The following is a 983,725-nucleotide window of genomic DNA, read 5'->3' as shown; positions in this document are numbered from 1 at the left end:
CTGGCTCTGTCGGGAGCCTGCTGATGGGTGATGTGTGCCAATTTCCATCCATGGTGTAAATATTTTCTACCATTAATTCTGCCTACCTGCCTGATGTCCCTGAAGTCAGCTCTCAGATGGCTGTGCCTAGTTTTGGCTTACCACAAAGTAGGGCCCAGGATAACGTCTTAGGGGGCTCATGGTCCTTAAGTCCTGGGAGATATGTGAAGAGAGAAGAGAAGAGTTAAGAGGAAGGTTGGAACAACCGGGCGTGGTGGTGTACCCCTGTAATCCCAGCACTCTAGAGGCTGAGGCAGGAGGATTGTGAGTTGAAGGCCAGCCTGGGCTGCATAATGAGGTCTTGTCTCAAACTAATAAGGAGCAGGTGTGTACAAAGGTTTTCCAGATGACCCGTAGCTAGGGGGCCCAGTCCTAAGGAAGAAAGGAATTCCAGGACAGAAGGGGACAGAAGCCCTAACCACCCAGCTTTTCTGTCTTTCTCTGGCCCTAAATCTTTTCCTTTTCTTTGTCAAAGGAGGCCAAGGAAGGACCTGATTTTGCTGATACACAAATCTGGTGACTGAGAACCTCACTTAAAAAAGAGAAGCGAAAGGATTTTCTTCCTGAAGGACCCACACGGCTGGACTTCCTCCCCCAAGACAGAAAAATCTAAGGCTGGAGCCTTATCTGCGGAGGCTGGGCCCCTTTGCTGAGTGGCCCGTGACCCTGAGGGTCTGCACCATTTGCTTGACTCCCAAATTCATGCACTCAGTTGGAATCGCTGGCAAAGTTACACCTCACGGTTCCAAAAGACCATGTGTGGCAGAGAACCGGGAGCCAATGGGGGGCTGGAACCAACATCCCAGGGGTCTTCGTTTCCCAAGAGTGTTAATTTGAAGTGTGGTTTCTCTTTTATGCATTGGACCAATGGCATCGCTTACTCCACCTTAATGAGCTACTGGGAGGCTCCAGTGAGAGAGGGTGTCACAAAAACACTGTGAACGGCAACGCATTGTGTAGCTGTTAGCAATGACCCCATTTGCCTGTGACCCCTGGGAGCCAGGGACTGGGAAGCAACTCAGCAGCTCTGGCCATAAATGATGCCATTGGTCACTTCGTTGTTTGGGAACCTGGGAGAGGTGGAGTCCTAAGGGAGTCCCCAGGGGAAGTGGAGGCACCAGGATAGACAACAGCAAAGAGAGAAGTATCAAAATGTGTACCATAGCCATGGACACCTCTGCCCCCAGAGGCTCCTCGTTTTACCAGAGAGAAAGGGACATTGAAAGTCCATGTTGTTCATCGTTTCTCCAGAATATCAAGGAGATGTTGAGTGACTCCTGTCTTCCCCGTCCTAGTCCTTCTCCTTGATCCCTGTCCCACTGTGGACAACCATCCTCAAGAATGGCTTGCTGTGAACTGGGCATGGTGCTTCACACCTGTAATCCCAGCTACTCAGGAGGCGGAGGCAGAAGAATCATGAGTTCAAGGCCAGCCTGGGCTACATAGAAAGACCCTGTCTCAGAAAACAAAACAAAAGCTGGACATGGTGGCTTATGCATGTAATCCTAACTATTCAAGAAGTAGTGATTAGGAGGCTCCAGGTTTGAAACCAGCCTAGGCAAAAAAACTCACAAGATCTGATCTCAACTAATAAAAACCTGGACATGATGCTTTGGGGAAAGTCATTTTTACTCTCCCTGGGCCTCAACTTGCCCACCTGTGAGATGGACATAGTGATCACCAGCTTGTGGACGAGCCTGAAAGAGAGAATGTAGCTGAGTCAGTCAGTGAACAGGAACTCCCATCCAGAGATGAAGGCTGGTGAGTGCTGTTTGGTGGGGCTGTCGATGGGGATCTTCAAGAAGGAATGACAGACATGATAAATGGTAACCACGTAAGTAAATAGGAGAGACCATCTTTTTTCTCTTGATTTATACATACATACATATATATATATGATGGTTTAAAGCAAAAATTAAAACATTGTGCTAATGGAGCTTAATACTTGTGTGGATGTCATACATCAACCTATATTGATACTAATTTATTCCAAGTAGGTGTGAAGAGTTAAAATGATGTACATTGGCCTGGGCGTGGTGGCTCATGCCTGTAATCCCAGCTGCTCAGGAGGCACAGGTAGGAGGATCTCAGTTTGAGGCTAGCCCAGGCAAAGGTTAGCAAGATGTCATCTCAATCAATAAACTGGGTGTGGTGGTGCACCCCTGTCATCTCAGCTACATGGAGCCACGCATAGGAGGACTGTGGTCCAGGCTGGTCTGGGTAAAAATGCAAGACCCCTATTCAGAAAAATAACGAAACTGAAAAGGGCCAGAGTGTGACTCGAGTGGTAGAGCACCTGCCTAGTAAGCACAAGGCCATGGGTTCAAACTCCAGCACTGCCAAAAAAAAATGTGTATTACATTCCATAGAGTGATCACTAAAAAAGGAATTCAGAGACATAGAAAAGGGGAGTTCTAAAATAAATATGCAACTAACCCAAAAATAGGTTGGTAGCACTTACTCAATCAGACTGGTAATGACATAAAATGTAAATGGACTTGTATCAGGGCCCCAAGACTACATCTATGCTTTGAGACTACCCTGGGGACCCAGCATTCACAGGGAAGGCTTGTCACATTGCTGTATTGCGGATGCACGGCTGGATCAGAAAGGAAAGGCCCCAGGTGATAGGTGGAATCTATGTGTGGGCTTCCTCAGGATGACACAGCTGTGAAACGCAGCACCATGAGCGACACCCAGTGGAGGGACGTCCTGCAGAGACTCGGTGTCCAAGACTGTCACTGGGGCTGGGCAGGTAGACACCCTCTGCCTAGCACATCCTCGAACTCCAGGCTCCCACACAGAACTCTAGGTGTTCCTTGACCCTGTGAGTTTTGCCAATGGGCCGTGTGTCTGTCCTTAGATGCTTGAGATCCTTGGGCAGTCCAGCACGAACCTCATTGTGAAGAAATTCTACTCACAGCTGGTTGTCCTCATCTTTATCAGTCAGCTGTGGGCACAGGCCTTTCAGTCAGGCCTGTCTAGGAATGGAGTCTCAGGGCTTCTCTACTCTGCACTGGACTAAATACTCCAGTGAAAAGGCACAGATTGTCTACTGGATAAAAACAAGACCCCACTGTAAGCTGTCTTCACAAGATGTATTTTAATATTAAATATAAAAACACAGCTGGGAGTGGTGGTTCATGCCTGTAATCCCAGCACTCAGAGGCTAAGGCAGGAGGATTTCGAGTTTGAGGCCAGCCTAGGCTACATTGTGAGACCTTGGCTCAAAAGAAATAAAGATACAGATCTGCTGAGAATGAGTGGACAGGAAAAGACACACTGCGTAAACGTGAGGAGGGACATGTACACCAAACAATGGATCTTAAGGATACGTGAAGCAAAAACTGCCAGAATTAGAGTGAGAAACAGACAAATCACATCTAGTGGAGATTGCACTGTGGTTCTCCCAGCAACCGATAGAACACAGATGAAAATTTGACTGGGCACCGGTGGCTCACACCTGTAATCCCAGCTACTCAGGAGGCAGAGATCAGGAGGATCAAGGTTTGAAGTCAGCCAGGACAAATAGATCAAGAGACCCCCATCTTAATAAAACCCATCACAAAACAGGGCTGGTGGAGTGGCTCAAGGTGAAGGCCCTGAGTTCAAACCCCAATACCGGTTTAAAAAATCATGCATAAGGCTGGGTACAGTGGCTCAACTCTATAATCCTGGCTACACTGGAGACCGAGCCAAGGAATCACAGTTCCAGGCCAGCCCAGGCAAACAGTTCTTGAGACCCCATCTCAACTACTGAACACAGTGGTGTATACCTGCTGTCTTGGCTCCCCCGGAAGTGTAAATAGGACCCCAGTGCAGACTGACCCTGGCTTAAATGATGCTATGTGAAGAAACAGCTAAGGCAAAAACTGCTGATGGTGGGGCTCAATGGTAGAGCTCCTGCCTAGCAAGACCAAGACCAAGTACCCCAGAAAAAAATCACAAACATCGTAGGTCACACAGCTGAGCAGTATGTCATTTTGCCACGAGTGTGGCTGTAGGTGACAGCTCTGACTGAAGCCACCTAGTGGATGGAAGCTGTCACCTTTCACACTCTCCCACGAAGATGCTTTTCATCCTAAAATGCAAGAGGTCAGCTCTTCCCAGGAAAGGAGCAGAGAGGACAGGAACTTTCTCTAGATTTCAGAGCCTGTGACACGCAGTGACCTCTAGATACCATGGCAACATGCAGGAAACTCAGGGCTCCACAATCCTGTTTTTAACTAAAAGCAGAGACACGGCCAACATGTAACTTGTGGAAAGAGATTGTTTTCATTATGGAGGCCGCCTGGCAGACAAAGGTCACTACTGTCACAGGATGTGCCAGCAGAGAAGAGAGAGATAAAGGGCTGAGGTCGTGACTCAGTGGTTCAGGGATTGCCTAGCATAATTGAGGCCCGGTGTGATCCCCAGCATTAGAAAGAGAGAGACAGACAGACAGACAGACATACAGAGACAGAGACACAGAGAGAGAGAAGACCGACAGAGACAGAGAAACAGAGACAGAGAGAGACAGACAGACAGAGAGACCTGGAGAAGGCTCGGGAACCTGGTAAGAACCCAGGTTTGCATATTAGGCCTGCCTTTGGGAGGCAGAAGGGGAGTCTGATCACCCCCCAGAAACCCCTGAGTAACCCAGTCTGGGGTGAAACCGTGTCTCTCAGGTTTAGGGAGTGGGGGAAAGTGTGTGAGACACCTCCAGCATTTAGGGAGGTTAAACACCTACCAGGTTTTCTCACCAGCAAGACAGACCAGCATGGGGAACAACACAAGTAAAAAGAAAGCACTTTGGGTAAAATGCAAGAAACCACCAGTACTGCAGGGGGTGGTGTTGGGGGGGGTGTTGAGCTTTTCTCAGGAAATAAGCCACAACTGAGGTTAAGTGATAGGTGCCAAAAATTCAGTTCCAAAGAGGGAGACTCACAAGAGAACTGATGCATCATCCACCATTCCACCAGATAGCCCTCTGGCTATAATTTAAAAGGTTTTTTGTTTGTTTGTTTTGAGAGTGTACTCTAATTTTGTGTGTGTGTCAATTTTTTTAAAACACTGGGAAAAATTTAATTTGCTCCTGAAATTCCAGCTCATCGTATGGGCATTTAAGGTGACTTTTTTTCTGGCATGCTTAATTATAAAACATGAGAGAGAAAGAGAGAGAGAGAGTGTGTGTGTGTGTGTGTGTGTGTGTGTGTGTGTGTAAGCATCTTCAAAACCATTCTTAAACTGCTGTCATAGGGTTAATGTGATAGTCAAAGTAACAAAAAAAAACCAGGGTGTTTGTTTTAAAGATCTCTCTTATAAAACTGCTTAAGTTTTTTACATATGAATATGCAAACATCTTGAGGATGGTTCTTATTACAGAGTCAATGTAAAAATTGTTACTTTTACTCTGTTCTGCTACTTTTTTTTTTTCTACTGCTACTTTTAAGAAAAACAGTTTCTAAATTATTTCAAGTCAGGTCTCATAGGACGCAGGTATTAACGGGCCATCGCCTGCAGCAGAAATCTTGAAATTTGGGTAGTTAAAAAATGACCTTAGCCTGCTTCATTCTGTCATAAACAAAATCTGGGATTTAATGCTCTCTCATAACACATGGGTTTATTAACAAATGGGCTCTCTATAAATTGTTTTTATACAAAAAATAATTTTAAGGTTGCTTTTTTTCTGGTTTTTTTTTCATACAAATGTAAGGCTCTAAGTCAAAAGGTTTTATGAGTTATTTTTGACAAGTAACCAAAAATATATATAAGGTATAAAAGATATAGTTTTTAAAAATAAGAGCTTAAAAAATACTTTTAAATTTAAAAAGAAAAAGATATAAAGACAAGCTCCCCCAGGGGATACAAAATAAGTTGTCATAAAGGTACAGAGAAAGTTGGCATAAAAAGATGGAGCTTCTAAATGCTTATGTAAGTGATTGAGTTGACTAAAATCTAAGAGTTACATTAAAGGTTTTGTAAGGTCAAAATTTAAAGTACTGATGTTAAACTGAAACTTAATTCTCTGAGCTCATAACAACAAGGCTATCTTTAAAATATTATATTGTTCTTGATAACATTTACAAAAAACTGTCTTAAAAAAGGTTTTTGTTTTATCAGGAGTTTTTGGTGCTACAGTTAATCCACAAATTTATCAGGACAACAAGAATTTATTAAAACACAGAAAGGTGAGAGACAGCTGAGCACAGGGAGTGCTGCAGCACTGATATGAGGGTTGAGACAGATTTACTGATGTAAAACAAAGTAAAAACAAAAAACTCAAAAAGGAACACTACACTAAAAGTCAAGACCTCCAGTTTTTACTGGAGTCAACAGAGGGGGGATGTCAGTCCTACTCCTTCCATATGTCAGGCAAAGGGAATTTTTGCCCTGGGATGGCCAGATCGGGCCTGTTATTTTAGGGGGCTCCATTGTCTCCAGGTTGGTGGGATCCTGCTGTATGTCCTAAGCCATGTGTTAATGTCAACAATCTGGGCTGTGAGCCCTTATCAACCTCTGAGCCATGGTTCTCGGCCATTAGGCTTCCTACCTCCACACTTAGTCCCCATAAATATTCCCTGTGATCTCTGGTGATTCTTGTCAGGGTTTTGACTACTGAGGTAACTGAGTCATAACTAAATATAAGTTCATTTAAGAGCTGGTTTATGTAAAATTTTCAAGATGACCTCATGGGTAAACAACTGTCGTCATGTGTGAGTCTAATACAGTTGTACCCTGTATGTGTCTGTGACTGGGCTATTTGGGGTCACTGACACTGTTCTCCTACCCCAACTGATGAGAAAAATCTAAGGTTTTACTTCAAGAGCAACAAGTAATTAATATGTACATATAACCTCTATAGAGCTGTGATGCTGTTGCTGGTTCCTTATACTAAATATATTTATGTTTTTCAAGTATATCAAGACTTCTAAAATACAAAATTTAGATAAACACAGTAACAAAAGGTTAATGGTACCGATATACTATACTGTTAGTTGCTAAATTGTCCATCAGAATTTTAACCATGGCTCTTTTTAAGTTTTTGTCATTATACTTCTGTTCCTTCTGGGACATTTATAATCAAGTCCATAGAAAATGACTCTAATAAGTGCTTATGTGTCAACCAGGTTAGCTTTTAGGATGTCTCCTTTTGTTGGATTTTGTTTTATATTGTCCTTTTCTAGAAGCCCGCTGCCTAAGAGCCACTCCTTCTAAGCCTCTTTGTTGCTTAGATTTGGCCGAAAGGGTCTAGCTGGTACTGACTCCCACCTGATCTGCTCATTATACACACACACACACACACACACACACACACACACACACACACACGGGAACCAAAACCAACCAAACAAAAGCCAGGAAAGAGCAAATCCTCACAATGAGAAAAAAATAACCAATCAAGGAAGATCTTCCTATTACCCTGAACAAGCTAAGCAGGGTCGGGCCTGGTTAGGCCATGGATGGGAGGCAGCTCTTCAGAGGAGACTGCTCAGAGACAAGCAGTTTGGAGACAATCGGGAATGCCATCAAAGTTCAAATGGAGTCACTTGTGCCAGACCTCTCAAAAATAACCAAGGCCGAGAGGATTGAGGAAATGGTTCTTATACATGTGTGGCTATCTGGCATTAAAGCCCTTCCAGACACAAACTCTTATTTTTAGACAGGGTCTTCTACTTAAATAGAGACAAAATGACTGTTTTTACTGGCTCTAGACATGTGCTTTAATGCGTAAAAATGTTTTTTTCACTTTTTTAGACAATACATTTTCTTGGACATATATACTGGTAATACATTGCTCCATGGTAATTTTACTCAGTTAAAAAACAAAACAAAACGAAAACAAAACAAAAAGATGTTGTCTGGGTAAAAAGAATGAAATGTCCAACCATTAAAACCCCATTGGAGGGGCCCTTTCATGTTGTCTTGTCTATCCTTACTACAGTTAAAGTAAAAAAATTGCCCCCTGGATCCACCACAGCCAAGTAAAGCCAGCCTCTCCCGAGCAGGAGTGCATCCCTGACTCAGCCTCACCATCCAAGATCACCCTTCAGAACACCTGCACTCTTCCTCGGCAGGTCCCCACTTCCCAGGAGACAACAGGGGACCACAAACAACAGGAGGACACCCCACTCTAGTCACTTTGAATGCTGACTAGTCTACACACGGAGGAATCTCGAACATGGGACTCACCCCTTCTCTCCTCTACACACTTGGACTCCTACCTCTTGGGTTGGCCCTTGTAAGGTTTCCCCATGTAGTAAATGTTATAAGAGCGCCGTTGTTGGGACCTCCGCACAGCCATGCTTTGTATCATGTACACATCAACAGGTCAGATGTCACATCGGCTCATATACTCCCAGGTTTGCGAGGTTGCTGGTAATTGATACTAAAAGTCCCAGAGTAAGAGGAACAATGCAGGCTACGTTTGTCATGAAAAGCAGGGCGATGGGGCTTGTCTTGGGACCCTGTTTGGTGTCACTCTGCCTGGCTCCCTTGGTACCGCGGTCCATCAGGGCCATTATAGAGGTCACTATAGAGAGAAAAACAGCCGTCCACATAATGGTGTTATGAAAATACAACCCCCTAAATCAAAATGATGCTCTTTGGTCCTAGTGGGGCCGAGCATCAAAGTGGAGGAGGAGGGGATGTAGCAGGGAGGAGGGCCAGGAAAGAAGCGAGCAGGTCTGTGTGCTGATAATGTAGCAGGGGGGAGGGGATGGCATAGCAGGGAGATAAAACTTAAAGAATCTGAACGTGAAGAAGGTCACTTAGCACTGAGGAAAAGCTAGCCAGTGAACCGTATGAAATCATATATGGGATAGGGGTTGTTTCTTGCTTCTGTAACCTGCTTACAAGAATATAGAAGGCAAGACCCCTTTGTTCTTGGGGCTCAGCCTTCGGATGTGAATGCACTGAGTCTCTGCTGGCATGCTAATAAGCATTGCTTCCTGAAAAGCCTTGGGGTCCTGTTTCCCTGCTTGAATATCCCATAACAAGACAGAGAGAGAAACCGAGACAGAGAGACAGAGACAGAGACAGAGACAGAGAGAGAGAGACAGACGTTCAAAATCCTCTCCAAGGACCACCCCTAATGACCTACTTCCTCCCCTTCCTACATTTTCCTCCACCTCCCAGTAGTGCCGCAGGTTGGGACCAAGCCTTCCACCCAGGAGCCTTTGGGGACATTCCAGGTCCAACTTGAACACTGGCCATTGGAAGTTGTTCAATCCCAGACTGGAGGTGCACCTCATGTGGTGAAACACCTGCTTTGCAAGCAGGAAGCCCTGGGTTCAAATCCCACTCCCACAAAAAATAAACAAACAAATAAATAAATAAGTGAAACCAACCCAATCTCTGTGTTTCTGAACATACTGGGCTGCAAGGGGATTTGGTCCACAGACCAAAGTTGGCTGAGCCCTATTCCCAATGCTACTGTTCAGTCTTGGAAGGGGCTACAGTCAGAGGCCACAGGGGCCTACACACCCACCAATCTCTTCCAGAATTCTTCCTGCTCAACTCCCAGCCTTTGTCCTCTCGGGTGGCCCATTTTTGTATTACTCAGGGGTCTCAGAAAAACAGAAAGAATAAAACACAGAGAAAGAAATATTTTTTGGTAAGGCTGGGATAGAACCTCGTGTCTCACACATGCTAGGCAAGCGCTCTACCACTGAGCTACATCCCAGCCCAGAAATAATTCTGGATTCTAAAGAAGTGACCATGACATTGTAGGGGCCAAGTCCAAAGTCTGGAGGGCAAGCCAGTAGGGTGGAGACCCAGGAAGAGTTGATGTCACAGCTTTGAGGCCCAATTCCTCCTCGTTCCAGAAACTTCAGGCTTTGATCTTAAACCCTTCACCAGATTAGATGAGACCACCACTTTACTCAACGTCTACTGATTTAAATATTAATCGTGTCTAAAATATACTTCCACCACAACATGCAGGCTGGTGTTTAGGCAAGCAACGGACACCTTAGCCAAGTTGTCACATAAAATCAATCAGAATCAGGCATGGTGGTACACACCTGTAATCCCAGCACTCAGGAGGCTGAGGTTGGAGGATCAGGAGTTTGAGGCCAGCCTGGAATACAAAGTGAGACCCTATAGCAAGATAAAAAACAAGCAGAAAATCAATCATAGCATCACTACTAGGGTCGGGGTGTAGCTCAGTGGCAGAGCACTTTGCCCCAAAGGTGAGGCCCAGGGTTTGACCCCCAGCACCACAAACGAACCAAACCAAACAAACAAAACACTGCTCATCCATCTGTGCCTAAAAAATCCAGGGTCTGTGGCTCTAATACCTATGTTACTAGATGAGGGGTGAGGGGCGCCCTGGGTTTCCATGCAAACCACACAGGAACCTGAAAGCCACAATGAAAAGAATTTCAAGGTGTGCCAAAAAAAAAAAAAAAGACAGTCTCTCAAGGTAGAAGATTTAGCAAGGATTTACTTAAGTAGAACAGGATAAAGCAGAAAGAAGTAGGAGGAAAAAACATTTTCTGCCCCCTCCCCACCCCAGGTAATAGGAGTGAAAGCTCAGAATGGCGGAGTCTTTGTACACCGAGCCGAGCCAGGGGATACCTACCCCTAACCGCTAAGGGACAATGGTCTGGGTGGCCAAGGTGGGTGCTGTTGGTTTTCTAAAACATAGAAATGTGATCTAGGCCCACTCCAAATCCTGTTCTCAAGATATCTGTTCTCAAGTCCTCCTGCCCCATCCTGTTACCCTCCACAAACTTCCTCCACGCAACCACAGAGTCACCCAGGGAGCTTTCACAAACACGGATGCCTGAGAAAGTTTGGGAAGAAACAGGAGACTTGCGTGGTCTCCATGTTCCTCCTCCAAGGGTTCATTAAATATGAAGTTAAGTTCAAGTGTCTTGGCCGGGTGTGGTGGTGTGTGCCTGTAATTCTAGCTCTCAGGAGACTGAGACAAGAGAATCGAGAGTTTGATACCAGCTTGGGCTACCTAGAGAGACTGCCTCAAAAAAAAATAAAATTACAGGAAGTCATTTTATGGACAAGGCTTCTGCACCGAGCTCCAACAAACCAGATTAAAAATAAAAACAGTTGTTCATGCTAAAATTCCACATTGCCAAATGGAAACTAGGCTGTTATCTGACCTTCCTTCCTAGAAAGCTGGAGAGAAGTAACAGCCAAGTTCCCCAAACAGGCCAATTAATTCGATTTAACTAGCATGAAATGAAGTTCTGTCTACTTTGATGATATTTTCCTATTGCTCTATCTCCTGCTCTTACCTTTCAAGAAATGACCAATTCTATTTTTATTCTTTTTTTCGGCAGTACTGAGGTTTGAACCGAGGGCCTCATATTTGTTAGGCAGGTTCCTGAGCCACTCTGCCAGCCCCTTCTTATGATGGGTTTTTTTGAGATAGGGTCTCGATAACTATCTGCCTAGGGTGGCTTTGAACCGTGATCCTCCTGATCTCTGCCTCCTGAGTAGCTGGGATTACAGGTGTGAGCCACCAGTGCCCAGCTTAAACTTTTTTTTTTTTTTTTTTGGCAATATTGGGGTTTGAACTTTGAGCCTCATGCTTGAGCCACTCTGCCAGCCCTAAAAATATTTTTTTAAAAGGAAAATGTCATTAATTGAACTTCAATGTAATTTAAAATGTTTATTGTTGAAAGATAACATTAAGAGGGTAAAAAAATAATCCACAGGCTGAGAGGCTAAATTTTCTTTTCCTTTTTTAAAAACAATTTTTTTTGGCAATACTGGGGTTTGAACTTGGGGCTTTGCACTTGCTAAGCAGGACTCTACCACTTGAGCCACTCCTCCAGCCTGACTTTGTATCTTCAAACCACATCCAAATCCAGAACAAAGAACTTTAAAGACTCAGCTAAGCCAACAAGCAACTCAGTTCAAATTTGACCCAAAGATCTGGACACACAGCTCATCAAAGAAAGTATTCAGAGCGTGAACAGAAGCTGAAAAGCAGCCCGTGCGTGGAAACCGTCCTGGACTTTCAGATTAAAGTGACTCAGTTGTAAACTAAAAGCATTCTTCTCTCTCTCTCTCTCTCTCTCTCTCTCTCTCTCTCTCTCTCTCTCTCTTCGGTGGGACTGTGGTTTGAACTCAGGGCTTTGCAGACAGGCTACCACTTGAGCCTCACCCCCAGTCCATTTTGCTCTGGTTATTTTGGGAATGGGTTCTCAGGAACTTTTTGCCTGGGCTGGCCTCAAACCTTGATCCTCCTGATCTCAGCCTCCCACATAGTGGGATGACAGATGTGAGCCACCGGCTCCCCTTAGAACTTCTGAGTGATCTTTTATTATTCATAATAAACCCCTCTCAACCACACCCGAGTTTCTGTCACTGAAGTGACCCTTGGAGGATAGGAACCAAGCACGTGATGAGAGGTCTGGAACTTTCGACTCCACCCCGACTTCCAGAGAGGGGAGGGAAGCTAGAGACTGAGTTTAGTCACCAATAGCTAATGGTTTAATCACGGTGCTTACATCATGTAACATCCATAAAATCACATGGAAGCCGAGCGTGGTGGCGTGCGCCTGTAATCTAAGCACTTGGGAGGCTAAGGCAGAAGGATCGTGAGTTCAAGGCCAGCGTGGGCTGCACAGTGAGTTCAAGCCTGGCTCCTGGGCTATATAGTGAGACTCTGTCTCAAAAAATAAGTAAATTTTTTTAAATGGGGGTTTGAGAGCTACAGGCTAGGAAACACCTGGACATGCTGGGAGGGTGGCACTACCAGGGAGGGCGTGGAAGCCATGACCAAACCCACCACCTGGGATGCCAAGCCTTGAAGTGATGAGTCCTGCAGAAGCAAGTTCATTCGTGGGGCAGCCAAACGTGGGGAGGGCGAGCCCCCAGGTCCAGGTGGTGGGGGAGGTCACTGGAGGTCAGGACAGCTGGAGTGAGGGTGGTCTGCACACGCATAGGCAGTGTCTTCCCAGGAGGTGGGTTCAGAAGCTGGGGGTGTCATCATGACCTAAAGGTGCAGTGTGTGCCCTCTGACATCAAAAGGTCATGCCTCACCCCTGTGATCCCAGCTACTCAGAGATCAGGAGGATCATGGTTAGAGGCCAGCCCAGGCAAATAGTTCAAAAGATCCTCTCTCGAAAATACCCAACACAAAGGGGTGAATTTAACTAAGATATATTGTAAGAACTTTTGTAAATGTCACAATGTACCCCTAGTACAACAATTATATAATAAGAAAAAAATAAAATACTCAACGCAAAACAGGGCTGGTGGCGTGGCTCAAGGTGTAGGCCCTGAATTAAAATACCACAAAAAAGAAGAAGAAAAAGAAGAATTTGTGGTCAAGCAGCCTTGGTCAAACTGTGGTCTGGTTGTGGTCTGAGATTACTTTCTCAGGTCTGGTTCTGGGAGATCTTGATGGTGCCAGGGAGAGGGTTGCCTGCAAAACTCACTGTTCCTGAAACTTGAGTCAGAAAGAAAAAATGACTGAGAGAGGGGACAGGTTAGAGGGACAAGATGGAGTTAGTTGAGGCAATGATTGGATCCTCCTTCAGGGTTAGGGAAATGACTGCGTAACAGGTACTTAAGTTGCTCCTGCCAAAAAGCACTGACTCCTTATTTGGACCCAGGAATTAACCAAAAGCAGGAGAAAAGTTTGACCTCCCTGCCTCCATTTTTGCCTCTGTCTTTGCTCTGAGCCTTTCACCTTGCAGCCACCTTGGCATCCAAGAAGGGCAAGACTGACTGAGTGGTAACATCTTTAGGAGGAAGAATGGAGGAAACCGTCTCCCCTCCAAGAAGTGAACAGCAGAGACACACAGGGCAGATCACCCGCCAGGCGGCGACGACTTGCTTATCCTGACCAGAGGGCTTCCCTCAAGTGATGACAGCCACAGCAACTTCCCCGAGCCCCTCACAGAACCAGAACTGAGATGGTGACCAGCCAGGCCTCACTGTGACCAGGACTGCATAATTCTGCAGCCTCCCTCCCCTGCCCCAATTCTCCCTCTGTTGAAACCATAGCTCTTGTCGACACTCCAAAGATGGCTGGAGCTACCTGTGCCAAGTCATAAACCAGCTGCCTCTGGTCACCATCACTCTTCTCTGCATTTGGCATGTTGGGGTGAGAGGCTGGACCCGACATATGGAACCTCTTGAGTTGGGGCCTGGGTTCTAGAGCTCTGGTTTCAACTGGAGATGTCTCGATGGCATGCTGTTGATCTGTTGTTAGGATGTTCCTGTAAATCTTGAAAGGATCTTGGTCATTCTCATCTTTGTGCTTCAGCCTTGAAATAGAAGCAAACAGATTAATTTAGGGTTAATCAACCTTTTATTACCAGGTTTTAGGCGAGCACTCCACAGATAACATGTCTATGTGCTGAGTTGAACAAGAATCTGACCCAAATTTTAAAGTTGCAAAGGACACAGATGTGACAGGAAGGCTGGGGCGCCCTCTGTAGTGACCTGTCAGGTCAGGCCTCTGTGGGCCTGAACAAAGAACAGCATTTTTAGCAAAAAAAAAAAAAATGTTCCCTGTTGCAGGAAGAGACAGAAGAAGTAGGGTGAAATGTGTAGAAGTTGTAAGTGGGGCTGGTGGCGTGGCTCGAGAAGTAGAACGCCTGCCTAGCAAGCGTGAGGCCCTGAGTTCAAAACCCGGTTTTGTGTTGCTTACTTTTAAGATAGGGTCTCTCAAAGTATTTGTTCTGGACTGGCTTGGAACTGTGATCCTCCTGATCTCTGCCTCCTGAGTTTGGGATTACAGGGGTGAGCCACTGTTGCTTCCATTTCCATTAGCTCCAATGTTGCTAATGTTTGCCTAAACAAGGTGATTTTTTTATTAAATTATCATTTATTTTAGCAAGTAACTATTAAACATAGACAATGTCTCACAAGTACAAAAATGATTCAGATCTAAGATGTGCTCTCAAGAAATGTTGCTGGGCACAGTGACTCATGCCTGTAATCCCAGTACTCAGGAGGATCACAATTCAGTTTGAGGCCAGTCTGGGCAAAAAGTTAGCAAGACTCTCCCCACCATCTCAATGAGTAAGCTGGGAGTGGTGGTGCGTACCTGTGATCCCAGCTACACAGAAAGCATAAAGAGGAGGATCCAGGCTGGGCCCTGAGCAAAAATCTGAGATCCTATCCAAAAAATAACTAAAACAAAAAGATCTGGCAGAATGGCTCAGTGCTGGAGCACCTACCTAGCAAGCGTGAGGCCCTGAGTTCAAACCTCAGTACCACCAAAACAAAAGAAGACAAAAAAGCCAGAATCCTGAAATTTCTTCATATGGTGCTCAAGATGAAGGAGTACCTCAGCAACATGGTGAGAGATGGGGTTGAAATGCCTCTTAATATTTGTAATGACATATAATCCATCACAATCCACCTTCTTGGTCATCACCCCCCCACACACACACACACAAGAAAAACACCTCATATTCCACTCATCCACTGCCTCAGGTTCAAAGTCAGGATCCCAGGATGGTCTCCATTTCGAATCTTGAGCTAATGAACTAAACTAATAAGTGATCTGTCATCCTCCCAGGAGCCACCAACACACCGCACTGCTACTTGTCTTGGAGGACACCTTCCCCGACCTCGAGTGGACACCTGAAACCTCTGACAGCATCAAATCCTATATACTGTTTTATATATCTGTATTTATATATCTAGAATAAAGGTTTTGGGTTTTTTTTTTAATGGGACTGGAGTTTGAACTCAGGGCTTTGTGCTTGCAAAGCAGGTGCTCTACCACTTGAGCCACACCTCCAAAAATTTCATTTTTGAAATGAGGTCTCATGAAGTATTTGTTGAGGCTGGCCTCAAACCTCCATCCTCTCGGTCTCACCCTCCAAAGTAGTTAGAATTACAGCCACCTGCACCTGGCTATCTATCTATCAATCAATCAATCTATCTATCTATCTATCTATCCATCCATCTATCCATCTATCTATCCATCTATCTGGCTATCTATCTATCTATCTATCTATCCATCCATCCATCTATCCATCAATCCATCCATCCATCCATCCATCCATCCACCCATCCATCCATCCATCTATCCATCCATCTATCCATCCATCCATCTATCTATCCATCTGTCCATCTAATCCATCTATCTATCCATCCATCCATCCATTTATCTATCTATCTATCCATCCATCTAGCTATCTATGTATTAATCTATTTAAATCTACTTCTTTTTGCATTGCTAGGGATTGAGCCCAGATTCTCTCCCAGCTTGGCAAATGCTCTATCACTTGAGCCACTTTTGTCATTATTTTATTTTTTAAGGCAGATCTTGTTAACCTTGCCCAGGCTGGCCTTGAACCTTGCATCCTCCTGCCTCCACCTCCTAAGTAGCTGGGACTACAGGCATGCACCACCATGCCTGGCTCTATACTACATTTAAATTCTATTGGCAAACTGGCCAATTCTTTCTTATCACATCTCGTCAAAAGCAACCAATGGAAATCAAGTCATGCTACCAAAATCCCTCTTGTCATATATTTATACAAAGCCAAAAAAGTCATTTGCTAAATTACCTTCCTTCCAAGTTAGCACAAGTGATAATCTGGCCATTTTTCTAACTCCCAGTGACAGAATCATCGTGGCTCACCTCCTGATACCAAAGTCAGTGTTGCTTACATTAGATATTTATATTTCTGGATACCAGTTTTTCTTTTTTTTTTTTTTTTTTTTTGTTGGTGGCATTGGGTTTTGAACTCAGGGCCTCTTGCTTGCTAGGCAGGTGCTCTACTCCTTGAGCCACTCCACCAGCCCCGGTTACCAGTTTTTGTATAGGTCAGAATTCACTGTTAAGCTACAATAACCAGCCCCCAAATTCCAGTAGCTTGCAAAAGCAAAGGTTTGTTTCTTGCTCACATGACCTGTTTCTCTAGGGTCAGATTCAGCTATGTTCTGTGTCCCAGGCTGATGAATCAGCACCTGTCTGGAACCAACCAGGGTCACAGCACAGAAAAAAAAGATTAAAAAAAAGTGGTAAAAGTGAGACTTGACTCTGGGCTTCTTCCAGGAAGTGGAGGGTGTCACTTCCTCTCTCATGGTTCATTAACTGTGTAACCAGAGGCCTAGGCCAGAGGCTCAACTCTGGGTTTGCACTTGTCAGCTCTGGCCATTCACCCCAATACACCAAGTAAAGTGACAGGCAGTGGTGAAGGGCAGAGAAAGGAGGTGCATCATGGTGTCCATGGGAAGAGGCAAAGAAAGCCTTCAGCCAACTTCTGGGTGCAGACAGAACTTTTAGGTTTCTTTTTTTTTTTTTTTTTTCTTTTATTATTCATATGTGCATACAAGGCTTGGTTCATTTCTCCCCCCTGCCCCCGCCCCCTCCCTCTCCCCCCCCCAATACCCAGCAGAAACTATTTTGCCCTTATCTCTAATTTTGTTGAAGAGAGAGTATAAGCAATAATAGGAAGGACCAAGGGTTTTTGCTGGTTGAACTTTTAGGTTTCAACAGAGGGAGAACTGGGGCAGGAGAGGGAGGCTGCAGAATTACAGTGACCTGACTGACCACCGTCTCAGCTGTGGTTTTGTGAGGGGTTCGGGGAAGTTTTATAGCTGTCATCACTTGAGGGGAGCCATCTGGTCAAAATAGGCTCCTAGTAGGTGGTCTCCCCCCGAGACACTGCTGACCCTTTCCTTGGGGGTAGTTTCAGTTCCCTTGTCATAAAGATGTTATCCATCAGTCCTGTCCTTTCTGGAACCCAAGGAGACTGCAGGGGAGAGAGACACAGAGCAAAGGACTCAGATACAAAATGACGGCAGGGACATCAAGCCTTTCTCCTGCTTTCAGTTAACTGAGGGTCCAAGTGAGGAGTCAGTGGTTTTCAGCCAAAAATGTTTCTGGAAAACTGTTGTAGCTATAATAAGTAAATGTTATAACTATAATACGTACACTATAACTGCATCAGAACTACAGGAAGTAGCCAAGCCTGACCTTCACAAAGGAGGGGCAGATAACCTTCTCACAGGGAAGAAAGTGAAAATTTGGGATAACTCCATCTGCCACAGAACCCAGAAAACAGGTCCCTCTCTGTCACCTGAGGTGTGTGAACTGAGACATTTGTGGACCAGCATGCGGAGAGTCAAGATGGCCTCTGTCAGGCAATGACATCCAAATGGGACAGCTCCCATGGAAACCCAGACGGTAAAGCCTCACTGCCCTTCGAGATTGTTCTAGAAGCTTCTCCTGAAGGACAGGAAAGGTCTTCCACAAGAGCAAGCCAGCTCCAAAACAAAGAGGAAGCAGGTTCTCCCTTGGAAAACGTCCAGGCTAATATAAGTGATTTGCAATGTCGCTGGCACAGAGGCCTACAACAGCTGCTGGAGGGCCAGAGCTGCCAGCATGTCCCCTGCCTGGAAGACACACAAGGAAGGAGGGTGAAACGAAGGACAGCCCAGTTGCTGACCTGGCTAACTCTAACTACATTTTGCTTCTAACTCTGTCCTGTTCCTTCTCCTTCCTTCTGAGCCTTCTGAGTGTCCCCCGCTCAGGTTACCCTGCACCCCAGGAAGACAGGCCTGATGGGCGAACGTCTTAACACAAAGGACCAAAATTACCCCCTAAATAGCAGAGGCCTTGGTTCCCACAAAGCCCTGCCTCGAGGATCCTGAAACACTGACCTCAGGTAATAATGACCACGGTCAGACCCAAGATGACCCTGGATTACCGCCTTGGAGACCCCAATCTTGCTTTTGTTTCCCTCTTTCCTATACAGTAAGCCCAGCTTTTGGTGTGTGTGGTACTGGGGTTCAAAGTCAGGGTTTTGCACTTGCTAGCAAGCGCTCTACACTTGAGCCACACCTTCCAGGCTTTTAGCTATTTTTCAGATAGGGTCTCACACTTTTGCCCGGGGCCTGGCCTCAGACCTCAGTCCTCTTACCTCTGCCTCCCAAGTAGCTGTGATTGTAAGCATGCGCCACCATGCCTGGTATAATCTCTCTCTCTCTCTGACCTTCTTAGGACCCCACACCACAGTGACAATTAGACTTCTGACCTTCCCAGAAACTTCCCAAAGTTCCTTTGTAGATTACCAAAAACAAAAAAACAAAAACAAAGTTCCTTTCTTGCCTTTACCACTGTTGGGCTCTCTCTCTCTCTGTCTTTTTATTTACTTAATCATTTATTTATTTATTTATTTACTTATTTTTATTGCAGTGCTGGGATTTGAATTCAGGGCCTTCACCTTTTTTTTTTAATTATTCATATGTGCATACAAGGCTTGGGTCATTTCTCCCCCCTGCCCCCACCCCCTCCCTTACCCCCCACTCCGCCCCCTCCCTCTCCCCCCCACCCCCTCAATACCCAGCAGAAACTATTTTGCCCTTATTTCTAATTTTGTTGTAGAGAGAGTATAAGCAATAATAGGAAGGAACAAGGGGTTTTGCTGGTTGAGATAAGGATAGCTATACAGGGCATTGACTCACATTGATTTCCTTGAGCCGCTCCACCAGCCCTATTTTTTTGTGATGGGTTTTTCTTTGAGACAGGGTCTTGTGAACTGTTTGCCCAGGCTGGCTTCAAACCACGATCCCCTTGATCTCTGCCTGGGATTACAGGCATGAGCACCAGCACCTGGCTAATCAACTTTCGGATATGAATGGGTGAGCCCAGTCCCTTGGGACTGACTTCCTTTGGCCCTGACTCCGGTATCAGAGACACTTGTGACATCTCTGCTTTTCAAATGAGGAAGCTGAAGCCACTTAAAACCAATGCCAGCACTCTATGGCTCCAGGGGATTGTTTTCCAGCTGGAAATGATCAGTGTGGGCTTTGTGAACGGAAAGGAATTACGACACTGGTGCAAAGATTCTTTTAGGCTTTTAGTTTTTGGCAGTTACTAGGGTTTTGAACTCAGGGCCTCTACCACTGAAGCCATGCCCCCAGACCAGGGCTCAGATCTGAGGAGCATTTTCTGTGTGTCTTTGTGTGTATTTAGTATACGCTGAGAGTCTTTTGTCTTTAATAGCCTGAGTGGTTGGGGTCCGTTCCCATCCATCCACAATCCCCCCCAGGAGGCCACTCAAGCAACTATAGAATCAGGAGCAACCTACAGAAGGGAAGTAATAGGCCTATTTTACCAGCCCAGAGGGGCCAAATCAGGACCAGATTTGTGGAAGTTGCGGGTGACTCCGACCACAGTGGCAGGGCCAGGATGTCAGCCTTGGTCTTCTGATTTCCAGGTCAAGTTCCTTCCGCCAAAGAAGGGAATAAAATATCTCAATGCACCTGTCCTACTCCTTAACCTCCCAGGAAGGGGAAGGCTTCCTGGGGTGACAGTGAGGCCAGGATCCCAGGCCAACCCACGCAGGGCCACCAAAGAAGGGCCTTTGCCTTTCCCAGGCAACACCTAGAGGCAACACCTGGACCTGGAATTCTGGGACTTGTCAACTATAGAATAGAGACAATAGGGCAGGCTGCCTCAGCTCACGCCTGTAATCCAGCTACTCAGAGATTTATTACCAGGAGCAGCAGTGTGGGAGAGGTGTTCCCCAAAACCCTTCGAACAGTCTCCCCAGGTGACACCCCAACACACCCTTTCCCCATCAGCTCAGATGCTCTTGGCCATGGATGGGGGGTGGGGTCTGTTGCCCCGGCAACCCCGGAGGCTTGCAGGTTCCTGGGCTCTGGGTCCCTAGAATTCCCGTGTTCTTGGCTTTTCACCCTTTTCTTGCCAAGAAATGCAAACTGTGCTGTCCTTCTTTCTTCCTTTTCTCTCCTTGTTTTCCTTCTGCTCCAGATCTGAGTCTCTTGCTGCAAGATCAGGTCGACCTCACCATGTGACCCAGAGCTGGCTCACCATGTCTCCTCATTCTGGGGCCAATGTTTTTATTTTATTTTATTTTTTGTGGGACTGGGGTTTGAACTCAGGGCTTCCCATTTACAAAGCAGCTGCTCTACTGCTTGGGCCACACCTCCAGTCCATTTTGCTCTGGTTATTTTGGAGATGGGGTCTTGAGAATTATTTGCCCAGCTGACCTCAAACTGGGATCCTCCAGATTCTCAGCCTCCCAAGTAGCTAGGATTACAGGCATTAGCCACTATGCCCGGCTCCCACAATCAGTTTTGATACCTCTACCAGTCCTAGAATGGGACAGATTTATTTTTCTGATCCAACAGTGAGGACTTCATGCTTCACTTCCAGCCCTTGAGGCAACACAGGTGGGTTTTGAGCCCAAATCTCTTCTTTGGGGAAATTGGTCTGGTGTCACTGGAAGTGGGGTGGGGCTGATAATAAGATTACCTATAAACCTATTGATCACTTGGTTCGTCAGAAGTCTTGCACACATTACTTCTAACGTTTTGGGGAGTTTTGTTCGGTTGGTTTTAAGATGGCATCTCCCCTATGTAGCCCAGGCTGGCCTTGAACTCATGATCCTCCTGCCTCAGCCTCCTGAGTGCTAGCATTACAGGTGTGCACCACCATGCCAGACACAACATTCAGAGGATAGTTTTATTGTCCCCATTATTTATTTATTTGCACTGGGGTTTGAACTCAGGGACTTACACTTGCTAAGCAACTGCTGCACTTCTTCAGCCATTTGAGACAGGGTCTTAGTTTCTTTGCCCAGCCAACTTTGAACTTGAGATCCTCCTGCCTCTGCCTCTCAAGTAGCTGGGATTACAGATGTGTGCTACCACACCCAGCCTGTTTGTGTGTGTGTGTTTTGAGACAGGGTCTCACTGTGTAGCCCAAGCTAGCCTTGAACTCATGATTCTCCTCCCTCTACTGCTCAAGTGCTGGGATTACAGCCCTGAACCACCACACCCGGCCATGTGTAGAGGCAGAGGAAGTGGATAAAACAGTGTAGGAGAAGTTGTGGGCAGAGGACAATCTATCTATCTAGTGAGCTTGAGGTTTCTCTAAAAGGCATGGGATACACCAACCTACGCTGGCAGCTGACATTTCAGAAACTGACTGGCTAGGGCACTGCGTTCCCATGGGAACAAAATAGTTGCCAATCACTGAGAAACAGGAACCTGTACTGGCACTGGACTGTGGGAATGAAGAAGTAATGGCCCTAAAAGTGTTTGGTTTGAATTATTTACATTAATAAGCACCTAAGAAACACAGCACAGTGTAGTAACCTCTGAGAGGCACGGAGACCATGTGTATTTCAGTTTCACCCTCAAGAAACTTGAAATAAGCCGGGCACCATGGTTCAGGTCTGTAATCTCAGCTACTTGGGAGGCTGAGATCAGGAGGATCTCGGCTCAGGGCCAGCCTGAGCAAATAGTTCATGAGACCCTATCTTTAAAATAACCAGAGCAAAATGGAATAAATTCTCTTTAGTGCACACTTCTACCGAGTTTGTATTTCTTGGTGTGCATTGTAACATGGGAAATTATTATATCATAAAGTTAGAAAAGAATAAGGTAGTATAATTTGTTTTTGATCAAGTAAAATTGTTTCCATATATAGGATGATACTATGAATTAAATATTCAAGGAATATTAAATATTAAGGAATCCATTGGACAGATAATTTTTTTTTTGGCACTGGGGTTTGAACTCAGGGTCTACACCTTGAGCCACTCCACCAGTCCTTTTTTTGTGATGGTTTTTTTGAGATAGGGTCTTGTGAACTATTTGCCTGGGCTGGCTTTGAACCACGATCTTCCTGATCTCTACCTCCCACGTCGCTGGGATTACAGGCGTGAGCACCGGAACCTGGCCTCTATGGGTTTTGTTTGTTTTATTAGCATATATTAAATGTACAAAGGGATTTCATTGTGATATTTCCATCAGGCATATAATGTACTTGGATCAAATTCACCCTTTCTAGTACTTTTTCTTGCCCTCATTTTTTTCTTTATAATTTTTAATGGGAGTTTTAAACCGGCCTGGGTAACAGAGTGAATTCAAGGCCAGCCAGGGAGAGGAACAAGGTGTGAACTAAGAGGAGAGGAGGAAAGTCAGGCACTGGTGGCTCAGGCCTGTAATCCCAGCTATTCAGAAAGCAGAGATCAGGAGGATTGCAGTTCGAAGCCAGCCGGGGCAAATAGTTCCAGAGACCCTATCTTGAAAATATCCATCACAAAAAAAGGGCTGGTGGAGTGGCTCCAGGTGCAGGCCCTGAGTTCAAAAAGAATAAGAAAGGAGAGAAGGAGACTTACCAGATGCTAGAAAATCTCCCTGTCTTGACCTTGGTGGTGGTGACAGGAGCAATGCATTTTACTGTACATGAATTAGAAATGCCTGCATTAAAAAAAAAAAAAACAGTAAAAACAGCCAGGCATGGTAGCATGTGCCTGTAATCCCAAAACTTGGAAGACTGAGGCAGGAGGAACCAGATTTCCAGGTCAGCCTGAGCTAATTAGCAAGACACCATCTCACAAGACAAACATAGACTAAAAACACTTTGTTAATTGTATTTCCTCTTGGCAGTAATGGGGTTTGAACTCAGAGCCTTGTGCTAGCAAAAGCTCTACCACTTGAGCCTCACCCACAGTCCTTTTTGCGTCACGTTATTTTTCAGATAGGGTCTCACACTTTTGGCTCAGGCTGGAGTTCTACCTGCGCCTGCTGTGTACCTGGGTTGGCTTCAAATGACAGTACCTCCCACAGAGCTGGGATTACAGGCGTGAGCTACTGCATAGGCTTGTACTTACTTTTTTGGATGATATCTCTTGTGCATGGTTCCAAATTCACAATGCACTAAAGGATTCACAAAACCGTGTATCCTCCCAGGGTCAGTCTCCAGCCTGTCTTCCTCTGCCTGGAACATTCAGAATTATTCTGTGCAGAGTAAGGTACTTTCAGCTGTCTTACTTTAAAAATCCTTTTATTATTTATGGCTTTTTACTTGCTACCTTTTTTGTTTGTTTCTTTGAGATGGCATCTCCCTATATAGCTCAGAGCTGGCTTTGAGTTTTCCATCCTCCTCTGCCTCTGAGTGCTGGGATTACAGGCATGAGCCACCATGCTCCTACCATTAATTTCCTACCGTTAGTTTCCTGACTGCAGAAAGATCTTTGAAGGAATTCACCATAATTAGTAGTTTCCACTCCAGTGGACATCTGGGCTGTTTCCAGTCAATGCGGCAGTGACTCATTTTTACATCAAACATTCGGGGAGATCTGTACGTTAGAATCTTAGTGTGGGAACACAGGGTGAAAATACAAGTATTTATTATTTTGATAGAAATTGCCAAATGTCCTTCTGTAGAAGTTGTACCAATCTCCAATCCGTCAGCAATGTTGGAACAGTGCCTGTTACCCCCTCACTTTTTAAAGCACAAAGGGTCCCAGTGCTCCCAGCTTATCTCCAGACCCTTCCATTGCCTTTAAATGATCTCCACAGGGCTGGCTGTGGCCTGCAGGGCTTTTGCTGTGGGCTTCCTCCCTCCATACTTTCCCCTGCTGTCCAAAGCCAAGTACTGGGGCAGATCCAAGAGGGTCCCAGCAGCCTGGGGTGCTAGATGGGAGGGATGCTGGCGCCAGGGGGAATGCTGACCAGGAGGGAAGCTGGCTAGGGTAGGAGATGCTGGCCGGGGGGATGGTGGCCCTGGAGGGATGCTGGCTGGGAGGGATGCAGATCTGGACCATTTCTCCACCAGGCCACACTGAGCTGGCCACTAGGGGGTGGTGTACACCCAGCGCCGGGGCTGCAGAGCTGGGAATGAACCTGAGTCCGGAGCTGGTAGCCAACAGTGTTCTGAGGGACAGCGTCTCCTGCAGACCCATAAAGAGGAGCGAGGACCCTGACCACCTGGAGGAGGCTGCAGGGACCCGACGTGCTGAGTGACTGGGACAACCCTGGCCCCACTCTACCCACAACCTGGGGTGTGCACACGTGCACTGGGGGTGGGGACCCGCCCAGTGGGGTGTCTGGCAGGGTTCCCAGAGCTGTTGCAACTATGCAAGGTGTGCGTTCACTGATAACATACTCCAAGCTTTTCTTCCCCAGCCCCAAAGACACCAGCTCTGTAGAGGAGAGATATTTCTGAGCACCTACTGTATACAGACTCTATTCTAGGCACTGCAGGGGGAGGTGGAGTACAGCAGTTCTCTGTCCTTAGGGTTTTAAGGTACAGTACTGAGTAACAGAAAACCAGACAAGTAATACCGGACAGGTGAGATGTACTGAGATGAGAGCATGGAGAGAAGGAACCCCGAAAGTTGATTAGCAGATGTGAGAGCCCTCCTGACCATAGCTGGGATTACAGACACTCCCACCATGTCTGGCTTCTTTGTTGACACTGGATCTCAGTAACTTTTTTGCCTGAACTGGAGTCAAACATAATTCTTCAGCTCTCCACCTCCTGAATAGCTGAGATTACAGGCATGTACCATCATGCCCACCTACTACTCTTGTTTTTATATTCTAAGTTACTCTTTATTTGGCTTCATCATGATTTATTTAGTCGGTGGTAGACAGCTTATTCTACTCAAAAGTGTAGCGTGAGGCCTGTTTACTTCAAATGTGGTTTCAGGCCAGGTACCAGTGGCTCACACCTATAATCCTAACTACTTGGGAGGCTGACAGGGAGGATCTCTATTTGAGGTCAGCCTGGGCAAATAGTTCATGAGACCCTATCTTCAAGATAACCAGAGCAAACTGGACTGGAGGTGTGGCTCAACTAATAGAGCACCTGCTTTGCAAGTGCAAAGCCCTGAGTTCAAAGCCCAGTCCCAACAAAAAAAACAAAACAAAAAATAGTGGTTTTGGTCTGTAACTTTCCAGGAAGTAAACTTAGAAATGTTTCGCAATTCAACTATGAACTGTCCATATTGCTATTATTACAGCACACATAACCGTCTCTACCCTCTTATCCATTTCTTTCCTTATTCTGTGACTCAGTTCTCAGTGCCAAGTTCCCCTCTGATACCCCAAGTTGGGAAGTGGCAACACGCAGTGTAGGCAAAGCTCAAGGGGTCCAAAGTTCACTGGCTCCCAGCAGGGTAGGAAGAACCATGGGCTGACTGTCAGGTGAATGGGCCTGGATTCTGCTTTCGCTATTCAGTGGCTGTGTGACCTTACCAAATCACCTGAACCTCTCTGAGCCTTGAGTTTCCCTTAAAAGAGGAGCTAATGGCCGGGCTCACATTTGTAATCCTAGCTACTCAGGAGGTGTAGATCAGGAGGATCACAGTTTAGCCAGTCGAGGCAAATAGTTCTGAGAGACCCTATCTTGAAAAAAACCCTTCACAAAAAAGGACTGGTGGAGTGGTTCAATGTGTAGGCCCTGAGTTCAAACCCCAGAGACACACACACACACACACACACACACACACACACACACAAAGAGTTGATGACTTTAAACTTCCAGATTTGTAAGAATTAAATGTGGTACAGAGAGATGGTAAGTGCCTGCAATGGTAGATCACGATTACCTTTGTCTGAAGATCGTCACACATTGTACGTGTGGGCTGGGGCTGGGGCTCAGTGGTGAACACTTGCCTAGCAGGTGCAAGGTCCTGGGTTCCATCTCCAGTACTGCAAGAAAGTGAAATGTCACATTGAACACCATAAATGTATACAATTACTATGAGTGAAATAAAAATAAGATTTGTTTTGAGACAGGGTCTTGCTAAGTAGCCCAGGCTGGCCTTAAACTCGTGATTCATAGGCATACACAGAATATATATTTAAAATGGAAAATTTTACTAAACAGAATGAAGTGTGGTATGTGGTACTTTGAGAAACTGCTTTCTAAACTAGAGAAGGCTTGATCTTGTCCTCTTCCTGTGACCCCAAAGTGCTCAGCCAGTGCAAGGCCCAGGGCACAGGAGGGGCTGACTTACGTTTAGCAGGTGGGTTCACCCATAGCTCCCCTGCTTTCGGCAGGTGTGCTGCCATTAGACTGCATAGCCTCTGGCTGTGGGATATATGAAGCCACCCCACTTCTCATTCTGCCAAGAGACCCAGTACAATTATCCCCAAGCCCCTGGTAAACTGTGAGCTTGTCAACCCTTGACAGTGTCTTAGCACTAAGGATCAGAAAAGTTTCCAAAGACATCCAGTTTAGCCTCCAACCTGCTGTCTGACCATCTCTTTGGCCTTCTTTTTCATTGTATTTCCAGCAACCTTGGCTTACACAACTCTAGTAAACCAGGAGCTCACTACCACCAACGCAGCCCATCTCATGGGAGGAAAACCCACACTGGCAGAAAGTTCTTTCTTGGGCCAGGCATGGTGGCTCATGCCTGTAATCCCAACTACATGGAAGGCAGACATAGGAAAATCACCGTTTGAGGTCAGCCCAGAGAAGAATAAGTTATTGAGACTCCATCTCAATGAACAAGCCAGACGTGGTGGTACATGTCTGAAATTCTAGCTATATGGGAGGCAGAGGAAGGAAGGTTGAGGGTTGAGTCTATCCCAAGCAAAAGCAAGACATTATCTAAAAATAACTAGAGCAAAAAGGGTTGGGGGGCCATGACTCAAGTGGTAGAGAGCCTGCCTAGCAAGCTTGAGGCCCTGAGTTCAAACCCCAGTGCCACAAAAATAATGAAAGAAAAGGAAGAAAGGAAGGAAGGAGAGGAGAGGAGAGGAGAGGAGAGGGAGAGTGAGACAGAAAAGACAGAAGAGAAAAAGATAGGAGAAAGGAAGAGAGAGAGAAGAGAGAAAGGAGAGAAGAGGAGAGGAGAGGGGAGAAGAGGGGGAAAAAAGGGAGAGGGAGGGAGAGAGAGAAAAAGAGAAGACAGAGAAGAGAGGAGGAGAGGAGGGAAAAAAAAGAAAGTTCTTCTTAAGCCAAGTGTGTCCCCCAGACCATTTCTCTTTCTGCCTTAGCTCGGGAGGAACACAAAATCCATCCACTCTGTCTCCAGGAAGTCCTTCAGATAGTGGCAGTCAGTGACCAGGATTCTGGAAGCTTCTCTAGGAAGTCTCTCAGGTCCCTGTAATTGTTCCTCATCAGACATGCTTGGACGTTCCTCCTCTGTCCCCAATCCCGGTCACATGTTGGACAAGTTCTGTTTGCCTACATCCTTATTTTTGGTGGGACTGGGGTTTGAACTCAGGGCTTCACACGCACAAAGCAGGGCTCTACCACTTGAGCCACACCTCCAGTCCATTTTGCTCTGGTTATTCTGGAGGTGGGGGGGTCTCAAGAACTATTTGCCCAGGCTGGCCTTGAACCTCGATCCTCCCGATCTCAGCCTCCAAAGTAGCTAGGATTACAGGAGTGAGATAGACGCCCAGTTGTGCCTACATCCATCTATCTTTCTTTCTTTCTTTCTTTCTCTCTCTCTCTTTCTCTCATTAGGACATATTCATTATACGAGGGATTCATTGTGACAATTCCGATTAGGCTTCTGTTGTGCACTGGTTAGATCGCCCCCATCCTCTCTCCCCCGACCTCCTCCCCACCCCACTTGCCCCACCTGCAAGAGTTGTCTTTGTTCTGCTTCATGTAAGAATGTGAGGTCATCCACCTGTTCCCTCCCCTTCACCTCCTCCATTCACCTCCCCCACTAGTGCCCCGCACTGTACCTGTGTCACAGCCCTGTCTTTCATCAGGAATATCTAAGTCAGTGTTCAAAGGGGTTTCCCAGTGTGTCCCCGCTGTGAGCCTACTTTACTTTGGTCCATTCAGCCCCTCCCATTGCTCTCCCTCACCCCTTCACCTCCCACCCCCATTTCACCAGCTTTCAGTGCACAGCCTTACGTCCTCCACCTCATCTTACGTTATGCGACATCACTGAGGCTTTGTCATTCTCTGTCCTTCCCCCCTCCCGAGTTCCATGGAGCAGAGCCACTGTTACACACATGTTCTGCATCTGGCTTTGAATCCGATCATGCTTTTTTTAATATATATGTTTATCTTTTGGACATCCTTTTTTAGATTGTATCTAGAAATACACCCAGCACTCTGGTGTAGCCCCCTCCTGGGGGCTACCAACCCCTCCTTCCTTCCCAGCCCCAGTCTCCAGTGACAGCAGCACAGGTTCCCATGGCTATTTTGAGCTGCTCTTTCAGCGGGAACTGCCAAGCTCTGAGGCAGCAGTGAGGGCTGAGTCAAAGGCGTCACCATGGCCAGGAATAGAGCTGATAACTTAGGGAAGATGCGTGGAGAAGAAGCCAAACGCCCCTGCAATGTGACAGATGGGTGTATCAGGCAGGGTCACCAGAGAAAAGGGTGTCATGCTGAAAAGTTCCCATGGAACAGAATGAAGGGTGTTACAGATGAAAAAGGAAAAAGAAAAGATGCCTAAAGACTGAGGGACTGGCACCGGCAGGGAGCCACTACTGCCCCTGGCCTGGAGGGGACAGGGAGGGAAAGGTGGGGCAGAACAAGCAGGGTGGGAGCTGTAGAAGGGGGATGGCTGTCTGGAGTCCAGTCTGAAGAGGAACCCAGACACTATGAGGACTGGATAAAAGGGCCAAGGTGGATCTGAGGGCCAGGCGGAGTCCATCCAGCACGGAGAACCATGTGCGTTACTGGAGTAAGAAGTAAATAGGTCCCTTGCCTAGCATACTGAGGTCCTGGGTTCAATCCCCAACCCCCTCCCCACACACACACAAACACCCAAACCCCTGAATAAAACCCAGGGCAAGCGTCACTTGCTCTCAGTGATGTAAAAGTCACTGATTTTGCAGGTCACACAGCTGGACAATTCATGATCAATCTCCCACTAGCAGTGTGGTAGACAACACCCCTGCTGTGGGTTAGGATAACAGTTGCCTAGGTTACACTTCGGGACATGAAAGCCACTTGTGCTGAAAACACTGGCTCTTCACTCAGGACTGCAGATGTCCAGGGTGACTGGAGTGGGATAAAAAGTCCTGGTACCTCTGTTTTCACATTCTGTCTTGTCACCTTTGTGGTCTCAACCTTTGGGTCAGATCCTACTCAGTTCTGCAGTGAGATGTGTTGATCATTCAAGACCAAAAATACCAGAGCACGAAAGGAATGAAAAGAGGGGAACCCCCAAATTCCTGGAAGATCTGATCTCTGCCTATTCCCAGAAAACACATGAATTCCTCCTGTTATTAGACTCTCTCTCTCTCTCTCTTTCATTATTTCTGTCTAACTCTGTAACTCCTCAACTCCTTTGAGAAGTAGATTGGTGAGCACAGTTCTCACTTCTCCCTTCTTTGGCCACTGAATTCACTGAATTTCTTCTTTCTTCTCCCATCACTCCATCTCTGCGTCATTGGTCTTATCAAGTGACAGAAGCATTGGACCTTTTGTCCCATTGCATTTATTTTCCAGAAGTCTATGTGGGTTCCAGTCAAATGTAGCTACAAGGATTGGGTAGGGTATTTGGGGGAAATACTGAAAAGGGTAGAACCCTGGGACCCAGCACACCTGGATTTAAATCCCAGCCCTCTCGCTTCCCACTGGTGACCTTGGCCAAGTCCTTACCTGCTTGAGTGTCTGTCATTGGATACTTTAGATGCCCACCTGGAAGAGCTGTTCTCTGTCAAAAGCACTTTTCAAACTCAAAGTGCTGGATTAGATCTTATTAAGGGGTTATAGTGTATTCCTAACTCTTCCATCAAGTCCCTCTCCTTCTTCCGCCCTTTTTTCTCCCATCTATACACGGAAGGTGTCCTCTGCTAGTCTCTTGACCAATTCCAGGCGCTACAGCGGGAGGACCCGAGTTTTAATCCTACCTTTGCCATTTAGTTGTAGGGACTCTCCCAGACCTTTGGCATAATGGGGATAAATAGATAAGCGGGGTGTGGTGTGAAGGGGCTCTGTGGGCCGTTACAGCGAATATAAGGAAATCAAAGCCGCAGCTGCGTGAGAAAAAATCGACACATTGAATTTACAGCGGTCCCAGCCGAAATGAGAGGACCACAACTCCCGGCATCCCCCGCGCCGGAAGGGATAGCTCGCGCCACCGGATTGGACGCTCAGAGTAGGGGCGGGGCCTCTGGAGACGAGACTTCCTGCCGGCACCTCTGTTGTTGCCCTGGGAGACCGCCGCGGAAAGGCGGAAGGAGCCGAGGACTGGCGAGCGCGGGAATGCCAGCGGCCATGGCAGCCTCGGGACCCAGGTGTCGCAGCTGGTGCTTGCGTCCCGAGGTGCCATCCGCCACCTTCTTCACGGCGCTGCTGTCGCTGCTGGTGTCTGGACCCCGCCTGTTCCTGCTGCAGCCGCCCCTGGCGCCCTCGGGGCTCTCGCTGCGGTCCGAGGCCCTGCGCAACTGGCAAGGTGAGCAGGGGCGGAACCAGGATGGCGCCCTGAGCTGCTGCTTCTTGCGACTCCCGGGGTTCTAGGCTCCCCGGCCAGCCTCGCCCCCCCACCTCCGTGCATCTTCCCCACCTGAGATCCAGACCCCCCATATTCCACGTCGCCCCAGAACCTCGTCCTCTCTGTAATCCCTTTCCTAACCCGAATCTGCTCCCTCCCCTGTCCTAGCTCATATCCACACCCACGTCTGCGCAAGGCCTAAGCCCCACGCAGAGCAGATCTGTCTCTCACGTTCCTCGTGAAACAGAACTCTGGTGCCACCCCTTGTCAGTGTCCTGTCCTTCTGAGGTTTGGAATTTCTTCTGCTTTTGTATCATAATCCTGACTGCAGTTCCAGCTCATAGAAGGGGAGAGGAAGGGGTAATGGCCTCTGGTGCCTTTGGACACGTGTTTGTTCTCTCAGGGGGAAAAGAAATTTTGCAAATCAATTAAGTATAAACATCCATTTATAAAAGACATTGCTGCTTCTTCCTCGTCCTTTGCAAGGGAGGAATGTGGAAAGTGTGTATTGCTCTTGCTGTTTTGCAAAGCATGCTCCCATGCATTAATTTTCACTTAATTCTCACAGCGATCCCATGACACAGCCTGTATTAAATTGCCCAGTATTTACACGAGATTGAGGCTAAATGCAGAGAGTCGCAGAGCTATTAAATCATACAATTGAGATGGGAACCCAGCTTTTTGTTTTTATTGGGTGATATTTTGGAATTAGAGCCATGGGTTATTATAATCACCCCCAAATCTCAGAAACATCCCTCTAGAATCTTTTCACCTTTATACTTGGAATTTCAGTCTTGGAAGTACTCAACAAATAATGACGTACTCTTCAGATAATGAAGCCTTCTGGACACAGCCTGGCTGAGGTATATGGTTCTTATATAGCCGGTTTCCTTGCTAAATCTAAAAGTTCCCCCACGCTGTAGAAACACAGCACTCCTCCCCCAAATAGAGCAAAGTGGCAGCCTACACTGAACCTCCTTTTTGTCTTCAGTTCACAGTGTCCCTGGGTGTGGGGTTCAGGGACATGGGAACATTTATTATATTAGAGACCTTTGAAGGCTTCAAATTTAACCCTGTTAGGAAACTGAAGCCGAGAGGATTTGAACTTGACTGAGTTCAGCCAGCTTGGTTGTGATAGAGCCAAGATTCTGTCCCAAGTCTTAGACTTCAAAGTCCAGTATGACTGCCACTTCCTCTATCTCCCTCCTTCAGTTTAGTATTTAGTGCTTCTGGTCTGCAGAGATATAAAGAACATTAGAAATAACCACATTTAGAAAAATAGCAGTGCATGCCAGGCATGGTGACTCACACTTATAATCCTGTCTACTCAGGAGGCAGAGATTGGGAGGATGGAGGTTCTAGGCCAGCCCAAGCTTGAAAGTTCAGTTAAGACCACATTTTCAACCAGTAAAAAGCTGGGTGTGATAGCACACACTCTAAGTGTATATAGGAGGATCGAGGTCCAGGCTGGCCCAAGCATAAACAATTCCCAGTTCAAAAAATAACTAAAAACAACTAGGTGCTGGTGCTCACGCCTGTAATCCTAGCAACTCAGGAGGCTGAGATCAGGAGTACCGTGGTTTGAAGCCAGCCTGGGTAAATAGTTTACGTGATCTTATCTCCAAAAAAATCCATCACAAGAAAGGGCTAGTAGAAGGCTGGAGGTTTGGCTCAATCAGGAGAGCACCTGCCTTGTAAACATGAAGCCCTGGGTTCAAACCCCAGTACAGGAAAAAGAAAAAGATGGGGTGGGGGGTCTAGTAGAGTGGCTCAAGGGGGAGGCCCTGAATTCAAACCCCAGTATCACAAAAACAAGTAAATAAATAAAGCAAAAAGGGCTGGAAGCATGACTCAAGCTCGAGGCCCTGAGTTCAAACCCAAGTACCACCAAAAAAATAAATAAATAAAATAACTAAATCAAAAAGGGCTGGAAGCGTGGCTTTAGGGGTAGAGCACCCACCTGCCAGGCACAAGGCCCTGAGTTCAAACCCCAGTACTGCAAAAAGAAAAAAAAGTACAAATCTTTGCTGTGTTATTACACATTAAGCTCGGCCCTACCTGTAAGTCTGGATAAGCACGTTAAAGGAAAACTTCTGATTTCTATATTATTAATGATAGCTTTCTAATCCTGATAGCTGCAAAGTAATTTATGGTCCCTTTTTCTTCCCCTGCACAGCCTCTGTGGAAGGTCAGGATTACAGCTGAGGCGGCCGCACACAGTACTAAGGGACACCCACTCAATCCACCCTGAAGCTGTTACAATTAATTAACCCTCAAACTGCCAGGTGAGGTAGGTCAGCATTAAAAACCTAAAAAAAAGGATGATAAAATACTTCAGTGAATCAGAGACTACTCCATGCTAGAAAGCATCTCGTTCACATGGAAATGGGTCACTGATAAGACTTGGGAAAAAGCAGGCACTAGCTGTTCTTTCACGCCTGTCTCCTGAGTGTTAGGTTCTCCATCGTTGCCCCTCTGCTGATTTCCTGAGTTTTGGTGGCTGTCAGTTCTCTGTCATGGGCTGCTTTCCCTTTCTTAGGTGGCTTATAACCTGGCTTTCCCTGCTCAGAGCAAGCCACCCTCAGGCCGCTAATCCATATCCGTGTTTAGTTTACAGGCTGGTGACCTACATCTTTGTCTACGAGAACCCGGTGTCCCTGCTCTGTGGCGCACTCATTATCTGGCATTTTGCGGGCAACTTCGAGCGAACTGTGGGCACTGTCCGCCACTGTTTCTTCACCTTGATCTTCGCTGTCTTCTCCGCCATCATCTTCCTGTCGTTGGAGGCCGTGTCATCACTGTCAAAGCTGGGGGAAGTGGAGGATGCCAGAGGTTTCACACCGGTGGCCTTCGCCATGCTGGGAGTCACCTCGGTCCGCTCTCGGATGAGACGGGCCCTGGTGTTTGGCGTGGTCGTGCCCTCAGTACTGGTGCCGTGGCTCCTGCTGGGTGCCTCTTGGCTCATTCCTCAGACCTCCTTCCTGAGTAACGTCTGTGGGCTTTTGATTGGACTAGCATGTATCCTTCCTGCAGGAGAACTAGCAGTGCCAGGGCAGAGGGACAACCCAGTTGGAGGGGAGGGTCTAGGTTGTCCACAATCTAGGCTCTAGTTTCAGCTTTGGCCAGCTCACCGCCCCTCTCTGGGCCAGAGGAAAACATCAACACAGTTGTCTTTCTGTGCCAGCCTAGCATGGCCAGTTAGCTAAATATGCCTGCTTGATTTTTTCGTCTTGTAAACTGACATTTAAACCTATACTTCAAGAGGACAAGTCTGAGATATCCATAAGCTCGTGATGTCCATGAAAGGGATAGGAAACAATTTGTTTTGTTTTTGATTGTTTATGGGGCTACAGATCAAATCCAAGGCCTCACATGGGCTAGACACACACTCCACCACAGGAGCTACACTTCTGCCCCCATATATGTGTATTACCATTTTTGTAACAGTAGAAAAAAGAAAGAAAGGCTAGGCTCTTACTACGTGGGTAGTTAAGAATTTAGGCTAAACTTCATAGCCTTTATAGTCTGGCAAAAATTGGGAAAAATTCTGAAGTGCAAAGTGAGGTTACTTTTTTAAACATCAGAACTCATGAGGTGGGTGTAGGACAGGATATGCTCCTCAAACCACTTAAATGTGTAGTGTGCAGGCTGGGTGCTGGTGCTCACACCTGTAATCCCAGCTACTGAGGAGGCAGAGATCAGGAGGATCGAGGTTTGAAGTCAGCCTAGGCAAATAGTTCATGAGACCCTATCTCAAGAAACCCTTTACAAAAAAGGGCTGGAGGAGTGGCTCAAGGTGTAGGCTCTGAGTTCAAGCCCTGGTACCACAAAAAAAAAAAATTGTGATATGCTATTAGGAGAATTGTGTATAAATACAGGTAACTGATAGTACAGGTCTTAATGCATAGTTGGATTTTGTTGGTTTTAAACCTTTATTTATTTTTATTTTTTCCCTGTGTTGCTGGGGGTAAAATCAGGGCCTCATATGTGCTAGGCAAACACTCAACCACTGAGCTGCACCCCAGCCCTTTTATCTTCTAATATAAAAATGTTAAATCTACAAACACTCCTATATTGCTCCTTTAGCTGCAGCACACAATCACGGATCATATTCCTGTCACCACTCAGTTAAAAATACCTCCTGGGCTGGGGATGTAAGCTCAGTGGTAAAGTGCTTTCCTAGCATATGGAAGAAATTCTTTTTTTTCTCTAGTTTCCCTTGGAATTTCTTCATTGATTCTGGGGTTATTTATAAGAACACTGTTTAGTTTTAAGTACTTGGTGATTTTTCCAGAAATCTTTCTCTTTTTTTTTTTTTTTTTTTTAACAGTTCTGGGGTTTGAACTCAGAGCCTCATACTTGCTAGGCAAGCCCTCTGCCACTTGAGCCACACCCCAGCCTTTTTGCTTTTGTTATTTTTTCTGATAGGGTCTCACATTTTTTGTCTGGGACCAGCCTCAGACTGTGATCCTCCTACCTATGCCTCCTGCATAGCTGGGGTGATAGACATGTACCACCACACCTGGGTTGTTTGTTGAAATGGGGTCTCACTAACTTTTTGCCCAGGCTGACCTTGCATTGTGGGCCTCCCAGTTTCTACCTCCTGAGTATCTGGAATTACATGTGTGAGCCACCAAGCCCAGCCCAGATTTCTTTTTATTATTGATTGCTAGTTTCATGTGGGCAGAGAACATTCTTTTAAATTGCTTCTGGCCCAACATTTGGTATATCTTGGTGATTGTTAACTCTGTTCTTAAAAAGAGTGTGGATTCTGAAGCTATTCTATATCTCAGGTTAAGATATTTGTGTCAGTGCTAGTGCAGTGGCTCAAGTTGTAGAGTACCTGCCAAGCAAGTGAGAGGCCCTAAATTCAATCCCCAATACTGCCAAAAGAAAGGAAAGGGAAGGAAAGAAAAGAAAAAGATATTTGTATTAAAGCTGGGCACTGGTGGCTCACAGCCATAATCCTAGCTACTTGGGAAGTGGGGATCAGGAGGATCAAAGTTTGAGTACAGCCCCATCAAAAAGTTCGAAAGACCCCATCTCAACCAGTAGCTGGGTGTGGAGGTGTGCATCTGTCATCCCAGCTATGTGGAAGGCTAAGAGTGAGAGGATTGCAGTTCAAGCCAGCCCAGGCAAAAAGTTTTGAGAGTTGTCTCAACAGAAAATGTTGGGCATTGTGGCACAAACTTGTCACCCAGGCTATGTAGGAAGATCGCAGTCCAAGCTGCCCTAGGCAAAAGGTGAGACCCTATCTCAAAAATAACCAGATCAAAAAGAACCGGGGCATGATTCAAGTGGTAGAGCACCTGCCTGGCAAGCACAAAGCCCTGAGTTCAAACTCCAGTGCCACCCCCCAAAGGAAAAAAAAAAAAATGTGTCATTCAGGCTCTTCTGTATCCTTTGGCTTGTTCTTTCATTTACTGGAAGAGCACTGTTAAAATTCCCATCTATAATTATCTGGTTTTTGCCTTTTAATTCTTCAGTTTTTGTTTCACACTTCAAGTACTGTTGTTGAATATATAAACATTTAGGATTATATGTCATCTCAAACTAAAGTTTGCGTTGTCTTCTATCAATATAGTTACTCCAGCTTTCTCCTTCCTTGCAGTTAGGCTCACATGGTATATATCTTCTCAGCCTTATTTTAAAAATCTGTCTGTGTTTTGATGTTGAAGTCCTGTTTCCTTTGGGTAGCATACAGTTAAGTTTCCAATCTGACAGTCTCTGTCTTTTAAATGGCATGTTTAGCCTATTTACATTTAGCATAATTTTTGCTGTGTATGGGCTTAAGTTTACAAGTAGACATTCACCCACTATTTGCCATTTTTAGTTCTGTTTCACATTTGTGTAGATCTAAGTTTTCACTTGGTATTAATTTCCTTTACCCTGAAGAAATTCTTTTAACATCTCTTGCACGGCAGGTGCACTGGTAACAGATTCTCTCAGCTTCTGATTGTCTGAAACTGCTTTCATTTCACTAAGTGTAGAATTCTGGCCTTCTCCAATCTCCCTGGACACTCCTCCCTCTTATAATTTTAAAGATGTCATTGCTCTATCATCTGGCCTGTATTGTTTCTGATGAGAAGTAAGTAATCATTTTGATTGTTCCTTTTGGTGTGACAGGTTGTCTTTTTCTATCTTTCATGATTTTTTTCCCTTATTGATTTTCAGCTGCTTCATTTTTTAAGCACACATTAATTGCACATAGTAATGGGGTTCAGTGTGATATTTCTGTACATGAATGTAGCGTGTGATGGTCAAATCCAGTCTCCCTTTTTCTGTCCTTCCCTCCTCGCCCCTCAGCTGTTTAATTCTGATATCCCTTCAGGTAGCTTTCTTTGTGTTTATCCTGCTTGGAGTTCATGGATTTTTAGATCTTTGAGTAGAATTTTCATCAAATCTGAAAAAAAATTATGGTCATTATTTATCTTCACATTTTTTCTTTTCCATCTTCTGTTCTAATTAAGCCTTCTAAATTAAGACGGCTTGGTATTGCTTGTGGGTCACTCAGGCTCTGTTCCTTTCTCCTTTTTGCCAGCCTTTTCTTCTTTTGCACTTGAGTTTGGATAGTTTCTATGGCCTGGCCTTCAAGTTCAATGATCTTCTGTAGTGTCTAGCCTGCTGATAACTGTTTCACATGTATATGTGTTTTCATTTAACATTTGTATTTCAACTCAAAAAGTCCATTTGATTTTTTTGGAGAAAGGGTTACACTGTGTAGCCCTCATTGGCTTTGAACTCTCAATCCTCTTCCCTCAGCCTCCCAAGTGCTGGGATTACAGGTGTATGCCACTATGCCCAGCTCCATCTGGTTTTGTTTTTACAGTTTTCTTTATTGAGGTTCTTTATTCCTTTATTGTGTTTATATTTTTATTTAAATGCTTACATATTTATAATAATTATGTTGAAATCCTTGTCTATTAATACGATCACCTCTGCCATGTGTGGATCTGATTTTCTCTTGATTTTCCTCCTCAATATCAGCTTCATTTTTGTGCTGCCTTATAGGTCTGGCAATTTTTGAATTTATGCTGGTCACAGTGAATGCTGTATAGTTGAATGCTGATTTTTGTTCTGATGGGCAGTGAACTTACTTGAATATCACTTAAAACTTGAGGGCTTCTGTAAGTCTTTTAGGCAGAATTAGAGCAGCCTTTATTCCGTGACGAGTTTAGCCTTACTTTTTTGGCAGTACTGGGGTTTGAACTCAGGGCCTCATGCTTGCTAGGCAGGCTCTGTACCACTTGACCCACTCCACCAGCTCTTAGCCTTACTTTTAAGCATTGTCTTTTCAGTGGCCTCTAGCGACCTGGGTGTTGGGTGAGATTGTGTCACTCTGGTTGGAACCCTACAGTGGATGAGCTCCAGGAGCTGGGATGCTCTCACTCCCCAGTGTGATTGCCACCCTTAGCTATCCCTGCTTGGCTGAGGAGACTTGTCCTGCACACCACACCTGAGCATTCAGCAGCAAACCCAGGGAGAGCCCTTCTCAGATCACCCCTCGTGACTCTGGGCATATCCAGCTCCCTCACCTTCCCCAACTCTTACCTGTCTCTGGCCCGGCTGCAATGCTGTGCTTGTGCTGTCTCATGCCTCCAGAAGAAAGCCAGCATGTTGTTGGGACTCACTTCCACAGCCTAGCAAGGCTTACTGGCCAGTCTGAAGACCGTTGCTTAACGTGCTGGTTCCTAGATACTTCCAATGCAAGGTCTAGTGTAGCCGTGTTACTTCAGCAGAGCCCAGAGCAGAAGAGGTTCTTGACATTCTTCCTAAACCAGCAGCCACAACAACTTTTGACTCCTTCATAGCTTTGCTTATTGCTTGGAATCCTTCCTAGGAACATGCAAGGGCAGTTTTAGTCACCACAATAACTAGGGACAACTGCCATTAGTGGCCAGAAGCAAGGTTCTAAGCATCCTGAGTGGGATGGTGCAGCCTAGCAATGAATCATCTTATTTAAATGCCAGTTGCAGACCAGGCATGGTGGTGTGCTCCTGTAATCCCAGCCATTAGAAGGCAGGGATAGGAAGATTGAGGTTTGAGGCCAGACCAGGCAAAAAATTAGTGAGACCCTATCTCAAGAGCTGCATGTGGTGATGTGTACCTTTAATCTTAGCTGTCAAGAGGCTGACATAAGAGAATTGTGGTCCAAGGCCAGTCTGGGCAAAAGTGTATGACCCTGTGTGATAAATAAAATAAAGCAAGAGGACTTGGGGCAGGGCTCAGGCCCTGGGTTTGGTTCCCAGTACTTGACCCCCGGAGAAAAGAGCCCCACCTCAAGGAGCACATTCCTCAGGGGCACTTCCCTGAGGCCTGTCTTCAGCATTCCCCTTTCTCCTGTGTGTTGCTTCTCACGATGTGGGGTTCAGCCTTCATGTCACTTCTTAGGGAGAGCCTTATCCACTCTAGTGAGGTCAGTCCCCACCGTACTCTTAGCAGCACCTACTACCCCAGTTACTTAATCCTTGTCTGGTGTCCCTAACCCAAAAATCTGAAATCCAAAATTCAAAACTTTTTAAGCACCAACATGGCAAGTGACTTGGCTGTGTTCTCATGCCTGTAATCCTAGCTACTTGGGAGGCTGAGATAGGAAGGATCACATTTCGATACCAGCCCAGGCAAATAGTCCATGAGACCCCATCTCTAAAATAACCAGAGCAAAATGGACTGGAGGTGTGGCTCAAGTGGTAGAGCACTTGCTTTGCAAGTGAGAATCCCTGAGTTCAAATCCCAGTCCACACCTGACCTCATTTGATGGGTTGCAGGCAAACAGATGCAATAAAAATGTCTTTGAACATTTTTCTGAAACAGAAATGAATTTTGTGTTTAGCCTTAGGTCCCATCTGCCAGATACCTCATTATATATGTGCAGATATTCCAAAGTCCAGACGAACCCCACTTTGCCCCAACTCTTTCAGATGAGGGATACTCAGCCCCTACTGATAGCTCTTTTTGCCCAGGCATACAATAGATTGTTACTAGGTGTTCACTGGCAGGTGTGAGTAAGCGATGCTGAGTCTTTGTGGCTATGAAGGCTGAGCAGGCTAGGTGACCAGGATGCTGATGAGTGACTGAGGGTGGTAACATGGGCAAAATGCCTTTTGGGGGATATCAGGACAGCCTTGTACCATCACACAGTACAAGGTCAGGTGCATGCTGGCTTGCCACCTGGTTGGAAGGCTGGGGGTGAGGGAGTGTTAACACCCATCTGCCTGGCCCTGTTGAGGCCTTGTCCCCTTGAGGTGTACGAATGGGGAGTTTCCCCTCTGGGTCCCCTGTGCTGGGCACCATCGGCTCTCCTCCCTTGGGTGCCTCCCACTTTTCTTAACACGCCCACCCAGATGGCCTCACATACTGCTACTCCCTTGACCTCTCGGAGCGGGTGGCACTGAAGCTCGACCAGAAGTTCCCCTTCAGCCTCATGAGGAGGATACCCTTGTTCAAGTACATCTCTGGGTCCGCGGCGGAGAGGAGAGCAGCCCAGAGCCGGAAGTAAGTGGCTGAGCTACTCTGCGCCAGGGCCTCTGGAGGGTGTGAAGGAGCTGCAGGGGCACAGACTTAAAAATCTATGAGAGTTGGCTCAGGGGTTGTTTGGGAGAATGCTTGCCTAGCTGTGAGGCCTTGGCCTCCATCCCCTGGACCACAAAGAAAGACGTGTGTAGCTTGGTGCCAGTGGCTCACACTTGTAATCCCAGCTACTTGGTAGGCAGAGATCAGGAGGATCACATCACAGTTTGAAGCCAGCCCCAAGCAAATAGTTCACGAGATCCTATCTTGAAAAACCCTTCACAAAAGAAGGGCTGGTGGAGTGGCTCAAGTGGTAGAGCACCTGCCTGGCAAGCATGAGGCCTTGAGTTCAAACCCCAGTGCCACGATGAAAAAGAAAGACATGTGCATGCATGTTCTGCGAGCACTGGCTGCTGTCCTCCTGGGAAGAAGGGCTGAGCAGGAACAGCAAGGGGAAGGCCATGCGGAGGCTTGTGTAGAATCCTGAGTGATCGGGGTCACACTGGGCTGTGGCTTGTAACTGATGAAGGGTCAGACAGTCCACACGTAGAGTGGACACCAGCCAGGTGATATCCATATAGGTACAAGCCAGGACCTGAGCCACTCAGCAGGAGCCCAGGCTCCTTCACTCTCAGTTGGAAAGTGCTAGGCAAGCCACCAGGGCTCCTTGGGCCTTGCGCCTTCTGTACAGGGTGCCAAAGAGGACATGTGAGTATCCAGGCAACGGAGTGCGTCTCGCACTGCTAGTCCTCAGCCCCGTCCTATGTTCACGTCCCCCTGGCTTGGTGCCTGCGGAGACTGCACAGTGTAGGGCTTGCCTTTCCTCACGTTCCCTCCAGAAGGACCTGGCAGCAAGTCGGGGTGCTATCAGTGTTCTCTCTGCCCCCGTGCACACAGGTGCTGAACCAGAAGCTTCTGGGAGCCATTCCAGGAGGCCGATGCACCCAGCCTTTCGGGAGCTTTTGCGGGAGCTTTTGCGCATGTTTAAAGGCAGGGCGGAGGGCTGGGAACAGTACACACCTTTCCCCTGTGCTTTGGCCGAGAAGCCCTGGGGCCTGAAAGCCAGAGACTCTGGCATTTGGGGCGAGGTGTCCTATGGTCTCAGCTGGTGTTCTAGAATCCGGACAAGGCCTGGGGCCCAGCGTGCAGACTCCACCCTCGGCTGGTCACCAACCCCACCTCACATCCCCAGTGAATGGAGCCCGCCAGGGCCCCAGGAGAAAGTTCTCCCTTGCTGACTTACAAGGTCTTTCTGGAGCTGGGTCACCTAGTGCCAGGTCTGACCCGGCTACCCAGTGACAGGTACATGGGCCCTTTTGTTCCTTCGCCTGGGCTGCTACGGACTCCAGAACAGAACAGTACGTACTCAGGTGGCATGACAGTGGCTGTGGGTGTTACGACATGTGTTTATTTTGGTGGTGGGATGGTCATCTAGACTGTTTTGTCTCCTTGGTGCCTCTTGTTGAGAAATTGTTTTGATTTTTGTTTTTTTTTGCAGTCCTGGTGCACAAACCCAGGGCCTCACGTGGGTTAGGCACTGAGGCATGAGCCAGGCCCCCAACCCTTTGTTTGTATTTTGTTTTTGAGATAGGGTCTCATTACCTTTACCCAGACTAACTAAGAACTTGTATACCCGCTGCCCCCTGCCTCCCGAGTACCTGGATTACAGGTGGGCACCCCCACCCCCAGCCCAAGAAACTTATTTTTTTAATGCCATGGGAAGTGCACATGAAGTGCCCAGTACCTGGGGTTAAGCTCCCAAACTGAAAGGTCAGGTTTGCATTGAAATGTGTGCTGACCCAGTCACCCACCAAGGCATCTGTAGTATTGACATTGACTTGACGCACTTGGACCTTGACAAAACAGAGGACAAAACAGTGTGCATGTCATCTGTGCTGGACTTGTCGTTGTTGTTTAGCGGTTTTATTTGTTTGGTGGGACTGGGACTCTGTTCTACCACTTGAGCCATACCTCCAGTTCATTTTGCTTTGGTTATTTTGTGTATTTTATTTTATTTATTTATTTTTTTTTTTTTTTTGCAGTACTGGGGTTTGAACTCAGGCCCTACCTAAACCTTGAGCCACTCTACTAGCCCTATTTTTGTGAAGGTTTTTTTTTTTTTTCAAGATAGGGTCTCTCAAACTATGTGGCAGGCTGGCTTCGATCCTCAGTCCTCCTGATCTCTGCCTCCTGAGTAGCTAGGATTATAGGTGTGAACCACTGGTGCCTGGCATTCCAGTTATTTTGGAGATGGGGGTCTTCTTGAACTATTTGTCCAGGCTGGCCTTGAACCACAATCCTCCAGAGCTCAGCCTTCCAAGTAGCTAGGATTATAGACATGAGTCACTGGTCTCTGGCTTTTTGTTGTTTGAGACAGGGTCTTGCCATGTGACCCAGGCTGGCCTGGAAGTGATGATCCTCCTACCTTAGTCTCCTTGGTGCTAGGATTACAGATGTACATCACCATGCCTGGCCATGATGGGGTCTTTAACTTCAGCACAGGAGGTTCCCCATCTGTCACACTAGCTCCTACCAGCCAGGGGATGTTCACGCCTGAGCCACAGGTAGAAAGTTTCAGCAGTTGCTGTGGCACAAACCTTGCTTTGCTCCAAGCCATTCTCTTTGGGTGCAATGGCTGAGCCAGTCACAGTGCGTGTGCTGCCTGTCATGACCTGGTCCCAAGCCTTTACCTCCTTGGTGAGTTGTGAGAAGGCCACACAACTGCTCGTGCTCACACTGGTGAGTGTCCCTTGGTGCCAGTGGCTTGTCCTCTGGGCGTCTGTTTTCTGATCAGTTTGGGCCATCTTTCTTCTCACAGGGAAGCCAGAGCTGTGACTGGAAGTGTCCAAAGCAACCGCAGTAAGAGCTGGGCCACAGCCCCACCACGCTCCGCTGAGGAGTGACAGGGTGTACCTTGTCACTTCTAGCGGACTGACTGTTTTCTCTCTTGTTCCATTCCAGGCTGAACCCTGCACCTGGCTCCTACCCCACCCAGAGCTGCCACCCTCACCTGTCCCCAAGCTACCCTGTCACCCAGATGCAGCATGCCAGCGGCCAGAAGCTAGCCTCCTGGCCAGCCTGCGCTCCTGGCCACACGCCAAGCCTGCCTCCATACCAGCCTGCCTCCGGCCTCTGTTACGTGCAGAACCATTTCGGTCCGAACCCTAACTCCTCCAGTGTGTACCCAGCTTCCGCAGGTACTTCCCAGGGGGTGCAGACCCCGGCCCCCGTCAGCTACCCTGGCACAGTACATTCCGGGGTGTCTGGCACCCCAGGGGCTTCAAGCTCCAAGGAGTCCTCCAGGGTCCCCATGCCCTGAGGGAGTCTCTGGGGAAGGCGTCGCACACCTTGGTCTCCCAAGGAACGTCCTGTCTGAGCAAGGATTCTGTTGACAAGATTTATTTATTTAACACCTGTGTGCCAGGCTCTGTTGAGATTTGGATTACTGTCCCTGTTGCCACCTTATTTTTGCTCACATACAGTTTATTGGCCCAGTTTTCAGATATGAAAAGTGAGACACTCAGATGACATGCCGTATCGAGGCTGTGACAGCACAGCTGGGCTCATTAGCTCCAAGCCTGGATCCTCCCAGGACATGGGAGGGAAGGGCAGGGTTGTCGGTGGCTGCTGATGGCTCTTGCTGGGCCCACCCTTCCTTCCTGTCTTGGTTTTGTAGTGTCCGTGTGTCCCTGTGCAGTGAGTCTCGCTGCAGCTGTCCCCATGTCAACTCTCCTGTCTGGCTGTGGTGACCTGCAGCTGTATCTGGTGGGCCACTGTGTCAGTTACCTTGTATAAAGAACCAGCCTCCAACCTGCCCACAGCGTATGACTTTTTTGTGATCTGCCTGGGGAAGACAGCATGGAGATTTGAATATTGGCAACGAATGGTGTGCTGGCAAAGAGGTGAGAGGGACCAGGATCGCATCAGGCCAACAGCCCATGCCTGGTGAATCAAGAGTGAGGTCCTAGCTGGGCATCAGTGGCTCACACCTGTAATCCCAGCTACTCAGGAGGCAGAGATCAGGAGGATCATGGTTTGAAGCCAGCCCAGATGAACAGTTCAAGAGGTCCTATCTTGAAAAAAGCCATCACAAAAAAGGACTGGTGGAATGGCTCAAGGTGTATGACCTGAGTTCAAACCCCAGTGCTGCAGAAAAAAAAAAAAAAGTGGGGACATGACGTGGGGAGAAAGTCGGGCAATCCAGGGATTGGCACAGCAGGAGGAGGAGTGGCCTGAGCTTGGGAGCTGGCACTGCCACAAGGGTTGTCAGCAGAACCATAGACCAGGAAGTGAAGTGGTGTCACTGGCAGTGAGAAGGAGGGAACAGAGCCCTGATTTCTCCACATGTTGACTGATCTGTCAGCCAGGTTGACCAGGAACTAATTAGCCGTGAGCCCAGGGGTGTTTTGGGTGGGAAAAGCCCCTTAGAAGCGGAGCAGGGCCCGGACTGAGGATACCTGACTGAGCTGACAGCTGTCATCTGGGCTCTGCCAGCAGGCCATCACAAAGGCATGCCAGCTGCATGGGGGTTCGTGATGCAACTCATGGCCTCCACTTCCAGGAGCCGTGAGGCTTTCTGAGACTCTAGATGTGTCAAGGTTGATGATACCTTACCCAACATATCCCTCCTGATGACAGGTATACCCAGGCAGCCTCTGAGGCCTGACCAGAAGCTGCTTAATGGGGTTAGGAGGCAGGGAATGATCAGGACACCTGACTTGGATTGGGCTCAAAGCCAAAGGAGCTGGGCGCCCAGGTGACAGCTGGGATTCATCTGAGGCACAGAGCGAGGCTGGCAGACCTGGGGCCTTTGACTCTGGCTGGCCGTACCCAGCACTTTCTCCGTAGTGACGCTTCCTGAGTACAGGCACATTCTTGAGACATTTTTCTTCCACACAGTCCTGGCCTGAATGGAAACAGATACAAAGGCACCTGCTCCTGATGTGGCAGGGTCATATTCCTGGTTTCTCTGGCCTTCCCACAGGGACCGTGACTGGAATGGTAGAAGCCATGGCCTTGAGGCTGTCCTCACAGATTCCCAGTAACAACTCTAGAGTCCTTGGGTCACTTGGCCCAGCTATGCTACCCACTCCTGGGCTTTACTGATGGGCTCAAGAAACGCAGATGAGTCGATCACTGCCAACAGCTGAGCTGGGCTCTGGCCCCGGCTACTCAGAGACTGGCTCCCCTCTGTCTCTGTCCCTTGGACTTTTCCTTGGGCAGCCTGGAGCCAGGTCAGAGTGGGACCATCTCTTGCCTCCACATGCATTCTAGAGGTCCTGGAGGGACTCCAACCCCCTCCCCCATTTGCCTGTCAGTGGTCCGTCCTGTGCCTGCAAACTGTCTCTGAATCTGTGTCCAGCCCCAGGCTGTGGCCATAAAGTTAAACTGTACATATACAGGAAGCCCCAGAATGGGACCTGCCACGCAATAAATGTTTGTCAAGCACACAAATGAATAGGTGACTCCTACCCTGAGCAGCTCAGTCTAGAGGGTCAGGCATGGTGATGCACATCTATAATCCGAGCCACACAGGAGGTAGAGGCAGAAGGATCACAGTCCAAGACTGGCCCAGTGCAAAGGAGTGATACCCTTTCTGAAAAATAACTACAGCCAAGAGGGCTGGGGGTGTGGCTCAAGTGATAGAGCACCTGCCTAGCAAGCTGAAAGTCTTGATTTCAATCCCCAGTACTGCTTTAAAAAAAAAAAAAATTGTCATACCATGTGCTGAGAAGCTCTGGTGGACCCTCGGGAACTGAGAGGAGCCAGGGTCAGTTGGGTGCTGAGGAGGACTTTACTGCTGTTTCGACATGAAAGAGATTCACACCTGCGTGCATGCCAGCACCCCAAAGCCTTCCAGCCATCTCCAGGAAAGGCAGGATTGCCTGGCCATGGAAGCCAGTTGTCCGTTTCTCCACTTCACCAGCTGGGGGCAGCAGAAAGGCAGAATAGCCCGATGCAGACTTCAGCTCTTCCCTGGGGCAGGCTGGGGCTACAGGGGAGAGAAGTAAAAGAAGTCGCTTGTGTAATCCAAGGACCTCAGGGCGGGAGGAAAGCAAATTTGCAGATACAGAGCCCCATATGGTCCACCCTGAGGTATCAGCCTTCATTCATGGGGTTTTTTTACTGGTTTTTTTTTGGTGGGACTGGGGTTTGAACTCATGGCTTTGCGCTTGCAAAGTGGGTGTTCTACCACTTGAGCCATACCTCCAGTCCATTTTACTCAGGTTATTTTGAAGATGAGGTCTCATGAATTATTTGCCCAAGCTGGCCTCCAACAATGATCCTCCCAATCTCAGCCTCCCAAGTAACTAGGATTAGAGGCAGGAGTCACTAGCACCTGGCTTCATTCATTCTTTCATTTAACAAATGCTTTTGGAGTTCCAGGACTAAGCTAAAAAAGTTCAGAAAGAGCATGACCCTGCCTGTGACACCCTCACAGGACAGGGGGAGCCACACAGGAGGGTCAGAGAGAGCTGGCCCAGGACTGTGTGAATGCAGCCAGCAGGGAAGCCATTCAGCAGGGAGGGACTTGGAACAGTGGCCCTGGGAGGGTGGGCAGGCAAGAGATGGCTGCAGTGGTCCAGACCACTGAGGGTGACCAGGCAGAAATGGAAACCTAAGGTATAAAGTGACAGCAGTCACAGGCTGTCCTCCATGCGCACTCAGGAGAGTGGGGTAGAGTTGGAGGCAGAGGCTCTGTAAGCATGAGGGTAGCTGTAAAGCTGGGTGCTGGGCGCTGGCTGGGGTTTCTGAGACCCACAGGGACACCTGAGTTCTAATAGGTCACTCTGCCTGGACATGCTGAACTGAAGCCTGGCTCCTGGGGGTACCTCACGCCTGCCACTCCAGGATGCAATTGGCCACCTGGGTTGTTTCTCCACTGTTTGTTTTTAAACTCAAGCTCCCTGCTCCTTTGGCCAAGAACCTCAAGAAAGGTCTCCAAAGCTCCAGCCCTGTGCCACAGCCAAGTCTCATTGCATGCCGTCTGCCGTCTCCCTGATAGCGCTTGTGCTCCTCCTGGGGGGGCTCAGCTGCAGCCTCCAGGGGCAAAGGGGCAGAGGGGCCTCCTGGGATGGGAAATCAGCTTCTTGTCCATAGAGGTCACAGACCGGCCCTGGCTCCCCCAGGGCCCCGGGCAGTCAGAAACAGGACCCACAGTGCATGCATGCCGTGCACACATTCTGACCTCACAAACTGGCCCCACCTGCATACAGCATTCCAACAGGTAACTACCCACTCACAGAAATGCATGTGTCTGGTTAAAGCACACACACAGGTGTTCTTTACACACAGAGGGCGTGGACATACCCACCCTGCATACATACGCGTGTGTACAGATGTGCGTTCACAGGGAACAGAGTACTCAGGCAGGACCCTCTAACTTCCCCCTTCCTCCTCCTCCCATTCTCCTCACCTGACCCTGGCCACCTTCCCCAGTCTGGTCTCCCACCACTCTCTTCCCATGACACTAACTGCTCTAGAGTGAGCATGGCATCTTTGATAAGCAAGATAGCCTATCTTGATGACCAGAGTGTCATCATAGGAGTTTTTCATCATAAAATAGCAATGTTTTAAGGAAACGAGAAGACAACCAGGTGCGATGACACACGCCTGTAATTCTAGCACTGGAGAGGCTGAGACAGGAGACCAGCCTGGGATACAAAGGGAGACCCTGTCTCAAAAAGAGCAAAAAAGCTATTTATATTGACCCAAATATGAGTGGCCATGGTCTTGAACCCTGATTTAAGTTACCACGATGATAAATGTTCCCCTGTGAAAGAGATTACATAAACTTAATAGCTACAGAACAAAGGTCACAAATTAATACATTTATCAATTAATGGGAGCATCAGGGAGACCATTCTCATCACGGTGGGGAAATTTTTATAGGTCTCAGGGGTTGTCTTATAAAGAAGTTTTAGTTTTAGGGGTGGAGGCTAGAGGTCTGCTAAGCTAAGCAATACATTCCCAGGAAGCTGGGCATGGTGGTGCATGCCTGTAATTGCAGCACATAGGAGGCTAAGGCGGGAGGATCACAAGTTCGTGTCCAGCAGAGTGAGATCCTATCTCGAAAAGTAAAACAGCAACAACAACGAATTCCCAGAGTTTTACCTAATAGTCACAACGATGTTAAGGTCAGACACAGAGGGTGAAAAACAGTTCTTAAACTGTTCTCTGGCACTAAGTCGTCCCAGAGAATTTGGTCTCTTGCCCAGCAGTATTCTCTCTCTCCATGATCATGAGCTGTGTTCCACTCAGCCAGGCTGCAGGCTCTCCAACAACCTCAGCCCAGAGGTGACACTTCTCAAATGTGGACCCCTCAGACCAACCTCATACTGCACATGAGAACCCGAGGCCAGAGATGGGAAGCTACTTGACTAAGGTCACACCGTGAGCCTGTGACAGCCAGCACAGAACCCAGGTCTCCTGGTTCTGGTCCTGGTTGGTTGAGAGTCAGCTGGTTGACATCTGAAATTGAAGCCATATCCTAAGTTAAAAGATTTCTTGGGGGGTTGGGGTGGGCAGGGATGGTGATACACATATGTAATCCCAGCTACTCAGGAGGCAGAGGTAGGACCATCCCAGTTCTACACCAGGTGGAGCAAAAATTCGAGACCCTATCTGAAAAATATCTTAAAGTAAAAAGGGCTGGGAGTGTGGCTTAAGTGGTAGAGCGCCTGCCTGGCAAGCACAAGGCTCTAAGTTCAAACCCCATTGCCACCAAAACCTAAACAAAAAAACCCTCTATTTTCTTCCTGCACCCTGCTCTGTATTTGAACTCAGGGGCTACACCTTGAGCCACTCCACAAGCCCTATTTTATGATGGCTTTTTTTTTTCAAGAGAGGGTCTTATGTAACTATTTGCTCGGGCTGGCTTTGAACTGGTGTCCTCCTGATCTCTGCCTCCTGAGTAGCTGGGATTACAGGCGTGAGGCTGCTCCATATCTTAATGACTAAGAGTAGAATTAGTTAAAGTGCAGTGAGCCTTTCCCTATGTACTTCCTGTTCCCAGGCTGGAAGGAAAGGCAATGATTAAGAGGTAGGTGTCAGGAAGCATAAAGGTGATGCTAGCCAGACACACAGCCCTCAAAGGACAAGCCTGTGGATGCTTTTTCTCAGATTCCCATCCAGGACAATCGGTGGCCTCCAGACAGAAATAAGATGCACACACTCCAGGGTCCAGAGCGTGGCCATTTCTCAGAACTAACGGACCACCATGGCGCCTACCTGCCTGAGGCTGAGAAAACGTTCCCATAAAAGATGCTATGTGACCTTCTGGTGGCACCAGGCAAGATGGACATGGGCACGAACCATTCATCTCCCAGCATGCTGGCTCCTTGCTGATAAAACCTTGGCTTCTCCCATCACTCTGTCTCTTGAGTTATTACTGGCTGGCTTGGGTGACAGCAAAACTGATGGTTACATGGAGAGTGTCCCCTCCTGAGCCTGGATGGGCCCAAACCCTCCACCTGGTCAGCTACCCATCCCAGATTTTAGCTTCCATGGTGAGGACACAGTGTCCTGCACCTCACCTGCCTCTTCCCCATGGCTTCTACCCCTTGCCATTGGCAGTGTGTCATCCTGTTCTTATTGCTGCCCTGTCACCCTCACCTCCCTCCCTCTCTCCCTCTTCCTCCCTTTCTCCCTGTCCTTCCCTCTCTCTCTCTCCCACTCCCCTCCCTCCCTCCCTCCCTCTCTCTCCCCCTTCCCTCCCATCCTTTCTATCTCTCTTCCCCCTCTCTCTCCCTCCTTCCCTTCCTCTCTCCTCTCTCCCTCTCTCTTTCTCTCTCCCTCTGTCCTGTCCTCTCCTTCTCTCTCCCTCTCCCTCCCTCCACTTCTTCCTCTCTCCTCCTCTCCCTCTCTCCATCCACCCTTCCTCTCTCTATTCTCTCTTCCCCCTCCCTCCCTTCCTTTCTGTTTTTCTCCCCCTCTTTGTCTTTCCCTCCCTCCCTCCCTCTCCCCCCTCCTTCCCTTCCTTCCCCTCTCCCTCTCTTTCCCTCCTTCCACCTCTCCCTCTTTCCTCCCACCCTCCATCCCTTTCTCTCTCTCTGCCTCTGTCTGTCTGTCTCTCTCTCTCTCTCTCTCTCACACACACACACACACACACACACACACACACACACACAGCTTCACAGCTTTAAGGCCCAACTATACCTCTGCTCTTTGCATGAAACAATTCCCTGAAATCTCCCAGTTCTGGAGCAGGTGACTTGACACTCAGAAAGGGATCCTGGTTGCCAGCAGGAAGGAAGTGAGGCACATTTCCAAAGAGCAACAGGATGGAGTGCAAAGGGAGGAAAAGGAGGAACAGAGAGCCAGGCATAGCCGAGCACTACTGTAATCCCAGCACTCAGATGGAGGTCCAAACCTGGAGGAGCAAGTCCTGCTGAGGGGCCTCCGAGAAGAGCCTTGGATTGTTGGCCTCCTGGGGCAGTCTTTGTCCATTGCACTGCAAATCTTTGAGGACAGAGATCGTCCCTTGCTTGGGTGTTCAGTCCTGGAGCCTGGCAGGTTATTTACTGAATATCCTCGAAGCACTTACGGCCTTGTCACCATTCTGGGTGAGCAAGATGGCCAACTGCCTAGCTTGAAAGTAGAGAGCACACACAAGAGACAAGACAGACAGACGGGGGAGGCAAGTAGCCAAACCAGGAAAACATGAGGTTCGAGCTATGAGGCAAAATACCTACCTGGTGTGGTAAAATGAGCAGTCAGCCCAGTGCAGGCTGTCAAAACAAGGCAGTAGTGACACAGAGGGTGGCAACTGTCAATCCCCTGGTAGAGCAAGGCTTCCCTGACCTGTGGGGATCTGAAACAGCCATGAAAGAGGCAAGGCAAAGGGCATTGCAGGTGGCCGGGAGAACGGGAGCCTGAGCCATGCGGGAATGAGCTGAGCATGTTCTCGAACGAACACACACACGGAGTGGCTGGGGGAGAAAGACATGGGGGGAGGGTACATGCAGCAGGTGTTCTATAAATGCTCGTCCTGGACATTTCACAAGGGCAGCCTGGCTCTGGGAAGACAAACCCTTGCTCTGGACGTAGTGCTCTGTGCCTGGATGACCTGTCCATATGACCCACAAGGGACTCAGGGTCAAGGGTCAGAGTCCCGGCTGTGCCCTCTTTTACCCTCTCACTCATTCATTCACTCATCAAAACCCTGCTTTGTGCTGGCCTTATCCCAGGGGCTGTGGGCACAGACGACCAACACTTGGGCCCAGGACAAGATGACAGGAACCCAAGGTAATCCCAGAAGGCCCAGGTGCAGGAGAGACCTCTGCTCACAGCCTGTGACACACAGCAGAGAACACCCCACCCAACCCCTCACCCCGCAACCCCCAGGCAAGGGCTCAGGGGAGGTGACCATGAACTTGACCTGGAAAGCCAACCAGACCACCCTGAAATGGAATATGGAGAGGGTAGGCCAGGAGAGAGAATGTATGCTGGCAGCAGTTTGAACTGGACCCTGTGGGTGGCAGAGGGTGAGAAGACTTCTCTGTTTGTTCTACTGGACCCAAGACCTGAGCTGTGACTGTCCCTGAGTCTCCGTGACACATACAGCAGGTGTAACTGGCCCCTTGTAGCACTTAACCACTTTACCAAGGGGTGAGCCAGGCCTCTCTGTGTCTCCTGGCCAGCCATGTGACAGGCCACTCCTCCAACTGTGCCTGGCCAGGGGCATTCCTGTAGTTGGCGAGGCCTTTGTGGCTTCTGTTTATTCTTCCCTGTCCTCTCCACCCAAGTGTGGCCCAAAATCTGCTACCTCCCAAGGCTCCACGTGCACAGAAAGTTCCCTGCCGTCCTGCAGGGCAGGATGGAGCCCAGACAAAGAGAAAGAGGTCCTGCTCCAACTTCTCTAGGACCCCTCCAGGGGAGGATAGCTCTTTGCTGTCTTGGCCATAGGTGTCCCAAGCTTGAGTCTTTCCTGTCCTGGAAGGGAAGATGGCAGATGTGAGGAGGGAGGAGAGGGGGGCCTTTGGCAGGGGGTGAGGGGTGGGTAAAGGCCTAGTAACGAGAGCACACAGGAGCACAGCCAAGAGGGAATGAGTGTGTGCAAGGGTGTTTGCAGGCGGTGCATCACTGTGTGTGAATCAGTGTGAGGTGTTGGTGACAGTACAAGGGGCCTGACAAGTAGAACTACTTCCTGCAGAGAAGAAGGCGGTGGCCTGGGCCAGGGGTGCTCAGGGGAGGCCACAGGGACCCTGGTGCGGCCCTGAGAGGAAAGAAGGCCCTCCCAAGGCTGTTGTAGTCTGCAGGCCTTGTGCTGTGAAGACAGCCCTGGTCCCTGCCCAGGCTTCTCCAGGCAAGGGAGCCATGCCCCTCCTGGGGTCCAAAATCCCTCCTGGATGCTGGGAGTGGAACTATCTGCTCACGAGTCCAGCCTCCATCTCTGCGGTGCAGCCCCTGTCCTGAGGAAGAAACAGGACCTCCCTGCTGGTCAGGGTCCCCACCCTTCCTAAGAGTACCTTGGTGGCCATGCACCTGGGAGAGGCTCAGCTTTCCTGAGAACCAAGGGCTAGAGGCTCAGGTTGCAGTGGTGACAACTGGAAAGGGCCAGAGCTCAGGTTGCTGCTTGCCTTGGAAGCTCCAGGCCTCCTGGCTTAGGTGACAACTCAGCCCTTGCCAGCCTGGAAGCCTGCCCACCCCCTTCCCAGGCCTAGAAGGGGAAGTCCAAGAAGCTTCATTCTCCAGGGGTGGCCCTGCAGGGGTCCCTGCCCCCCACTTTACAGCTTATATAATGAGACTCAGGGAAGGAAGGGACTTAGGGTTTTTGGTGGTGTTTTGACGTAGGATCTCACTAGGTAACCCAAGCTGACCTCGAATTGAAGAACTTCCTGCCTCAGCCTCCTGAATACAGGGACTGCAGAAGGGTATCACCATGCCCGGCTCAGGGAAGAGCCTTGATCTAGGTCTGCAGCGCAGTGGTCCTGAAGCACACAGGGCACACCTGCACACAGGCACGCAGACATGTGCCTTCCTGATCCGAGCAGCCCCGGAGACCGGGAAGGGGTTTGGAGAAGCTGGGGGTGCTATATGTGGCTCACGCAACCTGGGTCTTCCCAGAGTTCTGTGTGTGCCTGCATCTGCGTGTGTGTGCGTGTGTGTGTGTGTGTGTGTGTGTGTGTGTGTGTGTCTTGTGTTGGCTGCTCATGTGCGTGCGAGCGCACATGCATGTGCAAGCATGCATCTCTGTGTACACACGTGTGTGCATGGTAGCGATGCACAGTGTGCATGTGTGCATAGCACGTGTGTGTGTGGTGTGTGTGCGTGACGTGTGTGCATGACGTGTGTAGGAGCCCTGGATTTCTGGGTCCAAGTATCGAGTGCCTTCATCTTTGCCCTCCTTCTCCATGAGCACGCCCTGCAGGGAGCCCCCTCTCCTCCCGGCCAGGAGCTTCCCTCCCTTCCACCCCCTTGGGGACTCCTCCCTTATCAAGGATCCTCCCGTCTTACCAGCCACCCTGCCATAAGTAAAGCTGCATTTGAGTCTGGAGTGTCACTGGTCTGTTTTTTGGCAGTACTAGGGTTTGAATTCAGGTGCTCTGCCCCTTTTGCTTTTTCCTTTAGTTAGGGTCTCAGTCCCTCCCCCACCCAGCGCCAGCCTCAGACTGAGATCCTTCTACTTCAGTAGAAGTAGCTGGGATTACAGGCATGCACTACTATGCCTGCCCTTGAAGTGTCACTTTAAGGTCTCTGGTCCTAGTCTTCTCTGCTACTCACCAATATCCCTGCTGTCCTGGCCCTGGAGCTGGACGATAGCCTCCACCCTCACCACCACTCTAAAGGCCAGAGAATAGTCCCCCAGTGCTGTGAACGTTTAGGACCTGAGAGGAGACATCTGGCCTCTGATCCAGGAGAGAGGAAGACGCAGAGATCTGCACTGAGGAATAAGGACGCTAAGTTACTGTCCCCTGGTGGGGTGGTGGGAAAGTGGGCAACCCTGGTGGCCTCTTATGAGACTTTGCCATGTCCTAATCCCCCCTGTATCTTCTTCATTTTCTAGTTTTATCTTTGGGGACCATTCTGACTGCCCACTAAGGGCCAGAGAAGACCTCTGGCCATTTTACATAGTCATAGGGAATCTTCAGCCAAGGCCATTCACAGGAGCCCAGAGGGAGGCTGAGCTGCCTATGGACAGGTAAGGTCAAGGTGAAGTCTGGACCTTTTCTCCATGCTTTTGCTGACTTTCAGTACCAGCAGTGTTCATCTGCTGGGGAGGCAAAGACAGGGACATGGTCACTTGCTGCAGAGAGAATGGTTCTTCTCTGCTGAGCCTGTGAGTCCAGGTCCCAGAGGAAGAGCTGAGAGGAGTAAGCTTCTGCCTCAGTGCCTTTGCACATGCTGTCCTTGTCTGGAGGCTCCTCCCCCAGACGTCAGCAGGGCTCCTCAGGTCTCAGCACAATTGTGTCCTCCTCAGAGATGCCCATCCGAGCCACCCTATTCCAACTGGCACCCTGAGATCCCTCCTCCATTCACCTGCTTCTATTCTCCATAGCAACTCCTCCCCCCACAAACCTTCTGCATTGACTCCTCCCACCCAAGAATGGCAAAGCCAGCAGACCCGAGCCTCAGTTTCACTCACACCTTTGTCCTTAGGCTCTCCACAGATACCTGTTGGAGAACCCTAACTCTTGAATGAATGCAGCAGTCCCAGGAATTATATGGTGCCCGTTTTCATACAGCAGATAGTCTAAGATCAGGTACTTAAGAAGTGAGGTTGGAATCCATATGGTTCCAGGTCACCCTGCCTGCCTGCTGGGACACAACTAGGGTTCATTTCACAGCACCATGGGGCCCAGGGAGATGGGAACACAGTTCCCTTTGTGGGGGTGTACTGGTCCTCCAGGCCTGGCTCTCCTCTGTGGTGAGAGCCCAGCAGTGGTGTCCCCTTAAGGGGACAGGGACTGGGTAGATGATCCTGCGGAAGGATCCTCAGGGCCTCAGGGCCTCAGGGACCAACACAGGGAGAGCTGCAAGGTGAGCCCAGGAGCTCGGGGGAGAGACCTCGCCTCCCTGGACCAACCTGGCGCATGCGCACGTGTACCGGTGCGCGTTTGTGGCTTTGTATTGGACAGACTTGGCTCTGAGCCAAAGGGGCCTCTGCTGTGGTCCCTGAGCATCTCAAGGCCAAGGGGGGGCGGGAAATGCCAGCTTGGAGTCCAAGTTCTTCCCCGTTAGACAATGTCCTGGTCCCTGGAATTCCTGGTCTAAAGGACACCCAGCCTGGCTGAAGAGAGCTGTTCAGACCCTTTCCCAGTCCACCGCCTTGAGAAGGGACCCGGTGCTAGGTGCCCACTTGTGGGGTGTGGGGATGGTTGCGAATCTGGGACATCCACATGAGGGGGCAGGAGGACCGAGGACCCCCATGGTGCAGGCTGAGCCTGGTTTAGAAACAAGAGTGGTTGCCGGTGGCTCCCACCTGTAATCCCAGCTACTCAGAAGGCAGAGATCAGGAGGATCACAGTTCGAAGCCAGCTTAGGGAAATAGTTCGTGAGACCCTATCTTGAAAAACAACCTTCATATGAAAAAAAGGGCTGATGGAGTGGCTCAAGGTGTAGGACCTGAGTTCAAACCCCAGTACCACAGAAGGAAGAGGAGGGGAGGAAGGAAAGAAGGAAGAAAGGAGGGAAGGAGAGAGAGAGAGAAGAAAGAGAGAGAGAGAGAAAGAAAGAAAAAGAAAGAAAGAGAAAGAAAAAAAGAAAGAAAGAAAGAAAAAGAAAAAGGGCTGAAGGACTCCTGGAATGGCAGAGTAGGAGCCTGGAAAATCCTATTTCAAAAAAATAATAAAAATGGCAAAATGTTAAAAAAGAAAGGAAGAGGGCTGGGGACATAGCTTAGTGTTTTAGTGTTTGCCTCGCACTCATGAACCCTGAATTCAATCCCTGGTACCACAAAAAAAAAAAAGAGAGAGAGAGAAAGAAAGAAGAAGCAGGAAGAGAACAAGTGGCCCATGGGTTTGCGGAATGGGGATTGGCGACACCACACCCTCAGGCATGGAACTCTGAGATCGCTAGACATGAACTTGACCTTCCAGTTAGTCATGAAATCACATTGGGAAATTTAATAATTTACTATCATGTGCTGGCCCCATTTACACCTTTTAAATGTTAAGTCATATGGTGTGAAGGCCCATTTGAACTCTCGCTCTAAGGATGCCGACGTCAGGACTTGGCCTGCCTCTTTGTGTCTGCACAAATGTGTGTGTCTTCTGCTGGGAGGGGGAGGCAGACCCAGGGATTACTGAGCAGGGAGAGGGAGTGTATTAATCAAGTTTTTGTGGCTATAACAAAATACTCAAGGCAGGCTACTTGACAGAGAAAAGAGGTTTATTCAGCTCACAGTTTCAATGGCTCGAGATCCAAACACATGGCACAGGTTCCATCCAGGGTTCCCTGGACTATATCACATCATGGTGGGAGTGCAGACGCACCTCTATGTTCTCTGTCTGTCTCTCTCTCTCTCTCTCTCTCAATCTGTCTCCCTATGTATCTCTCTCCCTCTGTTTCTCTGTGTCTGTCTCTCGCTATCTGTATCTATCTCTCTGTCTGCTTCTCTCTGTCTCTGTCTCTTAAGGTTTCTGGGGATTATTTTACCCAGGCCCTTTGAACCACGCTGGTCCTCTTGCTTGAAACATCTTCCTGGCCTGGCAGAGTGAGTCAAGTTGTGGAGCGCCTGCCTAGCAAGTGTGAGGCCCTGAGTTCAAACCCCAGGGCCACCAAAAAAAAAAAAAAAAAGGCAGAAAACTTCTTCCTGTGAGAGTCTGGCTGTCCATCAGAGGGAGGTCTGCCCATACGTTTGGGGGTGCCCCATGACCAGTGACCCACAGTCTCGGCTGCCCCCAGGTCTGGGCTCTGGGTAATGCTGGCTGAGCCCAGGAGTGCTCAGTCTCGTGAGCACTGAAATATCGCTGTCTGCTCCTCAGAACCTGGTCTTCTTCTTGGGGGTGAGTGGGCCCCACACAACCAAGTGCTCTTGGGTGTCAGTGAGGCATAGAGAGATGCCAGGGAGCAGGTCAGAAGGGATACCACGCCCTCTAGCATGGTTTTGACCCATATCTCTGAAATCATACCTGTCACCAGGTGCCCTTATTACCTTTCATATGTCTGCACAAAATCTGAAATGCTGTTGACTATTTTTTTTTGTCAATAAAGATATGAAGAAACCAGATGGAGTGGCTCACGTCTGTAATCCCAGCTTCTTAGTAGGCAAAGATCAGGAGGATCATGGTTCAAAGCCAGCCCAGGCAAATAGTTCACAAGGCTCCCTATCAACCAATTTAAAAAAATCTCTCTGAGTTCAAACCCCAGTGCACCTAAATGAATAAATAAATGAACTGAAAGGGGCTGGGGGTGTGGCTCACGTGGTAGAGCGCCTGCCTGTTGAATGCAAGATCCAATATAAAAACAAGAAATAAGTAGATTAGGTACAGTGAGAAATTAACAATAAATAATAGATTTACTGTAACAATATTGCCATACAAGTTATTTAAACTTTCTGAGTTATTTCTGGAATTTTTCCTTTTTTCTTTTTTTGGTGGGACTGGGGTTTGAACTCAGGGCTTCATACTTGCAAAGCAGGTGCTCTACCGCTTGAGCCACACTGCCAGTCCATTTTTCTTCTGATTATTTTGGAGATGGGGGTCTCTTGAACTATTTCTCTGGGCTGGCCTCAAACTGTGATCCTCCTAATTTCAGCCTCCCAAGTAGCTGGGATTATAGGCCTGAGCCACTAGCACCTGGCTATTTCTGGAATTTTTTATTTAATTTTTCATACCACAGTTAACTTTGGGTGACTAAAAAACATGGAAGTGAAATTGCGGATTGCAGGGGCCGTAGTTATCAAGCATCTGCTGAATGCTAGGTCCTATGTGGATCCTATAAACTGAGTAGCAGTGGTATTTTTACTGTGGATGTAACGAACTGAAGCTCAGAGGGAGCAGAACGTGTTAGAAACCCCAGTGTAGGGGGGACTGTGAGGTCAGCCTTGCATTAGAAGTCTCTGTTTCAAGGGCTGGTGCAGTGGCTCAAGTGGTAGAGTGTCTGCCTAGCAAGCGTGAGGCCCTGAGTTCAAGCCCCAGTACCAACAGCAAAACAAAACAACAACAAAAAACAACCAGAAGCCCCTGCTTCTGATGCCGGGGTCTGAGACCCCAAGAGAGGACTACAGGTCATTTGTCTCCAGTGGGCCTCACTCCCCTGGGCCCTGTCTGCCTGATCCCATAGGAAACCTGAGGCTGGCTACATGGGACCTCTGTGTTTTGGTTTTTTTTCCTTTGGTGGTACTGGGATTTGAACTCAGGGCTTTGCACTTGCTAGGCAGGTGCTCTACCCCTTGAGCCACTTCACCAGCCCTTTTTTGTGATGGGTATTTTCAAGATAGTGTCTCTTGAACTATTTTCCCAGGCTAGCCTCGAACCTCAATCCTCCTGATCTCTGCCTCCTGAATAGCTGGGATTACAGGTGTTTGCCACCGGCGCCTGGCAACCTCTGTGCCTTTTTGCAGGAGGACTGGCCTCAGCCATCGTAGAGGCTGCCCCAACACCAGGTCCAGCTTCAGCAGCTGCCTTTGGTGCATGGCAGAACACTCAGGGTGGGGGCATTTGTCAGGCGCAGATACCACGGGCTACACCTCCCTCACCAGGCCTTCCTCGCCCATAAAGGGCTGCGTGGGGCTTAAGCCCTATAAAGCCAGGTCAGTCCTCAGCACAAGACCTGGCCCGTCTGGTCGGCCCTGCCTCAGACACCCACACCTTCAGCTGCTCAGGTAGGTGCCTCCTCCGCACGGGGACAGGGTGGGACAGGGGGATAGAGGCCAAAAGCTGAACCCTAGGACCTCTCATGGACCTGCCTTTCCCTGCCCCCTCCAAGAAAAGCCTGGTTCAGGGGAGAAATGCCAAGAACTGCCACTCGTCCCTGATGGGCCACAAGAACTGAGAGCTGAGATGTGGCTGGGGACAGGACTGTGGTGAGGAGACCCAGTGGCTGGTGGAACTCTGCCCTGCTCCTGCCATAGTTTGGGACGGGCAGGAGCTGGTATAGATCTCATCCCCTACCTGTGCCCAGGCCTGGGTGGTGAACTGAAAGCTCTAATCCTAGCCCTGTCATTGATTTTCTGTGTGACCCTGGGCAGACGTTTTACTCTCTCTGGGCTGTTTTCTCATATGTAGAATGAGAAGGTAAGGTGACAGTCTCTGTGTTAAGTTTGGGGTTGGTTTGCCTCTTCTACCTTCATCTCATATTACAGCCATTCTGATTTTCATCCCTGAGTTTCTAAATCAAGGGCTGGTGACTTTGGGTCATTTTTTCAGGGTCTTGTGAGCCACAGATGTTGTGAGCCAGGTGGGCCTTATCAGCTGAAGGAAATGGATGAGTATACAGCCAGCCTGGCAAGGCCAGAGCTTACTACCCCATCCCGGCAGATCTTGGGGTGGTAGGGGCCTTGGGAGTGTAGCCCAGCTGCAGGGAGTAGAGCTGAGACCTTGGAGAACTCCTTTTGTTTGGAGTCTGTGCTTCCAGGACCATGTGCAGGGTGAAAATGCATGCAGAAGCTGGGCCTGGTAGTACACACCTGTAATCCCAGGACTCAGGGGTCAGAGGTGGGAGGATTGTGAGGTATAGGCCAGCTTGGGCCACATAGTAAGACCCTGTCTTTAAAACACACACTCTGGAGAAATGACCCAAACAATGTATGTACATGTGAATAAATTAATTTTAAAAACACACACACTCACACACACACACACACACACGCGCACACAAAGTGTGTGAGGGGCTCCCTCTGCATGATGAAGCTCAGAAGCTTCTGCCCTGGACAACCTGGGAAGGGTCTGGTCTCCTCCATGTGCTGTTCTACAGAAGGAATGGGAATGTCACCTGCAGCCTGGGTGACCCAGATCCCAGACTATCCTGGGGTAGGCACTAGCAGCTACCCAGAACTGGAGACCCCAAGGAACCCCTTTCAGGCCAGTAGCTGGAGTGTTCTTTGGAGACTAATTTTTTGGTGTTACTGGAGTTTGAACTCAGGCCTTCGAGGCAGGCATCCTACCGTGGAAACCCTTTAAAAAGGAAAGGAATGGGAGTAGTAGTGCACTTCTGTAATCCAGGCTACTCAAAGAACTTCAAGGCCAGCCTGGGCTACATAAGGAGACCCTGTTTTTGAATTTAAAAAAGTTTTTAAAAGGGCGGAGATAGCCGGGTATGGTGGTGCGTCCCTGTAATCTCAGCTACTCAGGAGGCTGAGACAGGGGGATGGTGAGTTGAAGGCCAGCCCCCACGAAAATTAGCAAGACCCTGTCTCAAAAGCAAAAAAAATCAAAACAAAAGAGCTGGGGGCATAGCTTAGGCAGTAGAGCATTTGCCTAGCAAGCAGGAGGCCCTGGGTTCAATCCCCATATCCGGGAGAAGATGACCTAAGAAAGGAGACTCTCTTCAAACCAAGAGCATGGACAGCCACATGCACCCTGCTTCCCATGGGAGTTTATAGGGCTCCTTCCTCCTGGTGCAAAAACACTAATCCCCCTTGAAAAACACGTTCCAGGGTTGTTTTTCTTCCATGAGCTGTAGCACTCTTTTTTCTGCTGGCAGATCCCACATTGTCAAAACCATGAAAATAATCCTGTAATCATTCCCTGCAGGTGGACAGGAGGGGCCTGATCAGGTTTCCTTCCTTCTGAGACAATGACCCCACCTCCACCTCAGAAGCAAGTACCCCAAGAGTTGCCTCTGGGGTGAAAAGTCTCTCTGAACCCAAATGCAAGCAAAGCCCCTCTCCCCAAAATGTACTTAAGTCTCATGAGAATTAAAAAACTCCAAAGTAGTGATTGGTGACAAGGACATGTTTTATTGCATTTTCTTTTGTTTTTTGTTTGAGACAGGGTCTCCCTATTTGCCCAGGCTAGCCTGCAACTCAAGATCCTCCTGCCTCATCCTCCCACATGCTGGGATTATAGGCTAGTACCACCATGCCCTATTTTCATATTCTTTTTCTTGCAGGGGACCTCAATCTGCATCAAACCCCACAAAGCCTGCTCTAGTCTGCCCAGGATCTCTGGGGGTGGGGTGAGAAAGAGACCTTCTGGCAGTCCCACTCCCCACCCTAGCTGGTTGCTCCTACTGTCCCAGAAGTAATGGGTCAGTAATTAACTAGTAATGCTAATCCACAAAGGTGGGTGGTAGATTCAGAGGAAGGGGATGGTTTGGGTAGTCTTAGTTCTTATCACATTCTAAAAATAATCCTGTAATTGCTGGTAAGGGGTATTAGGTGCTCGAATTATAAAAGGTACACATTACACGGATGTGGTTTAACTTATTCAAAGGAAAACTGAAAACCATCACAGATCTCACAGAAGGCTGGGCTGCCTGCAAAGGTGGTGAGTTCCCCATCATGGGGTGTATGCAAAGCCGACGCCTGTTGTTGAAGACAACATTCCAAACTGGGGTGGAGTTCAGATGGATGTTGTGTAAAATGGGACTCTGAGAGTCTGTGAGGCAGCAGCTTGGAAAGAGACCAACCTAGTGTGTAGGTTAGAAATTCTCAAGACTGGAGTTTGGGTGGATTTGGGACAGGAGGTTGTCACTGGGAGAGGCTTTTTCTGACTCCACACCCACCATACTGGGGATAAACTCAGGGCCTTGGGCTTGCTAGGCGAGTGCTCTACACGTGAGCTTTAAAGTTTGCTTTTCAAATAGGGTCCTGTGCTTCTGCCCTGCACAGCCTCCACCCATGATTCTTCTACCTCTGCCTCCCGATTAGCTGGAATTATAGGTGTGAGCCACCTTGCCCAGCCCCATCCTGCTCTGCTTCGAGGCTTCTGTTTCTGCGTGATTGTGTTTCTGTCCTCTGAGGTGCAAAGTGAGCCCGGATGCCTGGGTCAGCTCAGCCCTTGACCTTCTGAATACAGTGCAGGATACAACCAGTAGCCTCAGTTTCTCAAGCTGGGATCCAGCAAGCATCTTAGCTCATCACAGATGATATGAAGATACAGTGTGACATTATATAATGCCCCAAGTCCAACCCCATAGAACTTGTCATTCAGTCCCCACACCAGAGCAGGACAAGCCTCAATTTACTCATCTATAATAAGGGAAGCTTAGCCATCTTTGAGGATTGTGTGAGGGATTTTGGTATTGTTTTTGGTGGGGCTGGCATTTGAATTCAGGGCTTTCACACTTGCAAAGCAAGGGCTTCACCACTTGAGCCACACCTCCAGTCCATTTTGCTCTGGTTATTTTGGAGAGAGGTCTCATGAACTGTTTGTCAGGACTGGCCTCAAACCTCGATCCTCCTGATCTCAGCCTCCCAAGTAGCTAAGAGTACTGGTGTGAGCCATCGAGGTTTTAATTCTAGCTGTGGTCCTCTATCTTCAGCCTGTATCCATGTCACTTAGAGGACTTGTGATAACAAGGCTGGGCCCTATCCCCCCACGGTTTCTGAGTAGGTAGATTTGCCTGAAATTTGGCATTTCTAACAAGTTCCCAGATTGTGAGGACGCTCTTGGCTTGGAGATTATGCTTTGAGAATCTAGAACAAATAGGTGTTTGGATGTGTGTCTGTGGGAAGACACCAGCTCCAGAAGGCCAGGGACAACTCCCATCGACTTCCATATCTTGCTGAGTGTCTGCCCAGAGACACAGAGCCAGTGCCAGGAGCCAGGGGACCAGTTTCGGTGGGAGAGCCAACTAGGCCTCTCCTCACTGGCCCTTTCACAGGAGTGCTGGTTACCATAGCAACAGCCAGCAGTAGCCAAGAGATGTGGGGAAAACAGAAACGTGGGGTTCTTGGCCACATTGGGAAGAGAGGGCAAAGGGACTGTCCTAACAACACATGGCTAAAAAACGTGCCCAGGGAGAGACTGCCCAAAGGGTGTGGCTTTCAAAGTCCCCCCTGTGTCGTGGTGGCTGGCCACCCTCCCACTTCCTCAGAAGCAAATCCAGGCAAGCCTTGCATAACAGAGACAGCATCAAAGGGAAGAGGGCATGGTCAGGGAGGGTGGGGGAGAAGGAAAGAGAAAAGAAAGGATCCCAGGCCCTAAAACTGCTACTCATGAGGTCAAGTGACACACTTCAACCCATCAGTATCCTCAACCAAACCACCAGGGTTTAGGGTCCAAGGACCCCCAAGATCTACCAAAAGTTGCATAGAGAGCTGGGCCTTGGCCCAGCCCAGACTGGAAACTCGATCAACTGGCTAAAGGCCATGTTTGCTCTTTCATCCCAGGGCCACCTCTTTGTTGAACTTCGGTCACCCTTAGGAAGACCCAGGCACGTGGAGAAGTTCTGAGATATGATTTCAAAACCTTACAGAGAGCCAGGCTGGTTCCATCATTAGGGGTTTTGCATTTCCCCTCAGCGACTCCATCATCTCAGGTTTCGATCTACCTACCCACACTTCAGACACCCACCCATGAACTCCAGTTCTGACCTCAGGCAATGATGTTCAAATTTGATTGTGCTTAGCAGTCAAAGTGGAATTTGGCTTCTGAGCTGAGAACTTTGGTGACCACCTTGTCCTGACCCTGTAGGGTCATCCCAGGTCTGTGCAGACCTTCACAAGTTCACTTACCTCACACTCCCACACTTTCTGGGAAAACTCTCAAGGGAAATGGCCAGGAAAAAGCTCAGTTCACCAGCATTCAGGTGCACTGTGAGAGAGCTAGTGTAACAATTGTACTTTGCTTTCTTTTTTTTTTTCTTTTTTGGTGGCACTGGGGTTTGAACTGAGGGTCTCATGCTTGCTGGGCAGGCTCTCTGCCACTTGAGCCACTCCACCAGCCCTTTTTTTGTGATGGGTTTTTCAAGATAGGGTCTTGTGAACTATTTGCCCAGGCTGGCTTCGAACCATGATTCTCTGATTGCTGCTCCTGAATGGCTAGGGTTACAGGCGTGAGCCACCAGGGCCCGACTGTAGTTCGACTTTTATTTTATTTTTTTATTTTTTTCAGTGTTAGGGATGGAACCCAGGGCCTTGTGTATGTTATGCAGTTGCTTTACCTTGGAGCCACACCTCCAGCCCCAAATTTATATTTTTTAAAAATTTTTTGCAGTACTGGGGTTTGAATTCAGAGACTAGTGCTGGCTAGGTAGATGCTTTACCATTTGAGTCACACCTTCAGTTCTCCAAATTGTAGTTCTCAAGAAGTACCCACACCCTTGTGGCATCTGAGGGGGGTGTCACCCCAACCTCTGTGAGCACCATACTGATCTGGGGTGCTTTTTTCATTTTACACGAGGGCAGATCACTGACTCTTGGCCACACTGGGAGTGAGTTCCTACCCACGGCAGAGGGTCGTGCAGCACGACCTTGGAATTCCTTAAGCGTCTGCCTGTCCATGAAGGGAAGGAGGCCGGAGTCTGAAGGGAACAGAAAAGAGTCAGGTGGCTGCAATGGCGCTCCTGTTTCCTGCGACTCTCAGTCAGGAGGGGCATGTGGGTGGCACAGCAAATAGTGCTACTTGAAAATTGCCCAGGGGCTGAGATGGCGCTCTGGGGAGTCAGATCCCAGACCCAGTCACTGGGGAAGGGAGGCTGTCCGAGAACAGAGTGAAGCTGGAAAGAGTTGAACATTCTTGGCAAGTCCACTGATAACAATCAGGCCAGGTCACAAATAAATCCCTTCTGTTGGAGAACTTGGGACAAATTCCTTTACCTCTCTGAGCCTCTGTGTACCCATCTGCCTAATGGGGATGCTTGTCTATACTTTTGAGAGATTTGCAGTAACATGAGGAGTATATTAACATGGTACTTGTGATCTGGTTGATGTTCAGTGAATGGTAGACAGCCTCCCCCTGCCCACAGCAAGTGGGAGCCCACTGCTACAACTCATAAAAGACTGTAAAGGGATCACAAGCGTTAAAAGGTACTGTAGTGCGTGCCTGTAATGCCAGCACTCGGGAGGCTGAGGCAGGAGGATTGCCAGTTTGAGGCCAACCTGGGCTACAAGGTGATACCCTGTCTTTAAATAAATAAATAAATAAAGGTACAATACAGACAGGGTACACTGGATTCAGAGGATGCTACGTGTTTAAAAGGTCAGCTCCTTTTAAACGTGTAGGGGGTGTAGCTCAGTGGGAGAGCACTTGCTTAGTGCCTATCATCCTGGTGGCCCTTTATGGTCTCTTAAGGTCACCCCGTCCTGAGTGGCTCTTGAGGCAGCTGCACCTGCACCCACACTGGGACGAACCTCTCCTTCCCTTGGGTTTAGTGCAGACAGTTCCCTAAAACACAAACATGCAGAGCCCTGGACAAGCCACAAAGTCCTTGTTTTGCAGTGACCCCAGTCCACTGCCCTGGCTAGGCTCTAACCCAAACACCAGGCTGCAATTGCAGCCCATCCTGCCTGGGGTTCCTGCCCTTTTGACCCCTATTTATTTTTACTTTTTTGGCTTTTGAGGCAGGGTCTCACTATGTCACCTAGGCTGGCCTCAAACTTGCAGTTCTCCTGCCTCTGCCTCCTCAATGCTGGGATTACAGGCACGTATCACCACACCCAGCAAGACTCCTACTTATTTTCACCCAAGCCCAAGCTCCTTAGATCCAGGCATTTTCCCCAAAGCCTCCATGGCTTCACCCAGCACCTGCCTCCTGCTGCCTGCATTGGGCAGGACTTTTCATGGGGAGGCAGAGGGAATTGATGGTTGGCATAGAACTGGTCTACTGGGATTCCAGTACTCTGGGGACACTTTTTTTGTGGTACCGGGACTTGAACTCAGGGCCTATACCTTGAGCCACTCCACCAGTGCTTTTTGTGTTAGGTTTTTTCAAGATAGGTCTCGGGAACTATTTGCCTGGGCTGGCTTCAAATTGCAATCCTGATCTCTGCCTCCTGAGTAGCTAGGATTATAGGCGTGAGCTGCCAGTGGCCAGTTCTGGGGACACATTTAAACTAGGAAACATTCAGGGTTTAGAGGGCTGGACATTCCTGTAGGAGCCATCACTTCCAGCAGAGGGATATTTTGCAGAGGTGGCAGCTTGGGTACCACCAATATGGACAGAGGAACATGGGAAAGAATCACGTTTCTAGCTGGGCATGGTGGTTCATGCCTGTAATCCCAGATGCTCAGGAGGCAAAACCAGAAAGATCTTCATCCAGGCTGGCCTGAGCAAAGTTAGCATAAGACTTTATCTGAAAAGCAAACTAAAAGCAAAAAAGGACTGGTGGGGGGGGGGCATGGTTCAAGTGCTAGAGCTCTTGCCTAGCATGCAAAAGGCCCTGAGTTCAAACTCCAGTATGAGAATAAAAACCAAAAACCAAACAAAACTAACACATTTCAAATATTTGCTATTGCTGCTAGAAAAAATAACTCTAAGCATATAAGATATACCTATGAAGCTGATGAAAAGGATTGCAATACCATGCCAGGCTTGTTTGCCCAGGCTGGGCAGACTGAGATCCTCCCAATCTCCCAAGTAGCTGGGATTACAGACATGAAGCACTGCACTCTGTTCATTCCACAATCTTTGATGATGCACCTGCTGTAAGAACTGAAACATGAATTCAGCCTCCCTCTTTGGCATGAGTCAGTCTGGGTGGGGACAGAGTTGTCTGGAAGCCCTTGGAAATCTCAGGAAAAAGCTGGATAGCGCTGGATCTTTGGGGAACTGAAGGTCTGTTTCTTTTAAATGGTGCCAGAAACAAAACAGAATAAGCAGCGAGGCTCCAGGAAGAGGAGGGTTTCACAGGAAGGACCCTGTAGTTCTGGGGATGGATGCCACTGCTGTACACACCTGGTACAGTGTGACAGTGTTGACTTTACTTTTAGTCTCTGGCTACCGACCAGGCAAGGAAAGCATATTTAGAATGCAAATGTTGTTTGTAATTCTAACTATTTGCAAGGCAGAGATCAGGAGGATCAAGGTTTGAGGCCAGCTGGGGCAAAAAGTGAGTAAGACCCCCGTTTCAATCAATCATCTGAGTGTTGTGGCACTCACCTCTCACCTCACCTATGCAGGAGGCAGGGGTAGCAGGATGGTGGTCTGAGGCTGATCCCAGTGCCAAAAAAGAAAAAAAAAAAACGAAGGGAGGGAAGGAGGAAGGAAGAAAGGAAGGAAGGAAGGAAAGAGAGGAAGGGAGTGATGGAGGGAGGGAGGAAGGAAGGAAGGAGGGAGGGAAGAAAGGAAGGAGTTAAGGAAGGAAGGAGAGGGGAGAAGGAGGGGGGGAGGAAGAAAGGAAAAAGAGAAAGAGAGACAGAGAGAGAAAGAGAAAGAGACACAGAGAGAAGAACTCTAAAAAAAAATACCTCACAAGACTGTCTGAAAAATAAGTAAGTAAAAAGGACTAAGGGTGTAGCTCAAGAGGTAGAGCACTGCCTAGCAAGTGCAAAGCCCTGAGTTCAAACCCCAGGACCGCCAAAAAAAAAAAAAAAAAGGAGAAAGAATGCCAATGTTCAGGCTGAATGATTCCACTGTAGAGGTTCAGATGGGTGAAGCTGGAGGCAGAGGTGGGACAGGTTCAAGGCAAGGACATGGCAGGAGTGCTACGTTACACAATATTAGGAGATACTGCCTACAGTCATGGATCAAAAACTAAAGGTCCAAGGTTACTGCTTAAGTTATCAGGATGACTAACAGAGCAACTAAGTTCAGTGTATGAATAATTACGTTAGGAAGGTGTGAGGGAGGGAGGGGAACTTGCTTAAATGACCTACCTCATCATTAGCAGGGCCCAAGAGGTAGTATCTAAAATAGACAAAGGGCAAAGCCAGCCACAAAAAAGACCTGAAGGAAGTATGAAACAGGGCTGGTGGAGAGATCTCATGCCTGCCTAGCAAGCATGAAGCCCTGGGTTCAAATCCCAGTACCACTAAATAAATAAAAAGAAAGTATGAAACAGAGGGTGAGGAAAAGGAAAAATGGGATGGGATGAGGGGGAGGGGGAAATGGCAGAGAACTGTTGTCTATAACACTCTCCCCCCAGGTGTAATTTTGATTCATGAAACATGGAATTTATAGTCACTATTCTTCAGGTATTGATTGGCTCTTTGGCCAATGACAAAGTTGTTCGGGTACTAAAAGTATTTAATGGGACTGGGGTTGTAGCTTAGTGGTTCAGAGTTTGCCCAGCAAGCCTGAGATCCTGGGTTTGATCCCTAGCATTGTAAAAACAACAAGAAGAGAAAGTATTTATTTATGTATCTGGCTTAAATAAGTAAAACATTCACAAGGCACAGAACTGGAAAAATATAAAGTACTGAGTAAAGTTTCTGCCCTGTGTCTCCATTCTTCTGGTTCTCTGTAGATAATAATTGTTTTTTTTTTTTTTTTTTTTTTGTGGTACTGGGCTTTGAACGCAGGGCCTACACCTTAAGCCACTCCACCAGCCCATTTTTAGTGATGGGTTTTTTGAGATAGGGTCTTCAGAACTATTTGGCTGGCCTGGCTTCGAACTGTGATCCTCCTGATCTCTGCCTCCTGAGTAGCTGGGACTGTAGGTGTGAGCGAGCTACCAGCACCCAACTTCCCTTATTTTTCTTTTCAGAGGCACTTCATGCATATAGATGCAAATATGTATATAATTCCTCCCCTGCATCCCACCACAATGATTTGAAAAACCTCAAACAGTGGCTTTCTTTTTTTTTTTGCTACACTGGGATTTGAACTCAGGGCCTCATACTTGCTTGGTAGGCACTGTACCACTTGAGCCACTCCACCAGCCCTGTTTAATGTTGAGTATTTTCGAGATAGGGTCTCACAAACTATTTGCTGGGGCTGGCTTCAAACAGTACTCCTGATCTCTGCCTCCTGAGTAGATGGGATTACACGCATGAGCCACTGGTGCCAGGCTGTGTTGGGTATTTTCAGGACAGGGTCTTGAGAACTATTTGCCCCAGGCTGGCTTTGAACCTCAATCCTCATGATCTCTGCCTCCTGAGTAGCTAGAATTACAGGTGTGAGTCACCAACTAACAGTGGTGTTCTATCCCTACTGCTCAGCACCTAGTCTTTTTTACTTTATCAATTTATGTCAGCAGTTGCTCTATACCACCAGTGAGCTTCCTTGTCTTTTTTTTATTATTATTTTCTTTTCTTTTTTTTTATTATTCATATGTGCATACAAGGCTTGGGTCATTTCTCCCCCCTGCCCCCACCCCCTCCCTTACCACCCACTCCGCCTCCTCCCTCTCCCCCCCACCCCCTCAATACCCAGCAGAAACTATTTTGCCCTTATTTCTAATGTTGTTGAAGAGAGAGTATAAGCAATAATAGGAAGGAACAAGGGTTTTTGCTGGTTGAGATAAGGCTATACAGGGAGCTGAATCACATTAATTTCCTGTGCATGTGTGTTACCTTCTAGGTTAATTCTTTTTGATCTCACCTTTTCTCTAGTTCCTGGTCCCCTTTTCCTATTGGACTTGGTCATGATCATAGTCATAACTGAAAAATGGCATCTCTGCCAAGATATTTTGTGTGTGTGTGGTAGTGGGGTTTGAACTCAAGGCCTCCCATTCTTTAGGCAAGCCCTCTAGCTAGAGAGTGTTCCCCCCCCCCGCCCCCCCGCCCCCCCGCCCCCCGGGGGTGCGGAGGGAGGGCAGTGACAGGACAGCAAATGAAGGGATTATAGGACAAATTGAAGGTAACACAGTCAGGAAGCTGCTGGAATCAGCTAGGTGAGCCCAGGTGGGCCCCCAGGGCAGGGGCAGGAAGGAGGAGAAGCAGAGATCCTGAAGGCAGAATCTATAGGACTGAGTTTTCGGTTCATGGGGAAAAACAAAAGAAGATTCCTGTTTCCTGAACAAAAGAAGATTCCTGTTTTCTGATGTTATGTTATCAATGCAGAAAACTGCAGAGAGACCAGAGCTGTGTCCTTAGGCTTTCTGGCCTCAGAAGAGGCCCCATGAGGAGTCAAAGGCAAAATTTGAAAAATCAGAGGAACACCTGGAGGAGATATCCAACTGGGTGTTGAAAGGTGGGAGAGTACAGTTATTTAGGGGATGAATTCCTTCCCCCCCTCCAAGTTCTCTCCAGGGCCTAGTGTAGGAGTCCCTCTTTCAGTCCTCTAGTTAGACATGTTGTGCCCTACCCTGAGGGCTTTCCCAAGCACCACACCTGTTGGAGGGCAGGTTCAATACAGATGGATCAGATTGGTTTCTGGACCTAGAAAGCATAACACTGGGGCCATGGTAATAACGCCCTCTTTTATGTAGGACTTCAGTATGTTCACATTTGGTGGTTGGTTGGTTGGTCCCATTTTTAAAGATGGAGTATAGGATCTGAGAGAAGTGAGTTGCTCACTGTTCCAAAAGGAATTCACAGCTGAGTCTCTAACGATAATAATATTATTGTTATAATAGTGATAGTCAAAATGGCAATGGCTTACATTTCTACAGCTGTCAGTATTACTGCATGACACTAAATCCTTTAGGAACAAAGGTTCTATTACAAAATCCTCCTATCTCTGTTACCTAGAAACCAGAAGGGGATAGAGGTGAGATTCTTAACCCCCAACCCAGACAGCCAGACTTTTCAAACCCTCTGAGCCCTCACCCCTCTGCCTGGCCACTCCCCTACCCAAAAAAAAAAAAAAAAGGTCAGCCCTCCGCATGGTCAGGCGGTGGCACCTCAGATCTGCTCTGCTTGCAGCCTCGCCATTTTCAAGGTGAGGAAACCAAGGGTCGTGGAGGACGATCATACACGAGCGACAGCTGACAGCAAGAGGCTCCACGAGGTGACGCAAAGCCACGACCCCGGGGTGACCCATAACAGTGGACAGCGCGCTCGGGGGGAACAACAAGGTCGAACGCGGAAACTGCCGGGACCGCCCGCCCCGGAACTGAGTGCCTGGCTCGGGGGCGTGGCTGTGCCGAGACCCGAGGGGGCGTGGCCGAGACGGGCCGTACCAAACAGCACGAAATCATAGGGGAGGAATAAAGGAGAGGCCCGCTCGCCCTGGCAGCGCGCGTTGTTCTAGTGGGCGGGGCGGCAGCTGCAGAGGCCACGCCTCCACCCCCGCGGCCGCGCGGGCGGTGGTAGCGCCTCAGTGGTGCGGCCCTGCGTCCTGCCCAGGTGCTGCAGAGAGCTGCGGGGCTGTCGGCGGTGAGTGTGCGGATTGTAGGCGCCTCCTGGGTGAGGTCGGGATTTTGGGGGATGGGGAGGGCTTCGTAGTGTCGAACCCCTTTGGCCCTCCCGGCCATCGGCGTTGGCACAGGCTCTCGTTCCGGTGTCGCTGCGCGTCACACCCGACGATCGCGCGAAAGGCGCGGCTCCCACCTCGGCCCTTCTTCCCCTCGAGTTAATCTCGCGTCGCGGCGTGAGGGTCGCGGTTTCCACAGCCCACGACGGAGCGTGCTGGGTAGGGTCCGAATCTTAGCGTCTGAGGGGCTCCAATCTTCCCCTCTTTCCCGGGCTAAACTGCTTAACTTCTCCAAGCCTCAGTTTCCCCATCTGTGCGACGAGGCTGGGGAGGCAGCAGAACAAGGGGTCGCTCGAAGGTGGTGCCCGATGATTGTAACATGAACTAGACCGTGCAGCAACAGGTAGCTTCGGTTGAGGCTCCTGGGAATCTCCCGGTGTGCATCCCAGGACCGGTGACTCTGCCAGGCAGGTTCCCCAGTGGCTTCTGCGACACACTTTTTCCAGCCTCTCCTGGACAGCGGTGACACCCTCACCTGTGGGAGCAACTGGGTAAGAGGTTCTGGTGTGCTGGGCGGCTGGAGGGGAGCATCAGGGCGCCTGACCTCCGCTTTTTTCCTTTTTATTTCTCAAGGCGAGTCACCATTACTGAGGACTTTGGGGTTCAGCAAGCTGCATGCTGCAGTCTTTGCTTTGAGTCAGGGCCGAGCTGGGGAATAATGCAAGCTTAAAGAGAGACTCCACTGGTGTAGGAGGTCCTGGGTTTGAATCTTGTCATTGTGACAGTATGCATGACTTCTTTGATCCTGTTTGGGTTTCAGTGGCCCAAATGCCACCTTACTCTGACGTTTTGAGGTTCAAGATAAGGTCTGGAGAGTGGTGTTGAGAACTGACATCTTTGTAGGCCAAGCAGTTATCTAACCTTCTGGGATCTGCTGTCTCCTCAGTGCTGCAATTCCTCGGTTCCCGTTTGTGGGGAAGGCATTGCTTCATTAGCCATACACAAACTACATCTACGCACGTCCCTTTTGAGTGGTGCTGAGGTTGGCTTGCTTGAAAAAACACAAAGGGACCACTTAGGGAACCCAGACAGTCCACTTAAAGAGTTCTTGTTTCCCTTTTGACCGAGTGATTCTTTTTGTTTTATTTTGAGACAGGGTCCAAATGTAGGCCAGGCTACATTTGAACTCGTGATCCTCCTGTCTCAGCCTCCTGAGTGCTGGGATCACAGGTGTGTGCCAGCCCGTCCAGCTTAAGAGAGTGATGTGGGTGGGTACCTGTTTCATTGAGCAGATAGTTTAATCACGTTCACAAGTGGCAGGAAATAGGCCTGCCTTTGAGAAAATGGAATATTAGCTTCTAATTGTGTTCAGTGGTCTCACCTCTCCAAAGGTCTTCTCTCTGACCCTTGACCCAAGGGTCAAGTTGTGTTTAGAATAGAACATATCCCAGGGATGTACTTTGGCACCTGGAAGTCACAGAGTTAACTGTAGCCAGGGTAAAGTCAGGTGAATAGTAAGCTGGGTGGATCGCCTGGGTAGTAGGAGTGTCTAACCAGCCACTGGGGATGTCTGGGGCCTTACAAACCTGAAATTTCAGGACCTGCCATTGATTCTGAGTTGATGCTCCCATAACCCCTTGAAAATCAGGCTTTGCCACAGGTAAGTCCACATATACTAAGGAGATAAGACTCTTTGAAATCAGAACTGCTTGGCAGTTCAGATTTGCCTGTTAAGTCCATGGAACATTTTAAGCAAAAGACAATCTAGCTCTTAAGAAACTTGGAAGCCGGGTGCCAGTGGCTCACGCCTGTAATCCTAGCTACTCTGGAGGCAGAGATCAGGAGGATTGCAGTTCGAAGCCAGCCTGGGCAAATAATTCGCAAGACCCTGTCCTGAAAAACCCTATTACAAAAAAAGGACTGTTGAAGTGGCTCAAGGTAAAGGTCCTGTGTTCAAGCCCCAGTACTGAAAAACAAAGAAGAAAAGAAACTTGGAAGGGGGGTGGTGCTGAGGGCTGGGGGTGTGGCTCAAGTGGTAGAGCTCCTGCTCAGCCAGTACAAGGCCCTTAGTTCAAATCCCAGTACTGGCAAGTGGAAGCTTGTGTAGTGACAGAACCTTTTGTGGTTCCAAGTGGCCTCCCATCCCCACAACAGCTTGGCTTCCTTGTCCTCAGGGAGCCATGCCCAGGATTGGGAAACAGACAAACTGAGGGCAGGTGCTGGTGGTGGCACTGCGTGTTGTTTGGCACATCATGCCAAAGGTGCTTTGTCAAGTTCATTTTTAAAGTAGAGGGGGTGTGGCTCAGTGGTAGAGCGCTTGCCTAGCTTGTTCAAGGCCCTGGGTTCCATCCCTAGTGCTGCAATTAAGGCGAGGAAAAAAGTGAAACGGAGAAGGGACTCGTCACATAAACATTTATTTTTATTTATAAAAATTTAAGTGCTCATTATTTAAAGAAAATTTTTACAGAAATATGTAATACAGATAGTGTCCTTCATAGCCTTATACTGAGATTAAAAAAGTCACTACTAATGGTATATTTTTCTTCACATACAAAAACATTTATTTTTTTAAAAACTCTTATTTTTTTATTTTCTGAAATTTAAAAAATTTTAATTTTGTTTGGTGGTACTAGGGCTTGAACTCAGGGCCTCACACTGGCTAGGCAGGTGTTCTACCACCTGAGCCACGCCCCCAGCCCTTAACCTCATTCTTTTAAAGACCAATAGTCTAGTGTCTAGTATCAAAAAAGTGACTCCAGTCGTGACTGTTGTTGAAGAAGCTTTGTGTCCTATCAACTTTCTGCTGTTAGGAACAATGCTGGGGTGAGTTGCCTGTTCTTCTGTTTGTGTACTTGAGCAAATATTTTTGTGTAATGAATTCTTAGCAGCAGAAGAGCTGGAAGGGTGTGTGCAAACTTTGCATTGTATTTATTTATCTAACAGATTCTGGTCGCCTGCTATGCACCTGGCTCAACCTGAGGTGTGTGTGGAGGGGCAGTATAGAAGTGAATAAGGGATGAATTCTTCCTGGATCTGACTTTCTCGTGGGGTAGAGAACCCGTGTTAGAGAGGAAACTAGCACAGAAGAATGTGTGCATGTGTGTGTGGGGGGGGTGTTATGGCTTTAAAGTTGCTAGGTAGTACCAAAAGGTGCTATTTTGTTACATTCTCACTAAAAAAAAAAAAGCACTCAACTTTTTTTTTTTTTTTTTTTGGCAGTACTGGGGTTTGAACTCAGGGCCTCATGCTTGCTAGACAGGTGCTCTGTCACTTGAGCCACTCCACCAACCCAGCACTCGGCTTTTTTTTTTTGGTGGTGACTGAGGTTTGAACTCAGGGCCTACACCTTGAGCCAATCCACCAGCTGTTTTTTGTGATGGGTGTTTTCGAAATATGGTCTCATGAACTATTTGCTCCGGTTGGCTTCAAACTGTAATCCTCCTGATATCTGCTCCTCAGTAGCTGGGATTATAGGCGTAAGCCACTGGTGCCTGGTAGCACTCAACATTTTTAAATTCAGAATTCCAAGCCCAATTGTGAAGGCTAACTGCTACTGGCAGAGATGTTTGTGTTTCAGGGAAAATTGAGCCAGACTACTGTTTTGTAGTATTTATATACACAGTCCTCCTGCTCCCACAATATCAGAACTTCAGGTTCTTCTGATGAACCCCCAATGTTCATGTTCCAGTGTCCCCTTCATGCTGGGGCAGCCATGTCAGAGATGGGCTCACTTGCTAGAGGGTATGAGGGCAAAACCAAGGCCTCACTCCAGGCAGGCTGCTTCCAGACCCCTTGTTCCTTTTGTGCTGTTTTCTCATCTTTTGGCTGTACAGCAGTAGTTACTTAATGGAGGGGAAAATCCTAATACACGTAACCACTGAAAAATGTGTCAACTCTTCACTCTCAGTACCACAAAGCAGCCAGGTGGGGTAGCATATGCCTGCAGCTCCAGCACACGGGAGGCTGAGGGAGGAAGATGGAGAATTCGAGGCCAGGCCTGGGCTACATAGCAAGAGCCTGTCTTAAAAGAAAACAAAAATAGAACCACTGCCATGATGCACAAGTAAGTGTGGGCCACCTTACACATCTCTTGGCATGTTTCTTACAGGATAAGAAACATGAACATCTTCCAGAGCTATTCCAGAGAGACAGAGAATTTCGGTTGCTCTGTTTTTATGTTCTACACAGGCTGCAGAGGAGAGCTTTTTCCTGTGCAATTCTTTTAGCTGGGATAGATAGACTTACAGTGGATGAAGCTGTGGGCTAGAGGCAGCTTACCTGCCCACGCCAGCCTTGATTTCATCAGTTCAATTAGGGAAAGAGTCCCTGCTCTACCTGCTCTGCTTCCTGGTATTACTCAGAAGGTTGCTTCTTTTTTTTTTTGTGGTACTGGGGTTTGAACTCAGAGCCTTGCATTTGCTAGGCAGGCGCCCTGCTGCTTGAGCCAACCCCCAACCTGTCTTTTTTTTTTTTTTTTTTTTCTTTTTTTGAGAGAGGGTCAAACCCTATAGATAGCCCTGGCTGATCTGGAACTCAGTCTGTAGCCCTGGCTGCCTTTGAATTTGCCATCCTCCTGCCTCCTCCTCCCTAGTGTTGGGATTACAGGCACACCCCATTGCACCCCACTAGAAGGTTGCTTTTATAGCAACCTGATTCTTCCTGTTCTTGGCAGAGCTAGGTCCCTGTGGAATGACACTTAAAATACTGTTTAGTCCTCGGGCTGTGTCAGAGTGTGGGCTTTGGTTCAGGCCCTTGAGACTCCGTTGGGGAGGGAAGCAAACACTGAGCAAGCGTGGCAGAGTGTGCTGAATTCACTGGTGATGGGTGTGAAGCGCTTCTGAGCTGGGCCTGGTGTGCGTTACAGGAGCAGAGCGTTGGCAGCAGAGTGGATGGGAGCTGCCTTTGGGATTGTACAAGGCTCCCCTGGACAAGTGCCATTTGAGTTGGGTCTCGGCAGGCCACTAGGAATCCTAAGTTTCATGTTGACCCCCGCTCCGGGGGGCCTGGGGTATGGATTGCATGAGACTGAGGTTGTGTGGTGGGCTTGCCTTCAGGGGTCTTATGAACCATGCAAACTGCCAGGAAGGCTTTTTATCTTATTTTTTAAATTTTCATTTATTTTGTCTTTTGGAAACAGGGTCTTCCTATGTAGCCCAGGCTGGCCTTGCACTCACATCTTGCCTCCTGAATGCTGGGATTACAGCTTTATGCCACTATGCCTGGCTAACTTCTTTTTAAAATTTAAATTACATTCACTCTTTATTGATACGTAAAGACATAAAAGTTACACATATTAATAGGTAACATGGTATTTTAATGCATGTGTCACTGTGCCATGTTTAAATCAGGCTGAAGACCTCTGTGTCTTCAAACATTCATCATATCCTTACAGTGAAAATTTTCAAACTTCTTTTTTTTTTTTTTTTTTGGTGGGACTGGGGTTTGAACTGAGGCCCTTATGCCTGCAAGGCAAGCTCACTGCCACTTCAGCCAGTTTGGTTTTCAGATGAAGTCTCACAATTTTGCCTGTGGCTCGCCTTGGATCTTGTTCCTCCTCAGTAGCTGGGATTAGAGTCATGAATCACCATGCCTGGCCCTTATTTCACTTTTGAAGAGGCGTCTTGGGAGGTGGCAGATGTGAGCATTGTCATTTCACTGGAAGGCTGGAGGCTGAGGCCTTTCTGATTTCCTTTGTATGGCATTGGTACATAGCTAATGCTTTCCAGAAATTCATCAGTTTCAAGAATAAGCTAGAATGTTATGATGCCCTGAACTGTGGTGCCACGGGCAATGGTCTGAGATTTGAGTTCTTCAAGTGACAGCCCTGGTATAAAAATAGAATGAAGAGGCTGGCTTTTGTTCACATGGCTGTAGTACAGGGAGGATGGTGGACTCATTGAGTCCCCCTGTGGCACTGACATCATTGAAGATCATAGTCCCTTTTACTTTATCTCCCCATCTGTCTTCAGTGTCTTTCCTTTGCCCTTCCCTCCCTGCCCCATGCCCAGAGTTCAGCGTTCGCATCATCACTCCCTCTGGTGTTTATGTCCACATCTGAGAACACAGTGACCTGTCATCCTTAAGTCACGTTGAAGTCATTGCACTAGGTTAACTGGGTGCAGAGAAAAGTTGGCAGGGCCACGTAGGAACATGTGAACCTGTGGTTACCGTCTCAGCACACATGTGCAATGATTCGGTCACCTGGGGCTAGTTTTCAACACTGCAAACAGTGATGGTGGCTCTTGAACACACAGGAGCCTGGATTGGCCAATTGTGCGGGCTCTTTCAGGGTCAAGTTTAGGTTGGTACATATTCCAGGTTTACAGAGTTTTCTATCTTGGACTTGTGGTCTGTGAGCAACAGCAAGGCTATTTATTGGTCAGAACCTTTGATGGTTTATGAAACCACACAGTATCATGTGCACACGCTGGCCCCGGGCCCTTATGTAACAGTATTTGAGGGCTGGGGTGGAGCTCAGTGGGGGAACATGTGCTGGGTGTGGGTTTCGCTCCCAGCATTGTTAATAGTGTTCTTATTATGTGATTTGCAACTTTGAAAGGTCAGTTCTGGGCACCAGTGGCTCACGTATGTAATCCCAGCTACTCAGGAAACAGACATCAGGAGGATCGAGGATTGAAGCCAGCCAGGGCAAATAGTCTGTGAGACCCTATCTCGAAAAAATCCATCACAAAAAAAGGCTGGTGGAGTGGCTCAAGATGCAGACCCTGAGTTCAAACCCCAGTACCACAAAAAGAAGAAAGCAAAAGTCAATTAGTGCCTCCACAGCAGTGAAAGTCCCCATCCAGTCTACCCCCCTGACAGTGGCCTCACCATCTTCCTAGTCCCCAAGGCTCTATGGATGAAAGATACCTTTCCCTTTCCCTGGCACCATTAAGTCCTCTCAGTCTTTGATCTCTGAATCTGCAGTCTTAGGGTACCCCCCTTTTTTTTTGTTTCTTAAAACAAGAAAGAAAAGGAAAGAGAACAGAGCAGTGGTACTGTTGCGGGGCGGGGGGGCTACCTAGATCCATCAGGCCAGATTCTGGGGCTTCAGGCTCAGTCATAACACACTATAGGGGCATGGGAGCAAGAGGACAGTCACAGTCATGTCCTGTAGCAGGCAGGGGTAGAGCTTGGGACCTGGTACAATGAGTGGGAAAAAGTGCTTTGCCCCAGTGGAAGGCAGTCAGTCCTAGTGGAGTGCTATGTGCTTGGTACCTCCCACGTGCTGTCCTGCCATCTTGATAGGAAAGTACAAAAGTCTACCTTGCCTTTTTGCCACTTAGTGGGCACTGCGCTGTGCAGTGGAGTGTGACCTGGCACCTCTGGTCCAGGACATCTTGTTCCTTTAGTATTTATTTAGCACATCAATATTGGGTTGACCTCCATCTGTGATCATCCTGATCTCATCTTTGGGAGTAGCTAGGATTACAGGTGTAAGTTATGGTGTGTGACTGGTCTTAGTTTTTAAAAATCAGGTTGATAGGTCACGAGTTCTTGGGCAAGTAGTCTCTGGCCAGTTTTGCCATCAGCTCCCCTTCCATGGCCTTGAGCAAATTTGGCACACCTTCTGTCCTCCAGGTGTTTCTGTGTTCCCTGCATCTCTGACTGAGCCTTCTGAGAGTTCACGCAGGGAATCATCTTGAGAGGAAGAGGTGTGGTCAGTTCTGGACAGAATCATTGAGACTGGGGCTCTTGACAGCTTCTCCCCAGCATCCCCACCCTGGAAGTTACATGTGAGATGATGGGTGACCAGCAGAAAGCTACTTGAAGTGCTCTAGCTGGCCTGTGATAAAGTCAACCAAGAGGCCAGTGAATGTGGGCTGTGCTCAGGAGGAATTTATCTTGTTCTGTGTTGCTGTGGTCTGGATTTGGTTTAGGTGTGTCCTTTCAGAGGCTCATGTGGTAGAAGCTTAGTCCCCAGTGTGGCCATGTCAGGAGGTGGTGGGACCTTGAAGAGGGGGAGCTTGGTGGGAGGTCCTTGGGTTAACTGGGAGCATGCCCTGGGGGAGTACCTCTCATTGCCTACCAAGAGATAATGTGATTTCTTCCTACCACACACACTCTTGCTATCCACCACCACCAGAGCTGAGCTGATGTAGGCACCATCCCCTTGACTCTGCAGACTCTGAGCTAGTGAACCTGTCTTCTTTTTTTTTTTTTTTTTTTTTTATTTATTTTTTTTTCATTTTTCTTTTATTATTCATATGTGCATACAAGGCTTGGTTCATTTCTCCCCCCTGCCCCCACCCCCTCCCTTACCACCCACTCCACCCCCTCCCGCTCCCCCCCTCAATACCCAGCAGAAACTATTTTGCCCTTATTTCTAATTTTGTTGTAGAGAGAGTATAAGCAATAATAGGAAGGAACAAGGGGTTTTGCTGGTTGAGATAAGGATAGCTATACAGGGCATTGACTCACATTGATTTCCTGTGTGTGGGTGTTACCTTCTAGGTTAATTCTTTTTGATCTAACCTTTTCTCTAGTTCCTGGTCCCCTTTTCCTATTGGCCTCAGTTGCTTTAAGGTATCTGCTTTAGTTTCTCTGCGTTAAGGGCAACAAATGCTAGCTAGTTTTTTAGGTGTCTTACCTATCCTCACCCCTCCCTTGTGTGCTCTCGCTTTTATCATGTGCTCATAGTCCAATCCCCTTGTTGTGTTTGCCCTTGATCTAATGTCCACATATGAGGGAGAACATACGATTTTTGGTCTTTTGAGCCAGGCTAACCTCACTCAGAATGATGTTCTCCAATTCCATCCATTTACCAGCGAATGATAACATTTTGTTCTTCTTCATGGCTGCATAGAATTCCATTGTGTATAGATACCACATTTTCTTAATCCATTCGTCAGTGCTGGGACATCTTGGCTGTTTCCATAACTTGGCTATTGTGAATAGTGCCGCAATAAACATGGATGTGCAGGTGCCTCTGGAGTAACAGTCTTTTGGGTATATCCCCAAGAGTGGTATTGCTGGATCAAATGGTAGATCGATGTCCATCTTTTTAAGTAGTCTCCAAATTTTTTTCCAGAGTGGTTGTACTAGTCTACATTCCCACCAACAGTGTAAAAGGGTTCCTTTTTCCCCACATCCTCGCCAACACCTGTTGTTGGTGGTGTTGCTGATGATGGCTATTCTAACAGGGGTGAGGTGGAATCTTAGTGTGGTTTTAATTTGCATTTCCTTTATTGCTAGAGATGGTGAGCATTTTTTCATGTGTTTTTTGGCCATTTGAATTTCTTCTTTTGAGAAAGTTCTGTTTAGTTCACATGCCCATTTCTTTATTGGTTCATTAGTTTTGGGAGAATTTAGTTTTTTAAGTTCCCTGTATATTCTGGTTATCAGTCCTTTGTCTGATGTATAATTGGCAAATATTTTCTCCCACTCTGTGGGTGTTCTCTTCAGTTTAGAGACCATTTCTTTTGATGAACAGAAGCTTTTTAGTTTTATGAGGTCCCATTTATCTATGCTATCTCTTAGTTGCTGTGCTGCTGGGGTTTCATTGAGAAAGTTTTTACCTATACCTACTAACTCCAGAGTATTTCCTACTCTTTCTTGTATCAACTTAAGAGTTTGGGGTCTGATATTAAGATCCTTGATCCATTTTGAGTTAATCTTGGTATAGGGTGATATACATGGATCTAGTTTCAGTTTTTTGCAGACTGCTAACCAGTTTTCCCAGCAGTTTTTGTTGAAGAGGCTGCTATTTCTCCATCGTATATTTTTAGCTCCTTTGTCAAAGATAAGTTGCTCATAGTTGTGTGGCTTCATATCTGGATCCTCTATTCTGTTCCACTGGTCTTCATGTCTGTTTTTGTGCCAGTACCATGCTGTTTTTATTGTTATTGCTTTGTAATATAGTTTGAAGTCAGGTATTGTGATACCTCCTGCATTGTTCTTTTGACTGAGTATTGCCTTGGCTATTCGTGGCCTCTTGTGTTTCCATATAAATTTCACAGTAGATTTTTCAATCTCTTTAATGAATGTCATTGGAATTTTGATGGGAATTGCATTAAACATGTAGATTACTTTGGGGAGTATCGACATTTTTACTATGTTGATTCTACCAATCCATGAGCATGGGAGATCTCTCCACTTTCTATAGTCTTCCTCAATCTCTTTCTTCAGAAGTGTATAGTTTTCCTTGTAGAGGTCTTTCACATCTTTTGTTAGGTTTACACCTAGGTATTTGATTTTTTTTGAGGCTATTGTGAATGGAATTGTTTTCATACATTCTTTTTCCGTTTGCTCATTGTTAGTGTATAGAAATGCTAATGATTTTTCTATGTTGATTTTATATCCTGCTACTTTGCTATAGCTATTGATGATGTCTAGAAGCTTCTGAGTAGAGTTTTTTGGGTCTTTAAGGTATAGGATCATGTCGTCTGCAAATAGGGATATTTTGACAGTTTCTTTACCTATTTGTATTCCTTTTATTCCTTCTTCTTGCCTAATTGCCTAATGTGATTTCTTCCTACCACACACACTCTTGCTATCCACCACCACCAGAGCTGAGCTGATGTAGGCACCATCCCCTTGACTCTGCAGACTCTGAGCTAGTGAACCTGTCTTCTTTATAAAATTACCCTGCCTCTGGTGTTTAATTACAGCTACAAAAATGTACCGATACATGGCCCTGGAGAAATTTCCTCTTCATACAGGTATGACATGTGATGGAGTTGGGTATCTTTTGTAACTAGAAGGCTGCACTACAGAGCAGTAATTCTCATGACCCAAGCTTGTCAGTACAGCCAGGTACACAGCTGTCTTGGTGTCTGTCAGTAGGGAATTAAGCCATCAGCCTGAAGGAGAGTCCTATGGCCTTGTGTACCTGTCCTGGGCCGGCAGCACCAAAGGGTTTTGTCTCCTTAACTCACGGGACATCACAGTCAAGGCAGTAAAAAGTCACTTGGTTAATGGTTTAGTAAACTGTGGCTGCTTTTATGGACACACGACAGTCCTGTGTCCCATAGTGCTGGGATCTCACTATTACTGACTTGCTCATGTCATAGAACTGAAAATCACAACAGCCTTTAATGCGTCACAGTGGCCTGATGTCAAGGTGAAGTGCTAGCAGGGTGTATGTGTGTGAGAGAGAGAGAAAGCAAGAGAGCGAGAGCGAGAGAGTGCTGTCTGAGCCTCTGAGGCCTCAACTTGGTGGCAGCATTAATTCCCGCCAGCTGTGGCAGAGGTGGCCCAAGTCACTTGTTGGGCAGAAGCAAGGTACTCACACACAGCCTGCTGCTGGCTGAGTCTGGGTGGCTGAGCTGTACTGGAGGACTGGGACCGTTGTGAGCCAGGAGCCAGGCTACACCTTCCTTGTCTTTTGTGCCATTTGGGTAGCAGATAATAGCTTGGCTTGCAGCAGAAGTGGCAGTCAGGGTCCCACAGGGTCCCTGAATCACACTTTGGACGTTGCTGGCTTCGGGAACTTCAGTAGTTTGCGTGGTCTCTACATCTTTGAATCTGTGTCTGTCAAGTGGTGAGATAAGGCTTCTCTCAACAGACTCATCACTGGAGAGAAGAAAGGGCCGATCAGGTTCCTAGTGTGCTGCGTGGCCCCTCCCACCTCCTCTCGGCTCCTGCATAGGGAACTGGCAGGAAACCCGTCGCCGCTAGCTGTTCAAGGCAGAGGTTTCCTTCTCCCGACTGCACTGCTGAGGGCTTTTCTATTTTTGAGACCCAAGGATACCCACTCTTGTTCTCAGAGATGATAAATCCGGGTCACCAGCTACTTACACAATGCTTGCCTGGGTAAATGCTCACTTGAACGATACAGGAAGAGCTGGAGGCCTGACTCAAGCAGCCTAGGCCTGCCTAGTGAGCGCCAGGCCCTGAGGTCAAATGCTGGGTGCTAGGGCTCATGTCTGTAATCGTAGCCTCTCAGGAAGCTGAGATCAGGAGGACCGCAGTTCAAAGCCAGTCAGGGCAAATAGTTCACGAGACCCTATCTTGAAAACAACCCATCACATAAAAGGGCTGGTGGAGTGGCTCAAGGTGAAGGCCCTGAGTTCAAACCCAAGTACTGCCAAAAAAAAAAAAAAAAAAAGAAAAAAAAAAACCAGTAAAGGAACAAGGTAGATATGTGCCCAGAGATCCAGGGATGCTGTAAGGAAGGCCTGGTGGCAAGGATGCTCTTTTTTAATTTTTTACTTTGTTAATTAGTTAATTTTGTGGTGTTGGAGAGAAACCATAGACTCAAACTTGTTATGCAAGCAGTCTGCCACTGAGTTACACCCAGCCCCTAGCTTTTTTCTTTGGTGGTGCTGGGGTTTGAACTCAGAGTCTTGCACTTGCTAGGCAGGTGCTCTACCACTTGAGCTGTGCCTTCAGCCTCCCCCCACCCTTTTTTTTTTTTTTTTTTTTTTGCTTTAATTATTTTTCAAATAGGGTCTTGAGTTTTTTGCACTGGGGTCGGCCTCTGTCCACAATCCTCCTACCTATCTTCCCAATAACTGGGATTACAGGTGTGCCCATTCATGCCCAGATATATATCTTTTACAGCAGAAGAAAAATCTTTTTTTCCAGTTAAAGATTTTATCACAGTTGACTGTAACCAATCTCTCTTTTGATCTGGAACAGTTCCTTATTCTTTGTCTTTTATGACCTTGACATTTTCCAAAAAATCAGGCCATTTCTTTGTAGAATGTCCCTTAGTTTGGGCTCCTATGATGTGCTCTTGTGATAAGAATCAGGGTGTGTATTTTGTATGGCCAGTCACAGAAATTGTACTGTCTCCATTCACACCACAGCAAGTGACTCTGATGTCGTTGTGTCCCAGTATTAGACCACTGACCTTTACTGCTTGGTCATGGCAGGGATGGCCAAATTCTCCACTGTAAAATCCTGTTTTCCCTTTGTAATCAGAGGCTACTTATCAGACTTTCCCAAGTCCTACTGCTCATGATTGTCTGAGACAATGGTTGCTGCTTGCAGTTTGAATTTGGTTTCCCCAAGACTTGGTGTTTTGGAAACTGGGTCTCCAGTGTGAAGGTGATGAGGCCTTTAAGAGATGGGGCTTAGAAGAAGTACCTGGGTCATGGAGGTGCTGCCTGCAGAAGGAGTAGTTGGTGTACATCCTGTGGGATCCTGGTCAGTTCCTGCAACAGAGCTGTTACAAAAACTTAACCTGGCACCCGAATTGCTCTCTGGCTTCCTGTCCTGCTGTGTGATCTCTCTCTCCTGCACACACTGCTGCTGTGATGCCATGGTGTGTGACGCAGCCCAAGTTGCCCTCACTAGCGTAGCAGGGATGACAGGCATACACCACCACACCAAGCTTTTTATTGCTTGAGATAGGGTACTTTTTGCCCAGGCTGGCCTTAAACGACAATCCTCCGGATCTCTGCCTCCTGAGTAGCTGGGATTATAGATGTGAGCCACCATGCCAGCTCACCTTGTTAATAGTTTAGAAGATTTTTACCCCTCTGTCCCTGAGACATGTTGGTCTCCAGTTTTCTATTTGTCTGGTTTTAGTGTCAGAGCAATCCACGCCTCATAAAATGAGCTGGGAAGTCTTCTATCTTCTGAAAGAGTTCTCATAGATTTGGCATTTATTTCTCTCTTAAATGTTCAATCAAGATTTGCCAATTAACCATCTGGTTCTGGAGTTCTTTTTTTTTTTTTTTAATTTTTTTGGTGATATTGGGGTTTGAACTCAGGGCCTCACACTGGCCAGGTAGGCATTCTACCACTAGAGTCACTCCATGTGCCCTTTTTTGTGTTGGGTTCTTTCAAGATAGGGTCTGTCAAACTCATTGCCCAGGCTGGCCTCGAACCACCACCCTCCTGATCTCTGCTTCCTGAGTAGCTGGGATTACAAGCATGAGTCACTGCATCCTACTGGAGTTCATTTTTGCTGAAGATTTTTTTCCTACCAGTGATAACTCTTTGGTAGATTCAAGTTGTCTTATTTTTCATGGCTGAGCTTTGCTGGTTAATTTAAGAAATACATGCATTTCATGTAAGTTATCAAGTGTTGACAGAAAGATGTTAATAATTTCCAGGTTACCCTTTTAATGGCTGTAGAGTCTAATGGCACCCCTGCTTCAATGACTGAAGACTGTAAGGACACCCCCATTCATTCCGTGCAGTGGTGACTTGTGCCTCAGTCCAGCTAGAGGCTAATCCTCTTTGAAAGCAACTTTGATACTGACAATTAGGAAAATTCAGATCGAGGGATATGGCTCAAGTGCTAGAGAACTTGCTTAGAGCACACACGAGGCCCTGTGTTTAATCTGTAATACTACACACACTCAAAGGAACTATAAAGATTTAAGTCTAGTTGAAAATGTAAAGATTTTTATAAAAAACAAAGCTATTTGTCTAAAGGTGCCTTTCCTAATGTTATTTAGGGAAGTCAGAGGTCAGAGACGACTTGAGAATCAGATCCACATTTAATTTAATCTCTACCTCTAAACAGTGGTGTGACCTTAAGCAAACCACTTCAGCCCTCAGAGCCGTGGGCTGGATGTGGTAGTGTGCACACCTGTGATCACAACTACTTGGGAGAATCAGTGAGACACCACCTCAGCCAAGAAGCTGGGCAGGGTGGTATATATCTATAATCCCAGCTACTGTGAAGCATAGCTACAAGGATTGCTGGCCCTAAGCAAAACTGTGAGATCCTATCCAGAAAAATAACTAAAGCAAAAAAAATAGCTGAGGGCATGGTCGAAACCCCTGTATTACCAAAAAACAAAACAAACCCTCTGGGCTCTGATTTCAGCATTTAGAAGGAGATAATAGCCCAGCTGGGGAGATTTCTCCACTTCCTTGGGGTGGATTCCTCTCTTTCCTCTCCAGCCCACAGGGCTTGGTGAATTCTTTTATAGCATTTCCCCATTTGTCTGCAGTGTAGACTGTTTCCTTGGGCAGACTGAAGGTCTGTACAGCAGACCATGTTCTTTTCATACCTTTTCCTCTGCCTTAGCCCCTGGCCTGGCCTACGTTTAGGTGCTCGGGGAAGGATTGGCAAACAACAGCAAGCAGTGGCCCATCAGGTCAGTGGACTGACTACTCACATAGCCAGGAAAGATACCATGTAAAGAAGCAGCAGGAAGAAATGGCTCAAAAAGTAGAATAGTAGTCAGGCATGGGTACATCTGTAGTCTTAGCTACTCGGGAGGCAGACAAGAGGAGGGTCATGGTCAAGGCTGGCTCAGGCAAAAGCTTGAGGCTCCATCTGCAAAGGAAGCAAAAGGACTGAGGTGTGCTGGGTGCTGACAGCTCACGCCTGTAATCCCAGCTACCCAGGAGACAGAAATCAGGAGGACTGCGGTTCAAAGCCAGCCCCTGCAAATAGTTTGAGAGCCCCTATCTCAAAACCCATCACACAAAAGGGCTGGTGGAGTGACTTAAGTGGTAGAGTGTGAGACCCTTAGTTCAGATCCCAGTACTACAAAAAAAAAAAAAAAAAGTATTGTGGTTGTTGAATGCCTGCCTAGCAAGTGCACTCACTCTCCTGAGGGAGGGCCAGAGGGGTGGAGAGATGGAGAGAGGAAGGAAGGGAGAGAGCAGGGAGGGGGGGAGGTTTTTTTTATCAGCGTATGTATGTGTAGCACATTATGTTTGTGTGAAGGTGAATTCTAGAGAGAAAGTAGCTTTGTTTGGGGTGGGGGAAGGTCACAGTCATTCTTTGCTCTGTAACCCTGAAGCACAGTGATACTTGGATGGGATTGATGAGCTCCTTGGAGGCCAGAAAGTCCCTCAACCCAAGAGGTGGGTGAGTGACTGGACAGAGGCCTGCGATTCCTTTCCTCCTCCAGCTGGAAGGAGCAGGAGGACGCTATCGTGAGCAGTGCCTCATCTGGGGATGTCATGGGTCTGGAAAGCCCCTGTGTAGACACGGCACTGGCTTTGGGAGTGGCAGGCTGTGAGAGTCCACCTGGGAGATAGGCATAGGCTTTTCTCAAGACCTGCTGCCTTTGTGGGGCTCCCTGTCTCCACAGCTCTTTCCCGAGTCCTTCGGACCCGCACAGGATTGTGCACCTCAGTATCTCATCTTTCCTAGGCTCTTAGGGGTGTGTGTGTTTCACAAGGGTTGAAGGAAAGATCCAGGAACCTGTATTTAAATCTTAACTCAAAAACTTGAATTTTATTTATTTTTTGGCAGCACTGGAGTTTGAACTCAGGGCCTCACGCTTGCTAGGCTGGCACTCTTACCACTTGAGCCATGCCACCAGCCAGGTCAGAAACTCAGAGTTCAGCTCTATCAACGTTCTTGGCTGGTCTGTGGCCCAGTCCCTCGGGGCACGGACACTTATGTCACTGAGCCATGTCACACAGCCCTCTGTGGACATAGCTCACCATGACTCATTCTGTTTTAAGGCTTGCATGGCCAGCCTGGAGATGCCCTGAATTCTGCCCAGAGCAGGGTCCACTGGTCCTCGGTCTTCTCTGGCGGGGAGTGGCTCCACTTCCTGTACTGCCATCCTTCCCAGGCCCTCTTTCCCATGGTAGTCAAGTTTGTTTCTCTGGGGCTGTAACTGTCAGTCAGTCTTTACTGTGCTTCCATTTTGGGAGGGGCACCTTGGCACTGGCCTGCCGCATTGTCCTTTCTGTAAAAGGTAGAGGGCCTGGCGTCACCCGGGGTGCGGCTTGCTGCTGCTGTGTGTGTGTGTGTGGCGTGTTCGCGCATGGGGTTCTGATCACTCTCAGCAGATTGTTTTTCTGTTGATGTGCTAAGAGGTAGAAGCAGACATCAGAACTGGTCTTCCCAGAAATTGGCTGATACCGAGGCACACCTCCCAGCACTCTGTGTTTCTCTTTCCACATTCTTATACAAAATAAATTGAAGCACCAGGGGACAGTGAGGACACGAACCACCCTGAAGGCATGCAAAGCGTTTTGTGCCCACAGGTCACCTTGAGCCACCTCTGAATCATGCTACTGAATTGTACCCATGAAATGCCCTGCAGCGGGCTGCCAAAGGCTTTGAAGAGCCCTGGGTTGGGCCACTTGGAATTCAGGCCTGGCAGCCCAAGCCCCAGAGATGCTAGAAGTTGCAGCCATCAGCCCTTAGGGCTTGGTCAGCCAGACTTGTACAGAGCGATACCCACCCTGCAGAGTCATGCTGGGACAGACCTAGTGCTGGTAGCTGGTCACCTTCCCCTTTCACAGTGCTGCGTCAGACTCGTGGCGGTCATGTGTATCCAAATTAAGCTCTGTTATGTGGGGGAAAAGCCGGCGGCTGGAGGCATTAGATGTCTGGTGGAGCTCTCTAGGACACCACAGTCAAGGCCATGGCTGTGTTTTTTTGTTTTTTTTTTTTTAATGTTATTTTATTTTTTATTATTTTATTCATGGCAGCACTGGGGTTTTGGACTCAGGGCCTCACACTTACTAGGCAGGCATTCTTAACACTTGAGCCATGCCACCAGCCCCATGGCTGTGTTGTTGATGCAGCGTGGGCACCATCTCCAAAGTGACCTTCCTGCGGCAGCCTTCCTGCGGCCACCCCTCGCCCAGCTGTCCCTTTACAAAGCTCAACTCTTACCTTGTCACCACACCCCTGCTTGCAAATGCACTTCAGGCCCTGGTGGCCCTGCTTCCTGTTAGAAATGTTGTCATCCCCCTGGCCTGACCCGTGGACCCTGCTCATTCTTCATGAGCAGTTCAGATGCTGGACCCTGGGCACGTCTTGCCTGCCTCTTCCTCACTATCTTGCCCTCATCTTCCTTGTAGCTGTGAATGACATGGGTGGTGACTGCCCTTCCTAATAGGTGACAAACTCCCAGGCCAGATTGGAGGCTCGTTCCCCTCTTGGTTCCTGGCGTGAGACGGGCTCCCCTGCTATGGGCTGGATGCATGTCCATGTGACTTTGGTACTTGAACTTTCTCGAGAGCCCACTCCACATTGCTGTGCCTGCTCTGCACTTCCCAATATCTCCAGTGCTTTGGGACACACGGGTAGGTGACAAAATGGCCAGTAGGAGAGCGCTGGCACAGGCTGCAGGGCTGTTTGGGCAGGAGTGCTTGGTAGCCATGGGCACAGGGCAGTAGCTTGCAAGGCTACCAGGCACCAGCTTAGGCCTCCAGGGTCAGAATGTAAAGGTGGGTAGGCCCTGCTCGAGACCCTTGCACTCCTGTCTCAGATACAGTTCTAACAAGCGGGAGCGGGTTTCCCAGTCAGCACATCAGAGCAGCTGATGAGTGCAGGACCCACGTCAGGACTGTGGGCCCTCCTGTGGGGGCTTCAGCCCGCCTTCACCAGAGGACCAACCATGGCACCTGCAGAGATGGAGGAGCACGAAGGCACACAGCTGGACAATCTCCGAGCACCCAGGAGCCTCCTCTGCATGCATCAGTGGGTCCTGAGTAGATCACACAGTGACGGGTGGCTCCATAGAAATGTGGCAAAGGTGCTTCCCGTCGGACTCCAGGAAGACACAGGGAAGTCTTGATTTGTCAGGGCTGAGTGTGGTCCTCATGTTACGGAGAAGACACCAGAGGTCCAGGGAGGCTGAGTGAGCAGCGCACCGCTAGCAGCCAGCAGGACCACTTTGAGCTTTTACTTTTTTGTCACTTTTTTGTTACTTTTTTCCTCAGTGCATAGCTGTTTTTAACTAGGTGCACTGTTAGCGCGTGAACTTTCCCTCCAGGGGGCCTGGTAGTAAGTCTTTAGGCCTCGTAGGCCAAAGGCCAGGGTAAAATTGAGAATACTGTGCAAGTACTTATGGAACAGCATGGAAAACAACTTCCCAGGACATTTGTTGATAAAATTCAAACAATAATGAGGCGGGTGGGGCAGAACGGAATTAGAGCTCAGGACTGTCACTTTAGCCACTCCCAGCTCCTTCAGCTGTTAGTTGTAGGAGCTGGATTAATTTTGCCCTCGGGCTGGCTTTAAAGGGCAATCTCCCTACCTCTGCCTCCCACATAGCTGGGATTACAGGCACGCACCAGCATGCCTAGACTCTGAGTATAACTTTTTTTCCAGTACTGGGGTTTGAACTCAGGGCCTATATACCTCGAGCCACTCCACCAGCCCCTTCTTTTTGGTGGTTTTTTTCAAGATAGGGTCTTTAGAAGTGTTCACCTGGGCTGGCTTTGAATCTCGAACCTCCTGATCTCTGCCTCCTGAGTAGGTAGGATTGCAGGCGTGAGCCACTGACAACTTTCAATGTAGGTTTTCTAATAGAAGAATGGAATTACTTTAGTCAGGATAACATTTTTCTTTCATCAAAGTTTTTTCCTTCATCAAAATCATTTGCAAATATTCACCTGTTAATGAGGATCTGTAATGAGATTTTACATTTCGTCTTTGAAAATGACTTTTCACACTAATGGCCACTGTCAAATACTGATGGCCATCCATCCATGAGCAGTGATTTAATGGGGCATGTTAACCATTGGAAGGGAGCACTTACTCTGTTAGATTAGCCTGGTTTGTTTTGTTTTGTTTTGTTTTGTTTGCAGCTACTGGGATTTGAACTCAGGACCTTGTGGTTTCTAGGCAGGTGCTCTACCACTGCCATGCTCCAGCCTCTTTGCCTTTGCTTTGCTTTAGCTCTAGTTATTCTTTTGAAGAGGGTTTCATGCTATGCCTGAGCTGGCCTGGACCTTGATCCTCTTATTCATGCTTCCTGTGTAGCTGGGCTGACAGGCGTGTGCCACCACATCCAGCTTTTCATTGGTCTGAGATAGGGTCTGTGAGCTTTATTGCCTCTGCAGGCCTTAAACCAAGATGATGATGTCTGCCTCCTGAGTAGCTAGGATTGCAGGCGTGAGCCACTGCACCTGGCTCCACATATATATTTTTTCCCACCATCAGTTATAACACAGCCTAGCTCTCACTTCAGGTTGTATTAAGCCAGTGCTGTCTGTCCTTTGAGAATGCTGGTGTCGGTTCCTTGAATAAACATCACAGCAGCATTGGTAACATCTTCATAAAAGCCAAGGGAGTCTTGACTCCCCAAGGAAGCAGTGAAACCTGCTGTCCCCAGGTGTGATGTCACAGCCAGCAAGCACTTCACTACCCCTTCTCACGGTGTCAGGAAGCCAGGAGGGGAGCAGTAACCTCTGAGCTAGGGTTTGGTAGAGGTGTGGTGGGGAGGCTGAAGTCCCATCTGAAAGCATGGGGGTGGCACCCTCCCCTCCTTTCCCACCAGCAGGGGGCAGAGATGGCCAGCCAAAATTTAAATAAGATTCAGGGTCATATAATATTCAAAATGCCTAAGATATAATAAAAGAAAATGACTCATCATTCAAGGAATCAAGAAGATCTCAAGTTGAGTGAGATAGACGGTCAACAGTGTCAGCATCAAAATGACACAGCAGTTGGAATTACACAAGACACGAAGAGGAACCAGACAGACAGCTTAGAACTGGTGAAAAGCACAGTAGCCAAAGTAAGAAAGTAAAAAAAGTCTCACCACTGGGTGAATGGAGAAGGTAGAGGAAAAGACAGGGGTGAACTCAATGGAGCACTTGCCTAGCGTGCACAAGACCCTGGGTTTTATCCCCAGCATTACCAAAAAAAAAAAAAAAAAAAAGATTTAATCTTCACATCATTGTAGTCCCAAAAGGAGAGGAAAAAGAAGGTGAGGCTAAAAAGTTTTCAAGAAATAAAGGTGAGGACTGGACCGGAGGTGTGGCTTAAGTGGTAGAGCACCTGCTTTGCAAGTTTGAAGCCCTGAGTTCGAATCCCAGAACTCAGAAAAAGAAAGAAAAAGAGAAAGGGAGGGAGGGAGGGAGGAAGAAAAGAGAGAGAGAGGAAAGAAAGAAAGGGAGAGAGGGAGGGAGAGAAGGAAGGAAAGAATGGTTGAGAAATCTCCCCATTTAGAGATAGATGTAAATCTACAGTTTCAAAAAGCTAAGTGACCCCCTCCAACAGAAAAAAGATGAAGAAGTCCATACGAATGTCTTGCTTGAATGCCGCACTTCCTGGACAGCCAGTTAGGGAAGATTGTGTCACCCTTTCTCATGTCACCTTGGAGAGAGGAGTTACCGAACATCTCTGGTGGCTCAGCCTTGTTTGCTGATGGGAAGTTGCGTACACACTTCCTGCGGAATGACTTTGTGCTCCAGGGTTGAGCTCGGGCTGAAGGGGGCCCTTCTGTTCTCACCACATTTGTCTTCTCATAGACTGGTAGCAAGTGCTCCACCAGCGCTCTCTGGCCCAAGTGTCCACCTTGCTTTGTCCAGTCTGGTACGACTGGAGCTCCTGTCCTTCCCCCTGCTCTAAGGCTAGCAGAAACTGTCTGCTGTTGAAATCAGGAGGAACAGAGGTCAAGGCTGTCCATGTAGGGTCAGCTCTCCCAACGTGCAGGTTTTGCACCTGTGATTCAGCCACCTACAGATGGAAAGATATCAATAAACAGTACAAATAAAATGTAGTAACTATTCATGCAGCATTTCACTGCATCAGGTGTTACAGTCACTCCAGAGATGACTGAAGGTACAGGGGGCTGTGTGTAGGTCATATGCAAACGATAGGTCATTTTATAAAAGGAACTTGAGAATCGAAGGATTTGGGTATTCACGGGGTCCTGGAACCATTGCCTCTTAAATCTTAAAGGACACCTGTATAGTTTTTGCCCTCTGTGTGTATGTTATATTTTATTAAACTTTTGTAGAGACCTGATTTATTATAAGTGATCAGTTCAGTTCTGCTGGTGTTTTGAGTTGGGTAGACCTATGTGGCTAGTCTTTTGACATGTCTTTTTCTGTGCCTCATTTTATAGATGAGAACATTGAAACCAGCTGTAGGGAAGAGATTTGACCAGGGTCTCAGCCAGCTGGTGCCAGGGCTGTAGCAAGAGCCTGGTCCATAGCTGGGCATGGTGGTACACTTCTGTAATCCCAGCTACTTGGGAAGCAGAGGCAGGAGGATTGCAAGTTCAAGGCCAGCCTGGGCAAAGTTACCAAAACCCTATCTCCAACAAAGAATTCAAACAAAAGGGCTAGGGGTGTTGCTGAAGTGGCAGAGCGCTTCAGGGTTCGACTGCCAGTGCAGGAGAAAAAACGAAAGAGCCTGGTCCAGCGAGGAAGTTACTCTTCTTGTTTTTTCCTGTCCTCTTCTCCTCTCTCCTCCTCTCCTCTTTGCTTTTTCTTCCTGCTATTTCTGGCATACATGTTAGGCCTGTAGCCCTGCCTTGCCCTATGTTCCTTTGTCATGGGGGAGAAGAAGAAAGTCACAGACTAAACATCCTCCCAGAACAGAGTCACCCAGGCCTCTAGTGCAACCATCTTGTGGTCACCCTTACCACCACCCCCTGACATAAGGACAGTCAGAGGCCAGAATGACCAGAATTTCCCCATCAAAGAGTTTCACATTGTAGAGGTGGTTCCCACACTGTGTGAGGCCGGGTACCGCAGGGCACTGTGGCATAGAGGTGCCTAGTTTCCACATGCAGCAGAGTCCACACCATGGCCTTCCCTGCGAAGCAGCAGTGTGGATCCACGGTTTTAGCATTGGTTCATGCTGAAACATCAGTGCAAAGCTGGGTTTGCAGTGTTTGGACCTAACCACTTCCTTCTTAAGTACTTCTTGGTGGTGCTGGGGCAGTACTGGGGATTGAACTCAGGGCCTCGCAGGCACTCCACCACTGGAGCCACATTCCCAACCCTTCTACTTCTAGTTTGTTTTTCAGATAGGGTCTCGCGCTTTTGCTTGGGCCAACCTTGAACTGCATTCCTCCTACCACCACCTCCCGAGTAGCTGGGATTACAGGTGTGCACCACCACACCCAGCTTTGTTAACTACTTCTTTGGGTTTAGGGAATACCATGAATAATTTGCTGGGATATTAGGGGCTTCACCAACTGAAGAAGTTTGGGAATCCCTGTCCTGGGGGTTGCCAGGGAAACGCCGTTCAAGCCCAGCATTGTTCTTACATCTTCACCCTCATGTTAGCCACTCGTGCAAATTTTACCTTCCATGTGTCTTAGTATATTAATTTATTTTGCTCATTTGGAGAGGGGCTGGGCAGATGTGGGTATTTGTGCACTTCCATGGGAAGTGCTGCTTAAGTGGCTTACTGTGGGCTGTTCATGGCTTCAGCTCCCAGGTATGCTGGGTGTCCTGTGGGACCATGCTTTTTTTTTTTTTTGGCGGTACTGGGGTTTGAACCCAGGACCTCGCATTTGCAAGGCAGGCGCTGTATAGCTTGAGCCATGCCCACAGCCCTTCTTGCTTTCATTATTTTTTTGACTGGGATTACAGACATGTACCATTACAGTTTGTTGGCTGAGATGGGATCTCACTAAGCTTTTCCCCAGGCTGGCCTTGAGCCATGATCTTCTGAATCTTCACCTCCTGAGTAGCCTGAATTACAGGTGTGAGTCACTGCACCCAGTCCCCTCCTTGCTCGATTGCCTTCTTGCCAGCCTACTAGTGCTTCTTTACCCCAAGGTGCTAAAGATGCTGTTCTTCCCTATGGGGCTCATGCCACAAGACCGAGAGACACGGTATACAGCTAGATCTTCCTGGGTACACAGGGTGAACACAGCTCTCTCGGAAAGCTGGGGCTCCTTTTAGTTTTGTCACTTAGGCCCTCTATAGATTGAGGCCTTGGATAAAGTGATCACATGGGCTTTCTACCTCCCCTGTGTGGCTCCTGTGTGTCTGAGGATGATGCTTCAGAGTCCAGGCTGCTGGGAACATTATCTGTTTGTGTCTGATGTGCCAATGAGGAAGTTGGTCTCATTCGAGGCAGGCAGCACCTGTCCGTTTTCCTCAGTGGGACATGAATCTGCAATCTTGACTGAGCTCAAGGAAAAGGTGTCAGAGACAGCAAAGGAGGCTGGGTGCAGTGGTTCATGCCTGTAATCCCAACTACTCAGGGGACAGAGACCTAGAGGATTGCAGTTTAAGGCCAGCCAGGCAAAAAGTTAGCATGACCCATCTCAACCAATAGCTGGCATGGTGGTGTGTGTGACTGTGACCCCAACTACTTGGGGTATCAGTAGGAGGATCGTGGTCCAGGGCAGTCCAGGCAAAAATGCAAGACCCTGTTTGAAAAAATAAGCCAGCCAGGTGTCGGTGGCTCATGCCTGTAATCCCAGCTACTCAGGAGGCAGAGATCAGGAGGGTCAAGGTTCAATGCCAGCCCAGGCAAATACTTTTTGAGACCCTCTCTTGAAAATACTCAACACGCACACAAAAAAAAAAGTTTGGTGGAGTGGCTCAAGCAATAGAGCACCTGCCTAGCAAGCGTGAGGCCCTGAGTTCAAATCCCAATAACCACCACAAAAAGAAACAGCAAAGGGAGGAGGCACAAGACATGCTGATGGGCTGGAGTCTTCTGTTCAGATTGTAAAACCATTGCCGGTTCCTAGGATCCAAGAGGTTCCTGCATTTTGTTGAAGGTTTATTTGTTCAATACATTGTCATTAGGATGCCAGTCTGTGAACGAGGCAGAGTCCCCATGCTAGTGGCATTGAACCTCCAGTCAGGGACATGGCCAGCCTGAAGTGCTAAGAGCCATGAGGGGAAGGGGAGGAGTGATGGGAGCTATTTAGGTACTGAAGTCGGTCAAAGTCTCCCCGAGATGGTCATCGGAGCAGAGACCTGAGTGAAGTCAGGGAGAAAAACTTGCAGACAGTGATCTTGGGCAAAGGTCCTGAGGTAGGAGGAGGCCTTTGAGGAAGGGGGCGGGGAGTGGTAAGAAGTATGGGGGTGGGCTAGGGGTGTGGCTTAAGTGGCAGAGCATTTACTGCAAACAAACAAACAAAAAGGATGGGCACCCTGATATCCTGGAGTGGACTTCAGATTTTGTAGTGAGCAGAATGTAAAGCCATTTGGGAATTTTGATCGGGGAGGTGGTGCAACCTGACTTCCTCTTCAAGGCCCCCTTCGGCTGCTGTGTGGGGAGTGACCTGTCCATCAGAAGTCTCTTACAGTAGGTGGCAAAGATGTGATTATGTGGGTACAGATGCACTACTGTGCCTGCTCCTCAGCACCCCATCAACTTGAAATCCACCCACATGCTCTCTTTTCTGAGGTGCACTGTCAGCCACAGGTGGAGACTTCATGGGCATTTGTCTTTCCTTCTGGAAAGTAAGGGGCCTGGGCTACCTAGTGAGGCAGAGGTAGGAGGGCGGTGGGGCAGGGAGCCTTTTGGTGCCAGAGACTGGGGGCTTCTCTGTGCCAGCACATCTAGCACATCGGTCCTCAGTAGACAACTGGCTGGCTCTAATCTGTTACATCACGATTCTGCAGGACAGGTCCTTCCAGAATCCACCAAAGCTGGTTCTAACGCCCCAGTCTGGTTTGTAGAAAGTTGGCAGAAGGTGCGTGGGCTTGCCATAGGCTGTGGGTTGGGAGAGACAGACATGACTAGCACTGAATGAGCAGCACTTAAATAGAAGCAGTGCTGTTTGGGGACACCAGAGTCAAATGTGTCCTTGAATGTCAGGGAGCTGTAGCTCAGTGGTAGCACTCGTAAGGCCCTGGGTTCCATCACTGGCAGCCCCCAAAAGGTGGAGGGCTAGATGTGGTGGAGCACACCTGTAATACTAGCCAGGTAGAGCTCAAGATTTGAAGGTAGCCTGGGCAAAACTTAGCAAGACACCTGTCTCAACCAACAAGTCAGGAATCATAGTGCACATCTGTAATTCCAGCTATGCAGGAGGTGGAGGTAGAAGGATCACAGACAGAGGCCAGCCCAGGCAAAAACATGAGGCCCTATCCAAAAAAACCAAAAAACTAAAGCAGTAAAGGGCTGGGGGTGTGCTTGAGTGATAGAGCCTTGTCTGCCAAGCTTGAGGTCCTAAGTTCAAACTCCAGTACCTCCCCGCAAAAGGGGGTGAGTTGAGATTCAAGTCAGCTGTTGGAAAAGAAGCTCTGGTTAATGAGAAAGCAAAGAACCAGCTGCTTCTGAGTGGGGTGTAGAATGGCAGGACTGACGCCCGGAACTCTGGAGACCCTATAGTTTCCAGAAGGCAGTGACAGCAAATGGAAGTCAGACACAGAGCTAGCCCCTTTGGCCGGAGTTGCTGAGCTGACTCAGGCATTCTGATTGAGTTGTGGTAAAAGCCACCTATTTGGTCAGAGCCCCATTGCAAGGCAGAATGATGCAACTTCAGAGGTGAGCTCAGCCTGGCTGAAAGGGACCCAAGTGGCCTGCTTAGGGTTCAGGGACTTCTAACACAGGCATGGGTTGATTCATGTCAGACCTGCCAGGTTTCAGTGATGAATGAGCCAGTTGATCCTCTTTCTAGGAAGCAGGTTGGTAAGTTGAAGGTCCCTAAGGCCACCATGGGTTCAGTGACTCAACCAGGATTCACAGAGGTCAGGAAAGGTTTTTACTTAGGCTTAGGGTTTAAAACAGCAAGAGGATGCAGACTAAAGGGCCCAGAACCAAGGACATGGAGGACTGAGTGTGGTGGTTCATACCTGTAATCCCAGTACTTGGGAGGCAGAGGAAGGAGGATCACAGTCCAAGATCGCATGAGACCCTATCTGAAAAACAACTAAAGCAAAAAGGGCTGGGGGCATGGCTTAAGTGGTAGAACACCTGCCTAGAAAGCATGAGTCCCTGAGTTCAAACCCCAGTACCATCAAAAAAAAAAAACAAAAACAAAAAGCAGGGTCCAGGAGAAGGCAGGTGGGAGCATCTACACCTGGAAGCTCCGACTCTGGCTCCAGCTGCCCTGGCTGTCAGTCTGCTGCAGAAGTTCACCATAAATCACTGTCAGCATCCCTGTGTGCGTGCAAGGCCAAGCTCTCGGGTAGATACGGACAGTCTTCTCAAGCAGGGTGCCCGGGCTCAGAGGTTGTTTCCCAGGAGCCGTTTGGGAACTCCTGGACTTTGAGCACTCCAGGACTTGGGACAACCCAGGGGGACAGGCGCGTGCAGGAAGTGTCTGCCTCTCCCTGGGCCGTTCTTTGTGGGATTGGATGCTTATGGCACTGGGAGCCCCTGGCTGGTGCCCGGACTGTGTGCAGAGGACCCAGCTTGTAGCCAGGACGCACCCTTGCTGGAGTGTAGCCTGTGGGGTCATCGGCTGTGTGAGTCTGTCCAAGGTCCCTGTGCAAGGTCGCAGCTTCTGGGCAGTGAGCACCTCCTGGGCATGAAGACCCCCAAGCATTCCACGGGCAGCCCCCACCCTCAGGCGCATCCTCACTCACGCCTGCTGTCTCTCTCCTGACAGTTCTGTCGTCGATATGGGGGACTCCCACGCAGACACCAGTGCCACTGTGCCTGAGGCGGTAGCGGAAGAAGTGTCCCTGTTCAGCATCACGGACATGATTCTGTTTTCCCTCATCGTGGGTCTGCTCACCTACTGGTTCCTCTTCAGAAAGAAAAAAGAAGAGGTACCTGAGTTCACAAAACTGCAGCCAATGTAAGTGATGCTGCTCAGAGTCCCCGTTGTCACTTCTCTTTCTAGGTATTCTTGGCACCTCTCACCCTTCCAAGCAGCACCCTGCACTTGGGCCCCAGACTGGCAGAAGCCAGGTGTCTTGAGCATTTTAGGTCGAGCTTTGGGTTTGGCCCCTCTGATAAACTGAGTTAAATCTGCCTTATAATCCTGATGAGTCGCAGCACATTAGAGTCTGGGGTGTCCTTTTATATCTTTGTCATATTGGAATGTCACAGGACCCACTCCGAGCAGAACACGCTGTGGTTGATGGTATTAAGGGAACCCCCTGAAGTCATCCTGGTGCCAGCAAGTGGCAGGGCTGGGGTAGGAACCCAGTTTTGGTTTTCTTCCAAGCCCAGAATCCTTGTGTTTTATGAGTGGCTGGTAGAGGTGCCTTTTGTGACACAGTCGTTCCTGGTTGGTTTTCTTTCTGTTCTTCCCAGAGGCTGTGATGGGCCCAGGGCTCAGCAAGTGGGAGTAGTAGTGCCAGGCTGGGAACTGTGTCCTATAGCCAGGTGTTAGGCAGGTCTTTAAGGCAGAGCCGCACCCCAAAGCTGAGAGAAAGGCAAATGAGCTGGAATGCAGCTTCTCCCAGGGTGTGGTGGCAGAGACCTGGTACCAAGTGCATTCCAAGTGTTTGTGGCGACAGGTGAGGTGCATGGGAGGAGGGGCCAGGTGTCAGGTCCCAGCTTCCAAGCTGGCCCTTGTTGGGTCATCTGTAAAGTGGTGGCGCTGCCCAGCCCAGAGGAGGACATGGGCGTGTGGGGAGCCGCCTGTGCATGGTTCTCAGCACTGCTGCTCTGGCCTTGCAGGATGGACTTGATGTTGCACTTCTTGACCCAGGGAACCCTCAGGTTCTGACACACTTGTGTTTTGTTGGTTATAGTTGCTTCTCTTTGCCAGAATGCTGAGACTATTCCTGCTCATAACCGTAAATTCTGTCCTTACCTGGGTGTGCTGTCCTGCACTATACACGTCCCTGCCATGACTGGGGACTTCCTGAATGTCCTTCAGAGAGCAGTGGGGAAAAGAGATCAAGGTTGTTGGAAGGAAGCCTGTGAAATCAAATTTAAAAAATAAATAAAGTTAAGCTGGGCTCTGTAAACAAAGGCCTGCAATCCCGAAGGATCATGAGTTTCTGCTGGCCTGACTTACAGTAGTGAGATTCTGTCTCAAAAAAAAAAAAAAAAAAAAAAGTAAAGAAAATGTGAAGACAGACAGCTGAATCAGGTGGCCTCTACTCCGTCTCCAGCAGGAGACCAGGGCAGGCCCAGGAGAAATTGGTACCAGCCAGGCCTCCATAGTCTGTTTGTGTGGACTTCTCACCAAAGGACAGGACATGTGCCCAAGGCATGCCGGTCATAACAACAGCACCCCACAGAAACCCTAGCATCCCCCATCCCCACCAGCACATGACACCCTCTGAGATCACTGCTGGCCTCCCAGAGCCGCTGAGTTTAGTGTGGGCTGTGATTTGTGTATTCTTCACCTGTAGGTAAACCACAAGTCACACTGTTCTTCTGGGGATGGCCTGGGGCTGTCACCCACAGCTTCCCACCTGCATGTATTTCTCTCGGGTGCCCCTCAGTGTGAAATTGGCTCTTTTTTTTCGGTGGCACTGGGGTTTGGTCTCAGGGCCTCATGCTTATTAGGCAGGTGCTCTACCACTTGAGCCACATCCTAACCCCCACCCTTTTCAGTTTTTTGGTTTTTGTTTTTTTAGATAGGATCTCACCTGTTTTGCCCAGGGCTGGCCTTGGACCAGTACCTTCTTCCAAATTGCTAGGATTTCAGGCATGAAACACCATGCCTGGCTTGTTTGCTGAGATGGAGTCTTACTAACTTTTTTCCCTGGGCTAGCCTCAAACTGTGATCCTCCCACTCTCAGCCTCCTGAGTAGCTGGGATTACAGGTGTGTGCCACTGTGCCCAGCCCGAAGATGTTCTTTTGTTTTCTTCTGGATTAATTTTCTGTTTAGCTGTGCAATCCATTCGATACTGACGTGGCTTTCTGTGTGAGCCATTGTATCACACTGCGCGTTTCCTGTGATTTCATGACTGTCATCTTGGTACCTGGTGGCTTTGTTCTTTTAAAATGAAAGTGAAACCAAACACCTGCCGAGACTTGTTGCACTGGATTGAATTCTCTGCAGTACTTTGGGGAGGGCTGTCATCCTATCATTACTGTGACCTTTATTTCACAGCTGTAGTTTTGTGTCCCCAGGGCGGTCCTTTTGAGCTGTTTGCAGTAGTAATAAAGACTGTAAACGAAGAGCATTCGGAAGCATCAGGCCATCTTTGGTGACAAGTTTGTGCCCACTCGGCCTGGCCTCTTCTGTGCTCCCTGAGCGCCCTCCTTGGTGGGTGGGGGGTTGATTTGCAGAGATGTCTGCCTCTGGGACAAACCGAGGCTCAGTGGCTGGGTTTGGTTTGCAGTTTTGGTTTGGTTTGGTTTGGTTTTTGGTGGTACTGGGTTTTAAACCAGGGCCTCGGGCCGTACCCCAAGCACCACAGGAACGTTTTCACTATTAGGGCATTAAAAACCTGACAGTGCCACTTAAACCGCAGACATACAACTTCTTTTTCTCATTACTGGGGATTGAACTCAGGACCTTGTGCTTGCCAGGTAAGAGCTCTACCATTTGAGACCCCCCCACCCCACTCCCATGCCTTCAGCATGTTCGTTGAAATTTTATCCCAGTTCTTGTGTCAGGCAGGAGAAGAACTCAAACAAGACTTGAGTTCTTAAAGATTCAGTGAAAGTAACAGTAAAGCTTATTGGGAAAGGAATAGGCTTTCAACAGACTGAAAGCTGGTTGTCTCTACAGCGAGAACAAAGAAAGGGGTCAGGTTGGGGTGGGGAGGTGTGAGAGAGAGAGAGAGAGAGAGAGAGAGAGAGAGAGAGAGAGAGAGAGAGAGCGCCATTTCCTGTTCCTCACACAGGAAATGGGAGCAAAGACTCAAGATGATGGTCTGCTAGTCTTACGCCTGACAGCTGGGGGAATACAAGCGGGCAAAGGTCATGCGTCCCGGTGGCTGGGATGGCTGTTAGAACAGGGAGGGTCATTCTGGCTCCTAGGGTGACTTCTTGGATTTGGGTTATTGTTTTGTTAAGAAAGAACTAGACAATTCTTAAGCAGGAACTAGACAATTACCTGCTCTAACTGATGGAGAATTTGTTTGAAATTCTTAACCTTTGCTTTATCTAACTCTTAGGTTTTGATGGCTAGGGTGTGGGTTTCTCTTGGGTAGAGAGTGAATTAAGCTTTATGGGGAACTTCAAACCAACTGTGATAGCCCCTGGCTATCTGATCTTAAATAGAGATTAGTGGATTTGGGAAGGTGAATTACAGTGATTTTTTCCCCCCATTTTCCTTTTGTGGCCACCGCTTATGTCTACCTGCTTACCTAGCAAGTGGACCTGGCCACACCTGGCCCCAGGTGATCCCTGCTCCGCATCTGGATGGATGGGCTGGGATGTAGCTCAGTGGCAGGACACTTGCCTAGTGTGCCCAGAGACCTGAGTTCGATCCCTAGCACCAAAGAAAGACAGAATTCCCCATCTGAATGGGGCTTGCCCTCTCTGGTCACCCCCCCACCAGATGACTCAGGCTGCTGTGCCTATGGCTGTGGCCCTGGCCCTGAAAGGCTCCCTAGCTGCCCCCTCCCACCCCTGGCACGAGAGGGTGATCCAAAGAAAAACAAAGCTTTTTATTTTGGAACATTTCAGACAAACACCAAAGTATAACACAGATAGAGCAGGAACCCTTAGCCCCATCGCCCAGTTTAACAAAAACCAGCTCTGGACTGTCCTGTGTCTCACCCCTACCCCACCGTGCCGCTCCTGGGTTATTTCAAAGCAGTCCCCAGAAATACTATTTTATCTGAAAATATGTGTCTTCTGAAGGTAAAGGACTCTGGAAACATCCCACACACGCTGTCACAGTCCTGGGGGTCAGGGGTCAGCAGCTCTTCTCAACATTCCTTCCTGGCTCCCTGTCTGTCTGGTCAGTGTTTTGTTTGAGATTGTTAACGGCTTTTGTTTGTTTGCTTTTAAATCAGGGTCTTAAGAAAAATACAGGCTCTAAATAAGACCCATGTACTACAATTGATGAATAAACCTCTCTCTTTTGGGGTTATATTTTGGGGTATTCTCCCATATGGTAAGGTATAAGTTGCATACAGTAGAGTCCCCCACCTTTTTTTGGGGGGTGGTCAGGGTGGAACCTCACACATTCACACATGCCAGCGCTCTTCCAGTCACATCCCCAGCCCTAAAATCCCCCCTCTTCAACGGTACAGTTGAGTCACAACGGATGTGTTCAGTTTCATAGTCAGTATCCCAGGGAAGACGTACAACATTCCATCATCCCTGTCCCCCTACACCGTGTCCCTTTGCGGTCTGTCTCATCTCCCCTCCCCCCGCCCCAACCACTGATGTTATTTCTGCCACTGTAGAAATAGTGTCACATGGGTGGAGGGGCTCTGGAGCCGCGACCTTCTGTGCCTCAGCTTTTCCTTGTGGATTACTCGACGTCCCTTTGGTCCCTTGTCCCTCCCTCATGGTGTTCTTTTGGAAGACACCCATCTGTCATCCCACAGTGCCCCACAAACTGGGGTTTGCTGCTTTGGTCCTCCTGGGGCTTGTTTTGAAACCCACGAAAGATCCCTTTTCCCCAAGTGACCTTTATTTTGGGACTTGCTTTTGTCAGAACACCCAGCAAAGCCGGGAGTCAAGGCTTCTGGTATCGCACTGTTTATGGCCACCATTATCTTTTGTGTCCGTCAGGGTCACTTTCTGTAGAGATGTCCTTGTGCTACCAAACATGAGAATAAAAACATAGATGAGCCTCACAGAGAGAAAAACCTGTGGACATGCAGGGTGGGCCGGCCCAGTGCCTGGCACTTCTGCCCTCTTTGGAAATGAGCAGGAAGTGGCTCCTCTGCAAACACAGGCCTAGGGCTTCTGACTGCTGAGGGGCCGTCACCTGCCCTTCTAGGTCCTGATGGGAACCAGTGGGTTTTGCCATTCCAGCTAGCACCCAGAATGCCAGGTGACGTGGCATGTGGAGCAAGCAGCCGCCACCCACCTGATCTCATCCTCCTGACCTCAGCGGGCATTGCTGGGGTGGGGAAGCGCTTGCTATCAGGGCTCTCTGTGTGCCAGGCATGAGGGGCACAGGGTTAAAGCAGGGTCAAGTTCAGGTCAGGGAGAAAGGTGGTACAGAGTGGTAGCTGGGGCAGTGGCAATGCTGGGGCCAAGCCCCACGGGGTTGTCAGGGATGAGAGGGAAGCCACAGAGGAGGCTGGGAGACGGGGCTGCTCAGGCAGGGCTGTGTGTGCAAGGACAAGCAGGACCTACCCTGGGTGTAGGTCGCCAAGGAAGATGGGTCACCATGGGTCAGGTCACAGAGGAAGCTGAGACAGGAGAGTGGAGGCCTTCTGTGGGGCTTTCCACCTTCACTAAGTCATAATCAACTGGTCGGGATTTAAAGTGAGACAAGGCCTGGTGGCTGAAGCCTGTAATCCTAGTGGAAGGAGGGCAGGAGGGAGATGGAGGTGGACAAATGTGTGGTTCAAGGCCATCCTGGGCAAATAGTTCATAAGACCGAATCTCAACCAAAGGCACACACCTTGTTGTCCCAGCAAGTAGGGAACACAAATAGGAGAATCGTTTTATGGCCCAGGCATAAAGTGAAGCCCTTTCTCAAAAAATAACCCACACAAAAGGGCTGGCGGAGTGACTCAGGTGGTAGAGCCCCTGCCTAGCAAGCATGAGGCTCCGAGTTCAACCCCCCAGTACTGCTTAAAAAACTGTACAGCACGCTTTAGTCCATGCACCTGACACTGACAGGAGCTGGGGACCTGAGCGAGGAGCCCTTTGGAGTTGGGTGGGGGGGTCTGGCCCAGAGCAAGAAGATGGGTCAGAGGCTGGCAATGCTGCGGGGCACCTGAGTCCAGCTGGAGGGCAAGGCACAAACAGCAGAAGACATCTGCAGACTGGAGAAAGAGCCCTGTGTGGGCCTTCTGTGGTGAGTCCCCGTCCTCCCAGCCTCCAAAGTGGACGATGCTCACCCAACCATCGCCAGCCCTCCACGTGGGGGGAGCATCTGGACATCTGCTCCCCTTTGGGACTCATGGGCAGCAGTGCTTGCTGTCATGCTTTAAACATGTGGCCAAGCCAGTTCGGGGACATAGTAAACTTGTCAGGCCTCCAGCTCAGGAGTTCCTTTCCCTCCCCTTTGTGCTCATTCCTGCCACCCCCCTCCCCTGGGCTCTTGTCATGGCCACCTCACCTCTCCTTCCCTCCCCCTTTGGTTGCTCCTGGTGGCAGGGCCACTTTGTGATACTGTCATGTCATCTTAGTGTCTGAGGTGCCCTTTCCCTGACATTGCCTGGGCAAATAGCCTTGAGCAGGTCCTCTGTCCTGGGAAGGGTGGTGGCTATTTCCATCTGGCACCTGCCAAGTGGGTCCAGTCCCAGGACAGTCTTGGGACTGTCCTACCAGCAGTACAGAACACTGGGCTGATTGTAGCTTTTTTGGGCTGTGTGGATTTGCTTGTGGAGTTCTGCTTGGTGTGCTTGTGACCACATGCCCAAGGGACAAGGGTAGGGGACCATGAGGGATTGACAGCCCCCTGAAGCCTTAGAGCACCTGGAGTGACAGGCCGAGGATTCTGGGGGCCTGTGAGCTATGCCTGGGTCCACTCAGGTTGTGGCGGGGAGAGATCTCCCTGAGCCTGGCACTGGCTGCTGTGGCTTTGCACTGAGCCCTGCTACCCTGGCTGTAAAACAGGGCAGGTGCTTTCCCCTGTGTCATGGGCGGGAGGGGGGGGGGTGCGTAAATGAAGTAAAACCTCTGTCAATGCTAGCTGACATACAGCAGGCGCTCACTAAGTAGCAGCTCCCAGTCCCTTTTTGTCTCTGAACTGAGACCTTGCACACCTGTTTCAGCTTCCACCTGTGAGGCCAGCTCCCTCCTCACACAGCTGCCACTGGCCCTGTCCCTATTTTTTTTTTCTTGTGGTACTGGAATTTGAACTCAGGGCCTCACATTTACTAGGTAGCCCTTTTTTTGTGATGGGTGTTTTTTGAGGTAAGGTCTCAGGAACTATTTGCCCTGAGATCGAATGGTGGTCCTCCTGATCTCTGACTCCTGAGTAGCTGGGTTTATAGGTGTAAGTTGACACTCGGCTCCTAGTTTTTATTTAAGCTCAGCAAAGCACTTCCCATTGTCACCAAGGCAGGTCTGAAGTTACCCAGGACCCTAGGGAAGCCATCTTCCTGCCATAGTGGAGGTCACTGCCCCTCCTGCCATGGTCAGTCTGCTGTACTTCCGCTGCCATTGTGTCTGGGGCCTGGCCTCCGACATGAGACTGCCAGGAGCGTTCAAAAGCAGCCTCCCATGCACGGAAGGTGAACTCAGCCGCAGTTCTCAGGAGTGATTCACTGCCTTGCCTGGGGCAGGAACCAAGCTGGGTGTCCTGGTTCACCCTGTCATTCCTCCTTCCCCTTCTCTCCCTGTCCTCTGGCCACTCTGTAGGCAGAACTACTGCTCCCCATGACGGCTGGGGAGGCCTAATTGGAACCTTTCACAATCTGCTCTGGACCCACTTGGTGTCTGAGCTTGGGGCTGGGTCAGCTGCTTACTCGCATGATGGCCTGCCCGTGCTGGGTGCCTCAAAGGGGCTCCCTTACAAACATGGAGCTGGCTGTCCCCTGTGCATGTGGCAGGAGGATAAGGTGCGTTTGTCCCACAGCCCACAGGATGCTCCAGCTGACACAAAACGAGTGTCACAGGCTCCCCAGCTCTTTCCTGGGGGGAAGACAGGACCCCAAGACACCCTGGCTGGGCTCAGCTGGCTTCCTTCATGGGATGACAGTCCCGCCATAGCAACCTGCACACACTCGTCGTCTTGGGCTGGAAGAGCTTTGTTCCCCAGATGCGGCTTCCTTTTTTTTCTTTTTTCATTAGGAAAGGGGAGGGTGTGGGAGAATGGCTCAGATATAAACAGTTACCACGGAGACCGAGTCAGCCTGGAAAGGTTTCTCCTTCCCTCGGTCCATACAGAAGGGGGGGTGCCCCAGCCGCAGGGGATCACGGGAGGCTGTAGTCCCAGTGCCGATTCCTCCTAGCTTGGAGCTGCCAGATGTTAAGAGTTTTCCGGCTCGTGGGGCAGAGACAGGCAGGGGCACCCAGAGTTTCCAAGAGGACTTGGGGGTGTCCGGCAACACTTTCAGAGTCCCTGGGCCCAGACAGCCTGCCCCATCACTCCGACAATGGACACAGCTGAACTTCCTGCCTGCTGCCTCCCTGCGGTCTGCAGCAGAGCGCCGTGACCTTCTGTTTTCCTTAAGTGCCCAAGTCGGGCAAGAAGCAATGGGGTGTGCATACTCATCTCCGAGGGAGGAGCCCGCCCCAGGAAGGTCAGTTCAGCCCAAGTGCATCCAGACTGAGTGGGGGACCCCACGGGGGCCTGAGCAGAGCTGTGAGCACTCTCGGGGCTGTTTCTCCAGTCCTGGGGCCTAAGCCAGGAGATGGGTTCACAGGCCACATTTCCCTGCTTTCTGGAGAGGGGACCTGGCCTGGAAGCTAGGAATGCCCTGTTCACCTCACCTGCAGAGGACTAGGGGCCTGTGCAAGTCGGGTCAGAAACTGTAGGCAGGGAAAAGCCAGGGCAGAGCTCTCTGTGGCAGAGACCTTCGGGCTGAGCAGGTGACTTCAGCTCCCCTGAGACCCGCCAAGCAGGCCTTGGGGTGGAGGGGTCTCAGCTGCTCCACAGGCAGGCCCCTTACCCAGCGGGGGCTTAGCAGGACTGCGCCAACACAGTGCCTCCTTCACCTGCTCTGGCTCCCCCTGAGGCGGCTGCCCCCCGCCAAAGTCCCGGAAGGTAGCCAGAGTCAGGCAGGGGAGAAGGTGGAGAGCTCTTCCTGTCCCCGGATGGAAGCTGAGGAAGAGACAGGCTTTGAGCCTCAGAAATGTTAGGTCTTCCATGAGAACCTTACTCTTGGGTGGCGAGGGCTCACACTCCTTGGCCACCCTGTGACATCTTCAGCCAGAGCCACCCCCAGGCTGCTGGAAAAGGACTTGAGCTCAGCCGCAGCGGTATGGTCCTCGGCAGGCCCTTGGCAGCCTGCTCCCTGTGGCATTCTCTCTTGGGAGCCATTTCCTGCCCCTGAGAGAGGGGCTGAGCTCTTCCAAGAGGCCTTTGCTATCCTCTGGCAGTGACTGCCTGTGGTCCCCACTCCTTTCTGTTCCTGCCACGTGCCCAGTCCATCCACAGTCTCAGCCTGTGCCACCTTGTGGCCTGGGTATCTTCACAGCCACAGACTAACCGACAGCTGTCTGCTTCCCCTGGGTGTTAACCAGGTCCCCGGTGCTGTGCAGGGCATGGGAAGGGCTGTGAGAGGAGCCTGGGGTCTCCAGAGAGCGGGGCTTGTCCCTCAAGCCTGCCCCTGATGTGTGGCTCTTTCCCTCCTGCTGTGATTCCCCTGGGACCCTGTCTTCCTCAGAAGACACAGGTGAGGTGGCATGGTGCCCGTCCTTGGGCCACCCGGGTAGGTTCATGCTGCCCATAGAAAAAGGATAGCCTGGCACTCCCGGGGTCCCTGGGGTTGTCTTATGTCCCTCTCCCCTGCAAACCTTGGAGATGTGGCTCCTCTAGAAACACTTGTCCTTTGAGCAGACACAGGAGTTGGCTTTTCAGCTGATGTCAGACCTTTCAAAGAGGGTAGTGACTGAGGTGGATGCCTGGAGGCCTCCATCCAGATGCTGGACAGGGGGTCAGGACTGACCACCCAGGAAGGCCACGCCTCACTATGTATTTAGTGCCAGGCCTGTGCTGGTCAGCAAAAATGCACAAATGTGTCACCCCTCCCACCACCACACCACCATGGAAGTTCTTAAAGCCAGGCCTTAAGTGTTGAAGACGGTGACACCCTTATGTTGAGGGACAGATGGGGATGCCCTGAAGAGGAAGTTCCAGTTCTGTGGTGGAGGACCGCAGGAGCTGATTGGGCCCAGGGATCAGGAGTCTGTGCGTGTGTCCGCTCGCACATGTGGGGAGGAGGCTCAGCCAGAGCATGGGGCAGCCAGTGGGGTGCTGCACGATCCATCGGCCTCTTGTTAAACAGCCCTGACCCTGCCTACCTGGTCCTGCTAGTGCCCTTGTCCTCACTGCTGTAGCCTCTAGGCCAACCGTGAGTCTAGGCCTACGGGCAGCACTGCCTCAGATAAAAAGGCAGAGTTGTTGGGAACAGAAATTAGCCCCCAGCACAAGAGACCCCAAATCCCTCACCGCTGGGAAAAAGCCACTTTTAGCATCTTACCATGGGTCGTGTGGACTTTTGAACACACTGGCATTCTGTTATCAGATTACTTTTTTGGTATAAAGTTTTAAGTTTTTATTTATTTATTTGCAGTGTTGTGGGTCAAATCCAGGGCCTTGCACGTGCTAGGCAGGCATTCTGTGTCTCATTGTCTTGCTGTGTAGCCCAGGCTGGCATGGAACTCATGGTCTTCCTGCCTCAGCCTCCCAATTGTTGGGATTATAGGTGAGCACTACCACGCCTGGCTAGAATGTTTGTTGAAACACAGTATCTACAGAAAGGGGTATGTGTGCATCCTCAGCGTACAGATGGATGAATGGGTGCTAACTGTCGCCACCCAGGCCAGCAAGCCCCAGGAGTTCCCTCCTTATCCTGGCTCTTATCCTTCATCCTGGCTTTGTCCCCACAGGTTGGTCATTTCCCTGGCTTCCCACAGTCAACATGGTGTCTGTGAGATCCGTCCACCTTAGCATCTCATAAGGGCTCGTGGATGACTTGTTCCTTTGCACTGCTGCTGGGGGAATGGCCCATCCTGTCCTCAGATGTAGCCTAGTGGGTTTATTTGCTGCAGGAGCCCATGGTCATTTCCCACAGCAACACAGACTTGACACCCTGTGAGTGTGACGATGCGCAGGTGTGAACGCGCTCTCTCAGCTGTGCGCCCAGGAGAGCTGATGACTGAGGGCAGACGGAGCACTGTGGCAGATGCTGGCACAAGAGGACATGCCACACCAGCAGGGCACAGGAAGTCCACTTGCTCCACTTCATCCCTACCTTCAGTGTTGCCAGTGTTAGTAGTTTTTGCCATTCCAGCAGGTAGAACATGGATCTCATGCAGCTCTGTTTTCCTTTCTCTGGAAACAAAAGTGCCTGTTTAAGCAGGGTGTGGTGGTTCATGCCTGTAATCCCAGGCCTTGGAAGGCAGAGGCAGAATGATCTCGAGTTCCAGGCCAGTTTAGGCTACATAGCCAGACCCTGCCTCAAAAAAAATGAAGGAGGGGGAGAAGGAGGAGCAGGTGCCTGTTGAAGTCTTGACAGTTTTACTGTTGACTTGCTTGTTTTTTTTTCCTTTTTTTTTTGGCAACATTGCGGCTTGAACGCAGGGCCTCACCCTTGCTAGGTAGGAGCTCTACCACTTGAGCCACTCCACCAGCCCTTTTTTGGGATGGGATTTTTCAAGATGGTGTCTTGCAAATTATTTGCCTGGGCTGACCTCAAACCTCAATCGTCCTGATCTCTGCCTCCTGAGTAGCTGGGATTATAGGCATGAGCCTCCGGCAGTCTTTTTCTGATTGATTGACTCCTCGAATCTCCATCCATGTCCTTGGTCAGGTTTGCGTATGCTGCAAGGGTCCCTGCCTGGGCCTGGCTTGTGTTTCATTCCCTTATCAGGTCATCTTAAACAGGTGCAGCTGTACTGGAGCCTTCAGACTTGTTGCCGCATTCAAACAGCTACGTTTCAAGCAGCCTGAAGTTCACCAGCAGAGCAGGGTGTTTCTGCCTCGCTGTCTCTGGCCAGGCTTGGGCTTTGGCGAGGGTCCTTGGTGAAGCCCTGTGGCTCATTATGACACCCCTGCAGGCCTGGGGCAAGAGCAAAGGGAAGAGAAGGGACAGAAAATGGAGAGGCTGAGGCAGGGGCCAGACCCTGGGGCAGTGGAGGTAGCAAGTACATGGGTCAGGCCCATACCTATCCCAAGGGGGCTGTGCCAGGCTGTGGCAGGTAGGAACATGGAGCAGAGACAGTGAGCCTCGGCCCCAGCTCAGGACAGGGAGGGTATTTGAGGAAGCTGATACACGAGCACGGTGCGCAGGGAGGAGCTGAGGTCTGCAAGTGCGTGAGCGTTCGGTCCCGGTGACTGTCACATAGAGAGGCGTGTTAAGTCAGCACACTGGGCATGGCTGATGGAGTGACAGGCAAGGCAAAGGACAGATTCTGAGGGGATGTGTGTAGCCCACCCTGAGGGCTGTGGGAGCCATTGAAGGATTTAGGGGGAGCAGGGTGGGAGCACAGTCGAAGTCTCTTCTACCAGGAGCTGCGTGAGGTAGCGATTGGGGAGGAGGAGGTTGGAAGTGGACATGAGGTGAGGCCAGGGGGACCTTTGGCCATGGGCGGGGAGGAAGAGAGACAGGAAAACTTTGACCTCTTCTGTGTTAGAGGGAAGCAGGTTCCCATCTCTGGGGATGGAAGGTTTTTGCAAGATATTGGTATCACAAGAGTTTTAAGGTTAAACTATAGGGGAAGGAGGCTACTTTACCAGCCAGAACCCCCAGCCTGCTCCTCTAGCCCCAGGCTAGACAGACATCAACTGCTGGCTTAGTCATGGGGAGTGGCACAGGGGACCTGCCTCCCAGGACCCCATCCCATTACAACTGAGTCTCTCATCTGTCGGGCTCTTGTTTTTCAGGACCCCCTCTGTCAAAGAGAGTAGCTTCGTGGAGAAGATGAAGAAAACGGTGAGTTTTCTCTCTGTGTCTGCTCTCTGTGGTGAGGCGTAGCCCGCACCAGCGGGAGCTGGGTGGGCAGCACTTACAGGCCTGCTTGCCCATGGGTGTCTTCCCAACGGAGCTCCTGGCCGCTCCGCTCTTGCTGGGATGCTTTGCTTTGCTTTGCTTTTGAAGGGTAAGACCAGGCCCTCGTCCCTCTTGTTATCAGAGTTTGGAGTTTGACAGTTTTCTAGGTTAAAAAATGTATCTCACTGAGTATGGTCGTGCCATCTGTAATCCCAGCACTGAGGCAGGAGGATGGCGCGTTCAAGGCCAGCCTGGGAGATATGTGGATCACCCTTTCTCGCACAGCTGACTGAACAACCCTGTCCTAGCGTCCATCTTCTCCCGCTGGCTTGAGATGGACCATGCTCACGCGCGTAGTTCCCATTTGTGGTCGGTCTGTTCCCTGTCCTGGTGTTTACCTCTCTGTCTGTTCACAGCTGGTGTCTTGTGATTTAAATTGAGGTTTTGTGATCTGTTGACCATCTTGTCGTGGTACACCCTAGCCCCTTCCCCATTGCTCTTCTCTTTCATGGTTTTGCCGGGTATTATTTTACATTCATTGGTTTGCGGCACTGGGGTTTGGACTCAGGCTTCATACTTGCTAGACAGGCGTGCTTCTGCTTGAGCCACGCCTCCAGTCCTCTGTCGTGCAAGCAAGAGCTTCATCGCTGGGATCTGTACTCCATACGAGCGGCCATTGTAAAGTAGCGCAGAGTTTTGGAACATCATCCCAGTCTTTTATTTTTGTGGTGCTGGGACGGAACCCAGGGCCTTGCCTGTGTGAGGCAAGCGCCCACCACTGAGCCACACCCCCAAAACAAACAAAAGCCTTGTACAGACTTTTCTTCTTATTCCTAAACAACAAGGTGTAACAGTTACCTAACACCTACACTGGACCAGACATTGCAAGTTTTGGAGGTGCCCTCACACATAGAGGATTGTCATGTGGTGGAACCAATGCCCAGGCTAACACTCTCCCCGCCATTCTCCGTGGTCACCTTCTTATCAGCGTGTTGCACTTTTCCCCGTATCCTCCCAACTGAGCATTGAGTGTTGCTTCCTTGCCAGCTCCAGCTGGGGTCCTTTGAGTGACATTTGTCCTTGTCATAGTAAGATGCCAGCCCCAGAATGGTGCAGGGAACCCCCCCACACCGCAACCCCCGGCCCCTGGACTCCTGGGCCCCTCCCTGACACTGCCTGGCGTCCCCTAGGGAAGGAACATTGTTGTGTTCTACGGCTCCCAGACGGGCACTGCCGAGGAGTTCGCCAACCGCCTGTCCAAAGACGCCCACCGCTACGGGATGCGGGGCATGGCCGCGGACCCCGAGGAGTATGACCTGGTAAGCCCCGCACTGGCCCCGACTTCCGCACAGGGACAGAATGACACGCGCAGCTCTGCCACTTGTGCTGCCAGGCTTCCGTGCCCAGGCACCGCTCCCAGTGCTGCTCGCGCTCAGCCCCGATGGCTGCAGCCCACGGGGCTTCACAGACGCTGGGCAGGTGCATGCAGAAGGGCAGTGGCCAGGGGATGGGGTGTGGCTTGGAAAGTTAGAGGCTCAACAGTGCAGGAGAGGGACTCTTGTCCCCCACCCGAGAGGCAGGAGAGGCAGGTGGAGTGTTACAGGATCCGGGCACCAGCCCTGCCCCGGCTGCCTGGCTGCTTCCTTCCCTGTCCAGGGAGGAGTGTGGCGGACATCTCGAGGACCCTTCAGCTGGTCTTGCACTGATGCTATTAGTAATTTGTGTGTCAAAGCTAGAGCGAGAGTGGGGCCATGGGGCAGGACCAGGAGAGGCTGAGGTTCTGGGGTAGGCTGCAGGCTTCAGGCTTCCTCCTCTTGTCAGGTCCTCCGTGTGCTGCTCCCATTGGGCCACAGAAGCAGACAAGTTCGGGCCTCAGCTGTTGCTGAGGGCTGGGGATGCAGGTTGCCCATCACTGCCCCCAGGTTCATCCGCTCATTCTCTTGGCATTGACTGTCCCCACCCCCTGGTACAGGATGGCTGTGCACAGCTGTCCACTTGCTTGTTTCTGGGTTGGGAGAGCTAGTGACAGGCCACCAGCCCCAGATGAAGCAGTGGGCAGCTCATCCCTAGGAAGGGAGAGGCTGCCAGGGAGGAAGTGGTTCTGGAAGAAACCCCTAGGAGTCACCTCTGCATCCCCACCCGGCTGGCAGAAGGGACACACCTGCCACTCTTGCACCTTGCAGGGTAGGACAGACTTTTGCTCAGAGCTGCAGGCTCCTGAGCCGAGTTCCTTCCCTCCAGCTCCCTCTCCACCCCAACCTGTCATCTCACTTGTGCCAATGTCTTCCACCCATCTCTAGGCAATGTCCCTGGGGGGCCCTGTGGGATGGTGAATTTCTGCCAGGGTGCTCCAGGGCCTGATGTACAAGGGACCACGTTCTGTGAGCCCTCAAGCATCCAGATGCCAGCTGTCCCCTGCTTCTGCCCTCACCCAGGCTCCTCGTGCCTGCTGTCACCTTCTTCAAAAACCACCCTGACCTCACCTTCTCATCCTGTTCACCTGGCTCCAGCATCAGCCCCACTGGAGCCAGGCATTCCCTCTCTGCTCCCACCACCTCATAGCCCTGGGAACTGCCCCATGGACAGCTGTTTTGGGCTGACCCCAGCAGACCTGGTCAGGGTGGCAGGTGGCCCTCCTGTCTCTCCAGGCCGACCTGAGCAGCCTGCCAGAGATCAACAATTCCCTGGTGGTCTTCTGCATGGCCACCTATGGCGAGGGTGACCCCACCGACAATGCCCAGGATTTCTATGACTGGCTGCAGGAGACAGACGTGGACCTTAGTGGAGTCAAGTACGCGGTGAGTCTCCCATCAACTCCTGTGTGCGTGTGGGATCCTGTGTCCAAAGAAAACCGTCAGGCCTTCACCTTATTCTGCCCTGGGGAGGAAAGGCCAGAGAAGTGTGGCAAGATGTCTGAGATTTGACTGGGCAAGGCAGGCAGGGTGTAGTGCCCCTTGCAAGTCTTGAGGTGGAGGCTTCTGGGTTGGGCAGACAAGGCCTCGTAGGGCCCCCAGTGCCAGGCACCTGGCAGGTCAGAGGCCCACTGGGCCTGAGCATCCACCCACTCCAGGCGCCACCCGCCCTGTAGGTGTTCGGCCTTGGGAACAAGACATACGAGCACTTCAACTCCATGGGCAAATACGTGGACCAGCGGCTGGAGCAGCTTGGTGCCCAGCGCATCTTTGAGCTGGGCCTGGGCGACGACGACGGGAAGTGAGTGCCCTCCCCTTGCCCGCCAGCTGTGTGGGACCCCAGCCTTTCCAGGTACCCCTGCTGTCACGGGTCAGGAGCCACAGGGCAAGGGGTGCAAAGCCCATGTAGCTGAAGTTGAGGATGTGCATCAGTGGCCTTGGCCAACCAGCTCAGCACAGCTGCACTCAGTTGGCCTAGATGCTTCCTTGGGGCCTTCCTGGGTGTTGGGTCGCCTTGCTGGGTGGCCCAGAGAAGTAAGCGGAAGGGAGGTGAAGGTCCTGCCAGCGGGAGGGCCCAAGCTGGCCTGGTGCTGTCTGTGCGAGGTTTTCAGTGCTGACTTGTCCCTTCCCCTGCCCAGCTTGGAGGAGGACTTCATTACCTGGCGAGAGCAGTTCTGGCCAGCCGTGTGCGAGTTCTTTGGGGTGGAAGCCACCGGAGAGGAGTCCAGGTGAGTGGGAGACCTCAAGTGGGGGTGGCCTGGGTGGCCCTGGGGACGCAATGAGAAGGGGTGGCAGAAGCTCGGTCAGAGGGGTGGGTCTTCCTTACCTTCTCTTGGAAGCTGGCTTCTCCCAGGCCTCAGAGAGCGCTGACGTGAGCAGGGCCTGCCACAGGGTCCCCATGCCTCCTGGGTTGCGTCTGGGCCCTTCCCTTCTTCAGTCCCACCCCCTCCTCTCTGGACGGAGCCCTGTAGTCCTAGCCCCGACCCCGGCGTCGGTCTCTTGTTCCAGCATTCGACAGTATGAACTCATGGTCCACGCGGACATCGACACAGCCAAAGTCTACGTGGGCGAGATGGGCCGTCTGAAGAGCTACGAGAGCCAGAAGCCGTGAGTAGCCAAGCGGCATGGGGCTGAGACCCAGAATTGAGGGAACTGACCACAGGATGGCCACTGCTCCCCACTGGGGCAACGCCATCATGGAGAGAGAGGCTCTTGACCAGTCCGTCCTCCCTCTGCTTCTACATCTCTCTCCATAAACACCCTGGTGCCCACCAGTTCTTGGGCAAGGACACGGCAAGGTCAGAGCAGGGTCTAGGTTAGGTTGAACTTGGCAGGAGTGCTGACCGGTGCATAGGCCTCGGCATCCGTGGGCACGAGGTTCCCGGGGTCTGCTGTGGAGGAAGACGTGCACACGTTCAGGCTGTAGGGTTCAGCACTGACCGGATGCTTGATTCTTTTCCCCATAGCACCGCCCCACTTCCACCTTTCACAAATCTGCAATCTCCACTCGAGGTTTTCAGTTGAGCACATTCACGTTTACCCTGGTTTTTGGGGGCACCCTTTGCTTTGGGGAAGGCATTTGCAGAAAATGAAGGTCAGAGCACACAACAGTTTCAACACAACTGACAACAGCACGGGACTGACTGAAAGCTCCACGTCCACTGAGCCATGGAATGCACGAGTGGGAATTTAAAGTTTCTGTTCTAGAAATTTTTTCTGATTAAGCCAGGCGCCAGCCTGTAATCTAACTACCAGGAGGATCATGGTTTGAAGCCAGCCTGAGCAAATGGTTCAACCCTGTCTCAAAAATGCCCATCACAAAAAAGGGCTGGCAGAACTTCTTTTGATTGAAAATAAATTTTTCAAAACCACAACTATGAGGCAGGCTTACTGTCTGTATTTGGACTTTTGATTAAAAAATCCATCAAGCTCCTCATTGGGCCCCAAGTACCCCTGCGGGCTGCTCAAGATTGGCACAGGAGCTGCCCAGGGGTCCTGCTGGGACCCCTGACGCAGGCAGGCCTGCAGCCCTGCCAGACACAGCCCTACTACTGGGCCAAAACCCTCGTCCCAGACATGTGGGTGAGGGACCTGTCAGTGGGGCTCCGTCCCACACTCAGCCCCTCACGGGCACAGAAGGCCACAGGTTTCTTAGGGGCCAGCCTCAGTTTACCTGTCGGTGGATAGGGACATGGATCACCTGGCTCTGCCCACTTTACTGCACCACATGGCCTGAGAGAGCTCTTGACATAACTGCTGAGGTCTCCTTGTAGCCTTTGGCGGCCCAGAGACCCCCAGGAACAGGGAGAGTCCCTCACAGCTTCTCCTCTCCCCACCCAGCCCCTTCGACGCCAAGAACCCATTCTTGGCTGCAGTCACCACCAACCGGAAGCTGAACCAGGGGACTGAGCGGCACCTCATGCACCTGGAACTGGACATCTCAGACTCCAAAATCAGGTACACCTGCCTCCCGTCCCGGCCTCTTCCGGGCTGCGGGGGCGGGGCTGGGGCCTCCCGCCGGCCTCAGCTTGCCGGCCTCAGCTTGCCCTCTCTAGGTATGAGTCCGGGGACCACGTGGCCGTTTACCCAGCCAACGACCCTGTCCTCGTCAACCAGATTGGGGAGATCCTAGGTGCTGACCTGGATGTCGTCATGTCCCTGAACAATCTTGACGGTCAGTCTGAACTGGAGCCCCCTTGGCCAGGCTCCCCAGGGCCCTTTCTCCAAGACAAAAATACTTAACAGCCTCGGCCCTGTCCCTTAAGCCCCATCCCTGTCACAGTGAGGGAGTGGACCTGAGGGAGGCAGAGCTGGTCTTGCACTTGAGGCGGCTGGGGAGGCCACCATGTCCTGCTGCAGAGGGGACTGTGAGGCAAAGCCCTGGTCTCAGTCCTGGCACCACTGGGCCTGGGCCACCTCTCCTTGCTGCAATGCAGGGACTGCAGTCAGGAGCCCCATTGCCCACCAGGTCCCTTCAAGGGTGCCAGGAAGCCCTAGCCGGGTGCTGTCTCCCACGCTGCTCCTTGTGACGCCCAGCACCTGTGTGACACCTATGGGGCCAGCCCTGCCCCCTCATGTCCTCAGTGGCACACCAGGACCGACCCTTCTCCTCAGCTTCAGGATCCACCTGCCTTGAGAGCAGCAGGAGCAGGGTTGGCACCCAGCCTCGTTCCACTGAGGCTCGACCTCACCAGGTCCAGTGGGCACTTCAGCTGCCTCTGCCTGGCCACGGAGGGTGACCAGTCACCCCAAATCCTTTCTTCCTCCCTCTACAGAGGAGTCCAACAAGAGGCACCCGTTTCCCTGCCCCACGTCCTACCGCACGGCGCTCACCCACTACCTGGACATCACCAACCCCCCGCGCACCAACGTGCTGTACGAGCTGGCGCAGTACGCCTCCGAGCCGGCCGAGCAGGAGCTCCTGCGCAAGATGGCGTCGTCCTCCGGCGAGGGCAAGGTGAGGCTGCTCCCCGGCCCAGCCTGGCCCCGCGGCCTCCCGGCCCCGCGGCTTCCCCGCCCCGCCCCGGTGACCCCGCACCTCTGCGTCTCCCCAGGAGCTGTACCTGACCTGGGTGGTGGAGGCCCGGCGGCACATCCTGGCCGTCCTGCAGGACTACCCGTCCCTGCGGCCCCCCATCGACCACCTGTGTGAGCTGCTGCCGCGGCTCCAGGCCCGGTACTACTCCATCGCCTCGTGCCCCAAGGTGAGGGGCCCGGGGGGAAGCGGCGGACAGGCCAGGCAGGGCCTGCGTGAGAACCATGGGCCTTCTGCCTGGAAAGGGGCCTTCCAGGGTCACTGGAAGGGTGGGCGAGGCTCAGTGACAGGGCTGGGACACTTAAGATGGGGCCCTTGTCCCGGCTGCCACTCACGCTAGCCCACTTCCAGGTCCACCCCAACTCCGTGCACATCTGTGCTGTGGCTGTGGAGTACGAAGCCAAGTCCGGCCGCACTAACAAGGGGGTGGCCACCAGCTGGCTGCGGGCCAAGGACCCCGCGGGGGAGAACGGCCGCCGGGCCCTGGTACCCATGTTCGTGCGCAAGTCCCAGTTCCGCCTGCCCTTCAAGTCCACCACGCCCGTCATCATGGTGGGCCCCGGCACGGGCGTGGCCCCCTTCATGGGCTTCATCCAGGAGCGGGCCTGGCTGCGGGAGCAGGGTGAGCTCACGGGCCTCTGGGCGCAGGGTCGTGGTGGTGGGCAGAGGCCCGAGCTCACCCTGACCTTGACCTGGCCACTGCGCAGGCAAGGAGGTGGGGGAGACGGTGCTGTACTATGGCTGCCGCCGCGCGGATGAGGACTACCTGTACCGCGAGGAGCTGGCCCAGTTCCACAAGGACGGCGCCCTCACGCGGCTCAACGTCGCCTTCTCCCGGGAGCAGGCCCAGAAGGTGAGGGCGGCAGCCATGCTGGCAGGACAGGGTTTGGGCAAGGCGGAGGCGGCACCCTGACGGCCACCCTCCTGCCCCCCAGGTCTACGTCCAGCACTTGATGAAGAGAGACAGGGAGCACCTGTGGAAACTGATCCACGAGGGCGGCGCCCACATCTACGTCTGCGGGTGAGTGAGGGAGGAGGCCGGGCAGGGAGGCCCCGTCTCCTCCTGGGGTGGCCCCTGCCCAGCCCCCACTGCCACCTCCTCGCCTCCAGGGATGCGCGGAACATGGCCAGGGATGTGCAGAACACCTTCTGTGACATTGTGGCTGAGTTTGGGGCCATGGAACGTGCCCAGGCTGTGGACTATGTCAAGAAGCTGATGACCAAGGGCCGCTACTCCCTGGACGTGTGGAGCTAGGGGCCCTCGCCCCCTGTGGTCACTCCTCACTCCCTCTGCCCTCTGCCGGGCTGGCCATGGGACAGAGGCCCTGCCCCAGACAGACTCCTCGGCAGCGCACTAAGCAGCGCCTCCTTTGCCCAGCCCCAGGGCACAACAGGGGGACTGGGCCACCTCCGGTGATGTTCTCCTCAGTGTGCAGAAGGGGCTCTTCTTAGCCATGCTGGGGCCAGGTCCTGCCCTGTCATTTTGAATGAGTGTAAATAATTTTAGATAATCTCTGGCCCTTGGAATAAAGTTGTTTTCTGTATCTGCCTGTTTGTTAGTGCTTTCATACATCAGTGGCCTGACCCCAGAGATCAGGAACCCCAAGAACTTGTGCCATAGTGGGAACACCGAGCCCTGCTTTCCTTAGAACACAGCCGTCAGGTGCCTTGGTTACTTTCTTTATTGAGGCCTAGCACCCGGCTCCCACAAGAACTTGTGCCATAGTGGGAACACCGAGCCCTGCTTTCCTTAGAACACAGCCGTCAGGTGCCTTGGTTACTTTCTTTATTGAGGCCTAGCACCCGGCTCCCACAAGGCTGGGGCCAGACCCAGGTCCTCCTCAGGGCCCACGGAGCCCACAGACCCAGGGGGAGCAGGGGGACCCCAGTACACACACACACACACACACACACACACACACACACACGAGGTGCCCCACCCCCCTGCCACACAGGTCAGAGTCCCTTTGGGGTCGGGGAGATCTGGCTCATTCCTTCTTGCTCCCATGCCGCTGGCTGTGGAATTTCTGGTGCACCACCCTCAGGGTAGTGAAGAAGTTGCCGAGGAAGAGGAGGAGGAAGGGGAGGCCACACATGAGCACCTGTGGGGAGGCTGCAGTCAGGACGGGGTCAAGATGGACCACAGTGCCCTTCCAGGCCCCGGCTCACCTGCCACTCCTTGCACTGAGGGTCTCGGGCCAGGCCGAACAACGTCAGAGCGTTGAAAAGCTGCCAGAACTGAGCAGAAAGGAGTTTTCTCAGTGAAGCCACTTGCCTGGTCAAGCCCGGAGCTAGGGCCGGGTGTGACACACAGACGGACGGGGACACCCAGGTCTAGCTTACGTGTCCAAAGAAAAGGAAGGGAAGCAGGAAGGTGAGGCCCCGCCACATCCAGGACTGGAAGCCCTCTGTGGGGAGAAGGCCAGGCAGAGTGACCAACAGATAGCGACCAGCATCTGCGCTGGCCCCAAGGAAGGGAGGCCCCTGCCCCCCAGCACCGGGGGCTCAGAGCGAGCGGGACTCACCCACAGTGAGGTCCATGGTGTGCCGCTCGCCCAGGGCGCGCAGGCGGTATAGACAGCCGCTCTGGTAGTAATACTGCAGGAACTGCACGAAGCCTGCAGGCCAGGCAGGGGCCTCAGAACCGCCGGGCCACACCTTCTCCCAGCGCCCCCCGCCCCCGAAACCCGAGACGCTCACTCTGGTACATGGAGAAGGACAGGAACTGGTTCCTGAACTTCTGGTACATGAGGCCATCCGGCCTGAGGGGAGAGCGGAGGGACAGGTGTGGGGAGCCTGGGACACGGCTCTCGCCCTGTCCCAGCTCCCGCCAGCTGAGGTCGGCTGCTCACCACGTTAGCATGACTCCCGACAGAAACGTGGACACGTAATGGTGGAAAACCCACCAGCCTTTGATCCTGCAGAAGGGAGTCACTGTCACGCCTGTCCCCTCAGCGAGACCGGCTTAGGGAGGGGGACCGGGTCAGGGAGGGAAGCCCCGCCCCGCCCCGGCGCACCGGGAGCCGTTGTTGATGAGGATGCTCTCCCGGATGGTGAGCGTGCAGTAATACCAGACCAGCAGGAAGTTGAAGGCTGCGTCCGTCACCCTGGGGAGGGCACAGAGGTTGCCACCAGAGCCTCGGAGGGCGCAGGGCCGGCCCAGCCCCAGGACACCCACCTGGAGTTGAGCAGGAAGCGGCAGGTGAAGGAGACGAGGATGAGGATGATGGTGAGGTAGAGCTTAAACTTCTCATACTCGTCCTTGTAGGCGAACCTGGGGGCCGTGGGGCTGGGCTGGATGGCGGGCCGCCCTCCCCACCACCTCTGACGGGCGCGGGGGGGGGGGGGGCAGACGTGGACAGCAACAGCGGTCCCCAGGCCCCAAGGCTGAGCCCCGGGGTCAAGGCAGAACGGTGGGGAGCCCGGTGACACCCAGCCAAGACAACACCTACTTAGCCTGCTTGCTCAGGAGGGTCACGTTGACGTTCCCCAGAACCAGGCTCAGGTACAACCTGGAGGACAGATGGGCTGAGAGGTCCAGGTGACAGAGAAGCCAACAGTCCCATCCCAAGCGTGCTGGGCCTCACAGCTGCCTTCTGCGGGTCAGGACCTTGGGGTGCTATGGACCGAGCCCCCAAAGTGCCCAGCCCCTCGGCCTGCCACGGCCACCCACCCTGGGGCCCCGGGAAGCTCCCGCCCATCAGAAGCGCCCCACATCCCGGGTCACTCCTCAGATGGTCCCATGGCTCCTTGCTACCTCAGTTCCAGCAACCTCAGCCCTAAGTCCACTTCAGGGACCCCCAGCCACAGCCTGGACCTCCCCCAGCGGCCTTTCTTTAAACTCGGGCTCCAGGTGTGAGCCCCCAGCCAACGAAGCCCTTTTGTCCTCTGCCAGAGCAACTCCACGGTGCCACAGCAGTCAGTCATTTGCCAGGCAACAGCCCCAACACACAGGCTCCTGCTCAGTCAGCGCCTCTGCACACCGGAGGCCGCAAAGAGGTGAGGTAAGGACTCCAATCCAGCTGGGTGACAGACAAAGCCTCCCCCAGCATGGCACCCACGCAGGTCCTGCTGCTACCCCAGGCTCGCCACACGGCCCTGTGCTGTTCCCAGCAATGGCCACTAAATCTTCTCCCCACCCTCCAAATTGTTCTTCCACCACCAGCCTCAGCCTGGCAGCTGACGTCGCCCTCCTCCTGCCCCTCGCCTGGCTCTGGGCCTCCGCACGATGCGCTGGAAGGGCCCACGCCCTGCTCTTCCATCCCCCCTCCCGCTGGTCCCTCCGCTCGGCACGGGGACGCGCCTGCAAAGTAACACCTAAGCAAAAGCTGCCCTTGACTGTCTCAGCGACCTCTAGTTACTGTATCTAGTGACTTCTCCCCTTCCTTACATGGCAGAGCTTGTCAAGCTGCCCACGCTTGTCCACCAGCCCCAGGTCCAAGTCCCTCCCTTCTGCCAAATGCTTCTGCAAGGCGCCCTGGCTTCAGGGAAGCACTTCATCCCTAAGGCGGTACCCTTCCACACACACCCCCTGATCTCAGGCTGGGACCCCCACTTTCTCACCTTCTGGAAACTCTCCCTCTTGTGTCTTGCAGTCTGCACCTCCTACCCTAAGCTGTCCTCACTTTTTTTTTTTTCTTTTTGGCAGTACTGGGGATTGAACTCAGGGCCTTGCAGTTGCGAGACAGCTGCTTTTTCAGACAGGGACTTGTGTTTTTGTGCCTGGGCAGGCCTTGAACCTCAATCCTGCAGTGTACATCTCCCAAACAGCTGGGATTACAGAAATGCACCATCATGCCTGCCTCTTCTTTGAGATGGGGTCTTGCTAACTTTTTTGCCCAAGCTGGCTTCGAACCATGATCCTCCCATCTCAGCCTCCCAAGTGGCTGGGATTATAGATGTGCACAAGCATAACCAGCCTGCTTACCCATTCTTCTTGGGCAAATAGGCTTCCATATCGAAGAAGAGGCCTTGACGCTCCTTTATCTGGTTCTCCAGCTCCTGGGCAGCCTCGGAGGCCTCTGATGGGAGGGAGGGTCTGCATCTGTGGGTGGGGTCAGGGTCAGAGCAGTCCTGCTGGACCCCATGGGGCAGAAGAGCAAACAAGGCCCAGAGAGTGGAGAAGCCAGCCCAGGGTCACCCCATGAGACAGCACCAGTGCTCTCTCCCCACCAGGTCAGGCACCCCGCTCCCAACCCCTCACTTCTTCAGGATGACGGCCAGCTCCTGCAGCCGCTTCTTCTGCCGAGTGATGGAGCTGGTACAGTTGCCCTGCAGCTTGGTCAGCTCCTCCAGCTTCAGGCGGTACAGCCGGTGTGTCTCCTAGGGCGAGGGAGAAGGCATGGTGCGGGCTGGCTGGGCTGGGGAACCATGCCAGAGCCTGCCGGGCAGGGCACCGGCCCACCAGGGGGCAGAACTTGCTGTGCCTGCCAGGGCTGTCCCTGAGGTTGCTCTGCCCTGAGGTGGGCGAGGAGCTGGGCGTCCTGAGAGCCCAGAGACCCCACCAGCACTCCTCCCTGTGCTCCTCAGTGTGGCTTACAGTCCATCTTGTGGGTCACACCTGAAGCCATCCCTTCTTAGCTCCTCCCGCCTGCCCAGCCTACAAGACCGGAGTGGGGGGAGCTCCAGTTATCCCTGATGCCTTCTGCTTGGGCATTGCTGATGAGTCCTCCCAGGTTAAAGGTCACTGCCCTGGCACCTCCTGCTCCAAGGCCAGTCTCCCCCGCTCCGCGGCACCTTTGGCCCAAAGCTGCCCCGAGCACTTTGCCCTGGTGGGTGAACCTCAAGAAGGCACAGCCTAGAAACGGGGCAAGGGGCAGAGTGGGGAAGGCAAGGCAGGGGCCAGCCAGCTCAGGGGCAGCCAGGCAGCTGAGGCCTCCAGGGAGACACGTTAGTGGCAGCAGCTGGGCAGCAGCAGGGGCCAGTGGACAAGGAAGGGCTGGAAGCAGCCCAGCAGAGACAAATGTCTAACCAGTCTCCAGATGACTCAGGGTCCTCACGCCCAGGAGGCCACCGCACCAGGACCCCAGCCACAGCCACCACTGCCAGCCATAGCCACCACCCTCTCCTTCCTACATGAGGCCCGAGGCTTCTTGGCATGGGGACAGGACTGCCCACATACAAGCCGGGTCCAGACAATTCTTCCCTCACTTCCAGTGACCTCAGGAGACTCCAATCCCAGAAGGTCCCCGCAGGGGCTGCCCCGCCCACTCCTCCGTCCCTCCGGACAGCAGCCACATGGACCCACCAAGCCCTGTGTTCCCTTCCCTGGGTGGACGCTGTCCCTCCGCCCGAGACGGCCTCGTCCCCATCCAGACCCGGACTTCACCTAAAGGCCGCTTCCCGCAGCAGTCGGCCAGGAGCTGCCCGCCCGTGTTTGCTGAGTGACCCACGGCGCCGGGCCGGGCTGGGCCGGCAGTGATTGAGGACGGCTGTCCTCCCAGAGGGGACGGGGTCCCGGGAGGGGACGGGATACAGGGGGCGGGAGGAGGGGTCCCGGTTTCTTGCCCGGACCATCGCGGGCGACCAAGGTCGCCCAGCCCGGTGGGGTCCCACGCGGGCGAAGGAGACTGCCGCCGGCCACTCGGGAGGGGTCGCTGGGACCCGGGTCCTCGCAGCCCTCCGGAGCGATGTCGGACCCCCGACCTCTGACCTCCAGCTCCCCTCTGCCAGGCCCGCGGCTCCCCGACCCTTGACCTCGAGCCGAGCCGAGCCGACCGGACAGCCGTGGCTCGGGATCCCATGCGCGGCGCTCACCTGGATGCTCTGGAAGTCCTGCTGCAGATCCTCCCAGTCCTGCAGGCAGCTGCCCAGCGGGTCCGGGGGCTGCATGGCGACCACGCCACGGGCCGCGGGATTCCCGAGTGGAGCTCGGCGCAGCAACCCCGCCGGCCAGGCGCCTCCGCCACCGCCCCCGCCCGCTTCCGGGCTCGCGCCGCCGCCAACGGGAAAAGGCCAGGCGCAAGCCGCGCGCTGGCCCCGCCCCCCAGCGCAGCCAATCAGGGCCGGAGGCGGGGCCGAGGCGGGGCCACGTGCGCGGAGGGCCTCTCCCGCCGCCTGAGCCCCTTGCAGCCCTTGGCCAGGCTCCCCGCGGGGGTCCAACGTGACCCAGGCCCAGGGGAGTGACTCCTGTCTAGACCACTTTCGTCCTTGGGGAAGCTACGCCTCGGCGAAAATTCCGAGATTGTTTTACAGCCCAGGCCGACCTGGAACCTGGAACCTCCTGCCTGCTGTAACTACAGGCATGCATTACCACGCCCAGCTAAGATTTTTGCAGCTGCCTCCTTAGTTGTTCTCCCTGCCTACATGCTCACCTCCACTGCCCTTCCTAAAACACAAGGCTAGTAATTCCCCACCACATCCCTGCTTAAAGCTTCCCAAGGGCACTGTCCAGCCTGGCAGGAAGCCCCCTCCCAGCCACAGCCTTCTCTCTGCAGCATCCCAGGCTCTGTCCAGCCCAGACTGACCAGCGCCAGTGTGGCCTGGAAGGCCCTTTCCTTGGCAAATCCCACTCCTCCTGGAAGGCAAGATGGAGTTCAGCTCCTGTCCTAGCCTCACCCAGGTGCTGAAAAGAAATGTTCACTGACTGATGTGCACTCTCCTACCCATCCCCCAGGGTGTTCTGTGGGAGCTGCCCACTCTGGGGAAGTACATTTGGACAACTCCCTTTAAGACCCGAGGAATTTCTAGAAACCTCATGGGGGTGCTGGCAGTGAGAACCTCTCCTTGGTGAACACAGCCAGGCAGCACGGGGTCGGGGACAGGGAAGATCTGTACCAACTGACCAAGAGGCAGCAGCCAGAGCACTGGACCTGGGGGCTAAGGCAAGTAGTCTTATTCCAGGGAACTCCAGAAGCTCCAGAACCTAGGCCAAGGCTGGGCCTGGCATCTTTAGGGCTGGGGGGGTCTTCACCCTTGGATGGACACTTGAAGTCCCCTGGAGCATCCTCTGGGGCACCCCAAGCAAGCATCCTCCAAAGGGTCCAAGTCACAAATGTGTGACTTAGGTAGCTGCTTCAGCAGTCGGAGGCTCCCCAGAAGGAGTCGGGGTGGTCCAGTGTGCTCAGAGCAGAGCACATCTGGTAAGTGAGGTGGACGAGGGCCTAGGAAGAACCAATGCAGGAGGCTGACAGTGAGCTTCAGGCAGCAGAGGCTTTCTCCTTCAGACCAAGCCTGATATACACTCTGGCCCTCCACCCAAGAAGCCCAGAGGAGCTCTTCGGCACCCATCTCTGGGCTGTACCCATCAGGAGAGCAGATCCAAGACATTTGAGACACTGACTCCAAGGACAATTTTCTCCCAGTCCAACAGCTGGGTCACCAAGCCCCGATTTGGACGGACGTCGTTTTTGCACATTTTGACATGGGTCCAGGACTTCTGTGAACATAAAGAAAAAAGGAAGACTTCAGGATTGCTGGTGGACCCCTTTCCAACTGGATCAGAGCTAGCTTGGGAGGGACAGGAGGTGCCTTCCTGGGGCCCTCAGCATGGCTTGAGAGCTGGGTACAGAAGGACTAGCAGCCAGCGGTGGATTCACGAGGGCAGGAGCTATGGGTGGGCCCCACTGCACCTCTGCTTCTGAACAGGAGGACAGAAACCAGTTCGACTTCACGTGGCTCCTGAGAAGACTGAGCCATTACACACGGAGCCAGCTGGGGTGGGCAAACACTACGCAAGCCTGGTGCACAGAGCTGCTGCAACAAAGGCTGGCACTGAGACTGTCAAATTACTGGACAAAGACAAGAAGCGTGGGCAAATTCTCTGAAGAAGGAAAGGCAAAGCGGCTTCCTTTAGGCATCCAAGCTGAAGTGGAGATGGGTTCCAATCACATGAAAGAAGGCATATGGCTGGTCTCCAGCGGGACTGAGGGCAGAGGAAAAAGGAAGGGAGGAAACCACCTCAGCCTAATGAAGACCGTGTATGAAAAACCCACAGTTTACCCCATACTCCATGAAGAATGACCGAAAGGTTTTCCTCTCAAATCAGGAAAAAGACAAGGATGCCTGCTCTCACCACTTCTATTTGACATAGTTCTGGAAGTCCGAGCCAGAACAATTGGGCAAGAAAGAAATAACAAGCATCCAGCCAGGCGCCAGTGGCTCACACCTGTAATCCCAGCTACTCAGGAGGAGAGATCAGGAGGATCACAGTTCGAAGCCAGCCCCTGGCAAATAGTTCATGAGACCCTATCTTGAAAAAACCCATCACAAAAAACGGGTTGGTGGAGTCGGTCAAAGTGTAGACCCTGAGTTCAAACCCCAGTATGGCAAAAACCAAACCAAACCAAACCAAACAAAAAACCCAGCATTCTAATATCATATGTAGAAATCCTAAAGATTCCACACATGTGTCAAAACTATTAAACGAATCAGGAAAGTTGCAAGATAACAAAATTAATGCATGAAACTCAGCTGCTTTTCTATATACAATGAACAGTCCAAAAAAGGAAATTAAAAAAAGTAAACAATTTCACTAAAGTAGCATTGAAAAGAAAATATTTAACCAAGGAGACAAAAGACTTACACACGGAAAACTAGCCAGGTGTGGTGGTACACACCTGTAATTCCAGCACTTAGGAGACTGAGACAAAATGATTGCCAAGTTTGAGGTCAGCCTGGGCTACATAGGGGGTTCACAGGCCAGCCTGGGCTATACAGCAAGACCCTGTCTTGAAAAATAAAAGTAATGAATAATATCTGAGGGCTTCCGTGCACTGGGAACTGACCAAAGGGCTCTACAATTCGGTACTCGCTTCACTTTTCACAACCTTGTGAGGCACATGCTATTGACATTCACAATCTACACAGAGGCAATGTGGAGAGTGTCACGTGCATAACACATGGCATAGTCAGGATTTGAGTCTAGTCACCCAACTAAGGGCCCAGAACTATCACCATGGCGCACAGGCCATGTGTAATCCCAGCACATGTCTGTAATCCCAGCACTCAGAGGGCTGACGCGGGAGGATTTCAAGTTCAAGGCCAGCCTGTGATACACAGTGAGACCCCGTCTCAAGACGCAACAACAAAACAAACAAAAACGTGCAAAGTTGAAAGAAACTAAAGGAGAAACAAATAAATGGAAAGCCATCCCCTGTTTAGGACTGGAAGACTGGACATTGTTAAAATGTCAATCCTACCCAAATGATCTATAGATGTGAGGCAACTCCTATCAAAACACCAATGGCATTTTTTGCAGAAATAGAAAAATCAATATGAAAATTCACTTGGAATCTCAAGGGACCCCAAATAGGAAAAAACAAGCCCCACCTTATGAAAAGAAGAAAGGTTGGAAGTATATTTCTTACTCCCCGATTCTAACATTACAGCTACCGTAACCAAAACTGTGGTGCTGACATGAAGAGAAAGAGACCAATGGAACAGAAGAGACGGCCCAGAAATAAATCCTCACAGATATGGTCAAATGGTTGGCGGCACTGGGGTTTGAACTTGGGGCCTCACACTTGCTAGGCAGGCACTCTACCACTTGAGCCACTCCACCAACCCTGTCTTGTGTTGGGTTTTATCCAGATAGGGTCTCGTGAACTATTTGACCAGGGCTGGCTTTGAACCTCAATCCTCCTGATCTCTGTATCCAGTGCAGCTAGGATTATAGCGATTATAGCCATGAGCCACCTGTGCCCAGCCGTGAGGAGTTTTTTGAGATAGGGTCTCTCAAACTATTTGACCAGGTTGGCTTCCAACCAGATCCTCCTGATCTCTGCTTCCTGTGCAGCTGGGATTATAGGCGTGAGCCTGGCTTCATCAAATGTTTTTTGACAAGGGTGCCAAGACCATCCAATAGGGAAAAGGACAGTTTTTTTCAACAAACAATGGCAGGAAAACTAGATATCCACATGCAAAAGAGTGAAACCAACAATAGGAAAGAGAATTCAGCAAAACCAAAGGCTGTTTCTTTGAAAAGATCAATAGAATTAATAAGCCTTTAGCCAGGCTAAGAAATAAAAAAGAGAAGACACAAATTATCACTATCAGAAGGGAAAGAGAAGTCATCACTACAGATCCAACTGGCTTTGGATTCCAGCTCTACCACGCACGGCTATGTGGCCTTTGGCAAGTCACCCAGCCTCGTTATGCCTCCCACAAAATGGGGACAATAATGTTACCTAAGTCACAGGATTAGTTGTGAGTGTGTTATTAATACACCAAGGACTAAAAGAGCCAGGTATGGTGGTTCATGCCTGTAATCCCAGCACTCCTGCTGAGGCAGGAGGATGATGGCTTCAAGGCCAGCCTGGGCTTCATGGCAAGACCCTGTTTTGAAACAGCAGCAGCAGAAAGAACTAAAAGTTCTTGGCGTATAGAAAGCGCTCCACCCGCATTGCCCTGGGGTCCACCACCAACAGCCATCTTAATGCTTTGGCCTGGGTTGTTTTTCTCTGTTCTCTGGAAGTCTTTAAGAGTCAGGGCGCCTCCCAGCACCTTGAAGAGCTGAATTTGATTTCTTGAGGGCTTGGTGGCTCTGAGACTCGGCACAACCTTGCACCAAAGCTTTGAACACCCAGGTCACAGGTGGCCACCCCGAGTGCCAGGTTCTTTTCCACCTCAGTCCCTGTCCTCACGTCTTGGCCTGAGCACCCAAGAAGCTGAGCTGAAGCCCAGGAGGCAGTAATTTGGGCCCAAAAGCAACCCACACCCTTCTTTGCCAGTCCTGAGGGCTCTGGCTAACACAGCTTAGCTGATGGCCATCAGAGGACACAGCATCCCTGCTGCACAGTCAAGGAGCTCACTCCCCCCAGCCCCCAGCATCACACAATGAGAGGCAGGAATGTGTCTGAGAGTCAAGCCCAGACCAACCTATGCTTGTGATCCTGGGTAAAAATCTAACCTGTGGCAGCCCTTCCTGACCCCTGCGCTGTGGGCTACACAGCTCTTTGGCAAGAATGATCTAGATGGTGTCTCTAGGAAGAGTGTCAGGGCTTCCTGAAGATGAGACAAGATGGCTGCTCCAGAAAGGGAAAGCAAGGGTTTCTCCTGAGAGCAGGATAACCTGGAGCTCAGGGCCCCTGGCACGTATCCACCTACTGACCACTGCTGGGGACAGTGAAGCCCAGACAACATGGGCTGTGAACCCCTGCAGGGACCAGTGAAGGCCTAAGGCTGGGTCTGTGTGAACCCCATCATCCCGGGGGAGCTGCCTCATTGCTGAGAACTTAGAGGAGCCCAGCGGGAGAAGGGTTCTCTTCACTTTGCCCTCGCGCCAGCCAGCCCTGGCAAGCAGCCCGTGACATCTCTTTGAGTCTGGAGAAGATTGTGGTTTGCTTGTCGACATTAAGGTCAGGATGGAGGGCTCAGGAGACTTTTGGGTGCCCAACCCTCTCACTGGAAACCAGCAGCCACAGCAGGGCAGGGCATGAGAAAGGACCTCCCCTCCCTAGTGGGCCCCTTGCAAACTCCAGGGGGAGTTCAAGTCTCAGAATTCTCCAAGTCAACTCAGCTAAGGGACAGAACCAGTGCAACCTTCCCCTCCCAGATCACAAAGCAGCCAAGAGGCCCCTCCAGAAAAGAATCCTGGGAAGGGGGCCAGAGATGCACCTCCTCCCCTCGCCTTTTACCAATGACCTCGCAGTCCTCCCTGGGACACACCCACCAGAACACTCCTTAAACAGGTAGTACGCTCCAGCATGGGGGGGGTCCCCAAAACTCCTCTTGGCAGGAGAGAACAGGGGTCTTCACATCTCTGATCCTACTCTCTCTGATTACACAGCTGGACTCTTTCCTTTTATACTGCAGTAAAATGCACAGAACATGAAATTTGCCCTTTCACCTACTTTTAGGTATTCAGTTTAGAGGCATACATCCATTGACACTGCACCACCGTCACCTCAGGAGCGCTTACCTTCCCACCCTGTAGCTCTGCATTAGACACTCACAGACCCCCACTCCCAGCGCCCACTAGTCACCTTTGGGTCTCTATGGTTTTGACACTCTAGCTGTCTCATAATATATGTACCTTTTTTTTTTTTTCCTTAAAGGCAATAATGAGGAATTGAACTCAGGGCCTCAGGCTTGCCTAGCAAGCTCTCTACTAGAGCCACACGACCAGTCCTTTGGCTTTTTAGTTTGTTTTTCAGAGAGGGCCTCATACTTTTGCCCCAGCTGGCTTCAGGCCATGTCCTACCTCTGCCTCCCAAGTAGCTAGGATTACAGATGTGAACCACCACTCCTGGTCGTACAATGCGTCTTTTTATAACTGATTTGTTTCAGTGAGCATAGCATCCTCAAGGGTCATCCATTTTGTAGCATGGATCTCCTTCCTTTCTGAACACTGAATAGTATTCATTTGCAGGGATCTACCACGTTTTGCATAGCCATTTATTTGTCCACAGACACATGGGTGTGTCCACTTCTTGACAACTGTGAATACCACTGCCATGAACATGGGTGTGCAGACATGTTTCAGCATCTGTTTTCACTTCTTTGGTATTTATGCTCAGAGTAGAATTTCCAAATATCCAAGACTCCATCTACAAACACAAACACACCTGGGGGGACAGACAAACAACCTAGGTCCATTCTACCAGCCACAGCCTGGTGACCCAGGCCAGCCCCACATGCCCAGCCTCAGTTCTCTGGCCTGCAGCACTGGGACCTCACTATTGGGTCCCAGGGGCTGAATAACACCCTAAGTTTGGAGTCTCCCTCCCGTGCTACTGCCTAACTAGGGCTCCAAGGAAGTACGGGGGCCTGTTTCACCCAGGACCAGCTCTAACTCCACGTCCTGGGGTGGTTGTGGTCTAAGCCAGGCCCAGGGAACACATACCTTCGCAGTTTCCTCGTTCCTATGCATGAGGAAGGCCACGACAGCTGCACAGCTTCGACTGATGCCCCGAGTGGAAAAGACCAGAACTACAGAGCCCAGCTCAAGGTGAATGTCTGCAGAAAGAAGGAAGGGGTGGGATTGTCCTAGCTCTCTTTTCCTGAGTGGCCATCAGAGATTACTCGGGGACACTGGGCTGGGTGTGGTGGCATGTGCCTGTAATCCTGGCATTTAGAAGGCTGAAGCAGGAGGATTGCAATTCAAGGTCCATCCAGACTACAAACTGACCCTGTCTCAAAAACCATGGTTGGGGATGTAGCTCAGTGGCAAAGCACCTGCCTATATGTGCCAAGTCCTGGGTTCCATTCCCAGCACTGGAAAGACAGAAAGAGAGGGGTGGAGAGGGAGGAAAGAAGGAAAAAAAGAAAGGGGGGGAAGGGAGGGAGGGAGGGAGGAGGAGGGAAGGAAGGGAGGAGGAAGGGAAGGGGTTGATAACCAGCACACCAGGTCCTGTGCAAGTCACCTCCTCTAGGACACTGCTTGCCTGACAAAGACGGTCCTCAGAAACTGAGCATAGTGGGTCACTCCTGAAATCTTAGCTACTCAGGAGGCATAGATTGGGAGGATCACAGATTGAGGCCAGCCAGGGCAAGAAATTAGTGAGAAACCATGTCAATCAATAAGCTGGGTGGGGTGGCACGTAACTGTAATCCCAGATACTTGGGAGACAGAAGTAGGAGAATTGTGATCAGAAGCTAGCCAGGGTGAACAGTGCAAGATCCTATCTCAAAAATAAACTAAAGCCAGGCTTGGTGGTGCACGCCTGTAATCCCAACTGTGTGGGAGGCTGTAGGTAGGAGGATCAAGGTCCAGGCTGGTGGCAAAACCTCAAGATTCTAAAAAAATAACAAAACCAAAAGGGCTGGGGGCATGGGCGTGAGGTAGGAGAGAAAAGGGAAATGAAAGGAAAAGGCCCGAAGGCGAGTCTCGTCCAGTGAGGAGGAGGGAGTCATCCCAGGTAGCCTGATGACCCCAAGAACTGCAGCTGAACACCAGGCGCAAAGCCATGGGCAGCCAGAGCTGGAGAACTCAGGGAAGCTGCCTCACTGTACAGATAAGGAAGCTGAGGCACACATCAGTGAAGGACTGGTCCCAAGCTGCCCAGTGAAACAGGGCTGGGGAGGGACGCCATTGTACCTCAAGGCTCTGTCACCACAGGACAGGACACACAAGAAGTCTCAGCCTCAGATCCTAGTCAGGTAACGGGTGATCTGCTGGGCAAATGAGGGGTGTCTGGGCTACAATGCCACTCACACAGCGGTTCAGGCTGAGGGGCCAGCACTATGTGGGGCTGACCTAGCCTCTGCCTTCTCTCCCCAGAGAGCAGGCTCTTCTCAGGCAGCTCTGAGCTCTGGGGCTGACTGAAACTTCACGCTTGAGTTCAGCAGATGCAGAATCAGGGAAACAGGGCTGGAAGGGCTCAGGGTCTTCTTGGCCCCCACCACACCCCACCCTACTGACCAGGGCTCAGGGAAGAAACAGAGGCAGATGCACCTCTGGTGCCTCTGTGACACGTGCACCCTGCTAGGCCAACACCCTCGTTTGAAGACAGGCTCAAGAGGGCATAGCAGTCTAACTGGGGCCAGAACACAGGGTGCTCAATCCATAGTCTGGTGCTCTCATTGGGTCCCACTGCTTCCAAGATAAACACCATGGCTGCGAACTGCTGAGGGTTCAGGAAAAGCCCTCATTCAAGAGCTCATCCACTCACAAGGCCAGGCCTGCGCCTGACCCGCTCTTTCAGTCAGGGATAGGCGTGTGAGGGAGGCACCCATGGCCCCTCTTGGGCACAGGCAAGGTGTTATCTGGTCAGTGAATTCTTACCCATGAAGTGACAGATACGGCGGAAAAAGGGAGTAAGATTGGCTTCCACGGAATCTTCTATCTGGATGTGCAGAAGCTTGTCAGCGTTACCTATGAAACTAAACAGAAGAACAGGATGCGTAATGGGGCCCTCCTGCACAGGGCCCCATTGTGGCATCCCTCGACCATAGCAGCAGGACCACAGGACCTGGGCTGGCATCAGGGAACGTGGGTAAGGAAGCACAGCACCTACCCCTAAGGGGGTTGTTTAGATTGCAAGGCATTTGGCACTCTGCTTGGCACCTTAGGTGCCCGACCAATGTGACGTTATTAACAAAAACATGACACTTGCCAAAGTATGGTGCCCGTAATCGGGCAAGGATGGAAAGGTATTTAATGGGCCCACAGCTCGGAGGTTAGAGCATTGGTCTTGTAAAAGTATTTAATGGCACTGGAGAACGAGCCTGCTATGCCCAAGGTTGAGATCAAGGCAAGCCGCACGAAGGTGGTAGGATGGCTATTGGGGGTAGCTGGGTTGGGGAAGCTTTTACTGAGGAGGTGATGTTTCAGAGCGGGGTACTGGAGGTGAGGTATCTGAGGACAAGGAGTTCATGGCAGAGGAGAGTGCAAGCAGACAAGCCCTGAGAACCAGTGTTCAGCATGTGGGAGAAACAGCAGGGAGAGCAGAGCATTCCAGCTTTATTACCCAGGGGGCAGAGGACAGGGCGACAAAGTGTGAGAGGACACCTGAAAGGAGCCTGCCCAAGGACCAGCATGCAGTAAGTGCTTGACAAAGTTTATACAGGAAGACTATAATTGACTGGTGACATTTGGGAACAAGCAGACCACTAGGGCATGCAGTTGGTTCGATTTCTATATAAATGTTTGCTGAGATAAACAGAAACACAATTCCCCATCTGTCCATCCATCCATCTATCCAATTATTCATTAATCCATCCATCCAACCAGTTACCTAGTTATCCACCCACCCACCCTTTCAGTTATCCAGCCACCCACCCATCCAATTATCCATTTATCCACCCATCATCCATCACTCAAGTGGTATAGTGCTTGACTAGTATACATAAGATCTGGGTTCAATCCCCAGCAAGAAAACAATGTACATTTCTTTTAGGTGGCCTTACCTTTTAATTGGGAGTGTTTAGGCCACTTGCGTTTAAAGTGATGGTTGACATCGGTTTAAGTTTGCCACCTTGTTTCCCATTGGTCTAATCTCTGCTTTGTTCCCATTTCCATTTCTGCCATCTGGGTTACTTTTTGTGATTTCATTTTCTATCACTTGTTGTTTCGTTCATTATAACTTTGTTTTGGTTTGGTTTGGTTTGGGGTGGTTGCTTTAGAATTTACAGGACACACACTTACTAAATATAGTCTACCTCCAAGTAATATAAACAACTTAATTTGAATAATGGGGGCCCTTATCAGTGCATACTTCTAGTTTCCTTCCTACCGGCCTCAAGTGGCTCATGCTTGTAATCCTAGCTACTCAAGAGGCAGAGACCAGGAAGACTGCAGTTTGAGGTCAGCCCAAGCAAATAGTTCAAGAGACCCTATCTCAAAAAAGGGCGGTGTATCTTGGGGATATACCCAAAAGACTGTTACTCCAGAGGCACCTGCACATCCATGTTTATTGCGGCACTATTCACAATAGCCAAGTTATGGAAACAGCCAAGATGCCCCACCACTGACGAATGGATTAAGAAAATGTGGTGTCTATACACAATGGAATTTTATGCAGCCATGAAGAAGAACAAAATGTTATCATTTGCTGGTAAATGGATGGAATTGGAGAACATCATTCTGAGTGAGGTTAGCCTGGCCCAAAAGACCAAAAATCATATGTTCTCCCTCATATGTGGACATTAGATCAAGGGCAAACACAACAAGGGGATTGGACTATAAGCACATGATAAAAGTGAGAGCACACAAGGGAGGGGTGAGGATAGGTAAGAAACCTAAAAAACTAGCTAGCATTTGTTGCCCTTAACGCAGAGAAACTAAAGCAGATACCTTAAAGCAACTGAGGCCAATAGGAAAAGGGGAACAGGTACTAGAGAAAAGGTTAGATCAAAAAGAATTAACCTAGAAGGTAACACCCACGCACAGGAAATCAATGTGAGTCAATGCCCTGTATAGCTATCCTTATCTCAACCAGCAAAACCCCTTGTTCTTTCCTATTATTGCTTATACTCTCTCTACAACAAAATTAGAAATAAGGGCAAAATAGTTTCTGCTGGGTATTGAGGGGGTGGGGGGGGAGAGGGAGGGGGCGGAGTGGGTGGTAAGGGAGGGGGTGGGGGCAGGGGGGAGAAATGAACCAAGCCTTGTATGCACATATGAATAATAAAAGAAAAATGAAAAAAATAAAATAAAATGTTAGAATCACATTATAAAAAAAAAAAAAAAGGGCAGTGTAGTGGCTTAAGTGGCAGAGTGTCTCCTATCAAGTGCAAGACCCTGAGTTCAAGCCCCAGTTGCAAAAAATAAAAAATATATATATGTATGCATGCGCACATATATATATGCATACCTACATATATACATCCTTTGAGGAGATTTTAAAACAAGGGGGAAAGCATTTTACACTTATCTACATAATTCTCACTCCCAGTGGTCACTGTTTATTTTATATAGATGCAGATTACTATCAGACAATCATTTTGTTTTTGCCTGAAGGACTTACTTTAACATTTTTAGTAGCGCAAACCTGTTGATGATTAATTCGTTCAGCTTTTATATGTCTGAAAAAAAAAAAACATGTTTTGCTTTCATTTTCACTGGTGATAGATTTTAGACTGGTAGGTTTTTTTGGTTTTTTGGTTTTTTGGTGGTACTGGGGTTTGAATTCAGGGCTTACACCTTGAGCCACTCCACCAGCCCTCTTTTGTGTTGTTTTTTTTCAAGATAGGGTCTCGCAAACTATTTGCACAAGCTGGCTTCAAACTGAGATCTACCTGATCTCTGCCTCCTGAGTAGCTGGGATTACAGGCATGAGCCACCGGCACCTGTCAAGGCTTCAGTTTTCAGTACTTCACAGTCCTCAAATTCACTGTTGCCACTGTGAAGTCTACTACCACCCTTATCTTTGTTCCCTGGTATGTATTCCCTGGTATGTAATATATCTTTTGTCTCTGTCTGCTTTTAGGATTTGCTCTCATTCCCTGCCCCCAATGTCAATATTTCCCCTCTTCCTCCCTTGCCTTCTACCTCTTTCTCCATGTCCTCTCTCTCTCCCTCTCCCTCCCTCCCTTTTTCTCTCTCTCTCCTCAGTAAGTAGCTAAGACCAGCCTTGAACTCATGATCCTCCCTCTACCTCCTGAGTGCTGGAATTACAGGCATGTACAACCACACCAGGCTGAGATTCTTTTCTTTACACTGGTTTTAAGGATTTAAGATAATGTGCCTTGCTGTGGTTTTCTTTGTTTCTGTGCTTGGGCTCTGTTGAAATTGAATTTTTCAGCTATTAGATCTGTAAATATTTTTTCTGTCTTCTCAATTTCCTCTCATTTGGAAAAATCTAATTACATATAGTTTGGGTCACTTGGTGCTATCTCAAGCTCCCTTAAGTTATGTGCATTTTTTTCTTTTTGTTTTTTTTTTTTTTTTTTTTGGCAGCACTGGGGTTTGAACTCAGGGCCTTGTGCTTGCTAGATAGGCACTCTACCACTTGAGCCACTCTGCCAGCCCTATTCCATCTTTTTCATCCCGATGTTTTATTCGGGATATTTTCTATTGCTGTGTCTTCGAATTCAGCAGTCCTTTCTTCCACAGTGTTCAACCTTCTGTAAATCCTTCCAGTGCACTTTTCATGTCAGTGTTGTGTTGTCAGCCCCAGTCTAGGGCTAATGTTCCCCCTTGACTGAGGCAATGCTGTTCTGAGTACTCCGCTTGATTTCCTATCCATGAGGAGCTTTGTCCACTGTAACCTCAAACACAAACTACTCCTGCCCCCATGTAGTTTTGGGATTGTACTTCCTGCCATTTCCAACTGGTTCCCCCAGCCTTGACGAGTTTCCTCACATGCATGTCCTTGCAAGCACTCAGCTGAAGACACAGGTGGAACCTGCTGGGATGACCACAGATGTTTCTTTGTGCACAGCTCTGTTCTCCATGCTGGTCTCTCCTATAAATTCTAGCCTACTTGACCTCTCTGCACTCTCAACTTTGTATACTTAACTCAGGAGTTGACAGATTTTGTACAGAATCTTCTCTGTTCTGCAGCCTGCAAATAATCCCCAGGCAATAAGCTGTACTTATTTGGGGTTCACCTTGTTTTGTTTTGTCTTCTCTCAGGAATCACTGTCCTGTGCTGCTGGTAGCCACTGTCTGAAAACCCCTTCTAGATTTTATTTGGGTTACTTTAGTTGTTCTAAAACAACTAACAACTGGTTCCTATTGCTCCATCATGGCCGGAAGTGGAAATTCTTCTCACCTATATTCTCAAAGGAAATATTCTCTGGGCATAAACTTGTGGGTTTGCAGTTATTCTCTTTCAGTGCCTTAAGGTTGTATCAGTTATTAATTGTTCTTTAACAAAATACCCTAAAATTAGATGACTGAAAAGGAATCAGAAGTGGCTTGGCTGGGTAAGAGCTCTTATACAATTGTGGTTAAGCTGCTGACCAGGTCTCGTCTGAAGGCTCAACTGGAGGAAGGAGCTGCTTCCACACTAACTCATGGGGGCCACTGGCAGGATTCAGTTCCTTGAAGCTTTTTAAAAATTTTTTTTTGGTACTGGGGCTTGAACTCAGGGCCTGCAACTTGAGCACTCCACCACCCCCTTTTCATGATGGGTTTTTTTTTTTTTTTTTTCCCTTTGGGTTTGAACTCAGGGCCTCACACTTGCTAGGCAGGCGCTCTACCACTTGAGCCACTCTGCCAGCTTTGATGGGTTTTTTTTGAGATAGGGTCTCAAGAACTATTTGCCCAGGCTGGCTTCAAACCACGATCCTCCTGCCTCCTGAGCAGCTGGGATTACAAGCGTGAGCCACCAGTGCCCAGCTCATTGAAGCTTTTTTGCCTGAGGGCCTCGTTTCCTTCCTAACTGTTGTATGGAAGTCTTCCTCAATTTCTTGCCACATGAGCCTCTCCCTGGGGCAGTTCAAACATACAAGCTTGGAAGTGACAGCCCATCACTTCCACTTTTCATTAGAATCCTATCCATAAGTCCAGCCCATACTCAATGGTGTGCATATCAGCAGGCCACCACCACAAAGATATATTCCATTTTCATCTAGTTTCAGTGATGTCTGTTGAAAAGTCAGTCATTAGGCTAATCAGGCTCTTTTGAATGTAATCCTTTGTTCTGCTGCTTCTCATATGTTCTCCCTTTGTTTAACATTTATCAGTCTTACCATAAGCCTAGATGTGATTTCCTTTAAGTTATGCTGTTTAGAGTTCATAAGGTTTCTTGAATCAATGGCTTGATGCACTTCAGTTTTGGAAAATGCTCAGTCGTTATCTTTTCAAATATTACTTGTGTCCCATGCTCTCTGATAACTGTTTAATTTTCATTAAAAAGTAGTGGCAAGCTCTGGCCTTATCTCTGTTTTTTTTCTGAGATAGTCTCACTGTACAGTACAGGCTGTCTTCAAACTTGTAATCCTCCTGCCTCTTCCTGCCAAGTGCTGGGATTACAGGCATATGCTACCATGCCTGGATATTCTCCCAGATTTTTAACCACTAATTCTTCACTGTTTTGTCCATCTCTGATACATAAAGCAGAAAAAAACATTTTATCCAGCTCTTCCAGGTGTTCTTGCTAGAAGGCTGGCCTCATTCATCACAAACAATTTCATTCTCTATGTGAACTTTTAGTAGCAGATATGTTTTTAAATTTTATAGATGATTTTATAGAGAACTGACATTACCACATTAGGTTTCCTATCCAAAAAAGTCTCCCCATCATTCATACCTTATCTTCTTCCTTAAAAGTTTGTTTTCTTTCTTTCTTTTGTGTTTTTTTACCAGTACTGGGGTTTGAACTCAAGGTCTCACACTGGCTAGGCAAGTGCTCTACCACTTGAGCCACTCTATCAGCTGTTTCTGCTTTAGTTATGTTTTAGGTAGGATCTTGAGTTTTTGCCCAGGGCCAGTCTCAGACCTCAGGTATGACCTTCCAGGTAGCTGGGATCACAGGTGCACACAACCACACCCAGCTTACTAATTGAGATGGAGTCTCACTAATTTATTTACCCAGGGTGGCCTCAAACTGAGATTCTCCCAATCTCTGCCTCCCAAGCATCTGAGATTACAGGCATAAACCACATCACCTGGCCTAAACTTTTGTTTTCTTTACATAAGCTCTACACATTTCTTAAGTTTATTCCTAAGAATCTAACCATTTTTTTCCTAGTGGGAATTCAATCTTTTCTCTTTTACTGATTGTTGTTTCTCGAGCCACAAAGTAAATGAATTGCTTGTATGGTATTTTTTGTTACCATATGTCTTGCTGAATTTTTGTGTTACTTCCATAAATTCTCCCTCAGGTGATTTTTTTTTAGTTTTGATCGGGAGCTAGAAAGGGAGGGGTATTATAGTGCTGGGTCTTTGTGACCAGAATGGACACAGCAAGGAGACAGAGACTGACAAGCAGAACTGTGTAGGGTTTCCTACACATCGGACAGTGACACGAATATGAGAGTGTGTGTGTCCCTGTATAAGGACAATTTCAAGGCACAGAGGACATTTTTGAGAGCCTGAGATAGGCGAAGCATAAAAGAACAAGATACTTTGTACAGTGATGCTAAATGCCAGGAAAGCATTATTTTTTGGTGAGGTCTATAGGACAAGTGTGAAGTACTGGGGGCAAAGGAGACCAAGGCCAGGCCAGGCACAGGTGAAGACCAGTGCTGACCCTCCTCCAGTGTGTGCTGACTGCTAAGAGTCCTTCTAACTGTGTGGCACCTGGAAACAAACATCTGTGGGTAAGTGACACTTACGCTAAGATGGAAATCAATGGTGCCTCCTTACTTACAAGGGCGTCGAGGCCATGGAGATGTTAACATGTGCTTTGATTTTCAAATCCTTGTGGATTGTAGGGTTGCAGGCTTGACTGAGGTTGCCCAGGAACACCTTACCTGGTATTATCTCAATAGGGTATGGCTGAAAGGCATCCAGCTCCTGGCGTGGGGAAGAAGACAAGCTGCTGTGAGTAGATGCCCCAGGGAGGAGGGCTTTTCACCTCTTGAAATGTGAATCCAGGGGCTGACAGAGTGGCTTAAGTGGTAGAGCGCCTGCCCAGCAAGCATGAGGCCCTGAGTTCAAGCCCCAGTACTGAGTACCAAAAACAGCAAAAAAAAGTTACTCCAGTTTCCAGTGAATCTTCAGAAGAGTCAGCTGGCATACTGCCAAAAAATTAAAAAAAAAAAAGAAATGTGAATCCATAAACCAGATTAAAAGAGCAATCCCAAAACAGTGAGTGACACAGAGCTGGATTTTCCAAGAGATTGGCAAAGAATAACTCGCACAAGCTGAGGATTCACAGGGCTGGCTCCACAGCATCACAAGCAGTGCTGGCTCTCAATGCTGACATCCTCCTCCTGCCATGGCACCTGTTTGTACCTGGCCATGTGCTCGAAGACTGGAGTCCAGGGCCTTGTGGCCCAGAACTTATCCAGTTGAGGGTGGGAGGGGTTGGGGAGCGTTAGCCCTTTTATTACAATTCAGGGCATGAGAATTCAAAAACTTTGAAACCACACACAGAGCAGATCTGCCATTAGAAAATGAATTCTGACGAAGGGACCGAATGTGTGGAGAGTCAGAGAGAAGAGGAGAGGTGCTTAAACAGAGTGAATTCTGGGTCCAACCACAGTGACACAGATGGAACTGGAAGACATGTCAAGTGAAATAAGCCAGACACAGAAAGACAAATGGCAGCCCCAGCATGGCGGTATAGTACAGAAGGAAAGAGATGAGGGAAGGAAGGCATGGTGGCACAAGTCTGTGATCTTAGCTACTTAGAAGGGACAAGCAGGAGGATCGAGTTCAAGGTCAATCTAGGACAAAAGTTAGTGAAACACTGTGTTTAAAAAAAAAAAAAAAGGTTTGGGGACATACTTCAAATGGTAGAGGGCTTGCCCACCAAGCATGAGGCCCTAGGTTTAATCCCCAATATAGGAAAAAATAGTTAGTGAGACCCTACTTAAAATAACAAGCTGGGCATGGTGGTACACACCTGTCATCCCAGCTACTCAGGAGGCAGAGGTAGGAAGATCACAGTCTGAGGCCAGCCTGGACAAAAGTGGAACAATAAAGCAAAAGCAAAAAGGTGTGCGGTGTGGCTCAATCACAAGGCCCTGTGTTCAAAACCCCAGTACTGCCAATGTACAGACAGACAGACAGACAGATGTAGATACACCTGCACCCTGTTATATGTCCACCACGGCTTCCCAGAGCTTTGAATAAGGCGGGGGTGAGTTACCAGCATGTAATGTTTGCAGAGGAGAAGTCAATTTCTCTACCCTGCAAAGCCAGGAGGGGCGCCTGGTAGACACCCGCTGAGCTTAGTGCTGTTAGCTCAGTCTTAAGAGAGCCTGGCACAGGTACTCTGGCTTTGGGAACAGATATGACCTCAGGCACGGCCCTGCCTCATCACCCAAGCCAGCTAGGGCAGCAAAGCAGCAAGACAAGGAGGAGCCACTGGAGGGCTACTGGACCCTTCCCCACAGGACACTTCCGGGATTCAGGGAAGGACTGTGGATGAGGTGGAGTCAGAGCTGCCCAGTGGTGGGGAGGGAGTTGGGGGGACTCATGGCAGGGATGAATGGAGTTGGGGCTGGCTCTCTCTGGGAAATCCACAGCAAGGGAAGGGGCAAGGGTGAGACCCAGCAGCAGATGCCACAAGCAGCACCCAGAATCAGACTGGGTCAGAGCAGGGACAGCCCCTCCACCACTCACCAGCAGCCAGTCACACAAGACAGGCCCCACGCTGGAGCCCGACCCCAAAGGGGCTAGATGCCCCTCCCCACTCCACGTCCCCCAGCTAACCCAAGGGATGGGAAGAGGTGAGATTTTATTCTGATTTAAGGCTAGAATGTTAAACTATCCTGGCTTACACTGGACTGTTTTTATTCATTTTAAGTTATTTAAAATATTTAAAAAGCATGGGACTGGCTGTACATGCATCACTGCAGCCAGTGCTTGCTTGTATGTCGTGCATCCAAATCACCGCCTTGGAACTCCTCACCCTTAGGGACTTGGTGTGTCCCTCAGCCCCCACCCTTGTTACAGCCACTGTCTTCCCCATAGATCAAGAGCTCCCTGTGGGTGGGGATGGTGAGCTCACTCCTTTCTGTATCCTGTGGATCCTGCTAGGGTTTGGTGAACTCGTCAAGCATGGAGGGAGCCTCGAGCCACCATGCCTGTGTGACTTGGAGTCCCATCATTGACAGCTACAAATTCACCACTGAACTGGACTCCCTGGCTGCCCCCAGTTCATCTCTCCAGGCCTCCATCTCCATGTCCTGTGTCTCCTTCTCCTCTTCTGTGTCCCAGACAAGCCAGCCTATGCTCTGCTCCTTGCTCACCTGGGGCATCCAAATGATCTTCTGGGTGCGGAAGAAGTGGTACAGGGCTGTGAAGCGCTCATAGCCCCCTCGGAGGATATGGACAGGGTCGCGGGTGAGGTGGGTCAGGAGCCTACCACACACCACAGCGGGTCCGGGCACCAGGTCTGAGGAGCAGAGACCAAAGTGGTAAGTGGATGGGCTCGACACTGTCTAGAAAGCTGGCATGGATGGCCATGTCCTTCTCAAAAGCAATTACGTAGGAAGCTGGAGCAAGGACAAATAGAGAGGAATGTTACAACTAAAACTCAAAAACAGGCTGGGGGAGTGGCTCAAGTGGTAGAGCACATGGCGGAGGCCCTGAGTTCAAACCCCAGTGCTTCCAAAAAATCCATCCATACATACATGAAATCAAAAAGCAACTACCACCAAGCAGATTTTTTAACCTGTAAACTGTGGTACATACGTATACATGGAAGCATACACATTATATATGTACACTATGTATACCAAATCATACCGTGTGTTGTATACCAAATAATTCACTCATACAACTCGGGCTGGCGGAGAGGCTTAAGTGGTAGAGCCCCTGCCTAGCAAGCATGAGGCCCTGAGTTCAAACCCCAGTACTGCAAAAAACAAACAAACAAACAAACAAAAAAGCAAATTAAGCATACAATTCAGTGGGTTTTGGTATATTCACAGAGTTAGGTAACCATCACTATAGTCAATTTGAAAACATTTTCATCACCCCAAACAGAGCCCTGTGCAGTTGGCATTCACTTTCCTGAAAACCCTGAACAGCCAGCTTCAGTTTCCAAGCTCTAGTTAAATGCTAGTCCAATCTCTCCATGGACTTGCTTCTTCACACACTCAAATCATGAACATGTGACACTTTGTGCCTCTCTTACATCACTTACCATAATCTCTTCAGTGTTCATCTATGTTTTAGGTGTATTAATATGTTGTTCCTTTTTATGGCTGAATAATACTCCACTGTATGGATTTACCACTTTGGTTTCATCCAGTCATCTGGTGTTGGACAGTTGTGCTGCCTCGACACTGGGCTGTTAAGGAATAATGCTGCTATGGACATTCACACACACATTTCTTTGTGGGTGTGTTTTCATCCCTTTGGGGTACGCATCTGAACCCTGTGAGCAAACACCAAACTATTTTCTACAACGGCTACACCATTTTACATTCTGGCCAGCAGTGCAAGAGGTTCCAATGTCTCTACATTCTCACCAATAACCGTCAGCGTCTGTCTTTTTATCAGGCCCATCCTGGTGCGTGGGAAGTGGTATCTCACTGTGGTTTGGTTTTCTTTTGTTTTGGAATCAGTCTGGGCTTGAACTATTGATCCTCCTGGCTCCAAGTGCTGGGATTATAGCTGTGTGCCAACACACCCAGGCTCTCATTGTGGTTTAGACATCAATTTAACCTTAACCACCTTCGCTGACCTGCAGAATCTCAGTTAGACCATATGCAAATGGCACACCTATGATAGCCTGCAGAATTAAGATAAACCAAGATAGCCTGGATCCTGGGTATGTCCCAGAAAGAGGAATGCTGGGTAGCAAACTCAGGAGAAGGGCATGGACTCTGACTTCTATAAGTAGACTTTTGTTCAAGGAGACACGGATACTTCCGGGAGGGACTGCTCAGTGGCCTGGGACCTGTCTAGAGGGACGGTGTTTAGAGGACGAGTCAAGTCTATGCCCAGGCTGGGAGAGAAGCAGGAGCTCAAGCCCTTCCCACAAGGCCTGGCTCAAAAGTCAGGGAGTCCAGCCAGGGGGTCATCCCGCCTCACATGTCCCTCTTGAGCAAGAGATTGGCAAGTCAGAGGTCCCTGGGGAACTGGGGCAGGAGGCCTAGGCCAGATGGTGCTTGTCTTTAGGCCAGGCAGCTGCTTCCCCACTGTGGGAGGCTTACTCACAGTCAAGGTCAACAGGGACAGTGATGAAGGAAGGCCAGCTTCCCAGGGATAGTCAGAGGCTCCAGAAGAGCCCAGGCTAGCCTGCCAAACAGCTGTAGGTGAAAGCAGGCTCTGCTTTCTCAGAAGGGGAGGTAGCTCTCCAGTAACCACCGTCTCTGGGAAGTAATGGAGTCCACACTTCTGAAGCACTGAATCCACTCGTGTTTACCCCCATCAGTCCCCACAGTGAGATTTGCCACACTCAGTTGGGGTGCTCACTGCTTCAACAGGAGGGGAACACCCCTAGACCAACAGGGCCTGCTTATATGGGCGTTTTAGATTCCCGAAGCCAGACAAGTGTCAGCAAAGTCAGGCTCTGCTGAAAGAAGGGAAAGGACTCCCCAAAGCTGTCCTTCCTAGGTCCAGAGCCCGACTTGGGAAAGACGATTGAACATGAGACTAGGGGTTGCCTTCTGGGTGCTGTGTGGAGAGAAAGCTCCAGAAACCAAGACCAAAGGAAGCTACTTTCTGGCTCCTAAGAAGATAGAGCTGAGGTGGAGGAAATACAGGGGCTCTGTGCACACTTGTGGTAAGAACAGCTGTGGCCCACTTCCCACTAGGAACTCTGCAGCTCCCACAGTAGAGGAAGTAGGCAACCAAACTCATTCCACGGCTGAGGCAAGGTATAGGAGGCTCCAGGGGATGGGCAGTCCAGGTGGGGAACCCGGGAAGGAGGGCACAGGGCAGGGTTTGCCATGAGCAACTGCTCTGCACCACTAGGTACAGAGAACCACTCACAACTTGTATCAGCTGTGGGCATTTCAGCCTTGGACACAGAAAGGACAGTGCCCTGTGGCTAGAGGCCCACCCAGGCTGCTATGTCTCACTCAGAGGTCCTCAGGAAAGAACCACACCCACACACATCTCACATCCTCAAACCTGTTCCTAGGTTGGGATGAAGCCTTCTACCCGCTTACCCAGATATCCTCGGGGACCCAGGAAGTGGGTTTTTAACAATATAAAGGAGGGGATGGTGAGAGGGACCTCAAGATGGTTTTATACACAAACGACCGCTTTTACCCAAAATATGGCATTTTTTTAAGTGAAGAAAGTGCCTGAGTTGTATGTGGAGTTGTGGCTTCCTACAGAGTGGGAATGGGGGCCCCATAGCACAATAAGGCCAGTTATAGAATGGAAAGGGGTTTTTTTATTCACTACCTAGGGCTTCAGGGTCCAGCCTATAATCCTAGGACTGCAAACCAGAGCCCAAAGACTCCTGGGAGGAAAATCTCAAAAGCTGGTTCTGTTAAAGGTGAGAGCTTAGCACCACCCAGTGGCAGGAAATCTGAGTGCCCAGCCTCTGCAACTGCACCCAAGTAAGTTACAGGAAGCAGAGTCCCACCACCTTGACAATGGCAAAGGGTGGTCACCTCAAACTAGGGGCTAAAAAAAGATCAGTGGAGCTTCATCCTCAGAATTTTGGTTGCGCATTTAGGGCCTGACCATGTGTTTTAACACTCCAACTCCAAATGGCTCTCCCCTCCAGCTTATCATTGTTCTTGCCCAGAGAAACAGGCCAGAGTCAAACTGCCTGCACTTAAATCCTTACCCCACCACTTTTCACATGTAGTGGTTTGAAATATATGCACAGCCAGGCATGGGGGTTCATGCCTGTAATCTCAGCTACTCGAGAGATGGAGGCAGAAGTATCATATTCCTAGGACAGCTCAAGTAGTAGAGAGCTTCCTTAGTATCCTGGGTTCCATTTCCAATACCACGAAAAAAGGAAAGGGGAGGGAAGGGAAGGAAGAAAGAAAATATGTCCACAGATTCTTTCAAACACCTTCTTTTAAAGGGTCAAGTCTGTCAGCCTTCCCCTTGAGGGTGGGCTGGCCTTTGGGACCTACATCTAATGACTGGAATGTAGCAGAGGTAAATGTAAGTCCTGAGGACATGTAATAGAAAGCATACAGCTTCCCTTCATCTCTGAGACTGCTCACCCTGGGGAAAACCAGCTGCATATGAGCTAGCCTATCCATCCCATAGAACAGTCTGGTCCAAGTCTGGTACTGAGACCCAAGCCTCCTGGCTATAGCCAGGAAGTGAGTCACTTTGGATGGCTAGTTGTCCTGGCCCAAACCTCTTGGTGGCAGCAGCTCTCACTTTTTTTTTTTTCTTTTCAAGGCAGCATCTTGCTCTGTGGCCCAGGCTGGCCTTGATCTCATGATTCTCCTGCCTCAAGCTTCCAAATGCTGAGGTTACGGGTGTGCACCACCACACCTGGCCGAGGCTGATATTTTGATTGCAAACTCAAGAGGAGATGCCCTGTGCCTCCCAGCTGAGTAGAATTCTGGACCCACAGATCCCATAAGGTAATTAACGTTTGTCATTTTCACTTGCTAAGTTTGGGATCATTTGTTCCACAGCAACAGATAACTAATCCTATGTAGCCCAGGCTGGCCTGAAACTGTCCATCCTCCTATCTCTACCTCTCCAGTGCTGGGATTAAAGGCATGAACCACCATGCCCAGCTGTTAACTATTATTCTTGTCACTGTTGTAAAAACCCACCTGGGCCATAATCTTGAGTGTTATCATCACCATCGTCACCGCCTTCCTCATCCTCGTGACTGTGGTTGCCTCTCATGCCCATCTCTAGTGAGCTGGTGTTGTTATCATACACCACGCAGTATTTCACACACTCCATATCCACGGACTCTGGGATGAGGTACTGGTCCCCCTTCTAAGAAAGCCACAGAGAGCTATGTTGGTGACAGTTGGGCTGAGCACACACTCCCCACACAGCAGCACCACAGAAGCATGGGTTGAACGCTGTCCTCCTTCCCCTAAGGAGTGCAGTCTGGAAGAGTCTGCTGAATTTCAAAGGCCTTCCCCACCCACATCCGCTTCTCAGCAGGGCTGGCTGCAGCTGACTGAATCACAGATAAATGCCTGACCAAAAAAAAGCCTGTTCCATTGATAGGCTAGCAGCCTACTGGGTGCCCTGGCATCAAAGTAACTGTGGCCAACTAAATTAGTAATGTCCTGTCATGGGGACAAGCGAATGTCCTGTCATGGGGACAAGCGGTGGAGAGTCAGCCTGAACTGAAAACCCCTCCTGAAGAGGGTGGTTAAGCCAGGTGTAGTGGTGCACACCTGTAACTCCAGCACTCAGGAGGCTGAGGTAGGAGGATGAAGAGTTTGAAACCAGCTTGGGCTACATAGTTAGTTCAAGGCCAGTCTAACTTGTATAGTGAGACACTGTCTCAAAAAGCCAAGGGTATTTGCCTAACATGCAAGACCCTGGGTTCAACCTCTGCACTTCTAAAAACAAAAAAAAAGTGGTAACAGTATTGTGGAGGTGACAGGTAACAATAAGAGCATGCCAGACAAAGAAGGGGCCTGGCGAGGACATGGAATGAGATCCAAGGAGGCCGTGAATACCGAATTGTGAGACTTGGTGTCCTTCTGAAGTGGGGGAGTCCCTGAAGACCTCAATCTGCTACCTAGAAAGTTGGGGGAGAGAGGTGAGAGGGATCAGTCTGAGGGGCTCTGAAGAGCTGAGGTGGAGGGAATGTCTGTCTTCTGGACTTGGAGGTACTGCCAGAATCCCAGGAGCACCCAGATCTGAGCATTGGGCAGGGAACTGGGGCTCATACATGATGGTGGCGTCACAGTGAATCTTGATTGTCAACTTGATTGGATTGAGAGACATCTGGGAAATTAGTAAGGCACACCTCTGGGGGGGCTGTGAGGGCATTTCCAGAGAGGACTGACTAAGGGAGACAGGGGATCTGTCCTGAATTTGAACACTACCATCCCAAAGGCTGGGAATTGGGAGGGAGGGGGGCAAATGGAGTAAAAGGGGAAAAGAAGAAAGCCAGTGAGAGCAGGCATTATTTCTCTCTACTTCCTGGCTGCTATAAGGTGGGCTGCTCAGCTCCACCATGCTCTCCCTGCTATGATGGACTGAAATCAAGAACCAAAATAAATCCTTTGTCCCTTAAGTTGTTTATATCAGGTTACTGGTCACAGCAAGGAAAGTCTAATGGTTGGGAGGAGGGGCTGGGGGGAACTGAGAATGGGTTGAGAAAAGCAGAGAATGGCTTGAAATGGAGGTAAAGAGCTAGAGGACAGAGCCAGAGAACTGAAAATCCATGGAGAAAGCAAGCAAAAAATGATGGATTTGGATGGGAAGGAGAGTGGGATTTGGCAAGCAAGTCTACTCTGGAAAAACACTTGAACCAGAGCCCACATTCCCTGGTGAGCTAGGTGTAGCAAAAGGGCCAGAGATGAAATGCCTATATCCAGTAGAAAGGAGGGGAAGGGAGGAGGAGGAATTGAGCAAGACAAAATCTGACAGGACTCCTTGCTGCATGGGGTTGGTTGGCACAGAGAGCTTTAGTGAAATCTCTGACAAGAAAATGACCTGACAGACAGGAAAGAGACCAAGGACAGAATGGCAGGCTTCTTTGGGCAGCAGAAGAAGAAAATAAAGTTGAACCCAAGAGGCAGAGAAGAAAGCAAGCACCTCAAAGTCAAGTGCAGAGCCTGCAGTCAGGACTACAGAGGTTAGAGACGAATCCTGAATGAAGGCAGGCAGGCTTAGCAACAAGTTGAGGTGGGGGGGAACCCTGAAGACGTAGAGAACTGGTTAGGAGAAGGACAGGGCAGTGCAGGGAAAGGGAAAGGAGGGTAGGAAGGGAAGGGAGAGGAAGAAAAGGAGGGGCTTCCATCTTTGGCTTATGGTAAATAACTCTATGACTTTATCATCTGCTCTGTGAGGCAGGAACACTGCACTAAGGGTACCTTGTGTCCTGCAGCATCCCCACAGTTTGGAACAGTGCCTGACATAGCAAGAAACTGCATCAGTATTTTCTGCCTGCAACTGTTGACCATCATGGGGCAGGGCGGGGGGTGAGGAAGAGGGGCATGGCACCTTTAGGAATGTGAGAAGAATGTGGAAGACTGCCACAGTGTTTTTTTGTTTCTTAGGGTTTTTTTTTTGTTTTTCTGGCAGCACTGGGATTTGAACTCAGGGTCTCATGCTTGCTAGTTAGGTGCTCTTACCACTTCAGCCACTCCATCAGCCCTTTATTGTGATGGGTATTTTCAAGATAGGGTCTCGAGAACTATTTGCCAAGGGCTGGTTTCGAACTGCGATCCTCCTGATCTCTGCTTCTTGAGTATCTGGGATTGCAGGCATAAGCCACTATACCCGGCCCCTGCCAAGGTGTTTGCACAGGCAACAGTCCTGCCCCTGCTACCCAGTGAGGTACTGCCTCCTGGACTGCCAAAAAAACGTCCTGCTCTTTCCCACCCTCCTGCAAGGCCTCTAGCCTGGCCCAGACTCTGACTGCCAGAGACCTTCTTCACTCTGATGGCTGTAATCACATGACTCTCATCATACTCCCATTTGGAACGGACATCTGGAAAGAAAAAGGATTGAACTCAGAAGTGGATTTGCAAAGGAACACATGGTCAAACTATTTAGAATGCTTATGTCACAGTTGACATATATTTTGCTTGGCAGGTAGATGGGTTCCTGTCTGTTTACAAGCTGAAGTGTGCAGTTTCCTTACTCTGGGATGTCCACCCCATGACCCACCCTGCCCAATCATATCCACACATTACCTTAAGGGGCCTTGTATCTCCAATTTAGGAGTTTTCTCTGAGTTCCAAAAAGGGAGAAGAAGGGAGAAATCAAAGTCAGAGTGAGTTTATTGTAGACTGCAGCCCAGACTCTAGAATCCATGAGGTGAGATCCTAACAATGCCTATGCGAGGACAGAAGGTGAGGTGCTGATGCTTCTTCTTTTTTTTTTTTTTCTTTTTCGTTTTGCTGTATTGGGGCTTGAACTCAGGGCCTACACCTTGAGCCACTCCACAGCCCTTGATGTGTTAGGTGTTTTCGAGATAGGGTCTCATGAACTATTTGCTCAGGCAGGCTTCAAACTGTGAGCCTCCTGATCTCTGCCTCCTGAGTAGCTAGGATTATAGGCTTGCGCCACTGGCACCCGGCCTGATGCTTCTTAAAGTTGGGAGAAATGGGGAACAGGCATTGTGCATTTTGCTTAAGTCCTAAAACTGGACAATCTCAGCTTTATTTGTGAAAAAAAGAACTAAAGAAATTATAGGTCTGGTGGAGTGGCTCAAGTGATAGACTGCTTGCCTAGCAAGCATGAGGCCCTGAGTTCAAGTCCCAGTACCACAAAAACAAAATTCTACTCACCAGTCTGAGGTAGGGGTCTAAAAAGACTACCCATAAGAAACTGAAACCAGGCATGCTTTGTGCAGGTTCAGGACCACTGAAACTGTGAGAGCCTGGTCAGAACAATCACCCGGCCTGGCTGTAGGGACACCTTCACCACTGCTACGGAAAGATGAATTCACAAACAAAAATGAAAAGTCACCAGGGCATAGGGAGTAAAGAAGGACCCAGAACAGCCAACTCAACACTGAAGAAGAAGGTTCCACTGACGCAAGCCAACCTCAACGCTTATTCCAAGCAACACTAACCAAGACAGCATGGTACTGGTGCTGGCAAGAAAGAGACACCTAGATTGGTGGGTCACAATAGAGTCCAGAAATAGACAAAAGCAGTCAACTCATCTTTGATAAAGGACCAAAAGCAAAGCACATGGAAAAGTCTTTTCAACACATAGAACTGGCACAACGAGACGTCCACATGCAAAACTATTAATCAGAGACAGGCCTCACACCATCACAAAATTAACTCAAAAGGAATCAGACTTAAATGTAAAATGCAAAACAATAAAGTTCCTAAAAATTTTAAATACAAATTTAAGTTTTAAAATAGAAAAAAGCTGGGCACCAGTGGGGCTCATGCCTGTAATCCTAGCTAATCAGGAAGCAGAGATCAGGAGGACTGCAGTTCAAAGTCAGTCCAGATAAACAGTTTGCGAGACCCTGTTTTGATAATATCCAACACAAAAAGGGTTGGCAGAGTAGCTCAGATGGTAGAGTGCCTGCCTAGCAAGTGTGAGGCCCTGAGTTCAAATCCTAATACTGCAAACACACACACTCACACACACTCACACTGAGCTATCATGCATACCTGTTAAAACGGCTCTTATCTGAAAGATAAGTGCTGGTGAGGATGAAGAGAAAATGGAACCCTCTATACTGTTGGTGTACACCTGTAATTTAGTACTGCTATCGTGGAAACAGTATGGAGATTTCGCAAAAGATGGAACTACCAGCAACCCCACTTCTGAGTATAAAGCCAAAGGAAATTAAGTCAGTCTTGAAGAGAAATCTGCCCTTCCATGTTCATTGAAGCTTTCTTCACAATAGCCAAGGTATGCAAACCACCTCAACAGCCATCAGCAGGTGAGTGGAAGATAAGATTACCCAGCCTTAAAAAAGAAGGAAAAGGAGCTGTGAGCATGGCTCAAGTGGCTCACTGCTTTGTAAACCTCAGGTCCTGAGTTCAGTGTCACACACACACACACACACACACACACACACAAATAACTAAGAAGAAAAAGGGAAATCTTACATTTGCACCAATATGGATAGACTGGAAGGACATTACATTACTGTAAGTGAAATATGCCAGACACAGAAAGATAAACGGTCTCATTTATATGTCAACTTTAAAAAGTCAAACTCAAAAAAGCAGAGTAGAATGGTGGCTGCCAGAGGCTGGAGGGGCAGGAGAAGTACAGAGATATTGGTCAAATGGTACAGTTGGTTATTTTAGTTATGAAGAAGAATAAACTCTAGGTCTCTCGTCATAGCATGGTGACTATCATTAACAGTAGTGTCTTACATGCGTGAACACTGAACTTGAACATTGCTAACCTTAAATTGTCTCACATGCATGCACATAGATGCACACACACAAATTTGGTAACTATGTGGAGATACATAGCTCAATATTATAATCATTTACAATGCATACAAAATATCAAAACACCACACTGTATCACCTTAAGAATATACAATTTCCCCACCACCACCACAACTAGAGTTGTGGCTCAAGTAGTAAAAGTGCAAAGCAGGCACTACTTCAGCCACAACTCTAGTCCTTACAATGTCTTTTTCAAGCATATCCCAATAAAGCTGAAAAATAAAAACATCTTTAATAAGTAAATAAGCCAAAATCTCTCATTTCTCTTCAGATCATAGAAATCTTTCACCTTTTAACAAATAAGCCAAATAAGCCAAAGACAGTATCTGCTAACATTAAGATACATTCCCCTTTGACCTAGCATTTCCACACTGAGATATGTGCACATAAACCAAAGACATTCAAAGATGTTCATAGAATTATTACTTGTAATTACTAAAAGCAGAAATAGCCCAAACATCCACCAAAACTAGAGCAGATGGACTGTGTTATATTCATACAATAGAATGCCATGAAGCAGTAAAGGTGATGACCAGCTGAACACAACAACATGGATGAACGTCACAAACATAACCAGGAGCATAAAAACTCATGGCGGGAGAAATGAACCAAGCCTTGTATGCACATATGAATAATAAAAGAAAAATGAAAAAAAAAAAAAAAGAACTCATGGCCAGGTGTGGTGGTGCACGTCTGTAATCCCAGCTACTCTGAGAACAGCAATAGGAGGAACATGGTCCAATGCTGGACCTGGAAAAAAGTACAAGACCAGCAAACTAAAAGAAAAAGAAACGGAGCTGTGGCTCAAGTGGTAGAGTGTCTGCCTAGCAAGGAGGCTCTGAGTTCAATCTCCAATACTACCAAAAATGGTGCGAGGGAGGAGGAATAAGCCTTTATGCTTAGCTGAGAAGATCATAAAAACAACAAGGAATTCTGGACAAAGATCACCTCTGGAGGGGGAAACGGAGACCAGTTGGGAGTGGGTGCAGTGGGCCTTCCGGTTAATTCTATAGTCCTTGATCTCGATGGTGGTTACAGGGTGTTTTCTTTGTGATAAATCACTAAATTCAAATTTTCTATGTTAGTATTGTTGTATTTCACAAGAAAAAGGTCCAAGAAACACTAACAAGTGGGAGAAAATGTTTGTAATGTGTGTAAACAACAAGGGGATTTAGTAGCCAGAGTATGTAAGAAACTCCTACAAATCAATATGAAAAGAAGCAAAGGACCAATATTAAAGTGGAAAACTATGAGCTGGTGTTTCACAGAAGAGGAAAACAGGATGGACAATCAACATACAAAACATGCTCAATCCTCAATGCTGGAGGTGTCACAAAACCTGACTTCAAATCACACTACTGAGTCATACTACCAAAAACAGACACATAGATCAGTGGAACGGAAGGCCCAGAAATAAACCCACACAGCTACAGCCATGTGATTTTTGACATGTTGGAGAAAAAGTCTTTTCAATAAATGGTGTTGGAAAAACTAGATATCTACCTGTAGAAGAGTGAAACTGGATCCTACCAAAAATCAATTCAAAATGGATCAAAGATCTGAAGTACTAGGAACTTTGAAACTAGTACAGGAAAACAAAGACACAGGCACAGGCAACAACTTTCTAAATAGGACTCTAATTTCTCAAGATATAAAAGAATTGGCAAATGGGATTGCATCAAATTAAAAAGCTTCTGCATTGGGCTAGCAGAGTGGCTTAAGTGGCAGCGTGCCTGCCTAGGAAGTGTAAGGACCTGAGTTCAAACTCCAGTACTGAAAAAAAAAAAACCTTCTACACACCAAAGAAAACCATTTCTAGAATCAAGAGACAACCCACAGAATGGGAGAAAATCTTTGCCAGCTATTCATTGGACAAAGGATTAATATCCAGCATATAAAGAACTCTAAATATCAAACACCAAAAGAATAATCCAATTAACAAATGGGCAAACTAATTGAGCAGACAGTTCTCAAAATAAGAAGTACATGAGGAATAAACGCATGAAGACGTGCTCAACATCCTTACCCATAAAGGAAATGCAAATCAAAACCACATCGAGACTCCACCTCGCCCCAGTCAGAATGGCCACGATCAAGAAAACAAACAACAAATGCTGGCAAGGATGCAGGGGAGAAAAGAACACATACACTGTTGGTGGGAATGTAAATTAGGCCAGCCATGATGGAAATCAGTATGGAAGTTTCTCAAAAAAATAAAAATAGGACTGCCGTATGACTCTGCTCTACCCCTCTTGGACACAGAGCCGAAGGAATGTAAATCAACATATTAGAGACACCACACCTGTGTTTACAGCAGTCAAGCTATACAGTAGCCAAGCTAACCAGCCTGGGTGCCCAATAACACAATCGGATAAAGAAAATGTGGTACAAATGTACAATGGAGTATTACTCAGCCATAAAGAAGAATGAAATTGTGACATTTGCAAGAAAATGGAGTTCATCATGTTAAGCAAGATAAGCCAGGCTCAGAAAGGCAATTATCACAGTTTCACTCATATGGAGAATCTAGGCCGAAAAAATAACATGACATGAATATAAAAGAGGAGCTGTTTGGTGGGGAGGAACCAGTGGTGGGGGAGGGGGAAGGAGAAGGTGATGGGGCGATTATTACAGAGGCACATTATGTATGAAAACAGCTCAATGAAACTCACCAAAACCTGTAACAGGAGAGGGAGGAGGGAAAGGATTAACAACGAGTAATACAGATGGGGTGAACTTGATCACCATACAGTACATGCATGTTGTAAATGTCACAATTAATTTATGCTAATAAAAATTCAATTACAAATATGCCTAATCTTAGCAACAATTAGGGAAAATTAAAATATCAATACAGTTACGTACTCAAGCGTATAAAAACTATTAAAGACTAGCAAACAGGTATTAGAAAGTATGTCTTACACTATTGATAGAGGTATAAATTGATACAATCCATTTGGAGGACAATGTAACAATAATGTAGTGAAGCTGAATTTGCAAACTGGCGATTGCATTTCTAGGTACATTTCCTGAAGAAACTCCTAGGGCCAGGTGTGGTGGTTGATCTCTATAATCTCAGCTACTTGGCAGGCAGATAGAGGGAGGATCATAGTCAGCCTGGGCAAAAAGTTAGGAGACCCCATCTTAACCAATAGCTGGGTGTGGTGGCACACACTGTGATCCCAGCTCTATGGGGAAGCACAAATAGGAGGACTGTGGTCCAGGCTGGCCCCAGTATAAATAAGAGACCCTATCCCAAAATTAACTAAAGCAAGAAGGGCTGGGGGAGTGGCTCAAGTGGTAGAGCACCTGCTTACCAACAGCAAGGTCCTGAGTTCAAACCCCAGTACCACTAAAAAAAGAAACGAAACTTGCACGCATGAGTAAGGTTGTTCATTCCAACACTGTTTATAACAGCAGCACAATTCACACAGCTATTGCAATCCACCGGGAGTGGATATTAATTCTGATTACACATTAATTAGAATAATTATATATTAGTTAATTCGGTTAAAATTAACTAAATGGTTACTCAAAAACATGGGGAAAAACTCCCCCAAAATATACTTTTAGTAATAAGGCAAGCTGCAGAATGATTGTACATAACACTACAAGTGACTTTGGTTTGTGGGGGTTTTGTTTTGAGACAGGTCTTGCTATGTAGCACAGGCTAACCTTGAACTTGGGATCCTCTTGCCTCAGCCCCAGAAGTGCTGGGATTCATTACAGTTGTGCACCACCACTCATGGTTTGTATAAATGTTTAAACCACACGTTATTTGGGGCTGCCTACATGTGTAGCCAAAGTGTGAAAATACAAAGGCTGTCATCTTTGGGGAGGGAAAGGAACATGATCAGGATGAGGTATAATAGAGGGTACATCAGTGTCTGTAACATCTGATGTTAGATCTGAGTGGTAGGTGCATGAGTTTCAGTATTATGTTTGTTATACATTTAAAATATTTCTCTGAAATGATGACAAGAGGACTAGACCATTCTTCTAGAACCTTTCTAAATCTACTCTGGGATAATTTCCAAGTCATATAATACTCGACTTTGAGCCAACCAGCCTAACAGCTTTCTAAAGCCATTCATTCTCTCTCCCCCAAAAGTTTATTAACCTAATAAAAATAGGTTCTCGACACTTCTCTTGTTTGTTTGTTTGCCTTTGTACTTACCCAATAAACAGAGATAGTTGGGTTCTGTTAATCTGGACAGTTTTGTGACCTGATTCAAGATGTTGTAAAGCTTTGTTGGTTCACAGAAAACTAAATCAGCCATCCTACTGGGAAAAATCAGTAATGGACAAGTTTAACACACTTAAGATGAATGATCACAAAATAGGATACTGAATTAAATTCTTTCCTCTAACATACCCCCAAACTTCATAACATAAGTGATTGGGAAGTCTTCAAAAGTTTGAAGCGTGGCCAGGTGCAGTGGCTCATGTCTGTAATACTAATGACCCTGCTGGGCGTGGAAGCCCACACGTTATCCCAGCTACAAAGAAGCATAAATAGTAATATCGCGGTCCAGGCCAGCCTAGGTGTAAAAGCAAGACCCTATCTGAAAAATAATTAAAGCAAAAGGGGTTGGGGGAGCTGGGTGCTGAGGCTCACACCTGTAATCCTAGCTACTCAGAAGGCAGAGATCAGGAGAATAGCAGTTCGAAGCCAGCCTGGGCAAATAGCTCATGAGATCCTATCTTGAAAAAAAAACCCATCACAAAAAATAGGGCTGGTGGGGTGACTTAAGGTGTAGAGCTGAGTTCAAACACTAGTACCTCAAAAAAAAAAAAAAGGCTGGGGGAGTGGCTCAAGTAGGACCTAGCAAGTGGCAAGTGGGAGGCCCTGAGTTCAAACCTCAGTACCACCCAAAAAAATGGAAATGCAATGTGTGCAGAGGATAAAATATTGAATCCAACATGTGGAGCCATAATACGACCAGGTAGGCTATAAAAGAGTCATCAATTCATTTGTTTATTTATCAAAAATTACTTAAGCACCCATCATATGCCAAGCACTGGAAATAACCAAGATAAGCGAGACCTACCCTTATTTTATGGAGGTCATGGTCTAGCATGGATGGGGACATTGAACTGTAAAATAAAGCAAGTAGGAAGTGCACCGTAAAAGTGGAAAAGAGGCAGCCCACCTAACATAGCAGTGGCCGATAAGAGGGTCTTATCCACGTGGGAACCAGACTTGAAGGATAGGACTTCAAAACTGAGACAAGAAGCTGGGCAAGATGGAGGAGGGAGAGAAAGAGGGTGAAGAAGAAAACATTCCATTAGGAGGAGCGTGCTCAGCACCTGAGAGCTAAAAGGAGCTTGACTTGAGGGGAGGGGTCTGTGACACTGAGGAGCCATGTAAGCTATGTTAAGAATCCCATGTAAGCTATGTTAAGACAGTTGACGTCAATGAGGAATCACCGATGTGCACAGAGCTGGTGCTAGCTCCTGGGGACAGGCTACTCTTCGAACCCTGACTTCTAGGCACAACTGTTTCTGGAAGGGTTTGACCTACATGGCAGATCCATACAGGGAAAATGCCTTCTAGAAGAGGGGCTAAAAGGGGAGCAGAGCATGGGTTATGGAGGCTAGCAGATTGGGGAGATGTTGAGTTTTGGGGTAACCATGCTCAAAACAGGTTCCGCTTCAGAGTAACCAGAACAATGCTGCTGGGAAAGGATTCTAGGTCCCACTTCCCCCAAGATCAATTTCAGCCTCTCCATGGGTCCTTCCCATCTGCACACAGACCTCATCTGTTCTTTCCAGCAAGTCTGTGATGTCTCTTTGTTGCCTCTACTTCCTCACCTCCAGTAATGCCAAGCTCTCTTAGGTCTGAACTTGGCATCTGCCACTGCCTGTCAGCTGCCTGGCAGGAATTAGCCTCTCTGTGCCTCAGTTTCCACCTCTGTGAGACAGGAGCAGTAGTAGTATTGCCTCTGCTGTAAAACAAGGCATAATACCTGCCTGCTAGGTGTGGATGAATGGTTTTACTCACAGAAGGGCTTGTGAGCAAAGAAGAAATGCTTAGGAAGCATTGTCTAACTTAGCACAGCCTCTCCCTGGAGCTTCTAACCCTACCAAGCCACAGAAGCTGATCTGATCAAGATCACCAAGTGTCCTTCTGTCCTAGCTCATCAAGACACTCTGTGCTGCAATGACTCAGACGTCTTTCTCAGCATGGCACACAGCTGAGCATTCTTCCTTCTCTCAGGACACTCAGGTTCTCGCTTCTCACCTCCCTCAGGACGTTCCTCAGCTGGTGGGCCACCTCTGCATGGGAAGATGTGCCCAGTAGGTGCCAGTACCAGCCTCTTGTAGCTGTAATAAGGAAAAATATCCCAGAAGGGAGCAGTATTGCCTGTAGTTGAGAAGCACCACTGTAAAATGTAGAGTCTAGTGGTCCAGGGTGTCTTGAATTCCATTTACCTGGCCGTGACCTTTCTGCTCCAGACTCTACTTGGATGCCTGGGGGCGCATCTCAAATATAACATGGCCAAAACTCTTTTGTTTTTTAATTCTTTTGAGACAGGGCCTTTTAACATTTTTTCTTTTCTTTTTTTTTGGTGGTGGTACCGGGGTTTGAACTCAGAGCCTTGCGCTCACTAGGCAGGTGCTCTACCACTTGAGCCCCTCTGCCAGCTAGAGACAGGGCCATTCTATGTAGTCCAGGCTGTCCTTGAACTCACAATCCTCCTGCCTCAGCCTCCCAAGAGCTGGGATTATAGGCAGGTACCATCATGCCCAGCAAGGCAAAACTTTACACACACACACACACACACACACACACGACCACACCTGATCACCTATTAGCACGGTTATCTACACAATCCTGCAGCCTAACTAAAAGCTTCTATTCCCTTCCCCCCTCCCACCCATCCTATCAGCTCCACCTCCTCACTGGATTCCAAACCCACCAGCTTCTGTCCATCTCCAGAACTACCGCTCTAGTCCAAGACACTCCATCTTGGTCCTGATGACGCTATACTGTCCAGAGGGACTTCTTGTTTCCTGTCTTTTCCCTACACTGTAGTCCTCACATGGTGGTCAGGCCTGTCTTTTCAATCTACGAGTGTCCTTGTCTTCACCTCACTTGTCCACATCTGTAATTTCAGTGCTTATTTGATTATTTGTTGGCCTCCTCCCATGAACAGGCAGAGACCTGCTTGCTTTGTCCTCTGTCTCCTCACCCAGGACTCAGCATTTACTGCTGTGAAGCAGGGTTCAATAATCACACATGGAATGAATACCTAGTTAGTTCACCAATGGGATGGTATCACCCACATGTGGATTCCTCAGTAGGACACCTCACTTCCACACCCAGTCACACCCCAGGCCATGTCGGGGGTGGTGAATATAGGAGGGAGAGGATGGGCTTTGTGTCTAGTCCCAAAACCTCATTAAGTCAACCTAAGAAGTTAGCACCTAACTCATCTTGTCTATGGCTCTGTGTCCATCCTCAGCTCCCCCTTCTTGTCTCCCGCTGGCAACCTCCACCTTCTGAGTAGAAAGGAATTATCTGAGGATCCAGGTAAAAACTTAGCCCTTGGGATCTCTTCTTTCACATTCCTCACCTTTTCTGAGTGGGGCTGCCCTGGTCAAGCAACAACTGTCCTTTACGGGCAGGCAAAGCTGAACAGATGGAATCAGTCCCCAAACCTAAAGGCATGATTCTGGGAAAGGATTCACTGAGACTGGGGCACTGCCAGCCTCGGTGGGTAGAGAATTGAGCACCTGTAACCATCCCTTTCGGCGCTCCTCAAACTAAAGAGTCAAGATGACAAGCATGGTGGTGGCCATCTATAATCCCAGCACTCAGGAAGCTGAGGTAGGAGCATCTCGAGTTTTGAGGGCACATGAGAAAACCCTAACTCAAAAACACAAGGGCTGGGGATGTGGCTCAGTGGCAGAGCGCTTTTCTAGCAAGCGCAAGAAATGTGGTTTGATACCCAGCACTGAAAAAAATTAAAATTTTTTTAAAAAGCTTAGATATTCTTGGCATCCACCATTTGAGTCTTGGTATTCTGATATCATGCCTTTACTTTGCACATTAAATACACGGGACTTTTTGACAAAAACATTTTTTCTTAGTGGATTTGATTTAGTCAATTTAATGCCTTCATTCATGATTCATATTTCACAATTCCCCAGTTCCATTTCTTCCCCACTTTCAATATCAATGAACCAATCTTATTTTTCTCAAGATCACGATTTGGTTCCTTACTCAAATTTTATGGTATCAAATTTGCTGAGATGTTTGCTGCTGTGAGTTTCACTGACATTTTCTACTTAAGTCTCATTTTTCTGGTGACCCATCCAAAACAATGGAGTCAAACTAACAAGTTTAAGACGTCCCCTTTGTGCTGGCCTCTTCCTCCACAGTGTAGTTGTCCTCAGGAGACTTTCAGGGCACCGAGTGCAATTGTTCTTAAGGGAGGACAGTCAGCGGGAACAACTTTGGGGGACCCAGCTTGATAGGAGTGAGAAAGAGATGGATCTTCCCACGAACTGACCCCTGTAGGAAAGCCACACATGCAAAGCCTCCCACTGTCAGAGAACTATAGGGTGCTAGTCCCTGCACACTGGGCCTTGTCCCTGCACACTGGACACACTCCAGTGAGAAGGTTCTTCATCTTACACTGTGACCCTTGCCTGACTTTCAAACCAAGGACTTATGTGTGGCCCTTGTTCAGCCAGTCCAGAGGCACTGGGCAACAAGCTCACCTCTAGCAAGAGCACATGGCTGTATTTGGGAAAAAACAGCCAATTGGGAAGGCATGTTTCATTAGGGGTTACTGGAGAGACTCACAGAGGAGCCAACCAGATGCATCTTTTCTCCCTGCCTCTCTGGGTCTGCCATTCTGGCTGTCAGAGGTTGGGCCTGACCACAGCTTCTCATAAAAGTTCCAGGACATAGAGTGCTTGGGCCAGTGCTCAACTGCCAAGCCATCAAGTCCCCAGACAGTCCTGTGGACACAACTGATAGGCATTTACCTCAGGTAGACGGCATCACTTGATGCTCCTGGAAAAGCCAGACCACAAAGCTTCACTTTGGAAGAACAGGGACTGGCAGAAGAGTCAAGTTCACAGCCAATGCCACTAGTGCCCTGATCTCTGTGGGAAACTCAGACTGTGCCAAGATGGTCCAGGCTTAACCATGGTGGTTGCATCAGTAGCCTCACCTATAAACTGCCGGAAAGGCTGTAGGAATGCTCTGGGTCTGACATATAACAGGAGCCGAGGAGAGAGAAGTTCCTTTATCCTGCCCTCTCCTCTCTCTTCAGCTGTATCTAGGGCCTTCTGAGAACTACAGGTCCAACAGGCAGAGAACACCATTTGCAGAATCCCAGGCCAGAGACCAGAGCAGGAGTTGGTCAAGTCTATAAGTCAGAGATCCTGTAGTGCTCCTAGGGTCAAGATCTTGAGAGACTGTGGAAGTATGACACCTTCCATGTGGCCTGAACCATCACAACAATGGCTGGATAGCATATCCCAGGCCATAGCACCCTTAGAGCAGCAGAGGCTAAAGTGGTCCTCAAACCTATCTCTCAGTTCAGAGGTACATCAGGTCCCACTGGCATACATGAAAAAAGAGAGAAGCTGGGCATGGTGGCTCATGCCTATAATCCCAGCATTTGGGAGGTTAAGGCAGGATATGAGTTCCAGGCCAGCATGGGCTACATAAGGAGATAAGGAGAGAAGGAATGAGAGGGAGATGAGGCCTGGGGTCTTAGGCACTGCCTGTTATGGAAGGAACAGGTGCAGAGTAGAGACCAAAGGTCAGCTGCCTACATCCCTGCTCCTTCTCTTACATCCTGCTTTTACTTCCACATCCCCAAACCTAGGCCCACTATACCTGAGAGGTGTCCTGGTGGTCCTGTGGAGGCAATACACCTCCCTTTGAGGCAGCTCATGAAGGATGGAGGTAGGGGCTGGTGAAGTCCCCAGTGCCTCCCAAGGACCACATCTGGATGCACCTCTTCCAACAGTCTGGAGCCTGCTTCTCCATTGGTTTTAGGCTCCATCTTCCACTCCCTCACCCTCCACCCCCCCCCCTTTTTTTTTAATGTTCTAAAGGCCAGTGGAAGTACACTTTATTATTTTTTTTTGGTGTTACTGGGGTTTGAACTCAGGGCCTCCCACTTGGAAAGCAGGCACTTACCACTTGAGCCACTTTTTTTTAAGGCAGGGTCTCACTATGTATCCAAGGTGGCCTGGAATTTGCTATGTAGCCCTGGCTGGCCTTGAGTGCTGGGCTGGCAGGCTACCACGCCCAGCCCTACCTTTTACTTCTTGGATACAGGTCCTTGGCCCTGCCCAGTCTTTGAACTTGGCTCTGTTCTCACATCCTGGTTTTAGACCCAGATCCACCACCACTGGCAACTGTCAGCTCTTGGGAGCTCCTTGCTGGCAGCTTCTTGCTGCCTCTGCTGTCGCCAGTCCACCACCACCTACTTGCTCTGCTGGAATCGATCTTGGAGAGCCAAACCCTGTCTCCCTGAGTCACAAGTGAAAAATTAAATCAATTTATCTAAATACTTCTGAGTCAGGGTGGGCGTGGTGGTATATGCCTGTAATCACAGCTACTCAGGAAGCAGAGAAAGGAGGACTGACAATTTGAGGCCAGCCCAGGCAAAGGTAGCAAGACCTTATCTCAAAAACAAAATACTGGAGGCATAGGTACCAAGTGAGAAGCCTTGAGTTCAAATCCTACACCTCCAAAAAGAATGAAATGGCTAGGCGGATGGCTAAATTGGTAGAGAACTTGTAAACATAAGGCTCTGGGTTCAGTTTCCAGCTCCATAAAACAATATGATTCTATTTAAAAATATACGTCCACAATTTCCAATATCCTAGAGCCTAGAGAAAAAAAATCAAACTCCTGTGCAAGGCAGAATAAGGGTTTTTTGTTTTGGTGGTACTGGGGTTTGAATTCAGGGCCTACATGCTTGCTAGGTAGGTGCACTATCTTTTTTGTTTGTTTTGCAGTTTGGGGTTGGAACCCAGGGCCTTGTGCATACTAAGCAAGTGTTCTACCACTGAGCTACATCCCCAGTCCTTGTTATTTTGAGATAGGATCTCACTAAGTAGCCCAGGCTGACCTGGAACTCACGATTGTCCTGCCTCAGCCTCCCCAGTGCTGGGATTACAGGTGTGAAGCACCATACCTGACACAATGACCATCTTTCTAACTGCCCACTTTAGTTCTAGGGATCTAAATGACTGCACTTGAGGTAGACTTTTCAGGGGTTGAAAAGAAGGAAAGTTAGCATATGTACATGTAACTAATCCAAATTTTTAGCCCAGGACTGTATTTTAGCCCACTGTAAGGTACAAGACCATCAGTACATGTGGATGTGTGGGACAGGGTGAGGAAGATGTCCATGTATTTCTGTATTTTTATATACAATGAAGAACAGACAAAACAAATCTCTGGTAATACAAATCAAGAAATAGCTGTCTTGAAAGCATGCTGGAAAGGACCCTGAGGGAACTTTCTAGAATAATGTTTTATGGTTCATGTAGAGTGGGGGTGGCCAGGCATGGTGGTGCACACCTGTAATCTCGACTACTCAGGAGGTGGAGGTAGGAGGATGTGGTCCAAGGCTGGCCTAGGCAAAAGCATGGGATCTTATCTGAAAAACTGAAAGCAAAAGGGCTAGGGGTATGGCTTAAGTGGCTTAAGTTTGCCTAGTAAGCGTGGACCCTGGAGAGTTCAATCTCTGAAAACAACAAAGTGGGAACAAAGATGCAATGCTACTTGATGGCTGCATTCTGCCTCATGATTGCCCATGGCCTAATCATTCAGTGAGTTACACATGCGAAGCACAAAGCCTACCTTTGATACAGCAGCTGTTAAGGGAGTGAATAACTGAGTTTTACAATGAGGCAGGTAGCAGATGAATGTGAAGCTTTTTCGACATCAAGTTGTTTGGATGGCCCAGGTAGAGGAGCCGCGAGCTAGTGAGCTCCTCTGCGGAGTTGCTGATGACGAGAGGGACACCAAGGGAACTGAATGCAGGTGTGGCAACGAGCCTGAGCACCTATGATTCCAGGCTCTCTCTCATGGCCTGAACTCTCCCTTCTGTAGGGTCTCTTGAGTTTCAATCCCACATTTCTTCATGCAGTAACTCTCCCATCTGCCCACTGGTATTTCTCTCTGGACAACTCACCACCCCTCCCAGCTCAGCCCATTTAAAATGGAGCTCCAGCCAGATCTCCTTCCACATAACTCGATTTTCTGTTCTGTGTACATATACTTCTCCCAGACCAATTCTCCATGTCCCTTTCATTCACTCTTCAAACCCAGATAAGCGCAAACTCTTATCCATTCTACCCTGAGACCTGCCCCAGAATGGCCCACCTTGTCCATTTCTATGGCCACCACCATCACTCAGATCTTCACCTTCTCACTGTACAATCTCTCCTAAACAACGTCCCTGCCCTGTTTAATCCTTAACATGTGAAGTCAGTCTAATTTCCCTGAACACAATCTGATGGCCTCATAAAAGCCTTTGCTAGACGCTTTTTTCCCAAGGAATATAATACAAGCTTCTCAGCTAACATTCAAACCTGAGTTTTCCAACCTTATCTAAAAGCACTCAACTCTCCCAATCACTAAGGCCCCTCTTAGACCAGTCACAAGTAGGTCAATAAAGACAGCAAAAGACATAGCTCTGACCCCAAGGTAATCTTGTTGTAGTGGAAGATAAAAAGTTAAATTACCAGAGAACACAATTAGTGCTAAGATTCAGGACACTGTTTGTCCTAATGTTCCCTGAATATAGGCCAATGCTTTCCTACCTCCAGCTTTCCCCCAGGACCCTTCCATCCTCTGGTCTGCACACTTCCCACCGTTAAAGGTCCAGCTCCTTCAGCTCTACTTTGAGAGCTCCAATTTCCTGGCAAAGGCTCTCTCCTTCCTCTGGGTTCAATGTTCCCACTGAGTACCACCCACTCTTCTCAGCTTAGATGGCTCATCTTCCAAAGGGTCCCTCACACTTCTTCCACCTCCTGTGTCCCCACAGCACACCATCAGTTCTCCAACTGCCACCCCCTACGGATGCCTGAGATTTACCTGTCCCTCCCACGAGACTGTGAGCTCCTTGAATGCAGAACATATGTGGATCTCTTTCACAGAACACCCAACTCCAAAACTGCAACAATACATCTTAGTGGCTCATCAAATTAGTGGAGGAGAAGGAAGAAAGAGTAAGACAGCCATCATGAACTCCCTTGTGATGCTCTGTTCTTTAGCACATGTGCTCGTTCCACTCCTGCTTCCCCCACCACTGTCCCCAGGCAGACTGTCATTGGTCCATCTGGGCTTTCCATTTCTCCATCTAGGCAGCAACCTATAGCACATTTATCTGCCCCCACTTTTTTATTTTTTCATCTCCTGCAGTATTTATTTATTTATTTTTGGTGGTACTGAGGGTTGAACTCAGTGCTTCCCACTTGCTAAACAGGTGCTCCATCACTTGAGTCACTCTGCCAGTCCTTTTCTTGAGACAAGGTCTTGCTGGCCAGGCTGGCCTTGAACTCATGATCATCCTACCCCGGTGAGACCACAGGCCACCACACCCTAAACTCTGAACTCCACACTGGGGATTAAACTCAGGGCCACAGCTGTACACTTGAGCTACGCCCCCAGTCTTTTTAGTATTAGTTTTTCAGATAGGGTCTCCAAACGTGATCCCTCCTCCTACCTCCGTCTCCTGTGTGCACCACCAACCTCTGGCTAACTCTGAACTTTTAAGGGAAAGGACGGTATCTGAGAAATCTCTATATGCCCAAAATATAGTGGGGAGGAGGTGAACCTTATAATTAAGAACTTTAAATGACAGGGCTGGTGGAGTGGCTCAAGGGGTAGAACGCCTGCCCACCAAGTATGAGGCCCTGAGTTCAAATCCCAGTACCACCAAAAAACAAAACAAAGAAACCTCGAAAATTTTAAATAAAGGGCTAGGAACCCTAGCTCTACTTTGAGCTGACTCTTGAGCAAATCTACGTAAGTTCTGCCACGCGCCTTCCCTGTAAGTCAGAAAAGTGGGACCGTGTTCACAGCACTACTTGGCGGAGCGGGCAGGGCTGGACGGTCGGGCGGCGAGTCAAGGTCTTCAAACCCATGTCCTCCTCCGTAACACTAGACTGTTGTAATCGTGCATGCTAGTAAGACTTAAGTCTTGTACTTGCTATTAGCGGTAGGGTGTCTGAAAAGCTTTGTAAATTGTAACGTAAGGGTCTGTGCAACTTAAAGGACAATGGCACTGGCGGGTGCACGCTCGCAACTGATGACGCCCCGCCCCAGGACTCAGCTTCCCCTCCCCCACTTTCCCATCCTTTCTGAAGTTCAGACCCCCTCCCGCGGTTGGTTGAGGACGTGGGCTTGGGTCTGGGATCCACTGCGCCTGACCTACTGCGCGACCTCAGCGAGGCTCCCTGTAAGGACCTCTGTCTAGAGCCCCACCTGGAAAATGGCTACCGTAAGGAGCTTTCAGCCTAAAGCCAGTTCTTTCCGCCTTTGGGGCGCAGATTCTTCCTCCCACTCAGACCGCGGCTTCCCCACCCGCCAGCACCAACCCGGACGAAAGACTGGAGCCAGCCAGACAGGCGCCGGGTTACCAGCAGACTCTCAGCACCTTACTACCCCAGAGCCCGGAAGTGACCATCCTATCGCGAGATCAGAGAGGTGGGCGTGACCGGAAGGCGGGTCGCTCTCGCGAGACCAGGCGAAGAGGAGCCGGGCTGCACTGCGCAGTGTGGAGGTCGTTGGAGTCACTTGTGCATTGCCAGCTTCTTCTCCTGCAGGTCCGCGCCCCGCCCGCCCCAGCCATGTTCTTCGCCTTCGCCCGGCCTGCTGGCGCCGCTCTCCGCCGTAGTTTCAGCACCTCGACCCAGGTAGGCCCGACTAAGGGCATCCTGCAGGCGAGAATCCCCCGGCCCGGGCCATGTGCGTCCCGAACTTGACCGCGTCCCCCATGGCCAGCCTGGACAGCAGGGCCGGCTGGCTCTGGCTGGAGGTTATGGCGCACTTTGGCAGCTCTAACGCCATGCAAGAAGTGCAGGGAAAGCCAGGGAGAGGAGCGAGGTGGCCTCGCTTCAGGGAGGGAGCGCTTTACCGAGTCCCGTCTCCCCGCCCCACCCAGCTCGTGGTCCAGAGGGTCTGCTCTCGTCCCTCCAGGATGAGGAGCCAAGTCCTTCGGTCCGGAAGTTACTTACATGTTTATGCAACTTTATTGCTTTGACAGCCCTGCTTTCCTTGCAGCATCCGTGAGAGCTGTGCGTGAGTAGGAGAAATGTGTAATACTAACTTCGTTAGTACAGGCAGGCTGAGGCTTCCAAGCAGTACAGCTGGGCCAAGGTTAAGGTACTTTGGCCAGCGCTTCTGACCACTGACTGCCAGTGTGGCCTTCCCTCTAAGAGCCTCACGATCCTTTGTCCTCTTTTTAAGAACCTTTCTGAGGATCCTCCCTGCCTTGAGTGGATTGGGCCTGACCCCGGACGTTTTGACAGTGCATGACTTGGCCTAAGAGCACTTAAGCCTAAGCTATTTTTAGCCATCTTCTAGTTTTCAAACTTTGGGTGTCAGAACCACCTGAGACCAATAAAGAACAGCCCAGGTTCATTACAGGAGGCTAGGACAGGGCCTCTGTAGTCTTATTACATGTCCCCAGTGACTCTAATGACCTAGGTTTGAGAACTCACTAGGTGCTTTCATTGCCTCTTAAGTACCATGTCCAAATGGGAAGTGATTATTAAAGGAGACTCCACATTGCTAATCAATTTAGCTTATGACCTTCAGTTTCCTGTACAGTCTGATCAGTTGAAAAATAAGATATGAGTAAGTATATTGAGTATCTTTGCTTGCCCTCAACTGTGCTGTCTGCAGCAAGGAATGCCACGGTGAGTGAGAAGCAGCACTGGACCAGAAGCCAGTTAACTTAAGACAGGTGGAGGTGATGAGGAATAATGGTAGGGCAGATGAGCAAAGGTAAGATTGGGGGGTGAGGAGGTGTTGTCACTTTTCTTTTGCAATGCTGAGGGCTGCAAGCATGAGCTGCAAGCCCAGTCTCAAGTGGTTGAATTCTGGTGGCATTGCACCTAGGCCCTTAAAATACAAACACAAACTATATTTTATTGTCTCTTTTCTCCATTATAAAGTATCTTAGCGAGGAGCACAGAAGTAGGGGGAAGAGAGTTTCAATTTAACATCCGTCAGGGAATGTGACATTACAGTCTAGAAGAAAGCAGAGCTTACGTCATAGAGAAAGAGAATTTCAGGGGCTAGGGTGTAGCTCAGTGGTGCTTGTCTAGCATGTACAAGGTCCTGGGTTCTATCCCCAGCACCAAAAAAGACAAAAAAAAAAAAAAAGTATTTCAGGCAGAGAGTGGGAGTGGGGCAGGCATACCTGGAGTGTTTGAGAATATGAAGAGAGGGTGGTGGAGGGAATGAAGCAGGACTTGGTAAACCTTGGGCATTTTCCCAGAAATGGAGCAGCCAGTCTGACATGGTGGTACACACCTGTAATCCTAGCACTCGGTACACTGAGGCAGGAATATTGTGAGTTTGAGGCCAGCCAAAGCAACACAGACCCTGTTAAAAAGGAAAAAAAGAAAGAAAGAAATTGGGACTTGAGTATAATGACTTGGCCTTACTCCCATTTTAACAAAATGGTCTTAGGTCAGGAAGAAAGATAGGTGGGGTCTGTTGTGGCGATCTGAGTGACAGCTGTGGAGGTGATAAAAAGTATTGGATTCTGGGTATTTTTGCCTGGAGAGCCAGCAGGAGTTGCTGATAATGATCAGATGAGGGGTAAGAGAAGAGAAGTCATGGCTGACGGCAAGGTTTGAGACCTTAGAGTTGGTATTTGCTGAGATGGGCAGCACTTCTGGAAGACAGCAGATTTGGGCAGGGGAAGAGCCAGCAGCTTATGTAGGGTTGTTTGCTTGTTTGTTGGTGGTACTGGGGTTTGAACTTGGGGCATCATGTTTGCTAGGCAGGCGCTCTACTGCTTAAGCAACTCAGTTTAGACTTTAAAATGCCACTTGAAAAAAAAAAACTAAAATGTAGGTGGTCATCCAAGTGGAGATATTGAGAAGACAGTTAAATAAGTCAGAAAGGTGGTCTTTGGATCCTCTGTTCCCAAGAAAAAAATGTATGAAGCTGCAATCCTCCTGCTTCTGCCTCCCAAATAGCTGAGATTACAGATGTGTACCACCATACCCCCCAACCTATGTTTCTTATTTGTTAGGTGCTTTACCACTTGAGCCGCTCTGCCAGCCCCTTTTTTGGTGATTTTTGAGATAGGGTCTCACTTTATGCCTGGACTTCAATCCCATTTGTGCTTCCCCTTGTAGCTGTAATGACAGATGTGCTCCACCACGCCCAGCCATTAGTTGAGAAGGGGGCTGGCAAACTTTTTGCCCAGCTGGCCTGGAACTGCTGTCTTTGCCTCCCAGGTAGCTAGGATTTAGGCTTGAGCCACTGTGTCTGGCAAAAAAAACCTCACAAATATTGATCTTTTCATCCTTTATCCCCCTTGCAATGGCTTGGGCCACTGTCCATCAGCCTCAGAAGCCAGACTGAGTAAGCAAGCCATGAGAAGTGCTTCTAAGGATCTTTGAGCAAGGCAGTGAAATGGTGAAGGTTTGGTTGTTAGGAGGGACGATCTGGAGATATGGTGGCTCTGAAGGTTGGTTCTAGAAGTTTGATTGGCAGAACACAAGTGCCACTTGAGAATAGGGAGGAATAAGCAGGGTAAATAGACAGTGGGGCCAGTGAAGTACTGAACAAACCACAGAGTTGGGACCCACGTAAGGTGTTCAACACCTGTAGTCCCAGCTACTCTGGAAGCTTGAACCCAGGAGTTTGAGGCCAACCTCCCTCAGAACTGCAGAGTTGGGATGTGGGAAGCAAGATGCGATTGTGATAGAGGAAGATCCCAAAGTGAGATTTCCAGACCTCTGGTTCTATGTTGGTTGGGACTAGTTTCATTAGGTCAAGGATCAACCTTTAAAACATCATTGAAAAACAAAACAACAGACAAAACCTGTTTGAGTTCAAATCATGGTTGTAGGATATGCTTAGGGAGTTGACTTCCCAAGCAGAAATAGGCTGGGTAAGTTGTTTCGGTTCAGTTTTGGTCTTGGTTTGATAACAAGCCTGTTATTAAACAGTATCAGTTACTGTAAAACATATAGTCTCTGCAGATCCAGCCAATCTCAAATCGAAAATACTCAAAAAGGAAAAATACTACTTCACTGAACACATACCAGCATTTTCTTGTCATTCCCTGAACAGTACTGATAGCTATTTGCATAGCATTTGCATTGAATTAGATATTACAGGTAATGTAGACATGATATGTGGGAGGGTTATGTGAGTTAGATAAACAGTCCTGGCGAATTTGGTGTCCTGGTACCAGTTCCTCACAGACACAGAGAGATGACTATACTTCTAGCTCTTTCCCCCTCCGTCATAACATATCTGGTTAACTTGTCCCCACAGAGCCAGCAAGGGTCTTCATTCCTGCACCCCACGTGCAATGGCAGGTCTATTGCTAGAAGCTGTGTAAATGTTGGTTTTCAGTTTTAAAGCTGCAGATTGAAGGGAGGGCTGCTGTTATCAGTCCAGCTGCCCAGCTGGACAAAGCTGCTATTTTATGTTCCAGGAGGGTGTTTGGAGTTTGACCCGAATATCACAACCTCACTCCACCTAAGTTCTCCCCACTGAAAGCAGACCTTTGGAATGAAGGTCCAGAACTCCAGCATAGTAAAGCTGGTGGCAGTGTGACAGTATCTTGCTTTGACACTTCTTAAGCCCACGGCCATGTTTTGTGGGATGCCACATAGGTCATTTCTGTCCTGAGAGTTTTCTCTGTGCCTCTTTTTAGAACAGTGCTAAAGTAGCCGTGCTTGGGGCTTCAGGAGGAATCGGACAGCCCCTTTCACTCCTTCTAAAGAACAGCCCCTTAGTGAGCCGCTTGACCCTCTACGATATCGCCCACACACCTGGGGTTGCTGCAGACCTGAGCCACATCGAGACCAGAGCGAAAGTGAAAGGTACTGGGTATGCCCACCCTGAAGACTGCTGTCTGCCCAGCAGAACAGGATCTGAGTTCTGCATCTTAGATGACGCTAGATCTTCAGAGCCTCAGAGGGGTAGTCGTGTTCATTTTAGAAGTAAATTTTACAGAAAACTATACTGTTTTGAACTTGGGTCTGCAAATATTTAAGCAGCAGTGTCTTAGAAAGACAAGGTGGCCCAATGTTGATCTTTCCCTTTGTCTAATTTGAACAGTAGCACAAGGAAGAAAGATAAGTGTCAGGATAATAAGAGGTGCAGCTGCCTAGCACACTGTGGTTCTGTCCCTCCCGTGGCCAGTGTCCCCAAACCATGGCCACCTGGGGGAGATCTGCCCTTCCTCAGAAGGCAATGCCTAGAACATAGGCAACTCATCTGCAAGTCCACGTAACACAGCATGCTTATTTGACCTTCATGATCAAATAGCAACAGTATTTCATATCACCAAATTCTTGGTGATGTCATTTTTAAGACTGTTCTGTAATTTGTCATTTAGTTACTGTGCCCACACTCTTGGCATTGGGCTGTTGTAAGTCAAGGTAAATATGTCTTTGCATCGTGTTTCTTAGCGGAAAGTGGAGTCTGTGGGTATAAGCGTGTCAAAGCTTGTACTGTGAAAGGCCACATTGTTGTCCAGGCTGGTGAATGGCTAGGTTTGGCTTTGTGGAAATCGGGAGGGCTCCTCCCTCCCGATCTGGGCAGTCCTGCCCAGATTTTGTCCTCCAGAGGCCTTCTGTGGGTCAGAAAGGGTGACATGGCTCTGTGGGGTGCTTATTCTAGGCTACCTGGGACCTGAACAGCTTCCAGACTGCCTGAAGGGATGTGACGTTGTGGTGATTCCAGCTGGAGTCCCCAGAAAGCCAGGTGCGTGTTGGAAAGCTTTGCCTGGGTCTCCTTACACGTGAACCGAGAAAGGAGTTGTCTGCTGAGCACGGATTTCACCCCATCTCTCCCTCCACTAGGTTCCCATTGTATCTGCTGGCCTGGTGTTTAATGCCCAGAAGTGTCACTATGTCTCTCCCTTGCTCCATGTCCCACTGGTCCCCCATCATACCTGGAATGTCCTTTCCTCACCCCACTCCACCATGGGATGATCCTTCTCAGCCACCTCCACCTCCTCTAGCCTCCCACAGACCTCTCTCTGGCACTTGCCACGCCGCATCATTTTCCCTGCAAGACAGATTTACTTGACTGGGCCTGTCTTGCTTGTGTTGAATTTTCTGTATTAACACCAGCCCTGGGACCTATTTGGTGCCCTGACCACGTTCCTTGTGAAGGAGCATTTTTCTGGGTCATTGCAGGCATGACACGGGATGACCTGTTCAACACCAACGCCACAATTGTGGCTACCCTGACCACCGCCTGCGCCCAGCATTGCCCTGAAGCCATGATCTGTATCATTTCCAACCCGGTGAGTGCAAGTGGGCCCAGCAGACAAGTGTGTCACTGTAGATCGTGTGTGATGGACACAGTGAATACTCTTAAGAGGTCCTGGCGTTTATTTCCTTCTAGCCCAAACTTCTTCCACCAGCTCACTGCATTTGAGCAGGTCACCTCCTGTGTCTTAGCTCCCCCACCTGGAAAATAGTTCATTTTTCTTTTTTGAAGACATGGTCCCACCAAAGAACCCAGGGTGGCCTTGAACTTGAGGTCCTGCCCCAGCCTCCCAAGTGCTGAGATTGCAGGCAGGCACCACACACTTAACTAAAATGACCTTTTTTCACCTGTGATTGTTGTGTTCTACTTAGGGTTTGTACCTCCAGAGTCTCTACTCACCCCATCTCTCCACCATTAGACACGTAATCTCTGGTGCCCGGCCCTGCACAGAACACCCGGGGGAGACGGGTGGTCCCCGGGCCTGACCTGGCAGAGCTTCAGGTTGTACTTAACAGCAGTCCTCTGCATCCTTCCCTTCTGGCTGCCTCTGGGTCCTGGTGTGATAAGGGTCTGTGGGACAGTGCAGCCACAGGGACTGAGGGACAGCTCCTAATACACACCCCGAGCTTGTGCTCCTGGCCTCAGAAGAGCAGGTCCTGCCATCCCCCACTCGCTCACCTTACTTGGCGGATGGCGGCAATTTCTTTTGCTGGAAGATAACGTGTCTAATACAGGCCTTGCTCTTTTATTCTCTTCTTTCTCTATGTACTGGGTTATGTGTTAAGTACTTACTATGTTGTCATTTTGCCTTCACAATACCTCATGAAGTACTTGTCATTTTCACCAATTTATAGTTGAAAAACTGAGTTCTAGGGAGTTTAGGTGACTTGCCCAGGGTCACAACATGGGACAGAGCTGGGGTTTGACTCTAGCTCATCTGCTTTTAATAAGCTCCAGCCAACAGGGGGAGCAGGATTGGCAAGCCCCACACTGTCCTGTGCAAGGTGACAGGCTCAGGCAGGTCTGTGCTGGTGGCCTCATCCCCACCCATAGAGGCACTGGCATGGTCCCAGCTCATGTACCCAAGAAGCTCTACTGATGGCCACTATCAATGCCTGCTCTACGTCAGCCAGGTAGTGAGACAGCCTCTGGTGGGGGGGTGCTCATCTCAAGTCAGGACACCAACCTTCCCCTGACTTCTCCAGCCAAAGCCACCTTTGATGCCATCTCTAAGATCTGTAGCTACCTGACCTCCGACCTCTGGAAAGATATGGTCTCTATCAAGTGTCCTTATAAGGAGTTCACCAACTACCTTATAAAAACCTATGCCACAGTCTGCACTCAGATGACCCAGGCTAGAGCATAGGGGTTTTTTTATATAAGAGAAATAAAGTGATTTAAAAACCTGTTCCACATCACATGTCTACGCTGAAGTCTTCCATGGTGTGGTCCTGCCTGCCTTACAGATGGCTTACCTATAAGCAGAGTTGTCAGCACGGTTGGATCGGCGCCTTCAGACCTGCTGGCAGTCTAACAAAAAGACCTTTTCCTTATGTTGCTCAGCTCAGCTCTGCTCAAGTGATGCCTGTGTCTCGGGTTTCCTAGGTCAACTCCACCATCCCCATCACAGCAGAAGTGTTCAAGAAGCATGGCGTCTACAACCCCAACAAGATCTTCGGTGTGACCACCCTGGACATTGTCAGAGCCAACACTTTTGTAGCAGAGCTGAAGGTGAGGATTTCATGAGTGTCGTTAGCGTTACCTGTCTAGACTTACTCAGTGACCCTTTCCATTTACAGCACAGATGACAGGACCCTTGGACTTGGGGCATTGAATGTTTTTATAGCTTGCCCTCAGTGGGTCCTGCCTTTTCTTGGGGAATCCATGCGGCAGGTCTCTGGCCAGCTGCTGTCTTCTCAGCTCCCTCCGCCCTGGGATCCTTAGTGGCCAAACTTGGATTGCACTCCCTTGCTTCCCTGTTCCCCCATTAGCATTGTCCCTGGGAACAAGCACTGCCGTGATTCACCTGCTAGTCTTTAGACAAAAGGTAATAAAATCAGCAAACATGAAGGATTTAGGAAAGTTCCAGAACTGTCATTGCAGGCCTCTGGTTCTGACTCCCTTTCTTGGTCACCTATGGTAGCTTGTCTTGAGGTAGATTTGGCTGGCATCAGCATTTAGTCTGGAGTCCCTGGTACCTTTCACAGTCTGCTCTTGAATCATTTTGGTGGTAGATCTAAGGGAGCCACTTCCTCTGGACCCAAAAGGTGTCATTTTGTTCTGACTTTGAGGAGAACCTCTCAGAAGCAGGGAGCATGTTGCCCTGCACAAACGTGGTGGCAGGTGCCCACACAGGATGAACCCTTGTCTCTTGTGCACTAGACAGACCTAATCCTGAACTACCAGGCAGAGCCACACTTGACTCACTCTCCAGCTCTCAAGTGAGGCCTGTTCTAGGTGTTGGGCTCTTGGAGATCATTCAGACATGGCCCCAGGCCTCAGAAGCTCCAGGCAGTGCAGGGGCAAGAGATGACTTAATTCAAACAGCCAGTTCTGTGCAGGTGTCTGGAGAGTAGTGGAACCCACAGGGAAGGATAGGACAGTGAAAGCTCAGAGACCAGCATCCAAGCATCTTCATAGGCTTTTGTGGTACCTGCAGCTCTCCAGAGCTGACAGCCATTTCCCCCAGGGCCCGGTCATACACTGCTGCACAGTGGCCACTGGCTGCGTTTGGCTGTTTGAGTTAACTAAAACTGTCCTCTGTCACTCCAGCCGCATTGCAGGTGCGATCGCCACAGGTGGCTCCTGAGTTCTCAACAACAGTTTCTGTTAGGCAGAGCTGTCTCAGGCTAGAATCGTGTGACTGTTTGGGTTGGGGACAGGGGATCTTGGCCTTTGCAGAGAAGCTTAGTGACCCAAAAGCTTCAGTGGAGGGAACTGCCTGTCGCTCAGGTTCACTTGGCATTCTGGGAAATTCCGCAATTGTGTCAAGAATGAGGACTGATGAGCCTTTAAGCTTCCAGCGCCTGGTTCTTCCCTGGACCCTCTTGGTGGTCTTGAGCCCCCTTTGCTGCTACCGCTTTTGCCTTGACTCACGCACCTCCTGCCATTTTTGTCTTATGCCCTACTGCACTGTGTTTTTGAGTCCTTCCAGTTTAGAGTCTTCCCTGCTGACCACTCCTACTTCTTCCTGCCTGGTTAAGAGTTGCCTTTACTTCAGAGCCACCCTAGGGCCACTGTCTTAACACAGGGCACTGAGACTTTGTTGATCCTTTGTATTACAAGGGCAATTCAAACCAGACTGTCTGATTGTTTCTGGTGATCATGCAGTGCCTTGGCACAGGCCCTGCTCACTAGGTGATCTCTTGTTCTTTGTCTGCCTGCTGCATCTTGGCTGCCCCCTGGAGGTGGGCCTCTCTTTCCAAGGCCAGGCTTGTCCCCCACATCTGGCTGGTCTCTTCAGCAGCCGCTGCACTGGGGAAGGTGGTGTGACTTTGGTAGGTGCTCACTTCCCTTCCATCACCTGACCAGGGTTTTTGTTTGTTTGTTTGTTTTATCATTAGAAATACTTGGGTCACAGGTTCTCATGGCATCATACCTCTGGTTTTACAAGTGCATCAGCCTCTCTAGAGAGCCCTGCTTTGCAGGGAGATGGAATCATGGTGTTTTGATCGCATCCATTTCTGTTTTGTTCCTTCCACCCTAACGCAGTTGAGTTGCCAGACTTCTTACCCTTAGGTTTCTGGGAATAAGTTTGGCTTTCTCTCTGAAATGAAGAAAAAGGAATTTGATGTGTCTCTGTGACTGTGTGGGGACACTTTGTGGGCTTCTCCATCCATAGAGGATGGAAATGGCATTTGCTCTGGGGAACAGCACTGCCGGCGTCTGATTCTGAGAGAATGCCGGGCCCATGGTGGACAATGGGAAGGCGTTAGCTATCTCAGCTGGTAAAGGAGGAGCCTTACTGACCTCCCTGACAAGCTGTCCCCCACCACCGCCAGTTACACTGACCTCCTACCACATGCTGGGCCAGAGTGCTAAGCAAGGCTGGGCTTAGACACACCACCGCCCTGGCTTCTTTGTTTTGTTCTGAGTGCTGCGGTTTTTCCCAGCATTGGTGTTTTAGGTGGAAATGACATGTTTTATACTTGTGGACCATTAATTAAGTTTCACGCTTTGGTGAGCAGGGTTTGGATCCAGCTCGAGTCAGTGTTCCTGTCATCGGTGGCCATGCTGGAAAAACCATCATCCCCCTGATCTCCCAGGTACAGTGTGGGTGACATTGCAGGAGGCTTTAAAATCACAAATACCTTCACAAGGCTGCTTTGAGGCACTGGGAACAGACTGGAAAGACTGCATTGGAAGGGTTCCTTGGTGATGGCAGCCACCCTGGCTAGCTAGGGCTTTTCTGACATGCCTGTAGGGCTGTGGGGATCAAAGCAGCCAGCTCAGGCACACAGGAAAACTGCTGTGGGAGACATCACTGAATTCCATAGATAAGCTCAGGCAGAGGTACCATGTTTAAAAATGAGTAGAAGCTGGATGAGGTGGCACACACCTGATGCCATCTGCTCAAGAGGTAGAGATAAGGAGAATCAAAGCTCAAAATCAGCCCAGACAAGAAATTAGCAAGATCCTATCACAACTAGCAGGAAACAAATAGGAAGGTCATGGTCCAGGCCAGCCAGGGCATAAACTCAAGACTCTTGTTTGAAAAATGACTAAAGCAGAAAGGACTGGTAAGAGTGGTTCAAGTGCTAGAGCATCTGCTTAGCAAGTGCAAGGCCCTGAGTTCAAACCCCGGTACCACCAAAAAAAAGGAAACTTCCCGTGTCGCGGTGACAGGTGGGAGCCATTTATGAGGAGGGGGAAGGGGAGTGGCAGGATGGGGGACTTTGCACCTGGATGAGCCCAAAACTGCTCATGTGACCCATTTCTTGGCTTCCAGTGCACTCCCAAGGTGGACTTTCCCCAAGACCAATTGGCGACACTCACTGGGAGGATCCAGGAGGCCGGCACGGAGGTGGTGAAGGCTAAGGCTGGTGCAGGTGAAGTTTCAGACTGGGGGAGGTGCTGGTGCCCAAGGACCTGGGAGGTTGGAGTGGCAGAGAAAGACTGCTTGTCCCTGGGCAAAGGTGGTTTTCCGTGTCATACCTGCCATCACTTAATGAGAAGGCAGCTCAGCTTGCCATGTAGGGTTGGGGGGATATTTGAGGTTGGCAAAGCTACTTCCATTACATTTGGGAACAGGTCAAATGAAGGAACACCAACCCAAATGCTCTGTGATGAGCTGCAGATGCAGAACCCCTGAGTTCTGGATGTGGTGCCCGCTGGGCTGACCCCCTTGCTCCCCTAGGCTCTGCCACTCTGTCCATGGCGTATGCTGGTGCCCGCTTCGTCTTCTCTCTTGTGGATGCTATGAACGGGAAGGAAGGAGTTGTGGAGTGCTCCTTCGTTAAGTCACAGGAGACAGACTGCACCTACTTCTCCACGCCCTTGCTGCTGGGGGTACGTATCCTGCAGGCGGCAGGGTGCTGCTCTTCCCTGTCCCTTGGCTCTGTAGTTCAGTTTCCTTTGTGCGGTGAAGGCTCACCACAGCTGGGAGAAGCCTCATGCTGGGCGGTGCAGTCCCGTTCCCTGAGGATTTGATGGTGGGTCTAAGAGTGTTTATTGAGGAGACGCTCTGACAAGGCAGCAGGGAGAGCTTTGAACAAAGGACCTTGGGGCTCCGTGCCCTGCTTAGTTAAGGGCTCAGGTCAGTGCAGGGTGTAGTGAGAGCCACGAAGGAGGAGCACCAGGGCTGAAGCCAGCCAGAGAGCAGGAGACAGCTTTGCAGGGAAATGCCCTTGGCACTTGCACAAAGAGGGCTCCATTTGGGAAGGTGACACTGTGACAGACACCTGTTGGCTTTTCTGACAATGGGTGTCTCCTGACAGTCTGGGGTCGTGTTTTAAGGATCTCAAAACATCAGTGTGTTCGCAATAAAGGCCCTGGGTGGCCCGTGTGGGGTGAGGCACCGAACATCTGCCTGACTTCAGCAGCTGCCCACATGTGCCCAGAAATTCACTTTCTTGGTTACATTTGATGTCAGTGAATATTAAAATGTGCACCTCCAACACCTGTAATTCCAGCAGGGAGGCAGCGGCAGAAGGAGCTCAGGTTCAGAACCATCCTGGGCAACATAGACCCTGTCTCCAAAGAAAACCAAAAGCATTTCCTCAGTCCTTGGCCAACTTGGGGAAGAGACTAGATCCAAAAATAGACTGTGTCAGGGAGAGTAGTACCTTGTGCTGCTAATTCTGAGAACTTTCTGGTCCAGGTGCTGTGCTCAGTTGTCCTGAGCGCACCCACAGCCTCCTGGAGGTAGAGGAAATGTCACTGTAGATGAGGAAACACTGCAGCATGCAGTGAATGCAGTCAGGATCCCACATGGGATGGGCTGGCTGAAGCCTGAGCTCCTGGCTGACCCTGTCAAGGGTATGTGGGGTTCAGGCAGAGCACATGAAGGTACCAATTGGATTTTCTGTAACACATTCACAGAAACGTCATGTTTTTTGTTTGTTTGTTTGTTTGTTTGTTTTTAGTACTGGGATTTTAAATTAGGGCCTCACACTCATTAGGCAGACACTCTTGAGCCATACTCACAGCCCTAAAACCCTTCTTGAGAGAGGGTCTCAATGTATGTAACCCAGGCTGGCCTGGAACTCGTGAGCGCCAGTGATCCTTGTGCCTCAGCCTCCCAAGTAAACCAGCTCACCTGGCTGGAGACTGTGTTTTCTAGTGTCCCTCCTCCTCTCTGTCCTCCAGAAAAAGGGCCTGGAGAAGAACCTGGGCATCGGCAAAATCAGCCCTTTTGAGGAGAAGATGATCGCCGACGCCATTCCTGAGCTGAAAGCCTCCATCAAGAAGGGAGAAGACTTCGTTAAGAGCATGAAGTGAGGCTCTGCAGTGGGCACCTTTGCTCATTGTGGCATGCTGTCACTGGAGAGCCATTTCAGAGACCTCTGTGTTGTCAGTTGCTTCCGTGATGGTTATCAGTCGTATTAGCACCACCATCCCTTCAAATTGTGGCTGGTCTGTTGGTGCAACAATAAAAGCAGACTCTGATTTTCTTTTTCAAGGTCCCCTCTATACATGTCCTTTTTCCCCATCAGCTGACCAGAGTGTCTTTCACCACTTCTCATGGCCAATCAGAACTAGATGGTACTTAAATGTTAAGGGAGGCATCAGTAGCTTCCAGAATGTCTAAGGTTTGCTTATGAAGTAGGATAAAATGCTCAAAGTCTGTTGGTCCCTGCTCCTGAGCTCTGTGTGCGCACCCATAAGTAGGTCAACCTGCCAGTTCTTAGCCTGTACTTTTTCCCTCACCTTGGTAGCCCAGCAGCCAGTGTCAGGCTAAGCAGACTGCATCATCTCACTGAGCTGCCTTGGCTGGCCTCTGTCCTCTTCCAAGTCTCATCCTCTTCTGTCAGCCCTGCTGTTCGGTGACGGATGGCCAGAGTTGTAGGAAATGGGGGTTGGGAACAGAAGCACCAGAATGCCAGCTGCTCCCTCAGAGCTGAGGACACCACCAGCTAGCCTTAGATTTTCTTAAGGGCCTAAAGAAAGGACTTGGTTGGGTTGAGGTTTAGGGAATTAAGGGGCCATTTCGTTCCCTTTAGTGTTGGGGACAGCCTGTTCTCCAGAAGCTGTGGCCCCTGGAGTGGAAACAGCTCTGTACTTGAGAAGGAACTTTTCCATCATAGAAAAGTTCTATGGGGGGGTGGGGTGTTATTCAAACAGCCTGGTTTTTTTAAACTAAAACTGAAAATGATTTTATCATAAAATGACTTTGAGATGAGGGGTAGAGCACTTGCTTGCATACACAAGGCCCTGGGCTTCATCCCCAACACTGTAAAAATATGAGTAATATGTGCTCGTTGTGTGAAACCTAAAAAAGTCAGAAAATAAAGCAGGAAGGTAATCACTGGTGGTTTTGCATAATATTCTTGAAGTTGATATGGCCCACAGACCATTTGTAGCCTGCCCTTCTTGGTTCTTTGCTGTTGCTCTTAGGCCAGTTTCTATCTCGGGATCCCACAGCTGGCATGCTCAGCAGGGCACTCCTGGTTCATGGTTTGGCTCATGCCATGGTCCTCTGGAGCTCAGCTGGGCTTTGCCACGTGTGCTCTGGATTCTCCATGGGCCCCCGGTAGAAACGTGTGTAGATTTCTTGGTGTCTCGGGATTCCAAAAGGCAGAAGCTGCTGTGCCCTTACCTGTGGTAAGACTTACCCAATGCCAGGGACACCAGGAAGTGTGATTCTTGGAAATCAGCCACCATGCATGACCATTTCACGTGTTTTCTTGTCATTTTTAATAGCTGGCTAATCTGAATCTAATATCTGTAACTTACTCCACAGTTGATTAATGGGGTTAGCTTTCGCTAATGACTCACGACACCGTCCTTTTGGACTCCTTGTGGTTCTGTGCCAGCTCTATCTGGGGTGCCTTTGCTGCTTCAGAGCAACCCTGAGGCAGGACCTGGGATCTGAGCCAGGCCAAGTGACATGTTGATGTAGGATGATTGGGCTCTGCTGCATACAAGAGGTACTACATAAGACCCTCACTACCCCGCAGAAGTTCAGATCTAGCAGAGGAGGAGGAAGGCCTGAAACCTAAAATACTTCTGATTGTTAAGGTTGTGGGTGGGGTGGGGGTGACCCATGCTTGAGAGACACTGAGCTGTCTCAGCGCTCTTTTTATCAAGAGCATACTCCTGCCTTTCAGGACTTGCCAACAAATTAGGTTGTGAAAATGCATGAGAAAGATGCAGATCAAGAAGCAAAATGGGGGGCTGGTGGAGTGGCTCAAGCCTGCCTAGCAAGCTTGAGGCCCTGAGTTCAACCCCAGTACTGCCAAGCAATAAAAAATCTGGGGAGACTACCCCAACTGAGTCACCCAGGAGAAGCTGATGGGCTGGCCCTGCAGGTGGGTAGCACTGCAGCTGGTAAGAAGCAGGCTGCAATTAAGGAATGACTGATGCAGCATAGGCCAGCCTCATTCTGGGGACAGGGTGAAGTTTCAGCTTCAAAAAGGAAGGTCTCATTCTCATTCAGGGTGGGACTGAGGAGCCTGGAACAGGGCCCACACTGCATTCCCGCTGCTCTCCGAAGTTCTGCCTGCCAGCCAGGCCTGCATCCCACGCTTGGAACAATGTGGAGGCACAAAGGCTGGGGATCAGCAATGAGGTGGCAGTGAGCAGTTGGGGAGGGATGACAAACACATGGAGAAAACCCTGAGCATCTCCCATCCCCACTGCCCCTAGAAGTCCATTTGCTGCCTGGCGTGAGTCATTCACCTTGCACCTGCTCTCAAGCTCCAATTAGCCCCTCCCAGTCTGGACAGCCATCCTCAACTTCTGACCACCTCCCTGACCAGCAAATTGTCCCTGTGATGAGAACAAAAACCAGGGGTTGAGTGTGTGATGTCCAAAGGCCTACACCAGGGAATAGAGGGGAGTGGGTCTGAGGCAGTGGAGGACCAATGAAGACAATAAGGTGGTGTAGAAAGATGCAGGGCTGCAGCTAGGCACCGGTTGCTCACCCCTGTAATCCTACCTACCTAGGAGGCAGAGATCATGAGAATCACAGTTTGAAGTCAGCCTGGCTAATAGTTTGACAGTATCTTGAAAATAACACAAAAAACAGGACAGGTGAAGTGGCTTGCCTGGCAAGCATGAGGTCCTGAGTTCAAGCCCCAATGCCACCAAAAAAAAATCCAGGGCTGCAAAAGCTACTTCTGAGCAGTCCTGGACAGCCCCACGCTGGTAATTATAAAAAAAGTGAAAGGGCAGAGGACAAGGACAGTTTAACCAAAAGAACCCTGACCTCCATTAGAGCCTGGTCCAGCCACAGACCAAGCCTCCCCTGCATTTCTCCCTGTGGCCTGAAGAGGGAGCTAGAGGCTGCTGGCTGCACGCAGCTCCCAGGCCTAGCCAGGTCACCATGGAGAGAGAGAAGCATTCCAGAGACAAATCTGGCTCCCAGGGCTGTCTGGTCTGGCTCATCCAGGTGGGAGGGGACTGCCGCCTCTAGACAGATCATGGAGGTGGAAACAAATCCAGGGAAGGCTGTGGAAGCCAGCTCCCAGGTTGGGAAGCAAGACCTGGGCCTTTATCAATGCAGGAAGTGGCAGGGGTAGACAAATTCTCACACTGCCTCCACCCTGCCAGCCTTGCCCAAAAGAAGCAAGATGGCAATGAGTTAACCCGGCAATCTTGGGCTCCTCCTATCTCCAGTGCCCTGGACAGTGGACAGCAAGGACAGGCCTGATACCCTAAGGGGAAGGGTGATTGATTAAACACCCTGCTGGGTAGCCAGGAGGGAGAGTCCGGGCCTGTCCTGCAGCCTCAGCAGGGCATCAGCAGCAATCTGTCTGATTTTTACAGGTTCTGAGTCTTCATCCGGCCTTTGGCCTCCTGGCACAGGCCCTGCCAGAATGGCCTCGGTCCCCTGGTACTTGCCTCTTTGGGCTCAAGATGGATCTCTTCAGTTAACCTGCTGTGAGAGGCCACAGCACCACATCTTCCCCCTGCCTGCATCCTGGCCATATGCCTGGGGCAAACTCATGACAGCACCCAGAGCCAGCCAACCAGAACCTGCCCTATTTTTCCTCCTCTTCACTCTCTTCTGTAGAGTCCAGTGGGGTCACCCTGGGGCAGGCATGACCAGATGCTGAAAGGGAGGGAGGGGCAGGTGGGCTGGTTTGGGGCCGGTCTGCACCAGCACAGCTAATAAGCAAACCCAGCTAATCACCGACTGCTGTCCAGTGTGAATCCCTCCCCAGACACCCTTCCCCAGGCTCCCCACGGTAAAGGGGTAACTCCTGGTAGCAGTATAGGATGTCCTAAACCTGTCCACACCGGGTCCAAGTGTTTCTGGTGGGTAAATATTTCAATACCACTGTGGACCAGCACTCCTCCTACAGAAAAACTGAAGTTCTGTGGGGCATGGTGACACACATCTGTAATCCCAGCTACTAAGGAGTCAGAGAGTTCCAAACCAGTGAGACCCTGTCTCAAAAACAAAATAAATCAAAAGGGTAGTAGCCAGGTACCAGTGGCTCACGCCTGTAATAACAGCTACTCAGGAGGCAGAGATCAGGAGGATCACAGTTCAAAGCCAGCCCGGGCAAATAGTTCATGAGACCCTATCTTGAAAAAAACCCTTTGCAAAAAAATGAACTGGTGGAAGGCAAAGACACCTCCAAAAAGGAGAACTATAGGCCAATCTCCTTAATGAACATTGATGCAAAAATCCTCAACAAAATAATGGCAAGCCAAATTCAATAACACATCAAAAAGATTATTCACCACAACCAAGTAGGCTTCATCCCAGGGATGCAGGGTTGGTTCAACATACGAAAATCAATAAACGTAATAAACCACATTAACAGAAGCAAAGACAAAAACCACTTGATCATCTCAATAGATGCAGGAAAAGCCTTTGATAAAATCCAACACCATTTCATGATAAAAGCTCTAAGAAAACTAGGAATAGAAGGAAAGTACCTCAATATTATAAAAGCTATATATGACAAACCTACAGTCAGCATTATACTTAATGGAGAGAAACTGAAACCATTTCCTCTAAAATCAGGAACCAGACAAGGATGCCCACTATCTCCACTCCTATTCAACATAGTACTGGAATTCCTAGCCAGAGCAATTAGGCAAGAAGAAGGAATAAAAGGAATACAAATAGGTAAAGAAACTGTCAAAATATTCCTATTTGCAGACGACATGATCCTATACCTTAAAGACCCAAAAAACTCTACTCAGAAGCTTCTAGACATCATCAATAGCTATAGCAAGGTAGCAGGATATAAAATCAACATAGAAAAATCATTAGCATTTCTATACACTAACAATGAGCAAACGGAAAAAGAACGTATGAAAACAATTCCATTTACAATAGCCTCAAAAAAAATCAAATACCTAGGTGTAAACCTAACAAAAGATGTGAAAGACCTCTACAAGGAAAACTATACACTTCTGAAGAAAGAGATTGAGGAAGACTATAGAAAGTGGAGAGATCTCCCATGCTCATGGATTGGTAGAATCAACATAGTAAAAATGTCGATACTCCCAAAAGTAATCTACATGTTTAATGCAATTCCTGTCCAAATTCCAATGACATTCATTAAAGAGATTGAAAAATCTACTGTGAAATTTATATGGAAACACAAGAGGCCACGAATAGCCAAGGCAATACTCAGTCAAAAGAACAATGCAGGAGGTATCACAATACCTGACTTCAAACTATATTACAAAGCAGTAACAATAAAAACAGCATGGTACTGGCACAAAAACAGACATGAAGACCAGTGGAACAGAATAGAGGATCCAGATATGAAGCCACACAACTATAACCAACTTGTCTTTGACAAAGGAGCTAAAAATATATGATGGAGAAATAGCAGCCTCTTCAACAAAAACTGCTGGGAAAACTGGTTAACAGCCTGCAAAAAACTGAAACTAGATCTATGTATATGACCCTATACCAAGATTAACTCAAAATGGATCAAGGATCTTAATATCAGACCCCAAACTCTAAAGGTGATACAGGAAAGAGTAGGAAATACTCTGGAGTTAGTAGGTATAGGTAAGAACTTTCTCAACGAAACCCCAGCAGCACAGCAACTAAGAGATAGCATAGATAAATGGGACCTCATAAAGCTAAAAAGCTTCTGTTCATCAAAAGAAATGGTCTCTAAACTGAAGAGAACACCCACAGAGTGGGAGAAAATATTTGCCAGCTACACATCAGACAAAGGACTGATAACCAGAATATATAGAGAACTTAAAAAACTAAATTCTCCCAAAACTAATGAACCAATAAAGAAATGGACAAGTGAACTAAACAGAACTTTCTCAAAAGAAGAAATTCAAATGGCCAAAAAACACATGAAAAAATGCTCACCATCTCTAGCAATAAAGGAAATGCAAATTAAAACCATGCTGAGATTCCACCTCACCCCTGTTAGAATAGCCATCATCAGCAACACCACCAACAACAGGTGTTGGCGAGGATGGGGGAAAAAGGAACCCTCTTACACTGTTGGTGGGAATGTAAACTAGTACAGCCACTCTGGAAAAAAATTTGGAGGCTACTTAAAAAGCTAGACATTGATCTACCATTTGATCCAGCAATACCACTCTTGGGGATATACCCAAAAGACTGTGACACAGGTTACTCCAGAGGCACCTGCACACCCATGTTTATTGCGCACTATTCACAATAGCCAAGTTATGGAAACAGCCAAGATGCCCCACCACTGACGAATGGATTAAGAAAATGTGGTATCTATACACAATGGAATTTTATGCAGCCACGAAGAAGAACGAAATGTTATCATTCGCTGGTAAATGGATGAAATTGGAGAACATCATTCTGAGTGAGGTTAGCCTGGCCCAAAAGACCAAAAATCATATGTTCTCCCTCATATGTGGACATTAGATCAAGGGCAAACACAACAAGGGGATTGGACTTTGATCACATGATAAAAGCGAGAGCACACAAGGGAGGGGTGAGGATAGGTAAGACACCTAAAAAATTAGCTAGCATTTGTTGCCCTTAACGCAGAGAAACTAAAGCAGATACCTTAAAAGCAACTGAGGCCAACAGGAAAAGGGGACCAGGAACTAGAGAAAAGGTTAGATCAAAAAGAATTAACCTAGAAGGTAACACCCACGCACAGGAAATCAATGTGAGTCAATGCCCTGTATAGCTATCCTTATCTCAACCAGCAAAACCCCTTGTTCCTTCCTATTATTGCTTATACTCTCTCTACAACAAAATTAGAAATAAGGGCAAAATAGTTTCTGCTGGGTATTGAGGGGGTGGGGGGAGAGAGGGAGGGGGCAGAGTGGGTGGTAAGGGAGGGGGTGGGGGCAGGGGGGAGAAATGACCCAAGCCTTGTATGCACATATGAATAATAAAACAATAAATAAATAAATAAATAAAATTATGCTGACTGTAAAAAAAAAAATGAACTGGTGGAGTGGCTCAAGGTGTTAGGCCCTGAGTTCAAACCCCAGTACCACAAAAAAAGAAAAGGCTGGGATTGTGGCTCAAGTGGTAGAGCACTTGCCTAACATCCTGGGTTTGATCTCCAGCACACACACACACACACACACACACGCACATGATACAAATGTGGGGTTTGCCTTGTTCTTTCCTATTATTGCTTATACTCTCTCTACAACAAAATTAGAAATAAGGGCAAAATAGTTTCTGCTGGGTATTGAGGGGGTGGGGGGGAGAGGGAGGGGGCGGAGTGGGTGGTAAGGGAGGGGGTGGGGGCAGGGGGGAGAAATGAACCAAGCCTTGCATGCACATATGAATAATAAAAGAAAAAAAATAAAGAGAAAAAAACAAATGTGGGGTTTGTAATCCTGAGTGTGTGGGGGCTAACCTCCCTAAGATGTATTAGCATTTGAATGTAAATGCATGGAAAAGGGTTTGAAGGAATGCACGCCAGGCAGCTGGTGTAAACTTCTACAGTGGAGACTGCTATTGCGGTGCTCTCAACTTTTCACACCATACTTTGTGTGATGGGTTGAATGTGTCCCTAAAAGTGCTTGTGTCAAAGTCCTAAGCCCCTGTTTAGGGTCATTGCAGATGTAATTCATTAAGATAAACTCATGCTGATACAAGGAGAGCCCACCAATGTGACTGGTGTCCTTATAAAAAGAGGAAATGTAAGCCAGGCTCCAGTGGCTCACACCTGTCATCCTAGCTACTTGGGAGGCTGAGATGGGAGGATCGAGGTTCAAATAGTTCACGAGACCCTATCTCGAAAAAACCTTTCACAAAAAAAGGGCTGGTGGAGTGGCTCAAGGTGCAGGCCCTGAGTTCAAACCCCAGTACTGGGAGGGAAGGAGGAAAGAAAGGAAGGAAGGGAGGGATGGAGGGAGGGAGGGAGAGGAAAGGAAGGGAAAGAAAGTGGCAAAGCTAGTGCAAGACCCTGAGTTCCATCCCCAGTACCACCAAAAGAAGAAAGGAAGGAAGAAGGAGAAATGATGCAGGTCAGAGAGAGATGTGAAATTGCTACAGTGCTAACCTTGAAAACAGAGGAAGGAGCCACAAGCAGAGGGATGCAGGTAGCTCTGGGGACTGGAAAAGGCAAGGAACCTCCAGAAGGAATCAGGCCTTCTTGTACCTTGATTTTAGAAATGCTAGCCTCCAGAACTGTTGGATAATAAACTTGTATTGTTTTAGACCTCTAAGTGTAGCGTCATTTGTTGCCACAGGAAACCAGGATGCCCTTCAAGGTGTCCTCATCATAGCCCTCAAAGGTAGGGACAGTTAGCATCTCCACTCTCCATTTAAGGGAACGATGCCCAGAGAGGTTGAGTAACTTGTCTGGAGTCACACAGCAGGTCAGGGGAGCTGGGATTTGAACCCAGGCAGTCTGGCTGTGGATCCCTGCTGCTGTGAAGAATTCTCAGGCATCTGGTTGGTTTCCTTCACCCCCAGGCCCCTGTCCTGAATGGGTTCTGTTTCCTGAAAGCAGACCCTTGGGATTCACTGATTTCTGCCTCACCAAGTTCTGATGTCTCCTGTGCTCATGGTCCCCAGGTGGAGGGTAGAAGAGCCCTGCTGTGCCCACTGTCAGGCAGGGTCTTGGTGGCACTTCATGAGAAATGGGGGAAAGGGGCAACCCCAGATCAGAGCCTGGAGGGAGGGAACCAGCCATTCACAGCGGAGCTAACTGGACCCAGGGCTGTCTAGGGCACAATGGTGCAACCTCAGCTGTGTGTGTGTGTCTGTTTGTCTATCTGTGAGTATTGGGGAGGGGTGGCAAAATCACAACTGAGCCTTCTGTCCGTATTAGAACCATTTCACTGTCCCCAGCCACCCTTGCGTGTGGTTTGCCCAGTACCCCAGGCCCAGTGGCGTCAAGCCTCTCTCCTCATTCCCAACTGCTCCTCTTCACCTTCCTGGACCCCCAGGGTGGGCTGGCCCCGCTTAGGACAGGCCACCCCCAGGTCACCCTGTCCCCCCAACCCCGACTTCAGCCCCCATCACACTGTGCAGCCCTCCTCTCCCCACAAGCCACCAGTCCCATTGCAGACCCACCTCGCTGCCTAAAAATAGTTCCTCTCTGTCTGCAGTCTGCTGGCTCCTGCTGGCTTAATACTCTCCCAGCTGGCTGTGCCAGGCAGACCCAGGCCGGTAATTAGGTTACCTTCGCTCTGGCTGGAAGGAGGGTGCCTGGCTGGGGCCAGGTGGGGGGCATTTGTAATGATTCTGTGTGTGTGTATGATGTGTGGTCTGTACATGTTTGTGGGTGGTGTGTGTGTGTGGCATGTTTGTGGGTGTAGGCATGTGTATGATGCCTGCGTATGTACATGTATGTGTTACGTGTGTGGATGTTGTGTTAATCAACCCTTCATCACTATAACGAAATACCCGAGAGACTTAACTTATAAAGAGAAAGGTTTAGAGCTGGTGGAGTGGCTCACACAGTAAGAGCGCCTGCCTAGCAAGTGTGAGGCCCTGAGTTCAAACCCCATACTGTCAAAAAAAAAAAAAAAGTAAAGAAAAAGAGAGAGAAAAGGTTTATTGTGGCCCACAGTTTTGGGGGTTCAGTCCCAGATCAGGTGGCCCCATTGCTTTGGGTCTCTGGCAAAAGCGGCAATGTGGTAGAAGCAAGTCAGGAAGCAAACTGCCTACCTCGTGAGCCAGGAAGCAAAAAGTCAGAGAGGAAGAGGCAGAGACCAGGGTCCCATGATCCCTTTAGGGACCTCCTTTAAGTCCCCCTAAGGTCTTTCACTAGGTCCCACCTCCTAAATATTCCACCATCTCCCATCAGCCCACCTGGGGACCAAGCCTTATCACACAGAATTTGGGGAACCTTATCCAAACCATAGCAGGTGTAGTGTGTGTGGTGTGTGTCTGGTGGGTGGTGTGTACAGTGTTTATGGGATTGACAGGTCTGGTGTGAGTACACATGTTGTGTGCACAGGTGTGGAATGGGGGGTGGGAAAGCTGGGGGGTGGGCACTGTAAGCTGTCAGTCATAGCAGCGACCAATGGATATGCTCTGGACAGGGCTCAGGGGAACGATCTGACTTGGGAAAGACAGGGCCAGGTAGGACCTGCCAAGCTATGGCTGTTTCTCACTTGAACAAACCCTAGAAGTGGCTGTGTACAAAGTAGATGCTATCATACTGCGTCCTGATGGCCTCTGTGAAAGAAATGAGACTGTTTTCAGAATCAAAATGGAGTCACTTGTGTCAACCCCAACCAAAAACAAATAAAATGGGCAGGTTGTGAAGAAAGGGTTCTTGTGTATGATTACTGACAGTCCCTATCTGCTGGGACCAGAAGCTTCCACAGGGACCACTGTGACCTTGTACAGAAAGTGCTTCCACCAGGACGTCTGCCCAGCAGCTGTCTGTTCAACGTTGGGCTGAGGACTTTCTTGTTATTACTCACTGTGACCAAGGACTATTGTTTCAAAAAGCCAGAATAATCCTTCTCATTTCTGTGTTTAAAGACTTCTTGTAGCAGGGCCACCAGTGGCTCACGTCTATAATCCCAGCTACTCAGGAGGCAGAGATCAGGAGGATCACAGTTTGCAGCCAGCCCAGGTAAATAGCTTGCGAGACCCTATCTAGAAAAAAATCCATCACAAAAAAGGGCTGGTGGAGTGGCTCACATGTAGGCCCTGTGTTCAAACCCCAGCACCACAAAACAAAACAAAAAACTTCCTACAACTGGGTGCCAGTGGCTCACCCCTGTAATCCTAGCTACTTGGGAAGCTAAAATCAGGAGGATTGAGGTTCGAAGCCAGCCCTGGTGAAAAGTCTGCAGGACTCATCAACATGGAAAAATGCTGGGTTTAGCACCATGCACCTGTCATCGGTGACAGTGAGAAGCGTAACAGGAGGCTTTCGGCTGTGCCAGCCTAGTCAAAAAGCAAGACCTGTCACCAAAATAACCAGAGCAAGGGCTGCTGGAGTGGCTCAAGTGGTAGAGTGTCTGCTTAGCAAGCATGAAACATTGAGTTTAGAACCCAAGAGCCACCAAAAAAAAACAAAAAAAAATTTGACTTGAGCCAGACCTGGTGGTGCACACCTATAATCCCAGCACATGGGAGACTAAGGCAGGAGGATTGAAAGTTTGGGTTCAACTGGGCTACATGGTAAGACCCTGTCTCAAAAAAAATCCCTAATAGATATAAATAAATGATACCATGCTATATTATAAATTTGACTTCATATTTCCCATGTGCTAGAACCTTCCAGAAGTAAGAAGGCCTGAAATAATTCAGGACATCCTGGAAGATGAGCTCATTAAAGGACAAATGGTCACCTCACTGGACCGTTCTTGGGGACCTTACAGCCTGCTTCAAGGGGAGGGGACTGTGGACAGGAGGACATAGCCAAGCAGAAGAAGGAACGAGACAGCTATCAGGGAGCAGAAAAAAGAGAATCAAGGGTCCTGGGGCAGAACTGGACTGTCCTCCTGCAGGGAAGGGCCAGCAGGGGTTTTGTCTGAGCTGGGCCCAGGATCAGGGAGGAAATTCAGCCTCTGTGGGTCCCTGGGGAGCCATTATAGCAGGTCTGGCAGGGACAGAGGGACCCTTCAGCCCTCAGTGTCTGTTGGGTAGTGCACACGTCACTGTACCGTATTTACAGCAACAAGGCGGGTGCACATGCATGCAGCCAGCTCCAGGCACGCCAGAGCTCTCTGTGTCCCATATTCACAGCCGGACCCATGCAAGCCATGCTCCCACTCGAGTGAGCAGGCCCAGGGCACAATCCAGGGACCCTGAAGCTTCCCAGAGGCTCCAGCCTGGCTTGGCCTCCCGGCCCCACCCCAGCACTCACACCATGTCTTCTGCCCCCGTGGGTCGGAGTCCCCTGCAGGGATCTGCACTATCTAACCCCACACACACGTGGAAGTTTCTGCAGCTGCTCACAGGTGCCTGGACAGTCATAGAAGGCGTCCCAGGGAAGATGGGGGCCAGGGTTAGGACCCCATGAAGGGATCCTCCATTATTCCACTCCTGTACCTAGGGTATGTAACTGAGACCTAAGCCAGAGGCCCACCTTCAAGGGGTTCCACCTGTCAGCTCTGGCCACTTGCCCCAGTCCACCAAATAGAGGATCGTGGTGACGGGCAGAGACAGGAGGCTTATGACTTGGCACAGGTGCTATGGGAAGAAGCAAAGTCATCTCTCCTGCCATCTTCCGGGTGCAGAGTGAGCTTTAGGATTAAACAGGGAGAACTGAGGCAGGGGAGGGAGGCTGCAGAATTGCGCAGTCCTGGTCACAGTGTGAGGGGTTCGGGAAGTGGTATTGCTGTTGTCACTTGAGGGAGCCATCTGGTCCCCATGAGATGATTCCTCCTGCTCCAGGGTGCAGCCTCCTCCTCACAGGTCTTTGTCCTCATTTGGGGGTGGTCTGTGCCTCGAGGCTCTGCTGATCCTTTCCGGGGGGTGGGTGGGTATAGTTTCAGTCCCTAGTCATAAAGATGTCATTGACCAGTCCTGTCCTTCCTGGAACTCAAGGTGGCTACAGGAGAGAGACCCAGAGTCAAGAACTCAGATACAAAATGGCGGCAGGGATGTCAAGCTTTTCTCCTGCTTTCAGCTAACTCATGGGTCCAAGCAAGGAGTCAGTGCTTTTTGGAAAATCAGTTTCTAGGCACCTGTTACAGGTGTTCATGGATGCACATGGAGAATACCCATGTTCACGTGGTGGGTTGTGCGCTGAGTCTGAGGAGCTTCAAGGATGAGCATGGCTGAGATTTGGGGAAAGAGTGGGTGAAGGAGGGGTTGCTGTGTTTGTACATGAGTTGGGTAAGGAGTGGGCAAGGGGTACGGGTGAGCACTTTGTGGGGCACAGAGACGCATGGTGGGAAGGTGTGTGAGACCATGCATGTGTCATGTAACTTGTGTGTGTGTGTGTGTGTGTGTGTGTGTGTGTGTGGTGAGCTTAGGTGACCAGGATCTACTCTGCTGGCAGATGGATCCTGGAGATGAAACTGGGTCACCTTCTGCAAGGCAGCCCCAGCTGTCCCTGCCCTGCCTGCCTGTCCTCAGAGGGAACACGTGGACCTAGGTGTATGCTCCATGCCTCCCAGAAAAGGCCATTGGACACTCCTTGATGTTTAGGATGCCCAGGCCAGGGTGCACTTGCTCAGGGGACCTGGACAGGTAGGTGCCTGGTATGGGAGGAGGGGAGTATGTTGAGTGGGTGATGGTTTAGGGAGGAAGACTGGCCTGAGATCCTCCTGATCTCAGCCTCACAAGTAAGTAGGATTACAGGCATCAGTCACCAGCATCCAGCTTGTTCTGTTTTTTAGACAGGGTCTCACTGTGTAACCCAGTCTGGCCTCAAACTCTTCATCCTCCTGACTCAAATGCCTGAATGCTGGGATTACAGGCGTGTACCACCACACCCTGCTAGTTATTTTCACTTTTTTCTCTCCTCACCCTGACTTTCCCTCTCTGGGGTGTTTTGGAAAACTTTCATTGAAAGACAATATGCAAGCAGAAAGTGTAGAAATCACACAACATACACCTGTTCAGATTGAACACACCCATGCACCCAGCACCAAGATCAAGAGAGAGAAGTGTGCCTTGAGTGGTGCGGCATGCCTGTAATCCTAGCTCAGGAGGCACAGGTAGAGGGACCAAGATCCAGGGTTGGCCTGGGCAAAAGCGAGAGACCCTATCTGAAAAACAAACTAGAAAAGCAAAAGGACTGTGGTGTGACCCACGTGGTCGACTGGAGGTGTAGCAAGTGCAAGGCCCTGAGTTCAAATCCCTGTGCCATAAAAAAGAATGCAACGGACATCTTCATGCCCCCTCTGACCACCCCTCCCCCCAAGCAAGCCACTCTCCTGACTTCCGACACCTTTGATGAGTCTTTTCAGTGGTCACTTCTCACCCCAATGCCTCAGCTGGGTCCCAGAGGCATCGGCACCTCCCAGGGCCGTGAGGGGTGGGGAGGAAGCTGTGAGGTGATGTAGCCTGTCCCCAACCCTTGGCAGGCAAAGAAGAAGGTCACAGGTGCCTGTCAAGGGTCTCCACAGCCCCTGGTTGAGCTCTCTGGGCACGGTCCTCTGTCCACACACGTCAGGGCAATGCTGACTTCTGTTGTGACAGCACATCAGGCACCCAGGCCTCTTCGGCCAATGGGGGAAGAGAGAGAAGGGAGGGGACCATACCTCCTCGAGGCTCTTCCAGGAAGAAGTCACTTCCTCTTCCCATTGGTGAGAATTAGTCATATGGCCTCATCTCCATACCAGCAAGGAATTCTGGGAGATGTAGGCACTCTACCATTTGAGCCACACCCCCAGCCCTTGCTTTAGTTATTTTTTTGAATAAGGTCCTGCGTTTATGCCCAGGCCAACCTGCCTGTGAGCCACCCATTTATACTTCCTGACTAGCTGAGATGACAGGTGTGTGCCACCCCACCCAGCTTTTTTATTTTTAAAAAATTTTTATTACTGGGATTTGAACTCAGGGCCTCACACTTGCTAGGCAGGTGCTGTACTACTTGAGCCACTCCACCAGCCCTTTTTTTTTATGATGGGTTTTTTTGAGATAGGGTCTCAAAAACTATTTGCCTAGGGTGGCTTCAAACTGCGATCCTCCTGATCTCTGCCTCCTGAGTAGCTAGGATCACAGGTGTGAGCCATCAGCGCCCAGGCTTAGATAAGCCATTCTTGTCCCATTAACAATTCAATCCTCTGGAAGGTATGCATCTCTGTCACGTGGGCCTTATGTGATGGGAGGGACCAGGGAGGTCACAGTCCCTTCGTCCTGCCTCAGTCATGCCTGACAGGCTGTTACTGACTCAATACCTTGTTCACTTATTCAAGTGAATTCTCATCCATTCATTTGCAAATTGATTCAAGAATTTATTCCTTGTCAGGCACTGGGGTGGCCTATAATCATAGCTACTCGAGAGGCAGAGGTTAGGAGAATTACAGTTTGAGGCCAACCTAGGCAAATAGTTCAAGAGACTCTATCTCGAAAAAAACCCTTCACAAAAATAGTACTGGTGGAGTGGTCAAGTGATAGAATGCCTGCCTAGCAAGTGTGAGGCCCTGAGTTCAAGCCCCACTACCGCAAAAAAGAAAAAAATACTCAACACACACAAAAAAGAATTTATTCCTTTGCTCATTTTTCCCCTGTACCCCACACAAAATCTGTCCACCCACCTGTGCACATGCATTTATACAACATCTGTACATCTTGTAGAACCCATTCAAGGCCCAGGGTCTGGACAGAGCATCTGGACCAGCCAGGGTCACATACAACCATGCAGATGGCAGAGGTGGTGGGACTCTAGGGTCCCAATGAAACGGGAGATTTTTGTAGGACTGAGAGCCTCCACTTTACCTTGATTGCTGGAGTTCTAGGTTTCTGTCTCAAAGACCAAGAGGGGGAGTAAACCGGAAGAGTTTGTTGGGATAGAAAAGTGTAAAGCAGGCCAGGTCCCAGTGGCTCTTGCCTGTAATCCCAGCTACTCAGGAGGCAATGATCAGCAGGATCAGAGTTCCAAGCCAGCCCAGGCAAATAGTTCCCAAGATACTATCTTGAAAAAACCCTTCACAAATAAAAGGGCTGGTGGAGCGGCTCAAGGTGGAGGCCCCAAGTTCAAACCCCAGTACCACAAAATAAATAAAAGTGTAAAGCGGCAGAACTGGCATCCCAGTGTTGGGTGGGGGTCCCAAGAGCAGGTGCTTGAGAAGTGACATGGTCCAAGGTCTTTATCCACTTTCTCCAGGGCATTGTTCAATCTATATGCTAATTAGGTGTGCAGAAAGCAGCATTTCGATTGGCTGTGTCTGTAACATTTTGATTGGTCAATCCTTATATCGCCCTTATTCTGATGGGTCCCATTTTTTCCTTCTTTCCACTCTTTAAGGCCACAGGGAGGTCGTGATGGAGGTTTACAGGGGTCCTTCTGTGCCCTTTTGTCTCACCAAGAGGTCCAGGATAAGAGAGAATTGTGCTAAGGCAACAGGAAGTTGGTGGCCTGGTTCAGGGAGCTCTGTCCCTCCAGCAGGCACTTGGGCTCTTGAAGGGCGAGGAGCAGTGTGCCATGGTCAGAGGAGAGACCTGGACTGCAAACCCTGGGAAAGAAAGGTGTGCACAGCTCCAGGGCCAGTGGTTTAGGGACAGACCCAGTTTGGGGTCAGGCTGATCCTGACTCAAGTCATTACCCTGTTTGCTTAGGGACTGGTGGTGTGGTTAAGGTCTGTGCCACTCTGACCCTTGGCACTCTCATCGCTCTCATAAGTAAGGTGGGACCATGGCTCTTTGTAAGGATTCAGGGTGATGCGGATGATACAGGGATCACTGAGCACAATTCTCAAAGATGCTGGTCTTTGTAACTCCCAGGCCCAGGAATTTGATTCCTAGATTGGCCTCAGACCAAGGATAAACTGAACAATTAACACCCTTGCAAAGCTCCTGATGAGGGAGGTGCTTACCCCAGCGCCCTGGCCCCTTATGGGCCTTTTGCAGTGGAAGGAGAGGAGGAGGAGAGGCTGGCGGGAGGAGGGGCTTGTAGCGGAAGTGAGAGGTGGGTGCTACTGCCTCTGCTCATTTTTTATTAAAGATCTACTTCAAGGTCAGCCTGCCTGTCTGCCACAAGGGACTCCTCAATTTCCCAGGCTCTGCAGAGAGGGGGTGAGGAAGAGGATGAGGAGGAGGGGAGGAAGCAGAGAGGAGGAAGCCAGGTGGGCTAAACAGAGCCGGGCACAGAAAGAAAGAGACAGCACTGGGGACACAGCTCAGTGATTGAGCAGTTACCTAGCATGGTCCTGCCTTCCATCTCCAGGACAGACGGAGGAAGAGACAGAGGAAGAGACAGGGGAGGGGAGGGGAGGAGAGGGGAGGGGAGCCGAGGGAGACAGTGTGGTCCCTGAGTGTGGGAAGCTGAGCACTGAGGAAGAAGAAGACACAGCCCACAGCCCGATAGCAGGGATCACAGTTAGGAAATCTGGGCAGGGAAGAACTCAGAGGTCCACTTTTGTCACTCTCCAGATATAAGGCCCTAGAATATCACTGTCCTTTCTCACACATCACCAGCTCCCTCCAGGCTCTGGTCAGGAGAAGATCTATAATAATTAGAAAAGGAGACCTTAATAACCCAGACAGACTGGTCTGGTCAGCCCCATTTGACAGGTGAGGAAACTGAGGCTCAGGAGGGCATAAATCACTTTCCCAAGTATCCTGGGTTTTACTGCAGATGCCATTATTTTAACACATCCTTCTGGCCTTCTGGGCCCAGCTTGAGATCCTGCTTCCAGGAAGACCTCCCAGATTGCTCCAGTTAGCTTCTGTTCCTTATACTACATTTTAGGATTTTGCGCCATCTCCATTCCAGCTGCGTGGGGAGGACAATGGGCATACTTTCAGAGAGTCAAGTCCACTGCCAGCCAGGAGGGCAACCAGGCACTCACCCACACTCACTAATTTTCACGTGTTGGAGGGTCAACAAGTCCAGGTGACCTCATTGCTTTGTGTGTCTGTCTCCTCTTGCTTTTGTGCCCTGGATGGCGTTTCACAAAGTCCACAGAGTGGAGGTTCAAGGGTTGGTGGAGTGGCTCCAGTGGTACAGTACCTGCCTAGCAAGCACGAGGCCCTGAGTTCAAGCCCCAGTACTGGGGAAAACAACGACAACAACAACAAGAAAAACAGACAACAAGTTGAAGTTCAAAGGACCGTTTTTGTCTCCCAGGCCTTTCCCTCCAGTGAGATCGGGAACAAGCAATAATTAAACATTTACTGTGTGCTCCCTGGAAGATAGTTAGCCCAGGCCTGCTAGCCAGCATGCCTGAACACTGTCATCCTCCTGTACCATTCTCATACGGCCCTCACAAAAGTACAAAGGTGTCAGTGTGTGGCTGAAGGAGGAGGAGGAGGAAGTGGCTGGTGAGTGACAGTGTGGGACCAGGACAGCAACTGAGCCCCTGGTGCAGGGCAGGGCTCAGCCTGGGCTATGGAGCATGAGCTGTGAGGGTGGGCCAGGACCAGGGCAACCATGGGTCTGTTCACCCCACAGAGCGTGGTTAGCGGGTACAGCAGATTAGCTGGCCATTGGCTCCATTCCTTTTTTTTATTGCTGTAACAGAACACCTGAGACGGGGTGCTTGATAAAGAATCAAAGTTTATTTGGCTCAACACTCTGGAGGCTAGGAAAACCAGAGGCATGGCACTGGCCTCTGCTCTGATTCTGGGTAGGCTTCTTGTTGCTTCAGGTCACCAGGGACCACTGGAGGTCAGTGCATGTGTGGGAGAGAGAGGCAAAGCATGAAAGGCAGCCCTGCTCTGAAGGTAACTGACCCAGTCCTGTAAGAACCCACTCACTCACAAGAGAAAGGCAATAATCCACTCATGAACGTGGAACCCTTAGCCGGGCACTGGTGGCTCACACCTGTAATCCTAGCTACTCAGGAGGCAGACATCAGGAGGTCACAGTTTGAAGCCAGCCTGGGCAAATAGTTCACGAGACCCTACCTCAAAAAAAACCATCACCAAAAACAAAAGGCTGGTTGAGTGGTTCAAGATGTAGGTCTCCTGAGTTCAAACCTCAATACTGCAAAAAAAAAAAAAAAAAAGTAGAACCCTTGTGACTTAAATATCACCTCACACACCCTACCTCCCAATGCTGGTACATGGAGAAATGATGGCTCCAGTTCATGAACTTGGGGGGGACACGCTCAATCCACAGCAGCCACCAAGTCCTTGACCCCTCCTCTTATCAAGAGGTGAGATCCATGTCCCCCACTTTTTTGGGAAGGGAGAGACTAGGTTTTGAACTTAGGGCATTGCACTTGCTAGGCAGGTGCTCTATCACTTGAGCCAAGCCTCCAACCCTATTTTAAAATTAAAAAAAAATTTTTTGCAGTACTGGGGTTTGAACTCAGGGCCTACACCTTGAGCCACTCCACCAGCCCTTTTTTGTGATGGGTTTTTTCAAGATAGGGTCTTGTGAACTATTTGCCTGGGTTGGCTTTGAACCTCAGTCCTCCTTATCTCTTCCTCCTGAGTAGCTAGGATTACAGGTGTGAATCACTGGTTCCCAACTTAGTTATTTTTTTGAATAGGGTTTCACTTTATGCCTGAGATCCTCCTATTTATGCTTTCTGCATAGCTGTGATAATAGAAGTGTGTCACCCCGCTCAGCTTTTTTTGGTTGAGATAGAGTCTCTCTTTGCCCAAGCTGAACTCGAACTGCCTCACAATTAGCTAGGATTACAGGCATGGGCCACTGCACCCAGCTTCCCCCATCTTTCAATATGGGAAGGAAAGTACTATATTAGAAAGGGTGGAGTTATAGCTGCTCTGACCACTAGAATGGGAAAGTCATGCTAATTTTCTGAACATAGACCTTAAAGATTGGTGGCTTCAACTTGTACTTCCTCTCTTTTGGAATACTTGATCCTAGATTTCTGAACCAAGTGAGAAGTGGAGCTCACATGGAAAATCCCGGTACCACCTAGAAAGGGAGAGATATCAATTGTGCCCAGCCCTCCAGCTGCCCCTACCAGAGCCACAGACATGAGAAAAGGCATTCTGCACCCTGAAGCCCACAACCCACCCATTAGCTGAAAGCCACCATGGGATACGCCTTGAATGGCAGGTGCAGCAGAAGAGCCACCAAGTCAGGCCCTGCACAAAATTCTAACCCACAAGTTTGTGAGATACGCTTGTGGCTCACGCCTACAATCTTAGCTACTTGGGAGGCTGAGATTGGGAGGATCACAGTTCAAAGCCAGCCTGGGCAAAAAGATTGCAAGACCTGCATCTCCAAAATAACCAGAGCAAAATGCACTGAAGGAAGGTGTGGCTCAAGCTGTAGAGCGCCTGATTTGTAAGCACAAAGCCCTGCATTCAAATCCCATATCACCACCAAAAAAAAAAAAAGCAATGTTCTTGTCTCTTTCACATAGGTGCGTGAAGGCCCATCCCTGCCTTCATGGATCTTGTGATCTAGACACAAAATGGCACAGAGGGAGCTAGAGACAATGCAGAATAAAAGAAACAGGGCAGGATCAATTCTGGGATGGAGGTCATCCCCTCATCACAGGTCTTTTTTTTTTTTTTCTTGCCTCTGAGTGAAAGAGTCCTAGATTTGCTGACCAGGCACAGGGAGGGGGGCTGCCTGGAAGGGGAGGCAAGTGTGGAAGGAGAAGGAAAAGCAGGGAGATATGTCACACATGGGAAACAGCCAATGTAAAGGCCAGGGAGAATACAGGGACAGAAAGGAAGGAGACAGGGGAAGGGAGCAGTGCCAAATTTAGGACAGGTTGGATATGGGGGACACAATGGAGCCTGAGCCACTACAGATTCCAAGTTTGGGTGAGAATCTGTACCTTGTGCCTCGTCTAGAAAGACGCATTCATGGCACTGTTGTTTTCTAATACTGACAACGGAGTTTTGGACCTAAGGCCCAAACTCCTGAGACTCCATATGCCAGGTCCGCCACCCGCCCCTAAACGCCAAATAACGAGGCCTGGTGGAGGCAGGGAAAGGAGGTTTATGACACGGCTCGGGACATCCATGGGAAGAGGCAGGGTTACACTCAGCCCATCTTCAGCCATCTTCGGGGTACAGACATGAGCTATAGGTTTAAGTAGACAAAGAACTGGGGGCAGGGGACAAAGGTCTGCATAGTTAAACAGTCCCAGTCACAGGTGTGGTCTGGTTGACCATTGTCTCAGTCCAAGGGTTCCCAGAGGGGTTCCGGAGGAGATGTCATCGCTGTCATCACTTAAGGGGAGCCATCAGTTCCCATGAGATGACCGCTCCTGCTCCAGGTGCAGCCTCATCACTATAGGTCATTGTCCTCATTTGGAGGGGTGTCTGTCCTGCAAGTCCCCACTGTTCCTTATGGGAAGTTTCAGTCCCTTGTCATGAAGATGTCATCAGTCCTGTCCTTTCTGTAGTCCAAGGTGATTGCAAAGTGACTGCAAAGAGAGTGGCTTAGAGCAAAGACAGATACAAAATGGAGGCAGGGATGCCAAGCATCTCCTGTTTTTAGTTAATTTGTGGGTCCCAGAAAGAGTTAGTGCTTTCAGCAAAAACAGTTTGATCACCTCTTACAATACAAATGACAAGATATCAGACAGACAAAAAAAAAAAAATCTAGTGCTGTGGCTCAAGAAGTAGATAGAGCGTTTGACTAGTATTAGTGAGGACCTAGGCTCATTCAGTTGGCGGACGTGGGAGGAAGAAAGGAGGACTCAAGGATCCCTGGGGCTGTGACCTGGAGACCAGACTGGAGAACAGAGACAGCACTTTTCAAAGATTTAGTTGAAGGGACAGCGCAGAGGTGGGGGTGGGGCTCTAAGAATGGACCAACAAGGGAAAGAGAAGCAGCCAGACTTCATGATTGAGAAGCTGTCACCACCCCAGGGTCTCAAGTGTCACAAAAGCCAGAACTTGACTGGAATTCAAACAGGGACCACTGGAGCAGAGCTGGAGAACTTAGAGGAGAAAGAAACTGCTAACCACTGTCTCTCCTACCTTCCATGCTCCTTGGATGAACCCCACTAAAAGCCAACAGCAGGGAACTCTGGGAAATCCATCTGTAGAGGTCAGCCTCCCAGTGCCCGGGGATGGACAGAGAAAAACGATCACAAATGTGCTGTCATTTGTTGACATGAGTGACACAGGGCAGGAGCACTTTTTGAGAAATTAGCAGACAAATACGTGAGATAGCAATTTAAAGCAGAATTTATTTTGGTTTATGGTTTCAGAGGTTTCAGTTCATTCTCTGCTTGCTCCATTGTTGTGGACCTGGTGAGACATCATGGTAGGGCCAGGACAACATACAGCTCGCACGGCCACGCGCCCCAGTGACCTACTTCCTCTGGTGAGGCTCCACTTCCTAAAGTTTCCAACATCTCCCAAAATAGTGCTGCCAGCTATGGATCAAACCTCCCACACATGAACCTGTAGGACAACCAAAGTAGAGTGCTATCTGATGACCCAGACCACAGGAGTCCAAGGGAACAGGAGGAACCAACCCTGGAAGGATAAGGACCCCAAGATATCTAGGGAAGTTCCCTTGAAGCCATCTTGGAGGCCCCAACACTGCTTCCCTGAAGCAGCTCCCACTGCAAAGCCAGGGAGGCAGGGGCTGCAGAAGGAGATAAGGGGAGGACCAGCAGAGCGGTGCCCAGCTGGAGCAGTGTTCCCAGGCAATAGCTCCAAACAGTTGAAGCCAAGGATAATCAGCAAGGTGAGCTTTCATAAAGCCAATTTCATTTTAAGAACGGACTTCACTCTGAGATGGGAAGATTCCGTGTCCCTGCGCCTTCCCTGGCTCTTCCAGCCCTCTCCATGGAGCCTGAAATAAGAAGAGGTGGCAGGCCCTCTGGGGGCACTCTCCCGGTTGGTCATTGATCATTGATCTGCCTGTTCTCTGCTCTGCCACAGGAGGCCCAGCCAGGCAGAGAGGGGCAGCACTTCCCTGGAAGGGAAGGGGGAGCAAAGCTGGCTGATGCTTGGCCAGCTCAAAGCCCCAGCTGATTAAATATTCATGTAGCCAGAAGGCAGGAAGGCAGCCAGGACTTGCCCTTGGGGTGATGGAGCTGCAATGCTGCAGTAGCAGCTGAAGCCCACCCCACTTCCCCATTTCTTTGTTCTGAAACAGTATGAAGAGCCCAGCTACATACACACACAGCCCTCACGCACATGGCACACACTCCAATGACACAGGCAGGTGAGGAAACTTGGGGAAAGGAAGAGGGGAGGGAAGGAAGGCACACACAGACTCCAGGAAGACATGGATACAGAAACAGACCCAGATGGTCACACAGACACACAGATCTGCAAGTGCAGATTTATGACAAACATATTTAGACCCAGGGATATGCATTATGCAAATGCTTTGTAAAATTGCCCCCTGCCCAAGCACCTGGCTTGCCCCACCCCAGTCCTGCTCCTTCCAGGCTGTTTGGGGACACCTCTGGTGGACTTGAAACAGGAGCCTTCACATTCTTGGTTTCCACTAGAGAAAGATTTCTGGGCTCCCAACGCAGATATCTGAATTTCCTCCACTCAGTCTGTTCACTGAAAGGGCGAAAAAACCAGACTTCCAAGATCACACAGAGTGACTTCAACTCAGGACTGTACACTTTTAACCCAGCAACACAGAATGGCCAGCCATTGCATCTTCAAAATTCTCTCCCCATTAGGTGATCTCCTACCCCCCAACAGCTTAACCTCGGTTCAGCCACCAGGAGCACAATGACAAGGACATCCAGAGGGCTGGGTGGCCTCTAACTGGATTCAGAGTCTTCTTAGACCTCTGCTGTGGGACTGGTCCTAGTAAGGTGTCTGGATCCCGAGTTCACGCCCAGATGCAAATTAATTTAATAACCTCCTTTGTCCCTAGGTGTCTGTCAGGGCTGGCGTGCTCCACCCTCAAAGGGTTGGACAGATGTGCACCCCCACCCCCACCCCCCGCCTTCAGCCACGCAGGTCGCCTCATCCCTTACCCCGCTGCTGAAAGCCCTCCAGGACTGCAGAGGGCGCTGTGGGTCACGCGCGCTGGGTTGCTCTGGCCGGCGGGAGGACCGGGAGGCCGTCTCTATGGTGGTGCGCTGTCCAGCATTTCAGCAATCGACGGTGGCGGCGCCCGCGGGAAGACGGGGGTGCGGGGCCGCGGGGGCCGCGGAGCTGCCCTGCGGAGCCGAGTGGAGGAGGCGGCCCGGACCAGCGGGGCCGGAGAACCTGGCTCCCACGCCCGGCAGAGCGCGGCGATCAGCGGGAAGGTGAGAGCCCCTGGTGGGGCGAGGGCATTTCCCAGAGGGGCTGGGGCTGGGTTGAACCTCAGGCTTCCGCAGCGGAGGGGTCTGCAGGCCTTGGGGCAGAGGGCCGGTGTTGGGGCGGAGGGTTGGCTCCTGAAGTGCATGTCTCAGGGGTGCAAGGCAGATGGGGGAACAGAAAGGAGAAAGGCTGAGGGATGGAGAAGAGAGTGGGGTCATGGGCAGAACTCTCCTGGGTATAAGTGACCATGGTTCAGCCCTTGAGGATGCCAGGGAGGCCCCCCTCAATCCAGTTGCTCTCCCCCAATTTAGAAGGAGGACCTACTCCCAAGGGAAGGGAGAGACAGATGCAGGGACATTGTGGAGATGCTGATCGCTGGCTAATGTGGAGGAAGCAGGTCCCCACCTGGATGCTGGGCCTCTGTCCAGCAGGGGTGCCCGAAGAGGGGACAGTCTGGCCCCTTTCCCAGCTACCCAAATGCCCCCTAGGGAGGCAGGAGCTGGCAGTGAGAACTGGGTCTCACACAGGCTGGCATATATTCTCACACCAGGAAGCGGATGGAGGACACAGATGACAAAATAGCCCCTGGGAGTTTGAGAGAAGGGTTGTTGGTGCCCTCTCTGGATACCCAGGGTTTCCAAGGCCTAGAGTGGCCCCAGCCCCATAGCGAATTCCTGGTTAAAAAAAAAAGGAGGGCTGAGAAAAGAGACGCAGCCTCTGTCTTGCCGCCTCCTCCCCCTCCTTCCCCAGGGCTCCTGCCTGGACAGTGTCAAAGCCTCCTGCAGTTCCTGCTCCTGGCAGCAGGTCCATTGTGAGGGAGGATCTGGGAAGAGCCAGGGAAAGACACCCTGGAGTACCGACCTGGTACTCCAGTGCCTGTGTTCTCTCCCAGCCATAACTTCTCACTCCCTTGAGACCTCCCCACTCACCACTCCTGGTGTGAGGACCTGGGCTGGTGTTTTGTGTTGTGTCAAAGGACAAGGCACGTACTTTGACAGAACATAGAACAGACACCAGATAGTTCCTCTCTTCAGGGGGCATCTTAAGGTCATGGCCTCAGCTTGTACCAAATTCTTCATCAGCCAGAAATAGGACCAAGTTGGCTAGGAAATGACTCCCACACAATGCTAGCTTTTGAGGTCCTTAACTTTTTGCCCCATCCCACTCTTCTGTGTGGGGTGGAGGAGGAATTCTTGAAGAGTGACTAAAGAGTGAATTGGGTTTTCAGAGGTAGGGTGGGTGAGGGAAACCATGAACTCTGAAGTCAGAGAGACAAGGGATCAAATCTAGGTTTACATGTCCTCAGGTAAGCCACTTAACCTTTCAGAGCCTGTCTCCTAATCTGCAGAGCAGGTATAATTAGTGTTAACAATATCTCCTTTGCTGTCAAAAGGAATCATCCCTATAATGGATGGGAAACTACTTTTTCTTTTAAGCTGTTTGATTCTGAATGAGTTTAGTAAGAAAGGAAGCCTTCCTTGACAGGTGTCAAGGTGTACACCCATATAATCCCAGCACTCAGGAGGCAGAAACAAGAAGAGCCTGAGTTTGAGGGCAGCCCGGGCTACAATAATGAGTTTCAGGCCATTGTGAGCTACATAGTGAGATACTGTCTCAATTTTTTTTTCTTAATTCCGTTAGGAGGAACTGGATGAAGGTGAAAAGTGTTTGCAATGTTTGAGGCACACCTTTCTCTTCCCAGAGGAGGCGGACATTGGTTTGAGGGCTCATACCAGCCTCTATGGTAGGCATGATGCCACAGCTGGCTCTGTTAGGTTACACACACACACACACACACACACACACACAGATACAAGGAAGACATCATTGTCTCTTTTACAGAGCTGAGAAACAAGGCTTGAGTTACTTTCCCAAGGTCATGAAGCCACTCAAGCTGTCTTCCTTGTGGCAGAAGTGTTGATGATTTCTCCCAACCTTTTGATATCAAGGCCAGTTAAGTGCCAGCTTTACAGGTGGGGAGCCTGAGGCAGACAGGGGAGGGTGTGCAGCACCGGGAGAGCACTCTCCCAAGGTCACTGGAATATTTGATGGTAGAAACTGCTTTGAACTGGCAGCTGGATGCCCTCATTGCAACCTTCCCCTGCTATTGTCCCGTCTCCAAAGGGGGACTCTTGTCTCTGGCAGGACCATCTGTTCACTGCTGTACCTGCACCCCTACTCCTCTGCCTGGCAGCCTCTTGCTGACCTCAACTGTTTGTTCCTTTCTGAGCAGTTCAATTTCACCCCCTGAGATGGCTCATGATCACAAGCAACTGTTGGGGTCAGCCTCCCTTACCACCCACATCTTATGGGCCCAGGGACAGAGTCAAACATAGCTATTCCAATCCCAGCATGCTGACGAGGTGGATAGGGGAGCCCTTCTTCTCTTCCTCAGCCTTGCACACGCTAGGAGCCACGCCCACACCCCGACCTTCGCATGTACCCTCCATCTCATTCTCATGTGATCCAGAGCCCAAAGTGCCAATGTCACCCGTTCACAGAGCAGCAAAACAAGGCCTAGAAGTGTAATGTGACTTCCCCAAGGTCAGAACAAGGTCTTGGTGCAACCCAAGCCCACTGCCTCAGGGGCCCCAGGGTGACTCCCACAACACCACTGTCCTCAACTCTCCAGCCTCTCCTGGGTTAGGGTCACTCCTGGCACTGTGGGCCAGCAGGGGGTCAGGGAGGTGACATGGCGGAGAAACTGAAAGTCTCCGGTCAGAGTCCAAGGACCTTCTTTCAGAGCCCAGCTCTGATTCTGGCTTCTTGTATGACCTTGAATTTGTCCCTTCCAATCTCAGAGTCAGTGTTCAGGACCATAAAATGATGGGCTTGACTAAATAACCCCCAAAGCCTCTGTGACCATGGAGATTGTAAGATTTCCTTGCTCTGTAAATTTGTGCACCAGGAAGCCTATGGTTCTATCAGCAGAGGCAGAAGTCACCTGCAGTTATTTCAAATTTTGATTTATTAATTGCAGCTGAGATTTCAAACTTACCTGTCCCTCCCAAAGACAGACTTGTGTTTGAGGGGAAAACACAGCTCAGAGAAGCCCCGTTGCACACCTGAAGACCCCAGACTCTGGCTAAGCCAAGAGTAGACTGCCTCCTGCAGCCCTGAATTTGAGGTGACCTGTGGGGACACTGAAGATGCCCTCCATAAACCTACCACACTTGTTCCCCAGAGCCCAGGAGGTCCCAGGACCTCTGTGCACAGGTGTGGGAGGCAATGGGCAGTGGCCAGGACAATTCATGGAGTTTGGGGAGAAGAAGGGAATTTGAAGCCCTGTTCTAGAAAGAAGGCAGGGCCTGAGTGGGGAAGCTAGTCCAGGTGAGTAGGAGGGCCAGAAGGAAATGGAGATAATCCAGCTCAGTCCCAACACTGTGGCTGGCAAAGGGCTGGGAATCTCAGAGAGAAAGAGAGAGGTTTAACAAGGGCAGAGGGGGACCAGTGACAGAGACCTGCTGAGGGGCAGGAGACTGAGCGAGGAGAAGTGCCTCAGGGTAGTGGCACTCAGTGGAGAGCTGTGGTCAGTGACTGGATAGAAGTTAGGTAAGGAAAGGAGTGTGGTGAGGAGGGGAGGAGGAGATCAGAGATAGGGAAAGAGGCCCAGAGGAGCAGAGGGGCCTGTGATAAGAAAGGCTCATTACCAGCAACCACAGACCCCAAGCCTGGCCCAGCCTAGGACTTCACGTGGTGACACCTCTGCTTTCTTGCTCTTTCATTCTCTTCTGAGTCATGAGCACAGGAGGGTGATTGCTGTGTTCTCAGAGGCCCAGCACTGTTTGCCCCATGTCATCCCAAATGGGGGCCTGGCCAGGTGAACCAGATCCAGGCTGACTCTTGGCCTGTGAGAAAGGTCTCAGTAGCCATATGTGCCTTGGCTCCAGAGCAGCCCCCAGCCCCTAGGGATGCCCCTGTAGCTAAGAGCCACCAGCCTGTCAGTCTGCAGTGCTGCTTCCTCGGCAGGCAGCCTGGTCTCAGCTTCCTGCCACCTCACACTGGCCTCCTGCCCACTGCAGAGGCTCCTGTGCCAGCTGGAAGACAGTATCCAGCTCCCTCAGCACCCTGCCAGAGCCTCTGAGGGCTGTGAGGAGGCTGGACCAGCCTCACCAGACCCTGGAGTCCAGGCAACTTTCTCAGCTGGGGAGCTATGGCTCCCCTTCCTACATCAGTTTCAGAACTGCCCAGGATGAAGGCAGGTAAAAGCAAGTTGTGCTGAATTCTTTTGACTTTTAAGAATGGTATGCTTTGCCTGGTATGGCAGTACACACTTATAATCCTGGCACTCAGGAGGGGAAGACAGGAGATCATGAGTTTGAGATCACTCTGTGCTACACAGTGAGTTCCAGGCCAGTCTGGGCTACATAGTGAGAACCCTGTCTCAGGGCAGGGTAGGGGAGAGAAAATTAAAAGAAAGAAAAAAACAAAAAAACAAGCTAGGCATGATGGCACATTCCTGTAATCCCAGCACTCAGGAGGTTAGAGGTATGAAGATCTTGATCCAAGGCTAGCAAAAGCGTTAGACCCTATCTGAAAAACAAACTAAAAGCAAAAGGATTAGCACAAGTGGTAGAGCACATGTCCAGCAAGCACATGGCCCTGAGTTCAATCCCCAGTGCTGCCACCAAAATGAAAAGAGGAAAAGAAAAAGAACCCCATCACCCTAAGATAAGCACGATGGATCTGGTAGGGCAGAGTTAAACAACTGGGAGCATTCTGTTCAGAAAGGGCTGTATCAAAGTTTTCACTCTATCAGAAGCATTCTCTGACGTCTTTAAAGATTTTTTTTTATATCTTCCCCTCCCTCCAGTGCTGGGAATTGAACCCTTAATGAAGACTGAATGTGGGTGGAGCTGCTTCCTAGGGAGCCAATGAAAGCTGGGGATAGAGCCACGCCCCTGCTCCTCCCCCCTTGAGTGGGCACATCTTCGGGGTCTGCCTGCTATGGGTTTCCCTTGGAAAACAGCCAGGCAGACCAGTCAGAAAGTGAGGTGGCCCTGAATCCTTTGCCAGGGACTAGCAAAACCTGCTGGCAGGGGATAGTATGAGAAGGTCACACATCCATTGGGGAGAGCATGGATCTCATAGGAACTTAGAAGAAAAAGGCTAGGCTTGGTGGCTTGCACCTGTAATCCCTGCTACTTGAAAGGTAGAAATCAGGAAATTGTGATTCAAAGACAACCTGGGCAAAAAGTTAGAAAGACCCCCATCTCAACAAAACAAGCCACATACGGTATTCCCAGTTACATGGGAAACATAGGTAGGAGGATCTTGGTGTAATGTTGGCCCTGGGCAAAAGTATAACCCTATCTGTAAACCAAACTAAAGTAAAAAAAGGGATGAGGGCATGGCTCAAGTGGTAGAGCGCCTACCTAGCAAAGCAAGTATGAGAATTTAGGTTTAATCCCCAGTACCACCAAAAAAAAAAAAAAAAGACAGAGAGGTGCCTCCTTCGTGCATGGAATGGCACAAGGGCATCTAAGTCCAGGCTGAGTGAGGGGAGCATGGTTATCAATGTAGCTGAAGCAGAGGCATGCCAGGAAATAGACAGCCTGGGGAGACTGCCAGGCTGGGTTGGGCCTTGAAGGACACTGACAACCTTGTAGGATCTGGTTGTTTGTTTGGGAAGCAAGGAGAGTCACAGCAACCTCAGATCAGTGTCATGAAATGGTTAGGTTGTCAATTCCAGAAGGACTGCCACAGCAGGTCCTCTTCACAGAGAGGTGAAGAGGACGGAACCAAGAGAAGAGGCTGGGGAGGAGGGGTTGTCCATCTGGGCAGGAGGTGACGGCACAATCAAAGAGGGACACAAATGGCCCCTGGGCAGTGCTCCAGACTAGACTCCCAGGGAGAAAGGAAGACCTGTGAGTAGGACAGAGTCAAGGGCAGGGGCAAGATGGAGGCAGGTAGTCTGCCCCCCAGACCCCTGCCTGACTGGTGGCACAGAACTTGGCATCAGGCAGAGACCCCAGGTTGGCAGAGTGGGTTTTAGGACTGGCAGAGTAGCTGGGCCACCCAATTAGGGCAGCAGAGGCTTCTGGGAAGGAGGGAGGGAAGGTGGCCTATTCAGCAGGTCCTGCCTCTGGTAACTCCTATCCACCTTCCTCATCTGGCCCTATCTGACACATGCTTCTTCTCACAACACCCCAGAACACTTCTTCTCTTCTGCCTCTTTAGCTCTCTCTTCTTCCCCTGCTCCTTGGATAGCAGAAAGCACATATGGTCCTTCACACATTCATACAGTCATTCATCAAACATTTCTCAGCCGCTTCTATGGACTGAAAAAGCTCCATTGTCATGGTCAGTCCCCCACACTGGAGTAAGGAAGGAGCAGGACAACCCTGGCACTGGAGCCCCCCTCAGCAGTGAGGAGTGAGGCTCATAAACCAGAATTTTGCTGGATGGAGTTATATGGGAGTGTCCGAGATCAGCCCAGACTCTGGTACAGGGAAGGACTACCTCCCTGATTGACTTTGGAGCTGGCTTCACAGATGGACCTCATCAGATGATGAGTACAGGTCCGCCAGGGGGAGGGCCCTCAGCAGAGGAGACAGCAGGAGCTGAGACAAAGGAGAGAACAGCACCATGGGCTCGGGGAACAGTGTGGCAGGAGGGTTTGGGCCTGTGCCAAGGACCTGGGTCCTAGCTGGAGAGGGTGGCTTCATGGTAGGGGGTTGGAATAGTGCCAGGCGAAGCTCTGTCTTTCTGCATAGAACACAAGGAATGTCCCCAGTAGGTAGGCAAAGGCCAGAGCTGCCTGAGGACACTCACCCACCAAGGGTGAATGTGACTTGCACAGATGGAGAGAACAGAGGGAGGAGGGGAAGAAGAACCTGCAGTATGTTTTCAGGACACAGGTCACCTGACCTACAGCTGATCTGGGACACCACAGCTCTAACCCAAAGGTGTCCGACACCTGCTTCTGTATTTTTTATAACAGTCTGTGGTAAGCAGATTCCTGGGACCCACCCCAATGATGGATTTAGAATCTCAGCCATGAGTCTGAGGATCTGCAGGATTTTTTGTTGTTGTCTTGTTTTATTTTGATTTTGGGAGTGGGAGTTTGGTGAACTGGGATTTGAACTCAGAGCTTCACACTTGCAGAGCAGGCATTTGAGCCACACACTCTAGTCCATTTTGGCTTTGGTTATTTTGGGGATGGGTCTTACAAAGTATTTGCCCAGGCTGGCTTTGAAACTCAATCCTCCCAATCTCAGCCTCCCAAGCAGCTAGGATTATAGGTGTGAGCCACTGGCGCTTGGCTAGGGCTGCAATTTTGAAAGCTTTCAGGTGACCGTACAGGCTGGAGTTGGAAAGCCGTGCCTTGTTGCCTTCCTCCTCCTCTACCTCCCTGAGCTTCAGGCTCTGCTCAGATATTCTGTGTGGTTCCTTCTGCTGACCTCTCTTCTTCTGTGTGTCCTCGAGTGCCCAGAGCTGCTTCTTGCTTGGCCTCTTTTATTCTCTGTCCTCTCTAGCTGCTTACTCTTGCATCTCACTTGGTGTCTCCCACGTGCCAGGTCCTGCTGCATGTGTTAACTCATCTCTTTTGTCCTCATGGAATCCTATGAAGGGGGAGATCACAGCTGAGGGAAACCAAGGCACAGGGAAATTCACAGAGTCTTCACATCCCTCAGCTCAGAAGTGGTACAACTGCAGGGGCTGTGCTATTCTGGGGTACCCCAGGCTGGTTGCTTTTTGAGAGAGCGACCTGTGTTACTCATTGCTGGAGGTCCCCAGTACAAGCACAGGCTGCCTACAGCAGGTGCTCAGTTTCCTCATCTGTAGGGTGGGGTAATATATGACCTTCTCTTCCAGGGCTGCTCTGCCCTGGGGAAGTCCAGGCACCCAGTGGAAATTGTACTTGGTCTGGGAGAATTGGTGGCAGCAGGAACTCCCTCTGGGATTTTAGAGCAGAATGGTTTCCCAGATGGAAGGCCTGTCCCCTCCTCTGCTCGCCTCTCCCAAAGACATCTCGCCCTCTCCACCCTGGCCAGGAGCCTGGGGAGAGCTTGTAGCTGGGGTGGGGTCAGATGTCTGATGAAGATTCTGGGCTAATGGTGGAGCTAGGTGGAGACTTGGAGAAGCCACTGTTGCCTGAGTAGCCTCCACTACCAGTGTGACCTCAAAGGGCTCACACCTTCCCAGAGCAATGAGGGGCCGCCCACCAGTCCTGCTTCCCACCCACAAACCCTCTGGAGCCCTGGGTTATTGTCAATGATGTGTTAATTAACTGCTTAATTAACTATTCAGGCTAATGAGATTAATTGACATTAATTGGTTACCACTTGTCAAGGACCCTGGAAACCCTCTCAGAGTTGAAGTGCGTGACTGGCACTGGGCAGGAGACTCGGGGAGGAGTTGTCACCATGCTATAGAGCTGGAGGTGACAGGTAGCAGGCAGGAGCAGGGTCAAGAGTAACAGGGGCTGGTGCCCAGGGACTGAGCTCCTCCTGGCAGCACTCAGGGCTGAACCCCTTTTCCCTCAGTTACATTAAAAAAAAAAAGGTCTTATAGCCAGGTATGATGACACATGCCTGTAATCCCAGCACTCAGGAGGCTGAGACAGGAGGATCTCAAGTTTGAGGCTGGTGTGGGATACACAGCAAGACCCTGTCACAAAAAAGAGGAGAAGAGAGGAGGGGAAGGGAGGGAAGGAGAGGGGGGGGAGAGAGAGAGAGAGAAAGAGAAAGGAAGGAAGGAAGAAAGGAAGGAAGGAAGGAAGGAAGGAAAGAAAGAAAGAAAGGTTTGTAAGAAATTGGGGGAAAAGCAAGAAACTTTCCTTCTTACATCCCCAAGGACCATAAAGATCTCGAGGGGGGAAGACCTTAAAATCCTAAATAAGCCATGCTGTAAGTAGGTCACCACATAACAACTGCTGGGATGCAGCACACATATTCAGTCAAAAAAAAAAAAAGCAGGAATGATGAGCAGTATAGGGTTGATAAAATATGCAAAATTATTAAACTGATGAAATGATCACATTATTGAGTCAATTACAGCCCCTCAAACCCACAGTACGTTTAATGCCTGTTTTAAAAACACAACTTACAGTTTTAAATTATAGCACTTTAAAACAACAACAGAAAAAAACTACTATGAAACACATCTACGTTTTAGGAGAGAGGAAAAAAAAAAGGCAGCCCACTCAAAAATAAGGGTGTGAATTTTATCTTCAGAGACATTTTCTCCAGACCAAATGACTTCCACATGGAGAGAGTCAGGAGCCTGTGATCTTGTCCTGACTTTGTCGATGACCCCTTAGGGGTCCCTTCCCTTCTTTGGGCCTCAGTTTCCTCAATGCTGAGATCCTGGCCTATCTTCTTAAGAGAGTATTTACATGGAGCAGAGATGGCGTGAGTTTTGAGTATGCTAGAAACACATTCAAATGTAATGAGAGAAAAGGGGTCCATTTTTGGTGGTAGGGTCAAGCTTCCAGCTTGTTGGGAAGGGGTGCTTCCCCAGCAAGAAGGACTCCCTGTTTGGTGACAGAGGTCTTTAGTGTGGCAAGGGAAGTCACAAAGAATGAATGTGGGGTCTCTATCTATCCCCATTTACTACCCAATTCTGTAGCCCCTGGGGGAGGAAGGACCAGGAGAGACTGGAGGCTGTTGCCTAGCAACAAGAGGCGCATCTGGATCGATGGGAAAGGCAGGCGATGCTCCAGCCCCCAGCCCGGCTCTCTCTGGCTCTCTCTTTGATCTCAGCCAGCCCAGCAGGAACCTGGGGGGGATGCCCAGGGCGGCCTGCCTGATTAAAGCTGAGTCAATAGAGGGAATTTTCCATAATAAGGTTGTGTGAGCATTGGAAGAAGCTGCTCCTGGCTTCTCCCGGCACCCTCCCTGGTGGGGCTGGGTGTGGGACATGGGGAGGGGCTGTCCCATCGGTCTGTCCAGCATCCACCTTTCCTGCTGAGAGCTCTGGGGGTGGATACATTGTCTCCCAACTTTGGTTCTTCTTAGTTTTGGACTGCCAGGGATTCAGAACCCAGCCCCGCTTGGACCTCACTAGTATCCAGACCCCTGACATTTGGTCCAGAGGAGGGAAACTAAGGTCCAGTCATATAGCTCCTAGCCCATCTTGCCTTCCTCAGTCCAGTTCCCAGGTGTGACCTGGGACAGTCTGATCCTGGGGGGAGGGGAAGGAGGTGATGGAGGCTGGGGAGAGCACACGGGCTCCTTGTATTTCACAGCAGAATCAGTCCCAGACCCAGCGTGGATGAGTCCTCAGAGAGTGTGGACACTTGATCTACACCCTCCCCCAGACAAAAGCACCACCTCAAGGTCACCCAGCCCATCAGTGACAGCTCAGCTACGAATTGCTCCTTTGTCCAGCTAAGCTGAAGCTACTGTTTGGGGAGCCCCCCCAGCCCACCCCCAAATCTACCTTCCAGCTCTGACAACCACGGGGGAGCTGCTTTCCAGCTGGTAGGTAACATGCAATATTGCCGAGGGCCCCAAAGAGGACTGTGTGGGCTGGACATCACAAGGCTCCCCACAGAGTGCAAGGAAGGGGACACTGAAATGCCACTTGCTTTTGCAGTATCAGTTCTGGTTTCTATAGCTGTCTGCTGGATTGGATCATAACCAGTATTGCATGTTCTGGTCTGCCCCATTAGGCCTGTAGGGCTGGCGTGTGGGTCCCCACTCTCCTCTACTGGCGTAGCTAGTTGGAAGGTGTTTCAGCTTGGTCTGTTCTATATGAGGGTCTCTACAGCCTGTCCAGGGCTATAGTGGTCTGCACTGGTCTCACTGGGCTTTGTTGCCAGGACTTTGGTCCCTTGGCACATAGCAGAGACCTCTTTGTCCCTGGGGACCTGCCACCAGACTTTTTTTTTTTTTTGGGTACTATGGTTTGAACTCAAGGCCTGCACCTTTTTTGTGTATGGTTTTTCAAGATAGGGTCTCTCGAACTGCTTGCCTGGACTGGCTTTGAACCGAGATCCTCCTGATCTCTGCCTCCTGAGTAGCTGGGATTACAGGGGTGAGCCATTGGCGCCCGGCCCACTCAGACTTCTTCATTGGAATACAAAACAGAGCTAACAGGACAGGGGCCCTAAGCATCATGGTGGGCTGAGCCTGGGTGCCAGGCAAGTCCTTCCTGTCTGTTCAGAGATAGAACTGGACTCCAGGGTTTATGAAGTAGATGACAATGAGGTTTGAAATGTCAACACACAGAATCAGAGCATATAGGAGTGGTGAACAAAGAAATTCCTGGAAATGGCAGTGGTAAAACATAAGTACTGACTTTGCTCTGTGCCAAGGTACTAGGGACAGGAAGATAAGCTAGACTAGCCCAGAACAACTTAAGTGCCAGGAGTAGCAACCACAGAGTGATTGCAGAGGCACATCCCCACATGACATCCTTCTAGGAGGTCAGGGAAGGCTTCAGGAGGAGATGACATTTGAGGTCTTGCAGGATGAGTGGAGAAAAAGGGGGCATTCTAGGCACAAGGACCAGCATGGACCTGTGTGCTCCTGGGTGAAGCAGAGTTCAGCATATAGGACAGGAACTAGCCTGGGACTGGACAGGCAGCCCAAACTGACATGCCAGCAAAGCAGCCTAGGCTTTCTCCTGTGGCTGATGCCCTGTTTGTCTGCCCTGCTTGCCTGCCCTTGGTACCCTTCTTGGTGCTGGAGCCTTGCCAGCTCAGCTGCTTCTGTTCAACAGCACAGACAGGCTACTGAGGGGAAGGGACAGAGGGAAGAAAACAGGCCAAGCCCTCCCCAGGCATGCTGGACCCAGCTCTGGACTGGATAGGGGAGGGCAGGAGAAGGGCCACCAGGGATGCACTGGGCTGTTGTGTCAGCCCCCGCATGGTCAGGCTCCCTACTCCTCTTGGAACCACTCTCCTGCACCAGCCCTGGCCTAGGCAGCCTCAGCCCAGAAGCTCCAGCCAAGGCCTTCCTCTGACTCCAGCGGGGAGTCAGGAAGCGCCAGCTGCTGAATAATTAAAAAGAAGGCTTTCAGCATTTCTCCCTCCCTGGTGGCAGCCACATCTTCAGGAGGGTTGGGTAACAAACACAGCACAAGCGCCTCCCAAGAGAAACTCCAAGGAGCAGGAGAAGGCTCTGTAACCCTCTCCCTGCCGCATCTAGCCACCTTCTCCAGCCTCTCCCTGCGGACAGGGATCTGTTCTTAAGCATGGACCCGGCTCTACTGCAAGTGCTAGTTGGTAGCTGTGAATGCTGGCCTGCTGGCATGCTAGCTTTCACAAGTTTGTGCCTGGTGGGAAAAGGTACAGTAGCTACCTGGACTGATTTATAGGGATCTATATTTCTTCCTGGTCTAATCCACACCTGTTAGACTGGTTGCCATAGTTTGTGCGTGACAATAACCTCTAACACTTAATACATAGAGCTTCTTGTATGTCACAGCACTGCGCTGTACTTATATCACTTCTTTCGTTCTGTGGACCACCTTGGGAGGGGGATACTTATACCAGCCCATTGTACAGATGAGGAAAGTCAGTGCAGAGGTTAAGTCACTTAAGGGCACATAGGAAGTGATTTGAACCCAGGTACTCACAGATCTGCACAGAGATGCTTCAGATACTGTGAACTTTGCCATACTTTAGGATCAACCTCTCTCCAAAGGGCAGGGGACACCCAAGGTTTAGGCACCAGGCTAGGAGAGAAATCTTTCCAAAATGCAAATTTGAGCTGGGTGTTGATGGCTTGCACCTCAATCCTAGCTACTCAAGAGGCAGAGATCAGGAGGATTGCTGTTCAAAGCTAGCCCAGGCAAATAGTTCATGACACCCTATCTAGAAAAAAACCATCACAAAAAAAGGGCTGGTGGAGTGTCTTAAGTGGTAAAGTGCCTGCCGTGCAAGCAAGAGGCCCTGAGTTCAAGCTTTGGTACTGCCAAAAAAATATATAAAATTTAAAAATGCAAATTTGACTGTGACCTCCCCAGCTCAACACCCTTCACTGGCTCCCTCTTACCTGCAGGGTATGATGTAGCCCTGAATACCTGGTGGCCTGGCTCTTGCCCCCACCTGGTCCCTGAGTTCAGCTGCCCATAGCCATCTGCACACTCTGCCAGGACAACTTTTCTCCTCTTCTTTCTCCTGCCAGCTTCTATTGATGCCTCCTACTGATTCCTCCAGGAAGACTTCCCAGCTATCCTCCTTTTCACTCACCCCAGCTCAGTCTGATGTTTCTGCCACACATCCCCCATTCCAGCACTTTTTGGCAGTACTGGGGTTTGAACTCAGGGCCTCATGCTTGCTAGACAGGTGCTTTACCACTTCAGCCACGCCCTCAGCCCTCCATCCCTACATTTTAAGCATCAATACCTCTTCCCCTGCATTTCTCACTTGTCCTGTAGTGGACAGTAGAGTAGCCACTGGAGATAAAGCTGTGCCCTGAATGAGGGACTCAACCCTGAGCCCATGGGTATCTCCAGGTGCTGTGACCCTTACTCTCGGTGGAGATCACAGGGGAGACCCCAGTTTCTTGTGGCAGTTACTGATGTGGTCACTGTGCCCCTCCCCTTCTCATGGGCTGGAATTCTGGTGCAGGGTCCCTACAGGACAGAAAGAAGTTTGCAGGAGCGTGCTCCAGCAAATATGTCAGTGTATTCATGCAACCTGGCTTTAATCCCAGGGACTGGAGTGTGGGGGACCCACCTAGATTCCTTAGTCATGATGGAGATGATTTGTCTCTTCCATCTTGATAGAATATCTTGACAAACCATTGTTATTGCACACTTGTCTTTACCAGATTTAGTTTTACACCGAAGTACCCAGTCACGTTTCTGACAGATACAAAGAATCTTTCTCCAGAAAATTCAGCAGGCTGAGTCCCTGCACGAACACGTACACACATGCACACACACACTGCCTCCAGAAGGCCTCATCCTGTGTTCACAACCCCACCTTCATGGGAATGCAGCTTCCAAAATCAAGCATCACACCCAACGAGGATCTTGGTTCAAGGCCAATCAGAGCAAAAGCATCACAGGTTCTCACCTTATCTGAAAAACAAGCTAAAGCAAAAAGGGTTGGGGTTGTAGCTCAAGAGGTGTGGAGTGATCTGGGTTCATACCTAAGTATTAAAAAAGACATTTTTTTCTCAACCTGATCTCATGGTCCCATGTCACTGGACCCTGGATACCCTTGGCCTTACCCTGTGCAGTCCACTGCATGGACACCCTATTTCTGACCTGAACAAGATTCGTCTTTTAAAGAGCCATTCCAGACATCATTCCTTTGCAAAACCTTTCCTGACCATCCCAGGCAAAGCCTGGTTCCTTTTGGCTCCCCAAACACTGAGAGAGGGACCACAGAGTGCCTATAAGGACCTATTTCCTCACCAGCTTGTCCCTGAATGAAAGAGTGAATGATCCTACCCAGCTACAAGTTAGGGAGGATCATTTTAATTGTACAGATGGGGAAACTGAGGCTCAGAGCAGCTTAGTGACTTCCACTGATCCCCCAAACAGAAGTGGTAAGAATCAGAATTTAAGTTTAAAATCGTCTGACTCCCCCTCCAGTGCTTCTTGTCTAAGGTCCCCCTACCCTGGGCCTAGTGGAGACAGCAGACTTAGTGGTTGTGTGTGACTGCAGACTGAGACCTTCTGTGAATCCATGGGAGCCTGTGCCTTAGAGGGTGTGGAGGCCCTGAGTCCTGTGGTTGGCAACACGGGGGTGGGGGGGACACTGGCTGTGGTGCTGAACCCCCGAGGGCAGGCGTTACAGGAAGCTGTCCGTAGTGCTGGCGTCCTGAGCCATTGCCAGAGAAGGTGAGGCCCCGGGTTGGTGGTGCAGGAGCTGTCGTGGTGCTGGAAGCCCGAGCTGTTCGAGAGAGATGGGGAGGTAGGCTTTTCAGAGGCCAGCTGAGGGAAGCTGACCTTGCTCATTCTGGGGTTTTAATCTTCAGCTATATGATGATGGCTCCCAAATCAGACCCAGATCAGAGACTCTCAAATGCCAGACCCATGATCTCCTCCTGGATGTCCAGGGACTGCTCACACACTCCATGTCTAAAACAGGGCACTCAGCTGGGTGACAGTGGCTCATGCATGTAATCCTAGCTACTCAGGAGGCAGAGATCAGGAGGTTTGAAGCCAACCAGGGCAAATAGCTTCTTACCTCAAAAATACCTAACACAAAAAAGGGCTGGCAGAGTGCTCAAGTGGTAGAGTACCTGCCTAGCAAGCATGAGGCCCTGAGTTCAAACCCTACTACCTCCCAAAAAGACAAAACAAAAACAAAAACAAAACCCCAAAACCAGGACACTCACCATTGACAACTGCTCAGAATGACCACCAGGTCCTGGTGTTCATCCTTGACCACAAACCTATGAGGATGGATTCAATTATTAGTTCCATTTTACAGGCAAGAAGGTGGAGACACAGAGAGTTTAAGTCACATCCCCAAGACCACCCAGCTCATGAATTCCCAAAGGGCACAGCTCTGTCTCCCCCTCAAACCAGGAGTCCCCAGGGCAGGGCCGTATCTCCTCCACCTGTGTGCAGCCAACTGTCTCTCTCCAAAACCTAGCCAGGAAACTAACTGACCTGAGCATCTAACTCTCCTGAGCCCCAAAGTGAGTGGTGACATTAGCTGAGAGGACTGTCAGCAGCTGAGCTTCCAGAGCAGTGTGGACACTGCCACCCAGACAGGCTGCTTCACATTCAATTAACCATCATCTCCTGAATGCCAGGGACTGCTCACCCACTCCATGTGGGAGTCTGGCCCAGATGCCAGCCCAGTGTTCAGTTTGTGACCCATAATATCCATAACCAGTCCTGCTTCAGAGCCCCATGCTTGGACCTGTGGGAGGGAAATAGCCCGGAGACCCACCCATGATGGCGGAAAATCAGGCCTCTGTCCCTTTAGTCACTTCTTGGCTAGCAGAAAAAGGGGTGCTTCTCTGTGGGTATGCACTGACTTAGAGCTTCATGGCTTAATCTCCATATACTTTGGGCTATCTCTGGCATCTGGGCTTGCTCTTGGGACTTGACCCAGCAGTGGGGGGTCTCAGCTGTGCCCCAGCAATGGCTGGTGTAGCACTGGTCACTGGCGACCTCAGCAGGAAGTGAGCAGGCTAAAGTTCTGGTGACGTACATATAGAGCTAGTGCGACCCAGACTTCCAGAGTAGGAAAAGACCTGAGTGATCCCTGAGTCCATCTCCTCATTGTCCAATGAGGAAACGGTCCAGAGAGGGGAAAGAGGGACTCTCTTAGGTTTCACAGCCAATCAGGGGTGGAGAAAAGATTTCCCATTTGCTGCTCTGCCTCCAAAGAGGTGCAGCATCAGTGTCCTCAAGAACCAAAACAAGCCAGGTGCCAGTGGCTCACTGTAATCCTAGCTACTCAAGAGGCAGAGATCAGAAGGATCGTGGTTAGAAGCCAGCATAGGCAAATAGTTCATGAGACCCTATTGCAAAACAACCATCACGGGGGGAGAAGTGACCCAAACAGTGTATGCACATGTGAATAAATGAATTTTAAAAATCACAAAAAAAGAGTGGTAGAGTGCTTCACTCTGCCTGGCAAGCATGAGGTCCTGAGTTCAAATCTCAGTTCTGCCAAAAGAACCAAAAGACGTTAGGGTCAGGGTTTAAGTTAAGGTTAGCTTTATGACTTTACTCCATATCTGCTGGCTTCATCCCCACCAACCTCTCATCCTCAACACACCCTGCTTTGCCCTCTCAGTTCCCCATCACAACAAATGGCTGCACCATCAACCTGTTCACCCGGGCTGGAGACCCAACCCCACAACCAATCACACATACTGTCAATCAGCCTACCTGCTCTCCAGTCTTCCCCAGCCAAGCAGGGATCCAGAGACCTCTCAAGTTTTCTTTGGCCACACAATACTGCTGCTTCCAGAGGGCCAGGATGAGGTCTGTTTGTTTGTTTCTTTTTTTGGGGTGGTATGAGGGTTTGAACTCAGAGTTGTATGCTTGATAGGCAGGCACTCTACCCCGAGCCACACCCCCGGCCCCAGGATGGGGCCTTTTTAACCTCCAAATCCCAGCTCTTTGTTTTTTGTTTTGTCTTGGTTTTTTTTTTTTTTTGGCAGTACTGGGGTTTGAACTCAGAGCCTCATGCTTGTAAGGCAGGCACTCTTACTACTTGAGCTGCTTTACCAGACCTAATTTGTGGGGGTTTTTTGGTGTTTTGGTTTTTTTGTTGTTGTTGTTTTGTTTTTTGTTTTTTTTTTTGAGATAAGGTCTCATGAACTATTTGCCTGGGGCAGGCTTCAAACTGTGATTCTCCTGATCTCTGCCTCCTGAGTAGCTGGGATTACAGGTGTGAGCCACTGGCACCCGGCAAAGCATGTTGATTATTGAACAAACAAACCCTTCCTTGGACTGAGCTGAAGCTGACACTAGAGGACTTCCCTGCTGGGGTCCTGGCTTGGTCTTCTGCAGCTGGGCCAGGCCTTTGCTCCTCTCAGGGTGGCCAAGCACCAGCAGTGTTGGTGACATTTGGGAACTTGTGAGGAATGCAGATTCTCAGGCCCCACTCAGATCTACTGAACAGAAAGGCTACTAATCGGGACCAGCAGTCTCTGTGTTAACCCCCCTCAGGGGTCCCGAAGGCCAACAAGATTGAAGACAGCGGTGTAGACCACCACCTCCCATCACAGCTTCATAGCTCCTGGGGGACCTTCGCCAGCGACCTCACCCTGAGATTCTCATCTGGGGTGCGTCTCAGGTTGATTGACAAAAAAATATAGGACACCCAATTAAATTTGAATTTCAGATAAACAATGAATAATTTTTAGAAGTATGCCCCAAATATGAAATTCATGAAATTCAAATTTAATTTAACAAGGCATTCTGTATTTTTATTTGTCCAAACTGGCAAATCTAGCTAGAGTTCGTTCCTTCCTTCCTTCCTCCCTCCCTCCCTCCCTTTCTTCCTTCCTCCCTCTCTTCCAGTGTAGCCCAGTGCTGGGCCTCTAAGTAGCACTCTGTAGGTATCCCAGGCTTGCCTCAAACTCAAGATCCTCCTGCCTCAGCCTCCCAAATGCTGAGATTACAGATATGCTCCCCTGTACCCAGCCTTGGAATTTCTTTTCTTCTTCACCCAGTGAAGGAGAACCACCTGGGCAAAGGATCAGAGGAGTAAGGTCACCTATTGGGAGTGATCCCCAAGGCTAGAACTGGAGGTTGGTTAGGATAGAGTGTAGCAAGGGATGAAGTTTCAGACTGGGGGCAGTTTCAGTGGCTGAGCATGCACAAAGCCTTCGGTTCCATCCTCAGCACTGCAAAATAATTTCTTTTTTTGTGATGTTAGAGTTTGAACTCAGGGCCTACACGTTGAAGCACTCCACCAGTCCTTTTTTGTGATGGATTTTTTCGAGATAGGGTCTCTTGAACTATTTGCCAGGGCTGGTAAATAGGATGATGATCCTCCTAATCTCTGCCTCCTGAGTAGCTAGGATTACAGGCACGAGCTACTGGCGCCCGGCTTAAAAAAAAAATTCTTTTTTAAGGAAAAGTAAAGAGGAAAGAGTGAAGTTTGGAGATAGCAGAAGGCAGGAGGAAAGCAAGTTGCGCATGTGTTCCTCCACCCCACCTCCTTTTGTAATTGTCTCAGATTTCACCTCCCATGCTTTGAGCTCTCCTCATGTGTGGCTGGCACTTGGCTGGCACTAGGAGTTGAAGGCTAAACTAGGGCGGTAGAACCCACAGTGACAGCAGCCAGGGACAGCTCTGGGAGGGTGGCACTAGCTGAGGTGTGAGGGAGGCTCTGGAAGGTGAGGTACCTATGAGCTGTGACTTTGAGACAACCAGGTCAAGAGTATCTTGGAAGGGTGGAGGTGTGGTTCAAGAGGTACAGCAAAGCCCTGAGTTCAAACCCAAGTCCACTTAAAAAAAAAAAGAAGCAGCAGCATCCTGGGAGAGGGGGATAGCAGCTGGACTGGGAGGTAGGGCGATATCACAACTTTTTTGGGAGGGCGGCAGGGGAGATGGGTTTGAACTCAGGGCTTTTCACTCACGAAGCAGGCACTCTACTGCTTGAGCCACACCCCCAGCCCATTTTGTTCTGGTGATTTTGGAGATGGGATCTCACTAACTATTTGCCTGAGCTGGCCTCAAACAGTGATCCTCCTGAGTTCAGCCTTCCAAGTAGCTAGGGTTACAGGCATGAGCCACCTGTGGCCAGCTTATGTCACAACTTTAAACCAAAGTGACAGGAAGACTCAAGGCTGACTCAGAGCCCAATATGGTCTGGTGTGCTCCTGGCTGATCTGCCAGGCTATCAAGTGAAGGATGGAGGTCTGGGAGCAGGGAGGCCAGGGAGAACACTGAAGTCATGAACCAGAGGGAGGCTCTTGGACTGAGAACGTTTCAGGGAAGGAGAAAAGGAAGTGGATAAAGGAGGTCATGTTGAGAAGAGAGGGTAAAGGACCAAACTTTTTTGTTGTTGAGGCAGCTATGGGCTTTGTAGCTCAGGCTGGTCTGGAACTTGAGATCCTCCTGCCTCAGCCTCCTGAGTGCTGGGATTACAAATGTACACCACAATGCCCAGTTTAGGGACCAAACTTGACGACAAGTGAACTGCAGGGGGTCAGGGTCATGAGGGTCTCCAAACTCCACACCTGTTCCTAGTTCAGGGGACCAACAGATGGGAGGGTCTACCATCTCCCAAGCACTGTGGCCAAAGGAGGTGGGGGCACGGTGAGTGGGTGCAGGGCTGGTCTAGAGACAGAGATGGGAAGCAGGCAGGGTTCGGGGCGGAGACTGGGTTTAGAGGAGCAGTTGTGTTCTGTAAGCCCCCAGTATCTCACTTCTCCTGGGGAGTCTGGATGATGCTCCCAAGCACAGGCAGGGATCAGAGGCTCAGAGTGGGGCAAAAACATCTCAGGGTCACACAGCAAGCACGGAAGAACTTGGCCTAGAACTCAGGGGCTTGGAACTAGAGAAACTTACATCCTCATTATCACTGTCACTCTGTCCTTTTCCAAGAAGCTTGTGTCTCTCACAGCCCCCTCTCTGTCTTCCAGTTTCTGTGTCCAAATACCCTCTACCTCAGCACTCTGAGGCCAGTGAGGGGAGGCTGTATTGCATGGGGCGGGGAGAGTTTGGGGGGTAGTTTGCCAGGAAGGTCCCAGTCCAGACATGCCCATACATTCTCTTCCTCCCTTCCCTCCCTCCCTCCCATCCCACTCCTTGGAAATGAGGCCTTCCTGTTGCTTAGCAACTAACTTTCCTTGGAGAAAAGAAATGGAAATAGCTCAAGAGGTACCTCCCTCTGTTAAGATAAAGGTCCTTGTGTGTGTGTGTGTGTGTGTGTGTGTCTGTCTGTCTGTCTGTTCTACTTTGGAGGTAAGAAACCCAGAGCCAGAGCTTCTTACCGCCAAGCCTTCTCCCACCCCACCCCACCCCCAGCCACCAAAGGACAAAGCTGCCTGGAAAGCTAGTGTCAATGTCACCTTTGGTCACATCATTAGAAGCAGTATTTCCAGAACAAAGGAGAGACCGGTCCTGTGGGCCTCGATCTGGGTGAGACCCTCACCCGAATGTTGGTTTTGGAGGACTTAAGCCAGTTCACACGGGAAACCGTACTGGGGTGGGAAGGGAGTGGAATTTGAAGAAGGTCCTATTTTCCATCTCTGCAGGACTTGCCCTGGGGGCAGACCGAGAGTTAGAAGCACCCGTAGTCTGTGACTCCACGACACAGAACCAGGACAATGGGCCTGGGGGGTGTGTTTGACCCGTTTAAACTGAATTTGAAGGAAAAGAATAAATAAAACTAACAGCATGCAAATCGCCACGGTTGGCTGGAGAGTTGCTGAGGAGCGCCAGCAGGGGGCGTGCTCGGGCATCCGCGCGCGGCGGCTGGTGGAAAGGTGGTGCCCAAGCAGTGACCAGGTCCCGAGTCCAAGCCACTGGCCCTTAGAGGCCAGCTAGTCCGGCCTGCAGCCACCCATCTTATGGAAATCCCAGTGTCCAACCCCGTCCATGCCCTGAGATGTGGCCCAAAGTTCCAAGCCCCTCACCTGCCCCCTCTGCAGCCTGAAAGGAAGCGGATTAGAGCCACTGCTGGGCCCTAAATCTCCAGGATTAACTCGCACAGAGATGAGTTTAGCAGGTGGCCAAGAAGTGACCATCCCGCCTCGGATCTGTGTCTGTCCCGCAGGGCCGGCGACAGAAACAAGCGCCTCCGAGACCAGACGCTATGTCCTCCACCGTGAACAACGGAGCTGCCAGCATGCCGTCCCCTCCCGACGCCGCGAACGGCTTCCCGCAGCCCGGCGCCTCTTCCGGGGCCTGGCCGCGGTCGGAGGAGGAGCTGCGCGCCGCCGAGCCGGGCCTGGTGAAGCGCGCGCACCGCGAGATCCTGGACCACGAGCGCAAGCGGCGCGTGGAGCTCAAGTGCATGGAGCTTCAAGAGATGATGGAGGAGCAGGGGTGAGGGGCGTGGCCGAGGGGCGTGAGGGGGCGGGGCTGGGCGTGGTTACGGTAGAGCGAAGTAGGTGGGGTCGAACGTGGCGAGGCTAGGGTGGGCGTGGTCTGGGCGGGGTTCTGACCACTGCACACACCGTCTCAGAATAGAAACAAACAGTAACATTTGCCCCAAAACAAAAACAGGCAAGAAGAGTGGCTAAAGGATGCGTCAGGAGAAGACCAGGGCCTTCAGGAACTGAGGAGAGATTCTGAGAGGGGAGGGAAGGCATTTGAATGGACTCTGGAGGATGAGTAGGAGATTGTCACAGAGAAGAGGGGGTGGGGCAACCCTCAGTCTCTCAGTACATCCGTCAGTCAGTGAAGGCTTAGGGATACCTCCTCCCAATCCCCACATGTAGTGGGGACTGACGCAAAGGCACAGAACTTCCCATTTGAGTACTTTGAAATACAACCTAAGTCCAGCTGTCCTTCAAAACCACACGTTTTGTCCATCTGGCCTCCTGGGCTCCCCAAGAGGCAACCAAGACATGGGCCACCACCTCTGCAGAGCTCAGGGAGACACTGACACTCAGAGACAGCCACTTACTGAAGGCCATTAGGAAGACAGGGACAAGGATGAGTCTGGATCCAGCGATCAGACAGGGCTGCTTGGAGGGAGAAGAAAGGAACATAGGGACCTGGTGCTTACCTCCAACTGGGGACCAGACTGAGGTGAGGAGGCTCCCTGCAGAGAGAGGATGGCCCCATACAAGGATGATAAAGGCAACCAGAAAGGGAGGCATTAGCTGACAGTGAGATCGCTGGATGAGCTGTGGGTTTCGGATGAGGAGGTGGTGGAGAGTCGAGGATCCTCACCAGAAGGAAGCCTGGGACCTTCATGACACCTGAAAACCCTGCTGAGTTCAGACACTTGAGGAGTGAGGGGAATATGGCAGGCAAATGTGTTCAGAGAACAAGAGAGTAGACAGGCAGGGTTCCAGTGGTTCACGCCTGTAATCCTAGCTACTTGGGGCTGATATCAGGAGAATCATGGTTTGAGGCCAGACCAGACAAACAGTTTGAGAGACTCCTATCTCCAAAATAACCAGAGCAAAATGTACTTGAGGTGTGGTTCAAGTAGTAGAGTGCCTGCTTTGCAAGTGTGAAGCCCTGAGTTCAAACCACAGTCCCACCAGAAAAAAAAAAAAAAAAGAGTATGGACAGGGGTCAGGTGCTGATGGTGGTGACTGATGCCTGTAATCCCAGCTACTCAGGAGGCAGAGATCAAGAGGATCGAGGTTTCAAGCCAGCCCAGGCAAATAATTTGAGAGACCTTATCTCAAAAAAAAAAAAAAAGCCAAAAATCACACACAAAAAAAGAGCTGGTGGAGTGGCTCAAGGTGTAGGCCCTGAGTTCAAACCCTAAAACTGCAAAAAAAAAAAGAGGGTGGACAGGTTTTATTAAACCTTTTCCCATCCTGAGCCCTGCTCTCCTCATTCCACCCTTCCTCTTCACTGCACCTTCCCACCCTAGGAGACTGCCACTCTACAGAACCCCATCCTTTCACTAAAACCCCCTAGGACCCCTTTATTTCTGAGTCCAAGCAGAGGGTGGCAGCACTCTTTCATGTCCTTGGTGTTAGATCCCCAACATCAAGGACCCCTGCCTCTCTGGAAGCACCCACTTGGTCTCCAGAGGTTCTGTTGGGGCCTCTTTGCCAACCCAAGATGCTTAGATTGGAATCTCCTCGAAAAGCAGATGCTGGAGTTACTCCCTGCTATCCCCTCCTGGCCTCAGCAGCAGTCTGATCAGTGAGGCACAGCCACTCTGAAACCCGGCCATCCAAGCTTCTTGACAGTCTGATCTTGACCAAGCCTGTTTTCTCCCTCCAGAATTGTTCCGAGGGCCCTAAGGACTAAGGCACAAACAGGGCAGTCCTCACAAAGTACTCCATTAACACTAAGGACCAGCTGGGCATGGAGGCTCATGCCTGTAATCTCAGCTACTCAGAAAGCCTAGGAAAGGAGGATGAGGCCCAAGGCTGGCCCTAGGCAAAAAGGGACCCTATCTGAGAAACTACTAAAGCAAAAAACAGGCTGGGGGCATGGCTCAAGTGACAGAGAATTTGCCTAGCAAGAGTGAAACCTTAGTTCCACTTAGTAAAAACAGTACTAAGCTGACCGCCGGTGGCTCACACCTGTAATCTTAGCTACTCAGAAGGCAGAGATCAGGAGGATCTCTGTTCAAAGCCAGCCCATGCAAATAGTTCAGGAGACCCTATCTTGAAAAAACCCATCACAAAAATAGAGCTGGTGGAGTGGCTGAAGTGATAGAGTGCCTGCCTAGCAAGGGTGGGGCCCTAAATTCAAGCTCCAGTGCTGCCAAAAGAAACAAAAAAGTCCACTAGAGACCATTACTTTTTTGTAAAATCTAGTCATTAATACCCATTTCTAGAAACACTAGTGTGTTGGTATTTATTTTCCAAATCCTTTTGACATTTGACAAATATTCCCACCAATCACAGGAGCGCACACTCTTTGGCCCATTACAAAGCAATTCTTTTTCTTAATATGGATGATGGATGACTAATTCACCATGACTGAAGCTGCACTTGGAGTCACCTCAAGACTCCTGGGCAGCCTCTGCCCTCTGGCTGCCATTGCTGCAGGGGCCAGGGGTGACAGGGTCCCAGCCTTGGTGATAAAATGCTTCCACCCCACCCCCAGATTCCCCACTCATCCCACCCATCTCTGCCATACCCTTTCTTTTGAAGACACAGTGGGGAGACAGTGTGGCTCAGCCCCCAGCTAGAAAAAGGAGCCTTGACCCTTCTCTCTCTGTTCTACTTGCTCATCTGTAAAATGGGAGTAAGGCTGCCACCCCCCTCAGAGGTATGGTGAAGAAAATGACTATACAGAAAGCACTGGGAGCTTGGTGTGATGGTGAATACCTGTGAATCCAGCACTCAGGAGGTTGAGGCTGGAGGTTTGCAAATTTGAGGCCAGGCTAGACCACATGCAGGTCCCAGTCAAAAAACATAAAAAAATTTAAAAAGCAAAGAAATCACAGGCAAAAGTAAACATTTTCCCTTCCAGAGACATTAATTTATTTTTTTGGCAGCACTGGGATTTGAACTCAGAGCCCCATGCTTATTAGGTAGGTGCTCTTACTGCTTGAGCCACTCCCCAGCTCCAGAGACGGTTTGAAGTGTGATGTGCTGACCCCTCACCCCATCCCTGCCTCAGAGAGCGGCCCAGGAAGTCCCTAAAGCCACAATGAATTCGGCAAGTCCTTCCCTCATGGCCTATAGTTGTGAAACAGGAACTGAAGGGGTCAGAAGGCTGGGGGACCATCAGAGCCAGGAGGCTGGCTGAGACATCATTGCCCTCCCTATCCCTTCCCCCCTTGACCTTGATCTTCAGACTTTGGTTATGCCAGCCAGGCCTCCTGGCCTAAAAGTGTCAGGGCAGGGTGGTTTGGGTACAGCCTCTTTCTCCATCTCAGCCTTGGCTTTCTGGAAAAGCAGAGAGAGAGGAGGCCCTGATGACTTCTGAGCTGGTGCCATACAGACATGGCCAGGTCTGGGGTGGAGAAAGGCAAGGAGCCTGGGCCCTCTGTTCCCACTGCTCTCTGAAAAACAAGGCTTAGCCATCGCCACTGACTGAGCATTTACTGGGTACTGGAAGTGTGTAGAGTGCTTCAAGTGCAGCACCTCCCTCACACCTCATGCCAGCCTTGCTGGGAAGGTCACATTCCTGTGTCACAGCCCAAAGCCTTTCCCAGGCCCAAAGCCTTTCCCAAGCAGCTGGGGAAGTGACCCAGCTCTTTGGCCATGTTCACCCCAGCACCACCTAGCTCAGGACCCCACACTGGTGGCCCAGCTAGCCTCTGTCTCCCCCCGAGAGTTCTGTGAATCAGGGGCTAGGCTGTCAAAGGACCTAAGCTGTGTTTGTCTCTGTGATGGTGACAATGACACCCTAAGGAGAAGGTGACATGAGAGCAGTTGCTCAGGGGAAGGCCACTACCCCTTTTTCTGGGCACTGGGACTGCCCAGCTAGCACAAGGCTCTGCACTGCCCAGCAAGCAGCCAGACCAAGGGTCTCCAAGGGAATGTCTGAGACTGTGGCCCAATGGGCGCTGAGGTGGCCAGGATGAGCAGGGCCCAGAGCCTGGGGAAGCTGGGTCAGAAGCCTCAGTATGGGTGGCCTGGGCCCCCATCTCTACCGTATCAGAACCCAGCCATCCCCATGGTGGGCTACACTGGAACCTGTACCTGCAGGATCAGAGGTCAGGAACAACTAAGAAGCAGCTGGCGCTCCTGATCCATTCCCGGGACAAAGCCATCAGTCCTCAAGTCTCCGCCGTTCTTCCTTCTGCATTTTCCCCAGTACCAGGAATTGAACTCAGGGCCTCTAGCTTGCTAGGCAGGCGCTCTACCACTTGAGCCACTCCCTCAGCCCTTTTGCTTTTAGTTTGTTTTTTCAGATAGGTTCTCAAGCTTTTTCCCTGTCTGGCCTCAATCCTCCTACCTCCACCTTCATAGTAGCTGGAATTACAGGTGTGTATGACCAGGTGGTGGTTGGGGGGGGCTGGCTAAAAGTCTATTTCTGGGCTGGTGGAGTGGCTTGAGCAGTAAGAGTGACTGCTTAGCAAGCATGAGGACCTTAGTTCAAACACCAGTGCTGCAAAAAAAAAAAAAAAAAAAATCTATTTCTTCCCCTCCATCTCAGGACCACTTTCCTACTCTGACTCCACTTTCTCCTGTCTGAATCCCAACATCAGCCAACGCCAACCTCCCGAGTCTCTATCCCCCAACTCCACAACCACCAGAGGCAACTTTCCCAAGTGAAAACCCCACCTTCAAACTCTCGGCACCGGCTGGGTACCCGTGGCTCACACCTGTAATCCCAGCTACTCAGGAGGCAGAGACCAGGACAATACAGGTTGGAGGAAAGCCTCAGCAAATAGTTCTAAATACCCAACACAAAAAAGGGATGGCACAGTGACTCAAATGGTAGACCACCTGCCTAACAAATGTGAGGCCCTGAATTCAACCCCCAATATGGCCAAAGGGGGAAAAAAATTAAAAACCTTTCCAGTGCCACTCCATCACCAGCCACTCAATTATCAAAAAAATCTTTGGACTCCACAATGTGACGGCAGGATGCCAGGTACTGGGAACACCATAGCTAACCAAATAGACAAGGCCCCTGCCCTCAGGGAACTTGGAGCCAGCTCAGGATACAGACAAGCCAACAGATAATTACTAGAACACAAACCACCTGCCAGGATCCAGGAGGAGCAGGTTGCTATGGAAACACAAAGGTTGGCACTGAACCTGCTGTGGGGGGTATATAGTCTGCTGTCAACATCCAATAGTGCAGTCTTTGTGCTTTAGCCATGATTTTTCCCCACAGGGGAAACCTAGACATCATTTATGAGTCAAAGGATGTGTTTGGGTTTTTTAAGGCTTTTGAAAAGAATTGCCAAATGCCTCTCTTATGAATGTTTGATGAAGGAGTGGAGGAAAAGAGGAACAAGGAGAAGAGATGAGGTCCTCAAGAAGGAATGGCATACCATTTTCATGGATAGGCAGAGTGGGGAGGGCTGAGCCTGTTGTGGGTGGCAAGCAAGTGGCAGAGATGAGATAGGACCCCCTTCCTGTTCCTATACTGGTGCCATGTGCCATGTCTTCTGTCCAGGACAATGCATCACCTACAGCCCCAGCAGGACATAACCCAAGATTCATTCAGTCCATAGCAGTGGGCACCGGCTGTATTAGGGGAAAACGCTGCATGTACAAAGTCCCTTAAGGGGCCAGAGAGGAGACGCTGGAGGAGCTGGGAGGTCAGTTAGAGGGCATTACAACAGGCACCCAGGCACAGTGACCAGGGTGAGGAGTAGATAACTCTGTGCCTTGGTCCCTAGCCGGAGACTGGGCTCGGGGAGGGAGAGACAGTGTGGAGAAGTAAGGAGCTCCTATCTGAAGTGCAGAGCCAATGACACAGAAAAACAATGAATGAACCACTGGATCCCTGGGCAAGCCAATTGATGACCTTGACCTTGAGAGGCAGAAGTGGCCTGAGGAACTTCCAAGGCTATCATGAGGACCAGACATTAACAAGGCCAGGAAAGGAGAAAGGCATGACTGTTTCAAAACTAAGGTTCTCACTTCTCCCAAAAAAAACGTCTCAAGAGAGTGACTACAGCTTAGATACAGGTAACAGCCCCCCTCGGAGTGGATGACAGCAAGCAGGACAGGGACAGCCACACCTATGTCCTTTCTCCCCACCTCTGGGAACAAGTCTTCCTTTTAAAACTTTCTTTTGGTGGTACTGAGAATTGAACTCAGGACTTTGCACTTGCTAGGCAGGTGCTCTACTGCTTAAGCCACACCTACAGACCCTTTTGCTCTGGTTATTTTGGAAGTAAGGTCTCACTTTTTGTCCCATCTAGCCGAAAACCACAATCCTTACCATCTCAGCTTCCCATGTAGCTAGGAATGACAGGTGTGTACCACTACACCCAGACATTGGTTGAGAAGAGGATCTCACTAACTCCCTCCCCACCCCCCACCCCACCCCCCACCCCCGGCCTCCAACCATGATCCTCCCAATCTCAATCTCAGCCTCCCAAGTAGCTGAGATTACAGGTGTAAGCCACAGGTGCCTGGGTCCCTTTTTTGAGTTTTTATTTTTTTGTTTTTTGTTTTGTTTTGTTTGCTTACCCCAGGCTGGACTGGAACTTGCTATGTAACCCAGGTTGGCCTTGAACTCTTGATTCTCCTGCTTATTTCTTCATCAGTTGGCTTGTTTGGTAGATTGGGTTGGTTGGCTGAACTGGTACAAAAAAAATGGCCAGGCTTTGTGCTTCCTCAGTGCCAAGGGTCTGACTTGGTTCTGTGACCTCTGACAAGTTACAACAAGCTGAAGTGTGCTTTTGTGACCCAGGGCTGGGGGGACTGGTCTAGGCTGTGTAGGGGCAGGTAGAAGATTTGAAACCAGAATAGCAGCCCTTACAATCCCTGTGCCCTGCAGGTACTCAGAGGAGGAGATCCGGCAGAAGGTGGGGACCTTCCGGCAGATGCTGATGGAGAAAGAGGGAGTGCTCACCAGGGAGGACCGGTCTGGGGCCCACGTGTGAGTGTTCACTTGGGTAGGGGCAGGGGAGGGGTGCAGACTCAGCTGGGAACTACAGGGGCCCCATCAGGTGCTCAGGGCTGGGGTGAAGGAGAGGAGGGTGTGGGCTTTGCCCACAGGAAGCTGTAGCCTGGCCCAGGGCTCAGGCAGGGGCACCTGAGCCTTACCAAGGGCCTCCTGCTGCCATCCAGGCTGTCTGTGGCTCACCAGTGGGAGGGGTGAGGAAGACAGTCTAGAACTTAGCTCAGGGAATCCTGTAATGCAAACCAGGAAACTTCAGAAATGTTCTGACCCCAACGTTGTCACTGGCTGTTGTGACCCCAGGCAAGCTGCCCTGGGCCCTAGTCATTCCCACCTGTAAGATGGGTTCCAGAGTGAGCATGTGCTGTGGAAGATAGAAACTCATCCACACCTGGGGCTGGGCTACTGGAAGAGAGAGAGACAGAGAGAGAGAGAGAGGAGAGCGCGAGAGGAGAGTGCTCCAGGCACTGGTGGCTCACGCCTGTAATCCTAGCTACTCAGGAGGCAGAGGAGGATCGCTGTTCGAAGCCAACCTGGGCAAATAGTTCACAAGACCCTATCTTGAAAAACCCTTCACAAAAAAGGGCTGGTCGGAGTGGCTCAAGGTGAAAGCCCTGAGTTCAAACCTCAAAGGGAGAGGGAGAGGGAGAGGGAGAGGGCTGGGCACCTGGGACTCATGCCTGTTACTCCTAGCTTATCAGGCAATTTGAAGCCAACCCAGGGAAATACTTCTTGAAAAAACCCAACACAAAAATAGGGCTGGTAGAGTGGGCTCAGTGGTAGAGTGCCTGCCTAGCAAGTGTGAAGCTCTTTTTTATGTGAAGGGTTTTTTCAAGATAGGGTCTGTCCAACTATGTGCCCGAGCTGGCTTCTAACCTCGGTCCTCCTGCTCTCTGCCTCCTGAGTAGCTGGGATTATAGGCGTGGCCACTGACACCTACCCTTGAGAATAATAATGATGGTCCCCATGTCACAGGCTTGTTCTGAGCACTTGCTGATTAAATGAGAGAAATACATATAAAGTGCTTAGAATGTCACCTGGCACCTGGGTCAGTAATTACCATAATGGGTGCCGCATCACATCCTTGCTCAGCACTGTGAGGCTCTACAGGAGAGACCAGGCCTCCTTCGTCACCATCCCTACCCCAATCGGAGGCCCGTCACAGGTCTGGTTGAATAGATGAGCAGGAGGACAGACCCCTTGCCTGGAATCCCCTCTCCTTCTGGGCTCATTAATCTGTCAATTGTTGATTATGCTCCTAAGGGGAAGCAGAACCAGCTAATTAGCAAAAGTGCTGGCCTAAGGAAGTGTGTGTGACAGGCAGGGACTTCTGTCACGGTAGGGGATCCAGTATGTGTCTTCACCAGGCTCTGTGTCCTCCCACCTCAATATGTCTTTGTCCTCTACAGCAGACTGTCCGCATCTACTTTGGTCAACAATTTGAGACTTGTTGTCACAGTGGGATGACACCTTCCCTGCCCATTCCACAGACATGACCAGGTAGCAGTCATGAACTCCAGAGCATAAAGTGCTAAACAGATCTAGAACTCAGCCACAGGGCATCTTTAAAGTAGGGAACGGGGCTGGGGTGTGGCTCACTAGTACAACACTTAACTAGCATTTCAGAGGCCCTATGTACCATTCCCAGCACCACAAAAAGTAAAAACTAAAAAAATTAAAAATTAAAAAAATAAGCTGGTGGCTCACGCCTATAATCCCAGCTACTCAGGAGGCAGAGATCAGGAGGATCAAGATTTGAAGCCAGCCTGGGCAAATAACTTGAGAGATCCTATCTTGAAAAAAACACCATCATGAAAATGGGTCGGTGGAGTAGCTGAAGGTGTAGGCCCTAAATTCAAACTCCAGTACCACCACCAAAAAAAAAATAATAATAATTAAAAAATAAAGTGGAGAAAGGATGCCTGGGCTGAAAGTCCTAACTCTGGCTAAGGTCTATGGGGGAACAAGGATTCTAAGTCAGTGGCATGGCCAAACTTAATCTTTGTTCAAAGGCACCAGTGCTATAGGGGCTGGGCTTTTCCTTCTCTGGGCCTCACTTTCCCCACCTGGAAAATGGAAGGCAGCTTCTCTAAGTCAGGAAGTGGCAAGGACTGGGTTTATGAACTGCAAAGTGCCATTAAGACGTTAGAAAGCATAGTTCTTAGTGATGCTATCATCTAGGAGAAGTGAGCCTAGGAGACCCCAGGCTCTAGTCCTGGGAAACCACCCCCATCCCACTGCCAAAGCAGATGCAGTGATACTATAAGCACAAAGCCAGCAAAGGCAGGTGGGGATGTGACTCAGTGGTAAACCACTTAGCATCTGTGAGGTCCTGGGTTCAATGCCCAGCACTGCAAGGTGGGGGGAAGGCGAACAGAGACAGAGAGAGACAGAGAACAAAAGAGGCCTCAGTCCAAGTCTATTTCTGTCCCTAGAATTCCCAGGACAAGTCTTATCAGAAGATTCTGAGACTTGTGTCTCCCTCTAAACCTGCCTGCTACCAGCACCCTATTCCATTTCAATGCTCCCAGCAGGAAACATCCCAACTGACTCTCCGGGAGAGTAAGAGACACCAGCTGAACCTGGGGAGGTTTGGGTAAAAGAGGGTGGGGAGTTCTGTCTGAGACCAAAAAAAAGGGAGGAAAGATGTCCCTGGGGTTGCAGCCAGAAGAACAAGGAGGGCACCAAGGAGGAAGCAAGAGTGCCAGAGAGGGAGGGGATCCACGAGGGAGGAGATTCAGCTGAGGCACAACTCAGTGGCCAACCCAGCAGAGAAGTCAGAAGGGCAGATGGAGACTAGGGCATGGCAGAAGGGATAGAGAGCTTGTCTAGCATAGTGAGGGCCTGGAACAGAGGGAGGGAGGGGGGAAAGGAAAGAGGGAGGGAGGGAGGGAAAAGGAAGGAACTGGAGGAAGGGAGGGAGGAAGGAAGAAAGAAGGAACGGAGGAAGGAAGGGAGGAAAGGAAAAGGAGGGAGGGAGGGAAGTGAGGAAAGGAAGGAAGGGCACTTCTAGAAGGCCAGAATGGCTATTTTACTTTATAAATAACCTTCATCCTTTTCCAACTGACACTCCCCCCCCCCACCTCTGGCTCACCCACACCCTATCTGTGCTGTCCTTACAAGCTACTGTTTTGCTAAGGACTGTATTTTATGTGTCAGGCATTCGTGTGACTAAAGAGCTAGCTGTGTGTGGGGGGCAATAGGCTCTGGGAGGATGGGGGGCTGGACATGTCAGCAGAGGGAGTTGGAGATTCAGGGACAGGAGGGAAAAGCACACAAACTTCAGAAAGAAAAGTGTGGGGAAGAGCAGAGAGGTTTGAATGAAGGATGAGGGAGTGTTTGCCTCTGAGGGGGCAGGAGATGACATGAGTCTCTTCGCCCAGAAAAACCTCCCTAGTACTGTGTGACTCTAGTCAGAGCCATCCTGGTGCTCAGGAACTGGATGACATCGTTGAGATTGATCACAAGGCTAGCTCACCCTGTCATAGTTGTGTTACAACCTTTTTCTTTTAATGCAAAGTCAAATCAGTTTCCTATTACAGATTAGTAAATGCCCTGCTGGACATTTATCGCTGAAAACAAATTTTTTTTGGTAGTGCTAGAGCTCAAACCCAGGACCTTACCTACATCCCAGCCCTTGGTTTTTTGAGACACAGTCTTACTATGTAGCTCAAACTGACCTTGAACTCCCAATGTAGCCCACACTGGCCTAGAACTCATGATTCTCCTACGTCCAACTCCTGAGTGCTAGGATTACAGGCATGCACCACCACACCTGGCTTAAAACTCATCTTTTCCCCCATAACTGTGACCTGCCTCCCTTTGCTGACTCTTTTCTCCCCAGAAAAGGTGGTGGTGGTATTGTGAGTGCCAACAGAGGCCACCTGACTCATAACATCTACCAGATGTGGGATGACAGTCATGGCCAGTCATGCCATAGCTTCACAGAAAATCTTATTTAGTCCTCTGCTCAAAGCTGGGATATTCTTGCCTCAAGGCTTGGCTCACTTGGTCATGCCTGGATGCAAACCTGTCTGTGTGAATCCACAGCTGGTGGCCTTCCAAGCCCTGGCCTCTCTCCTCCTCACAGGGAAAGGCAAGACTGGTGCCAGTCCCCAGGAGCGAGGAGGGTACTGCTGAAGCCAAGGCACCTTCTGGGCCAGCATGGATGACAATAGAAGATGGGCACCCTGGAGCCCATTACCCTACAGCCAGGCCTCTGGAAGGTCACTTCTAGGCTTGTAAAACAAAGGAAGCTACCCAAGCACCTAATTCTCCCAACAGCTCTAACAGTTCTCTCTCAACTTGATCCTGATGGCACTTTTTTTTCTTTCTTTTGTTTTTGGCAGCAAAGGGGTTTGAACCCAGGGCCTCGATGCAGGCACTCTTACTGCTTGAGCCACTCCACCAGTCTTTTTTTTTTTTTTTTTTTGCAGTGCTGGGGTTTGAACTCAGGGTCTATTCCTTGAGTCACTCCACCAGCTCTTTTTTGTGAAGGATTTTTTCAAGATAGGATCTCACAAACTACTGGCCTGGGGTTGGCTTTGAACTGTGATCCTCCTGATCTCTGCCTCCTGAGTAGCTAGGATTACAGGTATGAGCCACTGGTGCCTGACTCTCTCATCTTGAAAAAGAGGCTCAGAGAGGGACATGATAGGTGTCAGGTCACACAGCAGCTCAGAAGTAATGAGGGCTTGTCTGGGGCTGCTCTTGCTTTAGGCCCAGCTGCCGCTAGGAAAACAAACAAAAACCCCAAACCAAGCAGCACTTTGAGAGAAGAGCACATGGGGACAAACATCTGTGCAGAGGATAGCTAGTAGCTGGGTCAGGAGGTGGCTGGTCCCTGCTGAGTGCAGCGGGGACTTCTGAGATGGATGTGGAGGCTGGAGGCTGCAGAGTCTGAGGCACCCTCCCCCTTCCCGCATCCCCTGCCTCCAGCCGTGATTGATGAAGACAGCGGGTGGCGCGGGAGTTGAGCAGAGGCTGCAGAGGGGAGGGCGGAGGGGTGGGGGGTGAGGAGAGGCTCTGAATATTTCAGAGGCTGAGGCCAGGGCTGGAGAAAAGGAGAGGAAGGGAAGGGGAGGGAAAGGAGAGCTTGGAAAGACACATGTGTGCGGGATAAGGGGGTTTAAAGCCGGGGCGGGGGTAGGGGTGGGGGGGTGGAAGGTTCTTGGAGGCAGTGGGGTTCAGTAGAGAAAGAGGGACTGGCATAGGGCAGTGGGGCTAAGGGACCCAGGGATGGACAGTGGGGCTCAGGAAGGGGCAGGGGTCCAATGAGTAAGTTGGGGGATAAGAAGGGGAATCAGGAAGCAGGCTGCCTGAGAACGGGAGAGCTTAGAAGGGGTGCGCCTGGGTGCCCCGAGGAGGGAGGCTGGGGATCTGCAGGGGCAGCAGCCCAGCTGGGTTACTCGCATCTCGGCCTGTCCCTCCCGGGCTGGGGAACTGTAGATCCCAACACCCCGCGAGTGCGGCGACCCCCACCCCTCCCCAGCTACACCCCGCAGTCTTGGTGGGGTGAATGGTCATTGTCCCTGTCGCCCTCAGCGTGGCAGAGACCCCGCGACCGACCGAGGGCGCCGAGCCGGGCCTGGAGTACGAGCCCTTGGACGACGATGAGGACGACGACGGCCCGGTGGACTGCGACTGCCCGGCCGCCTGCTACCGCGGACACCGGGGGTACAGGTGAGCGGCCGCCGCGGCGGGGGGACGGGAGCGCGGGGCCACCCCCTCACTGCCTCCGCCGCCCCTTCTCGCCCAGGACCAAGCACTGGTCCAGCAGCTCCGCGTCGCCCCCTCCCAAGAAGAAGAAGAAAAAGAAAGGCGGCCACCGGAGAAGCCGGTGAGAGCCAGACAGGGACCTAGGGGGAGGGAGGGTCACTGTCCTTGGACCACAGGGGACACCCATGCTGCACGTGAGCCCCTCCCCACCAACTCTACTAAAGTGCCCTCCTCCATACTTCTCGCTTTCGCTAGGCCCCTCCCTTCATCGGCCCCCCCTCCCGAATGGACACACTGATCAGCCCCAGTGTCCCCTGCCCCTCCCTCGCGCACGGGTCCCACACCCCATGGGAAGAGACCTTCACTGGGTCTCATTTGCTACTCATCTATCTCTATGCACCCCCTTCCCTGTCCTGAATGAGACTCTAAGGCCCCAACTAACCATGTCTACCGTCTGTCCTTCCTCTCTGGCATCTACCTGCAGCAAAAAGAGGAGACTAGAGTCTGAGTGCAGGTCAGTGGTGAAGGTGACAGGTGGTGGGGCTGGGGCCCTGGTGAGGGTGTCTGTGGGAGGCAGAGACTCCAAGACCACCCCCCAAAGCAGGAGGCCATGCCTAGCACCTCAGGGTCTCAACTCTGGATCCAGCCAACCCGCCACTGGAGCCTCTTGCAGTTATAAGCCTGGCTTACAATGCCAAGGGGCTTGGAAAGTTGACCGGGGGACAACACAGGAAGTGCCATCAATTCCCCTTGGGGACCTTGCCAACCCAATCCTTGGGCCTCCAGTCACTCTGTACAATGGGTTATTGGGCCTCATCTTGTGGCCAGGAACCCCTTCCCAGCTTCTGTACCCTGGGTCTCAGTCTTCTTTAGTCATTCCCAGCTGTGCCAGCCAGCTCACTAGAGCCCACCCCTGTGCCCACAGCTGTGGGAGCGCCTCACCCCTGCGTAAGAAGAAAAAGAATGTGAAGAAGCACCGAAGAGACAGGTACTGGCTGCCCCCTTCCTCTCCTGCAGCCTCTTCTCCCTGCCCTGGGCCCAGGACCTGGGCTGTGCCCATCAGTGTCCCCCAGGCCACCCCAGGCAGGCTCAGGAGGGCTCTTTATCACCCTACAGGTCTAATTCTGGGTCCCGGAGGAAGAGACGGCATAGGTAAGTGGGGCTCTGCAGAGTTCATGTACAGAGGCTGGTGGTCCCCTTCGGAAAGGGTTGGGAACTATTTCCCTGAGCCAGGTAGGGAAGGGAGGGGACGAGCTGCAGACCAACAGTTTGCACCCCTTGCCTGCCCAGGAGTCATCCTTGGCCTGGTGACCGCAAGAATTTGCAGACACACAGTGAGTCCAGTGTCCAAGAGGTGTAAGTGCGGAGGTGCCTGCGAAGGCAGAAGCCTCAGCACCCTGAGTTTGCAGGGAAAAGGGTGGGGGAGCTGAAGGACCTCCTTGAGTGATTGAGCTGGGAGCCAGGAAGAGGCTCTAAGCAGGACAGTGACTTATTCAGGACAGGGTGGGGGAGGGGAGCAGAGGAGAAAGGCCCAGACCTAGGTGAGATTGGCCAAGAGAAAGCTGTGGATACACGAAAGTAGAGCCCTCAGCATGGGGGAACAAAAGTTGGGGGCAATCATAAGGTTAGATTCAGAGCTAGACCCCCCCTCCCAGTAGCCCCAAGGAAGAGCAGAGTCCCCAGTCTCTTTTCTGCAGTGGGAATTTGCCTGAAGTCACTCGCTAGGCAGGGGAGGAGACTAAATAAACACCTAATCCTGTCCCTCCAATTTCCCCAATTTCCCATCACCCCTCTGCCCCCCCAGTGCTTATGGGTCACTGAGGACCCCTTACTGCCCCCCAGTGGCCACCATCAGCTTGCACAGACCTTCTGGCCAGCAATCAAAAGTCCTGGAAAGGACCAGCTTCTGGGGGGTGACTCAGTAGCCAGGGTTCTAAAGCCCAAATCTTTGGCCTCATGGGCCTGCCCCAGAGAGCTATAAGGAATGGGATGGCAGCTTGTGGGGCAACCTTAGATAGGGACACAGAAGAATCACTCAAAAGCACAGAGGTAGTGCAGTGGTACACCTCTGTAATCCCAGCTTGGCAGGAGGTGGAGGTAGGAGGAGCTCCTCTGTCAGAGGCTGAAGCCAGCAAGCAAAAGTGCAAGACCCTATCTGAAAAATCAGACTAAAAGCAAAAGGACTAGGGGTCTAGTCTCCACTCAAGTGGTAGAGTGCCTGCCTAGTAAACATGAGACCCTGAGTTCAATCCCTATGCTCCCCCAAAAGCATTTCTTTCCTTCTTTCCTGGTGAGCTGGCCCAGGGCTGGTCACAGCCTGCGTGGAGGAGACACAGGGTACAAATGAGGTGTAGAGGGGCCATCTCACCACAGCAGCTTATCAGGGGGTCTGTCCCAATACTGACACCATAAGCAATGGCAAATCTTTCTGTCCAGCCAGAACTGAGGCTACCAGATCTGGGGAAAAAAACAAAAAAAAACACCCCCACAGGATGTGATGGGCAGGTCCAAGAGGCTCAGGCTTGACAGAGAAACAAATCTCAGGTTGATACCAAAACATAGCTCAGTTCCAAGGACACATTTACCCTGGCTCTGCTCAGGCTTGGTGTTTGCTTCCTGCAGATCTCGTAGCCCCAAGAGCAAAAGAAAAGAAAAGAACAAAGAGAGGAAAAGGTGAGCACCCTCTCTCCCACCGTTTCTCTTCCTCCTCGCCCCCGGCAAACCTAGCCTTCTAGCATCCCAGAATCAGGCACTTAAGAGACAGCTCTCTAACCCAACATGGTGGTGCACACCTCTAATCCCAGCACTCAGGAGGCTGAGGTAGGAGAATTGTGAGTTCCAATAAGACCCTGTCCCATAAAAACAAAAGACACCTTGCTCATTGTGTACAAGAGAAAAATTAAGATCTGGAGAGGAAGCCAGAAGCTATCTGTGAGCCAGTGGCAGAGCTGGAACTAGAACCTGGGCTCCTTGACAAACAGCCCGGAGTGCTTTCTAGCTGGGTCCCTGTGACTCCCATGCCTTCCTCTACCTTCCCCCCACCCCTGACCAGCCACAAGAGAACCAGGTGAGAGATGAGGCCTTTAGAAGTAGAAAAAGAGCCTTTTCCTAGCCCTTCCAGATGAGCAGTGGTACTGCTAAAGGCAGACCAGCTTCACTCAGGTGACTGTTGTAGGGACCATGGTGGGGGTGAAGGTCCCTGTGGGTAGGTCAGGCAACCCCCAGGCCAAGGTGGGCAGAGCTTATGTTCAGGCTGATTCCCCTCCCCCACCCCAGGCCTCACGCACAGTCCCCAGGCCGGAAGTCCCACCGCCACAGCAGCCGCAGTTCCCACAGCCCCTCGCTGTCCTCCCACTACAGTGACTCGGGATCACCCAGCAGGTAGGCTGGGCCCTGAAAGGGCTCAGGTGCGCTCCAGCTCCGCTTTTTCTTTGGGGGTGGGGGTGGGACAAGCAACGAGCACCCCAAGGGCTGGTGGGGAAATGTCAGTTCATCGGTGGGTAGAAACTTCCCAAGACCCTGCCAAGACCCCCGATCCTAAATTGCAAGTGGAGGCAGTACAGGGCTGGCTCGCTGGGGTTGCGTGCTACGTGAAAGGGGGATGCGGGGCTGCTCCTGCGGGGATCTGGGGAGCAGCCAGCTGCAGAGGAGGCGTCCTACGCCGGCTCCCCCATTCCTCCGCCCCCTCCCGCAGGCTGAGCCCCAAGCATCGGGACGACGGGCGGAAGACGGGCAGCCAGCGGTCCAGCGGGAGCCGGTCGCCTTCCCCGTCGGGCGGCAGCGGATGGGGGTCACCCCAGCAGAACGGCGGCAGCAGGCAGCGAAGCGGAGCACACGGGGGCCGCTCGGGCTCGGCGCACAGCCCGGCCGATGTACGTACGCTCGGCTTTGCCGAGGGTTTCCGCGCCGAGCGAGGGGGCGGGGCGATCGCCGGGGGCGGGGCCTCGCTGCGTCACGGGGCGGGGCTGCTTCCTCCCTCCCAGCCAAGTGCCACGCGGGGGGCGTCAGGCGCAGGAGTTGCCAGCCGGGCTCGGTTGCTACGCCCACCTGGGCCTCGTGGCTTGGGCCCCCCCGACTCGTGCTTGGCAAAGCGAAGGCCAGGGTGACCACGGGGCGCTCAGATGGTGCACAGCTGGGGAGGAACCAAGACCTCCCAACTGCCCCAGAGATAATGGAGGGAGAGGGCGTGGACACTGGTAGGGGTCGAAGACAGGAACTGGAGGCAAGAGCGTTCTCTTGGGCGTCATGAGCCTCCTTTTCCCCATCGAGCCCTTGCCCCTTCTCTGAGCCCTTTCCTCCCCCACTTCCTTACCCCTCCCTCTCTCTAGGATCCTACCCTATCTCAGACCCCTGCTGACACTAGCTGTCTCCCCAGAGAATCTGCCCTTTCTCTGCCCACACTTGGACAGGTGTCTCAAACCTCGGCTCCACTTTTCCTGCCAGCATCCCCCACTCCTGGGCAGGGACTTCATACCGACACCGCCCCAAAAACTGTCACTACCCTTGCCCCAGGAGGGACACACTCACCTCGGGACCTGCAGGCAGGATGTCAGGAGCTGGCAGAGGAAACGGGTTTCTCAGTCTTTCCCTGTGCGGAGAGACTAGGACCAGTTGGGGGTTCCAGACCCCTTTTTGTCTCAGAGAGAGGGGGCTGCAGTGCTGGCCGGGGCACTGAGTTGGGCTCCAGAACTTAGAGGGAGGCCTGCAGGTTCTTCTTCAGACCTGCAGACTCCCCAGAAGCCTCAGCCAGGAGGGGGAGAGCTGCCCCTCCCAGGACCTCAGGTCTCAGCAGCAGAACGTGTACGTGTTGGTCAGTTTCATTTTGATTTTTGGCTGTTTCCTTTACTCCCTTTCTTTTCTCAAAATAACCCTTATTCCCACAGCCTCAGAGAGGAAAGTCAGGGGCAACTGGCAAGAGACTCTTGGTCTCAAGGTTTTTATGGAAGGACATTATATCTCCAGACTGTCTCAGCTGGAAAGAGTGCCAGGCTCCTTGGCTAGCTCTGAGGACTGTGGTTGGGCCACCTGGGGAGGATCACACTGATATCCTTAAATCTGTCTTGGGAGTGAGAGAGGACATGGAGAGGTAGCCAATGGCAGCTGTGGCAGGAATTGATCCCCAGGCCCTGGTGGTGATGGGAAAACCCAGAAGAGCAAATGACCACCCTCTACCTGGCTGAGAATAGAGCCCTAAGGGCACAGCACCCCAGACAGCATCTCCTGAGTATCAAATCCTCCTGGGGCCTCCCAAGAGACACAAACACAGGTTCTCTCAAGCCAGGGCTAAATGTAGGTCCTTTCTTATTTTTGGTTCCTTCCCTGGTCGTGGAGGTCTGAGCAACTTCTTCACCCCACCCCTGCAAGGATCCTATGCATGTGCAGACAAAATGGCAAAAGTAACTAGATAGACTGATAGACGTCTGAGAAGCAGATGTGGAGAAGGACCTAGCCATCAGCTTAGGAAAGGGAGTCTCAGTAGCACCTATATTATGTCTCCCTCCCAAAACGGGACTTCATTTTGACATGGCCCTGGGAGTGTTCAGGAAACAGCTCTGATATAACTGTCACAAAGCATGGCTCCAAATTCTATCCCTAACCCTTTACCCCTGGGACCTTCAGCTTCCCAGGTCTCTAACCTGCACTCAGATCCCCTCTTTGCCTGAAAAGACTTTTGAAGGAGTTAAATGAGGCCCATTCTCTTGTATCCAGATAGGTGAGATGTGGAATCAGGGTGTCACAACTTGGCCATTAGCAAAAAAAAAGTTTTTGGGCAAAAGTACTGGGGGTGGATTCTTGGACACTACCTTTAAAAAGAAAAAAAAAAAAAGAGAGAGAGAAACAAATGAAAAAAAAAAAAAAAAGCTCAACTCTTTTTAACCCCGACTATGTTTTCGTTTGCTTTTTAGCCTGGCATTTGAAACGTGGTAATACTGTAATTCCGTTTCTTGTTTAGCTGGCAAGGGAAGAGGCTGGGGATGTTTATGTAATTTTTCCTATTATTTTGTTTTTGTTTGTATTTCTTTTCCTTATTTTTTTCCCTTTTATAATGTACAGAAATGCAAGCTATCTCTCTGGTTTTGTTTTGTTTTTTTTTCTTCTATATCTTCTCTGTTGTAGAATTTTGATTTTGTGTGTGCTACTGTGGGAAGCTTTCAAGTGAACATGTAATCATACACACATCTCTCTATACTTAGTTTTTGTCCTTTGTAATCAGAATTTAAAAGGGAAGAAAACTCTAAAATGACATCCACACCAGCAACTCCTGCTAAGTCACTAGCAGCAACCAGTCCTCTCCTCAAACCTGAGGTACATACTACAACTGTCTTGACTTTCAAATTAACAAAATTGTTGCTTCTCAGTCTATATAGAAACTTGCAAGCAGCTGGGTGCCATGGTACACGCCTGTAATCCTAGCTACTCAGGAGGCAGAGATCTCCTGGATCTCAGTTCAAAGCCAACCCTGGGCAAATAGTTTGAGAGACCCTATCTGGAAAATACTCATCACAAAAAAAAGAGGGCTGGCAGAGTGGCTCAAGGTGAAGGCCCTGAGTTCAAGCCCCGGTACTGCAAAAAAAAAAAAAAGAAAGAAAAAAAGAAAGAAAAGTAAAAGAAATTTGCAAGCAGTTGGGAAATCTAGGGAGGGGAAGATTCTTGTCCTAGCTCACCCAGACAGCTTCTTGGATATCACTGTGACTTCTCAATTCAGTTTAGTACAACATAGCTGAGCATAATGGGGAGAGAGATAGGGCAGCCTGCTCAGCCTCCTCAGTGTCACGTGACCAGCAAAGTTGCACAGCTTTTTAGAGGTAGATGAAAAGTAGACTCCAGTCTCTGACCTCAAGACCCTCCGTAGAGGGGTGGTAAATGGAGAAAACTCATTCCAAGAGAACAAGGATTTAGGAAAAGGAAAAGGCTTCTCTCATCAGCTCCTGCCTTCCCCCTGGAGACCCTCCAGATGTCCCTGAAATGTTTTAAGCTCTCTCAACTCCCTGAGACTAGGGCCTGCCCACACTGAGAGACCAGGGTACAGGTGGATCCCATGCTACCATGTGATCAGTGCTTCAGTGACACAGCCCTGTGGGGGAAAGAAACACACAAAATCTTGCAAAATTCTAGAACACAGAAGATAGAGACAAAAAAAAAAAATCCAAGCAGGGAAACAAATAATGAAGCACAGAGAGAGAAATCCCTGAAGATCTGAGCTACTTCCCCACCCCACCCTTGCAAGAGTCCTACACATGTGCAGACATAATGGCAAAAGTAACTAGATAGACTGCTAATGAGCAAACAGCTGGCCTCCTGTCTCCCAGGGGAGAACCTCACAGCCACTTGTGTGGATGGGCCAGTAACATACTGAGTAGGGACCTCATGAGATAAGTCCTTTTAACCAGTATCACTTGTAACCTTTGCTGGCCTCCCTCCAAGCCCCCACAAGCACGAGCTAGTGCTAGCCTTGTCCTCCTGAAGCCACAAAGGGTGTGCAGTTTGCCTTTCTTAAAAATGGGGCCACCTGCCTTAGCTCCACCTGTTTCTGGCATTAGGAAGGTCAGAGTGGCTCAGTGGTAGAATCCTTGGTGAGAGTGCCAGAAACTTGTGAGCAAAGCCCCTAGGCTTTCTCTGGCCCAAATTCCATCATATAATGGACAGCCTAGGGTAACCCTAGGGGACCAGGGTCTTTCCCACAGAGTGGGGGACAGAACCAGGCTTAAGTCCTGAGACTTGTAGCTCACAGCTCAGAGCTCATCCAGCCACACTAAGGAGGCAGTCAGAGGTACACCCTGGGGACACCACCTTCTCTGCCTCTTCAACTGTTTCCTGTCCCACTCAAAGCAGCTACACAAGTGTAACATCCCTGGCCTGCCCCAGGAAGAAGCAGTGACCATGGCTGCAGCAGTAGAGTCAGAACAGGATGGACAGCTTGACATTTTCTCTAGGATGCTTCTAAGGCAAAACCAGAATGCAAGAAGGATGAATCTTGCTAAAATGATATGGAAGGACTGGAGGTGTGGCCTAAGTGGTAGAGTGCCTGCTTTGCAAGCATGAAGCCCTGAGTTCAAACCCCAGTACTGCCCAAAATAAATAAACAAAAATAAATAAAATGATACAAGAAGTCATGAGGCTGATCTGAGCAGGATTTGCCAGTCAAATTGAACATGTGGTTGCCTTCCCTTTTAAATGCACGGTCCCCCCCCTTCCACACACCCCATCTGTCCACTCTCACTGGCTTTGTTTAAACAGCTTTTGTCTCTTTTCTCTGGGTCCACCTGTCTTCCTGCCTCTCTGTGTCTGTTTCCTTTTGTTATAGTTTCTGTTTTTCTATTTCCTCACTCTTTCTCTCTGTGTCTTGGTCTTTGTCTCTCTGTGTGTCTGTCTGTGTCTCTGTCTGTCTTTCCCCCTTCCATCTCTTTTCCCCTTAAATGGGCTTCTCTCCCATGCTGCCAGCCCCTCTTTTTGCTACCCTGTGGTTGCCTCCCATCAGCTGCTTCTTGCATGCCCTCTGGAGGGTTTCTGTTATGTAAAGAATTAAAGAAAGCTTCGCTATTTGGAGCCTGTGGTTTATCAAATAAAAATTAAAAAGCAAGCAGAAATGGCTGGGCAGGAGCCCCCTCCCATCCCTGGGGGCGAGACTGGGGACTCCACACTGCACGCTGGCTGCCCAATTCCTGGTGCAGAGGGGGAGTGCAGCTTAGAGATAGTCTTTGCCTCACCCTGCATTCCCAATGTGGAGACCTTCTTTTCTTTTTTATTATTGCATTCCTGTCCCTGACCACTGAGAAGGTAGGTATCCCAACTCCGCTGTGCGCTCCCTGGCTCCCATCTCAGAAAAGCCACTCTGCTTGGTTTGAATGTGATTTTCTTTCTCTCTCTCTCTCAAACCTTGCTCTGGTTGGTTTTCTCTTCCTCCCTTTTGTTATTTCTTTTAGTGACTACTCATTTGTAACTTTGCACTTTCTCCAAACGAGCTACAAAACTGTGTTTCCTGGTTTGTCCTTTGGTTTTCTTCACTCCCTGTTCCCCCCACCACACCCCCACCACTGCCCTGTGACCTCCAATCTTGCTGGTTCATCTTTTCTCCTTCCCACCTTCCCTTGCCCTTCCTTCCTCCTCTCCATCCCCTGCTCCAGCCCTCAAGCCCTACCTCACTCCCTCTCTTTCTCATTTTGTTGTCTGAATGCATTTCTGTGTGGTTTAGCATTCCAAGCTTGTGTCTCTTCTTGAGCTTGAACTGTACACTGTGGTTGGGCCAATTTGATTTCTGTTGTCTGGAGTAGCTGCTAAGCCCCTCACCCTTCATCCCTGCCAGCCCCTGGGACTTTGGTCACTCCCCACTCCCTGACCCTCAGGGCCCACCTGGGCAATAGGCAATAGTGGAGGGGCTGGACCTCTTGTCTTTGGATTCTAGAGGAAGGTCTGCCTGAGGTCATGTACAAAGAAAGGGCCCATTACATACTCCAGGGGGCTTCTTGTGCCAGGCTGAGCTCTGGGCTCAGCCCAGGTCCTTCCCTGGCAACAGGATGGAACCTGAGGAGCTACAGGGTTCTGGGGCACCAGTTGGCACTAGGATTGAGCCTCAGAGTTCCATCTTTTGGGGTGATAGTAGAGTAACTTTGGTTGGGGAACGAGTGGGCCAAGAACAAGCACAGGATTTTGTGGGCTTACTAAGCGAAGTCTCTATGGGGTGACTTGGGCAATGGGGTAGACTCTTGGCCCCCTGCTTAGCCACTCCCCAACCTGGATGCAGACTCCCCCAAGCCCTCAGTATCCTCCCATCTTCTGACTTTGAGCAGTTTAATGGTGTCCCTTGGTGCGGGATGATTTAGAGTGGACAAGTCATTAGGGACCAGGGTCTCCCCAGAGGGCTGGGGCACAGCCAGGCTTAAGTCCTGAGACTTGTGGCTCCCAGCTAAGTGATCATCTGGCCACACTGTGGGGACAGAGTCAGAGGTAGACCCTTGGGGACACCACCTTCTCTGCCATTCAACTGCTTCCTGTCCCACCCGGAAATGGCTATAGAAGTGTAACATACCGTCATTGTGAGGACTCCATCTTTATCTTTGGAAAGAAAAGGCCTGGCTACTGGACCCTGCCCCATGTTTGTCCCTGGGAAACTCCCCCTACTCAGAACATTCTAGCAATCCTGGGTGGTGCTTGCTGGGAGGGAGAGGAGAAAGTTGCTCTTTAGAGAGAAAAGTATTGCTATTCTGACAGGGGCAGTGTCCCAGCATGATGGGGGCGGGGAGGCTCCAAGTAGGAACTAAGCACTGAGGTAGAGGCAAGCTGGTGTTTGAGTCCTGGCTGGGGAAGTGAGATCAAGGGCAAAGCATCCCAGGTGCTTCCCTGTGACCCTCAAAATTTTCTTACACAAATCAAAGAAAAAAATGTCAACCAACAAGTGGTACCAAGTTCCGAGGCAGGCAAGGTCTCTTATTCATTGTTTCGCACACTGAGCACACCCTGGCTGAGCCCCCTCAGTGCCAGGCAGACCTAGGTTCACAGCCTCACCCATCCCCCAATCTGGAGGACTGAAAAAGGAAAGAAGGGGAGGTGGAAGGCATGTGGGCAGCTCCTGCTGTCACAGTAGCTCCCTGCCTGGCATGACCTGGCTTAGGTTCCACACTGTTGCTATGGATCCCTGAGGGGTGAGCGTGACTCTGCCTAGAGGTCAGGGGACAGTTACAGGGGTGTGGGGTGGAGGCAGTAGGGAAGCTATAGGCAGTCACCAAGGTGCAGTGTGGAGTCTGGATCTAGGCTTAGAGAGGAGACCCAGGCAGGACTAAGGAGAGTCACAGTCTGCAGGCTTCCTACAAGTCTCTGGCCACCACGATCCTGTACAGCTATGAAATCCCATAATTTTTGGCCTTGGATCTTCCCTCAATTCCTGGGAAGAATGAGACCCAGCCAAGCTGAGGACAAGGCTCAGCCTCTGGCAGGATCATGGTGACCCTTTTCTTGAGAACTTCTGGAGGGATGTGTGGAGAAAGATGTGACATTGGTCTTGGGAGACATCCCCCAGGGAAAGCCCTATCTGACACCTTCTCCAGTGGCACCTTCTGCCTGTCCTCTACCATCCTGAGGCTTGGGGACCCCCTTGATGGGGCCGCTAGTCCTTCCTGCCCTGCTCTGATCTTGTTAGTTTGTGAGGGAACCCCACCAATCCAGCAAAGACTCCAATTATCCCCATCTTACCAATGAGAAGACTGGGGCCCCCCAACATGAGACCTTCCACTGGTCTCATAGAAAACTTGAATCCAGGGTGTGCCACTTGAGCTAGGGTTGACCGGTTGGCTTAGAAGAGATAGGAGGGAAGATAGGGAGCTTAGACTTCAAGGCACATCAGGCGAGAAACAGCCAGCTTTTCACAGATCTGACCCAAGGCTTAGACCCAAGCAGTGTGCAGCCATCCAACCCAAACCCTGTGCACTCCACTCTGCTTGCAGCCCAAGACGGTGGGAAGCTGGGGCCTTGCATGACTATGGGAAAAACTATCACACCCTTGGTCTCCCTCCCCCCACTGCTGGCCCCTTGCCATGAGTCAGAAGTCACTGGCTCAGATCTAGATTCTGGATTGGAGCCATGTTCACATCCGGGTCCTGATTCTAAGTGTAGTACTCTGCCTGATGGCCTTGGCCATGCCCCTGAAAGGAGTAGAAAGCATATTTCTTAAAGGAGGGGTCACAGGTCGTAGGGCACCTGTTCCTGAGTTGTCCCCACCTGGAGTCTGTTGACTTGGCACTCTGACCACCAAAGGCCATAGGACAAATTTGAGGGTCTTACGGTGTCTTTCTCACTTGCCTTCTGGAGGGAAAAGAATGCTGAATGAGAGAACCAAGGCTGGGACTTGGGAGTCATGATTCATTGGCCACCTGCAAGTGGGGAGCTGAGGTTTCTTAGGGATTTCTGTTGACAGGGGGACTGCCATTTTGGAGGGGCTGTGGCTGAACAACTGACCCAGCCTCCACCTCTCCCAGCTTAGGGCATGGGGTGAGCTGGGGATCAGGAAAGTCAAGGCTACTCAGAGGGGCACTTAGCTACCAGGTAATATCCCCTCTGCCTACCTGAGCCTGTCTGTGCCCCAAATGGAGACACCGCTCTCTACTGGGAGAGGTCTTCATGGCCCTATTGGCTTTGGGTAGCTGTGCAAGACAGATATGACTGGTGTTCATTGGCTGCTTCGGCCACCAATCATGAGCTGGCTGTGCATTCCCACCAATGGGATGGACTTCCTGGCTATACATCCCTGCTCAGGCTCCATTCAGACTTGCAGAGAGAGGCTGGGGTACCCGTTGCTTTGATACGGCCCACACAACATAACTCCTTGGTTGGCCAGGGCCCTTATGAGGTCAGTTCTTCCTCAGAAATGTGTCAGATTTTATGCTAAAAACAGAGGTTATAGAGCTAAATCTGATATCAGTTACACTTGATGGTGTTCAAAGTCAACTTGGTGATGATGACTGGAGAGTGGGGTTGGGCTGTAAAAACCTACAAGGAGCATCTGCTCTTACAAGATGGGGACCCAAAGGATAGGAAGGAGGGTCAGTTCTGTGTAAGGAGGGCTAAGGGGAGGGGTCTGGGGCACGCAGAGAATACTGGAATATTTGCCCTGAAGGAGACATCAGGAATTGCTTCCTGCTCATTTGTCGGATGGGGAAACTGAGGCCCATACTGGGGACGTGACTTGGCCAGGGTCCTTTGGTGAGGTAGTAGTAGGCTCTCAAACTCTTGGTTCCCAGCCAGGGCCCTTTGGATGGTGTACTTATATACTGACCCTTGTGTCCTAACTCCACTTTTGAAAAAGAAAGAAAAAGGAAAAAAAAAAAAACAACAACAAACATTCCATATCTCTATCCAGCAGTCAGCCGGGAGGCTCAGGCCCAAGGAGCTGGGTGTTGCCGGTCCTCCCTCCCTCCCTCCAGAGGCCTGTGGCCTCCTCTCAGGCCTAGAGTGGGGTGGTTGCGTTTCTCTCTCTCTCTCTCTATCTCTCTTGCATTTTTGTGACTCTAATGATGAACTCATGCTACCACACTTTTCCCTTTTCTTACACAACTCACCTACTAAAGGAGGAAGTGCCACTTTGTTGGTAAGTGGACGTTAACCAAGAGGGACTTAAAAATCAGAGCTTTAAAAAAAAAAAGAAAAAAGAAAAAAAGAAAAAGAAAAGAGAGAAACAGAAAGACAGTCGGGTCAGCTACTGACAGCTCCAGAGTTCTCTGCAGGGCCGAAAAACAAAGAAAGAAAATTATTAACAGAAAAAAAAAATGTCAGATTTCCCCCCAGAAGATCATTGTTTTTGATTTTGGTATCTAATGACATTTGTGGTTTTATTTTATTTTTTTAATTTCTGTTTTTCCTCCCTTTCTTCGGTTGAGTTTTGAGTTCAGTTGTCCCGCCCCGCCCCCCTCCCCTATCTGTGTGCCGTGTGACCCCCCTCCATCCCCTCTGCCCAGTCCCCTTGCGCTGGGGGGGGGGCGCCTGGCCTGGTGGGCTGGCCCTGGCCTGGCCTCCCGGTGCCGCCCCTCTCTCTTCTCTCTGCCGGGAATCGTCCGTCCCATGCGAGGGGGGGGGCAATGCTAGCCCCAGTGCCCGTCCTGGAGCCCCCTCCCCTGCAGCCCCCGACCGCTCCGTCCCTCTTGTGTTTTGCATGCTGAGACCTTGCATGAGCTGCACTGTCGAGGGCCAGAAGGTGGACACTCAGGAGAGGCAGAGGCAGGGCAGGCGCGGGGAACCGTGTGTGCGATGCTCCGGGACTGGCAGCCCGCGGCCTGGGCCCGGTGAAAGCCCTCTTTCCTTTTCTCCCCCTACCCCGTCCGCCCGCTCTGTCACCCCCAACCTCTGCTCTGTCTCTGGATCTGTCCCCTGCATCTCCCTCTCTGCTTCTTTGACTTCCTCCCTGTGCTCTCACCTTCTCTTCCTGTCCACCTCTCTGTCCTTCTCCCCGGCGCATCCCTCCCCATCGCTGTCTCTGCGTCTCCCTCTCCGCCCCTCCGTGCCCTCTCTTGCCTTCTCTCCCCGTCAGAAGCCCAGCTCGCCCTCGCCCAGGGCCCGCGACAAAACGGCGACCCACGCCGAACCCACGCCGCCCGCGCGGGGCAAGGACAGCCAGAGCCCGCGCTCGGCGCCGTCGTCGCAGGGCCGCGGAGGTCGCACGGCGGGCGGGGAGGCCAGGCGGCGGCGGAGGAGGAGGCGGCGGCGACGCTCGCGGTCCTCGGCGTCCGCGCCCCGCCGCAGGGGTCGCCGGCGTGCCCGGCCCGCGCCGCCCCGGGGATCTTCGCGCTCGCTCAGCAGGGCGCACTCCAGCAGCGACTCGGGCGGCGGCGGGGGCGCCCCGGGCCCCGGGCCCGAGCCCGGGTCTGAGCGAGGCCACGGCGGACACGGGAAACGGTGAGTCGGCCTCCTGCCCCCTCCACACACGGAGCGCCCCACGCACTGGTCACCCCCCCCGCGGAGCCCCCTCATTGGTCACGCCCCACGGACGCGCCCTAACTGGTCACTCCCCACGGAGCATCCCCTCCTTGGTCACCCCCCACAGAGCGCCCCACTCATTGATCACCCCCTCATTGGTCATCCCCAGGACTCCCTCTTTCATTGGTCACCCCCACGGTGTGTCCCCTCATCAGTAACCCCCCCAAAAGCTCCCCGTTGGTCACCCCCACGAGCCTCCCTTCAATGATCAACCTCCATGGTGCGCCCCCTCATTGGTCAGCCCCCCTCACGGAACCCTCACAAACCCCACCGTCATTGGCCATTCTCCGTGGCGCGACCCCCCCACACACACTGATGCCAACTCCCCCACGGAGTTACCGTCCTCCCGCATTATTCTCCCCCGACTGATCTCAACCCCCATTGATCCCAACTTCCCATGGAACACTGTCTCCCTACAAAGCTACCCCGTTGATCGCCCCTCCCCCCCGCCATGGAACACCCTCCCCCAGTCATTCTCCAACACCCTCCCCCAGTCATTCTCCAACATCCTCTATCCACAGGGCTCCAGCCTACGGTGATTCTCCCTCCGCGCACAAGCTCCCCCCTCACTGACCCCTCCCCTCCTTACTCAGCCCCCCTCTCCTTACTGAGCTCCTCCGGATAGAACCCTTCCACTCCTCCCTAAACCGGCTCCTGGTGTCCCCTCCTCTAGGACGAAGGAGCGGCCCCCGCGCGCGCGGCCCGCCAGCACCTCGCCTTCCCCCGGCCCGCACGGCAGGCGCAGCGGCCCGGACGGGAAGAGCTCGTCGCGCAGTCCCGGTCCCCACCCGCGCTCCTGGAGCTCTAGTCGATCGCCTTCCAAATCACGCTCGCGCTCCCCGGAGAAGAGGAACCGCAGCCCCAGCCGCTCATCGTCACCCAAGAAAGCCCTCGGCCGGTGAGTGCCCGCCCGCTCGCCCCGCCGGTGCTGCGGCCTGAGGAGGGGTGGATGGCGGGGAGTCGAAGCCCAGGGCTCAGATGGTGGGAACCCTGCTCCAGAACGCGTACAGCAAGGAACCCGGGCGCAGGGCTTGGACAGCGGGGCTGGCAGCAGGCTACATCGCTCACCTCGGGCGGGTTTTGCAGGGACAAGGACGGCGAGGGCCGAGCGAGGCACACTGACGCCGAGGCCGCCCGCGCCCGGCGCCGTTCCCGCAGCTATTCACCCATCCGCAAGCGGCGCCGCGACTCGCCCAGCTTCATGGAGCCTAGGCGCATCACCAGGTACCAAGGGACTTTAGGGGGTGGGAAGGGGCGCGGGACTACGGCCACAACCCGACTTTGTAACCAGGATCGACTGATCCTCAAACTGGAGGAGAGGGAGCTTCAGCAAAGGGAGAGGGAGCTAAAGAGAGGTGGTGGGTTCTGAGAGAAGGAGGGCCCAGTGGAGCTCACCGAGGGGTGGGGCTGGGGGATGGGAAACAGAGGTGGAGGAGCCTCCTGAAAGGCCCCATGGAGGAGAGGGGTTCTATACTTGGGTTTGGGTGGAGGGCGGCACCCATGGAATTCAGCTCTGCAGAGTCCAGCCATTCTGGATCCCTTCCCTCCCTCCCCAGTGTGGACAGTGACATTTCTTTTTCTCCTTCATCTCAAGGTCCAGCCTGCTGAGTGGCCTGTGGCCAGCCTGGGGGCCAGGTGGACCCCTCTCTACCCATGTGAGCTGGTCTGGCTCTGGTCAGCTGTCCGTCTGTCTGCCTTTCCTATTCTCACTAACCTCCCAGCTCCCCGGAGAATTGGAGGAGGAGGCACAGCAGTCTGGTCTCCATGGCAGCTGTCCCAGGAACACCACACAACCAGGGGGATGGCTGGATGGTGAAAGCTGTGGTCTGTGGCCAGCTCTCTGCTAGGAATTGAGGGGTCTTGGCCTTGTCACCAGATGAGACTGTGGTCTGCCTTCGTGTGAATCACTGTAGCCTTGGATTACTCTGACATGAATGGAGGGCCACAGGCAAAGTCTTAAGCCGGGCTCTGCCCTGCCTTGCCGGGCAGCCTTGGAGAGACTAGTGTACCTCTCTGGGTATCAGGTGCACCCAGGCATCTTTTTCTTCTCCCAATAGTTGTCAAACTAGTTCTTCCTAGTCCAGGATGACCCCAGTCTCTGAAGGAGGAGAGAACATTGGCTCCTCCCCCACCCAGAGCTAGAGGCCAGACAAGCGATGCTTGGGACACCCTCCAGACAGGTCACACACACCTCATTCATAGGTTGGGGATCCTAAGTTGGCCAGATGACCACGCCTTCCACCAGGCACCCACTTCAGCCCCCTTCCTAGGCTACCTCCTCCTCCCACTAACGCACAACCGTTTTCTTCCTCAGAATTAACCCCAAGATGGGGCATTTGTAACCTCCTTAACCACTTTCTTTTCTCGTCTCTCGGTAATAGCCTCCTGCCTTCAAACTAACTCCGGGCCAGTGGGAGGTAGCTGAATGAGGAGTAGGGGTCAGCAGGACTGGGCTGGGCCTCGGACATGGGTAGCCGTGGCCAGGGGTCCCCTCCTTGTTCCCTTTGAGTGACCTAAAAAGCCCAAGTCCTTGATTCCATGGGGGACTGGGTCCTATTCACACATTTCCAGGCAAAGAAGCCCCTGAGCCAGGCACAGGTGGCTCACACCTGTAATCCTAGCTACTTGGGAGGCTGAGATAGAGAAGAGAGAGAGGTCCCAGGCCATCCTTGGGGAAAAGTTCTCAAAACTCTATCTCAACCAGTAGCTGGGTGTGGTGGCTTGTGCCTGATGTCCCAGGCCAGCCCCCGGGGGGTGGGAGGGGAGTTCTAGAGACTCCAGCTCAACAGAAACAGCTGGTCATGGTGACGCACACCTGTCATCCCAGCTAAAGTAGGAAGCCTAAAATAGGATCCAGGTCCAGGCAGGTCTGGGCAAAAAGCGAGCCCCTATCTCAAAAATAGCCAGAAAAGCCCGGCGCCAATGGCTCATGCCTATAGTTCTAGCTACTCAGAAGGCAGAGATCAGGAGAGAATCACAGTTGGACACCAGCCTGGGCAAATAGTTTTCAAGACCCTATCGCAAAAAAACCATCACAAAAAGTGGGCTGGCATAGTGGCTCCAGGTGTAGACCCTGAGTTCAATCCCTAGTACCAAAAAAAGAAAAGAAGAGAAAAAAGGGCTGGAGGTGTGTTTCAAGCCTAGAGTGCCTGCCTACCAAGTGTGAAGCCTTGAGTTCAATCCCCAATACCAAAAAAAAAAAAAAAAAAAAGCCCTTGCCAGGCTTAATTGTGGTGAGTCATCCACATTGAAAAAGTCACTCAGGCCTAGTGTGATAGCTCACATCTGTAATTCCAGCTACTTAGGAAGCAGAGATTGGGAGGATCGAGTTTCAAGACTAGCCCAAGCTATCAAGACCCCCATGTTAACAAATAAACTGGGATGATAGTGCATGTCTGTAATCTCAGCTACAAAGAAGACATAGGTAGGAGGATCAAGGTCCAAGGCCAGCATTGGGCAAAGAAAGAAAAAAGACCCTCAAGACCCTATCTGAAAAGTATCCTAAAGCAGAAGGAGCTGGAGGTGTTGCTCAAATGGTATCAAGCCTTTTCCTTGCAGACAGGCAAGAAATAACAAAATGATCAATGTGGAATTGGTGGGGGTGTCCTTAAGGCCAAGACTCAAGGGAAACTGAGGCAGGAAGCCCTGGCCACTGCTGGGATGGGAGCTGGGCCTGCGTAATAGCTGTGGATGGGCAGAGCTCTGGGTCCTGAGTGTCCTGTAATCCACTTTTCCTTCCCTCACAGTGCCCGCAAGCGTCCCATCCCCTACTACCGGCCCAGCCCTTCTTCCTCCAGCTGCCTGAGCAGTGACTACTCAAGCCGGAGCCACAGTCGCAGCAGCCCCAGCCCTGGCCACAGTCACGGGAGCTACAGCAGTCACAGTCATGGGACCCGCAGCCGCACACGCAGCCCCTCCCGGACCCCCAGTCCCAGCTACCACAGTCGGAGTAGCTCTGAGAGTGGGGGCTTCTGAGCGCAGACAGACCCAGCTGGGGTCCCCTGGCACAGGCAGAGGCCGGGCCCCAGGACCTGGGGGTGGGGGACCTGCATCCCCCCACACTACTACAGAGAGGTCTCGGGGCTAGCACATGGGCAGGTGGGACCAGGCAAGACCTCGAGGGTGGGTGCCCTGCCCGTATGGAGGAGCCAAATGGTGCTGCTCCTAGAGTGCACCCCCCCACCTCCTGCCCAGCCACCATGTCCAGGGAACAAAGAGCCGTCTAGAACACAGGGATCGCCCTGCCCTCTTTCCTGCTTAACGCCAGCTCACGAGGCCTGAGCCTTTGCCGATGAATGGCACAAGAGTCACAGTCTGCTGTCACTTCACCTCACTCAGCTCAGTGGACCCTGGCACACCTCGGAAGGTGCCAGGCCTGGGAGCCTCCCCTCCCCACTCCACAGGACCCTCTCTCTCACTGGGCAGATCAGGAATGGCACAGCATGCTGGGTCTAAGCTAGACAAAAGGAATAATGGCCTAACCCTTGGCGGGCCGCCCTCCAGGCTGGGGCGCTGCTTCTTCCTGAGCTGGCTGCAGGAGGACTCTGGCTGAGGGCTGGTGGCTGGCCCCACAGCCTCTTGGAGACCCTCCCCTGGCCCAGCAGGGGCTGCCAGGCGCTCACTCTTGGTCCCATCTCTCCAGGCTGGGCTGTTTCCTCTAGCCCTCATCCCAAGTTCTGGGCCAAGGTCATACCAGCCAGGCCTTGGCAGGACAAGAGGTGGGGGTCCAGACCTCATCTACATCTGACCCTGAGGTCAAGGGTTTCAGGTCAGGAGGCAGATAGAGGACAGGGATGACTGACGTCAGAGAAATTAGTGAGCATGGGGCAAAACAATGCAGGCAGACAACCGAGCAGGCCAAGGGCAACTGGGATGGGGTGGGGGACAGGTCAACAGTGCTCAGCACCCCCCGGAGGAGGGCAGTGCGTGCAGACACCCAGGACATGGGCAGATGGCAGAACGTAGTCACAGACACAGGGGCCTGCTCGGGGAGGTTCTTTCTTGGGTTTTGGCCCTGGAATGGGGGTCCACTAAAGCTCCCCCAGAGCAGGGTTAGTACAGCTCTTGGAAGAGAGGGAGGTAGGCTCCGGCCAAGGGGCATCAATGGAAAAGCAGAAGCCCACTCCTCTTCTATGGCTCCCAGCCCCCTCCTCCTGGGGCCCTCAGGGATCTCATGAAGTCTTCCTTGGTTCAACAGGGCAGATGCTCTGGGCCCTGTTGGGGGAGGAGTCTGGGATCTGGGGTCTGGTCCCGGTTCCCCTCCATTTCCCCCCACACCTTCCTCCGCGGTGCGGATAAAATAACTGGACTCTTAATAAAACACTCGGTGCCCGGATGGCAGGTGGTGAGAGAGGACTCCGTGAATGTGGGTACCTGGGAAGGATGGGGAGGACAGGGAGGGCCTGGGGGCAGTCTCTCCGAGGACTGAGAGGGGTTCAGACTCCATCACAGGACCCAGGGAGAGGAGCTGGCACCAAGGAGCCAGGGCCCAATTTGTCCATCCCCCTGCCTCTGAATCTGCAGAGACCCCTGCAGCTCAAGTGGGAAGGAAATCAGATCCGAGATCTTCCTCCGACCAGGAAGCCCTTAAACTTTTTCTTCCTTCTGCCTCTTGTCCCTCTCTCCAAGTGCTGAATTTTAACCTTGTTTTGAATCCTTCAGAAACAGAGACCCCAGCCCCCAGAAGAACAGGCTCAGGCCCACCAAAACATGGGCCCTCACAGACGCCAACACCCTTTGAGGACCTTGGGTGAAGGGCCCTGGGCCACCTCTTTTGAGGGTGCAGCTGATGTGACAAGGGCTCCCTTCTCTGCATGAGCCACAACACAGGAGATGTCCCCAGAGCCTCCCTTTTCAGTTCTGCTCCTGACGTGGCCACTGGCTCTGTTGCTGATCAGAGGAAGTTTTCAGAGATGCCCTGGTGTTTTTGTTTTGTTCCAGACAGGATCTTGATATGCAGCCCAGGCTGGCTTTGAACTTTTTTTTTTAGTTTTTTGGCAGCTCTGGGGTTTGAACTCAGGGCCTTGCACTCTATCACTTGAACCACTGTGCCACCCCTTTTTTGGGTTGGGTGTTTTTGAGATGGGGTCTTGAGAACTGTTTGCCTTGGGTTGGCTTTGAACCACAATCCTCCTGATTTCTGCCTCCTGAGTAGCTAGGATTATAGGGGTGAATGCCTGAACTCTTAATCCTCCAGCCTCTGCCTCCCAAGTGCTGGTATTACAGGTGTGCACTGCAATTATTTAATATTTAATTTCTTTCTTTCTTCTTTCTTTTTTTTTTTTTTTTGGCAGTACTGAGGCTTGAACTCAAGGCCTACACCTTTTTTGTGATGGGTTTTTTTCAAGATAGGGTCTTGAGAACTATTTGCTGGGCATGGCTTCTAAACGTAATCCTCCTGACCTCTGCCTCCTGAATAGCTGGGATTACAGGTATGAGCCACGGTGCCCAGCCCTCCCACTCTTTCTAAAATGTACTTCTGATCATTCACTGATCTCGAACACTCATTTCCCTGTCTCCACTGAGATTACAAGCATATGCCACCATGCCCAGCCAAATCACTTCTGTTTTGCAATTCTGAGCTTTGAACTCAGGGTCGATGTCTTGAGCCACACTCCTAGCCCCTTTTGCTTTAGTTTTTCAGATAGGGTCTTGAGCTTTTTCCCTGCCTCCAACCACAATCCTCATAGTTCTGCTTCCTGTGCAGCTGGGATTACAGACATGCTCCACCATGCCCACCCAAAAGTACTTCTTAAACACTTGCTATGTGCCAAGCACAGTGTTCACTAGCTCCAAAGCCTTCCAAATGATCTCACCTGGAATTTTCCATCCTCCAACCTTGTCTCCCTGTAACCAGGAGTTCTAGGCCAGCGGCCCAACTATTTGGGGAGTTCCAACATATCAGGTCCAGCCACTTGCCCCAATCCACCAAATAAAGAGTTGTGGTGAAGGGCAGAGATAAGAAGTTTATTATTTTGCATGGGTGGCCACAGGAAGAGGCAAAGTAAGCCCTCCAGCCACCTTCAGGGTGCAGAGTGAGCTTTAGGATTAAACAGAAGGAGAATTGGGGCAGGGGAGGGAGGATGCAGAATTATGGAGGCTGCAGAATTACGCAGTCCTGGTCACAGTGTGGTCTCAGTTCTGGTTCTGTGAGGGGTTCAAGAAGTTGTATCGCTGTCGTCACTTGAGGGAGCCATCTGGTCCCCGTGAGATGATTCCTCCTGCTCCAGGGTGCAGCCTCCTCCTCACAGGTCTTTGTCCTCATTTGGGGGTGGTCTGTGCCTCGAGGCTCTGCTGATCCTTTCCTAGGGGGCAGTTTCAACTCTTGTCACAAGATGTCATCAATCAGTCCTGTCCTTCCTGGCCAAGGTGGCTATAGAGAGATAGCTCAGAGCAAAGACAGATCCAGGGCTGATGAGGGGGCTCAAGAAGTAGAGCACCTGCCTTGCAAGTGTGAGGTCCTGGATTCAAGCCCCAATACTGCCAAAAGAAAAAAAAAAGATACAAAATGGAGGTAGGGATGGCAAATTTTCTCCTGCTTTTTGTTACCTCTTGGACGTTTGTAGGCCCAGTGCACTTTAGCAAAAGCGGTTTCTAAGGTCCTATGGTACCCCCTCACTGCCCTTGACCCCTGGTCATGCCCCCTGCACAGATCCAAATGTACTCACTATCCCAGGCTCAGCTTAACCAACTCCTCCATGGAGCCTTCCGACCCCCAGCTGTCATGCACTGGGTTCCTCGAGGGAGCTGTTTTTAGGCTCTTGTCACAGTCACCTATTTGCAGACATGTCTGTCTCTCCCCAAAACTCTGAGCTTCTGGAGACCAGACCACGTCTTATCTCCACACCCACCTTTGAAACATTTGTTGAATGAGTAAGCGAGTAAATGAGTCCAAGGATGGGCAGTTCCAGAAACCTGGGACGGAAGATGGAATGTGGTGCCAGCAATCAGACACTAGAGGGCGACAGAGTGAGGAAAAGGGTGCCAGTTTAGGAGACAAAAGGTCTGAACCAAGAGCTCAGTGGGGGAGGGTCCATCCCAGCCTGGAGGTCCCAAGTCCCTGTCCTCAGCACCCTCTTTGGCTACCAGGGGGAGAGACAGAGGGAATCAGGCCCCAGCCCCTCCCCAGACTGAGGCTCAACCCGCACTCTGCCCTATCTATGTCTTGTAAAAAGGGAAAAATATGACCAGGAATCAGAGCAGGAAAACAGGAACTGCAATCCCTGGGCTGCCAGGAGAGGAGGAGGGGCCAAGTTCCCCAGGATGTGGCATTTGTCACCTAGACCACCTGGAGCAGGCGCTCCTGCTTTGAGGGGGTTGTAAGCCCTCTGTTGATAGCCCTGTCCTCAGGAGGGGCTCACAAGGATCCCCCATCCTTCCCCTCCTAATGCACAGAACAGGGAGGCCGGATGGGGCTGGCCTGACTCTTGTTTTCCTGGCTGCATTTTCCTCTTTCTCACTAATGGGTTTCCTACAGCCCCAGACCCTAGGCAACAGGTCACAGTGCGCATGCTGGCTGTGAATCTCAGCTGGAGCCTCCCATTCCTGCCTCTCTGAGATGCTTCTAGAAGCCCCTGGCCTCCAGCCTACCCCTGGAACTGCAGGGTGCATTCATTGAACTAGACCCCAGCCATCCCTCACTTAGGAGGCCCAAGCCTGGGACACCATTTCCACCTACTCATTTTATTTTCTTTCTTTTCTCCTCCTTCCTTTCTTTCTTTTTTTGGTGGTACTGGGGTTTGAACTCAGGGCCTACACCTTAGGCCACTCCACCAGCCCTTTTTTTGTGAAGGGTTTTTCAAGATAGGGTCTTGTGAACCATTTGCGCTGGCTGGCTTTGAACCTCAGTCCTCCTGATCTCTGCTTCCTGAGTAGCTAGGATTACAGGGGTGAGCCACTGGCGCCCGGCATTAATAAAGACTTTTTTCTTCTTTTGTTAAAAAAAATAGATTTTTTTTGGTCGTACTGGGATTTGAACTCAAGACCCCATGATTGCTAGCCAGTTGCTCTACCACTTGAACCACACCCCTAGCACGTGCTCTCTCTCCCTCTCTCTCTTTCTTTTTCTCCCTTTCCTTTCCCTTCTTTTTCTTTTTTGGCCTTACTGAGAATTGAACCCTATATACTTGAGCCGCACCCTCCAGTCCTTTTGGTTTTACTTTGTTTTTCAAAAAAGATCTCACAAGCTCTCCCCAGGCTCGCCTCAAACTCTCAATCCTCCTACCTCAGCATCTGAGTGCTGGGATTACAGACATGCGCCACCATACCCAGCCATTACTCATTTAAAGTATCCCTAGTCATGCCCAGGCCTAGCTGGCCAACGGGGAGGAGACACCCACATCTTGGGCTGATGAGTTGTCCCCAGTGCCGCCCCTTGTCTCTACCTCCATTGTTAAAGGAAAAACTATTCAGTGACATTTACTGAAACATGATAAGGAAGATTGTTTTCAGAACATGGTGATTGGTAGAGGACGACAGTGGTAAGACTTGTAGTGAGGAAAGACTAGGTTCAATTTTGTCAGGCAAATGGGGACGCCTAGGTGAGTGCCAGGGTGGGGGATGACTAAAGAGACACATCAGGGTGAGGGGCATTTGGGCTCAGTGGACCTAACAGGATTCTTTTTTTTTTTCTGTTCTGGGGTTTTGAACTCACATCCTACACCTTAAGCCACTCTGCCAGCCCTTTTTTTTGTATGAATTTTTTTTTTTTTAAGATAGGGTCTCTGAAACTATTTGCCCAGGCTGGCTTTGAACCCTGATCCTCCTGATCTCTGCTTCCTGAGTAGCTGGGATTACAGGCATGAGTCACAGGCACCTGGCTTCTAACAGGATTCTTGTTGAAGACAGGCCAGAGTGATCTGACATCACCTGGGAGTGGTGGGGGATGAACACTTTGAGCCAAATATGAGGGTTGGGGGTTCTGGCTAAACTGACTTAACTCAGTTCTTGCTAAAACTGGATTTTACAGGAAAGTGCACTAAAAGGCTTAGGAGAAGGTTCAGGAGCCCAAGTTCGGTCAGGCCAAAAACCTCTTTCACCACCGCCCATATACACACCCCAGTTCTGCACCGTTTCCATTGCACGAGGGCAGGGAGAGTAGAGGAGAAACTCCTGCCCTGGAAGGAGTCTTCCAGAACATCCAGTGTAAATGGTCTCATTGTACAGATGAAGAAAATGAGTCACGGTGTTGGGCTTAGGCCAAGGTCAAAAGCATCCAGGTCCCCAGCCTCCCAAGCTAGACAGATTCTTTCTACTAGATGTCAAGGGCAGGAAAGGCCAAAAAATAGAGACTTAGATCCCCAGCCTTGCCACCAGCACCTCCCCCGTCCCCTGCTTTGGCCTCCTTTAGTGGTGGGTGACCTCCAGGCCAGCCAGCAACCAGAGGCACAGGGGAAAGGCAGGTTAAAGACGGCTATTGAGAAATGGATCCCCAGAGAGACAATGTCTAGATGTTTCCAGAAAGACCTGGTGTTCCCCACCCCCCTGTGTGCTCTCATGGCTACTCCCCACATTGTCAGTTCCTGGTGACTGGCGTAATCTGTCAGCTGTCAGGTCCTGCTGGGGAGCTCTGGCAGCTGCCTGAAGACTCCAGTGCTTTCTCTGAGGCTTGGCCAGCAAGGGAGGAGCTGGCTGGGCCCCAGTTGGCAAAGGTCCAACGAGGGAATGACTAGTGTGACCAAAACCTCAGGCACAGTGCAAAGGGAGGAAGATGGTCTGAGCACCCCAGACTTGCAGAAGGGGTGAGAGGAGGGGCCCTTCCACGGAGGTCCCTAGACCCTAAAGAGGGCACAGAGTGCTGGGGTCATGACCTGTACCTCAGTAGATTCTGGAAAAGCCCTGGGGGATGGAGTTGTCTTTTTTCTTCTTTCTTTCTTTTTCTTTCTCTCTTTCTCTCTCTCCCTCCCTTCCTCCTTCTCTCCCTTCCCCTCTTTCTTTGTCCCTTCAGTACTAGGGATTGAACTCAGGACCTCAAGGCCTCTACCACTTGAGGCCCATTCCTTTGGCCTTCAGTTTTTCAGATAGGGTCTTGGACTTGATCCAGGCCAGACTCAGACCTCTACCTCCCAACTACCTAGGACTACAGGCATGCACCACCGCTTCCCGCCCTGTGGTCCTTTTTGTCTCCCCGCACCCCTCCTCCCCCCAGGAAAAACTCAACTACCCCTGGAAGCACAGTGCCCTGACACTGGAACCAGGCACAGATAATCAAAGAATGGTGAGGCAGGTGGGCACTGCCACCCAACCCTAGCTCCACTTGCCTGCTGAGGATTAAGGACTCCTACCAGGAAGGGTACTTGGTCAAGTCTGCAAGGGACCCCAGAGGGCCTGGCCAAGCCCTCCCTGTGCTGACCCCTGCCTCTGCATCCTGGAAGCTCACAGTCAATAGGCCTATCTGACCTGCCTGGGAAGTCTCTCCCTAGCTGGACAGAGATGTGGGAAGCCCAAGTTTCAGCCTCTCCCACCCCTTATCGGTTAGGTGGCCTTGAGAGCAAGTCTGTTTCTTTCTTGTTTGTTCTTTGTTTTTTTGTGTGTTTTTTTACAATGAGGGGAATAATGAACTTAGAGTCTCATGCTTGCTAGGCAGACTCTCTACCACTTGAGCCACTCTGCCAGCCCTTTGGGTCAATTCTGACCCTCGGTTTTCTCATCTGACAAATGGGTAATTCTCCTTATTGTAAGTCTCAATATCCAGGAATGGTGGACTGGCTCAAGTGGTAGAGCACTTGCCTAACAAGCGTGAGGCCCTGAGTTCAAACCACAGTTCCACCAACAAAAACCAGGGGCCAGTGGCTCATGCCTGTAATTCTAGTTACTCAGAAGGCAGATATCAAGAAGACTGTGATTTGAAACCAGCTCTGGGCAAATAGTTTGACAGATCCTATCTTGAAAAAGTTAGCTGGTGGAGTAGGTCAAGTTCAAACCCCAGTACTGAAAAAAGAAAAAAAAAAATGTAAGTCTCACTATTCAAAGAAAAGCCCTCAGGATAACAGCAAAGACGTATGAGCACCAGGCACTGGACACCCTACTGCATTTGGAACTCGCCCCAGGTGAGATGGACAGATAAATTATTAGCTCCAATTTGCAGATGGGGGCATGTGGCCTCTGAGAAGCCACCAGACCAGTGAACAAAATATCCAGGTGCAAGCCCAGCCCTGTCTGACCCCAAAACCCAGTTCTTCTCCTGCCCTCTTCTCACGCCCATGCTTCTCAGAGCCACTGCGGCGCCTCCCTTGCAACGCGGCAGGTTGATCTGAGAACCGATCAGTGGAAATGAATTCAGATTGTTCACACATGAGCATAGTGGTTGGTGTGCCCTGGGTTGCCAGGGCAACAAGAATGAATCCTCACCCTGGTTTCAGGCAAGATGAAGGGAGTTTGTGTCTACAAAGAGCAGGGAGCCCCCTCCCTCCAGAGCGTGGCTGGGCATGGCAGGGCCACGCTCCAAAGCACAGATGACCACATCTGACAGCTACCTGTAGGGTGGAGTGCTCTGGGCTCCAGTCTGGGCCAAGGTGGGCAGGCAGAGGCTGGCAGATGAACATCCTTCCTGCCTTCTGACCTCACCTTGAATTTATAGAGCTGCAGAAGGGTGGGGCTGAGAACAAAGGCTTGAGACTTCTTACAGCAGAGACTCTTGGGGGGTGTGTGGGGTGGGGGGTTGGCCAGGAGCTCCCAACTGTGACCTTGTGGGTTCATGACATGACCCAGCTAGGGAGGTGGGTAGAGGACACAGGTCCTGTGTGCTTCCCACCTCTGACCTCTCTCTCTGAGTCCCAAGATGTTGAGGCCCCTCTAGAGTGACCTGAGACTCAACCCAGTACCACTTTATCCTGATAGGCAGCCCATGGGATGGGCTCTGCTCTCCAAAAGGAAACTGAGGCAAGAAAGAAACCTCCATCCTCCTGATCTCTGCCTCCTGAGAAGGAAGAATACCGAGACCGGGGCCAGTCACTTAATCTCTGTGGGCCTCAATTTCTTCCGCTAAAGATGTAAGCACAGGCCACGCTCAGGGAGAAGGAAGCCTGAGACAGCCTGTGAAGACAGGAGAGTGGCAGCGTGAGGATCAGCCTAGAGGCCTAAAGGCTGCACCTCTCTCAAAGCTGGAAGAGGGGGTCTGGACCCCCAAAAGGTATTGAGATGGAGGAGGCAGTTTAAGGGGTGAGCTCCAGGCTCCAGGTAAGCTTGTGTGAACTCTACCACTTGGACCCCTACTTGTCCCTCTGTGCTATTGGGATCATAAACAAAAGGTTCTTGGAGCTCATTATCTTGCAAAAGGGTAAACTGAGGCCTAGAGAGGTAGGGCCCTGGCCAAAATCACATAGGAAGCCAATGGCAAAGCCAGACTAGATTCACATTTGCTGCACTTTAAGGTGCCTGGTTAAGACTTATTAAGGAAAAACAGATAGAATGAGAGATTTGACAATGACCTCTATCCTCATTCCCCTGTCTGAAACCCTTTCTCCCAGAACTGGGCCTGGGGGGCGGGGTTGGGGGGTTCCACTGCTTGGGGTAGCAGGGAAATGGTGAGACCCTGGTAACTCTCTGATTTCAGGTAGATACAAACAAGTGAAAATTATTACCCATGAGGCCCTGGGCTATACCCTTCACTTTCATGAAGTCACCCCATCCTCAAGCAAACCCAGTGAGGAGGAGTGACATAAGCGTTATTGTCACCTCCGTGTTCCAGATGGGGAAGGCAAGGCATGGGCTTGGTGACAAAACCAGGGACCTCAGATACTCTGCTTCCAGAGCCCAGGTGTCCCCACAACACACCAGAGTCTATGTCACATTACATCACAGGTCCCTGTGGTTCCAGACCTGGCGCTCTGCCACTTCCTATTTGCCATGCCTGCCTAGGACAAGTAACCCAACCTCTGCCGGCATTGTTCTCGGTAACAGAAGGATAGGACAGGCCACCACCTAACAGCCCCGAAGCACTTTAAGGCCTAGATTGCCAAGTCCCCAACAGTGGGCACTGCGCCAGGCCCGGTGTCCCAGTCGTTTGTTTTCTTTCACAAGAGAAGTTTCCAGATGTGGGCAGAACCTTCCTCGCCCCGCCCGCCCCGCCATCCCCTTGTAAAGCCAGGGAAGAATGCAAAGGGGGGGAGGTCAGGGGAGGGACGGCCCCCAACCGGTCATTACCATTAATAGAGACGTGAAGCACCGCCTTGCTAAAAATACCCGGCTGGAGACCCATAAAAGCGCAGCCCGGTGCCACCAAGCCCAGTACATCTTGGATCGGCAGAACTGAGCCCGAGCCACCATGACCGAGCGCCGAGTGCCGTTCTCCCTCCTGCGGAGTCCCAGCTGGGATCCTTTCCGGGACTGGTACCCCGCTCACAGCCGGCTTTTCGATCAGGCCTTCGGCTTGCCCCGGCTGCCCGAGGAGTGGGCGCAGTGGTTCGGGGCCAGCGGCTGGCCGGGCTACGTTCGCCCGCTGCCCGCCGCCGAGGGCCCCGCGGCCGTGACCGTGGCCGCGCCCGTCTACAGCCGCGCGCTCGGCCGCCAGCTCAGCAGCGGCGTCTCGGAGATCCGGCAGACGGCTGACCGCTGGCGCGTGTCCCTGGACGTCAACCACTTCGCCCCCGAGGAGCTGACGGTCAAGACCAAGGACGGGGTGGTGGAGATCACCGGTGAGCCCCCGGTCCGGCCCCCGAATAGGGGACGCAGCCCAATTTCCCTGGGAGAGGGGGAAGGGGAGCGGAAAATGAGCCCAGGACCTTAGCGAAGTAACTTCTCCTATTACTCAGGAATGGGGGTGCGCGTCGCTCCCCAAGGGGCCTACTGTCACTTTTTTTTGTTTTTTGCAGTGCTAGGGATTGAACCCAGGGCCTTGTGCATGCATGCTAGACAAACACTACACTGAGCTACACCCCCAGCCACCCCCCACCTCCCGCCATTGTCACTTTCCACCCCCCCAGCCTCGCCGCCCCATCCCCAAATAAGCAGGGCCCCCCATCCCCGGGGTGTGCGCGCGTAACGAGTGCACCTGCTGTGGTGCCCAGCATCCCTTCCCCCGTCCCCACCTCTGACCAAGGCTGAGCTCCAAACTGTGCCCCTCTCCAGCCCAAAGTCCTGAATCCAGCTTTCCGGAAAGTTCTGAGGGCACGCCCCCCCTTCCTCTCCCCACCCCGGGACAGTCAGGCGCGCATGGAAACTTCTCCATCAGTCTGAGACTGAGCAGGTGGTGGGGCCTGTTGGGACGTGCAGGGCTGAGAGCTGTGTCCCCACCACCCCGCAGACTCTGACATTCTTCTCTCCTTTCCTCCCCTCTCACCCCGCCCCCAGGCAAGCATGAAGAGAGACAGGACGAGCATGGCTACATCTCTCGGTGCTTCACCCGCAAATACACGTGAGTTCTGGCGCCGTGCCTGGGGGGAGGGAAGTGGGGGGACCCAGAGAGGAGGGCAGAGTGAACAGGATGTGCAGAGGGGTGTGTAACTCTCTCTCCTTCCTCTCTCTCTCTCTCTCTCTCTCTCTGCATATCCAGGTTGCCTCCTGGTGTGGACCCCACCCTGGTCTCCTCCTCTCTGTCCCCTGAGGGGACACTCACAGTGGAGGCGCCAATGCCCAAGCCAGCCACACAATCAGCAGAGATCACCATCCCTGTCACATTCGAGGCCCGCGCCCAGATTGGGGGCCCCGAAACTGGGAAGTCAGAACAATCTGCAGCTCAGTAGAGGTCATCGCCCTGCTACCTATCCCAAGTCGCTGTCACTGGCCACTCCCTCTGCTAGTCTGGATGCTCTTTTGATACATGTATCTTCTGTTTTTCTCAAATAAAGTTTCAAGCAATTGCATCTCACTGCCTCAGAGTCTGGTGGTTGTGGAGGCGGTGGGGAGAGGGTACGACTTGCTGAGAGCCTGCTGTGTGCTCAGTTTCCTACTGAGCCCCAGGGATACAGCCCCATCCAGCCTCACATCCACCAAGGGACAGTACAGTTCAGACCTCAAGCACCAGTGTAGGGTAGAAGAGGCACCTGTCCCAGGCATGGAGTTGGAGTTAAGAGAGAAGGGGGACCTGGGGAGGAGGGGAGCTCCCTGGGACTTGAGGGTACCTGGCTGAGTTCATTGTCCCTCGAGAGACCTACAGAGCATGGAGAAGTTGTGGCACCTCCTAAGGGTTGGCCAAAGGCCCCATAGTGCCTGCAGGATGGTGCTCTGACTCGGCAGATGATGAGGGTGTGCCCTAGGATTTGATCCAGAGACACGGCGGGGGAGAGCTTGTTTTGAGGAGCCCAGGTAGGAACAGTCCACCTGCTTTAGCTCTTACCTTGTCTTGCTTGCCATATCTACACCGCCTCCAGCAGGCCCAAGGAAGGTTCTGAGTAGGCTTTGGAACCCACTTGTAAGCTCTGTAAGAATTCAGGACTGGTGGTGTGGGCTGGTGATGTGGCTCAAGTGGTAGAGTGCTTGCCTAGCAAGTGCGAGGCCCTGAGTTCAAATCCTAGTACAATCAAGTATTCAGGGACACAGCTCCAGTTTCCACCTGCAAGGTCCCCGAGCCTAAGGTGGTAGCATAAGACATGCCCACTTTCTAAACTGCAGCCCTGCTTTCCCAGGAGCAGAAAGCTTCCTGCAGGGACCTGTCTGACACACCTGCCCCCCACCCCCACATCACCTCCACTCACCCAGCCTCTTGATGTCCCCACATCTGGAGAAGGCATGAAGCTAGAGCAGGTCTGGCCCTGGGAGACCTGGCTGGACCTGGAAGGAGGCCAGCAGGGAAATAAACATGTGACAAGAATTGCGCCCGCCCAGCTGACATGGCGGGTTTGAGCCTGTCCGACAGGCCTTTCCAAACCTTTCCACTCTTCCACCCACTGGTCAAGACTGTTCAGGCCCATTCCTGGGCTCCAGACCTCCTCTGCGACACCGCCCACCCCAGGAACCTGCCGGACACCTCCCCACTGCCCAGGTGGGACAAGGAGAGTTGGGGGGTCTGGTCCCCACCCTGACTGTGCTGATCAGTTTCACTGTAGCTGGCACCAGGGATGCCCTGGCCTGCTGGGGTGTGGTTGCCTTGTGGTGCCCTGAAGTCATCCTCACATTAACCCTAGGAAGAGGTCCAATTACTCCGGCTTAACAACTAGGTACAGAGTGTCTCAAAAAAGTGACCAGACTCGCTGGAGTCCAAGTCCTAGGGAGTACAGGAAGCGGGCGGTGTCAGGGGGGAGAGGGGGACCTTTATGGGCAGAGGTGGGGAGAGCAGATTAGCTGAGACTCAAAGTTGGGAAAGGGGGAGAGGGTCTCTGTCTTGAATGAAGGCCAAATAAGGTTTTGTAGAGTTTTGGGATGGTCTGCAGCTAGGGCTGTTTAGAGGAGCAGGCAGCCAAAATGGCCCTAGAAAGAGCTGCCAGGAACCTGGCATGGTGATGCACCCCTGTAATCCAGACACTCAGGAGGCAGAGGTAGGAGGATCTTGGTTTAAGACCAGCCTGGGCAAAAGCGTGAGACCCTATCTGAAAAATAACTACAGCAAAAAGGAGGGGAGAATGACTCAAGAGACAGAGCACCTGTCTTGCAAGCATAAATTCCTGAGTTCAAAACCCCAGTATTGCCAAAAAAAGAAAAAAAGAAAAAGAAACATGGTTCTGCCTGGACAGGTTGAACAGGCAGGGCCAATGTGCTACTAGGATGTCATGGGAGGATGAAAACTGTCAGGAGAAGGGACAGGAATGTCAGGTTGTTGAAGCAGCAGGCTCTGCGGTATGGGGTTACAGAGCAGATGTAGGGTTGCTGAGGAGCAGTGGAGTGAGGGAATCCACTGAGGAGGCCCTGAGCCTAGGGTCCGCCTGGCCTTGACTGCCAGAGGAATGAATAATTTCCAGAGACCCCCTCCTCTCCCCAGGGCCTGGCAAGTGTCATTTCTACTGCCCAACTCTTTTGCTGGGAAGAGAAGCAAAACTGCCCCAAGAAAGTCACAAGAGACCAAGGGTCAGGCAGAGCTGGGGGTCCTCACCAGGGCCTGGCCGCAGAGTGGGCAGAGTCCCAGGCCCCAGGGCATGGTAGGGATCCATCTGGCCAGGGTCGTCCTATCTTCTGGAACCCCAGCATTTCCCACCCTGCCCTCTCCCAAATACACACACTGGGACCTAGGAGTGTGGGATAGTCCCAGAGGTCGGGCACAGGATGACACACCAGCCACCCACACAGGGAAGGTGGGGAAAGTCACATGGTAAAGGACAGGTGAACCAGGAGGACTCATCTTATCCAGTGTGGTGCTGGACCCCAAATTCAGAACCCATAAAATGTGACTGAGTCACGCCCTCATCCTGCTCTCCAGGGGCATGTCCCTGGGACTGTGGGGGGCCCAAGTATGAAGTCCCCTAGGGCCTGGAGGGCTTATCAAGACATGGGTGGGAGCTGGGTGGTGGCTCACGCCTGCAATCCCAGCTACTCAGAGGGTAGGGATCAGGAGGATTGCAGTTCGAAGCCAGCCCAGGCAAATGTTCACAAGACCCTATCTCAAAATACTCTTTACAAAAATAAGGCTGGTGGAGTGGCTCAAGGTGAAGGCCCTGAGTTCAAGCCCAAGTACCACAAAAAAAAAAAAGGACACGGGTGGGGAGTGTCACGTAACGGCCATGAGAGCCCCTCATCTGTAAATGTCAAAGTGGCGTCCAGCAAAATGTACCCCCTCCACACCAGGGTTCAAGGCTTAGTGAGCCTCACTCACCTTTTTATTACATTTCTCAGAAAACATCATGCTGATCCTTCAGCACACAGAGAACTCGCAGCCCAGAGAGGGATTGTGTTTGCTCGGGGTCATGCAGCAAGTGAGTCAGGGCAAAGCAGGGCATGACGGGTCCTTGAAGCTGCTCCCTGGGGAGGATGAGGCCTATTGTGTGCCCCCACCCCAAGTGTGTACGGTTTTACCCTGTCCATTGGTAAATGCCCATGTGCCAGCTCTGAGGAGCACCCACAAGTTAACAGAAATCACTTCACTCCTGGGACGATCCTCTTGATTAAGGACTGACTCTCCCCCCTCCCACCTATCCAGGGTACTTTGGACCTCACTGTGTCCATTAACTGTGCCTCCCCAGGAGGAGCCACGTCCTCTGGATTTCTGGGAAGGGTTGGCTGTCAGGCACCAGCTGGTGATGGGAGAACTGGCAGCACAAAAAAATGCTAAGAAGGGCCACTCTGGATCAGTAATATGTCACTAAGTGGCCTTGGGTAGGAGTGTGAATGGTGGGAGAGCCTCATGACCAGCCAATAACAGAGGTCCAGCACCTGGGCAGGGCCACCCCCTCAACCCAGAAAGATCTGGGCATGGTGGCACACATCTGTAATCCCAGCTAATCAGAAGGTGAATGTCCAAGACCTACCCCAGGCAAAAGCTGGAGATCCCATCCAAAAAAGTAAAAGGGAGCTGGGCGCCAATGGCTCCCACCTATAATCCTAACTACTTGGGAGACTGAGATCAGGAGGATCAAGGTTCAAGGCCAGGAGACCCCATCTCCAAAATGACCAGAGCAAAATGGACTGGAGGGGTGTCTCAAGCGGTAGAGCTCCTGCTTTGCAAGTGCAAAGCCCTGAGTTCAAACCCCAGGACCACCAAAATATAAATAAAGTAAAAAGCCAAAAGATTGGGGATGTGGCTCAAGTGGTAGAGAGCCTGCCTAGCAAGCTCAAGGACCTGGGTTCAAATCCTAGGACCACCAAAAAAGAAAAAATCTTGTCTGAGGACCTTGGGGGAAAACAGAGCAGCCCTGGGAGTGGACCTTAGGGCATATGGCTCCTTGAACTTTCCTCCTACCTCTGCCTCCCAAATTACTGGGATTATTAGTTTCCCTTCTGAAGGGTCTGGCAACCTCTGTTTGGCTCGTGGGGTTGTCAGTCCCATGCAGGGCGAGAATCAAGAACCAGGCAGGAACCAGAAGACCGGAGCTAGCCAGCACCCTAACAATGGTAGGAAGGCCAAAGTCCCCGGGGTGACAGAGGATGAGAACACTGCCCTTTGGTCACCCCTGAGCCCAGGGCAGGCCTGGCTGACCCCTTTCTTCCCTATCTGTCTGCCCTCCAAGTCCACCTAGGATGGCTGGGGCAGTGTGTGTTCAGGCTGGGGGAATCCAGGATAGTGAGGGCTATGTCTGAACCCTCTCACCTCTCTCTGAGCCCCCTTGCCCAGACTATCCTGCTCAAGGCCTGCCCAGCCCAGCCTGACAGCCTTGAACCCTGGGATGTCCATCCTTCAGCAGGGGCCCTGGAGCTCCGGAGCAATGACTTCTGGGACAGAGGTAGGGAGGGAGGAAGAGGGGTTCTGGAGGAGAGTAACTGATCCCCAGCAAGCAGGCCACAGGCTCCCAGGCTCAGGCCTGCTGTTATGGGTGGCAGGAAGCCTAAGGTGAATGCGTGCCAAGTCAGGCCCTAAGACTGCCCCCTGCAGGGCGCTGTGGGTATGGCATCCCCATCACTGTTCTCAAGCCCAGATAGGACTGTCAGCTACTGACTGTCCCCTGGTACTCTCTTAGAGGTCCCACAGATGCTCCACAGTTTTACCTTTGGGAATCTCTGCCCAGGTTCTGGGTCCTGCCATGCCTGTAGCAGAAACAGGGGCAAGAGGCCCAGTTCTTCTCTGCTCTAGGTCTCAAGTTCAATGGCCCTAAAGCCTGCTGGAATTTCCCTCCTGGAGGACCCCGCTTTCTCTCTGGGCTGCCTGCCCTGATTCTGCCACCGAGGGGTGTGGCAGCCAGGGCCTGAATTCTGGGGCGCTGCCCCGCCTTGGTGCATCTTTGCTGCAGGAGGTGTTGATCACTGTCTGGTACTATTCAGAACTGTCATGTATAGCCAGTGTGGACACACACACCTGTGGTCCCAGCTACTCAGGAGGTGGAGGTAGGGAAGAGCCTGGCTCGAGTCTAGCCCAGATTAAATCAGCTGAGAAACCCTATCTGAAAAACAAACTAAAGGAGAAGGACTGGGTGTGGCTCAAGTAACAGCACTTGGCAGGAGGTTCTGAGTTCAACCCCCAGTAAAGCAAGGGGCACCTGCTAGTTGCCAATCACTCCTTAGCTACTAAATCCTCCTACCAACCTTAGTCCACTAAGAGGCAGCAGAGGATCATGGATACATTTGTGGGCACTAGTGTCAAATGGCCTGCGTTCAAATCTCCACTCTTAGTTGTGGGATCTTGATCAAATTACTAAGCCTGTTTGTTGGTTTGTTGATTGTTTTTACAGTGTTAGGGATGGAACCCAGAGCTTCCCTAGCCCCTGAGCCTCAGTGTCTTTTTATCTTTTATCTTTGTATGTATGTGTTTGTGTGTGTGTGGTTCTGGAGTTTGAAATCAAGGTCTACACCTTCAGCCACTTCACCAGGACTTTTTCGTGGTGGTGAACTTTTTTTCGAGATAGGGACCAGTCTTACTATTTGCCTGGGCTGGCTTCAAACCTCAATCCTCCTGATTTCTGCTTCCTGAGTAGCTAGGATTACAGGCGTGAGCCACCGGTGCCCAGCAAAGCCCCAGTTTGTTTGTTTTTTATTTAATCAGCAAAATGGAGCTGATTATATGAATCCATTCATTTGATGTCTTTGGAACAGTGCCTGGAGCAAACAGTAAGTACCGAGTATATGCTAGTTTTGTTTTGTTTTTGGCAGCACTGGAGTTTGAACTTAGGGCCTCATGCTTGCTAGGAAGGCTCTCTCATCGCTTGGGCCATTCCACCAGCAGTTTTTTTTTTTTTAATTAGATTGCATTATTCCCATTTTACAGATAGGGGAACTGACAAGCTAAGGAACTTGAGAAGTTATGCCTCATACCTAGGACACAATGGGATGGGAATTTAAGGACTGGATGTGTGACTCAAACGGTAGAGCCGTGAGTTCAGATCCTGATCCCACCAAAAAATAAGTTTAAAAAAATCCTGAGCATCTATGCTCAAGTTGGATGGTGACTTGGGCAACTGTCTCCCCTCCCAGCTGGGATACACGAGGCACAAAAGCGCTTGAGGATGCTGAGGCTGTAACACCTGGGACTTGCGCACAGCTGAGGCTGGGGAGTGGGGAGGGGAAGGGAGGACTGGCTGTGGAAGGCCTTGAATACCAGGGAGATGGGGGCTGGCCGCGGTGTCCTCAAGACACCAAGTGTGCCCCACCCCCCGCCCACCTCACTGCTCCGCTGTGGGGCCAGCGTGAGAAGGAACAGAACGTGCCAGATCCAAGTCACCCTGCCCCTTTGGAGCCTCCCACCAGTTGTGTGGATTGGGGCCAAGGTTTCAGAGCCCTGGTTGAAATGAGACTCATAGTCCAGGTAAGAAAGAACAGCAACCCTGTACAGGACAGAGGAGATCCGATGGCGACCCTGGCGGCAGGCGCGCGGTCTAGGGTCCATCAGGACTTCCCAGATGAGCTCTTTCTAGGGACAACGCCCATGGAGGTCACTAACGCCCGGTGAGGTGTTAATGATGCCCTCCAGAACCGGACCAAGATCGTCCGGTGGCGAAGGTACAAGCGAAGACGGAGATGAAAGCGAAGGGTGACAAGATAGAGGTAAAAGCTCTGCGGTGGCGACAGGGCAGGGACAGAAACGAATCCAGCCCTGGGGCAGCAGAACTGGCAGATGCTGGAGCAGGGACCCCAGCCTTAGCAACAGGCCGGCCATTGGCTGCGCGGTGGAGAGCCCGACTTCTGATTGGCTCTTGCCACGCCCAAGCTGAAAAGCCGCTGTCTCTCTGGGCGGGGTTATAAACTGAGCCGCGGCCCCGCCCGACTCACATCCGGGTACCTGGGCCACGGGTGACAGCTACCAGGGTGATCGGTCTAAGACGTCGGGAGCACGGAGGACCTTCGGCTCGCCAGTACTAAAGGAGCCCGTGGGACATGCCGGCAGCAAAATCCTTCTTCTGGGGCACAGGCGTTACGGAAGAGGGGAGGTTCCCAGAAACAACCCTTTGTACCCAGATGGGTTGGGGCCGAGGGTGGACTGGGCTCGAGAGCCCTGCGGTCCAGGGTCTGGGCGCCATCTGGTAGCGTGATGGCTTGAAAGGAAGCAGAGCCCGGCTGAAGCCCCAGGGCCTGCAGGAAGGAGGCGGCGGCGGCCCCGGGGGAGGGAGTAGCTGCAGAACCGTAGGTGTCCACCAGGGGGCAGCAGAGGAAGAGGGCGCCCGAGTCCAGCACCTGGGCCAGGAGGGATGCTGAGCCCTCCCCTCCCAGCCCCCATCGCTGCAGCATTTGGTAACCAGGGTAATGCGACTGTGGTCGCTGGTGCATCCCTGGGTGGCGAGACCCCCAAGGCATGGGTCGAGGTTGTTTGGTTCTGTGTAATACCTATACCTATCCAGCTAAATGCTGGCCCTGCCAGTAATTGGCTAAAGAAATGTAAGTCCTAAAACACCGTTACTTCTTTTCCTTCCGCCCCAGCGGTGGGGTGTAGCATCTTATTCTTGGGGATTTGGGTAGGGAGGTAAGACGTCAGCGGACTCACCCAAAATGCTTGCAGTCAGTTAAAAGCTACTGGGTCCTTTAGTTTACCCAGCTTGTACTGCTAAACCTACCTCGTATCTATTTCTAGTCAATCTTCTGGGCCAGAGGATTTTTTCATTCTTTCACTGCCTCTTCATCACTGAGAGGCCACCATATTTCCAGCAAGCAATGTTTTAGGAACAGCGGCCTTCCAACTTAGGCAAAGCCCCTGCACATCAAAATAAAATATAAAATAAAAAAAGAAAAAGAAAAGTCTCTTGGAAGGCAAGTAAAATGGAAGTCACCTTTGCTGTGATAAACCCAAGGGGATCAGAAATAAACTTCTCAATCTGGCTTTTAAGAAATGACAAGCAGCTGGGCACTGCTGGCTCACACCTGTAATCCTAGCTACTCAGGATTAGGAAAATATCTAACACAAAAGAAAGGGCTGGTGGAGTGGCCCTGAGTTCAAATCCCAGTTATCATAAAAAAAAAAAAAAAGAAATGACATCCAGCCATGCTCAATGGTTTTCATCTGTAATCCTAGCTACTTGGGAGGCTGAGATCGGGAGGATCACAGTTCAAGGCCAGCCCAGGCAAATAGTTTGTGATACCCTCCCCACCCCAATCTCCAAAAATAACCAGAGCAAAATGGGCTGGAGGTGTGGCTCAAGTGGTAGAGCGACTTCCTTGGAAACTCGAAGCTCTGAGTTCAAACCCCAGTCCTGCCAAAATAAACAAAACTGACAACCAAGGCTGGGGACATAGCTCTGACAACCATGGAAACCTCATCCCAAAAACCTGGGTTCAGGTTAGGAGAGAACAAAAAGACGCAGAAGGTTTTATCTAAGAGCCAAAAAGTAGTAGGATAACTTCCCCATTATGATGGGACAAGAAACCAGATTAATGGTAAAGTTTTTTTTTTTTTTACTGTACTGGGATTTGAACTCAGGGCCTCATGATTGCTAGGCAGGCACTCTACTACTTGAGCTACTCCACCAGCCCTGCTTCCTGAGGGGGTCTCTCAAATTATTTGCCTGGGCTGGCTTTGAACCCCAATCCTCCTTATTCTTGCTTCTCAAGTGGCTGGGATTATAGCCATGAGCCACCAGCACCTGGCTCTTACTTTACAGATAATGTGGATTTTTGAGTTTTCTTCCTGTGCTGAGGATAGAACCCAGGGCCTCAATAATGATAGCTAGGCTACCACTGAGCTTCAGCTCCAACCTCTTAACCTGGGAAATCTTGGTTCATTTGTCTGGCCTGAGTGACCAAAGCCCCTTTCCCTCACCGACTACAGGTGATCATGAGGGGGGGTTTGTGTGTGGCCTTTCAACTTTGACATCCATCCACAGCAAAACTGGAAAATCTCTAAGCAGCAAGCTAACGAGCTAGTTGGTACACCACATTTTAATGATCTAATTAGGGCAGTGGCCACTTAATGTCAACTCCCAGCTAGTTTTCAGAAGTTGTTTCTCAAGCTTGCTTGGAGACCTGGGCTGCCATTCTTAGCCACTCAGATCATCGGGTGAGTCAACAGGCAGTTTCAGCTGACCAACAGAGAGGCCAATGCTTGTGGTAATCACGCAGAAATAGAGCAGGGGTGGGGTGGGAGGGGAGTAATGCACTTGATAGCCTCTATTCCACCCCCAAAGTTCTTGGGACGAGAACTGTGCCCTGGGGATCAGGCACAGTGGGCCAATCCCTGCGTATCATTTATACTTCACTGCCCCACCCTACTGGCAGTTGTTAAAGTTCTAGAATGAACTGACCAAGAGGTACAAGCCTGTAATCCCAGTTACTCAGGAGGCAGAAGTCAGGAGGAAGCCAGCCCAGGGAAATAGTTAATAAGACCCTACCTCGAAAAAACTCATCACAGAAAAAGGGCTGGTGGAGTGGCTCAAGTGGTAGAGCACCTGCCTAGCAACCATGAGGCCCGGAATCCAGCCCCACTGCTGCCAAAATACCTCCAGTTCAAATTCAGCCTGGGCTAGTAGACCTTGTCTGATGGCTAAGCCAGAAAGCACTAATTCATTAAGCATGAGACTGCCCTACCTTATTCTAGTCCAGCCAGGACACTCTCTAGGGACATGCCTTCCCTATTACTTAGCTGTGAAACCAAATTTTCTCAAAGTAGGATTTGTTGTGCAGGAGTGTCCGTGAACCTGTGAGTGCAGGTGGCTTAACTAAGAGACCAGTAAGATGGTGAAATGATGCTATTCCTGTTTTGGAAAACAATTATTTTTCAAGAAACTATTTAATGTGTAATGAGTTATTATTTTTAAACAAATGAGTACTTCTCATTTCTAGTTTTTTGTAAGATTCATCCCCACATAAACAAAAGCTCTTCAGAGCTAACTAAAGGAGTTCTGAAATTAAAAAACAGAAGTTTGAGAACTTTGAATTAGGGAAATTGATGGGGTTATTTTTGTTTTATTTTGAGGTGCTGGGGTTTGAACTCAGGGCCCACACCTTGAGCCATTCCACCAGCCCTTTTTCTGTGATGCTTATTTTTCAAGATAGGGTCTCCCTATTTGCCCGGGCTGGCTTCAAACTGTGATCCTCCTCATCTCTGCCTCCTGAGTAGCTGGGATCACAGGTGTGAGCCCCTGGCACCTGGTGGTGGTTTTCTTTTTTTTTTTAAACAGTACGGGGACTGAACCGTAAGATTGCTAGGCAAGCGCTCTACCACTTGAGCCATGTCTGTCCTTTTGCTTTCAGTGTTTTTATTAGTCTTCCACTTTTGCCTTAACTGGCCTCAGACCACAATCCTCATCTCTGCCTAGCTGGGATTACAGGAGTGTACCACTATACCCAGCTGTAGAGAAATCTTAAACTGGATAGCTGGGTACAGTGGTATGTGCCCAGTGTCCCAGCTACTGGGAAGGGTGACTCAAGAGTTTGACACAAGCTTGGGCAACATAGCTAGAACACTATCTCAAAACAAAAAAAAAAAAAAAAAAAAGGGGGGAGGGGGGCATGGCTCAAGCACCAGCCACAGACTGTCTCTACAGAACAAAATGAAGTACATGTGTGAGGCAATACTTTTGGGCAGATTCCAGGCACCCTTAACAGTTACCCTGGTGGAACAAGGGTGACTGGAGTCTCACCCTCACAGTCCCTGCCCTTTCTGAAGAGCCTGTGACGCTGGCTGGACTTCGGGCTGCAGGAAGTCTGATTCCTTTTCTACCCTCCGTAACTCTCACACCATAGGAGCTCTGTCCAGTTCTACGCAGCTCCCTCGTCTCTCTGGCAGCACAGAAGCAGCCTGGGGTAGCACACTGAAGTCAGGAGGCACCAACGTTCAGAAGGCCAATGACGGGTCATCAGTGAGTAGTGCACCCCAGGCCCTCGGTCACTGGCAGTTCTGTACTACTCGTGCAGTGGCTCTCTTCAAGGGTGACAAGTGACCCAACACAGGCAAATTCACTCAGTACAGGGCACTGGTAACAACTACGTTATCAACCCCTAAACGTGACACACTTTTCCCGGTTTTTTTTCCTAGTACTGGCGTTTGGAATCTGGGCCTCACACTTGCTAGACAGGTATTCTATCACTTGAACCACGGTCAGTCCTTTTTTCGTGTTGGGTTTTTCGATAGGGTCTCGAGGACTATTTGCCCAGGCTGGCTTCAAAATGTGATCCTCCTGATCTCTGCCTCCTGAGTAGCTGGGATTATAGGCGTGAGCCACCACATCTGGCATGAACACACACATTTTTGTAAGAGATTAATAGGAAGTCCAAAAGACTCACAGATTTTTTGATTTTTAATTCTCTCTTTTTTTTGGAGACAGGGTCTTGATATGTAACCTAGGGTGGCCTTAAATTCAGTATTTTCCTTCCCCACCTCCAGAGCACCCAGTTGTTTTTTTGGGTGTTGGGGATGGAACCCAGGGCCTTGCCCAGGCTAGGCAAAAGCTCCACCCCAGCCCTTGCTGTTCTTATGTATCTTGGCCCCCATCACCACCCAACCTCATTCCTTGGGTGGCAGAAGAGAACAGCCACATTCAATCCAACTTTCAAAAGCAAAGGACAAGTTAAACTCATTCAATGAAACTAAGCACTGACATCAGATCTGTAAGTTTATTTGCTCAATGTACGACAGCTACATAATGAGTCACGTTCATGATATTCCATCACTGAGGAAAACTGCTAAGAATGGTCCGTGTGCGAAATAATTCCTTGGAGAAACACGGAGTTGGAGAAAATAATCACTGATCAGACCTTAAAAATAGTTCACTGCATAACATGACAAAAAGCACAAAGGCTCATTCAGAGAACAGAGTCGGTGTTCTCCTACACTGCAATAGTTATAATTTCACCATGACAAACACCAGACATTAAGATTAAGCTAACACTGGTGTTTCTTTTGCCCCCCCCACCCCTAAAAACAAAATATATAACTGCATGTCATATAGCAACATCCAAACGGATCAATTGTTACATCACTATTTGGTAGAGCAAACTTTACCCCCAAAAGGAAAAAAAAAAAATTAAATTAAAAAACTTTAAAAAATTTGAAGACTTAAGGTTTTTTTTTTTTCTTTTTTTGTTTTTTGTCATAGGAGTACATAACGCCTACAGTATAAGTTAATTTCAAGCTACTGCATAGGAAACACAACACTAGCATGCACGGTACGTAGCTAGAGTGATGGAGAAGTACTCAGTTCACAGGACAGACCGCATCATAGGCAAGTGCAGTTCTTTAGAGATGAAGAAAAGAAAAGGAACCATTCAAGCTGCTTAAATACCAAGTCTCCCATCCACTCCCTCTTCAGTTCCAGCCCTCTGGTGTGATTCTACCTCGCATTATTCTGTAAAGCAGCCACAGCCAACGCTGAAATTTAAAGGAAAAAGAGGTTTTGTAATTCCAGTAAATCATTTGCAAACGCCACAAGGAAGGACACAACACTGCTCACTTGACGTTAAGGTGAGTTAGGGAGCGCCCCCCCCTTGCACCCCACCCCCAGCCAGTGTTTTCCATCCACGACAATGACTCCAGGCTCCTGAAATGGCACAAGAGCGCCAAGCTGTCTTTGCTTGGTCCTCTGCAGACCTCAATTAACGGGGACATCCGCTCTGGCATAAGGAAGATGTTCTAAGGAAAGTCATGCTGGGTAAACTGTGCAATACTACAGAGTACACTGATCCTATGGTTGTCATCATTGTTCCAGCGTCACTGTCACTTGCACTCCTGTTACACGCACTCATTTCACAATGGTGAGCTTGATTTTGGTTTTAGCAAAAGCATCTGCTGGGTTGCCTCAGTTGCTACTCACACTCTCCTTCCTGAACACAACAAAGCAAGTCTAGCGCCCTAACCCAGTTTGGGAGTCCACACAATTACTGACTCTATAAAAACCAGAAAAATTAAAATAAAAAGAAAACACGGCAGCTAACATGTAACAGGTCATGTTTCCAGACAGATTTATCCCAAATGGGAAGGAGGGATCTACAGTTAACTGAAAATAGAGATGAAAATTCCTTCAACTGTCCCACCTACAGACTGCGCAAGGGAGAGTGACCCTCCAGCTTTTGGCTTCCTTTAAGAAAAAGCGGAGAGGGAGTCTGGTGGAACAGGAGTTGGTACTTACTACCTGGTAATGACCTAGCTGTCTTCCTCCGAGCACTTGGGGAAGTGTTTCAGGGAGGAAAAGCTGACACTGCCAGGCTCCGGAAACTGGACAGATGTCGTGAGGGGAGTGCTTCCTTTTGAGTTACTGTCCACTCTGAGCCACAATTTCTAGAAAGGACCGCCCCGCCTCTGCAATGCAATAGCCTCAAGTCACCTGCATGCCTCGGCACAAGGCACAGTGACGAAGCCTCAAGCGCAGAGGGAAACAGATGGCAGTGTGATCCCTGAGGAAGGAGCCATGGCCACTGCGACAGGAGGAGAGTCTCTGAAAATACCAATACAATAAATGACATACAGACCTGAATTTTTCTCTACTTTTGTGGTACTTAACATTTCTATTAAAATGATTAATAATTGTTGTGGATTTACGGTAAGAGGAAAGAAGGAGAAAAAAAAAAAAAAAAAAAGAATCCCACAGCCACCTGCCAAGCACCTATTAACCAAATCCTAAAGTAGTTTGATCCTCCTCAGTCAGGTCTCTTCGCCCGGGAGACAGACAAACAGCAAACCCAGCCTGGAAACGGTAAGGACGGAAAGCCAAAACAACAGCAAAGGAAAAGTCACGATCAATGGCTTGATGTCACATATGGCTGTAATGCAGAAATACTGTAAACTGCAATTTAGTGTTAATACTGTCAACTAATCAGAGACCAGAAAACCGGCCAGGCCTAAACCATAAGGACAAGCAGACCTTATGCCCCAAGTCTGTCCACTGGGAGAGTTAAACTATGCCATGCCTGGTAGAGAACACCCTGGAAACAAAAGCAGAGCTAACACAGACAGAAGGTACCCGAAACTTAGGACAAGAGCAGATAAACATAAAAATCCTTACTGGAACCACAGAACTTACTGAATGAGGGCCATCCATTTGCGCTTTCTTTTCACCTCAATTCCCTATCACCTAGCAATAAGTTAAGTTAAAGACAGACAGCTCCGCCTGCAAGAACCTACCTAACAGTCCGCATGCCCGCGTGAGGCTGACTTTCTACTAGTGGTATTTTGGCAAAATGTCAAAGAGGCGATCAAAAGACAGGACAGGTCGTGGGTTTCTCCCTGGGAAGGTCAGCCCTCCCTTTCCCTCCCCCACCCGACCCCCACTCATGGGAAAAATAAAGACTGCAGTAGTAGCGTGGCGTGCGCTGCCAGTCCCCGGGCCTTAGTTGTTGCCCTCGCCGCCGTCGTCATCCTGCTGGTCGCTTGTCCAGAGCGTGAGGTTATCACGGAGCAGCTGCATGATCAGAGTAGAGTCCTTGTAGGAGTCTTCGTTCAGAGTGTCAAGCTCAGCAATGGCATCGTCGAAGGCGGTCTTGGCCAAGTGGCAGGCTTGCTCCGGGGCGTTCTGGATCTCGTAGTAGAAAACCGAGTAGTTAAGAGCCAGGCCCAACCGGATGGGGTGAGTCGGCTGCATGTGCTCCTTGCTGATCTCGTGGGCTTCACTGTAGGCCTTCTCAGAAGACTCCACCACAGTCGCCCTCTTCTCTCCAGTGGCGACTTCGGCCAGGTAGCGGTAATAGTCCCCTTTCATCTTCAGGTAGAAGACTTTGCTCTCATACTGGGTCTCGCTGCAGTTCTTGATCAGGTAGTTGTCCAGCAGGCTCAGCACATCCTGACACACAGCCTCCAGCTCCTTCTCGATCTTTTCACGGTAGGCGCGGACCATCTCGATCTTCTTCTCGTTGCCATCGGCAGAAGTCTTCTGCTCAATGCTACTGATGACCCTCCAGGAGGAGCGGCGCGCTCCAACCACATTCTTGTAGGCCACAGACAGGAGGTTTCGTTCTTCATTGGACAGGGGCTCATTCAGCTCTGTCACCTGCAGGAGCAAGGAACAGAGGTGTTACAGTACAGACGATGTCAACTGGCGAGTCCCATCTCCCGCCAGCACACCACAGCAGATCTACCAGGTGACTAACAGAGAAGGTAGGTAGTGTGGGGATAGGGAAGGGGGATGGAGGCGTAATAAGCAACAGAGGAGGGCAGAAAATGCAGGGGGATCAGTGGGAACCCAACTCCAGTGTCCTCCTTAGAAAAGGACCTGAGTGTAGCCGGGCTCCGGTGGCTCATGTCTATAATCCCAGCTACTCAGGAGGCAGAGATCAAGAGGATTGAGGATCGAGGTTTGAAGCTGGCCCGGACAAATAGTTCCTGAGACCCTATCTCGAAGAAAAAAACCATTACAAAAAAGGGCTGGTGGAGTGGCTCAAGGTGTAGGCTCTGAGTTCAAGCCCCAGTACTGCAAAAAAAAAAAACCGAGTAGTTAGCACATGCTGTTCTAAGAAAGAACTGTAAAGTCTAGGTCTTAGATGACAAGTGAAATTCTTATCTGAAGTGTCAAGGTCAACAGTTCTGTCCTATGACACTGCCAATGTGTCAATGCTGAGGATTTTAAGTGTAGGTGGCTTAGGCACCTCAAGTTCTTAGGAAAAGATTACAGACAGCTTCCGCCTAACTTTGCTCTGTCCACTAAACTGCAGTCTGATGCCTTTTGGGTGAAAATATACTAAGTCTACTTCCCGAAGACCTTTGAGAACAAGGACGCTTTTCTGCTAAGACCAGATGAATTACAACCCTCAGAAAGGTCAAGCCGGTGCATCACGCCTGTAATGCCAGCTGCTCAGGAGGCACAGATCAGGAGGGTCACGGTTCAAAGCCAGCCCAGGCAAATAGTTTTCAAGACCCTATCTTGAAGAAAAAAAAAAACCATTACAAAAAAAGGACTGGTGGAGTGGTTCATGATGTAGACCCGGAGTTCAAACCTCTGTATCAGAAAAAAAAAGGTGAAAGGGACACAGGATTGTGTCTTACCACCGTGTTACTTGAGCAACTGGTGAAGCATGCATTTGTGGCAGTGTCTGACGGACTACAAGGAGCAATACAGAAGGGAGAGATGAGTACATCCTTCCAGGCTGGCATGGCCACACACTACTGCCTTCTCACCCTGGGCATCTGCAAAGGTTCTGTCTTCACCATCCCCAAGACTGCTCACCTTGGGGAAGCTAAAGCAACATCCATCCAATGCTCTACACAACTACCAAACGAAAAACTGCATCACTCCAAGTGCGAAGTCCTGAGTTCAGCCCCCAATCTCACTGAAAAAATAAGTAAAAAATGAAACACATCTATAACTAGGATCCCAGTGACTCACGCCTGTGATCCTAGCTACTTGGGAGGTGAGATCAAGAGGATTGTGGTTTGAAGCCAGTTCCAGGCAAATAGATCATGACACTCCATCTCCAAAACAACTAGAGCAAAATGGACTAGAGGTGTGGTTCAAGCCATACAGAACCTGCTTTGCAAGCGAGAAGCCCTGAGTTCAAACCCCAGTCCTACCCAAAAATAAATGACATCACTTACACTATCCCATATTCGTGATTTCTGTGATATCAGAGTCATCAAAGGTCTGACAACCTGATGAAACTATTGTCTAAGAATCAAGCGCTAAGTCTTCCTCCTGTTTTGAGGTCTCAAACCACTACCCACCTGGTTAACTGGGCTTCTGTTTCATCTAAACTTCCATATATTGAGCCGAGAGCTAAATGACAGCCGGACTCTTAGGTCAATCCCTATTTTGCAAGTCTTGCAAGTCTCACAGAAGACAAAGTCCGTCCCAAGCTGCATCCTCCCAGGAACCTCTGCTCCAGATCCAACAAATTAATTGCAAAAACATCACCCTTCCGTTAACCTGTCTATTCTTTTCCCTATCTAGAAAATCTACCTGCATTACTCCCCGGAAAACTTGAAGAACTCTCAAAAATCAAGGCACTGAAAATGTGGTGCCTGCCTGGCATGCACGAAGAAGCCCTGGCTTCCACCCCCCAATACAGTGCGAAAGAGAAAAAAATCCAGTTAATCCACCCTCCATTAAGTCTTCCCTTCCCTACCTTCCTCCCTCTGTTGAGTCCATCCTGTTCCCTGTGCCTATCACACCCACTTAACACTGCATGGCTTGGAGACTTGGAGGGCAGTGGGATGCAGTCTAGAAGACATCCTTCTTTCCCCTGGTATTGGGAACTGAACCGAAGGCTTCGCACTTGCTAGGCAGGTGCTCTACCACCTGAGCCACTCCACCAGCCCCAGGACCAGTTCTTTTAAGTGAACCTTTCCTTACACATTATTGGTTGTCCAATATAATGCCAGAGAACAGAAGAGTAAGAAAAACCCTGGTTGTGGAACTTCTAGAACTCAGAGCAGTCAGTCAGGCAAGAGGTGGCTGCAGAGCCCCAGGGCACACAGCTTCTGGATGAGTAAGGACACTTCTCATTTAACATCCAATTTTTTATTCAGCCACTGCTCACACCTCAGACCATGCAGTTCTATTGTTTGGGGGGCAAGCTGTTTCCTTTCTCTGGGCCTTGCTTGGATTTTTGCCTGGAGACACCCTTGCCACTTTCATCCCTTAGTTCTTGCACGAGGGTCTCTGCTGTTCTTACCTAACAATGTCCTAGCTAACTTTCCTGTGTCTAGTATTGCTTCTGTTTCAGCTCTCCTCCAGCCTGACACTTCTTAGCTACCTTACATCACTTCCCGTCCATGAGGCTGAGCCATGTTAGCTGTCAGCCAAGAACACGGCTGAGGCCTTCCTGTGCAAGCACCTCAGGCCACAAGCTGCCAGCAGGGCAACCTAATGTGTGTTTCTGATGCCAGAAGAAGCTTGAGGGCCTGAGGCCACAGAGATCAGGTGCTGGCCTTTCCCCCTAAATCATGCTGGCCTTCTTTCAACTCGAGGCGCTATTTAAAGCTCAAGTGATCTCACCAGCACACTATACGGCCAGGTCTCCTTGCTGCAAGAAGGCTGGGCTCCAGAGCCCAAAGGCCATCCTGGGGCTTCTGAGAAGCTTGTCTACTTGACACAGATGAGCTGCGACACGGAGATTATGAAATGGCAATGCCACCTTTAGACAGAGTGACTCAACCACACTGGAACGCACTTGGATGTTCCCCGCCAGCAAGAAACTAAGGGAGAGGAGAAAACCTTTAGCTCTAAAAATCCTGTTCAAACCAAAGCAAGGAACCTTAAATAACAATTTTAAAAAATCCCCTAGGATCAGGGCAGGGGCTGTAGCTCAGTGGTACAGCACTTGCCCAGCAGGCATGAGGCTCTGGGTTCCATTCCCAGAAACACAAAAAGTAAGTAAATACCTTAAGTCAATCTGTAGTTTTTACATAGAGTTCCAAAAGGCATACTATTTAAGGCCCAAAGACAATTTTTTTTTTTGGTAGTACTGGGGTTGAACACAGGGCCTCACATTTGCAAGGCAGGTGCTCTAACGCCTCCAGCACCCTCTTCCTCCCGTTATTTTGAAGATAGGGTCTCGATTTTTGCCCAGGCAGGCCTTGACCTGGATCCTCCTGTTTTAGGCTTCCCACTGCAGCTGGGATGACGGTCATGCACCACCCCAACCAGCTTTTTTAGGTTGAGATGGAGGTCTCAAAAACTTTTCTGCCCCTGCCAGCCTAGAACCACGATCCTCCCAATCAGCTAGGATTATGGGCTGAAGACAATTTTTGCATCATTTAGGAAGGAGATAACATTTTTTCAAGACAGCCTTTGAATTATTTCTAAGAATGCAACTTTGTAAATACAGTACCCCAAATTTACTGTCTTAGCCTCTGGAAAATGTAGAAAGTGTTAGTTTGTATTCTTCAAGAGCTTGTTCTGCTTCAAAACAAAATTAAAATGAGTGGGGAGGTAGCTTGGTGATAAGAACACTTGTAGCACAGGAGAGGTCCTGGGTTCTAAGCCCAGTAGGGAGGTGGGGAATAATTTCTCCTTTCTCAACTCCTACAAGCTCAAGTTCAAATTTCTACTAATGACTGACTGAAAGACGTAAAGCTCTCCAAATCCCAGCTGCTAAGGCATTATGTATTAATTAGTGTCGGATGTTCTCCCTGAAGAATTGACTCAGAAAGAAATGTTTTCTACCTAAGATCAGAGCAGCAACTCTTAAGTTCCTTGAAAAGTTACTTGGGTGACTATCTCGGACTAGCAGGTCATTCGCATTATCTCAATTTATCTATCAAACCTTAAACTGGAATGGATGAAACTCTTTGGTATGAAACCTTTCACAGTGATTTAATAAAACTGAAAAATCTCTACCAAGTATTGAAGTGCACCACCAAAAAAGAAACACAACAAGGAGATTGGACTTTGATCACATGATAAAAGTGAGGGCACACAAGGGAGGGGTGAGGATAGGTAAGACACCTAAAAAATTACCTAGCATTTGTTGCCCTTAATGCAGAGAAACTAAAAAACTTAAAAACTTAAAAGCAACTGAGTCCAACAGGAGAAGGGGACCAGGAACTAGAGAAAAGGTTAGATCAAAAAGAATTAACCTAGAAGGTAACACACATGTACAAGCAATCAATGTGAGTCAATGCCCTGTATAGCTATCCTTATCTCAACCAGCAAAAACCCTTGTTCCTTCCTATTATTGCTTATACTCTCTCTACAACAAAATTAGAAATAAGGGCAAAATAGTTTCTGCTGGGTATTGAGGGGGTGGGGGGGGAGAGGGAGGGGGCGGGGTAGGTGGTATGGGAGGGGGTGGGGGCAAAACCAAAAAATAAAAAAATTAGAAGTTAAGAAAACCCAGGACACATGAGCAGGCAGAGCCCGGGGCTGCTGGTGCAGTGGAACTGTCATATGCTGTGCTATTGTGGTGGACACATGCCACCAGGTGGCTGTCAAAATCCAGACTGCACACCAGCACCGGTGAACCCTAATGTAAGCGGTAGGCTTTGGGTGAGGAAGACATGTCAATGTTGGGATGGTTCCAGGGAAGGAGCGTGCACTTCAGTGGAGGGAGAAGGCATATAGAGACTCTTCGATTTTGTTTTAAACCTAGAAGTGATCTTAAAAAGTACTATGACCTGCTGGGCGCCAGTGGCTCAAGCCTGCAATCCTAGCTACTCAGGAGGCAGAGATCAGGAGGATTGTGGTTTGAAGTCAGCCTGGACAAATAGTTCGAGAGACCCTATCTCGAAAATATCCATCACAAAAAAGGGATGGTGAAGTGGGCCCTGAGTTTAAATCCCAGTACCCCAAAAACAAATCACCTGAAAAAAACCAAGAAGTCACAAAAAAGGTAAATAAAACAAATGCTTTGTGTGACCCCTCTTTCCCCCTCCCCCCAGTAAAATCAGAAGAAACAAGATGGCAGGGTGTAAGCCATGCTCCTTGTCCTATACTGTATGGGCTGTACCACAGCAAGGCAACCGGACATAGTGCTTTCTAAGCACAATTATCCCAAAGGTGACCCAGGTCCACTAAATAATAAATTAAACAATTTGAGAACTCTTTAGCTGTGCCAACTAAATGACATGCCTCAAGCCTGAATTATAGCAAGGCATGAATGTCTTGCCTGCTGTCTTTGGAAAAGCCTGCTTTTAAGGATAGGCCTTGGCTGGCATCTGAGAACCTGGATTTCGGGAAGGTTCCCAACATCCCTGGTAACTCTCAACTTCCTTCTGCAAGTCTGAAATTTTGGCATGTGCTGAGCCTAAGGTGCTACAGAACCAGCCCCCAGTAAATAAGGACACTAGATCTTCCACGAGCTTCCCTGGGCGACACCAGCAGCTCCTCACTTGTCACAATGAGGCGCATCCTGTGCATTTCCCTCTGATCTTGTGCCACACACCTTTTCCTTACCTGATTGAGCTTTGCATAATTTCACTGTCATAAATTTTGGCTGTGACCAGACTACACACCAAGTCCTGGCAAATCACTGAACCTGAGGGTAATCTTGGGGACCCCAAAACACATTCATCCTAGAAAACATGAGATAACATATCCTATAAGGTCAGATGTGTGCAAGATGGCGGCTCATGCGTTTAATCCCAGCACTAGGGAGGGAAAAGCAGGAGGCTCATTGAGTCCCAGGCCAGCTAGGCTCTTTCTCAAAAACAAACAAACAAAAAGGCCTGGTGACAAGGAACATGTAGTTAGAAGACACTACCTACCAAGCAATTCACCAGGCACTCATGAGCACCTAGTATGTCACACTGAACCAAACTGTGCTGAAAACCCAAAAATTACTGGTAAGTAATCATCCTCACCAGGAGGAAGTGCAACTAACTGACAGTACAAGATGAGAGAGGTTTTTTTGGTTTTGGGGTGGGATGGAGTTGGTGGTATTGGGACTGAACCCAGACCCTTGAGCATCTGAAGCAAGTATTCCTCCACTGATATACAGCCAGGCAGGCACTGAACCCAGGACCTCATGCATGCTAGGCAAGCGCTCTACCACCAAGTTACAAGCTAGCCCAAAGAGGTATTCCTAAAATGGAAAAGTACCTGGAAAGCTTGGAGAGTTTAATGAGAAAGTAATAACTGTAGCTGGGTTTTTCTAACACTCACTCGGGATGAAAGTTGTGGAAAATGGAAACATTCCAGGAGGAACGCCCCAGAAGTCATGAAGACATGGTGTGTTCATGCAAAGCTCCAGGTCTGAGAGAAGGGGTGAAAACCGGGGGTTTTCTAACAGTCACCAAACACTACACTCACCTTACAGGTGTGACTCAGAGAAAGGAAATGACTTTCCCCCAAAGACACACATACAGCAGAGGGAAACCAACTCCACACCAATGGCTTTCCTTCTTGTGCCTTCTCCTATGCAAGCATCTCTGATGATGTAGACACTGCCGCATATCACAAGGGGCCAAGATCTCTAAGACATACAGAACTTCTAAAAAGAACTTGCAAAACCAACCAGAGCAGGGTATGGTACTACACACCTGTAATACCAGCACTCAGACTGGACACTATGTTTCTTGCAGTGCTGAGGATCAAGCCCAGCCCAGGCTGGACACTTTCTTTATGATGATATTGGGGTTTGAACTCAGGGCCTCAAACTTGCTACTAAGCCACATCTCCAGCCCTTCATGCTTTAGTTTTTTCTAGGGTCTCAACCTGAGATCCTCTGCCTGCCGCTGCAGTACTGTGGTCACAGGCACGCACCACCCGTGCATGACTTGGGAAGCACAGACTCAGTACGCTTTTCCGAGGGGGCAACATGGCAACAACATGAAAATGATAAATGCCCCAAACCCCAATCACTCTGATTCCATGGAGACCTGGCTCACTGCACTATTTGTAACAGCCCTGAACCATTGTGTGTGATTGTCCATGGGGCAGTAGTGTGACAAAAGACAGCTATTCAACAGCACTCTAGATTTCTGTGTATTCACAGTGTACTTCTAGAAGCGTCTGAAACAGGCTGGTTAGAATGCAGGCAAGGTTGACAAGGTTCACCTAGCAAACGTGAAGCCCTGAATTCCAATCCCAGTACTGCCAAAAGGTTGGTTACCAGCAGTACCGATTCCAACAAACTCCACAATTGTCATGGTCTTTACCTACAATTCTGAAAAACAAGTTTCACATAACAAGCTTACGGAGGCACACAACTCACTCAAGCCTACCCCTGTTGCAGTGAGGACATCACCCGCTGCCACCAAGAAAATCAGGATTTTTTTAAAAATCTAGCATTATGGATCTATAATCCCAAGGGAGCATCTACAATCCCAACTATTGGGTAGGCTGAGGCAGGAGGATTCCTTTGAGTCCGGGAGACCCAGGCCTAGCTGAGCAACACAGCAGTAACCCATCTCAAGAGATAAACGAGTAAATAAGACATCCTTCACTCATCTTTGCAGATCTGGGCGCTATGCAGAGCACACACTATACGCTGAACGACTCCAGTCTTCTCCCACCTTACTCTCCACATGCGTGACTGCGTGTCCCAAGCCATCACTGCCAGTTCCTGCACTCGTGCCTCTTACACTTGCATCACTCTCACTGCACGCACAAGGACAAGGGCAATATTGCCTAGCTGTGTTTGGGTTTTATTTTCATTTAATAGCAGTATTTCCAGTGTTTCACTTTTTGGGGGGCAGAGGGAGTAATTAGGGCTTAAACTTGGGGCATTATGTTTGCTTGCTAGACAGGATCTCACTATGTGGCCAGGCTGGCCTTGAACCATCCATCTTCCTCACTACAAGTTTTTTGTTTGTTTTATGTTTTTTTATGGTACTCAGGCTTGAACTCAGGGCCTTTACCTTCAGCCACTCCACCAGCCCTATTTTTGTGAAGGGTTTTTTCGAGATAGGGTCTTGAGAACTATTTGCCTGGGCTGGCTTTGAACTGAGGTTCTCCTGAACTCTGCCTCCTGAGTAGCCAGGATTACAGGCATGAGCCACTGGCGCCAGGTCACTACAAGCTTTTTATAAAATATTCTTGCCTGAACACTCCTACTTGGCTGAGACTCAGACTCACTACCACATGAGCTCACTTGCATGCTGACTTCACATCCCTGAGCTACACATGACTCAGTCATTTATCTCCTAGGTATAGACAAGAGATAGGCAAAAACTGTCCACACAAAAGCTTGCTCCCAACATTCATAGCAGCATTACTCAGAAACAGTCAGAATGTGGAAGGAATCCAAATGTTCATCAACTGATGAAGACTGAATAAACAAAATATAGTATTATGCATACACTGAAAGAGTATTTAGTTTAGGCAGGCATCGGTGGCTTACACCTGTAATCCTAGCTACTCAGGCGGCAGACATCACAAAGATCACGGTTTGAAGCCAGCCCAGGCAAATAGTTCCAGATATCCTATTTTGAAAAGAAAAAACCCATCACAAAAAAGGGCTAAGACCCTATTTAAAAAAATAAATAAATAAAATAAATCACAAAAAAGGGCTGGTAGAGTGGCTAAAGGTGAAGGCCCTGAGTTCAAACCTCAATATTACAAAAAAAAAGCTCAGTAATAACATGCTACATAATGATCCTGAAACTATTTTCCTAAATTAATGAAGCCAGTCTCAAAAGGCCTCGTGTTGTGTGAATTCTGTTAAGCACTGAGAATCCGCAAGCCCAGACACAAAGCAAGGGGTACTTACTTAAACAGAAGTGGGTTTTTTTTTTTGTTTTTGGGAAGCCAACATGTATGGAGTTGATGAAAATGTTGTAAAGTTCATTTTGGTTATAATCATACAAATTTGAACATACTAAAACCATTAAATCACACCCTGTTTTATGGTATGTGAATTATATTTCAATAAAGCTATTCAAAAATCGCTGCAAGAAGCCGGGCAAGGGTGGCTCCCACCTGTAATACTTTGAGCCACTAGGATTGTGGCTCAAAGTCAGCCAGGAAAAACAGTTCAAGAGATGCCATCTCCAGAATAACCACAGCAAAATGGACTAGTGGTGTGGCTCAAGCAGTAAGCAGAGTGCCTGCCTTGCAAGCACAAAACTGAGTTCCAATCCCGGTTCCACCAAAACAAACAAACAAACAAACAAAACTTGCTGCATTATACCAGTTTTACAGCACGTTCACACAAACCAGCAACATTAGCTCATCTGTTTGATGGGTTCAGAATTCCAAGTACTTCATGTGTGAACTCACATGAAGAAAACTCGCTATGTGAACACTGACCTCCAGCTCCTATGATCCTCCCCGTGACCAAAACACCTCTGTAGTGTGATGCAGGCTGACTGCTCAATATCTCTTCAAAAAGAACAAAGGGGAGTGTTAGTTGGGTGTCGTAGTGCACTTAAGTCTGTAATTCTAGTACTCAAGAGGCTGATGCAGGAGAACTGAGTTCAAGGCCAACCTGGGCCTGAACACCCTGTCTCCAAACACCAAAAAGGAAAAGAAAAAAAAAAAAAGAGAGTTGGGTTTGTTTATTGCACAGGTACAGAAGCACAAACATGTAAAAGGGAAAGAAATCTACATTTATTACCTGGTTATTTGTTCATTATGATACATTAAATCCACCACTAGAAACAAAGTCAAGGAAAATCACATACCCTCTGAAATGCAAGCAGCCCTCACACATCCCCAGCCAGTACTGCATTCCCCCTCACATCTCACATTCATACACACCTTTGAGAACTTACCCCGATTCTACCTTCAGAGACCAACAGACCACGGACTTGCCTTCCTTAGGTCAGTGCTGAGTTTTGTCTCCTTACAACTGCCATTTTATTGTGGGGTTTTGTTATTTTTGCAGTATTGGAGTTTGAACTCAAGGCCTATACCTTGAGCAATTCCACCTGCTATTTTTGTGATGGTTTTTCTCAAAATAGGGTCTCACAAACTATTTGCTCACACTGGCTTTGAACCTCCATCCTCCTGATCTTTGCCTCCTGAGTAGCTGGGATTATAGAAGTGAGCCCCCAACCCCCAGCACAACTGCCATTTTCGAACCTTAAAATTTTCTCTTGGAGGCAGGGCCAGAATCCTTTTAACTTTTGTTCAGTGCTAGGGATGGAATCCAGGGCCTCTCACCTAGCACTCCACCCTGAGCTAGTTCCCCAGCTCCAGCCCCAGTTTTTGAACTTGGTAAAGACAGTTCTCATATTCCTGGATCTTCTTCATTCTGTTTCTATGTTCACCCCCTCACCATCTTGACTCTTCTCAAAATGTTAGTACCATTCAGCCTGCTTGAATAAACTTCAGGGATGCGGGCATGACTTAAGCAATAAGCTTGAGGCTCTGAGTTCAAGCCCTAGTATCGCAAAAGAGCAAGACTTCAAACTTTAACAAGGCAATTGTTTTTTAACTGAAATGAGTTTAATTACTAGTTTTTTTTCAGTACTGGGGCTTGAACTCAGGACCTCACACTTGCTAGACACAGGAGCTTTTACCACTTGAGCCACTCTGCCAGTCCTTTTTTGAGATTTTTTTTTTTCCCCCCAAACTATTTGCCTGGGCTGGCTTCAAACTGCAGTTTTCCTGATCTATGACTCCTGAGTAGCTAGGATTACAGGCATGAGCACTGGTGTCCAGCTAAATCTTCTTATGAGGGAAAGGACAAGACTTCTTCACCAGAAAATTACACAAACTGGCATGTGTAAAATATGGTATAATGCAGTTTTTAGGAGACAGCTTTATTGAGGCAATTTCTCAAGTAGAGGCCAGGTCCTAATAATCACAGTCTTATCACTACCCATCTTTTCATAGTAGTTTTCACAACACCTCTCTGCCTTTCCACAGAAGTACAACGCTCATACTTCTCCCCTCTAATCTGAGCGTGGTCATGTGAGTCATCAATGAGTCATCCTGGTGCTGCAGCAGTCACTTTGCAATGTCTGTCTGTGACAGGATCTACACAGGACATATGCAGCCCACACTGCAAAAGTGGCCCTAGTAATCGCTCCCAAGCCTGTGTATCCCCCTCCTTCCTTCCCGGTGGTCTCGCAGTGCTCCTCTGCTGTTCAGCTGAGCCTGGTCACGTGGCAAGCCTCAGCTAAGGGGCCATCATCAAGTCCAGAGTGAGCAGAGGCTTGTGCACCCAGGCTAGTGGCTGAGAACCCCAACCCCGACACTGCCACAGGAAGACACCTGGGTAACCTGTGGGGAGCCTTGGCAGCTCGTCCCACCACCAGAGCAGGCCCAGATCAGTGGCTCAGCCCACCCACATTACAGTGAGGAGAGAATACTTGTTTGGGGGATCTGGTACAAGTCAAAGCCCCCTTACCAAGTCCACTTCACTGTATTCCGAAGCTCCAAATTCAATTCACTTCACACCACCTAATCGCACTCAGTGAAGACCTCACAGCTCTGTATTTATTTTCCCAACAAGTGCTACTGTTAAGTGCCATCTGTGCCCGACATAATCAACAGTTGAACTCTGGGGCCAAGTACAGGACTCTGTGGAGTTCTAGGTCCCCTACTGTGACAGCTGTCCTGAATGTGAGCCATCAGGACACTCAGCAAAGCTGTGCAGCTCACCAAGTCGCCATAAGGAACATGGCCTAAGAGGTCCAGAAAGCACAGACAGATCGTGTCCCAGTGTGCCCATGGCTGGCAGTCAAGTAAGCCTGTTCCAAAAAATTAGGCAAACCCAAATTGCTTAAGAAGGTGATTTTTTTTAAACATACTGTGATTTGAACTCAGGGCCTACACCCTGAGCCTCTCTACAAGCCCTTTCTCATGATGGGTTTTTTGAGATAGGGTCCTGTGAACTATTTGCTTGGCCTGGCTTTGAACCATGATCCTCCTGATCTCTGCCTCCTGAGTAGCTGGGATTACAGGCATGAGCCACCAGTACTCGGATTGGATTTTTGTTTTTGAGACAGGGTCTCTTTAGCCCAGGCTGGCTTCCTCCTGCCTCTGCCTCCACCGTACTGGGATAACAAGTGCGTGCCACCATGCCCGGCTAGGAAGCCTCACTTCATGTCCACTGAGAGTTGGTGTCCTCCAGCTCCACAGCACTGAACTCACTCAGTTTTTTTATGGAATGAGTATTCCCAGAAGGCTCGACAATAGCCCACAACTCTGTCTTCCCTATGTACCATTATTTCTCCCACTGGCCTAGAATATCTACAAAATATTCAAATGTCTACAGAAATACTGATCCAAGATAGAACATAACGGTATCTTTTTCTTCCTTTGATCTTAACCTAAATCTTCTCCAAAACAAGTTCCAAATCTCATCTTCTGAATTCCTCATAATTTTTTTTTTGGAGATGTTGAACAGGCTGGCTTGAAATCCTGGGCTCAAGCAATCCTCCCACCTCAGCCTCCCGAGTGGCTGGGATACAGATTCATGCAGACATGCCTAACTAAATCATGTTATTTTTTATTTAAAAAAAAAGGCGCCACCGTCCTCCCTTGTCTGTTTCTTTCGGATGAGTACTTCCTCTCGGTTGCCTTTCACCTCCCGCCAGTATCTTAGACTTGCACTTACCCTTTCCTGTTAAAACTCTCAAATTCCCTTTTGTGAAATGATACTGGAAACTACTGAGCGGTGGGACCAAATGACATTTACAAAAAGAAACTTTGGACTGTCTTAAGGGAAATGTGTTCTGCTTTATTTAAACCTAGAATACACAACAAAGTCAACTAAATGGAAAAAATTATTAAATATGTAGCAATCTGAAGGATTTTCCATGCTTCTGCAAACAATGGAATGTATACTAAAATTAATGCAAACAGATCAATTAAGCCAGGAGTGGAGTGGTAGCATACACCTGTAATTCCAGCAATAGGATGAGGCAGAAGGATGGCAACTTTGAGGCCAGTCTGGAGGCTATCTACCAAAATTCTATCTAAAAAACAATAACAAGCCCAAAAAAGAAAACATCAATTAATGGTACTAAAAGGTCTCCAGCTTTCTGTCTGACTCCTTTCTGAAAAACCTTTTGAAGCAAAACCCTTCCATTTAGCAGGGGAAAAAATATAAATCCTAGCCAGGTACCAGTAGCTCACCCTATAGTTCTTGCTACTCAGGAAGCAGAGATCAGGAGGATCACAGTTTGAAGTCAGCCCAGGCAAATAGTTTGTGAAAACCTATCTCAAAAAAAAAAAAAAAAATCACATAAAAGGGCTGGTGGAGTGGCTCAAGGGGAGGCCCTGAGTTCAAGCCCTAGTACTGCCAAAAATAAAAAAATACATACAAATCCTTAGGCAAGTTAAATATTTCCACCTGTAAAATGGGAATATCAATTTGTATAATGAAACCACCAAACAAGTTCTGAAAAAGGCAGAAATGAGACCATAACAGAGGTGAACTTGTACTTTGAACAATGTACCCCCTTGTATTAATGTATGCTAATTCAAAACAAGTTACAATTTTTTTTTAAAAAGGCGTATTACAAAGATGCAGTTGACAGTCATAAATGAATAGTACTCAGAATTTCCACTGCTGTCTGTGGCACTGACTCAAAATCAGGAGGTATACCAGGAAGTTAAATGGGAAAAATACATAAAAATGCTTCCCAAGGTGTAACTGTTGTACTAGAGGCGTGGTGGCTCACACCTGTAATCTCAGCTACTTGGGAAGCAGATATGGGGAAGTCTGAGGTTCCAGACAGCCCAAGCAAAAAGCTAGCAATACCCCATCTCAATAAACAACCTAAGTAGGGTGGTACACACCTCTAGTCCCAGCAATGCTGGAGATGGCTGAGGACTGCAGTCTAAGGCTGGCCTAGACAAAAAGGCTGGAACCTTATGTGAACAATACCTAAAGCTGGGCTAGGAGCATAGCCTAAGTGGTACAGTGCCAGCCTAGCAAAGCCAAGTTCAATCCCCAGTACCACAAAAAATAAAATTAAATAAAAAACAACAGAGTACTGTAAATCCAAACTAAGAATGAGTTATAATTCATAATTCATTCAGCAATTTCATTTGCCAAGAACAAGGAACAGCAAGACCTTTTAAATGCAAGTTTAAAAGGTTAATGGTACTACATGAAATTTACAATTTTCCTTCCTCAATTCACAGGTCTAGTCCTTATTCTGAAGAACTGTTAAAATGATAAGAATTAACTGGCACCTGACGCAGCTTGCTCACCGAAAATACCACTGGATAGCTACACTTTGTTTTCTGCAGTGCTAGGGTTTGAACTCAGAGCCTTGCCCTTGCCGGGCAAGTGTTCTACCACTGAGCCACACCCATAGCCTAGCCTTTGTTTTTGTCTTTTGGAACAGGGTCTCACTATGCAGCTCAGGCTGGCCTTGAACTCATGATCTTCCTGCCTCTGCCATGCTGGGATTACAGGTGGGAACCACTGCACTCCTTCAGCTCCATACTTTTTTTTGGGTGGGAGGGCAATACTGGGGTTTGAACCCAGGGCCTCGTCTGTTCAAGGCAGGTGCTCTCACTTGAGCCACTCTGCCAGCCCCTTTCCCTGTTGAATATTTTTGAGATCAAGTCTCATCTCATGAAGTGTTTGCCTGGAGTGGCTTCAAACAGCAATCCTCCTGATCTCTGCCTCCTGAGTAGCTAAGATCACAGGCAAAAGCCACTGGCACCTGGCTAGCTTCATACTTCTGAACTACATTTAAACCACGTTTGAAACAGCGTATTTTTACACACACACACACACACACACTCTCTCTCTCTCTCTCTCTCTCTCTCTCTCTCTCTCTTGCCTATTTTTCCTCCTTTTTGAGACCAGGTCTTTTACATAGCTCAATTTGGTCTCAGTGCTGGTGTGCAGGCCAGGCTATACTGCTTTTAAAACAAAAATTAGTTATTAAAAACAATGCTAGCAGATAACAAAGCCACACAAAAGCAGGTTTAATGACAAATTAACTGGAGTTAGTGCACCTGACATTATTAATAACCCAGACAGACAGGACTGCCCTTTAAGAAAAAACTAACCCAGGCTGTCACCCCCTACAGGACACCAGCTGATGGCAGATAGCTCTTAAAACCAAGGGAAAAACCAAATTCTCTGCCATTGGAATTAAATTCCTTAATCAAGAAACTGCACCACAGGCTGGGCGCATGGCTCAAGTGGTAGAGTGTCTACATAGCAAGCACAAGGCCCTGAGTTCAAGCCCCAGCAAGGCCAAAAACAGTGAAGAAAATGAAACTGCAGATTTGAACATAGATTTTGTTGGTAACTTGAGCATCTGTGGCAAATAAGGGGTAATTTTAAGTAGACAAAAAGTTATCTCCTGTCCAGGCGCTGGTGGCTCACACCTGTATCCCAGCTACTCAGGAGGCAGAGATCAGGAGGACCATGGTTCAAACCCAGCCTTGACAAATAGTTTGCAAGACCCTATCAAAAAAAACTCATCACAAAAAAGGGCTGATGGAGTGGCTCAAGGTGTAGACTCTGGTACCACAAAAAAAAAAAAAAGATTGCCAATAGGAGAGAAGCGGGTACATGGGGCTTCTTATGCTATTTGTCTTTATACATGTGACAAGTTTCCATTACAAAAGAATGACAATCCTCCCAACCATAGCACAAAGCTTGGAGCTTGGCCTCCAATAAGTCACTGTTCCAGCATTTTCCTCTGCTTCAGCTTCAGTTTCTTCAAGTAGGAAGGGTGCTTCTCAAATTCTGAACTAGGTATATGTGTTGTCTATTCAAACAAATCAGTCAATGATTTCTTTTGTGGTGCAGGAGACGAAAGCCAAGCTGTCCTGCACAGTAGCAAACACTTCACCATTTAGCCAAATCCCCAGTCCCCTTTATATATATATATATTTTTTTTTTCTTCAAGGTATTTTTCCAGAAATTCCACTTTGGGCTATGTCTTTAATAAATAATGTTTGAAGATTTAGCCACAAAGCCATTCATAGCACCACCAGGTGGGGTGGTGCACACCTGTAATCCCAGAACTTGGAAGACAAAACAGAAGGATCATTAAATTTGAATAATCTAGGCTAAATAGCTTAATAGCAAGACACTGTGTCAAAAAAAAAGGCAATCCATAGAAGTATTCCTAATTGTAAAACAGTAAGTAGTTCATATGCTAAATAACTACTTGAGGCTTGAAGATATAGTTCAGTCTGGAGCACTTGCCTGACATGCATAAGGCCCTAGATAAGAACCCCAGCACCGAAAAAAAATTACATAGCCACATACTATTCAGCCATTTAAAATATTAATGACAAAAGCAAATAATGTCAAGTCAAAAAGACACAAGAGCAAGAGCAAAGCTAAACTCTGTAAAAAGCATGCTGGGACTCTCCATGCACGTGTCATTATAGTGGCTCCCTGAATTTTTTCTCAGAACTTCTAGCATGCTACAAGCTAAAGATATCTGTGTTCAGTTCTACTTTTTCTTTTTGCAGTGCTGGGTTTGAACTCTCAGGGCCTACACCCTGAGCCTCTCCAGCAGCCCTTTTTTTGTGTTGAGTTTTTTCAAGATAGGGTCTCGAATACAAACTGTTTGCTCAGGCTGGCTTTGAACCTCGATCCTCCTGATCTCTGCCTCCTGAGTAGGTGGGATTACAGGTGTGAGCCACAAGCGCCTTGCTCATCTGTGCTCAATTCTACCTAGTAGAAAACAACCTAAATCCTTAGTTCTATTACACAGATGTAGTTAGAATGACCAGATGTCACATGGGAACAGCAGGGTGACTTGAGAAAAACACCTATCCACTATAACTGACCAAAGCCACCAAACATGCTAGGCCTCCACTGAAAGACATTGCCACAGGCTGGGGTGTGGCTCAAGTGCTAGTGCGCTTGCCTAAGACACAAGGCTGTGGGTTCAATTCCCCAGTACAGTCACGAGTTCAGGCTAGATTACTACAAAATGCGTACAGTACAAACAATTCAGTGAGCTGGGGTGTGGCTCAGTAGTAAAGCAGGTGCTTAACATGTGCAAGGTTCTGGGTTCAATCCCTAGCATCAAGAAAAAAAGTAAATTAGGAAGGCACTGTTGGCTTTTGCATGTAATCCTAGCTCCTCGACAGGCTGACATCAGGAGAACTACAGTTTGCAGCCAGCCTTTGCAAATATTTTGATACCTCCACCTCCAGAAATGGACCAGAGGTGTGGCTGGAGTGGTAGACAGCCTGCCTTACAATCGTGAGGCCCTCCTGAGTTCAAACACCAGTACCACCTCCCCTCCAACCCCCACACCAAAAAGAAAAAAAAAGAAAAATCAATGCTGTGTTCAGTGGCTCTCGCCTTTAATCCTAGCTACTTGAGAGGGGCAGGATCAAGAGGATCACAGTTCAAGGACAGCCTGGGCAAAAAGTTTGAGATTCCATCTCAACCAATAAAGCTGGGCACACCTGTCACACCAGCTACTCAGGAAGCATAAATAAAGACCATGATCCAAGCTGGCACAGATAGAAGCACCAGACCCTATTTGGAAAAATAAAGCAAGAAGGGAACTGGTGGTGTGGCTCAAGTGGAGCCATACCTCACAAGCTGAGGTCCTCAGTTCAAACTCCAGTACTGCAAAAATAAATAATAAAAATTAAAATTAAACAAGGCAGCTTAGATGTCATGTCAGTAATTTCTTTCAGAAAGCTGAAGAAATTGGAGAGATCTCTATGGCTCCAAAAGACACCTGCCTTCCTCCTGCCACCTCCTGGCCACTTCTCACTTCTCTCCACTACTGCAGGGCTAGGGCAGTGAGTCCTCTTCAGCTGCTGCCACTAACCGTTCAGCTGGCCAGTGCCACCACTGCAGTTGCAGCTCTGATGCCCTGCTTGTAGCAACAGACTGAAGACAGGACAGCCAGGTCCTATTCGCCAAATGAGGCTGTTTTCCCTCCAAAGATGAAGAGAACAATGAGTTTAGTTGGAATTCTTTTTAATGACATGTTAAAAACCTACATACATAAGAACACTTTTTTGCACTTACCTCTTCTCAAGCAATTTTAATGCTATGTGGTACAGTATTCACACAGGTAAACAATCTTTTTCAGTAAGACACACCCTTAGAAGTGAAATGCTGATGGCAACTTGGCTCAGGCTGTAACAGGTCTTTAAGAAAGGAGAAAAAAGCTGGGCGCCAGTACTTCATGCTTATAATCCTAGCTACTCAGGAGGCAGATACTGGGAGGACTGCAGTTTGAGGCCAGCCCACGGGCAATAGTTCATGAGACCCCCACCTTCAAAATAACCAGAGCAAAATGAACTGGAGATGTGACTCAAGCAGCAGAGTGCCTGTTTTGCAAGTGCAGAGCCCTGAGTTCAAACCCCACTAAGCCGGGCGATGGTGGCTCACATCTGTACTCAGAAGGCAGAGATCAGAAGGATCTCTGAATCAAAGCCAGCCCTAGTTGGTGAGACCCTATCTCAAAAAACCTTCACAAAAAAAGAGCTGGTGGAGTGGCTCAAAGTGAAGGCCCTGAGTTCAAGCTCCAGCCACAAAAATAAATGTTCTTTAAGATCTACAATTTTTATTTTATTTATTTTTCTGGAGGGACTGGGGTTTGAACTCAGGGCTTTGCGCTTGCTGAGCAGGCACTCTACCACTTTGACCCACACCTCCAAGCTCCAAGATCTATACTTTCTATTAATTTTTATTGCTCTTGCAAAATCATGGGACCAGATGGGCATAGTGGCACACACCTATAATTCCAGCACTTAGGAATCTGGGGCAGGCGGATCTTGAGTTCAAGGCCAGATGAGGCTATATAGCAAGACACTCTGTCTCCAAAAAAAAAAAAAAAAAGACAGTTTCATAATTAATCAAAAGGACAATTAACACCTAAAATGGAATTCAGTAAACAGAAAAATTATGAAAGAAAAGGGCCATAAGGCAGTTGGTACTGGTCCTCTTTCCAACCTAAAAAGGCAACAAAGATGGCACCTCTGTAGAGATTGGAATATTTGGTAAAGCACTGAGAACCAAGATTAGAAAAGACAGAAAAATGGTTTATGTAAACGAAAGGTGATTTTTTCCCTGACTAGTATACAGCTAAGTTGGTCCTCACTTCCCTTCCATATCTGGTAGGAACACAGAATTAACCAGATGCACTGTCAGATAAAAGGCAAGGGTGGCAGAACTGTGGTTGACAAGCAAGGGGACAGTCACTCTCACTCTTTAGGGTGCCTGACAGCCTCAGGAGCATGGCAGTAACCAAAACAAAGTATTCAACCTCTAACACTGCAGGCTCCTCACTCTTGGCTGCATAGGGACTACTGTGGCTCAGCAGGGAAGTCATTTAGAATACAGGCAGTATTCTGGGGTTGAAAATGAGTCCAGCAACATTTCTACAGATTCCAAAGAGTTAATGGTTTGCTCAGATTTCAGATAAACTGCTCTTACCTATTTGGGTGAACATCATATGGCTTTTAAGTTCTATTACTCTTTAAATGGATATACAATGCAAACCTAGCTAAGTCCTGTCTTTCAGCTAATGATGAAAAGGTTGAGACGCTTGAAGACAAAGGGGCTAACCAATTACCGATGGCTGGGAGGCACTGGGAGCACTTCATTATGGACACACTCCTGTGTCGGTAATCATGTTTTGAAATCCAGCCAGCTGGAGTCCAGACCAGCATCGTTTTTTTTTTTTTTTCTTCAAATAGAGGTGATGACTGCACAACACTCACTGAACCACTCAATTGTGTACTGGAAATTTTGTTGTGTGACTATGCTAGGTTAATGTTATGCTATGTGACTTCTATGTTAATAAAGTGATTTTTCTCCACTCTTTTTGATAGAGTTCAGCTTAACAAATAAGGCTTCTCCAAGTACTAGAGATGAAATCCTACCAGGGTCTACTGTTAATCCAGAAGACTAAAATGAGGGTATACATTTAGCAACAGCTTTCATCTCAACGAATTCGAAAGATATGTTCATTTTAGCATTGTGAAGGGTTAGCTCTCTTCTCTCCACCCCAAAGAGAATAATCCAAACCACACTGTGAATAGTGGTTGGCAGAACTCCATCTCTGAAGAACCTTCAGCGGTATCATTACTCCATTAGCGATAATGGCTATTGATCTAGCCTCCTGGAAGAGCCAGCAGGAAAAACAGACTATTTCAGAGAGGAAGAATTTTAATGTCTATTGATTCCCCTAGGAAGATTGGTTCATACACAAATTATGATGGCCTCCTGCCACCCTTGCCCCCAACTACCCAGTTAGATGGTTTAACCCAGCAACTTCAAGGAAATCAGGAGCCCAGAACACCCCCCACTACTTACAATTCTAGCATGTCAGGAAGCTATTAAAAACCAAAGGACAAGACAGTTCAATGGTGCCCCCACCCCACAGAGGATGCCTGCAACTGCAGCTAGTCCCCAACACGTTATCTACCATTCTCCTCCTTATCTATGATAAAGTTTAATCTGCATATTAGGCACAGTAAGAGATTAATAACTTACAATAAAACAGAACGGTTATAATACACTGTGATAGAGGTTACTTAACACTTATTTTCAGGCCATGGCTGACCAAGGATAACTGAAACCACGGGAAAACTTAAAATGTGAACAAGGGGGACTTACTAAATTTATATTGTCTACAAATATAGGCAGTCCTTAATTAAATGCAAGAATTACACATTTAAATGTGTATCCTGGTCATCCACATATACCTGTCTCTGTGTACTGACTCCAATACTGTTATTATGAGTGTAATTTTCCTAAATACCAATTTATTTTAGTCCTCTTATCAAGTTGTCAGCCTTCCAAAAGAACTCAATGGAGTGATAAGACTAAATTTTCCAAGTTCTCCATCATGACCTTCTAAAATTTTTATTTAAAAAAAATTGTTTAGTACTGGGGATTGAACCAGGGCTTCACACATGCTAAGTGCTCTACTCCTGGAGGGAGTACACCCCCAGCCTGGAGGGCTTTTATGAGCTGGGTAAGAAACAGGTGTGTAAGTAGTTACCATTTTGGGGATACCTACTGTGGTTCCTCACTTTTACAAGTAGGCACTATGCCATTTTACAGGTAAGAAAAATGAGGACCAAATCACATTAATTAGGTTTGAAAAAAAGGTATTCATTCTACAAAGGTTCTTCCCTCCATATGGTCTGAAGAACAGAAACACGGTAGGACAATCTTTGCAAATTAGGATCTAAAACATTTTATCCTGGGTTCTCATTCCCTAAATTGCCGGAAATGATTCACTAGGAAACCAGCATTTTTCAAGGTTTTTATTATAATCCTGTCCAGTTAATTACTTGCAATAACTGAAATATACATGCCACCCCTGCACTGTGATCATAAATATATACCTGTATAAAAATTATTTTATTCCATTGTGCCTGATTTTTTAAAAAAGTGAGATGAATGTTGAAAAATAAATCCCTTATGAACGTCTGTAAGAAAAGTAGAACTAAAAAGGTGAATAAGGCTTATCTAGAGGTCACTGCTTTGCATGTCTAAGGACAAATAAAATTAATTTTTTGGGCCAATTCTTGTCTGGCAGAAGATGAGGTGCTCAATTCCACATGGCTTATCAGCTAATTTCTGCATTACCTTGGACAAATGCCATCGCAAACTCCCTACCAGCCCTTAGGTGCATTGCAGCCTCTGTGTCATTGTGTGTGACATCACTGGGTTGCTATGGATATAGGTGCGAGGTCACTCGCTTTCCTGTGAAACTAGAAATATGGAAAATTAGAAGAGTCTAAACAACATGAACTAAAGAGATTCCTCATACTGATTATCTAATAAAAGTCCCGCTTGTATCATTGAGCACTAAAACATTACAAAATAACAAGTCTAGCAACATATTACAGACAGGATTTCCAATCAATTTTAACATCAGTTCTTTTTAATAAGATAAAAATCTTTTTTTTTGTAGCTGGTTTAATTATGAAAGCACTGGCACTGATAATCTCGAGAGCTAGTATAGTTATTCAAGAGTTAACCTGCTAACACCTCTGATGTTCATTTAAGACTTAACATGTAAGGTACACGCCAGTGTCCACTTCACGCTGGAGATGGATTTAAAAACCTTTTGTTACGTAAGGCAGGAAGTTAGACATTAAGGGAGTGGGAGACCTGAATTACTATCTCCACGTTTCGTTTTATAATATTCAGTAGTTCCCCCCTCCTCTAATATCACACTGGTTTCCAACTCAATAGGTAAATGACAAAATGGTGCAACACAGGAGGAACCTGCATCCCAGACAAAATGCGACAACTGGAGATCACAGATCACAATTCTCTTTTCATCAGCATAAGGTTGTGTTAGGTTAAATTTAAAAAAAAAAAAAAAGCCTCAGATATATATAACAAAACAAATTAAAAAGGAAAAATAGACTTTTCCCCCTTTAAAATAACTCCTCCCAGCCTCCACCCAGTCTAGGCTCTCTGCAATATGACAAATGCAGAATCTTCTGGAATGACTTGATACTGCCTCCCACCACCGCTTTGTTTGCAGTATCACATCAGACAGAATGTAATTTTTTTTCAACTTATAGGAATTTCAGCAGACGCGTGCCTGTATTCTAAAAAGGAAACAGCATATGTCACAAATTGAACCCCGTCACCTCACCACCTTTATTTTAAAGGAAATACCTACCCTTTGTAATGCAAAAAACATTTAGGAAAAAAATGGAGGTGATATGGAGAACCAATCAATGAAAATGCCAGAGAGACAAGTGTCCCCCATTTCCTAAAAGACTTTGCTTTGGGGAATGGAGAAACAGGAGCCTTTTGTTAAGAAAAACGTGAGCAAGGAGGTTTCGATTTTGCACCCTTGGAGCTCAGGATTTTAGGAGACCCTACATTTCCCACCCACCCCCCCGGGAGGTTCCTTAACGGATCTGTCAGAAGAGGCAAGGGAGTGGTGGGGGTGGGAAGATTGGGGGTGTAGGGGGGTGGAAAACTGGGAGACCTGCTGAGTGAATGAGAAAGGCGCCGCCCAGACACCAGGGAGAGAAAGAGGAACCGCATCCATGCGGTCCCCCGCCCCCACGCCTGGGAGGAGGGGAAGTGGGGCACAAAGGATGCACACGGTCCCCGATCCGGTCCCCAGCGCACCCCAAAACACCGGGATCAGAGACCCCACTCCCGAGCCTGCCCTGCAAGACCCCGCCCCAGCCCGAGCTCCGAGCTCCGAGCGCGGAGACGGTCTGGGACAGGCAGCGCCACCAGGCTTTGGGGACACTGGAGATCGGCCGCGTCACCACCCGGGTCCCTATCGCCATCGGTCCCCGTTCCCACCTCCCTCGCTGAGTGAGATGGGACGGCCACCCTACAGTCACGACAGGCGACTATCCCCTGGGCCTCCCTTCCACGCCTTGGACCGAGTCTCGGGAGGGGCTGGGGTAAGGCGGGGGGAGGGGAGGAGACACTCACGTTCTTCATGGCCGCGGCCATGTCGTCGTAGCGCTCCGCCTGCTCGGCCAGTCGAGCTTTCTGCACCAGTTGCTCGCGATCCACCATCTTCGCGGGCTTGGATCGAGCCGGAGGAAGGAGACCGGGATGGTCTGAAGGGTTTGGAGAGCGGCTACGGCGGGGTTGGAGCCCGTGGGCCGGAGAGACCGACTCACGAAGCGAACAGCAGAGGCAGCTGCGACTGAGGCGGCGGCGCAGAGGGAGCGGCACGAGCTGCGACCGCGGGACCAGGCGCGAGGCGGCTGCGGCTGCTCTGCGTGCCGCGGACGGACAACCCCCTGCGGCCCCGCCCACGCCTCGTGACGTAAGCCGCCCCGCCCGCGCGCCCCGCCCAGGGCCCGCCCAGCACTGCCGTGGCTTCAACTGGTGCACCTCAATAGGCGCGGCTCGCTGCCGTCTTCTGCCCGTCCCCCAACTTTGCTGCTGCACCCCAAGCTCTCCTTTCTTCAATTCACCCCGATTCCTTAGCCCCAGCTCCAGTGGACATTCGTCTCCCCTCCCCCTTCAGCCCCCCGCCCTGCCTGGCCTCTGGCGCCTGGGCCCCTGGGAGTTGTAGTTCACCCTGCCACGGGTGGAAGCCTGGAGGAGACCGAGGACAAAGGGGCGGTGGAGACTACATTTCCCAGAACGTATAGTGCGCAGGCGGAGGAGGAGTGGGTGGGGGAGGGTTCTAACCCCGTGGCCGCTGGGGACCCCTGGCGGGCATGCAAGCTGCATCCGTCCTGGCGAGTGCTGATTCACGGCCCCGCCCCGTCTCCTCCCTGCAATCGCGAGTGGAAGGGGCAAGGCCCTGTGTCCTATACCTTGCTTCAGACATTGAAGTAGGGGCGGAGGGGAAACTGGGCATCCATCACCATCCAGTAGGGTGCCTGCCCGTGGAAGGCTGAATTTAAGGTCCAAATTCTGAGGACTTTTACACCTGCCCACCACCCATGCAGCAAGGTTCCACTCCTCCAATGCACCTTGATATTCTTGGGCTTGGCTAGGTGAAGTCATGGAAGGACAAATACCAACTGCACACACTCGTTCATTTCCAGAAAGGATGCAGCTGTCTGCAGGCTCACCTCCTTCCTCTCCAGTGTGGAGTAATGAAGATTCAGTTCAGTGAACCAGGCTCCTACTTGATAGCTCACACATACCATAGTTTTGATTGCATATTTTATTTACTTCATTTATTCAATTATTTATTTACTTCATCTAATCAGTTATCTCAATAATTATTTAATTATTGAGAACCTTCTATGTTCCGATTACTGTCTAAACAACGGGTACTGCAATGAACAAAACAGACAGAAACCCTACTTAAGAAAATAGGGCCTGGCACTGTGGCACACGCCTGTAATTCCAAAATTTGGGAGGCTGAGGATCAAGAGATCAAGGAAAGCCTGAGCTGTCACACCCTATCTAAAAAGAAAAGAAAAGAGAGGAAGAATGAAGGGAAGAAGGGAGAGAAGGAGGAAGGGAGAGAGGGAGGGAGGAAGGAAGGAAGGAAGGAGGGAAGGAAGGAAGGAAGGAGGGAAGGAAGGCAAGACAAAAAAATAAATAGGGTACCAGGTGCTCACGCCTGTAATCCTAGCTACTCAGGAGGCAGAGATCAGGAGCATCACTGTTCGAAGCCAGCCTGGGCAAATAGTTCTCAAGACCCTATCTCAAAAAACAAAAAAACAGAAAACCTCACAAAAAGGCTGGTGGTGTGGCTCAAGGTGTAGGCCCTGCACTGCAAAAAAAAAAAAAAAAAAAAGCGTAGGGCATGGGCTATAGCTCAGGGATACAGCTTGTGCTTAGCTTGCTCTTGTCCTGGGTTCAACCCCTGGTACTTCAAAAATAAATAAAAATAAATACATAGCCTATGTTTAAAAGCAGTAAGGTCTGGAGGCGTGGCTCAAGTGGTAGAGCACCTGTCTACTAAGCATAGAGGCCCTGAGTTCAAATCCCAGTACCACAAAAAAAAGAAGCAAAAAATAAAGTAGGGGATATGAAGTGTGTAAAAGAACCTAGAATGAGTTTCTATGAGAAAATAGCCCATTCTCCATGTTCTGTGCTGAAGAACCCTGTTCTTCAGGATTTTCTAATTATTAAGTAAAATTAAAACATTTTTAAAAAAATTATTACAGAGCTGGAGGAGTGGCTCAAGTGGTAAAGCACTTGCCTAGCAAGCATGAGGCCGTGAGTTCAAATCCCAATACTACAAAAAAAAAAAGAAAAATTATTATTATGCATTAGGAAGAGAGGTTTTTGTTTTGTTTTGTTTTGTTTTTTTCAACACTGGTCCTTCATCTTGAGCTACTCTGCCAGGCCTTTTTTTGTGATGGGTTTTTGAGATAGGGTCTCAGGAACTATTTGCCCAGGTTGGCTTGGAACTGTGATCCTCCTGATCTCTACCTTCTGAGTAACTAGGATTACAGGCGTGAGCCACTGGTGCCCACCCTGGAAGAGATTCTTAAAAGCTCCAGGGAACTTGGTAACATTTCCATTCAAGTCCTTAAAGAATTGAAGGATCTAAAAAGAGAACAGAGAGGCATTCAAAGGCTAGTTCGTCCAGGACATGTGTATTGATAGTCTGTAATTTGTCAGGAATACATGTTTTTTTTTTTTTTTAACAATTCTTCTGGTGGTACTAGGATTTGAACTCAGGACCTCAAGCTTGCTAAGCAGGTGTTCTACCACTTGAGCCTCTACTGGTGTCTCATGGAAGCAGATGGAGTCAGGATTCAGAAAATAAGGGCGCTGAAACAGGCAGGCTAAGGAATTTAGGACTTGTGGTGGTGTCGTTTGGGGGTTTATCACTGTGGGAATCCAACCCCAGACCTTGTACATTCTAAGCAAGTCCTCCACCACTAAGTCACATCCCTAGCCTAGGAATTAAGTTTTTATTGTGAAATAAACAGGAAGCCTGTGAGACATTTCCACAATGGCAGAAAAATGATCAAATGTGTGTTTTATTTATTTTTGGGGGGAGGGGTGGGATTGAGGTTTGAACTCAGGGCATCCCACTTGCAAAGCAGATTACCGCTTGAGCCACACCTCCAGTCCATTTTGTTCCGGTTATTTTGAAGATGGGGTCTCATGAACTATTTGCCTGGGCTGGCCTCAAACCTTGATCCTCCTGAGCGCAGTCTACTAAGTAGCTAGAGTTACAGATATGAGCCACTGGTGCCCAGCTTTGTGGTTTATCTTTGCCATTGACTGTTCAGTGCTTATCGTGTACCTGGCACATAGTACATAGAATACATGAATGAATGAATGAATGAATGAATGAATGATTGCATGCTCTGGGAAGAGTCTAGAGGTTGGACTGAGTGAGGTGGGAGTCTAGAAATAGTTCAGTTCTCCCCCTCCTCCAACAAGGATCTGGCCTGGCCTCTCTTCTCTTACCACACCACCCAGCAAAATGTAGTCCTGCTGGTGAATAAACCCTCCTACTTCCTTCTGTCTCTTGCAGGAGCCTCCGCCAAGCCATTCCTTTTGGTTTCTCCCCCTCCCTGCAGGCCAGACCTGAACCACTCTGTCCTGATGCATCACAGGTTCACTGGCTCAACCCCGTCCATCCTCTCCTGGTTGTCCATATGTCAGTCAAACATGTCAAGGAGTCAGACATCTAATACTAAGTCTTGGGAACTTTCTGGCACATTTCAAGCTGTCTCTCTGACCTCTCCACCTTGGCTCCTTCCTCTGCTAGTCTACTGCTTTGAAAAAAAAAAAAAAAGGAAGAAAAAAAAACTCAAGCCAAATCTGTTTGGGAAAAGGAAAGAAAAGAATGTTCCAAAGCCAGTAGAAATGACATCCTCATGGTGCAGGAGAGAGCTGGCCCTGCTTTCCTTTTCCTTTGCTTTTTAAGGCTCTAGGCTTTGAGCTACAGTTGCCCAGCAACCCCTGAGGTTTTACAAAGTGGCTGCAGAGGCCAAGACATTGCACAGCGCAAAAGGTCTAACATCCTGGCATCCTGTTCCACTGCCTAATGGTGCTGAAGGAAACCTGGAGCAGGGAGGTGGAGAATCAGCATTCTGGCTTCTAGCTGGCCCCCAGCTAGGTGTTCAAGGCCTGTCCTCCCTCTGCACCTCAATTTCCCCACTCTAAAATGAGACTGTAAACTATAGGAGTGCTAAGTGCCCCACCTAGGTGCGATGAATCATAATCCTAGCTCAAACAGTTGGAAGCTTATTGGCATTCTTCAGCTGGGAACAAAAGGGAAGGGCCTGTGCCTGCAGACCAGGGAGATGGTCAAGAGCCCCAAGGGTCAAGAGGCTCACAATTGCTGGGTGTGGTGGTACACGCCTGTAATCCCAGAATTCGGGAGAGGCTGAAGCAGGAGGATCATGAGTTGGATGCCAGCATGGGCTACATAGCAAGACACTATCTCAAAATACTTGTTTCTGGGTTTTTTTTTTTTTTTTTGGTAGTACTGGGATTTGAACTCAGGGCTTCACACTTGCTAGGCAGGTGCTCTACCTCTGGAGCCACACTTCCACACACACCCCTTTGTTTTTGGTGCTAGGGAATTAATCCAGGCCTCCCAAATGCTACACAGGGCTCTTTCTCTTGAGCCATGCCTCAAGCACGTTTGTATTTTGTTTTAGGGAGAGGGTCTCACTAACTCCCTGGGTTTGACTGACCTGGTAATCCTGTCTCTACCTCACCACACTGGGTTCAAAATAACTTTCTGTGTGTGACAGGGTGGAGAGGGTGGGGACTAGGGTTTGAACTCAGGGCTATGACTTGAGCCACACCTCCAGTCCATTTTGCTCTGGTTATTTTGGAGATGGGATCTCATGAACTATTTGCTCAGGCTAGCCTCGAACCTTGATCTTCCCAATCTCAGATTCCCATGTAGCTAGGATTATAGGCATGAGTCACTGGTACCCAGCTCAAAGTAAAAAAAACAAAAACTAAAAAGGCTGAGGATATAGTTCAGTTGTAGAGTACTTGCTAGCATGTAAGTACTAGCAAGTACTGGGTTTAATCCCCAGTAAAACACACACACACGCACACACACACATGCATGCACGCACGCATACACACAGAGCTCAGAATCATCCCTGTTCTTTTTCATAGAATTTTTTTTTAATTTGGTGCTATGAAGTTTGAACTCAGGACCTCAAGCTTACTAGGCAGTCACTCTTCCAGCCCCCAAGAAAGCTGAGACAGAGAAGCTGTGTAACCAGCCAAAGATCACACAGCCAGTAAGTAACAGGGTCTGAATTCAAACCCAGGCTGACCTCCTGGACGCCCAGCAGCAAAGGCTCTCTTTCCTGTCTTGCTTGTGAGACTGTACCTCTCTTGGTGTCTGCCCAGAGAAGGAAGGCCTTGCTGGTGACTGAACCTGACACAAGGGCACCCTCCATCCCCTTCTCCAGTGCTGGAGGACATGACCTTTTAAGTACATCCTCTCTGGCTGAGTTGGCAGACAAAGAGGCCAGCCAGGGACATTAGTGTCCTGCTGTTTCTGTGCAGTCATAAATCACTGCAGCCCCATGCCCTAGCTGCTGGCTTCCTCACGTGACTGGGAAGCTCCCGACTAAGGCAGAAGCACCAGGGACGTCATCCTTCCAAGCTGACCAGCAGTGCTCTGGCCCTGTCTTCTGGGGACCCTTTTCTGTCATTGCCCTACCAGGGTGGCTTGCAGTAGGGGCAAAGAACACTATGATTCAGAAAGCAGGTATGGTGGGACAGGGCTGTAATCCCAGCACTTGGGAGGCAGAAACAGGAGAATCTCAAGTTCAAAACCAGCCTGGATGACATAGCAAGTTCAAGACCAGCCTGAGCTAAATAGCAAGACATTATCTGAAAGCAAACAAACAAACAAACAAAAAAAACACAAAAAGGGGCTGGAGGTAAGGCTCAAATGGTAGAGCACCTGCCAACCAAGCTCCAAGCCCTGGGTTCAAACTCCAGTACTACCAAAAAAAAAAAAAAAAAAAAATATATATATATATATATATATATATATGTATATATACACACACACACGCACACACACACACACACACACACACACACACACTCACGTATATAATCAAAAAGGCTCATTAGAGAATCTCAGTGAATCAGTGGACTGTGTCTCCTGAGGATCCTAGACCAGTGGAAGAGGCCTGTGTTAAGGGACAGTACACACAAGTGGAGGCCTGACTTTGCCATTGAACTTGCTGAGTGACCTTGAGGCAAGTCACAGACTATGTATTTACGTAACGAACTTCACTTCTCCCAATCCAAGCCAAAGATGTCGTGTGCACACCGGTTGTCCCAGTTGCTCAGGAGGCTGAGACAGGAGGATGACTCGAACCCAGGAGTTTGAGATCAGCCTGGGTAACACAGTGAGACCCTGTCTCAAAACTGAAAGGTATCTTGAGAGACAGAGCACATTCACGTAACTCTTATTACAGTGTATTGTTATAATGTTTCTGTTTTATTATTTATTTATTATTGAGGACACTATGTAGCCCAAGACAAACTTCAAACTTCACTTCAAACTTGTGATTGTCCTGCCTTAAGCTCCTGATTGTTGGGATTACAGGCATGTAACACCACACCCAACTCTCTATTTTATTATTAGTTATTTTTGTTAATGTCTTACTGTGCCTAATTTATCAATTAAACTTTACCATAAGTATGGGTATATAAGAAAAAACAGGATATGTCAAGTTCTGTACCATCTGTGGTTTCAGGCACCCACTGGGTGTCTTGAAATGTATCCCCCGAAAGTAAGGAGGGACCAGTGAATATCTTTGTATTTTAAATTTTCTATTTCAGTGGAAAGAGCCAATGTAGCTGGAGGTGTGGCTCGAGTGGTAGAGTGCCTGCCTAGTAAGGACAAGGCCCCAAGTTCCAACCCCAGCACCCCAAGAAAAGAAAAAAGAAAAGAGCCAACTCTAGCCAAGCACCGGTGGCTCACGCCTATAATCCTAGCTACTCAGGAGGCAGAGATCAGGAGGATCCTGGTTCCAAGCCAGTCTTGGCAAACAGTTAGCGAAAAAACCCATCATAAAAAAGGGCTGGTGGAGTGGCTCAAGGTGAAGGCCCTGAGTTCAAATACCAGTACCACCAAAAAAAAAAAATTCAAACAAAGAGACAGACCACCAGACAAGCCCAGATAGAACTGTCTCCCGAAACCCAGCTGTGTGAACTTGGGCCAGGTGTTCTTCTGATGTGAGCCTCGGGCTGTCCACTGAGTAGCAGAGAGCACTACGTCCTCTGCCCTCTGACTTGGTAGGAGGGTTTCAGGTGAGTGCTCAGATTCTTGGAACTCCAACAGGAGGCAAAGGACTCTGGGAGAGTCACAGGGCTGGGGATGGTGGCAGCTTGCAGATCCCATGGGGTATGCCTCCTGTTTGCGTGTTTAGAGGACTCAACAGGAGGCAAAGGACTCTGGGAGAGTCACAGGGCTGGGGATGGTGGCAGCTTGCAGATCCCATGGGGTATGCCTCCTGTTTGCGTGTTTAGAGGACTCCAAGCTGCAGGGAACCCCCAGTTTCAACCCAATTCAAGGCAGCAGTTTTGCCATCATTTGGAGCTGTCCAATAGTGGCAGGAGAATCATGGAAGGAGGATCAATGATGAGCAGGGCCAGAAAGCCAGCCACTCATGGGTGATGCTTCGCGGTGGTCCTCAACTTAGCTAAACATCACAGGCCTTCAGTAGTTAGGGGGACCTTGTCAGAAATAGAGCCCTGGCCAATCTAGACCAGCTGTTCAAGACTGCCCATGCGGGTCTGAGAACCAAAGCTCTCGGAGAGGGAAGGTGAAATCACTGAAGGAAGCCAGATTAGGTTGTTTGTTTTCAGCAAAGTGGCCATGGGGCCTTCTGGAAACTGGCTCAAAGGGGCAGGGCAGCTGGCATTTTCTGGCCTTGGCCGTTCTGCTGAATCAGCCCAGCCGTAATGCTTCGAGAGTACAAATCCCACTGGGTCATGTAATCGGAACGCTGGTGCTGACGCAGCAGGCAGACAGGAGTGCAGGCTGCACCAGGGGCAGGAAGCAGGCAGACACTCAGTTTCAACTCCTTGCTCTGAGGCTGGGGACAGGCAGGGACAAAAGATACCCTCTCCACCTGGGGCCTTCAGTAAGTCAAGATGATGCAGGGGTGTGGAGCCTGTTTGGTCTTCCAGGTGTCTGAGTTAGCCAGGTGACTTCCTGTCCTCCAGGAGTTTGGGGTGGGTGGACTGGAAGAGAACACCCTATCCTCTCTTACAACTCTTGCTGGTGGATGCCACCTCCAGCCACAAGACAATTTGGCATTTCCTGCGGTCCCCCCTTGGGGACAGCCTTACAATGATCCCACATTCTGTATGGTCTGGTGCTACAAGAAAAAGGACGGTGCCAAGCACCGTGGCACATGTCTGTAACTCCAGCTACTCAGGAGGCAGAGATCAGGAGGATCAGGGTTTGAAGCCAGCCCAAGCAAACAGCTTGTGAGACCCTATCTCAGAAAAACCCATCACAAAAAAGGGCTGATGGAGTGGCTCAAGGCATAGACCCTGAGTTCAAACCCCAGCATCTCAAAATAAATAAATAAATAAATGAATAAAGGATGGAGTTGGTGGAGTGGCTCAAGTGGTGAGCACCTGCTTCGAAAGCGCAAAGCCCCAAATTCAAACCCCAGCATCACCAAAAAGGAAAAGGGTGGCTCTTATCTTCCCAGTGAGGCCAGAATGCATGAAACCCTTCTTTACTACAGTACTGGGACTGGAACCCAGGGCCTCACACATGCTGGGCTAGTGCTGTTTTACTGAGCTCTACCTCAGGCCTGTGGGAAACCCTTTTGTCTCCACATTGGACATTCCCCCGCAGCAAAGGGTAGGTTTTTACCAGGTGCTTTTCTCTATTCATGATACCCAGTGCATAATGAGAATGGAAAGGTGACAAGGGAGGGATGTCAGGACATGGAGACTGGCTCTTTTTTCTTTTTGGTAATACTGGGGTTTGAACTCAGGGCCTCACACTTGCTAGGCAGGTTCTCTACACCTTGAGCCACTCCACCAACTCTTTTTTGTGATGAGTTTTTTTGAGATAGGGTCTCGAGAACTAGTTGCCTGGCTAGTTCTGGAGACCCTAGGGCTGGCTTCAAACCGCAATCCTCTTGAGTGGCTAGGATTACAGGCATGAGCCACCAGCACCCAGCAAATAATATCAAGTGTATTTTCTTTTTTTTTTTTTGTAGCACTAAGGTTTGAACTCAGGTCCTCATGCTTGCAGGGCAGACGCTTTTACCACTTGTGCCACTTCACCAGCCCTATGCTGGTTCTGTTTCTAACCTCTCTAAGGCGAATGCAAAGGTGGACAGAGGTGGGAGGGGACAGAGGGAGGAAGTGAGTGACCTGCTCACTCATGGGATGACAAGGAGTGTGGTCTGTGGTGTGTTTGCTCAAGTGGTGAGTCAGAGCCAAAGCCTTTGGGAACAAGTCAGAGGGAGAGCAATTTCCAGGTGTACTGCCCAAGGCTACGGCCCTCAGAGCTGGATTCAGGAAACTGGAAGAGCACAGGAGGCCTGGCTCTACAGATGACTTACTGAGAAGCCTCAAGAGAACACTTGTTCCTCTTTTGCAAAATGAGGAGCCAATGATCCAGGCACTCCAAACTAAACTTTTACATTTTCGTGGCTTCTCCAAACTCTCTGAGGTCCAGCTATTCTGTGCAGATCCAAAGGGCTCAGTGACATAGGGTGATTTCCTGGTTGTTGATGACATAGTGGGGATTTCCTGGGTGCAGAGGGTGGGCGAGGAGAGGATTAGTAAAGAAATCCCAAAGGCACCAAGGTTGGGAGCCTGAGGCTGGACCAGACACTGGTCCTTCAAATTCTTTTTTATTTTATTTATTTATTTTTGGGATTTGAACTCAGGGCTTCACTTTTGCTAAGCAGGTGCTCTGCCATTTGAGTCACTCCACCAGCTCTTTCTTGTGATGGGTTTTTTTCAAGATAGAGTCTTGTGAACTATTTGCCTGGGGCTCCGTTTGAACTTCCATCCTCTTGATCTCTGCCTCCTGTGTAGCTAGGATTACAGGCATGAGCCACCAGCACTGGGCTGGTCCTTCAGATTCTTCAGCCAGGGGTTAGGGGCATGGCTCAAGAGATAGAGTGCCTGCCTGGCAAGCACAGGGCCCTGGGTTCAAACCCCAGTACTGCCACCAAAAAATCAAAACAGACAAAGAAAAATTAAGATTTAGAGGTAAATGTAGGAGTCTGGAGAGAGCAAGGGTGGAGGGTTAGGGGCTAGGGGCGGAGGGGACCAGGAGCCCTAGGGAGGAGGGTCTGCAGAGATGGAAGGGGAGGGGGGATAGGCTTTGGAGTGGATGGCAGGGAGCTTCCTGGGAACCTGTTTCCCCGAGAAGTGGAACTGAAGTCATCTGCTGAGTCACAGCAGGCAGGAGGAGGGGAGGAGGCTGGAGAACAGGCTACATTTGCTGGAGTCTCCAGGGAGGGTGGAGGAGCAAGCTGAGTGAGGACTAGCCATTCTACCACCAGCTGGACTTGAAGACCACAAGCTATAGGGCCAGCTGTGAGGTTTTTTCCAGAAACCCTAAGCAGTGTAGGTCAGGAGCTAAGAATGTCAAGTCAGACCACCCAGAGAAGATCAAGTCAACTGTGGTCAAGGGATGGGAGACAGGGAGCCCTAAAGATCAGAGTCAGGACAGGGATTGGCCAAGCACTGGGCCAGGTGGGGAAAGAAGGAGGATGCCAGCAGGGACTGGGGACCTTGGGGACAATGAAGAACAGGCATAGAGGGACAATGGAAATGGGAGTGCCAGAGGGTTAGGAGAGTGGAGTGTAATGGTCCTGGGAGGTCCCCCCAAGACCCAGAGGAACCTCTGGGAAGTGTAGAACTGATATGGGCTAGGGTGAGGCCCAGCTGCTCAGGCTTGAGAAGATTTACCCCAAGAGAATCTGGAGGGGGTGCCATGTCCTGTGGTTTGAAAGTGGACTCCCCCAGAGTAAGGCAGAGCCCAGAGAAAGAGGAAAATGGGCCAGTGGCTCACACCTGTAATCCCAGCTACTCAGGAGGCAGAGAACAGGAGGATCACAATTTGAAGCCAGCCTGGGCAAATAGTTCTCAAGACCCTGCAGTGGCTCAAGATATAGGCCCTGAGTTCAAACCTTAGTACTGCAGGAAAAAAAAAAAGAGGAAGAAAATGGTAAATAGGGTCAAAGGCTTCAGGAACGCCACCTAGGACCAGGCTCTTTGGACAAAGGAACAGATCACAGAGCTGCAAGACCAAGCCCTGGCTTACCCAGGAGGGTTGGAGGGACACTGCAACAGGCAGGGCAGTGTATGGCTTGTGCCTTCCCATCTTTCAGTTCTGTCTCAGTGACAGGCCCTGCCAGCTTCCCTCCCTGCTCTGTAACCCTGATCTGGGCAGCACCTTCCACCTCTGTAGAATGGGGACAATTGCAATCTCTGGGACTGCACCTCTGTAGAATGGGGACAATTGCAATCTCTGGGACTGTACCATAGGGAAGAGAAAGCCAGGGGCCTGACTAGATGGGAGCTTGACTTTGGAATTCCCCTCCATTTCCTTTCTTCTTTCTTTCTTTCTTCCTTCCTTTCTTTCTCTCTTTTTTGTAATACTGGGATTTGAACTCAGGGCCTCACATTTGCTAGGCAGGCACTCTACCACTTGAGCCACTCCTCCAGCTCTCTTTTGTGTTGGGTATTTTCGAGATAGGGGCTTGAGAAGTATTTGCAGGGCTGGCTTCCAGCCAAGAGCCTCCAAATTTCTGCATCCAGAGTAGCTAGGATTATAGGCATGAGCCACCAGCACCCAGCTTCCTTTGCCATTTCTTTGTCCAGTGGCTCATGCAGGTGGCTGGGGAGAGACACCAGGATTCCTGAGGAGTTGGATGTCTTTGAGATAAAAAAAAAAAAAAAAACCCGTAATGACAGAAGCAGACACACAATGGTGGACACACACACACATGGTGGGGAGAGGAGCATCCGACAGAGGGACAGATAGGAAGACAGATTGCTTGAGGCAAAGACAAGGAGACAAGGTACTGAGCAGGCTGGCCGCAAGCCCAACAGTCATCCTGGAAGCTGTTGGGCTGGACCCAATCAGGACAAAATGGATGGCTGCTTTGGGAAGGCAGAAGTCACTTGGCCAGGCAGCTGGACAGTCTTTTCCCTATGCACGATCTGCTACAGAAAGCCCGGCCCAGTGACCCTGTTCCCCACAGATAGGCTATGCTGCCCTCGAGGCTCCTTCAAGGACAACACTAGGTCGCAGAAAGGGCTACTGTGAGACATGGACCCCAGTTCTGCCTCTCACTAGCTGGCAGGTTGGGCAGCCCCAGAACTCCTTGGATACCTTTATTCTTATCTGTAAAATGGGAACAAGCACCCCAGTCTTCAGTGATTCTGACTTTACCTACCTGGCAGAGACATGGACCTGGGCAAGGCTGGGGTGGCAAGATCCAAGAAGAAGCCGGGCACTGGTGGCTCAGACCTGAAGCCCTAGCTACTCAGGAGGCAGTGATCAGGAGGATCGTGGTTCAAAGCCAGCCCAGGCAAATAGTTTGTGAGACTCTATCTCAAAAAAAAAACCCATCACAGAATAGGGCTGGTGGAGTGACTCAAGGCGCAAGCCCTGAGTTCAATATCCAGCACCTCAAAAAAAAATCCAAGAATTTGGAGGGTGCTAGAGGCATGACTCAATTGGTAGAGCACCTGTATAGCAAGTGTGAGACCCTGAGTTCAATCCTCCAATACCATCAGAAAAATAAGTTGGAGTAACAAATGCCACTTCCATCCAGCATCTTTTGGGGATACTTCAAAAATCTAGCCAAGTGCCAGTGGCTCACGCCTATATGCTTCTTGGGAGGCTGAACTCAGGAGGATCTTGGTCCAAGGGTAGCCTAGGCAAATAATTTTGAGACCTCATCTTCAAAATAACTAGAGCAAATTGAAATGGGGAGTGGCTCAAGTGGCAGAGTGCCTGCTTTGCAAGTGTGAAGCCCTGAGTTTAAACCCCAGAAATCTCTGTTCCCCCCCAAAAAAATCTAGGTGAGCAGTTTGGGCTGCTGAAGGGGGATGGTGAGAGTAGATTGAGATTCCAGCTCCCAAGACTGCACAATTTATAAAGATAACATAACTGAGGGCTCCTGTGCATCACCCCATTCCTCCCAAAGAGCTCCCTGGCCTGAGCTCTTCTGGTGGGTCACAAGCCCACTACAAGCAAAAAAAATGTGTCTCACTGCTGGGTCCTAACCAGCAAGGGGTGTGCCCAGACGGTTGGCCCTCCACTGCTGGACTCTAAGAGACCCTCCCGGTCACCTAGTGAGAGCCTCATACCCAGGTTCCAAGCCTGCCTCTAGCTCAGGGTGGGTGACCTTAGGCATGTCGGTCCATTCCCTGTGCACCAGCTTTTCCATCTGAATAATAATCTCTGTTTGACCGGCAGAGGCAACTCTGAGGACCACACAGGTGCCATCCTCGTTGCACCCCTACACTTTATGCATTTGCTGGGGCGCCTCTACGCAGCTGTTTGAGTTGAAACTCAGCCTTAGGCACATGTCTGAGCAGGGCGGGGGTGGGGCTCCCTTTCTAATGCTGGTTTTCTTGTGAATTGGTTTTATGATTTTATCAGGCCTCTCTGGGTTAAAGGTGTTCTTTAAAAACAAAGCAAGCCAGCCGGGCCGGGAGGGTGGGGATGGGACCGACATCAAACGCTCTTTCCGAGTTGCAAATGGCTACACAGACTAAAAAAGATCCCCTGCACTCCAAGCTCTTGGGGACCTTTGATCTCCCTTCCTGTCCCCGCATAAGCTGCTCCGGGTGTCCAGCCAGGCCCAAGTCACTCCCAAAAGCCCCAAGGGGCGCGGCAGGACGGGCGGACTCGGGGCGAGGAGAGGGCGTATCCTTCATCTTTGGCCCCGCCCCACCCGCACTCTGCAGTGTGCCGTGATTGGCTGTGTGGGTTTCCGGGCTCTCCAATCAGGAGGCTGCTGCGGATCTAGGCGTGGGACCTTGGTTCCCACGCGGAGCGGCAGTACTTCGCCTCCTGTCCCCCCTACCCCGCCCATGGCCGTGGCGGTGGCCGTGACTCAGCAGGAAGGCGCGATCGGACCGGGCCAGCAGAACCGGCCACGCCTCGCCCTGCCTTGTCCTGCCCGGATCCAGGCCACTGAGGGTGTGGGGTGGATTTGGGGACAGAGGTGGGAATCCTAATGCTTTTGTATGACCCAGAAAAGCCCTGGACCCTTCTCTGGCATTTATAGTTTCCCTTGTGGCCACAAGGGATGAGAACGTCCCCAGCTGTCCTGAGACCAAATAGTGCCAGTTAGAAAGACCCTGGCACTTTGCAGTTTGACCTTTAAGGATGCAAATCTCAGCTGTCTGATCTTGGCCTTGGTCTTTTAATTCTCATCGTAAAACCAAAGGAGTTCAGCTCCACCTCAGGTTAATGTTTGGCAGGTGAAATTGTTACCTGAACCACCCATGCTCCAGGGAGGAGCCCCTGCCTGGCCCTTGGGTATACAAGTTTGTGACTTTGTGGAAAAAAAGGATTTTAGGACACATGGGGGTAGAGACCAAGAGGGAAGATAAATACCGCACAGCTTAGACATGGGTGCAGGCACAGCTGATTGATGCGTGCAATGCCTGATCTAACTTCAGAGATATTTATAGTGAAAGGTAGATGGGGAGTTTGGTTCAAATTCACCTTAGGATAAGCGCTTCCCTTTCTTCTGACACCTGGTACGTTTAATTATTTTTGCTATTACACTTTTTTATCAGTTGGACCCAGAGATTTCACAAAGGATAGAGCTTACCAGATACTCCCCTTAAGACAGGATCCAGCTAGGCATGGTGGCTCACACCTATAATCCAGCAGTGAAGAAGGAAGATGGTGGTTTTGAGGCAAAAAGTTCCCAAGACCTCCATCTCAATCAGTGGCTGAGCAAGGAGGTACACAACTGTAATCCCAGCTATGTGGGAAGCACAAACAGGAAGACTCAGGTCTTAGGCTGGCCTGAGTAAAACCAAGAACCCTACTTGAAAAATAACTAAAGCAAAAAAGGGCTGGGGTAGTGGCTCAAGTGGTAAAGCTCCTGCCTAGTAAGTGTGAGACCAAGCTCAACCCCCCCCTTACCACCAAAAAATAAATTTTTAAAAAAGGAAAATGACAAGTGATGGTAAGGACGTACATGATTGGAATGCTAATGCCTTGCTGGTAAGAATATAAAATGACAAAATTTCTGTGGAAAACTGGTAGCTCCAAAAAGTGAAAAGAAGGGCTGGCGGAGTGGTTCAAGTGGTAGAGTGCTGCCTAGCAAGTGTGAGGCCCTGAGTTCAAATCCCAGTGCCACCAAAAACAAAACAAAAAAGTAAAGAACCAGGCGCTGGTAGCTACATCTCTAATCCCAGTTATTCAGTAGGCAGAGATCAGGAGGATTTCAGTTCAAAGTCAGCCAGGCAAATACTTCTGGAGACCCTATCTCGAAAAACCTAGCACAAAAAAGGGTTGGTAGAGTAGCTCAGTTGGGAAAAGATTCTGCCTAGCAAGCATGAGGTTCTGAGTTCAAATCCCAGTGCCACCAAAAAAAAAAAAGGAAAAGAAAAAAGCAATGAGCAATAATGACACTTATGTTGGAGGCCTTGCAAACCAGAGGAGAAACAGAAGGCTTCATACCCAGGTCTCTGCTTCCTGAGTAGCTAGGATTACAGGCATGAGCCACCAGCCCCCATCTCACTTTTGGTTATAGGTCCTTCTATGTCTGTCTCCTATATAGCTGGGATTACAGGCATGTGCCAACACTTCTTGCTTGTTTTTGAGTTAGGGTCTCATTAACTTTTGCCTGGATTGTTCCTGAATCTCTGAGCCTCCTATCTCTGACTCCCTAGTAGCTGGGATTACAGGAGTTAGATACCACACCCAGTCCTGTGTTTTTTCTCTAGTTTGTCATATATCTTCTTTTGTTTTTCTTTTTTTGCGGTACTGGGATTTGAACTCAGGGCTTCTTTCTTGCTAGGTGGGTGCTCTACTGCTTGAGCCACATCTCCAGGCCCTATCTACTACTCTTAAAGGTTTAAGGTCACCTCTGTACTATGCCAACAGAACCTCTTCTTCCTCTGTGGCTCCAGAGCCCAGCTCAGTGTTTGGCTACTGGTGACAGGTGCTCCAGAATAATCTGTACATGTCCTCCATTCCCTTGACAGACAGTATGCAAGCACCTACTGTGTGCAAGATCCTGTGCAGAAAATGGGGCACACAGAACAGCCCCATTCTCCAAGATGCCCCCTCCCCCAGGCTAGAGGAGGATACAGATCAGGCAGCAGTCTGAGATGCTAGCTGAGTGTGTTCACTGGGGAGATGCAGGGCATGATGGGGGCTTGTGGCCCAGACCAGGAGGGCCTGTCAATAAGAACCTTCCAGAGAAAAATGAAAGCTGAGACTTGAGGCTAAATAAGCTTTAAAGGGAAGGAGGAGAAGGTGATGTGTATTCCAGGCAGAGATTAGAACAGTGTGTGCAGAGGCTCGGTCCCTGGGAAGAGAGCCCAGACATTAGAGGAATTGAAACGTAGGTCCTGGCAGCACGTAGAAATGGATGATGCTGAGTACACAGAGCCAGGACCTCTTTAACTGGGCTAAGCAGTTAAGGAAGAGCACTGGGAAGCCATGACAGAATTTTGAGCAGAGGAGGAGCACCCTCAGATTTGTAAACATGACAAAGCCCACTTGTAGCTCACGTGGTGTGGGAATGGGTAAGAGACAGGGAACCAGTGAAAAGGCCATGGTAAGAAATGTGGAGATGGACACCAGGCAAGGTGGCTCACCAGACAGAGATTGTCATCCTGGGCAAAATGTTAGAGACTCCATCTCAACCAATAGCTGGGTGTGGTGGCACATGTCTGTAAACCCACTACTATGGAAGTGTAAATAGGGAGACTGAGGTGCAGGCTGGTCCAGGTATAAATGTGCAAACCTGTTTGAAAAATAACTAAAGCAGCTGGTGCCAGTGGCTCATGCCTGTAATCCTAACTACTCAGGAGGCAGAGATCAGGAGAATCAAGGTTCAGAGCCAGCTCAGGCAAATAGTTCAGGAGACCCTATCTTGAAAAAAACCTTCACAAAAAAGGGCTGGTGGAGTGGCTCAAGATGTAGGCCCTGAGTTCAAACCCCAGCACCGCAAAAACAAAAAGAAAAATAATGAAAGCAAAAAGGGTTGGTGGCACCTCAGTAGAGCGCCTGCTTAGTAAGCACAAGGCCCTGAGTTCAAATTCTAGTACCACTGAAAAAGTAAATAAATAAAACAGATGTGAGGATGGACATATTCCAGCAGGGTTTTAAAGATAAAAGCGATAGGACCTTGTGGTCAATTAGTTATTGGGCATTTTATTTTCCAGTACTGGGGACTGGACTCAGAGTGTGGAGATCACTACTCAAGTGCACTACCATTTGAGCCATGCCCCCAGGCCTTTTGCTTTTAGTCTGTTCTTCAGAAAGTGTCTCGCACTTTTGCCAGAGTTGGCCTCAGCCCTTGACCCTCCCATCTCTGCCTCCCCAGTAGCTGGGATTACAGGCATGCACCACGCCACACCTAGCCCGAGTTGGGGATTGTGGAGGGTAACATCTAAGTTACTGGCTGAAGCTGAAGCCTTGGTAGTGCTCCTTACCAAACAGGGAGAGTTGGGTTTAGGATGTGGGTGACAAAGTTAGGACTGGGACAGACCAAGTTTCCGGAGAGATTCAGGCACTTGAAGTCAGTATTGCATTATTATGAGAGTCTGTCTGTCTGTCTGTCTGTCTTTTTCTCTCTCTCTGGTACTGGGGTCTGTACTCAGGGCCTCTGGCTTCAGTTTCTTAAGCATAAAGCCCTGTCTATTTTCACATGTGCTCCCAATACTGAAATACCAAAGTATGTAAGTCAAAGCACTGAACAAAGTCTGGGGTGTGGCTCAGTGGTAGAGCATTTGTCTAACGTGCACATGGCCCTGGGTTCAAGACCTAGCACTGAAAACAAAAGCCCAGCAGGGCTGGGGGCATGGCTCAATTGCCTAGTAATTGTAAGGTACTTAGTTCAATCCCTTAGTTTTCAGCTTAATACCACCCAGAACAAAAGAAGAAATAGTGAGCCAATGGCTCATGCCTGTAATCCTGGCTACTCAGGAGGCAGAGATCAGGAGGATGGAGGTTCAAAGCCAGCCCAGGCAAACAGTTCATGAGACCTTATCCCAAAAATACCTATCACAACAAAAAAAAAAAAGAAAGAAAGAAAGAAAGAGAAGAAAAGCTGATGGAGTGGTAGAGCACCTGCCTAGCAAGCTTGAGGCCCTGAGTTCAAACCTCAGTATCATTAAAAATATTGAAAATAAATAAATAAGCAGCCCAATTATCAGTAGTTTAAACAACAAAGATTGATTCTCACTCTCTGTATATCCATCTGAGCCAACTGAGGCTTTGCTCCAAGTGATCTTTATTCTGGGACACCAACTGGAACATCACTTGGTCACCTTGGAAGGATTTGACATATTGTGCCACATTTCATCGGCTGACACATGCCATATGGCCAGGTCTCTGTTTAAGAGGGCATGGTAGGCTGGGGATGTAACTCAGTGCTTGGCAGTCCCCGGGGGGAGAGTGGGTTAAGGCCAGGCCAAATAGCTGGCCTGGTCCAGCTACTTGGGAGGCAGAGATAGGAAGATGATGGTTGAAGGGCAGCTCAGAAAGTCATCACAAGACCCTATCTGAAGCCGGGCACCAGTGGCTCACACCTGTAATCCTAGCTACTCAGGAGGCAGAGATCAGGAGGATCAAGGTTCAAAGCTAGCTCAGGAAAATAGTTCCAGAGACCCTGGAACTTGAAAATACCCAACACAAAAAAGGACAGGTGGAATGGCTCAAGTTGCAGGCCTTGAGTTCAAACCCCAGTACTGCAAAATAAATAAATAAAAAGGAAAAGGAGAAAAAACACTCATGAAAAAAAGGGTGTAGAGGGTCCTGGCCAGCAAGGAGAACTGGTAATGCTAGTGACCATATTAAGGAGCCGGAAGCCTGTCCTACTTAGACAAATCATTTCTTCCCCCTAGGAGCCTCAGTTCTTCGTGTCTGTGACATGCAGCAGTAATACTTCCTTTCACATAGCTGCTGTGGACATTGATTGAATGCTGGTGAAAGTACTTTGTTTAAATAGGGAAAGTCTGGAGTGGGAAGCTGTGATGTTTCTCAGGAAACAGAGGAACCCTGAAGCAATGTGAGGCTGGAGTGGTTATAACTATAGGTAGGACTTTCTGAAAGGGATGGGGACTGCAGGGTAGTCCCTCTGTCTGGACTCTCACACAAAAACATTGTTTTTTTTTGGTACTGGAGTTTGGCTTGGAACCTCTGTTCTCCTGATCTCCGCCTCTTGAATAGCTAGTAGGCAGTTGCGAGCCACAGCGCCTGGCCAATTTTGGGTTTTTTTTTTTGGCAGCACTGGGGTTTGTATTGAGGTTTCACACTTGCAAAGCAGGTACTCTGCAGCTTGAGCCACTCCTCCTGTCCATTTTGGTCTGGGTATTTCAGAGAAGGGGTCTTGAACTTTCTATTCTCCTAATCTCAGCCTCCCAAGTAACTAAGATTACAGGGCTGTTTTGATTTTTCTGAGACAGGGTCTCACTGTGTAGCCCAGGCTGGCTCCTTCTACCTCTACCTCTGAGTGCTGTGATTACAGTTGTGCACCACCATGCTCAGCGCTACTGCCTAATTTTTTTTTTTTTTGCAGTACTGTGAATTGAACCCAGGGCTTCCAGTGCTAGGCAGCTCTCGATTGCTTCCCCAGCCCTTTTGTTTGCATTTTTTCTTTTATTCAAGGTACAAGCCCAGATGATCTTTAATTGAAATATTTTCTCTTGTACTTCCTAACCAGCTGGGCATTCCATTGCACCACTGATGTAACCTATGATGTCACCTATGATGTCATGAGGGTGACAGTCATCCATATTGCAGCCCATAGATTGTGCAGTGCCCAGGATTTCTTTAATCGTTCCAGAAAGCTCTCTGGCTAATGATCTGTGACGCATCTATCCAGCAGTGTTGACAGTCTCATCGAAGGTGATGTTTCCACTGTGTTTAATGTTCTTCTGTTTCTTTCTGTCTCTTGGGGGCTCCTTGAGGGCTTTGATGATCAGAGCAGAGGCAGAAGGCAGGACCTCAATCTGGGCCTGTTCTGAATGGTCAGTTTCACTGTAATCCTCAGACTCTTCCAATCACCGTTGCCTTGGTGACTTCATCACCAACCTTTTTTGGAGACAGACCCAAGGGGCCGATCTTAGGGGCCATGGCAGAAGTGACACTGATCTCACACCGGTGCACCTCAGGTACACGACTTTGATCTCGTTGGGGTTGAACTTGGGCGGCATGGTGAAGGTGGATGGTGTGGGATGAACCCAGATTTGCGACAACCAAAGGAAGTTGCACCTTTGCCTCCTCCAAGCCAAAAGACAAAAAAAAGCTGCATTTTGTTTTTGAGGTAGAGTTTCACTACTATCTTTTTGTCCTAAACTTGAGATTCTCCCGGTCTCTACCTCTGAGCACTGGGATTACACACATTCCCCACCACACCCGGCTAGACTCCCCAAATTCTTAAGCATTTTCATTCCTCTGATGACACAGTGGGTTTCAGGGAGCTTCTTGGCAAGTGGAGACAAAGGCACTCCTGCCAGCAACTGATGGTGTTGGGAGCCAAAGCGTCCACCTCACTCCTTGGCTGGGAGCAAGGACCCAAGTTTGGAGTTAAAGAAGGCAGAATAAGGAGCCCACAAAGATATCCCTGTGTCAATCCTTAGAGCCTGTGAATGTTCCTTTCCATGGCTAAAGGGATCCTGCAATGTGTCTAAGCTAAGAACCTTGAAAGGGGAAGATGGCCCTGGCTTGTCCAGGTGCATTTAACATAATCACAGGAGACCTTAAAAGAGAAAAAGGAGGAAAAAAAAAAAAAGATAAAAACAGCCAGGCACTGGTGGCTCAGGCCTGTAAGCCAGCCTGGGGAAATAGTTCAGGACCCTATCTCAACAAAACCTATCACAAAAAAGGGACAATGGAATGGCTCAAGGTGAAGGCCCATGAGTTCAAACCCCAGTACCACAAAAATAAATAAATAAATAAATAAAAGATGAAAAGAGACAGGCACCAGTGACTTATGTTTGTAATCCTAACTACTTGGGAGGTTGAGACTGGGAGGATTAAGGTTCAAGGCCAGCCCAGGCAAACAGTTCCAGAGACTCTGATCTCCAAAATAACCAGAGCAAAATGAACTGGAGTGTGGCTCAAGTGATGAGTTCTTGCAGCTGGGTGAGGGTGACTCATGCCTGTAATCCCAGCTACTCAGGAGGCAGAGATCAGGAGGATCTCAATTCAAAGCCAGCCCGGGCAAATAGTTCCTGAGACCCTATCTCGAAAAGCCCAACACAAAAAAAGGGCCTGGTGAAATGGCTCAAAGTGAAGGCCCCTGAGTTCAAGCCCCAGCTCTGCAAAAAAAAAAAAGTGATAAAGCTCCTGCTTTGCAAGCACAAAACCCCGAGTTCAAACCCCAATCCCACCAATGAAAAGAGGCTGGGGGTGTGACTCAGTAGTACAGCGCTTGCCTAGCATGCAGAAGACACATCCAGTATTGGAAAGGAGGCATAGAGTCAAGTTCATTTGAAGAGAAAGGAGGCATGGTTAAGGAGAGGAGCATGAGAAAGCAGAGGTCAGAGCAATGTGATTCCTGGCTGCAGGAAGTCACAAGCAGCCTAGGCAGCTTCTAGCCGGGCACCAGTGGCTCACGCCTGTAATCCTAGCTATTCAGGAGGCAGAGATCAGGAGGATCGAGGTTCAAAGCAAGCACAGGCAAGAGGCACCCTATCTCAAAAAAAAAAAAAAAAATCACAAAAAAAAGGGTTGGTAGAATGACTCAAGGTGTAGGTCCTGAGTTCAAACCCTAGTACCTCAAAAAACAAACAAAAAAAAACCCAGTTTCTAGATGCTGGAAAAGGTAAGGTAAGTAGATTCTCCCCTCCATACCCCAGAAAAACCTTCCTGCTGACACCTTGAATTTATCCCAGGAGACCCAATTCAGACTTATGACCTGGAGAACAGGAAGATAGTCAATCTGTGGGACATGTGACCATTTGTTCTAGGAGTAAGAGGAAGCTAATCTGGACCCTGAGGGCTGGACCTGAAGGGTGGGGTCTTGACCCTGGACAGCTGATACTGGCTAGTCACACAGCCTGGGGTGGAGAGAGAGAGAAGCTCTAGCAGGATTGCCCACTTCTGGGGCCAGCGTGAGCAGAGGCAGAGCACGTCCATGCGATGCCCCAAGGGCAGCCTGGGGGGAGCCCCAACAATGGTTTGTTCCCCATCTTCCTTGCAGTCTCCTCTAAGGAATTTTTTTCTCTTTCAGTGACTCCTACACCTTGCTATGTGACCTTGAGCAAACTCCTTCCTTTCACTCAATTTCTGCATATGGAAAAGGAAAGAGGAGAAGGCCAGAAGATTCTTAGGGGCTTTGGAGACCTGCCATGGTGAATCAGCATTTCCTGGATGTGATGCGCCTGCCGAGAGCCCATGGTGGCTCTTGGGTTGCTGTCCTCTAGCCCCAGTCTGGTTTCCTCCTGAGAGACCTGCCTGAAGTCTTTCCTCCTCCTTTCCCAAATAATGCATGGCTGCAAAAACAAGGACCCTGGTTAAAAGACATAGGGACAATGCTTTATTGACTTGGCACCTATGAATGGGTGGCAACAGGGCCCCATGTGTCTTTGCTACTGCAAAGTGCAGGCTCTGTGTGTGGGGGCAGTAAATTGAAGATGCTGGTTCCAGCTGTAGGGAGGGGCCACTGTCCGTGCTTTGGCCCCTCCAGCTCCTTGTCCAGCTGAGCACCATCTGAGTCCAGGCTCTCACCAAACAGGGAAAAGTAATGGTTCAGGTTCCTGTGCAGCCCCAGTGAGTCTAAAGAAAGAGATACTGGCCCTCTCTCCTGCCTTCCCTTTTCTTGGAGGATCCCAAGATAGGTCAGGGAAAGGGTAGAGGCCCCGTTTCCAGAGACCCCTGATCCTCCTTGGATCTGGGTAGAGGAAGGCAGGGTTGGGTACTGTAACAGAAACTCCATCAAAGAGGAGTTACGGTCACTGCCCTTCCTTCTATTTTCTGTTTTGGCTGAGCAAAATATGAGTGCTTTCATTATGCTGGGCCCATAATCGTCACACAGTAAGTTGTTGGGGGTACAGCCCCAGGCTCCCCCAGGCAGGGCTATACCATCTGGGCAGCCTCTCTCCCAGACAAGGGGAGAGAGGGACAAAGTGAACAGCAGAAGTTACAGGGGGGCTTCCTGGAGGAGGAGGGGTAGGTCATATTAGGCTTCCTGGAAAGAGGTGGGCTCCAAAGTCAACTGGGTCACGATGGCCAGCACAGGACACTGGCATCCTCACTGTGGTCACAGTTGTGGGCATCCCAGCGGATGTGAGAGCAGAGCAGCAGGGTGCTCTCATCTCCACGGCACTTGACATTGTCCAGAAGGATAGGGCCTCGGCCTGGGCCAAAGTGGGCCTCACCAGGAGCTGCCAGGGCCTGGCCACAGCCCAGCTGGCGGCACAGGACACCAGCTGCTCGGAGGTCCCAAGCATCATCACAGACAGTGCCCCACCGTTGCCCTAGGAAGAGCTCTACTCGCCCTTCACATCGGTGGGCTCCGCTGGCCAGACGTAGGTGTCCTGTGTGGGGACAAGTCCTGGGGTTAGAAAGGGCTGATCCAAGCTTGGCACCAGTGGCTTATGCCTGTAATCCTTGCTACTTAGGAGACAGAGATCAGGAGGAACTCAGTTCGAAGCCAGCCTGGGTGAATAGTTCGTGAGGCCCTATCTCGAAAATACACATCATAGAAAATGGCTGGTGGAGTGGCTCAAGGAATAGGGTCTAAGTTCAAACCTCAGAACCACAAAAAAAAAAAAAAAAAAAGAAAAGAAAACACTGGCTCATATCAGACACTTCCATGCTAGGCCAAGTAAGTGGTAGACACAGGCCAAGGGTGGTGGTAGGACACACGCCCTTCCTTTTGAAGCCCCCATGAGGATAAATGACATTAAATTCAGATGGGTAGCAAGTTCAGACCCAGACTGAGAACTGGAACAAAAGTGTGAAAACATGGTCTGCTCTCTCTCCCTAGGCCTCTGCTCACAATGCTAGTACCTTAGCCCCAGGCTAGCTGTTTGGAGACAGTGGTCATGTCCTTTTATGTCCTCTAAGGTCACTGTAGTCTCGCTGCTTCCACCCTGGACTCCCTGAGCTAAATTCTGAATTCTTTTTTTTTGGAGGTAGTGGTATTGGGGTTTGAACTCAGGACCATACACTTGCTAGGCAGGCACTCTACCACTTGAGCTAAGAAAAGAACTGCTCCACCCCACTGCTTTCCATTTTCTTGGGGATCCCAAAATAGTCAGGAAAGAGTAGATGCCTCATTTACAGGGAACCTCTGAGTCTCCCAGATCCAGGTAGAGGAAGGCAGGATTGGATGCTGTGACAGAAACCCCATCAAAGAGGAATTAAGGTTATTCCCCTTCCCCTTGTTTTCTGTTTTGGCTGAGCAAAAGCATAAAACACCCCAGCCTTTATTTATTTGACTTATTTTTCATGTAGTCTCAGGCTTTTGCCTGGGCTGGCCTCCAACCACAATCCTCCCAATCTCTGTTTCCCAGTAACTGGGATTACAGGTGTGAGCTACCACACCCAGCATAAATTATGATTTCTTTCTTTGCTTACCTCAGGACAGGATCTCTATGCCCTCATTTTGATCCCAACTTTATAAATGTCTAAACTGCTCTAGTTCAAAGTCTTTTTCCTTCTCTCTGGACACCACACCCCTATTGAGGCCTGAGGCCAGCACAAAAAGACAGGGTTCCAGGACCTGGTACAAATCTGCTGAGTTGATGTAACCCAGGCTGTGACTTCCCTCAATCCAAGTCTATCCAATCCTGATGCCTCTACTTCACTTTTATGTGGGTGTAGGCACCTACCGTCCCTAGGCCGAGGAGTGGGCATCCGGGTGGTCTCAGAACCGTCCTGCTGGACTTGTAGTCCTAGCTCCTCTGGGCCTGGCTCAGCAAGAACAGAGAAAAATAGATGACTGCCACATTGGGGAATATGGTTCTTAGGGCCAGGTCACCTCCTACTCTCCCCAGGGAAGCCCTTTGTAGGGACATAAAGAATTTCACAGAATCCTGAAGAACTGCTTCCCAATCCTTGAATAAGAAATGGAAGTTGTGTTAAAATGACCGTAGGCCTAAGGCAGATTCCTTTGCAACCAAGGCTTTGGGGAGGAACAAGAGGCCCTATTAGGTAGGCCTGGGCACCAAAGGAGGGTGGAGATACCAATTCTCACTGCAATCAATTAACAGAACCATTCGACAGATTATGAAAACGCCCCATTTCCATTAATTCCTCCCAAAGATCACAGGCTTGCTCTGGGAAGGCTGATCTACTCAATCGGCTTCCCACTTCTTACTACAACTTCGCTCAGCCTTGACTCAGCTCCTGCCCCGCCCTTACTCAAACACAAACCGAACGCGCCATGCTGTACAGCGCGCGCGCGCGCCCCTCCCGGGCCGCGCCCTAGTCTGCAACTGCAGACGGCGCTCCCTTCCGGCCCCGCCCCTGCCGCGCAGCCGCAGAGCGCGCCGACTGTCGCAATGTCGCGCTACTCCTCAGCCGACTGCTCCCACTGCAATGCAGCAGAGCCTTCATGCATGGCCCCGCCCACCCCTCATTAGACTCCGCCCCGTCCGCGCTGCAATGCGTGCTATGCGCGGCCCCGCCCACTCTTCCGATCCTACCCCGCCCATGCCGCCCTGCGTGCCTACGTATGTCCCCGCCCACTTCTCAGATCCTGCCCCGCCCGCGCCGCAGTGCGCGCCTCCGCGAGGCCCCGCCCATTCCGCCCCTCCCCGCGCGCCTCTGCGCGGCCACGCCTCAACTTCACCTGCGCAGAGAGCGCCCGCATCCTCGTGGTGACCGCAGTTGTGCTGACCCCAACCCAGATGGAAGCAGTCGCTCAGGCGAGCCTCGGTACCCTGGCAGCCCACGTTGTCCAGCAGCACAGGACCGCGGCCGTAGCCGAAGTGACCGAGGCCCGTGGCGCCCAGCGCGGGTCCGCAGCCAGCCTCGCGGCAGGCCACGCGCGCGTCCGCGAAGTCCCAGTCATCGTCGCACACGGTGCCCCAGCCCCCGGCGTACAGCACCTCCACGCGGCCGCGGCACGGGCTCGGGCCGCCCACCAGCCGCAGCCGCCCGCCTGCGGGGCGCACAGGCCCGGGGCCAGAGGGGCTGGGCTGGGGCAGAGCCCGGGTCCCACCTTCTCCCACCCTCGCGGAGAACCCGGGCTCGGCCACTTACTTTTCTTCCCTGCGGCCCAGGAGGCTGTGGTGAACAGTGCTGTCTCCCCAAAAGGCTGCGCACCAACTCCGGTAGCTGCGGACACAGGGAGGAAAATCAGAACGTCTGAGGAGGTCTAGGAGGTCATCTGTCCTTCCGCAGAACACCCCCAAATGTGCCACGCCCGCACCCCTCAATCCCGACCCATCATGCTGTCTAGCGTGTAGAATAGTAGATAGCCCAGGAAATTTGATTGGAATGATCCGAATCTTAATTTTATTTTTATTTGGTGGGCCTGGGGTTTGAACTCACACTTGCAAAGCAGGAGCTCTCCAGCTTCAGCCACACCTCCAGTCCATTTTGCTCTGTTTATTTTGGAAATGGGGGTCTCCTGAACTGGCTGAACCCTGATCCTCCTGATCTCAGCCTCTCAAGTAGCTAGGATTACAGGTATGAGCCACTGAGCGCTTGGCTTAATCTCTAATTTTAATTAAACTTTAGCCCTAGTTCCAAAAGCAGTTCTAACCTTGACTCACCATTTCACCCTCTTCACAAGGCCTCTCAATTCCCGGTCTGAGCACAATGCCACTTTGAAGGTATCTCTTACTACTTCCTCCTGCCTCACTGAACTTTCCAGAGCTCTGGGTTTCACACTTCTGTCTGCTTAGTGTTCTCACCCACCTCTACCAGCTGGTCCAGAGCCCTGGTCAGTTAGGACCTCCTTCCTGTGGATCCAGAACAGCCTTCCCTGTTCCTAGTCCCACCCGCCTTGTCCAACCAGCCCAGCCTGGAGGGTGGGCTCCTTACCTGCTGGCTGTGTGTGCCAGGTCCAATCTTCTCTTGTGGCCGAAGGTGGCAGTGCCGTGAGAGTTGGGGGGCCCGGGACTAGAGCGGGATAGAAGAGAGTAGGGTCAAAGGCTGAGGTTCAGGCCTGTGGTCAGCCATGGGCTGTCAGGGAGGAGAAGAGGGTCTTCCAGAAGAAAATGACAGATTTTACTTCCAAGGCTGGATACTCAGTCCCGGTTGAGATCCAAGAACTGCCTTACTTTGTCAGTAGTAATTTATTTGTGCTACAGAGTTGTACACTTCACAGTTTATATAGAACTGTCAGAGACATGCTTTCATTCCTCTTCTATGTCCAATGTTCTCAGAAGCCCAGTGTGCCTAAGACATGGAGATACGCAAGGCCTTGCACACTAGGGAGGGCCATGCACAGTCCTGAGAAGCTTGCATTTTTCAGCCCCATCTTACAGATAAAATAGGACTACAAAGGGCAAGGGAGTAGGGTGCGAGGTGGTGCATGCCTGTAATCCCAGCCTTAGGGAGACTGAGGCAGAGGAATCTGGAGTTCCGGGCTAGCCTGGGCTGCATGGCAAGACCCTATCTCAAAAAAGCCCAAAGTGGAGCTAGGTGTCGTGGTTCACACCCGTAATACCAGTTACTTAGAAGGTAGAAATAGGAGAGTATCAGTTTGAGACCAATCTGGCATAACAGAAAAAAAGATTATCAAGACTGAATCTCAAAAAACAAGCTGTTATACCCCATGCTTTTAATCCCAGCTACTTGAGAGGTGGAGGTAGGGGGATCTTGGTCTGAAGCTGGTTTGGGCAAAAGTCTGACACCCAACTCATACTTGTAATACTAGGTACATGGGAGGCTCAGCTCAGGAGGATTAAGTTTCGAGGTCATTTCAGCAAATAGTTCTGGAGATCCCATCTCCAAAATAACAAAAGCAAAAATGGACTAGAGGTGTGGCTCAAGAAGTAGAAGAAGCCCTGAGTTCAAACCCCAGTCCCACCAAAAAATCCAAAACAGCAACAAAAAAAGACCCTGAAAGATAAACTAAAGCACAAAGATTTGGGGGTGTGGCTCCAGTGGCAGAGTGCCTACCTCGCAAATTCGAGGTTCTGACAAAAAAACAGGGGAAGGTGTGTTCAAGGCCACAACACAAGACCAGCCATGGTTCCCCCAGGCGCCCTGTGTGAAGCTGAGTGAGGCTCTGCCTGAGCCTCAGTTTTCCCATCTGTAAACTGGGAGTAATAGCCATTGGTTTACCACATGCGTTTTCCATTTCGTAAATTGGAGCGCATCTGTGAAATGGCTTTATTGGCCCTATTATTCCTATTTGTTGAGAACACTTCCCAGACTAAAGAGTGTCCAGGTGGGGAGATAATAATACCAGAGCTTCAGGATTGCAGAGGACTGTTCCAGGTGATTTGCGGTACCTCCCGCGCAATTCTGCAGTATTGTTAAAATATTATAGGAGGAGTGCTTGGAAATTGCTAGGAAATTCTGGAGGCATTCTTACTAGAATTATTCTTATTAGAGCAATACCGCAGTATTTTTACATAGCTATGGAGTGTGCTGTGGGATATTGACAGGCGCTTTCTAAAGCAGGACTTAAGTAATTTTACCTTTCGTGGAGAGTTCACGGGAAGCACCAAGCAGCCAATACCCTTTTTAGCACCTAGGGCTCTTATCAGCTGTCTCCAGGCCCCGCCCCGCCGTCAAGCCCCGCCCACGGGCCCCACCCACAAACACCGCCCCTCTGGCCTGGCCCCGCCCATCGTCGCTGGCCCCCGCCCCGGCAGGCCCCACCCCTCTGGCCCCGCACCTGCGCAGAGCGCGCCGGCGTCCTCGTGGTGGCCGCAGTTATGCACGCCCCAGCCCAGGCTCAGGCAGGCCGCTAGGCGGGGCTCGCCACCTTCGCAGTGCACGTTGTCCAGCAGAATGTGTCCAGTGCCATAGCCGAAGAAAGCATTGGTGGTGGCGGCCAAGGCCGCCCCACATCCCAGTTGGCGGCAGACCACGGCGGCGTCCGGCAGCCCCCAGTCATCGTCGCACACAGTGCCCCACAGGCCGCCGTGCAAGATTTCCACTCGGCCCTGACAGGGACCCGCGCCCCCTACCAGGCGCACGCTGCTCTCACCTGGTGATGGGGACGGGGTGGGGGGGCGGGTGGAGGGCAGAGAGCATCTCCCACAGGACTCTGCAGGCCTCCACCCATGCAAACTGAGCTGTGCCCCAGGACCCAAAATCCAGGGGGACCCAAAACCCCATCCCCCTCCACCAGGGCACTACCTCCCCACAGTCCGGCCAGCTTTGATTGTGCATCACCTTCCTAAAACCAACCTTTATCTCCTGGACATTGGAAGAAAAACTTCACCTTTCAAGGTGCAGCCCCCACAGCTGCCTCCATGAAGCCCTCCCTGATCTGATGGATGGGACTCTTTTCCTCTTCTGAGGAAGAGGAGCTGTCCCATCAAAGGAGTGACCTTTTCCTTTTCTTCTACAACATGGTCATGATTTCTTGTGCATGCCTTACATTTGAGCCCCTCACCCCACCTTTCTCACTTCCTCTAGCCTTCAATTTGTAATCCTTGTCTTCCTACTGCCTAGCCAGGATAGAGCATGGGAGACTCCCAAGACTTACCTTTCCCATTCTGAGGAGTTGTAGGGGAGGCTCTGCTGGTTAACACCTTCCTTGTAGATAGCTGTGTGGGTAAGAATTCTGGGAAGGAAACAGGGTGAAAGGAAGGATACAAAGATCTTTCTGTTCTCCATCCTCACCAAAGAGGACTGGCCACACTGAGGGCCAAAGTCAAGAACCCTGGCATATGAAAGAAGGGGCCACCAGAATTCTAAACTTTTTTTTTTTTTTTTTGAAACTGGGTCTCACTATGTATTACAGGCTGGCCTGAAATCCTGATTATTCTGCCAAAACCTTGAGTGTTGGGAGATGCACATGGGAGATGGAGGCCCGAGGCCCAAGGCCCACCCAGGCAAAAGCTGGAAAAAGTAAAAAGGAGATGGGTGCCAATGGTTTACACCTGTAATCCTAGCTATTTGGAAGACTGAGATCAGGAGATTCACGGTTTGAGTTCAATCCAGGCAAAGAGTTTGAGACAGCCCATCTCCGAAATAACCAGAGCAAAATGAACTAGAGGTATGGCTCAAGTGGTAGAGCACCTGTTCTACAAGCATGAGGTCCTAAGTTCAAACCCCAGTCCCACCACAAACAGAAAAAAAAGGGCTCTACTGGGGTGATCAGACATGACAAAGAAACAGCGGCACTGGTTTTCTTTCTATCCTAAGGTTGCATAATGGGCCAGAAGGACCCCAGGACCCAAGCTGGGCTCTTTCTCAGGCACTAGGCAGTGATGTAATTTTGGCTTGGTCTGAACAGAACAGCCTGACCACCGGGAAGTCCCCCTTTTTATCTAGCCTGCAGCCCTGCTGCCTGCCCTTTTGGGTCACAGTCCTTTGCTCACCGTTGCACAGGACAGCTACATCCTCGTAGTGAAAGCAATTGTGAATGCCCCAGCCCCGGCTGCCACACTCGCTCAGCGCAGCCTCCTGCCCAAGGCACTCCACGTTGTCCAGCAGGATGGGGCCTCGGCCCTGGCCAAAGGCGAGTGGCCGTGGCACGGGCAGTGCCAGGCCGCAGCCCAGCTGGCGACACACCACGTTGGCATCCACAACATCCCAGTCGTCATCACAGACACTGCCCCAAGAACCACTGTGCAGGACTTCCAGGCGCCCCCGGCAGCGGGTGGGGCCCCCCACCAGCCTCAGCTCTGTGAAGAGGGTTCAGCTGGCACCAAGGGAGTCATGGAGCCCCATCTACAGAATGCCCACCTTCCTGTGAGGCCACAGGAGCCTTGGGGTCTGATCCTTCCGTAAGATGGGAGGTTAGGCAATTTGAGGGAGTGGGAGAAGGCACATGGAGTCTGAGTAGCTGAGTTGGGGGGCAGGTGATGACAAGGAAGGGAGGAGCAGTACCCACCTGGAAAAGGCAGTGAAGTGGCCTGGAGGGCGCTGGCTGAAACAGAGTGAGGAAGAGCATGGGTCCCTCTGCCCATCCTTCTTCGACTGCCTGGTCCCGGTGGTCCTAACAGTCAGCCCCTCTTCTTGGACTTCTCTTTTTCCAAAGCCTCATTGCTGCTGCTTTTTTTTTTTTTTTTTGGTGGGAGTGGGGTTTGAACTCAGGGTTTTCACACTCACAAAGCAGGTGGTTAACTGCTTGAGCCACACCTCCAATCCATTTAGCTATGATTATTTTGGAGATGGGGGTCTCATGAACTATTTGCCCAGGCTGTCTTCAACCATGATCCTCCCAATCTTAGCCTCCCAAGTAGCTAGGGTTACAGACAGTCACAGGTGCCCTGCTGCCTCATGGCCTCTTTCTGGGACTACCCCATCAGCCTCCCTGCCTCACTCCTTCCCAATGGTCAATACACCTCCCCAGAAGGTCTGCCCAAGACACAGACCTGCCTGTGTCACTCTACTGACACCCCTTAAAGACCCAGGCATTCCAGCCTCAGAACTTTCTCTACAAAGCTTTCTGGTGTCTTCTGACAAGACTTTATTTTTTGAGATGCTGGGGATAGAACTCGGGTTTCATGTATTGTTAAGCAGTACTCTCTACCCCACTGGCCACCTTACTTCCTTTTATTATTTTTTTTTCTTGAGACAGGGTCTCACTCTGGAGTCCAGGTTGGCCTCCTCTTGAGATCATCCTGCTCAGGTTTTGAGTGCTGGGATTACAGACACACATGGCTACTCCTGGCTCCTGCCTTACTTCTTAATCTCCCATTCCTGTTGCCTCCAGGCCCCTTCAGGATAACCATGCTTATTACAGCTCCATGGACCCTTCAGGACGGAGAAGGGAGCACCTTCCTCTTTGGGAAGCCTTCCTGGTGCCCTCAGCCCTCTGACCCCTGGGCACACTGGCCTGCCTGAGCAATGCCTGGCTCACGACCTTCTGCCTTGCAATGTGGCCATACTTGTCTCATGTCTCTGTCCCCTAGGGCTCCCTATTCAGCCTATTCAGGGTACATCTCTCTCTCTCTCTCTCCCCCCATCTCCCTCTCCCTCTCTCTCTCCCCATCTCCCTCTCCCTCTCTCTTGGGATTGAACTCAGGGCCTTGCACTTGATAGGCAGGCACTCTACCACTTGAGCCACATCTCCCTTTTTGCTTTAGTTTGTGTTTTTCAGATAGGAGCTTAAGCTTTCAATTGAGCTGCCCTTGGACTGCAATCCTGCTACCTCTGCCTCCCGAGTAGCTGTGACTATAGGTACATACCACAATACCCAGTGCTCAGGACCTTTTTTTTTTTTTCCTGGTGCTGGGGTTTGAACTCAGGGCCTTCACCTTGAGTCACTCCACCAGCCCTTTTTGTGAAGATTTGTTTCAGAGATAGGGTCTCGTGAACTATTTGCCTGGGCTGGCTTCGAACTGAGGTCCTCCTGATCTCTGCCTTCTGAGTAGCTGGGATTACAGGTGTGATGGCCTCAGGACCTCTTATCAGGAAGTGTTTCACTGGATCTGCCCTAAGTGTGGAAATTGGTTTGGGATTCATTATAATTTTCTCCCAAAAGATTTACCTCTATGAGTCCTGCCCCAACTGTCACATATAGGTGCATGTTTGATGTGGACTAACTCACTCACTGATTAGAACAAGTAATGAGTTAAGATTTCTGTGCTGGGCACTGGTGGCTCCCACCTGTAATCCCAGCTACTCAGGAGGCAGAGATCAGGAGGATCGAGGTTTGAAGCCAGTCCAGGCAAATAGTTCTTGAGACCCTATCTGGTGGAGTGGCCAAGGTGTAGGTCCTGAGTTCAAGTTCCAGAACCACAAAAAAAAAAAAAATTGAACCCAGGGCTTCCAGCATGCTAGGCAAGAGCTCTACCCCTTGATCCATGCCCCCAGCCTTTTTATTTGCATTTTTGCTTTTGAGATGGGGTCTCACTAGCTTTGCTCAAGATGGCTCTTGAATTTGAGATCCTTCTCCCTTTGCCTCCTGAGCAGCTGGGATTATAGGTGAGCTCCACCACCATGAGTTTAGGAAAATTAATTGCATAGATTCTACCAGCTGCCATCCCACTAGTGAGCGTACCGCCTTGGCTTCCTTCCCTACTTCCACTGTCTCCTGACTGTCCACTCACTCAGTACATTTAGCTGTCACTTTTGTTTTTTTTAACGGTACTGGGGTTTGAACTCAGGGTCTACACCTTGAGCCACTACACCAGCCCTTTTTTGTGACAGGCTTTTTTGAGATAGGGTCTTTCAAACTATTTGCCTGGGCTGGCTTCAAACCACAATCCTCCTGATCTCTGCCTCCTGAGTAGCTGGGATTATAAGTGTGAGCCACTGGCGCCCGGCACTAGCTGTCACTTCTAATACTGAGTCCTCCAGCCCCCAAACTCAAGCTCTTCTTAGTCAACTCTGAGCCGATGTCAGCTGGAAAGAATGTTAGAATCCAGGTCACTCACAGCCATAAGTGCAATACTGGGAAAACTGAGAACCAGAAAGAGAAGAAGGAGGAGCTGGCTGACAGCACTCACCCAGTGGCAGGAGGAAAAGGACAGACAGGGCCTGGGGGAGGGGAGAAGGGGCAGCAACCCGGTCTCCAGGCCTCCACCTCCTGCTCCTCTCATCTGGCTGGGCACCAACTGGCATCTCTGCTTCCTTGGGCATCCAACCAGTGGATGGCCTTTCTGATGGTCCCATCAAGGGGCCTGGGAGAAGTCACAGCTGCAACATCTGGAAATCAAGATCCTCAGTGTTTACTTCCAGCAGGAGGGGCACCAGGGAGACGGACATTTCCACCTGGGTTTGACATGCCTAGCAGAGGGAACAGGACCAACAGCTGGGAGGTGAGAAGGATGGAGTGGGGTCCGGGGGTGTGGTTTCATGGGACAGCATGCATAAGGTCCTGAGTTCCATCCCCAGCAGCTCCAAGGAAAGAAGGAAGGGAGGAAAAGAGGGAAACAGGGAAGGGAAGGAAGGAAGGGAGGGAGGGAGGGAGGGACGGAGAGAAGGAGGGAAGAAAGAAGATAGAAACTAATGAGGAGCTATGTTTGGCTAGAATCAAGGCTGTGAGAGGAAGGCAAAGATGTGGGAGATGAGGTCAGGCTGGGTCCAACCATGACAGTCCCAAAGGCTCAGAAGTTATTCTCTAGGACTGCAAGTCAAAAAATGTGAAGTTAGCCAGGCGCCAGTGATCATGCCTGTAATCTCAGCTACTAGGAGGCAGAGATCAGCAGGATCTCAGTTTAAAGCCAGCCCAGGAGAATAGTTCTCAACACCCTATCTCAAAAAAAAAAAAAAAAAATCACAAAAAAAGCAGTGCCTCAAGGTGAAGGCCCTGAGTTCAAACCCCAGTACCAGAAAAAAAAAAAAAAGAAAGAAAGAAAGTGTAGTTAGCCAAGTGCAAGTGGCTCACACCTGTAATCCTAGCTACTCAGGAGGCGGAGATCAGGATTGTGGTTCAAAGCCAGCCAGGGCAAATAGTTCTCGAGACCCTTTCTCAACAAAATCCAACATAAAAAGAGGGCTGGTGGAGTGGCTCAAGTGGTAGAGTGCCTGTGTAGCAAGTGTGAGGCCCTGAGTTCAAACCCCAGTACTGCTAAATAAAAACAAAAAGGGGGTGGTGCCAGTGCTATGGTTGACATTTAAATTAACTCACTTAGTTGTTTTATTTTCATTGATTTTTTTTTTGAGACAGTCTCACTATGTAACTCAGGCTAGCCTTGAACTAAAGATCCTCCTGCCTCATCCTCCCAAGTACTGGGATTACAGGTGTGCACCACCACACCTGGCTTCACTGATTTCTCTCTTTTTTTTTTTTAACAATGCCTTCTATTTACAGCAAAGGACTGGTTTTCTATTTATTAGAACAATATAAAGTTTCCTTTTAAAATTAATTTAAATCAGAGAAATGAGTCAACTTAAAGAAATAAAAATATTAAGGAACTCATCACTCCCGTGGCACATAAACACTTGCAAAAACAGTGAAGGAAGGTTTGCAGGAAGTCAGTGCCATTTGGGATGCTCTGACTTTTGGGGTGTGGGACAAGCTCTTGGTGAGACATACATATCCAACTAAGGGCCTCTCATGTTAGGCAAGTGCTCTGCCATTGAATCACCCCTCACCCCAAGATTTTTTTTTTTTAAATTTTGGGTTGAGGTATAACAAGTGGGCCAGGCCTGGTGGTTCACAACTGTAATTCCAGCTACTTGAGAAGCCAAAATAGAAGAATCAAGATCTAATGCTGCCTGGGTGAAAGCTCAAGACCTGATCGAAGGCGAAACTGAACAGAAGCTTTGGGGCGCAGTGGCTCACCCCTGCAATCCTCCCTACTTGGGAAGCTGAGATCGGGAGAATTGGGTTGGAGGTCAGCCCTGGCAAATAATTCGTGAGACCCCCATCTCAACCAACAGCTGGATATGGTGGCACCTGTCTATCATCCCAAATTACTCAGGAGGCTGAGATTAGGTGGTTCCAGACCAGCCCAAGGAAAAAAGTTTTTGAGACACCATCTCAACAGAAGAAAGCTGGGCATGGTGGGGAGTGCCTCTCATCCCAGCTATATCAGGAACATAAAATAGGGGTAAATCACTGGTTGGTGGAGTGGCTCAAGTAGTAGAGCACCTGCCTATCAAGAACAAGGCCCTGAGTTCAAATCCCAGTACTGGAAAAAAAATCATAAATTCTATACGTGGAACTCAGTAAACATTTAGACCATGTTGTTAGCATCTCAGACCTCCCGACATCCATGTCCCTTCTCCTGGTGGGCTTTTTATTTATTTTGTCTGGGCTGGCTTTGAACTGCAATCCTTCTGATCGCTGCCTCCTGAGTTGCTGGGATTACAGGCGTGAGCACCAGCGCCCGGTGCCTAGTGGACTTTAGCAGGAATGTGACACTGAGTATGCAGATGATGGATGGGTTTGTTGGAGATAGATGGAAGCTGTTTCAGAGATTGATACAGCCTGGCAGAGTAGCTCAAGTGGTAGAGAACCTGCCAAGCAAGGATGAGGCCCTGAGTTCAAACCCCAGTACTGCCAAAACCAAACAAACAAGCAGAGGCTGATACAGCTCACAGGACTCTAGACGATGAGGAGCAGAGAGAAAGGAAAGACACAAAAGACAGGTGGGAGGGCAACCTGGCACAGAGCGGGTTGAGGGTCAGGAGATAACAGCATTCAGCTGTCTCCCAGACACCTTGCTGGAAGAGAGGTGGGGAGGACGGTCCCGTGTCCAGTGCATGGACAGCAAAGTGCAGGGGACACGATGCCCATTTGAGGAAGATCCCTTCACCCACTGCCCTGTACCCTGGCTTTGCCTCTGTCCTGGCATACACAGAGTCCTGTTGGGGACTGGGTGAAAACCTACCTGGATGCAGACATGGGGTTTTCAATGCTCCATTCATGGGGCCCAGGACAGCCCCCAGTGGAATAATCACCTTTTGTCCTTCCTGCCTGAGCTGGGGACAGCTGGGAGATGGGAACTAAGAATGGTAAGGAGGGGGAGAACCACAGGCCACTCTTGCCTGGTGGGCATACATCGTTTTCTCCATCGCCCACCCACCTCTAAGCCTGCTGGGACACTGTCCCCGGCCAGATTAGTCCCATCTTCGGAGCATGGGGACAAACAGCTTCCAAAGAACCTTGTAGAAACCCTCAGGTACCCCAACTCTACGTCTTGCTATTGTAGCCCAAGAGCCATGGGGAAAGACCCTTGACCCTGTCCTCCACCGGCTTCAAGCACCAGTCTTCTTGGAGGGCCTAACAAGCCTGCCTCACCCCCACCAAGTTCATTCCACCAGCTGCTCCCGTCTCATACTCTGGGGACATCGGTCAAAATGAGGCTCCATGCATCCCTGCCCTCGGTGACTGTGGCTCTCTGTAGCTCTGCCCTTCATGAAGGCACCTGTGACCCTGTGGTCTCTTTACGGGGCAGGCAGGGATCACAACACAGTGGTTAGAAGCTGCTAAGCCTCACTGTTCTCATTTGTAATAAATACACTTGCCTCTTACAGTTATTGCTACATTAAATAAACTAATGTTTGTAAAAGATTTAGCCCAGTGCCTGACCCATCATCAGTGTGGGACCTATTATTATTATTATTGTCTCCCTCCCCTACTTCTTCCTCCCCTCCAGTCTAACTGTAGACCCTCAAAGGCAGGAACCAGATCTTATTCAGTGGTAGAATCTGGCATAGAGTATTCAGGAAATGTTTGTTGAATGACTGATTGAAGTTTTGGCACAGAATCATAGAAGAGGGCTGGGAAATCAAAGACAATGCTCCATCTAAAACTGTTCTCTCTCTCTCTCTCTCTCTCTCTCTCTCTCTCATACACATACACACCAGAAAAAGAAAAGGAGTCATACCTGGAAGAATGTTCTGGGCTCTTCCTTCTTCTATAGTCGATCCAAGCTGGAATCTCTCTCTCTGCCTTCACAGATTTAGCAGGAGGAAGGAGTCCCCAAATACAAATCAACACACACCTTTCTTCTAGTCATTCCCAAGCTGGAAAGAGAACAGAGACAAAGCCCCTGTCCATGAAGCTAGCTGGTAGCCCCAGCCTGAGCCCACCCAGCCTTTGGGGCAGAGAGAGTGGAGGTGGCCAGCACCACCAAGAGCAACCCTAGAGGACCAGCACCCAGATAAAGGAGGAGCTATAGGGGACGTGGCCTCTCTGGGCCAGGCAGCCCCTCCCCCGCTTTCCCCACCCTCAGGGGCTCAGGTTTCACACAAGTGATGATGGGTCTCCACCCAGGGCAGCCCTGCTGATCCACGGAGACAGCCTGGGGGTGGTGACTTGCCCTTGATCGACGCTATCTCAGCTGGGGATTGGACAACACAGTACCCCCAGTGTACCGGTGGGCTTCTCAGTAGGCAAGAGCGCACTATCTCCTTGCTGATTTGTTTTTGGTTTGGTTTGGTTTGGTTGAGTACTGGAATTTGAACACAGGGACTCATACTTGCTAGGCAGGCACTCTATCATTTGAGTCACTACTCCAGTCCATTTTGCTCTGGTTATTTTGAAGATGGGGTCTCTTGAACTATTTGCCCAGGCTGGCCTCCAAACATGATCCTTTCTATCTCAACCTCCCAAGTAGCTAGGAATACAGGCATGAGCCATCAGTATCCAGCTCCAAAACACTCTTTTTGTGGGGGGAGCTATGGGGTTTGAACTCAGGGCCTCATGCTTGCTGGGCTGGCGCTCCACCTTGAGCCACTCCACTAGCCCTGTGTGGTGTTGGATGTTTTTTGAGATAGGTTCTCATAAACTGTTTGCCCAGGGCGGGCTTCAAACCTTCATCTGCCTGATCCCTGCATCATAAGTAGCTAGGATTACAGGTGGGAGCCATCGGTACCTGGCCTTTTCTTTCTTAGAATGGACATGCGGACTTTTTTTTTTTTTTTTTTTTTTTGAGACAGTCTCACTCCTTCTGTCTCCAGCTCCTGAGTGCTGGGATTATAGACATGTACCACCATGCCCAGGTTACATGACTTTGTCTTTTTATTTTTTGCAGTGCTGGGGACGGAATGGAACTGAGGGCCTTGTGTATGTCAGGCAAGCTCTTTACCACTGAGCTAACCCCAAGACTGTTTTTTTTTTTTTTTTTTTGCAGCACTGGGGTTTGAACTCAGTGCCTACACCTTGAGTTACTCCAACCAGCCCTTTTTTGTGATGGGTATTTTTTTTTTCATTTTTCTTTTATTATTCATATGTGCATACAAGGCTTGGTTCATTTCTCCCCCCTGCCCCCACCCCCTCCCTTACCACCCACTCCACCCCCTGTGATGGGTATTTTTTGAGATAGGGTCTCTTGAACTATTTGTCTGGGCTGGCTTTGAACTGCGATCCTCCTGATCTCTGCCTCCTGAGTAGCTGGGATTACAAGTGTGAGCGACTGGTGCTCAGTTGGCCTTGAGTTCACCATCCTCCTGCCTCAGCCTCCTGAGTACTGGGATTACAGGTGTGCTGTACCACACCGGTCTCCAACACTGACATTTATGAAGACTTGAGGCAGATGTTGTATAGACTATCCCTTTACTGGGACTCAACTGATGTTTTTGTATGGTCATATTCAGGTTTTGAATTTTGGCAGAAATCCCTCAGAACTGATCCAAGTGGTTCCCAATTCCCCACACCAGGGGGCACCTGATGCCCATTTAGCCCACTAGTGGTAATGGTAACTTTTTTTTTTTTTTTTTTTGGTGCACTGGGGGTTAAACTCAGAGCCCTGCTTTTTTCTTTTTTTTTTTTTTTTCAGTACTGGGCCTAAACCTTGAGCCACTCAATCAGCGCCTTTTTTATGTTGGGTATTTTCAAGATAGGGTCTCTTGAACTATTTGCCTGGGCTGGCTTCGAACCTGGATTTTCCTGATCTCTGCCTCCTGAGTAGCTGGGATTACAGGTGTGAGCCACCACATCCAGGCCCAGCGGAGCCTTGCTTTTGCTAGGCAGGCGCTCTACCTCTTTAGCTACAGCCCCAGCCCTTTTTGCTTTAGTCATTTTTTCAAATAGAGTCTTGTGTTTTTGCCTATGCTGACCTGAGCCACAGTTCTCCTATTTATGCTTCCTGTGTGGCTGGAATAACAGATACACATCACCACACCCAGCTATTGTTTGAGATGGGGTCTCACAAACTTTTTACTTGGTCTGGCCTTGAACTGAGATCTCCCTCATCTCTGACTACTGAGGGTTGGGACTGCAGGTATGTGCTAGCCAAAGTGCTCCGACTGGTTACATTTTAATACTGGGGCTAAAGTGGTATGTGCCTGACTCAACCCCAGTAAAGTAACTACTTATTTATTCAGGATGAGCAAATGTTTATCGAGAAATCCTTTGAGACTATGTAGATACACTGTTTCTACTCACTTTCACTAACTTAGGTCTTTCTCTCCTCTCTTTCTCTCCCTCTCTCTCTTTCTCTCCCTGTCTCCTCCCTTTCTCTTTCTTTCTTTCAAATGTAATTTAGCATTCTTCCTCCCTCTGTCACCACACCACTGCACACACACTGTGGATTGAATCCAGAGGCTCAACCATACTAGGCAAAATTTACCACTTGAGTCATTCCCCAGTCCTCCACCAGCACGCTATTAACATGCACAGGTAAGTCCTGCCTGACTCCATCACTACTGTGATAATTGCAAATGGTTATTCTCTTACTTTTTGTCTGTGTTCCTCAGCTGAGCTTGAAGCTGAGATCCTTTTACCTCAGCCTCCCAAGTGCTAGAATTACAGGTATGGGTCACCACGAGAGGCTGCAAATAGTTATTTTCTAAACTCACCAGTCCTCCTGTGATTATTAGCTGTCATTCCACTGTAAAAAGTTTCCCTTTGCTGGGCACGGTGGCTCATGCCTATAATTCCAGCTACTCAAGAGGCGGAGATCAGGAGGATCGGGGTTCAAAGTCAACCTGGGCAAATAGTTCCCAGCATTCATTGAGATAGGAGGATCACAAGTTCCAGGCCAGCCTGGGCTATTCTTTCAAAAAAAAAAAAAAAAGGAGGAGGGACCTTGGACATAGCTCAAGTGATAGAGCACTTGCCTTGTACCCAAGAAGCCCTGTGCTCAGTCCCCACTATTGCCTTAAAAAATTCATCAATTTCTATATTCTTCCCTTCCTGAGGTTCACTCAGACCCACCACAAAGTAGGCCATCCATAAAGGCTGCATCTACTAGTCTTTCAACAACTAATGCCAGGACTGTTGCAGTAGACTCCTGACTCATCTCCAATTCCTCTCCTTCAGTACTGTACATGGCCTCCTTCCCCAAAGGCAAAGTTCAGCATCTCAGTCTCGCACCTTCACAACCCCCTAGGCTGCCATTCTCACCCCAAACGATCAAAGGCCTCTGAAGTTCTGGGTGACCTGAGCCTCTCTTCCCAGGCTCACTCAATGTTCTTTAAGCCTCTGTTCACACAGCTGCCTCTGCTCCTCCCACCCACACAATGGTTCCATTGAGTGATTTGTCTCTCAGATGGGCTCAATTGAAGAGCTTCTCCCTGGATATTGGCACTAAAACTCAGTACAAGGCCCTGGGTTCAATCCCCAGTATCACAAATATAAAATAGAGCCAGGCATGGTGGTACACACCTGTAATCCCAGCACTCAGGAAGCTTAGGCAGGAGTATTGTGAATTCCAGGCCAACCAGGACTACATAGCAAGACCCTGTCTCAATGCAACAAACCAAAACCAGGTGCTGGTGCCTCCCACCTGTAATCCTAGCTACACTGGAGGCAGAGATCAGGAGGGTCACAGTACGAAGCCAGCCCAGGCAAATAATTCGTGAGACCCTGTCTCACGAAATCAATCACGAAAAAGGGTTAGTGTGTGGCTCAAGTGGTAACAGCACCTGCCTAGCAAATGTGAGGCCAAGTTCAAACTCCAGTGCCGCCAAAAAGAAAAGAAAGAAAGAACAAAAAAATTAGTGGCTGGAAGTTTGAAGAACTGACAATACTCTGCAGGGTATCTTGAGATAAAGTTCCATCCATCAGCAAAGGTGACATGAAAATTTTCTCAAAATGTAAAACCACTAAAGAAATAAAATTTGAAGCCAGGTGTACTGGCTCATGCCTATAGTCCCAGCTACTGAGGAGGCTGAGAAAGGAGGAGTGCTCTAACCTAGGAGTTCAAGGCCAGCCTGAGCAAAACATCCCTAAAAAATAAAAATTAGCTGGGCACCAGTGACTCAAGCCTGTAATCCTAGCTACTCAGGAGGCAGAGATCAGGAGGATCGCAGTTCAAAGCCAGCCCTGGGCAAATAGTTCGTGAGACCCTATCTCAAAAAATCCTATCACAGAAAATTGGGCTGGTGGAGTGGCTCAAGGTGAAGGCCCTGAGTTCAAGCCCCAGTACCACAAAAATAAATAAATAAATAAAAAAGGTAAAAATTAATGGCTGGAGCCAAGGTGGTGGCTCACACCTGTAACCCTACTCAAGAGATCAGGAGGACTGTGGTTCAAAGCCAGGCCAAACAAATAGTTCCTGAGACCCTAAATCAGAAAAAAAAAAAAAAAAAAGTCACAAAAAGGGCTGGCAGAGTGGCTCAAAGTGTAGGCCCTGAGTTCAAACCTCTCTACTGCAAAAAAAAAAAAAAAAAAGTGACCAGGCACCAGTGGCCACACCTGTAATCCTAGCTACTTGGGATGCTGAAATCTGAGAGGATCTCTGGTTGAGGCCAGCCCAGACAAGGCAAATAGTTCACAAGACCCCATCTCCAACATAACCAGAGCAAAATGGACCATAGGCCTGGCTCAAGTGGTAGAGCACCTTCTTTGCAAGCACAAAGCCCTGAGTTCAAACTCCAGTCCCACCAAAAAATAAAAACATCATTTATTAAAATTGAATTTCAAAACAAAAATTGAATTTCAATTTGACTTGTCGGAGTTGCTCACGATTGAGGGGTCTGACCCACAGATTACTCAGTCAAGGCCATACAATTGATACGTCACTGATGTTGAATTTGGTATGATCCAATCCAATCCTGGTACCGCTCAATCCAAGCATCTTCCCTTGTTAGACCTGTGACTGTGACAGCTCTTAGCTGCCTTGACGGGTCCTCAGCTTCCTATACACAGGCAGGACCTGCAAAGAGCTGGACAGGAGCAGGGAAGGGGTGAGGAAACACGGCTGGTGCAAACTTTAATGCTACTACAAATCACTTTGGGTTCTCCAAGCCACAAGCCAGATTCTCATTGGTGATTTGGGCAAAGGCTGAAAGCCCTCAGGTCTAACAAGCTCCCAGGTGTCCCCGATGACCCTGCCAGGGATCACTTTACAAGGCAAGGACTTTGCCTGCTGGGCAGGAGCGGCAGGTGGGGACCCAGGTGGAGGGACCGTCATCCAGGGGTATAAAATGGCTGGGAGGTGGTCGCCCACTATTTCACCGGGACCATGGAGCTGAGCTATGGGCTCTTTGTTTGCGTTGTGCTCTGGGGAGTCACGGAGCTGTGTTGTCCCCACTCTCTCTGGCTCTCCCACAGAGAAACTCCGCATTCTGTGCGGTCCGTGATGCCTGTGGAGGTGGAGTGCCTAGAGGCTCACCTGGTGGTGACTGTCAGCAGAGACCTTTTTGGTACAGGAAAGCTCATCCAAGCTGCTGACCTCACCCTGGGCCCTGAGGGGTGTCAGCCTCTGGTCTCCATGGACACAGACGCGGTCAGGTTCAAGGCTGGGCTCCATGAGTGTGGGAACAGTGTGCAGGTGAGCCTGCGGGTCCCCTGGCTTTGGAGAGGGGATGTGGGAGGTGGCCAGTGATGGGGAATATGGCCATCCAGCCAGTGGGGCTGGGGGAGCTTCTTCCCCCTTGAAGGTAGAGTGGCTGGGGAGGGGTGACTTGGAGCTGGGCAGGGGGAGCTCCAGGCTATAGATGCTAAATTCCCTGCAGTGGGGGCCTCCAGAAGCGGCTCTGGGCTACACCAGGTACCCCTAATCTGAGGCATCCTGAGGATTTATGACCCCCCCCCCCATGGAGGAAATGCAGGAGGAGTGGTGGGCTCAATGTGAACGGGGGAGGGGTGTGAGAGGCCAGCCCTGTGCATAGCCCAGGCACTTACAAAGAGCACTTGAATCTTGCTTAAAGGGCTGGGGACATAGCTCAGTTGTAGAGCACTTGCCTTCTATGTGCAATGCCCTGGGTTCCATCCCCAGCACCACAAAAAAACAAAACTTGCTTGGAAAAAGATAAATTCTCATATTTCAAGAAAGCCAGGAAGTAATTATTATAGGGAAAAACAAGCCAGCAGAATTTTGGTCTCACTCTTGTCAGATATTCCTAGGGATTTGAGCTCAGGGCCTTGAGCTTGCTAGGGCCTTGCTCTACCACTTGAGCCAAGCCCCCTGCCTCATTGCTATTTAACAGCTTGAAGCTTTGAGCTACAAGTGGTTCAGAGCAGGGATCATCATAACTTTTTTTTGTGGGACTAGGGCATGAACTTGGAGCCCTGAGCCACATTCTTGTGATGGGTGTCACAAGACCCATCACAGGGATCTTGTGAACTGTTTGCCTGGGCTGGCTTCAAACCTCGATCCTGTTGATCTCTGCCTCCTGAGTAGCTGGCATTACAGGCGTGAGCCAATGGCACCAGCACCTAGCATGATAACCTTTCTATTAAAGACACTAAAAGTTAAAAAAAAAAAAAAGACACTGAAAGTTTTAACCTTGGACCAGGGGGCAGGTCCAATAGGCACTCCTACCCCAAGTCGGTGTGGAAATGAGTACTCAGACCACCAGGAGGAAACTTCCAGCAAGGCATGGCACAAATGTCCTGAGTTCCTGGTGCCCCGAGGAGGACCTGTCCTCACCTCCATCACGGGTCTCTGCTTGGCTGGGGAAGAGGCCAGCTAAGCCTCTGGAGCCCCCCAGTTAGAGCTCTGCTCTTAGCTGTGGTCCCCAAGGACTCAGGGTCCTCGTTTTGCTGGGAGTCTAACCTGGAGAGCTTCTAAAACACCAGCATCGAGTCTGTACCCCATCCTAAATCAGCAGTGGTGGGGGAGCCGGCCACCGGCATCTCCAACTCCCAGGTGACTCCAAGGCCTGGCACAGTGTTTCCCACTCTGCCTGATGAAAATGACCTGGTGCTGGGGCTGGTGTTATGGGTGCACAGCCTATGCAGTCCCGAGGGGCCATGTGCTCTGGTTAATGCTCTGAAATTCCTAACTTGTGAACAAAGAACCCCTCCCCCAAACCATGCTGCTGGCCCTGTCTAGGACACTTGGCTGATGGTGACCTAGGACTATACCCTGAATCTAGGGTAGAGAGCCTGGTACAGTAGTGCACACCTGTAGTCCTGGCTGCTTGGGAGGCAGAGGTAGGAGAATCAAAGTCCTAGGCCAGCCTGGCCAATAGCATGAGCCGCTAGCTGAACAACTAAACGCAAAAGGGCTGGTGGAGTGGCTCAAGTGGCACAGTGCCTGCACAGCTAGTCTGAGACCGAGTTCAAACCCCAGTGCTGCCAGAAAAAAATCTAAGGCAGGGGCTGCAGATGACCTCCTTTGTGGGGCAGATTCCTCAGGTGCAGTGCTACCCATACCTAGCAGCACCTGCCTGTGAGCTCCTGCCTCAGCCCACTACTGCCTCAGTGACTTGAGGACCGGTCAGAAGGTAGGGATGTGAATTGGATAGGAAGTTTTTGGCCCTTTCTGGCTGCTGATCAAGGGTCTCTCTTGTCTCCATAAAAGGAAATTGTGAGCAGGGCTCCAGTGGCTCACACCTGTAATCCCAGCTACTCAGGAGGCAGAGACCAGGAGGATCACGGTTCAAAGCCAGCCTGGGCAAATAGTTCACAAGACCCTACCTCAAAAACCCATCAGAAAAAAAGGGCTGGAGTGACTCAAGGTGTAGGCCTTGAGTTCAAATCCTGGTACCAAGGAAAAAAGAAAACTGTGTGTATTGGAGGCAGGTGACAGGGGCTAGGCATATCCTGACCTCACAGGGAATGTCGTGTAAAGACATTGACAACCCCTGCCCAGCCCTCCATATGGTGAGCAGCAGGCCCTCCCGCGCCCTGCATGGCTCGGTGGCATTAACCCGCCTTTGCTCCAGGTGACGGATGACGCCTTGGTGTACAGCACCTTTCTGCTCCACGACCCCCGCCCCGTGGGAAACCTGTCTATCCTGAGGACCAACCGTGCAGAGGTGCCCATTGAGTGTCGGTACCCCAGGTCAGTGGGACCCTCCCAATCTCAGAGGGGACAGGGGGAGGGAGTGCCGAGTGCCCACCAAGGGCCTGACTTTTTTTTTTTTTTTTAATGCAGTACTGAGATTTGAACTTGGGGCCTCACACTTGCTAGCCAGGTGCTCTACCACTTGAGGCACTCTAGCCCTCTTTTGGGTTGGGTATTTTTCAAGATAGGGTCTCGTGAACTATTTTTCTGGGCTGGCTTCTTTGTGATCCTCCTGAGTAGCTGGGATTACAGGTGTGAGCCACCAGCACTGGGCTTGACTGCCTCTTACTGGAAGCGGCAGAGTTGCCCAGCCCTGGCCCTCGAAGTTCAGAAGTCAAATCTTACTCAACATGCACCAGTGACTCACACCTGTAATGCTAGCTACTGGGATTGAGAGGATTGTGGTTCAAGGTCATCTTGGGCAAACAGTTTCTGAGACCCTCCCTGCCCCCCCCCCACAGATAAGCAGAGCAAAATGGACTTGAGGTGTGGCTCAAGCAGTAGAGCGCCTGCTTTGAGTGCAAAGCCTTGAGTTCAAGTCCTGCCTGGGTCTGTGACTGCACAGTGCCTAAGCCTTGGCCAGTTTAGAAGGAATTGGGAGGGATGATGGGAGGGGTTAAGTGGGCAGTCTCTTTTTTTTTTTTTTTTCTTTTTTTGTGTGGCTCTTTTTTTTTTTTTTTTTCCCCCCTCATACTTGGGATTAAACTGAAAGTCTCAAGCTTGCTAGGCAAGTTCTGCCACTTAAGCCACTCCACCAGTCCTTTTTGCTTAGTTTTTTTCAGGTTGGTGCTTGTGCTTTTGCCAGGGCGGACCTCAGATCTCCATCCTCCTACCTCTGCCTCCCAAGTAGCTGGGACTACAGGCATCTGTCACCATGTCTGGTTAAGTTGAAGGTCTTGATACCAGTGAACACATGACCATGTGCCTGTGGAGGGATTGTGAGCAGGGTTCCCAGAACAAGATCTGGCAGCTGAGTTTTGAGGCTGAGATAGCTCGGGGAAAGCAGTATGTGTCTTACTGGGGCCTGGCTCAATCAGGAGAGCTCCCAGACATGGTCCTGAGGCCCAACAGATCTGGGAAAAGGCATTCATGCTCCAACCTTAGCAGGAGACACTCCTGAGAATCAAACAGGAGCGGGGAGGCCCTGACCCAAGAGTCACCTGGCACCAGGTGGGAGCCAGTCAGTAAGATCAGCTGCAGGCTGGAGGAGGAGGAGGAAGTGAGGCCTCTGTGACAGCAGGGGTACAGACCAGCTAGAGGGAGCCAAGAACCGGAGGGGCTTGTTAAGCCATGTGGCTTGTGGAGACAAGAGCCAAGGGCAGGATGTCAGCAGCTCTTTTGTTGACCAGAGGGCCAAGGCCCTTCTTGGACCACGGTGGTTGGTGCTGGGGTGCTCCATCCTTGTCTAGGACATATTAACATGATCAATAAATCACCGCTTGGAGAAATTGCCTCTCTTGGCAGATGTTCTGGTGGGCATCTGTAGACATCTATCCTGGCTAACTTCTATTTGCTTTCTCATCACTGGTCAGACTCAGGTGATCATTAGCTTTTCAGGAGCCAAAGGCTGGACACAGTGGTTCACACCTGTAGTCCCAGCTACTCAGGAGGCTAAGATGGGAAAATCACTTGAGCCCAGGATTTGGGGCCAGTCAGGACAACATAGAGAAACCCTACTTCAAAATAAAAACCAAGCTGGGGCCAGTGGCTCACGCTGGTAATCCCAGCTACTCAGAAGGTAGAGATCAGGAGCACTGTGGTTCAAAGCAGCTGGAAATAGTTCTGAGCACCCTATCTCAGATACCCAGCACAAAAAAGGGCTGATAAGCCTCAAGAGGTCGAGAGTCCAGTACCCCCAAAAGCCAGTTGCCTGTCTATAGAGGATGTCCTAACCAGGACTCACCTCTCAATGTTGAGGGGTACAGTGCACCCAGATGTGAACCTCCAAGGCAAGTTAGCAGGGAACAGCTCAGTCCAGAAGCTAAACTTCTAGCTTTCGGTCTGATTTGATGCTGTCGCCACATGGCCTCACTTTGAATGGCTGGGCTGCTCCCAGGTGTAGAAGATCGTGAGGGTTAAGACTCAGGCTTTGCCAGGCACCAGTGGCTCACACCTGTAATCCTAGCTACTCAGGAGGCAGAGATCAGGAGGATCATGGTTCGAAGCCAGCCCAGGCAAATAGTTCAAGACCCTAATCTTGAAAAATTTCATCACAAGAAAAGAGCTGGTGGAGTGGCTCAAGGTGTAGGTGCTGAGTTCAAATCCCAGTATTGCTAAAAAAGCCTCAGGCTTCTGCTGCTTTGACGTAGCTAAGCCACTGGGCCATGGTTGGCCACCCTGCAGTGGGTAGAAAGGAGACCACCAGGATGGGAGCATAGCTCAAGAGACGGCATTTGCCTAGTGTGTGTGAAGCCCTGGGCTCCATCCCCAGTATCGGGGGGGGGGGGGACACTCCCCCACTGTGAGTGTAGTTGGGGTATCCCTTACAGCGGGTGGGGACAGCTGTGGCTCTTGTCCCAGGCAAGGCAACGTGAGCAGTCAGGCCATCCTCCCTACCTGGGTACCCTTCAGGACCACAGTGTTCTCAGAGGAGAAGCTGGTGTTCTCGCTGCGCCTGATGCAGGGTAAGCTGGGGGGCTGAAGGGTGGGGGGGGAGCCCTGGACAGCCTCTAGCCCATGCTTGTGACCTCTGATCTCCCCCCCCCCGCCCCCTCAGAGAACTGGAGCACTGAGAAGTCATCCCCCACCTTCTACCTGGGAGAGGCAGCACACCTCCAAGCAGAAGTACACACTGGCAGCCATCTTCCCCTGCAGCTGTTCGTGGACCACTGTGTGGCCACGCCTACACCGGACCAGAACTCCTCCCCATATCACATCATCGTGGACTTCCATGGGTGAGGCCTGGCTACCTTTCCAGGGAGCCTTCATAACGAGCTAGCCCGGTGCTGGTCATCTTCCCCAGCTTCTAACGTCATTCTTCCATGGTTGCCTTCCAAGTTGCCTTGTGGACGGTCTCTTTGGCTCTTCTGCGTTCCAAGTCCCCAGACCTGGGCCTGGGACCCTCCAGTTCACAGTGGATGTGTTCCATTTTGCCAACGATTCCAGAAACACGGTAATATTTAATGGAAGAATAATGAACTTTGGGTCAAGCTTAATAACTCCATGCTATGCCAGGCATCTGTGGCTCATCCCTGTAATCCTAGCTACTCAGGAGGACTGTGGTTCAAAACCAGCCTGGGCAAATAGTTCACAAGACCCTATCTCAAAACCATCACAAAAAGGCTGGCGTGGTTTAAGGTGTAGACCGTGAGTTCAAACCCAGTGCCATCAAAAAAGTAGGGAAGAGCCAGGTGTGGTGGTTCAAGCCTATAATCCTAGCACTTGGGAAGTGGAGACAGGAGGGTCATGAGGCCACAAAGTCAAGACCCTGCTTTAATAGGCTTAAAACTTGCTTTCCTGATTAGCTTCTGGAAACGTTGATGCTACCAGCCAGGATCCCACCTAAAAACCATCAAGCTGTAAAGGTTAAGTTGAACCTTGGATGGAGGGAAGATGAGGCCTATGACCAAGCCAGGGATGAAAAAAAGGAGAAAGAACTGGCTGCTTGCCAGAAAGTTCTAGCCAACTCCTAGGAGCTTAGTTTTCAACTCTAATCACCTGGAAAGGTCACAAACCACTGCTTGGCGAGTGCTGGTGGGTCACACCTGTAGTCCCAGCTACTTGGGAGTCTGAAATCGGCAGCCTAGGCAAGTAGTTTGAGACCCCCATCTCAAACAACCAGAACAAGATGGACCTGAAGGCATAGCTCAAGTGGTAGAGCGCTTCCTTTGTAAGTACAAAGCCCTGAGTTCAGGAACCTGGTCCCACCAAAAAGACAGTGTGAACATGGTGACACACAACTGTAATCCCAGATATGCAGGACGGGGAGGCAAGACCCTGTCTTCAAAACTAGAAAATCAAAGGGCTGGGGATGTGGCTCAAGTGGAAGAACGCTTGAGGTACTGGGTTCAATTCCCAGCCCTGCCAAAAAACTAGAGGGTAGAGGATAACACTGGTTAGGGCAAGAGTCTGAGCTCTGGACTGGTTCCCCCTAAAAAGGAGAATCAACGTCTTGGCTGAATGTGGCCATAGCACAAGGGGGAATGATTTCAAGAGCTATAAAGGAACCACCTTGACCATCCAGGCAGTACCAGAAGAATGGGCTGGGGGAGTTAAAGATGAAACTTCAGCTCCAGTGAGAAGCTGGTGGAATTTCCAACCAGGTCCACTTAGGAACAAGGAGTCCAAGCCCTACCTGGGGGAATTGTGGAGCTAGAGCTTGGTCAGAATGCCCCCTCTGGGGTATCAGCCTCTATGGTTAAAAGATCTGCAGGGTGGGTGACTTGACTAGAGCCCTCTGACCCAGCAGGAGTTCCCTTTTGCTAGACAAGAAGGGTCAAGTAGCTTTTTCCAGAGGCAGGGACTATGCCAGGTCTGGACAGGGCATCAGACTGGGCTTGTCACAGACGGATAGAGGAGGAATCGAAGCTGGGCACTGGTGCTCACACCTGTAATCCTAGCTACTCAAGAGGCAGATCAAGATTGTGGTTTGGAGCCAGTCTGGGCAAATAGTTCACAAGAGACCCTCTCTCAAATATTCAACTCAAAAGGCTGGCAGAGTGGCTCAAGCAGAAGAGCATTTGCTTAGCAAGTGTGAAACCCTGAGTTCAAACCCCAGTGCCACCAAAAAGAATTGAGGTTTGGAGAATCTGGCCTGGAGAAAGAGCCAGAAAGTTGACTTGTACTCTAGAATACAAACTCCAGAGGAACTAGTACAAAACACCTGTGTCCAAGGAACTCGGGTCACAGAAACAACTAGCTCCTTTTCCCCAGCTGAAAAGGGGGCAATATCGGTGACCACATCCCTGAGAGGGTAAGTGACTTACCAAGTAGCAGGTGGCAGTCCTAGGAGCCCAGCTGAGCTGGGGCTAGGTGGGATGATAGAAATGTTTGGCTTTTTTTCCCAGCTATATGAAGGTTTTTTTTTTTTTTTTTTTTTTTTTTGAGCTCAGAGCAGATCATACTAACAGGCAAATTTTGGAAACTCCCACAAAGATGATGGTTCCCATTCTAGAATGAGATGGGTTCACTTGTTCTGCAGCTTTGGGCAAGCTAATCACTGGACCATTTTAGAGACGGTGGCTCCTCCCCCACCCCAACCTTCTGAAGGGTTAAGTGTTAAGGGAAGCTTGTTTGCTGGGCACTGGGATGCATGCCTGGAATTCCAGCTAGAGGTGGGGGTAGGAGGATCTCAGCTTGTAGCTGGCCGAGGCTAAAGTGTGCGACTTGCTATTTGGAAAAACAAAGGATTGAGAGCATGGCTCAATAGCAGAGCGCTTGCCTAGCAATTATGAGGCCCTGACTTCAGTCCACAGTACTACAGTAGTTTGTCAAAGTCACTGGCCCAGACTGTCACAAGGCTAAGTCCTTACACTATTTCTTTCAGGTGTACATCACCTGCCACCTAAAAGTGGCTCCAGCTGACCAAGCCCCGGATCAACTCAACAAAGCCTGTTCCTTCAACAAGTCTTCCAATAGGTGAGAAGACCAGGTTCTACAAACTGGGCTGCAGACTCTATCCAAGACCCCTCATGTCCATCCTCCCACCCCCACCAGTGAATCACTTCCTGTCCTCAACAAACTATCCAAGTTTCTTGCTATGTGCTGGTGGCTCACGCCTATAATCCCAGCTACTCAGGAGGCAGAGATCAGGAGGATCAGTTTGAAGCCAGCCTGGGCAAATAGTTTTCAAGATCTTATCTTGAAAAAACTGTCACAACAAAGGGCTGGTGGAGTGGCTCAAGGTGTAGGCCCTGAGTTCAATCCCCAGTACCACAAAAATTAAGCTTCTTATCTTGTTTCTCAGGTGGTCACCAGTAGAGGGCGATGCTGACATCTGCAAATGCTGTGACACAGGTGACTGTAACAGGCCAGGTTATTCCAGCAGACAGCCCCAGGCAGTGAGCCAGTGGCCCAAGTCAGCTTCAAGAAACCGCAGGCACGGTATGTCACTGGCAGTCACTGGGTTCTCAATTGTCCCCTCCCCTTGTTCTAGGTCACCTGGCGTTACTTCAGGGTGAAGTTCTTCCACCTTAACCTCCATTAAGGCTGTCCAGGTCTTATATAGAAATCACAGACCTAACTGGGAGGACTCTGAGCTCCCCCAGTAATGGGAGTGGGTAGCTCTGATGTCCTCCAGTTCTTCTAAGACTCAATTGTGCTGAGGGGATAACGCAGCTGTCACTCAGCCCACTGAGGCAGAGCAAAATCCCTGACCTGATTACTGGTTAAGGACTAAAGTGACGTTCAGAGCCTGACATGGTGGTACATACCTGTAATCCCAGCACTCATAAAGCTGAGATGGGAGGACAGAGTTTTTGAGGCCAACCTGGGCTACATAGTGAGAACCTTGCCACCTACACCCACCAAGAGATTCATTTGGGCTGGGAGTGTGGCTCAGTGATAGAATACTTGATAGTATCTGAGGACCTAGGTTTGATTCCCCAGCACTGCTTTTAAAAAGTAATCTCTGTCCTGTTCCTTTCAGTGTCAGAGGAAGCAGATGTCACTGTGGGGCCACTTATCCTCCTGGGAAAGGCTGGTGACCACAGAGTGGAGGGCTGGACCTCTCCTGCTCACACATCCATTGCACTAGGCTTAGGTCTAGCTGTGGTGGCATTCCTGACTGTGGCTGCTCTTGTCCTGGGTCTCACCAGTACCTACCGCACTGCTTCCCACTCTGCAACACTTTCCCAATAAAGGAAGAAAGCCAAAGCCAACTCGGTGTGGTTCTGTGACTACAAATGGGTTAGGACTGGTGACGGCCACCTGGGGGCAGGGGACAATGTCACCCAATCCTATGGGCTCCAACAACACAATCCAGTAAAACTGAGCTTCTATCGAGCGGCCAACTGTCCAGAATGGTTTGTGAAGGCAGACGTGTGTCTCATGGCTTTGGGAAATCTGCCCTTCTAAGGATCAGATGGGAGCTCTTGGGGACAGAGTGAGGTGGGCCCAGGCAGCCTGAGGTCCAGCTAGCCAAGAATATCTGGCTTTCAGCCCAGGCACTGGTGGCTCACACATACCTGTCATCCTAGCTACTCAGGAAGCAGATCAGGAAGATCAAGGTTCAAAGCCAGCCTTGGAGAAAATAGTTCAGGAGATCTTTTCTCAAAAAAATCACAACGGGCTGGAGTGGCTCAAGGTGTAGGGTCTCAGTTCAAAAACCAGTACTGCCAAAAAACGTCTGTGACTGATTCTGGGGAAGACGGGCATAGAGGGAGGGGACTTCTGCCCCACCCTCCTTAAGGGCAGGAGATAAAAAAGCTAAGTGTCTAGATCTTAGAGGCCATAAAGCCAGGAGGAACAGGGTCCCCAAAGCAGGGCAGTGATGTTTAGTGTTTCCTGCCTTGTCCTGTGAGATTACCAGCATCCTTGTGGAATATCGTGTTTGGGATGCAAATGTGTCACTGGCTCAGGGAGGGGGATATCTTAGGTAGTAGCAGGCCTTGGCGTGGGGGGGCTAGGATCTACTTGTCAGCCTCCCTCACTTTTCTGATTTTTGTTTTTGTTTTTGAGACAGGATCTCACTATATAGCCCAGATGGCCTCAAATTTGTTCTTCTGCCTTAGCCTCTCAAGTGCTGGGATTACAGGCGTGAAGGACCAAGCCTGGCTCCCTATTGTTCTCCCCATGTCTGCTGCCTCCCTCCCCTGGGACCTGGCACAGCCCCTAAGAGTCTAGAAAGGGAATAGTGCTACAGGGTTTCCAGGAAGCTGGTGGTCCATCTCCAGTGGGAGGTGGTCAAGTTCTTGATGCTGAGGGGCTTAATGCCCCCTCCCCAGTGGGCTTGTTCCCACTTTGCCCCAGCCCTTCTCACTTCCACTGGGTGAAGGTTGCCTTCCCTGTAGCATTCCAGCTTGGTAGCTACCTGATAGGTCTTAAGAGCTGAGTGGGGCTGGTACCTGCTGGGCAGGGCTTTTTATTAGATTAAAAAATCCCGTCAGAGACAGAGCAGCAGACAGACTGGGCACTGGTGACTCATACTAGTAATCCTAGCTACATGAGAAGCTGGGATTTGGAGGATCTCAGTTTGAGGCTAGCCCAAGCAAATAGTCTGCAAGACCCCTATCTCAAAAATAACCACAAGGAGGCACCCTCTTTTGGGACACCCCTTCCCCCAACTCTGGGGACTCTGATATACAATTTCATGTTTTTTCTCTCAAACTCTCCTGCTTTACACTTGGTGGGAGGAAAATGGACTTGGGGGTGTGGCTCAAATAGTGGATCGCCTGCTTTGCAAGTTCGAACCCCAGGCCCACCAAAAAAATAAAGGCAGTAACTTGTATGGCTGTTCCATTTCCAACCAGGGGTCTGGCTGAAGTGAGGGCTCAATTGTGTTGCCTCAGGCAAAGAAAGATGTCTAAGACATACACAGGGCAAATGGTTCCAGTCTACTGAGCGTGGGAACCCTTTGACAGCCCAAGTGTGGGCTGTAAACACAGCATTTCTGGGGAGTCTCTTAGAATTGTATCCCAGCCAGGTGTAGGTGGCTCATGCCTGTAATACTAACTACTCAGGAAGCAGAGATCAGGTGGATCTCGGTTCAAAGCCAGCCTGGGCAAATAGTTCACCAGACCCTGTCTTGACAAAACCCATCACAAAAAGATGCTGGTGGAGTAGCTCAAAGTGTAGACCCTGAGTTCAAACCATAGCATGGCAAAATAAAATGCACCATGAGTTTGGGGGCCTAGCATGCAGAAGGCCCTGGGGAGAAGGGGAACCAGCTCCCCTCTCCAAAAAAAAAAAAAAGCTGGGTGCAGTGGTTCATGCCTATAATCTTAGCTACTCAGCAGAGATCAAAAGGATCTCAGTTTGAGACCAGCCTGGGCAAATAGTTCATGAAACCCCTTCTCCAAAATAACAAAAGCAAAATGGACTGGAGGTGTGGTTCAAGTGGTAGAGCGCCTGCTCTGCAAGTGTGAAGCCCTGAGTTCAAACCTCAGACCCACCGAAAAAAAAAAAGGGGAGGTAGGAGAACTTTGACCTCCAGAAAAGGGGTGCTTGGGCTGGAGAAGGAACCTCATACAGCCAAAGAACACCTTAAACAGATCTTTGCTGTCAGGAAAAGTGACTGGAAGAGCAAAGAATGTGGTCTGGAGGCTGGGAGGAAGTTATCCCTAAAGCCAGACCTCTTCAGGCTCCAGTCCTGGCTTCCTGCCACTTCTAGGTGGGCAGGTGACCCCATGTGTAGGATGGGACAATGTGTGGAGTTAGATGAGAAAAGCATATGGTAGAAAAACTCTTTTTCCCCCACCCCCAATGCTGGGAGTTGAACCCAGGGCCTCAAGCTTGCTAGAAAAGCACTCTACCACTTGAACCACACCCCAGCCCAATGCTGCAGGACTTCTTTTCTTTTTTGGTGAGACTGGGGTTTGAACTTGGGGCTTTGCATTTACAAAGCGGGTGATTTACCACTTAAGCCACACATCTAGTCCATTTTGCTCTGCATATTTTGGAGATGGGGTCTCTTGAAATATTTGCCTGGGCTGGCCCTGAACTACGATTCTCCCGATCTTAGTAGCTGGGATTACAGGTGTGAGCCACTGCACTGGTGCCTAGCTTGCTGCAGAACTCTTGCAAAAAGCTCTGGGGTTGGGGACAGGTGGCCTATTTCATATCCCACCCTGTGTTACCTCTGCTGAAGTCTCCTCCACTACCTAACAGCAACCTTAGCCCAGGTGTGTGCATGTGTGGTTCCTTCAGGGTCTTAGTGATGACTTTGTCATGTGTCCCCTGGAATCCAGCCTGGGTTCAATCACAACTGCTCTGTAAGTCATCACAAAAATTCGACACTTAGGATATACTGGGGACTGCTGCTGCAATGAACAGTGGTCTGTCCCTGGTCCTTGAGTTTCTGTCCTTTGGTTTCCTCAGCAGAAAGAGGAAGTGCCTGTGTCTGGGGCAAGGAGGAAGGCATGACTAGGATGTAACCCTGAATGTCAGGCTGGGCCTTAGCTCAGCAAGGGGTGGGAGGAAGCTCCCCAATCACCCTGAGAGGGGACCTCCAGCAGAGATGTCTGAAAGCCCAGCCTTTCTACAGTGGTATAGGAAGGAAACTGCTGGCTGTCCTGATGTCCATTATTCAAGCCTCCTCTTTCCCTAGTGTTTGGGGCAGCTTCTATTGCCCTGTAGACATTTGGTCAATCAACCTTTCAAGTGTAGATTTAAAACTTTACCTTTGTAGGTGGGGAGAAATGGCCCAAACAATGTATGCACATATGAATAAATCAAGTAAAAAAAAAAACTTTACCCTTGTGCTTCCTAGTAGCCAGGGGGAAAAAGGATTTGTTGCCAAATCCTTGAAAGCAATTATCATATAAATACATAGGGAAAATGTCAAACATCTTGTGTAATTCATTCATTAAGATGTTAAAAGGAGTGGGCTAGGGGTGTAGCTCGGTGGGACCACCAAACTAGTTCAAGGAGAATCCACAGGGCAGAAATTAATTGCATCTCTACTGAAATGAGGGTTGAGGAGGAGAAAATGACTACCCGCCCCCACCCTTCTAGGTTCTTTGGCTGGGATGTGAATTAAATTGACATTAACACAGATTTGCAGGAGAAAATAAATTTGTGTTCATATGCTTGGGGATCCCACAAAAATATGAGGCTCAAAGTGTCAGATAACTGAAAAATACATAGTATCCTGAGCTACAGGAAGGATAGGAACTGGAAGTTTGGCTCAAGCTGTAGAATGCTTGCTTTGCATGTTCGAAGTCTTGAGTTCAAACCCAGACCTGTGGGGGGGGGGGAATTCTTCCTTCTACCCTTTGGGCTGAGAGAGTGGCGCAAGTTGTAGGGTGAGGGGAAGGGATTAGTTTGTCTTGATATGCAGCTACAAAGTATCTTCTGTAAATTGCCAAGCTGTGATGGATACTTTTAGTAATGTAAATCACCTTCTTGACTGTAAATTTCTTTTACAAAATGACAGTTCAGAGTAACTACTGTGTATACAGTTTGTCAGAATAAGTACCTCGAACATGCTGAAGTGTATTTTAGGACTCTGGGCATGGCTCAAGTGGTAGAGTGGCCCTGAGTTCAAATTCAAGTACCACCCCAAAAAAGGGGATTGTGGAAAGTCTATTGCATTACTATTTTCTACAACTTGTTCAATACTTTATTCAAAGACAATGAAAGGTGGAGAGTGGTGGTACACTCCTATAATTCCAGCACCTGGGAGGCTGAGGGAGGAAGATATTTGAGTTGGAGGCCAGTCTGAGATAGTGAGATTGTAAGAGGTGCTCAAATTGCTTTTGCAAAAAAGTATGGACTCCTTACTCAAGTCCACACATTAACTGAAATCAGGAGTCAGTGACTCACCCCTGTAATCCCAGCTACCCAGGAGGCAGAGATCAGGAGGATTGAGGTTCAAAGCCAACCCTGGGAAAAAGTTTGAGAGACCCTATCTCAAAAAACAACAACAAAAAAGGCTGGTGGAGTGACTCAAGGTGAAATTCAAACTCCATTACCAAAACAAACAAACAAACCAAAAAAACCAGGAGAAAAGCCTGGTATCCCTGCCTCTATTTTGTACCTGTCTTTGCTGTAAGCCATTCTCTTTGCAATCTCCCTGGATTCCAGGAAAGAACTGATAACATCTTCATGACAAGGCACCCAAACTACTGCTAACAGTAGGCCCCCTTCCTCTGGGTGGACCACCTGCCAGGTAAAGATGACTCCAGTTTCAAGACCCTGTCTTATAAACAAAAGAATGAAAGGTAGAGTCACAGACTGGCGCTAAAGTTGGACCCGGAACCCTTTTGCCCTTTGCAAAGTCCCTCACCATTTTTCTGGACGAATGTTTGATTTATCAGGTGTTTTTAGCACCATATCCAAAACCCATCCAAATCTGCTATGGGCTAATGCAAGTCTTCAGGGAAGCTTGGATAACACTGGAGAGCTAATCCTTTGGCTCCTGTAGAAAGACAAAATCCATTTTGGATTTGCCTTTTGAGGCCTAGTGCAGAAGCTCCGTTGAAAACAATGGCCCCTATAAACTTTATTTAAGCAATGGGGGTGCAGCTCACTGGTAGAGCGCTTGCCTAGCAGGTTTGGGAGGCCCTGGGTTCTATGTTCAATACTGCAAAAAAATCATAAAAAAGCAAAAGTTTATTTAATCCCAAGGAGTTTCTTGGCTTCTTTTTTTTTTTTTTTTTTTGCGGTACCGGGGCTTGAACTCAGGGCCTACACCTTGAGCCACTCCACCAGCCTTTTTGTGTTAGGTATTTTTGAGATAGGGTCTTGCAAACTGTTAGCCTAGGCTGGCTTTGAACCGTGATCCTCCTAATTGCTGCCTCCTGAGTAGCTGAGATTACAGGCACGAGCACCAGCACCTGGCCTGACTTCATCTTTACACTGGGAAGGCTGGCTTGGTGCACACACCAAACTGATGCCTTTTCCTGTCTGCAATGCCTAGTAACCCTATCTCTGCCCTTTACCATGTCTATTTATTTGACTTATAGTGGCAAGCGGCCAGACCTGACTTGTGGAACCTCTGGAGTTTTATCCTAAGGCCTGTTAAAACTCTGGTTTTAGTCCCTTCTCTCTCTCTCTCTCTCTCTCTCTCTCTCTCTCTCATGGTACTGGGGTTTGAACTCAGGGCCTCACACTTGCTAGGCAGGTGCTTTACCCACTTGAGCCACTCCACCAGCTCTGTTTTTTTGTGTTGGGTATTTTCAAGATGGGGTCTCACAAACTATTTGAACTAGCTTTAAACTGTGATCCTCCTGGTCTCTGCCTCCTAAATAGCTAGGATTACAGGCAGGAGCACTGGTGCCCTTCTCTTGCACAGATCACATATACCAAACCAGGGCTCTGGAGGATTAATTTACAGAAAGAACAGCTGGGTTCCAGTGATTCACACCTGTAATCCTAGCAATTCAGGAGACAGAGACTAGGAGGATCACAGTTCAAAGACAGACCCAGCAAATAGCTCAAGTGACCGTATCTCGGAAAAACCCATCACAAAAAAGGACTGGTGGAGTGGCTCAAGTTGTTGGTCCTGAGTTCAAGCTCCAAAACACACACACACACACACACACAGCCTGCTCTTTCTTTTTGGCTGTACTGGATTACTCTAACCATGATCCTCCAGATATCAGCCTCCCAAGTAGACATAATTATAGGCGTGAGCCACCGGTGGCCAGTCTCATTGCCAGGTTTCTGAGGGGCACCCTGAGCAATCTTCTATCTAAAAGTTAAAAGTGCATGACCCTCTCCCTCACTGCTGCCCTATTTTGCTCCCATTCATAACCAGAACTCTTCATTTTTTTCCCAAATGAAAATAGTCTCTCTTTTCAGGTTCTAAAAATGGAGTCCATTCATTGGGGTGCACTCAAATGGCACAGGAAAAGTACAAACGAAGTGAAGAATCACCTGCACCCCTGGGGTGTTACTGTGTTTGCCCAGTGTCCTTCCAGATGCATACATCCACAGGCAGCCTTATAGAAGCACTGTTATTGTGGCCAGGTACCATGGATTCACCCCTGTAATCCTAGCTATTCAGGAGGATTGAAATTTGAAGCTGGCCAGGGCAAAAAGTTAGTGAGACCCCCATCTCAACCAATAAAAGCTGTGTATGGTTGTGTGCGCCTGTCAGCCCAGCTACACAGGAAGTGTAAATTGGAGGCTAGAGGTCCAGGGCAGCCCTGGCATAAATGCAAGTTTATTGAAAGAAAGAAAGAAAGAGAGAAAGAGAGAGAATGAAAGGAAGGAAGGAAGGAAGGAAAAGAAGGAGGAAAGGAAGGAAAGAAAAAAAGAAATAGAACAATGAGACATGTTGAAACTGTTCCAGGAATGGGGCGTGTGGTAAAGGAGAATGATGGACGGGTGAATTCAACTATGACATATTGTAAGAACTTTTGTAAATTTCACAATGTACCCCCAGTACAACAATAATATGATTTTTTAAATGTAAAAAAAAAAAAAATCAGGCACCCATGGCTTATTCCTGTAATCCTAGCTACTCGGGAGGTTGAGATCAGGAGGATTGTGGTTTCAGGCCAAGCTGAGCATCTGAGCAAGTAGTTTGTGAAACCTCTTCTCCAAAATAACCAGAGCAAAATGGACTGGAGGTGTGGCTCAAGTGGTAGAGTGCCTAATTTGCAAGTGGGAAGCTCTGAGTTCAAACCCCAGTTCTACCAAAAAAATTAAACAACAAAAATAACTAAAACCAAAAAGGTCTGGGGGCATGGTTCAAATGGTAGAGCACCTGCCTGGCAAGGAGAAGGCCCTGAGTTCAGATCCCAGTACCACAAAAATAAAAGTCAATTACGGGTTAAGGGCATAGTTTGGTGGTAGACAGGGCCCTGGGTTCAATCTCCAGCAACACAAAAACAAAAAAACACACAACCAAGAAAATTCCCCAATGTCAGCCCCGGACTTACCTAGTCTCACCTTCTGTGACTTACCTGTGCTATAGACTGAGTGTTTGCATTCCTCTCCAAATCCCCAAGCTGCAATGTGATGATATTTAAACTAGGGCCTTTGGGACCCTTACGAATGTGATGTATAGCCTGAAAGTAAGGCCCAGTAGCTGGGCACTAGAGGCTCATGCCTGTAATCCTCACTACTTGGGAGGCTGAGGCCAGGAGGGACAAAGTTTGAGGCCAGCCCCTGCAAATAATTCAGGAGACCCCCATCTCCAAAATAACCAGAGCAAAATGGACTGGAGGTGTGGTTCAAGTTTTAGAGCACCAGCTTTGCAAGTGCAAAGCCCTGAGTTCAAACTCCAGTCCTACAAAAAAATAAAAAAAAAAGGTCCAGAGATATCCCTCACTTCTGCCATGTGAGGACACAGCAAAAAGATGGCCATGCACGAGCAAGGAAGTGTACCCTCACCGCACATGGAATTTGCTGGTACCTTGATCTTAGACTTTCCAGTGCTGTGAAAAATGACTTTCTGTTGTTTATAAGTCAATTGACCTGTAGGTATTTTGTTACAGCAACCCAAACAAACTGGTCATTGCCTGGAACTCCAAAATCCTTATCTCTAGTGCAGCCTCACATCTGCCTGTCCCTCCACCCCCCAACTCACAGGCCTTGCCCCTGCTTTCCACACTGATCTCCAACTCAGTTAAGTCCCACAACCCCCGCCAAGCCTCCAGAGTTCCACTTCCTTAGGCTCTCTGCACTGGGTGATTCCTCTCCTCCCCAGAGCACAGGTTCCAGAATTTTTCCAGCCCAACCTCTCACCCTTGTTCTGAGTTTTTAGCTGCAAAAGCAGTGTTTTTTGTTTTTGTTTTTTTGTGTGACTGTGGTTTGAGCTCAGGGCTTTGAGCTTGGAAAGCAGGTGCTCTACTGCTTGAGCCACACCTCAAGTCCATTTTACTCTGGTTACTTTGGACATGGAGTCTCCCAAACTATTTGCCCAGTCTGGCCTCAAACCATAATCCTTCTGATCTTGGCCTCCCAAGTTAGAATTACAGGCATTAACTTCAACCTAGCAAAGGATGTTCTGTGGTTTCAACAGCTTAGTCACCTACCTGGTTCATGTTCCATCTCCTTCCATCTGGACTATAGCAACAGCCTCTGAAGTGGTTCCCTCACCTCCTTCCCCTTCCCTCTCCTTCCCCTCCAGTCTATCCTTTCTAAATTTCAATGTCGACTGTCATCCCCCTACTAGATCCTTCCCTTAACTCCAGTTATCCAAATTCCTTACCTGGCATCTAGAGTCCTTCTCAATCTCACTCAACCTACTCCTCATACTTTTATCCTGCCACATCCCATTCCATCTTCTTTCTCACCCGTCCTCACCATGTGCCATTAGCCCTCCCTGGTCACACAAAACTTTCCACTGCTTTCTGAACAGATAGGGATTTTCAAATCTCTTCTCTCCCTTCGTAGGGCTTTGCTATACTCCATCTGGCAAAATCCTCTATAGGCTTCAAAGGCAAACTCAAGAATCTTGTGATGTCTTCCTCACTGTCCTCCCCAAGTTAGGGCTCTCTCTCTCTCTCTCTCTCTCTCTCTCTCTCTCTCTCTCTCTCTCTCTCTCTCTCTCTCGTTACTTGTCTTTATCACTGCATTTTTCTCCTATCATCTCATAATTGCCTGTTAAAGTGTCTCCCCAACTAGATAGGATGCTCTCCCAGGAGAAAAACCATATTTCTGGTTCAATTTTTAAACCGCAGTAGCACAGGCCCTGGCACCATATATGTATTGGTAAGAACTATCTAGAATGAGTAAAACTCCTGCATGGTGGAGCTCACCTGTACTCCCCAGCTATTAGGGAGTCTGAAGCAGGAGGATTGCTTGAGCCCAGGAGTTCGATACCAGCCTGAGAAACATGGCGAGACTGTCCCCAAAAAAATTACAGCTGGGTGCCGGTGGCTCACGCCTGTAATCCTAGCTACTCAGGAGGCAGAGATCAAGAGGATCGTGGTTCAAAGCCAGCCCTGGCAAATAGTTCGCGAGACCTTATCTTGAAAATACCTAACACAAAAAGGGCTGGTGGAGTGGCTCAAGGTGTAGGCCCTGAGCTCAAGCCCCGGTACCACAAAAAATAACAAATTTCAAAAAAGAATAAGTCGATGGTTAATGAAGAAGTAAGCCAAGGAAGAAACAGGTGAAGGAATACTACTTACACCTGAGCAGGTGCGCCTTGGGCTCAGCCACGCCCCCTGTTGCCCCGCCTCCACAGAAAACTACATTTCCCAGAAGGCCCCGCGCTCAGAACATGCGCAGTGCGACGCTCGGAGGCTGCGACGCCGAGTTTCACTCCGGCTGCCTCCCGCTCGGAGTCGGAGCCTCAGTCAGAGCCTTGCCGAGGCCGAGCCGGAGCGACAGTCCGAACTCGGCGGTGACCTCAGCCTGTCCCCTCGGGTTCCTCAGTCACGGTGAGAGGGAGGGACGGGCGGGCCACCTGCTTGTCGCCTGAGCTGGGGTCCTGAGGACGAGGGGGGAGCGGGAGGGGTGGGGGACACACCGAGCGGAGCCGGGACCGGAAGGGGGCGGTCGTGTGAGGGAGCGAGGGCAGGGCCGGCGTGAGGGGAGCCCCGGGGTCCCGGGGGACTGGGAGGACTGTGCTCCCGGGCCTGAGGTCCTGGAGGCGGGAATCGGGCGCCTGGGACGACGTCGCCGGGCACGGCGGGAGCGGGAGCCGCCGGCTCGCAGGGAGAGGGGCGCGCCCCGAGAGTTTCGGTCCGGCAGGACCCCGAGGGGCGGTGGGGATGTTTGTCACCCGGCTCCCTGGCGTGGGGGTTGGGGGTGGGTTCCGCTGGGGAAGGACTCACTGAACTGGAAGCTGGACTTTGGAGGAGTTTTTGGTGCCCATTCTTGTTTCTCCTCAAATGGGGTCAGCCTTCCCGGAAGCTCCTATGGCTTGGGTCCCGGGTCAGTTTGGGGTGTGCGTAATGTAGGCTGAAGAGGAGTTGCAAGACTCTTCCTTTTTCTGGAGCCCCGCTTTGTCCGTCTTTCTGAGTCAGCTGCATCCCTCCACGCTGGCTTCACTTCCCCAAAGTGCCAACAGAGATGGAAATAAGATGTGTACAGAGGCGGGGCCCTTCAGGAACTCACAGTATATTTCTGGGTGCCATTCTAGCTGTTCCAGTGTTGTAGACAGTAGACTTTCTGCTAGCCAAAACCAAGCCCGTTTGTTCATTTGCTGTGTAGCCTTGGGCAAATTTTTATCCTCTCCGGTGTTTTTTCTGGACGCCTCTGAAGTCCTCTTTCTGGGAAACTATCCCTTTGATTGTTGATAGGGCTGAGAGACTGTCATACCTTCTGCTCTGCCCAGACTGTTGGAAAATAAACCTGGTAATTTTTCAGTCCCTAGCCACAGCACACCAATCCAGCTAACATCTGTGCATTCCTTTTCACTCTCTGCTGTTTCTCAATTTAAAACCTGATCATTTCTTGTTGGCAAAGGTGCTTCGGAATCTGTGTCGCTGAGTCAGCACGCCCTTCAGATCTGCCCAGGTTTTGTTGTTTGCATAGTGTATCAAGATGGGAACTCAAACAAGTTATTCCTCCTAAGGATCTGGTGTCTTCATCAAGAAGAGACGGTTTGTGCCAACCCCTACAGAGAGCCAAGGTGAGCTCACCACAGGGAATTCACCTTGCAGCCTTCTCAAATCTGCCTTTCAAAAGAGAGAAGGTGGGCGCGGATGGGGGGAGGGCAGAATTTCTATGTCTCTGGGAAGAAAGTGAGCCCAGGAGTTGACTGTTGATTGCCAGCTGTCGCAGATAAATTCAAGTGGCTTCTTGCCAAGAGCTTCTCCTGTCGAACCAGTCTTTGAGGACGCTTTTCATTTTAAGACAAACTTATGGGATGAAGGACACAAGTCATGATTTTCTGTGTTTGAACTAGAAACATTAATTTCTTTGGTTGTACAAACCTTTCCTGGGTGCCAGACAAGATCCCCGTCTTCTGTCTTCTGCAAACTTGTTTGGTGGAAAGACAGACACACCAAGTCAGTGACAATGTGTTGTCAGTGTGTTTATGTGCTGAGCTGGGGGAAATCACAGGCCACTTCCTCCAGGAAGTGGGTAGGAAGCAGAGTCTGGAAGGCTTCTGGAAGGTAGGTGATAGCCAAGGTGAGTTGTGAAGGAAGAGTAGAAAGTAGAAAGTGGGGAGAAAGCCTGGCAGGGGAGCCAGCATTTGATTTGTTTGTTTTTTTGTAATACTGAGATTTGAACTCTGCCTATACCTTGAGCCACTCCACCAGCCCTTTTTTGTGATGGGTATTTTTGAGATAGGTTCTTGAGAGCAGGCTTCGATCCATGATCCTCCTGAATAGTTAGGATTATAGGCGTGAGGCCAGCATTTGAAAAGTCATAGAGCTGCCAGGCCAGGGCAGGACTGGGCCACTACCTGTTCTATAAGTAGTTCTGTGTGGCTGGAGCAGCATGGTGGGCTGGGAAGGTGGGTAGAGGGTTCTGGGGGCCATGTCAAATGTTAGTGGTTTGTCCCTCAAAGATGCATGCCCTGGAAACTTGGTCCCAGTGTGGTGATGGTGAGGTGGTGGAGCCTAGAGGAAGGCATAGGTCATGGCAGCTTCCCAGTCATGAATGGGTTAATGCTGGTCTTGTGGCATGGGGCTCACTCCCAAGAGTGAAGTAGTTCTCTAGAGAAATAGAGATGGATACAAAGCGAGGCCACCCTGCCTGCTGGCCACTTCTGCAGCTTTGTGTCCCTTTTTGCTTTTCTGCCACATTGTGGTTGTGATACCACAAGGGCCGGTGTTGTGTTCGTGTTCTTTGGACTGTCCCTTCTGTCATCCCAGTCATGAGCCAAATAAATCTTATAAGTTACTCAGCATCAGGTATTTGTTATAGTGACACAAAACCAGATCCATGGCTCTGGGGAGTGGAAGGATTTTACCAAAATTCCACAAGGAGTTTTTTTTTTTTGGTGGTCCTGGGTTTTGAACTCAGGGCCTACACCTTTAGCCACTTCACCAACCTTTTTTTGTGATGGGTTTTTTTCAAGATAGGGTCTCTTAAACTATTTTCTTGGGCTGGCTTTGAACCATGATCCTCCTCTCTGCCTTCTGAGTAGCTGGGATTGCAGGTGTGAGCCACTGGTGCTCGTGCACGAGAGGCATTTTTAAAGGATCTGAGAAGTGTGGAAGGGATTAAGTTGGATTATTCTCTTTGTGATGGTTTCTTTACACCATGGCAGCTTCTGGTAGGGAAGGGGTCCATGAGAGCTTTCACTCTCACTCATTCATGGTCTAGGTAAAGAGACATAGGTTGCTGTGAAGTACAGAAGTTGGTAAGATGGTATTTTCTTTCTGTTGGGCACACCAAGGCATAGAGGTGCTGATTAATGGGCTTTGGGGCTAGGGGGTTGCTTAGTGGTAGAGTGCTCACCTAGCATGCGTGGGGCCCTGGGTTCCACCCCCTGAACCAACAACAGCAATGGACCTTGGATGTAAGGGTAAGGTCAGGCTAGGATTCCAAGGTGGGGAAACCTTGGATGTGGGTGGGGATAGACGCTGTCACTTCAACTCTTGGGAAGGTGCGGTGGGGTGGATGAGAGGAAGGATGGCATGGGAAGAGAAGAACACTGGCAACTAATTGTTGATAGTAGGAAGGGGGAAGACCATGTGGGGATGGGCTTTGACTGTCCACCTGTGGAACTTGACCTTTATTGTGCAGATCCAGGGGAGGTGTGGAGGAGATAAGACCAGAACTATACTTGAATCTGGGCGTGGTGGTACTCAGCCGTAATCCCAGCTGCTTGGCTTTGGAGATGCAGGTTATTGTTCAAAGCCAGTTTGGGGCAAAAGTCAGCTTGAGATCCTACTTGAGAAACATTAAAAGCAAAAGGACTGAGAATGTGGCTCAAGTGATAGAGAGCCTGCCTAGCAATCTTGAGGCCCTGAGTTCAATTCCCTATACTACCACAAAACAAACAAACAAAAACCTATTTCAGGAAGAGTGATGTCACACCTTTGTCTGAGGTATGGACTAGAATAGACAGAAGTTAGTGAAGCCATCAGGGAGGGAATATTTTGTTTTATTTTTATTTACTTTTGCAGTACTCGGGATTGAACCCGGGGCCTTGCACACGCTGGGCAAGCGCTGCACCACTTGAGCCATTCTCCCAGCCCTTTTGTTTGTGTTTTGTTTCTGAGATAGGGTTTATCTACCTTTGCTGGGACTGGGCTCACCTGGAACTCTTGCTCCGTCTCTCAGTGTCTGTAATCCTGGATACATGTTAATGCAAGAGGCAGAAAGACCTCAAGCAGTAGGGCTGAAGAGGTGCAGAAAGTGTAGGTTGAAGAGGAGCAAGAATCTCTGGCGTTTCTCCTGACTGCCTGAGGCAGAGTGGAGTCTAAGAATCCATGGGGAAAAGAAGAAATGTAAAGAAGGTAGGTTTGGCTTCAGACATTTTTTTTCTCCCTTTTTTTGTGTTGGGTTCGTTTGACAGAGGGTCTTGCAAACTGTTTGCCCAGGCTGGCTTTGAATCATGATCTTCCTGATCTCTGCCTCCTGAGTAGTGAGGATTACAGGTGTAAATCACCAATGCCTGGTGGCTTCAGATATTGTCAAGGTAGGAAACGAGGCCATGGGTTAGGGAGAAAAGTGGCTTATTGCTCAAATCCCTACTGAAATTCTGTATGCCAGGGCCTTTGTCTGGCACTTGGAGCACAAAGATGGATTACACAGTCTCGTAGGTGTAAACTAGTAAACTGAGAACAAGTAAACTGTAAACAGGTAAACTGAGAACTAGATTAATGCTCATTCATTGGTGCTCATGCATGGCCTGCTTTTCTTTATTCAGTAATTTTTTTTTTTTTTTTTTTTTTTTTGCAGTACTAAAGTTTGAATTCAGGGTCTACACCTTGTGCTACTCCACCAGCCCTTTTTTTGTGATCAGTTTTTTTGAGATAGAGCCTCTTGAACTATTTGTTTCAGGTACGATCCTCCTGGTCTCTGCCTCCTGAGTAGCTAGGAGCCACTGGTGCCCGGCTTCAGTAAATTTTTTTGAGACAGGGTATTGACGTGTAGTTCATACTGTCCTGGAACTCGGGGTCCTCCCACCTCAGCTTCCTGAGTGCTGGGATTACAGGAGTGACCCACCATTCCCTGCTAGTCCCATAGATTTCTAAGAAAGTTAATATGGCTAAGACATATCCATGTTAGGTCATGTCACAGGGTTCAGTTATTTTTACTACTGAATACATCTCATGGTGTAGATGTCCCACACAATTCATCTGGCCACCATGGATGGTCATTTAGTTGTTTCTAGGTTTTTGTTACTGGGAGCATCTTGCACTGAACATTTCCATAGATGTCTCTTGTCATACATAGACCAGAAGATAAACTAGGTATGGTATTTCGTCTGGTCCTGGAGTGAATAAATGCTCCCTTTTCACCGCAGATACTACCAGACTGCTTCCTGAAGTGGCTGCACCAATTTCCAGTAGACCAGCCGTGGGAAGTGGGCCATGCGGTCACGTTGTGTGTGTTCTCTCTGACTTTTGATACGGGCACACTTTTTTGTTTTGGCCAATTGAATCAATGTAAAATGGGATATTTTGGTTTCAAGGTCCCTGAGTCTAGATATTGAACATCTTTTTTGTCTATGGTCTGTGTGTTTCATGTGAAATATTTGTTCATCTGTTTTGCCATTTTTGTTTGTTTGTTTTGAGGATCTTGCTATGTAGTCTAGGCTGGCCTTGTACTCATGCTTCTCCTGCCTCAACCTCTTTACTGTTGGTGGTCCTGGCTTATGACTGGCTTCTTTTGCCAATTTTTCTGTGGAGTTTTTTAGAAAGAGTTCTTTTCTTTGGGTGGTACTGGGGTTTTCAGCTCAGTGCCTTGTGCTTGCTAGGCAGGTCTGCCTCGTGAGCCACACACTCAGCTACACATTTTGCTTTCAGTGGTGTTTTTTTCTTTGAGGGTATAGACAAAAAGTTTATTAAGAAAAAGTACAAAGCTCCTGAGCAAGGCAGGGAGGGTCCTGAGTGGGTTGCCTACTTTCAGTTATTGAATGGGATGTCTTGTATTTATGCCTGGACTGGACCTTGATCCTATTTTTGCTTACTCATACCTGGGATGACAGGCGTGTACCACTATGCCCAGCTTTTTATTTTAAGATGGGTTCTTACTAACTACCTGCCTGGGCTGGCCTCAAACTTCAATCTTCCGAATTCTGCCTCCCAAGTAACTAAGATTACAAAAATGAGTCACTGATGCCTGGCTTTAGTAGTGTTTTTGTTTGTTTGTTTGTTTGTTTGCTTTTTTAATACTTAGTTTGAGCTCAAGGCTTCACACTTACTAGGTGGAAGTTCTACTGCTTGAGCCATACCTCCAGCCCAGGAGTGCATTTTATTTATTTATTTTACTTATCTTTTGGTGGCACTGGGGTTTGAAGTCAGGGCCTCACACTTACTAGACAGGCACTGTTACTGCTTTGACCCACTCCAACAGCCCTTTTTTGTTTTTTTGGTCTTTTTTGGATGATTCCAAAGAATTTATTGTAAATGTAGTGGCAAATACATTGAGAATAATCATCATTAAAAAGGAACTAGAAAATTACACACGTTGAAAGTGTATGTTAATCACCAGCCCTTTTTTGTGATGGGGTCTCATTGAACTATTTGCCCAGGGCTGGCTTCGAACCATGATCTTCCTCTGCCTGGTGTAATTTTTTTCATTTTTTCATTTTTCATTTATTTTTGGTGTTCTGTGTCTTGTTGAAGTCTTTTCCTGAGCATAGTCTTTGCCTTTAAGGAACTTATGCTGTAGTGGAGGGTACTGAGAAAATTTCACTCACATGTCACATGAGCATTGGTTGGTAGAAGTAGCTATTTCCTGCAGGGCAAGGGTGAATGTGGGAGAGATTTCACAGGGCAGAGTGTCAAGCTAGGAATGAGGGGATGAGTACGTGGACAGGTGGGAGGTGAAGGGCATGAACTAGCCTGCCAATTCTGGGTACTGCTAGAAGGTGACTGGAGCCAAAGGGCTGAGGAACTCAGGCAGAGCCTCATTAGGACAGATATGGATAAACTGCTCATAGGGGCTTCTTGAGGGTGGGGATGGGGCTGCAGGAGGGTTGAGAGGTAGGCTGGCCTGAAAGGCTGATGCAGAGAAAGTTACCAATGCCCGGTGTGGTGCTAGGGAGCACTTGGGTCCTTGGGGTGGGCCCTGGTGGCGTGCTGCCTGCCTCAGATGTTGGACAAAGGCCACACAGTGGCAGGGCTGAGCAGTGGGACAGTTCTGAAAAAAGTCCTCTCTGGCCCTTGTGGAAGTGTGATGTACTGTCCCCTCCTCCATAGGGAGCAGTGGCAATCCAGACAACTGCTATGACTCAGTGGTCACCTGGTCAGCCTGGATGCTGTCTTTGGTTTTCAAGAGAAGCTGGAAATCTGTAATATTTTAATTTTAGCAATGAATATTCCAATTTCGAGGGATGTTTTGGGCAGTATTGGGGTTTTAACTCAGGACCTTGTGCTGGTGAGGCAGACGCTCTTCCACTTGAGCCACTTTGCTAGCCCAGTGTACCAGGCTTGAACTCAGGGCCTTCACCTGAGCCACTCCACCAGCCCTTTTATGTGATGGGACTTTTGAGATAGGGTCTTGACAACTATTTGCCCAGGCTGGCTTTGAATTGCGATCCTCCTGGTCTCTGCCTCCTGAGTAGCTGGGATTGTAGCTGTGAGCCGCCGGCACCTTGCTCAGTATTCCAGTTTTTAAATACTGGCTCAATTAAAAAAAAAAATAGCTGGACACAGTGGCTCACACCAGTAATCCTAGCTATTTGGGAGGCTGAGATCAGGAGGATAGAAGTTCGAGGCCAGCCCAGGTAAATAGTTTGAGAAACCCCCATCTCCATAATAACCAGAGCAAAGTGAACTGGAGGTGTGGCTGAAGTGGTATAGTTCCTGGTTTACAAGCTCAAAACCCTGAGTTCAAAACCCAGTCCTAACAAAAACCAAACCAAACCAAACCAAAAAAGTGTAGGCCAGTTTGTTCAGCATCAGTGTGCCCTTCCCTCCTTCTTGGGGGTGGGGAGAACAGGCTGTGGAGCCAGACTCAAGTTTATTAGTCCCATGTGTTCTTAGGCATGTGGGTGCTTTTCTTTGCCTCGTTTTCCTTAGTTATAAAGCAGGGTACTACCTGCTCCCCTGGATTGAGGGTCTAGCAGGAATACTTAGGAGGCATTCAGCAAAGAGCCTGGCACATGGGGAGCCCTTGTCACAGACTTCACTGTTGCTGCTGTTTGACCCACCACTGTGCCTGCTTCCCTGTGCCCCATGTGGTCTAGTTGGCCTGGAAGCAGGGTTCCTGCCCTCTTTCTTTTTTTTTTTTTTTTTTCAGTAGACAACATCCTTTTTATTTTATAATAGTTCCTATTGCATGAAAGATTATACTCTCAGCATTATTTTGAAATTTTTACAGATTGCTTGAGAAAAAAAAATCCATATAGCTTTAGCTTTTTTTTTTTTTTATTTTTTTATTTTATTATTCATATGTGCATACAAGGCTTGGGTCATTTCTCCCCCCTGCCCCCACCCCCTCCCTCTCCCCCCTACTCCCTCGATACCCAGTCCTGCCCCCTTTCCTGATGCATGTGGTCAGGTTGCTCTTGGTGAAGCCATACATTCTTGGTTATAGAGGAGATGGCTGTCCCCAAAGGAATTGTGGGTTGCTGGGGCTCAGGTCCTGGCTGCTCTGTGGTTTTCTGATCCTCATTTGGAGGTCCTGTAATGACCTGCCTCTGGAAGGCTCCCAGGCAGCTCCTGCCAGAAAAACCAGCACTTCCCTTCTGATCACCTAGTGTGCCGGGGACAAATCATGTTTAGTCTCCTGCCACTGTTAGAAACTGGGTCAGGGTGGCATTGGCTTGAGCCGTGTCTTTTAAAGACGGTAGCCTCTAGCTGGGGTGGTAGAGTGCATAGCATGTGGGAGGCCCTGGGTGAGAGCCTCAACACTGCCAATGAAAAAAGAACTGAGCCCCACCTCCAGCTCACAGGACTGCTGTAGTGGTGGGTGGTTTGTTGGAGATGGAGATAGGTGTGTGTCTGTTCACAAGGAGGGGCCATGATAAGTTGGCAAGGCCTGTTACTGCAGAAGCCTCACTGGGAGAGTAGCAGCCAAGGCTCAAGTAATGATGGCAAGCAACAGAGTGGTGGTGGTCATGAGCTTTTTAAAAGTGTTCAGCTTTTATTTTATTTTTTTTTTTTTGGCAGTACTGGGATTTGAACTCAGGGCTTCTCATTTGGAAAGCAGGTGTTCACAAAGCAGACACTACCCCTTGAGCCACATCTCCAGTCCATTTTACTCTGGTTATTTTGGAGATGGGGTTCTCTCAAACTTTGCTTGGGCTAGCCTTGAACCATGATCCTCCTGATCTCAGCCTCCCAAGTAGCTAGGATTTATAGATGTGAGCCACTGGCACCTGGCAAAGTTTTTTGTTTTTTTTGTTTTTTAAATTTATTTGATAGGCAGCAATAAAAAAAACTTCCAGTATAGTTTTTTGAATTTTAATTTTTTATTTATTTTTCTGATGCTGGGAATGGAAGCATGTGTTAAAAGTGTTCTACCACTCTGAACACCCAACCTCCATATTGGGTGTTTGTTTTTTTTCCAAACAAGATTTGGAAAGTACAGTGCTTCTTTGATAGGTTTGTGCTCTGAATCCATCTTTCCCAAGTCTTTGGAGAAGCTTGTGAACAGAGCTCCATCTGCACTGGAAGAAGCCTGGAAGAGGTCATGTTCTGCTCACAGATCTCTCTGCACACAGGTCGGCTGGTGAGGTATGGAGTTTCTGGCCCATGCTTCTTGGAAAGTACGCAAAGGAGGGGCAACTTAGAAAATTGGGCTGTGTTGCCAGGTGCTGGTGGCTCACACCTGTAATCCCAGCTACTCAGGAGACAGAGATCAGGAGGATTGTGGTTTGAGCCCAGCCCAGGCAAATAGTTCTTGAGACCCTATCTCGAAAAAGCCCATCACAAAAAACGTTCTGATGGAGTGGCTCAAGGTGTAGGCCCTGAGTTCAAATCCCAGTACTGCAAAAAAAAGAAAAAAAATTAAAAACTCATCACAAAAAAGCAGTTAAGAAAGCCAGAAAGCATGAGGCCCTGAGTTCAAACTCCAGTGCTGCCAAAATAAATAAATAAATAAAATAAAATTGAGATCTTATAAAGTAGAGAGAATATGAACTTTCAGGTGTGACAGACTGGATGCGTTGTCTGTGACCTGGAGTAAGTACGTAATCTCTTTGAGTCTCAGTTCCCTTGCCCATGAAATAATGATAATCTCTGCCTTTGAGGGTGACTGAGGGGGGGTTGAGGGACGTGGATGACAAAGACACCAAGCAGAGTGTGTCCACCTGAGGTCTTAGTGTGCATGTGCACTTGCACATCGTATTTCTAACTTGTCATGAGTGTTATCTTAGATCCTTAAGCCTTTTGTTAACTTTCTTAAACATTATTTAAGACCAGTTCATATTCTAGTATTAGGATATTCCTTAATTATTTAAGACTTTCCATATTGGAGCTGGTGTAACTCAGTGGTTGAACATGTGCTTAGCATACATGAGGCTCTCGGAAAGAAAAAGAATCCTATATTGTAGGGTGTTTAAGTTGCCTCCAGATTGATGCTTTTTTTCACAGCCAATAATAATAATTTTCATAATTAAGAACACTGTAGGTAACTCCCATCATTAGGTGCTGAAACAAATTAGGGTTTTGAAGTTCAGCTTGGTGCCGGCTGAGGCTGAGGCAAAGAAGGGTGCATCCACACAGGGCTCTATTGTGAATAATTGCTAGGTTCAAGTGGAACACCAGTGGGCGTGTTTGGGAACAGGAGGTTCTCCCCTTCTTTGTCCTCTGGGGCTTTAGCCTCTCCACACTGGAGCATTTAGAGAGCCCCAGCTTGGAGTCAGCCTGATCTTTGTCCTGAGGGAGTTGCTGTTGCACTGGGGAAGTTGAGTCCAGGAAATACAGGCCTCTTGTGATGAGTGTGGCCTCTGAGGTTGTGGGTCAGAGGCGCCATGTTACAGGCCAGAAAGATGGGCATGCTAGATAGGGTCTCCCATGCAGGGAGGGTGCAGTCTGGTCTTCAGTATCAGCAGCAGCATCAGTGGCTGGGCCCACAGTGTTCTGGGACTTGCTAGAGTTGGCTGTGGCTGCGTATAACGGAATGAAGATGGAGGTCTTCTGTGAGTGGAGACAGGCTGGCTGTGGAGGAGTTTGTGTGCCACTTAGCCACATCTTGGGTCTCTGGTACCCTGACAGGGCCTGGACCCCAGTGGGTCCTGGATCTGTGAGAGTCTCGTGCCTACACAGAAAGCTTGAGGGAAAGTTGCTGTTTCACTGGCTGTTCGTGGGAGTTGGTTCATCTGGGGATGGGCGGACATGCTGGAACATTCCCTGCGGCTGATGATACGGCAGGCCCTGCTGCCTGGGAGATGAGCACCTCGGGAGTTCCTGGCTCTGAAAGCAGTCCTCTGACTTGTACCTCGTGCAGTTACAGAGCTTTCTAATTGCAGGCACTGAGCTAAGCCAGCCTTGCCCTTGGCAGCTCTGTGGCAGGTGTGCTCAGCGTCCTTATGGGCCTGATTCACATCCCTTGTTTGCCTTTGGGGTGTGTGTGTGTACATGCTGGTGCTGGGTCTGTACAGCTTTATACTGATCGTCTTGGTCCTTGGTCCCCTAAAGATCAACATCTCCGCTTTCCAAATGAAAGTGAGCAAACTGGGAGAGAGCCCAGGTCCCCTTGCAGGGGTGATGCAGAGTACACAGGGATCAGAGTCCCTGTTACTCCCTTTGCTGCAGTTACTCCAGACCCTCCTCCCTGCTGAAGCCTTGGTCTTGGCCTTCTCCTTGAAGGCTGAGAGGTAGTGCAGCCTAAGGATAGCAGCCTCCCAGCCTTGTCATTGTCAGTCTCCACACCTGAGAACTGGGGATAGAATTGCTATGTATCCTCAAGGGGGTGATTGTGGAATCGGCAGACTGTGTGAGTGGGACCCTGTCATGCAAGCCCAGGGTCCCTCGTGGGCATGCTGATTTCTCCCTTCCTCCTCCCATCTGAGCAGGAGCCTGAGCCTTTCTCTCTGAGACCATGTGCCTGACAGCCATGTGGATCTAGGCTTGCCTTCTGCCTGCACAGCCTCTCTGTAGGGTGGATGGATGTGGCCTTGAATGAGTCTCTGGACCTGCTTGAGCCTTATCTTCCTAATGTGGAGAAATGCTACCTTGTCACACACAGGTTTAAAAGAGACAGGTACATTTGGTATTTGTCACTAAGTGTGGACCCTGTCGCCACACTCCAAGAGCCAGTGCTGAGGGGGGTGGTAATATGGTGCCCTGGCAGACCATGTCTAGTGGGACAGTTGTAGATGTCATTGCCCACATCTTCTGAGCTAGCTTAGGTAGAACGCTGAGCACACATCGAGCCCCTGCTGGGTACCATCCATTATAGCCATGAACAGGGCAGGCTCCTTGGGCTGTTGTCCTCTTGTGGGACAGGAAAACATGGGCCAGCACCGTGCCCATATGTCTCTCTGGTCAGTAGAGTTCCACTTGGTGACAGGAGGAGTTCAGGGCTGTGAGTTTATATGACAGGTGGCTAGGAGAAGCATGAAGGATGTGGTGAGTTCACTAGGGAGGAGGGTGGACCCTGGTGACTGGGAGAATAACATCCTGAGATGGGTGGAGGCCTGGGTGTGGATGCTTCACAGCTGGTCAGCAAGGCTCAGGCACAGAGTGGGCAGTGGGGAGACCGGGGAGTTGCAAGGTGTATTTTACTGTTTATTAGCTTCCTTCCTCTTGTGTTTGGTGATGCATTGGAGACGTGGAGGACCAGAATGTGGCCTTCAATACCAGTACCAGCTCTGCCACTGACCCCTAGGGGGTCTTAGTGCCCTATCCTGTTTCTTTTTTTTTTTCTTTATTCATTTATTCATATGTGCATACACTGTTTGGGCCATTCCCCCCCTGCCCCTGCCCCCTCTTGCTCCCCTCCTTTTTTTTTTTTTTGGGAGTACTGGGGTTTGAACTCAGGGCCTCACACTTGCTAGGTAGGGACTTTACCACGTGAGACATTTTGCCAGCCCTGTTTCTGTGCTGAGTATTTTTGAGACAGTGACTGGCTTCAAATCATGATCCTCCTGCTCTCTGCCTCCTGAGTAGCTGGGATTACAGACGTGAGCTTCTCTGTCCTTGAGACATAGCACTGCCTCACCTGCAGTACAAAGGGCATTATCCATATCTCACAGACAAACCCATGCTGGGGGCCGCAGACTCCTTCCTTCATGGCCTCATCCACAAGGATTTCAGGTGGCTCAGATGTAGTGTGAAAGGACAAGGCAGGTAGCCAGGTCAGAGGGAAGTGATTGGGAACGGGGTAGAAGCTGGGCTAACGACCAGCATTCTGCACTTCTTCACTGCATCTTCCAGAACATTCTCCAAGCTTGATAGGCTGCAGGACTGACTGAACTCTCCTGGCTTCCAGAGTGAAGAGATCAGTGCAATCCAGTACTTGGTTCATGATGCCCTTAAGGCACTATGGAAAGCCTCATTTCTTTTCCCTGTACTGACAGACTGTCTGGCAGCGCTTCTGATGTGCACAGGTAACTGCGTGTCTGTCTTATTTCCAGGTCTGCTGGAGGCACTGGGCAATGAACCCCAGACTGCGGCCCAGAGTGGTCTGAAGCTGTCTGGGAAAGCAGAGGGAGTCCTGGGGAAGATGGCCATGGCCCCAGGCCTCTCCCTGGCTCAGGTGTACCCCAGCCCTGTGGCCGTGGCCGTGTGGGAATGGCAGGACGGGCTGGGCACCTGGCACCCCTACAGCGCCGCCGTGTGTACCTACATTGAGCACCAGTTTGTGCAGCAGAAGGGCCAGCGCTTCGGGCTGGGGAGCCTGGCCCACAGCATCCCCTTAGGCCAGGTGGACCCCTCTCTGGCCCCCTACATCATTGACCTCCCCAGCTGGACCCAGTTCCGCCAGGACACTGGTAAGACCCTTCTGCTTCTAGCACGCGTTTTAGCACCTGCTTTGGGCCAGGTGCCAAGGTAGGTGATGGGATCACAGATGTGACTCACAGAGCTCTGTCCCTACCCCTGAAGCGGACACAGCTGAGAGAGAGGTGGGGGAATTCCTTGTAGTAACAGTGGGTGCTGTGGAGCCCATTATAGAGGCCTTTCCGGGCCCCTTGCCCTTGCCTCCTAAACCAGAAATGCCTTCGTCAGCTAGTGGGGATTTGAGGCTCTCTGGTAGGCTAGCCAGGTACCCAGCATGGAGGTGCGTCATGGTGGTTTCAGGCCTGTGAAGCTTCATAGTGGTGCATGCCTGTAAGCCCAGCTCTCAGGAGGCTAAGGCAAGAGGATCTCAAGTTCAAGAGCACTCCAGGCTACACAGTGAGTTCCAGGCCAGCCTGGGACACAGTGAGTCCCCTGTCTCACAAAGCCAAAAAAAAAAAAAATTCTGATTGGGTGCTGGTGGCTCACACCTGTAATCCTAGCTACTCAGCAGTATTTCCCAATAGATGGGACTTGAGAGATCAAAGAGAATGGTATGTCCATGTATGAGAATTATATAATAAAGAAAGGATTGGCAAAGTTTTAAAGATGAGAAGTGCTGATGGTGTAACGAGTGGAGCGAGCGGGAAATGCTTTCAGTGTGGTGTCACTACAGACGACCTTACTTAAACCCCGTCCCTCATAAGACCCAATGGAGAAGTACATTGTGCTATCACATTGGTACCAGCTACGCTGCTTTCTTCTCCGTCCTTCCACTAAGTGTGATCTCATTTTCTGTATGTTTTTTTTGTCTTCTCTTTATATTTATTTATACATATTGTATCCATAAACACACATATATAATTTTTTTGGCAGTGCTGGGGTTTGAATTCAGGCTTGTGCTTGCTAGGCAGGCGCACTACATCTTAAGCCATACCTTCAACCTTTTTTACTACAGTCATTTTGGAGATAGGATCTTACTTCTTTCTGCCCAGGCCAGTCTGCCCTGTGATCTTTGTTTTTTTTTTTTTTTTTCTTTTTTTAAAGCAGCACTGGGGCCTCATGCTTGCTAGGCAGGCAGTCTTACTGCTTGTGCCATTCCACCAGCCTGTGATTCTCTATTTTAAGCTTCTTATTGCTGCTGGAATGACAGACATGTACCCCCTCTACACACAGCTTTTTTCAGTTGAGATGGGAGTCTTATTTTTTGCCCAGGCTGACCTGAAAGTCTGATCCTTCCAATCTCAGCCTCCAAGTAGTTAGGATTACAGGCACGAGCCACCATCGCATCACTTGTTGGTGTAGTGCTATGGATTGAACCTAGGGACCTCATGCATGCAAGGCAATTATCAGAATATTTTGAGGACTGTCGGGGCATGCTTTGGCATACATTGAACCTTGGGCTTTATTCTAGCATTGGAGAAACAAAAGGAAATGGTGTTCCTAAAGCCTCCTCAAGTCTAAGCTGTACATAGCGTTTGACCTGAGCTTCTAGCATCCCCGTCCTGTCAGTGTGAATATCTCCTTGCCACTCCAGATCCTTTGGGGCCCTGGTTTCTTTGCCTAGAGTCACTATCTCTAAATCCAGAAGAACAGCCAACACCAGCCCTTGAGTCAGATAGCACCATGACCATGTACCTGCAGTGATGGTGTGTGAGGGGCACAACTGGGACCTGGGGTTCAGGGTGTAGCTCAACAGTAGGTCATTCACCTAGCATGCACAGGGCTCTGGGTTCCATCCCTAGCAGTGAAACAAGCAAACAACAGGAGAAAGAATCATAAAATTCCCTGCTGATATACACTGCTCCTTTTAAACAGGCACCATGCGGGCCGTGCGCAGGCACCTGTTCCCCCAGCACTCAGCCCCAGGCCGGGGCATCCTCTGGGAGTGGCTGGGTGATGACGGATCATGGACAGCCTACGAAGCCAGCGTCTGTGACTATCTGGAGCAGCAGGTGGCCAGGGGCACCCAGCTTGTGGACTTGGCTCCCCTGGGGTACAACTACACTGTCAACTACACCACCCACACTCAAACCAACAAGACTTCCAGTTTCTGCCGGAGCGTGCGGCGCCAAGTAGGGCCACCTTATCCAGTGACCACTGTCATCGCTCCGCCGGGCCACACTGGAGTCGCCTGCTCTTGCCATCAGTGCCTCCATGGCAGTGGAACTGGCCCCGTGTCAGGCCGCTACCGCCACTCTATGACCAACCTCCCTGCATATCCTGCCCCCCAAGCCCCCCACAGGACCACCTTTGTCTTTGGGGCCCACCAGGCCTTTGCCCCGTACAACAAACCCTCCCTCTTTGGGGCCAGGTCTGCGCCCAGGCTGAACACCACCAACCCCTGGGGTGGGGCAGCTCCCGCCCTGGGGAGCCAGCCCCTCTTCCGCTCCAGCCTTTCCCACCTGGGACCGCAGCTCCTTCCCCCTGGACCATCTGCTTCCGCTTCCAGTGGAGCCAGGTACCGTCTTAGTGCTGGTCGTTTTGTCCGTCCTTCATGCCTTGTCAGCAGGCCGGGCTTCTGCTTTTACCTGCCTGGGAAGACTCACCCAGGTATCTGTCACCCTTAGCTGTCCTGCTGAGTTGTCTCCATTTGCATGTGCCCCATGACATGGGTGCTGAGGTGCCATGACCCTCCACAGCCTGGCAACCTGTGGAACTACCTGACCTTCAATCCTTGAGGCCTCTAGTTGCCTCCTGGGTGAAAATCAGCGGTCTTATTTATTTATTTATTTATTTTTGCAGTACTGGGCTTTGAACTCAGGGCCTACGCCTTGAGCCATTCCACTGGCACTTTTTTTGTGTAGGGTTTTCTTGAGATAGGGTCTTAAGAACTTATTGCCCAGGTTAGCTTCTAACCACGCGTGATCCTTCTTATCTGTCTCCTGAGTAGCTAAGATGACAGGGGTGAGTCACTAGCACCCAGCAAAACACATTTCAGCCCTTTTTTATTTTATTATTTTTTGGCGGCACTGGAGTTTGAACTCAGGGCCTCATTCTTGCTAGCTAGGCACTCTTGTCACTTGAGCCACTCTGCCAGCCCTGTGTTTTTTTGTTTTGTTTTTTGAGGCAGGGTTTCACTATGTAGCCCAGGCTGGCCTTGAACCTGTGCTTCTGCTGCAGCCTCTCAAGTGCTGGGATCAGTTTTGAATTTTGACGAGGACCTGCTGGTCAAGACTCTCTGCAGAGTGCTCTCAGAGTGACTGAATTAGCTGAGCAGGGCTCAGTGTTAGGCGTGGAGAACACTTGGGAGCTGGGGTGGGGCTGTCTTCTGGGAGAGACCTGGGTGGGTGGTGATGGAGTGTGCAGCCTGGTCCCCAGTCTCCCAGGGAGGAGAGTATCATGTTGATCTGGACTGATGGCCAGTCCTCAACTTGTGCCACCTTATCACCCATCTCTGTCCAGATCACCACATGAGGTGACAAAGACCTCATGCGCAGCTAGTGTTTTTGGGTTTCACAAGATCCCACCAGCACTGCTTCTGATATGCCAGGCTATGTGAGCAATTTCCTTGGGCCTCATGATAGCCTTGAGCTAGGTAACTTACAGATGGGCTTATCAGGCCCATGAGCTTGGCCCCACAGCCGGCAAGCAGCAGAGCTAGGGTTAAAGCCAGCCCCAAGAGTGTGCTCTGTGGGATCCGTGGAGAGGTCTTGAGGTCTTGAGGCTGCCTGAGAAAGGAGGAGGGCAGAAACCATGGCAGGTGGCGAGTGAGGCTGTGCTCCCTGGAGAGGCAGGGTCATGGCCTTGTATGGATCAGCTTTTTCCACGGCTTCTCCTTCCAGACGTGGGGCTTGTGGATCTGTTCCTGGGAATTAGGAGTCCAGGGAGGTGTTGCTAGGCCCTCTGGACTTTCACCTGGACGTGCGCGAGCAGGGCTCCAGGGATCCCTCCACTCACCTCCCTGCTTAGTGTGTAGGTCAGTCCTGTTCAAGGGAATGGGACACTCTGTCACCAGCCTGGAGCAGTTATTAGCAGAACTGCAGCTTCACCAAGCCTCCTGGGGCTTCTTACAAATTATTTTGAGACAAATTTCTAAATAGTGCTAGTCCTGGAATTGTGGGATTGAGTCAGGCACCTTAATGGGGCTTTGTTCCTTTGTTCTCATATGGAGGTCCCGTTGCTTTCCCCTAAACAGTGTTCTTGTATTTGATGGGGTCTTTCCTCCCCAGCTGTGAGCCTGCACATACTGTTGGGGCCCTGTGTGCAGGCTGGCAGGTGACAAGAGGATGGGATAGCCAGGCCAGCAATCTTCCTCCATGCTGGGCTGGCCGTGCGTGTCACTGCTTGCCCTGTGCCCTGGGCTAGAGCCAGAAGGAACCAGGCCAGCCGGCTGTGTTGGTTGACAGCCTCAGAGCAGCCTGCTTCCTGGGTTGGTGTGCATCCCTGTTTCCTCCAGCTTCTCTGGAGCCGGGATGGGTATAATTGTGCTTTCACAGGCCTTACCTGCCTGTGAAAGCAGACAAGGGTTTTCCCATGTCTAATTCATAGTGTGACTTTCCTCAGTTGCCCTCCTCTGATGGCTTGTAATAAGCCCCTGACCTCTTATCCAGCCGCCACTGAGAGCACTGAAACATCTGGCTCCTTGTTCTCGCTGCGGGCTGTGGTCAAGTTTTCAAAGCCAAAGACATCAGGAGCATTAGGTGAAAGTTAGCCTGCCCACAGAGAGAGGGGGCAGAGGAGGTGACACAGCAGGCTTTTTGGGAGAACTCATGTCCTTTTTTTGTTTTGTTTTTGGAATGTTTATGATTTCCAATGGCTTCTTGTTCAATTGGGGTGAAACTGGCTGTGTGATTTCCTTGTGCCCCCTGGGAATTTGCAGTAAATATGTGACAAACTGTCATTTGTAACTGAGCTGCTAGGTGTAAGTGAGTTTCCTGGGAGCTGAGGTTTATCCCTTTAAGCATCAAAACTTGTGTCTAATGAGGGTGGGTGGAGAACTTTCCAAAATGTGTCATGCATACTCCTGTCTCTGTAAGAGGGTGTGACGTCTCACTTGGCATCTTGATGACTTGGGTGGTGCTTCTGACCAGCAACTCTGAGACTCTAAGCCCATGGGAGCTGTGCCCCTCACCAAATGGCCCTACAACACAGTTCTCCTTAGTGGCTTTGTCTGCCGTGGTCTTGCCGCTGTTGTCCATGCCTCTGAGAGGGCCCCTGCTTCCTGCCACCACCTAGCACTCTGGCTGTGGCTGTCTTTTGGCCTGTGTGGTTGGAATCTTGAGTTCAGGTGAGGCCTTTCTAGCTTGCAAGGGCCCTTGGGTCAGTACTTGCCCTTTTCCCTGGTCCTCTTGTCCCCTCTTGAGATCAGGTGTTGGACAAGTCAGTTTCTGAAGTTTCCTTTTGCTCTATTATTGCTGTGGTTTTCAGGATTTAGCAAGGACCCTGAGGGCCTGCCTTTGCCTCCGTCTGCTACTTGGGGACCTGGGATATTTGTGTGGTCAAGTTGAGCCTCCCCACCACCCTGAGGCCTTCTGGAAATGTCCTCTTCCTTTAGAGAATCTAACCTCAGCAGGGGGACTTGACATGGCCAGCATGCACAGTCACATGGGTGTAGGTGCTGGGAGCAGTGTTAGTGTGTTGGCTGCATCCCAATCCCCAGGACAGGGACTGGGAGAGGATTTGAATTTCCTTCCTTCCAGCCTCCTTGCTCTGCCTATGCCTGGGACTCTCAACTCCTGTGTGCACAGAGCACTCAAAGTCCTCAGCTCATCTGGAAATGTCCCACATGAAAGCCAGGCAGACCCTGGTAGGGAGCCCCTGGAATGGGAGAGGAGTGGGTACCTGAGCAGCCACTGGAAGGATGCTTGCTGGGAAAAATGTTGCCTACCTTGGGGAGCGAGTGTTCTGAGAGTCTAGCTCTGAGGGTGGTGGGGGGGTCTGTGAGCTCTGTGGGTCTTTCCTCTCCTGAGAGTCTGCAGTTTGGGAGTTGCTCATTTTTTGTATTGCTGGACACAGATGAGAAGGAACTGATATCTGTAGAAGTAGTGACATTTGGAGAATTTTCTACAGAACTAGGTCATAGTTTTTGTTTTCCAGTCTCAGGGTGAGCTGCCCTCTGGTATCCTTACTGCTAGACCTTGGTGATACAACTCAGACCAGGCCTTCTTTCCCACTCCATGCTTCTCCACCCCCAGTCTTGGGGGGTGGGGGAGATCATGGACTTGGCTGTTCTTGCCCACTGTGCACTTGCTCTTTGTTTTTTCTGGCCTCCTAGCTAAGGGCTCAAGCTCAGTGCTCCCTGGAGAGTTGCCCTGGGAGACCTAAGCTATAGTGTCAAGCCATTCGCAAAGGCCATCAGAGATGGTCCACCTTCCTCCCAGACAGACAGAGGTTGGAACAGGCTCAGGAGGACATACAGCTTGTTTACTGAAAGTTCAGTGACGCCAAGAGTTCAGCCCAGCTGCCCAGCAACCAGCCCTTCTCTGCATTATCAGAGTGGCGCTCAAGTTCCACTTCACCCTTCTCTCTCGGCTAAGAGTACTTTTGTAGCCCAGCCACGCAGTCTGTCCTGTTTGGAAGGAACATTCAAGACGTTCAAATAAAACCTCTTTGTTCACTTAAGCCACTGCTAGACCACCTGACCCCGCAGTAGGCCCTGGCAGTGTCAGTTCCAACTGGGTGTGAGGGTTCCTGGTTCAGATGAGAGCAGCCAGCTCCTTGTGGTTTACACCTGCAGGATCTGTGATTTTGTGGCTGGGCAGAGGGCAAAACCTGGGGCAGCCTTTGGAGCAGCGGCTGGTTTGTAGACAGCTGTAAGGGTAGCAGAAAGGAGCCAGCCCTCATTGTCTGGGTCTCTTTCCTGCTCTGGGCTGGGCCCAACCCTGTGGAGCAAAGGTCCTGTCCTGGGAGCTCCAGCGTGAGACCATGTGGGAGGGTTTTGTAATTTTAATATCTTGTATTTACAAAAGAGCAAGGATGGATGGGGGGAGGAGGAACTGGCAGGAACTTGGGCCTTGTCTGCCAGCAAGAGTTCTCAGTGCTGAGCTTCATCTCAAACCGAAGTGGCATGCATCTGCTACTGTGTGTACACACACATATGCATGAGTTTCAGGGCCTTGCGATTGCTAAGCTGGTGCTCGGCCACTTGAGCCCCACCTCCAGCCCATTTGCTGCCATTTTAAACATGAGGTCTTACAACAGGTAAATGATGTTGAACATAGTCACTGTGGAAAACTAAACCTTCATTAAAATTATATATTTTTTGGTGCTGAGGATATGAACCCAGGATCTTGCCCATGCTAGTTAAGTACTCCAGCGCTGAGATAGGTTCCCAGCCCCAATGTCTTCATTTAAAAAAAAAAACAAAAAAAAAACCTCCCAGGATTTATTTCGTTCTAATTATTTTTATTTAGTGGTACTAGGGTTCAAACTCAGGGCCTCACACTTGTTAGGCAGACACTCTAGCACTTGAGCTACCCCATGAGCCCTGTGTACTAATTTTAATTTTAGATTTACAGGAAAGCTATCCTGTGCAGAGTTGAAATATCTCCCTCACCTGATGCCTTCTACTGTCAACATCTTTAGTAACCACTGTGTGGGCAGAATGAGGAAGTTGCCACAGATACGATACTTTTTTTTTTTTTTTTTTTTTTTTTTTTTGTGGTACTGGGGCTTAAACTCAGGGCCTACATGTTGAGCCACTCCACCAGCCCTTTTTTTGGTGATGGATTTTTTTGAGATAGAGTCTCTCAAAGTATTTGCATGGGCTGGCTTCAAACCTTGATCCTCCTGATCTCTGCCTTCTGAGCAGCTGGGATTACAGGTGTGAGCCACTGGTGCCCGGTTGGTACAGTGCTATTAACTAAAGGCTTTTTCTGATGTTTATCAGTTTTCCACCCCTGCCTGATTTGTCCCAGTATCCTGCACAGGGTCCCAGTTTATGTGTGGTGTCGTTCCTCCTGTTCTGTAGGACATAACAGTCCTTAGTCGCTCTTCATCTTCCACAGCCATCCTTCAGGAGGTGCTTAGTCCAATGTCCCTTGATTTGGGTTTGCCTAGTCATTTCCTGTGCTTGGACCGAAGTGATGAGGTTTTGGCAGGGCTCCCACAACATGGGACCATCATGTGACAGGTTTGCCCTGGTCCTGACTAAGTTCGTCTCAATGGCTTATTAAAGTAGACTCTGCCTAGCATCCGCTCTGCACAGGTACCTGCAAGCCCTCATGTTAATGAAGCTAGTGAGCCCTTTTTCAGGATTGTTTTAAGTGTCTGAACTGCCCAACACAGGGCGCCCTTCACCTGAGGTACCTGGGACAGTGGTGGCTGGTGGAGGTGGGAAGCAGCCTCGGCCAGGCTCCCAGGCAGCATGTTCCCTGTTCCTGCTGAGGCCAGGCAGTACCACACACTCAGCTTTGCTCTCTTTCCTCCCCAAGTGCCTCCCTCCCCAGCGGTCCCTCCAGCAGCCCAGGAAGTGTTCCCGCCACTGTGCCCGTGCAGATGCCAAAGCCCAGCAGGGTCCAGCAAGCACTCGCAGGTAGGTGCCCAGAACAGACTGCCCTGCAGGGCCTGGCGGGGAGGAGGGGTGGGCTGGAGTCCTCAGGGAAACCCCAGAGGGCATCTCAGAGGAGTAAGCCTGGGTCCCCTCCAGCCCTCTGAGAGAGTGGCCCTGATGATGGCATTTGTGTCCTTTTTAGTTTCTGTGTTGAATTGTGACTAGAACTACTTTTTAACATGCAGTGCTTTAGACATGTCCATGCAGGGGCCTCTGGAGGGGGTCACAGAAGCAGGTGACTGAGGTTAGGTCTTCATTTTTTAATTCCTTGTGCAGGGGATGGAGCCCAGGGCCTCACATGCTAGACAAACACTCTTACTGAGCTGCACCCCACCCCCATCTTGTCATAAATTAGTGCCGTTCAGGTCCATCTAGATGTTTCATTACTCCTGGCACATTTACTTCATGAAGTTCTCTTACGGAGAGCCACTGAGGTGACTTGAAGCTTGTGGGAAATGTGAAGTGTGTAAAAAGAACAGGGCATTGAACTTCCAGCACTTGTAACTTGTAACTGGTGCAGGGGAATCAGATGATGGGGCTTGGTATTTTCAGCAAGTCCCTGTAGCATCATGGCAGCGTGGAACCTGACGTCACACCTGGGTGTGGTTTGTGATGTGATGTTCATGTCAGTGAGCTGCAGGGAGAGGTCCAGCCTTAGATATTCAGAGGGATTTGCCTTCTGACTTAGTGCTGGAGAGGTTGTGAGAGCAGGGAGACCTGCAGGGTCCAGCTGTCACTGTAGTGCTGTCATCATAACAGTGATTTAGACCTGTGATGAGGTGCTTTGAGTGTATTCATTTGTCACCCCTAAGTTACTGAGGCGGGGATTTCTCTTCCCACTTTATGTTTGAGGAAGCTGAGCTGGTAGCCAGCCCTCAGCGGAGCAGAGATTCTGCCCCAGGATTTGAGCTCTTATGTGTGTTAATTTGGTGTCCTGAGTCTGGAGAGAGGGTTGGGCAGGAACCACCGTGGCTGTGGTGTAGACAGGTGGAGCATTACAGAGGCAGTGGTGGGGTGGGGTGCAGCTCAGGTGAGCAGTTAGGGGGAAGTGGATGCTCTTTGTCCCTCACAAGAGAGACTGAAGGAGATGCTGGGAAGAACAGCTGCAGAAGAACAACTGGAGAGGTGAGGTGAGAATGGGGAGGGCTTGAGGCTGGGAAAGCCCAGGAGGAGAGATAGTCCAGTTGGCCTTCCTTACCCAGCTTCAGCTACTCAGCTGTCAGCTTCTGCTGGACCCAACAGCAAAGAGAGCAGAGGGACTGGAGGCATGCCTCAGCTGATAGAGAGTCCCTGAGTTCAAGCCCCAGTACTTCCAAAAAAGTTTTTAAAAAGAGAACAGAGATGTGCCACTAGACAGTTGTTGCCCCCTGTAGGTCACTCAGGCATTGGTGCCATGGGTGAGCCCAACTAGGCACAATGTGTGGGTGTGTGCACGAGCGGTAGAGTTGTGGAGGAAGGTTGTGGGCAGACAGGCCAGGTCCCCTTACTGCCTAGCTCTCGGACTTTTGTGAGCCTTAGTGGCAGGTTCTGATGTTGTGGCTACTGAGGCTCTGACACAGGTGTTAGGCCATGTCTCTTTGCAGCTCTTTGGTGTGCCTGGGTATTGAGTGGCACAGGCTTCCTTCTCCTCTGCTCTTGAGGCTGAGGGTCCTCCCCAGGCTGCATCTCAGTTTGTTCTCTGTTCCGTTTTACTTTTTTGAACAGAGACTAATCATAACCCAGGCTGGCCTCGAACTCAGCTTCCCAAGTGCTGGAATTACAGATGTGCACCACCATACTTGGCTAGAACATTTTTTTGCAGTGCTAGGGATCAAACCTGGGGTTGTACACATGCTGGGCAAGTGCCGTACTACTGAGTCACATCCTCAGTGCCTAGGCAGGTATTCTAACTTTCATTTTACTCATGTGGAAACAGATCCCAAAAGTTTAGGAACTGGGTCCCAGCTGGGGCATAAGAGTCTGGAACCTGTGGCCAGATTGTTATCTCTCCTCAGTTCAAGGCTGGGGGCTGGTATTTGTTGGTGGAACCATTTGTCCCAGCAGGGGATGTCGGGCCAGCAAACCCTTGAGAATCAAGACTGAGTGTCCTCTTTTACCTGGGCCACATTTACAGATTTAGGAGTGTAACTCTCCTGGTTGTAGGAGGGGTGGGCCCTTGGGTCTTTGCAGGTGGTCATGTTTGGCAGGAATTGGGGTCCTCCTCTGCGTGTGCCTTCAGGTGACAGCGGATCTTCTGTGCATTGCCTGGCCCTTTCTCCGTGAGCATGGGGGCTGCCTTGTGAGGCTGGCGCCAGGCTCCCTACATCCTCCTGTGGGAGGAGGAAGTAGTGTCTGCAGCAGCTGCCTGCCAAACACTGGGCAGTCAGTTGGGGTGACACTGGGTGTAAGGCCAGGGTAGATAGAGGACAGGTTTAGGTCTCAACTCTGGTCACCAGATAAAGGACAGGCCCTTGGTGTCAGAAAGAGGTGTTTGTAGCTGGGGAGTGAGAATCTGCAGATGGGGGCTGAGGGAGGGGATTCTCTTAGGTGAGTGCGGGAAGTAATGCTTGTTCAAGTTGTTGATGATGTGGCTGTCCCTGAGCCTTGTTGCTGAGGAAGACGTGATGGCTTGTTGGTGTGTCCTGTCCTGTCCTGTATCCATTACTTGCTGCTTTCGTCAGGTGTGGGTAGCTTTTAGACCTCTTGCTAGATGGCAGAATCACACACCGGGGTTTCTTTCCAGGTGTCTGCCTTGAGGGTTTTGGGTCTGAAACTTGAATTCTAGGGACCTGTTTGGGCAGAGTGTTGTGACACTGGCCTCTCGGGGTCTGATGAAGGTGGCCCTAGGGACTTCATTTCTTAGACACCTACTATGTGCCTTCTGCAGACACAGCTGTACTGGGTGCCGGCCCAATGGCAGTGGCAGGCAGTCCCTCACCCATGGGACTCATGCGTGTTTGAGTTCATTACAGACAGTCAGGGGGCTAAGAAAAAATGTGAAGTGGGGAAGATGCTGAGTTGTCAGGGGACATGGCCCTTCTCCACAGGGTGGTCAGGGGTGGCCTGCCTGCAGAGGTGACACCTGGCAGATCTGAGTGGAGCAGACCATTGGTGGGGGGCTGTGTTCTTTCAGAGGATCGGCACAAAGGCTTGAGGCTCTGAAGGAAAACTCCTGTCTCAGTCCCTCCCGTCTTTCTGCCACTTGTTCTGCATGTTGTCCTGCCACCTGCCCTTTATTTCCCAAAGGAACTGCATTGGAGCTCAGCAACAGTCTTGGGGTGTGGGTGGCATTGTGGTGACTGAGCCAGGGCCAAGCCCAGTCCAGCCTGGGTCTCCTGGTGTGTACTTTGGTGCCTCCTGCTGAGTGGCCACCACACTGCCCCCATGTGACTCAGCTGTGCTGCCCAGTGTGGTGCTGGACTCATTTGGGGACAGTCTTTGTCCTTCTGAGGGAGGCCACGGTAGTTAGCCTGGATGACCCTCAACCATTTGAATTGCTTCTGGTGGCGCAGCACTGTCGGGCCCAACCTGTCCTGGAGAGGGCTGGGGCCCAGAAGGGCCTTGCCTCAGGTGTCCAGGTCACGTAGCACCTGAGCCTGGCTCAGGCCTGAGAAAGCTGCTCTCACTCAAGCTGGCCAGGAAGTCAGGGTGCCTTTCCCTGAGGGGAGGCGTTCTGGAGCCAGACTGACTTAAGGACAGGGAGGACTGGGGAGATGGTGGCATGGACAGTGGAGCAGATGAGGTAGAACAGGGATTGGGACCTCCATCAGGAGGTATCAGGGCATCAGGAAATGCCTGATGCCAGGGGCAATACTGGGGATGTCCAGCCAGGACAAGTATGGGCTCCAGGCATGGGGCAGCCCTGAGCTCTGATGAGGGTGGCCCACCCATCTCAGCACTGCTGCTGCCACAGCTCCCTCTGTGGTAACATCAGCAAAGGAAGTGGTGGCTGGGGCTGTGTTCCTCCCTCAGTGATGTCACAGAAGCCATGTCACTTAGATAGGCCAGATGGGCTATGGAAAGCAGGATTATCACAAGCCGAGAGGGCACTGCCAGGCTTGGAGGCTCCAGGGGAAGACTGAGCCCTCAGTGCCAACCCTGCCCAGAAGACCTGCCCTGTTGCCATAGCTTGGTTGCACCCTGCCAATTGTTGCATATGCTTCCTGTCTGTGCCCATATAGGGAGATGCCACCCAGCACTGCCCAGTATGTTCCCTGGGGCGGCAGAGGGCCCTAAGCTCTTCTCGAGCAAATGGCCCCGCTCCCTACACACTTTGGGAGAAGGCTGTGGCAGTTGTTTGTGCAGACATCTGGGGGACCTGGGACCAGGCCATTTCACTCACCCTCTGGTTCCTGGCTAGAACTCAGTGGGCCCTGGTGGCCTGTCGTGGTCAGATTCCCCTGGGAGATTTGGAGATTTGCAGCCCTCATGCCGATAGCAGGCCACCAGCTTGGACTCTGCAGGGTTGTGGATGGCACATGCAGAATGCCTCCTTCTAACGTTTCTCCCTCTGCATGTCTGATCTCGCACCCGTGCAGGCATGACGAGTGTGCTGATGTCTGCCATTGGATTCCCTGTGTGTCTTAGCCGCGCACCCCAGCCCACCAGCCCTCCCGCCTCCCGTCTGGCCTCTAAAAGTCACAGCTCAGTTAAGAGACTGAGGAAAATGTCCGTGAAAGGTAGTTCCTATTCACAAATGCCCTCTGGCCTCTGATTTGTCTTGCTGCCTCTGACTCTCTTGCACCGTGGCTCTTCTTTTCCCTCTGTACAGCCTTCCTCAGCTTCCCGCACCCTCTTCCTGCCCTCCTGTGGGCAGTGTGTTTGGGCTTCTGGGACACTGACTGAGGTGTGGACAGTCCTGGCTTGGGATTGTAGGGTGACTGTCCCTTCCAGGGGGCTGGTATGTGTCTTAGAAAAGGTCCCCAGACAGCAGCCCAGTCCTGGTGCCCACTGCCCAGGCCATCTTGTGGCCAGGTAGCTACTCTTTCCCATCGGGTGGTCAGAGAAGCCGTCCTGCAGAGATGGCGCTTGGGAGACGTTAGTTCAACGGGTGCTGTGGGAGGCTGCGTTCTAGTTGGAGGATGTATCCAGAGCCGCGGAAGGTGCTGGAAGTTGTAGCGGGACTTGGTGGAGGCGCTTGTGGTGCTGATTTCTAAGCCATTCCAAGGCTGGGCCCCACGTGGAAGCCCAGGCTGCTGAGAGCCACGTGACCTTTGAGGAGCTGTCCCAGGGCTTGGGTGTGGCTCTACTGGCCTGGGTTTCACCCTCTGCTTCTGTCCTCACTGACTTTGTGACCTCTCACAAATTCCTCCATCCTAAGCCAGCATTTCCTGCATAGGTGACTTGGTGAGGACTAGGAAGGTCATGTCAAGTGCCTGGCACACAGCAGCAGTGGCTGCTCTAATCACAACCTTTAGGTGAGGAGGTGGCCCAGGGAGGGACTACCCTTGGGGCTCCTTGGCCTCCAGTCCTGAGTTCTGCACACGGCCGTCTTCTCTGCCTCGGTGGAGACAGATCTGTGGGCAGAGCCAGCCTGCCTACAGCCTCCAAGGCACCCAGCTTCTTTGGGGAAGAACACAGGCCCTCAGAAGCCCCTCTGGCCTTGGAGTGCATGAGGCCCTTGTATGTATGGGGTGTGGCATATGTGCCGGGTGCATGTGGGGTGTTTGGTATGTGTTTTTGTGGGGTATATACAGGGTGCATGTGGGTGCGTGTGGGGGGTGTGAGGCCATATGTGGTGTGTGTGTGTGAGGTATGTATATGGAGTTATGTATGTATGGGGTATTTGGAGCCCATAATGTGGAGGTGTGTGTGGAACACGTGTGTGGACCACATGTGTGAGGTGTATATGGGGTGTACGGAGGTGTATATGAGATGGGTGTGGGGGTGTAGAGGTGTATATGGGATGGGGAGTGTATGGACCACATGTATATGTTGTATATGGGAGTTTGGAGGTTTGCGGGGGGATGAGGTGTCCTGCTCGTCCCTGCCATTCCCAGGTGCTAGCAGCTGGTGCTGTACTCCAGTGACAGCTTGTTGGGTGTTGTGCTTCCACTTTTTTAGCTGAGGGAACTGAGACTGAGGTGGTAGGACTTGGTTACAGCACAAGAGCCAGAATCAAGCCCTGTGTTCCCTGATCCCAGCCTCTCTGCTCCACTGAGTCACCTATTGTCATGTGCCTGTCACCGTCCTTCTCTGGTCTCTGGGAGTTAGTTGCCGAGCTGAGCCTGAGTCTTTGCAGCCACAGGCCAGAGCATGAGTCTGAGTTCAAACCAGGTGCCCATGGTGACCTGGAGGTGGGGTGACAAAGCCTCTGCCAAGGCTGCTTCAGGGCTGTGCTGTCTCACTGGTCCCTCCTTTGCCTCCTGCTCAGGCTGAGCTGTGACTCTGCCATTCTGCTGACGCTGCTGCCTGGAGAACCCAGCAGGGCCAACAAGCTCGCTCTGGCAGGTTCTTGTCCTTGGTGCAGGGTTGATGTCTGGAGGTGCAGGCCTCTCGCAGCATCACACGTGTGTGTAGATGAAGTGCCAGGCAGCCAGTGCACTTCCTTGTGTGTCGCAGTCACTTTCCAGGGTTGCCTGGCTTCAGAGCTGGGTAGGTGAGTGACTGAGGAGCATCCTGCCTCTGCCTAACCAAGTTCTAAGATGGTGTGTTGTGACTGTCAGTCATCGTGCACACATGGGCCAGGCTCCCAGTACACACGGACTCAAAGCTTCCTTCTTTCACTGAGATTTTCACACAAGAGTTGTCAACAAATGTTGTCAACAAATGTTGACAACACAGCACCGCCAGCACGTTCTCCATGGTGGTTTGTTCTCAAAGCTGCCGTTAGACATCACAAGGGCCGAGTATGGTTTCCTGGGGCTCAGCTCAGGAAGGGGCAGACATGCTGCTCTGTGTCTGCCCTTCAGAGCCTCCTGGGCTGGACCCAGCCCCAAGCAGGTGACCTGGAGGACTGCCAAGTGTCCTGTACCTGCACCAAGGCTGTCCTGTTTTGCGTGCTAACCTTCCCCTCTTAGCCTGCTAACATTTCCTCCTGGCAGCTTGGACCTTTACCTGTCTGCTTCCTCGTTGGCATCATCTTCCCCCACCTTGCAAACCTGGGACACTGCTTACGTTCTTGTCTCTTCCAGGGGGGGCTCCAAAGCCCGAGCCAGAGCAGGTGATCAGATGTTACACTGAGGAGTTGAAAGCACCCCCAGATGAGGTAAGTGTCCCAGGAGCAGTGTCAGTGCTGCTCCTGCTTGGAAGCAAGGGCAAATTCCAGCTGAAGGGGATCCCAGTCCCCTCTTGGCCTGCAGGCTGCCCCCCAGGTGTCTCTGGGCAGTGCCATGCTCCCGGTTCTGTGGATTTGGCTCCTGAGACCTGTGTCATTCCTATCTCATTGCTGAGCCGTGGTCCTAAGCAGAGTGCTTCCTCTCAAGCCTAGGGGCTGGGCACATCCGCCTAGCTCCCCTCAGACTGGCCCTGCGAGAGTAAGGTGACCTCGTCCAGGGGGCACTCTTGCCCCTTTGGCTGTTGGGAGCACTGGCCAGGATTCCTATAACTAACGGGGCCTACTGAGCCCCTGGCGTGGTTTAGTGGAAGTCGAGCCTGGCTCTGTTGAGCCACATCTGTGGGCTCCAGCCCACAGAGCCTTAGAGTGCAGGAGTGGGGTGAGGCAGGACCCCTCCTGTGAACTGAGTATGTGGGAAAATCAGGGTAGTGGAGGTCTGCACAAAAGCCTGGAATCATCCTGCTCTTCTGCCCCACGTCTCCTCCACCCCACACCCAGCTCTTGTTCTTCGCCCTGTGCTCAGCCCCAGACTCCTCTGCAGGCTGCTGCACATGCCAGTGCACAACTAGCTGCTTTTTCTTTCCTGTTTTTGAGACAAGGTCTTACTGTATAGCCCAGGCTGGCATGAGCCTTTTGGTCTCCTGCCTCAGCCTCTCAAGTACTGGGATTATAGGTGTGTGTCACCAGGCCTGGCTCAGCTAGCTGCTTAAAACGCTTCAACAGGGCTCTGACACAAGGTACAACCCCAGCTCCTGAGTGTGGCAGTCAGGATGTGACCCTACTCTGGTCTTATCTATTACCCGTGTTCTCGCAGGGCCCCCTGGAGCAGCCCCTGCACTGTTGCCTGTTTCAGCACATTCTTTTCCTCTGCCTTGCTTGTCCATGTGACAGTTCCTGTGTCATCTGTGAAAGCCAGCTTCCAGGTCTTCTCCCTTTCGGACCTCCCCATCCTGCTGGTCCCTCTGCCTCAATGGCCCGTGGTTGTGATCAGCCCTTTATGGGCACAGGTCATAGGGACATCTCGTGTGTTCCCAGCTTTTGGAACAAATGGCCACTGGCTGGCTTTGACCATCATTCCTGCATTTTGGGAGAGGAAGCAGATTGGCACACTGAGGCCCAGCCGTTTGCAAATAGGCCCTGTGTTTGCTTTCTCTCCAGGACTGTATCATCTGTATGGAGAAACTGTCCGTGGTGTCTGGCTACAGTGACGTCACTGACAGCAAGACCCTCAGTCCCGTGACTGTAGGCCGCCTCACCAAGTGCAGCCATGCCTTCCACCTTCTGTGCCTGCTGGCCATGTACTGCAATGGGAACAAGGTGCCTGAGGGCCCGGGAAGGAGTGAGGTGGCCTGCTGCCTTTGACTGGGGGGTCAACTGCTGGGCTCTGGGTTGGCAGGTTGGGATTACTCCTGGCAAAACAGCCAAGAGCCTACATGTAGCTGGCTTGGGGTACTTTCTGAAGGCTGCTGCCATAGGTCTGCTCTGTGCTTTAGACAGGGGACCGTTGGAACTGCATCCCCCAGGTCCTCCAGCCAGGCTTAGGGAGAGATCCTGGGCTCCCCTGGGCTGCAGGCTTGTGTCTCACCGCTGCCACTTACAAATCCTTCATATCTTCCTTACGATGCTCTCTGCAGTCAGATACAAAGGCTCAGAGAGGGGACTGTGTCCAGGGTCACCTGCTGGGAGGAGCTGAACCAGGCCCTGACTCAGTCCTGTGGCACTCTATGCAGGACAAGTCCCACGCAGGCCCCTGGCTGATGCTCCGTGCGGTGTTTAGCCAGGGTGACAGAGTTGGGAGGGCAGATAGAATCAAATCACCTGACAGCCCTGAAGGCCTGGCCCAGCCCTCTCCACAGTCTCCCTGCCTATGCTGTGGCAGTGGTGTGAGGCAGTGGCAGTCCAGTGGGGGTTTGTGGTTTGCAGGGCGACAAGGTGGAGACTTGCTTACGGAGCTGGTCTCCTGGCACCTCACCCCATTCGTGAGAACTCTGTGATGAGCTTAGGTGCACTTTTTTTTTTTTTTTTTTTTTTTTTTTTTTTTTTTTAAGGCAGTACTGGGGTTTGAACTCAGGGCCTCATGCTTGCTAGGCAGGCATTCTACCACTGACACTCCACCAGCCCACAACTTACTTTTCAATGATAAGCCTTAGCCATCAGTTTCTGTGAGGGGAGGCTGCCTGGGCACCGGGTGAGCCGTGCCAGCCCATTCCCCGGTAGCCTCTTCTCCCATCTGGACGTGGGGTGACTGGCCAGGTGCTTTGGGGCCACCTGCTCAGTCTGTTGCATCTGCCTTGTCTTAGGATGGGAGTTTGCAGTGTCCCTCCTGCAAAACCATCTATGGAGAGAAGACTGGAACGCAGCCCCGGGGGAAGATGGAGGTGTTTAGGTTCCAGGTGTCCCTCCCTGGCCATGCGGACTGCGGAACAATACTCATTGTTTACAACATCCCTCATGGCATCCAGGTGAGGTCCACAAGAGGAGCCTTACGGGACCTGTGCGAGTCAGCCCCACCCCTCCCCCAGCAACCTGCCCCCAGCGAGGCAGAGGAACTGGAAGGTGGGTCCAGGTATGGAAGGAGGTAGTCCTAACCCTTCCTGAGCTTGGGAAGGCTTCCCAGAGGAAGAAGCAGTTTAGCTGGACTTGTCCTGGGCAGAAGGCCCGGCAAATAAACAGAAAGAATACTGGAGAACTGGGGAGCTCGTGAGCAGGTAGGCATTAAGGAGCCCTCCAGGTGGCAGAGTACAGGGTGGGGAGGGGCTGGGGAGCAGGGCAGGAGCCTTGTTCTTGAGATACCAGCTCTGTGACCAGGCTGGGCTGGAAGTGGCAGGACTAAGACTGGATGTCAGGAGTCTAGGCCCTTTGGGTCTTGACCTGTCTTGAGCCAAGATTGATCTCAGAGATCCTGACTGCTGCTTGTTTTATTGAGTCCTGTGCTTTTCTTCTGGTCTCCTCCCACTTCTCTATGACTCAGATTTGAAAGCATTCCAGATAAAGTTAGCGCCTCAGAGTGGAGGGAACTGTCAGTTGTACTTGGACATGGCTCTGTATAGCAGAGGGCAGATCCCAAGGCCTGGCACTGTTCCACCCTTCTCATTCTCCTCCAGTTTGCTGCTGGACTCAAGGCCCCTGCTCTTAGTTCTTAGAGCAAAATGTAGCCTAACAGGGTCACAGAGAAGCACAGAGAACCTTGCTCCACCAGGTTCCCAGGGGCATTGGCAAAAGAGAAAGCTGGTGGGAAGGGGTCTCAGGCCAGCAGATTGAGCAGTTTCAGGGGACGGTGGGGTAAGAGGGGACGTTCACTTTGAGTCTTTGAGGGGCTGGATTTATCTGGTCACTTCATAAGAATGGATCCGTCCAGGAAGCCTGGTCTTCCAGGTCCCCTGAACCTCTGCAGCTGGCCAGAGGCCTCATGCAGCCCTCCCAGGCTGGTGTCTCCTCCTCTTACAGGGCCCTGAGCACCCCAACCCTGGGAAGCCATTCACAGCCAGAGGCTTTCCCCGCCAGTGCTACCTGCCAGACAACGCTCAGGGCCGCAAGGTAAAGCCCCGCTGCTCACCTCCCTCCAGGAGGTTAGGCCTCCTGTGGAGGCCATGCCTGGGCAACAGGGCCACTGTGTTTACTGCTGCTTCCCAAGGAGCTGCTGTGAGCCCTGGGAGGGACACCCTGGCCTCCACGGGGGCTCCAGTAAGGAAGTAAAGCTGGCCTGATGCTCTTCAGGATCGGGCTGGCAAGGCGCCTGCCTTAGGACAGGCTGCCCAGTCCTGCAGCCTGGGACCTGAGCGCAGCTTTGCAGAGCAGTTGGTGTGGGTGTTTCCAGATGGGCCAGGAAGGGTGGGGGTCCAAAATGCATGGGTGAAGGAGTTGGAATACTGGGCCTGCTGAGCCCTGGGAGACGGGTACTCTAAGCCCTCTGAAGCTGTGGGCAGGGGAGCTGCCAATGTTCCCATTAGAAAAAGTGCTGGGGATGGAACCCAGTGCCTCACGTGCATACTAAGCAAACACTCTTATCACTGAGCCATACCCCCGCCCCAGCCCGAACTCAAGTAGCCAAGCTTAGAGGTTGGGAGGGCAGTGAGGCTGAGGAGGATGGAGGACAGGAGGCTGGAGGGCAGTGAGGCTGGGGAGGGTAGAGGACAGAAGGCCTGGATTGTAGTGCAGAGGGAGTGAACTTTGGAAGGAAGACCGTTTGGAGGGCGTTGCCTACTTTCTGGCTGGTGACCACAGAGATTGTGGTGCTGAAGTAGGGATGGCTTGCTGGGTTGAGACTGGTGAGATCTGTGGCGTTGTGGGGCCCACTCAGGGGTTCAGTGCTAGGACTGGTTAAGCCCACCTCAGAGGACGTGGGTAGTCAAGCTGTGCACCACTCTTCTCCCCCTGGGCCAGGTTCTGGAGCTTCTGAAGGTGGCCTGGAAGAGGCGACTGATCTTCACAGTGGGGACATCCAGCACCACAGGCGAGACTGACACAGTGGTGTGGAATGAGATCCACCACAAGACAGAGATGGACCGTAATGTGACAGGCCATGGCTACCCCGACCCCAACTACCTGCAGAACGTGCTGGCCGAGCTCGCTGCCCAGGGGGTGACTGAGGACTGTCTAGAGCAGCTGTAATCCACCAGGCCTGCCTCTAGTGACCACCCTGGCCCCTGTGGCCACCTAGGCTGCCTCTGGGTGGACAGTGGGAAGGTGCCTTCCTGAGAGGCTAGAATGTTGGGGCATAGAGCGCACCCTCATGAAGCCAGGTTTCTGCCTGCCTTGACTTCTTCCTCTCTGGGTAGGAAGATCTGGGGGATCCAGGCAGCCCTGGGCAGTTGTACTTGTGGGGGCTTAAGATGCAGCTACCTCAGTGCATGGATGGGCCCTTCTGGAGGGGCTGCTCAGGCAGCACCCGGGCCTGGTGGGTGAGTGGGAATGGCCCCTCCTCCAGTTTCTGGGTCAGCTTCTCATACCTCAGATTTTGTTTGCAATAAAGACCCTACAGCCAAAGTCTGCAGACCCTGGTGTTTGTCGGTAGAGAGCAGGTATGTGAGTGAGATCTAACCCCCACGAGGAGGTCAGCAGCCTACACACTGCCCATCCAACTTCAGCTAGTGAGTAAAGACGAAGACTAGTAAGTGCAGATCCTGTGGCACCCAGCTGGTGTGAGGCTTCTCTGAGGCCTGCAAGCATGCATTCTTGCCCAGTGCAGTCCCCTGACCTTCAGGGTCTGGCTCACCAGGTGCTCTTCACACTGGGTGGTCTAGGGCTGCTGTCTGTATTTTACAGATGAAACAGAAGCTCAGCGGGACAATGACCCCCACCAGGACCCAGGCCAGTCAGATGGTAGAGCCAGGTTGGAACCCAAGCCAGGGACATCTGAGGCCATCCTCAAGGCCCTAACTTTTTTTTTTTTTTTTTTTGTGGTACTGGGGTTTGAACTCAGGTCCTACACTTTGAGCCACTCCTCCAGCTGTTTTCTTCTGATTTTAAAAGAAGCTGGGTGCCAGTGGCTCATGCCTGTAATCCTAGCTACTCAGGAGGGTGAGATTGGGAGGTTTGAGGCCAGCCTAGGCAAAATAGTTCTTGGGACCCTATCTCAAAAATCCCAACATAAAAAAGGACTGGCAGAGTGGCTTAAATGGTAGAGCTCCTGCCTAGCAAGTATGAGGCCCTGAGTTAAAAAACCCCAGTACCACCAAAAAAGAAAGAATCAGGGTAGAAGAGTTTCGGTTCACACATCTGATAAAGCTCTGGTATCTAGAATGCTAACTAAAAGAGCTCTTAGAACTCAACAAAAAACCCAACATAAGGCATTGGTGGCTCACACCTGTTAACCTGGCTACTTGGGAGACTGAGATCAGGAGGATCAGGGTTTGAGGTCAGCCTCAGCAAATAATTCTCGTGACCCCATCTCCAAAATAATCAGAGCAAAATGGACTGGAAGTGTGACTCAAATGGTAGAGCGCCTGCTTTGCAAGCATAAAGTCCTGAGTTCAGACTCCAGTCCTTCCAAGAAAAAAAGTACAGGGGACTGGTAGAGTGCTTGCCTAGCATGCCTGAGGCCTGGTTCCATCCCCAACCCCACAAAAAAGGGACAGATGAGACAGGCATCTCTCTAAGTAGACAAATGGCCAAGAAGTATTAAAAAATGCTGTCATTATGAAAGGCAAACCAAAGTTAACAGCTTTGGAGAAGAGGTAGAGGATTGAACCTCACCCAGAGCTGGTGGGAACGTAGAGGACAACCACCTTAGGGGGAACAGGCAGCTCCTCAAAAATGGGGTTACCATGTGACTGAGCAACTCTACTCCTAGGGTGATTTTGCAAGAATTTGTCCACACAACGTGGACAAAACACTCAGATACCTATAAGCTGGTGAAAACAAAAGTTCGGCATCCACATGTGTCGGAATGTTAGCCCTAAAAGGCAGCAAAGCACCAGTCCAGGCTACACCATCGACCCTGCAAACATGCAGAGAGAAAAAAGCCAGACAGTCAGGCATGATGCCATCTCAAGTTCAGGCCAGGAAAGGGAAAAAAAAAAAAAAAAAAAACCAACCAGGCACAGAAAGCCACATACTGTGTGATACTATTGCTATGAAATGTGGGAGATTTTCCCCACCTGGCAGGAGCTGGGAACAGAAATGTAGTTTCCTTTTGGGGTGTGAAGTTTCTAGAATTAGTGGTTATGGCTGCACAACCTGAGTACATTGAAAACCACTAGCCGGGCTCTGGTGCCTCACGCCTATAATCCTAGCTACTCTGGAGACGGAGATCAGGAGGATCTCAGTTCAAAACCATCGTGGGCAAATGGTTCATGAGACCCTATTTCGAAAAAAAACATCAAACAGGGCTGGTGGGATGGCTCAAGTGGTAGGCTCTGAGTTGAAACCCTAGTCCCGCACAAAAAAAAAACCCCACTAGGCTGGGACTGAGGGCCGGCAGAGAGCTAGTCTAGCATGCTGAGGGCCTGGGCTTGATCCTCAGCACTGCAAAAACATAACCCTGAGCTGTGAAATTTATAGTATGAGTTACATCTGAAAATATACACAGAATGAGATCCAAAGGGATTAAGTGAAGGGCTTGTTGGCCATCAAGGGCGGTGCTGTTACTTCTCTGAGTCCAAGTTCTCTTGGGCAAAGGAGCTGAGGCTGAAACTGGGGAGGATTCAGTCTCCTTGGGAGTTAGGGGGTAGGCAGTGGGTCCAGGGCTCCGTCCTGCCCTCTGCAGCCCACTCCTCACTTCCTGGGTGGGTGTGGACGGCCTGAGGGATGCTCCTGGCACCCAGAGGTATAGGAATCTCAGGCATTCAGCCCTCCTTCCCAGAGCTGGGAGCTTGGGTGGGGTCCCAGTTTCTGGGGTGGGACTGCTAGCAGTCATCCGGGGGCCTAGTGACCCCTCTTACCCAGCCCAGGCCAGTGCCCACCCAGCCCCCTCCCTGTGATGGGCTGGACCTGCTGGGAAGGGGTGGGGTGCGTTCACACTTTCAGGTCTTTCCTGTCCTTTCTGGCAACCTGACTAACCAGATCCTCCAGGCTCTAGGTGCTGGGGGTGGGGTGTGGCAGGAGGTGGCCAGACTAACCCTGGAGCCTTGGGGTGCTGTGGGTGCTCACTGGCTGTCATGGAGCCCCCCTGGAGGCAGCCTCGCCCTTGTCTGCTCCTCGTGGTGCTTAGCTGGCTTCAGCCTGGCCTGAGCCTGGGTAAGTAGGGGTCCCCAGTGGGTGCCATTACCAGACTCAAGGTATTGGGGCACCTGTTGGAGTGACTGGACCCTGGGAGCCTGTCCCTTGAATTGGGAGCAGCAGTCACAGAGGCATCCAGGACACTGATCTCTACTGTTTACCTCTGTTCCCCACGGCCACAGAGGTGGTCCCCTATACACCGCAGATAACAGCCCCGGACCTGGAGGGGAAGGTCACAGCCACTACGTTCTCTCTGGAGCAGCCTCGCTGTGTCTTTGATGGACATGCCAGCACCTCTGACACCATCTGGCTGGTGGTGGCCTTTAGCAATGGTGCGTGGTCTGGGGTCCGGGGTGAGGGGTGTAGCGAAGGGAGCTGTGGGGTTCTGGGAGCCCTCCACCAGCACTTTCAGTGGCTGAGTGCTGCAGGATCCCTTGGAATGGTGGGTGTGGACAGAGAGGGACTCTTAGAAGGTAGCTTTGTCCCTGTACTTTTTTTTTTTTTTTTTTTTTTTGCAGTACTGGGATTTGAGCTCAGGGCCCACACCTTGAGCTCCTCCACCGGCCCTTTTTTGTGAAAGGTTTTTTTTCGACATAGGGTCTCACAAACTATTTGCACAGACTGGCTTCGAAACAGAGCACTAGTCTAGCATGCTGAGGGCCTGGGTTCCTCCTGAGTAGCTGGGATTATAGGTGTGAGCCACTGGTGCCCAGCTTGTCCCTGTAATTCTGAGAGAAGGGCTGGTGTGGGGGGTTAGGACTGGAGGCTATGGCCACCAGGTGGGCCCAGGGCAGATGAAGACAGGCCTTCTGGTTAGCAGGACAAGGCCTGTCTCTCCCCTCTTGCCCCATCTGGCTTCCAGAACCCACAGAATCTGGCGGAGATCCTGGCCTTCCCACACCTGCTAACCAATGGCTACCACATGGCACTGCCCTTGTCCCCCCACCAGCTGTCCTGTGAGGACCTGGTGGGGGCAGTGGAGTCATCCCTGTGCTTCGGGTGGGCAGTGACTTTGGGTGCCACCAGCAGTCCTATTGCAACGCCCCTCTCCCCAACCCCGGGCCCTTATAGGTGAGTTGTCCCCACCCGCTGTGCTTTGGGATTGGGTTGCTGGGAAGGGAGAAGGGGTTTCTGAGGCCAAAGTTCAGACCCCGCCCTGTCCTGGCTGGAAGCCAGGGAAATGAGAGATCTTGTCCAGATTGGGACTGCCCAGCTAGAAAAGCCCAGGTGTCCTCACAGAGGCCCCTGCACAGGGGGAGCAGAGACCGCATGGTGTAGAGGAAGGCAGAAGTGGCCCCTTGAGTCACCCAGCCTGTCTGCCCTCTCACCCCACCCTGGCGGGTCCACCTCCCCCACTCCCAGCCACACCCTGCTGGGCCTCCAGCCTCATCCCTGTCCCCTTCCCCAGCAGCCACCAGCACTGGCTTCCTTCCCTGCAGCCTTCTGGGTCCCTGTTGCTCAGACTTTCCAAAACTCCCATCCTGAAAAAATATCATGCATTAGCTGGGTGCATTGGCTCACACTTGTAATCCTAGCTACTGGAGAGGTGGAGATTGGGAGAATCCTGGTTTGAGGCCAGACTGGGCAAAAAAGTTAGCGACACCCCATCTCAACTAATAAAAGCTGGGTGAGGTAGTACACACCTGTCATCGAAGCTACTATGTAGTCTAAAGTAGGCATAAATAGAAGATCCCTGTCCAGGCCTGCCCTGCATAAATGCAAGACCCTATCTGAAAAATAATTGAAGCAAAAAGGACTGGTAGGAGTGGCTAAAGAGGGACTGCCTAGCAAACATAAGGTCCTGAGTTCAAATACCATACTGTCAAAGCAAAACAAAAATAAAAACCCAAACCATGACTCTGAACGCCTCCTCTGCTACTTTGTTCTTGGTGCCTCTGGGCTCTGAGCTGGCCCTGACCACACCCATCCCTCCATCCTCCATGCCTTTACCAGACTTCACTGTTTGGGGCCTTCTTTCTCCTTATTGGGTGGTCTCTCAGACCTCTGGAGACCTGGGATCCCCAGTCCTGTGCTCCTGTCGAGCCACTTTCACCTGCTGTTTTTGTATATAACCTCCCTCCCTTCCATGGTACTGGGGATTGAATTTAGGGCTTTGCACTTGCAAGACAGGTGACACCACTTCAGCCACACCCCCAGTTCTTTTGCTTTTAGTTGTGTTTTGCTTAGGTGCCTCAGACTGTGATCTTCCCATCTCTACCTCCCAATTGGCAGGGATTGTGGATGTGTACCACCATGCCCAGCCCACTGTATATGACATTTAGTAAGGGGGAGGGAACCCGTGACCGAGAGAACTGTCTGTGGAGCGACTGCCCAGATAGACTGGGGCTCTGGTGCAGGTTGCATGGCCCTAGAGGCCTCAGAGGGTTCTGAGCCAGACCTCCACTGGTCCTGATGGATGCCACCCTCCTTAAATATGGGGAGGTCCCCACCTGGAGAGTTGAGACTTCTGACCCTCACCCCTGCTCCCCCATTGCCTCCTGATACCAGTGTGAAATTCCTCCTGATGGACACCAGTGGCTTACCCAAAGCTGAGACCAAATGGTCGGATCACATCGCTCTGTGCCAAGGTAGTGCTGGGGTGGGCACTCTGGCTTCTGGCTGCCCACCTGGTCACCTTCTGTTTAGCTGGCCCCTCCCATGGGACTGCTCCCATCAGGCTGGGGGCCTAGAGGCAATGTCCAAGTCTGGCACAACCCCCAGCTGAACCTTGTGCTATGGTGTGGGGCCTGGGTCAGCTCCAGCACAGGGACACCAGCTGTGTACATCCCCAACCCTTTGGTGCCTAGGCCCCAGCCCTGTCATGGGCAGAAACAGCATCCCACCCTACAGAAACCAGCCGCAGGCCAAATGCTGAACTCGGGTAGAGGGGCCTGGGCCTGAAGGAGACTAGAGTCAGCGTGGGGTTGTTTGGGCCAGGGGCTGGGCAGTCAGTGGGTTCTAGGAGGCTTCTCCAAGCAGGGCCTCAAGGGTTAAGCATCATCCACCAAGCCAGGCCTGGCATAGTAGTGCATGCCTGTAATCCCAGCATTTAGGAGACTGAGGCCAGAGGATTGAGAGTTCCAGGCCAACCTGGGCTACACAGACAGACCCTGTCTGAAAAAACAAATAAATAAAGGGCTGAGCATAGTGGCTTACCTCGTAAGAGGTAAGCATGAGCAGAGATAGGTGGCTCATGGTCCAAGGCCAGCCATCCCCAGGCAACATCAAGACCCTGTCTGAAAAATAACTAAAGCAATAAGGGCTGGTGGAGAGGTTCAAGTGGTAGAGTGCCTGCCTAGCAAGCACAAGGCCCTGAGTTCAAATCCCACTGCTGCCAATAAATAAAGAGGCCTGAAGAAAATGCACATGGGAAGGCCAGTGTCCTGGTGGCAGATGGCTAGAGACAGACTCCCAAGACCATTGATTGGAGATCTTGTCTGAAGGCAGTCTTGATCTGCAGCCAATTTTTTTTTCTTGGTGGCACGGGGGGTTTGAACTCAGGGCCTCACAGTTGCTAGACAGGCATTCTTTCCACTTGAGCCCTTTTTTGTGATGGGTTTTTTTGAGATAGGGTCTCGTGAACTATTTGCCTGGGCTGGCTTTGAACTGTGATCCTCCTGAGCTCTGCCTCTGGAGTAGCTGGGATTACAGGTATGAGCCACTGGTGATGGGCCCTGCAGCCACTCTTGCCAGATATAATGTATGGACAGACAGAAGTGGGACATGGGCCTTGTAGGTGAGCCAGGGCAGAGGCTGCAGCAAACAGTGGTCTAAGTTCGTGAGACCTAGGGCTGGCTGAGCTGGACAGATGGATGGGCTCCAGAGGCCATCTGGGGCCACAAGGCAGCCTGGCCTTGTGGTACAGGCGTAGCTGGGGGGAGAGGGAAGTAACAACCAGCCCTGTGTGTGCAGGGAAGGCCCCGGACTCCATAGACACATGGCCTGGGCAGCGGAGCAGCTGTATGATTGTCATCTCCACCATCCTTGCTTCCCTGGCCGGCCTCCTGCTCCTGGCCTTCCTGGTAGCCTCCACTGTACGCTTGTGAGTGGCAACACCTGTGGCCCCTGTCCTTCCTAGAACCTCTTTCCTGTTTGGGTGCCTGGAAACCTCCTGTGAAGGAGGCAGTTCTAAGCTGAACTGTGCCTCTTCCAGGAAAGGTGTCAGACAGTATTCACCTGCACATCTTCACGGGGAAACAGGAGGGTGATCTAGCAGCTCTCCGGAGAACAGGTTTTGGGAGGGGGGCTGTGGCACTCTGGCTTCACTGTGTCCTCTGCTTGTGTCATTCTCCTGCGCCTTGGCTTCTGTCCATGAGCCCTTGGATATTTTAGTGATGGGCCCTTGGGGAAGGCATTTGGGGCAGCCACCTGGAGGAGGAGCCCCAAACAAAAGGGAAGGAGGGAAGGTAAGGGGAGGAGGATGCAGGATGAGACACAGAGCACCCTCATCTCCTCTTCTGTCCAGCTCCAGCCTGTGGTGGCCCGAGGAGGTCCCTGAACAGCTGCGGATTGGCTCTTTTATGGAGAAACGCTACATGACCCACCACATCCCACCCAGCGAGGCTGCCACGCTGCCTGTGGGCTGTGAGCCTGGTTTGGACCCCCTCCCCAGCCTCTGCGCCTAGCCTGGTCCTGGGGATGGGCAGGCCCTGAGCCCACAGGCTCCGGGGGCTCCTTGCCTCTCCAGGAACATCCTATCTGGCCTCTGGTTGTCACTGAATCCCTGTCTAGGCAGCAGTGCATTGGGAGCGGGCTGGTCAGGCTGGGTATTCAGCTCCCACCTCCATCCTGATCACTGTCCTGCCCCAGGCAGGGTTCGGGATGGGCACACCGTGGGCATAGCAGGACCAGAGCCATCTCCCGTCTTATTGCTGATTCTGACTGAGGATGGGGCTCACCAACCTGAAGGTGGACATTGTGACTATCCAGCTACACATTCCAACCACCGCTTTGCACACACAGACGCCTCATGCACTCATTCACCGCTCACTCATCATTTACTGAGCACCTGATGTATGTACAGGCAGTGTCAGACATGGGGCCTTAGGCAGAGCTGGTTCGGACCTTGGTGGGGGGGAATTCCCCTGCTCTGGATCTCAGATGACTACGTGTCCTGGTGTGACTTTTTGGGGAGCTGTTACACCCTCTCAGTCACCTCAGTGGTCTCTGGGGTCAAGACCTTATCACCAGAAAGGTCCATTTGCAAGGCTGGTGATTCCCGTCATGGCCACACGGGGGCGCCAGCGCACCTCAGCCAGGCTGCTGCACAGCCTGGGCGCATGCGCACTCCTGTCTGCAGCCCCAGCACTGAGCGCTCCTTGGGGTCTGAGGAGGTTGGAGAAGTCCAGACCTCAACCCTAGCAAACCATCAGAGCCTTGAGCCTGAGGGCCTCCTACGTGCACAGTCGCAATAATTTCCTCAGTGGAGACACTGAGCTACAGAAAGTGACTTGCACACACACACTGTCCAGCCATCCCACCCTGTGTCCCCTCCCGACCCTGGGTGACCACCCTCTTTGGAAGTGAATAAAGGTCTGACTCCTCCTCCGAGGCTGAAATTGTGTCCACTCTCCCAGCTGGCTCTGGGGCAAGGGCAGTCATCTTCTTGATTGCTGTCCGACTGGTGCTTTGTGGTGACCCACCTCACAGGGCACAGGGAAACTCACCCGTACTTTAGGGTCAGGCAGCCACAGTGTGCAGTGTAGGATTTGGCCGGGTGGGGCTCCCTCCAGGCTCACACTTCAATCTTGATTTTCAACATGAACCCTCTTCTCTATGGCCTCTACCCCATCCTGCCTGCACCCCCAACCAGCCACAAGACCTCCCTCCAAGTGTAGACAGAAGCAGCTTTGCCCAAATGCCCTGGTGGCCTGGGAGACATCTGGCCATGGAGCCAGCCCCTTTGGGTAGCCACTTTTGAAATTCCAGTGTGTGGAGCCCAAGGCCCTCCCGACAGAGGAGATTGGGAGAGGACTAAATTTCTGCCCTTCCACCCCCTTCCCACCACCACCACCCAGCCCTAGCAGAGCTGTCCTGCCCTGGCCTGGCCCTGGAAGGACATTATAGGCAGGACATGACCATTGGTGTTTGCTGAGTGGAATGAATGCCCCCAGGAATCAGCAAGGACCAGTGCTTCCTGCCTGTAATCCCAGCTACTCAGAAGGTGGAGATGGGAGGATTGAGATCCAAGGCTGGCCAGGGAAAAAACTTCAGACCCTATCTGAAAAGCAAACTAAAAGCAAAAGGGCTGGGAGGGGGGAGGGGCGTGACGTAAGTGGTACAGTGCCTGCCTAGCAAGTGCAGTCCATTTTGCTCTGGTTATTTTGAAGATGGCATCTTGTAAACTATTTGCCCTGGCTGGCCTCGAACCTTGATCCTCCAGATCTCAGCCTCCCAAGTAGCTAGGGTTACAGGTGTAAGCCACGGGTGCTGGCTTGAATGGCGTTTTTAAAGCTCCTAGGACTGCATTTGGAGAAACGCCAGAAAGTCCACTGACCTTCAGGTAACTTCACAGCTCAGTGGTTAAAAACAAGTTCATGTAAAAAAGGAGAATCAGAGGGGATGGAAGGAGATGCCTCTCAGGTGACTCATCAGGCCCCAAATCAAAGGCCTACTGCAGCAGGCAGGAACCAGCCTTCGGGCCACTCCCTCCCTCTCTCACCTGCTGTGGCTCCTGCACCTCCCAGCTGTCTCCCCATCACCCCACCACCTCCAGGCCAGCCACCCTGGTCTCTCTCTTAGATGTCAGTAGCTGCCCTTTTCCTGGACTCCCAACTTCCTCTCCCGACTCCGGTACCCGTTCACCTCCCAGCATCGAGAAGGACCTGATTGTAAACTTGACCATGTTCTGTCTGCTCACAACTCTGGAGGACTTCATGTAGCAAGAACAGAGTCTAGACTCGTTAGCTGGGGTGGAAGGCCTGTGAGCCATCCTGTGCTCCCTGTCTCCCAGCCACACTGAACCTTGGTTATCTTCTTGTGCCACAGGACCTTAGCACTGGCTCTCCACCTCTTTGTCCACTGTGTTCTATGTCCTCTCATCCATTCCTCAACCCCAGCGTCTGTTAATCAGGGAGGCCCTTCTGACCCCTCGGCTATCCTAGAGTTGTGTGTGTTTCCTTACATGTATGGGTTTTTTCTTTTTTTTTTCCTAATTTTGTAACAGACATTAAAACTCTGAGCAATGCTGGGCACTGGTGGCTCATGTCTGTAATCCCAGCTACTCAGGAGACAGAGATCAGGAGGATCACGGTTCGAAGCCAGCCTGGGCAAATAGTTCATGAGACCCTATCTCAAAAACACCCATCACAAAGAAGGGCTGGTGGAGTGGCTCAAGGTGTAGACCCTGAGTTCAAACCCCAGTACCAAAAAAAGAAAAAGAAAAAGAAAAAAACCTGTGAGCATTTGCATTTCTCAACCAGACTGTCAGCCCCAGGAGGGTGGGGACCAACGTGTCTGATTTCACAACCATTCCCACTATTCACTTGAGAACATTCATTTGCCCCAAAGAACACCCTGTACCCATTAGTCAGCCACTCCCTGCTCCTCTCCAGCCCGTGGTAACCACTGATGTTTCCTGTCTCCATGGGTTTGCCTGCTTTGGACGTTTCATAGAAATGGAATCACACTCCATGTGTTGCTCCTTCCTTCATTTCTTTCTTTCTCTCTCTCTCTCTCTCTCTCACTCTCTCTCTCTCTCTCTCTCTCTCTCTCTCTCTCTCTCTCTCTCTCTCTCTCGCCTTCCTTCCTTCCTTCCTCCCTCCCTCCTTCCCTCTGTCCCTCCGTTTCCAGTGCTGGGGTTTGAACTCAGGGCTGTACCACTTGAATCACAAACCCAGTCCTTGCTAACTTTTTGCTCAGGCTGGTCTTGAACCTCAATGCCACTTGCATAGCTGAGATTGCAGACCTGGGGAGCCAGCCCAGGACCCCACAGGCCATCAGAAAGACCCAGTTCCTGTCCTAAGGGAACATCCTGCTCTCTAAGTGGTTGGGTGAACAAAGGCTCAGAGGCCAGGGCCATCAGGACAGACGGAAGAGCACAGGTGGGTGCTCCCTGGCCCTCTGCCCAGCTGCCTCCCCCTTGCCCAGTAGCTGGAGAAACCACCTCAACAGCCATGCCTGGTGTAGCAACTCCCTTCCATCCCCCTTGCTTGTCCCAGCCTGGACCTCCCTGACTCCTGAGGACAGAGCCCAGTGTCCCTGCATGCCCACCTTATGTCTCATTTTCTGTGTGAACCCCACCAGGCAGCCCTAGCCTCAGTTTCCCCTCTGTGAAAAGAGTCCCACCCAGATTTCTAGATTCCTCTCTGGGGCTCATACTCCAGTCTGGGCCTCCCCGAAACCCCACTCCCTATGGGTGACGCAGGCCAAGTTACCCGAGGGAAAGAATGCAAGACTGCGTTGCTCCTGGCAACAATTCTTCTTGGCTTCTCCCCCTGAGGGACCGAGAGGAATGTCCTATTAATCATATTAGTTCCACCCTTTCCTTCTCCAGCCCCCTCCCGCGTCCCCTAGTGGTGACCCAAGGTTCCCAAGGGTGTTTCAAACATGGAAACTCTTGGCTGAGCTTTGACCTCCCAGTCCCTGTGTCTGGAGGCCGTCTGTAGCTGGACCCTGAATCCATGGGGCCAGGGCAGTGGAAGAGCCCCCAAGGCAGGGGCGTGACAGGGAGGGAGCAGGGGCGGGGCTGGGGTAGAGTGAGACCATCAGACATCTCTGAGCATCTCTTCCTGCTGGGGCCTTCTGGGAACTTGGACCTGAACGTCCAGTGTAGGGAGAAGACCTGTTCTGGGACCAAAGTGAGCAGCAGCAGGAGCCCAGGCCTGGCCCTGCCTGGGGGTAGGACTTTTTGGAGGTGGTAGAATCTGAACTGAAGGTGGAAGGAAGCAGGTTGGCGATTAGGTATTCTAGGGTTCACTAAGGACTCAGAAGGCTGATGAAAGGCATGGAAGCCCCCAAAGACGCCCCAACTAGCTGGACAACGTGGAGGAGTTCCAAGACGGGAGAGGCGGACTGGGCTTAGGAAAGTGAATGAACAGCAGGAAGGGGTGAGCCCAGGAGGGGGGCCTGAGCCAGGCCTCGACCCCAAGGCCAGGGGCTACAGGAGCCATGTGAGCCCCACCCTGTCACCCAGTGACACTCAATGACCACACAGTCAGCGTCCAGATTGACAGGTGCAGGGCTTTAAAGAGACAGTGAGCCAGGAGGCATTTTTCCAAGCTAGGACTTCTGCTCAACTCCAGGGTGGAAAGTGAATTCAGAGAGAGTCTGCAGCCATCATTCCCCTCACCTGGACCATCCGGGACCACTATAGTCATTGTCCCCAAAATAGTAGCCCCCAAAATCTATGTCTACTAAGAACCTGGGAATGTAACCTTGGAAATAGGGTCTGGATTAGGCTAGGTCCCAAACCCAATACAACTGGTGTCCTTATAAGAAGAGGAAACCAAGCATGGTGTCACATGCCTGTAATCCTGGCTTCTCAGGAAGTGGAGGCAGGAGGACCATGAGTTTGAAGCCACCCTGGACAAAAGTAGCATAAAATAATAACATCTGGGCACAGTGGCTCATGCCTGCAATCCCAGCTATTTGGGAGGTGGAGATCAGGAGGATGGGTGGTTCAAGGCCAACTGGGGCAAAAAGTCAGTGAGACCCCATCTCAACCAATAGGCTGGGCATAGGGTACTCACCTGTCATCCCAGGTATGTGGGAGGTATAAATAGGAGGACCATGGTCCAGTTCAGCCTGGGCAAAAATGCAAGACCCTATCTGAAAAACAGCCAAAGCAAAAAGGAATGGAGGTATGGCTGAAGTGATAGAGCACCTGCCTAGCATGTGCGAAGTCCTCAGTTGAAATCCTAGCACCTCCGACCCCCCAAAAAAGGAAATTTGGTAGGACGGGGTGATGCCAGGGAACCCCAACAATGACCAGCAGCCACCAAAAACTAGAAGAGGCAAGGAAGGACCCTCCCTAGAACTTTGGGGCTGGGGAGCGCATGGCCCTGTTGACACCTGACTTGACACTGCAGCCTCCAGAGCCATGTGTCTTTAGGCTGTTTCCAGCCACTCAGACTCTGGCCATTTGTTGTGTCAACACAGGAGAACAGTACAACCCCCACGCCTCCCCCAGCAGCGAGGGGGAGCCCGTGGAAGCCTACACCATGTCTTCGCTCTAAACCTGCAGTGCCCCCCTCTCTTGTGGCCAAAGATACATCCTGACAACATCTCCTACTCCTTCTCCTGATCTCTCTTTCTTTCTTACTTTTTCTTTCTTTCTTTCCCTTCCTTCTTTGTTTGTTTCTTTTTCTTTCTTTCTTTTTTTTTGTGATACTGGGGTTTCAACTTGGGGTCTACACCGTGAGCCACTCCACCAGCCCTTTTTTGTGATACATTCTTTTTGAGATAGGGTCTCATGAACTATTTGCCCAGGCTGGCTTCAAACCTCAATCCTCCTGATCTCTGCCTCCTGAGTAGCCAGGATTACAAGAGTTTGCCACCTGTGAGTTTGCCACCTGTGCCCAGCTTCTCCTGTTCCTTAATTAATCCCAAGGACACTGACCTCAGCAAATCCCCCTTCCCCCCAGGAGTAGTGTCCCTGGACTGGAGGAAGAGAGAGACAGACAGACAGAGAGAGCCTGTAGCCCGTGGAGCTGAAGAACCACCCAGCTGAGCCCAGTCTCCATACTGAATGGTGAGAGCTGATGAAAGCCATGCTTTTTTTTTTTTTTTTTTGGTGGTACTGGGATTTGAACTCAGGGTCTCATGCTTTCTTGGCAGGTGCTTGACCACTTGAGCCACTCCGCCAGCCCAAAGCCGTTCTTTTAAGTCTCAAAGTTGAGGAGTATTTGTTACACAACAGCACACATGGGAACCAGGGTCTTTGCACCTGCTGAGCCCTCTGCCGATGAGGTCAGAGAGGGTTCTTTCTCCCCAGTTCGCCCAGGCTCCATTTGTATGTCACCACGTCAGGGTTCCAAGATCTCCCTGCCTAAGACAGTCCCCACCTCCCTCCACAACTCTCTCCAGCTGGTGGAGTGGCTCAAGTGGTGACACACCCAGGTAGTAAGCATGAGGCCCTGACTTCAAGCCCCAGTGCCACCAAAAAATAAAAATAAAAACGTATGTCAGAACTCTCTCCTCTCAGCCCAGCTCGTTCCTTGGAGCCTGCATGGCCACCTGACATTCTGTATTACCTGTGTTTATGTAATGCTTGTCCCTCATTAGCTGGATTTGGTTTTGATCCCCTGAGGTACCACTACACCTGACACAGAACAGGGGCTCTTGGCTGCCCGTGGGAGGGGTGAGTGGACAAGGCTCACTCTTTCCCAGCAAGCACCCCACTGCCCCACAGAGCTGCCTGTCCACAGCGTGTGTGCACCAGGGTCCTGGTGCCTAGTAGAGCCACAAAGAGACAGTCCCTAGACTGGGAGGTGTGAGTCGCCAGTCCTGAGCCTTGCATGGACAGGTCCAGGGCCAGGCTGGGGAGGGTGACTGTGGCATCTCTTCCCCTTGATGTTAGCATGGAGAAGTCTCCTTCAGGGTTTGGTGGAGGGGGAGGGACTGAGTGACCCCTACTTCTGTTGCACTCAAGTCCCCAGTCCTCTCTCTGACGTCAGGGGTGGGAGGAGCCTGCTTCTCTCTGAGCACACAGTTTGCCCTGTGCCCCTCCTCAGAGCATGGGTGTGATGGTTGCCATTGAGCTGGGGCTTTGTTCAGTGACCTGGGGTGGTGTGGGGGGGGTGCTGTGCGAGCTGTTAACCGTTTGCCTGGTTTGAGGGTGTGGGGAGCCCCGCCCGCCTTGTGAGTCACCCCAAAGTGCATAGCAAGGTAAGTTCTAAGAGACAGACTGTTCCCAGGGCTTGATGTGGTCACCCTCACACTGCTACCCACTGGAGCTGGGACCACCTGGACCAGGACGATGGGGCCCAGCGGGGAAGCTGGTCATCTGCCCAATGCTGTAAAACAAAATGGTAGCCGTAACCGCCTGATCAGACACAGAGCAGGAGGATCCCATGTTATCTGTCAAAACCCATTATGGGGGGTGGGCATGGTGATGCAGGACTGTAATCCCAGCATTCAGTGGCGGGGGGATGGTGGACAGAAGGATCTGAGTTTGATACCAGGCTGGGCTTTGTGAGACCCTGATTCAAAAAAAGAAGTGCACAGCTGACTCTCGTGAACTGCTCCTGAAGGTTCTGCCTGATTTTATTTATTTGCTGACAATATTAGGGTTTGAATTCAGAGCCTTGGCCTCCCTAGGCAGATGCTGTACCACTTTGGCCACACCTCCAGCCCTTTTTTGCTTTATTTTTAGATAGGGTCTTTAGGTTTTTGCCTGGCCAGCCTGGACCTTGATCTTCCTGTCTATACCTCCTGTGTACCTGGGATTACAATATGTACAACTACACCTGGCTCATTTGTTGAGATAGGGTCTCACTAACTTTTTGCCTGGGCCGGCTTCAAACTTTGATTCTTTCTATCACTGACTCCCAAGTAGCTGAAATTACAGGCATGTGCCACTGCACCTGGCTTTTTTTTTTTTTTGAGATAGAGTCTCTCTGTGTTGTCCAGGCTGGACTCAAATAATCCCCCTGCCTCAGGATCCCCCACCAGTTCTGGTACTATAGGTGTCTGTCACCATACCCAGATTTTTAATAATTAAAAAAAGATATTCACCATGGCATCAAAACACTTTCCAGTACCTCTGGGCACAGTGGCTCAAGCCTGTAATCCCAGCTATTCAAACAGCAGAGATCGGGAGGATCAAGGTTCAAAGCTAGCCCAGCCAAACAGTTCATGAGACCCCATCTTAAAAATATCAACACAAAAAAGGGCTGATGGAGTGGCTCAAGGTGTAGTCCTGAGTTCAAACCCCAGTACCACACACATACAAAAAAAAGCCAGCACAAGCCAAGCACCTGTAATCATACCTGTAATCCCAGCTACTTGGGAGGCTAAGGTTGGGGGGATCGCTGTTTGGGGCCAGCCCAGAATAGAAAAAGGATTGCGAGACCCCATCCCAACAACATCTGGAGGCAGTGGTGTACACCTGTCATCTGAAGCTATGAGGGAGGCTGAGATCCAGGCCAGGCAGGCCAAAAAAAAAAAGTTCTCAAGACCCCATCTCAATGGAAAAAAAGCTGAGTATGGTGGTGCAAACCTGTCATCCCAGCAACTGCAGGAAGCATAAAGTAGGAGAATTGGGGATCAGGCTGGCCTGGGCAAAAAAGAATCTATCTCCAAAATAATTGAAGCAAAGAGGGCTGGCAGAGTGGCTCAAGTGGTAGAGTGCCTGCCCGGCAAGCATGAGGCCCTGAGTTCAAATCCCAGTACTGCCAAAAAGCTTTACAGAATCTAGCGTGAATGGACAACATAACTACATACAAAGAGGACTCCAGGTGGATCAAAGAACAAACAGGAGAAGGTACTCATGGTTTAGAAATGAAACTGGAATTTTCTGGGGCGTGGGTTATGAGATAGGCTCTTACTTATAGCTCAGGCTGGCCTCAGACTCAAGATCCTCCTGCCTCAGCCTCCCGAGTACTGGGATTACAGGACTGTACCACTGCATCTGGTTTGGAATTTTTTGTGGTGGAACTGGGGTTTGAACTCAGGCTCTACACCTTGAGACACCCCACCAGCCCTATTTTTGTGATGGTTTTTTTCAAGATAGGGTGTGGTAAACTATGGCTTTGAACTGCAGTCCTTCTGATCTCTGCCTCCTGAGTAGCTAGGATTATAGACAAGACACCTGTGCCTAGCCTTTTTCTTTCTTTTTTTTCTTTTTGGCACTACAGGGATTTGAACTCAGGCCTCATGCTTGCTAGACAAGCGCTCTACCACTTACCACTTAAGCCACTTGGCCAGCCCAAAACAAGTAATTTTGTCAGCTTGTTGTTTATTTATATTTATTATTTTTATTTTTTTTTATTGGTGGCACTGGGGCTTGAACTCAGGGCCTCACATTTGCTGCCAAGCACTCTACTACTTGAGCCACTCTGCCAGCTGGAAATTCTTAAATGAGAACCAAAGCACAAACTTTTATTCAAGTGAAAAATTGATGCATTGGTGAATCTTAAAATTAAGGATTTTTTTTTTTTGGTGTTGCAGGATTTAAAAAATAATAATAATAATTTGCTCCTGCAAGCTCAAAATGAAGCAGATACAAAATGGAAGAGAAACAGTCCCACCTGGGTGTCAGGAGACCTGGAGTTGCTTCCCCTCCCTGCCTCTGACCCCCATGGGGTGCAGGACACTCCCTCATGTGTGTGATGAGGTTAATCATATTTGTCTGCCCTGCCCACTTCTGGGGACCCAGGAGAGGATGAGTTGATGAGCAAGAACCTACTTTCAAAAGGAAATACCTGCTCTCCTGTGTTCCGATGTCTGTTGTCAACCGCCTTTCTAAAGGCAGACAGAGAGCCAGGTACTGGTGGCTCACACCTGTAATCCTGGCTACTTGGGAGGCAGAGATCAGCAGGATCCAGATTCAAAGCCAGCCCAGGCAAATAGTTCTCGTCTTGAGAAAAAACCCATAACAAAAAAGGGCTGATGGAGTGGCTCAAGTGGTAGAGCTCCTGCCTGCAAAGTGTGAGGTCCTGAGTTCAAACATCAGTGCCACCAAAAAAAAAAAAAAAAAAAAAAAAGAGAGAGAAGTCAATTGGGCTCCAGTGGCTCATGCCTGTAATCCCAGCTACTCAAGAGGCAGAGATCAGGAGGATTGAGGTTTGAAGCCAACCGGAGAAAATAGTTCGTGAGACCCTATCTTGAAAAAACCCTTCACAAAAAAGGGCTGGTGGGGTGCCCCAAAGTGTAGACCCTGAATTCAAACCCCAGTACCACAAAAAAAAAAAAAAAATCCCACCCTGGGCAAATAGTTCTGATTATAAAATAACCAGAGCAAAATGAACCTGATGTGTGGTTCAAGTGGTGGAGTACTTGCTTTGCAAGTACAAAGCCCTGAGTTCAAACCCCAGTCCCACCCCCAAAAAAAAGATCCCTGACCAGGCCAGGCCCTCCTGGGACGGGGTGTCGGAGAGCTTGTTTCCACGACAGCAAGGCATTGTTCTCTTCAGACCCCTCCCTGGTGATACCAAATCTGCCCCCAAACCTGTCTGGCCAGTTGTATGGGAGGAGGGGGCATCTGGAGGAGCAGCCTCCCCCAGCCCTGCACAGACGCAGCTTCTGACAGAGCTGACAGACAGACAGCCGGACTCTCAGTTTGGCTATGGAGCTCAGAAGGGGACAGTCTTGGCTGCTAATCCCACTCTTGGTGCTACTGACCTGTGTCCAGCCCAGGATGGGTCTCGGTGAGTGAGGCTGGGGCAGGGGCAGGGGCAGGGGACCCCACCATCCACCTGGCTGCCTTCAGAACCCCTCTCTTGGCTGGAGACTGGGCCCTGGGTGGGTCAGGGGAGAGTCGCAAGATGGACATCTGTCCCCAAGTCCAGGGAGCAAGAATCTTTGGGGGGGGTTCTCATGCCCAAATTCCCACAAATGGCTCTTGACACCACCCCTCATCTCTGGGGGCCTCTTTCCCCGTTAAGCAACATTAAGTACCTACTGTATGCAGAGCAGCCTAGTCCTCAGAGACAGGACAAGAGCTTGGAGGAAGGAGGAAGCAACGCCCCCCCCCACGATGGAAGGTTCTAGAAGGCTCTAGCCTGGACCCTTGGAGTTGGCTAATTTAATGGAAACGCATCATACTGACTTGAACTGAACCGAAAAGGGTGTGGGGTCTCCCAAGACTTGCATTTTCATGGTGAAGTGCCCACTTCACCATTCTGTTCATTCCAGGATTGGGGACTGGGAAAGGGGGGCACTCTGGTCCTGGGGACCTCCAGGAGGGGTGAGGGGTCTGAGCTCCGTGAGCAGCAAAGCTGGACACAGGTCACTTGGCCAGTCCTGAGTCCCTTCAAGCTGAGAGGGGGACCCAGTCAGGGGAAGGTGCCTTGGGACCCATGGGAGGTGTTCGGAGGAGGCTAAGAAGTGGGTGGGAAGCGAGGAAAGTTCTAGACTGAGCCAGCCTCTGGGCTCAGAGTCAACGTTCCCAGTGGATGGCCCACGTCTAGGTCCACAGGTCCTACCTGTGTCACCCCCAAAACCTCAGCCATGTGGGGGGCCAGAGGGACTCTCAAGGTCACTGGGCATACCAGGGGCAGGGTCCAGCCTAGGGCTCGGGCTCCCCCCAACCAAGTCTCATGGAGAGAGGCCACCTGCGCCTCCTCTGTCCATCTGTCCTTCCTTGGACCCTGTCCATCACATGGAGACCCCAGTGACCCAGGCAAGGCAGCAGGGCAGGGCCCTCTCCTAGTTGGCTCCACCCATGCCCCACGGGGCCCAGTTATCAGGGGACCTCCTAAGTCCTGCCTGGCCTGACCTCCCAGATTGGGAGGTGTGTCTCCCGCTCTGACCAGGCCAGGCTACCCCGCTCGATCTCTGCCCTCTGCCCTCCCCTCCTGCTTCCCAGAGTACATCAGCTATGTGCCCCAGCTCTCTGGTGCCACCCTGGCGGGGAAGGTCACCCAGTCCACCTTCACACTGGCGCAACCCCAGGGCCAGTTCGATGGGCACAACATCTCGAACTTTAATCCCATCTGGCTGGTGGTGGCCCGCGGCAATGGTGAGCAGCCACGCCTTGGTCTTCCCTCTGTGAAATGGGTAGATGGGCCTGCGAGAGTAGCACATGTGGGCAAAGTGGGGAGCAGGGCTGCTGCGGAGAAGGGGATATGGCTGGGGGAGGGGCCTGTCAGGCCTGGTGAGACAGAGCTGGGTTCTGCCCAGTTCGGTCCCCAACAGCTGACCCTCAGTGTCACCTTCAGCCACACAGAAGTTCACTGCTCCACCGAGGGTAGAGGACAGTGTGGCCCCTGCCAGATTCTCCCAGAATGGCTTCTACCTCACACTGAGGGCCAGCCGGGCACACTACCCAAGTGGCCCGGCTGGCAACCAGGTCCGTGTGCTCCGTGTTGGCAACAGTACCAGCTGCTCCCCCACAAAAGTGGGCTGCAACCCCCCGCTGCCAGGCTCGGGTCCCTACAGGTGAGCTGGAGGAGGGGGGTGCTCCTGACATATCAAGCCAGAGCCTGGGCAGCTCCTGGGTGGCTCAGGGGGTCCTGAGTGGCATCTGTGAATGCTCCCCATCTTTCTCGAGCAATGCAGCCAAATTTTCCATGGACCATCTGGACCACGCAGGTGGAGGGTCCCCAACCAGATAGGGCATTTCTTGGACAGGGACTAGCCTCAACCTGTCTCCCCGACCAAGTGCTGAGCATGATTCACTTTTTTTTTTTTTGCAGTATTGGGATTTGAACTCAGCACCTACATCTTGAGCCACTCTGCCAGCCCTTTTTTGTGGTGGATTTTTTGAGATAGGTTCTCGCAAACTATTTGCCCAGGCTGGCTTTGAACAATAATCCTCCTGATCTCTGCCTCCTGAGTAGCTGGGATTACAGGCGTGAGCCACTGGTGGGGCCCAGCCTTGATTCACTTTTGTTCAGTGCTGAAAGCTCTAATCCACCTCACACATCTCCCAAAAGATGACAGTGAGGCCCAGAGAGGGTGAGGGCTGCATCCAAGATCACACAGCAGGAAGAGGGGACACTGGATTCAAATACAGAGCTCTACTGGACTCGAGCTTGTGCTCTTTATCTTCAGCCCCCTGCTCTTGATCCCTGGGAGCCGAGGGAAAGGACTGACAGGCACCATGATCTACCCCAAGGTTTCAGCACCCCAGAGACCCCCCCACCCCCAATGCTGGGTTTTCTATTCAGGGTGAAGTTCCTTGTGATGAGTGACAAGGGACCTGTGGCTGAGACGGATTGGTCCAACGAGTTGCACCTGCAGCAAGGTACAGGGTCAGATGAGCAGGTCAAATGGAGGGGCCTGGGGGGCTCCTATGGATGGGCACTGGGCATGTGGGGGGACCAGGACAGCTCCCTGTAAATCAGAAACACTAACAACCTTCCGTCTGTAGGTGTCCCTCCTCCCCCAAGCAGCCCCTCCCACTCTCCATCCCCCCTCTAGTTTGGGGGGGAGGGTGGTTGGTCCGGAGGCTGCCCAAGGGCCCCTTCTCAGGTCAAATAAAATCTTTCCGCTGGGTGCTGGAGGCTCATACCTATAATCCCAGCTACTCTGGAGGCAGGGATCAGGAGGATCGCAGTTTGAAGCCAGCCTGGGCAAATGGTTACCAAGACCCTATGTTAAAAAAAACCACCACTAAAAAAGGGCTGGTGGAGTGGCTCAAGGTTGTAGGCCCTGAGTTCAAATACCAGTATCACAAAAAAGAAAATAATAAAACAATATATATATCTCTTTCCTGCCTCCCTTTGGGGCCCTGTCGTGCCCTGCAGCCCAGGCATTCCAGGCCATCCCAGGGACCCAGAGCCCAGGCACCGTGGTCATCATCACCATGCTGACAGTCCTGCTGGCCATCCTCGCTGCCGTGCTACTCATCCTCTCCATACACACGTGGTGAGTGGCAGGGTGGCACCAAGCCCCTCCCAGCACCAGTCCATGGCTGGCCGCTCCTTGCTGCCCTCTGCTGGAGTGATTTTCCCTGAAAGCCAGACAGGACCTAACAATGCACTAAGGGTTCCCTAAGGTTCCAAAACCTCTGGGGTCTGAGCCAGTGGCCTGTCCTTCCTAGTGGGATGGGATGAGTGACATATACCTTATCCCTGCCTGCACCTGCCCTCTTCGCACAACTATTTTCTCAGTAGCTACTACCTGCCCCATAGTGGTGGCATCTGGAATTGCAAGTGGGGTGGTCAGCAGACAACCTGGATGGGGCTGAGTTGCTTTCAGATCAAGCACCCTGGACATTGCTTCAAAATTTCATGCAAAGCTCAAGTGTTGAGGCCTGGCAGAGAGGGACTGTCTACAAAACTTTACAGAGGAAATAAGACACCTAGATCCTGGTGGGGTTTGGGGAGGCAGCTCCAAGGAAGTGGGGAGGTGAGGTGGGGAGCTCTCTGGGGCAGGAGGGTGCTAGCAGCCAAGCAAGGCCATGGGGCTGGGTACCCAGCTGAGGAACTAGGCTATCTCCCAAGCCCATAGGAGCCAGTGGTGAGCTTTGGTCAGGAGAGATACATCAACAAGGGGGCTGGGAGTGGTGTGGTGGTGAATGCCTGTAATCCCAGCTACTCAGGAAGGGGGGGGAGATAGGAAGATCGCAGTTCTAGGTCAGCTGGGTAAAAGCCCACCCAAGACCCTTTGTGAAAAAGCAAACTAAAGCAAAAAGGGCTGGAGGCATGACTCAAGTGGTAGAGTGCCTGCCCAGCAAGCTAGAGGCCCTTAGTTCAAACCCCAGAACCACCAGGAAAAAAAGATATCAACAAGGTTTTAGTGGGATCCTGGGGTGTGGGGGATGGTATGGGCAGTGACATTGGACAGGGAGGGAGGAGGTGAATTTCCAAGGTTTAGCAGAATAGCTGGTTCTCTTTCATTAATGCTGCTGGGCTAGTGGAGACTCAGTTTCCCCTACGCCATGGGTTGGAACTCTAAGCAATGGCTGTGGACAGCCATCAGGACCTGTGTCCACCACTGTGTTTCCCGTTTTTCCCCACTCAAGCTTTGACAGGTGCAGGAGCGCGCCCATCTCCGGCCCAGGGGAGCAGGTGCCAGTCACCAACTACAACGTCCACCGCATGCAGAGTCCTGCAGCCAGAGAGGACCTGTGAACAGCTCTAGGTCCCAGCCACATCACAGCCTCCTCCCTGGACCAGGATGCAGAGCCCGAGCTGGGCATGCCAGGAAAGGAAGCTTCTGGAGCCCTGAGACAGATTGTTCTAGGGGAGGTGTTCTTAGTTCAAAGCTTAGGCCAGCCCTCATGAGAACAAACAAACAGGGCTGGAGATGTGCACAGCTCAAGTGGTAGAGCTGCCTTGCAAGCATGAAGCCCTGAGTTCAAAGCCCTGTCCCAGCCACAAGTAAATAAATATCCCCAACAATTTCCAGCTTGTCTGTGACATTATACACCTGGCATTCTTTTTTATTTATTTATTTATTTTGTGGTTCTGGGGTTTGAACTCAGGTTCTACACCTTGAGCTACTCCACCAGCCTTTTTTTGTGATTTTTTTTTTTCAAGATAGGGTCTTGAGAACTATTTTGCCCAGGCTGGTTTTGAACTGTGATCCTCCTGATCTCTGCCTCCTGAGTATCTAGGATTACAGACATGAACCACCAATGCCTGGCCTTTTTTTTGAGACAGGGCCTCACAATGTCATTCAGGCTGGCTTCAAACTCAAGATCCTCATGCCTCAGCCTCCCAAGTGCTGGGATTACAGGCATGTACCACCACATCGGGCCACTTGGGCAGTCTTCCTGCCTCCCTGCCCCGGCTCCTTTGGTCTGGCTCTGGGGGAGGGGGGAGGGATGCAGGACCAGGGCCCACTGAGTCAACCAAGCCCAGGCAAGTCTCTCTGAGCCTAAGTGTCACCATCTGTAAGGCGAGGGTGGGAAAAGTGGTTTCTGGGACTGAAGTAAGGACAAACCAGAGTGGACACACCTTGTACACTGTGAAGGCTACACCCTGGAGAGGTGCTTGTCCTGTCCTGCCCAGCTGGCCTCCTCCTACACAAAGGCCACAGGACTGCATATCCAGCACGAGCATCCTTGTGGTGGCTCTTCTCCCAGCTTCCCTGTCCTCCTGGCTATAGGACTGAGAGCGGTCCAGGCTGGGGCATCATGGGTAGGAAGTGTGTGTGAAGCCCAAAGCGGATCCCAGCCCTGAACCTAATCCAAGACACTCAGTCCTGCTCCTTGCTGGGTCTTAAGGGAACACAGCTGTCCCAGGCCAGGGTCTGCCATCAAAGTGCTTCCCCACGTGAGACCCATGGTGGAGGCTGCAGAGGGTTCCTAGGGAGGAGTGGTTTAGGCATAGGAGCAGGACACCTAAGCCAGGGGGACACGGACAGGGATATCCAGCAGTGAGTCTGTTGGGGGCAGCTTGAGCCTGGAGAGGATGGTGACACCTATGTCACATGGAGAACCTCACCCTCTGAGGGAGGAGGTCAGAGAAGGCAGGGCTGGCTGGGCTCCCAGGTGCCTGAAAATGGTTTATTAGCTGAAGCAGACATATCTGGCTCTGCTGTAGAGGAACTGATCAAGTGGCCACGTGACAATCGGGCTGGGGGAGGCAGGAAAGAAAAGGGAACAGTTTTCCGGCCTCTTTGAGTTAGGCCTTGACCTTACCATAGCCTTTTCAAAACAGCTGGGGCCGGGTGGCCCTAGACACATCACTTACCCAGTGTGGGCCTCAATTTCCCCTTCTTTAAAAAGCTAAGATTGGACAGAAAGACCTTGAAGACCTCGTGGTTGGAGAGACTTTCACCCTCACCCTGCGTGGACCGATCCCTGGCAGGAAACAGATGGCTTGCTGTACAGGGCAATTGAGAGTATTTACCAAGGCGTGGGCAGCCTGCAGGGGCCAACAGGAGAGGATGACCTGGGGTGGGCAGGAATGGGGCTACACACACGCCTGGACCTGAGGAGCTGACAGGAAGAAGGGTGTGGTGTCTCAGAACCAGTAAACAGAAGTCATGGGCCCGGCAGAAACAGGAGCTCTGGGAAGAGGGACAGAGCCCCTGGATGGAGCCAGGGAAGAGGTGCCCAGTTCCGTCCTACCCCTAACCAGAGGTCTTGCTCCTGGGCACAGCATAAAACAGAGGAGGGCAGGAATGGACTAAGAGGCTAGGTGTGACCTGCTCCCAGGGCAGCCAGGCAGAGCACGGGGCCCAGCCGGGAACCCTGCCTGACCCACTAGGCGCCTCAGATTCCTCCCCCATGAAGGTAGTGAGTAAGAAAATCCTGCCTCAATCTGGCCCCCAGGTGACTCAGTGTCCCCATCCAGTCTCATTATTTGCATGCTTAGCAGGTCACTGACTTCAGCGGAGTTGGGTCCTGAGGCCAGCCTGCCTCAGCGGCTGTGCACAGGGGTGACAAAGAGGCCTCCAGTGACTGACAGGCACACCCTGCCTGATCTAGTCCATCTGGAGGCTGCCAGGATGGGAGGGGTGGCGACACAAGGTGTGGCCTTGGAGGATGAGGTGACAGAAGGGCAGAAGGGGCTTTCCAGGGGAGTCACTGAGCACGAGGACTCAGCTGGACTTTTCCACCAGGCAGCAGGGGCTGACCCAATGACATTGGCTTCTCCCAGTGACCATGGGGTATGGCTGCACCAGCCTACTTAGCATCTAGGAGCACAGACTTGGGGAAAATAATTTTGAACAGTGAAATGATGTCCAAAGTAACTAAGGGTCCCCTGACATCAGCCTGATGAAAGGACAAATGGGAGAGGCAGGGGACTTGACCCTCTCATTGCCTCTTTCTGTCCCTCTCTGGCTTTGTTTTGTTTTGGTTTTGGTTTTTTGCAGGTACTGGGGCTTGAACTCAGGTCCTACACCTTGAGCCACTCCACCTTCCCTGTTTTGTGATTTTTTTTTTTTTTTTTGAGATAGGGTCTCAAGAACTATTTTCCCAGGCTGACTTTGAACTGTGATCCTCCTGATCTCTGCCTTCTGAGTAGCTGGGATTACAGACGTGAGCCACTGGCAGCCGGCTGTGTCCCTTTAACCCTGATAGGCCAGAGCTCCTAAGGGAAAGCTGTCTGAGCTAGCCAAAACCTGGGCATGGCCCCCTAAAACACAAGATCAAATCACAATGTGGGTGTCAGGACTGTACAGTCTATCGCCCCAAACTGACAGGTTCGAACAGGGTCACTGCTGCAGCCTTAGACTCACGCCTAGGCCCTTGTCCAGATCCCCAGCTGTTCCCAAACCCAGGTGTTCTGAGTTCAATGCTCTGTGGGGGAAGCCCAGCAGCCCTGCAGGGGTGTACATTCAAGAACCCTCTTTGGCCTAGAACCTGGGGGTCTCCTGGGAAGGGTGGCCCTTCCCAGGAGACCTGAATGCTGGGGCTTGGGGGGGGGAGGCTGCAAGGGCTGAAGCCAGGCTGACAGGAGAGAGGCATAGGAGAGCAGTCAGCTGTCCAGGTGTGTAGGGGGACAGGTAGAGGGCTTCTGGGTCTGACCCCATCAGAGAACATCGAGGGGGCTGTTCCCTTTGTCTCAGGGATACAAAAAATGTGAGGCGGGGGTATTCTGAGAGCGGGGTGGGTTCAGGTTCCAGCCACCCTGCTGTGGGGTCCCCCTGTCTTATGGAGGACACTCCAGACCCAGGGGTACCTCCTCCTAGGCTGAGATGTGAGCTGACCTCAGGACTCCCTGGGGACTTGTGAGGTTGCCAGTGACTCAAACTTTCAGGGGCCAGAATTCTGCTTGCAGGGCAAGTTTGAGGTGTCCAGAGTCAGGCCCAAGGGTCCTGTGTCATCAGGACGATGGCCAGAACTCATGTGAGCTCCTCCCCCTGTACCCAGCACCTCCAGCCACCCTTCCCTCTACCCATCCCCCCAATTCCTGAATCCCTGCTCTTCTCTGTCCAGCTCAGCTGTTACCTTTTCCTACCTGCTACCTATGACCCCTCCACCTGGAGCCAACTGTCTCCTGAGTCACACTTCAGGACCATCTCCTGCTTGCAGGCTCCACACCCATCCCTGGGGGGCAAAGGAGCAGAGGGAGGCAGACAAGGAGCAGCAGAGACAGAGGCAGGTACTGGGACCACCCCTGTCAGCCCCCCTGGCCACTTTAGCCTAACTCAGGAGCATGGATGTTCAGTGGTGAGGTCAGGGAGGGAGGCCATCCAGGACCCAGCCCTTTTGTTTTTTTTCTTTTCTCCCCTCCCCCACAATCATGGTACCGGGGATTGAACCTGGTGTCTCATGCATGCTAGGCAAGCGCTCTACTGCTTAGCCATGGCCCCAACCCTTTTGATTTTTCATTTTTGATTTTGCAACAGTCTTACTAACTTTTCCTGGGCTGGCTTCAAAACTCAGGGTCTTCCTTCTTCCACCTCCCAAGTAGTTGGAACAGGGCACAGCTCCTACTGAGTGTCTGGAGTAGGACTCGATAATCCATATCTGTGAACCATTGAGTCCGTGGGGGCGGTCAATTCCGTATTTAGAATTTTTGTTGTAAGCCAGATGTGGTGGCACGTCTATAATCCCAGCTATTCCAGAGGTAGAGAGGATAGCAGTTTGAGGCCAGCCTGGGCAAAAAGCAAGTCCCCTCTCAACAAACAAGCTGGCTGTGATGGTGCATGTCTGTAAACCCAGTACTTGGGAGGCAGAAGATTGAGAGTTCAAGGCCAGCCTGGGCTACATAGTGAGACGCTTTCTTAAAAAATAGCAAACAACCAACCGGAAATGTCACTGCAGCTGAAGGTCAAGTATTTGAGGCCACTGGAGCCAAGAAGCAGGGTACTTAGGCCACTATGGCAACGAGGGAAAAGCCCCGTGGCGGGACTGGGTCCCATGAGTGGTGGGGAATCCTGGGGGGGGTGTTCTTTAGCAGGACAGGCTCAAGAACCCTTTGAATTTCCAAGGCAGACTCCTAGAACTGCTGGCCAGTGGAGGGCAAGGCTGGCGGGAGGTGCCCTGGGCCTTTGTGGGAGGCAGGGATGTCTGGGGCTCCCACCCTCCCTCTGCTATGGGAAGATCGGACAGAGCTGGCGGGTGAGACCCTAGCCTGGCCTTTGAGACCCTGATCTCTGACTGCTCCCCCCATCCCCCTTAGCAGCAGCTGTGGGCAGTCCCCTTACCCTCCCCCATCCCACTGCCAGCTTCCTCAGTGAGGGGACGAGGCTGGCTATTTCCACTTTCTTTCTGGAAGGTTCAGAAGGTTAATGAGGGCAAGGCACGTAACTCCACTCTGGGGATGAAGTTCTGGGAAGAGAGGAACGTGAATCTGGGCTGAAGGCCAAGGGCAGGGTGGGGCCAGCACATCTGCTCATGGCGCCTGTCCACCCACTGCCCCCAGTGCCCCAGCTCAGCCCCTCTGACCAGCCACCAGGCACTGGGGGACATCTCTGTGAGTGTCAGAGACACGGAAGGGAGGCCTCTCCTTCCTCAACAGGGCAGGAGAGCCCTCACCCCCCACCTCCCAGGCCCCTCCAGCCTGGGCTGCTCAGGAGATGACTTGGACTTGGTGGGCTCATGTAGCCTTGGTTGTTCACAACTTGCCTACCTCAAGTCTAGGGCTCAGTGGCTGGGTGAAATGGCAAAAAGATTCTGAATCCCGGGGCTAGGACATAGCTCAAGCAGTAGAGCGCCTGCCCAGCAAGCATAAGGCCCTGAGTTCAAATTCTAGTTACCTCACCCCCCCGAAAAAAAAAAAAAAAGAATATTTGTAGCAGCCTTGTGTATAACAATTCCAAGAAAACAGCCATGAATAGGCAAATGGCTAAGCCAAATGGCAGGACCTCCATCCAAACCACAGAATGCTATTCGGTGATAAAGAGGAATAAACATACAGGTGTGGTGGCTCATACCTGTAGCCTGTACATGGGAAGCTGAGATAGGGAGGATCGAGGCTTGAGGCCAGCCAGGCCAAATAGTTCATGAGCCCTCCATCTCCAAAACTAACCAGAGTAAAATGGACTGGAGGCATGGTTCAAGCAGTAGAGCACCTGCTTTTGCAAGCACAAAGCCCTGAGTTCAAATCCCAGTCTCACCAAAGACAAAAAAAGAGAAATGGACTCTCAGACTGTGAGGACATGGACGTCCCTCCTGGACATTATGTTGAGTCAAAGAAGCCCAGGCATAAAGGGACAGAGTAGTGTCACCTGAACTGGTGATGCTCCAAGGAGGAGGTCTCCAAAAGGAGACCCTTGGGTACCGAGTTTGTGATGTTTTCTCCTCAAAAATTTTAGGACAAAAGGAAGATAGAAACCCAGCACACAAGCTAGGCATGGGTGCAGCACATCTGCTAACGGTGCCACGAGTGCTCTAACATCTGGGTGTTTATGGGGAAAAAGCACATTGGAGATTGGCTCAAATTCACCTAAGGAAAAGTGCTCCTGTTTGTTCTGACACCTGGCATAATTAGTCATTTTTGCTGTTACTCTGTCTTACTCATTAAATTTGAGTTACTACGAGATAGATGTTTGAGCATCCCTTTAAACAAAGGATGGGTCCTGCCAGATGCTCTCCTCAAGGCATGTGTGCATCCTTGGGATAAGTACTTTTTTTTTTCTTTACTTTTTTTTTTCATTCTATCCCCCACTTTTTTTTTTTTCTTTTTCCTAAATGTCGCAGCTTGTTGAGGGGGCATAAGGCTTAGAGGAAGAAAATAGTGCCTGTGTGCTTTTAATCAAGTCATTCATTAACCCAGCGATGATCTCTGAATTCCTGACTGTTGTTGCCCATCTATCCTGCCTCAGTAGTACCTTTATCTACCTCTGTCTCTACTGGACCTCCAGTGGAGGCTCAGAACACCAATAGCACTGAACCCTGGAGACAAACACTGTGATACTGCAGCAATTATCCTGATGCCCAAGAGGGTTACTGAGTGACAAATGAGAGGGTAGCATATCCAGTGTGGATCTGCAGGCAGGATGGAATGGGCTTATTTCTGGGATTTTCTATTCAATATTTTTGGACTATGGTTAACTGAAGGTGTAGAGAGCCAAACTCTGGATAAGTGAGATGACTGAATATGCTGTATGATTTAATAGAAAGATCAAAAGCAATTTAGACCACTAGATGGTTATGGAGGTGGTCAGGTAGCAGTTTTCATGGTTATGGGGGGGGGGGGCAGGCGGGGACTGAATCCACCCAAGGAAGCCTGCTGGGGCTGGAATGTTTTAGATACTGGGGGGCATTGGGGAGGGGGAACAGTGAGTCAAGGGCAGAGGCCAAGGAAGCAGAGGAGGGAGCAGCAGTGGAGGGACCCAGGCTCAGAGGGGCCATCAGACACGGAGCATGCAGGACTCTCTGGGTAAGAGCCAGCCTGGGAACCAGGAGCGTCCACCTCCACTTACTTGGCTCCATCCTCTATCCAAGACTCCTGGTTCCTGTCAGCCCAGCAGGGCCCTGTGCAGGGCTGCGGGGAAGCCATGGCGCCAGAAGCCATGACAGGTTTATAATCCAGCTGTAGCTGCCCTGGCCTGGTCCCAGGTCCCCTTGCTGGATTGCTTACACACACATTCTTCCCCAGAGGGAGAGGCCTGGCCAGGGCCCCATTCCAGATGGGTCCTATTCAAGATCCCAGAGACCAGGGTCTCTCCAGTCCTAGGTCATCTGAGCTCCAAGGCTGCTCTCAGAGGTGAACCTGGTCCTGTGCCCTCCCTTCCCAGCCCTAGCCCTTCCTCTTGCCTTCCTCCCAACCCTGATACCACCTCTTCCAGGAAGCCCAATCAGAGCACCTCCTGTCTCAGGGAGGCATGGCTCTTGATCCAAAATTCCGATGTCACCTGCCCTCAGGTAGCTCTGCCCACTTTTGGATTCACACCCTCTCAGGGTACTTGTCACCAGCATTGTGCCTGCCTCCACCCAATTGCATTCTCAGACACCCCAAGGATCTGCAACCACACTCAGGGAGAATTGGGGGATCTCTGTCCCCACCTCAGCCTGGGGTCTGATGCAGCCCCCTCTGGTCCTGTGTTTCCTCTTGCTGACTTCTCTCTCTCCCTGCAACTGTTGATCTCCATCTGTTTCTCCCTGTGTCTTTCTCTCTGAGCTGGTCTTCTCTGTCTTCCTGAGGAGTTGGGGGACCACATTAGGAGTGGGAGACTTTGCAGTTTCTTTTTTTCTTTCTTCTTCTTCTCCTTTTTTTTTTTTTTTTCATGGTACTGGGGTTTGAACTCAGGGCCTCACACTAGCTAGGCAGGTGCTCTTACTGCTTGAGCCACTCTACCAGCCCTTTTTCTGTGTGATGGGTTTTTCTGAGATAGGTACTCAAGAACTATTTGCCTGGGCTCCCAAAGATGCCGTTTGCAGTTGCCATTAGCTCACTTTACAGATTAGGCAAGGGAAGCTCAGAGAAGCTGAGTAACCTGCCCAGAGTCACACAGCAGGTTCTTTTGCAGTGGTAGAGCCAGGATTTGAACTCCCTCTGACTCCACACTGCACACTTTTCACTGCTAGCCTGTTCGAAAAACGTTATTTATTGCTATCTGTCTAAATGAGGGGAACAGGGTGTCAAGATTGGTGAGACAGGCAGACGCTGGGGACAGGGCACTGTTGGGCCCATTAAAGGCTCTTGGCCTGCTCCTCCAGGCTCTTCACAGCTGGTGAGCCCAGGCTTCTTGGCAGAGTGCCGTCCCTCAGCCTGAAGCCTGCTGGGCCTCCTTGTGCTCCTGAGGAAGGCCCAGCCTCCTGCACCCAGCACTCAGGCCCACACAGGGCTGCCCTGGACCCCCTCCATGCCTGCCTGGCCACTTCCTTTTTCTTTCTCCTTCTTCTAGACACTCCCCTTTTCTCCTTTCTCTGGCAATGCCTTTGTCCCATCTTTCTGGGACCTGCCTCCTCCAAGTCCCCTCTTTCGGCCCTGGGCCAAGGCATGGCATCTGTAAGACAGGTGCCAGGAACCACTGAGTAAGGGGAGAACAGAGAGGCTGGAAGGTCTTCCTTCTGGGGACGGGCACTTTTTTTGGGGGGGTGGCCCCAGGGCAAGAGGTCCCCAGAGCGTTAAAATCTGAGATGGGAAAATGATTTGGCTCCAAACTTTAAAACCACAAAATAATAAAATAAAATAAAATGTTTACTTAAATATCATCTAAATGTAACATTAAGGCAGCTTCATCTATTGTTAAATTTAGTATTTTAAAATGCGTCACTGCCCATGCAATTTGTAGGTCACATTTTCTCAGTTTTGGAAGAGGCCCCAAGATTTCCAGGAATGCACTATGTTTGTAGAGAAATCAAGGCCAGGAGCAAATCAAAGGAGTTACTTGTACACCAGTAGCTTTACAAATTATGTTAAGAATTCTGTTCAAATGCCGAGTATGGTAGTGCACATCTGTAATCTTGGTTACTCAGGATCGGAGGCAGAAGGAGCTTGAGTTCAAGGCCAGCCTTGACATAATTATTGAGCTCCTATCTCAAAAACAAAATAAACACAAAAGGGCTGGGGGTGTGGTTCAAGTGGTAGAGCACTTGCCTAGCGAACATGAGACCCTGGGTTCAGTTCCTAATACCACAGGGGGGGAAAAAAAGAGAAGAAAATTTTCTGTTCAAATATTTTTATAACCAGAACATAAAGTCGGGTGCATTGTTTTATTTTTGCTAAAAAAGAAGCCACACAGCATAAAATTTACCATTTAACCATTAGTAAATATACAATGTGACAACCCACATTTACACTGATGTATAATGGACACAAGAAATTTCCAAAACTGAAACCCTGTACCCACTAAATAGCTCCCTTTTCCCCTTCCCCCAGACTCTGGTAACCACCATTCTACTTCCTGTTTCCATAAATTTCACAATTCTACATATTTCCTGAAAGCGAATTGAGCCAGGCATGGTATATCACGCCTGTAATCCCAGCACTGGGGAGACTGAGGCAGGAGAATTTTGAGATTGGGACCAGACTGAGCTACATAGCAAGACCCTGTCTCAAAATTAAAAAAAAAAAAGGGGGTGGTGGAGAATCATGTAATATTTGTTTTTTTTGTGACTTTTTTTTTTTTTGCAGTAGGGGTTTGAACTCAAGGCTTCGCATTTGCAAGGCAGGTGCTCTACCATTTGAGCCACACCTGCAGCCCCCGTGATCGTCATTTTTCATGGAGCATCATGTCACAGAATGTGTTCGCATTCCCTTCCTTTTTAAGGCTAAATAGTATTCCACTACATGGACATACCACATTTTGCCTATCCGTTCATCTGTCCAGGGCATTTAGGTTGCCTACACCTCCATCTTGTGAATGAACTTGGGGTGCGAATTTCATTTGGAGACCCTGTTTTCATTTATTTTGGATATATAGACAGAACTGGGATTGCTGGGTTACACAGTGATTCTATTTTTAATTGTTTAAAGAACCTGGTATGAATACTTTTTCTTTTTTTGCAGAGCTGGGAATGGAATCCAAGACCTCACACAGTGCTAGACGAGTGCTCCACCACCGAGCCACATCCCCAGTCCACAAATGCATTTTAAAATGTTCTTTGGAGCATAGGTGGAGCTGTGATTCACGCTAGTCCAAAAATAGCCCCTGCACACTGGGTCAAGCATTCAAGACACACTTGTTTTTATTTTTTTCAAGAAAACTTTGTTTTTCTTTTGCTCAATTTTTTTTTTTTCCAGCACTGGGGTTCAAATTCAGGGCCTCACACTTGCTAAGCAGGTGCTCTATCACTTGAGCCACTCGCCAGCCCTATTTTTTTGTGTTAGGTATTTTCTAGGTAGGGTCTCATGAACTATTTTCTGGAGCTGGCTTCCAACCATAATCCTCCTGATTTCTGCCTCCTGAGTGGCTGGGATTACACATATGAGCCACAGTGCCTGGCTCTCTCACCCAATTTAATTGCAATTGAGTCCTCATTCCTCAACTTGGTCATCTCAGCATCTGATCAGCTCCCTGGGTACTCACTTTGCATCAAAGTACTTACTCTTTCCCCATCTCTAGCAGGGACTGGGCCCAGGCAGCAGGTCCTTGACTCTTCTGATGCTTAAAGACAAGGGTTTTCTTTTTTGGTGGGACTGGGGTTTGAACTCAGGGCTTCATGTTTGCTAGGCAGATGCTCTACCACTTGAGCTACTCCACCAGCCCTTTTTGGTGATGGGTATCTTCCAGATAGAGTCTCGTGAACTATTTGTCCAGTTGGCCTCAAACTATCACCCTCCTGATCTCAGCCTCTCAAGTAGCTGGGATTACAAGAGTGATTCACAGGCACCAGACTCCTTACTCTTTTACATCCATCTTTGAGGTCAGCCCCTAAGGGACCTAGGCTGGCTTTTTTGTGGAATCCCAGGACCCAGCACAGGACCTGGCACACAACAGTCTTTAATAGCAGATGACAGACTGAATGATTGAATGAACGAATGAGTGAATGAATGTAGACACTAGGAAATCAGGCTAGTGGGCCATTCAACAAGAGAGTCTTCTCTGTAGCCCACCACAGAGGGAAGGTATATATATATAGACTGTATGGTGGGGGCCGTGGCTGGCTCCCCTCCCTGCCCTTTCCTCTGACTCACCCCCTCCCCAGAGACTAGTTGCTGGGAAATGCTGAAAGCTTGTCCCCCCTGCCCCTCCTTTCTGTGTTGACAGTGCTGTGGCCCAGGAGTCCCTCAGGCCACAGGGATGAGCCTCACATGTCAGCAGGGACCCAGACCAGCAGAATAGCACATGCCAGAGGCAGAGGCTAAGAACTGCCCGTGGTCCCGAAGCAGGGAGCTGCCCCCTTCCTTTTGAAGGCTGCTACAGGACCAGGCATGTCACAGAAATCTTGGGGAATGGGTGTGACAGTACCTGATGCACAGGTTGTCCTGAGAGTCAGAGAAGACTATGTGGGCACCCAGAGTCCAGGTGATACCTCGTGGGTTTGACATGGAGAAATTTAAGACCCTGTAGCGACTATTTTCACTTTTTTTGGGTGGAAGAGAGGTGGGACTGGAAATTGAACTCCTGCCTTTGTAACTAGTGCTCTACCGCTTGAGCCACAACTCCAGGTTTTTTTTGTTTTGTTTAGTTTTGTTTTTTTACTTTTAGTTTATTTATCAGCAAGAAGCTCATGCTTTTGCCCAGGTCAACTTTGGACATTGGTCCTCCTACCTCTGCCTCCCGATGTACTAGGATTACAGGTGTGAGCCACCATGACCAGTTCTTATTGTCACTCTTTGGGCTGCCCCAAAGAGAACCCCCTTCTTTTCCAGGGGCCTGCTTCCCAGCCCAGGTGCTGACCATTGCCGCTGGCTTTTCAGCCTCATGGTGAGGACAGTGTTCAGTGTTGGTGACAAGGGGCCTGTCCCCAGGGCCAGCAGAGGGCATGTCTGCACCAAGCTACTTCTGGGATGTGATTTGGGGCTATATGTCATTGGCTATGTGTGGCCTTTGGACTTGGTTCTCTATCCCTCCCAAAGATTTTGTGACGGACTCCATAACCATATACTGAATCCCTTTCTGGTTAAATTAGAGCTGGAAGTGAGACGTGGTGGCCATTCCTGTAATCTCAGCTACTCGGGAGGCAGAGGTGGGCAGATCAAAGTTTAAGACCAGCCCAAACAAAAAGCAAGAAGCCCTATCTGAAAGATAAACTAAAGCAAAAAAGGGCACAGCTCAAATGGCAAGCAGGAGGCCCTGAATTCAAATCCCAGTACTGCAAAATAAGAAAGGAAATCAGAGTATTATCAAAACTAGATCCTATACTGACCCCTCACCTACGCTATCCCTTGCATATCTTTGGCAGGTGTTACTGCTGCTCTCACCTGTTTGTTTGTTTTTTTAAATAGGACTGGGGTTTTTGAACTCAGGGTTTTGTGATGCAAAGCAGGCACTCTATGGCTTGAGCCACCCCTCCCGTCCATTTTTGCTCTGGTTATTTGTGGAGATGGGGTCTCGGGAGCTATTTGCCCAGGCTGCTCTCGAACCTTGATCCTCCCAATCTCAGCCTCCCAAGTAGCTGGGATTATAGACATGAGCCACCAGTGCTGGGCTTTTTTTGTTGCTGCAGTTTTGGGGATTGAACCCAGGACCTTGCACATGCTAGGCAAGCACTCTACACTGCTATCGCCTCTTTGCAGGTGATCCAACCAGGCCACTCACAGAAGCTTGTAAGCTGTCCAGGGCTACCCAGCAAGGAAGTGGCAGAGCTGAGTCTGGAACTCAAGTTTACAGTCATGCTTGGGACAATGGCAGATGAGGGTGAGGGGAGGTAGAGAGGGGACAGTTGCTGCTGTGCCTGGCTCAGACTGTGGGGAGGGAACATGAATGTGGACAATTCCAAACACTCAGCTCTGGACAGAGTCTGGGTGAAGGACCTGACCTTGTGCGAGTGGAAAGATCTGAAGCCACCATTACTTCAGTGGCTCTGCCTTGGGCCACCTGTGTGACCTCCTGACCCCCAGGAGGTCATCTTCTCACTAGAAGAGTGTGAGAGTAATAAATGAAATGACCAGTGAGAAAAAACCCTCTGCCCAGACCAGGTGTTCAAAAAAAAAAAAAATCATCTTTTAGATCCGGGGTCCCCAAGCCTCTGGGATGACCCGGCTTGTCACCTCCTGATTTAGCACTACTACACTGTTTGCAAAGACTGTAGATCGCTCATTCATTCAACTCACACCTATGTGAGGTCTCCCACGCACGGATTTGGGTGGCTGGGGCGATCCCGGCGTGCAGGGTAAGTGCCTCCTCCTCGCTGGTCCCCAACCACACAGTTAGATCATCTTGTGTACCGAGTACCGAGTACCGCCTGGGTACTTACACACGGTCCACCGCGCGTTCCCTGGAGCTTAGGCCTCCCAGGGGCGTCCTCAGGCCCCACCTCCGTGCCTCCGCAGGGCCCCGCCCCTCTCCGCTGCAGAAAACCAATGAGCGCCGAGGCTCAGGCAGGCTCCGCCCCTCCCGGGCCGGCTCGCGGGGCGGGGGCGGGGGCGGGGGTGAATGAAGTGGAAGTGATTCCCCGCCCCCGCGCTCCCCTCCTTGTAGCCTCCAGCCGGTCGCCCGCAGCCCTGGAACCCGGCGTCCGGCTCTCCCCAGCCAGGCCTCCGCGACGCGGACCCGCGATGGCCAAGCGCAGCTCGCTGTCCATCCGCATCGTAGAGGGGAAGAACCTGCCCGCCAAGGACATGTGAGCGCGGCCAGGGGTGGGCGCCCCCAACTTTCTGGGGAGGGGCGCTGTCCCCCCCTTTTACACCTGACCTTTCCGGGGTCCACACGGCCCACCCACAAGTAGAGCATTGGCGAGGGGTGTGGCGTGTGTGGCCTCAGAGGGTGACTGGCAGGGAAAATGAGGACAGCAAAGATTTTTTGGGGCCACCGGACAGGGGGGGACAATGCCGGGGGGAGTGTCAGTGAGGGCTGGGATGGGGGGACGGGCGGCGATCTGAGAAGGGGCTTTGGAAGGACAGGGGCTGGCTCAGGAGTGCATCGCAGGGAGCACTGCCCAGGGTGTGGCTGGAAGGGGCGGGGTACCCCCTAGAAACAGGTCTTCCTCAATAATCCGGGAGCCCCTAGTATCCCAAGCGGGCACCTGAAACGCGTTGGGGCCAGGGGCTGTCCCGGGACTTCCTGCTGTGCACTTGGGCAGGGAGGGACTAACATAAAGAAAGGGATATAAATCAAGGGGCCAGGACTGGGTGCAAGATGCGGGGGTTGGGGGTGCCGGTAGTCACCCTTGCTTGTGCTCTCGCCTTTGTCGCAGCCATCCCTTTAATGCCCTCAATCACCTATAGCAGAGCGGCTTTCACCGTTCCATTTGATAGATGAGAAAAAAGAGGCATGAATGCTGGCTCCCGGTGGCAGAGCAAGGTCTTGAGTCTAGGGCTCCTAACTGGCAGTGACATCTTTCCCAGACAGTGTCATTTCCCCTGGTCCCTGGCCAGATTTTAGAAGCTTTCAAAGGTCCCGTGTCCCTCCCTTTTCATAGATCCTAGGGCTGAGCTGTCCCAGTCCTGGTCCTGTCCTGGCTGTGCTCCCTGCTTTCCGATGTGCAGCCTTAGACGGCTCCTTGCTCAGTTTCCCCTTCTGCGAACCAGGGCTCTGAAGTCTCACTAGCGGGAGAGGTGGAAGGCACAGAGCTAAAGGGCCTCTGGCTACCTGGAGGAGGGGAGGAGAGCCCCGTGGAAGCTAGGGTCCAAAGTCTGGGCTAGAGCTTCCCTGCCCCTGGGGATCCTTAGCGGATTCCCGGATGCAGAGAAGTGGCGAGCCAGGAGGAGGGCGCGAGGGCACCTCTCCCTCCTTGCAGGCACAGTGGCTGCTCTGAGCTTCCCAGAACGCTCAGCGCCAGAAGCGGTTCCAGTTCAAGGCCCCCTGGGCCTGAGGAGGCCCAGCTCAGCAGTTGCCATGGCAATGGTGAGGGAGGGGGTGGGCCATCTCAAGGTGGGTTTCTCTGTGCGTGGGAGGGGGTGGGGCACAAGCTGGGAATGAGGTCTCTCCGACGGGAGGAGGTAGATAAGCTCTGAGAAGGGTCTCAGCCCTCAGGCCCCCCCTCCAAGTACACCCCCCCCCAACACACACACCCAGGCACTAGTAACTAGGTCATCCTGGCCTCCTCTGGCTGGTGGCAGCTGGGAGGAGCAGCCCCTCTGTCTGTCGCCTCCCTCCTCATCCCCGCAGCAGCTGGCCCTAGTGCCTGGCTCTAGGCTGTCACCAGCCCAGGGTGCTGAAGCTGTTAGGGCTGCACCTACCTGGGAAACCAGGTGCCCAATTCCCTGCCCCCACCCTACCCCAGCAGCTCAAGGATTCTGGGCTAGGGGCCTCCCTCCCTGGGGAGGGACCACCCGGTCCTGTTGGTTCTGTCTTCAGAATCTCTTTCCTCTCCCTGCCCCACTGCTGGTCCCATTCACCTCTTGTCACACCCCTCACGACCAGCCTGCCCCATGGTGGCTATTGTACATAGCTCTGACCTACCAACTGTCTCTTAAGCCCAGCTTCCCCATATTTGGGATATTGCCCTTCCCAGCCCTACCTTTGCATGTTAGGGACTTCTGCCTTCTGCAGTCCCTTTCAGAGTCCTCCAGAAAACTCCTCTTCATCCTTCAGTACCCTTTTCAAATGTTCCCTCCTCCCCATGGCTTTCCCTGGTGTCTCGGGCAAGGTTCCTGACAGCTGTTCTTGACTCCAGCACTTTGGTCAGCTTGAGGGAAGACCTTAGTGTAGCAGTTGCCCCTTCAAGGACTGTCTGTCCCTGCCAACTGAGAGGACAGGGACTGTGATTCATTGTCTTGGTATAGCTGGTACCCTGAGACACCTGGCCCACAATAGAAGAGAATAAGAGGTGCTGAGGACCTTTCTGTTGGGTCTCTTATTAACTGTATAAGGTACATTTGATGGAGAAACTGAGGTTCAGGGTATAGAAGTCATCTGCCACACTCCCACAGCAGGCAGGCAGTGAAGTCAGGATTCAGATCTTGCTGCTGCACGCTTGCAATGGGATTGATTGGACAGGCTTTTGACTGCAGAGCCAACAGGCAGCCAGAGGCCACAGCCAGTAACCATGGCAAGGGTGATGGTGAACCCAGCTCGCCAGCCCAGTCCTGTCTCCTGAGCAGTATCCCCTCAGGCTTACACATTTCTGAGGATGGGGAGCTCACTGCCTCTCCTAGTGACCCATCTGAGTGAGACAGTTCTGAGTAGAGACCTTCCTCACACAGCTACCACCTGCTGCCCTGCCACGTCCACGTGTGAGGTTTTATTCCTCTTTGGGACACATCACCAGCAACATTCAGAACCTTCCTGGCTCTCACTGTCTCCCATCCCTATATACCTGAGTAACTGGGCAAAAGGCTAGTCCCACGGTGACCAGTGACCCACCCGCTCCCACACCACTGGCCCTGGGGACAGGCCCAGAGCTATTTTGGGGTTTGTCCTCTCCTTCCTCTTCCACAGCCTAGAAACTGCCAAGACCCTAAATATAGGGGCCCACAAGTAGCCAGGCCAGGCCCATTGGCTGCTGGCTTGGGGAAGGAAAAGTGGGAGAGGGTACCAGGCACCATGGCTCACATCTGTAACCCCAGCTATTCAGGAGGCATAGGTGGAAAGGATTGAGGTCCTGGCCAGCCCTAGACAAAAAATGCAAGACCCTACCTGAAAAATAACTAAAGCAAAAAGGGCCCGCATTAGAGGGGAGAACACTGGCAGGAGACATATCCCAGGGGCTGTCTTTACACCTGGCTTCAGCCCACTCTTGGCACTGCCCCCTCCCACTGTGGTGCAGTCCCCTAGTCATCACTTTCCTGCACACCTGGGCTCTGTCTCTGCCTCCAGCTTTTGACTGTGGTATCCTGCCTGCCAAGTTCACAGCTGCCTAGTGGACCATGCTGGTCTCAAAGGGATGAACACAGGATCCCTGCCTATAGCAGGGCAGAGGGAACCCTGTGGAGGGGCACAGCCCCTAAAGGTCCTCTGTCACCTCAGCTGGCACTGACCTCTTCTTCCTCATTGTATAAATACATACTCAGCTCCTGGGGCTGACAGCCGAATGTATCACCTGGAGCACACAGGGGCCTGATCACTTGAGGCCTGGAGTACGCCAGCTTTGAGCTGGTGACACAAGCAGGGGTGGTCACAGGGGTTCACAGGAGAAGGAGGCTCTTGGTTGATCTTGGGAAGGGGGACAGAGTCTCAGCAGCTCTACCGAGCACCTCCCAGAGGTTGGCCTTCTGATGTCCTGACCCAGGGCAGCTACCCATAAGCTGGAATTACAGCTCCCACTTCCCAGGTGCCAAAGTCTTGGCAGGCATTTCCTGTCCCTCGTCAGGGCTTTGGAAATGTTACCCTGATGGCGTCCTCTGCCAGAAGAGGCACGTTAGAGAACTGGGAAGTGGACGTTAAAATTCCCCAGCTTCTAACATATAAATACACTTCCTTTTAACCAACACCTGACCCCAGTTCCACTCTGTCTTTTCTGCCCTGGCCTGGCTGAGGCCCTCTCAACCCCATGAGCCCCCCAACCTGAGACAGGGGCATTGAGCAGTCCTGAGCTCGCCTTCCCCATCCCTCCTTTCAGCGCGAGAGCTCTGGAGGGCAAATCTGGCCATTCGTTCATTATTTACTCATTCATTCATTAATTCAGTAAGTGCTCAGAAGATTCCCCACCCCCCTTGTGCCAAGCCCTGTGCTGGACCCTGGGGACACAAGTGGTGTTGACCCTCAGGTCAGAGTGGAGGAAGCAGGTGATACCAGGACTGGGATGGGTGAAGCATGATGGGGGGTGGGAAGCAGCGGGACCCCAGGGGAGCCCTTTCTCCTTGTCCGTCTTAGAGGAGGGGACTGCGTACAGTCCAGGCAGCAGGGACACCGCATAGGGCTGGAGTTTGGTGTCGAGGGGGGGCGCTGGGAGAAGCTTGGCGCTGTTGTTAGGACCCGGCTCCCAGCAGAGGTGGAGTGAGGTGAGAGTGGGTAGGAAGGAGGAGCAGTGACGCGTCCCCGCCCCTGCGCGTCCTGCCTTTCCTTCACCGCCCCCCCGGTGACGGAGGGGCCCATGTTCAGGCCTGGGGAACCTTTGGGCTCCAAGCCAGGACTTTGCCTCCACCTCCGCTGTCTTCCCTTCTTCCAGGGATCCCTGGCGGGGGTGGGCGGGAGGGGAGGGGGGGGTTGCCCAGGAGGCCCCGCCCCCGCCCCGCCCCCAGCGGCCCTCCCCGCCAGCCCCGCCCCTCGCCCGTCTGTCTTGCAGCACCGGCAGCAGCGACCCCTACTGCATCGTGAAGGTGAACAATGAGCCCATCATCAGGTACTACCCCCACCCCAGGCCCAAGGGCGGGCGGATCTCCCTCATCCAGGAGGAGAGGGTGAGGGCTGCGACCCCCCTGACCCCTGGGACCTCCATCGTGTCCTGACACAGCAGCTAGGAGCTAAGACCCACCTATAATTCGTATGACTAATCGTTGACCTTATCGCTGGTCCAGGAATTATCTTCTGCCTGCTTCTGGGCTCGTAGCCAAGGACCTCCTACCTGCCTCTCTCTGTTCGTCTTTGTCACCTTTACTGAGACCGTGGTGACAATTAGTCACAACGCTATCATTTATGAAGTGTTGTCTGCACCAAGCCCTTTGCGAGCTCACTTGATTCATTACAGTGAGCTAGATACTGTACTATTAAAACCCATTTACAGATGAGAAACTGAGGCTCACAATAAGTCACTTGTCCAATGTCACATGACTAAGTGGCAAACCCAGACTGGAAGTCAAGTCTGGCTGGCCCCAGAGCCTGAGCCTGTTCTCTTGCTCTGATTTGGGGTCCCTGTCCATGGTAGAGTCCCACGGCAACTATCTCCCCAGGAAGGGTCACTTCCCCTGGGTGCCCCTTCCTGCATGGTCTCCACGATCTCTGGACATGTCTTTGCTGTCCTGTCCTCTCTTTCATCAAGGCCCCTGCCTCCAAATTCAGGGGGAGAGCTTCTCAGTTGTACTGCACATCTGAGCAGTCATCGCTGACCCCTAGCCAAAGCCACCGGACTCATGGTTCTTCCCTGCCTGCAAGTGGGGACCAGCCCTTCTCCAGACCCAAGTGGGGAGAGGGACGTAGTGGTTCTGATTATCTCCTACGTGGAGGAGAACCAAAGCCTCAGAGTCCCCATAATCTGCCTGAAAAGTAGTGGGGCGAGGGTGGTCCCCTGTGCCTTCATCCAGGTCTGGGGAGGCTTCAGCTGTGCTTCCCCTCTTCCCACTCACATGCCCGGCTGAGTCCTGTGAGTTGAAGGGGCTGATCTTGGGGCTATAGCCAGAGCTAGGTGAGGTTGGGAGGATGACTTGTGGCCACAGCTCTGCCCCTTTCCTGCTGTGTGACCTGAGGCCAGCTACTGCCACCTGTGTAGCCAAGTGTAAAAGGGCCCATGCCCTGTCCAGGGCAGACAGGAAGGTCAGGGAATAAGGACTGGTGGTGGATAGTGGGTTTAGGAAGAGGAAAAAGTGTCCTACACTGAGCCATTTGAAGGTGGGCTCAAGTCACACAGCCCTATCTTGCCTCCCCAGCAAGATGGGGGTGGCCTGGGCAGGTGCTGAGGGTCCTTTCCTATAGGACAGCCACTGTGTGGAAGACCCTGTGCCCGTTCTGGGGCGAGGAGTATCAAGTGCACCTGCCCCCCACGTTCCACGCTGTGGCCTTCTACGTCATGGATGAGGATGCTCTCAGGTGGGTGTGCCCTGCTCTGCAGCTGGGACTCCAGTCTGTGCCACTGTTGGGGCTGCTGGTCCCTTTGCATCCTTTTTGCGGCTTGCCAGGGAGAGAGAGAGGAGCCCTGAGGGCCTGGGAGGAGGCAGGACTGAGGGTGTGAGTGTGGATGCATGTGCATCACACGTGTGCATGTCCACAGGGGCATGGAGATACAAACTAAGAAATGGCTACCCTTGTCGGGCACCTGTGGCCCATGCCTGTAATTGGGAGGCTGAGATCGGAAGGATCAGTATTCAAGGCTAGCCTGGGCAAATAGTTCCCGAGACAACATCTCCAAAAAAAGTTATAATAATATAACCAGAGCCAAATGGACTGGAGGTGTGGTTCAAATGGTAGAGCACCTGCTTTGCAAGTGTGAAGCCCTTAGTTTAAACCCCAGACCCACCCCCTCCCAAAAAAGAAAGAAAGAAATGGGCACCGAGAGGCCACGAGCTGGGCAGGTGCTCAGGTCCATGTGTTGAAATGTCACACATCCAGCAGAGTACCCAGAATCCAACACAAGGGTCATGGGTCCAGCTCTGTTGGGCTGCCCTGTAGGGTATCAATCTTCCTGATCCCCACAGAGGGCCCTGAGCTTATTGTGTTTGGGGGAGGGCATGCTGGGCTCCCAGAGAACAGGTCCCACAGCTCTGCTTAGCACCAACTCCCATGTCCACCCCTAGCCGGGACGACGTTATCGGCAAAGTCTGCCTCACAAGAGACATCCTGGCCTCTCACCCCAAGGGTAAGAATGCACAGGAGGGAACCCACCCTGGCTCCTGCTTCCCTTCCCCTGCTGGACTTCCCCCAACTGGATTGCCCAGCCCTTGGCCACCCTCCTGCACCAAGGCCCTCCCTCTGGACATCCCTGTACACCCAGGTTCTGCCTGGGATGCCCCTTCCCTAGGTCAAAGGACCAAGGCCTCTGCAGGGAAGGGGCTGAGGTGGAGGGAGCCTTCCTCCCCATTGGGTCAACTCCTGTATCCTGTGTGATCCCCTCCACCTGTGTGCGCCCCACTGCCCATTTCTCCTAAGCCTGACAGGTTGGCTTGAAGCTGGTCCAGGCAGGAGAACCCTTGGATGAATTCTGGAATGCAAACCTTCTTTTGAGGTGCTGTGTGACCTAAAGCAGGTCTTGCCTTCTCTGGGCTTTTCTGAGAGGTCAGACCAAGAGCTCTTGGATGCTTCAGGCTCTGCCACCTGAGCCTCTGTGACCCTCTCATGGCTCCCCCGGCATGCACCTGCTCCTGTCTGTGAGGCTGGAAGGGTTACAGACGGGTGGAAGCAGGCTCTGCTGACTCATGCAGCTTCTGGCCCTGCCAGGCCAGAGGCCTCTTCTACTGAGGCCCCAGCTGTCCAGGTGCTCCAGTGATGCTGGGCCTCCCAAGCCCTTGTAGCTCCCCAATCTGGGCCTCAGATTCCCTTCCCAGCAGTCCGAGGGGAAGCCGCTGAAGAGAGAGAGCAGTGGCACACAAATGAAGATCGGGACAACCAAACACAATGTGGCCCCATAATGAGGGCACAGGCCCTGGGCCACTGACTTAGATCCTAATCCCAGCTCTTCCAAGTGCTGATGCTCAGTTTCTCCCTCTGTCACTGGGGTAACAGCCCTCCTTCATAAATGCTCAAGAGGATTCTGGGGGGTGGTGCTGGCAGGGCTGAGAGTGGAGGGTGTGGAGGAGCCAACCAGGCCCCTGGCTAAGCGGCAGCTCTGCAGGATTCTGCGGTTGGGCCCACCTGATGGAAGTAGACCCCAATGAGGAGGTGCAGGGCGAGATCCATCTGAGGCTGGAGGTTGTGCGGGGGACCCGAGGCTGCCACCTGCGCTGTTCTGTGCTGGAGGCCAGGTGAGATGTTGGGGGGAGCAGATAGTGTGTGCCCCATGAATCTGGGGAGCCCATTGTGGAGGCTGAGCCTCCTCTCCTCCACCTATCCCTGGGCCTTCTTCCATTCAAGTCTGCTCTCAAAAGAGAGGTTGGGGTGCATACTTGTAATCCCAGCACTCCAGAGGCTGAGGCAGGAGGATCGCAGGTTCAAGGCCAGCCTGGGCTATATAGTGAGAACCTGTCTGAGAGAGAGGAGAGAGAGAGAAGAGAGAGAGGGAAGAGGGAGGGGGGAGAAGGAGAGGGTGTGTGTGTGTCTGAGGAGGTGGTCCTGACTTGATGATACCTAGGTAACCCCCACTTAGGCATGTGGTCCTTCAGGGAAGGAATGAGGTTCTAACAGTAGAAATTCTAGCATCATAGAACAGAGGCAAAGGCGGACCCCGAACTGTGCTCAAACGGCCCCAGCACCCCAGTACTAGTGTTGGGCTTCCCCTGGCTTGATTCCAGTATGAACTTGGCTTGGTGTGTGTACCAAGTTCATACTGGGTGGGGTAAGGGGTTAAAATTGTCACTGAAATCTCCAGACGGTGTGTGGGTGGCTCTCCCTAGGAGGGACAGTGGTTTGCTTGGCTCTGTGGGCCTGAGTCACCTGTGACAGGGCCACCCCCCCATCCCCCAGCACCAGGGTATTTTTAGCTGCAGGCCCCACTCATCTGGGCCTGGGTGTGAGTCATGCACACTCCAGTCCATTACAGGCATCTTCCCTTCTGGCGCTAGCCCTCTCCCTAGAGTCCCCCAGCTCCTGGAGTCAGTGGGCAGCCTCTAGCCAGCCAACACCGCACAGCTAAGGTGCTGCTCTGGGAGGAAGGAGTCTCTCCTGGAAATGAGGGATCTGGGTTGGTGATGGATCCATGGGGGATCCTGTGGCAGTCCCTGGCTTTATTTTCTGCCTCGGGGGACTGTACTCTTGCAAAGCCACAGGCCACACCCACACTCACTCATTCCAGGCCCTGCCCACCTCCAGCCTCAGCCTTCCTTGGCACCAGGCTGTCTGGGGCACACGTGTGCACACGTGTACACATGCATACATCACTGCCCCATCCTGGCATCTCCATCCCTACCCACTGGAGTTAGGAAATGACAAAGCACACACACACACCCCTTCCTGCTCTACAAGAACCTCTCTCTACTCTTGGAGGCTAGTGGGAACACAGTGGGTGGGCCAGTTTGACCTCCTCTTAGCAAGTCCTTATAGGGGAGAGCTATGTCCCCTTTTCAGTCAAGACAGGCCAGGACCTGGCCTCTATTGTCCTCCGCTGGTACTCCTTAAGAACCCTCGTTTGTTGCAGGGGGAAGAAAACATCTCCTTATTATTCTGGCTAGAGTCTCAGGCCCAGATCTTTTTGTTCTCGTAGACAGTTTTGTTTTGCCACGCTGGAGGTAGAACCAAGGGCCTTTGCGCATGCTCGGGCAAGCGCTCCTCCACTGAGCTCCACCCGCAGTCTCTTACTGTTACGAGAGAGAAAGGGAGACAGGTGTGAGAGGTTTAACGGCTAAAAAACAGGCAAGAATATTTATAGCAAATAGAAGAAGGGTGGCTTTGTTGTCCTCCAGGGGGATCCAGAGCAGAGCAGGGAGTGCGGGGACCGGAATGGAGAGAGGGATGATTGGCCAGGGTCGCACATCACCAACCCCAAGCTGGGGCCATTATTGGGGCAGGCCCATCAGCTCGCTAAGCCTCTGGGGGGTGGGGATGGGGGTGATCTTCTCCAAACCATTGCTGACTGCTCCTGGAGCAGCGGGCGTGGCGTGGCCAGGGGTACTCCCGGGGGCGTGGCCAGTACTCCCGGGGGCGTGGCCTAAGTTCTGCCCAATCAGAAGAGAGTGAGCGCCTCCTCTTTTTTTTTTTTTGGTTTAGTAGGGAAAGGGGAGAGGCGCTGATCAGGCAGCCACCTTTGCAGTGACCAGATGAACCCAGGTCTTTCCAGCCTGGCGTGGTCACCTGGCAGTGAAGACAGGGGTACCCCAGTAACTAGTGAGTAACCTGCTGTCCCCATCCCATCACCAGGGACCTAGCCCCGAAGGACCGAAATGGTGCATCTGACCCCTTTGTCCGAGTGCGCTACAAGGGCCGGACACAGGAGACCTCGGTGAGGAAGCCAGGGGGCTGGAGAGGGGGGCAGGGAGACTTAGGGATCTCCAGCCACGCCATTGCCTCCTCGCCATCACCCGTGAGGTCAGGATGGCACCACCGTCTTCCAGAGAAGGCTCAGAGAACTGGCAACCGCTCTGAGGGGATGTAGGGGTGCCCGGCCCTGCCCAGCCATGGTGAAGAGAAACAAGGAGGGCATCAAGACAGCTGGCGTCTAACCCCAAAGTCTACAGCTTCCCCATCTGCCTCGCTCGCCTCTGGAAGCAGACACAGGCCTGAGGGAGGGTGTCCAGATCATTATTTCTGTGGCCTTGGACAGGTCCCTTCCCCACTCTGGGCCTCAATTTCCCCATCCATTAAGTGGGTGGGGTCTTGGACAGGAAGTTTTAACCTCTGCAGGTGCCCTTAGCTGGGCCTGGGGAGTCTTGTAGAGCAAATCCCATTCCTGCTCTTTTTCTTTCCTTCTTTATTTCTTTCCTTCCCTCTTCATCCCTCCCTCCTTCTCTCCCTCTCTCCCTCCCTTCCTTCCTCCCTCCTTCCTTGGGATTTGAACTCAGAGCCTAGAGCTGGCCAGGCATGTGCTCATTTGAGCCACGCCTCCAGCCCACACCTGCCCCTTTCTGAGTAGGTAGTGAAGAAATCCTGCTACCCACGCTGGAACGAGACATTTGAATTTGAGTTGGAGGACGGGGCCACAGAGGCACTGTGCGTGGAAGCCTGGGACTGGGACCTTGTCAGCCGGAATGACTTTCTAGGCAAAGTAAGCACTCCCCACCCTTCACTCAGGCTACACCTGCCACCTGCAGCACTTGGCACCCATTCCAGCCACTCCACCTTTGGGAACCTCTCTCCACTTCACCAGAAGTGCGAGCCTGGGGGTCCCTAGGACCAGCAGTTGTCTTCTTCGCCCACTGGTGCTGGAGACCCCTTGCAATGTGTCCCCCACCCTAAGAGAGTGACACATGGCCAGGAAGAGACCTGAGTGTCCTGGCCCCTGCCTCCCCTGTTCCCAGGTGGTGGTCAATATGCAGAAGCTTTGTGCAGCCCAGCAGGAAGAGGGCTGGTTCCGGCTGCAGCCTAACCAGTCCAAGAGCCTGCGGCGGCAGGGAGAGTGAGTGCTAGCATTGGGCCCTGGGGTGAGGGCTGGGATTTGAGAGCTGGGGCTTCGTGCAGGCAGGGTAGGTGGCTGGTTAGGGGTCAGGGGACACAGTCCCCAAGTTTCACTTGTCCACCAAGCTAGGACCCTTCTCATCCAGGTGGGACTTTTCCTGAAGAGCTACACAGGACTCCTGCTTTCAGTTTTCTGGAAAACCCTCAGACCCTTTCCCTTTATGGTTTCCCTGTAGAACTCTGACAGTCCCTAGAGTCAGTCTTCCTGAGCCTTAGCAAGTGTCCTCACCTGGAGGGGTCAGAGCAAGAATGTTTGAAGGTTAGATCCACTGTGGCAAGTTGCTTAACCTGCCTGAGCCTCAGTTTCCCTGAGTCTCAGTTGTTAGAAGGGTTGGGGATTTCCTTCTGGAATAAGCATACGTGTGAGGGCACTGTTGCCTGGGAGTTTATACATGTGAGGTTGAGAAGCCTTGAGTCAACTCCTGAGGAGTCTGGAGGGCAGGGGGTCAGACCTTGAAGATGGATGGAGTTTCCACAGGTATGGAAGCAGGAAGGGCCTTCCAACAGAGAAAACAGTAGGGCAGCTGGAGGGCCAGAGCAGAGAGACTGTGAGGCAGTTGGAGGGGTGCAGCCCAGGGTGGCCTGGATTCCTGGTGGAGAGGTCACAGGCTGCCCATTCCAGGGGCAACCTGGGCTCCTTGCAGCTGGAGGTGCGGCTAAGGGACGAGACAGTGCTGCCATCTGGCTGCTACCAGCCCCTGGTGCAGCTGCTGTGCCGAGAAGTGAAGCTGGGTACCCAGGTGAGGAGGCCTAGGGGGAATGGATGTTGGGAGGGCCCAGGGGCGGTCCACTAGCCCTCTCTGTCCTTCTAAACCCATTCTGCAGGGCTAGGGCTGTGGCTCAAGTGGTTAGAGCACTTGCCTAGTATGAATGAAGCCCTGGGTTCCATCCCCAGTACTGTAAAGTATAATAGAATAAACCCATTCTGCAGAGAAGCAAACTGAGTCCAGGGATGCCAAGGAGCTAGCCAGTGCCCAGGCCTAATCCCCAACCACTCTTCCTCTGGTGCTCTGAGGTCCTCAGAGTGTGTGTAGATGGGGTGGGGTGGGGAGTGGGGGGAGAGGGGGTTTCCTGTTTCCCTGTTCATCTCCCAGCCCTGCCTCTCCCTGCTGCCTCCTCCAGGATCCAAATCATCAGCTGATCCAAATCATCGAGGAGACCACAAGCACCGAGTGCCGTCAGGAGGTGGCCAACAACCTGCTCAAGCTCTTCCTGGGGCAGGGGCTGGCTAAGGACTTTCTGGACTTGCTTTTTCAGCTGGAGCTGAGTCGTACCAGTGAGACCTGGGAGGAGCTGGTCCCAGGCAGGGTGGAGGGGGTCCTCTGTAGCAGACTGATGAGTCCCAGAGAAAGTCAAGGCCTAATGAACCCTTTACTGGGAGCTACTTAGAGACCCCAGCCCCAAGGTCTTCTGTCCTCCTTCCCCCAAAGTCTTGTCCCAGTCCCCTGCCCACTGGAACCTCTGCTCACAGGTGAGGCCAACACCCTGTTCCGAAGCAACTCTCTGGCCTCAAAGTCCATGGAGTCTTTCCTGAAGGTGAGGTTACATGATATGTTGTAAAAGATGACACTAAGGTTCAGGGAAGCCAGTTCTGTCTCTGGGCTAGGGCTCATGAAAGCCAAGAAATTCATTCATTCATTCATTCATTCATTCATTCATTGAGAAGCAGTTTATTGACCCACCCTGGTCGTGTATCTGGCCCCACCCTGGGCGGATACTGCAGGCAGAAGCTGCACGGGGTGGCTGGAGAGGGCAGCTGGAGGTGGGAGCTGTGACCAATGCTGCTCGCGGTGGCCCCCAGGTGGCGGGGATGCGGTATTTGCACGGCATCCTGGGTCCCATCGTCGAGAGGGTGTTCGAAGAGAAGAAGTACGTGGAGCTGGACCCCAGCAAAGTGGAAGTGAAGGATGTAGGGTGAGGCAGGGGTGATCCCTGGGGGCACCAACCGTGTGTTTATGGCCCTTTCTGTCCGGATTGCCTGTCGTTTCTCTGCCCACACGTATGTCGTCTTTGTGTGCGTGACTCGGCTGATGTCTTTCGGCGCCTTATGGCCCCGGGATCCCCTGCCCGCGACGTGTGTCGGGGCGCAGATCACGATCCTCTCCGCCCATCCTCTGCGACCCACGCAGGTGCTCCGGGTTGCACCGCCCGCAGACCGAGGCCGACGTGCTGGAGCAGAGTGCGCAGACACTGCGCGCCCACCTGGGGGCGCTGCTGAGCGCCCTGTGCCGCTCAGTTCGCGCTTGCCCGGCGGTGGTCCGCGCCACCTTCCGCCAGCTGTTCCGGCGCGTGCGCGAGCGCTTCCCCAGCTCCCAGCACGAGGTGTGTCTCCGGTGTCTACCGAGCTGGGGCGAGCGGAGAGGGAGGGACTGGTGGGGAGGTCGGGTTTGGAAGACAGGACAGGCAGCAGCAGAGACAAAGGGAAGGGGGATGCAGGAGCTCAGACCTTGTGGGAATCCAGCCCCACCCACCCGCTCTCTGCACCCCTCCAGAACGTGCCATTCATCGCTGTCACCAGTTTCCTCTGCCTGCGCTTCTTCTCTCCCGCCATCATGTCGCCCAAGCTCTTCCACCTGCGGGAGCGACATGCAGATGCCCGCACCAGCCGCACCCTGCTCCTGCTGGCCAAGGTGCAGACCTGGGCACATGGGGACGGGATGTGGCCGGCTGGGTGTTGCTTAGGGGTCTAGCCTGGATAATAATGTTCCCAGCTGGCTCCCGGAAGGCCTTGTGGCGAGGCCACGTTTACTGTCATGGGCACAGCACTTCACAGTTTAGAAAGTCTTCTGGTGGTCACCTCCACTGAGCTCCGTCTTATAGACGAGGAAACAGGTCTGAGGGGTGCATTATAAAACCCAAGGCCTGTCTGGTGAACCGGGGCCTTGCAACCTGAGTCTTCAGGCTGCACAAATCTGCCCAGCCCCAGGTGCCAGAACAAGACAATCAGATTGGCCCCAAATAACCTCAATGATCAGGTCCCAAAAATCCTCAAACGCCCTGATCCAAATGACCCTTCCTCCCCCATACAGCCTTGGTAGGCTCATGGGCTGAGCATCTGCCTCCTGGCCTTCCATCTGTACAGTACAGTGGAGTGGGGTGTAGTGTCCAGGCCCCTGACCCCCAAATCCTGGTTCTTCCTACTCTTACCCCCAGGCTGTCCAGAACGTGGGCAACATGGATACGCCGGTTTCCAGGGCCAAAGAGACTTGGATGGAGCCTCTACAGCCCACCGTGCGCCAGGGCGTGGCACAGTTGAAAGACTTTATCACTAAACTCGTGGACATCGAGGAGAAGGAGGGTGAGCGCTTCCAGGCGCGGCCCCGCCCACGGCCTCTGTTGGCCCCGCCCCCGGGCCCATGGCCCCGCCCACAGCCTGCTATTTATATTTGCCCACTCCGCCCAGGGCATCGCCCACCCCTGCCCAGAGTTCATGTTCTTTTCGGTCCTCGCCTTGGCTCCGCCCGCTACTGCACAGACTTCCAATAGGACGCTTGTGGCCCCAGCTCATAGCCCCGCCCATTGCTTCCAGTTCACGTTTGCTCCGCCCCCGGGCCAATGGCCCTGCCCATCATTCCGAGTGTCTCTCTTAGCCCCTCCCTCTTCCCACCGTCACTCAAATCTCATCGCCCCGCCCACTGGGGGGAGCCCAGGCCTCTGATTCAGCTCACCCCGCCCCCTAGCTCATGGCCCCGCCCTCACCAGCCCAGCTGTTGGCTTTGCTCCACCCCCAGCCCCGCCCCCGCTCACTCGCTCTGCTTCGGTCCTCCTTCCCTGGTCTGCAGAGCTGGACCTGCAGCGGACACTGAGTTTGCAGGCACCGCCGGTGAAGGAGGGACCGCTGTTCATCCACAGGACCAAGGGCAAGGGTCCCCTCACATCCTCCTCCTTCAAGAAGCTCCACTTCTTCCTCACCACCGAGGCCCTCAGCTTCGCCAAGACGCCCAGCTCCAAGGTGGGTAAAAGGAGGAAGGCTGGCGAGTGGGGCGGGGGCGGGTGGGGGAGACTTGAACACCCTGGAGACACCTGGGCCCTTCCTCTCAGGTGCGCTGCCAGGCTTCTGGCGTCTGTGCTGCTGGTCAGCTAAAGGTCATTCAAGGATGGGGCCTCTCTGAAGAGCTGTGGCTCCTGGGCCAAGGGGAGGGCCTGAGGATGCTTCCGGGAGATCAGAGAACAGAGAGGGACTAAGGGGTCCTTAGAGGAACCAAAACAGGCCTGGAGGGAGGCCCGGCCGTGTGTACCCCGCCTGTGAAGACTCAGATGAGCTGCTTGCTCTAAGGGTCCCTCCAGGACTGAAAGATTTTTTTTCCCATATACGCATAATTTCTTTCTGGTCCCCGTTTTTGTCCATTGTCAACTGTGGCAGTCAGATGGCTGGTAGGACTGAGGGGGACAGTTGGGGCCACGCCAACGGGAAGCCCACCCCTTCCTGAGGAGTTTGGCCATTGATGGGAAAGGTCTCCCGTCTCCTGTTGTGACCATTCTGGAAATATCCATCGTGCACCTAGTCTTCCTCACCAACCTCGCCAGACTGTTGGTGGTGTTCCCATTCATAGAACCCGGGCTGGGAAGTGCAAGGGGACGTGTGCAAAGTCACCTGGTAGGGTGTGGTAGAAGTGTGATCTACCTCAGTCTGGTTCTTCCCCTCAATGCTGCTGCCTGCTTCTTGGGAACCCCAAAACTGTGTAGCCAAATGACTCTGACACTTTGGAGTTCTGGGGGCATGTTTGAGGCAGAAGCCAACCAGAACCTAAAGAATGGGGCAGTGAGGGCCTCTAGAATGGGAGGGAAGCTGGGGTAACCAAGGAAGGCTTCCTGGAAGAGACAGGAGTGTTAGTGCTGAAAAGGATCTAAAAGATCTCCTTGGTTGGGCACAGAGGCTCACATCTACCTGCCTGGGAGGCAGAGCTAGGAGGATCATGGTTTGAGGCCAGCTAGGGTAAAAATGCCAGTCCCTATCTGAGAAAACAAACAAAAGCAAAACTGGCACAAATGTTAGCAAGCACAAGGCCTTGAGTTCGAATCTAGTACCCCTCCCCCCACATAGCATGTTGTCCAGTCTGCCTTGGTCATGGGTCACCTCAACAAGATCCTTTAAAGACTCTGTGTGCTGCTGACGAGGGGAAGATGATGGTCATAACTGTAACCTGTTCTGTCTTTGCAGCTCTCTGGTATAAGGTTCTTTTCCTTGAGCTGAAGTTCGCTTTCTTGTGGCTTTTCTTCTCTGATCTGTACTTGGCCCCTTTGCCCTAACACAGCAGAGAGTACAAACTCAAGTTTGTTCCCCATAGACCCAGCACCCCTGAGCTTTCTACCGATTCTCAGGTGGCTCTTCTACATGTCTTATGTGCCCTGGATTTGGGGCTACAACAGCTTCATTCCCCGCCCCAAACACACAAGTGAGAACGCTCAGTATTTGTTTTTCTGTGCCTGACTTATTTCACTTAACATAAAGTCCTCCAGTTTCATCCTGGTTGCTGCAAATGATAGAATTTTGTTCTTTTTTATGGCTGAATAATATTCCACTGTGATGGCTTTCTTTTGGGGGGCAGTATTGGAGTTTGAACTCAGGGCCTTGCACTTGCTTGGAAAGTGCTCTACTTCACTTGAGACATCCTCCAACCCCATAATGGCTTCTTCTTCTTTTTTTTTTTTTTTTAAGTACTGGAGCTTGAATTCAGGGCCTTCACCTTGAGCCACTCCACCAGCCCAGTTTTTTGTGATAGGGTTTTTTGAGAAGGGTCTCGGGAACTATTTGCCTGGGCTGGCTTTGAACTGCGAATCCTCCTGCTCTCTGCTTCCTGAGTAGCTGGGATTACAGCTGTGAGCCACTGGCGCGCCTGGCTACATAATGGCTTCTTTCTTTCTTTCTTTCTTTCTTTCTTTTTATTCATATGTGCATACAATGTTTGGGTCATTTCTCCCCCTCCCCGTCCCCTCCCTTACCCCCCCTGCCCCTCCCTCTCCCCACATAATGGCTTCTTGATGTCAGCACAGCTTTCCTCTTACTTGTTGCTCTCCTGTTGTCCCTTGTCCCATGATGGATGCCTATCTCTCTTGTCCTTGCTCCTAGCACTCTTCCCAGCCTGCCTGGCCTGAAACAGACCTTCTGTCAAGGTGACCTCTCAGCCCCAGCCTCCTTAGTTGTGGGCAGGTGTCAGCCCTTGGGTCCCCTTGGCACTTTGTGTGTGTGTGTGTGTGTGTGTGTGTGTGTGTGTGTGTGTGTGTATATGTGTTACTGGGGTTTGAACTCAGGTCTCCTACTTGCTAGACAGGCATTCTACCTCTTGAGCCACTCCACCAGACCTTTTTGCATTGGTTATTTTTGAGATAGGGTCTCGCTTTATATTCAGCCTAGCCTGGCCCATGATCCTCCTAGCTCCCCATCCCCTAGGATGCCAGGCACACACCACCATACAACTGCCTTTATGTTTTGGCAGACCTCACCCCGAGGGACTCTCAGGGGCCAGGGGGCTTGGATGCCAGGTGTTACCCAAAGAGCCATGGGGACGGTGATATGAACAGTGAGGCCCCCAGTAAGTTCTGATGGGAGGGCAGGCACCTGTGGTTCACCCCTGTAATCCTAGCTACTGAGGAGGGAAAGATCAGGAGAATCATGGTTCAAAGCCAGCCCAAAGATCCCATCTCCACAATAACCATAGCAAAATGGACTTGTTGGTGTGACTCAGCAGTAGAGTGCCTGCTTTGAAAGCACAGGCCCTGAGTTCAAGACCTCAAAAAAAAAAAAAAAAAAAAAACAAGGAGAACCAGGGCAGGGGGTGGGAACATAGAGTCTCCCTTTGCCGATTTGGGAGTCCCTCCAGAATGTGGGTATTTATTTTGTTTTTTTGTTTTGTTTTTTTGGTGCTGGGATGGAACCCAGAGCCTCACACATGCCAGGCAAGTGCTCTACCACTGAGCTACACCCCAGCCCTGGTCCCCAGCTTCTTCCTGTCCCACTTGTGTCTCAGATTCAAAGGTCAGACATGAATCAGTGCAAAGCCGCAGGCCTGGGCTAGACAGCGTCCAGACGCCTGTCTCCCGGGCTGCTCCCTTCCCCTGGCCAGGCACTTGGTCACCATCATCCTGTGCTGGTCACTCACAGAGCAGGCTCCTGGGAATCATGGGCACTCTAGGGCTTCCTACCAAGCCCTGGTGCTATGGAAGGGGAAGGTGAGGCCAGAGACAGGGAGAGGAGCAACCTGGCCTGGCCTCTGAGCCGCTCTTCCCTGCCCTCTGTAGAAAAGCACCCTCATGAAGCTCGCTAACATCCGGGCCGCAGAGAAGGTGGAGGAGAAGAGCTTCGGCAGCTCGCACGTCATGCAGGTCATATACACGGATGACGCCGGCCGGCCCCAGACCGCCTACCTGCAGTGCAAGGTGTGCGGAGGGGCGGGGCGCCCCGGGGGAGCTGTGGTCACAGCGAGTCTTCCGCCCCCTGCCGGCCACACCAGGCATAGCAGCGTATGTGTGCGTGTTGTCGGGGAATCTGTGTGCCTGGGAGCCATGGCCTATGTGTCTGTGGCCACCCGTGGTAGGTGCATTTGTGCCTTGGTGCTTAAATAGGCACATCTCTGTGATTGAGCCTTGCATGTTGCATCCATTTTTTTGGGGGTGGGGTGGGGCTGGGGTTTGAACTCAGGGCTTTGTGCTTGCAAAGCAGGAGCCACACCTCCCGTCCATTTTGCTCTGGCTGTTTTGGAGATGGGATCTCAAGAGATTATTTGCCAGGGCTGGCCTCAAACCTTGATCCTCCCAATCTCAGCCTGCCAAATAGCTCGGATTACAAGCTAGGATTACTGGTGGATGAGCCACCAGTGCCCAGCCACGTTGTATCCATTTGTGGGAATTGTGTTTCCGAATAGCTGCACGGGTGTTTGTGTTACAGGGCCTGAGTGTGGTTCTGGGCTTGTACTCCCAGATACCTTTCTCATCTGTGCATGTGCTTAACTCATTCATTCATTTAAAAATAGATAACGGGGATGGCTGCAGAGGCTCATGCCTGTAATCCCAGTTACTTGGGAGGCAGAGATTGCGAGGATCACAGTTTGAGGCCAGCCTAGGCAAAAAACTATTGAGACCCCATTAGAAAAATAACTAAATCAGAAAGGGTAGGGGGCATGCTTAAGAGGTTGAGTGCTTGCCTAGCAAGCATGAGGCCCTGAGTTCAAACCCCAGTGGTCGACCCCCCCCCCAAAAAAAAAAAAAGAAAGTGGGAAGAGCAGGTCCAGCACATATAGCTGGCAGGTCCTGGAAGACCCCAGGGCATGGCTGAGGTGCAGCCGAAGGTTGGCTGTCCACGCCGTGCTCCCAGCCTGGCCTGGGTCCCCTCCCTGGAGAGAAAGGGCAGCCTTTCCTAACTCAGCTGAAGCTGTTGAGCGCACAGGTAGGGACCATGGCATCCAGAGAGGGAGGACTTCCTGCAGGGGGTGACTTGAGGACACATGTCCCCGCAGTGTGTGAATGACCTGAACCAATGGCTGTCTGCCCTTCGCAAAGTGAGCATCAACAACGCTGGCCTGCTGGGCTCCTACCACCCTGGCGTCTTCAGCGGGAACAAGTGGAGCTGCTGTCACCAGAGGGATAAGACAGGTGGGAGCAGAGCCCTGGGCCCCTGTGCTGCATCTGTTCACAGCAGGCTGCTGTCCCCAGCTGGGAGAGACCCTGAGCCCTGCCTTCCCAGCCTGACTAGACACAAAAGGGTCTGTGACCAGGTGGTTTGGGAACTGCCTCATGATGTGTGTGACACACACAACTAATACATTGAAGTCTCTGAGGAGGCCTGGAAACTCATAAGAATTCTATTTCTGGGGCTGGCGGAGTGGCTCAAGTGGTGGGGTACCTGCATAGCAAGCATGAAGTCCTGAGTTCGAACCCCAGTACCACCAAAAAAAAAAAAAAAAAAAAAGAATTCTGCTTCTAAACCCATTTAACCTGGCACTTCTCAAACTCATTTGAAAGGGAACCCTTCTCTCACAGAGAAGCTTCTTGTAGAACCGTTGTTCGGAAAAACACACTTGAGGCCAAAGAAATGAACCCAAGTTTGCAGCCTGATGCCAGAGCTACAGGCTGGATGGACCCTGGGCCTTGGGCACTAGAGGGGTGGCAGAAAGGAGCCTCTAGATCTCCCAGTGATGATGGAGGTGTTACACATCCACATGGTGCAGTATTCCTGCCACCAGCACGTGTCTGATACAGCCAGGTGTGGTGGTGCATACCTATAATCCCAGCACTCGGGAGGTAGAAGCAGGAGGATGGAAAGGTCAAGGCCAAATGTCACAGTTGGGTGCCAGTGGCTCATGCCTGTCATCCCAGCTACTCAGGAGGCAGAGATCAGTAGGATCCTGGTTCAAAGCCAGCCTGGACAAATAGTTCGCAAGACCCTATCTCCAAAAAACCCATCACAAAAAAGGGCTGGTGGAGTGGCTCAAGGTGTAGGCCCTGAGTTCAAACCCTAGTACTGAAAAAAAAAAGTCACAATGAACTCCCTAGTAACAACTAATATATGCTAGTAAGGATTTTTTTTTTTTTTTTGGAAAAGACTATTTTTTTTTATTAGCCTCTGAAAATATCTAGTACAAATACAATGAGAAACATTATTCCAAGCATAACAGTCTATTCCCAAATAGAATATTCCCTATAAAAATCAGCCTTACGACATAAAAAATCTGAAAAATAAAAAAACAGAAAATACTGAGAAGTGTATGACCAACATTATTTATATATAGCTATCCCTAAAAGTATGCGTCTTTTATGCTAACAAACTCTATTTACAAAATATGCTTACATTGTATTTTAAAAGACGTGTATCAAATGTAAGTAAATCATTATAGTAGTTTTATAAAAAGATTATACCCTTTGAAACATCTTTTGTCACTATTAAAAAAAATAAAAGGCAATAAAGTGTCGCTGCCGTGACACAGCAGGTGATCTTAAGGGAAGAAGCATATCTCACTAGAGTTTCCACAAGTTCCTCCTCCCTCTAACTGCAGCTCTGGTGGCAAAGGAGGAGCCCCAGGGTCCCCAGGTCTAGGAAGTGTAGTTGAAGAGAAGTTGGTATTTTCAGTTCTGCCTACTTCCAGGACAGGCAAATTCAAAGAAGAATCAGTAGAAAAAGGATTTTTTTTTTTTAATAAAAAGGAAGTCCAAACAGCCCACTGCATAGTAAGACCCTGTCTCAAAGGGGAAAGGCTGGCAGGGCAGGGAGCGGGGAAAGCCTACTGCAGCTGAGAAACTGGGTTTTAGTTTTTTAAATTTTATTCAATTTTAATTAAATAGCCTCATGTGACCAGAGGCTACCCCACTGAACAGCACAGTTCTGGAATTTTCCGCATCATCCTCACCCGCCTTGCAGAGTAAACTTGGCACCTGGAGTCCCCTGGCCTCCAGGCTAGGCCAAGCCTCAGTCCCCAGAGCCCAGCATGGTAAAGGCCATGGAGCCTCTGGCTGTGACCATCATACTGACATCTCATCATTGGTGAAGCAGGATCCAGTGACCCAAGAGGCAGGGTCTGATATCCCACTTTATGGGGGAGAAACTGAGGTTTAAGAGATAGCAGGTGACTCAGCCAGGTCACAAAGCCAGAAAATGGCACGAAACTCAATGGCTCGCCTGGTAGGCACCAGCTTTCCAGAGACATACCCAGCTACCCCAGCTGTGTATGATGCCCATGCGCCAGGTCACTCATCCTGTGGTCCAGCTGAAGCCAAGATAAACTGCCGGCCCTGTGAGGCTGGGGGAGCCATGGGCAGGACCTGGGCCAACTTCTCAGGCCCTGGGGGCCCCTGGGTCCCTCTCCAGGCCTCAGTCTCCCCATGTGCTCTACCAGGCAGGTGGGCTTGTGGTCCTCTGGTAACTCTACCGTCGTCTCTCTGCTGCCAGATGGGGGCTGTGATAAGACGCGGTCTCGGGTCACCCTGCAGGAGTGGAATGACCCTCTCGACCATGACCTTGAGGCTCAGCTCATCTATCGGCACCTGCTGGGCGTGGAGGCCACGCTGCGGTGAGGAGGCCCAAGCTGGGACAGTGAGGCCAGCACAGGAGAACTGTGCAGCCCTGGGAACCTGCCAGGCCAGGGACTGGAGCTGGGATTCAGGCTAGAGGTTGCTAGGTTGTAGCTGGTTACCTCTCTCTTCCTCCCTCTCCTTCACCTCTCCCTCCTCCTTCTTCCTCCTCTTCCTCTTCTTCCTCTTCTTTTTTTTTTTGCTGGTACTGGGGTTTGAACTCAGGGCCTCATGCTTGCTAGGCAGGCACTCTACCACTTGTGCCACTCTGCCAGTCCTTTTTTGTGTTGGGTATTTTCAAGATACAGTCTCTTGAACTATTTGCTGGGGTTGACTTTGAACCTCGATCCTCCTGATCTCTGCCTCCTGAGTAGCTAGGATTATAGGCATGAGCCACCATTCCCAGCCCCATTATATCCTCACTTTAAATTTCCCTCCAACCATCCCTCCTGGATGGTAGAACCTTTGGGAAAGTCATCTCTACTGTGCCCCGATGTCCCCTCTTGCACACTCTTTCCAACACATCTGGTCAGCTCTGTCCCACCTCTCTGCCCAAGCTGTTCCTATCAGTGACTCCATGTAGCCAAATCCAAGGGCTGTGTTTCCATCATCACACTCTTGCCCGTCCATAGTTCCTAGCACAGTGGGCGGCTGCTCCTCCTCCCTCTGTTTTTTCCCCTCCTCCCCCTCCAGACTTTAGGGAAGGGGCACATCCCTCCCAGAATACACCCTGAAGAGGATCAGAAGGGCTGAGCTGGGTGACTGCCTGAATAAGGGAAACATCCAGAAAACCAGACCTGGAAGGGCCTACTGAGTGAACCCTACTGAGAACTGTGCTTGAAATATCAATGTCAGCCAGTTGTGACTGGCACTTGGGAGACTGAGGCAGGAAAATTGCTAGTGCCAGGCCAGCCCGACACCCTCTCTCAAAAACAAACAAAGCTGAGTGCCGGTGGTTCACCCCTGTAATTCCAGCTACTCAGGAGGCAGAGATCAGGAGGATCAAGGTTCAAAGGCAGCTCAGGCAAATAGTTCATGAGACCCTATCTCGAAAATACCCAACACAAAAAAGAGCTGGTGGAGTGGCTCAAGGGGTAGGCCTTGAGTTCAGATTCCAGTACTGAAATGCATTGTATGATGCTAGCGGACTGTTGGGCGCCAGGTGGCCCTGCAAAACCAGAGCGACTGGTTCAGTTTGGTTTGCAAAGGGCCTCTGGTTGACCCACCTGGGAGGTGGGGGTACAGGAGTGGCTGGAAGAAGGAAGGTGGAAGGTGACCAGCAGCCAACAGCTGGACCCCTATTTCTTCCTCATAGAATGAGGGGACAAGGGCCACCTCTAGCTCAGGAGGCCCCCCCCACAGGGTCACCTGGCCTCTCCAGCATGGCAGGTTCTGTCCACTGGTCCCTCACTCTGTCCTGCCCCACAGGGAGAAGTACAGTGAGGTGAGCAGGAACACGGAGGAGGCAGGCCCTGTGCCCTTGGGCCCTGGTGAAGGTAGGTTCCTCCCATGGGACTTGCTTGGTGGCTCAAGCCAGCTGGAACAGATGAGGCTTTCCAACTTCGAGGCCCCACCTGTTACCCTCACAGTGCATTTGCTTTCAGCACCCGAGGACCCCCTGGCCCAGCTGTTCCTCGTGTTGAAGGACCTGCAGGAGGCCCACAGCTCCAGCCCAGCTGGCCCGCCACCCTCAGAGTCCTGCCACCTCCTACAGCTGCAGACGTGAGGTCTGCACCCAGACCCCTGCCAGTGGCTCAGCGACACCCTGTGCATTCTGGGTCCTGGCCCTGTGACCATCAGAGGGGGGCAGGCCTAGAGCTCTCCTGGACAGGGTTTTGGCCCATCCTCACCCATCTGACATCTGTGGAGGGCTTAGGTGGCACCCATTTTTCTGGCTGCTCTCTGTGGTCCCCACAACCCAGAGTTTCCACCTAGGCCAGACCTAGCCATGTTCACCCCTAGGAAGGTCGGGACTCAGGAGACCAGACTTCCATCTCTCTCCCCTTCACTCCTGGCCTGTACCCTGTCGCTTCCCTCAAACCACTGCCTGGCCCCCCTGGGAAGTATACGGTGCTCTATCACTGACAATAAACCTGCTGTGACTGCCAAGGCTCTGGGGTCTTGGGATGGGGGCCCAGGGAGAGAGAAAGAGCCCAAGAGACCCCAGTGGCTGCTGGGGGGTGTGGCCAAGGACTGGGGCCACTAGCATAACTTCTGTATATCTCCACACAACCCTCCCCCCATCTGGAGCCAGGAACCATTTGTCATCCCAGCTGCTAGGCCCCACTCAAGTCCCACCCTGTCCCAACAGACTGCACAGCAGGGCTGGGTCACAGTGTCCCTTTCCTTCTTCATGCACACGAGTTGGCCCCACCCTGGGCTGAGACTGTGGGCTGGCAGGGTGGGGAGAAGGCCCTGCCCTCCCAGAGCCCACCTGGCCCTGCCCTGGCCACCTCCTTCACTCTCAGCCCCCAGATCTCAAAGGTCCACATTTACCCTAGCCAGTTCCTGGTCCGTGGGGTTTGTCTGATACCAACTTCTCCTCTGCCCCAATCTGGTCCTACTCACCCCAGCTTGAATCTGGTCCAGTTGCCTTATCCTGGGGGCTGAAGGCCCACAAGACAGAGCATTGGCCTTTTGGAAGCTGACCTGTCATTCCTCACTCAGTCCCTTTGAGGCTATACCAGTTTCCTGTCCCAAAGCCACCCACTAAGCTGTGCCCCCACTCTAGAGGAGTGTATCAGTGATGACTGCCCACTGATCACAGCTGGCTGGGTTGGTCCTGGGATGGCTGAAGGAACAGGTGACAGGGGGAAGGGGAGTCTCGTCAGCTCCTGGCTCTGCCTCACAGTGCCCAGGCCACACCTTGTGCTGCACCTGTGGCTGACCTGCTTCTGGCAGCCAGTGGACAGTGGGCAGGACCTCCGAGTCTCTGAGGACAAAGAAGCCCCCAAGTCCTCCAGACAAGACTTAGCCTACCTCCTTTTTCTGGGCTGCCCCCTACTGTGAAGCCAGCCCTCCAGTCCTCCAGCTCTGTAGCACTGTTCTGAAGTCTCCCCTGCATTGATCACTTATTCCTGTCTTGGAAACCCATTATCAGTTCCCCCTTCTCTTTTTTTTTTTTTCCTTAAAGCTATCAAGTAAAAGCCATGATCTATCCAAGATCACAAAAGTAGGACATTTAGGGGAGGGGTCTGCTTAGCATTCAAATGGGACTTTAAACCACATTCAGTTTTGAGGTACAGAGAATTGTATGGATTAAAAGAGACTTCAAGGCTGGATGTGGCAGTGCACACCTGTAATCCCAGCTGCTCAGGAGGCAGAGACAGGAAGATCACAGTTTGAGTCTGGCCTGGGCAAAGTTAGGGAGACCCTGTATCAAAAATGAACCAAAAAATAAAAGCAAAAGGCCTGAGGATGAGGCTCAGGTGGTAGTGGGCTTGTCTAGCAATCAGGAATACTGAGTTCGATCCCCAGTATTGGCGGGGAGAGAGGGTTGAGATTTTGGAACTAGATAGTGGGGATTATTTGCACATTGTTAATATAATTAATGCCCCTGAATAGAGCACATAAAAGTGGTTTAAATGAGCCGGGCGTCAGTGGCTTGCGCCTGTAATCACAGCTACTCAGGAGGCAGAGAGCAGGAGGATCACGGTTCGAAGCCACCCTGGGCAAATAGTTCTTGAGACCCTATCTCAAAAACACCCATCACAAAAAAGAGCTGGTGGAGTGGCTCAAGGTGTAGACCCTGAGTTCAAACCACAAAAAAAAGAAAAAGATTTAAATGGCAAATTTTATGTTACATGTTTCTTACAGCAATCAAAAGTTAAAAATAGGGCTGGAGGTGTGGTTCAAGAGTGCCTGCTTTGCAAGTGTGAAGCCCCGAGTTTAAACTCCAGTCCCACCAAAAAAAATAAATAAATAAAAATAGAGCCAGTGGTGCCACACGCCTGCAATTCCAGCACTCAGGAAGCAGAGGCAGGAGGATCTAGAGTTCAAGGCCAGTCTGGACTGGGTAGCATGACCCTGCCTTAAAAATAATAAGAAAGTTAGGACTCTTGAGACACTTGCAACCAGTTACCGTGAGAAGTGACTTTGGGGTTTGAACTCAGGGCCTCATGCTTAGCTAGGCGATCTACTGTTGGAGCCACTCCAACAGCCCTGTTTTGCATTGGGTATTTTCATGACAGGGGCTCACAAACTATTTACCCACACTGGCTTCAAACCGAGATCCTCCTGATCTCTGCCTCCTGAGTAGCTGGGATTACAGGCGTGAGCCACAGATGTTTGAAAGGTGCAGGTGCCCTAGTCCTCCCAGACTTGCCTGCTGTAAAAACCTTCAGCAGGTGAGTCCCAGGTGTGCATCTAACGTGCATCCCGAGTCTCTCTGTGTTCTGAACATGGAGAGCCTACAACAGAAGGGCTTCGGGCTGTTGGCTTGTGCTGACACCCTTGGTCAAAGCCCGGCCTCCTTAGTCACCACTTCATCTTCATCTGGTGTGCATTTCCAATGTAATTGACATTACCGAAGAGGAACAGGGTTTTCTGGCATTTCCCTAAATTCTGCAACCAAGTTCTGAGCCTGACCCGTGAATCCTAGGCCTAAGACAGCCTCCAGGGCCCAAGTCAGACTTGTGACCTGGCAGACTTGCCACGCTGCATATTTTGCTCTCACAGGGGCCACAGGGAAAGGCAAAGGTGCTTGTAAGAACATCGGGGCTGTCCTCTTCCCTCTACTCTGTGACTTTGGGGGTATGTGGAATTTTTTCTGCTACAGCCTCCATGCCAGGAAGCATCCCCCCACAAGCAGCCACCAACTGCCACCTTGGATGTTTATCACTTTCTGGTGTTGCTGTCAGCATTCTGTGGGCCTCATGAGGTTTTGAGTAGTACCAGGTTTCTTTCCCCCGGCCCAAAGCCTGAGTCCAGGTGTGGAGCCTGCTGCTTCTCCCACCCCAACTCCAAATTACCAACATCTGGATCTCTGGCTAGTTCCTTAGGATCTCAGGTCTTGGGAGGCAGAGATAGGGAGGATCACCATTGGAGGCCAGCTAGGGCAGTGTGTGTGAGGGAAAGTTAACAAGACCCTACAGGCCTGGCACCATGGCTCAAGCCTGTAATCCCAACTACTTGGAAGACAGAGATCAGGAGGATTATGGTTTCAAGCCAGCCAGACAAGAAGTTTGTGAGACTCCATCTCAACCAATGGCTGGGAGCAGTTGTGTGAGCCTGTTATCCCAGCTACACAGGGACTCACAAATAGAGGAGGATCATGATCCAAGCCAGTCCTATCTTAAACATAACCAATGCAAAAAGGGCTGGCAGGCTGGCTCATGTCTAGAACAGGTGCCTAGCAAGTTCAAGACCCAGAGTTCAAATCCCAAAAAAAAATGAGTGTTGAGTGAAGCTGATATGTAACAACATGCTAACACGAAACTAGTTAATGGATCCAGGTGCTGGTGGCTTATGCCTATAATCCCAGCTGCTCAAGAAGCAGAGATCAGGAGGATCACAGTTCCAAGCCAGCCCCAACAAATAGTTCATGAGACCCCCATCTCGAAAAAAACCATCTCAAAAAAGAGCTGGTGGAGTGGCTTAAGGTGTAGGCTGAGAGTTGAGTTCAAACTCCAGTACCACAAAAACAACAACAACAAAAACCTAGTTAATGCAGTTTGCTATGTATTTGGCCCACAAACCTGTGTAGTGTGCCAGCCTCTGCCCTAGATATATAACTGTTGATCAGGCCTGTTCAACGTTTCCAATATGACATTGACAGAAAATGCTAAATGTTCCCCCTTCACCTTATTTGCAAGGCTGCTTAATTTTTTTGTTGTTTTCTGCGGTAGTAGGGATGGAATTTAAGGCCAAGCTTCCTAGGGAAGCTCTACCACTTGTGTCACACCCAATCCTTTTGATTTGCTTTTCAGAGACTCTTGCTGACCTTACCAGGGCTGGCTTCAGACTGAGATCCTCCTCCTATCTCTGCTTCCTGAGTAGCTGGAATTATAGGCACACACCACCACACTCAGCCCTGCATAATTTTTCTTAGCCCTTTCTGCAGCTGCACCTGCAGACCTGTCTCCCTTAGTCTAGGAGAGGATGGGAATGGCCACTTGACCTCTGCTTGTGGCACTCCAACTGTGAGTCACTGAAGACTTTGCAGGTTAGGAATCGTTAACCTCATTGCCTTCTCTTCTTTCCCACTCACTCAGAGGCCCCTAAGTACTTGACTTGGGGAGCCAAGGGCCTGGTGGGGAAACTCACCCACCAGGAGGGACTCAGTGGGAAATGGAAGTGGTTGGCTAAGCTCCAGATTCCCTGAGCGACTCCACCCTATTGCCCAGCCCTGGAGAAACAGCTGCAGAGCTGTTAGGGCTCAGTAGCTTCTCGGGGATCCCTATTCCTATTGCTTCAACAGCCCAACTGGGGCCTTCATACTAAACCTGAAGTTGCAAAATGTGAACCCATCCAACCAGGGTATGATATACCCAAGCGACCCCGCTAACAGGAAGCCCTTGTCAGGCTTACCTGTCCACATCCCTCCCACCAGGACATCTCCTTTGGTCCCTTGTCCCCCACTGCTGCCAGCCACAAGTGCCTAAGTGCCCACTTCAAGGACGTATTTGTAAGTTGCGATCAAGGGGTATGAGGAGCTGGGTGGCGGGAGAGCATAGCTCACGTTGCCTTTTGGTCTTGGTGGAGGCAGAGCATCCCACTCATGTTTCGAGCATGCGCCAAAGAGCAATTCGACAATGCAGGGCACTTCCGGATGACGCATGCGCAGTGGCCGTGGCCTCCCTCGGCTTGCCTGCGCCTGCGCCAGTTCCTCCAGTCCGACAGGGGGCGATGACCAGGTCCGTACGCCGCTCCGCAGCAGCCGCTTAACCCGGAAGTGGTCGCGTTTTTATTGGTGCTGCGACTTCGAGTCTGGACGCGCCTGCGGCGTTAGGATGAACGCCCCTCCGGCCTTCGAGTCGTTCTTGCTCTTCGAGGGTGAGAAAAAGTAAGTGGAGCTGGCGTGGGCGGGTTTCGCGGGCCCCTGCCCTTCGGCCATGAGTTCCTGCAGAGTCTGGGGCTTCTGACCCGGGAGGCCGAGGCCGCTTTGCTGGAGCGTCCGCTCGGCTGCGTCTGCCAAACCTAAGGCAGTGTTGCCAGGCACTGGCGCTCGCACCTGTTTTGCAGATAGAATGAAAACGGAGGAACTTGCACCAGTCTTGTAGGAAGTTCCGGGGCTTGTATTCGAACCCGGAATATCTGCCTCCAAAGGCCCTTTTCCTCTGGGACCTGGCATCCTCATTCGTAACCCGTCCGTGCGGGGCACAGCTCTGAAGCGAGTATCCTGCTGAGCACTGAGGCTGAAGGCCTTCGAGTTCCACGCCAGCCTGGGCTGCACAGCGAGACCTCGTCTCAAAAAAAAAAAAAAAAAAGGGCTTCGAGGGCTCACACCTCTAATCTTCGCTACTTGTGAGGCTGAGATGGGGAGGATCAAGGTTCCAGGCTAGCCTGGGCAAAAAGCGAGACTCTTATTCCCAAAAGGTAGCCACAGCATAGAGGTTGGGAGGCGGGACTCAAGTGGTAGAGCGTCTGCTAAGCAAGATGGAAATCCTGAATTCCAACCCCAGTATTGCCTACGCCCTCAAATGGGAGGGCTGGGGTCAGTGGCAGAGCACTTGCCTGGCATGCATGAGCTCCTGGGTTCCATCCCTAGCACCGGGGTGGGGGGGGAAGCCATGAGGTTATTTGTGTGAAGTGCACATTGTAACAGTTTTGTTCCAGGGCTGCGGTCTGGACCATTAGCTCACAGGGTGGGGACTTTGCAAACGTTTCTAGTTACCTGAAGGGGTTTGCAGCTCCCTTGTAGTGGCTCTCCGCGGAACGCAAACGCCACGCCAGGGACGCCGTTAATGTCTGTCCCCACCACAGACAAGAACGATCTGGCATCAGGGTTGAGAAACACTGCTTTAGGAGTGATCCAGAGTAGGCAAGGGTTCCAGGTGAGATCTTCTGGTGTAGACACTGCACTGTCATGAGTCACGTGTTTTCTTTTTCTTTTTGCAGTGCTGGGGATTGAACGCAGGGCTTCATGTGCTCTACCACTTGAGGGACGCCCCCAGCTCTTCTGTATTTTGCTTTGAGACATGGTGGTTACATTTGGAAGGCAGGGTTGACTTGGGGTCTCTGCCTTCAATTGCTGTCTCTGCCTCTTCCCAGGATCACCATTAACAAGGACACCAAGGTACCCAATGCCTGTTTGTTCACCATCAACAAAGAAGACCACACTTTGGGAAACATCATCAAGTCGTAAGTTCCTGGCCAAGGGCTCTTGGGCTAGAGACAAGCAGAAGTCCCTCCAGATTTTTTTCCATCATTGAGCTACTGGAAGTCCTCTGTGTTTATCTGATTGAAATGAATGTGCAGCAAACCCCCAAAAAGCAGGCACACTTATGTTCTCAATGCTAATAAGCACTGAGAGGAGTGGATAGGGTTAGCTCCGCCTGCCCCATGCCTGCTTCTGATAGAGATGTCAGACACCTGGTCCAATGCTCTGAGGGGTGCAAGGCACCCCTGGTGGATATCTGACATTGACTTGTCATACCAGGGAAATCCCAGTTCGGTAGTAGTCAGGGACACAATTGTCACTTAACATAAGGACTTGTCATTCTGCTGCACAGTGCTGAGGTTCTCTCCGGGGGAGGGGAAAGGCAACAAGGCCGCGTGCAGCAGGACCCCATGTCTTGGTACATATGGTATGGGGTGGCCCTTCTGTCTCCTAGCTAAATGCCTGAGTAGTGCAGTGGGGGCACCCAGCTCTTCCATGGCGCGCTGTTCACATTTGACTATGAGCCACCCTGGAACCCTGCACGTGTCCAGGGCACAGAGTGTCGTTTAGGTTTCAACTTCCCTGTGGCCTCATGGAGAAGGGCCTGGTGTGCACTGAGCCCGGCTTCCCTCCTTCTGCTGCCTGGTTGTTGTGCCCATGCTTTGTAACAGGGCCTTATGTTCTGGCTCACAGAACTCTGGTTGAATGTTTCTGGCCAGGGTTGGGGAGGTCTGTGGTCTTCGCAGGCACAGGATATGTGTATTGGGGTACACATGGGGGATCTTGTTTTTCTTGTGGACTTTTGGGAAGTCGGGAGAACTACACGCTTGCAGGCTCAGCCTCCCTCACACTGTTTGTGCCTGTCTTACAGACAGCTCCTCAAAGACCCGCAGGTGCTGTTTGCTGGCTACAAAGTCCCCCACCCCTTAGAGCACAAGATCATCATCCGCGTACAGACCACCCCGGACTACAGCCCGCAGGAGGCCTTCACCAATGCCATCACCGACCTCATCAGTGAGCTCTCCCTGCTGGAGGAGCGCTTCCGGGTGAGAAGCTGGCTCCAGCTGTACAGGGGTCGGGTGGGTCAGAGGCTGGCCTGTGTCTACACAGCCTGTTTCTCAGAGGTACTTGGGGTGGTGGTGATATAGAGTAGGGACTTCCACCACCCTGAGGGAATTGTGGCAGAGGGCCTGCCATTTGCCCTGCAGGTGGGAACCTCACCTACTTTTTTGTGAACCTAGGGGGAATCTATTGCCCAAGTCTTCTACAGCTGGCTGTGCCGCTCCCTGGAGTATGGGGAACCTGGGTTGCTAACCTGCTTGGTCCTGTTGTGCACTGCATAGCCTATGTCCACATGGGGGGGGCGGGAAGCTGTTTCTAATCCTGCTGAGTGGCTTCCTCCCGCCAGGTGGCCATCAAAGACAAGCAGGAAGGGATCGAATAACCACTGGAAGGAGTTGTGCCCATCTGCCCTGGACTCTTCTTGGGCATCACGTGGAGGACAGCGGCCAGTCCGACACTGACGTGTCCTGTATATAGACTGTTTTGTCTTCCTCATACAGCCAGTGAATTGTCAGGCTTGATAAAAGGCAGGTGAGCTGTGTGGCAGACACCCCAGGGCCAGATGGGGACTGCTGGTCTTGGGCAGAAGGGAGGGAGGGAAACCTGTGCAAGACCATAGATCTCTGTTCTAGAAGCCTTAGCTGCCTGGCTGATCTGATAGGAACCCAGGATGAGGCTCATGTAATGTAATGTGCACAGCAGAAAATTTAATAAAAATACTCACTTTAAAAAAGACCACCACCATTAACCCTGAGCTGAATAAGTTAAGTTGTGTTCCCAGCACAGTGCTGTAGAGGCAGGAGTACCTGCCTGAGCTAACATCTCTTCCAGATGGCTACGACGTTGGAGTCTGTCAGAGCCGTGAGGTAAGTAAAAGCAGCGTTGGCTACCACTGTGTTCACCATGGTCTTGGTCACCGTTTGGCCAAGGGCCTTGGGCTGGGGCCATTTAAGGATCTGTAGGGAGATAGAGGGGGCTGGGCTCCTGTTCCCCAATGCCAGGCCACACCCACTGTACAGCCTTGGCCTGGGGAAGAGTGATCTGTAGGTACCTGTGTGGGAGCCTGGGGGGCAGCTGCTAATGGAGGTGGCTGCTTCAGGATGGGCCTAATGTCGTAGATCCACACATTGCCCTCCTCGTCTCCACACAGCACAAGCCCTTCCTCTGTCAAGACAGATGGGAGCCTAAGGTGGGGCAGGTGGGACCCCCAAGGGGTAGAGGGTGGGTGAGGCCAGTGTGCTCACCAGGGCAGGCACTGAGGGAGAAGTATGCCAACTCGGTGAGTGACCACTGCAGGCGTGCCAGTATAACCACGTGCACTTGGGACTGACTGCCCCGGGCCCTCCACGTCTGGCTCCAGCTCCACAGGCAGATGGTGCCTGGGCTGCTCCCCTTGGAGGCTGTGGGCAGAAGAAACTTGTGATAGCCGGCTTAGGCCCATCTTCCTTCTCCCCACTGGAGATGCCCCAGCCTAGGGATAAGTGACCCCCAGAGCCCCAGAGGCTGGGCTGTCCAAAGGGCTCACTCACCCACAACATCCTCATTCACAAATGCCAGCCCATCCACTCTGCGCCCAGATGTCTCAGTGCCATCAGGGAAGGTGAACTCCACCTCACATGTTCTGCCAGGCAGAAGACATTGTGTGTAAGCACTCCTTACACATCCAGAGCTGTTCAGCCCCTGCACTGTGTCCACATCCTGGGTGGAAGTCAGGGAGTGCCACCAAAAGCTGCATTTTTGGTCATGAAGAGGTTCTGTCTTGCTCTGAGGGGAGCAGGTCTTCTGGGATGGTTGGTGGCCAGTCCTTGCTGCTGTGAGAGGAGCAGGAAGGCCCCAGGCAGCCCACCAGAGCAGGGACAGAGGCTGCTAAGAGTGTCACACTTGTGCTTGCCCAGTGTTAGGAGAGGCCAGCCTGCAGCCACAGAGGTAGCCTAGAATAAAACTAGGGAAAAGGGTTTGTGGACACGTAGACCTGGAAGGGAAAAGGAGGCAGCACAGGGCTGGCCTCTGCAACACACCCCCTTCCAGGAGGCTTTCCCTGCTGAAAGTGGCTACTTCCAACACCCCAAACTCCTTCCTACACTGGTTCTCATGCTAGAACATTAGAACAAAACGAAGAATCCACAAAGCCCCGCATGTCCTCGCTCGGCAGCCTGGTCCCTCAGTCCAGCCACTTCCACCTGCTTTGCTGAGCTGTGGCCAAATAGCCCTGGGCAGCTGCCTTTGCTGCACTGCTCCCTGCAGCCCCCATTCCTGAAGCCCTCCAGGGCACCAGAGCACCTGTCTGCCACCATCACCTCAGCAGAGAACTCGACCTCCTGTGCAGAGAGCTCCACGTTACATTTTCTCTCTTTGCAGCTGATACCGCCCTTGGGGTTGTCTTAGCTGGCCACCTGTTTAATGCCTGTCCTCACTAGGCTGTGCCCCATGAGTGCTGGGACCCCATTCTGAGCACCGACTTAGGGGCTTTTCAGGTACAGACGAGTCACAAAAGCCTCAACATGGCTTTTCCAGAGCCACCTTCCTGCCTAGACATGTTTCCTGCCCTCCACTTGCCCTAGAATGCATCTTTATCTCCCCTGTGGGTTTTTTTTGGCAGTATTGGAGTATGAATTCAGGGCCTCATGCTTGCTAGGCGGGAGATCCACCACTTAAGCCCTTTATCATCTTTCAGGTAGGGGCTGAAGCTTTGTGCGCAGGATGGGCTCAAACTACAACTCTGATTGTGTCTGCTGGGTAACTGGGATCACAGGCCTGAGCTCCCTCCATCCCCTTTTATTCCCCTCCAGATAAGCCTTGCAGACTAACATTATGCTAAGGTCACACAGCTGAGTACACAGTCGGGCATGAGATGGTGAAGCCCCAAGTTCAAGGTCAGATAGAGGCCCCCAAAGCTGTCTAGTCAGGGTTGCAGGAGCCTATGTGGACCTGTGGCACACAGCTCTGAGGCTTGGCTTTTTAGGCATTCCCACCCCACCTTACCTCCTTTTCTGGGCCTGGTCCAGCCGCACATCCCAGCAGCAGCAGCCGCCCTCACAGCCAGCCAGCAGATAGGTATCTGGGTAGGAGGCAACAGGGCAGAGGCGCAGGGGGATGGAGGTGGAATCCAGCGTGAGTAACTGGCTGCCAGCAAATGAGGGAGAGCAAGTGTGAGCCCTGGGACCCAGGTGGCTGCCCATGCAAGCAGTCAGCCCCGCTCAGAGGTGGCTGCCCACAGCCTCACCTGGCCTGGAATTCATAGTCGTGGTTGGGCATCCCAATGTCCCAGAGGATGACCCGCTTGTCATAAGAGGCAGCTGAGGAGGGACGGGGAAGGAGAGAATTGGCCCTAAGGAGGCCCTGCTCTCTTGTGCAGGGTGCACCCCAGGCTGAGACTTGCCCCCAGGCCAGCCCCTTGAAAGCAGGGCGGGCAGGGCTAGGAGGGGACTTGTGGGCTTACAACCCTAGCATTGTGCTTGAACCCGGCTTGCCACCCAGTGGCCATATTTTATAGCTCAGTTACCACCTCTGCTGGGTGCCACACCTGGAGAGCCAGGTATATATATCCACTCACGTTGCTGATGGGAGTGTGTCCCGGGTGGCTGGGAAACTCCAAGTTCACTGAACATGCTGGGGATAAAGCTGGGGTCTTACACCCAGTCAGATGCCCGTGAAGCTGTGTCACTTCTTCCCGTGGCCACCTGAGTGCCCTACCATCTCAGGGAGGTGACACTGAGGCTGCCCCAGGGTGAGGGGACAGAGTCTTACTAAAGAGGTGGGTCTCATGAGTGGGGCTGAAGCACAGGGTGGCGATGGCCTTCTTGTGGGCCCGGATGACCCCGCAGCAGAAGCCGGCACGCACGTGTAGCAGCCGGACCAGGCCCCGCAGGCCTGCAGCTGCCAGCACGCTCCAGCGCTTCTTGTGGCCTGCCTGGGTGACCACCGTTAGGGCTGTCCAGGCCACCGAGAAGAACTCCTGGAGGGGGCATGGGGGAAGAAGTCAGAAGTGGGGGTATGTTTATGAATCTGCCTGCAGGTCCGGGCTTGGGGGAAGTGAGGCCCAGAATGATAGACAAGGTCACAGGAGGGATGCAGGTGTGGCTCGGTGTGTAGAGCCTGGCATGCGCAAGGCGCTGGGGTCCACAAAAAATGGTCATGGGGCATAAGCTGCTGACTCTGGACGTCCAATCTCAGAGCTCCTGTCCCAGGAGTCAGCAGTCTGCAAGGGCAGGGCCTGGCACTCACCTCGCCTGGCGCCTTGTATTTGTGGAGTACGATGCCCGTCTGGCAGTCTATCACACAAACGGCCTCCCCACCACATGTGGCCACTGTCTGGGATGTGGCCCCTGAGTGCCCTGTTTTGTGGGATCAGCCGAGTCAAAATCTTTTCTAGAAAGTTAATCTCTGTCCCCTGCTACCTGCTCTATGTAGTATACCCTGCACCCCTCCTGAGAGCCCTGCTGGGGCCTGGCCTCCCTGCACCCCCACTGCCCCAGGACGCACCCTCCTCCCAGGCTGGCTCAAAGGCGCAGGCCCACAGCTGGGTCTCCAGGTCTCGGGGGCTGTTGTTCCTGCTGTGGCACTGCAGGAAGTGCAGGGGCTCCAGCTGCAGGGCAGGCTGTGGGAGCACAGGAGGTCACGGCTGTGCCAGGCCCTACTCCCCCCACTCTCCCTGCCACCTCCCTTGCTTACCTGGCCATTGTCAGGGCCCACATGGTCGCCGCCCTCCATCTGGGCTGATGAGGAGCTGCGCACTCGCTTGGTCGAAGAGGGGTTGAGCGGGACATCCTCTGCCCGTTTCGAGGCCATCAGCCTGGTCTGTGGAGAGGGTCTGGTGACTACATGGCCTCTTGCCCAGGGCTCCCTGATCACAGCTGAACTGCAACTTCCCACCCCACGGTGCTGTTGGGAGATGGGCTCCAGTCACAGGAAGTTAGGACATTGTGGGGGTGTGGGGGGAGGATTTTGTCTATCCTCCTTAGGTGCGAGGAGGTGAAAAAGATCTCCTTTGCCATGTGTGCCCACCTCGATGGACTGCCTCCCTTGCCACAGGCCCAAAACAATGGAGCCAAGTGACCATTGCACTGAAACTGTGAACCAAAGTAAACCTTTCTTCCTTTTAAATTGATTACCTCATGTACTTTGCCACAGTGAGGGAAAGCTAACACGCTGGGCATAGACAACTATCTCTTGGACTGGTGCTGTGGACCCCTGGCTTTCCCAAGCAGGCCCTGGGCACCCCATGGAACCACTCACCCTGGACTTGCAGGCAGCTGTGGCTTGTGATGACCTCTTTGTGACGTGCGCCTCGTGCACCTGGGTCCCACCAGAGGCGACCAGCGCCTCAGAGATCATCTGCACCTGGGTGGGGCTAGGCCTTCAGTAAGCTGGGCATGGTCCTGGGTGCTCCTAGTCTCACCCCAGACACCGGGCCAGAGGGAGCTTGTCTCTCTCAAGTTGAGAAAGGACCTCCTTCCCTGACCCACCCAACTTCCCACAGTGCCCCGGCCCATCATGGCCACAGACCTCCAGGGCAGCTGAGAACCATGGAACCAATTCACCAAAGGGTGAGGACATACCCGCCATTGGGTGAACTCGCTGAGGGATTCGGGTCCATAGCGCACATCCCTGACGGCAGACTTCACAAAGTCTGTCTGCACTTTCTCAGTCTCCTCTTCAGGGCCCAGGGCAGTCATAAACTTCTCCCAGTATGCTCTGACCTTGTCCAAGAGAGATCGAATTCAGGCCCAGCCCATCCCAGCTCTCCTAGCCCTACTCTGCCCCTCATCTGCCCCTCATCCCTGCTATAGGTGAGTTAACTGTACCACCTTTCCCTGCCACTCTCCTCAACGTCCTTCAATATCCACTTCTGCCACTCCCTGCTCGAAGCTCCCTACTGTTGGCAAGCACAGGTCAATCAACTTTAGGTTGCCCTTACCCTGCTGGTCAGCTCTCGGTTCAGGTTCTCTACCTGAGAGCAGGTGGCGGATGCATCCTTGCCATTGACCTTACGCAGCTTGGGCAGGAGAAAGGAGACTTTCAGGTTGTCATTGACCTGGGGAGCAAAGTGATAGTGGAGCGTGAGCCCCATGAGGTCCTGGCCTCTGGCAGGTGGCTGGGGTGTGTGGGGGAACCCCACTTACAGTTAGGAAGGGGTTGCCCTCCAGGCTGAGCTCCTCTAGCTGCGGAAACTGGCACAAAGCCGTGACGTCTCCCAGCTGGTTGTTGGCGCAGCGGAGGATGCGCAGGTGCGGCAGACCCAGGTTGGCCGGCAGCGTCTCCAGCTGGTTGTTGGAGAGATCCAGTTCCTGCAGTTGCTTCAGTCGGCCCAGGAGGCTGAGGTCCAGGTGCTCGGAGAGCAGCTTCAGCCCCGACAGGCTGAGGTGGGGACAGAACAGGTCGGCTCAGGGTGGCAGGTAGGCCTCCTACCCCACCCCAATCTGCCCAGGTCACCACAGAAAGGTTTTCAACCTTGTTTCTCGTGCGCGCACAGCCTCCCCTTTTAAAAGACAATCTTGCAACGACTTTGGAACCCAGGGCTGTATGGCCCCTCCCACAAGCATCTACTGGTCCCTGGGGGCTCCTCGGTGTTTCCCTGGCCCTCTAAATAGCCCAGCGGGTGGCTCAATGATCTTTCTGTCCTCCGCAGGGCTGAGGCCACTCAAGATCCACCTGGCACACGGGTGGAGCGGCAAAAGTCCCGCGCATCTCTCCGGCGCGGGAGATTAGATATTCGGCGAGGGCGACAACGGGGTGAGGCAGGGGTTGGGGACGGGTCTCAGCCTTTCTTCCGGCCCACACAGCGACCCCGTGCGCGGCTAGGAGCTACAGGGTCCCCGCATCCCGGACCCAGCCTTGCCCCCTTACTCCAGACTCCGGATCTTCCCCAGCCGGTCGCTCTTGGGTCGCCCGCGCTGCATTAGCAGCCGCGGCGTGAGGGGACCCATGGCCAACCGCTGTGGCCCGGTCGGCGACACGGCGGCCGGTAGAGCCCGCGCGGCCCACAGCCCGCTACTGGCTCCCGCGGCGGACGAGCTCGGGAGGTGGCGCCCCGCGGCAACCGGAAGGAAGCGGAGCCGAGGCCTCGCGCCCAACGCACACTACAACTCCCAGCAGCCCCCGCGCCGTACCTGCGCACTGGCCGCCCGGACGGCGCGATGGCGGCAGCGGCGACCGCAGAGGTCCCCGAGGTTCTGCAGGAGTGTGGCTGCAAAGGCATCCGGACTTGTCTGATCTGCGAGGGGCGGCGCCACTGTGACCCGCCCTGGCAGCTGTCCCCGCAGGTAAAGGGCTGGGAGAGGACCCGCGCCCCGCAAACTCCGTTCTTCATATGGGGAAACTGAGGCCCTGCTTGGCCCTGACACCAAGCAGGATCAAAGCCTGTCAGGGGCGCCACAGGGTGCGGGGGACGAGTCTCTGGTTGTCCGGTCTTCACCGGCGCGAAGGGAAGGATGGGTACAAGGTGCTGAAGACCAGGCCACTGCTTGGTAGAGGCCTGGGGTGGGCGTGTGTGCCCAGGAAGATGGAGGGAGGAGAACTCGCGTTGCAGGTGAGCGGGATGAGGCTGGAGAGGGCCAGGGGTCCTGGGCACAGAGGGCCCGGTGGGTCCGCAGAGCAGGCTGAACTTGTCCTGGAGACTATGGACGTCCCGAAGGATTTTTTTTTTTTTGGAGGGACTGGTGTTTGAACTCAGGGCTTCACACTTGGAAAGCAGGCACTCTACCGCTTGAACCACACCTCCACTCCATTTTGCTGTAGTTGTTTTGGAGATGGGGTCTCCAGAACTATTTGCCGGGCTTGGTCAGGAACCTCAATTCTCCAGATCTAAGCCCCCAAGTAGTAAGGATTACAGGCATGAGCCACTCCACCAACCCTGTTTTTCTTGATGGTACTGGAGATTGAACTCAGGGCCTTAGACTTGTTAGGCACTCACGCTACAACTTGAGCCACTCCTCAGCACCTTTGTGTTTTAGTTTGTTTTTCAGATAGGGTCTTGGGCTTTTTGCTAGAGCCGACCTCACGCTGTGATCCTGCTACCTCCACCTCCAGAGTTGTTGGGATTACAGGCGTGCACCACCCAGGAGTGGTGTCTTGACTTTCTCAGGATAGAGACATGACAGTACCATTAGGCCTCAGGCGTGCTGGCATAGCAGAGAGACTTGGAGGGGGAGTGACTTCATGGCGGGTGAAGCCAGAGGGGCCTGTCCTCCCACAGAGGCAGGAGTGAGGATGAGGAGAGAGGCTGGGGGTGTAGGAGCTGAGTGCCCAGCTCAGAGAGGCGCAGGAGACAGGGAGGGGTGCTGGCGCTGGGCCTCCTGGACCTCTGGGACGAGGGCTCGTGACTTGGATGGGCCTGTTCTGGCTGTGATAGCAGGGTCCTGATCCTTCTGAGAAGGCAGGATACCCTGCACCTGGGAGACCGCAGAAACGCTGGCTTTGGGAAGGTGAGAAGACCATTCCACTGTCATGGCCCATCTGACCTGGCACTCCGGGGCAGAGACTCCTTAAAAGAGGCCTGGTCATCGCTGGGTGCCTGTGGCTCACACCTGTAATCCCAGCTACTCAGGAGGCAGAGATCAGGAGGATCACATTTCGAAGTCAGCCGGGCAAATAGTTCATGAGACCCTGTCTTGAAAAAACCTACCACAAAAAAAGGGCTGGTGGAGTGGCTCAAGGTGTAGGCCTTGAGTTCAAGCTCTGGTACCACAAAAAAAAAAAAAGAGGCCTGGGTGGCATGGGATCGCCAGGCCCCTGCCCAGTCCCTAGCTAGGCTACCTGATTGAGGCAGGTTCTGAAAGCCCCACAACAGGAGGTGGTCAGCCAACCACATTGCTCTTGAAGGTGGCACGTCAGGCTGGCCTCTCCCTCTCCAGAGGGCTCAGAGGAGGAGAGGAGCATGGGCGGAGAGGGTGCACCTGTGACTCCTGACAAGTTCTGCCTCCCCACCCCCAGCGGCCAGGACCTTCAGCATTTTTGTCAGACCCCTGGCCTGGCTGCTGTCACACAGGCCCTGTCCTTCCATCTTCTGAGGCTGGGGAAGGGGCCATACCTGTGGTGACATAGGAAATGTGTCTGTTACTGGGCTGTGCATCCTCAGGCTACTTCCTTAACCTTGCTGAGTGCCCTCTATAATGTGGAGAAAGAAAAGGGCCAGAGGCGCGTGCGCACCAGGAAGACCAGCACCGGTTCCAGGACCCTTCTCTCTTTGCAGAAAACACACCGTTTCCTTTACTGCTTGGACACAGGCTGGGCCGTTGGGGCTGAGGACTCTGACTTTGAGGGCTGGGCCTTCCCCTTTCCGGGGGTGACACTGATAGAGGACTTTGTGACCCGGGAGGAAGAGGCCGAGATGGTGCGTCTAATGGACCGGGACCCCTGGAAGCTGTCCCAGTCTGGGCGGAGGAAGCAGGTACGGTGCTCCAAGCTGGACTGGGGCACAGTCTTGCTGCAGGGGCCCTGGGCCCACCTCCTCCGCAGCCGCACCCCAGGCACCGTGTGGGTGGTGGGAAGCCAGGACACACTGAGGAGTGTGCAGCCGGCGTGCCGGACGTGCTCACAAGAGATGGCTGCCTGCTTTCTGTGCTCTCTGTGCAGGTGGCTCAGTGGTGGGGTCACATTCCGGAGAGAGCTCCTGCTCTCCATGGCTGCTAGAGGTTGCCAGGCATCGACCCTCTCCATTTCCTCCCCACCATGTCCCTTATCCTCTCAAAAGTTCCCTCATCCTTTATTCCTTCTCCTTCCCACTGTTCTGCCAGCTCACTTCTGTCTCCAGTCCCCACCCCCCACCCACCTTCTTATTTCTCCTTACGCAGCCTCCACACCAGTTCTTGCCATTGCTCCCTCGCCCCATGTCCTACACATCATCATAGTTTTTGGTCACAGCCCCTGGTGACATCCACCCAGCTGAAGGGACCCTTCCCTGAGCTGACCCGCCTGCAGAACTACGCAGCTGCCACTCTGCCTAGCACAGATGGTGTGGTATGCTGTCCCTCCTGTCTCTGCTGGGCTCTGTCTGCCCCGTGTCCCCGGCTGCTACCCCTGCCTCCAGCGTTTGCCCTCCTTCAAGGTCGGTCTGCCTCCCCTGCCCAGCTCTGGTCTCACTGCAGAATTCCTTGAGAGAACGGTTCATCCAACTGTTCTTCAACCACTCTTCTTCTGGTCCTTCTTTTTCTTCCTCCCTCCCCTCCTCTCTTCTTTTCTTAATTTAGAGATAGGGTCTTGCTATGTGGCCTAGGCTGGCCTTGAACTCACAATCCTCCTGCCTCTTCCTCCCCCATGCTGGGATTACATGCATGTGCTACCATACCCAGCCCTCCTGCACCCTGCTCAACACTGCTTCCATCACGAACCCCTACAGTTAAATCTGACACTGGGCCTCAGACCTTTGCTTGCAGCATTGGGCTCCTTCCTCACTGGGACACGCCCTTCTCCACTTCAGGTCACAGCGGGCCTTGAGTTTCCCTCCTTGTCACGGGCCACTGGCTCCCTTTCAAGCTGCTACTCCTCCCTGATCTCAGAAGGCTGGGGAGGCCTGTCCTGAGCCTTACATGCCTGGTGAACAGTGCTTCCAGCAGCCCAGGCCTCAGGGACTGAAAGTGTGGTTCAAGTGGTAGAGCCCTCTGCCCTGCAAGCACAAAGCCTTGAGTTCAAACCTCAGTCCCATCAAAAAACCCTGCGCCCTCCAGTGTCTCCATCTTTGCAGTTCTACCTGTGCAAACCAGAAATGGGTTCTTTCTGGGTTTCTTGGTTTCTCTCGGTGGCTTGTGCTATACTTCCAAGCCATTGTTGGTATTTCTTGTCAGCTCTTTCTTCAGGACACAGCCCAATACAGCTCATGTCACCGCTGCCACCATCACAAGACCCAAGCCACCAGGTCTTGCTAGACCCCTGCGGGAGCATGTCACAGCAGCCCTTGCTCCCTCCGTGTTTTCAGATCACATCACTGCTCCCGCTGCAGCACAAACACTCCAGCCAAATGTGGCAGCACACACCCTTAATCCCAGTACTTAGGAGGCTGAGGCAGGAAGATCCTGAGTTCCAGAACACCCTGGGCTACACAACAAGATACCATCTCAAAATCAAAACAAAATGAAGAAACCTACATTGTTCTTCTCCTGACCCGGAAAGGCCTGGAAGATCAGCCTGGCCTTCCTCCCTTGCTCCTCAGTGTGGTCCCTGTGCAGTCACACCACCTAACCCTTTGTTTCTTAAATGTCCAACTTCACTTTCCCCACTGCATGGCATCTCCGACTGCCTGCTGCTGCTGCCCAGGGGTTGGCCTGCAGGAGCAGTGTGCTCAGGCACTCTGAGGCACAAGGGATGGAAAACGATATTAACTCCTTACATTGCCACCGACAATGAGGGGGACCTGAGGGGCAGGCAGATGGATGACTGCTCCCTTCACCCGACCCCCAGCCCATCATTCTAAGTTGCTTTCTACAAGGCTCTTCCATTAGGTATTTTTGGTTGGTTTTGCTAATTTTTTTGGTAGTACTGGGGTTTGAACTTGGGAACTACACCAGCCCTTTTTTTGTGATGAGTTTTTTTCAAGTTAGGGTCTTGAGACCTGTTTGCCCAGGCTGGCTTCCAACCTCGATACTCCTGAGTAGCTGAGGTTACAGGCGTGAGCCACCAGCACCTGGCTAGTACCAGATTTTGAACTCAGGGCCTTGTACTTGCTAGGCAAGTGCTGTACCACTTGAGCCATGCTGTAGCCCTTTTTTGGTTTAGTTATTTTTCAAATAGGGGCTTTCTGCCTGGGGCTGGCCTCAGACGTGATCCTCCTACCTCCATCTCTCAAATAGCTGGGATTATAGCTATGCACCACCATGCCTGGCCTGTTTTGGTTTGCATACAATCCACATAGCATAAAATCCATCCATAGACAGCTCAGTGCTACAACCCTACGGCTGGCAGAGTGGCTCAAGTGGTAGAGCTCCTGCCTAGCAAGCCTAAGGTCCTGACTTCAAACCTCAGTGCCACCAAAGGAGGAAAAAAAACCAGAGTGCTTGGGCCTCCATATATTTACAGTGGTGTGTAGTACTCACAGTGTGCAGCCATCGCCACTGTCTAGTTCAAGAACATTCTCCTCACCCCAAGGAAACTCCCCTTGCAGTCAGTCCCCTGGCAACCTTCCATCTCCGTGGATTTGTCTGTTGGACATTCCAGAGAAATGGATTCCCGTGACACATGTCCCTTTGCGTCTGGCTTCTTTCACTCCATGTAACAGTGCGTGTGAGCACGGAGCATGCTGTTCCTTTTGTGGCTGAATTATCTTCCACAGTACGTATGTACATCTTACCTACCTGTTGAGTCATTTATACTTCTTTGGCCATTGGGGATAGTGCAACTAGGAAGGTTCCTGTACAAGTATTTTTGGTGGCACTGGGGTTTGAACTCAGGGCCTCACACTTGCTAGGCAGGTGCTGTACTGCTTGAGCCCCTCCTCCAGCCCCCTGGATGTAGGTTTTCAGTTCTCTCGGGGGCAGATACCTAGGAGTGGAATTGCTGGGTCATACAACAACTCTAATTTTTTTTTTTTTTTTTTACTGCTGGGGGTTGAACCCAGGGTCCAGTGCTTTGCAGGCAAGTGCTATACCACTTGAGCTATGCCCCAGCCCTTTTGCTTTTTTTTTTTTTTTTGTGGTGGTGGTTCTGGGGTTTGAACTCAGGACCTCACGCTTGCTAGGCAGGCGCTCTATCACTTGAGCCACTCCACCAGTTTTTTTATTTGAGTTTTGAGACAAGAGTCTTACAAATTGCTGACTGGACTGGCCTCGAACTGTGATCCTCCTATCTCCACCTCCTGAGTAGCTGGGATTACAGGCATGCACCACCACACCTGCCTCCTCCCTAATGGAGCCTCAGTTGGCCCTGGTGTTGATAGTTTTGATAGTCTTTGGATCAGCCATTCCTGCACACTGTGCATTCTTCCCAGACCCTCCTAGGGACTGCGTCCACCCTAAGTCTCTACTCCGGCCTGATCTCCAGCTTTGCCTGCTGGGGCACCAGGGCTGAGACACCCCCTCTCAGGCCTCATCCTCCCTCCCCACATTTGCCACCAGAGCTGTGCACTGTTCATCGTGACCCTCCAGATCGCCATCATGAAGACAGACTCACTTGCGTTTGTCTTGTCACAGTGATTATTTCTGTAAACGCTGACGCTTCTCCCTCCTTTCTTTCGCCACCTTCAGGATTACGGCCCCAAAGTCAACTTTCGGAAGCAGAAGCTGAAGATGGGGGACTTCCGGGGCCTCCCCAGCTTCAGCCGGGAGGTGGTGCAGAGGATGGGCCTCTACCCAGGGCTGGAGGGCTTCCAGCCCGTGGAGCAATGTAACCTGGACTACAGCCCAGAGCGGGGCTCCGCCATCGATCCCCACCTGGACGACGCCTGGCTGTGGGGGGAGCGGCTTGTGAGCCTCAACCTGCTGTCCCCCACTGTGGTGTCCATGTGCCGGGAGGCGCCTGGCAGCCTGCTGCTGAGCTCGGCCCCTGCTGCCGGCCCCGAGGCCTATGCGGACTGCCTGATTGCCCCTAGCAGGTCGGTCCTGTGCCAGGAGGTGGAAGTGGCCATCCCTGTCCCCTGCCGCTCTCTGCTGGTGCTTGCCGGGGCTGCACGGCACCAGTGGACACACGCCATCCACCGCAGGCACATTGAGGCCCGTCGCGTCTGTGCCACCTTCAGGGAGCTGTCGGCTGAGTTCTGCCCTGGAGGGAGGCAGCAGGAAGTGGGCCACGAGCTCCTGCAGATCGCACTGTCCTTTCAGGGAAGGCCGGTGTGAGCCGCCTCCCTGGAGCTGGGTCCAGCCAGAGGTGAAGGCTCCAGCGCTGACCATGGGCCGGGATGAAAGTGGCAGCCCAGTGCCAGGGACTCCCTTCCCCACTCATTGTTGAGTTGGGAGCGGAATCCAGGGTCTCGTGTATGCCAGGCAAGTGCTCTGCCGCTGAGCCAAGTTCCCAAGCCCTTTTTGCTTTATTTTTTCAGGAAGGGTCTCGAGTTTTTGCTTGGGCCAGCCTCAGACCTTGATCCTCCTACCTCTGCCTCCTGAGTAGCTGGGATCACAGGCGTGCGTTACCACGCCTGGCTTATGTTTTAAGAGAAGCCATCTGACTCCTGGTACCATGTGCACCTGGAGCTGGTTCTGACAGAACTGTCCAAGGCCAGTTCCCTTGGAGCTGCACTGTGCCACTGTTTGGGTTATTATTTAATTTGTCACAGTTTGGAGGGGGTTGGGTTTGACATTTAAAAATGTTGGTACCATGTAAAACGATTTCCTTCTTTGCCCATGTCTGTGTGAGGTTTCTAGACAGCCTGTCATCAGATCCCTTCATCTGGGGAACATGTTGGACCAGAGAACAGAATTGGGACATCTGAAGTTCTCTTCAGTGGTGGCAGCTTTGAGTTGGGCTCAGCCGGGGTCATTTTTGACACCATGGGTTGGGAATCTGAGAGCCTGGTCCCTCCACCGCCCCTACAGTGATGTTAAAAAGTGGGAAACAATTGCTCCTCTCCTCCCTTGCTCTTGTCTCAGGTCCTCTGGTGGGTGGTCATAAGCTACGGGGTGCTCATCTGGAGGGGACAGCTGCCCCAGTCACCTGCAGCCAGGTAGGGAGCAGGCCATGGCAGCTGAGGGGTGACAGTGTACCCAGACCGCAGCTTATGAGACAGCCCACTTGGTGCCAGCCGTGTTGAAGAACAGAGCCACTTTGCCTGCAGGAAAGGGGGCGGGTCATCTCCCAGAAGGGGCTCTACTTCCAGGTAACCGTTCCCAGGCAGGGAACATCTGCGTGATTGCCCATTGGTCCAACCGGGCTGAACAGCTGGACACTGGCCCCTGAGCTGCAGGGAACCGAAGGACCAGAGCTTCAGTGGCTCCTGTCCTGGACTGCTTGGTGACCTTGTGGACGTTGTCCTGATGGGTTCTAGTTTTGTGGCTCTCAGCCACCCCATGGGCCCACCCCTCCCATTTCTGTTTTCCACCTTGGGAAGGAAGCTACGTGTTTTTTGGGTTTTGTTTTTTTTTTGTGGAACTGGGATTTGAACTCAGGGCCTACACTTTGAGTCACTCCATCAGCCCCTTTTTGTGATGGGTTTTTTCGAGACAGGTCTTGCAAACTGTTTGCCTGGGCTGGCTTCAAACACGATCCTGATCTCCCTCCCAAGAAGCTAGGATTGCAGGCATGAGCCACTGGCGCCCAGCCTTTTTAAATTCTTTTTCTTTTTGGAGATGTGTAGCCCAGCTGGCCTCAAATTCAGTATTTTTCTACCTCAGCCTCCCAGGTGCTGGGATTAGAGGTGTGCACCACCATACTGGCTACATCCACGGGCTTCTTGGAGCTCCAGCTGTCAGGAGCTTCATGAGGCTGGTGTGGCTTGGGTCAGAGCACCCTGCCTGTCCTTTCTAGAGAAGTCTGGGACCCTCTATTTCTGTAGCCCTGGGGGACCCAACGGAACTGGCCAGCAACAGGAAGTGGCAGGTACACTCTAGGAGAAGGGGCTGTCATGACAGGATGAGAGTCAGCAGTACAGCAGGCACCGGGGGCTGCCACATGTCCCCTCAACCCCACGAGCACACAGGTTTGAATAGCTTCACTGGCTGTTTATTCAGCTCAGTCCAGGGTGTGTTAACCCCTCTGCAGTCAGCAGTCACGTAGACATGCACCATTTGCACAGTGGCACTGGAGGTGACAGTGGCTCATGGCTTCATCCTCCACAGGCCTTCCTAGGAGACCCGAGTCACATGCTGCCTCTGCGGTTTCTAAGACAGCTCTGAAACTGCCTAGGTAGACGAGATCACATTCCACTCGGGGAAGGGCTCCGTGTGTCTGAGGGCGCTCGGCTTAGCACTGGGAAGGGGCCCAGTGACCCCAGGGTGCCCCCTCGTCCCCCATGCCCCCCACCATTACAGTGCTCTGCAAAATCAGGCTACACCTCCAGAAACCGAATTTCTAGCCCGCTGTTTGTGCTCTCATGCCCCCACCATGGTGGCTTTGCCCCCATCTCCCAATAAGCTCCCAGTGGCCCTGAGGTCCCCTCCTGGACTGTTCCCCACACACACGGTCACCTGTTCCCAGAGACTCTTTGCCCCATGCTTAGGAGCTGGAGAAGCACCGGAAATCACAGGAGCATTGCTCTGACGAGGGGTCGCAGGTAAGGGGCAGCTTCCCACTGCCATCAGGCCATCTGTATCTGACACTGCCAGGCGGCAGCTCTGTCTGTGGGCCGGGTGTCACACGTGCCTAGGTCAGCACTGGGGTGAGCCTGGCACAGTCTGGGACCTGAGCAGCCCCATGGTGAGGGGCCCCTGATGGCCTGGGAGAGGGCCTAACACTTGAAGGCTCCCAGACTTGGGAGCTGTCACTCAGAAGGGCCAGACTGTTTTGTTCCTGCCAGGACACAAGGGGACATCGAGGAGAGTCGCTGATTTTCTTTAGCAAAGCAAACACAATACACCAGGCAAACCTTTTCAACAAGGCCCCAGGAAAGCATGGCTGCACTAGAGGCCAGGGGTTCTCCATAGACTGCAGGGCAAACGCCCTTTGGAAGATGCAGGACCCTTCTGTAGCCCTGGGGGGTCCCAGTGTCCCGCAGATGCCACAATTTACCGGTGGGGGAGGGGGTTCTCCACACAGCTCTTCAAGGCCCCTTAGAATCTCATTGTGCATTAAGGTTTATATCCTCAACAGCAGATGACACTCCCGGAGACCCCAACCACACCATCCCGGCTCCCACGACACACGATCCAAACCCAAGACACAGCAGCCGATCTCAAAACCGTAAGCACAGCCTGACTGGTCATTACATACAGAACGGAGGGCGGGCCGGGGAAGGGTAAATGCGGCTTCAAAGCAGCTCACGGTACACCTGCCGCCACCTAAGCTGGCGCTGTAGCCCGGGCTTCAGCTGATGATATCAGACCCACACCACACGACTGTGTAAACACGGGGCGGGTGTCCTGAGCCCTTAGGCAAGGGGACAGCGAGGGCCTGCATTTGGCCAGGTTTAGACCAGGTCACTGGCTCTGCTGAAACAGGAAGTTCCCTGCCCCACACACTGTCCCCTCTTGACGCCTGCAGGCCACAGGTAGCAAGGAGTGGGGGTGGCCCTAGTGCCTGAGCCAGTCTCCCCGCCCCGCCCTGGCCTGCTGCTGGAGGAGCCCAAAAGGGCTGCTGACTCAAGCTCAAAGGGCCGTTTTGTGATGACAAGGTGGATGCCCTGGACTGTGGGCCCTTTCCCCGCCTGGTGGCTTCAATGAGTCAGTGCGGCTGGCCGGGCTCGGGGCTTAGTTAACTCTGAGAACCCTTCAATTAACTTGGCCTCATTCAAGACCTGCCTCCTTGACCTTGGCCTGGCTTCCTGCCCTGGGAGAGCTCCCTGAACTCACAACTCCCACCTCCAGCTGCAGCACCAACTGCACCCAGATTCCTGCCTCCCCCGACCCCATCCCAAGCCAGGCCACCCCCGCTCCTTCCAGGGTCCAGAGGGAAGCACCAAACCACATAAATCAGTCACCAAATGCCACACTAACCGGATCCCTGTGACCGCTGGTGCTGCTCAGGGCCTTTCTGGGACAGGTCCTCTTCAGTTTGTCCCTGACCCAGGAAGTCCCCAGGGCCATGGGAGCAGCCTCTCGCCCTGTGCCAGCAATCGCTCAGCAACACAGTGTCTTGTAGCTGTTCCCCTCCAAGACAGGAGGAAACTTTGGTGTGGCATTCTCTGCAGGGGGGGTGGTCCTCCCTCAGCTCCTGGCCAGGTCCCCGCGGCCACTCACACCACCTGCAGGCCCCGCTCATGCCCGTCCAGCTGCACCTTGAGCTGGTGCAGCATCTCGATCTCACGGTTGTGGCGTTCCGTCTTGTGGCGCACCAGTGAGCGGTAGAAGTGGATGGTGAAGACCACGAAGATGAGGCCCACAGGCACCATGATGATGGTGGACACCAGGGCAGCCTGCCAGCCCGCGTGGCCACCAGGGCCCGGCTGGTGTCTGGCATCCACGGGCAGGAACTTGATCCAGCAGAGCAGCACCACCTCGGCCAGGAAGAGCAGGATGCCCAGCACGGTGGAGAAGCCCCAGGCCAGCTCGATGTAGGGGTGCATGCGCTCATGGGGCGACTCGCTGATGGAGTTGAGGTTGTGGATATTGCTCACGGCCTCCACGTTGGGCAGGATGCATGTGCTGATGAGGAGGGCGAACAGGTGCACGGCCACCAGCACCGTGGTGCAGGCGCTGAAGGCGATGAGCAGCAGCTGTGGGTACTGGTACCGTGTCTCCAGCTGCACCTCCACCATGGCCACCTGGGGGCACAGGGAGCGGCAGGACTGCACATCACTGTGGCCACCTGGGAGGGTGGAACTCATCTACGCTCAGCCCTCAAAGCCCAGGGGCCCCCTCCCCACTGTTTAAATAGTTCATGCTTTTGCCACGCCAGGCATGGTGGCTCATGCCTGTCATTCCAGCACTCGGGAGGCTGAGGCAGGAGAATCTCAAGTTTGAGGTCAGCCTGGGCTACATAGAGAGACCTTGTCTCAAAAAAAATTCACTTTCATCTCTTCTGATTAGCTGAGTATGCTCTCATTAGAGAAAAGTCTGGAAAGTACTTAAGAGTGAAGATCCAGCACAGTACCAATGACTCACGCCTGTAATCCCAGCTACTTAGGAGGCAGAGACCAGGAGGATCGCAGTTCGAAGCCAGCCCAGGCAAATAGTTTGGGAGACCCTATCTCAAAAAAACCCGTCACAAAAAAGGGTTGGTGGAGGGGCTCAGGGTGTAGACCCAGAGTTCAAACCCCAGTACTGCGAACAAACAAAAAGAGTGAAGATGCAGGTTGGGGTGGCGGGGAGGGACGTCATCCCTGGTGCCTTCCCAGAGTCCGGTGCACCTAGGCAGAGGCCATGGCTGGCAGCACACAACTCTACTGTTCAGCAGGCTGAAGTGTGGCTTAGCTGCAAAACAGTGGCTGCTTTTCCACAGAATAAAAATTGATTTTTTAATTTGGTTTTGAGATGGGGTCTCACTATGTAGCCCAGGCTGGCCTTGAATTCATTATCCTCACACCTCAGCCTCCTAAGTGCTGGGATTATAGGTGTGCACCACCACACCTGGCTAAAACTGACCTTTTGAAAGGTACAAAGAGAGGCTCTGGAGGTACCGAGACTTGGAGCTGCCCACCTGGACAGCCTCTTGGAGGCCGCAGGTACATCTCCCAGCTGAGATCAATTGCTGGAGGAAAAGCCAGCTCTCTAAGCCCAGGACGGAGAGGTCAAGTGAGGACAAAGGCCGGGGGAGCTGTGGGAAGGAGGCTGGGCACAGCCAGAGCTTCATGCATGCCAGGTGCTCTACCACTGAGCCAAATCACCAGGCGTTCTTTAAAATTTTTGTTTGAGACAGGATCTTGCTATGTAGCCCAGACTGGTCTTGAGCGCTCAATCTTCCTGCTTCAGCCTCCCAAATGCTGGGATTACAGGTATGGGCCACCATGCCCAACTAACAGTTCAGTTTTAGACTATCTTTATACACACTTTGATGAAACAGTTACTTTTATTTATTTATTTTTGCAGTGTTGGGATTAGGACCAGGGCTGTGTGCATGCCAGGCAAGTGCTCTACCACTGAGCCACACCCCAGCTCTAAGACACTTTTAAACAAAGGGGAGAAAAGGCCCCCAAAAACCACAGGGAAGGGGAAGCCCCAGCTTATGTCTTAGCAGGAGCTATTTACAGTCATCTTGGCCCCGCTGGCCACATCCACGAAGGGCAGCCTGCCCTCCCACGCTTGCCCCACAGTCAGACCATGTTCAATTTCAAAGGCACCCTCCCTAGCTCACCACCCCACACCCCAGCAACGTGGACTGCCCTAGTGGAGAGTGTAGACCAGGCCCAGCAAGGACTCCTCTTCCAGGAGTCAAAGGTAAGAAACCAGAGCAGGACTGGAGGTGTGGCTCAAGCAAAAGAGCGCCTGCTTTGCAAACATGAAGCCCTGAGTTCAAATCCTGGTCCCACCAAGAAAAAAAAAAGAAAGAAAAAGAAAAAAAATCCCAGAAAAGGGTGGGGAGGGAGAAAGGAAAGAAGCTTAGGGAAGGTTTTCCATCCACTGTGTTTACTTCCTACATCTGAGCCATCTTTTTTTCTTCAATAATCTAGAAGAAAGCTCTCCCAACTTTCTGTAGCAACTACCAGGTCTTAGCGTGAGAACCTCGTTCCTCACTGCCCTTTCGGCGAGGACTGACAAGGCGGTCCTCATGGACAACCACTGAACAGCTGCTCGGCAGTTATCGCGGTTGAGGCCTTTATGAAAGCAGCCAAAAAACCCAGAAGGCACAGGAAATAGGCTGAGGGGTGACCTTTCTTCAGTGCCCCTGTGGCCCAAAGAACAAATATTACCAACTACAAATGGGAGACAGCGATTTAAAAGGCAGGAGAAAGGGTCCCCAGAAAGCAAATTCAAGGCCAACCTGAACAAAAGTTAACCAGACACTATGTCAAAAATAAGCCAGGTGTGGCAGTCATGCCTGTAATCCCAGCTACCCAGGGCATGGAGAGAGGTCCAAGGCTGGCACAGGCACAAGCACAAGACCCTGTCTGAAAACAAACTAAAGCCAAAGGACTGTGGGGGGGGGGATGTCAAGTGGTTCTGCACTGCCAGGAAGCTCGAGGCCCTGAATTCAAATTCTATACTGCCAAGAAAAATAAAATAGAAACAAAGCAGCTCCTCCAGAGAAGAAAAGGCCAGACGGCCATTCTTCATGGTGTTTATGGTGAGGTTTCAGGAAACAGCCTCAGATCACTGGTTCTCGTTAGGGACCATGCAGAAGTGAGCGTAAGGTGGACCGCCACTGTTCACTGGACAAGAAGTGGCTTTGTGATTCCATCAGGGAGCACTAATGCAGGGAGGGTCCCCCCAGAAACCACCTGTTTTCCTCTGTCCTGGCCCGACCCAGCCATAGCTGCCCTCCTCGCCCTGCTCTTGGCTCCATGGTGCCTCCCACTTCCCTAGGAAACTCTCCATGGGGACGGTGGAGGGCTGGGGCCGTGGCTTGAGTGGTGAGCACCTGCCTAGCAAGCATGAGGCCCTGAGTTCAAACTGAAGTACTGCAAAAAAAAAAAAAAGGGGGGGGTGGGCTGCAGCCCCCAGGGAGGTAACTTCCAGAAGAGGAGGGGAGGGAACCAAGGGGCTTCTGAAATGCCCGCCCCACCTGCTGTGGAAACTGGATGGGAGGCGCTGCAGGACAGGACAGAGGTGAGCTATACTAGAAAGAGTTCCTGCTGCGGCCTAGCTGAGGACAGACAGCGTCCGGGGACATCTGGCTGCCCTGGGCGCTCCTCCTGGCCTATGTCGCACCTCTGAAGGCAGTCATTATGTCTCCCAATGCCTCCCTTCTCCAGAGGCCACACTTCCTGTTTGATAACTTTATTCACAGAGTTTGTTTTTAAATACCCACTGGTTTTCAGCCTTCAACTGAAGTCAGCATTTTTTTTGGCAGCACTGGGATTTGAACTCAGGGCCTCACAATTTCTAGACGTGCTCTTACCACTTGAGCCACCATCAGCCCTGTTTTGTGAAGGGTTTTTTTCAAGATAAGGTCTTAAAAACTATCTGCCCAGGCTGGCTTTGAACCGTGAGCCTCCTGATCTCTGCCTCCTGAGTAGCTGGGATTACAGACGTGAGCCACCGGTGCCTGGCTACATTGTCTTTTTTAATATGATAAAAATCAAGGGAAGAAAAACCAAATGCACTGTCCTCCCAGTTAGGAGCCCTCTGCCCCACCTGGTGTGGCCCTCTCTGATTAGAAGGCGGCTCATGTCCCCGAGGGCGGCTCCTCCCGGTGACTGAGTGAGCTTTTGTGGCCACAGTGGCTGCTCTGTCCGCTTTTTGGTTTAAATTGCACTGCCAATTTAACAACGGAGGCTGTGGGCTGTGGGCTGGAGAAAAATGATTATTTTGACACGAATAAGTAAATCTCTTCCAGCCCCACGGGACCTCCGCACACAGCAGCGAGGGCTGAGCCCTGACATCCTGCCGCTGGGACAGTGCCCCGAGGGGCGTGGGAGCCTGACTTGGAGTCAGCAGCAGATGTGGCTCTGCCCGAGGCTGACTCTTGTCCTGGGCTGACTCAGAGGGAGAACAGCAGCTGGGAGCCATTCTGGAACCTCTGCCACACTGTCACCCGGAGGGGGCCACATTCAGAGAGTGGTTTTGTCCCCAACTGGGCTGGTCCCAATCATCCTGAGCCCCTCAGGTGGGCAGACCCCACTTCCCTCCTGGCCACTTGTCAATTATTATATGAGCCTAGAAAAGTGACTTTCTGGTGGCTCATCCCTGTAATCCCAGCTACTCAGGAGGCAGAGATCAGGAGGATCATGCTTTGAGGCCAGCCCTGGGCAAACAGTTCACAAGACCATATCTTGAAAATACTCAACACAAAACAGGGCTGGGGGAGGGGCTCAAGTGGTAGAGCGCCTGCCTAGCAAGTGTGAGGTCCTGAGTTCAAACCCCAGTGCCACCAAAAAATACAATTTTTAAAAAGTGGCTTTCTGAGAACTCTGGGCTGCTCCCCACTCCCAACTGCTCCATGGACATCTCAGTCCTTGGCGGGAGCTGGGACATGGGCAGACAGTCCCCACGGGTCCATTCAGGCTGCCATCGGGGCCTTGAGGGAAAGCTTTGCTCCCTGCAGTGTCACCCCGATGCCACAGTGGCCCCTCGCCCGCACTCACCATGGCGAAGCCTGAGAGGAGGGCCGAGGTCCGGCTAGACGCCTTCAGCTTGGCCCGGCTCAGGTACAGCTTCCTCCAGGACAGCGCCTGCACCGAGTGGTGGTTGGAGGTGACAAGCTCCAGGTAGCTGCGGCGGACCCAGTCCCGGTAATCCATGCCCTTGTGGCCGGGCTCCGAGCAGGCGGGGGTGGAGGGATCCACGGGCACGTTGAGCTCAGTGCTCATGGTGGGAGCCAGGCTGGGCGGGAGAGAGACACATTCAGACACGCTAGGCAATGGCTGCGGAAAGCCGGGCTCCGAGCCTTGTGTTTTCATTTTAACCCAGCCTGGCATCAAACTCCCAATCCTCCTGCTTCCTGAGCACCGGGATTACAGGCATGCACTACCATGCCCAGTTTCCAGTCATTCAGCCTTCCTGAGGCCATGGATCTAATGGCCACATGAGTGTGGAGGCCCTGGTGTCTGAGGCAGTCGCCACCTGTACAAGAGGAGGGTGTCGGGTGTCGCCTGTGCACAACCAGGCACAGTGGTCCCCAAGGGGAGGCTGCCTCCATGCTGATGCTCAGGACGGCTGCAGCCCAGTGTGACTCTTGGATGGATGGACTTCATAAAGGACGCACCTGCTTTACAGCATCTTCAAGGGACAGGGGGCTGAAGCACTCAGAAAGAGCCTGGGGCTGCAGGTGTGGCTCAGTGGGAGAGCGCTTGCCTAGCATGCACACACACGAGGCCCTGGGTTCCACTCTCAGTTCCACAAAAACAACAACAACAAAAATCAGGCCAGGCATGGTGACGTGTGGTGACATATGCTTGAATCCCAGCTACTCGGGAGGCGGAGATCAGAGGACTGATCTCCTAGCCCAGGCAAAAAGTTCATGAGACCCCATCTCAACAAACAAGCTGGGCCAGGCGCTGGTGGTCATAATTATAATCCCAGCTAACCAAAGACAGAGATCAGGAAGATCAAGGTTCGAAGCCAGCCAGGGCAACGAGTTCCTGAGACCCTATCTCGGAAAAAAAATCACAAAAAAGGGCTGGGGGAGTGGCTCAAGGTGTAGGCCCTGAGTTCAAACCCCAGTTCCACAAAAATTAAACAAACCAAAAACAACCAACCTCCGACCTAGGCTCCAAGACTGGCTTTGACCAAGCTGTGAGATTCTGCGAGAGACACCTGATTTGCTGATCTCAGGGTCCTGTCTTCAGAATGGGGACCTCCTGCCTGAACATGACCCTGCTCCTGAAGACCAACGCTGCTTTTTTGTGGCGGCACTGGGGTTTGAACTCAGGGCCTCACACTTGCTAGAGAGGCGCTTCTTACCACCTGAGACACTCCCCCAGCACTTTTTTTTTTTTTTCTGGACTAGGGTTTGAACCCAGGGCCTACACCTTCAGCCACTCCACCAGCCCTTTTTTGTATTGTTTTTTTTTTCGAGATAGGGTCTCACAAACTATTTGCCCAGGGCTGGCTTCAAACCCCGATCCTCCTGATCTCTGCCTCCTGAGTATCTGGGATTACAGGTGTGAGCCACCAAAGCCTGGCAATATACACTTTAACCACAATATGTTACATAAACTATTTTTTGGTAGTACTGGGGTTTGAACTTAGAGCCTCACACTTGCTAGGCAGGAGCTCTACCACTGAGCCATACCCCCAGCCCCACCAGTCCTTTTTGTGTTGATCTCAGTCCCCTGGGTAGCTGGGATTACAGGTGTGAGCGCCCTGCTGACAAGAGCACATTTTGAGGACAGACAGAGACAAGAGGCCCCTGGAGTCAGTGCTGAACATCCAGTTTGACAATAATGAACTCCAGAAGGGCTGGCCTAGTGAGATTTGTGAATTTCATCCCAAACCTCCAGGATTTCTAATAGGAGATTGGCAGTTGGGTCTCCCATCCCCCAGAGGTGGCCTGGCCTGCTCTGCCACACACCGGGTGGGATCCGGCTCTAATTAATCTCCCAGCAACCCAAGCTTCAAGGGCACAGACACTTGTGGCTCCCTTGGCACAGACCCACCAGGCCCACCTAAGCCCATGTAAGGTCACCTAAGGCCATCAGAAACACACCAGGGTTCCTAGGTGCCAGGAGTGTGGCTGTGGGTGTTTACAAGGATCAGCATGGAAGGAAGTGCCACCCACTTAATGGGGTCCAATGGGAAGGTTCTGGAAGTGGGAAGGGTCCTCTGTCCTCTCTGATCCCAGCCAGGTTGCAGAGCCATGGCTTTTACTGGCCAAGGAAGGGGATCCCTGGGGTTCAGTTCTACTTGTTTGTTCCATCTCTCTCTCTCTCTCTCTCCTCTCTCTGTCACACATGTGACCATCAGCGCTGCATCCCAGCCCTTCCTCACTGGATGGCCCTTCCCCTGGGGAGAACGGAGAGAAAGACTGCTTGCTAACCACTCTGCTCGTTGGTTTTAAATAATTGAAAATGTCCTAATTTGGAAGTGAGCTTTTCCTCTTTCCTTTTTCTCTCACGTAGAACGGAGCTGGGCCTGAGATCTGTTGGAGGGAGGTGCTCCGTGGCACCCCAGGGATGCTCACTACACTGGGTTCTTCCGCCATCAAAGGCTACAAGAGGCAGAGACAAGGGGATGACTGTCATCCAGCGAGCTGACTGCTGCAGGGGACCAGGACAGAACAGAGAAGGGCTGGCCGCTTCCCACTGAGGCTGGGGAAAGGATCCCTGGTGTAGGCAACACCAGGGAGCAAGGTTGGGGATACTGACATGGGTACTACGGCAGCCAGCCTGGGCAAAGAGGGACCCTTCCTCCAAGACAAGACGTTGTGCCAGGCCAGTGGCTTACACCTGTAATCCCAGCTACTCAGGAGGCAGATTTCAGGAGGATCCAGGCAAATCATTCCCAAGATCCTATCTCGAAAAAAACCATCACACAAAAGGGCTGGTGGAGTGGCTCAAGCCATGGACTAGACACATAGCATGGCTACCTAGCAAGTGTGAGGCCCTGAGTTCAAACCCCAGTGCCACAGGGGAAAGAAAAGATGCTATCTGAGTAGAGGATCTGACAGTCAGGGAGCCAATTTGGTTTGGCTCCCATCCTTCAGGATGGGAAGGCTGGCTGTCTCCAGGACAAGGGAGATGCAGGTGGGAGTCACCTGGAGGCCACAGTCACAGTCCCATGGTGGTTCTGCCTAGGCTGGCCACCACTCAACCCAGTGAAATGACTGGTGGACTGAGAGGGCTGAGGACTGGGTGGCCCAGGTGGTCTCCAACGGGAGGAAGGAGGAAGGGATGTGTGGGGTGAAGACAGAAGCCTAAGGGCCATCTCCCAGCATGCGCCTGACTACAGTCTTGAGAGTGGAGGAGCCCAGTTTCAGGACAGTGAGGTCTCAGGGTGGCCTCACTGCTGGGCTGGGCACTGCAGATGTCACCAGAGTGGGCAGGAATTGGGCAGGAAGGGCTGTCTGCCTGGAGGAGTGACCAGCCATGGACTGGATTCAACTCCATTCTTTACCCTCCAGCACCTGCCTTGTCAGCCTGTGCCCCAGGGGGAGGCGCCCACAGAGCCGGGTCCCCCAGCTCCAGGCTCAGGCCGGGGGTGGGGTGGGACAAGATGGAGTCGACATGTCTGCCAGCCAGCTCAGGCTCCAAGGATGCTGTCACTGGCTGAACCTTCTGGGGCTTTCTGGCTTTTGTTTTTATAAGGAACAGCGATCCTCACACTAGCGATCCTCCTCGGTGGGCTCGTGTGAAACAGTTCCAGGGAGCGGGTGCTGGAGCCTGCCTGTCTTGACTTCCTCCAAACATCTGGGGCACGGGAAATGTGTCTGTCACACGCGCGCGCGCGCGCGGGGACTGCGGCCTCCTGGAGGCACACACCTGCATCTGTCCCTCCCCCCGGGGAAATCCCAACAGCTGCAGGACCCGGATCGTGCGGGTGCCCTGACCTCATGCGACAACCGGCCTGGGATCCCGCCGATTTGGGGTCACCTGGTCTCGCCCCAACCCCGCAGCCATCCTGTCCTCTTTCCGTCGCCTCCCAAGGCTGCCCAAGAGGAAGCCAAATTCTGTGGGATCCAATTCCTGCCCCTCTCCCAGCTGGGTAGGGACCGCCCCCCCTTCTCCGCGGCAAATCCCCCCTAGGGGACAGAGGTAGGGGGGATGGACGCGTCCGCCACCCATCCGAGCACTCACCGGAGCTGCCCTGCCCGCTGCGCCTGGCTCTGGGCTCCCGGCTGGCGGCTGTGACGTGGCCCTGTGGCCCGGTGACCCGGTGGCCGGGCCAGGGCGCCTAGTATGGCCCCCACGTTCTTTCCTCCAGGCCCAAAGGGTTCCCCCCAGCCCGGCCCCGCCCCCGCCGGTCGCCCCGCCCCCGCCGGCCGCCGCAGCCGCTGCCTAGGCAACGGCGCGCCGCGATCACGTGACCTGACCGCGGGGGACCCGCTGGGGGCCACGTGACCCGCGCAGCCAGGAGGAGCCGGCCCCTCCCTTGGGATCCAGAGGGTCCTGAGCGACCAGAGGGGCACCGGGGTTACAGGATCAGCTCGGGTGTAATGGGGGGATGCCCGGCATCCGTCCGCCGATGCTGGAGGAGTTGGGGCGGCACAGGATGGGAATAGGGGTGTAAGGGGAGGCTCGGCTTGGCCATGCCTGTTTGCACCAGGGTGTGCGGTGGCTGCAGAGCTGCCCCAGGTCACCAGGTCACTGCGGCCTGGGGGACGTGCACCGATCTTTCTCGCAGACAGCACAAAAGGGTTTCTGTGCTGCGGACCGCCCGCTCCCACGCGCCCTCCCCACTGCCACCACCCTTGCTGGTGAACTTTGCGGTTTACAACCGAGATATTAAAATAGGAGCGATCTTTTCAGGAAGTGCACATGAATATTCGCCGAGAAGCGAGATGGGCTGCTGTCGGCCCGGCGGTGCCAGACGGCCCCTTGGAGTCCTTCCTCTGTGCCCTACATAGGATTTTTCCATCTGTCACGATAGCGTTAGACTGTGACACATTTATCCAAACGAAAGAAAAATTCCACTCGTTGTCAGCCGGCCCCAAGTTTACTGACAATAGACTTGGCAGATAACAGGCTAAATCCGTTTACACTTGAGTTGCACTTCAGAGCTGAGAGCCGGAAGAGTACCTTTTAATCCCAGATACCGCTTAAAAAACAGACCAGACCAGTCACCCCTCCTGGTACCGATCCAGGGGTAAGGTCAAGCCCTAAAACCAGGCACTGGAAAACCCTAGGGATCCCCCCCCCTCCCGCAATGTCTATAGGATGGGGAACATTTGAATTTCAGGGAGCTAAGTCTCTCAAAAAAGATAATCAGCTGTGACTTTCAGACCTCAAGCTCTTGTTAGTGAACTTGAAAACAGGAAGAAAACACTTGGTAAACTACAGCCGTTGCATCAGCGCTGAAATTCTTCCGGCAAGGGAGTGTTTGCTTCTTGCTGTCTCACTTGGGAAGCTTGGCTCTGCTGTCCCTTGGACCTTTCCAGTCAGTGCCAGTAAGTGAGGCCCCTACCCTTGCACAATTATCCAGCATGCCAGGACAGAACAAAATGTCAGTTGTAAACGCAGTGCTTTCTGGAGTCACTTCCCCAGCCAAACACAGAAAACAGTGAGGGTTTTGTCTCAGTCCCTTAAAAGATGGAGTGAGATGATGACACCATGGTGACTTGACAATCAGGAGACTGACAGTTGGAGGGCCCAACCTCAGGCTCACAGATGGCTGACACAAGGAAGAAGACTCAGGTCAAGTGCCCAGTGTCCCCTCGTCAGTATGCTGGGCTGCAGCTGGGGCTGTTTCCTGAGTTTGTTGGCCTGGGCAAGTGGCGTCCTATCTCTGAAAGACCAGATCTGGGAAGCACATACTCAACCACCTTCAAGCTCCACTAAGCACATACTCCCTCGTTCTTATCACTATGGATGACCTCATAGTTGGTGTGACTGGTATGTCCAGTCCCCTGGCACCTCACTTCTGTCCTCTTGGCCACGGACTCCTATAGCAATTACTCTCGAAAAACTTAAAAGTCAAACATCCCACTATATGGGTCAGCTTTTGTTACTGTAACAAAATGCCTGGGGTTATTTTATAAAGACAAGAGGTTTAGTTCTGGAAGTAACGGTCCAAACAGCATGGTCTAGGCTGTGGAGTGGGCCGCTGGGCTGCATCATGCCATGGAAAACCCATGTGTCCATTTGTGTGGTCTCCCCCTCTCCTTATAAAGCCACCAGAATTCAGTGATGGGGGGCTCGCACCCTAATGATGTAATCCAGTCACTTCCCAAAGGCCCACCTCTAAACACAGTGGGATTGTTCCCACCCTCTTAAAACTATTAACATAAGACTTTGAGAATTAAACTCCTCTATGAACTTGGACAAACATGCCACCCACTCTGACCCACCAGCCCCTCTTCCTGGACCTGTTGAAACTCTCCTTTCTCCTCCATCCCCCTTTCCTCTCAGTGAAACCCTTCAGTCACCCTCCTGCCTCTGCCTCTCACTTTTTTTTTTTTTTGTGGGTGTAACTCAGGGCCTACACCCTGAGCCACTCCACCAGCCCTTTTTTGTGTGTTGGGTTTTTTTTGAGATAGGGTATCAAAAACTATTTGCCCAGGCTGGCTGAACCTCGATCCTCCTGATCTCTGCCTCCTGAGTAGCTGGGATTATGGGCGTGAGCCACTGGGGCCAGCCCTGCTCTCACCTTTTTTAACCTCAGCCACCACCATCCCCCACTTCGTGACCAAACTTCTCCACAAGCTGTCATCACCCCACTTCCTCCTCAGGCCTCTGCAGTCCACTGACATTATATCTTTAAACTCTAGAGATGTTTTAGCCATCAGCCTCAGTCCCTGGAGACCTTCCTTCCGTGACTTCACTGTGTTTCTTCCCTGTGGTTGTCCCTTAGTCCCTGTTTCTCGGCATTCTGTCGGGTCCCCCTTTACACTCCTCCCTGTGGTCTCACCTACTCCACTGTTTGCTCAATTTCCCAAGTGCCCTCTCTGGCTTGGATCTCTCTTCCTGGCCTGAAAGTGTGACACCTCGGCGTCACTGTGCCCATAGCTGACTTTGTCCTCTTCCCTTACATACCTTCACTTCCCAAGACTGTTCCTTGTCCCTGCGGCTATTGACATAGTCAATCTTGTGTCATCCTGGACTCCCGCCCCATCCTGTCTGGTCCTCCTATTGGACTATCCCTGGACTTGCCCTCTCCCCCTGCCTCTGTTCAGGCCATGACTGCCAGGCCTCCCCCGTCCCCTTCCAGTTGATTCTCCCCACGGGGAAGAATCAACTGATCCCCAGAGGTCAGGGCAGCTGGAACTGCTGGAAGGTGAGGCCTGTGTCCTGTCACCAACATGCTGGGTGCCAACACTGCTCCTGGAAGTGTGTGGGCTTAGCACTTGGTCAGTGTTCAATCAACATTTACCACATTTGGTGGAACAGGAAAGCTGAAGACAGTCTGTTTGAACTTGCTCCAGGTTCATTTCTAAGTGTGCTGTCTTTATGGAAATACATGTTAATATATGGTAATTACAGCTCACTTTAGTCAAGTGTGCCAAAGAGTAAACATGAATTAACTTCCAAAGGGGTGGAGGAGGAACACGTGTGGTTTCAGAATTGCAAAGGAAAATGGTTTCTACGCAGCTTCTCTCCTTCTGTGCAGACCTGGGAACTGCATGGAGTTAGGTCCCATCTCCAAGTCAGAGTACGTTGCTCCTCTAACTTAATTTAACAACTTGTTTTTTTCCTGTGGCACTGGGGTTTGAACTCAAGGCCTGACACTTGCTAGGCAGGTGCTCTACCACCTAAGCCATTCCACCAACCCCAATAATTTCTAAAAGATAAATGCTGAAGGCCAGGCATGGTGGTACACACCTGTAATCCCAGCTACACAAGAGGTGGAGGTAGGAGGATCTCAGTCTGAGGCCAGGCCCAGGCAAAAGTGAGACCCCTATCTGGAAAACAAACTAGAAAGCAAAAGGGCTGAGTGGCAAGTGTTAGAGTCCCTGCCTTGCAAGCTTGAGGCCCAGTACTGAAAAACGTTTGAAAAGAGAAAAACAAATTGTTTTTAAATTTAAAGTAAAGCAAGCCAGATGCTGGTGTCTCACACCTGTAATCCTAGCTATCTGGGAGACAGAAATCAGGAGGACTGAGGTTCTAAGCCAGCCTGGCCAAATAGTTTTTGAGACCCTATCTTGAAAATACCAGAAAAAAGGACTGATGGAGTGGCTCAAGTGGTATAGCGCCTGCCTAGCAAGCGTGAGGCCCCAAGTTTGAACCCTAGTACTGCCAAATAAAACAAGTACAAATAAGAGCTGGGCTCCAGTGGTGCACACCCATAATCCTATTATTTGCAAGGTTGAGATTGGAAAGATTTGCAGTTCCAGGCCAGCCTGGAGAAAAAGTTTGCTGAGTCCCCATCTCAACAGAAAAAATCTGGGCCTGGTAGTGTGTACCTGTCATCCCGGTGGCTGCAGGAAGTCTCAAATAGGATGATCATGATCCAGGCGGGCCTTGGCAAAAAGTGAAACCCTATCTCCAAAATAACCATAGGAAAAGGGGCTGGGGGTGTGGTTCAAGTGGTAGAGCACCTGCCTAGCAAGTGTTAAGCTCTGAGTTCAAACTCCAGCACCAGCAAGAATGAATATATTAATGACACCAGGTTTTCTTAAGGTGGGGTAAAATCTCCTGAGGCACCTGTTCAAAATGCATATTTGAACCTGAACTGTAATGAGGCTAGTCTCTGGGGCACCATCCGGGAATCTGGATTCCTTTTGGCTCACTGAGACAGGGTCTTGCTGCTATGTAGCCCAGGCTGTGCTCCTCCTGCCTCAGCCTCCCAGTAGTTGGGATCACAAGCATGTGTCACCATGCCTGGGAGTCTGACTTTTTGAACTGGCTCCTCGACAGCGACAGTATGACAATCACTGAGCAGCTGCCTGCAGACCTACCTAGCTGCAGGTGGCTACTGCGCTCTTCCTGCCGCATCAGCAGTCTGTCCAGTTTGAAAAGCTCCATGTTTGCTTTCAGTCTGTGGGATTTGCTCAATCACGCCATGGACCTTTACTGGGCATCTGTCATGTCCTGAGCTCTGTGCTGGCACTGAGGCGTGGTTCTTGCAGAGCTGTGGGTTTGGGGCTATGCGGTTCTGATGTGACATGTGCTGTGGAGAATGAAACAGAACCACAGTGGGAATGCAGGCAGCGTGAGATGACGAAGATGCAGAGTCAGACAGTAGGGCCTGACAGATTTTTTTTTTTTTTGCAGTACTGGGGTTTGAACTCAGGGCGCACACCTTGAACCACTCTGCCAGCCTTTTGTGAAGGTTTTTTCCAGATAGGGTCTCATGAACTATTTGCTCAGGCTGATTTCGAACCTTGATCCTCCTGACCTCAGCCTCCTGAGTAGCTGGGATTATAGGTGCACCCAGCTCCTGTTTTATCCCAAATGAGGGAAGCCATTGGGGGCTTAGCACGGGTGGGTCACAATACCTGGCTGGTTTTTAAGGGGCCTGGGGAAGCACGAGTAGAGGCAGTCATGTTCTCCATCGGGCTCACAGATGCGGGTGGTGCAGACGGGGTAACAAAGCCAAGAGGACGAGAGAGTAAGCAGGTCCAGGACCTCTGAAGCACAGCTATGGGAGTGGGGAGTAAACAGGAGCCAAGGGTGACCCTGCCCCTAGGTGAAGGCTCAGCTGGCACAGTGGGCAGTGAGGAGGCACACACTTGGCGCTGACATTCCCTTGTTCTTCTGCTGAGTTCCAGGTGTCCCTCTGACAGTCCAGAGGCTCTGTCAAAGTGGACAGCTAGACATGGGCAGCTGGGCCTCCCAGGGGAAATAAAGCCACAGACAAACTCAGAAGGTACCAATGGTATGGCATTTAAAGAGACCTGATGTTGGCAGGGCACACAGGAGATCAGCTTGAGCAGAAGGGAAGCAAGGGAAGGCAGAAAGCAGACCGGGAGGGCACTGTTGGGAACAGAGTGTGCAAGACTGTGAACAAAGGTAGATGTGGTACCACACCTGTGATCCTAGCACTTGGGAGATTAAGATAGGAGGACCATGAGTTAAGGGCCAGCCTGGGCTACGTAAACCCTGCTTTAAAAAAAACAAACAAAAACACCGTATGCAAGGCCACCAAGGGGCCAGTGTGGTGGGGAGGATCTCGTGGACTCCAGTGCAGGATGAGGTGAAGAGAAGAAACTCTGGGAGCTGGGCTAAGAAGGGAGAGCAGGCAGCTGTAGGAGGTCATGAAGACAGGCCTGTTCCTTCACCACGATACATACCAGTGCTCATTTGCTGGCTGAGAAGACAGACGTGAGAGACAGGTGGGAGTGTCCTGCATTGCACTAGGTGGGAAGTCACCTGGATGCTGTGGGCTGTGAAGGGCAGGCCTGCAGGCTTCTGCCTTCTCCATGCTCTACCAGGCTGTCACTGCATGGGGGAGGGGGACAGTGGTCAAGGGGAGAGGACCTGCAGAAACTCCCCCTGGCAAGTGGAAGCCAGAGCTGGCTGCGATACGCCTGCCACTCCAGTGAGAAAAGTGCTGGTAGCACCAATGTGAGGGGCAACACAGAGCACCCCTCCCCTCAGTGCTCATGCACCTCTAATTCTGGGCGGCTTGTGCCAGTTCACTGTCACTGCTTACACATGGAGAGATGATACTCTATACTCGTGGTAGTTCCTGTTCTATAGTCAACCCGAACAATGAGTTAGTGAGTACTGAGTGGCTCAGGAAACAGAACTGGGTTCTTCCAGCCTCTGACCACACCTTGGTTTCGTGTTTCTGATGAAGGCACCTTACTGCTTTTATTGCTGCTGTGCTCACACTGGGCTCACAGCCAGCAGTGCTACTCGCGCCACACCCGAGGCCATTTTAAACAGCAAGACCGCCAGGAAAAAGCAGAAAGTGCAGAAGACCCGCTGCTAAACAAACCACGAGTTCACTGCATAGTCTGAGGATGCACGCGTCATCAGCAAGTGTCAGTGTTGTGAATAACTATGAAAGCACTGAGTGTGGACTGGGTTACAGATAAGCTTTAATGAGTGGAGAATTCACAATCCATGAGTAACGACGACCAACTGCTCTATGACACTCCCACACACGTGCACACAGGTACCAGGGAGCTCACTCGAGGGGCCTGTTGCCTGCAGCCCTGCAGTGCTGGGCACCTCTCCATCAAGCGTGGGCTACACACGGCCTCTCCAGGACTCTGGAGTTTAATCTCAGCTCTACCACTTAGTCGTTGGTGAACTTAGTTGGTAAAGCCCATGGGGAGCCCAACTGAAGGGCAGGGTATTCTAGCGCAAAACCTGTGGGCCCCAGGGCTGCCATACAGATCTGTGGAGGGAGGAGGGGAGGGAGTGAGTGAATGAAAGAATGAAAGCCTACCTTGCTGACAATCAGAAACCTGTATGAAGCTTTCTCTCTTCCAAGACCAGGCCCGACTGGCCCAGCCTCTGAGACGAGACAAGACGAGACAGGGCGTGTCCAGGGTGAGACAGGGTGTGTCCAGGGTGATTTGGCCACAGGCTTGAGGTTCTGAGACAGAAGTTATGCTACATATTCTCAGGAGTTCAGTTCCAGATTTCTCTCCACCCACGAGCCATCAACAAGGACATTACCTCACGATTCTCCTCCAATTGTGGTTTGGTGTTGGGGGACACCAAATCATCCATTCCCTTCTTGGTGACAACACCTTCACTTTCCCAAATAATACCCTATGGGCAGTCGGAGAGTCATTTAGTTCAAAGTACTGATGACCTCCTAACAGTGGCCAGAACCTTTTTCCAGACAGACAGCCTCTGCCTTATGTCAACAGTCAGCATGGCATCGTTTGGTTAGCCATTCGACATCTGCTGGGCGCGTCTCACTCAGAGCGCAGTCAAGGGAATGGCAGAGCAGGAAGGAACGAGGCCCAGTCATGACCTACCAGAGGCAGCATGAGGATTCAAACCCAGGCCTCTGGGTTCCTAGTTCTGCCCCTCAGCTGCCTCAGGGGAGAGAAGGCCCACAAAGTCCAGGCTGCAGGTTAAAGCCAAGAGCTGTGACACATAGTGGGGGGTGGGGTGGGAGATAAGGAAGCCCAGAGACACAGGGGAACTAGAAACAAATCACAAAGCCAGCAGCTGGTTCCTGCTTTCCAGGTGCACGGACAGGGCGTGTGCTCATCAGTGCTGACTCTTCAGTTCAGCTTCCTGGGAAAGGAAAACTCCCATGACCTGAACCATTGCAGGGTCAGAAGTTATCACCAACGTCACATGGCTCAGAGTGGGGCCAGGGAATCCATGTTACAGAAATAAAAGAAAAACGTTCTTGGCTTTCCCCTTGCTTGAAACCACTATTTCCTCAACACTATTAAAGTCCATAAGGGTACACAATAGGCCCAGGAATAAACTGGGCAGAATCCAAACTTAAGCAAAGGCTCTGAGTAGAGAGCAGCCCTGTCACCCCTTTGACCCAAAGCCACCATGGATCACCTCCCACCATCCTGGATCCCAGGAGGTGCCCTGCACTCCAGAGGTGCTGATCCCTTCTGTGAACGCAGGTTTGGGCTGCATCACCAGGATGAACAGCAGGACAGCAGCCTCCTCCTCTGCCTCCAGCTCCTAGTGACCTGAGCAAAAAGCCCTGAGAACTTGTCTTTAAGAGGTCCACCCACCTATGCAAGTCAGGTCTCTTCCATCCCTTTCCAGTTGACATCCCCTCTGACCTCAGGATAAAAACTAGCTTTTGGCTGCACCAGGGAACCTCCTCCCACACAAAAACACACACTGCAGGGGCTCTACCTGGTTTATTTTTCTAGTCACTTGTTGCTTTCCCACTGGCGCTTGCCATCCAGCAGCACCCTTCCCTGAAGTCCTTCCTGGCCCAGTCCTCCCTTGGCTAAGGCAGCCCATGTGTGTTCTGGGAACGGCTGGGTGGGCCCAGTTCTTCTGCAGTATGGTCTGCACTCCTCACGAAGGAACAGGGTCAGGTATCCGCCACTAGGGCCACCCCGGAGTCATGGGGGGCTGCCATCACTGGCTGAGTCTGGGAGGAGGTCTGAGTAACAGAACCTGTTGAATCTTGAGGCCTGTCTCTATTGTGTCATTTCACTGCCTCCAATGGCTTTAGTAATTACTATTTCTCACGTATGAACAAATCCTAAAGGTTTTCTGTTCTTTACTAAGTAAATGTTCCCTTCACAGAAACCAGCCCCAAGCTCATCACTGTGCAAATATCAGAGGACAGGTGCCAGCAGTGGAAGGTGAGGCACTTTCTCTTTCAGCAGGAGTGTGGAAGGAGCTGCAAGGTGGGGCTCTCACACATCCTGGAGATAGTTCTTCTGTCTCCCAGGTCTAAGGCAGGCAGGACTGTGTGATGTCGTGGGCTCTCACAAGCTCATACACAATGAGTTCATGAGGCTGAGCCAAATAGCCTCCTTTCCCTTCTGGTTATGTTGAGGGCTTCCTGAAGCCCTGGTCACAGAATGAGTCAGGCTCCCCAGGTGGCTGCTATGAAACACCTCATCGCCCCATGACAAAGCTGGGCTCCTCCTCCTCCTCTTCCGTTTCAGATGCCTCCTCAGAGCTGCTGGCTGGCTGCTCCTGGGACTGACTGGGCCCTGGAAGCACACAACATCAGATTATAAACACAAACCCAAGGAATCTGGATGGCTCCCACCCACTACAATGTCCACCACCTGGCCATAGGTTCATGCTGTGCTGCCAACTCACCTGCCCAAATCTCAGACCCTCATGGCAGTCGACAAAAAGTGTTCCCAAACCTCATGGCAGAAGGCTCTGCCCACACCACATATGCCAGCCTCCTGCTCTTCCCAGAACCCTCTCCCCACACCCCACAGGCAGCCCTTGAGCTGACCCAAAGCAGAGCACAGAGACAGCATGTTCCCAGCCCTGTTCCCCCCCTTTCACGGGAAAAGGTGTCAGGCGCATGTCCATGCAGCTGCTGGGGCAGGCTGTGGGCAGGTGAGTGGCCTGGCCAGTTCAGTCATGTGGGCTCTCCTGGGCAACCAAGGGCCCCCTGGAAATAAGCAGGACTCACCCTTGCCTGCGCTCCATGCCACCACACTCCCAAGAATTTTGCTGCTGTGCTTGCTTCAGCAGCACATATACTAAAATTGGAACTATACAGAGAAGATTAGCATGGCCCCTGTGCAAGGATGAAGTGTTCCATTAAAAAAACAAAACAAACAAACAAAAAAAAGAACTTTGCTTCTGCTGTCACCACAGAGTGACAGCCATAGAGCTTCAAGGTGGAGGCCCTGCCTGCCCTCCCTAGCATGGGGACACAAAGAGAAGCCCTTGTGGCAATGGACAGAAATCACCTGTGGGATTTTCCTGTATTGTTTTGGGCTATCCCGTCTCAACATCGTGCCAGCCAATAAGTTTCAAGAGTCCAGGTGGTGAGGGCAATGTGAACACTCGCTTGTTAAACACCTATGTGCCACAGCTGCGCTAAGTCTTTATGTATGTTATTTTGTTGAATTCAAATAGCAGCCCAGGAAGAAGGTTTCATATTACAGATGAAGAAGCAGCTCAGAGAGGCTAAGTGATGCTCAAGACCTATTTAGTAAGATGAGGACCTAGGAACTGACCTAGACTACCTGATTCCAAGTCTCTGACTACCTTCCCGCAGACATCACACAAAGAAACTGAGGTACAGCCAGGAGCCAGGTGAGCACACAAAAGGCACACTGTGGAGCGACTGAGTATGAGACAGACCAAAAGCCAGGACCTGCCAGGGTCTGGCACACCATGGCACAAATGACAAAGGACAATGTTTCTATGTGCCACAGCAGGCAGCTGTATCAGCTGTGCACTATGGCCAGAGGCAACTGGTCTGAGGCTCTTGGCACTGTCTCTACTACATCGAAGACTGAGCAGCTCAGGTCCTCTGCTGCTGGTATCCATCCGCTCCTGCACACCAGCTGGGAAGCTCTGCTCCAAAGCCTGGGCTCTAAGGCTGCAAGTGACAAATGCTTCTGTTTTGTTCAGAGTCACAGTCTGCCTACCTCAAGCCAAGAGCCACCACATACTCACAAAAGGTCTGAACACAGCAAGACAAGAGCCCTGGATCTAACTTGATTTGGTTTTTTTTGCTGGGATTGGGGTTGGAACTCAGGACTTTGCACTTCTGAAGCAGGCACTCTACCGCTTGAGCCACACCTCCAGTCTATTTTGCTCTGGTTATTTTGGAGATGGGGGTCTCAAGAACTATGTGATTAGGATGTCCTCAAATCTAGATCTGCCCAATCTCAGCCTCCCAAGTAGCTAGGATTACAGGCCTAAGCCACCGGCACAACAAATGCATTTTTTTTTTTTTTGGTGGTCCTGGGGTTTGAACTTAGGGTTCCACACTTGCAAAGCAGGTGCTCTAATGTTTGAGCCATGCCTCCATTCCCCAACCCAATTCTGATCTTTTTTCCCTCGTCCCCTTGATTCGGATTTTGAAGAAACAGTAAAATGCTGATTACCCTGGATGTTCTGGGGATGGGGTGACGAAGAGGACTCAAACATTCCTTGGACTAAAAAGCCTCTGAAAATACACTACTTCACCTAAAGGTAAACACAGTGGATTCATGTGGGGAAGACATACTGTCTGTCTAGAGGGGATCTAGAAGTACCACCTTCAAAGAGTTTGGAAGCCTAGACCTGTGGCACATGTTCAAGTCTTTTTTTTTTTTTTTTTTTTTGTGGTATTGGGGTTTGAACTCAGGGCCTACACCTTGAGCCACTCCACCAGCCCTTTTTTGTGTGATGGGTTTTTTCAAGATAGGGTCTCATGAACTATTTGCCAAGGCTGGCTTTAAACCACAATCCTCCTGATCTCTGCCTCCTGAGTAGCGGGATTACAAAAGTGAGCACCAGCGCCCGGCAGAATTAAACCTTAATTGGGCAAATTTTAAAGTCACTTGTGAGGGATCCGAGGGCAGAAGGCAGTCAACTGACTACCCATGCATGAAACCACCTCTGTGAAGGGGTGAGGAAGGGGCTAATCTATGTACTTTTGGAGCTGAGTGTAGTCTTAGGCTAACGGCAAAGGAACCGCACAGGGTACCACACTCTGCTGCAGCGGTTCTCAAAGCACCATCTGACAAGAAACGAGGGCATGGATGGTGGGAGCAAGGCCTCTCACTGATACAGTGTGAGGTTGCAGACAAAAAGGACAGAAGCTAAACCACCACTCGGGAATGAGTAAGTGTTGGACACACCGGTATGAAGCAGGTTCAGCTTCATGTAGATACAGACAGCTACACAGGAGTTCTTTTCGACAGGGGTGCATACACTGGTTAGCACACACAAAGCCATGTTCTGCAAAAGGATGGACTGCATACAGGGTGTGGTCCCATCAGACAGTATCTTAGTTTGTGTAAACACACTGTATAATACTTGCATGACAACAAAATCAAGCAGTGCTCTTCTCAAAACATACCGCCATCATTCAACGATGAAAGATTATATATTTCCCAGCTCTGTCACCTGAGAGAGCTTGAAAACATCCCCCCAAGCCAAGGGCACATTGTCGCCATATCTTGGTTCTCTAACACCCTTCCTTCAATAAAAGGAGCCGGACTCCTTGGACAAATTCTGGATTCTAGGACAAGGGCAGAAAATACACAAGATGAAATACCTTTTCTGGATTGTCTTACAGTGCCAGAAAATAAGGAAGTACTCAAAAAAAAAAATTGGCGGGGGGAGGGGGGGACGCGCAGATTGCAGGTGTGGTTCAAGCAGTAGAGTGCCTACTTTGGAAAAGTGTGTGTGTGTGTGTGTGTGTGTGTGTGTGTGTTTGTTTGTTTTTGGTGGGGGATGAACACCACAACAATAGGACTTTGTCAAAGGGACAGAGACGAGAGCCAACTGAAAGAGTCCCAATGGCCAAAGCTAAAGTGACTCAAGCAACAGGATAAATAAAGCAGCACTGGCTCATAATCTAAAATCAAACAAACATTCTGATGGAAACAAACATGATAAAATAGATGATGAAACGAGTCCCCCTGACGTTGGGGAGGGAGGGCACAGTTGGGCTGCACATGGTGACTTCCTTCCTAAGTGAATTATTCAGGGCAAGAAAGGGAATTTACAGTGGAAAAGCCTGACAAGAAGTACTGCAGGCAGGTGGCCACAGTCATGTCCACAGGGGTGAGTCATCTCAACAGTGCAGCCTTGATACAACGTGATGTTGATGGCACTTTACCTTTGGGCCCTCCCAAAACCAAACCGCTCAGTCTAATGACAAGAAAGACATCAGGCAGACTCCAACTAAGGACATTTTAGACACGTGACCTAAATGAACAGAGGCTCAGCCAACAGAGCCGGAGCACACATGGTGATTAAACAGACTGTGGAGTTTTGGATGGAATTCTGGAGCAGGGAGATTAGGTGAGTGCTAAGGAAACCTGAATAAGGTGTGGACCTTAGCTGCCCAATGTAAATCAATGCTGCTCATTGTGACAAATGGACCATATCAACTCAAGTTGTTAAACATCAGGGAAAACTGGGCATGGGAGGACTCTCTGCACCATCTTTGCAATTATTCTGTAAATCTAAAGGGCTGGGGTATAGCAAGCACAAAACCCTGTGTTCAAACCCCGGTATTGACGGGAAAAAAAAAATCAGTGCTTGCAATGCTTGCTGGGGATGTGGTGTGGTGGAGGAGGCTGAATAGGTGGAGCATCAGGGACTTTTGAGGGCAGTGGCGCTCTTCTGTATGACATTGTAATGGTGGGTACATGATGCTATGTCTGATAAAATCCATACAACTTTACAACAACACAGAGAATTAAACCTTAATTGCACAAATTCTAAAATCATGTAGGAGGTCAGGAATCCCAGGAGAGAAGGCAGCCAAACTGCTTACATATGCATGAAACCACCTCTGTGAAGGGGTGGGGAAGGGCTACGAGTGTAGCTTAGTGGCAGAGCACTTGCCTAGCATATGCAAGGCTCTGGGCTCCATCCCTAGTACTGCAAGACAAAACAAAACCTATTCTAAAATGAAAAGTTCATTTAAAAGAAAGCTGGAACTGGCTGGGTGCTGTGACTCAAATCTGTAATCCTAGCTACTTGAGAGGCAGCCTGGGCAAAAACTTTGAGAGATCCCATCTCAGTCAATGGCTGGGTATGGTGGCACTCACTTGTCACCCCAGCTATGCAAGAAAGCACAAATAGGGGGATCACAGTCCAGGCAGGCCTCGGCACAATGTGAGACCCTATCTCAAAAATTACCAATGCAAAAAGGGCTGGCAGAGTGGCTCAAGTGGTAGAGCGCCAGCCTAGTAAGCGAGGCCCTGAATTTAACCTTCAGTACTGCCAATAAATAAATAAATAAATAATCTGGAACTGGGAATACAGTTGAAGACACAGCACATCATGTTCTCACACAGTATAGGTTCTATAATGAGGCGTATGCAAAGCCCCACGGATTAGGGCAAGGTGGAAGGCAAGGCTAGATCTGCAGGCGGGGTGGGAGGGAGGTGAGGAGGGGATGTGCAAAGACAAGCATTGCAGAAGGAGGGTGAAAGATGAACAAGAGGGCTCCAGGCAGGGAGCGGGAGAAGGGAAGGAAGGGAAGCGCTTACTGGGCTTCTAGCAGGGTCACCTCATGGGGAAGTGTAGGTACCAGGGACTGAACATTTGTCTGCCACCCACTTTCTCTGCAGTTCTGTGGGTGCCTGAGGCCTGTCATTTGTAAAATTCATGTCACATTTGTAAAATTCATACTGCACAGGGCTGCTGTGAGAATTCCCACTACTGGGAATTTATCCAAATTTATGTCACCGAAGAGGGGAAAGGGAGTCAATAATCTTCCTCAAGAGTCTTCTACAGAAGACAAAAGTTATAACCACAATAATGTCCAACAGAAGGTCAGCATATCGCTGTGTCTAATGTGGCTATTAATGGTCACTGAGAAGATTATGAAGGAGTGGAAGTGCTATGGATGGAATTGGAGAACATCATTCTGAGTGAGGTTAGCCTGGCCCAAAAGACCAAAAATCGTATGTTCTCCCTCATATGTGGACATTAGATCAAGGGCAAACACAACAATGGGAATGGACTTTGAGCACATGATAAAAGCGAGAGCACACAAGGGAGGGGTGAGGATAGGTAAGACACCTAAAAAACTAGCTAGCATTTGTTGCCCTTAACAAGAGAAACTAAAGCAGATACCTTAAAAGCAACTGAGGCCAATAGGAAAAGGGGAACAGGTACTAGAGAAAAAGTTAGATCAAAAAGAATTAACCTAGAAGGTAACACCCACGCACAGGAAATCAATGTGAGTCAATGCCCTGTATAGCTATCCTTATCTCAACCAGCAAAAACCCTTGTTCCTTCCTGTTATTGCTTATACTCTCTCTACAACAAAATTAGAAATAAGGGCAAAATAGTTTCTGCTGGGTATTGAGGGGGTGGGTAGTAAGGGAGGGGGTGGGGGCAGGGGGGAGAAATGAACCAAGCCTTGTATGCACATATGAATAATAAAAGAAAAAGAAAAAAAATAAAATATCTGGACATGTATAAAAAAAAAAAGGAGTGGAAGTGCTTACCACGTTAAATAAACAAATAAATCCCTACTCCAGATTGTAACTGCATGCAAACAGTATGTTCGTGGAGAGCAGCTACAAGAAGATGGAGAGAGAAAGGTGATATATTTGGGTGATCATCTCTGAGGCTGTTTCATGATTTCCTTCAATTACTCTTATGTTTTGCTCACACAGTATTTTAAGAGCTCTTTTATTTGGGAATGAGAGAACTAGAGCTTGAATTTAGGGTTTTGCACTTGCTAAGCAGATGCTTTACGGCTTGAGCCATACCTCCAGTTACACAATATTTCAAAAATCCAGGAAGCTGAGGTTTTCACAGATTACAGGCACAATGGGTGAAATACCACTGAATGCAACTGAAGCTGACACTTTTTTAAACCAGTGAAGGGAGAGGGAAAGAAAAAAATCCTAGTGCTGGGCGCTGATGGCTCATGCCTGTAATCCTAGCTACTTGGGAGGCTGACATCAGGAAGATCAAGGTTCTAGGCCAGCCAGGACAAATAGTTATCAAGACCCCATCTCCAAAGTAACCTGAGCAAAATGGGCTGGAGGTGTGACTAAAGTGGTAGAGCGCCTCCTTTGCAAGTAGAAACTAGCCCCGAGTTCATAACACAGTCCTACCTAAATAAATAAATAAATAAATAAATAAATAAATAAATAAATAAATAAATGCATGCTAGTACTATGGAATTGTAATGCCACGGGAAAATACTTGTGACTCAAAGTTGTACAGTAAAATCAAAACGACTATAAATATAGCATTTATATAAATAAGGCTTATATATGAAAAATTAAAATCATGATGTTAGCTCCTATTTTTAGTAAGAATTACAGAAAACTTGAGTGCCCCTAGACCGCATTCTCAGTCTCCCTTCCTCCCTGGGCACTCTGGCAATGCCTGGAGACTGTTTTGGTGGCCACTGGAATCAGGTGGGCAGAAGCTAGGATGCTGTCCCATATCCTGCTGTGATTGATATAGCCCTTTCCCACAAAGGACCACCCAGCCCCCAGTGTCGGCAGAGCTGAAGCTGGGACACTGTTCCGGTGCTTACTGACAGATTGCCTCAGTGTGCACAGCTGTCTCTGGGAGATGGCCTGTGCCAGGATAAGCGACGCTGGCATTAGAATGCACTGGGCTGGGAGTTCAGAGCTTCTGAATAATCCAGGCTGGCTCAATGCCACCCAGTGCCTCCATTTGCCACACTGCAGGGTCATCACCAAGCTACTAGTCCAGCACAGAAAACAAGCAGGGACATTCTCAGAACAGAGCTAATCAGTACACCTTACTGGTTGCTGTTTAGAGAAACCAAAAGGGCTTGAGTGATCCAATCCCTGCCCTAACCATCAAGAACCCAGTGATACACTGAGGCCACCTTGTGGTACAACTGAAAATCACCACATTAAGTTCGATTTAGTTCAACTGGACAGCTAGGAAGTCTTATGAAAAGGAAAGAAGTTGAAAAGGCAAAGTAAAAGGCACACAAAGCATTTTTATGACAGTTATCCCTACCACACCCTCTACTCTGCTCTGCTGGTACGAAGCATGTGCAAATGCAGCATAAGTAACCATTTGACTTGTACAGGTGCAAGCTTCCCTGCTAAGTGTAAGGGCAGGACCCATGGACAATACCAACGTCCAAATTTGCCTGCAGCCCAGAGCCAACACAGAAACCAAAAGAAAACGTCAGATGACAGTACTTACTCGGTGCGGGATGCACTGCAGTATTTTCCTGTTTTATTTATGTTTTAACAAAGATTGTTGCAACTTTTTTTTTTTTGGTGGTTTGGGGGCTTGAACTCAGGACTTCACACTTACTAGGCAGGAGCCCTGTTTCAATTTCTAAACTGAATTAACCCAATGATGAAAGGATGGCAGTCCTCAGTGAGACACCTATCATCATGGTGCCACTCCATGATGGACATGTGCACAAGACATGTATCTTTTTGACAGAACTGTGAAGCACAGATGGGGGCTCTGGAGGAAGTCTAGCCAAAAGTACTAGGCATATGACCTCAAACATTCCTTATAGCCTTGGACAAAGTAAAGAAAGGTGAATGAAAATAGCCTGACTAGGTGCACCAGATGTCTAAAAAGATAAGGAAACCTAATCTTTTATGGTGGCATACACCTATAATCCTAGCACTTTGCTAAGGCAGGAGGGTCTTGAGTTCTAGGCCAGTCTGAGCTACTCCACAATAACAAACCATTCAAAAAATCATTTAAAAGCGGGCAAAAGAATTAGATCTCTCTCTCTCCCTCTTTTTCTTTTATTTTTCTCTCTTTTTTTGTGGTCCTGGGGTTTGAACTCAGGGCTTTGTGTTTGCTAGGCAAGCATTCTACCTACCACTTAAGACACCCTCCAACTCATTTTTAGAGAAGATACAGAAATAAGCACATAATATAAACCAAGACTATATCCAATACTATTAGGATAGCTAAAAAGAATGAAGAAAACAAGCTGGATCCAGTGACACACACTTGTAATCCCAGCACTCTGGAGTATTAGGTAGGATCATTTGAATGTAGGACTTTGAGGCCAGCCTGAGCAACACTGTAAGACCCCATCTCAAAAAAACAAACACAGCTGGGCCTGGTGGTATATACCCAGCTCTTGGGAGGCTGAGGCAGAAGGATCCCGAGTTGGAGGCCAGCCTGGACAAGAGCCTGACTCAGCAAAACAAACCAAACCAACCCCATCAAAAACAAACAAGGGACTGGGGATGTGGCTCAGTGGTAGAGTACTTGCTTACCACAGCAAGGCCCTGGCTTTGACTCACAGTGCTGCAAAAACAACCGGGCTAGGGGTCTGATTCAAGAGCTAGAGCACTTACCTAGCAAGCTTGACTTCCGAAACACAAAACCAAACCAAACCCAGAAAATACAATTAAGGGCTGGTGTTTCAGGAGAAATAAGAACCCCTGCACAGTTGGTACAGAGGTGAAATGGTTCAGTTACTATGGAAAACTAAAAACAGAACCACCATAGGACTTATCACTTCCCCTTCTGGATGTATAACCAAAAGAACTCAGAGCAAGAGCTCAGCTGCATCAACTTGTGCTCACAGCAGCGCCCCTCGCAACTTTAATTCTAGTGTCCACAGACCATAGAAAGGCTAAGTACAACGTGGCACGTATGACTCAGCCTCATGGAGGAAGGGTGTTCTGACACACCCCAACACGGACAGACCTCGAGGACATTATGCCATGTGAAATAAGCCAGTCACAAAGGCCAACACTACATGAAGTACTTAGTGGCAGGGTGGCTGCAGAGGTTGGGAAGGAGGATGGCACAATGTCTCATGGGTCCAGAGACTGGCTTTGGGAAAATGGCGTGCTGGAGATGCGTGGCGGTGATGGCCACAGATTATGGACGTACTTAATGCACTGCACTGTGCACTTCAACAAAATGCTTAGTGCTGGGGGCATAGCTCAAGTACAAGAGCACTCACCAAGAGGCCCTGGGTTCAGTCCCCAGCACTGGAAAAAAACAAAAAGATGTGTGGAGAGGGGAGATGCCAGCTGTGTGAGGTGGTTAGTTCACATGTCCCTTTCAGTCCTAGAACTGATTATGAAAAAGTTAATATGCAATTCCAAAGAGCCAACACAGGCTCACTCCTAGAAAACCAACCTTGCCGGGTGCCAGTGGCTCACGCCTGTAATCTCAGCTACTTAGGAGGCAGAGATCGGAAGGAGTTTGTAGGCAGCCTGGGCAAAATAGTTCCCAAGAGCCTATCTTGAAAAAAACCCAACACAAAAAAGGGCTGGTGGAGTGGCTTGAGATGGAGGCCCCGAGTTCAAACTCCAGTACCGCCACAAAAAAGAAAAGAAAACCGACCTGCTCCTTGTCCTGTGAGAGTTCTTAAGAGTTTCTGCTGTGGGTAGTCCCAAAATACGGTCTGTCTTAAGGACAGCAAAGTGTCTGCTAAGTCATCAAACTGCAGAATTCTAGATCTAGAAAATGCTTGTTATTTTATAAGCTAAGAAAACAAAAAGAGCAAAGAGGAGAAGCCAGATAATGTCAGAGTGAGCCAGGGTGGAGCAGAGCCTGGAGCTTCATCTACTGCCCGCACTGAACAACCTCTTCTGTCTGTGATGACCCCATGGGTGAGCTAGGGGACCCAGTGAGCCTGGTGACAGTGAGCCTGGCTGATCAGCAGCAAGAGCAGCTCCACTGAGAGTGGCAGGAAAAGGTGGTGTCAGTTGCAGAGTTGGGTGGATACTCCACGGCTTTGTCCTCAGCAGTCTGGCTCAACACTTTTTTATTATCTGCTATGTTGGGGATGGAACCCAGGGCCTCATGCATGCCAGGCAAGCACTCTACCACTGAGCCGCACCCTAGCCTGGGCTTACCATTTTTACCAGGGACCAAAGAGGCATGCTTATCAAACCTGACTGTGACAACAAAAGAAAGACCTGGTAACATGCTGGACTCTAGAAGGAGAGCTAGCAAGGATTCTGGAAGCCTGAGGTGACTAAATCAATACCATACTGAGATGGAAAGAGTTAAACCAAGTCCTGTATTTGGACTAAAAAAAAAAAAAACAGAGATTCCCACCAAGATAGGAGCACAGTGGAGCCAGCTCTTCCTTTGAACACAGCTGTGGAACCAGGACAGCTTTCTGGCATTGAGACTGAAAAGGGGAGCCCCAGGAAGCCAGAAAGTGTGGGGGAGATCCTGGACAGGGAAGACATGGGATGGGACACCAGAAAGTTGTCTACAACCTCCTTGGCTCATTCTGAGCAGCACGTGCCTGGCCTTGGCTGGAATTAACCATCAACCCAAACACAGTGAGAACCAAACCTGATTAGCCACTGGGTGGCACACCTGGGCCCCAGGTGAGCATAGCAAAGGCAATCTGAACTGCTAGTGGAAACACAACCCACAAAAGGCGGTCAGAGCCGGTGATCTGAACAGAGCCAGATAAACAGCAACAAGGCCTACAGCCCTGCACTGCACTACTCAAAGGAAACGACCTGGCTCATAAGGAAGCAAGAAGTCTTGGCCAGCACAGGACAGGCAAGCAACTAAGGCAAGTCCCAGGCAGCCCAGATGCCAGAATCACCAAATGCCTTGAACAGCTGTTTAATTTTTCCAGAACCTGGGGTGGATGCTTGATATGAGTGGAAAGGAGGAAACTGCAGCCACGAGATGGAAAGAAATGTCAGGTTGTTTCTAAAAAACATAACTAAAATAACAAATTCATCAGATGGGGTTGCTAGCAGAATGGAGACGAGTGGGAAAGAGACGGCCTAAAGTCAGGCCAACGTGAAGAAGAAGAGAGGCAAAAAAAAAAAAAAAGAAAAACAAACAAACCCAAAACAAAACAACGGGAAAGAATTACCGAGTTTGACATAAGACATATGCCTAGAGATTCGTAGCTCAGGACTCCACACAGGAAATCTGTGCAGACGCAGCATAACCACACTGCTGAAATGTCAACACAGCTGTCCCTTCCTAAACCACACACATGCACACGTTTTCTATACATACACACTAATGGTAAAATTTAAAAATTAGAAATCAGGCATAGTATGAGAATAACAGTAAGTAATAATAAAATAAGAATTATTCTAGGTGTGGTGGCACCTGCCTGTAACTGCAGCACTTAGGAGGCTAAAGCAGGAGGGTCAAGGGTCTGAGGCCAAGCCAGGAGAGGTGGCTCACTCCTGTAATCCCAACTATTTGGGAGGCAGAAATCAGGAGGATCATGTTTTAAGGCTAGCAACACCAGTAAAAAGTTAGCAAGACCCCATCTCAACCAATATCTGGACACGGTGGCATGCGCCTGTCATCCTGACTGTGTGGGAAGCCTAAGTAGGAAGACTGCCAAGGAAAAAATGCAAGACCTATCTGAAAAATAACTGAAGCAAAAAGGACTGGGGGATGGAGGGAAGGAGAGCAAGGCTCAAGTGGCAGAGTACCTGAGTTCAAAAACCTGAGTACTGCCAAAAAAAAGAGAATTAAAAACACGATAGGTAAATTTAAAGAGAATAATAAAAATATAGTCCAAAATCCAACAATACCAATAAAAAGACAGCTTGTGATTATGGGTTAAAAACATGACCCAGGGCTGGAGGTGCAGCTCAGTGGCAGAGCGCTTGCCTAGCGTGCCCAATGCCCTGGGTTCTGTCCCCAGCGCTACAAGGGAAAAAATGCAAGGTCCAAACATTTCCATGCAGGATTAACATTTCAAATGTGATAATGTAGATGGGTTACAATTTAGAGGGATGGAGGCACTTTCAGAATGGCACAGCAAGGAACCCCAAAAAGCCTCCAGGAAAGCACCAAGAACACTGGCAAAAGTAAATTAAAAAAAAAAAAAAAAAAAACCCCAACCTTTCCAGAACTCTGGAAAGGCTACTTGGGTTGTTTAAAAACACCAAGTTTTGGTGAGATAGTGCACTTGGTGGCATTTTAACCTGCCCTATCCCCACCTCTGAGGGAGCCTCCCAAACTAGGGGCCTCACCACCGCCATGGTTGTGAAAACCAGCAGCACTGAGGGAGGCAGGCCAGGCAGGGAGCTCTCCAAAGTTCCCTCCCCAGCACTGTCCCCACATGACCTACAGCTTTTGGCAGGGTTGTCCTGCGCTGATTGACTCAGAACTTACACAGCGTGAACGAACAGCCTTCCCCAGGGGGTTTGTCAAAAACCATCAGAGGCAACTGTTCAGTAGGGCAGCTGCCCCAGGCAGCAACGACAGCTGAAGCAAACAGAGGAAAAGTGGACTCTTGAAGGCCACACGCATGCATGGGCTGTCAGAAAGACCTGCATAGGCCCTCACTTCTTACCTCCGCTGCCCTGAGGCTCTGTGCAAGCAGCCAGGAGGCTACAGCACACAGCCAACTGCCTGCCTTGGGTAGACAGCACACTCCAGTGCACGCTCAGAGCCCCACCACAAACTAAAACAAACCTAGACTTCAGTGGTCAAACACAACAAACAGGGTTTTGCAGAATTATCTACACAAACAGCAAGGGTTACAATAATAAACCACAGAGGAGGGAGGGTCCAGTTACTCGGAGCAAAGGAGCCCTTTCTACTCTTAATGGAAAGGTATGAGCCGCAGTGTTCCTTCTTTAGGTGGCAGACCAGCTTTTATGCCCAGTCCTACTGGGAGAGCAGAGGAAACAAGAGGGTTAGGGCCTAGCAGTCACAATTTAGCAGTTCAAAATAATCTCTTCAGAAAAGGGTGAGGAACATCCTAAAATCACTGAGTGTGCCTGGAAGGGGCCAAACATATTTCAATGTTAAGCAAGGGCTGACATTGAAAACTAAAATACACAGCTGGCTAGGCATCTCTGGTCACTCCTGTAATCCTAGCTACTAAGGAGGCAGAGGTCAGGAGAATAGTAGTTCGAAGCCAGCCCAGGCAAATAGTTCACAAGACCCTATCTCGAAAAAAACCCTTCACAAAAAGGGCTGATGAGGTGGCTCAAGGTGTAGGCCCTGAGCTCAAGCCCAGTACCACAATAAATAAATACATAAATAAACAAACATTAAAAAAACCCAAAAACCCTACAGCCACCCACCCATGGAACAGCCACCCATTCAGTGATGTGTCAGACAGCTGTCATTTTAGAAAGACCCTACCCTTTCCAGCAGGGGCCCCTCTGATTCTCAGCCTCTGAGCTCCCAGGGTGGCACCCCAGCCTTTTGATGGGCTTGGAGGTAGGCAGGACTGGTAGCACCATGGGATGATGGTCCCAAATCTACCGGCTCCTCCTTAACCAGAATCTCACGCAGTCTAGGGTGGCAATGTGCCCAGCTCCCAGGGAGGAGTCATAATAGTTTAGGTCAGCTATGACAATTCTACTTTCTACTCTTCTAACGTGGTGAAAGCTAAGGATGGCAAAAAGACCTAATACATAAGGTGACATCTGTTGGGTATATCTGGGGAAGTTCTTACTCTTCAGTTTGAAAAAAAAAAAAAAGAAAAAACCAGACCAGGCAAACAGCACCTCTCCCCTCTTCATGGTGTTTTGTTTGCTTTGTTTTGAGACAGGGTTTCATTATGCAATCTCTCCGTCCACCTGCTCAGCCTCCCAGGTGCTAGGATTACAGGCATGCACCAATTCTTCCTGCTTTGAACATAGGTATGATGGCAGGAGCTGTGGCTGCCACCAACCACAGGAGTTCTCATCACACAGAACAAACTAACTCCTTTTTGTTCAAACACTGTTAGCTGAATCTTTTTTTTGGTGGGTCTGGGGTTTGAACTGAATCTTCTTGTTCTTGAGGACAAAACCTCCCTGACTGACTTGGTAACTACTCAGTGAGAACCGAAAAGACACAGGAAGACTTCTGCTATGACATTCTGACGGACCCCCAACTTCTCCTCCTGGCCAGGAAGGCGCCTCAAAAGCACAAGGCCTATGTGAGACCAGGAAGCCAGGGAAGAAGGGGGACAGCATGAGTACTGGGTTACACCTCTGCACTCCCTCAGCAGCTGGCCAGAATTCACAAAGGCCTCTTAGGGCTCAGTGAGTTTCTTTATAGCTGAAGCCACTTTGGCTTTTGGATACTTGCGAAGAGCTGAGTCGTCACAAACCTGGCAAACTGTCACTTCCTCATGGCCAGCCACCCAGCCCCAGCTCTATACCTCAGCACTTCCTGCAGCTAAGCCACTGAGAGTAACAGAGAGAGGCTCCAACCAAGAAATGTGGGCAGCACTCACCTTCTTGTTGTTTCTTCTGGTTGAGTTTCATCCTCTTTGCCAGTAACTTCTTCTCCTTTAACTTCTGGCTATAAATGTAAAATGTAAAACATACACATTAATTCCTTAATTATTTTACTGTACGTTTTAGAGAAAAAAAAAAACCACAGATCTCACACACACACACACACACACACAAATGCAAAAACAAAGGAGATGCAGATCCCCGTGGTCACTAGTCTTCGGGGAATTTGTCAGGAGCTAGGGGACACCTAGGGACTTGTTCCCTCCCCATGTACTGGAAGCAAAGTCATTTGTCTACAGGGCTGCTTCACCCTAGGGCTTTCACACACACCAGCTCTGCAAGTCACACAGATGAACCCCTCCCCTCCACCTTCCTTCCTTTTTTTTTTTTTTTTTTTGAGGCAGGATCACACTATCTTGCTCAGGCTGTTTTGAACTCCTGGCTCAAGGGATGCTCCTGCCTCAGTGTCCCAAGTAGCTGGGACCACAGGTGCATATCACCATGCTCAGCTACCACCTGGGCTGTTCTCCTAGTATTTTTTTCTCTGGTTACTTTTTGAAATAGGGTCTCGCTTTATGCTGGGGCCAGCCTGAACCATGATCCTCTTATTTATACTTCTTGCATAGCTGGGATGACAGGTGTGCGACACCAAGCTCAGCTTTTTATTGACTGATGGGGTCTTTGGAACTTTTGGCCAGGCTGACCTAAAACCAGATCCTCCCGATTTCCACCTCCTGAGTAACTGGGATTACAGGTGTGAACCTCATACCTGGCTTTCAGGTGAGTTGTGACTAAAGGATATGGCTCACATCCTGCCCTCAGGCCTCATTGCAGCTCCGGGACCAATGACACTCTTACCGCTTTTTTCGGCGCTTTGCAGTCTGCTCCTCTGCAGTGATTTTATTCCTTTCCAGCCTCTTCTGAAACTCAGCATCCAACCTTTGCTGCAAAAAAACACAACTTTTAGACATACTCAGAACTTGGTAGGCTGTAGAAGGAGAGCTCGAGAAGTCACACCACTGGCAGTGCTACAGACACCATCCAGGTCCCAGGGCCACTTCAACTGCACCAGGTTGCCCACATGCATGGCGGCGAATAAATCCACGGCTCTCTGATGCTGACATCACTAAGTTCACTGTGATACCACTCACAAGCCACAAAGCATAAAAAGAAAATACGAGAGCAAAGGACTCGCTGACGGCAGGGGCAGCACATCTACTTAGCCAGCGCCTGGGTCAGGACCGTGGCTCTTCAGGTGGAATGGAAAGAGGCAGGACAGTGGGATTTCAGTCCTAACCTAGCTACAGTTTCCAAATGACTGATTCTAAGGCAGCACTATAAAGATGGGTATGGCAGTGCACACCCGTAATCCCAGCTCTCAAAAAGTAAAGGCAGGAGGATCATGAGTTGAGGACAAACTGGGCTGTCTCAAAACAAAAACCAAAAAACAGAAAAACCCCACCTAAAACAAAGGGTATCAGCTTTAAGGAAGACAACTGGAAAGTAAACACAGCCAAGTCAAGTCTAAAAGCACCTGGTTTGTGTCGAAGTGCAGAAGTGTGACCCTGTGGTGCGAAGGCAGCAGAGTTTACAGGAAGTGAGAACCCCAGGGCCTGCTGCAGGGGCTGAGGCAAGTTCTCAGGCAGGTGTCTTTCTTTTTTAAGGCCTCAGAGCCTCTCCTTTGTTATCTGCAATAAAATCCTTTGCATGTTTATGGGTGCCAGGGCCTGTGAAACATTTTCCTCTGAATCCACATGTAAAAATTCCAGACTGCCAAGCAGTGGCTCACGCCTACAATCCTAGCTATGCAGGAGGCAGAGATCAGGAGGACAGAGGTTCGAAGCCAGCCCAAATAGTTTGTGAAACCTTATCTTGAAAAAATCTTTCACCAAAAAGGGCTGGTGGAATGGCTTGAGGTGTAGGCTGAGTTCAAACCCCAGGACAACAAAAAAAAAAAAAGGAAAAAGAAAAGAAAATACCCAGCACAAAGCAGGGCTGGAGGAGTGGCTCAAGTTGTTGTAGAGCATCTGCTTAGCAAGCATGAGGTCCTGAGTTCAAACCCCAGCAACCACCAAAAAATAAGTAAGTAAAAACTTCAGACTATTTTTTTTTCAGACTATTTTATGGTGCTTGAGAACTAACCTGCTCTATCCCCTCTTCCCTATAGTCTAAAAATCTAAACGCTTCTGCCAGCTTTTTTACACAGACCACTATTTCTACGGCAGCAAACCTGTTGCAGTGAGCTGGTGCAGGTGTAGGACAGCACCTGAGACCTCCCATGAGAACTGAGAATGTCACCACAAGAAGATGGTAGCAGCTGGAGGACAACCCACATCTGGGGCCCAGAAAGGCTCAGGACAAGCAAAGACTGGGTGAAGACCACCAGGACAATGATCCCTTCTCCTCCCAAAGTACAAGGATTCTTTTCTACTTCCATATTAGCCATTCTAATAAATTCTTAAATGCCATTTTCTGAATCAAGTTACTTTCTCTACTGTTTTATTTGGAAATTCTGAAACACAAAAAAGATAAAAATACAATTACTGTTCTACCATCAGCACAACCTATGTACTTACGTCTCTACTCATCGTCAACCCGTGTCCCCTCCTACACATTAAAGCGTAGTAAGCGAAGTATTTAACGGTTGTTCATACTTCTTTACTTTTCTTTTCTTTTTGGTGGTACGGTAGCTTGAACTTAGGCTTTCCAGCTGCTAAGCAGCTGCTCTAGTTATTCTTCAGATAGGATATCACATTTTTGACTAGGGTTGGCCTCAGACAGTGATCCTCCTACCTAAGGCCAAGTAGCTGGGATTACAGACATGTACCACCAAACCCAGTTTGTCAAGATGGGGAGGAGGGGCTCCCCAACTTTCTGCCTAGGCTGGCCTTGAATGGCAATCCTCCTGATCTCTGCCTCCCAAACAACTGGGATTACAGGCATGAGCCACGGCACCCACCCTTTTTCTTTTTAAGGCAATAAGTACATAAAATATAATGCCCAGATCTCAAGTGTACAGTTTGACAACTCCAGGGAGTTCCCACACACTTCCTTTCAGTCACCCCCAGTTCTATCCCAAGAAAACCACTGTTCTGATTTTTTTCTCACCAATTATAGTTTTTCTTGTTCTAGCCCTTCATATAAAAGAAATCATACAAAATGATCTCTTTTGTGCAAGATTTCTTTCAGTCAGCATATTTCAAAAAAATCACCCAACTTGCTGCATTTCAGAAGTTGATTCTTCTTTACTGCTAAGTAGTGTGCTATTTTAGGAATAACTTTTTGGTATTTTTTTTGAGCTAGGGTCTTACTATGAAGTCCAGGCCGCCCTTGAATTTGCAATCCTGCCTCTGTCTCCCCGGTTGCTGACAAGAGGCGGGCACCACCATGCCTGCTGGGGGTTGAATCCGGGCACTTGTGTGTGCTGGGCAAATGTCCTACCACTGAGCTCCATCCTTAGTGCAAATGTTAATTTTGAAAAGCATTTTATTTCCTTATATGGCAAGAAACTCTCTAGAGTCTCATTGTCTTTCTGGCGGTGCTGGGGTTTGAGCTCAGGGCCTGAGCTTCCTAGGCAAGGGCTCTACCACTTGAGCCATGCTCAAGTAGGCTTGTGTGCTTTTTGCTTAGGCTGGCCTTAGACCTCAATCTTCGTACCCATGCCTCCCTTGCAGCTGGTATTACGGGATTGCCTCATCCTGCTCAGCTTATTTGTTGAAGTGGGGGGAAAGTCTCCCTAACTATTTGCTCAGGCTGCACCATCCTCCTGATCTCTACTTTCTGAGTAGCTCAGATTATAGGCATGTGCCAGCAAGCCAACCCCTTTTCAATGGTTTGTTCCTTTTTTTTTTTTTTTGGGGGGAGGGGGTGACTGGTGTTTGAACTCAGGGGTCTGTAATTGCAAAGCAGGCATTCTACCACTTGAGTCACACCTCCAGCCCATTTTTGCTCTGGTTATTCTGGAGATGGGGGTCTCAAGAACTATTTGCTCAGGCTGATCCTCCTGATCTCAGCCTCCCAAGTAGCTAGGATTACAGGTATGAGCCACAGGTGCCTGGCTTTTATTGGTTCTTTAAGTACAATTTCTTAGGCAATTCTCAAGCTCTTAACATAATCAAAACCTATCATGAAGAAATGCCTGCCCCAAAGCTAGAAATCTTAAGTCCTGACAGGAGCAGCACACTGAAAGCAGACCACTCTTCTTACCAAACATACAGCACACTGCATTTAGGCATTCAACAAAAAGAGAGAACAAGAGAGAAGGTGACAGCTCCCAGGTGTGTTCCTGTACACACAAATGCATGACTCCCATGCCTTGCTCTCCTAGTGTGAGCACCTCTCTGTGCTGAGTCTCACCTACAACTCACCCGACCTCTGCTCTCTGTGCCACTGTAGAAGGCGGACCTCAGGCAAAGCACCAGCAGCTGTACGGACTCTTCTTCAAATGCTTTTCTAAGGCTGTCAATGTGCACTGCCCAAACATAGACCCCCTCATCCCCCACACTGACCTTCTCAGCCACAGCGTCCATGTAGTCCTGTCGCTGGTACTCTCTGCGGCGCAGATGCCTGTACACATGGAACTCTCCACTGCCAGCCCCCGCACTTGAACCTATAGAGTCCCACATGAGATCCAGTTACAGACTACAATTGAATCAGAGACTGCAGACCAAACTAGAAGAATGGAAGGGACCAGGCCTGCCTTTTTCCCACTTGTGCCTCAGAGCAAGGTATACTGTAGGCATCATTAAGTTACTTGTTACATGAATGTTGATTATAAAGTCACTAAAAATTCTCTAAGCCAGGTATAGTGGCCCACATCTGCAATCCTAACATTCGGAAGGTTAAGCAGGAGGACCATCAGTTCAAGTCCAGCCTGGGCTACATAATGAGAATCTGTCTCAAAACAAATACAAACTTCCACTCTAACACAGCATTAAGAGGACAAACAGCTGGGCACCGGGGCCCACACCTGCAATCCTAGCTACTCAGGAGACAGAGATCAGGATGAACACGGTTCCAGGCCAGCCCCAGATAAGTACTTTACAAGACCCTACCTCAAAAACACCCAATACAATAGGGGCTAGCGAAGTGACTCAAAAGGTAAGAGTGCTTGCCTGGCATGTGTGAGGCCCTGAGTTCAACCCTAGTGCTGCCAAAAGAAAAACAAAAACAAAACCAGAAAAACTAAAGAAGCCCTGGATTTAATCCCCAGCATCAAAAAAGGCAGGAAGATAAAAAAAAAAAAAAAAGAGAGAGAGAGAGAAACAGATTGTGGTTCAACAACCAGAAATCTGGAAGACAGCCATGACCCCCAACCCAAACCCAAGTGAGTTCACATTTGACAGGCTATATATAGCAGCTACATTTTTATAAATACACTATTTCTTAAACAAGTAGTTTTGGCTATAAAGAGGTTCGAAAGGCTATACCAAAATGTTCCAACTGGTAAGAAGAAATTACAGGCAATTACAGGCAGTTCGTTTTTTTTTTTTTTTTTTTGGCAGCACTGGATTTTGAACTCAGGGCCTCATGCTTGCTACGCAGGTGCTCTTTGCACTTCAGCCACTCCACCAGCCCTTTTTTTGTGATGTGTGTTTTTTCTCCACATAGGATCTCCTGAATCATTTGCCTAGGCTGGCTCTGAACCACGATCCTCCTGATCTCTGCCTCTTGAGTAGGTGGAAGTACGGACATGGACACTGGCACCCAGAAGCTCTAACTTTTTTATATCTTTATTTGTTTCTATTTACAATTGATGTAATGTTCATTTAAATCTAGAATCCAAGAATATAATAAAAATATTTCCATTTAGAAAATAAAACAAGGGCTGTGGATGTAGCCCAGTGGCAGAGTGCTTGCCTAGCATGCTGAAAGCTCTGGGTCCCAGCCTCAGCACTAAAAAGAAATAAAAAGTAAAAAAGAAAAGAAAACAATGCATTTACTAAAAATAACACAGAAGAAAGTTCTCTAGGGTCAAACCATAAGCAACCACATCCCTTTGTTGTGAGAACAATGTAATGGTCCAGTGAACACCTCTTTTCCTATCAAAGTCCTAATTAACAAATACCAACTGCATGCTTTTATATCTACTTCCAAACTTTATTTACACACACAGACAAAAGACATTACCCATTACATCTCGGACAAACTCTGGTGGAGGCCGGGGGGCCCATTCACTCATTTTTTCTGGAATTGGAACGGCTTTGTCCTGCAGTAGTTAAAGAGGAAAGCATTTGTAAGTATAAATCTGCTGACAAGGTGGGTGCTGGTGGCTCACGCCTGTAATCCTAGCTACTCAGGAGGATCACGGTTGGAAGCCAGTCTGGGCAAACAGTTCTGGAGATCCTAACTTGACAATACCCAATCCAAAAAAAAAAAGGACTGGTGGAGTGGCTCAGAAGGTAGAGCGTCTGTGTAGCAAGATCAAAGCCCTGAGTTCAAACCCCAATAATAAAAAAAAAAATTCTTCTCTGTCTTGGATTTACTTCATCCTGTATACTCTGAGGTTTAACACAGCCCGCAGCCTTCCTTAGGGTTACACTTTCCAGAGCAGAACTCTGAAATCTAAGACACTATTTATGGTTAGAAACCTCCAACTTTATTTAACACTACCAGAGGAGGAAAGCCAAGCTTTTCTGGTCGAAAGTATGAGCTCTTCTCAGCTAGTGGTTTTTATGATCTACGTGACTGAGACTCGGTTAGGGTAGGAGCGAGGCGAGAAGTGATTCGATCAATGTCTCTCTAACAACGGGTGCTGTTTAGAAGAGAGAACCCCTTTTGCTAACCCACAGATTCTGTCTTCAGTCTAACACTTCTGTTCACAGAAAACTAAATTGGAAAGGGTCACTGAGCCGGGCGCGACATGCACGTCTATAATCCCAGCCGTCGGGAGGCGGAGGCAGGAGGACCGACCGGAAGCTCACTATCTCTGGGACAACCCCTCCTTCCCAAGGACTGTTCTGAGGGTAGGGTACCAAGAGTTCCTCAGTCTGGTGGCTGGGGAAGGTGCCCCGTCGACCCCAGAGGCGCGGGAGCGGAAGCGGTAGGGCCTGCAACAGGCCGCGGAGCCCACTCTTCGTCTCACCGGGTTCTTCATGAGTCGCTCAAGCTTGAGCTTCTGCTCCTCCGCAGCATTCTTGGGGATGACGAGCGCCTGCGGCTCTTTCTTGGGCCTCGGCGGTCGCACTGAAGACGCCGCGGAGCTTGCCATGGCGGCCTCCCAGCTGCCCTCGCGAGCGGCGGCTGCCGTGGCGCGCACGTGTGACGACAGAGCTGCGCGCCGATGACGCATGCGCACTTGCGCACACGGGCGGGCCTGGGGCGGAGTCACGAGCGGGAAGCCCGAGGGACCCTGGGTGGTTTGTTTTGCTCAAAGCGGTTCACTTTCATTTCCTGTTTCTGAACAAATCAGTACAGCTTGATGGTCATGTCCCTGAGGACATGGCGGAGGGAGGTAGCGTCTTCGTGCCCTAGTGGCTTGGCCCCAGCCGACCTCGTGCAAGGGGTCGGGTAGTTGTGATGGAGGCGCTCAGCCCCGCTCCCCTCCCGGCTATTTGGTTCTGGTTCCTCCTCCCCGCGTGCATTTGTGACAATCTCCTGTTTATATAGGATAGCGCAAACTTGTCACCGGGCTTCTTGAAGACTGGGGCCAGATCGCCTTTGTCACTCTGGAATTACTCTGTACCTGGCCCCCAGAAAACAGACCTCTGCCAAGTGGACGGATGAGACTTTTAAAATTTTTTCTTTTTTTTGGTGGGACTTGGGTTTGAACTCGGATTCATGCTTTACGAAGCAGGTGCTCCACCGCTTGAGCCACACCTCCAGTCCGATTTGCTCTGGTTATTTTGGAGATGGGGCCTCCAACCCCAAGCCTCCCGATCTCAGCCTCCCAAGTAGCCAGGATTACAGGCGTGAGCCACTGGGTGGCTTGGATGAGACTTTCTTATGAGAAAGGGAAAATGTGCTCCCCAGTTTGTGAACTGGGCAGGCATTCACAGGTAAGGGCTTCCTGTTCTGTTGAAAGGAAATAAATTCACAGGACACCCACAAGGCCATTCTGTGACCAGTTAGATAAAGGCACTGGAGTGATCTATAGGTTGGGGATGTGGGTCAGTGGTATTATGCTTGCATAGCAAGCACAAGGTCTTGAGTTCAAACCCTAGTACTGCCAGAAGATGAATAACTATTGTGGTGGTCAGTTTCGTATCTGACTTGATTGGTCCATGGTGTGGTGAAATGAGATGGAGTTTCTGGATGAAATTAGCATTTAAGTTGGTAGCTTTTCTTTCTAAGGTTGGTGGCCCTCATCCAATCAGTAGAAGGCCTAAATAGAACCAAAAAAAGGTACCTTTCTCCAATTTGGAAAGAATTCTTTCGGCCTGATGGTTTCTGAAATGGAAGGTAGGATTTTTTTCCCTAGTGTTTAAAGACTAGGATAAAACACTGGCTCTTCTGGTCTGATTTGGACTGGGACCGGCAGCACACTGTTCTTTCTTGTGTCTCTCTGGCTTCCAGACTCACCCTAAGATCTTAGGATTTGTTCGTGCCTAACCTCTTGAACCAGTTCCTTATGAACACATCCTATTAGTTCTGTTTCTCTGGGAATACCCAATAGGAATAATAAGAGAGCTAATCATGGAATTGTTCTCCCTTCCTGACAGCACTAATCCAGAGGTATATCTGCTTACTTGAATCCTCCCTCAAATCACTTTTCACTTTGCGCAAGCCCAAATTCAGTAATAAATCCCCTTTTTTTCTTTTTGCAGAACTGAGATTTGAACTCAGGGCCTCAATCTGGCATGTTCTCTATCACTTGAGCCACCCCCTCAGTCCTTTAACTCAGTTTTTTTTTTCAGATAGGTCTCACACTATTGCCCAGGCTAGTCTTGGACCAAGAGCCTCCTACCTCTGCCTCCTGAGTAGCTGGGATTATAGGCATGCACTACCATACCCAGCAATAATAAAACCTTTTCAATGCCCTCTTATGAAATAAATGGATTCTTCCTTTGTTCAACCAGTCATAAGCCCACTTTGCTCAACTGCAAGTGTGTTCTTGGTTTTCAAGGCAGTTGGTTTTCTGGTTTGTCACTTGTCATCCCCTAGAGAGTAGATGCTTGGTCCAGGAAGCCTTCTCTGATTGCCCCCACCCTCACCTTCAGGCAGTAGGTGGTTCTCTTGTTGGTGCTTCCTCTTCTCTGAGACCCAAGGCTAGCATGGGAGTTACCACAGTGTGTCCCCACCATCTCTCTTTCCCCCAGTGTACAGGACAAAGCCCAACCCACAGCAGAGCCCTCACTACTCAGTCGCTAGGTCAGCATGGATCTTGGGGTCCGGCACCTCAATTCTGCTGCCACCTGCTCAGCCTAGGACAGCTCTCCCTCTGTGTTCCCAGGTGGATGGATAAGTAGACGAGGGGAGGATGCGGTGTGCGTCTGAAGGTCACTCCTGGCTGCTTAGTAGAGAATGGCTTTTCAAGGGTGAGGGGAATTTGTGGAAGTTCTTGAGTGGCTCGGGTCTGTCATTGGAACACACTGACCTCCATCACACACCCTAGCAATCTGGTACTTTGCCTTTTTTTTTTTCAGTACTGGGGATTGAACCCAGGACTTTGTGCATGCTAGGCAAACACTCTACCACTTGAGTCATGCCTCTAGTCCACTACTTCACTTTTCTCCAAATATTTCACCAAACAAAGATTTTACCGGGAGTTTTCTGATCTAGAAAACTCACATAGCCTTCTTAACTTAGCTTAAATGATACCTCCTCCAGGAAGCCTTCCCTGACTGCTCCCACTCCCACCTTCAGGCAGTTGGTGGTTCTCTTTTTGGTTCTTCCTCTTCTCTGGTGCCCAAAGGCTAGAATGGTAGTTACCACAGTGTGTCCCCACCATCTCTCTTTCCCCTAGGCCTGTGCACAAGGAATCCTAGCATCTAACCCTGGGTTAGCATACAGCAGGTACTTCCAGAATGCTTGGGAAACAGAGGAATGAGAAAATAACTAAGAACACACTCAACAACGTGTCAATAAGATGACCAACTGATAGATGAATGAATGAATAAGGAAGTTAAATGAATGAGGGAAAGATAAATGAGCACTCAGTAGATAATGGATGCCAGGTGTGGTGCTTCATGCCTGTAATCCCAGCACTCAGGAGAGCAAGGCAGGAGAATCACAAATTCAAGTCCAGCCTGGGCTAAAAAGCAAGCTCCTATCTCAAAAAAAAAAAAAAAGGTATTCAATGAATGATTTAAAACATGAGATTTTGGGTTAACAGAGACTTAACAGAGTTACAGAGCCAGGAGGGTTCCTGGTTTGCATCTGTCTCCCTGGCACCCCAATTTCAGGGTCAGGCACAGAGAAGGTACTTTGCAGAAAGATGTGTGTGTGTAAGTTATGTGAACAGATGTAAGTGGACGCCCCAAGGCGCAGAGTTAAGGACATGGGCGTGAAGGACCTAAGGGTAAAGGATAAGCTGTAGACTTTTTAGCACCCGGGTTGGTACAGGGAAGGAACTGAGGGGAGAAGTGGTTGGCTCAGGGTCTTCCCTGCATCTCTGGAGGACTGGGTGATTATCTGACTTGTAGGTGATGGGACAAGACCCTGGTGGGACTGTGCGCCCTGGTACCCTCCCAGGGCTGAGGCAACCTCCCCCTCAACCACTGATGCCCCACAGGGCTCCCACCCTGAGTGCCTTCCACCTGCCACCAGGGGGCAGCAAAGACCCACCCTGAAGTCCAGCCACTGGGCACCTTAATGCACCTGTTGGGGGACCCAGAACTGGGCACTTAGGAAGCAAGGTCAATGTCCCCTCCCCCAGAGACACCAGTGCTTACCCTGGATTTGGGCAGCAGCTTAACTTCCATAATATTTCCTTTTGGGAGGGCCAGTGGTTCACACCTGTAATCCCAGCTACTCTGGAGGCAGAGATCAGGAGGATCAAGGTTCGAAACCAGCCCCAGGCAAATAGTTCTTGAGACCCTGTCTCAAAAAAACCCATCACAAAAGAGGGCTGGTGGAGTGGTTCAAGATGTAGACCCTGATTTCAAACCCCAGCACCAAAAAAGAAAAAAAAAGAAAAAAAATTTCCTTTTACACAAGATAAGCAAGCTGGCTTACCTTAATGACCTGTGGGTGAAGTGATGTCTGTAGGCACAATGCCTGCCACCTCTTGGTTTAGTCTCAGTTTAGTCCCAGGACTAGAGTTGGCAGAGTGGCCCAGGTGGTAAGAGAGCCTGCCTAGCAAGCTTAAGGCCCTGAGTTCAAACCCCAGTGCCACCAAAAAACAACAAAAAAGTGCCAGGACTCAGGAGTTTCCCAAGATGCGGAACATTTAATGTAAAAGCAGGAGGGCATCAGCAGAGAGGACACTCCTGCCTCAGTCAGTCATGGACAGGACTAAAAGTGCTAAAATAACCAGCTGTGGTGGCACCGCCTGTAATCCCAGCACTTGGAAGGGCTGAGACCGGAGAATCAGAAGTCAAAGGCCAGCCTGGGCTACACAGCCAGACCCTGTCCCGAAAGAAAATGCTAAAACAGCACAATGTTTTTTTTTTACAAATATTCTGAGTTTCTTGCTGAATTTGTCAGTGGTATTTCCACAATGGTCCCACAGTGAACAAGAAAACAACAGTACCATCAGTCAGTACAAAAACAAAGACCAGGGAGTGGGGGTGCAGGTCAGTGGTGGAGGTGTGCTTAGCGTGCACAGGCCCTGGGACAAATAAATAAATAAACAGAAACAGAAACAAAGATGGAATTTAGCCACTTTGGTAAAGAAGTCACTGCTTTCCTATTTTTTTTTTTTGCAGTACTGTAATCTGAACTCAGAACCTTTTGCTTGCTAGGCAGGCCCTCTCCCACGTGAGCTATGCCCCCAGTCCTTTCTGCTTTGGTTATTTTTGAGATAGTATATTGCTTTATGCCTGGGTGGGCCTGGATTGCAATCTCCTATTTGTGCTTCTCCGAATAGCTGGGATGATGGACATGAACCTCCATGCCCAGTCATTGGTTGAGATGGGGTCACACAAACTTTTTGCTCAGACTAGTCTTGAACTGGGATCCTCTCAATCTCTGCCTACTGAGTAGCTAGGATTACAGGTTTGAACTGCCATGTGTGGCCTAGTCAGTTTCCCTGTTTGTTTTTCAGATAAAGTCTTGTGCTTTTGCCTGGGCCAGCCTTGGCCATGATTTTCCTACCTCTACCTCCTGAAGAGCTGAGATTACAGACATGCAACACCGTGCCTGGTGTCACCACTTTTTTTTCTTTCTTTTTTGGTGGGACTGGGGTTTGAACTCAGGGTTTCACACTTGCAAAGCAGGTGCTCTACCACTTGAGTCACAACTCCAGTCCATTTTGCCCTGGTTATTTTAGAGATAGGGTCTCACAAACTATTTGCCTAGGCTGGCCTCAAACTGTGAGCCTCCCAATTTTATCCTCCCAAGTAGCTAGTATTATAGCACCCAGCTGTAGACACTATTTTTTAACCTCTACTTTCCCTTGGCAGCCCCACTCCTTTGCTTAGCATTCTGCATGCACTGGGCCCAGCTTCCTCTCTGTAGAAAGGTCCCACCTGTTCCTTCTCTGTCACTCAGGGGCCCCAAGGAACCCACCCTCACCTCTTGGGTCTCTCCTTGGGCTTCATTCAATTTCATGAAGGTCTCTCCCAAGGGACAGGGCTGAACTTTGTCGAAAACAGAAGTTCAGGTGCCACCAGGCAGGATGGGGCAGGGCAAACACCCTCTGCCCTACTGGGGCTCTGGGTAACAGTGATCTTGCAAGAACTTTATTGGGAAGCCTACACCCCTTACAAGTCATATCTTGCTCTCTGGTTTTTTTTTTTTCCCAGTGGTACTGGGGTTTGAACTCAGGTCTATCACGCTTGCTAGGCAGGTGCTCTACACCTTGAGCCAGTCTGCCAGCTCTATTTGGTGTTGAGGTTTTTCAAGGTAGGGTCTTGACAACTATTTGTCCAAACTAGCTTTTGACCTCGCTCCTCCTGATCTCTGCCTCCTGAGTATCTGGGATTACAGGCGTGAGCCACAGTGCCTGCTAAAAATCATACAGTTTTAATTTAACTTCTTTGATTTAATATTTCTATCTCTTTTCCTTCATCATGGTTCTTGACCACATGAACTTATTTGCCTTCCATACTGTATATAAAATGAATTAGAAAACAGTCACACCAATAGTACATAGTTACTGAATTTCGTGTAAGATGCCTTTGGGGCTGGGGGGTATAGCTTGGTGGTAGAATACGTTTCTGGACTTGGATTCCTCCTAACAGTGCAGGAATCTCTCCATGGCCCTTTCATCCGTAGGCTAGATGGCGCTAGGAATATGCTATCAAACTACCATATCTAATTGTGTCACCAACTTGGCGTACAGATAGGATGCTTGTTTCATTTTGGCATCGCTTTTAGGAGTTGGTTTATGCTGTTTTCTTTCTTGTGGCTTGCCCAGGGAAGGGAACTCAGATTCAAACTGGGACTCTTGGGTTCTCACTGAAGGAGCCTCCGAGGTGACCAAGAAAAACCTCTCACGTCAGTGTTGCTCAGGCTGCTACTGTGTCCCCAACCCAAACCCTAATCTACTGACAAGAGCTCTGTGGGGGAGTCAGGGAAGTTGTCGGGGTTCCACAGGAGTGTTTAGTCCCAGCCTGTGTACAGCGTCAGAATCTATAATGACAACCCAGCAGCAAGGACATTTCTGGCTCCTGACCATGGTCCCTAAATATCATTTGCCACTAAAAGGAATGAGGGACCCCGGGAGAAGTGGCTGTTCCTGGGTTTCTGGTAAGAAATGGAATGGCTGAGCCTAGAAAATCAAATCATTCCAGAAACCAGAGACAGAACTAAACACTATGAAGGTCTTGTTTTCTTTTTTTTATCAGTACTGGGGTTTGAACTCAGGGCTCACACTTGCTAAGCAGGCACTGTACCACTTGAGCCACTCTGCTAGCCCCTTTTTGTGATTGGTTTTTTTCAAGATAGAGTCTTGTGAACTATTTGCCTGGGCTGGCCTCAAACCACCATCCTCCTGATTTCTGCCTTCTGAGTAGCTGGGATTATAGGCATGAGCCACTGACGCTCTGCTGGAGGTCTTTCTCTAAAAGGACACAGAGCTGAGCGCTGGTGGCTCACGCCTGTAATTTTAGCTACACTGGAGGCAGAGATCAGGAGAATCAGGTTCAAAGCCAGCCTGGACAAATAGTTCTCAAGACCCTGTTTTGAAAAAAAACCAACCAGAGTGGCTGAAGCAGTTAAGAGTGTCTGCTTAGCAAGCATGAGGCCATGAGTTCAAACCCCAGTGCTGCCAAGAAAAAAAAATTAAAGTAAATAAAATTAAAAATAAAAGGACACAGGAAAGGCTGGGGGTGTGGTTCAGTGGTGAGCACTTGCTTAGCATGGGTGGGGCCCTGTGTTCCATCCCCAGTACTGCAAAAGAACAAAACAAAACAACAAAAAAACCTTATCAATGGGCCAGCTCTCCCCTATCACAGGATAAAAGCATAGATAGGTGCTATTGTCTTTCTGCTTGCTCCTAAAGGGTCCCCAGGTCACTTAAGTCACAAAACACAGTCCCAATTCAGACCCAGTCATGGCTCAACCTCAGACTCACTCAGAGGCGTCCAGCAAAGCTAACAGATTCGCCTGGTACAGAAACGAGCAGTTATTTTTGGATTTCTTATTTACATAGACGCCAGGAGCAAGCTCCAGAAAGGTGTGGGCTCTCTTGGTCCCTTGTCCGACACAAGGACACAGGTGACAGTGCACATGAGGTGACTCCTTGACCCATTCCCATGGTTCAGCTGAGCAGTTGGATAGCCTGTAGCTGCCACCAAGACCAGCGAGGAAGCGAGGCTCATTAGACCAAACAGGAAGGAACGAGAAAGTGCTCCTGGTCAGCCTTCCCGGAAGAGAGAAGGCCCCTCATCAACTTCCTGTGCCCTCGGGGACAGCCACGGGGCTCTCTGCCAGACCTTAGGTCTGCAGAGACAAGCTTTGCCTACACAAAGCATATCATGGTGGCCAGGACACCAAGGGAGTAGTCATTCTCCTTACAAGGGCCAAACCTTCTCTTCCTTCTCAGTCTGAGGCTGGAGTCAGGAGCCCAGGAGGGTACATTCTGCCCTCATCTGTTTTCCCTCATCCTTTCCAGCTTGTCAACTGCTCCTTGACCCCAGAAGGGAGAAGAGAGGAAGTAAGGAAGTGAGGTAGTCCCTATGTAGATGGGACACTGTTTTTTTCTGAACCTGGCTAAAGTCTCCAGTTGACTTCCTCCCTTCTGGCACTTTCTCTCCTTCAGGGTCTCCTTGAGGCACTTCCAGTAACCTGAGAGAGAGAGGAAGTCCTCATGTGTGTCTCGCTCAGATAAACTCTACAAGTGTAGCCTCCTCTATCTGGGTCCCAGGCTGCCTTGGTTTTCTCAGACAAGGGGACTGATGCTTCAGTTCTCCTGAAGGGAGAGAAGCTCTGTCTGCCATATTGGAAAAACTCAGTTTGACATGGATTCCTTTCTCCTCTGTTTCCACAATCTTGTGTACCTGAAATAGGTGTGTGGATTCAGGAGACACCGAGTCAACCCCAGCCATCTCAGACTTGGAAGTGGAGTCTGTGTGCTCAGCAAGAGGGAAGGAATATGTATGGAGGCTCCAGCCGACTCGGGCAGAAGGCAGCAGACAAAGCCTCACTCCAGACCCCTCTGCTCCTGCTGGGGTGAAATTGGGCTTGCACTGAACCTGGCATAGACCTCAAATCACCAAGGAATGGGGCAGAAGGGTTCCAGCCATAACCAAATGGAGATGGGGCAGCTGAGGTTGCACAGAACTTATATTCCTCCTTTTATGGTGGTGGCATGCCCAATCTCTTCCTGGTAGCTGGAGCAAAGCCCAGGAAGCCACCCTACAATGCTAGTACCCCTTGGGAATGAGCTTAGGAAGTCTCAGCTGAAGTCCTGGAAGTTTAGCTGTATGGGACTGTGATATGTATCACTGGCCCAGGTCCTACCAGGGAGGGGTGACTTAGGGTCACCCAGGTCAGGGTGCAGTTTGGACTGGGGTAGGGAAGGTGGGCTTGGGCTCTCTGGTGAGCAGGCTTGGGACACAGAGTTCCAGCTGTGGCTCCCCTTGTGGGCAGGATTTGGGTGGGAGTGCCCTGCTGGCCACTTCTAAGTTTGAGTCTGTGTTGGGCATGGGACATCTAGCCTGTCCTATTGCCCAATCCCCCAAGGGGTTGGGCACCCTGTTCAGCCTGCCGGGTCTTCACTGATTGACTTGCCCATGGGCACCCCTACTATTGTTGCCAGGGTCCAGTTCCTCACCCTCGCATTCAGAGGCCTATAGGTCTTGGACTCTCCCCACCTTCACTGCAATCCTGGATGTCCCCTCCTCTTTAGCCTCTCCACCCCTCATTCTTGTCCTCCACACCCTTTCTCTCACTGAATCTCCCTCCTCATTCCTTGCCCTCTGCTCTTTATCTCAGCTGTTTAAAGTAAGACAGCCCACCAGGGTCTAGGCCACTGTAGGCTGGGTAGGGCCATGTGTGTGACTCCCGGGACAAGACCTGGACAGAAGGAACCACTTTCCTTCCCGCGGTGCCAAGGCCAGCGCAGAAGAAAGGACAGGACAGCCAGGTGCAGTCCCTAAAACAGGCTCTTTAATAACATTTATGTCTTCACTGAAGAGCTTAGCTTATCCACCAGCGCGGGGCTGGAGCCGGCAGGCGTGGCCCGCCACTGATGGGCGCAGTCTACCGTCGATGGGGCGTGGCCCGCCATGAGTGGGCGGGCTGCGCGACTGGTGGGCGTGGCCAGCCGGGTGGGAGGGCCGGGCCGCCGGGGGGCGTGGCCGTGCCCTCAGCGCTAGTAGAAGGAGTACTGGTTCTCAACAGCGCGCGCACGGCCTGGTGCCGCCTCCGCGGACTCGTCGTTGGCGCCGGCCGCGGCCTCCAGCAGGCGCTCGGCGCTGTTGCTGCGGCTACGCGCGCCCAGCGGGCCGTCGGCTGCGCGCGGGGGCGCGGGCACGGACGCCGTGGAGGACGATGAGGCGGACGAGGACGAGGCGCCAGCGGCTTCGGAGGGCGAGGCGGGCGGGCAGGTGGCCGTGGCCAGGCTGGAGAAGTAGTGCTGGCCGGCCGGCTCGGCCCAGCAGGCGGGGGCCGCGGGTGCGGTGCTCGGTGATGGCCCTGGGTCTGCAAAGGGACGCCGTGCGGGTCAGCGCCGAGCCTCGGGCACCCGCGCCATCCCCCTCCCCAGTCGCGCGTGTCAAGGCCCCAGGAGGGACCTCGCGTGGCCAGGGTCCAGGCCACCTCCTGGGATAACTAATGGCACGGTGGGTGCAGGTGGCAGAGCGCACCACACACCCACAGCCCACGATCAGCCTGGGCTGGACACCCTCATGCACCCTGCCAGTGCGACCCTCATTAGCTCAGCTCCAGATGTGCAGGGCTCTAGGGAACGCATCTGGGATGCCTCTGGGACCCTCCTCCTCTTTCTTGCCAGGATCAGTGGGACCCAGACGCTGTGGGGCTGCCAACATCTCCATTCTTGATGGTCCCCCAGGCTCAGTTCTGCAGCCAGGCTGGGAGAGGGGGTGTACCTGAGGCCACCTGGTGTCAGCCCACCCTGCTAACCATGCTGCCCTTCCGCTCTTCTTGAGCCATGGCAAGGGTCAGGCAGGGGCATCTTACCAGGTGGCGGCCCCTGGGCCCGGACATAGCTTCGAAGGGTGATGTCAGCGGAGCCCCCCGACTCCAGTGGGATGGGGTGCGTGTGGAAGTGCCGGAGCATGTCAAGCACGGACTGGAACCACAGGTGCTGTACGTGGCACTGACCGTGGCCGTTGAGGGACAGGCGCAGATGCTGTGGACACAAGGCAGGAATGGTCAGCAGTGGGATCCTTGGCTGGTCACCTGCTTGGCAAGTGCTTTTGGGGGTTCTGAGAAACCCTCCAGGCACATATTATCTGAGGGTAGAAAGAGTTGTCGCCAGGGGTATTAAGATCCCTGCTCTTCTCTCCCCCTAACATATCAGATCTATGGCAGTCACTTCCACTCTGGGATAGCAGCAGTTAAGTTCAAGGTTGTCTCCTGCCCTCCCTGCTTCTTCCCCTTCATGGCTCTTGGTGGGCTGGGCACGGTTTAAGCCCCTGGCTTGGGTAGGAGTTGGACCCAGGCCTTCCAGGGAAGCAGTGCTGGCCATGCAGTAAACGGCCTGCCGTCAGGGACAGTGTTAAGTGCTTGGTTGTCAGAACGGCAGCTGCCTTCCAAGGAGGTGTCCCCGGGGGTGGTGCTGCCTCCTTGTGGCCTGGCCAGTGCTACTATGAGACAAGAGCAGCCCAGGGCCACTGGAGGGCTGGCCGGAAGTGAGGGCTTGCAGACAGAGGCTGACCTTCAGCGTCAGGTCTGGGGCAGGAGTCCCAGGGTGTCCTTCCTCCAGCGGGGGCTGCCGGGAATCATGTCTGGCAAGGATGGGTCTGTTTCCTCATCGGAAACATGGGATTGGTGGGGGGAAGGCATTGGGATTCCTGCCCATGCTGGCCACATGGTCACACCCCAAACTGTTTGTCTTGTCTGTTGGATTTTCCTTTGTTCCTTAGGTCATTATGGCCTTTCCTTGGAAGCACACCTCTATCCATGCCAGGCCATCTCTACCTCATCTTTATCTCAACAATTCTTCCCCTGCCCTGCCTCCACTCAGACCCTGTGCTGCCCTCCAGCCTGGCTCTCTAGGGCCCACCTGTGTGTGCTTCCCCCCGTCCCTTATCTGAACATAGGCTTCATCCACAGATGGGGCCTGGGAGGGGTTGTTGAAATGAGAGAAGAGAGAAAAGGAGGAGGTGTCTTAGGGTGGGTGGGATGGGAGGTGGGGCTCTGAGGGCCTTAGCTGACCCCAGTCTTACATCCAGGTGGCTCTGAGTGGAGGTCCTCAGAAGCCCCAGTGCCATGTGGTCCCCAGTGCCCAGGGGCCAAAATATTTTCCAACTTAGTTTCTCAAAAAGGCCTGGCCTTGGCCACCAGCAGGTGGCTTCCCCATGGCCAGGGACGGGCCACATTTGAACCTCAGGACATTCTTCCCCACGGCTCTCCATGCACACTTGCCTTGGCCTTGCCCTGGAAGTTGAAGGTCAGCACATACTCCCCTGGCCGAGTCTCACTTTGGCGGATCACGAAGAGGCCATGATTCCGGGGCCCACCTGCCAGCACCAGCTGAGCAGCCTTGACCCGTGATAGTGTGCCGTGGAACCAGGGGTAGTCTGAGAGCTCCACCTCAGGTTCAGCCTCGGGATCTGGCTCGGCTCCTTCCTCCCCTGGGCGCAGGCGGGGGTGAAAGGAGAGAGAGGACAAATAAATGAGACAAGTCAACATGTCGGTTTAAGTAAAATGAATAATTTTAGAATGAGGCAGAGAGCCGGCCTCTCATTAGTTAATATGAGGTAAACTGAGGCACAGAGGGAAAGGACTATCCTTGGGTCACTCCAAGTCAGCAACAAATGTGGGAACAAATTAAGACTCATGTCTCCACCCTGGTTCCAACAATTTTTGCCGCTGCTATGAGCATTCCTTCCTTCCTCTCTTCTTTCCTCTCTCCTTCCTTCTTTCATTTTTGATACAAGGTCTTCCTATGCACCTGAGGCTAGCCACGAACTTAAGATGCTCCTGCCTCAGTCTCCTGAGTGCTGGGCTTACTGGTGTGCACACCATGCCTAGCTTGTGAGCTTTTTTTCCTTTGCAGTACTGGGGTTTGAACTCAGGACCTACACCTTGAGCCACTCCATCAGTCCTTTTTTTGTGATGGACTTTTTTTTGAGACAGGGTCTTGCAAACTGTTTGCTTGGGCTGGTTTTGAGGTGTGATCCTCCTGATCTCTGCCTCCTGAGTAGCTGGGATTCCAGGCGTGAGCCACCAGCACCCAGCTAATGAGCATTTTATTTTTTGGGGGGTGTTGGGACACTAGGACTGGGGTTTGAACTCAGGGCTTTGCACTTGCTAGGCAGGCGCGCTACCACTAGAGCCACTCCTCCAGCCTTTCCACTTTAGATACTTTTCATGTGTCTAGGCGCTATGTGTCTAGGTGCTATGGGAAAGGCAAAGAACCAAGACTGGTAACAAAAGTGAGCAAACACTGTGGATCAGGTAGGATGAGATGTTCCTCCAGAGTCAGCCACTGGAGGGCACCCAAGAGTCCCTGTGGCCAGGGTGGGGGCCTGGAGAGGATGGACAGGAAGAGCCCATTCAGCACCTGCATTATTGCTGTCACTGCCACTGCCACCAGGGGACTCCAGCGTCTGCAGGAAGGTCTGGAGTGGGACGTGGACTGGGGGCTCTCCGACAGCGTCTCGGGCTCGGCTGTGTGGGGCTGTCACCACGGCACCCACAGCTGCTGTTGTCTCTGGAGGCCGGGGCAGGTCTGCTGCTGCGGAAGTGGTAGGTGAGAAACATACCCTTTATCTGATCGCTCAGTGTCCATCCCTCCACCCTGTCCCCTACCACTCTGGCCAGTTCTGCTCCCACCTACCGTCTGTCAGGAGCTCACAGCTGCAGGAAGCCACGCGGCTGGCCAGACAGCCTCCCCGGGCACAGGACAGCTCAGCATCTTCCTCGCTGTCACTGTGGGGTTGAGAAGGTACGATGTGTCCTGCCATGGGACCTGGGCTGGAACCCTGGGTTGCTTATAGTACCAGGCAGTAGATGACAGTCCTACAACTAGTATTAGGCTCTACCCTCCGTTTGGAGTCCCTCTGTCTCTCCCTCAGCTAGTTCTGTGGTCACTGTGTGACTAGAGAGGCCACCAAGTAGGCAGTGTCCCCTGAGACTATGTGACTCCTCCCCACTAACCCCGAGGGCCCAACCCCTTCCTGGGATCCTATGGAGATCCTCAAATGAGGGGGAGGTGTGGAGGTAGCTGGGGCCAGGTAGCCCCTTCTCTCCCTAAGGACTTTGTCTCCCCATCTGTGACAACTTGAGCATCTGGGCCCCTCCCAGCTCTAAAATTCTGCAAAGTGAGATTCAGCTTCCCAGGGACCAGGAAAGAGTTTGCAGAGCAGATGGTCGATGGGGTGGCGAGAGGGATTGTAACCTCTTTGGGGATGGGGACTGGGACTTTAATTGTGCTTCCTTAAATGGAGCTGTTAATTAGAAAGTAGCAGCCCACCCACCCCGGAGCTGGCTCACCCCATTAGCCAGAAGAGCTGCTGCCAAATGCTCAGCCCCTCCTACTCCTGGCCTGGGGATCTCTCCTGGATGGTGGAGCCAGCCTCTTCCTGTACACAGCTGACCTGCTTATTACCAGCCATGGCTCCCCACTGCCCCTCCGTCAAAAGGTTCCTAAGCTCTCATCAAAATCCCCTCCTCACCAGCTACCCCGGATGTCTTCATGTCCCCTGCAAGCCCCCAGGCTCTTATACATGTGCTCAGCTGTTGTTTTTTTTTTTTTGTGTGTGTGTGGTCTTGGGGATTGAACTCAGGGCCTCATACTTGCTAGGCAAGTGCTCTTCCACTTGAGCCACATCCCCAGTCCTTTCAGTTTGTTTTTCAGACAGGGTCAGGAACTTCTGCATGGCTGGCATTATACTAAGATCTTCCTACCTCCGTCTCCCAGGTAACTGGGATTACAGATGTGTGTCACCACACTGGGCAATTGCTGAAGGTGTTCTTTCCGCTCTTGCCCTTCCCCTCCCCTTTACCTGGTTCAAGCCCACACTGTATTTAGGCTTCAGGTTAGGTGGGCTCCTTTGTCAGGAGCATTGCCTGAGCTGGGGGCTTGGGGATCACTCATCACAGCCTAGCTGCCAGCAGTCTGAAGCTCCCCTGGGGTCAGGATGAGCATGGTGTGATCCATCTTGTTTCCAGAACCCCGGCCCTGCAGAGCCTGCTCACAGAGCTCTCTGGGGTGGGAGCAGTGGTTGGGTGGGGTGATCCTGGTCAGCACAGCCTGGATAGGAGCTCGGCTCCTGCCCTGTCCATGACCAAGGGCACCTCCCACCTCCATCTGTCCCCATCCTAGGGCCACTTGGACACTCACCCTGGGTCCACACAGCCCTGGATGTCGGCCACCCATGAGTGCTTCTGCAGTGAGTCGATGGTCTCCAGGATGTACTCAGCTCCATTCTCCACCTGGGGAGGGGGTGGCCGGGAGTCTAGTCCGTGGTCAGTGCTCCAACCTCCTCCACCCTTAGCAGGGGGCTCTGGACCCCAGGACAAATGGCCAGAATGGCTCATATGGCTTACCCCACCCTCCCTACCAGGACTTATGGGTAAGCAGCAGGGAAGACACTAGGGTCACCATCACCAAACCCAGGCCAAGGCCTAGGGGGACAGCCTGCAGCCCACACTGGTGATGAGGTCCAGCCCCACCAGATGTCCTCAGGCTCTGGAGCTACAGCCTTAGAGGAGGCCATGGTAGCTGGGGGAGGGGTGGGGAGCCCCTGGTACCCCACAGATGGGCTTCAAGTCAGGTGGGGAGGTCAGCTGCTCCAGCATGCTGAATTGAGGGCCTCACAAGCCTTAGTGTCTGGAATTCTGCCACCGTAGCCATGCTCCCTGGATAAGCCTCCGCAAAGGGGGAGAGAGTGGGAGATACCACCCGTGCCTCGTGGGTAAGCTCTTCCCGGCAGCTCTGGGAGAGAAATGACATATTGCCCCTATTCTATAGATGAGAAGATTGACTTTCAGAGAGGCCAAGCAACTTGCTCAATGTCACACAGCAGACACTGGCAGTGCTGGGACCTGGACATAAGTCTGGGATGGGCGGTCCTCTTGTTCTGTTTCCTTTCCTGTGCCTCTGTCAAAATGCAGTGTTGGGTACAAAGATCCTCAGAGACCCCCTTTCAGCCCTCCTTGAACAGAGAGGGAAACTGAGGCCATGGTAGGGTTGGCAGTGAGTCCCTCTCCCTCAGGGCTTCTGAGCATAACCAGCAGCTCAAGGACCACCCAGCAAATGGGCAGGGCTGTGCCCTCAGGCCCCAGCCTGGGGTGATTCAGGCCACAGGGTTGGCACATGTTGGCTCAGTGAATAAGCAAGTTCATGACTAAACAGATGCGGGTGAAAACACAAACCCAAGCAGAGCCTGAGGAAGAGGGTGGGGGCTCCTAGCCGCTTCACATGGGTGGAACCAGCCTCTCGGGGGACTCAGCCTCCCAGACACTCTGCCCCTTCCAGGCGGCAAGGGGACCACAGCCTGGCAGCCAGGAGCTGTGTCCTCAGCAGCCCTGCAGGTCACCCCTTGTGATGTGGGCCTGGGAAAAGGATGGGCTGTCCCCAGACCCACCGGGGTGCCTCCTGCCCACCCTCAGTGCCTTTGTGCCCTCTATGGGACCAGGCTGGTTCCCACACTCCGCTGCATTTGCATAACTGCTACAAGCTGGCCACCAGTTCCTGCCATGGGGTGGGTGTGCTCTGGCTCTACCAGGGATGGGAGGGGAGGAAGTGAAACTTTGATGAGCTTCCCCCAGGCCCAGGATAAAATGGAACAAGGGTGGTGAGCAGTGTCTGGTGGGGCACCAGGCTTCAGATCCTAGACCCATACTTTTTGCTACAGGCTAGAGTCCTGTCATGGTGTCGCTGCCCTGTTGTAGCCTGAGCTCATTCCCCCATAATGACCTCGAGCTCTGCCACCCAGAGCAAGGTGACCTCATGCAACCTGAGTATCTGGGGCCCAGGGTGGGGCCTCACCTTGAGCACGAATGTGTTGTCCTTCTCTGGCATCTCCAGGGGCATGGTGGTTCGGACCTCGATGATGGCAGACAGGGGGATGCTCACCTTGGGCCTGGAGGCCTGCAAGTCCAGAGGAAGGGAAAATGAGAGGGGCTGCCCTGGGGCCTCACGACACCTGCTGTTTTTTGTTTTTTGTTTTTTTTTTTTGTGGTACTGGCATTTGAACTCAAGGCCTACATCTTGAGCCACTCTACCAGCCCTTTTTTGTGACGAGTTTTTTTGAGATAGGGTCTCACAAACTATTTGCCTGGGCTGGCTTCGAACTGTGAGCCTCCTGAGCACTGCCTCCTGAGTAGCTAGGATTACAGGCGTAAGCCACCAGCATGCAGCTTGCTCTGCCCTTCCTAGCTCCCACCCTGGGAGAGGCATTCCAAATCCCATGGCACAGACAAGGAAGTTGAGGGAGGCAACAAGGGACTGCCTCCCACAGTCGCACAGAAAGCCATGAACTGAACTGCAGTTACCATCTGAGTCCCCAACTTTGGAGCCCTGATGGGTGGACCCCACCTGAGCTGCCCCTGCCTACAGCATCTACCACATTTTTTTTTTTTTTTTGGTAGTGCTGGGGATTGAACTCAGGGTCTCACACTTGCTAGGCAGGTGCTCTAGCACCTGAGCTAGGCACCCAGTCCTTTTGTTTTTAGTTTGTTTTTCAGGTAGGGTCTCAAACTAACTTTGCCTAGGCGGGCCTTGAACCATGATTCTCCTGCCTCAGCCTCCTGAGTGCTGAGATTACAGGTGTGTGCTACCACATCCAGCTTTTTTTTCCCTCCCCATTTTTAAACTTGACCTAAAATAAGAAATGTATTTAACCAATGTGGCCCAGGGCACACTTACCTAGGTAAAAATACTGGAACAAACATTTCACTGGACAGTATCTACCCTCTTCTACTCTAGTGCATTAAAAAAAAAAATGCTGGCCTCTGGCTCGCTGTGCTATACAAACTTGAAATTCTAACACTCGGGAGGCTGAGGCAGGAGTAACATGAGTTCCAGGCCAGCCTGTCTCAAAAAGCCAAGGCCTGGGGCATGGCTCTAGAGGTACAGTGCCCCATGCTCGACATGTGCAAGGCCCTGAATACAGTTTCAGCACTACAAAAAAAAAGCCAGCCTCCTGTTTTGGGCTGACTCAGAATAGGGCTCAGGAGGTGGGTAGGGCCTTTCTCTAGGTGTGGATAAAAGGAACTAGTGTTCCAATGTCACTGCAGGGGTGAGCCAAGGTGAGCTGGCAAGGCTTCCTGGACCACTGTGGGCCTGGTCCTTTGTGCTCTGCCCCAAAGCCCCTGACTATGGACCTGAGGGCCCCTGGGTCAGCCTGGGACTGGGATTCCTGGCAGGGATTGGGCTCGGGTACAGGGACTTTCTTAAGAGGAAAAGGAAGGGCCATATACTAGGTGGGCAGGCGGTTGGGAATTCCTGGCAGTCCTGGCCACTGTCCAGTGGGCACAGGACTAGGCTTGGAGCAGTAATGGAGGGGGTTGGCTGACCAGGCCATCACAGCCATTAGTGGGCTGGAGGTGCAGTCATGGAGTGGGGAGAGCAGACAGAAGTCTGCTGTGAAGACCTAGCTTAGGACCTCCAACTGGACTCCTGCTGGCCAGGGCTGCTGTGGCCATCTGTCCTGGTGCAGCTGTCTCTAACCTGCTCCTGCCATAGCTACTGTGCCCACTTTCTAACTCCAGACCTTGGAACATGCTATCTGTGACGACTTATGTAACCCAAGCTTTCCCCTTTCCAGGTTCCAGGAGCTCACCCCAGTCCTGCCAATACTATTTTCCTGATGCTTGCCCTCAATGGTGGGGGATAGCCTCATTGCTTCTTTTTTTGAGGGGTGTGGTACTGGGGTTTGAAGTCAAAGCCTTGCACTTTCTAGGCAGGTGCTCTACCATTTGAGCCACACCCCAATACTTTGTTGTGTTTTGCTTTTTGTTTTTTTTTTTGGTAGGGCCTGATGCTTTTGCCTGGTCCAGTCTTGGACCACACTCCTCCTACCTATGCCTCTGGGGAACCTGGGATTACATGCCTGGTTCTCACTGCTTCTTTGGTTGCCAAGGCTGGTGTGGCATAGAGGGGCCCTGGGACTCAGGAGACTCTTCAGGGGCAAGTGGGACCTGGCTAGAGATCCTACTTGGGCTGGAACATCAAGAGCTGTGTGAGAGGAAGTGTAAAGATGGCAGGAAATGGTCCCTGAGCCTGGAGACAGATCTGGACTGTGGGCAGGTGAACAGGGTGGGGGACCTCAACAGGGGTGCCCCCAGGGATTCCTTCACCCTGGGGGCCAGTCTCCTGGGGCCCAGACACATTTGGGAGACCAAACCCAAGCCCTTGCCATGTGGTATGGTTTGGGTGTTGCTTGTTTGCCCCCTAAGGGTTCATATGCTGGAGGGCTGGTGTCCAATGTGGAGACACTGAGATGGTGGAACCTTTAAGAGGTGGGGATTAATGGCAGGTGGCTAGGTCACTGGGGGTACAGCCTTGGAAGGAGATTCATGTAGTTCACAAGGGAACCTGGTTAGTTGACTGGAGAGTGGGTTATTAGAAACTGAGGTCACTCTATACACTTTGGCCTTTTTTTGCACATGGTCATTTCTCTTTCTCTCCCTCTGCCATGTTGTGTCAAGCCAAGAAGACCTTCACCATAGGCTAAGCAGATGGAGCTTCCTGGTCTTGGACTTTCAACCTCCAGAACTGTGTTAAATGGATCTCTTTTCTTTATATAATACCCAGCCACAGGCATTTTGTTACAGCAACAGAAAAAGGGCAAGGTGTGATCTATCACCCTTTTATTAGGATTTATTTTGCATCAAAATAAAAGGAGGGACTGAAGTTAGATCAAGGGCTAGGAAGCCGCTTGCTTTCTTCAGAATTGGGAGGACAGAACCCTGCTTTCTGTTAGTGGTAAAGCTTGAGGGCCCCCAGGGGACGAATGCAGAATGCACCAGATGCAGGGTCCCCTCCCCCAGGGCAGCAGACACGGCTATTTACAGACCAGCAGCTGTGACTGCTTCTTAGGCCTGGAGGCAGTGAAGCCTTGAGCATCTGTCCCTGTCCTTTGGGTGACCCCGGGCAAGCCACCCTTAACTGGGCTATGGTCTTCCTGCCTGCCAAGGAGTAGGACTGGCCTAGTGTTCCCAGCTTCTCTCAAGGATTTAAGGATGGAGGTCTTGGCAGGCAAAAAGCCCTTGGGAAGTCTGGGGGAAGTCTTGGGGAGAAAGCTCTTCAGAGAAGAGTGTGTCCCTGGGAAGTCACCTCCCTCTGTCCCAAGTGGCTCATGGGCACCCAGTTTTGGGGAGCCCTCAACCCTGTACCTCAAGGAGAGGCAGGGAGGGGCGCGCTGAGCACCCTGCCTGGGGCAGGTTCTGGGGTGTTTCCAACTGCTGCCAACACAAGCACTGTGTTCAGGGGCCTCCACGACCACGCTTCTCTCATTTGAAGACCACCACAGTCATGGGTATAATTAGCCTGCCACCCACCAGCGGCCGCACCCTTCCTCCAAGTACGGGTTTGTTTTCTTCTGTGACCTGGGGACCATATGCCCACCATGCCAGGGTATCAGGAGGAGTTTGTACACACAGATGGCCACCAGGTGGGACCCGCTATGGGCTCTCTGAAAGCAGACATCACTGGGATCATGACACTTTTCAAACAAGGCAGGTTTGCCACCCTGGAGAAGACCCCAAGCTGCCCTCAGGGCTCTGATGGCCAGCGTACTCAGCTGAGATGTTGGTGGCAGCCAGAGAGAAGCCTGGCTTTCCCCTGCAGGGGCTTCAGGTGGCAGATTCCCAGGAAGCCAGACAGCGCTGAGTGCCCCGCTTCGCTCCCTGCCTGCACTGGGCAGGCAGCTCTAGGCAACACTCACTCTGGTGGCCAGAGGAGGGGGAACAGGAGGTCAGCCTCTGGAACTCCTCAATATCAAGGGCAGAACCCAGAGCCCCTCCAGGCAGACAGCACCCCTCTCCCACTGGTGCAGCTGGCTCCACCAGGTGACTTGCCCCCAAGCAGGGCAGGGCCCACGTCTCAGGCTCCTGTGACCAAGACTCCATCCTGTCAGCCAGATCAGGCCGTCTGCTCCACAAAGGTGCCCACCTGTCACCTCCCTCGGGCTCTGCAATGATGTGCACCCAAGCGTGTACTGGGGCGTGAGCTGCCACTGCCTGTTCCCTCTCCCCCTCACCTTGGGCGGCACGAAGGTCACCCTTCCCCTGGTGACCCGAGGGGGACTCACCTTGGGCGGCAGGAAGGTCACCCTTCCCCTGGTGACCCGAGGGGGACTCACCTTGGGCGGCACGAAGGTCACCCTTCCCCTGGTGACCCGAGGGGACTCACCTTGGGCGGCACGAAGGTCACCCTTCCCCTGGTGACCCGAGGGGGACTCACCTTGGGCGGCAGGAAGGTCACCCTTCCCCTGGTGACCCGAGGGGGACTCACCTTGGGCGGCACGAAGGTCACCCTTCCCCTGGTGACCCGAGGGGACTCACCTTGGGCGGCACGAAGGTCACCCTTCCCCTGGTGACCCGAGGGGGACTCACCTTGGGTGGCACGAAGGTCACCCTTCCCCTGGTGACCCGAGGGGACTCACCTTGGGCGGCACGAAGAACTCCAGGCGGAAGCGTTCCCCAGCAACAGCCCTTCGCAGGAGCAGGCGACACTTCTGCCACTGCGCTGCGCCCCCGGGACCCGCGGCTGCATCATCCGCCACCATGAAGCGCAGTGCGCCCTCGCGCTGGATGTCCACCAACTCCACCTTGGCCGCCAGCGTCCGCGACAGCCGCAGACGCCGTGTCCACTTGTCACGCGGCTCGGCTGAGGGTTCGGTGGCCCTTGGGGTGGCCCCAGCGTCGGGCTCAGGCGACGCGCGCCGGTGCCACATGTCACGCACGCCGTCCACCACGCCCAGGCTCATGTTGCGCAGTGAGAAACCCTTGCGGACGCGGGTCTTGGCTGCCAGGTGCGTGGACGCGTCCTCCGAGCTCCGCGAGTGACCACAGGTGGTCGCCGCCTTGAGGGCCGGCGTCTCTGCGGGCTCAGGCTCCATGGCGTCGGTGGGGTCCCCTGTTCCCCGGGACACTGGCCCGGCCACCAGCACGCGGCGCACCTCTTCGCTGAAGACGTCCAGGAAGTTGGTGGCGAAGTGGCGGGAAAAGGAGGCCCCGGCGTCAGGTGTGTCATAGGCCGGGTTGTCCCGCAGGAAGCGGCAGAACTTGTGTGCAAAGTCCACGGCGGCCACCTGCGCGTGCAGCTCGCAGAACTGCCGCCAGTCCGGGACCGTGGCGGGGGCGGCGGCGGGGCCAGGGGTGGCACCATTCATGGCTTCCGTCCCATCGCAGCCCCCTGCGGCTGCGGAGAGAAGAGCAGGTGACATTATTGGAACCTCAGACCAATGTGCCCCGCCATGAGCCTCCAGTGACCTCAGTGTTCACTTGCCTGGGCGTATCTCTGGCATCTTAGGGCTTGGAATTCTCTTTGCCTCACTCACCTCCTTTTGTTCAAATATGGCGATGCCTGACACCCTTCCCTGACCCGTCTGCTGCAGGCAAGGTACTCAGGGCTCCAGCAAGCACAGGTGTTCTCCACGCACCTGGCCAGCTGCCTTTCCTCCACCATGCTTGGTTTTGTGCCCTCTGCATACCTTGCCCTGGTTCCACAAGGCAGGAATCTAGACAGATTCCTGGGCCCAAGGGCATCATCTTGTCAATTTGACTTGAGAGGGGCTAAGAGATCTGTAAAGCACATTTCTGGGGATGTCTGTGATGGCTGCCAGAGATGATTAGATCATGAGGACTCTGACCTAATTAATTCACGGTTTAATCCATTGATGGATTAGAATTTTTTTTTTTTTTTGAGGCAGGATTTTACTATGTAGCCCAGGCTGGCCTCGAACTCTCAATCCTCCTGCCTCAGCCTCCCCAGTCTGGGATTATGGTGTGTGTCTCCACACATCACCGTCCTGAGGAAGCCTGAATCCATGAATTCCCAACTGTCTCCTCATTCTAGTTTCTTCCTGGAGTTGCCAGGCAACTCCATCCTTCACCACCTTGGGGACTTGCCTCCTTGTCCCCAAGGTGGCCAGCAACCGTAGGGGTGCAGACCCAGCCAGCTGTGTGTACACCCCTCCCCCGCCTATTTTCCTTTGGTGATTTCACACAGGAACAAGCAGGAAGATGTGGCTCTGTCCTGGGGCCCCTCTGTCTGAGGCCAGCCCAGACAGAAGGGCACATATATGTATGTATATTTTTTGGCAGTCCTGGGGATTGAATTTAGGGTTTTCTGCTTCTAGTTAGGTACTGTATCACTTGAAATACATTCCTGTCCTTTTGTTTTTGTTTTTCAGATAGAAACTCAAGCTTTTGCCCCATCTGGCCTTAAACCATGATCCTCCTCCCTCAGCCTCAGCCTCCTGAGTAGCTGTGATTATAGCAATGAGCCACCATGCCTGGTCCAAGAAGGGCCCATCCTTCTGCCTGACGTGACTCCTGCCCCTCCCTCTCAGCTCTTGGGAACACCATCTCAGATACTCTTTGGGCTCCAGGCCCTGTAATTAAACGCCAGATAAAAACAGCTGTCCCACTTCCTGAGACGATCAGCGAGGCCTCTAGGCCATAGGGCGTGGGAATTCCTTCACTCCTTGGGGCAGGCTTGGCCAGAGATTTGTTGTCAGTAACCACAGGGCGGACCTAAGGAGGAGACAAGGCCACCTGAGGAGGAAGGACCAGTGCTCAGTACTAGGGCGGGGCAGAAGAGGGTCAGGAAAGTCTTCTCCAGGAGTTGGGACCTGAGTTGGAACTACATCCTGAACAATGACTGCAACGGGACCTATCAGAACACTGGGAGTTAGGGGGTGGTGTTCAGAGTTCATTAAGTTGGGGGGAGTGAGGACTGGGGCTCCCACAAGCTTTGCCCAGGCCTGATGTTTTTCCTGCCTTGTCCCACCTCCTTTCCTTTCCTGGCTAACTCCTATTCACTCTTCCATAGTTAATCCAGGAGACACTTCCTTCAGGCAGCCTTCCCTGACCTCCCCCCTCTCTCTTGTGCCCAGGCAGACATAAACTTCTTTAAGCTCACAGTCCCCTCTTGTGTGGCCCTTGATAGTGCAGGATGTCCCAAGTCTGTTTTGAGGTCTGCCTCCCCAAGTGGAGTAGGAACTCTTGGGTGGTGGAGAGGGAGCAGCAGGCAGGTTGGAGAGTTATATCCCAGGCTCCTGACACTTGCTGTACCCCCTGGGGGGAGGGAAAGCAGAAATGCAACAAGGCCTCCCCGTGGACTCCAAGGAAGGTGGAGAGCCTAGGCTGGTCTTGTCTTGACCTGGGGGGGTGGGGTAGCATTTCCTGGGGTAGGGGTGGAGCTGCAGCTAACCCCATGAGGCCCTGTTCCAGGGCTCCAAGCCCTTCTACTTACTCAGCAGGCCATGCTCTCCACAGTGGCAGCTCTTTCCTGTACTACTGGGTGTCAGGCAGGGACACCGCAGCCTGGGGCAGTAGGTATAGATGTCTCCGTGTGAAATAATGAGGTCCCATGTGGGGCAGGAAGTTGGTCCCAGAGTGGGGTTCCTTATTCCTCCCTGCTCTTCCTACTGACTGGAAAAGCCATAGCAGGGAAAAGGGACAAAACTGGGGACAGAGTCGGGCACTGGTGGCTCATGCCTATAATCCTAGCCACTCAGGAGGCAGAGATCAGCTGAGCTGGGCAAATAGTTCACGAGACCCTATCTCAAAAATACCTAACATAAAAAAAGGGCTGGTGGAGTAGCTCAAGGTGTAGGCCCTGTGTTCAAGCCCCGGTACTGCAAGCAAACAAACAACTGGGGAACAGGGCCCAAGGCAGTCTCCTTGCTAGCCCTTGATGGAGTTGGTACTCTAAGGCCTCTGTCAAGGCTGTGGCCAGTGTGGTCATGCCCTAGGTCATGTACTAGGAGGGACTGACCGGGAAATCCTGGACGGTCAGAACTGCCCTGGCCTACCTCCCCCACCTTGCTGGCTGAGCAGGAGCCTATGGGCCTGATGGCAGGCACAGCTGACTTCAGTGTCCAGACTACACAGAAGTAGCAGCAGTTGAACAGCCAGAGGTGAAAGTTACCAAACCAAGTGTGGTGGTATACACCTTTAATCCCAGCTACCTGAAAGACAGAGGTAGGAGGATCATAGTCTGAGCCTGGCCAGGGCCAAAGCACGAGACCCTATCTGAAAATTAAACTAAAAGCTAAAGATCTGGGGTGTGTAGTTTAGTTGGCAGAACTCTGGTCCTGAGTTTAATCCCCAATACTGTCCCCCCCCAAAAAAGTGAAAGAACAAAGAAAAAAAGTTACCAAGCACCAGAGCCAGCAGGGAGCCCTAGTTACAGATGGGGAGTGATACTCAGACATGGGGATATACAGGGGAGCCTGCAAACCACAGCACGGATGGTGTTGCCACGGCCAAAGCAAGGGTGTGCTGTACTCAGTTGCCCTTAGGGCAGGAACTGTACAAGTGCAGAGACCTTGGCTAACCTGGGCTCACATGCCCCCAAATCTCTGAATGTCCCTTGCCTCACTTGGAAAATGAGAAGATTGGACCACCCCTCCTTGGAAGGACAGGACAGGAGGTGGACTCTTTTTTCTTTTGAGGTACTGGAATTTGAACTCAGGGCTTTGTGGCTGTTAAAGACAGTTGCTCTACTACTTGAGCCCAGCCCCCAACCCTTTCTGCATTGAGTTATTTTTTGGAAAGGGTCTCATGGTTTTTGCCTGGGTTGATCTCAAGTTGTGACCACCCCCGTCTCTAAATAGGGGCTCTGAAAAGTGCTAATCCATGGGCAGTCATGGGCAGGGCTTGGGTCCCCTAACCTCTGACCAGGAGGTGTCTCCTGCCCATTTGGGGACCAGCCAAATTGATCATCAATCAAGCCAATCAACCATTGTGTGAGCGGTACTGATGATGGGTCAGAGGGGACAGAATCAAGAGTTACTGGAAGTAGGCCGGACAGTGTCACCCTGTTCCCATTCTCTGGGTGAGCCTGGAAGTCTCTCTTCTCCCTCCATCTCTTCCTGTCATTCTTTTCCTGGACTGTGCCCCTCCTCCAACCATTCAACCTACTCTTCCTCCAGGAAGCCTTCCCCTGCGCTGGCTGTCCTTCCTTGACCGCCCATGTTCCTGTATCCCTGCTCCTATGGCCCCACGGTGCTAGAAGAGGTGGCTGAATCAGCACTGGGAGATCTGGGCTTGAGCTTGGCCAAGACCCTGTCTCCCAGGGCCTCCGTTTCCCCATTGATAAAACAGTGCTACAGCCGTGGCCTACAGGGGCTCCTGATATTGATGCAAAGGCCATAGCCCTTGGACATTGAAGACACTGGATCTAGGGACAGGCAGACAGGAGTGGAGTGGGGGTGGCCCTTACTTTCACAGGCCTCCTGAGTATTGGGGTTCAGACAAAGGCAGTCTTCCCTGTGGTTCTGTGGGGCGGGGGAGGCCATTCAGCTCCCCAACCCACCGCCTAAGGGTTCTCTTCCTTTGGGAGGGATGGGGGTGGTGTAATTTTTTTTTTTTTTTTGATGGGTTAGGGCTTCAGAGGGGCGGGGTCGGGGAAGACTGACCCACTTTCTGCTTACGGCCTTCCAAGCCATGGCCCTCCTAACCCACCTCCAGGCACAGGGACCGCGACCCCCGCCGAGCCCCGCCAGACACCACCCGCAGCGCAGGCTCGGCAGGGGGAGGGGGCGGCCAGCTTTCCGGAGGTAAAAATAGCGCTGACAATTGGAAAAGGGAGGGAAAAAAAAAAAAAAAAAGCCGATCTTCAGCCCCCGCCGGCGCGCAGTTCCGGACCCCAAGGCCCGGTCATTCCTTAAAACATGGACGAGCAGCCTCGCCCGCCCCCGCTAATGGGCGGACGACCAATCGATCCACCCGCAGGGGGCAGCGGCCAGGACTGGAGGCCGGGAGGCCGGGAGGCCGGGAGGCCGGGAGGCCGGGAGGCCGGGGGAGCGGGGCCCCGCCCACAGCCAGGGGGCTTGGGTTTCTGGGGAACCCCGCCTCAGTACCGGGAGACGATTGATGATTGGTCCGCAGACCCGCAGGGCAAACAAGCCGCGGGTACCCAGGGTGCCCGCGCTGCCTGGCAGGACGCAGACAACCATTCCTCCACCCTGGAGTGACTCCCACCTGCAACGTTGAGTTCGTAGGCTTTGATTCTCAAGGTCACCCCACCCCTCAACTTTCCAGACACCATGTCCCCACAGGGCAGGCTCTGAACCAGGGCCTCCTGCCAGGGGGAGGATGGGGCCAGAATTCCCCATCCCTTCCCACCCGGAATATTTGTACATATCCCCTGACCCTGGCAGAAGTGGGCGTGACTTCTGGTCCTTTTTTTTTTTTTTTTCTTTTCCTCCTTTCAGACGTCTTACTATGTAGCCCACGCTGGCCTCGAACTTTCCACTCTCCTGCCTCTGCGTCTCAAGTACTGGGGATTTTAGGCCTTGACCATGACTTCTGTTTTTGTTTTTTTCTGGTACTGGGGCTTGAACTGAGGGACTACACCTTGAGCCTTTTTTTTTGATAGGGTCTTGCATGGGAATTATTTGCCCGGGCTGGCTTTGAACAACCATCCTCCTATCTCTGCCTCCTGAATAGCTGGGATTACACATGTGAGCCACCCATGCCTGGCTATGACTTCTGGTCTTAATGCCTTTCAACCAGCAGGGACTGTGCTTGCAAAATAGGTGCTGGGTGTGTGTGTGTGGGGGGAGGTCACTCAGGTTACAAGGACTGGTGGATTAAGAGTCCTTGGGACCCTGGCCTGTATGGGTGAGTGAGGAGGCTGGGAAGGGGAACTGTGTGGTCTTGGTTTTTCCTGGCATCAGTTGTCATAGCTGAAGTAGGACCAAACTTCCCTGTTAGCTTGTAGGCTGCTTCCTAGCCCAAGGCCCACTTGGAGGAGTGTGTTTGAGAGGCAGCTGTCGGAACAGCCCACGACATCCTCATGCTTGTCACACAACTCAGCCTCTGCCACTGTGGGAGGGCGGGAGCCCTTCTGCTGAGCACTTGGCTTTGATTTGACAAGCCCTGCTGTTTCCGAGCCTGTAGACCCTCAATCTCAAGGGGCCCCAATGCCTCGGCATCTCCGTGTCCACTCTGGTCACTTAATATATTGGGAGACTGGAGTGACTAAAAGCTGAAATTCGGAGCCAGATGGTCTCGGTTTGAACCCCAGCTTCCCAGCTGTGGGTGGGACCCCTTTGCCTCCTGAGGCCTCAGTTTTCCCATATGTTAAGATGGAGCCGCACAGCTGTCTCACAGCCTGTCAGTCTGGAGGATAAAGTAGCAGTTTAGCAGTCATTCTCCTTCCTGAATACCTTGCATTCATTCTTTCCCTATGTTTCCTCCAACTGCTTTGTACAGACAGCTGCACAGGCCTCCTCCCCTGGCCTCCCTGTTTCCTACTATCCCCCACCCCCCATCCCTGACTCCACAAATCCAGGCTCCCCACTGTGGCCAAGGTCAGTCTGAAGGACCCACACTGAACTGGGCCATGCCCCTGTTTCAAATCTTTCTCCCCCTTACATCTTTCTTGCAAGAAAGAGGATCTGTCCATTGCAAAAATGAAGAAAGGGGGATCTGGTGAGGGAGGCAACTAAATTCATTTTCTGGATTTGTACCAGGTGTCCACTGTTGGTCAGGCACCAGGGTCGCAAAATGGGTGAGAGTGGGAGGCAGTTTTAGGTCTGTCCCTTCCTGTAGCACACACTTCTCACACAAGGACCTGTTCCTGAAGAGCCCTTATCGCCAGGAGCAGGGTAGGGGGACCCAGTCTCTCCTTTGGGGAAGGAGGGTGCAATCTGAGAGGCTGGGGAGCAGGGGAACCCACATCTGGAAACTGCAAGAAGTAGGGGTCAGATAAGCATGAGTGGGGGGTCCACGACCACAAGCTAAGTTGGGGGTCTCAAGAGATAGGCCATCCTCCTTCAGGAACAATCAGTGCTGGACAGTTCCTCAACAGGCTCTGAGTGGAGAGCAGGCTCGGCTGGCTCCAGCTGCACCAGCCCTGCTCTCTCCCACTTCACCCTACCCTCCTGGGGTTGCAGAATGAGGCACTCCCTCTCCAGCTGTGGCTTGTACCTGGTGGCCTCAACTTCTCTCCTAGGGTCATGTACCTCACTTGGGCCCTGACCTAGCTCCCTAAATTTACAGAATGCTCTCATTTGGCCTACCAACTTGCCTTCTGGCTTTTTTTTGAGGTACACATGTAGTGACTCCTGACACCTCCTGTGGCCCCCTCAGTTCTGAGGATACCAGAACTGTGGGCATAGCAGATGACAGACAGTTGAGGGTCCTGCCTATCACCCCACCTAATCCCACTGCCCCAGCAGCTGGCAGGCTGGGTCTCAGGAGCACCCCTTATCCTGTCCCACCTAGGTCCTGCCCCTTCACAATGGCACACAACTTGTGAACTGTCTCCTCCACCAGACTGTGGGCCCCGGAGGGCTGTTTTGCGGTGCTGGGATTTGAACTCAGGACCTACACCTTGAGCCACTCCACCAGCCCTTTTTTGTGATGGTTTTTTTTTTTTTTTGAGATAGGGGCTCCAGGACTATTTGAATGGGGCTGGCTTTGAACTATGATCCTCCTGATCTGTTTCCTGAATAGCTAGAATTACAGGCGCGAACTGCCACCGGTGCGTGGCTGCCCAGAATTGCTGTTTATAGTTGCTCTCAGCTAAGCCCTATCCTCAGAGGATCGTAAGTATCTGAAGCACAGAGCCCAAACCCTGAAGTCACTCACAGGAGCCAAGTGACGGTGCACTCCCACACAGTGAGGCCAGCCTCGCTCTGCCCCAGCAGGTGTGGGCTGCGACCTCATGCTGAGGTCACACCTGCCATCTCCAGGGACAGACAACAGCTATAAAAACAGATCCAACCAGGTGTATGTTGGGGGAGGAATGGGGTGGGAAGAGACCTCCATAGGTGCCAGAGCTCTGGCTGCCCATGGTCTCACATGGAGAGCAAGGATCAGGAAGGGACGCGGCTCCAAGACTGGATCAGACTCCATGGGGCCCTCAGCTAGGAGGCCGGCAGTCTCCTATTCCCTACAAACCAGGCTGCCTAGACTGTGCAAGAAGTCTCCTGTCAGAGGGAAGTGGCCTGGAAGCCTGGCTTGTGGGCGCAGGGCAAGTCATTTCACCACCCCTAAGTCTGCTTCATGCTCTGTGAGATGGGAGTGATAGCAGTGTAACCCACAAGGTTGCTGTGACAAGTACATAAACCACAGTGACCTGGCATGAATCAGCTGGGTACAAAGGCTGGGCCCTTGGAGGCCCAGGTTCCACCTTTAAATTTATTTATTTATTTATTTTGGTGGTACTGGGATTTGAACTCAGGGTCTCACATGTGCTAGGCAGGTACTCTACCACATGAGTCACTCTGCTAGTCCAGGCTCATTTTAATACTCGCAGGCAATGCTGAATCCTAATTGTGTGTTGGGAGTGATCCCTGGAGAACTAAGTAAGGAAGAAGGGTTTGAAAAGTTTTGACAGCTTCCTCTCAATAAAGTTAAGAAAAACATGTGTTTTAACCCTCCATCACCTATAGCCACTGAATTGCATAGCATCCACAGCGCCTGTTCTTCATTCTTAGGGTTCCCAGAGGCTGGGGGAAGAGACCTCCAGAGAGAATAATATAAGGGCCAGGTGTGGTGGTATACACTTGTAATCCCAGCACTTAGGAGGTGGAGGCAGGAGGATCTTGAGCTCAAGGGCAGTTTGGGCAACATAGCCAGACCCTGTCTCAAAGAACCAAAAGTAAAATAATAATAATAATAATGATAATAAAACAAAGAAGCTGGGCCCTGGTGGCTCACACCTGTAATCCTAGCTACTTGGGAGGGTGAGATTGGGAGGATTAAGTTTGAGGCTAGCCCCAGCAAGTTCATGAGACCCCCATCTCCAAAATAACCAGAGCAAAATGGACTAGAGGTGTGGCTCAAGCGGTAGAGCTCCTGCTTTGCAAGTGCAAAGCCCTGAGCTCAAAACCGTCCCACCAAAAGGAAAAAACCCTGTCCCACCAAAAGGAAAAAACCCTGTCCCACCAAAAGGAAAAAAAAGAGTGGAAAGATGCAGCTGGTGGGAACTCTCCCTCCAAGATCCGGTAAACACTGACCCACACCAGCTTAACAGGATTGCTTCAGGACCTGTACTAAAGTCCTAGGTCACTCCCGCAACTAGTGGCTTCTTGGCTAGGGCAGGAAGACCATGAGGGGTCGTGTAGGGGTTTCTGATCACCCCCATCAGCTCCTGGGAAACCATGTCCCCCACCCCACCTAGAGGTGGTCACTCACCCCAAACTCAGTGCCCTGTGTTAGAAGGAGGCAACTCTGGCTGTCAATCCAGCTGGAGGCAGGAAGCACCATTTCTATTTGACAAGGAGGTAACATTGGCTCAAGGGGCAGGGGAAGGGTTCAGTCTGAGTCTGACAACCCACCCTGAGGCTCTCCCCTGCACCACTTCGGGTGAACGTAGATGCTGAGTTATTTATGTTCACGGACACCCCTGAGGCTACCCTTGTGGCTCCAGAGAGACCCCAGTCACTCAGACTTCTCTCCCTGAAGACCCCACTTCGGGGGCTACTGGGGGTGCGGGAGCCGTCCCTGCCTCTGCCTGGCCTCGGCCTACTGAGCTGGCGAGGTTCTGGCCCGCGCTGCCCGCAGGTTCATCAATGGCCCAGGCCGGAGGGCCTGAATGGAGGGCACGAACCCGCCCCTTCTTAAAGGCGCCGGGCTTTCGGGCACCCTCGCTATTCTCCCCTCTAACGGGGCTGCCGAGAAGCTCCTCAGTGGGCGGGTTGGGAATGGTGGCCCTGGGCAAGCGAGTCTGGGCCGCATGGAGGGCGTGCCGGCAGGGAGACTGCGGCCTGGATGGGGGTCCCTCCAACCCCCGCCCGTGGCCTTCACCTTCATTCCAAGTGGACCCACCCCCTCTCCCGGCCCGAGAAGGAGACCTGAGAATCCCTTCCCCCCAGCCAGAGAACCCCCGCCCCCCGTCCAGGGGGCCAGTTGCTCTCGCTCGACCGCCCCAGTCAGGGTCCTAGGAGGGGGGCGGGGGCGCAGCTGCTCTGTAGGCGGCTGGGCCCCTCCCGCCACTCCCCGCCTCGCCCCGGATGGGGGTCGGGGAGGCGATCGCAGCGGGGGCGCATCCCCTCCCTCCCACCGGCGCACACAAAGACGACACGCTCGGACCAGGGCGCGTGCGGCCGCGCTCCCCGGGGCTGCGGTGCGCACACACACACGCACGCCCTAAGGGAGGGCCAGGGACCAGGGGTGAGGGACCAGGGGACGGGGAGCAGGAGACAATCAGGCCGTACCTACAGGCGCGCAGCTGCGGCCGCGCGGGCCGGGGCGCTGGCAAAGCGCTGCCCGGACCGCGGCCGGGTTCCCGGGGCCCGGCGGCTCATGGCCCGCGGCGGGCTGGGTTCCCTCCGGTCAGGAACCGGTGGCGGTGGCTGCGGCTGCTCCTCCTTCCTTGGTTCACAGCCTCGAAGGCTCGTGCGCTCCTGGCGGTTCCGGCGCGGCCCCTGCGCGGCTCTCTGGGATGCCGAGTCCCGCGCGCTCCGAGCCCAGCCCCGCGCGGCGCGCGCGCCCCGCCCGCTCCCCTCGCGCCCCACGCCTGTGCGGCGCGCGCCTCCGGGCCCCGCCCCCGCCCAGAGCCCCGCCCCCTACTGGCCTTTCGCCGCGCCGGCCCCGCCCTCCTCCCCTGTCCGCGGCAGAGCGCTAGCTGCGCTGGTGGCCGGGTCTCGCTTCTTTCCGGCAGTGGCGGGGAAGAGACTGAGCGTTCTTGGGGCTAGAGAGGTTATGAACCTGGCCAGAGCCAGGTCCCTGTGTCGCGGAGCCGGTCCCAGCCCCAGATCCCACGCGCGGTGGCGCCTCTGGGATCCTAGTCTAGTGGTCCCTGGAGCGCGGGGACAGGGGTATATAGGGAGTGGACGTCCGCAGAGCGCCTCTCAATGACGCGAGCCAGGCAAGGGCCCGATGCTGTGGCTGGACCCTCCGCCGCGGGGACAATGGAAGCCTCGAGGAGGTCCAGATGTCGCAACGGAGGAAGTCTGTGTCTGGTTCTCATATGTCCCGAGGGAGAGCACCACGCCCCTCTTTCCAGCCCTCCCGGTGTGGGCCCCTCTTGGCGGAGAAGACCTCCTGAGTTCGATCCCCACCTCCCAACTTCACCCTCACCGGGAGACTGGCGCCACCCGGAGAGGTGTCAGAGATCACACGAGGCTCAGGAGGGGGGGGGGGAAGACACACCCCCTGGTTTCCTCATCTCTGCCGGGCTCCAGAACTGGGTCGAGGTCAGGGCAGAAAGGAGACGATCTAAGAAACCAGACTCCTGCTGGACTCCCCTGGCACTTATGGTCTGACCCCTGGCGCTATAGGGCCTCCAGCAGGCTGTCCAGAAGAGGTGGAGGGACTCCAGCCTCCCCAGAAGTGTCGAAGTAGATATGCAGAGATGAGACCTAAGGCTAGCTCCCTGGGTGGGATGATCTCTGGGCTCCTTCTTCCTTCTTCTCCCCCCTCCCCCACAAGCCCTTCAGCCCTCAGGGGCACTGGGTCAGCTCTTCTGTCCTCTGGTTTCTAGGCAGCAGTTCTGTGATCTGCCATGGTGGCTCTCCTGGCAGGGAGGTGGTCTCTATTTGTTGCCCTCCCCCACCCACAGTGGCCTCTGACTTTTGTAGAGCCCTTTAGCCTCTCTGGAAGCCCTTTTACAGCTCTAACATCCCAGGAAGCAGGACAGGCAGGGGCTGTAATGCTGTCTTGCAGATGGGGGCAGGGGGCTGGAGGGGCTGGGAAGGAGCCTGGACTGAAGGTGGAGGTTGGCTGGACCCTTCACCTGTGGGGGCAGTGAGACCAGCTAGGCCTGGTCCCCAGCCCTTTCCCTACCATACACTGTCCATTGCAAGACCTGGCTAGCGAATACTTAATGAATGGTTAGGCGCTGGTCCAGCCATCGACCAGAGCTGTGAACAGGCTGGGATGGCCTGGCTGGGAACCAGGACACCTATGAATGAGGCTGGCAAAGGTGGGGTGGGGGTGGGGATTGACTGACAGCAGAGAGGGAGAGAGGGAGGCTCTTCCCTGGGCTGTGGACCCTACCACATGGGCTGCAGTGGACTAACCTGGTTCTGAGTTGTGCCCCCAGCTCAGTGGTGGGCTGTCCGTGGCCAGAGAGGGTCTTAGGGTCCTAGGATGTCAGAAGCCAGGGCAGGACAATAGCTCTGATCCAGGAGGAGGAAGTGAGGAGGGGCTGGCTGCCTAGTGACTCTGACCTACAAGGAGGAACTAATGGGAGATGTGGAAGTGGGGGTGGGGTGGGGGACAGAGTATGACTGGCCAAGGGCAGCTGTCACTAGGGGTCAGGAGTGAGGGTTAGGGCAGCCAGGTCCATCCTGGGTCTTTGAGGGCAGGAGGCTCTGGGGCCTTGGAGAAAGTTCTGATGGGTGCTGGTGGTGGGACCCCAATGGGGTCTTTGACTCCTAGAGTGTTCAGGATTAACCCCAACACTTAGATGCAGGGGACTTTGGCTTGGAGGACTGCAAGGCCTGGAGGTGCTCCTCAGTGGCCCAGAATTCCCTGGGGTACCCAGGGAGTCCCTGTGCAAGGCTGGGGCCAGGTGCCTGGTGGGCGTGGCTCCAGTGCACCTGTCAATCAGGGGCCCAAGGGAAAAGGACATTCTCCAGACACCACTCCAGGCACATATGAAGGGAGCAGAGATTTCCCCAGGAACTAATGGCTCCACCAAGGCATGTCACAATCCTCAGCCACAGCCTGATGGGTAACTTTTGAATAACGGAATGAATTTCCCTTTCTGATGGGGCTGCCTGACTGCCTGAGAAAGTTTACACACTGTGGGCTTGGACCTGCTCATGGAGCTCTTGGGAACAGGAAGTGGGGAAGAGATTCCCGAGTACCACACCAGTGGCCCAGCCTAGCTCCTTGGGGGCCCACTGGTCTCCCGAACCCTCAGTGTCCCTGAGTTCAGGAATCACAGCTCGTGGAACACTAGCTTGGCTGCAACACTACTTTATTCTAAACATGCAAAGCTGAACGCGCAAGGGCAAATCTAACTCAGGAAGGTCCTCTAGGAGCACTGAGAGGTAGCCCCGTTAGGATGGTCCATGGCTGGTTCTGTTTGATGGAGAGGTGCTGGAGACCTGGATACTTCCTTATCTAGAACTCAAAATAATACCTTGCCAGAGAAGCAAGCAAAAATCATGTGCTACTGGGGGGTGGGGGGTTTGTAGAAACTGTCAGACCCTTTGGGGTTGGGACTGGGTGGGGAGGTAAGCAAACAAGGTTATATCTAATGGGGTAGGGTTGTGACAGGCAGGCCAGCGGACTGTAAGTAAAGCCTGTAGGCCTGGAAGGAAGAGCCTTGTACCCTTTTGGGGTATGCAGGAGATCCCAGGGGAGTAGGTGTGGTAAGATGCCAGAGCCCAGGTGCAGATAGGCTTGAGAAGTCCAGACTGGATCAACCACGGTCAAAATTGGTGGTGACAGTGTCACAGACAGGGCTCTCTGCCACCAGGGCTAGAGGTCTGGCTGTGGGTAGAGCCCAGGCCAGGTGATCAGCCTGAGGTGGAACCTGAGGGGGCTGGGCACCGGGGGGCTGTCTGGACCTAGGGGCCCTGATATGCTGTGACCTCAAAGGACCTGGGACCTCTGTCAGCTGTTGTGCCAAGGACAGGGACAGTTTCCATGGGGGGATTCTGTGGGAAGGACTGTCATTTGAAGCAGCGGATTAAGCAGGGATAGAAGGTGCAGCCATCATTGTCCAGGGAGGACCCAAGTGTCACTGCCATAAGTCACCGGCTGCTGCCCCGTTGTCATTCTCATGGAACTTGTGCAGGTGGTCAGCGAACCTGGGGGACCAAGTGTAAAAAAGGAGAGAAGTGTGAATGGGGTGGGGGTGGGGCACAACAAACCCCATGACAGGTGGGGGCTGGACAGACCAGGATGGGGACTGTGGTAGAGGCCTTGTGCCCTTTTGGGGTGTGCAGAGGGGAGATCCCAGGGGAGTAAGGGTGGGTGGGATGCCAGAAACCAGGTGCCGACAAATTTGTTGGGAAATCCAGACTGAATCAACCACATTCAGAATTGGACGTAACAGTGTCACAGACGGGGCAAATCATAACGCAGGTGCTTGGTGTTGCAGGGGGGCTGGGGACTGAGTTTGGGGTCATGGGGTTCCCCTGGGAGGATCCTCACTTCTTGGCGCATGTGGCAGCACAGTCTCTCTCCACACTCTCGCTCCATGCCAGCTTGTAGAGGACCTAGTCAGACATAAGACACTGTGAGCTGCCCGCCCTGCCTCATGGCCACTGCTGCAGCCACCTATAGCTCCTGGGCCTGGTCCCAGGGATAGAAAGTTTCCTGTGGCACAGGTCTTAGGGCAGATGGGCCTTAGAGACACTCCTGATGAGCCCAGATCAGAGGTACATCCTCAACATTGTGGGGGCACTGACAAGACCAGGAGCCTTGGAGCACTGGGGACAGAGCAGGAGCCCAGCCTAGGGACTATGTCAAGCTGGGGGCGCAGATCCCTGAGACTGGGGCCATCTATACCACAGTCCACACCTCTTCTTCCCCCACTAGGTGGACATGAAGATATCACCAGTCCTCTGTGTCCCTGGGATATCCTTGACCATTGACTATAATGTCCGTCTGCCCCGAGGAGATGCAGTCCCAGATTTCTGTGCAGTCCATCTGGATGTCCGCTGGGCGACCTGCCCCTCTCTGCCTCAGGTTTCCATGGCAGCCTTTCTTTCCACCAACCCCCTTTAGGTCTGGGTGCCTGAAGGTGGTCGGTTCAGCCTTCTCCCAGAGGGCCTGATGTGGGGTGCTGTTTGCTTATCCCTAGGTGGGCAGAGGCCTTTGAAGGGGAAAGAAGTGGCCTGGAGCTGAGGGTGTGGCTTGGGAAAGGCCCAAGAGCCAGGCCGCAGTAACAGGGTGCTGCTGCCCTGGTGGCTGGGAAGCAGGGTGCATCCCTGGCTGCCCTCTGGCCACTCACCAGAAAGACCAGGCAGTGCAGGAACAGCGTGTAGAAGAAGCCGATGGTGCGGGCCATCTTGTTGGAGAGAACCAGACGTCCCTGGGGAGCACACAGGGATGGGGCGGGCCCAAGGGGAGTGGAGGGGAGGGCTGCTGGGGTGGGGGAACTCCTTGCCTCTGTGATACAGGTGGAGGTAGCTGCGCTGCAGGATTTCTAATCAATGGCGCCCTCTGCAGGCCAACTCCAGAATCGATGCCAATGTCCCAGAGGATGCAGGGGGCTGGGACAGATCCCCTCCCCCCCTTCATCCCTTCCTTCTTAGTGTTCTGCCACTTGAGCCATGCCCCCAGTATTTTTGTTTATATTTTGTTTTTGAGACAGGGTCTTGCTAATTTTTCTGGGCCTAGAACTTCCTTTACCTACAGAATAGCTGGGATTACAGATGTGAACCACGACACCTGGTCTACACACAGCTATTCTTGGCAGGGCCTGGGAGGGGTCCTGTGGTCTCTGGGGCTTTTCCACGTGGTGTTAGAGGCAAGTGATGGGGTGCTTTAGAGACAGAAGCTCAGGCTTGTCCCAGGTAGGCACAGGGATGGGGACTCACCATGCTAAGCGTGGCCTTATCCCAGGGGCTCAGACTCAAGTACTTCCTCTGCCGCTCCTGAAAGGGGAGTGTGGGGGGCAATGAAGAAAAGACCCCAAAGGGCTCCACAATCAGAGGAACAGATGGGGGTGGGGGGTGGGGGGTGGGGGGCGGGGGGCCGGCCCTGTATGTGCTGTTTGGCTTCGCTGTTCCCACTACAGAACCCCAGGAGCCACTGTAGTTGCCCAGCCCCACTCAGTGTGACCTTCCCAGCTCCCCAGCATCCTTACAGCCCCTCCAGGGGCCCATTCTACCTATGGGAAAAGTGTGCAGCCTCCGGGGCGGGGGTGGATTGGGAAGGGCATCACTGATCACATGACACTGGGAGCCCCCCCCAAAATGTACTGATCACTGTTCACACTCATCATGGAGGAGGCCACCCTTGGTGACTCCTGGTGTAACGAGAGGCCAGGTGGACAAGCACATGAGGGTGGCTTAGGCCACGTGAATAGGACCACTGCTCTGCCTCTGCCCGAGGTTAGCTCACACACCCGCTTGCTGAAGGAGGAGAAGGGGTCTAGGCGCTCCTCATACTGGGACGAGTATCGCATTTCCGTGTCATCACTGCCACCATCCTGTGCAGGGGGAGGAGGAGAGACCCAGTCAGTCACCAGGGACCCCACAGGAAGGCCCTGACAGCATTACAGTGGAGCCTCAGTTTCCTCATCTGGAACAAGGCAGTGGGGCTGGGCTGGGGGTTGGGGTAAGATTTTTTTGTTCTTCAGATGGCTGTAAACTCCTGAGCTCAAGCAATCCTCCTGCCTTAGCTCCTCTGAGTAGGTGGGACCACAGGCACATGCCACCAAGCCCGGCTTGGAGGGGGTCCATGGGGTCCATGGGGAGCAGGCGGACACACTGGAGACTGACACCTCAGCCACGCGGAGCGGCACTGGTTTGCGGAGTTCGGGCGCCCTCTGGTGGTGGAGAGCTGCTCCAGCTGGGAGCGGTGCAGATGGAGAGTTGATCTTGGTTGGATGAGGGGGTGTTCCCTGCCATGAGTGTCACAGTTTCTTCTTCTTTAACCACCCATTCTGTGTCCCTCCCGTCACAGTAGGGATTTACTTGCAAGCGATGGACCCTGGGAGGTCTGGGGCTGAGAGAAGCCAGGGACAAAGGAGTGGACTGGGTTTCTACTTCCTTGTCTTGAGTGGTTTTGGAATACCAGCTTACATTCTGTATATGTATTTTTCTTCCAGTACTGGGGTTTGAACTCAGGGCCTCATACTTGTTATGCAAACACTCTATCACTTGAGCCACATCCCCAGCCCTTTCACTTTTAGTTGTTTTTCAGATAGGTTCTTGCACTTTTGCCTGGGGGCTGGCCTTTGGACCGCAATCCTCCTACCTCTGCCTCCCAAGTAGCTGCCACCACCACGCCCAGCTGTTCCTTCCTTCCTTCCTTCCTTCCTTCCTTTCCTTCTTTCCTTCCTTCCTCCCTCCCTCCCTTCTTCCTTCCTCCCTTCTTCCTTCCTCTCTCCCTCCCTCCCTCCCTCCCTCCCTTCTTCCTTCCTCCCTCCCTTCTTTTGCAGTACTGGGGTTTGAACTCAAGGCCGTCACCTTAAGCCACTCCATTGGCCCAATTTTTTGTGTTAGGTTTATTTCAAAATAGGATCTCATGAACTATTTCCCCAGGCTGGCTTCAACCAGTGATCCTCCTGATCTCTGCCTCCTGAGTAGTGGGATTACAGGCGTGAGCCACCAGTGCCTGGCTTTTTTTTTTTTTTTAAATATATGTTTAAAACATACCAGTTCCCTAGGCTGAACTGGTATGTTCATATACCCAGCATGTTCAGTGTTTCCATGGTTATGTTCTCAGATGTTGGGGCTGGCTGGTGGATCACCCCCATTTTCACAAACCATTGCTCAATCAGTCCTCCTCGACTCTTGCTATACCTTGCCACCTCCTGGCTGGCTCTGGGAAGGAGCTTCTATGGGGTTCCACTCTGGGGAAGAACAGCTGACAAAGTGGGGTGTGGCCTTGGGGGTCCCCCAGGCCCAGTGCTGACCAACAGGTCCAAGACCGACCTGCTTCCAGCCCTCCTGCCTCTGGTGTCCTGACCGGCATCTGTCCACATGTCCACATGTGGGAGCCCTGGGCTGAGACTAGGGAGCTGGGAAGGGCACTCACCCGACCAGGGTAGCTCTGCAGGAACTTGATCTTCTCAAAAAGTTTGACATTGTCTGCACGCAGGCTGTCCAGCTCGCTCTGCAGGGCTTGGATGGTGTGCTGGGCCAGGCGGCTCTCCTGTGGGTGTGGCCGGACAGAGGGGAGGGGCGAGGCCTCCATGTTGTCATGAGTGCTGCTCCATCTGCCCTGGGGCCCCTTCTGCATCTGTGGCCTCCTTGTTCTGCTAGGCTCTATTCAAAGTTGTCCCCTCTGGGAAGTCCCTTCCCCTCCCAGGGCCCATCCCAGGCAGAAGTCATGGTTTCTTCAGGTTTGGCTTTTATATTTGTTATGACTTGGATTTATTATTACTTTTTAGTGGCAGTGGGATTTGAACTCAAGGCCTCATGCTTGATAGCAGGTGCTCTACCACTTGAACCACTCCACATCACCTTTTTTGTGATGGGTATTTTCAAGATAGGGTCTTGAGAACTATTTGCCCAGGGTGGCTTTGAACCTTGGTCCTCCTGATCTTTGCCTCCTGAGTGGCTGGGATTACAGGCACGAGCCACCAGTGCTGTACCCTGTGGTGCTATTTGGGAGGTGGTGGAACCTTTAGGAGGTAGGGATTAGTGGGAGAAAGTTCCATCACTGGGGGTGTGACCTTGAAGAGTACCCCCCTCTTCCTCCCTTCCCTCTGGCTGCCACATGCTTCAGTCATAATGTTTTGCCTTATCACAGGCCCAACAACATGAACTGAAACTTCTAAAACTGAGCCACAAGAAACCTTTTGTGTTTTAAGTTGTTTACCTCAGGTATTCTGTCACAGTGCTGGAAAACTATTATCAGTCTTTAAAATATTGTTGCTGCCAAGCGCCGATGGCTCCCGCCTGTAAGCCCAGCTACTCAGGAGGCAGAGATCAGGAGGATCGCAATTCGAAGCTAGCTCAGGCAAATAGTTTGAGAGACCCTATCTCCAAAAAACCCTTCACAAAAAAAGGGCTGGTGGAGTGGCTCAAGGGGTAGGCCCTGAGTTCAATCCCTATTATTGCCAAAAAAAAAAAATTGCTAATATTGTGATGCTGGGATGGAACCCAGGGCCTTGCACTTGCTAGGCAAGTGCTCTGCCACTGAGCCATGTTCCCAGCCTGTTAATATTAAGGTTGTAATTCACATGGCATAAACACCACCATCCTTAAATGTACACTTCAGTCATCTTTAGCATATTCACAATGTACAACCATTCACTATTTAATTCTGGGATTGAATCACCCCCAAATAAAAAAAATCCCAAACCTTCCACCAGCCATTCCTCCCTCTCTTCTGGCAACCATCAGTTCCACCTTTCTGGATTTGCTATTCTGGATATTTCAGACAAATGGAATCACTCAGGGTCTCATTATGTAGCCCAGGCTGGCGTGGAATTTGTGATCCTCCTCTGCTTCAGTCTACTGAGTGCTGAGATTACAGGTGTGTGCTACACACTGGCCACAGTGTGATTGCAATGTTTGCCAATCTAGGGCCAAGTAGAAATGGGATCTCATTTTTCAACTTATTCAATTGTTTGAGTGGATGTTTCCTTCATACAATTCAAAATTTTAGCAGTACAAAAAAGTACACAGTGAATGAAAGCCACCACACTTGACTCCTGGCTTTGCAGACTTTGTTTTAGAGGCTACATAGTATGCCACAGGAGGACTACTGCAGTCCACTGCCTGCACAGAGGAGCGGCCCTCTTACACAACCTCGATCCACACAGCCCAGCCCACAGAGGGTCCTGTGGATCGGAGCCGCCTTTGTCGCTGGGCCTGGCCTGAGCCCTGCAAGAAAGGGTGGAAGACTTTCTACTGTGTTCTCCTTAGGAGTGTGATGGGTGATGGGGGATCCGTGGCCTGGCTGTGTGTGTGTGTGTGATCAGCAAAGCCCCCAGGGCCAGGACAGTGTCACCTCCAGGTGACCCAGTCTCCATGTACTGCTACATCCAGTGTCCACACCTCCACGGGGACCTGCTGGCCTTGGCTTTTGTGACTGGCTGGCCATCTCTTGTTCCTTGTCCTTCCATGCCCTCCCAGGACCTCTGATGCTCATTTCCTGTTCTGCCCTCTTTGGGGCTACATACCTCCTGCTGGTGCAATGGCTGCTGTCAACAAGCCCCACCTGCCCCCCAGGGGTGGCACCTCCTCTGAGGTCCACAGTGTCTAGCAGTGCTAGGCCAAGGGCTGGACTGGCTATTTGTGGGGCAGGGAGGCCCTTCCTCACTGGTCCCTCAGGATGGCCCTGCTGGGCCCTCAGCAGACACCAGATCTTTGCTCCATAACCCCATGGAACTCCTGGATGTAGTCCTGAGGTTCATCTTTCTGAGGGTTACAATCCCCCCAATCTTCCTACTTCCCTAGACCCCATCTGATTTAGGTGTTACTTCCTGGATGATGGGAACAGTTGCCCAATTATCTGCTGGGCAGCCTTCTGCCCTACACTGGCTTCCTTCTCTGTTGCAGTGTCCCTCCCCTGCATAAAACCTTTGTGGATGTCTCAGCCTGGCACCTTTGCATCTCGTGCCCTAGGCCTCCTTCCTGCAAACCCTGGATTGAGCCCGTGTTTTCTACTTTGAGCCCCTGATTTTTCTTTTTTTAAGACCCAACATGGCAAAAGCCTCCAAGAAGCTCTCCCTGATTGTAGAGGACAAATCTAACCCTACTGCTGTTTAGGGTCAGTGACACAGTTTTCTCTCCCAAGCTTGTCTTCCTTGCACTATGTCCTCAGGGGACAGGAGGATGGGACTCACGGCCTCTAGCTCCTGGTTCCGGGCACGGAAGCGCTCCCTCTGGCTGGAGATGATTGACAGCAGTGAATCGACATGGCCCTCAGGGAGAGTGCCGCTGACTGGGGCTGAGGGTCCTAGGAAGTAGCAGAGAGTGGCTTGGGGTACCAGGACTCAGAGCCCAGCCTTGGGGCTGGTAGCATGGCCCCCAGCCTTGTGGGATAGCTGGCCCAGTGCCACAGTGTCTGGTCACCTGGTGCCACTGAGCAGGTTGGTGACAGGAAAGGGACAGCCAGGGCAGCCTCGGGAGGGCTGACTGTACAAGGCCTGAGACAGCGGACTGCTCACTGTGTACACTGCCAGAGATCCAAGCCCCAGGGCGGGCTTCCCATGGCTTTAAACTCGGATGTGAGACCCTGTGTCTGTCGGACTGAGCCCCGGGGGATCTGGGGAGCCATGGGCAGCCCCCCATCATACCCTGGCTTGGCTTTGGCCTCAGTACCAAGAGGCCATCTCCCCTCTGGTGCTGGGTGCTCAGGTGTCAGGGAGGGGACGACCCTCTGCTGTGAAGGCTGCTGCTGTGTTGCCGGGGTGCCCTGTCCCTCTCTGGGGGACAGTGCTCTCTGGGGGGGTCTAGGCCTGCTCCCCCCAGGCCTCACTCCCTGGGTGGATGTGGGCCAGTCCCCTCTCACCATAGAACAGGGCGGTGGCCTCCTTGATGGGTCCTGGAATCTTCTCCAGGCCTTGCTCAGCAGCACCCTGCAGGTAGGAGAAAAGATGGCCCTTCCTCACTGCTGGCACGAACGGACCCTTGAGGGTGGCCAAGCAAACTGGGGATGGGGATGGTGCAAGGGCTGGACCCCGAGTTGCTCCTGAGGCTGGAGTCCAGCATCTGGGCTCTCACCTGGCCATGGTGCCCCGACATGCATCAGAGGGTCACCAGGGCCCACAGGCAGACTGCCACATGACCTGGGACTGTCATTTATAAGATGAGAGTGGGTGATGGGATGCCTATGAGGGTCCTCAGGCTCCAGTGTTCTTTGGTTTTAGGGCCTTGCAGCCTTGGGCTGTGAGCCAGGTCTTGATCTTGGCCTTGCTGGTGCCCACAGCTATCAGGCAGAGGAACAAGCTGGCACCTGCACACAGGATGCTCTGTGCCAGAGGGAGGGAGCTCTGAGCTTTCTGCCCTGGGGTCTGGCATCCCCAGCTGGAGGACAGTGGTCCACTTGGAGTGCTCAAGGATACCCAAAGGACACAGGGGACAGTGCCTCTGGGCTTTGGAGAGGGACACGCCAATGCTGGCTGCCAGCCTGGGAGATCAGTAGGTCAGTGTGTCCTTTCTTTTTTTTTTTTTGTACTGGGGTTTGAACTCAGGGCCTACCCCTTGAGCCACTCCACCAGCCCTTTTGTTGTGATGAGTTTTGTCGAGGCAGGGTCTCACAAACTATTTGCCCGGGCTGGTTTCAAATTGTGATCCTCCTGCCACATGAGGTGGGCCAGGCCAAAGGGCTGAGTGTTCAAGGACACTGGGTAGGTGGCAGAACCAGGGGACAGGAGGGCTCACCTCAGCATCGGGCCTCTGGATGGACTGGATGGTGCTGAGGTCCTGCTCTAGGCGGGCGATCAGCTCCCTCTGCTCGGCAGCAGTGGCCATGACCTCGTTAATGTGGACTTGCAGCTCCGCACAACGCCCTGGGGTGAAAGGAAGAGAGGCGGCCATCAGAGTTGTTGGGGGGACCCTTGCACCCTGTCAACCCACAGTCTGGAAGTGGAAGTGCCACGAGAACGCTGTCTGCTTCCTTTCTGCCTAACACTGTACAAGAGGACACCACAGGGTCTCCGGGGCACTCCTGGCCCCAAGAAGGAGGTAGGAAAGCACAAAATTTAGAATCAGGTGTGCCCTGGCTCTGCCCAAGACCTCCTAGGTGACCCTGGATGGCCCCTTTCTCTTTTTGGTCTCACTGTGCCTCTGTCAAGCAGGGCAAGGAGTCCCAGCTTCCTTCCTTCCCTCCTTCCCTCCCTCCCTCCTTCATTTCCTTTCTTTCACTGGGGATTGAACTCAGAACCTCTTGAGCCGCACCCCTAACGATTTTGCCTTTAGTTTATCTTTCAGGTAGGGTCTCAAATAACTGCCCAGGCTGGCTTCGGGCCACGATCCTTCTGTCTCTGCCTCCCTCCCGAGCAGCTGGGATTACACCTGCGAGCCCCAGATTTCTCCCAGGGCTCATGCCCTGCAGTCATGACTGGGGAGCCAGAGGCAGGAGGGAATGAGAAGGGCAGGGTGAGTGCAATGGGGGCAGGTGGGGAAGGGCTCCCATCTTTGGAACTGATCCAAGACCCGCATGACACACCCCACAAGTCTCCAGAAGCAGTGGCAGTGATGGGGATGACTCTCTGGAGTCCCCTGACCCATAGCTCCGTCCCTTTCTCCCCTACCCAAGGGCCAGGGGTCATCTCTGTAACCAGGCAAACTCAAGCTAATTTGAAAGTTTGGAGACTTTCTTGCCTTGCAGGAGGGTGGGAGACTGGAAATTCTCCAGCCTGAGCCCTGACACAAGTGGCCCAAAAGCCGGGACCCGAGTGTGACTCTATTTCTGATTGCTGTGTGACTCTGGGCAGCAGAATCACCCTCTCTGGCTCTCATTTGTAAACCATTGACAACAAACCTCACTCAAGGTCCTGTCCTTTGGGCGTGGACTGCATGGCCACCAGGGGGAGCTGTGGCTTCAGAAATGCCCACAGGCTGCTGCCTGAGCTGTGGCAGGGAAACCACCCAGTGGCACGGCCTGGTGGACTCTGTGCCTAGGCTAACGACAAGCCAGTCTCATCCCACTGCCCTGTTCCTGGCGCGCAATGCATGCTGAGTCCACTGCACCCCACAACAGTAAGACAAGATGGTTCCCGACTTATAGGTGAAAAATTGCAGTCTTCCCACCTGGGCCTCCCAGCCTTTCCCACACCAGTGTCCACTGCTTAGGTCCCCAAGAGACCTTGTCCCTCAAACCCTCAGATGTTCCCTGCAGGCAGGTGGGGATGGGGCAGGGGATGGATCTGAGGACAGGGCCAGGCTACAGAAGGAGGGCTGTGAGTGACAGGGCTGGGGTGTGGCTCTGCTGGACTGCGCACACTCAAGGGGGCAATTGGATGGGAATGGTGAGATGTAGGGAGAGGAAACCAAGAGAAAGCAAATGGGACCTTGGGTAACATCAACAGAGGTGAGGTGCCTGGTCCGAGGGAGGGGATGGGTTCAGTTCTGGCACTGGGTGTTTCTAGGAACTGCCTCAAACAGGAAAGTGTCCAAGAATGGTATTGGGACCGATCCCATGTGGGAGTGGCAGATAGATCTGTGACAAGGTTCAGGTGAGGGTCCAGAGGCCAGAGGGACAGGGCTGAGGCGAGAGAGCTGATTGCTGCCCAGACAGAGCAAACACTTGTTCCGGGAAGTGGTACAGGAACCGTGCCAAAGCCTGTTCGAGGGCTGGGTCATTCCTTGGCTGGCTTGTTTTATCAGCCACCAGTTTGTGGCTGCCCCAGTGTGGCTTTGCCAGTGGCCACAGGGGAGGTGGGGGAGTGGCTGGCTGCTGCTTGGGGGGGTGGGCACACGGTTCCCAGTGCTGACCAATCACATTATGCACATGCAAGGGCCCTGGGAGCAGACCCTCAACTCTTAGCTGTCTTAGACTGGGCCAGGCCATCTTGTTGTTGGCCAGGCTGTGAGCTGGCCTGAGGACTTGTCTGTCACCATGACAGTCCTGTCACCAACTCTGAGGGGAGCTCTGGGGACAGGGCTGAGTGTCTGGGAAGGGAAAGAGGTGGCTCTGGGGTGCCGAGGGCTGGTTGGTGTGCATGGGCAGCTGGGATGGTGGCCCAGGAGGCCCAGAGAAGAGGCAGGGCAGGGAGGCCATGGATGAGGCTGGGTTGGGGGCGGGGCAGGGTGTCCTGGAGCCCGGCTGAATCTCACCAGTGAACAGATTCATGCTGGTCTCCATCACTCTACACTGGGAGGACCAAAAGCTCCAGGGAACCACGTGGGTACCTTGGTGACAGACCCCAGCTCAGAGAAAATGTGGCCATCTCCACTTCCTCTGCTGGAAGAAGGAATCCACACTCCGAGTTGGGGTGGCATCTCTGGGTGGCCATGTGTCATCAAGGAGGGGTCTTTAGGTAGCATGTTACAGAACTGAGCTTAAATCCTAGGTTTGCCCTCTGGGAATTTTATGACCCGGGGGCAGCTGTCTGACCTGGGGAGCCCAGCTTGGGGCAAGGCACAGTTGAAAGTTGTGGGTCCCATATTTTTCCTCTCCCAGGTGGGGACGCCCATGAATGGGTCTGGGCTCCTCGAAATGGGGCAGGGGCAGGCAATAGAATAGCTTGGTTAGGCTCTGGTAGCATAGATTACTTGTGAACACATAGGGGGACTTGGACCCTGGGGAACACAAGCTGGACATGGTGGCTGGATAGACTGGGGCCAAGGGGTGGCTGGAGCCCAGAGAGTGGTGCTGCAGTGACAATGGCCAGAAGCTCAAGGGATGACCTCTGGATAGGGGTCGGGGAGGGTATCGCAAAGAGCCCCAAGACGTGGCAAGAACCGTGGGAGAAGGCAGGAGTGTGTTCAGGCACCAACTGTTAGAGACGCTGCAGAAAATAATGGAGGCCATGGTGTCTCATGTCACAGAAAGTCTAAACAAGGGGCTGGAACGAATCAGACCTGCTGGAAAGAGTGACCAGAAGGGAGGGGCCTGGACCAAGCGCCCAGGCCAGGTGCCTGGCAGTGATGGGACCGAGTGCAAGACAGAGGGTCCTGAGGAGTGGGGAGCCTGTGACGGGGAGAGAGGAGGTGGAGATGAGCCAGGGTCAGAATGCATGGTGTGTGTGTGTGGGGGGGGGGGAAGGGGAAGCAGGGGGTTGCTGGCCTTGCCTTTGAAGGTGCCCTGTGAGAGGGGCCATAGACTGCCGCACCACTACCCTTGACGGTCTCTGGAGCCTCGTCCTACTGGGAGAATCTGGAAGGCTTCTAGACGCTGCCTTTCTCAGAGGGCAGAAAGAAATCAGAACAAGGTCAAGAGTCCAAGGCCTGACGAGGCTGGACTCTACCATTTCAAGTCAAGGTGGAAACCGATCACAGCTAGAGTCAGGAGGCAAGGCCTGGGTGCTGTACCCCAGGCTTCTGGAAGGCAAAGGACCTGGTGAGTTAATTAGACCAGCCACCTGCAGCGGGTAGGGGCGGTGAGGCTGCCTGATATGCTGTGTTCCAGGTCCTAACTCCCCCGACTCCATTGCCCTGTATGTCCCGACAGGTAGCAGGTACACCCACCAGCTGCCCTCTGCCTTTAGGTGCCTGTCACCCACTCCTATGCAAGTTGTCCCCAGCAAATCACCCCGCTCCTGCTGCAGCGGCTGTGGCCTCTCCTCTCAACTACATCCAAGAGTGGTGTTCTACCTGGAACACACACACACGGACACACACACGTGCGTGCCACCTCCCTGTCCCCTTCAGCAAAACACCTGGAAGAAGTCTGTCTCAAGTGTCCAGTTTCTTTCCTCTGGCATCTTAGATCACCACACCAGTTGGACCCGCCAAGGTCTCAGTGACCACCCACATGGTCAACACTCTCATTTCTTGGCCCTCATCTTACCATTAGCAGGGAGTGCCCAGGTCCCTGACCCTCCTAGGCCTCCTCCCTGCTGGCAGCTCTTCCTTGGCTGTTCTCTCCCTGCCTCCCTCCACTAAGCTCCGAGTGTCACTGAGTCTGGGGACTCAGCCTGGGATGGCTCACTTTTCTCTCTCATTGGGTTCGGCCACCCTGGGTACCACCTACAAGCTGAAGACTCTCCGGTGCATCTCTAGCTCACATGTGGCTTTGAACTAACCTTTCTCTTGTCTAACTGGCATCTCAACCCCAGCCAGTCTGAATTTAAGCCTGAATTCCCTCCTCCCTGGGTCTGCTACTGCACGTCTGCTCTTGTTGCCTGGACCTAAGGGGACCTGGCCAGCTTTCTGTAGAGGCCAGGCCATCTACCAGTACCTTGGACCAAACCTGGAAGTCATCCTTGCCGTCCTTCACACCTTATGTTGAATCTATCCTAAGTCCCAATTTTGGCTCTACCTGAAAAATCACCATTGTCTTTATCTGGTCCCTACCACAACCACTCACTTCGTAACCACCTCCTCCCTGGCTTCCCTTCTTTCTCCTACAATCTCGTCACAAAGCCACACCACGAGAGCTTTTTATAAGATGCAACCAGCCCACCCTCTGCTCAAACTGTTCAAAGTCTCTGTCACTCAGAGTCAAAGCCAAAGCCCTATAGGGGCCCACAAGGCTCATATGCTCCCTCATTTCCCCAACCTCACTGTCTCCTTCTTTGTCCTTTGGTTACACTGCTGCAGCCATGCTGGCTTCCAGCCATGTTTGTACCACAGGACCTTTGCACTGGCTGCCCCCATTTCTCAAGCTCTTTCTTTGGCATCTTTATGGCTCACTCCCTCCTCTCTGCCAAGACCATTTGGGTGTTAGCTTCTTAAGACACCAACCTTAATCAGCAGTCAGGGCAGTGGCACATAGCGAACCCTCAGCAGTCTCAGTTATTGAATGTGGTAGCTTCTATCGAGCAGGGAAGCATCTGCTTCCTGCAGTTGGAAGGAAGGGCACAAGGTCCCCCCTGGATACCACAGGGTTGAGAGGTAGAGCTGGCTGGGCATGGCCAGCTGGTCCTTGGACGGAGGTTCTACTACTTGGTACCTGCTTAAACTGTACTTGGACCCTTCCTGGCCACACCTTGGCATTGACCTCAGATCTCCTAGGGTTGCAGCCCAAGGCCACCCTATGCCCCTGAGCTCTCACTTCTTTAGTCTCAAGGGCGACAGCAGACCCTCTCAGAGCCGTCTGTATGTCACATGGAAGGAACCAACTTCACTTTGCACAGCCGCCTGCAGACCTGGCTTTGTTCTTCCCTCCTGTGTTCTGGGTCAGTGGGAGGGGCCCTTGAACTCCTCCCACCCTTCTCTGCCCTCTGCCAGCATACCTGATTACCTGCCCAGTGTCTCTTCCTGCCTCAGTACCACCCCACCATGAGGCCCTGCAGCCCTTCCCTGGGTCGGTGCTTGCCCCTTACCCTCAACACATGCGACAGTACTCAGGCCCAGTCCAGCTCCCCTCCAGGTTGTAAGCAGCTCGTGGCTGCCAGGTGCCTAGCCTTAGAACATCTCAGTCCACACCTGCTACTTGACCCAGTGATTGAGTCGGATGGAGGTGGCCTTGGCAGGCTGGGCCTGTGTCTGCCCCCATGCTAGGCCTCCTCTGGGTCAGGTCATTCTTTGCTGTGGGGGACTGTCCCACACACTGTAGGACATTTAGTAGCATCCTTTACTCTGAATGCTGGTAGCTCCTCACTGTGACACCCCAAAATGTCTCCAGACATTGCCAGATGCCCTGAGACGCAAAGTCACCTCCAGCTGCCCTGGGGACACCAGTCTTCTCAGACATGGTTGGCTGTAATGGGGTGGGATCTGCCCTGAGACAGCATTAAATCAGACAAGACCTCAAAGAAACCATCTACCAGAAGGGAAGTCACAGCACTGTGTCCCCAAGACATGAGCAGCACAGAGGGTCCCCTTTTCCTTGTGGTGGCTGAGGTCAGCCACCCAAGAACTAGAGACTTGAGTTTCAGACCTGGGCTAGAGCCCATAGCCCACAGGGGCCGAGGAGAGGGCTGCTGGGTTGGGGCGGGTGCCCTCCAGTCATCTGATTACAGTCATCAACAGTAATCTCCTTGGGCCTGGCAGTTGCTGGTCCCTTGGATCACCCAAAGAGTGCCTAGTTTGGAGCAGCACTGTGTCAGCTCAGGAGCCATAGGCTCCTGTTACATTAGTAGTGCAAGGTAGAAGAACCCTCTACTGGAGGGAGCTGCTCCAGCAATCAGAAGACAATGTAAATGACAACTGTTAAGACCATGACAAATGTGCAGTCTCCAGAAACATCACCCAGTCCTCCCAGTGGCCCTGCGAGCTTGACATTCTTACAATACCTTTAATGAGCCCATTCAGATGTTCTGAGTGTTGACTGAGACTTGTCCAGGGTCACTAGCTGGTACCCTGTGACTCCAAGGCAGTGCCATATGATCATAGAGACAAGTGAGCGCAGTCTGCAAGTCTCATTCCCCACAGCACCCACCGCTGTCCCCAACAGAGCGACCTTGCAATTACTCGTCCACACACAGTTCTGCTTAAGGTTGTGGGAACCAACACCAAACTGAAACAGAGACCAGCAGGGTGTATGCCGTCCAACACTGGCATGCTGGGACCATGAAGGAGGGAGCCTCAAGCCCCAAGGTGACCACTCCTAGGTCACACACAGGCTCTTGCAAGATGGCTCAAATATATTGTATTGTCACACACTGCCACCCTGTGTCTGCAACTGGGTCTCCCTAGAGCACCAAATAAAGTCCATAATTTTGTTTAGATCCATCTACCATAGGGAAGGCAGAAAGGCAAAGCTCTGGAGGTTTGGCAGTTGGACTGGAGTGTGGGGGGTCTTCCCCCAACCTCAATCACATCATAAAATCAGTTCCCTTTTTCTGCCTCCAGAAAAGAAAAACAGCCCTGAAAACCACCTGCAAAGGCAGGTGTGGTGGCACACTTCTGTAGGCCCAGCACCCGGGAGGGAGGCTGAGGCAGAAGGATCTTGAGTTCAAGGCCAGCTTGAGCTATGTAGCAAACAAAACAAAACAAAACAAAAACAAAAAAACAAACAAACAAAAAAAACTGCTGGGTGGGAGCCAGTTATCCTAGCTACTCAGGAAGCAGAGATCAGGAGGATCGTAGTTTGAAGCCAGCCTGGGCAAATAGTCTGAGAGACCCTATCTCAAAAAAAAAACTCATCACAAAAAGGGCTGGTGGAGTGGCTCAAGGTGAAGGCCCTGAGTTCAAATCCCCAGAATAGCAACAAAAACAAAAATAACCCAAAAAACCAACCCAAAACTCTGTCCAAACAACAGCCATCACAATTCAACCACAACCAAGTGGCACTCCAGTTTTGTTTAATTAAATCTCACTTTCAAATCACCCAGGAGGCTTTCTGTGTAAAAAGACTGTGCTGCTTGCTTTGCATTTTATAATGTGATTGATTTCACAGATCTGTAAAAGGTGGGGTTGTACCTAAAGTAGCCAATAGAAAAGTGACTGGAGTTAGAGTTTTGATTGTCAAACACCAAATTTATGCTAATTTCTCCCATAGGAGGGGACTGAATGCTAGTGGTATCCATGTTCCTGGGAGGCCAGGTGAGGGCTCGGGCTGTCAGGGGCTCATGGCACTTGCAGAGTCGCTCTCTCCCATGCTCTGGGGTCTCCTGCTGGAGGAGGATCGGATCCAGTTTAGCTGAGAGAGGGGCTCATGCTTATGCATATGTCACTTCGTGTTCGGAAACGTCCAAATTAACACGAAAGCAAGCACTAAGCCAGCACCTAGCTACATGCCACCCAGCACTTCTCAACACAGACACCCCAGCCTCACGACCAGATCTGCAGGGCTCTCACCTCCACCTCAGTGCCAGGAGGAAAACAGGGGAGCCAGATCTTTCCAGAAACCCATCAACTACTGTCCCCCACTTCCTCTTTGCCCCCTCTTGCTAGCATTAATGAGTTCCTCTGGCTTGTCCTTTCCATCAGGAACCAGGGACAAAGCAAGACCTTCCCAGAGCAGATGAGGCTAGGCCACTGGCCAAGTGCAGGTGACTTGGAGCAGATAACCTAGCCCTGGCTCTGGCCACCTGAGATCGTTCTCAGGATGCCACCATGAGCCAAGAGCTGTGCGCCACCACTTCTGGTCCTCACAACAACTCTGAGAGCCAGGTGACAATGACAATGTCCTCACTTGTCATACAAAGAAGCCGACGCAAGGGTAAATGCTTGGCTCAGAGTCCACAACACGGAGGGTGACCACAGCACACACTCGAGAAGGTGGAGAACCAAGGAGTGAGGGACCCCCCACCCCCAGTGCGCAGGGCCATGACAGGATGCACGAAAGGTGGTGACCTGCCGAGGGAAAGGTGACGTGCCCTTTGGACCCAAAGCAAAGTGTCTGCTGCTTTTCCTCAGGCCGGAGCCCTTTAAATAAAAACGACCCACACGTTCTTGTGTTTGTATAAAAGATATTTACTTAGCTTATCACACCTAGGGTGCTAGTGAGCAATAATACATGGTGTGAGTTTCAGTGATATTGCTTCTCCGTATCATATAGGGACCGTTCGTTGTACAGTGCTCAAACATAGATCGTATGGCTAACCGAAGACAGAAGGGACGACCGAGGGGCCGACGGGTGCCTCCCCCACCCCCACGCCAGCCACATCAACTTTGTTGAAAACAAATAGCGAGAAATCAAACATTATCAGAGATGAGTGACAGCGACACAAAAGGCTTCTCAAAGCTATTTGTACAAAAAAAAAAAAATGGTGCTTTTTTTTTTTTTTTTTCTTCTCCTTCTCTCTCTTCTTTTTGGTCAATTGGGTCTTTGTGAGAATTAAGGGGAAAAAAAATCTGTGATTGTATTAACAAAGAAACTGTAAAAAAAAAAAAATCTAAGACAGTGCGTTACAGAGAATATAAAATACTGCTAAAACGTAAGACACCACAATGGGCTGGGGGAGCCGAGCTTGCGAAGGGCTGTCCGAGGAGGTCGCCACTCTGTGACACGCGTCTTGTGCTGTGTTAAGTAGTAGTCTGGACAGGAGCGTGGCGCTACCGCTCTCATGGCAAGTAGTTATTGCACAAACTCCACGGGAAGGGACGTGGGGGAAAAAGCCATCTTTTGTCTCCTTCCTCAGTTTTATTTTATAACAAGTTATTAAGAATTTTGAATGAATTCTCATGTCTCCAAAACGCACAGCATTTTCTGAGAGTCTCAGAGGGGGGACATGAGATGCCTGTTTTTTGTAAGAGGCAGAGAATGGTCAGAGAGAGAGAGAAAGAGAGAGAGAGAGAGGAGAGATGCATAGGCTACAGAAAAATGAAAACTGAGGGGTGGGGCAGTGGGGCGTTCACTTCACTGGAGGGCTTTCTTTTCTCCCAAGGAGATAAGAATAAAATTGGGAGCCCCCCAGTAATTTCAGAGAAGGGGGGAGTCAATGATCTGCCAGGCAGATCAGGGGTCAGTGGGATGATTGGGCACAGGCAGCATCCAGCCCAACCTTGGGGTACACATGGTCCCTGCCCTCTCTGGGGTGAGCTTCCTTTTGCAGGGCCCACCAGGAAGATGGGACCCACAGTCTGAGGCCAGCCCCACCCATGCACCCTCACTCTCACCCCGAGGGGAGCACACAACTTGGGAGTCTTGCTGGCTGTGCTTTCACACTGGAGAGGAAAGGGGCTCTCTGCCCATGACCTTCTAGGTGTGAGCCCTCCTCCAGCCACTGCCGGTGCTAAGAAACACCTTTTACTTCACAAGATGGTTTTTGACCCACTTTGAACGCAAGGACAAGGACGACAGCAAAAACCAACTAAAACATAGCAACCCGTGCGGGCCTTGCAAGACGCCACTCTTGCTCAGAGGTGACGGTCTTGGCCAGGCCACCGTGCGCCATCTGATCGGGGCTCACCGAACCTTCATGAAGCCAGAAATCTTAACAGAGGCTCTAGGAGGCTTTGGGGGAACTGAACTTGCCTTTCCTACCATTTCCTCTGCAGCTCCTTGTGTGAGCGTTCTTAGCTTTTGTTCATCACTCTCTCATTGAGACATCTGAGACATGCAGAGACCACCAGTGTTTGAGTGGTTATTGGGGAGAGGGGCAGGAGTCTTGATTCTGCACACCCCCCTCCACCACCCCTGCAATTCCCCAGGCTCTTTGGGTCTCTGGGGAGAGGGGAAGGGGAGGCAGAGGACAGTAACCACTGGAGTGACAGAGAAAGCAGTCATAACAACACAAAAACAACACACTCCTGATAAGTACTTCAACAATTCACCAAATAATAAATAGGAGAGGATAGATATATATTTTTTTTCTCTTTAAGGAAACACCTTTTATATTCACCCTCACACATGCTGGCAGGTCAGTAGCAGTCAGTCCATCTCAATAAGACAAGGTTAAGTGCTGGAAGGGGATAGCTGTGGTCTCAGACACTCAGGAAAGGCCTCAGCGGCTGGATCACAGGCCACCCCACCACCCTGCCACCCCATGGATGCAGCCAGAGGCCACTTGGCCCTGTGTGTGCCCACTTGGTGGCTGGCCGGGGGACAGGCTGGGTGACTCAGGGGCTGGGGGGGTTAGGAAGGGAGGCCTATTTGCCCTTCTGGTTCATGAACACACGGAACTACAGTGAACAAACTCATCCACAACCTGAATTGCCCCGGTCTAAAGCTTACTTTGAGTTCATTTGGTGTGCAATATGCGATCTTTTTTTAAAAAAATGAAGAAACAAACATTATCTATTGCACAGAGCTATTTTTTTACACAGTCATCTATTTCAGTACTTTCTGTTTAAAGCAAACTACAAAAAAAAAAAAAAGAAAAAAAAAAAAAAACAACAAAAGAAGAAAAAGGGGGGTGGGGAAGGAATTATAAAAACAAGAGCAGCCCCGTGCCACTTCGATATGTCTTGCGGGATGGTGTCTTGTTTTTGCCGACGGAAGTCCCAACACTTCCACACTGTGCTTCTGATTCTGTTCCCTAGGGACAGAGCCGTGACTTTGGGTTTTAAGGCACCTTTCCTTTCTGATCACAGAAAGCTTGATACATAACATACAACATATATATATATATATATATTTTGTGATAGAAATTAAAAGCCCAAACACTACAGAAGTTACAGTAACGCAGACTAGACTTCTTAACACCATGAGGAAAATGTGTCCCATGAAAAAGCAACACAGAGGCATTTTGAAGGGTTGAACAACCGGGATGGGGGTGGGGGTGGGGAAGAGCACATGTATACATAGCCTAATGTCTTTCTCTCATTAGCCTTTTTTTTTTTTAAATTCCAGGATTCTTCGCCTACAATGCTGAACTTTTAAAAAGTTAGCATTTCAGAGGAGACCAGGCGCTCTGGAAATGTCATGTTAAAGCTAAATTGTCACTTCGTCCAAAAGTGAGAAGTCCAGATGTCATGAGGAAGGATGTGGACATGGATCATTGCAGGGGAGGTGGCAGGGGAGGGAGTGGGCGAGGCGTGGCTGGAAGGGGCAGTTTCTGAAACAGGGTAGAAATACATTTTTTTTTCCTTCTACTTCCCTGACAAGGTGCAGAAGCTGCTGGGAACTCTGAGGCAGGACTCACTTCATGATCTGCACACCACTTTTTTTTTTTCCTGCCTTGACTGACCCTAAGGGTCTTGACCTTAGCTTTCAGTCCATCCATCTCTAAGGCTTTCACAGACTGGATCTTTTTGGATCTGAACTTGGGAACTTGTTTTTCCTGGTGGTTTTCATCTACACAAAGGCAAAACAGACAGGAATGGAAATAATATTGTCAAACTGGACCTTTCTTTTAGTATGCGGTCCACTGGGAGATGCTGCTGTCATGTTAAAGTGTCTCTCAGGCCACTGCCTAGCCACATGGAGCACAAGCCTTGCCCTTGGTGGCCATGAAAGGCGTCCTTAAAGACATCAAGGCCCCAGTGAGACTGCAGCAGTGGCACTGTGTGTGTGTGTATGTGTGTGTTCTAGAAGTGAGCTCTTCTTGGTGAAGGAAACAAACCCTCAGGTCCCACTTTCTACCGGGAGAAGACTTTGGCCACTAGATGTGGGGAACCATTATTTCCCCAGCAGCCCTGGGAGTACCTTCAGCACTGAACAAGAACTGATAAATTTTGGGAAATCAAAACTGGGTATGCAGGCTGGAGTAGAAAGCCATATACCCTTCCCTGCCCTGGAGAGGTTGGGCAAGAGCCCACAGTGACATCAAAGTCACCATCCCAGTGCCAGAGCCAAGAGAGGCACACAACAGCTGTGCAGGAATGCACGGAAAACAAAGGCAGATCAAAGACAAGGCCCTCTGAGGCCTCAGACCACCCTGCCTCTGAAGAGAACAGCTGCTGGAACTCCAGTGACAGGTGGAAGCCAAAGAAAAACCCATGTGTTCCGCAGAGTCCAGCTGCCCGTCCACACCATGCTCACAGAAGGCAAAGCAAAAAGCCGGTTCACCAGGCTGAGATGCCTGTGTCTGTCATGCTGGTAGCATTTCGCCCTCCAGTTCACATGCCTCCCAGTTCTGAGGGGGTGACATCAAGAGGGGAGCACAGGTTAGTGAGGTAGAAGGGGGCAAATGAGGAGTGTGAAGATGAGGGGGACACTGAGGAAGGGGCAGGGAGGAGCATTTCACAGCGGGAACCAAACTGCCACCCTAAAGTTACCACAGTCAAGAACTCCTGTTTTTCTGCGTGGCTGCTCACGGCCTCCAAAGGTGGGCCTGTCACATATAGCAGGTCGAAGTGGCCACCTCCACTTCACTTTGTGCTAACCCTAGAGGGGCATGTGTAGAGTCCCCCAGCTCCTCTGCTGTTTTCTAGCTAGATCTAAAATCATAGGAATGAAAAAGATTGCATAGAATGTTCCAGAATTCACTGATCCTCTCTGTGTAAAAGGACACTGGTTCTAGAAAAGCAAAGAAACCCTGTCTGACCGTAGCGAGACGGGCACCTGCCTGTGACTACACTCTCTGGGAACTTTGGTTCGAACCTCTGGGGGGCCACTGTTGCATGATCTTGGCAGGAAGTCGATGGCCAGAGCTTTGGCTCTGGACTGGCTAGGACCTGCACAACTGACCTTGACCCTGGCTGAGGGGGCAGACGGGTAGCAGTCTGGAATTGGCAACTGGAAGGACTCTCTTGAACTCAGAGGAATGCACCCCAAAGCCCTGTGGACTCTGTGAATAGACTGAAAACCAGACCTGGCCGTCTACCTTTGACAGAGTAGTATTTAAGTGGGAAGAAGAGAGAGCTGTGGACAGCAAGGAAGCATGTCCCAGGGAAGTTGAGAGCTGTAATCTGTGGCGTGCATTACTTTCACAGAGAGGCATGCCTGGATAGAGGCTCTTCAAGCCCGCATACCAGGGCATCTGCCCCTATGCTGCTCCAGGATGTGACCACAAGCCACCTCATGCTGTGATGTTCTTAGGCAATGTGGCTGTGACAAAGTTTTCTAAAGAGAGGTCTGGTGGACCGAGGTGAGGGAGCCAGGCCGGGGGGGGGGGGGGTAAGTGAGGGGCAGGGGCCTGAGCCAAAATCCACACACCTGTCACCTTGCATACCACAAGGGGACTTGGGCAGGAGGCTGGACACTTGACTTTATGCTGGGCCTCCACTTAGCCAGCTGAGTAACAGCAGAAAGTTAGTTAGGAATTTGAGTGCGGTCTCAAATGAACAAAAAGAAGCCATTTTAAATGGTATAATGGAGTTTATAATTGTTAGTGTTTGATATGGAATCATTTCCCCCCCGGGGCGGGGGGGAGGGAGGTACACAACTTTTTAAGCTGATAGAGCTTAGGGAGGAAGAAGAGGAAGAGGAGGAGGAGGAGGAGGAGGAGGAGGAGGAGGAGGAGGAGGAGGAGGGGAGGGCAGGCTCCCTGTGGGGGCTACTGCTTGGTTCACCAGCCAGCAAAGGTCACCACGTGAGAGGGCGCTGTTCAAGGCACTTGAATATTGCTTATCAAGATGAAAGATGAACCCTTAGACTCAAACTGAGGGCCTTCTCCCCCCATGAGGAGGGGGTGTGTCTTCCCCCTCCTCAGGACAGGATTTTGTGTTATTTTGTGGCAGCTCTTAGAAGTATTATAGACAGTGCTAGCTTAAACCAAAAGATCACAGTTGTGATCTCAGTTAAAAAAAAAAAATAGAAAACCAAACCAAACCAAACCAAAACAAAAACAACCCCACAGGACTGGAAGCAAAACCTGACCAAGTAGATTGTATTGAGCATTCAGATCTAAGTCTGGCAGAGAAGACAGAACCGGAAATCAACAGTGACCTAGCTCAAAACTTAAGAAACAAACCCCCCAAACGACTAAATTGCTTGCTGATTAATTAACTAATCAATCAACATGGCTGATTCAGACTGTCACCATTTGGCCATTGAGGATGGGCAGATCTAGACTTTTCGATTTCAATAGGATTTAACACCTTGGTTAAATAACAGTCAAAGCCTTTAAAACACACTAGCCTCACAGGTCCTGCTAACTCCCTGCTTCCTGTTGTCATGACAACGAGGTTTTTAGCTTCATCACACATGGTGACAAAGTCCCCTGGAGGTTTCTGTGGCAAGGATACCACAGTACCATCAGCGGCTCTGCCCCCTCACTGTCCTTAGGGTCCCTGGTGTGAACCTGCTTTTCTTAGCTAAGCCCCTGCCATGGAGCCAGATGTTAACTACCCACTTCCCCTTGGGCTCCTCCGTCCTCCGCTGTTGAATTCTCTTCTCAGTGAACCAGATTTCAAGTGCAGAAATGACACATCCATCCAAGGACAAACAAAGGGCCTGCCTCCCAGCCTCCTAGAGCCTTTGAAGACTTCTCATTCATGAAAAGTTATTGTCTTTTTAGTGTAGTGACTCTTTAAAAGTTGTGACAACTCCAACTTGAGTCTGCAGTTGCAGGTGAAAGGACTGTAAATGAAATACGTAATTTCTAAAACATCATGCAAGAAATGTGATTTCACATCTTACAGTCAAAGTCCTACAAGGTAAGTAATAACAAGCACACCGAGGTGTAACAGCGGGAGCATAGCTTGAAAATTAGAACTCCCTCCCACCCCCCAAAAATCAAAAAAAAAAAAAAAAAAAAAGTAATATTAATTAAACTTAAGAAATAATGAATGCACCATTAAAATGTCATCCAAAGATGTTGACCTAAGACAAAAAGTTTCAATGATACACAATATGGTCAAAAAGTTTTCAATCAGTAATATACAGTATGACAACTACAATTTGTAAATTATAACCCAATACTGCCGGCAGTCTATCCCTCTAAAGAATACTTGCCCCCTTCCATCCCTTCCTAACAATCAGATAATAAAATACAGCACCTATAAATAAGCAAAAAAAAAAAAAAAAAAAAAAAAAAATATATATATATATATATATATACCGAAATCATCTATTGTTAGTTTAAAGAAATGGCCGTAAAGGAGTCTAAATTAGCAAACTTGTAGAAGCCATAACTGATAAACCAGCTTATTGAAAAAGGTGGCAGTAATGCACTGTATGTGTGCACAGGTACTTAGGAAAATACACAGACGTATAAAATTGCACACACGCACGCCTGCACGCACACTCTCACCCACCTCTATTACTCATGCACACACACATAGACAACGGGAGGAATCAGAGACAAGTTAGACTCTTGATTTGTACTTAGACTGCCCTAAACTGTGCATAAAAGAACTTTCCAAGAGGAGAAATGAAGAGAATGAAGGGCCCAAATGGTCTGGTTCGGAAGGGAGGAGCGTCAACATTTTGGTGTGAGCGGAGCCCAGACTGCCACGTTCTCTCTTCTGCAGGGGAAAGAAGCTTCCCACGAGTTCGACGGGGTCATCAGTGCTGTGGTGGGAAGAGGAGGGGACAGAGAGAGTGCGTGCATGTATGCCAGCCCTGCCCAGGCCCAGGGAGCATCTTCCCCTGGGGAGTGGGGGTGGGGAGGCTCAGTCCATCGGGCGCCCGGGAGAGTGGTGTGAGGTGAGGTGCTTTCTGTGTGCCAAGGAAAGGTGTGCCTGGCCCCAGGACTGCCTGCTGCGACCTTGCCGGCCTACACTTTCCCTTCTTCTCAATGCTCGTACAGTGCGCAGATGCGCTGACACAGACGTAGACACCATAAATTAAAACAAAAACTGAACAGGTACATGCTACAGTTCTAACTTGTCTCCGAAACCTCCAAGACATGAGGTCTGGTCAGCGTGCTCTACGGTTAGAGGTTAAAAAGCAGATTATAAAATGCCTAGATTCGGATCTTTTCTTTCTTTTTTTTTTTTTTTTTTTTTTGTCCTGATTTGGCCTAGAATGGAGTGTATTAAACAGACTCTGGTCAGCAAAAGCCCAGAGTCAGTTAAAGCTATGGATCGATGTGTACTACGTCAGGATTCTATTCACGTACAGGAAAAACACTACCTCAGCTACCACAAAATCAGATATCTTCCTGATGTGACTTTTTCTTTTTTTGTTAAAAAATATGTGGAGTTAAATGTGTTTTATTTTTTAATTCAAAGTTTCAAACGAGAAGATTCTTTTCTTGAAAATATTTAGGAATCCAAACTAGTGTGTTTAGAGTCGGTTTGACTGTGCAATCTCTTAGTGGCAACTGAACACCTACAAAAAACTTTCTTTTTTAATTATTTTTTCTGAAAAATCCCCTCCCCCCCTTTTTTTCCTGGTTTAAGAAGATAATAGTGTATTATTATCGCTCTGAAGCCATTAGATGGCAGATAAAAAGCCCCCTTTTAATATGTGGGTTTGATTTTTTTTTTTTAAGCCCACACCAAAGAGGAGGGCGCAAGGCAAAGCTGTAAAGAGTTATTCCAGAACTGTGGAAATCACTTTAGGGCAATAAAAAAAACACTTGAGGGTACAAAAAAAGCTCGACTACGCATTTCCGTTTTCTTCCTTGAAAACACGACATAGATTGGGCTTAATGCTCCTTTGTTTTCTATATGCACCTTGGCCTATGGCGATTTTGCCCTGTGGCCCGCAGGGCGGTTAAGTGCGCGCAAACCCGTCCAGGCCGAGCCGCCCTCCGCCCAGCCCGGTGTGGGGGAGGCCGAGGCCGTGGCCAAGGCCGTGACCTTGGCCGTGACCTTGGCCTCAGAACTCCCATTCGATGGGCTCCTCCCGGCTGGCGGCCTTCTCCAGGCGGTGGATGATGCTGTTCAAGTTGGCGGCCTTCTTCTTGCGCACCGGGTTGTCCCGCGAGTCCCGGGCGCCGGCCGCCTCGGGCAGGCCGAAGAGGCTCTGCAGCGAGCTGGGCCTGCGCGTGGCGGCCATGGCGGCCGTGGCGGCGGGCGCGCTGGTGCTTGGCAAGGCGGCCCGGGGCTCGGCGCCGGGGCCCGCGGGCGCGGTGGCGGCTGAGGTAGCGGCGTCCTCCCCGGCGGCGGCGGCCGAGGGCGCGGGCGCGGCGGGGCTTGGCACGGGCGCCGGGCGGTCGGCGGGGCCCTCGGGCGGCGGCGGCCGTGACCGGCCCGCGTCCTCGGTGTCGGCGTCGCCGTCGTCCGGGCCCGGGGTCCCCGAGGGCGGCGGCGCCCTGTCGGCCTCCTGGCGCTCCCGCTCGGCGGGCCCTCCCTGAGACTTGGCGGCGGCCGCGGGGCCGCCCGGCTCCTCGTCCGCCGCCTCCACGCCGTCGCAGCTGTCGCCCTCCGAGCTGGGCGCGGCGCGGCCGCTGCGGGCCGATGGCGAGTCGCTGGCGCTGGCCTGGCCCTGGCTGCCGGCCTGAATCTCCTCGATGAACAGTTCTCTGCGGATCCGAGACCTGCGGGGACAAGAGGCAGCGACCTGAGACCCGCCGGCCTGCCCGGGTCCACCCCACTCGGCCTCCACCTGTCATCTAGCGCCGCGCTTGGCATCTGGTGACACAGATGGCCGTTTTAACAAATGACACTGCATGGTCACTAGTGCCTCGTGTCAGGCCTTCTGTCTAAAGTGCAAATCTCGCTGGGCGTTGGTGGCTCAGGCCTGTAATCCTAGCTACTAGGGAGGCTGAGATGGGGAGGATCGAAGTTCCAGGTCAGCCCCGGGCAAATCGTTCTCCAGACCCCATGTCCAAAGTAACCAGAGCAAAAAGTGGACTAGAGGCATGGCTCAAGTCTTAGAGTACCTGCTTTGCAAGCAGCTCAAGGAGGTCAAACCCTGGTCCCAGGAAAATCAAAACCAACCCAAAACAAAACAACAAACCCCAAAAGGAAAACAAGTGCAAATCTTTCACCTCCACCTCTGGGCCACCAGTGCTCAAGGGGCTTCTAGCAGTTCCACAAAATTGTGGGATTTGAACTCAGGGCCTCAAGGGCAGGAAAGACACCAAATACAACAAGCAAGGTTTTTTTTTGAGACAGGATCTCAATATGTAGCCTAGGGTGGCCTCCTCTCTCAGCCTCCTGATTGCTGGTATTACAGGCATGTACCACCACTCCTGGCTTTTAAGTTTTAGCCCAGCCTCTAGTGCAAGATGTGCTCTAGTACTTTGCTGACACCCTGCTAACTAGAGCAGTCTGGGAGAGCACTCTCCCTTTTAGAAAGGAGTTGACCATCAAGGGCCCTGTTCTCCCAAGTTTTGGAGGCCACAGCAGCACCATGAAAAGGGCTCCTGCTAAGTCCCTCCCACATCAGGCCAGGGTCCCACAGAAGCTAGGCCAGCAAAGCCCTGGGGGAGGCAGGCCTCAGAAGACTTTCTGGAGTCCTTGTGACTTTTGAGCACCTGCTGTTGTAAATCGGGTCCTGAGCTGGCTGCCTGAATGAGGAGCCAGAGGCTGGTTGTGGCTTGGTCCAGGACGTCAGAACCCTGGGGCACTTGTTAACCTGTTCCATAGTTACTTGCTTCCTGCATGGTGAGCTCAGAACCTTGTCCTGAAGATTTCTGAGCTCTGGTGCAGAAAGGTGGGGTTCTGAGAAGCCCCCTGCAAACCTGGGAAAGGGAGATTCGGTGACCCCCTGGCACTGGGCTGGGAGGGAGGCCCTATTGATTGGCAGCGAGGATGCAGCCTGGGGGAGGGAGGACCTAATCCTAACCCACACAGTCAGGAGAACTAGGGCAAATGTTTGGTGCTAGCCAGGTAACAAACAGGCTAGGCATTAAGGTGCCAGGTAAACCCAGATGAGATATCTGGCTTTGTGACTCATTAGCTGTCCAACTTGGACAAGCTGATGTGACATTTTGAGCTTAGTTTTCTTATCCTTGAGGGATGTGGGGAAGATTAAAGAAATATTAAATGTATGACACTGAGCACAAAGTAGACAAGAATAAGTCACTGTTCTTGCAGTGCCTCCTCCCCCTTTTTTTGGTGTACTGGGAATTAAACTCAGGGCCTCCTGCTTGTCTAACAAGTACTCTACCACTTAAACCTCACTTTTTAGTTTGTTTTCAGTTAGGGTCTCGCCCTTTTCCTTGGCTGGCCTTGGATGGTGTGGTCCTCTCCTCTGTGCCTCCCTAGGAGATGGGAGCACTGGCATATATCCCCACATCCAGCTTGTTTGCTGAGATGAGGTCTTGCTAACTTTTTGTCTGGAATGGCCTTGAACTGAGATCCCTCTATCTTTGCACCCAGATTACAAGCACGTCTACCATGCCTGGCTTTGTAGTGCCTTCTCCCTCCTCCCCAACACAGAACCTACAGTGCCTTTTATAACAAGAAAATGCCTGCTCTGAGCACTAAGCTGGCGGTGAGAGGACTGGGGGTGGAGGGATACACCAGGCTGGGGACACGAGGCCTGGGCTTCCACGCTTGTCACCTTGGTTGATGCTTGGGGCCCTTCTCTGTAAGACTGGGTGAGTGGTACTGCACTTGACTGCAGGCTGGAGGACTTAATGACATCTCATTATGGAGCTAGAAAACTTGTTGCCGAGTAGCTGGCATGCAAGATGTGCTTAACAGATGGGCGCCTAAGCCTCCAAGCCTGGGCTTGTCTCTGGCGTCATGACGAGTATCATCTCCAGCAGGGGCTGTGGTTTTAATCAACAGGATCTCTCTAGGCAGCATAGGCCGGTCTGAAATGCACAATTCTGCTGCCTCAGCCTCCTGAATGCCGGGATTACAGGTATGCACCACCATACCCCACCTTTAAAAACTTTAATTTAACTAACTTATTTCTTTGGGTGCTGGGGTCTACCACTGAGCTACACTCCCAGCCCATGTTCTGGTTTGCAGATGGGCTCACAGGCTCCACAGCTTTCTATGGCTCAGTGGAGTTGCCCCTCGGTGGACCCGTTTTTCCAGGAGGAGGCCAAGGTCCTGAGATACTTCTGATTCCCTCAGGATAGAGGACAAGAACAAGGACGTAAAGCTTTATTTTTCTGTTGAGTGCAAATGGATCCCAAGCCTCACTCCTTGAGGGCTTGGAGGGCAGTGCAGAGAAAATAAAATCCACTTTTCCTTAACCTCTGTGAAAAGAAGGTAAAAGCTACTTTCTCCTTTAAGAAACAGCTTGTTTGGTGGCTGGGTGCCGGTCCTTGTAGAAGTCTGGGTGAGCTATGCCACACAGGAAGGTCGGCACTGAGAGAATTTAGTGGAAGTCATAACGTCAGCGAGAGAGAGCTTTGCTTTACCTGCTGGGTGATGTTGACAAGTGACTTCAACTCTGAACTGTAGGCCAGTTCTTTTCTGGGGGGAGGGAGGACACTGGAATGGAACCCAGGGCCTTGTTCGTGCCAGGCAAGTGCCCTGTCCCTAAGCTATACTTGAGCCTATGTCACTTGTGAGTGACTGGGTGCTTGTTTCTTGGTCACTCTGAGGAAGAATCAAATTTGCCTCTAAATTAGTCTTTCTTTCATGTCACCCCTTCGGGACAGCCTCTGTTCCCAAACTCATCTGTGCTACCCTTCCTTCTCTGACATGCCCAGTGGCTTCATTGTAGGTCATGTTTAAAAGTGGGTCTCCCTTCCCCAGGTGTTTTTTTTTGGTACTGGGGTTTAAACTCAGGGCCTACACCTTGAGCCATTCCATCAGCCCTTTTTTTGTGAAGAGTTTCTTTGAGATAGGGTCTTGCAAACTATTTGCTCAGGCTGCCCCCTGAGTAGCTGGGATTACAGTGTGAGCCACCGGCGCCTGGCCTCCCTCCCCTTCTTGCCTGGGGTGGAGAGCTGAATTTGCTTGTACTAAATGCACCAAACAGGCATCCCCACAGTGACTGGTGGGCCACCGTATCAAGGGCATTACTTGGCTGTCAGAAGCCAGAAGACAAGGGACAGCCTCCTTCTGTGGACAGGGAACTCTATAAGCCTAATTGCCAGCCTCCCTCTGCCTGTTCCCACCTTACTGGAGGGAGCCACCATGGCTGTGGGTGCATCCCACCTGTCCTGGAGGGAGTCAGGAGGCCTGGCTGGGGTCAGTGCTGCCTCAGTGGAGCTCAGGCAGTAGGTTTTCAGCTCACACACTGAGCTGCCATTTCCTAACTCAGCCTTTATTGGCAATAGGGTGTGGCTTGGTTGTCAACATCTTTTCTCTCTCTCTTTTTTCTTTTTGTGGTACTGGGATTTGAACTCGGCCTACACCTTGAGCCACTCCACCAGCCCTTTTTTGTGATGGGTTTTTTCGAGATAGGGTCTTGGGAACTATTTGCCTGGACTGGCTTTGAATGGTGATCCTCCTGATCTCTGCCTCCTGAGTAGCTGGGGGATTATAGGTGTGAGCCACGGTGCCGGGCAGTCTTAATGCTTCATCCAGAACCTGGGCAGTTTATCCCATGTGTGTGCACGATTGCTGTGGTGTAGCCAGGAGCACTGACTCCAGCTTTATTGAGCCCGAGAGAAAATGATGCTCGGATGAGAACAAGCAACGGAAATGGTCCCTTCACGGCATTAATTTGGGGATTTCCATCGGTGCTCCTGGGATTCCTGGTTGCAACAGGGAGTCTGGTTACAGCTGAGTTACCAAGTCAAGAGTCCTTCACTGGATGTCCATGATCGCTTCCAAACCTTTCATCCCAGTCTACAGTGGAGAGCACTACACCCTTTGCAGGCTCTCTACAGTTTATATTTCTTTCACCATGAAGATAACACTGTCCCTCCCTGGTGCAGCTGTGGGGAAGAGCTGGAATGTTGATTCAAACACTTAACCTAGATCTACCAGATGTGCAATAAATCTTCACTAACACATGAACTTTCCCACAAGAAAGGCTCTGAACTATGGAATTACAAAACTAATCAAATTAATTTAGAAAATACTACTTCATAAAAGACTCTGGGAAAGTGTCACAGATCATTCACGGGACCACACGTGCCTATTTCCCCCTTTATCACATGAGATAGCCGAGAGTGACTTTTCTCTTCTGGTCATGGCTAATTTCCTGACAATGACTGGAAGGGATGTAGCTTTCTGTCCCTGGAGTTAAAAACCCGAATTACAATTAGGGGATGGGTGTGGTGGCACTGGCGAGAGGATTATAGTTTGAGGACAGCCAGGGCAAAAAAGTTAGCAAGACACTATCTCAAAAAACTGGTGGTGAAACAAGCCACCCAGGAGGCAGAGGTAGGAGGATCAGGGGCTGAGGCCAGCCAGGGCAAAAGCATGAGGCCCTATTTAGAAAAAAAACTAAAGCAAAAAGGGTTGGGGGCATGGTTCAACTGGTAGAGAGCCTACCTAGCAAGTGTGAGGCCCTGAGTTCAAACCCCAGTGCCACCTAAACCAAAACCAACCAAAGAAACAAATAAACTCCAACTAACTGACCACAGCACGAGTCCTCAGTTATGCAAGGGTGGGGACCAAGTCCAGAGCGTTGCTGCATGGTGGGAATGGCTGCTCTCCTGCAGGTGGCTCTGGGGGCTCCCTGACAGCAGAGGCTGGGGTGCAGGGCCTACCTGTAGTTGTGGAACCAGTTGATGACGGTGCTGGTCTTCAAGTTGAGCTGGGTGGCAAGTTCCTCGATGGTTTTGGGGGATGGGTATGGCTTCTGCTGATAGGCTCGCTTCAGAGCTTCCTTCTCCTCAGGGGCCAGCACCACACGGGGTTTCTTCAGCTGGTGTTGCGGCTGGGGACTGGCGCCCTGGCTGTAGTCCACGCCCACGGAGGGGGGCTCGCAGGGCTGGCTGTCGCTGACTGAGCTGTGCCGTCGTTTCATGTAGGCTGTGGGGGAAGAGATGGTAGGTGAAGTTGAGGCCTGCTGTGAAAGTAGCCGAGAGCCTGGGCTCAAAACCCTGCGCTAGGATCACACAGTCCCCAGCACACATACACTGATGTCCTGTGGGGTCCCCAGCTGTCTCTGTACAACTGGACAGTTTAGTGGGGGCTGCAGGGAAGAATCAAGATGAATGACCATAGTGGAGTGTGACACAGTAACGGTACTGAGGGAGCTCGCTGGATGTGGCCTGGGACGGGGCCTAAGGAGGCTTCCCAGGAAACACAGGCAAGGAGGCAGACAATGAAGAGGGCAGGAGACTGTTTAGAAAGGAGAAATACAGCACTAAAGAGGCAGAGGCAGGAGGATCGTGAGTCCCAGGCCAGCCTGGGCTACATAGGGAGACCCTGTCTCAAAAACCAAAAATCTCCCCACAAAAACAAAACAAAGCGGAAAGTGAAAACAGTGTATAAACAGCACACACAGAGGTGGCGCTGGAAGGGGTGTCCTATGTGAAGTTGGAGGATGGGCAGAGCCACAAATTTGATATCAGCTGTGACAGCAATAAGCAGTAATGAAAAGATTTTAACCAAAGACCTCTGAATATTGATTTGAGCCACGGTGACAGGAATTGGGGAACCATGAGAATAGAAACTGTAGTGGAAGCCAATGTCACCAATGAGAAGGACAGGGGTCAAAATGTGGCCCTGGCAGACACCATCCACAAAGGATGCTTCCAGGAAGAAGCCACGAATGGCACAGAGGGACGGGGGAGAGCCAGGGACGCCAGGGACAGAGGCTTCACAAAAGGGATGAGGCAACCTCAGGGGTAGGGACGGTCAACAGTGTCAACTGCCAGGAATGTTCTAGGATGTCCTTTGGATTTGGTGACTGGGGGACAACCAGGGGTGTGGAGGCTGTGGTGGGCAGCTGAATGGTGAATGGGAGGGAGGAAGACTGGGGATGGCCTGAGTTACTCTGTCATGAAGCCAGGCTGGTGTCGCTTCTCCAGGGGAGACCAGAGCTGGGGGGTGGTGGTGTTTAAAGATAAGAGTGAGCTGGGTGCCGGTGGCTCACGCCTGTAATCCTAGCTAATCAAGGAGGCAGTGATCAGGAGGGTCATGGTTCCAAGCCAGTCTGGTCAAATAGTTCTCAAGACCCTATTATCTCAAAAATACCCATCACAAAAAAGGGCTGGGTGGAGTGGCTTAAGGTGTACGCCCTGAGTTCAAACCCCAGTATGGCAAAAATAAATAAATAAATAAAGATAAGAGTGAGCAGACGACATCTCTGAGCTGCAGGGAAAGAGGTCGGGGGAGAGAGCTGGTGATACCTGTGAGCACCCTGGCTGCAGGGAGGAACTGCAGATGGGTCCTGAGCCAGGGAGGGAGGAAGGGTGGAGACACAGAGGGGTTGCAGGGATTGTGGGAAGCAGGAAGGCCGGGGCAAGGGGATCTGAGGAGGGAGAGGGAAGAGGTAAGGGAAAGGGAGTGGGACCGAGAGGCCTGGCCAGGCTGGGGAGCAGTACTGGGGACCCCATGGAAGGTGGCAGCAACAAGAGGAGGAGACCCAGGCTCAGGCAGGTGTGGGAGGCTCTCCAGAATTACCCAGAAGCCCAGGGGGATGTCTGGGATGCTCCATGCGGGAGTGGGAGGAGCATGATAGCCAGAGAGGATGAGAGGTGGCTATGGGGGAAGGAAATTCAGGATGCAGGGGTAGACTGGAAGGCGGGGGGCAGGGGAGGGGCTGTGAGAGTCAGGGCCACTGAGAGCCCAGGTAAGGTGGAGTGAAGAGGGAAAAGCTGGTCAGATGGTAAGGGGGGCCAGGCACCCCCTGGAGGTTGGAGAAGTTTGGAGTGGCAAGAAAGCTGGATGGCTGAGTGCTAAGGAGGTCAAGATGCTCGATGCTAGAGGTGGGGCTGGTGGTAGCAGTAACATCCCCAAGGCTGGGGCAGGGGACCTCAAGTCACCGGCTTGAGAAAAGGCAGAGAGTGAGCAGAGGGCTGGATGATGAGGATGGGACAGGGCCGGAAAGTCAAGCTGCTTGAGCCAGCTTTGAGGCAGAGGGCAGTGTGGGCGGGGTGCCCAGGGGAAGAAGAGGTCAGAGTAGGCCTAGGGCTTGGGGGAGATGGGGCTTGCCTGGAGGGGCAGAGCAGCTGGGGAAGGGGAGGAGGACCTAGGTTTCCCCTCTGGAGCCAGCCAGGGTGGAGACTGGTGCCCACCCACTGCCTATGGACCTGTCCAGGTGGATGGATGGCAAAAATAAAAAGAGCGAAGAGGGGATGCTGGAACTGAGGTTCTGGATGGCTGTGTCACTCGGTCACAGCCAACTGTGCTTTGACTTAGAAACCACTCTGAGGGGGGGGCTCGGAAGCACAGCTTGCCTAGCATGCCCCAGCGCGTGCACACACCTGTGATCCCAGCACTTGAAGGCAGAGGCAGGAGGATCACAAGTTCAAGGCCAGTGTGGGCTGCACAGCAATGCCTTGTCTCCAAAAACAAAGCCCAGAGAACAAAACTCACTCTGACTGCTCCCGTAAAGGAACTGTCCACGCTCATCTTTCTAGCGGACTAAGTTTGGAACATGGTGCGGAATTCTTTACTGGGGCCTTGTGCGTACCACGCAAGCGCCTTACTCCTTCCCCAGTTCTTGTGAGTGACTGGCGCTAAGTGACACAGCATCAAGGTTAGCAGCACTAGCAGGTGCTAGGTCCTTTACTCCAGGTCTCACTGCCACCGGGACCTCTGTCACTGTTCACTGATGAGGAAACTGAAGGCTTCACTTGGCCTGATCTGAGGCCGCCCCGGCATATGGTGGCCTCCTGTGCAGCAGCGCTGTGTGAAGGGGCCTGGAGCCACAGCAAGCTAGCCAGCTGTACTTAGTGCGGACACTCGGGTCTGAAGCAAATGTCAAGGGAGAAGGCGGTCGATTGCTCGGGTCACCGCTGGGACAGCTGAGCGTGCGTGTGCATGTCTGCGAGCGCAGGTGTACGTGGGTACCACCCATACACGCATGGGCACAGCACGCTATAGATTACCTGCTGCGGCATTCTCAGTCTATGCCAGGCTGGGGACATATCCATTTATGTATTTACTTTTGGCAGTACTGTGGTTTGAAGTCAGGGTTTCGCGCTTGCTAGGCAGGCGCTCTGATGCTTCAGCCATGCTTCCAGGGTCCTTTTGGCTCTGGTTATCTTGGAGATAGGGTCTTGCTTTTTGCCCGGGCTGGCCTGGACTATGATCGTCCTACTCTATGCTTCTGGCTGGGATGACAGGTGTGCCACCACGCCCAGCTTTTTTCCACTGAGATGAGAGGTCTTGCAAACTTTTTGCATGGGCTGGTCTGAACCACAATCCTCCTGATCTCACCCTCCCACATAGTTTGGGAAGACAGGTGTACACGACCATGTCCAGCTATTTGGTTGAGATGGGATCTCTAATTTTTTGCCCTGGCTGACCTTGAACCTCGATCCTCCTGATCTCAGCCTCCCAAGGAGCTGCGATTACAGGCGTGAGCTACCAGTGCCCAGCTTCCATGATTTATTTTGAAAGAGTACAAATGAGCAACTCTGATTGGTTGAGCACTTGTTAGATGATATAGATGGGTCACCTGCCTGGTCACCTGCTGCAGCTGGTGACAGCGGCACTGGAGCCACTCTGGGAACCTGGGCTGTCAGGAAGCCCAGGAGTGTTGGGACAGTAACTCTTTTTCAACACAAGATGGTGCTCACAGCCTGTGCGGAAGGAAGCAGAGGCCCGGGAAGCCCAGCAGATCTCTGTGGGGGGACTACTCCTTTGCGCCAGGCACAACAGGGAATGGAGATACCAGGGTCCTTCTCTCTCCTGATGTCTGAAAGGTCGGGGGCTGCTTAGGAAGTGACTGGGGGCTCCACAGTGCTGAGAGCAGCCGCCCCAAGAGCACTGTGGTCAGTGCTGCTTTCAGATAGGGTATGACTTGAATATTGTACTGAAAACTGCTGACACTCAGCAACTGATGTAGTAGTATTTTTTTGCAGTATTAGGATTTGAACTTGGGACTTTGAGTTTGCACTTGGTAAGGGAGGTGCTCTGCCACTTGGGCCATATCTCTGGCCCATTTTACTGTGGTTATTTATTTATTTATTTTTGAATAGGGTCTTACTTTAGTCCCTGGGCTGCCAAGGATCTCTATCCCATTTATGCTTCCTGCTGTGGCTGGGATTACAGGGGCACACCACCACGCCCGGTTTATTTTTTTGTTGTTGAGACAGGATCTTGAGAACTTTTGCTCAGTGTGACCTGGAACCAGCTATCACCCTGTGCTGTGCCTCCAGGGCTGGGAGGTCTTCACATTCAGGCAGCCAGTCCCAAAAGCGACAAGTCTTCCCTCTGAGTTACTCCCAGCTGCTGACTGCATCCTCTGGCGCTGTGGTCAGGGTCAGCCTCAATGGGCATGCGAGTGGGGCCATACCTTTTTTCTCCATTCGCTTCATGTCCATCAGTTTCTCCACGTTGTTGGGGTCATTCAGCCACAGCTGCATGCGGACAAAGGGCTCCCGTCCCTTGAGGCTGAGCTTGTGCCAGGGCTTTGGGCGCGCGAGGAGGTCGGACACGGAGCCTTGTGTGAGCCCCAGGATGGTCTCCCCAAATAAGCGCTGACCTGGAGGAAGAGCAAACCCAGACATGGTCACTGATAGTCAGGACTCTGAGAGGACAAGCAAGTGTCAAGTTGAAACCAGACACGCAGATTCAATAGCCTGGAGTCTAGCCAGCGGGAGCCTGGCTTGGAACCAATCTTTGTAGAAACATTTTTCTTTCCTTTCTTGTGGTATTGGAGATTGAACCCAGGGCCTTGTGCATGACGAGTGAGCCCCAGCTGCAGCCCTGATATGCTTCATTTTTAATTTTTTTGGGAGCAGTACTGGGATTTGAACTCAGAGCCTTGTAACTGCTAGGCAGGCACTCTACCACTTGTGTCATATCCCAGCCCTTTTTTGCTTTGGTAATCTTTTGGATAGGGTCTTGTGTTTTTTTGCCTGGGGAGGGCTGGACCACGATCCTCCTATTTGTGCCTCCCACATAGCTGGGATTATAGACATGTACCACCATGCTTCACTGTCTTCAAACATTTCTTTGATGAGACTTCTAATAGCTCCACTGAGGAGGGGACTGCATTCCATGTACACATGACAAATGATGCTGCTCTTACAGAAGCCACCAGGTGCCAGAACTGGGCCTAGACACCACCTGCGATTATCTCTCAGAGACGGTTAAATCCCTAAACGCAGGCCTCTGCTTTTGTGATTAGCAAGGTTACAGGTCTGCCTGAGAGAACAGGGCACTTGATCCCAGGCCACAGCAGGAAAGAGAAGAGCTCCCAGATCTGGGTTTGAAAGGCAGGCTGATCCTGCGGCCTGCACTCAAAGAGGGTCAAACCCTTGCCAGGTCCCTTTCTTCTCCTGGGCAGGGGAGAGGCTTGCTGAGGCCGATCACAGGGAGCATGGGATGGAGGGCACAGGGTGCCACGTCTACACAGCTCGGCAGAGGCTTAAAAGAAAGGCTCGCTTTTCTGAGAGCCATTCACATTTAAAGCTACCCATCAAACACCCTGTCACTTGCATGACCTCACAGCAGAGCCTGTATGACTAGGACTTAGCAGGGGAGGTGGAGCCTGTGATCAGAGAGGCCAGCGTCTGGTCCCACTGATCGCCCAGAACACGGAATCCCAGGTAGAGTGTGCCTCTTCCCCACCATGGCAGGCGGTCATGGAGGCGTAACGTCCTCCAGCTGTGACATCGACACACCCCACCTGGGCTCCCAGGGCAGGTCTAAGAGAAGACATGACTGTGCCTGGGCTGGCCTCAAACCTCAATCCTCCCGATCGCTGCCTCCTGAGTAGCTGGGATTACAGGTGTGACCACTGGTGTCTGGCAAGCCTTATTCTCGAGAAATTGTATTATTTTAGAGGTTTCCTGGATGTGTCTCCCCATCACTTCTGGGTCACAGTCATTTGAAAACAGCAGATAGCTCTAGAGTCCATCAAGTGAAATGTGCACACAAATGGATTCCCCGTGTAACTCAGGTTTGCTTCCAGGGACCCGCGATGGGCCTTTCTTTCCCTTGGGGTGTGGCCCTGGCCGCACGAAGCCTATGTCAACCGTCTCCAGCAAGATGGCAACTAGGGGGCAGTGCCAAGGAGGAGGCTCCAGTGTGTGCTGCCATCTCGAAGCTGCGACCTCTCGACCTGGCGTTGTGAAATGGGAATTTTCCCCAACTGACGCTCAATGTTTACATGGAAGGACGCTTTCTGTCGGAGTGGGCAGGCCTGCTTTCTTGGACTTGTGACAAGGCTGAGACGAAGGAGGGGATGACTCAAGTCTAGGAATCCCGCACGTTTCAATAACCGATGAGCATATGGGACTCGGGCCACGTTCTCGAATCAACGTTTACACTTCTGTGACTGAACTTAATGACAAATGCTCTCGGTTGATGCTACTTTTCCTTGAGCTCTGTTTTGCACATGCGCTGCAGGAATGGGGGTGGGCGTAGGCAGGTGGTCTGATCCCAGGCTGCAGGTCATTAGGTAGAATGTACAGAACTCAGCTACTTGCCTGTTTCCTCCCTTGGGAGACAGCAGCTACCCCCACAGGCCCCGTCCCCAAGGTCCTGGTTGGATTTCAGTCACTCTGTGGTGTTTAACACTGCTTCGCTGTGGCTCCAACCTGGGACTAAGGAGGACACAGGACACAGGAGTGGCTGCTCAGGACAGCCTTATCCCACTAACACCACGCTGCAGCAGCTGAAATGCCCTGATATTCTTAGGACCACGGCTACTACCCAGCGGTGACACAAAGCCCCGTGAGCCACCTTGGGCAGAGCCTGGAGGCTGAGGCACGTGCTAGGCAGATGGCCTGGGACTCACACTGTGGGAGGGTGACATCTGTTCTGCAGGGTTGCTTTGTCCTGTGGAGGGCCTGGGGAATGGACATGGCTTTGCAAGGCAGTGAGAACAGCAGTAACAATAGTAGACGGTGACCAGCCACCAGGCAGGGGCTGGGAACTGCTGGGACTGGCATCATTACTCCAGCCTCACTGAGGGGCTTGCCCCACACAGGGAGGGAACGCTGGGGACAGCTCTCGCTCTCCTACAAAGCCATCCCACCTCTGGTGCCCACCATGGGTTGGGGGCTCTGCTGAGCATATCACAATACAGGTGCTCTGAGGTCTCTGTGGCCTCCTCTTCCAAGGGGTCCTGGGAAGGGAGGGGGTGCTGGGACAGACCCAGGTTCTCATGAGTCCCTAGTGTCACAACTGCAGGATGTTTCAGGTTCTTTTTTTGTAGCACTGGGGATGGAACCCAGGACTCACACATGCTAGGCAGGCCCTTTACCACTGAGCTGTATCCCCAGGACTGTTTCTTTTCTCTTTTTTCTTGTGGTACTGGGGTTTAAACTTAGGGCCTTGCACTTGCTAGGCAGGCGCTGTACCACTGAGCCACGCTCCCAGCCCTTTTTGCTTCTGTATTTTTCATATAGGGTCTTGGGCTTTTTGCTTGGGGCTAGCCTCAGACTGTGATTGTACCTATGCTTCCTGTGTAGCTGGGATTATAGGCATGTACCACCATGCTCTGGTTTGTATGTTGAGATCAGGTCTCATTTACTGTTTGCCAAGGTGGCCTCAAATAGCAGTCCTTCTATCTCTGCCTCCTGAGTACCTGGGATTACTGATATGGGCCACCACATTCAGCTTATTTATTGAGATGGAGTCTTGACAACTTTTTGCCCAGGCTGGCTTCAAACCTTGATCCCCCTGACCTCTGCCTCCTGAGTAGCTGGGATTACAGGTGTGAGTCACGGCACCTGGACTGGACTGGGTTCTTATAAGTAGTCTGTAACCATTCAGACCCTTTGGCTGGCTCAGCCTTGGCTTTCACCCAAGGCCACAAACAGGAAATGACCTGACCTGAGACAGGGGACCTACCAAGGTTATTGTCCGTCAGCACCTCCTTGACTCTTTTGGTTATGCCGTAGGTGTCCAGCTCTGGAGACATGGCTACTAACTCTTGGATACTGAGGGCCGAGTGTCCGGAGAGAGGCAGTGGGGTTGTGGGCTGGGAGTCTGAGGCTGGCAGGTCGCTGGGTTCTGGGGCTTTGCTGTCCTTACTGGTGTCAATGGGTGGACAGGGCTGCTGGATCAACTCTGTCAAGCTCTTCACGGACTCACTGGAGCTCACTGGTGACTCAGGAGCGGGGCTGCAGCTGGCGGAGGTCTTTGGAGTGCTTTCTGAAATTAAAAACATGAAAACCGCTGTCTCTCACCGTGCATAGCGCCTTTTTTTCCCTCTAGGAAATGCTAATCAAACACTCTGTACCAGAAGGGTGTGGTGTGGTTGTCTACGAATTGTCATCCCTTGTTTTGTAGCTTTTTTTTTTTTTTAATTTTTGACTGAGAGTAACCTCTAATTTTCTGCATTAAAAGAACAAAAATAACATCAACAGGAAAAATAAAACCCTCGAGGTTTAAATAAAAGGGTTCTGAAAGCTTAATCTCAGGGCATTTTGCAGAAAATATGTTATAGTAATCACATGTCCTTGCTGCTACCTTTTCTTTTAATGAAACCCGTAATTCTAATAATTCAGAAGACCGCGGCTAGACTGTAATTTGCAGAATTATTCTGTCCAGAACAAAAAGAACAGACAGATCGTCTTGAGTGAGGGCTGCCTGTGATGTGTGGTCACCACAGTTACAATGACCCCTGAACTAAAGTCTCTGCTGCTGGTTCCCACGGTGGCCCAGGGAGACACAGGTCTCAGGGCCTTGCATTGGTTAGCTTTTTTTTTTTTTTTTTTTAATTAGGACTAACAGTGGCCTCCCCAGTGTTCAACTCTAGCAGAGGGGAACACAATGCCATGGGCGACACCAGAGATGACAGGGCTGGTGTGGCCCATCAGGCACCCATACGCTTCCTGCTTCAGGAGGGGTTGTGCAAAACTTTAGGGTCACACTTCAGGGCCCAATCAGAAGTGTCACCCTGTTTACCTATGAAACCTGACCAAAGAGGCTTGAGTCTGGGTTGAGGTGTCTGGAATAAAGCCTGGACATTTCCTAATTTCCAATGACAGAGAAAGGTCACCCAGGAGGAAGTGGTAAGTGGTCCTGTCCACAAGGTACTCTGCCTTCAGCCCAGCTCACTGTCCGGTGTAACTGCTCCCGACCTCAATGGAGGCTGACATGTGGTGAGGCCTCGCAGTGTGCACTAGAGGGGCCAGGCCAGGTGTGGTCATGTAGAAAGGTGACAGAGGGCTGACAGGTGACAGAGGACAGGGCCTTCTCTTGCTTGCTGCTCTAGCAGACCCTGGCAGGTCCCTCAGCCACAGTGGCACACGAGCATGTGCTCCAAAAGACTGTGATACAGGTAAAGAAGAAAGGCACCCCCGAGGACGAATTTATCTTCAGCTTAGTGTAACTGGAGTGTGGATTGCTCAGAGTCAGGCTAATACCCGACTCTGAACTCCAGAAGATGGAAAACAGGCCCCAAATACAAGGAGTATTTTCTAGGCATGCCTGGGAAGAGTGAAACCCTGAATAAAATAATCGCCATTCAACTTGATAAAATCTGTTTCTTGTCCTGAGCTGGTACCAAGTCCTGCCATCCCAGAAAGCAGTGTTTTCAGTCTGGAAAATCAGGTTATAGAACAACCAAACTAGTTTGTGAGCGATGTAAAAGAGAGGCATGCAAAAGGCAGAAATGGTCCGTATCAATCTTTAAGGCAATAAGAATCCTACAAATCAGATTTGTCCTCTCTGCTCACCCCCAGGTCACCAGACAACTGGATGTAAAACCTAGCAATGTTGTTTTTGTATCGGAAGCAGCAAAAGCAATTGTACTGGAAATTTGGTCCGAGTCACCCATGCGAGGACCTGATTCGGCAGGTCATCCATCTTGCTCCCCGTCTCCTGTCAAGGATGGCACGAATTCCCTACATGATAAACAGACTTCTTCCCAGGTTTGTGTCCTCTAACCCACAGCAAGGTCAAAATCATGGCTGCCGGGCTAATAAACCGCCCCTGGTTTTGTGCTGGGGGCCTGGTGGGTACATCTCACCGGGCACCTCGAGGGGGTGGAACCTTCTTCCTCCAGGTGCGCTTGGCAGGCCTCCGTGCCTATTGTAGCCATCGGAACCCCAGAGTGCTCACTGGAGGTGCTCGGCACTTATTACCAGAGTCTCCGAGCTGCCTGGGACTGCCCACAAAGGCAAAGACGCCTTCAACCAACCTGCCTGGTCCTGGACTGTGTGGAAGTGACACAGTGTGGCAAGCTGGCGTCTGAGCTGGCTTCCTGCGGGACAGTTTATTCACGGACAGATGGAGCATGCAGATGGTGCTGTGGCTTTGGGTCAGAGAAGGCAGAATTGTCCACGTTTTTTGGGCTAGGCTGGAGGTATGTGAATTTAACCCAGGAGCATGGCCCTGGAGAGAGGCCTTCAGAGAGCCACAGCCACATGGCATGACCCACGTGACAACACGCCTGTCAACAAGCACCCACGGCACAAGGAAGGGCAACTGATGGCCTCTGTGACTTTTTATTTTTTGAGACAGGGTCTCACTACGTAACCCAGGTTGGCTAGGAAGTCTCGATACTCCTGCCTCAGCCTCCTGAGTTTGGGGATTACAGGCATGCAACACCATGCCTGGCTCACCTGGGTGACTCTGATGGGACAAGAAATGTTTCAACAGAGAGATTTTATCACTTTATCTTTCCAGAAAGGTAGCTAGTGGAGCCCTCTGATTAAAGCAGTATTTTCTGAAACAATGAGGACTTGCTCTGCTCCAGGTAACTGAAAATAGTAATTATAAGAAGAAAAAGGAGATCTGAGCTGGGGGAGGGGCCACCTCCACTGGCTGGCTGTGTGACATCAGTGACTCAGGACTCCTTGTGTCACCTCATCCCCTCATCTGACAGCAGCAGACAGGATCATCACAAGGAATGAATCTGCCTCATGGCTGCTGCTGAATGAAGACAATATGAATTTGACTTTTTGGAGGCGCGGGGGTTTGAACTCAGGACCTCACGGTTGCTAGGCAAGTGCTCTACCACTTGGCTCACTCCACTGGCCCATTTTGCTTTTAGTTTTTCAGACAGTCTTGTGTTAACGTTGCCTAGGCTGGCTTCAAATTTGTGACTGGCCTGCCTCCACCTCTGAGTAGCCGGGCATGCCACCACACCCAGCCTGACGTTTTCTTTTTCAAATGACTTACTGAATTCTACTGAAATATACTTGTTTATATAGAGGTATATATTCAACATAAAATCTCTCATGACTTATTGCTGATTCATCCCTAGTGCCTAACACGTGACTGAGGTGCTGGTGACACTTGAGACCTACAGGGGCATTTAAATGACATCCTAGAAAAGCCAAGACAGAGCAGTTGTTGCTAAGGGTGAGGGGTAGGGGTTGCCTTCAAAGAGGCATGAGGGAATATCTGGGGGATGATGGAATTACCCCGTATCTTTTTTTAATAGTTGAGGTGGGGTCTGGCTTTATAGTACAGGCTGGCCTCAAACTCATGATCTTCCTAACTCAGCCTCCTGAGTGCAGGGATTACAGGCATGCACAACTGTGCCTGGCTTTTATTTTATATCTTGTTAAGATTCCTATGCTAATTAAAAAAAAAAAGACTGAATATTAAAACAGAACAACAAAACCCTCTATAGAACAGTTCCAGTAGTGAAGAGTGAACTTTACTGCTTGCACATTTTCCTTCAACAAAAACTCACTTAGGAAAAAGGTGGAGAGAGGGAATGGAAGGCATGTCATTCTTTCGCCCTGAGGACACAGAGGAGGTAGGCCTGTCTCCTCCCCTGGGGGAAGATAGCCATGAAACAGGATGGAGCCCTAAAGGGCAATGGGTACTCAAACGATGGGAGCATATGTGGTGGGGGGTGTACTGGCCTAGGGATGACAGAGGCCTCCTGCTGGGGACTCTCATGCTGGAACAGGAACCAAAGGGATGGTGGGAAGGGAGGAGGGGGACGGTGGGAAGGGAGGAGGGGGACGGTGGGAAGGGAGGCAGATGGCTCTGGGTACCTAGAAAGAATGCAGAAAGCCTTGGGGTGAGGAGGTGTCCGGTGGGTTTGAGGCATGAAGGCAGGGAGTAGCAAGAGACTGATCCCAGAGGCTGGGCTGTGCAAGGCCTTAGAATCGGCTACACACGGGATGTCTGTGTTTGGATCCTGGTGCCCGGGGGTGGCGGACAGGCTTATCTGAGGATGGGGCTGCCTTTGTCCAGTATTGCTTTTCTTCTACACACTCACTGGGTACAGAACATTTATGGAGGGGTCACCTGAAATAGCCCTAAACAATGTCATCCCCAGGAAACAGAGGGACTCAAATCACGGCCTGTTCATACAATAGCATGCCACCACCAGCAGGAGAATGTAAGAGCCAAGCCACATGTACCAGTTCTGCGGGCACAGGGAGCTCGGAAAGCAGGCCAGGGCTCAGGTACAGAGCTTAAGGCTGGGATGTGGGTGGGAGGCTTGCTCACACTGTGTGTGTAAGACTATTTAGGCACAGGGTGAGGCTAAAATGTCACAGCAAACTCAAGACCCACAGTAGTTGTCTTCTAGAAGGAATGGAGTTAGCTTCCACTCTAGCTTTAATGTCTTATTTCTTTTCAAAGCATATAGAACTAAACCAGGCATGGTGGATCACACCTGTAAGCCCAGAACTCATGAGGCTGAGGAGGGAGGGTCCCAAGTTCCAGGCCAGCCTGTGCTACACGGGAAAGAGTTTATTTTTAAGTTATGCTCAAAAGGTAAGGTTGAAGTTGGGTGTGTCGGTGTTTGTTGCCTTACTTTACCACTTGCTTTTGGTCTTGTTTTTGTTTTGAGACAGGCTCACCATGTAGCCTAGGCTGGCCTTGAACTCACAATTCTCCTGCCTCCACCTCCTGAGTGCTGGGATTATAGTGCACACCATCACATCCAGCTTAGCATTTTATGTTTGAAATATTATAGACATTAAATAGTAAGAAGGAAAGTAAGTCACTGTCCCCCAATTCAGAGGAGGCATGCAGCAGGGGTGCCCTGGGGCAAAGAGGGAGATGACGTGAAGAAACTCTACTTTCAGCCATTTTTGAAGCTGACATTTATTGGGCACTTACTGTGTGCAGGCACTGTGCTAAGGCTCATGGGAGGGAATGCATGCATTCAGTCCTCTCAACCAGGGGCAGCCAGGAACGACTCATCTGTTCCCCATCCCAGAGAGCCATCTGCACAGCTGGGCTGTGCCCACGCCCTGCACTGTGCATCTGCCAGAGGCCTGCCTTCCGGGATGGTTTCTCTGCAATTCCTGTGTCAACATGTGTGCATCTCGAAAACACAATGATGAGTCACAGAAGCCAGTCCACAACAGGGATCAGGGAAGGGACCCAAAACCCATTTCCTACCACGTATGCACGAGGCAGTGTGCTTAGGGTGTTGTGCAAGGTCCAGCCAATCTCCTAACAGCTCTGGATGACAACACCCACACTCCAGGCTGGGAAATCAGGCGCTCGATCTGCTCAGAGCTCCTTGGACAGAGCAAGGATAGGAACTAGAGCAGGACTGGAATGCTTTGATGTTTTTATCCATCTGGTGTCTGCTAAAAACCATGACAGCCTGCCTGTGTCTTTATCCATCCATCCATCGTCTACCACCATCCACATCCATCCTTTACCATCCAGCCATCCACCCATTGTCTACCACCATCCACCCACCCTCATCCATCCATCCACCCATCCTCTACCACCATCCTCATCCATCCTTCTCCATCCATCCATCCAGCCATCCTCATCCATCCTTCACCATCCATCCATCCACCCATCCTCTACTACCCATTCGTCCACCAACCCCCACCCATCCATCTACCCATCCTCATCCACACACCCATCCATCCTCATCCATCTTTCCATCCATCCAACCTCATCCACCAATCCTCTTCCATCTATCCATCCACTCATCCATCCTTATCCATCATCCATTCACCCATCCATCCTCTACCATCCATTCATCCACCCACCTTCATCCACCCACCCACCCACCCACCCATCCATCCATCATCCACCCACCCACCCATCCATCCATCCATCCATCCATCCATTCACACATTTTTAAAGCACCACTCTGTATCATGTATTCTGCTAGGCACTGGGCAACAGAAACTAGGCAAAAGCTTGCTTTCAGGGAGTTTGCAGCCTGCAGGTCTGGGGTTGATCCATCTGGTTCTGGCAGCAATGGTTATCTGTGTGGACTAATTCCTCTATGTGGCGTTGGGTCTTGTGTAAGAGGAGCTCGGTTAGGAAGCACAGAGGGCAGAGACAGGGACTGAAGACCTGAAATATACAGGCATTCAGGAGCCATAAAAAGATTATAGGAATATTATAATCCCCAAACAGCAGGCAAACAACAGCTGCCTTAAGTTTTCTATAGAGGCTGATAGAAAACGCACACCCACCACAATTTTCCAAGACAAATCTCTCTGCAGTTTATCCGATCCATGCTGCAATTTCCATACTCAGCCCTCTATCGCGGTAATAATAACCCAAATTCCATTTAGTGTTCATTTGAGCAGTCAGGATAAAGTCATTTCTTATTATCTCCCCACTGTGTAAAAAACAGCTTGAAGGTAGGAAGTCAGCAAGCATTTCCACCAAAAAGTAATTATTGTAAGTGACATTTTTACTGCTGGCATGCCATAAGGCGAACTGCACATTCAGAAGGACAAGTTGCTGAAACAAAATGACAGGGTACTCTGTGACATTCTGACAAGAACCCAAACATTATTTAACTGGCGGCTGGTCTGATGGGCCACTTTTCATTATGGCCAGAGTTTAGGTTTTGAGCCCATGCCAAGCCAGGAAATTCCAAGTCACGGTAAAGACAGTCAGGGAGGCGAAGGTGGGGAAAGGAGGGAGCTAGTTAAGAAGAGGAGAGTGGTGATGGAGGGTGGTGATGGCTGGGACTGGTAAATGTGAGGCAGAAGAGGGGAAAGAGGAGCTCAGGGAGTAGTGACGGAGCCCAGGATGTGCAGTGGTTCTGGGATGCCCAGTGTGGGTGTCCTCAGTTCAGCAGGAGCTCTGGCAGCCCTGAAGGGCCATGAGGGCCTTTTCAGCCCATAGCACCAGCAGCTTCAGAAACCACAGGAGGGTGACCCTGGCCTGGAAGGCATCCCAGTGGAGTCAGATGGGCAGAGCATGCTGTAAACCCTGTGAGGTTTATACCAGTCTCTTCCAACACAGGGCCTTGGCACTACATGAGAGCAGCAGCTCATGGGACTTCCCAGAGATTAGTCTTCCTGAGGTGAGGCCTGGACCACATGGTCACGTGAGCTCCAAATTGTCTGAACACCACCTCTGTACTTGGTGGCACTGGCAGGGGTGGGCTCTGAGTCAGATCCTCCTCTGACATCTTTCCATAGTCCCATGGTCACGTGTCCCTGCTGGGCACAGCTGTCTGTAAAGGGGCTTTGCTCTAGAGCATGAGGGCTACTTTTTTGTTGTTGCTGTTGTGGTGCTGGGGTTTGAAATCAGAGCCTACAACCTTGAATCACTCCTCCAGCCCTTTTTTGTTTTGGGTTTTTTTTGAGATACGTCTGGGTCTGGCTTCAAACCGCAATCCTCCTGATCTCTGCCTCCTGAGCAGCTGGGATTTCAGGCGTGAGCACTGGTGCCCAGCCTTTTATAAGCCCTTTAAGAAAACATGCCTATCAAAAGCAGAGTTTGAAGATATTAAAAATTAAAAACCATGCTAAAATGACAATTAGAGAGTGGAAAGGAAATCACAGTCCAGCATGACTGCCCAGGTGACACTGGATGACTCAGTGGGCCCCGTCCAGGAGCCCAGACCTTTCATAGATCCATACCGATTTAGAAATTACCTTCAATAATCTTATTACTGAGCCAGTTGTGTGTATGAACACTTGTCAATGCACCCCTGTGCGTTAAGAGCAAATGCGTGACACACGAACAGTCTAAATGTCTAATACTGAGAGGGAAAAACAAACCCTCTAGTTAAACCGCTTTGCTGTAATCAAAGATTAATTGTCGTGTGAGTGCATGTGTCTTGCTTCTTTTTCTTTGGTGCTCATTTCTGGCAAACTTGCCCAAGTCTTACTGGTCACACTGCCATTATGACAGTAGAATTAATTTCCCCAGATTTTTGAAAGTTAGAGGAGCTACAGGTATTATTATTTTTTTTTTTTTTTGAGACTGGGTCAGCCCAGGCTGACCTGGAACTCATGATCTTCCTGCTTCAGCCACCCAAGTGCTGAGATTACAGGCATGCACCATCATATTTGGCCTTTAAAAGGTAGTCTTAAACACTGGCTTCTCCCTTGGCCTATAGGCCTGCAACTCAGAAACTCTCCTTTCCCTCAGGCACATGGTGGGCAGCCTGTCCCCTCCCAGTGACACTGCCAGTCAGCTGGCACACGGGTAATGGGTTTGGGCCATGACAGCAGGTTCCTTAGAGACTCCACAGCTGGGAGAGGCTGGTGGCACACTTGGGTATGGCCGGCTACTTCCCGTCTTTCACATATCACCCAGGTGAGTGAACTGCTGTGGTCCTACGAGGCACCACGTGACATTTTCCCTATATGTGACAGTGTTAAAAAACGATTAGGGTGCATTATTTTACACATCCTCCTAATCTCTCTGTGCTGCTTTACTTAATTTGTGATGAAATTGTTGAGAAAGGGTACTTAATGTAGGACAGTCAGTAAAAGTAATTTGTCATCTCCCCGCTCCAGTGCTCCTGTTATCGGCGAGCTCGTTTTCTGCATTCATCATGCAATCAGCCTATTATTTGCATATTAATTAGGCAGTGGACCATGAAGGAACCGCATCCCAGCCAAATGCTACTCTATCTCAGGAGGAACACTCAGTCATTATCATACATCAGTGTTAAGATGTGGTAATTGATTATAACATCTTCCTGAGGTCCCCTGGGGAGTCCCTCCACCAACCCCGCTCTGGGCACCCTGGCTGGATTTTTCTTTTCCTGCAAAATTCCAGGTTGCCATTGTCATTGCTATTTCTAGGGAGCACTGAGTCTCTTTTTCTGCTTTCATGAGATATTTTCGCCCACATGAGATGGAGCAGGGGACCCTGGGGACCTATGGGTCACTGTCCCTGAGGCTTCCAGCTTTGGAACTCACGGCTCAACTACAGAGAGAGATTCCTTATCAAATAAAACTGCCACTCCAGTCTCTCGTAATTGCTAAGTTGCTATAAAGACACTTTGGTTGCTTTCTTTAGGTGCCAAATGACAGACTAATTTTGGCCCTTATGTAAAGGACAAATCTGACACCTGCCAATTCAGACTCGGCCTATATTTAGGGTCCCAGTTCCCAAGGGAAGAATAACACAGTACCAAGATCCTGGCTGCTTCTGACCCACTCAGGACAGTGCGGGGGGTCTGAGCATGTCCCACGGGCCAGTCCATGTGGGACTGGGACCTGTGTGCTGGGATGGCTCCAGCCGGGGCTCACTCCTGTAGACACCTCTTGTAGCAAGGCTGCTGGCTTTGATCATATGAGCTTCTGCCACCTCCCCGGTGAGGAGCAAACCCCCTCTCACCTGTGCCCTGATTGTCTCAATCTATGGAGGTGTTTCTATTTAAGTGTCATGGACAGCGGCACTGTGTGTGTGACACATAAAAGATGCAAACACGTGTTTTCTGTTTTTCTACTGTTATCTGAGGAGTCTGAAGTATTTGTTTCTTCGTCCTTCCCTAGAACAGAATCACTGAGAACCGAAGTCCTCATTTTTTCCCTGTGACCTGTTTCTGCCTCTTGTACCCAATGCTCAGTGTACTGTACATTGTTTTCCAAAGCAAGCCACAGGGGAGGGAGAAGAGGGGCGGCCAGAGGCCTGACCTGGGCCTACCGGGCTTCTGTGAAAGCGGAGCTGGGCAGTGCCAGTCTGGGGGTCTAGGAAGAGCGAACAAAGAGTGTGGGCAGCTGGGTCACCACTGACTCTGGTCAGTAGCCACTGTTTCCAAACTAGTTTGCCCAACAAGGCTTGAGTGATGGCCTATGACCTAGAGCCCTACTCTTGAAGTTTGAGATTCTTGGGTCAACTCTAGAAGCCAAGGGTGTGGAGCGCTATGCACAGGTCACCCTTCTGCAGACCACAGCTACTCACGATGTCCACTCTTGATAATCTCCACCATGGGAGCCAGCAGGCAACTGGACTCTCCTGTCCTGAATTTAAGCATCCTCACCATCTAGGAGGCAGGGACTTTATTCTTCCTATTGTACAGAAATAGCAGCTGAGGATCAGAAAGGTTGAATTACTTGCTCAAGGTCACACAGGCACTAAAAGGCAGAAACACCAGCACTGAGCTGGCTGCGTCATTCTGCTGCTGAGGCCTCAGAGGAAGATCACTGCTTAAAAATCAATGGAAAGTCCTCTTCTCAGTGGTGACTGGTGAAATAAGATAAGGTACAACCAGACAAGGAATTCCCTGTAGCTGCAAGAGGGGGAAATTCCTCCCGTAAGGAGGGGCTCATGTTATACCTCGCGGCGTGAGAGCACCCCGAATCCTGCACTGGGCACCCCATCTGCGAGGAACAAACACCCACGTGCATGACTGTCCTGCAGGATGCGTGAGAAGCTCCTGAGAAGCTGGTGACACGGCCTCCGGGGAGCGTGACTGGGGGATGAGGGTGGGCAGCTGACTACGTTTTTTTCTTGGTGGTACTGGGGATTAAACTCAGTTCAGCCTTGAACTTGCTGGGCAAGTGCTCTACCACTTGAGCCATGCCTCCCAGCCCTTTTGTTTTTAGGATTTCAGACAGGGTCTTTTGCTTTCGCCTGGGCTGGCCTCAGACTGTGACTCTGTCTCTGCCTGTATATCTCCTGTGGTGGCGTGTGCCAGCACACCCAGCTCTCTGACTGATGCTGAGGCTGGCCTGGAGCCACGATCCTTCTGATCTCCACTGCTTGAGTAGCTAGGATTACAGGCTTGAGCCACCATGCCAGGTCTATTTTTTGAGACAGCTCTGGCCTGTGTCTTCCAAAGGTGACCAGTGAGAACACTGGGGGGATCCATGCCCACCAGTGACAGGCCTGACCATATTTTCTCAAGAAAATGTGGTGCCTACAGGGCAAGTGACACTTGGGGGAGGCAGGCTGAGCATCCAGGAGCCCCCAAGAGCATCTGGGTCTATGCTACCTGTCCCCACTTTTCTTCTTATTTGAACCTCAGGGCAGCAATGTCGCCATTCTTCTACTCTCCCACCACCCACTGTACCCCTGTCACCTGGCAAGAACAGGCTCTGAATTGGGGCTCCTCAGTTTTGAATAGACAATACCCACCCCCCATCTCTGAACCTTTGTACCCCCACAGTCCCTCCACCTGGAATGTTTTCCTCCTGGACCTGTCACCCTTCCCAGCCTGGCCCCAGTTCCAGGTTCTCTCATCAGTGCCACATCACAGCCACCAGGCAGGTAGCTTGTGCCCAAATCTAGACACCCATCTTTTCTGGACTCAAGAGTGGAGAATCCCTTTAATACACCACCTTGTCCCAACCCAGGCTACATCCTAGAAGGAAGGACGCAAACAGGCTACCATGCTCTCAGCCAGTGAGGGGCGCCACCAGTTGACACCCAGGCCATGACGTGGTGGCCACCTGTTGGGGAGGGCACTTTCTAGTCCACATGGGCTTGTGTACAATCACAAATAAATCTTGTGATCTCTTATGATCACAAACAGGGCTGAAGTGTTAGCCAGTAGTCACTGATAGTTTCTATCCGAGAGAAAGTGCTAGCATCCATCTAAGGTGTTCGTGAACATATCTGCCTGCTCTTGCCAGTACCACCAGATTTTCTGTTCCCATTGACACCCCATCCAAATGTCCTGTAGGTCAGTTAACTGACCACTTAAGTAAAGGACAGACACCGCAGTCAAAACCCAGTGCAGAGCTCAAGACGCTAAGTCCCTGGACATGGCTTCCCGGCCACCTGGTGGGTCCCAACTAAGAGCCAAGGTGCCAGTTATAAAGGCATGTTGGTGACGGCATAACTCCCGCAGGCCCGTGGGTGTCATGGCGGGAAGCGGCGACCTTGGACCACCCATGGCACAGCTGGCTTGCAACAGCTGTCTCCTCCCAGGGACAGCTGGCACTCTGCTGACAGACAGCAGTGACACGGGGCCCTAGGGCTCTCCAAGGGCGGACAAGACTTGGAACCCGATGCTCCTGACTACTGTGCTGGGAAACAACTGGGTGTTTTGTGCCTCATCTGAGGGGCCTGGGTGTCTTGCCTGGACACACCAGAAGTTGATGTGAAAGATGCAACGTGGCATTAGCGCCAGTCTCAAAATGCTCCCGTGTCAACAAGTTCCTAAGAGAGGGCACAGGCCACTCTGCTGTTAGCCACTTGTCCACAGAGCAATGAGTGTGAGTAAGATCACACCCAGGAGGGTTTCTTTCCCTCCCTTCTCCTCCCCGGCTTCAGAGCTGTCTTCTCTCCTCCCCTAAGAGCCAAAAGAACAATCACACCAAGAAACCACGCATAGAAGTCATAAACTGCCAGACACCGGTGGCTCACGCCTATAATCTCAGCTACTCAGGAGGCAGAGATCAGGAGGATCATGGTTTGAAGCCAGCCCAGGGAAATAGTTGGCGAGACCCTATCTCAAAAGAACCCATCACAAAAAAAGAGCTGGTGGAGTAATTCAAGGTGTAGGTCTTGAGTTCAAACCCCAATACCACCAACAAAACAAAACAAAACAAAACAAAAAACCCAACCCAAACCAAACCAAAAAAACAAAAAACAAACAAACAAACCTCATAAATGAGTTTTAAGGAAAGAGAAAGAATCAAAGACTGCAACAGTTAGTCGGTCACATCTATCTACCTATCTGTGTACCTGCGCAGATACCTCTATCTGTGTACCTCTGTATCTGTGATCCCACGCCTCTACCTTCGTTATAGCTCAACATATGTTATCCTTTAAATAACAATCCTGAGCTGGGCACAGTGGCATACAACTATAATCTCAGATACTTGGGAAGTGAAGACAGAAGGATCACAGTCCAAGGCAAGCCTGGGCAAAAAGTTAGAGACCCTGGGTTCAAACCCCAGTCACTCACACACACACACACACACACACACACACACAGACACACTCTCACACACACACACACGGTAAAAGCCACTCCTGGACAAGCAGGCTGGATTCTGAGAAAACAGGTCTTCGTCAGTCCCATCTTTTCTCCCTGCATACTGCCACTGCTGAGCAGGATGAGACCACCACAGAGTGAGGACACAGGGGTGGGAGACACATGAAGAGAGTCGGGATGCGTCCCTGAGGGTCACCTGTGACTGCGTCGTCAAATAAAGCTGCACTGCATCAGAGCGCACCCACCCGCCCCCAAGGCACTGGGGCTTTGAAAGAAGCCAGCAGTGTGTAGAGGATTCAGACTCATCGGACGTGAGTGACCAGCAGCTGGTCTCAACGCTTGTCCTTTGACCCTCACCCTCTTTCAAAGTGTCATGCGGTTGGCAAGGCACCCACTGCTCGCCTTCCTCTTTGGTGAGGTCTCAACAGCCTCCAGGAAAAAGCCACAAGTCACTAATGGCCTGCGAGGGCCTCTGGGATGGGACTCAGGACCAGAGGTTTCCTTCCTCTGCCTTCAGCGGGAGCAAAGCTCTCTTTTTAAAAGAGCTGCCAAAGAAGATTCTAGAACCTTCTATAGTCACTCATCCCAGGGATTTACTGCCGCCACCACCACTACAAAATAATTCCACCTTTGAATCTAAATTCCATATAGCTAGCTTACTTTTCAGAAACCTTCTTGAAACAATGACAACTGATAAAGATATGTCACACAAGGAAAACTGCCACCGTGACATAAAACACTTTTTTATCTTCTTACAATATAAGAAATATTTTTTTTCTCATCTTTTTTCTCCTCTCATCGTAATTATAGCTTCTCCTGGGGACTTCTCTATCGCTGCCTGATGGCAGAAGTGTTGGGGCCTCTCACTGGGGTGACGCGGGGAGGGCCACTTGTCGCCTATGCGGAAAACCCTCTGTTGAGTGCTGCTGTGTTCAGTTTTATCCACAAGCTCAATGTCTCCCCGCTTCCCCTCCAATCTGCAGACTCCCCCAGAGTTGTAAATGACTTTATTCTATAAAGTAATTTGATATTTTACAAATAACACTTGCATTCCTTGTAGGAGTCCAGTGTGTCTTCCCTGGGTAGGAAACGTGACCACTGTGTGAAACACGGTGCTGGTTATCAGTTGTGGTAGAAAACGCACATCCTCTGAGGACAAGTTGGGACACAGAGGCTTTGGTACGGATCCACAGAGGACTGGACAGGGGGAAGACTTCCTGTCTTATTCAGGGGTACACAGCGCCAGCCTCATCCTGCCAAGTTCAGCCCAGCCTCTGATGGGCAGCAAACGCTCTCAGTTCAAGGGCAGTCAACTTCCCGTTAGAGCGGGAGGCCAGGCCATTTTCCATGCAAACATCCGCAAACCCCTGGCACCAGTGACAACATCTGGATCGTCCCGCCTGCATCCTCAAGCTGAGCTGATACTTCAGGTCTTTGGGACTTGTTATTCAACTGGCCATCCCAGAAATGAAGGAAGAAGGGACCACACACCCAAATCCTACTCAGGTGGATGGCTGCTCCATTTGGATGTCCAGCCAAGAAAACCCACAGTGTGGGTGGGGCTCAGCCTTCTGTCCCCATGTTGGACAAAACCAGATTAGAACAGCTAAAACTCCCCAAAATCTTCACTGACAGTGCTGGTGACTCTACTGTGCTCATTTGTGTCTATGTGGAGGTGGGGGTTGGGATTTTGTAGCAGCAGCAGCCGAGGCTAGGCCGCCCAGCTGTTCCCCTCACTGCACATGTGTCCCCTCATAAACCTTCCAGCAAGCTGGCAGGCTGCGGGCTCCTTGCTTCGCTTTGTTTGTGTTTTCAACGCATCAAAGACTAATCAACATGTTTAGAAAAAGAAAGAAAGAAAAAAGAACACCTCACGATGTTGGCTGGTCCTAAAAGCTAGGAGAGAAAAGTCTGGTTACATCTGTGGGCTCAGGGTGACAGGGAGCAGGTGGCAGGGTCCCTGGAGCAGTGGCACCCAGGCACCACGGCCAGCCAGGGTCCTCAGGGTAGAGGTAACAAGACCTCTGGAGACCTCTGAGACCTAGGGGCTTTCCAAGGCTGACAGCAGGTGGCAGAGGCCACCTGCTCCCAGGGGCTCTTCTGTCCTGGTCACCCCATTCCTCACGTTCCAGACTCTGCCATCTTCTTACTGGCTGACTGGTCCAGCAGAGGGACCCATGCCCCTGTTGGGACAGCGAGGCCTGTGCCTTGTCCTCTCCTGTCAGACTCAAGCCCCTGAGTGTGGGCCTGGTTCCTTACTTAGCCCCAACCTGAGCACAGGGCTTCACACCTAGCGATCAGGAGACAGATGAAGAGATGGAGTGTTTGACAAGTCACAAGAATCTCTGCTCAACGGTGGCTCTGGCTGGCCCTTACACAGTAAGCCTGGGAGGGCCTAGCTTGCACACCATTCCTCCAGTCCATTTTGCTCTGGTTATTTTGAAGATGAGGTGTCAAGGACTATTTGCCCAGGCTGGCCTCAAACCCTGATCCTCCTGATCAGTCTCCCAGGTAGCCAGGATTACAGGCGTGAGTCGCTGATGCCTGCTCATGTTTTTCTATACCTTGTTTTTTTTGGTGGGGTAAGTTACTGGAGTTTTGTGCTCTCCCACTTGAGCCACCCTCCCCTGCTCCAACCTGTGCCTCCCACATAGCTGGGATTATAGATGCACATCACCACTGCCCAGCTTGTTTTTTGAGATGGGGTTTCACTAACTTTTTGCTTGGGCTAGCCTCAAACTGTGTTTCTCCCATCTCCTCCTCTCAAGTAGCTTGGATTACAGGCATGAGCCACAGTGCCCAGACTTTCTTCTTACTCTTCACAACGACTTATTTTTATAATAGGCAAAACCTAGAAATAACCACGATGTCCCTCAGTAAGTGAGGAGGACCACAAACTGTGGTGCACCCATCTGCTGTGGAACACTATACAGTAACGAAAAGGGACAACCATTGCTCCACATGTGTTCAGTGGGTCTCAAGGACATTCCAGAGTCCCCAGAGGAGGAAGCCGCACAAGGCAGTAAGGTACTTCACATGAACTCGCGGAAGCAGGTTACTAACCTGAGCTCACGCAGCCCTGCTGCTGGAGAGGGTCCTGCAGTGATGTCACCGAGTGGAGGACTAGAAGGAAAAAGACTCAGTTACACGAGGAAGTGACACAGGGCTTGGAGCCTCCTACCTGGGCAAGGCAGGAAGCCTACAAGGCATCCTGCTTCTCACAGCGAGGGCTGGGGACCCTGGGATGGGATGAGGGCTGTGCAGGCCTGAAAAGTGCCAGGACCCTGGGCAGGGAGCAGCTGGAAGCTATCGTCTGTGACACTTTCACTTCTGTGCCTCTGGCTGGATTTCTTTTCCAACTCTCTGATTTAGCTACTTGACTTTTACCTATATTTATATACAAACAACATTTCCTTAATTGGTATCTCATTTTCTGCTGCTTATAAAATTAGTCAGGCACAGTCTTCTCGCTCCTGAAAACTCAACTCAGTCCCCTGGCAACAGTTTTGGAAGGAAGGGGGCTGTTCTTCCCCTGCCCAGGGCAGCTGACAGCTCAGTGTGCAGCCAGGCCAGGTGGGGGCTGCCCTTGCCAAGATAATGCTCCCTCCCCGCCGCCCCCCCGGTCCTTCTTTCCCAGCCCCTCCTGGGGCGTCCGCCCTCACCTGGCCCTTGTTGCTGTCCTTGCACGGGCAGCACGCCCTGGCCCAGCTCGCCGTTCAGCCAGAGCTGCATTCGGATGAAGGGTTCTCGGCCTTTCTGGGTCAGTTTGCTCCATGGCTTTGGTCGTGATAGCATGTCGCTGACACTGCCCTGGGACAGGCCCAGCACCTGCAGCAGCGAGCAGAGACACATGGCCGTCAGTGGCCTGGCTTTAGCATGACGTCACAAGGTTGTGGGGGTGTGGCACAGTTGAGGGGACACAAAGCATGGCTGGGGCCAACCTGTGAGCACAGAACACAGCCGGGAAGGCAACACCAGCTTGGGGGAAACAGGCGGGGAGGGTTTTCTAAGCCAGCTATTTTTAGAGTCGCAGCTTCAGGGAGAGGAGGGGTGCGAGAGAGACGGGCAGGGTCTGGGTCAATCCTGATGACTGGAGAGTGAGGATTGCAAAGCATCCTGCTCTTTGCCTGGTGGCACGAGGGCTAGGGCACTGGGCCCAGAACCCCTCAAAGAGGCAGGAGTGGGGATGCAGAGGGAAACGGGAGGCCGGTCCCTTTATCTATTTATTTTTGCAGGACTGGGATTTGAACTCAGGGTCTACACCTTGAGGCACTCCACCAGCCTTTTTTTTTTTTTTTTTTATGAAGGTGGTTTTTTTTTTGAGATAGGGTCTCATGAACTATTTGCCCCGGCTGGCTTTGAACAGCGATCCTCCTGATCTCTGCCTCCTGAGTAGCTGGGATTACAGGTGTGAGCCACTGGTGTCCAGCAGACCAGTATCTTTTGCTGATGTCAACTAGGGGGCCATTTAGAACAGGGCCAGAGGTGAGCCGGTGGGGATGGGGAGCCAGTCTGGGAGGAACAGTCAGCAGAAGACGAGCTGAGCTGCGAGTACACAGGGAGTCTTCTGTCGCTTACATATGGTCATACATATGTATAGGCCCAAACACCCCGCCCAGGACACAGATGCAGCCCCGAGATATTTAGGGGCTGTGTCCCATCACTCTGAAAAGTTCTCAAGAATAAACTGCACTCACGGGCCAAACAAGTTCAATGCTATTAAGTCTGCTACATTTAAGGCACGAACATAAATGTCTATTTAAATGTTCTCAAATGATATTTTTACAACACTGAACTAGAAATCTCAAGAGACTTCAAATTCTCCTCCTCATCTCTACGCGTCCCTGTCACCTTGTGTGACATCAGGACAGGGTTCACAAATGAACCATCATGGTAAGGATTCATAGTTCGGTAGACTGCAAATGCACATCTCGGGGCAGGCAGGAGGGCAGGTGTCACACAGGGCCCCTGGGAGTCACCGGGGATCCAGCCAGGTGCTACCTTGCAGGGGAGGACAGTATGCCTCATTATTTTCAGCAATTCATGACTTAACCGAGAATGGTATCACAGCATGTGTTTATTTTAGATTTTATAGGCTCATCCATGAACTATTACACTGTCATGAACCAGGAAAACACGGCAGCCATAGGCAATTCTGCTGGGGTCCCAGGTACAGTAGGAGGGTCTTCCTGAGTAAGGCACTTTGCCCCTCTGGCCAGACAGTACCCAGGCGCCCTCTGAGCTGGATGAGAAAGGAACAATTACGTTTTACATAGCTCCTTCTCTCTACTGGGGTTTGAACTTAGGGTAGGCGCTCTACCCCCTGAGCCCTTTCTGTTTTGTTTTTCAGATGGGGTCTCGAGCTTTTGCCCAGGCTGACCTGGAACCTCAGTCCTCCTACTTCTGCCTCCCGAATAGCTGGGATTACAGATGTGCACCACCAGCCTTGCGTGGCTGTCTGTACACTTTGGTTCTGTGCTGGCTGGTCGTCCCTCTCTCTGGCTTGATCAGATCTGCTCTAACCTTTTGGGGCCCAAACAGCCTTCAGAGGTGCCTCTTGGCTCCACGTGGCATAGAGGCTGGACCTGGACTCAGCTGCCTGCTGGTTTAGGGTAGACAATGTACTTCCCCAAACTTTGGTTCCTTATCTGTCATAGCGATTTGACCAGCCACGTGCCAGTGCAGCTCAGAGGCCCCAAGAAGGGGACAAAGTGGGAGGCCAAGCCCACAGCCAGCCCTCCAGGTTCAGCTCACGGAGCCAAGGAGCTGGGGACATTCGGTGCTGAGCTCTGGCAGTTGGGAGTGGGTGACACAGGATGCTCTCGGGCCCGGTACCCTGGGTGATGGTCACACCCTGCAGATGGACTAGTCCTAAGACGTAAGAAGGGATGGGGTCCGCTCACCTTCTCCCCGAAGATCCTTTGGCAAATGCCATTCTTGGCCAGTTTCTCCTTGACCTGACGGGTGAGCTCGATGGTGTCCACCTCCTGGTACATGTAAATCTCGTACTGCTCGGGGGTGAGCGGGGGGACCGAGGGCTTGGTGGGCTTCGCCATGGGCACAACTGGGGAGGAAGGCAGAGGGCTGTTCTGGGGTGTGTCGCTGCGGCTGGCTCCAGTGAGACTCAACTCCGAGCTCTGGGAGTAAGGGGACTCAGCGTTGGGCCACTCTTTCCAGTACTCAGACGACGACGAGGGTCCCTGCAGCTGGCTGCGCTCTGCCCGCAGCTGGCAAGAGCTGGCCTTTTCCTTCCCGCTGGCAGACTCTTCGGCCTTGGTCTCTTCAGAGGTGGAAAGGTTCCTCCGCTCGGGCTGCATGGGGCTCCACCAGGGGTCCTTCCACGTGCCACCGCGGTTCAGCTCGTTCTTGACCTGCCTCAGGACCCCCTGGGCAGCATCAGCTGCTCCCTGTGGGTCCAGCCCGGCCACATCCTGGGCCTCCTTCTTGAGGGCTGGGGCGCTGGGCAGAGCTGAGGTGCTGGCCTCGGTGGCCACAGGGGTTTTCTTCAGGGAGATGGCGAGAGGAGAGTAAGAGGACACGGCGGACATGGGCGGGGCGGACAGGAGCTTGGGGGTGAGGAGGGCGAGATCAGGCTGGGACAGCGGTGCTGGCTTTAAGGCAGGGTCAAGGGCGGCTTGCTGGGCTTCCATTTCCCGGCGGGCCTGCTGTAGGATGGAGCGGATGGCATCGTCGGAATTCCCGCTGCTGGCTGTGGAAGATGGCTGCGCCGGCTCGGCTGTGTGGAGCAAACGCAGGGTGAGACAGTAGCTCTTGGCCCAGTGCCTCATTCTACCTGAGTCACCATGCAGGGTGAGCTGTCTGGGGACCCACACTGCACTATCTTCCCAGTGCCTCCCCACAAACCCAACATCCAAACACCTGTGCATCTTGTTCCGGCAGCACCTTGCTGGCCTGCTGGCCTGTCACACACTGGCTCCACCTCTCTCTCTTTTTTGCGGTACTAGGGCTTGGGCTCAGGACCTCGTGACTGTGAGGCCAGGGCCACATGTGCACCACCACCTTAGTGCACATGGCTATTTTACTTTTGGTTTGACTTTTTTTTTTTTCTCAGATAGGGTCTCTTGCTTTTGCCCGAGGCTGGCCTCAGACTGTGATTCACCTCCCACATGGTTGAGATTAAAGGCATGTGCCACCAGGCCCAGCCACTAGCTGGCTACCTTAACACAGAGTGTCACCAAGGGGGAAATGCATGAAGACAGTCAGGTACATGCACTGCTGGCCTTCCTTTTCTGGAGAATTCTGTGCCATATCCCACAATTCTCTTGGCAGAAGTGTGACTTCTATTAATATGGCCAGAGTCTTCTAGGGGCCAAGACACTTTTTTCTGGTGGACACCCATGTTGGGGCCAGCAGCAGGGAGCCTCACAATGTGTGTGGGGGAGAGGGGACAGGCTGGGAAATTGAGTCCCTGACCCAGGGGTCCGGGGAACTCACAAGACATTGCTGGCCTTGGCTGTTCCAGCTTAGGTGCAGGACAGCTGAGGGGTTAGATCAATTGCTCTCTAGGACTAATTAAAATGCACCTGTCTGGTCCCTCCCCGGCGCATCGCACTAGGGAGCAGTGGTGGGGCTGGCTTGGCATTTCCCACCAGACCGCACCTCAGGTAGCTGTAATGTGGTTCTGGCTGGGAACCCAGGTGCAGATGCTCTTGGGAGTCTGTGGCTTCCCTGTCCCTGTCCCGTGCTCTTCAAATTACACACCTTCCTGTCCAGGGGAAGAATGCCTATAAACTCGTTCTTCCTTTTTTTTCAAGAATACTTAAAAAAAAAAAAGCAAAGCCTCAAATTGTAACTACTTTTGGCGTGTCTCGGGCACACTGCTCTCCGTAAGACAGAGCCCTTCCTTCTCCAGCTCACACATCCCTCACAAGTGCAGACAAAGGAACCATGGCTCGGGTTAAGGAACCACACCTAGATGTGGGACTGCCAGGGCTGATCTGCTAAGGATTCTGGGAGTCCAGTTGCACAGAGGTGGAGAGTGTGCTTCACCCCGACTCTGGCCAGTGAAAGCGAGAAGCACATTGTACTGCAGGCTCCATCTGTCATCAAGGATGATGTCTGCGACAACAGAGGGAAGAGCGGTGGGCCTAGGGTTGGGAGAACAGGTTTGTCCAGCTAAAACCCATCTAATGGATTCAGGCAAATTATTTTAACTCCGAAGCTGAGCTAGATGAAGAGAAATGCCAGGATTCTGAAAAACCTGTCGTCGGGTCACTGAGTGGGGTGAGGTAGGGGAAATGTCTAGCCCAGGCCTGGTCCCCAGAACAGAGCACCAAGCTCACCCACTGAATAAGCCCTGTGTGTGTGTGTGTGTGCGTGCGTGCGTGTGTATGAGATAAGTCAATAGGCAAGGAGACTGCCGCACAGGCAGGAGCCCTGTAACCAGGCTCATGGGGCAGGACCAGGGCTTCCTGGTAGAGCAGGTGGGTGTCCCCGTGCTGACATCAGGAAGGGGGCTTGCTCGGTGTCCTCCTCTGCAGATCTGACGTGAGTCTGCAGCCTGGTGTTGTTTCTAAACAACTCATACTCAACCAGAGGAAAGCGGAAATGAAAGGTCTCTCCTCCCAGAAAACAAGGCGGGTTGCACAGGGGATATCACCCATGAAGGCTGCCTGCTCCTCGCTTATAATCGTGCAACTCTGTCATGCAGCTGTTAAAAGTTTGGTTTTTTCTGGCAGGGGGCTATGTGGCCCAGGTGACCTCAAACTCATGATCCTTTCCTCCTGCCTCAGCCTCCTGAGTGCTGGAATTATAGGTGTGCACTACCGCGCCTTGGCTTGAAGGTTTATTTTCTGCCATTCTTTTTCAGTTGCATTTGACCAAGTATGACAACAAACACCAAACTACTTGCTAATTTAAGTTAAGGAGACTCTAGGCTAGGAAGACATTCTTGAGTTGCTGCTAGGGAACGACGTTAAAAGAAAAGAGGTCACTTTGCAAGCCAGGTCACACATACGCTCTCTTCTCTGAGCACACCTGAATTCTTGAGAACACATGCTCACTACCATTTGTTTAACTATAATTACTGCTGACCAGAGAACACTCATGACAGTTCTCTTAATTGCGTTTGGCGGCTGAGAGGTCGGAGCCATACCGGTTTTCTGCACTTGGAGTTCCCTCTTGGCCTGTTCCAGGATAGACTTGATTGCTTCATCGGAACCGGTCTCCGAGGCTCGGATCCGGGTCGTGATGTTACCTGCAGGGAGAAACCAAAGGATGACATCAAACCCAGACCTGTAGTAAAAACAACAACAACAAAAAAACCCAAAAAACACTGTCACATGAAGACATCATTCTGACACAGGGCCCCGAGCTGAGGCTGGTGGCGTGGGAGGCAGGAGTGGCCTGCGTGGGTGGCGTGCAGGACCTCACAGCATATGCAAGGACACACCCTGCAGGAGGGACAGACTCTCACTTTCACCTGAGCTGGGTCGCCCGGGTTGCTACCAGGGAGGAAAATCAGTCAGGACCGTGTGGAGAACAACGCTGTGGTCAAAGGTCACGTTCTCCCGAGTCACTGAACAGCATCTCCTACTCAGGGGGTGGGGGCCGCTACACGGGAGCTCTGTACATTTATTCTTCCTGAACAAGAATTGTGGGAAGGAGGGCAAAGGGCGGAGCTGGTCCTGGATGGGTCATTTGGAGGCGCCGATGAACAGGCACAAGGCTGAACTTGAACTTGTTTTTTGCATCTAGGACCACATGCTGCCTTTTTGAATTCAGGACCAAACAGAAGCCTGCAGAGAGCCCTAAAGGACAAGAATGCATCCTATGGTCACAAGTGGTGCTCTGCAGAGCGGCCTCCAGTGTGGCCACCAGTGTGGCCACCCTGAAGCTACTGAGGCTCAGGGGCTAGCCCCACAGTTCCTTCTGGAAGTCGTCCAGGTTTTTTAATGGGTCACTACCATACTCGATAGGAAGCGCCACACGAACCATTTAAAAACAAGGCTACCACGGGGACAAAGTCCCATTTTAAAGATACAACTCCAAGGAGTGTGGGGGTTGGCTTGTCAAGGCCCACAGGAGAACCAGACCTGTTTGGAAGTCCCCTGCAGGGGACTTTTGCCGTATGTCAGAGTTATAAGTTCGAGGAAGCAGCAGTGTCTGGTTTGACTTGATCACCTGATTTTCCTCAGAGCACCACCGTTACTCTCATGTCACCTGCTTCTGGGAAACAGGTGCAGCAGAACTGGAAGAGGAGCAGGGCTGGGACTGGTGCTTGGGGGGCTAATCTCAGTACACTTCTGCTTGTTCTGTGCTCAGCAGAGCGCAGGCAGCTCAGGAGGAAGGGGCTGGGTGCCCTTGAACCCGTGCTTTGTTTTATACTTACTAGCTCTGTTTTTCCATGAGGTTCCAGGCCAGAATCACACTGCATAGTTTTAACCCAAACACAGCTAAGGACATGCTGCTTCCTAGTTATTTACTGACTGCAAACAAAGACACCTGCCTGGGACATACCTTCAGACCCAGTTCTTCGATTCGGTACTTCCTGAAAGAGTCTGTTCAGGCTCTGGCCTGGATTCTCTGTTGAAAAACAAGTGTGGTAAGAACAAAACAATCGGGAATGGTGGTGTCGACAATGTGGGCTTTGTGACATGAAATCTGAGCCGCCTGTCGCTAGAGAAAGGGCTCAGGGCTTCCTGCACAACTTGGGAGCTGCTAGAAACTTTGGAGAGGCCCTGCCGTGGCTGACTGGCCTGCAGAGGCCTGGCTCTACTGCAAGAAGGGATCTGAACACAGCTAAGTCGAGGACTATCGTATCACCACCGAGAGGGTCAGAGGGAGGAGAGTTGCCTCCAAGCAAATCACCCGCCAGTCCCCGGATGGAGCTCACATTAATCATCCAGAGACATTCAATTTCAGTTAACATCACTACGAAACGCTCTGCGTTCTTGGCGCAAATGGATGCTGTCCGGAATCTCTCCCTTTCCTGTTGGAGTCCTGAATTTCAGGGTGCTTCAAATGTGGCTGGTATCACTGTCCACCTCATCCAGGGAGCCCCAGTTCTTGGAGAGGGAAGGAATTCTTTATGGTGGGGATGAAACTGACTTTTTAATCTTTTTTATGGAGGATGGGGTAGAAAGGGTTTCTGGATAAAACGTTCGTGTATTTTATTTTTTTTTCAAGGCAGATAGGTTTTGTTCATGGTGCTATAAAATTCATTTATGGGACAATCATGAGGTAAGGTGGCCTGGGACACGGGTTTGTCTGAAGGGTGAGGAGAGAAGCCAGCTTTGACAGGCTTGCCCTCAGAGCAAGCTGTGTGAGGATCGAGCCTGGCTCCTCCAGCGTGAGGCCAACTGGACCCAGGGATGCTGAACAGGTCTGGATGTCATGCCTAACGCAATTCTCCCTGCTTCAACACATGGGTGGAGCTGAGTGAGTTTCCAACACCATATCTAAGGGTTTTCGCTGACCCTTGAACTCTGGAAATGACAGACTCGAACCGCATTTTACCTGATGTGATGCAAGAATGTGTTGCCTCACGCACAGACACCCCCACGCACGCCCACACCCACGCACACTGCCAGTGACGGGCTCACCCGCCTGGCACCCAGCCCAGGCCTCCCTCACCTCTTTGTCTGCCTTGGATGCTGCGAAGAGCCAGGATATTCTGCTCATCGGAGAGGAACTGTTTCATCTTGTGGAATGGCTCCTTGCCACGGATAGTCAGTTTATTCCACGGCTTCGGCCTGGCCAGAATCTCACTCACGGACCCTTGTGACAGTCCCAAGACGTAATGGCCAAAAATCCGTTGGCCGATATTGTGCTTGATAAGTTGTTCTTTGACCTGCCGGGCGATTTCGGCCGTGTCCATTTCTTCGCCCTCTGAGGCGCTCCCAGCGCTTTCAGACTGGCTGGGAGATGGTGCCATGCCATTGACGTCGGGGCTTGGCTGTATTGGGCTTGGGGAGGACATGGAGTTTGTGCTGTAAGGACCTGTTGAAAAAACCATGCTTGTGCTTCCTGTTTCCTGCACGGCCTTGGAGTAGAAGGACTGTATTAGCTGTCGCTGAAGAAGAGAGTTTAGTGCAAATTTTCCTGTAGAAGCCAGGGGTAGGCTGGGGCTTGCCAGGGATGAGTTGAAAAGATCTTGACTTAGCCCCGCTGGCGGGAACTGGAGTGTACCGTTAGTATTGGAAGCCTGTTCCCCCGTGCTGCGGGGCAGCGGGGTGGGGGAGGCCGGCAAGGGTCCAGGGCGCCGACTCTCAGGCTGGTCTTTCCCTTTTCTCTTGGCTGACCCTACAAGGAAGGGCAAACAGAATGCATTATGGGGGATTCAAAAGGGAAAAAAAAACCAAGACCAGAATGAATGCAAAGTTTGCCCCACAAAAGGGAACACAACCAAAAAAAACCCCAAAAAACCCAAAAAACAAAAAAACAAACCAAAAACCCCAAAAAAGTACAGATTTGATCAGGGCCAATAAGGCAAGTGTTGGTTTGTTTTTCAATTGAATTTGTCAAGTTAGCCAAACGAGGCCCCCCAAAACAAGCATTCATGTTTGCACCTTTCTTGTACGTTACAGCCTGGAGAATGCCCCTGACACAGGGTCGCACAGCTAAGAGTGACAAGGCGCCGGTGACACACACAGGGAAGAGGTGACGGGGGTGGGCCTCGCGTAGGGCTACTAGCATTCGCGCTGCCACCCGAGGGCCCTGCCCGAGGAGCAGCAAACACTGACACTTAGGACCCTCACTTGGGGCCGCTCACACCACGTGCTCGGAGGCCGGCGAACGCACCGCGCGGCATCCCCCGGTCGAAGGCGCGCACACTTTGAGACTGTCACATCATCGGAGCCCAGACACCTGACACGCTTTACCAGCAGCCAAACCAGAAGCAGTCAGTGAGAGACATCACCACGTTGGGACGAGCAAAGAAAGGTTCAGACTGGGGGACACACGGCCCCCACCGAAAACGCCACTGAGCCTGGGAGGGCCGGCGACACCTCTTAAGCAGCCCCTTGGGGACACTCTCCCCTCAAGAGAGGCCACGCTCGCATGTGCCCCTGGCCTGGTCGCAGCACAACAAGGAAAAGATCAGAAAGCCAACATCCTCTGAGCGTCCCTCCTGGGACCTGTGCAGACTCACCGCGGCGCCACGCACGCATCTTGTCACAGGACGGGTGGGTGGGACAGAGCAGTGAGGAGGGGGAGGACACCCGAACAATCAAGGTTAGTCAAAGTCAACCAGCGGCGCTCCTGCCATGCACGAGCCCGGACTCACAGTCACCCGCCTCTTCCTGGACCCCTGGAAGCGACCCAAGCACCGCACGCCGCGCGTGTGCACCTACCGCTCAGGTCGCTGTTGGAGATGCGCAGAGCTGCGTTCTCGGACTGCAGGGAGCGGTTCTTCTCTAGCAGGAGGACCTCCAGGGGCTTGGCCGCGTCCTACACGGGGCACAGCGGGGCTCACCTCAGGCTGGATGGCCACCCACCTGCGCCCTGGGGCCCAGACCTGCCCCCAGCCCGTTCTTCCCCTGGAGATTTATCTGGGAAGAAACCACTTCAGGTGAGGTGCCATCTCCTTCCTAGCGGTGTTCAGCTGCTGTGGAACCCTGGGCCCCGTGTGGCAAGGGCACTGGCTGCCGAGCCACCCACCTCTGTCACAAAGTAATCAGAAACATTTTTTTTTTTTTGGCCAGCCAGGAAAATGCCAGTTGTCGACTGGGCAGCTGCAGCCTGATTCTACTCAAGATTAAAAGTCTTAAAATTTTTATTTTGGTGATGCTGGCGTTTGAACTTCATGCTTGCTAGGCAGGTACTCACTTGAGTCATGCCTCCAGCCCTTTTTGCTTTGGTTGTTTTCCAGTTAAGGTTTCACGCTTTTTGTCCCTGCCAGCCTAGGACTGCAATCCTTCTACCTATGTCTTCCTCACATGTGGGATTTCAGATGTGCACCACCACACCTGGCTTTTTTGTTGAGATGGCAGCCTCACTTTTTGCCTGGCTGGCCTTGAACTACAATCTTCCTGATCCCTGGCTCCCATGTGACTGGGATTACAAGCCTGAATCATCATACCCAGCCCACAATTTAAATTTTTCTTTTTTTTTTTGAAAAGAGAATCTTGCTATGTTGCCCAGACTGGACTCAAACTCCTGGGCTCAAGGAGATCCTCTTGCTTCAGCTTCCCTAGTGGCTGAGACTACAGGCCTGTGCCACCACACTCAGCTCCAAGACATAAACTACATTCGGCCTGCAGATGACTGGTACCACTGTCACCTTGCCTGCCCAGGCCTTTGCCACTGAGGTGGTACACACTTGCCATACCTAGGCCAATCTATTTTTGGCTGATCGTTAATCCAACATGAAGTTATTTTGGATGCTGGGATTGAGCCCAAGGCATCGTGCATGCTAACCACACGATCTACCACGAATTGTCACCCTCCATGTTCTTAGGACTGCCCAAGTGAAATCACGATCTCATTAGAATGCAGTTAGCAGTTTGGAAAACACTAGCTGTTTTTTCTTTTTGCCTCTGTTTAATTAAGGATCATTTGCTTTCTTTTTTAAAATTTCTGTTTTGGTTTTTTTGAGGCAGGGTATTGCTATGCAGTCCAGGCTGGCTTGGAACTCAGAATCCTTTTCCCTTAGCCTCCCCAGTGCTGGGATTACAGGTGTGCACCACCACGCCTGGCTAGATCATTTGCTCTCACTTGGCTAAATGTTCCTGAGGAATAACTCATCTGCCATAAGCAAGAGGTCTCACAGAAATGTGGAGATGGGGGAAGTAGGCCCCAGGGACCAGCAGTGACCAGCAGCAACCGAGGCACCCTGGGAACAAAGTGAGACGGTGTACCTGCGTCCCCGCTCCCTCCGAGGGTGCAAACTCCATGGACTTCAGGATACTGAAAAAGCAAGAAAGAGTGGTTATCTACTTATTCCTTTGATGGCAACCGTTCTAATGAGCATTAACGTGACGATTTCCTGTTTTACAGGAACCAAGGAACTGACAACTTTAACAACTTCCCTGGCAGGAATTTTAATCTGATAATGTCTCCAGAATAACTAGCATTCAACTAGCAGTTGGCTAGCAAAAGTTCTTTTTTTTTTGCTTAGCATCTAAATCACCCCATATGGAATCACACCAGGTCTGTTCAGAGTCGAATTTTAAAGTTTAATATATAGACGTCACATTGTTGCAAGTGGAACGTATTCGTAAATCTTAAAGGGAATGAAAACCTTCTACCAGGGAACTTGTTACCCTGGCCACAGCCCATGTGGCACCCCCCCAGGGACTGGGGGAAAGAGCCGTCCCGCCTCCACACCCAGGGTGGCTCAGAAGCGAGGTGGGTACTAGTCTGGCAGGAGTGTTACAAAGGCGGCCTGACGGATGGATGCTGCCGCACTGTCCGCTCAGCACTTGGGCTCCCCACTGTCTGAGCAAGCCAAGATGTGCGTGAGGCCAGGTCCTCAGAGCGAGTTTCTCCTGTTCATTTCCCTGGGGACTGAGCCTAGGGTCTTGCAAGCGCTCTACCACCGGAACCATCACCATTTTGGTTTGCTATTCTGCTTTTGAGCCGGGCGCTCGGTAACCTTTCCCAGGCTGGCCTTGAACTTGTGATCCTCCTGCCTCTGCCTCTCAAGTAGCTGGGATTATAGGCGTGAGCCACCACGCCTGGCTCCCCCATTCTTTTTGCTGTGGATGGTTCTTTCTTTCTTCTAATACTAGGGAGAAGAAGTGAGTCTGTGGTGTCATAATGGGGTACCAAGTATTGCTTTTTTTGGGGGTACAGTCATTCCACCAGCCCTTTCTTGTGATGAATATTTTTGAGATAGGATCTCACTAAACTATATGCCTGGGATGGCTTTGTACCCTGATCTTCCCGATTTCTACCTCCTGAGTAGCTGGGATTACAGGCGTGAGCCACCAGCACCTGTCTATGCCTCTGTTCTCGTCCCTGCTTGGTACCTTTAGGTCCCGTTATGAAAGGCTACATGAATCTATAGGTTTATACAGGATTATGCAGATTTAGGACGGCCCCTAAATCTGAAAACTTTATCACCCCGAACTTCTTGAGTGTTGGCACAATGCCTGGCAGGAATGATGCAAGCCACAGCCCAGAAGCCTCAGTCCCCGGGAACGAAGTGAGTGCAGAGCAGGGGGTAGAACCGAACTCCAGGGCTGGAATGGAGACGTGCAATATTTTCTCTGGCTCAAACCTAGGAGGCTTGGTTTCTTTCTTTTTTCATTATGAGGGCAGAGGAGAGAGAGAAAGGGAAGGCTAGGGGAGGGGAGGCAGGTATGACAAGTCAACCAGATTAAAACGTTTGTCCCCGAGTTGGAAATGGGGTGGGGATGGAACTATTGAGATACTTAGAGGACCATCCAAGGAGGTGCTGGCAGAGGCCATCTGTAGCCAAAGGGTGGGTGCCAGCATAGGGTGAGTGTGTGCTGAGGTCAGGGGACCAGTGAAGTTCCCTTTCATGACAAGAGTGGGTCAAAGAGAACAGGATTAATAGAAAGAACATGGCAGTGGGGCAGGCTCGTCCTGAAAAAGAGAAACTGAAAATATCCATGAGAGAAGGTGGTGGCAGAAGGAGACCTAGGCCCAGGTGGAGGGATCTCCTAGACAGACAGGAGGTGCAGCCCATGACCAGAAGGAGGGATTCTAGGTAAAGTGAACAGGACAGGAGCCCATCCTTCCAGAAAGCAAAGGACTAGGTCATCTGCAAGATGGGGGGCAGTCGGGGTAAAGCCCCGTTGTGTCATGCACCCTTGTGACACAAGGGGTATGGCACTTGCAGGGGTCAGCCAACACACTGCAGTTACTTCTCTTACAGTGCTAGATAACCAGGGGACAGGGTGGGGCAAAGCCAAGGGGTGGCTGGGGACATCCAGGCAGAAGGTCACAGGAGCTAGGTGCTCCATGGAAGGGCTGGCCTTGGGCCCCAGGCTGGTGGAGGGGACCAGTGAGGGGCAGTGGCATGGACTGGGGGCAGGGGTGGGAGAAGGTAGAGGCCAGGGCCTTGGAGCTCCAGAGGGCAAGGGCAGGCTCAGGGAAAAGCTGGAGGTAGGAGGAGCCAAGAGGGAGCCAAGGGCCGTGAGAAGGGAACTTGTACCCATGTGGAAATGTAGGGTTAGCTGGAGGGTGACCAGCTTCCAGCTGTGACCTCCCAGAGGGGCTTGGGGTCTAGGAAAAGGAGGACTGAGGGCAGGAGCTCTGGGGGTATGAGGCCAGGGAAGCTCTCAATCAGAAAACATCTCCCTCCTCTTTCTGCCTGGGGGGAATTTACACCTAAAAAACCAGGCTCTATTTATGATTTCTGTAAGGGAAATATTTCCCCTGATTTTGTGTAAGTTGGAACATTTATGTTTTTTTTCTTTTCTGAAACAGTCTCAAAAAAGTTCAAGCTGGCCTTGAATTCTTGGTCCTCCTGCCTCCACTTCTCAAGGACTGGGATTACAGGTGTGTGCCACCACACCTGGCATGCTGGAATACTTTAAATGCACAAAGTGTTATAAAAAGTCTCAAGAACTCTGGGAAAGGCCCGAGGTGAACACTCACAGCACTGGCAAGTGCAGGACTCAGCAGAAGCAGAGTCCAGGGTGAAGTTACAGCAGCTGCTGAGACTGAGAGCCAGGAGTTACCAGCTGCCCAGCACAGCCCAGCATCTGTCAGGATACGGTCCCAGTGGGCCCAGTGGAAGGGCCACAGGCGTCTGCATACTTACTTCAGCTCTTTCTTCAGTTCTTCATAGTCAGCCTGGCCCTTGAGTTTTTCTTCCAGTTGCTGAAAACAGAAGGACTTTTATTAGTGGTCACGTCTGAAAGCAGACATAGGACTTTACTGGTAACATTGATTGTGACCACACAGCCGGCCTTAAGTGAGGATGCAACCCTACACACAGGAAGCCGACAGTGTCAGCACTGATTTTCTCCTTTTCTCCTCTGGCCTGGCCCGGCCTGGGGTGAGTGCACACTCGTGTGTGTACATGCACATGGCAACCTGAAGTTTTCATGCAAAACTCAATGACTAGGGAAGTAAAAAGCTTTACGAAAGTGGAACACGAAATGAGGAAGATTTTCCTTTGTGTGAGACACCAGGAAACTGTGAACCAAAGCAGAGACACACTCCCAGCATATCAAAGGCAGCGTGTGGCCGCCTGACAAGTACCGCTGGCTGTCAACACCTTTGGAGGGACACGAGGTCTTGGCTGTCAAGTGGCAGGACCAAAGAGACCCGAGAAGGAAAGCATTTGCACTCCTGGAACCCGGATGTTAGGGTATGAGGCGCGGAGGCCATTCCACCGAGTTGTCAGAGGTTTTCACAGCTGGCCTGAGTCCTGCGGGGGGTGGCCCTGCCTGACAGGGGCTCCCTGGCCCCACAGTCCTCTTGGGAAATGGCAGCACGTTTCTGAGGTGTGATGATGCTCTGAGGTGTTCCAGAACATTCCATGAGCTGGCTGGGTGTGAGGGTGGCTGTCTGTGCCCACAGTTCTGCTGGGTTTTCTTGCTGCTGGTACAGGGTGCTTGGTCACGGGTGGTTTTTTCCATGAAGGTTCTTGTCTGGTGGCCTTTGGCCTCTCTCCCAAAAGGAGGTGAGCCAAGAAGCCCCGGGGATCCTGGGAGTCCAGAAGGTTTCCAGGCTTGACGTGAAGGAACTCCATGGCCTGGGCAACAGCACCCGTCCTGTCCAGGGTTTCTAGTGTCTTGTAAGGTTCTGCTTGACCAGCCGGACTCTGACGACAGCTTTCTGCCCACTAAGAACACTGTAGAATTTGGGGAGGAGGCCCACTTGGCCATTACCCGTGATGCTTGTCTAAATCCCAACCTACCGTACATCCTGAGGGCGCAGGTGCCCTGTCACCTCTTCCCACGACTCGCTTTTTGTTGCCTGTGCTGGCATTTTCTTGTGTATTTTCTACCACGTAAAATTGCTCTGCCGACTTCCTCTTTAAAATCTCTTGCCAACTTTACGTATCATAATGATTTTCTCAGCCTGATAATCAAATGGGGGGTATTGGGCCCTCGTCTCTTCACAAAAGATTCTCAGGAGGTGCCCCTAACGAAGCGATTACTTCATTCTGTGCTCTGTAGCCGAACAGCTGGAAGCACGGATGTGCCTGCCCCTCCCCCTCGCAAAGCATTACTGGCAGTCTTGCTGGATGCAAAACACACGGCAGAGAGTGGAACTTGCTGAGGCTGGGTGTGAACACACACACGCACACAGTCACATCCTGAGGGTGGCAGGGAGCTGGGAGAAAGGCAGGAGAGGGACACAGAGCTGGCCTGTTGCACACCAAGAAGGCTGCTGACCTTGAGTCTGGAGACAAGTGGGTGTCTTTGATAGAACTGGAACCTGTGCATTTTATAGTTGGGTGTGACACTTTTCACTGAAATTTCTGCATCTCCCTATGGGCAGTTCAATTAAGAAGCCACCAACACCTTTTTTGGCAGAACTGGGTATGGAACCCAGAGCCTGGTGCATCCCAGGCAAGCAATCTGTTGAGCTCCACTCCATGCCCCCAGCCCTTTTTTTTCATTTTTGAAACAGGTTCTCACTACCTGTTTGCCTGGGCTGGCCTCGAACTCTCAATTCTCCTGTCTCTGCCTCCCAAGGAGCTGGGATTATAGGCGTGTACCACCACACCTGGCTCCCGAGGCACACATCCTGGAGTGGGTCTAGGGCTAAATGCTGAAGGACAGCGGATGCAGCTGCAGGGCTAGCATCACAGACGCCTACTCTGGGGAGTGGGTTATCTTTTTGAAAACGTACAGTGAGTCCTGACTCCCATGGCTGGACTTAACAATGTTGCATAGGTGAAAGGTGTTGAGTAGAAACTGTGCCTGGAGTGTCACACTTGGCTCTTTTCCTGGGGGTGGTGACTTGCAGTGTGGTCCTCCCCCACGATGCTGGGCTTGGCAGTGAGCTGTGGCTCCCAGGCAGCCCATGAACATGAGGAGAAGCCCAGACAGGCAGCAACATGCCATGCTTACTGGGATGTGACCAACTGTAAGTGAAGGAACACCTGTACTTGTCTTGGAACACACACAGGGGCTTTATAGAGAGGTGACAGAAGTCTGGGGACCATAGCCCTGTGTCTGAAACACGGAAGACAGAACTAACGTGGGGTTTCACAGGACAGTGTGAGGCTGACAAATGCCTTAACCACCACCATGGCACACTGTGGGCTCTGTACACCCATGATTCCAAGAACCTAAGAGGTGCTCAACCATTACAAGAATCGCCTGCTTGAAGATCTGGCTTAAGACTTAAACTGTTAGGAGATTTCACTTAAAATCTCAAGTATTTGCACATGCAGGCGTTTGACACGTCAGACTGATGCAGGGACCTGAGGGACATAGACTGATGCTGTGTCTTCGAGGCCACCATGGGGCAGCGGGTTACAGAGCAGCAGAGCTGGGCTCTTAGCAGGGCTGGCAGAGATCTGCTGACTCAGGTGGGTATTGCCGTGGGATCTCTGGCCTCACTTGGACCCGTGCTCTGGGGAAGGGTCTGAGGCACAGACTATGGTTGGCACGGCCTCTCTGGGGTCCAGGCTACTGAAAGGGGAAAACAGGAGCCTCCCCATGTGAGGGACTCTGCTGACACTGGGCCTGGGGGAGGAGATGAGAGACACTGGGTCTGGGCGGTGAGTAAGCCCCAGGATTCCCAGGCCTTCGACAAACACAGGTGGGTGCTGTACAGGTGCTTCTGGGATGGTGAGGGAGTAAGGCTAGCCCCACTCTTTTCCCTGTCACCTGGGCCTGGGCACCCAACAGACAGATGTCAGAGCAGACAGGGTGCAGGCACCTCTATAATGCAAACGTGCCACTGGTCACTGCCACCTTCCAGGAGTTGTGACCAGGTGTGACAGGTAGGGAGTAGAGAGAAGTCAACTCTTCACAGAGCAGAGCCATCACAGACCCAAGGGGACCTGGGCCAGTACTTAGGCCACCTGGACGTTGTGTGTCATGGTCAGCCAAGTGTGCTATTAAGCTGGGGACGTCAGATGAACGGGTGAGGAGGGACAACTCAGTGAGTTTCTCTCATTGTCACCAGGATAGGACAGTGGCTTACAGTGACTTTGCAGGAACCTCCTCAGGACCCCCTCTGGCCAGAGGTCACCTCAATTCTGAGGTAGAGGTTGCACTGCTTCCCAGAGATTGTCCCCTGGGGCCTTACCACCCTGCAGGCTGACGGACTTCTACGCCCTGAGCCAGGGCCACACTTGCCTTCCTCATCAGATCTACTTACTGGGCCTTTCAAGTCTCAGCCACATACCCTGGGCTCTGTGACCCTGGTTGTGTGGCGTCACAATTTGTGTGTACCCTTCTAGAGATGACGTTCTCTTCTCATTTGCACGCTGGGTTGCGATGGTGACAGGGTGTAGAACAGAGACCTGTGCAGGTCACAGTTCAGAAGAGGACTGAGCCTTCTCTGTAACCATAGGCTGGACACCTCAGGCCTGCCCTCCACGGAGAACGACTATCACACTTCCTATTCACGTGAGCGCATGCCTGATGGGACAAGGACATCAGAGCTTTGTAGGCTGAGAAGTGTACCTGCCGATGAAAACCTCATGGAGGACAGAGTAACCTGGCCAAGCCACAGCAGCCATCAGATCCATGACGCTGGGTGACTGAAGTCATGTAACCAAGAGGCAGGGTCAGAGGCCCACGTAAGGAGTCTGCAACTCAAGTGGCCAGGTGAGTCTAGGAAGTGCTTATCACGTGTTTTTGCTTCCCCAGCATACTGAGCACTGTGACAACACACTGTCACACTGGCTCAAGGGGTCCCATCAGAACCTCTGGAGGTGGGGGTGGGGATGGGAGCATGGGCAGCTTAGAAAAAGACCCTCAGGTGCTTCTAACACACCTGCCCACCTTCCCAGTGGGGACAGTGATTCTTACAGCATCTTTAGAAAGTGTCATGTCTCCCTATGGGAGACTGGCATTCTTTTAGCTAGCCTTCCTTATAAATACTCATTTTAAATGGAAGCTATTGCTGGCATTATTTTCTTTGCCACACTGAGTATAATGCAGGTGACTGCCTAATTATACTGCCACTAAATTTGAGTGTTCCGACAGAAAACCATGGAACACAGAGTTATCAAAAATAGCAGCCTTGTCATGGCAGTTGGGTTATTTCATTAATTACGAACAGGGAATTATCCTCCCCGGCTGGCACCGTGTCTGAGCCTTGTCAGAGCGGGCAGGAAGACGCACCCCCTCTTTGAAGCTTAGGGATACAGCATGAGTGTGGACAGTGAGACCGTCACCGTGATCTTATTTGGAAGAGTGGAACCCCGGCCAAGAGAGACTGGTAAACGTGCAGCCTCTTGGTGGGAAAACATGGGAGATTCAACATGGCAGGGTGGGCGACCCAATTAATAGTCACCTGATACATCCAATTACACACAGTGTCACAGTGTATTGGTGGGATAAACCCCCCAATAACCCCAGGCCTCAAGATGCTGCTCCCAAAGCCTTCATCTGTGAAAGAAGTCCTCTCCCCAAGTGACTGTCACCAAACACACAGCTGTCTATCTCACAGATGGAGGATATACAGCTCCTGGCAAAACCACCTGGAAGGTCCAAAGAGTTGTGAGTCTAGCAGAAGTTATGGAGTTCCTTTTAAATGGCACCCCGATTCTAGCCACCAGAGTGCCTCCTAGAGTCCCCGAAGTTGGAAACCATGTCCCAAGAAGGAAAAAGCTGAGAGTGAGGGGAAGGAGACTCAAGGAAGATGAAGCTGTCACTGGCCCAGAAGCCTCCGCTGTGGGGTCAGGGTTCTCAGCACGACAGCATCAGGTTGCCAACGTGACAGGTCTTATTCATAAAACAGCTTCCTAATAACTGCATCCCTGCGTCATTTAGATCTGAGACTATAAATTATGCACGCTAGGAAAAAACCCAAAGCCCCGAGCAGACAGACATCTCATTCACTTAACCTTATCCCTTTGGGGTGCAGGAGGTGCATTTGCTCATTTTGGGGGGGAGTCTGGGACCTTTTGTGTGCGGTTTTGCTAGCAGAGAAATCTTTACTCCTGGCGACAAGGGGTTAAGATAATTAAAATCAGAGAAGTCTTGTTACTAGAGGATATGTTTTGATTATTAGATCAGATGAAGATGAGGGAGTGATGATTTTGGGTGAAGTATTGCTGAATTGTTTCATTAACCGCATGGTATTAAAGAATTCCCCCAAGATACGGATAAAGAACATTAATTTGTGAAACTTTGTTTCATTTTTCGTTGAAGGCAAACATTAAAACCTTAACTGATTTAGGGAGAAATTGCTCCATAGTGAAAGATGGAAGGCTTACAGCCCTGGCCCCCACAGCCATGTGCAGGGTATGCTGAGTCCCATCCTTTAACTGTAACAAGGGGAAAGGGGCACGTGATCTAATAGTGCCACGCCAGGGTCAGAAATGGCTTCAACATGAGAAAATCAGATTTGATCTGAAAATAAAGAATGAGTCCTGGTACTCAGGGCGGCAAGGTGACCAGAGAGGAAGAAACGCTGGAGAAGTGACACCAAGCTAAGAAAGGTTGTGATTGGGGTCCCACCCTCTCCCCAAGCCCAGGCCTTCTCCTCAGAGGAACTGGACACTGGCAGACGATGAGAACTGGAGGAGATCCACCCCAAGGAGGCAAAGGAGACACTGGCACGGGAGGGCTGTGGGCCTCACTGGTGTCAGTGACAGACTTGCTGCACGTTTAGTTCTGGGTTAAACTTGGTCGTGTGCCAAGAAGGAAATCTTTTAAAAATCCAAACCAAATAAAAAAACCAAAGAGCAACAAAAAACCTCCACCATCCCAGTGTGGTGGTTCACGTGTATCATCCCAGTACTGGGAGACAAGGCAGGAGGATTTCGAATCTGAGGCCAACTTGGGCTACAGAGCAAGACCCTGTCTGTAAACATAAGAAAAAAAGAGAATAAGAGGTGCATATGGTGTCTAACTGTACGGTAGAGTTTTCCTTTCTTTCTTTAATTCTGAAACGGGATCTTGCTATGTTGTCCAGCTGACTTCAAACTCCTGGGCTCAAGGCTGCCTCAGCCTGCCAAGCAGCTGGGACCCAGGTGGGCACCACTGCTGCTGGCGACATGACACTGTTACAAGTAACCCAACCCTCTCCACTTCACATACAGCCAATAGATGTTATAGTCACTCATTCATTCACGAACAGAAGCAGAAGAGATTCTGGCTGGGGCAGGGCAGACTTAAGCAGACTCCCTCGGGCAGAGCAGGCGCCTCCAGCCCCTAGCTGGTCCTGCTAGTGAAGCTGCCTCCCAGGAGTTCCTGTGGCTCTGACCTGTAGCAATGCTGTATTCCAGAGCTGTCTTCAAATGACGCCTGATTCAATGAGCTGTGAATACTGCGGTGTATACAAAAGGCTCTGCGTTGTGCGTTTGGCTCCAGGTTCATGAGAAAGCTCACAGGGCCCCTGGCTTCTGCTTGGTTGTCTAGTAAGTCCATTTGGGATGGGAGGGACAGAGTGTGGCTCTCTGAGCTGAGGCACAATCCAGGCCACTGGGTTGGGACATAGGCCCAAGGGACAAAGGAGTGATGCTTAGCTGGGGTCTGAGACAGTACCTCAGTGAATGGCTGGGCTGCCATGCCATCCTCTCATGGAAGAGCCTAAGTGGTGGGGTGCTGGGTCCTCAAAAGCCAGGAGGCCTAGCAGATGGCCTTCACCTTGACCAGTGCTCCGAGCCCCACACTGGGAGCTCCCAGCAGCTCCAGGTGGAGTACTGGTGTTCAGCCTTCAGCGATCTTGGCTGAGGAAACAGTGCAGTGGGCAGACAGTGCAGGTGGACAGTCAACAGGGAGATGCTGTCCACACTGGAGCGACAGCACGGTTCAGAGCCAGTCAGTCTCCCGACCCTGGACTCGGCTCTGAGCTGCCTGAAGTTGAAGGTTGCTTGCTGCAAGTGCCTGGAAGGCAGAGTAAGTGTGTGTGTGTGTTGCGTGTGTGTGATGTGAGCGCATGTCCAGCCCACCGGTCCCCTTGCGCACGCATGTCCCCTGGTGTGTCCTTACTTTGAGCGTGCTGTTCTTGGCGCTCAGCTGCTGCTCGAGCTGGGAGATCTGGCTGGCCGAGTTCTCGCGCAGCTTGGTGAGGCTGGCTTGGAGTCTCTGCACGTCCTCCACCAGCTGGGCTATCTCCCTCTCCTTGGCGGCCAACTCAACTTCCAGGCTGGAGCGGGTCAGCACCTCTATGGCCTGCTCCTGGGGAGGACAGAGAAATGACAGAACTGCTCTGGTTTGGGGGTGGGTGCTCGGGGTTGTCTGAGCTGGAAACTGAGGCAGAAACCACACTGACTTCAGGACATGCATGGCAACTGCAGGGCTGGATGCTACCTCCTGACTTTGCTTGGATGTAAACTGCCATGTGCCCTGCCCACCTGGCTTCCCATCCATAGACTGGCTGCCACCTGGATTTGTTCACTGGACAAGTATTTTCCAAGACCCACCAAGTGCCAGGCAAATGGCAAGGAACAAAAGGGTAAAAGCCCTGTTTTCATGGGGCTCACAGGCCAGCAGGGATGGTTCAGGGTGGGTGAGATGCATTGAATATGCTCACTAGGAACAGCCCAGCACTACAGAAAAACCAAAGTAGGGCCAGAGTCGGGAGACGGTCAGAAAGTCTCACTGAGATGGTGGCGTGAGCAAAGATCTGAAGGGGGCGATGGTGGGGAAGAGCACTCTGACCAGAGGAACAGCAAGTGAGGTGGCTCAGAGGGCGGCCCTAGAATGTTGCTGAAGTACTCTCAGAGTTTCTGCTCCGTTGCAGGAGTCAGTGTCTTGGATTCATTATGAAATTATCTAGAAGCCGGGATACTGCTTGACAAATTGATTCCGAAAGTCAGCATTTCCAAAAAACAAGAGTTCAAAGATGTGAACATGCCGATTTGAGGTTCCTTTGCTTAGAAGCATTTGTAACCCCCCAACTGTTTAGTGTAAACATGCAAAACAGAGGAAAAGGTGTTTAAAATAAAGAAAATGTCAAATCTGTAGTAATTCTGCTTTGCAATGACTCAAGCACTTAAAAGCTAATCGTGGGACCTGAGTGTGGTGGTGCACACGCCTGTAATCCCAGCACTCAGGAGGTAGAGGCAGGAGGATCATATATGAGAACCCGAGTCTAAAAAGACAAAAGTTTTAAAAATGACTCTGGAGGCTTTTCTGTAGGGCACATGTACTTCTGTGCATGACCAGTGGGGTCAGCGACTAGGGCTCCATGGCCTGTGATAGCAGAGACCCGGGGTGGCTCACAAAGCAGTGTGGAGAGCTGCTATCTTTCAAGTGTGCTGCTTTGTGCCTTGGTCTTGCTGTACTGGGGTGGGGAAGGGTGGCAGCTGTGGCCTGAGTTGCCAGGCACAGCCGGGTCCTTCCATGCACGAGCTGTTTATCATGGGGTTTTCACATTTGAGAACAGCCCATCACCCAGCGAAACAAGTTTTCATAGCTCCCTGCTGGGAACTTTAGGCCTTTACCATTTAAGGCTGGAAAATTCTGTGTGCCAAGGAGATATCCTTTTGTCCTTTGATTTGTACGATGTAAAACAAGTCGCTCTGCCCTCTGACCTCTGGCACACAGACACACAGTCTGGAACCCCTGCCGGCTTAGCTATAAGGAACAGCCAGTCCAGGCCATCCCGCCTGATGTGTGCCCCATGAGCTGGTGCCCAGTAAGGCAAGACAGGAGTGAAGAGTCAGTGGGAGAAACTCTAGAGGCATTTGACATTTTGGTGACATTTTTACTGTCTTTTATAAAATTACCAGTCTGCAACAGCATGGACAGTTAAAATCCAAAAATGTCTGTCACCCCAGAGTTTGCAAAGCCCCGCTCTGTCCATGGGAGGCTCCAGAGCGAGGGGCTGGGGGAAGACACGGAGCTGGGGGAAGACACGCGTGATGGGACTGACCTGGTGGTCACTGAACTGTGTTACCTAATGTAACTTGTTTTGCCAATGTTGGATCCTGAGGGATACCAGCCTCCAACAGGGCTCTACGGCAGAGTCTGTAAGACCAGCTGAAGGTGATTTGAACCTTACAAAGTATAAGTTCAAGTTAATGGATCAGAGACAAGTTGTTCAAATAACATGTCTAAAAGCAACTCTCGGAGCTGGTCCTGGACCCAGGATGAGGACCAGGGAGAGGGCCATTGCTCAGCTCCTGGGGCCGTCTGGCTTGGCCATGGGCTCTTGGGCCTATCACCTGACTTTTAAGAACCCCAGCCACGAATTCCTCAAAGAGCAGTCAACAAAGCATTACTGTCTTGCCTAAAACAAATGAGACCATGTATCGCAACGCACCCGAGGCAGGATGGGGGAGCTTCCTTCCCCATAGCCCAAACCTGCTCACCCCACCTCATGCATGGTGGGTCCCCTTGCAGGACACAGTGAGAACTAAGAAGGAAACGCAGGAAGGCTCGGGGAACGGCCAGGGGGCTGCAATGGAGGGAGAGACCGGAGCCTGGGTGATCACGCAGGAGCCTCATTCAGCGCACAGGGGGAAGCTCAAAAATAGGGGCAAATCCGAGAGGAAATCCCTGCCACAGAGGACAAAGTCAGGAAGCAGCAGCCTCGGAAACCTCAGGGGGCAGGTGCAGGAGGTTAAAATGCCACCGAACTCATGAACTCAGATGTGATGCCTGCGGGGGACTCAGAGGGTTGGACCAGGGTTCCTTCCCGTCTGTCCAGGGATTCGCCCAGCTGTGGTGGAATCATGTGGAGTCCTAGAACATGGGGTGGGTTTGGGGCCTGGGGCAGGGCCCAGGGACACACCTGGGATTCCGACAGGACTCCCTGGCTCCAATGGGAAGGATGACAACAGGCTCTGCCTCCTCCAAAACTATCACTGGCAGGTGACCCTTGCATTTTTCTAGCATGGTTGGAAGGCTGCAGGCTCCCAGGACCCACAGGGTGTTCCTGCATGTCCTCCTGGGGCCCTGGTGACTCAGGGTTAGGAGCTGACATGCAGGTATTCACCTCAGTATAAAACTGTTATAAAAGCTGAGAGGCTGCAGGTGGTGATTATGGCGGAGTCACCTCTGAAGGGAAAAGTGAGCATCAGGTCAGAGGGGTCACTGATGACAGCTGGTACCCCGCCCAGTTCCCTGGCTCCCAACCTGCTGGTCTGTCTGCTGAGGCCAGAGCACTGAGCCAGAAGGCGTCAGAGCCTTATCCCGTGTGCCCCCCTCCCCTTCCTGTTGCTTAAGCCAGCTGGATTGTCAGGCATGCACACTTGACAGAGGGATCTGTTTTCCAATCCTACCAAGTGTGGTGTACCTGATCTCTGAGCTAATATTTGTCTGCAAACATTGCCTGAGAGCCTTCATGGATCCTGTCTCAATGCCCACGAAGCAGCGGTAGGGAAGATGGAGGGACAGTGGCCTGTGGATCAGAACAAGCTCGATCATTCCCTAGCTGTGATCTTGGCCAAGTTACTCAACTCCTGTGGGCCTTGGTTTGCTTACCTGTACAGTGGCAGTAACGACAAAAGTCTCCATGAAGACCCAGCATGGCTGAACACCCAGAGCAGGGGCTGGCCAAGGGGCTGGTTTTGGCCTTGCTCCATCTATGGACCCTACAGTTGCTCAGCTGAGTTCCTGCCAGCCAAGCCCAACACACCATTTTCTCGCTGGCCCTGGGCTATGGCTCGCAGCCTGCATGGGAGAGGACAGCTCGGGGAGCCACTGCTGGGAGACTGAAGTGTCGCTAGGCAAACATTGTACTTAGGACACAGTGAAGTGTGGAGGTGGCCCCAAGACCCGAAACTTACTGTAACCTGTGACAACACTCATTTCCTTCTGGAATGTTTGCTGTGGCCCAGGACGGGGCCAGCATTTTTCTCAACCCAAACACTTGGCTTAGGAGCCCTGGTAGATGCGTTAGAATGGATGGCTTCCTCTGCCACCGAGGGCGACCACAGAGGCCGGGAGGCTGCTGGTCCAGCCCTGAGGGCTTCCTCCTGTCTCTGCCCATGTGCTATTTCCAGAGCACTTAAACTCAGGTCAGGGGCCCTTTTGGTTGAATCCATGGGAACTTTTTTTTCTATTTCCTGGAACGCTTACATCATGCTGTATTGGATGCGACTGTTTAGTTTTTGAGATAGGGTCTCCTGAGCGGTCCAGACTGGCTTCAAACTCATGATCCTCCTGCCCCAGCTTCCTGAGTGCTGGGATTACAGATGTGCACCACTACGTCTGGTTGAATTCTTACAAGGGGGACTAATGCTGACACTGTCTGTGCTGGGGGGCCTGGTGTTCACACTCACTGGGCTCCAGCTCCTCACCTTCATAAAGAAGTAACAACACCCCGTCTCAGATTCCATGAAGTAACAGCTGTCAAAGGGACAGATGAACTCATCACAAAGGCAAAGTTTTTTTGTTGTTTTTTTCTGAGATAGGGTCTCACTATCTAACTCAGGCTGTCCTCCAATGTAAAGTCCTCTTGCCTTAGCTTCTTCAGTGCTGGGACTACAGGTGTGTGCTACAACAGGTGCCCCATCTTGTTCCTTAGCATCCCCCCAGTGTCCACTGTGAGCCAGTCATGTAGCAAGGGCTCTATGAGTCTCCATTAAAGAACTCACTACAGCCTGTTAGAGCTAAGGGGACCTGGGTTGGGATCACTCAGTTCTTACTTTACATGAGGATGAGAAGGTTTGGTAATGAACTAGTGCGTGTGTGGGGTTGTGTCTAGAAATGGGTTCAGGGAGAATGGTGCCAATCCCAGGCAGGGGGACCACTGACGTTTACTCAGGTCTTCTTAGCTCTCGCTCAACACCCTTTGCTTCTAACAACTTTCTAATCCTTGATAAAGCACCTTTTTTCTTTTTGGCAGTACTGGGGTTTGAACTCAGGGCCCTGTGCTTGTTAGGCATGCACTCTACCACTGAGGCACACCCTCAGCCCTATTGGCTTCAATTTATTTTTCAGATAGGGTGTGGCACTTTTTGCCTTGAGCAGTGACCCTCCTACGGCTGCCTCCCACACAACTGGGATTATAGGCATGCATCACCATGCCTGGCTGTAAACCCCCTTTTTACAGATGGAGAAATGAAGACTCAGGAATTTAAGCCACTTGCCCCAAATCCCTTTCTGAGACTGCAGAGCTGGGGTCTTAACTCAGGGGCCAGGCTCCAATGTCCAATGTCTCTGCCATCGTGCTGCTCTGTGTTGCCAGGGCCGCTCGTTATCTGAGTTCACTGAGGGGTCTGGAGACTGGGCATTCAAAGTTGACTTCATTAAGCTGGAAGGTCCTGGCTATGAGCAGGGTTAGTGAATCTAAAAAAGTCAGGTGGCGCTGGTGGCTCACACCTGTAGTCCCAGCTACTCAGGAAGCAGAGATCAGGAGGATTATGGCTTGAAGCCAGACTCGGGCAAGCAGTTCATGAGACCCTAACTGGAAAAACACCCAACCAAAAAAAAAAAAAAAAAAAAAGTCACATGGCAAAAGGTCCAAAAGTCTTTGCCCTTCCTGGGAGCTTACCTAAGTCATTCTGTAAACCTGGGAGGCAGGGCACATCCAGGCCAAGAATGAACCCTCGACTTCCCTGTGGAATTCTGGGAAGACCCCTATTTCAGATGACGGCAGTCACCCTCTGGCTGGGCTGGGAAGGCATCCCCTGTGATCGTGTCTTCATAGCCTCCACCTGGCATTGGGTGGGGACCATAGGGACAGCTGTGCCCGAAGTGCAAAATGCTCCCTTCTACTCAATCAAGTTCTGGTCCCAAGCTGTTGAAAGTACTCTCCACCAAAAGCAAGGGTAACCCCAACACGAAGCCCAAAAGCCCCAAGAGGAGAGCAGCTGAACGCCAGGGTGCAGGTGCCTGGGGCACAGAGGGCTACCCACCACGTCTGGCGCCTTCTGGATCTGGGAAGCCAGCTGGAGAGAATGGTTGGCCGACGAGAGCTGCTCCCTCAAGGTCTCCGCCTCTCTCTGTGCCACCTCTGCCCTCTGTGGGAAATGGAAAGGGACGAAGGGAGAAAGTACATTCGGTTTAACAGCTGACAATTATTACAAGAACATTCATCAATTCATGCCTGACTGACTGTAATTGATTTTCCTAAACACTCAAGCTAATAAATGCTTGGAAAAAAAACCCCATAGAATGTGATGGATTTTTATTTTAAACAGTACAAGGAAGAAATAATTGAGCGATTATGACAGTAATTTAACGCTAGGAGCAAGGAATCCCCTGCTGATACTAACGCTCCGGCCCACTGAATTTCCCAGACTGAATAAATACAGTGAAAATGGAGTCTTCTGATTCAATTTCTCTCTTTTCACATACACCGAAGAGATTTTATTGCAGGCTTACTCCTGGGAGTAATTCTCACGGGTAAACAGTGAATTAGAGACACTTCGGCCACTCTCTTTTCCCCAACCAGGCACAATGTTGGAGCTGTTTTCTTCCCACAAGCATTTCCATAAGTGCCCGGATGCAAAGGCCACTTCTTTTGTAAGGGCTGGGCTGACTTTTGCATATTTAACCCTTCACCAGGCAGCGTGTTCGAATGTCACCACTGGTTATTCTTGACCAGTTGGGCTGGTCTGCCCGATGGCACGTGGGCAGCCTGGCCAGTGCTGGGGCTGCAGGAGAAATGGCTGATCCTCCCATACATTTGCCAGTAACTCATGGTCGGGAAAGCCACTGGCTACTGCAAACCTAGACAGTGAGGAGGATGGTGACTCCAGTGCCCACCACCTTAGAGGGCATCAGGGAATAAGAAGCAGAGCCATCCATTTCTCTAAACTCAGTGAGCTTCTATCTAACCATCTGTAGAATGGGCACATTGTGCCTATCCAGAGGCCTGGCGGGGATCCACACCCATGCAGGTAAACAGCTCATGACGACTGGTTTATCGTAAATGGACTTGTCCTGGTTTTACAATTATGATTGAGACAAAACTGGAAGACATCAGGCATAAGGACTGAAGAGTGACAAACCACTTCTTTACGCATTCTGCAAATTACAGGCTGCTACCAGAAAAGATCAATGAAGAAAGCCTGGCTGAGCCGAGCTGTTCCGTGTGCATTCTTATTTTGTGGTGTGGCAGCGTGTCTACTGATGGCTAAGCGAGAACTCAAAGGGAAATGGGAGTTAGCCTGCCTCGATCCTCGCTGATCAATCTAGTTGGATGAGGCAGGAATCTACCCCAGGAGGTGCTGGCTGTCCTGTCTACACTCAACCATCTCCTCCTATCATCTGCTCTCTACATAGACTCTAGAGCCAGACACCAGGAAAGGTGTTTGGTGTGGCAAGGTTGGCGAGGGAGATTTCTGGTCCATGCTAACTGCTCAACAGTTACAGCTGCAGAGAAAGTTCCTCCTAGCCCAGCGCTGGTGCCCACGCCGTAATCCCAGCTACTCAGGAGGCAGAAATCAGGAGGATCACAGTTCGAAGCCAGCCCTGGCAAATAGGTTTCAAGACCCTATTTTGAAAACATCTGATACGAAAAGGGGTTGGTGGAGTGGCTCTCGTAGTAGAGTGCCTGCCTATCAAGTGTGAGGCCCTGAGTTCAAACCTCAGTACTGTGGGCTGTGAAGTGTTCTGGAATAGCCAGAGCTGGGAAGGCCAGGGCACCAGGTTCATGAGGCATCCCCTGGAGGCCGAGCACTACACATCAAAAAATAAGGCTCCACCCAGCCATGGGCCACTTTTCCAGGGTTGGCACTGGCATTCACTTCCCAAGTTCAAGTACAGAGTTGATGTAATTCCAGGCGAGGTGGCACTTGCCTGTAATCCCAGCACAAGGGAGGCTGAGGTAAGAGAATGGAGAGTTCCAGGCCAGCCTGTCTCAAAAAATAAAAACAAAACCTAAAAAGGCGAGTGTGTACTCTTGGCTGGCAGAGCCCCAGTACCGCAAAAAACAAATAACAGCAACAACAAAGACCCCACAAAACCTACCAATACAAGCCAGAATTAAAAGGAGCGGGCCAGGGGGGTCTGTACGTGGGGACAGGGAAACAGACCACAATGTACAGTTAGGGCAAACTGGTTTCTGTGGCTGATAACTGAATTTAGCTCGCCAGAGGCAGCTGAGGCAGAAAGCCCCCGGGGCTGTGCTGGTCGGGGCCACCTGTCTCAAGGTTCAGGCTCAGCTGACCACATCTGAGCCTGAGTGGCTCTCCTGGGAGACTTCTCCTGCTGACCTTCCTTCCATTTTTTCCTGAGAAAATGAGAGTGCTTGGGTGCCAGTGGATCACGCCTGTAGTCCCAGCTACTTGGGAATCTGAGATCAGGAGGATTGTGGTTTGAAGCCAGTCCAGGTAAAAAGCTCGGGAAACCCCATCTCAACAAATAGCTGGGTGGGCCTGTCATCCCAGTTATGGAAGGAAGTGTACAAATAGTAGAATCACAGTCTAGGCCATCCAGGGCCAAAAATGCGAGACCCCCATCTCCAAAATAACCAGGACAAAAAGGGCTGGAGGCGTGGCTCAAGCAGTAGAGCGCCTGCCTTGCAAGTGCAAAGTCCCAAAAGCAAAAAAGTGTCATAATACATGGGGAAGTACAGGAAGGCGTGGGAGAATGAGGACAGTGCCTGTCTTCTGGTAGCAACCTTGACCACCATGACTGGGAACAGCCATCGTTGAAGATGGCTAAAGGCCAGGCAGGTCTCAGAAGTCGAGGACTGTGACACAGTGACAGTGCCATCAGTGATTAAGGCCCTTATGTGTGTCCCCAGAGAATTCTTCCTGTTCCAATCAGGCCAGGAAGTGGAAGTGACAATTCCTGCCATCCGATGCTGGCTGGCCCGACTGTCACAGGAGAGGTGCCTGCAGTGTCACCTTGTCCTAGAGGAAGGTTCATGGGGACTTCTTGACCTACCCGGTCCCTCAAGGGCTCCTCGGGCTCTGGGGACAACAGTGGGGCTGTCCCTAAACCCAGCCCTGAAAAAACCATGTGTTAGGAAAGTATGTGACATGAGGTGGTGACAGCCCTGCATGTGGGAGCTATTTGATTCATAAAATGCACAGGAGAGCATCCTGGGGACAGACACAGGGTGGCAAAGGCCGGGCCTACACTACAGGCAGTTGCACCTGGCGGGGTGGAGGTCCAGGGGGAGGGCCTGGTGTGAAGCAGAGCCCTGAACCTGGGGCTTCCTTCTCCCCTCACCATCCCCCCAAATCAGAGACTTGAGGGGGATCTCTTCCATCTTCAGTGTCCTGACTGCAAAGCCAGGCGTCCCTTGCTACCTGAACACGCAAACCCTGCCAAAGAACAGCACGCGTTGCTGACTTCCGTCTGCCCTTGAGTTCTCTCTGCCCTTGGCTGTCTGGGGACGGTTACTGCGGTTTCCAGCCCTAACCTCAATCCGAAGGGCCTTCCATTAGGGCAGCCTTGTGCCACAAACATCAGACGGGTTGACAGGGGCACAGCTCGGCTTAAACAACTCCTCTGGGCCCCACTGCCCAGAGTGGCACAAAACCACTGGCAACTTGAATCAGAGCTGTTCTGGAGCAGGCCTGGGGACTGAGGGGGCATGGCCAGTGGCCAGCCCATACAAGGAAGCCCCCAGGCAGGGTTCCAAGTCCAGACCTGTAGCTTCTTATTCACCAAGGCGTGTCAAAGGTTCTGGGCCTTCATGGTCACCAGTTAAGACAGTGAATATTAATTCGAGTGCCCTGAAGTTGAACACGCAGGTGTCAAGGAGACCCGGACTAATTGACAGCTGCTGCCTACTCTTCTGCTCCTCCACCACAAAAACACAGCACCGTAGCAGTAAAGCAGAGCTTCGGGTCTCAGTAGGACATCTGACTATAAACCTGGAGCACAAATAATGTCATTTGCCAATGGACTAGCAAATTAATCCACCTGGGGGCTCCCGGCGGGGGGCAGTGGCTCCAGATGTGTGCTGAGCCCACAGCAGCTCGTGGCTCTCGGAGCAGCCCTGCTGCCACCAGGCCTGAGTCCACCCCATCTCCGCGGGGATGGCCTCTTTGTCCTGTCACCTTGCCTTCTGCTCTTTCACCCCCATGAGTTCTCCAGGGTTTAGCCAGAGTGATCCCCTTCCAGAATGCAAAGCTGACATCTCTGTCTCCCACTTCCTGTGTTGGCCAGACCCCTTCCTAGCAGCCCACTCTTCAGCTCATGCCCACCTGACAGGGGGCTTTCCCCCAAGTTTGAGGTCCTGGTTAATGCCAACTTCTCTGGGTGTCCTTTAGATTCGGACTCCCTTTCCTTCTATCTTTTCCTTGGGACTTATACTTTCGACAATTTGGGGTTTACCTCTTCCCTACATAGATGGTCTCTCTCTCTCTCTCTCAATGCAGATTGAATCCAGAGCCTCCTGCTCGCTAGGCGAGCACTCTACCAGTTGAGCCACACCCAAATCCTTTTGCTTTTATTAATGTATTTAATTTATTTTGAGACAAGGTTTTGCTACCTTTGCCCAAGTGGCCTTGAACCTTGAACTGTCATCCCCCTGCTTCTGCCTTCCGAGTCGCTGGGATTTCAGGCAGGAGTCACCACTCCTGGCCTAGCTGTTCTCTTGCATGAGACTACGTCTTCACAGAACCCTAGACTTCAGGGTCAGAAGGACTCTGTCCTATCACCTGGTTTAATACCTCCTTCTGTCCACTCCGCCAAGTCTCACCTCACACTCGGTGAGGCCTGGCCTGCACCTGCTTGCATGGCTCTGCTGACAGGGAGCTCGCTCCCATCAGGGTGGCCCATGTGGACAGCCAGGCTTCTCTGTCTCAGGAAAAGTCTGACCCTGCTGTCCTCTTGACCTTGAGAGCTACAAGGACAGAAATCACAAGGTCCCCACCCTAAACTGTTACCTTCCTAATCTTTTATTTTACTTTTTTTTTTTTTGAGAGTCTTACTAGGTAGCCCAGGCTGGTCTCAAACTCACATCTTCCTTCCGCTGCCTCCTGATTACTGGGATTACAGGTGTGCACTACACCCTGCTTCCCTTTCTAATTGCAAATTTCTGAAATTACTCTTTTTGTGCTGCTTTCTTTCCAGATCCCCAAAGACTGGGAATGTCCCCAAACCTCTAGTTCTTTGGGGTCAGGCTCCCTTTCCTGTCTTGGCATGGAGTGGACTCTCGAGGCACCCCAGGGAACTGTTTTCTTTCCACGTGGCTTCTAGTCTAAAATGACTGAAGATGAATAGAACCATCCCCTCCTCCATCCTAGAAACTCTACTTCTACTGATGCAGCCACAGGTGGCTTTCAACTCAGCTGAGTCCTGGTGAGGATTCCATGCGCCTCCCCCTCAGCCAGCATTTCCTGAGGACAGGCTGCTCCAAGCTGCCCCACCAAACCTGGGGTGCTTTGGCAGCTGCGGAGCCAATGTGGCTACACAGACTTCTGCAGGCTTCTTACACCGACTCCTCTCAACCACCCTGTAAAGGGATCCTGGACTGGCCGCGTCATCCCCTCCCTCCCTCCCTTTCAAAAAGAGCCTGAACTGGAGGTGTGGCTCAAGTGGTACAGTGCCTGCTTTGCAAGCACAAAGCCCTGAGTTCAAACCCCATCCCATCAAAAAGAAGGAAAAAAAAAAAAAAGCCTGAAGTTCTGAATTGTGGCAAGATACACATAGCACGACATTTCCCATTGTGACAGCCACTGAGCATACAGCATGGCGTGCCCACTGCTCTCACACTGGAGTGCCACCAAAGTCCAAGACATGTCCATGGTGTAACAACTGCCCCTCCCCCAGCCCCGCAGCTGCCATGGCACTCTGTCTCCGTGAACCTCTGGATGCCACCTCTAGGTGGAATTCTGCAACGTGTCTTTTTGTGACTAGCTCATTTTCCTTAGCAAAACGTCCTCAAGGCTCAGCTTTCTTTTTTTTTTTTTTTTTTTGGTGGTACTGGGGTTTGAACTCAGGGCCTATACCTTGAGCCACTCCACCAGCCCTTTTTTGTGATTTCTTTCTTTTTTTTTTTTTTTTTTGAGAAAGGGTCTTGCAAACTATTTGCCTGGGCTGGCTTCAAATCACGATCCTCCTGATCTTTGCTCCTTGAGTAGCTGGGATTATAGATACAGGGACCGGCACCTGTCCTTCTTTTTAAGATTAAGAAATGGAAGAGATTGAGAGACTGGTCAAGGCCACACAGTGAGGAAGTGCCAGTTAGGACCTGAACTGAGTGTCACTTTGGAGTTGTCACCTGTCTTTACAATCCCTGCCTGGTGGCTCAGGGAACTCAGTCCTCTGAGAGGTGCATCCACTACCAATGTCCTAGGAATTTAGGGAGGGTCCGCTCCTGACCGCGCACTTGACATTCAGACTGCAGCTATGACGCTGGACAGGCCAGGCTCACCCAGAAGTGACAGCCGGGAGGAGGGGAGGCTGTCTCCCGCTAGCCTTGGAGGAGGGTGGAAATCTGAGAGCTACAAGTGCAACCAGGTGACATAGCAAGGCCACCCCCTTCCTATAGCTCCTCTGATTTTGGGTCTCTGCCCCATGGAGCCATGAAACCAAATAAAGACAAAGGGGGCCAGAAGTGGGTTCAGCAGATTCAGATGAAAGATGGCTCAAAGTCCCAACGTGAGTGAAGCAGAGGAGCACTACAGGTCGCCCAGACACACGGCTGCTTTTGGGAAGAGTGGCCCTGTCAACGGATGTTCTCCATTCATTTCTGGGGGCAATGGTTGAGGGCACAGACCTCTAAAGCCAGGCTTTGGGCTTCCTGGTCCTGAAACAGACTGACCTCTGATCTCAGTCTCCCATGTGTAAAACAGGGATCCTAACTGTACTGACCTCAGTGGGCCGCTGAGGGGACTGAGTGACTGGATTGCAACAGTGTGCTTAGAGCACCAAGCAAGCCCTGGCGGAGTGGCCGGTCCTTCTGACTACTTCAGGTCACCAGCACTGCACACTGTACCCGCCAAGCCCTCCCAAGGAAAACAAAGCCACCGGTCACTGTCCCTCCCATTTGCAAACTGACTTCTCCGAGTTGGACTCTGAGTTGATTTTATAGGGCAGGAAATGGGTGCTGACGCTATTTCCCTTGCTGGCTCGGATCTGGGATGGCAGTGCCACTAAGGTAAATGCCTGTGGAACTCTTGAAGGTGGTGGGCAGCAGGAAGTTTTGTCTCATGGCGTCCCAGGACTGGGCTCCCTGGGTGACCAGAGGCAAGCCCCGTAACTTTCCAGCTACCTAGCTGTATAACTGAGTGGTGGAGGTCACAGTGCATGGCCTTCTGGGCTGACACACCTGTCACTGTTTGGCTCTGCTTCTCCTGACAATACAAAGCCCAGTGGGGGAGGCCTCTTGCTTCTTGGAGCAGCAGTGCAGAATGCTTTAATCCTCTGCAAGGCCCGCACAAAGAAGGGGGCTTTCGGGGTGATGGGACTGTCTGGCCAGTTGAGAGTTAGGCCTATCTGACTGAGTTGTGCCAGATCCTCGCTGGGCATTTCCTGAAAGGTGTGTCTGTCCGCTCAGCATCAGCTGCGAGGGATCATCAGCTGGGCCCCTTCCATAGCAAGTGGCTGCAACTTGTGACAAGGTAGTCACAAAGATATCTCTACCATGTAACTTGCAGTGCAAGGGGTGTCACAGGGACCACAGATTAGGAAAAAAAGAGGCCCTTTGGGTGGACGTGCATCCCAGGTGTCTGAGATGCTGTGGTCACACCAAAGCCTTTGCCAAGGAAATAGTGCTGGGGACTTCGCATGTTTTCCACCTTCTCACGACATTGTCATTAAAAGTGCCCATGTCAGCAGCAGTTAAGGAAAAAAAAATACAAGAAAAACCTCCTGACTTAGAGGGAGGCGACTTCCGGGACTGGTGTGCTCTTGGGGTTTTGGTGCCTAAAGGCTCTGGATGTCCCACCTGGTTCGCCCTTTCGAGGTCGGTCATTATCATTTCGATCTCGTCGGCCCTGGGGAGGCGAGAGGGAGAGAGGTTAGTCAGAAACAAGGCAGGTGCAGGAGGTGACCGACAGGACAGGCGTTCTGGCTCAGGGTGAGGCAGGGTCCCCAGTCTAGGGAAAGGGTCACCCCTACTTATTATGATGAAGCAGGTGACAGGCCTGCTGGCTTCATTCGCTCTTTTGATATGCATGTGTTTGGGCAAGGGAGGGCTTCCCTGGAGGGACCCCCTAATCTTGTTGGGGAGGCACAGCCCAAACCAGACAAAATACAGTGTGCTGTGCCATAAGTTTCAGTGGGGGTGTGAACAGAGTGCTCTGGAAAAACAGAGGAGGGAGAGCTGCATTTCTCCTTGGGGAGGGAGCCATGGAAGGTTCGGAGGAAATGAAAGGCAGGATGGGTTTTGAAGGATGAGTAGAAGTTTGCCAGGTTGAGCGTGAGAGGAGCTGGGAAAAGGCTACATTAGGAAAACACGTTTAGCAGTGAAGGCCTTGCTAGGACAGAGGGAGCCACTGGTTGTAGGGAGGCGCAGATGGTGATGGAGTTGGGAGCTGTGAAGTCTGCAGAGTCCAGCTCACAAGGGTGGCCAATCCCAGAATCCCATAGTGGGCTGGAATCGCGAGACCAGATCAATGCCCACCTTTAAGAAAGGGGCTGGTGGTGCCCTGTGAGGCCATAGGCCAAGACTAGCTGCTTTCCCAGGAAGGTTCCGGCACATCCACAGGAGGCAGAGTGGAAGGTGACAGCCACGGGGACCCTGGCTGGGGATTGGGGCTGTCCTTGTGGTGTCGCTCTGAGTCCACGTGCCCCTGAGTGCTCTTGGCTGATCGCAGTAGTCAAAGGCTCTTGCCCTTTGCCTGGCCTTGTCCATGGCTTACCCCATGGGCCTGTGCCATCCACCACACACAGGAGCCTAAACCACCCAGGCTAGAAGTGACAAGGGTCTCCCTTTGTGCGAGCAGGACTGCCCTCTGCCCCTGAGTACTGCACAGTCTTCTCAACCTAGCTGGAAGGTTTTTCATTTATTTCTTTTAAGATAGGGCCTTGCTATGTAACCCAGGCTGGCCTGGAACTCTTGATCTTCCTACTTCAGCCTCCTGAGTGCTGGGATTACAGACATGCAGTACCACGCTTGGCTCAGGTTTTCATTTGATGTCCACCCCCAACACAATGAGTGCTATGAAGGCCAGACTGCATGTCTCCTTGATCCTAAGTCCTGGGACTTGGCCCTGTATCTGTAGGACTTTGGGTCCAGCTGGAAGCCAGAGTCCCAAATGTGCCTTGTCCTGCCAAGTCTACTCCCTGGACAGCTCTGGGAACCAGGACAGGCCTAACCATGAGAGCTCTGAACCCAAGACCTCGTAAGTGTTGTGCATGGCACCCACCCTCCCCTAACTCTGAGAGTTGGCCCCGGGGTGGGTCGGTTTTTGATGTGGGAGATTTTCTAGTCTGTAGCTGCACACTGGGGCAGCTTATCAACCCCCAGCAGCCTGCCTGGGGTGGCAGGGGCCTTGGGATCAGGTTGGACACCCACTGTATGTCTGAAATAGTAGCTGGCTTTCAGACTGGTCCGAGGAAAGTCTGAAAGAGCCTGTTGTAGAATGGCCTAGTTAAATGGAGCTATTTTTAGGGTGATTTCGTGGGGAAGGTAGAGTCCCTATAAGATCACAACCCAGCCAGGCTCTTGCCACACAATGGGTGCAGGGGAGGGGTGGGGACAGCTTGAATGACAAGACATTCCCTGGTGTCATCCAAAACACAACCTCTGAGGTCCTAGAGGAAAACTATGTAAAGACAGTCTAATAACTATGAAGGGTCAAGAAGGTCACTAAAGGTGCCAAGGGACTGAGACACACAGGAGTTGCTGTCTTGGATGTGAGGGCTGCGACATCTGTCACCCCATTGATCGCCAGGGTTGATTCAGCTGATCTGGCTGGCTGGGCAGGTGTCCCCTTCCTCCCTCACCGCTCCATGTGTGTCCCTCCCGAAGCCGCGCGCTCGGTTGAAGAGGACGACCATCCCTGATAGAGGAGGACCGTTCTTCGGTCAAGGGTATACGAGTAACTGCGCTTCCCTGCTAGAACCTCCAAACAAGCTCTCAAGGAGTTGCTGTCTTAAGGGCTGCAGATAAAGGCTTCAGTGTGAGGACCAAATCAGGTATGAAATGAAACTAAGTTTCCAACTTTTCTTAGGGTTAATTACAAGGGACTGAACTCAGGGCCTTGTGCTTGGCTCTAGCACTTAAGCCATGTCCCCAGTCCTTTTGTGTTCAGTTCGTTCATCAGGTAGGGTCTCAGGCTTTTGCAGGGCTGGCCTTGGACGGTGATCCTCCTACTTCCGCCTCCCGATGGCTCAGATTTTATGCGCCATCATGCCCGGCATCTCATTACAAGTTTAAACAGCTTTGGACTTGGGGTCAGTTATTCATCACACTTTCTTTTTGGAGATGGGGTCTCACTATGTAGCTCCGGCTGGTCTTGAACTTGCAGTCATCTCCTTCAGAAGAGATCGGGCATGTTCAGGGTATGGTAGTAGACTACTTCATCCTCCAGAATGCTGGGATTACAGGTGTGCATCACCACGCTCAGCTCATCATGCACTTAACAAAAAGTCCAGACACATGACCAACGTCCCCCACTACTAATGCCATCCATCCACTCATTGCTTTGTCAAGTTTTCTGGGGCCGGGGTGGGCACCACAGATGCGGACATGCTTCCTGTATGTCTTGCCAGTGCTACAGATGTAGGGCGGGACCACATGGCTGCTAAGTACCAAAAATAATGTTTGCAGGGAAAAGAGGGTTGACAAGACCCAGCTTCTCTCTCCAGCACACGTGCAGAACTGGCTGCAGATTCTGCGGGGAGGATGGGACGGTGCAGGCCTGAGGGAGTCGAGTCTCCGAGTGGATCCAGTGAGACTTTTTCTACTCTCACCAGTTTGGTCCTCAAAGAGTTCTTTCATCTTTCTTTAACTTTGCTTGAACTCTCATTCAAGTGCTTTCCACTTTGGAGCTCTCTCACTATTTGTATATGGTTGGCGTATCCACCTCTGTCCTCCATATCACTCAACTTTTCTTTTATATTTTGCTCTTTTCTTTCTTCTTTTTTTTTTTTTCCTGGCGGCACTGGGGTTTGAACTCAGGGCCTCATACTTGCCAGGCAGGCGCTCTACCACTTGAGCCACTCCACCAGCCCTGTTTGGTGATTGTTTTTTGAGACAGGGTCTCGTGAACTATTTGCTAGGGCTGGCTTTGAACCACGAGCCCCCTGATCTCTGCCTCCTGAGTAGCTAGGATTACAGGTGTGAGCCACCGGCAACCCAGGTGCTTTATAGTTATTTTTCTGATAGGGTCTTGTGCTTTTTGCCAGAGCCAGCATTGAACTGTGATCCTTGTACTATGCCTCTCACATAGCTGGGATTGCAGAAGTACCCCACCATGCATGGCTTGTTGAAATGGGGTCTCACTAGATTTTTTTTTGCACAGGCTGGCCAGGAACAGTGATCCTGGTATCTCCACCTCCCAGGTAACTGGGATTACAGGCATGAGCCATGGCAACCGGTTTCTCTGGATACCTTCACAGACAGTGAATGGCTCTGAACACTCACCAGGATTCTTAATATCTAGGAAACAATGTCTTATCTCCAAAAGATTTCAAGTCACTCATAACAAGAAACCCGAGTCACATTTAAGTAGGAAGGTGCCTTCTCGGTTGCTGGAAATGAATTTCAAGTTTCCCATCTGTGGGTCAGTTTAACGCTGGTTCCTAAGCAACCGTGGAACTCACCAAAATATTGACGGTAATCACAATGGCTGCCCTCACCTTTAATTTCGAGAGCCGCTCTTAGTTTTCCCGAGATTTCAAAAGGTAATGACAACACTGAGCCCTGGCATTGTGCCGACAGCTGTCCCACGCCTGTAATCCCGGCTATTCAGGAGGCAGAGATCAGAATGATCGTGGTTTGAAGCCAGCCTGGGCAAACAGTCTGCGAGACCCTATCTCAAAAAAACCAACACACAAAAAAAGGGCTGGTGGAGTGATTCAAGGGGTAGGCCCTGAGTTCAAGTCCTAGTACCACACATACACACACACACACACAAAAACTCTGGAGGCTGGGGTTGGGAGGCATGGCTCAAGTGGCAGAGTGATTGCCTAGCATGCACTAAGGCCCTAGGTTCAATCCCTGGTACAGGAAAAAAAAAAAGTCAGTAGGTGTGCTATCATTTTGGAGGTGCATTTTTATTTTGGATCACGCGATCACGCCTTTGGAAGGTGCAGAGTGCAGCCGAACTCCAGCCTGGACCAAGATGCAGGTTCCACCTTCCAACAGCCCCCACTTCTACCCCCTCCGACCAAGCCAGTCCTACCAGACCAGCTGCGCTGGGAAGCAGGGTGGAAATGACTCGAGGGACTGGAAGAAATAGCATCACATCCATTCAAGGTGTCTTGTGAGGGTGGTGGTGAGTGCAGCTGCACGTGGAAGTATCAACAATCTTGCAAAGGTTTTTATTCTTTCTTCATTTTCAACTCTCAGACACCACTTCGGAATCTGGAGCCGGACATTACTTAAAAAGCATTTATTTTTCCAATGTCCGCAATAACCGCACGTATTGTGGGCTCAGCAGAAGGATTTATTACAAAACTCCAGCTCCCTCACCTTTTTACGAGCTGCCAAAACAGCTTCTGCTGATCCATGAACCTGTGCCCGTGTTCTGCCCAGCTCCGGCTTCAAATGGTGGATCATTTCACTCTGGCCTAGAATATATAGTTCGTTCAACCCGTTTCCCTTCAGGTCGTTTCAGGGTGTTCTCTGGGCTAGCACACAGTTTTTACGAGGAACTTCAAAGGACACAGTTAATGCTGATGGAGGGGAAATTATATCCACTCTAGAAACGGCTACTTCCTTTCACCGAGGCTGCAAAGGCGTCCCTCAGCAGGGCATGGCTGCTGTGTGTTTCGATATTCTATCAACCACAGGTGCCAGGGGCTGAGAAAACCCAGCACGTGTGGCCCTCTGTATCCTCGGATTCATGCAGTCATGGAGACGCACCTGTACCCAACACCATCACACCTTCCTGGGGTCATTATCCCCTACGCAATACGGTGTGACAACTACTTACAAAGCATTTACGTTGTGTTAGCTACTAAAAGTCCTCGAGAAAGACTTCGCGTCTGGCAGGATGTTCTGTGCAGTCACTTTTGCTTTTGAGACAGGGCCTTGCCGCATGGCCCAGCTCCACCCTGCTCAGCCTCACGCTTTATCCACAGCATTTGAGCATCCAGGAATTTGGGATCTGTAGGGACACGGAATCTTGGATACAGAGTGACCAGTGAGTATCTCCAAGTCATCTGAAAAAGGGTTCAGCACACTCCTCCTGACAGATCGGCACGTCTTGAAGGACTTGAATCAAAAGCCAATGGTCTAAGTAGCAGACTAAAATTTTTTGGTATCAAAAAGAGAATCTTTTATGCTTTACAGAAAAGAAGTCGGCGTGGTTGTACATGGGCCCTCCCTCCCCTGGCAGCTATTGCCCATGGTGCGCCTGGCAAATGAGTCGTGTTCCTGACACTTGCACGTCAGGCCTGAGTCGCTCAGCACTGGGAGGAGACGGACAGGAGCTGGCCAAGTTTAGAAAGAGCAGGTGGGGAAGGGGTGGAGGGCCAGGCTCTGAGGAAGGTGACTCTGTGATGGGGCTGGAATCCCCCTCCCACCAGGGCACACAGAGGAGGAGCTGGGGAGGGGTGGTGGACAGCCCACAGGAAACGCTGCACAGAGCACAGAGGCCGATACCACCGGGAGGAAGGGCCTGTCTGCGGCCATATGTGAGCCACGTCAAGGTCATACCCAGGGAAGGCACTCGTGGAGTCCTGGCCCAGTGTGCACTTGTCCTCCTGGGGGTGTGCGATAAGCCAGCGACTGAGGGAGGTCAGTGTCCCATCAAGCATGCCTGCCCAGGGCCCACTGCGCTGCGACTGGGGCAGCAGGCATCTGGGCCCAGTCAGCAAGGGGTCAGTGACCTTGGCACTGACCTTCAGGGTTGCTGGGGAGGGGAACATCCTGGGATCTCAACATGAAGTGGGCAGTGCCACTGCCCACTCCCGGGGAGGCACGACGAGGCACAGAGCCGCCGTGATGCAGTATAGTGACACCCCACCAAGGGGGACGAAGGCTCGAGGAGCTCAGGACATTTGGTCTGCATCACTGATCACTGAGGACAGAGATGGGGTTGCTGGGCAGAGGACAGTGGGGCACACGAGGTGCCTCCTTGACCACAAGGTGGCGGGAACCTGTGCACGCCCGTGACAACTTTTCCGTCACTCCTGTAGGTCTTCATGGTGTGCCATGTCTGCACATGGGATGGCACAGAACTTTCCAGAAAACAGCACTGACTTATGTGTCCCGAATGTTAGGCACAGGCTGACAGTAGGGACCCTGCCTGTGCCTGACTTGAGGGCACAGCACCTAACTAACGCCATGGTGCTGGTTTTTGGCTTTAAACATTTTTGTTGTTGTTGTTAATGGAACACTCAACTATTCCCATTTCATTTTGACTCTTTAATAAGAGATGGATATTGATTTCATTAAGTACCTCTTAAGATCCATGGAGCTAATGAAATGAGTTTTCTCCTCTGACTCACTGAAATGAAGTCACACCGGCACCCCTCCCGCCTTGACTGTGGTGCCAGGCGTTTGATGAGCACCCCGGGTCTGTTGGCTGATACTTAGTAAAATTTCATAAATACATGTAAATCTGTAGTTGGCCTTTAGTTTTTTCTTTTTGGCAGCTATGGGGTTTGAACTCAGGGCCTCACACTTTGCTAGGCAGGTGCTCTACCACTTTCCAGATAAGGTCCTAAGTTTTGTCCTGGGTCAGGCTGAGACCACAATCCTCCAGTAGCTGGGATCGCAGACACAGCCCAGCTTGTCTTGCTAAACTTTTGCCCAGGCTGACCTCAAACCTTGATGTCCCGATTTTTCCTTTCCAAGAAGCTGGATTATAGGCGTGAGCCACTGCACCCAATTCTACAAATATGACTTAAAAGAAAAAGTCTGGAAGTTGTTTCTGCAGAAGGAAGATGGTTTACTTTTCACAGTCTTTGAAAGACAGGACAACAGTAGCCCTGGACTCTTGGTCCACTGGGCTGTGTGACCCACTGCTGTCCTGTGCCCTACATTGTACACCCACGGGGGCTGATGGAGGAAGGGAGGAAAGTGGGAGGGGAGGGAAGAAGTGCTCAGGGAAAGGTTTTCTTGACACTTTCATGTGTAGGAACTTCCTCCACTTTCTATCCCAGGTGAAGCTGCCTGTGCTTGGCTGGGGTGCAGGTGAAGCCATATGCCATCCCCCAAGACCCTGACTACATGTGTCACTTCTGAGTGGCCCTGCTGTCTCTGATGGAGGGCCTGGGCTGGGAGGGACACAGCTATACAGCTTGATCACTAGGAGCAACCTCCTGAAAGTAGTGGTTTTGATTTTTGTTGGAACTGAAACTGTGCTGATAGTTAAGTGGCAGAATGTCACCTCTGCCTGAGTGTACGGTAACCACAGTCTGTCTTTATATGACCATTATATTAACGTCAATGATCTCACAGAATCAATTAAAAACAATTTCATTAAGTCTCTTTTTTCAATCCCAAATGTGAAGAAAACTTCCTTCCTCATCTGTTTAGCTCACCTGTTGCTGTGAAGTGAGTTAAGTAAAATTCTTGGAAGTTCAACCCAAGTCTAGCTGGTGGGTAGGCTGGCATCTTATAGTACCAACACAGTGTGATGGTCCAGTGGTGCCAAACCAACAGGACACATCCCAAAGAATGCCCCTTAGTGTGGCCAGAAATAGGCTTCAGCCTTCTCCAGGCAGGGGACACGGGACAGCTGCAGCTCTGAGAATTAGGGTTTGACATTGTACAACCCCGCACAGCTTCTGGGAGTAACACTGGGATCTGTCTCTGAATGCTTCTCGACATTTCTTGGACTTTTCTTTTTGGCAGTACTGGGGTTCGAACTCAGGGCCTCACACTTGCTAGGCAGGTGCTCTACTGCTTGAGCCACTCCAGTAGTTTCTGAACAGGTCTTGCATTTTGCATTCAGGCTGGCCACGAGTGCGAGCCTCCTATTTTTGTTTCCAGGTTGGCTGGGACAACAGGCATACACCATCATGTATTGCTTATAGTGGTTGAGATGAGGTTTGATGACCATTTTGCCAGGGCTGGCCTCTAACTCCAATCCTCCCAATCTCTGTCTCCTGAGTAGCTGGGATTACAGGCATGAGCCACTGCACCAGGCCATTTCTCTGAGTTCTAACAGAAGCAATGGGCTGCTCTGCTCTACTGAAAGCAATGAGGAGTGGGAGGAAAACTCTTCCTTTCCCTTTCCCTTGTTCTTTAGTCACAAGCATGGCAGAGCTATGGAAGGCACAATCAGGAAAGTTGTGGCCCAATAGCTGAAAGAGTGTGGCTGGCAGAGCACCTGGGTTTGAGTTCTCCTCTAATGCCTCTCCGTCCTTTGACCTTGGGCAGACCTTTGAGCTATTCACACCGGAGGAATAACACTGCGTTCTGGAACAAACTGGCACCGATTGAGTGGAAGAAGGTTCTGCTCTATAAACCACAAAACCCCGGACACATACTCTTCATTGTTTTGGTACATAGAAACCAGGATCTTTCTCCTCTGGTCAGAGCTATTTTCTAATCTCCAAGAGGATAATCAAGGGCCAAGTGCAGTGGTTCACTCCTGTAACCCCAGCTACACGGGCGTACTGAGGCTTGAGAACAGCCTGGGCAGAGATTAGTGAGACCCTATCTCAAAAGCAAGCCCAGTGTGGTGGCGCACACCTCTGGTTCCAACTACTTGGGAAGTGGAGGTAGAAGAATCACAGTCCAAGGCCAGACCAGGTCAAGTTAGTGAAAGACCCTATCTGAAAAAACGAACATTTTTTTTTGGTAGTCCTAGGGACTGAACCCAGCACCTGCAGCATGCCACACCCCCAGCCCTGTACACATACCCTCTGTACATTCAGGGCACGACTCTCAATACGACAAACCTTCCGGGTGGCCTGAGAATCGCTTGCTCAACCTGAGCCTCCATTCAATCTTTCACAGCTGCTGGCAGGTTTTCTTCTTCCAGTCTCCCTAACTGTTAGCACACCGCCTGTGGCCAACAGGAGCGACCTAGGAAGTGCCATGACTTCAGGCAGGGAACCTCCTTCTTTATCTGCCTCCTGCCCTCCAGAGGAGGCACCAGAGCCCTACAGAGAGGGCAAACTGAGGCCCAGGGTGAGCAGTAGTCCGTGCATGGTAAATACGCTGCTTTACTCCCAAATTCAAGACCTTCTAATTACTCCCTTTTCCCCTAAGTACTAGGTGGTGGGAACAGTTAAAACTAAGAATATACTAAGGTCTTTAATTGCACAGTAGTTAGTTATTACTCCTTCCTGATCACCAAGCTCCAGCCACCTCGCTGGGCCCTTCTCCCGGGTCACTTTTGACCACACTGCTACCTGGGGCCTCTGATGACACAGCGCCTTCAGAATCTTCCTCCATCCTGCTATTCCCAACACAAAAGCCCCCACTGCCTTCATCCCCACCCCACCCCAACTGCCCACACTTAAGCGGGCTGGTGGTTTCCTTCTCCAGCAGGGAAGGGAACAGTACGAGCAGGCCTCAGAGGCTGCAGAACCTGTACAGACAGACAGCATCCTTCTCCTTCCTCTTGTTGGCACCGGAAGTCTGCACTGGGGCAGTGTAAGTGGCTTTTAAAAAAATTAAAAAAAATTTTTTTTTTCTGGGCAACTCGCAAATGAATAATTCAGCGGTTCCTTTTTGACTTGTGAAGTGTTAAACAATTCAGATGAGGCCAGACTCCCCGGCCCCACGCAGACCATCCTTCCCTTCCTTCTGACCTCATGGGATTTGACCAAGCTTCCTTTCAGAACACTCTCCTGTCTAATCACTACAATAGGCCGCAGAGCTCAGATGGAGGGGAAAATAGAAAGGTTATTACAACACAAAGTTCTCCCGCGTAGTCAGGCCAACGGTGATATCAGGATATCACAAATGCTGAGGTCTGAAAAAAAAGCATGGGGAGAGAGACGTCTCCAGCACCTCAGGTTACTGAGTGACTGAGCTCTTTACCCAAACACAAGTCTTAAAAGTTATCTCCCCCCCATTTTACCCCTTTAATTCCCAGACTCCACCCCAAAGCCTTATTTATTCTGTGCTGCCTTTTTTTTAAAAATATTTTTATTAGGCTACATTCATTATAAAGGGGGATTCATAGTGACCACGCTGATTAGGCTTATTTTGTGCATTGGTTAGATCGCCCCTGCTGTCTCTCCCCCTCCACCCCTTCCCTGCCCCACTTACAGCAGCTGCAAGAGGTTTCTTGGTTCTGTTTCATGCAGGTATGTGAAATCCATCCACCATGTTCCTCATGTGTTGTCTTAAAGTCATTTCAAATACTTCGGTGGATTGTGATGAGAATTTTAAGTAACAAAATAAAATAACCTTCCTGGATTTGTCACAGGGAAAGGATTGTCATTTGGGAAGGGATTTTTTTTTTTGGTGGGGGGTGTCTCTCTATGTAGCCCAGGCTGGCCTTGAACTCAAACTCCAGATCCTCCTGCCTCAGCCTCCCTAGTACTGGGAGTTGGAAAGGATTTCTTTTGTTTGTAGTACTGGGATTTGAACTCAGGACCTCACACTTGCTAGGTAGGTGGTCTACCACTGCCATTTCAATAGACCTTTTTGGTGATGGATTTTTTCAAGATAGGGTCTCTTGAACTATTTGCCTGGGCTGGCTTCGAACTTCAATCCTCTTGATCTCTGCCTCCTGGGTAGCTAGGATTATAGCTGTGCGGCACCATGCCCGGCTTCAGCCTATGCGCTTGATCATTGCTATACAAAAGCCGTAATTCTGGGTAGGAAATCAGACTCAGTTATTTTCAAAGGACAGTGCTTCCTGGGGTTAATTTACAGTGAAGGACCCTGGATACCCAGCTGAGAAATTTCTGAGATTAGTAAAACTGAAGAAACACAGCGAGACTGTTTAAGACACCATGGTGATGAGAGTGGTCGGCTCTATGTAGGTCACCTCCTGGGATCTACCTGGCAAGCATCAAGTTTGTGACAAGTCCTGGCCATATGCTCGGGAGTAAAGGGAGCTTATCATTGATGGAGACTTTTGTCACTCGCTGCATGCTTTTTGAGAATCACCACAAAATCCGTGTCACTTTGAAGAGCTCACTGGCAGTCATCTGTAGTTCAGTGTCTTCTAGACAAGATGGGCCTCACTGAAGAGGCAGGAAGGTTAATAAGGTGACATGCAATTTGCTGCTTGGCCAGACAGTCCAGTGCGGCAAGAGCACTTGCGTATTGACTTCAAGGTCTCAGCAGGCTCGATGAGGTCGATATTCAAGTGAATTTTACTAATAACAGGAGTCTCACCACTGGGATGAGGAGAGGACTGGGGACATCCACACAAGTTTCCCTTAAATAGGGCTGTGCATGGTGGCGCACGCCTGTAATGCCATCAACCCAGGGGGCTGAGATCGGGAGGATGGAGGTTCGAGGCCACTCTGAATTAGCGAAACTCCATGTCAACTAACAAGCTGAGTGTGTGGCACATGCAGGAGACATAGGTAGGAGGATTGCTCTCCGAGGCCAGCCCTTGGAAACAATGTGAGGCCCTATCTGAAAACTAACTAAATTCAAAAAAGGCGCGCGCGTGCGTGTGTGTGTGTGTGTGTGTGTTAAGTGGCAGAGCTCTTGCCTAGCAACTGAGTTCAAACCCCAGTATGGGGGCGGGGGGAGAAAGGTTATGACAGATACTATGAATCAGAAAACATGACTCAACAATAAGGAAGAGTTATATCAAGGTCAAACTGACCCATAAAAATATGTATTTGGGGCTGGGTGTGGTGGCTTATGCCTGTAATACTAGCAACTAGGGAGGCAGAGATCAAGAGGACTGCAGTTTGAGATCAGCACAGAGAAAATGTTAGTGAGACCCCATCTCAACCAATAAGCTGGGAGCGATGGCTCTCACCTGCCATCCCAGCTAAGCAGGAAGCATAAATAGGAGGATCCTGGTCCAGACAGCCTCAAGCATAAACACCAGACCCTATTTGAAAAATAAAGCAAAAAGGTCTGGGGACATGGCTCAAGTGATAGAGCACCTGTCTAGTGTCCCTGAGGCCTTGAGTTCAAATCCCAGTACTGACCAAAAAAATGTGCAAATATATATTTGGAGAAAATGCAAAATTTAACCAAGTGTAGTAGGAAGACACTTCAAGTGAAATGGCTGATGAGACCTTTTAAAAGGCTAATGGAGGTCAGGTTGTAAGCTACACTAACCACAGTAAAATGTTTGGGAGAAATCAGAAATGCTGTAAGGCACAGAAAATAATAGAAATGTAATCTGGAACTTGCCTGAAACAGTAAGACAAGAAAACCCAATTCATACAAGTATAATCCGACAGAAAAACTCACTGCCCGAGAAGGAGGTGTCACATGGGCATCCCAATCATGTGGAGTCTACAGATCCACTCAGAGCTGAAAAAACACTTGCTTCAAACCAGAGCATGCATTACATTCTTCACAGAGAATAACAGAGGCAATCCTTTTAAAACAGGGATGGCCAAGCACTGGTGGCTCTCGCCTATAATCCCGGCTACTCAGGAGGCAGAGATCAGGAGGATCGAGGTTTGAAGCCAGCCCGGGCAAATAGTTCATGAGACCCTATTTTGAAAATACCCAACACAAACAAGGGCTGGTGGAGGGGCTCATGTGGTAGAGTGTCTGCTTAGCAAGTGTGAGGCCCTGAGTTCAAACCCCAGTGCCGTACAAAAAAAAATAAAATAAAATAAAGGAAAAACAAAACCAAACAAACCAGGGATGAAAGAAGAGGACCCCTTTTGTCACAAAAGGGTACAATGTCACTACCTGCAGGGAACATGGCATGTGCTCACAAAAGCCAAGGAACTCACTTAAGCGAATGGGCAGAGAGTCATGAGTTCAGTTTTTGGTGTAAGAGAACAAAAAAACTTGTAGATACCAGCCGTAAATCTCTGGAAAGTGAAGTAAACACTCTATCTTTCCCTACAAGAGGGATGTAATATCAAAATGCTGTGATATAAAGAAAATCTTTATATCCTCTTTAAGAAAATCGAATTAAAGAACACTACTGGAAAGGCAAGCTAATGACGACATTCCTTACTTGAGGTTGCATTAAATATAAATAAGGATGACTGTATCTCCTAAGTTAATTTATAAAACTTGGTGAAGTGACAGGGGCTTACAGTAAAAATCAGGTGAGCAAAATACTAAACGCTTTTGTTTTTAAACAAAACCAACAGAAACCACAGTAAACTAGTTAACTGTACAAGACATGAATTTTATGTGCTCCTTATTAAGATGAAAAATTAGACCGATGGAATGAAATTATAGGCAGAAATCAGTACGTGTAATTCATCTTTGTGTGATTTGTGAGACATGAAATACTGCAGGAAGGAATCGTCAATCCTAGTGGAAATGAAGACAAAGCATACCTGTAATCCCGGCTATGTGGGAGGCTGAGGTAGGAAGAACGTGAGATTGAGGTCAGACTGGGCCACATAAATTACGCACAAACTAAATTAAATGTACGGTAAGCCATTAAAAAAAAAAAAAACCCAAGAAAATGTGAAGGAAATATTTCTGTGATTCTCGATTGGAAATGATAAATGATAAAATTAACGAGACCTATCTTACTTGGTGTAGGTGGGGACTGACTTTATAACCTGTGCAAACACCAAGGTCCACAGAGGTGTGAGCTGCCAAATAGATCGGGAAGTAATTGCACAGACCCGCAGGCTCTGAAGCCTAACCCGATGTAAATGCTGTACTTGTTAGACCGTATTGTTTAGGGAATAATGACAAGCCAAAACCAAACCAAACCAAAACAAAGCCGTGCTCGTTCAGTGCAGATGTAGTATTTTCCTGAGTGCTTTTGCATCTGTGCTCAGCTGAATCTCAGGATGCAGAGCCGAAGGAAACAAAGAGCCTACTGTGGACAATGTAAGTCGCTACAGGTCAAGTGAAAAGCGAAGTGACCAGCGGGCAGAGTACTATGGATGTCAGTGAGTGGCTGAAATCCACCCCCCCGCCCCCCCGCAGTACCTGTGTCCCCAGGACAGAAGGGAACACAGTAAACAAGCAGCAGGGAAACGCTGAGTTTTGTGCTAAGGCACCTGAGGTCCCCTTCAGTGCCTCAGGGAAGGGCAGAAGTTCCTGCAGGTCAGCTCCCACCTGCACATGGCACTGAGGGTCAGGTCAGGCCATGTTCCCAGAGCCCGGATCTTTCCAGGAAGGCCAGACTGGCACAGGCGCTGGGATGCCACCTCTCCAGTGCCAGGAGGGGCCGGGGGTGAACCCCGAACCCCGACTCTGGCTGCTGCTGGGTAGCATGCAGAAAAGCTTGGACAGCCTGTCTCTCTTTTGCCCCGGCAGCCTCTCTTCCTGACAAATTCTTTCAGGAATTATTGTTCTAATCAAGAATGATTCCCGTGGGCTGGCGGAGTGGTTCACGTGGTAGAGCACCTGCCTAGCAAGAGTGAGGCCCTGAGTTCAAATCCCAGGACCGTCAACAACAAAAAAAATGGTTCCTGAAGCTCTGATTTGTCAAGAGAAGAAAATAAAATGTCACCAGCAGAATGGTAAGCTAGCAGACAGGCAGTTGTAAAAGCTGTATGAAATAATGTCAAATCATGTCAAAATAATGGGGAGGCTTCTCCAGTGACTGTTAGTTGTGCTACGTGCACAACTACGTAACCCTTGTATGCACAGCTGTGTCTGCCTAAAATACGCACAAACCTGTGTGTTCTCAAAACAGGACTGGTTATGCGGTGACAAAATTTGTGTCTCAGACTTTATTATCATCAAGGTGCCTAATGCTGGGTGCAGTGCTTCCCGCCTGTAATCCCAGCACTCAGGAGGCAGAGGCAGGAGGATCTTGAGTTCCAGCCCAGCCATAGCTGCACCGTGAGACCCTGTTCAAAACAACAATAAAAGCAAGACGATGGCTGATGGTTCAATATTGAGCAACAGTGTTGACGGAGGGCCACGAAGCTGCCAGGAGCTAGATGAGGGGTTCAGAGATACAACCGAGGACGACAAGGGCTAACACTGCCTGCACCCTGACATGGGGCCCCTGGCACATGAGACGCCTATGAACTCAGTCACTCACAGGAGGCAGAAGCAGCTCCAGTCCTCGCCCAGGCCAGGCACAGTGAACTCATTTGCTGTCTTTCCTCAGGGTCCGGAGGTGTGTGTGTAACTAAAAATTCTGCACAGAAGTACAATTTTCTTGAAAGATGCATTAGAGAAGATGGCTAAGAAAAAGGAAGCCAACTCCAGGCAAAAACATGAGACCCTATCTGAAAAATAACCTTAAAAGCAGAGTGCCAGGCCCTGAGTTCAAACCCTAATACTGCAACCCTAAAAAAGAGTCTAAAAAAACTGTTTTTAAGGTTGGTGACTGAACTAAGAGAAATGCCTCATGCTTCTTGTGCAAGGGTCTTCCCTTAAGTCTAGTGTAGAAGATGGGCTTGTTCTCAGAATAATGTCTTAAATGTAAATGTTTACTAAGGAAAAAAACTATTTTAAAATCCAATTATTAAAATATCAAAAAATCCAAATTTGTGATAAGTAATAAGTGTCTTTTATTGGTGCACTGAATAGGAAGTCTGGTGGCGGGTCTACCTCACTGACGTTTGAGGTAGTGATGAATCCCAATGGCCTTTATGACACCTATGACAACTGAGTGTGAAGTGAAAATGTGACTGCCACAGGCAACGAGGCCCCAGGTCTGCAATTACCCTGGCTTGTTGACTTCCTTTACAGCGGAAGGAAATTGCTACATCACGGTTGGATATTAGCAAAAATAAAGCCGTATTTCATTTGGGTGCAAATTCAGGACCTCCCTAGATTGTCGCCAAGGATGCCATGTTAGCAGCCCCTGGAGCAGGGAGACCAGAGGCCCCCTTCACATCACAGAGAGGTACATGCAGGTGCGCAGTGGGCAGGGGGAGGCAGGGATGTACCTGTAAGTGCAGGTGACCTGGGCTGTAAGAGCACACAGGCCTGGGGATTCCATAGGGACAGAGCTGCCCCTCTAAGTGCCCTGTGTACCACACTATGATTTGGGACTTGTCCTCAGGGACAAGAGAGCCAGCTAGGGAAGGTTCTTAAGCGGAAGCAAGTCACATTCCAGAAAGATACTTTGGCTCTGTGGAGGATGGAATTCTCTGGGGAGAAATGGCCAGCAGAGACACAAGTTGGTAAAATACTAAATAAATGAGGCCACTAGACGAGAGAGGAGACGAAGTAAGGGATGAGGATGTCTTATGCAGGGAGAGCCACCGTGAAAGGGTGCTGCGGGGGGAGGAGGGACCCTAAGTTCTGGAATGAGGGAAGATTGTGGATGCCCAGGGAGAAAAAAACTAAAACAAAAACTCAGAAGGGAAGGACAAAGTTATCAAAGACAACAGATTAACCTGAGCTTGGGACACAAGCTAGAAAGTAGCTCATAAAAAACAGAACAGAACTTTCTCCGTTGGGGCATTAGACTTTTTCTTATTGCTTTGTACAGGCTCTTTACATATATACATATTGCAAATATTTTTGCCCACCCACGCACCCATCCATCATCACCCATCCATCCAGCTATCCACCCACTCATCCACCACCATTTACTACCTACCACCCACCCACCCATCCATCCACCCACTTATCCACCCATCCACTACCATTCACTCCCTACCACCCACCCACCCATCCACTACCATTCACTCCCTACCATCCAACCACCAACCCATCCATCCATCCATCCATCCACTCACCCATCTATCCATTCATTATCATCCATCCGCCCATCCATCCATCCACTACCATCCACTGCCTACCACCCATCCATCCATCCATCCATCCACCCACTTATTCACCATCCACTGCCTACCACCCACCCATCCATCCATCCATCCACTTATCCACTCATCCACTACCATCCACTGCCTACCATCCATCCATCCATCATCACCCATCCATTCACCCACCCACTCAACTACCCATCCACTCATCTACCCATCCATCCACCCACCCACTCATCTGCCCATCCATCCACCCACCCATCTGCCCATCCATCCACCCACCCACTCACCCATTTGCACATCCATCCATCCACCCACCCATCCATCCCCTACCATTCACTGCCTACCACCCATCCATCCATCCATCCACCCACTTATTCACCATCCACTGCCTACCATCCATCCATCCATCCACCCACCCATCCATCCATCCATCCACTCATCCACTACCATTCACTGCCTACCATCCATCCATCCATCCATCTACTCACCCATCCAGCCAGCCATCCACCCATCCATATCACCCATTCATCCACCCACCCACTCATCTACCCATCCATCCACTATCATTCACTGCCTATCACTCACCCATCTATCCATCCATCCATCCACTACCATTTGCTGCCTACCATCTGTCTACCCATCCATCCATCCATCCATCTTTCCTTCTATCTCCAGAAGACTTCAAATTTCTCTTTGTGATTTCTACTTTTGCCTCAAGCTTAAAAAGACCTTTTCCACCCCCTCATTATATAAATACCCACCTAAAATTGCTCCCAGTGTTTCTGGTTTTTTTACATTTAAATATTTAAAACATGTAGGCTTTAATTTGCATAGAGCTTGGCTCTGACTTCTCTCCTTCATAGTTAGCCATTTATTCTACTGCTTACTGAAGACTCAATCCTTCTCCAACCTCTTTAAACTCAAGCAATTTCTATATACAACTTTTTCTTCTTAATTTTGAAACCTTCAAAAATACAGAAAGCTACCAGGGAAAAAAAGTAACAATTCACCATATGCCCATGAACAGAATTAGCCACTTAACACAACTTGGTCCTCTTTCCATTGTCAACAAAGTTTGGGTTCTAATTACATTTGAGCTTTCCTTGGGATCTGGCAAGCATCCAGGAATCTATATATTCTGTAAGTAAAGCTTTTTTAAGGGTAGAAAGATCACAGAAATGTATTCAAGTAAAAATAGTCCCACTTTATAAAAAAAAAAGTAAGCAAAAAGGTAAAAATATATGCTACCCGATAAAATTTCAAACAACAAAAAAAATTGCTCTGCTTTTGTGTGCCAGGCTATTTGGGGAACTTTCCCAAACAACACATAATTTTAATTTTCTTCTTCCAATTCCTTAGGGTTTCTTTTTGGAGGAGTGGGGGGCACAGACATGGATCTGGGGGGTTAATCCCTCACTGATGTCAACTGCCCCCAGATTGTGCTCTGATCATCGGAGCGGTAAATCTGTAGGCTCAGGAGAGCAATGGAGCCACACTGCCAGAGGAATGGCGTACAGTTGTGCATTAAAAATTCATCATGCAGGCTTGCCTAAGAACTCGGCTTGGGCTGCAAGGCGGGCTGGCGGGGAAATATGAGACACCCCACTGTCTTGCTGGCAATTGGAGACATTCCTCAACAAGCAACACCTCAGGAAGGGAATGAAAGGGCAAACAAGCCGTGAAGGAAATCAATGGCTTCAATTATCTGCCTTATTCTGGCTTTCTGTAGGACTCTTTTTTCTTTTTGCCATACTGGGCTTGAACTCAGGGCCTACTCCTTGAGCCACTCCACCAAGCCCCTCTTTTTTTATGGTAGGTTTTTTTTTGAGATAGGGTCTTGGGAACTATTTCCCCAGACTGGCTTCGAACTGTGATCCTCCTGAATAGCTAGGATTATAGACGTGACCACCGGCACTCAGCAAGGGACATATTTATTGAAGTATTAACCGCTTTGCAATGGTTGAACAAAGACCTTTTGGCTTCCATGTTAGCAATAGCTAAATGACAATTAATTAAGACTTTGAAATGCAGAGTCTCTAGGAAAATGATGCAAGCCAAAGTAGTGTACCTTAGTCCAGAGGTGTACCACACTCCATGGACAAGCCCTGCAACTGTATGCCTACTTCAGAAGTTCAAGGTGGAAAGTGGACTCCTGGGAGCAGGAGGGGCCTTAACAAGAGGAAGTCAGCCAGCATCTTCTAAGACGGCCAGGAGATGCCAGGGGTGCCGTAGAGCTCAGAGCAATACAACAGCAGCCACCATTTCCTGAGGGCTCAGCACAGATCCGGGACCAGGGTCCTGGGTCTGGCCTTGGTTCATTTTACGGGAAATCAGGGTTTTGTGACTGGGAGGCCTGGGTTCTCACACTGATGCCCTGGGCAGAGCCTTCCCTGAGGGCCACTCCACCAACAGGCCCAGCTGGAGAAAGTACTGGAAGATTCCCAGGTGACCAAGTGTAAGACAAAAGGAAGTGGTTGGTTCTCCCACCCCAGCCAGTTGATCTGCCCAGGAGTGAACTCTGTTAGGCCACACCTGGTGACAGAGCTGGGACCTGAGCCAGGGTCTTCTGAGACCAGATCAGGAGCACCTTCCACTGACTTTTCATCAAAGGCCTACAAATGTCACACAGCAGAGTCTGGGTAATAGGGGACTTGTACTAGTGCTGCTGTGGGTCCTGTGTGACAGGTCTGGGCCTCCACAGTCTGCTCTGATGGTGGCATGAGGAAGCCACCTAAAGATGGCAGAAGAGAAAAGTATGAAAAGACAGAGTAGGCACAAAGCTTCCTAGTTTACAATCTGTAAGGCCGTGGATGTGGGATTATACACCAGACTCTCACTCAGCATCTAATACTTACAACACGTCAAGCAAAAAACACCTATCGTTCTGATGCCATTGATAAAAGAAATTAAGAAAAAAAAACCTAACGAAAAGTAAAGCACTATATAGAGAAAGGCCTGGAAGAAATGTACTGAGGCATTCACAGAAATCAGCTCTGTGCTGTGGGGTTCCGTGTGATGTTTTATTTTTAAAATCTTTCTTTCTTTTTTTTTTGGTGGTACTGGGGTTTGAACTCAGGGCCTCACACTTGCTAGGCAGGTCTCTACCACTTGAGCCACTCCACCAGCCATATTTTGTATTGGGTATTTCTGAGATAGGGTTTTGAGAACTATTTGCCCAGGCTGGCTTTGAACTGTGATCCTCCTGATCTCTGCCTCCTGAGTTGCTGGGATTATAGGTGTGAACCACTGGATTAAAACCCTGTAGAGTTTTCTAGACTTAGCACAATTGAGCATGTATGACTTTTGTACTTAATAAATGACGGCTGGGCTGTAGCTCAGTAGTGGGGACTTGTCTGCTATGGCCAAGGCCCTGGGTTCCATACCCAGCACCTCAGAATAAAGAAATAAGGAAATGTCACATAATAGGGAATTCACCTCACTGGTTTGGGAGTTATCAGGAAGGACTTTTCTCTATCAACCTTTCTATGTTCCTTCCCAGAGGCCCTGGCAGGACTGGGACGGTGCAAGGTTAGTGACTTCCTTTGCTACTTCTGGAGCAAAGGGGACCAGGTCACCATGATTGGTGTGGCCCTCTGAGCCACAGCTAGGAACTTCCCTTGCTGAGCCAGAACCACCAGACTTCAGCGCATTTGAATAGAGGCAGGAGATGGTGAGAATGTTTAAGATCTCCATTCTTGTCCTTCTAGAAGTCTGATGTCACCTGCCTTCTTCTTAGAAGCAAGGGCTCCCCCCTTAGCTTCCTTCCTAGAGTGCCAATGCCCACACTGGTGAGACTGCAGGCCAGGCACTGTGGGGTCCAGCTCTGTTGGGCCCTGAGCCCTACACTGTCACAGTGAAGGCATGCTGATTGACTCAGCACAGGTATACAGAGAACACGCGGAAGGCCTCTGAGTAGTTTGCAGTTAGCACTGGGGACAAGTGCACTGCAGGCCACACGTCACCCTACCCCAGCCGCCCATTCTGGCCTGTGGGACGGCATGCATTGTGACACCCTCATTTCAGGCCACCTGATGTTGCTCAGACTGATGTTCCCTTCTAACAGTCCTTGGGCCCATTTCCTTTAGCTTTCAACTTGGAGTTCCCCAAGATTTGCCTTGCTAGTGAATCAGGAAAACTTCAAGGACCTCTAAAGAAGGGAAACTGTTACCAAAGCTAGCCGAGCCAGGTGTGGTGGTACATGCCCACAAGTCCTGCCTTCTTGGGAGACTGAGGTGGGAGGATCGCTGGAGCGTAGGAGTTTGAGGTCAGCACAGGCAACACAGTAAGACTCAGTCTCACAGAAAACAAACAAACAAACAAATAAGTAAAGCAAGTGGGGCACCACTGGCACACGCCTGTAATCCCAGGTACTCAGGAGTTGGAGATCAAGAGGATTGTGGTTCAAAGCCAGCCTGGATGAATAGTTTGTGAGATCCTATCTCGAAAAAACCCATCACAAAAAAAGGGCTGGTGGAGTGGCTCAAGGTGAAGGTCCTGAGTTCAAATCCCAGACTGCAACAAATAAATAAGTAAATAAATAAAAACCAAGCCAAACCCTGGTGAGCTTCTATGAATAAAGCCTTCTGTTTAACACTAAAGTATCCTGGTGAACATAACTGCTTATACATAATGTCCCTAAACGTTTCTCTGCACACTTTTTACACAGAGTGCCATCTATGTGCATGCATGTGCAGAGTGTAAGCTTGTGTGTTCGCAGGCAGGTCACATCTGTAACCTGCCCACTCGACTCTAGTCTGAGCACCTGACCCAAGCCTGCCATTTTTTGTGGTGCTGGGGATTGAACTCAGGGCCCCATGCTTGCTAAGAAAGTGCTCTACCACTTGAACCACACCCACAAGCCCTTCTGCTTTTTAGTTAGGGTTTCAGATAGGGTCTTGGACTGTGATTGTTCTACCTCTGCCTCTTGAGTAGCTGGGATTATAGGCACGCCTACCATGCCTCAGCCTAAAACCTGCTTTGAAGCAGGTCTTCAGTAAAGATTAGCTGGAAGGAGGAATGAGGCAGACAATGCCTATTGATGGTTTGTGAGTTTTAGACCTGCCTGGAGTTAGAACAGCTGTTTGGATGCAAACACCAAGTAAATCCCCTCAGGGTTCAATCAGGCATCCAGCTTTAGGTGTGAAGCAAAATACGTGTAGGGGGTGGAAGACACCAGACATCTCCCACATGCACAAACTCTTCTGGAGATAAGACATGGGAAAAAGGTTGCCAGTTTTTCCTTCCCAGTGTGATTTAGTGCAAGGTTTTGGAGACAGTAGGGTCTTTATTTCAGTCCATACCCTTGAAATCGCAAATGTAGCTGTTTCTCTATTTTCAGGGAAATTAATCTGACCAGGATAATTACAGTAACCTGTGCTGGAAACTGATGACTTGAAAGAAAGACAGAACACAGAAAACGGCCCATTCTTAAAGGCATGGGCCCGGCTCTCAACAGGTCTTTTTAATTCAGTCAGGGAAGTAATGTGGGATTCTCAGCCTTAGTCAGCTGGGCTGTACCTGGCCCAGCTTCTGGAGCTTTCCTGTCAACAATAAAGAAAATAAAGGAGCCAGGCCTTGGTGGCTCACGCCTATAAGCCCAGCTACTCAGGAGGCAGAGATAAGGAGGATCAAGGTTCGAAGCCAGCCTAGGCAAACAGTTCAAGAGACCCTATCTTGAAAAAAATCTACCACACAAAAAAAAAGCTGGTGGAGTGGCTCAAGGCATAGGCCCTGAGTTCAAACCCCAGTACCACAAAAAAAAAAAAAAAAAAAAAAAGGGACCCATCTGTGGTGGGAAAGAGAACAGTCCTTCAGTGACATGCTGTCACCTGCAGCAACTCACACAGGTAAGGCTGCCACTACCATTGCAAAGGCAGCTCCAGCCACAGAGGGGACCATGGTTGTGTGCTGGACACTGAGCTCAGAGGACAAGGTGTGGGCCTGACCCTGTGCTCCTGGGATGCTCTTCTTCCACGCAGTGGACACAGGAGGTGCTTCCTTAATGACTGCTTCAAAGTCCAAGTGTGAGAACCCGCTGTGACATAGTCTAGGACAATCTATAGGATGGCACCTGTGTCACTCATGCCAACAGTGCATTGGCTGCATTTCCCACGGAGACATTCCTCATCTTTCAAATCCTGCCTTCTGTCCTCTGTTGGGATGTGGGGGTCCCCATCCCCCCAGGGCTCCCCTAAATGGTCTCAATCAGGTCCTCAGCTAGCCAGCTCAGACATCTCTTGTTCAGGGCATGTGCCGTCCGTGACAAACACTAGTCACAAACACAGCACAAAATGCATGCTCTCAAGTGAAGCCTCCCAAATGTCTCTTTTGTGAAGTCGTTGTTTGAAAAAGCATGGAGGCTAAAAGAAAAAACAAAAAACCAGTGGGAGCAGCCATGAGAAATACGAAGTTCATGAGCAGGAGAGGTCTGGGAGGAGAAAATTCTTCTACAATAAACATTAGCTATAAAAAAAAACCAACAACAACAACAACAACAAAACCCGGAGTATTCCAGTGAGACTCAATGTTTCCTTTCATGGAGACTGGGGAGCACAAGCCCACGTGCTGGGAGGAGCGTGAGGCTGATGTGTGCTCCTTGTCCTCCCAGATCTGGGACCCAGCAAAGAAGTGGCCGTGGGCCACTGTACTTGCTGCACTTGTGCCCACAACCCCAGTCACTTGGGGTGACACAGTCCTCCTGGTGGGGATAGCAGTGACCTTGACATAAGGGTCAAAGTGAAGAGCTGCAAGACACGGGGCGCAGCGACACAGGGCCCTCTTGGGCGGGTGAAGGAAGCCTGTCCCCCTGCCAGGCTGTCCCAGGGACCCGTGTCAATGTTAAAACCCACACCACTGAGTTTTGCCAGAGGCTCCCTGTCTCTACGCTTGCTAGGAGATAAAGGGAGAACTGGACATGGTGGGGGGACCCTCTGAGGAGGAAGTACATTTTTCACTAAGGAAAAAAAAAACCAAGCAGAAATAATTAATTTATTTAACCCAGAAACGGTTATAATGTGAAACCCTGCAATCCGCTTACACAACAACTGTTTTGGCAAGGCCCCCCCCGCCGTGTCCCAGCAAATATTAAGCAGTGCCTGCCATTTGTCTGAAGAACCTCGCATTAATAGACATGCAGAAGGACATTTTTACCTCCCACTCTAGTGACAGGACAAAACAAAGAGCAGCTGTACTCATCAATGAGGCCTTGTTCTGCACATAAAGGCGAATTACATTTTGCTTCAAGCCTACACACGGAAAACTTTACTGCTGCCGCTCCCCGTCACAGCCACCCGTGTTGTCCCAGCTGACGCACGGGGGTGACTGCATGCCAGCAGCTGGGTGCTTGGAGCAGCCTGGGTGCCGTCAGCTTGCAGCTTCTTCCCAAACAGTGCCAGGCAGCAGTGTGTGTGTCCTTCACGATCCCTGGGGAGGTGATGCCACCCAGGCCAACCTCCTCCAAGGCCTGCTGCCTCTAGAACCCAAAGTGAGCCCTACAGGGTGACCAGGGTCCTTGCCTCTCCCTGTGCTGGACACGTGTGCCTCGCTACTTTCTATAGCTACCCGGTGACTGGACAGTTGTTATGCCCATTGTACAGAACGGAAAAGTGAGGCCTGGAGGCCACAGTTTGGCTCAGGTGATTCAGGGTGTATGATGCTGTGTGATTCATTTCCAGGAAAGCCCGTCTCTAGAGCACGTTTTCCAGACTGCCTTCCAGGCCCCTCCTCACATTTTCTGCCCACAAACATGCCCTTTGCAGAAAACAGACATTATTCTGAGATGTTTTAAGACTGACTATCTGTGAAGTGATCCTCCTCTTGTCCAGCCCCGCCCTTCCAGCTTCCCTCCTCCCTCCTGCACCCCAAGAAACAGGCCCACTTTAGAATGACCCCATGGGAACTGCCTGCCTGTGTCCTACAGAGACCCCTCAGGACCCCTAAGCAAAGGCAGCGCCCTGTCCCTGTGAAAGACCCCAGCTGTCATCATGCTGCACTGGGTGACCTGTCTCCCCATGGAACCATGAAAGGCTCAGGAGCCTCTGAGCCTGGCAGAGGGTCCCACACTGAGCAGCCCCTGGAAACACCTGCTCCAGTCCACGGCCGACCACCATCTCCTAGCTTCCCTGCAATTACCCACGTGGGCCTCACTGTAAGTGCGCCATGCTCAGTCCGGGGCAAGTTTCCCTCACTGTGAGCACAGCAGTGCCAGGGCCCCCTGGGCACTGGGGGCACAAAAGCTACAGTCCTGAGGCTAGGCATGACGATCGACTCCCCACACCTTTGGGTTCTATCCTTACTGGAGATGAATTAGGAGGGATTAGCAATTTGCCAGTCTCTGTCTGGACTCAGGCGTGGCTTCTCGGTGTGATCTACACCGATCAGAGAGAAGCAGGCTAGAGCTTCCGCCAAGCCCGCACCAGTATACACTGCTTCCCATGGAGGCGACCCAGCCTCTGAGTCCTCGGGGGACCATCTGGAGATCCAATGTTTTGTCAAAATGACAGCGGTGGCTGCTGAGGATGAGGCCCCAGCCAAGCTTCTGTGAAGAGTAACCAGAAAAGCCCTGGAGTCTGATGGTCCTCCCTGCTCCCCTTCCAGGCACCCCAATTCCCCCCTGTGGAGCGGGTCAGCTGGGAGTGGTCCCCACTGTTCACAATCAGCTCTGGTTGAGAAGTGTCATCTCGCTGGCCACCAGCAAGGCAAGAAGGGGGTGGGGACAGGAGACAGGCTCCCTAGTGGCTGCATTGCTCACCTAGGGAAGATACAACCCGAGGAAGCCCAGGGAAAGTGAGGCCTTTCCCCATCCAGCCACCCTCCAGGGCCTGTCCTCAGATGCTTACCAAATGACTCCTAAAACCACTGGGCTGAAGAGACCCGGATTTTCCATGTGGCTTTTCAAAAGCCCAAAATGAAAACAGGAGATTGTAGCGGGAAACTGTCGATCAGTAACCAGCCATCAGGTGACAAGAGACACACTCTACTGTCATATCTGAGCTGTTCCTGACTTTGGCCAGTTTCTTCTCCAAGTGGGTGGATGGATGCCCACGGTCCTCAGAGCCTCCCCATCAGGCAGCAGACGCTGGCTCTTAGAAGGTGAGCTTTTAGAACTCTTGGAGCAGCGGCTTTCAGGATCAGATCGGCCCCCACCCAGTACGACAATAAAAAGTAAAAAGCCATCAGATCAGGGTATGGGGCAGAACTTTTCCATTGCAACCCTGGAACGGTCTCTATTTTGTAGATTTGGACAATGAATTCTGGAGTGTCACAAAACAATGCTGAATGACCATGAGCAAGGACAATTTTATTCTATTGTTCTGTATCCTAGTCTACCTTATTACCCCACTAGCTGGCCCCCTCTCCATAAATCAATTCCACTTATGACCAACTTATGAAAACCATTTAGAGCGGCTTGGAGGTGGGGGCACATAAATTTTACAAAATATTATTTTAAATGGGAAAATCCTACTGTCTGCATTTTGGGGTGCAATCAATGTGATATTTTGCTATATGTATAAGATGTGAAATGAAGCCAGGCACAGGTGGCTCACGCCTGCAATCCTAGCTACTCAGGAGGCAGAGATCAGGAGGATTGAGGTTCAAAGCCAGCCCTGGGCAAATAGTATGTGAGACACTATCTTGAAAAAAAAGAACCCAACACAAAAAAGGGCTGGTGGAGTGGTTCAAGAGGTAGAGTGACTGTCTAGCAAGTGTAAGGCCCTGAGTTCAAATCATACTGCCACCAAAAAAAAGAAAAAATTAAATCTAGAGTGTAAACCTACCTATAACTAGTTTATGGCGAGACATCTGAAATTTATCTATTTTGAAATGCAGTATACAGTTTTATTCACTATCATCATCCTGTTGTACAATGTATCTTAAAACATTTTCCTCCTGTCTACCAGAAATGTTGTACCTTCTGGCCAGTGGTTCCTCATTCCTTTCACTGGCATCCTGTCTGTGACCAACTGCCACTCTATTCTCTACTTCTGTGAGCTCACTTTCTTAGATTTCATATGTGAGTGAGGTTGTGCAGTAGGAGTCATCTATGCCTGGCTTATTTCACTGAGCATAACATCTTCCATGTTCACCCATGTTGTTGCAAATGACAGGACTTCCTTTTTTAAGGCTGAATAGTATTCCACTGTGCATATATGCCCTATCACATGAGTGGATGCACGTTGTAGGTTGCATCCATTTATGGCTGTGACAAATAAGGCTGTTGTGACATGGGAGCACAGGTGTCATGCTGACATATTGACTTCAATTACTGGGGTCTACATCGAGAAGCAGGATTGCTGGACCATATGGCATTTCTATTTTTAGGTTTTCTGGGACCCTTCATAGTGTTTTCCATAATGGTTTTACTAATTTAAATTCCCATCAGCAATATTCAAGAGTTCCCTCTTCTCTGCATCCTCACCAACATATGTTACTGCAAAAGTCTTTCCTCAAAAGGCTCATAGGTCAAAGGCGTGGTCCCCAGTTGGTGACAATATTGAGAAGTGACAGGAAAATGAGGACGCATACCTCATCAGTGTGTTAATCCATTGATGGGTGGGGCCGGGTTGGAGGCAGTGGGTCACTGGTGCGTGCCTTGTCTCTGGCTCATTCCTGTCTTGCCCTCTGCTTCCTGGCCGCTGTGAGGGGAGCAGCTCCATTCCACACCACCCTCTCCACCATGGTGCTCTGCCTCACCACAGGCCCACAGCGATGGGACCAAGCAACACAGCCTTCAACCTCAGAAACTGTGAGCCCCTAAAATAAGTCTTTTATCTTTGAAACTGTTTTTATCAGCTATTCTTCAGGGCAATGAAAATGAACACAAAACAATAAAACAAACTGTGGCTGACTACAGATATACACAATTATAAGAAAAGACTTATCTATGTCCTTTAGAAAGTGCCACAGTTTAATGAGAACAAGGCAAAGGAGTGACACAATTGAGTGGGTCACCAAAGTCACTCGGGCTGTCACTCTCCCGTGGTGTGGAGAAGAGTGCCCTCACAGGACACTGTCTACACACCAAACTGTTTTACAAAAGAAATGCTACAAAACAATGCCTCGGCGTCAAAAGGGCAATTAAGAGCTCATATTTACTGAGCAAAAGAACCTACTGAGTAGATTAAGTCCAACAGAAAGAACTGAAAAGTAAAGATAACACACGAGCAGGAGAGGGACACAGGGGGACAAGAGCCCCGAAGCACATGGAGATGACCCAGCTCCATCCTGGCAGTTGGTGTTTCTGCTGTGATCACACCCTGGGGGTGAGGACTCTTAGTCTGTGGGTTCTGGAAGGAAGTGGGTGGCTGTAGCCTCAGTCCCAGGATGGAAAGAGTTAACCCCAAAGCCAGGGAACTGCAAAGTGAAACTTTAACCACCCCGTCCCTTAGTAAGCCTCAGAGGAGGCTGAGGAGGCTGAGTGGTCTGGCTGTTTCCACTGGGTTCAGATATGCCAACAAGGACATTCTGGTTTTTGTGCAGAAGTTTCCTGTTTGTGGGCAGAGCTGGGTCTGACCACAGGGCTGGTTGTTGGGCTCTCAGGGCCTTGGGCCCCCAGTGACTCAGAGTGGAAGGTCAAGAGCACAGCCCCACACCTGTGTCCTGAGGGCAGCAACCAATAAGCCCAAGAGCAAGGGTGCTGGGGACCACTGAAGGTCACTCAGAAGTGACCCCCCCAATGCCCACGGGGACACTGTGTGAGCACAGCAGGGGCCTATGTCACTACAGGGGAATAGCCCGAGACAGTGCTGTTGGTAGGCTCACAGGTTTTTATGAGAGACAAGAAGAACCTTCCAGAACCTGCCCGGACCTTAGCAGAGGAGGCCCTGGCTAGGAGCAGATGCTTGCTTTGTCATCCTCCCATGAACTCTGCAATATGACTTCCTCCTTTCTGGTCTACTGCATGGAGGGGTCTGGTACCAAGTGTACCTGAAAGGAGACTCTCTGATCTTCTGACAAGAGCCCGGCAGGAAGTACGCTTTGTGGAATTCTGCCTACCCAGACGTGTGTGTCCCCACACGGCCACCTCACAACATTGCAAGGGATGACAAAAACCAAGACACCGACATGGGAGTGGGCTAACTGTTCTCAAGCACCCTGAGGACTCAGCCTCAGGGAAAAGGTGACACAATTTGCCCGGACTGAGTTCCATGAAGACATGTCTCATGTGTCACAGTTCATAAATAAGCTGACTCGTTCCCAAGCCTCTTTAGTAAAAGGTTTCACAGAGAAGGGACAGAAGCTCCAGTGGGAAGATAGTCAGTGGCGCGAGAAGTAGTCACAGCTCAAGGATGTACAGGATGCAGGTATCTCATGGGAATGACTTGGATCCTAGCAGTGGAACCTTCTAGAACATGCAAGGCCAATCTTTTCAGCGACTAGCAGAAGCAGAGGAGACTCGAGCACACACACCCCAACAGGGGAGGCCGTGCAGACTTACTTTGCAGTAGTTTCTTCATCGTACTTGGTTTTCAGGTCAAATAATTCTGTTCGAGTTTTTTCCAGGGCTAAAAGGTAAGGACAGAAAAGCAGGATATAAGAGGCTAGTTGTTTAAATTAAAGAGGGAAAGGTATACAATATGTTCTATTTCCAAATGGGGGAAGAAGGCAAAAGTACAAAGGATGGAACAGAAAATCCATGTCAACCCAAGCACCTCCTAAGAGAGCGACCATTCACAGTTTGCTGCTTCAATTTCCTGCTTTTAAATAGCTTTTATCATTTAGAAATATTTCTGTACGTAATTGCATATAAAGTCCTGCCCTCTGCAATGTTTCTGTCAGTGATGGCATTCTAAGACTGTAACGGAGCTGAATGGCCCAGTGACATCATGGATGTCTCAATGTCTTAGTGCAAAGCATCACCCTCGAGTCTGTGGCCATGCTGGTGTAAACAAGCCTACTGTGACAGCAGCTGTGTAAAAATGTAGCAATACAGTTACCTATGATAGATGACACATGATAAATGACAAAAAACGACTGTTCCTGGTTTATGTGATATTATACTTTTAATTCTTATTTTAAGATGTCTCCTACTTACTAAAAAAACCCGTTTACTATAAAACAGCGTGTCTTGCGGGGCGGGCAGTAGCCTTGGCTGGCTACTGTTTACTAGGTCTAATGGCTGCCTCAGGAAGTGCACTGAAGGGTCAGGTGTGGTGGCACACACCAGTAATCCCAGCACTTAGGAGGAGAAGGCAAGAAGATGGCGAGTCTGAGTGACTGGCCCCTACCATCAATGTTTGTGTGAAGTACATGTTCACACCACGACAAAAATTGCCTGATGGCACAGTTCTCCAAACGTGTCTCCATCAGTAAGTGATGTGTGTGTATATATAATGTGTGCATATCTATCTCTGTCTGTCTGTCTGTCTATCTATATCTACCTACCCACCTAGGTAGATAGAGATACCATCCATCCATCTCCCCTCCCCATAAATGAAATATTTTCTGAGACTCTCCCTCCTCCCTTAGCAGTATGGATGGACATCTGACCATGTCGATAATGGTAAAAATTAGTTCTGCTCTCAGGTTACTTAGAAGTCAAGCTACTGAGGAAAGCGCTCGGCATTCTCCTGTTCCAAAAACCACACGTTGGCCTCCCAAGAGGCAATTCGTATTCACATCAGGACTGTGACCATTTTCCTGTCCCCTCACCAACACCGGTATTATTAAAACAACAAAACAGACAAAAAACCCTCTGCCAGTCTGATGGGAGAACAATCTTTCACTGATTTAATTTGCATCTTGCTGATGGTTAAAAACGCTTAGCATTTTTTCTCATGCGTATGAACCATTCACCATTTACATTTCTTCTGGGGACTACCTGTTCCCATCCTCCACCCACTGGAATCTCTGTTTTCATGGATTTGTAGGTGGTTCCTGTGTGAGTGTGGGGTGCTGGGGATGGAACCCAGGGCCTCGCACCTGCTAGGCAAGTGCCCCACACTGAACCACAGCCCTATCCTAGTCTTTCGTATTTTTTTTTGAAAAGATTCATATTTCTGTAAAATTAGTTATGATTATTTTCTACCCTTCTGTCATTTATGTTTAACTTAGATTAAGTCTTCTAAGGCTTTTTCCCCCCATTTAAATGAAAGAGACAGTGCTTCTTTCTTTTCAGAAAAAAATAGAAAAGAAAAAGAAAAAAATCCTCAGTTAAAAAGAAAGCGCAAACTTTAGAATAACCTTTTTTGGTATCTTTTAAAATTTCCAAGGTTTTGCTATTACTGTTCTTCTTGACTTTACTCAGGGTAGAAGCAAGTTTCTTTTCTATCTTTTTTTTTTTCTCCCTATTATTGTTCCAAATGAAATGTCAGTCCTTGACAGTTTGGTGATTTAGACGTGTTTGCGGGAAAGAAGAGCAGGAAGGAGGGTGACGGCTCTGGGAAGTGATGGTGCTAGCACCGTCCTCCCACCTCCCCCTCAACAACTCAGTGCGGTGACTAAGGAAGTCAGGGGAGCAGCCGGGGAACTCGGGAGGAGCTAAGAGTTCTGGGGCCTGGGGTCCTGGGTCCTGCAGGCTGCAGAGGGGTGACAGGTGGGCCACCAAGTGCACTCTCCCCCTTTGGCACGACCAGGATGAAAAGTGTCAAACCTGTTTGCAGAGTCTGAAGTTTGTGTTCTGCTTCCTCCAGCTTTGAGGTGGTGGACATCTGTGTCTCCTGCAGCTTTCTGAAAAACGAAGAGAATGAAGCCAAATTGGTCAGCTTGTTTATGCACCCAGACGCATTGTGTGTCTTGGAGCTGTGCCCATGAGCTTGCTTCTTGGGGAGGCACAGCTGGCGACAGGCACACAATCGACTGTCGCTCTGACGCCGTGTGCCCTCCAATGCCAGGGGGTCTTCTGGGGCATCGCCACACCCCAACCTTGCAACTGTGTGTTAATTGACAAAGTGTGCATCCTGCAGGACTTGACATGTGCGAATTGGTGAGAGAGGTCATCCTAAACGGAACTTGTTTTGGAGATGCCAGATAGTAAAAAGGTAAAAAAATTACCATCATCACACACCCATTGTTTTCTCTCAAGTGAGTCTGAGAAGAACGATACATTTACATTCTGCTGACACAAAGGAAGAATTTGTTGCATTGAAGGATGTGCTAAGGAGATGTGACAGCTGTCCCATCTCAGCTATAATGGAACCAAATTCGCGCACAGTACTGAGCACAGAGCTTCTGAACGTGCAGGCTCCATCCCATGGTTCCCTTTTCCCATGCTCTCCAAATGAATTTCCTGTCAATAAATAGCATTCCTTCATCCTAATCTGCAGAAGATCACCAAAAATAAGTTCATTATTTTTATATCGTAAGCATATAACACACACTGTCAACGTAGCCAACCTAGGAATGCAGAAAAGGAGAGAGGACACAGCTTAATAAAAACCACCCAAATTTCCTTTGGAAAAGCACTGCCACTATCTTCATGTATTTCAGTGATAAAATTAAAATAAACAAACATCTTAAGGATGTCCGATTATATATGCTCAGAGTTTGGGAAAAAATCAAAATGTTACAAGAGGATGAAGAGAAAGCATTTTTCTTCCTTGGCTCCTTTTAAAGTGCGGATAGTTTTTACTTTGTGCTGCCGCTTTGTAACGTGTTATGTAATAAGTAACACACTGCAGAAACCTGCAAACTAATATGCACACTGCTGCAGTGAGATAAAGATAATATGTAACATATTTCAGGAACGTGTCTCTATGTAACTGATTCCTGGGTAAACTGATCGTAAGAGCTACCGTGTAACAGAAAGTCCTTCTCCCCCTCAATGCAAAGGAGATCACAGCACACATTACAGTTTGCAATTTGCATTTTCATTTACTTCCATGTTTGGGAAACTCTTTGCTCCAGCAATGTATAGTTATTCCTTTTTTTTTTTTTTTTTGCGGTACTGGGATTTGAATTCAGGACCTGCACCTTAAGCCACTCCACCGGCCCTTTTTGTTTTTGAGATAGGGTCTTGTGAACTATTTGCCTCAGCTGGCTTCGAACCATGATTCTGCTGCTCTCTGCCTCTTAAATAGCTGGGATTAAGGTGTGAGCCACTAGCGCTGGGCCCTCATTCTTACTAGATCACAAATTCAAGTCTCCATTGACACTTAGATTGTGTATAGTTTCTGCTAAACATTTCCTCGATGATCATTACATAGGTATTCTTGTATAATTCTGAGATAAATCTGTTGGATAAAATTCTAATGGAGGAATTATAAAGGTCAAAGGTGTTTTTTTGTTCTGATAGATATTGAGAAACTTCCCAATAAAAAAACCTAACCCATTTAAACTCTGGTCAACAATATGTGAGAGTGTTTTTATATACACTGTGTTTTATATACACTGGATAAAAATCAAGCCTTATTTTACTGCCGAGTAAAGCTGAGTACTTCTCTGTATGAATGACTTATCTCTTTTGATAGCCTTTTTAGTTTTCTTTTTGGGGGGAGGGCAATACTGGGGTTTGAACTCAGGGCCTTGCACTTGCTAGGCAGGCACTGTACCACTTGAGCCTCTGCGCCAATCCCTTTTTGTGTTGCGTTTTTCAAGATAAGAGTTTTGTGAACTATTTGCCTGGCTGGCTTCAAACCACCATCCTCCTGATCTCTGCCTCCTGAGTAGCTAGCTGGGATTACAGACGTGAGCCACTGGCACCCAACTCTTAGCCCACTTTTGGTAGAGTTTACTTTTTTTTCTTACTCATTTCTAAGAGCTTTTTGCATATAAAGAAAATTGGGCCTATGTCTTATAGAGCAAATATTTCTTCCCAGTTTGATGTTTTAAAAATTTATTTGCTTTCAAAAAAAATCTATTCTAAATTTTAGATGGTCATATTTATATAACTTAGAAATCTTAAATACTAAGACTTCTCTACTTCAGAACTATAAAAAACTATGCACTCACATTTTCTTGCAGTGGGTATGTGATTTAATTTTTCATTTATTTATTTTATTTATTTGAACTCAGGGCTTTGTGCTTGCAAAACAGGTGCTCTACCACTTGAGCCATGCCTCCAGTCCTTAATTGTTTAATATTTAAATTCTAGGTCTAGCTCAATTTTTTTCTTTTTTAGTTTTTCTTTTATAACTGAATTTTTTTGTGTGTAAATAATGAGGTAATAAAGCTCTAGCTTTATCCCCTCCCCCAATAGTCAGTTGTTTGTATCTGTCAATAGTATTAATTCTTTCCCTGTGTAAGTTTATTTCCATGCTTCTGAAATTCAGGAGTGTGCTGCACTCATAGTGTACGTGATTTTGTAGACTACATTTCCTATTTCTACTATGCTGGATCTTTTGCTCAGGTTTTGTGTGAATTCCACTTAACGGTTGTTTTCACGGCTGTATAGTGCTCCTGTAGGGATGGCTTATCTTTCACTTAGGCATTTCTTCTGGATGGGCATTTAGATTGCTTGCATTTTCCCACCATGGTGGATAACAGGAAGAGAAAATTATCTGGGCACAAAGTGCTTACGTAAGGGACATTTCCATTGGGCTAATTCCACACCAGCAGGGTCGAGGATCTGCACATCTTCTAGAACCCTGCAGGCCTCACCCTGTCATGCTTTCCAGGCAGGATGGGCAGCCCCCAGGGGCTGGCCTTGGCTCCCGCAGTGATGGGGTGGGCTTGGTCTGGAGTCCCACAGTCCTGCCTCTGGGCCCGATGAGTGGCAACAGCTCAAGCAGGTCCCTAACCTGTGGCTCGTTTCTCCTGCTGCAGCTTTGTCCTGGGGGCACTGACAGTGCTGGCAAAGGCCTGAGGCTGACTGCCTGCAGGAGAGCAGAAGCTGGTGTTTTCTTTCTTTGCACAAATGAGGCTGGCTTCATGGTTCCACTAAGAGGCCCTTGTGAGACACCCAGATGTGTTTTTCCCAAGCATGCTAGCCACTTGCTCTGTGACTTGGATACCCAAGATCTTTACGGAGCCCATCTCATCAGGGTCTAAGCTGTGGTGTACGAAGTCAGCGAGAGACCCCGCAACCAAGTCCCACAGTAACCACGACCAAACCGGACCCTGTACCTGACTAAATCAGCGTCTTCTGCTAACGGATATACACATTTCTTCATGCTGGCACTAACCAGAGGGTTTTTTTTTCTTTTGAGACAGGGTCTTGCTATGTTCAGGTTGGCCTGGAACTTGCTATGTAGCCTAGGGTAGCCTCGAACCTGTAAAATCACAGGCCTGCTTCAGCCTCCCAATTGCAGGGATTACAGGTGTGTACCACTATACTCAGCTTAACAAAGGGTTTTTTTTTTAATTTGATAAACACAGGTAGAATTGGCAAGCCCGAGTCCTTATAGCTTTTACTATATAGTTAGTTACATCTAACTTTCATAAAATCATGACATTGGTGGAAAACCAACCTATTTATGGAGAATATTTTGGGTAAACTCAGTCGTCAGAAATCCAGAAGTCCCATCAGCTGAGTGGAATGTCCACTCAGTCAAAGTGAGTGAAAGTGTGCCTCATCTGAGACACGTGGGGCCACAAAATTTCCAGACTTTGTATTTTGAAGTATTTGCATAGACTTTACTGTGTGAGGATTAGGATCTGAAAATGTGCAGTTTCAAATGCTCCAAAAATCCTTCGGGGTTTTTTTGTTTTGTTTTTTGTGAAGCCAGGGTCTCATACATGCTAAGTATACGCTCTACAACTGAGCTTCCTCCCCAGCCACACAAATCCTTAACTTTCTGAGTTTCTTGGCAGAGGACCTGTCCTCTCTCATGGATGCACTGCACTTGGGATCTCACAAAGGACAGGTCAAGAATCACTGTCACTTTATTATTTTATTTATTTGTTTATTTTGTTCACTGTGACTTTAAAAGCAAAATTTTTCCTGAGCGTCCTGGGGGGTTTTATTGTCTCCCTGGGCTAATGTCACAGCAGCACTCACAGGTTCGACGCTTATGTCACCGTGGGAGCCCCTGGAGCCCCTGGAGCCCCGCTCACCTCTCCTTCTCCGCAAAGTCATTTTGCAGCTTCTGTTCCTTCTCAAGAGCAATTGTCTCAGCCTGGCTCTTCAGGGTCTGTTCGTATTCTCGAATTTTCTCTTTAAGTGCTTTTATGGTGACCTCTGCAAAAACAAAAGAGAGAAAACCCAACTGTAAGAGAAGCGGTGTCTGTGCGGCTGTGGGAACCAGGCTTTGTAAGCTGGTGAGATCGGTTTGCCCACGCCGATGCAAAGTCCATAGTAGTGAGTCCCTTTACCCTCTCCGTACTGACGCGAACTTGCAATGATGCTCAGGCTGCAGGGCTCAATGGGGTTTGCTGGGAAGGAGTGCTGTGACTTCTCAAGCACACTTCAAAAAAAAAAAGGGCGGGGGAGGTACACTGAGTGCCAGTGCTCACGCCTGTAATCCCAGCTACTCAGGAGGCAGAGATCAGGAGGATCGAGGTTCAAAGCCAGCGTGGGCAAATAGTTCATGAGACCCTATCTTGAAAAAACCCTTATCACAAAAAAAGGCTGGTGGAATAGCTCAAGGTGTAGGCCCTGAGTTCAAGCCCCAGTATCACCCCCACAAAAAAAAGGAAAAAAAAAAAAAAAGTGTGTGTGAGGGAACGAACGGTACCATATAATATTGGTAAGATTTACTGGTGAGTCTAAATTAGTTCTCTATTCAAGGAAGATTAACAAAGTTCTAGCGCAGGTCTGAGGACTTTCTTACAAAGAAAATGGTCTGTTACAGTGTGCACGCACATTTTGGAAGCAGAGTCAGGCCAGTCTGCAGACTTTGCCGGCCACAGGGCCAGCGTTGCTGTTTCACACAGGTCAGAAATACGGTGTTGGGTGGCTGAGTGCCGTCTTCTCAGCTCCTCACCCAGCCTGGGTGTCGGGGAACCCTGTCCACAGGCTCAGGTAGATGTGGGCCCCATGAGTAGACGATGTAGGACCTGGGGGAGGGCACTCTGGTGGCTGGTAGCCTGGGAGTGCTCTAGAGAGGAGGGTGAGAGCCAGGGGCTTGGCAGCCACACTGGGCCACGAGGGAACCCTACAGTGCTCAGTGCTCTGTGGCAAAGGGTCCCCCAGGAGGCAGGGCCACCCTTGGTCAGCCTGGGCTGACCCAGAGAGTTCTCAGGAGTGGCTCCCCCGCTCACTGCACTTATACACCAGTCACCAATTGCCCGAACTGGGACCACCAAAGTAGACGGAGTCAGTGGAGCACAGTCCTGATTCGGACCTAAGCCACCTGTCCCCTCCTACAGTCACCTTTACCTCGTTCTGCTCGCCCTGTGATGCATTACCCGCTGCCACAGTGGGTGCTCAGGAAAGACTTGAGTTGGAATGAATGGAGTTATTGGGGCTTGACAGGCCAGGTGAGGCCAGACTGGGCTAGTGGCTTGGGCTGCCAGCTCCCAACCAGGCCAGTGAATATGCACACACTCCCATGGACACTTACGGGCCCAGGCAGGAGCAAGTCAGCGGGGTGTGCTGAGTGTCTTCTGTGTCCCTCTGGTTTAATCCTACAATAGTCCTGTATGGCACGTGAAGAACTATGAATGATGAACCCCAGAGGCTCACAGCCTTGGGAGGCAATAAGGGATGCCAACCAGGTCTGCCTGCCTCTGGGGGGGAGAACATCCCACACTCAGGACAGACAGGCCCAGCAGCTGTGCAACTAGCAATGAGGCACTGGACACACAGGGCAAAGGCAGGGAAGATTCCCACAGCCCTGGGGGGTCCCACCTCCACAGTCCTCTGACAGCACCAACTCACCAAAACCAGATGCCAGAGGTCACTGAAGGAGAAAATAAGGACACTCCTGCTAGGTAGTGGCCTTATGCAATCAGAGCTGTGCACATACAGTTATCTTTCACTTGGGTACTGGGGTGATTTTGAAAAAAACAAGGCCTACTGGTAGTTGTCACATAGCAGAGAAGGTGTCAAAGGCTTTCGCTTAATAAGCCTGACACTTCTCCTTCAAGCAGGACAAAGTTGTCCCTTTGGGTCTCAAAGGGCTCTGTGTAAATCCAGACTGAAGTGGGGTCTGAGTTGGCTCTGGCTCCCCAACCTGGCTCTCATGTCCCCCAGGTCCAGCAAGGAGGCATCAATGGCTGAGGGAGGTGTCTAAGACCTCTGAGGGCTCTCTGGGGCCTGCTGTCCTCACACCCAGGCCTGCCTGTGTGTCCCTTCAGTGTTTCCCCATCATCCCAGTGTCTTTGAACACCTTCCCATGTACAATAAAAACCCTACGTGGTTATTGTGTAGAGGAAAAATTTGACACTCCTCCTCCCGAGTGTGTCTCCAGCATCTCGAAGTCAAAGGGTGCATTTTACAATCCTCTAGACAGGTTGCAGGGAAGACCAAGCAGAGCAGATGGCAGAGTAGCTGGCACTGTCTTCTCCCTGACTCCTCACTGCGTCCCCACACAGGCTAAACGAGGACTTGGGGGTTGGCTGGAAAACTTGTAGGCTGTCAGATGGAGCTGTGAGTTTTCCTCAAGTCAAGGTAGCCAGGAGGCCATGGGGTTCTCAGCACCCCTGAGTTTCTTGGGTGTAGGACAGATTTCTTTGTTCCTCCCAGACAGGAAAAGCCAGGCCACCTCTGCCCTCTCTGCTGACGCTGGGCAGCCACACTGAGAGACTGTTTTCTTTCACGAGATTCCTAATAGGTGGGGCTGACAGGGGAAGAAGGCAGCACACAGCCTGCTAGGATGCGTCTCGTCTGGAGTCTTAATGGATCGGCAGCAATTATTAAATGACTTACTGTGTGTGACCCTTTGATCATGAGCTGGCTCTCTGACAGGTGTCGCCTGGAGGCAACACATCACTCTTTGAAAAAGGCAGCTCCGATCACGTGGTAGTGCAAGGAGTTTTCAAAGAATCCAGATCAGCCTCCACGGAGGGCAATAAAAACCCTACGTGGTTATTGTGCAGAGGAAAAATTTGACTTCTAAACAGCTAAGTATTATCATTACTTTCTCTAACCATTCTGCTCCTTGCCCCACCCTGGCTTCATGACGAGGTAGCAATTAGAGCTGGTCCCACAGTATGGGGAAGGCAAATAAATAAATGAATGAATGAATGAATGAATAAATGAAAGAGAAGGCAAAGCAAGGCACGCAGTTTTCCACCAACCTTGATTTTTCACTTCAGCAAATTCCTTATTGTATTCTTCAAGTGTTTCCCTAAGTTTCTGGTTCTCCGTTTCGATGTCATGCAAGCGTTGCACTTTGAGCTGCAGCTGCTGCCCGAGGTCCAGGGCTGGCACGGGATCTGCAGGACAAGGACAGCACATGGCAGTCCACCCTGTCCCCAAACCCTCACCCAGGTGCAGGCTTGGAGTGGGCCTTGTGCACCCAGGAAGTCACCTCCTGCAGACATGCCAGGATCCCTGGCTGGAAGGCACCCATCCCAGGATCCTCCATGGGTGAAAACGGGGTGCAAACGGCCCTGGGAGTCATTGGGAACTGCCACCTCTCTGGTGTGGGGTCGTGGTTTTCATTCTTATGATCTGCTAGGAAGAGAAAGCTCGAGAGCACCTTATTCCTAGGCTGTCCTTGGAGGGTGGCCGGTCTGTGGACAGCTGCCTAGTCTCAAGTCTGTGAACTGGGGAGTGGCCCAGATTGCAGAAGCTCGAGATGGACATTTTGTCATTAGAGCCTCCCGGTGACATGGGAAAGAGACATGAGACAGAAGTGAAACTAAGGCTCAGGGAAGCAGAGGGACTGGGCCAAGTTTCCCTGGCTGGTTAGTGGGCACAGACAGGCAGTGCCAAGCCTGCTGGCTCTGTGTGCCCATGCTCCACAACCCGGAAGGCCAGCTCATGGAGAAAGCAAAGACAGCTTCGGCTTTCTAAGGCCACTGCCATCCAAATGTACTGCTGAAAGGTGCTCAGGGTCGGGGGGGAAGCTACCGATCCCAGTGCTGGAGAAGCCTAGAGAGGCTCAGCCCCATTTCTGCCAGTGACCAGCCAGCCAGCAGGCCACCAAGCTCTTGATAATAATATGAAGAACAGAACAACACCTGGGTCTGTCCTTTGAGATCTTGTGACCAATAGAATGTTATACAGATGGACACCAACACTGTCCATCAGATTTACTTAACACTGGATTTTTTTGTTTTTTGGTGACACGGACTTGAACTCAGGGCCTCATGCTTCCTAGACAAGAGCTCTACCACTTAAGCCATACCCCAGATCTTTTCCACTTTAGTTTAGGGTGTCTCGCTTTTGTCCAGGCCGACCTCAGAGTGAAATATTACTACCTCTGTCTTACAGTAGCTGGGACTACAGGCCTGCACCACCATGCCCAGCCCTTTACCAATGGATTTGAATCCAAAATTAGAGATGACAGTTGTGCTATTTACAGAACTGCTGACTCTTGGTTTCTAGCTTCACCATGAATTCAGCACAAGATGGACATTCAGTGTTTTTCTGGATAAGGTGGATCTTCATTTTCTTTCTGTTAGCTATGAAGCAATTACAAACCCACCTAGTGGGCACCAGAGGGGCACTTCCTCTGGGATGCTCAGGCTCTGTCAGACTAGAAGCATACCTCTGTCTACCAGGCTTAGAAGGGTTATTGACTATATTTCTGGCAGGGGCGCCAGCCTCTTGGGAGAAAGCAGTAGAGATTTAGTCTTCTCTCCAGGAATGCTAAACACCACGCATGGTGGATCAACACGGGTATATATTCAAGAACTCGCTTAATTTCCCAATGCCAGTCATTAATTTTTCAGACCACCCTTGGTTCCGGGAAACGAGGGCTGGGTCCACCAGGAGCCAGGAGCCAGGAGCTCTCCAAGATGCCAGAGTCTGGGCAGAGTTTACAAAAGGCGACACTGGGTATGCTGGGCTCCAGTCTGTAAGCCCTGAGAGCCAGGGCTTAATGCCAACACTGTCCATCATCTGAGACCCTGGCTGCTGGGCAGTTATCCTGCCTGTGTATACAGTCTCTGGCTGCATCAGTTTCTCATCCATGGCTTTTCATTATTATTTTAATCAGCATTAAAATATTTATGCTAAACCAGATTTCAAAAGCTATTTTGGGGAGATGATCCTTCTAAGCATAAGAAGTAATGACAAGAAAAATGGAATTCTCAAAACATTTCAGGTGCAGTTTGGTCGGTTTTTCCTTCCTTCTTTCTTGCCTTCCTTCCTTCCTCCCTTCTTCCCTCCTTTCTTTTTTTAAATCTTGGTTTTTCTTTCCTCCAGCATCTATCTTCCTTCCTTCCTTCCTCCCTCCCTCCCTCCCTCCCTCCCTCCCTTCCTTCCTTCCTTCCCTCCCTATCTCCTTCCTTCCTCCCTCCCTCCCTCCCTTTTTTAATTTTGGTTTTTCTTTCCTCCAGCATCTTTCCCGGAAACCTTCACACTGGGCAAGTGGTCTGAAGAAAATGAGAAATGCCCAGAGCTTCTTTCACACAGAACTACAATTTGAACTTCATCCAGAGGCCAGGAAAGGAGAGGAAGGAAAGAGAGCCACTGCGCTTAGAAAATTCTGTAAGCATGCGCTCATGTCAGCTTTCTGGCACAACTAATAGTGCCAATTATATGTATATATTTGAGAACGAAGCTGGTATTCTGCACTAGAATTCCTGTCAATATTTTCTGCTCATTCCTTTTTAAAAGGCCAGAACCCACTCTGTCTGTTTTGGATGAAAAAAAAAAAAAAGCTTCCCTTGGGTGGTTCAGCAAGGAACCCAGTGACATATTAAAAAATAACACGCACATTATCAAGTGAACAGTAACTAGGCCTTCAGACAAATTTTCAAAGTGTTGCACGGTAAATGAAAATGGTGCCAATCTTCTAATTATTCATTATGGCATCCATATTTAATTTAACCCGATTAAAGGTTAATGGCGAAGTGGCAAAACTGGTCGTAGCACGAGGAGTGAACCGACTGTTCAAACAAATCCAAGCTCTCCAGCTCCAACTCCGCACGGCGCAGTTGAAAGACGATGCTGACAGCATCTGAACAGTGTTTTGGGATATGTAAAAGGCGCTGGTAAAGTAGCATTTAGGCTTAATTTTTATTACTTGTATTAAAGGAACAGCTAATTACCACACGACAATATAATGGTTCGAGCATGTTTGGGCCAAAGACCAAAGCAATGAATTGGGCATGCCAAACCCCAGCCTGGGTGTCAATCTGGAGAAATCACAGCTTTTTGTCTTGTTAATGACTTTCAGTGCTATTTAAACCTCATGCCAGCATTGTTAGGTCCTAGCTGCATGGCAGAAGCCTCACCCATGTGTGGAAGAGGCACACAGCAGGCACTGTACCCCACCTTCCTGGCCTCCTCCAATCCGGCCTCCTCATTCACCCAAAGTGACCAATCTGCAGTGTTTTCTGATCGTGTAATAATTAATTCCTAAGCAGAGTGGCTCATTACGCCACTCAAGACCCAGAGAGCATAATTTAACAAACGATGATAATACCACCAAACTCTACTTATTCAGCACCCTTTTGCTGAGTACAAGTGACAATAATTAAAGCCATCAAAACAGGGGCTGGGGGACAGCACTCACTCTGTGATGTGTCAGGCCTGGCACCTCACCCAGGGACAGGGAGAGGAAGGAAGTCAGCCAGGCAAAACAGGTATACAAAACTCTAATTAAGAACACTCTTTCCGAACCAGCAGCCAACTCAATTATACTGTCTCTTCAAGTACTAATTTAACGTGGATTTCCTAAGTGACTCTCTGCTCTGGGAAAGGCCTGGGGTTAGGCACTGAGGGACACTTGGCCAAGTCAGCAGGAGTCAGCCTGGAAGGAGAGGCTAAGCCAGGTATAGCAAATAAAACATAGGGCAGAGAGGCGGGGGGGAGGGGAGACACGCACAGACGGCTCCCAGACACAGCTACAGGCCAAGCAAGGCTTTTTTTTCCTTCTTTTTAATTAAAAGGAAGGGGTATCACTTGAGTCATCCCACTAATGGACACACAGAATTTGGACCCATGGAGACTGAGGAGGGGTGGAGGAGACCCAGCACCACGGAGTGCCGGGCACAGCTAAAAGAACAGCTTAGCTCCCCTGCCAGCAGCCAGCACACACATTTGATGACATCAGGGCCATTCTAGGTGCTGAGGGGACATGGTGGTGAATAAGACAGACTTGTTCTCAAAGTGTCACGGGGGCCGGGAGTATAGCTCAGAGTGCACCTAACGTATGGAAGGCCCTGGGTTCAATCCACAGCACTGGGAGGAAAAAAAAGCCAGGTGCTATTGTCTCAGGCCTGCAATCCCAGCTACTCAGGAGGCAGAGATCAGGAGGATCACAGTTCGAAGACAGCCCTGGGAAAACAGTTCAAGAGAGCCTATCTTGAAAAACATAGTGGGTGAGCTGGGGTGAAGTGCTACGAGGAAAAGAGGAGAGAGATGCTGTGGGATTTGTGGGAGGCAGAGGCGGCAGCTGGTGCAAAGGTCCAGGGGCGAGTGGGAACGGGGAGTGTTCAAGGTGCAAAGGGAGAGCAGGGTGGCTAGGGTGAAGGTAAGTGGTAAAAGTAAAAGAGGTTGGAGGCACTTGAGGATTTGAAAGAAAATATAAATGCAGTAAGGAGAGAAACAGGAGATGCAAAGATGAACCAAACTGAATTCTGGAGCTGAGCATACAATATCTGAAGGGAGCCAGAGGGTGAAGTTTGAGTTCAATTCTCCTGTCGGGGGAACCATCAGAAGCATAAGGTTCTCTTTCAACATGAGACGCTGGGACATGAGTAGAAAAACTGCAGTGCTTGAACCACACGGAGGTTTGCTGGTTTCTATTGGCAGAAGTATTTAAGAGTTTTCAGCTTAAAGACGAGTCACACAATTTCCTTTTAAAAAACCTAAGAGTGCTCCAAATTAGCTACCCTGTTCTTTGATTCCAAATGGCTGTCACATCAATAATATGCTACCTGACATTTTTGAAAACATAAATACATAATCTCTGTCTTTGAAGTAAATGTGATACTTTAATACTTAGAAAAAAAATTACCTCTTAAAAGAAACTCATGCCATTGTGACAGCATTCTTAAAAACGGGTATTTGAAATCCTCCCAAGCATATATACTTAGGGGACAAGACAACACCCTCTATAAAAGGATCTCAGTGGCCCTACTGTACAAGGGAAAGGACGGGACGGCACAATGGTTTAGAGTGTGGGCCACACTGGGTGTGTTCAAATTCCAGCTCTGTCACTTACTGGCTGTGCAACCTTGGTCAAGTCACTTAACTTCTGTGGATCTTTATTTCTTCCTTAATAAACTGGGCCTACATCAGGTTTGTGCTCAGCTTCTGAGGCATAAACATTTTATTAATAGTTGTGCCTGCAAGTGCTGGTGCTCATGCCTGTAATCCCAGCTACTCAGGAGGCAGAGATCAGGAGGACCACAGTTTGAAGCCAGCCCAGGCAAATAGTTCCGGAGACCCTATCTTGAAAAAACCCACAAAAAAGGGGCTGGTGGAGTGGCTCAAGGTGTAGGCCCTGAGTTCAAACCCTACTTCTGCAAAAAACAAAACTGTGCCTATATCACGAGGCTATTGTGAGGACCAACTTGGAAAACTGCCAGGCAGCGTTAACACTCAATACCTGGTACCTATGATTTACAAACTCAAACCTGATGAAATATTTGCCCCATGGAAGTTTCAAGCCATTTGTTAATGAAGTAACGAGCCAGCTGAGCTGCAATGAAAGTCAGTCCTATCTAAAGAAAGCAGCAATCTCAAGACAGACGATAAAAGCCAGGTGGTTAACACCTCCATCATCTGTATATACCTGCATTTCCAGTAGACACACAAAGGAGCAGGAAACGGACTGGGAGTAATCGGTTAAGAAAAGCAGAGTTATAAATGATGCGATGAGAAGGAATGGAAATACTACGCAAAGACTGAAAGAGCTACCACAAGCACGTGCAAAGATTTAAATAAAAATATGGACACAACAGGGAAGCATTTGGACAAATAAAAAAGAATAAAATAGAATCCTTGAGCTTAAGATACAACATCCCAAAATGAAAAAAAATTTCACTAGATTAGCTTAGCCGTGGATAAGATATTGCAGAAGAAAAAAATAATCAGTGAATTGAGACAGTTGGAGAAGCTGTCTGAAATGAAGCACAAAAAGATTGAACACCAAGAAACAATCAAATTGCTGAAAAGACTAAAAAGTTAAAATCTTAAAAGGTAAAGAGAAAAGAAGATAAATTATATTCAGAGTAGAAAGATAAGATTGATCAGGTCTCCTGTTAGAAAGAGTCCTGAGACAGACAAAAAAGACCAGCATTGATTTTATACCTAGCAAAATACTCCTTACTCTCCTTTAAAGACAAGTACAAAGTAGGGTTTTTTTTTCTCCCCTCCTGGCTGACAGAATTCATCACCGTGCACCTACAACCGTACAAAGTCTTAAACAAAATCCCGCAGCCAGGAAGAAAATGGTGCCAGGTAGAACCATAGGAGCTACTCAGACATGTGAATGACATAGGAAATAGTAAACACGGGGGCAAACTTTTTTTCACTATTTTCTTATTTTAAATTCTTGATCAGGAGGGTCATTGTTCAGGGTCAGTTTGGGCATAAAGTTTGCAGGATCCCATCTCAACCAGTACGTGGGTGTGATGAGTGCTATGGCTGGAAGTGCAAAAACAGGAAGGCCACCTTCCAAGCTGACCTGGGCAAAAGGCAAGACCCCATCTCCAAAACGACCAGAGCAAAAAGGGCTGTGAGTGTGGCTCAAGTGAGCCCTGAATTCAAAACCTAATACAGCAATAAACCAACCAACCAACCAAACACCAAAAAAACAAAAAAAAGGTGGTCGACTATTTCAAGTATAAGTAGCAAGAGTGTACTTGTGTGGGAAAGAAATGAGCAACAATGTCACGGAGTGAGAGGAAGCAGATGAAAGTCGATTGTAAAATTCTTACACTGGGAAGTGTTATTTGGTGCAGTAGTGTGCCAAGTTAAAGACATGCACTTACACCCTAAAGTAACCACAAAGTTTAATACAGTGACAGCAAATAAGAGAACTGGGGAGAGCTGGGTGCTGGGAGCTCACACCTATAGTCTCAGCTACTCAGGAGGCAGAGATCAGGAGGACTGGGGTTCAAGGCCAGCCCAAGCAAATAGTTTGTGAGAGCTATCTCAAAAAAGCCACAAAAATGGGGAGATGGTGAAGTGGCTCAAGGTGAAGGCCTTGAGTTCAAACCCCAGTACCACAAAAAAAAAAAAAAAAAAGGTGTCTATGATGAAGCTTTGAAATACACGAATCCAAAGCTGACAGAACCAACAAGAGAAAAAGGAAAATCCTCAAGGTTATAGATTTCAAACTCCCTTTGCATTAATCAATAGCATAAATAGATACAAAGTTATTGTGGGTGAAATGGGCTTCCAGAACAGTGCAGAACCAACTTGGCTGACTTTTACTACAGGAGTCCACTCGACAGCTACAGGTCACACCTTTCCTTCCAGTGCACACATCCTACAAGTCTTGATCAACTTGGAAAAACAAAAACTAACCCCAGAATATTCTCTGACTACAAGGGAATAAAAGAATGTCCCAAGCCTCCATGTTACAAAGACCCCAAAATGCTGAAAGTTAGCAAATATTCAGCAGAAAGTAATACAAGTGAAAACAAGGAACAAAAGGGGGGAAAAATCAGGGCAAACAAACAGGGTCATTAAAAAAAACTCATTAAAATTGGTTAGCTTCTAGTCAGACTGATCAAGGGGGAAAAATGAGAATTTTAAAATTCCAAGACCAGAAGAAGTGACGTGATCCTACAGACCTTAAAAGATGACAGAATATTATGATCAATATACCAATAAGTTTGCTCATGTATATAAAATGAATTGTTTCTTTGAAAATTTACCAATTACCAAAGTTGACTCAAGAAGAAATGAAAATATGTCAGCAATCCTACATCTGGTAAAGAAGTCAACTTTGAAGTGAATGGCCTTGTGACAAAGAAATGCCAGGGAGGCTGAGCTTGAGAAGTGCTACAAGAAACGCTGGCAATATTCCACAAATTCTTTCAGCAGCCAGAGCAACAGAGCACTTCCTGCTTCATTTTTATGAGCGCAGCACTTTCTGGTCAACAAAGACATTAAAGAGGAAAAGTTGAGAGCTGCGTATAATGGTTCAACTTGTAATCCCAGCTACTCAGGAGGTGGAGATCAATCAGAAAGATCCTAGTTCCAGACCAGCCTCAGCAAAATGTTAGCAAGACCCTCACCTCAATCATTAAGCAGGGAGTAGTGGTGAACGCCTCTCACCCTAGCTACTTGGGAGGCTGTAGGTAGGAGGATCAGGGTCCAGGATGGCCCCAGGTAAAAAAATACCTGTCAGGCAAAAAGGGCTGGAGGTGTAGCTCAAGTGGTAGAGCACCTGCCTAGCAAGCATATACCCTGAGTTCAAACCCCAGGACTTCAAAAAAGAAGAAGAAAACTGACAGGCAGAATCTAAAATTTATGTAAAACTCAAGTTGCCAAAACAATTTTGAAAAAGATGACCAAATATGAAAGACTTATTGTGATATCAATTCAATAGCACTGTGACTTCAAAGACAGATGTACTCATATGCTGTTCCTTAATAAAACACAACTGCCTGTAACTCAGACAAAGAAAATAATTGTGACCCAAGTAGGCGATGGCTGTTTTGCGGCCAGGGATTGAACCGAGGGCGTCAGGCATGCTCAGGTGCACACATTGAGGATGCTCCATCTCCAGCCTTTATTTTGAGACTTTATTTTGAGACAGGGTCTTGCTACATTGCCCAGGCTGACGTCCAACTTGGTGATCCTCCTGCCTCAGCCTTCCAAGTGCTGAGATTACAGGCATGCACCACCCTGCCCTCTGATGGGCAATGGGTTCTTAAAACATAAAAAGCCAGTAGCAAAAATGGAAAATAGGATTTATTAGAATTAAAATTGCTCTTCAAATGTTGATAAGCTGGAAGAGAATATATGCAATGAATATATCTGATAACTGATTCATATGAAGAATCTATATAAAAATCTGTATCTGAGGGCTGGTGGAGTGGCTCAAGTGGTAGAGCGCCTGCCTAGCAAGTGTGAGGCCCTGAGTTAAAACCCTAGTACTGCCAAAAAAAAAAAAAAAAAAAAAAGTCTCTGAATAATATGACAAAAAAATCATTTAAAAAAATGGGTGAAAGAGCTGGGCATGGTGGCGCATATCTGTAATCCTAGTACATGGGAGGTTAGGGCAGGAAGATCTCAAGTTCAAGGCCAGTCTGGGCTACAGAGAGAGACCCTGTCTCTTACACATACACCCCAAAAGGGCCAAAGATTGAAGAAGTTATAAATGGCATGGGGAAAACATCCAGCATCACTGGTCAGCAGGAAAGTGTGAATTACAGTCACAATGAAACACACACATTACATGCTCACTAGGAATATCTAAGATCAGACAATGTTGAATGATGGTGGCCACATGGAGCAACTGGAACTCTCCTGTTCCTTGCAGAGGGATGAAATGACAGACAGACTTGGAAAACCAGCATGGCATTTCGTATCAGGTGAAACGTGCAGCTACCCTGTGATTTGGCAATCCTAGTCTGGGCGGTCACTTAAAACGAAAACCCACGTCCACACCAAAACTGTCTGCGGACGTTTATGGTAGGTTTAGCTGAAGAACCACAAATTGGAAATAACCCGAATGCCTTTGGAGAGGTTTCCTGTCCAATCTGATAGGTCGATTGGTGCATTCCACACAATGGATACCATCGGGCAACAAGGTGGGTGAGCCCCAAGCCCTCTCTGTGCTAGTGAAAGCAGCCACGTGTGAAGGTGCAGACAGTTCCAATGTACGGCCGCACTACGAATCATTTCTGATTTCATGATGCTAAAAAGCCATATGCACTTAGTAGAAACTGTTTCAAACTTTTTATCTTTGGCAGTACTGGGATTTGAACTCAGGGCCTCACATTTGCTGGGCTCTACCACTCAAGCCACTTTGCCAGCCCTTTTTTGTAGGTGGGTATTTTTGAGATGGGCTCTTGGGAACTATATGCCCAGGGCTGGCTTTGAACTACAATATCTCTGTCTCTTGAGTAGCTGGGATTACAGGCGTGAGCCACTGGCGCCTGGCTTGTGCTTCAAAATTTGAAGTTTGATCTTTTCCCAGGCAGGTGAGATGCAGGATCATGGCTCTGGGTAGTGGCTCTGGATGGGAGCCCCCAGTTAGCTCAGCCATCAGAAGGGAAAGCACCCAAAACCCCAAGGGGCACTGTGGCCAGGCTAGGTGTTGAGTGGGTTACTGGTACATAATCCCACCACCAGTCCAGGATCATCTGTACAGACCAAGTGATTTTTTTATATGAGACTGCAGATATGCCAAATAGAATTATGGTAACATAAGACCACTGGTGCTAGGGTTTAGCATCCAGGAGAACCTGAAAGGTGACAAAACTGGCCTAGGTCTTGAGTGTGAGGGTGGTTACACTATCAAGATGCACACTTGAAGTGGATATCATTTTATTCTATGTAAATTATATCGCAATAAACTTGGCTTAAAAATACAGCTTGGGGACTGTGGATGAGGCTCAGTGGTAGAGCACTTGCCTAGCTTGGATGAGGCCCTGGGTTCGATTCTCAGCACCACTGCACAGATATATGAAATTTTATATGTGCATAAAATATTTTCTAGATATAAAATTTATATATACATATAGGCACATATACTTATGTTTTAATTCCTTTTTATTCTTCATTAGAACCTTTTGTTGTTTGTAGAATGTGCTGTACACTTTAATACACTACTATAATTACACACACAACCCTGGCACCAAGTATATACACATACGTGTGTGTGTATAAAGTTTTCAAGAATAAAAGGCACTAATAAAATATTTTAATCTCTTCCTACTCCATCACAGTGTTCTATTCTGTTTTTAGAGTGCAATGCACAATTTATTTAAAATAGGAAAATAATTACACATGCATACCACATAGATAAGTAAGTCATATTAGGACTACAGATTCAAATTTTTCTACTCTTGGGGTACAAGAACAAACTAGTGACTTGGATAGAGCGGTCCTAGGGTTGACGGGAAGGGGTAGCAGCAGGTGAGTCCAGGGAGGTGAGGGACGGGGTGTGCATGAGGGTGGTGACAGCTGATGTGACAAGAAGGGCTGGAACACAAGACACATATGGAAGCTGTGTCATGAGGCCTTACTGACCCATCAAGTCACTAGGTGTGAAGAAAGAAAGGAATTTGGGCCGACACCTGCAAGGATGCCCAAAGTATCTGCGTGAATTGTGACGCTATCCACTGTCCTGGTGTGTGTGTGGGGGGGTGGCGGGTACGGGCGTGTGTAAATTGTCTTGGGCTTGTGGGGAGTTTTAGGAGTCATCTAAGAGACACAAAGAGAAACTGAGAAGGGAGTCCTGGCAGGGGGGGAAGAGAGCATCCCAAGTGGCCAGCTGGCACAGCAGACTTGGCAGCCCCTCTGGGGGGCTCTGCTATGGAGGCTAGAAATGCCACAAGTGTGCCAGTAAAATCCGAGATAGGGGAGAGGTCAGGGCAGAAGAGGCTATGACATAGTGCACACATGGGGCACCGTGGGTCCCAGGGTCAGAGCCTGTCCATGGCTGTTTATATGCTATCGTCAGCCCAGTCCCTGATCCTCTGGGGACTTTAACACAAATATAACCCTGAGAATCCTTGGGCTGTGACCCAGGAAGCTGGCATGTCCAGTAAGATGCAATGTGTTGGTGTGGGAGAGAGACAAGGACACTTCTGGGGTCCTTGAGAGCTACCAAGGCTTTAGCTCTGGCTGGGGTGAGGAGGGTGCCGGGCAAGCGTGGGGAAGGTGGCAGGCGGGCTTGTGTGAACAGCTTCCCTTCATATGTGAGGGCTGAGAGGCCCCATCTTAATAAACCCAAAGCCCACGTTTGCAGGGAGAACTCTGCCGGTGACGGGGCCATCCCTGCCACCAGCCCCAGGATGAATGTGCCCCTGGTGAGCACCATCCCTGCAATGACATCACAGCACAGCCGACGCTACTTTTAGTCAGGGCACTCTAGGCTAATGTAATCACACGATTACATAATTAACCCAGCTGTCTCATTAAGAAAATCAACTGGAATTCGGGACATAATTAGTCATACAGCAATTAGCATGCTGATGAAAAGCTGTCTAGATGCCCAGTGTGCCAGGCCCACCCCGGTCATGGCAAAGGGGACCAGGCCATGGGCAGGTGCGGGGAGGAGTCCCCAAGTCACAAGCAGGGAGTTCTCACGGTGGCTCCAACACCGCCCGGGGCCTGGGGCAAGAGGGAAGGGCTGAAAATGAGAGCAGGGTACAGGAGCTGGCGGTGGGGGACGCAGACGCCCACCTCATCACGCTTGCATTTCTTTAAAATGTTGACAGCAAATTCTTCACCCGCAGACATTGTGCTGCTCAGGCCCCAAATCTGTTTTGCTAATCTGGTCAAGGAGGGTGGAGAAGCTGTATGCTGTCTGGTTTCCAATTCCCTCAGGGTTCAGAGACAGCCTAACTGTCCCTTGTCTCCTAAGGTGGCTTCAGGGCCATCTCTAGGTCTGGAAGCCATCGGCAAAGAAGGACGCACCTGGGTATCTACCTGCAACCCTCTGGCCTTCATTCCTTGTCTGTAGACCTTGGTTCCCTGTCTGTCCTATTTTGGTGCTTGTGGTTGATTCTTGATAATATGAGTGAAAATGTCTTATGAAGGCAAAGTGGACACTTGTGACTGGGATCCTGCAAGTCCCAGGCCACTGAAGTCATAGAGAGCTCTCTGGAGGGGCCGTGGGCACCAGGTCTGGTTTGCCAACACCAAGAGACTTGAATACCCGGACTGGAGTTTCCTGGAATGAGGCTAGACTGGACTTTGTGTAATCTTGATGATAGCTCTAACTAAACTGTAAGATTCTGTCACCTTTCCCCAAGAGTCATCCTTTGCAAGCCCGAGGGAGGGGCAGACAGGGAAGAAGAAAGTGTGCAAGGGACAGGGTTTTCTAATTTTAACCTGTCACGCATTCCTGCCAGAAAGTAACAGGCACAAAGGACCAGGTTGCTATTTTACTCTTGAGAGGAGCATTAAAAGGCAGTTCTCAAAAAGGATGACATCCCACTCTACTTCTGGACCCTCAGATGCTAGGCTGACGGGGACATTCCCCAGGAGAAAAGCCAAATGCAAGCCTCCACCTCGGACGCTCCATGGGCATTGTGCCACAGTTCTAGAAGCAGAACGGCCCAAGTGGACTCTTTACGGCCACTTCTCTTGTAGTGCTTCCAAAAACCTGTGACATGCATTTTTTCACAGTCACAGGCCACTGTGTTATGGAAATCAGGCGAGAGCAGTCAGTCATGGCACCCTGGGTTCGAGCTGTGTGTTTCACGAGTCTATGAATATTTTATATTGCTGGTAATGTGTTTCCTAAGACTTCAATCTTAAAATAAATGCTTCCAGGCACTGCTGTTATGTTTGAAGGGTTTGTGTCTATAGGAACTAAACCGCATCTAAGCCAGGAGTAAAATATGCTTCTTCTAAGGGACCATAGACAGAGACAAGAGAGTGATGACAAAATGCAAAGAGATTCTCCCATCAACCTTTGCGGCCCAAGCCAACAACAAGTCTGCAGCAGCACTGTGCTGGTGGCTGTGGCCGCTCCACCCACTTGGTGTCTCTTTCTCCTGTCTGGGAATGCTTAAAAAAACTACTGCCACTGAGATGTTTCTGGGACAGAAGTGTCACAGTCCTGTCTTATACAAATTTATAAGTACAGTGAAGTGACTGTGCTCTAATCTGTAATATATTAATAAGGGCTATTCAGAAAGTTAGATTTCAGGTTGATTATTGTACTGATTTATGCTGTCCCCTCCCAACTGTGGAAATAAATACACACTTTTTTTAGTAAAAAAAATCTCAAAGTATCAAGAAGCAAGAGCAAGTCACCCGTGCAAGGTTAATGACTGGATTATGCAGGCTGTCATAATTTTGCTGAAAACCCAGTAAAATTCCAGCTATGCAAGAGCCTTTCAAAGCAGGTCATTGCAAAAATATTTCCAGCTATTGGAGAGGGTCACACTTTCAGAGTAGAGACGTTAATTTCTTGTATCACGACAGTAAGGGACAGAGGCTGTTTTACTTAAACTGCAGTTGTAGCCTGGGGGCCACTGGAGACAGGACAGGAGCCAAGTCTTCTTTGTGTTTGTGTCTTTTGGGGGGCACAGTCCAGGGGCCTAGTACATGACTGACTACCAGAAAGCACTGGCTATAAGTGTTAGTGTGAGTGTGACTGCTCGCACAGCACACCACGGACCTTGCTTTGCACATGGGGGTCCTGAGCACTGAGACAGCCCCTGGTCTCTGCTCTCATCCCCAGACACGGTCCTGGATGCAGAGGGATGCCCCACCTGGGGGCCTCGCCTCGTCCAGTGATGCCATCAGGTCATGATGATGGCAGATGCTATGATGCCTTTCCGTGCACAGTTAATCATTAGCAAAGTACTATATATAAATCTCAATTAGAGGTATAGGAAAATAAAATAATTTGAGCATATGCAAATTTGAGATAATCCCTGCGTGCTGATCGTAGTACGGTAAAAAATCTGCCCGAGGTGAAACAGACAGATGAGACTCTAAATTCCCCGTGTAAAATGGTAACTTCCTTGTGACCGGAAATGTAAATGCAGCCTTGCAAGCTACGTGTGGGTAATGACCACACAGGTCATCCTGGCCAGTACCACAGTGAGAGGTGACAAAAGGAACAGAAATGGAGAACACTCTGCATTTCTGATGGTCTTCCTTTAATTATGTAAACCAGACAGAATGAGGCAAACGATGTTGTTTTCTAGATGAGGTAGTACGACTGGAAGAGCTGAGTCCTGAGACAGAGCAATCGTAGTTCACTGAGTCCTTGATTTCCTTGTAGGACAGAATCAAATCTATTCTTCCCTTTAAATACAGCTCGCCAATGTAAATTCCATCACCTGAAAGCAACTGTCCAGTCTCTCCCTCGCTGTGGGGACCCCACATCGCCTTGGACCCCCTTCTAATCTCTTGTCCAAACCACAGCGGGGATGACCCTTTCAACACACAAATCTGATCATGAAATGTTCCTGCTTACAACCCAGGACAGGCGGCCAGGCACGGTGGTGCACACCTGTAATCCCAGCTATGTGGGAGCTGGAGGTTAAAGCATGAGACCTGAAGAATAAACTGAAGGCAAAAGGATTGGGAGAGTGTCTCAAGTGGCAAAGTGCCTGCCTAGCAAGTGTGAGCTCCTGAGTTCAATCCCTAGTTACCACCAAAACAAAGCAAATCACCCAACCAAACAAAACCCAGGATAGATGGCCCACCAGGCCCCACTTACCCTAGCATCTACCCAGTGAATAGTACCTACCTCTGACTGGTAAGGGCAGGCCCGCATGCTGGGGTTTGTGGCCACTCCTGGTTTTCTCCTTTTGGCTAAATTCCACTGGCCCCCACCCTCCCCACTCATCAGCTCCTTCCTGTGCTGGTTCCAACATGTGCGGGGCTCTCTGAGCAGAAACCTGCCTTGCCACAGTCAGTGCCCATCCCAGGCGGCTGCCCCTCGCCTCGCCAGTGTCGCATTTAACCACACCTAAGCTTCAGCAACCGCTGAACGTTCCCATCAGGTCTAGGGGGGGCAGGAAGTCAGGTGGCAGAGGGGGAGTGTGCTCAGGTGCTGACCCAGTTGGATCGGGGGGGACGAGGGTCACAGCAATTTAGAAGAGCACAGTTTGGCTAAAGAAGGTTATTTTCAATAAAATTACTCCCAAACTGACTACGCTGTGTGCGGGTTAATGACACAGAATAGAATGATAAAGGGCAAGGAGTTACAGTTGTAATTGCTGAGACAATGGTGTTTCCAGGCTCTGTGTATTCATGAGCTTATTCAGTCTCTTCCACATGAGGACAACTCTGCAAGCAGTGTCCTGGGATTGTGGATCAGAGGGAGGAGGAGGAAGAAGAGGGAAGGGTCACACGTGGCTCAGTTTCCTCTCCTTGACCCTTGGGGAGGGGAGGCTTTGGGTCAGCTATTCACCACACCACACCTGCCAAGTGTTAGGTGCTGGACACAGAGTAATACAGCAAAGCGTTCTACCCAGTGGGATCAACAGACAAACACAAGGAAACCAATCCGGGCATGATGGTATACTCAGGAGGCAGAGACAGGAGGATTGCAAGTTCAAGGCCAGCCCATGCAAAGTTAGGGAGACCTTATCTCAAGGAAAATCCGGAAGGACTGGGGGGTGTGGCTCAAGTGGTAGAGCACTTGCCTAGCAGACAGAAGGTGCTGGGTTCAATCCTTAGGAATGCCCACTAAAGCAAACCAAGCCAACCCCCCAAGAAGATGTGCAGAGAACCAGGACGAGCAGGTATGGTACCATGTCAGGTCCCACCTCTTCCTGGGGCCAGCTTCCCTGCTCTTCCCTGGCTCTTGGAGCTTAGCCATGTGGCACATAGCTGAAATACCTGTCGGCTTCCTCCAGCTCTCTGAGATAACGTGAGCTGTTGTCTTTTGCAATTACAATTCAACACATCCACGAGTGCTTCTGGATTCCACTGGACTGGAGCCTGAAGCTGCAGACAGTTAAGCCACCCCAACCCTGCCCAACCAGGGTGGCTGTCAGTAAATGCAGAGCTACGGACCAGGCCCTTCCTGTAAACCTCAGCCACAGGATTACTTCATCTGGGCAACCGTCAGACGTCAAAACACAGGTAGAACACTCTGAGCACCAGCTTTGCTTTTTAAGTAACTTGTTAGAGCTGTCAGGCCACTGCATTTGTGTGAAATATGGGGGAGGTGGAGGGTAAAAGTGATCTACATAGATCAGGTGTGGTGGCTCACGCCTATAATCCCAGCGACACAGGAGGCAAAGATAGGAGGATTGTGCTTCAGGCCAGCTTGGATAAAAAGTGTGAGACCCAAATAACTAAAAGCAAAAAGGGCTGGGGACAGGGCCAAGTGGTAGTGTCTGTTTAGTTCTGAGTTCAAACCCCATTCTGAAAAAAAAAGGTGACTTATATGGAATGTAGGTGTATTTTGATTGATTTTATTATTATAGAAAACACTAAATTGTATTTATTCTCACCATCTCAAGTTTAAATTGTGAACTTGAACTCTCTAGCTCCAAATGCCAATTATGAAAATCACCAAAATAGGAAAAATGCTCATCATATAATATTAAGTGAACAAAGCAGAATATTTATTCCCATGTTATGATCAAAATTTTATAAAATTTTTGTACATATACAAATAAGGCCTATGCAGGCAAAGATAGACTTAGATGAGAAAAACTGTCTCTTTGTATTCTGTGGGAAATTAAGACAGAAAATAATTGCAGGAAAAGAAATCTATTAAGCTGAGCAATGGTCTTCCAGTTGGAAAACTTCCCTAGGGGAAAACTCCTGGTACAAATTTGACTTTTAAAAAAGGAGTGCAGATTATTTAGAAAACAGCAGCTAAAGGCCCCCTAGGTCTTTGGTAAAGGCAAAGTAAGCCACCGACGTGACAGACACTGAGTTCTCCGGTGGAACACACTGCTCGCTCATGGAATCCGCTCTGTGACGGGCCACAGGAGCTGCTGGGAGCACAATGGCACAGAAACCTCCCGAGCTGGAGGAACCACAGAAAACCTACAGAATGCACACTCTGGAAACCGCAATATCCATCAAAGCCTTGGCTGTACTTTCCCTGTAAATTCTTCATGCCTTGAGTCACAGTGCAGACAGAAAGTTCTCAGACACTGCCTTATGTGTAAGAAGGTGCTTGTGGTGCCCCCAAGTGCTGGTACCCGAAGAGCCATGCACGCTGAACACTGAATGACCCACTTACAGCAAAGGGGCCTCTTTGTAGGCCTTGGTCAGAGCCTTCAGGAAACCCTAGTCAGATACAAACTCTTGAAGAAAATCATACCGCCAGCATTTAGAAACAAAGAGCTGGATAAGCTCCCAAGACAACAGAAAGTTGACACGAGAAAACCATTCTCCAATACTAGGCTATTCCTCCACCCTTATGCAGATGAAGGAAGGAATATGAAGACCCCATAACAAGCCTATGGCAACAAGACTCCAATCTCCTCCATCACCTGCCCAAAGTCCTTTCTCCAACCCGTCTGATGCAGCATCTGTTGAGCCCAGAGCCAACAGGGAGCAGCAAAGGCCATGGTGGACTTGGAATGCAAACACCACACAGGTACAAAAGGGGACCTGCTTTTGCTTTGCCTGTTAAGGCAGCTCTGGTAATACGGCTGGTGATAGAATGACTAATAAGAAGCAACATGGCACTCCAGCAAGTGGGGAAGGGAAGGCACTGCACCTTTAGCTTTCTTGTTATCTGAGTCTCCTAATTTTTTGCTCGAGTCTCTTCAGGACTGAGCTGGGATCCCTGTGATCACAGCCTTCATTCCCTGTAGGTTCCAAGTCACCTGGAGCAGAGGAATGACAAGCAGGACCAGTTCTGAAATTGGTCCCGTTTTTCTAAAATCAAGACTTGGAAGCTATCATCTCTCACAATTCTTAACAAGCATTGCTAAAATTTTAATTTACTTTTTGGTTTTTTTTAATGAAGAAACAACTGAGTCCGATGCAGTGACTCATGTCTGTAATCCTAGCTACGGGAAGGTGGAGACTGGGAGGAACGTGGTTTGAGGCCAGACTGCGCATCTCAATCAATAAGCTGGGTGTGGTGGAGCACATCTGTAATCCCAGCTATGCAGGAGGCATAGGTAGGAGGATCAACATCAGAGGTTGGCCTGGGTAAAAAGTGTGAGACCCTGTATGAAACATAACCTAAAGTAAAAATGGCTGGTGAAGTGGCTCAAGTGGTAGAACACCTGCCTAGCAAGTGTAAGGCCCTGAGTTCAAACCTCAGTACCACCAAAAAGAAGAGGAAGAAGAAACAATCCACATGCTTAGTTACAGCTGAAGGGACTATCAGTTTTCACCCTTAAGTGAAACACTTGTCACTAATCCTGGATGACCCAGAAGGGGAGGGGAGCACTCCAGCTGTCCCACCAGTACCACTCCTGAAGTCCTGCAGGTGGCATCGGAGGCCTGGAGACCTTTGTAGGTCACACACACGTGGTTCGATACCTCCTCTGCTACACTGCACCGCAGCTCCAGCGATCTGCTTCTGTGTTTACAAGGGCCTCCACAGGACTTCCCATGGCTATGCGGACAGACAATGAGCTTCCACACCTGTCCGAAAAGTGTAGGTTCTCAGTGTGCTACCAGCGGGCAGGCAGTGCCCAGGCTTACCTGGAACGTCGATCAGTCTCTTGTAGACGTTCAAAAAGGCTGCCTCGGCCTCCTTGCTTCTTTTACTCAGTGCATCAATCTGAAAGAAGACAGAAAATAGAAGAAAAGGGCGGGCTCAGAATTTGTCAAGAGGTTATTTAAAAATCACCAGCTACCTAGTGAGTCCCACAAAACATGGAAGTGTGAGTCTCCACCTGGACACTTCAACTGTGCCTTCAAGCTCCTGGAGCAAGTGTCTGCCCACAGGCAAGAGGAGACAGTCTGTGTTCTGGGGCCTGAGGGTATCAAGGCAGAGACAGGGCTGAGAGGGTGAAGCTGTCCACCTGATGCAGCCCGATGCAGTGACTCATGCCTTCAATCCAAGCTAACTGGGGAGGTGGAGATTGGGAGGATCATGGTTTGCCAGAAGGGGCCACAGTGTGAGGCGCCCTTCTGGTCTGTTTCCTCCTCATCTAATATTATCTGAGAGCTGAGCATTTTGCTAGGTGGGGCAGGGAGAGGCAGTGACGACTCTGGAAGCTCAGCATTGGGTGGGTAAACAGGTATGTCATGGAGCTGTTAAATCCCAGTTGGGAGTGTGCCGGGAAGGAAAGCAGGGGAAGCCGGGAGCTTTGAGCACAGAGTGCAGGAGCAGGTGGCCAGGTGCGACACCTCAAGTAAGGGAAGAGCACGCCTGGAACTAAGTTCTCCAATCGGGTGCAGACATCCTTTTTGAGGAATTTCACGAAAGCCACAAGCCACCATTGGAGAGGTTGTAAGGATGCAGGGACACACACACACACACACACACACACACACACACACACACACACACACACGGAGTCATACCTTCTTCCAGGACACTCCCATGTCTGTCTGTGTTACAGACACAGAATGCAGGTTAAGAGCGCACGGATGGGGCTGTAACACGCCATGGGATCTGGGGCCTCAGCAAGAGAAAACACGGACATACACACAGGAGTTGTGGGCAAGGGGATGACACAGGCAGACTGGGGTCACATCACAAAAGGCTGTTTGCGCATGTGGACGAGGATAAGTATCATCTGGGCATGGGTCAGAGTGGGCCACAGGCAGGGACAGAGAGGAGGCCACTGGGCCCTTGTTGCCCTTGTTCCAGAGGACACGGTGAAGGGTCACGACCATAGGTACTGATAAAGGCAGGTGACAAACTGCTGGGTTTCTATCCGTGGCACTAGGCAAGGCTCTGTGATGGTGGTGAAGACCAGTGTGTCTCATGAAGTGACCCAGCTGAGCCTGGTTCCCTATTCATGGAAGAATGGTACACCACCACCCCCCAACCCTGCCCCGAGCATGGTCCCAGTCCGTGCACGGCCTGGGCACAGTGTTTAGCGTACACGACCCAACAGCGGGCTCCTTCCGCCTGAAGCTTGAAGATTTTGCATGTGTCAAGTTCACACTGGTTCAGGAAGAGGACGTTAAATTACACACGCCTCCTGCCCTCTCTCAAAAGTATGCCCTCCGCCTCCGAGGTTATTAAAGAGACAGAGGATGTGGCTTTAATTACAAGGTCTCTCACTTGAGCCAACCTGCAATTTGTTCAGGGGCCTTCCTGGAGTAGTGGGCTCCAGGGATCCCAAGAAACAACGCAAGCACAGCCAGCTTCCAGCAAACAGTGCTCCAAAATCCCAAACTGAAGTCATTTGCTTAGAAATCAGACCCCATAAGACAAAACTGTGTTTCAGGTGTTGGGGAGCACGGTCAGAATAATCCATGGAAGTATTAATATACGGCAGATCTCTATTTATTTTTTACAGTAAATCTATTCTCTTTGTTTACTGGCAATTCATGCTCGTTGCATGAATTAGAAAAATATCAGTGGCTCACGCCTGTAATCCCAGTTACTCAGGAGACAGCAATCAGGAAGACTGAGGTTCAAAACTAGCCCAGGCAAATTGTTAGAGAGGCCCTATCTCCAAAAAACCCTTCACAAAAAAGGGCTGGTGGAGTGGCTCAAGGTGTAGGCCCTGAGTTCAAACCCCAATACTGCTAAAAAATTAAAAAAAAAATGAATGAAAACATCTATAATCCTAGCACTTAGGTGGCTGAGGCAGGAGGATCCTGAGTTCCAGGCCAGCCTGGGCTATACAGTAAGATCCTGTCTCAACAAACAAACAAACAAAAATATACAATTGGAAGAAATGTAAGCATACAGGAAAACCAGGATGAAAGACGTAATCATGGTCAACCAGGGCTGGAGTGGAAAATGTGGGAGGGGTGGCTGGAGGATGGGATTCCTTTTGGGGTGATGAAAATGTCCTACAATTGTTTGTAATGATGGATGCACAACTTTTGAACTGCAGACTTTAAACAGGTGAAATGTATGTCAATAAAGCCATTTAAGATGTGTATCTGAAATCAAACCATTTGTGAAAATCTACATAGGGCTTTCTTCCAATGTTATATCATTTGGGTTTTTAAAGGCATTTACAAATTTTTGGAAGTGTCTTAATAGCACTTTTTTGGCTGTACTTCAAGCACAGGTGTAGACATTTGACACAGTGCCCTTACACTCCTGGCTATTTTTCACCTCGATACCCACATGGGGGTTCATCAGTCTAGCTCAAGAGGGCCCTCACTTCCCAGGGATTCTGACTAAGGGTCCAAAGATGGCTACCCCCCTCCCCCCACACACACAAAAGGTAAAGGATGTGACCTGGGGGATCCCAATGCTGTCCTCCTCACTCTTGTCTGGTCAGCACACTCAGGGACTGTTAGGGGTTGAACTGTGTCTCCGAAAAGATGTTGGAGCCTTAACCAACCCTCCCTTCCCCCATAGTCTTAATGTGACTTTAGCAGACATGAAGTCTTTGTGGGGGATCAGGTGAGGAAGTCATTACTGCGGACCCTAGTCTGACTCTGGGTAGAGGCAGACACCTACCCAGGGAGGACACCACCGCATGCGGAAGACCGAGATCGGTGTGATGTGCCTACAAGCCAAGGTAACCAGACAGCAAACATCGGAGACCGTGAGAGGGGCCTGCGATGGATTCTCCCTCTCTGCCCACAGGTGGAAGCAACCCTGTTCATACCTTGAGACTATCGTTTCTTGTGTATAGATGACACTGTTAGCAGTACCCTGTAACCACAGCCCCAGGAAACTAACTCAGACACCACGATTCTGAACTCTGCTCCCCCTCTCCCACAAATACCAGGAAGTTCCAGTCCAATCCTGAGAAGCCAAAGGCAGGCAATGAGCTTAATTAACTCATGAGGCAATTGGCCTGTGATGTTTCTTGAAAGACATGCGAACTCTTCACTCTGTGTGGTGGGCACTCTCTCTGTGTGTTCACTCTCTTGGCTCCTCCCCAGGACCACCGCCCTACACCCAGGACAAGCCTTGGAGTCTGGGTTCCGGCCTGTCTCTTTCTCCCAAACATCTTTGCCTCTCACTTCTGACATCCAAGAAGTTCTTGCTACAGCCAATGACTTGTTTCTGAGCTTTGGTGACTGGATAGCCGTCACCAGCACTCCACGCAGAGGAGACCCACCAGTGCTTCCAGACCTGGACTGTGGTACCTCCTTCCCCAGCCACAGCGGGGCCGGGTTCCCTCCAGCTGGCAGCCTTCAGAGTGGGAGGAGGAGATGCACCCACTCTGGAACTCGCTGGCTGACTATGAATGCCAGCTCCACGAGGTGACAGTCCCCACCTGCCAGGGCTGGGAGATCAAATGAGCTAACATGGGAAGTGTGCAGTGCCCAGTACAGGAAAGCTCACTTAACATTGACCTTGGCCCCCTCCCCCAGGGCCGGCTTCCCACTTAGCAGCTACAACCCAGAAGCCACCCGCCTGTCTGACCCTTATCATTCAGACAGGGAGATGGGAAAGAGACCGTGACACTCATCTTCATGCCCCTCTGCCCTATCCTGCACAGCGTGGGGCCCTGTCACAGGGCCACGGTGTGGCACCCCCTTACAAGAGGGGAGGAGTTGGGGTGGCATCTGAAAGCAGAGGGTGGAATTAGGATCCTGGGTTAGACATGTAGACCCAGGCAGAGGTTCTGTGTACTGTGTCACCCTCCCTGCCTCCACAAAGCCATCCAGGAGACTTGGCAAGAGCAGAGGGGCAGCTGGCTGTGACAGCAGAACTGGGGCGGATCCCAAGACCACTCAAGCCCTGGCAGGGGGTAAAACCTGTCCTGTTCTGAGGGACCAGCCTCCTGTTGGAGCTCACCTCCCGCCACGCCTTCCACTCCAGCCACACCCGGTCACTCCCTGTTCCCGCATACACGAGTAATTTCCACTCAGTCTGGAAGGCGCCTCCTTGGAATGCTCCCCTGATCCTGGGGCTCAGCGCAGATCCACCGCCCAGCTGTAGCCCCTCCCCTCGGGGACCAGATGGCTCGAAAGCCCAAATCACGAAATAACCCCCACTGCCTTCCCGGGACGTGCACACAGTAGGCGCTTCACGCAGTTCATATCCTGTGGCTGAAAACCCACCCCCACTGGCAACACTGTTTCGTGTGGTCCAGGACGTACGTGACCTGTGTAAAGAGCTCTGTGTCCTAAGCCCGTGTTCTGTGTGCTGTGACACGAATGACAGTCCTGGGTGCTTGTGAGGCACCTGCGCGCAGTGAGCAGCGCCCTGGGGCTTCCACTGCACCTTGCTTGGATTTGAGCGTCACCTCTTCCTCAATGCTGAGGCTTTTTGGTTTTTTTGGTGGTACTGGGGTTTGAACTCAGGGCCTATGGCTTTCTAACAGGTGCTTCACTACTTGAGCCATGTCCCCAGCCCTTTTTTGCTTTAGTTACTTTGTTAGGGTCTTCCATTTATGGGGTGGCCTGAGCACACTATTTACATTTCCTGCATAGCTGGGATGACAGGCACGGACCATCATGCTCACCTCTAGTTGGCTGAGATGAGGTCTCGCTAACTTTTTGCCCGGGCGGGCCTTGAACAGCGATCCTCCCAATGTCTGACTTCCAAGTGGCTAGGATTATAGGAGTGAGCCACTGTACCCAGCTGAATTTGGTTTAAGGCCAAACGTCTATATAAAGGTATTTTATTTGAAATCTTCAACAACCAGTGTTTACTTGAAGTACTATAAGCTCTCAGAGACCAGACTGAGAGATCAAGTTTACAGAACTCCCCTGGAGAGTCCTGAGATTAAAGTGCCCACGTTTGTGTAGCAGCAGAGCTGTGCTGTGGGGCTTCAGGAGTTGCGTGGCACAGGGGTTACCACTCCAGGTCACATCCACCTCCCCAGAAGGGACATCATACACCTCTGTTCGCTGCCTCATGCCGTATACAGAGCCTTCCAGGTGGCTGAGTCTCTGCCCTGTTGACATCTGGCATGGCTGATGGACTGTTGGTGGCAGTGCCCTAGGCCACACTGGAACATGGGTCTAAGAGCTTCTGCGTGGCTTGGCCACTGCACTCTCTCTGTTGTGAGGGATGTGACCTGACAGGAGCAGGACCTCTGAATGGAGACCAGACGTGTTACCAAGGCAGCGTCACAGCCAACCCACAGTGGGCAAGGAGTATGATCACGAGGCGATCTTTGTTGCCACAGGTCATGGAGATTTGGGGATGTTTGTTACTGCAGCATGATTCATGCAAGCTGACTGTTACAGATGTTAACTCATTTCTTTTTTACTACCCACCAGTCAAGTATAAAAAGTGGGAAGCCCTGAGTTAGAGCCTAAGAATGGGGCTGCTGTGGAGTTTAGGGAAGAGAGAACTGCCCTTCTCAGAACAGAGAGCCATGGCAAAGAGGAGGGTGGGACTAAGAGGGGTGTCTGGGCTTGGGACTAGCTAGGTGACGTCATCTCCAACACAGAGAAGTGACTGATGGCTGACACCGTCCCTGACATGGAGGGTGGAAGACTTCCACAATGTACTCACTATGCCTGTGCTCATCCTGGCACTCACCAGGCACAGAACACATTGTAGCTGATATTAGCACAGAAGATACTCAGAGGGTACAGTGTAACCCCAAAGCCTCACTCCAGGGGGTCTCTGTGCCCACCTGTTGCACACCCTGCTTTCAGTGAGTCACAGTCACAGGCAGCGTGGGCTGCTGTAGGCTGCAGGGGATCCACAGGGAGTGTGTGTGCCTCGTAACAGACTGCCATGGGCCAGAGGTGACAATGTGGACCTCTAAGGGCCTTAGGATCCCCCAAAGTCAGAGAAGTCAGCCGACAAATGCTCTGGAAAGGGCAGCTGCCATGACACATGCAGATGCTTCTCAGAAAGGAAGATGAGCTATTCCCAGGGAAGCTCGGGCCTGGCCAGGCACAGGTGGGGGCCTGCAGGATCACTCGCACAGGTTTGCCCACGAGCCACTGTACTATAGAGCTTCTTTGTGTCCCAGGCTCTATCTGCAAAGTGGAACAAACACATCTTGGTTGCTGTGAAGCTTAGTCCTGGTGGTCTTGGTGGCCAAGTGAAGAAGCCACCATGTCAGCAGTGGGAGTCATGTTGGTTCCACTTTTTAGATGCAGAAACTCACCCTGGTCCAAGGATTGACTACACCGCCCTGGCTGGTGCAAAGACCCTGAGCTTTTTTTTTTTTTTTTTTTGAGGTTTGAACTCAGGGTCTATACCTTGAGTCACTCCACCAGTCCTTTTTTGTGAAAGGGTTTTTTTGAGATAGGGTCTCGTGAACTATTTGCTCGGGCTGGGTTTAAACCATGATCCTCCTGATCTCTGCCTCCTGAGTAGCTGGGATTACATATGTGAGCCACTGGGGTCCAGCTAAGATCCCGTGTACTTTGAAGAAAAGGCAGACTTGGGTTGGGACTGGATCTCCTATGTGACTTGGAGGCAGGTTGCTGAAGCTGGCTGAGTTTTGGTCTCGTTCTCTGGTAAATGAGGGTCACAAGTAGCCATGACAATGAAACAAGAGACTCTAATGTTGAGTGTCTACACAGTCGAACTGAAGCTCGGCACTGACTCCTCACTGCACATGGCCCATCCTCCTTCACTGTCAAACTAAGCGAAGGCCAAGATGCTTAAAAAGTCCTAGAGGATCCAGCATTTAACACGTGACACGCTGTGGTGCCAGAGGTACGCCCAGGAACAACCTGCTCCTGGCCCATTCCCTGGGAAGGTAGAAATCATGACTGAGAAATAAGCCCAGGCTATGAAATGAATTCTCAGATCTGTGTGCTTGGTTGCACCATAGGCCACAGAGATCAGCACAAGCAGTGGGAGAATGACAGACCAGTTCTGATTGCTCACAGCCTGGCTGCAGGGCTTTTCAAGGGCAAAACACAGTGTGCACATGTCAACAGAGAACGACCAAGGTCCTGCCCCAAACAGACATATCTATAACAGGCTGAAGCTTCGCAGTTCTCATTTTATCTGACCGTGGCCGGGTAAAAGGAACACACACTTCCTATACAAAAGGTTAACAGCGGCAGAGAGCCTGGTAATTTCCCTCTAAGCATGAATTCCCTTTGTGTTTGCAAGAGGCTGGCCCTGCTGCTGGCATGAGTTCTGCGGGCAGATGAGAGGGGACCCAGGGTGGGAGGTCCTCCCCCAGCTCACTGGCAGCCTCTGGAGGGAGATCAGAAACAAGTGTGGGGGCTCAGATGTCACTGCCAGCCTGGCTTCTCAAGGTCAAGTTCCTTCCTGGTTTCCAACAGCCAGCTCGGAGGTCAGTGAGGCTGAGTCCCATCCACACAACCATGTCACAGAGCACTCAGCAGGACTTCGTGGCTACCTCTCCACCGTGTAAACACAGGGGACAAACTGCATAGGGCAAAACTCGTGGTGGGATGTGATGGAAGCACCCCTCAGTCACTCCCCATGCCCTGCTGCGTTTCTAATCACAAACACTGCAGAAGCCCAGAAGATGGTGTCATGAAGAGAGAGGAAGGAACAAGGGTACAAGGCACGGAGAAGTGGTGTGTGGCAGAGGCTGGTGCAAGAAGAGCAGCAAAGAAAGGAAAACTCAGTAAAAACTCAGCAGGGTGCTGGTGCTCACACCTGTAATCCTACCTACTCAGGAGACAGAGATCGGGAGGATTGCAGTTCAAAGCCAGCCCTGGGCAAATAGTTCTTGAGACCCTATCTTAAAAAAACCCATTACTAGTAGAGTGGCTCAAGCAACAAGAGCACCTGCCTTATTAGCAAGTGTGAGGCTCTGAGTTCAAACTCCAGTGCCATAAATAGTTAAAAAAAGAAAGGAAAACTGGCACTAAGCTCCTCTACCCTCCCGGGCAGTTTCAGGAAGCCTTCCTCCACAGCTGACGTGTGCTGTCAGCACGCATCTGAGCGCTGCCATGGGGAAGGACTAGCTGTCTTCCCTCTCCCGAGTGCAACTACAACCAGGACAGAAAGGCTGCAGGAGGGCAGGTCACAGCCCAGGCAGCTCTGCGGAGCTGGGAGGTGCTGGCTGCTTGTCTCACTCACTCCTTCACTCAGGCATCAAATTATTCAGTGAGTGGCTAAATTGTGCCAGATAATGTCCTGCCCCTTTCTAGGGGGACAGACCCCCTTCTACTACCAAAGGGCAAAAGATAAGGCAGTGACCTCTTCTTCCCTCCCAGCACCAGCGGAGGTGGTGGATGAAGCACAGTGGGGATGTGGAAAGGTCTCTCTGAAATGAATGCCGGCCCGCCTCAGAGCTGCAAACACTATCTTTGTGCCTTGATATTGCAATGTGTGGAGTAAACACAGCGTGAACATACGTGAGCACACACGTGTGTGGCAAGGTCGCACAGTGCAAGCTCAATATACAAACATCTATTATCTTTCTAGCCACTTGCAATAAACAATTCGAAAGTGAAATTAGGAAAAAACAATCCCATTTATAATAGCATTGGAAAAAAAAAGAAAATACTTCTTTCAGCAAAAGAAGTGTGAAACTTGTACTCTGAAAACCATAAAACATCGTTGAAAGAAACTAGATTAAATGAACGTCTTTCCTGGACGGAAGACTTACTATTGTGATGGTGGAAATAGCTACCAAGTTGACTTACAGATACAATTCAATGCCTACTACCAAAATCCTGGTTTGGTTTTCATTGTAGATATTGATAGATTGATCCTAAGATCCATATAGAAATGAAAGGGATCCCGAACAAATAAAAACAACCTTGAAAAAGAAAAACAAAGCTAGGGGACTCACACTCCCCAGTTTTTCAAAACTTACTACAAGTTACGTTAGCCAAGAATGTGATCCTGGCACAAGGGTAAAAATATAGGCGACAGTGAGAGAAAAGACAGCCAAGGAAGAAAACCACTCATTATGATAAACCGGTTCTGGACAAGAATAACAAAGCAATTCACTGGGAAAAGAACAGTCTTGTTTTGTATTGGTGGTGCTGGAGCTCTAGCCCGGGCCTCATGCATGCTTCCCTACTGAGCTCCAAACCCAGCCCAAGGGACATCCACAGGCAGAAGCGCTAACTCAGATCCCTGCCTCACACCATATTAAAAAAAAAAATTAACTTGAAATTAATCAAAGGTACAAATCCAAGAAATAAGACTATGAAACTCTTAAAAGAAAATTCAGGTATAAATCTTCATGTCCTTGGTTTTAGCATGATTTCTTGACTACGACACCAAAAGTGCCAACAACAAAAGAAAAAGAGATACACTGGAATTCTTAAAATTTAAGAGTTTTATGCTTCGGGTACTATCAAGAAAGTGAAAAGACAACCTACAGAATGGGGAAAATAAAAGTTTTACAAAACTATCTGATAAGAGATTTGTATACAGAATAAACAAAGGCCTTTCAAAGCCCTACACTAAAGACAGTAACTGAGTTTAAAAATGGGTAGAAAATCTGTATAGACATTTCTCTAAAGAACATATACAGACAGACCATAAGCACAAGGAAAGATATTCTTTTTTGGTTGTTAGAGAAATGCAAATCAAAACTATGATGCAACACGACTTCATGCAACTGGGATAGATATAAACAGATATAGCCAAGTGTTATAAGGCATATGGAGAAACTGGAACCCTCTGGACGGCTGACAGGGACATAAAATGGCACAGTCACATGGGAGAAACATTTTGGCCATCCTCAAAATGTCATGTGCTCCCTAGCAGTTTCACTCCTAGATACACACTGGAGAGACTATAAACACAGAAAGATAAAGATAAGAAAAGTTTGTATATGAATGGTTACAAAAGCAATACGAAAAAAACCCAGATGGGCCACCCACTGCTCAATGAATGGGTAAATAGAATATAGCAAGACCCTATAGTGAATTATCATAACGGGATAAAAAGGAAAGAAATGGTAATCTGTGTCACAACAGAGATAAATCTAAAAAACCATCATAGGTAAAAGAAGCCAGGAACAAAAAAGTGTATATATAATATGATTTTGTTTATATGAAATGTTGAAAATGGTTGAGGGCTGGTGGCGTGGCTCAAGTGGCAGAGCATCTGCCTAGCAAGCATGGGGCCCTGAGTTCAAACCTCAATGATGCCAAAAAAACCCCCAAATGGTCCAATCTATAAAGACAAAAAGTAGATTAGTGGTTGCCTGGGGGTGGGGATAACTGAGGAATGACTGTTAATGGGCATTTGGTTTCTTTCTGAGCTGATAAAAATCCTCTAGAATTACACAGGGTGATGGTGGTTGTACGACTGGGAATATACTAAGCAACATTTAATTGTAAAAAGAGAAGAAGCATAAAAAAAATAATAAGCAAAGGATACAATGAAAATTAGGTCTCCTATGTTTCTGCATCCACCTGTCACCCAGCTGCTGGGCCTACAGTTAAAATTCCCTTGTTCATCCTGCCAGAAATAGTTCATGCATCACCGAGCATCCTTCTACACACGTCGCCTTCCTTTTCTAATCTAAACACAATGGCAGGTTATTACCGACGCTGCTCTGGACTTCTGTGTTCTGCACACTGAAGGTGAGTTTGCAAGAAGTGGAGGGCCGTGGAGGACAGAGATGGTTGACATGGACCGGCCTGATCAGCAAAGTGCAGGGCTCTGCCAAGCCCTGGAGCACAGGAGGCCAGTGGGGCAAAGCAGCAGCCAGACAGTGGAGGGGGCTGGGGCCTGGGCCAGTGAGTGACAGTGTTATGTTATAAACTCTTGGACTTCCCTGAGGGTGGCAATCGGGGGGATGGCAACTCCCTGGGAGGTGTGGGGACTGGCTCAGGAAGGTGGCCTCTGAGGGACAGGAAGGAGGAAGCCAAGCCAAGAGAAGTCAGGGGAACAGAAGGCTAAGTGGCTGAGGGTGGCTGTGACTTCTCTAAGGTCTGGCCAGGTGACTGAGGGCAGCTTACCTCCCCTGAGACAGAGGACACAGACGCGACTGTGCTTGGTGGTACAGGTTGACTAATCCCTTATCCTAAATGCATGGGACCAGAAAAATTATATCTTGTGAGTTTTTCAGATTTAGGAATATTTGCATAGGCTTTACCGGTTGAGCCTATGCAAATTCACACCCCCCACCAAAAAAAAAATCAAGATGTGAAATTTTAAAGTTTGAAAATTGAAACTTTCAAATTTAAAATTTGAGACTTTGAAAGCTTACAAGAGTCATGTTTGCATTAAAAAAGTTCCAGACACTGGGCACAGGGGCTCACACTAGTAATCCCAGCTACCTGGGAGGCTGAGATGGGGAGAATCGTGGTTCGAGGCCAGCCCAGGCAAGAAAGTGGTGAGATTCCATCTCGAGAAAAAAAAGCTGGGTGTGGTGGCAAGTGCCTGTCATCCCACCACACAGGAAGTGCAAGTAGAAGGATCAAAGTCCAGGCCAGTCTTAGTAAAAAGTGTGAAAAATAACAAAAGCAAAAAGGGCTGGGGGCGTGGCTCAAGTGAAAAGAGTGCCTGCTTCGCAAGCCCAAGGCCCCGAGTTCAAACCCCAGCACCTCAAACAAACAAACAAAGTTACAGATTTTGGAGTACGGAGTTTTGGATGACTGATGGGAGGTGCTCACAGGGGAGGCTCTAAGGAAGACTGCTGTGAGAAGGGAGGTGATGGCCAGGGATCTATCCTACGAGCCTGTAGTCCCCAAGTGGCCTGAGGGATGGCAGGCCAAGCGCAGTGGGTGCCCAGGAGGTGGGGGCTAAATCATGGGAGGGTGCTAGTGTTTGAGAGATTCAAGGATCTGCAGGATTCTATAATCAGAAACTCGAGCTACCTCTCGTCCAGTACCGCTTTTCTGTCACTAACTTCAAGTGTCTACATGTAACACTCTTGCTGTTATATGGGAAAGGAGAGACCTTTCCCAGCATCTGAAGGAGGCCCGGGGAAGCTAAAAGTGAGTCCAGGGCATGCTGGGAAATGAGGGAAGGACTCCCATTCAGATCTGACTCCAGCGTCAGGGATCTGTTTGCTTCTGTCTGGTGGTTTTTTTCTGCTCTCGTCGGTAGGAGCCCAGGAGAGAGGCAGGAGGAAGGGAGCCCCGTTCCCACCTGGGAGTCTGCCCCTGCACCTGCAGGGGTCATGGCTTACAGTGGCAGCTCTGCAGCAGTCACTAGGGAAGCTCCCAGAGGACCTGAGGACTCCCCAACCACCTGTCACTGTGCCCATAGCAGGGGGACTGTGTTCCTGGGAAGTGGTACTCAACACCAGTTTTTAGGTCTTACAGGAAGATGCCAGGCCTGACACCGTGGGGTTGGATTTGCCCTGCTAAGACCCCAGACACCAGCGGTCTCAGGCATGGGGAAAAGTGTGTGGGGGGGTGGGGGGGTAGGTGGGGGGGTGGAGGCCTTATCTGGTCCTGGAGGGGTGGGCTGCAGTTAAGAGTACAGCTGTGCCAGCTCTAGAAACTGTCTCTCCCTCTCTGTGCTCCTGCTGATACCTGGAGCGTTTCTCCCATCTTGTTTTGCTGGAGGACAAAGTGACATCTCACAGGGTCCCCCTCTCCTACTTCCAAAGCAATTTTGAGACACTTCTTAAGGTTTAAGGAAATGAGCAGAGGCTTTAGAGACATCAGTGTCCCAGTTTCAGCTCTAAGGCTCACAGGCTCTGTGACCTTGAGCAGGTTACTTGACCACTCTGGGCCCATTTGCATCTCTCCATAGAAGTGACTATAGCACCCGCAGGGCAGGGCCACTGTGCAAACAGAAGCTCTTCCCTTGGGTTTCGGAGGAGCCAGGGTCTAGGTTAGTCTCCATTCCTACTGGTTGTGGACCAGGATGGGCCTTGGCCAACTCCTCAACTCCTGCACCGGGGCAGCAGGTCCCCTGCTGCAACTCAGCAGGCTCAGGCACAGAGGAAACAGCCCGACATGGGAAGAAATGTGGCTGACCGAAGTCACGCCCCTTTCACAGGGATGACAGGTGGAGTGGGTACCAGGCCAGCTGGGTTCAATGCTGCCTCCCCTTCCATCCTGCAGGATGGAAGTGCAAATGTCAGGACAAGCCTGTGACTCCTGAAGTCACTCTGGAGACTTGCGGGGGCTGATGAGTAGGGAGTGACAAGACAGTGGCCAGGACTGGCCAGGATTTAAGGAGAGCCCTAAGCACAGAGCAGGGGGCACAGATCGCACCTGTAGGCACCCACTCTGCCCCTCGACTCTCTGTGGCCCTGGCTGGGGACAGGCGGGCCCCCAGCACAGGTGGCAGGAAGGTTGTATGGGAACCCAGCAACGGTGCTTTGTAGCAGCGTGAGGTCCTGCAAGTGGGAGGGAGACAGAAACTTCTGGGGCCTCGGCCATCATCTAACAGCCTCCTTAGCTCCTTCCTCAGTCCACACACGCCAGTGTGGCCCTCCTTTTGGCCATCTGGTCCTTAGTGTCAGTTTCACTTAAGGAATTACTGCATTAAATTGATAGGAAATTAGTAAAAACCTGATTAACATCCAGACTGGGTTTTTCCAAGGCAAGAGTGATCTGCAGAAAACAAAATAGCCTAATAATTTACATTTCACAATATTCAAGTAAATACTGTATGACTGACTGGGTATTACAAGCTGGATAATTTTAATCTAGGAAAAAAACTAGTAAGAATCAGTTTTCTTTCTTTTTTTTTGAAGGTACTGGGGTTTGAACTTAGGGACTCAAGCATGCTAGGAAACTACTCCACCACTTAGACACGCCTCTATCCTAGCCCTTTTGTTTTTCCAGACACAGTCTCTTGCCTTTGCCTGGACTGATCTTTGACCACGAACCTCCTAACTCTGCCTCCTGAATAGCTGGGATTACAGATGGAGGCCACCATACCTGGCTAGTTACTGTTATACACAAGTACTATTTTTAATTCTCACCCAAATCTATTCTCTTGACCCCTCATATGAGGTTGCAGAGGTACTAAGAGGTCAGCTGACTTGGTCAAGGTCAAGGCCAGGGGCAAGTCAGGCCTCAAACCTTATAGGCCCAGTACTGTGGCTGTGACATCCTGAATTGGGTTAAGAATGGAAGCTGACAGACCATAACGCCTTTCCGATTGACGAGGAACACTTCTGATTTATATAGCAGGAGAAGTAACTCCATCCATCCATCAGTCTGTCCATCTACCCATCTGTCTGTCCATCCATCCATCTCATCCACCCATCCATCTCTCTACCCAATCCATCTACCCATTCATCCTCACCCATTCCCATCCATCCATCAGACCTCCATCTGCCCACCCACCCTCGCTCCATTCAACCAATTATGCACTCACCCACTGAGCCACCTCTCCATTGCTGAGGACATGCTGTGTGCCAAGCACGGGGTCACTGGTCCTGCTAAACCACCACGCTCCATGAAAGCAGAGCATGCCTTGATTTACCCACTGCCAAAGGTCTAGTTTAGGTCTAGCCTGGTGAATACATGCTTGAATGAATGAGTAGACCTCTTCCTTTAGCAGCTCAAAGTAGGGGCTGGTGGAGTGGCTCAAGCAGTAGAGCACCTGCCTAGCAAGCATGAGGTCCTGAGTTCAAATCCCATTATCGCCAAAACAACAACAAAAAACAAAAACCCAGAAGCTCACAGGCCAGAAATGGGGGATGGCATAAAGAGTCACAATTCAGTGTGACAGGGTTATATCCCCACACATGCAGTGTGGCAGCCTAGATAAGCCCCACTCAGATGCCAACAAGGTCACTTCGGTGGTGACAAAGAATCGGTTTCTCACCCTGTAAAGGCACAGGAGTGAAATGGGTCTGCCCTAGGTGCTGACCTCAGTCCCTGCACTACACAGGACCTGGGTCTCCTTACCTGTGACCCCTTGCCCCTGTAGCCTCAAGTTCTGCACCCATCACTCTAGAGCTGTCAGAACCTTCTTGTCTATTTCAACTGGCTCAGGCCAGTTCAACAAAATTTCCCAGGTGCCCACTATGTGCCTGCCGGGCACTGGGTGACGCCAGGAACCCCACACCACAGAGGCAGAGCTGGTGGAGCCATCTGGGCAGCTGGGAGCCTGGCAGTGGCAGGTTCCCCAAACGACAGCAGGAAAGGCCCAGCCCACTCGGGTCCACTCTGGAAACATCCAAGAAATGAAAAACTGCGCGGATGTGCTGTGGATTGTCCATCACACACAATGGTCTAAGAGCACTTTCACCGACTAGCTGAGAAGCGCCGCGCCGAAATCAATTTGCCGTCCGGGAAGAATTCTGATGTCTGCCGTTGACTTCAGCAATTTGTAATAGCTTTGGCTCGCTGTTGTTTTCAAAGCTCTTGCTACATCACAAGCATTTATTTCTGACCACAAAATTACATTTATTCAACGGAAAGCAGCTCCGGGTCTTTAAGAGGTTAACTTCTGGAGTGCTTGGCGGCTCTCCAGCGCCGTGGAGGAGCGCGGGCACAGTGGCCCCGCAGTGATTAATAGGCTGCTGAGTGCGCGCCTTTCCTAACGCGCCCCGCTCCCGCCCGGGCTCCCATAGATCATGGGCTCGGCCTCAACATATCTGACTGAAATTGAATTTGGCTTCTCTCTCAACCGTTCATTTCCTATGTTATGCAAGGTTATATCCTTTTCTGCATGAACAGAACCAAGCCAGCTGCAGCTTCGCAGGAGCAAATGTGCTTTCAATTAGGGTGCTGGCCTGCGCGCTGCACCACAGCCCTGCCGGGCCTCTAATTGAGCCATCACCCAGCCAACCTACAGGAAGCCCCTGCGCCAGGAAGACCACGGGCTTGCACTGCGAGATAATTAAAATGCACCAGCCCCATGGCCACTGTCACCTCCACTACTGCAGGAGGCCTCAGAGCCTGCGGATGGCCCTGCTGGGCCAGAAGGAAATCCCCAGGACAGGGTCGGGACAGCCGGCAATGTGGGGTCCCTGTGAGGTCTCCCATTCCCTGAAGCCAGAACGGGTCAGCCTGTCCTGGTGGTACCCTGTGCACTCTGCGGTGGCCTAGGGGGACACTGGGTCATGAACTCACAGGTGGAGCTGATGTCCTCAGACAGGGAATGAGTCTTTTTTTGGTTAAAGCTTCGGTTACTAGGCAGGTGTTCTACCACTTCAGCCATATCCCCAGCACCTTCTCCGCTCCTTTTCCATCCCTCCCTCTTTCTCGCCATCCCTCCCTCTCTCCCTTCTTTCCTCCTCCCCTCCCTTCTTTTCTCTCTCTCTCTCCACTCCCCCTCTCCCTCTCTCTCCAGACAGGACTGGCCTTAGACCCCAATCCTCCTACCTTCATCTCCTGAATAGCTAGCAGTGATTACAGACGTGTGCCACATACACGGCTTGTTTCCGAGGGGGCTCTTGTTAACTTTTGCCTGGCCTGGATCTATGATCCTCCTGGCTCTACCTCCTGAGTAGCTGGGATTATAGATGTAAGCCACCATGTCCAGCCGAATGGGTCCTTTCTTTTCCTGTAGGTCTCTAGGAACCTTGTGTAGAGCCATACACAACACTCAGTAAGCATTTGCTAGTTAGAGAAGGCAAGGGAGAGGCTAGGAACCTTCTCTACCCTCGCCTTGGTAAGGCACAGACAACACACAGACCTTAAGGCACCGATGCTCTGGTAGAAGAGCCAACACCAGTAACCATCAGGGCAACGTAAACCCAAACAAGGAGCAGCAGTCTGAACCTGCCTGGGTGGCTGTCACAGAAAGAGCAGGTGCTGGTGAGAGGAGAAGAGGGACCCTCACACTATGGGCAAGATGTAAATTGTGCAGCCATTGTGGAAAACAGCATGGAGGGTTGCCAAAAAATGACCCAATAATCCTGCTTCTGCATATGTTTGGAGGACCTGGACCTGGTGTCTTGAAGTGACAACTGCAGACATGGTCCCTACAGTGTGATTCACAAAAGCCAGGACACAAGAACCTAAATGCTGAGAACAGGTGGACGGACTAATATATATATATATATGGTACAACACCCAGAGGCTGAGGCAAGAGGATTGTGAGTTCGAGGCCAACCTGGGCTACACAGTGAGACCTGGCCTCCAAAAACCAAAAGAAAGAAACAGAAAATGAAAAAGAAAGAAAAGTGACATGTACATATAGAGGAGTATTACTCAGCTGTAAAAAAGGAAACCCCGTAATAGCATGGATGAACTCGGAGGACATTCTATGAAGTGAATAAGCCAAGCACAGGAAGCCAAACACTGCCTGATCTCACTTACACGTGGAATCTGAAAAAGCTCAACTTATAGAAGCAGAGAGGAGAATGGCAGGTGCCAGTTACTGGGAAGTTGTGGGTCAAAGAGTACAGAGTTTTAGTTACAAAAGCTGAGTGAGTCTGGAGCTCTAAAGCACGGCAAGGTGACGGCAGCTAAGAACTATACATTATACACCTGACATCTGCTAGGACAATGTCCTGCTGCCGTCACGAGTACACACAAAAGCAAGTGCACACAGCAGTTAACTGACTGTAGGAACAGTTTCAAAACGTTTATGAGTATCAAAACGTCATGTTGCATACAGTAAGCGCATGCTACTTTTATTTGCCAACTAGAGCTCAGTAAGCGTGGGGGCAGAGGTGGTCAGGAAAAATGAGTGAAGGAGGCAGACTTTCAGTTAGACCTCAAAGGATGGAAACGACTTTTACAGGAGGCAGGCGTCAAAGGTGGAGGTGCCAGAAGTACGTTCAGGTGACATGAACACGTAAGTTTAACCAGAGCAGAAGCCCAGGACTTGAAACTCCAATCAGGGCCGGTTGTGGTGGGGCATGCCTGTGGTCCCAACTTCCTGGGAGGTACACAGGAGGATGGAGACTGCAAGGTCAGCTGAGGCAAAAGCATGAGACCCTCCCTACAAAACAAACTGAAAGCAAAAGGACTGGGTGCCTGGCTCAAGCGGCAGAGCGCCTGGCTAGCAAGAGTGAGGCCCTGAGTTTAGTCCCCCGAACTGAGAAGAGAGGAAAAAACCAAAACAAAACCAGAGAGCCTTACACGCCAATCAAAGGCACATGGGCGGGCACAGCGGTTCCTATGATTAGGAATGGTGAGACTCAGGGTGGACTCTGGGGTCCCACCCAGGCCTGCCAAATACCACTCTTGGTGTGGGGTGGGGGGCTGGGAATCAGCAGGCAATTCTCATGGAGCCACAGGGCAGTGCTGGTCTGAGGTCCAGTTTCAGGAATCATCCATCCGGCCCAATCCTCTCTAGTAAATGTCACTCTGGCCACGAGGTAATGCAGTACTTGCTAAGTATGGAAGTGCCTGGGCCCTAAACGTGTGCACACACACAGACACAGACACAGACACACAGACACACAGACAGACACACACACGCACACCACACACACACACACAGACACAGACACACACCACACACACACACAGACACGCACACCACACACACACACAGACAGACACACACATACACGCACACCACACACACAGACACAGAGACACACACATACACGCACACCACACACACCACACACATACACAAACACACACAGACACACAGACACACACATACACGCACACCACACACACAGACACAGAGACACACAGACACACACATACACGCACACCACACACACACACATACATACATACATACATATCTTGGTGTGGGGCAAGGCAAACCTTCCCCCAGCAGGTGAACTATAAGGGCAGAATGTCTCCAGGCTCCAAATCAAAAGACTCACCCACAAAGCCCAGCTGAACGTCAGCAGGAGCACAGCTTGTTGCAGGCTGGGTAGCCGGGGAGGCCCTGGAGGACCTGGAGGAGCTGGTGTTTGGGTTGGCCCTCCAGGGCAGGTGGTCAGTTTGCTCTCGTCTAGCACTCCCAGTAACAGCAAAACCACTACCTTTGATGGCAACTCATTTTGGTTTTGGGAAGAGCCAAATTTCTGGAATGTCCCTTTCTGTTTTACAGATGACAATCCACTGTGTCACCTCAGACTTTCTCACTTGGCCACTTGCTTTAACAGATGAACAAAGTCAGGCAGGAGAGGCCCCGTGAGACGTGCAAGGTCATGGAGACAGGGGACAGCAGTGCCTGGACCTGCTCCCGGTCCTCTGTCACCCGTAAATGCTCTTTGGAATAAAGTACCTGGACGCCCTGGCTTTATTTAGAAATGGCCTTTAGATCTGATCACTTAAATACACTACAGTTCAACAGATCTGGCCTGCAGGACACGCTGCAGACTTGCAGCGTCTCTTTTAACTAACTCAACGACTATTCACCCAACTTTTTCCCTTTCATCTAGTGCTTGACTGAAATCTGTCAAAACATCCTGTGAGTGCACAGGGTCTTTACTGTCCCCTGCCCTCAAGACCTCTCCTTGGGCCGTTTGAAAGCAGTGAACCAGTGCTGGAAGCACCAGGCTTACAAAAGGGTCTTACTGAAGGAATAGATGAATGACTACCAGACAGAAAACAGCCTCAGAGACCACGGCCTGGCTGCAGAGACTCGGTAGCACTAATGTTCTGGGTGCAACATGAGCCTCTGTGCAAAGGAAGGACCCCCTGGTCTGTCAGGTGCACCATGTTGGCAGGCCTCAGGGCAGACCAACCGTAGGGACCAAGGCTGGGGACTCCCGAGCCTCAGGCTCCAGTACTAGTCCTGCCATCATTACCTGTGTGACTCTGGGTAGCTTCCTTCTTGGTTCAGTTTCTTTTCCTGTTAAATGAGGACTACGCTTACTACTTCCACCAGGCCCAAGGTAGCTGCAAAGGCTTACCAAGGCCAGGCGCTGTGTTGGGCACTGGGTACCCAGGAGGTCACAGGGACACAGCAAAGTGGAGGAAAGACTCTGAAGTCTAAGAAGAAGGTACTCAGGAGAAATCTGAATTAGACGATGGCAGAGAGGAACTCTGGCGATGTGACATTTTTGAGTCCCACAAGGTGAGTAGGAGAGGGTCAGCAGAGGGTCTGAGTGCTAGGAGCTCATCAGAGAACCTGAGCCAGGGCCCAGGAGTACAAGCTGGGCCTGGGAGGTGGCAGTGGCCAGGCAGGGCACCCTGAAGGCCTTGGCTAAAGTTCTATGTCTCTCTGGGGCACTGGGGAGCCACTGGAAGGCTTTAACCAGGACCTGACCTGACTCTGCTGCAGATGGAGGAAAGATGGGTGGGGCAGAACAGCGAGGACTGAAAGACCAGTCAGGAAACCATTGCCAGGCTCCTGGGGACACACACCCATGCCTTAGACCAGGGTGCTATAGAAGGGAAGGACAGAATTGGCAGGACCTGAGATAGACTGCAGAGGCAGGACAGAGGAGAATGGGGATAAAGGAGCCAGGAGAGCATCCTAGACTTCCAGGTTAGATAAGTAGGTGGCCCAGGAGTTACTGCCTGAGAAGGGGAAGATGGAGGGCGGGGAGGGAAGCTGGTGTAGATGCTGGGGTGAGGGAAGAAGAACGGAAAGGAACTGGGGTAGAGACAGCTGTTTGAAGAAGCCAAAGACCGATGGGCAGAGATTTTTCTGTCTCTCTCTCACACTGGAAAATGAGTTTGTAGGAATGCTGATAGAATAGTCCAGAAACTAGCTGAGACTGAAGACACAGAAATCTCTGAGAAAGCAGGAGGTGTGCCTGGGGCACATGCAAGGGACAGACTGGTGGCTGGGGAGAGGGACTTTTTCCCCCAGCATAAGGTCTGGTGGCTGGAGGACAAAAGCTTCGTGACTTTTCAGAACTGTGCAGGCAAAGGCATGCCAGATGCTGTCAGCATGGCACCCACACTTGCTGAGTGTGGTTAGGACAATACCCCAACGTGGCACCTTACATCTAAACGCACACAAGTGGGAAAGGCCCTCTCACCTTCTTCCCTACAGACCCTCATGTGACAGGTGTCCTGCCCTGTACACAGAGGAAAGGAATGTCACATGGCGACATGGAAAAATCTGCACAAACAGGCCTTGCTCGGTTCCCCAGCTCAGCTCCATAAAAGAACGCACCTCCGTCCTCATAGCACTTCTGCATGGCTGTCTTGGAAATGGTTTCCATGCTTCTTTGAGTCTTGAAGGAAAGCTTTCATTTATATGCTTTTTTTCTTCGTCATCTGTCCTTTGTGATGGGGACCTTAGCCACAAACCTTGCAATGGGACAGGAAAAAATACTAGTATCTCTCTCCTATTTGGCCCATGAGTGGGTAAATTAGCAGGATGTCACTTTGAATGTTATGAATGTGCCTGCCTCGTCTGCCTGCCTAAATACATGGTCTTACCTGAAAGCATCCATTTACCCAGGACACTAAAAGTGACCATCAGCCTGGCACCACTGCTCACACCTGTAATCCTAGCTATTCAGGAGGCAGAGGTCAGGAGGATCACGGTTCGAAGCCAGCCTGGGCAAACAGTTCATGAGACCCTATCTTGAAAAACCCTTCACGTACACACAAAAAAAGGCTGGAGGAGTGCAGTCCCTGAGGTGAAGCCCGGTACCACAAAAAGAAAAAAAAAAAGTGACCATCAATGAATGACACAAGGCGAGAGGAGCCAACACAGTTTCTCCCTTGCAAAAAGGAGGAACATGCAACTCCTGCCTTGCAAGCATGGTAATTTGGCTTTGAAACAAATGCTTCAAATACACAGAGAATAAAGTAAAATAACAAAACCAGCACCTGGAATGAGAATTCCTGACTCTTGAAAGCTCTGTGCTGCTCTGGGCAAGCCTTTTTGGTCCCCCCCCACTTTATGGCTTGATGCACATTCTTCAACTTCAGTTTCTCTGCTACGCTGCATCCCAAGACGCATTTCTAGGCTCCTGAGTCACGGGATGCTTTTGTTAAATAAATTTCATAAATTCTCATCTGAGTCTTCTGTAAAATGGGCTGCAACCAAATGCTGTAGCATTCTTTCTACCACTGATGGGCATCCAGGTTTTTGGTACTTTGGTTTACTTTTTCAAAACTCCTGGACTTGTTTTCAGGGGTCAATTAAATTCATTAACTTATTTATTTATTTTGGGACAGGGTCTCACTACATAGCCCAGGCTGGCTTCAAACTCTCAATCCTCTGGCTTCAGCCTCCCGAGTGCTGGGATTACAGGCATGCGCCACCATGCCTGGCTTTTAAGTTTATTTCACACAGGCTTAGAAGCAGAACTGCTGTGTTATGCTATATGTGCCGCTTTCACAGTATTGCCTGAGGCCAACTGGGTTTGCTGAAAGGCACTTTAAACTTCTAGTTTGACTTTTCCATTTGGGCCAACTTGGTGGGTTTGAATAATTAGCATGGGAATTATTTTCATATGTTCCCCAAATTTTTACCAATCTTGCATAATTTTGTGTATTTACTGACCATTCTGATTTTCTTTTCTGAGAACACTTATGGCTGCTGCTCACTTTCTCACTGGGGTGTTTGTTTTTAGTATTTCGTGAGTGTAAAACTTCTGTTAATAATGAGTGTGAGCAGGGCCTCCTGGTTTGCAGCTTATGACCAAGATGACCCCACAGCAGACTGTGCACTACGTGGAGTGACCCCACAAGTCACCAGGCACATGTGATGTACAGGCATCTTTGTCATGACAAGCATTCAGATACCCATAAGTCTTTATTATGTCACGTTTCCTTCAGATGACATAAAAGGTCCTGAGAAAAGAACATTTTTTGTAGTGTCAAAGAAGGGACAATGGAGCCAGCATGACGCCACTGACTGCAAGTCGCTTCCTGTCTGGTTTTCCGGTTAAGAAACCTCACCCAACCTGGGGTAATCATCCTCTGACCACTTTGCTTTGCTGAAGCCCTTGCTGTGAGTGGTTTGCACACGGTGTGAGATGGGGATCGGACTCATGTAATTCCATGTGGATTAACCACTGTCAGAAGCCGTGTGCAGAGATGACCCTTGTTCCTCACTACTGATCTCTCCAGTGACACCTCTGCAATATGTTTGGAGTCTAAAAAAATATATATGTACATAAAAAACCAGCTCACTTTCCAGTTTCTTCATTTTGCTTTTTGGTGGGTTTACCCGTGTCTGTGCCAATCACTGTAGCTTTGGCAAGTGGGTCAGGGCAAATCCTCCATTCTGTCCTTACTCCATACAACCACCATGACTACTGGCATTTGCTCTTGCAGGTTTAGACATTTTACAATCAGCTTTTCAAGTAGCGTTAAAAAAATCCTATTGGAAGCCAGGCATGGTGGCTCATTCCTGTAATCCTAGCAATTTGGGAGGCAGAGATTTGGAGGATTTGTAATTTGAGACCAGCCTAGAAAAACAGTTTATAAGACTCCATCTCAACCAAAGGTCAGATGTGGTGGTGTGTGTCTGTCACCCAGCTACACCAGGAAGCACAAATCCAATGACAACCGTTCAGGCCAACCCAGGTAGAAGTCAAGACTATCTCAAAAATAATCAGCACATCGGGTGCCGATGACTCACTCCTGTAATCCCAGCTACTCAGGAGGCAGAGATCAGGAGGATCGAGGTTCGAAGCCAGCTTGGGCAAATAGTTTGCGAGACCCTATCTCAAAAAAAAAACCCCTCACAAAACAGGGCTGGTGGAGTGGTTCAAGGTGTCGGCTCTCAGTTCCAACCTCAGTACCACAAAAAAAAAAAAAAAAGAAAGAAAGAAAGAAAGAAAGAAAAATCCACACAAAAAAGGACTGGTGGAGTGGCTTCATTGTAGAGTGCCTGCCTAGCAAGCCCTGAGTTCAAGCCCCAAAAACATTTCATTGGGATTTTGATTAGAACTGCAGTTGACTACTATGATCAATTTTGAGAAAGTAAGAATGAGAATTTATAGAAATCCTTGACTACCTTGTTCTCATTTAAATCTGTAGTAATAGTCAACATGTTTCTTTTTTTCTCCAGAGTTCAGATCTATTGTTATGTTTATTTTTGGGTATCCTTTTTTTTGTTATTGTTACTGTCGTCAGTAGCATCCTTTGTTTTGTGCTTTTTTGATAGTACTGGGAACTAAACTCAGGGTCTCAATAACTTTTGCCCAGGCTGACCTTGAACTGTGATCCTCCTGTCTCTGCCTCCTGAGGAGTTGGGATTATAGACGTGACCACTGATGCCTGGCAAAACTTTCTGAGGTTAAATCAAACAGTATTTTTGGGATATCCCAGCTTGGTGGATTCAGTTTCCCTTTTTAAGGGTGCCTGTATATCTGTTCATAAATAAGACTGACTTTTATTTTCTTTCTCGTACTGTTCTTGTCTGACACGTTGGCATCAGGGTTACACAAGCCTCATAAAATGAGTTAGTGAGTGTTCTTTCTTTTTCTGTTTTCTCAAAGAGCTTGCAATAGACTAGAACTATCTGTTCTGTGGAGGACGAATAGTTTCTCCCAGAAAACTGCCAGTCCTTGTGGGAATACTTCTGTGATGGTATAAGGGAACTCAAGTTTTGTTTCTTCTTCAATCAGTTTTGGTGGTTATGAGATCCTAGGAATTGTAAGTTTTAGAATTTACTAGAATAAAATTGCTTGTAACACTCCTTATTATCCTCCTTAATCCCTGCTGCGGGTGCAATGTTATCCTGATTTTCATACCTATTTATGAACCTCATAAAATGGTTTGTCAATTGTATGAGTCTTTTCAAAGAACCATCTTTGAGGACTTGGATTGTGGTTCAAAAGGTAGGGCACTTGCCTAGCACATGTGAGACCGAGGGTTCGATCCCCATACCACCATCACCACCAAAAAAAGTCAAGTGTGGTAGTACACATCCGTAATCCCAGCTACCAGGGAAAGGAGACAGGAAGATGGTGGTTTTGAGGGCCAGTCAGGGCAGAAGTCAGTGAACCCCAGTCTCAAAAACAGACTGACCATGGTGACGCATGCCTGTAATCCCACCGACTTGGAAGGTGGAGTAGGAGGATTGTAGTCTGAGGCCAGCTGGGGCGAAAGTTCGAGACCCTATCTGCAAAACAAGCTGAAAGCAAAAGGACGAAGGAAGAGTGCAAGTCTGAGTCCCGAGTTCAATGCACAGTACCACCCCCTCCCCTAAAAAAGAACCAACTTTGGGTATGTTTCTCTCTTGGGCTTTTCTGTCTCATTCGCTTCTCTTATCCATTATCGCTAACTATACTTATTATCTCCTCGTTGCTATTCTAAATTCTTTTATTTCTCCTCTAATATAAGCACCTGAATTATTCCCTAAGAGAATTTCCCCCTGAGGACACCTGGCCCAAGCACCCAGGTCCCTCACTAGGGCACCCTAAGCCAGTTCTGCACCCCCACCTTCCAGGGCACACACTTGTTGGGGACAAGGCGGGGGGAGGGGCGTGAAGATTACTGTACCCAGGCCACTGTGGAAATGACTGCTGGACTAGAGTGCGCTTTAAATTAGATTGAACAGCTAGATCAAACCCCACCCAATTAATTGGCTGGGCTTGTGAAACAGAAAATTAGGTACAGCAGTCAATCAATCTAATTTCAGCTTGAGTTAAATTTGATGACTGTGCCATAATAATTACGCATAATCATAACGATTATAAAAATCTCAAACTTTTCAATCAGAGACAACAGTTATTTACAGGCCTTGTGCAAAGCTATTCCCAAGCACATCTTAGGGAGTTCTCTTTCATCGCACTAACGGCGGCCGGCATGTCACCCATGGTCCTGGGAACTCAGCCTAGCCCTGCCTATCACCTGCGGGCAGGGAGACCTCCCTTGAAGAAGGGATGGCCAGGTGGAAGTCAGCCAGGTAAAGTGGCAGGGAGGGGTGGCAGGTGGGTCTGTGCTGAGTGAGGAGCAGGAGGCACACAGGGCCTGGCTGGCGCATGAGTGACAGGTGACAAGCAGAGAGATGAGTGTAGAAGGGTCAGCAGGGCCTGCCAGGCAGGTCTCAGCCCTGTACCCGAACAGTGAGGTGCACTCCACGTCCGTGAGCCTGCAGGGCTCCTAAGTCTTGGGGAGTTTCTTGCTGACTAAAAACATCTTCTGTTGTTTTTGTTTTGCTTTGCGGGTTTTTTTGGGGGGGTGGGGAGGACTCAAGGGCAAAAATAACCTGTATGAGTTCTGGGGCAGGGCTGGGAGTATGCTCAGTGGTAGAGCCCCCACCTAGCGACTGCAAGTCCTGTAGGTGCCATCCCCAGGGGAAGGAAGGGAGGAGAGAGAAAGGGAGAGAGAGAGAGGGAAAGAGAGAGAGGGAAAGAGAGAGAAAGAGAGAGGAGGAGAGAGACAGAGAGGGCCGGCAGGAGGGAGGTATGGAGAGGGAGGGGGGAGAGGGAGGGGAGAGAGAGAGGGAGAAAGGGAGAGAGAAAGAAGAGGAGGAGACAGAGACAGAGAGAGAGACAGGGGAGGGAGAGAGAGAGGGAGAGAGAGAAAGGAAGAGGAAGAAAGAGATGGAGAGGGAGGGCAGGAGGGAGGAAGGGAAAGGGGGAGGTAGGGAGAGAGAGAAAGAGAGAGAGGAGGGGGAAGGGAAAGGGGAGACAAAAGGAGGAAAGACACAGAGAGAGGGGAGAGAGGGAGAGGGGGAGAGAGGGAAAAGAAGAGAAAGAGAAAGCGAAAGAAAGAGAGAGAGAAAGAGGAGGCAGAGAGGGAGGGAGAGAGGGATACAGAACAAATCAAATTCTGGGGCAAAGACTTTTTCACTAACAATGGGTTTTTGCAGGAGGAATTCAAGTGCCTTGGGACGAACTCAAAGTAACCTAGCTGAGACATCTGGCAGCCTCTGACAAGGGCAGCAAGGAGCCTCTAGTAGAGGATGTGGCTCTCAGGCCCGGCCCCAGGCAGGCACCAGGACCTGCTGCCCTTTGCCCTTGCTTGGAGGAAAACCAACCCCACGCATTGACCAGGGTGGTCTGCAGTTACCCCTGCCCTTAAGCTCCTCCTCCTCAAACAAGCAGGACCGCGGCACCCCTTCCACTGAAGTCACAGTATTATTCATTTGTATTAATGACACAACTTCGCCAGATTTAGGTCAGAGCGGGCGGGGTAGAACAACACGAGAACCACAGTGAATAAAAGCACGCTGTTTGGGTGGGTTTTGCTAAATGAGATGTTTGCTCTTGCTACAAACAAAGGGGAAGTGTGCGGTGTGGGAAGGTCAGCTTCATTCTAGTACACATTTTTAGGGTCCATATGCACGCTGGACATCCCATTGCATACCTTAAAATACACAACAAAAATTTAAAACATAGCAATTGACAGAGGCTTGATAAGTATTAATTAGTGCCTCTAAAATCTTGTACCTTTTGCATAGGCAGAAAGGAAGACCGGATGTCTCTCAGGTCTTTCAAATCATCCCACCGAGAATCTGGGATAATCTGGCTTAGACTTTTCCCAAAGAAAATAAATCAATATAATAAAAATTTAAAAATAAAGGTGAGAGGGAAGGAAACACACCAAAGACACACATCCCTCACAGAAAAACACGAGACTGCACGTCTAGTAAGCCCTGGCTAGAAAGTTCCATGGACTGAAATTTTTGCTGCTGGCTTGGGTGAGATTACTGGCTTAGACTAAGCTACATTACAACTTGGGTTTGATGCTGTTTTGATGTGAAACAGATTTGCATTTTGGCTGCTGTTTTGTGCTCCCTTCATGGGAGATCACCCTGTTTTGAATCCGTGTCTGATACAGTCACTGGAAATTTTATCCCAAGCCAGTAGCATTGTATCTTTTGTAATCCTGGGACATTCAGTAAATCTGTCCATATGATCTTCTCAAGAGTGTTTTATTTAAAATGAATTGGGAAAATGCTTTTATTTCAACACACACACACACACTCACACACTCAAATCCAAATGTGCTGTGTGAACCTCATCTCTCCTAACTAGGGAATCTTTTAGATAACCTGTGGGCTGGGGTTGGGACTCTGTGGGACAGCACCTGCCTAGCCTAGCATGCACAAGGCCCTGGGTTCCATCCCCAGCTCCAAAATCACACAGACACACACACACACACAGATAACCTGGAATCCCAGCTATTTCCTAGGTATGAGATTTGTGGACACTGAGGTGACACTGGGGTCAGGAGACAGTACCTGGGTGTAAGGGTCCAGTGCCCTGCTATCCCCAATTTACTTTCAAATATTCGGCAAAGGCAGATGTGGCAAAATGCTAGCAAGTGGGAGTCTGGTAATGGTGGAAAGTTGTTTCTTGAACTAAGCTTTCTGTTTTACGTAGCTTTTTTAAACTTCAAAACGAACGAAAAATAGACAAACGCACAGAAAGCCCCTGATGTCTGTCGGGGAGAGACATCCTCAGCAGGGGTCTGAACAGGTAGGTGACCAGCAAAGATCAAGTGTGTGGGGAGGTGTCAGGTGGCAGTCTTGCTCGTCACGTGAGGGTCTGGAGACAGAGGCCAAGGAAAACTCTTCTAGTCTGTCAGAGACCTGGAGTAGGAGCATTTCTCGGGGGGGACATAGGACTAAGGACCCAGTGGCTTTGTGGGACAGGACACTACAAACAGCCTGCTAAATCCCCAGTGACCATGGACTCTCCCTCCGGCCTCTAGCTCTGTCTTCGAAGTGCCACTCATTCCTTCCTCCTCCTTGCTGTCACCTGTCTGCTGAGGACTTTGCCACACAGCAGGCAGACCTACCACTTACTCTGGAGCTGTGTCCTAGGAATCCAGCCTTCCTTCCTCACCACGTGTCCACTCAAGCCACCAGCCAATCTGAACCTACCCTCTTACTTCACCGATCCCGCTCCTTCACCATACCCTGTGTCCTCTGGGACGTGGGGAGCTGCCAGAAAATCAGGTTCCTAAATCCGTAAACACCACCGGATCTCAGGCCCTACGGCAATTCTTGCTCCTTTCCTCATCTACCCGTGTCCTTACAACTTTCATGTTTCCACTGCTGGAGAGGGAACAGTGAGGATTCCTGGGTTTTTAGAATTCACCAGATGTGTCTACACAAGGGCTGGGATGGAGGCTGGTGTCACTGCCAGGACTCCCTGGTCACCTTTGTGGGCACTGTCCCCATTAACAGGTAGCCTGGGGAGATGGCTCACTGGAAGATACACCAGAAGATAGTTCCTTATACAGGGCCCCAGCTCACACCTGTGACTTCTGTCTGATGGCCTGTGTTTGGAGCCTTGATCAAATGACATTCATACAGTCTCTCACAAGGCACAGAGTATCCCACCTGCATTCCTCAGGGTGGGAGATGTCACAGCAGCAGCTGCCCAGGCTAACGTGGGGTATGAGGTGATGCCCTCACAAAGGGGGCCGGGCTGTGGGAAGCACAGCCATGCGGGATGCCGGTCCCCTGAATCCCCGCTTTTCCCACACTGCAGCTTTCCAGGTCCCCAGCATGGCTCCCTGTCCAGGAGGGCTTTCCCTGGACAGTCCCAGAGTGAAGCACAAAGTGTGCAGGAAGGCTCTGTCTGCCACATGCCTCTGTCAGTGGCATTTTATTTAACGTGAAAATAAGCAGGAAGATCACTGGGTACAGCAGGTGGCCCAAGGGACAAAGTGAACATGAAGCCTTACCTCCCCTTGGAAGCTCTTCAGCAGCGGTGCTACCTGCTTGCGTAAATCCTGGAGCGAGGCGAGGGGTCGGAAGACAGCCATTGGAGGAGGAAAGAGAAAGGAAACATCATTAAGTCTTCCTGAAAATGCTCTGGGCTGATTATCATCACATAAAGCCATCCCGGCCCTCTCCCGACCTTCAATCCTAAAATCACAAGGCTAACTCCAGAATTTACGCTTGCTTAGTTAAGGGCACAGCTAGATTTTACTTTCAGGAAGTCCTGGTTAGAATGTGCTATGAGGTCAGGTGCAGTGGCTCACACCTCTAATTCCAGCTACTCAGGAGGATAGAGGCTGAAGGCCAGCTAGGGCAAAAAGTTATCGAGACCCCATTTCAACAGACAAGCCAGGTGTGGTGATGCACGTCCATAACTCCAAACTCTTCCATGAGGAAGGCAGAGGTCCAAGGCCTGCAGAAGGCAAAAAGTGTGAGATCCTACCTAAAAATAACTAAAGCAAAAAGGTCTGAGGGAGTGGCTTAAGTGGTATAGCACCTGCCTATGCAAGGCCATGAGTTCAAAACTCTAGTACCGCACACACACAAAGCGCTATTGACTATGGTTTTTGCTGCTGGCCTGGGTGAGACTACTGGCTTAGACTAAGCTACATTACAATGTAGGTTTGATGCTGTTTTGATGTGAAACAGATTTGCATTTTGGCTGCTGTTTTGTGCTCCCTTCATGGGAGATCAGCCTGTTTTGAATCCGTGTCTGACTCAGTCACTGGGAGTTTCATCCCAAGCCAGCAGCACTGTATCTTTTGTAACCCTGGGACATCCTGCAAGTCTGTCCAAATCGTTTCGAGAGCATTTTACTTAAAATGAAGTAGTTGGGAAAGTGTTGCACTACTTTGAAAAGATTCAAAAGAAGGAAACCTCTCGTTTGGGGTTTGGGACAGAAGCCACTTTTCTGAGTGTGATCTGAGTGCCCGGTGAGATTCACTAAGTCTGCAGTGGAGCCAAGACATCTAACAATGGCTTTCAAATTCAGGGCTGACCCGGGGGTACACACCAGTTGAAAATAACTAGTACTGGGGAAGGCAGACACACCAGTCACACAGACCACGACACAGCAAAATAAAATAAAATAAAATAAAATAAAATAAAGGTATTATTTCAGAAAAAAGTGAACTCAATATTATGGGAAGAGGTAAGAGGAAAGAGAAATTCAAATTAAAGACACAAGGAACAGCATCAGGGGACACAGCACGTGAGCTGGGAAGACAGACGGCTGGACACAGAGGGCTCGGCTCTTGGTGTACCTGCCTGTGCCCAGGCACCTGTCATCCTGAGTGCCCCGAAAGGCCCAGGTGTGCCTGGGCCACAGCCCGGAGCTGTGGGGGCTGGGTGAAGTTTCAAGGGGTTCAGACATGGAAGAAGTTGGCAGAGTAGGGCAGCCCTCTCTGGCTGGTTCAGAATTCTGGTTCAGCCCTGTGCTGACTGTGGGGACGGGAGAGTCACTTTCCTCCAAGCCTCAGCCCCCACCCCTACCGTGCTTAAGGAGAGAAGTCTTCCTAGCAGAAAGAGGAACCGAGGTGCACTTAGTGAGGGCTGCCTGGCTCTTGGCACACAGTAGGTGCTGAGCCATTTCTTACTGGGTCCCACTGAGGCAGCTCTCGCTAGTGTGGGCTGTCTGGCCTCGTGAGATGTTGGGTAATGACAGAACTGCAGCACAGGCAAGGGGTGGGGACGACCCCGAGGCCTCTCCCATGCTGGGCTACTGGGCCCTCCAATGAGCCGGCCAGGCCCCTGGTCGACTGTGTGCTTTCAGCACGTGACTATCCCTCAGCATTTTGGGTTCCTCTGGCCAAGCACCTAAATCAAAGGCCCCTCCCACCCTAAGCTCCCCCAAACCAGCCCATTGGAGGGGAGTGAGCCTGCAGCCCCACTCTGGGTGGCCCAAAGTTCTAAAGGTCTCCCCAGAGAGCCCAGTTAGAGGCCTTGTCATGCCTGTGGTGCCCAGTGCAGGGCCACCAGCCACGTGTGCTGTTTATGTTTAACTGGGACTTAATTAAAGTCAAGGAATCCAGTTCCTCAGTTGCCCCAGCCACGTGAAGTGAAGTTCACAGGCATCTCTGCCACCGCTGTGCCCCAGTGGACAAGGCTGGGCCTTGCGCTCTGGTCAAAGGTAACAAATGGGCCAGGCGCTGATGCTCACGCCTGTAATCCCAGCTACTCAGGAGGCAGAGAGCAGGAGGATTCTGGTTCAAAGCCAGCCTAGGCAAATAGTTAGTGAGACCCTATCTTGAAAAAAAAAAAAAAATCACAAAAAAGAGCTGGCGGAGTGGCGAGTGGCTCAAGGTGTAGGCCCTGATTTCAAATCCCAGTACTGCAAAAAAAAAAAAAAAAGGTCTTTCAGTTCCACTGCTTTGCCAAGGACACTCGCCTGAATGTGACACCCTTATTTTCCTGGAGAAGCCAATACTTTTTGCTCCTCAACTAGATGAGTTTCTGCATTTCTATAGCTGGTTCAATGTCAAGTTTCCTCTTAAATAAATATGATGATTTGTGGCAGGCACAAAAATTGCTGCCTACAGATGTCCAGATCCCGGTCCCTGCACCTGTGATGATGTTAGGTGACATGGTGAAAGAGATTTTCACCATGTGATTATGTTAGGGCCATGAGTCCAGGATCATCCAGGTGGGCCTGATGTCATCAGAGTCGCCATTTGTAATCAACAGGGTCCTGACAAGAGGGGGAGGTGAGGGGTGAGGACAGAGGCAGGGACTGGGGTGACTTGTGGGGAATGTGGCACAGCTTGGACTCCCTTCCAGGAGGGGAGGGAGGGGAGCTATACAGGACAGTGGGGGACTGAGCCCAGAGTTCTGGAGACACCCTGAAAGCACAGCTCATCCTTTCATTCCACTCACCCACCCCCAGTAGGAATAAACGAGCAGAGCTGCTGTGTCACCAAACACAAGGTGATGACGGATGTTGGTTTCCTGAAAAGGCAACTCATTAGTGAGGTATCATTGTAACTATCCAAGGTTCCCAGCTACTAGCACGCTACTGAGGCAAGCACCGAAATGGGGAAAGGAGAGAAGCCACCTGGCCCTGACCTGGGCTGACAGTGACAGTCCTCAGCACACAGAGCCAGCTGTATTCCAAAACACAGATGGCATTCAGTGAACCCTCCTCTCAAATTGGGAAGGGTAGAGACCCTTAAAAATAAGATGCACCAGGCATGGTGGCGCCCACCTGTAATTCCAGTACTAGGAAGGCTGAGGCAGGAGGATCAAAGGTTCCAGGACAACCTGGGCTACGTACGGAGTGAGACCAGAACTTTAAAAAAAAAAGGTAATAAATTCAAAGATAACAACCCCAATGAGACCCTTGTCTTCTTCCAACTGCCAGGGACGATGGTGGCTTCTTCCAGGTCCGCCCTGCTCAGGAAAATGAGCCTGAGTCCCCCAGGTGGGCTGGGGCTGGCCCTGCTTGGCAGCCTCCTACATTAGGGGGCCTCTGCTGCCCCTTGGGCTGCTGGCGGGGGATCTACTTGCCCTGATTAGGACAGTGCAGAGGTGGAGGCAGCCGCTGAGTCCTGGGGCACACTCTGACCGTTTCTCACTTTGCGTTCGCTCTGTGAACACTGTGTGGCCAAGTCAGGAGTGGGGCCCCTTCCTGGCCAGTGCCCTGCAGAGGGCTGGGCACGGGTTTTCCTTCTTTTCTTCTGTCTGTAGCATTGGGCCATACGTGCTGGGGACACCTGAGTTCAATCTGGTTTAAACCGCCAGCAGGTCAGAAGCTGGATTCTTTCCCTAGAGGGTCATGTTCCCTGCTAATCCCACCTGACTTTAGTCACAACCCCAAACTGTACAGAGGGGGCGAGACAGGAGGTGTGGCCCATGGATTGCAGCACAGGTGCTTTGTGGCCTGGTCCTCAGAAAGACCAACCCATGCCCTTGACCTGGAGCTACAGTCCAGAGAGCCAGTGTGTCCTGCTCCCCATAGGAGCCTTTGTCTCCTCTGTGCCACAGGACTGGCACATGGGGGACTCAAACCATGAAACAGGCACGAGGGCAAATACGTATGAGCAGAGTGGATGGACAAACAGCTTTCAATTGAGTCGGGAGGCAGAAGCTGCGGGGGTGGGGGGCTCCCTGCTCCAAGATGGCTCCTGCCAGCCAAATGGCACGACCGCCCAGCAGCTACATCACAGCCACAAACAGAAACATATGCAGCTAATTTCAGCTTCACTTCACCCAAAACATCCCTTGCATGCAATCAACAGAACAATTATTAACAAGGTGTGCTACATTTGCTTTTTGCTAGTAAGTCTGTGTGGTAGGCTGTGTGTTTTGCACTCAAGCACGCCTCGGTTGGGACTGGCCACAGGTCAGGTGGTGTGAGGACCCAGGAAATGAGTGGAGGTGGGGTGGGAACCAGTTGCAGCCAGTCGGGGACATCCTGAGAAGCTAGCATTCTGGGGAAGGGAGAGGGAAGAAAGGCAAGACTAGGTCTGGGAGGGCCAGCTGAGTATCAGCCACGAGTACATGGATTCATTTACTTTTTCTGATGACCTCGTTAAAGTAAGGGACGGGGACACTGTACACATAAGGACACCCAAGGCTCAGAGAGGGAAGAGAATCTGTACAAGGTCACACAGCTGGAGGAGTTAGGACTTGAACCAAGGTCTCTTGCTAAGGCAGTTATTTGAACCCAGCTCCCTCTCTCTCTCTCAGGGTTTGAACCCAGCTCTCTCTCTGAGGCCCATGCCACACAGACAGATTTCACAAAGGACTCAATCACGGTGGCCAGGTCTTGCATGGAGACAACACAGAGGCCATGTAGACAGCAACATGGCGATGGCGGTGGGAGACAGACATGTGTATTACTGAGGAGGCTCACAAGGGACCCAAATTCAGAAATAATGAAGATGGATGGAGTCATGGAGTAAGAAAGATGAGGCGGCCCAGAATTTAGGATCCAAGCTGAGAAACAGAAGCGAAAGAGCTTGCCTGATTGGGGGTACTTGGGTCCAAGGCTGGGTACTCCTGAGCTCCACGTCCCCCAGTAGTACAGGCCAGGCGCACAGGGCCAGCCTCACAAGAACACCAGCTTTGAGAAGCACAGGAGGTGACATTATAGTCTATGACACAGTTCCAGGAAGGCCAAAGAACACCACGTCTCACGACATCCTTAAGTGAAGACCTTGTGACCGACCTGCTGTGCCTTAAAGTCACTGCCTGTAGAGTTCGCAAATCTCATAGGGGACCCACTTAAGCGACCCTTTCGATATATCAGACTTGTGTGTGAGGTGTGTCTGTAGCATGTGCACACATATTTAAAGACAGTTGGAGAGCAAAACTCACTATATATTCACACATCACACACAAACTGACACATATGCACTTCAAGTCACCAGCTAAAAGTCACTCGTTCTAATTTTATTTTTGGCAGTTTGAGAAAATCCTTTTCCAAATCTGCTGCCTGCAAATATTATCTGGTTTGGTACAAAACTCAGGAGAGAGATCCAAGGATGCTCAATTTTGACACACAGGATGCTCTATCGCCAGTTAGTGAGGCCGTGACAGGATTTATCATTCCAGGACACAGTGCCCTTGGCCTCTAGACAGCCCCCAGAAACCACAGACTCTGCCGTTTCTGGTCCTCAAATTAATTGCCAACTGAAGAAAGTGGGGTTCTGGCTGGTCAAAAATCACATTAGAGAGCTGGGTGCCAGTGGCTCACGCCTGTAATCCTAGCTACTCCGGAGGCTGAGATCAGGAGGATCGAAGCCAACCCAGGAAAATATCTAAAACAAAACCCTCAACACACACACACACACACACACACACACACACACACACATTGCTGGCGGAGTGGCTCAAGGTAAAGGCCCTGAGTTCAAGCCCCAGTACCATTAAAAAAAAAAATCATCACATTAGAGACTGCGAATGGTGGCACATATCTGTAATCCCAGCTTCGGCAAAGTTAGGAAGATAAGGATCTCAAAAACAAACCTTGGGCAAAAACACAAGACCCTATCTGAAAAACAGAGTAAAGCAAGAAGGGCTGGAGGTGTGGCTCAGGTGGTAGAGCGCTTGCCTTTCACTTGCAAGGCCCTGAGTTCAAACCTCAGTACTGCAAACACACATTTAAAATCCTAATCGCAATTTTGGCTGACACACTTAATTCAGTTATAGGTTTTCCAGTGATGTCAATTTTATTCAATCCTGGGCCATCCACCGAGTAAAAACTAACAAACGTCTTAGTGTGCAGAAAGCGAAGTCTGAGATTATTAATATCAGATGTCTGTCAGCCAAAGCCAAAATAGCTCATTCCCACCTCTCCCGAATACACAGCGCGCTAGGCAGTGTTTACAGAGACACTGCTCTGAGCAAAGGGCCTTCACTTCCCCGAAACTGCTCATTTCACAGCACTCTTTTGGGGTCAGAAAGCCAAACACAGAACGTCAGTAAGACGTTTTGAGAGAATGAGAATTGCCGAGAAAACCAGTCTGATTTCAAAGCAAAAGAGACGACACACACCTGTGCACGACGATTGCAGGAGTGGCAAACACGCTCTCCTGGACTCGCACAGCGTGAGCCTCGGCCTTCTGCCCAGCTGGGGCACTTAGGTAATCTCTGGAAGGCTCTGTCCCCTCTCTGGGACATGATGCCTCCCAAGAGACATCTCTCCTGCTCTGCAATGGCATGCCAGGGCCAGACCATTGTGTTCCTGTCACCTGACCTAGCTGTCTGTGGGACAGCTCTAACGACATTCAAGACTTGCTCCTGTCCTGGTGCTCAGCCTCTCTGGTGGCAGCCCGGGAGCGGGTCCTGCCTTCTTTGATGGCAACGTGGTCTTTGCAGACACTCTGGGGACAGGGTGGGAATTGTGGGGAGCTGAACTGGGATCCCCCCCGCCCCCAAGGCTCAACTCTGACTCTTGCTAGGCTGCCAGTGCACCTCTGGGCAGGACCGTCGGGACCCAGCCATGAGACATCTGCAGTGGTGACCTCGCCTGCTCAGGCACCACCCTTGGATTAGACCTGCCCTGCCCAGGGTGAGACTCCCTCTCCCCTTTCCCTGGTCTCAGCTCACGTTTTCAGGCGATCCCTGGCAGGACGTAAACTGGTGCAGCCATTGTGGAAAACGGCATGGAGGGTTGTCAAAAAATGACAATAATCCTGCTTCTGGGTATGTACGAAGGACCTAGACTCAGTGTCTTAAAGTGACATTTGCACGCCATGTTCCCTATAGCATTTTCACCCGTGACACCACAGTTCATAGACCAGTCACCTGGAATTGCCATCTGACAAGTTCACCTGGATGCCTGAGGTCCAATCTCCTGCCTATGTGTCCTGGCTGCTTGTCTCGTCTGGAGACACTCCTGGCTGGCAGACAGGGCCTTGGGCGACGGGTGTGGACGCTCTGGAGAAGCACTCGTCCCAGGGGCCCCAAATGCTCTCACTACTAACTGCAAAGGAGCAAGGGGGTCAGAATCATGGCCACAGGACATCCTCGGTAGGACATCAAACCAGTTCCCAGCTCCGCCCAGGGGAACAGTGGGCCTCAGGTAGGGAGAACAGGGAGACAGGAAGAACCAAACCTGTGTCCCTCCTCGAGGGTGACTGGGGATGGCAGTTCCCACAAGGCCTGGCTCCTGGCCTACTCCAGGGCTTCCTCCCCTGTTCTGGACAGCACAGTTCCTGACCAGTACCATCTAGCCGCTCAGCACAACATTCTAGAGAAGAAAGGAATGAGTCTGACAGAATCCACCATGTCCAGGTCCACACAGCCCTCCAAGTAAAGACCTCCAAAGAGATGGGTTCTTTCACACTATTAGCCTGGCTGGCCTCAAACCAAGATCCTCTCAATCTCGGCCTCCCAAGTGGCTAGGATTACAGGTGTGAGCCATTGGTGCTTGGCTTGTTAGTTTTGTGAGATAGGGTTTTGTTACGTGGCACAGGCTGACCTGGAACTCATGATCATCCCTACCTCAGCCTCTTGAGTGCTGGGACTACAGGCGTGGCTACTAGGCCTGGCTGAGGCTAGTCTGTTGACTGTAATAAACAACCCACTTTAATTAACATCTATGAATCTCTCTCCAACACACAAAGGTCCTGGAAGTACCAGTGAGTCACACCTGAACCATGCATTGTCCTTGCTCCTTATCCCTGAGTGTCATTTAAGAGGCCTGTGACTCCCCCTTATCAGTGCACACAAGAGCAAGGCCATGTACAAGATTTTAAAGACAAGACAATAGCTGGGCACCAGTGGCTTACCCCTGTAATCCCAGCCACTGGCAGGGTTAGCAGGATCAAGGTTCGAAGCCAGCTCCGGGCAAATAGTTCACAAGAACCTATCTTGAAAAACCCTTCACAAAAAAGGGCTGGCAGAGTGGCTCAAGGTGTAGACCCTGAGTTCAAACCCCAGCACTGCAAAAACAACAGGACAATATATCGTGTGCTACTCCGGCTGCAGAGCTCAACTTAAAATACTGTTGGGTGACAAGTGAAGTTTCTCTTTGTTCCACGATCCTGGAACCTTCGCCTCTTACCTCGTCATCTGGAGATAGATCACGTGGCTGTTGATGGCTAGTCATGCATTCAGTTGCTTTTCTAGACAGAAACACAAATTCCTTCTAGTCTGTGTGACAGAAAGGGCTATTTGAAAATGCTACTTAAACTTGTGTGTTAAATAAAAAAAATCTCGATATATACAACAGCAGACATCATGGCCTGGCAATTTCTCAAAGATTTTAGTTCACAGATTTGAGAAAATTCCATTAGCTTTAATTATTTATCAGCAGTCAATTTGGATTACTTGACCTATTTTCACAGTGGCTGGGCCACCCTGCAAAGGAACAAATGAATAGTCTTTTTCGGTACTGGTTGATTTTCTGAGATAATAGAAATTTAGTTTAAGCAAGGAGTGAAACCCCAAACATGTAATCACTGCAATATAGGCCCTCCCATGCTGCCTTTGTAGCTGGATAAAACGCACATCTTTGTGAGGTTTTTTTGGTTATTAAATAAGATTATCTTGAAAGGGAAAATTTCGCTCATGCTGTAATTTCTTCCCATTTAAATTTCTTTGCTCCATTTGAAACATGGCCTGTGTCCTGGCAGACAGTCTGTAACACTGATGGATACGCCTTCAGCACCATCCTAATAAAACTGGGTGATGGGAGGGCTGGCTTTGCGGAGCCAGAGGTCGTGGGGAACAGATGAGAGAAGCAAGTAGGGTTCAGGTGTGGCGAGGGCCAGTGAGGGGCATCCAAGATGGAAACCCTGAGTTTCTGAGCAAGGATGAGTCTTGAGACTCACTGACTGATGGCATGTGTACTGAACTGGTAATGCCAAAGTCAAAAGGGAGTGACAGGCTGAGGACACAGAGGAGGGGCAGATTCACGATGCACACAGGCCATGTCATGAAGGACTGGCAGTCCATGGTGTCAGGTAGGCTTCTGGCGTCCTAAGGCACTGTCCAGAGTCCACGGGGTCAAAACTACTTGTCATTTGCCTTTTTTAAACAAATGCACAATAGAGTATTCTAGAAGCTTGTGGCCTGTGATAATGTCCTTGTTCCGACATCGTACAAACTTGTTTTGATCTCTAACATAGTCAATATTCACACACACACACACACACACAAGTTCTCCGGGGCTCTCAATTTTAAGAGAGCAAAATGTTGAAGAATGGCTGCTCTAAGGATTCTAGTTTTGGAGCCATGGCTCTCAGGATGACAAGGCCGGGTGTCCACGGAGGACAGGACATTGGTTGTCTGCCTCACCCACCAGGGAGAGTGTGGGAGCACTGGCCTGCCTCTGCCCAGTCCCCAAAGCCATTTGTCCTAAGGCAGAGACTTCCTGCAAGTCGCTTGGTGGCCAGAGGGACAGAGGTTCCCTGACCAGTTCTCTGAGTGAGTCTGACCTACCTTGAGGTCGGACTTCAAAGTACCCTTCCAGTCACTTTCTGAACAGACGCTTGCACCCACACCTTTGCTTCTATCTCAGAACTTTGAAAACATGGCTGTGGGTTTGCCTAAGACAGCATCCGCTCGCTCTGGGTGTATTTTAACTTGAGTGTGTGCTGACTGCAGCTGGGCCCCTGCCCTCCAAGAGCTCACGTCCTGGGAGTGGTGACCTATCTGGGCTCCAGCAGACCATCAGAGGGAGAGCTGTTTGCTGGCTCATCAGGCAGACACAGTCAGCTGTGTCTGGGAACAGATGCTGGGTGAATTAACAAACAAATGCCCTTCCCAGACTGGCCACCAAGATGGACGCTTCATGTGACCAGCAAAGGGGATCCAGAGGCTGGGCCTACAGGTGCCTTTTTATCCCCAGGGCCCTCTGAAGCCAACCAGGAGGCATGAGGCCTACTTCTGCCAGCCATACGTGCTGCATAATTTATTCCAGACCTGAGGCCTTGCTAACATCCAGACAAATGACCATTTAAAATTAGAATGCGATTAACCTGTTGTTAATCGCTTAGTACTTTTACTTCTAGGAACCTGTTCACAAGAATCATCAGAGATGTGCGCAGTGACTTATGCACAAGCACGTTTAGCATGTGGGTTTTTGTCTTGTTTGATGGTACTTTGTAGATTCAGGGTCTATACCTTGAGCCACCCCACCAGCCCTTTTTAGTGATGGGTTTTTTGAGATAGGGTCTCACTAACTATTTGCCCAGGCTGGCTTTGAGCCACGATCCTCCTGATCTCTGCCTCCTGGGTAGCTGGGATTACAGGTGTGCACCACTAGTGCCAGGCTTAGCACAGTGGTGAAAAATTATACACAACACCAATTCCAACAGATTACTGACTGAAGAAATTGCAGGAAAGCAGTATAATGGGATATTTGGTAGTTGATAAAATTTCCCACAGGTAGTGAATACTGCAGCTAATACACATGGCTTCCATCTCTTCACCTACCGATTGCTGGAGGCACAGGTGCTCCATCAATCCTGAGCAAACCTCACAGGTCCCTGGCTCTCCCTGGCTTCTGTCCCTCGGGGTGAGCCGTGGGCAGGATCACTGCCTACAAGGTGAGCACTCAGTGCGCCTGGGGCTACCAGGAAGAAACCCGCAGTGCGGGAGTGTGTCCAAGAGGCAGACCTGGCCCCGGTCAGCAGGGACAACAGGACAACAGGACAGGCCCACTGAGCAAGGGGTCTCTGAGCCACATCCAGGAGGGGCTGGGGAGAGAACCACAAACTTCAAAGCAGGAAGCATGTCTATGTTCTGACCCAATGCCACAAGCATGCAGATAAACATACACAGCCCTACTCCAAAAGTCTGCAATCCAAAATTCTTTCACCATCCAAAACGTTTTGAGCAGGACACTTCGGATTTCGGGTTATCCCTGAATCCAAAGAAGCCCAAAGTCTGAGCTGCTTCTCACCTGAGCACTTCAGACAGGGCCATTGAACTTGCGCCTGCATTAAAAGAACGGCGAGAACCTGTCAGTTTAACGGTTGCTGGATCCAAGTGAATCGAATTACGGCTTACTTTTCACTTTTGTCTTTAAATAAATTATATCCTTTCAACATAAACACTTTTTCTTTTTTTTTTGAAAATCGAGGGTGGGGATCAAGTGGTAGTTTCAAAAAGCTAAAGGACTTGTTAGGATTGCACAGAGCAACTGGGATCTTCTGGCAATCCTCCCACTTCCGCCTCCCAAGTAGACGTGATTACAGGCGTGTACAACCACACCCAGACTATTGTCTTAAAATATGTACTATTTATGAACAAAAAAAGATGAGACCATTAGAGAGGGCCAAGTCACAGATCTTAGTGATCACTGAGGAGTCTTAAAACATCATTGCAAGCTAACAGTTAAGGGGCAGGGTGGTCCCCACACAGACCCAGTATGGGCAGGGTATGTTGATCCTTGCAGCCTACTCCACAGGGGTTCCTAAGACTTAAAGTCAGGCCTCGCAGACGTGCCTTCCCAGTTCTGCCCCTGGTTTTCCTTAGTTTTCCCACGGGGATGCCTTACCTCAAGTTTATCTGTCATTTGTGTGCAACCAACCAGGTTCCGTAAATTAAGCAGCATAGAAAAGGTATCCCTTTGTCTTCGCTTAATCACCAACACACATTGCTTATTAATATTTACTCATCTCGCAGGGCTGCTCAGAGGACCAATTAATAATAAAAGACGGGAAGGTGTGTGTAACAGTGGCTCTGCTCCATGGAACTCGGGAGGGGGGAAGGACAGAGAATGACAAAGCCTCAGTGATGTCGCATAACGTAAGATGAGGTGGAGGACGTAAGGCTGTGCACTGAAAGCTGGTGAAATGGGGGTGGGAGGTGAAGGGGTGAGGGAGAGCAATGGGAGGGGCTGAATGGACCAAAGTAAAGTAGGCTCACAGCGGGGTCACACTGGGAAACCCCTTTGAACACTGACTTAGATATTCCTGATGAAAGACAGGGCTGTGACACAGGTACAGTGCGGGGCACTAGTGGGGGAGGTGAATGGAGGAGGTGAAGGGGAGGGAACAGGTGGATGACCTCACATTCTTACATGAAGCAGAACAAAGACAACTCTTGCAGGTGGGGCAAGTGGGGTGGGGAGGGGGTCGGGGGAGAGAGGATGGGGACGATCTAACCAGTGCACAACAGAAGCCTGATCGGAAATGTCACAATGAATCCCCCCCAGGTAAAATGAATATATCCTAATAAAATCTTTTATAAAGAAATAATAAAAGACAGGCAGATCTTTGTAGACAGAGCTCACTGCACACGATGGAGACAGGCGCAGGGTCCCACACGCACCCAGAAAGTTCCCAGGCGTGGAGGCTAAGCGGGGTCCTTACGATGTCACGATTTTTCTTTCCTTTGGGGAAATACTACAGTCGGTGGCGCAGGGAAGACCGCCACAGTCTCTGCAGGGAATTCCTCACGCCTCGGCGTGACTCCTCACATGTGACTCAGTGGAACTAAGGGTTGAAACCTTTGAAGCCAGCTGTCATGGTGAAAGGTGCTGAGATCAGAGGCCCCAGCGGACTGTCTCCACCCAGCAAGTGAAGGCCAAGTTTGCAGGGCCAGAAGAGAGTCTTGACCTTACTCCAGTGTTGGCTGGCCTCCTGGAGAGTGGCCTACAACCAGGGAGGGGACTTCACGCCAAAGAAAGTCCTCTTGGGGCCACCTGAGAAGCCCCTCGGCGGCTCCATATGGTGTTAACCAACAGTGGCGCCTGAGGTTGGGGAGCCTAGGCTGACCAGGCAGGCGAGGGCGGGAGGAGGAGGCACATTCCAGAACATTCTAGAACATGCTAAATCGTGAGCACGGTCTGAAGATTTTTGATTCACTGGCTTTTCACTCTTTCGGTCTGCTGAGCTCAAAGAACTCAGTTGTCCCTTGGTACTGGCGGGGGATTGGTGTCAGACCCCCATGTGGATACCAAAATATTTTGATGCTCAAGTCCCACACAGCATGAAGCCACCCGCATCCTGTATACTTCAAATACTACATGACTTCCCTGGGCACCGTGGCTCATACCTGTAATCCCAGCTACTCAAGAGGCAAAGATCAGGAGGATTGCAGTTCAAAGCCAACCTGGGCAAGTAGTTTGTGAGGCCCTACCTTGAAAATACCCAACATAAAGTAGGGCTGGTGGAGTGGCTCAAGTGGTAGAGTCCTGCCTAGCAAGTGTGAGGCCCTGAGTTCAAGCCCCAGTACCTCCCTCCCAAAAAAACTACATGGCTTATAATACCTGATACACTGGCAATGGTGTTTAAATAGTTCATATACTGTATTGTTTAGGGAGTACCGATAAGAAAAGGTTTTTATGTGTTCAATACCTGCCCTCTGCTGAATATTTGTGACACACAGTTGGTTGAAGCCACAAATGTGGACTTTAAGGATACGAAGCAACACTATATAAACAGCCTTTACGGAGCAACAAGAAAAAGTTTACCACCCACACAGAGAAAGCTCTGTTTTCAAATCCTCATGGAGGGATCCGTCACAGGCATCTCACATTGACCCATGACCCTCCATAGCTTCCCTCTTCCCTGCAGACAGCTTCACGTCCAGGTTTTTTCCCTCCCTTTCAGGGTCCCAGGCAGCAGCACCAGACACAGCTTAGAAGCTTCTGGACTTGAAGGAAACACATGGCTGGATGCTCATCTGTCACCTCGTCCCTAGAAATGGAGCTATGAATAACATCTAGCTCCACAATAGATTAAGATGACAAGGAGCAGGGTATGGTGGTGTGTACCTACAATCCCAGCTATGCTGGAGGTGGAGGTAGGAGGATTGTGGTCTGAGGCAGGCCTGGGAAAAAGTGTGAGAGTCTATCTAAAAAAAGAAAACTAAAATAAAGAGGGCTGGGGGTGTGGCTCAAGTGGTAGAGCATTTACCTAGAGTTCAATCCTCAGTACCGCCCCCACCCCCCAAAGAAAGAATAGAAGGATTAGTCTAGGAGCTTAAAACTCAGTCAGGTTCACTGCTGACAAGCAAGGGACACTTCGCACTGTGTATGAAAACCTGGGTCTATAAAAAACACCGTTGAGCCAGGTGCTCACGTCTGCAATCCCAGCTCCTCAGGAGGCAGCGATCAGGAGGACTGTGGTTTGAAGCCAGCCCAGGCAAATAGTTCTCAAGACCGTATCTTGAAATAAAACATCACAAAAATAGGGCTGGGGGAGGAGTAGGCTCTGAGTTCAAACCCCAATACTGCAAGAAAAAAAAAATTGTTGACGCTCAGAGAGTTATCATGTGTTTTGGTAAACAAATGACTTTCAAATAAATACTTGCAAAATTCCTCTTGCAATCTCTTCAGCTGCGAAGTACAGTTACCAGAGAGCAGATTTCATACAGCCCTGGGATTTTCTTTTGAATCCACAGCCTGGCTTTCTTTGTAGTGAAACACTTTAATACAGTGGGAGACTTGCTATATCTTTTGGCTGCAGCTGCTGGTGAATCACAGAGCAGTTGCCCAGACTTTTCCTTTATTACCATATATGGCAAATATAGATCTCCTTATCTGAAACCATCTCAACTTTCGTATAAAATTGTCTTTCTTAAGAATTTCTCTTGATCTACGATCTAGACGTTGTAAGAGAGCATACCCTGGGACACTGCAGACATTCGCAGCCGGGCTGGGTGGCTTTTTTTGGTGTGACAGTAGAATGTTTACATCGTAGTGTTTGACTTAGAACAAAGTACTGGGCTATTCAGGCTCATGCACCGTCCAGCTGAACAACACAGGACGGTAGGGATTCCCATGAGGATGTCACCTGAGCAAGTTTCTTCCCCAAAGGTATTGTGCCTCATGTCACACACTGAGGAAACCGGCTGGAGGACAGAGGTCGGGGAGCACTGTTTCTGATGCGCTCTTTGCTGTTGTTTCGGTGGCACTGGGCTTTGCATTTAACACTGCCACCTGAGTCACACCACAGCCCTATTTTTTTTTTTAAATAATATATTTTCCCTAGAGATAAATACCAAACATATTTTTGGGCTCTTAAAAGCTGACTGCTATCAAAGGTCGTGGTGAGCTCATACAGTTTGAGAATTCTTAGCAGAATAATTATTGTCTGTGTGCATTCGTTCATTCAATAAAATGGAGGACCAAATCTACAAAGATGCAAACATAAACAGTGCCAGGCCTGTCCCCAGCATCACCCCAGAAGAGACCACAGGGGGCTGCACGTGCTGGGGGTGACCAGAAGCTTTCTCTTTGTGAGCCCCAGGCTGTACCTCACGGAGTCCCACTAGATCTGCAGCAAAATACAGTTATTAGTCTGTGCTTTCCCCTGATTTTCATAGCCCCCGGTAAGCAGCACAAATCCTCGCCTGCAACCTTTCAAACACACGAAGGCCCACAAAAGGTAAGGGGTGACATGTGGCTTCGTGCTAAGTACTGGTCCAAGCACCCCCTCCCGCCTTGAGATGTGACACTGGGTGTGTCAGCAACCCACGACCTTTAACTCCATCGGGGCTCCTGGAGACTTTGTGCCAAAGGAACCCTGTGGCAATGTTGACATTTTCGATGGACTCCGGGGGATCTGTTATATGCCAGATAATGTGAAACTGACAATTTATGTTGACTCATCTTAATTTGGTGAAGTTTATCCTTTTCAAAGTTTAACATCAGCTGGGGTTTCTCTCCCTGTGATCCTCCTAAAATAAGGGGGTGGGCCCTGGTGTCTCACTCCGGCGAGGATCAACTCCACCTGACAGTTCTCGTACACAGAGGGAGTTAATCCGCCCCGCCCCCCCAAAAAGACAGAAAAAGCTCCAAAACCCGACCATCGGCCTAAGAGACCAGGAAGACCTTTCTCTGTGGTTTTGCAGAGGGGGCGTTAGGCACAGATAACCAAATGCCCCTACACTTCAGGTGTGGAACTTGATCTTGGTTTGATGCACTGTAACATCGGGCTTCTATCTGTCCCCACTAATTTGGCGGGAACGTTAGCAGAGGCGAGGGCAGCTTGGGCATGCTACAGAAAATGATGCATCTCAAGAGGGATTCTTCCATCTATGTTTTGGGCTGCATACTGTCAGGGTGGTACTCAGGTCAGCAAGCCAGCACGCTAACTAGGCACACAGACCCAAGCCAGTATGCAGACGGCTCTATCTCTACTCGTCTCCTTCCCCTTCCTCCACGGGTAGTGCACACGTGTACGTGTGTGTATGTGTGTGTGTGTGTGTGTGTGTAAAATGCCTGAGTTATGTAATGATCCAGACTTGATTTAAAAGATGCGACACCAACTTCAGTTACCCCAGATCCTCCTCTTCGAACACACACGCAGCTCATTCTTACAGAAAAACTCAAACTGACCTGACTGAATCCTCATTCTTCCGCTTTGTACCTGGGTGAGGTGAGGCTGCTCACTTACAAAATCTCCCCCTCTCGGAAGCTTGGTTTTCTTTCCTGTTTTGACTGGTGTCACTTGTCTTACAAAGCCCTTCTGTCATTAGAATCATGTTTGGTACATCACGGGCATCAGTAAATAATTTGTGAGTGAATTCAAAAAACAGAGTGGGTGCTCAGAGCAGCTGTTGGGATGATGGTGGTAACAACTGTCCATTTCCAATTGTGCATTATCCACTTCCAACATCTGCACTACTCAGAATCCCCTAACCCTCGAGGTCTTTTTAAAAAAGACATAGCTTACTAGCTACTCAGGAGGCAGAGATCAGGAGGATCACGGTTCGAAGCCAGCCCAGGCAAACAGTTTGTGAGAACCTATCTTGAAAATACCCATCACAAAACAGAGTGGTTCAAGGTAAAGGGACTGAATTCCGGCCTCAGTACCACAAAAACAAAAAAAAGGTTTATAACTTTTACTAATTTTTAAATCTTACCCATTCATTCATTCATGGTGGTACTGGGACTTGAACTCAGGGCCTCACACTTACTAAGCAGGCACCCTACCACTTGAGCCATTCCGCTAGCACAAGGTCTTGTCCTATCTGGTCTGTAAAGTGTTGCTGAGGGGATGGCCAGGCAGTCTGAGCCTGACTGACCGCAGCTCCTCTCAGCTGGGACAAGGCTGTCCCTCCTTCCCAGGTATGGGGTGGAAGGCCTGCCACTGATCTGGTGATCACTAGATGCTACCAGAGGGCTTTCACCAGACCAAAATTTCTAGAGGTAATCTCAGCATGTTAGCTTGTGGCCTGGGAAACTAGCTTGTGTTCAAATGCCACCAATTTCCTCCAATGTGACCCCAGCGAGAAGACCTGCCTTCTTTTCCCAGCTTGGTCCAGGGCTGATGTCATATGGCCGGCTCAAGACTCCTGGCTCTTCCTTACCATGAAAGCCAGTACGGGCAGTAGAGGACAACGCTCGCCTCACTTTTGTTTGAGAAGTCTCTGCTCCAAGATTTGGGCACGGCGACCTTTTATGTTCGAGTTCCCACGCATGCAGGACGCTGGCTCTCTGTGTTCTAACATGTACTCCGAGATTAAGTGAAGTGAGGCAGGCCATGCACCAGGGCTCATGAAATTACACTGCTAAGAACATTATGCAATTCAAAAGGAATCTTAGCAATTCTAAAGCTTTCACCCAACTGAGAAAGTCTGAATTTACAGAGATACACCCTGGAGATAAAGGGTCCAAGCCGGTCGGCCGGCCCTTCCTCCACCCTGGCATGGAGAAACAGAAGGCCCCAAGGCTAGGAGAAGAGGAGCAGACGGTGGAGCCTAGGGGTGAAACCAGCCAGGTTCTCACTCGCTTGGATCGCTTCAACTAACTTGAGGCTCAGCTGCTCCCCGGCCTGCTCAGAACTGAGCCACTCTGCTGTCCCGTGAGCCCCTGGCCTGTGTACCCAGCCCAGGTGATGGGTGAGGGAGGGCTGGTCACATCCTTCCAGGAGTCTGAGGGGACCATGCACATGGTCAGTACCACAGATGCAGACCAATGGCCCTGCAGACTGTGGACGCACCCTCAGAGTGTACATCCGGGGCTGTACTGCAAACTCAGCCTGCTGGCACCCATGCCATACAGTGGTCCAAGCTGTACTCCACCTGGAGGGGCCACAGAGAGCAGGATAGCTCCACTTAGGGTTTAACGCTCAGAACTGCTGCAGCACGCTTGTGTCATCGGTTCCCTGGGGCCTCCTTTCTGTCCCCAGCTGCCTGTACCCCCAGCCTCCCTCCTGGTGGGCCTGGACTGCATGAGTGACGCTATGACCCTGTGCCCACCAGGAAACACAAAAATCCTGACAAGGGCAGTCATGTCAAGTCACGAGTCACCACAACTGTACCTTTGTTTCTTCTCTCTCAAAAAGTCATCTTGTTCACCTTAAATATGCAATTTGGTGGTTGCTAAATCTTAAGTCAGTACATGTGTCTTGGCCTAGTCAAGGGGTGGGGGAGAGGGGAGGGACGGGAAGGGACAGGACGGAACGGGAAGGGAAGGGAAGGGAAGGGAAGGGAAGGGAAGGTCTTGAGGCATGGAAGTCCATACCCAGCAGGACACAGTGGGAATGTCACTCATGGGCTTATTCCAATGGGGACAGAGTGCAGGGGAGTGTCACACATACTACTCTCTCATGTTCCTTGAGAATAAAGACAGCTAGCGGGGAAAGGACATAAAAGGTGACAAGAGAAAAGCACAGATCAGATATGATGGGGGGAAGGGGGACCTGAGTCCGGTGAGGTTTGGACAGAGGGTGAGAGGGGAGGGAGAGCCTTTATGAAGAAGGTGTGGCACAGTTTTGAATGAAGAGGTAAGCTGAAAGTGCATACAAGGACAAACCAACAGGGACTGAGCCTCTGGGGAGCAGGTCTGAGGCTGTTGGCGCTCAAGGTGGGCAGCCCAGAGTCTGCTTTGGGAGGAGAAGCTGAGGACAGGCTATCAGGAACCTGGGGGGATGGGAAGCGTGGGCAGAGAGAACAAGCAGAAGTGGGGTGGGGGCCATGGCGGTACAAAAGGAATCCAGTGCCCCCAGAATTGAAACACTCAGGGCTTGGCAAGTGGGCTGCTGTCGGGAGGACGGAGGGAGGTGGGGGATGCAGTCAGAGTGAGCTGGGTGAGGGTGACGGTGGCCCTCAACCAGAGGTCAGGGGCACAGGTGGTGAAGATGGTAAGAAAGCCACAGAGCTGGGACCTGCAGGTGGGAACTGTGAGCTGGAGAAGCCAGTGTCATCACCCACCACCTTCAAAAACAAACCAAGTGCTCTGGCTAACCTGTCTATAATGTCTGCCATTTCGTGCTGGCTTTCTTGTTAGTACCCTTGGCTTTGCTAACACCATGGAATTTTAGGCAACACCTAGGATTCTCAGAGCAGCTCTTCATTCAGAGAAAGGGCATCACTTATGCCTCCAGAGAAGGTTCCAGAAAGGGCTCGATCTGTCCAGAAAGCGAAATGACACATGTGCTTCCTGCAAGCTCTAGGCAGGTAGGGCTGGGTGACCACCATGGGCGGAGTGGAGGGGGACTCTAGACCAGTGTGTGTGTAGGGGTAGTTCTTTGGGCCTCCAGAAGACAGAGCCAGCAGTCCAAACCTGGGACTAACTTGAGCACCTGCTGTATACAAAGGTAGTTCCACAACTGAGTGACGATGGTACTGTGGAAAGGCCTGGGGCAGCCCCTGAGTCACTGACCCTCAGGGATGGCAGTGCTGACCTTAGAGGAGAACCAAGAATGGAGAAGGCAAGAGTAGGCAGGCACCGCCAGGGTTCCCAAAGATCTGCTTTTTCTAGAAGGACTGTGCAAACCAGACATAGAACAGGAGGCCAAGGTGCCAGGGCCACACACAAACAGAGTCATTGGCTTGGTAAAGTCAGAACAGTGACATTAACGTGTGTCCCATTAGTGAGTGATTTTTAAAGGCAGGCACAGGAGTTTTCCCTGAATTTCTTTTCTTATACTGAGAGCAAACTTGTCTGTGACACAGTGAAAGTCCACTGTCTTTCACAGGTGCTTCTGGTTAGGACCCTCCAGTAGGAGCATGAACCAGGGACACAGTGGGAGAAGACCTGCAAAGTCCAGCTCATAGACAGCAGCAATGATCCCTCCCTGTGGTCCACAGGCTCTGCCTAGCCGGACAAATCCAGCCAGCTGCTGGTATTTTTATGGTTCTAAGAATGGTTTTTACACTTTTAAATGGTCCCATTTTACATGGTTATATAAGTTGCTACATAATATCCCCATTCTGTTCCTTGCTCAGCCAGGCGTAAAATATTTAATGTCCTTTTCCCTTTAAGAAAAAAGTTTGTGGACCCCTGACCTATCCCCTCATTTCTTTACTTCTATCTGTCTCTCACTCCAACTGCAGGTGCCGCTGGGAGAAGTGCTCACATCAGGAAACCAGGCCACATGGAAAGAACCAGGTTCTGCAGCTGGGACACTAAAGACAGCACCTGAGGACTTTCAGTCTCTACCTGTATGACCAAGGCAAGCATAATCCCCTCGAGCCTCGGTGTTCCCATCTCCTGAAGGACTGTAACTAGGCTGTTGCTTCAAACACCGAATCAAATGTGGAATATGCACTATCTGTGAAAGAACAGAACGCTTTGGGGAAGAAGATTAATTGTCATTAGTGGTTGTTTGTGTGCTGACTTATTAAAATCTGACATCCGTTCCCAGGCCACACCATAGAGTCTGTGGGGGTGGGCAGGGTGGGAACCTACTCCACTGCCAAAGGGATGGCCTGAGTGGGCTGCTCCATGGCCCCAATCCACGGCCAGGTCATGGTCAGCTCCTGCTGTACCCGTCTGTACCAAAGAAGAAAGTGCTCCAACCTTGTGCTGAAAACCAGCCCACTGACGACAGCTCCAGTACACACTCTGCCACAGAAGAATCTTCCTGACTGCACCCAGATACAGATGGAGGAGGGCAAAGGAGTAAACTGCAGCTTTTCTATTTTTCATGTTATTTTTTGTGCAGTACTCTTGAACTCAGGTCCTACACCTTGAGCCACTCTGCCAACCCTATATTTTGATTTTTCTTTTTCCAAGATAGGGTCTTGCAAACGATTTGCTCAGGCTGGCTTTGAACTGCGATCCTCCTGATCTCTGCCTCCTGAGTAGCTAGGATTATAGGCATGAGCCACCAGCACCTGGCAAGTTATAGTTTTTATGAAATCCAGAACACTAAACATCTTGAATCAAACAAAGCAAGCTGGGCATCTGGAGTAATCCAAGGAGAAGAGCAATGCTTAATATCGTATGATCTACAATGGGGCTGCAGCCCCACTGAGGTGACACTGTGACCACCTCCTTGCCTCAGGATCCCACGCCATCCACACCAGCCTATGAGAAGGGCAAAAGTGTCGCCCCCACGGAGAACCACCTGGTTGGCCCCTACAGACGTCACCCATCCCCAAGTCACCCTGATCACAGGGCTGAGAGCCATGAGACTGCCCAGGGCAGGGCCAGGCTTCACCGAGGTTTGTGTTTCTAGCACAGCCAGGGACGCGTAGGACGTTTGTGATCTAGATGTTTGTTGAATGAACTTAAAGGTGAAGAAGGATCACTTCCACTCCTCAGCCTGGCCCCTAATTCACAGCTAAACAAACAAGAGCGCCGCATTAAAAGACAAGGAGCACAAACATGAAACACAATTGTGCTCATGAAGAAAGGAACCGTCAGCGGCCAGGTTAACAAGAGCTACTGAGAACAGCCAAGATGAAGGTCACAGTGGGCTCCTGCAGGTTGGATCTAGAGGATGGGTGGCTTGGCCATTTTTAAAAGACCCTGAGCTATCTGACAAATTCTCCAAGAGAACGGGTGCAGGACTCTAGGCTGTAGTAAGTCCTCTTTAAAAATATGTTCCCCTAAAACTGACTAACGCTCCCCCAGCCCATCAGCATCACAGGGAACGGCACATACCCTGAGAGTCTGCTAAAGAGCCAACACGTGTGTGCAGAAGAAAGTCGGGTGCACATAGACTGACATTACTTGGTTTGCTGTGGCTCCTGCAAGCCCAGCCTGCAGTCTGGTTATTTCTGGAAGACTCTATTGCAGGTCTGGGGAGCTGAATATACAAGGTTCTGAAATTTCAGTGTGTATGGAAGATACAGTGTCTCCAGGCATGAAACTGTTTAAAAGTCTTTACAACTAAAACTACTACCTTCCACCCAAGGCAGCCAAGAAGGCAGTCTGGAGCCCCAGGTGGCAGGACATGCCTGTAATCCCAGCAATCTGATGGTGAGTTCGAGGTCAGCCTGAGCTACACATGTGTCAAAAAACCAAGGGCTGGGGATACAGCCTGCTCAGCATGCCCGAGGCCCTGAGTTGAAATCACTGCAGAGAAAAGAGGGGGGAAGGAGAAGGGGGAGAGGGAGAGAAAGGGGGAGAGAGGGAGAAAAAGAAGGGGGAGAGAGAGAAAGGAGGAGAGAGAGAAGGGGGAGAGAGAGAAAGAGGGAGAGAGAAAGGGAGGAAAGGGGACAGAAAGGGGGAGGGGGAGAGAAAGGGACAGAGAGAAAAGGGGGAGAGAGACAGAGAAGGGGGAGAGACAGAGAAGGAGGGAGAGGGAGAAAAGAGAAGAGAAGGCAGCCTGGGTCGAGGTGCAGACTGGGGAAGCATTTGGAAGCACTTTCACTGACGGGCTGCCTGTGAGCAGCCCTGCAGACAGAGCCGGGTTTCTATTTTAGTGCTAACATCGGGAAACAAGCTTAAGACACATGTGTCTCAATTCAGGGCAGCTGCTTTCCCAAACAGCTCAAAATAGGGGCCCTGGATCAGGCGCATGCGCACAAGGGCGGGCCGGCGCGGGCGCTGGAAACTGACAAGACCAGCAGGCCTGGGGCTCAACAGGGGATTTTCATTTTCTTGCCCAGCCTGAAAACTTCAAAACCTATCTCCTTCTAAACTAGATCCAATTTCAGTGTATTTGTTGGTAATCTTAAGCCAAGTAGGCCAGCCCCTCTTCACAGGGCAGGGTGGGGAACGTTTAATCTCAGAAGCAACTGGGCCCCAAGTACCCTGCTGCAGAGGTACATGTCCCACTGTCTGGGTACTTCACAGGCAATTTGTCACCGGCCGCAGCGCGCGCCCTCACTCTGACTGTGTGGTGCTTTGAGGAGCAATGGCAAGCCTGCTTCCCAGATGTGATGGTGTAAATCAAAGAAAAACGACTTCACCAAGTTGGCTTGTGTGCCGGGGAACTGAGATTGCAAAGTGATGTCCCGGTGCTCGGTGTCAATGGAGCGCAGAGGGAAGATGGAGGCCTTCCCTGCTGCAAGACAGAAGCACAGCTAGGCCATGGCAGTCTCCAGGAACTGCCTCATCCTGTGCCCAGAGCCCAGAGTTCCCAGCCTCCTGCTCACGAGCACCAGATGCTCCAGGAGGCAGGGTGAGGCCGGATCTGTGGCTGGCGGTGGCTTGCAGGGCTTTCCTGGCACCCTACCATGGTGTGGCCTGGCCTGGGGGCCCAGAGGAAACACACTTCAAAGCCCGGCTATGAACCTGGGAGGTCAGCTGCCTTTCTCTCTCATGCCCTTGATGTAGTAAGTCTGCTCTGCTTAAGAGGGAGGAAGAAAGCAGGAGGCTGATGGGCTACAGGAGGAAGCAGCTTCCTGCTGTGCTGCAGTGCATCCTGGGAGGGGGCCCTGCTCCCAGACGGAGGCTGAGGCCACTGTCCTAGTTCCAAACAACCCCCTTGGGGCCGTGACAGAGAAGACCACAGTCTCCTTATCTCTCCTCTGGAAGTCCCTGGGCAGGGGTGAAAAACGACTTCCCCCCCAAACAAGACAGTGCTGGCGGTAGATAGAACTGATGATGACTTTTGGGCATTCCGGGAAAAGCCATGGCAGGGGGTATATCCTGTGCCAGGGAAGACACTGGGACTGGGGACAGTTAATCCATCCACCCACCCCTGGGGCAAGGAGCTCTGTGCTGAGATTAAAACTCAGTACCTCAGCTCAGGGCTAGGTCTGGGCTGGGGGTGAGGGAGCTCAGCCCAGAGCTGGACTCCTGTTAGAGGCGCCATCTTAAGACAACGACTGAGCTGAGTCAAATGCCACCTAGAGTCATGGGCTGCTGTCCCTCAAACACCAGCCACTCAGGGATTCCCAAAGGGTCAGCTGGGCTGGGGCTCCTGGGACCTGACACAGACTAGCCTTCCCCACCTGTTCCCCATCTGGGGTGGAACAGAAAATGTTTGCAGTCACCTTCCAGCCTTCCTCGTGTGTGTCCTCCCAGGGTTGGCGAGTTCTTCCCCATGGGAAGATCAAAGATGTCCACTGCCATGTGACAAAGGCAGATGGGCACGTCCCTTGGTAAACATGACACACACCTCCAGGTCTCCCATGACCTCCTGCAGTCAGCCAAGTCCCCACGAGCACACATCATGACCCACAAGGGTGTCATGGAGACTGTGCCTAACAAACGCTTCCATGTGTGAAAGAGCTTTGCATAAGTCAGAACTTTGACAGTGACCATCTCAAGACATTCTGTAATGGCCTGCAGGGTTATTCTTGCACTTTGTTCTATTTTGTGACCAAAATGACTCCTCAAGTATACGGTTAACTAAAGTTCAGACAAAGTTTACAGTAAACGAGCAGAACTTAAGTCACACGGGGTCAGATGGCAGATGGCATTGTTGTATAAGAAGGGTTTAAGGCCCGCAGATTTTTAAAAGAATGACAAAACAGGACACACCTGACACGTGCTCTGTGAAGGACCACCATTCCTGTGGGTTTATGTAAACAGTGTTTTCTGGGGCCCATGTGGCAGGAAAAGGGAAGCCACAGTGGCTTGGAGGGGCCTCTGAGGAGAAGTGAAGAGGGGTCCCGACCAACCCAGGCAGACCAGCTACAGCCTGGAGACCCCAATCCCAGCAGTCAAAGCTACCCGTGTGCTAATGTTTGTCTTCTAGACAGATAGGTTCTTGAATGCCCCCAAATGAAATGAAAACAGGGCCTTTATGACATTCTTGAAAGGGAGTGGAAACAAGCAGGTTCCTGAAGGTGGCAAGAGGAGGCCAAAGTCCTTAGCCAGGTCCACAGACAGGCACCTGGGAAGAGACCCAAATATTCCTGGTTGCCACTAAGGGTGTGCAAGGCTGGCCGAGAGGCCCTGGAGATACAGTGGATGCCAGTAGAGATGAGAGAGAAGTAACAAGGCCACTGAGGTACCAGGGGGACGGAGGAATGAACCCAGGTCGCCCTCACACAGGAAACTGCCAGCACCTGGCAGTGTGCTGAGGAGGGAGGTGAGTGAGAGGGAGAGCTGGCACAGCCACCGTCAGGCTTTGGCTCTGGTGACTTGGGAGGCCCGACAAGAGGACATGACAAGGAGAGCTGGGGGCATACCATGCCTGTGGCGTGGATGGCGGCTGGGCAGATGGGTGCAGACAGGGACAGAGGGTAACTGGAACTCTGGGAAGGGCCTGGTCCCCTGGGCAGAGTGACAGTGGAAAGGCCCAGTGCTGGGCTCCCAGGAGCACAGTGGTGACAGGGACAGGAACATGGAAGTTGGGAAGGACAACAGTCACTAGGGAGGACAGCACATTTGGATAAAGGAGGTCAAGGAAGTCAGGAGAAGGACCAGTCCATGCTAGGAAACACGGTTCAGAGTCAGCGGCTGAGGCTGGCTGGAAGGGGCTGGGGAGAGAATGCTGAGTGGGCCACTAAGCTTGGGGTGGCAGGGCCACTCTGGATCTGCTGTGGATTAAAGAACAAATGGTGGTTGCACAGCGTGGCAATCTGCTTCTTTCACATCAGTGGATCTCTGACACGCTACGAAATGGAAAGGTGTTTTCAGGGGACGTCAGAGCCATCCTACAGGACCCTGAACCCCGCCTCCTCCTCCAGCCAACTGTACTCCTCAGTCACAACTGCCTTCTGTGACAATCACCAAAGACAGTGACAAGGGCCTCGTCACTGTCTTCACCAAGGCAAAGCTGAAGCTCAGAGAGGCTAAACCGCTCTCCTAGCCCACCCAGCTGTCTACTCCAGAGCTGGCCACGGTGGCCCCTGTGAGGCAGGGCCCTCCTCGGGTAGCCAGAGGCCTCCCAGGTGTGAAGACTGTCGGTGTTATACACGCACACTTCTTACTTTCACAGCAAACAGAACTACAGTGGTCCCTCCATGTTTGGGAAGGGTGGTTTCTGGGATTCTCGTCCAAGAGACTCAAGTCCCGTGTATAAAACAGCATAGTGCCACATATAACATCCTCCCGTACACTTTCAGTCATCTCTAGGTGACATGCCGTACCTACCCCATACACACCTACTTTATTCATATGGATTCACCGTATTATTTGAAATAGTCAAGTTTTGCTTTCTGGAACTTTCCAGAATTTTCCCTCTGAAATCTCCACTCCACAGTGGGCTGCATGTGAAGATGCAGAACCTGTAGGTGTAGAGGGCCAAGGGTGTCCTATTCTGATAGTATGCACTTACTGTAAGCCAATCCCCGCCCCCAAAACAAAAACTTAACACTCCAACTGTTTGGTGTGTCACCTTCCAGAAACCACCATGATGATCAGACTTAGCATCTGAGTTCATCTCTGTAACTCAGATCTAAGTCACTGTCCCTCTCTGGGCAATATGGCCATGCAGAAAACATCTATGTCCTGCCTTTGACAATGGCACTGAGCACCCTTTGCTGGGCCCGGGCACCCAGACAGAATGCTGTCCGGCCCTTGGGGACTCAACCAGCCTTGGGCAGGTGTCTGAGGTGAGGGCACAGTAGGCACCCAGCTCAGGTGGATCGGAGCTTCCCAAATCAAAGCACAGAGAGGCTACAGTTTAAGGCAGTGACTTGCAAGCTTCTTTGTAGTTTTAGTTGTAAAAGCTTATTTTCAAATTTACACGACGGGCGATGCGACAGAACAGGGTCACTTTGACTCTCACGGCCCTCCTCACCTCAATCCTGAGCACTGTGCAAGCTCTGCCCAGAAGCACTGGTTCCCTGGGCTCTCCCCGCCCTGCCCCCACCCGTGACTGCAGCCACACTTACCTGCCACGCAGACCACAGTGCTAGGAAGTGACCTCTACCGCCTGGCCCATGTAAGAATGAAGTCTGGATTGACTGACAGTTTGAAAGTAAGCAGAAGTGACTGAAATAAAAAGTACAGCAGATGGGCTATGTGGCTGTGAATTGTAGCCAGGCTTGGTCAATCAATCAGAGGTGCGCTTGAAGTCTATGAAGGCACACATTTCTGCTTCCGCTCAGTGCCCTGCCTGCTCAAGGCGTGACATTCTAGCTGGCATTCTAGAACTCCTCAACAATCCTGTCCCCCTCCCCTTCCCCAGTGGCAGGGATCCACACATTGTTTCAAAGGTTGCTAGGAAACGTTCCCACGGCCTTTCTCTTTTGTACAGTGTTTTTATCTTTTTGGCAATACTAGGATTTGAACTCAGGACCTCACGCTTGCTAGGCAGGCGCTCTACCACTTGAGCCACTCCGCCTGCCCCGTACAGTGTTTTTCATGAAGTGAAACGAGAACTAGCTCATTTCGTGAACCATGCAGGTGGGTGGGGCTGGAACCACTGCTGCCTCAGGTGTACCTGGTGGCCCAAAAAGTACTGGATCACATCCCAGGGGAGGTTTATGCAGCACTCGCTCAGTTCAGATGAAAAATACACACTGGTGGGGAAAAGAGAGTTTCAGAGTTTTGGTGCATGCAACCTTTATCCTATGGCACCCTGCTGTACGCCACCCAGCTTGGGTACTTTACCACCAGCAGAGGGCTACAGGATAATTACAGGAAAAATATAACAAGGTTTTCCTAGCTGACTGCAGCAGGTAAGATAGGGAATCCTGAGGTTTTCGTTCCTGTTCCCCACACCCCTGCCCATGGTACTGGGATTTGAACTCAGGGCCTTGCACTTGCCAGGCAGGTGCTCAACCACTTGACCCACGCCCTTTTTTGCTGTAGTTATTTTTCATGTAGGGTCTCCAAGTTTTGCCCAGGGCCAGCCTCAGACTGTGATCCTCCTGCCTATGCCTTCCGAGTAGCTGGGATTACACATATAAGCCACCATACCTGGCTTGTTGGTTGAGATGGCGTCTCACTTTTTACCAGGGCTTGCCTCAATCCTCTTTTCTTAGCCTCCTGAGTAGCTGGGATTACAGGGTGCAACAGCCCATCACAGCTGTGGGGAGCTCCACTGAGTTTGGGCTGTGCCGGGGGCAGCTCTGTGACCTTTGGTGGGAGATTGGAGCCTTTCCTAATGATTCTGAGCCCACATTTTCCCATCTGTAAAATCAGCATTCTCTCTCTCACACACAAACTCCAGCCATTCTGGACAGTGAGACGAGATGACAGCTGGGCACCAGGTCCACTTCTTTGGTACCGCCACCAGGCATATCAGTGCTCAGCGCAGACAAGGTCCTAGGAAGATGCCAAAGGGGACGACATGTAGAATGAACATCACACGAGTTCTCCAACCCATGCACCTGGCAATCTAGGTGCTGGGAGGGGAGGAGGAACAAGGGCTGAGAAGGATCGTGAGGGGCAGGTGACCGGGCTGAGCCCCAGGTGACAGCAGGACCCACCAGGCAGAAAGGGCCCGGTGTGGGAAGCTGCCTCCGGCAGGGTATCTGTGTGCCCTCACCCCAGATGTGCGAAGCACCAGCCTGGTGAGGGTGTGAGCCCCATAGCAAGGGACCTGGAAGGCTGTGGCCAGGTCTGCTGGCTGCATCTGGAAGCCAGGAAGGCTCTGGAGGTCAATGACGACAGGAAGGATGGGCCAGGTTACCTCAGGAATACAGGAACCCCCAGGAAAAAAATGCAAAAGATGGGGAACCTGCCAGGACTGTAGGACCAGGAATGAAGGGGAAGTGCAGCAGAGAGACCACAAGAGCTTGGGAAAGAGGCCTGAGGCCAGAGGCAGGAGAAGGGAGAGTCTGCAGAAAAGTTCTGAGCTGCTGGCACTGGTGGCTCACACCTGTAATCCTAGTTACTCAGGAGGAAGTGATCAGGAGGATCACAGTTCGAAGCCAGCCTGGGCAAACAGTTCAAGAGACCCTAACTCGAAAAACCCATCACAAAAAAGGGCTGGTGGAGTGGCTCAAAGTATAGGCCCTGAGTTCAAACCCCAGCATTGCAAAAAAAAAAAAACAAAACAAAAAGTTCTGAGCCACACCAGCATGGATGACACTGGGAGCTCTCACAGTTTTCCTGGGCGAGGAGAGGCTGCCCCTTCCTCGAGGCACACTGGGCCCTTCTTGGGCAGCCTGCGTTTCTCACCCCCTGGCCTAGCCCCACATGGGTTTGGCTGGGGACACTAATCAGACACCAGGGCTAAGGCACTGGGGATGGCTTCCTACACAAAACACCGTCACCTTCTCTGACCTTGGCTCTTCTTGACAGTAGTTCATTTAGACTTATTTCTGGGGCAAAATGTAGATTACATTTGGTTTTAATCTGTGTAAGGATTAAAGCCACTTCAGAAACCTGCCGTCTCCCGTGAGACCAGCTCCCTGTGTCCCTGGAGCCCATGCATGTGTCCTTGGCCCCAGGAAGATACTGTCCTGCCCTCATTCTGGGAAGGACGACAGATGTGGAACGGGCTACAGAGTGAGCAGGCGTTTGAAGGGTGTCACATGGGGGAGACCAGGGCAAAGGCCCCACAGTGAGCCTTCATTAACTTTGTAACCTGACTGTGACTGCGACAGAGGCAGAGCTCCTGGATCCCCACTCCTCTCACTGGAAGGCAAGAACTACTCATGACTGCTGCCCATAAAGCCGGGAGCCTCTGATCAGCGGCTGACTGCCCCCTGCCCGTAGCACATCTCAGCCCACCATGACAGCTTCCACAAATACCAGACACCTCACAGACACCTGCGCTGGGTTAAGATGGGGTGGATACCCGATCTCAGCCCCAGCCAGGTGCACTGGCACTGGCGCAGGCGAGTCACCCAGCTGGAGCTCCATAGTGCACAGGAATGAGGGGTACACAGCATCGGAAGGACAGGGACAGATGGTGCAGAGGGACCTCAGAGACCTGGACGTGGAATTCCATAAGGCCAGCAAGGGGGGTGGGGAGGGAAGGCAAGGGTCATGTTCCCCGCCTCCCCAGGAGCGAGCTGGCTTCTCTGAGGCCACAGGCACACACCAAAGACTGGAAGCTGAGCCCCGGCAGGATCTGCTCAGGGCTGGGGAAGGAAATTTCTAGTTTAATAGCGTCAGTCATGGATGGGAAGGCTCCAGAGTTGGGCTTTGGTCTCCTTATGCCAGCCCAACACCCTTCCCCTGGCCTTCCTCTCACAACCAAGCAATCAACAACCAGTTAGCAGCAGGATTCGTGCTGGAGCCAGAAGCCAAGCTGGAGGCAGTGCAGCTTGCCCCACACCCCACAGAGGCCACGAGGCACAGTGAGGGCAGGGGTGATTGGCGATGAAGGGTGGTTCCACAGGATCCTCACCTGTCACCCTCTTGGGAAGACTCCGAAAGGACTCAGTGCCACACCAACAGGTGTCAGGTGAGGTCGCCTGCTCTCGTGAGATGTGTATTCAACTAATCAAGGGCTCACTTTTATAATGTTTACTTTCCTTAGGAAAAGAGGCTCACATTTTAAATAACTGCTTAAAACCAAACTGTCAGGGCTGGGTGCAGTGGCTCATCCCTGTAATCTCAGCTACTCGGGAGGTAGAGATCAGAAGGATTGCGGTTGGATGCTACTCAGGGCAAAAAGTTAGCCAGACCCATTTCAACCAACAAGTCAGGTGTGGTGGTTACACACCTGTAATCCCAGCTACACAGAAGGAGTAGGTAGGAAGAATGTGATCCACATTTGCCCATGCAAAAATGGTAGTCCCTATTTAAAAAATAAAAAGCAGAAAAAGGGCTGGGGGCATGGCGGATCAGGTGCCTAGCTACCTAGCAAGCACAAGACCCTGAGTTCAAACACCAGTTACCATGGGGGGGGGGGGAGGGGCAGAGGGGACTGAAACTTTTGGGTCACAAGGTAAAGAAGGAACACCTCCAAACTCAACACTCATAGAGAAGACAGTACCACTGGTCTCCACTAAAGCCACAAGAACAGGACGATCTCACCAGTGAATTCCTACCAACCCCGACTCTGCTGCTGTTTTGCAAATTTGCACCATTGAAGCACATCCCAGCTTGGCCCATGTCCTCTGGCCAGGAGCGGGGTCTCAGGGACCAACGTAAGCAGCACTTCCGGAGGGCTCCAGTGACAGGGGCCTTGCTGCCAGGGAAGCGCCATTCCTTTACAAGATTCAGCAGAGTTGATCTCTGCACCCCTGTGGGAACTCCCTCCAAGCAGCACAGAGGCTTTTGTGACACAGGGGACCATGGAACATCAATGTACTGTTCAATTTCTGTTGTCCCTTCTAAGTGCCACCAGAGTGGGCATTGCTGGACTGGGCACTGTGACGACAGGGACCATCTCACTTAATCACTGTAAGGAGGCATCAGCTTTGCAGATGAGAAAACTCAGATGGAGTTCAGGCAACATGGGGTGAGAGTGCCACCCTGTCACCTGGCTCCAGGACCCAAGCCCTCAAGCTCTCTCCTGCAGGGCACATGCAAAACCTGTCTCCTCTGTGCTAGAATTTTCTCTGCCTGTTCAGAAGAAGTGGGCTCTGCAGGGCACACGGTCTCAGACAGGGACAGGTGGCAAGACGCAGGCCCCTCCTCACAGTTGCCACCCTGACTTTGAACAGAACGTTCCTCTTGGCCCCAGCTCCTGACCCTGGGGCTTGATGCAGGTTCCATGCACTGAGTCACAGCCTGGCCACATGGCCACCCCCCCCCCAAAACTTTTGACCTTAACTTTAACCACGACTGGGCCCCGGGGGTCTGGCTGCAGCTCCCCCTGGGCAGGAAGCCCCTTCCTGGAGGGGCTGCGTCTCCCCCGGGTCTGGCAACGGGTCAGCTTGGAATTGAAGGTGAACGTCTCTGAAAGCCAAGACTGTAGACTGTACACACACAGCAATTTGTTACAGTAAAAAACCATCTGTTTCTGAGTATTCCAATCCTCAGAGGGCAAGTTATAGCTAGCGCTCAACATAAAACATCAATTTAAACCATCAACTATTCATAATTTCAATTCTTTATTGGAGACCAAGGACATAAATGTCAGGGAATAAGGCAATATTTCTTTTATTAACTGTTCCATTCATCTGGCTATTAAATAAAACCAGGGCCCCAGTAAACGGCAAGAGGCCTTGCCTGACAGCCACGCCAAATAGCGCTATAATTCTCAGATGCTCTAAAAACACGGAAAACAGCATTATTTGGAAAAATTAGGAACTTTAATATATAATAAAATTAAGACTAATGCCACCTTAATACCTTGCAAGCCTGTTTGCAGCGTCCCCTATTCAGATAGATTTCTTCTTGCACGCTCTTGTTTTTATTTTTAACAGGGTTCGTTTTGGTGCTGAGAACGCGCTGGTTTTATGAGCGCGTTTGGTGGGTGCCAACCACCTCCAGCATTTTTCACCACCACCTCGCTTTCCCAGGCTGAAGTCACCTCCCTGCTGCTCGCCTGGGCCTGTGTCACAAGGCATGTCATCTCTAGATGCAGCTCTGGCAGGACGTAGCCTCCAGAGCTTGGCCCTGTGGGGTGCTGGCTCACGGGCCGGTTATATAAGAGTCTGATAAAAAGCACAAGGCAGTTCCCCCTTGCAAGCAGCAGTCTTCTTTCTTTTCTTTTTACAGAACAGTCTGTGCATGCAAGAAGGAAACACACAGGGTGTGGAAGAAGTCCTTTGTGTACTAGAATCTAGGCTGGGTTTTGGATTTTGGTGAGGTTTTTTGTTTAAGCAGTACTGGGATTTGAACTCAGGGCTTTGCACTGGCTAGGCAAGTGCTCTACCACTTGAACCTTACCCTAGCCCTTTTTGCTTCTGCAGTTTTTCAGGTAGGGTCTCACACTACTTCCCAGGCTGGTTTGGACTGTGATCCAGCCTCCTGTGTTGTGGTGTGAGCCACTGTGCCTCAAAGCACAATCCTTTGCATCTCCACCTCCCCAAGCAGCTGGGATTACAGGCGTGAGCCACCATACCCAGCCTAGCTTGGGGTTTTTATATGTATTGTCTCACAACAACCTTGCAGGGTGGGTACATTTGGCACAACAGTAAGCCAACTCATCCTAATCACAGGCAAGGAATGCCTATGTGTGGTCAGCAGAGAAGGGAAGGGGAATAAAGACATGGGGCCTACATTCAGCATCTCTCAGTCTACTGGCCATGATCAGCACATAAATAATTACTCACTGTGACCAGCAGTCACAGGCCCAGAGCGTCACAGGGTGGGGTGCACAGAGGAAGAGGACTCAGTGCCTCACTCGCTCAGGGAGGGGCTGGTGTGAAGAAGACGTGGGGTTTGGGCCTGCACTTGACTGAGACTTACACAAATACTCACTGCTGTTTGGATCTGCAATGTCCCCAAAAGCCACATGGCAAAACCTTGGCCCACAGTTTGGCACAAGTGGGATGTGCCCCAGGCAGTGACAGTGGGACAGGAGACCTTTTTCTCTTGGGCTTCCTGGCCATGAGGTGAGCAGTTTGGCTCCACCACACATTCCAGCCAGATGAGTTGCTCGCCACAAGTCCAAAGGCAATGGGACCAACCCGTCATGCACCGAAATGTGGGGCACTGTCAGCCAAAATGAACCTCGATTGGCCCAGGTTCTGTCACAGTGACAGAAGGCTGACTGACACATTTGCTGCTTTCCCTTCTTTTCTCAAGGTTTAATGTCTGAGAGAGAGCTTGTCACCCTAAGAATAATCACGTAAAGAGCAACATAACAGCATTACAAAAGAATTTTTATATTCAAATCACCTTCCACCATCCCACGCGCCTCAGGGTCCTTTTCTTCTGGCCACTCGGTCCTTGACCTCTCCACGTTCTTCCACAATAGTCATCGGGGGTTCCTTTGGGTCAGGGTGGGCTGCCAGAAACTGGGGGTCAATGGATGAGTGCACTGATTGCAGGTACAGCACGCCGCCACCCACGAAGTGCTTGGACCTGCCCTCTGGTGCCCTGTCACCACCTACTGTGCCATGAGGACACTCAGGACTTCCAGGGCAGCTGCCCTCCAGCTCCCCACCTCCCCCACTGGCCTGCAATCCCTTAGCAGAAAAAGGAGGCAGCACTCACAGCTATAGAGCAGGAGCACGTTCCAAAGGCAACAGGCGTGCGTGTGCATGCGTGCGTGTGCTACTGGGGACTGAACTCAGGGCCTCCTGGCAAGCGCTCTACTACCTGAGCCACACTCCCAGTTCTTTCTCGCTTTAGTTCTTTTTCAGATAAGGTCTCATACTTTTTGTCCTGGCTGGCATCAGACCATGATCCTCCTACTTATGCCTCCAGCATAACCAGGATTACAGGTATGTGCACCACAACCAGTTTGTTCTTTGAGGGAGGGTCTTACTACCTCCCTCCCAGGATGGCCTTGAACTACAAATCCTCCTATCCCTGCCTCCCTGGTAGCCTGGATTATAGATGTGAGCCACTGCTCCTGGCTGGCAAAAGACAGTGATTACTGGTGTATTACTGGCCAGTGCTGAGCGTTCCTTTTTTATCTGAAATGCAGGGAAAGGGGAGCTGTGGCAACCAGGAGGCAAGGAAATTCCTACTGAGACACATAGGAGCCACCTCGCAGATCTGCTTTCCTTTCTGCCCTCTGTCGCCTTCTTCTTTAGGCCATCTTGAACACTAGGGATAAGTGCTAAGCCTCCTGCCTGCCCTGTGACCAAGCAAGACCTCCCTAGGTTCTTCAGCAGAGTGTTCCTGCCGCAGGCCCCGCTTCCTTCGCCCAGGGCGGCATGGGCGTCCATCCATCAGTGGCCCCAGGCCCGCCAAGGGGGCCGTCTTTCCAAGTCTCACTCCCACGGGGCTCTCTTTTGCACCGCCGTGAGATGTATGTGAGCAAAACTCTAGAAGGAATCCTCTGACCCAACGTTTGGTTAGTAATGTTATACTAAGAATTAATTATATGTTTACTTAATTGTGACATGACACTTTGTCACTTTTGCCTTTAATTCAAACTTCTAAGCAGAACTGAATTCTACCTTGGCCCTGTGTGGTGTGTGTGTGGTGTGTGGTGTGTGTGTGTATGGTGTATATGGTGTGTGGGGCTCTGCCACAGCCCCAGGGAGCCCCTTTTCTGCCTGGACCCCCTGAACTGACCTAAGGGGGTCTGATCTTACAGCCCCAAATCTACTCCCAGTCTCACTGTTAGTGTCCTTCCAGTCACATCCTGGACCACTTTCTGAGTAGCCAAAGTGTCCCCCTGAGTGCTCACACCTGGGGTGAACTGGTGCAGAAGTCCTATCCCTCACCCAGAGGTGTTCTAGGAAAGGTGGCAGGGGAGCAGGTGACAGTGGTGGGCCGCCCCTCAGCAACTTGTGACACTGGTCTTTATGCTACCCACACAACAGCCAGCCAGCCAGCCAGCACACGCATATTTACTGAGCACCTATTACACCCTGGGCTCTATGCCAGGGCTGGAGGGATACCATGAAATGGCCAAAAGAAGGGCATTCTAGTAAAGATGGACAGACAGAAACAAGAGACCAGACAATGTGTGAGAGGAACAGGCATGGACACAGACAGAAGGAAGCACATGGCACAGCTTGAGGTGGTGGTAGGTCATACAAGTTCAAGAACTAGTAGGGCAGCTGGGAGGGTGGCAGAAGGGAGACCACGGGAGGGCAGACAGGAAGCCAGTAGGGGTAAAGCAAGCCACCAGGTAGAGACAGGAGGTGGACACAAAGGCAGGGGTGCAGTAGCCATGCAAGAATGAGGCGGTGGCAGCAGTGGGCAGGGAGAGGTGCTGGGGCTCGGGATAACCAAGAGCAGGATAGGTGCCAGGTCACGCCAGGCCTCCAGCCTGAGCAGCTTGTGAGCGGTGACATCAGTTCCTGGGGTGAAGGAGGACCAGGCTGACGGCAGAGATGGTGGGGTGTGTGGATCAGTGTTCAGTGTTTCAGTGTTTCTCTTTTTAAGCCATGCGAAGTTCACGTTCAAGGTGTCTCTTCACATACGGATGTATGTGAACAGACAGCTGAACATCTGGGTGAGCATCAGCACAGATGCCAGTCTCCTCTGAGAGTGGCTGGGGTCCCCTGGGGACACAGTGGAGATGAAGAACCTGACCTCAAGACTTAAGGGTGCTCCAACAGCAGAGGCCACACAGGGGCTGGGGCACCAGGAGAGCCAAAAGGGCCAGGAGTCAGGAGGAGAAAAGTGTTCCAAGGGGGGATGGCCACCACAGGGGGCTGTGGGAGATCTGCTCATTGCCTCTTCATGACTCCCCCACCCACTGCCAGTCCCATGCATGATCAGGCTGAAAAGGTGAGATTTCACTGGCTCTTAGAAGTTTTTTTGTTTTTGTTTTTAAATAATGGTATTTCGTCAAAGAGCGGCCTCAGCTTGGACCAGACCATTTTCACACCCTCAGCAGGGGCTGGTATGAGGACAGAACATTCTGGAATGTCAGGAAGTGAGAGAAGCTTTTGGGAAAAGAGGTGAGGAAGGTTTCCTTGTCAGAGTGGACAGATTAAAAAAAGAAACCAACATCAGAAAAGGAAAAAGATATCCAAATGCAGTTATCACCTACAGGGAATGAACTCAAACTGAGTAATTTCCCTGAACTGGGTTGGAGAGGGACAAGGTTCAGAGAGACATAAGGAATCTTTACACCTCCAGGATCATGACACACAGCAGATCAACTGACGTAAATTTCCAGTTTCTAAATAACGTGCGATTGTGTCACCATCCTAAACAGTGCAAGGGTACCACGTCCACTCGTCATGGGACCGTTAATGGAGTCTCAAGAAAGTAGGGGAAGGGGAAGGCTGAGGGTGGAGACACTCAGTCCTGGACCCCCTGGGGCTGCCACATCTACAGGGAAAATTCACTTCACCTCCTGCTCCCTGATAGGGTTTTCAAATAAAAGACTGCTTGTGCACATTTTTTGGTTCACAATCTCTCAAAAGAAAATTTTTGAAAATTCTCTTTTATTTAGAGTGTTTAGAAGAATACTTTTTTAAGAAAATTAGCTACCCATTTTGGTGGCGGTGGGTGGGGGGAGGGCACAGCTAGATCCCTACACCTCACACCATATATACAAAATGATCACCAGGTTCAAAAGGCAAGTGAAAATCCAGAACTCCCACTGACTATCAGAGGGCATAGAAAGACATGTTTTTTTATCAATAAGACAAATGGGAGGTTTGGGGGAAAATAGCTGGAAAATGTAACTGAGAGAAAATTAATACCTTACTTGCTAAAAACAAGAACAAGTGAGAGAAAGCAAGCAACCCTGCAGAAAAACAAAAACAAAGAAGAAGAAAGGACGTCAAAAGGTCTTTACTCGTGAACACTGCTGGCGAACACATTTTGGACGGTCTGCCTCACCGCTGATTGAAGGAATTTAAAGCAAGATATTTGTTCTCCCCAGCAACAGAGTAGTTACAGCAGTTGACATTATCCCGTGCAAGTGACTTTGTGAGGAAGTGGCCAGTCTGTACGCGGCTGGTGAGGAGTGACAACTGAGGCAGTCACGTGACATCTCAAATTGGCGGACCGGCCACAGGAGGGTGGCACTTACCCTCCGGCCAGCTAAGGCCACTTACAAGTCTCCATCTGTACTCACTTCATCAAAGCCTTTCCACCAAAGCCGCTCGCTGCAGAGATGCCTTTGTTCCTGAGTTTCCATTCGTTTATTACACATCTAACACACAGCATGCTTTTTTGTTTTGTTTTGTTTTGTTTTTAAGCAATCTTAAGAAAATAAAAACAGCCAAGGAACCAAAGGGAAAGCCCCTCATGCCCAGGCTCTGTCCTTTGCTCAGATGTCCTCTTTGTAACACAAAAGGAACTTTTTTTTTTTTTTTGAGTACCTGAGTTTGAACTCAGGGCCTACACCATGAGCCACTCCATCAGCTTTTTTGTGAATGATGGGGTTTTTTTGAGATAGGGTCTTGCAAACTATTTGCCTGGGCTGGCTTCGAACCATGATCCTCCTGAGTAGCTGAGATTACAGGAGTGAGCTACAGGTACCCGGCAAAAGGCACTTTTAGAGTGAGCAACACTCTGCCCGGCGGAAAAGGCCAACCTAGAATATATCTACATCTATATTTAGATTATAGAATTAGGTCCCATTTAGTGGACTTTCATCTCTTCCATGTGATATTTCCCAGGGCAGCCGGAATTAGATTTGCGAGGATTAAAAGTATTCACTCCCTCGTTTCTATCTTCATCACATACGGCACTTCAAATTTGTCAATATGGTATTTCATCTCCTAACCATCTACAAAGGACAGGCAGGGAATGAACCTCAAGCGTGTAACTTAGAAGAGAGTGCTGAATTGGACTTCCAGACTCTGTGACTTGGGCCTTGGTCAAGTCACTTGTTCTTTTTGGGTCTGAGCTCCAATTTTTAAAATGAGGATTTGGGGTAAACTGAATTGTATGCAACATACCACAACATCTAACCAGTGTCACTCTTTTCCTCCTCCCTTGAGATTTTCTTCAACCTGGGGACCGCTGAAGGCGATGGTGATGCCCATCTGGGCTAGTGATGTGGCCTTGTTTAACTTGTGCACACTCAGTGTGCAACCAGAAGTGTGCATTGAACCTCGATGATGATGGTGGAACAGCCTCCCTCCATAAGAGGGTCCTCACCCCTCCGATGGGCTGCCTTGCTAGGGAGGGGCTGAGCTGAGCCTTGTGTGGAAGACATGCACCTCTTGGAGCTGTGATGGATGGGGCCACAGAGCTACAGGAGGGGGGTCAATAGCATTGGAAGTTAAGGGTGGGGAGACAACTTCAGGCTATGAGAAACCCCAAAGAGGTCCAGTCTCTGCCAGAGAAGGCAGGCCTGGCTTTGCCAAAATCCCAAATGCACTCTGATGTGTTCCTGTGCCTGGACAAGGAGAAAGTGGAATGCATCCGAATGAGCAAGTGGTGATTTTGGCCACCTGAAAAGCAATCCCCTAAACCCCAGCAGCACTTTTAGAGTCGAATGAACGAAGGCCGTGGCTGGTTGGACTGGGAGGTAATAAAATTCAGAGCTCTGCACCTTAAGGTCGTGATTAAAACCCTGGCCGTGACGACAGAAGGTCATGCCTCTTTGGCAGACATCAGCCACACCCTGAACTTGGAGCCAGAGTTGTGTCCGTGTGTCCGAGCTGGGGGCCTCCTGATGCTCACTCCACTGGCAGTGCCTAGGAAGCTGATGGGCCCAAGAGGCCTGGGCCCTGCACTGGGCCAGAGTCCTTCCTGACAGAGGGAGCCGGAACTCATAAGGGCCACGCAGACAGCACACTGCACCCCATAAAGGCAGCAGCAATGGCCGATGGCAAGCCGAAGGACAAGCAGACAGTGGACGTGCCCAATGGCTCCGGGCTCTCTGACACACCTCCGCCCACCCACAGATCCCCTCAACTCGGCCGGCCAAGAAAATTCTGATACCGCCTTGTCCCAAAACAGCACATACCCCAAAAGAAGGAGCCAAGCAGATTTGAGAGAGACAGGGACAGAGGGATCCCCTCTGCTTGGAATGATGAGGACTTTGCACGCCCCATTTGCTCAGTATGTGAAATCAAAATGTGTCACCCACACTTCATAGTTGCAGACAGATGTCCCCTGCCACTGGGCCTGCAGTTTTCTTTCCTTCTTGCAGAAAAATTCAAGGCTGCTTCTATTCTATTAGTCAATACACAGCATGTAGGTGCCAGCAAAGGGCCTGAGTGTGTCATCTTGGGAATTTGTGTGCCGGTCCCCACAAGAGTCCTGCTTGTAGCTTGTGGACAGAATGAGCCACATGGCCCATATGCTTGCCCTTTTTGCACTGCCTGCTGAGAAGCTCGTCGGGCTGAAGTGTACTGCCCAGTCCTGGGTCTCCTCATCCTGCCCTTCCTTTATTTCTGTTTCTGCCGCCAGCAGCAGCCTCCCTGCCTTGCTTCTCATCCTGTGCGAGCTGCATGATGGCAAGCCATCAGAAACCTCCTATGATGGACGGTCGGCAGCAGACAGTCATGGCACAGTGACAAGGGCACGTTGGGGGTCACTCGATCCTGGACTTAGTATCAGGTCTGCTACTTGCGGTAGCACAGGTCTCCTAAGATGCAGAATGGGGAAGTGTCTCTCCCGGGATGTGGTGAGGTCTAACTTGGGTCATAAATGTGTCCCCGCACAAAGCAGGCACCCACTTAACGCTTCCTTTCACACCAGCCAACACTGGCAGACATCCGACCTGAGGCCCAGGGAACCCCAGCACAGCACCTCTATACCCTAAGGAGGTCAGCTGGCCCAAGAGTAAGCTCCCACCAGGAAGAGAGGGTCTGGGACGTTCAACTGAGGCCTGAAGAGACTACGCCCCATCTTGGAGCTTAGGCTCTGTGATCCTGGGAGTGTGGCCCCCCTACCAACACCCTAAGTTCCATTTGGGTGGGGTCTGGGCAGCCCAAAGGCCTGGCAAGAAGCTGTCTCCAAAGCAGCTGTCACGAAAGTACCAAAATTCGAGTCTGACGACTCCTCTGATAATGGTCTGTTGGGAGTTTTGTACCCCCCCCCCCACCACTCAAGAGATTCTGGGCCCCTCTGCAACTGTCACTCAGCCTTGGCTAAGGAATGAAACCTCATTTGAATGTTAACAAGCACAGCAATTAGAAAGGCCAATCTGCCACCAACACATCACAAGACACATTTGAAACCCAAATACAAATATTTCAGATTCTGCCCTATGGAGCGGTACACACTTGAAGTTCTAACACGCAGACCAAATGCTCAATCCCACGTCTTTTCATCCGGGGTCTCAAAGACATTAACTAACTTCCCCTGTACCACAACCGATGCCAGCGAGAAGATGGGATGGATTGAGAAGGAAAAGGGCGGTGGGATCCCAGCAGGGGCTGGGGAGGGTCAAGGGTGAAGAGTGACTCGGTTATTAGTGCAGGCTGCACGCCTAACTTTTCCTAGGTAAATGCTCATTTCTTTGGGTATGTTTAAGTAGGTTCCAGAAAACACACACTGCACACATTTTTCAACTAAAGATAGAAACTATGCTTAAAAAGCTAATTTAGTATTTTTAGATGTTTGGGTTTCTTTGATCTGGCCAAAAGTAGCTTAAAATTCCACTTCAAACTATTTTAGGCCAAAGCTTCACAAGGTTGAAATGACTGGTACATTTAAGTCCCTTTCAGCCGCTGAAACTGTACGATGCTACAAACCCCCGTCCTGGAAAAGCTGAACGCGCAGGGCTGTTCTGGACATAGGAGTTCTCTTTATCAGAGTGCTTCCAGTTTTGTAAAAAGGAGATGAATTCTAAAATGTGTGTCATGGTCACTTGTTTGTAACAGAGTTGGACTTTGTAAACTCAGGTCTCCTCTCTTGAAGGTGCCCAGGGGGGTCAAGGGTGACCCCCAGCTAGTGGAACTCACTGTAACAGAGTACCGGCCCCTCGCTGGCCTCCCCAGCCTTTTACTGTGAGTTGACCTGAATGCACAGCCCAAAGCTTCATGGCTAAGGAGCTGCCAGCTGCACAGTCAGGGTCACCCCCTAAGAGCTGCTCCCTATAAGCGCAGGCCCCTCTCCCTGATTCACGCAGTGGGAAGAATACCGTGGAAAGGGTTGCAGGATTGCCTTTCTGGATCTCAGGTTTCTCAACCACTTTAAAAGTAATGGCAACTCAACCAGGCAGCAGAGGTTCATACCTGCAATCCCAGCTACTTGAGAGGCCGAGATAGGGAGGACTGAGCTCCTAGGTCAGCTTGGGCAAAGCAATTTTTGAGACCCCATTCTAACAGCAAAAACCTGGGTGTACTAGAGCACACCTATCATCCCAGTGATGGTGGGAAGCTTAAAATGGGAGGCTGGAGGTCCAGGTTGGCCTGAGCAAAAATCAAAACCCTATCTCTAAAATAACCAGAGCAAAAAGAAAGGGCTGGGGCGTGGCTGGAGCAGTAAAGCACCTGCCTAGCAAGCATGAGGCTGAGTTCAATCCCTGGTATGGGAAGGGTGAAGAGTTGTGTGGGGGAAGACTGGAAAGATAATGGTGACTTGGGAGGCTGAGTCAGGGGAATCATGAGTTCAAGGTCAGCCTAGGCTACCACTGTAGCTAGTGGTCAGCCTAGGGTAGGGGTGGGGATTTATACAGTTTCAAAAAAAAAAAAAATTAAAACATAGCCAGGTGCTGGTGGCTCACATCTGTCATCCCAGCTACTCAGACAGAGATCAGGAGGAACGAGGTTTGAAGCCAGCCCAGATGAACAGTTCACATGTGAGACCCTATCTCAAAAAAACCTATCACAAATAAAAAAGGGAGGGGCCTGGTGGAGTGCTCACAGTGTGGGTCCCAAGTTCAAATCCCAGTACCATGAAAAAGAAAAAAATTAAAATATAAAAGCCAAACTTTAAAAAACTATTTTAAAAAACAAACAGAAGCAATGGCAAGTCTTGGGCCGAGGGTGTAGCTCAGTGGTAGAGCACTTGCCAAAAGGCACGAGGCCCTGGCTTCCTTCCACAGCACCAAAAAACTCTGGACAAGGTAGACCAGGAGGCCCAGATGAACCCTGGCCTGGCCTTTTAATCCTACATGAAAAAAAGTTGCCTTGCTGTTTTTTTTTTTTTTTTTTTTAATCTGGAGTCAGAGAAATCTGGAGACAGGGAAAGTGTCAAAGGATGAAACCCTAAGGCACTCGTTCCCATCACTCTAAGTCAAGGACAACCTACAGTGACAAAACTCCCATTTCTTGTGGATGTCCAATCACCACCACCTTGTGTTACCCACAAGGAAACAGATCCCGGGAGAGGAAATGACACGCCGAGGATAAATTCTGGTTATTTGCTTCTGGGGACCCTTTACGGATCCGCTCAGAGAGTGCGGTGCGCACACGGTCCCTTCACAGCGAAGACTGTTGTAGGAACGTGGTTTAATTAAATGACAGCTCACGGGACGTGCGTGTGTGATTTTCTACCATCGACAGACATGAGCCCAGGCTGAGCGAGTTGAGTTTATTTCTTTGGAACAATTGCAAGCCATTATTTGCAAAAGAATTTGTGTTCAATGAACATTATACAAACAAGCAGCTTTTAAAAGCTCTAAAACCTGCAGTTTTGAATTGTTCCCAATGGAAATGGAACCCAAATTTGTTGCAGAGCTGTTAGGGCTTTATTAGTCGTTGAGAGAGATACTCAGCTAAGTCACAAATGTGTTAAGCAGAAATCCAAACAATACTTTTTCAAAGGACAACGGGGCTGGGTGGCAGGGCTGGAGTGTGTTCATCAAATTCTGTTCCAGTGGGGACTTCCTGGAACCAGCCAGTCCATGGTAGAGGCTCCAGTATTATCCTGCACAGCCCAGAGGGTCACTGCTCCAGGCGTGGGCTATGTAACCTGTTCAGAGGTGTTATAGTTGAACACACCCAGCACCACAGCCAGGAAGAAGGGAACTCCAGCGCTCATCTGGCTGATACGCCCCTCAGATGACCCCTATCACCAGGGGCATCAGCCCCGTGCATGCTCTTCTGTCCTTCCCTCATCTGTGACATCCAGCCCACGAAAAGCTTCAGCAGCCAGGAGGCACTGGGAACCACCAGAACTTCCATTTTTCCCAGCAAAAACTAGAAAGTTTGGTTTTTGTATGAAATTCAACCATATTGTGAAAATGACTTCAATGCAACAGTCAAACCAGCCCCCACCCCACCCTGTGTACCTGTCTCCCTCTTTCAACCATGATCAATTCTCGGTCGATCTTGTTTCATTAGCTACCACCCTTCCCCACAGGTTTGTTACTGTGGTAAATCCTTAGTGATCATATCACTTCATCCAGAAAGATGTCAGCGTTAGCCTCCCAAAGACATGGACCCTTTTATCCCAATGCCTTATCACTTCCTAAAATAACTGCCAGTCATTATCCTCAAACACCCAGAACCCATGAACACACTCCAGGTGTGTTCAGAGAAGTACACGTGTGGCCTGCTGGCTCATTTCAAAGCCAGACGCAAACAAGGCCCACACTGGCTCCAGTCTCTTCATCAACACATTTTCTTTATCAAATGTTGGCATTCTTCTGGAAAGGTGTAGCAGTCACTGAATCTGCAGGAAATGGCTAGGCCACACTCTCAGACAGCCCTGGGTTTCCCCTGCCACCACCACGCGACTGGAAAACCAAATGGCTAATTCCCAGCAGCCATTCTCCCTCTAGGATCATGGAACGGCGAGTCTGGGCATGAGCCACCCCGAGTGCCACTGCCAGCCCAAGCTGGACACCTCTGGGGGCTCAGAAGTCTCATCTGTGGGGCTCCCTCTTAGGACAGGCCTAGCCCTGCACCCATCAGGGCTCTGACGGGCCTAGCACAGTCATATGTAGTCAGTACCTACAAAGACTCCTAACCCGTGTGGGCCCCTCAGTGCACTGCTTCCAGGGAGTGGGTCCAGGCCCTAGGGAGCTGGTTCTATAGGTGCCCGAGTAACCTCGAGTGCCTCCCTTCTGGGCCATACCTCAGCAGGGACATGGGAACAAAGGGGCCCCAAAGGAATACCAAGTCCAGATGGGAGACTAAGCCAACCAGACTCTGCGGGTCACCAGTGTGCGACACTGGGTAAATCCCTCACCACTCGCCTTATCATCTCTACCTGCCCCTCTGTCCTGGAGCCAATGTGACCACACTACCACCATGCCTGAGAGAAATCAGGCCTTAACCCCAAGGCCCTTACTGCTCGGCACAGCGTCAGGTCACTGTGGAACTCAGCACGCAGGGTGCAGGAAGACATCTGAGTAGAGCTCGGCCACCTCCCAGACTCAGAGGCTCATGATGACGACTGCGGATGGTCTCAGGGTGAAGCATCTACAAACCCGGGCACAGGCAGTCCTCCCTTTCATGTCTTCTCTCCCCTTCCAGGAGCTTCCACGGATGTGAACTCTGCCTGACAGTGTGAGCCACCTGGGCAGAGGCCTTGGCACACTGGGGAGGGTGGGGCCTGCTCCCCTACACCACCAGCATCCCATAAAACCCTTCCCTTCTACTGCACGCCCTTCCTCTCCCTCTCTTTCCCCTCCTTCCCTTGCTCCATAAGTAATAAAGGTTTAACACGGATCAAGTCTCCACCTGAAGACTGGTTCCGACTCGCGACGCTAGCAGATGACACAAGGGAACAAAAGCCAGAGCGCCCCAAAACATGGGAGGGAACTTCTCCTCACCCTCTAAGAATAAAATTGGAAAAACAGGAGTGAGATTAGCTACACACTAAAGAACCCACCCTGGGTGACTAAGAGGTCTCAGACCTGAGGCTAGCTGCCGCGAAGTGGATAGCATCTAAGGGCCAGGACGGAAGCAGAGCTGACCCCACTGGACTCCAGAAGCAAGTGCTTAGCAGAAAGCATGGCGGCTCCAGGCTGACTTGGAGGTGACCTTGTCTCTGGTGGTCCCAGCACCAAGCCTCTCAGCCACTCAGGCCCTATAGCTTCTACCTCCACCCTAGTCCCTGGCTCTCCACATGCCCGCTGTCCTATGCAAACAGAAGGCCATCACAGAGGCCTGCAGGGGACAAGGTAAAGGGACAAGGATCAAGGAATGCTCTCCTGAGTTGGGAGGGCTGGGTCCACTCCAAGACCTGTAGATTCCAGGTTGGTGTGTCCTGGTCAGTATCTCCAGGTAACGCCTCCTCTCCCAAGCACAGCTCGGCCTCCTGAGCCAGCTGATTCTGGAAGTGGCCGTGATTTGAACACACTGGGGCTAGAATCCCATTCTGCCACCTGTACATTACTGTGACATTGAGCGACACTGTACTACAATTAATATAATGACAAAATACTCGCTCTGAAAACACTTGTCCAGCTAGGGCAGCTCCAGACCCAAAGCCCCTGGATGACTGAGGTTGTCACAGAGCAAGCCTGCATGGCTTTTCAAAGACAGAAGTGTCTGGTGGGTGCCTGACACCAGAACGGGAGTTGGGCTGTTTCCCCAAGAACATTCCCTGGCTTCTTCTCGGTGGCCAGGGCTGGGCACCTGTCAACCCTGCATCATGAGGGTCTCCAATGCTGGCCTGCCCTTCCTCTGTGCTGAACTGCTCTGAACGCTAGATACCAGTGGCCCCATTTTTCAGATGAAAACGCCGGAGCACAATGACTAACACAAAGTCACAATATGCATAGAAGTGTGGAAGCCGGGTACACACTCAGGAGGGCTGGCTCCTCTTGCCACAAGGGGCCACTGGGGGCTACGAATAGAGGTTGTGTCTCTCTTTAGCGACTGGGAGGCCAGGTGCTGGGCGCCCTTCCTCCCTGAGCTCTCAGGTTGGGAGTATGGTCCTAGTTTTATGAGCTCGCTGGGCAGGTGCTCTACCACTTGAGCCATGGCCCCCAGCCCTTTCCGTGTAGGGTCCCGCACTTTTGCCTGGGCTGGCCCGGACTGCAACCCTCCTACGTATGCCTTTCATGTAGCTGGAATGGCAGGCACGAGAGGCTACCCGCTGCCTTTTTGTTGAGATGGGATCTCCCTGACTTTTTACCCAGGCTGGCCTCAAACTTCAATCCTCCTGATCTCTGCCTCTGTGAGTAGCTGGGATTACAGATTTACTCACCATGCCTGGCCTGGACTACTGTGTGTCCTGACCAAGGCAGAATACAGAGGCTTCTCCTAAGACATCAGCACTTCAAATCTCTAAGCAAGGCTGCAGTACGATGAGCCAGACATCTAATCCCTATGAAGTCCCCACAGATGCCTTGTGACAGATCACGTGATGCTCTTTATTTGTAATGAATTTTGTTCATAACTGAAGGCTCGAGGCTGTGTAATCACTGCAGACCAAGCACAGCCAGCCATGTTTGTGAACTGGGACAAGAGTTGACTCGTTCAGGCTTCTGCAGAGGTCTGGTGGATGCTACGGCACTGCCCCTTGGGGTGGTTTTTGGCAAGACCCACAAAGCTGGGTCAGGAAAGCAGCATGTCCCCATGGTGATTCCTTGTGTCCAGTTCTGCCATTTCAGAGGATGCACACAGCCGGAGGCCTGGGAATGGCTGCTTTCACTCCAGCCAGAAACAGATTCATTGTCAAGTCAGGATGTGGAAAGAAGGGTGTGAAGACAGAGGTGACCTGCCTGTGCATGCTGACAGGCCATGGCATACCTGTGCACATATACACACTCACACGACAGAGTCACACAAACCACGCACCCGCATTTGCTCACTCACACATTCTGGTGCTGGAAAGAGAATGGCCTGGTTTCCTCTTTGGAAATGAATCAGGCTCCTAAGAATGGCGGGGACAAGAAAGGAAGCTTGTTGCACAAGCCCTCTGTGTCATCATTCGGAGGAGTGAGACAACCTCCCTTGTCCTGGTCCAAGTGAAACTGTCCTCTGGGTGACGTCTGCGCCCAACAGGGTGGGCCAGCTGACAGCAGCGGCTCTTCCAACTTTGACACCACAGGCGTCCAGCTGCTGTGGATGGGCTGAAGGCCCTGACGTTTGCTTCTTGGGCTCTGAGTTTGTGCGGAATCAACCGAGTCACACAAGCCAGGGCTCCCGAAAGCTGTCTGAGGGAGTTGTGGTTTCCAGGGCACGGGGTGGGGGGTCGGGGAGCAGGCTGTTGTCCAAAGAGCAAGACCACAAAAGGGCACGGGAGTCTCCAAACGGACAAAGTCAGCTTACTACCCTTTGACTCCTTGGAGCCCAGATATGTTTTGCACACCATTACGCCCTCCTAGCCAGTGACAGTAATAACAGTGACAGCAATAAGAACCCATGCAAACCCCTCCCGCGTGCCAGGTGCTGTTGGGTTTGTGTTTGGACTAACTCATCTCATTCTCACGAACAACCCAATGAGGGTGGCTCTTTACAGTTGAGAAGGAAAAGATACAGAACGGTTAAGTGGCTTGTCCAAGGTCACACAGTAGGCAAAGCCTGGGTGGTCTGGCTTCCTCACACATGACCTTGAACCATACTCTGCTACCAACTATGCCGTACATGGGCTGGGATGTACCTCGGTGGTACAGCGCTTGCCTAGCATGCGTGAGGCCCTGGGTTCGATCCCAGTACCAAAAAAGAAAAGACAAAAAAAAAAAACCAAAAACAAAAAACCTCTCCCCAACTATGCCGTACGGAAGAACACGTACTGGAAACTCAGAGCAGAGGGCTTTCTACAGTCAACTGGTAACGAGATCCTTTCCCCGACCAACACTTTCTGCTGTTTACTGTGATTTAAAAAAAAAAAAAAAAAAAAAGGAGGTAGAGGAAGGGAGATCCTCTGATGATTCAGACCTAAGATGTTTTCTTCACCTTCTTCAGAACAAGAACCCACCGAGCATATCAGCCATGTAAGACATAATATAGAAAAAACAATGTTATGCTGTTTTAAGAGGCTCTTGTCAAATTAGCTTTTGTTATTTGCCACTGAAGAGCTGTCACTCAATTATTAATAAATTTTAAGGTCTGAAATCCCAAATTAAAAAAAAAAAATGCAGACCTTTGTGACCAAACCAGGGTCTAGATTTCTGGTGCCTCTTTTTTTTTGTTTTTGGTGGGGGGGGGTGGTACTAGGGTTTGAAACCAGGGTCTACACCTTGAGCCACTCCACCAGCCCTTTTATGTGGTGGGATTTTTGAGATAGGGTCTTGACAACTATTTGCCCAAGCTGGCTTTGAATTGCGATCCTCCTGGTCTCTGCCTCCTGAGTAGCTGGGATTACAGGCGTGAGTTACCGGCACCCAGCTAGTGCCTCATTTCTTGAAATGTCTCTGAGCTCTGTTTTCTTCATATGTGAAACAGACAAAAAACCTTCTATCACAGGGTTGCTGAGCCGGGGAGGGGAAATTGCACAGGTTAAGGGCCTGTAACCATGCTAACTCACGCTAACGGCAGTAAGTAACTGTTTATTACTTCATTTTCATACGGAGAAAGGGGCTGGTGGGTGAGGAATCAGGGCCAGGACTGAGTTGCCCTCTGTGTAACCCCTGGATTGTCTTCTCCTACATAAATCCTCTACCCATTCCACTGTCTTTGCTTTCAACCCCATCTGGCAGCGGTAGTGACCTTGCTGAGCGTGAGAAGAGGGCCAGCACAGGGCAGGAACTAGGTCCACCTTGTTCAACATCACATGCAGGCATCCAGCCCATGTGCTGATAAATGAGCACACGGGTGGAAGGGGGAGCAGCTAGCCCACAGATTCCTCCCCACCCCATTATAAACTATCAGTTAGGAGGAGGGCAGGCTGTCCCCCTACACAAAGGACAGCACATTTTCTGGCACTAAAATGGGTACAGTCAGGACAGGCTATCCAGGGAACTGGGGAAGTGGCAGGCGGCAATGCAGACCACTGGACAGAGAACCAGAAGGTGCAGGTGGCACCAGAGAAGGCAAGGGTAAGTCTTAGGTGGGAAAGACAAGGTGACAACAAGTGCAGAAGTACTGCTACACCTTAATACCAAACCCCTTAAACCAGATTAGCAATCTGAGATTGACAGACTATGGTAAGGGTAAGAGGGGGCTGTCCCTCAGGAGGAGCAGAGGACAAAAAGGACGAGTTCTTCGGCACTCCTACCCTCCTCCACCGTGGGACCGGTGCACACACGTCCGTCCATCTGCGCACACTGCAGCCAGAACCCACGCACACGTGGGCAAAATCCCAGCTCAATAACAGCACGTGATGCTGGTCTCCACGGACTGCCACAAATGCTCACTACAGAGAAACATCAGATTTGTACACAACAGCATTTGGCGGAATCAAGATCAAACTCCTTATCAAAAAATGGAATAAGGAGATCCCGAAGCGGGCAGAGCAATTTGAGATTCTGTGTGGGACATTTTGGTTTTGTTCACAGTTTTCTGTACAGCCAGATTCATGTTTCTGCTGCCACATGGAAAATGGGTGTTTGAGGCAAGGTGAAGTGCAGGAAATTATTAAAAGGATGAAATCAATCCATTGGTGTTTTCAGTTCTTCAGGTATCAAATTCCCACTAGGGCTTTGGAAAGCAGTGGGTTCTGTGCTTACTGTTTATTTTCTTCCTAATGACCAAAGTAATATATGTTATGACAGCATTTTTTAAAGTATGACAGAGCATAAAGAAGAAGAAAACTGTGGGTGCTGGTGCTCATGCCTGTAATCCCAGCTACTCAGGAGGCAGAGATCAGGATGATCATGGTTCGAAGCCAGCCCCAGGCGAATAGTTCATTGAGACCCTATCTTGAAAAAACCCATCACAAAAAAGGGCTGGCAGAGTGGCTCAAGGTGAAGGCCCTGAGTTCCAGCTCCAATACCACAAAAAAAAAAAAAAAAAAAAGAAGAAAGAAGAAGAAGAAAATTACTCCAAGTCCTACTGAGGTTCCCAGTATTCTTTCTGTATGTTTCTTTGGAAATTGAAATGGCACCCTACACACTTCCTAAGTTGCGTTTTGGCATAAGCCTGCCATTGCACTACGATATCCCTCTGCAAACATAATTTTTAATGGTTGCATAACACTTCAAAGATCCGCTGCTTTTTAAAAACTTATTGCTCTGATTGCTCAAATACCAATCAATACTGTGACTGAAGGAACAAACAGATAATAATGCGTACCACAGTCTCCGTGTGGGGCTGGAGTCTGCCATGCCTCCCAAATGATTGTGGCAAATTACATTTTAACATAAGAATGATGACAACGACGATAACTAGTATTTATAGCTGGCTTGGAGTTTACAAAGCATTTTGTGCACGTTAAGCTCACTCGATCTTCCTCACAGCAACCTCGTACAGCAGGCAGACTGTGCGATGTCTACGCTACAGACAGGAAGCTCATGCTTTTCCCATGCTCACACTGCCAGGGGTGACAAGGGTCACAGGGGTGGGAACTGTCTCCAGGCCAATGGCTCCTAGATGTGTAACCAGATCAACACTGTCCTGGTCAGCGTTGTTGAGAGGTTCCACTAGCGCCTCAAACTCTCTGAATACCATGTTCATTCTTCATGAGGGCGCCCAGACCTAACGCCTGTGGAGTCCCACCATCAGCTCTAGCCACGACAGCCCACGCCAGAAGGCTGCCCTCTGCTCTCACCCCTCACCTCTGCACAGGCTCCATCTTGTTAATGGATGTTTGCGGGATGTGGCGGGGGGGGGGGGGGTCTCCCGACTCCACAACCACCACTCTGTACAAGGGCACATGGCCTTGCCACAGCATTAAAGCTGTAACAAATGTGCAGAATGCATCTCACCAGATTCTTTCCATGTGGCCACACCAGTGGCTCACGCCTGTAATCCTGGCTACTTGGGAGACTGAGATTGGGAGGTTCAAGGTTCAAGGCCAACTTGGGCAAATAGTTTGAGAGACCCTATCTCAAAAAAACCCATCACAAAAAAGGGCTGATGGAGTGGCTCAAGTGATAGGGTACCTGCCTAGCAAGTGTGAGGTCATGAGTTCAAACCCCAGTACCACTTTAAAAAAAAAAAGACTGAAAACTCATCATAAGGGCTTGTTGCAAGTGTCATGCAAAGTCATTTGTCATCCTCGGTTAGAATTAATCACCTGATAATTCTCAGTTCTGTACGTGTGAATGTCTTTAGCAGAACCTCCAGTGGGGCAGGATAAACACAAGCAAACCTTGCTATCAGCTAAGCAGATTCCAGAGACATTTCCGAGTGACAAATTGAAAAGAACATTCTGGCACACGCAGAAAGTAACTTGGGTCTGGGGTGGAGGCAGTGCTGGCCAACAAGGCAGCCACAAAACGAGTTCGAAAATGCCTTTTAAGAGACTGGGCTGTATGAAGCAACTTGGTGCCATTAAAGTCTTATTAAAAGAGCAAACCTGTTCTTTGCAAAAGAACAATGGTATTCTGAGAAGCGTTGCAAACTCAATCTAGTTATTGCCCTATAAAGAGGCAGGCACGTAACCACGTTTAAAGGGTCCACACGTTGCACCATGTTCAAACAGAGAACACGTCCACAATGAGATGCTCAACGGAACATGTTCCCATTAATTAGACAATGAAAACAGCGCCTCCCAAACCGAGCAGGAACAAACAGGACGGGAAAGAATGCGTTTCTTGTGGGGCGGGGGGAAGACACGCACACAAAGGCGTTAAAGCCAGGGGCTCCACCCTCAATATCATTGGTTTCGACAGAAATAATTAGAGACCTGACTGGGCTTCCTTCCCTGGCTGCGTCACAGCCCTAGAGATGTCACAAGGGCCTCCTGGTTGGCACCAGGCCCCTGCACCCCAAACTCAGTGGATACCCATGTCAGAAGGGGTTCTCTCTGGCTGGCCAAATAATGAGCAGAAAATCAGGTCACTTGGGAGAAGAGGTTCCGATTCTTCCAATATGGCATGGCGTGACAAAGAGCACCAGACTGCCTAGGGTGAGTTTTGGGAAACAGACCTGGTGCCCTGTGCCCAAGTGCACACACATGCGCGCGCGCACGCACATCACCGGGCAGCTGAGCTCTGGGGGAGACGTGTCTTCTCTTCCTAAAGTAAAGCTGCCATCTTTGAGTGATGTAAAAAGACCTTTTTCTTGGTCAGACGGCCCAGTGCCACCCTTCACAGTCACCCACACCCCCGTGTACCCCATTTCAATCAGTTCTCCAGATGCTGCTGCTCTTCCCTCAATAGTCTCCGATCTGGTGACTCCCGTGCTGTCAGATGGTGGCCTCACTCTGGCTTTCAGTGACGATCCAATTCACACAACACCCCTCTCCACCTGTCCCGAGCCCCCAGGGCTCAGCACACACTTCACTTACCCAGTGCGCACCTGGCTCCAACACAGTGGGTTTTGTTCCGCACTGTGTGCGCTTCCCACCTCCAGGGCGGAAGCTCACAGAGGGGCCTATTTTTACCTCAAACACTCCTCACACCCCACTCGGAGTCTGGCACAGGCTCCAGTGACAACACTGTTACTAACAACAGCAAGTGTCCCAGAAGTGTGTCCCAACAAAGGGACCCCTCACTTTGTCCCATACAACGCACCCATTTCACAGGTGGGACACTGGGATTCACAGGGTGGCATGAACGCTACAGGGACCACAGCCAGCGAAGGGCAGCTTGGGATGCTGATCTGGCCTGCAAAGCTCTTGTGCTAACCTGTTTCCCACTTAAGACAAAACGGGCAAAACTAAACCTAACAAGTAACATTCTCATACTGGAAAAATGTGGAAAATACAGGAAAACATAACAAAGATTTCTTTTTTAAAAGTTTTGAGACAGAACCTCACTATGTAGCCCAGGTTGGCCTTGAACTCGTAATCCTCCCACACCTCAGCCTCTCAAATACGGGGATTACAGATGTAAGCCACCATAAGAGAATTTAAAAAAATAACCAATATTACACCATCCAGAAAGGATCCCTGGTAAGATTCTTGAATGCTTTTCCTCCATCCCTGTGTCGCCTGGCTGCACGTATTGAGCTACTTCTGCATGCACCCATGTGGTCTGTACATTTTTGCTTTTCCTGAATAAAGCTAGTCTGATACAACACCTGCAATTCTTACTTTACGTTATACCATCATGGTGTCCCCGGTCCTTAACAGACAGCCTCGCAAAACGACAGTTACGTGATTTCGATGAAGGAACTTTACAGAATCTGACTGGTCCCGGGCCGTTCCTATGTTTGCAGTTATCACTGACATCCTGACAAATGTTTGCTCATTTGTCTAACTTTCTTCCTGAGTGAGCACAGATTCTCTAAAGTCCCTCAGGCAACACCCTTGAGAAGGGGCTGAACTGACATCGCTCGTCTACCCGCCCACCCCTTAAAAAGTTCTCGGAGGGAGAACTAGAACCTGTGACCCTTTGGGTTTTAAAAACTGGCCTGCTTTACCAAGTCGTGAACCGAATTTCCTGTTGTGAGTCAGATCACGATCTTGAGTATCGGTGTCATATGCTAACGAGCTAGCTAGAGATAAATATAACCGGTCTGTCTCCGCAAGGGCTGAGCCTAACACAGAAATGAAAATGACCTCAGCCCTGTGTCGGGAGTCCACGTGTCTCTGAGGCCCTGCAGCCCGCATTTCGAATGGTGGCTGTGTGTGTCGTGTAGGGAGCTGACGGTGCTGATGCTGTCACCCTCCGCCCTGCCGCCCTTTTTGACCTGAGCAATCTGGCTTATCAGCTGTGAACCCAAGTGAGGCAGCTACTGCCCCCCAGGTCCAAGTCTTCCCCGGAGTGGGAAGTCGGTGTCAAAGATTACAGCCCCACGGCCCTGTCCACAGGCCCTCCGACTGGGGAGGGGGTGGTGGTGGCTGTGCTTAGAATGCAACTTAGACCTCAAAACTGGCCCAGGGACACACCAGGCCAGGGAAGTGGGTGGCCCAAGCGTCAGACATGACTGCTGGGGAGCAGAGGGACCTGGCCCTGTCACTCGCCAGCTGGGTGGCTCAGGCAGGAAGCTCAGCTTCCTCATGTCTAAGAAACAAGATTTGTGGGCTGGTGGAGTGGCTCACGTGATAGAGCACCTGTCTAGCAAGTGTGGTGCCCAGAGTTCAAAGCCCAGTGCCACCAAAAAAATAAAATGAGGAAAAAAAGATTTGTGTCACACCCCTCAGAGGTATAAGACAAGAGGAGCTTGCCATGGTGGGAACGAGACGTCTGCTAATACTATTCTCTTCGCTGGGACTCAGAGCATCAGCAGTAGTGCCACCAAGAGCAGGATGGGGCCACAGAGTGCCCCTTCCCTTCCTCGAACTAGCACTATCAACAGCTTCCAAGTTCAAGTACGTCTATGCAGTGCACCTGGTGCTTGGTGAACACCAGGGGAAGAAGAGGACTTGTCACTGCCAGGCAGCCTGCAGGGCAGACTGACCCAGGTGTGCGTCACCTGAGAACAGCTGTGTGGCCAGAAGCAGGTGACTCCGGAAGTCTAAGCCACAGCTCCCTCCTCCCTACAATGGCACAGAATGGCACCTGCGTCGAGGCCGCTGTGCACCTTTAAAGGCAATCCTACAGAGAGGAAGGTAAAGATGTGCCAGCCATTGTGCCTGGCAGACAATGACGACAGCAACAGTGCAATAATTCCAATGGCTAACTTAATCTTGGCTTTGGTGCTAAGTTTTCCACGATCGATCGAGAACCTAAAACACATGGGCCATGCTTACTGCAGAGAGAACGAAAAGGCAAATGTGCAATGCCATGCTACAGTTCCAACATGACAGTGACACAGGAGCCCATGCCTTTTTACTTATTTATTTGCATTTCCCAGGAGGCAACTCTTAAAATGCAATAGCTAGGCAGCCACTTTGCTCCTTCATGTCGTGAGACAAAACAGGCATCCCACACCCGACTGTCCTGGCACCAGCCTGAGCCCTGGGCCTGGAGTCCAGCTGATCCAGGCCTTATCTATATTTGGTACGTGATATAAACCAGGACATGTTATTCTCTCTCGTTTAATAAACCGGCGTAAGACATCCTTACTCACCAGTCGGTGAGCTCATTTTGAAACGCCACTCGTGTGGCATGGGTCACCCTGAATACCTTCAAAACGAACGCACGGACTCCCTCTGTGATTTTATAAACGAGAGGGCTGAGTGCAAATACACAAGAAGGTTTACTTCCCTCAACAAAGGGTTTGCTGCAAGAAGGCACCAGTTATGAAAACCAGAAATGCACCAAGTGCGCTGTCAGTCACTTTTATTTATTACCTATTTGAAGGGAGGGTGGAGAAGGGGGAGAAAAAAAATCTCCTGTTCCTTCTGTAGCAAGATGAGTCACAATTTCCAAACATCAATCAATCAGTGAGTCAGAGTGGGGGAGAAGAGGAAATGGCAGGGAGACCTCCCACCACGAGCACTTCCCAGAACTAAAGAAAATCAGGAACCCGGAGGTGCTGACTCGACTTCCCCAGTCCTCCTCACGCGTGGACACTGGGCACGTCAGCCAGGCCAGGCTTTGTGGCTCCTGACCTGGTTCCTCTGCTCATTCACTAACTGGCTAACATTTGCCGGGGGGGGGGGGGGGGGGGTGCCAAAATACAGAGGCAGGTGAAATGCCCCCATCTGAGGAACCCCCATCAAAACGGGAAATCCAGCAGTCATGCAGGACAGACAGACAGGAGAGGTGCCCGCTTGACTGCACACAAGTGGCAACACAGTGCAGACAGGAAACTCAATGGGGTGGGGGGAAGGGGGTCACACTGCTGAGCTGAGACCAGCAGCCACCAGGGAGTGGGAAGATGGTGGCAGAGCAGATGAATCAGAGCAGAGGGTCATTCCACACAGGGCCACACTCAGCAAATGCACACTCGGGGGAGGAAGAGGGTAACACATTCCAGAACCCAGAGGTGGCTCCGCCTCAGCACTGGAGTCACTGAACCAGCATTGAATACTGGGTAGAGACCAGGTGGCAAAGGACCTTTGATCCCAGCCAAGGCTGGCCCTCCCCCCTGAGGTTGACATTCCCAGAAGTACCTCTGGGCTCCACAGCGGGGATCTGCACACCCTGGCCTGGCCGCCAGGGCCGGGAGGGAGCAGGCTGCTGGCTCCACCCAGTGTCTCTGACTCAGGAGGTCTGGAGCAGACAGATAATTTGCATATCAAACAAATTTCCCTGTAGGAGATGCTGCTGGTGGGGACCACACCTTGGGAACCACTGTTCTGTGGGAGGGCAGCCACTGAGGCCAAATCTGGTGTATGGACTATTTTTTCTTCCTTCCTTCCTTCCTTCCTTCCTTCCTTCCTTCCTTCCTTCCTTCCTTCCTTCCTTCCTTCGTGTGTGTGTGTGTGTGTGTGTGTGTGTGTGTGTGTTGTGTGTATGTGTGTGTGTGTGTGTGTGTGTGTGTGTTGGGGGCTGGTAACTGGGGTTTGAGTGTGTGTGTGTGTGTGTGTGTGTGTGTGTGTGTGTTGGGGGCTGGTAACTGGGGTTTGAACTCAAGGCCTCTTGCTTACTACACAAATGCTCTACCACTTGAGCTGTACCTCCAGCCCTGTAGCTTAGTTTTTCAGATAGGATTTTAACTTTTGTACAGGCCAGCCTCAAACTGAGATCATCTAGATTCAGCCTCCAAAGTAGAAAGGATTTATAAGCCTGAGTCACAGCACCTGGGTTTTCTTTTTCTTTTTCATTTTTATCAGAACACAGACATCCCTACCACCTACTTGTGGACGGCCTCCAGCTACTTTACAGCAGAGTTAGGAAGTTGCAGGAGAGCTCTCAGGGCCTGCAAAGCCTGTGTACTTTTACCTTCTGCCCTTCAGAGTAGAAGTCTGCCAGCCCTTGCTGTAGGAGATGAACAGGTGATGAAAAAGGAAAAAGCCGAAAGACTTTTTGTGGTGGATGCATTTGAAGTATTGTGAAGTATTGAATTAATTGATGTTTGGAGGTTTCTTTTCTCTGCGGGACTTGTCAGAGCTTTCAATAACTAGTATTATTATTGTTCTGGGACTGGAGTTTCCAGGAACACGTTAGGGAACACTGAAATCATCCATGGGATGCTACTGATGGATTGTAACTAAGGGAGGTAATGAGCAGAACTGTGGCTTGGGATGAACACTCTGGAGGCAGAGAGTGAAGGAAACTGGAGCCAGGGGGACCACTTGGGTGGTTGCTATGGTGATGAGTGTGCACCAGGGCAGGGGTTGGTGGACTTTTCCTAGAAAGGGTCAGAGGGCAAATATTTGAGGGACTTCAGGTCACAATGTCTGTCCCAACTATTCACTGGCAGATGACAGGGAAAGCAAATTGAGCATGTCTGTGTGTTAATAAAACTTTATTAACCACATCTTGGTATGTGATGATGGAAATGCTCTGGAAAGATGGTAGAACGACAATGTGAAAACACTCAGTGCCACCAAACCACACACTTCAAAATGGTTAAAATGACAAATTTTGTTACCGCAATTTAAAAAAAAGAAAGACCCACTTTGGGCCCTGAAATTTGAATGTCATGCAATTTTCAGATATTGTGCAATAGGATTGCTCTTTTGGTTTTCTCTTGCCCACTTTACAATGTTGGTGGCACTTTAGTTCTCAGCCATATGAATGGGCCGTAGTGGCTATGGGCTATGGGAATTAAGAGGCCAGAGTGGACGCAGGGCTGTTCAGCACCGGCTCTGGCCTGGGGCTGCAGCTTCCCATCCAGATCCAGGAATCCTGGAGGGAACAGAGTGGCAGGGCAGGTCCAACCGTTCAGGCAGCACATGGAAGGAAAGGCCTCAGCCCAGAGAGAAGCCAGGAGTGGATGTGTTAGATCCTGCTCTTCTGCAACCAGCCCACCTGCTGTCGTGTTTAAGACCCACCAGGAGGCCCAGGCTCTCAACCACCAACTACAGAGAACCACAGCCCCTCTCAAGGACCCCTGTCTGCCCTGGGAAGCATCTGGGGAACTCCTGCTTCCTTCTGTTTCAGAAGCCTTTCCCTCAGGGCCCACAGGACAAGAAAGTACCTTGCCTCACTCCAAATAAATCATTAGGAGCCTCAATCAGAGTACAGGAAATTAAAAAAAACAACAAAAACCCAAAACCAAAAGCACACAATGACCAATGCCTCCCACACACGCGGTGGGGAAGGACACTCCACGGAGTTTTAAATTTCCAAGCTGCGGTGGACTGAGATTTTGATAAAATATAATGAAAATGCCACTTGGATGTCACGGAATGTCAGATTGCTATAAAAGTTCCCAACGCCTCCTCTGAGTGTCACAGCTCAGCTCGCTGTGCCCGGCTGCAGGATGGCACCCTGACATTCGCCGAGTCTTGCAGTGGCCTGGCCCAGGCCTCCTGAAGTTTCTCTGCTGAACCCGAAACAAAATCAGCTTGTGGGACCCAGCAGGTAGCACAATGCACGGGGTGAGCCATCAGCTGGGGTCCCTGGCAGAGGTCAGGTCCAAGGGAAGTGAGAGCCAGGAGTAACGATGTGTCTAAAGAAATCAGACAACCCAAACTCCGAAAAGCTACACGACAGGCAGCATTCCAAGGCCACCCCTTCTTTTAAATGGTCACCTTGACTGTCACCTCCCAAGCCACCGAGCTTGCCCAGGACCAGCTGGCTCCTGACACGTACCAGCATAGACGTAGCGAGGACATACATTTTCCACTCCATCAGCACAAACTCAAGGATTCCATTTGGAGATGTAATTGCAAATCATTTCAGCAAAGGCTCAACAATTAATTGTCGTTATAATACCAAGTTTACACAGTCCAAATAATACAAATATCACCATGTAACAGAACAGTACAAAAAATGGTAATTTTACGAGGGAAAGTTGGAACTTGCCATTTCGAATTAGCAGAAGCTGTGAAGTGGGCATTAGTGACAGTGTGAATACAGCAATTGAGGCTGATTTCTTGGCGCCTGGCCGATTCTGCCTGCATGGCGTCCTGCGGGTTAATTATAGCTGTGGGAACAGAGCGGGAAGAGGGAGCGCTCGCTCGGCAGTGAGAGTGACGCAGAGATAAAACCCAGCTCAGGTCTGCACAGGAGGCCCCATGTGAGGGTGCTGGCTACAGATCAGGCACAACAGAAGTGATTCCCAGTTCGTTTCTTCAATACTGGCCCTGAGAGGACACACAAGCCAGAGTCACAACCTTGCTTACCTTCCCATCAGCCCTGGACGGTTGCGGGGTGGCCAAGAAAGTCGCCTCAGTCCACATCCTCTGTTTACTGCTAAAAGTTGCCTTTGAAGAGTCCAGAAACCAAACTATGTCATGCCATCCAAATTAGCGCTCTCTCTCTCTCTCTCTCTCTCTCTCTCTCTCTCTCTCTCTCTCTCTCTCCCTCCCTCCCTCCCTCCCTCCATCGACAGACAGTATTTCACTGCGGGCTTTTTCAAATAAATCTTTGGGTTAATTTCAGAACTTGGACTGTGCACTTGGAGACACGAGGCTGCAGCATCCCTTGCATCCCCAAGAGAAAGTCACTGCTTGACATGTCAGCCCACCCCATGCCCCACCCCACAGGCCCTTTCTCCTAGAACTAGGGATGATGTACAGTGTCCTCTCAGGCTGGACAGGGGGACACAGTCAATCTTTGGGCCATGCCTAGACAGTAAGATTATTTTGGAGTGAAGTTAAAGTTTGTTTTGCAGTACTGGGGCTTGAACTCAGGGTCATCACCTTGAGCCATGCTACCAGCCCTCCTATTTTTGAGATAGGGTCTCGTGAACTATTTGCTTAGGCTGGCTTTGAACCTCGATCCTCCTGATCTCTGCCTCCTGAGTAGCTGGGATTATAGGCATGAGCCACCAGCACCTGGCAAAGATAGTTAAATTTTGATCTAAAGTTTAATTCTGGCAATCTTAACATTTTAAACACAGGTTTACCACTGCTTCTAGTTCATCAGAGCTGCTCCTCTTCCTCCCCACTGGCACTGTCTGCCTGACTGGGACCTTGACGACCTGCCCAGGCTTTCTGGGGTTCTCTTTTCTCTGCACTAAGTTTGTCCCAGTCACGGACGTCAGTGGAGCTTCCCATGCTGACCCCTTCCAAATCCACAACTCTACTTTGACTTCCCTCTAAGTCTTATGGACTTTAAATAAGTGTCATCTGGACTCCTGCAGCAAGCCCCTGGCCTGGGCTGACAAAACAATACTCTTCCTGTCACCCAGAGCCAGAGTTGTGGGGAAGAAAGAGAACACGTGCCCCTGATGGAACCTGCCAGTCAGGCTTGGGATATGTGGCCCTTGGCCACACTCACCTCCTTGGATCTGGCCCACTCGAGACCCCGACTCACACCTGTTGGCCAGCAGCACCCCTGCACTCAGAATCCATGCATTTGTTCCTCTCCTGTCCTCAGGACCCACCGCCCTGACCAAGACCTTGACTGGGCTTTCTGGACGCCCCAGTGGAGACTCCACACTCATTCAGGGGTGGGAGGACTGTGACCTGCACACCAGCACCTTACACAGGGCCAGGCACACAGGTCACTCATTCAACACATGGCTCCCAAAAGTTTTTGTACAATTGTAAATAAAAACAAAATGACACCTAAGTTTGCTTATAAAACACAACAATCAGAGAGGGATTTACTCACAATTGAAATAAAACACTACTAGTGACTATTTTAGTTTTCTGGCTGTGAACTCCATGGAATGGTTTCGGCAGTGTTGTGCTAAGTACTGAAATACTAGGTGATGGGCTGAAGGCAACTTTACCATGTAGTTAATGGTACAGAACCGGCGCCCAGCCCAGTGGGAGCAAGGCGCTGTCTCAGGCCTCAGGGGAGACCCCTCACCCCTAGCCCCCCACACACCTGCCCCCTCCTGAAGGCTGGCTGATCTCTAGGTAGCCGACACTGAAGGGGAAAACCCAAAGTGGGTTTTGGGGGCAGGGGTGCACCCCAGAGTCATAGCATTTTGGACAAGTGCAATGCTACCTTCTGGGCTCACTTTTGGGCCTCGATCTTAGCTCTGGGTGCCAGAAGCAGCAGGCTGGGCCCAAGGGAGTCTGTCTTGAGTCACAGGGGTCCTTGAGGAGTGAGAGCAACACCAGAGACAGGATGTAAAACCAAAGCACAATGACTCACAGACAGACAGACAGACACACCAGAGAGAACTAAGCAGGAGCTTGGTCCTGGGGCCTGATTCTGTTTGACAACACACTGAAGTGCGACCCCTTGCAGGTCCTCAGACCCATGGACTGTGAAGTGTGTGTGTGGGGAGGGGGATTGCTGGTCTCCCCTGGGGGCTTACAGGTGTCATAGAAAAGCAGAGGTGGTCTGAGCGCCCCCCTTCCCGGTCACAGGCAGTCACAGCCCTTCTGTCCCCCGGCCCATATGCCCAGACACGTGTCTGGGTGGGGCCTTTGGTAAGCTAGGCGAGACCTTAACATCCTATGCTTCTGCCATGGTGGGCTCGGTGTTCCACTAAGACCACCGAAGGGCATCACTTCCACTCAATGTTGTCCCATGTCATCAACACTGTCCCTGGGGACAACAGTTCTGTTGCCACCATGGGGGGACAGGCGAAGAATGGGAGCCTCAGTGTTATGGGCTTCTGGTCTTCCCCACCTACTGTAGGGCTCTCTGCCCTGCCCCACTGCCCACAGCCCCCTTTCTGGGAGAAGGGGCTGGGACAGTCCCTTCCTGTGGGGCCAGGGCTCCTTCTCACACCTTTGATGGGTCGGCATCTACTATCCAGGCTTGGTCACCCACCCCTGGGATGGCTGTGGCCAGTACATTGAAGGAAAAGCAAGCTCTCTCCCTCCTGAGTCACCCATGGATGGAAGGGTGGCACAAATTGTGAGGGCTCAAGCTATCATACGGCTTGATTAGAAAAGGTTTATTTAAAATAACAAGCGACCCAAACGTCTAGCAATGGGGACTGACTACATGCACCAGGATGAGCCAAACACTGGCATGCCAGGTAGCCACAGACAGATGTAGACAGAAGTCCCCAGTACACAAGCTTACCAAACAGCATGGTTCCTGTGTCCCTGGCACAGGGCAGGTGCTGATCAGGACGGAGCCTGTGTGTATATTTGAGCACACACAGACATCTAAAATACTCTTTGCGAAATGTCAACAGTGGCTATTTGGGGACGGCAGAATCTGGGGTGACAAGATTCTTGTTTGTTCATTTCCTGGATTAGCTCACGCTATCTAGATAATGAGAAAACCACAGTTCTCCCCTCCCCTTTCGGTGGTACTGGGAATTGAACTCAGGGCCTCACACTTGCCTAACAAGCCCTCTGCCACTTGAGCCGCACCCTGAGTCCTTTTTGCTTTAGTTTGTTTTTCAAAAAAATAGGGTCTCGTGCTTTTGCCCGGGCCAGCCTTGTACTGTGATCCTCTTGCCTCCGCTTCCCAAGTAGCTGGGATTACAGTCATGAGCCACCACGCCCAGCCCTTTTCACCCAATTTGCAAAAGCAAAAGTGTGCTTGATACAGATTTCATACAACCTTGCAAAGCAACACAAGGTTATCTACGTGCACCCAAGACACAATCAACAAAAAGATGCCTCAAGGTATGTCTCTCCGTGAAAGCAGGAGCATCAACTGTATTTTTATGTTAATTCACTTACTTGGTATTTATTGAAAGCCCACATGGAAGGTGCTGTGGTGTGTGTGCATTCTGAAACTCCAAAAGTCAAAAGATTTGGCTAACAACCCTAACTGATGCCATTTCTGTAACCAAAACCTGGTCCTACGAAGGCTACAGTGCCCTCCCTACATCTGGCTACATGGCTCCTTTGACTCTGAGTGGTACTGAGCCTGCGTCCCCACATTGCATCCCGAATCCAACACGTGATGCTGAAAAGCCCCTGCTTGAGACAAAGCATGAAGACTGGCCCAGAGGATGGCCACACGAAGGCTGGCGCAGCTGCATCTCAAAGTTGCCCAAGAGTCGCTCACTTCCCTTCCGTGCAGTGAGCCCTAACCAGGATGGGGGAAGTGGGTGGTGATCTTCCACCAGGCACCAGTGTAAGGCACAAAGCATCCATAGACATAGATGTCATCTCTGTTACTCATCACGGTCATTCTAAGAAGGACAGATTCCCGTATTCTGTATTGAGCTGATGAGGGCACTGAAGCCATAATGTGCCAGCAGCTGAAGTTCACTGTGGTCCCTCCACACCAGGTGCTAAGGGCTAGAGGACCCACTTGGAAGCAGAAGGTGGTGGGACACCAGCTGTCCTCACAACATGAAAAGTCACCCACTACTCTGGGTGGCCGGTGGCAGCAGGTCCTGGTCCATGCTGGCTGAGAATCTCGTGGGCTGCAGATAGACCAAGAAGACATGGCAGCGTTGAGGGGAAGCCTGGGTGAGGGGGTCTGATAGGGAGATACTTGTCACTTTCTGTCCGATGACAAGCAGCTGGGGGGGAGGGAATGGCATCATCTTGAAATAACACTGAATACAAGGATGAGAGTGACAGACACACCTGCAGAAACTGGGCCTCGTGGAACAAGGAATCAAGAAAAACCATTCTGTGAAAGCAACTCTGTGAGCCAATGTGTCTGCGTTACACAGACCAGTCCGTCTCCCCGCTGGGAATTTTCCTGTCCTGGACGTGACACACCACCCTGTTAGCTTTGGGAGTGGTCTTTTTTCTCCCTGAGTCATACTTTTCTGGATGCCCTCCAGCCCTCCGGCTAAACCTGCATTACCCTAAAAAGGTAGGTGAGTGGTGCTTCTAGGATTGAAGGCTCTTTCTCCACCTACTGGAACAGACGCTGGGGACATTTCCACCCAAAGCAATGCAGAAACAGACCTGGGAGACGATGTACTGGCATGTCTGATAACTGCAGTAAAACCAGGGGCAGGGGGAGGGAGAGAGCCCCGTCCCTTGTCTGGGGTTTCACAACTTGTTCTTAGCATTTTCTGCTCTTTTAAGGTTTGCAAGCAACACTCTGGAACTCAGCAGTGCAAAACGCGCCTCCAAACCCATGTGTGTGCCTAGTGGCTTAAGTGAGGTCATTCAAAGAATAGAATTCTTCAAAGACTGTATCTGTCGAGCTGTGATCGCTGCCTGAAACGAAGCAGACCAAGTTCAGGAATGTGGCGCCATTACAGCCACCAGGGAGAGAAGGCAGACTGACTTTCGCCATCGGTTATCAAACTGCGCTGCCCAGCTGCCACCGCAGCAAGACAGGGAACCAAGGGGTATGAGATTAATTTTAAGGAACAGCGTCCCATGGCATATTTAGTTTTGCAAAGAGTTTGCTTACAGCACAAAACAAAGTTGCTAGATCTTTCTGTTTTCATCTTTAAGATACTCCAAGAGGTGAGGAAGGCCATGTATTCCATGGAGAGACGCTGCCCCCCGAGCTCTGAGCAGGGACACCCCCCCGCAAGGGGTCCCCTGAGCAGGGAGGAAGGCCACTCTGTCAAGTCTGGGGACAAAGGCAGGTTGGCACCAGCAATTTGCTGACTTTCTGTTTAGAGCCGAGGAGAGGAGGAGGAGTGAGGCTCCAGCAGGGCGCTGGGGTCCCCCCTCCTGTGAGCCAGCGAGCTGGCCAGCTCCTGGGGCCTGTCAGGGGCTGAGGCTCCACCAGGCTCAGGTTGATAGGAACAAGCTGCCCTGCTGACTGCTTCCATGGAAACGAGGTCAGACTGGCAACAACAAGTCCCGGCTTTAAAAGAGCCACCTGCCTCCAGGAAGCCCAGCAAGCCTTCCCTTCCGCCTTTTCAAATTTACAGAATGTATAGAGCTGTTGGCCACAGGGGGAAATCAGACCCTTTCCAATGGGTCCTGGCTCCACTAATGGATTGCTGTGTGACTTTGGGCGAATTGATGTCCTCTCTGGGCTTAGTCTTAGCCTGAAGAATGGGACAGGTTGGGCTAGAGGTGCTAAGACAACATTACCAATCTGAGAAACCCATAGGACAGACAGGGAATTGCTGCATGTCAACCAAAAACAAGTGTTAAGTGAGAAAGAATGAGCCCAAGCAAGGACTCCGGAAAACGGAGGTGCCCTGGCCTTCCCAGAGCTCACACACTAAGGAGAAAACACACACATACAGAGCCTTCAAGGACAGAGGGGTGAAGGAACAACATAAGGAACATGAGAGGAGCAGCTACACCTCCAAGGGCGCAGGGAGCAAGGCATCTGTCCTGCCGCTTTGCCTGTGCATCCTCATGCTGCAGAAGCTGGGACTTTTTATGCCGTGGGTCCCTCACCAATGTCAACAGAGGGGCAGCCAGTGACACCGGACAGTCTTAGCCAGACCCCCACTTAGCAGGATTAGGGCAAGCCTGTGCACCCAGGGGGCTGGGTGTTGGGATCCTGACTCATCTTAACGATGTCCCCTCTCTCCCCACACTGAGGACCGCTGAGGGCACCAGTGACCGTCATGCTAGTTGCTGGATAACTACGTTCAACCACACGGTTGAACTTCAGAAGCATTGTGCTAAGGATGGAAGCCAGACAATGCCAAGACTACACATGGGCATAGCTCGTGGGACAGCACTTTGAAGCCACTGAAGGTCTGTGGCCACCCCTGGGTGACCAGGTCTTCTGGTGCCATTTTCCCACAGCTCAGATGACCGTTTGCATTTTTTTTAAGTCATTAAGTACTTTTCATTCAGGTTTGTACACAGTCTTTCCAGACATAATGCACGGTGTCAACGTGACGTTTATATGCACTGGGAAACCAAAAAAGTCAGTGACTTGCTTTGTTTCAATGCACGCGTGGCTTCAGTATTTGCCTTGTTGCAGATGCTGGAGATCTCCAAGGTACGTTCACACTGCATGGGCAGCTGAGAGAACGTTCTGGAAAGACATCAGTAGTTTCCCGGGCTGCAGGGGTTGGGGGAGGCGCTGATATCAAGAGGGAGGGGAAGATCTGGGCCGGGGACCGTCCTATGTCTGAACTGGCCAATGCATGTGACTGCGTGGCGTTCAAAAGTCACAGTGGTAGACATTTAAAGGACTAGACGTCAGCGTAAACCTGGCTTTAATAACACTGTCTCTCCAGTGAAGGGCTGACCCCGATCTCTGGAACAATTCTGGAAAAGGAATCCGACACAACCAAGTCAAGATCCAAACACAGTCATCGGTTGTCCTTGTTGACCACTGTCACTAGTCGCCAGATCACGACTTTCGCTCCTACAATCTGCCCCTCTAGCTTTGGGTTTTACAATCTACTCAAGACAGGTTCCCATACCCATAAAGCCCACTGCACTCAACCCCACTAGCAAGTGCTAGGGACAATGACATGAGTTAAGCAGAAAACTTCCCATGGCTCTGTCCTGGTTCGGCTCAGGCGCCATGTGTCACGCTGCAATGAAGCCCGGGAGCTCAGGCAGGTCAATCCTCCATCTCCTGCCAGACAGGGACAAGCACGGCCCCCTGAGGCTGCCGTGAAAACACCATGCGCGGTGAGCTCTGAGTGTGAGCATTTAGATTTTATTGCAGTCACATGTTCTGCTGTATCATTGCCTTAAGTCACACGAAGAACACTCGGGTGCACACTGCAACGACCCAAGAGAAAACACTGCCGCTTGACTCTCCTGTGGGTGGGGGCTTTGCACACTGGATCCCTCAGCTGTACATACTCTGAAGACAGCCACCTGTCACCCCTGTCCTTACTCGCTCACAGACCTTCTGGCAGTAGGTGCTGAGGTAGGAGGGGTGCTGGACCCCTGGGCACCTCCATGGTCCCCTCTCCTCATCTTCCACAACCAGAGGCTCAGACATCTGAACACTGGCCTAAGCAACCTCTGCCCAAAAATAATCCTGCAGTGGCCCTGTGCTGTGGCCTCAGGCACTTCTCACACCTCAGTTTCTTCAAATAGAAAATAAGGAGGGCGGATCAGCTCACCTGGAGCCCACAATTTACGACAGATTTCCACAAGGCTGAGCCCAAGGACCTTCCTGCAGCCCCTAGATTGACATCACCAGCATGGCTCCTGGGCCTGCCCAGGCCACCGCAGCTCAAGGCCACTGCCACCTTGGTCTCGGTGGCTTTGGCGCACAGTCCTGGAGAGAGGCCTTAGTGAGGGAGACGGGGGCAAACTCGGACCCAGCGGGGCACTTGTCCTGACAGCCCCGTGGGGAGAAGGCTGGCAGCTTGGAACCAGGTATGGGGGCCGGGAGGAGGCGGCCCATAGATGCCACAGACACAGCAGGAGCCTGGGCACCCCAGATCGGCCTTGAGTAGGAATCTGGGCGCTGGTTGTAAATGTAGCTCCCCGGGCCCTTCCTTCCCGGAATCCTGCCTTACTCAGTGAGGGTGGGGCTCTGAGCAGCCTCTGAGCGCACTCGCCCAGGGGACGTCAATGATTGGTGAAGTCAGGGTGGCTCCTGCAGGACTGGAAGCCGAGGTGATTTCTCAACCACAGCAACCCTGACAGCTGTGAACCCGAACCTGGCAACTTCTAAGTAGCCGGTCCCGTATGATTTCAGAAGCAGCCAGCCAGGGCAGGTAGCTAAAGTGACATGGAGCCCTGATGGGTCAAAGTGAGCAAAACCCCAAAGGAAGGAAGCCAGTGGGCTCTGCAGGGGTGATCTGCAGGTCAACCTCCTGGGGTCCTTCTGCCACGACCGCCACGCCACTCAGCTGTGCTCTCCTCTCCTGTCCACTGGCCCCATACCGAGCCCCTGCTCACCCTGAAGGACAATGTCTCCTCCGGGAAAACTGAGACCATACCTGGAAGCTAGCTACCTACCTCCTGGTCTACCAGAGCGCCCCCTGCTGCTGGCCCAGAGCCTGGTCCCCTCTCCTCCCAACCTTGGGGACCTCGTTCTCGCTCCAGAATCTGCTCCCTGCTTCTCTTCAGATTCTGCCTTTTTCCTCACCCCAGGGTCCCCCACAGGGGCTGGGAAATACCCCCCAAAACTGGGTCCTCCTCTGGCTGCCATGCCTTCTCCTTCCCAGCTTTCCCGACAGTTTCTTTCCTGCACTGAGGGTAAACGGCTGAGTGAAGTCAGGAATCTGGGCTCTGTTCGCTGTGAGCCTCGGGCTGGGACTTGTTGCTGGGGTAAGGCATGAGTTCTTGTTCCTTGGAGAGTGATCTTTTCTCACCAAGTCCCCTGCCTGCGACAGCGTCCAAACTACCCTGCTTGGCCTCTGTCCACCCCCCTTACCCTGCACACTGATTCTGCCCCCTGCGTGGGCAGTAATGATTCACCGAGTGAGCTGGCCATGCATTCCTGAGTGTGACCCTCTGACACCTGGCAAGGCCTCAGAGTCAAGTTCAAGTTCTTCAGCCTCATCTTCACTCGCTGCTCCCCACAACCTGCTGGGGGATGGCCCCAGGCTCCTATGTTATCTCCCAGAACCCCTCCTCTTGATCCAAACATCCACCAGGCATCACCCTCTTGATTTTTTCATTCACTGCTTATTGATAACAGCCCTTCATCCCGGCTGGACACCCACACCTTCGTGTTAATTGACTGACTACAGGACTGGAGCCTGCTGAACCTGCTGAAGCTGGGGGACCATGTGCTTTGTAGGCCCAATCTGTCCTGCAGCTGCTGTTCAGGTGTCCCCGCTGCTCCTCCTCCTCGCCCTGGGCCATCAGCCTCTCCTGGAGAATGCCTCAAACCCCTGCTGTACTTTGGCCAGAGCTGACTTGAAGCAAAGCCACAGTTTGCTTTGGAAGGGAGTTCATAAGGAAAGCTGGAAGGCGTCTTTGGGACGATAAACACCTACCTCCCTCTTCCCTTCTCCAGCCTCTGGCGCAGCACCTTCCTCTGCTGGGAGCACTTTCTGGGATACAAGGCAAGAAGGCACATGACCATGGGGCCATGCTGCCCAGGGACAGGGAAGGACAGAAGGAGGAAGGATGAGGAAGAGCTCCAAGAGGGCAAAAGCAACTTCACAGAGTCATAAAATGTGTTTGTCTCCCACTCAACATTGCAACAGCACTTCTTTAAGTCCTGGGTGGCTCGGGCAGAGAGCTGAGCTTATGAAGTGAGGTGCTGGGAACTCTGGGCCTTGCCAGGGAATAAATAGCCCCTCCAAAATTTTTTCTAGAAGCAAATACAGAAGAGGCACGTTTTGAATCCAAATAAAATTATTCTGTAAGTGTAGAGGGTTTTTCTAGCAATGCAGCCAGATTAAACATCTCTGTTAATGAAATAGCAAGGAAAATAAAGTACATAAATAGACACAGACACAGACACACACACAGACACACACACACACACACATGCACACACACATGCACGCACCCCACCAGCTGCAAGGCCCTGGGTTCAATCCCTAGCACTGCAACAAACAAGAACAGAACAAAAAGTCAAATAAGCAATCTTTAAATGAAACAAAACTGTCATTACTTTTAATCCCTAACTTAGGAAGTCAGAAAGATTTTCAAACTTGTATTGTACAGCTTGATTTGTAGTTTATAGAGATCTTAGTGATAAGGTCTGCATGTGAGCGACACAGGGCCATCCTTGGAACCATGACATACAACCCTAGGTCACAGACAAACAGACAAATGCAGCAGGCTCCTGGGCAGACTCATTCCTCCTCTGACCGGCCCCCTTGGTTTCAAAGGCTGAAATGCAGAGCTGCTATTAAAGGTACCATTAGCCAGCTGGGGGTGGGGGTGCTAAGGAGGGAGGACCCGCCCCCAAATAAAGCCAGCTTGCTCAGCAAAGTCATAAGTGGCCCTTCTAGCTTTTTAAAGACCCCAAAACCACTTTTGAAAACTTTTACAACAGAAGAAAGAAGTGACTTTTAAAATTTTATAAATAATAATTTTTAAGTGAGGAATGCTCTAAAGGTATTTCCAACACAGGGCGAGAAGACATAATGGTTATTTTGAAATGCCTGGCAGAAAAAAATGAGAACATCGCAAAGGTGAGCCACGAGCAGGACGATGAGTTCTGAGCGTTTTTCTATTTCTGTTTGAGACCAGGATCAATGAATGAACGCATTCATCTTCTCTTTATAAAGTGCAGTTAAGAGATTGAAAAAATTGCTAAAGCAGAAACTCTTTTCCTAGGTAACGTGACGCCTACTGAAAGCTACAATGACATCAGTATGATCTTAATATCAGTCATTTGCTTCTACCATTTTTAATTTAAAAATAAGAAAAAACCATAAAACCCATTAGGAAATTCATGACAACTGATAATGTGAGTATATGGACCGAATGCTCCTTGCCCAAAGACAAGCAAATAGCTAGCTCTGGATTCTTTTATAAAAATCCAGTTCATTATTTAAAACAAAACAACCAAAATGTCTTCTTAATATAAATACTAACAAAGGCTCTATTTTTTTTTAAGCTACTCAGAATCCCTGAAATGATGCCTGCCAAGGAAAACACCAACTATGAATTTAGTAATGGATTATGCAAACATAAATTACAAGGCCAGCCATTTTAAAAGGAAGAAAAAAGGTGATTTATTGACACACTGGAGTCTCGGCAGGATAGACGCGTCATAACATATTCCTCAACCCCACAGATGTGTTAATGCAAAAAGAATTTTAGAGTAAAAATTGCTCTCAGCTCTTCTGGTTGTACCGAATCAGTTCCTTTAGTTAAAGAGGGCTGCCAACAAATCCATTTCCCACACTTATAATCAAGAAAATTAACACACACTCAAACATTTTATCTAGTTTCGAGTGTGAACGGATTGGTTCAAACGGGGGGGGGGGGTGGGAAATAAGCAAGTCTCAAAATCTGATTTTGGTGTGAAATCAGCACAGAAGCAAGGGTACACCACGTGTTCCTGTCTTAACTCACTAGCCCGATGACCCTGATCACGTTTTTACTTTAGTTTCTAAACACACTCGTCACCGATTGCTTGTGCTTGTTTCATCTCACTCCTGGAACCCTTGATGGTGGCAAAGCAATCGCTTCAATAATATGTGAAACACTATCCGTATAAACAAAGTAAATAAAAATACACTTGGCTTTGACTTTGAGTTCAGGGAATCAGAAGCCACCCCCTCTGCCCAGGCCATGGGAACAACACGGGGCTGATGACCGTCCCTTAGCACACAACCACAGGGAAGGAACCTTCATTTTTCTTTGCTTTGCAGGTGGTTGACAGCTTCACAAATGGTCACTCTCAAAGGCACCTCTCCATGGAACATGCTTGAGAACTTCCCATAATAAGGCCTATGTGTTTTAAAATGCAAAGGTGCAAAAACATCTTTGTGCTTCTGCTGCTGTGAAATCCCTCCCCAGGAAGCTAATCTGTACACACGTGCACACGTATGAGCGTACACACACACACACACACACACACACGATACCGGTTCCTGGCACTTCTGATTACATGAACGCACCTGACCCCAGGCAAACAGACTGCGACCAGCTCCATATTTCAGACAAACCAAACAGCCAAAAGACAGTAATGGCTCTAAGCTGCTGATGACCTCGGCCACAGATGAAGTAGCACTTAATCTTCTGGGGGGAACTGTCAATGCAAGGAGGCCCGGAGCCGACCTCTCGCCCCCATCTTAATCACGGCCACCTATGATAACAGAGTGGGGTTTATTTTATTCCATCCTTCAATTTTGGCTGTTTTCTAACCACACAGTGAACACAGTAAGTGAAGTCCGAGGAGCGGTCGTGGTTCCCTTGGGCCCTCTGTGGAATGACACTGAGCCAAGAGTGAGGTCTAAAAATAAGTTCGTTCACACTCTGGGGCACTTTGTCAGGTCTCTCCAAACCTACAAGGTCAAGGCAATTCCAATAAAAAGTCATTTTCAAATTCCACCGAAGTGTTTTCAGGGTTGGGGACTTTGGCTGAGTGGTCGCATGCTTGGCTAGCAAAGGGCAAAGCCCTGGGATCAATCCTCACACCAGAAAGAAAAAGAAAAATTTTTTCAAAATGGAACTGAATAAATGATTTCCAAGAGTCATGTGGGAGAGCAGTGTGCCCAGGATGCTCCAGACGATACCTGAGGCGTGACAGGCACAGGACCCTCCCCTACCAGCCATCAAGACTTGCCAGCAAGAGGCAAATAACAGAAAAAAGAGAAACTAAAGAGGGCAGAACCCTGCAAGCGGAGAGAAGGCTGACAGAGGACTGCGAGGTATGGGACGACGTCCTGGACAAAGGGGACTGGACCCTCACTAGTTCTGGGAGGACAGATGACGAAATTAGGACCCCACTCATCACCATCCACAGGTGCGCCCCAGGCCCAGCACAGAAAGCGAAAGCCAGCACTGTGGGAAGAGTCCAGGAAGGTGCCCTGGGACATGGGTACAGCGAAGACTTCTGAAATAAGATCCAAACTGGAATGAAGCTTATGTGGGGAAGAAAAAAATATATTGAGAGGAAAAACCCTCACCTGCAGGAAAATGAACACGTTCTGTGTGACACAGGGCTCCACAAGCATTGGGACAAGACAAGCAGGGGCCTGGGAGGTGGCTGCAAGGCCCGTGTTCAGCAGAATTCAGATTCAGGACGTTCATGGGGAAGGTGGCAGCAAGGGGACCCCTAGGAAAATGGGGCAAGGATACAGGCAGGAGAGACCCAAGAGAAAGCTGCAAGTGACCAGTCACTCTCCACAACGATGCTTTCACCAAGAAAGCCAGAAGAGCCAAGCACACGAGATTCCATTGCACACTCACTGGATGAGCACAACTCAGCTAGCCCAAGTGTCAGGACAGGGCCAGGACAGGTCAGGGCTCACCAGGGAAGAAGTGGACTCAGCGACACAGGACAGTGACTAGCTGGGTATACCTGGCCATGCTGAAGATAAGATGGCCCTTGTGGCATTTACCCTGGGAGAGTCCTGAAGCCATTCCCCAGGATGCATCTGGTAATAGAGAAAGCAGGGTTGCCAGGCACGGTCACGTCTACCTGTAATCCCAGCACTCGAAACTGAGGCAGGAGGACTGGGAGTTCTAGGCCAGAATGGGCTACAGAACGAGACCCCCGTCTGGAGGGAGGGAGGGAGGGAGGAAGGAAGGAAGGAAAGAAGGAAAGAAGGAAAGAAGGAAAGAAGGAAAGAAGGAAGGAAGGGAGGGAGGGAGGGAGGGAGGGAGGGAAGGAAAGGCCACCTCAGTAGGACACTGGGTTTCTGCACACAGTGGAACCAGCCAACTAGATGCAGAGCCCACGGGGCTCAGTGTCTAAAAGGCCACTCTGAGTGGGAAGGCAAGCCTTGGAGGACCTATGGTAAGACACCATTTGTATGATGCTATTTGTGTAAATCATATGATATATACATTTTTTTATGAACGTGTAAACATTGTCCTAAACGCACAAACCAAAGAAAACAATTTTAGGAAGGTGTTTAAGGAAGAAGGAAGCAGGACAGAATGAAAGTGGGATTTTAGTTGAATATGTTAATTTGAAAAACAAACTGGGCATCAGAACATCAAATAAACCAAAATGTTAACGTCTACCCAATCTTTGCAAAGGGTATGGAAATACTCATGTTTTCTACATTTTTCATAATTCATAATAAAAAAAATTTTTTTTCACCTGGGTGGTGCAGTGGCTCAAGCCTGTAATTTCAGCTACTCTGGAGGTGGAGATTGGGAGGATCATGGTTTGAGGCCAGCTCAGACAAAAAGTTATGGGGAGACTGCATTCCAACAGTCAAACGTGGTGTCATTTGCTGTGGTCCCAGTTTTTGGTTGGTTGGCTACATGGCAGGCAGTAGGCAGGAAGACCATGGTCCAGGCAAAAATGTGAATCTTGCTGAAAAATAACCTACAGCAAAAAGGGCTGGAGTGTGACTTAGTGATACAGCATCTGCCTAGCAAGTATAAGGGCCTGAGTTCAAATCTCAGTACGGCAAAAAAAAAAAAAAAAAAGTGGTAATTTACACCTGATGCCTAAGGTTCCACATAACCACCAGAGCGACCCTCTGTGAGGCCAGCTGAGGGGAAGCGGAGGCTAGACCTCTGGATGCAAACTGCCCACAGCAGAAACAACTCCAACTCTTGCTCCTCCCTAGACGCACTGGGAAGTCTGTCTGCTGAGAAGCCCTGCTGGGGAGGGCGGCGGCATGTGGCCAGGCCAACTCTGTGGCAGAAGAGGAGGCTCTGGGGACCCATCCAGTGCAGTGCCTGTGCATGCCTGGAAGGTGGCTACAAGACTCTGAAAGTACTCTCCAGGGACCCACTCTGGCCCCAACCTGCAGGCAGCCTGCCTGGATTCCCAGCCTCCTGGCAGCTTGGCCACCTTGGTGAGGCCACTCAAGGCCTCAGCTTGCCTGTGAGGCAGAGATAAACCAGCACTGCACCCATGGCTGAGAGTCAAATTCAATCAGCTGGTACATTTTCAGTGTTTAGTATTGGACACATAGAAAAATGCTCAATAAACGTCAGCTGTTGTTACAAGCTATTCCTGCAGCATCCTGGAAGTCACCAGGGTCCCCGAGCCGTCCTTCTGGGGTTCACAATGTAACAGGGATCACAGTGGAGACCTGCTGCTTTCATGAAGCACTCTGGGACAGGAAAGTGCCATGAGGAGCAGGCCACGCCTGTCAAGGAGAAAGGACTGTGCCTGCATCTAGGGCACCCAGGAGGAACCAACAGAGGTTTGAATGTCACCCACACCTCCCTTCTCAGATCAGACAGCAGAGGGGAGGTGGCTGGTTCAGATCACACATGGAGTTAACGGCAGAGCCAGAATTAGGCTCTAGGTGTCTGAATTCCCAACTTTTTCCCACTAGAACACCAGGTCACAAACAAAATTTTAGACTCTGACAGTCCTGAATCGCACCTGGTAAACATGCTTTGTATGCAACTCATGTTTGCAAGTTAAGATCAAGAGCCAAGGGCTGGTGGAGTGGCTCAAGTGGTAGACTGCCTGCCTTGCAAGTGTGAGGCCCTGAGTTCGAATTCTGGTACCACTAAAAAATAAATCAAGAGCCAACACTGGTAGATAATCAAGGATTAATGGGCCATGTGGACCTGCCCCCAGGCCACAGAGAGAAAAAGCAAGATGATAAATCTCAAAACCAGTGAGACTTGTCCTCCATTGTTTTTCTTGACTGACATAATGTTAAAATGGAAGGGAAGGTTTTCCTGGACTTTGATTTATAATAAACCCACAAGTTAAGAAGAGTTCCTGGGATAATGCCAAAGTTTTGCAGATAACTAAGTGTCCTGCCCCTCCACCTGCACACACATCCCTCAAATGAGGGCACCACTTCAAAGCGACTTAAGAACAGCGCTTTCTGAAAGGAACAGAAGAGGAACTGCTTAAAATTAAAGTGAGTAAAACTTGACTTCTGGAACCCAAAGGAGACAGTTGGCTCAGCCTCCAGAGCCTGGCTGTGGGGAAGTCTTGGTCAGCAAGTGGCACAAGTTGATTGTAAAGTGGCACTGATGACACCCAGCTCCTGGAGTGACCTGAGGAGCAAATAATGCTGTGATGTGCTTAGCACAGATCTTGCTCTTAAGAAGGATGCAATCAATTTCAACCGAAGCCTATGGCTTTTCCACTCAGCCATCAGGCCTTACAAATGACACTCAATGACAGCTATTGGAGAAGGGCTGGGGCGTCCTTTCCTGTGCCCGTGTTATGCACCACACAGAGAGTGACGGTCTCTGTGCAAAATGAACTCCAGGTGACTTAGTGACCAGAAAGACGAGTCATGGCTACTGTCAAAGACCAGAGTCCAGATGCAAATATTCCCAGTCCATGAGCAATGAAAGTGTCACCAGGAGAGAAGAATGACTATCTAGACACATGAAGAAGGCAAAGATTTTTCTTGTGTTGACAATATTTAAGGTGCAGCAAAAACTAGGCTCTATGCTATGCTGCGAGGGTTTTTCTTCGCCTTAATCTTAGTGCTGACAATTTGGCTTTCAAATGACTCAACAACAGCTTCTCCTTTCAGAGCAGTCAGCGTTAGTAACATGCAGAGCACGTCCACTCACTGAGTTCCACGACGTGCCAGGCTACCTTGGAAATTCTGCAGCAGTGCGCCTGCTGTGTTCTGACTGCACCCGCACGCCCATTTTTTTGGATGGTAAAACAGAGGCTCAAGGAGGTCGCCACCAAAATCCCAACCCACACGAATCTAACTGCAGCCCTTTCCTTTTGACAGCTATGAAATGCTGGGATAATTCGTCTGTGATGCTTAAAATAGCCCATGAGAGACTGCAAGACACATGAAGGAAGTGACACAGCTCAGGAAGGAAGGGACACCGGCCCAGTGGACTTCAGTACCAAACTGGGGTCTGTCAAGTCCTGCTCATGAAAAGAGCACTTGGCTGCAGGATTGTGGGGTGACCCAGATGCCCCCCACCCCGGGACAAGGCTAATACCAGGACTCAGAGACACTGAGGATTGACCCCACACTGGTTACTAAGAACTCCCTCCCACTCCAATGACGCTAAGGTCAAATTCAATGGCATCTCTGCTCTTAGAAAGGAGAAACAGGACCTACCGTCTAAAAGTAGCCATGTGCGCTGGTGGAGTGGCTCAAGTGCTAGAGTGCCTTCCTAGCAATCATGAGGCCCGAGTTCAAACCCCAGTACCACCAAAAAACATCATTATAAAAGTAGCCATGTACTAACAGCCAAGAAAGATGACTGTGACTTCAGCTGAAAGAAATCTGGGGGCCACTCTAACAACCAAGGTTGGCACTCGGTCCTGGGCTGCAGAGGTCAGGAGACGGCACAGTGGGGACATGGCATTGCATTCCTCTGCTGTGCAGGTCTCCCTAGAACCTGTCCAGGCCATGTGAGGGGACCACGGCCACCAACCATTGCTGTCTGGGGGCTGAGCCAGGTTTCCAATGTATTCAACTCTCTTCTCACACCCAAGACACCTTTTCCCCTGGGGACCCATAGGAACCAAGAAAATGACTTCTAGGTTGATCAAGTCGCTTATTGTGTTTAATTGGTAACTGTTGAAAGTTCGTTTTTTAATTTTTAAACTTTTTCTGGTTAAAGTCTCTGGTATCATGACTAATGCTGGGTGACTGTGGAATGATTGATTAAACGCCAAGGATTAATCATTATTATTTAATCATTGTCATGTGGGCTTTATGGTACGGAGTGGCCTTTATCACCGAAACTGTCACTGCAAAGCAGATGCTCATGAGGTGCTTTCATGGAGCTTCTTCAGAGGAGAGAAGTGACGGCCACACCAAGACAGCAGTTGACTTACAAGCTAAATAAGTGTGATATAATTCACATTCCATACAATTCACCTTTGCAAAGTACACAGTCCAAGTTCAAAGTTCAAGGCTGGCAGAGTGGCTCAAGTGGTAGAGCGCCTGCCAGAAATTGCGAGGCCCTGGGTTCAAACCCCAGTACCGCCAAAAAAAAAAAAAAAGCACTCTTCAGTGGTATTTACAATACACAGAAACGTGTTTGACATCCCCCCGTGTTATTCCAGGGCATTTTTAACCCCACAGCTCAGATGGTGAACGCTTGCTTCCCAGCTGATGGCCCTATTTTGGGAGGTTCTGGAAACTTTGGGAGGTGGGCCCTATCTGGAGCAAGTAGATCACTGAGGATGGGTGCTTGGGGGTGTCTTGTCCCTGGTTGCTTCTGGTCCCCTTCTCTGCTTCCTGTCTGTCATGAGGTAAGCAGCTCTCTTCTGCCACATGCTCCTGTCACCACGTTCTTTCTGCCCAAGGGCATGGAGCCAAGGGACCATGGACCAAAGCATCTGAAACCATGAGCCAAAAGAAACCCCACCACCCTTAAGTTGTTTCTGTCAAATATTTTGTCACAGTGACAAAAGCAATAAACACAGAAAACACCCATCTAAGAAACTATGTCTGTATCATTCGCCACCCTCCATTCGCCCTCGCACATCCCATCTCTGTGGATTGGCCCACTTCAGACAGTTCATAGAAACGGAATCTTGTGGCCTTTTGTCTGGTTTCTTTCACGTAGCACAATATTTGCACGTTTAAACCACATTGTACCATGAATCAAGTACTTTGTTCCTTTTGATGGCTGAGTAAGACTCCATCGTGTGGGCACACCACATTCTCTTTACCGATTCTTCTGTGGACCGACACCTGGGCTGCTTCTATGGGAGGTGGATAATCTGAATCACGCTGCTGTGAACATCTGCACAGATGTTTTTGTATATATGCGTTTTCATTTCTTTGGGGGACACACCTAGGACTGGAATTGCTGGGCCATCCAGTGACTATGTTTAACTTTCTGAGAAACTGCTAAAGAAAGGAGGTTCTCAAATTCTTTTTTCTTTTTTTTAACTTTGCACCAAAACAAAACAAAACAAACCACTGACGCATCAAAGACCTTATCTGCTGGTCTGAGAAATGAGTCTTGCAGAGGGTGTAATTGGCATTTTTAAAACTCCTGCTTGGTAAAGAGAAGACTCACGCAGGAGCGCTGTATTTGTGCTGGGCCCTCGGTGTCCACGGTGCTGATGACACCAGCCCACTCATGTCCTGTGCCGTACGCTTCATGGGGCTGGGGGGAAGGCACTGCGCTACAGCTGTGCTCGGCAGTGTGTGGCAGGGTCCCAAACCCCCTGGTATGGCATTGGTTTGTGTCCCCGGTATGTGACCATCCCGAGCCCCTGGTCTTGCAGCTCGGCCGCCCTGCCCGAGGTCCACCCACCCGGATGTGGCTGGCCTGCCCTCCTCCGTAGAAGCCAGGACTTGTCCATTCAGATGACTCAAAGTGCCAGATGTGACAGAGAAAAATGACACTGGCGTCTTCACTCGGTTGTGCGCTGTGGTCTTGGACTGTGGCGAGGCCCAAGTCACACAGGACTTCATGTCTGGCAATGGTGGAGACAAGAAATACTCAATCCAGCACTTCACTCACACACAGAGAGGAGCTGCCACCACCTGTGCGCTGAGGGCTTCGTGGAATCCCCACACCATCACCTCGCCCAAGTGACCAGCCTCGCCCAGGGCCCCCGCAGGCCAGGATGTCCCTCGGGCTCCAGCCAGCCGGCTGCACAGCCTGTACACGACGTGCCCCACTCAAGTGGCCACTGTACGTGAAGTGACTCTCTTTTTCCAGGCTGAGTCACTCTCTGCAGCGGCTATAAAAGGCTGCTGAGGAGTGTGTACGGGCACGTGGCCCAGGCCACAGCTATATATTATTGGCCCGTTCCGTCACCTCCGTCCTGGCGTCTCTCAAGGGGGCAGACACGACAACCTAGACTTTCCGGTAGCTTCCCGGTCTTTTGTCTTCCTCGTCTACACAAAAAAAGCTGACCTGTGACAGAGACTGTGGGGCAGTGCTTTGTATCTGACCTTCACCCCGATGATAAAAGGCTGGGGTCCCACCGGATGCCAGTGGCTCCTGCCTGTAATCCCAGCTACTCAGGAGGCAGAGATCAGGAGGACAGTGATTCAAAGCCAACCCAGGCAAATAGTTCTCAAGACCCTATCTCGAAAATACCTAACACACACACACACACACACAAAAAAAACAAAGAAACCAGCACCTTGGAGTGGCTCAAGGTGTAGGTCCTAAGTTCAAACCCCAGTACTGTTAAAAAAAAAAAAAAAAAAAGTCAGGTCTCCACCCTGTGCCAAAGACTAGAAGACGCAGTCCCCTTGGACCACAACTAAGAATTCCTTCTGAGTTCTACCTCCGGGCCTCCAGGATATCCTAGGCCTGACTTTTTGCAAATGTTGGCCAAGAATGTAAACATGAGAAAAACACAGCAGACCCTAGGTGCCACGCTAGCTGCAGAGAAATGTCCCTGTCAGACAACAGGGCTGCAGCTGCCTTCATGCCAGGCCCACCTGCCCTGGAGGAGGCAGCAGGGGAGAAAGAGGGTCTGTCCCCAGACCTGACCACCAAGGAGCTGGGCCACTGACAGTGGGACTGGAGCCCAACTCTGCTGCTGACAACAACAGAGGCGAGGGAACACGAGGTGAGAAGTCACCTGGCTCTGCGGCAGAGCAGGCGCAGCAGACAGACACAGGCTGTGAACACCGTGGGCCAGGTGCCATGAGGCACACGCTCCAGCGAGCGAGAGAGAACTGCGTAGACCAAAAAGCATCGGGGAGAAAGATGACCACGCGGCACCCTGCAGGGCAGCAAGGCTGTCCTCACAGAAGTGACGGTCCCGCAAATTAGCCTGAGGACGTCTTACAGACAGACACCTGGGAGCAGCCCGGGGCAGTACTGGACAGATGCTGATGTGACAAGGACACATCCTGGGGACAGCAGGTGTTACAGAAATGACTGGGCCTCAGGCCTGCGGCCCCTTTCTTCTCTCCCTCCCACAAAGGCCACTTTTCCCCACCCTGCAAAGCAGAAAACAAGGCGTGCTGGGTCGGCACTCCTCCTCAAGTGGCTTTTCAGCAGCACAGTCCCGAAGCAAGGCCGTGCTGCTGGAGGACACTGCCGGTGTGCCACAGTCCCTAACTGACCACCAGCCGTGGTTCGCCCACTTCACTCTGGGAGCAAGGGCCTCGGTCCCCGGGGCTCCACGCTGAGGCCTCCACTACATGGGGCCCATCTGTGCCTGCTCAGCAAGTCACCAAGTGCATGAACGTGACAGCCACAGTGCCTGGGTTCGAATCCCGATCCACTGAGAGGCAGGACTGAAACCAAACTTTGGTCAGAGGCAAACCCTTTAAACTGAACTGAATGGAAAGGCGAGAACAAAAGCAATTCCTACACAGAAAAATGAAAGCACAGAGCCGCTTCTCTGATGAGAGGTAAACCAGGTCTCCAAGCACGTGTGGCCTTGCCCGTCCTCGGGCACCCGGGATAAGGACAGACCCTGAAATCACACAACTCAGTCCACAGCTCCAGTCAAAGAAATAGAAAAGCAGCTGTGTGGGGAAAAGCAGAGAAATGCCTTGCGGTGGTGGGAGCCTTCTGGTCTACACCACACACACCACACACCACACACTTCTACCACCACCAGGCTTCCAGAAGGCTGCTGCTCCAAGCTGGGGCCAGGCGGGAGGAAAGCTGTTGCCCAGGTGCCTCCCCCTGCCACCATCCCGCCAAGCTCCGGTCACACCAGGGATGGCCAACCCCACCACCCAAGGCCCAAGGCCAGGCACTGTCTCTGTCACCCGCCCAGAAGTTGTGGAGTCCTGCCTTCTCCCTTGGTTAGCCTCTCCCTCCGTAGGCACAAGAAGGAGGAGGGTGACAGAGGGGACACCCAGGTAGCACACCTGGTGTGGCAGGCGAAATTGGAAAAAGTGGCAAGGACTCAAGGCTGAGAGACAGGGAGGCCCTCAGGAACCATCCCCAACAAGTGCATTCTCCTGACTCCGAAGGAAGGGGGCTCTTAACGGGCACCAATATAAAAGCTAAGACCAAAGGCTCCCAACATGGCTTTGGCCTAGCGTGTGCAAGGCCCTGGGTTCCATAAAAAGGAAAAAACACCCCTTAGCTTGAAATCATTTTTGTGAAAAGAAATCTCTGATTTTCACATTAAGAGACCCCAACCACACTATTTCTGAGTTCACAGGACAAAAAAATCTTTCGGTGTTGTCCAAAACCCATAGACTCTTCAGCGTGGGACGATCCCAGACATGTATCGTTTGGGAAGCTGCTAACTTTCTTCAAGACAGACACTGAATTGTTTCTAAGAATGCAGCTTTGTAATGCGGCTGCCCCAAACTTGCTGCGTTAGCGGCTGCAAAAATGTACAAAGTCTAAGTTTGCCAGCACTCAGGAGGCTTGAGGCAGGAGAATCACGAGTTCAAGGCCAGCTTGGGCTACATATCAAGAACCCTACTCAAAACACCAAGGGCTGGAGATGTGGCTCAGTGGCAGAACACTTGCCTAGTGTGAAAAATTCCCTGGGTTCTATCCCCAGCACTGCATTAAAAAAAAGAAGAAAAAGAACGAACGAACCAAGGCTCGAAAAGCACAAATTTGGGAATACTTTAAGCTGAAAGTACCTATACTTGTTCTAGTTTTTCTTTTTTTCAAGGCAGGGTCTTGCTGTATAAACCCAGCCTGGCTCAGCCTTCCTGGTGCTGGGATTACGGGCACGCACCACCATACCCACCTCTTGTTCAAGTTTCGTTTTGTTTTCAAACGTCCCTGAGCTGGCTCCAAGGAGCAGAAAGGAGCCACACCTAACAAGTTATGGAGTGTTTCAAGTCAATACTGATAACCAGCACACCTGACTCCAAGTGCAGGCCTGTGGGAGCATTCGTACGCATGCAGGGACGCACAACTTGTTCACACACACACCAGGTTGCACACGGCAACCCTGAGAGTGAGCCCTGGCAATACGCCTTTTACAGATAATGAAACTGAAACCTTGGAAGGTTAAGTAAATTTGCCTAAAGACACGCGGCCACTAAGTCACCTACAGTAATGAACAGAGAAAATAACTAACACACCCTAGAAATACCCCACGGCCCACTGCGTTCAATAGGGAATGGCTGTCCCATCAGGAATTTTTAAATGTTTTTCTTTGAAAGTGACTGATTCAAAGAAAACCCATACACCTTTATTCACCGAGTAACTACAATCTCCCTCAAATTAACTAAAAATTTAAATTTAAAAGGATATAAGCAGCTGGGCACCAGTGGTCCACACCCATATGGGAGGCTGAGATCGAGAGGATTGCAGCCCCAGAGTTGGGGGGTTGGAGGGTTGCAAGACCCCATCTTAACAGAAAAAAAAAAAAAGCTAAGCATGGTGGTACATGCCTGTAATCCTAGCTACTGTAGGAAGCATAAAATAGGAGGATTTAGGTTCACAACAAGATCCTGTCTCCAAAATAAGCAAAGCAAGGGCAAAGCCCTGAGTTCAAACCCCAGTACAGCAAAAAAAAAAAAAAAAAAAAAAAAAAAGAGGAGGAGGAGAAGGAGAAACAAGCAAGCTGGGAATGGTGGCACATGCCTGTAATTCTTGTACCTGAGGCAGTAACTCATGAACTCCAGGGCAGCTTGAGCTACATAGCAAGACCTTGTCTCAAAACAAGCCCTCGACAGGCGTACGCAATGATAACAACGACTGCAATGCAGTTCTCTACCGACACGTAACTGACACTTTAAAAATTCATTCTGACCCGCCTGACTACAGACCAGGTCCTCCTCCCTCCGACTCTGCTGGGCGCTGATCCCGTGTGTGACACGTCGGGCGGAAGGGTTCCTCATCCCCAGATCAAGGTGACGGGGCCTTTCATCAGAAATCACACAGGTACACACCAGCAAGGACACTGGCCTGGCCCCCAGTGGGGGTCATAAGGATCACAGCCACGAGCACAGGGAAGGGGACGCCGTTCCTCACGACAAACCAGATGTTTTTTTTACCCCTCTCGCCAAAGTTCTGAGCACCCTTCAGTTTCGTACATGCCCTGCCTAGAAGCGTGTAACGACCTGCCAGTACAACCAGAAAGATGCCTGGGTCCCTCCAGACAGAGACCCCGAACACCACGGTGGGCCCCAAGCCCAGCCTGACACTCCACATGTGTGACCACAGCCGCCTCCCCGCACATGTGCCATCACGGGAATGAGAGCCCCACCTCAATAGCAGAAGCCTCCAAGTGCCAGTGGCCCCAACCTGCCACCCTTGGGCAGGCGAGGTTGGGGTGAGGGAGGGCATGGCTCAGAACCGAGCCCTGTTTGTCTGCCCTGGGTTACTGCTTCCTCTCCAGTAGTTATCCCAAAAATAGGGGGTTAATTGTTTGACTTCCAGAGTGACTCCAGACAGCACACCCTGAACGGCAATCAGCTGGGAAACCCTAAAGCAAGTCCACCTGCAAAGTTCTGTTTCACACCCACTTCTCAGGAGTGTTAGGCTAGAAACGAGGGCCCTCTCCCTCCCAGAAAGAGGCTCTCCTTCCAGGATTGGCCCTTTGTCCCACCTGGAACAGCTGACAGCCACAGCAAGACTCCGAGGCCCGAGGCAGCTGCCACCCACTCACCCCAGTGGAGGGCGCAGGAGGCTTGGCACGAGCCCAGCGGGGCCCCCCAAGAGCCCCGCTCACCTGTCTGGACAACTCTGGCTTCTCTTCGTTTCTTACTAAGCCTGGGACTGAAGGGAGACAAAGTGACTGAAGGGGACAAAGGAACCCAGAGAACACAGGATGCCGCCCAGCTACTCTGGGTACTGTACCCTCATCGCGTGTGACAAGCGCCTTCCCGATGCCGTTTACGGCACATTTCCAGAAACACACAGGCGTTACAAAGGTTGGAGCAGATGAAATGTCTGTTTTCCAAGAAACACCGCATGGTGCCATCCTCACACACTCTGCCGACCCACACCAGGGCGGCAGGCCCCGAGGCCCACTGCCCCCCCATGTCCCTTTAAGGACTTTGGTGACACACTACCCGACATATATGCACGCCTGGTCCCCTCCTCTCACACACTCGGCTTGCTCAGCGTCTGCATTTGGAATCAGCTGGTGGCTTAAATGATTCTGGAGAGGCTAGCCACTGTCACATCCCCACACCTGTGCGGGACACCCCGCATCCTGGGACAGGGCTGGGGACAGGGAACAGAAGAAAGCAGCGGGAGGCTCGCCACGCGTTTGTCGCCACGCTTAGGACACGTGCTCTGAACATGCCCGAGGGTCACGAGACCCCTGGAGAGGACAGCATCAGGGGACCCCCGCCTCACCTCCGGCGTGTTCTTTTTGAATTCTCGGCTCTGCTCGATAAGCCGCTTTCTGGACTGCTCGCTCTCATCTTGCCGGTTCGCCAATACGGTTGCCGTGGCGTCGAGTTCTCTCTGTCCAGAGACACAGAAAGGGAAAGCAAGATTGTAATTGCACTTCCTGCCAGAGGGGGTTGTAGGTGACCAGGACAATGAGTGGAGGCCCCACCCCCCTCCCCACCCCAGGGCAGAGGAGGGGCTGCAGGGACAGACAGCCACAAGGACAGAGAGCACAACCCACCCACCCACCCTACCCCAGCCCCACAGGCACCGGCTGGAGAAAAGCAACTTGCTGGGTTTGTCTGCCCAGTTGGGCACCATGTGTGTTCTTGTGACAGCCTGCACACAAACAGTTCCCTGCCTAAGCTAAAGTGGGGTCAACATCCCACCGACGCCTGTCCTGGGGTGGCTCTGAGCCAGCTTTCAGCTTTCAGCTTTCATTCTTAAGCCATTCTGAGCTCTGAGCCCCCCACGTCACACCCTGCTTCCCCCTGGGACATGTGGCTGGCTGTCCTTCCACTGTCTGGGCCTGGGACCTTAGGCAGTCACAGCTGATTTGCTACTATTCAAAAAATATTTACTGTGAGCTCACTCCAGGCCAGGAGTCCTGGTCAGAACCATTAACCTGCTATTAGTTTTCAAGGGGGACCTTTGAAAGAAAAATTCCAGGGTAAGTACTACCAATATCTTGTGAATTTTGAGGAGGCGAGGCACCTGCAGTTCTCAAAGCATCCCTGGACGCTAAGGAGCACCGGGTGGGTTTCCCAGAAGGGGACCAGCCAGGGACTGAGGACCCTGGGCACTCCTCCACATGCAAACTGTCCCTTTCAGCCTCAGGGACCTGTGCCCTGGCCTGGGGGATGCGGGAGGAGCTGCCAAGAGGAGCGGTTCCAAAGCAGCCTGTGGCAGATGGGCCGGGATGGTGCTCCAGGCTCATGGCAGGGGCACAGGCCACGTGGCCCGTTGTCTCCCTGAGTCACTCCAGTTTTGGAAGCCACAGAGAGGCTCTGCCTAGAGTTGATTCAGGGTAGCTGCTCCAATGGCCTGCCCATAGCAGGGGCCACCACCCTGCGGCCAGGCAGAGCCAGGACACAGCCAACCAATCTAAGGCTCAAAGGGCAGCAAGGTCAACACCCAGGAAGCCACTGGCATCACTCCACCCATCCTATTACCCGCCCCCCCACCGAAGCTCCCCCAGCTTCCTTTTAGGTGGAAATCACCCAACCAACGGGCCTGAGCGCCATCCTAGGCAACTCTTCACTGGTACCAAGATGGGGTGGACCGTGGCCAAACAAGATGACAGGAGAGTTGGAACAAACATCCAGCGTGCTGTCAACTTAGAAACCGTAGGCAGTTTCAAAGGCAGGGGAGGGGAAAATGGAGATGATGGGGGCTGGGGGGGAGGAGATGCCACCACGCCATGCTCTCTCTCCCTTTCGTGTTCCTGGCATTAAAGCAAATCCTGGGTGAACGAGTCCCAAAGAATGCCGTGGGCTGGCAGTCAGGAACAGATGTCAAAGCTCCCCAGAAAAGAGGGAAACATTGAACACTTCGACAGACCACATTTGAAACGCATCCCAGAGCAGGGGAGGCAGGGGAAAAAGAGCAACCGCCACCAATGTGGCGAAGTGGGAAGGAGAGAGAAGAACGAGCAGCCACAGAGAAGCAGAAGGCTTTCAAAAATATAAACAATCTGGTAAGGAGGAGGACTACAGCATCTATATTTAAGCAGTAGCAGCAGCAGAAGTTACAAAAGAGACTTCAAGAAGGGGGAAAAAAGCCAATATTGAAATCTGACAGAAACGAGAAAAGTTGACGTTTCATTCCGATCACACACAGACACAGAAAACTTAGGAGAAAAACAAAACGGGTGCTGGCTGCTTTCATGAGAACCCTGCTTTCAGAGGGGACCCCACTGCCTCTGCCTTGCAGAGGGGGCCAGGCAGCCAGGGGCCTCTATCTCCTGGTTTCTTCACATTAGTGGGGTGCTGGGTGTTGGGGAGAGAATGGGGAGGGGACGTTTTTGGAGATGTCACAAGAGCCTTTAGGACCCTCTGTCTCCCACCCCCAGCTCCCCATCTGCCCCTTTGGCTCTCAGGTCCCTCCCTGGGCAGACAGATCAGGAAGCCTGAGCTGAACAGGTGGAACGGTGGATGCAAATCCACCTTGACCATGGTGCTGCACAGCCAGTGCACCTGAGGCCACCTGCTGCTGGCAGTCGGGGACTCTGTGGGGGCCGCCACAATCCCCTCCCCCACCCTGCAGACATATGTGGGATGACAAGGAGTCCATGGAGATCTCCAAATTTAACATGGTGCCACCACGGAGACAGATTGGCACAGCAAGGAGTAGAGACGGAGCACTGCTGCCAGGGGAGCGGTCTGTGACTGAGTGTCCCTTTAACAAAACAAGAAAACACAGCAAATCCTTTTCAAGGAGAGTAAGGTGTTCGTTCTCGGGCTGTGAGGACAGCGCAGAGGGAGGAGACGGCGGTTAGGCATAAGCCAAATACTGTTTTATTATCTACGAGCCTGCCTGTACTCAAAGCGTCAAACACAATGACACATTAACAAGGGGATCCAACATATGGAGGGGAGGTGGAGGTGGAGGCCCAAAACACAGAATCCTCAGCCCATGAGTCATGGTCACATGTAAACAGGAGCACGGAGAGTCCCCACATCTGCAAGACATGAAATCACAAAGAGCAAAATACCTGGAACCAACCTGAACATCCAGCAAGAACACATTGAGCCACGAGGCCACTCTGCAATGGTTAAAACAAACCTTTTTAAGTGGTCCCACAGGCACTTACTGGGACAGATGGCCACCAAGAGGTGTTTAACTAAAACCAGCAAACTGTGAACAGTGCTTAAAGGTCAGCTATCTATACCCAAGGCCTGATGACTTCTGGAAAGATGTAGAAGGAAGTTGAGCTGTGCTTGCTCCCAGGAAGAACCGTGAGAAGGGAGCTTGCTCTGAGGGCCTATTTTCTGTCTATTTCCATGTGCACATATCTAGCTGGAAAAAAAAACCAGTAATATATATTAATTTCCCCAATCCTGCTAGCCAGGCATGGTGGTATACACCTGTAATCCCAGCTACTTGGGAGGCTGAGGTCAGAAGGATAGCAGTTTGAGGCCAACCTAGGCAAACGGTTTTGAGAGACCCCATCTCCAAAATAACCAGAGCAAAATGGACTGGCTCAAGCAGTCCATTGAACCCTGAGTTCAATTTCAGTCCCACCAAAATTTTAAAAAGGGAAAAAAAAAAACACCAACAAAAATAAAAAAACAAACAAAAAAACCAACCTGCTACAGTTAAAGTGTGGCTCAGTGGTGCAGCAATGGCCTAGCATCTGCAAGGCCTTGGGTTCTGTCCCCAGTGCAGCGCTGGGGAGGGCTAGGGAGTGAGGTGAGCACATCTTTTGTCAAAACAACAGCTGTTTCTTGTACCATGTGCTACCCACTGAGCAGTGGGGTGGAGGAGGAGGCGACAGCAGCCATATCCAGTCAGAAAACACCGCCCAGCCCAGCCCAGCCCAGCCAGGACAGTGCCGGGGCAGGGCAGGAGGACCCCAAGCCCCAGTTCCAGATCATCTGAGTTCTGTACAAACTCAGAATCAGAAACCTCCAAGAAGGCTGAGAGAGCTGAAAACGTTACCAAGGACATATCTGACTAGGACAGGCACCGCATGCAGAAAGCCCTCAACTCACTTTGGAACCACATGGCCCCTGGGCAGCTGTGTGGCCAGGCCCACCTTGCCCCCGGCCCCAGTGGCCAAGGGCTGCCTGCACACGGGCCTCCCTCTTTCTGTGGATCTGGTGTGTGAGGCACTGCCTGCGAGCCGTGACAACTGTGGGCCTCACTGATTTCTGACAGGTCCTCAAAGGGTGCAACACCTAACGTTCTAAGTCTCTCTGCCAGGGCTCCAGCCTCTGGGCCAAGTATCGAAGCAGCATTCCAACTAAGACAAAGAAAAACGACCGTGGAACAACCTGCCTATTTAAAAGAAATTAGAGCCTGGTATGGTGGCACACTCCCAGCACTCCAAAAGCTGTGGCAGGTGGATCATGAGTTCGAGGCCAGCCTGGGCTACATAGCCCCAAAAAACCAAAACAAAACAGGGCTGAAGGTGTGGCTCAAGTGGTGGAGAGCCTGCCTAGCAAGTACAAAGCCCCGCATTAAAGCCCAGAACCACCAACTCCCTCCACCTCGCCGCTTATTTTAAATAAGTCACAACAATATCAGTGATCAGTTTGAAATCACTTGCCTTAAATGTGTATGTGTCAGCCATTTGTTGTAAAGGGGGAGGTACACCAGCAGGGACCCCCCTCCCCTTCTGCTGAAACTCTCTCTTCCTAAGCCCCCAGGCCAGGTCTGCAAAGCACAGGCCAGACTCCGGCTGCCCAGGTGGGTCTTCCCATCTTTCTTCCTAGCTCCCCTGGGCTGGTAAGGACAGTAGCCCTGGGCGGAGCACCGGCAATACAAGTGAGGTGTTCTCCCTGTGTTTATCTCTACCTTTATCCAAGGAGTGAGCTTATCTGATGTCCCTTTAGGGGACTACCTGTCAAACTCATCAAACAGCACAGCCCAGAGAGGAATTTTCAGTGACGCCTGTGAAGTGCACACCGGGAAAGGTGTCAGGGCACTTTTGTTTTCCTCCTAGCCACAGAGTCATTTGAATGATTGGAAGGGGCTCTGGGTAGAAAGGGATGGGGACCTAGGCCCCCACCAGCACCCTCCCATCACCTCTTAAAACATCTAGGGCTGCGGGCAGAGACTCAAGTGGTAGAACACCTGCCAAGCAAGTGTGAGGCCCTGAGTTCAAATCCCAGTACCACTAATATACATATATATGTATCTATACATATGTATTTATAACTCAGGGCCTCAAAACACCTGGGGCTGGCGGTGTGGCTCAGAAGTAGAGCGCTCACCTAGCATGTGTGAGGTCCTGGGTTCCAGCCCAGCACCGCAGTGGATGGATAGATGAATGAATGAACAAATGACTCAGTAGTCCTTCATTCTTTGACACCAGAAAACCCTGGAGAGACATCTAGGCCTCATCCCTACGCGGCTGGGGTCAGATGACGGCCCCTGTATGAAAGTAATTAAGGTAATGCACCCTGCCTTCATGGCATGGTGAGCAGGAGCCACACACTCGGGGCCTCAGCCTTGAGCTTTCTGCCACCAGCATCCTCCACAGGGCAGGAGCTCTGAGGATGCTCAAACCAGAAGTCGCTCCTGACCCACACACATATGCCTGTTGTCTAGCAGAAGGAACTAGGCAGACAAGAAAGAAGGACAGACAGAGGGAGTCAGGCTGGTGGAAGGAAACACGGGAAGGGGTCTGAGAAGAGTGAAATTCCTTCTAGCAGGAAAGGTCTTCGAGTTTTTGACAAGAATGACCATCTTCCTTGTGGCTAGTAGGCAGGCAGTCTCAATGTCCACCCCCTCATTGTCACCAGGACTCACGGGGTACCAGGCACTGCACTTGATGCAGCCTCAGAGAAACTTTGTCACAGCCATCCAGTGGAACACAGGAAAGTGCCACCCAGGAGCAGAGGCTGGCCTGGCTTCCACAGGGAAGGGCTGAGAGAGGCAGGCAGGGGTCAGGGGATAACTGCTCCGTTAGAAGTGTACACACCACCTCTGCTAAATGCATCCGCCCTCGGGGAGCAAGCTAGCCACAGCAAATACAGACAGCCACTGCACCTACCTCCCCAGGCAGGAGTTTTCTGGCAGGCTGCGCAGGCACTAACCCCTTCCCATGGGGAGGGAAATCCCTGGAGCATGGAGTTCCTCCAGGACTATGATTCAGTACCTTCTGCATTTTCAGCATGGAAGCGTCATGCCTACTCCTAAAACAAAGCCAAGTTCCTCTGTAACAAGTCCCCGGCTTTGAAGGGTGGGCAAGGACTCAGGTGTACCTCGCTCGTGGCATGGTGCTCAACCATGCGTCCCCTCATCTGTGCGTGGACCGGTGGGAAACTACACAGAATCCCTCAAGCGAACAACGTCTCCACCACTTTCTAAGTCCAGGCAGAGAACCAGCTGTCACCTCCCAGTTGTAAATGTTTTTTCTGACACAGCCCTTCCCCAGCACAACTCCATCACACACAACTTCTGGCTCGTGGCTACGACTGTGACCTTCTGTTCCATGGTGTCCCACAAATGGCCAGAATAGGCAATCCGACTCACAAGCCACAGTCCCACAGAATCGGGCTGACTGCCAACAGGACCCTAAGGGGCAGCAGGGAGGCAAAGGTGGGGCAATCGGAAAGGGAGACCCACCTAACCCCCAAACTGTGACCTCCCACAGGGTGGCAGGGCCTGGGGTGGGGGTTCCATACAGGGCAATGGGGGAATGGAGATGAAAGGGAGGACCCAGAATGGCAGAGCTGGGAACAATGGAGTGTGTACAGGGGGCTTGTAGGATCAGTCCCTTGGGGAGCTGTAAAGGTGACATCGCACATCGCTACAGGAAAGGGGACACAGCACACCAAAACCCCAACCAGACTTGTCATTCTCTGCTCAAAGGCCTCAGCGGTGTCCCAGGGACCCCAAGTAAGACCACCCAGGGATCATCAGCCCTGTCCTGGCACACTGACCTCACTGGGTTCCTCCTTTCCACAAGTTCTTGCTTTTTGCTCAGCCCCTCGCAGAGAACTGGGGCACATCACAGGTAGGCAGGTGGCATTTGCTAACGGGGGAAGGGCAAAATATACTACCTGCTAGAACACAAGTCCAGAAAGAGTGCAGAGAGTTCAAGAGAGTGACTCCCTCTGCTTGGGAGAAAACACTGACTGCTTCAAGGAGGTGACAGTATCCCAGTGGGCCATGGGGAGGAGGCAGGGCACACCAGGCAGAGGGACCAGTAGGAGGGAGATGAGACAAATTCAAGTCAGAAAGAGACAGCTGCAGGAAAGAGGGGGCCGAGCACTGAGGTGCTGGATGCAGAGAACAGCCTAGAATAGTCCAGGAGGGGTTTGAGTCCTGGGGAGATTCTGGATGGAGCCCCAGAATGGTCCCATTTCTGCAAGAATTAGGATGGTGGGGCTAAGGACTCAAACCTTGAAGCCATGCTGGCCAGGCCCTCCCAGCAGTCTGGAAAGTAAGGCTTATCACTGCCCCACCACGCAAAGGAGCCCTGGGGAATAAGGGGCCCAGGGAACAAGGGGGCTGGAAGAGTGAGTTCCAGCAGGGCTTTCAGATGGGGCACTCACTGTTAGATGAGAGCACATGTCTCCATCTCTGCATCCCAGAAGGGAGACTCTGGAAGGAAATGCCAACTGTCCTTCCAGGGCAGGGCAAGCCCACTGCGGGTGGCACCCAGAACAGAGCTCCGTGTGTAGTACACACTCAGTAAACCTGGGTGAACGGGGCAGAAAACCAGTGAGCATGCTGGGTCAGTCCCTTTCTCTGATTTCCAACTCAGGAACAAAAAAGCCAAAAGCAGGCAAAAATGGGTGTGTGCAGAAGCAAGCGCTTGCCCAGTGATGGGTCGGCAATAAGAATGCTGTGCTGAGTCTTTGTACAAGGCAGTAGCCATCTTCTCCCGGCTCGGGGATGAGGGTAGAATAAGCAGAACCAAACCTTCTCTCCAGCTCTCGCAGCAGGCACTAGCTATATTTACAGCAAGGCTTCCTCACCTAGAGGGTGGCTCCTGCTCCCTACTACCCAGAGGAAGATGATCAAGTCCCAGGTGCAGGAGAGGGAAGGAGGAGGTGCCAGCAGGGCGGCAAGAAAGTCACGGAGTTTCTGCTCCAAGGAACCAGTTTGTATATGGATACCCCGTGCCTGCTTGCTAAGTGAACAGCCTTCAGCCAGCCACCTCCTCTGTGTGACTGCCACCTGCCTCCACTCCTCCTAAGTACCAGTGAGAAGGTCACAGGGATCCAGTGTCTGTCCTGGCTCTCAACCCCACTCTCTCAGCCCTATAGTTGTTTGCAGGGCAGCAACAACTCCCAAACTGGGCAAAGAGTGGGCACACGTGGAAACTGTTAAGGTCAAACCTATAAGGTCATTTGCTTTCCAGGTGAGCTGTATCGTTCCCAAGGTGGGGGACAGGAAAAGACCTGGATTCTCCTTATTACGACAGTTTTGATTCATGCCTGGCTTTGTTCTCTACTGGGGAACAATGGGGGGAGGTTCGGAGCCCAAGTCTGGGAACTCAGCCTTGGGACACATTGCAGCTGTCACCCTTCAGAGCTCTGTGACCCAGGCAAGCTACTTCACCCAACATGGGGACACCCATATACACAAACTTCAGTAGTAACCAGGGTGACTGTCAACTTCTTTCCACGGCTTTCGGCCTGACTCTAGCACTTGGAAAGGATTTTCCTCCATAACTCTTAAGGTGGCTTTACATGTCTGATAAATACTCAGGATTGCTTGGTTCTAGATGGCCTGAAGTTAATTTCCAATCTCAGAAATTGAGGGGCAGTCACTTACTGTCCGTGGGCTTTCTGGGTAAAGGCCACAGGGCTGAATTCATCGACCACACTCCCAGGAAAGTACTGTTGGTTGGAAAGAGATGGAGGCGTGGGCAAGATTTCTCAGTGTGTGTGTGTGTGTGTGTGTGTAAAATTCTGATTTTGGACCAAGTGAACATTACCGATTCAGAACATAAAATCAAATAAAACTCATGGACTGGCCCACCAAGTTTTTGTACAAGGCTTTTCGCACATTCCTTGGGAATGAGAAACTTCAACTGAGAACCAAGACTTTGTTTATTGTTTTTTCCCTGTCAAAAACCCACCATGCAAAGACAAAAAATGCCAGATGCATCCCATAAGCCTTGCACTACGTGTAATTCTCGCTAGACTCTCAATTAGACAGCGAGACGTGAGAGACGGTGTCTCACTGATGCATAATGAAACGTAAGCTGCAATCAGACGGCTGGAGTCGCTGAGAGCAGGCACAGGCAGCCAGAGCCAGGGCAGGGAGGGGAAGGGTGCCTTTCAATCAGAACAGAGAGAATTCGGCTTTACAGATTAACTGGACCGAAAGAAATTCCTGATACTGGATCATTTCTGAGCTATAAAAATCACCCTTTCATAAGCTTTATTCTTTACTGCTGTCTCTTGGCTATATTGCAAACCACACGAACACTGCCGGCCAACCTCAGCCTTTAGAGATCCTTGGCTCCAAATGGCAGGAGTCAGCTCTGTGACTTCTGCAAGCTGCCACAGGACCCTCCTCCCCTCACTAGCCCTCTGCTGTGTTACCTGGGGTCAGCTCTCCGTGTGTGATCGCTTCCACTTGCCAGGATGCTCTATTGCTTTCCCCATGGCCAGGTCCCATGCTTTCTGCCTCCTGTGTCTGACCAGACCACACATGTCCTCCCCCTGTAGGAGGGGACTGGGGAAGGTGGTGGTGCTGCTGAGATCAGGCCCACTGTTAACACTGCCCCTCCCGTGGGCCTTGGGATGAACTTGGCGGGGAAGCAGCCACAGGAGCTTCACTGCTCTGGACTCCAATGAGGAAACCAAGTTCCCAAAATGCATGTGACCTGCCCCAGGCAACAAATACTGGAGAACAGCGCCCTCAACTTCAGTTTTTACTCTTTTTACACTTGTATTCATCATGAGACAAATGTGATATGTCATTCACTTAGTATACAATGATAAACTACACGCTTGGTACACATAATATGCCGGGCATGGTGGCTCATACCTGTAATCACAGCACTTCCTGCTGGGGCAGGAAAATGGTGAGCTTGAAGCCAGCCTGAGCTACATAGCAAGGCCCTATCTTTGAAAATAAAACGACCAAAAAAGACCACTGAGAACTTGTTGAAATGAAGAAATGTCTATGATGGTTGATTTGGGGTGGGGGGCTCAGGCTGAGATATCCACTCTCTTGCCTAGCTTGATAGACCTGCCTGCGGCTCTGGTTGCAGGCAGAAGCTGGATTCAGAGGACAGACAGGTCCAGCCTCCTTGGCTGCATCAGAGTGGAGAACGAGGCAGGGTTGAGAGGTCTTTAATGGGCTGGAGCCAGGAAATCAGAGGAGGGACAGACAGAAACTGTACTATCTAAACTGGAAGACCTGGTCATGGGAGGCCATGTAAATGTAAAGTACATTCCAGCATTAGCAGTCCTTTATGCGATGATGAAGATACCAGGTCCTGAGGGCAGCAGCAATACCCAGGGTCACACACACACACACACACACACCCATTTCCCAGGCAGGAAAACTGAGGACCAGACGACACACACACACACACACACACACACACACACACCACACACACACACACACACCACACACACACACACACCACACACACACACACACACACCCATTTCCCAGGCAGGAAAACTGAGGACCAGACGACACACACACACACACACACACACACACCACACACACACACACACACCACACACACACCACACACACACACACACACACACACACACACACACACACCCATTTCCCAGGCAGGAAAACTGAGGACCAGACGACACACACACACACACACACACACACACACACCACACACACACACCACACACACACACACACACACACACACACACACACACACCACACACACACACCACACACACACACACACACACACACACACACACACACACACACACACACACACACACACACACACACACACCCATTTCCCAGGCAGGAAAACTGAGGACCAGACGAGTCTGGCTTTGTCCAGATCACACGGGGAGGGGGCAGGGCTGGGACCTGAATCCAGATCTGGGCTCTGTGCAGGAAACCACACCACACCTCTTCCCCACGCACCTTCCTTTCTCCAGGAAATAAGGGGGCCAGGTCATCAGTGAAAAAATGAGGCAGACAGAGAGAAGCCATTGTGTTTTAATCTCAAAATAATTATGCAGCCGCCAAAAGGAATAACCCTGATCTCATCTAGCTGGGGAAAATGTTTTCTTCCTAAAGTATTTGTTTCAGAAATAAGCCTTTAATTTGAGCACTTCAGGAGCCAAAATTTCTGCCTGTTGAAAATATTTATCTCCATTGTTTGGCAGGAATCAATTTGTTAGGGCACCAGCCACTCTGGCAAAGGTTCCTTTCCACTTCTCTGGGAAAACGCTGGCGGCAAAGCCACCCTGCAGCTTCCCAGCTCTCTCTCTCTCTCTCTCTCTCTCTCTCTCTCTCTCTCTCTCTCTCTCTCTCTCTGTGTGTGTGTGTGTGTGTGTGTGTGTTGGGGCTGTGTGTGTGTGTGTTGGGGCTGCCCCAGCCACAGACAGCTGCCAGCACAGGCCAGGCTTGGGAATCACAAGTCACGTGGTGTGTGCGCACCAGGACAGCTCGGGGCTGGGGGTCATGTGGAGTGTGCAATTGGGCTTGGTGATGCATTGCTGGCCGTTTTGAGAATGAGAACAGACTGTACTTAATTATTTTGCAAGTGGCACAGGCTCGGAGTTTGGTATTTTTTTCACACAGCACCACTTCTTGGGGAGCCAGCCCGCCCCGTCCATGGCATTAGTGAACTCTAGGAAGCTGCTGGTGCACCAAGGTTAGCAGCCCAGCCCAGGTCCTCCTGGATTTGGTTCCTTCTTGCTGCAGGAATTTGGACAAGTCAACAAGATGCCCTAAGCTTCAGTTTTCTTATCTGTAAAATATACCACCCCCACTTTACCTCCCAGGTTGCCAGAAAACTACACGTCATAAAAATTAAGAAGCCAGGCATGCCCAGGTGCCGGTGCTCCACCTGTAATCCCAGCTACTCAGGAGCAGAGATCAGGAGGATTGTGGTTCAAACCCAGCCCAGGCAAATAGCTCATGGGACTCTATCTTGAAAAAAAAAATTCACAAAAAAAGAGTTGGTGGAGTGGCTCAAGGTGAAGGCCCTGAGTTCAAGCCCCAGTACCGCAAAAAAGAAGAAGAAGAAAAAGCCAGGTATGGTGATACAGGTCTATTATTCCACCACTCAGGAGGCTGAGGGAGGAGGAATGTGAGTTCAAGGCCAGCCTGGGCTACACAGCCTGAAAAAGAAAAGAAAAAAGAAAAACTCTTATTAATTAAAAAAAGATGCATAGAAATGGTGGTTCTCATCTTCTTTGAGGGCTGGGTATCCTCCAGGTCCCACACTTAGCTTTCCTTCCCCACGTACTCCGGGGGTGCAGGGTGCTTAAGAGACAGGGCATAAGACCTAAAAGTATTCACAGTTACAGGTGAAGTGCTAATAACTTCAGTTGGAAACTGTTGGGTGTGGGGTTTGTTTTTTTTAATCACAGCTGTGGCTTACACCAGAACTCTACCTGTGCTGCATTCCCTTCTCACGTTTTAATTAGCAAATAAAAAACTCCAAAAAGCTCTTGAAATGTTTTTGCCTGGAATTTAAAAGTAAAAGTTAAAAGATGCCAAGTGTCTTCTTGGAAAAAGCAAACTGGGGACCCCAGCACAGCCTGGGCCAGCCAAGAAGCACCACCTCCTACCAGTTCCTTTTTTCTTTTTAGCACTTAATTTTCAAGATTTTTGGGACCGTGTTTGGTGAGCAAGGTTTACACCATCCTGCCACTGGTTCAGAGCTGCCGCCAGCCAGATGGAGTGCAGAATGCACTGGGTGAGCAGGGGACTGAGTGTTGCTGTGATTCCTACAGGGTGCAGGCACGCTGGCTGCCATCGGGAAGCCTGGGCTAGGCACCAACAGGTTATGTGATGGTGCCAAGGGCACAAATGTGGGTTTCCAGGAGTCATTTCAACGCTCAATGAGTGTCACCTCTAGCTGAGCTAGACATGAGTTGCTGCCCTGGAAGTGCTGCCCCCATCCGCCCACTCTGGTCCCCGAACGCGGACTTCAGTTTCACCTGCACTCCATCATGCCCAGAACCTGGGGCTCTTAGCCCCTACAAAGTGAGCTGTGCAGACCCATCCAACGTAGACAAGCACAATGACAACCCCTGTGCCACTCGAGGTGTGACACTCGATCAGGCCCAGCACCCCAGCCACTGCACTTCCCAGTGGAGGCCCCTACATCCTGGGTGGCTCTCCCAGGCTCCCGGGGACAGGTCCTTGTAGCAGGAAATGAACGCCAATTACAAAGCACTCCCCAGCTCCGTATGACTACTCCAAGTGCAAGCCCTCATCACCTGTTTTTCACTAACTCTAAATTCAGTTCTTAATTATGCTGACATCAAGGAAGGTTTTCTCTCAAACCCGGCAAAACAGCACCGCTTGTTTTGGCTGAGGAACCACTTCGCTCTGGGCCCTGTACTGTTACTATGTGTGTCACATGTGACTTGTGGCTTCGCAAGGGACAGCGGTAAACGGTTCTCATCTAGCTTGGGGGGCTCAGTAGTGGGATGAGCCATCACCACTTCCGCATGGCCACAGAGCCGGGACCCAGGAACTCTGCCCCTGCAGCATGGGCCGAGTGGCCTTGGTCACACTGGCTACTTTCTGCCTGTCCCATTACAGCACAGGCCAGAAGCCAAGGGCAGTGATACCTGAGCAACAGCCCGTGATCTGGGCTCTGGGATGCCTGTGTAACTGCCTCCTGTGACAAGGGGCACTGTCCTGTGCCAAGGCAACGTAACAGAAAAGAAAGGTGCCATGGGCCCAAGATAACACTGATAAAACATATTTATTTCATCAACTTCCTCCTAGCCATACCCCACTCCTAAGTGGTCTGCTTAGGAAATGCACGATGTGCTTGCCAAAAGCAAAGCCTCGGTCTGTCCCTGGGAGGACCTGAGCTGGGAGCGGGTCCAGTGGGGTCGTGAGGGAGCTCCCAGGAGGAAAACTGGGAGGGTTTCAGATGTGGATGGGTCACATTTGCAAAAGCCAGCTGATACATCCAATGACGCCCAGAGCATCACCCTGGAGTGACAGCTCCCATGTATACTTCCTGACACCAACTGGGCTCCATGTGGGGGCCAGAAGAACAGGGAATAAAGGGCCCACAAGCTGTTCTGGTGCTTGGAGAGCTTATGACGTAGGAAAATGACTGGACGAGCCTAAGGGAGAATGCTACAGGAGAGGTACCAAGACCACGTGGGAGTGGAGAAGGAGACACGGCTTCCTGTCAGGAGGCTCAGAAGGACTCCACAGAAAGTAATAAGCAGCAGTCCTGAGGCCGGGTGAGATTTCACGTGGGGGAAAGAAAAGGAAGGAGGGAAGATTCCAGAAGGCACAGAATGGGCAGAGGTAATAAAAATAGCTCCTGCACCGTTTATTGACTCATCCTTTCTATCCCTTGTGGTTTTTAATCCCCGTGACAATCTGGCAGGGTGCTACGGTGCCACTCCCACACCAAGGACTCTGATGCTCGCAGGTACAGCGAGCGGACTGAGGTCACGCAGAGAGCGTTAGGGGCAGGGCATCTCAGTCACTGTTCCACTACAGCCAGACCCACCGGGAGGCACAACAGCTGGGGCTCACAGTGTCATGGGCTCTGTGTCTGTGTGTCTGTCTGTGCTCCTTTCCTGTCTTCCCACCAGGAGGGGCAGCAGCCCGGGGTTACAGGAGCCAGGCCTGCTTTTGAACAAGACAAAGTGCTGTGGTCTCTGGCATCGTCGTTACTCACAGTCACTAAAAGGGCAGGAGGTGGATCCAGGAAGACAGCCGGGGGCACCACATTGGAGGCCGTGAACTTGGACTTGAGTCCCAGTGGTGACAGCTTTGATGGTCACTGTCATGCTTTACAAAGACCATGCTGACCACAGTGGGAGAAGGGAACTGAGGAGAAGGGAGGCTGCAAGCAGGTCACTGCCGCTCAGATGGGACAGGACGAGGGACAAGTTCAAGAAGGAGGGCATGGGATGCCTGGCCTTAACTCCTGGTGAGCAGGTGGCCACCAAGTAAACCATGCAATACCACCAAGATCCAGGAAGAGGAGAGGAGAAGAACCGTCTTGGAAAGCATCTTGAACCAGCTTCAGGGGATGAAGTTAATACAGGAAACAGCCCCAAGATGAGAAAATAGGATTCGCTAGAAGGAAATAATGAACCTGGCACTGAGCAACATGGAGACTTCCCCATCCCCACGGCTGCCAGCTCTCGCTCTGGGCCCCTCCCCCCACTTTGAATTAAATGCCCTGGGGATCCCAGAGCCAGTCAGCAGCTGACCTGTCAAATCTGACTTCTGGAATAAAAATGGAAAGGCCGAGTGGCAGGCGTAACATGGAATTTCCTTGTTTTTATAAGTTTAAGGCTCTTAAAGAGTAACTTTTACATTGGGGAAAACTTCTCCAGTATGTACTACTTGAAACTGCGATCCGGTTACCTCTCACATGTTTTCAATCACCGGGCTTGCCAATTTCACTAGTTATCAAAAGGCATTTGTGGTTTAAAGCAGGGCCGGGCTCCCCCTCCAAGTCCATCTGTCCTTCCCTGGCTCCCCAGCCCCTCGGCGTCCAAGGAGGCCTGCTGGGCAGGCTGGGTTATGCTACTGACCCTCCAGGCAAGCGAATTGGAGGGGGCGGGATGGGCAGTGCGTGTCTTTGCACCATGGCTATTGTGACCACACCGAGGTAAAGATGTCCAGCTTTTTTAAAAAACTACTGAAAGAGCTTGCTGTGGTGTTCCAGGCCTGCAATCCCAGCACTCAGAAGGCTGAAGTAACAGGATCATGAATTCAAAACCAGCCCCGGATGCACTGTGAGAACAAGCACACACAGGTCCTGGGTTCAACTCCCAGCACCACAGAAAGGGAAAAAAAAAAAACCCAAACAAAAAACACTACTGATAAAAATCAGCTTTCTGCATTGCCTACTCACATTTATATCAAATTCAAGAGGAACACAGGCTCCTCTTGAAACACACCTACAAAACAAGCAAAGCCTCAGATTTGCACTCTAGAAGTAAATCTGGTTACCCCATAGCTAACCCTACAGTGATCTGGGGATGTCCTGCCACAACCTGGGGACGATTCAACATTGACATGGGGCAAGTAAAGAAGCAGAAAAGCTCTTGCTACCACCCTCACTGGCCCTTAGGCAGTCAAAACAGGGCACCTTGGTGGCTGGAAATCTAGCTGACGGGCAGCCTCTGAGTTCGCTCCCTGCTGTATAGATGGAGGGCACTGGGAATAGCTGAGCCTTGCAGGGGGTCTATACAACCACACCGTGCCAAATACCCTCGATGTGAAAACCATGCTGCGCTGTTGTCCAGAGCACAGGGTGTGGGCAGGGTGGTTTGGAACCTCACTAAAAGCAAAACCAAACACTTTTGGCCTCAGGTAGGTATTCGAAGTAGTGGATACTAATTCTGAGGGTGGCGTAACTGGATGGAGGTGAATGGGGTCCTGGCTAACAGGACAGTCGCCTGTGCGACTTTAATGCTTATCAGAGGAGCTCGGGGCCACCCAGATCAACAGCTGGCTATATACAGCATGGATGACGTCAACTGCCCCTACCATGGGCAGACCTGCCCTGAGGGGCTATGAATCTGGCATGTATCTGTACTTTCCCGGTAAAGACAAAAATGCACACAAATCCTCTGAAACAAACCAAAAAAACTTTGTATTGAGTTTATTAGGGATAGACAGGCTCCAAATTTCCCAGTAAAACATTTATTTTTAATCAAGCTAATTTTTTCGTTTGAAACCTGTTAATTCCATGACTGAGAATTCATCAAGTTTTAGACTGGAATTAATTTTAGCAACTGCTTTATACCAAAAATACTAGTAGATGTGGCTGTGTAACTGGCCTCACTCACACACTGTCACTGCAAAGCCTAAGCATGCATCCCTCCAAGCAGTACGGACCAAGCTGACAGAGACAGCTCCTGGGACCTCCCCAGGGAGCAATCTGTTCCCTGGCCTTCCTGCACCCCCGCCCCACTCGGGAACAGACTGTCACTTCGCACCGCCATTTACCCTCCATAGATGCACAGCCACGATCCCCGCCATGCCTAGCCTTTCTTTACTCTCACACCTGCTCTCTTCCTTACCTGCTTCTTAGACTCCACTCACCTGGACAGTTCTGCCCACTGCCTGCAAGGTCAAAGTCAGAAGCTGCCAGACTCTGCTACACAGCACAGGTAATGCAAAAAAGCCTGCCCCCTGCACCTCACAGGCAATGCGTCCACTTAGACTCTGCTACCATGCAGGCTTGAGAATTTAAAGTCTGCCAAGTCTCCTGGAGGGCAGGCCTGACTAGCACATGGCTGCAGGCAGCACCCTCCCCACTCCCCGCAAACTTCACCTTGAGAGGTGCACAGTGTCTAGGAGGCCCTCCTAGACTTTCTTCCCCTGGAATTCTTTGAAGAATGCAGGTTGTTGCTTTTGGCCTGGGAGACTCAGCTAAGAACCCTTCCAAGTCACCCAGCAAGCTGACAGCTCACACCCATGGGTGCATATTCACTAGCCAGGTGAGACACCCATCACAAGCCAGGCATCCCAACCAGGTCCCTTCTCCCTGTCCTCAGAGGAGCCAGTATGCCAGGCCAGGCTCGCACAGTGGACCAGACTAGGGTTTTCCGATGGCCGTGCTCTGGGATTACCGCAGCATGACTGCAAGGAGGCGGCCTGGCTGCTGAGAACCTCCAGAAAAACCACTTCTGGGGTCATCTCTCAGGTGTCCAGTGTCTAAGGAGTCAGGGAAGTCACCTGGCACTCTGCCTGGGCAGGCACTTGGTTCACAAGGTTCATCAAAGGTCACCCTCCCAGCATTTGGTGGCTAGTCATTCCCTGGGTACCAATGACATCTGACAGGCCATACAGGGAGACCACTCTAGGGCAGCAGAACCTATGCAAGTCAGTTCAACAATCAAACCAGGTGCCCAGGTGTGCAGCTCCAGGGAGGCCAGTCCCACAGAAAGCTTTCAGGAGATCCCAGGGGCTTCAACGGTTCCCTCCCCCACTGTAGGACTTGTTTCCACGAGAGTTTAATTTAAGACCAGCCTTAAAGCATGCCCTCAGGAATCGGAGGGGCTGCAAAAGTCTAAAATCTACTTTGCATTTGATTCCACATTGCCAAAGCTCTTCCATTCTTTAAAACCCAGGCCATGATTCATGTCTAAGATTTGAATGTAATTCTCGTCACACACGTTGCATAACTTTCTAAGGGAATTATAATAGCACTATGCTTGCTGGCTAATTTAAAAAAAAAAAAAAGCCAACACGATCCCACATTAGACATTTCCTAGCTGGCAACCCACTATGGAGACACAACAGAGGTCCCAGTGCCACCTTGCAGATGGGCAAGGCAGACCTATGGCCCAGGTGGTGGTGGCGGTGGCGGCAGTGGCCCTGGAGCAGAGAGGTTGCTGCTTATTTACAATGTCGCCATGGCGTTTCTGATTCTAACTTGAATATATATTTCACGCAGTACCAAAAGTTTTAAATATCTACAAGAAGATTTCATTTTTATAGGCAATAAACATTAAATCTAAAGGACTGGAACATAAAACGTGCTTTAACACCATATAAATCACCTTTCCCGAGACAGACTAAATCTCTGAAGGTTTTAAGGACTGCCATATAAATTTTTATGGCAAATTATCTGTGTGAGATGCACTTTCACTTCCCCTGCTCATTTGCATATTGCTGACACTCTTTTCAATCACAATAGCCAATCAGATTTGGGGAGACACGAGAGCTGAGCCCCAACTGCCTGGAGGCCCCTTCCTCCTTTCTGCCCAGGGTTGACACAGCCCGCTCTGGCCATTTCCCACCCCCCAAAGAGATGGCTGGCTGCCCAGGGGATGCAAAGGACAGTCACACAAGGCAGGGTGGCAGGCAGGCCCGACCCAAAACATGCATGTACCAAGCTTCTCTTGACCCACTGATGCAGTGTTTCGTGTTTCCAGAATGTTCTATCTGCAAAACAAGTAAGTCACACGTGGTTTCTGTTTTCCAGATTCGGATTTGAAAAGGAATCCCAAAGAAAGCATAAATTAGGATTGTTCTATCAGAACTGACATACGATGTTAATCAACAAACATTTTATGATATTACTGAGCTTTAGAATTTACAACCTGTCCAAAAACGTACAAGCAGACTGATCATTCCTGTTCTTTCCAGTACCAGAGCAAGGAAAGGGAGCAAATGCCAGCTTCCAGGACTGCCATTAATCTTAGCTTCTGAAGAAGGAAAGGAGAAACAGGTTCTGGAAATGTGCTTCCTACCAGTTTTATTCGTATAATAAATGCTAAAGTTAATTTTTTGTATCTTTCATCTCGCATAGTTTTAGGCCCCTTAATGGTCTAAAAATTTAAATGCAGCTCCTCCTCATTTTCTTGCAGGGCCTAATTAAACAAAAATAGATGTAGTACCCCAAAAGTTCTGCAGAGAAACAGAAAGAAAAGATATATTTTGGCAAGGGGGCAGCGATTTTAACTAACTCTCGAGTGCTCATTTAAGTATTAACAACAGACTGATGGGAAGGAATACAGCATATTTTAAAAGCATTTCTCAATTGAACAGTCACATTCTTCTCATATAAAAAAAGCCACATAGATTTTTCAGGCTGACTGTAGCATAGCAATGATAAGCCCGGGCTCACTACAAAATTTTCTTGTTGACTTTCTGTCCTGGATGTCTAAGTGAGAGTAATTACAAACCCACATTAAGTTCTGGAAAATAGAACGACCAGAAGACACTAAGACACGGTGCCAGAATCAGTCTGCTTTGCAAATGAAGGAGGTAACATTTTTGCTCCAGATTAAAAGACTCTCGATGCCAACTACTAGCAGCTGTGTAATTTTACTTAAAATGTGCTGAAGGGTCACACCGCTTCACCAAATGGGGGGAAAAGAGCGAATATCAGACCTAAAATTAAAGGAACCAGGAGAGCAGATCACTCTGGGAAGTGCGACCATCCTCAGTCAGCTTGTGGCGGTCAGCATGTGGCAAGGTGGGTACGCACATCGACAAACTTCTCCATCTAAACGCCAAAAAGATCCTCTGGGTTCCGACCCATTTGACAAGGATTTTAGGAGCCCTCACCTCCTGCAGAGGTCAATCTGAAGTAGATGAAACAGATGTCGCCCCTGCCCACAGGAGGCTTCCAGTCACCTGGCCACCTGCATTGCAACAAAACACAGTAACCAGAGGAAAACAGTGACCACAGAGCCCCACAGCTGATTTCACTTGATGCTTACTGACTACAGAATAGAAGAAAAACAGGCAGGCAGGCTCCACCCACAATGTCTGGGGTTTTCTTGTGGTTTTGGGAGGTACTAGGATTTGAACTTCAGGCCTCAGGCTTGCTAGGCAGGAGTTCTACCACTTGAGCCACTCCACCAGCCTTGTTTTGTGTTGGATATTTTTTGAGATAAGGTCTTGCGAACTTTTTGCCTAGGCTGGCTTTGAACCTCGATTCTCCTGATCTCTGCTTCCTGAGTAGCTAGGATTGCAGGCATGAGTCACTGGTGCCCAGCTAACAACTGGCTTTTTAACGCCACCGTATTTCTTTGAATATTGGGAAGAAATCAAAATAAATATTTATTGTCACAAATTTATATTCAAACCCTTCAATGTTAAATTTGGAATTCTAATGCCAGTGAAACCTCCCTATTCTCTCTGGAGCACTTGGCATATGCTGGGGTGGCTTTGGCTTACCAATTGTCTTCTTGACCAAATTGAACATGACTCCAAGAAGGAAGGGCTGTCTTATTTATTTTTGAATTTCCCATCATACAGGTACAGTTTGAAGGACACCCCAATCACAGATCAGGAACCAATCCTAGACCCCAAAAAGCCAGCTCTCCTGGACTGGAGTTCCCAATGAAATGATCAAAGAAAGTGTTTCCACCCAGGCATGGTGGTGCACACCTGTAATCCCAGCTATGTGTAGGTACAAGGTTTGTGACGAGGCTGTTCCAGAAAAAAGCACAAGACCCAATCTGAAAAATAACTACAGCAAAAAGAGCTGGGGGGCATGGTTCAAGCTGAAACTCAGTATCGACACAGAAAAAAAAAGTGTTTTTGATGGCTATATCTAATAATTAAATGTCTTTGCAAACAGAATTACAGGATCTGTAAAATTCTAGAAGACACCGCCATAGTGTTTTGAATGATAGAAAAATCATATTCTAAAAAAAGTTCTGCTAAATGACCTAACACTAGATAAGAATTAAGACATCTTACTTAAGTGACAAAGGAAAAGTTAAAAATAAGAAGTAACAGCCTAAACAATATCAACCACACTTCAGAAATAACGATCTCATGTTAGCGTGCAAAGCAAGGTGGGAGATGGTCAGGACCACGGCCATGTAAGGGTTCAAGGTCAACCTGTCCAATTCATTAAGTAACTAATGATAAAATGACATCAGAATAAACAAAGTTCAGAACAGGAAGGTGGGTTTGTGTCCTAGCAGGGAGTGAGACCCCCCAGTTAGAAGGGAGCTGCTGTCTTTGAACCAACGTTCGTGTGTGTTTGAGAAAAGAGACTCACCATTGAACCCAGAGCCGGCATGCAAGCAGTGGCTTCCAAAGGTTAGGCGTGCATTTCACTCTGGTCCCAAGAAAAAATCTAGGGCCGGCCCTGGCAGCAGCTTTCACTCCGTCAGGAGGATGGGGGAAGGGGCTCCCCACTAGTGAGCTCTGGGGTTCCAGCACATCGGACCAGATGTCCTGCTTTGCCCAGATCTACCCTCTGTACCAGGCTGGGGTTACTCCATGAGCCGACAGGCTCCTCACGTGCTCCCAGAACTGTGATTGCTGGACACTGCCAGCTTGGGGGTCCCCACCATGCCACCTGCCAAGACACCCACCTAATGATCCCATGTCGGCCTCCCTGACACTTCTCCATGCAGTCCCCTCATTGGCCATCCTGTCTCTAAGTCCTTGGGGACAGGAGGCCACACACCAGGGCAGCCATGCCACACCAGGTCTCTGCTACAAAGACCCCGGAATGAATGCCTCTAACCTAAGCAAAGGTGGAAAGACATGATTTCCAGAAAGCGGTGTGCAAGGGGAGCTACCTCGGCGCTCCTTCTTCTAGGAAATTATTTCGTGAACGCTGCCTTTGGATCACTCCCCAAGGCTGGTTTACAAATCGTTCAAGACCTTTACAGCAACTAAACACTCAAGGAGGAAAAACCAAAGGCACCGTGAGGCCAAGCTGTGGAACGGAATAAGGAAGAGGCTTGGGATTATGAGAGGGGCCTCCAACTCCCAGTGCCCGGCTTCTGATCTGCACAACAGGGAGACAGCAACTCTGCATGACTTTTGTGACGACTGACTAAACTCAGCAAGCTTTAACGACTAGATCCTTGAGAGACGGGAAAGAACAAGCCAGATTCATCCACTCACTCACACAATTTAGGCACCAAAATGGCTGCAGTGATGGAGCTGATGGTATAGACAAGCAGCAGCACAATAAACCAGTAAGTTTTAAGATTTATTCATAAGTAAACAGGGTGTACAGATGGACGTAAACCTAGAAACGAATCTGAATTTGGCTAGGCACAGGGAAGACATTCAGTAGTGTACGTGGGCCTTACTGACCCTGAAGGAACTTTACCCTGGAAACCCCTACAGGTGCCTCAGCCTTGGCCGTGTTCCCTGAAGTGAGCATGCAGAGGAAGCCAGGATTGCCCAGCTGTACGTCAATCAAAACACACCTAGGAAGCAGTAAGCCTCCGAGCAAGATGAAGGCCAACAAAGGTGCCAAGCAAAGAACGTGGTGAACACCTGAGAACAATCTGGGATGACACTAAACTCCTGACACTCATCAAGCAGCTGTGGATGCTGTCTGCCCCATTTGCTCCTCCAGAGTCCCCATCAAGGCTGTAGGGTCAAGTAGATGGCCCAAGGCAAGGGCAGCTGTTGGTGTCACATGCAGCCTTCACCCCCAACTCAGAAAGCAGGAAGACAAGAGGTTTAAAGAAAAGCAGGCTCTGCCCAAGTCAAGGTCAGGGGAGGAAATGGTGCCAGCAGCCAGGCGTCCCGTTCAGGGCACTTCCAGAGATCTTCCTACGAGCGGAACCTCTTCCAATGTTCCCTTCAAAAGTGTCCTGCTCAGTGACAGCCAACAGTGTCCCTTGCTAACCTTATGCCACAGAACATGTGCTCCACAGCCCCAACACCTTGCCTGATCTATCCTTGGGACAATGGTGCATGGTCCATGTGCCAAGGGGACAGAGCAAGCTGGGGACAGCAAGGTCCTGAGACCAGAGACTCCTCTGACCCCACTGGAGCAGCATTTGACCTTCAGCAAGCCTCAAGTTGAAATCCAAGCAGACCAGGAACTGCTGTGAGCTCTCAGGAACTTCCAAATCATACCAAAGCCAATGTGCCCAAGCCAGGGAGAGGACAGAGGAACAAGTGGCCACGCAGCCTCCTCCAGAGGCCACGGTCATGGCATGGGGGAGGTGCCCAAAGTACCTGCTCTCTGCAGTTGTCCACCAGACTCGGGGTCGACACCCAAGCCCACCGAGGCTGGTGTGGAGCTGGTAAGAGCGGGCACTCAGAATGTGCACTGTGTGCTCAGAGCCTAGGCTTCATTCAGCGGCTCAGTCATCACAGCCTCGTCACAAAACACTGTGCATAGTTTCTTTGGAAAACATTAATGTCACAGACTAGTTTATAGGACACAAAGAGGAAATCATTCTGAGGCAGCACCGGCTCCGAGCCTGGGGCCTGGAGGCACGAGATGGGCTTTTAGGACAAGAGGAACCTGAGGTCTGGGGTTTCTTGGGTCGGTTCCTCTGCCTTTGGTGGCTTCTCTCTTTCCCTCCTCTGGCTCTGGCTCTGGCTCTGAGAGGACAGTGGCTTTCCAACTCCCAAGGCCTTCTTAGACCCATGGGAAGGGCACTGGGCACAGGCCGCACTGTAGAAGGGATACCCAGAGCTCGCCTCCCCTCCCGCCCATATCAGGGAGCCTTTCCCTGATACCCCAAAACTCAGTGAACAGCAACATGCCCTGACCTGCAGCCAAAGGAAACAGACCTCAGTGTGGTAGCCACCCAAAAGGCGGGCATGTAAAAAGGACTCAGCACTACAGCAAATCTCAGAAATGGTGCTGGCTGGGGACAGGGGAGCAAGAAGCAGACACCTGTCACCCAGCGAGGAAGGGCCAGGGAGGGAGTCTGAGCAAGTGGAGCCCTGCCGCGAGGCTGGCGGTGGGCACCACCAAAACCAGGCAGAACCGGAGCCCAGGATTCCAGAAGACAAGGGGGAACTGATTTAAAGTCACAAAAGGGCTCATTAAAACAGATCCCCTGTTTATCCAACAATTGCGGCATCGCTGTGTAAATATCCATTAAGGTGCCAAATCAAGTATTAAGCACTTTCTATGCTAAGGTTCTGTGATGCACGGGACTTTGCCAAAACGTGGGGGGAGGGGGAGGGAGACATGAATTTAAGTTATCTGTAATCCAGGAAAGTGAGGGGCACATGTGTGCTTGCCCCAGCATGCGCACTGCCTGCTAGCTACTTCTACTCTTGGGGCGAGGCAAGCCCCACCCCAAGAGGGGCTTAAACAGTTATCTGTCCAAAACGGCACCTGCTCTATTGGGCATGAGGCCCCTCGGGGCACAAGGCCTTCTCAGCCCACCTAAAAAGTAACACAGTAGCCCCCTTATCTGCGGTTTCACTTTGCATGGTTTCAATTACTCATGGTTGACGGAAATCTGAAAATGTTCAAGGGAGAATTCCAGAAATAAACAGTTTAAGTCTTAAACTGCATACCCATCTGAGTAGCACGACGAAATGTCACACCATCCTGCCGTATCACAGCCAGGACATGGGTCATCTCCCTGATCCACATATCCACACTGTACCTGGCACACCCCCACCCTGTTAGTCACTTGGCAGCCATCTGCAGCATCAGCTCCACTGTCATGGTGTCCCAGTGCTCCTTACTGAGAGTCACCACTGTCATTCTCTTCCTGTACCAGCTTATTAACTTTATGGAGACATATACATGTAGAAAAAAACCACCAGATCTGCAGGGTTTGGGGATATCTTTGGTTTCACGCACGCACTGGGGATCCACGGAAATAAGGAGGGTTTACTCCATGCAAGGAGCTCTGGAATCAGGTGTTTCTGGGCTCTATATGGAGGGCTTTAAAGTCACTACATGCAAAAGATGACAGAAGACCCAAGACTAGGGACTCTGACCTCCTCTGCGCTTTGTAACAGCCCCCGATCCGCTATGGGAGCTGAGTAACAGTAGCTACTAGAAAAGCACAACAAATAAAACTCACTTTATGAACGAGAGCCACCTTTTGTTGGTGTGTACATCTGATGAAAGTCACAAGCAGGCTGGTGATTTCCGACTTTCCGCTTGTTTAATCCCAGAATCAATCCTACCGTTCTATTGAACACAAAAGTTACTGGCAGGATTCTGCTTAAAAGGGTGACAACACCCCGCATCCAGACTGTGTGACAGACTCGCTACACAACATAAATAACTTGATTTAAAAAAACATTTTTAAATTGTCAGGGTAATGAGCACCACTCCTAGATGGGAAAAAACTGGCGACACGTGACGAGGCAATGAGTAGTCACCCCATTTCCAGCCTTGAGTTTTCAGATGGAGCCAACGATGTGAGGGTTTGAAGTCAGTCACTGGTGTGGACTCTCCAGACGGTTGTCAGTGACTCGGGGCCTCACAGAAGGTAAAGCAGAGGTGACACACTACACAGAGGTCTGTTACTTAGAATATTCAGAACCAGGGGGTCTCGGAAGCCTGAGGGGCTTTTATCCCTGTAATTTGCCAATCCCAGGAACACATAAGGGAACAAGGAGACAGCTTACTGGGCCAGTGGGGGAGTTCAGGCCTCGGGGACCCCAAGGTTACCAGCTGCTAAGATCCCCACGCCCTCGGAGTGGGCCTGGCTTACAGCAGGGACGCACAGGCCACCTCCAGCGCTGGCTCCTCTGGGAACACATGTGATAACGGCTCCCACATCCAGACACCTGCTGTGCACCCAGACCCTGCAGGCCTCGGGCTTTAAAATCAAAAGATGATGAGCGACGCCACCAAATACAGTGACACCTGAATGGGGCTTTATTTCTGTGGGTGTTTTTGGACAGCCGCCTTTAGGATTTTTCTTCCATAACTAAGTCACATCAACAGTATTTGATAATCATCCAACTTTCATTTTATTGTAATTCCAAGAAAACAGCTCTCTGCAAACACACTATGGCCAACTAGGCTACAGCACACTGCAGATGGCTTCGAGGTGCTCCTGGGGAGGAGCACTTTGTGACCAATTCACCCCGTTAGTGGGTCACTTAATCCCCAAATGGTGCTACTTAATCCATCAGTCTTATCAGTCCCCCTTTCTACTAGGAATCAAGTCCCTTTTAAAAGACAATGTCCTTCGTGCAACCCATCCTGGGCAACGTGGACCCTAAGCGCTGTGCAGACCTGACCCTGCTCCAGTGGGACCCCTTCCCCTCACTGGAACTTTGTGGTGGCCCCTGTCTTTTCTCAAGTCAGGAACAGACTCAGAGAAGCTGAGGACTGTGCCCAAGTCCCACAGCCAGCAGCTGCTGGAACCAGAGCCAACCCCTCGATTGCAGCTACCTGCCCCTCTGGAGGGGCTAGCTAGCATAGGGCCTGGTGCCCAGCAGGTACTAGTGGGGGAGGCAGCAAGGATGCCATTAAAGCTAGGGCCCCCCTTTGACAGGCCTGCTGCCAGGGTGTACAGGCTGGGTCCCTTTGCTTGGAACTGAATGTCAGTCCTACATTCAGACTATGAGTCTGGGGGGAGAGGTTTGTTGTTTTTGATGGCACCGGGGTCTGAACTCTGGGGTCTCACGCTTGCCAGGCAGGTGCTCTTACAGCTTGAGCCACTCCAACAGCCCCTGATTCTGTTTTAATAGGACAAAATGGCTCAGCTGTTCTATAAACAAGTAAGAACGAGCCAGTCTCATTATTCCGCCTCCTCCTTCCCTCAAACCCTCACCATCAAGGCAGTTTGTGGGTACAAGTGACAAAAGAGTTGCTGGTTCCCTTCTCTGCAGGCTAAATACCCAACCACAAGCTTCTGGGGCCCAACAGGTTCTGTGAAATCCTTGCAAAGGCAGGAGAAATGCCTGACAAATGTGCGGAGTCAGAAAATCAATTCCCAAATGTCACGTAATTCACTGACAAGCCCACGGGGGCATTTGGATAGCATTTGGATCGAATGGGAACGGATGTCTTCCCTTAAAAAAAAAAAGGACCAAGATAAGAGCAAGAGGCATACTTGCATTTTGTCTGCTGACCCTGGGCTCCCGAGCTGGCCCAGGCCAGGCAAGCAGGAGGAATGGGAACCCAAGTCACAAACAGCCAAGGCCTGGCAGCAGGGGAAAATTAATGGGAAGGTAGAGCCGTGCTCAGAGCTGGAAGAACTCCAGCAAAAACTGGTCTGTACACGGGAACACCGTGTCAGACCGAGGGAATCAGCTTGTCTGACTTGTGGTTTTCTTGACAACATTCATCTTCTCTTGGCCTGATACAGGGCAATTAGTGCTTGTCAGCTGAATCATGTGTTATTAAGATCATTCAGGCATTTTTTAATTACGGTGAGCGAGACAGACAGTAATGAGGTTTCCAGCAACTCTTGACTTTCCACTTCCTCTCCAGATAAATCTTGGGCTGCCTTTGTTTTGTTTTGGGTGGGTTGTCCCCCCAGCTGCTGATATTTCAAAAGAACTGTTTATTGCTGCAGGTAGGTACTTGTAAACTCAGTCCCTCGGTACCCAACTCCACCTGGCTGCTGGGTGGATTGGGGGGGGTCCCCCCAAACCAATCAAAGGCACCTTTCTGCATCTGCTAGTTCTACACTCTACACAGACACAGAAGGGCAGCTTGTGGTTTTTTGTTGTTGTTGTTGTTGTTTTTATGGTACTGGAGTTTGAATTCAGGGCCTTCACCTTAAGCCACTCCACCAGCCCAATTTTTTGTGATAAGGTTTTTTGAGATAGGCTCTTGCAAACTATTTGCCTGGGCTGGTTTCAAACCCCAATCCTCTGATCTCTGCCTCCTGAGTAGCTGGGATTACAGGCGTGAGCCACAGGTATAAGCTACTGGCACCCAGAAGCAGCTTTTTAAAAATCACTCTGAGCAGAGAATTTTTCCACGGAGCTCCCACAACACAGCCCTAACTGCTTACTTGTCCCTAATCCCTGATGGGCCCCAGTATGGGTTTCAGTAGACTGAGCCCTATTCTCCTCCACAGATGTCTCTTTTCTCCATTTACGTCCAAGCATAAAAATGATTTAGGTTGCTTTCATAGCCTGTATGTCATCCTATTTGCTTCTTAAATGTACAAATCTCCAAAAGGTTTAAATAGTGTCTGGGTCAACCCGAATCTGGGTTCATAATTTCTGTCCTTTTTAATGCTCCCCTTACATCGATATGTCACAAAGGCAGTGATTTTTCTTTTCTGGGAAATTTCAAATTGTTATGGCCCCATCTTTTCCCAGGGTTCCCCTGGGAACCCCTGGCACTGTCCCTCTTGTGCTATCTGTTCCTCATGAGGCCAGGGAGAGGGTCTCGGGAATGAAATAAACCCTAACAGCCCATTTGTGGTGCCATCCTCCAGATCGCTGGGAGCCCCAAGCCCCAAGGCGGCCCTTCCTAAAGAATATGGACTCTGGGGCTCATGGAGTAGCTCAAGTGGTAGAGTGCCCGCTTAGCAAGTGTGAGGCCCTGAGTTCAAATCCCAGTACCACCAAAAAAAAGAATATGTGCTGGACATTTGCAGCAAGCTCAACACACATACAGCTCACAGCCATGGAACTTCCTGGGAGATCTTCACCCATGCCTGTGGCCCTTTGCTAAAAGTGTCTGTGTGAAAGCGATTTTTAAAACCCTTTCCCTAAGACTGCTCTAAATGTATCTGGATATTCTTGTGGCTTGAGTTTTCTGTGTCTTTAGGGATTTGAAAGCCAGCCTGTCCCACAGATTTTGTGCCACTCTGGATAAGGTACCCACTGTCATCTGCTTTGCCTACAGCAGCTCCTTGCGTGTCCACAGACCCAGGTGCCTCCTGTTTGTCACCTCCCAACACCAAGCCAGAAGGTGGGATCAGAGCATGGCCTCTCAGTCCCTTAACTCCCCCTCTCCCCGCCCCCAGTGCAGAAGCAGCTGAACTTACCCACAGAGCAGCCGGCTGCCTCTGGAAGAAACTGAACCTACAGGTGAACCCATGCCTGCATCTGGACCCTGGAAGAGCCCCCACCTTTACTCTAGGAAGGCTAGGAGTCAAAAGCGCCTGGACAAACAGGACCTGAGGCTGGCCAGGTGAGCCTAGTGCGGGGGTCACAGACCTCCAGGGTGGGGACACCAAGTCCGAGAACACTGAAGACACAGGAACCAGGGTAAAGCCAGTCTCATCCACAGAAAGGATCTTTAAAGGGGAAAGACACTGAAGCCCAGTGGTTAGGACACACTGATTTAAAAGAACAAAGCAAAAAGTTACATTACCTTACAGACCTGGAAACTAGAAGTAAAATAAGTGGGGGAGGTCCCCACCCTACTCTCAAAGTGGTAGAGCTGACTGATAAAGGAACGGGTGAGGAGGCGAGGGGTCAGTCACCCAAACGCATCAGGTCAGTGCTCAGCCTTCCAGCTACCCCACCTCATGGGGCAGCACTGAGAATTCCTCCTGGGCTCAGCTGAAAGGCTCCGGCCAGCTGCGGGGGCCACATGGTCCCTCAGCCCAGTTTCAGAAGACTGCCGAGCAACAACCCCAGATTCCTGGGCTAGGTTTGCGGTGCTACAAAGAATGGACCGGGCCAGACGTGTCCGGCACGAGGCGAGCAGGCGCCTCACCCGAACCCAGTTCTAGAGGGAAACAGCTGTGCGCTAGAACCAGCAAACCCAGCGGCTTCACTCTCTTTCCCTTTATTAATGGCTTTTATTTTTTTAATCGCGTTGAATTGAAAGGATCTGTTTGTTTTTGTGGCCTGGAAACCACACAGTTTGGACAAACCAAACTACATTAAGGTTGCACACTAAAGTCACTGCCGGTTTCAGGCACGGTTAGCAGGAGCAGGGGCGCTGGGAGGGTGCGGGGTGCGGGGGGCGTGACTTCAGTCTCTTCAACGTGCACTTCCACACCAGCCTGTAGGACAGCAGGGTTGTTCTGTTTGGAGTTTTGCATTCCTTTGGTGCATACTACGTGCACAACTGGAGTGACGCTGAAAGAACGGGAACTTTCGGGCCCTGGAGGACCAGGCTCTGTCCACCAGTGTGAGGTGCGTGGGGGTGGGCGGGCAACACAGTCACATTCACAAGCACACGTGTCCGTGCCCCTCCCCCAGTATCCTGCAGGAATGGACCCTGCAGAAACACCTGCCCCCTGCCCGGGCATGCACCAGGTTCAAGGGAGCATTGTTTGCAAGAACCAAGTTCAAAATCTCCCAACGGAGAACCAAATCCACAAAACGCGGTCATCCGTGTCACGGATCAGGAGGCAGCCCTTCCTTACACGCACACGGGCAGGACAACTTTAAGCTTCTGTGTACTGACTTGGAAGGGCTCTGCGGTACTCAGTTCCAATATATAAACATATAAACAAGGCGAAGAAAAGTAGCGTAGCAGGCTGTGTGTGTCCACGAGGGAAATGACACTCGGTTTGTTTCTGTCTACAAGAAACTCTGGGGGAGACAGCAGGCACTCAACAGCAGTGGGAAGGGTGCAGCAGGTAGGACGTTTTTCCTTAGGTCCATTTTTTTGGGTTTTTTTTTTTTTTCTGGGTGGACTGGGGCTTGAACTCAATGTCTCTACCTTGAGCTACTCCACCAGCCTTTTTTGTGATAAGTTTTTCAAGACAGGGTCTCACAAACTATTTGTCCTGTCTGGCTTTGAACCATGATCCTCCTGATCACTGCCTCCTGAGTAGCTGGGATTACAGATGTGACCACTGATGCCCAGCTCTCTTTAGATCTTTTTATGAACCATGAGATCATGCTACTTCCTCAAAAATACATAAGTAGTACAAGGAGTTCAGGGCAGTTGCTGCTATGAATTAGCCCAGGCTTTCAGGAAAGTGATGTACACTTGTACCGGAAATTTTAGAAATGTACGCACACAGTTCACTCACACTGCTACTTTTAGAAATTTAACCTAAACAACTAATGAGATGTGAAGAACCATGGAAGAGGTATGTGCGCAGTACTCACCTGTGTGGCACAGACTAGCAAAGGGCTGGACCTATAGTGGAGCGAAGTCACAAAGGAGATGGATCTGAAGTGACACTGCGGGATCCTGTGTTAACACGTCACCTCCACATATAGTGAGTGTGTGTGCACTGAGATTTGAACTCAGGGGCTCAGCCTTGCTAGGCAGGGGCTCCACTACCTATGCCATACCCGCAACCCTTTGGCTTTTAGTTTATCATCTAGGATCCCAAGCTTTTGGCCTGGCAGGTGGGTTCAAACTGTGATCCCCCTACCTCCATCTCCAGAGTAGCTGGGATTACAGGCAGGCACCACCATGCCCAGCCCTGGAAGATAGTTTCAATAGCACAGTAAACTCTAAGCTGAAGGGCAATGCAGAACAGTTTCCTCTCAAGGAGTGGTGTTGGCGTGAGCCCTCGGGAAAGAACATATCTGCGGGAACACCTTTCAAAACATCCGTGGCAATGGGATTAGTGGTGTCTTTTATTTCCGTCACTGTGCTATTTTATAGGTTCTTAATTTTCTTAGCTTTTTTTTTCTCTTTGCAGTGCTGGGGATAAAACTCGGGACCTTACACACACTAGGGAAGCTCACATTTCTCACTGCTTAAAATTAGCAATAAAGTCATTTAGGTTTTGCAAAAAACAAAAGTACCAGAAAAATAATACTTTTCCTCTATTAGGAACATGTAAAACCTCTACAGTAGAGAACTGACAAAATCTACACTGTCAGAAATAGACGTGCTCAGGCTGGGGTCGCAGCTAGTGGTAATAAAACACTGGCTTGGTGGGTCCCAAACTTAGCACTTAAAAAAAAAAAAAAGCAGGAGAGCAGAGCCAAGTGTCTCCCCATCTCGGGCCCTTCTTTTTCTTTCTTTTTTTGCGCTGCTAGAGTTTGAACTCAGGGCCTAAACCTTGAGCCACCCCACCAGCCCTTTTTCTGTGATGGGTTTTTTCGAGATAGGGTCTCATGAACTGCTTGCTGGGGCTGGCTTCAAACCTTGATCCTCCTGATCTCTACCTCCTGAATAGCTGGGATTACAGGCGTGAGCCGCCAGCACCCAGCTCAGGCTCTTCTGAGCCTTCAGACCAGGTGTTCTCTCTGTAAAAGGTAGATGCGGTAAACAGAAACCAGACCCAAAACAGCAAACGCTACCCAGGCTCACATGGGGAGCAGAGGAGCAGAATGGTTTTCATCTTCCTTCCCTTCCCTCTGTTTGGCACAAACAGTTCTTTGCCTTATTATAGGGCAGTGTGACAAAAATACATTCTAACAGCAATTAAACACCACGTCTAGCAGCCAAGTGTTTTCAGTTAATAAAAAGCCCTGCTTTTGGTAAGAGAAGTCATTGTCCAATTCCAAGCAGCTGAAACCTAAGCCCTTGTCCCTTGTCGCTCACCAGTGATCGCAATCTTTTGGAAACACAATGCAAAACACCACCCTGCCAAAAGGATGATGGTACCTGAAAGAGTTTGAACTCTGTGATCAGTGAGGTCTGGGTTAGGATCCTGACTCTGTCCCTCCATTAAAAGAGACCAGGGACAAGCCGGGGGCCAGTGGCTCACACCTGTAATCCTAGCTACTCAGAGATCAAGAGAATCACGGTTCAAAGCCAGCCTAAGCAAATAGGCCATGAGACCCTGTCTCAAAAAAAACCCAGCACAAACAAACGGGAGGGGAGGCTGGTGGGGTGACTAAGGTGTAGGTCCTGAGTTCAAACTTCAGACCACAAAAAAAAAAAAAAAAAAAGAACACCTTGAATGACATTGTCCTTACCCATAAAACAGGAGGGACACAGGCCCCAGACAGGACAATGGGACACAGCAGAGAAGACAAGGGGCCCAAATTAGCTCTGTTTCTTCTTTCTGACTCTTCCCTGCCCAATCGCCAGATGTCAGAAATTAAACTCGTCTGACAGCCACTGACCCACAGTGGGCCCCATCTCGGTGGCAGAAGAAAGTCTATCAACAGACTCACGGACTCATGAAAGGCAGCATTTGTCCTTGAGGCTCTGGGGACAAAACGTGGGAGCTGCAGTGCAGAGATCCCTCAATGCTATCAAACCATGTCACTTAGGTGACACTGTTTCCATTGCTATCAGTCATGTGACGTCCACAACTGACTGATCGGGCTTTGAATCCTCTGAACCTCTGCTGGCCCCAGCAGACTCACCGTGTCCTCCCCGCACCAGGCTGGAGGAGAAGCAGCGCCCCAGGGCCACCAAACCCACCCTGCCCCATGGGGGCCAGTGACTCGATGTCTCCCTGAAAACCCAGCTTTCTACTACCACCACCACCACCACCCCCCCAGCCCGATTCCAAGAATCCAGAGATCACAGCCCTACAAGTTCCCGGCGGTGCCTGGCACGCAGGCGACACACCAAAAATACTTCCTTCCTCCTCGCCTGTGCTGCTTTGCCCCTCTGCAACCGGCAGAGTTTAGGGAAAAGCCTTTGGGCAGCCAGGGAGCTCAGAGCCATTGTGTCCCTCCTGCTTCCCCAGCAGAACCGAGCTAAGGTAGGATGTTGTGAGGATTAATTGAACAGGACATATTAAGCTCCGATTTCCTCAGAGAGACGCCCAGCGAGGACAGGATATTATTCCAGCCCCGACTTTAAGCGCAGCCCCCACCACTGGCACGAGAGGAATGCACCGTGGCCTCCCACCCCGCCTGCAATAATCCCGATTCAATTAAGCCAGAGGCGCACTGGGAGAGGCACCCTTCCTTCAGGGCCAGCGCCCACCCCAGCCATGCTCGCCACGCTTCACCAGCTTCCTCAATGCAGCCATTCTTCAGTCCTTTCTCTGTGGATAAGTCACAGACACTGCAGGGAAACTGCGGCAAGGACCCCTTCCTCCATCAGCACGCACAACCCACAGGACAAGATACACCTTACAGCTGCCTTCTTTTTTGTTGTTGTCATCTTGTTTTGTTTTGACACAGGGTCTCTCTGTGTAGCCCAGGATGGAAATGAAACTCTTGATCCTCCTGCTGGCCTCCCAAGTTCTGGGATTACAGGCATACACCACAGCACTTGTCTTGTCCTCTGAAAATGCAGAGAAACCTCAAGTGTTTCTCCTGCTTTCTAATATTTAAAAATAAGAAAACAGGGCTGGTGGAGTGGCTCAAGTGGTAGAGGGGTCATGGCTCGACACCCTGGCCAATACCAACACCCTGGCAAACTCAGTCACTCTGAGGGTCTTGAAGGAGTGAATGGATGACTGCTTTTGTTTTTTAAAGCTATCATGGAACTGAGGTTATCAACTGAGTCTTTTCTATGGCACCAAATACAATAGAGCGATGCCTGTCATCTTGCTGATGGTCCCCACATCCCACAACAGTGCGAGCCAGTCCGGGAAATGCAGGGGCAGTCACGTCACAAACTCAAGAGCACGGACCTGGGGATCAGCTAGTCCTCTGCAGCTGAAGGCTGTTCATCCACAGATTCAACCAACCCGGGCTCAAAAGAAAGTACTCGAAGATGCTGGAAAAAATCTGATCTGTGCTGAGCACATACGAACATTTTTGTCATCTGTCCCTAAGCAATACAGCCTGACAACTACTCTCATGGCATTTACACAGCAGCAGGTGCCACCCGTCACCTACAGGTGACCTCAAGGATACGAGAGGGAGGATGTGTGTAGGCTGTGCAAACGTGGGCACACGTTTGGTGGCCCTGGGCCCAATTCTCTGCAGATGTGTAGGGATAAAGAGGGGTGCAGAGGGCATGATGAGGGGTGATGACTGGCTTCAGGCCATGGAGAAGACAGAATCAAAGAGAGTAGTGTCACCCCAGCTCTGAGCGACACCCACTCCTATGCGCCCCTTGCAGGTGGCCCTGACTATCCACTCCTGCCAGGCGCAGAGGTGAGTTCAGCTTCGGGAAACAACTAATTCTGTAATTATGACATGGCACTAGGTGGACTGTTTTTTATTTGGTTACAGACTTCGTAAACATCCATTCTAAATTACTCACTTGCAACCTTCAAAGCAAAGTCTAGCACACGTAGGGCTCAGCCTAGCCCCCAGCAAGGCAAGATCTCCATCCCCAGCAAAAAGTCCGTCACAAAGAGCGGGAATGATCTGGTGGAACCAGGTCTGCCACTTCAGGGCACGGTACTGCCATCCTGCTGTCCCATGCGACACTTCCCTTTCAGCTCCTGCTCAAGAAGTGAGTCAGCGGATGAGCCTAGCTCTGTCCACGGACGTTCTGACAAGAGTTCTGGAAGGCACAAAGAAACAGAGGCAGGACTGTCACCCATCCCAACAGGACGCCCGCTCATGAAACCGACAGCAGAGCCCAGCAGCTCTCAGAGAGACACCCACGGGAGCAAAAGGGACAAGGATGTGGGAGAGAAATGCTGCAAGGGCCTTGGAGGGAGGGAGGGGAGGCCAGAAAGGCAGACACAAGTCAACAGTCTCAGAGGCCCAGCAGGGGAGGCTGGGCCCAAGGGGATGAGTCAGAGGGCCCAAGGGACCCTGTTTCCTGGGTGGTGGTGGCCCTGGGGGTTGGGGAGGGCATGGGGCTTGTGGGAGGGCATGGGGCTTGTGGGAGAAATGGACAGGGTGGGCAGATCAGCTGCTAGACACCAAGCGGCACCCCAAAGACGAAAAGAAATGAGGCCATGAGGTAGGGGTGGGTAAAGGCGACAGAGGGCAGCCAGGAGAGGGCTCCAAAAGCCAAGTCCGGGTGGCCCAGTCCTAGAGCTCTCCTCTACCCTCCTTGGCCTGCTTGGGGGTGCTGCTCGGGGGTGCCCACTTGCCCACCTTCTCCATGGGAGGACACCAAGGCCCCCGTGCGCTGGAATCCAAGGTGTTCTTTGGTGCACACTACCTACTGTGCCTCCCGGCCCTGGCTGACCTGGTGCCACCCTGGTTTCCTTCTTAGCTCTGATCCTTTCCTTCTTCCAGGCACCCCGAACTGCAGGGCTTCCTGCAAGGCCCTGGGCCCTCTGTCCTTTGTTTAAACTCCATCCCTCAGGGGACTTATTCGTGAACATGTGTCAGCAGACACACCAGCATTGGGAGAGCCATGGCTAATTCTCACACGCACCCAACCTCACACATTCAGTCTACACACCAGGCTCAGAAAGGACGCACCTACCCTGTATCTCAGGCACGGTGTTGGAAAGCACCGTCCCTCCCCCCCCCACTACTCCTCTGGCCAGAGACCTCAAGCATCCAGGATCAACCTGGCCTTCTGTCACTTGTTGCCACACAGGGGTAGAGTCACCCTCACTCTTCTGGGGCCCTCGCTGGAGGCCGGGAAGTCTTCCCGACAATTACACCACCTCCCGCAGAACGACAGCATCCCCCAGGGTGACACCCACAGCAGTTGTCACCTGCTACAAGGCTGCTGGCCCCTCCCCACCACTCCTTTCACACCTAGTCACGGTGACCTTTGGTGGCCTCGAAGGCATAGGGGGGCATGGGACCTGTCCCCTTCTCAAGCCACAGCTTCCATCCCCTACTTCAGGGGGTACCTCCCCTGTGAAGCCTTCCCAGATCTCTCCCCTGCCTGTCCCTAACACACTGAGTGTGAGTGTCCACTCACAGCTGTGACACACTCAGCTTACACCAACTCCTATACTGAGAACTTTCCCCATGAATGCCCCACCGCCACCTTAGGGGCTCCCTGGAAGCATATGTGCAGGGGTTATGGGGTTATGGAGCCCAGTGCTGTGCGCCCAGTGAGCACCTCACCAAAAGGGCACCAAGAGCTTTCAGAAGGACCCCAGCATTCAGAAGGACCGAGGGGGAATGACATGCAGACAGTACTGGCTCCTGGGAGCACAGCACCACAGGGACTGGAGGTGACAGTGAGATCACGTCCTGAAACTGTCCCGAAACCACAGCAGGATATACCAGCTCACTCCCACCAGGCAGGGAGACGTCCACCCAAGACAGGGCCAAGGTCCCTGTGGGTAAGCAGAGGACAAAAGCCAGCCCCTTGCCACCCCGGCAGGCTCCACTAGAGCCGCAGAAGAACAAGACTGGGTTTAACACTAATGAAGGAAACTAACCCGGTCACTAAGTGACCCACCAGCAGGACTTGCCTTTGGACCCCTCACCCTGGAGGCAACAGTGGAAGCCACCAGTTAGCGACTGGCCAAAGCTGGCTTCCCAAGAGAAAAGCAAGTTACCTGGAGTCTGAGCCTTAAGGAAAGGTCCAGAAGGCAAAGGATTGGTACCAGGGCAGGCTGCATACAGGGTGGCACCCAGAATTCCACAGCATCCTACATGTCTGCCTAGTCCCCTACCTCCCCTCCTCCTCAGAGACAGCTCAAGGTGACCACAGCTGAAACAGGCACTTCAGCATCTGGTGTGACCTCAGCTGGGTCTGTTCGAACACACCACAAGGGCAGGCTCTGTGAGACAGCGGCTGTGAGTCATACTGCTCAGTAGCCAGCCTCAATTGCCATTAAAACCAAGATGGAGGCAGGCATGGTAAAGCATGCCTGTAATCCCAGCACCCAGGAGGCTCAGACAGGAGGATCTCAAGATCAAGGCCAGCCTGGGCTACACAGTGAGACCAGCTCAACAACAACAACTAAAACCTGAGAATGTAGTTCTCTGAATAACCAGGCTGATGCTGCCTGAGCCGGATGCCACCTTGGGAAGGGACCAGTAAAATTTCATCTCTTGCTATTGATGCTTCTACTTGTAAAATGAAGCACACAGAAGCAAAATGCTGGGCTGACACATAGCACATTAATTATCACCATGGGAAATCAAATCACCCTGAAAGGATGATTTGTGCACCTTCTCACTCATATCACATGGCCGTTCTCCCACAGACCTCTCTGCTGCCCCCTTTGCCAGCTCTGAAGTCAATGACATGCCAGGGCACAGCAGATTCACCTTTAACCCTGTTTTTCTTTCTTTCTTTTTCCTTCCTTCCTCCCTTTTTTTTTTTTTTTTTTTGTGGTACTGGGCCTTGAACTCAGGGCCTTCACCTTGAGCCACTCCACCAGCCTTTTTTTGCAAAGGGTTTTTTCGAGATAGGGTCTCACAAAACTATTTACCCAGGCTGGCTTTGAACCACCATCCTCCTGAGTAGCTGGGATTACAGGCATGAGCCACTGGTGCCTGGCTAACTCTGTGTTTTACGGTTTGTGCCATTAGGCTGCCATGGGATTGTTACCAACAGTTTAATGAGGTGTTCATTCTATCAGCCATGAATGATCTACAAACAAGAATGTCTGCTCATTTATCTACTCCACTTTGAGTCCTCGAAATAAAAGCTCGTGTCTGCAATAAAAGGCTGGATTCTTTTGCCTGGAAACTATATGGAAAAAAAAAAAAAGAAAAAACATTGTAAGTATCTCTTCCTTGGTAGATGTCAAGGTCACCTGCCTTGCCAAGGTCTGTCGGACACAAGTGCTGCCTGCCATTAAATTGCCTAAAATGCAGGTCCTATGAGAGCAGGAGCTGTCATCTTCCAGCACCAGTTCCCAGTACCTACCAATGGGCCTGAAACCAAAACTAAAACCTCAGCTTGACGAATGACTATATGAACTCCCCAGTCAGGGCCGCCATGAGCAGTATATGACAGACCTCTGCACTTGAAGGCCATCCATGTGCTACATGCAGACAGGGCTATCTGACCACTCTGCCCAGGGGCTGTTCTGTCAGGTGAAGATAACCTGCTAACCTACACAGGATCTCCAGTAATGTTTAAGCAGCATGAGAAACACAGAAACTCTACCAAGTGAGTTCTTAAAGGAACAGCCAGAACATGAGGGCAGAGAATGGAGAAAGAACTTAGCCACTCTACATGGATGGACACCAGTGGCTCCACAGCATCTAGAAATATGGTCTCAGAAGGTCACGTGCATAAACACCCACTGTGAAGAATGCAAACAGTTGTCCAGCTTCCTTGACCAGCAAGAATAACCACTCTGTGACAAAAGCAACTGCCGTGGGCATCTGCGACCAAACACACAGGCTTCTGTGCACCTGGCCTCCCACCAAGGACCACGGGGACCCTCGGGGCAGCGTAGGGCAGAGGAACCTGGCCCAGCCTCCCTTGCAGCTCACAGGGCGAATGAAGGCCACGGGCAAAGTCTTGCTGGGTTTTGGTTTCTTCCTGACAAACCAAGAGAATTGGTCCAATTTTGGTAATTACAAACACACACCAAAAAAAAAAAAAAGACCCTCAAAACTTACATGTATTATAAGCAATGGAGATTACTTATAATAGTCTCCATTATGGGAAAAAGTATGATCCCACCCCTCCCCTTTCTTTTCTTTTTAGGGCGAAGGGCTGGTGGGGGGGGGTCAGAGAGCGGGGAGGTTGTAGCTCAGTGGCAGAGCCCTTGCCTAACATGCATGTGTAAGGAGGGAAGGAGAAAACGGAGGGGAGGGAAAGGAAAGGAAGGAAAGACAGGGAGGAAACAGGAGGAGGGAAGGAATGAAGGAAGGAAGAATGAAGGGGGAGAAGTTCACCAAATAGTTGTTGAAACGTACAGTTTAAATAAGTATAAAAGATAACCACCACTGGCTGGGCACTGTGGTACACATCTATAATCCCAGCACTCAAGAGGCAGAGGCAGGAGGATCTGGAGTTTGAGGCCAACCTGGGCTACTTAGCAAAACCAAAAAAACCCCCAAATAACTGCCAGCTAGTAAGGATTGCAAATCCAAACCACAATGATACAGCATCTCACACCCAATAGGATATCTACTATCAAAACTGGAGGGTAGGGGAGAGCAGGGAAGGGAAGGAAAGAGGGGGAGGGAAGGGAGAAAGAGAGAGAGTGAGAGGACAAATGTTGGTGAAGATGTGGAGAAATTAGACCGTTGTCCTCAAAAGACTAAAAAGAACTAGCATGTGACCAGCAATTCCATTTTGGGGTATACCACATACCCAGGACTCCAAAGCAAAGCCTTGAAGAGATGTCTGCACACGCACGTTCACTGTGGCTTTGTTCACAATAACTAAAAGGCTGAAGCAAAGCAGCAAGTGTGCACCGGTGGACGATGGTTAATCAAAGTGTGATATATACATACAATGGAATATTATTTCGCCTTAAAGAGGAAGGATATTCTTTTTTTTTTTCCTCTGAGATAGGGTCTGGCTATCTTTCCCAGGCTGGCCTCAAACCCGTGGGCTCAGGGGTCCTCTGGCCTCAGCAACCCAAGTGGCTAGGACTACAGGTGCACCCCTGTGCCTGTCTAGGAAGGACATGTGACACGTTACCACATCCATGAGCATTACGCTTAGTGAAATAAAGCAGCTGTAAAGGACAAATACCATATGACTTCACTTATACAAGGTCCCTAGAGCAGTCAAATTCAGAGACAAAAAGGATGGTGGTTGCCAAAGGCTGGGGGAGGGGAACAGGGACTGTTTAATGAGCAGAGTTTCAGTGTTGTAAAGTGAAAATAGTTCTGAGGATGGATGGATATAGACAGATGGACGGTAATGGATGGATTATGAATGGAAGGATGGATGGTGCATGGTAATGGATGGATGGATGTATGGATGGATTATGGATGGAGGATGAATGGTGATGGATGGATGGATGAATGGATGGATGGATGGATGGATGGATGGATAGATGGAATATGTATGTATGTATGGATGGATGGATGGATGGATGGTGGATGGTGATGGATGGATGGATGCATTATGAATGGATGCATTATGGATGAAGGATGGATAGTGATGGATGGATGGGTGAATGATGGATGGATGGAATATGGCTAGATGGATGGATGAATGGATAGTGGATGGACAGATGGAATGTGGATGGATGGATGGATGATGGATGGTGGATGGGTGATAGATGGATAGATGGAATATGGATGGATGGAGGATGGTGATGGATGGAGGATGGATGAATAGATGGATGGTGGATGGTGATGGATGCATGGTGGATGGATGGATGGATGGATGATGGATGGATGGATGGATGAATGATGGATAGATGGAATATGGATGGATGGAGGATGGATGGATGGATTATGAGTGGATTATGGATGAAGGATGGATGGTGATGGATGCACGGTAGATGGATGGATGGATGGAATATGAATGGATGGAGAATGGATGGTAGACAGATAGATGGATGGCGGATGGTAATGGATGGATGGAAGGACAGTGGTAATAAGTCCATGACAACATCAGTGTACCTCATATCACTGACCTACACCCTCCATAATGGTGAAGTCGAGTTTATGTTGCATTTTACCACAATAAAAAAAAATAGGGAAAAACAAAACAAAATGATACACACATTATGTAGCTCCATGCCTTCTGACAGAAGGTCAGAAGTGATCTAGGGGAAAATGATTGATTTCTGATGATCTCCAGCTTCTGAAATAGACTAGGAGATCTGAACCAGACCTGTGAACGGTGACAATGGGAGGACCTCACTGGGATTCTGAGTCAACAGTTTTCTGGATCACGACGTTCCTGCGAAAATGGAAATCTGAATACTGACTGAATTAGCTGCTATGAATTATTTGAAGGGGTGATAGTGGTACCTTGGGTGTATTTTTTTCAAGTGCTTCTCTTTTAGGGAGATACACAGAAGTGTTCACGAATGAAGTAAGACAACAGTCTAGGATTTGTTTCAGAATTCCACTGGGTTGAGGATAAGGCTGTGCAGACAGCACAAGGCTGACTGGGAGTAAACAAATGCTAAAGCTGATAGAATTCATTGTTCTCTGCTGCTTGGGTACACATTTGAAATCTCCCATAATAAGAAATTACTGCTGTGAAAAAGATACATCTGGGGCCAAATTTTCCAGCAGGCCGTCATTCTACACTTCAGGTGTGACATTTAGAAATACACATGGAGAGCTTGGGACAGTAAGGAGAGGAATACAGCCACTCCTCCACCACAGCCAGCAGTGGAACTATTTCAGGGAGCACCTGGGCTGTGCATCACCCCAGGATTAAACCCATCCTCAATGTAAATCAGGTCACTGTGACTTCTCAGGTGGAGGAAAAGCAGGCCTCTCGTGGGCGTGTGGGAGGGAAGGGGGGAGGCCAAGGGCTCAGCCCTCCCCAGCACCTCTGGTCCTGTTGCTGGGCCTGGGCTGGCAGGATAGCACTGTGCAGCAGCTGCTCTCAGTGTAGCTCAAGGGCCATGGGTGGCTGGAAGGACAGGCAGATGCCTCCACCCCCAGCCTAGTGTCATGCACAAAGCAAACTCAACACCATACACTTCACCCACAACAAGGGACGACTCATCTTATAAACCAGCCAAACAGAAGCTCCCTGAGGGCAGGGGTGGGCCTGACTTCCCCTTACCATGCACCTCAGAACCAAAAAGAGCAGTGGGCACATGGCCAGATGCTCCGATGGATGGCTCATATGACCAGCCTAAGTCCACAGAGTCAGAGAAAAAGTCCAAAGGAAATGAGTCATGACATTAACGGTGATCACTGCTCTGGTAGTGGGATTACGGGTGACTGACACAGGCCACAAGCCAGCCCGGGCTTGCTTCAAGGCGCAACAGTGCCATTACCACCAGGTCAGGACTGGTCTGGACTTGCTCTCACCCCGCCCTGCCCCACCCCTACAGCAGGAGCCCCCAGCCCCACTGGAGTCAAGGCCATGGGTGTGGCCCTTCCCCCACTGAACAGGGGGCTCCGGGTACTCCACCAGAGCCAGCTTTGAGCATAACCGGGATTTTGGTAAACTCAAATGTCTGCACCATTTCGGTTCTAGAGGTCTAGGGTGGCAGATCTGACACCTGTGATGAACTCTTGACAGCTGGCTGCTCCATGCGGGAATAGGTCTTCCTGTAGTGGATTGTGTTCTTTAGAGAACTATCACATGCATTTCAGATGATCCAGGTGAGCCACCAAGACTACTGTGCATGTGACACTATTTACAGGGGCAAAAAGGATGACCAGGGACCCAAAGGAAAACATCCCAAGTCCCAACTTCCTCCTCCCTGCATGGAGCTGGGTGACTGTGGCCACAACTAAGGTGGGTCAGGATGTCCCTCAGAGACACCCAGATTCACAGGAGCTCAGAGATGAAGAGACCAAGGCAGTGGACAGAGCACAGCTGCCTGGGCGCCGGGGCAGGTGGCGGTAGAGGCCACACTGAGCCTGCTCACCCTCACTACAGACTCTCATTCCTCATTCTGTCCAGTGATGTCTGCAGCACGATCACGGCATAAAAAAGACACATTACCTTGCAGAGCTGCATACTGAAATATTTATGGATAAAATAATTGTCTTTTCCAAATTCCAGGAGTGGGTGGGGGTAGAGATGCAAAAGTGATCAAGCTGGGTGGACGACAGACACCTGGGGTCATTATTCTTACCTCATGTATGTGGGAAATTTCCCATAAGGAAAATTTTCTTCAGGATTTTGCAAAATACCAAATAGTGGCAGTGCTGTCTGCCCCAAGAAGTCTTTGTGGGTAGGTGGGTGGGTGGGAGGGAAGGAGGAAGAGGGGGAAGGAGAAAGATAGGAAGGAAGGGAGGAAAGAAGAGAGAGAAAGAAGAGGGAGGGGGAAGGAGGGAGGGGTAGGGAGAGAAAGAAAGGAGAGAGACAGAAAGAGAAAGTGAAAGAGAAAGAGGAGAAAGAGAAGGAAGGAAGGGGGGAAGGAGGGAGAGAGAAAGGAAGGGAGGGAGGGAGGGAGGACAGAAGGAAGGAAGAAAGGAAGGGGAAAGAAAGGGAGGGAGAGAGGGAGGAAAGAGATTGGAAGGCAGGGAGGGAGGGAGGGAGGGAGGGAAGGAAGGGAGGGAGGGAAGGAAGGGAGGGAGGGAGGGAGGGAGGGAAGGAAGGAGGGAGGGAGGGAGGAAGGAAGGAACCAGCTACTATTCTTATGTTAAAAACACTACCCATAAAGAGGAAAAGGGGGGAGGGAGAAGGAGATGGGAAAAAGAGTGAGAGAGAGAGAGAATAAGAGAGAACCCGAGTGAGCTGCTGCTTAGTGAAAAGGAGCTTATTCAACAAGTTATCAACTGAGCAGAGAAAACAAGCCATGTCAGTATTAGGTCATTAAATCAGCATTCTGGCAAAAACCAGGATTTCCAAACGTCCTGATGACAGCTGGATCAAACCCGCCAATACTTGACAGTAATAAATACAGTTATTTGAGAGGAGAAATTGGGAGTGACCTTCCAGCTCCACTGAAATATGCCAAATAAGGAGAGCTCGAAGCGGTAGGAAATGGAAAAGCACAGCTAATATTTGGCAAGTTTCCTTTATGATCAACAAATTAAAATGTTAAGGAAGCAATTTGTTGAGAAAAGATATTTTTAAAAAGAGCTGAATCATGCAGGTTCAGCCCCGGATATGGTCAATTGGTGATTTGAAGTCATTTTTGAAAAGTTAACATTTTCAGCCTCCAGAAACAGCCTTTAAGTCACCGTGGAGTTAATCATAAGCCAGCCTCCCTCCCGGCTCAGGTGGAGGGCGCAGGGAAGGCGGTGGTGACAAACATCCAGAGACCCTTGGGTACCAATCCACCGCCACCATTAGCCTCTGGCCCTGGGATCCAGAGAGCTGAGTGTTACTGGGTTTCTTCAACCACACAAAATCCGGGTGCTCTGGGATTCAGGATGCATTATGGAAGGCCACTCTTGTGGTTAAAAAGTCATTCAAGTGCTAAGGGCCAAAGTACCTTCACTAAGCTGAGCGGCTCACAGCTAGTTACTCAACACAGTATGCAGCCAGCACCTACCATCTTGGGTGCTGAGAACAAAGTCCTGGTTTGTGCGGGGCATGTGATTGGGGTGGGGAGGGAAAGACAGAAATAGTGGGTCATGTGTGATAAGTCATTGAAGAAGGAAAAGTCAGGAAAGCAGGGAGAGGAGTCAGAAGGGGGTGCTAGTTCACATGGGGTGGGGGTGCAATCTGGATGGAGACCTGCAGGAAGGAAATGTAGTCAACACAAACCAAAGCCAGCCTCTGACATGGGATCCCCACCTCAATCAACAGTTCCCCAAAACCAGAAACCAAGACACCTGCAGGCCATTTGCTTGGTGGCTGGCCATACTGGCTTATCACGACCTCAAGGAGTCTGATGCTGAGTTTACTTCTGTATGAGCCCCCAAGTGATGGCCCACTCCTCAATGGTGGAAATACAGTGTTCCATTTGCAAAACACTGTTCTAGCATAAAACCACACTGGGTTTCGCGTATTTCCAGCTGGCATTGTGGATGCAAGGCGTGATTTGTACTGGACCATCCAGGTGGCACCAGGGCCTCAGTGGCTCCTGCAAGAATGGCCTCCTGCCCTGGAGGACAAAGGGGTGTGGATGGGTCATCTTTCCAAATCTGAGCAGACAAAACAAGAAGGGGGCAACAGATCTGGCTGTTCTGCGACTGACCCCTCAACTAACTACAAGTCAGCCACTGGCCAAAGGCAAGGGCTTGTCTCGTCCCCAGTCAAGATGGAGAAGAGAGTCCCTCCCCCCTCCCAAGTTGATAGTTCATTAAGGAGCAGGCAAAAATCATCACTGCCACCTTTGGAGTGAAACTCAGGGCCTCTAGCCCCACCTCTTCCCCAGACAGATGTCAGCTCTGAGTCTTACAGGGACTTAGTGGATTTGTGTTCTATTTGGTTGCTTTAATCAGTTTTCATCTGGCCAGCTGAGCTGTCGTCTATGCAAAGATGGCTACTGTACAGAGCTGGGGGCTGCCAGGCGGAGTGAGCCCGAATGTGGAGGGGCTGGTGATCAGTCCACCAGACCAATCAGTGGCACAGGCGCCCCTGGTCCCAGAGTTTTGACTGCGTGCTCCCTGGCCTCAGTGTCCTTCGTGTTAAGAATGCATGATGAAGCTGACTTCCACAAACCACCAGGAAGAAGAGCTAAGAAAAGGAAAGGGAAAAAACCTCGCTGCAATTATGCAATCAGAGAGCTAAGTCATTCTGCCCTAAGTCAACCTAGTTTGGTGACAACTTTGCCACGCCAAGCAAGCTGTCATGCCCCACCCTGCCTCACTTATTTATGGAAAGATGGTCCCTCTGAGAACTTTTTTTTTGGGGGGAGGGCTCGCTACACAGCACAGGCTGGCCTGGAACTCACCATCCTCCTGACTCAGCCTCCCCAGTGCTGGGGTGACAAGTGTGCAGGATCTCACTTAGCCCCCGTTTCAAGAGTTAAAACCCATCCTGATATAACCTCACTCCGCTGATTTCAGAAGCAACCCGTCCTCATTTTTCACGATATCATCCCAAAAGCTACATGAGAGTGGTAAAAGGCCGTTCTGGGATGCAGACATCTTTTTTGTGCTGAAAAGTGGATGAAAATCATGCATTTTGACTTCTGAAGGGGGAAAAACAAAACAGTGATTTCCTTTTATTTCTACGGATACTAATGCATTTTATGGAATGTTATGCCTATGACACGCAAGGCCCTGCAGGGTGCTGGGGCTCCACAGTCAGGCAGCACAGCCCCTGTTCAGGTAAGCCATCACCTGGAAGAGGTATAGAGCCTGGGCCCAGGTGACTGAGCCCAGGTGGAGAAGGGCAGGCACAGCAGGCAAATCCACATGGGTAGGGGCTCACGAGGCCAGAGTCCATCTGCTGGAGGGTTCAAACAGGAGCAGGAACTTGAACAGGGTGGCGTTTCAGGGCTGAAGGCGGGAGGACCCAAGAGGGGACAGTGAACTGTCACCCAGGGGGCTGTGGACAGCCTACAACTGGAAAACCAGGAGGAAGCAGAAAGGAATAGAACAAGAGGTCAAGGAGGCTGAGGCTAAGAAGGGACCACAGAAGAAATGTCACTTGAAGAAAGCTGCTTTGGTTTACAGAGACCCAGGGAACCAGAGGGAAGAGGAAACCTGCAACCCCCCCCTCCCCCAGTGAAGTCAGAGGAGGCCACAGCCACAGTGGGTACATCAGCAACAAATGACTACTGTGAAGCCATCAACGGTAGAAGCCCAGCTGAACTTGGCCTTGTGGGACACTCTGGAAGTCACTAACTCAGAGAGGAAGCCCTCCCTCCAGGGCTGCAGGAAACAGATTGGCTGCTGTCAGTCCCCACTGGGAGCTGTGGCCTGAAGGTTTCTTAGCTCCAGGGAGTGAAATTCATCCTGTGACGGCCCCTCACTTTCCACATCCACCAGACTTCACGATGGACCACTTTAAGGTTCTGAGTTAAGAGTGGAACCGCCAGCTGGCCTGGTGTGCACTCCTGTAATCGGAGCACTACGGAGGCTGTGCAGAAAGATCAAGAGTTCTGAGCCAGCCTGGGCTACGCAGGAAGACCCTATCTCAATAACCCTCTTCCCCCCGAAAAAAGTGTGGAAACACCAATGCAGATATAAACAGTATGGTTCAGGGAACATGATGAAGACGACCTTTAACGAAGCAAACAAATGTCACTGGTGGAGTCCTCTCTGGTCACTGTGCACTGTGACTAACGCCTGTGCTGGCCTTGCACGCGGCCAGCCAACCTGAGCTGCTTTTTCAACAGGTGGGGAACACAGAGCAAGAACCAGGCTGCATCTTGTGGTTTCAACAGTAAAACTACTAGGGACTCTGTCCTGGTGTCACCTGTGAATTTGGGTCAGCTCCCACCTGTCCCTACCTCAGCTTGCTTTTAGTCATCAATCCAGGAGAGATGACCAGGAACTTCCCAGGTCCCCGCCGGCGAGCCTGCCAGGCCAGCAAGTGGAATTTAGTGACAGTCTGAAGCCAACTGTGAAGGGCTGTGTGGTTTTGAAGGAGCCAGAACCCCTGAGGCAGGGAAGGCAGAAAGGGGTCTTCTGCCTGGCACGGGGTCCCCCAGCCTAGGGAGAAGGGCCCTCCTCCAAGGAATGAGAACTCACTTCAGCAGAAAGTAAGATGCCAACATGGGGGAGTGGGTAGGAGTGCTCGGCGGTATGTGTGAGGCCCTGGCTTCCATCCCCAGCACCACCAAAACAAAAAGAGCAAGCAACCACTGGAAGCAGCACTGTGAGTTGGGGTGCCACTTGAACATGTCGGGGGTCTGACTTCCTAGCCCAGCAAGCACAGGATGCAGAATTCAGCAACTCTCCACAGGCCCCACAGGGGACCACCAACAAGACACCTGGGTTTAACAACTCAGGGAAGGGAGACAGCTGCCCACCACACGCTGACAGAGGAAGGATCTGAACCCAGGTCCCAAAGCCCACACGACTCCCCGGCCCCCACCATCATCTCCAAGCAGACTTCGGCAGAGTTGCTCTGGAGACCAGTCCCCAACATGTGCTCACTGTGGATCACAGCAGCCTGGGTGTCCAGGAAGAGCTTCCAAAAGACCACTTTGAACGACAAAAATGACATGTCTCTGTTTAAACGGGTGTCCTCACATAGCCTTGCCCCCCCCACACCTTTTTCTGGTGCTGTGACTTTCTGCTTTAATACAGCAGATTGTCACGCTCGTGTGATCTGTGCTCCCTCCAGAAGAGTGAGGTATAAACTCACAGGAGCAAGACAGCAGGAAGGGAGAGCAGTCAGTCTGTCCAAGCTGAGCTCCCTGGGGGAGGAACTGAGGCAGAACGCCATGGCTGCAGCAGTCAGACCCATCCCCCACTGGACAGAAGACTGGGCTCCTCACGATCACCTGCAGGGACCTGAATGAGTGTCCCCAGCCCCGCTCTTAGAAGACAGGTGGTCAGACCAACAGCTCCCCCTACCCCAACCCCACTCAGCAAGAAAACTGGGGGCTCCTCATTGCAGAAACCAATCCACCCAAGAGCCACAGGTACTGACTTTTGGGGGACATCTGGGTAGATCACCTACAGTGGGGGCTGCAGAGCCACCACTCCCCCACCCCCACCCCAACACCCACAGAGCTCCTATGTGAGCGTGAGAGGACCAGGAGATGTCACCAGCCTTATGAGGAAGCCTCTAGTTGGGACCAAAACAAAGGGAGAAACAAGGAACAGAGACAAATCAGCAGGGGGAAGGATAAACAAATCTGGATTTAGTCACACAACTGGGAGAAATAAATAGGGCACAGTCACAAGTGTTCATAGAAGAATTTTTGTAACTCAGCTGGATGGAAAACAGCTGTGCAGGTCTATGTGCACAGACGGTGTCACTCGAACACAGCTCAGAGCCACGCAAGAGGAACAATACTACCTAAGCATACAGAACGACGTTATTTGACATCTCTGGCATAATCAATGCAAAACTTAGAAGACAATGGTCACTTGTGGGGAAAGGGAGAGGAGGGACACAGGTGGGTGAAAGTTCTAATTCTTGGTTCTGGTTCCTGGGTGTCCATGACATTACTTTGTAACTATAACGTGTGACCTCCAACTGTGTACATGTATCAAATAATCTATTTTGCAAAGATTTTATAAAGTAATTTTAAACAGAGCAAAAACAAGTCCATGCAAGGAACAGAAGCCTTTAAAAAAAGAAAAGAAAAGAAAAAAAACCAAGGATGAACGTGGCCAGTAAGATAAAAACAGACCACAAGAATGGAAATTCGGAGAACAAGAAAGGAAACTCAGGCACTAAAAACAGAATGAGTAAAAGATTAAGGAGACAGGGCTTGGGGCTCAGCTCAGTGGTGGAGCGCTTGCTGCCAAAAAAAAAAGGTTGGGACGATTTATTAGAAAGGCTGAGACATTCTTACAGAAAGTATTTTTTTTTTTAAAAGACAGAAAATGACAGATCAGCCTAGGAGTGGTGACATTTCAGTAATGTGAGATCCAGGGGTCAGGGCATGCGGGGCTGTGCCTAAGTGAGGGTTCATGAGGCCTGGAAGAACAGAGAGAAGTCCTTGGTCAGGGGAGCGGACCTGGGGAGCACCTACCCACCAGGAACAAGGACCATGGGGCTCTACAAACGTGAGCACCTCATCCAAAGCTCACTAGGAGATGCTCCCAAGGTGAGACTTAACCAGGAAGGATGAAGCCACAAGTTCAGGAGACCCAGGGCAGGAGAAAGTGCAGGAAGGCCCCACAGCCTTTGCAGGCTGGAGCAGGGTGGGGGTGTCCCCAGGAAGGACCAGGCCCTACCATCTGACTCCTGACACCTGCGTTTACATGTTTTAAGAGATTGTTGCACTGAATAAGAGTTTAGGGCCACACTGGGTAACATACACAAAAACTATTATGGTCATTACTTTCAAACACTGTGTGTCTGAAAATCAACAGAGCCAACAAGAGACATAGGACCATCTGAAAAGGGGTGAGAGGAGGATGGGAGTTTCCCAAGGTGTAAATCCTCGTCCACGTGTCCTGTGTAAAAGCAGAGGCTACTGGGGAGCAGGAAGTGATGGACAGGGGACTGGCTCTCTTTTTATATCTTTACGGCATTACGATAAAAAAATGAAAGTCAGGCGCCAGTGCTCACGCCTGTAATCTCAGCTACTCAGGAGGCAGAGATCAGGAGGATCCCAGTTTGAAGCCAGCCCAGACAAGTACTTTGTGAGACCCTATCTTGAAAAAACCCATCACAAAAAAGGGCTGGAAGAGGGGCTCAAGCTGTAGGTTCTGAGTTCAAACCCCAGTACTACAAAAAAAAAAAAGAAAGAAAGAAAGAAAGAAAACATATGAGCTCAATGGCTACCTTTAGGTAAACTTTATCTAAAATGAAATGTACATGAAAAGGTAGGATGTACAACTTTTTTTTTTGAGTACCTTGAACAATCCCAAACTGATAACCACAGGAGGAGGGACCACGTGGAAAGGCACTGATGCTGCCTTCTGGTTTTGGTCCCCAGCCTCTCTCCTCCATGGCCTCCTTGCTCCCAGCTGTACGTGGGTGACCCTGATCTGGGTTCCAGATGTCAGCTGGAAGAGGTGTCCACCCCCCCCCACCCCACCCCAGAGCCTCCAGAGAACCACAGCCAGGGGACCTGGCACACCTGGGCACACACCTGTGCAGGAAGCCACTGAGCCCTCACTGGGAACTGAGTTCTTCTTCCCACAAAATCAAAGACATCTTGCCAATGACCTGCCTCGCTTTCCTTCTGAAATCTTCCCTGGTCACTCTGTACAAGTTTGTTATGTTTCCTCCAGATTTTCCTGGACCGAAATGTCAGAGCCACGTGGCTTTTGTATGAATTTCCCATGCTTGCAATTTGGGTGACAGCCGGTTCCGTTTGAAACTAGGTGACACGGGGGAGAAGGGTAATGGCTGTCCCTCTGTCCCCTCTCCCAAACCCCAACCCAGACTCCACCGTGGGGAAAGGACAAAGCTGGCTGCAGAACAGCCCGGCCCAGCTGCCAGCTGAGAGGAAACACCTACTCGGAAACCGTTTTCAAGATCCTAGCCAAGAAAACAAAACTCAGAGCCTGACATGGATGTCACATGTGCCCAGAGCGGTATTGTGCCCACTGCTAACAGAGAGAGAGAGAGAGAGAGAGTGAGAGAGAGAGAGAGAGAGAGAGAGAGAGAGAGAACACGAGAACCTGAGCCCCCAGGCCACACACCCTTCTTCCTCTTGCTGAGCATGTGGGAAGCTGCTAGAAACTTCTCTCTCCAGCTAAACAAAAATGGAAAACTCTTGAGCCAAATTTGGCCCCCAAGGAGGCCTGGCAGGAGGAGAAAAGGCAAGTGACCACCAGTCCCTCCCAACCAGACCACCAGTCCCTCCCAACCAACAGAGAATTCTCTGACCATCTGGGCCGAGAGCACCTCACTTCCACTTTGAAGATTCCTCTTCTGTGTAGGCAGGTGGCCTCCAGATATTAAAAGCCACACGGTGCCAGTGTCATGAGTCACATTTTTCGTTTGCCACTGAGCACTGGAGCTGGAAGTTGCTCACACCCAGAAGCTGGCTGAGCCATTAAATTCATTCTACAAACCAAGCTGCTTTCACGTGTGGGCAGATTTTTTTAATCACACAGGGAGGGGGGAAAAGTTTGGAAAAAAAGCACAAAAGAAATTTAAAAAAAAGTAGCGCTCAATGCCACATCAACCTGTCCCCTGTGACCTGGATGGACGATCCAGGCTGACATCTGGCTGGGTGGCCACTCTCCTCTACCGTAGGCCATCTTGCTGGCAAGGTGCCAGCGCCACAGTGGTGGCTGCTGTCACTGAGGATGGCACCTCAGGCCTGCCCTGAATCTCACTGAATCCTCCATGGCGTAGGCAGTTTAGTCACCACCATTTTCAGAGGAACTGAGTCAAGTGTCTAACATCACAGCCAACAGAGAGGGAGCAAAGATTCCAAACCAGAGGGGTTGCCTGCAGCCCACGCCAGGAGTCCCCACCAGCTGGGACAGGGCAGCTGATGGGACCTGAGCCTGTCCAGCATGGAAGGAGAGGTCCCCAAAGTTAATTTTCCAAACAAGCATTTGTCTTTGAACTTGACCTTGACGTTGCTCAGCGGCATTACATCATCACATGAGTGGTGATGAAGAGTGGCGAGCCCTGCACTCCGTGGCCAGACAGCGGGGAGCCTGCCTGGTCACACAAGCATGGTCTGCACAAGTCCTAACTGCTACTGTCCCTGGCTGCCACCAGTGCCTCCCTGGCCAGCTTCCAGTTTGCTGTTTTAATGCATTAGCGCCTTGGGAAGCAGTCACCGATGCTATTGCAACTGTGAATGGAAAAGGAGGTGGCAGCCTGGCATTGGGGTCTCACACCTGTAATCCCAGCTACTCAGGAGGATCACAGTTCAAAGCCAGCCCTGGGCAAACAGTTCACAAGACCTTATCTCAAAAAAACCCCATCACAAAAAAGGTCTGGTGGAGTGGCTCAAGGTGTAGACCCTGAGTTCAAATCCCAGCCCCCCAAAAAAAAGAAAACGAGGTAGTAGCATAAAGCAGTCCTTGGGGGGGACCTCCCTGCACCCCCTCCCTGGCCTCAGCAACCTGCGTTCTGGAAGGTGCAACTTAGACGAGGGAGGAGATGCTCTATTAAACGAGCCGTGACTACAGCCAGCCATGCCTCAGGTTCTGACTCAGGGGGTCAGTCCGGCAGGCCTGGGACTCTGCATGTGACCAAGCTCCCTGGCGATGGCCGTGCTGTTGGCTCAGGGGTCACTCTGAGTGCAAGGGGCTAGCTCACGGCAGTGCTGTCCAGGAGAAACACACACAGGCACAGGAGTCATCTTAAATATTCTGGTGCCCAGCCCGGCCTGTCCAACTACCCCTTCTGTTCCCTCCCAACCTAGAACCCACACCGTGGGCCGGAGCCAGGGGTCCAGGGCAGGAGGTGAGAATGCTGTCCATCTCGGGGCTTCGGGTGGGTAAGATCAGTGCCATCTGTGAACCCCTTCCACCATGTTCAAGGATGGGGTAAAAATTAAGAATGACAGAAACAGACAAGAAGGTCAAAATCTGAACAGTGGGATTCCTAGAGAGGAGGAAAAGGAAAAAGAGGAATAAAAAATTTGTAGAGATAAATGTTGAGAAATCCCTAAAGTTAAGAAAAAATAAGACATCAGAGTAAAAGTCCATAAAATGCCAAATAAGATGGGCAAGAGGGAAAAATCCACACTTAGATATACCAGAGTGACACTTAAGAACAAAAAAAGATAAGGATAAAAAAAAAATCAGACTACGTACACAGAAACAAGTACACACATCATGGCTGACTGCAATCCACTATATCAAAAGAAAATGAGGCTGGGTGTGGTGGTGCACACCTGTAATCCCAGCTACTCAGGAGGCAGAGATCAGGAAGATCATGATTTAAGGCCAACCTCAGCAAAAAAGTTAGGGGGAACCCCATCTCAACCAATAAAAGTTGAGTGTGGTGATACAAGTCTATAATCTTAGCTACTTAGGAGATATAAATCGAGGGCCAGGCCAGCTAGAGCAAAAAAACCCAAGACCCTATTAGAAAAATAACTAAAAGAAAAAGGGCTGGGGGTAAGGTTCAAGTAGTAGAGTACCCTGAGTTCAAACCCCAGTATCCGAAAAAGAAAAAAGTAGAAAGGATAATTTCAGTGTTTGCAACCTAGGATTTGCTACGCAGCCAGACCATCACTCAGACGCGACGGTGGAAGGAGTGCACAATGACTTGAGTCACAGAGGGACCCTCTCGACGCAATGTCATCACAAACACCGCAGCAAGGACAGAAAACAAAGTGGAGAGTCCAAAATTACAGAAGGGAGGCGCGAGAAATGCCGGGGACGTTTGTTATTATAATCAGCCCCCGATAGAAAGCAAATGCTAAGAGCAAACCTACAGAAACACAGAGAACCAAGTCCATTCTAACCAGTGGGGACTGCCCGGCCAGCTCCTGGGGGACTTGCTGACTTGACTCGGAGCCCAGTCCCCACCCCACCCCCGCGGGAAGCTCTGATCCTGTCCCTGGTCACCGTTCCCCAAGGCACCCATTCTACCTGACCCCAAAGACGCAGGGTGAGGACAGGGCCTACGTAACACTGACACTGTCTGACTGGGCTGACAGGAATCCTGCCAGGCCAGACAAACAAATGGATTGAAATCAACTCTATTCTGAAAGGAAGAAAGAAGAGGGGGGCTGGGGATAGGCCCCGGGGTTCAATCCCCAGCACCGCCACAAACAGGGAAGGAAGGGAAGAAGGATAAAGAAGAAAGAACAAAAAGACGAAACTGACAGAAAAAAGTAAACACATGAAACAGTCTTAATAATTTTAAGAATAACCCAGGCCAGGTACAATCCCAGATACCAGGGAGGTGGAGATCAGGTTTGAAGCCTGCCTGGGCAAATTTAGCAAGGCTCATCTCAACAAACAAGCTGGCTGTGGTGGTACACAACTTTAATCCCAGCTACACAGGAGGTACAGGGAGGAAGATGGCAGTCTGAGGATGGCCCAGGTGAAAACACGGGGCCCAACCTGAAAAGTAACCTAAAACAAAAAGGGCTGAAAGTGTGGCTCAAGTGGTAGAGCATTTGCCCAACTGGGTGCAGTACCAGCATCACCAAAAAAAAAAAAGAAAGAAAGAAACCTAGAAGAATGAAACAGACTGTGCAATTTTAAAATCCAGCACAGGAAGGAAAACTCAACTCAAAAAACCATTACAAGAAAAGATTTAAAAGGAACGGTGAACAGAAAACACAAACTAAAATGGCCCAAGTCCTAGCACAACCACGGTCACTGAAGCAGGAGGTCACCGGTCAAAGGCTCACCAGCCCGGGTCCAGGAGGCCAGCCCCTCCGCACGTGTCCACACGGACACATGAGAAGCCTGGAGGTGACCTAAGAGAAAATGCTGTGCACATCCCACAGCGGAAACCAAAGGAAAAGCAGGAGGGCAAATCGAACAGCAACACAAACAGAACCTGAGGTGGACGCATCAGAGAGGGGGCGAGGTCCACAGGTACACCAGCAAGAAGAGTCACACGCGTCCGATGACAACACCTTCACCGAGTGTATCGACCGTCAAAACTACAGGAGAACATTATCAGAGGCGCAGAACTAAAACCCGAGAGTAACTGTACAGGCTGAACAGACTGTATGCATGGAAGAATGAACCAAAATCACACGTGGAACATGCAAAACACCCATATGCAAAGAAGGGCACAGTAATGCATCCCTATAATCCCAGCACTCAGAAGCTAAGGCAGGAAGATCACAAATTTGAGCTGGGCCAAATAGCAAGGCTCTGTCTCAAAACACACACACAAAAAACACCCCAAATATCCACTGGGTGCCGGTGGCTCATGCCTGTAATCCCAGATACTCAGGAGGCATAGACCAGGAGGATCATGGTTCAAAGCCAGCTTGGGCAAACAGTTAGCAAGACCCTATAACAAAAAAAAAAAATCCATCACAAAAAAAAGCTGGTGGAGTGGTTCAAGGTAGAGGCTCCGAGTTCAAACTCAGCACCACAAAGAATCAGGGTCATGTAGACTGTGTTCTCTGACCATGTAATAAAAATAGACACCCAGAGCATAAATGAGGCCATTAAGAAAAAATGTTAAGATCTAAAAAATATACTATTTGCTAACCCTTAGGTTAAAGAGGAAAATTACAGAATGAATAAAAATGAAAGCACTACACGTCAGAATTGATGGAACACAGCTAAAGCAATTCTTCAAGGAAGAACTGCACCTCTGAATAAATTTATCAGAAAATAAGAAAGAAGCCAAATTTAAAAGCTGAGAGAATGAACTCAAGAGACCAAAGTGAAAGAAAAGTGAAAAACCACCCACACAAGCAAAAACAAAAATTAACAAGACCAAAGAGGCTTTTTAAGTAAGATGAGCAACTCCAAAAAGAAGGGGAAATGTGAGCAAACCCAGAACAAGCACGCACAAGGAAAATGAAAAATAGTTAGAGCTAATAGCAACTTATAAAAATAATACAACTATTACCAACTATCTTAAATGTTAAGGCCTGTCAGGTGCTGGTGCTCACGCCTGTAATCCCAGCTTCTCAAGAGGCAGCGATCAATAGGATCCCTGTTCAAAGCCAGCCTGGGCAAATAGTTCATGAGACCCCCCCATCTCAAAAATAACCAACACAAAAAAGGGCTGGTGGAGTGGCTCAAGGTATAGGCTCTGAGATCAAACCTCAGTACTGCAAAAAATAAATAAATTTTAAGGCCTGGATGAAATGGAAACTTTTCTAGAAAATTATAAAATTTCAAAATTGGAATAAAAGAAATCTTGAACAGGTCAGTGACAAAGCGAAACGTCCAACCCTCCCAGCAAAGTGTCCAGGCCCAAGCCCTGTGGCTTCTCAGGTGACCATGTGTCACAGTGATCATTCCCTAGTGATTTTAACACATTTGATGAGACTAGTATAAATAACCTTAATTCCAATTGGATAAGAATAGGAAAATATACATCAACTTCATTTAATAGCACTTTTGGAAGCTGCTGATCGAAGAACAGTTTATTCTCAGGTTATGAACCTATGTAATTTACCATACTCATCAACTGAGAAATAAAAAGCACATGGGTGTTAATAAAAAATGTTTGCTAACGGTCAACATTCATTTGTGATCAAAACTCTCTGAAAACTGGGGAGCAGGGTGTTATGGTTAGTTCTTTTGCTAGGTAAAGCTTTTACCAAAAATGGCATGTTCCTTTTCAGACTAGGAAAGGAAGGCTGCAGCAGCAAAAAGTGACACAGGGCGTGGCAGGAACTCTGGCAAATCAACAAAACCATGGTGATGCCTAAAAAGAAAGACAAAAAATACCGCCACTGTTACAAAAGAGGTCTGCAGAGAGACTTAGAACAAGTGCGAGCCGTCTTGCAGTCAGAAGAGTGTCACATCAGCGAAGTGCCACTCTAGAAGCCATCAGAGCGACAGAAAAGAATTGGCGCAAAGCACTGCTCAGAACTGAGGCCCCGAGCTCTGAGCTGCGGACTGAAGGGGAGCAGAGCCATTGGTGGCCCTCAGGGACATGCCACACACTCGCCTGGACACCGCAGGCCCGCTCCTGGACAGTGGTCAAGGTGTTGGGGTGTCACATCCCCCTACAGTCATCTGAAGCCCCCAAAGAGATGGCACTTGGAGATGGGGCTTTGGGGGGTGATTAGGGTCAGCTGAGGTCATGAGGGTGGGGCCTTGGGTGGGATTAGTGTCCTTTTAAGGAAAAACAGAGACCTTGCCTTGCATGCTCCTCTCCTCTCCCTCTCCCTCCCCCCCTCCCCCTCCCCCTCTCTCTCTCTAAGTAAGGACACAGTAAACAGGTAGCTTCTGCAAGCCCAGGATGGGGTTCCCACCAGGACGCACATCAGTGCTACCTTGACCTTGGGCTACCCAGCATCCAGAACTGCGAGGGGAAAATGTGTACACACGGCCTGCTGTGAAAGCCGCTCGGGTGACACCCAGGTGAGTCCCGGATACAGAATCCCATGCAGCCATCATGAACAAAATGCACAAAATGATGGCAAAAGAGCTCAAAAAGTAAGATGAATTAAAACAAAAAAAAAGGAGGGAGATTTATGGCACGAGATCAAAATTATGAATTAAAATTAGCTACACACAAAAAAAGGCCACGTGTGTGACAAGGACACAGCCATAGCAAGGCAGATTCAACTGCTAGGATGAGGAGAGGGGAGGGCTAGAACGGGGATGAAACACAGGAGGAAACAGAGTCACACACAACGCGCTGTGGACGGAGGAGTGACAACCGAGCTCCCGTGGAGCGAGACACGCACGCACACGCATGTGCTCGCACACAGGCACACGCACACCGGCAGGCAGAAGAGAGCCTGAGGGTGAAATGGCAACGGTCAATCCTTACAATTTCATTTAGGGATCTTAGTACGGGTTTTTTAGGGGGATTTTTGGAGTGCTGGGGTTTGAACTCAGGGTCTACACCCTGAGCCACTCCACCCACACTTTTTTGTGTTGGGTTTTTTTGAGATAGGGTCTCATGAACTATTTGCTCAGCTGGCTTTGGACCTCGATCCTCCTGATCTCTTGCTGGGATTACAGGTGGCAGCCACCAGCACCCCACTAACAGGATGGGGTTTTTTGTGTCTGTTTTTGCAGTGCTGGGGTTTGAACTCAGGGCCTCGTACACTTGCTAGGCAGGTGCTCTACAACTTGAGCTATGCCCATGTTCTTTTTTTTTTTTTTTTTGGCTGCAATTTGCTTTTAGATAGAGTCTCATGCTTTCTTTCTTTCTTTTTTTTTTTGGTGGGACTAGGGTTTGAACTCAGGGCTTCAAGCTTGCAAAGCAGGTGCTCTACTGCCTGAGCCACTCCTTCAGAGTCCATTTTGCTCTGGTTATTTTAGAGATGGGGGTCTCCCAAACCATTTACCTAGACTAGCCTCAAATCACAATCCTTCCAATCTCAGCCTCCCAAGTAGCTAAGATTACAGGTGTGAGCCGCTGGTGCCAGGCTGGGTCACACTTTTGCCTGGGCCAGTCTCAGACCACAATCCTCCAACCTCTGCCTCCCAAATGATTGGGATTACAGAGGTATGCCACCACACTGGACTTATTTGTTGACATAGAGTCTCAGTAACTTTTGCCTGGGCTGGCTGCAAACCTTATTCCTCTTATCTCTGCCTCCCAACCCAAGTAGCTGGGATTACAGACATGCATCACCACACCTGGCCCCAGGAGCTCAGCATTTTTAACATAATAAACTGGCAAGACATTAAACTTTCCCACAGAACTGAGTTGGGAACAGCCCCTCCATTCTGTTCCTGAAAGAAGAAAGATGGTAGACCTACATAAACTGACAGTCACATAGATACACAGACACAACGAGAAACAGATTTGGTATTTCGCTGTAACTTATGGATCCTGCCAATTTCATTCACAATTTACACCAGTTTCTAATTATACTTAACTGAATATTAACCGTCCTAATTGCTTAATGTTTTATTGGCTGGAGCGGAAGTACTGAGGGACATCTGGCTTGGCAAATGGAGTTCTGTTTGCTATGAAAAGAAAAGTGAGGGCACACGGAGCTCCTATTCACACTCAAATCTACCTCACCCGGGACCAGCACACCTCAGCCCACACGGAGCCGAAGCCCCCAGAAAAACCTCCCAGGACCTGGGTTCTAATTGTGCCATCTTCTTTCCTAATGCTTTTCCAGCTGCAAGAGATGACAGACCCAGCCAGGAATGATGAGCAACTCCTGCTGCGACTTAGGGACTGACTGGTTTGTTCAGCAGCTCAGAGCTGTGCAGAGACCGGCACCTCCCATCGTCCTGCACCAGGTCCTCTGTGATGGTCACTCTGGCTTGGGGTCCCCTGCAGCGCTGAGATGGTGGTGGCAAGCTGGCAGCCTATCCTCGCGTCGGCTCTGTACTGGACAATCCCTGGCTCTCAGCGTACATAAAGCAAGGCGCCCAGTGCTCCTGAGGCAGCCCTGGTCTGGCGAAGGTCCAAACTCGGCTTACACAGCATCAAGGCTCAGCCCCATGGTGGGGACACGTCCCTTGGTGGTGGGCAAGGAAGGCTGGCAGGGAGGGGAAGGGTCTGCTCTCATCCCCTGCTCCCTGGCATTCCCACAAAACTCACCCGGGGTTCCCAGGGAGCAAGGACTCAGGAGGAATCTCAGAGGTCTCAGCAAGAGACCAGGACAGGGGACAGTGACAGGAAGGAGCCTGGGCGTTAAAACACACATGATGGAGGACAGGCAGGAGCTGCACCTCTAAGGACAAAAAGTTAAGATTTGTTAAGTTAAATACAGCGTCACTCCAGGTAACTTAGCAATTGCACTCCTGAAGAAAAATGAAGAAACACATTCACAAAAAAAACTCACCCATGAACGCACATGACCCAAAGGCTTGCCAGCTGGTGAAACAGAACGAGGCTCTCCATACCATGGGATAGTATTCAGCCATGAAAAAGGAATCATGCACCGATGCCTGGGGGATTCAACTGTGAACAGGATGTCTGAAAGACACAGGGCCAAGTAAAGAAGCCAGACACAAAGGCCATGAAGCGTGCGCTTCCACTTGTATGTGGGAAACCCACAACAGGCAGAAAGACAGACCGGGAACAGCACTGGGTTTTCCTGGGATGCTGTAAGTGTTCTGATGCTGCCCGACACTGTAAATGAACTGGAAACTCTTAAAAAGGTGAATTTGAAAGACCAAGCATGGTGGTGCACGCTTGTAATCCCAGCTACTCAGGAGGCAGAGGTAGGAGGATTGTAGTAAAAGCTCGAGACCCTAGCTGAAAAACGAACTGAAAATGAAAGGACTGGAGGCATGGTTCAAGTGATAAAGCAGTTACATGATACTTATCTTAAAAAGGAGAAAAGTAATAGATCAGAGACTGACAAAGGGACCCCTTAGTGTACTGGTTCAATCAGCAGGACTCCAATATAGCCAAAAAAATTGCCAAGTTCTCCAGGCCACCTCTCCAAAAGATATTTTTTGTAATTACCTCCATTTGTTTTATTTTTTTGCAGTGCTGGGGACCAACACAGGGCCTCACACAAGCCAGATCAGTGCCCCATGCTGAGCCAAGGCAACTTTCGAAAGCATCGCATGCCAGCATTCTCAAGTGTCCCTCTGCCTTCAAAAGCAGGAAACTTGCTGGGCGCCATGGCTCACACCTGTAATCCCAGCTACTCAGGAGGCAGAGATCAGGAGGATCACGGTTCAAAGCCAGTCCAGGCAAATAGTTTGTGCGATCCTATCTTGAAAAAAACCCATCACAAAAAAGGGCTGGTGGAGTGGCTCAAGGTGTAGACCGTGAGTTCAAACCCCAGGACTGCAAAAAACAAAAACTTTAAAGGCATTTTGGCCCACACCTCTGTCTCAGTGAGAGCCAGCAAACCAGGCCTTCGCAGCGCAGTGTCACACACAAGGAACAGGGCACACTTGAGGACACTTGCCCCTGGGCACCAAGGCACCTATCTAGTGAAATCTTCCAGAACACTTCCTGAGAAAATGCTGCACCCCTCGAAACCCAGCACTGGGCACTGAGCGCCACCCAGGCACTGCCCTGTGAAGCCCACTTCGAGACACTTCTTGGAAGGTGGTGACAGGGGTGGGGTGGGGGTGGGGGTACAGTCAATTGGGATGAAGGGATTTTCAGCCAGACCCTCTTTTCCTAACACAAAATAAAGCCACACTACTATTAATAGGCGCCAACAGATTTCTGGGAAGGGGAGGTCTGGACCACAGAGCTCCACTTTAGGGTGCCATGGCTCCTGCTGGGGTCCTGGAGTCCTGCACCTTGGGCTCCTGGAAATATTGTGGCTCAGTGACAATTTTTTTTTTTTTTGGCAGTACTGGGGTTTGAACTCAGGGCCTACACCTTGAGCCACTCTGCCAGCCCTTTTTTGTGATGGGTTTTTTCAAGATAGGTTCACAAAAACTATTTGCTTGGATTGGCTATGAACCTCCTGATCTCTGCCTCCTGAGTAGCTGGGATTATAGGTGCGAACACTGGCACCTGGTGCTCAGTGACATTTTTAATCCTCACTTCTATCGTCCCCATCCCCACACCCCAAAGTGGCTCTTGCACTTTTCCCCTCTCCCTAGCTGTCTTGCCCACTCTAGAAGTTTCTTGCTTGCTTATTCCCAGGAAAACAGCAGAAGGCCTCGGCTTCCTTGGCTGCCTCTGACTTACTTTCCGAGCAGGGGTCCTTGTCAACCTCATCTCAAGCAGCCCCTCCCCACACGTCTCCGCCACCAGCTGCCCCTGTGAGGTGGGGACCAGAGGACGATAAAGCGGCCCCTGTCAGCAAGGGGCTGTCCTAGTACGTGGCAGGCTGAGTCCCCACCAGCACCTGACTCGCCACCAGGTATCACTATAATTAGTCATTGTAACTGAAGCGGAATGCAATTAATTACATAATTTTGAAGTGTTCAAGTGTAATTCCATTAGAATTACATCATGAAACCAGGGAATTACAAAGGATTACTGGCAAAAAAGAGAACAGAGGTGAATAAAGAAACTCAGGCTGGCTCCTCCCTCGGCTGAGTTACAGCCAGCGCCACCCCAGCCGCCACCCCACCTACTTTTAACAAACCCATGAGGCCCAGCGGGTGGACATCTGCAGGGACCCACCTCAGCAAGGACATCGCCCAGCCTCTCAGCCGCCAAGGACACCTCACCCTGCTGGATGCTCAGTGACACCAAAGCCCACTCCCTCCGTGCCTCAGTCTCCCAGGCCCCAGTACCACTCATCTACCCCATCTCCATGTGGCCCGAGCCTCCTCCAAAATGACAGGGCCCCGGGTGCACTCAATCTGCACAGCCACTGGCCTGGAATCCTTTCTCCTGCCCGTGCCTCCTGGGGACTGTCACTACGCTCCCTTGAGTCCACCTCTCCTGTGAGGCTTCTAGAAGGATCCTGCTGGATGCAGACGAGCCTGAGCTGTCCCTCGGGATTTCTCAGGGCCTCAGGGGACAGAAAGGACTCTGTGGGGCCTTGCTACAGGCCGCACTCTGTTTGTTCCCAGGGTTGTGGACATTCGCAGTGGGCAGCTCCTTTCTGTCTCCCCTACCGGAATCTAAGTTCCATGAGGAGCAAACCAATCTTGCTATTCTAGAACCCAGCCCACCCTGGCACACAGAATGACAAACTCTGAATAACTAAGTTTTGGAGCAAGAGGCTGAGCCCATCTTACCAGACCCCTGCCCAAGCCAAATATCGGACACACCTGGCCACTCGCAGCCTGATGGTGGGACAGGGGCTTATTCCTCTTGGTGACTCAGGGGTGTCAACAGGATCCAGGCCGAGTTCAGACCTCATGGAGATCCACTCAGCATGTGAGTGCACCAATGGGCCCAAAAGTGGGAGAAAACCATGAGTCACTCGCCAAACAAAATGGCAAACACTTACACTCAAACGACACTACGAGACGTTCAAGACCGGGGCGGGTTTTGTGGATTTTCCTGCAAATGTACAATTTCATAACAAAGCAAACTGCACAGTTACAAAAAAAAAAAAATGAGACATGCAGAAAAATAAAATAATAAAAAATCCTCTTACTCCAGAATCACCTTAAAGTTTGGCTTTCCCATGGTAACTCCCTGGGGGAAATAAGCTAAGATCTACACAGTGTGGGGTGTCACCGTGACCAGGCTGCTTCTCTCAGGATAGATGGCCACACACACAACCTCTCATAAAGTCAGTCTCTCACTGAAAGCACAGGAAAGGCGCCTTCCTTTCTAGGAGCTGAGAACAGACCCCGTGTAGGGACTGCATCTGAGTCCAGTGTCACACTGAGGACTAACTCAATTCGGCTCCCAGGGATTGGAGGGGTTCGCTGCAAATACCAGCATCTAAAGCCAACTGCCTCCCCAGCCTCTCAGAGAAAGGTCCCGGTTAGGAGGCGGGTAGTTCTGTGCAGGCCTCTTTACAGGGCCCTCAAGTCCCACGTTTAGGCCTCTCTCTGGCCTCACAGTACCCCAAAACTCTTCCAACTGGTTTGCTTTGTGCACACACGGGATATCCCAGGACACGGTAAGGAGGACTCCTCTCGGCCCTCACTGCACCCCAAGCATCAAGGAGGCCCGGGGACACGGCAGCAGTGAGTCCATCCATCCCAGGATCTCCTTGGGCTAGGGCTGAAGTGTCAGGCCATGAAGGAAGCCAGGCACCACCATGACACGCTCCACCCCCGGGCCCAGTGCAATCTCCAGCTCAGTGACCCAAAGCACCCTGACTACTTCACCTCCAGTGTCCCCAGACAGGGGATCCTGAGGCCCCCACAACGTCAGGTGATAGTCCCCCTACTACACAGGGCTGTGTGTGGCTACCACAGGATGAACCAATAGCCTAGACCAGAGCCTGGCGGTACCCAGAAAACGAGAGCTGGCGCCATACCAAAAAGCTCTGTCCTGTCATTCAGTACACTCTCCAGTGACGCGCTTTTACCTAAATCCTGGCCCCCTCAGCTGCAGACCTCGCAAAGTTAAGGCAAGAGGGGCGGGGAATCCCCAAGTTAAAATTAAATCCTGGGTTTCATCCCAACACTGCATAAATACATAAGCAAATAAATAATCTTCACGGACTCAACTTCCAACAACTGCAAAATTCTCAAACATCAACTGAAACCCCAACAAAGACTTCAACCCTCCAAGGGCTTCCAACTCTGGGTCTCAACTTTCTCCCCGACCTCAGCACCAACCTCCTGCCCAGGTGCTCAACACGGGACATTTCTGCCAGGGGACAGATGTGGGAGCCACATCCCTCCCACCTGAGGTGGCTCCACCCTGTCCCTACCTGCAGCAGGCCCCATGCCCCCCCGGGGCATCCTGGCACTCTCAGCCCCCTCCAGCGGCCCTCCTCCCTTCCCCCAAATCATGCAAATGCTTGTGCAGCCAGACAATGACGTCACCGCCACAAAAATATCCTAGGTACTTTCTTGCACTAAAAGAAGAAGGAGCGAAAGCACGCAGGCGATGAGGCCAGGGCTCTGAGCCCCCAGGCTGGCCACGTGCCAGACGTGCCAGGCCCACGGGAAAGCGTTTGGGGAAGGCAGACAGGACACATTCCTGCACCTGGGTGACAAAGACCTGAACGTTTCTTGCTCCGGGCTTGCTGTCATATTTGCTGGGTTCTGATAACCACACTAAGAGCTTTTCCCCCTTCTCAACAGGGAAGTTTGCTCCCATCCAGGCTGTGAGCAGGCTCAAAAAACTAAATCTCTGTCACAGAATTGTTCTGTCCCATTCTATTTTTAGAAATGTGGGTTTTCTCATATGCCACAAATACAATTGTGTATTTTAACCAACATCTGCAGAGAAGGGATTTAATAAATGGGGAATGAAGTGAAACATCTATCTATCAGTAGTTTCCCAAACATAAGCATTTAATGCAGTTGAGGTACCCTGCACAACGTTTAAAAACAACCAAGTCTGGGTTGGGATGTAGCTCAGTGGTACAGCACTTGCCTGGTATACACAAGACCCTGGGTCCGACCCCCAGCACTGTCCTTCTCTCCCAGAAAAGAACCCAGTTTGCATTCTTAGGTAGACTACTTCAGAGTCTCACCCCCAAGAGCACTTACTAACTGGGGGGCCCTACCGCAGGTCCTAAGAGATGGCGGGTGCTTAACACCCCAGCGCCATCATCACCTCACGCTGCCCATCTTCTCCACTCCTCTAGGCAGGAACTGAGTGGGCAAAGGAAGAAAGGAAGGCGTGAAATCAGGCTGGGCTCTCAGAAACACAGAGGGAGCCTGAGGGAATGTTCCTGGGGACCAAAGGTTTAGGCACAGTGGCGACACCACCCATCAGTATCTCTGTCTGCCAGCCTGAGGAATGCGGTCTCCGTTCGGTGCCAGAGTGAGCCTCTGTGGGTGTTCACAGGGAGGCACGGCATGATGAAATCAATGGTTTGGGGAGATTAATCTGGCAGCCAGTCTGTAAAGGATTGCAACCTGCTTTGAATGGATAATTTTGAAACAAGTAAAGATGACACACTCAGGTGGCGTGAGTTAGAAAAGTCTCGAATCTCACAAGCAGCCCCCAAAACTAACTGCACGCACACATACACACACACACACACACACACACACACAATTCCACACACACACAATTCCATTAAAGTATCTGCACATTTTAAGATGACAGAATAATTACATACCAACACAGAGCCGGGTAAAACAATCACAAACCACTCCTAACTCCCCTGACAATGACCTTCAACCAGAGCTGGCAGTACCCTTCCTTTCCCAACCCCACATCAGAGCTGACAAGCTGTGATACCAGGACTGAGGACCAGGTGGGGGGAGAAGAGAGATGACAGCTTTCCCTCTGGGATGGCCAGCTCCATGTGCCGGCTTTTTGACCAAATGGCACAGCTTGCCGAAGTGCCCAGCCACTTCACAGGTCCTCTGTGCTCACTGCAAGGTCTGTGGCCAACTGAGTCACCTGGAAGAGGCACCTTGCAGCAGCCTGGGCTTCCTGGTCTGCTCCAGGATCCTACACAAGCCTATTGAGCAGAAATATGACTCCCAACTTGAACCTGTCTCCTACTTGGCTGGGTGATCCAAGCGTGCATTGTTGCAAAAGCAAGTTGAGGTGCAGCTGAAATAAACCAGCCTGATTAATTAGCGTTTCTACCCTGGCTTCGCTGCTTCCTGCTCCCGATTTTCTGTTTCAAAGCTGTACAGCTTGTAACATTCCAGCAGGTGAACCCAGAGGGGAAGACAAACTTGATTCAGAACTTTAGTTTGAATTTCTGTATGACAGGGATGCAGAGCACTTTTTCCTTTCAAAGTGTTGTCTACACTCTTGGTGGGAGCAGAGCAGAACAATGTAAGGTGGAACAGCATGGGTTCAAGTTCTAGGTCAAGGTGAAAACCAGAAAATACAGGACACATCGCACCAGCACCTGCCACACCTTCCAGAATGATGCAAAAACAGTACTAGGAACCACACAACATTCCTATTTCCAAGGGAGAAACCAGTCTTTTCCAAACCTCATCCAAAGGAAAATTAAATGTACAATTCCCTCCAGCAAGAATTACTTTAAATTTCATTTACACTGTATCTTTCTTCTAAGATTCTCAAAACAATAGCGCTCCACAAAGATCATTCTTCAAAAAAAAAAAAAAAAGTTGTCACATCACGGGGAGGCACAGGGTAAGAAATGACAGGTGGCGGAACAGCAGCTCTGGGCTAGCTAAGGTGGCTCCAAAGTGGCCCTTTCATCACATCAGCACCCAACCCGGCCAGGCCATGCTGATGGTTTGCAGTTTCAGACATTTGAAGACAAGGGTTTTCCTTTACAAATTTTCAAATAATTTTTATCTAATAATTTCCCTTCAAAAAACAAGAAGGAAAGTGGGAATAAACCAAAGAACCAAAGAACAGGTCCAAAATAACAACTAAATAAATCACCTAAAATGAGTTCACATCATTTTGGGGTCTTAAAAAAATATAAAACTACGCTAGAAAACAAAACAGTCCCAATTTATTGAGGGAGGGGGTAGACTCGATCTAAGAAAGCTGCGTTTGATCTCATTTTATTTTTATTTTATGTGCTGGGTAAACAGGATCTGAACATCTTATAGCTAGCAAAAAGATGTCAACACCCAATAAAGTTTTAATGACAGGAAGAGGTGGCATTCTACTTTCACAGTGTCTCGATCTTTGCTTAAGAACTAAATTTGCCCATTGTTTTCTCCTTATCCAAACCTGGAACATCTCACAGCCACAGGTGACTTTTTTTTTTTTTTTTTTTTGGTTAACTGCATTTACTTATTCCTAAGTACAGCCACACAGAGAGAAGTCAGTAAGAGAGCAGGCCTGGGGCCTGACACTGCAGGCAACTCTTAGGGAGAACAAGTTGTTTCTTGGCATTTCTGATCATCTCCTCCTGTGTTAATTTCATATATCACAAATAGTTGTAAGCATCAAAGATTGTGTGAGATCCCCAAGGCCAGGCCACTGGATCTTGGGTGGTACAGAGGTGCGACCAGAAATGTTGGTATGCCCTCGTCAATTTCACAAACACATAAATGGAAGGAATCAGGACCTGTTTGTTTCTTTATGCCTTGCTCTGCAGTTAGGAAAGCCCTGGCAGAAAAACCCTGAGGCTCCTTACTCCTGCCTGCTGTCTGACTAGCTTCCTCTAGGTAGGAAGACGCTCTCCTGGGGGGTCCAGCCATGCTGTGGCCACAGAAGTTGTCCAGCTGCCCAGGCCTCTATCAAACACAAAAATCTGGGCCCCCTACAGTAAGGAAAAGCCTTCCAACTCAAATGAGGAAATTGACAACCTTTCTTTTGGCTTGCTAACATCATGCTATCGGAATTTAATTACAGCAAGAATGAGAATTTTTTTTTTAATCAGAGAGCTGTTTGCTTTTTAAAAGGAAAGTCTGCAACAAATTAAATTAGATGTCTTTCTAAAAGAGTTGTTCACCTCATTATATTCTTTAACTGGGTTGTAAGTAGGGTGTAGCACAAGCACTTTTTGAAAAATCCTAAAGTCACAACTCAGGTGCTTGGAAGCTGTTGCAGGTGTGACACAGATGGGACCAAAGGCATAGGCTGGGGTGTCCCTGGATTCCAGCTCGCTTCCTGCAGGGACACCCCCTTCCCTGGGAACTCTGTCTTCACACTAGCTTCTCAGAATCCAGCTAGGAGAGGGACACACCGCAGCCCAGCAAAGCATAAACCAGACGCAGGACTGACAGCTCAATCTGGGTGTCAGTGGTCCTCTTCAGAGTGATCCATCGCCCCACGCACAACCCAAAGCCTGCTTCTGAAATGTAGGGCTGCCAGTGGGTGCACAGGTCACACCTTGAAAACTAAAGCAGGAAAAATGATCTGGGCAATTCAGACAGCTCATCATTACTTCTGCACTCAAATATGCCCCAAATCAAGTTAACATTTCCAAAGGTAGAACTTTTAAAGAAAAATTTCTCTCAATCCTAAACCCGCTCATCAGGATGGAATAAAAACGTACCTACATCCTCAGGTCAAGATGTGTAATTAAATCAAAGTCACAAACGAATTCACAACTTCTTTGCTATAAAAGACACACAATAACACAGATAATAAATCTCCTGTCTAATTATGTCCTGCTTCACGCCACTGTCACCACGCATGCAGCTTTCTCTGTGTCCGGGCTTTCACAGGAATCCACCCACACCCCTCAAAAGCTCAGCGCGAATGGAACGTCCAGGTGGGCAGCAGCGGGAGAATGAGAGGTTGCTGTGAGCCCTCTTCAAATCACCCGACGACACGAGAACAGACACAAGGAGAAAGCGTCCCTGTGCCTGCTTGGCTACAGCAAAACTCAAACACGAAGAGTCCAAGAATTCCACCTGTTTCCAATTACATACCAGAATTGCTTGAGTGTTTAAACTACTTTCACTTGCTACTTATACAAAAACAATTCTTCCGGGTTTTTTGAACTTTTTAAATATGTTAAAATAAGATTAAGGGTCTGGTTCAAACAATCAGAGGCGGAGAAATTGCAGTTGAAACCAAAACTGTATCTCTGTAGAGCTAACACAGAGCTTCAGACAAAACAAAAGGGGTAGGTAGATACATTCTGCCTTTGACAATCGCTAATAAAAAGCAGCCTTTTCATGGCTGGAGGGGGGGTGTGTTAAGTGGCTTGAAACAGGTTTTAAATAATTCCAACAGTAACTTAGGATTCTATATATTAGAGCGACTTTTACAGTAAGCATTTGTGTTACAGCCCAGCAGATAATCTGACTTTTAAGTAAGTGAAATTTACGTGAGCCAAACATGGGAAGTGTACAGATAGGGGAAAAGGGTAGGAAGTAAGCCTAGCTCTGTAGGATTTTTCATGAAAAGTTTCTCCCAAAAAGAAAAAACTTACCAGTTTTCCTCTAACAAATTCATCTTTCATTTCACTATGGCTTTTCTACTTGTCGCCTTGTTTTCCTGACAGCCCCAGGAACAGCTCTGTCAGTAGGGATCTGCTGAGCCCCCACATAAACCCTGGCCAGTTTTTCTTATGTGAATAGCAATAACAGACTTTTAAGCAGCCATTAAAGGTCCTGAGTTCAGTGGGGTCACCAGGCAGCAGGTTAATTTTGGTGGATTAGCATGACCCCTTTTCATCTTTTCTGTGTTAGCTAACTACTGACAGAGGACACATGAAATTGGGGACACAGGCAAAAAGACCTCTGCCCACAAGTGCATCGGAACTGTGTTAACTTTTTCCCTGCACTGATTTACACACACAAACTTTAATCAACTGATAATGATGCTTCAATCCCAATCTCTAAGACACCCATATTAAAAAAGAACCAAGAACAGAAAAACAGAAGCAATAGAATCATTTGTTTATCCGTCATTCTATCAAAGTACTAGATGGAATAGTTTACTTAAGGTAGTAGACTTATTATGGCGAACAGTCTTGAATAGCTGGTAAGAAACACACTCTGTAACAGAAGAAAACAAAAACAACCAGAAAAAAAGACTCTGCAAAACTAAAATTATTTTCTCTTTTGAAAAAGAGGACTTTTAAAGTTTACTTTTGCAAAGAATCCTTAAAAATAACACAGGTCACCATGAAAAAAAATTTTAAATGCCCCAAAGGGAAGCCAGTCTTGGGCAGGCCCCATCCCAAAAAAGTTCAGATCTCTTCAACACGTAGCAGAGTTACATGAGCTTATTTTAAGAAAGTGTCCTCTTTGCAGACATGTATTTAAAAGATAAATTTATACAATGGTGTTTTTCTTATTAAAAAAAAAAAGTCTGGATTTTACAAGTGTGGGATAGGGTAAAAACTTGTCCAGCTAGTCTCAGCAACACCAAAGCACTGAAACTTCCACACCACAAGCCTTTGGGATGAAAAAGGAAACAAAATAGAGTGGGATGTTCAGAAACCCTCTTCCTGGCCATTCAACTTCAAGTCCAAAGGCAACTTCTAGACCCAAGAAGCAGAGGAACCAGAAGACAGCCCTGGCTCCCTGGGAGGCTTCACATCAGCCTTGACCTCCTCCCAGTCCAGGCCAACATGGTCTCCAACTGGCTCTATCTAGCTAAGACTCAGCCTCCACCCTCAAGTGGCAGTGCTGTGACCTACACCGCACTTGTGGGCAAAAGGATCTCGGTGTGAGAGGGTGTAGAAAGAAAAGCAGCCTGAACATAAAAAATTCCTGCTCAAACTTCAGTCTCATTGGCTCCATTACTGTCTGTGTGAACAGAGAAAACAGGCAACCAGACACCAACTCAAGGGGCCTCTCTCCGGCCAGAAGAAAGGACCAGACTGGCCTTGTACTTGAACCTTAGCCTTCTGTGTTCAACTGATGGTTTCAAACATGGCCACAGGAAATCATCTAAGTCGTTATCTACCTCCAAAAAGCAAGGGATGCTCAGGGAAAAGAAGGGCAGAGAAATGATTTTTTTTTTTTTAAGATCAATGTAAAGTTCATTCAAGTAAACTGTAAAGGAAATGAAGAAATAGCTAATCAATTGAGAGGGGGGGCTATTTATACCAAGTTTATAAACCCTAATAACTCTCTAGAAACCAAATCTATTTGCCAGCAATTCGGCCAGGATGCTTACAAAAAATAGAAAGTTCATTGATATTAAGGTAGGATGTCACATTTAGGAAGGGGGGCAGGGAATTAAGGTTTGTCTCTTAAAACTCCACAACGGGTTTTACCGTAAGCACGGGAATTAAATTATGGCAAAAGGCAGCTATTTTTACTAAAACAGGGTAGACCAATTTATCAAAAATGCCATTCGGCTGTGTTCATTACATTGGGGAATCTAATTTACACAATAGACAATTCGGAGTAATCTATTTTAGTCAATAAATACCCGAACTCTTTTAAGTTTTAATCTTATCGGAAACACATATTTCACATAGTCTCCTTCCTCGTTGAGCAAGAAATTTAAGGAAATTTCATAACGACAGTGGGGACTCTACCGTTCTTCCGTAGGCAAGAGTACAAAACAAGCATATACAATTAAAGTTGTCACACTGCTCTTAGGCACGCCACTGGGCTCGAGGGCTTCATATTCCTAAGGGTGCTGCCGGTCACTACCAGTCCTCTGGGTTAGCAAAGTTCAGCCAAGTTCACCTTCAGACACACCTTAGAGCTGGGAGCAGCAGCCGCTCCCCAGACCCCTGGAGCGCAAGGCCACCGCGGGGGAGGGGGCCTTCAATCCCAGGGCTGTCCCTCCCATCCCATGTCCCCCGATGCTCAGAGCTTGTGACACACACGCCGCTCACCTTCAACTTGGCTCCGGCTACGCACAACATCCACCTGGCAGAGTCCCGGGGCTGTCCAGGCGCCGCGATCGCGGGGCTGGCACGTGCGGGGCGGACCCCAAGGGCGCGCTGCTCCTCCAGGTTGGGGATGGCAGGCAGGACCTCGCCCCCGAGGCACTCCGGCAGCTCGGGCGCAGGATGGGGACCACCACCCAGCTCGCCACAGTCCAGCGGGGACCCCGGGACTTGGCTTTCGAGAACCTGGCCCGAGAAGACACCTCGGAGCGGACCTGCCGCGCGCTCCATAGCGCCCAGGACCCTGCAGAGGACAGGACCCCCGGGGAGAGGACAGGAGTGTCGCTTCGGCGGGGCAGCGAGTCACTGGGCAGGGGGGAAGGGGGTCGCGGGAGTCCCCAAGCGCGCAGCGTGGTGGCCGAGATTGGTGGCGGACAGGAAGCGCCCCCTTGCCCGGGCAGCCGGCGCGCGCGGCGCGGGGCCTGCGCACCGAGAAAGTTGGAGCCCTCCTCCCGCACCCGCGCCCGCGCCCGCCGGGCGGTCCCGGGCGCTGCGATCTACCCGCCCCCGCTGCCAACCGCCAAGTTCCCCCAAAGAGCCCCAGCGGAGGGTCTCCGGGCGCGGAAGGACAGGACCGCGCCACTCGCGCCGGCACACAAAAGATCGGGGCGCCTGCTGGGCTTGCGGGTGGCCCCCGGCGCTCCCGGGACGTAAACAAACCAAAGGTCCCCGCTGGGAGCCCCGCCGGGTTGTCGAAGGTGGCAGCGGCGGCGCAGTACCCCCTGACAGTCGGGGACGACGTCCAGGTTACCCCCCGGGCCGGCCCGGGGCAGGGAGCGGCGAGCGCCCTCCCGCCCGGCCACCCGCCCGCCTGGCCGGAGCCGGGCCGCGCCGCCGCTGCCGCCGGTGGCCGCTCTGACCCTCCCCCGAGCCGGCGGCACCACAGCGCCACCAGCCCCAGCTCCGCCGCGCCGGCGGCAGTGGCGGCGGCGGCTCCTCCTGGAGAGGCAGGCGCTTCACCCCCCACAGCAACTCCCCACAAACTTTCCCCGGGAATACGGCGGGCCTGGGGGCGCGGGCGCGCGGGCGGGCGCCACCGCCGGGCCGCAGTCCCCTCCCGGCACCCGCCGTCGCCGCCACCCGCCCCCCGCGCCCCTCGCGCGCGCGCCCCGCGGCCCGCTGGGGACGCCCCCATCCCCGGTCCCGCGGCGGCAGCGCTGGCGGCGGCGGCGCAGGGCCGGGGGTGGGGGGGGTGGGGGGGCGCCCGGGGTGGGGGGCAGACACCGGGGGGCAGCGGTGGCGGCGGCGGCTCCGGCGCCATCTTGGGCTGATCGATGAATTGAACAAAGAGGATCAATTTCTGATCAAGCGAGTTATCAATGGGGGCCGGGAAGCGAGAGGGACTTGTCCCCGACTCGGCCCCGCTTTCCCCGGCACCCCCCTCCTCCCCGCAACCGCGGCCCCCCGATGGCCGGGCAGCCTGGGGCTCCGGGGGGAGGCCGCGATCGCCCGCAGCCCCCACCCCCGGGCGCGAGGCCGAGCGCGGAGAAGCCTGACCTGCAGCTGCTGTAAATCAAAGCGCTTCCAATATTGAAACATCGATCCCACATTGGCCGCCATCTTGAGACATATTGAGACGGAGTGAGAGGCTGATAGAGAGGGGGCTGGAGTTCAGGAGCCGCCAGGAGGCAGCAGGCGGGCGGCGCCAAAACCCGGCCTGGAGCCGGCCGCCGCCGCAGCCACGGCGGACGCGGACTCCTCCTCACGGCGCCGCCGCCGCCACAGCCATGGCGAGCCCGAGCCCGAGCCGGAGTCGGAGCCGGGGACGCGGCGGCCGCCCGCCGGCCAGGCGCGCGCCGCGCTGCCCCCTCCTCCCGCCCCCCGGGCGCGGGCACCGGCGATCGCGACCCCCGCCCCTCCCGCGCCCCCAGCCCCAGCCGCGGTGGCCGCGGGCTCGGCCCCGAGGGGGCGCTGCAGGGTGGCGGGGGGTGGGGGTGGGGGTTGGGGGGAACCGGGCCCGGTGGGAGGCCCAGGGGCCGCGCTCACCTGGGGCGCGCTCGGGCCCCGGGGGGTCGTGCGATCGCCGGTGGCCCCCGATTGCAGCCGCTTCGGGGTCCTGCTTGGGTAGCAGCACCCGTTCGCTCGCCCTGGTGTGGAGCGCCGGGGCGCGCTGAGCAGCCATGACCACCTGCCTGAGCCCCCAGGCCCACGAGAGCCGCGCGCGTGCGAGGCGCTCTGGCCGCGGATGACTGCAGCACCCCCGCCCCCCACCTCTGCGCCCCAGCGGGGATCCGGCGATCGCAGCGGCCGGGAACGGCGTGTCACGTTCGGGGAACTGGAGTTGGAGGTGGGGGTGGGAGGAAACAGCCCTGACCCTTAGGACGCTGCGCACGATCTTGTCCCACACCCTGACCACGCAGTCTCCGTGTCGCACCAGGACGCACAGCAACCGCAGTGGCGCTGGGGTTCCCGTGGCCCCCCTCTGCTTAAGACATTCGGCTTTAGGCCAGGACAGGAAAAGTCTTGGAGCACAGTTCTGTGTCCCCACCACCATCGCTTCTGCAAGAAACTCCCTGTGGTTCAGACACTTCTAGGTTGCAAAAAGTTGCAAAGTAGTTGGCTCACTTAAAAACAGAAAGCGTAAGTGATCCCAAGTTTACAATCATGCTAAAATTTAAACCAAGAAAAAAATTTTAATTCTCTTTTGATTTCCGTCTTCGCAGAAACCTGGCCCAAAACACTCGTTTTATGATCGTCATCTTTAATTGATTACACACACGTGCGATTTAGAGATTCCTGGAGGAATTACTGTACTTTTTCTCGCGTGCACTTCATTTAACGTGTAATTAGTTAAAACAAATCCCCAAATTCCTTAATCTTGAAAAGTCTATGTAAATAAAATCTGTATGGAATACAAAGTAAAACATGAAAGTAGAAAAGAATTGCTTTTCAACTGAGTTCAAGGGATTAGCGATGATCAGGGCAATTAATTTCGCATTTTTTGAAGGAAGGGACTTGGAAATGAAAGTCGTCGTCCCCCCGCCCCCCGCGCATCTGGAGAACACTAGTGTCCTCAAGTCTTGCAAGGGTGGCCAGGGGCCTTGGTGTCACTAAGAAGAGGATCCTGATGTTGAGATTGGTTCACTCTGCAGCTTTTGACTTGTAGGAGAGGCAGGAAGCAGGTGGTGACGCGCGCGCGCCGGAGCGGGCGTCAGGGGGGCGCGACGCCAGCCAGGGGCCCAGAGGCTGTGACGCTACGCCCGGCAGGGCACCGGGGACCCTGGATGGCCGAGGGCGGCCTGGGTGTGGGGCGCCGGCCGCGCTGCAGCTCCGAGCGCGCCGCCCGGTAGAGGGCAGCGGTGCCCCGACGCTCGGGTCCTCGGGTCCTCGGGTCCCCAGCGCACGTGCCCACCCGCGCGCGCGGCCCTGCCCCACTCCTGGCCACGCCCTGTCCCGGAGTCCGGTTCCTAGCAGGAAGCAACATTGCCACTTTGATCCTTTCCTACCTGAAAAATGCTACTTGTAACCATTCTTCCCCAATCCCACATTTGCCGACAGTCTGCCTCTCCCCTGCCATTGTGCGGTGGGGTGGGGGGGACCCGCAGGCAGGAGAAACCTGGGAATTGCCCTCAAGGTAGCTAACCAGCTAAAATGTGCAGGGGCTTTAAAAAACTTCCTCCCGTGGGGAAGGATAAGGAAACTGATCTGTTTACTACATATGTTCTCAATCTAATTATATTGTCGACCCCCTGGGTTTGAACCAAAAAAAAAAAAAGTGAAATATATATGACCTGTGTAACACTCCACAAGTACATCTGGTTGGAATTCAGGGTTCTGACTCCACGGCAATATTTTAGACACAAAGTTGGTTATATTATTTACATATTAGCTTGACTTGGGAGAGAAACGTTAGATTGAGTGGCAGGCAGGTTAGTCTAGTTAAATAAAGTTTTGACTTCTATTATCAAAGTTTTGAGTTTACATATACCAACCTTATTGCTCTCTCCAGGAGAATAAAGGTTAAGATTAAACTTTGCTAGACATACAAAATATTACTCTTTTAAAAGGAAAATCATTCGAGATAACAATTGTCTTGACTGGATGAAATAATCTTCAAAGAACAAAAAAAATTGTAAGAGTACATTTTTCTTGAGCAAATAATCTTCAAAGAACAAATAAACACTTGAAAAATACATTTTATTTTTCTAAGGAAGTACAGACAGAGAAAAGGTGCAACTTATATCAATATTTCTAAAAAACTATTTTCTTTCTTTTCGGGTTTACATTCAGCCACAATATTGTAAAAGCTAGGAAACCCCACAGACATCAGAGTACAGTGGAGCTGCAGGGCTGTGGGTTGAATAAAATATTTAGAAGATGGGGAAGGTTTTAGGACCTTGGTCTCCATCAACACCCACAAGATAAGGCAGGAATGCCTGGACACCGTGTGAGGAAGAGGTGGGTAATGATAATTACCCAGTACCAAAAAACACCTTGACGTGCAATTGATATGACTTAGAATAACAATCCAGAGGCATTCATCACTTTTTAATGTTCAGGCTTTACCTTTAGGGGAAGAAAGCTCCCATTTCCCAAGAATATGACTAATCCACCACCCCACGCTTTCAAAATTAAGCCCCCAGTAATCAGATGGGAACACTGACCAAAATGTTTAGTGCTGCCACTTTTAATGAAATACAGCTTAGCACCAAATAAGGGAATAAAGGCACAGTTAGATAAGCCCAGAATTCCTCAATTGCTTTTGCCCTAAAACAAAACAAAACAAAACAAAACAAAAAAACGAAGAGGCTCAGTTAGGGCTGTGATAATACTTAGCTGATGTGGAATTGTGACACAATTTTAAAAGTTTACTTGTCTCTGTTCTCCAGTGTATGAAACCCGTTAGGGTGAAAATTGGCAAATTCTCCTAAATAACATATAGGGTGATGATTACTAAATTGGTCCTCCTTTGCTAGCTGAAAGAAATGACAGTGAATTACATTGTTTTCTAAAGATATAAATTTGGTCATTGTGCTGATATACTTAACCTGATTCCTTAGAGGAATTAGCCATCTGAGAAAGTCTTCCAAACTGAAAAAATGTCCTATACTGTAGAGCACTATTATTTTTTAAGGCCATATTCTTAATCCTTCACCAAAGTCTTTATGTGCTGATATCTTATTTATTATGGACTCATAAAGTTATATTTCACCTAGAAACTTCAGCTCCAGGAAAAGAAAGGTGAAGAATAATGTAGAGTTTTTACCAAACTACAAAAAAGAAAGGGAGGGAGGAAGGAGGGAGGGAAGAAGAAAGGAAGAAGGAAAAAAGGAGGAAGGAAGGAAGGGAGGGAGGGAGGGAAGGAGGGAGAGAGAGAGAAGAAAGAATAAGTGAATTTAGAAATCTGTCCTGTGTAATATGCTTCAAAGGAAAAAATCAAAATAGTCACCCTAAAATCTTAATTCATTTTCTTACTACTTTTGCATCCAAATGAGGACTCGTTTCAAGTAGTTTTCAACAAAAAACAACATCACAAAAGCTACACCGTAATTTATTCACAAAAAATCATAAAGGAAGGCCTGGCTATGTGATGAAAACAAGTCGTAGTTTGGACCATCTCAGTTTTACAAACATAAAAGTTCAAAATCATACCAAGGTACTCATTTGAGGAGACTGAATTTGTAAATGTCTTAAATTTAGGACCTCTTTAAGGCCACAAAGATATTTCTAGACACTTTAAATTTGAAAGGCCTTTTCCCTACATCAAAAGATTATGAATATCAGGGAAATTGTTCTTCCTTTCGTCTTTGACGATTGCCTTCCATGACATCACTATTGGAATAAATAAAAGGAAGATTCCAGATTTTTTTTTTTTTAGCTCAAGGAAACCAACTACTTTTAATTGTTTTGTTTTTAAATAATACTTTATGTTCATTACTCCTAAGTACATTATTCACTACACTATGCACATATCCACCAAATAAAAGTGCATATTTTGCTACGTGTAATTACACGCTTAGTACATAATTCATCTTTATATGCCAAATGTATGTGTAGTTATATAATTGTTCCAAGAACCTGCCAAACTTGTAAGAAGCAACCATAATGATTTGTAAAGAGTAGACTCTCCTATTCACAACCTTCCCTGCCTGTCTCGGGTGAGACATTTTTTTAAACTTATAAGACTCTTTGTGGAACCTTGAAAGACTTTCTTTCTGGCCCACCATTGAAGCCCGCCTTCCAATTTGGAGATGGCAAGCATTGACAATGCCTCTCGTTACCTTTCTACACCTCTAATGAGGCCATGGTCTCCTTCACTTGCCTTAAACAAGCAAGGTTTCAGATGTATGTGGGTGGCTTTGACTTTGAACTTACATCTAGCTTAACAGGGGCTGGAGGTGTACTTCAGTGGTAGAACACTTGCCCAGCGGGTACCAAGCCCTGGGTTCCATCCCCAGCACTGCAAAAAAAACACAAAAAACTTGCTACGCATCTAGCTTAATGGACTCAGTGACTTTGGAGTGTCTACATTCACTATGGAGGGATCTAGAATTTCTTAATCTACCAGCCAGTAACCCCTTGTCTTTTTACCAAACATATTCCTTATATAAATTTTGTCAATGTTTATTTACTAGAAAAAAAAATCTCAAATTTTCCCTTTTTATCCCTTCCTCCCCTTCATGAGATATCCACAAATATGTCTTGTAGGTTTCCTGTACACTGTTGAAGTAAATGCTATCCTGTATGACTCCAACTGAAGTCATTGTTGAATCATGAAAAAATTAATAGTGTACGTAGTCAGTAGCTTGCAAGGGCTTACAATATGTAAAACCCTATTCAAATATTATTATCATCTTGCTTAATATAAAGTTCAAGTTCTGAACCAAGACCTTAAATTAATTCTTTTTTGTTTCTTCCTGGGAGTTGCAACCCATGTACGCTCTAGTTTTACTGAGGTCTCATTATTAATATTGGTTTATGATATTGGTTGGTCCTCCAATATTTTTAACACACGATGACGTCAAAGATGCCAGGACATATAGATCATACACTTGAGATTGTTTTTTTGGTTTTTGTTCTGGTAGGACTGGGATTTGAACTCAAGGCAAAGCAGGAGCTCTACTGCTTGAGTCTCACCTCCAGTCTCCTTTTGGTTTTGCTTTTTTTTTTTTCAGTTGAATTCGCAATGCAAAGCAAAATATCGTCTGTTTCTCCGAAAACTCTGTGACACATTTCTGCAGTGATATAGTTGGAGATGAATGAAGATTTGTTTTCATGAAACGTATTTCGGCTTTGTTTGTCATAAGCACTATCTGATTATATATCTTTTTTCCTGGTAAGTGTGGTTTGTAAGATTTTGAAAGCCTCATCCAATGGAATATCGGAGAGCTGAGATTTCTAGCAGTGACTAGAAAACTTTTTCATTCCCTCAAGCTTTGTTCACATTGAATATTTGATCTGGTGTCAGTATTTGAATCTGAATTATAATATCTTTAGAGGTTTGAGTAGCTAGCTTTAACCCAGGCAGAATCTCAGAGGATGTGAAATTTGGGGAGAGAGGTGCACAGTAGAAGAAGGAGGCCAGGAAAAAGTGGGCCTCTAATTTATTTCTTATTAAAATATACAGGCACAGCCGGGTGCTGGTGGCTCTCGCCTGTAATCCTAGTGACTTGGGAAGCTGAGACCAGGCGGATCTCCGTTCAAGATCAGCCTGGCAAATGGTTCTCGAGACCTCATCTCCAAAATAACCACAGCAAAATGGACAAGAGGTGTGACTGAAGTGCTAGAGCATCTCTTCGAAAGTGCAAAGCCCTGATTTCAAAGCCCAGTCCCACCAAAAGAATAAATAACAACAGCAAAAAACACACAAGCTCACACACACTCATAAAATCTGAAACACATAAAGGAAAACTAAAACGCAAATCTTCCTAGCACAGACAGGTTTCTGGTAACAAAACAAACATACTAAAAGAAAATGCCAACAAAATGGAGCAACCTAAATGGGCAAAAATAATACTCGTTAAATAAATGATGATATATTATGTACAACCTGTAGTGACATGAGGGAAGTGTGTATTATATAGTTTTTAAAAAGCAGAATATAGTGTGAGTCCAACTACAAAGAACGCTATCTCTACATACTCAGCATACTGAAGAAGCCGGGCTAAAATGTTAACAGTAACTATGGAGGATGAATCTATGGGTGAGTTTCATTTTGTATTTTTTTTTTTTTGTAAGTACTGGGGTTTGAACTCAGGGCATCCCCCTTGAGCCACTCCACCAGTCCTTTTTTTATGTTGGGTTTTTTTGACATAGGGTCTTGCAAACTATTTGCCCAGGCTGGCTTTGAGCCTCGATCCTCCTGATCTCTGCCTCCTGAGTAGCTGGGATTACAGGCGGGAGCCACCAGCGCCCGGCTGCAAATATTGTTTAAAATAAGGCTACAATAGAACCCGATGTGTCATTTCTTTAAACAGTAATTTCTCTCCAACTCAGAATGGAGAGCACCATCAAGTGATTATGGTAGACAATTGAAAACAGACAGGGAAAATCATGTCCTAATTTTGCCACTGAGTCACTGCTTGACTTTGCCTCAGGTTTTCTGCCTATAAAATGGGGATCATTAATAGTTTCTTGTAAAATGCTTTTGAGTTGTCCAACGAAAGATCCCATAAAGGTGTAAAGTGTTGTTCTATTAGTACTAATTGAAGTGGATATAAAATACAAAGACATATGAAGAAATTGAAGTCATTATGGTCCAGCCCAGGAAGGCACGGCAGATACAAAGCCAAATGCCTAACTGGGATTGGACAGTATACTTGTGTTCCTTAAAAAAAGGCTTTTAGGGGTGGATAAGGATATCACCAAGAATTGTAGAGAGGCCATGGTCCAGGCCCTGAGTGCCATCTCTTGCTCAAAGTGCTGGGTCAGCCTGGTGGGTGCCTGTGGCTCACACCTGTAATCCCAGCTACTCAGGAGGCAGAGATCAGGAGGATCGGGGTTCAAAGCCAGCCCAGGCAAAGAGCTTGTGAGACCCGATCTCAGAAAAACCCATCACTAAAAAGGACTGGTGGAGAGGCTGAAGGTGTAGCCCCTGAGTCAAACCCTACTTTAATTAATTAATTAAAGTCTGGGTCAGACACATAGAGACATAGGTGCTAACAAGGTCTCTGCCTTGAGAGTTTACTATTCAGTTGGGCTAAGAATAAGCAATATTGTGAAAAAATGAATTTGACCTTAAGCACAAGACCAGCAGTAGCTCGGCAAGGAGCCGACAAAACACTAATGTGTGCCTTGACATCAGTGTTCATCTGAGCACTGAAGTGACAGTCTTCATTTTTTTTTTTTTTATGTGGGTATGGGGTTTGAACTCAGGGCTTTGCACTTGTAAAGCAGATGCTCTACCACTTGAGCTACATCTCCAGGTCCATTTTGCTCTGATTATTTTGGAGATGGGAGTCTCAAGAACTATTTCCCCATTTTGGCCTTGAACTGCAGTCCTCCTGATCTCAGCCTCCCAAGTAGCTAGGATTATAGGCATGAGTCACTGCACCCTGGCAACCTGGTAGCATTTCTGAAGGGGGAAGAGGGATACTCATTTTGGATCATGTGCCACAGTGTTGCAAGCCACATGCAGGTCTCACAAGTGACCCATGGGCCCACTTCCAACTCACAATGTCAAAAATTACCCTTGCCTTGTCCCTCTGTCAGCATCCAAACAGCATGGCTGAGGAGAGGAGGTTTGTGCACAAACCACCAAGTCAGGTTCATCAAAGCACCCTGTGACCTTGACCATCTCAGCTCTCATGGCAGGTGTGCACGACTGCCTCCCCCGCCCCACACTCCTGTGTACTGAGAAAATCCACACAAAATGCACAGAGCTCTCCTGCATGCACACAGTAAGCACCCAGGCAAGGTCAAGGTCAACTCTTCCTGCTACATTGACATTCCTGTTTCTCTGCAGCATCCCTTCCACATATGCACTGGTATTTTCAGTACATTTTATAGACAGATTGAGGCCCAGAGCACCAGAAAAAGAGAGAGAGAGAGAGAGACAGAGAGAGAGAGACAGAGAGAATGGCTGGGGCTGTGATTCAGGTGGCCAAGCACCTGCCTAGCAAATACAAGGCCCTGAGTTCAAACCCCAGTACAACCAAAAAAAAAAAAAAAACAGAATAAATTATTCCAGGGACCTGCTCAATTTTCTGGTCATCTTTTAATGATTCAATGTCATTCATACTGTCCCAGACCGTTCTCAAGCAAATGGCACATTTATTTACTTATTTACTTACTTATTCTTCCAGACCATATTTTTTAAGGATTTACTATGTGCCAGGTCTGTAGCCTGAACTAGTTTCGTGACTCTCGGGTGTCTATCCTTTTTCCATCCAGGGCAAAATACGGTGGGAAGGCACCCCCAGGGGAGAGAGGAGCCCCCTTGCCACCTCCTCAACTTGTGGCGTGTCACCACTGGTTACTACATCCTTCACTTCCCTGACACTTATTCTTCACGCCATGGAGCACGTACTCCCCTCCGATTTCTTTACTTTTGGCAACAAAACTACTCATTATCAGCATGAAATGTGTCTTGGATAGGGTGAACTTGGTATTAGGCTAGTCTTATATTCAACTTTAAGGCCTGTTTACCCAGGATATTTTATTTCAGAAATCAGGGCCAAAGCCACAACCACAGAGAGAAGCAAAGGTTCTGGTTTTCTCAAATGGGATGTAAAATGAAGAGACTGAAATCCATAAACACTCCCAAAGGCTGGATCAGGATGGCGATGGTGGTGTGAGATTCGTGTGTGCATTGTGTGTGTGTGTGTGTATGTGGTGTGTGTGGTGTGTGTGTGTGTGTGTGTGTGTGTGTGTGTGTGGTGTGTGGTTGTGTGTGTGTGTGGTGTGTGGTGTGTGGTTGTGTGTGTGTGGCGTGTACGTGTGTGGTGTGTGTGGTGTATGGTGTGTGTGTATGTGTGTGTGTGGCGTGTGCGTGTGTGTGTGTGTGGTGTGTGTGCGTGTGTTTGGGGGAGGAGGGGAAGTAGGAAGGCAAAGTGGCAGGAAACACAACACCTTCTGCCTTGGAGACAGTTTAAACCTAGCTGGGGAGACATCTGCAATGTTTCTGAGATTATTCAGGGCCACTCAGGGGCCTACACACAGGGCACACACACCTGCACACACTCAGGTGTGTGACTGTGGCAAATAGAGAATGTTCTTGACATTTCAGAAGCTGGGATCTCAGAGTCAAGGCAGTTATTTTGGTGACTAATTCCAAATTGGTAGCTTAGCCTCTCTCATTCCTAAATTTCATTCCACCATCTGAGTGGGTCAACTTAGCTATGAGTCTCTCTCAAGCATTGATGAGACGTCTTGGCAGGTAATTGGAACTGTTACCTGCTGGCTTCCCAATGTTGGAAAAGCCAGGTGGGAAGTCACAAGTCTGGAAGAGTCATCTGTGCCTATAAAACCACCTATCACACTACTGATTATCTACGGTGTCCCTAATCTTTGTGCCAGGTTTGCTAGGCAGGAAGTTTTATATCCATTTTCCGTATGAGAAGACTGAGGCTCTGAGAGATGAAAGGCACTTTGCAAGTCTGAGTTTTCCACTCCACCCAGACCTAACTCAGTCTCTCTATCTTCCCTGGGCCTGATCAGAACCCACATAGATGTCCCAAAGGGAGTCTGCCTCCCACTTCTTCAGGAAGGGCTGGGCATTGCCCTCTCAGAAGGGATTTCTGCCTTACCTTACAGCAGCCGGTTTGCCAACTATCCTTTGCGGTGGTGGTCTTGTCTCCAGACATCTCTCTGTGGCGGTGGAGGCTCCAGACACCCTAGTCCAGGGCATCTATAATAAAGATTGATAACTTGACCTTGACCTTGAATGAGACATTGATTGCCAATGAAAGAAAATACCAAGAGTCAAAAGTCCCCCCTGAAGTAGAGCAAGACCGGCTGTTTGGTGATCTAGGCAGTCAGAAGAGGGTGTGTTTTCCTAGTCATCATTGGATTCGACTTGCTAATCGCCCGGGGTTCATTCTGCTTCACTTTCGGGGAGTCAAGTTTAATGGCCTGTCTGGGGAAGGATCTGATTAACAACCCCACTCTGGCTTCCACTACGAGAGGGGAGGGGTCATGGATACACGATCGGAGTCCAAAGGCGGGCAGTTTTGTGAACCAATTGCAACTAATCCAGTCGGTATCTTAGCCTCTCTCCTTCCTAAATTTAATACCGCCTCGTGAGTGGGAGGCAGAATCAGTTTACACAAGCTCGTTTATCCGATCGCAGTTTATTAACAACAGAGTCGACCAGGTGGTGGGGTTTGCCTTTCTTTTCTCTTTGGGGCGTTCTGCACTTTGCTACGGAGCTGGTCGTTCCCCGCCCCCACCTCTGAATGCTGTTCTCCTTTAAAAAAAAAAAAAAGGAATCTCTTGGGTGGGGGGCAGGCTGGGAAAGAAGTATCCCTCTGCCACTCCCACCCCCCAACTTTCTGTCCTCTGTAGCCTGATTTATTGAAGACCTGTTCTCTTCGAACAAATCCTGCCCCAGTTTCTCCCAGGTCGCCTCTCCCCCTGGTGTCCTACGCCGGCACATTTGACACTAGCTCAAGAATCCAGTAGCTTCTCGCCTTTTCATTCCCGGTAGAATTTGTGATTCAGCACTTCAAAGCAGGGATTTGTTTGCACCTCTTGTTTCAAACAATAGGCCAAATTTCCTGTCGCTGCTTTTCTTAAAAACTGCCTCCCTCCCCTCTCCCGGGGAACAATCAGCAGCCACTGCCACAGATGTAGGAAAGAACTAAATCCTCACCCTCTGAGACTGCGTGTCTCAGAAAAGACAGTGCCATGGGCTACAGAATGTCACAGGCGTGGACATTAAAAGGACAGACAGGTTTGCAAACCATAGGCTCTTGCGTGCAGCTTTTCAGCTGGGCAACTTTGAGCTGGTTACTTACCTTCTCTGAGTCACTATATCCTGCTTTAAAATACTGAAACCATCACTAACCTATCTTATAAGGGTTGTAGTGAAAATGGGATCAAATAATGAGGGTGCAAGAGGGCTGGGGATGAACACTTGCCTAGCATGCAGTATGTGAGGCCCTGACTTCCATTCCTAGCACAGAAAGAGAGAGAGAGAACAGTTGCCCTGGTGCTGGACTCTGGCTTCCTGTGTTCAGATCCCAGCTGCAACATGTGCTTGTTCAAATTCTGTTTGCACTTCCTCATCTGTAAAATTGGATAATTATAGAAAGCTCCTTATGGCATTAAATGAGATAATATACAGAAAGCACCAGCCTGGCACGCTCATGGCTCAATGATGGTTTTATTTTTCTTCCTCCTTAGTCCTCACTCCAGAAGGGATCTGTGGCCACACTCTCCATCAATAACTCGGTTTGCTAACTCTTTCATAGCAGTTTTCATAGTGTTTTTTATTTATTTATTTATTTATTTATTTGGTGGCACTGGGGTTTGAACTCAGGGCCTCACACTTGCTAGGCAGGTGCTCTACCACTTGAGCCACTCCACCAGCCCTTTTTATGTGGTGAGTTCTTTTCGAGATAGGGTCTCGTAAACCATTTGCCCAGGGGCTGGCTTTGAACCCCCTGATCTCTGCCTCGTGAGTAGCTGGGATTACAGGCATGAGCCACTGATGTGTGGCACAGCGTTTTGCTTACCAATCCAGATCCCAGTCCTCATTATTTTGTTTTTGATAGTGTTTTGCTATGTAGCCCAAGCTGGCCTCAAATTTATGATCCTCCAGCCTCAGCTTCCTGGGTGCTGGGATTAAAGGGGTATACCACCATGCTCGGCTTGTCTTTAGCCTGGTGGAAGGATAATGCTTGTTCTTACATTCTTCTTCCTTTTCTTGTTCCTACAGTCTTGTTTGTTTGTTTGCTTACTTGTTTAACGATGGTGAAAATGCCGTGGGAACAGGTTTAGGGCAGGGAAGCTCTTCTGGGTGATACTGTGACAGTAGGGATATGACACACATTTGTTAAAACTCACAGAACTGTACCACACAAGAAAGAGCCTTATAACAAATTATGGACATTAGCTAATAACCATGTAACAACAATGCATCCGTAGGGCTCATTAATTGTAACATATGTACCAAATTAATGCAAGATGTTCTTTTTTTTTTTTGGCAGTGTTAGGGATTGAACCCACAGTTTGCAGATGCTAAGTGAGTACTTTATCACTGAACTATACAACTCCAGCCCTGGAGATGTTAATGGTACAAGAAGCTTGAGCTGAGGGGAAGGGGCACATCTCAATTTTTCTGTGAATCTGAAACTATTCTAAAACACACACACACACACACACACACACACACACACACACACACACACACACACAAAGCTTGGCCAGATGCTGGTGGCTCACACATGTAATCCCAGCTACTCTGAAGGCAAAGATCAGGAAGATCGCGGTTTGAAGTCAGCCTGGGAAAATAGTTCAAGAGACCCTATCTTGAAAATACCCAATACACACAAAAAAAAGGCTGGTGGAGTTGCTCAAGTGGTAGAGTGCCTGCCTAGCAAGTACAAGGCCATGAGTTCAAACTCCAGAATGGCCAAAAAATAAAAATTTAAATTTAAAACAAACAAACCAAAAAACCCCAGAGCTTGGGCTGGGAATGGGAATATGGGTCAGTGGTAGAGCACTTGCCTAGCACAGGTAAGGCTCTGGGGTTTGATCCCAGCACGGGAAGGAAGGAAGGAAGGAGGGGAGGAAGGAAGGAAGGAAGGAGGGGAGGAAGGAAGGAAGGAAGGAGGGGAGGAAGGAAGGATGGGAGGAAGGAAGGAAGAAGGAAGGAAGGAAGGAAGGAAGGACGGACGGAAGGAAGAAAGAATGGGAAGAAGGAAGGAAGGAAGGAAGGAAGGATGGAAGGAAGGATGGCAAGAAGGAAGGAAGGAAGGAAGGACGGAAGGAAGGAAGGAAGGATGGGAGGAAGGATGGGAAGAAGGAAGGAAGAAAGAATGGGAAGAAGGAAGGACGGAAGGAAGGACAGAAGGAAGAAGGAAGGAAAGAAGGATGGGAGGAAGGATGGGAAGAAGGAAGGAAGGAAGGACGGAAGGAAGAGAAAAAGCTTATTTATTAAAAAGGAAGAGGAGGAGGAATCACCTCTAAGATGTCCACACCTCTCCCAAAACCACTCCCAAATAATGACTAGCAACCTGGAAAAGACCGTACACATGCCTTCATGAATTACACCGACCTTTTCCCTGGAGGTGACGAACCACACAGGAGGCATCCTTAAATTTCAGTCTGTTCAGGGTGTCTGGGTCCAGGTCCCTTTAGTGTCCTATAAATACCGCTGTTGCAACGGGTATTCCTGACACCTTTAACTCCTGTCTATGGATCTACAGTGCAGGAGCCCAAAGCACGCAACCTTCAGAGTCCCGGGCTCAGCCGTAACCATGGCAATGGACTTGCCTTTCCAGACTCTGGCTTCCACCCCTGAGCCACTGGCTTCATCACCTTGCTAGAAATGGTGGTCGAATGATTCACCAAAGCTTTTCCCCAAGTCCAACGCCCTGAAGCCCAATAAAACAGTTCCCCACCCGCCTCCAACCCCACTGAGCAACTGAGGCCTTACTGTTTGGTGTCCTGGGGCAAAAATCCTAATAACCATACAGTACAAGTAACCACAATAGGACAGCAGAAACTTCAAAAACGTACCAGAAACCAGACAGAAACTTCCCCGGTTTATCCTGTCTGGCTGTCTAGTCACCAGACCTCTTCCCCAGAGAGGATCAGTTTCCCTGACATGTCCCTGATTAATAAAACCATCAATTTAGACACTCTCCCGAAGTGTGTCAGGGATGAGGTTGACCCCATCCCTGGCATCAGGAATTGAAGTTGCTTAATGGTCCAGTGAAAGCCATGGTGTCACAAGGCTATGGAACTGGATGGGGCAGTGATACTGGAAGTTACACTACATGAGTATTACCAATTGCCTCTGAGCGTGATTTAATGGAAAGAAGCAGGCTCAGCAGCTTACTGGCTGTGTGATCTCATCAAGCCTTACTTTTCCCATCTGTAAAATGGGACCAGTCATACTTGCCTCATGGACTTAGGAGAAGTCATTAAGATAACATATGTTCTACCAGGCACCGGTGGCTCATGCCTGTCATCCTAGCTATTCAAGAGGATCAAGATTCGAAGCCAGCCTGGGCAAATAGTTTGTGAGACTCTATCTTGAAAATACCCATCATAAAAAAATAAAAGGGTTGGTGGAGTGACTCAAGGTGTATGCCCTGAGTTCAAACCCCAGTACACACAGACACACACACACACAGACACACACACAAACACACAAATTGGTTTCCTACTTTCAAACACAGTTGTAAATTAAATTTTTAGGAATGACATTTTTTTCTGGTAGGTCTGGGATTTGAATTCAGGGCTTCTCACTTGCAAAGCAGGTGCTCTTACCACATAAGCCACACCTCCAGTCCATTTTGCTCTGGTTATTTTGGAGATATGGTCTCACAAACTATTTTCCCCAGACTGGCCTCAAACCATGATCCTCCTGATCTCTGTCTCTGAGTAGTTAGGATTACAGGCGTGAGCCACAGGCGCCCGGCTTAAATGATGTTCCTTTAAAACTTTAAAACTGAATCTAAGAAGATGTAATAAGTGAAAAATAAATGTTAATGTGCCAGTGACAGGGTTTCTGTTTTGGTCTGTGTCTCCAAGCTTTTGATGTAAATAATTTACAGTGTTAAAAATGAGTTAGCAACAGGTCTTTGAGGGACAGAAGAAAATTCTACAATGAGAAATTGTCTTAATGAAAGAGAGCTGAGTGGAGGGAAATTTAGGATTGAGACAGGGATCTTTTACATAGCTATTAATCCGGTTGGAGGGGATTCTTAATAATTAAATAGTATCACTGCAGTAGAAGTGATATTTTATTAAGCTTAAATGAAATGCACGTTTACGAGCTTAATTTGAACATTGCCTGCTTGGCTCTTCTATTTTTCATAATTGCATATGCTTGGAAATTATGTTTTTCTTTCTGCATTGCATTCTCTGCTTCCCTACTTAGCCTTTTGCTTTATTTATGGAAATGTTATTTCCTATGTTTTAAGGAAACTGATAGGAGAACTTTAAACGACAAAACCCAAAAGCTAGCGTCCAAAGTTTCTGCCTGATCACTAATGAAATATCCATGAGATGAAGCCGAGGATACAGATGCCAGGAAAATGCCGCTCCTTTCCATACTGTCTCAGGTTTGTTTGACAGCTTCGGAAATGTTCTTTGTCATTTTGGAAATCAATACCAAATCCGGCTAAACACCAGACTTAGCTGCTCAGCCCAAGACAAAATAAAAGACTGCACACGCTCAGATCAGCAGCTGTCAATTACTAAAGATCAAATTGCTAATGCAATCAGCATTTTGCTTTTCTCAGCCCAAATATTACTCAGCTTCTACGAGCTCCTGCGAACACCCAGATGCACACGCATTATGTCTGTGGATGCACAGCACAAAGGAATGGGATGGCTGGCTGTTGTCGTTCCGTGGATCAATATAGACAGGATGGTAATGAACTTGCCCCTCCCCCCTCCCTCCCTCCCACTCCCATTCTGAGCGCAAATTGTGTACTTTGGGTTCCTAAAAAACCACAGGTATATGGTTACCCTTTTTCTTCTATGCTAAGACTCGTTTGTTTGTTTTGAGACAGGGTCTAGCTATGTAGCCTATGCTGGCCTTGAACTCACCTCTTGAGCACTGGGATCGCTGGGATTACAGGTGTGGACCACCATGCCCAGCCCGAGACTCTTTATTTGTCCGGGTTTTTGACTCAAGGTCTCCCTAGGTGGTCCAGGCTGGTCTCAAACTTGTGATTCTCGGGCCTCAGTCTGTAGAGTGCTGAGATTACAGGAGTGAGCCACCAGGCCTGGCTGCCAGGTTGTTTCTACAATGTCTTGGCCTTCTCAGCAACATTGATTGACCTTGGGGGATGATTTTATTCTGGTCAAATAGTCCTTGAATGGAAGCCTCCTGAAGGCAGGTGCCTTAGCCTATTTTCCTTAGGAGCCCTTCCTCCATCCTTTACAGAGTTCACGGTTACTCTCATTTACCTACACACACCCACACACCCACACTCTTACCATTAATATTCCCTGTACCCAGGGGAGGCCTTATTGCATGACAGGTTCTCTGCAGTCTGGCTCCCTATTTGTTCAGCTCGGGTCAGCCCCTGCTGCGGATTGGAGGGTGGGATGTGGCTCCTTCACTTCCTTCCTGTTTTGCCTCTGGACTTCTGGCAGTAGCTGTGTCTTCCTACAGAGTTTGCTGCTATGGTTCTGCTATATTTTGGTTCTGGGATGTTATCCAGAGGCTCACGCATTAAAAGCCTGTTTTCCACGATGATGCTATTGGGAGGTGGTGGAACCTTTAAGAGGTGGAGCCTGGTGGCTCACGCCTGTAATCCTAGCTACTTGGGAGGCTGAGATCAGGAATATTACAGTTCAAGCCTGGGCAAATAGTTTGTGAGACCCCATGTCCAAAATAACCAGAGCAAAATGGACTGGAGGTGTGGCTCACATGAAGAGTACCTGCTGTGCAAGCGTGAAACCCTGAATTCAAATTCCAGTACCACCAAAAAAAAAAAAAAAAAAAAGGCGTGGCCTGGTGGGAGGTCTTTAGGTCATTAAAAGAGTGTTCTTGAAGGGGATAGTGGGACTCCCACCCCTTCTTCTTACTCTCTTTTGCAACCTGGCCATGATGCTGTGACAGGCTGCCTCCCCCCAGGTCAACCGATCATGGCTGGAACCTCTAAAACTGTGAGCCAAAAGAAACCTTTCTTCTTTTTAAGTTGACTTATCTCAGGTATTTTGTCATAGTGATGGAAAGCCAACTAACATAGGCCACACAAAGCAGCCACCTTCTGCAGCTCCAGCTGTCACCACCCTTCCAGGCCTAGGAACACTACAGCTTCTGGCTGTGGCCGGTGTCAGAGGCCACCAACACCCCTGTTACCCTTTCTTAATTTCTCCATGTCATCTTCATTAGATCCCCTTTCCTGCTATCCCCCTGAATGATAGGGCAAGAATTTAAAAACTTCTCTAATTTACATAGAAGTGAATGCAAATGAATACAGACACCACGTATGTGACTTAGAAGAGCGGAATTTGCTCAGGAGGGTGGTTCTTTTCCCTGTCAGTCTGTCTCATTCCAAGCTTGGAAGCTCTTAAAGGGCTTCAGTGACCATCCTTTGCTGTTCTGACCTGAGACAACAGGGGTAAGGCTCAGTGAGAAGCCACCAAGGCAATTTGCCCCAAGGGTGGGACAGTTTGACCCCGGTTTCCTGCAGGAGAAGGGGAACCAAAGATGAAACTCTTGCAAATAGGTCGTGTCACTCTCTGGCTTCCTGTCTCATTGCCATGTTATCTCTCCCAGTCACATGTGTTGGGACATGATGTCACCCACCATAATCTGAGGCAGGGAGAGCATTGCTGCTACTATCCCCTTGAACCTTGGGAACTTCCAACTGAATAAACCTCTTTTCTTTATTAAGCACCCAGCTTTAGGTTTCTCATCAGAAAACAGACTGATACATGCTGATAAATGTCCCATTCAAGTGTCAGTCAAGTCTTCTGTGCCCCTTCAGTAGTCTGTCCAACAACCCTGGCCGAAGTCAAGGTCAATTTTTGATTCTCCATTTGTCAAAAGGATTTCTTCCCAGAATCCAATGTCACTGCAGTATTTCACGTTTTCTTCAGCTTCTCTTACTGGACTGAACTTTTTTTTATTTTTATTTTGTGGCTTGAACTCAGGGTCTACACCTTGAGCCACTCCACCAGTCCTTTTTTGTGGTTGGGTTTTTTCAAGATAGGGTCTTGTGAACTATTTGCCAGGCTGGCTTCAAACCCTAATCTTCCTGATCTCTGCCTCCTGAGTAGCTGAGATTACAGGCATGAGCCACCAGTGCCCAACTGAACGTAACTCTTTAAGGGTAAGGCTCTCTCTCTACACCCCCTTGCAATGCTGAGGTTTGAACTCAGTACTTGCTAGTCAGGTGCTCTACTGCTTGACTCACAACACCAGCCCTCTTTCCTCTGGTTATTTTGGAGATAGGGTCTCAGTTTTTGCTCAGGTCAGCCTGGACCTCGATCCTTTCATTTTAGGATTCCTGCTGTTGTGGTGCATGCTACCACATGCATGGGAAGCTTTTTTCCCACTGAGATAGGATCTCACACATAGCTTGGGATGACAGGCACACACTACTGCACCCAGCTATTGGTTGAGATTGGAGTCTCTCAAGCTCCCTGCCCATGCTGGCCTTGGACCATGATCCTCCTAATTTCAGCCTCCCAAGTAGCTAGGAATACAGGTGTGAGTCACTGGCGCCTGGCTCTTACTTTGCATTCTTACCACCAATATGCCTGGCCTATAGCAAGTGTTTAATAAATATTTGATGAAGGTAAGCAGGAAAGAAAGAGCAGGACAGGCATAGTAGCTTGCAGCTATAATCCCAGCCACCTAGAGGCAGAGATCAGAAGGATTGAGGTTGGAGGTCAGCCTATACAAAAAAGTAGTAAGATCCATCTCAAAAAATAAGCTGGGTTTGGTGGCATACATCTATGTGGTTCAAGGCCAGCTCTGGTCCAAAATGTAAGACCCTACCCAATCCAAAAATACCTAAATATAAGCAGGCTCACGCATGGAGGCTCATGCCTGTAATTCCAGCTACTCAGGAGGCAGACATCAGCAGGATCGCAGCTCAAAGCCAGCCCAGGCTAATAGTTCATGAGACCCTAATTCAAAAAAACCCATCACAAAAAAGGACTGGTGGAGTGGCTTAGGGGTAGGCCCTGAGTTCAAACCCCAGCATTGAAAAATAAATACATACATACAGAAAGGAAAGCAAAGAGTCAAGTGTCCCGGGTCATAAGGTCAAAGTCAGTTCTGTCTGTTCACGGTCAAGGTCTCTTAAGAATTGAGCTGGGGACTGGTGCTCACGCCTGTAATCTTAGTTACTCAGGAGGCAGACAGCAGGAGGATCAAGGTTCAAAGTCAGCCAGTGCAAAGAGTTCATCGAGACTTAATCTCAAAAAAACCCCATCACTAAGAAAGGGCTGGTGGAGTGGCTCAAGGTGAAGACCCTGAGTTCAAGCCTCAATACCACAAAAAAAAAAAAATGAGGTTGCATTAAAAAAAAAAAAAAGCATAGTGGTGCATACCTAGCACTCAGGAGGTAGAGGCAGGAGGATCTCAAGTTCAAAGCCAGCCTGATAACATGGCAAGACTCTGTCTTAGGAAAAAGAAAAAAAATGGTAGAACAATTCCAGCCATCTGCTATTGTGGTTGCGAGTGACCAGCCTGGCCCTGGCTTTCTGGTTTCCCAGACATATGGCAGGTGTGAAAAGAGCCGGGTGGGGCCTGGAGCCAGCGTCAGGCCGCAGTGAGCTGAGAGCCTGATAAAATCCTAACAGTTCCTGAAGCCAAGCTGGACAGGAGCGTTGAGATCACCAGGTGCCTCAGACTCTTGAATCAACTTGTTCTGAACTTTCCCGGGTCGTGTTTTCCATAATTCATGATTCACCTGAGATTTTTAACAACAAAAACATTCAGATTAAATTTTTATATGAGATGTTTTTCACTCCTAATACAAGCCTTATCAACCATTTTGATCACAAAAAAACTCAACCCACCTCCGTAATTATTTAAGTATTTTTTTTACTTGTTTTTCTTTTTTGTCTGATTTAGAGATAGGAACGCTGAGTATTGGAAGGTGGAATTAAATTGTAGCTTTATCAGGTGACTCAGTTAATTTGATGATCCAATTTGCTTTCCTTGGTGGGACAGAACATGTATTATTTTTTTTTAAGTTACAGCAAGACGGGTGCCGGTGGCTCACACACCTATAGTCTTAGCTGCTTGAAAGCCTGAGATCAGGAGGGTCACAGTTCAAGGCCAGCCTGGGCAAATAGTTTGTGAGACCTCCATCTCCAAAATGTACGGGAGGTGTGGCTCAAATGGTAAATCATCTGCTTTGCAAGCAGGAATCCCAAGTTCAAACTCCAGTCTCACACCCCCCGAAAGTTACAGCAATCTCTAAGATGGTTTCCCTTCTTATCTGCTGTATTTTATTTTATTATTTTATATTTTAAGACAGGATCTCATAGCCCAGTCTGGCATCAAACTTGTGATCTTCCTGTCTCAGCTTCCTGAGGGCTGGGATTACAGGTATGTACCACCATGCCCGGCTATGTCTTCTTATTTCACATCCGTTTGCTCCGTGGCTTATGTACATAACCAATAAGGTATGTATCCTAACTTTGATAGGAATTCCATCTCTTTAAATAGAGTAACTCTCAGGGCTGGTTCAAGTGATAAGAGCACCTGTCCAGTAAGTGTGAGGACTTGAGTTCAAACCCCAGTGCTGCCAAAAAAAAAAAAAAACAACACTTTATTTCTTACTGTCAGAGTTGCTACTTCTTCAGGGAGACTTGTGCATAAATACCTTCAAATAGCAGAAGAGGAGAGGCAAAAGATTTAAAAATAAGAGGAATTAGTTTTGTTATATGGATTTTATCTCTCTCTCTCTCTCTCTCTCTTTTGAGATACTGGGGTTTGAACTCTAGGCCTCATGCTTGCAAGCCAGGTGCTCTACCACTTGAGCCACTCCACAACCCAGATTTTATCTCAATTTAAAAAAAATTTGAAAAGGGAAAAAACTGAAAGAGTGGGCTCCTCCTCTTGTGCCAGAAATATTTTATAATGAAGCTATTTGAAAGAATATCTTTGGGGCTGGGAGTGTTGCTCAGTGGTTAGAGTACCTAGGATGACGTTCTCATGCCTGGGACGAGGTTGGGAGGATCTTAGCTCAAGCCAGCCCTGGCAAAGAGGTAGTGAGACCCCATCTCAACCAGTGAAAGCTAGGTGTGAGCTGGGCACCCGTGGCTCACACCTGTAATCCTAGCTACCCATGAGGCAGCGGTCAGGAGGATTGAGGTTCAAAGCCAGCTCAGGCTAATAGTTCTCAAGACCCTATCTCAAAAAAAACTCAACACAAAAAAGGGCTGGTGGAGTGGCTCAAGTGCTACAGTGCCTGCCTAGCAAGCGTGAAGCCCTGAATTCAAACCTCAGTACCACAAACACAAAAAAAACTGGGTGTGATGCTATGTGCTTGTCATCCCAGCTATGTGGAAAGCATAAACGGGAGGGTCACAGCCAGGCTGACTTGGGCTTTCTCTGTGTCTCTTTGTCTGTCTGTCTGTCTGTCTCTCTCTCTCCTTGTCTCCGTCTCTCTTTGTCTGTGCTTGTCTATCTCTATTTCTCTGTGTCTCTCTGTCTTTGTCTTTCTCTGTCTCTCTTTCCCTCTGTCTCTGTCTCTCTGACTCTCTGTCTCTATCTCTGTTTCTCTGTGTCTCTCTCTTCTCTGTCTCTGTCTCTCTTTCTCTCTTTCTCTCTGTTTTTCTGTTTTCCTATCTCTGTCTCTCCTTGTTTCTCCCTCTGTCCCTCTCTATTTCTCTGTGTCTCTCTCTTTCCTTCTGGCTCTGTCTCTTTGTGTCTCTCTGTCTTTCTCTCTCTCTCTCTCTGTCTTTCTTTATCTCTGTCTATCTCTATCTCTGTCTGCCTCTCTCTGTCTTTCTCTCTGTTTCTGTCTGTCTGTCTGTCTCTCTCTGTCTCTGTCTCAGAAACAGGATCTGTCTGTGTGGCCCAACTTGGCCTTGATCTCCAGATCCTCCTGCCTCTGCCTTCCAAGTGCTAAGCCAATTTATTTCTTCTGAAATTTCAGAAGAGCACGGAACTGTTTAGACTAAGGTCAAGACACGGTGACTTCACAAACATGTCTGGACTCCACTGACACGTTTGACCTCACGGAGGGATGGCAGGAAAACTCACACTTGACCTCCTCATGCAAGGGCTGCTGGAAGTTGGTACCCTGGTACCCAGCCATTCTGCAAATGTTCCATGAAAGAGACATGGTGCCATGCATTTTGTACATCAGTGAAAAAGAGGCACGTGTTGCTGATGGAGCTTGAATTGGAATCCAGAGCTTGGCCCTTGGTGCAACCAGCAGGGACAGAGAGCAAAGACATCTGTCATCGGTTGGCCAAGATGGATTCTGAAACTGAGCAGTGGCCCAGAGAGCACGGCTTCCATCCACTCCAGGCTGGAAAGCCGACCGCACTCAGCGCACAAGAAACGCAACACATTTCCTGGCTGAGATTTACATACTTCTTTATTCATGAAATTATGAACAGCTGCTATTTTGCTGCATTCTGAAGAAGAATTGAAAAGGCAGCAAGGAAGAGAACAGACACGTTAGGCGAACTCCATCTGCCCTGGTGTCTAACACTTCTGCAGATCGCAGACAATGGGGTTACCACATGTCATTGCCTGCTGGGAACGACCCAGAAATTTGTGTCACCGAGAGGGTGAGGCAGCCAGTGCGGATGACCATCTCTCTCTCTCTCTCTCTCTCTCTCTTTCTTCTTTTTTTTTCTGAATATTATAGACACATTTTCAGGGTTGTCCTGAGACAGAGGCTGTTCCCAGCAGGAAGCAGAAGGTGATGGATTCTTGGTGACTTTGGGAATGTCACTGTATCTAGATCAACCTGCATGTACCCTGGCTTTCTCCTGACTTGTGATGGAGCCTTTACAATGGGAGACTTCTGGGTGCCCATCGCCACACATGGGCCTCACAATGACCTTGGGACATCCATTATGTGTTATTAGAGCAGGAAACTGAGGCCAGAGTCCCAAAGTGAGGTCACCTAACCAGTGGTTGTCAGGTCCTCAATGAAGTTCTTCCCCATTAAGTTCTGAAGATCCTCCAGCCCCCGTAGCTACACTGAAACACCCTTTTCTAACATGGTACCCCAGATAGCACGCACTGGGCAGGAACAGGAAGTGGGAGCACTCTGGCTTTTCGTATGAATGTTAAGATGTCATTGCTAGGGTACTGCTCCCAGCCTCTTCCCCTGCCTTACGTTATTCTACTGGCAAACCCCAGGGGACACCTGTGTACCTGCTTCCCCAGGGGGCCACCAGAAGTTCCCTCAGGATCAGGAGGGGCCTCTCTCTCCCATCATAGAGGCACCAAATGCCAGAGACCCAGCAGCTCCTGCCTCCACCCTTCCCTACTCTCTTCTCTTTTCCCCCACACTTGTCTCTGGACCTTTATTCTGAGGCCACACCATGGCTTCATGAGACCAACCCCAGAAAGAACATTCTGGAAGCTCATCTCAACCCACCTCCTCAAGCAGGAGGAAACTGGGACAGAGCCACCTGAAAAGGCCCTGGACAAGCCAGGGACCCTTGCGGGTGTGAGAAAGTCCTGAGCTGTTGGGTCCACAGTTAACAGAGGGACGTTTTTCTTGTTGGGCCTCTCTGTGCCTCGAGGCTGAAATGAAAGCAGGGAGTACCACATGCTAAAGGATGTCGTAAGAGATCAATTACTCTATTTTCTTTGCCTGGTATCTCTGGACATCAAAATACCAGGTTGGTGACAAAAGACTGTCATCTTATCTTCTCTCATCTCGTTTATACTCAGCTCTCCTGCTTTCTTCTTTTTTTTCTTAAAGAGGAACCAGAAAGAGTGAGCTAGGAAGTCATGCTTGTCCAGAGACCCCATGTTTGGGGATAACCCCCCAAATCCACAATGCTGGCTGGGGTGGGGGTGGTTACAGAATCTTTGACTTTTCCTCTGGGGCTTTTATTTTTCTCAAAGCAAGAAAGGAAAGTCAGACATTATTTTGTCTCAACATCAGGCTCTGATGGTTAAAGAGATGGAAAGCCAGGCAATTAGGTGACTAAGAGACGCCATGTTCTGATAGGGGCCAGGGAGCCCCCACATTCCACCTGCAGGGCAAGAAGCGGGGTGGGACCCAGCCTGTGGCTTACAGCATGAGAGTTAAGATTTCCTGACTGGCAGTCCCCTGAGGGACAGGGACCCGTGGACCTTAGGGGTACAGGCATGCTCACTGTTCACAGTTTGGGCGCGGGCAGTTGGCTGGACTGGAGTTTGAATTCAAAGCCTTGCACTTGCTAGGCAGGTGTCTCTGCCACTTGAGCCACTCCGGCAGTCCTTTTTACAAGTTTTTTTTTTTTTTCCTTTTTTTCCCAGAATTGAGATCCTCTCAAGTAGGTGGAATTATAGGTTCATACTACCACACCTGGCTTCTTGTTAGTTGAGATGAGAGTTCTGAGAGCTTTTTTTTTTTGCTGGCTGGGGATATAGCTCAGTGGGATAGTGTTTGCCTCGCATGCATGAGGCCCTGGGTTCTATCCCCAGTACCCCAAAAAAAAAAAAAAAAAAGCCAGAGAACTTTTTTGCTGAGGCTGGCCTCGAACCACCATCCTCCCCAATGATTGCCACCTCCTCAGTAGCTGGGATTACAGGCATGAGCCATGTTTGCAGTTCTGACTCTTAGACTATTATTACCACCTGGCTTTAGGCTAGGGACTTCAATTCTCCAACCCAGTTGACTCTCATGTAAGGTGACAGCAGGACACTTCTCTCCTGTCACGGTTGCTCATTGACTGTGACAATAGCAGAGAAGTCCTTTGCAAATTGTGCCTCTGGGTGCACCTTGTGCAGGAGGGCAGGGAGTTAATTTCTTCTTTTCCCTATGAGGCTGGGACCCCATGTCGTTCTTCAATTGGCACAGTGCGGGGTCTGGTGCAATCTTCAGCTTGTCCCGCCATCCATTAACCAATAGGACCCAGCACTGAGCAAGAAAGTCATGAGAGCCAACCTGGAACGCTGCCATTGGACAGAATCCATGGAGTCACCCAGATCCAGACTGGCTTGATTACCCCCTGCCGCCTGCCTCTGGCTATGATCTTGTCGCCTGAGACAAACAGACTGACTCAGGTCTGGACAAGACACCCCAAGGCTCCAGAGATTCCCAAATTGGAAGGGCCCTTCTTGGTGGCTCGTGTGTGTGTGTGTGTGTGTGTGTGTGTGTGTGTGTGTGTGTGTACATGGTCACAGTGCCCATCCTTGCTTCCAGGCACCTGGCTTTTAACCATGACTACCAATTCAGAAGAAACCCAATCAGATGGCAGAGGGCCAGGCCTAGGCCTGCAAGGATTGAGGCTCAGGTAACTCCAAGTGTGAAATTCATGTAATTAGGTGGGTGAATCTTTGCAAAGCCCTCATCCCTCAGACTCCTCAATGATGTGACAATGTTCCTTGTGTCAGTTTCTGCTCACAAGGAGGTTTGAAAGTCCACCTGGTCTGGCAGTGGTGGCTTATACCTATAATCCTAGCTACACAGCAGGCAGAGATCAGGAGGATTTTGAGTTTTGAAGCCAGCCTGGGCAAATAGTTCTAAAGACCTTATTTTGAAAAAAGTCAACAGAAAAACAGAGCTGGTGGAGTGACTCAAGTAGTAGGATGCCTGCCTAGCAAGCATGAGGCCCTGAGTTCAAATCCCAGTGCCACAAAAAAAAGTCCAGCTGGCCTCTGTGTTACTCAGATCTTCTTTCTCTATGACACAAAATACCTGAGATAACAATTAAAGGTTTTCTTTTGGCTCATGGTTTTCAAGGTTTCAATCAGTGGCCACCTGGCTCCATTGTTTTGGGTCTGAGGCAAGACTGAAATGACGTGGTTGTGTGTACGTGGAGGAGGAGGTTGTTTACCTCATGGCATCCAGGAAGTAAAAAAGAGAGAGACAGGGGACACAGACAGGGTACCCACAGCGACCTACTTCCACCAACCCCCCAGTTTCCACCACCTCCCAATAACACTATCAAATCACATTCCATCAGCAGATGAAGCCTTCATCTCTTGCTGATTGGATCTGCCAGCTGGGGACCAAGCCTTCAGCACATGGGCCTTTGGGGACACTTTACACCCAAATCATAGCAGTCTCTTCTGGAAAACACTTTGTATCAAAGTAAATCAAAGCACATGTTTTTGAGTTTAAAAACTCAAAGCAGCTGGGTGCCAGTGGCTCATGTCTATAATCCCAGCTACTCAAGAGGCAGAGATCAGGAGGATCAAAGCCAGCTCAGACAAGTAGTTTGTGAGACCCTATCTCGAAAAAAATCTATCGCAACAAAGGACTGGTGGAGTGGCTCAAGTGGTAGGGCACCTGCCTGACAAGTGCATAGGCCCCGAGTTCAGATCCCAGTGCTGCAAAAAAAAAAAAAAAAAAAAAAGCACACAAAAACTCGGTTTATATTTTTAAAGTGACTCAAGAGTGAATAAATAGCACATCCCTGCCTGGGGCTCCGGGTCATATGCTGACCTTGGGAGTCAGGCTAGAGCCCCTGGGGGACTTGGTGAGGTCCCCAGTTGCTAAGTCTAGGTCTTGGTGTTAGTCCCCCCTTCCCCCTTTTGTAAATACTTGGGTTTGAACTCAGGGCCTCATGCTTGCTGGGCAGGCGCTCTAGTGCTTGAGCCACTCCTCCAGCCCTTTTTTGCATGGGTTATTTTTCAGATAGGGTCTTGTGCTTTTGCCCAGGGTCAACTTTAGGTCTCAATCCTCTCACCTTTGTCTCTTGAGTAGCTAAACTCCAGGTGTGCACCACCGTGCCCAGCCCTGGTCTTGGCATTCCTTTTTTTTTTTTTGGCAGTACTGGAATTTGAACTCAGGGCCTCACACTTAGTAGGCAGGCGCTCTACCACTTGAGCCACTCCACCAGCCCTTTTTTGTGTTGGTATTTTTGAGAAAGGGTCTCATGAACTATTTGCTCCAGCTGGCTTTGAATCATGATCCTCCTGATCTCTGCCTCCTGAGTAGCTGGGATTACAGGCGTGAGCCACTGGTATCTGGCTTGCCTTGACATTTTTACCTGAATCTTCCTCTCCTGGAAGGGGAGCCCCGCAGGAGGAGGTGGCTCCAGGGAGCAAGAGCTATGTGCTTAGGAACCATGAACACTCCTCTCAGGAGGGACCTTCTAGACAGGGTCATGGTGGTGGGGGTAGAGGGGTGGGTAGGAAGGCAGCAGCAACAACCTAGACAGCCACTAGGGACACTTGGCTGTTGCTTCCTGCTCTGAGACCCCATCAAAGTCCCACGTGGGCTACGGAGCACCGAATGAATGACTTGACACTCCTGGCAGGACCTGAGGTGGGAGGAAATAAAAGGGACATCTTTCTTGTCATTGTCCTTATCTCTGGAGGCCCATCTGCTCCTTTGAGGTAGGAGGAGATGAAGAAGAGGGAAGAGAAAGAAGAAGGAGGGGGCTGGTGGAGTGGCTCAAGTGGTAGAGCGCCTGCCCAGCAAGTGTGAGGCCCTGAGTTCAAATCCAAGTACCAGCAAAAAAAAAAAAAGTTCAGAAAGATGAAGGAGGGGGCTTCCTCAGAGGGCCTAGGGTGAGCAGATTGTTCTGTGTGTACATCTTGGTCCCACTTTTCGGGGGATCGACCCTCTGCTTCTCTGCTGAAGCCACCAGCCGTTGTTGGGGACCCTTGCTCGGGCTTCCCTGCAGTGACAGCCTTTTCTTCATTCTGCTCTTTTCCAAAGATTCCACTGAAACGCTTTAAGCACAGATGCCTCGTGCATCAGTCCAACACCGAAAAGACGCAGCGAGTGAAATGTTTGCCATATGTTAATTCACATGTTTGAGTTTCTATAAATGCTCAATGTGGTTTTTATGATACTCGGAATGGTGGTGTTTATACCGTTTTGAGGGACTTTGAATTCGAATGTGCAAGTGATTTTTTACAAGATGTGATTCAAGGACGAGCCACAGTTGGGGTCGCCTGCCAACCAGATGGAGGAGGCTTTCAGGGATGGCTTTGAGCCTACCACTGGTGACTCTGACCAAAGCTCTCCTGTCCTCGGCATCCTCTTCCTCTTCCTGCCCCTGGTGCTGTAGGGATTGGGCCAGGGCTGCCTGGGGGAGCAGGAGGACCAAGCTATCTGGAGATCAGGATGAGCATTCCTTATTTTATTTTTTGGTGGCACTGGGATTTGAACTCAGGGCCTCACACTTGCTAGGCAGGTGCTCTACCACTTGCACCACTCCCCCCATCCCCAGAATGTGCATTCCTGAGAGAGAACCATCCAGGCCCTTGCATACCAAATTATGATCAGGGATCAGCTGGAGAGGATGTCACCAAGCAGGGGAGCAGGGCTGGATGGGAAGGAAGGAGGCAGAAAAGGCCACAGGAGAGCTGGGAGTCATAGCGCACATCTGTAATCCCAGATACTTGGAAAGTGGAGGTTGGGGAATTGTGGGTCCCAGGCTGGCCCCGTGCAAAAGCATGAGACCCTATCTTAAAAACAAACAAAAAGCAGAATGACTTGGGGCATGGCTCAAGTGGTAGGGCTCCTGCCTAGCAAGCACAAGGCCCTGAGTTCAGTCCCTGGTGCCTCAAAAAAAGGCCAGGAGAGTATAAGTGGGGAAGGGGGGACTAGGGTGCAAGGGGTGGGGTGGGCTGAGTACCGGCTTGTAGGAGAAAGGCACACAGTAAGATGGGATGGGCTGAGATCTGGTCTTCGAGGTCTGCTGTCTGTCACCACTCCCTTGCCTAGCTCTTTTGGCTCAACCATCCCTCAACCATCCCTCTGGCCTTATGGGGGATCAGTCTCTCCACTCACCTTCTGCCCACCTGGAAAGCCCCTGTTAGTCCCTCAAGTGCCAGCTCTGCCTTCCCTGATGGGTCCCACCACCTCCTGGGGTCCTGTCCCTGAGTCCTGCCCAGATGTCCTGGGGTCCATGGCTCCAGGATCAGCCTTCTTGGGCCATCAGCCTCCCTTTCTCTGAGCTTCTAAGGTCCAGGCTTGGTCCCAGGAGTCCACCCCAGAGCACCAGGGAAGCCCACAGAAGGAAGGGAGGAGTGGCTAGCTGGCTGACTCCAACATTGGTGGGGACCGAGGGTAAGGCCTGCTGGAGTGGAGGTCCTTGTCCTGTTGAGGTCGGTTTCTTATCATTCAGCCCGGGAGCCTGCGGAATGGAGTCCAAGTCAGGGACTCCCAGCTCCCTGCCATCAGCCAAGGGGCTGAGAGGTGCCACACCCTGTCTGGACCACGCTCAGCCCCTCTGGATCGCCCTGCAGGATGGAGCAGGGTATGGGAGATGCCACATTACCACTGTGACCAGGGAATGTCCTTGTAGAGTGAGGACATATCTGTAGGCACCAATGAGGTTATCCTGGCCCAGCCTGGGCCCATGTTGTTCTGTATCTAGAAGCTTCTCTGTCTCCCAGGGTGGCTGTACTCTCAGTTTTCCTCTGAGACCTTGCCCTCACTTGTCCAGCTCCGTTCCTGCCAACATCTTGGGTTCTGTGCACGCTGTGGGGTGAGCCCATCCATTCCGGGGAGCCCCGGGGGTGTGTATACAAGAGGTTGGAAAGGGGGCGTCTCTGTTGTTTTAAGCGAGCGTCTGTGATATTTGGAAATCTGTAACCTCCCCTTCTCACAACCCGGGCTTTTGTGTTTTTTTTTCCCTAGGGACCGGAGGGGCGAGGGGACATAACCCTGGTGTCTATGTCTCCTTCAGGGGCATTTGTATATATGTTGCCTGTAATTATAGGTTGATAATGATATAATTTCTAGTACGTATATCATCATTTGTGAGTGACTGGACAAGCTGGCAGGCACAAAGGGTACAGTCGTGTCATAAGCTTGTAAAAACGTAATTATATTTCTTTCTGATCTAGCTTTCGCCTACCCGGTCAGATTGGGGTGTTGTGAAATTCTGTGTGGAGGGCTGAGTGCCAGGTTCCATAAACCAGGGGAGTTTGCTCTCCAGGGCCAAGCGGCCTTCTCTTTGGGGGTCTGGAAGGAGGATCTGAATTGGGGCCAGGGAAATAATGAGAAAGGACCCCACAAGGCGTTCCAGTTTAACCTAAAGAGGCTTCTAACCAGCCCCCACCAAAAGAGCCTGGCCAGATGACCCTGGGTTGAACTGACCTGTGGACGGATCAGAGTAGCCCCCAACCCTCCCTCCAGGGTGCCCCAGGACTGTGAAGAGCAGAACAGAATTGAGTGTTTCTTGTGGTCTCATTGCCCCAAGGGGGCTGTGGCGGCTGCAAACTTGTATCATGTCTTCCAAGCCAGGTGGAAGCTCCCAGCATGGGGATCTAGATGGAGCTGGGCTGGAGTTTGGAGCGATGGTTGGGGAGATTGGCTTTATCTACCTCCCATCGCCCATCTCAGTAACAAGCGAAGCTGCAGAAAGCCCTTGGCCCGAGATATAATGGTGTAATTACAATAATGACACTCTAGTTCTACACAGCCTTTCATCTGGGCGCTCCGGGTCTTTTATAAACATTAATTAATTCTCATAAGTCGGCGATGAGGTAGGTCAGTATCATCACATCCCCATTCTACGGATGAGAACGCCAGGACACAGAGAGGGTGGGCCATTAGCCCCCAGTCCCCAGCAGAGCCCACCGTGGCGGCCAGCGTTCATGGAGAGGGGATGGCGTCCAGGCCTCCAGGGCTGGGTAACATACCACACAGGGAAGGCCACAAACATCCAGGGTGTCCCTTGAAGCCCTGGAGGGATTCATGCACCCTTCTCTCCCCCTATGTGACAGTGCAGGCCTCAGACACCTGCCACCCACAGGGGCTGCCAGCAGGAGACTCGGATCACGAGCGAGATGCTAGCTGTGGTGGCACAGCCTATAATCCCAGCACTTGGGAGGCTGAGGTAGGAGGATCAAGCAAGAGTTCAAGGTCAACTTGGGCTATATAGCAAGATTTCTCAAAAAACAAAAATGAGAGAGACAGAGAGAGAGAGAGAGAGAGAGAGAGAGAGAGAGAGAGAGAGACCTAGTTAATGATACCAGCATAAGCCAGATAACACCTCAAACCAAACCCACATATACTTTTTGAACATCTACTGGAGGTCCAGTCTGGCTTGTCCCCTGGGAAGAGGACAAGAGGACATTAAGTCTGACAATTTAAACAAACAAAATCTACTTCTGGCCCAGGCTATCTATGTTCCTTCAACAAGTCACTCTTCCTCTCTGGGCCCCAATTTTCAAAGGTTAGTTTGTTCTTTTTTTTTTATTTGCTTTGTTTTTTTGTTTTTTGAGACAGGGTCTCACCATATAGCCTAGGCTGATCTTGAACTCACAGTCCTCAGCCTCAGCCTCCTGAGTGCTGGGATTATAGGAAGCCTCCACCACATTGAGAAGCTTATTCTTTTTATGTTCTAGGAGATGGCTGTGAATTTCGGCTGCATTACAAGAGGCCTAGTGTCCACAAAAATGGGAGATGACAACTTTATTCTTAGAAGTTTCAAATGATTTTAGACAGCAGGCTGGTGGGGGAGCTCTGACGTGTGCAGAATGGTCCGGATGGAGGTCATTTTGCAGGAGGGGACCTTCCATCAGCCAAAGAGAGATGGTTTTCAGCAAGCACTGCATCCACGAAAGGAAGGTTTTGGCTCAGTACAATGAACGTTCTTTGCCAGCAGACTGCTGAATGTGCTAAGGACAGGCTTGTCATAGCGGGAGGCACTTTCTTATTGAACACCAGTCCCCAAGCCCAGCTGTGGCTCAGAGGTTGCTGGGCTGGCACCGTGGCCCTTAACTTCCCCACTCTCCAACCCCTACTGTTCCTGTCCTTCTACAGAAACCAAGGGGACCAGGCCAGCAGCTGGCCTTGTTCTTGGCTTTGCTCCTGCCAGTGTCTGCGGGTCCAATAGCTCCTAAAGGGAGAGTTCTGAAAGAAAGAACCAAAGCCAGGGGGTTGCCTGACCTGTCGGACAAGATTCCAGGAGAACCAGCTTCAGGAGGACGCCCAGTCTGGGATCACAGGCCCTCATGGAGTGACAGCACCTGGCCAGTCAGTTGTGACCCTAGTGGTGGCTCAGTGCTGGCCTTTTCCCCCTCTGCTGGACAGATAGCTGGCAAAGACACCGTCCACAGTTGAACTCCCAATCTTGAGTCTCTTTTGTTAGCTGTGTGGCCTCAGGGAAGTTACTTAACCTTTCTGAGACCTGGATTTAGGGTTCTGAGTGTAATTGTGCCTGCCTCAGTGGGTGGCTGGGAGAATTAAATAGGTAAGGAGACAGAATTACAAACCATCTGCTGGTTCACCTGGGAGGTAGGAGAGACTTTTTTTAAGATGAGTCATTAGGAGGGAGTGGGTATGTGGTCCAGGCTGAGTGAGGAAGGACAAACCACGTATCCAAGGGAAAGGTGAAGATAAGCCCCTCTCTTCCTCAGGCAATATCCTGAAGGTTGACTGAATCCACAAAGCACAGAGGAGGCAGAGGAGACCACTGTCAGGGACTTCCTTATGACCCCAGCAAGCAGGGGTTGAGCCAGGCATGGTGGTGCACGCCTGTAATCCCAGCACTCTGGGAGCTGAGGCAGGAGGATCTTGAGTTCCAGACCAGCCTGGGCTACACAGTGAAATCCTGTTTCAAAAAACAAAACAAAATAAAACAGCACAAAAGTACGGATTGAATTCATTCAACAAATATTTAGGTGAGCTTTTTAAATTTTTATTTATTTATTTTTTGACAGTGCTGGGCATGGAACCCAGGGTCAATTGCTCACCTCTGAGCCACAGGGACTTTCAAATGTTTCCACATTGAAACACTGTGTCCGCACAGGGAGGATCCAACTTTGAATGAAACAAAGTCACTGCTGCCTGCTTTTCTACTCAGGCCTGGGCAAGCAAGACAGAAAGCAAACAAAATAATACATTAACATAGAACTCATGTCTAGTGTGGATACCAAAGGCTGTGAAGAATAACAAAGCAGGTCGAGCGAGGGGCTGTTTTACAAAACGGTTGTCAGGGACAGACCTGTGTGAACTGAGAAAATAAGCCAGGTGTGGTGGTGCACGCCTATAATCCCAGCTACTTGGGAGGCAGAGGTAAGAAAATCAAGGTTCAAGGCTGGCCACTGGGCAAGTTAGCATGAAACCCTATCTGAAAAACAAACTAAAAGCAAAAGGACTGGGGCCCTGTGTTCAATCCCCAGTAGGGGCTGAAGAAGGAGAAAAGAAAAGAAAGGAAAGGAAGGAAAAAGGAAAGATGCCCTAGAGATGCGGAAAGTTGAGTCTCCCAGGTGGACAGAACAAGAATAAGGCAGTGTTGTGCCCGTGGTTGGGGCACACAGTGGGCACACATGCTGATAGGGAAAGTGTAAGTGCCAGGCTGCCTCTGTTGAAGGGATGCTGTGTGACCAAATCCATTCTTTTTCCCTCTCTGTTCCTTTTTGTCTCTGCAGAAAGAAGAGCTGGCCTGAGCCCCAAGGGTGAGCTCTAACATGTGCACACTGAAGCTGGAGACCTGCAACTGGGCCTGCGGTGTGGGGTTAGGAATGGGAGGGGTGGGAACAGCCCCCGACTGGGGCTGGAAATGGCAGAGCGATGCCCACAGCTTCTGTGAAGTGTGGCCCTTGCTTTCCTTGGCCCTGGCTGCTGCTGGGACAGCTCTCCCGAGGCCCAGCTGTCCCTGGCTCCGATCTGTGCACCTCGCTTGCTTGCTCAGCCGGATACCTGGAAGGCTCCTCCACCCGTGTGGGCGTTCGGGGAGCTCTCGGTGTTCCTGGAAGTCAGGGCAGTCGAGCAAGGCACTGTGACAAGCCAGGACTCATCCCGGGGATGCCCCAAGCTGGGTGGCCCCCTCCTCCCAGGGCTAATGAAGACCACTGAGCCCACCCTCTGCGACTCACCAAGGAGGTGTTTTAGAGCTGAGCACAAGGCCTTCTGGCTAGGCCATCCTGAGGAAGTACCCAACTGTCTAGGTCAAAGTTACTTGAGTGGCTCCCCCAGCCCCTTTTTGGCTTTAGTTTGTTTTGTGATAGGGGCTCCCACTTTTTTATAGGCCAACCTCAGACCAAGATCGTCCTACCTCTGCCTTCTGAGTAACTGGGATTACAGGGTGCTCCACCATGCCTGGCCCTGAGAACAGCATCTCTTACAAACAAAAAGATGACTACCTTGAAGAAAGAAAGGACAGATGTAACAGGTACAGGGACCATGGCCATGGGGTCTTGCGGTAGGAGATAGAGAGTGACTTCATGTAAAGATACAAGAAAAAGTCAAAGAGCAGGGTGGATGGTAGATGGCAAATGACTAAGGTGAAACATCTGGGGGTTTTGAATTGATGCTTGGGTCCAAGGACCATCCTTCCAGGCAAAGATCACAATGGACATCTGAGATCTGGCGTGTCCGAGAAGAGTCAGGGTCCTCCTCGCCACCCCTCCCAGCCCTTGTCCTGGACTCTCACAGCCCTGACAAAGCAGCTCCCTCATTCTCCTTTCTCCCTTTATTGAGTATAATTTACATTCAGTACAATGGACCCATTTTCTCCTTATTTTTGTTTTTGTTTTGTTTTGTTTTCTTACTGGAACTCAGAGCCTCATGCATGATAGGCAAGAGCTCTGCCCCTGAGCTACACCCCAGCCCAACAATAAAAAGTTCTCATTTTAACTTCACATTTGACCATTGCACATGCTCATGTAATCTCCCTGATTGAGTTCTAGAACTTTCCCTATTGAGGGCTAGAATGTTTTCCTGTTGACTTTTAAAACCTTCCCTATTGAGTTCTAGAACTTTCTCCCATTGAGTTCTAGAACTTTTCCCTGTTGATTTTTAAAACCCTCCCTCATTGAGTTCTGCAACTTTTCCCCACTAAGTTCTAGAACTTTCCTCACATTGAGTTCTAGAACTTCCCTCAATGAGTCCTAAAACTTTCCTCATTGAGTTCTAGAACATTTCTCTGTTGACTTCTAAAACCCTCCCTCAGTGAGTTCTAGAACTCCCCCCACTGAGTTCTAGAGCTTTCTCCACAATGGGTTCTAGAGCTTTCCCCTACTGAGTCCTAAAACTTTCCCCACTGAATTCTAGGACTTCCATCATTGAGTTCTACAGCTTTTCCCCACTGAGTTCTAGAGTTTTCCCCACATTGAGTTCTAGAAGTTTTGCTCATAGACTTCTAGAACTCTCCCACTACTGAGTTGTAGAACTTACCCTTGTTAATTTCTAGGCCTTGACCTCATTGAGTTCTAGAACTTTTCCCTGTTGATTTCTAAAACCTTCCCACATTGAAGTCTAGAACTTCCCCCATTGACTTAGAACTTCCCTCACTGAGTTTTAGAACTTTTCCTCATCGAGTTCCAGAACTTGCCTTCATTGAATCCTAGAACTCCCATTGGGCTCTAGAACTGCCCCCCTCTGAATTCTAGAACTTACTCCTATTGAGTTCTAAAACTTTCCCTGTTGATTTCTAAAATTTTCTCCCCACTGACTTCTAGAACTTTCCCTGTCCCCCAACAGCTCTTTTGCTCTCCCCAGCCCAGCCTTCCTCTCTCACCTACACCACTGGGCTCTTTGCTGGCAGGCCCAGCCCATGGCTGTGGCTTCCGCCCTCCAGCCCACAGTCTCCCACCTGAACAGGTGCGCTGACCTTGCCTGCTGACCTGTGCGCCCCCGAGGGCAGAGCTGGGGTTCTGCTTTTTCACCCCACTGTTCACGGTCAGGAAGCGCCATGGGTGGAGGGACACGAGTGATGCTAGTCAGCCCTCTCCTGTTGATTGTGCATTGTTCAACAGATACGAGATTATCTATTTTGAGTGTGATTATCCAGTTGTCACCATGGATACCTGATCATAATGACTAATTAAACAAAAAAGGTTTTCTACTTTATTATCTCTCTGGTATAAAAAAAAAAGTCTGGCCTTTTATTCAGTTTAGATGTTCTTCTTTTTTGGAAACATTAATAGTCTCTTTTATGACTTGAAGAATGATCGCTCAAAGAGAAACTGAGTTTCTTCTTTAGAATGTGATTTTCAGTGTTTGTTCACAAAGGTGAAAATGGATCAAAGTTTCCTAACTGTCACATTTCTAAAAGTTTATTTATTTATTTGTCAAACTGGCCCTGTGGATCCTGGGGGAGGAAGAGTGAGTGAGAGGGCTTAGAGTTCAGTGTGGTATCTGCTGGGATGGAGGGAGGCCAGGTGGGGGACACAGACTAGTCACAGAAGGCTGGGCCTTGGTTTGTTTTGAAGGATGAATGGGAGTCCATGGTAAGAAGAGTAAGCTGCATTGAGGTAGAAGTTCCAGTAAGAGCAAAGACACACCAATAATGTAGGTGCTTACAGTGTGCTCGATATGCTTCTGAGGACTTTATGTGTATTAAGTCTTCTAGCCCTCACCACAGCCCTGTGAGCTGCTTTCATTTATAATTATCATTTTGAGACATTATCTCACTCTGCAACCCAGGCTGTCTCGGTGCAATTCCAAGTGATGGGATTACAAGTGTGCACCACCACACCCAGCTCTAATTTCATTTTTACAGATGTGGGAATTGCAAAACTGAATTTAAGTTAACTTGCCCAAATTTGTGTGCCCTAAAACTTGTAGGTGGCACTGCCTAAGACCTGAGTGGTCTGGTTGCAGAACTAAAGCCACTAGTCACAGTTATACACTGGCCCAGCCAAGCCTGGACACATACAGGTAAGCATAGAGTTGGGATACAAACCAGGTTTTTCAGAGACAAGGAAAAGAAAGTCTCTCAGAATTCTGAGTAGTCTCAGGTGCCCGGATGATTTTAGACAACAGTGAGTCATTTAAGAATTTAGATGGGGGACAAATAAGGTCAGAGACTCAGGGCAGAGGAGGGAATCATGGAGGAAACAGTCCTGGAAGGAGAGAAGACCTGATTTAAGGTTGTTATTGGGGTGGATGAAGAGGCTGGCTTCATGCACAATAAATTGATAAATTAGCAAGTGAGGGTCCCCATGTATCCAGTTGGCCACCAGCTGAGTCCAGACTCTGTGCTCCCCTTCCTCCCTCCCTGTGCTCACCTTCCTCCCTCCCTGTGCTCACCTTCCTCCCTCCCTGTGTTGACCTGGGTGAGGTCAGGCTGATCTCATATGGGACCTTCTCCCTGGTAAGACTGGGGGACAGAGCTCAAGGTCACAAGGAGCAGGAAGGCTTTTTTTGTTCCAGGGTAGCCCCCAGCCCTCAGATGCACATCACTGACTATGAACAATAGGCTGGGGGGGCATGGCTTCCCAGGGAATCCCACCCCCTTTTCAAAATAAAAGGCCATGTGCAGTCATTCCCAAGCCTCAGTCTGTGTGGCAGGCAGGCAGGTGGGCTGTTGTTTAAAGTACACTCAGTTAAGCCCAGAGAGTCTGTAGCCAGGTGTCTGAACAGGGACCAGGTACTGGTGTTTGTCACCATTATAGACATGCAATGATGCCCTGGGGACTGGAGGCAGGAGAGTCCTTACTGGACATGGAAGTTGACATTATATAAGAGCATCCTCCTCCTAGTGCCAGCAGAGGATCCCATCTTTCCCCAGAAGTGGCCAGAGGTCTTCAGAAATCCTGACCTCCCCTTTCTTGTTTTTTTTTTTGTTGTTGTTGGAAGGACTGGGGCTTGAGCTAGACAGGTGCTCTACCACTTGAGCCATACCTCCAGTCCTTTGTGCTTTAGTGTTTTTTTTTTCAGATAGGGTCTGTGCTTTTGCCCAGGGCCAGCCTCAGACTAAGATCCTCCTATCTCTGCCTCCCGAGTAACTGGAATTACAGACACAAGGCACCACACCCATATTGTTTCTGAGATGGGGGTCTCCCTAACTTTGTTTACACTGGCCTCAACCTTGACCCTCTCATTTCCTGATCCTGAGCAGCTGGGATTACAGGTGGACACCACCATGATGATTTCCTATTTCTATTGGGGGAGGGTTGAGAACTAAGCATCTTGTCTTGAAAATGAATCTGCAAGCTCTTTTTATTAGGTTGTATTGGGTAGGGGGCTTATAGTTGGGCTGCAGGGTGGCCACAGACACACCCATCTCTGTCCCTGCAGGTCAGTTCTGCTGGGAAATGTCTTCTCATTCTTTCTTGCTCACCCTGCTCAGGGAAGAAGTGGCACCATACATTGTATGTGATACAGGCAAAGTCCTGTATTTGGTCTTTGTCCCTGGCTCCTGGCCAGGGCTACCAAAGCTCTTGGAGTTTCCTGGGGGGGCAGAAACATCTTTTGTTATTTATAACAAACTCCCCACCTTACCTGAGTTGGTGCTGGTGAGGGGTCTCAAGTGGCTGTAAGAGGAAGGGAGATCTCTGAGAGCTTTCAGGTTGGTGAGCACATCCTGGTGCTAAGGAAGGCAGTGCCACAAGCTCTATAAAATGTGTGTGCTTGTGCCTTGTCTTATGTGTCTGTCCTCTGGCTATTTATCTATACTGTTTGTAATCAACCAATACACTTTAAATGCTTCCTTGAGTTCTAGGAGCCGTTTTCAGCACATCAGGGATATGAGGAGGGGGTCACGGGAACCCCTCACTTTGTAGGCAAGCATTGTGGATTGTGAGTAGCATCTGGAGTGGGGGGCACTGAGTCCTTAGCCTGGGGGTTCCCCACTCTCCTGGTTGAATGGCAGGACACCCAGCTGGTGTCTGGAAAGTCAGAGAATTCCTCGGTGTCGGGGGAAAACCCCTCAGATTCTCATGTTAGAAGCTGTGAGTGGGAACAGTTCAGAGTCATCAGCATTAGTCCTGCCCTTGAGCTAGGAGCCTCCTGGGATACAAATGGGACTATTTATCTAGGTGTCACTGGATCTACTCCAATTTCCCAAAGACCAGTAATGACAAAACAACATTCACAGTCAAGAATGTACCAGGGAAGAGTCCAAAAGATGTGAGCTGGGCACTGTGGTGCACACCTGTGGTCCCAGCTACTTGGGAGGCTGAGACAGGAGGATTGCTGGAGCCTAGGAGGAGTTCCAGGCCAGCCTGGGCAACATAGCAAGACCTCATCTCAGAACAAAAACACAAAAACTCAAAAAAAGCTGGGTGTGGTGGTACACACCTGTAATCCCTGCTATCTGGGAGGCAGTGGGCCTGAGACCCACTCAGCAAAAGCACAAGACTCTATCTGAAAAACAAACTGAAAGCAAAAGGACTGGGGGCCTGGATCAAGTGGTAGAGCGCCTGCCTAGCAAGTGTGAGGCCCTGAGTTCAAATCCCAGTAACACACCCATAAACACACATGCACACACAAACCAAACCAACCAGTGACAACGACAACGAAAAAAGACATGGAATTAGCTACACAGACATGACATATAGTTCTTTCTTCTCTTTATGCCATAGCAACAGAAACAAACGCCAACCCCACATGCACAGTGGCAGAAACCCTCAGTATCACACCTCAGCTGACAAATCCTCTGTCTGCTCACGCTGACAAGTGTGTGCCTTTGTGTTGTCGGGAAGACAAATGTCTTATCCCCCTCTGATTATCGGATAAATTGGTCACGGTCAGCTACGGTTTTCTTTCTCGGTAAATGTCGTTATTGGAAAAAGATGTGGAAAATCAAGTCTGTGTTCTGACTTCCTAGAGCGAGGCTCAGTCAACCTGAAAACCATGTGTGTAGTGACAATCTTGGGAGTATTTTGAGCTCAGAGTGGCCTGACCCTCAGGGTACTGAGCCCATACTTAGAGACACCACAAAATCGAATGCAGGACCTCCAGTGCTTAACCACTGAGCCACACCCTCAGCCCCCAAAATGTCTTATTTGTTTTTTCTGTTTTTTTTTTTTTTTGGGGTCCTGGGGTTTGAACTTGGGCTCATGCTAGGCAGGTGTTCTACCACTTGAGCCACTCCACCACCCTTTTTTGTGAAGGGTTTTTTCAAGATAGGGTCTCATGAACTATTTACCAGAGCTGTCCTTGAACCTTGATTCTCTTGATCTCTGCCTCTTGAGTAGCTGGGATTACAGGCGTGAGCCGCTGGTGCCTGGCTAAGTATTTTTTATTGCTAATAACTGAGCTGTATATAATTGTTACTGATATATAGAAAATAATGTAGGGTCATGCCAGGATATCAGACATAGTTTGATATTTGTGATGAATAAACTAAAATTTATTTTCTTTTATTTATTTGTGGCACTAGGGATGGAATCCAGGGCTTTATGCATTCTAGGCAAGTGCTTACCCTGTGCAACGCCCTTGGTCCTGATTTTTTTGGGTTTTTTTGAGACAGGGTCTCACAATTATGTAGCCCAGGCCTGCCTTGAAGTCTCAGCTGTGCTGCCTCTGCCTCCAAAGTGTTGGGATTACAGGTGTGCACCACTGCACCTAGATAAAATTTATTTTTTATTTTTTTATTGGGACTGGGCTTTGAACTCAGGGCTTCCTACTGGCAAAGCAGGAGCTCTACCATGTGAGCCACACCTCCAGTCCATTTTTGATCTAGTTATTTTGGAGCTGGGGTCTTGAGAACTATTTGCTCAGGTTGGCCTCAAACTTTGATCCTCCCAATCTCAGCCTCCTAAATAGCTGGGATTACAGGTGTGAGCCACCAGCCTCCATTTTTTGGGGGGGGAGGGACTGGGATTTGAACTAAAATTTAGTTTTGACGTGTGAGGAGTTTAAGACAAATCTGAATGTGTTGAGGACTCTGGGTGTTAAAGATTCTTGGTTTGTTAAGGCCACGGTTTGCAGAGGAAAATCATCCATATAGCACAAAGAGTTTCTGTTTTGGGAGGGAACAAAAAAAACCCTAAAAATTCTAAAAACACAAGGGCAAAACACTCCCGAAATCCTTGTAATCGGGGGAAGACTATTGATTTCCTAGTGAATCTGTCACTAACAAGTTATTATCTGCTCACTCAGAACAGCTTGAAGAAGTGAAAACATACCTGAAGTGTAGACTTAAACATATTTTATTTCTTGGAAAACAGCGTTTATCGTTAAGGAGTCATGACAAGTATATTTCATCTCTGAATAAAGGCGGTTAAGAAGGAGTTCCAGAGACATAAAGGGTAGCTAATTCTACCTTACAAATCTGTAGATGTCTGTAGAAGTTAGCAAATCCAAAATGAAATCACCAAACACAATCTGAAACATCTCGGGGCATTTTAGATGAAAATCAGTGTTTTGTGATGAAGCCAGAATCGGGCAGCAAAAGACCTTCACTGGTTTATGTATGAAAATCTCAATCTCTGTCTCAATTATGGAGGTGCTTGGGTTTTGCTGATAGTGAAAGAAAAAGTGACTAAGACCAATTTATATATGATCATAAAAACTTAAGTGCAAGCTGAGTGTGGTGATGCACACCTGTAATCCCAGCACCCAGGAGGCCAAGGTATTAGGATCATGAGTTTGAGGCTTAGCCTGGACTAGACAGTGAAACCCTATAGCAAAAATAAAATAAATGCAAGATCAACATATGGCTGGAAGATTTTGTAAGGTGTTTAAGTCGTCTTCTGAATTACTATTTGCACTTAGATGCTGAGGTTTTTAGTAAAAAAAAAAATTTTAAATCTGCAAAGTGCTTTTGCTGTGTTCAAGTCTTTGTTCTGAGCTCTCCATTCATCTGTGAAAAGGCTGGCGATGTCCCAAAACATATGTAACAGGAACGATGGGATGTTTGCTCCAAACCTGTCGGGCCATACATCACCACCAGGCTTTATCTGCCCGTGATTGGCGCCTTCCAGCCACTATTGAGACTTTGGAAGTCACATTAAAACGATCATCAGACACAGGTGGCCCATGAATGGAGCTCCATTTCATGTGCTGAACGCTCTAGCAGGTTTTGTGGGGTTTTTTTCCTTGTTTTTTGATTCTCCTGGTGGGCTTCAAAGTGAAACCGTAGACGTGTCTTCAACACTGTGAAGTGCGAGCAATCTCTCTACTCCCCGGCTTGGAAAATGATGGCTAATGCAAAACCATTTGGTAGGAAGCAAAGGAAATTCGCTCTGAACTCTGGGGGTTCAGAGTCAAAATGAGGTATCAGCAGAAAGTCTTCCCTAAAAAGAAGGAAAATTCTAGCATGGGGCGGGGGGTGGGGGTGGGGGGAGAGCAGGGAGATTCGGATGGTAAAATTTTCTCTATTTTCTAAGAACAGTATCCGACAATAGCCAACCTGTAATTAAATTTTAATGTACATCTCTCTCTGTCTGTCTGTGTCTCTCTCACACAGAGTCTTTATTTATTTATTCGGTTCTGGGCCTTGAACTCAGGGCCTTCACCTTGAGCCACTCTACCAGCCCTTTTTTGTGATAAGTATTTTCAAGATAGGGGCTCTCCAACTATTTGCCTGGGCTGGCTTTGAAGTGCGATCCTCCTGATCTCTGTCTCCTGAGAAGCTAGGATTACAGGCGTGAACCACCAGTTCCCAGCCTCTTTTTATTTATTTATGGCAATACTGGGGTTTGAACTCAGGATTTTGTGCTTGATAAGCAGGCGCTCTATCCCTTGAGCCACTCCCCCAGCCCTTTTTACTTTAGCTATTTTTCAGATAGGGTTTCACATTTTTGCCTGGAGCCAGCCTCAGACCACGATCCTCCTACCCAAGCCTCCCTTAGCTGAGGTCACAGGTGTGACTCACCATGCCGGCGAAGGAATGCACATGTTTCTGTGTGTGATTACAATGAGAGAAAGGACAAAGGCCCATTTTATCCACAGGCGGTGCATTCGGAAACCCACGTGGCTGGCTGAAAGCGCAGGTAGTCCAGAACCCTGTGCACACTGTGTTTTTTCCTATACGTACCTACCTATAATCAGGTTTAGTTTCTAGATTAGGCACAATAAGACATTAACAATAACTAGAAACAAATAGAATAATTATATAACAATACACTGTAATAAAACTTATTTAAAACTTATGAAGTACTTATTTCTGGAATATTGCGATTAATATTTTCAGAACATGGTTGGCCATAGGTAACTGAAACTACAGCAATAAGGGGCACCTTATTTCAGTAGATTGAAAAGTCTGTGTTTAGGGCTGGGGATGCAGCTCCATGGTACAGTGCTTGCCTAGCATGCACGAGGCCCTGGAACACATCAAAACCAGCCCCCCATTATTAATTAATTATAAGAAAAATAATGAAATGAAATTAAAAAAACTGCAAAAAATAATAATCACAGATGACGGAGTGGCTGAAGTGGTAGGAGCGATTGCCTAGCAAGCATGAGGCCCTGAGTTCAAATCCCAATGTCTTCCCCCGCAAACAAAATAATAATCACAAAAATTTAAAATCAGTGTTTAAAGGTAGCGAACCCACATATGAAGCAATGGCCAGGCATGTAGGGTCAATTTGCAGACCCTATGTAAAAAGGACCCTAGAGCTGGGTGCCAGTGGCTCACACCTGTAATCCTAGCTGCTTGGGAGGCTGAGATCAGAAGGATCAGGTTTCGAGGTCAGCATGGGCAAATAGTTCTCGAGACCCCATCTCCAAAATAATCAGAGCAGAATGAACTGGTGGTGTGGCTCAAGTGGTAGAGCCCCTGGTTTGCAAGTGTGAAGCCCTGAGTTCAAACCCCAGTTCTACCAAAAATAAATAAATAAATAAATAAATAAACAAGGACCCTAGTACTTGGGTTTCATCAGGTTGCACAGAGCTCAACCCTGTCTATTCCAAAACCACAGTGCTTCTGGGTTGGCCATCTCTGTCACCCAGAGGTCTCTTTACCTCTCATTGTCCCCACTTTAGGTAGGGAAAAGTTACAGGGCCCCAGGGAATGACTAGATCATCCAGAGCCCGGGGCTAGTCCAGTCTCAGTGTCTGCAGAGCAGTCTGCTTACCAGCAGGCCAGGCCAGGCCAGGCAGGGGTTAGGGACAGCCCCTGCACTCCAGGTAACTATTAAAAGCTCTTTTTTCCCGGCATCCATGTTGAAGTATGTAGGGGAGAGCATACTGTTGTCTGCATCTTACCTTAAAATGCATTAAAATACATGGATTTATGGCAGATAGGTAGATGGATCTGTAATGGAATATAATAAAATGTTAGTGGTAGAATTTAGAAAGAGCTATATTTATTCATTGCAATTTTTTTTTTGGTGGTACTGGAGTTTGAACTCAGGGCCTTGCATTTACTAGGCAGTTGCTTTCTCCATGAGCCATGCCCCCAGCTCTTTTTTGCTTTTTTTTCAAGTGGCCTCCTGGGTAGCTGGGATGATAGATTTGAGTTGTCACACTTAGCTTATGACTGAGATGGGGTCTTGCTAATTTTTTTGGCCACACTGGCCTCAAAATTCTGCCCCTGACAGAGATGACAGGTGTGAGCCTGGTTCACTGCAATATTCTTCCAACTCAGATGTGTGTTTGAAAAATTTCAACACAGCAATATTTTAGTGTTATCTTCCTCCTCCTCCTCCTCCCTCCTCCTCCTCCCCCCTCCTCTTCCTTTTCCCTCCTCCTCCTCCATCTTCTCCTCCTCCTCCTTCTCCTCCTTCCTCCTCCTCCTCCTTCTCCTCCCTCCTCCTCCTCCTTCTCCTCCTCCTCCTCCTTCCCTTCCCTCCTCTTCTTTCTTTCTCCTCCCTCCTCCTCCTCCTCTTCCTGCTCCTCTTCCTCCTCTCCTTTCCTTTTTATTTTCTGCAGTGCAGGATGGAGCCCAGGCATGCATGCATGCTGCAAGCATGCTGTCATGGAGCCCCACTTCCTCTGCCTTTTCTATGCATTTCTTGTTATTTACAAATTTGGGATCATTCCACACATATTTTTCATTTTTGCCTTCATTACACCAACCAGAGCTGCCAGGTTTTGGAGCATTTGTAGTGTCAGGCACTGTGATAGTCTTTTGTGAAAGTTGCCTCATTTAGCCCTTTTGTCATCCTGATATTTGTCACCCATGCTGATGATAGACATCCAGAAGCATCGTGTCATGGCTCCAGGATATTCCATCACAAGGAAGCACTCAACTATTATTGGAAACTCGGGCTGTTTTTTATGTTCACTTTTATAAACTAATTCTCAGAGACACCCTTGGGCAGCAGTCCTGTCTCTAATCTGTGTCCCTTTTCCTTAGGACAGCTTCCTAGTCTGAGTATTTCTTTGGCTCTCATGCCCTTCCTTCCTGGGTGACCTTTTGGGGCCATCTGGGTCTGGAGGCCCCATTCACTAACCAGAGCCTCAGCCCATACAGCAGGAAGGCACACAACAGGGGACTTCAGCCACTCTGTCCATTGGAGGAAGGCGCTTGCTGATGTTGGCTATGTGGGGGCCAGGTGGGGGTCAGGGGTTAGAGGACACCATCTGGAGGGAGATCGAGAAGGCTGGGTGGGACAGCATTTTTTTTTTTTTTTGCGATTCTGGGACTTGAACTCAGGGCCTCACACTTACTAGGGAGGCGCTCTACCACTTGAGCCACTCTACCAGCCTTTTTTTTTTGTTGGGTATTTTTGATATAGCGTCTGGTCTGCTGAACTATTTCCCTGGGCCAGCCTCCAACCTCAATCCCCCAATCTCTGCCTCCTAAGTAGCTCTGATTATAGGCGTGAGCCACCAGCACCTGGAAAATTTGCTTTTCTAGTTAACTGAATCATTGAAATTCCATTGCTGTCTGCCCAGGTCTCCACTTTCCAGGATTTGGGAGAAAATTTTATTTTGTTTCTCTGTTTCCTTTTTAAACCTTCTGTTTCAGATTGGGCATCTATCCCTGCCAGGTATGAACAAGTGAAATGAGGACAGAGAATCTTGTCAGCTCAACAACTTCTCTACCTTTCTAGAGCGGGGGTGAAGCCCTAAAGACCCAGGCACCTGAGCTGGAACCCCAACTCTGCCAGGTACATTGAGGGACCTTGGGCATGTCAGTTTTCCCCTCTGAGCCTCAGTTTCCCTAACTGTAAAAAAAGAAAAGACAATGCTTGCCAGGTGTGGTGATACACACCTATAATTCCAGCTACTTGGAAGGTGGAGGTAGGAGGATGGAGGTCCAAAGCCAGCCTGGGCAAATGCAGGAGATCCTATCTAAAAGAAAAAAAAAAAAAAAAGCAAGCACAAGGCCTTGAGTTCAAAACCCAGTACTGCCAAAAAGAAAAGGAGGCAATAATTTACTTCCCTGGGGTTGCCGTTGGTGGAAAGGTGGCCAATGAAGGCAGGCAGTGGGCCAGACAGACACACAGTAGGCTTCTCATGATGGTGGTGAGCCATGTTGGCTGCCCTGGCCCCAGTCTCCTTGGGGAGGTCGCCTGACTCCTAGACCTGGCCATGTTCCATCTCTGCACGGCTCTCTTCTCTGGAGCTCGAGTGGAATGTTTTCCCTTCCCTCCTCCTCCTCTTCCTGTGACTGTCTGTGGGACTCCTCCAGCGAGGCAGCCAGACCCCCTTCCCACCCGGCTCCCACCCGGCAGCCCACCAGGCTGTTTCCAATTTGGGCGCCATGCATCATGTACCTCAGATCACAGCTGCCTCTTTGATAGAATTAATGATGATCTAGGATCCCCGAGCCCCAGACCTCCCCAAACTGAGATAAATTCTATCTCAGTGCAGACAAGGGGCTTTCAGCCCACTCCTCCTCCTCCTCCTCCTGACAGGCAGCAAGGGCCAACTGAGCTGGATCCAGGGAGACAAGAAGAAAGGGTTTCCCCAAGGCCCCCGAAGAGGGTCCCATAACCCGGTGCGGGAGGGTGGCAGGCTTGTAAAAGCCACTTTTTTTTCTTGAGCCCTTCCTCACCTGCCCAGGTAAGGGGGTCCCTCTGAGCTGGGAGCCCCTGGAGGCAGGGGCCTGTTCTTGGATTGCTTGTAAGGACATCCTCAGGACCCAGGGCACAAGCTGGAGCAGCAGGAAACTCTCAGGACAGCCATTTCTCAGGGTCCTGGCACGATGCTAGGGACACAGGGAAGAAGAAGACCTAGTTTCTGCTCCCAGGGGATCATGATGAGGGAGAGGACCCAAAAAACTGGCCACCCCAATGCTAGTGTGTGTGAGGGGCAGCAATACTGGGAGCTCTGTAGAGAGGACCTGACCGGCCTGCACAGCCTAGAAGGGCTTCCTGGAGAAGGCAGCCCTGATCTGGACCTCTACAGGCTCCACACTGAGCAGATGATGTGCTCCACCCACAGGGAACTAAAACCTAAAAAAAAGATATTATTTGGACTGGTGGAGTGCCCAAATGAAAACAGCTCTTTAAGCCACACAGAGTGAAGAAAACCTGCAATCCCAGCACTCAGGAGGCTGAGACAGGAGTTCCAGGCCAGCCTGGGTTACATAGTGAGATGCTATCCCAAAAAAAAAAAAAAAAAAAGAAGACGAAGAAGAAAAAAGAAAAAAATGAAGACAGCTTCTTTTCTAGATTTGTCAGATTGGAACATTTTGGATACTTCCATCAATGACATGTTGATATTTATTGATATATACATGTATCAACATATATAAAATATACAAATAAATGTGTGTATATTTTCCTGCTGGTGCCATGTGCCTATGATCCGGGAAGCCGTCCAGTACTGGAGACTGGCTAGGTGTGCGTGCATGTGTGCACATGTGCTCGTGTATGTGTGTGTATGTGTATGCACTGTGCCCATGTGTGCATTTTGAAGGAGAGGCTAAGAAAAGGCACTGGGCATTAGGACTGGCGGTGGTGCAGTTCTGGAGACCTGGAGGTGACCAGTAATGGAGGTGTGTCCAGGCAGGAGGTGTGTCCTTGCAGGAGGTAACCATCTCTAGAAACCCCATGGCAGTTCCTGAACCCCAGGTGACCCTAGGGCAGGGAACACAGGCCGTACTGTCCAAGCCAGGGTGAGGTGGGAGCCAGGGTGACAGAAGGAAAAGGACCCAGGAGCCTCACTTAGAGGTCTCTGGCTCTACTGGGTGAAGCATGAAGAGTCAGGTGAGCTGCACAGGGGAGCTCTGACTTTGGGGAGAGGGGGTGGGGAGGGTAGACATTACATCTGTTTCTGACACTCAGTCACAACTGGCTCTTCTTGGCCCCTCAGGAAACCTGACCTGCCTGCTCCCCCCCAGTTTTATGGGGTGAGGGGCAGCTGTGATGTCACCATTCCCTTTCTTCACTTACCCCTGGGTTCACCTGAGCTGACGGGATTTCTTTGATCACCTGAGACAGGAGGGGTCAATGCTTTTAGAGTTGGGAGACCTAAGGTCAGGGGCAGATGACCTGATTTAATTAGAAGACACCTGTCCCTGGAGAGTGCAGGTCCCCAGTCCTTGCTCCTTCATCCTGTCACCCCCCAATGGTGCTGTTAGACCTGCTTAAATTCTTCCCTTCTTTGTCCCTGCTGCTGGCTGCTCAAATTCTGTTCATTTACAAGCTTACAATTAATTGAGGCTTAATAAAAGAATTTTCTGGGGTGCAACCAAGCTGAGCTTGGGACTGCTGCTCCCCAGCAAAGGGCTTTTTTTCCCTTTGGTGGTATGGGATTTGAACTCAGGGTGTCACCCTTGCCAGGCAGGTGTTCTACCACTTAAGCCACTCCACCAGCCCCTGAAGGGGCTCTTCCCAAACCACTTGTGGCTGAGTATCAGAAACAGGTGTGAAGTCCACCCTCCCCCACCCCAGATCAGCGCTCACCTGGGCTGGCTCACCTGGCTGCTTCCTTGTAGGGGGGACTCCAGTTAGGGATTTAATGACTGACTGGGCCTTGCCACGTAACTATCTGTGAGGTGATTCAGATGATCCAGCAGCCCTATCCACCCCCTTCCCCCATTTTCTGAGCCTTGTCACTTCTTGGAAGAGGCCCAGAGAGGTCTTTAGTCATGTTGGCCTTGACCCTGCGCAGAAGCCAGGGGAAGGGGTCAGTTAGTGCAGATAATCAAGCGTCCTTTCCTGGTTTAGCGCTTGTACTTGGAGCCACTTTTTTTTTTCTTGAGGCCGTCCTCACCTGCCCAGGTAAGGGATCCCTCTGAGCTGGGAGCCCCTGGAGGCAGGGGGCTGTTCTTGGATTGTTTTTGAAGTCAACGGATTGCTCAGGGCCTGAGAACACAGTAGGTGCCTAATAAATGCTTTCCTGGTCTCCTCCAATAAGTCCAGTTGGCCACGCCCCCCTTGGGAGTGGACTTGGGCCAGGTGACCTGGTTTGGGGAAGGGGGTAGGGTGGCAGGGAAGAGCAGAGGCCTCGTGGGGGGTCTCTGGGAGGAGGGGGGGGTCCCCCTTGGCTCCATGCCTTGGAGAGGGGGGTTTAACCTTGACTTTGCAGAAGGCGCCTGGCTGTGGCTTCTCACCCCAGGGCCCGGGCTGCGCGCCCAGAGGAGGAGGACGAGGAGGAGGCGGCGTCTGCCGTCTGCGCCCATCACCTGAGCTGCACCGGGCGGGGAGGATAACAATTATTGAGAGAGGTTTAAAAAAAAAAAATCATTATCAAATAACTACAGCTTGAAAAAGTTGGCGGGCGGGACGGAAAACGCGGTCCGGATCGCGCCGGGAACGCACGGTCAAGGGCGCGTTTGCAGGCGGGCTGGCGGCGCGGTAGCCGCGCGGGAAGGAAGCGCATCTGCAACGCATTTGCGCAAGCGTTCACCTTGGAGACCGCGCGGTTGATGCAAGCGTTGAATTCCCGCGAAAGGAAAAAAACAAAAATTTTTTTTTTAAAAAGAAGCTTTTCCTAGTGGGGAAAGAAAACCTTGCCCGGAGCCGACGATCTCGCAGCCTGGGAGGTGGGGAATGGCGCCCCCTGCCGGGAGCGCGCGGAGCTGGTCAGACCCAAACTAAGGGTGGCGTGTTCCAGTTTTGGTGTCCCAATCTTGTACAACGTGGTGCCTGGATTTGAAGGATTCTTTCAGTGGGGGGATATTCGAAGAGTCCTTTCTTGTCACTTGTGATTCTATACCCCGCCCCGATTGAGGGATAGGAGCAGTCCATAGGTGGAGATCGGAGTCCTGACCTTGCATTCTCAGCCCTCTGTACACTTATCCTGCAGGTGAGCGTTGTTCTGAGCAAGGTCAAATGCATCTCTGTGCAGTCACTTCTCAGGGTCGTGACGACAGGTGCCAGGGGCCTAAGAGGTGACCCCTTCCCATTCCCTCCTCCACTTTCCCCCTTCTCAGAGTGGTCAGCTGGAAGTTCAGCCTCCTCATGCCTCCCCCCCACCACTTTGAAGGTGATTGTCCCTCCCCCTTCTCCAAACAGAGCTGAGCCCAGGACCTCTGAGCTTTTCTGTGTTAGAGAAGGAGGTGGGGGCCTTGTGACCACAGGTGTGAGACAGATTCTAGAGTAAAACCAGGGACTCTTCTGAGGGACTCCCTTCCCCCTGCTTGCCCAAGGGGACAAAGTTGCAACCATCCCAGGGCTCAGGCTTTCCCTGGAGGATATTATGTTCCTTTTATCTTTGGCCATCAGAAGACAGAAAGTACTGGAATGATATTGCTGAAACAGTCCCTTGGCACAGGTCAAGGCCACGTACTACCTAAGAGGTTAACAGCTCCTGAGCTACTGCTGTGTTCCAAACACTGTCCTATCGCTTTCAAAGTGCAATGGCCCCCTTAGTCCTTGTAATGTGTCTCTCCCCCCCTCAGGCAGGTAGCACATTTTACACATGAGAAAGCTGAGATACAGAGACAAAGTCACAAAGCTATCAAGAGCAGAGTAAGCCCGGCCCTGGTGGCTCACGCCTGTAATCCCAGCTACTCAGGAGGCAGAGATCAGGAGAATCAAGGTTTGAAGTCAGCCCGGGCAAATAGTTCTTGAGATCCTATGTCAAATAAACCCGCAAAAAAGGGCTAGTCGAGTGGCTCAAGGTGTAGATCCTGAGTTCAAGAGTACTGCAAAAAAAAAAAAAATAGAGTAAGGACCTGAACTTGGGCTGTTCATTCCAGAGTCTGGGCTTTTAACTCCGCACAGTACAAATATCTAGCAGATGTCCTGGAACTATTTGTTGAAGGAGTGAATGGGAAATGAATCAATGATGACAGAAGCTTTCACACACTTCAGTTCCCCGGCACTCCCTGGAGCCTTCGTGTCTCCATCTTGCCCACTGCCCTGGGCACATACAGTCTCCATGTGTGCCTTCACGGTGGCGGTTTGAGGGCACCCGTGTGTCAGCATCTTTAGCTGTCTCTCTCTTCTTCCTGCCAGCACCTCTGGTAATGCTGCCCTGGCTGGTTGCACAAGGGTTGGCCCCCCGGGGACTCTTGTGCCTTCTGTTTCACATTTAGGTGTCTTCAGTGAAAACCCCTGGCTCTTCACTGTTGTGGTCAGAGGTAGTGTTTGAGCAGCTCCATGTTTGGTGCTGGCTTCTCCCAGGTCTCAAGGTCCTGGGTATGGTGGGTTTGGGTGGAACTGTTGAATTCCATCTGGACTATCCCTGGGTGTTTTCCTAGGGAAAATAGTTTGAGAGATCTTACCTCCAAAATAACACACACTGAAGTCAGGGCTTCAGGGCTGACTCTCTAAGCCCCACCTGACTGTGGGAATTTGATTTCTGGGTGACAAGGGAGAGAACTCTTTTTTCGAGGTTATTCCTCCATTCCAGGCTGCTGTGGGAGAATTTCTCCTGAGTGAACTCAAGTCAGTCTCTCCCCTTTGTTCACCATTTTACTTGCTGCTTACTTATATGGCCTGGACACTGCACCTGTTGGTTTGGACAGAGGTTTAGGGTTGGTTGGGTCTGGGTTGGCCTTGAACCTGGACCCTGGACAGGCTTGGGAGCTGGGCATGGGAGCTGGGTGACTCAGGTTATTGATGGTCAGAAGTCCAGACTGTAGACTGTGATCACCACCCCCCTCAGGGTGGGCTGTGAATACTGTATGGGCAGGCACACTCTTATTAGAAGTAGCTGGGCACTGGGAGCTCACGCCTGTAATCCTAGCTACATGGGAGGCTGAGATGAGGAGGATGGTGGCTTGAGGCCAGTTAGGGAAAATAGTTTGAGAGATCTTACCTCCAAAATAACCAGAGCAAAAATGGACTGGAGGTGTGGCTCAAACAGTAGAGTGTCTGTTTTGCAAGTGCAAAGCCCTGAGTTCAAACCTGTTCCCACCAAAAAAAGAAAAAGCTGATCAGAGCTCATTCTTTGGGGTACTAAAGGGTCTTTCCCAAAGAGTACTAGGAAGGTGTAGGGGACTGAAGAAAGGTCAGTTTCTTTCTTTCTATCTTCCTTCCTTCCTTCCTTCCTTCCTCCCTTCCTTCTTTCCTTCCTCCCTTCCTCCCTCCCTTCCTTCTTTCCTTCCTCCCTTCCTCCCTCCTTCCCTCCCTCCCTCCCTTTCCCTTCCTTCCTTTCTCCCTCCCTCTCTCTCTCTCTCTCTCTCTCTCTCTCTCTCTCTCTCTCTCTCCTCTCTCTCTCTCTCTCTCTTTCTTTTGGCAGTGCTGTGGATTGAGTCTACCAGGCCTCTTATTTGTATGTTATTTCTGACATAGGGTCTTAATCGGTTTTACCCTGGCTAGCCTTGAACTTGAGATCCTCCTACTTCCACCCCCTGGGTTGCTGAGATTACAGATGTGAACCACCATGCCTGGCTAAGAAGGATCAGTTTCTACAGCAAGTTCTCACACCTTGCACATGTCAGTAATAGACCAGAGCTCCTAATTCAGGGACCAAAGCAAACTCCTCAGCCCTGCTGGCCCAGTCATCTCTGGGTTATGTACTTAGTGCTTTACTTGCTGCTCCCCCCATGCACCCTTTTCCCTCAGTTGGAGGGAGCCTAGAGAAGTCAAGGCATTTTCAGTCTGGACCCCGGTGGCTGGGTGGATGACAGAGAGTTCACCTGGTCTTACTTTTCTTCTACATTTTTCCCTAAGAGGTCTTTCTGGCACCAACTCTCACCCAGTAGTAAACACCCCAGCACAAAGGCCCCTAAGAACCTTAAGATAAGAGATACCCTTGGGGTGGGGGGAAGGAAGAAAAACCTAACAGGAAGCCAAGTGGGTAAACCGTTACTTGCCTGCTGATGTGGGGTGGCTTCTTACTTTCCCAGGCAAGAGAGACTGTGCCTTTGGCTTACCCAGGGCCAGCTCAAGTCACAGTAGGAAGGTCTCTGTGTGCCTCGTGGCCATGGGAGGAACTAAGGAGACAGTGACCAAATCCTAGCTCTGTGAGAGATTTCTTCTGAGGTCACACAGGCCCATGGAATTTTCCAGAATCCTTGGGAAGTCATGTGACCTCCTGCATCAACCTCCTAAACCATGAAATGAGGACAATCATGCTGTGTGATGGCATTGTTGAGAAGATTAACTGAGGTAATATAAGAGCAGAGTCTAGGTGGCACCGGCCATGCTGCGAGCGTCCAATGAACGGGGCAGCTTTGGGGCTGTAGATGAGCTTGTTGGTGCATTTATCTGATGAGGAAAAAAATCCAAGGAGAAGGAGGAGAGAGAGTGAGATGAAGAGAGCAAGAGCAGGGAGAGAGAAAATGAAAGAGGAGGAGGATAGGGAGGAAAAGACCCTTGTTCTTACTCCTAGTTTGAGGAACATAAACACTTTTTTTTTTTGTGGTACTGGGGTTTGAACTCAGGGCCTACACCTTCAGCCACTCCACCAGCTCTTTTTTGTGATGGTTTTTTTTTCAAAAAAGGGTCTCAGGAACTATTTGCCCAGGGCCGGCTTTGCACCTTGATCCTCCTGATCTCTGTCTCCTGAGTAGCTGGGATTACAGGAGTGAGCCACCAGTGCCTGGCTAATTAAGCACCTTTTAATTCAATCTACCAAATAGTGATTAAGCACCTTGTGTGTGCGGGATGACACACTGAAAAGACAGTAGAGCTGCCTACAGCACAGATAGAGGAGTCTGTGTCCTCAGGTTGTTCACCAACAGGAAATGGTGACTCTTGCCCAGGCTATGATGAGGGATGGAAAACAGAGGGGGGTCAAAGAAAGGAGGGGACACAGGTCTCTGTGTGGGGAGGTGGCAGGGAGGGAGGGCACCTAGGCACAGGGAGAGCCTGGTGTTCACAGAGGCATGACCAGAGGACAGGGAGAAGGGGGTCCTTCGTCCCAAGTTCCTCTCTTAGAGCAAGTCAAGCTCCCCTAGAGCTGGGGGTAGGGAGCCGGAAGTTGGTGACTCACTCTCCCCCACTTCCCAGCATGGCTTGGCCAGCTGTGCAAACAGATTAAGGATGGGGTGTCCAGGCCACATCATGGCGCTTCTCTTGCCTCCTCTCTGGGTCTGTCCTGGGATGCCTGTCCCTTCTCACCACTGTCTCTTTTCTCCCAGAATCGGCACCACTAGGTCATGATCAAGTTTCTCTCAGATCCATGAGAAGGGAAGGATTGGGTCACCCAGGTGTCACCAGCAGAGAGTTTTATCTCCCCTAAAGAGCTGTTTCCACCAACAGCAGGCCCTAGACACTCACATGCCTGTCCCTCCATCTGTCCCTTTGGCCATTCATCTGCCCTCACTCCTCCTCTGCTCCCAACTCCTGAACTTGCTTATCTCTAGGATATACCTGAGTCCCAAGTCCCAAAATCATTTCATTCTGGGAAATAGCCGCCCACTCCACCCAGTCACTCAGACCAGAAACCAAGGACTTGTTCTGGACACCTCCATCTCCCTCACGTCCACACCCAATCTGGCATCAGACTCCGAAATACACCTCAGCCCAACTTCCTCTCACAACCTATAAGGCCACCAGCCCAGTCTCAGTCACCACTGACATTTCTCAGATGCAAACGGGCCACTGCACAGGTTCTATCTTCTGTATCTTCCCCACATAGCTAGACTCATTCAAACACATGTCCATCACATTTCAGTTGGCTTCCATTGGATTTAAGATAAAATCCAAGCTCCCTGCACAGCCTGCAAAGCCTTCCACCATATACTTATTTGTTGTTTGAGTCCTACGCCACTGGGCTGTAAGTTCCGGGAGGCAGGACGGTGTCCAGTTGACAGAGCCTGACACATCTAGACGTGCAGTAAATATCTGTGATGCAGTCAACTCACCCTTTGCTCTTCCCCCAGCACCTTCTTGACATCAGGTCATGAAGATATAGGGGAGTCAAGGTGAATCTGGGGATTGGTCCTTGCCTACTAAAGTCCCTGACTGGGGAGAGGAGGAACAGTGAGTCCCTAGCCCAGAGTTACAGTGCTCCTCTGCCTCAGTCTCCCCTTCCACAGAAGGATCTGTTCCCCTGGGGTGCAGACCAGCAGTGAGGTGGGGTCAGGCACCTGGGTGAGCAATGGAGGGTTCCTGAAGGGCACAAGAAGGAATCTCAACCCCTGGCCTTTGCTTGGATTTGGCCATGTTGTAAAAAAGCTTTCCCATGACTTGTCCTTCGTGTGACCTTGACATAAGGTCTCTCCCTGGTGCTGTCATTTCACTAACAACGATGAAGCAAAGATCTGGGGAGGGCAGGTGACTTCTCCGAGATAACATATAGAATAGCTACTTGCAAAATAAACCAGGTGTTACCTGTGTCCCTGGTTCTAATCATTCTGTGTGTAGTTTGCATTGAAATTTCACACACACTAAACTTGCCAGCTAGACTGTGGGGTTTTGTTTGTTTATTTTTTTAAGGTATTTAACATTTGAACTCAGGGCCTTGCACCTGCTAGGCAGGTGCTCTATCACTTGAGCCATGTTCCCAGCTCTTTTTTGCTTTAGTTGTTTTGTAAATAGGGCATTGAGATTTTACCTGGAACCAGTCTCTGACCTTGATCCTCCTACATATGCTTCCCTCATAGAGGGATTACAGGCTTGAACTGCCATACCTAGTTTATTTCATTCAGATGAGGGTCTTGTTAACTTTTTGCTCTGGCTGGTCTCAAACTTTGTACTCCTGATCTCCATCTCCTGAGTAGCTGGGATTACAGATGTGAGTCACTATGCTTGCATTTTTTGGATTTCTTGGAGAAAGGGTCTCAGCCCAGACTGGCCTAGAACTCACTATATAGCCCAGATTAGCTTTAAACTTGAGATCCTCCTGCCTCTACTGTTTGAATGCTGGGATTATAGACATGTGCCAACATGCCTGGGTGCCCGTTTATTTCTAAGTGGGTTGTCTGAAGTCCATTTTTGTACAAAATTGAACAGAGCATCTTATGCAGTCTTTGTGTGTGTGTGTGTGTGTGTGTGTGTGTGTGTGGTGCTGGGGATGGAACCTAGCGCCTTGTGCATGGTAGACAAGCGCTCTGCCACTGAGCTACACCCCCAACTCTCATGCAGTCATTTTTGATGATGTATCCATTTCCTGTCACAAGCATTTAGAAGGCAGTGGTGACTCCTGTTGTTATTTTGGTGGGACTGGGATTTGAACTCAGGGCTTCACACTTGCAAAGCAGATGCTCTATTGTTTGAGCCACACCTCCAGTCTGTTTTGCTCTGGTAATTTTGAAGCTGGGGTCTCAAGAACTATTTGCTCAGACTGGCCTCAAACCATGGTCCTCCTGATCTCAGCCTCTCAAATTGTTAGGATTACAGACATTAGCTACCAGCACCCGCCTGGCAGTGGTAACTTCTGATGGCCTCTCTGAGGTCTGGCTTATGAAGGGAGATAACCAGCCAGGTGCCATGGAGAGAGAACTGGATAGGGAGTCCCCAAGCCTGAGTTCTAGAATGGTCCAGAGCCCAGGCTCTGGTTCTGAGTCCTGGCCTGTCTCTAACTAGCTGAATGACCTCAGGTCACTTACTCTGTCCTTGTCTTTAGAAAGGGAAAAATGCACCAATCAGTATTGTTGGATAAGTTTAATAGTCCATGTTGTTGGGAGTCACAGGGAGGCCAATAAATATAAACCCATAAACCCTCTCCCAGCTGGGAGCTGGTGGCTCATGCCTGTAATCCTAGCTACTGAGGAGGCAGGGATCAGGAGGATCACAGTTCAAAGCCAGCTTGGACAAATAGTTCACAAGACCCTATCTCAAAAGTACCTAAAACACAAAAAAAGGGCTGGTGGGGTGGCTCAAGGTGTAGGCCCCAAGTTCAAACTCCAGCCAAAAACACATCCCCTCTTCCTTCACAAGTTCAGAACTCAACTGATACAGAGGCATGCAGGACCTGGGCACACTGAGGGAAGGCAACTTTGCTGTGGGCAGCTGATAGGAATGACGCATGCTCAGAAGGGAATAAGAGAGGCGTGTCACTTCCTTCTCACAAATCTACTCAGATGAGTCTGTCCTCTTTACTGGGGAGGGGGCGGTGGACAGGAAAACTGGAATGGAGAGGGCACTCCCTGCTCTCAGAGGAGACTTCAGAGGTGGGGGAATAAATGTTCCCCCAATATAAAGTCTAATCCTCAATGCAGAGCAGCCGCTATCATCCTGTTTTTGGTTTTGTGCAAATTTCCACCTGGGTGGAGGGAGGACCTTTTTGCAGGTCTCTTCAGATTCTATCATGCGGGACTCTGAGATTCTCATCTGAACAGCACTTCCTGCCTCTGTCTGCCCTGCACAGATTTGTGTTGAGATCAGTGCTAGAAAAATACCATTTCCATCTTGATGAAACTGCTCGACATTCTTGAAAGCTACTTTCCCTTTTCTCACTTTAATCCCAGCAGGAATCAAGGGCCGGTTGAGTTTCATTTTGGTGCAGGGATGGTGGTGGCGTGAGCATCGAGGGCTGGGTTTGAGCAGGTGCAGGCTCCTTTTAAGTTATAATGATGGGGAAATCCCTCAATGTCTCAGTTTCTCAGGCAGAAAATGCGATCATGGGACTTACATTTTCTTCTTGCCCTCCTTTCCAGAGCTGACATGAGGAGTAAGTAAATAACACCCCCACTGAGGGAATTCTTGTTACTCTGCCTATATCATTGCCTTATAACCAATTCTTCTGACCGTTGTGATTGGTCCAGGAGGTGGTCACATGACACTCCCTGGACCTATCACAATCCTTCCCTGGGACTTTACAATCTGGAGAGGAGAAGGTGAGACTTTTTCTGCCCTAGTCATGGAGCTCTGAGGATATAGCGGGAGGTCAATAAATGTTTGCTGAATGAACATTTTCCACTGTTTCTGTGGCCCCATCTGAGGAAAACCCCAGATCCTATAGGATGCACTGTCTCTATTTCTTCCCTGTCTTTGTCTTCCTTCCCTGCTTCCTTCTTTCCTTCTCCAGCTTGGCCTTTTCTGGCCTGTTAGACTACAAAAGTCTGGTTAGACCCAAGCCCTGGTTTACAGAGCTTGGATTCAGGGTGGGCTAGGCCAGTAGGGTGAAAGTCACATGGCAGTCTGAGAAGTCAAGTTGTAAATGTGTCATTAAGGTACAGGCTTATTAGACTGGGGCTCAGAGAAGACAAACTCAGAGGAAACTTCTGTTCCATGCACCGAAATCCCTGTCTGGTGGATGTAGTGGAGCTTACAGTGAGAGGGGATGGGGTGGGCTTTTCAGCTGGGAACACATCTCTGGTGGGAAGTCCACCTTTTTGGAGACCCTCAAATTGGCCTGTCTTTCAGACCTAACAGCCTGTCCTAACTGGGTCACTGCCTTGGCAGTGGGATGTCCCTATGGAGCCACCCTTGATTCTCCATCTACCCAGAAATCTCAAGAAGCCAGAGTCACATGGAAAAGGCAGGTGGCCAGCCCAGTCCCTTCCTGTGTGACTCTGTGTCAATCCAGTTCCAGTTTTTTTGGTCATTCCAGTCCTGGCTGCCTTTGGTTTATTTGCTGTGTGTTGTCAGAAGGTGGAAGGAAGGTTCCAGTGTGCCTGGGAGGTTGCAGGAATTCATTCACACTTAGCAATTTTTTCTAACACTAATGTCCTTCATGGTGGGCGGGGAGGTCTCTGGCCACTCCCTTCTTCCACACTGTTTGGGATGGGGTGCACAGGCGGGAATTCCTATTGCAGTGGCCAGCAGGCAGGTGGTGAGGGGACAACCCTGGGAGGCCTGTGTGGGGGTCAGAATGGGGAATGGGGGTGGGAGGGAGGTCAGACTTTGGGTTTCTCTGATGACAGCGGTGGGCTTGAAGTCAGAGGGCCTGGCTTTCTGAGCAGGTGTTCTTCTGAGATAGGTCCTCCACCTGCAGAATGGACACCCTTCTGAGCTGTGTCAAGGCCAGAATGAATCACAGCACAGGTACTAATGCCAGGGACAGTGGCAGGCCCCTGACAAGGGCTGGATGTGATTGGCAAATCTGTCTTTAATCCTCCAGCGGAAAACTGGCCCAGAAGGCTGTTTTCTGGGCCAAGGTTTCACTGCCCACTTGGCCTGCACTTCCTTTCCCTGGATTTCTGTTGAAATTTTACAGTTTATAAGGATTTCCACTGCCTGACTAGTCATTAAGCAGGACCCTATTTGATCCTTTCTGACACCAGGCCCAATCCTGTCACTTATTCCTCTCTGTTGCTAGGGAGGTAGCGGTGGGAAAGCATAAGGAACGTGGGGGTTCCTGGGGACAGCAACTGCAGAGACCCTCCCTGGAGTCTGACCAGTGGGCTTTCATTGGCTCTAGTTAATTCCCCCAAAACACAGACACTTTGACCTCTGTGACAGAGGAGAGCCAGGGGGTGCTGGCGATGAAGAGAATGTTTGGCAGAAGGAACAGTCAGGGACGAATGCTCGGAGGACTTTCCTGACTTCCTCTGCCTTTTGTTAGCAGTATCACCCATGGCTCCCCAGGCAGCCTAGCACAACCTCTCGAGGGCGCTAAGAGAATGTCCCAAGGCCTGCCAATTTTGAAAGTACCATACAGGAAGCCAACGGAAGGTACGTGGGTGTAACAGTCCTTCACAAGCCCCAATTCAGAAATCCTAGCATGTGACGATGGCTTGAATTCCTGCCCTGTGACCCCAAGTCTCCACTCCCCTCCCCGACAGGAAATGACTGTCTTCACTAGCTGTGGCAGGGGGCGTGGGGGTGACATGGAAGTCCTGCTCATACCTGCCTCATGCTGTTGGGTGACTCTGTGGGGTGACCATGAGGTCCTGTCTTCTCTCTTACCTGACCCTAATGGCCAATAGAGGAAGGAATGATGGAGGTCAGGCCCCGGAGCAGTGATGTGGCCAGGGGGAACATTGTCTGTCGTCAATTAATTAAAAGCATAAAATTTCTTGCTGGGCGCAATCTTAGCTACTCCAGAGGCAGAGATCAGGAGGATCAAGGTTTGAAGCCAGCCCGGGCAAATTATTCCAGAAACTGTATCTCGAAAATACCTAACACAAAAAAGTGCTGGCCAAGTGGCTCAAGGGGTTCAGCACCTGCCTAGCAAGCGTGAGGTCCTGAGTTCAAACCCCAGTGCCACCAAAAAAAAAAAAGAAATAAAATAAAATCTCTCAAAGTCATCTGCTTTTGTGCCAGCAATTCTAAGTGATAACACTGATGAAACATACCCTCTTGCTAGAGAAGCCAGAGCTTGCTGTTTGCTGAGGGGTGACCCAAAGGATGGGGGCTTGTGGATAGGTGGCAGTTGATCTTCAACAGGTGATCAGTTTCTGCTTGATGTGACCCTGACCAGGGCAGATGACAATGAACCTGAAGGGGGTCAAAGTATAGTCCAGAAGGGACCCTATCTCTCTGCTTAGAACCCTCCAAGGACTTCCCACCAGGCTCTGTGGGAGAGAAGCTGGAGCCAGACCCCTCTGGGGCCCTGTTGACCACAGCAAGGAGTCAGAATTTTCTGTGTGTGTGTGTGTGTGTGTGTGTGTGTGTGGTGCTGGGGTTTGAACTTGGGACCTTCACATTGAGCCACTCCACCATTCTTTTTTTGTGATGGGTTTTTTTTCGAGATAGGGATGTCTTCGAACTGCAATCCTCCTGATGTCTGCCTCTTGAGTAGTTGGGATTACAGGCATGAGCCACTGGTGCCTGGCTGAATTTTATTATAATCACGGTGCTACGCTCTTGAGGGCTGTAGGCAGAGAAGATATGTGACCTGACTGACGGTTGGGAAAAGTGACCCTGGTCAAGAAACTGAAGACAAAAACAGGCTCAGGTGAGAGCATTGGGTGTGGCTCAGTCAGTAGAGGCCCTGCCTCCCACAGAGGGGAAGAGGCTCAGGTGACAATGGGGACCATGTTCTCTCATTCTCATTTACAAGGGCTGGCGGAATGGCTCAAGAGGTAGAGTGCCTGCCTAGCAAGAGTGAGGCCCTGAGTTCAAGCCTCAGTGTCACCAAAAAGCAACCAAGAAAACAAACAAAACTGCTTCGTTTAAATGTCTTCTTTGTGCCAGGCCTTGTACCACCCTTATTGGGTGTCAGCGGAAGGTCCCTGCTCTCTGGCACTCCCTGTGTGGCCTTGAGGATGACAGACATTATGTGGTGATCACACCATCATGGAACCCAATCAGAACTGGGAGAGAGACAGCAGAGGGCCAAGGTCAGCAGGGCTTGGTAGAGCTGACTGTCCCCTTCACAGTGGGTTTTAGTAGGGACAAGAGAGCTAACCAATGTGCTAGAAAAGCAGAATGACAAGGTTATCCTGAGGCCCCAAAGGGTCAGATGAGCTCCAAGGAGCTAAAATAGGAGCAATGGATCTGCAGTGAGGGGGGCCACAGTGGCCACAGCTACTAAGGGTCTCATAGTCCATACCAAGCCAGGTCCACGAGCTCTGTCCTTTCTTATTGTTTTGTTTTTTGGTGGGACTTGGATTTGCACTCAGGTCTTTGCACTTGCAAATCAGGTGGTCTACCACTTGAGCCACACGTCCAGTCCCATGAGCTCCATCTTTACCAAAGGGCTGTAAGGGGACCTGATTGGCATTGTGTTTCACAGCCTAATGTAAACTCAAGCAAAACAGCCACAGCCACAGGCCCCAGCATGGGCCTGACCAACTCACCAGGAATCCCACACAGGCAAGTGGGGAATCACATTTCCGGGCTCCAAGTGACAGAGCCCGAGGGCTGTGGGAAAGGTACGGGCCAGGGCCTGGTGGTTGTGAGCTCAGCCCCAGTGGGCACCAGGGCACAGCCCAGCCCTTGGGCATGAAGGCGCCAAGGACTGTGAGCTGTTCCTTCCATACACAGTGACCGCAGTCTTTGGTCTTGATAAGCAGATTACGTTGACTCATGGCTTTGGACTTCGAGTGACAAAACCACAGTCTGCCTCAGGATATTTCACTGGGGGAGTGAAGAGTTGGTCAACCGGCGTCATGAATCTTCCCAGGCTAGATGGCGGGAGATGGTCGTGCTGCTGCTGTGTGCTCCTATGCTTGGCCAGCTGCTCAGGAGGATTGTGAAGGGACAAGGAGGCCTCCTGCCACCACTGAGCCCCAGGAGGGCTGCTACTGGCTTTTGCTTCTCCTTCCTTCCCTTCCCTCCACCTTCAGTCCCACTCTCTCTCCCCTCCCCCTCCTTCCTTCTCCCTCCCTCCCTGCCCTGCCTCTTTCCTGCCTCCAGTCCCTCCCTCTCTCCCTCCTTCCCTCCTTCCTTCTTTCTCTCCCTTCCTTCTTCGCTTTCTTTCTCTTTCTCTCTCTTTCCCTTCATTCCTCCCTTCCTCCCCTTCCTTCTTTCCCTCCTTCTCTTCCTTCCTTCCTTTCTTTCCTCTCTCTTTCCTTCCTTTCTCTCTCTTTCCCTTCATTCCTCCCTCCCCCTTTTCCTCCCACTTCCTTCCCTTCCTTCCTTCCTTCCTTCTTTCCTTCCTTCGTCTCTCTTCAATGTTGGGGCTCAAACCCAGGACCTCATGGATGCTAGGCAAGTGCTCTACCACTGAGCTACACCCCCAATCCTGTTCTTGTTGTTGAGTTTTGTTTCTTTTTTTCTTTTGGGTTTTTTTTGTTATGGGATTTGAACTCAGGGCCTTCAGCTTGCTAGGCAAGTGCTCTACCACTTGAGCTATACTCCTAAACCCTTTTACTTTAGTTGTTTTCTGAATGGGCCTGGATCACGGTCCTGTTTATGATTCCCCAGTAGCTGGGATGAGGGCATGTGCCACCATGCCCAGTTTTTTATTGGGTGAACTAGGATTTTGCTAGCTTTTTGTCTAGACTGGCCTCGAACCTTGATACTCCTGATCTCTGCCTCCCAAGTAGTTGGGATTATAGGCATGAGCCCCTTGCCTGGGTTAATATAAGGTTGTCAAGGTTCATCCCTGGTGTAGTGTGTATCAGTGATTTATATCTTTTTATTACCAACTATTATGCATTTTATGAATATGTCATATCTTATTTCTGTGTTGTCTCCTGGTGGACATTGGGCTGTTTCTGCTTTTTGGCTATGATGTAAGACTGCTGTGAACATTTGTGTACAAGTTTTTGTGTGGACATTTTCTCTCTCCTGGCTATGCATTTAGGAGTGTGAAATTGCTGGATCCTTTTTTCTTTTATTTGGTGGGGTTGGGGCTTGAACGCACGGCTTTGCTCTTGCAAAGCATGTGTTCTACCACTTGAGCCATACCTCCAGTCCATTTTGGAGATGGGGTCTCTTGAACCATTTTCCCAGGCTGGCCTTGAACCTTGATCCTCTTGCTTTCTGCCTCCTGAGTAGCAGGGATTACAGGCGTGAGCCACCAGCATCTGGTTTATGCTTAATGTTTGAGGACAGGTCAGACCTCTTTCAAACCAGGTTCACTATTTTTCATTCCTGGCAGCAATGTGAGGGCTCCCATTTCTCCACATCCTTACCAGACCCGGTTGTTATGTCTTTTTATTTTATCACAGCCATCCAGGTGGCTATGGAGGGACATCTCACTGTAACTCTGATTTGCATTTCCCTAGTGACGAATAATGTCAAGCGTCTTTTCCTGTGCTTTTTGCTTATTTGTAAATCTGGTTTTTTTTTTTGGTTTTTTTGATACTAGGGCTTGAACCTAAGGCCCTGTGTATACTGACAAGTGCTCTACCACTGAGCTATAGTCCAATCCTTCTTGGGAAAGATCTATTCAGATCCTTCGCCTATCTTTTTAAAAAGTGGTTCAGTTGTCTTAGTATTGAGTTGTAACAGTTCTTTATACAAGTTCCACGTTAGGGATGTGATTTGAAATATGTCTGATGGGTTGTTTTGGTTTTTGGAGATCATCTTCTGGTTGGGTGGTGCATTAGACAGCTTTTTGTTGCTGTAACAAAATACCTGAAGAAAGAGTTTAAGGAAGGGAAGGTTTGGCGGGTGTGGGTGGCTCACATCTGTAATCCCAGCTACTCAGGAGGCAGAGATCAGGCAAATAGTTTGTGAGACCCTATCTTGAAAAACCCTTCACAAAAATAGGGCTGGTGGAGTGGCTCAAGGTGTAGGCCCTGAGTTAAAACCCCAGCACCACAAAAAAAAAAAAAAAAAAAAAAGGGAAGGTTTATTTTGGCTCATGGTTTCAGAGGTAACAGCAGACTCCAGTGCTTGGGTTTCAGGTGAGGCAGAATAGGATGAGTGTGTGGCAGAGGAAGCTGCTCGTGGTGGCCAGGAAGCAGAGAGAGAGAGAGGGAGAGAGAGAGAGAGGGAGAGAGAGAGAGAGGGAGAGAGAGGGAGGAAAGGAAGGAGGGAGGGAAGGAGACAGGGAGGGGAGGAGAGGGCTGGGGAGGAGAAGAGAGAGAGAGGCTAGGGACAAGATACACCCCTCAAAGTCACTCCCCCAATGACCTATATCTCCAACTAAGCCCCACCGGCTAATGGCCCCTTCAGCTATGAAGTCATCAATGACTCCACTCATTGGTGGAGTCAGAGCCCTCACCATCCAATCACCTCTTGAGGCCCAGCCTGGAACACTGGTTTTGAGGACCAAGCCATTTCCCATCCAAACCATAACAGGGAACTTCCTGCTTTTCTTCACCTTGAAATTCCAACTACTGCACTGAAAATAGAAGCAGTGGTGAACTTTAGAATGAAATTGGACAAATGCCACAACTGTCACTGTTTGAGACAAGAGTTATTAATGGATATTAATGGGTGGGCAAAATGTATATGAGAAACACAAAACATTTGCATTATCTCAAAGTCTTTCCCCTTATTTGAGGACACTTACTGCTAACAAATGAGAAAATAGTGATTTTTCTCTTGGGAAAGGTGGCAGATGACTGCTTAATCCAAGAGTCATAGTTACTGTCACCAATATTGGGACAAACTGACCTCATGACCCTGTTGATGTAATGCAATGAAGACATTATCAGTTTATTTTAGTGGTATTCTTACCCAAAATGTATAATCTGATTTTTTTTTTTTTTTTGCGACATGGTCTCACTATGTAGTGCAGGTTGGCCTTGAACTCTTTTTGGTAGCACTGGAGACTGAATTTAGGGCATTGCATCTGCTAGGCAAATTCTTTGCCACTTGAGCCACACTCCAGTCCTTTTGTTTTTAGTTTGTTTTTCAGATAAGTTCTCCCATTTTTTGCCCAGACTGTCATTAGACAATGATTCTGCTACCTCTGCTTCCCGAGTAACTAGGATTACAAGTGTGTGGCACTATACACTGCCTGGCTTTGAATTCTTGATCTTCCTCTCTCAGCTTCCAGAGTGCTGGAATTGCAGGCCAGGGACTCCACACCCAGTTTATAATCGGAATTTAATTGTGAAGCAATACCAGACAAATCCACATGGAGACACATTCTAGAAAAAACAACTGGTCAGCCTTGTTCAAGTGTCAAGATCAAAGACCAAGGGCCTTTTCCACCTTAAAGGAGATGAAGGATTCTTACCAACTAAAAGCAAAGTGATTCTAGACTACGTCCTGGCTCAGAAAAGCACACAGTGGGATAACTGGAGATATCCAGTAAGGCTTGTGGATTAAGTCATGGTCTTTCCTGATTTGAACTCACTGTAGTGTAGAAGATGCTTTGGAAAATCTGCATAAAGTATCCACTTTGGACTATTTGGGACTACTTTGTATTATTTTTGCAACTTTTTTGGGGGAAGGTCTGAAATTATTTCAAAAGAACAGTTAACAACAATAGTGACATCAAACACAAGATCAAGATCCTTTGGTTTCTCATTGCCTAAGGGAAGATTCCAGATTTCTTAACTGGCTGGTCACCAATCTCTCCCATCTTGCTGTACCCCGGCTGGAGCAGGCCTACAGCTGCAAAGCATGCTGGGTGTGGCTGCCTGTGATCCTGAAGCAGTGCGGGTCCTGGAAAGGTTTCAGCTGTGAAGGACCATGGTCAAGTCCACAAGTCTTGGGTGAAGGGTTTGAGTGCACAGAGAAAGGCCAGTTGAGATGTCCAGAGTCAAACCAAGGACGAGTGAAAAGACATGAGGGAACAGTCTAGAAATATTTGAGCAGGGAAATTAGTAGGACTTTGGTGATGGAATGTGGCTAAAGGACAGATGGGGATGGCAAGGGTGACTTCAAAGTGACTGCCACTGGATGACTGGAATCGAGAGAGTAAATGCCGTTTGGGTGACTGCCTGACATGTAGAAGATTTCACATTTGTCCCATAGATATTTTGTCCTTGCTTCTCCACCAGACTTCTATGAATTGCATCCTTTGGGCTCTCTTTGATTTTCATTTATGGTCAGTACATGTGAGGCCAGCAGGAGGTTAGAGGACAAGCAGAAAGAGAGGTTGCAGTATATTTTGGTTGTTATCTGTTGCTATAATGGAATGCCTGAGACTGAGTCATTTATAAAGTAAAGAAGTTTATTTAGTTCATAGCTCTGGAGGCTGGAAGTCCTCCAGAGCACAAGGACCTTGGGCTGCATGGCAGAAAAGCATGTGAAGAAGAAAGAAAAGCTGAGGAGGCAGATAGTCTCCTTAAATTTCCTTAATCACGGTGTTACCTGCCAGGTCTGCTTCTTACCAGGTCTTTAATTAATACATCCAGCTAGCAACAACGTTATTCTTACACGTCTACAGATGGTTAGTTTTGGGAGGAAGAGAGTGAGATCTGACTTCACTCCACCATCTTTAGTGGAAGTTCTCCTGTCTTTATGCTAGAGGTAGAACCCACCCCACGCCACACCTGGCTATGGCAGGTTACAGTCAGGTGGACCCTTGGCCAGGCTGATCACAGTCTGTCCTTTGGATGTTCCTGCAGGAAGAGACAAGGCTCTTGGTGGCATTAGTGAGCCATGGAGCCAAATGTGTCCCTCTGTGCCCCAAAGCTACAGAAGACACCTCAAACTCTTCCAACTGCCTAGGCAAGTTCACGGTGGATTTCCATCACCGAGAGCCTAAAACACATGACAAATTCAGCTGTTTGCCATGGTGGCTGTGCCTTTCAGGGATGTTGTATGGCATGTGAAGATGCTTGTTTGGGGCTCTGTACTAGATCTGTCCCTGTGGGCCTGCAGATAGCACTGTCCCTCCAGCTGTGCATGTGTGTGTGTGTGTGTGTGTGGTGTGTGTGGTATGTGTGGTGTGTGTGTGGTGTGTGTGTGTGGTGTGTGGTGTGTGTGTGTGGTGTGTGTGTGTGGTGTGTGGTGTGTGTGGTGTGTGGTGTGTGGTGTGTGGTGTGTGTGTGTGTGTGTGTGGTTTGCTGTGTGTGCGTGTGTGTGGTGTGTGTGTGTGTGTGTGGTGTGTTGCGTATGTGTGTGTGTTGTGTGTGCGTGTGTGTGTGTGGTGTGTGTGTGCATGTGTGTGTATGTGTGTTTTGTGATACTGGGCTCAAACTCAGGGCTTTGAACTTGATAGGTGGGTGCTCTACCTCTTGAGCCTACCCGTGGCCTTTTCTTTCTTTCTTTCTTGCTACTTTCCTCTGTGCTGGCCTCAGACTGAGATCCTCCTACCTATGACCTCCTGTGTAGTCAGGCATGTGCCACCACACCCAGCACTTTCGTTGAGATGATGGTCTCACTAACTGTGTGCCGATGCTGGCCTCTAACTGTGATCCTCCCCATCTCTGCCTCTTGAGTAGCTGATATTACAGACATGAGCCAGGGTGCCCAACTATATTTTGAAGCCTAATATCTTTCTAGGCTGGACACTGAGACTTAAGTCACCTGATGCAGCCAGCGGATGAAGCTACTACAGTGAACAAGATTTCAACTGGGATACATCTTGGTACCACCAGGCAGCCTTCCAGGTGCTCACATTACAAAGAACTCGGTTGTATTTCTTGCTAGAACTACTTATGGAAGTGTTCTCAGCCCCCTCCCCCATTAGAGTCATCTGGAAAGTTTATTACACTCCTGATGTCTGGGCTCCCGTTCAACCAATAAACTCAGGGTCTTTGGAAGTGGGGTCCAGGCCTCAGTATTTTTAGTAAACCTCCCTGTTGATTCTGAGGTACAGCCATGTGAACACCACCTGACTGCTGCTCTGCTGGGAGGTGTGTCAGTGAACCTGGTACAGGACGGGGTGCTGTGGGATCCCAGAGAAGCTGCAAAGACATAGGAGGTCTGGAGTGTGCGCTGCAGGACTGAGTGGAGGTGAGGGAGGCACCCCACGAGCCTGCAGCGGTAATTACAGAACAAGGCGAAGCAGCGCGTAATTAATCGTTACCCCGCGTGCTGCCCACTCTCGCTGCTTTGTCACGGGGAGGTGGAGGGGACTAATAATATTCCCACACAGTGTGCCGTGCCTGAGGTCTACTCTCTGGGTCCGTGGATGGGGCTCAGGGTCCCCCCTCTACCTGGCTCTGAGCTCGTGGGTGTTGACAGTGTCCTAACCCAGCTGTGATCCTGGTCCCGGTCAGAGTCTAGAGCGTGCCAGGGGATTTTTGGTGGGTCACAAATGCTTGAAGTAAAAGGCTCTTTCTAGGATGGGCCCAGGACCCGCCCTCAGGCCTGTGCACTTGGAGTTTGCTGCTCACATCTTCTGACCTGTGCAATTCGGGAGTCCAGCTCTGTGCCTCTTGTGTCTGCTGCAGCGTGGAGGATCCTGTGGTTTTCAGGGATCTTGTGCTCTTGGTGCAGCCTGTGCTCTGCTCTTCTTCCTTCCTTTCTTCCTACCAGGGCCTGAGACTACCTGAACTCAGCCAGGAGCTCCTGGTCTGCTGGCAGAAGCAGACACTAAAGGTCAGAGTCGCAGGGCTCTGATCTCCCCGCCACCGCCCCTTTAAGGATGGTTCCTATCTCCTCCTTGGTGAAACCCTTTCTGGCTCTTCCAGGTAGAGAAAGCTACTTTTTTGGGGTTTTTTTTCTTGTGGGACCGGCATTTGAACTCAGGGCCTCATACTTGCTAGGCAGGTGCTCTACCACTTGAGCCTCTCCACCAGCCCCTTTTGCTTTAGTAATTTTTTTGGATAGGGTTTTAGGATTTTGCCAGGGGTCAGCCTTGGTCCATGATCCTCTTATTTGTGCCTCTCCAGTAGCTGGGATTACAGGCATGCACCACCATGCCCAGCTAAGGAAGCTGCTTTTATCCTTCCCACCCAGGGTTGTGCTGTGCCGTCTTGTTCCAGCGTCTCCCTTCGTGCTTGGCTCTGATCTTCTGGGGGCTGCCTTAGTTTTGGGTTCTTGGGCTGCAAAGAGGCATCAGGAACTGAGCTGAGAAGGTGAATCTTTATTAGTGCAGTGGGGTAAAAACCCATCATTTTTGACCTGGGATTAAATTCTACTTAGAAACCAATCTTCCTTGTTTAGGAAAATTGATCACCCTCTTTTCTGCTTTGACAGAAGACAGAATTCGAGGGGCAGGAAGAGGAAGAAGGGGGAGTACCCAGGACACCGGGAAGAGGATTTTAATAGGATTCTGTAATTGCAAGGCAGAGCTGTCTGCCTCTCCATGCATCAGGAAATCTTCTACCCACACAAATGCCTGGTGTGAGTGGATTTGGGGATGGAAACAAAGGAAGAAGGTTTCCACATCTGGTGACTGGGCTGGAGGACAGAGACATCCTTAGCAAGAAGCTGAGGCTGTCCCCAGACTGAAATCCAGGGGAAGCAGCACTCTGGGTCAAGGGCACCGTGAGATGGGATCAGTTTGCTCTTATAACAAAAGGTCACAGACATCCTGGGAAGGGAGTCTATAATCTTCCATTGTTTGCAGTCTGGAGGAGGGAGGCCGGAAGTCATTCTGGTCCAGCCCTGCAGGTCAGGAGGACCCCTAGGTGTGAGTCTTGAGCAGCTGTAGAAGAAGCAAGGGGAACATATCACATTTGACATCTTGTGATGAAACGTAGCAGCTGGGCTGGTGGCCTGGTGCTGCTTGATTCTCTCTAAGGGGCCCTTGAAAACTTCCACCTCCTGTCCATGTTAGGGGAGGCAGTGACTCCAAAGGGATGCACATGACTTCTTCTGCAAGCCAGTCAGGAAATGGCTTATGGCAGCCTCACTCTCTGACATGTGCTGGACTTGTCGAACAGATGGCAAGGTTGACATCTCTGGGATAAGATGGGCCATCGAAGCAAATCAGGAGCAGATTTATTTCCTGGGAAATATTTTTCCATTGACTTGACTAATAAGTCGAATAGCAGGGTGCTAGCCTTACATATGGCATTCATACAGATACGAGCTGAGCATGGAGGGGGGAGGTCCAGATAGGAGTGGGTGCTGCCCACTAAGCCACAGGGCCACCTGGCAACTGCTCTTCCCTCTCCTGGCTCCCCCCTGAGCTGAGAGACCTCTGGCTTCTTTCACTGGGAGTGTGTTCATTTACTAACTCATTTGGACACATGGCAGCTATTTCCTGGGCCATGCGTCCAATCTGGCATCTGGCAGGTGTATTGATTGGTAGAGCCCAGCTCACACTACCAAGCCCTAGCTGCAAGGGAGTCTGGGAAGGTGGCTGTAATTCCTCAGGAGGAGAATTCCCCTGACCTGGGAGGAGTATTCTGAGGTATTTGGGAAGGTACACAGTATATATCCTACCCAGCTAGTGGGGACAAGAGACAGATCCACTATTCTGATGCTAGGTAGAGAGGGACCTGGGTCACCTTTAAATACCTGGCCTCAAATTCAGGCCAAGGAATTGAGGTTGATTTCCTGGGCAGCTGAAGTCACTGCAGGACTGGGTGGGCCAGGCTGGGATTGGACATGGGTTCCAGTGGGACCCCCTACTGCCAGCAGCCCTAGTGCTATCCGGGTAACAGTCATTATTGTCTCCTTGTCCCACTGCCCTCCTGAGGTTAAGCCAGAGAAAGCTATGCCCTCCCCTCTTTGGACCCTACAGGTGAATAAGAACAGTATGCCACCATACCCCTGCCCCAGGGCTACCTCTATCTCCAGGGATTAACAAAGATGGGGAGAAAAGGCACCTTGCTTTGGTGCCTGGGTGGCTCCTGGCATCTTTGTGAAGTAGATACCTGTTTGTCCCAGAAATGAGGCCACCTGGCACCATGTGACCCTCTTATTGAGGGTCTAAAATTTTCCTTTGTGGTTTTGCACGTGGTGTGGCCAGGCTGAGCAAGAAGAGTCACGGTGAAAGGCCTTGAGACAGCCATGTGTTCCAGGGCACTGCATAGATGACTTTATTATGGAGGCGGGGGGGGGGGGGTCCCACAGATACCAAGGGTCACAGGCTGTGAGTCCCTAAAAGGATATCTAGGGTGATAAGCCTGTCCAGACTCTCTTACCTGGGAGCTTTTCATCTCTTCTCTGGTCACACCTTCGCGTCCATCCCCAGCATGCCCCTCCCCTTCCAGTGGCTCTGTCCCTTCCCTATCAGTGGCCCCTCTTAGAGTGAAGGAATTAGGGTCAGAGAAGGTGTCCCAGGCTGCCTGAGCAAGTGCTCTTGTTGGGCACTTTTTTTTCTCTTTTTCTTTCTTGTCGTGGTGACAGCTGTTGACCTGCCTTGGAGTGCCAGGTAATATATCTGGAAGTCACGGATTCTGTGAGGAAGACAAACGTGGAGGAAGGGAAGAGGGGAAGGCATTCTGTTGGGGGCCACAGGTGGGCACTCGCGACCACCTCTGTACTTGCCTTGCACACCCCGAATGCCTTCTTCCACTGCTTGGGGAAGCAGGCGCATCTGGACTCTTGCTTTTCTGGGAGAGGGGAATGTGACTTGCTCCTTCCCCCCCTGCAGAGCTGGAAAATAGCAGCTCCCCTCTGGAGGGGCCCATGTCATTCACCCTGACCATTCCTGCTGACACTTTGATCACTGCCTGCGACTAAGTTAGATGTTTGTTGTGGCTTTTCATAGAAATGGCTGTGCTCATGGACTCCTACCAGACGACCTCTCCATGAGATGTATCAGCCTCCACTGAAATTTGGAATGAGAGTCCTGGGTTGCAGGCAGGGACTTTCCCCCTCAACAGCTGTGTAATTTTGAAATAGGTCCCGTCGGCTCTGGGACTCTCAGTTTTTCGTCTGTGTAATGGACGTGTTACCACCACTCACCTGGCAGGACTATGGGAGAGGGGAGGGCCTGCTGTTGAGTCCAGGATAGGCTGGGGTGCCCTAGGGGTGGCGTCCCCAGTCACCTGCTTATGAGGACCCTGTGTTTCTGTGTCTGGGTGAGGCACCTGCCAGTGTTTGACATTGGCTCGCACTTGGTCCTTTCCCTAGAGCCTTCATCTGGGGAGATGGCGCTGGGTCAGTGGTCTCCCTGACCTCTTCCACCCGTGGAGCCCTGAGGCACCTTCGCTAGGGCCTTGAGATGGGCTCTGTGGCTCCTCTGAGCAACTCAAGAGCGCAGCAGCCATTCCGCCTGCAAGTCAGAGGAGTTGGAGAAACCGTGGAACCAAAATAACTCTTTTTCCATAAACAAAGCTGCTTTTCGTTGGGGGAAATGTAAACAGGCAGATGCATTAGGAGACGGTGCCATCGGGCTGCACAGCGGGGGAGGCGACAACGGGAGGCCCTCAGCCTGAACCACCACTGACGGCTGGGTGTCCCTGGCCAAGCAGGGGGCCCTCAGTGAGGGAGCACGAAGCCAGATGCCCTCCTTAGGCCACCATAGCCCTGAGACTGGCTTGTGGCTGTTCTGAGAGACCAGAGGGGACTCTCCTCATGTTGGTTCAGCCCCCCACTCTCAGCCCAGGGCCGACGGCATCTCCTGGGTGTGTTGGGGGGAGGGAGACACAGGGACCTCTGGCCCCTGGTGCCCAGCATGTGGGGATGTTGACCTTCCAATCAGGCCACTGGCCACCATTCCAGCCCTCAGATGGAATGTGCTTTCCTGTCCTGGCTGCCCATCCATCCTGAGTTCTAGCACATTCTCCTCACTCTGCATTTGATTCCACCCCAAATCCCTTGGCTGAAACTTAAATCCGGAGGAGCACTGAAGAACAAAGAAGGACCCTGGGGTTGGCACTTTTTTGGGACGAGGGCTCAGGCAGTAATTGAGCAGCAAGATGATAAGTAAGCATGTATAGCTGGCCCGGCCCCACTTCAGGGTTGTGGCTTGTGGTGCCCCTGAGTGGTCACCTACCTGTAGGTCTCCACAGAGACCCCTCAGCATGGCTCTGGAAGCTTTTTGGAGGCTTGTGGAGGATGGACTCTTCTTTTTTTTTTTTTTTTTTTTCTTGTTTCTCGATACATAGCGCAGGCTGGCCTCGAACTCAGGAATCTCCTGCTTTAGCCTCCTAAGTACTGGGGTTACAGATGTGTACCACCACACCTAGCTAGGAGTTTACAGCTGGGCAGTGCTAAGGCACGGACTTATTTTTGGCCAGCATTGGTGGTCCAGCCTCACAGCTGCTGGCCTGTGCCCTGGCAGATGGATTGTCAAGAAATCAGATGGTTCTGGAACATGATGGGAACTTTGCCTGTCACACGGAGGATATCATGTGTATCCGTGTTGCCCCAGCTCAGGGCTATGTCCAAAGAGAGAGATGTTATGAAGCCCCATTTACAGATGAGCCATCAAAGCCCAGGGAGGTAAGTCCACTCTCAGAGGCAGTGCAGTAACCCGCCCCAGGGCACCATGCCTCAAGGTCAGCTCTTGATGAAAGAAACCAAGATCCTGTCTTCCTTGGCAGGAGCCTGCATCTGAGTGACACCGTGTATCCGTGGGTATCTGGTCCCATGGAGCCTGCTGTTGGGGGATGCTGGGATCACAGAGGCATCCGCCAAAATTAAAAGGTTGCTGGAGTGGCTTACGTGGGTAGAACCATTTGCCTAGCAAGTATGAGGCCTGAGTTCAAATCCCAGTACTGCCAGAAAGAAAAAGAAAAAGAAGAAAATATCACAAAAGGCAGGTTGCCTTTCCACAGATGTCACATTTTCACTTGATCACTTCAATTAAGCACATTTGCTTTTGCCCTGCTTTTTTGGGTCCCTTTTGTTTTTTGAGGGGCATATTGTATTTTTCACAAAATGGAGGGCAGGGAAACACTCAGCAGAGCGCTCAAGATTTCAACACAGCTGACGACAACATGGGACTGACTGAAGGCTCCTTCTCGTCCACTGAACTGCAGGATGAATACCGGGATTTAAAATTTTTGTTTTTGAAATTCTTCTCATTTTTATTAATTAGTATTTTGCAGTACTGGGATTTGAACTCAGGGCCTACCCCGTGAGCCACTCCACCAGCCCTTTTTTGTGATGGGTTTTTTTCGAGATAGGGTCTCTCAAACTATTTGCCCAGGCTGGCTTCGAACTGTGATCCTCCTGATCTCTGCCTCCTGAGTAGCTGGGATTACAGGCGTGAGCCACCGGTGCCCAGCTATTTATTATTTTTTGATCTTGCTCATCAAGACATTTGTGATAAATCCTCAAGTGAGGCGGTCACAATGGCAGAGCTCATCTGGGTGCAGCCTGGGACTGCCACTGCGCCTGTGCACTTGAAGCCCAGAGCCCCATCCACCTTTCAGCTGAGTCATCACAGGCCCTTGAACTTGGACAAGGGTGGCTCTGGGCAATGGAAGGGAGGCAGGTGCTTGAGAGGAAGCCACAGTGGAGGAGGTGAAGGGCAGTGGTAGCTGTCTCCTGTCTTGTCCAGGGGGACCACAGGGCCAAAGAGGACCCTTTTGACACTTTGCTGGGCCATACAGGAACGTGGTCACAGTCATGGCGGTGTCAGCCTTCACATACGTGAGTGGAGTATCTTCTCATGAGAGCAGTTGGAGCATCACGGGAGACCCGGGTGTCAGAAGAAGCTGCCCCTGGCCCGGCCTTTGTATATCTGCCATCTCTGTTCGGAGGTGGTGCATCCATGCTCCTATAAAGACACTTGGCAATTAGCCCCCGGTAGGGGGACTACACAGCTCAGCTGGCAGGTGGGCCCTACTTCCTGTGAGTGACCTGGGTGGGGACTGAGGCTGTGGGGCCCGTGGGGAGAGACTGGGTCGCACCCAAGGCGGGAGGTGGTCGGAAGCGGGGGCCCAGCTATGGAAAGAACAGTGGGAGGTCCTGTGGATCAGCCTTGAGGGCCAGAAGATTGGGAGAGCTGCCCTGGTGACCCAGAGGGGACCTTGGGAGAAGCCCTGGAGAGACCCAGGGAGGGAAATCTAGAGAAAGAGAAGACATGTGGAAGGTGGGCACATGGGAGGGAAGTTTTGGGGGAAGGAGTTCAAGTCCCAGATGTGGAGATAAGAAACCTCATAAAGTCACAGGCCCGGTGGACCTGTCCCCTGGGGGAAGGTCTCAGACGCTCCAATGGATCTGATCAAAGTAGAGAACCATCAGGAGGCTGAGGCAGGAAAATCACAGTCCAAGGCCTTCCAGGCAAGTTAGCTTGAGACTCTATCTGAAAAACAAACTAAAAACGAAAGGGCTGGAGGCCTGGCTCAGGTGATAGAGTGCTTGTCTAGCAAGTGAGAGGCCCTGAGTTCAAATCCCAGTACCCACTCCTTCCCCCACTTCAAAAAAAAGCAAACAAACAAAATGTAGAGGGTACTGTCTCAGTGAGGCAGGGGCCTGAAGGTCATCCTAGGTCCTGTGGAGTCGATTTCTAGAAGACCCTAAAAGTGAATCTTTTCCTGTCTGTCCTCCTCTGCCTCTGCCTGGCCCCTTCCTCCCAAACTGGGAAGTCCTGAATGTCCTCACACCACTCCCCCTCCGCCTTCTGATCTTGGCCATTGTTCCCAGCCTCCTGGTCATGCCCTGGAAACCTCCTGTTTCCTGCTACTCACCCCTCGAGCTCTTTACTTGCTGCTTCTGCCAGACCAGCCTAAGAAAAAGCTCAAGGCGCCACGGTGCTTGCAAATCCCGTGATCCAAGGCGTTCTGTGGGTCCCCAGGGTCTGCTCCAGGGGCCCTTGCTCAAGGCCCCTGCCTTGGCCTGTGTCCTGTTTCCACCACACCCCATAGCTCACAGTCTTCCCTCTGTCTGGGGTGTCCTATCCAGGCACCTCCTAGTCCCCCATCTCCAAGGACAGGTGTCTTCTGCTTTCTGGGGCCCACCCTCTATGAGGCCACCAGACACCTCACCCAAGTCACCTCTCCCAGAACACTCTGGAGAATGAGAGTCCTTGGCTGGACAAGTTCAGCATGGGTTCCAGTTGGCTCTGGAGGTCTCTGACACCCCCCCCATCCCTCAGGCCTCCCCCTGGGACCCTCCCTGTGAGTCCACTCCCAGGAGGCCTGGAGGCTTCGCTGGTCCCCCTCTCCTCACTCAGTTGTCCTGGGACCTGAAGCCCCTGCTGTATCTGCTGTGACAATTCCAGCCTTGCCAGCTCAGGGCAGTGGCATTGATGTGTCTTTGGGACAGATCCAGGGTGCTTGGCATGGTACCCAATGGAAACTGACCCCACTCTTCTCTGGACCTCACTCTTTATCATAAAAGGTGCTCTGTTATCCTCCATCCCCTACTAGCCTTTAAAGAGAGTATTTGGGATTCAGAACAGATCTTGGATCATGGCTGAGCTGAATCAAGAATTCACAGCCTAAGTCTGCTCTGAGCAAGAGGCCATAGGGTCCTTGGATCCTCACTGACCATTTGCAAAACCAGCCACTATGGGAATATGGCCACTTGTCATTGTCACCAGTGGAGACCCATTATTCCTGCCCACCTCAGGGAACCTGGTCTGGCCATGAGTCACAGCTGAATGAGGTCATCGGAGACCTCCTCCCCTTCGGGGCAGGCAGAGCGAAGGGGCAGTCTGGCCCTCTCTCCCTCTGTGTGGCAGGCAGGAACGCAGGGCAGGCTATCTGTGTCCTCATCTAATTACCCCCAGATAATTGCTCTAGGTTTTTCTCTGACACTTCGAGATTGCTCTCCAAGCCAAGGAGCCAAACTAACCCAGAGACAGGGCGATTGCTAAACCTGGCCACTCCCGGCCAGCCCCGCCACGACGTGCCCGAGCTGTGAGATGGTGTGAGTTTATGACGGATCCCATTATGTCTCTTGCACAAACACAGAGTGTTGAAATACCCAACGGGTGATGACAGTGTTGAAATAACCTGTCGTCTCAGCATTCTCCCCGTCATTAGCCAGGTGCTCCAGCCCTCATCGGTGATGGCAGCCTTTTGCAGGCGGGAGGGGCTGCAGGAGGCGCCTGGCCCAGGTGGGAGGATGGGTGGGTGGCCTGGGTGTCCAGGAACAAGGGCAGAGGGTGGTTTGGGGTTGGAGGAAGGTGACCAGGCAGAAGGACGAGTCTCTTGTCTCTGCACCCCAGAATCCCACCATCACTGGGAAAGGGGTGGGAGGGCTGAGACCCCATTGGATGCTCTGGACGTATGGTGGGATTGGTTCTAGGGGGACCCCGGGCCAGGCATCTGGGCTCTGCTTGCTTCAGGAGGTGCAGTGACTTCCTGAGGTCCCCAGGCCATGTCTTTGACCTGAGCTGTTACCTGTGCCTTCATTACCCATCTCCCACCCTTACTCCATGGGCTGGAGGAAGACAGCTCCTCTCCTTATCTTTGTGACTGAGGCCAAGGTCCCAGCTGGACATGCTGAGAACAGCCAGGACGTGGGCAGAGGGAGAGGATGTCACTTGGGGAGTGGCCACTGAGTCAACCCCTACCCCACCTCTGGCCCTTACTTCTGGTTCCTAGGCTGCCTTGGCTGGGACTCCAAGTGCACCAAGTGGGAAAGACCAGCTTCCTGGGTGCCTAGCAGTAGGTCACCAAGAGACCACCTTGTGACCAAAAGGGGAGCCACTGATGGGCTAGTGGGGTGGTGGGGGTGGTGGGGCTCAGATCACCTGCCACAGAGGGCTCTAGAATCAGGGTCTCAGCCTGGGTTTGCAGCCCAACTCCATTCCCTCCTGTGTGGCCCCAGGCAATGACCAGTCCTCAGTTTCCCTATGTATAAACCAGTAGGGTCACCTCATCCATTTCCTCCATGTCTTCAGTGTTGGCCACCAGTACACAGGACTTTTAAACTAGTCACCAAGTAATATTGATGGTCCCTCACTGGAGGCATCTGAGCCGGAAGGACAGCCACCAATCGTGGAGGGGACTCCAGCAGTATTAGGTGGGGTTTGGATGAAAGGCTGAATTCTTACATCTGCTGTTGATTTAGGGAATTAAGTGAAGAAGTGTGCCGCTAATAATGAGCCCCAAGGGGCTTCCACTGCCAAGAGGGTGTAACTTGAGGTGGGGGGGCGGACAAAGTTTATATTTTTAGTACCTTCTGCTTTCTCTTGCATCTGGAGCCCAATGTCTCCACACTTTCTCCCCCTTCTGGAAAAGACTAGTCAAATCAGTCATTCACACTTCAGTGAGAATTGCTGTCCTGGGAACCTGGTTTCTTGGCAATGAGATATCAAGGAATTGTAGGGGGATCAGGCTAGGCCATAAGCTACATTTCTGGACTGAGGCCTCAGGCACCCTTGAGATGACAGTGCTACCATCTTCAGGCCACACAGTTCCAGCTGGGGTTGGTTCTCACTCTTACTCTTATTTGCCCAGAGTACAAGGATCACTTTCTGTCAACACCACTTTTCATTCTCCTGGCTAGTGGAAGGTCCCAGTGAGGACCCAACCTAGGGCATCCAGACAGTCTGCCCAGGGTCTCACTTGCTGTGTGATGTTGGGTGAATGTCTTCTCATTTCTGATCTTCTGTTCCCTATCAGTACTGCTGATAAGATCATTGACTTAAGGATTCGTTAAGGGGTGTGGGTGACTCTGTGGGAGGGGACTTTGCGATCACAAGTATGGCAGGCTTGGTGACTGGCACCCAGCTGGTTCCAGTTGGGGCTGAAAAGGCAGCTTGGCTCTGCTGGCCAGCAAAGGTGCTGGCCCAGAGAACTGGGCAGTGAGGGACCATTTGCCCCAAACCACAGCTCTACACAGAGGCGGATTTCATCCTAGCATCTTGTCACCTCAGCTGGTGCCTCTCTGGTCCAGGCCGTCCCTCCTGGACAGAACCCCAAAGCCTCCTAATGGTTCCTCTCTCCACCCCTACCCGCCCCCCCACCCTGTCCCAGGTGAATCTGTCTCCATCCAGCAACCAGAGCGATTTTGGTTTCCCAGATAAATCTTTTAAAATCCTAAATCAGCTCATCCCACCCCACTTAACTGATTACTGAGGTCTGTTCATTGCATCTGAATGAATCTCAGACTCCCCTCCCTGGGGCTCCCTCCCTGCCTGGGTGGCCCCAGGACCTTGACACTTGCTGCTGTCCTTATATCAAATGCTCTGTCATTCCCCCAGCTCTTTTTTTATGGATCCACCCTTCTCATCATTTCAGATTAAATGTAAGCTGAAATGTCCCCTACATAAGGGGACAGTGGAGCCCCTCCCCCTTATTCCTTATCTCCATTTATTTCTGTTAGAGTCAGTATCACACATACAGTTATCTTACTGTTTGTCTGCCTGACTAAAACATAAAATTGAGACAAGGTCTTGCTACATAATTTCAAATTCACTGGGAAGCCCATGATGGCCTCAAATTTGAGATCTTCCTGCCTCAGCCTCTTGAGTGCAGGGATTATAGACGTAAACCACCATACCTGGATAGACCTTGTTTTTCTTGCCACCCCTGCATCCTGGCTGTCCTGCAGCACCTGGCACACAAGAAGTGCTCCATGATAACTGCTCAATGTATGAAGGTGTCTGTTGATGAACCAATGCATTTATTGACGACCTCCTATGGCCCAAGTCATTTACATATAGCCCTTCCTTCAACCATGGCTGTAACTGTCATCACCTGGGGAGTTTTAATAACTGTCATGCCTGGGCCCCTTCCCTAAAGATGCTGAGCCACTTAGCCCAAGGAGGGGCTTGGATGTCGGCATCAAGAACGTGTACCATGCCGTGCACGGCGGCTCGCGCTTGCAATCCCAGCTATCTGGGAGGTGGAAATGGGGAATCTTAGTTTGAGGCTGGCAGTGGGTGAAAAAGTCAGTGAGACCCTAGCCTCAAAGAACAACCTGACTGGTTAAATGTCAGCTACTTGGGAGGCAGAGGTTGGAGGATTGAGCTCTGAGAACCTATCCCAAAAATAACTAAAGCGAAGAGGGCTGGAGGTGTGGCTCAAGTGGTAGAGCACCTGCCTAGCAAGCGTGA

The 983,725-nt window shown here is 50.5% G+C and overlaps 21 protein-coding genes, 1 long non-coding RNA gene, 3 other non-coding genes and 1 pseudogene across 63 annotated transcripts; 14 read left to right on the top strand and 12 right to left on the bottom strand.

The window, feature by feature from the left end:
* The first annotated feature begins 30,859 nt into the window (after positions 1-30,859).
* On the top strand, positions 30,860-50,032 carry Rhbdd2 (rhomboid domain containing 2). 2 transcript variants are annotated; one of them, XM_074075702.1, is made up of 5 exons: positions 30,860-31,112; positions 33,762-34,169; positions 40,496-40,646; positions 43,623-43,858; positions 49,785-50,032. In XM_074075702.1, the coding sequence occupies exons 1-5, from the start codon at positions 30,923-30,925 to the stop codon at positions 49,823-49,825; spliced, it is 1,026 nt and encodes a 341-aa protein (XP_073931803.1). In that variant the 5' UTR covers positions 30,860-30,922; the 3' UTR covers positions 49,826-50,032. The 2 variants fall into 2 exon arrangements, with proteins under 2 accessions (XP_073931803.1, XP_020017453.2); XM_020161864.2 differs by lacking the exon at positions 49,785-50,032 and having other exon boundaries at positions 30,861-31,112; positions 43,623-44,476.
* Positions 50,033-71,556: 21,524 nt separating this feature from the next.
* Positions 71,557-119,867, top strand: Por (cytochrome p450 oxidoreductase). Of its 3 annotated transcripts, none has more exons than XM_074075697.1 (16): positions 71,557-71,692; positions 98,828-99,019; positions 111,771-111,819; positions 113,067-113,195; positions 114,525-114,674; positions 114,965-115,089; positions 115,427-115,516; positions 115,797-115,895; positions 117,129-117,245; positions 117,344-117,462; positions 118,064-118,245; positions 118,343-118,492; positions 118,675-118,945; positions 119,031-119,176; positions 119,259-119,344; positions 119,434-119,867. In XM_074075697.1, the coding sequence occupies exons 2-16, from the start codon at positions 98,841-98,843 to the stop codon at positions 119,576-119,578; spliced, it is 2,037 nt and encodes a 678-aa protein (XP_073931798.1). In that variant the 5' UTR covers positions 71,557-71,692; positions 98,828-98,840; the 3' UTR covers positions 119,579-119,867. The 3 variants fall into 3 exon arrangements, with proteins under 3 accessions (XP_073931798.1, XP_073931800.1, XP_073931799.1); XM_074075699.1 differs by lacking the exon at positions 71,557-71,692 and adding an exon at positions 71,731-71,948; XM_074075698.1 differs by lacking the exon at positions 71,557-71,692 and adding an exon at positions 71,955-72,280.
* A 225-nt stretch (positions 119,868-120,092) lies between these two features.
* Tmem120a (transmembrane protein 120A) lies at positions 120,093-125,260 on the bottom strand. Of its 2 annotated transcripts, XM_020166818.2 has the most exons (12): positions 125,080-125,259; positions 123,527-123,645; positions 123,251-123,367; positions 121,776-121,835; positions 121,502-121,597; positions 121,341-121,430; positions 121,176-121,241; positions 121,024-121,085; positions 120,849-120,941; positions 120,667-120,731; positions 120,493-120,561; positions 120,093-120,425 (listed from the first exon to the last, which is right to left on the bottom strand). In XM_020166818.2, the coding sequence occupies exons 1-12, from the start codon at positions 125,152-125,154 to the stop codon at positions 120,312-120,314; spliced, it is 1,026 nt and encodes a 341-aa protein (XP_020022407.1). In that variant the 5' UTR covers positions 125,155-125,259; the 3' UTR covers positions 120,093-120,311. The 2 variants fall into 2 exon arrangements, with proteins under 2 accessions (XP_020022407.1, XP_020022431.1); XM_020166842.2 differs by lacking the exon at positions 121,502-121,597 and having other exon boundaries at positions 125,080-125,260.
* A 100-nt stretch (positions 125,261-125,360) lies between these two features.
* Styxl1 (serine/threonine/tyrosine interacting like 1) lies at positions 125,361-167,956 on the bottom strand. Its single transcript, XM_074075701.1, has 9 exons — positions 167,762-167,956; positions 157,463-157,569; positions 150,778-150,839; positions 147,988-148,153; positions 143,515-143,660; positions 140,964-141,109; positions 133,988-134,085; positions 132,107-132,219; positions 125,361-126,700 (listed from the first exon to the last, which is right to left on the bottom strand). Exons 2-9 carry the CDS (start codon positions 157,563-157,565, stop codon positions 126,569-126,571), a joined length of 966 nt encoding a protein of 321 aa, XP_073931802.1. The 5' UTR covers positions 157,566-157,569; positions 167,762-167,956; the 3' UTR covers positions 125,361-126,568.
* Positions 167,957-168,005: 49 nt separating this feature from the next.
* Mdh2 (malate dehydrogenase 2) lies at positions 168,006-180,875 on the top strand. Of its 2 annotated transcripts, XM_020186348.2 has the most exons (9): positions 168,006-168,192; positions 172,188-172,356; positions 173,159-173,242; positions 173,680-173,789; positions 175,361-175,486; positions 177,943-178,020; positions 178,704-178,803; positions 179,112-179,263; positions 180,563-180,875. In XM_020186348.2, the coding sequence occupies exons 1-9, from the start codon at positions 168,127-168,129 to the stop codon at positions 180,692-180,694; spliced, it is 1,017 nt and encodes a 338-aa protein (XP_020041937.2). In that variant the 5' UTR covers positions 168,006-168,126; the 3' UTR covers positions 180,695-180,875. The 2 variants fall into 2 exon arrangements, with proteins under 2 accessions (XP_020041937.2, XP_073931801.1); XM_074075700.1 differs by lacking the exon at positions 172,188-172,356 and having other exon boundaries at positions 168,053-168,192.
* Positions 180,876-204,401: 23,526 nt separating this feature from the next.
* On the top strand, positions 204,402-258,585 carry Srrm3 (serine/arginine repetitive matrix 3). 2 transcript variants are annotated; one of them, XM_074075696.1, is made up of 16 exons: positions 204,402-204,559; positions 225,664-225,935; positions 232,950-233,051; positions 238,617-238,754; positions 238,831-238,911; positions 239,275-239,304; positions 239,716-239,778; positions 239,907-239,942; positions 241,413-241,463; positions 242,067-242,171; positions 242,485-242,662; positions 252,805-253,169; positions 253,924-254,148; positions 254,337-254,474; positions 254,845-254,905; positions 256,997-257,209. In XM_074075696.1, exons 2-16 carry the CDS (start codon positions 225,703-225,705, stop codon positions 257,060-257,062), a joined length of 1,872 nt encoding a protein of 623 aa, XP_073931797.1. In that variant the 5' UTR covers positions 204,402-204,559; positions 225,664-225,702; the 3' UTR covers positions 257,063-257,209. The 2 variants fall into 2 exon arrangements, with proteins under 2 accessions (XP_073931797.1, XP_073931796.1); XM_074075695.1 differs by lacking the exon at positions 254,845-254,905 and having other exon boundaries at positions 256,997-258,585.
* A 1,595-nt stretch (positions 258,586-260,180) lies between these two features.
* On the bottom strand, positions 260,181-269,957 carry LOC141424005 (uncharacterized). 2 transcript variants are annotated; one of them, XR_012448791.1, is made up of 3 exons: positions 269,882-269,957; positions 261,101-261,203; positions 260,181-260,729 (listed from the first exon to the last, which is right to left on the bottom strand). It is a non-coding gene; the product is annotated as an uncharacterized lncRNA (long non-coding RNA). The 2 variants fall into 2 exon arrangements; XR_012448790.1 differs by lacking the exon at positions 269,882-269,957 and adding an exon at positions 267,393-267,529.
* On the top strand, positions 267,378-269,050 carry Hspb1 (heat shock protein family B (small) member 1). The gene is made up of 3 exons (XM_020156395.2): positions 267,378-267,883; positions 268,539-268,602; positions 268,741-269,050. Exons 1-3 carry the CDS (start codon positions 267,514-267,516, stop codon positions 268,928-268,930), a joined length of 624 nt encoding a protein of 207 aa, XP_020011984.1. The 5' UTR covers positions 267,378-267,513; the 3' UTR covers positions 268,931-269,050.
* A 10,768-nt stretch (positions 269,958-280,725) lies between the features above and the next one.
* Positions 280,726-308,086, bottom strand: Ywhag (tyrosine 3-monooxygenase/tryptophan 5-monooxygenase activation protein gamma). The gene is made up of 2 exons (XM_020156401.2): positions 307,776-308,086; positions 280,726-284,104 (listed from the first exon to the last, which is right to left on the bottom strand). Exons 1-2 carry the CDS (start codon positions 307,860-307,862, stop codon positions 283,448-283,450), a joined length of 744 nt encoding a protein of 247 aa, XP_020011990.1. The 5' UTR covers positions 307,863-308,086; the 3' UTR covers positions 280,726-283,447.
* A 19,549-nt stretch (positions 308,087-327,635) lies between these two features.
* On the bottom strand, positions 327,636-328,235 carry LOC109681594 (large ribosomal subunit protein uL11-like; annotated as a pseudogene).
* A 2,205-nt stretch (positions 328,236-330,440) lies between these two features.
* Positions 330,441-371,558, bottom strand: Ssc4d (scavenger receptor cysteine rich family member with 4 domains). 5 transcript variants are annotated; one of them, XM_020156396.2, is made up of 12 exons: positions 370,925-371,558; positions 345,297-345,435; positions 341,466-341,664; positions 338,903-338,938; positions 338,388-338,693; positions 337,550-337,627; positions 336,731-337,045; positions 334,924-335,001; positions 334,138-334,212; positions 333,725-334,036; positions 332,763-332,840; positions 330,441-331,463 (listed from the first exon to the last, which is right to left on the bottom strand). In XM_020156396.2, exons 3-12 carry the CDS (start codon positions 341,629-341,631, stop codon positions 331,147-331,149), a joined length of 1,761 nt encoding a protein of 586 aa, XP_020011985.1. In that variant the 5' UTR covers positions 341,632-341,664; positions 345,297-345,435; positions 370,925-371,558; the 3' UTR covers positions 330,441-331,146. The 5 variants fall into 5 exon arrangements, with proteins under 5 accessions (XP_020011985.1, XP_073931793.1, XP_073931791.1 ...); XM_074075692.1 differs by lacking the exons at positions 334,138-334,212; positions 334,924-335,001; positions 336,731-337,045; ... (4 more) ...; positions 345,297-345,435; positions 370,925-371,558 and having other exon boundaries at positions 332,763-332,987; positions 333,725-333,847; XM_074075690.1 differs by lacking the exons at positions 333,725-334,036; positions 334,138-334,212; positions 334,924-335,001; ... (5 more) ...; positions 345,297-345,435; positions 370,925-371,558 and adding an exon at positions 333,295-333,404.
* On the top strand, positions 350,748-360,409 carry Zp3 (zona pellucida glycoprotein 3). Its single transcript, XM_020156420.2, has 8 exons — positions 350,748-351,128; positions 353,470-353,588; positions 356,112-356,215; positions 356,308-356,485; positions 356,589-356,703; positions 359,077-359,168; positions 359,497-359,633; positions 360,178-360,409. The coding sequence occupies exons 1-8, from the start codon at positions 350,820-350,822 to the stop codon at positions 360,387-360,389; spliced, it is 1,266 nt and encodes a 421-aa protein (XP_020012009.1). The 5' UTR covers positions 350,748-350,819; the 3' UTR covers positions 360,390-360,409.
* Dtx2 (deltex E3 ubiquitin ligase 2) lies at positions 370,378-404,844 on the top strand. Of its 4 annotated transcripts, XM_074075689.1 has the most exons (12): positions 370,378-370,528; positions 371,559-371,724; positions 374,334-374,509; positions 383,749-384,105; positions 385,928-386,570; positions 392,485-392,585; positions 397,121-397,261; positions 399,716-399,789; positions 401,017-401,175; positions 402,159-402,320; positions 403,306-403,395; positions 404,242-404,844. In XM_074075689.1, the coding sequence occupies exons 4-12, from the start codon at positions 383,838-383,840 to the stop codon at positions 404,467-404,469; spliced, it is 1,866 nt and encodes a 621-aa protein (XP_073931790.1). In that variant the 5' UTR covers positions 370,378-370,528; positions 371,559-371,724; positions 374,334-374,509; positions 383,749-383,837; the 3' UTR covers positions 404,470-404,844. The 4 variants fall into 4 exon arrangements, with proteins under 4 accessions (XP_073931790.1, XP_020011991.1, XP_020011993.1 ...); XM_020156402.2 differs by lacking the exon at positions 374,334-374,509; XM_020156404.2 differs by lacking the exons at positions 374,334-374,509; positions 397,121-397,261.
* Positions 404,845-404,993: 149 nt separating this feature from the next.
* Positions 404,994-413,044, top strand: Upk3b (uroplakin 3B). The gene is given in 7 exon segments (XM_074075694.1): positions 404,994-407,535; positions 407,700-407,847; positions 408,361-408,482; positions 408,485-408,584; positions 410,023-410,105; positions 411,430-411,559; positions 411,983-413,044. Coding segments are annotated over 7 exon segments (822 nt in total). The 5' UTR covers positions 404,994-407,456; the 3' UTR covers positions 412,143-413,044.
* A 7,737-nt stretch (positions 413,045-420,781) lies between these two features.
* Positions 420,782-420,854, top strand: Trnaa-ggc (transfer RNA alanine (anticodon GGC)). The gene has a single exon. It is a non-coding gene; the product is annotated as a tRNA-Ala (tRNA).
* A 1,824-nt stretch (positions 420,855-422,678) lies between these two features.
* On the top strand, positions 422,679-427,455 carry Upk3bl2 (uroplakin 3B like 2). Its single transcript, XM_020156422.2, has 6 exons — positions 422,679-422,825; positions 423,986-424,138; positions 424,338-424,557; positions 425,289-425,365; positions 425,868-425,988; positions 427,088-427,455. Exons 1-6 carry the CDS (start codon positions 422,744-422,746, stop codon positions 427,194-427,196), a joined length of 762 nt encoding a protein of 253 aa, XP_020012011.1. The 5' UTR covers positions 422,679-422,743; the 3' UTR covers positions 427,197-427,455.
* A 13,491-nt stretch (positions 427,456-440,946) lies between these two features.
* Rasa4b (RAS p21 protein activator 4B) lies at positions 440,947-465,423 on the top strand. Of its 3 annotated transcripts, XM_020156405.2 has the most exons (21): positions 440,949-441,142; positions 445,688-445,744; positions 447,031-447,144; positions 447,849-447,910; positions 448,883-449,012; positions 451,060-451,141; positions 451,772-451,903; positions 452,157-452,254; positions 452,936-453,053; positions 453,436-453,589; positions 453,785-453,849; positions 454,115-454,227; positions 454,443-454,635; positions 454,806-454,943; positions 455,467-455,611; positions 456,096-456,265; positions 459,553-459,690; positions 460,767-460,902; positions 463,193-463,313; positions 464,743-464,810; positions 464,919-465,423. In XM_020156405.2, the coding sequence occupies exons 1-21, from the start codon at positions 441,078-441,080 to the stop codon at positions 465,038-465,040; spliced, it is 2,421 nt and encodes an 806-aa protein (XP_020011994.2). In that variant the 5' UTR covers positions 440,949-441,077; the 3' UTR covers positions 465,041-465,423. The 3 variants fall into 3 exon arrangements, with proteins under 3 accessions (XP_073931789.1, XP_020011994.2, XP_020011996.2); XM_074075688.1 differs by lacking the exon at positions 459,553-459,690 and having other exon boundaries at positions 440,947-441,142; XM_020156407.2 differs by lacking the exons at positions 448,883-449,012; positions 451,060-451,141 and having other exon boundaries at positions 441,001-441,142.
* Positions 465,424-470,159: 4,736 nt separating this feature from the next.
* Polr2j (RNA polymerase II subunit J) lies at positions 470,160-473,431 on the top strand. The gene is made up of 4 exons (XM_020156414.2): positions 470,160-470,317; positions 471,526-471,615; positions 472,506-472,680; positions 473,043-473,431. The coding sequence occupies exons 1-4, from the start codon at positions 470,265-470,267 to the stop codon at positions 473,076-473,078; spliced, it is 354 nt and encodes a 117-aa protein (XP_020012003.1). The 5' UTR covers positions 470,160-470,264; the 3' UTR covers positions 473,079-473,431.
* Lrwd1 (leucine rich repeats and WD repeat domain containing 1) lies at positions 473,379-479,679 on the bottom strand. Of its 2 annotated transcripts, none has more exons than XM_020156408.2 (15): positions 479,543-479,679; positions 478,819-479,053; positions 478,614-478,730; positions 478,255-478,395; positions 477,932-478,036; positions 477,368-477,493; positions 477,179-477,293; positions 476,921-477,030; positions 476,444-476,651; positions 475,920-475,992; positions 475,679-475,819; positions 474,226-474,317; positions 473,941-474,096; positions 473,748-473,860; positions 473,379-473,652 (listed from the first exon to the last, which is right to left on the bottom strand). In XM_020156408.2, exons 1-15 carry the CDS (start codon positions 479,620-479,622, stop codon positions 473,512-473,514), a joined length of 1,953 nt encoding a protein of 650 aa, XP_020011997.1. In that variant the 5' UTR covers positions 479,623-479,679; the 3' UTR covers positions 473,379-473,511. The 2 variants fall into 2 exon arrangements, with proteins under 2 accessions (XP_020011997.1, XP_020011998.1); XM_020156409.2 differs by having other exon boundaries at positions 478,647-478,730.
* Positions 479,680-479,707: 28 nt separating this feature from the next.
* Alkbh4 (alkB homolog 4, lysine demethylase) lies at positions 479,708-486,955 on the top strand. 3 transcript variants are annotated; one of them, XM_020156412.2, is made up of 3 exons: positions 479,708-479,958; positions 481,887-482,084; positions 485,869-486,955. In XM_020156412.2, the coding sequence occupies exons 1-3, from the start codon at positions 479,833-479,835 to the stop codon at positions 486,454-486,456; spliced, it is 912 nt and encodes a 303-aa protein (XP_020012001.2). In that variant the 5' UTR covers positions 479,708-479,832; the 3' UTR covers positions 486,457-486,955. The 3 variants fall into 3 exon arrangements, with proteins under 3 accessions (XP_020012001.2, XP_073931786.1, XP_073931787.1); XM_074075686.1 differs by having other exon boundaries at positions 479,821-479,958; positions 481,921-482,084; XM_074075685.1 differs by lacking the exon at positions 481,887-482,084.
* A 1,316-nt stretch (positions 486,956-488,271) lies between these two features.
* Positions 488,272-499,672, bottom strand: Orai2 (ORAI calcium release-activated calcium modulator 2). The gene is made up of 3 exons (XM_020156413.2): positions 499,539-499,672; positions 495,390-495,627; positions 488,272-490,970 (listed from the first exon to the last, which is right to left on the bottom strand). Exons 2-3 carry the CDS (start codon positions 495,612-495,614, stop codon positions 490,443-490,445), a joined length of 753 nt encoding a protein of 250 aa, XP_020012002.1. The 5' UTR covers positions 495,615-495,627; positions 499,539-499,672; the 3' UTR covers positions 488,272-490,442.
* An 8,451-nt stretch (positions 499,673-508,123) lies between these two features.
* Positions 508,124-530,838, bottom strand: Prkrip1 (PRKR interacting protein 1). The gene is made up of 6 exons (XM_020156415.2): positions 530,658-530,838; positions 529,703-529,781; positions 528,082-528,182; positions 524,432-524,517; positions 523,570-523,637; positions 508,124-508,951 (listed from the first exon to the last, which is right to left on the bottom strand). Exons 1-6 carry the CDS (start codon positions 530,781-530,783, stop codon positions 508,854-508,856), a joined length of 558 nt encoding a protein of 185 aa, XP_020012004.1. The 5' UTR covers positions 530,784-530,838; the 3' UTR covers positions 508,124-508,853.
* Positions 509,438-509,545, top strand: LOC141424402 (U6 spliceosomal RNA). The gene has a single exon (XR_012449339.1). It is a non-coding gene; the product is annotated as a U6 spliceosomal RNA (small nuclear RNA).
* A 9,366-nt stretch (positions 530,839-540,204) lies between the features above and the next one.
* Sh2b2 (SH2B adaptor protein 2) lies at positions 540,205-565,155 on the bottom strand. 3 transcript variants are annotated; one of them, XM_074075681.1, is made up of 9 exons: positions 564,409-565,155; positions 551,863-552,620; positions 547,242-547,343; positions 545,592-545,683; positions 544,086-544,177; positions 543,810-543,983; positions 542,669-542,877; positions 541,259-541,430; positions 540,205-540,760 (listed from the first exon to the last, which is right to left on the bottom strand). In XM_074075681.1, exons 2-9 carry the CDS (start codon positions 552,589-552,591, stop codon positions 540,432-540,434), a joined length of 1,899 nt encoding a protein of 632 aa, XP_073931782.1. In that variant the 5' UTR covers positions 552,592-552,620; positions 564,409-565,155; the 3' UTR covers positions 540,205-540,431. The 3 variants fall into 3 exon arrangements, with proteins under 3 accessions (XP_073931782.1, XP_073931784.1, XP_073931783.1); XM_074075683.1 differs by having other exon boundaries at positions 543,810-543,980; XM_074075682.1 differs by lacking the exon at positions 564,409-565,155 and adding an exon at positions 562,603-562,831.
* Positions 565,156-565,296: 141 nt separating this feature from the next.
* Cux1 (cut like homeobox 1) lies at positions 565,297-914,339 on the bottom strand. Of its 18 annotated transcripts, none has more exons than XM_074075668.1 (24): positions 913,937-914,339; positions 830,248-830,358; positions 745,160-745,207; positions 715,544-715,622; positions 696,433-696,570; positions 693,307-693,430; positions 688,967-689,043; positions 686,813-686,879; positions 657,434-657,482; positions 649,494-649,598; positions 643,675-643,863; positions 636,360-636,418; positions 633,484-633,532; positions 631,978-632,074; positions 630,260-630,928; positions 629,144-629,209; positions 627,780-627,881; positions 624,568-625,400; positions 622,327-622,492; positions 621,728-621,787; positions 605,476-605,778; positions 601,967-602,155; positions 597,261-597,525; positions 590,692-592,223 (listed from the first exon to the last, which is right to left on the bottom strand). In XM_074075668.1, the coding sequence occupies exons 1-24, from the start codon at positions 913,991-913,993 to the stop codon at positions 591,563-591,565; spliced, it is 4,563 nt and encodes a 1,520-aa protein (XP_073931769.1). In that variant the 5' UTR covers positions 913,994-914,339; the 3' UTR covers positions 590,692-591,562. The 18 variants fall into 18 exon arrangements, with proteins under 18 accessions (XP_073931781.1, XP_073931780.1, XP_073931779.1 ...); XM_074075669.1 differs by lacking the exon at positions 913,937-914,339 and adding an exon at positions 903,747-903,969 and having other exon boundaries at positions 643,675-643,857; XM_074075675.1 differs by lacking the exon at positions 913,937-914,339 and adding an exon at positions 903,747-903,968 and having other exon boundaries at positions 630,260-630,625; positions 643,675-643,857.
* Positions 660,589-660,661, bottom strand: Trnaa-ggc (transfer RNA alanine (anticodon GGC)). Its single transcript has one exon. It is a non-coding gene; the product is annotated as a tRNA-Ala (tRNA).
* Positions 914,340-983,725: the final 69,386 nt, after the last annotated feature.

Source organism: Castor canadensis, chromosome 6 (assembly GCF_047511655.1).
Source record: "Castor canadensis chromosome 6, mCasCan1.hap1v2, whole genome shotgun sequence".
NCBI lineage: Eukaryota > Metazoa > Chordata > Mammalia > Rodentia > Castoridae > Castor > Castor canadensis.
This window is presented reverse-complemented; position numbering and strand designations above follow the sequence as displayed.

What these genes read in the sequence shown, in the direction of transcription:
- Rhbdd2 (XM_020161864.2), top strand. Translation starts at nt 30,923, where the DNA reads ATGCCAGCGGCCATGGCAGCCTCGGGACCCAGGTGTCGCAGCTGGTGC. An exon ending in GCTTTTGATTGGACTAGCAT is followed by an intron (nt 34,170 to 40,495) that starts GTATCCTTCCTG and finishes ACGCCCACCCAG; the next exon opens with ATGGCCTCACATACTGCTAC. An exon ending in AGAGCAGCCCAGAGCCGGAA is followed by an intron (nt 40,647 to 43,622) that starts GTAAGTGGCTGA and finishes GTTCCATTCCAG; the next exon opens with GCTGAACCCTGCACCTGGCT.
- Hspb1 (XM_020156395.2), top strand. Translation starts at nt 267,514, where the DNA reads ATGACCGAGCGCCGAGTGCCGTTCTCCCTCCTGCGGAGTCCCAGCTGG. An exon ending in CGGGGTGGTGGAGATCACCG is followed by an intron (nt 267,884 to 268,538) that starts GTGAGCCCCCGG and finishes CCCCGCCCCCAG; the next exon opens with GCAAGCATGAAGAGAGACAG. An exon ending in TGCTTCACCCGCAAATACAC is followed by an intron (nt 268,603 to 268,740) that starts GTGAGTTCTGGC and finishes CTGCATATCCAG; the next exon opens with GTTGCCTCCTGGTGTGGACC.
- Sh2b2 (XM_074075681.1), bottom strand. Translation starts at nt 552,591, where the DNA reads ATGAATGGTGCCACCCCTGGCCCCGCCGCCGCCCCCGCCACGGTCCCG. An exon ending in CAGGGCTGTGTGGACCCAGG is followed by an intron (nt 544,178 to 545,591) that starts GTGAGTGTCCAA and finishes TCAACCCCACAG; the next exon opens with TGACAGCGAGGAAGATGCTG. An exon ending in ACTTCCAGGGCAAGGCCAAG is followed by an intron (nt 541,431 to 542,668) that starts GCAAGTGTGCAT and finishes TTGTGTCCACAG; the next exon opens with CATCTGCGCCTGTCCCTCAA.
- Por (XM_074075697.1), top strand. Translation starts at nt 98,841, where the DNA reads ATGGGGGACTCCCACGCAGACACCAGTGCCACTGTGCCTGAGGCGGTA. An exon ending in CGTCCTCCGGCGAGGGCAAG is followed by an intron (nt 118,246 to 118,342) that starts GTGAGGCTGCTC and finishes GCGTCTCCCCAG; the next exon opens with GAGCTGTACCTGACCTGGGT. An exon ending in GCCCACATCTACGTCTGCGG is followed by an intron (nt 119,345 to 119,433) that starts GTGAGTGAGGGA and finishes CCTCGCCTCCAG; the next exon opens with GGATGCGCGGAACATGGCCA.
- Ywhag (XM_020156401.2), bottom strand. Translation starts at nt 307,862, where the DNA reads ATGGTGGATCGCGAGCAACTGGTGCAGAAAGCTCGACTGGCCGAGCAG. An exon ending in TGGCCGCGGCCATGAAGAAC is followed by an intron (nt 284,105 to 307,775) that starts GTGAGTGTCTCC and finishes TTGCTCCTGCAG; the next exon opens with GTGACAGAGCTGAATGAGCC.
- Tmem120a (XM_020166818.2), bottom strand. Translation starts at nt 125,154, where the DNA reads ATGCAGCCCCCGGACCCGCTGGGCAGCTGCCTGCAGGACTGGGAGGAT. An exon ending in CTGGCCGTCATCCTGAAGAA is followed by an intron (nt 123,368 to 123,526) that starts GTGAGGGGTTGG and finishes CCCCACCCACAG; the next exon opens with ATGCAGACCCTCCCTCCCAT. An exon ending in GTCCTTCTCCATGTACCAGA is followed by an intron (nt 120,942 to 121,023) that starts GTGAGCGTCTCG and finishes CCTGGCCTGCAG; the next exon opens with GCTTCGTGCAGTTCCTGCAG.
- Orai2 (XM_020156413.2), bottom strand. Translation starts at nt 495,614, where the DNA reads ATGAGCACTGAGCTCAACGTGCCCGTGGATCCCTCCACCCCCGCCTGC. An exon ending in TCCTCTCAGGCTTCGCCATG is followed by an intron (nt 490,971 to 495,389) that starts GTGAGTGCGGGC and finishes CTGTGCCCCCAG; the next exon opens with GTGGCCATGGTGGAGGTGCA.
- Polr2j (XM_020156414.2), top strand. Translation starts at nt 470,265, where the DNA reads ATGAACGCCCCTCCGGCCTTCGAGTCGTTCTTGCTCTTCGAGGGTGAG. An exon ending in CTCTTCGAGGGTGAGAAAAA is followed by an intron (nt 470,318 to 471,525) that starts GTAAGTGGAGCT and finishes GCCTCTTCCCAG; the next exon opens with GATCACCATTAACAAGGACA. An exon ending in TTGGGAAACATCATCAAGTC is followed by an intron (nt 471,616 to 472,505) that starts GTAAGTTCCTGG and finishes CCTGTCTTACAG; the next exon opens with ACAGCTCCTCAAAGACCCGC.
- Lrwd1 (XM_020156408.2), bottom strand. Translation starts at nt 479,622, where the DNA reads ATGGGTCCCCTCACGCCGCGGCTGCTAATGCAGCGCGGGCGACCCAAG. An exon ending in TGGGCCCTGACAATGGCCAG is followed by an intron (nt 477,294 to 477,367) that starts GTAAGCAAGGGA and finishes GTGCTCCCACAG; the next exon opens with CCTGCCCTGCAGCTGGAGCC. An exon ending in AATACAAGGCGCCAGGCGAG is followed by an intron (nt 476,652 to 476,920) that starts GTGAGTGCCAGG and finishes TGCCCCCTCCAG; the next exon opens with GAGTTCTTCTCGGTGGCCTG.
- Cux1 (XM_074075664.1), bottom strand. Translation starts at nt 902,480, where the DNA reads ATGGAGCGCGCGGCAGGTCCGCTCCGAGGTGTCTTCTCGGGCCAGGTT. An exon ending in TGAAGAGCTTCCAAGGGGAG is followed by an intron (nt 715,623 to 745,159) that starts GTAAGGCTTCAT and finishes GTCTTCTTTCAG; the next exon opens with ATTGATGCACTGAGTAAAAG. An exon ending in CCAAGAACAGCACGCTCAAA is followed by an intron (nt 636,419 to 643,674) that starts GTAAGGACACAC and finishes TTCTGTTTTCAG; the next exon opens with CAACTGGAAGAAAAACTCAA.
- Dtx2 (XM_020156402.2), top strand. Translation starts at nt 383,838, where the DNA reads ATGGCCATGGCCCCAGGCCTCTCCCTGGCTCAGGTGTACCCCAGCCCT. An exon ending in GAGGAAAATGTCCGTGAAAG is followed by an intron (nt 397,262 to 399,715) that starts GTAGTTCCTATT and finishes TGTCTCTTCCAG; the next exon opens with GGGGGGCTCCAAAGCCCGAG. An exon ending in TGAAAGCACCCCCAGATGAG is followed by an intron (nt 399,790 to 401,016) that starts GTAAGTGTCCCA and finishes CTTTCTCTCCAG; the next exon opens with GACTGTATCATCTGTATGGA.
- Zp3 (XM_020156420.2), top strand. Translation starts at nt 350,820, where the DNA reads ATGGAGCTGAGCTATGGGCTCTTTGTTTGCGTTGTGCTCTGGGGAGTC. An exon ending in CTCGCTGCGCCTGATGCAGG is followed by an intron (nt 356,216 to 356,307) that starts GTAAGCTGGGGG and finishes CCGCCCCCTCAG; the next exon opens with AGAACTGGAGCACTGAGAAG. An exon ending in TTCAAGAAACCGCAGGCACG is followed by an intron (nt 359,634 to 360,177) that starts GTATGTCACTGG and finishes TGTTCCTTTCAG; the next exon opens with TGTCAGAGGAAGCAGATGTC.
- Alkbh4 (XM_020156412.2), top strand. Translation starts at nt 479,833, where the DNA reads ATGGCGGCAGCGGCGACCGCAGAGGTCCCCGAGGTTCTGCAGGAGTGT. An exon ending in CCTGGCAGCTGTCCCCGCAG is followed by an intron (nt 479,959 to 481,886) that starts GTAAAGGGCTGG and finishes CTCTCTTTGCAG; the next exon opens with AAAACACACCGTTTCCTTTA. An exon ending in AGTCTGGGCGGAGGAAGCAG is followed by an intron (nt 482,085 to 485,868) that starts GTACGGTGCTCC and finishes CGCCACCTTCAG; the next exon opens with GATTACGGCCCCAAAGTCAA.
- Prkrip1 (XM_020156415.2), bottom strand. Translation starts at nt 530,783, where the DNA reads ATGGCAAGCTCCGCGGCGTCTTCAGTGCGACCGCCGAGGCCCAAGAAA. An exon ending in GTTTGTCCGAGATGTAATGG is followed by an intron (nt 528,183 to 529,702) that starts GTAATGTCTTTT and finishes GGGACTCTATAG; the next exon opens with GTTCAAGTGCGGGGGCTGGC. An exon ending in CCAGAAGAAACAACAAGAAG is followed by an intron (nt 508,952 to 523,569) that starts GTGAGTGCTGCC and finishes GTGTGCTTCCAG; the next exon opens with GGCCCAGTCAGTCCCAGGAG.
- Ssc4d (XM_020156396.2), bottom strand. Translation starts at nt 341,631, where the DNA reads ATGGGACCATCAGAAAGGCCATCCACTGGTTGGATGCCCAAGGAAGCA. An exon ending in CTGGCACACACAGCCAGCAG is followed by an intron (nt 334,213 to 334,923) that starts GTAAGGAGCCCA and finishes CTGTGTCCGCAG; the next exon opens with CTACCGGAGTTGGTGCGCAG. An exon ending in CTGGGCCGCAGGGAAGAAAA is followed by an intron (nt 334,037 to 334,137) that starts GTAAGTGGCCGA and finishes TGCGCCCCGCAG; the next exon opens with GCGGGCGGCTGCGGCTGGTG.
- Rasa4b (XM_020156405.2), top strand. Translation starts at nt 441,078, where the DNA reads ATGGCCAAGCGCAGCTCGCTGTCCATCCGCATCGTAGAGGGGAAGAAC. An exon ending in GCCGGACACAGGAGACCTCG is followed by an intron (nt 451,142 to 451,771) that starts GTGAGGAAGCCA and finishes CTTTCTGAGTAG; the next exon opens with GTAGTGAAGAAATCCTGCTA. An exon ending in TCACCAGAGGGATAAGACAG is followed by an intron (nt 460,903 to 463,192) that starts GTGGGAGCAGAG and finishes CTCTGCTGCCAG; the next exon opens with ATGGGGGCTGTGATAAGACG.
- Styxl1 (XM_074075701.1), bottom strand. Translation starts at nt 157,565, where the DNA reads ATGGCTGATTTAGTTTTCTGTGAACCAACAAAGCTTTACAACATCTTG. An exon ending in TGATAACACTCAAGATTATG is followed by an intron (nt 143,661 to 147,987) that starts GCCCAGGTGGGT and finishes TCTGCTCCTCAG; the next exon opens with ACCTGGTGCCCGGACCCGCT. An exon ending in AGATCATTTGGATGCCCCAG is followed by an intron (nt 141,110 to 143,514) that starts GTGAGCAAGGAG and finishes TCCCCACGCCAG; the next exon opens with GAGCTGGATGCCTTTCAGCC.
- Srrm3 (XM_074075695.1), top strand. Translation starts at nt 225,703, where the DNA reads ATGTCCTCCACCGTGAACAACGGAGCTGCCAGCATGCCGTCCCCTCCC. An exon ending in AGACTAGAGTCTGAGTGCAG is followed by an intron (nt 239,305 to 239,715) that starts GTCAGTGGTGAA and finishes CTGTGCCCACAG; the next exon opens with CTGTGGGAGCGCCTCACCCC. An exon ending in AAGAAGCACCGAAGAGACAG is followed by an intron (nt 239,779 to 239,906) that starts GTACTGGCTGCC and finishes ATCACCCTACAG; the next exon opens with GTCTAATTCTGGGTCCCGGA.
- Mdh2 (XM_020186348.2), top strand. Translation starts at nt 168,127, where the DNA reads ATGTTCTTCGCCTTCGCCCGGCCTGCTGGCGCCGCTCTCCGCCGTAGT. An exon ending in TCATCCCCCTGATCTCCCAG is followed by an intron (nt 178,021 to 178,703) that starts GTACAGTGTGGG and finishes CTTGGCTTCCAG; the next exon opens with TGCACTCCCAAGGTGGACTT. An exon ending in GAAGGCTAAGGCTGGTGCAG is followed by an intron (nt 178,804 to 179,111) that starts GTGAAGTTTCAG and finishes TTGCTCCCCTAG; the next exon opens with GCTCTGCCACTCTGTCCATG.
- Upk3bl2 (XM_020156422.2), top strand. Translation starts at nt 422,744, where the DNA reads ATGGAGCTCAGAAGGGGACAGTCTTGGCTGCTAATCCCACTCTTGGTG. An exon ending in CCAGGCTCGGGTCCCTACAG is followed by an intron (nt 424,558 to 425,288) that starts GTGAGCTGGAGG and finishes TTTTCTATTCAG; the next exon opens with GGTGAAGTTCCTTGTGATGA. An exon ending in ATCCTCTCCATACACACGTG is followed by an intron (nt 425,989 to 427,087) that starts GTGAGTGGCAGG and finishes TCCCCACTCAAG; the next exon opens with CTTTGACAGGTGCAGGAGCG.